The sequence below is a fragment of the Heptranchias perlo genome, chromosome 21, assembly GCF_035084215.1.
Source record: "Heptranchias perlo isolate sHepPer1 chromosome 21, sHepPer1.hap1, whole genome shotgun sequence".
Taxonomy (NCBI): domain Eukaryota; kingdom Metazoa; phylum Chordata; class Chondrichthyes; order Hexanchiformes; family Hexanchidae; genus Heptranchias; species Heptranchias perlo.
In genome coordinates, this window is record NC_090345.1 from 18,002,281 (window position 1) to 19,155,713 (window position 1,153,433).

At 41.6% G+C, this 1,153,433-nt stretch overlaps 9 protein-coding genes and 2 long non-coding RNA genes across 30 annotated transcripts; 5 read left to right on the plus strand and 6 right to left on the minus strand.

Moving 5' to 3' along the window:
- Positions 1 to 19,345: 19,345 nt before the first annotated feature.
- fhip2a (FHF complex subunit HOOK interacting protein 2) lies at positions 19,346 to 72,656 on the minus strand. 2 transcript variants are annotated; one of them, XM_068002158.1, is made up of 18 exons: positions 72,288 to 72,656; positions 58,631 to 58,709; positions 55,557 to 55,726; positions 53,210 to 53,314; positions 51,846 to 51,968; positions 48,056 to 48,094; positions 44,626 to 44,961; positions 42,880 to 43,076; positions 38,942 to 39,056; positions 36,547 to 36,623; positions 35,970 to 36,159; positions 34,728 to 34,897; positions 31,238 to 31,381; positions 30,330 to 30,420; positions 26,233 to 26,376; positions 24,918 to 25,058; positions 24,597 to 24,700; positions 19,346 to 21,840 (listed from the first exon to the last, which is right to left on the minus strand). In XM_068002158.1, exons 1-18 carry the CDS (start codon positions 72,330 to 72,332, stop codon positions 21,735 to 21,737), a joined length of 2,376 nt encoding a protein of 791 aa, XP_067858259.1. In that variant the 5' UTR covers positions 72,333 to 72,656; the 3' UTR covers positions 19,346 to 21,734. The 2 variants fall into 2 exon arrangements, with proteins under 2 accessions (XP_067858259.1, XP_067858260.1); XM_068002159.1 differs by lacking the exon at positions 48,056 to 48,094 and having other exon boundaries at positions 19,347 to 21,840; positions 72,288 to 72,655.
- Positions 72,657 to 92,402: 19,746 nt separating this feature from the next.
- On the plus strand, positions 92,403 to 442,985 carry ablim1b (actin binding LIM protein 1b). Of its 10 annotated transcripts, XM_068002170.1 has the most exons (23): positions 189,446 to 189,546; positions 248,406 to 248,540; positions 301,893 to 302,076; positions 309,869 to 309,978; positions 328,677 to 328,803; positions 329,516 to 329,609; positions 372,425 to 372,512; positions 377,580 to 377,638; positions 386,018 to 386,095; positions 387,675 to 387,830; positions 388,717 to 388,764; positions 393,412 to 393,447; positions 398,578 to 398,707; positions 411,415 to 411,462; positions 416,057 to 416,194; positions 419,362 to 419,450; positions 420,578 to 420,707; positions 424,145 to 424,209; positions 429,013 to 429,073; positions 432,297 to 432,304; positions 433,659 to 433,733; positions 435,982 to 436,062; positions 438,059 to 442,985. In XM_068002170.1, exons 1-23 carry the CDS (start codon positions 189,477 to 189,479, stop codon positions 438,170 to 438,172), a joined length of 2,124 nt encoding a protein of 707 aa, XP_067858271.1. In that variant the 5' UTR covers positions 189,446 to 189,476; the 3' UTR covers positions 438,173 to 442,985. The 10 variants fall into 10 exon arrangements, with proteins under 10 accessions (XP_067858263.1, XP_067858266.1, XP_067858268.1 ...); XM_068002162.1 differs by lacking the exons at positions 189,446 to 189,546; positions 432,297 to 432,304; positions 433,659 to 433,733; positions 435,982 to 436,062; positions 438,059 to 442,985 and adding exons at positions 92,403 to 92,543; positions 150,443 to 150,490 and having other exon boundaries at positions 429,013 to 429,198; XM_068002165.1 differs by lacking the exons at positions 189,446 to 189,546; positions 432,297 to 432,304; positions 433,659 to 433,733; positions 435,982 to 436,062; positions 438,059 to 442,985 and adding an exon at positions 92,403 to 92,543 and having other exon boundaries at positions 429,013 to 429,198.
- LOC137340298 (uncharacterized) lies at positions 154,718 to 159,675 on the minus strand. Its single transcript, XR_010966759.1, has 3 exons — positions 159,533 to 159,675; positions 156,966 to 157,080; positions 154,718 to 154,859 (listed from the first exon to the last, which is right to left on the minus strand). It is a non-coding gene; the product is annotated as an uncharacterized lncRNA (long non-coding RNA).
- A 15,263-nt stretch (positions 442,986 to 458,248) lies between the features above and the next one.
- On the plus strand, positions 458,249 to 621,971 carry afap1l2 (actin filament associated protein 1-like 2). Its single transcript, XM_068002171.1, has 19 exons — positions 458,249 to 458,426; positions 540,017 to 540,145; positions 548,655 to 548,735; positions 562,086 to 562,180; positions 581,470 to 581,560; positions 581,835 to 582,040; positions 586,145 to 586,324; positions 589,219 to 589,308; positions 592,707 to 592,797; positions 600,378 to 600,509; positions 602,767 to 602,978; positions 604,221 to 604,366; positions 604,994 to 605,102; positions 605,781 to 606,023; positions 609,142 to 609,319; positions 612,646 to 612,810; positions 618,742 to 618,935; positions 620,947 to 621,069; positions 621,179 to 621,971. Exons 1-19 carry the CDS (start codon positions 458,411 to 458,413, stop codon positions 621,203 to 621,205), a joined length of 2,508 nt encoding a protein of 835 aa, XP_067858272.1. The 5' UTR covers positions 458,249 to 458,410; the 3' UTR covers positions 621,206 to 621,971.
- Positions 621,972 to 634,815: 12,844 nt separating this feature from the next.
- On the minus strand, positions 634,816 to 715,052 carry vwa2 (von Willebrand factor A domain containing 2). The gene is made up of 14 exons (XM_068002172.1): positions 714,696 to 715,052; positions 708,262 to 708,323; positions 696,941 to 697,015; positions 687,842 to 687,975; positions 676,906 to 677,015; positions 674,875 to 675,069; positions 673,628 to 673,761; positions 671,066 to 671,198; positions 669,635 to 669,690; positions 666,294 to 666,401; positions 658,433 to 659,011; positions 655,578 to 656,129; positions 642,678 to 642,800; positions 634,816 to 638,926 (listed from the first exon to the last, which is right to left on the minus strand). The coding sequence occupies exons 2-14, from the start codon at positions 708,314 to 708,316 to the stop codon at positions 638,772 to 638,774; spliced, it is 2,409 nt and encodes an 802-aa protein (XP_067858273.1). The 5' UTR covers positions 708,317 to 708,323; positions 714,696 to 715,052; the 3' UTR covers positions 634,816 to 638,771.
- A 57,374-nt stretch (positions 715,053 to 772,426) lies between these two features.
- Positions 772,427 to 791,647, minus strand: tdrd1 (tudor domain containing 1). The gene is made up of 8 exons (XM_068002807.1): positions 791,482 to 791,647; positions 790,795 to 790,897; positions 789,532 to 789,589; positions 783,565 to 783,657; positions 779,845 to 780,027; positions 777,534 to 777,677; positions 772,688 to 772,850; positions 772,427 to 772,542 (listed from the first exon to the last, which is right to left on the minus strand). The coding sequence occupies exons 1-8, from the start codon at positions 791,645 to 791,647 to the stop codon at positions 772,427 to 772,429; spliced, it is 1,026 nt and encodes a 341-aa protein (XP_067858908.1).
- Positions 791,648 to 846,927: 55,280 nt separating this feature from the next.
- On the plus strand, positions 846,928 to 945,181 carry ccdc186 (coiled-coil domain-containing protein 186). Of its 4 annotated transcripts, none has more exons than XM_068002174.1 (16): positions 846,928 to 847,187; positions 876,689 to 877,448; positions 884,456 to 884,582; positions 885,929 to 886,057; positions 888,488 to 888,700; positions 891,080 to 891,199; positions 901,840 to 901,944; positions 905,259 to 905,357; positions 907,002 to 907,088; positions 907,553 to 907,695; positions 908,069 to 908,324; positions 915,341 to 915,530; positions 916,020 to 916,115; positions 918,824 to 919,034; positions 934,111 to 934,330; positions 943,746 to 945,181. In XM_068002174.1, the coding sequence occupies exons 2-16, from the start codon at positions 876,712 to 876,714 to the stop codon at positions 943,824 to 943,826; spliced, it is 2,814 nt and encodes a 937-aa protein (XP_067858275.1). In that variant the 5' UTR covers positions 846,928 to 847,187; positions 876,689 to 876,711; the 3' UTR covers positions 943,827 to 945,181. The 4 variants fall into 4 exon arrangements, with proteins under 4 accessions (XP_067858275.1, XP_067858276.1, XP_067858277.1 ...); XM_068002175.1 differs by having other exon boundaries at positions 916,020 to 916,103; XM_068002176.1 differs by lacking the exon at positions 943,746 to 945,181 and having other exon boundaries at positions 934,091 to 934,331.
- On the minus strand, positions 884,400 to 952,648 carry adrb1 (adrenoceptor beta 1). 3 transcript variants are annotated; one of them, XR_010966677.1, is made up of 5 exons: positions 950,923 to 952,648; positions 904,916 to 905,008; positions 890,714 to 890,815; positions 885,580 to 885,777; positions 884,400 to 884,544 (listed from the first exon to the last, which is right to left on the minus strand). XR_010966677.1 is itself a non-coding variant. In XM_068002180.1 (1 exon), exon 1 carries the CDS (start codon positions 952,541 to 952,543, stop codon positions 951,308 to 951,310), a length of 1,236 nt encoding a protein of 411 aa, XP_067858281.1. In that variant the 5' UTR covers positions 952,544 to 952,648; the 3' UTR covers positions 949,909 to 951,307. The 3 variants fall into 3 exon arrangements, 1 of the variants encoding a protein (XP_067858281.1); XR_010966678.1 differs by lacking the exon at positions 904,916 to 905,008 and having other exon boundaries at positions 884,401 to 884,544; XM_068002180.1 differs by lacking the exons at positions 884,400 to 884,544; positions 885,580 to 885,777; positions 890,714 to 890,815; positions 904,916 to 905,008 and having other exon boundaries at positions 949,909 to 952,648.
- Positions 952,649 to 952,771: 123 nt separating this feature from the next.
- Positions 952,772 to 1,028,779, plus strand: LOC137340016 (uncharacterized). 3 transcript variants are annotated; one of them, XR_010966680.1, is made up of 6 exons: positions 952,772 to 952,873; positions 953,070 to 953,119; positions 988,870 to 988,952; positions 1,025,402 to 1,025,504; positions 1,026,499 to 1,026,615; positions 1,027,070 to 1,028,779. It is a non-coding gene; the product is annotated as an uncharacterized lncRNA (long non-coding RNA). The 3 variants fall into 3 exon arrangements; XR_010966679.1 differs by lacking the exon at positions 988,870 to 988,952; XR_010966681.1 differs by lacking the exons at positions 988,870 to 988,952; positions 1,025,402 to 1,025,504; positions 1,026,499 to 1,026,615; positions 1,027,070 to 1,028,779 and adding an exon at positions 953,296 to 953,454.
- Positions 981,793 to 1,070,648, minus strand: nhlrc2 (NHL repeat containing 2). Of its 2 annotated transcripts, none has more exons than XM_068002179.1 (11): positions 1,070,476 to 1,070,648; positions 1,045,645 to 1,045,797; positions 1,026,873 to 1,027,328; positions 1,024,760 to 1,024,881; positions 1,023,202 to 1,023,331; positions 1,008,018 to 1,008,111; positions 1,005,272 to 1,005,500; positions 995,337 to 995,459; positions 994,386 to 994,595; positions 988,699 to 988,909; positions 981,793 to 987,147 (listed from the first exon to the last, which is right to left on the minus strand). In XM_068002179.1, the coding sequence occupies exons 1-11, from the start codon at positions 1,070,621 to 1,070,623 to the stop codon at positions 986,891 to 986,893; spliced, it is 2,133 nt and encodes a 710-aa protein (XP_067858280.1). In that variant the 5' UTR covers positions 1,070,624 to 1,070,648; the 3' UTR covers positions 981,793 to 986,890. The 2 variants fall into 2 exon arrangements, with proteins under 2 accessions (XP_067858280.1, XP_067858279.1); XM_068002178.1 differs by having other exon boundaries at positions 988,681 to 988,909.
- Positions 1,070,649 to 1,070,872: 224 nt separating this feature from the next.
- On the plus strand, positions 1,070,873 to 1,126,608 carry dclre1a (DNA cross-link repair 1A (PSO2 homolog, S. cerevisiae)). 2 transcript variants are annotated; one of them, XM_068002181.1, is made up of 9 exons: positions 1,070,873 to 1,071,480; positions 1,096,073 to 1,097,722; positions 1,106,649 to 1,106,782; positions 1,108,011 to 1,108,129; positions 1,114,129 to 1,114,272; positions 1,115,397 to 1,115,542; positions 1,116,906 to 1,117,060; positions 1,125,200 to 1,125,341; positions 1,125,914 to 1,126,608. In XM_068002181.1, exons 1-9 carry the CDS (start codon positions 1,070,931 to 1,070,933, stop codon positions 1,126,093 to 1,126,095), a joined length of 3,222 nt encoding a protein of 1,073 aa, XP_067858282.1. In that variant the 5' UTR covers positions 1,070,873 to 1,070,930; the 3' UTR covers positions 1,126,096 to 1,126,608. The 2 variants fall into 2 exon arrangements, with proteins under 2 accessions (XP_067858282.1, XP_067858283.1); XM_068002182.1 differs by lacking the exons at positions 1,116,906 to 1,117,060; positions 1,125,914 to 1,126,608 and having other exon boundaries at positions 1,125,200 to 1,125,330.
- Positions 1,126,609 to 1,153,433: the final 26,825 nt, after the last annotated feature.

The window sequence follows — 1,153,433 nt, forward strand, 5'->3', positions numbered from 1 at the left end:
TTAAAATAAAATTGCTGGACTATAACTTGGTGTTGTAAAATTGTTTACAATTGTCAACCCCAGTCCATCACCGGCATCTCCACATCAAGGCCAATTATAGCAGTCCTGTCTTTCCTCACAGATAGATTTAACTGACTCTGGAGGAAAATGTATATAAAACTAAATGGAGCTTATACCTTTCAAACTTTCATAAAACATGGTGATTGGAAAATTACTGTGGATCTGCATTTCGGTTATTATTTTAAAATTTAGCACAATGACTCCCATTGCTACACCTGATGACATGTTCTATTTGCAGCACTATTTTTGCATCCAATGTCACCATCAAGTGCTGAAGCCAGCACAAGTACAGGTCACAGTATTGCAAGTTATCCACAGTAATACCCAATTTTATAGCTCTAGCTTGACATTTTAATTTTCTACACTCCCTATGTGCTCTAAGTCACATTCTACCATGCTGTGCGCCACTCAGCCCCCTGCTACCAATGACACTTCAGAAACAGCTGCTTGTTTACAGAATGTGAAGACAGTGTGTCATATTAGTGCCAAATAGGGGCTTCATGAGCATAACTGCTTACCAGTCCAGAAACCATAGCAGGTGTGGGGGTACAATATCAGCTTTCCTTTGAGCATCTGCTCCAAATTAAAATAGCTCTGACGATTAAATAAATAATCCAGCGCACCAGATTTTTGTCAAAGATTCAGTGCCGACTTACTACTGAGATTTTATTATTCATTGTAAATGTTAGTCTATGAATTTCAAATACTCCTTTCTGAAGTATTTTTTAGGGAAGCGACATACCTCATTACAATATTAATATTCTGGCTGTATTGGACTGCCAACTACTGTAGACCAATCATTTACTTATATGTTTAATGACAGATGTGTGTGCATTAGAGGATTAATTCCAGTCTTACCAAACAATGGCATAGCTCTTTACAGCCAGTAATATGTATGCCCAGAGGAATGCAGATGTCAATTTTATGCATTGCAGACTTCTTGAGTAAAATCTCTGAACGTGACATGAGAATCTAGGGCATTGCCATAGCTGCACTCGATAACCTTCATCTCAATGCATTTTCTTTATATATCTTTCAGTGATCATTTGTACTCATAGATGCGAAAATTAGCTACAGTCACTTGTTCATATTCATTTCAATTTGAAGTTTTTATTTTTAAATATTTTTCAGGGTTCAAAGAATTTGACCTGTATTCGTTCATGCAGTTTTAGTAATGTTTTTTGAAATTGAATATCCTATGATTCTGTCCCATTCACGACTGAGATGAGGATGAATTTCTTCACACAAAGGGTTGTGAATCTTTGGAATTCTTCCCCCCCCCCCCCCAAGAGGGCTGTGGATGTTGAGTCATTAAATATATTCAAGGCTGAGGTGGATAGATTTTTGGACTCTAGTGGAATCAAGGGATATGGGGATTGGGTGGAAAAGTGGAGTTGAGGTCAAAGATCAGCCATGATCTGATTGAATGGCAAAGCAGGCTCAAGGGTCTATATGGCCTACTCCTGCTCCTATTTCTTATGTTCTTGTATCCTTTTGCAGCCTCTTTGCATCCTCCTCACAGCTTACTTTCTCACCTAGCTTTGTATCATCAGCAAACTTGGATACATTACACTTGGTCCCCTCATCCAAGTCATTAACATATGTTGCAAACAGCTGAGGTCCAAGCACTGATCTTTGCAGCACCCCACAAGGTACAACCTGCCAATGTGAAAATGACCCATTTATTTCTACTCTCTGTTTTCTGTCTATTAACCAATCCTCAATCCATGCTAATATATTACCCCAATCCCATGAGCCCTAATCTTGTGTAACAACCTCTTATGTGCCACCTTTTCGAATGCCTTTTGAAAATCCAAATATATTACATCCACTGGTTCTTCATTATCTACCTTGCTAGTTACACCCTCAAAAGACCAATAGATTTGTCAAACACCATTTCCCATTCATAAAACTGTGTTGACTCTGCCTAATCATATTATGATTTTCTAAGTGCCCTGTTATTACTTATTAATAATAGATTCTAGCATTTTCCCTACTACCGATGTCAGGCTAACTGGCCTCTAATTCCCTGTTTCTCTCTCCCTCCTTTATTGAATAGCCAAGCATTTGAAAGCATGCGCACTTGTGGGGTTCACCTTCATAATTTGATGCATGATAAGTTCCTGATACCAGCCGCTTCCTTCAAGATGAACTGCATATATATTTACATATAGTTCGGTAGAGGGTGAGCCATTTCATGGCAGTTCTTGTGCAACTCCTAGTGGCCAACTCAAGAGCATCATTAGCAGATTGCCTAACCTCTCTGCCTGGGGAATCCTATATGTCGCAAGGGGAGGGGAGGTAAAAATAAGCAGAGAGAAGAAATAAAAACAATTTGCTGATGCTATGTCAATTTGTTTCCTTTGAGGTATCAGCTTTGGATCAGTGGTAACACTTGCCTCTGAGCCAGAAGGTCATGGGTTCAAGCCCCACTCTAGAGACTTGAGCACACAATCTAGACTGAAACCTCAATATAGCACTGAGGGCATGATGTACTGTTGGAGGTGCTATCTTTTGGATACGACATTAAACTGAGGCTCTGTCTTCCCTCTTATATGGATGTAAAACATCCCAAGGCCCTATTCGAAGAGGAGTAGGCGAGTTTTTCTGGCCAATATGTATCTTTTAGCCAACACCACTAAAACAGATTATCTGATCATTCATCTCATTGCTATTCGGTTGGTGCAAGTTGGCTGCTGTGCTTCCCTTCATTACAACAGTGATTACACTTCAAAGGTACTTCATTGGCTGTGAAGCGCTTTGGGAGGTTCTGAGGTGGTGAAAGATACGAGATAAATGTAAGTTATTTCCTTTCTTTAAAGTTATGAATGATATTCACTTTAAAATGACTTCTATCCAACTTCCACTTTTATAAATAAAGAAATTCTAAATATTTAATCCTGTTGAATCCAATGAGCATTTACTATAAATCCATACGCCCTGATAACATCAGATCTTTAGGGTGATATAGTGCTTTTCCTTTGTTGCAAAATTCAAGAGCTCACAGGACTCATTTAAAGTAGAAAACCATATTAATTGGCAACATCTCAGGAACAAAGTGCCAACATTCAGAAAGGTACAGTGGACAGCTATTAAATAGAGAAAATCCAGACAGCACAGGGAATAGTTCATGTGCCTTGATGTAACAAATACTGTTCAATAAATCCTTTAGTAGGCTAAAGCAACAATAGCTTTTTACATAAATGCTATTACACTAATGGTCAACTGTACTTATTTTAGTATTAATAGACCAGCTGCACTCATCTGTCATAATTGGAGTTGAAAGGAAAATCCTATTTTATACAAGCTTTATTTCAGTGCTATTAAAATACTAATCTTGAAATACTAATCCCAAAAATGTATATTAATATCACACATTACTGTTCATGTCACATCAAAACATTTATAAATGAAATATTTTCCTTCTGCAGCTGCAATTAATCCTTTGACTGTCCTTTGTAGATTAGATTTAAAAATCCACACATACAATATTGTAACTTCTTCAAAATCAATTTCTTCATATTTTAATGCTTAATATAAAACAGAATCAGATAATTTCAAACTACTCATTTAACTTCGTCCTCAAAGGGTTAGTTGGAAATTACAAAATATCTATACATCAGTTGTATAAAAGCAGTATGTAAAAGTCATGCAGGTGGAATTAACACAAAATAAAACAAATCTACAAACTTCATGCTTTGGCTCTTGGTATTAGAGCAGTAAGTAGTGTCAGAACTCCCTGTTGAGTTGAAACGTGGTGAAAAATACATATGGATATGCAATATCACAGTAAGCAATATCACAGTAAACAATATCTACTGTTGCTACATTTGTTGAAAGCTTTTTCTTTGATTTTTAAATGTGCATCAAAATACTTCTTTTCCTCAAGCTGAGTTTAAAAAATGCAAATAAATCACTAACTCCCAAAAAGGTGTAATTGTAATTTTTCCTCAGAATTTGATGCTTATGGAAATAACTACAAATTAAGTTTTTTTTTGAAAGTTGCATTAGGTTCCTCCCTCTCCGTTAACCAAAAGGTGGGATGATCCAGACCACTGTCCTCTCCATCACTTACAGTCTGCTATCAATTGACACAAGACCTACATGTGCAAACAGGACTGGTTTTGTTACTTTTCACTGTCGTCTGCCATGGAACGCTCTGGTAGCATGCCTATTGAAGGAAAATGAGTCTGAATGACATCTAAAACTGGGAATAAAACAAAAGCCGTCTAAATGGGAAACCACTGCTTTAATGATGGGTCACTTCCAATTTAAGTTTATTTTTTATGGTTCTCCCAATTTCATTTGGACTCTGGGACATTAGAAAAGTGCCTTGCATTCACGAGGAAACCTATCTCTGTGACCCATGACAATACTAAATATATTTTACTGGTTTTACGGGCAAATTAAGCACAAACGAAAGAAAACATGGGCTGGAAATTGGATCTTATTGCACCCGTTTTACTAGTGTTAAACAGGCACAATGAGGGCTACATTTGCGGACCAACATCGTGCCTCAAGGACACCTGAAAGACATCTGACCAGATATAGGATGAGGCCATTTTTCAGACATCCAGGGAGGCTGCCTAAAATAAGCATTAGGCCCCTCAATAGCATATGTAAGGGGTTTAACATCTGTTTTAGGACCCCTCTGGCAAATTGGGCTGCCCTGAGCCAGGCATGCTCCGTTCAGGTTTTGCTGGGGCGGATGTGGCCTCGCAAGCGGCTACTGCCAAAACGTTAAATTAAAAATTGTTTTTTTAAGTTTGATGTGGAGCCAAGAGGAACAGAAGAGTTCCTCCCGGCTCCATAGCACTCCTGAGGGCTGCTGCCAGCCCACGATCGCCACCCCCCCCCTCCCTCTCCTGTTCTCCTTCTGACATGAGGACCGTTGCCGACGAGGCAGACGACCCAAAAATGGATCCTTTGATATGGGCCCAAAATATTAAGATGAGGCCCCAGGACAAATTTCAGGTCATCCTCAGGCCAGTCTCTTTTGGCATATACAGTGTATATGTCATCCAGTTTGCACCCAAAAATGTCGCAAAGTAAATTATCCTCCCATATTTCTAAAATTCAAATCAGTTTGGCATTGGAAACCTTCCCAGTTTTGAAATTTAAATGCATGGATGGTACCCAGTACTGCTTCTTTCTAAGGGGAGAGTATTCCTATAATAAAGACACTCATGAAGTCTGGTTAAAATTCTAAAACATTCCTAAATTACTGACATGGTTTAGATAATATTTATGAAAGCACATACAAGTAGGCATATGTTTCAATTGTTCCCAGTATGTTCATTTGTCAATGAAACATACAGAAAAGGATATCACTTATAAAATGTGGATAAAATAATTGTTTTTAGGTCAATTCAATAGAAGACTGCTGGAGAGGATGAAAACACAAACTGCTCACCCCTATTATCTCAGCAACATGGCATTTTTATTTGAATTCTACTTAAAAGAAGAATCATGCAACCTATCTTAAATTTTGAAGTGTCCATTTATAGTTAAATCAGACAATAATGTTCGAGTAGTTATACATCACGAAGTATGCAGCATAGTCCCTTCAGTTTTCTTTATCTCTCCTCTGACTTCACTCCTGTTCAGAACTATCATGCCCAGGTGAAATGGTGGAGCAGTAAGAGGTAAAGTTCACCCTGAACACTGCCAAAATGATTAATCAACAGGACACACTTTTGTAACAATGCAAAATAGAATGGTCAACATTTCCTTTCCTTGAGATGATGGGGTAGAAATTCGGACGTGCCTATTTTTGGGCGGGCAGGGGGCGCAGGTTACGTTCTCTGCGCCTACATGGGGAGGTCCGCAATATTGAGCTTCATTTCAATGGGGTCGGTGTGGTGCGAACAGCCAGCCAGCAAAGAGGAAACTAAGATGGGGCCGCTGCTCCTGATTCCACATTCAGGTAAGTAAATTTCAAAAACGTATCTTTTTGATAACAAGTGCTCGCACGGTCTGAATGTAGCTGGAGCCGGCTGCCTCAGGGAAAACCAATCTTGTAGTGGGGGCCTCAAAACAGGCATTGGGACCCTTATTTGCACATGCAAAGGGCCTACCCTGTTTCAGGCATGAGCCCTGGACGCCTATTTCTTTTCCTTCGCCAATATGGTGGCAGTGCATTTCCAGCCAGAAATATGTGCGCTCTTCCTGCCCATCATATTTAGGGAGTCGCACAACACCAGGTTATAGTTAACCTGGTGTTGTGCGACTCTTTACATAGGTCCACCCCAGTCCATCACCGGCATCTCCACATCATGGCATCATATTTAGGGCTCAGTAGGCTGGTTAGCACCCGAAAAATGGGCACTATGCGGCCAAATTTATAAGCCAACGTATCTGCTATTGTGAGTACTTTAACCAGTTGTAGCTGGACCAAAAACTTAAGCTTGATACCAGGAGACCAGCTATATTTGTGCCAAACTGTAACACTGGGGGTGAATTTCCACGAGGGTTCTCCTGAACTTCCCATAACTTCTGTGGGAGAGTCACAGTAACCATGCAAAAACGGCATAAATGCTGTTTATGCTGCTTGTCCGGGGCTCTGCTGCTCTTTCGCCAAAGTTACAGCAGATGAGCAGCAGGAGCCCTGCAGAAATTCAACCTCTTCATTTTATGAAAAATACATGTGCTGTTAATTCATATAGACACCACCTGTCTGCATTTCTTTTTGTAAACAGCATTATGAACTAAATCCATGAAGCAGACAACCTAAGCCGTTTTTTGCTAAAGTGTAAACCCACTATTTTTGTCCATTATTTAATTGAGGCAGATATAATTAAAAAAGCTAAATATTTTAGTTTAATCCTAGAAGTTAACTCACATTTTATTCATAACATATTATTGATTACATAAAGATAATAGTGTATAAGTGTGCTTTTGGAACTCTAATTACATTAACATCCAACAGACATCATACATGCCAAAAGCAATTAACAGTAATTGCATATTTTAGCAGAGAAAGGCTCAGTTATCAATCAACCATGTGTGTGACAAGAACCACAGGCTCCAGTATCAATTTATGGCTCTGGTAGCACTGAGAAAAACATTAAAAGGTTCAAGTGCCTGATTAGAAGATATTCAACTTTCAGCAACAGACAGATACCATTAGGTTCTTTACCCATTTGCCATCTTTAAGTACCTTCAGTATAGCAGCCATTTGTGTTTGCATGGAATACAACATATATATTAAAAATAGCATTTAAAATTAGTCTTTGCAAGTGACTGTGATAGATATTATCAAAATTGCTGCGTTATTTCAAAATCAAATATGGCAATGTCAAAGCTAAGTCATTACTTTAAGCAGTACTACAAAGACAAAATAAACATAATTGTGGTGGCATACAGCTTGGGAGAATTTTATCTTAACCATATTTTGTATTACAGTGAAAGGAAATGGTTTCATATTTTACACATTTTGACCTAGATGCAGGTAAAATTCATAATTTTATGTTTCCAGCATATTTCAAATTTTCAAAATTATGCATCATGTTTCAGTAGTGACTGCATTGCAAATTAATTTTGTCAAATTGCCAATAAACTGAACCCAGGGAATAAATATTTCTGCTATTTTACTAATTAACAGTTTGGAGTGCTCGATAATAGGTATTCGACACTGAACAGTACAATTTAAATGAAAGTCAAAGTGAAAAATGAAATGTATTTGCTGAAAGCCTTTAAGAATCTAGTTAAGAAAACATTAGCAGTGCAGCTCATACCTAAAAACATTTATCTGCAGTTTATTAATTAATATCCTTTCCATAATTACTGCCTTTTAGTCTCACATTGCTCCCTTATGAAGATTGAGCATTAGATTGGCATGGTGGTAAAAATGCTAACGAATGTAGCTCTCTTCAAGAATATTAGTTGTTATAGTGCAAGTGTTTTGATTAAACACATAATGTGGATAAGTGCAAAAAGTTATCATTTTTCTGAATGAGCTGTGCTGCTCATCAGGCCTCTTCCGAGAAGCTCCTTGGATCTGCTGTCCACCTAGAGAGGGCTCAAACAATGTTTGCCAGTTGCCTAATTGCCAACTCATCCTCAATGATGGCGGAGTCCAGCACGTGAGTGCAAAAGACAAGGCTGAATCGTTTGTAACCATCTTCAGCCAGAAGTGCCGAATGGATGATTCATCTCTGCCTTCTCCCGCTATCCCCACCATCATAGAAGCCAGTCTTCAGCCAATTCGATTCACTCCAAGTGATATCAAGAAATGGCTGACTGCACTGGATACAGCAAAAGCTATGGGCCCCGACAACATCCTGGCTGTAGTGCTGAAGACTTGTGCTCCAGAACTAACCGCGCCTCTAGCCAAACTGTTCCAGTACACCAACAACACTGGCAATTACCTGGCAATGTGGAAAATTGCCCCAATAACCTGCTCGCCGATGCTCAGTTTGGATTCCGCCAGGACCACTCAGCTCCACACTTCATTACAGCCTTGGTCCAAACATGGACAAAAGAGCTAAATTCCAGAGGTGAGGTGAGAGCGACTGCCCTTGACATCAAGGCAACATTTGACCGAGTGTGGCGCCAAGGAGCCCTCGTAAAATTGAAATCAATGGGAATCTGGGGGAAAACTCGAGTGGCTGGATTCATACCTAGCACAAAGATGGTAGTGGTTGTTGGAGGCCAATCATCTCAGCCCCAGGACATTGCTGCAGGAGTTCGTCAGGGCAGTGTCCTTGGCCCAACCATCTTCAGCTGCTTCATCAATGACCTTCCCTCCATCATAAGGTCAGAAATGGGGATGTTCGCTGATGATTGCACAGTGTTCAGTTCCATTTGCAGCTCCTCAGATAATGAAGCAGTCTGGACAACATCCAGGCTTGGGCTGATAAGTGGCAAGTAACATTCGCCCCAGACAAGTGCCAGGCAATGACCATCTCCAACGAGAGAGAGTCTAACCACCTCCCCTTGACATTCAACGGCATTACCATCACCGAATTCCCCACCATCAACATCCTGGGAGTCACCATTGACTAGAACCTTAACTGGACCAGTCACATAAATACTGTGGCTACAAGAGCAGGTCAGAGGCTGGGTATTCTGCGGCGAGTGACTCACCTCCTGACTACCCAAAGCCTTTCCACCATCTACAAGGCACAAGTCAGGAGTGTGATGGAATACTCTCCACCTGCCTGGATGAGTGAAGCTCCAACAACACTCAAGAAGCTCGACACCATCCAGGACAAAGCAGCCCGCTTGATTGGCACCCCATCCACCACCCTAAACATTCACTCCCTTCACCACTGGCGCACAGTGGCTACAGTGTGTACCATCCACAGGATGCACTGCAGCAACTCGCCAAGGCTTCTTCGACAGCACCTCCCAAACCTGCGACCTCTACCACCTAGAAGGACTAGGGCAGCAGGCACACGGGAACAACACCACCTGCACGTTCCCCTCCAAGTCACACACCATCCCGACTTGGAAATATATCTTCATCCCTTCATCGTCACTGGGTCGACTCCCTACCTAACAGTACTGTGGAAGAACCTTCACTTCAGGGACTGCAGCGGTTCAAGAAGGCGGATCACCACTACCTTCTCAAGAGCAATTAGGGATGGGCAATAAATGCTGGCCTCGCCAGCGACGCCCACATCCCATGAACGAATAAAAAAAAGTAACTAATGATTATCCTCCCTGGGGGCTGTGGTGAGATGGTAAGATATCTTTGGGGTTAAGACGACTCCACGATGATATGCCAGTCAATGGAAATTCAGAGCCACGCCAACTCTCTGTGGCAGACCTGGTAATCTGAAGCTCAACCGAGCAAGTCTGCTTCACTCCAAGGCACTATACTTGACCTGCCAAACTCCACATTTTTTTCTGAAATAATAACAGAAAATGCTGGAAACACTCAGGGACAACTGTGGAGAGGGAAACAAAGGGTTAACATTTCAGGTGGATGACCTTTCACATTCTTCTGGCTTTTCACACTCCATTAATTTCTTGAAGCTCGAGATTCAAACCTCGTTACCACACTGGTTTTCCCTCATTTACCTGAATTTATGTCACCTATAACCATAGACAAATCTAAGAAGGGTATTTTTATTTTTGAGTGAGTCAAGATTTTACAACTTTATTGGATTTGCAAAACAACAACAACTTGCATTTATACTGCACTTTTAACGTAGAGAAATGTCTCATGGCACTTCCCATACAAAAAGCTTTTGTGTGCAAGAATTTAATTCTTTATATCAACTTTGTTCACATTAAGTTTTATCCAGTTGGGTATACTCCCACCATTGGCCTGAGTAGAAGCTGATGAAATCATGTACACATATGGTAAGCAGGCTCCACTAAGATTGGAACTTGTAACCATGAAAAATGTAGAGAACAAGTTCCTCTCACCACTGATTTCTGTGCATTTACAATGAGTAGTTATTCAAAAATGACCAATGCTAATGGAAACAATGTGATTTTCACAAATTAGTTACTTCTTGGGTAGATACCGAGGAATTCTTGTGTGTAAAGTGAGCTTCTAGTAACAAAGATCACAAAAAGTGGCCCTCCTCTCATGGCAGCTTGTCCCTCCTGGCTACATCTCTGTAGCTTGTTCCTGGGCAGCCTGGTGCTGCTTCTCAAATTCCACTGGTGTGCTGCTGCTGTCCTGAGAAAACAGCAATATCAAGCTGGTGAACTACAGCTATCATCAGTCTACTGGGCCTGGGATCCGTGTCAACACTGATCAGCGAGATGGCTGATCTAATGACCGCTATCGGTTCCTGAAAGCTGAGAGAAAGCAGCATGCAGCACCATTGCCATGGTCTGGAAGACGCTATGCAAGTTACTTTCAATTATCTCCCCTATTGCCAACAGCGCTGCAAATCTGTGCTTTCATGGAGAGAGGCCCGAACTGGTCCTTGGCCACTTCTTAGCTGACAAATTCCAATGAAGCTGCTACTTGCTCCATTGGTGCCTGCAACAAAGACAACGCTTCCCTGATGTTGCAACAAATGAGAGCTGTAGACTCGAGAGTCACATCTGTCAGTTACAGAACTTTTTTTTTAAAAAAAAGAGACTGACCGTAGAACCTTCATGTAGGTACGGTTACCATCTTTTCAGGCGAGTACCCAATAAAGTTGTAAAATCTTGACTCACTCAAAAATAAAAATGGAGCAAGTGGCAGCTTCATTGGAATTTGTCAGCTAAGAAGTGGCCAAGTACCCATGAGTTCGGAGTCCCACGACATCGAAGCCATAGACACCCTTCTCCATGGCCTCCACTGGGAAAGGGGCTCATTCTCACCCACTTTCCACTCCTCTGATTCCCTCGCGCTCCATGAAGTGCCTAGTACCACATCCTCACTAACACTATCTAATTGTGCTGGGTGAAAGTATCTGAGTTGGTGCCTAGCAGTGAAGAAGCAAATAATGCAGACGGTGAGTTAGAGGGGGTCAGGACAGAGGAACATGGGGCAGGAGATCTGTGCAGGAACTCATAGGTGAGTTTCAGTCTGCTGTCATCTCCTTCATCATCAACCAGGAAATAGCTCAGTCTCTGTTCCTCCTCCTTTGCCACCCATTGTAGTGGAGCTGCAAGCAAGGAAGCGTATAAGCTAAGAATGGGAGAGAATTATCCCCTTAAGTTTAAGGGAGAATGTGCATTTTTGCAACACCTTTCACAACTTCAAGACATCCCAAAGTGCTTCACAGCCAACAAAGTACTTTTTGAAGTGAAGTCACTGCTATAGCGTAGGAAAAAGATTGTTTAACTTTGGGTATAGATCCTTCGTCTGAACACCTGGCAAAGGGGTTACGAGTGAAACATCGGTCTTTATTTGCTCTTTCAGATGCTGACATACCTGTGTATTTCTAGTTTTGTCTTTTTACCTCTATTGCAAGCAAAATACTCTACAAAGAGCAAGCATACTGTGCTTACTAAATGTTCAGTGATCCAGCTGAACTTGTTTAAAAATAAGTTTATCTTGTATGGACAGCTAAATGGGATTGTGGTGTCTAGGGTTTAATTTTTTTTTACACATTTACAGTATATAAAAATATATAATGAACACGTACAGACATGCACTACAGCAGACTGTAACAGACCTACAACTTAACAGCTTTTGCTGCCATCTAGTGAATGTTTCAGAAAGAAAACTTTCAATGTATGTATACATTTAAAAGTAAATTTGGCAGTTATGTTTGTCAGATCACTGTGTAAACTTCATTTAATTTGATAAGCTAAAGTATATTCAAGTAGAATTATATTTTCCAAAGTTCAAAAATAGAATTTAAGTTTGAGTGGTAGGAAAGTGATTGCTTATTAACCTAACTCACATCTACATTAGGACTACTAAATTAACAATTCATTAAAATGCTACCTGACATCTTAATGATTATATTCCAAGTTTTGAATTAATAAAAATCTGCAAGTGTACATTGCTAACATTGTTCATTCTATTAGACAAGCAAATGTTTAAATTATAAAAAAAAACTTAGTTGAGATCAAAAATCGTTTGCGGAATAATAATACACAGCTATTGGTTAAAAGATCTATTCAATGTCACTGTGCACAATGCAAACACAATAGTAGGGAAACAAATGACACTGCGACAAATGGACTTTTCAGTAATCGAAGGTTAGACCAACTTCTCATTGAAAATGATCAGCTTTGTGCTACTGCTCTTCAGTAACAGGCAGCTCTTCATACTATAGATACCAGGATCATTCACGGCATTTGATATTAAACTTTGCAGGTTAGCCTTCCTGGTGAGTTGCATCAATAGTTATTGCAATTCCATTTTGATGGTGAAGGTATCTTTGGAGCCAACTTTACAAGACTTCTTCAAAAAAAAAAGCACCAATGGAACCTTTACACTGTCCAGAACGGCTTTTTGAGCAAGAGCCCCTTTCAAAAGGCACAACATACATTCAAGAAAAATCACAACAGTTAGTCTCAGCATCACTCCTTTCCTGGAACAGGAGGCAGTTTAACAGAATCACTTCCCAAATATTCCTTTCGAGATAGTCCCATTTCACGGTTTCACAAATTCTGCCCTCCCAGAACTAAGCTAATATTCAAGTAATTCTCTCTCAGAAAGATGACTCCAAAAGTTTGCTATGAGAAATTGACAGTAATGAATGCCAGACTCACCAAAATTATCAGGAGCAAATATTCCATACATTTTCTACCCTCCACCGTTTGTTTTTAAGGTTTGAAATCCAACAACTCCCAAAATTGTGTTACAGTAACAGCCTTACCTAATGAGATATCTAACCTGCTGTCCTCAAGTGGCATTGAGAAATAACTGGTGAGAAATTTAAAATAGTTACGTTCACACAAATTATGTCATTAATATGTCCAGGGGATTGTCTGGCAGCAATAGACCAAAGGGATGGCAATTCAGCAGTGTCACCTCCTTGGCTTCAGTTTCAGAGGACAGATCTACCACTATAAAGATCTTCAACACTTAGTGTTCTCACCAAATGCCCACCAGTAGAAGCAGAGCATCTCAGGCTCAACTAGCATGTATATCCTAATTGGGGTTTTTGATCAATGCAGAAAAATCCCAACTCATTCTCTCGGGACACATTTTTGGAAACACAATTTTACATCTCCCTGCACAAAATGTTTCTTCCTGTGGAACAGGATGCTCAGGACTCCGATCTTGCTCTGCAGGAATGCCTCATCATCTGCTACTCTTATTTGTGCATCTTCTCAAGGTAGACACCATTTCCGTGGTTTCAAACAGGAATGGACTTACGATAGCTCTCCCACTTAAATCTTCCTCAGCCTTGCTCCTGCTCCCAATCTGTCCCCCTCTTTAAGGATTGTATCAGCTCTTCATAAACTTGTGTCTAATCATGAGCTTCTAAGTGCATGTTATTTAAAATTGTCTTGGAAGACTGCTGTGATCTCTGTCTGCAGGGCAAGTGAGATTCAGACGTCTGTCATTAATCAACCTTAACTAATCTGGCACAATGATGGAGCTGTCTTAAGTCATATTACAAATTCTTGGTAAAGGCAACACCATACTTCGTTATCCATCAAAAGACAGCTATCCATTCTTTTTATCTTCTCTAATTCCACGTAAGTTCTTGCCTTTTATGTGGATTGTACCAAATCTTCAACAATCTATACGGCTTTTTATTGGCTATGGATCTAAAATCTAGAGTAGGGCCATTTTCAAACAAAGGATGGCAGAGTGGATCCTCCACTGCTATCACCTCACCAGTAAGAAATCTTCAAGTTTAGACATGGGCCATTATAATGAATATTTTTGAAACAAATGTGAAGAAAATAACCTGAAGTAACCTGCATACCTTTACCGACATTACTTTTGGGTCCAGCAGCTATAGATGATTCCCATTTTGGCAAGTGTATCTTGGCAGCTGGAGTCTCTGCTTCCTTCTTCTCCTGTTTGCCTTGAGAAGATGCACAAATAAGAGTAACTGATGAGGCATTCATGCAGAGCAAGATCAGGGTCCTGAGCATCCTGTTCCACAGGAAGAAACCCCTAATTGTACTATTTGACCAGATCTCATCTTCAGAATGTTGAGTATGAAAGGGTCTTTCTTCTTCAGTCTTTGAATACAGGCATCTTCACATACTTGACTACTTCTGTCATCCCTTCAGGCCCTCGTAACGAGTCTTCCTCATAGGGTGTTCAAGTCAAAATAAATCCTAATTCTGCTAGCCTGGTGGACCCTTTTAACAGCATGACAGCACATGGACAAAACATCATAAAAGGAAAATCTCCAATGTAACCTTTCCCTGGCAGAACAATACCAACATAACCCTCTCAAGCAGTGTTTGAAGCATGCTTTAATTCAAAAATTGAAGACAACCCTAGCAGGTAATCTAAGTTTTTTCAGCAAGCTTTTGTATCATTGCTCACAGCTTTGCATGAAATAGTTTAGAAACCAGCACCATGTTGAGAGTCTGTACAACATACTTTGTGTGTGCTGCAAATGGCAGCGGGGCATCAATTCTACACTTTCCCCATGGTGAACCTGTAGGTAATGATAGAATAGTTTGCATAAGACAATTGAATCACATAATTTTTTTTGGTACTATGTTCTTACCAGTACTTATAGATTCATAGAATGGTTACAGCACAGAAGGCGGCCATTCGGCCCATCGAGCCTGTGCCAGCTCTTTCCCCGTAACCCTGCAAATCTTTTCCCTTCCAAGTATTTATCCAATTCTTTTTTGAAAGCCACGACTGAATCTGCTTCCAGCACCCTTTCAAGCAGCGCATTCCAGATCATTACTATTCGCTGCGTAAAAAAACTTTTCCCTCATGTCGCCTTTGGTTCTTTTGTCAATTACCTTAAATCTGTGTCCTCTGGTTCTCGACCCTTCTGCCAATGGACAGTTTCTCTTTATTTACTTTATCTAAACCCTTCATGATTTTGAACACTACCAAATCTCCTCTTCTCTGCTCTGAGGAGAACAACCCCAGCTTCTCCAGTCTATCCACGTAACTGAAGTCCTTTGTCCCTAGATCCATTCTAGTAAATCATTTCTGCACCCTCTCTAAGGCCTTCACATCCTTCCTAAAGTGCAGAGCCCAGAAATGGACACAATACTCCAGCTGCGGCCGAACCAGTGTTTCATAAAGGTTCAACATAACTTCCTTGCTATTGTACTCTATGCTTCCATTTATAAAGCCCAGGATTCCGTATGCTTTTTTAACTGCTTTCTCAACCTGTCCTGCCATCTTCAAAGATTTGCACACATATAACAGTGAGAAAGAAAGACTCTAGGGGAAGGACATACCATCCCTGGCTAACTAAGGAAGTTAAAGATAGTATCAAATTGAAAGAAAAAGCATACAATTCTGCGAAGATTAGTGGCAGGTCAGAAGATTGGTCAGAATATAAAAAACAGCAAAGAATGACTAAAAGAATAATGAGGGAGAAATTAGAGTACGAGAAAGCTAGCTAGAAATATAAAAACAGATAGTAAGAGTTTCTACAGGTATTTAAAAAGAAGAGCAAGTAAAGTGAGCATTGGTCCTCTAGAATGAATCTGGGGAATTAATAACGGAAAATAAGAAAATGGTGGATGAATTGAACAGATATTTCGCGTCCATATTCACTGTAGAGGATACAAATAACATGCAAGAAATAATTGTGAATCAAGAGGTGAAAGGGAGGGAGGAACTTAAAACATTTACAATCACCAGGGAAAGGGTTCTGAAAAAATTATTAGAACTAAAAGCTGATAAGTCCCATATTAGCTGTTAAGTAACATATTAACATGGATAAAGGATTGGTTAGCTAACAGGAAACAGAGAGTAGGCATAAATGGGTCATTTTCAGGTTGGCAAGATGTAACAAGTGGAGTGCCACAGAGATCAGTGCTTGGGCCTCAACTATTTACAATCTATATCAATGACTTGGATGAAGGGACTGAATGTATGGTTGCTAAATTTGCTGATGACACAAAGGTAGGTAGGAAAGTAAGTTGTGAAGAGGACATGAGGAGTCTGCAAAGGGATATATGAGTGGGCAAAAATTTGGCAGATGGGGTATAATGTGGGAAAATGTGAACATGTCCACTTTGGCAGGAGGAATAGAAAAGTATATTATTTAAATGGAGAGAGATTGCAGAACTCAGGTACAGAGGGATCTGGGTGTCCTAGGACATGATTCACAAAAAGTTAGTATGCAGATACAGCAAGTGATTAGGAAGGCAATTGGAATGTTGCCATTTATTGCAAGGGGAACGGAATATAAAAGTAGAGATGTTTTGCTACAATTGTACAGGGTATTGGTGAGACCACATCTAGAATACTGTGTACAGTTTTGGTCTCCTTATTTAAGAAAGGACATAATTGCTTTGAAGGCTGTTCAGAGAAGGTTCACTCGACAGATTCCTGGGATGAGGGGGTTATCTTTTGAGGAAAGGTTGGACAAGTTGGGCCTGTATACACTGGAGTTCAGAAGAATGAGAGGTGATCTTATTGAAACATATAAGATCCTGAGGGGATTGGAAGGGGTAGATGCTGAGAGGATGTTTCCCCTTGTGGGAGAGACTAAAACCAGGGGCCACAGTTTAAAAATAAGGGGTGTCCCATTTAAGACGGAGATTAGGAGAATTTTTTTTCTCTCAGAGGGTCGTGAGCCTGTGGATCTCCCTTCCCCGGAGGCAGGGTCATTGAATATTTTTAAGGTTGTTACATAGATTCCTGATTAACAAGGGAGTCAAAGGTTATAGTAGGTGGACGGGAAAGTAGGGTTGAGGTCCCAATCAGATCAGCCATGATCTTATCAAATGGCAGAGCAGGCTCGAGGGGCCAAATGGCCTACTCCTACTCTTAATTCGTATGTTTGTATGTACCTCCAGGTCTCTCTGTTCCTGCACTCCCTTTAGAATTGTTAATATTGCCTCTCCTTAATCTTCCTGCCAAAATGTATCAGTTTGCACTTCTCTGTTAAATTTCATCTGCCACGTGTCCGCCCATTCCACCAGTCTATCTTAGTCCTCTTGAAGTTTATTTACTATCCTCCTCACTGTTTACTATACTTCCAAGTTTTGCATCATCTGCAAATTTGGAAATTGTGCCTGTACACCCAAGTCCAAGTAATTAATATATATCAAAAAAAGCAGCTGTCCTAGTACCGACCCTTGGGGAACACCACTGTATACCTTCCTCTAGTCTGAAAAACAACTACTCTCTGTTTCCTGTCACTTAGCCAATTTGGAATCCATACTGCCACTGCCCCTTTTGTTCCATTGACTTCAATTTTGCTGACAAGCCTACTATGTGGCACTTTATCAAATGCCCTCATCACTGCATTGCCCTCATCAACCCTCTCTGTTACTTCATCAAAAAACACAATCAAGTTTGTTAAACATGATTTCCTTTAACAAATCCGTGCTGGCTTTCCTTAATTAATCCACAATTGTCCAAGTGACTATTAATTTTGTCCTGGATTATCGTTTCTAAAGGCTTCCCCACCACCAAGGTTAAACTGACTGGCCTTACTTCCCTCAGCAACCTCGGATGCAACCCATCTGAACTGGGTGACTGATCTACTTTGAGTACAGCCAGCTTTTCTAGTACCTCCTCTATCAGTTTTTAGCCCATCCAGCATCTCAACTACCTCCTCTTTTGCTGTGTCTTTGGCAGCATCTTCTTCCTTGGTAAAGAAAGATGCAAAGTCCTCATTTAGTACTCAGCCATGCCCTCTGCCTCCATGCATAGATCTCCTTTTTGGTCACTAATCAGCTCCATCCCTCCTCCTACTACCTGTTTACTATTTATACGTCTACAGAAGACTTTTGGATTCCCTTTTATGTTGGCAGTCAGTCTATTCTCATACTCTCTCTTTGCCCCTCTTATTTCCTCCTTCACTCCTCTGTACTTTCTATATTCAGCCTGGTTCTCACATGTATTATCAACCTGACATCTGTCATACACTCCCTTTTTCTGTTTCATCTTACTCTCTATCTCTTTAGTCATCCGGGGGCTCTGGCTTTGATTGTCCTACCTTTCCCCCTTGTGGGAATGTACCTTGACTGTACCCGAACCATTTCCTCTTTAAAAGCTGCCGTTTGTTCGATTACAGTTTTGTCTGCCAATCTTTGATTCCAATTTACCCGGGCCAGATCCGTTCTCAACCCACTGAAATTGGCCTTCCTCCAATTAAGTATTTTAATTCTAGATTGCTCCTTGTCCTTTTCTATAACTAATCTAAACCTTATGATACCACGATCACTGTTCCCTAAATGTTCCCCCACTAACATTTGCTCCACTTGACCCACCTCATTTCCCAGAACCAGATCCAACAATGCCTCCTTCCTCGTTGGGCGGAAACATACTGATCAAGAAAGTTCTTCTGAACACACTTCAGAAATTCCTCCCCCTCTTTGCCCTTTACATTATTATGTGCTAAAATTCTGCACTGACAGTAATTTCTAGAAATGTTGGAAATAAAATGAGCACTTTTTAAAAAAACTAACGCCAAAGTGTTATTGATGTATTCATTGCCATCGCAACTTAAAAAATGTCAATTATACAGCCTACTCCTGATAACTTGAAGATGTTTTTCTGCTAAAAATTCAGAATGTAAATAATATTGCCATATAGGAAATCAGTGCAAAAAAAATTCAAATGATCATATCAAGAGTAGACTGCTTATGGTTTCTATACACTATACACCACAATTTACAGTTGAGAGTTCTGCATGTTCATGTTTTTTGAACAAAAACTCCTGAAATTTCTGGGGCAGGAGGAAAAGAGGTGCAAAATCTGCAGGAGGTGGTACAAAATTGGGAAATTCAACATCAAATTTAATTAGAAAGGAGACAAAAGAAAATCGTACATCCTAACTCTATACGCAGCTAAAAGTGGAGAACAAGACAAACTCTTAAGGCTCACAAAAGATTTTTGAAAGATCATACAAGCTCACAAGTTAGTATTAATTTGGATTGAAAAATTAGCTGAACAAATGATTAATATACCTGGGTATTTATGTGCAAAAAAACCCAGTAAAATATAAAAATGAAGATCCTTAGTCACAGGACTTCACTGTCATTGCTAAAGACAATTGCAATGTATACATAAAATCCACTTCATTACATAGCAAAGATTTAACAAAAATGAAGGGTAACTGTTAAAGATTAAGTCTAACGGCAGTTTCTTAAACAGGCAGCGATATTACTATAAAAGGAATGAAGCAGCAAGATACCAATAATAGCTTGGTATAGCGCAACTCCAGGGTCAATGTCATTAATTTAATGGCTTTTGCTCCAAGTTAGTTCTACATACAGGTTAATTCTGGTCATCTTCATAAAAGTTACATGAAACTTTTTATCCTATGAAGCCAGCAATGACCTTGTTGTCTAGACTGGAAGAGACATTGTACTTTTAAAAACAGAAATATGATTAACTGGAGGTTACTAAAAATGCAGCAAGAGAAAACACAAATCTTGTTAACCCAGTCCTGGAAACTGCAAGAACCACAGTGACATGTGCCTTAAACATCACCTTTCCTATTGTGCCCACACGCAGTCAGTTCCAACAATAAATTTACACTTGAGGCTAACAAGTATTAGATCACCTGCAGTCAGTCCAAAAGGTATAGCATGTCAAAGTATGAGGCTGTTAAAAAGAGAATTCCTTCAATAGGAAAATTCTGAATGTATTTTTAATGTAAATTAGGCAGATTATTAACCCATTTACCATATACAATGGTGACAGTAGAAGCAAGCACAGTTCAATATATAAGACTTTCTTATATACGACAAAAGTGTTGCATTTAAGCTGCATACAAGGTAATACAGCTTTTATATTGCACGCAAAAAAAGTGTTGCACTCCTATGAACAGAAAAAGGAAGACTCCGACATTAAGTGTGATGAACTCTTTCAAAATATTTGGTTTGTAATACTTAATATACCAAATACATTTCAAATAAGAATTATTTATAGAAACATAAACCAACACTTCAAGCACCTACTACAAACTAGTACTCCATGTTCAGTAAAGCTCCAATGCTGCCAACTATAAAAAGAGCTCTAGCTGTTTAGTGTTAACATTCTATAATTAAAATGAAAATAGAAAGGTTGCACCACTAGTAATATTTTAGCAAAACTGTAAATACAGAACATAAATGTTTGGTAATGTGTAATTTGTAACATTACAAATGCTTCATAACCAAAGATGTCATTAAATCATTGCAGAACCATCTGGGTCATTTTAGGTATCCACTGTGAATTGTATTGAACATTTTCATTTTTTAGAAGTAGAAGTAAGGTTATACCACTTTATAAACATCTGCTGGTTATAGTTCTGTATTTTCTAGTTTAATACAAAAATATGTTAGCAATGGCTGTATTATATGGTTTATTAACACTGGGTGGTGGTAGCAATATTACAATGAAGATTTAGTAGTATTACAGCTTTGCTGAACACTAAGTATTAGCTAATAGTGAACACTTAAAATGGAGCATTAACCATAAATCAAACATCACTTTCTTTGAATGTGCAAGTATACAATACTTAAGCTTAGACTTGCATCCAAATATGGAGGCGATTCCCTGGTATGAGTATGAAGGCTCGGAACAGACACTAAAGCCATAGCTCATGTGGCTGTGGTTTCTGGACACTGTGGTGGTGTTGAGGGGAGGAGAACAGAGTGACAAATATTAACATGACCTAACACTTAATGCTGCCCTTTTCAAAGGCACAGAAACATACAATAACATCAGATCGGCACCCCAGCTTTCTTTACTTAAATAATTCTCTGATTTGATAAAATACTGATAAACATTACGAATATTGACCTTTGCCCAACCTATTCTCAAGTGTTGAGAACAATTTTTAATAAGAGAAAGGATCATGATTTTAAAAGGGATCAGAAGTAGGAAAACAACTGGTTCCCACTGTAAAATATAACAGATGCAACATTTTGAGACTGTTGCAGTATTTGAACATCAACATCTTTCCAATATTAATGTCAATTAAAGTATTAGTCTCCTTCATGAAGTTTTTTCTTATCTTTGCAGGCAACTGCATTGTTGCTCCATTTTTGCACGTATTTCCCTTTTTTTCTATCCATATCCAAGACACTGATGGGCAGCACGCCACAGTTAGCAGTCACAGCAGGCCATGTTGTTCCAAACGTTTCCATGGAAGCTGACTAGTAAAACTGAAGTGGTGATGGGATGCTTCTGTATGGAATTCAGCCAACAGTTATGGCGTAGTAGAAGCATGGAATTTAACAAAAGCTATCGCTGCTAATTCCTTACAGAACTCTTCCAACACAATTACACCTTCCAGCAAGGTCATATGGTCAATGCTGTATGGGGGGGGAAAAGGAAAGGTGAAAGAAATTAGCTTTGATTTCTTCAGAAAATATTACTTATTCTGCTGATATCATTAGCATCTATCATCCAGCTCTATTTACAAAATTAACATTCTCAACATTTGAAAAATGAAATATACATTTTACTATTATCAAATAAGAGTGAATAAAGTTGAATGGAATACATTCCCCCAAGAAAACATTTTATCCTAATACTCACTGTCAGTAAAAGCAAACAACCAACTACAACAGATGATAAATGGCAAAAAATCAGATCTTATTTGTAAATCACAACCAAGTAAACTGGAACAAAGTTGAGGGGGTTAAGTGGTTTAAGTAAGTTGCAAAGGAAGGTACTCAATTTCTATACATTTCTTCTAAATTTATAAAAAAACCAAAAAATCTAATTGCTAAGATAATCACCCTTCAAGTGGCAAAAAGGCAGAAATTAATGATTCAGGAACTCAGTCAATGACATGGGTTGAATCTACTTGATTGTGATTTCTCACTCAAGGACCAAACAGTGACATCTAGCAAATGACTCTCACATAATTAACCTAAAACTTTTGTAATTAGAAACACCAAATAACATACCCCTGTTATACTGTAATGCAGTAACTGGAGCACTTCTGTGAGGATAGAAAGCAGACTTGGTTGTACTGCTTTCTCACATTGTTTTGAGTATAGGAAGCCAGACCTCTACGTGTATGTACTCAAACACATTGTATCAAGCAACTCTCATTAATCTCACTGTACTGTGTGCTTTACCTACTGTGGAATAAGGCAGGTTATGATTCAAATCAAGCTTTGCTTCCCCCAGTGTTAACTCGGTCTGCATTCGGAGAGATTAAAGGCGTGCACGTGTAAGACAAGGAAATTTGGTCCTGGTCATAAGTGAGCTTCATTGTTATACTCCTGGATCATAGTACCACACAAGTAGATACACATGCAGTGGGAGTCAACTTCCATAAAAAGTCGGCACTCAGACCGTCTAAGGAAAAACAAGTGACACCACTGTACCTAAGATGATATCTGCAGCAGAGCCAAATTTTGAACATTCTGGAATACCACCTGTACTGCACACTAAGCCAGACAGGTAGGAGAAGATTCAGCAGTTCAACATCTTGTAAAGGAGAAAGGGTTTCAAGTTTGTGGAGTAGGCAGGAGAGAGTAGAGCAAAAATTAGGCTAAAGATTAGAGCAAAAATGAGGCTTATAAAAGATGTGATAAATGAGAATAATACAGCAGAAAGCTATGAAAAATTTTAAAAGAAGACTACGATTGAATATGGCAGTCAACATAAAGGGAAACAACAAAGACTTTTTTATAAGCATATCAGAAGTAAAAGGATAGTCAAAAAAGGATAGGACCCACTTAAAGATGAGGTGCATCTTCTGGGTGCGACTGAAGTAATGGCCTCAGCTTTTACAGGATATGGTGAAAATGAGACTGTAGGTGTGTCCAGAGAAGATCTGGAAGATCCATTAGCAGAGAGAAATATTCAAAAAGGAAACTATTTTAAACAATTCACCAGACCCAGATGGTGTACAGAATCCTGAGGCTGATGGAGAGATAGCAAAGGCACTAACATAATTTTTCAAAACTGTTTGGAAACACAAATTGGGGTGTAAATGGATGGTTTTCAGATTGGCAGGATGTGCACAGTGGTATGCCCTGGACATCTGTGATGGGAATGCTTTTATTTTCCACTTATATAAATGATTTGGACATAGGCACAAGAGGAATGATATTGAAGTTTGCAGATACCACCAAATTAGGAGGCATAGCAAACTAGGAGGAAGGATGCAGGCAATTGTAGGAAAACACAAAATATTTATTTATTCAACTGACTGCACTTCAAAAAGCAATTAATTGGATGTGAAATGCGATGAGATAAAAATGGGGCTTTTTCACTGGAGCATAGAAGGTTGGAGATCTAATGGAGGTTGTCAAAATCATAAAAGGTCTTCAAAGGGTAAAGATTGAGAGATTGTTTCTACTGGATGATGAATTGGCAACAAGGAAGCATAAAATTGGGTATTATCATTGAATAATGAAGGTGATCACTTCAATTTTTTTCCACACAGATTATTAGACCATGGAATGCTTTATTACAAATGTCTATGGACTAGCATGTCATTTATAAGGGAATGGATAAGTATTGACAAAAGAATGTAAAAGGATACTGGGAAAGAGCAGGGGATTGGGATTAGAAATGACACCCGCAGTTGAATAACTAGTACTGGCATGATGGGCTGAATGGCCTCCTTCTATGCATTCACTATTAGAAGTGGAAATCTCAATTCAAGTTTTTATTTAAACTACCTTAAATAGAAGAGAGAAGATCACTTTGAAATACCCAAATTATTTAGTGTGCATGATATACACGTCCACCTGTTTTTGTGACGATCGAATATCTGAACTCAATATCCAAAAATGAGCACAAATCATTTTAATTTGTATAGTATTCAAACTATAAGGCACAGCAGTTAATGCAATACTTGTTTAAAGGGGACATCTGCATAGGCATCAGTAATATTTTTATATATTTTACAGCATTCACTTTCAGCTATGTGCTTTTTGAGGTTGGAATGACGTGAGGAGGGTGGCAGAGATGAGGAAAAAAATTCCATTTAGGGGGTTCTGTTGCAACATCTTGGATTTAGCCATCTACCAGATTCACACTTATAGTGATATGCATAATACCAATATTATGAAAGGGGTCAGAAAAGTGATTGGTCTGAACTTACATTGGTCCGTCTGGCTCAAAACCCAGCAGACGTTTTCGGACCAGCAAAAGCTTTGGTGTGAAGTCTGGGATACGTTGTATTCTCAACATTAGGTCTCCAACTACCTAGAAATTCATTAGTGAGAATTTAGTGCAATATCATTAGTTCTAGTGTTTCTACAGTAATTTAAAAGTCATTTTACATTAACACTAAGTGCAAATAACCGTTAAAAATTAAACGAATTCCCTAAATGCATTGAATAAAGCAATGTGTGTTTAATAAACATGCATAATTTTCACATCTAACAATATAGAAGACCTAAGAGTGTTGTTATGCACTTACCCTTACAATAACGGAAAACAAAGACCTGCAGTTGGGAGCCAGGTTAATGTAAGGATCCAGTAAATATTCGTGTATGTGGGGATGGGGAAATAACGATAACTTTGATAACACAGATGTCACTTGCAAATTCACATCATATGGCTGGAAAGGGAGAAAAATTCCAAATAATTAGCATTTGTCTGTAAAAATGAGAGGAAAATCATTTCAAATAGTCTGCACATTCTCAGATATAAGGAGGCAATAGAAAGAACATGCATTGATTATGGCTTCCTTAATAACTGAAAAACTAGCCACAAAGATAAATCACATAATCTATTAACGTTATCCTGCCACTGCTACCCCAAATACCTGCTTGAAAGTTTTACTGTTCATACATTGAAAAAATGAGAAAAGAATGGTATTATTGTACCATAATGACCCAAGTAACTTAAGGTTATATCACATCACCAAAAAAACAATATTTTAACTGGCTCATCTCATTGTAGTTTCCAATGGTTTTTAACCACATCACAGAACTACCTAGAAGTATGGTATAATTAGCAATACTTCAGTAACCTCAATGCAGTAACCTCAATTCAGTTTCTGAAATGAAAAAGTTGCGCTGATACAATGATTGGGTTTTAAGGATCATTATCAACAGTAAAGCAAGAGTGCTTTGCATTTTGTCTAAATTGCAACAGACTTGAAAGTCCAGCACTGAAGTCCTCATCTTGATGAGAACTGACAGACACAGAAGGAAACATATTAAAATCCTCCCAAGATTTCACTTGCCTTGTCAACTCTCTAAAACACCAACACTGTGTCAAACAGGGTCGGCCAAGAAGCTGTTGTATCCTCAAGCTCAAAAGGAACTGTCACAGTTCTAGTATTCATCACAGTTAATAGGCACTACAGCTTTTATTCTTCCCTTTATTCCCTCTTTTATTTAACATTCAGCAGTGGCTTCAATTTAAAAACACAAATCATGTAGCAATAGACTCTATCTTTTGATCACATTTATCCCAACGACGTTTTGTCGTGCAGTAATAAACACTCCATACTGCAACTTTGACTTTTATTTAGTACATAAAGGAGAGAAGTCATTTACTGCTTTGCTTATCTGGATGGGTGTAGTCAATTATATCAGAATAAGACTCCAGCTATGTAAAACCACTACAGTGTTGGCCCGTCATCTTAGTTTCAAATACAATAGATCAAATACATTTTTAAATCATTGGAGTATGTAAATGGGATACATTTCCAAAATGACCCAAATATAATCTTGCCTTTTTCTTTGTATTGAACTATGAAAATCATTTCAATCACTTCACAGTACCTGATCAAGGATCCTGCCCATTCGATCAAACAGAACTTTTAGAAAATGTCCCTCAAAAAAAGGAGTTTCCAGATTGCATTTCTCCAAAGGTTTAGGTGTTGCTAGCCAGTCCCACCTCATGCAGTTACCACAACAATCCCGGAACTGTCAATAAAATTAGCATTAATCAACTCAAGCAAATAAAACAACTTAACAAATAGATTCTTCTCCCTTTCAGTAGGTGGCAGAGATTATACTATGGCTGCATCTTACACATAATATTAGACCGTTTTGAAATTAAAGGTACCCGATGAATTAAAATTCAACTGAATTTTTGAATGCGATTTAGCCATTGCAAACACTGTAAAGAATAAAGTGACCACAAACTATCCAAAACCAATCGCATTCATATGATGAACATTTTTATAGTAATTGCTCATATTTATTGGCTGTGGCATAAACATTTCTTAGGAATAAATTAATTAGAGTATAAGAACATAAGAAATAGGAGCAGGAGTAGGACATCTGGCCCCTCAAGCCTGCTCAGTCATTCAACGAGATCATGGCTGATCTTCTACCTCAACGCCATTTTCCTGCACTATCCCCATATCCCTTGATGCCTTTAATATGTAGAAATCTATCGATCTCTGTTTTGAATGTACTCAATGACTGAGGTTTCCACAGCCATCTGGGGTAGAGAATTCCAAAGATTCACCACCCTCTGAGTGAAGAATTTTCTCTTCATCTCAGTCCTAAATGGCTTACCCTTTATTCTGAGACTGTGACCCCTGGATCTAGATTCCCCAGCCAGGGGAAATATCCTCCTTGCATCTACCCTGTCGTGCCCTGTAAGAATTTTGTATGTTTCAATGAATTAATTTCCTTCTCATTATAGAACATAGGGAATTAGTGATTGTCGGGTTAAAAACAAAAAGATTTGTACAAAGGCTCAGAGATTGTCTTTTTAAAAAAAAACAGTTGGGAATAAATTATCTTCCATAGATTATGGGCAAGAGTACCTTCAAACCTTTCCTCAAAATCTCCCGTTACTTATATGCACCTCCTCCTTCCCCCGCTACGGTTTGACCCTATACTCTGTGAAGCACCGTGGGACGTTTTTTGCTATATTAAGATTGTTGTAAAAGTGTAAGCTATTGTTGTCATCACACTACATCCATGGGACTGAATCCACCTTTCATTAGTTACAGGAAAGGATAGATCTAGGTTTTAAGTAGGCTTTGATGCTGTAGAAAGATGGAGCAAAGCAGAAGGGTTCCAGAATGTGAGGGTAAAGCCTATGCCACTCCTGATTGTTTAATTCCCCCCTGGGGAGGGGGGAATTAAACAACCCACCAGATTTGGAAGAGGGTGTAATCTGGAGAAGGGTCCACGCAGAGGGTGGACCGATTTGTAAACTAGAACAAGGATTTTGAAATCAATGTGCTGAGGTATGGAGCTACTGAAGTTTAGTGGGGATGAGTGATGTGAGTGGGGCTTAGTAAGGGATGGGATGATGTAGGAGGAGAGTATTGGGTAAGTTGAACCTGAAGGTGAAGAGTTTCATCAGTGACAAGAACAAAGCGGAGGCAGAGACAGGTAATATTTTAAAGATTGACGTAGGCAGTCTTGGTGATGGACTGCACGTGTGGTTGGAAGCTCAGCTGATGGTCATACAGGATACCAAGTTTGTGCTCTACAAGGTTCAGCCTGTGCAAGTAGCCAGGAAGGAGGATGGAATCTGGGAATGCATTTCTAGTGCAGAGATCTTTCAGAGAGCCAGCACAGACACAACGGACCAAATAGCCTCCTTCTGTGCTGCAAAATTCCGATTGAAAATTCTATGGTGGAAACCAAACAGAACAGCCTTGGTCGTGGCAAAGTTAAGCTGCAAAAAGTTCTTATTCATCCACAACTAGATATCAGACAGGTGACAACATAGCAAAAGGCACTGAATCAAAGGCAGAGACAAAGGTGGATGCCATCAGCGTACATATGGGGCCCGATTTTAGCAGGGATGCGGGTTCTCGGCGGATGAAATTAGTGGGTTTCCCCCGCGATCGTAGCAGGCAACCCACTAATTGGATTCACTTACCTGCTCCTCCGGGTCCCCCGCTGCTGATCTGCGCGTCAGGCGGGCTGCGCATGCGCAGTAAGATCTGTCAGCTGGAGGCGCTCTAGTTAAAGGGGCAGTCCTCCACTGACAGATGCTGCAACCAATAGCAAAGATGACTGCATGGAGCAGCCCAGGGGGAAGGCTGCTCCCAGTTTAATGATGCCTCACCCCAGGTATCAATACATGGGGTGAGGAGGAGGGGGAGGACAGAGATCTTCCACCCGGCGGGCGGGAGAAAGCGGGCCGCCTCCGCCACCAGGAAGGCCTGGCTCGACGTGGCAGAGGGGGTCACCTGCGCCACCAACATATCGCCCACCTGCACACAGTGCAGGAGGCGGGCCAATGACCTCAGTAGGTCAGCCAAAGTGAGTACACGTAGTCTTTCCCCTACACTCTGTCTGCCACATCACTGCCCCCACCCCACATCTCCTTCGGCACTGCCAACACTACTCTGTCACATCACCCCTCATACCCACTCAAACCCCATCCTCATCTTACCTGCACCTACTCACCTCGCCAGTACTCACCCCGCCACTACCACGCAACCCAATCCTCATACAATCTCATGGCTCTATCCCATACTCACCCTCTTGTGCATCTCTCTCACGGCCAGCCTCACTCAACCTGCCATCACCTGTGCTGCAGCCACAGGGCATGCATCACATATGTGCAGTAGGCAGTGTAAGGCAAACATGTCGTGAGCATGAAGGGGATGCACAAGGGTGTTTGAGGGTTTGTCATGGTTGTTACTTATATTGAATTTCAGAACAACTCACATCACACATTATATTGGCACCACTACTGCCATGTCTTCGCGAATCCTGTCCGGTTTGTGCAATAATGCCCGCTCCTGAGTATGACTATGAGGACCCACCACTGATGCCACCCATTGTGTCACTGCAGAGTGGGTGTAGGTGTATTTGCAGGGCTCTTCTGCGCAGATGACTGAGAGACATCGGCGATGTCCCCGGTTGCACCCTGGAAGGCTGTGGAGAAGTTCGGGAGGGCAGTGGTGACTTTGACAGCGACAGGTAGGAAGATGGTGCACGGGCCAGCCAGGAGCAGCTCGGCATGAAAGAGGCTGCAGATGTCCACGGCTACATGTCGAGTGACTCTGAGCCTCCGTGTGCACTGCTGCTCAGAGAGGTCCAGGAGGCTGAGCCTCGGTCTGTGGAACCTGTGGCGAGGGTAGTGCCCTCTGCGACGCATCTCTCTCTGCGGTAGACCTCCCTCCTGCTGTACAGGTGGATGTGTCACAGCACTCTGTTATGGAGCTCCACGTGTCAGAGGTGGACGGCGTGGATGGCGAGGCTGGTGATACTGTTCGCCCTCCGAGGAGGTCATGACTGCAGCTACGGCGGCCCCCATCCGCAAGATGTACATCTGAGGGGGTCCGCAAGGTAGGTACATGTTTCCGGACCCCGGGGTAAGTGTGCAGGTTGGTGACTTTGACCGTCAGGAGGAGGGTGGTGGAGGCCAAAGTTTGTCCCAAGTGACAGAGTGGCCTCCTGCAATGGGTGAGGGTCTCCCCCCACCACCTGTCAAATGGACCTTTGCAGCTGCCACAGGCTGACAGCCGCAACACGTCCATTCGAGCTGGGAGTGTTTCACCCAGTGTGGGAAACAGTCCCATGTTGATCAAAAATCACACACAGTCCCTTAATCAGGTCAGTTAATGACCTGAAATACCAAACTAAATATTGTCAAGTGGCATCCCGCTGGCTTTAATTGCCTGTGGGATTCCCACCAGCGGGGGCTGCGCGCGCACGCGGCGCGTCAGCGGGGAACTCGGAAGTGGGCGGGATCGAGGCGCGATCCGGTCCGGCTCCTGGATTTTGTGATTTTCGGGGCCCCCCCGCCGAGAACGCACCTGATAGTGGGTGCTAAAATCGAGCCCATGGAAGCTGACCTCATCAACAAACTATGAGGAAGGAGCATTCGACATAGGTGCAGCTTTTTCTTAAGATTTTAATCTGTTACATGGCAATATTCTTACTTGCCGTACCTGCCTATGTGCATCTCTGAGGTAGGTATCATATCCTGTGCCTTCTACATGGTAAGACGATTTTGCTTCATCAGGAACAAGACATAGGAAACTAAAATATCAGAGGGATTTAGAACAAAAAAGTTAATTACTTTAAATTATGCAATCAAACCAAACAATATGCACCTTTAAGCATGTGAAATATAATTCATAGAAAAGTCTTCCATCTTAATATGACTGTGATATGTCTCTAACAAATTTTTAAAAAAATTGTATTTATATATTTGGCAAGATTGTACTTTTTTGGATAATTTATCAGATTTCTTGAAACTTAAAATTTCGAGGCACCACCTAATCTCTCAGGTGGACATAAAAAATCCCACGGCACCATCTGAAGAGGAGAATGGAAGTTCTCTCGTGTCCTGGCCAATATTATTTGCTCAAAATTACTAAAACTAATTATCTGGTCATTTATCTCATGGCTGTTTGTGGCACCTTGCTGTGCGCAAATTGGCTGCTACCTTTCCCTAACATTACAATAGTGACTACTTTAACAAAAAGTACTTTATTGGCTGTACAGCACTTTGGGAAATCCTGAGGTCATGAAAGGCACTATGTAAATGCTTTCTTTCTTTGTACCTCTTAAGATCATCGAATATCAAGGAATTAGTGTTGAACTCCAATTTAAATTCAGGGCACAATCACAATGTAATCATTTCAATGTTCCTTCCAGTGGGAATTTAATATTGTTAATGGAACAGGTACAAACACATTTTCTGTGCATATCTGCAATGCTGAAATTCATTAAATACACATCAACAGTTACCCTAAATTAACTATGCAACTAAATTATATTAAAAAAGATCACAACTCAAACTGCCAGCATGTAAGTTTTACATTTAGTGCGAAGAAGTTACAATAAAACATACCTATTTACAATTTTATGAACTTCTGTTTTCCCATCAGATTTCGTGTGGTCTGGGGTTGGAGGTGGGGAAACAGTCAGCCAATCGGAGCCCAGCAGTCTGTTACCAGGTGACAAATCTGTAAAAAGTGGATCTTCCTCTAAATCTCTGAAGCGAGGAACACAGATTAGTAGGAAAGATGAATAGAAAATGCATAGTTTCTGCCACACAGCACTTTCCATTACAAAAGAAACAATACTCAGCACTGCTATCAGGATTTTCGCAAACCACAATGATGGGTGTGTGAAATTTGCATGCTTTGTTCACTTCCTAAATTACAACAGTATTTACACTTCAAAAGCACTTCATTCGCTGTAAAGTACTTGGGATGTCCTGAGGTTGTGAAAGGCACTATTATAAATGCATGTCTACTTTTTCTTTTTAAACTGAATACTATAGATTATATCCTTTCAAATGAGGGTTGTCTCATGAGAGCATTTTCAGGTGCCCAACATTGTTGCTTACAGGCCTGTCACTGTTGGTGACAGCGGTGGGAGCAATTTGAAGTAATTAATTAAAAGAATCATACAAGATGAGTATTGTGCAATACTGAAGCATATTGGCGTAAGCGCATTTTCTTTCTATCCTGCGTTGGCGCCAATATACTAATTAAGAGTGGTAACAATATGGATCCTTGAGAGAGACTGGATGATATATTTGGTTAGTACACTGTTCATTTACTACTGAGGGGATGAAAGTCTGCCTCTGTCTGGTGCCTGTATGAGCCTGATGTAAAATGACTTTGGGCAGTCTCAACCCAGTTCCGAGTCAGAAGAGGCCAAAAATAGAAAACTATTTCTGCTTTGCCACAAAAGTTTACTTTGAGAAGCCACTGGATGGAAAAATGACACCAGTGCGGGAGTGGGGTGGGGGGGTGCTTTTGCAAGTTGAGCTTGATTGCTGGAGCAGAATATATGGAGCTTTACTTTGCATCCAGCTGTGCTGCAACTGCTCTGAGAATGCTCATTATTGGTGGATGCTCAAAATGGATCTCGTTCATCTTGATAATGGACTAAAAACCCCAGTAAATTCTGAAAATTAAAGCAGCTCGTTTGAAATAAATCCCATTGTCTGATCTCAACCAGGTCAGCAGTGGGGATACTACAACTGGCCTGTATCCCCAGGTGGAGGATGCCAGCCTGAATTCTCCTCTTGAATGCTATCTAGTAACCTGTGCTGGAAAGTGCTCGTGTTAGATGTTGGTTGAGGACAGGACTGGGGTTTTCTGTGATGTTAAGAACATAAGAAATAGGAGCAAGAGTAGGCCATCCGGCCCCTTGAGCCTGCTCCACCATTCAACAAAATCATGGCTGATCTTCTACCTCAACGCCATTTTCTTGCACTATTTTTTTTATTCGTTCATGGGATGTGGGCATCGCTGGCCATCCCTAATTTCCCTTGAGAAGGTGGTGGTGAGCCGTCTTCTTGAACCGCTGCAGTTCGTGTGGTGAAGGTTCTCCCACAGTGCTGCTAAGTAGGGAGTTCCAGGATTTTGACCCAACGACGATGAAGGAACGGCAATATATTTCCAAGTTGGGATGGTGTGTGACTTGGAGGGGAACGTGCAGGTGGTGTTGTTCCCATGTGCCTGCTGCCCTTGTCCTTCTAGGTGGTAGAGGTCGCGGGTTTGGGAGGTTCTGTTGAAGAAGCCTTGGTGAGTTGCTGCAGTGCACCTGTAGATGGTACACACTGCAGCCACAGTGCGTCGGTGGTGAAGGGAGTGAATGTTTAGGGTGGTGGATGGGGTGCCAATCAAGCGGGCTGCTTTGTCCTGGATGATGTTGAGCTTCTTGAGTGTTGTTGGAGCTGCACTCATCCAGGCAAGTGGAGTGTATTCCATCACTCTCCTGACTTGTGCCTTGTAGATGGTGGAAAGACTTTGGGGAGTCATATCCCTTGATGCCTTTAATGTCTAGAATTCTATTAATCTCTGTTTTGAATGTACTCAATGACTGAGCCTCCACAGCCCTCTGGGGTAGAGAATTCCAAAGATTCACCATCCTCAGTGAAGAAATTTCTCCTCATCTCAGTCCCAAATGGCCTACCCCTTATTCTGAGACTGTGACCCCTGGTTCTAGACTCCCCAGCCAGGGGAAACATCCTCCCTGCATCTACCCTGTCGAGCTCTGTAAGAATTTTATACTGTCGATGGATTATTCATTCACGTTGTATGTGAATGAATAGTCCATTGACACTCACAGTTAAAGTCCCCAGATGAAGTACAGTTACTCGGATGAAATTCTGGAGAACTGCGAGTGCCCATGGAACCATACCCCAGTATGAGCTACCTGCTTCAGGTAAGAAATCAGGAAGAAAATTGGGAGGGGCAAAAGGAGAGAAAGAAAGTTGGACAAATAAAACTTTGAAGTTTTGAAGCTAAACTATGTGATACTATTTAAATTGCACCTCAAGTAAACTGCAGAGTTTTGCAATTTGTCTTATTTTTAAAGCCAATTAGAAAAACCTGAATATTGGCTAATTTTTACAGAAATCCACATTGTGATGGTAATGGCAGGCACTTCGTACAGCTAACCCTTCCAGTGCTGTAGATGAGTTAACTTGTCAGAATGCAGGTGACCTCTAGGGACTATTGAGGAGTTTATTCCTCCACTGAGGCCCTATCCGTTTTGATATATATAAACACGCAGAACGATTAATCTGATTAATATGTATGATGGGACTTTGTCTAGCAATTTATGTTTTTATTTCAGATATGCAGTTTTCTCTTTTTGTCTTCAATGCCTCAGCTTTTGACTTGCTGAAAAACAGATTAAGTGGTCATTTATTATATTGTTATGGGACCTTGCTGTACACAAATTGCCTGCTGTGCTTCACTACATTACAACAGTGACTGCATGTAAATAGTAATTAATTGGCTGTGAAGTGCAGTGGGACATCCTGAGATCATGAAAGGCACTATATAAATTTAAGATCTATTTCTTTAAAGATTCCTCTATTCTACACGAACAACATGCCTCATTCCCAATATCTGAAGAGTACCCCCTACTGCACCAGTGAGATATTATTTTCCATTTCTTGTGGCCTGAGTGCAATTGCCAATTAGTTCCAAAACAGGGGTTTTGTGCTTTAGGCCTGTTTCTATGAAGAACTGCACTGAGGCTGCCCACACTCATTTTACAAAGGTCTCAAGAACCTATTTTCAAACTGTTATTACTTGGCTGTCGGAGCATATTTTTACACTTATGATTTTTGGTATTGCAGAAATTGACAAGTAAAAATTATGGAGCTATTAAGAACCATACACATTAAACACACAATTGTTAGAATAATGCTTTCACTTTTTTTGAAATAATGGCATTTAAAATAAATTGCTATCCTTTCCTTTTGAGCCACATCAGCAACCATCAATGTATTTAGTAAAAATGTTAACATTAAAGTAATAATGAATGAACAAATTGGTGAAAAAGAATAAAACTAAGAAATAACAACTCACACTGCTCCTGCTATCTGTCCATTTTCAACTATATCCTTGTCTTCTTGGCAAGGTGGTTTATTCTCAATGTAGTTCCGTTCCTCCAAATTCCTTAGGACCATGCTGTAAATAATGTGCTCATTTGGCTTTTGCAATAGATGCTCAAACATTCTCAGTGTCATTATACTGATCTGTAAAATGTAGCACGCGGTACATCTTAAATCATCCCATTATTTGCAATTTTACTAACAGTAAATGATTTTACCAAAAAGCTGCAGAATTATAAATATATGATAAATCTTTATAATTCAATTAAAGTAGTTTAATGCCATCAAACTCTAGACAGAAGAGCAAAACCAAAAACCTTAAATCTGGACAGACATTTATAAGCTGTCCCTTAGTGGTGTTCCCATAGGTGTGACCTCTCCACCCCTCATCTACCTCAGTCTACAATGTGTTTAAAGGGTGGAATCCAGCTCAGTACCTCGGGCAGCAGTGTGTTGTTCAGTAAAACCAGCAAATCAGCTAATTGCCACTTCTCTCAGTAACATTAACAATTCTAACCTCAGTTAAAAAATGGATTTAAAGGAAGTAACAATATGTTTGCACCCAGCAAGATTACAATGTTTACAAAGCAAACTAACCCCACCTAGTGGCAGGAATCAATTATTTACCACCACAAATTCAAATTTTTAGTTCACGACAAGATACATGAATTACTGCTATGTGAACAGTGCTCAGATTACACAACTGGATCATTCTATTCAAACAGAAGCTTCAATGCATTTCCATAGAATATTTGCAGTAATTCCTTACGCACCAGTACTTCTCAATGCATTAAGATATACCATTTCCTTTATTTGACACTGTTGCACTAGAACCATGAAGGCATTCCACCACTTTTAAACAGATATTATTTGTTAGTAGAGTACCATTCTTTCCACTGATGAGAGCTGTCATTTTAAGCATGGGTGGGGTGAGGGAATTGCAGCCATGCATTTTCACCCATCATTTTTCCAATTTGTGTGTGGTACAGGCACAGACACTATTGTGTCCATCAGTCTATTCGAGTTGGGTGTAAGAGGTGGAACAAGGTGAATGATATTGGATTCTATCTCCTCGCCCAAATGGTCAAAGCTTTATTCTCAGGAAAAAAATTTCCACTGGAATAGTGAAGGCATATGGAAAATACATCTAAAAAGGAAATATAGTTCTTTATTCAACAAATGCAATACAGCAGATTTTGCACTCATCAATATTCACCTCATCTGACAGATGGTCACAGTGTTCTATAAGCCGGTACCGCAACTGATGCTTATTGTCTCCAGGTGTTTCGGGCTGTCTCTGCTCTCCTAAGAGGAAGAAAACTAACTCTTGTAGCATTGCATTCGACATGATCTGACGGATGATGCGATTTAGCAGCGATACTGAGGTCAGAATACCAATTTCTGATCTGCACAAAAACAAAATGAGAGAGAAATTTTAAACACTTAATTATTGTAACTTTAAAGGCCAAAATGAATTGTGGGATAAATGGGAACTGTGGTACAGGTCAGCAACATTACATCACACAGCCGTTCACAGCCCCCTTCACAGAACCTCCCACGTCTCATTTATCCAACCTCCCCATCTCATCTGTCATGAGTGGAAAGATCCAGAACTCCACCTCCCCAACTCCCAGCCCCTCGCAATTGTCACAATATTCCCATTAATAAACTGTAGTGTCAATTGGTTTAAAGATTACAGAGAAGCAATAAAAACTCTTATGTACCGTTTTACAAGACAGATGAACAGAGGAGCAAAACCAGTGCTATGAAGGAAAAAAATTAAGCTAACTTACGTCTGAAGCAATTGCACTTCCATAACTGGGACAAGGAATCTCTCTCGAATAGCTCTTGCCAGGGCAACTGCAGTGAGCTGTAAAACAAAAAGCAGCATAAATAATTAGACAGCTGATGGTTATTTATTCCTTACATCATAATATATTCTAATTAAATGGCAAAATCCATGAAACTCTTAACTTCTGAATGTTAAGAACATAAGAAAAGCAAGGAAATCTGGCTCAATTAAGCTAATTCTCTCATATCAAAACTCTGTCACTGAACCATCTGACTGCATCTTGGACTGCTCTGCATTTATTTCAGCACTCTGCTTCACAGTTTACTCCAAACATTTATCACTCTCCAAGTAGAGATGTCATTCCGAATATATATCTGTTTTCACTAAATTAACATCCTCTGGTCCTACTTTCTTAGCTTACTTTGAAGTAATATCTTGGTTTACCTTATGATCATTATTTAGTAACGTAGTGCTTAACCATCTTTTATTCCTTGGTTGAAGTTGAGTTTCGTTAACCTTTCTGCAAAGCTCATCTCCTTTACATTCGAGGTCTGTTTTCTTACTTTTCTCTATACCCTCTCATGTAAACATTTTTGCTGCATAGCAACCAGAATTGAACATATTGCTCCACCAATGCATTGTCAAGGTGTAACATAACTCCTGAAGACCTGAACTCCACAGTTCTATGTATCCCAGCATTCTATTAGGTTTTTTAATTACTTTGTCACATTGTCTAAACATCGAAAATAATGAGTCAATAATATCTCCCAGGTCCCTTTCCAAGTCTTCCGATAACAATTTAATTCTATTGTGATTGGCAAAAGAACCAAAGGCGACGTGGGTAAAAACTTCTTTACGCAGCGAGTAGTTATGCTCAGGAATGCGCTGCCTGAAAGGGTGGTGGATGTAGATTCAACCGTGGCTTTCAAAAAGGAATTGGATAAATATTTGAAGAGAAAAAATTTGCAGGGCTACGGGGAAAAAGTGGGGGAATGGGACTAACTGGTTGCTCTTAAAAAGAGCCAGCACAGGCTCGATGGACTGAATGGCCTCCTTCTGTGCTCTAATGATTCTATTCACTGTATATTCATGATGAACAGTATATTTCACATTTATCAACATAAAACTTTATGTGTCATTTTGCTGTACAGTCTAAATTCCTCTTCCAACTTCTTGCTGCATTCTTGCTTTCTACTGCTCTTCCTATTTTACCATCATACAATTTGTTTTGATAGCTGGGTCATTAATCTAGATTAGGTCTAAGCCTAGACCCGAGTCCTCAATATCTGCACCCCCCCATCAAATATTAAATTACAGAAAACAGTTTTGTATTCAATCCCAAGTTTCACCCTAGCTTTTAGGCTAATTAGAAGTATTTTGTGAGGAACACTGTCAAAAGCTTTCTGACTATACCATAGGGAGTTCCACTATCTACTTTATCAATCACACACACACGCTTAAAAAAAACAATTTGTCATTCAGAACCCAAATTCATGCAGGCTCCTTTGTATTAAGTTGTTATATAGTCTTTTGTTTTAACTATTTTAGAATAGTTTCCATTATTTGACTTGTTACTTGTAGATCTCCTGTGGCACTGCTCCTGTTAAGTCAGATGATGCACTGTTTTAGAAGGGCAGGAGCATTATATCATGTAATCCAATGTATTATTCTGCTGCTAAAAAGGTAGCTGTATGCATCCAAGTGTGACCATTTAAGGTCACAACATGCTCTGGGAGCAGTGGGAGGGGTGCACTGGAACTGGTGTTCTGTGCTAAATATCTATTGTTATACACTGCTCTTTTGCCCTTTTCTACCTCTTAATACCCTTTAATGAATTGTATACTCCCTTCAGAGGTTATTAATTTATTTTGCTCAAGTTCTGGCATGGCTACATTAAATCTAGTTATTTAACACCAGATTTTTAATAAGGTTACCATTGATGTCGCTTAAGACCTTGGATATGAAAATGCTCACATACCATAAATATGTTATCAGAATTCCTTAATTGTGTTATAGCCATATGGTTATTATCATATGTATAATAATTAAAAGAACTTAAGGATGAAGAACGGCCATTCAGCCCATCAAAACTCATTTCCTACTAGTCTATAACTCCCATTATAACACCCAGCTGGATTTGGTAGATTCCTTATATTTTTGTTTCTATTACCTCACCTGGCAGGTTATTCAAAACAGTTGTCTCCAGAGTAAAGATTAGTAAAAGATGCATATTATATGATATTTACTATAAAAAGAAACCCTGTTGAAATTATTTCATTATACCCATGAAAATGTGTTTTAGAGAAGCTTCATTCATCGAATGCAATGTGCAAGAAATTACAGCACAAAGCATCAACTTTTCAAGGATGGATTCATTTTTGTTTTGTTGTTCAGACCTTGTGGGCTTCCTTAATCAGTTGATCACAGTAATCCAGCCAAGATAGGAAAGAGATAAGGGCTCGCTTTCCTGGAAAAGCGGCGGCATCTTCCTTATGGCTATAAGAATCTAAACTGTAATAGAGAAAGTAAAAACAAGAATTAATTTGTATGAATTACCTGTTGTAGTGTGAAAATATTTAATACAGTTTAACTTTTAAAGGATAGCACCTTTCCACACTATATTCAGTGAACACCACATTAGATTCCAGTTAAATGGATACGAAAAAGGGGTTTACTACACATTTACCAAACAAGTATCAACATCAAATTATTTAACATAACAATTTCCGACGTTAACAGTGACTACATTTCAAAATTACTTTGTTGCCTGTGAAGCGCTTTGGGATGTCCTGAGGTCGTGAAAAGCTCTATATAAATGCAAGTTGTTTTTATTTCTGATAATTCAGCAGTGAAAATGTACAGTTTGATTTCCTGAATCACAATCTATCATATTTTTAAACCATTAACACTGGACAATTCACTAAAAAGTCATTTTTTGTATAACTTTTTTGAACAAAAGATAGTATGGCAGGATCATGAAGTACTGAACCATGCTCAAAATTTGCATTCACTGAAAGCACCCTGCATAAAGGCTCTCTGTGCCCCCAAAGACTCCCTTAGCACGTGACACCTGGCATTTTCAAAGCTTCCTCACCCACATGCATACACAATCCAACTCATTCTGGATTGTATTTCCCAAGATATTCAGGAAAGGGAATCTCTCATCCCTACCCGGTCTGGCCTACATGTGACTCCAGTCCCACACCAAGTCACCCCCTCAAGGCAACTGGGGTTAAGCAATAAATATGCCTAGCCAGTGTCACCTACAGTGCAAGGACAAAAATGTTAAAAACAGCGTGTCATTCTCTGTGTTTTTGTCGTTCACACCTTCACCCAATGCCCCCACATGCAGCAAAAGAAAGAGAAATGAAGCTGTGTATTTGAGGGGCTCAAGAAGGGTGAATCACAAAAGAAGGTAGCAGTTGAATATGGTGTCAGAGAGGCAACTGTATCAGACTGAAAAAACAACCATGCTAAAATAAAGGAATGGTGCAGTAAAGTTGCCTCAAAAAAGGTGATTGTCACGAGGAAGCTGTGTATGCCTGATTAGAATACAATGCTGGACAGTGCATTCTGTCTGTCATTAATGCAGGAGCAGAAAAGCAGCACCAACATTAGCGATTCAACCTACAGAAGAAAGGACAAGAGTTCAATAAGGCATTGAACTATAGTTCAGAATTCACAGCCAACTCCAGATAGATGAAAGAAGTGTCATGGTGTAGAAACAATCAAGGTACAAACGCAGCAAAATAGCACCTTACAATCCTAGCCTGCAGCAGCAGATATATAAGCCACGAATCCAGAGATCAGAAAATCTGTCAAGCTCCCAGCTCAAAAGAATTTTAACTTCAAATTCTCTCTCATTCACTACAAGGCTCAGTCTGATGCTTGGATAAATGGCAAATTGTTCATAGAATGGTTTCATTCTCAGTTCATACTACTGGTTGAAGCAGAAACTGCCAAGGGCATCTGATCATGGACAACATTCTAGCGAAGAGTCAGTCTTTAGACAAAGAGGAAGGGGGAAATAATAACACCTTTATGGTTAATGCACAGAAAAAATACTGTTCCCTACCACTTTCTCAGTAGAGTGTTTCAGTAAATGTTAAAACGACACACGCTATTCCAGCACCTTTTGTTTCTGGAACTGGCTTGTTCCCTAAACTTTCACCTCCTAGTATTATTCCCTGAATGTCACTTATAGCACAGAGTCAATAACAAGGTTTGTGGTAAATTGGAGGGGGAGTGGGGGCGGCGAATCAGAGGCTTGGAGCAGATGGGAAGGGAAAATCAACTGACACTATTATTTATAATTAAATCCAAGGGTTCAAATGCTATCTCCCATTATTATGCCATCCAGGGTATAATTACCATAATGTCTACTGCAGCAGTAAATCACTGGAATAAAAACGAAAAACTGAAACTAAACAATCATATGCATTCATTAATTTCAGTAAGTTTTAAATACAATTGAGTGTGTAAAATTTGATCACCTGCCTTAACATCAAGCCCCATTTAAATTTTACAATGTCATCATTCCTGGACTAAACATCACCCGTCTCCTCCTGCCTCAGCTCATCTGCTACAGAAACCCCTCATTCATGCCACTGTTACCTCTAGACTTGACTATTCCAATGCTCTCCTTGGCGACCTCCCATCTTCCACCCTCCACAAACTTGATCTCATCCAAAACTCTGCTGCCCGTATCCTAACTCACACCAAGTCCTGTTCACTCATCGCCCCTATGCTGGCTGATCTACACTGGTTCCTGGTCTGGGAACGCCTCGATTTTAAAATTCTCATCCTTCTTTTCAAATCGCTCCATGGCCTCGCCCCTCCCTATCTCTGTAACTTTCTCCAGCCCGACAACCCTCCGAGATCTGAGTGCTCCACCAATTCTTGCCCCCTTGTGCATCCTCGATTTTAATTGCTCCACTATTGGCGGCCTTCAGCTGCCTAGGCCCTAAACTCTGGAATTCCCTCCCTAAACCTCTCCACCTCTCTCTCCTTCTTTAAGACGCTCCTTAAAACCTATCTCTGTGACCACCTGTCCTACTATCTCCTTATGTGGCTTGGTGTCAAATTTTGTTTGTTAATCACTCTTGTGAAGCACCTTGGGATGTTTTACTACGTTAAAGGCGGAAATAAATGCAAGTAGTTGATGTTGACATCTTATGCTGCATTTATACTGTAACTACCAGTCAAAGGTCAGCAGCTGCAGTACTGTATCCAGTTGGGCAGTGCACCATTTACATTGCCAGGCTGAAGCTGCAGTTCATCGGTCTCAGAGAGAACACTATACATGCTGGTTACATATGTGTGTAGAGCTTCTCTTCTTGATGCTAAAATTCAAGTGTTTAGAAGGCGCAGGCGGCAGCATCCACATGTTCTAAACATTTAAATTAACCCAAGTGATAGAAGAGACTTCCTAAGCACCTTTTAAAACATGAGTTATACTCCATGCAGTGTCAAACTCAATTGGTGGGTGGCTGTCTCCTGCACTGCTTCTCTCCAGTCAGGTCAGGTCCTAACTCCAGATCTATTCTGCAACTTTAACATCACTGCAAAGTAGAAACTGCTTTGCAATGACACTAATATCGCACTTTGAACCGCACCCGTACACCTTTGTCTACGCTGTTTTTCAATTGATCGCCAGGAGATATGGGACAGCAGTCCACAATGACACATCATTCTCGTATTCCTCATTTGCCCCACTGGGTGGACACAGCATCTGCTGGGCAGCAATACCTTGTACTGTAGCCAGAATTAGAATTGCTGATTTGTGACTGTGAACCAGCATGCTACGAATACTTTTCAAAATGTGCTGGATCACATTTACAGTTTTACTTCAATTGTACATTTTACCTGAAGGTAAGGAAATTTAAAATACTATATTATTTACAGAAAAATCATGTCAAGATTAATTAATGGGAAGTAATGCTTCTCTCCCACCTCCCCCGCAAAGATTTTTAACATTTATCATGGTTTTGAGTACTGGAGGACATCACAACTCTACATTGTAATCACTTTGCCATATGCCACTATTTAACACAACATCAAGTACAACAGAGTGATTAATAAACAGAGAACTCAGCTCATTTTTTGCCTTGCCTGCAGTTTCCCTACTATTGTAGCAGAGACTTCAATGTTTCAAGAAACATAGGCCCAGTGTTCCATTTAGTAAACAAAGAAAGCTGCTTTCAAGGATAATTATCATTGTGAACTGGCCATCTATATCTGTACAGTATTATTTGCACTGACCAGTACAAGTTTTTTGTAAACATACCACTTAGAAAAAAATATTGGAGTTACAATTACTGTATGTTCTACTTACCCCCAATTGACTGACTCCAAAGATTCAATATCCATAGGGTCTATTGACTGTGGCAGCGCTCTATAAAGCGTGCAGAGTCTTTCTGTAAGCAATTGGCACAGAGAAGTGTTCTCAGTCAGGCACTTTGCAGCTGCTGGCTCTGGCAAACTAACTAGCAGCATTAGACCCTCAGATGCTTTAACAACAATTCGACCATCCTGAAATGCAAACAGGAAAAAAGCTGGTTGATGCTTTCTGTTCCTGCAGAGAATACACCTTCATATCATTATGAGGTGACTGGTTCAGCTAATTTTCCTGAACCGGCCATTAACCATCAAATGTATTTTCATTACAATTGCTGTTGTACGCTTTAAAGAATACAGCAAATTTTTCACTAGATTCAAGGCTATTAAGTAAGTAGATTTCTTCCAGCATTAACTATGCAAGTAGACTTCAGCAGCTTTCCCATAATAGTCTTGTGTGTGCTAATTACCTACCTGTTCTTAAAAATTTTAAGGAAGCAAATATGAACACTAAAATCTTACTACTGCTATTTTTCCCAAACTGTCTGGTACTCTATAGTAAATTAATTTTTCATTTGTTTTCATTACAATACCAAAACAGGTGCAGTAGTATACTGTATTTAGATATTTCCCACACCTTACTCCTAAAGTACCACCACAAAAATCAAGTCAATAAAATTACACAAGGGTCGATATTAGGACCACTGCTCTTTTTGATATATATTAATGACCTGGACTTGGGTATACACGGTATAATTTCAAAGTTTGCAGAAGACATGGAATTCAGAAATGTAGTAAACAATGTGGAGGATAGTAACAGACTTCAGGAGGACACAGGCAGACTGGTGAAATGGGCAGACACACGACAGATGAAATTTAACGCAGAGAAGTGTGAAGTGATACATTTTGGTAGGAAGAATGAGGATAGGCAATATAAACTAAATGGTACAATTTTAAAGGGAGGGCAGAAACAGAGACACCTGGGGGTGCATGTACACAAATCTTTGATGGTGGCAGGACAAGTTGAGAAGGCTGTTATAAAAGCATATGGGATCCTGGGCTTTATTAATTGGGGCATAGAGTACAAAAGCAAGGAAGTTATGTTAAACATTTATAAAACACTGGTTAGGCCTCAGCTGGAGTATTGTGTTAAATTCTAGGCATCACACTTTAGGAAGGATGTCACGACCTTAGAGAGGGTACATAAAAGATTTACTAGAATGGTACCAGGGATAAGGGACTTCAGTTTTGTGGAGAGACTAGAGAAGCTGGGGTTGTCCTCTTTAGAACAGAGAAAGTTAAGGAGATTTGATAGAGGTGTCCAAAATCATGAATGGTTTTGACAGACTAAATCAGAAGAAACTGTTTCCAGTGGCAGAAAGGTCGTTAACCGGAGGAAACAGATTTAAGGTGATTGGCAAAAGAACCAGAAGCAACATGAGGAAACATTTTTCTACGGAGTGATCTGGACTGTTATGATCTGGACTGCACTGCCTGAAAGAGTGGTGGAAGTAGATTCAATAGTAACTTTCAAACTGGAATTGGATAAATATTTGAAGAGAAAAAAATTACAAGGCTATAGGGATAGAGCAGGGGAGTGGGACTAATTGAGATAGCTCTTTCAAAGAACCAGCACAGGCAAGATGGTTCAAATGGCCTCCTTCTGTGCTGTACCATACTATGATACAATGAACTACAGCAGCAAATGAAAATGTTCTACATGCATGTTTAAAAGTACACCTACCGGGCTTTTACTGAGATTTAGTAATGAATTCACCAGATTGTAATCTTGGTTTTGAGAATGATCGGAGGGCCTTGCAGCGACTGTCTGTGGGGTAAAGGCCATCTTATTAAATGATGCAGATAGATCAGTACTGTGCTGAGATGACTCGCTACTGCTGTCCAACGGGCCCACTACAGCTCCACAGGTAGCATTGTAAATTCCTGTACGAGTGTTGTCTTCAGGAGGTTGGGCCTGTTCGGTCTCTGATGATATGGCTGTAGACTTGGCTGTTTTGCTTGAAACATCTGCTACTGTTTGCCGTGGGCTGGCAACTCCAGCATCTCTTGGAGATTTGTTCTAGAAAAGGAAAACATTTGGTTTATAATAGTGTAAAGTTAAGAAAAAACCTGAGCAGCCCAGCAGAAGAGTAATTAAGGCACTCTGGTTTATTAATTTGAATTCAGTACAAACAAAACGTTGGTCTGTTCTGGCAAGCTGCTAAGAAGGGTGAAAATTTGTGGAACTACGGATAAATCTACTCTCAGTATGAAAACATACTTCACATCAACTATCCACAGGCCACATTGAAGGGAGCAGATGTGGAAGGCTTTAGTGATAAGCTAGTCTATTTTTATCTATTGGACTGATGTGAATAGAAAAAGCAAAGATGTAGAGTGACAAGACCGTTTTTCTTGGTGAATGATCAAATTTTAGATGTTTTACAACAAGCCTGGCTTTGAACAGGGGATCTTCATTAAGCATCTTTATTTCAAAACCCCACTGAGAACATTAAAAACATCAGTTGTAAATCAGGTTGTGTTACATTTGAATTAAAAAAATGAATTTTTATGACGAAGTTGAACAAGATTCATTTGGAACAGGTTTCAAGCCGCAAGCAAACAGCAGTGTGAAGCTGCAGTCTGCTCATCCCATGCATTTTGGAAATGAATCAGCGGAGTACCTGGTGTTTTAACTTAAAAATTATTTTAAACAAATATAGGGAATTAGTTCATGCAACGGGTTAGACTAGAGGTGCTAAGCTTTTGTCCCATTGGGCTGCATTGGTGCATACTATGGAATCTTAGGGGCCATATACAAAGTTTAAATGCATGTCAACATCAACTTTCACGTATCTCAAACAAGTAATACTAACAAATCTTGGTGCTCTGATTTAGGAATTACCTACCAATAAGGCACTAGAAACAGACATTTCCAAACATCCAGGCCCAGAATATTCAAACAGGTAAATCAACAAATAAGTAGTAAGCACAACTAGGACTGAGTTGCCTGGGGTTCAAGGTGCCAGATTGACACAGCTCAGTTGGACACTGGCCGTTCATTTCTGGAATCTGGGTCAAATTCAGACCAGACTGATGCAATGAAAGTCCCCGCTGTTTACTAGCCATAAGGGATCGATGTGAAATGAGTTTGGACAGTCTCCATCCTGTTCCTATAACTCCTACAGGGTATGGGCCCAGAAGACAAAGCTGACTGTGATTTGGCATCTAATTGACACTAAATTGGTAACCTCACTTAGAGAAGCTATAGCATGGCTGGCATTGGAAGCAGAAAAATGTTATGCTGTTGCTTTTCAGAGCATTAAGTCTGAAGTGAATTGTTAGGGCAGAGGGGACTTTACTCTTCATCTAATCATGGGTAATTCACACAGGAGTGTTCGATACTGACACAGGGTAAGTGAAATTAGAACTATTCCATTCCCAGTACTAACATCCCTCAACTTGATGAACAGAAAATTCACAAAAAAAATTGAAGGAAGTGGAGAAATGGGGAAATAAGCAGCAATTTTGTTGCTCAAAATAAGGAATGGGCCACTCATGGCACGAAGACCCATCAAGTGTCGTCAGGTAACAAAGTATTTCTACTTCTACTCTGCCTAACAATGTGTTTAAACTCTCATTTCAGAAGCGCATCTATGACTGCACACATACGACATATCCATTTTATCCAGCTTCTGTGGGAGATTGTCAACATGGGGTGACTCTCTGCTTTTCAGGAACTGCATTAAGCCAGCTCAAGCTCATTTTACACAGAACACTTGTGGCCAGCAAAGGAAGCATTTCATCCCACTATTCTTAGCTGGATTTGAAAGGAGCCCCCACCCCCATCCCAAGTAAAGACATTGTTCTAACCCTTCAGCCCTCACTGTAATTTGCTTTTAAAAAAGATTGTATGACATTTTAGAAATAATGCATTCAATAAAATCCTCAATAGCCCATCTACAGTGCAAACATATGTACTGTATGTATAGTTGCACTGCAGGTGGGCATTAGACCAATTACTATGTCACAGATGTCATATACGTTGCTTTGGTAGTCAAAAATTGCACCTCACCCAACATATTATTATTTAGCGGCCACTTGGCAACAATTAAAATTTAGTGAGGTCACGTGGATTTACCTAATTCGGTTGAATGCCCAAACACACACATTGCATTCTGTACTAGACCCTCTAGGCTTCACTGAAAAGGGAAGCCACATTTCAATGGTGCACACCTACAAGGCAATTTTTTTTTCAGACCGAACTCTAAAATAAATACTGAACATTTCATTCATGGAAACATTATGCTACAGTATGATGCAAGCTGAAAATTAGAAGTGTGAAAAGTCATAATGCACACAATTGCTGCTAGGTATAAAATTCAAAGCAGCAGACTAGATATTACTTTTTGCTCATTTATTCAGTGCTGCTGTTGCTATTTTTAAGTCATTTTTTATTTTAAGAACTTCCTAACCAAACAGCATCAAAACCATATAAAGTCTACACCTGATAATTGAGTCGTCTTTTGCACTCAAACAAATTTTAATTATTCAATAACTTGAATTAAGCATCATAGAAAACACAGCATTGTGAATTTAGTACTAAAATTTGTATTAATGAATAACATGAATTGAGTAACTTTGAATGAAGTGAATCAGATTGTAGCTCTCTTTATGGAGAAATTTGTTATGAATTATCAAAACAGCTACATTTTAATCAATTACAAAGTATAGGCAAAGTCTTGCCTTTGCCAAACTGCAGAATACATATTTTGTTCAAATTTTAAAAAAACCTAAATCACTTCTGTAATATTTTAAAGCCGAGAAAGGGTATTTTAACATTTGGTCATACCTGTTACTTAGCTACAAAATTTTGCCCTTTCACTGAATATAGCCATCAATTTAAAAATCTTCTATTATCATTTACAGTTAGCTGTTAAGATTTATTTCTTTGGGTGTGAATAAGCCTGGACCTTGACAAAAACAAAAGATTTCAGGGATGGTAACAAATTGGCTAAACAATGGGAAATATCCAGTTTTTGGAGGTATATCCTTTCTGGGATTCTATGATCTCATGAGCCAAATAGTTCACTATGCTCTTTTACTGTGCTTAACTGTACTCCACACAAATGTTGGTTAGGAAGCCATGCAGTTACTGTAGCCTGGCAGCTCACCTGCATTCTGTAAGAGTGCAGGACAGGATCCTGGCTCACCTAGCAAACAGGGTTTAGAGCAGGAAAATGAGACAAGTGAAAAACCTCAGATATTTGATTTTACATAAAAAAAACTAAACATAGGACTCAATAAAGTTACAGTAACTAATACAAAGGAGATTAAAATCCTGTTTTAGTCAGATTTTGGAACCAAAGCACATTATGCAAAGGTCTCAACATCTTCCATTTCCTATTAAATGCGTAAATAACTTCAACATTTCAAATACTAATATTTTAAAAAAGAGGTATACAGAAAACAAGGGTTTTATAACATTATAAAGATACCATTTAGTATATTTTAATTTTAAAAGGCTAATTACTCTTACATTATGTATAAAAAGTAAAACATCTTCCCATCCAATCATATACCAGATTATACAGATACAACTCTTTTTTAAAAACACTCCTCAGTCTCCTCACAGGGTTGGGTCATTTTGCAGTGAAGGTATTTTTTAAAAATCAATTATTTAAAAAGCTATATATTCTGCAAGGATTTTAACAGTTAATAGATAGAAACATAAACTTGTTTTTGTTGAGTAAACTGCAGAGTTTATCAATAATGGAAGAAAGATTTTTTTTAAAATATAGCTACGTTCCAATTCTGTATTGAAGGATCAATGCAGTCTTATCTGACAGACAGATGGGATCAAACTATGAGCAATATCCATCGTGCACCTAAAGCAAAGTCATGACATTTCACAAATATTGACTTTGGTTTCAGCTAATCCATTTCTGTGTCCTGGGAAGGTCAACACTGATTCTGTAGTATAACATTTCATACATAGATATAGAACAGAAAACAATTCTAAATGCAACCATGATAAATCCTGCAAAAAAGACAGATTTTACTAGCTGGAGGGCAACAATTAGGAAAATTCTCCTAAGGGCAATGATAAAAAAACTTGAACGGTTCATTAAGTGCAAGCTGTCATAAGAAGGATCTGCAATGTCTATTTTGTTTAGAGTATGCAATTTTCAAACATGCAGTTGTTTTTATTGCAAAGAAGAATCTTTTTAGTTTCAAGGCAATTTAAATTAAACATTTTACACAAGCACTATGTATTTTGATATAACTCAAACTGAATGTCTCACAAAAATGGGCAGTGCTACTTTTTCAAAAAAATCTAATCCACATGGTTTCCACCTTAGTGAATATTGAAACAGATCTGATTTTTAGGCAAGTTTAATCAAGAGGTAAACACAAGTTAGTACCACCTGAGTGCAAAAAGCTTTCTGTCTCATCAGCTCTCTGGAGTCCTTTTTACAACCAGGAAATCTTGCAAATGAATCAATTTGGGTTGCTGAGAAGTGGCTTTTACAAACTACAGTATAACTGCAGTCAAATATACATCAGTTAGTCATTTGACATCAGTTATCAGCTTAAAGAGGCAGCCTTACACAGGACAAGAATTTACATGTACTTCCTCCAATCTAATTGTATACTTTATCTGCCGCCCATGGTTTTGTCTCCTCTACATTGGGAAGTTCAAACACAGATTAAGCGAGTGCTTCGCCAAACACCTCCGCTCTGTCTGCAACCTCCAAGTCGCTTACCACTTCACTTTCTTTTACCACTCCCAGTCTGGCTTCTCCTTCTTTGGCCTTCTATGCTATTCTCATGAAGTGCAAAACAAGCTCAAGGAACAGTACTTTATCTATCTATTAGGCACTATGCAGTCCTCTGGTCTTAATATTGGCTTTAATAACTTCAGACCTTAACTATAGCTTCCACTTTTTTATGGCAGGAGATGCTGGGATGGATGCCTTGGCATTTCTGGAGGGGGTGCGAAGGCAGACCGGTGCTTGGAGTTGGGATCCTTCCATTGAAACACAGTGCTGAGTCCTTGCTGTTGGCCTGCTTTTTCCTTGTCAGGTTGCCAAATCCTGTTCCACTTTGCCAGCTCCTCCCGTTTACCCTACCCCCACCACCTCAGCTATTCACATGACCTGTGCCTCTTATGTTGATATCACTTCAACCATTTAATCATCTCCTGTTTTACTTTTAAGTACTTTACAGATGATTTTACTTCCTCTTTTATATGTGTGCATATGCCCTCAACCATTCACTTATAATTTTTCCCACTTCTGATTAAGTGTTGCACCTGAAATGTTAACTTTCTGTATTCTCACCAGAGTGTTTACAGCATTTTTGCTCACAAACATTGAGGCTTTTAAAATGATTTGCTCTCAGGACATGGGCATCGCTGGCAAGGCAGGATTCATTGTTCTGAGGAAGATGGTAGTTAGCCTTCTGTAATAATTGTGTATTGTTGGATAATAATTTGGGTGAATGAAAAAAAACAGGATTGCAAGAGTTAATCAGGGTAACTGCAGAATTTGATGGAGTTTTGCTAGTGCTTTGTGATGACACTGAGCATACTATAACTATGTGAAAGTTGAACATAATAATGTAGCTTTGGGTCATAATATTTTGAAATAGTTAATCAATGTTTTGGAATGTCTAAACAGATGGCACTGTACAAGAAAGCAGCCTGTAGAAGCAAATAAGGTAGTGTGAAAATGCTGTTGGAAAATGCTGAGGTTTGTGCACCTCTAGGTGATGTGGCTCCTGGACCTTAGCAGTTATCAGATAGAGAGAGAATATGGTAGCTGAAAGGTAATTGATGTTCACCAGTGCTAACTGCACGGACATCAATTACAAACGGGTGCCACCTGTTCAGACAAGTGTGATAAAGTTCATTCGAAAGCTGAGAAACAAAAGGTAGTTACAGCAGAGCTGTCACATAACAGTGGTAAGAAAAGGTGTAAAGGGAGAAAGTCTGCAGATAGATGGGGAGCTACAATAAGTTAAGAATAACATAAGAAAGAAGCATAGCTCCCAGAATAGAGATGATCACTGTGTTCTGATAGTAAGGATGGTCCATAACAGAAATGTAACACAGTGTTCTCTTACTATTAGGGTCATGATGTGGAGATGCCGGTGATGGACTGGGGTGGACAAATGTAAGCAATCTTACAACACCAGGATATAGTCCAACAGTTGGACTATAACCTGGTGTTGTAAGATTGCTTATATTAGGGTCATATTACTGGTGCTTGAAGTCTGTCATAAATTAAAATTAAAATTAAGTTAAAAAAATACATGTGTAATTGTGTCTGATTCGACAGGCCTAAACAAAATTTATGTTTAGAGACACGGTACATATCATTTGGTAGCAGTTTTTACAACTGACTGGCTTGCTAGGCCACTTCAGGGGGCACTAAAAGTCAACCAGGGCAGACTAGGTAGGGGTAGTAGATTCCCTTCCCGATAGGAAGCATATTAGTGAAGCAATTGGGTTTTTAAGACAGTAACTTTCATGCGAGCCAACAAATTACCAGACTTATTGAATTCAATTTCACAACATGGTGGATTTGAACTGTCAACTTCTGAGTTCCCAGTCCAGTATCATGAACACCACAATACTCTATTCTATTTGGAACTTTGGCCCAGGCCATCAATGACAATTTAACTGAATACTTTATAGGAAAGGTGGAAATATATTTATTACTTGAGTAAGGTAGCCTAAATAGTTAATGGATCATTATAACTTCCTCACAAATGCATTAAAATATATAAGTTATTGGGGATTGGAGGCATCAGTCACAATTTTACATTAGTGTCTTTTTCTGGTCAATAACACCATTACATCAGTTATTTAGGAAATTTGAAGATAATTAAAGGTACAACCAGATAAATATGCAATAGTAATACAGCTTTCTGAAAACTGTTATAGCAGTATATACGTACCTCTAGAAAAAAGTTGACCAAATAGGGATCTTGTTTCAATTTTGCACAGACTATACAGAGAAATTGTATTTCCTCATTTTCGGTGGGGGCAGCAAGAACTTCACCACAAAGTCTAATTAATTTCTATGGGAAAAAAAAATCATAATAGCAGAAAAGTGGAATATTTAAAAACACAAAATATCTTTTTTAAAACTATTTTGTATGTTTGCACTTATCTACAACAACTTGCATTTACATAGCGCCTTTAACGTAGTAGAACATCCCAAGGCACGTCACAGAGCGTTATCAAACAAAATTTGACACCCGAGCCACATAAGGAGATATTCGGGCAGGAGCTTGGTCAAAGAGGCAGCTTTTAAGGAGCGTCTTAAAGGAGGAGAGAGGTAGAGAGGTGGAGAGGTTTAGGGAGGGAATTCCAGAATATTCTAGAGTAACATGATACTGAGCCATATGGACCAGGGAGATCTTAGGTTCAATGTTCTAAGTGAGCCAATTTCAGTGAGTATGGCAATGAAGGCCAAACGGAAAAATGCTCAAAAGTTAACTCATTTATCACAATGTTAGTTTATGCCAGGGTAAAGGAAAATGGGCTTTAGTTTCCAAGTCTTTCTCCATTTTGCTTAACACTCCAATTTTTAATATAATAATTCATGCTGATGTACAGTTCCATGCGTGCTGGTAGCCCTGGGTGCCTTGATGAAGGAGCCATTCTCCATGTGCAAGTCTGACAGTCAAGATCAGGGGTTATTCAACAATCAGAGGCGCACTGTCCACAGGTGCTACCCATTTTCTGGTACTTCACCCAAGTGGATATTCTTTGCGTGAGTCTAGATTGTCATGGCAGGCTATTTGACTGTAGGAGACATCACAACAAGATTTGCACCAATGCTCAACTGACATCCACAGATGTACACTTTGCAATAGGGTTCACTGGGTGACAAACAGGAGCACCCCAGCAAGTTTTCCCTCCCTAGTCTAGGATATTATGGCCAAATCCTTGCCTCAACTGCAATACAGATAATGGTCATCGAGCTCATCATAGACTGGATCCAAACTTGGGATCTTCCTCATTTGTAAGGCTTAGCTCTATGCTGGACAAAGCAATTACCCACCAAGCCAAGAGGTAGCTCGAGCTGCTTCTTTGTAAGATAATAGACAATTCGAAGAATTATGTCTTCATTTTTAGAGTGATAACCATTTCTTGACTAAGTTTTGTTTTATAATATTCTGCATTCAAAATCTAGACATTTGCCAAGGTTACATTCCAGAAAGCACGTATTTGTACATCTCCAAAAAACGTTTAGCACTTTACTGTGGCAAAAATTTGCACCTGTTGCTTTTAGATGGTAGCAAAGAGATCATACCTGGACGGGTCTGTGGACATTTATGTGTGGGAGTAGTGGCTGTTTGATCCTTCCAAGTAATTTTGTATAGAAAATCAGGACCTGTTGCTTCATTCCTGGCGGGCACTACAAACCACATAGAAGAATGTAACAGTGAAAAATTAAAGGCACTTTAGGAAAATAAAATTCAACCAAATGTTTCAAGTTCCATAATATAAGCAACTGCTTGGTTACAGCATAGAATGCACACACAGTTAACTGGAGTGGTCATCGACTTTGCTATTTCAATGCTTGGGTCAATGGCATAATTTTGGTTTGATAATATTGTGTCAACATTTTAAAAAAGATTTCGTATCAGCCTAGTTCTTCAATATTTCAACCTCGACTGTGGCAGTTCTATTTCCAATAATGATGAAACACAGAGCCACTTTTCTATTTTTGCAGAGACCAGGGACTGCTCAGCATAAAACATGCACGATACAACTCTGTCCCTCTTGCCTATGCCTCCTGCTCATTGATTCATGGAGAAGTCCTGATTCGCGCTCATTACTAGAGGAATTGTGCACGTATATGTGCAAATGTTAGAATTTGGAGAGGGAGAAAAGTATTACATTTTTAAAAAACTTTGAGCGCTTAATTAAAATCACCCCGCAGCAAAAATAAAATTGCAGTGTTTTTTAAGTAAGCCACAATGTGATAAATTCAAGTGTACAAAGTAATAATTTTTAACACTTGATGAATGGATACAAAACATCAAAGGGCATTTCATCATATAACATTTTTGGCAACATCACTTTTGAATGTTGATTTTATTTTAGGTTCATAGTTGGTGCTCACTAACAAAATAACTAATCTGAAGGTTTATGCTTGTCATTTTATTGATCAGGAAAGATCAGGGCTCACAATCTAATTCAGTATAGAATACACACACTCTAGCTGGAACAAACAATGGCTCTGGTTTTTCAGTGCTCAGTGGGTCACTGGCATGATTTTGGTTTGATAATACCTGCACACCTTCTTTTCAAAACAGATGAATTCGGACCAAGTATCATGACAAACTATTGAAAAGGTGGATAAACATTCTGGCAGTGGCCCTGCTACACAGACAAAAATGCAGCACAATTCAACATGATGAGGTATTTCAGCAGGGAGCTGGCTCCCCATTCATCAGCAATCCACTGTTGTTTTGCTTGGAACTTTATTAGTTTTATAATGTTGCCATATTCTAATGCTGCAGAAATTAATTAATTTTTTTAATTGCCAACATTGACGTCAAAATCAATTTAAGACAGTTTTTTTTAATATAAATTTGAATACATATATAAATCTGGACCTGCTGAATTAAACCTGAATTTGCTGAGGAGTGTCTGCTTAGAACAGGAGTTATGCCAGTGAAAGGTTGAGATCAGACAAGATTTATCTTGATTCCACTGAACAATGGAAAGTTCCAATTCTGTACATTGAGATTACTTTTTCGACATGCAGCTATTTTACTGCATTGAAAATAATTGTAAATAAGCTTCTGTAAGCATAAGATCCTTTTAAACAAGAACTTGCATTTATACAGCGCCTTTCACGTCCTCAGGATGTCCTAAAGTGCTTCACCGCCAATTAATTGCTTTTGAAGTGCAGAGACTATTGTTTTGTAGGCAAACATGGCAGCCAATTTGAGCACAGCAAGGTCCTGCAAACAGCAATGTGATAAATGACAAGTTAATCTGTTTTTGGAGGTGCTGATTGAGGGATAAATGTTGGCCAGGACACCAGAACTCCCTTGCTCTTCTATGAATAGTGCCATGGAATCTTTTACATCACAACAGTGAAATAGCTTGGTTACCACCCAAATACTTTCTCCCTCTCAGTGGGTGCAGCCGAGTGTTTTTTTTGAATCAGCAGATGGTTTAACATTGAAATCCATGTGATCAATTATTGTGGTTGGATTCCATAAGTTTCTGAGGTCACCTCTTACTGGGGAAGGGGCACTCATCCATTCTGAGGCAATTTAGATGTTCTCTTGGATAGTTAGAATAGCAAATGAGGTGTTGAATTGTTTGAGAAATTAATTTAATTTCAGTGTTACAAAATAATATATCTGGGCTGTCTTTTCAATGTCCTGAATAAACATTAGTTACATTTATAAGAGAAAAACTGACCAGAATTTTTATTAAAAGTCAACATTATTAAAAATTACACTGGGTAAGTCAAATCCAAATGGCTATTCATAATCTATATTTTTACTTTTAGCTGTTTTGCAGTTGGCTGGTCAATGATTCATTACACACAATGTCTTCCACATTTTAAAGCCCTGCAAAACTTTTCAGTATGATTGATTAAAAGGAAGAATTCAGCATCAGTAATTAAAACATACATCAGCTTTTCCCAATGTGTACAGAGTTTCCAAAATCTTGTGATGCAGTAAGTACTCCATACAAGGCCCTGTCTCCCCAGATTCCCTTTCATGTTCCTCCTGAACCAAAATATCCAGCATCTGATCCAGATGTGATGGGATGTTTGTATCTGTTACTGGAGCTTTATCATCTGTCAAGAAAACAAGCACATTAACAGCTCATGTTTTACAGTTCATAAGTTCCCATGATTTTTTTTTTAAACGAACTTCTAACCAAATAGCAAAGATATTCAAATGAAAAAAATTAAGCTTTAATGAAGCTTGGTATCTACCTTTGGTATAGTCTTCCTCAATCTTTATATACGTTAAATATTATATCGAATTGGGGTTAGGAAGAGGGGGAAAAAAATATCACAGAAACAGTATAGTTACTTATTAAAATTTTATTCACAGCAGACTCAAGAGCCCAATAAACCCCCCCCCCCCATACTTGTGCACCACATATGAACCATGACTCCAGATGACATCGAAGTTCTTTAATGAAGCAACCCTTGAAAATACTTACTCAGCAAACAAAAATATACTCATCAAAAATTAAACAATGTCCAAGTGCTCAAAATCACACCTTGGCACAATGGAGTAGAGAGGACAAACTACATTCAAAGAATGAGGATTATATAATAGCTAATCCAGCTCTCCTCTTTTGTTTATCTGCTAAATACAATGGGATTAAGCCACTATGGTGCCACAAATGGGATAAAGTGTCAATTATTTGATGCTAGAAGGACTGGTGCACCAAAAATAGTATCATCTTTGGATACTGAGCCTAGGCAAGAGTGTTTAGTAGAGGCATGTGAATTTTGCCCCGCATGGCTATTTTATAAATGAAGCGTGTGGACAAAATGGGTTTTTAAACTTGAAGATGTTGACCTGCTAGTTTATAAAAAGAGAGAATACCATCATAATTTAGTGATGCTTTTAGTAATAGGTACCTAAAAAGTTTAATTGTTAAATTAAAGCAAACAACTAACATGATCTGAAATGATATCTACACAGCTTAACCTCCAAGGGATGCAATGACAAAAAAAAATTACATTTGATCAACAGTCCCATTGGCAAGGCCCAAGGACAGGACATGGAAAACATGATGTCCAGTGCAAATATATACTGGGGCACTTCCAAGAATAAGAACAAAAGTACTGCACCATGGAGAAATGCATATCATTGCCAAAACTTCAACCACATCTAGATACAGCATTGGAGCTAAAGTTAGAATTCAACTATCTGATTATGAAGCAGAAAAGACTCGAACCTTTTCTTCTCAGAGAACACCATCACCCTGCTGCTGACTATAGAAAAGAACTGTGAACTAACCTGCATCCACAGTTCTTGTGCAACATGGGAATTGGAAAGGTTATTTGGCTCATTATTTTGATTTAAAAATCTGTGCAAGGAATACTGTGCCTATGACTTTCCTTATTTCATGTCAAGACTATCTTATTGTATTTGCAGGATCCCACAATTAAGGACCATTTTATAAAGATGTTCAAGAGAAAAAAATATCCACCTCAGAGTTCATACAGCAATTAGACCAAAAGGGGTTATTTTATCATTGTTTGGACACTAATTTTGCCCTTGTTCTGACTGAAATGTAGTTTCACAAAGCAAGATTTGAACTTTTAATTTAATTAAACACACATATAACAAGTTGCACTTTATAATTCAGAATTATTTTGAACCATTTTTGACAGAACAATCAAACGTTTTGCCAAAACTGTCAATTTTGAATTAGAAAACAAGTCAGGAAAAGGTCATTAAAGAATTGAACTAGGACACATTAGAGAAAAAAAATAATCAAAAGCAATAAATTGTTTTCTCATGTGAAGGAGCACTTAAATGCCCATGTATTCATTTGCATTTATGATGTCCCTGTGACAAATTTGAGAACTGAGCAGGAATTCTTGGGAACTACTCGCCCAGACAGGTAGGTAAAATTTCACAAATCCTCAGATGGAAATGGAATCAAGAAAAAGCCAAAACATTGCTTACTGTACCCTAACTCTAACACAATGTTAATTACAGCAAGTGATTTGGCATGGCAAAAATTGCTAATGATCATGGTTGCAAGGTGGAAATTGCAAAAATGATGGGCAGTTGAAGGGATACCCCGTCCCCAGGTGTTGGTCAGAGCTGGTCAGTTTCTTCCCTCACCACCACATCAATTTCAATCACTAGTGTTCTTCCTCTCTTCATTCAACTAACCCTGTAGAAAATTTCCACCTGTTTACTTAATTAGCTGCTCTTATTGTCAGCAAGCACTCTGCTCTGCTCACTAGCACTGTTTAAAATCAAAGTCTGAACAAAAGTGCTGCTGAGCAAAGTGGACCTGACTGGTTACAACTGTTAAGATCAGCTGCCCTTAAAGACTCCACATACATTCAGTTCTGCTCACCAACACCTGAACTCAAATTCTAATTTTAAATAATGCCAATGAGCTGAGTGCTTGTTGACTGTGAGACTAGCTGTTACAAAAAGATTGGCAAAAGAACCAGAGGGGAGATGAGGAGAATTTGCTTTACGCAGCGAGTTGTTATGATCTCAAAGGGTGATGGAGGCAGATTCAACAGTAACTTTCAAAAGGGAACTGGATAAATATTTGAAGAGAAAAAATTTGCAGTGCTATGTGGAAAGAACAGGGGAATGGGACTAATTGGATAGCTCTTTCAAAGAACCGGCGCAGGCATGATGGGCCAAATGGCCTCCTGTGCTGTATCGTTCTATGATTCTAATCAATTGAAAACTTCCTTCAGTGTATGATGGGCAGAGAAAAGCAGAAAGTGGGTACTTTAAAAGATGCTGATTAAAATTAAAAGGGAGAAACTGAGCAGGAAAGTTGCACTGGAAGGTCATGGAACTTGTCGCTGGATGTCACACTACCTCAAATTATTTGTCTCATCAATTACCGCTTATGCTCAGACCCAGGCCTTCAACAAATTAGATACATGAGGTTTTTTGTGTACAGCAATTCATAAAAACACTTTTGCTGTCAACAGATATAACAAATCAGTTAAAAAAAAAAATTTAAAGACCCCTACCTGATGTTTCGATGTAATAATGGGTAATGGCCTTCCAATGATACACAAAGTCTTCTTGCAGTGGAAGGGAAGGAGCCAACTATAAAATCCAAAATAGAAATGAAATCAGCAGTTTCGACTTGTTGGAAGTTAATACTTTGATGAATAATACTCCAAGTGAAGTATTACACTGGTGTAATTAAACTAAGTGACAAACTCATTTATGAATCACCTACTGCAGCTTTAGAATGGAGACAAAAATGAAGGCTGAAGAAATATTTAGGAAACTGACAGCGACATCACAATACCACAGGTCACTGGCTTGCTGTATTAAAGCAAAGTGACATATTATACAAACTAAGAGCAATTGACATTTCTCAGATGACAGTAGAAATATATACCAGGTTTTTATTTATATTGTGTCATATCAAATCTAAATTTTCACAAAAATGCACTTCATGTGGTTTACAAAATGCAAATCCCATTCGCTCTCTGTTCAGATTTGCTTTTCTGCTGAGGAGTGAATATTACGCTTCCCAGGTGGTTGTCACTTCATCCGAATAACCACTATTTTACACTGACCAATAGCAGACTCTGAATATTCCACATCTGGATTAAAAAAAACGGTGAAATAACTTCAAGATTTCCAATTCTTTCTACATGTAAACAATGTACACAAAAACAAGTCTGTGAATCACCTCATAGCAATTTAACTTTTTTTCATCTTGGAGCGATCACATTTTTCAGAACTGAAACTGAAGTTTAAACCTACTCCGTTTAATGCTGGGTCAAGTTTCTTTATTGTGTTACTTGACATGTGTTATTTAGCCTTAAAGAATTGTGTGTGCAATCTTTGGATCATTATAATAACTACAACTGTTATCCACACATGTTGGAAAGTTAACAGTTAAAACTCAACAGACTAATTAATTTCAATAAATAGCTGATCTCCCGTGGCATTATAATATACAATTTTATTATACCATGCACATATTCTGCTAGTAGAGTGCATCTGTATGTAAAACAGATCAACTTCAGAGAAGATGCTTTATTTGAGAAAATCTTAATGCTACCCTTCAGCAATCATCTGGAAGCAAGGGCTCAACTTCCACAAATATGTCTATGTTACCTACTTTTATCCCTTCACCTCTTCCATTGATCCAAAGGTTGTTACAACAGTCGATAACTGCTTATCCAACATTAAGACATGGATGAGTTGAAATTCCACCTGCTGCTCAACAGCAGGCAAACTGAAATTATCCTCTTTGGCTCCCATCAACACTTAGATACCTCTGGCCTCGAGTCCATCAATGTCCCTGGCTGTCACCTCAGGCCAATGGTAGCTCTTGGGGGGTAGTACCATTAACACCTAGAACACAGGTAACCTTCATAAACAGTGAAGAAAGTACACTGCTATGAACCTTGCAAAATTACCGTTGATAAGTATTTAAAAATTGACTCCAAATGTGACTTTTCAGGAGAGACTGAGACTGTCTTTCTTCATTTAATTTGTTTTTTTTCCACACGCACGAGAGCACATCCCACAATTAGCAAATGCTATTGTAGTGTGTAAAGAAGTAGCCGCCGACCCCTCCCCCAACCACAAGATTTATTTTAAAAGAGGAAATAAAGTGCACTTTGTTAAAAATGACTGCTTTTGCATAGCTGGTAGTTTTATGGCTTAAAGTGTTTGCTAACTTTCCCCGCCTTTCCTCTCCCAAAGGTGCTGACATGCTGGGGTACATGTTCCACTAAACATGCTCCTGAAGGTGCTGACTCTTACAGGTTTAAGCAACTAGGTATATTTTAATATCTTGCCCAAGTAGTCATTTTTTCATGTCAGCCTAGATTGTGCACATCAGTTAGCTATTTCATCACGGGGAGTGTCACAATCGTGCCAGGTCCTGTCCTTGCCCAATGCCCACACGTGCATACTTTCCAGCAGGAGTAACTGATTAGCCATCAAGCCCAGGATGCGTGGCTGATTTTTCATCTCCCTAAACCAAGTTATAATACTTGCACCATTTTCCTGCCTGAGATCAGCTCAGTATAGACAGGGAATCGATCATGAGACCCTCCACTTGCTGATGGTTAGGTGAAATAATTTTTAAAGTTTAAGCATGAAGTCTGTAATCAAGCTACTTCAGTTCAAAGTCAATCTTGTTTTATATAAGATTTGAAGTATGACATTTCAAACGGAGTCAAGTATTGTGGCGGGAAATTAAATGTAGTTTTGGGGGAGAAAAGTAACCAGAAAGTACTTTAAAAGGTGTTAGAGATTCTGGAAAGGCAAAAAAAATTCACAGGTAGGATGTAATTAAGTTTTAAAATTTAAAAAAAAACATATTTAGCACTATTTTACATCACAAACTCGTGCCTTGAATCTTTCCTAGAACGTTGGGAAGAAAATCAAACAGGTACATCATACCTGGAATGAATTTGGGCAGTCTTAACCCAACACAAATTGACAAACTTACTCAGAAAGACTATACAGATGGCTGGTGGGGAAAAACGGTAATGTCACAGTGGTGCAACAGAGGTGCTCTTCTAAGGTTAAGGCACATTGACGGAGCAGAGAAGGAATTTTACTCAGTGCTGTGCTTAATGCAGAAGTGTCCCATTCCTCAGCAGCAATATCTTTCTTTCATCAGCAATAAAAATCCCCATTTCCTGCAAAAAGATTTTTTTATATATAAAAAAAAGCTCTTAAATTAGCTCTATTGATATTGTGTTAGGGCCACCACTTTCAAAGTGGGTAGAATGAATAGATTGAAGCTGCACATTCTTGCCCACTTGAACCTTGAACTCTCCACCACAGGCAGGGATAGACACCACAGTCTTTGGCCTGGAAATTGCTCATGAAATGACAGTGAGGTTAATGGGGGTCACCGTTACTTCAGGGCAAATGGAAGAGCAAGTTCCGGCGAACACACGTGCGCAGTCAAATGCGGAAATCTGGAAACTGCTCTACCATTTGTCCTGCTCGTTTGAAAGCTGTGCAGGAAGGACAGCTTGCGGGATGAACGAATGAACCAGCCCGAACTTGCTGCACTGCCCAGCTGGAAACGAACTAATCTCTCCATAAAAAAGGTAGGCTGGGTTTTTTTTTAGGTCTAAACTAACTTTAACGTGGTAAGTATCAATGACTGCCAAACAACCTCTTTGGCACTGAAAATTAACTTTTAAAAATGTGGGGTCTCATTCCTCCCGATTTTAATAGTTTTTGGGCATTTAAGATCTTAAAAATTTTAAATTTTTATTTTTTTTAACCTTTTCTTTGTCTCTTAATCTTACCCTCTATTTTGCTTTCTCTAATTGATTTTATAGTGAATTTACTATTCTATCTGACACTTCCTGATTTTTAGTCTGCGCGGCTTGTGAAGGAAGCTTCACTTCCTGGTTCCCACTGTGCGGCTTGACAATGATGCTTCAAACTGATTGGTTGAGGAGACAGAGAGATCCTTTCCTCGCTCACACAGCTCAGAGAAGCCCGGGAAAGAACACTGCACTTGTTTCTCACTATTGAAGGAAGTTGCCAACAAAAAGCCTGCCGATATTTAGTGGGTGAGATTTAAATCTGATGAGCGGCGGGCACTGTTGGTTTGTTGCTCAGAGCAATTTCCGGGCCATTATGAAATCTGGATTCTTACTGAAGAAAGGCAGGACTGAGTGGTATGGGCTTGTTCTGGTGTATTATACACCTGCAAGAGGAATTAGAGTAGATTTCTTTCTCATTTAAAAATGAAGGCATAGTATACCATTAAAAGCACTACTGAAAAAAAATCATAACCATAGATTTTAATATAGCTACCCCTAGATATACATAACAATCTTTTAATAATGTCAATATGCATAACTTTAGCAACTGAGGGTGCAGTACAAGTAACATATTTACTTCACAAATGAGGTATTCTGTACAACTGTCCCAACACTTTTAAAAATTGATCGAGTTGAAGAATTTAATAACGACTCATAATATATAACAAATGCCTGCTTACTTCTAATGATTTATTCAGACAATAGGTCAAAAATGTCATGCTATTCCAGGAATGCTAGAAGAGGATGTCATAGACTAATTGTTGATATTTGACCTCCTACAATGAAAGATTGCACTGCACATGTCTTCATATCATAAACCATAATTACAAGAAAACTAAAATTGTATGAAAAAGATAAGATCTAGGTGCTCCAAATAGCACTCTGAAAAGTATATATTCGGTATTCTGTCAATGCCTCTGCAGTAGCTCAGGATTTCACACACAAACACATCTATAGTGTGCGTGCGTGCATTACAATATGCACAAAATCTGTTTTTCCAGTTTACACATAGGCTGCTGTTCTACATTTTATGATCTCAACTACAGGAGCTCAATTGTACTGGGTCAGACATGATAAGGTTACATCATGCCAGCATTTTATATCTGACCTTAGAGAAGTTGGGGGCACTGAGGATTTGAAGGTACATTTAATCTTTAAAAAAAATCATTCCATAGGTCCTGAATATACCAAAATGCTAGGATTCCAGGTAGAATTTTTTGTGACAAACATTTTTGAGACCAAATTTGTGCAGGCCAATTCCTTGAAATTACCACTTTTTAATTTTAAAATAAATGCTGATCTCTGTGGTCTGAATGTGCTTTGCAAATCAGAAACATTTGAATGTACTATTTCTCTAAAACAATTTCCACAAGCACCAGAAACGAATGTCCACTGACACCAGCCATTTATTTCACTTTCAAGCAGGTCCATTGTTTTCCTAAAGAACTATGTATTAACCCCGGGGTGTCAAACTCATTTTATATGGTGGGCTTGATCCAATATCCTTGCACTTGGCATGGGTCACATTCAGCAAAAGTTATTAAAATAGAAATTTTAATAGAAATAGATTTTTTTTTAAGAAACCTTTCCATAATATCTGTAGGTTTTTAAATGGTTTTCTGCAACTTAATTCTCTGCCTCATTAACTGATCAGGCCAATGGAATTCTCCCTGCATGCATAGAGCTTCTCTCACTGAAGTCCAAACGGCAGTTAAATTTAATGTTTGTGGAGAGTAAAGGAGGTAGTTGATTCGTTGCTAACACTACCAGGTTTAAAAGATATGTTTAGTTAGGAGAAAAAGATAGAAGCCTGGGAATTATTTAAAAGTTCACATTTTGCAGTGGTTGCAGTTGGACGGCAGGTGGGATCACCTCAGAATGGTGATGAGAGTACTCGCATAGTCTCACACAGTTTTTGTTAAGCAGAATCCAGACCAAATCCAGCAAAGATATACTGCAGATTCTCTGCTGATTCAACACAAAATGTGCAGTATGACTGGGCTGCAAATTCTATAATAACTTGGCATGTGCTAACGATGACTGAAAGTATTACTGTAGAGTGAAGTTGGCAAAAAAAAACACATTATGGAAATTTTTTTGGTGATAGATGCTCTGTATGCATTACAGTGCTTTAAAATGGTAGGTGAACGTGTCGTTATTCAACACCTTGAAGACAGATTAGATTGCTAAACCATTGGCTGTGACCAGCAGAAGGTTGCCACCTCAGACTGCCACAGTACATCTTCACCAGCTGCTGAGCATCAGTTTCTTTGTGGCCTTGGGATCCATGAGCAAAAAAAACCTTAAGACATCTTAAGTTGTTTTGGATCAGCCTTGAAAATGGAACCAGAGGACCTGTTTCCAGTTGAGAGCTGGTGGAAGGATTTGACTTGCCATCTGACCTAATCCCCTTGGCACGGTTACGAGTGATCTACCCTGACAGCTTCTGCTGTTCAGAGATAGGTCATTGCTGTTAATGGCTTTATAGGCTGACAGGCAGTTTTAATGTAGCATAGAATCCGTAGATAGTCCACCATTACTTCTATATGTGTTTACAGGGACATTAACCATTTGTAGACACACAGAGTCAGGAATCAACTGTCCGTGCAAAATGATCTACCTTGTGCAGCCGAGTGCTTGTAAAATACAAAACATGTTGAATGTCTTCAATTCATTGATTTTAATTTATATATATTTAAAACATAATACTTCACAAATTGAATGCAATTGTTGTCAGTCCATAAAAAAGATGGAAATTACAAACTGAAATGACAAGAGAAATGATATACAATATTCTTTCAATCACAGTGGACATTTTGGACTGTAGGGAATGTGGATTTGACTAATAGGTTTGAAGTGCTGATTATATAATGCAGACTTCCTACTTAGTTTCTCGGTAATCGGTTACTGCTTTTGTTTTAAGAAAAACTTTGCAAGGTTTGCACCAATTGAGGCCAGCTTGGTACCTTCAGGATTTGTATCACTATTAAACTTTTGATCCTACTCACTTAGCACACCAGCCATAAAGCATTTTTAAAAAGTCAAAATACAAGGTTATTTAAAAAGTGCACACTACAATATCCATCATTATATGGAATAAAAAATATAGACAGGGAGCAGGTTTAATCCTGTAATCCAACTTCTTTGGTTGATTTTCACTAACCGTCCAACTTTTTTTAAAAAAACAACCGTAACCTCCTCACTTGTGCTCAATTTGAATTGCAGCAGTTTTTAACTCCCTGCCACTGTGTATTATCCTATAGTGTAAAAACCCAACAAAAAGGGATCTTGTCCCTTTCATTTAGATCTATTAATTGAGATGCCAGAGAGTGGCTTTTGGCAGTGCCATCAGTCAAAATGAGGCAGTACCTCGGAGTACCTGACTGCAGGAAACTGTTCCATGGGCTGGATCCAGCCTGTCATCCGCACGTTTGACATCCCTGTATTAACCTGTAAAAGGAGATCGACTCTGATGGCCTGAAGGGACTCAAAGTTTTCCTATTCAAGGAAATTTTATATTACTGCAACATTTTATTTGTGTAAATAAATCAAAGCATGCAATTGTGTGCTAAAAATACTTGCAGATGGTAAATCCAAAACGTAATGTTCCAAAGAAGACATAACCAATGCAATTACTACTGATGTGCATTTAATCCAAAACAACAGACATTTACATCCAATAATGGATAACAGAATACTGTAATAGTACTTCTACTCTTTGGCCAGTCCCCATCGGCAATACTTCATCATGAATGATGCACGAATAAAGATTCATCCAATTACATACCAATTAGCTGCAGTAAATAGTCCATCTTATTTAACAACAATTCTTAACATTTATTGAAATCCTTATCCATTGTACCTGCTGCATTGCATTTGCACAACCTTGCATATATCAACTGTCAATCAAGATCACAGAGCTCTGATGTTTTAGTCTTCCTACTGTTAAGCAGACCACATTGCTTAGATATTTTGTATTTTATGCTTGATATTTTAAAGATCGATTTGTCCTTCAGTTAGTGCATAGACTTCAGTGAATAGAAATGTGGTGAAAAGTATCAAAAGCAGTCATAAACATTACTGGCGTATCTGACAATACAGATTGGGAAGTAACCTCTATCTGCACTAGAATATGTATTCCATATTAAAGAAAAGCAATGAGTTTGTAGCAGTCAGCACTGCTTGGTCAGATTAACTGATAATCAACAGGAAACTGGTTTTGTTTCTTTAAAATACCAACATATGATTCACACAGTTAGAAAAACACAAAGTTTAGACTTGCAGTACCAAATTTAGAACCAACTTAGAATAGGACTTAGTGCTGCCAATCTCTATTTCTTCAATATTGCATGACCTGACTTTTAATTTTGTTTCTCCAACTAATTCTAATTATAAAGTAGCGCTCCCGATAGAATCAGCAGGCCCTCTCTAAGGCAGTCTTCGGGAACGGTACAAAAGGGCACATTATTACAAGGGATCTGTTGAGACTTGTTAATGCAGGACCTAGAGACAATACAGGTTGTGTCAGACATTGGTAAAATATACCAGTTTTTAGTTAGGGTCCCTTATTGATGCTGACACTGTACTGTAATGGTAGAGTACCTTTTGACGCTCAGTTGAAAATACTATGAAAGCTCATTACAACAAATTCTCAGCAGTTCATTCTCTCAAGGTTTAAGCACTATGTAAACTGCAAATTTTCTGATAGGACCAATATTTATATTTACATACTAATACCAAAATTCATTCCCTTTATTGCAGAATTAGAACACAATTTCGTTACTTCGGCTATTATCAGTTAAAAGGACACCCTCGTCTACAGGCTAAGCAGTTTTCTCAAAGAATAATCATACGGCCTTGCATAATGCATTTGTACTAAGGTGTGCACAAGTCCACGTTAAAACAAAAATAAAACAAGAACTTAGCTTCCTCAAACTCTATGAGCAAAAAATGTATTATTTTTCCTGAAGTAATTTTATGTACAGTTGTTTTGAAACCATTTCACTTAATACACATTTATTGAAATGAAACATTTATCTATTGCAATAGAAATCCACCTAAACATTCCATGTGGTTTGAACCATTCAATTTTACTGGTTGACAGCTACTGTTTTGTAGCAATACCTGCAGCACATATAAACTTTCCATAAATACAAGATTCAAACTGCCAACTCCAATTTAGCACAGAAAGCTCTATGTAAATGATATTTTTAAAATCCAGTTGCAACATGAGCAAAGTTGCTGTATTCACCGCCCATAAATGCAAAATGCATTTAGCAGTTTTACTCAATCAAAATACTGATCTCGGTGTCGTGAGTTGGCTTGCAAGCAAAACATTTAGAACATAAGAACATAAGAAATTGGAGCAGGAGTAGGCCAATCGGCCCCTCGAGCCTGCTCCGCCATTCAATAAGATCATGGCTGATCTGATCCCAACCACAAATCTAAAGAACACAAGAAGTCGGAGCAGGACCCGGCCACATAGCCCCTGGGCCCTCTCCGCCACCCACAGGGCATTTAGTAATGAGATCATTCTTAAAAAGTTATTCTTTTACCAATTAAAATTCCCAATTAATTGTTCTCTCAATCAGTAAATGCACCACAGTGATGTGGGACCAAGTCATACAAAGAAGGTCTCAGGCTTGATCACTGTGTGAAATTAACTGATCACAGTTGAGGCGGTGGTGGTGAGATTGTTACATGTGGTCTCAATATCCCTGACTAGGTCACAGAAACAGTGTTTAAGGTGAGCGACGACAGAATTGGGCTCGGCTGCTGTCATCAGTGGAGCCATACTCCAGCACGAGTTAGCACCTTCAGTGAAAATTCAATGGAAAATCTATCAATGTAAACAATGTGTCACAGTTTATGATAAGGACACTGCAACTTGAAACTTACAATAACTTTTGATTAACATTTCAGCTGCTTATAGTTTTTCTTTAATCAAGTGAGGGGGTACAAGTTTTCTACTTAGGAGAGTAGTTCAAAGTCTTCAATAATCTGTAACAATAGCCTGAGTAAAGGTTAGAAAAACATTGACAAACCATAGGAGATAAACAGTTGAGAAACCAGAGAATTATCACCTATAATGCAGCACTTCAAAGATATCTATGGAATTCTGCTGGTATTTTTATGACATTCCACATCTCAGATGCAATTCCCAAATATATAATGTACAGCTTTGAGCACATTTACCTTTATTATGAAATTGCATGTTGTGGACTGGGCTTCAGATGTATGGTTAATAGAAGGCAAGACAAATTCTCACTTGAAATGGATTGTACCAGTTTATATACTGGTAGTCTAGGTTCTGTGACAATTTGTGCTCAAGGATTATTGGTCATTTTTGCATTGAACTTTAAGAAATGGATCAGATTATTAAGTGAGGAACGCTCCAACTTCAAAGCTTTATGATCTCGTAGCTACGTGAGCACACACGTTAAAAACATTGCACCTAGCGTGTATTTTGCCATGACACACTCAGTAATAGTTGATATTTTATACCTTTAACTATGAAGAAAATATAGAAGGAGCTGTATGGCAAAATATTAACGTTCAAAGCTGTGTTTAGAAAAGCTGTTGGTTAAAACAGAGAGCTGTAACCTTGCTTGTGTGCTTTAGATTATATCATACAGGCCAAACAAATGTATATGTTTACATTGTAGGCATTTGCGACAATTTGCTGATATTATAGCTGGCAATGACGAGATGGCCTAGATGAAACTATCTCTGTGGCTGAATAAAAGTGGTTGTTTTAGCAAAACCCCTTGATTTCTGTGCCAGGGTAAGCAAGAAAGTGAGGGAGCATGTGAGAGGAATGCTTGCAGCATAAATCCCTAATAACGACATACAACACCACAGAAGACCTGGTACTGTTTGTTTAAAAAAGTCAGCCGAGTCCAGATTAGTACATTAACTCTTCCCATCCAGGGCGCCTCCAATTCCCTCCCAATAATGCTTAATTTTTCTAAACTACCACTATCTATTCCATGTGAACACACCATCCTGCATAAACTTAATTGACATCACCCAAAAAAACTGAATAAAATTAGAATATGTGCAATTTTTCTGTTCTGAGGAAAATGAAATTACAGAACTCACATGTGTGGCCAAAGTTGTTTTAAAAAAAACATTTGCACAAGATCATACTGGGCACCAAACGGTCATTAAGTTTCTAATTCTTTTGGAGAAAAAAAAGGAACTTGAATACATAATTTTTAAATACTAAGAACATATTAGTATATAGATTATACTGTTCTAGAAATCAACAAGAAAGCCTCACTTTACGTGAGGAACAGTCAAAGTGCCAAATGGTTTCTTTCAACTAATAGCAACTTGGACAAATTTATGATAGATAGACAGACAATACTTACATACACTCTGCAGATCTAAAGCAGCCTGGGTCAGAATTTTGCCAGGCCTCCCCACAATTAAGATTAGCGTACCAATTGACCTTCCACATAGGTGCAGAGATGCAAGTCCAATCACTGTGCAGGCAGCACTTAAATTTCTATTTATTTAAACCCATAACTGTACAGGTATAGGACCAAGAGTTTGGAAGCACCCTGCCCTAGCCTTGGTAATTCCTTCATTTTACTAAAGGTATATCTTTAGTTACAAACAGAGCTTTGTATTAACAGAGGTAGTTTACTGATCAATGTTGGCCTGCTGTCAACACAGAACTAAGGGACAGAAATATCCCATTTATTGGGAATACAGACAAGAAATGATGGAGAAATTAAGTCAACCAAATCTGACTCATCATTCTAGAACAAAGATAACCAAAACTATCAAAAGCATTACTGAGACTTGACTAGGATTTAAAGAACACTGAGGAGCAGCTCGGGAAGTCAGTTGTCAAGCTCTCTCCTCAAACCTGACCGTGACATGACATAACATAATCTGACAACCATGGTGGGGTGGGCGGGGGGAAGCTCACAATACAATCTGCTTAAGAACAAAGTATTCCCCAATCATTTATATTTTTTCAAAAGTTATACATCTATACAATGTGATGTAATGATATCAATAAGACATGGATTTTCAAACTCAGGTGACCTTAGGGAGAAGATCCCAGGAGGTTTTTGTGTTTGTTAAAATACTAGGATATTATTTCCATTACTGTATATGAATAAAAAAAAAACATTTTATGCAACAATCGAAATGTTTTCCTTTGGACAGCTGACATAATTCAGAAATTAGGACTGAGGGTCCCAGAAGAATGTCAGTATCGGCAGGGTGCCCCCACACTGAAAAATATTAAAACCACTGACAAAGAACATGGCTAAGCGCAGCAGTGTGGCTCAAAGCACATGGGGTGGGCCCTTTCCAATACTGACACTCGCCTAGTGACCCACCCCACCTCATGACTTCTAAAAGAAAGTGTCAGCTTCCCAAAGAGTAACAGTGATACTGTTAAGGAAAATATTTTTAAAAATTAAGTATACAGCAACAGAGATAACATACAAGTCAACAAGTACAGAAAAATACAGAGGTTTGATGGCAGATGGGCATAAATCCGATAATCTTGAAGACCTTTATCCAGGATCCTCAGTTTGACTTAGAATGACAGAGGAACAATAAGATGTTTCTGAACACATGCCAATATCTTTCAAAGTTGGAACACTTTCCTATAAAATTTAGTGACCCAAGCATGCCTCTGCTGTAAAATATCATACAAGACAAATCAAATTTTAGCTAAATTTTGTCAAATGAAGGTATTGTACCATACGCTAATATATTTATATACAAACACACATTATATATATATATATATATATGGCTATTATCTCCCTCTCCCCAATCTCGATAACCTTCTCCAGACCACACCCCCACCGCCCCATCCCATCTTTCCCGAACTTGCCGTTCCTGATTCCAGACTCTTGTTTTTTTGCCCGTCTCTTCTCCCCACATCCCAACATTGATGGCGGTGCCCTCAGCCATCTAGGCACCATGTCTGGAAATCCATCCATAAACCCTCTACCTCTCCACCTCCCTATCCTTTCTAAGGCAACCCTTAAAACCGAGCTCTTTGATCCTAATGTCTACTTCCTTGGCTCGGTGTCCAATTTTTCCCGTACGCCTCTGAAGCACCTTGGGATGTTTTTCTATGTTAAAGGCACGATATAAATGATTATTATTGTAACCTGCAGCAAAATAAAACCTGACACCACTGCAGTTCAAATATTCCAATTGCATAATAGTTTAAAATAACACAATTTCATCGTGATACTGTCTGTTACTTAACATAAAAAAATCCAAATAAAATGATGTTCCACAAACTCCAAGTATTTATAGATAAAAATTACATTTCTACGACATTTGTTGTCTATAGAAAGATGTCTCAGAGCGGTTTACACGGCAGAGGGGAAAAAGTGGACAATGAGCAAGACAAAAATATAAAAGAATAGAGTCTGTTGAGGCCAAAACACATCTTGGGAGTTAAAATAACCGACAATCCGTGCTTCACTTTCAAAGCTTGTGGCATATCATTTCACTCCCCCACCCCCCCAAACATGTTACTGTGCCGTAACACATTTCAAGCTGTGTAAAAGCTTTACGAGTGTTCTAAAAAGGTATTTAATTAGATTATCCAATAATACAGCTAGTCAACTTACACCTTTATTATTGAACATAACTGCCTCAATTCTTAAATATGACATACTGCATTTAAATCAAACTCCAGTGGTGATACCCCAACCCAACCCCACCCTTTTGTACATCTGTTGCAGTTATACGCAGGACAGGTAGAAATAAACCAAGATAAGTCTTTATTGATGTTTTGGAATATTATTTTTCAAATCATTGCCATCCCTCGATTTTGCCATAACCCAAACAATAGAGTCATCCTCCCCCGAAGCACCTCTTCCACACAAGGGGGAGCCGGGAGGGCAGAGCAGAAACAAACCCTGCCTGAGGTGGTTCCAGGACAAACGACAGGAGAGGACTCGCAGTCCCTTTTGACTGCTGCGGGAGCGACTGCTCCAAAATAACTCGAATATCACACAAACTGGATGAGGAGGCGAAGCCGGTGATCCTTGTCGGAGTTTGGGACGGGGTCAACTCCAAAAAAAAAACAATAACCCTTAGGCCTCAAAACCTGATCGTTCCAAAGAAGTTTTCGGAATTTTTTTTTTTTTTAAAACGAAACGAAGTTCGAATTTGATTTTATTCCAATAAATAAATAAAATTACTGGTATCCCAGGAAACTCGGCCGTCGGCTTTTAATTAATGACATCAACTAGGCCTCAGTCGGACCCCGGTGTAAAGTAAAGGGAACCGGGTGGGGAAGGCTCAGTTCCTGGGTGTGGTTTTTAGGAGTGGGGCGGGGAGGGGGTGCTGCCCGGAGCCCGGTACTCACCGCCTCCACCGCCTGCTGCAGGATGTTGGTGAATTTGGTGAACATCTTGGCCTTGGACTCGCGGATCTCCCGGCGGATCTTCTCCTTGGATTCCTCAATCTTCTTCCTGGTTCGATCCAGCCTGGCTGTTCATGCGGCCCCCGACTCACACACAATAAAAATAATACACAAAAAAAAAATAAAACTAAACAGACGCCAACTGACAGGGAGACACAGACAGTAAACACTGAACACCCAACACACCAAGCAACCGACACCGTGGCACAGCGCACACTGACTGATGGTCCAACCCGCAGCGCCGTCCTCCCACAGTCAGGGGGCACACAGTCGGCACGGTCTTACTGACTGACAGTGCGGTCATCCTGGCGCCAGGGGGCGCAAAAGCGCACAGTCGGCACCTTCTTACTGACTGATAATGCGGTCATCCTGGCGCCAGGGGGCGCACGGTAGGCACAGTCTTACTGACTGACAGTGCGGTCATCCTGGCGCCAGGGGGCGCACAAGCGCACAGTCGGCACCTTCTTACTGACTGATAATGCGGTCATCCTGGCGCCAGGGGGCGCACGGTAGGCACGGTCTTACTGACTGACAGTGCGGTCAACCTGGCGCCAGGGGGCGGTAAAAAAAACACGACCGAGCGTAAGAAGAGTCTTAAAGGCACAGGACCAGAAAACACTGTTCGCAATCTTGCTTTAAATCGCAGGGGTGGACAGGAGTGAGGCCTTAAAGGCGCAGCAACATTTAACAAACTCACTGCTGGCAGCGAGGTCGTCCCACCGTTAGGGAGTTTAATACAGGCAGGGTCTTAAAGGCACAGCTACAGTTCAATGCAGACCAAACACTCGGAGGCAAACAAAAGCATAACCTGGACAAGCCTCTTATCATAGAATCATAGTAGGTACAGCAAAGGAGGTAGCCATTCAGCCCATCATGCCTGTGCCAGCTCTTTGAAAGAGCTATCCAATTAGTCCCATTCCCCCGTTCTTTCCCCATAGCCCTGCAAATGTTTTTCCTTCAAGTATTTATCCAATTCCCTTTTGAAAGTGATTATTGAATCTGCTTCCACCACCCTTTCAGGCAGTGCATTCCAGATCATAACAACTCATTGCGTAAAAAAATGTTTCCTCATGTCACCTCTGGCTCTTTTGCCAATCACCTTAAATGTGTGTCCTCTGGTTACCGACCTGTCTGCAGCTGAATCAGCTTCTCCTTGTTCACTCTGTCAAACCGTTCATGATTTTGAACACCTCTATCAAATCTCCCCTTAACATTTTCTGTTCTAAGGAGAACAACCCCAGCTTCTCCAGTCGCTCCACATAACTGAAGTCCCTTATTTCTGGTACCATTCTAGTAAATCTCTTCTGCATTCACTCTAAGGCCTTGACATCCTTCCTAAAGTATGGTTCCCAGAATTGAACATAATACTCCAGCTGAGGCCTAACCAGTGTTTTCTAAAGATTTAGCATAACTTCCTTGCTTTTGTCACTATGCCTCTATTAATAAAGCCCAGGATTCCATATCCTTTTTTAACAGCCTTCTCAACTTGTTCTGCCACCTTCAAAGATTTGAGCATGTGCACCACTAGGTCTCTCTTTTCCTGCACCCCCTTTAAAGTGGAGCTGTCTGTTTTCATGATAAGCCCGCATAGGAGCTGTGCCATAAGAACACTGACTCTATTACTATTGACCTGAAATGCCTCTGGTATACGATAGATGTAAGTGCTATTGTATCTTCAAATGAGTATCAAATCTATGTCTGTAGGTGATCCAGTTCCCTACTTTTTGATCTTTGCCTTGTCAGCAAAGGAGGAGGTAGTAGAGAAATTGGATACGATAAAAATAGAAAAAGAGGAGGTACTTAAAAGGTTGGCAGCACTCAAAGTAGAAAAGTCAATTGGTCCAGATGGGAGCATCCTAGGATACTGGGGGAAGTAAGGATGGAAATTGCGGAGGTTCTGGCCACAATCTTCCAATCCTCCCTTGATATGGGAGTGGTGTCAGAGGACTGGAGGATTGTAAATATCACACTCCTGTTCAAAAAAGGGGAGAGGGATGAACCTGGCAACTACAGGCCAGTCAGCCTTAAGTCAGTGATGGGGAAACTTTAGGAGACATTAATCCGGGACAAAATTAATTAGCACTGAGAAAAATATGGATTCATAAATGAAAGCCAGCACAGATTTGTTAAAGGCAAATTGTGTTTGACTAACTTGATTGAGTTCTTTGATGAAGTAATGGAGAAGGTTGATGAGGGTAGTGTAGTTGATGTTGTGTATATGGACTTTCAAAAGGCGTTTGATAAAGTACCACATAATAGACTTGTCAGCAAAATTGAAGCCCTTTGGATTAAAGGGGCAGTGACTGCGTGGATACGAAATTAGCTAAGGGACAGAAAGCAGAGAGTAATGATGAACGGTTGTTTTTCAGAAAACAACAACAACTTGCATTTATATAGTTCCTTAAAGTAGTAAAAGTCCCAAGGTGCTTCACAGGATTGTTAACAAGCAAAATTTTGACACCAAGCCACATTAGGAGATATTAGGACAGATGACCAAAAGCTTGGTCAAAGAGGTAGGTTTTAAGGAGCGTCTTAAAGGAGGAGAGAGAGGTGGAGAGGTGGAGAGCTTAGGGCCTAGGCAGCTGAAGGCACGGCCACCAATGGTGGAGCGATTAAAATCGGTGATGCGCAAAAGGCATGAATTGGAGGAGCGCAGAGACCTTGGAGGGTTGTAGGGCTGGAGGAGGTTATAGAGATAGGAAGGGGTGAGGCCATGGAGGGGTTTGAAAACAAGGATGAGAATTTTAAAATCGAGGCGCTGCTGGATTGAGACCCAATATGGGTCAGTGAACACAGGGGTGATGGGTAATCGGGACTTGGTGCGAGTTAGGATACGGGCAGCAGAGTTTTGAATGAGCTCAAGTTTATGGAGGGTGGAAGATGGGAGACCAGCCAGGAAAGCATAGTCAAGTCTAGAAATAACAGAGGCATGGATGAGGGTTTCAGCAGCAGATGAGTTGAGAGAGGGGTGGAGGCAGGCAATATTATGGAGGTGGAAGTAGGCTGTGTTGGTGATGAAGCGGATATGGGGTTGGAAGCTTATCTCGGGGTCAAATAGGACACCAGGGTTGTGATCGGTCTGGTTCAGCCTCGGACAGTGGCCAGGGAGAGGGATGGAGTCGGTGGCTAGGGAACGGAGTCTGTGGCGGGGACCGAAGACAATGGCTTCAGTCTTCCCAATATTTTGTTGGAGGAAAGTTTTGCTGTCAGACAAGCAGTGTGACAAATCAGAGACAGTAGAGGGGTTGAGAGAGGTGGAGGTGAGGTAGAGCTGGTTGTCGTGAGGGTACTGGAAGGAAGTGTACAGTGGTGTCCCCCAGCGGTCGGTGTTGGGACCACTGCTCTTTTTGATCTATATTAATGACCTGGACTTGGGTATAGAGGGCATAATTTCAAAGTTTGCAGATGACATGAAACTCAGAAATGTAGTAAATAGTGAGCAGGCTTCAGGAGGGCACAGACAAGCTGGTGAAATGGGCAGACGCATGGCAGATGAAATTTAACGCAGAGAAGTGTGGAGTGATTCATTTTGGTAGGAAGAATGAAGAGAGGCAATATAAACTAAATGGTACAATTTTAAAGGGGGTGCAGGAACAGAGAGACCTGGGGGTGTATGTACACAAATCTTTGAAGGTGGCAGGGCAAGTTGAGAAGGCTGTTAAAAAGCATACGGGATCCTTGGTTTTATAAATAGAGGCATGGAGTTCAAAAGCAAGGAAGTTATGCTAAACCTTTATAAAACACTGATTGGGCCCCAGTTGGAATATTGTGATCAATTCTGGGCACCACACTTTAGGAAGGATGTCAAGGCCTTAGAGAGGGTGCAGAGTAAATTTACTGGAATGGTACCAGGGATGAACGACTTCAGTAACATGGAGAGACTGGAGAAGCTGGGGTCGTTTTCCTTAGAACAGAGAACATTAAGGGCAGATTTGATAGAGTAAATAAAGGGAGACTATTTTCAGTGCCAGACGGGTCAGGAGAGGACACAGATTTAAGTTAATTGGCAAAAGAACCAGAGGAAAAAAAATTTACGCAGAGAGTTGTTATGATCGGGATTGCACTGCCTGACAAGATGGTAGAAGCAGATTCAATAATAACTTTCAAAGGGAATTGGATAAGTACTTGAAGTGGAAAAATCTGCAGGGCTATGGGGAAAGAGCAGGGGAGTGGGATTGAATGGATCGCTCTTTCAAAGAGCTGGCACAGGCATGAAGGGCTGAATGGCCTCCTTCTGTGCTGTATCATTCTATGATTCTATAGTGTAAAAGAAAGAAAGGTTGGATTTTTTTTGTACCTGGGAATTTAATTCAGGTGGAGCATGGGGGTCTGGGAAACACATAAGAGGTTGGAGTTGCAATTTGATAAAGAAGCAAGGAGCTAAATTGCAGATGTCAGCACCTGGAATTTGAGGGCTTTATTGCATCCTATGAATTCCTGCTACTTTGCTGTGGAACTGCAGTGTAGGACCTGCAGAGGGAATGTTTAGTGGAAATCTTCTGCGTTAAATGCAGTGAGCACAGCACGCCACTTCTAATCATGGAAAACTGTGAGAAGGGATTGGATTCATCCAGGTGTGCACAACTATCATTGTATGCACCAAACTTAATTTCCAATCCGCAATCCCCTTGTTGAATGGAATTAGTCTTATATTGAGTGCTGGTGCCAATCGTCTGAGTTATGAAGAAAGACTATAGAAACTTGGGCTTTTCAGCCTGGAAAGGAGGTGTCTGAGAGATGATCTTATAGAAGGGGATAAGATAGTGAAGGGGATGGAAAAGATAAACCTGTATTAGTACTTCAAATTTAAATATGAGAGTAAGACAATAGGACTCAGATTCAAACTAGTAAAAGGTAAATTTAGGGCTGACATCAGGAAATTCTCGATCTCACAAAGAATGATCAACGTATGGAATAGACTTCCAGATTGAGTAGTGGAGGTGAAAACACTGGAAGCAGTTAAGAAACAGTTGGATGCTGCAAAGGCAAGACTTTAGAATCTATCTGAATGGAGCAATTTGGATGGGCCGAATGGCTTTTCTTGCATAACTATCCTATGATCTGTAGTTAGAGTTGATTTGATAAGCTTAATTTGAACTCAGCATTGACTTTACAACTTACCCCCACTACAAACATCTTCTTGCTAGATTTCTCCCATCCTCTTCTGTCCTGAAGACGTTGGAGGTAATTTTCAACTTCCCTACCTGGTGGTGGTTTAGTGGAGCAGATCACTCACTCTTTATAGATCCCATCCAATTTTCATTCCAGCCAGCAGCGATGAAGAAAGCAATAGCAGGGTCACCTCAATCAACGCAGCACAAGGAAGTAAAGGGCTGTCTCAATCCCAAGAAGCTCACATGGATACCTAGCAGCCAGCCAACGCACCTACTCTTGCACTGGAAAAGTACCTAAAAGGAGAAAAAGAATAAGAGATCGAACATACACAGCATATGCTGTCACCAAGGGGGACCACTGAGGCAAAAAAAACAGAGCACACAAGCACCGATCACCTGAAGGAAAGTAAATTTGGTTCACTTTATTCCCGTTTTGTCCAGAGAGTTTCTTTTTGCTGGTGCTGAATAAAGATAGCAGAACATGCAAGAATGGGCTCCCAGGATATTTGATGTCATCCAAAGTTGGGAAGGTGCATTGCACCTCTGCGTAGTGCCCATAACTTTCACCTTTGTGAAGCGCTTTGCGGTATTTTATGTTAAAGGCGTTATAAAACTACATGTTGTTGTTGTTGTTGTTGTTGTTGTTGTTGTTGTCGTCGTCGTTGTCAGGGATTAGATGACCATATCTTTAAGAGCATGGCATACTATTCTTCCCAACTGGAAAGGTATTTCTGAGGAAACAGCCTTCCAGCTATTGTTAGTGTTATCCTTTGGCTTTGCCTGTGGATGAGCCTTCACATGCATCTCTTCCTTGGTTAGTGCTTCTCGAATGGCAAAATTGTGGACCAAATAGAAGACAACAATGTCCTTGAAGATTTTAACAGGGCTGTACTGCAAGGTGCTCCGGATCTGTTCCAGCATCTGGAAACTCTGTTTCAAGATGTTAATAGTTTTTTTCTGGTAGATGCAGGGGCCTCATTACATCTTCGTTCAGCTTCTCACTGTAGTTTTAACAATGGTGTTATTAACCAGGGTTGCATTGCTCCTCTAGAAGCCATCCTTCAAGCCTGCCTTCTCTTTTCAATGATGTGGAGATGCCGGTGATGGACTGGGGTTGACAATTGTAAACAATTTTACAACACCAAGTTATAGTCCAGCAATTTTATTTTAAATTCACAAGCTTTCGGAGGCTTCCTCCTTCGTCAGGTAAATGTTTACCTGAGGAAGGAGGAAGCCTCCGAAAGCTTGTGAATTTAAAATAAAATTGCTGGACTATAACTTGGTGTTGTAAAATTGTTTACAATTCTCTTTTCAATAACAGACGCAAAGGTTTGCCTTAAATAAAAATCATGATCGCTATCTAAGGAGTGGGCATTCACCTGCATTATCCTGTGTTGCTGATCATTGGCTTCCTGGATACTGATCAAGTGGCAGTCCTAGCAGTTCATGAATGGTATGACATTGTGTTTGGGGTTCACATGGCCATAAGGGTGCCATGAATAACATTTGGCATTATGGGGAATCCTAAGAGCTGGAAGAATTGCAATGCTGTTGCTTTTCCATTAAGAAATTGATAAATGCTTTTGTCCTGGTAAACAAAGCATCAGTAAACCACTTGATGAGTCTCGTGCTCTCCAGATTGACTGATGGTGCTGATGTCCCTTATGGAAGCCTGAAAGTTGCCAGAGGCATAGAAGTAAAGGACAATTGTAACAGTGCCATCTAAATATTGTAGGTTGTCTGCAGATATCCACGCAGCAGATGGCATAGCTTTGCAACTGCCTTTCTGATAACCCAGAGCCTGCAGAGGCAATTGCCCTCAGTCATGACCAGTAGTTGTGCCATATTGTGCTAATATGGTTGGTGGCATAATAGTGGAAGTGAGCGGTCTAACTTTGATGGCAGCTGATCTCACTGCCATGGCTTTCTTCATCTTATACCACTTCAAAAATGAACTAGTATGATTGGCGTGGTTTAAAAGCAATTCGAGCCATTAGTTTTACATTTTACCATCCATTTAGTGTAGCTTGCAGTTAGATGATTTGCTGCTCTCTGAATTGGAGTGAATGTTTGTATTATAATGGCCCTTTTAAATCTACTTTTCTTTTACTATTTTCCTATTCCACTGAACTCTTATATGTGCTTCAGTTGGCTTCTTGGTGATTTTTGCAGACAATATTCAGCTGTTTTTGTTTTCACAAACATTCTCAATATCTTGTGATGCCCCCAAAAAAGGAAAAAAACAAGAAAATTATCTATCCCTGTAAAAAAAAAGATACTGAAAAAAATAAAAGTACTCAGTTAAAAAAAGCCTTTGCCCCTTTAGGAGCCACTTTATGCAAAGAATTTCTTTTTTACACCCACTCCAGATGGGTGGATGGAGCGCATAGCATAAACAATAACAACAACTTGCGTTTATATAGCGCCTTTAACGTGAGAACGATTACGAGGTGCTTTGCATATAGGTGTAAAGAAAAAGGACACAGCCAGAAAAGGAGCGATTAGGAGAGATGGCCCTGGTTGAAGAGATAGGTTTTGAGGAGGTTTTTAAATGAGGAGAGGGGAAGAGGTGGAGAGGGGAAGAGGTGGAGAGGGGAAGAGGTGGAGAGGTTGAGAAAAGGAATTCCAGATTAAATTGTGAAATTGTCTGCACACACGTTTGCATGTAGTGGGCACTGATTTAATTATCAAAACAAAGTTCTCATACAAAATGAGGTAAATTTTTATTTTTAGGATTCCCAGCACAGAACTTTGCATATCTGAACCTTAATGTACGAGAGCAAAATACATAGGAACATAGGAACAGGAGTAGGCCATTCAGCCCCTCGAGCCTGTTCTGCCATTTGATAAGATCATGGCTGATCTGTGATCTAACTCCATATACCTGCCTTTGGCCCATATCCCTTAATACCTTTGGTTGCCAAAAAGCTATCTATCTCACATTTAAAATTAGCAATTAAGCTAGCATCAATTGCCGTTTGCGGAGGAGAGTTCCAAACTTCTACAACCCTTTCTAATCTCATTCCTGAAAGGTCTGGCTCTAATTTTTAGACTGTGCCTCCTACTCCTAGAATCCCCAACCAGCGGAAGTAGTTTATCTCTATCCACCCTATCTGTTCCCCTTAATATCTTATAAACTTCGATCAGATCACCCCGTAACCTTCTAAACTCTAGAGAATACAACCCCAATTTCTGTAATCTCTCCTCGTAACTTAACCTTGAAGTCCGGGTATCATTCGAGTAAACCTACGCTGCACTCCCTCCAAGGCCAATATGTCCTTCCGAAGGTGCGGTGCCCAGAACTGCTCACAGTACTCCAGGTGCGGTCTAACCAGGGATTTGTATAGCTGCAGCATAACTTCTGCCCCCTTGTACTCTAGTCCTCTAGATATAAAGGCCATCATTCCATTAGCCTTGGAGGGAGTGGGTGTCAAGCCCAACTGTAAAATTGCATTCAGAAAGATATCTGGTCTGACCAGGCGAAATGTCTAATTTCCTGGTTCCTGCATGTCCAGATTGCATTGGTGGGAGTGATTCGGTTGCATTGAAAAATTACCCCTCCAATCACAGGTGCAGTATGTGGTTTTGCAACTTAATTTGCGCAGTCCCAAAACCAGCCGGCTAGCTGTGACACCAGCAATATACCACTAGAGGGCAGAACAAGACAGTAAATGAACTTCCAGATTAACTGACTGGATAAAATATATCGGACCATAATTTGCTGTGGCAGGGCATCTAACGGTGTCTGCCGTCAGTTAGACTTACCTTTGCATGTTTAGGTTTTAACAATTTTTGCGTGACAAGTTGCTGAAAGTGTGAGGTGATTACGTCGCAGCGAGGGAAACAGGGCATCTGGGACCTGAGTGAACGGGGCAAGCAACCGTGTATCTCCTAAACCAATCAGATTGAAGAGTCGTTAATAAGCAGCGCAGAGTCTGAACCAGGAAGTGTAAGTTAGAATAGTGAATTCAATATCAAATCAGGTGCAGAAAGCAAAATAAAGAGAGGGAAAGAAAGATTGGATTAAAAAAAAAGACAGAAATGAAAAATTTAAAAAAAAAATTTTATTTAAAAAAAATCTCCAACAATGATTAAAAGCTGAAGGAATGAGACTCCACACTTGTAAAAGTTAATTTTCAGTGCCAGAGAGGTTGTTTAGCAACAATTAAGACTTACCACGCCGTTAAAAGGGTACTTAGACTGGAATGGACAAGCCCTAACTTTTAGTGGTGAGTTTAGTCCGTATCTACGACGTCAGTACAGGAACTTCAGGCCATTCACTGTATTTGAACGGGGAGCCAGACGGCGAGATGCCATTTTTGCGCAGCTTACATGAGAGGCAGCGCATTTCGGACAACAACTTCCGCATTTTCGCCTTTAACTGCTGTCTGATTGGCAAATAAAAAGTGAGCGCTGTTAGCCTCACCGTTATTTTCACACAAAATCACAAGACGTGTAAATTCGAGTGGGTGAATTCAATACCAAATCAGGTACAGAAAGAGAGGGAAAGAAAGATTGGATTAAGAGAGAGAGAAAAAAAGACAGAATAGAAAAGTATTAAAAAAAATTAAAATTTAAAATTTTACATTTTTAATCTCCAACAACAACTAAAAATGGAAGGAATGAGACTCCACACTTGTAATAGTTCATTTTCAGTGCCAGAAAGGTTGACTGGCAGTAATTAACACTTATCATGTTGTTAAAAGAGTACTTAGACTGATAGGGACATGACTTAGCTTTCTGTGACTTAACTTTAATTCTTATCTACTGCGAAAATACAGCAACTTCCTGCCATTCAATGCATTTCAAAGGTGAGCCAGACAGCAAGATGGCATTTTCGCGAAGCTAACGGCAGAGTGGCACGTCTTGGACAGAAATTTTTGGATTTCCGCGTTTAACCGCCCATCTACCCTTGCCTGAAGTTGCTGTCGCATTTGCACATAAACAACAGTGATGCCATTAGCCTCGCCGTTATCTTGACAGCAAATTCTGGTTGTAAATGCCGCAGTTACAATTGGCTTGTTATAAATGTAACTATTTTCTTGTATATTTAACTATATTTTACTCAGTCCATTAATTGTAGTGAATAAGCAAATGGAGAAAAACATAGCCATTAGGAAAAGGGCTATAGAAGCTTCAAAAATTTTAAATGGAATAAATTGTCAGGAACCATTTGGATTTTGTTTTGTATATTATCTGGCAGAGTAACAGGGTGCAACCGGAGGCAAATGTAATGAGGAGTGACTGCTCCTAATTTTGACCCTGAGAGCACAGAACTGGAAAAATCACAGAGGTACCACCAAGCATCTCCTTTGGTCTAATACATGTTTTACCAACGCCAACTGAAAGAATGGTGCTTAACTTGAATTTCTCTGTACAAGGGTCAGAGTTCCGGGTTAATGTAAGAAAAAAGCTTAAGAAACCCACTCCCTCCAAGGACCACGTATAATCTACCGAGTCAGAGATACTGTCCCATCTATTTGATTTTCTGAAGGTAAATTCTGCACAATTGCTCTCTGGCCCCCAAAGATAATTAATTTAGATAAAAATGTTGTTGTATGCACATGAGCAAGAAAATATCTTAAAAGTATAGCACAGGCCACCCAGGTGGCTCAGCGTATTTATTCAGTGAATGACTAAGCCATACTAGACCAGGAAGATCTCAGATTTGATTTCCAAGCTGTACTGATCCTAGCCAAGATATTAGTAAGGGTGTTGCAATTGGCCTCTATGCCTCGAGATTTAGGAGGGCGGGGGGTGTGGAATTGGCCAGGGTTTCAGCTCCTGAATTCTGTCCAGAAGACCCTGCTACATTGTGCATATGGACACTGGATGAGGACAGGATTGTGCTTGCCAGCGATTCTCCTCCCACTCGCCTGCTGACATTTACATGTGGAATTGTGGCCAGTTGGGGAAAGTACCAGATGATGACTAGCAGTCAATAGGCGTCAACGCCTTGAGGAAGGGAGGAAAGAGAAAGAAAAAATATGGCAATAATTTTACTTTACTTTTTCTTGGTTCGCCTGTATTGGTACATATACAAGGAAAACAGAATGAAAATACAAGAAAGATACAGCGGAAAAAATGCGTGAGCCACAAAAAAAGTTTCATATTAAAGCATTAGACCTAATCTCATAATAATCGAGACAGTTTTGCATACACAAGGCTGGATTTTAACACCCCCCACCCCTGCACCCAATGAGAATGGGGTGTGCGGGGGGTTTACATCAGAGCAGCATCTTACTCATCAGAAACCGCGTCCTCTTCGCACCATGCAAAATTTTTTACAGGCTCGTTGTGGCCAGCGTGCAAGGCCCTCACCCTCGGCAGATGAAAGCTTCATTAAAAATGTAAAAGGCACGGTTGATGACGTCATTCGGACCGTGACTCAATTTTAACCCTAGGTTGACCACACCCAGGCAAGCCTGCGCGAAATGGATCGAGGGCCAGAAGAAGCCCAAGGTAAATTAACATTACATTTTCTTTAAAAAAAGCTTTCCTGTGGGCCAGGAAGAGCAGGCGTGCTCCTCTGGGTCCCACAAGAAATCTAAGGGCTTCTCCTGTCCCAAGCTTGCCTCCCCCTCCCCCCACTGCAATCACGTCTAGAGTCCTCCCCCATCCCAATGCACTTATCTGACTGCTGGGAACCATTCATATGGGTTTCCAATGACAATCTCCTGCAACGTTTGCCCCGCTCCGCCCGCTGTTCCCACATCAGTGCCGGGAGCCGGGCCTGGAGTAGGTTAATGAGGCCCAGGCGTTAAAATAGTCCAGGCCACACGCCAGCAAGTCGGAGCGAGCCTGCTGCTTGCCCCGCTGGTCCCACGCTCGCCTCTCGCCCCATGTTAAAATTGGGGCCATGGTGTTTGGTACAATGTAGGAGATGGGCAGCACGAATACACACAAATAATATCTCACTGTGTGCTGACCTAAGAAATAGTTCTATGGTAAAAATATTAAGATCCTGAAATTCCGTAGGGGTACTTCCCATCTCCTGCCTTAACTTTGGCTAAAAGTGGCCGTTTATACTGCTTCTCTGGGGATTTTGTTGGTCTCCCACTGATAACTCAGAGCCTAAGCCTTCAAACAAGGAAGATGATTAGTTTAGTTTGTGGACTCTGTCCATATTAAAATCCTGGTTTCTTTTATTATTTAAATAATTTCAAGTAAAGGAGGGTGGGGTGGGGTGGAAAATGGGATTTATAGGGTGGGTCAATAAGGTCGCTACAAATATGCTCCACTCCATTTTGAATAATTTGTCCTGCGTACATTTGCATTGAATTCTATGAAAACAGTTGACAGATTTTGGTATGAAAAATCAATACAACTTATAACAACAACTTGCATATTGCACCTATAAAGTAGTAAAATGGCCCAAAGTATTTGACAAGGAGTTTTGGAAACCAAGCAGGTGTTTGGAGAAGAGTTGAGTGCTGCTGAAGGCATGGTCAAAGAAGTAGGTTTTCAGCAGGCTTTTGAAGGCAAATGGATTTAGGAAGGAATTCCACAGTGGCGTGGTGGGCTGGCTGAATACTGTCACACAGATTGATGAAGCATAGAGTACAAGGGATATGTAGTGGACCAGAAAAAGAGTGAAGGGTGTGAGCTGGGACACTGGGCTGGAGGAGGTTGCAGAAGTAGGGTGGCACAGGGAAATGGAGGGATTTGTAGATGAGGAACCAGGATTTGGAAATCAATACCCGGGGAGATGGGATGCTAGTGGAGGCCAGTGAAGACTGCACTCTGTTGATGACTAACAGCTAACTGTTGTAATGAGCAATTCCAGCAGGTGATACACTCAAAACAAATTGAAAATAAATCCCAGGAACTCAGTTTTGGCCCTGGTTTTATACATTAAATAAAATATTTTGAGCATTTTTGTAAGAAAGACGGTTGTCTTTTTTAAAGAGGAGGAGGAGGTGCGAAGGTTTGCTGTTCATATACTTCTATGAATGTTGCAAGTGTTGAATTTCCTCTTGGTAAGCATCCTACACACAGGTATTACCTAAGACTATTGAAGCTATATTACAACAATCTATATTTGTCGCCGGGTCAAAATTCTGGAACTGTTTATCGAACAGCATTATAGGAATAGCTTCACCCCATGGACCTCAGCAATTGAAGAGAAAGGCCCACCACCACCTTCTCAAGGGCAACTAGAGATGGGCAATAAATGCTGGCCTTGTTAGCGTAAGAACATAAGAAATAGAAGCAGTAGTGGGCCATATGGCCCCTTGAGCCTGCTCCGCCATTCAATGAGATCATGGCTGATCTTCTACCTCAACTCCACTTTCCCACCGGATCCCTATATCCCTTGATTTCCCTAGAGTCCAAAAATCTATCTATCTCAGCCTTAAATATACTTAACAACTCAGCATCCACAGCCTTCTGGGGTAGAGAATTCCAAAGATTCACAACCCTCTGAGTGAAGAAATTCCATCTCATCTCAGCCTTAAATGGCAAACCCCTTATCCTGCGACTATGCCCCCTAATTCTAGATTCTCCAGTCAGGGGAAACAATCTCCCAGTATCTACCCTGTCAAGCCCCCTCAGAATCTTGTATGTTTCAATGAGATCAACTCTCATTCTTCTAAACTACAGAGAGTATATACCTCCCAAACCTGCAACCTTTACCACCACCTAGAAGGACAAGGGCAGCAGGCACATAGGAACAACACCACCTGCACGTTCCCCTCCAAGTCACACACCATCCTGACTTGGAAATATATCGCCGTTCCTTCATCATCGCTGGGTCAAAATCCTGGAACTCCCTTCCTAACAGTACTGTGGGAAACCTTCACCACAGAGACTGCAGCGGTTCAAGAAGGCAGTTCACCACCACCTTCTCAAGGGCAATTAGGGATGGGCAATAAATGCTGGCCTTGCCAGTGACACCCACATCCCATGAACGAATGTAAAAGAAAATTCTACTCAATCTCTCCTCATAGGACAACTCTCTCATCTCAGGAATCAATCTAGTGAAGCTTTGTTGCGCCGCCTCTAAGGCAAGTATATCCTTCCTTAGATAAGGAGATCAAAACTGTATGCAGTGCTCCAGGTGATGTCTCACCAAAGCCCTGTACAATTGTAGCAAGACTTCCTTACTCTTGTAGTCCAACCCGTTTGCAATAAAGCGACGCACATATCCTGAGAATTAATAATTTATTTTTATATAGCATCCTTCACGTAACCAAATGACCCAAGGCACTCTATAAAGCGGGTGGTGAACCACAACAGGAGCAGGTCATTGTTCCGGAGGGGGGGGGGGGGAGGGAATGGAAGGAAGGGGAGCTAAGGTACAAAGAGGTAAGTTTTGAGAAAGCTATTGAAGGATGGCAGAGAGGCAGCAAGTGGAAGTGTTCAGGAGGAGAATTTCAAAATGTAAAAGTGCATTGCCTCAAGGCACTGTCACTGAGGATACTGGAAGGGAGAGGAATGTGCAGCAGACTAGAATCCAAACAATAGATGGTGCAAGCTGTGGTGCAGGAAGAAAGATTATACAGGCAAGATGGAGTAAGGCCATGAAGGCAGTGCTGAGAATTTTATCATAAAATCATAAAAAGTTATGGCACAGAAGGAGGCCATTCGGCCCATCGTGTCCGTGCTGGCCATAAAAGAGCTTAACCACTTTCCAGCACTTGGTCCGTAGTCCTGTAGGTTACGGCACTTCAAGTGCACATCCAAGTACTTTTTAAATGTGATGAGTTCCAGACCCCCACCACCCTCTGGGTGAAAACATTTCTCCTCAGCTCCCCTCTAATCCTTCTACAAATTACTTTAAATCTATGGCACCTGGTCACTGACCCCACTGCTAAGGGAAATAGGTCCTCCCCAGCCACTCTATCTAGGCCCCTCATAATTTTATACACCTCAATTAAATCTCCCCTCAGCTTCCTTTGTTCCAAAGAAAACAACCCCAGCCTATCCAATCTTTCCTCATAGCTAAAATTCTCCAGCCCTGGCAACATCCTCGTAAATCTCCTCTGTACCCCCTCTAGTGCAATCACATCTTTCCTGTAATGTGGTGACCAGAACTGTATGCAGTACTCAAGCTGTGGCCTAACTACTGTTTTATACAGTTCGAGCATTACCTCCCTGCTCTTATATTCTATGTCTCGGCTAATAAAGGAAAATATCCCGTATGCCTTCTTAACCACCTTATCTACCTGTCCTGCAAACTTCAGGGATCTGTGGACATGCACTCCAAGGTCCCTCTGTTCCTCTACACCTCTCAGTATCCTCCCATTTATTGTGTATTCCCTTGCCTTGTTTGCCTTTCCCAAATGCATTGCCTCACACTTCTCTGGGTTGAATTCCATCTGCCACTTTTCTGCCCACCTGTAGTCTATTATCCTGCAGTCTACAGCTTTCCTCCTCACGATCAACCACATGGCCAATTTTTGTATCATCTGCAAACTTCTTGATCATGCCCCCTACATTCAAGTCCAAATCATTAATACATACCACAAAAAGCAAGGGACCTAGTACTGAGCCCCGCGGAACCCCACTGGAAACAGCCTTCCAGTCACAAAAACACCAGTCAACCATTACCCTTTGCTTCCTGCCACTGAGCCAATTTTGGATCCAACTTGTCACTTTCCCTTGGATCCCATGGGCTTTTACTTTTTTGACCACTCTGCCATGTGGGACCTTGTCAAAAGCCTCGCTAATATCCATGCAGACTACATCAAATGCGTCGCCCTCATCGACCCTCCTTGTTACCTCCTCAAAAAATTCAATCAAGTTAGTGAGACACAACCTTCATTTAACAAATCCATGCTGACTGTCCTTGATTAACCCATGCCTTTCTAAATGATGATTTATGCTGTCACTCAGAATTGATTCCAATAATTTGCCCACCACCAATGTTAGACTGACTGGCCTATAATTACTCGGTCTATCCCTTTCTCCCTTTTTAAACAAGGTACGATGTTAGCAGTCCTCCAATCCAGGGAGTATTCAAAAATGATGGTCAGAGCCTCCACTATTTCCTCTCTGGCTTCTCTTAACAGCCAGGAATACATTTCATCCGGGCCTGGTGATTTATCTACTTTCAAAGATGCTAAACCCCTTAATACTTCCTCTCTCACAATGTTTATCCCATCACACTCCTCCTCCTTAACTATAATCTCTGCATCGTCCCCCTCTTTTTTTTGAAGACAGACATAAAGTATTCATTAAGAACCATACCCACATCTTCCGCCTCCACACATAGGTTACCTTTTTGGTTTCTAATAGCCCTAGTCTTTCCCTTTCCTTAGTTATTCTCTTGCTCTTTATTTTTAAAAATTCATTCATGAGATGTGGGCGTCGCTGGCAAGGCCAGTATTTATTGCCCATCCCCAATTGCCTTTGAGAAGTTGGTGGTGAGCCACCTTCTTGAACCGCTGAAGTCCGTGTGGTGAAGGTTCTCCCACAGTGCTGTTAGGTAGGGAGTTCCAGGATTTTGACCCAGCGACAATGAAGGAACGGCGTTATATTTCCAAGTCGGGATGGTGTGTGACTTGGAGGGGAACGTGCAGGTGGTGTTGATCCCATGTACCTGCTGTCTTGTCCTTCTCGGTGGTAGAGGTCATGGGTTTGGGAGGTGCTGTCGAAGAAGCCTTGGTGAATTGCTGCAGTGTATCCTGTAGATGGTACAAACTGCAGCCACGGTTCGCCGGTGGTGAAGGGAGTGAATGTTTAGGGTGGTGGATGGGGTGTCAATCAAGCGTGCTGCTTTGTCCTGGATGGTGTTGAGCTTCTTGAATGTTGTTGGAGCTTAACATTGCTGTTTGTGGGACCTTGCTGTGCACAGATTGGCTGCTGCGTTTCCTACTTTACAACAGTGACTACACTTCAAAAATACTTCTACGGCTGTAAAGCATTTTGGGACATTTTTGAGGTCATGAAAGGTGCTATATAAATGCAAGTCTTTCTTTTTTTTCTGCTAAACTACCTCACTGGCAGCAACCCTCTATAGGCAGCAGAGAGAAATGTTTTTCTCAGTGAAAGCTAAGATTGCCTTCCAATTTCCCTAGGGATTTTACCTGGCAGACTGGTAGTAGAACTGTAATTAAAATTCAGAAGAAAATACGGTGGGAACCTTCCCCCAACTGAAAAACCAAGCTGTTGGTCCTCAAAGTCCAGCATCTCATATTTATGTACAATGAATTCACCAATAAATAAGACTACATCCTTAAAGCTAATGGGGATGAAATCTGCAGGTAATGGGCCTGGGGTGGCAGTCAGGTGCAGGAGATGGGATATCTGAGGGGACCTGGGGATACTGGGTCTCCAAACAGAATATCTCTCACTTGTAATTCGCACAGTGGCCTAGTTGGGACTGAACTTCCATCAACCCTAAACATAGCCCCTGATGATACTGGGGTGGGTCTGAGGGGAGGGAATTCTCATGCCAGGAATCTCCTTGTCTGCAGTGTCCCTAAAGCTAAGTGACCTGAACACCAGGAATAATCTGGCATACAGGTCTGCTCAGCAATGTAATGGGCCCACCATCCAGGAGTCCAGGCCTGGATACAGGGCCAATGGGGCAGATGTGAACACATCTTGCTGGCCGGTGGCACAGCTTTAGCATAGCCAACTGCTTGGTGGCACTTTTCCCACCCTCCAAGATAGTCATGTAGGTGACCTCTGTGTGGGGTCAGGAGTCGAGGACACTGGTGTGTGCCCTGTCATACGTCTGCCAGCCAACGATTTTGTAGAACTCTTTCTTTCTCTGAGTAAACTTGAGTAATACATATTAAAAAGTGAGCTTGTGCAGATTTAAAGTGTGTAGTACTACTGAACTATAACACAACAACAACTTGCATTTATATAGCACTTTTAACATAGCAAAACGTCCCAAGGCGCTTCACAGGAGCATAATCAGACAAAGATTGACACCGAGCCAAAAATGGAGATATTAGTACAGGTGACTAAAAGCTTAGTCAGGTTTTAAGGAGCATCTTAAAGGAGGAGAAAGGAGGGAGGTGGAGGGGTTTGGGAAAGGAATTCCAGAGTTTAAGGTCTAGATGGCTGAAGGCACGCCCACCAATAGTGGGATGAAGGAAGTGGGGGATGTACAAGAGGCCAGGGTTGGGGGAACGTTGAGTTCTCAGAATTGTAGGGCTGGAAGAGGTTACAGAGATAGGGATGACCAAGGCCATTGAGGGATTTGAACAGGAGGATGAGAATTTTAAAATTGAGGTGTTGGCGGACCGGGAGCACAGGGTTGATGGGTGAACGGCCGTGAACTGTTGGGAAAGTCTCAGTGGCTTCCCCGCTCAGGCTGGAGTTAAAATTGCAGTCAGGGCCCCATGACATCATCGGACCCCAATCTGCTTATTTAAAGTACCCCACCAGCTGTGTGTGGGCGACTTAGCTGCCCATCAAGAAGCTGGAGTGAAAATTGCAGTCGGCAGAATTCAGGCAGCGTTCAGGCGGGTAACTAATCTGGGGCACTTTAATTGCCCACATATCTGGTTTCTACCAGGCAGGTGGGGTTAGAATCGCTATCTTGAAATTAGTTTCTGGTTATATCAAGCTTGGGGGTTTGGATTACATTCACAATTGCTCATCCTTTGCTCTTGTGTTTTATGATTTCATCATTATATTACAAGCTTGTAACACACTCCAACTAAACAAACTGTTATTCTATATGTACATGTCACTATTGAATCTCCTATGGCGTGGCACACAGGGAGTTGAGACCAAGTGTAGTAGTCAGATCAAGCAGGGTTAGAAGGCAGGGGGTAACTCAACCCAGTCAGGGAGGGAGAGAAGAAAAAATAGAAGTGGGTGGAGGGAAGGAAAGGGGTATCTGATAGAAAGAGGGGATGGGGAGAGGAAAAGAGAGGGGATGAGGAGAGGAGAGACAAATGTAAGAAACATAGAAATCTGAAAACTTCTAATTGTAAATATATTTATATACAAGCCACTACTTTTGTGTAAAGTGCATATTATATATTAAATGTTATTTTACTCTAATATCCATTTTAATTATGACTTTTGAATTTAGAAATTTTCCAAAGTTGATCAGGTCATTGTTACAACAATTAAACAGAATACCACATAGATTCTAATGTTCAAGCAGGAGCAGGACAATGGGCGATGTAGTCCCCACCCCAAATATAGGCATCAGATACAGTGCGTTCGATTGATGGCTCATTTAAAAGGAAGCTTTGCTGCCTCTGCTATTCCCAAACTACTGGTCCTGCCCTTAAGTCCAAGGAAATGTAACTATCAGATGAAGCCTGTTGGAGTCAGTCAGAGCAACAGACAATAATCAACCTTGGAAACTGTGCAACTGGAAATCAGTGGGTTGGGGCTAAATTGGTCGCACCATATGTGGATGGAGCAGGTTTGGTGGCCTTTTCCCACCCTTTTCATATTTTAATAGAGCCAATCATCAATCCACGTTATTTTAAAGATTATCACACTAATACCCTACATTATCTACAGATAATCAGTATTCTGTTTTATGTACTGTCTTCACAATTATTGAAATCATAAAGCAATCATTTTCCTATCTGAAAAATTTGTATTATTTATAATATATATTCTTATTACATATATTGGATTACGATACGTTAAACATCGATTATATCTAGCACCGGTCGATAGACTCCACAAATAATGATTATTACAGCATTTCGGGCAGTATTAATGGAGCCATAATATTGCCTGACCAGAATGTTGAATTTAAACACAATAGTGGTTGTAGTTTTATGTGGTATCACGGATTGACATGAACGAGAAGGCTGTGAGTGGTGGCTGTGCAGTATTGGATGTTGTTGCGTGATCTGCACGATTGCCTGGCACTGGGTGATCCTGTGTAAAAAGGAGGCGCCCATGTAACCCGGTGCCTATCCATCTCCGTCTGCAGGGGGTTCGGTGCTCTGCACTTGTTATTTTCTCAGCCCACGTACCTTACGTTTCGGGACACGCAGCCGCGCCGAGCAGCAGCCCCAGCTCAAGCCGCCGGCAGTGTACTAATCCCCGGGAGGCTCTGCTCCCCTCCTTCCTTCCCTCCCTCTACCTGCCAGCCGTTTGCAGTGCCAATCCTTCCGACAAAAACAGATCTTCCCAGCCATGTCCACTCGAGGTGAGTGACTTCAGCCAGACAAAGTGCATGAAAATAGAAAGCCCACTTGTCTGTAACCTTCATCTGGAAGTGTTCATGAATTAAGATTATCATTCTGTGCTGGTGTAAACGGCCTCACGTCTCTCTGTATGACTTGTATTGCAGATGGATTTTTGTGCCTGGATAGAATGGAAAATCATTGTTATTTGTGTGTTGTATGCAGGTGTATATATATGGCTTAGATAGGTGTATTACATTGTTAAACAGTGCAGTGCTGGGGAGATTACAGGATAGTCAGAATCGGGGTTGGTCTTGCAGATTTTTGCTGCAGCGAGCAGTGTTTGCCGTCTCAGGTTAGCCCGACTGTTTCAATTTCCTTTCTGAAAATCCACTCATGCACATCGCCTCCTGAATAAAATGATATTTTGTATTTAGGCACCATTAATTGATAGAAAGATGAATTGGAGGGAAGTCGGAGCCACAACACTTGCGTCAACGAGGATGGACAGTGCTATAAAGAGACAAAAATATTCACTTTATCTGGGGAACTCAGGCTGGAGATGAACCTGGGGGGTAGGTGGAAAGAGAGAGATTGTTCCTCCCATGGACGGGAGCAGGAGTGTACCATACTTGATGCAGGTGACTGCTTAAGATGCGAATCAATTCCCAGCAGTATTTCACCTTTGCGGCATTTGTCTTCATATATTTGCTGTTTTGATGCCTCCCTGTGAAGACCGAACCATCTGAAGTTTGTCTAGCTGTCGGCGAGTCACGTAGTTGCCCGAATCCCCGTACCTGCCAGGAGCTGTACTCGCAGATTGTTATTGACTTGGTGCTTAGTTTGTTGTACAGGCTGTACCCGAGGGTGCGATTCCACACCGAGCCTGGGAATAGATCACCCGCATACATGAAGCAGCACCAGACTATCCTCCTGTATTGTAGAGGCACGGTTCTCTGTGGAGATTTGTGTACAGAAACAGTAGAGCTATATGGAAATAAGCACTGAGAATGATCACAGTTCCGATAACACAGACTCTTAAAGCAGCAGTCACCTGATTAATTGTCGCGTATTCCAAACGGTAATTTAACCCACTAACAAAAAAATCAAACTGGTTTAATTCCTCTTCTCCAACAGCTGCATGTAGTTCCTACGTCAAACCCAACTGTTACACGATAGTTTTACTGACCCTAAATTGAAACTCCACGATCTCAGTCATTAAAATGAGCTGTTACTGGTTAGGTTTGAGGACACATGATTGTAAAATAACGGCAGTCTGATCATGCCTATACTAAAGCTAAGAATACATGACTATAGTTTTAGCTTGCCCATGTTTTGAGCTTCACTATATGCCCAGGTGACCTCGGAGTGTGGCTACGTGGTGTCTACTGGTTCGCCAGAAGTCTTCTGTGATTGGTGGATGCAGCACAGGCTCGATAGTCTCATTCAACCAGGGCTACTAGGCATTTTAATTTGGGTTACTTTATATTTAGTTGGGGAGTTCAGTTTGGACAGATCATCTGTTCTTGTTAGTGATGGTTCTCTGGAAAGGTGGAAAGCATTTGCTGATGCACCAATTATTGGTACAACAAAACATTGGGTAATGGGAAAGACAGTTGATTGGTAGAGTCTTAGTTTATGAAAGGAATTGTCATAAATTGCTAATGAGGGAAAATAGTTTCAGATTTTGAATACCAATAATATAAAGTTTAGCTCTCTTTGTAGCCAGAGCAGGTATATTAGCCAAAAGATATGAACTCTGGGTATATGTAACTAATATTTTACTTGTGCCATATTATGGGTGTCCTCTTACTTATTACCTCTTATAGTGTCTAAGTTGGTAATATTTTTCCTCTACATTAGGAAGTTATAAGTTCAAATTCCCCTCCAGGCTTAAGCATTAACCTAGGTCTTGCACTCCAGTCCAATACTGAGGGATTGCTACACTCGAAGAGGTGCTATCATTGGATTAAATTTTGAACGGAGGCTTTATTTGCTTGGTTTCTTTTACTTTATTCTGTTGGAGAAACTAATTGTTACAGTGGTCATTGACAGTAAAAATTCAAATGATAATTACAGTACATGTGCAGACTCCTTCTTAATGGTTGGCATGCAATGGGTGCTGTTAATTGAGGGTTGTGGATCGTCCATTCTAGAAAAATAGAATTACTTACCAATGATATTGAATTCCTGGCATTCTTCATTTATTCAAAAGCTCATCATAACTCCAATGCCTTTCATACTTATGAAAGAGTACCAGCAACACATTGAGATATTCTACAGTTATATTACGTTTAAATGTGAGGATCTAGATTGAATAACACACAAGGGGCAAAGTTACAAATGTGTTATCCACAGTTGGGTCTATGAACATCTAAATAAGCCATTTTGTATTTGCAACAAGTGAGCAATTTTAAAGCGTTTATAGTTTTAAAACAGCCACTGAAATAAAGAAATGGGAGAGATACATAATGTTGCCCAATTACAGTTGCATACCTGCAGTGATTTAAGCAGAGTTGTGTTATTCTGGATTATGGATAGTGCGATTGAATGCAACTGGTGATAAATTGATGGATTTTTATTTTTCTAATTAATGTTTTGACATATTTCAGTATTTGATTTGTTGATGTTTTTTTGTAATCATTTTTAACAAAATTTGAAGGCAGAACATTGTCAGCAGTAGTGTGATACCTGGTTATGGGATGTTTGCAAGTAGTCCTATGAAAAAATATCATGTCGGTGCCATTGTGCCTTTCCTATGGCCACACCCACTATATAAATTAATCATCAAAAAGTTACAAGATCACGAGCTGGTTTGTTCCAGAACACTGGGCTGCTAAATGCAGCATCACCAATTATCTCTTTCTTCTTTGTCTATTTGAGTATGTACTAATATTTCTAAAATGTTGCAAATGCATAAATTTGTCTGAAAATATTTCACCTGCTGGGAGAGGCAGAAATAATAACAGCTAGTAGCTTTGAAGGAGCTAAACTGTGATACTCAAGACGGTGATATTTATTGTGAACGGTTTTAAAATCATATTACATCAGGCCCGATCAATTGAGGTCAATACTTACTAGCATTAGAAGGCATATATTCCCCATAGCTGCTAGTAGCTTATGCCTGGAGCAAATGCATGCAGTGTATTCTGAACTGTAATAGTAATGGGAAGAATCACTGTTGGTTCAAGTGCCTTTATTTTTTTTATTAAAATCACAGAATGATAGAAATAGATTAAAGCCAGCTTATCTACCACATGTATATCAAGAAAAGTCAGTACTAATTAAATTTCAAAATGACTGAACTGGACTAACATGTAGCAGCCGTGTGCTAACTTACCCTTGAGCAGCAAAATCCAAGGAAATACTTCACCTTGTGATACTAAGAAACATGTAACCGACACACCCATCGCAGTCATGTTTCTGACATTGCTTAATAATCTATTTAGCCATTGCCCTCTTCTCTCTCTATCATTCTGTAGCTATGATAATTTAGAAGGCATTTAGAATGGAATTTATTTTAATTTTTAACAGTACTTACATTTATAGAGTTGCTTTGCTGTTGTCTCACTGGGCTGGTGCACAGGACACGCTTAAGAAAAGGGGACATATATCTCCTACTATAGGGGTAGATTTTTGTCTTCACTGCCTGGGTAACCTTGTAATCTGGCAGGGCAGACTGCAGGCACTTTTGTAGAACCTGGAATGAAAATCAAGCGGGTCCTATAAAATCCGGGTGATCCACCCCAGCAGATTGCCGCCCAGGCAGTGAAGACAAAAATCTACCCATAAAGTAGCAGTTTTCCAGTTACCTCTTCCTCATTCCCAAAAGAAATAAAACAGTTACATTTCAAGAAAATGGAAATCAACATTAATGATTTGGTTTCTCTAATGGCTCAGTGAATCTATCTAGTGAGTAGCTCAGTGATACAGACCAGCAAGGACCCAGGCTCAATCCCCATTCCATTGTTGAGCTAGTTGGTCATAGGGATGCTATAATTTATCTTGGTGTCCCTGGGTTATGGAGGTGAAAATCATCTCTATTCACCACTCCTGGAAAGTGTGCATGTGTAGATGTCTGTTAAGGATAGGGTTGGGCTTTGATGAATAGGTTGCCAGGAGTCAAAGGGGCTAATAATGTGGTCATAGGATCATAGAAATTTACGGTACAGAAGGAGGCCATTCTGTGCTGGCCGAAAAAGATCTGTTCAGCCTAATCCCACTTTCCAGCTCATGGTCACTAGCCTTGTAGGTTACGGGCACTTCAAGTGTGTATCCAAGTACTTTTTAAATGCGATGAGGGTTTCTGCCTCTACTACCTTTTCAGGCAGTGAGTTCCAGACCCTCACCACCCTGTGGGTGAAAAAATTTCTCCTCAACTCACTTCTAATCCTTCTACCAATTACTTTAAATCTATGCCCCCTTGTTATTGACCCCTCTGCTAAGGGAAATAGGTCTTTCCTATCCACCCTCTCTAGGCCCCTCATAATTTTATACATCTCAATTAAATCTTCCCTTGGCCTCCTCTGTTCCAAAGAAAACAACCCCAGCCTATCCAATCTTTCCTCATAGCTAAAATTCTCCAGTCCTGGCAATATCTTCGTAAATCTCCCCTATACCCTCTCTAGTGCAATCACACCTTTCCTGTAATGTGGTGACCAAAACTGTACGCAGTACTCAAGCTGTGGCCTGTAATACTGTTTTATACAGTTCTAGCATAACGTCCCTGTTCTTATATTCTGTGCCTCAGCTAATAAAGGAAAGTATCCCCATACCTTCTTAACCACCTTATCGACCTGTCCTGCTACCTTCAGGGATCTGTGGACATGCACTCCAAAATCACTTTGTTCCTCTACACCTCTCAGTATCCTTCCATTTATTGTGTATTCCCTTGCCTTGTTTGCCTTCCCAAATGCATTACCTCACACTTCTCCGGATTGAATTCCATTTGCCATTTTTCTGCCCACCTGACCAGTCTGTTAATATCTTCCTGCTGTTTACAGCTTTCTTCCTCACTATCAACATCAAGGCCAATTGTATCACCTGCAAACTTCTTAACGATGCCCCCTACATTTAAGTCTAAATGGTCCTGTCATAATAATGTCAGGTACTGAATGTACCTGCATGGCTCCAAACTGACCTTTCCCCAAAATATGAGGCAATCTGTTTTAAATAATTTGGAAGTGTGTAGTGCACGACATGCAGGCAGTGCCCTTAAAGATGTGCAGGTTTGTGGTTAAAGAAATGGTCTGTATAAAACAAAAAGGCACAATTCACTAGAGCCATGGGGCAGGAGGTCTTGCAACAAAGGGTCGAGCAGTGTGAGCACAGGCTGTGTGCACCCACCGGACTTGGGACCCACCCTATAGTGTGCTGTGCAGATCAGATGCTGAGTAGGCCCCCATGCCCAACACATTGTACTTCAGGCACCGAGAACCACATTATCGGCTCCATTGTCAAGGCTCACATATGAATAATGGCTACTTGGACAAGGTACTGAGGGTGTCAGGCACCCAGCAAACCTTACCTCAGCGAAATGAGAAGAGGGGAGAAATTGTCACGATTAGAGATTTGAACAAATATTAATGAATCACAGCAATTGCTGCTGGTCTATTAGAATATTTTAAGCAAGGCAAAGGCCTCAGCCTAGCGATGATAATGCCACCTCAGAGGCAATTCATTGGCATTCTTACATTCTACCTGAAAAAAATAGATGTGGATGCCTGACCTCTCTTGAGAACAGGGATTCTGCAGAGGTGTTGTGCTGGTTTCTGCTTCTTAAGAATTGAACTCCTGCTGTCATTTTTGTGTCTATTTCTCCCAGTACTCAAGAAGCATAGCAGTGGAAGTGTGAAAGCTTCCCAGAAGAGCATATAACTCCAAATTTAAATATTCACCTATAGTGCTAAAGTACATTTTGTGCTGCTAAAAAACAATTAGTGTGTACATTAATGTCAATGAACATGGTGACTATAAAACCTAGCTCCAGAAATTTTGAACGGTGAAATGTAATTTCAATGTTTCAACTAATACATTAGCTGTACTGGTTCATGCTGTGTTGTAGAATATTTTATATATAATAAAGCTCATAAGTACATTTTACTTATCACACATAACCATCAGCTTTTTAAAATCTGTTTTTCTTTTGCCTCTGCCAGGAGGCTGCATGGTTAGATGGTGGATTAATGGTGTATGTGATTGCACCATGTCTGAATGGAGCAAGTTTGCTGGACCTAATGGTCTTTTATCACCCTATTTGTGTGTATCTTAACCAATATCTGTTCTGCTATTCTGTTACATATAATATATTCTGTTATTTGAATAATTTATTCAACATTTAATTCTTGGAATTTACTCCACTCAGGAAGAAAATCTTTATACCTCACTTACGGCTTTACTTTTGTTGGTTGCTAGATTTCTCCCTCAGAATAAACTGCTTAATCCACAGTGTCCTGCTGAGTATTTACCACACATCACTCCCAGCTAAATGAGAACTAGATTCTTGAGATCAGGTAATGAAATGGAGAGAATGTGTCTGCCATACCTAGGGCAAGTGATTTAATGTCACCCACATCTGCTCAGAAAGCAGAATTTTCACTGGTTCTGGAACTTTTTATGCAATTTGTGGTCCTTGGGAGGCAACTAACACTGAACATGATACGAGTGGAAATTCAAAGGATTTGTTCTGGGATGTCGCATCATGCCAAATCACTTGTGCTAGCCATTGCACATACATAAATTTTGAACGTTGCGCATGTGTAACAAATAATAGTGCCCTGAAATATCACCATTTTTTTATTTGCACATTGGTGTCTAGTGATGGGTGAATATTTTATCTTTGCATCTTTCTTAATTATAAAAGCAAAACTACAGCAGTTTTTTTGGTTCAACTATGTGATTGTAATCTATTGTGAGTTGCCTAGATGTGATGTCCAACTTGAGCTAATATTTGTAAAATACTACACAAGGTTTAAACAAATACTTATTATTGAACTGTTCATTTGAGAGTAAATTATTCTTCATGTATAGAATTAAACAGCGCAGAAAGAGGCTATTTGGCCCATTGTGTCTGTGCCTGCTCTTTGAAGAGCTATCCAATTAGTCCCACTCCCCTGGTCTTTCCCCTTAGCCCTGCAAATTTCTCCTTTTCAAGTATATATCCAATCCACTTTTGAAAGTTACTACTGACTCTGTTTCCACCACTCTTTGAGGTAGTGCATTCTAGATCATAACAACTCACTGTGTAAAGAAATTTCTCCTCATTTCCTCTGTGGCTTTTTTGCCAATTATCTTAATTCTTAAAAAATGATCTTCAAAATTAAATATCTTAATTATTTTAAATATGCATTCATAAATAAACTCAATTGTTTTATGGTGTACATTTGTTTTGTGTGGATTATTTTTTGTAGTGCCTTATCAATCTACCCATTGCCTTGTGTGTATATTGTAACTGCTTTTGAATGCATATTGGTGTACAAGTTTTATCCACAGCAGTAGAAATTCTGCTATATGTTCACGAGTCCATGATTTTCTGTCTGTTAGAATGAATGGGATGAAAATCATGGGCTGATGAGCACAGAAGTGAAACTTGTACCTGATAGTATTTTATACTCTCAAGTACGGCAGAACAACTATATACCTCTCACTTGTTTTAATCTAATAAATACTAATGCACATGAAGAAGGGTCCAACGTATGCACTGGATGTTACAATACATACTTTTTGAACCTCTCCTTTTAAATATCCCATTACTATGCATCATTCATCAGGCAAGGGGCAAGCAGGAGACCTCTGCCAGTGCTGTTGTTTAACCCGCGTGGCAAGGAGGTGGGTGGAGTGATGCCGGTTGATCCATTCTTTGATTTGCCTCCTCTTGTTGTGGGGAAGTGCCTGACCTCCACTTAGTTTCCTTTACAATTCAACTCAAACCAGTAGCTCACAGAGTAAGAAGCACTCTGTGATCCAGCACATTAGTCCAGCCATGTACTGCACCAATGGGGTATCTTACAGTGGTTATATTTTGACTGGAGTATTCATTTTAAACATGGCTGAATTAGTATATAATGTATAATGTTCTGCACAGGATTTCTGAGGGGTCTACACTGCTGTATTCTGTCTACTGTAGCCAATGTTTGATGTTCTACCTGCCTTTGAAAATCAATCCATATTGTGCCAGATTTAACTCTGATTTAGTGGAGGTGTCTTTTCCAGAAAGCTGAAGAAGTTTCTTGGCAAACAGCTGAGGCACTTAAGGGAATCAGTTTTAGTAAATTGGATTGGATGATGTTGCATAAAGCATTTCCCCTCAGACAAGGACATATGGGCAGTCTTAAGTTGATTACTAAGGAGGCTATATTGACAGCAGCTGAGCAGCAACCTTTCCAAAAATGAAAATGAGAACAAAATACTCTCCCAAGGGTGATGCGCATAAGCAAATCCTTCCACCAAAATACCATATAGATAATCAGACTTAGAAAATTCTGTGGGATCCAAGATCAAATAAGATTCTGCGGGAGATATTCAAAATCCTCCAGGGTGTTGTGAAAAGGGTCGGTATGTCTGCGTAATCAAAGATGCCTCATGACATCGATGGTAGATAATATTTATGATCTTTAAAGATGGGGAGAACTAGATCACATATAATCTTTTAATGTTAGACAACATGCAATATCAAAAGATTCTAAATTGCATCAAAAACTGATATTGTTTTGAACTTCTACACAGGCCTTTGCCATAACTCAGGAGGTATGTGGACATTAATTACAATGCAGGTTAGCTTTAACCATGTTTTCCTGCAACTTGTTGTTTGCCTGATGTTGTATTTACTTTTCTCTTCACATCCTCTCCCAACGTGAACCCTTGTCTTTAGTTGGAAAGGGAAGTGAATGGCTTACAGATATTGATGACTCATGCCTCAGTGATGCTTCGTCCAAGCCTGCAAGGGGTATGTGTTTGGTGGAATGTGGCTGTCTATGTATTTCTTTGCTCTGAACTTAAATGCTTTACTACAAGCCCATCTGACAGCTGAGTGAGCAACAATGTAGCTGGCAAACTTGATTGTTAGAGATGCTGGAATCCCAGACATGTGGCCATAGGCTCAAGTACCTTAAATTGTATTATTTGGCAGCAGTAATTTCATTGAATTTAAAGAGTCCAAGCAGAAAAATGCAGAGAATTAATTGCCTATTCTGACTAGGAGCCCAGTTCATCTCTGTATGTCATAAACTGGAGTTTTATATTTGTGGCTACATTATTCAATTTAAAATTTGTACCGTTGATTTAAAAATAGATTGTAACATACAAACCACTTCTTTGCGTCAAAAATCCATGGATGGCAATGTTACCAAGGCAGTTTTCTTTAGTCTGTGTTTAAGTAATTATTCTATAATTACATAAGATGATTTGTTGCTATTGCCATCAAGCAAAGTCAAAATCTGTAAATGTTAGAACTTAGTTTGAATCTAAAAATAGTCCCAACATTGCCTGAAACTGAAACTGACTTTCTTTCAAAAAGGGTGAATCATCCTGTAGTGTTACTTTCTCCTTCTATTTATTTTATATTATGGGTTAATGCTTATTGTAAATTTTGCCTTGTTTAAGAGGAAATAATCACAATGTGATTGTACATAACATCTATAGCTGGTCTCTTCATGAAAAAACAAACTAAAAGAAACATGACTAAGACATTAATCCATATATTACTATTGATACTAGCAGGCGAACAGCTAATATGTATGACATTCCTTTGTTAATTCTATCCATGTGATTTATATCAATTAGTGTTAATTGTATTCAGGTGGTGCGTATCAATTGGGAACACTCTTGTATCCATTTTTAAGAGAGCTGATCTAGGGTGTAGAGTGGATAATGGGGATCTTTGTGAATAAAGGCTTGGAAGCAACTGAAGACTAGGCTCTAATATTCTATCCTTCACCACCTGGCTATCCAGTTTGTAACATTTGTTACCTATTTAACATGGGATTTAACATGGGATTTAACCCATTTATATTTATATTAAATGGGTTAAAGCTTCCTCTAAAATAATTGGCAAAGGAATGTTATATGAATGAGTTAAACATTTGTCTGCTAATATTGCCAACAGTTAACTTCCAGGCTAATGAGAGGCAAATTGAAGTAAATTAAATTCAGCCTAGATTATAACGACATTTTTTTTAAAACTTGGTTGGTTAGAAAGATATAGTTGTTCCTAAATTTACTGTAATATTGAAAAGAATTTGCCATTGTTTTGAAATACTAAGAAATAAAATTGCATTTTTGTCGTGCTTTATCACATCCTCAGATCAGCCCAAAGTACTCAACAATCAATGAATTATTTTTGAAGTGCAGTCACTGTTCTTGCATAATATTATGTGCCAAGTCTGTAATGGGGATTTAGAGTACTACCAACTAAACCAAGCTGAAACTTAAGCCCTAATTTTAACTCCATGCTCACTGAAGGAAGTCACAGGCCGTTTAAAATTCCAGGCCTCATTTAAACAGACCATGCCCAACTCCCACCCGAACTCAGTGTTAATGATGTCAGACCGGCAGGCAGGAGTTGAGCGAGTGCAGCAGGAGGTCATGGCCAGTGACTTGCGGGAAGGTAGGTGAAGGGGATGGGGCGGTGGGGGTCCAAGGAAGCCATAGGCAGGGTCGGCCCAAGGATTCCTTGTGGGACCCAAGGAAACCTTCAGAAAATAATAATAATTAACCTTTTCTGGGCTTGCTGATCCTCCACGCCAGGTTTCCCTGGTGAGGCTGGCACCAGGCGCCAACCTCGCTGCTGCCAGTTAAAATGTAGTTGGGGTCTGAATGATGTCATCCGACCCTGACTTTTGAATGTCAATGAATATCTTAGTTGTTATATTATTCCGGACATATATTCACCCCATTCAAAATTTACTGACAAAACCATACAAAATGAGTGAAGTTTATTTGACAATTTGTCCTTCCCTGAACTTGATGGTTGCTCCCTGCTGCTAGTGAGATAGGGAGAACCAGAAACCAGTTGGTAGGCTTTATTGTCAGTGTAAAAATGGAAAAGTGATGTCCCTGATGCTACCAAAGCACAACTCCAGCTCAAAATATTTTGACACTTAATTTATGTATCTGTCAGGCTTTGATTGTGTTATCTACATTAATGGCCAAATATAACAACTTTGTACTTATGAACAAGTACTTTGATTGAAATATTGGTCACTGTGAGATACAGCCATCTGTTGTCGGGATTATTTTACCAGCAGCTGCTGATTGTGGCATTGGTTTCATTAAAGCCAATTTAAAAAGCTCTCTAATAAGATCAGAGCATTGCCAGCGCAAATATCAGCACGCATTCCAGCTGGCATTCAATGCAATGGTCAGACTTAAATGTAAAGTTAACAAGGCAGATACCGAGTCCACAAATCCTCACTCCCAATTTCCAATACTTCCAGAATTTTGATGAAAACTTTTAAAATCTTTTGATCAGATAAAACCCAACTTTGAAAGGACTCTTTTATTTGATTAAGATCTGTGAAGGAATTTTTTAATTCTTCACTTCCATGGTTCTGGGATGACCAGAAACACAGCTGAATGGACCGGATTGTTAATGTCTGAGCTTTTTCCCAACATCTTTTCTCATATATAAGTGGTTTGGCAGCAACTTCTGTAAGTAGCTCAAGGTCTCCTGCAAACTGAAATCTGTGTCTTAATTCTCTGACATGTTTTCATTAGCATAGCCCAGATCTAACAATTAACCCTAAACACAATAAATTATGCACTGGAGGATACGCAGGATGCCTGTCACATTCTCCTGTCACCTCACGATGGTGGAAAATTCCACTGGGTACAGGCTGTCCAGTCTTATTTATAGATTAAATATTACATAGAAACAGAAAGAGAAGATACTACACAGCACAATCATCAATTTACACTACATACAAACTGGGTTGGCTGTTTGAAAATAGTTCATAGTTCTTCCAACTTCTAGTCACTTACTCTTAGAAAGTCTTCTTTGGTACAAGTGTAAGCTTCTACTTAAAGTGCTCTATCCATCTTCATCCTGTGTAACAACACAATGAACAGAAAACTGAAAAATGGCAAAATGGCCTTGCTTTTACATTGGATTCCATTGATGTTTAAGAATTCTCTTTGAAGATTGTTTTTCTAACAAACAGAATCTGAGCAGACAAGAGGCCACCCGCGACCAGTGGGCACTGCAGGGACTGGAATATGTACTGGACATGGGCAATAATATTTAAGTTATGTTTCCTTTATTTTATGGTTTAGTTCTTTATTAATTGTGCCCCTCTAAAAGGGGGCACTTTTATTTAGTTTTTGTTCGATGACACTGACACAACCCAGTGCCTCCTTATGGGTTCATTAGAAAAGGCGTCACAATAAACAATGGGTTTATGGCCACGGAGTTGTATCATTTCTCTGTGGTGTTCACACTTTCAGCTAGATTGGTTTTAACACTTGACAAAACTTTGAAATTGCAATTTTAGACTGTTATCGCTAAAATTAATTCCTTGTAGGAACCAAGAATGGGCTATGTTTTGGGCAGCCAGACATAGATTTTAAACAACAGCAAAAATACATTTAGGTCAGACATCCACAATGAATAATCTGACAGCGGAACAGTGTGATGAATTTAATTGATCCATGGCTCAGCTTTACACTAGGTGATCTTAATCATTCGGACAGTGACAAAGTTAATTTTGTATTGGTGTCAGCCACAGACGTAACTTGCCACAGAACAAAGGAAATTTCATAAATATGTTCCAGAGCTGCAACTGGCTAACACCATTTTTAAGACAGATTTACCTTAACTACTTAAAACCATATAAAACTAAAGACAAAAACAAATACAATTTTTATTATAAGGATCAACACAGTATCTCTGTTTCAATAAGGGAAACAGGATAATAAAAATCATCAAACACTTAAGTAACTTAAAACACTCAAAGATTTGTCATTTTATTATTTGTTAGTGAAATTCCTCCACAATAAAGCAAGCAGGGTCGCATTCAGTATTTTCTATTTTTACTCCAGTGCCATGTGTGGAGTGTGCACTCTTGTGTTTATCTGTATGTGTGCATGCAAAGGGTGGCCAAATGCACACCTTTATTATATGACCTACTTGAGAAATACTGTATTTAACATATAATCTGCACAGTACTTTCAAAAGTTTTGGATCTAAAGCTTTTAATTAGTCACACTCTACCATCTGGGACTGGGAAGTAGATGGGTTTGGAATCCTGCCATCCTTACCTGGTCTGGCCTATATGTGACTCCAGTCCCATACCAATGTGGTTAATTTCTTTGGTACATTGTCATGCTGTGGAAGCTACTAACATCCTTCACTTGTATTTTTAATGCAATAACATAGCACTGATCTTGTTTGGGGAAAATCGAAATTAGTGAAATATTCAAGATTTTTAGTGCATTGTGGGGTTGTGTTTTCTCTTCTGAATTGCTGATATTAACATGAAATACCAATGTTATACTCTTATTCTATACTAATCACTTGTGTACTTCTAAAGAATAACTACATTGTTAACATCCTAGCTAAAATGGTATTTGGGATCCTATTTACCTTCATATGATCCCGTTTTCCATATTTTAAAGGGGCATCGCCAGTGTTAACAGGGTGGTAAGGCCACCAACCCCATTTGAGGCTATTACCGCCATGTTAACACCAGGCGAAGGGAGTGAAAATCGACCCACATGAGTTCAAATCCCACCATGCCAGTTTGAGAATTTGAATTCAGTTTTTAAAAAAAATCTGGAAATAAAAAGTAAAGCAGATATCAGTAAAAGTGACCATAAAGCTGTCAGATTATTGTAAAAACTCAACTGGTTCACTAACGTTGATTTGGAAGGAATCCTGCCATCCTTACCTGGTCTGGCCTATATGTGACTCCAGTCCCATACCAATGTGGTTAACTCTTAACTGGCTTCTGAAGTGGCCTAGCAAGCCACTTAATTGTATCAGGGCAACTAGGGATGGGCAATAATTGCCAGCGACACCCACATCCTGAGAATAAATATATAAAATCCCTTCTTTATGGATGTATTTCTTAGTTCTCATCAAGCTCCTTTCTCTCTGGCAAAAAAACTAAGCATTAGGAAAATGGAAGATGTGATTTCTTTAACTTGTTACCACTTGGTGTTTTTGTTTCCATTATGAATACTGAAAAAAGGTTTTGATCCTGCCATTAACAATGCTGTATCTCAGTTAAAAGTTCAATTGCTCCATTACTCACAGGCTTCATTCCATTTAAATTTTCAAAAGCAAATGTATCTCGTGAAGGGATTTGGAGAGATGCCAAGAAAATAATCAGATTTTGCTACAAGCTTGGGAAACTGATGGCCTTTCTCTCATCAGTGTTTACATGTGAGCCGTAATGTACCCAGTTAAAGAAAAAGTTGATATAATTTTGTAGTTAATTGTTAGAAATTAACATGAACAGATGAAGAGCGTACAATTCACTCCATTGGGAATAAGTCGGTTAGAGAGATTTTTTTTTCTTCACAGCTGACCCCAATAAACTGTGAATAGTTTTTGCGTTGGATACTGGAAAGGTAGACTGTACCCATTAATGAAATGTGGACAATGAACCGGTTGTGTTGTGGGGAAAAATTGCCATGGCTAATTACTTCATTTGATTTTAACACTGGAATGCGTGGCTTTTAATTTGGGGTTTTGCAGCACATCATAAACATATTTGAAAGAGAAAATGCCATCATCCCATCCACCATGCTGTTTCAGGACACAATCTGACCATAGCCTAATGGCTCTAGAAGTATGAATAAGATACTTCACATGTTAAGTTTTGTTAAATGTATCCAAGTGATTTATATCAATAGTGTTAATTGTATTCAGGTGGTGCATATCAATTCATTTATAAGAAAGCTTATCTAGGGTGTGGGTTGTGTTGCTCTCTGTGCATAAAGGATTGGAAGCAACTGAAGACCAGGCTCTAGTATTTTATCCTTAACTGCCTGGCTATCCAATTTGTAACAAGTTTGGCTTGCAGCATCTTTAATTTGTGATTATCTCTTGGTTTCCTTATTCAGGGTTTTCACCAAATTATACCTCCTGTAGACATTGTTTGTTCAGTTATACTATTCTACAAGCTTCAATAATGATCACATTTGTCCCTCTTTAATCTTTTTGCAGTGAGGTGAGTGATAAGAAAGGTGATGCAATACCATTGTTGGTCTAAACTTTCATGTTTACCAACCTGATGGCTGAATGAGAGTGATTACAACTTTCCTTTGGTGAAATTATGCTGTGCAATATCAGCATGCAAGTGCATTGCCACATTATATGAAATTCCTTGTGTTCCTTAAGTATCAAACTAATTTATTTTAACTAATACAGAAAATTATTTATTTCTTAAAATAGAAAATCAATATTTGCATTTATATGCCTTCATATTACATCTCAAAGTGACTCACATCCAGTGAATTACTGTTAGTGTTGTCATGTAACATCCACTCCCTCCACCATCAGCATCCTGTGGCTGCAGTGTGCATTATATACAAGATGTACTGCAGCAACTCACCAAGGCTTCTTCAGCAGCACCTCCCAAACCCACAACCTCCACCACCTAGAATAACAAGAGCAGCAGTTGCATGGGAACACATCACCTCCAAGTTTCCCTCCAAATCACACACCATCCTGACTTGGAAATCTATCACCATTTCTTCATTGTCGCTGGGTCAAAATCCTGGAACTCCCTATCTAACAGCACTGTGGGAGAACCTTCACCACACAGACTGCAGCGGTTCAAGAAGGCGGCTCACCACCACTTTCTCAAGGGCAATTAGGAATGGGCAATAAATGTTGGCTTTGCCAACAACGCCCACATCCCATGAACGAATTTAAAAAAAATTATTTCACTGAATTAACAATGCGTCTTGTATGTCAGACCCATTGAAACCAAGCCAGATCTTTTCAAGTAAAGTGCAGAATATCGTATAAAGAATTAAGTATTATAGCACAACCAGCACCTTGAAAATTCTGTAAACAGGGATTAAATATTAAATTGTAGGCAAAATCTAATCTTTGTGAGAATTGAATGGAAATAAAAGGTTCTGTTTTTGTTTTTCTTTGTTGAATTTGAGAAGCATTTCCATTTTTCATATTCACACCAAGTCATGGAGGTAAAAATTGATAAGGAGCCAGATTTTGCTGTAGCAGGACATCTTGTGGCATCTGCCATTAGTTAGACTTGCCCCTGCACTCTTTAGCTCAAAATGTTTTTGCCCACAAAGTCGCTGAAAGTGCGAGCTGATAATGACGCAGCGAGGGAAACGGGGCATCTGGGACCTGAGTGAACAGGGCAACCAACGGGGTATCTCCTTAACCAGTGAGATTTAAGGATTGGGAAATAAACAGCGGAAGGACTGAGAAGAAGGGTGAATTAAAGAGGGTGACTTCAATGTCAAATCAGGTACAGAAAGAGAAATAGAGAGGGAAAGAAAGATTGGATTAAGAAAGAGAGAAGAGACAGAAAGGAAAAGTAAAATTTGACATTTTTAAAATCTCCCCGAAAAATTCAAAACCTGAAGGAATGAAACTCCACACTTATAATAGTTAATTTTCGTTGCCAGAGAGGTTGATTGGCAGTCGTTAACGCTTATCATGTCGTTAAAAGGGTACTTATGCTTGTAATTACTAATGCTAAATATCTGCACCTGGTTTAGTTTGTATCTACCGTGCAAATACAGCAACTTCATGACACTCAATGCATATCAATGGTGAGGCAGACGGCGAAATGCCATTTTTGCAAAGCTAACACAGGAGCGGTGAAACTGGACAGCAACATTTGGATATTGGTATTTAATTGCACATCTGCCCCTCACCGGAAGTTGCTGCACCATTCACACATAAATAATGGCGAGCGCCATTAGCCTCACATTATTCTGACAGCAAAATTTAGCCCAATAGTTCAATGACTCACTAGTGAATTAAAAGATTAGGGTGGCATGCAGTCTGTTGTATCTGACAGCCTAGAGTTCGAAAAGTGAATGGATGGGGTGGGATTGCTTTGATAGAGGATATAAGTAGTTCTTGTATTATCACACATCCATAATGACATGGGTTTATCATGTAGAAAATATCAAACTTGTTTTATGGAATTATAACATTTTGTACCTATAACAGGGTATTATAAATTATCTTTCAATGGAGTGAAAGACTAATATTTCATGAGCAATTCAATTGTATTATGGCACAATGATTTTTTACACAAGATATGGATAGCAGAATGTTCACAACTTTGATTCATTGTTAACATTTATATGAATAGCAGCCTATCTAATGTGAGGCAATTCACTTACTCCAAGTATAGTACAATACCTATCATGTATCAATATATCATTTATGTATTTTCTGTGGTGTTGTTCATGTTGGGTCAGAGATTACATTGTTCCAAGTGGAAGGGACAGGGCTGGAGTATGGAAGTGGTAAGATGTGTACAACTTGAGTGAAAGATTTGGAAAGAAATTTGTAAGAATTCTGCCCAGAAACAGTGAAGCAAGTGATTTCGATTGCTTCCTGGAAAAAAAAGTGTTTTTCTTATCCACTGTAGCTTGCTAACCAAATACAAATCACATGCATAAATAATTCCGTCCTGTGAACAATTATTCTTTTTGAATTATCAGTAAAAGCACATCATTTAGTTTTTCTTTCTCTGTCAGCCCCCTCTCACTGAAGTAAATATGATGTGGAGATGCCGGTGATGGACTGGGGTTGACAATTGTAAACAATTTTACAACACCAAGTTATAGTCCAGCAATTTTATTTTAAATTCACAAGCTTTCGGAGACTTCCTCCTTCCTCAGGTAAATGTTTCAGGAGCTCCTTGAAGCCTACGCATTTATACATATAGAACAATACATGGTGTTTACAGACTGCCCCTGCAACTGCCCGTTGCCAAGGCAATCACCGTGTTCAGACAGAGAGGTGTCACCTGCAGAACCCCCGAATACACATTCAACAAAAAAACAAACAGGGAAAAAAAAAACAGAGAAAAAAAACAGAGAGAGGCAGAAACATCCGGAAGGCAGAGAGAGCCAGCAAATGACCCATTATATTAAAAACAGATAACATTTGTTCGCTGGTGGGGTAACGTGTAGCGTGACATGAACCCAAGATCCCGGTTGAGGCCGTCCTCATGGGTGCGGAACTTGGCTATCAATTTCTGCTCGACGATTTTGCGTTGTCGTGTGTCTCGAAGGCCGCCTTGGAGTACGCTTACCCGAAGGTCGGTGGATGAATGTCCATGACTGCTGAAGTGTTCCCCGACTGGGAGGGAACCCTCCTGTTTGGCGATTGTTGCGCGGTATCCGTTCATCCGTTGTCGCAGCGTCTGCATGGTCTCGCCAATGTACCATGCTCTGGGGCATCCTTTCCTGCAACGTATGAGGTAGACAACGTTGGCCGAGTCACAGGAGTATGAACCATGCACCATGAAGTAAATATAAGCAATTATGAAAGTTTTCATTTTGAAAAAAGTTTATATTCAAACTTATTTTGAAATTGTTTGGAGAAACAAACTCAGAATTACTGTCATAGTTTGCGGAAAGACTGCCTTCTAGTTGTTGCACCGATTAACTGAATCATACTGATGCATGCTGGGAACTTCTTCGCTCTGCACCTGCTCAGATTGCAGTATTTTGGGAATTGCAGGCACAGGTATTATTACCTGAAACTGACAAGCATATTGTACTCTATTAAATGTTCTCAGCATTCAGCGATTAGACTCTGTGTGACCCTAGTCAGTTTGTACTTATAATGATGAGATTTTCTGGCCTTGAAGACACAGAAAGGCCAGATAAAAACACAGCTCCAACTTAACAGCAGAATAAGACATTGTGCATTACATCATATTCACTTCATTGTAAAGAATTGAATCATCTGATTAACCGTGGGCAGCACCTCACAAGAGCCACTAGCTTATATATAAAATTGAATTTCTGCTGGGATTCTCCTGATCTCCCACCTTAGCTTTAGTAGAAACCCAAAAGAAACAGCAGGAAATCTGGAGAACCCCAGCAGAAATTTTACCCTGTTGTGTTTAGGGTATGCTTGCCCAAGACACTTGGGGTGTCATGCTTGACTATGTGCAAATAACTGTGTTATGCTTGAATTTGATTGGGTCAAATTTCATTTCTATAACAAGAAACATAGACAATAACAACAAATATAGGCAATGCACTACTGGGCAGCAAATAAAGCTGTACATAAACTTCCAATAAAAAAACCCTCAGGCTGTATGAAAACAACAAATCAATAGTGAGCAGTCAGCAAAACCTTTTTGCCCACCAGCTTGCTTTCTCCACTAACCTCCGTGCTCACTGCTACAAGTAAGGTTTGGAGCATGACGCAGACGTAAAAAGTTACAACATTTATGTTATATCTTGGGATTTTTGATCATTTTTATTTCTTCATAGAAAAGATTTGGGATTGAGCTATGTTTAAGTTTTGTGTTTGAAAACACTGTAATGTTGCACAGGTTTTTTTTTAAAAAGCCACAGGCTGCAGGCATGGAAGGTGCATTTTAAAGCCAGATGAAATATGTCACAGCTGACTGTCTCTTTCAAACTGATACAATGAGGGTCAGTTGTCTCAACCCTGCCATTTTCTCTGAAAGTCACAATATTCAGTTCAAACCACAAGGGGTCCTGTTGTTACACTATCATATAATTAGATTTTGGATAATCCGGGCACACTTCTGAACACAAGATGCTCGGACCACTTACAGGAGCTACCAGCACCCTGTACCCAAAAGAATATCTAAGGCAGACTGAAATTTGTAACAATTTATAAGAAATTGATTTAACTTACTTATACAATAGCATTTTGTGTGTTAGGAATGTCTCTAAAACGGTCTTCTGTCAGGGACCTGTTCCCATATGAAAAGCCTGAGCCTTGAGTTCCTGCAGCAACGAGAAGTACTACTGTCAGCTGAAGGGACTTAAAAAGATAGAAGGCCATAGTTTCATTGGTGCTTCAACGTCCAGGATTTTTTTATGATGGACAGCAAGACAGGCCATTTGGAAGATGTGCCAGGGCTTGCTAGATGTAAGTCCTGCTCCCTTCTATGCATGGAAGATTACTGAGAAGTAAACCCCCAGGGAATCCATTTCTCGGAAAAATGAAAGTAACCCGAATTTTCTATTTTTGTATAAAACATTAAAAACAAGTTAAAGGATGAACTCTTCAACTTTTTCTGAGGAAACTTTGAAAGCAAAAGTGATGTATGTTATTTATTGGCTGATATTCTGCAAATACTTTAGGCAAGTACAGTAAGAAAGCTCAAGACAAATACAATTTAAAATAAAATTGCTGGACTATAACTTGGTGTTGTAAAATTGTTTACAAGACAAATACAGCTGAGGAGAAACCTGACAAATGGGGAGGATTCAAGGGACATTGACTTAGAGTGGGTTTTTGTATCTTGTAATATATTCTAAATGCTTATACCAGCTGTATTTCTTATGATTTTGTTTATCTCAGAACTCAAAATTGGCAAGTTTTGGAAGAATTATAACATTATTGAAGTGAATAATAGTCCTGATTTAATCATGCTTATTTGAAGAGGAAAATTGGTAACACTAAGTATAGTTGCAGATATATTTGGTAAACAAGCAATGATACAAATGGCTTAATCTTTTTAAAAAATGTATTTATTTCTTGGCCTTCGCTGTAAATCACCATACTCCACCCTAAGCAGATGGATAGTAAAGTTGCTCCCCCGTATTACATGAAGTGATTTATTTATGTAAGTGCGGTATATGAGAAGAGCAAACGTACTTATTTATCTACCTATAATGGATAATGAAAATGTTATTTATTATCCAAGGTATGCCCATTTAGTTCACTGTCTGGGAGACATAGAATCATTTAGAGGTGATTTTATCCTGCCCACCCGGCGGAAACCAGGCAGGCGGGCAGTTAAAATCGTCTGTGGGTCTTACCTGCCGAGCTCCCGCTATCTTCTCACAGGTTTTGATTTTAATCTGCTCTTCTGGGCTGGAAACACCCACAGGGTCCTTCTTTAAATGTGCAGATCAGGCACATCATCGGGGCTCGACTGCTGTCTTAACTAGAATTCTGTGCAGAGAAGCCATTATGGCTTTCCCAACAGGCTGATACTGAGAAAAATGATCCATTTTAGCTGCATAGATAAATCTGATGGAGCCTTGTAACATAGCACAGCATAGTCTCTTCTGGCATGCTATATGCTAAATAAAATTGTGAAAGGCTTGCTGTTTCCAAAAGCTGAAGGTGATGATGAAGCTGATGAGGAGGAGGAGGAGGAAAGACTCCCTCCCCACAGGACAGAAATATAGCCTAGTGCATTCAATAAATAAAGGTTGACTCACCAAAGAAAATCATTTCACACCTGTACATCCTCCTTTTGGAGGAGGCCACAATGAAGCAGGGTCATTGCCACTTTCTGGAGAGATGGTAACATCTGTCACACTGCTTGTAGTCCACTGGTTCAGGACTCGGGTTCAGGGATTGGTGGCAGCACAGACTGAATAGTCCCAATCAGGTTTTGCAAGTGCTGTGAAAGTGTCCTGTTCAAAGCATCTATAGCAGCACTATTGGCTGCCACTTCAGAAGCCAAAATGCTGCAGCTCTAAATTTCAATCTCTCCCAGCAGCAGTAAACCCACGAGGAGCGGTATTGCTGTTCCAAACTAGCATCGCATACATAATGGGGGCCCTGGGAGGAAATTCTAGCAGAATTATGTGGGCAGGCATTAATCCTGTTGCTAACCTGTCAAAGGGAAGAGAATTCAGCCCATGTTGTCATTTAGTCTACCTGTGATATTTTCTTTCACCTGTGATATTTCCTCCCCATATTCCTGGCAATCAATAAAACAACCTTGTGCACTCAAATATTTTAAGGCCACCTCCAACATAACTTAGGGTTTACCGTGCCGTATAAGCCCGTGTATGTTCTATCACCTTGTAACACACTGCCAGCCATAGGTTATCCCTTATTTGTTTTAAACTGTGTGACACAATTCTGTAGGACAGTGAAATTACCTATTACACCCACAAAATAAACAGTTTTTATTCAAATCACATTTCTATCAGGGTCAATCTGTTTAAGAGATCATGTTTATCGAAGTTTAATATTTGGCACTAATCAGCAAGGAACTGTGATTCTACAGATATTCTCAATGAATTAAAATGCCCTTTTATATTCCATAATTGAGATCATTCTTTGGGGGGAAATTGCCCTGTGTTGTAATATTTCTATACACTTATTGTTGAGAGCAGGGTGGTTTTTTTGGCAGCAATGATACTTATAGCGTCATCATCAGTTCACATTTCTGCAATAATTAACCCAGCTGTAATGAACTGTGCACCTCACTTAAAATATCAAACAACCCTCGCAATGCCAATGGCTTGAAGAAATTCTGTACACCCTAGGCCAGTTTTTGTTTTAGATTTCTACACTGACACTAAAAAGACCCTTAATATTACACCACTTAGATGTCAAGTAGCTTTATACTGTAATAATGTGGTATTTTTGTAAAATAAACCCTTTTTAAGGCTGCTTCCTGTATCTTTCATCCCATTCTCTTTACATTCCCTTGTCTCTCATCTTATTTTTAACTTTGATATTTCTTGTGGCTATCCTATTTATCTCTTCTCTAACTTATTTTACTTTTAAAATCGTACCTTACTTTTTTTACCTGTATGTCCACAGACCCAAATTCCACCCCAGAACTTGACTCCACCTCTTTGATTTTTTTTATTGGCTGAAAATTAATTCTGAAGTAAAATCAAAATACTACAGATGCTGGAAATCTGAAGCAAAAACAGAAAATGCTGGCAACGCACAGCTGGTCAGTCAGCATCCATGGCGAGTACAGAAAAATTAATGATCTGGATGCGGACCTTTCTTCAAAAATTAATCCTGTCTTTCAACCAACCAAGTGTTACAGCATTTAAGGGAGGGAACAGCAACACAGTTGTGTGTTATTTTCCTTGCAATGTCACGCACAAATGATGCAATGCTTTTTGCAATGCCATAATATGAATTGTGTTTCAGCATAAATTTTGTCATCACATTTGCATTTGCTAAATGCATAAAAAAGATTTTGTAGAATCTTTTTCAATGCTTTTTAAGTATTTTGATCAATCTTAATCCAAGTATTAGATACATTACCACCTGTCCACTAATGTATAATAATCCTTTATCAATGTGCTCTGTCTACAGATATGTACTTCCTGTTGTCTTGTTTCGTTACACCTTTGTGTCAGCTTTTCCTATTGTAAATTCTTATGTCCACATTTATATTTGAAGCTACCTATGTAAATTTGTCATGCTGTAATTACATTCCCCTGCCAGTGTTGGTGCTGTAGCATCTCATTGTCACATTTCCCAGTTCCTCAGCCTGTACTGCAGAGAAACTCAGAGCTCTAATTAACCCTACTTTCCAAGTTGATCTCAGCTTTGTTATTTGACTGTAAATAATACAAAATCAAAGTATTATATAAAATTAAGGACAGAATGTATGACTTTAAAATGGGGTATCCTGTTCCAATTATACCCATCTCTTTAACCCTGCTTCATCTGCAGACTTCAATCCCCATGTACAATGTCATGGGAGATTGACTAGTGATCATAAGGAATGGGCCAGTGTGTGTTGTGCAGCAATAAAGCCCCTCAGACTGATTGATGATGTACATCCATATTCAAATATCCAATTGAAAGTTGTTCAAAAAAATAATTTTTAAAATAAGCCTTTTGATTTTTTTTTTGTTGCTGTAATGACCAAGTTGAAAGTTGTAATTTTTTTGGCACTGAGCACTATCTGGTCAATTCTAACACATACTAGATGTAAACTATTTCATACCATGTCAACAATTTATCTGAACCCAGCTTCAGAAGAGCATGTCTAATGGTCCAGTGTGTATTTTCCTATTTTTCAAATCAGTAATGGTTCCTCTGAGTGAAACTGCTACTTGTATTGAATATTGTGTACTCTTTTGCTGTAGACTCATGCCCATGATGAACTGTTCTGAGACTTCTCAACTCAGATAGAACTTTGACAGCCGGCAGAGAACAAAGACTTGTCTGGATTAGATTCAAACCAAGGCTCCAAAATTGAAAGGATATTGTGCTAGCCTGCTGCACCATAATGTTCCCTGCTGTTCAATTGTTAATAAGTCTTTGGAATGAAACTTCAAATCCAAAAGGAATTTTATTTGACATTTAAGATAATTTCAAAATTCAAATGGGCTGTTTATGTAATGGGAATGGAAGAGATCCAGCCACTAGATTAGTAATTATTGTTGGGGCCAGGTAGTTACTAACTACAACTAGTTGTTGGATGAGTTGCTGTACAGTAAAGACTTGTAATCATCTGAATGGCTTGTATTTACATATTTTAAAAAATCATTTTTAGTGAGATGCAGTTTCAGAATTATTGGTGTAGCAAAGTCCTGAAAAGATTGCATATTGACTTATTATTGCAATTAAAAATGTACTTTACAACTTACCCATGGTCTCTAAATTGAGGTAAAAAGTAGCATTATATTACACATTATACAAAAAAACCTTGCACCAGCATGTGTTGTTAACTTGTGAAACATTACAGATGAATGTGTCAATAACACAATCAACACCCTCCAAATATTAACAAAGCAGAGGGAAGAAATGCATTTCAGAGTCTTCTAACAGGCTGATACACTGTTGGTTCGATAATAAAACTCAGCCCAAGACCTATATCTATTGTCATATCTGAAAACAAGTTCCTGGAGTTGCTCCGAAACTTAGTGACTAGTAACATATATTGAGTATCTTTGTATTGATGCTAATTTGCAAATAGAGAATCCAGTAACAAGTCTTTCAACTCTAAATTTAGACCTCAATCATGTCCTCCAACAGTCTGATAGTTACACAGGAATACAAAATAAAATTTAAATAGTATTGAATTACATACAGACTAAATACAGTCTGTCCACAAACTTTCTTTACTATGTCTTTACTATGTCAGATCTAGACCCACAGATACAATAAATTAGAACAGATAAACTTATTTTAGTGTAGAACTCCATTCTTGGATCCTCTTCATTGCTGGACCGTCTTGCCAAAAACAAAATTTATATTTATTGCATAAGTTGTTAATCAGATAACATATGTCTTAAGAACATAAATCTACCTTGAATGCACTACTCAAAGAATGTTAATTTTTTTACTTAAGGTTGACTTTACTTTCCTTCAGTATAACACAAAAAGCAAATTTACTTCTTCAGAAAAGAGCTGGGTAAATATGTAAGAGTGAGATTGAAGGCAGTAAGACTAAGTATGTCCACAGATGGTCAAATATTGCTTGGAACATGTTGGTTCCTGTGCTGCTAGAACTATGGCTATATATTATGTGTAGAAGATAATTAGTCAAGAGTTGAATATTGTGGATTGAATTAATATTTTGGAGTTTTACTTAATTACCGACTAGGGTCAATAGGACATTTCATGGAGCTTTATCTTACTACTGGTTTACCTCTCTCAGGAGATTGAATGGGTCCATGATGGAGCAATTAAAGAAGGTCTGAACAAAGAATAGTTTTAATGAGAAAAATGACCTTTTATTATTAAATGTTTTTTACATAACGTTCCTGTTCTGACCACCTTCAGCTGCTCCACTATTCCCTCAGCCAAAAGTATCTCAAGCAGGAAACAGGGCCAGAATCTCAGGGCAAAAGGTTACCAGCAGTAATTAGAGACTGCTTGCAATATCTGTCCATACTTATGCCCAGCAACTGGATTCAGCAGTAAAAACCTAAATGTAAAGTAATCACAGAATACAATGAGTTCTGTGAAAGAGACAGCTAATTCATGGAGTTTGTGTCCTGAAAACGGCCTTGGACGATAAAGTGAGCTAGATGGACTGAGCAGCCTTTTCATACTCCTATATTGTTATATTCTTCTGAATGATAGTCCCATTGGAATGATTAGTGAAAGGATGTTGTCATTCGGTGAATTGTATTTCAAATTGGTTAACCTGGTTGGTAAAGACAGGAGATTGGAAGGAAGCAGTTAGTGATGCAATGTGTCACCATTTTACTGATCACATGTCCTGCAAATTTTTGAAAAAAATGTTCTGACAATTAATACTTGAACTCAACAAAAGTCCCCTTGCAGGAGCTCTCAGTACAGCAGATGCAGTCACTGGAGGCACAAACATTTTTGTGGCAATGTGTTACTAATACAGTGGATTTCTCAGAACAAGCTTTGGCAGGATCTGAATCTTTCTGAAAACCCTTTAGAGAGGTGACAACACCCCTCCAATAACAAAACAAAAGAAAGTGTTTCAGTTCAACATTTCTCAAACAGCACCCATGGAAACAGCAAAGCCAAATAAGGATTCAGTTCAAACATCAGTAATGTAGATGGGCCCACTCCATGTTATTTTTCAAGGTAACAGCCCCTTTTGAAAATTAATTTTATACATTAAAGCTAACATAAACTTCAATTTAATTTTTAAAATGTATTTGCAGATATCTGTCACACTATGTACAGTTTAGTTTTAAAGTCAACAAAATTTTATACTGCCATCACAAAGTCAAACAACTGAAATTCTCTTAGCAAATAGATTTTCAAAATTCTAAAGGCAAGGACAAGACATTCTATTTAAACTATAACATATCTGTTAGTATTAGCACTTCATCATTCAGACCCCTAGCAGTGTGGTTTTACTACCTATTGTAATAGTTTGCACAGCATTTTTATTAAAAGAAATCCTCACTCTAAAAATCATGAGGTCATAAGAACATAAGAAATAGGAGCAGGAGTAGACCATACGGCCCCTCGAGCCTGCTCCACCATTCAATAAGATCATGGCTGATCTTCTACCTCAACTCCACTTTCCCGCCTGGTCCCCATATCCCTTGATTTCCCCTAGAGTCCAAAAATCTATCTATCTCAGCCTTGAACATATTCAACGACTGAGCATTCACAGTCCTCTGGGGTAGAGAATTCCAAAGATTCACAACCCTCTGAGTGAAGAAATTCCTCCTCATCTCAGTCTTAAATGGCCGGTCCCTTATCCTAAGACTATGACTCCTAGTTCTAGACTCTCCAGTCAGGGGAAACAATCTCTTAGCATCTACCCTGTCAAGCCCCCTCAGAATCTTATATGTTTCAATGAGATCATTTCTCATTCTTCTAAACTCCAGAGAGTACAGGCCCATTCTACTCAACCTTTCCTCATAGGACAACCCTCTCATCCTAGGAATCAATCTAGTGAACCTTTGTTGCACCACCTCTAAGGCAAGTATATCCTTCCTTAGATAAGGAGACAAAAACTGTTCATTTGCTACTGCTCAATCACAACAAAATAAAGGGGTGTAGTCCTTATCAGAATACTTTTCTTGGTTGCTAAACAGTTGGACAAAATTGATGTCTTTGTGTATATTATCATTAGGACAAAAATGAGTCATAGCTTCTCAGTTGTTCTCCCACACTGGCACAATGCCACATGCCTCTAATTGATAGTCAACATGTTATGTTTTATTACAGCTTTGCTGGCCAGTTTAAGCCAGATATTTAACAAATTGGTTAGCTTGTGACTAAGGTTGGTATTTTTGCTTAGTCCTTAGCAGCTATGCTGTACTATTCATCCAGCCATGAATGAACTAACATGAGGGCGAATTGTTTTTTTAAGCTGTAATAATGCCACATCAAATGCAAAAAATGTGATTCAAAACTAGAACTCGGCTTATCAGGAGGTGACTGGCCTGTGCAGTGGGCTAGATCTCTGCTTTCTTCTCTCTGACACTGATTCAGATCCAGGTTGAAAGCGTGTTCTCTCTGATATTGTGAGAGTCACTCAGGCTCCAGGAGGTCAAAAGGGTGGTTGGTATGGGAAAAGAAAATGTTACGCTGTTATAGCAGAAGCTGACTTTCTGAGTTTGATAAATGTTTTTGCCATCTAATGTGCAAATGTAAATTTTGGCCCCAAGTTCTGAAGAGAAAGGAGGTCTTTCTCTAACATCTGCAGCGAGATGACTTTCATTGTCCAGTATAAAAGACTAACAGTGTAGGTATCAGAGGAGTTGGCCAGCTAGGATGGGATGGGTCTACGACCTTCAGCATAATAAGCCTGAATTTGTTTTTTCTCTCAACTCTTCGAAATGTGTCTGTAAGAGTGGCACTAATACTGTGTCACACACTGGCAAAATATATTGATTATTTTCTTTTTGAAGAATGAACAACTATTAGACCTCTACAATGCCTGACCAGCTGTCACTTTTCTTTTGGCCTAGTGTTGAAATTACGTAAATGAGGATGGTTGCACTCATTCACTCTTCATTTACGTGTGTGCTTGACAAAAGGTGACTGAACTCTATGGGCCCGATATTAGGAAGGAGGTGGGTTGGCAGCGGGGGGGGGTCGACAGGGTGCGTGGGTAATGCGCCCAGTGAATTTGGGGTGCTCCGCATGCGATCGCAGCCTAATTGAAGGTACTTATGCGTGCTTCCGGGTTTCCCGTTCCAGACCTGCGCAGCGGGCGCACTGCGCACCCGCATCACAGGCTGTCAGCAGGAGGAGCCCTATTTAAAGGGGCAGTCCTCCAATGCTCCTCCTGCAGCAAAGAACCAATTACGAGCATGGAGCAGGCCAGAGGCAAGGCTGCTCCACGGTTCACCGACTCCTCACTCCAGGAGCTGCTCGATGGGGTGAGGAGGAGGAGGGAAATTCTGTTCCCATCTGATGGGAGGAGGTGGCCTCCCTCTGCCACAAAGAAGGCCTGGCTCGAGGAGGTCAGCAGCAGTGGCAATGTGTGCCGAAGCTGGGTCCAGTGCAGGAAGCGCTTTAATGACCTAACCAGGTCAGCCAAAGTGAGTATACTTACGCATTCTCCCACACTCTATCTTCCACATCACCTCCACCACCACACAACTCCTTCTGCACTGCCATCACAACGCTCTCGCATCACTCCTCACATCCACTCAACCATCATCCTCACTTTGCCTGCACTTACTCACCGCCCCAGTTCCCATTCGAACACTACCACGCAACCCAATCCTCATACAATCTCATGGCTATGTCTCAAATGCACCCTCCCATGCATCTCCCTCACGGTCACCCCCACCCACACCAATGCATGCAGCGGGACACTATGCAACCATCACTCAATCATGCCTCTATGTGTTTTGCCTTGATAGAAGAGATGCCAGAATGCCCTGGAGAGGGCAAGGACCGGAGGGGGCCCGCCACACCAGGTGGTCTTAACAGACGCGGAGCAGCAGGCATCGGAAGTAAGCCGGACACTGGAGTGCCTGTCCATGGCGGACGCCGAGACTGGGAATGCACCAACGGCTGGTGTTAGAAATCTAACACTCAGCACTCATGATAGCGAATGATCTTAACATCACTTGGCATCTGCAGCACCTCAACATCTGTCCACGTGCTTAAAATTGCTTTCTGTTCTCTTGCAGGGCCATCTGCGAGCGCCGTGACTGCGGAGGGTGATTCATCAGAGGACCTGCCGGCCTCTGAGGGTGCATCGTCACATCTGAGCCAGCCATCCACCAGCGCAGATACACACACCTCGGTGGGTCCCCTTCCTCACTTAGTTGGGCTTGCATATGGTGAGTCACCATGCACATGTGAGCACGAGCAGACCCCCTGGTGGCAGGGGTAGCCGTGGAGAGTCTGCGTCAGTGTGAGCACTCTTCTCCAGGCTCTGCTCAGCTGGACCCAGATGCTGAACCCTGGGGGCCAGCCATGAAAAGGAGAGTCATCGAGGGTCATCAGCACATTGCTGAGGTACTGAAACTGTTGCCACGTGCACTCTCCACAATCGCGCAGAGGATGGAGGAGTCCAACTCTTGCGTGAGTGGAATACTGTCACAGGGACATGAAGGTATCTCTGAGATAGTGTCCCGGGTAGATGCAGGAATGTCTGTAATGGAGGGAAGGCTAGCCTCCATCGAGTTTCAAGCACAGCTCAACAATGAGTCCATTCAGGCCCTGACAACGGCCGTTCGGATTCAGGGTGAGCAACATTCTGCCGCCTTAAACAGGCTGGCAGATACCTTACAACTGGCCTTCCAAGGCTTCGCACAAGTCCTCCAAACTGTCCTCCAGCAGCGTGGAAGGAGTGATGTGGGCCTGGGCCAGGAGAGGGCTGATGGTGAAAGGGGACATGGAAGTGGGGACACCACTCAAAGCGCTCCCACGTCTCACCCGTTGCCCCCCTCTCAACCAGTACCCGCAATGCTGCCCCCTCTCCAGGTGGCCGAGTCTGCCCTTGCACAGGTGCTGGTGGAGCAGTCTTTGGAGGGGCCCTTACGGGCACCGAAACCCAGACAGCGTCTGCGTAAAGCATCTCATCGGTCAGGGCATGGACAAGAGCAACCTGCCACTACCTCGGCTGAAGCCACAGGGGTAGCATCACGTCAGGGTTCCCGTAAAAGTAAGGCAAAGTTTTTGTGAGCACAAAGGGGATGCACAAGGGTGTAAGACAAAATGTCATGTTTTTGATTTACTTTTGTTTGGTTTGCAAAAAAACATAAAAATTTGATATCACCACTACTGCCACATCTTTGCAAATCTTGTCTGGTTTGTGCAATAATTCTCTTTCCTGAGGATCACCATGAAGACCCACACCGGGCGCCACCAATTGAGTCACTGCAAAGTGGGTGCAGGTGTATTTGCAGGGCTCTTTTGTGCAGACAACTGAGAGACGCTGGCGATGTCCCCGGTGGCACCCTGGAAGGATCTGGAGGAGAAGTTGTTGAGGGCAGTGGTGATTTTGACAGCGACAGGTAAGAAGATGGTGCTCGGGTCAGCCGGGAGCAGCTCGGCATGAAGGAGGCTGCAGATGTCCACGACTACATGTCGAGTGACTCTGAGCCTCTGTGTGCACTGCTCCTTAGAGAGGTCCAGGAAGCTGAGCCTCGGTCTGTAGACCCTGTGGTGAGGGTTGTGCCTTCTGCGACGCATCTCTCTCTGTGGTTGCCCTCCTTCCTGCTGTGCAGGTGGATGTGTCACAGCACTGTGTTGTGGAGCTCCACGTATCAGAGGTGGACGGCGCGGCTGGTGATGCTGTTCGCCCTCCGAGGAAGTCGTGACTGCAGCTGTGGCGGCCCCCATCCGGAAGATGTACGTTTGAGGGGGTCCGCAAGGTAGGTAAATGTGTCTGCACACCGGGGTTGAGGTTGCAAGTTGGTGATTTTGTGTGTTAGGAGGAGGGTGGTGGAGGCTAAACTTTGTCCATAGTGACAGAGTGGCCTCCTGCAATGAGTGAGGGTCCCCCCCACCTGTCAAATGGACCTTTGCAGCTGCCACAGGCTGGCGGCTGCAACATGTCCATTTCAACTGGGAGTGTTTCCCCCAGTACGGGAAACATGCTCAATTTGGATGAAAATCCCACCCCTCCTAAAATATGCTCCTAATCAGGTCTCCTAACGACCTGAAGTATCAAAGTAATTGGTTTAATTGGGATCCCGCCGGCTTCAATTGCCAGTGGGAGTCCCACATGCGGGGGGCTGCGCGCGCATCTAAGTGCGACATTGGGGAACCTGGAAGTGGGCGGGTTGGAGCCGGGCTCCGGACCTGCCCCGGGAATCCCCAATTTTCGGAGCCCCCCCTGCCACGAACGCACCCGCTCAGTCATCCTAAAATCGAGCCCTATGTGTTGTTGAACAATTTACTTTTGGCTGTATGAAGTTTGTCTTGATAGAGGTGAAACTACAACAGAATTAAGTCAAAAGCAAAATACTGCGGATGCTGGAAATCTGAAATAAAAACAGAAAATGCTGGAAACACTGAGCAGGTCAGGCAGCATCCATGGAGGGAGAAACAGTTAACGTTTCAGGTCAATGACCAAGTCAGAATTAAGTGATTGTTTTTCTTTCTTGATCCTCAAGTAGCTGTGTTCTTAATTTTTGTGCTTATCGAGTTGTGGGATGTTGATACTGGAGAATAGAACTTTTCCCATTCCAGGTCAAGTATAACACAGCCAGATATATAATAAAGCTGCCTCTATTCTTCAACAATGTAAAATTAAGCAAAGTATGAGCACACTTACCTTAATAACCTTTGGAGATCAGTACATTTCTTTCTAATGTGCTGCATTATTAGTCCTATAAATTACAACCAAAAAAAATGGAAAATCTTGCTCTGTTACAATAAGGGCATCCTTCTAAGTTGCACAGTGACTCCCACTATCTGCACCAAACCTCATGTATGCTACATTGTAAGGTAAGTCGAGGGACACTAATAGCTGTTTGTATCTGCATTGGTAACACTTACTAAATGAAAAACGCCAAAAAAGAACTTAATGCCATGGATGCAGACAACAAATTCACTGCTGTTCTGCAGAGTGACAAATGACTGCATTAATATTAAAAAGGCCGATTTATTGCAGTGAACAATTCCTTACTGAACTGAGCTTAAAACGGTTTTAAAACTTAAAGGGTTGCTTTGTGCAAGCTAAATTAATGGAATATCAAAACCTAGCACACTGAAAGTTTACTTTTTGCCCATGGGGACGAATTTATGTTGATGCACAGACTTTTGTGATGCGTTTTTGTGTTAAATTGATTTAACGTAAATATTTAGTGATCAGTTGTGACAAAGATGCAACAGGCCCATCATATTATTAATTATATTAATGTGTGCATCTTTATTTTCAAAAATGGTAAGACAAAATGACGATGGCCTTTACAGAACTGTCAACATTGAACAGACCTAGGTGTGAGAGTATGAATTGTGAGCCATGTGGTGGAGATGTCCATTTTTTGTCAAAAGCATCAAGCTGATTCTTTCACAACGGCCTTAGATTAGCCAAAAAGTGTTCATGTACATTTTTCTCTTTCCTAGCTTTTCTTCCTTGTCTATTTTATCATCTCCTCTGTCTTTCTCTCTTCACAACCGCCACTAGCTGTGTGAATGTTTTCTTTAGCCTTCTTGACTCCCATTAAATGCAGCAGAGTTGTTGGGGCTGAATAAGTGAAATGGTGCTAAATTAATAGTGCACTGTCTGCCTATTTTCACCTGTGCAAAAACACGGAGATCCTGAAATTCCTGGGATCGGGAAGGGCAGTTCCAGCAGGGGGACTGGAATCTGCCAGGGTTCTGCTGCATTGGAAATTCTAGCACTTTTGGGGGCAGTCCCATAGTACCACTGTCCGAAAATGTACAGGCATGTTATAATGAATGTGAATGAGAGCAATATACCATAGGATGTATTTTCCTGATTTACGTCCTAGAAAGGCTCTGGCATCCAGTATTGAACCAATTTTCTCAAAGGTTTCTGAGCCTCACGGGCCCACTGGCAAGACAGCTCGTACACAATGGTGGCACAATTGGATAATATAAACCTACTGATTATGAATTGCACTCTGATAAAGATTATCCAGTGTATAAGATTCACGAAAGGTGCATAGCAAAGGTCAAGTGATTCTTTTGACAGCCTGAAGCAATTCTATTTAAAAAATGAAGTGTTCTTTTTCAGTATGAGATTTATGTGCTGTGGAATTGTGTTAAAAAGCAGCATGTGACTGATGTGCTGCATGTTGCAGGAACATTTTCAGGGCATGGTAGAAAAGATGATACTGTGTCTATCAAAGCAGCTTCATTTTGACACCATGAATTGCATAAGTGTGAGGCTTTCTGTTAACTGCAGCAAAATTGTAGTAACTACATTGATACCTTATTAGAAAAGCAAAGGGATCTATTTTTCATGTCATGGTTAATAAATTAAAAGAGGAACCAAAGATTATACCAAAAGTGAGAACTCCATAATCACAATCAGTACTAGATTATCAAAGATAACAATGATGATAGAAATCTTTGTCACTTTTTACACTAAAGACTTGCCAAAACTGAAAAAATTACCATCTTGGCGTGAGCCTCCCCTTGTGTGTCATGAAATTGCTGGATTTTGCACCATAAATATGAATTAATCTCACCACAGCCATTTAGGGCTGTTAGTTCATCTCTTAAGGCCCCTCTTAATGACATGATTTATGGTCCTGACATGCCACTCAATCTTGGAGGCCCAGAAAAGGAACAATGAAACTGTAGAATCGCACTCCCGTCGGTAGTAAATTGCTCTTAGAGGATTTTTAAATTTTAAATCTTTTTCTGAATTTTCCTTTGTCTCTTTTGTGTGTCTCTCTCAACCCATTCTCTTTCTTTATTTCTCTTTCTGCAACTATATTTCCTTCGCTGTTGTTCGCTCTGATTCTTTCTCCAGCCTTAATTTTCATTGGTTAAGGAGATAGACTGTATGGTCCTGTTGTTCACCAAGATCCCAGATGCCTTGTTAACCTCCCCGTATGACGTCATCAACTCACACTTCCAGCAATTTGCGGCGCAAAAATAATACAACCTAAAAGGTGAGGAAAATATCCAATTCACGGCGCTCACCGCGAGATGCCCTGCTCCAGCAATTTCTGGGCCTTTATTTGGAAGCGTGGGTTGTATGTACAAGGAGATAACCAGCTTCAGTCTTCCTTAACAAACCAATCTTACTTTGTTTAAAATAAAGCAACCAGCCACTTACTGACAAAACAAACTATCAGAAATGAAATTAACCAGACAACAATGAGTGGCCCTCGTTTTGACAGACTGGAGCCCTTTTGCGCTGTCCCGATTATAAGTAACGAGAATTAAATACGCAATAAGGAGAAGAAACTAACTATACTAATCAATTTTTAAAATATGAAAATGGGAAACCTGCACACATTGTTTAGCTCTTTTACTTTTATGGAAACATTAAATAACCTGTTGTCCCGTTCTGTGTCTGGCCCCGGTACCTTAGATGTGTATCAGACATTGGCCACTCAGCTCCCTATGGGCCATTATGCTTGCTGTGGCGCATTCTAATTATTTTTCCAGCAAATTGTGGTGTGAGTTTGCCACTGGAGGATCAGGGAGCACAATGGTCTAACTTACGCCCTACGTTGCCAATATCACAATTGCAGCGCATTCCGGACCAATGTTAGCAAAGAGCCTACCAATAAACCTTATATTGGTCAGCAAGAAACTTATTAACTTTTTAGCAAACTCATCCTACCATGAATGATATATATATATATATATATAATATAATACATTCCATATCTTTTTTAATTTGGACTATTTCCAAATAAAGATAATGGTTAGCTCATCGTACATACAAACATAATCACATAGAATTTTACAGCACAGAAACAGGCCATTCGGCCCAACAGGTCTATTCTGGTGTTTATGCTGCACACGAGCCTCCTCTCACCTTCATCTTGCCTGATCAACATACTGTTGTATTCCTTTCTCCCTCATGTACTTATGGAGCTTCCCCATAAATGCATCACATATACACATACATACACACACAATTATGTTGATTTCCGAATTAACTTGACCTTTTTATTGCAGGCGCGTTGGAAAAAAATGCTTATAAACATTTAGCAATGTGACAAGGAAATCAGCACTTTCCTTGTTTAATTTGCTATTATAAAAGTGACTTGCTTCATTATTCACCAGTTCATATTTCAGGGAAGTCTGCTGATAACACATTTAGCTGCAGATTTCAGAGGCCCGCTGTGCGTCATGGCTGACATAACATTCTGGCACAGAGGCTTCTGCTGCAGATGGTTCTTTTTACGTCAGCTGGGGATGTTTGCATTGTGCACGTTGTCAGCCAGTGCAAATGAGAGCAGTAACTTGTGCTATTTTTGGAGCACCTGTATCAGGTAAGAATGTGCTGTGAGCCATCACTGGTGCTGACAGGGAGTAGTTGGTTACAGTTATATAGGTGATTTATAACCAGTTCTTATAATCAGTAAAGATAAATTTCAAGTTGCATAAATTCAATTGACCTATTCCTTTGCACAAATAACAGCCACATCAACATCATTTATTAATTCACTGCACAGAAATTTTAGTTCCTGAACACTTGGGTGTTCTGCCATCTTTAAGGCGTTGTATTGGATTACTCACACAATTCTCCCATAAGTTCATTGTTTGGCAAAATTAATTTTAAAAGGCATTGTTCCTTGGTAAAGTGCCTGACAGAATACATCTAGTAGTCCTGTAGACATAGGGGTATGTAACTATGTGACTGGTATCGGCATGCCTGCAACTAGATATTTTTACAACTTAAGTAAAAGCTGGAATAAAAACCCAGATGGTTGCACCATGAAAGTCAGTTCTGCACAGGTGTAGAACATGCTGCAATGCGAACTTCTCCAATGGGTTTGCATTGTAGTATAGCTGATTTTTGAGGACAGGCTGGTTCAGTAACTTAGCCTGCAGATAAGCTCCCCTGTACAAAGACAATGCCCTTACATCTTGCAAAACAAGTAACATACATTACACAAAAGGTAACATTAATTCAACTATAATGACAGAAATACTCATAAGACACCAATAAATTTTGCCTCTTTCATCATTCTGCTCATGTGCAGAACCAACTGACACCATGCAACTTCTGCATTTTTATTCCAGCATTTACTTAAACTGTAACAAAAATGTAGTGACAGACATGACGATGCCATATCTGTCACCAGTCACATCACTGCATATCCCTCTGTTTAGACTGACTTATTCTCAAATACTTGGTTATTACAACAATATTACCATGACATGAGGTACCTTTTGAAAGCTGTTGTAAATCCTTACCAGTATTGCTTTTCTGATGGGACCATAGAAATGTCACATCGTGGAAAATGATGAAAAACATCAGTTGTGAGGTTAGAAAGATATCGTGGAGCTTCAGTTCATCATCTTTGGAGTGGATGCAAAATAAGGAAAAGGTTTTCAAAAACTGGGTAGAGCCCAAGTTAGGGTTTATTGTACATTGAAAATCTGTGGAAGGAAAGACTTTCTAGGCCTTTGCTCATTGCATGTTCTCTTATGTTGTTTCATTGTTATATTGCCAATACTCAATGTTTAGTTATATAAATAAAAGTCTTGCATCTAGTGCATGCCTGTCACACTTCAGACACCACACTTCAAACCTCACACTTCGGAGTGTCAAAAGTATATTTTAAAAAAAGAGGGACTATCATTTTTTACTGGTTGATTCTGAGCTGCAGCCAGAAATTTACAAGTATCTGGCAATCTACAAACTTCCCTCACCAGCAGTTAACCTGTAATTGAGCTCAACGTGTGTTCTATTTGGAGCAATTAGATTTTGTGGCCTTAAAGTGGTCAAGTAGCGAAAAGGCAGCTTTACCTTAGCAGCAGAATAATACTATGTGTGTAATTATCTCACTTAATGTGTGCAATGCTATGGGGATTTGCTAATTTAAACAAAAATTATTAATGAATCAGTAGAAGAAAATAAAAACAATATTTCAGTTAATTGTAATTCGTTGTAACAGTTTGATTGTCCTGTCTTTTAAAAGAGATCCTGATGGTGAGCTTGTCGCTGTGAGCTGATTTCTCCATCTCAGTGTTTTCTGTTTTGGGGCTGTTCTTACAATCGTACTGAACGCCCTCCAAAGGACTAAATCTGCATTCCCAGCGAAAGCAGGTCAAAGAATTGGGGCTGCCCTACCTCTGACTCACACTACCCTTGAGAGCACTAACATGTTCATGTGCATGTGACATGCACCTCTCTTACACTCAATAGAGTTTTAAAAAGTCCTTAAATTGTGCTTTGTGTTTGTGTTATATGACATATTTTATATTTTTAAAAGTTTTCTAAGGATCAACAATTACACTTCAGAAATCATCCACATCCTTTACCTAGGTTTCTCAATATTAAAAATTCAATTAAAAAAAAACCTGAGCAGTCTGTATAAGACCTGATTTGTTTATGTAGGGGTAAGAGTGAAGAGGAGAGTGTTGTGGTTTGTCCAATAATCTCACTGAAATTCATTCTTGTAATTTAGCAACTCTTTTTTTCATTGTGTAAAATGACAATTAACTGACATATAAATACAGATATCTTTATTGTTGTTTTCTTGTGTAAATCTAATAACAATCAGCTCTTCAATTTGGAGTTCTGATGGAAAGAAGCAATTAATAGTGAAGGTGCCAGTCAGACTATTACTTGACGATAACATGCGACGTACATTGGCATTTCTAAAGTCCACTGGTTTTGGTTCAGTTACAGTTTATTAACTCCAAAACAGACTTTCTTTGGGCAGCTGACCAGTCTACTGATGACACCAATAAATGACGACAGAAGGGGGTTCGCCTGCTCCTCCACCGTAACTTTAGCGGAAGAGTCGTGGAAACCCCAGAAAAATTTACGTAATTTTTCCAGGGTTTTAATGGCTTTTCCGCCGGACAAGCAGGAGATCCCCTGTGGAAATTCACCCCCATGATTAGAGGCATTTAGACTTGGAAAGCACTCAGCGGTACCTGGGGTGTAATTAACTGCAACCTAGACACTGGCGGCGTGTTTCAACATTACGTTGCGCTTACATGTCATGGCAAATTGAAGGTTAAGTTATATTTCTATTAATTTCATATTACAACTATGGAGAGCTTTTTGTCGACTTTCAAGTTGCAACTTTACGCACAAAGTAGTTGTGCGGGGGTTCTCCCACTCCTTCGCCGTAACTTTGATACCCCTACAGTCGAAATCCTGAATAACACTCGGGGGTGAATTTCCATGTGGTTCTCCCACTTGTCCACCGTTGAGCCAGCACCTGTTCTTACCCACACACATGCACATCAAACAAGGTTTGAGATCAGGAGCTGGAATGGTGGTCAATTTCTTCCATCCATAATCCAGGGACACTGAGGCAAACTGTAGGTCCATCCACAGACCAGAAAGTGAAAAGTTTCGCTCATCGTTACTTAACAGAATTCTTCACAACTTCTATTTAGGTGAAGAGTGCATATACATTTAAATAAACAGGTTAGAAGTTCAGGTCCATGTTCCAATGACATATTTGCCTTTATGTTCCTAGGTTTATTTTGTCCTATATTTTTGTTCCTATTACAGAATACAATGGTCAGAACTATGAGGATCATTTTTACACAAAATACGTGTAGATTGTTAGGTTTTTTTATTCAAGATAACAGTCTAAACATTTCCAGAATATTTTAAAATGTTGACTATTTCTTATCATAGAACCCACAGTGTCAATACTTTTCCTGCTACAACACCAAAGATATTTGTAAAATTGAACAGATCTGTACAACAGGGGGAAAATAAACAAGCCTGATTTCCAGCCCCGAAATAACTACTAATCTGATAGTATTTAGTATCGACAAACATCTACGGCAGAGGAGAGTTATCAATTATTTTCATAACAAAAATGCAGCTTTGACTATGATGAAGGCTTGGTAGTTGGGGATTTATGCATTTTGGTGTTACTTTTGTAACAATCTTGAGGTCTGTGACAAAATAGAGTTGTGGCTCCTTTTTAATTATTTTTTTCTTCACCACAGGCTTCAGCTTAGAAAACTATCATTACGTAGAACGTACAACACAGAAACAGGCCATTCGGCCCAAAAGGTCCATGCTCCACACAGCCTCCTCCCACCCCTCTTTATCTAACCCTATCAACTTTTCCTTCTATTCCTTTCTCCCTCATGTGTTTAGCTAGCTTCCCCTTAAATGCATTTATGCTAGTCGCCTCAACTACTCCTTGTGGTAGCGAGTTCCACATTCTAACCACTCTCTGGGTAAATAAGTTTCTCTTGAATTCCTTATTGGATTTATTAGTGACTATCTTATATTTATAGCCCCTAGTACTGGTCTCCCCCACAAGTGGAAACATCTTCTCTTCGTCTACCCTATCAAACCCTTTTGTAATCTTAAAGACCTCAATCGGGTCACCCCTCCATCTTCTCAGTAAGTAACTAGTATTTATTAATGCCCTCAACACTGGTATCCTAAATGGATGGGTTGATTTTGTAACTCCCAACAGGTTTCCAGAGGAAAGTTAACAAAAAAAGTACTTTTCATGGCCTCTTTACATACCAATCCTCTTCAGACTTGATTCAGCCTGCCAGAAAAACCACAACTCATGGTCTGAGTTAAAATGCCATTGGGGTCTGATTAGCATATGCCAGTTAGGACCCCTTTGGCTTCAGGCAGGTGCCTTTACAACTTGCTCAGAACAGCAAGTTAAAATCGAAGATGGTGAGATCTGGGAGGCTTTCCATCAGGTAAGTAACCTGAGCCATTTTATCTGCATGGTTCACACTGGGCAGGTAGGGTTAAAATTACCCTCAGAATATTTAATTTTGCAGACAATATGAAGTTGTGTGAGAAGGCAGGATTCTCAGAGAATGGGAATATTGTTCAAAGTAACCTGCAAACACAACAGCTGGGCAGGTTATTGAGAAATGAATGATAATGCGTTATCTGTGTTAACAATCTGATTAGATGTGGAAGGGTGTATTGTTAAATAAAGTGTAGTAGAAAAAAGGTTTTGTGATGTTTGTTGATCTAGCATTGAAAGCGTTACCACATGTTATGGCAGTAATTGTTAAGGAAAATAGGTTGGGTTTTTAAGTAGGCCCATAGTGTATATGTTGAATTATTTTGCACTAACTGTGAAACACTGATGGCCATATTTGGAGTACTATTCCGGTTGATTCACTGTAATTGTGGGAAAAAAGTTTGTCAGCGTGGCCTTTGAATTCAAAGGTTGTGAGACCAAGTCACCCAAAGACTTGAGCACATGATCTAGGCTAATACTCCAGTACAGTACAGAGAGAGTGCTGCATTGTTCTTTGAATAACCTGTTAAACAGAGGCCCATTTTGATGGTTGAGGTTGTTAGTAAAGATTCTATATACTATTTGATGAACAGCAACATGTTCTCCTGGTATGCTGATGACATGCAACTCTACCTCTCCTCCGCCATCTTCAACTCCCTGAACCCATTGTGCTGTCTGACTACTTGTCCGATATCAAGTCATGGATAAGCCAGAACTTGCTTCATCTTAACATCAACCAGACTGAAGCCAGCCTGTTCCATTCTTGCCAAAAACTCTGTACTTTGACATGAATGTCACCGGTGACCTGACTAGGGTGGTCTTAGTGCTGTTTGAAAGACTTTAAGCATCTGAATTAGCATGGGGAAGGCAAAAGCATTTTGCTTGTACAGCAAAGTTACTGTACAATTGGACATTTAGATTATGGTAAAGAAAGCCAATTTTATAGGCAAGTTGCTGGAAACCCTACGACAAGAAATCCTTCCCCCTCCCATCCACAGAAGCACCTGGTATCAGGCTCGGGAGGAGGTGGTTCAAACCCGGCTGCTCGAGTTTGCCATGCCAGTCCTGGACTTGACTGTCTCTTATGTCGAGCCTTCACAATGCACACCCTGAGATGGTCTAGGGCCACCAGATTTCCCAGCAGGCTGTCAATGAAATCCTGTGGCCAGTTAGCACATTTACTCTTTCCACAAGGTAATTACTTAGAAGGAATAGCCCTTTGTATCTGTCTCCACAGTAAAAGACCACAAAAAACATACCAGAAATAGTCAGGAACCAAGGGTTTAATGAGAGTGAGGAACTTAAAGTAATTAAGATTAGTAAAGAGAAAGTACTGGAGAAATTAATGGGACTAAAAGCCAACAAATCCCCTGGACCTGATAGCCTACATTTTAAAAGAGGTAGTTTCAGTTTAGTGGATGCATTGGTTTTGATCTTCCAGAATTCCCTAGATTCTAGAATGGTAGCAAATGTAATCCCGCTATTCAAGAAAGGAGGGAGAGAGAAAACAATGAACTATAGGCCATTTAGCCTGACATCAGTAGTAGGAAAAATGCTAGAATCTATTATTAAGGACATAGTAACAGGGCACTTAAAAAATGATATGATATGATTAGGCAGAGTCAATATGGTTTTATGAAAGGGAAATCGTGTTTGACAAATCTATTAAGCGTTTTTTGAGGGTGTAACTAGCAGGGTAGGTAAGGGGGATTTTCAAAATATTAACATATTAGCATGGATTGAGGATTGGTTAACGGACAGAAAACAGAGAGTAGGAATAAACAGGTCATTTTCGGGTTCGCAGGTTATAACTAGTGGGGTGCCGCAAGGATCAGTGCTTGGGCCTCAGCTGTTTTATATATCAGTGAGCTAGATGAGGGGACCGGGTGTAATGTATCCAAGTCTGCTGACGATACAAAGCTAGGTGGGAAAGTAGGCTGTGAGATGAGTGCAAAGAGGCTGCAAAGGGATATACACTGGTTAAATGAGTGGATGAGAAGGTGGCAGATGGGATATAACGTGGAGAAATGTGAGACTAAGAAATGTTGGTAGTCAGAGGGATTTGGGTGTCCTTGTATAGGAATCACAGAAAGTTAACATGCAGGTACAGCAGGAAATTAGGAAGGCAAATGATATGTTAACTTTTATTGCAATGGGGTTGGAGTATATGAGTAAGGAGATCTTGCTGCAATTATATAGGGCTCCAGTGAAACGATACCTGGAGTACTGTGTACAGTTTTGGTCTCCTTGCCTAAGGAAGGATATACTTGCCTTAGAGGGGATTGATTCCTGGGATGAGAGGGTTGCCCTATGAGGAGAGATTAAGTAAAATGGGCTTATATTCTCTGGAGTTTAGAAGAAGAAGAGGCGATCTCATTGAAATGTATAAAATTCTTAGAGGGCTTGACATGGTAGATGCTGAGAGGCTGTTTCCCTTGGCTGGACAGTCTAGAATTAGGGGTCATAGTCTCAATAAAAGAGGTCGGCCAATTAGGACCGAGATGAGGACAAATTTCTCCACTAAAAGGGTTGTGAATCTTTGAAATTCTCTACTTCAGAGGGCTGTGGATGCTCAGTCATTGAGTATATTCAAGATAGATTTTTGGACACTAAGGGAATCAAGGGATATGGGGATAGGGCAGGAAAGTGGAGTTGAGGTAGAAGATCAGCCATGGTCTTATTGAATGACTGAGCAAGCCCGAGGGGCCGAATGGCCTACTCCTGCTCCTAGTTCTTATGTTCTTTAGGTGTTACCCATCAGAAATAAACGAACACCAAAGGACAGTACTGTGCCACCTCCAGCTGCCAACAATCACACACGACATAATAGGGGAAATCGATGTTTTGCACTTGATTTGAATATTGTGCTGAGTATTTATTTGTCATTGGTTACAATATAGCAGGAGTTCAGTGTTATGATTTTGCTCTTTTCCTCATAATTTTTAACTTGTATTCATAGCAAAAAGGCACTTTCCCTCAGCAGATAAAGTCTCCTATGAATCAACTCATGCAGCCGTTATATGTGTTGTGAGTGCAATAACGTGCCATGGAACTAACAATTACCCCTTGGCCGTGGCACAAACAGTGGCTACCACATTGAATATCTCCCACTTTCTCCTGTATGCTCCAAAGGCAGTAAATATCACATCGTCAAACTATTATGTTCAGGCCAAATCAAGCACTTGGATTTATTTACGACTATGAAAATTATACAGAAATAATAAGATACAGAAAGACACTAGTGGTACAATGATTGACTTACACTATACATAAATTGTTTCAAAACAAACACCTAATTAGAATTCTTGCAGTTCTTTTTGATAGCTTTTGACTGAGTCTTTCATGTCCTTATGTAGGAGATTGACCACATAAGACCCCTTATTAACCCCTTTTATGGCTGTTGCAGTGTGAAGCAGGGAACTGAAACCACAGGATTGCTGCTCAATTATATAAGACCATAAGCGATAGGAGCAGGAGTAGGCCATTCAGCCCCTCGAGCCTGCTCCGCCATTCAATGAGATCATGGCTGATCTGATTTTTACCTCAACTCCACTTTCCTGCCTTTGGCTCCCTTGTTGATCAAAAAATTGTCTAACTCAGCCTTGAATGTATTCAATGACTCAGCCGCCACAGCTTTTTGGGGTAAAGAATTCCAAAGATTCACGACCCTCTGGGAGAAGAAATTCCTCCTCATTTCCGTCTTAAACGGGCAACCCCTTATTCTGAGACTATGCCCCCTAGTTTTAGAGTCCCCCATGAGGGGTAACATCCTCTCAGCATCTACCCTATCGAGTCCCCTCAGAATCTTGTATGTTTCAATAAGATCTCCTCTCATTCTTCTAAACTCCAATGAGTATAGACCCAACCTGTTCAATCTTTCCTTATAAGACAACCCTTCCATACCCAGAATCAACCTAGTGAACCTTCTCTGAACTGCCTCCAATGCAAGTATATCCTTCCTTAAATAAGGGCACCAGAACTGTACACAGTACTCCAGGTGTGGTCTCACCAGCACCCTGTACAGTTGTAGCATGACTTCCCTGCTTTTATACTCTATCCCCCTAGAAATAAAGGCCAATATTCCATTTGCCTTCCGGATTACCTGCTGCACCTGTATGTTGACTTTTTGTGTTTTATGTACGAGGACACCTAGATCCCTCTGTACCGCAGCATTTTGTAGTATTTCTCCATTCAAATAATATTTTGCTTTTCAATTTTTCCTCCCAAAGTGGATGACTTCACATTTTCCCACATTTTATTCCATCAGCCAAATTTTTGCCCATTCACTTAACCTGTCAATATCCCTTTGCAGACACTTTGTGTCCTCATTGCAACTTGCTTTTCCACCTATCTTTGTATCATCAGCAAATTTGGCCACAAGATACTCTGTTCCTTCATCCAAGTCATTGATATATATTGTAAATAGTTGAGGCCCCAGCACTGAGCCCTGCAGCACCCCACTAGTTACAGATTGCCGTATTGAAAATTACCCTTTTATCCCGACTCTTTGTTTTCTGTTGGTTAGCCAATCCTCTATCCATGCCAATATATTACTCCCAACACCATAAACTCTTATCTTGTGCAGTAATCTTTTATGTGGCACCTTATCGAATGCCTTTTGGAAATCCAAATATACTGCATCCATTGGTTCCCCTTTATCCACCCTGCCCGTAACTTCCTTAAAGCACTCTAAGAAATTTGTCAGACACGATTTCCCCTTCATAAAACCATGTTGACTCTCCTTGATTGTATTATGAGTCTCCAAATGTCCTGCTACTACTTTCTTAATAATGGATTCTAGCATTTTCCCAATGACAGATGTTAGGCTAACTGGTCTATAGTTACCTGCTTTCTGTCTCACTCCCTTCATGAATAGGGGTATTATGTTTGCAGTTTTCCAATCCGCTGGGACCTTTCCAGAATCTAGTGAATTCTGGAAGATTACAAACAATGCATCCACTATCTCTGTAGCCACTTCCTTTAAGACCCTCAGATGCAAGCCATCAGGTCCAGGGGACTTGTCAGCCTTTAGACCCATTAGTTTACCTAGTACTTTTTCTCTAGTGATAGTGATTGTTTTTAGTTCCTCCCTCCCCTTTGCCCCTTGATTTTCTACTATTATTGGTATGTTATTAGTGTCTTCTACTGTGAAGACAGATACAAAATATCTGTTCAATTCCTCTGCCGTTTCCTCGTTTTCCATTATTATTTCCCCAGTCTCATCCTCTAAGGGACCAATATTTACTTTAGCTACCCTCTTCCTTTTTATATACTTGTAGAAGCTTTAACTGTCAGTTTTTACATTTTTTGATGGTTTACTCTCATAATTTATTTTCTCCCTCTTTATTATTCTTTTAGTCATCCTTTGCTGGTTTTTAAAGTTTTCCCAATCTTTGGGCTTAGCAGTAATCTTTGCCATGTTGTATGTTTGCCTTTAATGTGATGTTAAAGCAGGCTCATTTGATAATAAAATGAATTTTTCTCAGTGGACAGGCAATTGAGATAGCATCTTTTTTTAACAATTAAGTAAATAAGGGATGAACAGTAGTATTTTTGTCACCCAATAGTCTGTTTACTTTTGGCCCCAGACAGCAATTCAACACTCAACCTGTCTAGTTTTCACACATTATCATTGCTTTTAAATTATGTACAACCTGGTTCCTCTTAGAACAGAGCTCCCTTGATGGTTCAGTCATTAGAGATAATAAATTTCGTCTACTTTCCTCAGTTTGTGAATTTGCATATATTAGAAGGATTGTTCAGCCATTTCGCACACGTTGACTCAATCGGTTTCAATGTAACCCTAACAATAAAGTTTGGTTGCCTCTTAATATAACTGGTCAGCATTGACCATCCTGCTGGTACTCTTTTTAACAATCACTAGCTGAAGCCAATTTTAAAATTACCTTTACCCTATCTACCTAATGTCATGTATAGGTGTAATACAGACATTTTTTTTCTACTTGATGCAGGAGGTACACTGCTTTTGTCACACCTAGCATGTGATGAGAACAAATTGCATTTGAAGAACTCAGCATGAAAGTGCATGCTAATACTAATAATAATTCCTCAATAAAGGATTTGCTGCCCTCGTAGTTTGTCATGAATTTGCCATCCTGATCACCAAGGTGCATGTGGAGGCTTTTCAGGGCAAAATTATGGAGCATGCATCAGACATGTGATTGTTTGCTGACCAAAAGTATTTACCAATTGATCTGCATGAAAGCTTGTTCAGTTCCATGTATGATATAGTTGATTCTTGTTACGAGTCTTCAACCGCCTTGTGAATAACAATCATGTTAATTCTTCATCTGTTCACTATAGCCTATCTAGTCTAAATATAATAACCTGAAAGATAAAATATATACTTGCTAAATAAATAGACTTAGATATCTTGGGTATTAATACAGCAGACAAATATTGGCAGAGTTGGGGCTAACATGGCTCCTGGAGAAGGCTCATTGCCTTTCTGTGTGGTCCAGAGCTGGGCAGAGTGGGTATTGCTTTTGCACTGGATGCGTATTTATTTCAGTATTGTACCAGCTTACTGCCTCTGCTTCAGTTTATGCTGCTGCAGCAGAACAGTAAATTAAAACTATTAACATCATGCTGTTTGGGCAGACTGAGTAAGTGTTGTGTATTGTGTTTCACATCTTGGCTTGGGTACAAGCTGGTCATTTCTAAAGCTGGCAATCTCTTCTGATAAAAACAGAAATCGAATGCCTGTGCAAAGACGTTTCTATACTCAGTTTAATGTTAAGTATCTATTCCTCTTAAAAACAAATCAATTTTTTAATTGTCTGAATGTGAAGCAACTCTTCAGTTTTAAATTATGATAGGAAAGTGTGGAACAAATAAAAGTCATTTGGCCCATTAAGTGTTCTCCTTTCAGAAGCATTTGCAATCTGCCTTATCATGGATTCTACCCTGCTCATTTAATATTCTGTGGGAAAGTTCTGTATAAATACTTCCTGATTCCCAAAGATAATGTAATGTGACCTAGAGCTAGATGCTCTGTGTAATACTTTTGCACTGTCTGCCTATCTACTTCATCTTAATGCCTCTGCTATATCAATATCCATCCAGGAATCCATGATTCAACTGCTGCCCTTCACTTGCAACAGTCTCTCCCCCCAGGTCCAAGCATCATAAGAATCATCATAAGCAGTCTAAACCTATGCTTAGAAAATACAATGCCATTTCTCACCAGACATTTATGCAACTGCTTTTGTTTGGAGTCCAGTCTACATTTGTGTTACTGTGGAGGGTGAACAGTTTTCTTCTAATCTCTAGTCTCGCTTGAGGCTTATTAATTGTAAAGTTGCTTGAGGCTGGTTAATTTAAACTTGATGCTTTAAAATAGCAACAAAACCATTCTGATACAACCGGGAAGTTCAAGGGCACACGTGAAAGGCTAAAACTGTCCATTAGTGCTGTTGGAGAGTCAGTCAAAATGTGGAAGTGCATTGTGGGTAATGTCTTACTGCCTCTTCCCTCCCCCTCCCTCACCCAGTCCTTTGCAGTACTGGAGAACAATACTCTCTTTTCCTTTTGAAATCTAAATTCCTCACAATAAAAGATGATGCATTTTAATTGGAGTGAGGAAAGACTATGATTTCAGTTTTCTCTTAAGACAAACACAGTACTAGCTTCTGATAGGATAATGTACACTTTTGTTCATTTTCAAAGAGGATTTTTGTATTTGTTAGGATTTGAACTTTTGCTAACACATGAATTATTTTTAGTTAAAAAATATTTAGCACTTAGCAAGGAATCTGTCAACAATAAACATTCAACTTTAGAACATCTTCACCTTGACTCTTATGAGATATGTGTAGAAGCAATGTTTGACTACCCTTCATAATGCAGAGCTCTGCAGTTTGAATCTACTTAACTGTTCATTTTTTTTTTACAAGATAAAGTTATTGAATTGATGTTTTGAAAGAGGAAATAAAATGACAAAATGAAAAGTTCACAACCACAAGACTTTGTTTTTTCACCAAAAGGTAGATATATTCTTTCCAGTCACCTTCTGGTTGGTTTTGATATAAATAATATCAAGTATGTGACTCCGGAAGGGATACTGCAACTTAAATTTATCTTTTGAAAATGAAAATCTTATTTATATACTTATATATAGGAGACTGTTTCATCACCTGTCCCGCATGTAGTTGCAGTGACGAGCTGGATCCAACCTCCCTCATCTCCTGCTTTATTCTGTCCTTTTGGGAATTTAGGAATTATTTTTAGTTAAAAATATTTTGCCGTATTTGATGGTGGCCCAGCTGGCAGAAACAACTTGTAACTTAGCTATATAGAGTGGAAGATCCCAGGTTCGATTCATGCTAAGCTTGTCGGGATATCTGTAGAGATGGGCCCCCTGAGTAGGGAGGGGAAAATGTGGCATGGGTTCTGCTGTTTATTGTTATCTAATGACCTTGTGGGGAAGTGAAATTGTGGGGACACTGAATGAGGGCAAGATCATGCTTGGGTATTCTGCCCCATGTAGTAGAATAGCCCATTAATACTAACTCTCTACGCTCACACTTGAAAAATGGCCGCTTGGGAAATTACCAGGCGGTAGGATGGGATCCAGAGTTGGCTGACCAGCAGTGTGGAGCTGTATGAGTTAGTGCCTTTAGGAGGGATGTGAGGAAGAAAACTCATTTTATAAATATCGTGAGGAATCTGATTCATGTGATTCCACGCTTGTGACTTTCTACTGTAACAGATGGGACCCTGATTGATGCTGTAAAACTCCCTGGTTTTGTCTGCTGTTACTGTGTAAAGTATACAACTTAAAATTGGTTAAGAAGAATTAGCACGGTCTACATGATGGGTCAAAGGGGAAATGCACTGTTTTGTAGCACCAAAAGGAATAGTCCAGGAAGGTCTGCGGCTCGGTGTAGGCTGAGTTTGCTTATCCGAGCTAGTGTGGCGGTGGAAGTTCCACAATGGGATTTAGCAGCCCTGAGACGTGGAGATGGAAAATTGGCCAGGATTCACACTTCTGATCTTTACGCAATGATTCCTGTTCTAAATATGAGTTGTGTTTACAGCAGGTGAGGACAGAATTGGGCTCAGCTGTCATGTTCTTCATGATCACATGTCCTGCTGACATTCAGGCGGCAGTTAAACTTTTTCACAACAAAATGAATTGGTTTCGAGTCCACGTCAACACATTGGTGGCAGTATAATTGGGATCAGTTCTTGAGCTGACGCACAAACATACTATAGCCAAGGAAACTAACTCACAATAGTTTGAGTTTGAAGTGGTTCCAGTCTGGTGTAAAGCATATTTTTAAAAATACCCATACAGTCCATTAGAATGTTTTTAAGGTTACAAAAGAATAGACACTCCTGCCCTTTCCCTCCTAACATTAAAAAAAAAGCACTCTAGGACATGACATTTTGTGGAGTGTGCTTACAAATTCCTCTTTTGTGGCTGATTTTACTGTGACTTGGACAGATGCACAGTTAGCAGTATAACTCTGATCTGCCAGTTGCATATTGCTCATCCCACATGCAGTATAGAGTCTGGTAGCTATAGTATGACAACAGCTTTACTGTCCAGGTTCACATAGAGAGATAGTCATTTGGGCAAGGTAACAGAGCACTGCCAGTGCCCTAGAACAATAGTTCAGCATGAGTTAGTATCTCCAGGTTAGGGGAAATAATTGGAGAGAAAATCACACAGAAAATAAACAACTCCCTGTGCCATGTAACACTGTACAAACTGTACTTGGCCCTTTAGTGTATCTCTATGCCTTCATTCCATGTTTTGTTACAGCTACAGTCAGTCAGTTAGTTAGACAAGTAACACAAGAGTTCAGAGAGGGTGGGAGCTTGGAGTGGATGAGGGGGCTGCTGTAATGAACAGCAGAATATCCAAACAGAACTATGTCCTGTATTCTTTATTCTCCGCAGAAAAAATATGTACTTACGATTAATAGTGCCTTTAATGTGGGTGCAATATGGTGAGGCATTAAGATAGGAGATAGAATAGCTAACAGGATAGAATGGCAACTATAAGGAATTAAACTTGCTGATTTGAAAAAAAGCTGTTAGAAAGCAGTAAGCATTTTGTAGAAGGAAAATAGACTTTAGATGAGGTAACTAATCTTCTGAAGAGCCCAGATGTTTAGGCTGCATTCTGCAGGTTAAATATGGAGCAGCCCTTAGCACCCAATTTCCCTGATTTGGTTTTGATTTAAAAGTGACAACAGCTGTGAATGTCAAAACAAAGCCAGAAATGCCTGTGTATGGAGAACACTAAATAAAGGTTTGTTTTGCCTCCACTAACTGCAGCGTCTATATCAAAAATCTCATGCTATAAACTTTCACACATCCAGTGGGACATTCCAGGAATCTGAGCACTTCCATTGGCATCACCCCAGCAGAGATTACAAGCCAGAAACGCAGCAGGTCCTCTCGCAGCATGCTGAGAGAGATTCGAGGCTGAACTGGGGAGCTTTTCCTGCACCCCCTAAGGATCATAAGTTCTAGGTACACAATATGCAATGCTTTACCCAGTTATAAACAACAAATTGAACTGGTCTGCAACAAACTGAAAGAGCAGCTTGATTTGAGACTTTTTTTTGGGAGGAGGGGGAAGTGTAACTCACAGTGAGTATCTTCCAGATTAGAGCACAATTGTGAATAAGGGCTGAATTGTCCAATAAATTTTCCTATAGCCAAGTCCATTCCTCCCTCGAAGAAGAACACTTATTTGATTTTATTTTTCCCTAGGGCTTTGATACTGTCATTGTTCAAAATAAAATTGATAACTGAATACTTCATATATGAAAGCTCCATCATTCATCTTTGATATACAGTGAAAGGCCATGCTGATACATTGCTGGCGCAGGGTAATGGGAGTATGCTGGAAAGAATCTTATTATCAGAGATTTTGACTGATCAATAAATCTCCAGGCTTTGTTTTACATAAGCAGAGCTGTTTGAACAAGCTTCCATTCACAGTGCAGTAAGTGAAGATGCTGGAATCAAATCTAAAACCATGTTGTCATCTGCAAATCTTTCTGTAATTCTGGAAGTGAGCATTTGAAGTTCCAGTGACACTTTTCAAACAGTTTACGGTTTCTATCATACTAAGCTCAGTTGGTAATTTACTGATGATCCCACTCATAGGTCAGTTAAAATGTTGAGAGGACAATCCAACATAACCTTGTTTCAGGAAGGAATTTTGCCGCTTTCAATGTACAATGAACGACTCAAGACTCCAACATTCGACTTGCTTTTTTTTTTAACCCTTTTTGATCGCAAACCCTTAGCAGTCTTTAATAAGCAACAACTGAAGGGTCAGTAGCGAACAATTAAGCCAACTGACATTGTAATTGTTTTCAAGAAAAAAGCTGGGAAAAGAGTAAAGATTATTTACCTTTACCTTAAAATAACAAAGTAACAAGGAGCAATCTATCAGTTTGTTTCTAATGATTTGCATTTTTCTGGGTTACACTGCTGCTTCTCCCTAGAATTGATTCTGAGGGTTCACTACCTTCCACCTCTGTCTTAGCCAGGAGGACAGGCAGGGGATGGGCTGGGTGCCCTCACCTCTCAATGGTAGTTACTTTGCCAATCATGGAATAATTGTAAGGAGCAGATATGCCTGCAGTTGACAAGATACAGTATTACTAGCTGGTCAGTTTGCCTTCCTGCCTACAAATTAGAAGTCTGAAACTTGTGTTGAAGCCAAACTAGTGTGCAAGTCAGTCACCCAGATTCCCAGAACAATGAATAGTATAACATTGTATTAGTTTAGGAAATCCATGACGATGTTTGAGTACATTTTGATGACTGAAATTGACAGCAGTGATGCATAAGCATTCATCCATGGTCATGTAAATATAATTTTCAGGTTCTTCTTCCTTTATTAAAATTCTATATCTGCAGTTGACATTTAATCTTGAAATCTTTATTTTGTTTTCCAAAAGTAACTGCAAAAGAGTCCAGTGTTTATTTAAGATGTCAGCTATGGTTTAGTGGGTAGCACTCTTGCTTCTGATGTCAGAAGGTTGTGGGTTCAGGCCCCACTCTAGGGACTTGAGAATGCCTAATTTAGGCTGGCACTTCAGTGCAGGACTGTAGGGAGCACTGCATTGTTGGAAGTGCTGTCTTTTGGATGAGATGTTAAAATGAGGCCCCATCTGCCCATGTGGACGTAAAGAAATCCCATGATATTATTCGAAGAAGAGCAAGGGAGTTCTCCCGGTGTCCTGGCCAATATTTCTCCCTCAACCAAAATCACTAAAACAGAATATCTGGCCATTTATTTCATTGATGTTTGCGGGACCTTGCTGTGTTCGTATTTCCTACATTACAACAATGACTACACTTCAAAATTACTTTGTTGGTTGTAAAGCGCTTTGGGACATCATGAGGTCGTGAAAGGTGCTATATAAATCTTACTTTAAAAAATTTACTTGGTTTAATTTATTCCTCATCCACTGTGTTAATTGAGATCTTCACTTGCACTGCACCGGCATGTCATCTTGTAGATGCCATGCATTTGTAAAGTCTGCAATCACTGGAAGTACAAATATAATTTTGAGAAGATTTAACTCCCTGCACTTGAGAGGAGGTATCCAGTTGGAGCAATAATTGGTATTTTACTATATATTTGCTGTTTACATCTGAAAAATATGCAATATAATAGGTAAATGTCAAATTGTGTTATAAGCAGATTATGTGGAGCAACATTAAATATTTAACTGTAGTTATAGTTCAGTGTTAACAATGCACATTGAGTTCAGCATGGAGGAATGGCCAAGATGGCGAGATAGTACTGTGTAATTTAATGCAACACAGAATGCTCTGTCTTGACGTAGTGAAGCAAAAATAAAGTTTCTTATTTGTTTAACAGTTATACATATTTATTATAACTTTTATTTATCATGGAGTTGACAGCTGAGATTGAAAGAAAAATTGTGAATAGTAGAAATTTGAAATACAAACAAAGTGCTAGAAATGCACAATTGATCAGTCGTCATTTCATAGGTTAATGTTTCATATTGGAGCCTCCAACAGAACTGGCCATAGTTAATAGCTGAGGTGGGAAGATAGCACTGTGTAAACCAACATAAGACTGAACTGCCTGTCCTAATATAGGGAAACAAGGAAAGGATTTCCTATTTACTTAACAATTACACAAGTTGAGAGAAATGCACAGATATTGCGCCTGACAATGACTACAACTTTCTGCGTGACCTCGCTGTCGTGTAGTGAAAGTTTGTAAAAAAAAAAGGTTGTTTAACACTTTCTTACTTTAAAATGTACCACTTGAAGGAGGATTCAGAGCAAATATTAAACACCCATCAAAGACATGCACCTTCTGAATGCAGTTCTTAATTTCTACAACATATGTAATGGCACTGTGATTTACCCCAGCAGTAATTCATTGGGTTCAGTTTGGAAAACGAGTTCATATTTGATGTATGAAAACTGTTACCACTTCTTTCCTTCAAAGAGGAGACAATTATGGGGCAGAATTTGGGTGCCAGCCTATTGAAGGCTCTCCAATGTGTTGTGTCATGAAATAGCAAAGTGGGACTTTGTGCGCCTGATTCATTGCGTAGATGACCAGGTAATTCCTCACAGGGAGGAGGGGAATCAGCATTGAGTCACTCATGGATGCTACGAGGTACCTCTGGAATCTAGCTAAAAAAGTTGCATTGCAGAGGCCTATAACAGGTTGATTAATTACATATCCTCACACTAGGTATACGATGGATGGTATGAAGGAAGGACCAAACAGAAGGGGAGAATATTTTTTTTAAAAGGAACAATTATTTAACAAGAAATACAAAAAAATCAATGAAAGGGAGTGTTTGTTGGGTTCTTCATTCATAATTAATAAACCTGATATATACCTATGACTACTCAGTTAACCATCATTGTCGACATTAGGTTATTCTGTTGGCCTTTAGAATACTCACAACAGTGTGAGGTTTTATAATTGAGTGAGCTCAAGTTGTAAGAAATGTCAATTTTTTTTCCTCACTCTTTCTGCTGATTTTCTTCTTATACCCTCCTCTCCTGGAACTGTTGACTTGTGCTGCCACATGGTTCCACAGATGTTGGCAGATTTCTGCTACCTGCACAAGTAGCAATTCAGCATGTGTAAGCCTGGACAGTGAGTATTGGTTGCCTATTCAAACATGGAGGGGTTGGGGGGTGGCAAAATCACAGCCATGCCCGATCCTGCCACATGCCCTAACTCTTCTCCCAATCCCTGATCAGTGTCTGAATTTCCACCCCACTTTGTGAAGTGCCTTGGGATGTTTCACTGTGGTAAAGGTGCCATATATATATAAGTTGTTGTTGTCATTGTCGTCATCACTCTTGTCGTTGTCCTTAACTGACATTCCCACAATTACATCCAGCAAGGGTCACTGGACAGTATGTAAAAGATGGATCCCCAGATGATTTTCCTCTCCCTACCATGGGAATGCTGAAGACAATTGTAAAGCTGCCTTGGCGTAGATCAGCCAACTCAGCACACATCAGGGACCTATACGATCTGTAAAGCTCAGTATAACACCACATAACACACTTACCCACTGAGCCCTTGATTATTTTAATTTTTAAATTGCTCTGTATTGGTTTTCAGTGTCATAAATTCATGTGTGGTTGAGCTGGAAAGAAATAAAATTAACAATGAAAATTGCAAATTTCCTGGAGTGTTTGATGCTCACACTCATTACCATTTGAAATATTCTTTTGTGATATTTTTAATGTAATTCTCTAAAGAAGTGAACTGTAATTATACCACAATGGCCCTGATTCTCCCTACTAGTACAAAAGGAATTCTGTAGTTATCAGCTGTGCCTGTTTTCCCCTCGCTGACTGATTGCAATAGTATGGAGCACATGCAGCTACAGTAGCAACAGGGAGTTTTACCTGCAAGTATGACTCCCGTGGAATGCACTACAGCCAGGCAAGGGGGAAACTAGAAATCAGGATTTAAAAAAAAAATTCAGAACTACTTCCACAAAAATATTCCAAATTTACACATTAATTTGTTGAACTTGATTTACTACTGTCGTAGATGTGCTTCATGCAAAACCTTAAAGGACAATGACAGTATTGTAAATTATTAAATTTAAAATGATGAAACGTTTTGATAGAGTAGATAGGCAGAAACTGTTTCCACTGGCAGGAGGGTCGGTAACCAGGGGAGACAGATTTAAGATAATTGTTAAAAGAACCAGGGGGCAGATGAGGAGAATTTTTTTTTATGCAGCGAGTTATGATCTGGAATGCACTGCCTGAAGGAGTGGTGGAAGCAGATTCAATAGTAACTTTCAAAAGGGAATTGGATATATACTTGAAATGGAAAAATTTGTAGGGCTAAGGGGAAATAGCAGGGGAGTGGGTCTATATTGGATAGCTCTTTCACAGGCACGATGGGCTGAATGATCCTGTTGAAATTGGAATGCTCTTTCACCAAATACAAAAATATCCCATAATTACAAACCACATCTTTTTATCAAATGCTTTAGCTCCTGTAACGTCTATAATGGGACTCCGTATATCCCTCCTACAAATTCCACATCAGTATAGCCTTCAAATATTTTTCTACCTTCTCCACAGTCTGGCACTCAAACGTTTGTTTGCTCTGGCTTTCAGTGCACACTGATACATAGGCTATTTGTTCACAGTAATTAGAAACAGAGGTGGAAGCTGACTCTCGCCCTCCGTCGACTGAGGCTGGCTTTTCCTTGCAGACATTCCTTGGAATCTAGTTACAGCTATATTGTTAAACAACGCAATTTCTAGGAAAGTGCCTGACATTTTATTGTAGAGCAGTTTGATAACTGGACAAAACAAGGGAACAATGGGGCCTACAGGATCCTCCCCATCACTTTCTGATACTGCATTTCTACACAGAGAAAGCAAAAATTTTGTCTCAGGTGCCAAAATCAGAACTAGATTATGCTCACTTAGCAACAGTCAATTTATTGCTGCCTAATACTGTTAGAAGGTGCCTTGTTTTTTCAATAATTGTTTTCCAATGTATTATTTTAAGACTGTTGTCATACTCAGACTATAAACTTTTTTGAGTAATGCGTGGTTGGCAAACTTGAGTTATGCTACAGTCATGCAAAGCCCAAGGTCATATGGGGCTAATCTCACAGCTCTTGCCCGAGGACACTTTGGGTGACCTCACAGCCACATTACATGACACAATTCACATTGATGCAAAGCTGAGAATGTTTCAGCTCTGCACGAAACATATAATACACTTTCAATTCTGAGAATATGAAAATGATACTTGCATTTATGTTATGTCATCGCATCAAAACATTTCTAAGGCAGAATTTACAATCTGGGACTACAAAGGGGCATTGCTTTCTGAATTAAAGTATCTCATGAGACACTTCTAGGTATTTTGTAGAACCATTTCTGGGACAGTACAATTGAATATTGACAATATCAGTACAAGATATCATGGCCTTGATTTTAATTCTCGGGCCAGAACGAGGCAAAGTGAGCGTCCGCCACTGGAGACCGAGGGTAACTGTCCCCAGCACAAGGTAAGTGCTGTGGGAGAGGAATCCGGTAAGGGGGAGGAGAGGATAGGGAAGCCCACGGTTTCATTTTTCGGCCGGGAGGAGCACTGCTGCTTCTCCTGGCTCACAAGGAAACTAAACAAAACATTTAAAAACTTACCATTTCTGCCAGGCAGGGGGAGTTAAAATCGACCCCCTTGCGTTTGTGAATTGTGCACTTAAAAATATAAAGTGAAAGTGTTGGCATGGGAAACATAAGGCACATATTTATTCTACATCATTAGCATCACTGTGTCAGCTTTAGCAGCGGTACAGATTGTTCCAGAAACAGTGACATCCTACAATATTCTACAACCTGCTGCCATGCCTCTTTAAGCAATCCAGTATATAATTGCCTTGTTCAGCAGGCTGGTTAACCTATTCCTCACCATACTGAAAGTATTGAGACAATTGGTGGGTGGGAGCAGCAGCCTCCTCCTGGACTTTACCCTTTTATCTGAAGACTCCTTCGGAGCCTGTTCCATATTTAGAACCGTATTTTCAGAATGTTCCTGGGGTCACCTTGGCTCCAAAGGTATTATTCAGATTTCATCCTTTTGTTTATAAATCAATTAAATACTAAAACTCTATGGCCTCACAAATAAATAAGTATCCACATCGAACCCATGGAAGGCAAATATTTAAGGTCATCTAATATTTGTCTACTGGGCAGGTCTGACAATGTGATGTGTAATTAATTTCCATGTGCCTATTTTTGTAAAAACCTTTTTTACTCAGTGTAAAGACAGTCTGATACTTGCCGACTCATTTGTTTTTAGTGATTTGTTTTATAAAAGTAACTGTTTGCATTCTGTTAGAATGTTACTCATGTTCTCCTCCTGTGTTGTAAACTTTGATGGTTCCACACAACAACTTGCACTTATATAGTGCCTTTTAACATAGTAAAACGTCCCAAGGCACTTCTCAGGAGCATTATCAAATAAAATGTGACACCTAGCCGCACAAAGAGATATTAGGACAGGTGACCAAAAGCTTGGTCGAAGAGGTAGGTTTTAAGGCATGTCTTAAAGGAGGAGAGAGAGGTAGAGAGGCGGAGATGTTTAAGGAAGGAATTCCAGAGCTTAGGACCTAGGTAGCTGAAGGCACAGCTACCAATGGCAGAGCGATGAAAATCGGGGATGCGCAAGAGGCCGTAATTATACATTTATGCATTTATTCTTTATACATTATTTATTATACAGAATACGTTTGAAGCAGAGGAAGATACAGGACAATGGAGACCGAGCAAGGTAATGGGATGAATTTTGGATTGCTCTAGCAAAAAGCTGGCACAGACACAATGGACAGAATTGTCTCCCTCTATGCTGTAAATGTTTATGCTTCATTATATTAAAAGCTTGCAGTAACCTAAGGTTTAATTTTTGTTTTTAACTTCTAATCTTTTTTGGGGGGTTGCTAGCTAGGAGGAGCAAATCTTTCATTTCTGTAGATACAACAGCTTAAGTTCTTTTCACCCATTAACTTTCAGTGACAATCTCAGTTGTAATACTTTGTATAATTGATTCTGGTTAATACAAATCTGATGATCTCAAAAAGAGATGTGGCCTACAAATAGTTCCCATTTTATTTATGGACCATGAACTCAGCCATCCCCATTTTTATATTGATATTATTCCAAAAGAGTGTTAAAATTCTCACCTTATGATCTGACTATAGAATCTTAGAATTCTGTGCAGTTCTCCAGGAGAGATAACTATACTATACTAGACAATAGTTTATAAAATTAATGCTGGTGGTTGCTGTAAGCACAGAAAAACTTATAGGATTTGTACAAGGGTACCAACAGGCATAGTAACATAGGAAGATAGGAACAGAACATAGGAACAGGAATAAGCCATTCAGCCCCTCAAGCCTGTTCTGCCATTCAAATAGATCATGGCTGATCTGCACCTCAGCTCCATCTACCCGCCTTGTTGCGTAACCCTTAATACTCTTGCCTAACAAAAAAATCAATCAATCCCAGTTGAAATTTTCAATTGACCGAGCTTCAACAGTTTTTTAGGGGAGAGAGTTGCAGATTTCCACTATCTTTTGTGTGCAGAAGTGCTTCCTGACCTCAACCCTGAATGGCCGAGCTGTAATTTTAAGGTTATGCCTTAATGTTCTGGACTCCCCTACCAGAGGAAATAGTTTCTCTCAATCTACTCTATCAAATCCTTTAATCATCTTAAACACCTCAATTAGATCAATCCTTAATCTTTTATACTCAAGGGAATACAAGCCTAGACTATGCAGCCTGTTCTCATAATTTAATCCTTTTAGCCTCCGTATCATTCTGGCAGCCGATATCTCATGGTCAAATGCCTGTTCCAAAACTTGGGTTGAGGACTACATGGTTGACTCTGTGTTCCTGTGGGTAAGACACAGAGTTCCAGATAAAAACACTGTCGAATAGCATCATACAGTGCAGAAGGAGGCCATTCAACCCATCGTGCCTGTACCGGCTCTTTGAGAGAGCTATCCAATTAGTCTCACTCCCCTGCTTTTTTTCCCATAGCCCTGCGATTTTTTTCTTTTGAAGTATATATCCAATTCCCTTTTGAAGGTTACCATTGGATCTGCTTCCACAACCCTTTCAGGCAGTGCATCCCAAATCATTACTTGCAGCATAAAAAAAAATTCTCATCTCCCTAAAGAAGGCGCCACAACTACATGATGTTCCTTGCAAAATTTTGCATCTGCTATTCTGTACCAATATTTTGGATTAATACTCAATGTTGAGATAACATGGCATGAGCATTTGTATTCCTGGTACAAGCATGGAGATCTGACATAAGTGCTATAGCTCTTGTGATGCCATAGAAATAACCTTGTGGAAGACTAGGAGTTGAACCAAAGTTTTTGAGAAGTTGATTATACAAAGTTTGGTTTCCATTTAATATAACCAGATCAGTTAAGGAATATATAAAGCTACTGATGCATTGTTGGTTGGCCTATTCCATCATCTATTCTACTCCATGCTTTTATATGTGGCACTATTGAACAAAGGCATGCTTCTTCTGTTAATTTTAAGAAATCAATATTTCCCATTTGGAATACATTTAAAGGGCTTTATATTACTGAAGGGTTATTATCCTTTGTTACTTATGAATTTGTTGAACAATCCAGCATCCTGCAAGCCTGCTAAATTTTGTTTGGTTAACTTCCTGACTTTATAACACTCATTGCCAGATGTCTAATCTGCTCTAAGCTGCCCTGAGTCTTTGTTTTTTTCTCCTGAAGATTATTTTCAGTTCAGCAACTATTATTACATGATTGTCATGGCAATGAAATGGAATAATTTTTTGGTTGCATGAATCTATTAACTGTAATTCTTGACAACTCGGGTTTCACAAATGTTTTCAGCGTTATTAGTCAATGTACAATGCTTTGGATTAGAATTCATTTCTGAAATTTAACCCATTGTGCTAACAGGCTTCAGTGGCTGCTCAGCAAAAGAGTTCATTCACCAACATCAGCAAGTTTACGGTTGCTTTATTTTCCTGTAACCTAGGGGGCAATTTCCTCCTCCTGGTTACCAGTTCTTGCCTGAGAAACGGACGACTGGCAGAGGAAAATTTGGTGGGGACATTTTGTGCAGCCATTTTCCCCTCTGAATCAATTTTCAGGCAGGTCCAAAACAGGCGTGAGGCTGTTTAAATATGCAAATCGGCGTCCTGCACCATGGAGAAATAGGCAGAGCATGCATGGCGTATACCAGTCCCACTTTCGACAAGCGGTGACAGGTCGAACCAGTGGTCCTTAAAGGGACCACTGGAGGCTTCTCCAAAAAAAGTAAGTTTTTTAAAGGATTTTTGTGAGGCCAGGAAAAGCAAGAACGCTCCCTCCCCCCCACCCCGGCAAGACCGCTCCCTCCCCCCACACCCCGGCAAGACCGCTCCCTCCCCCCCACCCCGGCAGGACCGCTCCCTCCCCCCCCCCCGGCAAGACCGCTCCCTCCCCTCCCCCCCCCCCCCCCCGGGCAAGACCGCTCCCCCCTCGGCAAAAGACCACTCCCCCCTCCCCCCCCTGGCAAGACCACTCCCCCCGCCCACCCCCCCCGGCAAGACCGCTCCCTCCCCCCGCTCCCCCCCCGGCAAGACCGCTCCCTCCCCCCGCCCCCCCCTGGCAAGACCGCTCCCTCCCCCCGCCCCCCCCGGCAAGACTGCTCCCTCCCCCCACCCCCCCCCGGCAAGACCGCTCCCTCCCCCCGCCCCCCCCCCCCCCCGGCAAGACCGCTCCCTCCCCCCGCCCCCCCCCCCGGCAAGACCGCTCCCTCCCCCCGCCCCCCCCCCCCGGCAAGACCGCTCCCTCCCCCCGCCCCCCCCCCCCGGCAAGACCGCTCCCTCCCCCCGCCTCCCCCGGCAAGACCGCTTCCTCCCCCTGCCTCCCCCGGCAAGACCGCTTCCTCCCCCTGCCTCCCCCGGCAAGACCGCTTCCTCCCCCCGCCTCCCCGGCAAGACCGCTCCCCCCCTCCCCCCCCCGGCAAGACCGCTCCCCCCCCCCCCGGCAAAAGACCACTCCCCCCCTCCCCCCCCCGGCAAGACCGCTCCCTCCCCCCCCCCGGCAAGACCGCTCCCCCCGCCCACCCCCCCCCCCCAGCAAGACCGCTCCCTCCCCCCGCCCCCCCCGGCAAGACCGCTCCCTCCCCCCGCCACCCCCGGCAAGACCGCTCCCTCCCCCCGCCCCCCCCGGCAAGACCGCTCCCTCCCCCCGCCCCCCCCGGCAAGACTGCTCCCTCCCCCCGCCCCCCCCCCCGGCAAGACCGCTCCCTCCCCCCGGCAAGACCGCTCCCTCCCCCCGCCTCCCCCGGCAAGACCGCTTCCACCCCCCGCCTCCCCCGGCAAGACCGCTCCCTCCCCCCCCACCCCCGGCAAGAACGATCCCTCCCCCCTGACAAGACGGCCCCTCCTCCAGGCCCCACAATCTTCTGGCCTGCTGGCAGCCCGTTCTCGTCCATCCTTCCACATCGGCTGTCCACCACCCACCCCCCCCCCCCCCCCCCCGCCAAAAGGGATGCTTGCCGACCCCAGATGTGGTTTGCCGTCTCCGTTCCCTTGTTCTCTCTCACTCTCTATCCCCAGTGTCTTTCTCTGTGACCCAATATTTCTCTCCCCTTTATCTCTCCAGGACTCTTGCCAACTTCTGTTCAATAGAATGTTCTCTATCTCTAATCGGTACAATGCACCGGAAGCAGCTCTGATTGGCCCAACTTCCACTTTTATAAATCAGTGGGAATTCAAACACTCACCCTCCACGGTCCTGAGATTTCCTTATCCGATGCTACATTGGATTTAAACATAAATTTGCTCCATTTTCAAATTTTAACGAAATGCAGACTTTTGATTGCCAGTCTACCATAGTAAAGCAGGACGGTGGGATTAGGCTGCATAAGCAGTTGCAGGTGCCCACCAGTGGAGCAGTGTCTTTTCACAATATGATAGTTTGCCACCTGTCTAGCTGATCCCTACCTGAATTGATCTCCGCTCTGATCTGCCATTTCGAATTAAAGTGTTCGGAACACCCCTAGCTTCCGCGTGCAATATAACTGACATGACTGTGACGTTTGGCGTGTAAAGGAATGAAGCTTTGTGAAGTGTAAAGTTGAGGATCTCGATCCTGTGGAAGGAACAAATAGAGTAGAGCAAATGAAAAATAGAAAATCCTCCCTTGGACTTGGGATTCACATTTACTGGTTCTGACAAAAATTGTCGACTGCAGTGTGTTGTTTGTGCTGAAGATCTTGCTCAGGATTGTATGAAGCCAAGTAAACTAAAATGCCACTTGGAGACCAAACGTCCCAAGCTCAAAGATACACCATGAGATTTTTTCAAACAAAAGCACTTTCAACTGAAAGGACAGATGAAGGCAATCGAAGAAGCTCGGCGGCTGTCGCGTGGTAAAGTTTTGGTAAGAATCTGAGAACTCGGGGAGGAGTGCTGCATGTTTTTGATCATCTCTGAATCACCACTTCACCATCATTTCCTCGACCAGCGCTTCTAAGTTTCACTATTTGTCCGATATATTTGACAGGCTCAATGAACTCAACTTTTCTTTGCAAGGTAAGAACTGTAACATTTTCATCAGAGCTTTGCCAAACAACTCTAGCTATAAGAGTAGCTGTGTTGCAAGACAATGGGAGTGATTTTAAACCCCAAAAACGGGTGGGTTGGGGGCGGGTGGGAGTTGAGAATAGTTGTTTTTTTGGGTCACAACCGCAAAATTTTCGGACTTTGCAATGAGAAGCCTGTACTTTTCCGCGCTGGCGTTAAACCCGGAAATAAAGTCGGGTTGCGGTCGCGACCCAAAAAACATCTATTCTCAACTCCCACCCGCCCCCAACTCACCCATTCTTGGGGTTTAAAATCACCCCCAATGTAACTACATCCCCGACATTGTCATTGGTTATTATGGACTGTGTAATGTCAGTGCTAGAATTAAAGATATAATTCTGGAGCAATTGTCTCAAATTTGCACAAAATGCAATGAATATTTTTCTGAAAGAGAGGCAAATGAATTGCAGGATTTCAGCTGGGTTTGGTGTCTGTTTTCAGAGGACTGTGTAGCAAAGGCCAAGATTACCGTGAGTCTAAAAGAGAATTTGATCGGTGCTGCTGGGGACTCTGTTTTGAGAGACAATTTTAAAGTTGTGCCTCTTGATCAGTTCTAGATCTCAATTCAAAAAGAGTTCCCTGTGTTACCCAAAAAGCCATTGAAATACTTGTCCACTTTGCCTCGTGGTATCTGTGTGGAATTTTCTTCACATGTTTACATCAAAAATAAGTGTAGAAGCAGCTTGAATGCAGAGACAAATTTGCGTTTGAAACTCTTCAAAATCAGTTGAGATTTCACAAATTGTGCGCTAACAAGCAGGCTTGTCCTACTCGCTGAGATAAAGGTGAGTCGTCAAGTGCTCTTTTAAGTTCAGATTTATTCAGTTGTGTAGTACTGGTACTGTGCTATTTATGTTGCTTTCTATCTTAAGCAATACGTCGTTAACCGAGAAAATTAAATCCTCTTGTTCTATGCAAAAATACAGGGGTGGGGGTTGACGTAGGACTTCGTCAACAGTGTGCAAAGAGCTCATGTGGATTTGGCATCTCGTTTTACAATGCACCCAGTTTTCTTATCCATTGAATTCAGTGGAAAAGAACATCACGTGCAGTGTAAAATGGGCTGCTGATTCACTATCGCCCATTTTGCACTACTGACGAGGACTGATTTCACCCCCACTGTTTCTTACAAAGAGGGGGACCTGTATGGGTTGCGAATCACCAAAGGAGGGGTGGGGCTCAGCAAAAACAGTTTGGGAATTTGCTGCTATAGAAGTACAAACAATCATAACTTCAATTTAAACTGCGGAAATAGAACTAGGGGACACGTGTTCAACCTAGTAAAAGGCAACTTTAGAAGTGATATCAGGAATTATTCTTAAAAAAAAAAGAGAAATAAATTTCCATATGGAACAGTCGAGGCAAAATCCCTTGAAACAATTGGATTCTACGGGGGTGAGGGTTTGGTGGCCTGGTGTTAAGATCTCTCTGGATGGATGAACAAAGATGGGCCATATTCATAAAATGAAAGTCGGCCGAGTTTTATAACAGGTGGTCGATCCGCTCCTTCACATTACATCGCCACTTAATGGAATGAATGTCGGGCAGAATGTATTACTGGTGGCCATCCTGCTACCGCCAGTTTTGGGCCCCCTCTGGAATTGAATTTTACCTTCTAAGTCTCCTCCTTGGCATTGCGGTACTTCCTGGTGGATCCATTCCTTCGCCTTCGTTCTTTGGCCTGTCTGCAAGAAAACTTTCTTTTCAATTTTCTAACCTTCAGTCAGCTGTTGAGAAGATAAAAATCTGAGAGTTACGTCTTTTTGCAAAATTACACCGTAACCTCCCATTATTTAAGAATTTTAAATTAAATTTCTTAAAAGGCAGAACTGTTGTTTGCGCCTAAAAAAAAAATTGTGACTTGAGTTTCAAAAGATGCTGAAAGGTAAAGATTGAAAAATAAGTATATTTTTTCAGTGTAGTCGCTCAGCCTTAATTCATAGAATCATAGAAAATTTACAGCACAGAAGGAGGCCATTCAGCCCATCGTGTCCACGCCAGCTCAAAATGAGCCACCCAGCCTAATCCCACTTTCCAGCACTTGGTCCATAGCCTTGTAGGTCACAGCACTTCAGGTACACATGCAGGTACTTTTTAAATGAGTTGAGGATTTCTGCCTCTACCACCCTTTCAGGCAGTGAGTTCTCGGCTCCTACAACCCTCTGGGTGAAAAAACTTTTCCTTAGCTCCCCTCTAATCCTTCTACCAATTACTTTAAATCTATGCCCCCTGGTTATTGACCTCTCTGCTAAGGAAATAGGTCCTTCCTATCCGCTCTATCTGGGTCCCTCATAATTTTGTACACCTCAATTAAATCACCCCTCAGCCTCCTCTGTTCCAAGGAAAACAACCCCAGCCTATCCAATCTTTCATCATAGCTAAAATTCTTCAGTCCTAGCAACATCCTCATAAATCTCCTCTACACCCTCTCTAGTGCAATTACATCCTTCCTGTAATGTGGTGACCAGAACTGTACACAGTACTCAAGCTGTGGCCTAACTAGTGTTTCATACAGTTCTAAAATAACCTCCTTGCTTTTATATTCTATGCCTTGGCTAATAAAGAAAACTATTCCATATGCTTTCTCGACCACCTTATCTGCCTGTCCTTCTACCTTCACGGATCTGTGGACATGCACTCCAAGGTCCCTCACTTCCTCTACACCTTTCAGAATCCTCCCATTTATTGTGTATTCCCTTGCCTTGTTTGGCCTTTCCAAATGCATTACTTCACACCTCTCCAGATTGGAATTCCATTTGCCACTTTTCTGCCCACCCCTTTCCTCCTCTTTTCAGCTGCAACAACAGATCAACAAATCTATAAATAACTTCCGTTGATCATTATTCGTCCTTCATTCAAACATTAACAGACGTACTTGATAAAAGAAAAAAAACCCAGCAAATTCTGTGAATCTGAACAGAGACTGTTGGAAATACATCATAGATCTGTCAGCATCTAAAAATAGATGAGTTAACATTTTGGGTACAGACCTGATGAAGGGCTTAGTCTGGAAACATTAATCTGTCTGGAAACATTAACCTGTCTTTTCTCTTTTCAGATACTGAGGGACTTCTTGTGTGTTTCCAGCATTTTCTGTTTTTATTTCTCAATGTAACTTGTGTGTAATGGCTTCCAACTCGCAAAATGACAATCTTTAGTTTACCTCTGAATTCTTCAACAGTATGGCAGGTGGTTTTCTACTGCTGAGAGCCCACTTCTTGCCTGAAATACGGGCAGGCAGTATTTGGGGTCAGGGGGATGCAGGCACCTCAGCTGCCCCATTGACGCAGTTTTCTATCATCTTTAATTGAAGTTCTGGTCTTTCAAATTTTCCTAGTCTTTTTGTCGACAGTTTGCACGGAATAGGTCCCCTGAGAGCTAAGCACCTGGTATTTCCATGGGGTTCTCCCAATTTTTCGCCGAAGTTACTGTGGACAATCAGGAGAACTCCCACGGAAATTCTACTCCTTGATATTTGTATTGTATGGGGTAAGCAAAAGCTTGGCCTCTCTGCCTCGCCACCTTTTTAAAAAAACCTCCTGAAGACCCATCTCTTTGACCAAGCTTCAGGTCACCCCTCGTAATCTCTCCCTTTCTGGCTTAGCATTCGTTTTCCTTATGTCAATCTGTGAAATGCCTTAAGAAAAATGTTTAATTAAAGGTGCTGTCTAAATGCAAGTTGTTATTATTGTATTCGTGTGTCATAACACTCAAAACAATAATTTTGAGACTGGACAGTAAATCCATACACCCATAGATTATTTAAAAAAATGTTTCAATACATAAACCTTATGTTATGAACAGCAGCATTTTACATGTATTAATCAGAAAACTTCTTCCATACACATACAGTTACTTGAAGAGGTCCAATTTAAAAGTTATGAAAACCTGGGAAAGCAAACACCTTGAGTAAACAGCCATTGCACTGGCCAGGCGTGATCTTAATACACTGTCACAGCACATGGGGGGAGGATGATAAAGTTAAATGGATCACAGATTAACTTGACTTCCACCTGTTTTTTTTGATTCCAAAGCGTGCCTAAACAAAATAAAGCTCTGTGCTGCCCTACATTGAAAGCTAACATAGGCAATCCTTGTCCAATTAGAAAGTGAATATAGAAGCCACAAAGGGTTACAGAAAGTTAGGCTGTTGTTCTTTTTGTATCTTCACACTCCTACCTTGGAGAACAGTGCAAAGAATCCACAGGCTGATTACCCATCCTCCAGGCCACAATGTGAATGCTCCTTCAGTGGCCGTAGCCATCTTTCTATCAGCGGATAGGGTGGTTAGTCCTATATGCCTCCCACAACCCATACAAAGAGAAGGGGTGGGGGTGGTGGTGTCAGTGTCTACACTCATCGAACACGTGTATCCTGCTGGATGTCAACCCCGAATTCAGAGCTCCATCTGCATTCCTGGGTCTGTCTGGAGCAGGGTTGGACCATCTGATAGAGACAGGAATGCTACCACTAAGCCAAAAGCTCACTCCAGCTAGACTGTGTTACAGATAAGACAGGTATGTTGGTTGACATTAATACAATAATGAAGAATGTAAATCCTTCTAGCTGGAGATATACCTCTGCCGTAATTGTGACCATCTTCAAGAAAGGAGATAGGTCCGACTGCGGAAATTACAGAGGGATTTCCCTACTGTCCGCCACGGGAAAGGTCATCGCGAGAATCCTCCTCAACTGCCTCCTTCCAGTGGCCGAAGAGCCCCTCCCTGAGTCTCAATGTGACTTCTGCCCATCAAGAGGCACAATGGACATTTAGCACGCGACAAGTCCAGGAAAAGTGCAGGGAGCAGCATCAACCTCTGTACATGGCCTTCTTCGATCTCACAAAGGCCTTCGACTCTGTCAACCGTGAGGGATTGTGGAGCATCCTCCTCAAATTCGGCTGCCCGCAGAAATTCTTCACCATTCTCCATCTGCTCCATGATGACATGAAAGCCGTGATCCTCACCAACGCATCCACCACAGACCCAATACGAGTGCAAACTGGGGTCAAGCAGGGCTTGCGTCATCGCACCACCGCTCTTCTCCATCTTCCTCGCTGCAACACTCCACCCCAGGACAAGCGGGAAACTGTTCAACCTTCGACGCCTCCAGGCCAGAACCAAGACCACCCCAACTTCAGTCATCGAGCTGCAGCATGCAGACGATGTCTGTGTGTGAGCACACTTAGAGGCCGAGCTACAAACCATCGTCGACGCATTCACCGAGGCGTATGAGAGAATGGGCCTCAGGCTAAACATCCGGAAAACAAAGGTCCTCTACCAGCCCGCTTCTGCCACACAACACTGCCCCCCGACCATCAAGATCCACGGTGAGCCTCTGAACAGCGTGGATCATTTTCCATACCTCGGGAACCTCCTCCCGGCGCGAGCAGACATCGACGATGAAATTCAAGATCGACTCCAATGCGCCAGTTTAGCTTTCGGACAGGTGAGGAACAGAGTGTTCGAAGACCGAGACCTCAAATCCAGCACCAAGCTCATGGTCTACAGAGCAGTCGTGATCCCCGCGCTCCTGTACGCATCAGAAACATGGACAATGTAGAGCAGACACTTCAAATCCCTGGAGAGATATCACCAACATTGCCTCCGCAAAATCCTGCAAATCCACTGGCAGGATAGGCCTACCAACGTGAGTGTTCTCTCCCAGGCTAATATCTCCAGTATCGAGGCACTGGTCACGCTCAACCAGCTGCGATGGGCAGGCCATATTGTCCACATGGCCGACGCAAGATTCCCGAAACAAGCGCTCTACTCCGAGCTCCGCAATGGCAGACGATCACTCGGAGGGCAGAGGAAACGCTATAAGGACATTCTCAAAGCCTTCCTAAAAAAATGCAACATCCCCACCGACATGTGGGAATCGCTTGCCCTAGAACGCTCAAACTGGAGAAGAAGCATCCGCGAAGGTGCCGATCACCTTGAGCGGCACCGTGTGGAGCACGTGGAGGCCAAGCGGAAAGAGCGCACAGAATCCAGAGCGTCTCACCCACCTGCCTTATTAAACACTACCTGCCCCACCTGTGGCAGAGCCTGCGGTTCCAGGATTGGACTATTCAGCCACCGCAGAACCCACCCTCCCGGAGTGGAAGCAAGTCATCCTCGAGCCTGAGGGACTGCCAAAGAAGGAGAAGAAAAATACTGCATACAGTTTTGGTCTCCATACTTAAGAAAAGACATACTTGCTCTCGAGGCAGTACAAAGAAGGTTCACTCGGTTAATCCCGGGGATGAGGGGGCGGACATATGAGGAGAGGTTGAGTAGATTGGGACTCTACTCATTGGAGTTCAGAAGAATGAGAGGCAATCTTATTGAAACATATAAGATTGTGAAGGGGCTTGATCGGGTGGATGCGGTAAGGATGTTCCCAAGGATGGGTGAAACTAGAACGAGGGGGCATAATCTTAGAATAAGGGGCTGCTCTTTCAAAACTGAGATGAGGAGAAACTTCTTCACTCAGAGGGTAGTAGGTCTGTGGAATTTGCTGCCCCAGGAAGCTGTGGAAGCTACATCATTAAATAAATTTAAAACAGGAATAGACAGTTTCCTAGAAGTAAAGGGAATTAGGGGTTACGGGGAGCGGGCAGGAAATTGGACATGAATTTAGATTTGAGGTTAGGATCAGATCAGCCATGATCTTATTGAATGGCGGAGCAGGCTCGAGGGGCCGATTGGCCTACTCCTGCTCCTATTTCTTATGTTCTTATGTAAAAAGAATACCTCTGCTTATCTCAAGTGTGTTATAGCACAAGGCCCACATAACTCGCACTTCAGGATACCTGTTGTTCTTGACAGTTGGCTTTGTCAACCATTCACTCCATGTTTTACTATCATGGTGTGGCACTATGAAATACAGATAATAGTTTGCACCAATGTCTACTTTAAAAAGATTATTTCAGGGTGTGCTTGATACTGCAGGGATTTCAGTTTAATGTTTGACAGAGTTTTGAAAAATATATTTTTATTTTAGGTATCACACCAGCTAGAGAGATTTAAAGTGGTAAAGGACATTCACCAGTTTCAGAAGATTTATTATTCTGATTAAAGAATAAATAAATCTATCACCCAACCTTTGGCTTTTACATATTGTGGGCTCTCTAGCCCTAGATGTATCAACTACAAGCAAAGAGGGGGAAGAATTTTTGAAATGTGTTCAGGATAACTTTCTTGACCAGTACGATTCCGGCCCAGTGAGGGAGGAGGCATTGCTGGACTTGGTTCTCGGGAATGAAGTGGGCCAAGAGGAGCAAGTGTCAGCGGGGGAGCATTTAGGGAGCAGCGATCATAGTATCATAAGGTTTAGAATAGCGATGGAAAAGGACACAGACCACTCTAAAGTAAAAATACTCAATTGGAGGAGAGCCAATTTCAATGGGACGAGAACAGATCTGGCCCGGGAAAATTGAATCAAAGATTGGCAGGTAAAACTGTAATTGAACAGTGGGCGGCTTGTAAAGAGGAGATGGTTCGGGTACAGACGAGGCACATTCCCACGAGGCAGAAAGGTAGGACAACTAAAGCCAGAGCTCCCTGGATGACAAAAGAGATGGTGAGTAAGATGAAATGGAAAAAAGGGGTGTATGACAGATGTCAGATTGATAACACAAGTGAGAACCAGGCAGAATATAAAAAGTTCAGAGGGGAAGTAAAAAAGGAAATAAGAGGGGCAAAGAGAGAGTATGAGAACAGACTGGCGGCCAACATAAAAGGGAATCCAAAAGTCTTCTACAGGCATGTAAACAGTAAATGGGTAGTAAGAGGAGGGGTGGGGCCGATTAGAGACCATAAAGGAGATTTACTCATGGAGGCAGAGGGGATGGCCGAAGTACTAAATGAGTACTTTGCATCTGCCTTACCAATGAAGAAGATGCTGCCAGAGTCTCAGTAAAGGAAGGTATAGTTGAGATACTGGATGGGCTAAAAATTGATAAAGAAGAGGTACTTGAAAGGCTAGCTGTACTTAAAGTAAATAAGTCATCCAGTCCGGATGGGATGCATCCTAGGTTGTTGAGGGAAGTAAGGGTGGAAATTGCGGAGGTACTGGCCATAATCTTTCAAACATCCGTAGATACGGGGGTGGTGCCAGAGGACTGGAGAATTGCAAATGTTACACCCTTGTTCGAAAAAGGGTGTAAGGATAAACCCAGTGACTATAGGCCAGTCAGTTTAATCTCAGTGGTGGGGAAACTTTTCGAAATGATAATCCGGGACAGAATTAATGGTCACTTGGACGAGGGTGGATTGATTGGGGAAAGCCAGCATGGATTTGTTAAAGGCAAATCATGTTTAACTAACCTGATAGAGTTTTTTGATAAGGCAACTGAGAGGGTAGATGAGGGCAATGCAGTTGACGTGGTGTATATGGACTTTCAAAAGGCATTTGATAAAGTGCCACACAGTAGGCTTATCATCAAGATTGCGGCCCATGGAATAAAGGGGGCAGTAACAACATGGATACAGAATTGGCTAAGTGACAGGAAACAGAGAGCGGTGGTGAACGGTTGTTTTTCAGACTGGAGGGAGGTGTACAGTGGTGTTCCCCAGGGGTTGGTACTGGGACCACTGGTTTTCTTGATATATATTAATGACTTGGGCTTGGGTGTACAGGGCACAATTTCAAAATTTGCAGGTGACACAAAACTTGGAGGGGCAGCAAACAGTGAGGAGGATAGTGATAGACTTCAAGAGGATATAGATAGGCTGGTGGCATGGGCGGACACGTGGCAGATGAAATTTAACATAGAAAAATGTGAAGTGAAACATTTTGGTTGGAAGAACGAGGAGAGTCAATATAAACTAGAGGGCACAATTCTAAAAGGGGTACAGGAACAGAGAGATCTGGGGGTATATGTGCACAAATCATTGAAGGTGGCAGGGCAGGTTGAGAAAACAGTTAAAAAATCATACAGGATCCTGGGCTTTATAAATAGAGGCATAGAGTACAAAAGTATGGAAGTCATGATGAACCTTTATAAAACACTGGTTAGGCCACAAATGGAGTATTGTGTCCAGTTCTGGGCGCTGCGCTTTAGGAAAGATGTGAAGGCCTTAGAGAGGGTGCAAAAAAGATTTACTAGAATGATTCCAGGGATGAGGGACTTTAGTTACGGGGATAGACTGGAGAAGCTGGGGTTGTTTTCCTTGGAACAGAGACGGTTGCGAGGAGATTTGATAGAGGTTTTCAAAATCATGAAGGGTCTAGACAGAGTAGATAGAGAGAAACTGTTCCCAATGGTGGAAGGGTCAAGAACCATTGGACATAGATTTAAGTTGATTGGCAAAAGAACCAACGGTGACATGAGGAAAAATGTTTTTACACAGCGAGCAGCTAGGATCTGTACAGCACTGCCCGAGGGGGTGATGGAGACAGATTCAATCATGGCCTTCAAAAGGGAACTGGATAAGTACTTGAAAGGAAAAAAATTGCAGGGCTATGGGGATAGGGCGGGGGAGTGGGACTAGCTGGATTGCTCTTGCATAGAGCCAGCACAGACTAAATGGGCCAAATGACCTCCTTCCATGCTATAACCCTTCCATGATTCTATATCAAAAGAAAGACTTATATACCAAGTCTTCATTTAAGTGATGCTAATTTAGAATTTCAGTTGATAAGTTTGAAAGCATCTGTTATCCTGATATGAGCTATTCTGTATCTCTGTGAAATATATTTTTTATTTCCATGAGTACGGTTATCGGGAAACTCTCAAAATTAATCCATGCCCCAGCAGCCCCCACACTGCCAACAAAGCAAATTCAGGTCTCAGTAACATTTCAATAATCACCTTTTGGAGAGCAGAAAATCAGAAATAGCTTCAGAAGATTGTGAGTGAGTGTTATGGTTACAAGCCTGGAGAACTTTGTTAATACCTTTGGCCTGTGAATTTTTCCATATGTTCAAGTAGTCGGTCAGTGAATGAGGACATCGATTTCTAAACTTTAAAATGAATCTGGTCTACAGTTTGAATAATTGTGCAGCTTGTCTCAGGAATTGATGACGTGTTGTTGCAATGCTGCTGCATTTGTTAAACCATAACTGCAGTGAGATAATGGAATAAGCACAAGACTAAGGGGGTGATTTTAAACCTACCTGGTGGAAACGGGGCAGAAGGGCAGCTAACATCGTCCAGGTTACTTACCCGTCCTGGAGCCACCGGGAGCTGAGTTTGGGATTTTAACCTGCTGAACTGAACAGGTTGCATGGACACCCACCCAAAGCCAGAGGGTCCTTTTTTTGCATACGCATGTTGGGTCTTCATGATGTCATTGGGACCCGACTGCCATTTTAACTCCTGGCCTGAGCCAGAAGCCACAGTGAATTTCTGGCCAGGCCAACTTTGCAGGGAGAGAATTGGAGCCAGAAGAGGCCCAAAAAGGTAAGTTTTTAAAACCTTTTTTTTTTACTTTCCTGCTCCTCCTGGCCCCACAAGGAAAGCTGAAGCTTCCCTTGCCGTGGACTTGCCCCCCTGATCGCGAACCCCAGCAGCTAGTCCAACCACTTAGCTGGTTTCGGGGGCATCCTCAGGGCCGCCGATTTTCCACCACTTCCCGCTGACTTCCCATGTGGAACGATACCCTGGGCCTCACTCTGAAGCATGGATGAGTTTCTAACTCATGCCACTACTCACTGCCAGAAACGGCCAGGAGTTAAAATCGTGCCGTAAGATTTTCTTCTCGAATCAGTTAGTAGAAACAAAAATGCAATTCCAATAATCAATTAAATATTAGTAAGTTTGATGATTTGATATTTGTTTAGCTGGTAATATTTTTTGTAAAATTCTTTTTTATATTTATTGCTGCAATTTTATGTTGGATCTCCGGAAATTAAAAAGGTGGGATAAAGTCCATGATAGAGAAGATTGTGTGTGAAGAGCAGGTTTGATGTGTGGATGTTTTTTTCTTCTTCAATCTTTTCTTGAGCCTTTATTAAATTGACCGGAAGTTCTTTTGAAAGAAAGAAACATTTTAGCAGACAAGTAGAAACAATAGATATCAAACATCACAGGCTGCACATGGTTCACTTATTTACTGTAACCCAGTATGTATGCAATACTAATCCTACTGGACTAACACCAGCTCTAGTGACAAAAATTCCAAGCGCAGCATTTTAGGCAAAGACAATCAGATTTTGCTCCTTCCTTGGGAAATCCAGTTATTAACCTTTTCTTCCTGCAGGCCCTTCATTATCCTGTGTTGTTTCAAGGTTAGCAAAATGTAATACTGAAAAAAAATTAATTTTGTCACGTAAATCATTCAAGAGGTAACAAATAGTGATGAAGCAGGAAATTCAATGTAGATGAGTGCTTTTGTGATAAAGGATTCCTATCCTTCATATTTTTACAATCAACTACCAATTAGTACAACATTGCTGTTCAAGTGTATTAATATTGAGCAAATGGAGGGTGCAATACATATAGCAATGAAAATGCAGTTTATTCCATTAGTGAAAAAGCCCGCAAAGATTTTATTCATAAAAAGCTCAGTGACAACTATTCCTCACCTTGTATTCTGTCTAAAAGCATAAATTGAATGTAAAACAAAGTTACTGTGTTAAATACATTGTTCTGTGGGAGACTGATGGGTATGGAACATATTATGTGTACTTTGAAACTGAGGTTGGACTTGTTCCATGGACTCTGGTATCTCCTGAAGGATATCCTGTAAAAACATGGAGGCTTGGCCTTTGCTCTGGTAGCCATAACATTGCACGATTGAGTTGCTTTCACAGTTATGTAATCCTTGGATGTCACACAACAAATTTGGTCACATGGGTCAACTTTCAGTTAAGGCAAGTGCAGGTGGGGAATTGTGCGCTCTCAAGTTGCTTTGCACTGCAACTTGTGGTAGAAAAACATGGGTGAAAGATAGGCTGCGCTGGCAGCCAGTGCCTGGCTCTTTGTGAAGGAGGAGCTGCATGAATGAAATCCCACAACAAACTTCATGTTGCTTGGGTGAGCTCCGTCCACGTGGCAAATAATGTTGGAAAGGTTGCTGATTAAAGTTTGAGGACATGATCTGGTAGGATGCATGTAAGATGGGCAAATTTTGCTGCCTGTGTCATGGATATGCTTACAGTCAAACTGTTTGTAGAGAACACTTGAATTTGCCAAATAATTAGGTTATTGTTACGTTGTGAGGTTGCTGGAGGGCAGGCAGTTGTGGGTGGAACCACGGCATTAAAGGAAGGCTCTACTTCATTTGTAGTTTTTAAATTGTAGTTTAATTATTCATAGTGTAATAGAGAGGGGAAGGTGGCAAGGATCCCTGACATTCTTGTGGAATGTAGAAGTGATCTCTGGTGACTTAGTGATGGGTATCTGTGTTGTCTGGCAGACTTGCCAGTCTTGGTGAGTGGCAAGGATCTATTAAGAATCTGGCAGCTTTGTAGATGGGATAACGCTGCCAATCTGGTTGGGAGGCAGCTCAATGTTGAGTTTCTAAGTGATTCTATTGGCATGTGGTGTGCAGCTGCTCCTTGGTGGTCTAGAAGCAACATATGCTGTATGAGTGTTTGTATATGTGTGGTGGGGAGTCTAGTGGTGGTACTAATTAGGGTAATGGTGCCAGGCTGAGTAGGTTGACTGAGGACTGTTGATTTAAATAAACAACTTGGATCCATAATCCAAATGTAGTTAGGCTAAATTTGCTGGTGATGCTAAGCCAAAGGTGGCACTTAAGATTGACAAGGCAGGCAAGGAACTAAGACAAAAGATGCAAATAAGCAAAACAATAGCAGATGAAATTCAATATGGACAACAACAATGTATTGCACATTGTATGAAAGAATGGGATATAGACTCAGTCAATTATGTTGAAGTTGATAGGGAAGAGGATGAAAGAGATGTACGAGTGATAGTAGTCTCAACACATAGGGGGCAATTTTCAACATCACTGCCTGGGCAGTGATCTCGTGGAGCAGATCACCCGCCCATTGTAGAACCTGCCTGATTTTCATCTAATTGATTTCAAATGGGATAAAAATTGGGCAGGTTCTACAACGGGCAGGCAATCGCTCTGCCAGGTTACCATCCAGGCTGCAAAGTTGAAAATGATCCCCATAGTATATATGTCATGGTGGCGCAAAAATCAGAAAAGCAACAAAATGCTGAACTATATTGCCGAATCAGGAAAGTACAAGTCTGAGGCCATCATGTTGGAACTTTACCATTGTCTGGTCAAGCCACACCTTTGTTCAGTTCTGCTCACAGAAATACAATGCCTGGAATATTTCCCAGGTAGTGTAGTGGAGGTAAAAACTTTGCAAGAATAAGTTAGATGCTGTGATGGGGGATTGAAGGTTTCTATGGAAGGATGAGCTAGATGGGTCAAATGGCCGCCTTCATCTGCATTGATTAATTATGTGCAAATGCAAAATATAACTTCAATCCACAAATGAATAATGAATTTCATAAAATGGGTTGAAGGCCAGTGACACAGCTCAGATAAAAGCATTAACAACATAACCTTGCTTGTTGTCAGATACTCTTGGGCAGATAATTTATAGCTATATTAATGAGGTTACTTAATGGAATAGGTTTGCTTCCTTTTTCTTCACTTAAAAACCTAATTTGATATCTCCAAGCTGAATTATGCACTTTGGATCAATAAAAAAATAAAAGCTTTAGATCCACTTTTCTGGGCAGCAAAGTGCTGAGTCAAGCAGTTATGTAAAAGCACTGATTTGTATATTGAAAACCTTCAGTCACTGGAGAATGTGCACCACTTGACTGACAAGCGTGCTCCATAATGAAGAAGGCAGTCTATGGATTTTTGTGCTCTCCTGTGTAGACTGTGACCGTTACAGCAGTTCAGATTTTGGCTGTTCATGTAAGTTGAATATTAATTAAGGCTAATGTTTTTTTTTAATTCAGCAAGTAAAACAAATAGAAACGGGACTTCAGCTGGAAGGGGGAAGGTAAAATATTCATGTACACATGTTCATTCTATTAACTTCTAAAATGACCATAACAATTGGACTATTTATTTTCTCTAAGCTTTATCTCTAAATTGAAAAGTTAGAATAAGCTTTGCTGACTAGATTCAAACATTTAAGGAGCGTTATCCTTATTGCAGAGGCTACATGCTCAATACAGTTTCTGCAGCACTGCAGTGTCACCCTTGCTGCCCTTGGCGCTAAAGCATTTGATCTATATGTACCAATTTGACTGCAGCATTAAAATTTTATTGAAGGATGAGGTAAGTTAGAACATGGTAAAGTGCACAACAACAGAAATACGTTTTGGAATTTGCTAACCGGAAAAATTAAGAGAAAGTGTACAAGGACACCATTGAAAGGTTAAACTCTGAATAAACTGAATATGCTTCCTTCAAAATGATAGAGCATGCTGAGAACGAATCCATCTATGTCAGTATGTACCTAGCTCTGTGCTGAGGAATCCCAAGAATGATTGTGCAGAAATAGTGTTGGTGCTTAAGAACACCTCTTAAACACAAGAGTATTAAAACGCCACAAGAATTATAAAAACTTATGGTCTGCTCATGGTATACTTGCATGATAAACACCTTCATTATTTTGAAACGTGGGGATATTCTAATGCTCATATTCTCACACAGTACAACACTGTCTAAATGTGCTTAATATGTCCAAAACAGATTTTTTGGTCTGCTTTGTTTTTCTCCTCTGACGTAAGTTTCCTTCCTCCGCGGCAGTCACCATTTTTTAACGAGAGGCCAGACAGGTGACCTTCAGCTGGGCCCCTGCCAATGCCACCCTCAAACTGGCCACTAGCAGGTGTGTAAGAGAATGGGGTGACCTGCTGTCTGAATCTTTCCTCTTCCCCGTTTTTGAGAAAGGTCTGATCTCAGTCTGCACCTCCCTGTTTGAACCAATGTGGGGAATCATGGGTGGCAATACACATAGTTGTGTTCTAACTCTCCATGGTGCAGTGTGCTAGGATACTAACTCATCAGGCTGCCCAACCAATGGTTGCTTTGGAAGTGCACATGCACATTCACAGATTTTAAACAATGTTTGAGAGCCATGATTAGCAGTGCAATAACGTGGTGTGCAACCACCAGCAGTAAAATATAAATTAAAAACAAAAGTTTCAAAATAATGCTACTTCCCAAATGTTGTACTTTGTTATTAATTGTACCCAAGTTCCTAACCATCATTTAGTTAAGAGTGATATCAGACTATGTGGAGCCATCTGCATGTCAAGAAATTGATGTACAGTATATTTTTGGCTATCGTATATGATGGGGGTAATTTTACCAGTTCACAATTCCAGTGAGCAGCCTCGCCCACAGGGAGCACATATCAGGCAAACTGCCTCTGTTTTTCTGACCATTAAAATGAATGATCAGAAAATTAAAGGCAATGCCTGCTGGAATTCTCCATTTGTGCTGCCGGTGGGAACACTGACTTGTAAAATTGCCTTCAATATGTACATTTCACTAAATTTATTTTCTAAAGAGGAATTCTCTTCAATTATAAGTTCATATGCACCATCAAGCTGATAAGAGCTAAAAGGCTGGCACTTTACAGGTCTCTGCCAATATTGTTCTTTAACCATTTACTGGAAGGTGCATAAGTTTGATTCAGAGTGAGTCACCTTCATTCCCTGTGGAGATGTACCTTACTTCTGCTCTGTGTCTTCCCATCCTCTGAAATTGGGAGATGAAATAAGGAACTCAGGGTGAGAAATTTAACTCATGCAGCGGTGCGAACTGAATGCATGCCCGATGACGTCGGCCTGAGGCCTGATCGAAATTGGGCCTCAGGCCACATCTGCATAAAATTGGAAACCTGTGGTCACCAATCAGGCAGTTCCTATGCAGCTCACTGGTCGGGGCTTAACCAATTCTGGCTGGTTCCAACGCCAGGCCGGCCTGCAAGTAAGTCTCAGGAGAGGGGTAGACGAAGTGGAGGGGCAGTGGCCCGCAGTATGTTGGTGGAGCTAGAAAGGGATGCAAAGTTTGGAAATTTAACTTTATTTGTTTATAAGTTGGCAAACACATTAATAGTGCATTAAGTGCTTTAAGGCAGAACCTTAAATAGCAGGAAATAAAACAAAACAAAAGAAAGAGAGGCTAAACAATCCATAGTAACTGCATTGCTGGAGAAAAGATGACTATCTTGGCTAAGCCACCTACAATGATGAAATAACAAATCAAGATCGCCAAAATAGATTTTAAAATTAAACCATGGGGACATAGAAAAACAGACTCAAACACATCAAATTGGAATAATTTAGTAGAGAGAGAGATCTGCAACAAGACGAACAGGACACCTAGGGAGGGAACTAGCAACAGAAGACTTGTAATGTTGAAAGGTTTAAAGAAACTAGGCAAATTATTTACATGGGTTAGAACACTTGGGGGGTTGGAGGGGGAGAGAAATAAGGATGCCATCCCACCCTCATTCCTGAAATGATATTATGGCAGTGGTATAAGTTGATCTAATAAAACTCATCTTGCTCACAGCAGGAACGTTCAGTCCTCCAAGAATCACAGTCAATCAGCGATACTTTCAAGAGTACAGATTGAGTGCTATTATTTGAGAACAGTTACACTTTACAAGAAATTATAAACAAAATTTGAAAAGTTCTTTGAGGCACGCCTGGATACACATCGCTGTACTTCTCTGAAACACTTCGTATTTTCTGTTAGTGAAATCTTCCAAAATTAAGAGCATACAAAGCAACTGAGAATGGAGAGTTCTCTATTGCTTGAATTAATAAATAAATCTAACGGGGGTAATTTTAATCTAACTCGCAGGGCAGGAATCCCACAGGATCGGGGTGGAACGCCGGTTTTACACCCCGCTCAATATTACTATCCTTTGGCTGGAATGGAGGGCAAAATTGGGCGAGGTGTAAAACCAGTGTTGCGCACAATCCTGCCAGTTTTTCGCCAAGTGGGTTAGGTTAAAATTGTCCCCAACATTACACATTGTAGATTTCTAGAACTTAAAGTAAAAAGCAACTTGTTTGCACAGTGATTTACATATGCTACATTAATGAATGCAGTTAATCAAGGCTGTTTTTTGATGAATAATGTTTTTGAGTTGTACCCTCTAGTTTTGTGTAGACATATTGGGGCAGAAATTGCTTAGAAAAGAACGGTGAGTTCAACAGCGCTCTCTGTTGTTAGTGGCAAAATCGAGGAGAAAGTTCCAGCGTTTGCACACGCGCAGTGAAAGGCAGAAATCTGGAACTTACTCCTACTGGTTTGCCAGGGATAGGACAGCTTCGAATTAAAGGTATATTGCCTGCTGCAATCAGTGAAATCATTGAAAAAGCGGCAACTTGCTCATCTATCCAACTGGAAAGTAAGTTGTACCGCCACAAAACAGGTACGCTTAAAAATACAGGTCTAAACTAAGTTTTAATAGCGCGGTAAGTCTTAATGACTGCCAAACAACTAAAAATTAATTTTTAAAAACATGGAGTCCCATTATTGCTTATTTTAATAGTTTTTGGTCATTTAAAAAAAATTAAATTTAAAAAGTAAAACATTTTTGTTTACTTCTGTCTCTTCTAATTAATTTGAATATTTCTTACTTTTTTTCGCTGTTTATAATTGTTTTTGCAATGATTTAATGTTGTACCTTTCACTTCCTGGATTTTACGTTCCAAGCCTGCAGAGAGTTACGCAGTATGTCAAAAATGCTGCAATCTGATTGGTCGAGGGGAGAGAGTGATCCTCTCACTTCTCCCACAGGTCCTAGCTTCACTCGAACGAACGCTGGGCTCTTCTCCGCTTCCTATTCAAGCAATTGCACCCAGTAAAGACCGCGGTAGGCTAGTGGATTTTTATAAATCTATGGCATGGTGAGCACTGTTGGTTTGCTGCCCTGAGCAATTTCTGGGCCTATACCTTTGTAGTCCTCCATTCTTTATTTAAAGTCATGTTTTCAAAAAGCAAGTAAATATATGGAATAAAAATTCAAAAAAGCCAGTAGAATTCCAAGCTTTCATTGGACATATATGATTTGCATCATTTATTTTTTAAGCTGCGATATTTTCTGGTATCTAAACGAGCTGTTCGCACTTCAAATTGGCTTTGAGCCGCTTTATGAATGCTCAGCAGATTGTATTTATGCCTGAATAATTAATGTGGTCAGAATGCTTCAGCCAGAAAAACCTATCCCTATAGTAACAACAGGCTATTTGTAGTGATAGTGAGCAGAGAACGGCTGCACAAACAGACTTTCAGACTCTAGGTCAGCATCACAAGAAAATGTCAGCTTGTTGCATTAGTTAAGCTAACAACACTACAGAAAGGCACTCTTTACATTTGTAGTTAATTGCGAGCATTTGAACTTGGGTCAGGATCTAAACATCTGTTAGCATTGGCCCAGATCTTTGTGCTAAATTACAAATGGGTTGTTACAGCACTGGAGCTATGTTGACTACATGCAGATGCATATCTGAGAATAGCACTATAGGCTATAATGCAAAACGGGTCATAGCGAATCTGCAGCCTGTTTTCCACTCCACCCATGTCATATTTTGTCACATATTACAGCAAGTGGCAATCTTCCGACCCCAAGTAAATTATCTTTAGATGGCATGTGCTCAATGCTTTGTGGACTACTTTAGTAATCCTGGTAAGTTTTTGCTTTTCAAAGAATCCTGATTTTATTTAAATACTGTAAATACTTAAGGTGCCCAAACTGCAGGGCAGATTTTCTGCTTCAGGAGCATGTGTTGAGAAACTGTACATGGGCAGTCTGCAATTTTATGCCATTAGAATTAGTGGGTGGAAGATCATGGACTGGGGTTGCACAATTTCCAAATATGCACTCATGGCATTCGACAGGAACAAAGGAGCTGAAATCGCCCCTTATATTACACAAGATCGAGCTATCCAACCTACAGAGGGCCTGTGTTCATCCTCCCACTGTCCGCTCCTGAAATGCAGTGGCAAATGCGAACAAGTCAGTTGCAGCTTAGCCTTGTGTGTTTCATGTGTTTCTTAGTTACACAAAGCTTTTAGTTTGTCTGTAAATTAGCATGAAGGGTTGCGGTGCTTTTATGTGCAATCCTGGAATTCAGGGTTTTGTAATGCAAGCTAGATTTTAGATCCATTCAGAGCCATGGTGTAGAAAATCAACCACTTCTGAGATGCAGTCTGTTGGGCTCAATGGTATGAAACTACATGGCCTCTGAAGATATTGGCTTAGATTTTTGGCCTGCCGCTTGCTTATTTTTCAGTGGCCCTGGTGCAAGCGAGTGTGGAGAATTCCATGGGGATGTACTCCACTATGTCCTCACCTTCTGCTGCACCCCCAACATTTCCCACTCTCTGGCTATGGTGGTGAATGGTACACTTGTATATTTGGAGAGGTGGATTACAATTAAATGCAGATTTAGGAACTACCTCCTCTGATGTACTAGCTGTGATTTGCATCTTTTGAATGCTGGATGCAGTGGATGCCTTTTAGTAAATTTTGACATTGCATCCACAGCCTGTGCAAGCTCTTGCAGAGCATGACCTTGCACAGGCTGAACAGCAATGCCGAGGACAATTTATGAACATTTTTCAATGTTGTGCAAACAGCACAGAGGCTGCTGGAATCCCCACACTGCATGAGGCCTCTGAGATCTGCTCCAGTAAAGCTTCACCCCTAATCTGGTGTAACTCCATTGCAGAAGCCAGTGAACTTGCCTCCAAAATTTAATGACCTCTAGGTTGGAAGGTCAGCTGTGGTTAGGGGTGCTTCCCCATGGTGGCTGGAAGTCTTGCTCCCCCTGGAGATGTGCCACAATCAAGGGTAGGAAGATCCAGACCAACAACTTTGAATACACTGGCTCTATCCTGGTTCCTTCATATTTTGTTTAGAAGAGTCAAAATTGAGAATGCACAAAATCAATGACAGATCATAGAAACCACACACATATTTTGACGTTTCCAGGAAAAGGTAATATCAAAGGATTATTAAATTGTGATTTATTTTCTGGTGCTTACTAAACATTAATGGCTGGTATTGCATTTTTTTTCATTTTTCAATACAGGAAACTCTCAGAAAAATATGCATATGAACAAGTGGATGTCAACTGGGTATCAGATCTGTAAATTTGCTGCAGCATGTAATTGTGTTTCTAAAATTAGAAAGCAATTTTATACTTCCAGTATAACTTTAAAGGTGGATTATTTCAAGAGCACTGGTTGCATCTCTAAAAATTTGTTAAAAAGAAAGTGCTGTACTTTTGAAGATGATTTTAATATTAAATTAATTTAATAATTTAAAATGTTATCCATTTTAAATTACGGCTTTTCTCATACCGGGAGGCAAAGCTCCACAAGACTCATGAAATCCTTTAATCATCTTAAACACCTCAATTAGATTACCCCTTAATCTTCTATATTCAAGGGAATACAGGCTTAGTGTGTATAACCTGTCCTCATAATTTAACCCTTTTAGCCCCGATATGGCCTTGACTTTAATACGAATTAGGGGTCTTCCCTAGAATGCCGCTGAGAGGCCCACCGCCTGATTAGAACAGGCACTTCAGTGAAGATATGTAGTAAATTATTTTTTTCTCCTGGGTGGCCCTCTCCTTCATTAGGGACATCCTTAGTATTTGCCCTTCTTCAGCCTCTGAAGGGGTTGTTGTGCTCCAAACCATGATAAAGAGAATGGTGCTATAAGCGCAACCCACCTTTCTTTCATTGCTGGGACCTTCCATTCTGGTACCTGACATCCACGGTGATCCTGGCACATCGAGCACTAAATACTGGGAGTGCCAATAAAATATTTAAATGACCTGACCTCTCATCATCGTGCGAGGACAGTTCACTGGGAGTCAGCAGCTCAGGAGCAATGGTTCTGGCAACACCGCATGAACCACCTCAATGGGTGGAATGTTGATATAATGAGTGCTGCAGCAAAAAGTGGCAGGATATGGTCTGTGCCAAAATTCTCTGCTCATAGAATTACCATTAGAAGGAGATGTGGAGCAGAATCAAAGCTCTTTGAGATGGAGAGAGGAAAAATCAGAAGGTTAGTCAAACAGGCCAAATTTGTACTCCTCCAAACAGCTGGCTGAAGAGTGAAATTGACAGTTTTACTACTGGGACCAATATTGAGATCCATGAGGTGATGGACCATATGAGATGCAATCCTTGTTACGTGTAGTTATCAGGTTCAAATTATACAAAAAAAATCATGGTTATTGTTAAATCAAATTTATTTTTATGAGATGATAAACTCATGAGGTGATGAGTCCAAGGTTTAATTGTCATGGGGTGTGTTGCCATTTCTACCTTTGTGCATGTCTCGGTGAATTTAGTAAAAGTGCACTATTTTGATATGCAGTAATCAACGAAGTATACTGGAGGTTTAACCTGAAACTTCTTGCCAATCCCAGTTGAGTAATTTTATTGTGTAAAACACCCCATTTTTTCTGCTATATCTCCACCTCTTCCTGTGATTGAGAATTCCTGTAAACTGCCACTTTGTATTAAACATTTTGTATTACTCCCAGAAACAGCTACTGTATGCCAGTTGTTACCATGGAGTAAGTCTGCAATTACTCTGGTGGGTGCACAGCAGGCTGCAGTAGGAAGAGCAAAGGCACATGCTGGCACATAGGGTTAGAAGATGTTGCAAAGGTAGGGAGAGGCGAGACCAGGGATGGATTATTAAATGAGGATTTTGAATTCAATGCGTTGGAGTTTATGTTGGCTGGTATCCAGGAGTGCTGGTGAGGAGAGCGTTGGAGAAATTAAATTGGAGGCGACAAAGGCATGGATGAGAGTTTCAGCACGGGATGAGATAAATATGGATGGAAGTGGCTGATGTTGCAGATGTGGAAATAGGATGTGGGGTTTGAAATTCAACTCGAGGTCAAAAACAACGCTGACATTGCACAATGTTGAGTTCAATTTGAGTGAGCGTAGTTTTTGGTGAGAGCTGAACAGGATGGCTTCAAGTCTTGCTAATACTGAGTTAAAGAAAGTTGCGGCTCATAAGTAATTTGATGTTGGACAGCTAGGCAGACAGCTCGGTGACAGTTGTGGAATCAGGAATGATGGTTCAGAGGCTGGCATTGACTTGCTCAGTCACCTCTCTTCATTGCTGCGGACTAATTTGACGAGACACCCATCATTCATCACTGAGGGGAAAAAGACTTCCTTCTTGCACCTCTACAGCTGCATTGGAAAATGGGGGGCCTGGTTAAAGTCGGCCTACCTGCTGCTTCAATAACTCACTCTCCACTAACCACCATTGAAAAGTGCACCTTTTAAGGAGCTGCAGGCTGCCTTTAAGCAGCGGCCACCTTGTTGGATTTCCCACCCTCCCAATTGCTGATCTGCCTGTAAGGAACATGGTTATCTCTGCCAGCTACCCTATTCGATGTTAATGAGGCTCGACAGCCATACTGATTGGGCCTTCCAGTGACTGTATTGGGTGGACGGAGCCTATCTCCTCCCCACTGCCTGCCTGATAAACGCCCAAAGTAAAAATCGTCCCCATTGTGTCTGAAAAATGAAAAATTGATTCTGTTAGGGATATCTGTACAAAATTCCACAAATCTACCTGCACATGAACACCCATTCTGTATTTGAATAACTGATCTCATTGACTCATGTATCAAAAGAATGAGTCATTTGATTAATTCTCAGTATTTCTAAGAATACAAATGGTGTTAGGTTTTACTTTTATTAACCTAAACACTGAATATCAACATCTTCACACTAGGGGACTTATCTACTCTGTTGTACTTAAACAATAATAACACACATATTACATTGAAACTACAGCACAAAAAAAGGCCATTCGGCCCAACTTGTCTATGCCTGCGTTTATGCTCCACACGAACCTCCTCCCTCCCTAATTCATCTAACCTGATCAGCATACCCTTCTATTCCTTTCTCCCTCATGTTCTTATCTAGTTTCCCCTTAAATGTATCAATGCTATTTGTTTCAACTACTCCTTGTGGTAGCACGTTCCACATTCTTACCACTCTTTGGATAAAGAAGTTTCTCCTGAATTCCCTATTGGATTTATTAGTGACTATTTTATATTTATGACCTCTAGTTTTGGACTCCCCCACAAGTGAAAACATTTTCTCTATGTCTATTCTATCAAACCTTTTCATTATCTTCAAGACCTCTATCAGGTCACCCCTCAGCCTTCTCCTTTCCAGAGAAAAGAGTCCCAGCCTGTTCAGCCTTACCTGATAAGTATATCCTCTCAGTTCTGGTATCATCCTTGTGAATCTTTTTTGCACCCTCTCCAATGCCTCTATATCCTTTCGATAATATGGAGACCAGAACTGTGTACATATTGTCTTGTTAATCAGTGTCTTGATTGACGATCAAACCAATCATGCATGCAGCATATCCTCTTGATCAGGACAGTGCACACTTAGTTCATCATTACTATTCAGATTTACATTTCAATTGCAGAAGTTGTAATATTTATTAAATAATTTATCAAAACTGGGCTCATTTTTACTGTGTGATTGAATCTAGTGAGACATCACAACAGCACTATATTGATAAGCTATCCTTATTTATGACATATCAATTCAATATAATTGTGAGCATTCCCTCCAGCTAAACAGATTTCAATATTCACTTTGCAATTTGAAATCAGTTCTGTTTCCAGTCAGCTCATGTTATTGCTTCATTTGTCAATGACTGTCTACCCCATTAGTAGGAGGCAAGACAATTTAGTACTCAGCAGATAGGGCTGATGGCCGGCGCGGACACGATGGGCCGAAGGGCCTCTATCTGTGCTGTATAACTCTATGACTCTATGACTCTATGAGATCTGTGAGTCCTTGTGCTAGCACTGAGATTATGACCTTGATTTTAACTCCGAACACAAATCGGATGGGCAAGGCCAGAGGGAGCAGAAAAATCCAATGATATCTCCAGCATGAGGCCAGGGCAATTTTAACTCCCAGGACTCATATATTTTAATATGATTGACTGGCTGCCCACCTGATTGTGTCTGGAAACGGGCAGCCCGCCCACTTTTTTTGCGCAATTTATGGCAGGACTCTCAAGACATATTGAAAACAGAATGACACCTCATAAAGTGAGGTTGCATTCCCTCAAGAATGGGCACACAATTCTGCTGGGACTAATCAGTTGGAGGAAGGAATAGAGAGTCGTATCTCCAAGTTTGCTGATGATACTAAGGTCATAGTAAGTAGTGTAGATGGGAGCAGAAAGTTACAAAGGGACATTGATGGATTAAGAGAATGGGCAAAACTATGGCAGATGGAGTTCAATGTGGGGAAGTGTGAGGTCAACCACCTAGGACCTAAGAAAGAAAGAAAGATAGATGAGAGTATTTTCTAAATGGTGAGAAACTAGGAATTATGGAGGAGCAGAGAAATTTAGAGGTCCATGTAAAGAAATCACTAAAAGCTAGTGGATAGGCACAAACAATAATTAAAAAGGCTAATGGAAACTTAGCTTTTATCTTAAGGGGGCTACATTACAAAGGATGGAAGTTATGCTACAGTTGTATAATGCTCTGTTTAAACCGCATCTGGAGTATTGCGTTCAATTCTGGGCACTGCACGTCAGGAAGGATATATTGGCCTTAGAGGGGGTGCAGTGCAGGTTCACCAGAATGACACTAGGACTAAAAGGATTAAATTATGATGACAGGTTGTATACACTAGGCTTGTATTATTTCGAGTATAGAAGATTAGGAGGTGGTATAATTGAGGTATTTAAGATGATTAATGGATTTGATGGTGTAGATAGAAATAAACTATTTCCTCAGGTGGGAGAGTCCAGAACAAGGGGGCATAACCTTAAAATTAGAGGTAGGCTGTTCAGTGGTGATGTCAGGAAGTGCTTCTTCACACAAAGGGTAGTGGAAATCTGGAACACTCTCCCCCAAAAAGCTGTTGAGGCCAGGTCAATTGAAAATTTCAAAACTGAGATTGATAGATTTTTGTCAGGCAAGGGTATTAAGGGATATAGAACTAAGGCGGATAAATGGAGTTGAAGTACACATCAACCATGATCTGATTGAATGGTGGAACAGGCTTGAGGGGCTGAATGGCCTCCTCCTGTTCCTATGGACACCTGGAACTACAGGCATTTAAATACTGCTTCACTGGCTCTGAGGCCAATCACGCTGGGTTTTACTGGCGGGTTGGACGATTTCATGTAAAAATGGCATTGGAGTCCTAATTGCATCATAGGACCCCGATTTGCATGTATTGTTGAGGACCTGTCTGCCTCTGGAGGGCGCCTCGGTCGACTCAGAAAACTTTGTGGTTAAGATGGCGGTGAGTGGGAATGTGTCAGGAATGCAGTGTTTAAATTCTCTACAGCTAATTTAAGCACCCGCCTGCCCGGTTCCCGTTAGCTGGGCAGGGTTAAAATCGGGCGTTATATCACATGGGTGTCATGGTGATGACAAAATCTTAGACTGTTCTAAACTGACCCAATATTTGATTATACTATCATTTCAAATCCAACAATATGATAACACAGCCCTTAATTGAAAACTTTCCTTACCGTCCCTGATATGGTTATTTGCAAATTAAAACAGAATGCTTTTATTTATCATAGAACTAAAGGAGTTCGAAGTGATCAGAATTTTTTTCTGTGGAGGGGTCATAACCTTAAAATTAGAGCTAGGCTCAGAACAGCCTCCCAGGGAAGGTTGATTTGTGGTCAGTTAACATCTTTAAAGACAGATACTGCTTAATTGTTTAAGGGGAGGTAGTGGAGGAAGTGGTACTCCTTAAAGTATGGGATCAACAGGTGGTGGTGGTGATGTGGGGAGTCCACAATATAATGATCATACATGGACTCCAGATAGAAAATGCCAAATCGCATTTTCTCACACCAGACTTTCTTATGCCTCTTAATTATTATTTCAACATTTATTTAGTCCTGGGGAATGTTTTATGTAAATTCCCAGTGGAACAATTGGCTGACAATGCACTTTTAAACAGGTTTACATGATAACTGTTGCCCACCAACAGATTTTTTAGATGCATTGTTATTTCTCCTTGTGCGCAAGTAAGTATTAGTTATTCACTCCTACACGATAAAAGACATTTACTTGACCTTCACTGCCCTGTTTTCAGGAACGTAGGTAGAATTAGTATGTGTGAGATGTGGAGGGGTGGAATTCAACATTAATCTTAGAAATGAATACAAGACAAACGCTTTTTGGGCGGAGGAGTCATGGTCACTCCCAGGATTTTTTTCATTTGCCTTTTATTAAGTTATTTCTTTCTTGCATTTATATATTTTTGTTACCTTTTCAAAAACTTATTTAGCATTAGATTTGTCTGTTATATTGTTTTTCTCCAAAATATAGACATTGGCTGCCTCCCAGCACAGTTTTAGTCCCAGAAGTTGAGCTGATCACCTAAAATGCCACAGAACGCATCTCTTTCACAAAACAGCTGAAACTCTTATGCTTACACCACTGACTGAACCATAATTTGCCAAATAGAGACACTCCCCAGCATATGAAGGCATTTACTGCAGGTCCTGTTAGCTGGTCTAGGAATGTAACTAGGTGGATAGTTGGACTGGGGATAAACTTGTTTCCACATCAGTGGTTTTACATTAGATCTGCCCATTAAACCGTACATTAATATGCTTTGACCTAGGAGGAATTGCATAAGGTTTATGTTACCATAAGCTGCCTGAAGCAATAGGTAGATTGAACTGTAATTCTATTCATTGTGATTTATAGTCTGTAATGCAAACAAAAGTGATTGTTTTGCATGGTTTATCATGTAAGAAGCTAAAAATCAGTCTTGCTTACTGGAATTTAGTGAAGGATTTACTGATTCAGAAAATGGTTTGATATTCTTTTTCTATTAACAAACTACAGTGAGAGCAAGCCATTGGAAAATATTTTGAATGGCATGACGGAACTCATGCCTGTTTGCTGCATTCTTGGTATGTAACAGCACAAAGACCATGGACTTTATTCCAGAGTGGCACATTTGATGTAACGCTGAGCTTATACCAGAGACAGATACATGATTTTTTTGGGTGGGATATTTGGATATGAGCTTGCCGGACCAAACAAAACTACTTCAAAATGTCTACTTTTGAAATAGGAATGTCAAAGGAAGGTTCAAATAGAAATATTATTACTTCCATTAATCGTCGGGCAAGAACTATGAAGCTCGGATATATGTCGATAATCTATCAATAACTTTGCTCCTATCTACTGCATTACCTCAATGACATTTAGTAGCACAAGCCCAGCTAACAAGCCGATCGAATTGCGGAACTGACTAGCGCTGGAAGATCATCCATTGTTCCTGTCCTCCATCAACTGAGCTAAGGCGCGTTATTTTGAAAGAAGGAGTGAGCTGATTGAAAATAAATAATAAAAATTTCAGTGGGGGCGGGGGGCGGTGGGGGGGGGAAGGAGGAGGAGAGCTTTTTAAATACCCTGAACAATGCCTTGCCTACACCACTGCAATTTTAACATTGGTTAAAGGTGTTCCAAAGGTGATTTGCATTTTGCATCCAGAATAAGGGCTCGACCTGACCCCAGAGAGAAATAGTGTGAGACTCCCTGGAGGCGGTTGCCTTGCACTACTTTGGTTTGACATCACATGGCGTATAACTCCAGGACTGTGTTAAACCAGATTTCAAAAGTGCCAATGGGGTCCCCTTGAACCAATTTAAAAACGACCTGGAACAATTTTGAAACACCTGGAGTTAATTTAAGTGTTTAGACAGCGCGGATACGGCTGCCCATGTTAATAGTTTTAGGCAGGAGAAAGCCTTCGATTTATGTAGCCCACCAATCCACGGTATTCCTATGGTGCATTTCTAATAAGCCTAAATCCCATTTGTTGACAAGAACCTGCTGGGAGAAGAGGATGTTCAGAGCTCAGTCTTGAACAGATGAGCCAGAATTCCAGCCATGCATTGTAAATGGGGTGCTGTCTGGCTGGTACAAAATGAGACCAGTAGCTACAGTATAAATGCAGCAATAGTGTACTAATCTAGCAGAGAACTGTATAATCAGCTTTTGTTAAAGCATCTGCTGTTTAATTGTACTGTGACCCATTGAGATTTTCTTTTGATCCCCACCCACGGCAACTTTCTTTGTAATTGTGCAGCATCACTGAGAGGAGCTTCAAAAATTAACATTACCGGAAAAAATAAAAGAGAAAATCAAATGGAAAGCTGCTGACACACACCACTCTCTGAAACCTGAAACTGTTTCAGGCTGCAGTGTGGAAGAAATCCGTGTTATATTACCTACTGACCCACACAATGCTGATGGTATTAGCTTGGTTCTTCAGTCTCTTTCCAGATTCTCCAGAATCCCTGTTTTGAGCTCAATGCAGCATCATCTGCCAATTAATCAGACATCCCAAAATATGGTGCTTTAATAACCAATGAGAACACGAGACTTCTTAATAATAAAAAGTTGATGTTTGCTGTATGATTGAGAAAATTAGATCAACGTGACGCCTAGGAGCTGATTCAGAGTCATACTATGAAATCAATAAAGACATCATGGTCTAGATTTTCCTCCTGTTTACCACCCATCTTTTGGTGTATTTGAGGCAAATGGTAGAGAAAATGGGGTGGAGAGACCAAGCACCAAGTTCCAATCAATTTTAAAAAAACTATTCCAATTTTCCTCCACCCCTGATGTGGGTGGCATGAAGCAACTTGCCACATGCAAATCAGGTTTATATGGTTTTCCTTTCCTTACCATCTGTAGCCACCTCAAAAAATCAGTGCCTGTATAAAGGAGCTGAGTCTAGTTGTTAGGTGGTGTTTGACAGGCAAAAGTACTGTTAACGGCCAATTTTTAGGGGATAAGTGTACATAGTCAAACTTTCTTGCTAGGGAATCATTCCTTGTGGCTATTTTGGGGATTGTTCTATCTCCAGCTTGCTAATAGCACAGTCTAGTGTATAGGGTGCAATCATTTCTCTAATGGGACTACTATTTCTAAACCAAAATAATCCAAATTCAGGTAGTTGGTAGGTTAATCCAACTACACCAATTTGAGTCAAATTAAATTCAGATTAGATGAACATTACTACAGATTATGTCGTAATTTTCCCTCTTAACTGGCGTCTCTGATATAAGTGAACTTGAGCAATGCACATCACTTGATATTTTCTGTGGAAGTCTGAATTCTGCTAAACCGGTTTTATAGACTAAATTAGAAAACATGTGAGCTAACGTTAGTGAAGCCTTCAAATTCCAATCATTTCGGACATAATTTAGTTAGATTACTCCAAAAGATAGAACCAACAGAAGTACACAGCCTGTGTTATTATAATAATTACTGATATTCTGCAGTGACTGCAGGATTTTATAAACTCAATAATATAAACTCAAAAATGGATTAAATGGATTTGAAACGAAAATAGAAATTCAGGTATGAGAAAGTAACTGATTGACTGCACTATGTGTTATCCATATCAGGGAGTAGAGCTTTTCCAGGAATTTCAAAGTTAGGTGAGATGATGATGCTATGTTTAATCCCAATTAAGGTCACCAATTGGAATGCTTTTGTTATTTTTAACTGCAATTCATCCCTGTGACTGCCACATATTTAACGCATTTATTATCTACTGTGTGGGTTTTCTTTAATTGTATCTAGAGTGAGCTGCACTATGTTTAGTGATCTGCTCCAGCACAATAACTGTTATTTGCACTTCCCTGATACAATAAATCAGTTAATTTGAGTGTTCTGAAAAAGTATTGTCACCTCATGACGTGTTTAGTAAGACACTTTACCGGAGTTGTACCACGCAAAAACACTAGTGATGTGAGATTTTCTGTATCACTGACTGCATCTATCCATGGAATTCATTTTAGCTTTAATACTAAACAAACACAAACGAGCAGGTAGAGCTTCAGGACCTATCCACGCTTGGAATTTCAGCTAGGTTTTTGAAACTCTCTGTTTCAGGAAATTTGTCTCATCGAGAATTTCCCAGTTTGACAATGGGAGTGTCAGCCATGGCTCAGTGATAACACTCTTGTCTTTGAGCCAAAAGATCATGGGCTCAAGCCCACTCCAGGACTTGAACACAATCTAAGCTGGCACTTTAATGCAGTACTGAGAGAGTGCTGCAATGTTGGTGGTGCTGTCTTTCATATGTGATTTTAAACTGAGACCCTGTTCAGAAGAGATGTTAAATTGAAATCCTGATCAGGTAGTTGTAAAGGATTCCATGACGCTATTTGAAGTATGTAAGGAATCTTACAACACCAGGTTATAGTCCAACAGTTTTATTTGAAAATCACAAGCTTTCGGAGCTTACCTCCTTCGTCAGGTGAGTGACCCTGAGTACATTTGTCCACCCCAGTCCATCACCGGCATCTACACATCATGACTACTCTTTGAAGTAGGGCAGGGTGGTATCCTGGCCAATATTTATCCCTTAACCAATTTCACCAAAAGCAGTTCAACTGTATAATATGTTGTTTATGCGACCCTCTGTGTGCAAGTTGGCTGCTGCATTTGGCTAATTAACAGGTACTATACTTCAAATGTAATTCAGTGACTGTGAGGTGTTTGGGATGTGAAATGCACATGTAAGTTCTTTTTAAAGTCAGTGTGAAATACTGCATTTGGGAACAATTTAAACACAACCAGAAGTTTTCATTGTATTAGAAAAAGAATATTATACCACACACATTGTGTTTCATTTGAGCAAACTGCTGAAAGAACAATAAAGCAGCATTATTTGGCTCAATGGTAGCACTCTCACCTCTGACTCAGAAGGCCATTGATTCAAGTGTCACTCCAGAGACTTCAGCATATAATCTAGGCTGATGCTTCAGTGCAGTACTCAGTGAGTGCTGTGCCGTCTGAGGTGCCATCTTTCTGATGTGATATTAAATCGAGGCCTGTATGTAAAAGATCCCACGGCATTATTTGAAGTAGAGTTGGTGAGTTCCCCTGGTGTTCTGGCTAACATTTAACCTTCAACCAACATCACTAAAACAGATCATCTGGTCATTTATCTCATTGTTGTTTGTAGGATCTTGATGTGTTTAAATTGGCTGCCGTGTTTGCCTACATTACAACAGTGACTACACTTTAAAAATACTTAATTGGCTGTGAAGCGTTTTAAGGACATAAAAGGTGCTATATAAATGACAGTTCTTTCTTTCACTGTAAGCCCATGACACATTGTTAATGCTGCTTTATGTATTTTTTCATTGACTGCCTAGGAGATACTTTTACACTCAGCATTGAATGGTAAACTTAAAATGGCATACAAGGCTTACATTAATGTCTAGTTGATCTTTTATTTTGTTTTTTGTGGTTTTAAAAAAACAAAGTCTATTTTCTCATGAGTTTTGTTCCCTTCCTACACTACTCATCCATTTTCCTCCAGGCAGGACATATGGCTGATGGATTTCTCCAATACGATTGTCAAGTGGTACTCTGTGATAGGTGCAATTTGACCAAAGTCAGGTTTTTCACCTCCTGAGATGATATCAATCCTTCAGTTGGGAGATGCTCCCAAGAGCACTTTTAGCTGAATTTGCTTTGACCATTAGGGGTTAATGATAATTTGGAAAAGTGCAGTAATCCTCCTGCATGCACAGCAGAAAAAAGAAAATGTCATGTTCAGTGGGGCCACTCCCTACACTGAGTTTGCATTGAAATTAGTCAGATAATGATGGTTAATTACTGATCCGCAGCATGTTTGTAGGTTATCCAGTTAAGCAGCTAATCCCAGAAGCTGTATTGGCCAACAACCTAGTAATTTAGTGTTTGATTTCTATGTGCTGTTGCTCCTGTAGTTATGCGGTGGAGTGGCAGTAATAGCTGATGTTTAAGCCTACTAATCACTGCCCTGCGAGTTCCATTAACTCTTGCGGAGAAAATTGACCATACCTCCTGTCTGTTTCACCCTAAAGTAAGCCTGCCTCCTACTTCCTGAACATTGGAGCATGACTGAGTTATAACTACAGCTGCTGCTACAGACAGAAAGGGAGTGAGTGAGTGGTTACAAAAAGTAACTACAATGATGATAAAATAACATTTACTGGATCATGTCTATACTATCAATAGCTGGTTATGTTCTAAATTTGCACTACCTTTTTGCCCACTTCTATGAGTTGTTCGGATCGGTAATTTTTCCACAGTTGATGTTGTTTTGCAGTAACCTAACTATATGTTCACAAAGTTCTTGGGTTACGATGTATTTGTCAATTGAAGATTATATGAAATAATCTGTTTTTTACTTTTACTACAACCATCCCCTGTCCTAGATATTTTTGTTCCAATTGAAAAACAGTTAGTACTGAACATTTGGTGGTTGTTAACTGTAAACAACAACAGCTTGCATATATATAGCAGCTATGACACAGAAAAATGACCCAAAGTGCTTCACAGTTGCAAATGTAGATAATGTCAACTAGTCTATCTTTCAGCTTTAATATTATGTGGATAATGATCAAAAATATCTCTTTGCATAATCTTCAAAAAGGAAGATACTAACAATGTGAGTTGGTAGTGAGTACCATCAGAAACCCATAACCATCAAACTCCCTGCCTCTTTATTCGTGCAGTGGCGAAAACAGAATAAGCAGATGCCGTCCGTACCAAAGCTGAATAGTATATGGAAACTGTGTGGTTCTGGAAGAAGCATCCAGGTGCAAAAAAGAAGAAACTCTGTTAAGCAGATGTCTATCGTTAAGGATGGACAGTAGTTTAGAACAGACAAGCTGAGTCCCTGCAGACCAAAAGTGATTTAATGTAAAAACTTTACATATCTATAATATACAAATTAATACATGCTTTCCAATGCTGCATACAGTTACACATTGCTTATAGTCTGAAGTTTCATTTGAATTAGACATGTTTTAAAGCCAAGGTAAGTAAGACATCTATTGGACAACAGCACAACTTTGTTAGCCAAATCTAAAGATATACTTAATGAAAGGCCTACTTTTGATAAATATATAGAAAAAGGGTGTTAGTATTTATAAGACGGGTTATTCATGAAGAACCTTGTAACTAGATTATTCCAATAGTAACTTCTTAAACAGAAAAAAAATAGTTTGCAAGCTTTCAAAAAAATTAATTGTTAACTCACTGAGATAAATGTCAAACCTTCCTTTTTTTAAAAAAATGTGCTTATTGGATTTAAAGTTGAGTATATTCAAGACTGAGATTGATAGAATTTTGGACTCTAAGGAACCCAAGGGATATGGGGATCGGGTGGGAAAGTGGAGTTGGGGTCGAAGATCAGCCATGATCTTATTGAATGGCGCAGCAGGCTCGAGGGGCCGTATAGCCTACTCCTGCTCTTATTTCTTAGGTTTTTATGTAAAGGAAAATTGACACTTTCAATAGTTTCCATTGCAACAATTCTATTCATTCTCCTTCTAATGATATCCCACTCCCCACTATCAGGAAGTACTGTTGTTGTTCTGTGAGTTTTGAGGCAGGCCAAGTTCCTAAATTAGCTCTTAAAACATGTTGCTATGTGAGTATTGCATGGCAAGCTTTCACAATACTTGTATTTTTTTAATTCTGCAGTGTTGAATGAAGGTTTAAAATGTCAGCAGATGCTATTGGCAACCTGATGGTATCACTCCCCTCATTGAACCTATCATTGTGCATGCTATAGTTTACAATCTGGTGACATGTTGTGCGAGACACTCAGTGAGGCAACAGAACGCATTTGAAATGTGTGCCTCACTGCCTAAACTACTTGGGCAATATAACTGGAAACAATAAAATCAGGACTACAAGTATGCTGTTGATTGTCTGGGTCTCGGAGTCACCTAATCAAACTAGAACTATTAAAAATAGAATGTATAGCTATTTGTAAACAGACTAACTAGAAGAGGTCACACATACCATAACATCATTATCAAACCTGATGAGTTCATTAGGAATTAAAATGCGTATTTGAGCTATTAAATAGCAAAAGAGTTGTCTTGATGGGAAAGTCGGTTCTGAGCTGCTTTGTGTTTTCTTGCACACTAACGATGTTTTAACAGTTGTAATATGTTGAAACTTACTGGACTCAGCTTCCTGTTTGTTATATTGTGAAATACAGCTCTAAGCTCTTCTGGGCTCATAGTACAATAGCTGCTGTTTGAATTCAGGAAATTTGGTACAGCAACAATGGCATGAAATCATTCAAACCTCTCCGCTCGTGAGCTTTTCCATATGGAGAACCTTGATGTCAAACGTACTGTGGGGGAACTGTCAAGCAGAGTTGACAGTTACTTCCTTGAAGGTAAGATAGGAAAATTGGAAGGTAAAAGTTATAGCTTTTCAAAACACATAATTTTCTGATATGTATGCAGGGTATATGAAGGCTGGAATTATAGTACAGCTATTTATGGAAGTAGATATTTACATATATAATTATACAAAATGGATACAGTTAATAATTTGATTTCCCCTTGCAATTGATTTAAAATAGAGCTTCCATTGTATTTTTGCTTCCTACAGTGCTTACTGACACTGATACTGTAATCTATATTTCCAACAATTCACTGATTAAATTGTTTCTGTAAAAACGTTTAAGGATTAAGAAATTATTGAATTGGGTGCAATCTGCGTATGTTCCAAAAACATTTAAGTTCTTTATTCTTTATCTTGGATTAGAACTTTGTGAATCTGTACAAACATGAAAAAAGATTCTGTGTTGGCCAAAAAATAAAGGACTTTCTGGAACACAGAACTGATCTTAATAGATATGTCTAGAGAAAGTGCAGTACATAGTGTAAAAGCTATATTCTTACCACAGACATGGGAACTGTACACTATTTGTACAGAGATGTAGTTCATTTATAGAGGCTGCTATGCCGTCTGAGATGCCAGATCAATGAAAACTGGCTCTTTTATCAACAATATCAGTGTCCAATTCGGTAATATTGCCTGAAAGCAGGAGCCTTTCTGGTCTGCTAGTTAAGCTTACTTTGCACCAATATCCTGAAAAATTGGCAGTGGGCATCTTCTTCAGGAAATTCTGAAACGTTTCGGTCTTTACTGCTCATATTTTGAGATTTTTGACCATTTTTCCACAGAAAGGAATTGGAAATGAGTTAGATTTAAGTGGTGTGTTTTAAGTTAATGTGGGTTCAAACAGGTTGAAAATTCTCCTTTCAACCATATGTTGCGGTCACTGAAACAAAGAGGAGGTTTTATGTTAGAGCCAGGCATTGCAGGTGTACTAAACAACAATTGAAGGCAATAGATAATTTGCTATCTTGTTTTGAGAGTTGGACCTATTTCTGGCTGGGGCAGAGATCATGTTGTACGAGAGGTAGATAGCCTGTAATATAAATCAGGGCCAATGTGCTCTGCTGGACGAATGTTGATCACCTAAAGGGGTTGGAGAGGAATTTTCCAGATTTTCTCTCTGGTTTGGGTTTTTAATCTCCCAGGAGATTGCATGGCTCCAGGTGGGTAGGGAGTGCCTGTATTGTGATGCATAAGGCATCGTGACTGTATGGGATATGCTGGATGGATCAGCTGGTCTTTTCCTGTCCGATAAGTTTGTATGTTGTTCAGACATCCTACAAACATTCACCGCCAATATTGCTGAGATGACTGTCTTTGTTTGAGCCCAGCATGGGGTGTCTGCCAAGAATCCCCCCGGGGAGGGAGGCAGCTCGTTTTATTAACAGGCCTACTGGTGAATCACTGAATGGGGACGAAGTCAGAGGGATAGACTCTGCTACCCCCCACCCCCCCGCCCCCCACCACCATCTGTGGTCAGAAATAAAACGGAGAGAAAAACCTATGTTCAAAGCCGGTCAGTTCCGACAAAGTCTGTGAGAGATAAGCCTTGGATTGGGCTATAAATTAAGGTGAAAGCTGGTAAGTTTTTATCAGTTAGAGGCCGAAAGATAAGGAAAATTAAAAAATGAGCATTCTACCTGCCTCTGGGATAGGCTAGTGTGGTTTTGTTGTTTTATTTGTCATGGGAAGCCTCATAAAAGAAGCTTAAGTCCATAAATGCTATTCTGTTCAGTCATGTGCTTTTTGCAAAATGAACCAGCTTCTTGACTTTACATTGACCTCATCATTGACCACAGCATTCATTAGTTCTGCCTATCAGAAGATTGGAAAAAATGTGCATGATACTCAGTTCACGTGACAAGGAGGACGCATTGTTACATCCCCTAGGTTAACCATTGTATAAGTAGATATCGGGCAACGTCAGTCAACTCCGGAAATGCGTTACCAGATATCCATTAAGATAGCCCAGCTTTCTCTTTTAGCAAGCACAGCACAGCAGAAATTAGATGTTTTGCTTTCTATGCATTGTTTGGTACACAAAAAGAAAGCATTACAGATATTCTATTTTATGCAAGCTCATTTAAAAAATGTAAATTCATTGAGTGGAAAAGATCTCATCTCAATAAAGATAAAAAGGTAAATGTGAGGAGATAGTGATGGACAACTTGTCCCTTCATAATGCAATGCTTTCCAGCATTTCATCTCCACATATCACAACATGTATTTATTGCTTTTCCTCACCTCTTTTCAAATACATTTTACAGTATAGAAATAACTAGAGAATAATGGCTGTCCATCAGTGGAACAAGCTGCAGTCTCTTCTTATGGGTTCAGTGATGATGGGAAATAGATTGGGTTGTGTGAAATTGTCAGCATTTTGTCAAGAGTTAGCTGTTGATAATTCATCAGAAGTCAGCACACCTGAAAACCTAGTGAGGATCCATTTTATTTCAACTGGTGATTCACCTTCACTCTGCAAAATATCATGAGAAACAATCACCAGCACTGTTGCTAAACTGCTTCACTTAAATACGTGCCATCTGGTGTCGCACCATATAGCAGAAGATAATTCAATTGAAAAAAAGAATTGAAATCCGAGACGTAAGATCAGCTCACATATAGGGGCCGATTTTTGGATGGCCGAGTGGGTGCTTTGGGGGTGGGGGGCTCCGAAAATGGCGGAATCCCGGAGCAGGTTCGGAGCCCAGCTCCAACCCGCTCACTTCCGGGTTCCCCAATGACACGTTCGGATGCGTGCGCAGCTCCCCCATGCAAGATTCCCACCGGCAATTAAAGCCGGTGGGATGATAATTTAGATACTTATTTAGCTATTTGAGGTACTTGACAGACCTCATTGACTGGAGATTTTGGCAGGGGTGCAAATTTGAAGGATCCTCAGCGTGTTTCCCATGCTGTGGGAAACACTCCCTTTTGGAGCAGGCGTGTTTCAGGCAGCAGCCAGTGGGAGATGCAAAGGATTATTTGACAGTTGGGAGGAATACCTCATTTATTGCAGCAGGGCACTCTGTCACTTCAGACAAAGTTTTGGCTGCAACACCTCTGTCTTTCCACTCAAAATTATTAATTTATACTCTAAACTCTGCTGTGCAAACACATTTACCTACTTTGCGGACCCCCTCAAACTCACACCATCAGGATGGGGGGGCGCCATGGCTGCATTGATCACTTAATCCGAGGACGAGCAACATCACCAGCCTCGCCAGGCACGCCGTCCACCTCCGCCATGTGGAGCTCCCCAATACAGTGCTGTGCCACAGGCACCGGCACAAAATAGTCGTGCAACTACACATACACCCACTGTAGGGTGACCCAATGGGTGGCATCAAGGTGGGTGTTCATGGTGAACCTCATGAAAGGGACTTACTACACAAGCCAGTCAAGAATGGCCAAGACATGGCAGTAGTGGTGACAATATAATATTAAATGTGAGTTGAACAAAAATGAAATATAAATAAAAAACATGACAAAGCGTCAAACACCCTTGTGCATCCCCTTTGTGCTCACAAAATCTTTGCCTTACGCTTCCTACTACTCCTATGTGGTGCTTCCCCTGTGGCTGCTGCAGAGGTAGTGGCAGGTTGCTCTTGTTCATGCCCTGACCGATTAGATGCTTTGGGCCAACTCCCTCTGGGTTTCGTTGCCCGTGAGGGCCTCTCCAAAGACTGCTCTACCTGCACCTGTGCAGGGGCAGACTCGACCACCTGGAGAGGAGGCAGCATTGCGGGTACTGATTGAGTGGGGGGCAACGGGTGAGACATAGGAGCGCTTTGAGTGGCATCCCCACTTCCATGTCCCCTTTCGCCATCATCCCTCTCCAGGGCCAGGCCCACATCACTCCTACCACCCTGTTGGACGACAGTTTGGAGGACACGTGTGAGACCTTGTAAGGCCAGTGCTAGTGTATCTGCCTGCCTGTTTAAAGTGGCAGAAAGTTGTTCATCCTGAGTCCGAAGGGCCGTTGTCAGGGCCTGAATGGACTCATTGTTGAGCTGTTCTTGAAGCTCGATGGAGACTAGCTTTCCCTCCATTGCAGACATTCCCGCACTTACCCGCAACACTATCTCAGAGATGCCCTCACGTCCCTGTGACAGTACCTCGGAGATCCCCTCCTGTACCTGTGCCACCATTCCACTCGTGCAGGAGTTGGACTCCTCCATCCTCTGCGCGATTGTAGAGAGTGTGCGTTGTACCTGTTCCAGCACCTCGCAAATGTGCTGCTGTCCCTCGATCATTCTCCTTTTAAAGGATGGCCCTCAGGGTTCAGCATCTGTGTCCAGCTGAGCAGAACCTGGAGAAGAGTGCTCCCACCGAGGCAGACTCTCCACAACTTCCCCTGCCACCAGTGTCTGCTCATGCTCACGTGTGTGGTGACCCACCATGTGTGACCCCAACTAAGTGAGGACGGGGACCCACCGAGGTGTGTGTATCTGCGCTGGTGGATGGCTCGCTCAGATGTGATGGTGCCCCCTCAGAGGCCGGCAGGTCCTCTGAGGAATTACCCTCCGCCGTCACAGCAGTCGCTGAAGGCCCTGTAAGAGAACAGAAGGCAATATTAAGCATGATGACAGATGTTGAGGTGCTGAAGATGGCAAGGCATGTTAACATCATTTGCTATTGTGAGTGCTGAATGTTAAAGTTCTGTCACCAGCTGTTTGTCAGGTGGCAGTCTCGGCATCCCCGACAGACAGGCACTCGAGGTGCGGCTCAATTCAAGAGCCTCCTGCTCCGCATCCATGAAGATGACCTGATGTTGCGGCCCCCCTCCGGTCTTCGCCCTCTACCGTGCATTCTGGGCTCTCTCCTATAAGGGGAGAAAGTAGAGAGGCATGAGTGAGGGATGGTGACGTGGCCAACCGCTGAATGCATTGGTTTGGGTGAGGCTGACCATGAAAGAGATGCATCAGAGGGTGAGTATGAGACAGAGCCATGACATTGTATGAAAATTGGGTTGAGTGGTAGTGGTGGAATGAGTACTGGGGAGGTGAGTAAGTGCAGGTAAGTTGAGGATGAGCTTTGAGTGGGTGTGAGGAGTGATGTGATAGAGTAGTGTTGGTAGTGCAGAAGGAGTTGTGGGGTGAGGGCGGTGATGTGGAAGACGGAGTGTAGGAGAATGAGTAAGTGTTCTCACTTTGGCTGACCTAGTTAGGTCATTGAAGCGCTTCCTGCACTGGATCCATGTGCGGGAGACATTGCTGCTGCTGGTGACCTCCTCTGCCAACTCGAGCCACGCCTTCTTGGTGGCAGAGGCAGGCCACTTCCTCCTGTCCGCCGGGTAGAAGATCTCCCTCCTCCTCCTCACCCCATCCAGTAAGACCTGGAGTGAGGCATCATTAAACCTGGGGGCAGCCTTTCCCCTGGCCTGCTCCATGGTTATGTGTCATTCCTTGCTGCAGGATCAGTCATTGGAGGACTGCCCCTTTAAAATAGGGCTCCACCAGCTGACAGCCTTTGATGCGGGTGCGCAGTCCGCCCTCTGCCCAGGTTTCCAATGGGAAACCCGGAAGCCATGTTAAGTGGCTTCAATTTAACCGCGATCGCGTGGGGAACAGACGGATTTCACTGGGCGGGTTACCGACGCGCCCAGTCGCCCCCCCCCCTCCCCCCCCCCCCCCCCCCCGCTGCCAACCCGCCTCCCTGGTAATATCGCGGCCATAATGTTTTAGGCTTGTGATATGGCTACGCGTAAGCAATATTTCCCAATTATTTGAGAGAGAGATTTTAATCTGTATATTTGATCTGTTGGGAAGTTGACTTATTCAGCTGCAAATTGTAGATTATTTATTTTGGTCCTTTTAGGCTGGTTTTGAAATCTGTAACAAAATAAATGTGTTTCCTGTAAATTTGTTTAATGATTTCACACATTTTTAAAACTTTTACAAGTCCTTACAATTTGGCCTTTGCTTTTGCTACTCTGTGTGTAACTCACTAGCCACAATGTCTTAACAGTCAGAGCTTCTAATTGTGCCTCTGAAATACTCTGCACGCTCACTGACTCTCAACGCTGTATATTTTTCTAATTTTCTCTCCTTTCTCCCCCCTCCCCTACTGGAAATGGTGACTCTTGCTTGGGTATGGTTCACATGGGTCCTAACGACCCCTGATACCCCACTCAAGTGACCATTCTTTGTTATCCAAGCAGAGCGGATATCGCAGCTTAAGTTGATTTGATTCTTTCCCAGTGCACGTGCAGTCTCAGCAGGAATCACAAGATAGCAATTTGGAGCGAAAGGCCTACCTGATATTTCACCTTACTGTCCCATGGACCGATATACCACTTCTGCAGCCACACAAAGCTGACACCAACTTACAGCACAGGCCAGGAATTGAACCTGGCACTTTACTGTTCTGTATGTCTCGGTACCATACCATGTAGTGGATTAACTCACCAAGGCATCTAGGGAGTGCTCTTAAAGTAATATATATTAACAGATAATTTTACACTCTTGATATATTATTGTATCCAAATATGTTTAATAATGGGTTTCTGGGGGTGAATTATTAACATTTTCCATGTACCGTCATGAAAAATGAAACCAAGCAAAACTAAGATGCAAAGAGAGTAAAGGGCCATCAATGACTGCATTTGGTAATTTGCACTTATCTGGTGGAGCTGCTTCGAGTTTCTGCACACTAGCAGTCATTCACTTCCTGTGTAATTCCATTGCTGATGTAAAATTATACTTCAAATCGGTTTAAAGATTGCAGTTTGCTTTTTGGCTTCATTTTACAGCATTGGCCATTTTAAACTGATCATAAAGAAAGAGGCATTGGTGCAATGCCAAGAAATCAAGACCAGCAGAACTCAACAAGGAAGAAATCTGCACGGGTAATCCCAGCAGGTGCATCAGCGGATGTTTGAATGTGGGATGCTTCACTGTAGTTAGCAGAACCATAACGCCCCCAAATAAAATGGCTGCACGTTCATAGCAGCAGTCTCAAAGTTTTAAATGTTGTAAAGGAAGCTGAAGGTTTCCTCCATGTTGAATTCTGCAGGCCCCCAATGCTTAACATCTCTGTTAGATTGCTTTGCTATTGAAGGAGTGTTGGTCTTTCCTCTCACACCAGGAAGGCTTTGCTTCCACATAGTGCAGCACCTACTTGTTCACCTGAGAACTGTTGAAATTCTGCAGCTAAGTGGAGAGATTTGAATGTCAGACAAGCTGGGATACAAAGTTACAACCTTTGGTTAGGAGTAATAGGCTGAATCATTCATTTCAGAGCTGGTCAGAGGATTACATTGTCTCTAATTAGACTCATAGGGACTTCAGAATGCCAGTGGCTCTTATGTGTGTAGATAGAAGGGAGCTTTACATCATTAAAGTCTTGTCTCTCTACAGTCTGTTTGAAATGGAGGCATGTGCATATAAATTAGTGATCAATAAAAGACTTGCCGTCAAAAGCAAATCACAGTTTCCAACACTATTTCCTGCAGTTGCTGATTAAAGAGCACTTGAGCTTTCAAGTCTTGACAGGCTTGTGTTTTGTCATTTTTCCCCATAATAATATGCTAAAATCATACAAAATGAGTTCACGCAATGGCACTAGTATCTGCTGTTAAACAAGCATTTATAATAATTTTGATTCAAACAAGTTATGTGATGGTGTTCTGGTGATAAACCCAGGATTAGCATCTAGAGCAACAGAACCAGCTTAGTATTCAATTAATATTGGATTAGCGTCAGAACGGGTAGCAGTGGGTTTGGGGATCAATCTGAAAGATGCACAGTGACTTAGCACAAAGGAGGGGGAGTGGAGGTAGAAAATACAGGCTGAGCAAAATGTTCTTTTTGTGACATATCAGGATTGTATTTTACAATTATTATATCCATATAATTGTCAACAGAGCCCAGCTAATGGTATAATTCCCATTTTCCTACTTTTGAAAATGTAAAATTACTGTCTGACTGAATGTAAGGCCAAGAAAGTTTTTTTTTAAGTGTTTCCCTCTTTTGTGACAGTCTGGCCAAGAGAGCAGGAGAGTGATTTGTACTTTTTTCATCAACTTCTCAATCCTTAGATGTGCTTTTAATCTGGATATATGTAAAAACATATCCCTTAGTGACACTTTGTGAACACATCTTCAGTCCATGACTTTCAGATATATTGTACTTTGATTTCTCTTCCTTAAATATACTTTTGCCCTTAAATTGATCTCTGGCAGAATTTTGTCAGTCTCATTCAGAGTCCACAGGGGTGCCTGGTGCAGAAAAGAAAACAAACTAGGTTTTCACTTGGTGTTAAGTGCATTGTCAAAGCAGAGTAGAGAAAGCCTTTCTCTGCATCTGACCCATGTTGTCCTTGACATGAGGGTCCTTACCACTGACACTGGATGCCAAAAGTAGAATGGTTCGAACAGAAACTCATGATAACAATAGCCTTTATATTCTTGGTTGCATTTTGTGCAGTTCTTGGGAAGTCTACACTTTTCCATTTTCAGAATCTTGTATCAGTTTGACGTAGCATAGGCTAGATGCAGATTAAAGTTCTCTTCCCGTGACCTCCATGATACATCTTGACCCCCCCCCCCCCAACCTCAAGGGAGCCCTTTTCCTGTATTAACGGATGCTCCATTTCTCACACCAGTACTTCTTATGATCTCTTTGAGTGAGATTGTCAATTTTCTGGCAGTTTTATGCTGTTGAACCATGTCCATTATGAATTAGGTCGAAACTACCTAAACTTATTTCATGTTAGACCGTTACAGGAGACAGAGAAAAGTGATTTTCACCCTATCTGCTTGGGGATGATTCATATTAAGTCATAAAGGTGAAATGACACTCAGGCCCCGATTTTAACTGGTCCCACCTGGCGGAAACAGGCAGGCGGGCAGTTAAAATAATGGGAGTCACTTACCTCCACCGATCCCGCTTCCTTCCAGCAGTGTCCCCATATTAACCTGCTCTTTTGAGCAGACGAGCAGGACACCAGCAGGAAGCGGAATCCTGTTTTAAATATGCAGATCTGGTTTGATGATGTCATCAGGACCCGATCTGCAATATCAACCTGAGGCCTGAGGTGGGGGCAGTGTCGGGTTCCCCGTCAGGCAAAACATGTCGGGAGACAGATCCTGGGCCAAAAGAGGCCCAGAAGGTAAGTTTAAAATTTATTTTTCAGGTTTTCTTGAGGGGCAGGAGTGTGCCTCCATGCCTCACAAGGAAGCCTTGGGTCTCTTTTGATCTGGAATACCCCCAGTCCCCCGATCACAGCAAGAGCCCCCCTATTATCCCCACGGTCCCTGGCCATTAAGATCGGCAGGGTCTCCACGTCTCCAGCCTCGCCGGGCTTTCCACACGCTACCACGCTCCCCCACGCCCTCCCCGCCTCCCCATTAATATCGGGGCCAAAGTCTTTGCCTTTTAAGGATCACATATATTATAGGGGCAGGCTTTCTGCCCATTGACTATAAATGGCTTGAAAATCTAGAAGAGAGTTGAAATGAATGTTCCTATTAATTTGTATATACCTGAAGCTTCAGTTACTAACAGATCTTGGTGTTCTGGTTTAAGATTTACCCACCAATGAGACAACTGTACGAACATCAATCCTTTGCAAACCTTCTGGCACATGGAATTAAAACAGGACAAACCAGCAAGAAATATAAACAGAAATAGAAGTGAATTATCTAGGCTTTGTGGGCAAGGTTGCCCAGGCTTGAGTGCTGCATGTTGTTTGAACACACACCCATTCATTTTCAGCAAATCTCCTCTATCTGTGTGTACAGTCTTTACAGCGCCGCAAGCAATGAGAGAGATTGTTTCCGTGTGTGCAGGAACCGTTCGCCTTAGCTCCCAATTAGTGCTCTCCTGATCAAGCAAATGCTGAGGTCACCAAACCATCAGTTGTCTGATGTTAATGACAGGTGCTGGCAGGCATTTGGTGGTATGTGTAGTTAGTGGGCGTGCCGACTGCTGAAGCTACACACAAGCACCCTGCCACTTTCCCAGGTCCCTACCAATGTGCTGGTAATTTTTTTTCAAGTTTCCTCCCCGCTTCTGAAGGTGAAGACTTGTTGGGGTACAGTTCTACAGGTGCTGGTGCGTGCCCAGAATCTGGCCCCAAATGACTTTTTTTTTAATGTGTGAGCCAAGACAGTCTATTTGACTAGAGAGGGGTTCACACCAGATCCTCACCTCACCTGACGTCTATTTAAATCTTTGTCGTTCCCTTGACTTTTGCCATTTTGAAATTATGACTTTCAGATAAAATAATCTTGTTCAACAAAACAAATTGTTACTTTGTTTGGATTGTTGCCAAATAAGTGCTGCTATAAATCTAAAAGTTGGAGTGGTAGATTTTTGGGACTGGTAGAAAAAGAAGTTTTAGAGACTACTTTAAATGAATATTACGTGATATTTCAGCAGAATATAATGGAACTGATTACCTGACAATAATTTGATAGCATTATTTACACTCATTGTTTGGAAACTTAGAACAATTTCAAATAAAGTTCTGATAGTATAATACTGAGGGAGTGCTGCAATACTGAGGGAGTGCTGCATTGCCAGAGATGCTGTCCTTTGGTTAAGACCTTAAACCCAGGTCTGCCTGTTTCAGTGTTAAAAATTCCACAACACTATTCGAAGAGGAGCAGGGTCAGTTAACCAACATTATCAAAAACTGACTGATTAGTCATTCATCTCTTCGCTGTTTGTGATTTTGCTATGCTTATTATTATGCCTTGTCAGTCTGTTCAAACTTTGGTGAATCACAGATGTGTCCAATGTATCTTCTTTCTTGACAAGTGTCCCAAAACCAATGCATAATTTAAATCCTGGGATAATGAAAGGCTCAAAATACTTAGGTGGTTCTTTAGTTCCCAGTCATGTCTCTTCAATGAGTGATTCATTGCGTGAAGCAGGCCTGCTTGAGTTTTTAGCATGCTCTTGGCTAGTTGCCACCCTGATGAAGGCACAAGATCTGTGGGTGGCTACTTAAAAAAACGTGGGCATTAAATGCAGTTTCTTTGAGGCAAAGGCATTAATCAGTAATAGATCAGCTGAGGGAACTGGATATGTTACAGCACGTTCCTTATCATTAGCTGGATGGGATATAGCATAGTCTTGAATCTATTGTATTTTTTTTTAATTGTTTTACTGTACGATCTATTTTAACTCTATGAGTAATGAATGTTACTTTGCAAAAAAGGAATGGAAAGAAAGAACTTGCATTTATATAGCGCCTTTCACAACCTCAGGACATCCCAAAGAGCTTTACAGCCAATGAAGTACTTCTTGAAGTGTAGTCACTGTTCTAATGTAGGGAAAGGCGGCAGCCAATTTGTGCACAGCAAGATCCCACAAACAGCAATGTGATAATGACCGGATAATCTGTTTTGTAGTCATGTAGGTTGAGGGATAAATATTGGCTAGGACACGGGAGAACTCCCCGCTCTTCTTCAATAGTGCCGTGGGATCTTTTATATCCACCTGAGAGGGCCACTGGGGCCTCGGTTTAATGTCTCATCAGAAAGACAGCACCTCCGACAGTGTAGCAATCCCTCAGTACTGCACTGAAGTGTCAGCCTAGATTATGTGCTCAAGCCTTTGGAGTAGGACTTGAACCCATGACCTTCTGATTCCGAGACGAGGGTGCTACCACTGAGCCTAGCCTGATTCCTAAACAGGTTGTCAGTGTCTGTCATTGACCATTTCATGACCTGTTGAATGGCCCAGGACCTTTCTGTGCTAAAATGGTCAGGTTCTGAGGAAGTATCTGCTCTGGGTTTCATTGTTAAAGCACTAATTTTCTGCCACTAGATGCTGTTAATGAGCTACATATATATATATATATATACTGGTGGTCTCCAGTAGAAAAATTTGGGTATCACAGCATTATTATGCTCATCACCATTTCCATAGATCAGTTGCAGGCCTGACTCTGAATCAATGTTTGTAATTTTGTTTTTAACCTGGACTTCCGGCCCCAGCCCCCCACATCAGGTTCTGGACAGAAGACTAGTTTATATATTAAAAATGGGTGTGAAGATTTCCTTTGTTGAAATCTCTTCATTTGAAGCATTGTCTGAACAGAACTTAAAAAAGAATTCTTGTATTTTGCGTTGTTTTACTCAGGCATATCTATGGTTAAAAATTTGTTGCAGATTTGCAAAATGGTGTCAATAGATTTCATACTTTAGCAATAACTCTGCCTTTTTCGAGTCAGGATAGCTGAAAGTGTCAATAATTCAAAGCTTTGAATGGCCAGAGGCATAATAAGTTTTGTAGCAATGCGTTGACATTGACATCTGCCCAAGAACTAAATTGATGTACATTATAAATACCAGGTTGACAGCTGCATGGTTGCTCCAACATAAAGCAGCTTGGGCTGTAAAATATCAGATAAACAAGAAACTGTAAATGTTGTACTGAAGAATCGTTGCACTGCAAATATCGACCGAATTCCAGCTTTACAGGCCTTTCTTCATATTTCCAATTCTCTCCCCTCCTGTCCTGACCATGATGACTGGTGCTTGGGGTGGAGTCCCATGGATGCCAGCAACCCTCCATTACCACACCCAAGTGGTCGTTTATGCGTGGATCTAGACAGTGAGTGCTGTACGCCTATGGACGACAGTGAGTGTTCTACGTCTTTACTACACCCGAAATAAGATCACTTTACGTAGTAAGAGACCTGGAGGGGTGAATTCACCCTGGGGCTTCTCCTGCTGAGGTGGAAGTTTGGCAGAAACCCTGTTCACGCTGGAATCAAACTGGGATCTTCTGGGCCGCACGGCTTGTTACCACACCATGTGATGCATTTACCCGCAAAGTCCTCGGGGCAGTTACCTGAACATTTTTCTTATTTTGATAACATTACATGTGGAGGATAGACCATGGGTCGCACTGAGTTATAACTCATGACTGATGAAGTCACAAGTGAGTCAGAGTAAATCTAATGAGTTGAAATCTTAATTATGAGATCGTCTGCAATTACATTTGCAAATACTACATATTTAAAAATATAACTTCCAAATTAATTTGTGTTTTTATCCAATCACAAATGTGGACATGAGAAAATTATTATTCTTTAACTCCCAGACAACATTTGATGTGAAATAGAAAGAAAGAACGACTTGCATTTATATAGCGCCTTTCATGACCTCAGGACATCCTAAAGTGTGTTACAGCCAATGAAGTACTTTTGAAGTGTAGTCACTGTTGTAAAAGGCCATCGTTGCCTACAAGTCACAGTCAGGATCCTAGTGTGTGTAACCAATGGTTGGTTAATGATTAGCTTTTAATAGTTACTGCCCTGTTCTTATTGGATTGGAATTTGCTGAAAAAATAATAGTGTGTGAACGACTCACGCTGTTATTAATGTGCAAATCGGCCAGCAACTTGTAGCAAGGAAGAGATACCCTGTGAATTGCGAATCGCCACAAGTTGCTGGACAATTTGTGCTGCTCCGCTGTTAGCTTTGCGAAAACAGCATCTCTCCTTTTACCTCCACATGAGTCTCGGGGGCAGAAATTACTCACCTGAGAACGGCGTTCCTCAATGGCGTCCTCTGTCTCCGCCGGCGAATCGATGGAGCAAGTTCACGCATTTGCACATGTGTACTAAAACCTGGAAATCATGAACTTGCTCCTATTGGTTCACCAGCAATTTGACAGCTGCGAATTAAAGGGGAATCGCACGCCATAATCATTGAAATCACAGAAAAATCATAAACTTGCCCATCTGTCCAGCTGGAACATAGCTACATAAGCCACCAAAAATACTAGGCCTATACTACTTTTTAAAAGCGTGATGACTCTTAATTGCCAAACAACTAAATATTAAATTTTAAAAATGTGGAATCACGTATTACTCCTATTTGTAATATTTTTTCATCATTAAAAAAAATTTAAATCAAAAATAAGTTTTTTTTACTTTTTACTTCTGCCTCTTTAAATTACTTCTTTGGACTTTTATAAAAATAAATTAAATTTTTTATTTACAATGACTTGCAGAATATTATTTTAAATGAATGAACTTTGCTTGCCTGATGGTAGGCATGACTTCTCTTCCTGACAGATTTTGTGGATGTGTCTTTCATTCTCAGACATTTCCCATGCGAATCAACCCACACTATTCAGAGGCTGAGTGATGTCGCGCATTTTTTGAAAACTTCCAAATCACGCAAGCCTATGCCATGGATCTGCAGAGAGTAATTACGTACACGTTGCCACGCCCCTCTGAGCAAGTTCGGGCTCATGGAGTTGCTGCATTTGCACATTAATTGCCCATTAAACTCGCCACAGAAAGTTAAGTCTAGTAATTAGTAGCGTAAGTACCCTTTTAACGATGTGATCATTGTTAATGATTGCTAATCAACCTCTCTGGCCCAGAAAGTGAGCAATTAAAAGCGAGGAGTCCCATTGCTTCAGGTAGTGAATTGTTGTTGGAGATGTGAAAAGTTAAATTATTTTCTTACTTTACTTTTCTGTCCCTTTTCTCTCTCTCTCCTGGTCCAATCTTCCTTGCGCTCTCTTTTTCTCTTTCTGAACCTGATTTGACATTGAATTCACTCTAATTCACCCTCCTTCTCAGTCCTTCCTCTGTTTATTTTTCAATCTTTAAATCTCATTGGTTAAGGAGATACACTGTTGCTCCAATTGTTCACCAAGGGCCCAGATGCTCTGATGCCCTGGCCATGCCATTATTAGCTCACACTTCCAGCAATTTACAGGGCAAAAAAATCTTTTGAGCTGAAGGGTGCAGGAAAAAGTCTAACCTAGCTCCAGCAAATTCCGGCCCATTATATCTAAATATAAAATCACGATTGGAATTTACAGTTTTGGTAGCAAAAATTAGACGGCGAAAGGAAAATAGTATAATGTCTGAAGTGAAATGTATGCTTTAAATGAGTGTGGAAAAGTGTTAAATCTACTCTTTCTTATTTATAAGCACATAATGCAAATTTGTTTTGAAGCATTTCATCATGTCACTTGTATGTGATGCAGTACATGCAAATGACATAGTGATGTGTTGTATTTCACGGCAATTTCTGCCATCATGTACGTTTGTAAACAAATGAAAGCAGCTATGTCAAGCACTTTAAAATGACAGCATAGGGGTTTAATTAAACTTTGAGCAAAGGAGAGATGATAGGAAACACTAGATAGAAACTACATAGTGATAGATTTTAGGAATTCACAGCCCTGGCACAAAGCTTTATGTGCTGGGATGGAATATTGGCAATCCAAGTGGGAAGGTCGGTGGGCTCCGCAGGATTTTCCATCCATTAAATTTAATTCATGAACTCATAAATTCTACCCTATAGTGCTAATCCATGTGAGTAGTCAGAAATGTTCTTTCCTTGACTGCTTTTAGTGAAATCTTGGCTTTAGTAAATTCAACTTTCTGGAATAATTTGCTCGTAAAAGGGCACGTTTACAAGGAACAGGATGGCTTGAGCTGCTCATGCAACAGACATTACAACTGGCAGCCACCTGACATGAATACTCTTCTGTCTGTGTGCTATTCTTGCACTTGGAAATATTTAAGATGTTATCTAACATTTATCAGGGATTATGCATACAGTGCATGTAACATCTTTTGCCCTTTAAATTCAAGGGCATTTGTACAATTTTGACCATGATTTGCATTAGTGTTACAAAGGGAGGTGTTCAGCTGCTTCAAGCAATGTTGTTTCTTGAAGATAAAATGCACCGTTAAAATATGTACTAAAACAGAAAGATAAAAAGCCATAATGTAGAAAGCTACTTAATTAAAGTTTCAAACTTCACCCTTTGTTTCTTCACAAAAGAAGCACTATCTTATAGCAAAAGACGTGATTACCTAATTCAAGTGTGTGGCTTGTTTTAAGAGCCAAAAGAGCTGTGCATCATTTTATTAGGAAATGACTCAATCAGTAATCCTATTTGTTGTGATCTACGTCAGAGGGTTGTGTGTTAATAAAATGCTAAACACTTATTTATGGACACTGGGCCCTTTAATGCTACATTTATATTGATATACTGCTGCCAGAGGCATCCCTGTTTTCCACCATTGAACACTTCCTAAAATCCCAGTTTTACATAATGAACATGCTCAGAAATTAAGCGGCTTGATGTGCAAAATAAAAAGGAATGGTCACTGACAGAGCAGCAAAATCAGGAAGGGGGGGAATATCTGAAGTCAACAGTTAGCTTAGGACTGAAGTTGGAAAAGTGCTGGACCCAATGTCAGTTTTCAACCATGGTAGCACTCTTTTAAAAAAAAATGGGCCAGAATATTCTCATAGGTGGCATGATGGGATGACCCTATATATGTAATAAAATAACACAATTAACAGAGGTATATTTAGATTTAATTTATTAGTTAATACCGGATACTAGGCTCACAAATCAGAGCCGTCTTTGGAATATATGCCTTGCAATATGAAAATGGATGTAGTGGATAGACAAATTGATCAGGACAGGAATGAAAAAATGATACATTTTGAAAATTGTTAGGAAGAAATATGGAAGATGGGAATTGTGTTATGGTGAATTTTCACCTCGACCCCCGGGTTTAAATCCAGCCCAGAGAGATGGACTTAAGATTGGTCCTCTCTCCAGCAGCCGTTAAGGTTCTTAAATGAAATGATCTTAAGCTGTCTCTCTGTCAAGCCCAGTAAGGACAAGCCATGAATAAATAAGGATCCATAGGTTAAGAATTGATTGGGTAATGTCTCTGAGAACCCTGAGGAAAGATAGTGTTTGCAGCATAACACTGCTGTTCCACTTGTATTTCAGAACAATGGGCTCGATTTTACCAGCAGGTTCCGGGTGCGTTCCCGGCGGGGGGGGGCGTCGAAAATCGCGATATCCAGGTGCGTCACCGGATCGCGCCTCGATCCCGGCCACTTCCGGGTTCCACGCTGACGTGCAGGGCTGCGCGCGCAGGCCCCGCTGGTGGGAATCCCGCAGGCAATTAAAGCCAGCGGGATGCCACTTGAGTGTATTTACCTTGCTTGTTGAGGTCATTAAGTGACCTGATTCAGCTGTCTTAATAGGAAGTGTGGGATTTTACCTTCAACCGAGACTGTTTCACACACTGGGGGAAACAGTCTCACTCCAACCGGACGTGTTGCAGCCAGCAGCCTGTGGCAGCTGCCAAGGTGCACACCACAGGGGGGGGGGGGAGACCCCTCACCCACGCAGGAGGCCACTCCGTCACATAGGGCAACGCCTGCCCTCCACCACCCCCCTCCAAGCCAGAGGGAACCCCGACGTGGAACCGCAGCCCCAGTGCGAGGAAACACCTACCTACCGTGCACAACCCCTCAGACCAACACCTGCCAGATGGGGGCCACTTCGACATCCTCGGAGGACGAACAGCATCACCAGCCCCAGCAGCCTCGCAGTCCACGCCGTCCGCCTCATCGACGTGGAGCCCCCCAACACGTTGCTGCGGCACACCCACCTGCACAGCAGGAGGGAGGGCAACCGCAGAGAGAGCTGCTTTGCATGAGGCACTACCCTCCGCAGAGGGTCTACAGACCGAGGCTCAGCTTCATGGACCTCTCTGAGCAGCAGTGCATACGTAGGCTCAGAGTCACTCGCCAGGTAGTCACCGACATCCGCAGCCTCCTCAATGACGAGCTGCTCCCGGATGGACCAAGCAGCATCTTCTTACCCGTCGCCGTCAAAGTCACCACTGCCCTCAACTTCTTTGCCTCCGGATCCTTCCAGGGTGCCACGGGGGACATCACCGGGGTCTCTCAGTCGTCTGCACACAAGTGCATAAGGCAGGTCACCGATGGGCTGTTCCGCAGGGCCTCGACCTACATCAACTTCGCCATGGATGAGCGCAGCCAGATGGAGAGGGCGGTGGGATTCCATGATGTGGCTGGCTTCCCACGGGTTCAGGGTGTAATCGATTGCACCCACATAGCAATACGGGCACCTCCACATGAGCCAGGGCTGTTCATCAACAGGAAAGGGTATCACTCCATGAACGCCCAGCGCATTTGTTACCACCGCCAGAGATTCCTACACGTGTGCGCCAGATACCCTGGCAGCTGCCACGATGCCTTCGTCCTCAGGGAGTCCACCGTCCTGCCCCTCTTCCACGCACCCAACACCGGCAACGGCTGGCTCCTCGGCGACATGGGATATCCCCTGCACACGTGGCTGATGGCACCTCTGAGGAACCCCATTACTGAGCCGCATCGTCGGTATAATGACAGCCACATTGCTACCAAGTCTACAATTGAGCAGGCCATAGGGCTGCTCAAGATGCGCTTCAGGTGCCTTGATCGTTCCGGGGGAGCACTCCAATACACGCCACTCCGAGTGGGACGAATCATAGTTGTCTGCTGTGCCCTGCATAACATGGCACTACAGAGAGGGGTGCCGCTGGAGGAGGCCCCATGCACACCCGCCACCCACATTGAGGACGACAATGAGGAGGAGGAGGAGGGGGAGGAGGAAGAGGAGGAGTACGAGCGAGAGGAGGAGGAACGACCCATGGCCCGAACACCGGCTCACCTGCGTGCTCGTCAGGCCAGGGAGGCACTCATATGCCAACGGTTCTCCTAACATCACACTGTGTGAGGCGTTCACATGTCATAACGTGCGCAGACGAGGGTCCATACACACTCCCTCCACAGAAGAGTGGTGCCTGTATACCTGCACCCACTGTATTATGCCAAATGGGTGGGACGGGGTGGTCGTCGTCATGATGAGGCGCACGGAAGGGACATATTGCACAAGCCGCAGAATTATGGACAAGAGGTGGCAGCATTGGTGCGAAAAAGTGACTTTATTTCGTGTTGCCATTCAAAGACTGGAAATAAAAAGATAACAAATAGACAAACACCCTGGTGCAATCCCTGTGTGCTCACGGAACTTTGGGTTCTCGTTTCCTGGTACCCCTACGTGGTGCTACCCCTGTGGCTCCAGCAGAGGTGGTGGCAGGTTGCTCCTGTTCATGCCCTGACCCGGTAGATGCTTTGGGCCGACGCCCCCTGTGTTTCACTGCCCGTGAGGGCACCTCCACAGCCTTCCAGGCTGCAACCGGGGACATCCCCGGTGTCTCTCAGTCGTCTGCGCAGATGAGCCCTGCAAATACATCTACACCCACTCTGCAGTGACATACTGGGTGGCATCAGTGGTGGGTCCTCATAGGGATACCCAGGAGCGGGCATTATTGCACAAACCGGACAGGATTCGCGAAGACATGGCACTAGTGGAGCCAATATAATGTGTGATGTGAGTTGTTATTTAATTCAACAGAAGTACGAACCATGACATACCCTCAAACACCCTTGTGCATCCCCTTCATGCTCACGACACATTTGCCTTACGCTGCCTACTGCACATATGTGATGCATGCCCTGTGGCTGCAGCACAGGTGATGGCAGGTTGAGTGAGGCTGGCCGTGAGAGAGATGCATGAGAGGGTGAGTATGGGATAAAGCCATGAGATTGTATGAGGATTGGGTTGCGTGGTAGTGGCGGGGTGAGTACTCGCGAGGTGAGTAAGTGCAGGTAAGATGAGGATGATGTTTGAGTGGGTATGAAGGGTGATGTGACAGAGTAGTGTTGGCAGTGCCGATGGAGATGTGGGGTGGGGGCAGTGATGTGGCAGGCGGAGTGTAGGGGAAAGACTACGTGTTCTCACTGTGGCTGACCTACTGAGGTCATTGGTGCGCCACCTGCACTGTATGCAGGTGGGCGATATGTTGGTGGCGCAGCTCACCCCCTCTGCCACCTCGGGCCAGGCCATCTTGGTGGCAGAGGCAGGCCGCTTCCTCCCGGCCGCTGGGGGGAAGATCTCTGTCCTCCCCCTCCTCTTCACCCCATCTAATGATACCTGGGGTGAGGCATCATTAAACTGGGAGCAGCCTTCCCCCTGGGCTGCTCCATGCTGTAATTTTTACTTTTTGTGGCAGCATCTGTCAGTGGAGGACTGCCCCTTTAAATAGAGCGCCTCCAGCTGACAGATCTTACTGCGCATGCGCAGCCCGCCCGACGCGCAGATCAGCAGCGCGGAACCCGGAGGAGCAGGTAAGTGGATCCAATTTGTGGATTGCCTGCTGCGATCGCGCGGGCAACCCACTGATTTCACCGGGCGCGTTTGGTACGTGCCCGCAGGCCTACCCGCCGGGAACCCGCACCCCTGGTAAAATCGGGCCCAATGTCTTTTAAGGTTGCAATCAAGGATCTCGTTCGTTCATTATATATTTGGTTTATGTGCATTAAATGCTCCACATTGTCTCTAAAGCAAGTTAAACCTGACCTGGGAGTGCTTTATGGTAGGTCTCAGCACAGAGAACATATTCAGTTTTTTTTAAAATTCAGAAACTTACAGGAAGGGGTCAACTTCCATATTGCAGGATATCACCACAGTTGAACAGAAGAGGAGAGAATTAGGTCAATCAGGAAGGAGCGATTAGGGTTGGAAAAGCCTGTAGCTTGTAGGAAGGAAGGCAGATTGAAGCTGCGTCTACATTGTGCAAGACATGCGCTGGTGTGGTTGGTTCCTAAAGTGTGGGTCATGCACAGCTGGCTGCAAGCTGAATGTAGAATTGCAAGCACTCCCTAAGCCTGGCTGCTGTGAAGACCCAATTTTAGTGGTTTTATCTGCCTCCTGACAGCTTTACGTTCAGCTTGCATCCGGCTGTGTACGGCCTGCATTTTGGAAACTGGCCAAACTGGCCTGGTTTCTTGTATAATGTAAAAGCAGCATGAGGGAGGTAAAGAGTTCCACTGGTATGAGATTCTGGGATAGAATGGCATAGAGTAGGAGATGCTGTGATGAATCTTGATTTCAATAAAGTAAGGATACAGGAAGAGTGCAAAGGAGCTTTTCATGTTTCATTCTTGGGATGTGGGTGCTCCCCACCAAGAGTACATGCTGTGTTCTTGCTACATTCAGTGTTTCCTCCAACTGGTGCTCAACATGGAGGAGTGCTGATCCATCAGCTGAGGGCGGGCAGTAGGTGGTAAACAGCAGGACATTTCCTTGCTCGTGTTTAACCTCAATGTTGAGTGCCACTCCCACCCAACTGTATACCACTGTGCCCCCACCTCTGGTGGGTCTGTCCTGCCGGTGGGAGGAGTCTGAGACGTTGGCTGATAGAAATGATTGTGTTGAGTATGACTGTGTCAGGCTATTGCATGTCTAGCCTGTGGGACGGCTCTGCTAATTTTGGCATCAGTCCCCAGATGTTCGTGAGGAGGTTTTTGTAGGATCGACAGGGCTCGGTGTGCCTTTGTAATATCCTGATCCCGTGCCTAGGTCGCAGTTGAGTGGCCTGTCCGGTTTTATTCTATTATAGCGGTTTGATATAACTGAATGGCTTACTAGGCCATTTCAGAGCGCAGTTAAGAGTCAACCACATTGGGGTGGGACTGGTGTCACATATAGACCAGCAGGTTTTCTTCCCTAAAGGGCATTAGCGAACCACTGTCCGATAGTTTCATTGTCATTTTTTTTACTGATACCAACTTTTAATTTCCAGATCTTTTTAAATGAATTTAAATTCTCAAACTGCCATGATGGTATTTAAATTTGCATTCTCTGTATTATTAGTTCAGGTCTCTGTATTACAAGTCCAGTAACAAAACCACTGTACTACCATACCTGGTAGGAGCAAGAGAGGACATTTTGGAAGAGTGATGATTGTGGTAGTACTGTAACGATAAATTCAGTTAAGAAGAAAGGTTGCAGAAAGAGATTGCACTGTCATTCCTCACCTCGAGGAGCACAGAATTCTCAGCTTTCTTTTTAAACCCATAAACAAAGATGACGTCAAATTGAGAACCATGCGCACAAGTTAAGTTTCCTCATGCAAAGATAACAGCTGTGAAATGACTCCACTCTCAGCAGTTCTTTAATGTTTTGCAGAGGTCTAACATTGAAAATAACAGCAGCGATGGCAACCCCACCCCTGTGCTTTTCTGATGTCTGCCTTTAAAGAATGTGAGGTTGTGTCATTGAAGGGGCAGGACGACAGAGGCTAGTGGAATTTGTATTCACTACATAGCAGCTGTGAATGGTTATTTCAGCAGGGCAGAGTCCACATGGGGAATGCACAGCAATTCCTGACAACCAGTCACACTCAGACCCTGCTTTAGGCTGTCAGAACTGCTTAAAGGCTGCTGTTCAGCCACAACTAACTGGAAACTAGGGACGTTAACACTGCTGCCTGCTCGAAAACTTCTGTTAGATGTGAATCTGGTTTTACGGTGTTTACTGGAGCTACTGTTGATGAAATGGTCATGGTGAATGAAAAAGGTACAATGTTATTAATTCTTGTTTAAATCCAGCCCATTTTCATTCCGATGGCTGTTATGACTTTTGCATTTAAACAGATTAATTTTTGCCTCTACAAACGGTAATAGCTTTAATAATCTGCTTTTTAATTCTGTGCATTGTATATATTCCAAACTTATTTAATCATTCCATTTTGTGAATTATGTACTTCATCAATGCTAATGATTGAGGGACCCTCCCTTCTTGAAGCATTTACTAAAGTCTTAGGCAGTTCCATTTGTAATTAACAGTAACGGTCTCTAGAGAATCAGTCATGCTGTTCAATGAACTTTATTGCTTATGTACGCAATTATAACTCAAATTTTACAACTGAAATGAGAAAAGTTTACTATTTTGTATTGTGGTATAATGGTGCAATTGGGCAAAACTTTTACTCAATGTGACAAACTCCCAAACATAGCACGGAAAATATAGCTTGCAGGAACTATTGCAACATCAAAAGGTGTTAAAGTTAAAAAGAGGCTGTAATTTTAGGAAAATGTGAAATGAAAAGCTCATTTATGCTTCTTAAAATAAACAGCCGAACTGTCTGAGTCCACTTACTAACACTTACTTTGTTGAGGGTTTAGAAGGAATTTCATGAGCTATAGATAGAAGGAAATCTTTGTAAGAGAACTAATGCAGTTCGCTTTTACACAGCTCTGGTATTAGAGACTTTTAAGTGTAGAAATGTAAAGTTGTTAGAGGATATTGAATGAAATGTTCGTCAGGAAAAAAACGGGGTCGAGTTTCCACTCGTTCAAGCTAGTAATTTCAACGCAATCCGGGCGGAATCGGCCGAACCAGCGCAAAGGTTCGGGGAATTATAAGAGAGTTATGCCCAAAACCACTTACATTTGTGTTTTCCGCGATCTTTTACGCTGGTTCAAGATTCAATTCGCCGGATCGAGCTCCGTCCACAAAACTGGCCCCGCCCCCAGTTCGACATTGAGAGTCTGCCGTTTGCACTGGTTCAGGAAGGCTCTTCAAACTGTACTCGTTTTCTTAGTTGCACAGGCACTAGTAGGCACATTTTAAAAATCTTTTCCTATCAAAAAATATTTAATTGACTAGTGAACACCAATGAAAGTAGTAAGTGGTGCAGTATATTTTTTGAAGTCATTTTCCGTGATTTTAAATCACAGGTGGAGGACAGGACACTCTTATTAAAAATGCTTATTTTTTGTGATAAGCCCATTTTCAGCTGTATTAACCTGACCAGGTTAAATACCTCAGTGAATACTTTTTAATGGAAAGAATTAAAAAGAAATGATTCCGTTCTATTACACTGCAGGGTTTACGTTGGTTCATGGAAGATTTTATGTTTGTGAGTATGCAAATGATTTTTATCAGAAACTTGAACTGTAACCTAACTGGTGCAATTTTGAGTGTGTTTTGGGTGTAATTTCTCGATTGCGCCCAAAACAGAAACTCTGCCCCCCCAGACCTTATTTCCACAAAGCCGTTGTAGTGACAAACATGCTATTCTACTGTTCTAACTAGCAGTTCGCTGCACATAGTGCAATGCTGCCAGATGAAGGGAATTCAGATTTTGAAAACTAGCCAATAAACAAATTTTTAAAATTCTTTGACAGAAAATGGTTCCTCCATTTGCCTTAGTATTGAATGGTCACAAATCATAGAATGATACAGCATAGAAGGAGGCCCATCGTGCCTTTGTTGGCTTTGCGAAAGAATATCCAATTAGTTCCACTCCCCTGCCCTTTCCCCATAGCCCTGAAAATTTTTCCCCTTAATCAGATTTTTATTGTGCTAGACATTAGTCATTTGTTGTTCTGGCTTCTTGTACATACCAGATGTCAGGAAATTCCAAAACTAGTTCCCAGTTTATCAACCAAGTGTCAAAACCCCTTGCCACCACAAAACCAGTTGACAGAGCAGCAGCCCTTTGTATATGTGTTAGCAGAATAATTTATCCTAGTAACAAACAAACCAACATGATTAACTTTATGAAAGGAACAAGAACTTGCATTTATATTGCACTCTTAGTGTAGAGAAATACCTGGTGGCCCTTGACTGAGGCATAAGAAAGAAAATGGACTCTGAACTAAAGGCGATATTAAGAAGAGTGACCAAAAGTTTGGTCAAAGAGGTTGGTTTTAAGGAGAACCTTAAGAGGAGAGGGAGGTCGAGAGACCAGGGGTTTACAGAGGGAATTTCAGAGCGTGGACCCAAGGTGGTTAAAGGCAGGGTCACCATGGTGGGCCAAAGGGACGTGAGTCACAAACAGTCCTGACCTCAGTAGTATGTAGCCCGGGAGACTTTAACTCCTCGTCAGATTGCTGCCCAAAACTGGTGGGAATCAGCAGCGGGAATGGAATGTTGGACGGGAGGAGGCTGCCGCCAGAGACCAAAGGAACAGTTGCTGGCACTGAGCTAAGTGACTGGGAGAGGGAGTCGGAATGGCCTCGCGATCGGGTGGGTGGGGGTTACAGATAAGGCCTACACTTTCCTTGTGGGGCCTGGAGTATCTTATGACCCTGACTCCTCTTCCTGCCGGGGGAAGCCACAATGATGTTCCCGTGCCGGCCTCTGGTTAAAACAGCAGCCAGGCCCCAATAATGTCACCAGAGCCAAATCTGCATATTTAAAGAAGGACCCCATCGGTTTCTAGTGGGTGTCCTTTCCACCTGTCCAGAAAAGCAGGTTAAAATCGGAACCTATGAGTAGAGATTGGGACCTCAGCAAGTAAGTCCCACGGGCGATTTTAATTGCTCGCCCATCGGCTTCCCCCTGCCCCCGAAAAAAATAATTGTGGTATTGCAATATAATTCTCCCTTTCTGGAATAAGCTAGGAACAGTTACATCGATTGCAATATAATTCTGTCTTTCAGGAATAATCTAGGAACAGTGATTGATGTTCTGAAGAAAACTGGAATATAAATCTCTCTGGAATTCCACAAAGTTATGGGCTGACTTAGTAACTCAGTTGAAGTTTAATAAGTGCAGTTAATTATCAACAGAGTAAATAATCATTAAAGCATTTTCTAAAACACACAATATTGATAGCCCATTCTACCTTCTGACAGTTTTGGTTGTTGTGTGAATCTGTGGACCCTTTTTATGGAACTCCACATGTTACTTTTATAATTGCCCAATTCAATGTATTACTAGTTTCTCAGGCGGAACTGCACTGCCTGTGGCTTGGTAGGTAGGGTCGTTAATAAATCAGACCTTTCTTGATGATTTCCTGAGATTGTTTTCATTAGAACAAAGAAGACAGCAGGGTGATTTGATTGAAGTGTTCAAAATTATGAAGGGATGGCACAGAGTAGATAGATGCAAGCTGTTTCCAGTAACTGAATGGTCGAGAACAGGAGATATAAGAATAAATGTAAGAGATTTGAGACACAGAACAGGAGAACTATTTTTGTGAGGCTGTGGAATGCACTACTGGAGTTAATGATTAAGGCAGAGACCATATTAACATTAAAGAATAGATTGGATAGGTGGTTGAAGGCAAAGGGAATAGAAAGATATGGGAACAGAGTGGGAATGTGGGATTAAGATTACTGTTCATGTGGGAGATAAACACCAACATGGATTGGTTGGGCTGAATGGTCTGTTTCCCTGTTGTAATTTCTATGTCATTGTACAATTCCTCTATGAGTGGTGGAACTCTTCAAAGGGGTTCGAGGCTTTTTAGTCTTTGTTTAATTTTGCATTACGTGTTTAATACAGACTTCTGCTATTAATCTTTTTTGGTATTTATCTGAAAAAAACATTTCTGCAATTTTTTTTGAGATTTTTTTTTCTGCTGACAGTATGCTTGTTTGGAAGCTGAACCCTGCAGTATTGTCTGCTAATTCATCAGAGGCCAACTATAATTGAAGCATTTACAAGTCCAGTCACACTATTCCATGATAAATGATATTGCAAATGGTTCTCTCTCCTCAGGTACTGTCCTCCTTCCTTTCAAAACCGCTGTCATTACCCCATCCTTAAAAAAAAATCCACCCATGACCCGTATGTCCTTGCAAACTATTGTCCCATCACCGACCACCCTTTCCTCTCCAAAGTCCTGAACTGCTGTCACCTCTGACGTTCTCTGTGACCATGGTGTATTTTGCATCCTTATTCCCGCTTAACCTACCTGCAGCCTTTAACACGGTGGGCCTCAACCTCTTCCCCCAATGCCTTGCCTCTGTTGTGCAGCTCAGTGGGATTGCCCTTGCTTGCTTCCACTTTTACCTATCCAGTGTATCTCCAGCAATGGCCTTTTTTCCTGCTCCCACACCGTTATCTCTGGAGCCCCCCAGGGATCTATCCTTGTCCCCTTCTCTTCCTCATCTACATGCTACCCCTTGGCGACATCACCTGAAGACATGGGATCAGCTTCCATATGTACGCTGACAACACCCAGCCATAGACTGCTTATCTGACATTCAATTCAACATTGGGTAGGCTGAAGCCATCTCTTCGGCCCCTGCCACAGATTCTGTATCCTTTCATCCCAATCCTAGCCCACTGTCTCAGGTTGACCAGAATGTTCACAACTTTGGTGTCCTATTCGACAATGAGCTGAACTTCCAACCCTGTATCCTCAGTATCACAAAGACTGTCTCTATCCTTGGCTCAGCCTATCTGCAGCTGAAACTCTCACCTATGCCTTTGTCAACCCCCAGACTCAACTATTAGTGTTCTCCTGAGCAGCCTCCCTTCTTCCACCCTTCATAAATGACAGCTAATCTAAAACTCTGCTGCCTGTATCCTGTCCCGCACAAAGTCCTGCTCACCCACCGCACCTGTCCTTGCTGACTTACATTGGCCCCCGCCACCCCAACACCTCCAATTTAAAATTCTCATCCTCATGTTTTGGTCCCTTCATGGCCTTCTGCTCCCTATTTCTGTAACCTCCTCTAGCCCGGCAATCTCTCCAGGACTCTCTTATCCTCCAACTCTGGCCACTCAAGAACCTCCCCACCTAACCTTTGCTCTGCGATTGGCGACCATGCGTTCAGCTGTCTAGGATCTATGCACTCTAAATCCCTCCCTAAACCCCTCCACTTCCCTCTCCTCCTTTAAGAGCCTCCTTAAGAACCACATCTTCGACTAAGCTTTTAGTCGCCCCTCCTAATATCTCCTCCTTTGGTTTGGTATCCATTTTTGTCTGATTACTCTTCTGTCAAGTGACTTGAGATGTTTGTCTACATTAAAGATGTTATATCATTGCAAGTGTAGTGGTGCTTTTCTCTGCATTTCCTTGGTGCAGTCTTTAATTACAGAACAAAAGACAACAATTGATAAAACTTGAATTGACATAACTGGTTTACAATCCTGGGTAGGAACATAGTATCAGGAGTAGGCTGTTCAGGTCCTTGAACCTATTCCGCTGATCTATATCTTAACTCCATTTACCCGCCTTAGTTCCATATCCCTTAGTACCCTTGCCTAACAAAAATCTATCAATCTCAGTTTTGAAATCTTCAATTGACCTGGCTTCAACAGCGTTTTGGGGGAGTAGTACCAGACTTCCACTACCTTTTGTGTGAAGAAGTACTTCCTGACGTCACCCCTGAATGGCCTAGTTCTAATTTTAAGGTTATGCCCCCTTGTTCTGGACTCCCCCAACAGAGGAGTTAGTTTCTCTCTATCTACCCTATCAACTCCTTTAATCAAGGTACAATAGCCTTTCTGCAACCAAATAAATAATTTAACAGGATTTAATTTTTTTTAGCTTACTGCAAGAAATGTGTAGTTCTGTACATTTTATACTTCATAATAGACAGCGTTTGAATAGATTTGTACACACAAATACCTAAGGATAAGAGATCAAAGGATTCTTAACAGCTACTGCACAAGTGATGTCTTCTGGCTATTCTTTGATGTCAATAAACAATGGAGATGGCAAGGTTTCTGGAAGTCTTCTTCACAAGTGGAAGAATGCCTGAGAGACCCTCCATCCATTGTAGTGAGATTTGACCAGGAGTTGCTCAGGTGAGATCTGGGGCCTGGCATGCAGTGTAGGCTCTTTCAATGCTAAGTGTCTCAAGGGGATTATTGTTTACATTTTTTACTCAAGGAAGTCATAACTTGTCTGGGCAGTGAAAAATACATGAACTCCGCACCCCATAACAAAAACATGAGATTTGCAGGTGGCCACTTTCTTCTTTAAGAAAAACTATAAACACACTCAGGCCACATTGATATATTGAAGAGAAATAATCATTGGAATTCCCTTTATTAAAATAAATGTTAATGCTATTTATAAAATGGCTTGAAGGGGAAGTGACTGGCTGCTGTGCTAAAGCTGTGATTATGGTTTATTCTAAAAACACCTGGTAATATTAATGTAGGTGCTGTATAGTCCACTACTGTATCCTTGCAGTTTAACAGAGCAGTGAAGTAAATGGGAACTTTTTCTTAATGCCAGTAAACATGCAATGTTTAAACTATTTCGTGTAATCTTCTGTCATGGCATATCACTCTTCTAAAAATAACTACAACAGAACAGCTGGTTTGAGTGGGAGTAGACGGTAGTATTCTCCTCCACATTCTATTTTCTCGCCATTGATGATTTGTGATTAACTCTGCACCATCTCCCAGTGACTAATTGTGCCCAAAGTCACTGATTTATAGTTTTCATGAAAAAATGGATAGAATCACAAAATTCGAATCCTCAAGACACAGGTTAATAATCCAGGAATCCCGTGCAATTTGACTTTTTAAAATTTGTTCTTGGGATGTGGGTAAATCTGGAAAGGCTGCATTTATTACCCATCCCTCGTTGCCCTGAGAAGGTAGTCGTGGCCTTCTCATTAAACTGCTGCTGTCTTTTTGGTGATGGTGCCCCCACAAAGGCGTTATGTAGGAATTCCAGGATGGTATGTGATTTGGAGGGGAACTTGGAGGTGATGGTTTTTCCACAGCATTGCTGCTCTTGTCCTTCTTGATGGTAATGACTTGGTGAATTATTGAGTTGGTGAGATGCAATGAATCCGGTGGATCATACATAGGGCAGCCACACTGATGGTGGGAGTGATTATTGAGTCCAGTGACAGGGGCACGATGAAGCAAACTGCTCTAGCATGCACGGTGTCAAGTTACTTGACTATTGTTGCAGCTGCACTCATCCAAGTAAGTGGTGAGTGTTCGATCTTTCCATCTGACTCTTGGCTTGGGCCTTGTAGATGGTGCACAGGCACAGATGAGACATTTGTTAGAGTACCCAGCATCTGCCCTGCTCTTGTAGCCACTGTGTTGATATGGCTGGTTCAGTTAAGCTCCTGGCCAGTGGCCGTGCCCAAGCTGTTGATAGTGGGTACTTTGAAATAGTGGTGCCATTGAAGATCAAGGGGAGATGTCTAAGCTTTCTCTTGTTTGAGATGGTCATTGCCTGGCCCTTATGTGGTGCAAATGTAACCTGCCATCTGTCAGCCCAAGTCTGGTTGTTATCGAGGTTCTGCTGTAGGTAGGCATAGATTGCTTCAGTATTGGAGGACTTGCGAATGGAGCTAACCACTGTGAAATTGTCCACAACCAGCCCCACTCCTGATCTTACCATGGAGGGAAGATCATTGATGAAGCAGCTGAAGATTCTGTGGTTGACGATACCTCCCTGAAGAACTCCTGCAGTGATCACTGCAAATCAGCAGCCCTGCCTATCTGATACTGCATGCCCTTGCTGACCACTTCCTTATTTCGATGGCACCATGTCTGTGCTATCCTTCCCTAAAATGATTGATAGATACAAAAACACATCTGCCATTCCTATCTATTCTGACACAGAAACATGCAAAATATCAAGCTTATATAGTATTTTTATAGATCTCAGTGAGTATCTCAGCACTAAATCTTTTTAATAAACATTTCAGTTCTCCTTTTGTATTCTACTCTGCATGTGTGTCTAAAGATAAGAATTTACTGTGATTAGCAACACAAATGGCTTTTGCTTGATAGTCACCATTTTTTTCTAGTTATTTCCTGCAGCTGTCTGTTTTATTATCGGAATTAAGGTTTTAATATTTTTGTGTGACTGAAAAGAGCTTATTTCACATTTATTTCAGCTTTCAGTGTTCCTTTAGTAATAATATTTTAAATTCCTTGTTAAATGTTTGAATGTTCTGCTCATCACCGAGAGGGTTTCAATGCTGGCAGCTGGACCATTTTGATGTTTGGAGGGAGAAGGGAGAGTCACAAACCAAGGTTTTAAATTTAAGTAAGGCAAACTTTGAAGGGATGAGACATAAATTAAGCGCAGTAAACTGGGCTGAACTGTTACAAACCGTAGGTAGTATTCAAAGTAGTATTTGGTATGATACAAGACCAGTACATACCCTTAAAAGACAAAAGCTCCATTTGTGTAGTTAAGCAACCATGGTCAACAATTGAGGTAAGAGACAGTATCAAGCTAAAAGAAAAGGCTTGCACAAATACAAGGAAAAGTCAAAATTCAGCCGATTGGGAGAGTTGTAAAAAGTACCAGAGGGATACAAAGAAAGTATTAAGAGGTGCAAAAGGGGAATATGAAACTTGCAAGGGATAGCAATAAAAGTTTTAATATATATGTTAAGGGAAAGAGAGTGGTAAAGGGGAATGTGGGCCCATTAAAGACAGATGTAGGTGATCGTGTAATCGATAATAAGGAAATGGTAATCTTGTTAAATGAATACTTTGTATCCATCTTCACAGTAGAGGAAGGGGATAAAATACCAGAGGTACAAGGGAAACTAAAAATAAGTCAAGGGGAGGAATTGATTGGATTTAATATAAGCTGCGATGGCAAGCTTTGGCTAGGCTCAGAAATAGCATACAGGCGAGTAGCTGGGAATTATTTTGTTTAAGTCAAGTAAGACAACCCGTTAATGTGGGGAAGTGTGGAGTGCTCATTATTTTGTATTATTATGTGAAGACAAATTGTAATGATTGAAATACAGTAAAGTGAATCTGATCATAACTATTATACTGTCTGCTCATGTGCTGTGAAATAAAACAGCTTTACAATGGGCTTGATGTAGCATATTTGACAGGCCATCTCCCAGCACTTACATCACTTGTTCTGCAGCCTTCAAGGTAACTGATACAATAGGATCTAAATTACGTGATTTATTAAGTTGACAAAAAAAAACAAATGAGTTTGCCTGGATCTGTCTCCATTCAACCCGTATCCTGACTCAGTATCACTGGTATCAATTTCTTCTATAACTACCAGCAGAGCATGTTGTAGATTACTGACTAAGTTTTATTGCTAAAATACCTTGCATCTGAAGGGAACCCTTTCTTGTGATTTTTGGAGGAAATAAGACATTAAATAATAAACGTCTATGGTCCTGGTGGGTGGTATAATTTAGGTAATTTTCTTCTCAGAAAGTAACATTGGTCCCGAAATTGCTTGTAAAATAACGGTGAGCTTAACAGCGCCTACCATTATTAAAGGGCGAATCGAAGAGCAAGTGCGACTGCACATGCACAGTCAAAGGCGGAAATCCGGAACTTGCTCTTCCTGATTCCCTGCTGAACTGACAGCTTCATGTTAAAGAGATATCGCAGGCAGCAATTAATGGACCAGTGCCAACTTGCTCTCCTTCCCAGCTGGAAACTAACTAATCTCGCCAGAAAAAAAAAGGTACACTGAGTTATATCAGGTCTAAACTAACTTTTAACAGTATGGTACAAATTAATGACTGCCGAGCAACCTCTCTGGCACTGAAAATTAACTTTTAAAAATGTGGAGTCTCATTACTCCCGATCTTAATAGTTTTTGGACATTTAAAAAAAACTTAAATAAAAATGTTTACATTTTTATTTTTTTACTTTTTCTTTCTGTCTCTTTTATCTCATTCTTTCATTCTTACCCTCTATTTATTTAGTTTTCTCTATCTGATTTTATAGTACATTTACTAATCTTATCTGACACTTCCTGGTTCTTACTCTGTGTGGTTTGTGAATGAGATTCACTTCCTGACTCTCACAGTGTGGCTTGCATTAAGCTGATTGGTGAAGGGGACAGAGAGATCCTTTCCCTGATCACACAGCCCGGGAAAGAACGCAGCAGTTTTTTGAACTCTCATTTGAAGTAAGTTGCCGCCAAAAAGACCGCGGTACCTTAGTGGGTGAGTTCAAATCTAAGGAGCGGCGAGCACTGTTGGTTCTCTGCTCAGAGCAATTTCTGGGCCAATATAGAGGTCTACCACCAGCAGAATGGAAAAGAATATTTACCTCAGTAAGGAGCAGGACCTGGGTAGCAAGCAGTAACAAGCCGACTGTGCTTCCTCCCCCGCCTCCCACAAAAAAAATTCCATTTGAATCTCCTTTGGAGTTGGCACGGACGCGGTGGGCTGAATGGCCTCCTTCTGTTCCATAACTTTCTATGATTCTATTCTATGGAGTCTTTCCCCAGATAGTTGAAGAGAATCAGTAATCCATTGTGATATAACTATTTTCCGCAGAGGATGGTGAATGTGTGCAATGAACTAGGTTTTCTTCAACCTTTTTTGAATTGCAAACTAGGGCTTTTCTTTTATATTTTACATGTACAAAAATTGCATCACTTAATACTAACTAAAGGATTATCCAAAGTACATTAGGTAATGTTTGCTGCTCATTTTATCTACTATATATGACTTTGCATTGATACCCGTACCCTCCCCTGCAGAGTCTAGGCCATATTGTTCTCAACCATTTTGATTTTATTTATAAGAGGCCACTTCTTTCACATGCCAGTCAGATTCTTTTTGAACTTGCATTACTGTCCCTGTGCCATTAAATTCAGTCTGAGGAAGCTAAGTAAGATTTATAGCAATTGACTGCTACCATTAGTCAACACAACTTGACCTGAGTGCATGCATTAATGGACTCGTTAAATATGAAAGAGATATACAGCAGTTAATGCAAGCTACTGCATATAGCTTTACCCAGCTTTGTCACTAAGTGTAATCATTTTTCAGCCACTATATTGTCTGCTGTAACCAGTAATGAGTCTAGACAACATAAAATATGAATAAGGTCAAAATGCATAAGATTGAACTCATTTAGCAGCAAAGATTAAATTAGATTATTTTACTATGCCCCTATATTTTAGTCACTATAGAGACTCAAAACAAAATGTTAAAAAAGCCGCTGCATCAGTAAAGAGAAAAAAAAAGGTTAATGTTTCTTAAAAGAAGCCGTTATGACCCCAGATTTGCTCAAGGCCGACATCGTACCCGGGACAGAAATCCAGCGGAAGACGACTGGTGGGGCAGGGAAATGGGGTGGGACCCAGTAATGCCAAGGCTCTGCTCCGAGGATCATAGCCAGGGTGGGGTGGGCAGAGATTCCATCTGCCTCATGGATGCCTGGCGTGTAAAATGGAGATGGGTCCGATAGGATGGCGTCACCTACTGGATTTCCCGCTGGCCGCTCAGTGTACTGGAGGCCGACAAAATGAAGGGGTACAGTACTTGTGAATGGTGGAGGAGGGACCCAAAAGAGTTTCCAGGCCTGTGTCTTGGCCTGGAACACTCCAGAAGATTGAATGCAGCTGCAGTGAAATTGTCCCTTTGCTAAAGGGGACCGATTCAAAGATCTTGAGAACTTTGTAGCTGGTCCTGCTGGTTTTGACCTGAACACAATTCGGCAGCAACATATCTTGTTCTCATACACCCCCTGCAAGCAGGTGCCCAAAATGTGCCCATGCTGGCCCGGGTGATTGCCTATTTCAGTCAAATTTCCTGACCCCAGAAACCCCACTGAGATCAGGATATCTTCATTCTGGCTGATGGTGATTTCCACTCCGATGCAGCTATGGGGTAGGATTATAAGTATTCAGGCGCCATAGTTTGAATGCAGCGTATGTACTCATCATTTAAAATTTAAAATGTGAGGATGAGACTAGGCAAGAATTTCGGGTCCTCTGCCTTGATATGTATATTGAATAGGTAACATTAAAATTACAACACTTGGCAAAAACTGCCTGCAAGATCGAGAACTATAAAGCCCTGATTCCACACAAGCTGTTACCCAAGGCTACAGGACAAGTTGACACAACACAAATTTCAAAACTCAGCAGTTTATACTATAAAGAAGTAAGTGCCAACCCGTCAGCTTATAAATGGAAATTATTTATTAGAAATTAATAAAAGGTGGGTGTTATTGTGTTAACTGATTCATTGAAAATTCAAGTCCATTATTACCCATGTGACCACTTTTATGCTGTTCACGAATTCAGCCATAGGTCTCGTGGCTGTGATTTATCAAAGGCTAATTTGTTCACCACAATATCCAGCCTGAAATCTTTTTTAATGGAATATATTTGACATTAGAGGTTCCAGATATGTTGAAACAAATTACCCAGGATGCATGAATATACCCCAGAGTACTTGTGGGAAACAAGGGAAATTATTTGTGAGGCACTGATGGTCATTTTGAGGGAGTCATGAACAGTAGGAGGTTCTATCAGACTGGAAACAGGCAAATGCAGTTACCATATTTAATTGGGTGACAGTCATAGCTGGTAACTACAAATCTTATTAGCCTGACCTCAATAATAAGAAAAGTAATTAAATCTATAACGCTGAGCAAAATGGAAAGACGCCTGTTCGAAAATAACATAATAAATGACAGGCAACACACCTTCAGGAGGAGTAGGTCTTGGCTGACCTAGAGCAAAGACTTATTTGAGGAGGTGACAGAGCAAATTGATAAAGGAAAGCTGTCTGACATAGTGGAACTAGACTCCGAAGTACTATGCAAGAAATGTCTTTACAAACTAAGGTCAGTGGGTATCAAGTGAAAGATATGGATGTGGATTAGTGACTGGCCTAAAGGAAAGAAGCAGAAGGGACCTATGCTAAAAGGGAGGTAGGTTTTGAATGTGGAGTTTTCCAGAAGTCCGTTGTGGGACCTCTCCTGTTCCTGGAGTAAATGATCAGGAATTGCAGGCTCAATGGAAAATGTTTATATTTTCAGATGACATCAAGTATAGGATTTGGGTCCGAATCTGGACTAATCAGTGGCAAATGAAGTTCAATAGGGACAAATTCAAGGTACTGCATATTGGAAGCAAAAATACGAGGTTTGTGTACTTCATCGGTGGGATAGAACTCACCAAAAGTGTGAGCAGGCTCGAGGGGCTGAATGGCCTACTCCTGCTCCTATCTCTTATGGTCAAAAGAGAAATCTGGAAGAAACCTCACAAGGGGCATTAGTTGACTCGGTGCTTGGTGCTCACCATGTTCATACAGTGTCAAATGATCAATCACCATTACAAATAATGCTGTAGTAAAAATCAGTTACGTTCAAGGTGTACAGTTACCTGGTTAGGCTGCGCCTGGGGAATTGGTTACCTCAACATGAGAGAGACAATCAAGCCACAGAAGTAACAAATGCAAGTAACAACGCTGATTCCTATTGTCAGAAGGAAGAGTCCTGAAGAACAATTTGATCAGCTGAGGCCCTTCAGTCTCTTAAAAGGATATTTCAGAGGGGAACTTTATGGAAGTATATAAAAATTTTAACTGGTCAGAGAAAGTAAACCCAAAACAATACTTTCCTGTAGACAGGAGCAAGAGGACACAGGTCCAGCATTGTAAAATATTGTCAGGTGATCAACACCTGGAACAGGCGGCTTGGAAGGTAGGTTGATACCAGGATACTGCACTCATTTAAGAAACAGCAAGATGCTGTAATGAGAATTGATATTCTGAGTTCCAAATGTGCTGGAGGGACTTCTTCATCCCAACTTAACTTGTGATTTTGTAATATAACTTTACTGAGAAGTACTTTGTTTTCTGTTAAGAGTGAGTGCCACCACCAATTTCTCTCTTATATTTTTAATGTTACAAGAAATTATCATCTTTAATGAAGGACTATTTGTGTTTTAGGTTGGGTGTTTCAATCTCCTGGTTCTGTAGGTGTTAAGCAATTTTGTTATGTGCAGGTGCTTTCTATTTGAATGCTCTCTATGACCATTGACACCAGGCACTGTTTACCTTTTCTTCAGTCTTCAGGTTTAACTTTGGATTTAGTTTAGAATGACCTTCCCTCCCTCCCCTTTTCTTTGTGTGCCTCCCCTTATACAAAGGAGCACTTGTTTGAAGCTTCCGTCAGGATTGGGCTCCACCTAATAAAGTCAATATGTAAGTCATGTTCTAAAATAAAACCAACTCTCAATCTCTGCCAGTCACAAAACTAACAATGGAGTGGGAAAAAATTAAGAAGTCACCCTCCTAGTAACACTCCTTCCCAGTCACAAATACTGTTGCAAACAGGAAATGCTGTTGGAAATGAAGAAAGAGACATTTTGGGCCTGATATTAGGAGGGCGGCAGGTTCGCAGCAGGGGGTCGACTGGGTGTGTGGGTAACACGCCCAGTGAAATTGGGGTGCTCCGCACGGAATCGCAGGCTAATTGGATCCACTTACCTGTGCTTCCAGGTTTCACGCTGGAAAGCTGTGCAGCGGGCGGACTGCGCATGCGCAGCATAGGCTGTCAGCTGGAGGAGCCCTGATGCTGCAGGAAATAGGAAAACTTACAGCCCAGGGGGAAGGCTGCTCCCAGGTTTAATGATGCCTCACTCCAGGTATAATTGGATGGGGTGAGGAGGAGGGGGAGGACAGAGAGGTCAGAGATCCCGGCGGGCGGGAGGAAGCGGCCTGCCTCTGCCACCAAGAAGGCCTGGCTCGAGGTGGCAGAGGAGGCCACCTGCACCACCAACATATCGCGCACCTGCATACAGTGCAGGAGGCGCTTCAGTCACCTAAGTAGGTCAGTCGAAGTGAGTACACTTAATCATTCCCCTACGCTCCGTCTGCCACATCACCGCCCCCACCCCACATCTCCTTCTGCACAGCCAACACTACTCTGTCACATCACTCCTCACACCCACTCAAACCTCATCCTCATCTTACCTGCACTTACTCACCTCGCCAGTGCTCATCCCGCCACCACCACTCAACCCAATCCTCATACAATCTCATGGCTCTATCTCATACTCACCCTCTCGTGCATCTCTTTCACGGTCAGCCTCACTCAACCTGCCACTACCTGTGCTGCAGCCTCAGGGCATGCATCACATATGTGCAGTAGGAAGCGTAAGGCAAACGTGTGATGAGCATGAAGGAGATGCACAAGGGTGTTTGAGTGTTTGTCATGGTTTTTACCTATATTTAATCTCTGATCAACTCACATAACAAATTATATTGTCACCACTACTGCCACGTCTTTGCGAATCTTGTCTGGTTTGTGCAATAATGCCCTTTCCTGAGGATCACTATGAAGACCCACACCTGATACCACCCATTGTGTCACTGCAGAGTGGGTGTAGGTGTATTTGCAGGGCTCTTTTGTGCAGACGACTGAGAGACGTCGGCGATGTCCCTGGTGGCACCCTGGAAGGATGTGGAGGAGAAGTTGTTGAGGGCGGTGGTAACTTTGACAGCAACAGGTAAGAAGATGGTGCTCGGGCCAGCCTGGAGCAGCTCGGCATGAAGGAAGCTGCAGATGTCCACGACTACATGTCGAGTGACTCTGAGCCTCCGTGTGCACTGCTGCTCAGAGAGGTCCAGGAAGCTGAGCCTCGCCTGTGGCGAGGGTAGTGCCTTCTGCGACGCATCTCTCTCTGCCGTTGCCCTCCCTCCTGCTGTGTAGGTGGATGTGTCACAGCACTGTGATGTGGGGCTCCACGTGTGAGAGGTGGATGATGTGGCCGGCGAGGCTGGTGATGCTGTTCGTCCGAGGAGGAGGTCATGACTGCAGCTACAGCGGCCCCCATCCGGAAGATGTACATTTGAGGGGGTCCGCAAGGTAGGTACATGTGTCTGGACACTGGGGTAAGTGTGCAAGTTGGTGAATTTTATTGTTAGGAGGAGGATGGTGGAGGCCAAACTTTGTTCAAAGTGACAGAGTGGCCTCCTGCAATGAGTGAGGGTCTCCTCCCTCCCCCCCCCACCCCCACACCTGTCAAATGGACCTTTGCAGCTGCCACAGGCTGATGGCTGCAACACGTCCATTTGAACTGGGAGTGTTTCCCCCAGAACGGGAAACAGTCCTAGTTGTTTGCAAAATCCCACCCCTCCTAAAATCTCATGTTAATCAGGTCTCTAAACGACCTGAAATACCTTAATGATTACTTTAAATGGCACCCCGCCGGCTTTAATTGCCGGTGGGAGAACCACATGTGGGGGCTGTGCGCGTATGTCAGCACGTCACTGGGGAACCCGGAAGTGGACGGGTTGGAGCCGGGCTCCAGACCCGCCCCAAGAATCCCCTATTTTCATAGCCCCCGCCACGCAAGCACCCGCTCGGGGGTGCGAAAATCGAGCCCTTTGTTTCTTTAAAAATGCAGGCCCTCTAAAGTATACCAAAATGATAACTGGCTCAAAATGGATAATTTTGAAGAACTCAGCTCAGTCCATTTTGAATCATTTTGGATTAATGCTTATCATTAATAACTAAAGATTTATTTAAAAAGCAAAATACTGCAGATGCTGGAATTCTGAATTAAAATGCTGGAAACACTCAGCAGGTCAGGCGGCATCTGTAGAGAGAGAAACAGAGTTAACATTTCAGGTTGATGACCTTTCATCAGAACTTTTTTTTTAAAAAAAGGACACTGGAGCTCCTTATCTCTCTCATTCTTTCCATCTTCCATTAATTTGCAGGTTTTTCTAACCATTACTTCTTAATTGTCTTACTACCTTTTGCAACCTTGGCAATGTTCTTTATTATGGGCCTTTGCTTTTTACTTAGATTTCTCAATAATACATTGATTCACAGCAGACTGTTCAAACAACTAGGTCCAGTTTTAAAAAGAGTCTAACATAAGGAAACTTCATACTTGTCTGTTTTCTTAGGGGCTATTCACATTTATTATTTGGGTGTTAAATTCTTCTGTCAAGACATTGATTTATGTAAAATAAGGAGATAATTATTAGTTCTTATGCTCATTGACTGACTAATTGACCAATGTTCATCTTCACTGAAACGAAAGCCCTCAAATTTCATTCACATTTAAACATTTTTTAAGGCTTGTTTCATTATACAATTGTTACTTTTATCTATTAACTCACTACATAGCTTCTGATGGGGCAGTTGACAATAAGGTATTCTTTTTCCATGGCTTGTTGAGTTTGTATAAGTGTCTATCCCAACAGTAATAATAATCTCAGTCCTATATTTTCTTCTGAAGGATAATACAACTGTTTGTTTTGTTCCATGTGACTTCATCTGCCCCTCAGAAGGCCTCCATTATACAGCTAATGCATGTTTCAGCAAATGGTCAGGTTATATTTCCAACATCAGAAGGTCTGTGATTTACAACAAATGTGCTGAGTAAAATTGCCTTCAGATACACCATCTAATAAATGTAAAAACATTAACAAAGCCTTTATGGGAGGAACAGAGTTATTGTCTGCAGAGCATTGGTAAAAAGTGTAAAAGAAGCATGTTTCTTTGTCTCTCTCCTTTTGTTTGTTCCCTAAATTGCTGCCCTTCCCTGCTCCCCTGAAGACATTGATTTCTTGCTGGGGTAATGTTCTGAGGGCATAGATCACCCTTTCGTACCTCACTCAAGTATCCATCCTTCATTTGTGTGACTTGACAGTGAGTGTTAGCGGGCTATTAATTATTGGGGGGGGGGACGGGGACGGTGGAGGTGGGGACATTACGCCCAAGTCTAATCCTGTCCTTAACTGAAAGCTACATATTGGCTCTTCCAGCTGAGGTTGTTGGATAGTGATCAGAAGTGGGAACCATGGTTGATTTTCTCCTCACTAACCCTGGGTGCTAAGACTAATTGTAATACCTCTAGTGCTGCCTTAGCTGAGATTAGCTAATGCCACACAGACTGGGATTGAACCTGGGACCTTTTTGGTCTATATGGTTTATCTATTCACTGGTTAAACTTGATAAGATGTGGAGATGCCGGTGATGGATTGGGGTGGACAAATGTAAGGGGTCTTACAACACCAGGTTATAGTCCAACAGCTTTATTTGAAATCACAAGCTTTTGGAGCTCTGAAAGCTTGTGATTTCAAATAAAGCTGTTGGACTATAACCTGGTGTTGTAAGACTCCTTACATTTAAACTTGATAAGACATCAGAACAGTCCTCAAAAGCATATTTTTTAAACACAAGGTGCTATAGAAGGCAGATTTGTCTAAATTAAAAACAAAATAAAGAGAGATTCAAATCATGAAGATGGTGTTGTTTAAAAAAAATTACATCTATTGGGTTCAGTGCTGCAAGCATGGAGGTGACTTTTTTGATTAAGAGGTTGCACTATTTAAAGAGGAACTCAATGCAATTTTTTTTTGAAAATGTGATTTTAAAAAAAATCAAGGTCCCTGAAATCAGATTCCTGCATGCAAATGCTAATGTTTATTTGAAATTCCTCTTTCCACATTTTGTTGGAAATATAACCTGACCATTTGCTGAAACATGTGTTCGCTGTATAATGGAGGCCTTCTAAGGGGCTGATGAAGTCACATGGACAAAAGCATGTGCTAAAACAAATAGTCGTATTATCCTTCATAAGAAAATATAGGACTGGGATTATTATTACTCTTTCCACAATTGTAACAGTGGCATTGACCCATTTATCCAAATAGGTTTTCACAGAAGAGTATGGTAATGGGAATGAAAGGGTGGAAGAGGAGGTGCTGGAGCAATTAGATAGGATAGCTATAGATAAGGAAGTAGTACTGAAAATAATTGGTGGAACTTAAAGTGAAAAAGATGCTCGGCTCTGATGGCATGTATCCTACATCTGAGTGAAGTCAGAGAGGGAACAGCAGAGGCTTTGACCACAATCTCTGAAATATCCTCAGAAGTTGTGGCAGAGGACTGTAGGATTGCCAGTATAATGCATGAAAAATGGATAAACCAGGTAACTATAGACCAGTCAGCCTAACATCAAAGTGAGTAATAATAATGAGGCCATAACACAGGATAAAATAAAATTAATAATCACCTAGAAAGGCCTGGTTTCATTAAGAACAGTCAACATGGATTTATAAAAGGCAAGTTGTATATGACAAATTTAATAGTTCTTTGAGTAAATAATGGAGTGCATTAATAAAGGAAATGCAGCGACCATAGTATATATATAGATTTTTCAAAAGGCGCTTGATGAAGTGCAGTATAGGAGGAGTGTTGTTCAAATCAAGGTGCACAGTATTAAAAGGAGAGTGGTCGCATGGATAGGAAGTTGGTTAAAAAAATCAAAAAACAGAGTAGTGGTTAATGAATGTTTTACAGACTGGAGCAATGTAACTGTTGGTATCGCTCAGGTGTGAATGTTGAGACCTCTTCTCAATATTATACAAATGATCTGGAATGGCACATTATCAAAATTTGTCGATGACACAAAAATAGGGAGCATGGTTAACTATGGAGATAACTAAGAAAATTCAGGAGGACCTACATTAGTAGTGTTGACCGGAGGTCACCGGTTACGGTTATTGGCTTAGTACAAAGAGGAGAAGAGTCAATTCTCTCTTAACTCTCAATTCGCTTTATTAACGTCGTTAGATCATATACATATAGCTTATATGTCTGGTTAGATATAGACATGCAGTTTACACCAGGTTATACAGTTTTATACCCAAACTAGGATCTAAACGCACACCCACTAGGTTTCTCTGACACTCCCTGAGTGGTCACAGAATATAAAGGCTAATACCCGAAAAGGAGAGCTGACGCTGGCCAGGCGTTCCGTTCTCTCTCTCTCTTTTGACATCGTCTCTACGTCCCTGACGTAGGTTCTTCCACTTCCGCGATGGTTGGTCTCCGGAGTCTTCGCTCTGGCTCCACGCCCCAGATTCTTCATTCTTATTCCGAATCTTATCTCTTCAAGCTGTGCTGTCTCTCTCCCTTTGGTTTAGGCTTGCTCGCCTAGTCTGTGTCTTCTCCTCGTTGGCTCAGTCCCAAGGACTTAGGTAGCATTACCTCATTACTCCTTTTCTAAATAAGGACTTGTGTCTTATCACATCTTCTTTGTCTTTCACAAAACTTAGCTAATTCAAACCGGTTCCAGCCAGCTCAGGCCAGCGACTGAACTCAGGTTACTTCAATTCAAAAGTTGCTTTTGCCTGTGTATCAGCAGTTCGGAATAAACTCAGTTGTTTCTGCAGCCCCTGGCCAACAGTAGGATGGGCAGATAGATGCCAGGTGAAATTTAATGTAAAGAAATGATACATTTTGAGAGGAAGAATAAGAAGAGGACATATAGAATCATAGAAATTTATGGCACAGAAGGAGGCCATTTGGCCCATCATGTCTGTGCCGGACGAGAAAGAGCTATCCAGCCTAATCCCACTTTCCAGCACTTGGTCTGTAGCCCTGTAGGTTACGGCACTTCAAGTGCTCATCCAAGTACTTTTTAAATGAGTTGAGGGTTTCTGCCTCTACCACCCTTTCAGGCAGTGAGTTCCAGACCCCCACCACCCTCCGGGTGAAAAAAATTCTCCTCAGCTCCCCTCTAATCCTTCTACCAATTACTTTAAATCTATACCCCTGGTCACTGATCCCTCTGTTAAGGAAAATAGATTCTCCCTATCCCCTCTATTTAGTCCCGTCATAATTTTATACACCTCAATTAAATCTCTCCTCAGCCTCCTTTGTTCCAAAGAAAACAACCCCAGCCTATCCAATCTTTCCTCGTAGCTAAAATTCTCCAACCCTGGCAACAACCTCGTAAATCTCCTCTGTACTCTCTCTAGTGCAATCACATTTTTCCCTGTAATGTGGTGACCAGAACTCTACGCAGTTCTCAAGCTGTGGCCTAACTAGTGTTTTATACAATTCTAGCATAACCTCCCTGCTCTTATAGTCTATGTCTCGGCTAATAAAGGAAAGTATCCCATATGCCTTTTTAACCACCTTATCTACCTGTTGTACCTTATCTACCTGTTATACAGTAAATGGTAAAACTTTAAAAGAGAGGAGGAGCTGACAAACACAAGGGTTCAGATACACAAATCTTTAAAAATGGGAGAACAACTTGTTAAAGATATAAAAAAAGGATATGGGATCCTCGATTTTATAAATAGGAGTACAAAAGCAAAGAAGTAATGCTAAATCTATAAAAATGATCGGTTAGACCACAATTAAAATATTGTGTCCAGTTTTGGATGCCTTACTTTAGGAACGATATCAAGGCCATAGAAAGGGTGCAGAAGAAATTCACTAAGATGATGCCAAAGATAACAGGATGCAGTTAATGAGGTGAGACTGGAGAAATTGGGGTTCTTTTGATTAGAAGAGGGTTAAGAAGAGTCCTGAGAGAGATGTTCAAAATATTTAATTGTTTTGGTAAGGTAAACAGGGGAAAACTATTTCTACTGGTCGGTGAGTTGGTAACAAGTGAACGTAAATTTAGGATAATTGTCAGAAGAACAAAGGGAGAGATTAGGAGAAATGTTTTTAGGCACAGGGTTGTTAGGACATGGAATGCCCATCCAGAACCAGCAGAGGAAGCAAAATCCATAATAGGTTTTAAAAGGGCAGTCAATAAATATTTGAAAAAAGGCAGGGAAATGGGACTAAATAAATAGTTTTTTCCAAGGTCCAGCACAGGTATGATGGGCTGAATGGGCTCCTTGTATGCTGTAAAATAAATTAACGTTTCCACTAAAATAAGAGACAGAGGAATTTAGATGAATGTGTTTGTAATTTCAGGGCCAAGGTAATTTAGCTTAAATACTTGAAGAACATTACATGGATTAATGATTTGAAGAACATAATCAATGGTCTTATATTCATACAACCTATAGATCATGCAGTTGGGGGAAAATGTTCTCAAATTTTTTTGTGACTACAGGCCATGACTAATGGTTTTTTGTAAACAGGCTTGAGTCAGAGTTAATATGCAAGTGTATCCCAGTTAAATCGTGCTCAAACTAGAAAGAGTTGTTCAGCGCTCATAACTGGCAAGCAAAGCAGGATTCTTTCTTAATGACTGAGAACGTTTAATCAAACAAGAGTAAGAATGGAAAGCTTTGGCAGCTGATCAGACCAGTTGTCCATCTCAGACTGGCGGCCAGTCAGTGCCTGCTGCTAACTTCTAGTTGTGTTGCTTCTTGAATATGGGAGTGTTATTTCTCAAAAGCTCATGTAAAAGTGGCTTTAAATTTGAATACAGTGGGGATATAAGTGGCGATGCACTGGTGAATTGCAATGCTAGAATGTTTTTTTTCCATGACTGAATAACTTACAGAAAACACTTATGGTCAGTGCAATTTCCGGAAGAGTGGATCTAATCAGGAATCATGAACAACAGTTCCGCCAATCAGAATCCACTAGTAATAATGATGCTAAGACACTTGTTAAGCAGCTAATGAGGCCGTTAACAAGCTAAAATCTCCAAAACCCTGTTAATGCATTTGTGCAGTGTTCAATTATGTGCTTCATGGCTCAGCTGGAAGTACAGGGGATAATCTTAACCTAACTCATTGAGTGGGAAAGAGATAGGTTTGGGTCGAATACCCGTTTTATACCCCACTCGATTTTACCCTCCGTTATCCTCAATAGAGAGTAAAGTCAGGCGAGCTGTAAAACAGGCGCCCAACTTGAACCCACCCATTTCCTGCCAAGTGGGTTGGGTTAAAATGACTCCCTGAGATTCCCAGTGCAGCCTTAAGACCCTGTGCTCAACCCCCTCGGCAACTCTTCTGCTTTGTGTAAATATAATTCAGCCTATGTCAACATTATTGTTTACAGGAGTGTTCTGTGCTGTCTATTTGATAGGGCTTATCACCACTTACACATCCACCAACTCCTGAAACATAACTGTAATCACAGTAAAATGGAAATTAAATCAGAAGGCTCAATTTGAGCAATATTACAGAAGTGCAAGATTGTGCCCTTTTATTGTAAAAAATGTGCAATGAGGTAGTGCCTCTGATAAAGGGGACGTCTTAAAAAACATATTCATCACATTTGTATCACATTGGGAAGACCAAAGCCATTGTCTTTGGTCCCCGCTGCAAACTCCGTTCCCTAGCTACTGACTCCATCCCTCTTCCTGGCCACTGTCTAAGGCTGAACCAGACTGTTCGCAACCTTGGCATCCTATTTGACCCTGAGATGAGCTTCCGACCACATATCTGCTCCATCACCAAGACCGCCTACTTCCACCTCCGTAACATCGCCCGTCTCCACCCCTGTCTCAGCTCAGCTGCTGCTGAAACCCTTATCCATGCCTTTGTTACCTCCAGACTGGACTATTCCTATGCTCTCCTGGCTGGCCTCCCATCTTCCACCCTCCATAAACTTGAGCTCATCCAAAACTCTGCTGCCCATATCCTGACTCGCACCAAGTCCTGTACTCCCATCACCCTTTGTTTGCTGTCCTACGTTTTAAAATTCTCATCCTTGTTTTCAAATCCTTCCATGGCCTCGCCCCTCCCTATCTCCGTAACCTCCTCCAGCCCTACAACCCTCCGAGATCTCTGTGCTCCTCCAATTCTTGCTTCTCGCGCATCCCTGACTTTAATCACTCTACCATTGGCGGCCTTGCCTTCAGCTACCTAGGCCCTAAGCTCTGGAATTCCCTCCCTAAACCTCTCTGCCTCTCCACCTCTCTCTCCCCCTTGAAAACGCTCCTTAAAACCTACCTCTTTGACCAAGCTTTTGCTCACCTGTCCTGATACCTCTTTATGTGGCTCGGTGTCATGTTTGATAACGCTCCTGTGAAGCGCCTTGGGAGGTTTTACTACGTTAAAGGCACTATATAAGTGCAAGTTGTTGTAAACTTTTTATTATTTTTCACTATAATAGATGAAGTGATGAAGCATTATTATATTTGATTCAAACATATTTGTACGAAAGTAATAGCTGTAATTTAGATTTCCCTGTTTTCCAATACTTTGTGCAGTTGTGTGAAATATTGTGAAGCATTGTGAAGAATAACAATAATGTGGTTCGCATAGATTGCATAGATTGTGAGTTATTATTCTGCATATGCCAAGTGTCAGAAGCCAAGCTAGCATACAGAGAATGGGAGTAAAGCAAAGACATTCTTATTTTCAGGTATTTATTCACTTCCCTGCCTCCAGAAGAGAAGTGGACAAAAATGAGCAGGAAAATAAATAACAGGGCACTCTCGATGCCCCACCTCCTTTATAGGGGACTGTGGGCATATCCCCACAGCACTGTGGCTAGGATCGTCAATTTGGTGCAGTGGTATTTGTGGACAGCCACGAGAATACTGCGCTGACCCAGAGGAATGGTAAATTAAAGGCAAAATAAAAGGCAGGAGGTATGGTTACTATTTATCTTTCATCTGTATCTCATCAGTGCAAGTTGAACTGATGACTGAATATTCTAAATCCAGCAAGAGAATGTCTTTGTGTTTAGGGATTAGTGGATAAATCAGGCTTTGTATGTCAGGCTGCAGGAAAGTTCATAATCATGGTATAAGGAGCTGAAGCACAGATTCCATTTTTAAAACATATTCAAATTGCGACCATAACTAATTTGAAAAAGTTCAACAGCAACAAAAAAAATGATTTACAATTTGTATTTTGGGGTACGTTTCCTGCAGTTTTAAGTCAGAAGTCAAAGGTTCTGGGTAAATTTCCAAGAAGTTTCTCTCCTTTTCCTTGTATCCAGATTGTCCCATGTTACATTTAATACCCTAGCTAAGAGTTTGGGCAAGAGACCTGCTCCCAGCCCTCTGCCAATGCCATTCTGTAACCAGCCGGTAGGAGACACACAAGGATGGCCTAGAAAATCTGCTTCTCCTTCCTCTCTCCTCACCTTTGAGGAAGCACCAGACTTATATTCAGTGCCTGCTCCAAATTCTGGGGCCTCTTCAGATTATTTCCCAAACTATTCCATCTGTATATATTATGTATTAAAAAATATGCTTAAGCATCCTTGAACTTGTCTGAGATAAACTATGAATACCAATGAAACCAATAATTTAAAGAGAAAGTTCCCACTAAGCTGTATAATATCCCGAAGTATATGTTTCTTATAAAAAATACCAACATGTTTTCTTTTCATAATTTGATTGCATATAAATCAATTTTTTGAACCAAGCTTTTCTTGTCTATCCACGAACTGAGGCTGTCCAAAAATTTTCTGAAAGGGCAACAATGATTCTTTAAAGCACAAAAGATGGTATCAAGCAGGAAATGAAATATATTGTGGAGATATCATCCTTAGGATTCTGTGACAATTAGGTATAATAAATATCCACTTAAATATATAAAGCAGTTTTAGAACGTTGTCTTTGAGATACTCAATGGGGAAGGATCCAGTTGTCGTGCTCCACGTAGGAACCAATGACATAAGTAGAACTAAGAATGAGGTTCTGCTGAGGGAGTTTGAGGAGCTAGGGTCTAAATTAATAAGCAGAACCTTAAAGGGAATAATCTCTGGATTACCACCTGAGCCACACGCAAATTGGCATAGTGTCAAACAGATCAGAGAGTTAAATGCGTAGCTCAAAGAGTGGTGTGGGAGACAGGGTTTTCGATTCAGTACTGGGAAAAGAGGAAGCTGCTCCATTGGGATGGGCTCCACTTAAACCAGGCTGGGATTAGTGTCCTGGCGAATCGAATAACTAGAGCGGGAGATAGGGCTTTAAACTAAAAAGGAGGGGGAGGGTTCAGGTAAGGGTAAATTTATAAATCGAATGAGAAATTCAAGGCCATATAGCAGTGTAGCGATTTGGGTAAAGATAAACAGAATCTGTCAGGAAGGGACAGAGAGTTCAACAGTAATACTGCATCAGTGAACTAGGTCAAATCAGGGAAAAATAGGAGAAAGTTAAAATTAAAGGCACTTTATTTGAATGCATGAAGCATTCGTAACAAGATAGACGAATTAATGGCACAAATAAATAGAGATGAACGGGCTTGACCTAGTAGCCATTATTGAGACGTAATTGCAAGGTGACCAAGGTTGGGAACTAAATATTCCAGGGTACTTGACTTTTCGAAAAGACAGACAGAATGGAAAAGGAGGATGGGTAGCCCTGATAATAAAGGATGACATAAAGGCAGTAGTGAGAAAGGATCTTGGCTCGGAATATCAGCAAGTAGAATCAGTATGGATGGAGATAAGAAATAACGGGGCAGAAAACACTGGGGGTGGGAGTAGTTTATAGACCCCCTAACAGTAGTTATACTGTTGGACAGAGTATTAATCAAGAAATAAGAGGAGCTTGTAACAAAGGTAATGCAATAATCGTGGGGGACTTTAATCTTCATATAGACTGGACAAATCAAATTGGCAAAAGGTAGTTTGGAGGGCGAGTTCATGGAATGCATTTAAGACAGTTTCCTAGAACAATACCTTGTGGAACCAACCAGGGAACAGGCTATTTTAGATCTTGTCTTGTGTAATGAGACAGGGTTAATTAGTAATCTCATAGTAAAGGATCCTCTGGGGAGAAGTAATCATAATATGATAGAATTTCACAATGAGAGTGACGTACTTAAGCCCGAAACTAGAGTCTTAAACGTAAACAAAGCCAGTTACATAGGTATGAGGGGCAATTTGGCTATGGTTGATTGAGAAATCAGATTAAAAGATATGACTGTAGATAAGCAATGGTGAACATTTAAAGAAATATTTTATAATTCTCAACGAATATACATTCCATAAGGAATAAAAACTTCACGGGAAAAGTGATCCATCCGTAGCTAACTAAAGAAGTTAAGGATAGTATTAGATTAAAAGAAGAGGCTTATAATGTTGCCAAGAACAGTAGTGAGCCTGAGGATTGGGAGAGTTTTCAAAACCAGCAAAAGATGACCAAAAAATTTATAAAGAGGGAGAAAATAGAGTATGAGAGTAAACTAGCAAGAAATATTAAAAAATTGTAAGAACTTCTATAAGTATGTAAAAAGGAAGAGAGTAGCAAAAGTAAACGTGAGTCCCTTAGCGGCTGAGACAGGAGAAATTATAATGGAGAATAAGGAAATAGCAGATACATTAAACAAATATTTTTTATCTGTCTTCACAGTCTTCACAAAAAAAATACCAGAAGTAGTGAGGGACCAAGGGTCTAATGAAAGTGAGGAACTTAAAGTAATTAAGATTAGTAAAGAAAAAGTACTGGAGAAATTATTGGGACTGAAAGCCAACAAATCCCCTGGACCTGATGGCCTACATCCTAGTGTTCTAAAAAAGGTGGCTGCATTGGTTGTAATCTTCCAAAATTCCCCAGATTCTAGAATGGTCCCAGTGCATTGGAAGCTACCAAATGTAACACCGCTATTCAAGAAAGGAGGGAGGGAGAGAGAAAACAGGGAACCACAGTCCAGTTAGCCTGACATCAGTAGTCGGGAAAATGCCAGAATTCATTATTAAGACATAGTAATGGGGGCACTTAGAAAATCGTAATATGATTAGGCAGCGTCAATATGGTTTTATGAAAGGGAAATTGTGTTTGACAAATCTATTAGAGTTCTTTGAGGATGTAACTAGCAGGGTAGATAAAGGGGAACTGGTGGATGTAGTATATTTGGATTATCAAAAGGCATTCGATAAGTTGCCACACAAAAGGTTGTTACACAAGATAAGGGCTCATGGGGTTGGGGGGTAATAGATCAGCATGGATAGTGGATTGGTTAACGGACAGAAAACAGAGAGTGGGAATAAACGGGCCATTTTCGGGTTGGCAGGCTGTAACTAGTGCGATACTGCAAGGATTGGTGCTTGGGCCTCAGCTATTTACAATCTATATTAATGACTTATATGAAGGGACCGAGTATAATGAATTCAAGTTTACTGATGATACAAAGCTAGGTGGGAAAATAAGCTTTGAGGAGGACACAAAGGGGGTGATTTTAAACCCCAAGAACGGGTGGGTTGAGGGGAGTGGGAGTTGAAAGTAGTTGTTTTTTTGGGTCGCAACTGCAAAATTTTCAGACTTTGCATTCCCAGTGGGAAGCCTGTACTTTAACGCGCCCATGTTAAACCCGGTCGCGACCCAAAAAACAACTATTTTCAACTCCCACCCGCCCCCAACCACCTGTTCTTGGGGTTTAAAATCACCCCCAAAGAGCCTGCAAAGGGAAATAGACAGGTTAAGTGAGTGGGCAAGAAGGTGGCAGATGGCGTATAATGTGAGGTTATTCACTTTGGTAGGAAGAATAGAAAAACAGAATATTTTTTAGATGGTGAAAAACTATTAAATGTTGGTGTTCAGAGAGATTTGGGTGTCCTTGTACAAGAAGCAGAGAAAGTTAACACACAGGTACAGCAAGCAATTAGGAAGGCAAATGGTATGTTGACCTTTATTGCAAGAGTAAGGAAGTCTTACTGCAATTGTACAGGGCTTTGGTGAGAGCACACCTGGAGTACTGTGTACAGTTTTTGGTCTCCTTACCTAAAGAAGGCTATATTTGCCTTAAAGACAATGCAACAAAGTTCACTAGATTGATTCCTGGGATGAGAGGGTTGGCCTATGAGGAGAGATTGAGTAGCATGGGCCTATACTCTCTGGAGTTAAGAAGAATGAGAGGTGATCTCATTGTAACATATAAGATTCTAAGAGGCTGTTTCCCCTGGGTCGAGAATCTAGAACAAGGGTCATAGTCTCAGGACAAGGGGTCGACTGAGATGAGGAGGAATTTCTTCATCCTTTGGAATCTTTGGAATTCTCTACCCCAGAGGGCTGTGTATGCTCAGTCATTGAGTATATTCAAGGCTGAGATTGATAGTTTTTTGGACTTTAAGGGAATAAAGGGATATGGGGATCAGACAGGAAAGTAGAGTTGAGGTTGAAGATCAGCCATGACCTTATTGAATAGTGGAGCAGGCTCGAGGGGCCTTATGGCCTACACCTGCTCCTATTTCTTACGTTCGAATTGGGCACAATGAGCAGCAGATGGTCCTCTAGATGTTCTCAGTGTTCCGAGCATCACTAGTCCTTTAAAATAAAAATTATAGAGGAAAATGGAAGTATATTTTTATAAGGAATAAACATACCTTATAATAACAGTAGGCCAACAGCGAAGTGTCTAAAGAACATTGTTACCCACCTGTACCCATGTTTCTGGCATCTAATACCAAAATCAATTAGACTAAAGAAAGAAAGAATTTTGTATTTTTATTGCGCAATTCATGTCCCAAACTGCATTACAGTGAGTGAAGTACTTTCAAAGTGTAGTCATTGTTGTTTTGTAGACAAATGCTGTAGCCAATTTGTGCACAGCAAGGTTCCACAAACAGCAAATGGGATAAATGATTAATCTGTTTTGGTGGTGCTTGATGAGGGAGGAATGTTAGCCAACATGCTGGGAGAAGTCCATGCTCGCCTTCAAGTTGTGCCATCTACTCTTTTAGATTCACCTGACCAAGCAGATAGGAAGGCCCTTGTTTAATGTCTGACACAAAGATTGGTGGCATTGTAAGCAGTGTAGATGAAAACATAAAATTACAAAGCGATATTGATAGATTAGGTGAATGGGCAAAACTGTGGCAAATGGAATTCAAAGTAGACAAATGTGAGGTCATCCACTTTGGATCAAAAAGGATAGAACAGGGTACTTTCTAAATGGTAAAAAGTTTAAAAACAGTGGATGTCCAAAGGGACTTAGGGGTTCAGGTACATAGATCATTGAAGTGTCATGAACAGGTGCAGAAAATAATCAAGAAGGCAAATGGAATGTTGGCCTTTATATCTAGAGGACTAGAGTACAAGGGGGCAGAAGTTATGCTGCAGCTATACAAAACCCTGGTTAGACCGCACCTGGAGTACTGTGAGCAGTTCTGGGCACCGCACCTTCGGAAGGACATATTGGCCTTGGAGGGAGTGCAGCGTAGGTTTACTAAAATGATACCCGAACTTCAAGGGTTAAGTTACGAGGAGAGATTACAGAAATTGTGGTTGTATTCTCTAGAATTTCGAAGGTTAAGGGGTGATCTGATCGAAGTTTATAAGATATTAAGGGGAACAGATAGGGTGGATAGAGAGAAACTATTTCCGCTGGTTGGGGATTCTAGGAGTAGGGGGCACAGTCTAAAAATTAGAGCCAGACCTTTCAGGAGTGAGATTAGAAAACATTTCTACACACAAAGGGTTGTAGAAGTTTGGAACTCTCTTCCGCAAACGGTAATTGATACTAGCTCAATTGCTAAATTTAAATGTGAGATAGATAGCTTTTTGGCAACCAAAGGTATTAAGGGATATGGGCCAAAGGCAGGTATATGGAGTTAGATCACAGATCAGCCATGATCTTATCAAATGGCGGAGCAGGCATGAGGGGCTGAATGGCCTACTCCTGTTCCTATGTTCCTATGTCTCACCTAAAAGACAGCACCTCTGACAATGCCACACTCTTAGTACTGCATTGAAATGTCAGGCTAGGTTATATGCTCAAGTCTTGGAGTTGGGCATGGTCCCATGACTGTTTGACTCAAGAGATAAGAGCACGATTATTGAGCCAATTTGACACTTACTAGATTAAAATAAAACAGAAACAAAAAGGATGAGATTTGTCTTGGGCCGTAGCACAAAGTGGAAAAGAAAATCGGGCGGAGTGTATAAATGCTGTCGATGGGCCGTAGCCCGATTTGCACTACTCCCTAACACGAATTTCACCTCCAAAATCTTAATAAATTTTCTGACTTATCTGTCAACTTTTTTATTGCTATACTGTGGTTCCAAATGCATTTTTTTTAAAAAAGCAAATTACGTTGAATCTCAATACAGTCCACACCTGATAATTCAAAGTCGTGTGCTTAAAAAAAATAGAATTATCCAGTAATTTGAGTTAAGCAATGTAAATAACAAAGCAAAATCGAAATTTAGTGCAAAAAATTGAATTATCAGCTAATGTGAGGTGAGCGACTTTGAATTGAGAGGAGTAGACTGTGTGTTGAAGGTTAAGGGAGGGTTGAAAAAACTTCACTGTTGGTATACCAGCATTTCTGCTTCAAGTCTGCTGTTTTGGATTCTACAGCCAGTTTTCCACGCTGCACTGTGCTTTATACTGACCCAACTCGCCCAATAGGCAAACTATTATTCTTGAACGACAGTCTGCTGCTCTCCTCTCTCTGGCTGCTGGTCAGCATGAAGCTATGAGTAGAATAGTCAGCATTATTATTCCTCTTGTGCCCCTGGGTTTCTTTGTTTGAATTTGGTGGCCCAATGCATTGCTTTGGAAATGTCAGGCCTCAATGATGCTCAATCATTGGTGAATTTATATCTGCGAAAAGTTAGATCAGCTGAAACTGAACTTGAAATAATTATTACCAAGTTAATTTACTACGGTGCTGACAGTTGCTAAGATTATTTCATTTCAATTGTTGGCGTGAGAAGCTATTCATTTTCCGGGAAACAGATGTTTTCCATCATATTTCTTTCAATAAAAATGGTATTATTCAGAAACCTAACTCTGCATAAGGATAACATAATGGGTAAGGAGTGGAACACAAGTAGATGCACCAAAGGGAGGTGTTTTTAAACAGGGGTAGCAGAATGGGGAACTGTGCAATACCCACTTCATTTAGAGCATTTCCTAATGCAGAGTGACTAAGGTGTGAGTGAGAATAAAGGACTTCCTCACATGTAGTTTACAAAAAATAACTTCAGGATGAGAGTACAGTAGGTGATAATACCAATGGATTGCACAAGAGTGCAACAGGTGCTATTGATTCTTAAACAGATGACTTTTTGTAAAGGCTGTGGATCCACTGATTCTGCAAACTGTAATTTAAACTAATTGCACTTTAGTTAGTTTCTTCTAAACACTCATTTCAATAAGTAATAAATCAATATTTTGGCTCTATTGAAGGAAGGACCACATCAAGCTGTGTATGTTTCAGATAATGGATAAAACAGACAAGGGCGAAGCAATGTCACATTACACTCCGACCAAGAATGCCAACAAAGCAATAACAGGAAAGCACATCATTTACTGGTCAGGACCTTGGCAAGTCTAATGCTGCCATGATAAACTGAACAATATGATGCAGTGTTTAAAAGCTTTGAAGAGGAAGTGATTACACTTTCAGCTATGCAAAGCACTTGGACTCAGTACGAGGTGCATCTCACTGGAAATGTTTTTAAAGAGTTTGTTTCAATTCTGTGGGCATTGTATTACATTTTTAAAATTAGTTAAATTAGGAAAGAATAGCAATGCAATTTCATTTTTTAAAAATTGAATTGTTCTAACTTTATATTTATAAAATACCTAATCATATTAAAATAACACTTGTATCTACTTTTGAAATGCAGTGTCTGTTGTTATTTAGGGAAATGATGCCATTGTTAGGACCACTCCTTTCCAATGATACAACAGTCAAATTCTTATCCCCATCACTTATTTATATAACTATTTAATTCAGCATCAGCAGCATGTTCTAGGAACGCTTTCTATTTTTGTTGAGTAAGTACACACAAAACAGCATAGGTTCAAGCACTGGGGTGGGGTGGTGGGGAGTGGATGATGGGGACGTGTCTTTTCAATTCACTTTGGCATGGGTAATGTCTCCTCTTCGCTCATCTCCCCCGCCCCCCAAGCTCCAAATCCTGGAATTGCCCTGTTGCTTAACCTCCATCTCTTTATACACAGCTGCACTACTATGAAACAGTAAATGCTATTACTTCCTTTCAACCTGAGGGTGCTCTCACATTGATGGTGCAGTTATCATAGCAGAGTCACAGACACACACCAGGGACTGACATCTATGGATTAGAAAGTGGTTGTGTGTAAAAGGTCAACCTTGAATATTTAATAATAAATTAACAGTTGGATCTTGCAAACTAGCATTCCCAATGCAGAAAACATATTGGGAATTCAGGCAAAGATTAACACTCCCTGCATGATTACCGGCTATTAACAATGAATGGAACATTGTCCTGTGTGTCTGGACCTTCATGCCCGCACACCAGGAACGCATATCAGTATTCAACCACCATGATTTTCCATCTTATAAAATTGATGAAAATTACCCCTGATAAACATTTGAAGGAGAAAAATTTTAAAGGGTACAGAGCAAGAGCAGGGCAATTGGATTGGTGTAGATAGCTTTGGTTGTCGAGTTATCATTGGCACAATAGACCAATGGAAATGGAATAGATAGGTCTGGTTGGGAGCTCACGGTGGCACGATAGGCCAAATGGGATTTGAGTAGATAGCTCTGGTTGAGAGTTAGCATAGATGTGAGAGTCCAACTAACCCCCTCCTGCATGGAAATTTCTAAATGTTCTAACTCATAAGTGAAAAGTGATGTACAGAACATGAAATGTTTAAAATTGGTGAAGGCACCCATGTATGCAAGGTGCTACAGTGACATCATCAGATTCATTCTGTAAACCCATGTTCATAGATGAAGCTAATCATTTTGGATGATTTAATCAAAGATGACACACGCTCTTTGATATTTAACCAGCCCATCTCTAGAGAATATGATCCTAGGATACGCTGAAAATAACACACCAGTTAAAAAATGGATGAGATGAGCAGAGTGCATCTTAGAAATGTAATTAACAGTCTAGAGTTTCCTTACTCTTTGTTAACATAAAATCTGGAGAACAAACCCAGAAAATGGATACTGAGCTGAATGAAAATGTTAAACTCTTAATGCAGCATTGTATGTTACAAATCCAACAGTCAATCTATTTACTGTTGGACATTCAGATCTGTTACAGGAATAAAGCATCTCAATGGAAAATGTGCATCGCTTTGGTGCAAATGAAATTTTTTGGAGCTAAATCAGAGTACTGATAACCATCCTAGCTGGCTGTCTGCACTGGCTGGTTGGAGTGCCTGTGCTTTGACAAACCATGCATGGTTCAGCAGAATAAGTAATGTTATGCTGTGCAGCTTGTCCCTGATTCTGACTGATAAATAATTCTCCACTTTCCGATTCTTACCTGATTCAGAGCAATAGTAATTCTATATTGTCCTGTTCGTACCTAGTGCAGAGTGATAGGTAATTCTACACTGTCCCATTCATACCTCTTTCAGAGTAATAGGTAATTTCCCTGGCTCGGTGCATCAGATAATTCTCTTCTGTCTACTTCTGATCTGGTTCAGAGTGATAGTTATTTAGAAAAACTCCAGATCCTACAATGCAAAATGTAACCTTAAGTAATACCCTCCCATTCTTTACTCTTGTTGTCTACATTGTTAGTATGGTGCCAGAGGCTATCAGAATTTTAGATTAGATAACCGAATGATAAACTGATAGATGCCATGTGACCATCACAGTTGACACCAGAACCATGTGCAAAGTAGTGCAAGTGAATAGTGTGGAGTTATAAGGTAGAGTTTACAAATGGTGCAGAGCTTTGCACAACAGGAATGCATATTGGGAACATGTATGCCCCGCACAAAAATGTATGCCCTGCACAATTTTCCATCCATTAATATTAATAGCCAGAAAATCATGAGGGTTTCAATGATTTCTGCGCCCAAATTCCCGTTATTTATTCTCATCATATAAAGATCTGCGTCAGGAGTGCTAATTTGGAAAATCCATCCCACATTCTCTGCTTGCACTGCACTCTCATTAGATAAAGCAGAGCTCTACTTAAACTCATGCACAGAGTTCCACGTGTATCTCCTGAAACACAGACACAGAGTTCTATGTGTATGTACTTAAACACTGGCACAGAGGTCTGCTCAGCTGCTTCTAGCTGTTACTGACATATTTTGACATAGAAAAGAACTAGCTATCGTAACACTTTAAACCATGTGTTTCACACACAAAAGGTTTCAAGCCAAAATGATACAAGGCCAGCTCCAACAACAACAATAACAACTTGAATTTATATAGTGCCTTTAACGTACTAAGATGTCCCAAGGCGCTTCACAGGAGCAATTTTCAAACAAAATTTGACACCTAGCCACATAAGGAGATATTAGGACAGGTCAGGACAAAAGCTTGGTCAAAGAGATAGGTTTTAAGGAGCATCTTAAAGGAGGAGAGGGAGGTTGAGAGGCGGAGAGGTTTAGGGAGGGAATTCCAGAGCCTAGGGCCTAGGCAGCTGAAGGCACAGCTGCCAATGGTGGAGCGATTTAAAATCGGGGATGCAGAAGAGGCAAGAATTAGAGGAGCGCAGAGAACTTGGAGGGCTGTCGGGCTGGAGGAGGTTGAAGAGATAGGGAGGGGCGAGGCCATGGAGGGATTTGAAAACAAGGATGAGAATTTTAAAATCGAGGCATTCCCAGACCCGGAGCCAATTGTGGTCAGCGAGCACAGGGGTGATGGGAGAACAGGACTTGGTGCGAGTTAGGATACGGGCAGCAGAGTTTTAGATGAGCTGAAGTTTATGGTAGAAGATGGGAGGTCACCCTGGAGAGCATTGGAATAGTCAAGTCTAGAAGTAACAAAGGCACGCATGAGAGTTTTAGCAGCAAATGAGCTGAGGCAGGGGTGGAGACGGGCGATGTTATGGATGTGGAAATAGGCGATCTTGGTGATGGAGCGGATATGTGGTCGGAAACTCATCTCAGGGTCAAATAGGACTCCAAGGTTGCGAACGGTCTGGTTCAGCCTTAGACATTGGCCAGGGAGAGAGATGGAGTCGATGGCTAGTGAACGGAGTTTGCGGCGGGGACCAAAGACAACGGCTTCAGTCTTACCAATGTTTAGTTGGAGGAAATTTTGCTGATCCAGGACTGGATGTCAGACAAGCAGTGTGACAAATGAGAGACAGTAGTGGGGTCGAGAGAGGTGGTGGTGAGGTAGAGCTGGGTGTCGTCAGCGTACATGTAGAATCTGACTTTGTGTTTTCAGGTGATATCGCCGAGGGTCAGCATGTAGATGAGAAATAGGAGGGGGTCAAGGATAGATCCTTGGGGGATTCCAGAGGTAACGGTGCAGGAGCGGGAAGAGAAGCCATTGCAGGTGATTCTTTGGCTATGACCTCCTCCAGATGTTTTCACACTTGGAGAAACTACCAGATATCAATTGATGTAATGCTGAACAGTTTTGTACCAGTGCAGGATGTGCAATGTGATTGTGGCAAGTTGTGAAATTTAAATCAATAAATCTGGTAAATCGTGGGCTGGCACCAGGTAATAACTAGGAAAGCTGCTGGGTTGTTGAAAAACCCAACTGATTCACCAATGTCCTTCAGGAAAGCGAACCTGCTGCATCTACCTGGCCTGGCCTACACGTAACTCCAGTCCCACACTATGTGGTTGACTCTTAATGCTTCCAGGGTAATTGGGAATGGGTAATAAATACTGCCTTAGCAGTGTCACCCATATCCCAGGAACAAATTTTTAAAAACCTTCATTTCAGTTATGTTCATTTTTAGATTTGGGGGTTAGATTTGAACTCCTGCCTGAAGTAAAAGGCAGGATTTGACATCAGTGTCGGCAACTAGTGATGCATATGTGAACTAATTCAGATTTGAACAGAGATCCTCTAAACTTGGATTGTCTTCAAATGAAAATTGGACAAAAATGGACACACTGCACAGATAGTTCCCCACCTTCTCCATACTGTCACTCGATTCCCCAGATGATTTGAAATTCTGAGCAATGCATCAGCAATGCGCTCAATACAAAATAATCTGCCTAATAATACATGCCACTTAACCATTTCTGTCTGGCTGCTGACACAGAATCCATTTTAGTATGCGTCTCTCTATCAATGTGATGTTGGCCATGCAAATAACGTGGTGAATTTGAGAGTTGCTGACCTGGAGCGTTCATGTTTTCTTTTCTTCCCTGCAGTGGCTCACCCTCAGGACCCACACCAGCCTACAGAGAAGCCCGCCATCCACTGCTTCAAGTGTGGAGACCCATGTAAAGGACAGGTGCTGCGTGTCCAGTCCAGACATTTCCACCTCAAATGCTTCACCTGCAAAGGTAAGAGCAACAATACTGATTTTTGACTCTTAGGTGATAAAAAAACCTGGAAAATCCAATGTTTTAAAATAATTGGGAGCAATGTCAGACCACGAGGCCTGTATGTTGTGGATGGATGAATATTTCCTTGAAAAATATTTTAAATTCCCACTGTCACACATGCCTTTAACGTAGCACCCAGTACATACATGCACTGGTTTGATGTTTTGCCAAATTTTATTTAGTCTGGAAGAGCTCTTATAAAGGCCTGTTTCATCTAGACTGCACACGGAATGGCTTGTTACGTTACTGCAATACTGTGTCGTACTTTATATCCGGATTGTGATGCTCAGAATATCCATTCACATTCAAAGTGAGATTGTGTAATTTCATAATTGGGACATATTTGGATAAGCTTCATTCATAGAAGTGAAAATTCTGCTGTCTTGACAGCAATGCAAAATGTATTCAAAGGCCTGAATGCTAACACTGATGGTATCCTGTTCATTTTAAATAGGTTACTGTCAGCGTTACAATCGGGAATTCCAGGCCAAAGTCTCTTTTTTTTCTCTTCTCACTGTTGGATTTGTACTTGAAATTTAAAAGTTGGTAAAGGGAGTCACACTTTGACTTTTTTTTCAGTTTCTCCTCCAATTTCCTCTCCCCACTCCCCCCTCTCCCCCAGCCCCCTAAAAAGACATTGGCCCTTCACTGAGTACAGTTCCACAGGTCTCACTCAGGCTGCAGTACCTTGCCTAAGTGTCCAATATTCGCGGATGAGTCTTGATAGTGAGTGCAGGCAGGCTATCTGACTGTGCAGAACATCTCAGCTGAGCCCACATATATACACTGGCCTCACCCAGTGCCCACACATATACACTTCCAGCAAGGGTTGCTGTTTGGTGATCAGGAGTGGTAACCATGGTTGACTTTCCCTTCCCTGACTCAGGAGTGCTGCAACCAATGCAGTGCCCTACCACTGCCCTAAACTGAGATCAGCGAACTCAGCACAGACCAGGATAGAACCTGTAACCTTTCTGGTCTGTATGGCTCAAAGGTGGACACATTGGCCTGGATTTTCTTGTGGAGCAGTATCACAGCTAGAGGTGGATCAGGATAGGACTTCCACCCACTGCTCTGCCTTCGCTGTGATCTCAACCCTTTTTACCTGGGTCAGAGTCAATTATTTAGGCAGGGCAGGCTTCCAGCAGTATCTCGTGGTGCTGCAGTGAGTCACTTGATGTAGCACCTGAGGTCCTCACCTAGTTTGAGGAGGAACCATTATTGGAGGCCCTTGAAGATCTCAATAACATTGTTTGAAAATGGCTGTGCATGGGCCCACATCACAGCTGCTGAAAATAGGAGGGCAGAAGAGAGGGAGAGGTGACCATATGAGATACTCTCCCTCCTTCCCTCAATTTGGTGCTCTTCTCTTTGCTGCAGACTCAGTACCACCACCCCTGTTCTGACCTTGTGTGTAGGCTGTGCCCTGGCAGGAAGACAGGGAAATTGGCTGGTTTCCCAGTTCCACCCCTCACCATCATTTTAAATGCAGCCTGGCGATGAAAGGACAGGTGGCTAAGATCCCTGCTGGGGAGGGAGGGAAGAGAAAATATCTGGGCCATCATTTAGGATGGGGATTCAGCAGTAGGCCTGCCCATCCCATTTCCCATGCTGCATTGAAACTATACTGGCAGAAATTAGATGGGAATCCTCCGGAAAATCAAGGCTATGAACTCTGAGATATTGGGATGATTTAGACTCAATCTGAGATTGAATATTGTTGTGATTGTGAGCTCCTGTTTATGACTATGATAAATGTTCATGCAGGACACACCTTTGGTTAGGAGATTGTACCTCTTCGCAGTGTTTTAAGTACTTAATTGTGGATCCCACGTGAAAATCATTTCACTGAAATTGTCTCACCATTTTAATCAAACAGATTCCAAAACACTGCACTAACTAGATGGGAAACTTCACACACCATAGCCACCAGTCAGCAACATGTCTGGTGCCACGTTGTTTACATGGACTGATTGTAAACTTTTGGCTTATTTATGAGTCTGTCCTTGCTGAATTTTACTATGTTCTCAGCTAACCAAAAGCAAAACTTAGCAGCTGTAAGTTGGAAAAAAAAACATGTAGCATAGACATGAAATCTGTTTGACATTTCATTTTAGAACAGCTATTCATCCGTTTCACAATCTCATTCCAGGAATTTCGAGTGAGCGCTGGGAGTCATAGGTAAAGGAATGTTAATGGTGCCAAGGACACAGTCAGATTTTCCACTCTATACATGATGCCTTTAATATTCCTTTACCCTTGACCCTAAGAGGCCTCTCCAACATCCTGTTATGGTGTCAAAAGTAAATTGAAGAGAATGCCCCTTAATAAATAACAATGGATTCTGCTAATTCTGCAAGATGGGAAGACTAAATATCTCAAAAGTGTTGCACTAAGAAGCTTTGATGTAAAAACGCTAAATCCCAAAGAGAGAGAATTGCTTTTCCATATTCCTTACTCCCTCTCTGGAGCAGTGCTTTCATGTGTATGGGAATTCCCATTTCTTACAGGATTCCTTAGCAATCTACAAGTATAAGGGTGATGTTGAATTTTCCCTCAAATCTGTTTTTTTTAAGACCGTTTACGTGCAAATAAAAATGGATGTAATACAAATAGCTGCCACTACTGGGAGTTGAGCAGGCTCAGTTTTCATAGGTTGTCGGGAGAGTAACTGAGGACCTGGTTTGAAGTCTTACTTTGAGAGCATGAGAGAAAAAATATGTAACAAACAAGAATATTCAAACTATTTTGAAGTTGGATCTTTTGATCACTGTTTTATTCATTCCATCAAGAGAAACCAAATTGCCATATTATGCACAGAGACATTGGGCTCGATATTAGGAGGGCTGCAGGTTCGCGGCAGGGGGGGGGGGCGACTGGGCGCGTGGGTAACGCGCCCGGTGAAATCAGTCTGCCCCGTGTGCGATCGCAGCCTAATTGGGTCCACTTACCTGGTCTTCCGGGTTCCCCGCTGCTGAGCTGCGCGGCGGGCGGACTGCGCATGCACAGTAAGGTCTGTCAGCTGGAGGAGCTCTATTTAAAGGGGCAGTCCTCCACTGACTGATGCTGCAACAAATAGAAAAAATTACAGCATGGAGCAGCCCAGGGGGAAGGCTGCTCCCAGGTTAATGATGCCTCACTCCAGGTATCATTGGATGGAGTGAGGAGGAGGAGGGGGAGGACAGAGATCTTCCCCCCGGCGGGCAGGAGGAAGCGGCCTGCCTCTGCCACCAAGAAGGCCTGGCTCGAGGTGGCAGAGGAGGTCACCTCCACCACCAACATATCACGCACCTGCATACAGTGCAGGAGGCGCTGCAATGACCTAAGTAGGTCAGCCAAAGTGAGTACACTTACTCATTCCCCTACACTCCGTCTGCCACATCACCGCCCCCACCCCACATCTCCTTCTGCACAGCCAACACTACTCTGTCACATCACCCCTCACACCCACTCAAACCTCATCCTCATCTTACCTGCACTTACTCACCTCGCCAGTACTCATCCCGCCACTACCACTCAACCCAATCCTCATACAATCTCATGGCTCTCTCTCATACTCACCCTCTCATGCATCTCTTTCACGGCCAGCCTCACTCAACCTGCCACTACCTGTGCTGCAGCCACAGGGCATGCATCACATTTGTGCAGTAGGAAGCGTAAGGCAAACGTGTTGTGAGCATGAAGGGGATGCACAAGGGTGTTAGAGGGTTTGTCATGGTTTTTACTTATATTTAATTTCTGACCAACTCACATCACATATTATATTGGCACCACTACTGCCACGTCTTTGTGAATCTTGTCTGGTTTGTGCAATAATGCCCTTTCCTGAGGATCACAATGAAGACCCACAACTGATGCCACCCATTGTGTCACTGCAGAGTGGGTGTAGGTGTATTTGCAGGGCTCTTTTGTGCAGACGACTGAGAGACGTCGGCGATGTCCCCGGTGGCACCCTGGAAGGATGCGGAGGAGAAGTTGTTGAGGGCAGTGGTGACTTTGACAGCGACAGGTAAGAAGATGGTGCTCAAGCCAGCCGGGAGCAGCTCGACATGAAGGAGGCTGCAGATGTCCACGACTACATGTCGAGTGACTCTGAGCCTCCGTGTGCACTGCTGCTCAGAGAGGTCCAGGAAGCTGAGCCTCGGTCTGTGGACCCTGTGGCGAGGGTAGTGCCCTCTGCGACGCATCTCTCTCTGCGGCTGCCCTCCCTCCTGCTGTGCAGGTGGATGTGTCACAGTACTGTGTTGTGGAGCTCCACGTGTCAGAGGTGGCCGGCGAGGCTGGTGATGCTGTTCGCCCTCCGAGGAGGTCATGACTGCAGCTACAGCGGCCCCCATCCGCAAGATGTACATCTGAGGGGGTCCGCAATGTAGGTACATGTGTCTGGACCCCGGGGTAAGTGTGCAAGTTGGTGAATTTTGTTGTTAGGAGGAGGGTGGTGGAGGCCAAACTTTGTCCAAAGTGACAGAGTGGCCTCCTGAAATGAGTGAGGGTCTCTCCCACCACCTGTCAAATGGACCTTTGCAGCTGCCACAGGCTGATAGCTGCAACACGTCCATTTCAACTGGGAGTGTTTCCCCAATACGGGAAACAGTCCCAGTTGTTTGTAAAATCCGACCCCTCCTAAAATATTCCCGTAATCAGGTCTGTTAACAACCTGAAATAGCAGAATAAATACTTTAAGTGGCACCCCACCGGCTTTAATTGCCTGCGGGAATCCCACCTGCGGGGGCTGCGCGCGCACGTCAGCGCGTCTGTGGGGAGCCCGGAAGTGGGTGGGTTGGAGCCAGGCTCCCGACCCGCTCCGGGATTCCCTGATTTTCAGAGCCCCCCCCCCCGCCAGGAACGCACCCAATAGCGGGTGCTACTATCGGGCGCATTATCCAATCTCACTTCATTCCCCTAATCAGGAGATAGATTTGCATGATGAAATCTCGTGCCTTTTTTTGTCTGTTTGCATGTAGTAAAGCAAATTGTAAGCCACTAGTTTGCCAACCAGAGGGAAATAGTGGGCGGTTGCTGGCTTTCTGCTTTGGTAGGTGATTTATGTTACATTTTACCAACAGTTACAAGGAAACTGTCCTGCAAAATTTAAAGGGACATTTGTACCATGACTTGTGTTATTTTATCCATGTGTAATAATTGGATTGGGGACTTGCAACCCTGTGTTAATTAAAAGTGACAAAAACAACATTATAATTCTTGGCCATCATACAAAAGCTCATTAGCCTTAGATCCACAGAAGAGAAAATTTTTATCAAATCTTTTTAACATTTTAAACCTCGGTCAGACTACCCCTCAATCTTCTGTACTCGAGGGAATACAAACCTGGTCTATGCAACTTGTCCTCATAATTTAACTCTCTAAACCTTGGTATTCTTCTGGTGAATCTGCATTGGAACCCCCTCCAAGGCCGATATTTCCTTCCTGAGGTGCGGTGCCCAGAACTGAATGCAGTAATCAAGATGGAGTCTGACTAATCTCGAGTTTGTTGACAAACTGACTTTAGTGTTGCTTGTTCTACCATGTGCAGTGGTGATGTGAAAGCTGTTCAATGAAGTAAATCAAACAAAAAAAAAAGGCAAAGGTCACCCGAAAGCCAGCAGCTGAATACTGCATGAGGCATTTAACAAGATCAAGGAGGGGCTGTGCAACTTCAAATCATTAAATGACATCACTAAACCATGCCATTCATATTACAAGTATCTAACTCCCATAAATAGCATTGCTTTTTAAAAAATGATTAGTAGAATTTAATGGTTTATTCTTTTGGAAAATCTAGTCATAAATACACCGTTTTTTATGCCTAAACTGCCTGATCAGAGCCACATGCTAATGCAGGAAAATAGTGATACCTCGACAGGGAAATTGTAGCTATCTGCAGGAAATTCCACTTTACAGCATGGAAGCACCGATGAAGAGTCTTAGGGGTCGAATATCATCTGAGCCCAAGTCAAGAGGCCCGAAATTGGGCATTGGGCCACATTAATATTTTAAGCGCAAGCCTCCACTGGCAGCTCATGCAATGCGGTTCATGAATGTTGGACCGCTTGTCTTGCCAGCAGTGGCCCAAAGGTAAGTCCCAGGAATGGGGTTGGAGCGGGCTATGGTTGGGGGGGCCGATCATGGTGACTGTGGAGACGATAGAGCACCCCTGTTCCTTCTGGCTCCACGGGAAGGTTTTTAAAAAAATGTATTGTTTCATTGGAAATAAATGTTGCAGAGAGGTCCTTTTACAGGTGTTAGCCCCTAATTAACATAAGCAAGGGTCCTAACGCCTGCTTTAGCCGGCCACCCAGGACAACTCGATAATGGACGAATTTAGCAATGGGCTGAACATCTGCTAAATTGGTCAGTGCTGATACCCGTTTTACACCCGAAAAAAGGGGGCAACGCATCCCAATTTTTAGCCCTTATAATCTAAAGGAATTGATATCAGAGGCAATAAAGCAAAAGGCTTTTGTCTTCCAAATGATGTGACAGTTAAGACTGCCACTCTGTGAGGCAATACTAAAATGCTGTAAGTGTTGCCAAGTTAGAAGAAATTTTAGTGACAGTTTTTCAGCTAGACAAAGTGCTCATGTATTTCCTGTGGGATTGCAGCACTGATCTTGACCGTACTTTTTGTCTCTTGCTCACTTTTCCACCCCCTACATTGCAGTCCTTAATAGTTTAATGTTGCATCATTTTCACATTAGCAGGATGATCTGGCCATTTGATTCCTTTCTGTATTTTGTCTATAGCTGAAGAGTAAACCAGCAATATGTGGCTTCCAACACTCTGCCAGTGTGGTTACCAAGGTCATAAGTCAGCAACTCTGGCCCAATAAACAGCCCACAACATGGCTTTGCTAAAAGGAATGAAATTTTGATAAATCAAGTAAAATGTAAGTGCAAGAAACCAGCATTTCTATTGCACCAAAGGGAATGTGTTTCTGTGGCCATTTCAAAATCCCAGCAACTCACTATTCCTTGCGTTTGACGGACAGGAAACTTGCTGGCCTGGAGTATCCACATGATTTCCGCCCAGATAAGAGCTTAATCTGTGTGGAATCAAATCAAATCGCACAAAAGATCGCGGAATTCTAAGTGTAAGTGAGGTTGTGCCCATAACGACATTATGCTCAGGTATCTGTGATCTTTTAAGCTCGTTCCACAGAGTCTTTGCCCGAACCAGTCCCCGCCCACAAACTGGCCACGTCCCCAGGTCAGAAAGGTGAGTTTCCGCCAATTGCGTTCGTTCGGGGGGTGGGGGGTTCATCCTATTGTGCTCAGGCACCCATGATCACCTGAATTCAGAGTTAATCACCTGACCAGCTGTGACCAGCAGTCAGTTGAAGCTGCCCCGCTGCTGCAGAAATCATCAATTAGTTTAAAAAGTTGAAGAATGGCTCATTTCCTGGCAATCCCACTCTTCTTATTACTTTAGTATTCCTTATGATGCTTGATTGAGCCGATTCAATGGAGATTTTATGTTCGGGCTGAAGCTATTGCATTTGTGAGGAAACTTGGGAGCATTTTCACCTCGGCAAAACTAGCGCAGTGTCGGGCGCATTTTGCCGATTGCGTCCCTAGCAGAAACTCCAGGCCTTTATTGGAATTTTGGTACTGCATTTATAGCAATGTATAATTCACCAGATTATTTATTAACAAAGTGCACTTATAGATTTTCTTTGTACCACTACTAAACCTATTCCTCTACATTAGGCAGCAAAATATATTTTAACTAAATGTTACTATAACAGATAGAAATACATTAATATTTAGCTCAAATGCATCAAATGTGTATTTATGCAAGTTTCTCCCCAGTCACTTCAATGGAATTCTTGGTCCTTTGTTAGAAGTTTATTCAAATTCTAGATACATCCAAGTAAGTGTGTAAACTGGGTAGTGTCTGTTTATGGCAAGTTTTGTTTCAATGATTTGTAAAATTACTGGATGTAAGTGAAGCTCTAATTGTAAAAAAAAGGCATTTAATGGTATTTTTGGTCACATGTTCAGTTAGTGCACACATAAAAATCAAACATATAAAATATCTCTGCCAAATGAACGTTACACCCTGAGAATTCTTTAGCCATCATAGCCAAGAATTATGGTGGTTTTTACATTAATTTTCATCAATTTTCCTAATAATCTTATCTCATCACCTTCCAATAGTTACATACTGGTGAAAGTACTTTCTGTATGTGATTGTCACATGTGCTTGAAGTGACAAAATGATTGATAGATTATGCATGTTGGGAGCACCCAATGTTTTGCAAAAAGCTGGAACAAAGTGATGAAATAAATGAAAAGAAAATTAAAGATTCCAGGATGCTTAGAAACCGTGGAAGTCTTGCAAAATGAAACACATTTGATTGCATGAAAGAGCACTGTGCAGATGAGCCTCGGCTGTCGTTTTCCTGTTCGGACATTGACTACCAATGTAGATAACTCTTTTGTAATATCCTGCTCCTGAACCTCTGTTGCAAGTAACGTAACTTAAAAGTGTAATCTCACGTGGTAATCACCAGCAGCAAGGAAATTATGAGCAATGGAACTCTGGTATTGGTCAGCAGGTTTCTCTTCAGTAGAGCTGCCTTGTAAAAGACGACACTTTTTTTTTATCTAAAGGGCTCCGAATGGCCAGTCATTAGAGATACGGTTACTGTCAGATTACTAACTGGTGGGAAACAAAATAGTCGGGTAGCAAATTTCCCAAACAGATGCTTCACAATATGAAAGCGAGTTTCTTCGAGTTTATTGTAAAACTAGAGATTGTCAGTGTAACATAATTTTATTCATACAAGTGAATTCGACCACAAATATGTGTTTAGCATGAGAAAACATACACTACCAAATTAGCATGAAATTGTATTTCAGTAAGAATCAATATATATGAAAAATCCAAGGGTGTCACATTGAATATTATTATTTTCCAATTTAAAGTAAATTCTGTTCTCATGAGAAAACATGAAAATATTAAAGCAGAAATGTTGGGAGAATGGGACTGAGATAACATTTGCCATCTAGTTTTATTTATCTATTTATTTGTCTAGATTATTTGTCACACTTCAGATAAAATGATTTTGTTTGTGTAATTTCTTTGCAAGAACACATTTCTAGAAGCAGTAAGAATTTCTATACTTTTTTTTCATTTCTGATGAGTATAAATATTTTGCTACAACCAATCTTTATGGATTTAATCAAGAACTGTTGCTTTAATATCAAAGTAGCTGTCCTCTGTGCTAACAGTTTTGTAGTTTGCATTACTGAATCTGAACCACAATCTTTTACTTGCTGATGCATCTTGTGAAATGTAACAGCAGTCATTAGATTTTAGATTGGGATCCATTTACCTCATACTAGCTTCAAAATTGTTCTGTTTAAAGACAGTGGCAACTTTAGCTCAGGCAGTTTACTGAGGTAAAGGCCAAAGCCCCATAGTGCAAGATTCCACCAAAACATTAGGAAAGAAGGTACGATAGATGAAGCAGTGGAATGGATCTGCAGAGCTGACCCAAAAATCATCTGCAAAAAATCAGCAACTTGCATTGATCTATCAGCATCCTCTTGGTTTGCATTATCAGTTCATGGAGTCTGACAAACATGGCCAAGTGCCGAGGTGACCCACCTGGGATCTCCACTGCTGGACATGCCAAAGTTCCCAGCATCGGGGGAAGTCCCTTTATTTAAATAGTAATGGTGGGCCCCTGTGCCACTCGGGGCACATCTCTCGCACTTGGTAGGTCTGCCAGGTAGGCTGGAAAGTCTGGCTGACGAGTGGCCGGCTGGAGGACAGGGTTGCTGAGTACCCCCATCACCTGGAAACATCAATGAGCTTCCTTCAGTGGCCCACCTTTGTAGGTGGGCTGCATTTAAATAGTTTTTAGAAAGGTCCTGGTCCTCTTTGCGGATCCAGACCTCACCCCTTTGGCCTGGAATGCCTGGACTCACGAAGCACAGTGCTTGCAGATCGTGCCCCTGTTGATTGAGAGGTTGGGAACATAGGAACTTCATTCAAAGTCCCTGTCTTCTCTTACACCGCTGGCCTAATAAGGGGCAGGTAGAGATCACTATTTTTAACCTGGCGTATCCAGGTGCTGGACTAAATCCTGGTCCTTCCAATGGATACCTGACAAATTTAAGGCAAGTGTACGCTAGAACGACCATGGAATTTTGGGGTCATTATTTTTAACATTAGGAGAACAGGAATGGGAGAATTTGCTTTCTCCTAATATTAAAAAGACCCAATACTGAGTTTATAAATTGCCCAGAAAATATAATGGACACCTGAACACATTTCTTAAGCTCTGCTTCACACCAAACTGAAGTTCTACTCACATGGTGCCAACCCCAGTGGTGACTGAAAGCTACTGATTTTACCAGATGATCAAAGCTGTTGCCATATCTGCACAGCCTCTCACCCACTCCAGCAGAATAACATTGCCCTTTAAAGAAATTTGCACGTATCAGAAGTAATGAATCAGACAGGTGTGTGCAGTTTCTTGTTGGATTTAAGTTTATATATGTGACACATTTGGTTGCACCATTCATTCCCAAAATGGTCTAATACCAACTAGGGACTGAATTCACATTTCTACATGGTTGACGCTTAATGCTCTCAGGGCAATTAGCTATGTGCAATAAATATTGCCTTGCCAGTGTCATCCGCATCCCAAGAACAAATATGAAAAAAAAATCCCGTTTCTAACTCATCTCAAATCATCCAGCATCCAACAAGGGTAGGAATATAGGAACATAGGAACAGAAGTAGGCCATTCAGCCCCTCGTGCCTGCTCCACCATTTGATAAGATCATGGCTGATCTGTGATCTAACTCCATATACCTGCCTTTGGCCCATATCCCTTAATACCTTTGGTTGCCAAAAAGCTATCTATCTCACATTTAAATTTAGCAATTGAGCTAGTATCAATTGCCGTTTGCGGAAGAGAATTCCAAACTTCTACAACCCTTTGTGTGTAGAAATGTTTTCTAATCTTGCTCCTGAAAGGTCTGGCTCTAATTTTTAGACTGTGCCCCCACTCCTAGAATCCCCAACCAGCAGAAATAGTTTCTCTCTATCCACCCTATCTGTTCCCCTTAATATCTTATAAACTTCGATCAGATCACCCCTTAACCTTCGAAACTCTAGAGAATACAACCCCAATTTCTGTAATCTCGCCTCGTAACTTAACCCTTGAAGTCCTGGTATCATTCTAGTAAACCTACGCTGCACTCCCTCCAAGGCCAATATGCCCTTCCGAAGGTGCGGTGCCCAGAACTGCTCACAGTACTCCAGGTGCGGTCTAACCAGGGTTTTGTATAGCTGCAGCATAACTTCTGCCCCCTTGTACTCTAGTCCTCTAGATATAAAGGCCAGCATTCCATTAGCCTTATTGATTAAGTAGGCTTCTGGTTGGTGTACAATTCAGGGACATTTCTATACACTATATAGATTCCTATTGGCTCACATCAACCTTTGTGATCGAATGCTGACAGAAAAGATAAATACGGCCTGCCAGCTGAAAGTTGATACACTTGAAGTGACTGCACGTATTCGCTGATAACCTCTACTTAACCCTTCCATGACGATGTGAGGGAGGTTATCCTCTGACTGAAGTCTATTTAGTTTACCGACAAAGTCGAAGGTCATGGAGATTTATTTCCTCATTTAATTGATATTTAAAGAATGTGGAAAACAGTCCTTTATTGCTATGGGTTACTGTCATATTTTAGGACTTTTTGACCATTTTTCCACAGAAAGGATTGTGAAAAAGTTACTTTTGATATTTTTTGAAAACCAATGTCTATTTTGATTGAAAGAATTTTTTAAAAGGGAACCTAACTGAAAGATAGTGAGCATGCTGAACGGAAGTAGTTTTACCCAGAGACTAAAGGATAAACAATTTGTTAGCTTGTCTGGGTAATCGAGAAGCACCTCGCGCCCACTGTGCTGAGAAGCCCTTTGGTCTCTATCTCTCTGTGAAAAGAGATAGAGGCTCGGACAGAGGTTTGGGAAAAACAGGAAGACTGCGAGGGCAGTTAGGTTTGTTAAAGGGAAAGCTGGGAGGATCTTCGCTGAGGCAACAAGATTAGAAATACCGGAGGCTATTTAGAAAACATCTCGTTTAAACCAAGTAAAGATGACCTACCAATATGGGGAAGAGTAGCATGTTCTTTATTTCATATTATTACACAAAGATAAGTTGTACTGATTGAACTAAATGAATCTGATCTTAACTGTTACTCTGTATGTTCACTCGCTGTAAAATAAATCAGCTTAATGATTCGTATCTAGCCTCGCCTCAGAGTGTTCGCTTGGTTCCCCTTCAGAGAGATGGAAGAAGTACTTGTGTGAAAGACATGAATATTTAGTCCAATCACAGTGGATACAACTGTTACATCCCTTGGTTACAATATTGTGAAAATAGATACAGGGCAGTATGAGTCAACTTTCAAAAAAGTAAGATGCTCAGTCCACTTATGGGAACAACCAACACCAGCGAACCCAAGAAGGTATCTACAGTAGACCCGAATTCATAACAGTTACAAATAACTTTTACATTTGTCTTACATGTTGGCTATCTTGTTTAAAGAGAATTCACCAAGTATTTGATTGTAATTCTTAGTGTTAAAATACAAGGTTCCAGTACCAGATAGCAACAAATTGTTCTTGGCTCATAGTTCTCATAGTTTCCATGATGGGTTTGCCTGAAAGTTTAATATATGCAGGCTGTTGACATCAGGATGGGATTCCAGTAAATGACAAGACATATTGAAAGCAATATTTTTATCTTACAAAAATAACATTTCACTATATTCTATATGATTTAATCTTTGGTGTGTTGTCCAGAGACTTTCAGGAAATGAGGAAGCTGCAACTTGAATTACAACACAGTGCTTAATGCTGAATGGTCCAGAGTCTGGATTGTTTAGAAGTCGAATATAAACATTCCTGCTTCATTTGTTTCATTAATTATCTATCAGAGTACTGCATGCTATGCCAGAAACAAACTGCAATCGAAACTAATCAATTGAAATAGTCGCAACTCAGTCATGATAAATAAACAGAACGATTTTATTTTTCATGCTTTGAAAAATATCACTGCATACCTCACTAACCTAAACTAAAATAAGTGCTTTACTTGTGTTACTATTTACCAAACTAGTATATGCTGCAATATGTTTTATTTATATTTATTTCTGTTTATTTTTTTGATATAAAACATGTTGGGGAGCTGATTGTATTTAATATTTATCCAAAGAATGGACCCAATATAGTTGCTTGTGTGTTAATCAGTCAAATCAGGTCTGCTCATATAGTCAAAGGATCCCTTGTAATATTAGCAATGCTGTGTCCTTCGCTAATGTCAGATCATTCTATCAGTGGCTGGGGAGGTGCTTGATGCAAATGAGGCAGCACATTGGTTGCTAAATTAACCTGCTACAGGATATCATGTCAGAATCATTTGCATATATATATTTGAGAAGTAAGAGCTTTAAAGGCAAGGCCAGGGAACATATACAAATATATCTGGCAGTTAATGGGATTTTTAAGTAAATTATTTTGTCCATAAAACCAAAGAGGTTCACAGCACATAAGGAGGCTATTTTGCCCATTAAATCTGTGCCGGCTATTTGCTGGAGCAATCCAAAACTAATCCCACTGCCCTGCTCGCTCCTCGTATCTTCCTCTGCTTCAAGTATTTATCCAATTTTCCCTTGAAAGATGCAATGGTCTCTGCCTCAACCACTTCCAGTGGCAAAGCATTCCATGCTCCACATCCAACTCCATGAAGAATTTCTTTCTAACCTCTCTCCTCACTCTTTTAGTAACAATTTTAAATTGATCACCCCTCACTACTGACTTCTCGACCAGAGGAAATAGTCTTTCCCTATTCACTCTATCAAAACCCTTCACAATTTTAACAACCTCTATTAAATCTCCTTTTCCCCTCTCTGCTCCAGTGGTAATTGTCCCCATATCTTGAGTCTCTCCTCATAACTATAGTTTGCATCCATGGCATCGTGTGAATAAATGTACAATGCAGTGCTGATTCATCCACTGCAGAAATCTTGGATTAAAAAATGGGGGAAGGAGGGAAAGAACTGGATGGTGCAATGAATAAAATGCACTGCCCTTTCACTTCTGGAGCTTGGGCTTGAATGCAGTACAATCTGATGGAACGAACTGACATCTGTAACAGCCTTATGTGAAATGAATTTGGATAATCTCACCGCAGTTCATACTGGGCTTGCGTCCACAGTAGAGATGTGGACACAGTGAATTCACCTTCAAATGCGATGAGATAAAATTCTTGGGCATCAATAAATATTTGCATAATTGTTACCTTCATAACATGACTTCCATCTGAATGTTTGGACCAGAACAAAATTCTTTTTCCTTAATTTGGGAGAGCTTATATTCTAGTATTTCCGATGAAGCTGCATAGTATTCGGTTTAGTGCTGGTATAATGTTTTCTATTTCCATTTTTAATTTATTGTGTCAAACTTAGATAAAGTATCCAGTTGGCGAATATTTGGACCTTCGCCTCCTTAAAAATGGCCTGTTGGCTGAGATACTGGAGCATCCTGGCACCCATGCACTGTAATGTGAGGTAGTGGAAGGATTCGCAAGCTGATTAGCAGTCTGACAGGCCACCAGGTGAACGATCCTTCCATGGTCGTAACCACCTTTATACCAACCAATATGGTAAGTAGCGGGAGGGTTTTATGGGCTTCTGCAACCCATACAATGAAAGGGTGGGACACCCACACCTACTGGACACCAGTATCCTGATGGATGTCAACCCAGAATTCAGAGCCAAGACTGTGGAGTGGGGTTCAAACCCTACACCTTCTGACTCAGAGGTGAGAATGCTACCACTATGCCAAAAGCTTGATCCATGAGGGGAAATAAATTGATGTAGAAAATCTGTGATGTGAGGGGTAAGTGTCATGGATAGGTTTATCACTGGAATGAACACATTAACATGTCACTAGCTTATGATAATTACTGTTTGTGAATCTATTTAAAGTTATGTTGCTATAAATCAAACAAAACTAAGATTGATCATTTGGACCATGCCTTTTAAAGGGAATGCTGAATATATGGTAAATACTATGATGGTAATTGGCCCATACAGTACCTCCCTGTTTTTGAAAATATGCCATTTAATGGACTCCTCCATCCATTTCATGCAGCACAGATTGAGTGCACACACTGGTGCCACATAGTTTAAGATGATCTCTTTGTTGTGTATCTGTGCAGTATCAAAGGTAAAAAAAGAACAAGGTCATCACTGATCATTGATCACTGGCCAGTTGAAAGTTTCTTCTGTCTCTGCCCAATATCTGTTGATAAAGAGACCAAATAGATTGACCCCAAATGATTGTAAGTAAAGAGAATGCAAGGAGTTACCTTATCTGATATCACTCCAGTATATCCACTCACAGACAGGTACCTGAAATAGCTTTATTTGATGCTCAACGGAGGAACTTATAAATGTTGTTTAAACTAACATTTCTAAAAATGACATTTAGATAAAGGGAGTTGATCTAAGTAAGATCATAGTACTTAACATTAGCACTCTCCTTCCTTAGCTGCCCTTCCTTTAAGAAATCAGCCGCTCAGGAGATCTGAAACAGCCAAAGCAGCGTCTATTCTCAACACGTATAGGTTAGTGAGGCATAACTTTGCAAAGAGAGTTGTTGACCTTGACCTCTTCTCCTGAAGGACTGCACTTCTGGATCAGAACAGTGCTGAGTACTGCCAGTGCTCAGCTCGTATCTGTTGACAAAGCAATCTCTACAAAAGCTGTTTTAATAGCAGATAACTTGTTTATCAATGTTCACGGAGCTTTCTGTTAATATTCACTTTGTCGGCAACAGCATTGTAAATATTAGGATTCTACCAACAGCCATCTGAAGAAAGAAAAATGTATCAAATTGTCCCAGTATTACTGCATAGTGTCTCACCTTGGACACCATTTGTAATGTGAGTTGTCAACGGAAACGGGTTTTGCATTACCTCCCATGCATGGCTGAATATCATGTGTTAAGCAGCATGCAGAATACTGATCGACTTGCTATTGTGTCTGCTACCCTGGTTAGCCTTTGAAACACAGTCTCACTTCTGAAAAGTCAATATGCAAGACAGAGGCACTTTACTTAACCAATGGACAGCAAACTCCATAACACAAACATAAAAACATATCAGTGGCCACCCATGCTGTTTGGCAAGTGCTGTCCATGCTAGGGCTGTTCTGATTATGTTATGTTGTCACTTAATAGCCCTAATACAGACAGTACTCGCCAAAACAGCACAGGTGGCCATACAAGCTAGGTATTTCCAGCACTTAGCTGTGCTGGGTGATCGTTTACCCAGATGTCTGTTAGGAATGTCTATTGGCTTGATTGACTTTTTTTATTCTATCAATATCCAAGCCAGCATGTAACTATCAGCACCGAATAATGCAGGTGAATATTTGCTTCCTGTGGAGGTTGTTGGGTCCTGGGATGCTTTCATCCTTTCTGCTGTTTCCTCCCACGCATGCTGCACCAGTTGTTTCTCAGATGGAGGGGGTGGGGGGGCTACAGCAACTACCCCTGCCATGAATTGTTTCTCCCTTTCCCTCATTTTTGAAGAAGAGCTCCGTTGCCTAGTCAAAGTATTTATTCTGCCTTGGAATCTCCAGTGCACGCAGAATTGCCAGTAAATAGCTGCCTGCGTTTCCCTAGACTGTAAATGGCTGCTCGGGCGTTATGGCACATCTTGTACTTTGGCTACTGAAACCAAGAAAATCCGAGGCTGACAAGCATACTTAAATAATGTTGCAAAGCTTAATCGATGCTCAGTTAACTCTTGAAAGGTTCACAAACAGGAATTTCTGGGCAAGAGCATATGGAAATTGAATCAACTGGAGGAGATTGATTTCATAATTTCAAGCACAAGATATGGGATTTTTTTAAGGCGTCATGAGTGTACATGAAAATGTCGTATTTATTTGAATAAACATGATTTGAATAAGTTTTATTACAGCCCTATTGATGGATTGACTTGTGGAGGCCATGAAACAAGAGGGCCAGAAAATGAAGAGTGGCCCTAAATGGAGGAGAAGGTCACCCAAGGGGAAAAGGCAGCATTTTCGTACGGACCTCCCTTGAAGTGCCTGTTTCAAGAGGTGCTTTTCAGGCACTCGAGCAACACATTTGCCAAACCGTGTTTACCCTCAATTTGAATGAAGGCTTGGGGCCTTAATGAGCCTTGTGCCCAGTGTGCGAGGCTCTGAGCACCAGCAGCACTTAGAACCCACATTATGCGTAGGATTGCCAAACCTCCCAGATTGTCTGGGAGTCTCCCGGAATTGCGAATTGGTCTCTTGGATACTGCTGCTAGGAACCCGGGAGAAAGGTGAAACTTGATTTGTGTGTCTCAGACAGACCTGAGAGGGGAGAAAACCTGGGAAATATCGCCACAAAGACGATAAAATCCAGCTGGTATCCAGGAGGGCGGGAAAGACCCTGCACGGATGGGTATGAATTTAAAGCTGAAAAATTCACCTTTGACCCTGCAGCACTCTAATTTTCCCTTCAATTTGAATTGCCCACATGGAGTCCTGAAAAAGGGATTGGGGTGGATCAGTCACTTGGGAGCAATTGATTGACGGGAAGGGAGAGGGGCGGGGCCAGGATAAGGTACAGAGGCAAAAGGTGGCAGCAATGAGAAATAAAAGGATTTGGAACAGTTGAAGGTTCTCTCCTGGTAGAAAAAAGCAGTAACCCATAAAAAGCTCAAGGAAGTGAGCAACCCAGACTTGCTTTGATTTATAAATTATGTGTAATGCATCTCACTAAAATCTTTGCATTCTACAATCAAAATGACTGAAATATTTTACTCAGCTGTTGGTGATACTGAGACACTCAACTAAGGTAAATGTAATAACATTTGCAAACAGTAGGCAAACGTCCAATATGTGGCATCCAATAATGCAAGCCATCCATATCTGATGTGCTACAAGACTTCAGGCACTGTGGAGCACGTTATCAGCTATTGTATTTGATGTGGCAAAATCAGGTTTAAAACATGATGTACTTTTGGTCAAATATCAAAAGATCTAACTGGCATATTGTGACATTAGGCCAGAAATCAGTCCTTACAAAAATGTAGCGGAACGGATACATTTGAATGCCATTGGGGTTACGTTCTTAAACTGCATGCAGTTTCTTAGTTGGCTGTGTGATTAGGAAAAAGTCAGTGCAGATTTCTTGTTTATTACAGCTTAATTGAACACATGTAATTAGCTCTGTGTTCATTCTGTGAGACTCCCACTTTATTTCATGTTGTGATAACACACTAATAGAACAAATAACTTACATTTATAACAGAATTCTGAAGGGTTAATAGTTGATAAAGTTACACAAAAATAGCAGCAATGCAGAGTTGGACTAATGAGAAAATAATCAAATTAACCAATCACAACTGAAGATACATTAAGCCAATCAGAATTGGTATGATAAAATATTTCTGAATGTAGATTCTACCCTGGAGACTTTGCATTAATAATTCTCCAGAATAAAATTTAATGATGGTGATGCTAAGGTTTGCTCACTGTTATCTTGTGGATTTGAGTACGATGCGTACATTTTCCCAACCCCCGAACAAGATTTGTTCTGTTTTTGGAACCTGCTGTGTAAATTTGAATCCAAGTCTCGCGTCCTCATAGAATTACATAGAATGTGTAGCGCAGAAAGAGGCCATTCAGCCTAACAGGTCTATGCCAGTGTTTATGTTCCACATGAACCTCCTCCTCCTCCTTCCTTACTTCATCTAACCATATCGGCATATTCTTCTATTCCTTTCTCCCTCATGTGTTAATCTAGCTTCCCCTTAAATGCATCTATGGTAATCGCCTCAACTACTCCTTGTGGTAGCAAGTTCCACATTCTAACCACTCTCTGGGTAAAGAAATTTCTCCTGAATTCTTTATTAGATTTATAGGGATTTATTAGTGTGGCAAATCTCATTAAGTTCCATCCTCCTTGCTGACATATTCTGAGAACCCTCATACTCAATCTTCTGCTCTCTTCTAGGACCATAAATGTGCAGCTGACTCTTCCTGGGCTGCATTTGCTGCTATACTGCTTCTATTTATGGCACAGTTACAAAATCCTCAAGAGCTGATAAGGAGCCGCAGATTCAGAAATAGCAGTACTTATCCCAAAGAAGTCAAGGCAGTGATATGCCAGGAATTGCAATCACTCAGCAGCTGAATCTTTAAGTTAACAAGGGCATTCAGGGTTGAATAGGAGGGGGTGAGGTTAAGTGTGTGTGTGTGTGAGAGAGTAAGGTGATGGTGCTCATGGTAGTGGGAGGGCATCATTGCTGCCAGCTGATTATAGGGTGCTATTGAGTGATGGATGGATAATTTTGGAGGACTCCAGGCCCAGACAGTCTTGCTGGAGAAATTGGCAGTAATGAAAGGCTAACATGGGAGACAACTAAATCAAAAGATGCTTTTATATTACAGAGATGCAGCCAACAAAAGACATGCAGGTCTCCCTCTTTCGGGTGTACTCCATAGTATAAAGTCCCAATTTTGGGATCCAATGTCATTGTAGGCCCATAAAAGTGGCTTAAGGGAGCTGGTTTAAGTATAATAAATACAGGAAGCCAGCCCCACATTTACATTCTATTAAGCAGCTGGATCTCTGCACAACACAGTGGAGCTCAGTGCAACTAGCATCTGACTGAAAAGTAAAAGGATGGGAGCAGTATCTTGAGATCACTCACCCAAGATGGGAACTGTGGGAAATCGGCCACAAGTAAAATGAGTAAAATGGCGTAAAAACAAAGTGTGTACCATTTTAAGTGATAGGACCAGCTTCTTTCTGAAGAAGGGTTAGGGAAAATGTCAACAAAAGGAAAGAAACATTCACAGAAACAATCTAATTAGATCTCAATCAAAAGATGCTGGGATGTAAAGCCACTTTTTAATAACTTGCGAATCTCACTAATATTATAAACTCATTAATCGGTCAATAGTAAACTAGATGGAACACTACACTCATAGCGTAGTAGCACACCTAAACTTCATGTCACTTGGTGCTTCAGGTCAAAATTAGTTTTTCGTGAGTCTACAAATCTGCCGTCATAATAAGGGAACCAGTTTAGTCATGGAAATGGCAAGAGCCGGCTTAAGGATACCAGTCACCCAAATTAAAATGGTGCTAATATAAAAATGACTTAATTTGTGAGTGTGTCTTGAAAGGCAATTAAGTAGGATCCCACAAACAGATTCCCTGCATAGTCAGTCACTGTGATCTTTTGGCAGTAGCCAAAGAAAATATCACAATAGAACTTCAATAATGAAGGGCCCTCCAGTCAGACATGGCAGCTGGCAGATAGTTAGGAGCCCCAAAGTTTGATTTTGTACATATAGTGCAGCAATATCCTAGGCATGGAAGTGAAGACAAGGACAGTACAAATATTGAAAGTACCATTAGGTAGCTTTGATGTAAAATTTTGTCCCAAAACATTGGAGTTTGGATAATTGAGGATCCAATGTAAATATTTTTAATTTTGACCGCTGAGAGTTAAAAACATATATCATGCTTATTAGGCTCTTAATTCCCTTATCATATATGGAACAGTATCATTTTCCATCAACACATTTATATGGAACAGTGTTATTTTCCATTAACACATTGCAGATTAAATTACTGGCATCTTGCAGTGATGACAGCACAAATTGAGTCCTCTGTGATGATATCATAAATAACCTGAATATTTTAAATAGTGCTGCTTTACTTATATTACAAAAAACAGTGCAGGGCAGTGACGACAGTGACATTTTTCTGTGAGTTCAGTTGGCAACGAACCACTTGACCTTCGCTCTCACAGCTTCTGATGTCATCATCGAATGAGATTATTATCTTCTAATCGCTCCCATCCGTTATTCTCTGTATTCTTTTCTACAAACCATGTGATCAAATTATTCTGCTTTGATGGCATTATAATGGTTTATCACAGGCTTTATGGGCTGTCATTAATATTGTTTTCATTTTATTGAGACTATTGTGTACTTAGTATTATGTGGCATTGTAGATCGTAGAGAGTGAGTATCAAGGCAAAACTTTAAAGTCAAGGATTCCAAAGCCATCTGGAAACTAGTTAGGCTTCACTCTTCCAGTTCCTGACATCATCAGAACCCCATAACTGCAGCTGTTTGCTTCCCCCAAGTACCTGTACATAGTGCAAAGTAAGTCAACATGTAAGTCTGTCTATTATTAATCAGTGGATTCACATGGAATACTGAACAAAAAAATATTTAGAAGGAGAGGTTATTCTGGAAGATGGAGTTTCTTTTTTAGGCTTTGTACAGGGCAAATAGTGTTCGAAATATCCCTGTTTTACCAGTGATTCACAATGATCGATTTCCATACAAGTTCCAACCCTTCAGTCCGTGTGTTGAGTTGTGTTTTACTTTGTGAATTTGAAAGATTTTAGTTGTAGTCCCCAGCAGTAAAAGAACTATCTTTTTCTCTGGACTGGTCCTGCTGTTGTGGATTCGGATGCAAACACAAGTCACCAATGGGCTACTCTTCCATTTTTTCCCCATACTTGCTGCTGATGATTTATTAATCCCCAGGCAGAAAATGAAATTTAAAGAATCACTCTTGGCCCAAATGGCCCGACATTGATTTCAAAATCAGGAAACGTACGAACAATGTCTTGGTAGAAAAACAAGAACACACAGTCATCAGGGGCTCTGGGAGGAAGAGTAAGCTCCCTTCCTGCCTCTGCTGAAGCAGCAACCCTGCGTTTACCATTAATATCAAACTTTGACATTGTCATTCAAATACATCTTAGATTTTTTGGGGGTTAAATTGGATAACCCCTGAAAACAGATGTTGGGATCGCAGTCCGTGATTAACCCCCGCCCGATCGTTGCGATCCAGGCAGCACGTTACATTCGCTGTTGATTGGCTGCACGCATCTGCGGGGGGCCCCGATATTGCGAGTGGCTAGCGCTTCTTAAAGGCAGCCTGCAACTCTAAGGGGAGGTGCATTGTGGCTGCAAGAACTGGTGGGAGTCGTTTCAAAACTGAATCTGTGCTGTGATACTTTGAAGAATGGCTGCGCCTGGGAGAGTGCGTGCACCAAGGTTCTCTGATAATGAACTGGAGGCCTTGGTGAAAGAGGTGGAGAGAAGGAAGGGCATCCTTTATCCGCAGGGGGCAGGAGGCCCTCCAGACATATGCTCAAGTGGCAGTGGGAGGAAATAGCCGAGGAGGTAAATGCCAGGAGCATAGCTCCAAGAACATGGATACAGAGCAGGAAGATGTTCAATGATTTAACACGAGTTGCCAAGGTGAGTGAGTTCAAGTTTCAAGTGGCATCTCCTATCAACTGCACCACTAGCCTCATCCACTGCTCAATTCACTACGCCCCCTTAACCCACCTACCAACAATCTCTTCCAATCAGTTCTCAACCATTCAAATCACATGCTTTGGGCATCATTTTAGCACCCGCTATCGGGTGCGTTCCTGGCGGGGGGGCCCCGAAAATCGGGAAATCCCGGAGCGGGACCGGAGCCCACCTCGAACCCACGCACTTCCGGGTTCTCCATTGACGTGCCGGCGTGCGCGCGCAGCCCCCGCTGGTGGGAATCCCGCAGGCAATTAAAGCTAGCGGGATGCCACTTGACGCTATTTACTTTGCTTGTTCAGGTCATTAACTGACCTGATTAAGGGATTATGTGAGGAGGGGTGGGATTTTAAAGCAAACTGGGACTGTTTCCCACACTGGGGGAAACACTCCCAGTTCAAATGAACCTGTTGCAGCTGTCAGCATGTGGCAGCTGCAAAGGTCCATTTGACAGGTGGTGGGGAGTGAAACCCTCACTCATTGCAGGAGGCCACTCTGTCACTTGGGACAAAGTTTGGCCTCCACCACCCTCCTCCTGACAATCAAAGTCACCAACTTGCACACTTACCCCGGGGTCCAGAGACATGTACCTACCTTGCGGACCCCCTCAGATGTACATCTTCCGGATGGGGGCCGCCGTAGCTGCAGTCATGACCACCTCTGAGGGCGAACAGCCTCACCAGCCTCGCCATCCACGCCGTCCACCTCTGACACGTGGAGCTCCACAACAGAGCGCTGTGACACATCCACCTGTACAGCGGGAGGGAGGGCTACCGCAGAGAGAGATGCGTTGCTGAGGGCACTACCCTCGCCACAGGGTCCACAGACCGAGGCTCAGCTTCCTGGACCTCTCTGAGCAGCAGTGCACACGGAGGCTCAGAGTCACTCGACATGTAGTCGTGGACATCTGCAGCCTCCTTCATGCCAAGCTGCTCCTGGCTGGCCCGAGAACCATCTTCTTACCTGTCGCTGTCAAAGTCACCACTGCCCTCAACAACTTCTCCTCCGCATCTTTCCAGGGTGCAACCGGGGACATCGCCGACGTCTCTCAGCCGTCTGCACAAAAGTGCCCTGAAAATACACCTACACCCACTCTGCAGTGACACAATGGGTGGCATCAGTTGTGGGTCTTCATAGTGATCCTCAGGAAAGGGCATTATTGCACAAACCAGACAAGATTCGCGAAGACATGGCAGTACTGGTGCCAATATAATATGTGATGTGAGTTGCTCAGAAATTCAATATAAGTAACAACCATGACAAACCCTCAAACACCCTTGTGCATCCCCTTCATGCTCACGACACGTTTGCCTTACGCTGCCTACTGCACATATGTGATGCGTGCCCTGTGGCTGCAGCACAGGTAGTGGCAGGTTGAGTGAGGCTGACCGTGAAAGAGATGCACGAGAGGGTGAGTATGAGATAGAGCCATGAGATTGTATGAGGATTGGGTTGAGTGGTAGTGGCGGGATGAGTACTGGCGAGGTGAGTAGGTGCAGGTAAGATGAGGATGAGGTTTGAGTGGGTATGAGGGGTGATGTGACAGAGTAGTGTTGGCAGTGCAGAAGGAGATGTGGGGTGGGGGCGGTGATGTGGCAGACGGAGTGTAGGGGAAAGAGTAAGTGTACTCACTTCGGCTGACCTACTGAGGTCATTGGAGCGCCTCCTGCATTGTATGCAGGTGGGCGATATGTTGGTGGTGCAGGTGACCTCCTCTGCCACCTTGAGCCAGGCCTACTTGGTGGCAGAGGCAGGCCGCTTCCTCCCGCCCGCCGGGGGGAAGATCTCTGCCCTCCCCCTCCTCCTCACCCCATGTATTGATACCTGGAGTGAGGCATCATTAAACTGCGAGCAGCCTTCCCCCTGGGCTGCTCCATGTTGTAATTTTTTCTATTTGTTGCAGCATCTGTCAGTGGAGGACTGCCCCTTTAAATAGAGCTCCTCCAGCTGACAGATCTTACTGCGCATGCGCAGTCTGCCCGACGCGCAGATCAGCAGTGGGGAACCCGGAGGACAAGGTAAGTGGATCTAATTGGGCTACGATCGCGCGGGGAGCTGACTGATTTCGCCGGGCGTGTTACCCACGCGCCCGATAGCCCCCCCGCTGAGAACCCGCAGCCCTGGTAACATCGGGCCCTTTATCTCTATCTCGCACACTTAGCACTGTTGAAAGCCTCACACCCACAACTCACAGGTCACACACACTGGTAGCTATTCAACCATGACAGCCACATCACCCAAACATCTTGCAGGACACTCACTGACACACTTCCCTCTTTCTTGCAGGAGAAGATGGCGCATAACAGGAGGCAGCATGTGGCAGTGGTTCCATGGAACAAGAACCTGCTGTCCTCTCTCAGGATGACAGCATTCCTGCTCTCACCATTGCCACTCAGCCAGTGTCCTTACTGTTGCCTGTCAGCCAGCCAGCCCACTCCCTGTAGAGTATTGAAACTTTACCTAAGTATGGGAAACCTCCAAAAACACATACAAATGCACCAGCAGCCAGAAGAAATAATCCAGCAACTAATCTGTAACTGCTGCATGATCCCTTTAAATAGCATTTGTAGGGGGGTGGGGAGGGTCCTTCATGCCCTTTAAGTCATGTTCAGTTGTGTGAGGTTGGAGTGTGGAGTTCCAAAATAGCAACGGTCCCTTCAAATCAGCATTGTACACTGATTCCTGTCATAATCTCCCTACTCTGCTCGCTGCTGGCAGTCATTAGGTGCACACGCAAACCCCTTTACCAAGTTGACGTCCTGCACACTTCCCATCAAGAGTGTGCATGTGCATCTCGGACCCCATTTTCGAGACCGAGTTGGCCGCATTGTACCTAAAAACCGGGGGGCTGAACGGCCCAAATTCACCCCCTATAAGTTTTCTTTTTTATATCAAAGTTCAAAGGTGTATCGTGCTTTTATTTGAGGTATCAGGACAGCTACTTTTATATTTTGTCCAAATAAATATTGCAACGTTTTACTGAAGGAAAGTGTTCACTACACTGTGATTTTTTTTGACATACATGTAAACCTTTGCCGTGCGTGTGCCTTCAAACCAAACTGCTGAGAAATCCACACAGATAAAGTTTCTGTTTCACTGGTATGGAGTGCGCACTCTCGTCCTGTAGGGACATACCCATTACCTAAGCCTAGAGAGTGTACAAACACAACTTGCATTTATATACCATCTTTTAAGGTGATTAAATGTCCCAAAGCGTTTCATGTAGGCAAGACTGGACACCAAGCGTTGATGTGAGAAGAGTTAAGAGAGGTGATCGAAGGAATGATCAAAATGGTAGGGTTTGGGGAGGCTCTTGAAGGAGGGGAGAGAGGTAGAAAGGTGAGCGAATTTAGGGAGAGTGTTCCAGAATGTGGGGGCAAGATGTATGAAAGGTGGAGCAGAAAAAGGGGGGAATGTGAAGGAGGTCCTAGTGAGAAGAGTGGAGTACGCGTGCTGATATATAGGGCTGAAAGATTTGCCAAAACAGGAAGGGATGAGGCCATGAAGGGACTTGTGGACAAGGATTTTGAATGCGATATATTAAGGAACCAATGGAGGTTGGTGAGAATAGGGTGATAGGGAAGTAGGTGTGAAGCTTTACTGATTGAGGCTCAGCTTCTTGCAGTTCATCTACATTTTCATTGAATGCCTTGAGGTCACAATCCAGCAAATCTTATGATGCATCTGGCCCTGACGGCATTTTTGGACACAGGAGGTGGATTTTTATCCCCGGTACCGTACTCACCTCTAACTAGTGCTTCATGTCTGTTGTGTGAGCTGCTCATGTACTCATTTTCAAATGACACAGAACAAAAATTGCACCGTCTGCATTTGGCCAAAATGCTTGATGGTTCAGTTAGCTGAGTGATGTAAATGAAATATGTTTTGCTGTGGTGACAGCGTGTGCCTCAGTGTTCTAGTTGGCAGCCACCTGTTCAGTTAGGTTTTAATGATTTTTAGGCTCCCAAGGTCAGGCACAGGTTTTGCAGACCCCTGATTGCAGCTCCTGATGGCCATTTTCTGTCACACTTCAGATAAAGCTTCAAACCAGGTTGGAATCTGTTGAGCTGATCAGTGGAAAGTGGCAGCAAAACACTCTTCCATAGAGGGCAACTTCAAATCATTCAATCCCTTTCCCTGAGCGTAACATTTCCGCCCTTTCTATTCTATTTAATTTTTCATGTTTTGAAGGTCACAATTTAAACGTGATTTATATTATGAGCAGTTTTTCATGTGAGCTATAAAGGGATTCTTTTAACAGCAGAATGACAGGAAACGAATTATTGTTCTCTCTATCTGCAGACTATGGATTATAAAGCACTCCTTTGAATCTGCTGTATCTACTAATTTCATTCACAGCCTATTAATTTGGATCTAAACAGCTGCAGTGAAATGACATCCTCCTCCAACGCCTCTCCTCTGTTGTCCAGCTGGGTGGGACTGCCATCGCCTGGTTCCATTCCTAACTATCCACTCATAGCCAGAGAATCACCTGCAATGGCTTCTCTTCCCACTCCCACACTGTTACCTCTGGAATTCCCCAAGGATCTATCCTTGGCCCCCTCCTATTTCTCATCCAAATGCTGCCTCTTGGTGACATCATCCGAAAACACATCAGGTTCCAAACTTACGCTGACGACACCCAGCTCTACCTCATCACCACCTCCCTCGGCCCCTCCATTGCCTTTGATTTGTCATGCTGCTTGTCCGACATCTGGTACTGGATCAGCAGAAATTTCCTCCAACTAAATATTGGGAAGACTGAAGACATTGTCTTTGATCCCCGCCACAAACTCCGTTCCCTAGCCACCGACTCCATCCCTGGTCACTGTCTGAGGCTGAACCAGACCGTTTGTAACTTGCTGTCCTATTTGACCCTGAGATGAGCTTCCATCCCCATTTCTGCTCCATCACCAAAACCGCCTAATTCCACCTCGGTAACATCGTCCGACTCCGTCCCTGCCTCAGCTCATCTGCTGCTGAAACCCTCATCCATGCCTTTGTTACCTATTCCATTGATCTCCTGTCCAGCCTCCCATCCTCCACCCTCCATAAACTTGAGCTCATCCAAAATTCTGTTGCCAAAATCCTAACTCGCACCAAGTGCTGTTCACCCATCACCCCTGTGCTCACTGACCTACATTAGTTCCCGGTCCGGCAATGCCTCAATTTTAAAATTCTCATCCTTGTCTTCCAATCCCTCCATGGCCTCACCCCTCCCTATCTCTGTAACCTCTTCCAGCCCTACAACGCTCCGAGATCTCTTGGCACTCCTCCAGTTCTAGCCTCTTGTGCATCCCCGATTTTAATCGCTCCACCATCGACGGCCGTGCCTTCAGCTGCCCAGGCCCTAAGCTCTGAAATTCCCTCCCTAAACCTCTCCACCTCTACCTCTCTCTCCTCCTTTAAGACACTCCTTAAAACTACCTCTTTGACCAAGCTTTTGCTCACCTGTCCTAATATCTCTTTATGTGGCTCGGTTTCACATTTTGTTTGATAACGCTCCTGTGAAGCGCCTTGGGACATTTTACAACATTAAAGGTGCTATATAAATGCAAGTTGTTGTTGTTGTTGTTGTTGTTGAATAATGCCATTATTTTCAGTCAGGATTCTTTAGAGGAATTCAGAGTAAAATACAAGTGTGGCCCTGACCTTCTAAAACAAGCAGTAATGTATTTTTAACTGTGCTGAAAGATTTACTAAAAGCAACTAGGAAACCTCTGAAATATGTTTTTTACTGATGTGGTGTGCAATAAATTAAAATATTATTCTTGGAAAACTATATTTTCCTTCCTTTTGCTAATTTTAGCAAAAGAGATGTGTGAGTACAGTGGTGTTGTCCATTTTTTGCCTGTATCTACACTTTAGCTAAGTTTAGATAACAGAGGAAAATATAACCCCTGGAGTTGGTTTCACATAAGATAAAAAGTCAGTTGTAACTAAGAATTAGAGGTATTCCCTCACCCGCTCGGAACTGTCAGAACATTAAATCCTGAAGCTCTGTTGCGGGGGATTCATGCTCGGGGGTTGTGATTACTACTGAAGTGCAGGCTTTTTCCTTGGAGCTGCTCCCACTCCGCCTCTGTACCTTCACCAGAAGAGCAGCAAAAGCCCTGTTTTAAACCTGCTTAAACTTAAAACTGCATTTGGTATTGACTCCCCGTGTGCAACATCATGGGAGATCAACTAATATATATTAAAATCTTACGTCAGCTTGCACTTCCTGTTTTCCAACTGTTTTCCATTTTATATTCCTATATCCACATGTATAATGGAAACTGCCTCTGTAAGCTTGTCACACTGTAATTATTCCCTCCTACCAAGTTTAATATTGGGAGTTTCCTCTATGAGTATGGACATAGGAATTTATAATGGAAATATAAAAATAAGCACAGAATGTATGACCTTTAAAATGGAGGCCGAATTACATCTGCGCTCTGTGATCAGAATAAGGCAGGAGTTTGACTGTCATGTGAAGTCATCCCAAAATCCTTCCATGTAACTGCCACAGTACCAGCAGGCAATTAAACAAGTGATATCATTTAAAATAAGCAACTAACATTCACCTGTCCCTAACATTGCATTAAGGCAATACTTAAGAGTCTGAGACAAGTATTCTATGTTGGAGCAGCTTGTTATTGGTATTTATGGTAATAGCTTTTAGATACCTCCCAAACCTGCAACCTCCACCATCTTGAATGACAAGGGCAACAGGTGTACGGGAACACCATCATCTCCAGGTTCCCCTCCAAGTCACACACAATCCTGACTTGGACATACATCGCTGTTCCTTCATTGTCACTGCGTCAAAATCCTGGAACTCCCTATAATAGCATTGTGGGAGTACCTTCACCACATAGACTGCAGTGGTTCAACAAGAAGGCTCACCACCACCTTCTCAAGTGCAACCAGGGATGGGCAATAAATGCTGGCCATGCCAGTGATGCCCATGTCCCGAGAATGAATTAAAAAGTTCTGCCAAACACTGTTTTGGCTGTTGTTCCTTGGCAGATCTCAGATCACTATTGGTAAACAGCATTGTTCTGTTGGAACAGGAAAGCCAAGTCTAGAGGAGAGCCGGCACTGCAGGCTGTATCAGATCAAACAGCTGGAAAAGCTGTTCTTTGGTTCCTGTGTTAATTAGAATTCACTTTGTACCTACGGCCAAAGGGATTAATGCCCGCTCTTGACACGTTAGGCTACTTGGAAACTGAATTGTATTAGAGAAAAATAAAAATGGTGAATAGTTATTTTATTGAATTGTATTACAACGTTAAGCTTTACAAACACTCAGAAAACAATAGATCACAGATAAGTACTTAAAATATTACTTATTTATTACTTTATTACTTAAAATATTACTTCATATAAGGAATGGACAGAATGGGTTGAGAAAGAGGACCTGCATAATATGATGGGCTGGATGGGCTGAATGGCTTTTTTCATGTTTACATTATCAAATTATTATGTTCTTAATACCTCACATATAACCTTTCTTTTATCTTATTTATGATGGTAAATCTTTTTCATGTGTAAGTCTGCTGTCTCCCAGTTCTGGTGCCATCCACCATTACACATTAGCGGTCAATGCATTCATTCGAGTTGTTTCATCAGTCAGTGCAAGAGCCTTCTTGAGAAAAGGGGAGTCGGGTTAAATCATTGTATGTGATGCACTTTGAGATATTTTTGAGAAACTAGGTAAACGCAAGTTTTACAATAGGTATGTCCAATCTCCTGATAATCCCAATCCTAAAATCTTCTCCATGAAGAAAAAAAGATCATAAATTCTGAAGGATGACTCATGCCAATCATTAAGTAGTCACACATGTACAGTATGTGTGATGTCTAATCTGATTTCAATTTGAATTTTCCTGAAGGAAAAGATTTTTCATGAGGCAGAGCTGTGCCGTTGCCTTATTAAAAATGGGCAAGTCCAGAGGCAACCAAACTAAACTGAACACTATCTAGTTTAGGACTGGCTCAGGATTAATGTACAAAATCAAACCAAAGAAGAGACAAGCTTGTAAACATAATTGTTGAACAAAATGTACACATGTGTAATTCTTATCAACTCAAGTATAACCAAATGCAAATTGTTACCAACAATTATTACTAAGCTTTAAATATAGTTTATCCTCTTACACGCAGGTTTGCTTATCAATGTCATTTTTATGCTTTCCAAACTATTATGCATGTTTGGATTTGACTCTTAATACCACTTTTCTTACATTATTAGCACTGTATATTTTAAGTTTCATACTGCAGTGTGTCATTAACTAGAATGGTGACACCTAATGGCAGTAAAGAGTAACGCAATTGTTTTTTTTAACCAATTTATTGCCTGAAAAGAGATTTTTAAATTTTTTTCCCAATTCCCCCTGGTCTCTCCCAACTACAAATAGTTGCTTTTATATTGTACTCCGTGGGGTAGCAGGGCCTCTGGTTCCTGACGTGTGGGTCTCGTGTGACTGACAACCGCCCCAAAATAAACTTGCCAGATTCACGAAGACAGCCATTTTACCACTGGGAAACCATTTCATCAGTCAGCACGTTCTGTGTACAGAAAAATAACAATTTTCCCCCTTTGGTGGAACAGGAGCCCTTAATCTGACGATTGATTTGAAGATGTGGGTCTGTGATGCAGTCAGCTCTCTGCAAATCCAGCTGTTTGTATAGAAGAACTGTGCATCTGCAGTTGGCTGCACTCCTTTCATGTAAAGGTGCTTTTATAGCGCCACTGATTTGCTTCCAGTAGTCTGGCGCCTGTGAGCTGGCTTCCAGTGTTTACATTGCTAAATGAGTTACATAGAATTGCATAGAAACAGGCCATTCGGCCCAACTGGTGTATGCCAGTGTTTATGCGCCACACGAGCCTCCTCTCACCTCACTGCATCTCACCCTATCAGCGTATCCTTCTATTCCTTTTTCCCTCATGTACTTATCTAGCTTCCCCTTAAATGCATCATAAGCTCCCTTATCCCAGTGGAAATCTCATAGACCCAGTTTTTCCTGCAAGTACAAGTCTGTTGTCAGGATGAGAGCTGGATTTAACAATGTAAGCACCAAAAACCCACTCACAAATGCCAGTGTACCAGAATATCAAACTGAAACAGCGCCAGTATAAAAACAGCTTAAACGTGCAAGCTGTAGTGCTGTTGGCTTTAACACTTCTACTCATTTAAATATTAGTGACATGATAATCAACATGTTCTGTTGTTTTGCTAATATCTAAGTGAGCGGAAATGTTAAAGACCCTAATGTGCAAATGTTAAATTTCTACTTCACACATCTCCGTTTATAAGAAAAGAGAAATATTGACTTCCATACGTTTATGTTTTTTCTCAGCTTGAAGTTTGGCTTGAAGGCCTGTGCCAGATGCCTGACTCAGCATGTGCTCAGCATTCCCTTCACAAATGTCTGGTTTATCCATCTGTAGAGAGACCTGTGCCATGTAGAAAATGTGTTTGAATACATTTTTGTTTGTTTGTTCTCTAGCTGTGGGTGATGCTGGCAAGGCCACATTTTTTGCCAAGCCCTAATCACTCTGAATGCAACAATTGTACTACTGAGTGGCTTACCAGGCCATTTCAGAGGGCACTGAGAGTCAAAAAAAGGCAGTGTGGACTATAGACACTGGTAGGCCAGACCAGGTAGTGGTGGCAGGTTCCCTTCAGGACATTAGTGCGTTTTTACAACAATCTGGCAGCTTTCGAAGTTGGTTTTCTGTTACAAGCCCACAAATTTACCAGATTTATTGATATTAGTTTCACAACTTGCCATGGTGGGATTAGAAGTCCTCACTCCTGGGCTGCTCGTCCACTGTAATACTACTGAACAACATGAATATTTGGCTAAATTCCTGATAAACAAGATCTTGGGAGAAATACTTTGAAAATAGACAAAGGATTCGAGATAAAAGGTGCACTCTCCTGCTGACAGTGCTGGTGCCAGTGGAAGTGGATTGAAGCATCAATGAGCCAGAGCATAATGCGACATAACTCAAACAGGATTTGAAGAGAGAGACATTCACAAACTGAGAGATCCAATTGTATGAAGATAATGAGCTAATCAGATCAATTACTTAAACCATGCTCAGATTAGTTTATCATTTTTAAAACAGATTTTATATCCCCTTGCACACTGAAGTTACTATCTGTTTCACAGACCTGAACACAAATAAATTCAAGTCTCTCTGGACTGAGGTAGTTTTATTGAAAAGTACAAATGGCTGATAGTGTATTTTGTCAAATGAATAAGATCTGTTTGTTGAAGTATACAGGACTTTAACTCACTCACTATTCCTTGCCATTGTCGTGTTACTTGCCACAGTCCACATCCATCCTGCACACCTGCACAAACACCATCAATAGGGAACCATAAGCTGCAGTGGGAAAGCCACCAAATCGCATAGGAACATAGGAACAGGAGTAGGCCATTCAGCCCCTCGTGCCTGCCCTGCCATTTGATAAGATCATGGCTGATCTGTGATCTAACTCCATATACCTGCCTTTGGCCCATATCCCTTAATACCTTTGGTTGCCAAAAAGCTATCTATCTCACATTTAAATTTAGCAATTGAGCTAGTATCAATTGCCGTTTGCGGAAGAGAATTCCAAACTTCTACAACCCTTTGTGTGTAGAAATGTTTTCTAATCTCGCTCCTGAAAGGTCTGGCTCTAATTTTTAGACTGTGCCCCCTACTCCTAAAATCCCCAACCAGTGGAAATAGTTTCTCTCTATCCACCCTATCTGTTCCCCTTAATATCTTATAAACTTTGATCAGATCACCCCTTAACCTTCGAAACTCTAGAGAATACAACCCCAATTTCTGTAATCTCTCCTCGTAACTTAACCCTTGAAGTCCGAGTATCATTCTAGTAAACCTACGCTGCACTCCCTCCAAGGCCAATATGTCTTTCCGAAGGTGCGGTGCCCAGAACTGCTCACAGTACTCCAGGTGCGGTTTAACCAGGGTTTTGTATAGCTGCAGCATAACCTCTGCCCCCTTATATCTAGAGGACTAGAGTACAAAGGCCAACATTCCATTTGCCGTCTTGATTATTTTCTGCACCTGTTCATGACACTTCAATGATCTCTGTACCTGAACCCCTAAGTCCTTTTGGACATCCACTGTTTTTAACTTTTTACCATTTAGAAAGTACCCTGTTCTATCCTTTTTTGATCCAAAGTGGATGACCTCACATTTGTCTACATTGAATTCCATTTGCCACAGTTTTGCCCATTCACCTAATCTATCAATATCGCTTTGTAATTTTATGTTTTCATCTACACTGCTTACAATGCCACCAATCTTTGTGTCATCGGCAAACTTAGACATGAGACTTTCTATGCCTTCATCTAAGTCGTTAATAAATATTGTGAATAATTGAGGCCCCAAGAGAGATCCCTGCGGGACTCCACTAGTCACATCCTGCCAATGTGAGTACCTTCCCATTATCCCTACTCTCTGTCGCCTTTCGCTTAGCCAACTTCCTAACCAAGTCCGTACTTTTCCCCCGATTCCATGGGCTTCTATCTTAGCTAACAGTCTCTTATGTGGGACCTTATCAAATGCCTTCTGGAAGTCCATATAAATAACATCCATTGACATTCCCCTATCCACTACTTTAGTCACCTCTTCAAAAAATTCAATCAGGTTTGTCAGGCACGACCTACCTTTCACAAATCCATGCTGGCTCTCTCTGATTAACTGAAAACTCTCGAGGTGTTCAGTCACCCTATCCTTAATTATAGACTCCAGCATTTTCCCCACAACAGATGTTAGGCTAACTGGCCTATAATTCCCCGGTTTCCCTCTCTCTCCTTTCTTAAAAAGCGGAGTGACATGTGCAATTTTCCAATCTAGAGGGACAGTTCCTGAATCTAGAGAACTTTGAAAGATTATAGTTAGGGCATCCGCAATGTGCTCACTTACTTCCTTTAAAACCCTGGGATGGAAACCATCTGGTCCTGAGGATTTGTCACTCTTTAGTGCTATTATTTTCTTCATTACTGTTGCTTTACTTATGTTAATTTTATCAAGTCCCTGACTTAAGTTTTCTTGGGATTTCTGGCATGCTATCCTCTTTATCGACTGTAAATACTGACGCAAAGTAATTGTTCAACATGTCCGCCATTTCCCCATTGTCAATGACAATATCCCCACTTTCAGTTTTTAAGGGGCCAACACTGCTCCTGACCACCCTCTTTTTCCTAATATAACTATAAAAGTTCTTCATATTGGTTTTGATATCCCTTGCGAGTTTCTTTTCATACTCTCTTTTTGTAGCCCTTACTATCTGTTTTGTGACCCTTTGTTGATCTTTGTATCTTTCCCATTTGCCAGGATCTGTGCCATTTTTTGCCTTTTTGTATGCCCTTTCCTTATGTCTTATACTGTTCCTTACCTCTTTAGTTGTCCATGGCTGTTTTTTTTGGCAAGTAGAGTTCTTGCCCCTCAGTGGTATAAACCAATTCTGTATCACGTTAAATGTTTCTTTAAACATTTTCCACTGATCATCAGTCGTTTTACCCATTAACAGATTTGCCCAGTTTGCTGTGGACAGTCTCTGTCTCATCCCATTGAAGTCGGCCTTCCCCAAGTCTAGAATCTTAGCAGCTGATTCACTTTTTTCCCTTTCAAACACTACATTGAACTCGATCATGTTATGATCACTATTGGATAGATGTTCACACACAGTTAAGCCGTTAACTAAATCTGGTTCATTACTCATTACTAAATCTAGTATGGCTTGCCCCCTTGTTGCCTCTAGGACATACTGCTGCAGAAAACTATCCCGGACACACTCAAGAAATTCACTACCTTTCTGACAGTTGCTCGTCTGCTTTTCCCAATCTATGTGAAGGTTAAAGTCCCCCATTAAGACCACTATGCCTTTCTTACACGATTGTCTAATCTCTGCATTTATACAATCTAGCACTTCAGAGCTGTTGCCAGGGCTCCTATATACAACTCCCACTGTAGTCTTAGATCCTTTCCTATTTCTCAATTCAACCCATAAGGTCTCTGTTGGCTGCTTACCTCTCGTTATATCCTCCTTTATCATTGAAGTGATTTCATCTCTAATCATTAAGGCTACTCCTCCCCCTCTTCCATTTTCCCTATCTCTCCTGTAGACCTTATAACCCGGTATAATTAGTTCCCAATCCTGACCATCCTGCAGCCAAGTCTCAGTAATAGCTGTCGTGCCATACCCTCCAATTTGAATTTGAACCTGTAGTTCATTTAATTTATTCCTTATACTCCGTGCATTTGTATATAGAACTCTTAGTTGGGCCACACACCCTAGCCTGACCTTCAGCTTTGATGCTGGGTTAATCGCCTTACGCCTTCTAGTTTTTAGTTTATCTGTTGTGCCTAAAGTACACTTTCTTTCCGCTGCTCTACGCATTTCCCTTTCACTTGTTCTTGAACAACAGCATCAATACAAATAAATGAAAATTAGCGAGTGCTGACTGATTTTGCACTGGTGATCAAAAGTGACCTTGAGGATTTGTATTTTGGAAATCTGGACAGTGTTTTTCTGCATGTGATAGCTTCTGCAGATAATATTTCCAATCTTCGATTTGTAGATATTGCCTATTGAATATATCACTTTGTCAGAAATCGTATTGAGATATTACTTTCTTGTATTCCTGAACAAAGTTCGATTATTTTTCCTAATTAACCATATAGACTGAGCAGAATGCAATCTTGGTATTAATGGGCAGTGAGTTGCATGGCAATTATCATGTAAAAGATACAAAAGACATATGTGATGAAATATTATAGGCAATACTCCAGAATTATGAAACTGAGTTTTTAATCAATTTCCACTGCTAAATGCCCAGATTGTTTTCAGCTAATGAATCAGTAAAGACCGATTTCCTCCTGAAATTGAGGGGGAAAAATCCCTGAAATGTCCCATTTTATCAAAATATGTGCCCATTGCATTTGCCATGTTGGAATGCACATCACATATTGTATGTGCCTTACTGGCATAATGGATGTGATGTGTACAGGTCACTAAACTCAATTTTAGGCAGGAAAAGAAATGAAGGCTGTGCAATTTGGATTTTGGATTTTTTACTAGGAGACCTGAATCATCTTTCGATATTGTTGTGAAGGCTACATTCTTTACACTTCCATTCCTAGTTTGGTATGAAGCATGGACAGCAGTGTGTTAACACAGTAACCATACTGATCATCCCCTGAAGACTGAGAAGCTGAAATTCTGATGGCTTTCAGCAGAGTGGTCCTGGCAGAGTGGGACATAAGTGCACTGATGCCTGAAGACTCTGGCCCCCTCCCAAATTGCAAAGACCTTAGATTGGATAGGTTTCTGCCACCTGCTTGGGTGCTTCAGCAATGCCTGACCTGAACTGCCCTGGAAAGGCAGTGCAGCTCTCTCTGAGGTTCCTGAGGCCCTTCCTAGGCCAAAGAAAAAATGCTACTCAAAAGAGAACTATTCTGGTTCTTCAGAAAGGTAATCAATCTCCTCTGGGACTGATTATCTTCTCTTTCTAAAGGTTTTGGGCCTTTCCCTAAACCTCAGCAGAACTCACACCAGCTCTCAGCTGTTGAGAGTTCTGTTGAGGCCTTTTAAGGGTATGAAGGGTGGAAATCCCAGGGTAGGCTGGGAACATTCCCAGATATGCTCCCTTGAGGTAGGGGTCACAGGCAGAAGATCCACCCATGCATTCCCCTCTCTCCTGACTGGGAACAGTGTGGAATCCAGGTGTAATGTGGTTTTGTCCCATTTCCTGGTCCCCAATCAAACAATCGATCGAGGGCTCAATTGGAATTTTGGGCACTGAGGTCTTAAATCAAAGGCTGGCTCAGGTCTCACACTATGACATTGTTTACTGAAATCACAACTGTCCCCACCTGCATAATCTCCAGCAATTTTTATTGTCCCACCATCATAGCGGCAGACAAATGGCTGGAACCACAACGTTAAACACAAGGGGGCTGTAAACCCTCGGGATCGACATCTGGCAAAAGTGCTGCAATTGCCCACCTGCGACCTTTGGTGCCAATCCTGCCAAAGAGACATGCCCCTCGGCCCTCTCTGCCAGGCTGGGAAGTGGCCTCGGATTCCCTTCCTTTCCCTCCCATGCACCCTCCTACACCAATGGCCTTGCTTTGGGGTGCGACGGGCTCCCAAAAATTATTGTCCATGAAGTGTGTAAACAATTGTGGGTTCCCATTTAGCTTGACTGAACTTTTTTTAAAGTCTCTTGCTTGTTTTCTCCAGTTTTAGCAATAGGCAAAATAGAAATTGTTTTATTGATTTTTCTCTGAAGTTACCTGGGTTTTTTTGGGTCCATTTTTTTTTCAATGAAATTCTCCTTTTTTTAAACACCACAAATAAACTCCAAGAAAACTCAAACCCAGTGGGAGAAAAATTGGATAAGGGCCGTTTTTGGGCGTAGGTAGTGTGATGCGCTATTACCCCAATGACCCCTGCGCCGGCCCGAGTACTAATCTGCGATCGGCGTTCCATTCCAGGTCTTGCATGTGGAATCAATGCAATTCACACTTTCCACCAGCAGGGGGAGCTCAATCTCTTAAAGGGAGGATGTTTCTTAAAAATCTCTTAAAGGTAGCTGGTACCTGTTATTTGCTGAAAATAACAGTCTGCTGTCTACACAGAGTCTGAATGGAGATTAGACATTGCACACGTAAAACACAGAGGCAGGTCCCATCGCTATGTTTACACACTGATGAGTTATTTTAAAACATTGAATAAAGTTTGCGTACTACTAAATCCCATATCCTCCAATCTGCACGCCAGACCTCACCAATCTGCCGATCTGAATTGGTACCAGGCCTGCGAGAGTGCATGCATCAAGGTTCTCTGCTGATGCACTAGAGATCTTGGTGCAAGAGGTGGACAGAAGGAGGGATAGCCTATATCCGCGGGGGTGGTGGGCAAGAGGCCCACCAGACATATATCCAAAAGGCAGTGGGAGGCAGCGGGGGACGAAGTCAATGCCAGGTGCACAGCATCATGAACATGGATGCAGTGCAGGAAGAAGTTCAATGCTTTGATATGAGTGGTCAAGGTGAGCGAGGTCAACTGTCAAGTGGCTTCTCCTACCAACTGCACCACGCACTACAACTCCCCATCCCCCACATACCAATAAACTCTTTCCATCAGTAATCAACTCTTCCAAACAGATGCATCCTCTCACCCTTACACATTGCCACTGTGTGCCACACACACTGGCAGCTATTCAACCAGTTGTGAATGGTGGTGGACAATTAAACAACTAACGGGAGGAGGAGACTCTGCAAACATCCCCATCCTCAATGATGGCGGAGTCCAGCACGTGAGTGCAAAAGACAAGGCTGAAGCGTTTGCAACCATCTTCAGCCAGATGTGCCGAGTGGATGATCCATCCCGGCCTCCTCCCGATATCCCCACCATCATAGAAACCAGTCTTCAGCCAATTCGATTCACTCCACCTGATATCAAGAAATGGCTGAGTGCACTGAGTGCAAAGGCTATGGGCCCCGACAACATCCCGGCTGTAGTGCTGAAGACTTGTGCTCCAGAACTAGCTGCGCCTCTAGCCAAGCTGTTCCAGTACAGCTACAACACTGGCATCTACCCGATAATGTGGAAAATTGCCCAGGTATGTCCTGTCCACAAAAAGCAGGACAAATCTAATCCAGCCAATTACCGCCCCATCAGTCTGCTCTCAATCATCAGCAAAGTGATGTGGAGATGCCGGTGATGGACTGGGGTTGACAATTGTAAACAATTTTACAACACCAAGTTATAGTCCAGCAATTTTATTTTAAATTCACAAGCTTTCGGAGGCTTCCTCCTTCCTCAGGTAAATGAGGAAGGAGGAAGCCTCCGAAAGCTTGTGAATTTAAAATAAAATTGCTGGACTATAACTTGGTGTTGTAAAATTGTTTACAATCAGCAAAGTGATGGAAGGTGTCGTCAACAGTGCTATCAAGCGGCACTTACTCACCAATAACCTGCTCACCAATGCTCAGTTTGGGTTCTGCCAGGACCACTCAGCGCCAGACCTCATTACAGCCTTGGTCCAAACGTGGACAAAAGAGCTGAATTCCAGAGGTGAGGTGAGAGTGACTGCCCTTGACATCAAGGCAGCATTTGACCGAGTGTGGCACCAGTGCACTGTGGCTGCAGTGTGTACCATCCACAGGATGCACTGCAGCAACTCGCCAAGGCTTCTTCGACAGCACCTCCCAAACCCGCAACCTCTACCACCTAGAAGGACAAGAGCAGCAGGTACATGGGAACAACACCACCTGCACGTTCCCCTCCAAGTCACACACCATCCCGACTTGGAAATATATCGCCGTTCCTTCATCGTCGCTGGGTCAAAATCCTGGAACTCCCTTCCTAACAGCACTGTGGGAGAACCTTCACCGCATGGGTCAAGAAGGCAGCTCACCACCACCTTCTCAAGGGCAATTAGGGATGGGCAATAAATGCTGGCCTTGCCAGCGACGCCCACATCCCATGAACGAATATACAAAAACATCACCCTGACACACATCCTGCTTTTTTGCAGGAGAAGGTGGCACATATCAGGAGGCAGCAAGTGGCAGTGGCATTTATCCTCTCAATACTGTTCCACCATTCAATGAGATCATGGTGGACATGTGACCTAACTCCATTTACCCGCTGTAGTCCCATATCCCTTAATACCCTTGGTTCACAGAAATCTGTCAATCTCAGATTTAACATTTACAAATGAGCTAGCATCAACTGCCGTCTGCAGAAGAGCGTTCCAAACATCTCCCACCCTTTGCGTGTAAAAGCATTTCCTAACTTCACTCCTGCACGTCCTGGCTCTAAATGTCCCCACGTCCTAGTATTGAAGCCTAGGAGACCTCCAAGAACAGTTACAAATATCTCGGCAGCCAGAAGCAATAATCCAGCCACTAACTGTAAATCCTGCATGGTCCCTTTAAATAGCGTTGGTTGGGGGTTCCTCCGGGCACTCGAAGACACATTCAGATGGTCGGGGTTAAGACAGTGCATTGAGTTGAGCGTGAAGTCCCAAAATGGTGTCTATCACTTTAAATCAGCATTGCACACTGATTGAAGCCATTTTCTCCCTACTTTACACGATTTCAGCATTCGTTATCTGCGCCTGTGCTAACTCCTATACCAAAATGGCGTCCAGCGCACGTCACGCTGGAAACGTGCGTGCGCATCCAAGACGCCACTTTGGATGTTAGAGAGGCCTTGTAGCGCCGAAACAACGGGCGCTACACGGCCCAATTTAGCGCCCTATGTTTTTAATTTGGCAATAAAACTGACCCTTGTAGCCTTGAGTGAAGTCTATATATTTTTCTTCTGGTACATTACAAATTATGGCAAAATATAACTTGACCGTTTTACAAATATAATACCAATGAAGAAATATCATTCTTAATTCCTTGCATAAGCAGGATATAAAAAAATAAGCAAATAAATTATTTTTTTAATATAATTTATTCAAACTGATAAAATATTACAATATTTAAACAAATGCAATATTTAAACTAAATTGAGAAAGAAACCAGTCTAAGAACTGTTATGATTCAGTCGTTACACCTGAAAATACCATGGAGATGGTACCTGGTTTGGGAGCCCAACTGCTGCTGCATAGATGTCACTTAATACAAGGTAATGTTCCTGAGAGTACTTGAGGATAAGGTACTGATTGGACCTTATCCAATAAAACGTTTTTAAATTACATGTTTGCATGCATTCACCTCAGAGAAAGCATCAAGGATAATATACCCAAAAGAGGATATTTAATTGGGAATTTTTGACATATATAAGCAAAAGGTTAGTTACATAGAATTACATGGAATTTACAGCACAGAAACAGCGTATTTGGCCCGACTGGTCTATGCCGGTGTTTATGCTCCACATGAACCTCCTCCCACCCCTCTTCATCTAACCCTATCAACATATCCTTCTATTCCTTTCTCCCTCACGTAATTATCTAGCTTAGAAGCATTAAAATGGATGTTGCTGTGAAACTGTTGAAACTTATAAAAATCAGGATTGTAAAATCTTGTGATGCTCGCCACCATTTCAATTACCACTAACTGCTCTGGTATTTGCAGCATTCTGAGCCAAAAATATGTCTTTTAAAATGTATTTGATGTTTTACTTTATACTGAGTTGCTGAGTAGCTTAGTTTGCATACCGTTTCAGATATAGACTTGGAAAAGGCTTATCTATATTCCCTGAACTTTTTATCTCCTATTTATTCAGTTCTTTAGGAAACATATACAGGATATTTCATAGAATCATACAGTGCAGAAGGAAGCCATTTGGCCCTTCATGCCTGTGCCGGAACTTTGAAAGAGCGATCCAATTGGTCGCACGATCCTGCTCGTTCCCCATAGCCTTGCAAATTTTCCCTTATCACAAGTTATTAGCTGGAATCAAAATTAAGATAAGATATAAACTTACTAATACTATTAAATCTAAAGGCTTGTTGTGGTGACTAAGTTCAAATACTTCATACAGCATGGGAGAGATGTCACTTGTTGTCAACCGTTTCAAACATCAAACAAAATTCACTTGATTAGAGAGGTTTCATATATAAAATCACACAAAAGGTTTATCTTCCATTGGGCAGCATTCCAGTCCATAATAAGCATTGAAATATTGCCAGATTTCAGCTGTGATTTTTAATGGTTACCCACCCAGGAGATCTGTGCAAAAGAAAAATCCAGAAAGTCTAATATCCCAGATTATGGTCCAATTTGAAAAATATGGCTTGCCCATTTCCTTAAACCTTTACAGCTCATTCTGTGGTCAGTGTACCAAGTCATTGAGAAATCCTATGCAAGAGACCCCCTAGTTGTGCTTGGCCATTTTTCTTGTTCAAGGTTTTCAATAGCAGGGGTTAGATAGAGGCTAAACAATGATCAAAAAGGTAATGTGATGTGCCTAAGGCCAGCACAATATTATATCTCATTAACGATAATTGGTGATGTATGAAAAACCTTGATAATCTGAGTTCCCCTTAATGTTAACCATTAACTATAGTAATTTTGGTAAATAATAAATAAAAAAAGTTGTTTAGATGAACAGTGTGAAGGCTTTTTATTTCCTCTGGGAAAGAAAATCCTACATTTGCTGTAAAATGCCAGGATTTTGGAATACCAAAATACTGTGATTATGAAATAAGACTCTCAGATCTCCCACAGTGTTGCTCACTGGCAGTCTGGGGTCTGGAGCAGGGTTATGCTGTTTAGCTACAATCCTAGCCTGTCTCTTTAAGACTGCTGCTCAAATACTTCCTGGGGCAATCCAGGAAATTATAGCTGCTTGTAACTACAGCTGAGGTCAATGAGAGAGGCTCCAGGTCAGAAGAGTTCATGGTGGCTTTCCCTCTCTCGTTTTTTAAAGATTGTTTGCATCTGTAACAAAGTATGATGGCTGGGACTGTGATAGAAGCATGCCACCTGCAAGACTTTTTAATATACTAGCTGACATCCCATGGTATTGCTCACAGTGATTTTGATGGTTTTATAGGAACAGGGATGTTGTGTATTATTAAGGAGCAGTGTTGGGAATGGCCCTGGGAACACTGGTTATGAGGCTGGGGTCTGGCAGCATTGCGATGTGAGCTCGGGGCCTGGTAGTACTTTGAGCATGTCCAAGGTCTATGACCACTGGAAGGGAGTCCGAGGTCTAGTAGCACTACAGAGGAATTTTAGGAGCATTGGGGCAGATCCTGGGATCACTGTAAATTTGTTCCTGGGTTTTGGAAACACTGTGGAGCAAGGGGACCGGTGTCTGGGAACATTAGGTACAGATCAGGGAAAACTGGGAGGGGGGGTCCTAGAATCTAGCAGTATTGGATGCAGACCTGGGATCAGGGAGCACTAGGAAGGGTGTCCTGGGATATGGAGGAATTGGGCAGGCCTGGAATTAGGAAGCACTGAGAAGAGGTTCATCCGTCCAGGAGCATTAGGATTAGTCCTAGTGTCTAGCAGCACTGGGAGGGCAGTATAGGGGTTTGTGAGCACCTGGAGGCATCCTGGTAACTTGGGGCTGGGGTCCAGGAGGATTGGGGGACCTGTGGCCCCACTAGTAATGAGAGGTGCTGGGCTGTGACAGTATTGGAGCAGGAATGGGAAAAGAAACCCAGTAGAATGGGGCCCAAACTGCCTTTGCCCCTGCCCCCCCATTCCATGTTCCTGTCTGTCAGCTTCCTTTACTGACCTGTCTGCAGCCCCTTTTCAGGCTGTAAGACACCCCTCCACCACTTTTCTTGTTAGCAGCCAGTTTCTACCTTTACGTTCCTGCTTTAGTGCACTATTAGTGCGTTCGCTGACTTATGCAGCCTTTAAGAAACATAAATTTCAATAACCAACAAAAATGACCTCCTAAAATGCTCAATAATTCATTATTTACACGTTTTCAAAGGAATTTACCGTTAAGCCTCCCAAAATGAATCTGCCTTTCTCAGAAGAGAGAATTTTTCACTGAATTTGTAGTCAAAATGAAGAGTGAGGCTTGCCGTGATTGACATGGGCAGCAGCCAATCAGAGCAACCGGATCATTTAAATTTATCTTCCAGCTAGGTTTAAATCACTTGGAAAACAAACTGAAATCCCCTTCAACTTTTTCAATGAGGAAAAGAATTTCATTCTTTGGTTTTGCTCACATGCCACAGTTACATAACCAAATAAATCTCTGTAGGTAATATAAGGGACCAGCTCTTTACATTTACTGTCTATCTGGATTAGGGAATGGGTTTGTATAGTAAAGGCCAAGACATATATATGTCTTTATCAATTATTTCTGCAATAGTACTTAATGGGCCAGATTTTGCTGTAGGCGGGTATCTAGTGGCATCAGCCGTTAATTAGACTTGCCCCTGCACCCTTCAGCTCCAAACCATTTTGCCCACTAAGCCACTGCTAATGGCGCAGCGAGGGGAAACAGGGCATCCGGGACCTGAGTGAACAAGCACACAACTGGATATCTCCTTAACCAATGAGACTGAAGAATTGAGAATTAAACAGCGGAAGGACTGAGAAGGAAGTGTAAATTAGAGTGAGTGACTTCAATGTCAAATCAGGTGCAGAAAGAGAAATAGAGAGAGGGAATGAAAGATTGGATTAAGAGAGAAAAAAAAGAGGCAGAAAGGAAAAGTAAAAAATTATAAATTTTAAATTTGACATTTTTAAAATCTACAACAATTAATACCTGAAAGAATGAGACTCCACACTTGTAATAATTAATTTTCAGTGCCAGAGAGGTTGATTGGCAATAATTAACAATTATCATGTCATTGAAAGGATACTTAAGCTTGAAATGATGAGACTGAACTTTCTGAGGCAAGTTTAGTTCATATCTACTGTGCAAACACAGCAACTTCACAACATTTAATACATTTCAACGGTGAGGCAAAGAATGAGATGCCGTTTTCGCAAAGCGAATGGCGAAGTGGTGCAACTCACAGCAACTTTTGGATATTGACATTTAATCGTGTATCTGCTCCTCGCCTGAAGTTGCTGTTAGACCTATTAGCCTCACCATTACTTTGAGAGCAAAATCTGGCCCATTGTACCAAAAAGGTTTTGGTAACTGAACATATTTAAATTTAAGATTTTTATGCAAAACCTCACTCCAAACTTGAATAATGGTACGATCCAACCAGAAATTCCGCTCTTTGTATTAATCATTTTATTTTGCTGGTTTCTTTTGACTTCTGAGATAAACATACATAGCAGATCATGAGTTGAACTTCAAACCTTGTGTCCTATTCACCACTAACACCATTTACTTGCAACTCTGCAACATTGCCCACCTCCACCATTACCTCAATCCCACCGTCACTGCAACCCTTAACCATGTTTTCATTACCTAAAGACTCAACCTCTCTAACATCCTGCTCATTGGCTACCTGACCATACACCAACTGGAACTCATTGAAAACTCTGTCAGCTGCATCCTGTCCTACACTATGTCCCACCCATCCATCACTCATTTTCTTGCTTATCCCTGAATATATCCAATTCATAATCTTGGCCCTTGTTTACAAATCTCTTCATGGTCTACCCTATCTCTGCAACGTCCTCCAGCAGAGGACATCCCAATGTCCTACGGCCCTTCGGCTGTTACCTCCTGTGCATCCCTTCCCTCCTGACTCGATGACAGACCTTTCTTCTTCCTGGAATTCCCTTTCTTTGCCTTTCTACTTCTCACCCCACTTGTGAAAGTCTCCTCAAAAGCTATATGTACATGACTGTGCATTCCATCAACTCTTTATAATTGTTGTTCTCCTGCTCTCCCAATTGTTGTACTTCTGCTTGGTCTGTTCTCTCAAATGGGAAGTGCTTTAGGATGTTCTATTACATTAAAGGCAGAATGCAAATACAAGTAGATTTTTTAATATGTTACAAACTTTATGTCCAGTTGTAAGTGCTTAGCTTAGTGGAGAAAGCAAGATGGCAGCCACAAGAACTTTCAAAAAATATTTAGAGTGAGTTGATTGGTTTAGATTCTCCCTTTTATTGGCAGATTATAATGACGACTTATGCTTGATATATTGTTTTCTTTGTCCTTACAAGTTCCTTATTGAAGGCTAAGCCTCCTGCTTTCCTTGCATTTGGTTCAGGCATTCTGTACCAATTCAGTCTTGGTTTTTGTCGCTGTTTTATGAGTATGGAATTTGAGCCAATCATTTGCAAATATAATACAAATATGTGTGTGTAAAAAGGTGTAACGCTTGAGGTGTGAGGAAAATGTGTGACATCAGAGGTGTGACAAACCACAAAATAGGCAATGTTTTATATACAGAGAGAGAGAGTTTCAGGTTCCAGGTCAGAATAGTCCACAATGAAATGCCTGGCTTTTTTTTTGCATCTGTAACAAAATGTGAGATCTGCGATGGATGCGCACTGTATGTAAAGCTTTCTTCTACTTCTAGCAGCTCTCCCATGGTGTTGCTCATGTTATGTCAGAGGATAAGCAATTTAATAATGACAGGAATGTTATATCATGAAAGTTCAATTTTAATCAGCAGTATGTTTTAAATTGTCAGTGATTGCATTTAAATGACGTGCTAATGTGTTTTCTGATCGGGACTTGTTGAAAGACAGGTTCTGTAGCCAGTGCATTGTCATGTCAATAAAAGGATTCTTTTCTTTTAATTTTTTTAACTATGTTTCTTTTTTAAGCACTTACGGTTGCTACTTCACAAGTGTGTTTAGCCAAAAGGTCGCTCAAGAATATGTAAATGCTTAAAAAAGACAATTCAACAATTATGTATCGATATGTGTACAAGTGTTTAATCCGTAGCAGGCATAATCAAGCACTGGAAGGTATCAGGTATCATCTATGGAGAGACGGAAAGTACAATGGCCAGCGGCTGTGCTGCTTCTGATTCACTGTTAAGCTCACTGCGGCCTATTCTAATTAGAAATGCAAGAAAATATGGAGTGAATTATCAACGGTGAGATCTACGCCTCCCATCTTGCCATTGCAGGAAAATCTGGGCCCTTTTTTTTTTAAGAAGGGCAATGAGCAATTGCTCCTTGAAGCTTTCTGACCAATCAGTATTTTTCTGGGATTCACAAGTTAGCATCTGCTGATGAGCTGAGAGAAATCTGAATCAAAGGCTTGCAGAATACTGCAACTGAAATGTGTACCTGATATCTTTTAGCTTATCACAAACTCTACATCAGCTCAAGACTGGCTCAGCACCATCACTCTAAATTGACAGCCTCAGGTGATATTGCTTGTTTGTAAAGTGAAATGTCAGAAACTGTTTACTGCATTGCAGTTAAATAAATGCAGGATTCTTTCCACAGGAAAATGTTTTGCAAAGTATGTTGGCTTTACTGCTTTTCTAAGCAGGCTCCAGGAATCCCTTTAAGAAGCATTGTTTAGTTGCTTTCTGCTTCAGGTCAGTGGATGGGTCTTGCACTGCGCGGGCACTGTGTGTATTCAGTCCAAAATGGCATTGAGTTCTTAGCTACACCCTAGGACTCTGATTTCAACTGGCCAATGAGGCTCCCACCTGTTTTAAGTGGGTGCGCTGGCCATCAATTTCGAAGCCAGCTCAAAAATGGCAGCAGGTTGGCTTCTGGTGGGAAGGCAGTGGGAAGTAATTTTTTAGGATTTGGTCTCACTACCTCCCCATTTCTAGTGGAAAATGAGTCGGTGGAGAGACTAAAATCACCCCTTGAGGAATCTGTGTGAGGCCAGAGCCAATATTAAAAGTGTGTAATAATATTGGGGATTGCATGGTCACATTTGTTTGTTACATGGTTTTGTGGCCCTACACCTATGACATAAAATAACAAGATCTACAGGAGAATCAGCACTTGCTTTCCAATTGAATTATCTGCAGAAATCATCAGTGGGAGAAATGTAACATTTGAGTGAAGCTTTTGAAATTATGATTTTGATTCTGTTCGGATTCCTGAGAGTAAGCTGAATTGTTCTGGACAGAAATGCTGCATTGTTTCTCAGTCTAGCATGCAGGTCTGGTTGCCATTTGATGGAAGATGAGATTAGGAGGGCATTGTATGTCACATTGTAATCACATTTTTCTTCTTGATGTATGTCATACGACTGGATGATGGGATACTGTATCAACGTCTTTCCCATTGAGGGATTGTCCCCAATATTTCAGCTGGAGGATAGTATCTCAATAGTCATTCTTCAACAGGATGATCTTGTCGGGGATGGACTTGATTGTGCATAACCATCCATCACAGTATATTTGCTGTTCAGACCATTTAACATTGATGAATTTGTAATGGGAAGGAGCTCCCCAGATGACTGCTTCTGATAATAATATAAATCAGATTCTGATCTCTCTCATTCAATTAGACAAGGCTAAAAAGAGAAAAATATCCTATATTGGTCATATATGAAAATGATTAAACCATTTTCTTTTGCACGTTCCGCCCTTGTCACCACACATCCTGTAAATATTTTGCAGCAATCTGAAAGACACCAGCTGCCACCTTTATTTGCGGCCTGTAAAGCATTAAATTGTAAAGTCAGGTTGAATATTTCATTTCAAATAAGAGATTAACGTTGAGTGTTCTTAGAAGTTACCTAATTTTATAGCAAAATGTGGTAAAAGAATTGGTGTTGTTCAGTTCAATTATTTTTGATCATTTTGGCTCTGATTGTCCAGCTCTTTATATAAAAAGAAAAAAACTGCAAATGCAGGAAATATGAATCGAAAACAGAAAATTCTGGAAACACACAGCAGGTTTATCAACATCTGGAAAGAGGTAAGTCTGCTTAACATTCCAGTTGCAGATAATTTTTCAGAACTGCAAACTGAAAGATAAGCAAGCTCCTCAGTGGGGTAAAAGCCAAAAAAGATAGGGGAGGGAGGAAACTAGACAGCAGATACTCCAATCGCTGAGAGGAAATGAATATGTTGGATGACCTGCAAACCGTTCAGTAGAGAAGTAGGAACTTGTTAAATGATCAGAAAGAAAGAACATGCATTTTTTTTTAAAGCACCTTTTACGACCTCAAGACGTCCCAAAGTGCTTTACAGCCAATGAAATACTTTTCATCATAATGAGCGGCAGTCTCTTGGGATTAAGGAGACAGAGAAGGGGGCAGAAGGTTGGATCTGTGTGGTGCTTCACAGGATGCTAGGGCACCAGTGTACGTGTTCAGACATGAACCTGATGCTGGCAATATGCTGCCAACCTCGGCATCTCCCATGGAGAGTGTTTCTGGTGGCCCGCCTCTGGCGGGCATTGGTGCACCATTTTGTCCTGCAAGAAGATTGAATGCACGAGGAGAAGGCTAGCAGTTGAAGAGTGTGTACCAAGTGGCTTAGAAGAACTGAAGTAAGAGATGTGGGGGGGGGTGTCAGTCTGTTAAAGTAAGAAAGAGGTTATAGGGTTGTGCATGTAAGTAGGAGGAGTTAGGGGAGCTGGGTAGTCGTAGTGTAAAATGCTGAGCTAAGGCCCCCCCCCCCTTAACCAGAGTGCATTGTGAAGGGTTAATTGTACAGGTGTTGCTTTAAGAGGGTGAAGCTGGTGTTGAGGGAGGGCAAGGAAGAAAAGGGAGAGTGTCTGGTATGTTACCTTTCCTGCCCTGGTGAGGTCGATGAACTTCTTACAATATTTGTCGGCAGTCCTGGATGCAAGAGAGTTGATACTCAGTACCAATGCTACCTCCCTCCAGGTGGCATGTGTGACATCCTGGCAGTCTTGCTGGCATCGACAGTTAGGAGTCTGTGCCTCCTTATTTCAGTTTCCTCAATGAGGGCTTGAAGGAATGAATCAGAAAAAAAATGTGTTCTTCTTCTGTGCCTGGGTGCCATGTCTGCTGCCTTGTTTGCTGTTTGCTCCAGAAGGGTCTACTGTAGGTATTCTCAAAGTATGATAAAAAGATTGATGAGTGAAGTTATCCGAAAGTCAAGTGAGTGATCCAAGCACTGTTCCTTCCTTGCCTGGTTGTTCCCTCAGTCTGCTGCTGAAGTTTGAACTGTCTTTATAAAGGCTGCATCCTAGTTTCCAAGCACGGCAGCAGCTTACACCTGTTTTACATGGATTTACACCAATGACCATTCCAATGGAGCTGACCCAAGAAACCCATGTAAATACCTTTCCTGACCATCGGCAGGCACACATCTTTTTTTGGAAGGTGTAACAGCGGCACAACTCACTATTAATAACTCTAATAAGGAATGAGCTTAGCTCAGTTATGTACATTGGCAGCCTTAACGATATGGCCCTGATATTTCGCCTTGTAGCGCCTGGGAAACACTCATTTCCCAGGCAGCATAGAGAGGAAAAAGGGGCGTTGACCCATTACATTGGGTCTCTGCCCCTTTACACTGCCTAAGGAATTCTAGGGCTTCCTCAAATGGGCGGAGCAGGGCCTGTGCTCGCAATAACGCAAGCTGAGCATTGTGATGTGAATGAGGCAGGAGGGGGCATTTCTGGCCCTCCCATCTCAATTCCACCCGCACCCCCCCCCCCAAGTACAACCAATGGGTGGCACCTCAGTAGGCCTTCCATGGGACCCCTCGGATTGGTAGCAAGGCGAGGAAAATCCTAAAGTTAAGTTTTCACTTTCCTTTTAAGGGACCTAGCAGGTCCTTGGACCTTGGGGCCTTCTGGCTGCTGTTCTCCAACAGTAGCCAGAAGGCCCTAAGAGTGGCAGCAGGGTCTGCCTCTGAGGCCTGAAGTTGTGCACTTGATTCTCCATCCCTCCCTCCCCGATTCCTGGTGCAAGGCCTTCTAGGGCCCAGGAGGCACCAGGGTTACGACCACCAGATCCGGGTACATGAAGCTGTGGCAGCCGGGATAGATAGAGCACACTTTGATGCTCTCTGTCTGTCCTGCACTCTGGCAAGGTGGGGAGGGAGGAATATTGGGGCCTGTATCTTTAAAAAAAAGTCTGAGGATGGAATTTTCCCAACTGACCTTCAATAAAGAAAAAGTCCATGTCAGGTGTGTTAGAAATGCTAACTAAACCCAGTCTGGGTTAAAGCCTAACTAGTTGATATATACACAGACGTGTATTTATGAAGATCTTCACTGTGACCATGGAGACATAGTTTAGTAAAGGCCTGTATAAAGGTAGTTTGGAACTGGAGTTTGTGAAGCCAAAAAGTAAGAGGTTTGATTAGAGGGAAAATAACAGTTGGCTATAATGTTCACGTTTGGAATTTGCTTCAATTAAGGTTTGCCAAACTACTAAAAAACACTAATTAAAAAAAAGGATATTAGGAGCATTACATTTGATGATTGATACGACAGATGGCCAAGGGCAGTGATACTATCAGTAATGAGAATCAGAATGAAGTTACCTGTAAGATGCAATGTTGGGGCTGTCACATCAACACCACACTGTAAATCTGTGTGTAACCAGAAACGGAAAATGCTGAAAACGTACAGCAAGTTATTTCTCAAAAAGATTGGTTAATGTTTTGGTTTGTCAGCTTTCAACAGAACTTATTGAAACATTAACTTTTCTCTTTCAAACGCTGACTGACCTGTTACACGTTTCCAGCATTTGCAGTTTTTAGTACTTCATTGGCTGCAAAGTGCTTTGGACGTCCTGAGGTTGTGAAAGGCGCAATAAAAATGCAAGTTAGTTCATTCCTTTTTTTTAAGATTTCCAGCATTATATCTATTTTCTAAGTATGAATGTTGTTTATTTGCACTCAGCAACATATAAGTTATAGTATTTCTCAGTGTACTAATATTTTAGAGACAGCAATGAGCCAGCATTCTGAATTTTGGAAGACTCGGGCTAGACTTCAACACACACAGTGGGTTTTGGGCATATTTACTTGGGGTAGGCTATGTTTCCTTGGACATTGTCTTCCGTGCAGATACAAAGAACAGGTTCATCTTATGACATTCTCTGGGGAAGGAGGTACCATTTTAAAGTTGCAACATTGTTGTGCAACGTGAAAGGCAAGTGCATTTAAAGCGCAACTAATGATTTTAATATCAAAAGCAAATATCAAAATTTAGTAAAATTGTCATTTAATGCGGTATTGAGGGCAGCAGACTTAACAAAAAAAAACACTATCTTAATATTGTTTGCTTAACCTTATAAAATCATGACCGTTTCCTGCCTGAAAACTGCTGATTACTTATTATTCATGACATCATTTGGTGAGGAAAAGTGGGCCCTACTCTTGTTGCAGTATTACCATTTAAACTGACCTTGCATTGATGCGACCTCAGGAAAGACCTCAGCAAGGTAAATCGAGAATCTACTGTGGAATAAAACCCAAGTCTTGAGTGATTAAAACACATATTTCTAAATCTAATATTACAACTGAGTTTTAAAAAAAATAATATTGTGGTACCTTCTGTAATGAGTATTGAACTTTGTACTGTGTTGTTATACAACTAACTAATTGTTAACACTGTTAACAGAAAGAATCTTCAGCCCCCCCATTGAGTTCATTTAATAGTTTTTAATGTGCGATTTATTTTCATAAACTGGTGAGTTAGTCTGTTTTATTTTAAACTATCATTGGTACCTCATTTTGGGATGTGGGAAGCCCTCTGAATTTGTATCAGAAAATGCTGTAAATGTACAACAGATCAGCCGACAACTGTCGAGAGAAAAGAGAGTTTAACATTTGAGATGTGTAGCCAATAGTGTTCCTGCCAGAATTGCATTAACACTTTCTTAACTGAAAGACGTACACAGTGTTACGTTGGTATTACTGTAAAAACTGCTCAACATTTAAAATGGGGCTAAGTGTGTAACCATTGTTGAATGAAGTTTGTTCAGTTCATCAATAAATTATGTACTGAACAATTCAGAAGCCAAAATAAAGCAAAACTTATACCCCACCATCACTAGACCATTCTTTAAATGAGAGTTGAATAGCAGAGCAACAGCAGTAATTCTTGGTAAATCTTGCTTCCCTTTCCAGGAAAACCTGTCTTGTATGAATGTTAATCAGTTGGCAGAACGCTAAAGGTATCAGTACAGTATGTGGTATTGATGTGGCTACATAAGGAATTCCACATCGAGGAAAGCAGTGCCCTTAGCATCTCGATAACTGTCGATCCCCCTTCTCAACAGATATTGATCAAGCTCCCTTTTAAATGGGTCAGTTAACTCCAATCAACTACCTTCTCTAGGAGTCTATTCCATATGGGTATGTCAGTAAAGGCTGCAGGTTTTTTTGTGACCATGAGAATCTCAGATACAAGAATGACTAAACATTGCCTGATGGACAGCTGTCTCTCAACTATCAGTGAGAGGAGGCCTTCATTTTCTTTCCTTGGGCTGGAGCCGAACTCGGGTGAAGGACTATGACTGACATTTTACTCAAGCCCGTATAAGAGTTTGTTTGCTTTGAAGTTGTTGGTTTAAAGATATTTCATCTAACACCCGTTTTATTTGCATTTTGTTTGCAGTTTGTGGCTGTGACTTGGCCAAAGGTGGATTTTTCATGAAGAACAGTGATTACCTTTGTACGCTGGACTATCAGCGGCAGTACGGAACTCGTTGCCAGGGCTGCGGAGAGTTCGTGGAGGGGGAAGTAGTTACGGCGCTAGGGAAAACCTACCATCCCAAATGCTTTGTTTGCTCCATATGCAAGTAAGACAACATATAACAGCTGGAAAGTATGATGAAAAAATTGCAAATCTCATAAGAATTTTTCATTCAGAAATATCCTTGATACTTAGAAACGTGTTTACAGCACAGAAGGAGGCCATTTGGCCAATGTGCCACTACTTTAATAGAGTAATCTGACAGTAATCCCACTGCCCTCCTCACTCCCCATCACCCTGTATCGTCCTCTGTTTCAAGTCATAGAATCATAGAATGATCCAGCACAGAAGGAGGCCATTCAGCCCATCGTGCCCATGCCGGCTCTATCCAATTAGTCCCAATCCCCTCCAAATTTTTCCACCTAGTATTTATCCAATTCCCTTTTGAAAGTTATAATTGAATCTGCTTCCACCACCCTTTCAGGCAGTGCATTCCCTTAAAAGATACATTGGCCTTTACCTCAACTATTCCTTGTGGCAAGGCATTCCATGTTCCAACAAATCTCTGCATAAAGAAATTTCTCCTAACCTCTCTCCTCACTCTTGCCCACAGAGGTGAGCAATTTTCCTTTTTTTGACTTTCTTTGTGGGCCCCACAAGGAAAATTTAGGCCTCCCCTGCCCTGGACTTCTTCCCGTCTCCCGACCGTGAGGCCCCTCCTGAACCCCATCCCAGCCTCTTACCTGAGTGCCGGGGACTGTCCCTTCGATCCCCGGTGGGGACCTCCTGCCGTCCGATATTCCGCTCCCCCCCCATCCCCGCCGACCAGTTGCCGCTTCTTGTTGATCTCAGGCGGGAGACTGACGCATTAAAATTGGTTGGATTTATCTGGTCAATAAGGAATATGTCGCTTTCCAAAATGTATATGTATATAATCTATAACTGCTGCAGACCTGGTCTATCAACCACACGCACATCTGTGTTTTTATGCCCTGTTAATGCAAAGCAGTGACTTGCACTGGGAAAACTTGTTTTTAATCTAAATTGCAATCATAAAACGAGGGAATTGATTTATATACAGTTGACATCTAGAATGTTCAGTAAATGATATTACCAGAAGATACCAAATATGCAGCAAGATTCACTGATTCAGTTTCCCAATCACAGTGGAATTTGCTGTAGTAAACTGCATGATTATAAACTAATCCAGCTTTTTATACAGTAGCTGTGATTTCCTTACTGGTATTACTTCTGCAGTATCTCCTACCTGACATGCCTTGTCTGAAAACTCTAAAGGATTACAAGAACCAATCAATGGGGAACTGTATTCATTAATGTGCAATGGAAAATAAAACAAATCCTAAAGGATTAGGAGAATAATAACTTCATCCCTTGAAATATTTAGAATAACATTTTATGTTACACATTCAGGCCACCATATGAAACTTACTTTAATATGTTCCATTTAAAAATTGCACTTTTAAAAATATGAAACGAGCACAATATAGTAATATCTGTGAATGGCAAATGTAATAGTGTTTTCACAACTTGAACGATAAGTATAATTCACTTATCATGTTTGACAATTATCGCCGAGTTATTGTCTATTATTAGACCAGGATAATATTTTCTGTGCTTAAAAATAAGCTGAAAGAGCATCTTTGGTAGCACTGCATGTCATTACCATGTGAATACATTCAATCCGATTTTGTAACAGGAGAGGACATGATGGCCTAGAAATTGGTCTGTGCAGCGCCGTTTTTCGAGCGCTACTCAGACTACTCAGACTCCAAAATGGCAGGCAGGAAGCGAGTGCACATTTCCAGCTGGAAGTGCGCTGCCCGCCATAATGGGTAAGGACAAACAAGAGGCGTCCTTTACCCACGCCTGAAGCAGGCATTAGCTCCTTTGCATATGCAAATAAGGGGCCTAATGCCTGTTTGAAGTCCCCTCTCCAAGATTGGTATGCCCCAAGGCAGCCAGCACCATCGCGGGCAGCACTCAGGGAAACCAGCTCTCGGGATCGCCTGCAACAAAGATGGTAAGTAACTTACCTGAATGTGGAGCCAGGAGTAGCAGGCGTGCTCCTCCCGATCACACATTTAACCCCTCTCCTGATCGGCACCGCTCCCAACCCCCGGACCGGGCCTGAGCCCCAGATCTGGCATGGCCCGACGCCAGACCTCCGGACCTGCCCGACCCGCAGCCTCGATCCCTGGCCTGACTCGTGGCCCCAATCCCTGGACTGATTCCGACCCACGGCCCTGATCCCTGGTCTCATCCCAAACCCCGTTCCGAACCGCTGCCCCGATCCCTGACGTGATCCTGACCCCGGGCCCAGTCCCCGGCCCCGATCTCAGACCTATTTACCTGAGGGCCACTGCGACACTAGTAGCAGCCCGATCTTGCACAACTCTTCGCTGGCGGTCTCTGATGCCGTGTTGGATCCATTATAATGAGGCCCAAGGCCCAATAACTGGGGAGCCTTGGGCCTCACCATTCAGGCACAAGGAATGCACCCTGCACCCCCCACGCGCCCACATTTCTGAGTCCACAGTTCCTGAGGGACTGTGGCCAGCGATGGAAGTCCTGTCTGAGAAAGACAATTAAAGGGTGGAGATGTGAGGATGGAGACAAATTCTGCAGTTTTTCTGGATTATCTTTGTGAATTGGGGAGTGTGAGTGAAAAGCACAATTTTCCTTCAGGAAACTAAATAGATGTGTTAGATTCCATAATGAGGTAAATTGTGTATGATGGGGATGAAATTGGTCTACACCAATAATCATACCCGAAACCCTCCTTCTATCTGAAAAAAATATTACATCTATAGTGTGCCTGTCACACTTCAAATTATTTAAAATATTTTTAAAAGCCAGTCATTTCCTGCTTGTTTTTTTGATCTTGATGACCTGGTTTCTTCTCAGGAGCAGGACTCAGGGATTTACAATTACCCTTTAATTTACTTTGGGAGGTGCCTAATTAGACGATTTTTCCGACAGGGAATACCAGGATGTGGCCTTAAAATGAACAGGCAGATTAAATACAGCAAAACCAAAATACTGCAGATGCTGGAAATCTGAAATAAAAACGGAAAATGCTGAAAATACTCAGCAAGTCAGGCGGCATCTGTGGAGAAAGAAACAGAGTTAATGGGCCCGATGTTAGCAGGGCTGCGGGTTCTCGGCGGGGGGGCACGCGCCCGGTGAAATTAGTCAGCTTCCCGCGCGATTGTAGCATCCAATCCACTAATTGGATCCACTTACCTTCTCCTCCGGGTTCCCCACTGCTGATCTGGGCGTCGGGCGGGCTGCGCATGCGCAGTAAGATCTGTCAGCTGGAGGAGCTCTATTTAAAGGGGCAGTCCTCCACTGACAGATGCTGCAACAAATAGCAAAAATTACAGCATGGAGCAGCCCAGGGGGAAGGCTGCTCCCAGTTTAATGATGCCTCACTCCAGGTATCAATACATGGGGTGAGGAGGAGGGGGAGGACAGAGATCTTCCTCCTGGCGTGCGGGAGGAAGTGGCCTGCCTCTGCCACCAGGAAGGCCTGGCTCGAGGTGGCAGAGGAGGTCACCAGCGCAACCAACATGTCGCCCACCTGCATACAGTGCAGGAGGCGCTCCAATTACCTCAGTAGGTCAGCCAAAGTGAGTACACGTAGCCTTTCCCCTACACTCCGTCTGCCACATCACTGCCCCCACCCCACATCTCCTTCAGCACTGCCAACACTACTCTGTCACATCACCCCTCACACCCACTCAAACCTCATCCTCATCTTACCTGCACCTACTCACCTCGCCAGTACTCATCCCGCCACTACCACTCAACCCAATCCTCATACAATCTCATGGCTCTATCTCATACTCACCCTCTCGTGCATATCTTTCACGGCCAGCCTCACTCCACCTGCCACTACCTGAGCTGCAGCCACAGGGCATGCATCACATATGTGCAGTAGGCAGCGTAAGGCAAACGTGTCGTAAGCATGAAGGGGATGCACAAGGGTGTTTGAGGGTTTGCCATGGGTGTTACTTATATTGAATTTCTGACCAACTCACATTACGCATTATATTGGCACCACTACTGCCATGTCTTCGCGAATCCTGTCTGGTTTGTGCAATAATACCCTCTCCTGAGGATCACTATGAGGACCCACAACTGATGCCACCCATTGTGTCACTGCAGAGTGGGTGTAGGTGTATTTGCAGGGCTCTTTTGCGCAGACGACTGAGAGACATCGGCGATGTCCCCGGTTGCACCCTGGAAGGATGCGGAGGAGAAGTTGTTGAGGGCAGTGATGACTTTGACAGCGACAGGTAAGAAGATGGTGCTCGGGCCAGCCAGGAGCAGCTCGGCATGAAAGAGGCTGCAGATGTCCACGACTACATGTCGAGTGACTCTGAGCCTCCGTGTGCACTGCTGCTCAGAGAGGTCCACGAGGCTGAGCCTCGGTCTGTGGACCCTGTGGCGAGGGTAGTGCCCTCTGCAACGCATCTCTCTCTGCGGTAGCCCTCCCTCCTGCTGTACAGGTGGATGTGTCACAGCACTCTGTTGTGGAGCTCCACGTGTCAGAGGTGGACGGCATGGATGGTGAGGCTGGTGAGGCTGTTCGCCCTCCGAGGAGGTCATGACTGCAGCTACGGCGGCCCCCATCCACAAGATGTACATCTGAGGGGGTCCGCAAGGTAGGTACATGTCTCCGGACCCCGGGGTAAGTGTGCAGGTTGGTGACTTTGACTGTCAGGAGGAGGGTGGCGGAGGCCAAACTTTGTCCCAAGTGACAGAGTGGCCTCCTGCAATGGGTGAGGGTCTCTCCCCCCCCCCACCCCCACCCCCACCTGTCAAATGGACCTTTGCAGCTGCCACAGGCTGACAGCTGCAACACGTCCATTTAAACTGGGAGTGTTTCCCCCAGTGTGGGAAACAGTCCAAGTTTGCTCTAAAATCCCACCCCTCCTCACATAATCCCTTAATCAGGTCAGTTAATGACCTGAAATACCTAAATAAATACCTTCAAGTGGAACCCCGCTGACTTTAATTGCCTGCGGGATTCCCACCAGCGGGGGCTGCGCGCGCACGCTGGCGCATCAGCGGGGAACCCGGAAGTGCGCGGGTTCGGGGCGGGCTCCGGTCCCGCTCTGGGATTCTCCGATTCTCGGAGCCCCCCCCCCCGCCAGGAACGTACCCGATAGCGGGTGCTAAAATGAAGCCCAATGTTTCAGGTCGATGACCTTTCATCAGAACTGTAAGAAGTTGAAGATTAAACAGTTTTAAAGCAAGTACAGAGCCAAGGACTGTGGGTGGGGGTGGGAGGAAAGAACAAAAGGGAAGGTCTCTGATAGGGTGGAGAGCAGGAGTGATTAAATGACAAAAGGGATGATGGTGCGAGGCAAGGAGGGTGGTAATGGGACAAGTAAAGAAACAAAAGATGGGTCTAGAGGAGCTGTGAATGGCAATAGCAGAACCATCACCAGCACCTGCTGTCCGAAAAAAAATGGGAGCAGTGATTATGATCTGAAGTTACTGAAATCAGTGTTGAGTCTGGAAGGTTGTAAAGTGCCTAATCGAAAGATGAGGTGCTGTCCCTCGAGCTTCTGCTGAGCTTCACTGGAATAATCTAAGTGGCCGAGGACAGAGTGGTCAGAGTGGGAGTGGGGAATTAAAATAGCAAGCGATCAGTAGGTCAGGGTCACGCTTGCGGACTGAGCGGATGTGTTCAGCAAAGCGATCACCCAATCCATGTTCGGTCTCCCCAATGTAGAGGAGACCTCGAATTCAGTCTCCTAAATTGAAAGAAGTACAAGTACATCGCTGTTTCACCTGGCAGGAGTGTTTGGAGCCCTGGACAGTGGGAGGAAGGTGAAAGGGCAGGTGTTGCATCTTCTGCACTTGCACGGAAAGGTGCCAGGGGGAGGAGAGCGAGTGTTGGAGGTGATGGAAGAGTGGACCAGGGTGTCCCGGATGGAGTGGTCCCTTCGGAATGCTGAAAGAGGAGAGGAGGGGAAGATGTGATTGATGGTGGGATCGCACTGGAGGTGGTGGAAATGGCGGAGGATGATTCGTTGAATGTGGAGGCTGGTGGGGTGGAAGGTGAGGACAAGGGGGTCCCTATCATGGTTCTGGGAGGGAGGCTGAGGGCAGAAGTGCAGGAAATGGGATGGACACGGTCGAGGGCCATGTCAACTGGAGTGGAGGGGCATCCTTGGTTAGGAAAAAGGAAGACATATCAGAAGCACTGGTGTGGAAGGTGGCATCATCAGAACAGATGCAATGGAATTGGAGATGGAGAAACTGGGAGAAGGGAATAGAGTCCTTACAGGAAATGGAGTGGGAGGAAGTGTAGTCAAGGTAGCTGTGGGATTCAGTGGACTTATAATAGATATTGGTTGACAGCCTATCCCCAGAAATGGAGATAGAGAAATTGAGGAAGGGAAAGGGAAAAGCTGGAGATGAACCATGTGAAGGTGAAGGAGAGTTGGAAATTGGAAGCAAAGTTGATGAAATTTCCCAGTTCGAGGCAAAAGCTGAAAGCGGCACCAATATAGTCATCAATGTACCGGAAAAAGAGGTGAGGGAGGGGACCTGAGTAGGACTGGAACAAGGAATGTGCCACGTATCCCACATAAAGGCAGGCATAGCTAGGACCCATATGGGTTTTATTTGGAGGAAGTGAATGAAGTCAAAGAAGAAGTTGTTCAACATAAGAACAAGTTCAACCAGGCAGAGGAGTGTGGTGGTGGATGGGATCTGGTTGGGCCTCCATTCAAGGGAGAAGCAAGGGATGGGCAATAAATACTGGCCTTGCCAGCGACGCCCACATCCCATGAACGAATTTTTAAAAAAGCGGAGGGCCTGCAGGCCGTCCTGGTGGGGGATGGAGGTGGAGAGACATCAATGGTGAAAAGGAGACGGTTAGGGCCGGGGAACTGGGAACTGTTAAAAGAAGTACAAGGAGGGCATTGGAAGAGTCGCGGATGTAGGTCGGACTGGTCAAGGGGAGAAAAAATAGAGTCGAGATAGGAAGAAATAAGTTCCGTGGGGCAAGAACAGGCTGAAATGATGGGTCTCCCAGGGCAGTCCTGTTTGTGGATCTTGTGAAGGAGGTAGAAGCGGGCAGTGCCGGGTTGGGCGACTATGAGGTTGGAGGTCGTGGGGGGAAGATCTCCAGAGGAGATGGGGTCAGTGACAGTCTGGGAAACTATGGCTTGATGTTCGTCGGTGGGGTCTTAGTCTAGGGGAAGGTAGGAGAAGGTGTCGGAGAGTTGGTGTTTAGCCTCTGCAAGGTAGAGGTCTGTTCACCACACAACAACATAGCCGCTCTTGTCAGTAAGTTTAATGACCGATTAAATACAGCTCCATTTTAGCTAAACATCAACACAATGTGGTTGACTCTTAATCGCCTTCTGAAATGACCCAGCAAGCCACGCAGTTGTAAAATCTCGCTACAGAAAGTCACAATAAGAATAAAACTGGAAGGACCACCCGGCATTGGACCATGGGCACCGGACACGACAAAGGCAAACCAAGCCCAGTCGACCCTGCAAAGTCCTCCTCACATTTCGTACTTGTGCCAAAATTGGGAGAGCTGTCCCACAAACTAGTCAAGCAACAGCCTGACATATGGAATCATACGTTTCAGCCAACGTGGCAGACTCTTCAATCACCATCTCTGGGTATGTCCTGTCCCACTGGCAGGACAGACCCACCAGAGGTAGCGGTACAATGATATACAGTCAGGAGGGAGTGGCCCTGGGATTAAGGAGGTGCAATTATACTTCAATCATGCAGCTGTCAGCCAGATGAAAATTTTCACTCCACTTTAGGAAGTAGTTTCTTTTTAGCTGCACACTGATATTCAGTAATCGGCAACAATGTTTTTTCTTCCTGTTTTCCAGGCGCCCTTTTCCAGCAGGAGACCGTGTGACTTTCAATGGAAAAGACTGTCTGTGTGAGCGCTGTGCCCAGCCAAAGTCTTCCAGTCCCAAGGAGATTGTCAGTAGCAACAGTGAGTACATGTAGAGGAGGAAAACCAGTAAAGTTTCAGACAGCAATGGGAGAACCATTGCACTGCTTCTAGGATGTGACACTCATAAGATGTTATGAAAAGCTGTATTAAAGCTGACAGCTTTCACTCTGAACTGAATAGGATCCTCATTCTCAAAGCTCCCAGCTACATGATGACTAGTTGTGTTTTAATCATTGTTTCACTAGATTTTTCAGGATAATGCCAGAAAATAGCTTATCCATAATTTAGTCAGGAAGATTGGTAAATTGTGCTCAGACCTGTGGTAGCAAATGGCTGCCTGATCATTGAATCCATTTGCCAATCAGTAGATTTAGTTTGTACCAGATATTAGTTATTAGAATTTCTGACCTTGTGTAAACACCACATTTGGGAAATTCCAAATCATTACTTTGAAATCCTGTTGAAACAATTTCTCGACTGGTAACTAATCAACTAAATACCAATTATGCGTAAAGCCAATAAAGAACAGCCCTATCTATATCAACGATATTCAAACCAGAAACTTACAACTTACACTGTAAACTTTACATTGATAAGGCCAATAAAGGCAAACCTCCCTCTTTCAGAATGATCAAATTATTGTTGGAGACAGGAGGGGTTGGGGTAAGGTCGATATCACATATTACTGAACTGAAATTTAGCTGAATACCTATTTCGCATTGAAAATTGCAGTAAGCTAAACCTAATTTTTAGCTGTATTCATGACTTTTTCTAAACAGATTTGCTACGGTTCCTTTTTAACATTTTCTTTAGCTGACTATTCTATTTTCTTAAAGAAGTTCTTGTGAAATTACTGTACAGTTTTGTCATATTGCACCTAAAGGACAATGCATTAGCACAGTTAGGGTTGTTGGTGTGTTGGTGCACATGCTGGAAACTTTGTGGTTCCACAGAATGAAGAAAGGATCTCATTAATGTATTCTCAAAGGCTTCTTCGACAGCACCTCCCAAACCCCCGACCTCTACCACCTAGAAGGACAAGGGCAGCAGGCACATGTGAACAACACCACCTGCACGTTCCCCTCCAAGTCACACACCATCCCAACTTGGAAACATATTGCCGTTCCTTCATTGTCGCTGGGTCAAAATCCTGGAACTCCCTTCCTAACAGCACTGTGGGAGAACCTTCACCACACGGACTGCAGCAGTTCAAGAAGGTGGCTCACCACCACCTTCTCAAGGGCAATTAGGGATGGGCAATAAATGCTGGCCTCGCCGGCGATGCCCACATCCCATGAACGAATAAAAAAAAAGTAAAGGTAAATAATTCCATGTTTATATTTTTATAAATAAAGGAATCAAATCAGACAGACAGTCTGTCACCATCTCCCTCTGTTTAATTTAATGGTGCGCTTTCCTGAATCACATCGTACAAAGAGCTTAGCTTAATTCCACTTGTAAATGTAGGATGAAACCTCCCTACAATCTAATTTTAATCATTTGTTTTGAGATTTTATGTAATGTTATATTGAAGTAAAATTGTACATAAATGGTCGTAAAAGTGACAATATTAAGGTGTACCAGTGCTATAAACCATTTGCTCCACGTCAAGTATGGGGATTGTGAAAAGGCCATTTTCAGCTACTAAGTCTTACAGAGTCTCAGGATATTTATCATCAACAAATTGATTTAACACCAAATATGATGCAGTTACATGTACAAAAGTTACATCTATGTTCAATGCCTTTTTGGGTATTTGTTTCCTGAATTGGAGCTTGTACAGTGTCATCCAAGTGTGGGACCAATCCCAACATTTCTCTTAACTTTTTTTAAATGGGTCACTTCAGTAGTTCTCTCACCACCAAAATCACCCTGGCCAGAATTCTGGTGTGGTGAAATGCAGCTGATAACATTGCAGATTAGTTACCACAGTTGGGGGACACCATTGAGCTTCCTTTATGCAGTTAACTCTTGGAAAAACAAGACAGATGGGTTCGTGCAAAGCCAATAATATTGCTTCCTTGTCATTTAGATTAATTCTACTAATAGAAAATTGGTCAAATTGTTTCAACTGACAATTTTCAACATTACACCAGAAAAGTTCCCAGAGAATTCTGGCTCACAAACAAAATATATTTTATGACTCAAACTTATATTTATAGCATAAGTGTGGATTTCATAGTGTGATTCTATAGCACTAATTGGCCATCTCATTCTGAAATCACACTGCAAAAAAGCAATTGCACCCCCTAATGGTGAAAAAATTTAGTTATAACTCAACTTTTCCATAATACCACAAAGAAAGAAAGAACTTGCATTTATATGGCGCCTTTCACATCCGCAGGACATTCTAAAGCACTTCCCAGCCAATGAAGTACTTTAGAACTGTAATCACTGTTGTAATGAAGGGAAACATGGCAGTCAATTTGCACAAAGTACGGTCCCACAAATAGCATTGAGGTAAATAACCAGATAATCTGTCTTGGTGATGTTGGTTGAGGGATAAATGTTGGCCAGGACACAAGGGAGAACTCCCCTGCTCTTTGAATAGCACCAGGGAATCTTTTATGTGCACCTAAGAGATCAGACAGGCTTCAGTTTAACATTTCATCCAAAAGGCCACATCTCTGACAGTGCAGCGCTCCCTCAGCACTGCACTGAAATGTCAGTCCAGATTTGCTCAAGTCGCTGAAGTGGGGCTTAAACCCAGGACCTTCTAACTCAGAGGCAAGTATGCTGCTGCTGAGCTAAGGCTGACATTATTTAAGGATAGGAATCACAATACTTGGCAGAATACTTTGTGAATAAAATAATTTCAAAAAAGGCAAGACTGTACCCCCTTCAGGCACTATAACCTTTTTTGTGCAAAAAATGTTATAACTTCAATATTTTACATAGTAAAGGCAGAATTACAGGTACTAATGGTTTAGTGCTGCTGGTATATATTTACTATTAATGTTGATAACTGACCAATTATTCAAGTGATGATCTGCTGAATGAACTCGCTGAGCCACCAGGGGGATATCATTGTTTTTCTAAGGTACAATCCTGTCTCTGTAGTGGCAGCATCCTGAGTTGTATTCAAACCTTGCTTTACACCACACTCCAAATGCAGTGCATCAGAAAACATTCAAGAATTACTTTCACACAGCTGACTTGGCGGAAGTTTGTGTGAAAGTCAATATCTGAAAGAGTTGGAGTGTTTGGAGCTGGTCCAGAAATGCACTAAAAGAGGTCATATTTCTGGAGCTGGGCACACCGTGTCATGATGGGTTAAATGATTCAGACCATCAATTAGTGTCAAACTGGCCCGTCCAGCTACATTAGAGCATTATCAGATACTTTCTAATGGTCAACCCAAAATTACTTATAATTCTTCTGACATTGCAGGGATTCAGAAGCAGGGTCCTAATTCCTAACTAGAACACAATGTAATCAGTCATTAGCTTCTGTTGTCAGGGAGAATTCTTTTTGTCGCACTAAAGGGGAATGAATTCCAAACTCTGCCTTGTCGTTTCAGATTTTCGATGAGCTGGGTTTTTGTTTTCACCACCACCACAACAACAACTTTCATTTATATAGCACCTTTAACATAGTAAAACATCCCAAGGATTCACCAGTTTATTCTGTGTATATTAGTGTTATTTATACAGCTCCCCCGTGTTGATATTTTACACCAGAAACAGCAAAAATCATAGTGCATACATGGGAAATATCAACTAGCGTGTTAATGCTTCAATAATGGCACTGCAGTAATCAGTTGCCAAAAAGCAATTGCTCTTGCATACTTATGGTCTAGGTCCTGTATTTTCACTAGTAGAGGGATCTCTCACTCTCACTCACCATCTCTATGTCTCTCTTTCTGTCTATCATCTATCTGCACTACAGCACTGAATGTGCAGGTTTCAATCAACAGGCTTTATGGCTTTGTGGGATATCACTGCATGAATGTTTGGTGCATTCATCTTAAATTCTTCCCTATGCTATATTCTAGGTTAACGCTGTCAGTTAAATAGCAGCAATATGAATTTCGGAGAAATATATTAGTATCGCACGGTGTAACTTGAGGACCTGTGCATTTTATGTCGATAATGGAACAATTTTGAAAATAGTGAGAACTTTTTATCGGTCTCAAGCTGTTTTGTATGTTAGGAAATACAATTCAGATCACTTTCGTTAAATTCTTGGTAAGAAATAACAAGGGATACTCACCTTAGCAACAATACCATTCATATATAATTAAAAAGCAGCCTCTTGTTGTGGTCCTGACCTCTGCTGGAAAGCGGACACTGGTTGCGGACAGGATTGGTCTCTAGGTGCAATGCTCTCTATGGTTGAATAGCCTGCCGACAGTCTGTATCTAAAGTTACACGTAACAAATGGCCAGTTGGATGAGCTGATATGTGTTTACCTGCGACAACAGAGCTGTATCCCAGTGAGAGTTTGTGCCTTCAGAAAAGAGGGGAGGAAAGATTTTTTTAAAAATTGATATGTGGAGTATTGTTTAAGTCTTATTGTAGAGTAATCCATTAAACACTTTCTTCTGTGCAAACTTCATTAACATGGGGTAGCTTCAGATAGAGAAGCAAACTTCCAGACAAAGCAGCAATGCAGACGAATATTCATATGTGTCTGTCATTTGTTACATTATCACTCTTAAGGCTGCAAGTTATTCCAAACATTCTAAAATTAACCTTTCAATGAAGAGAATCTTCAACTTCCAACACTAACCCCTCAAATTCTGAACCAATTGGTTCACAGTTAATCCAGAACTGTGGAACCCCAGGAGATCAGGCTGCCAGCAGAGGGTGCAGATTGCCCAGCTAATTTTCTGGGATCAGGCAGTTCTAAAGTAGCTCTCGAGTCTGTTTGAAGTTCTACCCTCCCCGCCCCTCTCCCCATTTCCTGTGGAGCCACTCTCGGACCCACATTAAAGGGGATATCACTGGCATGGACTAGTAGCGAGAGAGGCCCAATTCATGAGTCTCCTGGAAGCAATTAAATTGGCAAGTCTACAAAAATGTCAAACAACATAATTGTGTGTCTATTATTTTTCTAATTGGATTGAGGGAGTATTTGGACACAAAATACTCCCATAGTCTTTTTCTTCCATTTTAATTATCACCAAGCAAAAATATTTTTTTTTCCTTTAACCCTTGTCTGCTTCCTGAAATGTACAATAAAAGGGATTGTCAAGGGTTTTGGAGAGGGGAAGATACCTAGAAAAATCCACTTTCATTTTCAACATTGGTACATCACAATCACATCACAGTGGGGCTGCCAAACCTTCAGGATTGTCCTGGAGTCTCTAGAAATTAAAGTTTAATCTCATTGCTGGAAGCAACCTGGGAGAAAGATCATAGTGGCATTAGAAGGAAATGGTGTGTTTTTTCATTTTCTTTGAACACTTAATTATAAAAATATTGGAGATGGGAAAAAGGCTGGTCATGTGATGAAACCTTCAGGAACACGTCCAATCAAAGTTGGCAACCCTACATCATAGGCAAGTGATTTGGTTGCATCTCTGAATTGCCTTTCATTTTCTGTGATGCTGCTTTTATACAGTAGCACAAATTAAATTGCTGGCACAATTTTCATTCCATATTTGTAAACCAAGCTTGGCTAACAAGTTTATGGTGTGTTGTTGTACCTTTAAGCATTAATCAAACAGGTCAAAATAACTATAAACTCTTAAACTGTGAAGTCCACCACACGTTGTACTTTACATGATAAAAGGAAGGCTTGTCCACCCCCCACCCCATGTCATGTGATTTGAATTGAGCAGAAGAAGGCACTCTATATCTTTTAGTGCACTCATGCATGGTGTATAGGGAATCTGGTGCTGCACTTAGACTGATCTGTCTAGGCACACTAAATGTGAAATAATGAGGTTTGGACAGATGCCATTTAGGTAAAATGCATCCATACATGAGAATTTATGACATGAATATTTCGATAGATTCACAGATTGTTTTTTAAGACACTGGTTGGAGTGCAACATTATCATAATTAGAACAAATGCTGCACTTAGGAGGATTAAATAACTAACCCTGTCTCCTCCCCCACTCACTCACAGTTCTGTTTTTATACTACAGACACTGAAGGCAGAAGTATTGTGCGGGCTGCACAAGCTGTATCCTGTGTGCTTAGCTGTAACCCATTTCTTGGGTGCACAGATTTACTGTACACCCCGCAGTTCATTGTACAATACAATGTGCATGCACTAAACATTTAAAAATAAGTAGACATTGCTTTGCATCCATACTATTACTTGTTTTATTAGCAATATTTAGCAAACATCACACGGTGGGATTGCCTCCTATTTTTAACGGAGGAGGGACAGTGGTGTTAGTCATCCCCACTAATCCCACCCACATGTCACTTTCTTGCAGCGGTATCCCATGCCCGATTTCCTCCCCCCCCCCCCGCACCCCCAACCTGGAAGTGCATCGCTGCCAAATTGGAAGCCGATGATCTCTGAGTGTCCAGGGTGCCTGCCTGAAACAGGCATCAGGCCCTTGAATATGCTAGTCAGTTTTTCCGGGTCTACTGCGGCCTAATCAGCAGCATTAAAGGGACTGCTGGAGGCCACTGACGAAAAGGTAAGTCATGTTCTTTTACTTAGCTTAATGTGGAGCCACGAGCAGCTGGAGTGCTTCTCCTGACTTCACAACAGGCCCGGGATCACCACACTCCCATTTGCTTCCATTGCACCCTCACCCACCCCCCCCCCCCCCCCCTGCCGCCAGGACCTACCTGCGGGCCAGCTCAGCCTCCAAGCCAGTCGATTTTGTGAAGGCTCCGTTGGCACGTCCGCAGCTCATCGGTTTTATAGAAATGAGGCCTGAGGCCTAATTTGGAGCGAGCCTTGAGCTGAAGTCTTTGAGTGCCCATTCTGGGCGCATTGCCCGCTTCCCACTGGAAACTGGCATGAAACTAATTTCTCAGCCAATATGTCCTCTGCTCCCTAAAATACAGAGATAGACACACACCAGCAACCAATGAAGAGCATAAACCCTGGCTGATTTCTTTTCACCACTCCCTAGCTGAGGGGCACTGAAGCTAATTGTGTTACTGGTTCTATCAACCTGAAATGCTCTTTGGAGTCATTCTGACTTCATTGTTTTAATACAGGCGTATTTCATTCTTATATAATCAAGACACGAAATAAATACTTGGAAACATTTTTTTCAGAATAGAGGCAGTTTGCCAAACAAACAAATGGAATAAAAAGTGCGCGATTGAAATGCCAGCTCCTGGAGAGGAACTGCTTTAAAATAGAAAAGTCATGACATCAGTGGTAGGGGAAAAATGATAGGCATACAATCACTTACGAGTGATGGTACATGGGAATGTTTTCCTTTTGATGTGGCGGTTGAACAATCTGGCAACAGGCTTTCTAACATTCCAGCACAAGCTGTTGTTGGACGAGCTGTTTCCTCAGCTCCAAAGATGAGAGCGATTTGTGGAGTGCGGCACATCAAACATTTACAGGTTTGGCTGCAGCCATGACAAGCGGTGGAGCTGTATGGTGTAGTCTGAGTGCAGAGGTAAATTTTAATGGGCCTCGCTTTATGAAGATCATGCAAGATGCACTCTTGATCCCAGAATACTACCCTGCAAATGAAAAGGAAATTTAGTCCAAATGCATCACCATTCTCTGTAAAAGAGAAGGAAGCAACACCACCACTATGCATGCATAATTTATGAAAATTAATATTTAATGCATACTCGGATGTATTCAAACTTATCAATCATTTTTTGTTAGAGAATACTGTGTAATAAGCAGGCAAAGACCACCCATTTGATTGTATTGTTTGTATTGTATTGTTTTGCAGCTGTTTATTAAGTTAACAGCTGTGAAAAGAGATTCTTTTGTTAATTTGCACAATGGTTATAAAAATAAGATTCTTGTTATCCTTAGATGAATGGTGTAAAATTCACACTATGTCAATAAATTATTTTAATAAACAGTGGGATTAAGATATAATTTCATGAAATGCTATTGGTGATTACAAGAATGGAAAATCCCACTCAGAAATGTCTGGGATGAGTTATTATCTTGCTTTAGCAGGCTGGAAATCAAGTTCACCAGCTTGCAAATAATAAGTGTGTTTCTTCCTCCAACACTGATCATTCTGCGTGCTTCCCCAAATCTTTTATGGGCTTCTCAATGCATCATCAATATCCCCAGATTGTTACTTTTTATTCTTACCCCAATCTTTTGGGATGTGCTTTTCTCTCCATCCCCTTGCTCATTTCTGTCTTCCTCAGGTGAACGGCGTGGAAATCACCTGAGGAAGGAGGAAGCCTCCGAAAGCTTGTGGAATTTAAAATAAATTTGTTGGACTATAACTTGGTGTTGTAAAATTGTTTACAATTGTCAACCCCAGTCCATCACCGGCATCTCCACATCATTTCTGTCTGTTCATGTTCCTTGCGCTTATCTTCCCATCCTCGATTCTTCCAGGTAGTTCTCTCTCCATTTTCCATCCAGGTGCTTAAGGCTTTCACCTTTTTCCCCTCCCTTCCTTCAGATTGCTCTTCTCCTTATAGCCCTGATCCTCTAGACTGCTTTTCCTTCTCTCCTTTAAGCAGTGGGCTGTTCTCCTTCTTTGTCCAATTATCCAGGCCGTCCTGCTCCTATGTCCTTAATCCTTTGGCCTGTGCTTTGCCCTCTTTCTCTGATTCTTTGGGCTGGGCTTTGTCCTCTCTCTCACTGCTCCCTTGGGCTGTGCTTTGCTATCATTCAGTCAGATCCTTTCGGCTGTGCTCACTCTGATTCTCTTAGCCGCACTGTTCACTATCCCCAATCCTATGGGCTATACTTGTCCTTCACTCTTCGATCTCCTGGGCTGAGCTTCCTCGATCTTTGTCTTCAAGACTGTGTTTCTCTCTCTCTCTCTCTCTCTGGTTATTTATGGTTTCTGTTCTTGTCATTTGTAACCTTTTGTGGCTGTACAAACACTTTTTATTCTCTCTTTGGATTATGGTTAAAGCATTAATACCAGGGAAAATACCTTGAATAACAGATATAGAAGACTGTTCAATACCATGCTTGGTAATGGGATGATATTGTCGTCTTATTAAACAGACCAGCAACTAATCCTTGAAATTAGAGTAAGAACTAAAGCCCAAGATGTAGATGTTGGCACTGCAGCAGAGTATACACCATAAGCTGTTCTGGACAATTTGAGGAACTGGCCAGCCTCCAATTCTGCCTATTTAAAGTCCAGTAACAGTTGTGATTGGTTACTTTCAGCAAATTCTTAAAAATTCAGACCTGTAAGTGGAGAATAACTCTTATTATCATAATTCATGACTGCCATCTAGTGTTCAATTTTCAGAACTAGTTTGCTATAAAGGAGGCTCTTTCGGCTGTGAACTGAATCTGTTTGACGCAGAAGAACAAATGGACTGAAAGTAGACATTATATGGAAAATTGTGGACGTTATTCAGTTTCTAATTTCAGGAAGGTTACTGACCTCTGTTATTTGACCATGGGGCCCTGCCACTCAACAGAGCCAGAACCAAGAGGCAAAGTGCAGAGGTCAATGGGGTTGTTAACATTGTACACAGGTGTTCCTCAAAAATATCTCCTAACGAACAATGCCACTGGAAAATTAATTAAATTATCTATCGTTTCTCCATTTAAAAATAATTTCCTCCTCTTGTAGGCCCCTCATGCCTTCCATTTGCTGACCAGAGGGCAGGCAGATGTCCTGCTCCCCAAATTCTTCCTGTGCTACCGAACTCTGAGGTGACTGCCCATGGCCTAGGTTGACTCTTGATCTCTGATTGTTTCTCCTCGTTTGCGGATGGTGTGGCAAATTATTATCACAGGCTGACATTTTCCATTTTCTATGTTGCTTACTGCACAGTGTAATGTGGTTATATAATGAAGTTGCAGATGATTTTAGATCCCAGTTATTTCCCCTCTTCTCCTGAAGCGCTGACCCATGCCGGGGTACAATTCCACAGGTGCTGGCATTCCTCCAGCATTCCACCCAAGTGGCCATTTTTTAATGGATAAGTCTTAACAGTGAGTTTGAACAGACTATATGACCATAGAGGGCAACACATCCTCGTTCTTTAATCGCCCAATATCCACACGCACACATTTTACAGCACAGGTCATTGACTATTGATCAGTAATGGGAACCCTTCTGATTTCTTCCTTGCCGTGGCCCAGGGGAACTTTGGCCAATTTTGTTGTTCCCAATCCCACCTTGCTGAGATCAGCTAAGCCAGCAGAGTCCAGGGCTTGAACCTGGGACCTTCGAGGTCTGTATGGCTCAGCACTGCACCAGGTGCTAAGGTTATCCGCTAGGCCATAGGGAGAGCTTCCTGGCACAGTTTTTCTGTAATGAATTTAATAATAAATAGCTTGTTTGTGAGCTGCCCGATATATTGTCTACAGCTTTTTAGCACAGTTATGTGCTTGTAAATAGCCCATTTCAGCAGTGCTGTGTTTCAAAATAAAAAGGCACAGCTTGAACAGTACCCTTTAAGATCATTTTCTGATTTTGCACAGAGTATTGCATGCTGAAAGCGCATATTGAAAAATTGGGTGTGGAGGATATTGCCCCCATTACACAGTCCATCCCATTTTCCGTCCATTAATTTAAATAAATGGAATATCTGATGGACTACGTAACAGGCACACCCTACACCAATACCAATATTCCCCTGTTCCCAATGTTCCAGTGTACGCACTCAGCTTGCGATGCTCTACATCAGGTGCAGAAATGTGGAAAATTACCTGTTTATTCTGATTTTAGTGTGAAATGAAAAACTTTAAAATCAGCCTGCACTTACTCAATTCCCAATCCTCACCTCCTGCAGTAGTTTACTTTGGAGCATGTGTCACTCTCCAGTATACATCTGATTCCAGGTGGCAGCAGAATCTAAATATGATTGAGCCGATACAATTCAGCTAATTTCATCTGATATGGGTTGCTAGTTATAATAGAAACTAGGTTAGCCTATCAGATGCAGAAATTATCCGCTAGCATTTTTGGAATTTTTTCTTGTCAATTTAATTTATGCCTTTGACCTTTTTGAATTCTCGTGCACAATACTGCATTAGCTGAATGTTAAAACAAGTCTGCCTCCCGAGATGTATCATATTGTGATTATAGAGGCATGTGGCATTTCAGAAAGGTCATGCCTCACTTTGCTCCGATACTTTCTTACTGTGCTTTGTTTTTCCAAAAGTTGCTTTTGTTCATTTGAAACTGATTAAAAGGGATCTGTCCAATTGCCTGTTTCCACAGGACTAAGGCTATGGGAGTAATTCTGTAACCAACTTGGAAAGGGCTGAGACAGTGGGGCAAATTACCGTTATCGAACCTACCTAAGTTTCAACCCATTCCAATCAATGGGATGAAAATTGGGCGTGTTCTGTAATGAATCAGCAATCTGCTCTGCCAGATTACCACTCATGCGGTGAAGACAGTTGTGTTCATCTGGAATTCATTTCACCGTTACGCCAACATATGGCTTGGATACTCAGTGTTACAATGAAACGCTTCTTATCAAAGTAATCTGCACTATGGTCTCTATGGTCCAAATTCATCTACATTTATTAAATAACTTTGGCACAGACATTAAAATGACCAGTCATAGACCTGTTGTTTTGAGTTTGACAGATAAACGTTACGTTTATTTAGTTGTCTTTCTAAGGCAATGTGAGGCACTGTAAAGGATAAGCCCAATAATTCACTAATTATAGTTCAGTGAGCAATAATGTGCTGTTTGTAACTGAGACTGGGAAACAGCCAAAATAGCTCGCCTACTGAGAAGAAATTGAGTTAAGCATTAAATTAGGAGAATTAAAAGGATGGTTCTAGTTTCTGGAAGTAACTACAGCAATTGTCAAAATAGAGCTTTAAATTGTGTAGTGCCGATTCATCAGCCCTCCTAATCTCCTCCTTCGGCCCAACATCCACTTTTATCTAATTACACTTCTTAGAAGCACCTTAGGACATGTTTCTATCTTAAAGGCGCCAGGTAAGTGCAAGATGCTGCTGTTATTGATTACACCCAATGGAGGAAATCAGTAAATAGCTAAGCAGATTCAATTGGAAAATAATGGATGGCAGCAAAGTATAAATCCAATTATTTGCAGCTAATAAATGACTTGAATCCATTGCTTACAATATCTTCGTGTTACATTTGGTTTAATCAGATGAAGTCAGTCATACCTGTAAGGATGTGGAAAGAAAATATTACAATTTTTAAAAATATTTTTCTAGTAGATGTACGATAATTATCATATCTATTGTTCCATAGAAAGGCTAGGTCACCATGGGATAATGTTGGTGTTGAATTGCTAAAATCCAATACCTAAATAAAATACAATAAAAGTTAGTACCATCTAATACCAGTTCAAGACCAGTAGCACCCTGGAACAATATAAGCTAGTAAGTTTTAAAACTTGTCAGATTACCAAAGCTTAGCAGTTTTTGGTTTCATTAAAGTTGACGGGCTTCATAAATGGTTATGATTTGAGCAAGATTGCAACAACAGAATTGTGGTAGAAAAAGGCCTGGTTTCAAATTATTGATGCAGGTGTATCATCATTGGAGTTCATTTATTTATTGGTCTATCCAAATTTGTTGAGAAAGTACAGTTAAGTCATGCTATATGCTCTCCCTTTTTGTACTGCATTCATAAATGTTACTGTGGTGAACAAAGCCAATTGGTCTTTAAGGATCTCATGAGCTGTATATAGACTTCAGACAATTGCTAATGTACAATAATAACACATTTTTATTTGAAAGGTGCTATTAAGATGCCATGTCACTAACCCAGGCAGCTATTTCCTGAATTCTGCAGCACGTTCAATGTAGCTGGTATGTTTGGCAATATAGTTGAACTCTACTTCAAAGCAGTTAACTTGATGAAGCAATAGGTGAAACTAGAAATGTAATTGTCCGTGTCCTTTATTGACATATAATTCTGCTCAAAAAAGGCAAATGATTATTTCATCAAAATACAAAAAAATTAGGCATTGTTTAAGATTCAATTGATTAGGACGCTACTCAGATTTATTTACTCTTGGTTATTTGTTTCACCTCCTTTAAGTCCGTCCTGGTGATTTACACTATTGCCATAAGAACATAAGAAATAGGAGCAGGAGTAGGCCATACGGCCCCTCGAGCCTGCACTGCCATTCACTAAGATCATGGCTGATCTTCAACCTCAGCTTCACCTTCTTGCCCGATTCCCATATCCCTTGATTCCCTTGAGTCCAAAAATCTATTGATCTCACGCATGAATATACTCAACGACTGAGCATCCACAGTCTCTGGGGTAGAGAATTCCAAATATTGATAATCCTCTGAGTGAAGAAATTCCTCCTCATCTCAGTCCTAAAGGTCGACCTCTTATCCTGAAACTAGGTGCCCTAGTTCTAGACTCTCCAGCCAGGAGAAACAGCCTTTCAGCATATACCCTGTCAAGCCCTCTCAGAGACTTATATGTTTCAATGAGATCACCTCTCATTCTTCTAAACTCCAGAGAGTATTGGCCCATTCTACTCAATCTTTCCTCATAAGACAACCCTCTCATCCCAGGAATCAATCTAATGAACCTTCGTTGCACTCTAAGGCAAGTATTTCCTTCCTTAGGTAAGGAGACCAAAAATGAACACATTAATCCAGGTGTGGTCTCACCAAAGCCCTGTACAGTTGCAGCAAGACTTCCTTACTCTTGTACTCCAACCTCCTTGCAATAAAGGCCAACATCCCATTTGCCTTCCTAATTGCTTGCTGTACCTGCATGTTATCTTTGTATTTCGTGTACAAGGACAACCAAATCCCCCTGAACACTAACATTTAATAATTTCTCTCCATTTAAAAAATAATCCATTTTTCTATTTTTCTACCAAGGTGAATAACCTCATATTTCCCCACATTATACTCCATCTGCCACCTTCTTACCCACTCACTTAAGCTGTCGATAACCCTTTGCAGACTTTTTGCATCCTCCTCACAGCTTACTTTCCCACCTAGCTTTGTGTCATCAGCAATCTTGGATATATTACACTCAGTCCTTTCATCTAAGTCATTGATATAGATTGTAAATAGCTGAGGCCCAAGCACCGATCCCTGCGGCACTCCACTAGTTACAACCTGCCAACCCGAAAATGACCCATTTATTCCCACTCTCTGTTTTCTGTCCGTTAACCAATCCTTAATCCATGCTAATATATTACCCCCAATCCCATGAGCCCTAATCTTGTGTAACAACCTCTTGTGTGGCACCTTATCTAATACCTTTTGAAAATCCAAATATACTACATCCACTGGTTCCCCTTATCTACCCTGGTGGTTACACCCTCAAAAAACTCTAATAAATTTGTCAAACACTATTTCCCTTTCATAAAACCGTGTTGACTCTGCCTAATCATATTTAGATTTTCTAAGTGCCCTGGTGCTATGTCTTTAATAATAGATTCTAGCATTTTCCCTACTACTGATGTTAGGCTAAATGGCCTATAGTTCCCTATTTTCTCTCTCCTTCCTTTCTTGAATAACGGGGTTACATTTGCTACCTTCCAATCCACAAGGATCGTTCCAGAATCTAGGGAATTCCAGAAGATCACAACCAATGCACCCACTATCCCTGCAGCCACCTCTTTTCAAACCCTAGGATGTAGGCCATCAGGTCCAGAGGATTTGTCAGCTTTTAGTCCTATTAATTTTTCTAAAACTTTTTCTTTACTAATCTTAATTACTTTAAGTTCCTCCCTCTCATTAGACGCTTGGTTCCCCATTAGTATGTTTTTTTGTCTTCTACTATGAAGCCAGATATCATCCACTTGCACTTTGTGCCTCATTGGAAGCAAAGACAAAGGGTGACTTCCCACCAGTTTATTTTCCTCCTTATTGGAAAGCACTTAACTTTCACTTGGCACTTCTCTGAGGACCCAGATAAGTTTAGGAACTCGCTGGGTAGAGAATCAATACACAACTCCACTCCGTGGTACAGCGTATTGGTAAATCATGACAAAACCCAGAAAATGGTTCACCAAATCCCTTCAGTTTTTTTCCAATTTTCTCCCCATCTTCCCTCCCAAAAACACTAGGGGCAATTTTCCTGGGATTAGCAAGCAAATGACGCCTGAAAGGCAGGCACTATGCGTAGGAAAAATGCGTGCAAGTCTTTCGCCTCCAATTTGTGCCTGAATAGCACGATAGCTGAATTTCCTGTATGGCTTTTTCGGGGGTTGTATCTGAAGTGGGTGCAGCAGAGTAAATTGTATGCAAATGAGTGTCACAGGCCTGTGTATTCAAATTTCCTGCTCTTGCACTGGGTGGAGATCGGCGACAAACTGCTCCCAAAAGTATATCTCCATCCCACCATCAACCCAAAGACAATCCTCACAGTCAAAGCTGCACCTCTCCTCTTATTCATAAACCTTCAGTGTACACAACCACACTTGTTTTTTCCATTCATCTACAATAAAAAAAGCATCAATAGAAGAGTGACTGAGTTCCAATTGACTTATTACAAAATGGCATTTACGTAACTGTCTACTGTTTATCACTACGGTGCCTCCCTCTAATCACTTTTTCAATTGGAGTGTTCTGGATGCTCGGTTACCTATCCTAGTGCTTCTTCTAAGTGAATTCCCACTAACAGGAGACCAGGAAAGGGGGCTAAGCTGTGTCTTCAGAATACGGTGCTTGCAATGAGGCGCTCCTCGCTCCCATTGAGTATGAACACCAGATAGTCCTGCTCCAGGCTGTGAGCTCTCTGCTGCTGCAGGTACTGCCTCATGGGAATGGGGCTGGATGGATGAAGTAGTAGTGTGGAAGTACTGCTCTCCTGTGGAAGCAGCATTTGCCATGGTCACTTCCATCTCAACCCTACTAGGAGCCCCCATCTCATCGTCCTCTCTGATCTGTGGTTGCACAGACACGATGACTTCAATGACATCACAGACCTTGCACCCATCTCACGTCTTATTTGGGCAAGCTCACCAGTAACCATCCCCGATAGTGCAGCCCAAGATCTGGATGGCAGGTGTTCGAGCTGTCATCGCGGCATTTCTGGTGGGGAGCAGCACTGCAGATGGTTTTGGAATTTCTACTCTATTCAAGCATGTCTGCAGGTTCTGTAAGCCAACCCTCAGGACCATACCCATGCAACTGCTGGACTCTTCCATATTAGCTTCCATTTGTTGGAAGCTTCTGGGAAAATCAACCAATGTCTCCAACAACATGTAATTCTCAGAAAGCATCCTTCTCTTAAAAGCTGGCCCATGGAGTACGGTTTCCTTGAGTTTCACAACTGAGGGGGGGTGGCACCCTCATCCTGTGCTGAGGGGCTCTCTGCTCCTCTTGTGTAAGGATGTTATTCTGCCTTGCAGGAGCAGCCCAAACAATGACTGTTTGCAAGAACCTCAAGGCCAGTCAATAACAATCCTTCTGCATCAGTTCCTCACAGTTGCCTCCTCTTGCTCCAAATCCCTTTTATCAGCCTCAGCCCTTTAAGCCCCGAGATGCGCCCAAACTTCCTGTCACCTGGGTTGTCCACTCCATTTGTGCACCTGCACGATTGCACAGAGTCTGCCCGCTCCATGTAAATGAGGGCCACTCGGGAATCCAGGCACCACATTGCTTCCTGGGGTACAACACGCTTGTGGTGCACTGCGTTCCGTGTGCCTCAAACAGAGCCCACCCAGGAAAGTAGCTGTACTCATGTTGCAGTACAGCTTCATGATCGTAGGCAACCCTCAGGTACATCACCCAAATAGCCATTCTTCGCATGAGCCGAGATACTCAGGGGCTGATTTCCGTTTTCACCACAAAGTCAGTGCATCTTCGGCAGGATGTGACCTCTCCCGTCCCTTGCCAGCCGATCTCCTGGAGTCAGGGTAATTTAAATAATTAGGGCTGGCAATGGGGCCATTTGTGGTGCTGATGGAAGACCCACCTCAGGTGGGGAAGGGGGGATTAAAATAGGCTCAGGCTAGCTGCGTCGCAGACAGAGATCTGGCAGTGCTGGTTGAAGAATCATAAACATTTATTGAAAGGATGAAATTTTAAATTTGCCTAGTGCTCTGCAGTTGATTCCTACCCTGTCAGTCCAAGTTGCGCTCACCAGCATAACTGAGGAGGAAATTGGGCTCCCTGAGTGTCAGTAGACTTTTCTACTCTCGCGGCATCTAAGCCTAGTCCTGTCTTCCCCTTCATCCACATACCTGCACTTTCCAGCTGAGTCGATGAATGACAATCAAGTGGGAATACAGGCTGACCTCCCTCTTCTGAGCCGATGTCTGCCTTCAATCTTGATTGCAAAACTCCTTGATATTTCATCACTGTGGTGCAGAATTCAGACATCAACAGTATGTGTTAATTATGGGAGCGAAGCTGTATATTTAGCAGAGTACTGAGGAAAAAAAGGTTAAAAATAGGAAAAAAGGAACAAAATTGTCAAGGTGTGATTAAATGTCTTCCAGTGAATGAGTTCTGTCTTACTGGAGCTAGAATAGACAGCAGGATTGCTACACTCTCCCTTAACACTCGTTCTTTAATCACTCAATGTGCAATCAGTTTTGTAAGACAATGTTCGAGTGAATCCATTGCTGCTCAATGAAAACACTAATCCAATCCAGTCTAAACAAGACATTAGATTTGTAGTGATTTTGTAGTACCCACTAAAGGTCAATTGATAATCTAGTAGCTGTGTCTGTTGGCATGACTATCTTTTTAAAAGTAATACATTAGTACCAAGACATTTATATAGCAACTCCAGAGACAAATCCCTAAATCTCCGATGGAAGTTGACTCCTCCAGCCTTCAGAAATTTGAAAGCGATCTTGAAAGACATCTGTTGTTTGGCTCTGCCTGCTTGCTTGCTTACTCCAAACAGACACACTGCTGAGATTTGATTGCACTTCCATCTATATAGACACACTCACATGCACAGACACACTCGCAAACATGGATGCTTGTACTTAAGTACACGCTTATACGTGCAGGTACTCATATTGGTGCTCATACATTGGCTCTTACATACATTTACAGGCACTCAAAGTCACAGCTGCTATCATATATATTCAAATGAATATTTTCTGTCTCATTCTCTCATATATCCATGTATATTTTCCATTTTCACAGCATGGGGGTTAATAATGGGGTAAATGATGTCCCTGTTGCACCTACACCATTCATCTGTTTAATTGACAAATTAAAGAGTGTGTGAGCAACTATATCATTATTTATGACTGAGCCTTGATATTGGAAAATTTTCTTGGGTGGCATCAACCAAACCTGATCATGTCCTCAGCCAATGTCCACTTCCACCAGAGATTACTGGATAAGAATCAGGGGTTGGAACCCTGGCCAATTCACCCCTTCCTAACCAAGAGGTACTGAATTGTAGGAACTTTCCTGGCAGCCTGGCTGAAATGAGACCCTACTAGTCTGTATTGCTCAGCCATTCACTGAATGAACTCACTGAGACATTGGAGAGCATTTAAATTAATTATAAATCACTTACCCTCAATGTGAGTAATGTTTGCTGCTTAATTTCATTTTTATCTGTACACTCTTCTATTTTATTCACATTTTCGATTCTTCATCACTCAGATCCTTAGGTCACTTGTATAGAAACTTTGGTGATTATGTAAGATACTTTAAAATGCAGTCTAGCCTTCTGCATGAAGATCACATTTTGCCATTCAAAGTGCCATTCTCAAAATGGTTCTTTTCTGTTTTCAGATTGTGCAGGCTGTGGCAGAGATATTAAAAATGGACAGGCTTTACTGGCTCTCGAGAGACAGTGGCACCTGGGGTGTTTCAAATGTAAGGCCTGTGAGAATGTCCTTACTGGGGAGTACATCAGCAAGTAAGTACTAATTCTACTCTCTATGTTGCGATGCACAGAATCCAATGGCTAACTTTCTTCATTCTATTATGAAATTTGATGCCATATGACACTAGCACTACTAACAATAGCATTATTTGGGCATTGAAGGGGAGCCAGTGTTGGGAATGTTGCTCTAAAATTAGATATAAAAATGGAAAAGACAGTATTATACAGTACTCTTCCTTAAATCACTTGTCAAAGGTAAATTTTAGGACTGATGTCAGAGGGTTGCTCTTCATTCAAAGAGCAGTCAATACCTGGAGTGGACCTCCAGGTGAGGTAGTGGAAGCAGAAACCTTGGAATCATTTGAGACACAGCTGAGTTAATATGGCCCAATGGATTCCCTTATCCATATTTATCTTGTGATCTTGTGAAACAATTTAAGGAATTAAATTGCTTTAATTGATTGTTTAAAAAGTTCATTGAGTAAAATTGCAATTGACATTAGCTTTACTTTTTAACATTTACGTCAATAACCTGCATGGAATATTTGTAAATGTATGTCTTGTTAAGATTGATGGTCATGATCTTTGAGAGATCAATGCTAATCTTGTGTATCTGGTACTAAATCTAATACTGATATAAATTGAAATGAGCAGAGACTTCAGTTTTTATTTATAATCCATTACGTTTATTTACTATATTGCTCTTATTCCATTTTTCTTCCTTTTACCCACAAACCTCTGATAGGGATGGTGCTCCCTATTGTGAAAAGGATTATCAAAGTCTCTTTGGTGTGAAATGTGAAGACTGTGACAAATTCATCACTGGAAAGGTCTTGGAGGTACGTACATCTGGACTATTTGCCTCTTAAGGGATTGGGTGAACTGACAGGCTGTCATCTTTCCTGTAAAGACACATTCCTTACATAAATCCCAATTGAATGCAGTCAAATTATATATTCTGTTATATTAAATCTGAGGTATTTTATTTATATATTCAAAGGAGCACTGTCTTTATGAGCAAAGTGTTTGGCCACTGAAATGATGACTGAAAACATGACGCTATATCAAAAAAGTATTATGTTGTTTATTCATGACAGCTTTGTGGTGAAACTGTTACTGCCTGTTGTGTTATTTTTCCCTTGGCTTTTTGAAGTATATCAGGCATGATGTACCATCTAAACTATTCAACACTGTTTAAAACAGCTAGTAAATGATCAATCCATTTGATTTATGAAACACCTACAATATAATCTACATAGAAGGTATTAAAACCAATTAATAAATAGATTATTTAATCACGGCAGTCTTGTTTTTCATACCTGGTTTACAGTGCACAGCTGCATTGAAAGCAGAACTGAGCACTGGAACCAAGTCATCTGCTGGTGAAACTGTCCATTTATGCTGCAGGGCAGTTTCTAAAGCAGACTGACTGGTCATTGATCTTATGGCTGTTTGTGGGATGTCAGTAACCAACATACCAAGTCAGTGAACCTCAAAAAGTAATTGATTGTGTGAAGTGCCTTGAGATATTTGGCTGTGAAAGGTATTTTTGATGATCGTTTGCCTGACATAGGGAAGCAAAACATGGCAAAGACAGATACAAAACCACAGTATGCTACTATCCTCTGTTCTGTTTCAACAGGATGAGTTTGCTTTCTCTCAGTGTGGCTCAAATAAGAAAGTTAAAAAAGGAATAAAAAACACTGGAGGTGAAATTGGTCTTTGCCTGTTGCATGAAACGTGCTCATAGTGAATCAGCAGCCTGTCTTACACTGCCCTCGATCTTCTTTTCCATTGACTTCGTATAAATAAATGATGACCGAGCAGACATTGGTGTATTAAAAAGTCTGAATAATAAGAGCAAGTCAGTTACTGGACCTTAGCAGTTACTTCACAACCCACTAAAGGTCATAATGAATATTCTGGTGTGTTTTAATACTGCACTTGTAGGTCCCAAAGCTGAATAAGGCTTTAATCAGCTTACTGTTCCCATTCCAGCATAAAACCTGCTGGAACATTCAAAATAACCAGAATGAATGTAGAATCGCACTGACCATAGCAGAAATAGTCAATAATGTTAAAGAACTATTGTCACTGATGGAAGCCCCATGAGTAATAGCAATTCCTGGAACTGCTGGCAGTAGCCTACAATGTGAAGTCACCCATATTCTCTGCTTCTGTTGTAGCAGACAGAACCTTCCAATGTATGTTCAGTCATAATTTGCCATGTAACTTTTTATCCTTTTTTAAATTCAATTTTAGAAAATGTTTACAATTTTCCTAGAAAGGCATAGGGAAGAAATCTTCTTGGGATATTCATTCTTGGGATATGGGCATTGCTGGCAAGACGGGCATTTATTGCCACCCCTAGTTGCCCCTGAGAAGGTGGTGGTGGCCCTTCTTCCTGAACCACTGCAGTCCATGTGGTAAAGGTACTCTCACAATTCTGGTAGGTAGTGAGTTCTGGTATTTTGACCCAGCGATGATGAAGGAACGGCGATATATGCCCAAAATAGGATGATGTGTGACTTGGAGGTGATGGTGTTCCCATGCATCTGCTGCCCTTCTAGGCGGTGGAGGTCAAGGATATAGAAGGTGCTGCCGAAAAAGCCGTGGCAATCTGATGCAGTGCATCCTGTAGATAGTACACACTGTAGCCATGGTATGCCTACTGATGTAGGGAATGGATGTTTAAGCTGGTAAATCGGTTGCCGATCAAGCAAACTGCTTTGGCCTGGATGGTGTCGAGCTTCTTGAGTGTTGTTGGAGCTGCTCTCATCCAAGCAAGTGGAAAGTATTCCATCACACTCCTGACTAGTGCCTTGTAGGTGGTGGAGGGACTTCGGGGAGTCAAGAAGTGAGTCACTCGCTGCAGAATACCCAGCCTCTAACCTGCTCTAAAAGCTACGGCATTTATGCGGCTGGTCCAGTTAAGGTTCTGGTCAGTGGTGACCCCAAGATGTTGATGGTGGGGGTTTTGGTGATGGTAATGCCATTGAATGTCAAGTGGAGGTGATTAGGTTCTCTCTTATTGAAGATGGTCATTGCCTGGCACTTGTGTGGCACAAATGTTACTTGCCACTTATCAGCCCAAGCCTGAATGTTGTCCAGGTCTTGCTGCGTGCGGGAATGGATTGCTTCATTATCTGAGGAATTGCGAATAGAGCTGGAAGTGAATTAAGGATAGGTCTGTTTTGGGACTATGCCCAATTGGTTCTGGATTGAGAGCTGCCATTTCACATGGAACCCTTAGAGCCAATAGATAGGGAACACTTTCATCCCTTTAGTTTGGGCTGAATTGGAATCCAGGAACCAAAGGTTAACAGTCAGTGTGCTAACCCATTTTGGCACCCAGTCTTCATACAATATATTTTTAATGACAAAACCTTCATTGCCAAATTTATTTTAAACTTGAGCCCAATACATGCAACTGGTAATGCAATGACAGAATTAGGTAGTTTATATAGGGGCCAAAAATCTGTAGTCCTTCCAATGCACTCCTGTCGTAACTCCAGCAGGAGTGCACTGGACAGGCCAAAGGTTAGGCTGAGATCTGGATAGGCTATGTCCCAGCCTTGCATGGGAATTCCTACTCAGCTTTGTGGGGGTGGAGCCTCCGACTGCTCCAAACAAGGAATGGGTGGGGCCATTAATTTCTGCATCCCCAGCCTATACAGGAATGGATCATAGCCTGGATCGCTGATGATTCTGCAAATTATTTTAGACATTTCAGTCCCTTTACCAGACGACACTTCAAACTTCTTATCATGGGGGGACTCAGCACCTCCTCCCCACCCCCCTCCCCCCCCCCCCCCCCCCCCACAGAACTGTTAACTTGTTCAGCAGTAAGCTGCCTCTGGGAGCAGGTGGGCACCATAGATGCGCCCCTAGTGGCACTGATGCTTGTCATTACCATGGTAATTAAGAGCCTCCATGACCCTAAGAACTTTGGCAGGGTCAGCAGCAGGGGCTTCAGGTGGGCGCAGCTGGCAATTATGTCGTGATATGGCCACCGTGGATTTTCAACCCTATGCTTTTGTAACTTAATGAACAAGGACTTTTAATAATTAGAGTGAAGCCGTTTCTCAATTACAATTACACCAAAGCCTTACTTCAGCTTTAATTTGAACCAGGTGTAGGCTTGATATTTTACATTGAAATCATTGCCATCACGTAAGACTCCGGATGGATTGATGGGATTGACCATTATGTTTTCCACGAATGCTGTGATGCTGTGAACTCACAATTTAGTTCAAGTACAAAACATGCTGTAGTGTTCCTTCAATAATAGGATGAACGTTTGATGAACAGTCCTAACGGTTTATAGCTCTGTCTCATGGGACAATTTGATTTTTAAAAAAATATTTGATCTGTCGTACGATCTTGACATTGTATTACGAAATGTGGAGATCCTCATGTTGCTCATTGTTGTGAAGAGTTTTGTATTCCAGCATGTGGCCCATTGAACAGCTTGTATTCCACAATGTAACCCATTCTTCTGGTCTGAACAGTCAGTTATCCAGAATGTGGCCCACTGTCCCACTGGACCAGGTGACATAAACAGTCATGTTGTCATTGTTCAGCCCAGAGATCAATTAAGAAAACCATGATTGATGTGAAATAATAACATTTTGTCATAGAGATCTATCAGAAATCTAATACAATAGAATAAAAAGACAAATACCGCACATGCTGAGAATCCCAAATGAAAACAAAAAATGCTGCAATCTATGTTCTGACAAAGGGTTTGCACCCAAAATGTTAACTTATATTCTCTCTTAATAGATACTGAGAAATGTGGTGTGAATTTCCAGCGTTTTCTGTTTTTCTTACAAATCTAATACAATATTTAATTTCCTGTAATGGCTACCAGAAAACAAAATAACTGCCAATAATATGGGAGCTCTCAGAAGAGCCCCATAGTGTTGCCAGTGGCATTAGTTAGCCTTCCATTTGGGAGCATTCTTAATTCTAACCTTTTTACTCATCCTTACTTAATATCCCCTTCACTGTGGCTGTTTTAATCACAAGGGCCGTACTTTCTAAATCAGACCAATGTTACAATGTTAATGTTACTTAAAGTGACTTTATTATTTTTGCTACATCTGAATGAATAACTTAATGTGAAAAAATAAAATAAAATGAGGAGAATACCACAAGGTAGCACTGTTATACCATGCAATGTTTAGCTACTGTGGTCTTCATTCTTCAAAGACATACAGAGATTCGAGTAAGATGTGATTCATTGAACCCTTAGGCAATTATTGCAGCATTGCTTCCTGCAAATATAATTTCAGTGTCTTGAAATATGATCAGTCAGTTGGATTGTGTATAAATTTTACACACAGCCTCATTTTGATTGTAAACAGTCTCTGACAGGATTGCAAATACTGTTTGTATCTGCAGAAGTTAAAATATCAAAAGTGCCTTGGAGCACAAAAGTGCAACTGGTTAGACTGAAGTGATACGAATTTTGTCTTGGGGCATGGTACACTTCAAACCAACACTGTATCAATGAATTGAATGTCTTGATTTCATACAGTTCACAATTAGAATTGGTATTGTAAGAAGTTACAGCCGTGATGTATTCGACTTGTATGTGTTACTGACCAGAATCAGGCATACAACAAAATCAATTGGAATTGTCCCTGAACTGTTTCAATCATTTTTTTTCAAGTAAGCTATTTAAATTAATTTTAGGAAATTAAAAGTGAATCTGCTGATTTGATTTTTGAGAATTTAGTTTTTATGGTCCTCTCCTGGTGATTAACAGCACTTATCAGCTGCAAACCAATTAGATGCAAGACCATGGCACACAAAAATACCTATAATTTTCCTGAGACTAGCAATTATTCAGTAAATATGCCTACCCTTAGTGTCCTTCACATGAAATGGTCTGTGTAGGAGAGTGCTTCCATACCCTAAACCGCTCAGGATGATGAGGGTGGTGTTGTCTTACAAAAGGATGCTTACCTCAAGAGCAGGACTGAACTGGGTTCAACTCCAACCCACACTGATACGATGAAAGAACATTTGTCTATTGGCTGTAAGAGTTTGGGCAGTTTCAACCAGTGACTAGTCAGCACGAAAGTGGCCTCAATTTGGCGACGATTAGCACTAGGTTAGAAACTCACTCAGAAAGGCCACAGAAAGGTGCAGGAAATGACAAAATGCTACTTTAGTGCAGTAGAGGGTGCTCTGCTGAGATTGAAGCTGAGGGACATATTGAGGGTAGAGTATAGCACAGTTGGAAGCTTTACTCAGCATCCAACCGTGTTATACTTGACCTGGAAGTGTTTGATGTGACACTGGGGGGGGTAAACAGGCTGTAGCGGATTGGCCGCCCGTTATACACCCCGCCCGATTTTCCATTCCAATGAAGCCAATGGAAAGGTAAATCGGGTGAGGTGTGTAACAGACAGCTGATCCGCTACAGCTCATTTTGCGCCCTTGCCGAATTGAATTTCTGAAATGGAAAGTGATCCATTCTCAGACTAAAATCTCTCACTATGATGAGCACAAAATTTACCTTTTTCAAAAACAGATATTCACTTTGTGAAGTATGTATCCTTCAGTGTGATGAATAGTTGGTACAAGTGTGCAGTTTCAGTAGTACATTTGCTTTGTTGGACACGATGGCAGATTTTTGCTGTGGTCAGGAAAAGTTTCAAACTCCTGTGGTGGAGACTACTGTCATCACAGCTGGAAATCAAAATGGGTAAAAGGCTGAAGAAGTGAATCGTTGGGAAGGTTATGAACTTAGAATCTCACACACTTGAATAAGCTTAAATTTTTCAACCTTGCAATGTATTTGAATTTTTAAAATTCTTAAGTAATATGCAACAAGCCAAGAGAAGCTGGACATGTTATTTACAATAATATTGTGACAAATCTAACCATCTCCAGCAGGGTGTAGGAAGCAGAGGAACATCTGGGTAATTTGAGCGATTTATGCATAGAAAAGTTGTGTTGTAACGGCTAGACATATTTCCTTCTTAAAGCTTGATTGTCAGAAAGCTGCTCTGTGAGCATTTCAGTGTCTCTGCTGAAGACGTGTAAATCTGCACCCGATTCATATTCCGCTGGAGTATGCACCAAGTTTATTTTTCCATTGCATCCTTGTACTAAACAGCAGGAATCTGCTACAAGCAAAATGGAATGGTTCATGAAGGGAAAGTCATCATTTGCAGAGAAAACCTATCCTCGAGAGATATCAGTGCCCAGTAAAAAAAAATGTTAATTGGGACATTAGTCCCTACCTAAATATGCATAGAAAACTGAACATTGTGAAGTAATTCATTCAAAGAAACCCACCAGCTCACTCATTCTCAAGAGTTATTTCCAGTGCAATGTCTGGGGAAGGACATAGTCTTCAATGCTTAATTTTATAATACTCTAAATTAGTTACCTTCAAGATGCTCTAGGAGACTAAAACCCCCTCAGTTAATTTGAATTTGGCCAACACTGAGCAATGATAAATTGAATGTGAACACAATATAAGAGGTATTGCATGTGAATAGAAGTCTTTGAACAACCTGAAAAGTTGACAGTTTTTTTCAAATGATGTAAATGCTTCCATAGCACTCTGAGTTGACCAGCCTAGTGTGTTTTTTCCACCCTATTTTCTCCAAAGAAATTCAAAGAAGATTAACTCATGCTTGTAATCTGTTATTAGGCTAATGTTTTGGAAGCAGATGTAGCGTTCCTGTCATTTGCTTTCTCAGTATTTTTACATTTGCTTCATGGGCAAAGCTCTGATGTAATTTGTTTTACATGACCCTCAAACCACTCCATTTCCCTCAGACAATGCAACACTGGCAGAAAACATTATTGAGACAGCATTTCTATCTTTGTGATTAAGTTCTTACTTGTGACCATTTTGTGGGAAGCGCTACTCAGATTGACGATCATCTCCAGCTGATAAAACAATCTTGTGGAGTAAAAGCTGTCCAACTAAACTGAGTCACTAAACTAGATCAGCAGGGGACAGTGGTTTCTAACATGTTGATCAATGATGGAGGAAAGGAGGATACACATACTCTTTGATTTAAGAACATGATAGAGCACATTGCGGTGAAACATATGGACAGATGAAAACATTGGACAGGAAAAGACCAGCTGATCCATCTAGCCTTTCCCATACAGTTGTGCTGCCTTATGCATCAGGCCAAGAACCTCCCTACCCCCTAGGTAGTCTGGGAAAGGCAACAAATCAGATCAAAAACCAACAGCCAATTATAGGGAAAAAATCTGGAAAATTCCTCTCCAATCCCTTGAGACAATCGAAACTAATCCAGGAGATCATATTGACCAGGATTTATACTAATTGGTGCTTACCTCCTATATGATGTGATCTTTACCTGAGGCCGGAACCAGTCCAGCTCTCTCTTGAAGGTATCCAGTGAATCAGCACTCACTGCACAAGCCAGCAGCCTGTTCCACAGGTCTACAATTCTCTGGGAAAAGAAGGACCGCCTAATATCTAACCTGTTTCTTCACTTGTGTAATTTATGTGCATGACCCCTGGTTCTCATCAACATATCAAATTGAAATAATTTGTCAGCATGTACACAATCTAGCCACTTCATTATTCTGTGGACCTTAATCAAATCGGTCCTGAGTCTACGCTTCTCTAAAGTACATAGACCCAGCTTCTTAAGCCTATCTGGGTAGTTAAGGTGTTTTAAACTGGGAATCATTCTTGTGGCCCTCCTCTGAACCTCATTTATCTCAGGAAATAACTGATTGAGATGTGCAATAATGATTTCTTACAATTAAGAACAACTGGAGTCAGGCGTGCTACATTATTTGAAGCCACATTTGACAAAACACAATTGAAGATATTGTTTATAGCTGCACTCTCTCTGGAAAAATGAACAAACTTTTTTTTAGTTGAGGAGGAAGAAAAGCTTAAGTGGTGATGATATACAGGTGACACAGCGATGCATTTTGATGGGATTTACTTCATCACTTAATAAGATTGTAGCAAACGGAGAAGGTTTATGATGTCATGAAGACTGTAAAGTTTATTGGCCAAGGTGTAACTGTAGCAAATTTGAATTAATGCTGCTGCTGATTATTTATGAATGGATGAAGTTACTCATCTCTTTACTGTGCAATGTCCGGAACTGTACTGGATAGGTAGTAGCATGTGATATCTACTGCATTTAGTAAAACAAGAAAGCTGGTCAGTTTAACAAATATACTGATTATAATCTGAGTTTGACATTACAGTAGAATCCTGTTAGGTACGATATATGAAGATGGATGAAATATTCAGATTTGTTTGAGCTAAAACTACTTTACTCCCAAGACTGTCCCTATATATTCCCAACAGAATCTACCTCATTAAAGCCCATATTTACATTGCACAATTGCAGTATCGAACGTGGGGACTTGCATTTGGATGTTTTTGAACTTCACGGTTTAATCAAAATTTCAAATGGGTCAGTATGTGAGTGGGAAAATCTCTATTAGATTGCCATGGACTCTGGCGCAACACTGCCAGAGATTGGAGAAATTGACTTGTACAGCGTCCAGCTCCCCACCCCGTTTAGCCAAAACTTGTCAACTAGAATCAAATGGAATACAGAACACGCCCTTCCAGCCCCAACTGCCATTGATCAAATGCACCCTTGAAACAGACCACCACAACTTAAAAAATAACGTGTAAAGGCTTCTGTCTCCAGCCCTGCACTTACACAGACAAGTTTCATCTGAAATGTACGTAGTTCATACAAGGGCAAATTTTCCAGTTGGGTAGATTGATGCTGCCTGTGCAGCATGGGGGGGTGCCCCCCCCCCCCCCGCCTCATGATTTTCTCATCAGGCTTCACGCCTGCATAAGCGAAGCTGCATCAATGTCTCCAGAGGCAACACCACCATCTCTTGAGCATCTTTGGATCCACCTATGCCAATTGTGAATGGTCACTGGTAGCAGTGCTGGTGTAAGGCTGCTGTTCTACCCTGATGATGGGAGAGGTGAACTCACAGCCAGCCTGAAAGGTCCAGCAATGTGATTTTTACACTGTCTGGCACTTCCCCCTCCCACACTCCATCTTCACATGGTCTAAGCCTATTAGTGAAATGGGTTTCTGACAATTGAATTCTACTTCTCAGCGGTAACAAGACTACAGAACTGCCTCTTGTTTGATACTCTGTAGGGAACATGGGAATGGAAATGTAACTGAACACCAGGGGCAAAGACATCAAAGATAGAATTGTATGCATTCCTTCCAAATGGCACTTTTGCAGGAAAATTTTGAATTTTTACATTAAGAATAGTACATTGTGTTTAAGTTTAAAACCCTTTTTCATATGCATTTTAATCTTAAAAATTAGGAAAAATAAATAACATTTGGGTTCATCATTCAGCATATCAACACACTGTAAAAGCTACCTGAACAGTCGCTGTGTCCGCTCCCCTCCCTTACCCTTCACAAAGGTCCTCTGCCTCCCCCTTCAGAGAGGAGGCTTTCTACCTTCTCAGAGCTATATTCCCCCTTTAATCAGCCCAACAATTCACAGAGGCACCCTCCCCTTTAAGTCCCTTCCCCCTCCTCCTCCAGCTCACAGTGACGCTCTTCCTCCCGAAGACTTACTGCTTCTTACTGCTGATCCCGGCTGCAGTTTGTTCTTAACACTGCTGCTGTGCTTGGGAACCAGGCTCAGTGCTGCTGGGTTGGGGAATTCCTAATCTATCGTTAAACTAGGAATTCCCACTTTTACAGTCGCCAGCACAGAGTCAACTGCGGGAGCAAAGCAGCATCATCAGGTACAAGCTGCAGCCACCCAGGACCAGCAACATGAAGGGCAGATAAAAATGTAGATGCTTGTGTACAGAAAGTAAAGCACTACTTTTGGTACAAGGCTTGAGTTGAGGCGATGCTGAAAGTGCACCACTGCCTTGTGCATAGTGGTGACAATCATGGAAGATTCAAATTGTTTATGTTTCATCATTATTGCACATCATATTCATCTTTTAGAGATTCCATAGCACAGCAGATTGTTATTGTTGATATACCAGCGCTGTGCACAAAAAACAGAAGATTATTTAGATATTTAAGGAGAAAAATCACTTCCTGGCAAAAAGTAAAAGCCTTTGTTTATACGCTTCACAGCAAGTTATTGAACTTAATAATTTAGAAGGAAATAAATGAAGTCTTTGCTGAGTGCGAAGCCTCAGTTTCACAGTGGATAGGAGCGACTGTCTGCTCTGTGGCCTGGATTCAGTAAAGTTTTTTCATTTGGATGTTGGGTTGAATTTTGTGGAGTGCGCTATGGTAGGCTGGAGTGTGAGCATCACAGAAATGAAATGCAGTCAGTTTAAATTCAATTCAGCAAACTTTCCACTGAATGGACTGAATTTTATGTCGGCCTCCCTGGCATAAGCGGGGCTGTAGTTTCCCTGAAATTAGGTCGGGATCCAGATACTGAAGTCCCGACCTTACAATGAGGATTCTGTGGGGTCTTGTAAGGGATGAAGCCTTCATCCGCCCTTTACAAGGCCAGCGCCATAGGAGGACGCAGGGCATGGAATCCCAAGACCGGGGGTTTCTGTGTCCCCAGTCTCTCAGGGATCTGAGGCATCATTGGTAGCAGTAAGCCTGATAAGACCAGGCATACTAGGCTGCTAATTGGTGGTTGTGAGGCCATCGTCTGGACCCCCGAAGAAAACCAGGGAATGTTTTTTTTAAATACTTAAATACGGCTCCGTTACAAGGAGGACCAATGGGGTCACTGCTCTCTCTCTGGGGGCAGGGAGGAGCACCAGCACCTCACAACAGCCAGCCACTCTTCCACTGCAGGTTGTGGCCTCTGGAGCTAAGCCAGTGTCTTAGATGCACACTTAGTGGCACAAGTGCCAGCAGTGGCATGGAAAATAAGGGATCTCCCCCTCTCCCAGCAAACCTTGACAAGTTCAGAGGCCCAGGCAAGTGTATCTCAGGACTCGCTCCAAGATGCAAGACCCAGTGGATTTTTGACCCCATGGTATATTTAGCTGGAAAATTGAATTGATTATATGAATAGCTGGAATACATTTAGTGGTTTTACAAGGTTATTTATCCTTATATCCCTTCTGAGATATGGTTTTATCATTTAAAAATGTAATGGAAAGAATTTTTAGATTTTGAAGCGTTGAGAACAAATGTATATTTTATAATTATCCCTATTTATAGAATCATAGAAGTTTACAACATGGAAACAGGCCCTTCGGCCCAACATGTCCATGTCGCCCAGTTTATACCACTAAGCTAGTCCCAATTGCCTGCACTTGGCCTATATCCCTCTATACCCATCTTACCCATGTAACTGTCCAAATGCTTTTTAAAAGACAAAATTGTACCCGCCTCTACTACTGCCTCTGGCAGCTCGTTCCAGACACTCACCACCCTTTGAGTGAAAAAATTGCCCCTCTGGACCCTTTTGTATCTCTCCCCTCTCACCTTAAATCTATGCCCCCTCGTTATAGACTCCCCTACCTTTGGAAAAAGATTTTGACTATCTACCTTATCTATGCCCCTCATTATTTTATAGACTTCGATAAGATCACCCCTAAACCTCCTACTCTCCAGGGAAAAAAGTCTCAGTCTATCCAACCTCTCCCTATAAGTCAAACCATCAAGTCCCGGTAGCATCCTAGTAAATCTTTTCTGCACTCTTTCTAGTTTAATAATATCCTTCCTATAATAGGGTGACCAGAACTGTACACAGTATTCCAAGTGTGGCCTTACCAATGTCTTGTACAACTTCAACAAGACATTCCCAACTCCTGTATTCAATGTTCTGACCAATGCAACCAAGCATGCTGAATGCCTTCTTCACCACCCTATCCACCTGTGACTCCACTTTCAAGGAGCTATGAACCTGTACTCCGAGATCTCTTTGTTCTATAACTCTCCCCAATGCCCTACCATTAACGGAGTAGGTCCTGGCCCGATTCGATCTACCAAAATGCATCACCTCACATTTATCTAAATTAAACTCCATCTGCCATTCATCGGCCCACTGGCCCAATTTATCAAGATCCCGTTGCAATCCTAGATAACCTTCTTCACTGTCCACAATGCCACCAATCTTGGTGTCATCTGCAAACTTACTAACCATGCCTCCTAAATTCTCATCCAAATCATTAATATAAATAACAAATAACAGCGGACCCAGCACCGATCCCTGAGGCACACCGCTGGTCACAGGCCTCCAGTTTGAAAAACAACCCTCTACAATCCAATTTTGTATCCAATTGGCTACCTCACCTTGGATCCCATGAGATTTCACCTTATGTAACAACCTACCATGCGGTACCTTGTCAAAGGCTTTGCTAAAGTCCATGTAGACCACGTCTACTGCACAGCCCTCATCTATCTTCTTGGTTACCCTTTCAAAAAACTCAATCAAATTCGTGAGACATGATTTTCCACTCACAAAACCATGCTGACTGTTCCTAATCAGTCCCTGCCTCTCCAAATGCCTGTAGATCCTGTCTCTCAGAATACCCTCTAACAACTTACCCACTACAGATGTCAGGCTCACCGGTCTGTAGTTCCCAGGCTTTTGCCTGCCGCCCTTCTTAAACAAAGGCACAACATTTGCTACCCTCCAATCTTCAGGCACCTCACCTGTAGCTGTCGATGATTCAAATATCTCTGCTAGGGGACCCGCAATTTCCTCCCTAACCTCCCATAACGTCCTGGGATACATTTCATCAGGTCTCGGAGATTTATCTACCTTGATGCGCGTTAAGACTTCCAGCACCTCCTATCAAAGTGATCTCTCCCTTCTTATTTTTCAGTTCTACCCATGTCGACTCAGTGGGCGAACCCTCGGATATATCCCCTCTCACTACTGCCGTGATGTTCTCCCTAATCAAGAACGCAACTTCCCCTCCTATCTTACCTCCTGCTCTATCTTTCCTATAGCATCTGTACCCCGGAACATTGAGCTGCCAGTCCTGCCCCTCCCTTAGCCACGTTTCAGTAATAGCTATAACATCCCAGTCCCATGTACCCATCCATGCGCTGAGTTCATCTGCTTTGCCCATCAGACTTCTTGCATTGAAATAAATGCAGTTTAATCTAGACTTCCCTTGGTCTTTGCCCTGCTTTCTCAGACCATCTGTCCGGTCATGTTTTGTACACTCTCCCTTACTGCCTTTTGTTTCTGTCACCACTTTACTTCCTACTGACTTCCTGCATCGGTTCCCATCCCCCTGCCACATTAGTTTAAACCCTCCCCAACAGCACTAGCAAACACTCCCCCTAGGACATTGGTTCCAGTCCTGCCCAGATGCAGACCGTCCAATTTGTACTGGTCCCACCTCCCCATTTGTAAAATGTTAGCTCCCATCATACAAATCCTATTGTTTCATTGCTTTTAACTGACTGTGTTTTTTTTTCCATTACACAAGGTTTTATTTTGTTGACTAATTGAATGTGGAAATGTCCAGTAGTTTCTGTAGGTCCTGGTGCTGTGGACAGTAAGTGCAGGTTATCAACAATGTGATATGAAACAAGTCTGTTCTTTTGTAGAAGACAATCGCCAGATCATTTTCACAGTGAGATATTACAAATCACCATTGTGATATTTTAAACATAAAATTATTGTAAATTACAAGAACCACATGATTTTGTCCAATCCCTGCACAAATGAAGTATATGGCTAGTTTGATCATCATTATGTTGGGTTCGGAGTTTGTGTAAACTGAAGATGAAATAGCCAGTTTGCAAACTGTACCACAACATTTAATCATTTATACAAAGTGTCCAGAAATAAAGAGAAACTAACCTTGCGATTCACAGACAGCTGATCTGATTGTTAAAGTGTGCTGCTGCCTCCAGTTGCGACCTGGCAGAGGGTTGCTTATATTAGGTATGCTAAATAATAAAAGATGGATAATGGGAGAATGTTTTATTCTTGGATGAGGATTCTACATTGAAGTGGTGTACTTGGATCAGGAATTCTGTACAATGGAGTGTATGGGTTGTGGTTTGGCACATTGAAATTCCGTTTGGATCAGGTATGCATTTATCAACTGGATGTGAAATATACTGTACTTCTTATGATTGTATTTGTTTGCTGAGTCGTACCACCACTAATTGAAGCAATTTTAAAGGAATTTGATTGCTCTGTGGGGCACAGCATAGATCTCCTGTTCACTATTCAGCAAAGTTTGAGAGGTTCATGAATAAACGTGAGTGTGTGGCATCTTCCTCTCAGTTTTCATCCCATCGCTGAAAAAAAATCAATCCCAGGACAAAGCATCAGTCATGAATGCATAGCCAGTACATGAGATATTGTAGACGCAAGAGAGCAGATTAAAACCAAATGGAAAACAGCAGAATTTGGGCTGAATTTTGCTCTGAAAATAATGGCGAGGTTAACAGGGCTCACCGTTATTTCAGTGCATCTGGTACAGCAACTTCCATCGATCGCACGTACGCAGTTAAACGCAGAAACCTGGAAGTTGCTTGACCAGATGCCCTGCTCCTCTGTAAGCTTCGCGAGAACGACATCTTGCCGGCTGACTTCTCTTTCAGATGAATGGAACGGCATGAAGTTCCTGCACTGACCTGGTGGATACAAACTAAATCTCGCCAAAAAATGGCAAGTCAAGTCATTGAAGTCTCAGCTCACTTTTAATGGCGTGGTAAGTCTTAATGACTGCCAAGCAACCTCTCTGGCATTGAAAATTAACTTTAACAAGTGTGGAGTCTCATTCCTTCAGGTTTTAATTGTTGTTGGACATTTTTTAAAAATTTTTTTTATTTTTTTACTTTTTCTTTCTGTCACTTTTACCTCTGTCTCTTAATTCATTATTTTTTACCCTTCTTTATTTCGCATTCTGTACCTGATTTGACATTGAATTCACTATTCCAACTTACACTTCCTGGTTCTGACTCTTTGCTGCTTAAATCTGATTGGTTGAGGGGATAGACAGTTGCTTGCCCAGTTCACATGAGTCCCAGCTGCCCCGTAGAGGAACGTGCTGTGGAAAAAAAACAAGAAAAGTTTATGGGTAAGTGCAAGTCTAACAAGCAGGGGGCACAGTTCGTTCGCCGCTCAGAGGAAAATCCGGGCCTTTGTTTCCAATTAGGGCGAGTGTGGCCATATTTAAAACTTAGAGAAATTAGGGCATTGTGGGGATAGAGCTTATCAGCTTGATGAGATCGCAAAATGCATTCTCCATTAGTGGTTTTCGTGTTGTGGCCCCCGAAACAATAATCAGGGTCTATCAAGAGTAATGAACTTAAAGTAATTAAGATTAGTAAAGAAAAAGTACTGGAGAAATTAATGGGACTAAAAGCCAACAAATCCCCTGGGCCTGATGGCCTACATCCTAGGGCTCTAAAAGAGGTGGCTGCAGAGATAGTGGATGCATTGGTTTTGATCTTTCAGAATTCCTTAGATTCTAGAACGGTCCCCGTGGATTGGAAGATAGCAAATGTAACCTCACTATTCAAGAAAGGAGGGAAAGAGAAAACAGGGAACTATCGGCCAGTTAGCCTGACAGCAGTAGTCGGGAAAATGCTAGAATCCATTATTATGAAGTGGTAACAGGGCACTTAGAAAATCACAAGATGATTAGGCAGAGTCAACATGGTCTTATGAAAGGGAAATCATGTTTGACAAATCTATTCGAGTTTTTTGAGGGTGTAACTAACAGGGTAGATAAAGGGATGTAGTATATTTGGATTTTCAAAAGACATTCGATAAGGTGCCATACTAGAGGTTGTGACACAAGATTAGGGCTCACGGATTGGGGGTAATATATTAGCATGGATTGAGGATTGGTTATAGGACAGAAAACAGAGAGTCGGAATAAACAGATCATTTTCGGGTTGGCAGGTTGTAACTCGTGGGGTGCGGCAAGGATCAGTGCTTGGGCCTCAGCTGTTTACAATCTATATCAATGACTTAGATGAGGGGACAGAGTGTAATGCATCCAAATTTACTGATGTTACAAAGCTAGATGGGAAAGTAAGCTGTGAGGAGGATGCAAAGGGGCTGCAAAGGGATATAGACAGGTTAAGTGAGTGGGCGAGAAGATGGCAGATGGAGTATAATGTGGGGAAACGTGAAATTATCCACTTTGGTAAGAAGAATAGAAAAGCAGAATATTTTTTAAAAGGTGAGAGACTTAGAAATGTTGGTAGACAGAGGGATTTGGGTGTCCTTGTACACGAATCACAGAAAGTTAACATGCAGGTACAGCAAGCAATTTGGAAAGCAAATGGTATGTTGGCCCTTATTGCAAGGGTGTTGGAGTATAAGAGTAAGGAGGTCTTGCTGCAATTATATAGGGCTCTGGTGAGACCACACCTGGAATACTGTGTACAATTTTGGTCTCCTTACCTAAGGATATAGTTGCCTTAGAGGCGGTGCAATGAAGGTTCTCTAGATTGATTCCTGGGAAGAGAGTGTTGTCCTATGAGGAGAGATTGAGTAGAATGGGCCTATACTCTCTGGAGTTTAGAAGAATGAGAGGTGATCTCATTGAAATGTATAAAATTCTTAGAGGGCTTCACAAGGTAGATGCTGATGGTCTGTTTCCCCTGACTGGAGAGTTTAGAACTAGGCGTCATAGTTGCACGGTAAGGGGTTGGACCGAGAAGTGGCAAAATTTCTTCACTCAGATGTGAATCTTTGGCGTTCTCTACCCCAGAGGGCTGTGGAGACTCAGTCTTTGAGTAAATTCAAGACTGAGATTGATAGATTTTTGGACACTAAGGGAATCAAGGGATATGGGGATAGGGCGGGAAAGTGGAGTTGAGGTAGAAGATCAGCCATGATCTTGTTGAATGGTGGAGCAGGCTTAAGGGGCCGTATGGCCTACTCCTGCTCCTATTTGTTATGTTCTTAACCTGTGTGGTTAGTGACATTAGTAATGTTCCCTGTTTATCACAGTGCTAATCCGATTTGCTTAATATCCTTCATATGAGGAGCTTTTTCTGATGCAAAATTGAATTTGAATAATAAAAATATAATCCCGAGGATCATTGGGAAGCTGTCATTTTTTAAAATAGCACCAAGATTGATTATTTAATGTAACACAGGAGAATGGTTCTTTCCCTGCCTGATCTGAGTCCTCCCTCTGTCTAAAGTGGACTATTCCAGCAAATGTTGGTACATGTTTACTGGGACTGGTTTGAAAACCTATGCTTTTTATGTTGATAAACAAGCCCGTTTTGTCTAATAGAGTGAGGACACATCACTGCTGATTGTTGAAGCTGGTGTGTGTGCGTATATATATATATAGGCTGAGGGCTGATCAACATCTGTGAGTCATTTCAGTACACTGGATTCAAAACAAGCCAACGCTGGCTGGTGGGATTTACATCTGTCAGATTAGGAGAGCAGGGCTCAGACAGGGGTAAGTACTGGATATTCCAAGTATTGTATATTCTGAATACTGTTCCAATATTTTTTTTCTCTCTCATCCACAACAAAATTTTCTGTGTGAAAACTGTAATGCTTAGTTCATGTCCATGTGGTATTAGGGGTCTAGTTGACTGGAAGATTATCACAATTTTTTTTCTCTTATAATAAACCTGCAAATATGCTTGGTTTGAAACAGTTTATTTTGGAAGGTTTTATCCATTTTTAATCATTAGAAAAAGTCCCAGTTATCATGGAAACATTGTATATGCTTATCACCGTGCCTGAAACCTTTCAAATAATGTGGAACCTTCAGCTTCCTCTTCAGTAAATAGCCTGGCTGACAGAAATAATCTGAGGTGATGCTGAATTCAGAAACTCTTATTACTGGGATTGTTCAGACTTATCAGGATCTTCTGGAGCACGTGTGCGTTGTGATTTTTGCAACCTTCATTTAAAACGATGGAAGGGCAGATGAGCTGCCTCACCCACTCAACCCCCCCCCCCCCTCCCTAAATCCTCCTCTCCCACCAGCTTGAGTTGATTAAATGACACAAGAGAATATCAACTCGGCTGGGCGCCCAGGAGAATGCAGCTGCCATGGCAACGCCTTGCTAAAGGGGGAAGACGATTGAAATTAATGCTGACAGAAATTAATGGTTGTTTAGTGTAGAATCAAGACAAAGGGAATGTATATATTTTCAAGCTAAGTTTAAGGGCAAAATCACCATTTATTTAAAAATAAACTGGGAAGTTGGTAATTGATATGATTTAACTTGAGACAATGTTATTTGATGAAGCCTTTTAAAACACCTTTAGTTATTCTACATCAACATTTTGCACAAAATACTAAATGAAATTACATTTTTCAGTTTATTTAAATATTGCTGTTGAGGAAATACATGTTGCTGCAGAGTTCTCTCATGTTGGTCTTGATTATTCAGTATGGAAATTTTACAAATCACGCTTGCACATGTTTTTACAGAAATAACAGCAATATGCTTTGAAAGCTGTAAAACAAACCGACTCAAATGATTCATTTTTTTTTGTCACCTATCACATGACCACTTAGACCTGATACTGCTCCCAGCTCGATTAGCAGTCAAATAGCCCACGCATTCTGAACCTTCTAGTGCCTACGCCACCTGTGGATTAATCAACAGAAGGCAAACTAGATTGTGATGAGAAGTGTTGCTGGTTGTTTCTACCTGGGTACGCTCAGAAGTTTAAACTTAAAAAAAAAATTTAAAACTCGTTGGACAGCCTGCAGAACATATTTGAAAATTCAATTCCTATCACAAGATTGGATAGTCATGATTAAAGATCCCCAATCAAATAGTTGGAACCAGAAGTAGAATAATCTGATTCAATATTTCAGATCTAATCTGTCCATTCACTGTGTCAGGTCATAGTAAGCTCCTTGGAATGTTGGCACATTCAGAACTAGTGCTCAGATATGAATTTAGTGACCTTGACCTATAGGGGGGAGTTTTAAGCCCACCACGACGGGCAGGAGAGGGTTGGTGGGGGGTGATTAAATTGGTAAATATGTGAAACCCGACCCCAACCCACCGCGAACATGCCTACTTCTGGTTTAACCGCGGCTGGTTGGGGTCATCCGAGTAACCAGCTCTGGAGATGCGGTTCCGTTATTATAATATTTACACGAGGCTGCGTTCCTCAGATTTTGGCAGCCGTTTAAATTTAACGGCTGCAGGCCAGGTCTCCAAGGGCTTGGGAAATCCGGCAGCTAAAGGGAGACGGGAACTGCCGGATCCAGCAGGCACGTGCTTTTTAGAGCACTGCTTGTGCGCCAGGAGGAGCAGGGATGCTCCCCCCGACCCCTCCGGCAAATCTTCTGCCGCGATCGGCCTCCCTCCCTGCAATCTGTCGATTTCCCCCCGCGATCTGATGACCCCCCCCACACACAGTGCTCTGATCTTTCCCTCCCTCCTCCCTCCCTCTTCGTTGCCACGCTCCGTGCTCCCTCTCCCGCACCCCCTCTCCCGTTCCCCCCCCCATGTCCTGATCTTTTCTGATTGCCGGGGACCATCCCCAGTGCTTCCCGGCTGTGGCCTTTTACAGCTGGCTTTCCCGCTCGGCAGCCGGCCAGCCTCTCAAACCGGGAACTTCGCATTCCCGGCACTTCCGGGTTCCCTCCCCCCCCCTCCCTCCCTCAGACACAAACATACGCCTCCGCTCCCTCCTCGCCTCCCCGTAAATATCGGGGATATAATCTTCAGTGATGGATACACATCTGCATGGACATGAGGCTTGCTTTGCTACATTTCCGTTTACTATGTAACTGGAATCACATTACACGTATAAGTCTATTCTGAAATAAAAACTCTAATTTTACAACGCAAAATAGAATGAAACAAGTCATGTTCAACGGTTTTTTTTTTGGCATCATTTGTTCTCTAATTATTTCTGTAAATAAAGGGAAGGGAAGGGGCACATCAAAGAGATAATTAAAGGACTCATAGTGGAGGGAGAGAAGGTGAGTTAAGAGCTTAGGTCAGTAAGCAATGACTTTTTGCAGTATGGATGTAGGTCACAAATTATGATTGCGGATTCAGAGATAATGAACCTCAGGAGCTGGGATGGCCAAATTTTGAGTATTCTGAACCGGAGGTGGCAAATAAAGGGTGGGAATTTCAAGAATGGAGACAATACACAGATCACCAAGCATACAAACACACCCCAAAACCACTCCGCAAGTTTAGATGCAGTGTGCATCATCTCTCACTGTATCACTAGGAAATTCTATCTGGAAAAAAATAATTAAAATTGCAGTCTACTACAATCTGGCCAGGCATTCCCTTCCAGCTGGCACCACTAGCATATAACTCATTTGGCACAACTTCCCAAATGGCATGTGGACAAACAGAATGGAGCAACTGGCAAGTTGCCAGTATGTTTGCATACTAGCAGTTTTTAAAGGGATGGATCATACAGAATCAAGCTCAATTGGGTCAAATTTTAAAGCCCTGATTTTAGGTTAGGCCAGAGTGAGCAGCGTGAGCTGGGGCAGGTGGGAAGCATCCACAACAGCATGGCGTGAGGCCTGGGCCTTTTTAATGCCGGGGCCTTACCTTACCTTACTTTTTCAAATTGGATTCCCACTCGCAGCAGGTGAGAATGATATGATGACCAGGGGGCAGATGCAGGAAATTGTGGGACAGCAGGCCATCACTGGGGACCTAAGGGAATGGTCCATAACGAGGTGAGTGATGAGTGGTGGATTCAAGGCGATTGTGCTCACGGGAAGGGAAAGGTGGGGCAGGAGAGGCCCAAGGTTTTCGAGTGAGACTTGGAGGAGTACTCCTGCTCCTTCTGGCCCACGTGCAAACCTAAAAATGTTTTTAAAATGTTACCTTTTTTGGCCTTTTCTGGTCACAAGCCCTGGGTGTCACTGCTGTGATTGGCAGTTAAAATCTCTTCAGGGCTCGAATTGTGTCATTGGACCCCGACATTTCAATATTAATGAGGTTCCCGGCTGTTTTTGGGTGGAACGCTGCCCAAAACCTGAGAGCTAAAATGGCGATGGGCACGAACGCGCTGATTATCATTTTAACCACCCGCCCACCCACCCCATTCACATAGGTTAAAATTGGGCTGTAAGTTTTTCTGTACCTCTTCACCACAGTTAAAACAAGTTTGGACTCAGAAATGACTTTATGATCATCTCACAACTCCCCCAAAACATTAAAGTCTCTAATCAAAGTCATTACTTGCAAACCGTTCAGATTCAGACAAGTAATAAAGTGAGATTACCTTATTTTTTCACACAAATCTGCTGTTGTTAAAATGGAGATCATGTTGAATAAAATGTTATCTAACCTGCCACACTGTTTGGAACTGGGCTTAGAAAGGTTGAAGATTTTTAGAAGAAAATACCAGTTGCTTAGTGATAATGGTGATATCATCAAATGCAAATTAGATTACGAGTTCCATTGCTTCCAGCATAAAATCACATCACGTTGAGTTTACAATTGTTAGTGAATGCTTTCCTATCAGACCTTGCCACAGTTTCCAGTGCTCAAGAGGACTAAGGTGTGGAACAATGCCACAGCTCATTTGTGTTCCATCATGCTGTGCAACAGAATTGTAGGACATGGTTATCTACAGGAAGAAGATTTCCTCCGTGTAGTGAAATTGTGAATCTGTTCTTAGTAAATGGGTTTACAATTTCATTGCACGTAGCACACAGAGGGAACCTTCACCCCCAGTGACATCACAATTTAAGCTATGGGCTGAGCAAAGTGCTGGTGCTTCCACTGAATGGGCAGGAAAGAAAATCTCAGGACAAGTCTCTCTTGGGCTCTCTTGCTCTCCCCTATAATGATAGAATACGGAGCAGCATTGTAGAGGTTATGGGAGCAGGTCACCCACCTGCCCCTTCAGTTGTGGTACAGTCCATGGTGCAAGGAAACCTGAAATAGGAAGGAAGAAAATGCAAAACAATTTTTGTCCCTCTTTTTTTTAAAAAAGAGTATTTTGAGCCATTCATTGATTGATATTAGTAAGGGACTCATTAATTGTGAACATTTTTTTAAAAGTTACATCTTAAATTAGCAATTTTTGTAAATATTTTAGGTTTTCAAGACAAATTTGCTGAGAACCTGGTAGGAAACTGCTTTGTGTAGCAAAATAATATATTGTTCCTTTCTTGAATTCTATTAGATGGAATGTATATTAATTTAATTTAATGGTTCATTTCAATTTATGATAATGGAGCTGTGTGTGTTCCCTCAATATCTACTTCTATTAACTTAGATTTTCCTTTTGCCTTTTTTCTTACAATGTTTGAGTTAAGAAAATAGTGAGTCTTGTTTCTAATAGAATGCCTTCTGAGAATGGTCAGGGTAAAATAGATTACTGTATCCAGGTAGTATTTAATTATCGAGTGCATGATTATGTTGACATCTGAGGTGAGGCTTAGACACGAATACATTGAAAATTAATGGGAATTGTAATTAGGAAATGATTTGAATCTCTGTAACCAGTGTTCGTTAAACATTGACATCTGGCTTCTTTTAACTATGTGTGAATAAAGAAATGGTCAATGCAAAAACTACAACATGAGATTGTCAGTTATTGAATTTCTCTTATTTTTTCAGCATGTTCAAACATGCTGGGCAAATTCACAGTTGTCCACATTCCATTTCAGGTATCGCAATTGTATTTTTTTTATTATTAACAGTTTAATCATTGACAACCAAACAAAGCAGAATCCTCTTAAGATGATCTTCTAAAAGAGGCAGTGCTGTTGAGAATTTCTGGCTCGCAAACCAGAAAGTTTTGTTCGAGCAACATTCAAATGTAACATTAATAACATTATCTTGTTGTTGATATTGGCACTGTTTTAATTTTACAATAAAGATAGTTTTGAAAGTGTCAGATGTGTAATCGTAATCTGAGCTTGTACATTGGGTGGTGTAGTTGGTTAAGAGTCTGTCCCTTCACCTCTGAAACTCGCGGGTTTGAATCCAACCAGACTGATGACTTAGAGCCCCTCCTTCCTCTGACAGCCAAAAGGAACTCAGTACTTAGTAAGTAAATTTGGGAAGTCTCAAGTTCCTGATGAATGTAAGTCCATAGCTGTGTACTGCCTATAATTCAGATTTAAGTGGCACTCATTCAGCAATTTGATATTGACAATGGAAAATGTTACACTAGTGTAATATAATGCATTATTGTAAGGTTGGGACTTGTTAACACTGTTGGGCAGTCTTGAGGGTACTCTGAACAGCATCAGATTCAAGCTATGTCTAACCCGTGTTGATTTTTTTTTTCCTAAGTACACTAAATAAAGACAAGTTGCTGTTGTTTAAAGGGCTGATGCTGACCAAAACAGAGATTTCTTCTCCAAGGTGAAAGAGTATACAACAACATTTCAGAGAAATTACCTTGCTCCCAAAGTCAGCCCTTTTTTCTTTTTGAATTGCTGAAAACACTGAGTGAAATCTTCATTTAGGTTTAAGTTTCTTAAACATAATTGCAGTGACAATAAACAGATGTCTACGGAGCACACACACTAATCTGTAAGTCAGAAAAGCATTCCCCTGATTGCTGTGGTAATGGGACTTTAAAAAAAATTATTATTATTGTCATTTCTATGTAAGCATTGAGTGTGGCTTTATCCGGTCACGTGATTTATTCAAGTTAGTAGATTCGAACAAATCTGACTAGGTTATTAAATCATTACTATGTTGGTGGCACCAGAACAATTGCTCAAATAGTCATTTTGTATGATGTAAGTGTTGGTTATGGTTGTCCAATTTCTAAAGTGATTTTTTAACTTCAGTGATTCTAAAGCTAACAAAATGTTAATCAGCATCCATTTTTTGTATCAGCAATGCAATCCACTAATTAATGTTAATTGTGTGGGAGCTGCTGAGGGCATTCATCACCTCAGCCAAAATGTTATTTTTATTAATAAACAAAAGCTCTTGCACTGTTATGCAGAAGGAAGGTTGAGTACTGAGAATTCTGCTTGTTGCCAGTTTTCTCCTTTCTCTCCTCATGGCATTTGCTCTTTTGCTCCTCCAGTGGCATTGTGAGTTTTATCCAGTCATTAGCCTAAGCCACATGGACCAGGAAGGCCCTAAATTCATTCACTCTGTGCTGAGTTAGCTGATCTCAGCTGGTGCAGTTGTAGGAGCGCTACGATTTGCCCCAGCACCTCGGGTCAGGGAAGGGAAAATCATCCATGATTGCCACTCCTGATCTCTATATCCAGGGATCTGTGGAAGTGCACTGGTGTGGATGCTGGCTGAAGAGGGGATTAGTCTCAGCTGTGATCCCCTTGTATAGCTTGTTGACAGTAGCTAACACATGAATAATGGTCATGGTGACTGTACCCCAGCAAGGAGTTAACTTCTTCAGGACAGAAGGGGAGAAAATTAGGGAGGGAAAAAAGTGCTGAAAATTCAATTTAAAAAATATAATAAATACTTCAATCACCAGTATCATGGTGCTTGTTCAGCTTTGCTCAGATATTTTGAGACGTAAAATGGAGTATCTCTGTATGAAATTGAAGCAAATGAGCAGTACACAATCTTACAAGCTCTTTGCAAACAGCCACTCAGTTAGTCTGGTTTGACCTCACAGGGGAGGGTGTATTAACAGCAAGCCTGGCTGATGCAAACAAACTTCATATCTGAAATCATTCTAATATTATGTGTTCTGCTATGATAGCTTTAACAAATCATTCATAATTTCTTCATTTTAAATGCTATGCATTCTTATTTACAAAATAAATTTCATGATGATAGTTTTATTTAAATTAGAAAATCAAAATCCAGACAGATACATTAGTCGTTTTTAATCTGACATAGCTGACGCTGAATTATTTTGAAAATGCAGCATGTAGTTATCAAATATTAGGGTGTTAAAAAGCACTTTCTAATCTTTCAAGAGGGTTTTAAGCCGACACTGTGACAGTTCAAAATCTGAATTTTATACATATTTGTTTCTTTATTCAAAACGACATCATTGCTGTCGGCAGTAATGCTGTAGTCCATTTATTTGAATTTGGCTGCTCAGTGTTTGATACCTTGCAGAAATTATTTCTGTATCAATTATTCAATTCCTTCATAACACAAATTCAAGATAGAGATGAGGTGTATTCATGTGAATATACCATTGAGGATTCCATTTGAAAATCTGATACTCAAAAACAGATATTTGGATAATCAAGCAGTCCTCGTTTCCAGTAAATGAAGAAATAGGGATGAGGGCCATCAATGCACCTGAAATGCAAGGAGATCCTAATTGGACAGTCTCAGATTCTCTCAATTTTGGTGCTTGTTGGTCTGTTAGCTTAAAATGTAGAGGAACACTTGAATAGATCTGTGGCTATTTTGGATAGCTTGCTAAAAGCTTTTTCTGCCATAAAGATGGCAAAAAGCAGAACAGTAAAAGTAATCTTATTTTTAATGAAATCGATACTTGTGGGCTGACAGTCTTGTAATAGCCTTCTGTCTTTCCAGTTACTGATGGTCTGAGAGAGGAGGGTTCTAGGGAATCAGTTAGAATTTATACATCTATCCATTTTCCTGCTAATCTAAGGGAAATGTTATAGGAAGCCTTGTGCTGGTGATGTGGTAATCCACTGCAGGGTGATAAAGAACTTTACGGTAGTAATTTATCTGTTCAGTCCTTTACAGTCACTGAAAAGGTAGTAAAGCGCCTTGTAGTCTTTTATAGTTACTGAAATGGTGGTATGGGGTTTTGTGGTAGCAATGCATCCAATTCTGGTATTAAATTTCATGGTGATGATCTGCCTGTTTAGTTGTAGTAGGAGGGTGAGAGGTGGCCATGACGTTCTCCAACCTGTGCACGTAACTGAAAATAACATCCATTAGTCTTATTTTCCTTGGTTTAGGTAAAAACATTTAGTAATATTACAGTTCAGGTTCACCTATGTGAAATAATATGAATAATCGCTGCTGCCATTTTTCAGGACTTTGCTGTTTTATATTTTGAAATTGGGTTCAAATTTGTCATTGTGAATATCTGAATTTTCGACTCTCCAAGGATCAAGCCCAAAGAAATTCAAATCTGAGTTCTTATCACAATGAAGCTGTTATGACCCTGAATCACAAATAATTCTCAATTCTTGGTTACATTAATTTTTGTAGTGGGATAACTTGAGAAATTTTGAAAACATGTGTAATTGACATAATAATATTTCCTTTTTGTGTAAGAAATGCTGGATCTCATCTAATGCCAGTTTGTAATGGTTTTCTCCCAGGGAATGCATAGATGCATTTAAAATGAAGCTAGATAAGTACATGAGAGAGAAAGGAATAGAAGGATATGCACATAGGGTTACATGAAGTGGAGTGGGAGGAGGCTCACATGGAGCACAAACACCGGCATAGACCTGTTGGGCCGAATGGCCTGTTTCTGTGCTGTAATTTTCTATGTAAATTATTAGTTCTCATCTAATGCCATTGCTGCCACACTACTGGTCACATGATGTTACATTCAGGAATGTAAAATACTCTACGGATTTTGTGCCCGTTAATTAAGTCCTTCCTGAGAAAGTTTCTCACCTTGCTCCGTTAAATGCAGATGTCAGGAGACCAGCTACTGAACTTGGGAGAGTGGGTGGTCTCTTCATCCATTCTTTTTTCCCATTTTGTATGAGTGCCGATGTAAATACAGATGCATCCTGTTAGAAGCAGTTGTCATCTGCATTCTGACAGCTTTCATTTTGTTTTAAGAAGACATAAAAACTATTGTAAACAGACTTTCAACCTCATCAAAGCAAACGACAGTGAATAGGATATTTGAAACATAAAATAACGATATTTTGTGAAAATAAGAAAATCAATTGAACAGTGATTTTCCTTTGTCGGGTAACCCAACACTACATCCATATTGATTGAGCTTCTCACGTGAAATCCCAGGAGTGATAGCTGAATTTTCTTGAGCAAACTCATCCATAATTTGAATTTTATGCTTATACTAATTTCTTGATATCCTGTAATAACACCATGATTTACCCAGATCAGTTCCAATTTAAAATGACTTTATTACTAACTTTGCACACAGTGAAAATAATATTTAAGCACTAAATGTGTTTAAGGTTTCCAATTGACGTGTCTCCATGGATTTGCAGTAATTGCTTTTTCAGTAACCTACAAGTGATTAAATCTTTACAACATAGAAATGTATTATTTAACAGTGTAAAGAAGTGAAACAAAAGAAGAAAGAGTTGTTACAATCTTCCAGTTGTACTAATACAACCTATATTCCTGATGCGGGGTCAATACAAGTAGAATAACATTAAATTAGGCACCCTACCAGACTTCCAACAGTGCTGCCTTTTCTCCTACTTCTTTTCTTTGGATAGGAACATAGGAACAGGAGTAGGCCATTCAGCCCCTCGAGCTTGTTTCGCCATTGGATTAGATCATAGGTGATATGTATCTTAACTCCATCTACCCGCCTTGGTTCCGTAACCTTTAATATCCTTGCCCAAGAAAAATTGATCTATCTGTTTTGACATTTTCAATTGACCTAGCTTCAACAGCTTTTTGGGGGAGAGAGTTCGAGATTTAGAGAGAGCCAGATAGGGAAGCACTATATTAGGCCAAGTGGCTTAAATGCATCAGAAAAGCAACCTGGAAGTGTTGGAGATCCAAGGACAAAGACACCAATATAACTCTAAAATTGCTTTGTGGTTTTTTTTAAGCTTATGTAACTTGCAAAGTAATTCCCCTTCCCCAAACATGGTGAACATCCAACTCTGTGATGGTCACCATGATGAAAAATGCAATGAAAATTTAGCACTCCCTTAGAATTATTGCATTATTTTCTCTAACCAAATTATTTGATTTAAATTCTTAAAGCCTGCCAGAATGATCTGGTGATTCATTCAAAGTGGGGGCCTGGACAAATACTGCAGAGAACATGAGTTTAAATCCCACCATGGCAGTGTTAGAAATTAAATTCAGTTTTTAAAAAATCTGAAAATAAAAAGGTAGTGTCAGTGACCATAAAGCTATCAGATTGTTGTAAAAACCCAACTGGTTCACTAATGTCCTTTCAGGAAGGAAAGCTGCTGGCCTTACTCGGTCTGGCCTGTATGTGACTCCAGTCCTACAGCAATGTGGTTGGCTATTAACTGTCCTCTGAAGTAGCCGAGCAAGCCACTCTGTTGTACCAAACTGCTACCAGCAATTGAAGAAGGCGGCCCACCACCATCTTCTCAGGGCAATTGGAAATCGGTAATGATCATCGGCCTTACCAGCAATGCCCAAATCCCAAGAATGAATTCTTTTAAAACTCAATTGGAATTCACAGGTGGAGCACTGAACACGGTTTTATTGAGGCATAAAAATGGAGGGTAGTGTGGATGGCTAGAAGAGATGTTTACTCTCAGAGAATCTTGAGCTAGGCTCCCTCATCTTTAAAGGCAACGATTACACGTGAAATGTTCAACACTTAATATGTGACACATCTTAGCTGTTTCTTGGCCTTGACTGTGGGAGGAAAAGGATTATATGATGAGTCTAATTATTTGCATCAGATTTTCCGTTATAGTTTCTGAAATTTGTTTGCAGTTTTACTTTTTATTAAACTGGATGCTGGGCGTGGTGGGAGGGGGTTTCAGTTGTCAGCTGCCCATTTCTCGCCTGAAAAACAGGTGGCTGGCAGAGGAAAATCTGGGTGGACACCTTGCACACCTATTTGCCTATCTAATTCAATTTTCGTGCAGGTCTTTAAATGGGTTCCCAGCTCTCCTGCCCAAAATTTATATATATTTAAACATAAATCGGGGTCCTACGCCAGTTGTAGGACCCCAATTGAAATTTGAATACACAAATGGGCAGAGCATATGCCTTGCATGCTAGGCCCAGTTGTACCAGGTGTTGAGCAGCCTAATCAACAGTTCTTAAAGGGACCACTGGAGGCCACGCAGGAAAAGGTCAGTTTTTGGGGGAGGGGTTTAAATGATTTTTGTGGGACCCAGGAGGCACAGTAATGCTCCAACCAGCCGCACAAAATTCTTGCAGCCTTGCTGTTGGGTGGAGTACGTGAACAAGATGTGGCATCAGCGCAAAGGAGGCATGTTTAATCCCAGAGATCTTTTAGCACTGGACCTTTGGCACTGCAAGCCCACAAGCTGGACTATATTAAAACGGCCCTGTGGTAAAATAAATAAAATGTCAGCCCTGATTGCCTGAAGGTCTAACCAAGGTTTTTCGGCTGCTAGACATAGCACTTAATAAGCCCTTCCAAGTTTTGGCAGGAAGCGTTGGAACACTTAAGTGTTAAACACACAAGTATTTTCGCTGCAGGTGGCAGAATGAGGAAGGCTGAAGTATGTCAGTCGATGGATAGTGTTTGGGAGTCTGTAGCCTCAACAGCCTATGTGAAGGAATTCGCCAAGGCTCAAATCTTAGGAAATCATAACATCTGTATCTGAATTGAACTCTGAATAGAATCATAGAAAGGATACCTCATGGAAGGAGGCCATTTGGCCCATCGAGTCCGCGCCGGTTCCATGCAAGAGCAATCCAGTTTGTCCCACTCCCCCATCCTATCCCTGTAGCCCTGCAATTTTTTTCCTTTCAAGTACTTATGCAGTTCCCTTTTGAAGGCCATGATTGAATCAATACAGTGAAGGTAACATTTTAGAGGTTGCAAGACTCTACAGATCAGTCCTTTTCTGATAAGGATTCTTTGGATGAGTGGATTGAGCAGGTTTAGCTGAATAATAATGTTGAAAAGTTCTTTAGCTTTGGTTCTGTTAGATGCTGTACCGTAATGTAATACTTGTGAATACTGTTATTGCACCACATATTTTACTTTTACATTTTTTATTATGGCATTTCATTATTGATATAGTTAACAGATTAATATAATAGCAAATAGAATCTACAGGTGGTATTGTTTAAAGCATGTAAGAAAAATATTAATTTATTGTGCCATATTTTGAGTTCCAAAAGGTGGGAGGACAGGATAAGCAGCACATTTTAAGGAAGTTCATATTATATGCAATTGTGCTTTGTACATGGTGAGTAATATATGCAGAATATTAAGTATTGTACAAAAATGTTTAAATTCCTATAAAAATGATTTGTCAAGAAATATTCATAATGGGAAAAAAAAGCATGTAACGTGCTCATTAATCCAACCTATTGGTTACAAAATCTTTCACAACCCTGAAGCCCCCACGGCACCAATGTAACCTCTGATATACCATGAGCTATGCAATAGGAGATAACTAGTGCATTGGAAAGATTTTGCGTCCATCACACTTCAGACATTGCACTTCAAAGTGTTAAAAGCATAAAAATGAGAAGGAAAGCAGTCATTTTATGCTAGTCACTTTTGCCTGGAGCTAGAAATTTACAAACACCTGCCGATCAGCAAATGTTTCCTCATTGACAGGAATTCATCTCCAATTGACCTCATGAAATCCTGCTTAGACAACAGTTAGGCTATGTGGCCTTAAAGGGATAAGTCATGTTAAACACAACTTACCTTAATACCACATTGTGCATTACATGTATATGGCATCTGTTCTTATAAAACAGCTGACTTACTGTTAATATGTATATAATTTCTATATAATTAGGCAAGACAATATTACATAGAACTACATAGAATGTATAGCACAGATACAGGCTTTTCAGCCTAAAAAGGACCATGCCAGTGTTTATGCTCCACACGAACCTCCTCCCACCCCTCTTCATCTATCTCTATCAGCATAACCTTCTATTCCTTTCTCCCTCGTGTTTTTCTAGCTTCCCCTTTAAATTCATTTATACTAGTCGCCTGAACTACTCCTTGTGGTAGTGAGTTCCACATTCTAACCACTCTCTGGGTAAAGAAGTTTCTCCTGAATTTCCTATTGGATTTATTAGTGACTATCTTATTTATGGCCCCTAGTTTCAGTCTCCCCCAAAAATGGAAAAATCGGAGGCGAAATTGGGCCGCCTAGCACCCGTTGTGTAGGCACTATGCGGACTCCTAAGCACCAAAAATGGCATCCAAGATGCATGCGCACACTTCTGACATGAAGTGCGCAGGACGCCATCTTGGTAAAGCTGGTTGCACACGCGCATCTAACGAACACCAGCAGTATGTAGAGTAGGGAGATCATGACGTAAATCAGTGTGCAATGCTGATTTGAAGCAGCCGGCAGCATTTTGGAACTCCATGCTCCAGCCGACGCACTGTCTTAACCTCGCACAGCTGAACAGGACTTAAACGGCATGAAGGACCCCTCCCCCCCCCATCAGTGCTATTTAAAGGGATCATGGAGGAGTTACAGGATAGTTGCTGGATGAGTTATTCTGGCTGCTGGTAGAATTGTGCATGTTTGTGGCAGTTTCCTAGACTTGCAGAAAGTTGCAATATTCTAAAGAGAGTGGTCTGGCTGGTCTTGCAGTACTGTTAGTGGCAATTGAAATAGTGTGCCGACCAAAGTTGCTTCCAGATATGGGTGGCCTCCTCTGGGAATTGAACATGACTGGGAGGCCACACAGAGCAGGACAAGCTGCCAGATGAGGGGGGAGGAGGAAGAAGTGGAGGAGAAGGAGGAAGTGGAGGAAGAGGCAGGGAGGCAACAAGGTAGACAGGCCCTGTCTGCCAGGGCTCTGCCTGATCAGATGATTATTAAGCGACACCAGTAACCCCATTCAATAACGGGGTTGCCTCCTTACCTTTCCTCTCCCACATGACCATCAAATCGTCCTCCTTCTGATTACACATTACCTCCTCCTTCAGCTCATCACAGAAATGAAAACCAGCACCAAATGCAAATTCATAACCACATTTATAGATTTACACATGAAATGATTCAAGCAAGCTGATACTATTCAACCTTGTGCATTCCCTTAGTGCCTGTTGTATGTGTGCCTTTACCTTTCCAAGTGCTCCTACAAGGTGCATCCCCAGTGGCTGGAGCATGGGTGGTGGAAGGCTGCTGACCTTCAATTGGGGAGCGTGTAGATGGCCGTGGAGGACGACCTCGAGCAGCTCTGGGCCGGGAGGGCTCGGCTTCAGACTGCACCATCTCAGCCTGGGCTGCAGCAGTCTGGCCAGGCTGGCTGACAGGCAACAGCAAGGGCACTGGCAGAGTGGCAGGGGTGGGAGCAGGAATGCTGTCATCCTGAAAGAGTAGCCATGATGTGGAGATGCCGGTGATGGACTGGGGTGTACAAATGTAAGGAATCTTACAACAACAGGTTATAGTCCAACAGTTTTACTTGAAAATCACAAGCTTTCGGAGGCTTTCTCCTTCGTCAGGTGAGTGTGAGTCCACACTCACCTGACGAAGGAGAAAGCCTCCGAAAGCTTGTGATTTTCAAGTAAAACTGTTGGACTATAACCTGGTGTTGTAAGATTCCTTACATCCTGAAAGAGGTTCGTCTTCCATGGGGCCACCGCGACTATCCCAGGGCAGCGCCTCAGCACTCCTAGTGATCTGTTGGAGAACAGATTGCTGGACTGCTGTGAGTTCCTGGAAGCCCCTTTCAACAGTGGAACGATAGCAGCATTCTGAGTTTCCAAATGCAGCAGTCAGACCTTGGATGGCAGCTGTTTGTGCTGTAATGGAAGCTGTGACATCAGTCATCAGACACTGCATCATGGTGGGTTCCACAGGTGTGCTGATGGAGGTCATTCCATGTGGGAAAGGATGGGCTCCAAGCTCTGTGCAAAGCCCTGTGCCAAGTTGGAGCTGGACTCCTCCATGCCCCATGACATTGTGCACAGGCTTTCTGGCAGGCTTTCCAGTGCACCAAGCATTTGACAGTGTACGCCCATCAGCCTTCTTCTGTAGCCTGGCCCATTAAAGTCATCATCTGACTTTTCTGCAGCAGAACCATTGTGCGACCTCGCCCTCCAGCAAGCTGGCATCTGTGGTATCTGTTCCCCCTGCCCCGGCTCCCGCGCACTTGTGCCCGGGGTGTCTCACCACGTGCAGATCCCTCCTGTATCCTAGCCTCTAAAGTATGCAGAGCATTAGTATGTGAGTGTAAGATCGAGTGACAGTGTGTCTGCATCATCACAGTCATCTTCCTCTGCCTCCTCTGACCATGCCGGTTCCAGTTCTTGGGTATCTAAAATGACAAAGGAGCACGGGTTGAGTTGTAATGTGGGGAGAGGAGAAAGTAAGACGTGCGTGCTCACACCATCTGCAGCATGTGAGTCAGAAAAGATTGTGGGCTGAGGGAGAAATGGGAAGCGAGAAGGAGGATTAGGTATGCAGAAACCTTCATCATTGATATCTTCAACACCGCCAGTCATCACAGCCACAGCAACAGCCTGTCCAATGATGGACAGCACTGTCTCCTCCATGGCGGTGAGGATGTGTAGGCGTGCCTGTCCTCCCCCAGTTCTTTCCTGCTGCCTACACTGTTGTGTGCCACCTTCTCCTGCAAGAAAGAGGGAAGTGTGTCAGTGAGTGTCCTGCAAGATGTTTGGGTTATGTGGCTGTCATGGTTGAATAGCTGCCAGTGTGTGACCTGTGAGTTTGGGTGTGCGGCTTGCAAGAGTGGTAATGTGTGAAGGTGCGATGCAGCATCTGATTCGCAGGGTTGCGTACTGAGTGAAAGAGTTTGTTGGTAGGTGGGTGACGTGGGGTGTAGTGCGTGAAGCAGTGGATGAGGCTAGTGGTGCAGTTGGTAGGAGATGCCACTTGACAGTTGCACTCATCACCTTGACCACTCGTGTCAAATCATTGAACTTCTTTCTGATCTGCATCCACGTGCTTGATGCGATGCTCCTGGCATTTACCTCATCCGCCACAGCCTCCCACTACCTCTTCAGCTCATGTCTTGAGGGCCTCCTGCCCCCCTGTGGATATAGGATACCCCTCAATCTGTCCAACTCTTCCACCAAGACCTCTAGTGCACCATCCGAGAACCTTGGTGCATTGAGGCGCAGCCATGCTTCACTATCTTCCAGCACTTCACAAGGGACTTCCTACTGCCACAGTGCACCTCCCCTTTAAGAGGTATGGGCTGCCTTGAAGTAGAGCTAGCCAATCCCAATAACGGGGCCCCCTGCTGGTGCGTGCAGCCAATCAACAGCACAGGTAGCACTGGCTGCATGCAGCAATCATTGCAATCATCACTTATGTGCTGCCTGCATCGGTACGACCAGCGCCCTTTCTCGAGGGTTATCCAATATAATACGTCTATCCTATCAAACCCTTTCATAGTCTTAAAGACCTCTATCAGGTCACCCCTCAGCCTTCTCTTTTCTAGAGAAAAGAGCCCCAACTTGTTCAATCTTTCCTGATAACTTTTTCTTGATCGGTATAATATTCTATTAGAATTATAGAAAGGTTACAGCATGGAAGGAGGCCATTCGGCCCATCGAGTCCACGCTGGCTCTATGGAAGGGCAATCCAGCTAGTCCCACTCCCCCGCCCTATCCCTGTAGCCCTGCAGTTTTTTTCCTTTCCAGTACTTATCCAATTCCCTTTTGAAAGCCATGATTGAATCTGCCTTCACCACCCCTCAGGCAGTGCATTTCAGATCCTAACTACTCGCTGTGTAAAAAAGTTTTTCTTCATGTCACCTTTGGTTCTTCTGCCAATCACCTTAAATCTATGCCCTCTGGTTCTTGACCCTTCCGCCAATGGGAACAGTTTCTCTCTATCTACTCTGTCTAGACCCTTCATGATTTTGAATACCGCTGTCAAATCTCCTTGCAACCTTCTCTGTTCCAACGAGAACAACCCCACTTCTCTAGTCTATCCATGTAACTAAAGTCCTTCATCCCTGGAATCATTCTAGTAAATCTTTTCTGCACCCTCTCTAAGACCTTCACACGTTTCCTAAAGTGCGGTGCCCAGAACTGGACACAATACTCCAGTTGTGGCCGAACCAGTGTTTTATAAAGGTTCATCATGACTTCCTTACTTTAGTACTTTATGCCTCTATTTGGAAAGCCCAAGATCCCATATGCTTTTTTAACGGCTTTCCCAACCTGCCCTGCCACCTTCAATGATTTGTGCACATATACCCCCAGATTTCTCTGTTCCTGTACCCCTTTTAGAATTGTGCCCTCTAGTTTATATTGCCTCTCCTCTTTCTTCCTACTGAAATGTATCACTTCACATTTTTCTGCATTAAATTTCATCTACCACTTGTCCTCCCAGGCCACCAGCCTGTCTATATCCTCTTGAAATCTATCACTATCCTCCTCACTGTTCATTACCCTTCCAAGTTTTGTGTCATCTGCAAATTTTGAAATTGTGCCCTGTGCACCCAAGTCCAAGTCATTAATATATATCAAGAAAAGCTGTGGTCCTAGCACCAACCCCTGGGGAACACCATTGTATACCTCCCTCCAGTCCGAAAAATAACCGTTCATCACTACTCTCTGTTTGCTGCCACTTAGCCAATTCTGTATCCATGTTGCTACTGCCCCCTTTATTTCATGGGCCACAATCTTGATGAGAAGCCTACCATGAGGCACTTTATCAAACGCCTTTTGAAAGTCCATAGACACCACATCAACTGCATTGCCCTCATCTACCCTCTCTGTTACCCCATCAAAAAACTCAGGTTAGTTAAACACAATTTGCCTTTAACAAATCCTGAATATTTAAATACTGAAGGGTAATCTTTAATATAGATTATTTATTAGATTATGCAAGAAGTACTGGAGCATAGAGTGGGCCAGGCAAGTTTGCACTTTGGAATCCTATTGGATTTCTTACATTAATGTCAAAGATTTATGTTTGATTTGGGAAGATCTGCCTAGCCAGACAGAGGAACATAGAGTTGTTCTTTGGCCAAGAGTAACAAATTGTTAGATCATACAAGATACAATGCTGCCATGGTTACCCAGTATAAAAATAATAGTTTCTCAGCACAGCTGCATGTCCATATGATACTGAGTTTTTTCAAAATTCTTCATCTCTGTTAAATGCTTTCAAGAGTTCTTTTACAATTATCTAAAATTGCTTGAAATTTAAACTGAGAGTGTTGTCTCAAATGCTGTTTTATATAACAGGCCATTGTTACATTTACTGTCCTGTCTTGACCACCTTTCAGATTATTAGGCCAGATTTTGCTGTAGCAGGACATCTAATGGCGTCTGCCGTTAGTTAGACTTGCCCCTGCACCCTTCAGCTCAAAAAAATTTTGTCCATGAAGTTGCTGAAAGTGCGAGCTGATAATGGTGCAGTGAGGGAAACAGGGCATCTGGGACCTGAGTAAACAGGGCAACCAACAGGGTATCTCCTTAACCAGTGAGAGTCAAGGATTGGAAAATAAACACAGGAAGGATTGAGAAGGAGGGTGAATTCAATGTCAAATCAGGTACATAAAGAGAGGGAAAGAAAGATTGGATTAAAAGAGATAGAAAGGAAAAGCAAGTTTTAAATTAAAAATTGGACATTTTTAAAATCTTCCTGAAAAATTCAAAACCTGAAGGAATGAGACGTCATAATTGTAACAGTTAATTTTGAGTGCCAGAGAGGTTGATTGGCAGTCATTACCACTTATCACATCGTTAACAGGGTACTTACACTTGTAATGACAAAACTTAACTTTCAGTAGCGAGTTTAATGGCCGATTAATGGGCAAATACAGCAAGTTCCTAAAAAAAAAAAGGGATGCTAAGGGCGAGACGTCGTTTACACAAAGCTAATGGACAGCAGCTTTTGGATATTCACATTTAACCGTGCATCTGCTCCTCACCTGAAGCTGCTGTACCATTTACCTATAAATAACGGCGAGCGCCATTAGCCTCACTGTTATTTTGACAGCAAATTCTGGCCCAATGCTTCACTGTTGATACTGCACTGGACGGGTGGGGGGTGGTGGGAGTTACATCATATAAGAAACAATACTGTCTCATTCCTGTTTTTACTCCTACGGTGAGACCTTCATGATCTGGATGACATTCTGATATGGAATTATTACATCAGTATGCCGAATATGTTACTGTCACAGCCACATGGCAGTGGTATGCATGTGGAATACTTAAAAGAACAGAAAATATATTCAGCTTGTCCTCTTCATCTTCGAAATCAGCAGCAGTCTCTTTTAGAAAGTGAATCAACTGAAATTTCAATCTCATTCCGAAACAAGCATGGTCCTATTCGATTGTAGCTATTTCTTGGAAAAATCTCTTGCGGAGCATATAAAGAGATGCTATTTATAGATATTTAACAGATATGACCACAATCATTCAATTGATACCAGAAGTTCATGTTCTTGCTCCCTTTGTCAGCACCAATTAGAATATCCAAGCAAAGGAAATTAGCCTGGCTTTTCCTTTGCTATCCTGCTCCAAATTGGGTGAGATAGCTACGGAAACGGCGGAGAAATTTGAGCAGTAATACCTACCACCGCCTCCCCTCCCCCCCCAGCCTTGATTCTTTTCCCCTTACCCAAGCTGGAAGTGATGGAAAATGCCAACAGGGACCCAGGATCCTGGCCTATTTCCCTCCACCCCTTTTACCACTGCTTCCTGAGACTGCCTGGTGAAAGGTGGTGGGGTAGGCCTGGGGTAACAGTGGCCATTGCCCAAATGTTGAAAATGGAGAGAGGGCTTGATAGAGGCTTGCTTTCCAACTGACCCTTTACCTTCTGAAGTCCTTTGTCTCGGCTGAAGCCTTCAGTGGAAGACTTGTGCTAGTCTTTGGGGCCTTTTGGCCTCTTTAATGTTTCTTCCCCCCTCGCTTGGTCCCACTCTAGCAGGACGTCAACCTTCAAGGCCACTGGCGAGCTCCCACCAGGAGCTCACTATGAATGCATAATGACCCAAAAAACTGGGCCAGGGCCAGGGTGGCAGACAGAAGACCCATTCTGAACCAGTAGGGATGGATTAATGGAAATCCAGCCCACTGTATCTGATTCCTGTTTTTTAATGTTCTTTTTAACCCCATTTTGACCACGATTATATTTGTACTGTCATATCATTCTACCAAATGCCTTCATTACACTGCAAAGATGGACTGTATGGGCTATGGATATGCCAATACCAATGTGATTATCAAAAGTTGTATCCAGATCAGTTAACTGTCCCGGCCCTGTCTAATGGAGAAGTCCATTGCCACAAAGCTACTTCATCTCATGGTCCAGCTGAAAATTGCCAGAACTTCCCACTGAAGCAGATTTGAGTTAAGATGATGGCCAAAACTGAAATACAGGCTTGGGCTGCCTGATTGGAAATGGAGTGTTCTGCTGCTGGAACTATCCGTCTCCCACCTCCCACCTCCCTCAGTGGCCGTGTTTAAAAATATTTTAGAAGAGCAAAATTAACATGAAGTAGACAATGATATGAAACCAGCCCATTCTTGTAGATACTCATAGTGATTAGGAACATTTTGGTACCTTTCAAAAAGGGAAGAACAAAACAGCTTTTAAAAACGTATTAATGCATTGGTTACCTTTTCAATACTTATTTTCAGTTAACAAAAAATGTCAACCTAAAAATTAAATTGTCAGCTGCTTGGATTCTACATTTCAGGGAATAGTAACATGACAGATCTGTGATTCTGGGGAATATAATTACTTCCACAATTGGATTAAAGCCACCAGCACATTAAGGACAACACCTGCAGTGTGTCGTGTCAGTAGATCTCTGACAGCGCTGGAAAATGTGAACAAACAAGCTTTGAGGCTCCCTTGTCCTCAGTCATGTGACTAGATAGTCCTGAAGTAGTTTTTCCAGATTATCAATGGGAGAGCAGCAGTGTTCACTCACAGCAAAGACAAGTGGGACAAAGGTGGGAAATCTGAGCTTGAATAAGTTAAATGTTAACTGCTGGGCAGCAAGGATGCATTGGTGACTGAGTTTCATTCCGTGTATGTATGTGTGTGTGTGTGTGTGTTAATGGACATGTAAAGTAAAATAAAAGCCTGTATATGCCAGTCTGTATTTACCAGAGACAGCAGTGTATTTTACAAGGTACTCAGTCAGACTCTTAAAATGCATCTGTCTAGACTCAGAGCTGTCAAGGGTATTGTGAGTTCCTATCGCTTGTTGCACAGGATCTTGGATGTTTCTGTTATGTATCTGTGTTATGATATGGCTGATTGAAGGATAAACTGACTAAAGGTTTCAAGTGTTTACTGTCACTGTAATTTTGTTTCCTTGTCTACGTGCAGTGGAGAGATTAAATGAATATTTTTGTGCATAGTGAATGGGATTCATATTGGCATTGGTTTCTGTGGATCATACCAGCCTGTATCAAATGCAGTGAGAGAAAAAAGCTAGGGAAAGGTTTCTCACAGCTTCCTGAGAATATGACACATTGTAGAGAGTGAGAACAAGCACAGCCATGCCTGCTGCCAGTAGACACGATGCATTTAAACTCTGCTTTAATGAGAGCTAACGCCTTTCCTGACTTAACGCTGTTATTACATTTCTGAGTTTAAGGCCACAATTGATGCAAACAGCTCCACTGTTTCCAAAGCAACAAGCTAAGAACTGGCTCAGGCATTTCCCATTGATAGAAAGTCTTATCAAGCACTCATAGGTGAGGACATTTAATAATATGTTTGTGGTTGTTTAATAATAATTGGCATCATAACTGCAATAAAGACCCATTATTATAAAGCTTTCTTTCATAATCAACATTGCCCTGGGGTTTAGTGGAAGCTTTGTCACAATCAGAAAGTGAATTTCTGATCAGGAGAACTGCTTTTCTAGTTCCCACTGGATTGTAATGCAGTTTGACAGTTTATTAATGATAGGCTACAACTGAGGTTTGCTGCTCTGAGTTTTTGTGGTATGTTTGATTTTTAGCACCTGACACTACAAATCCACTGCTTGGTGGGTAACTGAGCTTTCAACACATGAGTGTAGTGCTTACTGAAAGGGGTAGCACAAAAAAAAAACTGTTTTGTAGGTGGTAATGGCCAGAACAGTGGTAGTGAATGTGTAAGAAGTCAGTCATCTATTCTGGATAGTTCGCCAGATCTTGCTGCGATGGCGAGCACGGTTCATTAGACTTGTCCATAGACTTTCCATGGGGCTTTGCACAGCAAGTTGTTGTCAGTAGGCGATCGAAACAGCGCCCGCTACAGGGCATCTGGGACTTATGTGAACAGGGCAAGCAACTGTGTATCTCATTAACCAATCAGATTGAAGAATCGTTGATGAGCAGCACAGTCTGAACCAGGAAATGTAAGTTAGAATCGCGAATTCAATATCAAATCAGGTACAGAAAGCAAAATAAAGAGAGGAAAAGATAGATTGGATTAAGAGAGAGAGGGAGATAAAAGAGACAGAAAGGAAAAGTTTAAAAAATATTTTTTTACCATGGCGAGTTTAGTCTGTATCTATGTCAGTACAGGAACTTCACACCATTCAATACATTTGAATGAGGAGCCAGATGGCGAGATTCCGTTTTCGCGCAGTTTACGGAGAGGCAGCGTATCTCAGACAACAACTTCTCTCTTAACAATGTACATTGGGTATGATATTTCCCTGTGAAAGAAAGAACAAATGTGCATTTCTATAACACTTTTCATGACCTCAGGACATTCCAAAGCGCTTCATAGCCAATTAAGTACTTTTAAAATGTACTCACTGTTGTAATGTAGGGAAACACAGCAGCTAATGTTTCTAAATATTTTACAGCCTGAGGTTGAGAAGGCATTGATGGACCAGTTGAGGCTTGCTATCATGGTTTTTACACATTTTAACCACTCACAGGAGTGTGTTACAAGACACTGTCATCTTATATGTAACTTGCAGTCAACTGCCTATTCTGTCCATTCTGCATGTTCTTACAACAACATGCCTTTAAATGCAGAAAAATGTCCCAAGTGCTTTACAGAGCCATGATGACAATGGACACCGTGCCAAAGAAAGAAACATTGGGAAGGGTAACGAAAAGCTTGGCCAGTGGTGTAATTTTAACAAAAGGTCTTAGAGGAGGAAGAGGAGATTGAGAAGTGGCTGGCTTTAGTAAAGGAATCTGTGGGACGTAGACAGATGAAGGCACATCGACCAAAGGAAAGGATGCAAAAGGCAGAGGAACAGAGAGTTCAAGGGGTGTTATAGGGCTGGAAGAAGTTACCGGAGATGGGGGGGGGGGTGCGCGGTGGAAGATTATTCAGGGATTTACATTCTAATGGCTTGATGTCTGATAACTGATATGTCTAATGTTGTTCTTCCATTGTTTTCAGCTACAATGACCTATTTACCTTTGCAGTCATGTGATAATGAGAGATACGGGAAAGGCCAATGAAAGTAAATCAACTCTTGAGTGTATATTATCAATAACAGCTGGTGGGTTAGGCAGCACCAACAGTGGGTGGGGATGGGGAGGAAGCCACTCATCCATAATATTGTGCTAAAACCAGCTCATGACTGCAAATACCTCTATAGTCAAAGGAGTGGCATACATTCATGGGGATTTCTGATAGCAGGATCATAAAAGTAGTGATTCTACCAGAAATATTCTGCTAAATCTGCAACATGTATTTCTCTTATTTCTAAATCTATTGCAATTGTTGTTGCACTGGTGCTAATACCCCCTCCCCCACCCTGGACAAGACCAGCAGTTTAATTGTGGGTGGAGTGAACAGACTACAGCTGTACAATGCTGCTCCTTCCCCTCCCTGAAGACTCGCTCAGTTTTGCAGGCAGCATATGTGTGTAGCACATGACATGATTGGTTCACTGCCACATCTTGTAACCTAGTTTATCTGCCAAGGGGTTTGCTTTGGCTCATTGTCACATCTCTCACTCCATCATATCTACAAGAGGTTCACAAGACAAATGGCCCATTTTTTTCCTTTTTCAATTGTCACCTCTCTCCTCTCCTGAGGCACTGTCTCTTCAGGTTCAGTGGACAAACTGTGGCCATCTGGTGCCTCATCCAAGGGGTCAATCTTCACATTTGAGGCTAGACAGTGAGTGTTAGCGAACTATTTTACCAGATAGAGCATTGCAGTCAAATCCAGTCCTGTTCTCACCTGGCATGCACACAGAGCATGTGTCAGCAAGTAATATTGGTTGATCAGGGGCAAGAAGTCTGGTTTATTTTTTCCTCTCCTTAGCTGAAGACATTGAGGCCAATCACAGCAACTTAACTCTTGCCCCAGTTGAGATAAGCTAAGTCAGCACAGATCAGAGTACAGCCTGGTATATATATCTCAATACCACATCAGATAGTGTCAAAAGGACACCTGAAATTGCCAACTTTTTACATGGTTAACTCATTAAACTCCTAATAAGCTCCACATATACCATGTTACTCCTGAAAATGGTTTTCTTTTAATCCACACCCTCAAACCGTCTGGCACACCTTGTATTGCTCATTACATTGCACACTAAAGCATCAAAAAGACGTGTAGTTTGCTTTTGTATTTATACTGTGACAGATTGCAACTTGGTTTATGTTTCAAATTTATTCCTGTCACCTAAGGATTTCTAAGGCAACTAACTCAATCAGGAGTCACACTGACAATTAATTAGTGAGCGTGTTGTCACTCATGTTTACATGAAGCTGAAACCTGGAAGTGCTCCAAGTGTCCCGATAGAGATTTTATTTACAGTGTCTTGTCTGTTGGAACAGCCAGAGCATTGCACCACAGGCTCTTCGTGGGGACTGTTCTCTGCTATGTGATTTCAATTACAGAATGGGTTTCGCGATCTGGGAGAAGCAAACTCATTTATCCCAGAATTGCCGTGTGAATCAAATTGAAAGATATTACACTTTACCTTTCCAAGTTTGGATCCTTGTTTTGTCCAATGTGATTGTATGGCTTGTCCCGTGTTATGTTACTCTCATACACGATTGTCAATTACCTTCTTTTGGATCTAGGCGGGAGACAAACATTATCATCCAAGTTGTGCACGATGCAGCAAATGCAATCAGATGTTCACAGAAGGGGAGGAAATGTACCTGCAAGGTAAGATATAGCTCCTTTCAAAATATTTGTTCTCATCAAGATAAGGAATAGTAGTGTTGGGAATTTAAATATTTGCTTGCCTGGGCCACCCAGTGTCAGCGTTGAGCATTTTCAGGCCAGATATATCATGACCAGTTGCAGAGTAAGACTCACTGTACTCTACCCTAACACTACGCCTCAACCTCAACCTTAGTAGAGTACTCCATTCTGTACCAATCTTGTTTTTGTTTTCTTTCATATCCCAGCCATCCCAAAGTGAGATTGGCAATCTGTGCAGCATTGTCCTATGGCATGGACTGACTGCAAACAGGATTAATACTGCCAATAGTATTTCATGATGGACCATACAAACAAGAGAGAGAGAGAGGAGACTTTCATCCTATCACTCTGGGTTGAGTTTGAATCCAAGTCCCACCCAGAATCACCCAGTCTTTCAGATGTGGTTGCTTTAACCAAGAGGCTCATTGATGTTGGGATTGGGTAGCAGTAAAAATTACATTTTAAAAATAAGTCTCATTTAATTACTGTATAGTTGATTCCTGTTCCATTAAACAGGGTGGGTCAGAACATGAAGGTACTTAGAACAAAACAAACATATAAGAATGGCAACAACAGGATTTATGAAGTCCTCAACAAATTGGGAGTTTTAGTGACTATTTGCTTGCATCAAACTTTCAAATGGAACTCCTTTTATAAAGGTATAATTACAACCATCTTTAAAAGGATTTATAAAGTAGAGATGGTATAGTGGTTCAGTGCACTAGAGCACTGATACACGGAGAGAGGGAAATCAGATGGTGCATTGTCTCGGGCTGCTCTCTTAAACCTCAAAATGGTGAATTCTGAGTCACCATAGCTCCTGGCCCAGGGAGATCAGGGAATAGCAGCAAATAGAGTGGGCTACTTCTATAAAGGAGTTTCCATTACTGGAAAGTCAAAAGGAATGCTTATAAGATTAGGATCTCTGAGAGCTCTGAAAGGGGAAGAGTTCACTGCATGTGTATTTGAAAATATTGTCATCTTGACTCAGCTGATTGCACTCTCGTCTTTGACTTAGAAGGTTGTTAGTTCAAAACCCACTCCAGGACTTGAACAAACTGTCTAGGCTGACACTTTAGGGCCGATTTTAACCCTGTCTGCCTGGCAGAAACCAGGCCGGCGGTCAGTTAAAATGGCCGTGGGACTGACCTCCTTGCCTTCCCGCTGGTTCTGATCACAACCTGCTATTCCGAGCAGGCGAGAGGGACACCCAATGAAAGCCAATGTGGTCCTTCTTTAAATATGCATATCGGACTCCCAAAAAGTTGTGGTTTTAGTTTTCGTCTTTCCTTGTGGGGCCAGGTGGAGCAGACTGCACCTCTGGGCCCCACAAGGAAACCTTAGACCTCGCCTGCCCCGGGCTGTCTTTTCCCCACCTCCTCGACCACAAGCCCCACCCCCCCCCCACCACCGAATCCCTTCCCAACAACTTTGGCCCCGCCTGCACAACTCCAGCCCCAAGTTAATATCAGTGTTTTTAGTGCCATCCTAAGGGAATGCTGCAGTATCAGATGAGATATTAAACTGAGGCATTGTTTGCCTGTTCATTTGGGTGCATGTGAACCGTGGAACTTTTTTAAAAAATTTATTCGTTCACGGGATGTGGGCATCGCTGGCGAGGCCAGCATTTATTGCCCATCCCTAATTGCTCTTGAGAAGGTGGTGGTGAGCCGCCTTCTTGAACCGCTGCAGTCCGTGTGGTGACGGTTCTCCCACAGTGCTGTTAGGAAGGGAGTTCCAGGATTTTGACCCAGCGACAATGAAGGAACGGCAATATATTTCCAAGTCGGGATGGTGTGTGACTTGGAGGGGAACGTGCAGGTGGTGTTGTTCCCATGTGCCTGCTGCTCTTGTCCTTCTAGGTGGTAGAGGTCACGGGTTTGGGAGGTGCTGTCGGAGAAGCCTTGGCGAGTTGCTGCAGTGCATCCTGTGGATAGTGCACACTGCAGCCACGGTGGGCCGGTGGTGAAGGGAGTGAATGTTCAGGGTGGTGGATGGGGTGCCAATCAAGCGGGCTGCTTTATCTTGGATGGTGTCGAGCTTCTTGAGTGTTGTTGGAGCTGCACTCATCCAGGCAAGTGGAGAGTATTCCATCACACTCCTGACTTGTGCCTTGTAGATGGTGGAAAGGCTTTGGGGAGTCAGGAGGTGAGTCACTCGCCGCAGAATACCCAGCCTCTGACCTGCTCTAGTAGCCACAGTATTTATATGGCTGGTCCAGTTAAGTTTCTGGTCAATGGTGACCCCCAGGATGTTGATGGTGGGGGATTCGGCGATGGTAATGCCGTTGAACGTCAAGGGGAGGTGGTTAGACTCTCTCTTGTTGGAGATGGTCATTGCCTGGCACTTATCTGGCGCGAATGTTACTTGCCACTTGTGAGCCCAAGCCTGGATGTTGTCCAGGTCTTGCTGCATGCGGGCTCGGACTGCTTCATTATTTGAGGGGTTGCGAATGGAACTGAACACTGTGCAGTCATCAGCGAACATCCCCATTTCTGACCTTATGATGGAGGGAAGGTCATTGACGAAGCAGCTGAAGATGGTTGGGCCAAGGACACTGCCCTGAGGAACTCCTGCAGCAATGTCCTGGGGCTGAGATGATTGGCCTCCAACAACCACTACCATCTTCCTTTGTGCTAGGTATGACTCCAGCCACTGGAGAGTTTTTCCCCTGATTCCCATTGACTTCAATTTTACTTGGGCTCCTTGGTGCCACACTCGGTCAAATGCTGCCTTGATGTCAAGGGCAGTCACTCTCACCTCACCTCTGGAATTCAGCTCTTTTGTCCATGTTTGGACCAACGCTGTAATGAGGTCTGGAGCCGAGTGGTCCTGGCGGAACCCAAACTTAGCATCGGTGAGCAGGTTATTGGTGAGTAAGTGTCGCTTGATAGCACTGTCGACGACACCTTCCATCACTTTGCTGATGATTGAGAGTAGACTGATGGGGTGGTCGTTGGCCGGATTGGATTTGTCCTGCTTTTTGTGGACAGGACATACCTGGGCAATTTTCCTGAATTGGCTGAAGACTGGCTTCTGTGATGGTGGGGATATCGGGAGGAGGCTGAGATGGATCATCCACTCGGCACTTCTGGCTGAAGAGGAGCTGGGAGTTCTCCTTGCCAACATTTATCCCTCAACTTGCACTGCCAAAAATATGTTAACTTTCTATTCATCTCATTGCTGTTAGTAAGATCTTACTGCTACACAGTTGCCTATATAACTGTCACTGTACTTGAAAATAATCAATTTCATGTAAAGTGCTTTGAGAAGCTTCTGAGACATTTGTGATAAAGTGCTGTATAAATGCCACACTTTCTTTCTTACAGCTCTATCTGTATTAGTGAAAGATCCTGAACACCAGTGAATGGCATAACACATGCTGATAAGGCATGGTTATAGTTTCTATTGCCATAAAATAATTCTAAATTATAATTTTGAAGCACATTGTAAGAAAACACAATTCAAAGCACAAGCCATTTTATTTATTTTCCTGACATTTGAATTCAATCCACAGTAACTGAATGCCTCTTCTGATTCTGAACCAACCAGCGTCAATCTAATGTTCAGCAAGGTTTGGTTCCAAGTCAAACCAAGTTTGCTTCTACTAAGCTAAGCAAAAAACTAATAGCACTTTTCAGGAATTCACATATATGCAGCTATAGCTCCTGCTATTGTGTTCATTGGCCACTGCCTCCCATAGCACGGCTCTCCCACAGCCAGGGGCCACATCTGTTTAGACCAGCAGCATGCGATGCTTCTCACTGAGTCTTCCTAGTTGCCAGTGGTCTTACTGCTGCAGTAGCTCATGTTGGTGGTGACTCCATGATGTCATCGCACACAAATATCTCCATGATCGCCTAACCATGTCATGATGCAATCATCACATCACTACTCCATGCATATACCCTGGCGAAACTGTCACGGCCACCTTGTACATGTGCAGAGTGTTGGGCCTTCCATGGGAAGACTGGCTGCATATTACCAAAACCAAAGGGGGGACAGCAGCTCAGTTAGTTCCTGAGTCCAGGCTGCAATGTAAAAGTAGCTTCTGCTTTTTACAGCCATGATTTTGTTAAGGATCAAAAAAGCTTAATTATACTTGTGCAGAGTATGTATGGCCAATCAAAGTTTCTTGGATAAATAGACTTTTTTTCAAGATCACAAACAATAGCACTGTGTCACCTGAGGTGGTGGGGGGTTGGTGGTGATGGACGGAACTTAGAAAAATCTAAAGCAATTCTAAATCAAGCTTGGGCAGATTCAGATTTGGCTCAAACCCCTGAAGTTCACATGAAGCTTTATTTCATGTTCAATTTCATACTGATCTCTGGGATGTTCTATCTAATGGCTATTAAGGGTCACATAGGAAATACATTCTGAAAGTTTAATTTTAATCTCTATCGGACATGAGTTCACAGTACAGTCCAAAAACTGCCCTTAATTTGGCAATTAACTGACCAGAGCATTCAGATCATCATGTTTTTCAGTTGGGTAATCTCTTCTAGGTAATGTGCTTTTTAGCAAAAAAGCACATTACCAAAGCAGTGTTTAACCAACTCCTCTCGCACCTGACCAAGGAATATTTGGTACTGTTATCATGTATAAAGAGGAACCTCCAGCAGCATTGCCACCCCACACTAAGATGTTAAGCACAGTGATTGCCATTGAAATAAAATTGATTTTTCTAGGTGCTCTTGGTCTCAAATCCACTTAACTGCAACATTTATACCTTTGTCAGTTTCTCCCAGAGTTTATTATCTATGTCAGTGAAGTAGCCTTTTGTTTCCAGCTCCATTTTAATGATTGTGGGGGGTGGGATTACAATTTTTGTCAAATACATTGTTGTGTTGTAAGGTTCATGTTGTTTTATATTTCTTAAGTCATTCCTCCATCGTGTATTAACCTTTCAAACAGAACTAAGAGTAAAATAACGTGAGACACAGTCCGATTGTAGCTCAGTTACTGGAACTAATCATTCACTTTGTAGAGTTTCATGATCACGTTCCATTCATTTCCCCATAACAGGTTCTACAGTTTGGCATCCCGACTGTAAGAAGTCTACCAGGGCTGAAGAAAAGCAAAGGGTGAGCTCATATTAAGAATAAACAACAGTCTTAATGTCAATTATACACACATGCATTATTCTGTTGGCCATGAATCTGGTTCATTTATCTGTGTGGGCAACCATAGCACAGATTACAACCATTTTGAACCTAGTTGTCTCTTTCCTGTTAAAAGTATGGGCGATTTTCTCTGCGTGCTACAGATAACAGAAGCTTAAACCTATTTATAAAGAATTGGTCTATGATTTTGTTAGATGTGGTGTGCAGAGTGTTACCAGGAAAAAAAAGTCTCTAATTGTTTGTTTTCTACTCTGGAAACATTTATCTTCCAGTAAAGGAATAATCTGATATTAACCATAATCACTTTCAGTTCACCAATGAGGAGCAATCTCTACTGTGTGAGGAAAAGGATGTTTTAGTCAATAGTGTTGTGCAAATGTGATCAGAAGGTTTTGATGTGCCCTTCTTAGGCTTTCAGTGGTTTCTTACAGCTTCATTTTTATATAATCTTTTCCCAAACATGGAATTAGCACGATCTAGCTAGTGTAGCACTACTTGACAATACGCTTTTAAAGTCTTTTATTAGATCTCATGGCAGGGAAGCAGGAAGGGGGTTGCTAACATTTAATTTGATATTTCAAAGCAGTAATGCCCCATTAATTTCTTAAGGCGTGTACGGAGATTAGTCCTTGTGAGTCTCTGCTACTTACTACGAATTTGATGATAACTTTGATGTACCAGTCTGAGACCTTCAATTGGCCTCAAAGTGCACAAGTGGAATGGAAAAGGTATGTTATGGAGCAAAAGTGTGATTTGTCATTGTCAACCAGAGGGCATCTGGGAATCAGTGCTCAGCCAACAGAAGCAGCTCAAATCCATGAAAGCTGAACCTGATCCAGACCAAGAACAGATGTGCCCTCCTTTAACTCAATGGTAAGGTGAAAACTTGGCTCAATTTCGAGATAAGGTTTTACCACATTGTCTTCAGGATTGAATTATGTAAATGAATCAGAACTCCTCCAAGTGTAAAACAAATAAAGCTCACTTCATCACAGTTCAGCAGTAGCTGACAAATTTGTGGAGGGGGATTGGGAATTTTGACCTAAAACCACAGTCACTTCAGGAAACAATACTCTGCATTCAGTATTTTTTTTTTGGCCTGCTAAACTTTGTTTTTTTCTTTGGAAGAGGTGTGATTGGAATTTTACTGGGATATTTGTGTCACACATTGTGACTCTGACATAGTAATGTTTGCGCAGATCTTGGCTTCCGTATAATGCTGTATTAGTGTGTAGAATAATAGATATTGGAGGGAGGGGCAGCTATAAAGCTGTATTGCAACTGAGGTCACTTTGATGGATAGAATAAATCAAGCAGTTTATAGCGGAATCTCCATGATAATATATATATTCTGGAGAAGAATATGAATCTCAGAACAAAAGAGGCAGAGAAGAAACTCATGGAATTGGCAAAATGGAATAAATATGTCCCTGCAACAAGGAATAAAACTTAATCAGAGGAACTGGTAAAATTGTAATTTAAAAAATGTGTGAGAGAGGTTTGAGAGAATGTGGATAATATTTCATAAGGAGTTGCTGGTTTTGTTGGTTGGATTGGGATTCTACATGATGAAGGAGAAAGGGCCCAGTCAGTCTGTAGACTCAACGATTAATCTGCAGTAAAATCTTGAAGATATTGACTCTGAAGCCACAGTTGGCAGCAGAATTCTAAAGTGGAACTGCTAAGTTATTTTATGCCACATAATTATTGCTTTAACGTCGTAGTCGAACAATATAATAATAGGCTTACAATGAAACAGTGTGCAAACTAATATTGGCCTGTCACTCAAATCCCAGATTAGTGAACTGATTCTTTTCCTTTAATTATAATATTAACTGCCACCAGGATCATTCAGACTTTCAAATATGTAGGCTCTTTAAATGAAACAATAAAGGCAAAAATGAATTCCCTTATCATCATTGTTAAATAGTTTTTAGCTCTGCAATGCAAGTCATTAATCCTGTTAACTGAATCGACAAAGTATTGAATTTTAATTTCCAACCACATCCTCTGTTAGTAACAGAAGAACTGTGCCACATTGAGCACCTATGGAGGTGATGCAGAGACAGGAAACTAAATCAGTGTTAATGGGATTTAGCATCTGCCAGTCACCAACTATTCCTTTTTTTCCCAGCAATTCGCTGCCTTCTCCCTGTAAGTACTAATAAAGTAACCGTAATCAGATTTACCAATGGAGTGAAATAGCGCTATATTACCTCAGCATGCAAATGGATTCATGTCTTTGTACGAAATTCATCTGGCCAGTATTTTAATAGAGACATGAATGTTTTTGTATCTGATATGTCCTTTCCGTTAGATCAACATCGTTTTTTCCACTGGGAAAAATTCCAATTATCCAGGAGTATGAATTAAGCAATTCTAATAAAACAGCACACAAGGCTTTTTCTTTGCATGATTTTGATTAGAATTAATAGATAACTTCACATTAAGCAGAGTAGACTATGGCATAACATGATTTGACCTCACAACAATAAAAATCAAGTAAGTGTAAAAAGTTACAAACAGCTTTTTACTATTAAAATTGACACTATTTTTCTTCTGACTACACACAATTATTAGGGAATGGTTTCTAACCCATGACATTATGGAACTCATGATGTGATCGTGGGCTGTTGGAATACATAAGTACTTTGAGGCATGAGCTGAACTCTTGAGGAGATAATGTAGAGAAGATGCCAACCATGCTGAAGTGCATTGGTCACAGGTTTCCCATGTTATTGGCCACAAAGGGCCGAGGCCTACAATGCACCTGGGATACCTCATGCACCACAGTGTGGACAGATAGCATGCAGAGTGATGGGACCCTATGCACCAACTGTGCACAACACTCTTTAAGGTCAACACTCCAAAAATTTTAATTAGAAGTCCTGAGCAGCACTCCAGTTGCTGAATGCCCGTTTCTAATAGGTGCTTCAAGGAACGCCGGGGGAAGGGTGTTTTCAGGTTAGCCCTCTCACTAATAAAGGACCACTCTGCATTAATTTAATGACTTATGTCCCCATTAGCTGCAATCTAAAACAATGATGACAATGTTCTGGTAGCCGGTAGCCTTCACTGACTGCTGGAGCACAACATTCTGGCTCCCACGCAGCATGTGCTCAGTGTCGGGAACGCCACTAAAATATTTAAATGAGTCAACCTTCCATTATGGTGCAAGATCAGCTCATTTCAGTTCAGGCACAAAATGCACCAAAGGAGCAGAGGTCCCGGCACTGAGACCGCATTAGCAGCCTCTGTGTGTCCATGACTGCACCAGTGTGAAGATTATCTAAAGTGAGATTTGAATAGTCATCCAGGGATGTTAAACTTTGAGATGCACCACAGATAAAATTCAGTTTTAGCACCTCAGTACACAGTATGGGTAACAATTGGTATTATCACCAACATATAAATAAACATATAAAATATTGACTGGTCAAGAGGATGGCTGGTCATCTGAGAATTGCTAATAAAAGAATTCTTGTGACAGTTTTTAATGTTCTCCATGTTGTATTTATGCTTTCCTTTTTTCCTAAATTGTTGAGCTTGTACTGTATTCCTTCCTTAATCCATATTTTTTTGTTGCTTAGCTTAAGAAACAAATACACAGACCCCTCTTGAAAAAGGTTTGCCTCTGAGCGTTGCTGACGTCGTTATTGTAGCACCTGTAGTGCCTGCTGCTTTTCCTGATTAGGATTCCGCTCTTTTCATTGCACATTTTATTTTGTTCAGATTACATACGTTAACGTGTGTGAAAAAAAACAAGAGATGGTGGAATGTAAGCAAACCTGTTCATAAGCCCCACTAATGTAATGTGTATGTAATGTAATGTAATGCGTGCGTAGTGTCAGGTATGAGTGACATGATGGAAAACACGAGTCAAATGAGAATTATGAGTAGGTAGATAAGAGCTGAGCAGAAGAGGAATGAGATTTCTTTCAGTAACCAGTGTGAACAAGGCCTGATATTCAGGTAACTTCTAAAACATTTCTATGAAACTAAGTACAAATTTAATCAGCTTACTTATTATTAATATTACATAGCACAATTTCGACCCCTGAGTTTCTAAGACAAGGGCTATGTTGCTTTCCTGCTTCATATGTGATCAAGCATAGACTAGAAGTTCCACTTAAAATCACTCCCAGTGGACAACAAGTTCTTACTACAAATGCATTTTCAATACTTATTATTGCCCGTTCCAAAAACAGGAAATGGTTGTGCTAGGAGCCAAACAATGATCACAGCAATGAGCCTTACCCATAATAATCTTAATCAAAGCTGAGTTTCTCTCAAAAATAGAGATATCCAGATCAGCTTGGTCAGAAGGCCTATGTTACACCAGCTGACTACACCCCCTTGTTATTCAAGATGCACTTTTTTGCAGAAGCAATTATCTATTTTATCTGCTCAGAAGCCCTCAGAGACTGCCAGAATATTCCTAATTCTTGTTCAAGCCAAAAAAAAATCATTGAATTACCAACCCATAGAGACAATAGCCATGATTTTTACTCCCAGTCGGGCAGATATTCGCGTGGGGAACCCAGAAGCGAATTGAGTGCGTCGCAATCTGCGATCGCAACTCCATTGAAGTTGAGTATTTGAGCTAACGGGTTTCCCATGCACCAGGCAGCCAGATTGACTGGTGGGGGGTGGTGGTCAACCAGCAGCGGGGATCGGGGGGCTCAGCCAGCGATGATATCGGGCGGTGAAATCAGCCATCATTGGCCGGGGGGGGGGGGGGGGGGGAGAAGGGGGAAGGAGGTCAGCCAGCGACGACATCTGGGGGGTCTAGCCAGCAACAGAGATTGGGGGGAACTCCACCATCAGGGTGGGGCGGGGGGGGGGGTGGGGGGTCGGCCGATCGTGGGGTTGCTGTCGGCCAGGTGAGCTCGTTGGGCCTGGATGAAGCCCTCCTAAAGTAATGCAGAGAACTCGGTCTGAACAGGTTTGCTTGTTCACACTTTCTTGCTTTATTTTGTGCGGGTCACAGGCACAGAGCTAACAGGCATTCATTATTAAGTCTGATTCTCTCACTGCGTCATAAAGCATTTGATCCACTGATGAAACATTTGTTCCAACTAATCCATTTGCCTTGCACAGAGGTATTTTCACTATATGTTGAACTGCCACAGGGTTGTATTCTCCCCAAATGATTTCAGCAAAGTGGGACCTGGAAGAGAAAACCAGTGATTGTCTATGGGGACTCAGTAAGAGTCAGTATGCACCATACCATTTCCCTATTAGCGCATCCCAGTTTTTTTTAAATTGCATTTTATTGAAATGTACATCTTAATGCTCCAAAAAATGTGAACAGTCCATTAGAATTGGTAGATGTAGAATTCTGCAACATCAAGCTCTGTTCCAATTCCCAAACACTGTTTTTAGACATCCAATAGTAGACTCAAGGAGTCATCTTTAATACTCCCCGGGCAGTGCTCCCATATTGGTAGTACACATTGGGGATTTGAATGGGATTTTCTGTCTACTGGTTTTACTGCCAGAAGTGTTACAGACAAAAAATAATTTCAGAGTAGGGAAAACACAGTGCTCTGATTCTATTCTGCTCTTCACTCCCCGGATGTCTTTCACATATTTTGTATTCGTGATGTGATCCAGTATTTTTGCTAAATTTCTGTGTAACAAAGTCAGTACTGCCTCCTTTCTTCTTTAACCCATCTTGGTGGGGCATTACTTATTACAGTATTAAAAGCACATTGTTGAAAAGTTTTGAACAACCTTAGTTCCTAGACAGGCGGCACTGAAAACTCAATTTTTGAGCTTCAAAATAGCTTCTTAGGACTGACCACACTGTAGCAGATGGAATCTCTGCTGTATTTCAAACCTTTGCAGGGAAGTGTTAATTTATTGATGAACTTTTTAAAAAAATAATTTCTGTACATCTGATCATTAATGCAAGTAACATCATCATGTCAGGTATAATGTTATTTTGGTTTATATATCACTGAAAAGCTTTGCCAATGACTTTCAATAGCAAGATTGCTCCTTTAAAGAAAGGGGTAATTTTTCTTGTCGGGGTAATTAAATGTGCAAGGGTGATGTTTATTGGCGAAGAAACAAGTGTGGATTTGAGGCAGGCTATTTCTTACTACTAAATTAAACAGGTGAAATGTTTATTAATTATTGAATAATACATGCTTACATCTCAGGCTATTAAATCACTTATATTGGTACAGAATCTAACTGGAACACCATATTGCACAAAGGGTAATCTTTTATCAGTGAAAAATAATTGGCATGTGATAATATTCAGTGTGCTGAGCAATTAAAACACAAATAATGCAAGAATATTTTATGCATTAGGGACTTTATAGAGGAAATGATCCAATGCATTAGAGTTCTGTTTAGATTAGGTGTGCACCTACATTTGGAGTTGATAATATTACATTTTAATGTAAAGTGAATACATTAGATTTGACCTGTCATTATTCTTTACCATGTTTTACTCAAAAGCACTGAAGACTGCTTGGGTATGTAACAACCTCAAGAGGAAATGACAGTGTGCTGCAGAGTAAATTACAGTGACATCTAAATTGTCTGCCAGGGAAACAGTTTATTTAGTGGCCATCATAAAACTTAACAAGAGCACTGTGTTTGTAGCCAACTGCCACAGCAACTGCCACACTCAGCTGGATTTTGTTTCATTTGGACCTATTATTGTAATTAAATGGGTAAATGTATACTTGAGAATAGATTGCTGGTTCTGAGATCAAAGAGTTTAAGTGAAAGATTAAGTTTTAATTAACACAAAAGGGAATCCGTGTGACAAGCTTTCTGAATTTTTCAACAGTCTGCTTCAAGTGAAAATACTAATGTATGCAGAACTCCATAATTGTCTCCAATTGAAACCTATATGAAGTTTGGAGATAATTTTTAATTGTAGAGGTAAATAGGTCAGTCAGTCCTTTCTAAACATTTCTTAACTGGCTGTTGTTTAGAAAGTGGATTTTTTTTTAATTGCTTGGGGTGTGATATGATGGCACGGCATATTGGCAATCCAACATATTGCTTCATATTGTGATAGCAAGTTGTTTATTTTGGCTTTGCCACTGTAAGGATGAACAGAGTGGGAGATTAGTGCTTCTTCACAGGGATGGCTGGAAAACTGAAGGGACAGTGATTCCACTGTCTTCTCATCCAGCCACACTTTCACATTTCCTGCAACAAGATATAAAGCAAAGTTGAATTGGCAGCAGTCAGGGAGCAGTTCAACTCTCCACCCTTTTGTTTGAAGAATGGTGGAAATGCACTGTGAAAGCTAAAGAAGGAGGTAATTTTTGGTGGGGAGAAGAGAAGGGAAGTATCTTGGGCCTGTGACAAGGAGAAACTACATTTTTGTTTCACAATACAGTGTGCTGTGGTTAAAGTATCGGGGCTGACGGTAAATAATTTCAAAAATGAAGCCTAGTTCCGCAACTGAAATATTTGTGCCTCTAAGCACCATTGGCAGCCGATAGCCAGTGGCATCTTTGCAGGGAAGCTGCAGCTGCTGGCTGCATGCAAATACTCCCTTTAGTTATGATGATGCTCCACAATACATGTTAAATGTATATTTATCGCCAGGAAATGAGCAAATGGTTTTGGAACAGTGGTCTAATCCAGTTTAATGTGATCCCTGCTAAGCTTCTAATACTCTAATCAAGCACAATCTAATAAAAGTCCAATGTCCCTATTTCATGGCAACATGAAACCATTTTATCCCAGTGCTGTAGTCACACCTACCTGTTGCGCAAAGTTAAAGCAATTTTGGTTACATACTAACGTGTTTGCATATTACAAATGTAATTTTCTGTTCAAGCTATTGAAATAATCAGTAGTTTCTATCTTCCTTCAGGAATGCTGTCAGTTTCAGGCTGCTCTTCAATTCTGCTGGTCAGACTCACTGAATGACATGATAATCTGGGCTGGATTTTCCTCTTTGCAACAGTGTCCCAGCAGGTGGGACTTCCACCCAGCCCTCTGACACTGCCAGTACCCTGGCTCATTATCCTGGGTCGAAGGTCTTTATCCTTGCCTGGCAGGATTCCTGCTGTCAAGAGTGAGCGTCACTGAGGAACACTGAATTACAGTATCTCAGATGTTGATGTTAAATAAGTCAGGAAGTAAAAGGGTGATATGAAAGCTTTTAGCTCTACTCAAGTCTCAGATATTAAACATATCGAACATCTGCAACTTACACACCTCTTCCCATTTTTGCTGTAAAGCATTACAGGGTAGAATGCTTCTTTGTAACAGCTTTGATTGCGTTGTCACACAGTGCCGATATTGTTAACCTTCAGAAAACTAATTTTTTTTTCTTTTTAATTTCCTTTTTAATTCCAGCCAACACGATCTTCTTCTGAAAGTATTTCCTCCAGACCTGGTTCCAGCATACCTGGCTCACCCGGTCACACAATTTATGTAAGTAACTATGATATGTTTCTTGTTTTTGAATTCAAAATCTCTTTTCTTTTTAAAAAAAAGGGAGGATTTTCCTCTGACTCTACACCAGTTTCCCAGCATAACTCTGGTGAAGCTCTCACCCAAAAAGGGGTCGCGCATAACCAAATGAGGGGGTAATGAAGGAGTGACATTTTACGTCATATTTTCTGTCATTTCTACCTCGCAACACTGAATGGCTAGAGAGAGCAATCACCCACACTCTGCTACTGCCGCCTCAGATGGGATGTTGCGGAGGCCAGACGCTTTTCCCCAAACTGAAAGAGGATGGCCCTTTTAAGCTGCTGCAGCAGTCAGGATTTCTACTCCCCCCCCCCCCCCCCCCCCACTCCATGATGGGCTCCACAGTGCAAGTAGAAACAATGCCACAAGCTGCCAAAAGATTTGATATAAGTCGATCCTGAGAAATTTGCTGGAATCAGCGCCACCCATCTGGCCGGATGGAATATCCTGCCCGCCACTCCTATTAAGGCATAGTTGCTGAAGAGAAAAATCTCAGCCGATATCTTTTTTATGATTTTCACTTTTTTTCCTCGTGTTATAAGATTGAACTTGATTAACAGCCTTTGTCTCTTAATATCCCTGACCATAATTTCTAGGATTATATATTCTTTCTGTGCACTGTTTGTGTAGCCACACTGCAGTGTAGTGTTATTTAACTTGTGACAAAATAAAAATGATTTCCAGACAGCAAAATAAACAGCAGTTGCATGCTGTGGAAACAGTGACAAGGCAGCAGTTTCATTTGACATGTCTCATTAGTACATTTGCCCTTTGATGTTGTTTCTTTGTTTACTGGCAGTAATATTATGGTAAAATGTTGCTACTTTGACATGTTTTCATGAGGCTCCTTGAAAGCAAGTTGCCATTGAGTGGAAAAAAACGAAAACCTGATGAAAATATGGGAAAATGTTCTTTTAGCGTGAGAGCATAAGAAATAGGAGCAGGAGTAGGCGATACGGCCCCTCAATCCTGCTCCGCCATTCAATAAGATAATGGTTGATCTTCTACCTCAACTCCACTTTCCTGCCCTGTCCCCAAATCCCTTGATTCCCTTAGTGTCCAAACATCTATCGATCTCAGTCTTGAATATACTCAACGACTAAGCATCCACAGCCCTCTTGAGTAGAGAATTCCAAAGATTCACAACCCTCTGAAGCTTAATGCAGTCTGTTCAGCCGTTCAAACCCACTTTTTTCCAACTTCCCAGTCACGGACTCTACTTCACTTAAACTCCTGAGGGTGATCTTCTGAGGCTGAAGTCGGCCTGAGCACAAATGGTTGGGATAGAATTTCACTTTGCATCTACACCTTGCTATACTGATCTATGAATGTTTGATGCTGACCCCTCAAGTAAAATACACCCAAAAAACATACAACCAAATATTTTTTAAAAGCCTATTCTATTTGAAACTGTGATGTGCATTTCTCTTTCTTTAGACATGAGTTTACTCTTATCTCATAACCCTCACTTGAGTTTGAGAAATGTGAGCACTGGTTAAGCTGAGCTGAATTATTCTTGTATGTTTTATCTTTCCAGGCAAAGGTGGACAATGAGATTCTTGACTACAAGGATCTGGCTGCCATCCCTAAAGTTAAGGCCATTTATGACATAGAACGCCCTGACCTGATCACCTATGAGCCATATTTTGGCGCTACCTTTGAGGATAAACATGAACGTCACAGTATTGGAGAGGTATAGTACAACAAATCACTAGATCATCCATTGTCCCGTATTTGTCCCATTAAACATTTTGGGGTCAATTTTCGATCCTGGTGTACATGGTGAGTGCGGTGACTGATCCACCTGCCCGATGACGTCAGCAGAAGGCCCGATCAATTTTAGTGATCGGGGCTCTTTTAAATACAGGAGGTAAACTGCTTAAAGTTTGTGCTACTTATAGGCAGCTTGCCATTTGGGAGGGTGATAAATCTGGCAGGGCACACACTAAAGTGGGCTTGCAGCAGCCCCTAAAAAGGGGAGGGCTGAACAGGTCAGGGGTCAACGGGGCAGCAGATTGAAGTGCTTGGGAAATGTAAAGAACAAACCAAGCAGCAAGGAGTTGAACTTAAGGGAGCTTTTAAGGCTTAAAAGTCCAACAAATAATGAAGGAAAAGTCATTGCCAGACCTGCTTCCAGCTTAACCTGACTGCAGCTTATGATTCCTGTGAGTTGCACTGCAAATGGCTGCCTCCCGACCTGTACCATTCATGGTTTGTGGGCAGGTTGAGGAAGCAGTAATGGGCGGTCCCCTGGCACTAAGTCAATGATTTGTTTTGCAGTTTTTGTTACTGTCCAGTTCACACCGAGAAACGAATGGTAGGGAGATAATAATCAGCCCCTTTATTTCTAACACTCATTAACTAATAATGAATGTTTGATTTTAAAAAAACTCAAAGATAAAGGATATATTTTTATTAGTCACCATTTAGAGAAAAACAGTATAATATAAATGTTATTAAATATGTACCAAGAAAGGGATATTTGTATTTTAAAGCTAGAAATCATAGAGCAGTAAAGGGGTCGATGGTATAGACTGACGCTCAATGCCGAATGTTAAAAACTGATTCTTTGTTGACAGTCTCATTACGCAAGAAGTGACAACGGCTCGCTTGTTCAGAGTGAAATTGTAAGTTGGTGACAAATGACTATTGCACAGGACTGCTTGTGCAATGAAACTTGATTAACCTTTTCCGGCCGCTGAGCCTAATGGGCATGGTCATTAGAAATCTGCAAAAAACTGGGGTAAACTCTGCATAATATTGCACCTACTGAATGTATCCCTCCCCACATTCTCATCTAAAAATTAGGTACAAAGTAACCACTAATTGAAATTGGGTATTTTGGCATTTTCCATTATTACGATTGACGGGGATAACTGATCACTTGAAATTAATGGGGAGTTGCAGGTTTCTGTGAGACCCATAGAAAAGGTGAAGCATCTTTCTATTGTCCCTGCTAACAGGGTTACTTCCTCTTCAAAACAAAGGTCTGATTTTTTAAGTACACATTTGAATTCCAGTTGGACATGTTCCTCTTGAAACAAGATATCAGCAGGGCTTTCCCTATTGTCAAATTTGTCTCATTTTTAAAGCAGCTTTTTGATATAAAGAAAAGTTTGCTCAGTTCCATTTGCATCCTAGATCACTTTTTAAAATTCTTTATATCATCTCTAATGTTGTTTTACCCTCCAAGTCATGGTCTGTGCTGTGCGTCTGCCATTGCAGCTTCCCCAGGGAGCAGTAGGAGTGTGGTGATGAGTCACACTTGGAAGCCATAATTATAATCACTCACTTCTTTTGTATCAGATCACAATGATGTTACAAAATCAACCTCAGGGTTTTGAAAATAGCTAAAACATTTTCACTGCAGAGACACAATAGCTGCATGACCTGGGCTGTCACTGCGTGTGCTCTAAATATCAGGCCCGAAGTGACATGTAATTGAACTTGGGTATTTGGGGCTTTTACCGTTATTACAATTGTTGATGATAACTGTCACAATCCGCTAGCTTTGTCTTTTCTAAGGCAAGAGGAGAAAAGCTAAGAAGTTAAAATGACTGCAATATCCTCATGATGATCAGTAAGAGTGGAGGTAGATGTTACAATGCAGAGAGTTAACTAGATCTGTTGGAAGTTGTGAGCTGAGGGTCTTAGCCTGCGGAAAATGCACAGTGCAGTGGGTCTGCAGTTTTGAAATTTTATAATTTAGAACCCATGGAGTGAGGGGCGTGGGGGGGGGGGAGAAGAATTCCTCTGGTTGCTGTGTTCGGTGACCCATAAATGCATTTGTAAAAATTTCTTCTGCTTATTATTTCTTTCAAAATCATAAACGAGTTTGAGGTAAATTTTCCACTTTAGCACTCCAGAGCTTCATTCGCTGGAGTGCTACAGACAAAATTTATCCCACAATCCTTCAGCTTAGCCACAGCCTTTGGGAGAGAGGTGTTTATTCCCCTGACCTATCCCTGTTACTATACTCAATCCCCTACCTTGAGCCTTGGCTGTAGCTCCCTAGCACCGACACTAAAGAAACTGGAAGTTCCTACTACCTGCCAGTTGTCATGACATGTTACATATACCAAAAGCCACTTGCTGCCAGCACAGAAATCCAGGCCAGATTTGTTTTCCTGTTGTGACAGTTATTGCTACATTTATCATTCAGCCCTATCACTGATAGCAGTCCCAACCTCTGTGACTGCATTGTAATGTAAATGAGACATTGTTGTTGACTCTGGAGGAGCAGAGAATCACCTCAAGAAGCGTTTCCCCTCTTTCCCGCTCCCCCCCCCCCCCCCCCCCACCAAACAGCTGCTGCTGACAGCATCAATGACCATTTTATCTGGCCGTGGGCAGGCCAAATGCTCACTGCACCCAGAGATGCCAGCGATGTGGTTTTCCACTTGATAGCTTCCACACCCTTTCCCCAGCCACCAGAGAAGGCCTGCAGTCATAAGACAAAGACTGCTTCCACTAGCAGGAGGGTCGGTAACCAGAGGACACCGATTTAAGATAATTGGCAAAAAAAACCAGGGGAGAGATAAGGAGACATTTTTTTTAATCAACGAGTTGTTATGATCTGGAATGCAGTGCCTGAAATGGTGGTGGAAGCAGATTCAATCATAATTTTCAAAAGGGAGGTGGATATATACTTAAAAAGGAAAAATTTGTAGGGCTACGGGGAAAGATCAGGGGAGTGGGACTAATTGGATAGCTGTTTCAATGAGCCGGCACAGGCATGATGGGCCGAATGGCTGTGTAGTATGATTCCATATGATTAGAATATCAGGGATATCCAAACTGTACAACAGTGGGCCTCCAACATCTTATGGAACCACTTCAAATAAAAGCAGTTCAGTAATATAAATTGAATATTTGTTACTCTTCTTAAAGAATGGACAAAAACAATCCTCCTGATGTGTTAATTTATCTGGATTAGGTATCTCTTTGTAATTTATACCAGTAAAAGATGATACTGTGAACAAGTGCACTGGTCTCCTGGAACTGAAAGGTTCCCTCAAGAGTCAAATCTTGTACCAATATGACGTAAAAGTAGAGCCCATACTAGATTCACTCCAGTAGAAACTTGGTAACATAATGCCACATTTACATTGCCACCAATGGCAAGCCTGATGTTGATATCACAGAACAAAATTAATGACTCAACCTCCATGACCCCAGTGGCAGCAGGGACTCACCTTTTCATAGGTCAGAGTAATGGAGGCCATAGGTGCAGAAAATAAGCATTCGTTTCGCCCACTGGACCTCCAATTGGGCACACAATCGCCAGTGGCATATTGCAAAAATAAAAAAAGGGGTGAATGATGGTTCTCCACTTGACCAATGCTTTCCAGGAGCCCAGCGGAAATGCTAAAGTTCCTTTAAAAGGGCATTAGCGGTTTTGAAATCTATATATTTATTATCAAAGGCAAAGCACACTTTTTAATGTAACCTTATTACTCAAAATGCACAGCACAGTGCCATCAGGTGCGTGTATCAGTGCAGAAGTTCAAAATTCATGAGAATATAAGAAAGCACGAGTCAAAGAAAAGCCATTTGGCCCAGTCCTTCCAGAGCCCATATGCAGTCAACATGCCAGTATGTAGTTTCATAAGTGGCAGATGGCCTCTTGTGCCTCACCAAAGTGACCATTCCCCGTGTGGGAGTTTTGACAATGATCTTTGGCAAACCATTCAACTGTGGGGGCCATCATAGCTCAGTTTGGTCCTCTTGCCATTCGACATAAAACATCCAGCTGCAGCAAGATTTATTAGAAAGTGATCATGATTGAGAACTCTGGCTGATCTTTATTTTCCCTCTTCAAAGCCAAGGGCGCTGTGGCCAATTGTAACACTCCACTGCCAGGATGAGGTCAGCTAACTTGGCACAGATTGGGGTGAAACCAGTGACCTTCCTGCTTTATATGGCTCACTATTACACAGTGCAGTGCCTTTATGTGCTGAGCCATAAGGGCGGATGCAAGCAACACATAAGCATCAGATCAATGAATTAGGTTCTTAATCCTGCATGTCGTAAGAGGGAATTGAGGTGGGTAGCAGACTAGCTCTATTAACTAAGGCGAAACACCAGTCTGCTATTATTTTCCATGTCAAATCCCCCTCTGGTATCTCTCCATTATTAATTCCCTCTTTTAGAGAGGATGAGGAAGGAGATAAAGGTCATTTCATGTGTTGAAATTCCTGAAGGTAATTGAGTATTCATGTTTGCTTTAAATTGTTGGTGAGCTGCCAATGAAAGTTTTTATTCAAGGCATCATGCTGGTTTGAGTGCATTTAGATCACATGATCAGTTACCCTGGAATGCAGCACTGATTCTTGGGACAAAGATCCTTTGGGAGTTGCACCTCACCTCTTCATACATTACTGCTTCTGAGTGTTACAGAATAGTGCATTGCAGACCTTACTAAATCCAGTACTAAATATCTTTTATAAAGTTGTAACAAAAGAAAAAAATTAATTAACAATATATCTGGCAAGAAACAACTTTGATTCATTTAACATGAGAATGCATGTAATAGAATTATTACTTAATGGAGATGGAATATTTTCAGAAATGTTTTTGTATTTATTCAAAGTGCCCCACCCATGTTTATATTAAATACATAATTATAAAAATACTTACTACTATTTTATACGATATGGCAAATTTCCTGCCCTTCCTGCCATTTTGGGTCTCTCTCCACCTTAGCTGCTTCAGTGACATCACTGAGAGGGAGAAGCCATTTGCATCTCGGAGCATCCCATTCATTTTAATGGGGATCATAATTTCAGAACAGCTATGGAGTGGTCCAAACCAAAAAAAAGGCACGTTACTGGTCGAGTACACTGCATACTTTGCAAGAAATGTGTTTTGCCAAGATCCCCTTTAACTAAACTGAAATAGTCGCATTATACAGTTATGAGAGAAAGCTATCATTGTGTGCACTGTGCATAGTTGAAGCTCTATTTTCATATACAAAATACTTTATCATCTCTGTCAAGTATCTGTGTGCTTTAGCTCTTGCTTTGTTGACATACTTTGTCCACTAATATTGCTGATTTACATCTGTTATCATTATTGCATAAATGTCAACACTTTGTTCATTGTAATGTAACATTTGTTCATCATAAAGTGTTTGTGTTTCTAAATATATACTCCGGAAACAAATCGAGAGGTTTTTGGTGAGTCACTTTCTTAGAGACGCAATCAATTTCTTTCTGATGTTAACCAGCAAAATGGTTTTACATGTTTTTTTTCTCTTTTCTAATATCTCACAGTCGCCAAGGACACTTTCTCCCACACCTTCCGCTGAGGTCAGTAAATCCCATCATATTCAGCTCTAACTTTTCTTCAGTGCTTTCATTTGTTGCGTGCAATGGTGTAGTCTTCAGTGGATCAGTAGAATTGTGAAGTTTAATCCAACGGTTCTTACTGGATACTGAAACAAAACATCATTGCATTCTAGCTAAATGTAATCCTATCCCAATTTACAATCTTCTAATAGAGATGAAAGAAAAATTGTCAATGCTGGGAATCTCAAATGAAAACTTAAAATTCTGGAAATGCCCAACAGCATCTGAAAGAGAAAAGACAAGGTAATATTTTAATCCGTCTTCATTAGATGGATTATAATGTAGGGTTGCAACTTGAAGTTTTCACCTGCCTTTTGTCTTTCAAATGTTGACAGTCCTGCAATTTTCTGTTGTTTCAATTTTTCAATACAGCTTCCCTAATAAAGAAAGTTTTCTGAAGGTTTTTGTTGTCATTAGTATTCTAGCTGTGTTTTGTTCTAATCTCTTGTGTGTAACAGTGAAAATGATATCATTTGTTCTAAAATTTAAAAAAGGTAACTTGGTGACTGCTGAACAATATCACCACTGCTTTTTGGGTTTGTCTGATTGACATTTTTGGCTTTTCCTCGTGAGTGTGGCTTTAATAAAAAAAACAATTAGAAGGGGGTAAACCATTAAACAAGATGCCCATTAATTAGAGTACACCATATTCCATATAGTCCTGTGGATTTTAATTTCATTTTCACAGGTGTTTGCATCTTGTATTTTCACGAATGTGAAATATATTACATTTGTGCAAATATCAGTGGAATGTCATTAACTCATGGGGCTCTAGTAATGACATGGCTCAGTCAATAAATGATGGGAGTGGAGATTTTTTTGTCTGCATTATCCCTAAGAATCACCAATTCAAGTCCATTGTGATTTTTTTTACCTTATCTATTTTTAAAAACAAATAAATCTCCCATGGAATAGACAGTACCATTCTATGCTTGGAGCACTTATGAATTCTGGATCTTTCAGACTCTTAAAATTAACACAGTAATGTGCTCCTAGTCATGCAGTATCCTAAGTATTTCCTATGGGACTGTACAGTTATTACATTTTTAAAATTAAAATCTCCCCTCTTCAGCTCCCCTCCCCCATGATATGCAGCAGTCACCAGCTAATTACATACAGTTTACAGCACAGAAACAGGCCATTCGGCCCAACTGGTCTATGCTGGTGTTAATGCTCCAGACGGGCCTCCTCCCACCCTACTTCATCTAACCCTATCAGCATATCCTGCTATTTCTTTCTCCCTCATGTACTTATACAGCTTTCCCTTAAAGGCATCTATGCTCTTCGCCTCAACCAAGCCACGTGATAGCAAGTTCCACATTCTAACCATTCCCTGGGTAAAGAAGTTACTCTCTGGGTAAAGAAGTTACGCTGTCATGTAATCAACAATGAAAGAGCAGCATGGAATGCTCTCACCAGTTTTCCTATTCTCTGTTCACCATTCTTCCACACAACCTATCCAAAGTTAGGGGCTCACCATATGGGGACTTAGAGGTACAAACTTACATTCTATAACTGAAAGACACACTGAGCCACTGGGAATGACAGGCAAATGAAGCACTTTTGAAGTGTCGTCACTGTTGTAACGTGGGGAAATGTGGCAGGCAATTTATGCACAGCAAGGTCCCACGAACAACAAATTGCATTATGATTCTCCCTCCAGTTTTCCTTCTGCCTTCCCCATGTGAAAGCCTGACCTTCACTTGGTGAATCCTGACAGCAGGGTTGCTGACTTTGAGACTCAGCAATACGGGGGGGCTTACAAGGATGAGCCCACGCCCTATCATTCTGTGTTGCTGCATCTTGTGCTTGAAGTACCTCTTTTACTAAGCATGTTCAGGATCATGTACTAGCATGGGGCTGTAGCTGCCATTGGCTATTTCACAGCTGTGAGACTTCCATAATTGATATGTGGTTTTCATGACTAAATTATGGTTATTCTCAGGTGACAGGTCTGTGAGGGCTGTACCAGGTTTCCCAAGAAATCTACTATTTTCGTATCTTTAATCAACAAGGACAGACCACCACATACACACATAGTTCAATCAGTCCTAACCCTAACCCTAAACATGATAAAAGATAGATTATACAATCATATACTTAGTTCAGAAAATGAGGAACATTATCTGTTGTGCTCACACAATCAGAAATTGACCTCTGCTCTCCAGGAAGTCATGTTTCTTTTCTTCCACTGTTCCACTGCATTTGTCTTATCCCACTGTTTTTATGTCTGAAATATATATTAAGGATTATAAAAAATTGAAGACTCAAGCAGGCTGGTAGCATTTTTTTAAGTCTTCACCTTCCCTGCCCTCTGAAATTCTCTTCCATAACCACTACACCTCACTACCTCTCTTTCTGCTCAGTATCCCAACCTCCCTGCCTTATAATGCTCTCTAAGCTGTTTAAATGTATTTGTTGTCTGTGGATTTTCTTTCAATTAAAATGAGGTATTGAGTTAGTTTTGAATTAAGATATTTTTTACTTAGCATGCTTCACTTGACTGGCCAGGAATACATAGCAACTGTTGCTATTGTGCAATGTCCTTTTTCTTTTTACTGGAGTAAAAGAACAATGATTTCGAACAAATCTGGAACAAATGCTATATTTCTTGGAGCTTCCTACCCATTTGTAATGTGGACTGAAAACTCAGCTCAGAAAGGTTTGAAGAAGTTAAGGGACTATTGAGGGGCCTTGTTTTTCCTGACTTATCCAAGCCAATGTTAATGGAGCATTATTGCTTTGGAAGTGAAAAAAATCCATAGGGGTGGATGGGGTGGGGGGAAGGGCATATCGTAGCTTTGAAACTATTCAAAAAACATTTTTTAATTAAAATGATGGTTGATGTGATTGCCAGCCTGTTTAAAAGCCCCAAATTAGCCCAGTGGAATTTTTAATCAAAACAAAAGCACAAGTACTGCTAACTACACATCAGTCTGCTTGCCTTGCTGTTTGTTCCAGTGTAGTTTCTCTCCATTTGGGACAGCTACAAGAACTAACGGAGTAATATTGGCTGCAGTATCAGGCGAATATCGTCACAGCTGCCAACAGGAACAGAGCCTTGTGATAATAAAATTGCATGATTCGCTGAAACAACATGGATGTTTAGAACGCCCCAACATCTGGGACTTGTTACACATTTCAATACAAGCTTAAAGTTTCCAGATGACTTCTATCTAAACTAAGAAAAAGGAATAGGACCGTCTGACAAAGAAAATGCCCAAAGTCTCGTAGAAATTAAGATCTATAAATAATTGTATATTTTTCACAGCAGTGTGAAGTACTCTTTACTGTTGTTCTTGTCCACACTCAGTTATCAAAACCATATAGTTAAAAAAAAATGAAAATTAATATTTGATGTGCATACATGCCAACCCAGGAAATTAGCAAAAGCAACAGCTTCAAAAAAGCTAACAGCTCAAAAATAGACCTGAATATAAGCCTGAGACTTGTAAAAAAAAGTTATTACACTGAAAGTGTGGTGGGATATAGGCTTGTAGATATACCTAATATTCTTTCACTCATATTGGAGAAAATAAACCATAAGTGCACGAAAGCCTGAAGGGAGATGCTAGTTTTGAAAGCACAAACTCTTCCTCCAGAAAATGTCCCTTTTTGACACTGTGCTTTTTCTAGTACTTTGGAGTCTACAATGAACATTGGTTTTGTATTTTATCTAAAAGAGAAAGTCTAATTCTTCAATTTTATTGAAAATACTCCCTATATTTGAAATCTTCTTTCTCCCAATAGCAGCAGGGGATTTATAATTGAGAGGAATAGTTTTAATTTTCTCTTTTTTCAAAAGAAATTGCCTAATATCAAATAGGGAATTCAAACCCAGTCTTATTGACCATAGGATCATTCCAGTCAGAGCTGTAGGCAGCAAACTTAGAATGGTAACAATCTTTCAAAGTGCCACCTCTCCCTCCACTCATTCCGGTTAATTTAAATGCCTTTATATTTCACAATTGATACTTTTTTTCCTTTTATTGGATTAAAAATGTAACATTTCGGTTTTCAACAGGCCATCACTTCTGTCAAAACCACCTTGTAATGGTAACTCTCCTCCTTCACAGAGGCACTCTCCTTCTCCAGTTCCAACTCTCCCTTTACCCCCTACTATTCAGAAACACTGTACTCTTCTTCCCACCCCAGTTCACAAAGCCATTCTGCCCTTCTTGCTGGACAAAATTCATAGAGATAATAAATCCCTTGCAGTTCTCCACCCAATTCACAGGCTCTCCCTTCCCTCTCCCTTATCCTCCTAGTTCATGCTGGCACTTTTCTCCTCCACCCCCCTTCAAATTCAATCTGGCATTCTTTTTTGTCTTTCTATTCCATTCAAGCTGACACTCTTCTTCCCTATCCACAGTTAAAGCTGGTGTTTTATTTCCCCTTCCCATCAGTTCAAGCTGGCATTTTTCTATCCTGTTCCTTCAGTTCAACCTGGCATTCTGCATCCCCCTCCCCCATCAGTTGATACCGGCTCTCCTACCCTGTTCCTGCATTCATGCTAACTTTCACCTCACGTTCCACCTTGCTTCCCCTTCCCTCTGCACAATTCCTAGCTCCCACCTCATCAGTGCTGCTCCCGGCTCTTACCTCCTGTCGCTCGTAAAAGTAATTAATCGCCACTGCACGCTGTGGACGAGAATTCTAATCTTGCAAGGATTCCCGCCTTCTTTGTGCAAAGGCATTCGATCGCTTAGAGTATCAGCAGCAGGCAATAGGAATTGGGAGCCACGCTGACTTTTATCCACAAACACAGACACATGGACACTGTCCCAGAAATGCCACAGTAACAGGCATCCATGCTGCAACCAGTTGTGCCAGACTGTAAAACTCTTAGCGAATATGGTGGTTATCATAGAAGGGCCCCTTAATGGATAAAACTGTGGACTATGTCACATCCAACTTTCATTATTAATACATTCATGTCATTCTGTTAAGTTTTTATTGTAGATTCAATTCATTGTTTAATTCTGTGTAAGCATTCCAGCAAATGTCACTATCTTATTTTTAAAAATAGTATTTAATATAACTGTTTGGCTTGTCTGATCTGAGTGTGAAATATATGCAAATATATTCTAGGGATACCATGATGCACGTGATCGAGTGGTGCATAGGTCCTCCAGTCAGGGCTCCATAAGCTCTCCTGTCTACAGTCGCCATTGTTATACACCCACTGTTGCCCGTTCTCCACAGCACTTCCACAGGCCTGGTAAGTGAAACAACCCAGTTGCAGAACTCTAAGCCCTAAAGATGTGGAATTCTTTTTTTGAAAAAATATGAAAATAGTTCTAACAATAGAGAATTGTAATTTCAAATGACAAGTCACAGTGAGTTTTCTTGCATGTTTGAAAGATTCTTTTCTATTTCTCAGTGATTGTATTGTGTCATGTTTGAGGGATATTGTGCCAAATTGTGTATTGAATGACATTGTGAAGTTTTCAAATATAGCAAATTACTTTTAGTCGTGCTGTTTTCATTTTATTTGGTGCTAAAATACTTCCCAGAATGTCCCTAGCTTGAAAAAATAAACCTCCAATTCTATTTAATAATGTAGATTATAATAATGTAAGGGTTGTGATGTTTAATTTTTTATAGCTCTCACTCAGCAGGGAGACCTTTGGCTACTTTCAGACTGGAGCCTGTGACCCTTGTCTCACATACAGTTTGATTGACAGTACAAAAGATAAACAAGTACAAAAATATGGGGGTTGATTTTGACCCGACCCGCCCGATGGAAATCAGGCGGATGGACAGTTAAAGACGAGCAGGTTACAGACTCGCACGGAACATGACCCTTCACCGCTGTCTCGAACATTAACCTGCAGGGTTCTGCAGACAGATGAGGCGAACACCTTCAGCAGGCAGAAACCGCATGAATTTATGGAAATCGGGGTCTTATTAATTCAATAGGACCTCCCAATGGCATTTTAACCGGGGTCTGAGTGGGGAAGCTTTCCCGCTAGGCTGAAGCAGCTCAGCAATTGGTGGGAAGGAAGAAGAGGCCCTCCAAGTAAGTCAAAAAATTTCCTTTGTTGGGGCCAGGAGGAGCAGGAGTCCCTGCTCCAGACATCGCCCCACCGCCCCGCCCCCCACCGCTTACCACTCATGAGACCCTCCCGAAACCCCCTCTCCGCCACTTACCTGGAAGCTGACAGGTGGCCAAGGAATGCCCAATCTTCCTCTGCCAGCAGCCACTCTGTGCCCTCTTCCCGCTCATTTTGGGCAGAAAGTGGACCGGTGGCATTTAAATGAGGCCCAGGAGTTAAAATACCCTGAGCCTGAAAATTAGGCCAGTGACTGTGTTTCATCCACCCCCTGCCCGCCCGAATCTCTCTCTGGGTAAATATTGTCCCCATGACCTTATTATGCCTAGGTTGGGGTTATTTGCATTGTTTGATTTGGGGAAAAAAATACGAAAACTTCTGGGGTATTAAATGAACTATTCTATTATAATGAGTCTGATTTTACTATCACAAAGGTATCAAAATGTGAGGCTGTGGTAGAGCATCACTGGAGAAATGTCCATTGTTGCAGCAATTGGATTCTCCTATGATATAATAGTTCAAGTGAACAGTATCTCTCAAATTGAAGATGGATCTGTAAGGGTTTGGGTAGGAAGTAGCTGCGAGACTATCCTTGTGATGGTGACGGGAAATTGGTAAACTCTGAATTGATTAAACAGAAATTGCATTGAAAACCTCACAATTACAATTAACAAAACAGCATTGACCTGCTTTTGCATTTTTGCCACTTTTTCCACACATTTATTTCATTCAACAATCACTGCCTTTACCTTCAGTATATTTTAAGACACTGCGTCATGTTATAGTGTTCTGTTTTGCTTGACGCCACATCTCTACAATCTGCTCATCATTTTTTGATCCTCCCGTTACTTTCCATCTGATCAGCCCAATGGCATATTCTGCCTTAGAGCTGCTCTATACTGGTGTGCAGCCTTCTCTATACCTGTGCACTAGCAGTTGCAGCTCCCTGTTCCAATACAACACCATGGTCCATGTGAAAGGTAAGAGCCAGGCTTTGCTAGCCAGTGTAGCATCCTGATTATTGATCAAGTGATCACACAGCAACTCTTCCCAATTGCTTAAAATTAAATTTAATTCTGTTTGGCTATTTTTTCTGAGATATTGGCAAATATCCAAACTTAAGTTATCTTTTCTAACATAGGAACAGGGGTAGGCCATTCAGCTACTCGAGCCTGTTCCCCGTTCAGTTAGATCAGGGCTTATCTGTATCTCAACTCCATTTACCTGCCTTGATTCCATATCCTATAACACCTTTACCTAACAAAAATCTATCAATCTCAGTTTTGAAATTTTCAATTGACCTGGTCTCAACAGCTTTTTGGGGAAAGAGAATTCCAGATTTCCACTACCTTTTGTGTAAAGAAGTGCTTCCTGACATCACCCTTGAACAGCCTAGTTCTAATGTTAAAGTTATGCCCCCTAGTTCTGCACTCCCTCACCAGAGGAAATAGTTTCTCTCTATCTACCGTATCAAATCCTTTATTCAATTAGATCACCCCTTAATCTTCTATACTCAAGGGAATACAAGCCTAGTCTATACAACAATACATTTTAAATGAATTTAATAACAGTGGGCATATACTGAATCAAACAATGCAAATCTCTGTGAACAAGTTAAACTTTACTGCTCTTTGGGGTTCTTTGTTGATGTGCCTAAGGCATTCACCAGCTTTAATGGTATATATTTAAATATAAAACACACAAAGCAAATGGGTCCATAATGATTTGTAACAGTGAATGCTCATGGCCTCTGTTTCTTGATTCAGTTGAGTCAATGAAAAGACTAAATCCCTCGACTCATCATTTTCATTAGACACAGATGTTTCCATTTAACCCGTGACCACTGCCGCACTTCAGCACCAATGTAAATTATATAATCAGAACACATCTTAAATTCATTCAGGCAATAATGAGAATTACGCAATATTTAATGGGTTAATGTAATTCTGTAATTGCCACTATAATTTGAAATGTAATATTACTCAGTTTCAGGTATAATAGACTCTAACTGTAGTTACATTGCTCTGGGAGACCATGTAACTTTCTGTACCTTTTGACAGATTTATTAAAAAATATAAAATATTAAAAATAACAATACAGCCTGATAGCCACAGGTTTCATAGTTGTGAAAAAGGAGCAACAATACTAAGGCAATAGTTCTTCTTTGTTTATATCTCAATGCGTTGCATTGAATATACGATTTGACCTTTTATCATGCTAATAGTTCATTACAGAGGAGCTCTTTCACATTCTGCACGATACTTTCCCAATTTCTAACACAATCTTACAACCAAAAGCTAACAATTCATACCAAGTGCTTGAATAATCTGACTGTAGATTTCAATGCCCTCAATTACATTGTGAAACCATGCTTTAATCTGTTAAAGTATAGTGTGTCCTGGCAGGTACAGTCTATAAAATGCATGGCATTATTATACTGTCTGGACATTATAATTTGTAACATGAAGAGTCATTTCTGAATGTATTTGCTGTTAAAAGCTATTATCATGCCCGCTCTGTGCTTTAAGCTGCCACTATTGATGATGTTTCCATTTTGCCACTTGTGATATATATTTTACATTTTCTTTAATGATCATAACATCATAACAATAATTTTATCAAATACAAGTGTACAATGTGTTCAGGCTTGATATGATTTCAATATTCCAGTTATTTTCTTTTTTACTTATGACTTAAAATAGTAACATTTCATAAAATTGATCCCTAAAAATTAGATTTTATTGCTTTACATATATAAAAAATAAAACCAAGAATTTCACAGCAGGTCGGTGGTCAGCATCTGAGAAAGATAGATTTTATTGCAGGTACGACCCAGAAAGTTAACCTATCTTTCTCTTTCAAATGCATTTGACCTGTTGTGCAATCCCAGTGTTTTCTGTTTTAAAGTTTGTTACTATAACTGAATAAGACTAAGTGCATTGCTTAGAAACCTATTTTTATAAAGACCACTGTCTTCACAGTGAAAATTCAACATAAATTCAATCTGTTTTGCCCACATCACCCTAACTTTAAGAGTATCAAATTCAAGGGGCAAATATTCAATATTTATAAAAATACATTCAAATATTTCTGCTATGTAGAAACTGCTACCAATGTTGAAAATGTTTAAATATCTTCATGTGTGCCTCACTTCAAACCATTTTGCAACTGAGAATAAAATTGCTTTCTCGGGAATTGCATGTTTCAAGAACATGTCTCATGGTTTGTTAGCAGTTTATTACTTTTGACAAAAAATAGGAGTTTCTCCCATATTTTGGAAAATGGGAATTGTGGCCCCCAGGTATATATAACATGAAGGAGAGAGATCAGGTACTGCACTACCGATGGAGCCTTTCAGACTCCCAGGAGCACCACAGGTACAAATGAATTAGCACAGTTCGCTAATTCATGAGTGAAAAGATGTTTGTGGTGCAATATGTGGCCAATCAATGTACGATTATGGTTATCATGAAGTGGAGAGTTTTTAAAATAAAATCGGGAACCAAGAAGCTTATTAAAGCCTGAGGCATAGTTAAATAATGCTTCAGTCACTTCAGGATTCCCATTTCCATCATAAAATATACAGTACTGAAAAGCTCATTATATCCACACAAAGATTGATTGGCAGCAAGCTAGAGCCAATAATGACAGTTTAAGAACTTGCACAGGAAATAAAGGCTTTTATCTAAAACGAATAATTTCTTCACAGCAATGTCTCCCAGTCATTTCTATGATTAAAAACTTGCTCTGAAATCAGATGGAATGATAATTAATTCCAACAAATTTCATGTTTAAATTCATTATAGTGAATTATCAAGACACTAGTCAATAAAATATTCGTTCTCACAGATGGAATAATAAATCTGATAAATTCTCCAAAGCCTAACTGAAAATCTTGCTACCCCAATTCTCGGGTGTCTCTCAGGTATATTTTGTGGTATCTCAGAATTTACACCTGAAGCTTTGAAAGTCAGCCTCCAGGTGCCTCACTGGAGAAAAGAGACAGTTCCAATTTGAGAACCTATGCAAATTGCTACATAATGTATCTTTACTTCTGACAGTGGGACAGTTATGATATGTAGATAGAATGGCCTCCAAGGACGAGATAAGGGATGTTAAAGATGTCAGGCATCTGACTCCATTCACAATACTAATTATATACCTTTAATTTTAACCCTCAAAGGCCATTCCAATTTTAAGAATTTTTTTTGTATAATGTACGACGTCAGTGTGTTAGTCATCCCAAAATGGGGTGCTGTCGCCAATTACCCATTTTGCAGGACAGACTAGTTTCTTGTTCTCGATGTAGAAGGTTAAATGGATTATGTTGGGGGGGAAAAAAAGGAGAAATATTTACTGCATCCACTGAGCCCTGGTACTGGAACTCATTTCACAGAACGTGTTTGAGAACCAGAATATGTTACTCTTCACTTCCTATATGCAGCATGCTTCCTGTATTCTTATTTTTCCATTTTGTTTACCTGTCTGTGTTTCAAATATGTTGCAGCTTCTTCATTCTACATAGGTATGTCACTGCTCATGGTTTTACTTTCAAACTGTGGCGCTTGCAAACATAGAAAACATGGCATTCTTGTGTTGTGTTTTGCCTTTGCATGGTATGGATGCTGAAAAGGAGAATATTTTTATTTAACCCTTAAAGGATTGAGATAAAGACAGAGCTTTGAAGACAAGCATGCTGAATAAATGTTTTATGTGAAATGTTGTTGCCACAAATGCATAGCTTCCTTAACCTGGAATTTTATCACATTCTGTTTTGAACAAGGAAGTGAGGCATGTATTTTAACACAGTACCACAGAATGCGAGAAGTACTGAGCGTTTTAAGATTCTGCTTATCTGCACACTTCATTCATTAGTCTCACATTTTGCTGTCGCATTTTCTGAGTCATATCAGTGGCCAGAGCCATTCCACTGTCCTGTGCTGATGGTATTCTCAGGTGATTGCTTGGTGTTAGTGGTAAACAGTAATTTGGCAACCCAACTCCAAGGAGACATTGTCACTGCAGCTGGTAATATGTTTGGAGTTACCTCTACTGCTTGGTCTTGGGTCTGTGCTGTAGTTGTGTTGTGGTGAAGCCTGGAATGGCAGAAACCCACATCTTTGGTAACTGTTTGGCTCAGGATGCTCTTTAATTTAGACACTTTAAGTGATATTTCAAGATTATTTACATATTATTTCGAGCATGATGGTGTCAATCATTTCGTTAAGGAATGGAGTAGATCTAATGTAAAATTCAGTATTTAAGTCAATTGTGAATGTTTTGTACAAGCTATGTTGTGCATAATTAACCTCTTGTACTTAGAGGGCTTACAATGAGAATCAAATACAGATTTTTACGTTAGATTTTACAATATTTCATGTGTAGTGAATTATGACTATTAGTTTTCTTCAGTTTTATACAGACTAACTGGTCATCTTGAAGAGAAGCCCTTTCAAAATTGTAATACATTCGATGATTAATGAAAGGATAGCGATAAAAATGACATTCTATTCAGATAATTCAGTTTATAAATTATTACTTACATTCACTGACTTCTTATTCATGTGATGGAAAACTTTCAATTATTTGGCGTAAATTGTAGTTTCTTTAACCCTCTGGGATTAGATTACAATTTGACCTTAATATATAAATATGTATATAGCCAAATTAGATGTTGAAGTGATGTATTATAGAATTACTCCAAAATGGTCCAGGACCATTCAAATATTTCTATTCAGAGTGTTAATACAGAATGATGTGTATGTATTCTATTTTAAGCAAAATCTTGCAGTACATCATTAGGTGAAAGTTTTTTTTAAGTTAACATACTTTAAGTGTGGGTGAAGTTCGATAGTTAAACTAAGCCACCTTTACTATGTATTTGGAGTCACCTTGTTGTAAAGTAATTTTTGAATTTACTTTATTTTATTACTGCTCATCCATTTTTGTTGTATACACTTTAAAAAAAATTCTATCCCATTCTTATGATCCTTTACTCTTCTTATTGGAGGCAATGAGCCGTCCAGCGGTCGGAACTCCCCTCTCCCTAATCGGCCAGACAGCAGGCCTCTAACACCATCTTATGTTCAGGCCCCTAAACATTTCCATCTTCCAGGTAGGAATTAAATCACATCAATATCAGTGTTGCAGTGTAGGCTGTAGCAATGTCTCTATCTCTATGTCCTGTCTCCATCTCTCCTCACAGATTCTTTGGATGCAATTTTTCAATCTATGTTCACACTTACGAAGCAAACCTATGCAGGCACTCACTAACACAGGCACTCTCTAACACAGGCACTCTATAGAAAGTGTGGGTTGCATACAGATCACCTGGGAGAAACTGCTTTTACAGTGTGGTTATGTGTAAAGGACATGTCGACATCTATTGGAATTCCCACCCATCCAATTTGGTCTTGAAGTTTCTAAAATGTAATTGAAAAGATTGCGTTTTAAATCCAATTCTTTGTTTTATTTTCAGCAGCAAACTTTAAAACTCGTACCAAAATTCCTAATCTGTCCCTTTTTGGATATGACAAAAGGCAACAACTTAATCTCTATCCTGCATCTATCTTTACTTCAAAACACATGTAAACAGTACACACTTTCTTCAGCTGACGGTATGTTACTAGCCTGGTCAGCATGGAGCAAAACTATAGCAGCAATGTCTGTGGGAAAAATAATGGACTACACAGGCAGTATCTTTTCAATGCTTGTACCTTAACCACTCTGGAGGCCTGCATCTGTCAACTGCTTCCTAAAGCATTTTTGTGTGTCGTGAAGATGCATCAGGTTTGTAGGAAAATCAGAAAATCCTAAACAGTTATTGTAGATCCCAATTCTAAGCTATGTGAACGTGAACATATTTGCAACATTTAAATGTAGTCTGACTACAATATAGATGGGCTGGTCTCTTCTAGGTCTGTTCCATAAGTGGACACAGAAAATATGGCACCAAAAGACTACTATTCATAAACATGTGTGTAATTAATAAGAATATAAGGCATGCATAGTAAATAGAAATATATTGCTTACAGGACAAATAGTTTCAGTATTGGCTTCTTAAGACTGAACTGCAGTAGTGGAGAGATGTTTGACACCCAGAAGAAAAGTAAAGGATGGCTGATATTAAAGCTGTAGGATAAGTGGTGGAAATGTCTCGATGACTCACTAAAAACTGATTTACTTTGTATCACACAAGTCAAGTAACAAAACTGCAAGGAAATACACTGCAGCAAGGCACAGAAAATGCTGCAACAAAATATTATTGAATTGAGCAGATAAGCTGGGAGCACAGCTAGGCTTTTGGTATAGTGCTGTATTTTTTGCTGGGAATATACACTGAGAAGGTTTGCATGACAAGTGGGGCCCCTGATGTTCATGTGAAAATATATTAATGTCACTATATAAATCCACAGAATGACAATCACAATCTATTAATATAAATTATATTCATATTATACAATTTATTATTTGATGAAAGCAGACTGTGTCTCAATTGAATTCACTCTTTGTTTTCCTCCAATTTTCCCCTCTTGTCATGATAGTCCTCAGGTTAGGGTGTGGTCCAGCTGCCCTCCAGTAGCTTCCCTAAGTGGCCATTCTTGCTTGAGCCTAGACAGTGAGTGTCAGTAGAGTATTCCATCCGAGGGAGGCATCAAGGCCAAGCAGAAACCTGTGCTCACCTGACAGTCCCATGCACGCATGTTCCAGTGGGAATCTTGGATAGCATTCAGTAAGGATAACCTTAGCTGAGTTATCCCCTCTCTAGCCCAGGGACACCCAGGCCAATTAAAGTACCCCTTATCTCTGCCTGATTGGGATCAGCTAACTAAGCACAGACTGGGGGTCAGGCCTGAGATCTTCAGATTTGTATACCTCGCTTCCCAAAATGGGCAATACGTTTACCCAGCTAAATCATTATTCATTATTCCAAGGAAAGTTATTGTACGTGTAGAGGATTTTGCATGAGAATTGAGAACTCCCTAAGCTAAAGAAAGGAGCTGTGAGTACAAGCTAGGGCCAAAGCTAGAAAACTGTATGACTTCACAAGCGGGGTCACTGAGACAAAATGAACAGTCAGGCCAGTGCACCAAGTTGAATCTCTGGATATGTTGTGCTATAGTATCAAATCTTCATCCCTTAAAATCCACTCTTAAAACAGAAACTCTTGACCTCCACTAGGACCAGTTCTGCTGTCAGTCTCAGGAAAATTAAGTATTACCCTGATTTCTTCTGGTGGAATATAACTAGATGATATGAAAACATTTCCCACCTGCAGGCATCAAAGATAATATATGAATTAAAATAAGCAAATTATAGAATCATAAAAAATTTACGGCACAGAAGGAGGCCATTCGGCCCATCATGTCCGCGCTGGCTGAGAAACGAGCCACCCAGCCTAATCCCACTTTCCTGCATTTGGTCCGTAGCCCTGCAGGTCACAGCTCTTCAGGTGCACATCTAGGTATTTTTTTAATGAGTCAAGGGTTTCTGCCTCTACCACCCTCTCAGGTAGTGAGTTCCAGACCCCCACCGCCCTCTGGGTGAAAAAATGTTTCCTCATTTCCGCTCTAATCCTTCTACCAATCACTTTAAATCTATGCCCCCTGGTTATTGACCCCTTTGCTAAGGGAAATAGGTCCTTCCTATCCACTCTATCTAGGCCCCTCATAACTTTGTACACCTCAATCAAATCACCCCTCAGCTTCCTCTGTTCCAAGGAAAACAACCCCAGCCTATCCAATCTTTCATCATAGCTAAAATTCTCCAGCCCTGGCAAGATCCTCGTAAATCTCCTCTGCACCCTCTCTAGTGCAATTACATCCTTCCTGTAATGTGGTGACCAGAACTGTGCGCAGTACTCAAGCTGTGGCCTAACTAGTTTTATACAGTTCTAGTATAACATCCCTGCTTTTATATTCTATGCCTCGGCTAATAAAGAAAAGCAATCCATGTGCCTTCTTAACCACCTTATCTACCTGTCCTGCTACCTTCAGGAATCTGTGGACATACACTCTAAGGTCCCTCACTTCCTTTACACCTCTCAATATCCTCCCATTTATTGTGTACTCCCTTGCCTTGTTAGCTCTCCCCGAATGCATTACCTCACACTTCTCCGGATTGAACTCCATTTGCCACTTTTCTGCCCATCTGACCAGTCCATTGATATCTTCCTGCAAATACAGAAATGAATACGATCTGTTTGAGACGGGAATGGTGAAGTAAAACGACCATAAGCATAGTTCTTCGAGTTTATTTTCCATTCCTACACACAGTTACTTCCCCGTTAGAAACTACAAATTGAAAACCAAATTTCAAATTGACAAATTTTCTTGGCACATCCATTAACCGGAGGCACACTAAAGAATCTTGTGTAGTTGTTTCAGATCTCTCCCAGCACATTGCGTTTTCTGTGTGTTTTATGTTTATTTAGCATAACAGCAACAATGAAGCGGTAATGCTCCACGACCCAGTGTTTTGCTTCGAGCAGTTTATTATTGAAGTACATCACTCATGATCAAGTTTGAGAGACTTCTCTTAATGAAGATACTGTAGATTGATAATCTCAAATCATTTATTTTTTGATCTCAGTTCCTGCCATTTAGAACTGGAGAGTTAAGATTTGTATCAGACTATTTAGACTTGTTGACTTTGATATACTCAAGCACTGCTTCTAAAACTCTGAGAGCTGTCAGTCATAAGTGCAAATGCTTAAGATATTGACTAATTTAAAACAGTGTCTAAATAAACCTCCTCCAACTGAGTTCACCCTTGTACTCACCCTGCACAAAGACACACTGACCTTGCCCAATGACACACTGACCTTGCCCAATAACAGAATGGCTGCCTAATAACATATTGACCCTATGCAGTGACACACTAAATCTGCCTGGTGACACACTGACCTGGTATAATGTCATACCAATGTTGCCAAGCATGTCTTGTGCTGCACTGAGCCTGTCCAGCAGCATACTAAGCCCGGCCTGTACCATATAGACCCTGCCCAGTTACATACTGAACATGCACTGTACCATACTGTTCCTGCCAAGAGCTGTACCAGCCCTGCCCAGTGGTTTAATGATCCTGCCTGATGCTGTACTGAGCCGGACTAGTCATGTACTGAGCCCACCTGGTGTTGTGCTTACCCTGCACAGTGCCATACTGATCCTATGTGACTGTGACAACGGTAAACTATCCCTCCTCATTCTTCTCGACCTGTCTGCAGCCTTTGACATGGTTGACCACACCATCCTCCTCCAACACCTCCCCTCCATCATCCAGCTGGGTGGGACTGCCGTCGACTGGTTCCATTCTTATCTATCCAGTCGTAGCTAGCGTATCACCTGCAATGGCTTCTCTTCCTGCTCCCGCACTGTTACCTCTAGAGTCCCCCAAAGATCTATCCTTGGCTCCCTCCTATTTCTCATCTACATGCTGCCCCTTGGCGACATCATCTGAAAACACAACGTCAGATTCCACATGTACGCTGATGACACCCAGCTCTACCCCACAACCACCTCCCTGAACCCCTCCACTGACTCTCATTTGTCACATTGCTTGTCCAACATCTAGTACTGGATGAGCAAAAATTTCCTTCAACTAAACATTGGGAAGACCAAAGCCATTGTCTTTGGTCCCAGCCACAAACTCTGTTCCCTAGCCACCAACTCCATCCCTCTCCCTGGCCACCTGGCCACTGTCTGAGGCTGAACCAGACCATTCACAACCTTGGAGTCCTATTTGATCCTAATTCGCACCAAGTTCCATTCTCCCATCACCCCTGTGCTCGCTGACCAACGTTGGCTCCCGATCCGGGAACCCCTCGATTTTAAAATTCTCATCCTTGTTTTCAAACCCCTCTATGGCCTCGCCCCTCCCTATCTCTGTAACCTCAACCACTCCTATAACCCTCCAAGATCTCGGCGCTCCTCCAATTCTAGCCCCATGTGCATCCCCGATTTTAATCGCTCCACCATGGGCGGCCGTGCCTTCAGCTGCCTAGACCCTAAGCTCTGGAATTCCCTCCCTAAACCTCTCCGCCTCTCCACCTCTCTCTCCTCCTTTAAGATGCTCCTTAAAATCTACCTCTTTGACCAAACTTTTGGTCACCTGTCCTAATACCTTCTTATGTGGCTCGGTGTCAAATTTTGTTTGATAACACTCCTGTGAAGCACCTTGGGACGTTTTACTATGTTAAAGGCAATATATAAATGCAAATTGTTGTTGTTGTGATCCTGCATGATACTGTACTAACACTGCCAAGTGCTAAAATGAGCCTGCCCTGGTTCTGAACCAAGCCTGCGACATCCCATCCCATTTCAAATGATGGTGGTAGTCTTCACATTTAATACACGTCACCAATCCTGAATATACTCAGATAAGTCCCTGGCTAGGAATCTGCAATGCCAAGCATAGGTCACTCAGCAAAATTCGGCATTATGTTGTGGTTTTGGCTTCTACCAGGAAAAAAGCAGTGCTCAATAGATGGTACTTCAAACAGGATGTGGGCTGAACAGTGTACTTCAATGAAAACTTTAGAAGCAGAAATTCTGTGTGGCATACAAAGCTTCATGTAAAAAGTGGAGAACTCAATCATAAATTGTTGCCATTATCCTTGTTCTGTTTATTCATATATATTGAAGTATTTGCAGTTTGCAGTGTTGGTGTCTACACAAGTTGTGTTTTGCTGTGTTGTTGCTGAAGCTCTTTGATGCACACTAACATGTCACACTGAGGTTTGCCCTTATTTGTGCTACATCCTGTATTGGATCACTGTGCCTTTTCAGCTTTGCTTAATATTAATATTGAAAAGGATTCATTTTCATATGGTGTTATGTAATAATTAACAAGCTGTTTAACTTTCTTTCCACAGACCAAGGGACTAATATATACAGAAAGCCCCCTATCTACAAGCAATATGGTACAGTCCCTTTCTTCTTTGTTTTTGACTTCTGATAACTTGTTATATTATTGCACCACTGAATTCTCTTTTTTGCTCTTCCCCCATAAAATAGCTAATTGAATGTATTTTTCCTGAGATATTAGCTGTGGTGAATGTTAAGAATCTCTTGTCGTGTTAGCTGCTCGATAAGATGATAGTTGAAGTGATTTGCTTTGTGGTCCAATGGTCATGAGACCAATTCCCAGAATTAACAAAGTCAAATCCAATGTGAAGAGTTTCATGAAGAGCAATACTTTTGTCCATCTTCCCCTCACCAGTCAAGTGTTGGTGGCAGTTCTGGAGGAGTCTGCAGTCTTGTTAAGCACTGTCCCACCTAGTAAGAACACTACAGACAACATGAAGATGGGCAGGATGGAGTATTAAATAGAGAAAGATTTTTGGGAGAGAGGTTTGGTGCATTTTCTTTTTTGGTTTCACCAGAGCTAGATAATAGAAATTTTTTCCATTTTGGATCACGTGTCAGCATCAAGCATCAAAAGAGCATCCCTACTGCACCGGTGTAAATTTTTTTCCATTTACACGCTTGCTACCTTATTGTCTCCCTGGGTGAGATTACTAATTCACTCCAAATTTGTGCCTAATTAGAGACAGTTTGTGATCCAGACCCAAGTTCACTTGGAACTAGAATGAGGCTGCCAAACTCATTTCACCAAGGACCTACAGTCAGTGGAGGGAGGAGATTTCCATCCCACATTCTGGGATGGATTCACATCTCGGTCTCATAGGTGACAGTCTAGCGTGTTTACCAACTGCACCACTCAATATCCAATTCATTATTTTGAAAAAAATGACTGTGCCAAAGCTGTTTTTCATATTTGAATAGAATTGTTCACTGTACTTGTTTACATCCATTTAATGCATGCTTCAAAGTTGATACCAGATCCATTTCCTTGTTTTCTCATCATTCTTTTTTTATTATTTTGCTCATGTTCATGATTCTACTTCTCCCTTCCATTAATATGTGCCTGCCTTGTTTTCCCACTAACAACACTCATATTAATGTGTAAGTACTGTTTGAAGTCATGCTGCTTGTGAATTTCCTTAACCTGTAGGTCTTTCTAAATAAAAACTAATTAGTCTTGATGCTTCTATTCAGCCAAATGTAAATGACAGAAGATTATTGTTATTGGAAAGTTTAAATAATATAAACTCATTTAACTTTTTTTAAAAACAAATCAGAGAAACCCACTATATTTAAATTGAAGAAAAACCTCGTTAAGTTTTTTCAATTTTCAATTCAAATTCCATTTTAGTTCAATTTTAGGATCTGCATTTTATCTGATAAAGGGTTCAAATTCACCAATCCCACACTCTTAATGGGGAGCCACGTTCAAAGGGAATGTGGATCATATAATTAGCCTTACAGTGTTGCAGCACTATCTTTGACCTGTGCTCTCTTTGAATGTGACTTCCCACTAGAAGCATCGGGTTGATAAATTTGCTAAAGTATGGAAAAACTTTTAATTTTTTTCCCATCTCCCCTGACAGACGTTGTTCCCTAACCAAGAAGGTGAAACCTTTTCTAGTCCCCTACAGTTCCTGCTTAACTCATCTTCCAATTTCTCATCGTTGTGGGAATGGGCATCAGTGCCTTTCCTGGTGGCTCAAATAAGATTAGGAAGTCACTGTATAGTCCATACATCCAGATCCTGTCACTCTATGATGCAGGATAATTGGCATTTTAATGCACTGTGCCAAGGGACAAGTGCCAGCATTCTGTTGGTGGGTACAGGGCATACCAACTACTTACCCATTACCCACCCTACTGTTGGATACAATGTTAACATTTTAGGAATGAAGGATTTTTTTCAGCTTTTGATAAACAAGCCTTTTTCCCAGCAACTATTTTTCCTTAAAACTGTATTCTGTATAATAATAGTGATTGATTTATACCACAATAAAAAATACGTATTTCTGTTGATAGCACAACATAAAAATAATACATTTTATCTTATTTAATTAATGGATTGGTGTGGAACTATTATAAGCCTCAAAGGATTTATTATCTATACTATAAATAAACACTTCTCTTATGCTAGCATTTATGCCATTTTTCTGGAGTTTCTGAGGATTTTCTGCTGAAGTTACAGCGGACAATCGGTGATACTCCCACAGAAATTCCACCCCACAAATACCAAGCCTGTATTCCTTGAACTCTTACCAGTTTATTGCAGGCTTGACCTTTTGGTAACACTGTATATACAAAAACGATCATTAGGTTTTGTGATATAATACCTCATGTGGTCACCCTTCAGTGACAGGGCATTATAGGCACCTGACCAGCACTCACAAGAACAGGCCTGTAAACTGGAGCTGAAAGCTGGAAAAATTACAAGTTCCCTAATGTTTCATCTGGGCCACCAGGGGGCACTAGCAACCTGTTAGTTGGGCATTGTAAAAATGTCTCCTGTTCTTTCATCACTAAAACAGCATTAGTACAACCAGATAAACTTCCAGCAAGTAACCAACAGACACTTACACTCGGACATCTATTTATGAAAGCTTCATTAGTTCAGATACAGGAAAACACTTTCACCTCCTACTAAGTTTGCAATGAGAAGTTTTTTTCATTATTATCATGGACTAAATCAAATAAAAATAGTTGCTCTAAACAATACCAGGTGTGCTCCAAGCACATAGTAACATAGCATGAATGTAACACCTCACGGTTAGATTGAACACAGGAGCCTTTCAGCTATCACATGTGATCAAAAGAACTTCTCATTAATCACTGAGCTACGCTTTTGGTTAGTTCTGAAATTGACTGACAGGACTTTTTTTAAATTTTGGAAACCAAGGCCCATAATATGGGACATGACTAAAGCTGAAAAAAGAAAAAGAGACAAAGTAAATCGGCAAGTAGTGATTGGGGATGTGAAGCCTGAAGGTTGTAAGTGGAAGGAAATAGTAAGAGCGGTATGGAGTTCCACAGTTTTGAGGTTCTGGGAAAGATTGAGTTAGAGTTGGGAACTCCAACGAGTGTTGATTTCAATAAAGTGCTGATATAGGGAACAACCCCTGAGTTATTGGAAAAGAGTCAGGTAATAAGCCACCAACTACAACACAGGCAGAGCAATTTAAGAGGAAACTAAAGGGTAAATTCACCAATGCTCTATCTGCAGGGAATTGCACTCAGAGAATGGTCAGCGAAGCAACACTACAGCCCTGTCTTCAACCCACAAGTGTGATTCCCTGCTGGGGGTTTGGGGTGGAGAATTTAACATTAGGTAGCCATAAACCTACCTTTGGTGTGAGGGCAAATAGCAGTAACTTGTTTAGAGTGGCATTGTGCCAGATCTTGTCATAGATTTTGGAAGAGGTCCAAAGCAAGGACAGATAGTTCACCAAATTGTTCAAGTACAGAATTTCAGAGGCACGTACCAGGCAACAAGATCACCAGTAGAATAGCCATGTCATAAACCATATTGATATTTATTGATTAGGCCAGAATTTTCAAGCTGCTGGGTAATTTGGCAATTTACAACAGTTTCCATTATCTCAGAAAGAACTGTTGCAAGTACAATAGGGTGGTAGTAAGAAAGTTAAGGAGGACCATCTTTCTTAGTAATAGGTGAACATAAGCAAATTTTCATGGATAAGGAAGTGAACCAGGAGAGGATAGGGTAAATGCAGAGGCACAGATCTAGAGAACATAGGGAGGGATACCATTAGGATTAGACATGTTAGTCGAGTCCAGTGTGTAGGAATAAGATGACGTCAGTCAAATGGATGAATAGAATAGCACAATGGAGTGGACATAATGAGATTTAAGGAACGTCTTTTAAGAGGTGGTTCATTGCTTTTTGTTAGAGTAAACAAGTACTTCTCATTTACATTAACGGGTAAACTCATTTATCCTGCACTCCCCATGGGGAACCATGATCAAAGGAACTGCAGATTGGAGATAGGGCTGCAACACCGTATCAATGCTTTTCCAATCTGCACTCCCTTCGAATGCATCTCTTCACTGGGAGTCTGGGGGATTTCTCTTAAATGAAAAATGCCTTCACAGCAGCCAACATCTTAAAGTAATCATTATTTTGCATTTTGTAAACAATTTCTATGTCAACTGAAATTTAAAAAAAAATTCTACACTGTACAAAATTAATGGCTATGTTAAATTAAATTAAGACAGAGTATTTAAATCACATGTGCTAACTACAGTGAATATTATGGCGTGCAGAGAGCAGAATTAGGAATTACTTCTAAATCTAATATATAAGCCACACATTATTCGCTGAATAGCAGGTCCTACAATATGAGGTCTCGTAAATTTTACCTTAAATGTGCTGCAGTTCTTTCCATAATGGCTTATCATATTTTCTATTACAACTAACCAATTATAAAATATTTAATACGATGATTTAGTCGCAAAACAGAATATGGAAACTTTATGCCAAATGAATATGATTTTTATCTGTGATGAAGAAATTTCACTAACGCTACACTGATTAGAGGAAGGTGCTGAAAGCCTACATCAGGCTGGTAGGAAACCCCCAGTCTATTTCAGACACAGTAACACGTGCTGAGTTCCCACTGGTTGCTACTCTAGATGCAGCTGCAATGGCAGCACAACTCAAGAGAGGCGAGGAAATCATCAAGTCATCCAAGTTCCCAGCTGCCCAGGCTCCAGATCCCGATCAAACTTCTGAGGTGGAGACTGACTACTGGCCAGGTCCGGGTACCATAGGTATGATTAAAAAGCCTGGCAAATGGGCTTTGCAGTTGATTAATTTTTAAAAAAACTTTCTGTTTTCTCAGGTCAAAGATAATAATGTAAGTTTGTCAGGATAACCTTGCCAAAACTAAAATCTTACGGGTGACTCCAGCATTTTAAAATTTCTGATTTTTTTTTGATAATGCTAATAATTCTAAAAAGATATACTCCAAACAAAAAAATAATAAAATCTCAATTCACATGACTTAGCAAACAGGGTTTCTGTTATGACCAGCATTTTCATTGATACGTTGTCATATGTCATGAAGTCATATTGTGCAAATAGAAGGTGAAGATTACAGTGCAGTACCATTTAAATTCTTATTTAACTGGCTTTCATTGGAACTGACTAATTGAAGTAGGTGTCGATCACAAGAAATAGCCAGTTTGTTCTTAACGGAAAGTGCCACTCCTAATTATCCTGGAGGCTGAATTAGACAGTGGCAGCCCTTCCCTCATTTGTCACTCCATTTAGTGACCAGCAACCTTGGAACTCAAACTGCTTTCTCGAGATGGGAGTCAACATTTCAACTGTTATGGTTGTCTAATTTATCGTTTAGCTGGACCCAATACACCTTGTATGCTAAATGCGTACAAGCAGTGCTATTAATCAAAAATGATACAATTGCATTGGCCAGGTACTATTGTGGTTAAGCTGATCACTTCACAGTGACAAATGTAAGATCTAACAACCACATCTGAAATCAATTCCCGCAGAGCAACTAGGTGAGATATTTTGTTGGAATGGACCAGCTCAAGGAGTAAAACTCATTTTCTTGTAAATCCAGGAGGTGAAGGTCATTTGGAGGGTAGCTTTTGACTGTGAGTTGAAAGCTTTGGTGCAGGCCCAGGTGACGCAGAAGCACTGGCACACAGTGTTCAGCAATTCATTGTAAGCCTCCTGAGATCAGTGAGCACCGCAGGATGCAATGTTTGCTGTCAACCCCTCCTTTAAACTCTTGACTTAAAGGGACATTCTGTTCATAAAGCAAGTGTGACAGATCTTTTTTTCATTTATTTACAAACGATGCAATAATATAATTCATATTGGAACGCATCATTTGCATCTAATGTCATTATGTTGAAAATGATGTGAGATTCTTCTGACTTATCTGTCTTTGCATTTATGAAAAAATAAGATTTATCAAACAGTGTTTCTTTCCTATACAATGTCCCTTTAATTACATTAGTTTCAGGGCCAGCTTTCCTTCCTCCCTCTAATGTCCTTTTAGTGTTTCTCCTTACTAGGTGAACATTTGTTTCAACCCGCATCAGGAATGCTGTCACAAACAGATCGTCCTAAAATTAGAAGCATCTCAGGTTTCTCATTAACATTGTAAAAGATTTCAATTATCTAGGCTTTGCAAGTATTTAGGTGGTCTGCACTGTGGATTGATTTAAAGGTTTTTTAATACTGGAACATAAATCAATTAATGTCTGTAAAATTGATCTTCCAGATAGTGCACTGTCCCCAGTGATTTTTTTTCACAAGTCTCCAGCAATCTGGTTTACTGTTTCCGTGCATCACCATCATTGTGAGTCTGTCTGGTACCAGTAAATTGACCTAATATGATGTTTCATTTGTAAATGCACTTTAGTTTTTCTTTTTTTTTAAGTAAGGGTTTAACAGTTATCCCCAATTTCCTACAAACCACTGATTTCCTTCATAATATATAACAGCAGTATCTTTCCAGTCTGATTAACTATAAAAGTCATGTTTTATAGTGGCCCAAACTCTTTACTCAGTCTTTAGTACAGACTAAAACAATTCTACTGGAGATTTTAGCTCAGATTTTTGAAGCAGAACTATGGTAGGAAAAGGGAAGATTTCTGCTACCAAGCCATTCTCCAAATTCTTGAATTGTTTCAGATGTGTTCTGTAACTTTGGAACAAAAACATTTTGTTTTTTGCTATTTTTTCCATCTTCATGAACAAACCGTTTGCTCAATGGACACCCAGCATTGCTACTCACTGCTCTTTACACACCTGAGAATATTGTATTTGATTCATCCTGACAAAATTGGCATCAAACCTGTGCAGCAGCTAAAATACAGTAATTCAGCACGGTGAGAAGCATTTTGGTGAGTCAATTGCAAATTCATCACAAATCACTTGGCCAGTGTTTTAACTGCACATGCCACTAAATAGCATGTTGAGTTTTTTTTTGGTGGGGGTTATGAATTCCTGGTGATTTTTGCACCTAACTTTGAAGCCCTGAAGAAATCAGGAAAACGCAAGATGTTTCCAGGTATGTTTGTTTTGGTTTAGTGTATTTTGGATCACAAAGGGTGTTTGTTCCTTAAATTAGGGTCACAGTGTGGGGGATCCTCATATGCCATTTATGCTTGAAAATGGGCGGTAGGCAAACAAAAATTTTATAAACACAATTGTGCCCATTGGCCACCCAAGATGAGCATTAATGGGTGGCCAGCGGTCTCACCTGGATCAGACAGAAGCCTTATTTAAATTGTGGTACTCTGTCCATAGTAGGACCTTGATACAATTTTCATGGACTAATGGATGGGGTATGCCCGCACGGGTCCTGCCCATTGATCCTCCAGAATAGAGCGGCCTAACCAGCGGTCCTCAAAGGGACCACTGCAGGCCGCTCCAAAAATGGGCCATGTTTTTCTTTCTCTTTTATTCATGTGGGGCCAGATGGAATACTCCTGCTCCTTCAGGCCCCACAACAATACTCCGGCCTGCTGCCAGGCCCTGTGTTCCCCTTGCCCTCCCCGACTAGTGAGCTGCCTCAGAGCGGCCGTTTAGCATATGGCTCACCAGCTGCATGCTAATGAGATCCAACCACCAAGAAGGTCGGGCCTCTCACGGGTGCGATTGGGCAGGCAGCACGATTGGATGGCGCAATCACAATGCTGGCCACCTGCCAGATTAGCGCACCAGACAAAAATCGCCCCTTGTATATCATTTTTGGGGAGAAAAAGTTATTAAAATCCCATGATCTAGTTCCTCCTCCAGTCTGGTCAAATAGTCCTCTGGGAGCTTCTTCTCAGTTATGGCTAAGCCATCAAGATGATTGTGGACTTCATCCCTCTTTGGTTAACAACCTATACAAAGCCTGCACTCATGTCAATATATATTATCACAATCCTCTGAAGTTGTATTTTGTGACTACCAGGAACAGACAAGCGGAGAGGGAGTGAACGAGAAGAAGAGAATGAGGAAAAACTCAGACGTAGACAACTCCAGGAGGAACAGCTCAGCAAAGTATGACTGATATGATATCTAGAGTTGTTAGAGTGTATTTATCATTCATAACATTGATGAGGTTAAAGAAACAAGCAAATGACAATCTATAACAGCCACTCTACTGTTTCGTGACTAGTGCAGCATCAATAATTAGTGTGTGCGTGCGGGCTTGCATGCATTGTGTGTTTTTGTGTGTCTTGTCCATTGGTATTAGGCTGATGTAAAGAGGAGGCTGAGGCAATTCTGTCTGACTTTCAGCCTACCTTCAATTTATCAGATAGTGCACATTAAACCTATTATTTCTGTTCAAGAACACCTTTCAGATTTGTATGTATTATTTTCTTTAAACAATCTGCTGTCAGTACCATTTCCCCCTTCCTGTGGCTCAATTTATATTTTTTGCAACATCTTTGTGACGTCATCAATATATCTTTAATGAAAATTTACTAGTAAACCTCAGAATATCCCAAGGAGCTTTACAGTCCCGTCTTCCCTCTCAGGTGGATGTGAAAGATCCCACGGCATTGTTCAAAGAAGAACAGGGGTGTTCTCCAGCTGACCTGGCCAACATTTATCCCTCAACCAACACCTAAAACAGATGATCTGGTCATTTATTTCATTGCAGTTTGTTGGGAGCTTGCTGTGCATAAATTGGCTGCCGTGTTTCCAACATTACAACAACATTTCAAAAATACTTCATTGGCTGTAAAGCGCTTTGGGATATCCTGAGGTTGTGAAAGGCACTTTATGAATGCAAGTTTTTCTTTTTTTTCCTTTCCTTTAAGGATTCCCCCAACACAATTGAGAATCTAACAATTCATGCCACTCCACACAGGCTGCTACCAACCAAAATTGCTAACGTTCTCCTTCAGTATTCCTTGGGTTAATGGAAAGGAAATGAATTCTTACTCAAAATAGAATTGTTTGTCTTGTATTCCTGCCCACAACATACCACTGCTCATGTTTGTACTCTGTTAAAACAATTCAAAGTAAATTATTTTCAAAAAGGGACATGGTCCAGAGGGAACATCAAACAGTTTTTAGCAAAACTCAGCACAATAACGCCTACTCACTGATGCTGCATTAGTTGCTGTTCAGAAATATTGGTTTATTTATTTCTGTAATTATCTATTGTAATTGTATAGATCCAGTCAGGCCTTGGGAAGCTGATCCTGAAGGAAGAGCTGGAAAAGGAGAAGCAAGCCCGCTTAGCCTCTCACACTCTCTCTGCCGACCCTCAGTTCAGACATCGTCATGATTCAGCAGGGATTGCATGTAAGAATATAAATCTTTCATTAAATGTATGAGATTCAATAATAACTTTCAAAAAGAAATTGGATATATACCTGAAAAGGAAAAATTTGCAGGGCTCTGGGGAAAGGGCAGGGGAGTGGGACTAATTGGATAGCTCTTTCAGAGAGCCGGCACAGCCACGATGGGCCAAATGGCCTCCTTTTGTGCTGTTTGATTCTATAATTCTATGAATGGCTTCTTTATCAATTCTTAATTCTTTGATATGGGCCTCTGCACAGCTGGACTGTTTTAGTGCTACCTACTGCCGTGCTTCACTATATTACAAAGTTGACTTTTTATATACTTTATATTGCGATGTTTTATGCAGTTCCATGCAATTTGGCCTGTGTAAAACACTTTCTGATCAATATATGTACTGGAATATTTTTAATTAGATATCATTCAATGCAATAGAAGGAAGTGGATGTTTGGAATCTTTTGATTGGTTGCATAGATATTATTAGAAGTTGATTTAAAAGGGTTGGGCTGGATTTTGCTGTAAATATAATGGTGAGGCTAACAGCAAATCGGAAAGCAACTTCCGCTGACCGCACATGCGCAGCTAAACACGGAAATCTGGAAGTTGCTGTACAAGATGCAACCTCCTCCAAAAGCTGCATGAATACGGCATCTCGCCAGCTGGCTGCCCGTTCAAATGTATTAAACATCGTGAATTTCCTGCACTGCCCTGATGGGTAAGAACTAATCTCGCCAAAAAAAGTTAAGTCAAGTCAAGTCATTTCAACTCTAAGTACCCTTTTAATGGCGTAGTAAGTTTTAATTATTGCCAAACAACCTCTCTAGCACTGAAAATTAACTTTTACAGGTGTGGAGCCTCATTCCTTCAGGTTTTAATTGTTGTTCGACATTTTTTTTAAATTAAATAAATTTTTTAAAACTTTTTCTTTCTGTCTCTTAATTCAATATTTCTTTCCCTCTTTAGTTTGCTTTCTGTACCTGATTTGACTTTGAATTCACTATTCTAACTTACACTTCCTGGTTCTGACTCTGCGCTGTTATTAACAATGCTTCAATCTGATTGGTTAAAGAGATACACAGCTGCTTACCCTGTTCACTTAGGTCCCAGATGCCCTGTAGAGGGCACCGTGCTTTTTGGATCTCTAATTTCCGGGAACATGCCGTGCAAAAGCTCATAGAAAGTCTATGGGCAAGTGAAAGTCTAACGAATGTCGGGTGCCATTCCTTCGCCGCTCACAGCAAAATCTGGCCCAATGTATCAGCCAGTAACTGGATTTTGCAATATTAAAAATGTCCATTTATAATCAGTGAGCCACTGCTGAATAATGTTATCTCCATGTTCAAAACCAAATTCCAGTCTGGATGGGCTTTGTGCTGTTTTCAGTGAGATGTTGATCTATCCCAGACTGTCAGGAGGAGACACCAAGTGAAGGCTAGCCACATTGCACAAGAGGGCACTGAGGCAGAGGAACTCTCAGGAATATTAGTACTAACAGGAACTTTGGGGCCATGTTGTCTGTCCACTCTTTTGACAATAGACTGGTACGTGCGAGAGGGCCTGAAAAAATAGGAAAGAAGACATTATGGACACAGTTACGCTAACCTGTACTTAGCCATGACGTGGCAACTTATTCTTAGTGTCTGCTGGTGTTCAGTGCATAAATTAAAGCTTCCCTAAGGCTTTGTGGACCAGGTTGAGAGTATCTAACATAACAGCAGTCATAAAAAATCTATTATTTTCCCAAATACTAATCTTCTTGTACATGTTGCCTTTTTGAAAACCACTGATAATTAAGAATTTTCTGAGACCGCTGTTGTGGTGGTTAATCCCCAAGTGACTCCGTGCGATCTGGTAAAAGGCTTTTATGAAGCATTACAACCCTGCTGAAGGAAATACAAAGCCTCCAAAGTGTTAAGCCTCTAATTCTAATGAGAAGTCTTTGATTAATAAAGCAGCCACTCTGAATGCTCCAGGGCATGTTTTCTCTGTTCACGGTTTGTTATAATGCAATCACTGAGCACTTTAGTTTATTGCTTTAAGCCTGTAATCCCCGAATATAATTACAAAGAAAATTATCCCCACACTAAAGGAATGGGTGCCGGTGACTTTATTTTTCCAGCCAAAAGGTGATTGTATCTTTTTCTATATAACAATACAATCATAAGTTAGCAGCCCTAACATCAATTCTGCCTTCAGATTCCATGTATTGTACTTTAATGGAAAAAAACAGTAGCAGTATGAGAAAAAGACACTGTGATTAGTAACGAACAGCATTCTTTAATACCTAAGTTTCATGCTTCAGCCTAATCTTCGAAAGATTTCCATTGAATTCCTATCCACCCTCCAAAATAGTTTACTGCTAACATGGGAAATAAGCAGAAATCTTTCAGAGTTGGAACACTGTACCCCAGGAATGGCATCTACTGTTAAGGTAATCAATAAATGATTACTGTTAAGGTGATCAATAAATGTATGAGATCATTTACCTTTGAAGTAAGGAATTTTAATACCCAAGTCAAACCAGCTCAGTAAAAATGTTTTAGAGGACATCTTCATTTGTTCTTTTGTTGGAGTAGGCTTTATTTTGATGATGTTTGCTGCTCTAGGATTCCATGTCCTCTTTTGCATAAACTCAGTTTGCTTTAGCTGCACATAGTCCCACGTTTGACTGACCAACTGCATTTTTATTATAGGAAATCTACAGTGATTACACTGAAAAGATTATTTCGCCAATTTTCCTGACCTCCAATCGCCTTAGTATAAGAAGTTAGGTGGTGCATTGTTTTGCATGCAGCTGACCCGACCTCTACTGAACCCAGCTGTTTTTCCAGGCTCAGCTAAGTTAAATGTAGTGGGCAAGTGCCAGATAGGACTACTGCTTTGGATTGGGTGCTTGCTTCAACCTGAGGTGGAAAACTGTGCGCTGAGCCGGGCCAAGCCCAGGTGCCGACTGATTCTGACAGCAGCAAAATCATCTCCATCCACACAATGCATCTTACTGCACCAAATAATTTGTAAAAGTATTACTTATCCAAGTTAAATGGAAGTTTATGGATAACTCTTTACAAATCATTCAATCTGAAGGCATAACCCCATAACTCCAACTACCTTCTGAATGCTATTATGATTCCTACATGAAACTTTGGGGAATAAGCTTTAAATAGGCTTGACTATGAATACTAAGCATTCATTTCTGAGACAATTCAACATCGGTCTCTATGTGCATCCATATATAATATAAAGCATGTGCCATCACATTACTGCTATTACTGATAGCATTATTTAATTTTAAAATATATCCATTAATTTCCTTTACTTGGAAATTGGAATGCTGCCCTAGAGTTATTAATGTAGAGAATTAGCTTAAATGTATTATTTTTGTTATTTCCCTGTTTACTTTTTGAGGTTCTAATGTAGATTTTACCTTTCTCCCCTACAGCCCTGCATGCCTCTGCCTCCAAAACTTCCTCCCTCCCTGGTTACGGAAGAAATGGGCTACATAGGGTAAGACAAGACCAGCATACACCACACTCTGTCTAAATGGCAAGGCAGAAATGATATCAACTGGTATTCTTTGTTTCTGACTAATCCATTTCCTTTACTTTTAAACTTGAAACCCCTGACTCTGGAGTTTCAGCTTGGAATAATTAACATCATGTCTGTAGAGATTTTAATTTGTAACTACATGGCTACTAAAGGATGGATTGTTATATTGAATTTTAGAAAAATTAAGTTTATAGTATTTCATATACACATACTACTACTGCTCATGAAACAAAGTTATTAGAGTGTTGAAAAGAATATCACTGCCATATCACAACTACTCCACATGTAAATGACATCGTGCATTTGCTGTATTGGACCAATATATGTTATTAGAGTGACCTACTCAATTTATAGATTTCGGATTGACGGGAATGCTATAATTTTGAAGCTTATGCATTTGAGTCTATGCCTTGCTTTTGATAGAAGTCTTGGGTAGTGAAACGTCAACTTTTATACTAATTTATTGTTAAGAAATCAGAGGAAAGAAGAATTAATGGTGTAATTAGTTAGCACACTGTCCTGTCACCTCTGGGACATGGGTTTGAATGCAGCAAAGACCAATAGGATGGAAAACATCTCGCTGTGAGGGTAATGTGGGAAATGATTTGGGGCAGTCCCAACATATCAAACTGTCCCTAATTTGGTGTTAATTGGTAGTCTCACTCAGAAGGGCCACAATGATGGTTGAATTAAGAAGTGGAAAAATTTCTCTGGTGCGCTCGGGAGGGTCTTATGGGTTTTGGGCTAAGGCAGATTTTCGGGGAAAAGTAAAGGCAGCTTTACTTTGCAGCTGTCTGTGCTGCAACTGATCTGGGAATGTTGGATACTGGAGGGAAGCATGCCTGAAATATGAATTTTTTTTTTCTCAAGTGCTAGTATTCCTCACTTTTATGAGCACATAAAATTCACCAAAATTGTATGAAAAACTAAAGAAGACCTAAGTTGAATTCCTGAAACAAGTGCACCCAAATGACCAGTTTGGGGTTGGCCCTGTCCCCATTATAGTCGCTAGGCTCACATCACTGTCTGCTTTTCATCAACAACAAGGAAATGAAGCCTACCTTCAACAGTACAGTACTCCAGTCACAGCTTTGTACATTTTTGAAAAATCCTACTTGTCCCTTGGATCAATGCACTACTGCAATTTGCCATAGTTGGTAAAATAGTGTCACAGTGCATAAAGAAATGAAATATTAAACTGGCTCTTCAACGCAAATAAAAAAAATTAACCCCACAGTGTTGTTATCTTCAAGATATGGAGATGCCGGTGATGGACTGGGGTTGACAATTGTAAACAATTTTACAACACCAAGTTATAGTCCAGCAATTTTATTTTAAATTCACAAGCTTTCGGAGGCTTCCTCCTTCCTCAGGTGAACGTTGTTGGAAATGAAATCCTCGAAATGAAATCGCATTTATAAATCACAGAACAATGCTTGGTGATTACAGACAGTTTTTTCAACTGCCCGTTGCCAAGGCAATCAGTGTGCAGACAGACAGGTGTTACCTGCAAGGTCTCCGAATATACAAATCACCAAAAAAAAAGAGATAGAGAGGTAGAAACATAGAAAAGACAGCAACTGACCCGTTATATTAAAAACAGATAACATTTGTTCGCTGTGGGGGTAACGTGTAGCGTGACATGAACCCAAGATCCCGGTTAAGGCTGTCCTCATGGGTGCGGAACTTGGCTATCAATTTCTGCTCGATGATTTTGCGTTGTCGTGTGTCTCGAAGGCCGCCTTGGAGTACGTTTACCCGAAGGTCGGTGGTTGAATGTCCTTGACTGCTGAAGTGTTCCCCGACTGGGAGGGAACCCTCCTGTTTGGTGATTGTTGCGCGGTGTCCGTTCATCCGTTGTCGCAGCGTCTGCATGGTCTCGCCAATGTACCATGCTCTGGGGCATCCATGTCTCGCCAATGTACCATGCCCCAGAGCATGGTACATTGGCGAGACCATGCAGACGCTGCGACAACGGATGAACGGACACCGCGCAACAATCACCAAACAGGAGGGTTCCCTCCCAGTTGGGGAACACTTCAGCAGTCAAGGACATTCAGCCACCGACCTTCGGGTAAACGTACTCCAAGGCGGCCTTCGAGACACACGACAACGCAAAATCGTCGAGCAGAAATTGATAGCCAAGTTCCGCACCCATGAGGATGGCCTCAACCGGGATCTTGGGTTCATGTCACGCTACACGTTACCCCACCAGCGAACAAATGTTATCTGTTTTTAATATAACGGGTCAGTTGCTGTCTTTTCTATGTTTCTACCTCTCTATCTCTGTTTTTTTTTGGTGATTTGTATATTCGGAGACCTTGCAGGTAACACCTGTCTGTCTGCACACTGATTGCCTTGGCAACGGGCAGCTGAAAAAACTGTCTGTAATCACCAAGCATTGTTCTTTGATTTATAAATGCGATTTCATTTCGAGGATTTCATTTCCAACAATGTTCACCTGAGGAAGGAGGAAGCCTCCGAAAGCTTGTGAATTTAAAATAAAATTGCTGGACTATAACTTGGTGTTGTAAAATTGTTTACAATTGTTATCTTCAAAATAGCAAGTTCCTTAATAAAGTACCATCACATGGCAAACTTGGTGGAGGTAGTGTTGACAAACTAGTTTGATACTCCTCTTCTAAATTTTCAGTCTCAGCAAGAAATGTGCTGCGGGTCAGGAAGGTTTATGTCGAGTCTCCAACAAGCTGCAGTTGTGTGTCTCCTGGCGACTGACTATAAGAAGCATTGCCAGGGGCTTGTGAGCTGTCCTGCCCTTAGTGCCGCAGGGATTCACACGTACCACTCCTGCTTTCAGATAGTTAAGGAATGACAATTGTTTATAGTACGTTAAAAGTGGACAGAGGGATATCCCTCCTTTTCAAGCAAAGAGCTTCAGTGTTGAAGGGAAATGAGCAAGAAAGAACTGCTCTGCTTCTGATGGAAAATAACGAGTTAGAGGGATGAACAGATGAGTTTGATGGGATGCTTCCCATTTAAATACCAATCGAATGTTAATTATTTAATTGACCCCGTGAAATAAATTACCTATAATAAGAAAACCCATGAAATGAGCACTTTCAAGTTACAGTGTCATAACGAGTAAACCTCAAGACTATGAAATATAATTAAAAGATTAAGCGGATTACTGAAAACATTACAGTTAATGTATTGACGTCACATCATGCATGAACAATGATTGCAGTGCCTTATTCTTGGGTAGAGTGTAAAATGTTTGTACATGTATTGTAATCGAAGGCCAGAGCCCCGATTTTAACCTAATGTGCCAGGCGTGAATGGGACACGTTCGGTTCAGACGCCCTATTTACACCCCATCCGATTTTCAGCTTTGTTGCAGTCAATGGAGTATAAAATTGGGCAGGGTGTAAATTGGGCTTCTTTCCCAAACGAGCCCTATTCCCGCCGGGCTCATTAGGTTAAAATTGTGGCTTGAAATTTTAAAACCCAGACTAAAAATAAAAATATTGAGATGTGTTTGAATTTTGAATTCAAGTAATTTAGAGCTAACTGAGGAGTTCTACCTTTGAATAAATATAGTAACAATTTACTTTCATTTGACTACAATAGCCTGAAATATTTCTACGTCAATGGGAAATTATTCTTCTAAATTGTAAATTAGTAAACAGACAATGGTATTACAGCATGTGGTATGCTATAGTTTCATAAGCTATTTAAGCTAAATTGAATGATCAAGATATGACACACTGTATTCATGCATGTGGGTGATGCTGGTAAGAATGCACTGGACATATGTCTAATTCAGTGTTGTCCAATAGAAATCGTTGACTAGCCACAGGTGTGGCTACAGTGACACTATTTTAGCCACGTGCACTAACTCTAGTAGAAAATGCCTTATACACAATACAGGTAAATGTACTTTAAGTGTATATTTACTTAACAAAAATCTACCACCATTCAGTACGAAACTTTGCAGTCTTTCTCTTTCACCAAAGTTTGGAATACTGGCATGAATTGATCAGACACAACACATTTTAGTGCAGCTTTTAGGTTTTTGTCCAGCAGTTGCGAGCGGGACTTTGACTTCAGTGATTGCCAAGAATGTCGACATGCACAACGAGACGCGCCAGACCTGCCCCGGCTCTCCATCCAGAATGTGGTTGGATGCTGCCTGCCCTTTGCCATCACATGCCCTGTTGGAGATGCTCATTATTGGTTGGGCTTGTTTCCTTCTGCTGGCCTGTAGTGGTTATTCCGATTTGGCGAACTGACCTTAGCTCCCCTGCCCATACAATGTTGCTGGTGTTTCCATAGTACTGAGGTCCGGTGGTTTCACCAGTGTTGTACACCATTTTAGCAAATAACCAATAATCAATAACCAAGGAAATAAAGCACACACAATGATAAAAAAATGCTCGCACATTCTGCTTTTCCTCTTACCATTTTACTAAAAAAATACACAAAAAGGTTAATGTACATGTTCAAATGCCGTGCGAATGAGTATTGAGATCAGATGCCCAACAATGGTGTTTATTACCATTGTTTATTTACTAATCAAAAATGCAATTAGCCAAATGTAGCTAGTGGCTAAAGTATTGAACAACACTGATCTAACGCACTAGTTCTACATTATTTATGTATACATCTGTGGCTGAGCATGGTGATATAGTAATAAATCTATAATAACTGGTAGAGTACAATTATTTGTTAAGAAATCTGTAAACTGAATCATTGACCATAGAACCTTTAAAGATTGACTGCACTTTCCTCTTATTTTGTTAGCCGCAGTCCACAGATTTCACACAGTATGACAGCTACAGTGACATAAGCGAAGGTGTCAGAGGTAGGGATGTCTTTAACCTTGTGTTTCTGTTCATATCTGTCCAATTTATAAACTATGTAAAAATCAGTAGCACTTCTCTCCCAGAAAATGGTTCAAGAGTCAAGGTCTAATTCTGCTCCAGGCATGTGTATAATTTTCATTAAATTACTCTAAATGTACATAAGTTGCCCATAGTAAGTGGATCTACTGCTATTCCTGTACCTAGTCCCTGTAACCCAGTGCTTCTACAGCAAACAAATGCTGCTACTATATCAGATAAATGAGTGCATTTGCTGTATCTTGATTAGCATCAGTTTGGTTTAGTGCCTTTGATGTAGGTTGTAGTGGTATGTGGTAAACTGCCACTTTATAAAGTATTTTAAAGTATAAGATTTTTATTTCCATCAGTTACTTCCCAAGGAACTTATTCTTGTGGACAAAAGTAGTTCATATCAAGCTAGTAATTACAACGTTGTGCACATCCATATCCGATCAAATGTCTGATTTATTTAGCAAGTATAAGAAAGCAACGCCAGCATCAAATCCATCTGACTTGAAAATATATTGGGACTGATAATCCGTGATGCAGCTTTGCTACCGTATGATTACTTGAGTTCCTGAGCCCGCCAGAGTAGCTAGGGTCAGGACAAGATCAAGTTACTTAAATAGTTCCAGCGCACACCTCTGGGCACATTTTGGGTGCTTTGCCAGGGGGAGGAGAGAAGAAAATGCAATGCTTGGATGCTGTGTGGGTGAGCAGTTGGTAGGCCCAGCTTCATTTGACACTGGTCCCTGTTAATCAGCCCCCTTTCTGAGAGGCCCAATTTATACTTAGGATGTTTTCCAGGCCACAAGTCCGGACCTCACTTCCACAGCTCCTTTGACCTGGACACCAGTATGTTGCTGCTCTGCAGGTTGCTCAGGGTGAACAAAGTGGAGGCAGTGAGATTCCCAATGGGTGACACCATTCAGCCAGCCTTGCCTGCCTCCTCACAAATGTCAGGCCATCATTGTGGAAGATGAAACTTCCGTCTGCCCCTACCCCTATCCCTTCTCCTGGGTACGGGCAAATGGAAGTTAAAGCTGAGCTGGCTAAATATCCAGAGTGGGAATGTGATTGGTGATTATAAGGGTAAGAGACATGATTAAATATTCCATGGGGCGTGATAGTTCCTATGACGTGAGGCTGGGAGGAATGTTACCTGAAGGACAGGAAGCCAGGGTTGAATAATAAAAATTGAGGATGAGTGAATTTTCTTGATCACGTTTGGAATACAGTGAGTTTTTATGCATAACTTTCCCTCGAGGTTCAATAGGTGCGTTAGAATCTATGAAGGTCTGGGGTAGAAGTAGGCTTGGTGGGACTGAATAGTAATTTCCTGTTCCATGCTCTATCCTAAGCAACCGGGTTCCAGATTTTAGCATGTGGCACTCTGTAATTTGTTGCTTAGCAATATCTTACTGCCTTACTTTCTCTCCAACCTTTCAAGGAAGTGCTTAAGTTTGGTGCTGCCCCAGATATCGCAATCAAATTCAGAAGCTTCTTGTTTGGGAATTTATGACCACAAGTCGAACTCCCACCATTCCAGCAGCGTGCTGTGCCTCACAATGTTCTAATGAAAATGTTATTCTATTTTCTGTAACAAATGGATTTCATTAACATTCCTGGTTTTCACATAGATTCTCAATGACTTATAAAATCATGTAGTTTAGGTAGTGATTGCTTCCGGATTTTAATTTATGCCCAACTTACTTTCATACCATTGCACTTTTAAAGTTTGTTGCTTGCAACTTTCAGGAAAAATCTCAAAACATTTAGCATTACATGCCATTTTTTTTCTTGAACCGTGCATCAGAGGCTGTAGCTGTGGTTCCCTGGAATGCCCTGTGAGAGCCTCGGAGTTCCTTTCATTAATACAATTTGGCACTGCCACCTAGCAGCTGGAAGCAGAACAGACAGTGGCTGCTGCTTCGTATTGAAGGGAATTAGAACAACATGATCCTCAGCTAGGCAGACGTAGGAGTGCATCAGCTGGCCTCCATGTCCCTAGACTCAGGGAGGGAAAAAAATCAGTTAGGATTCCTGCCCTTGATCACTATTCAGTAATGATGTGGAGATGCCGGTGATGGACTGGGGTTGACAATTGTAAACAATTACAATTACAACACCGTTCACCTGAGGAAGGAGGAAGCCTCCGAAAGCTTGTGGGATTAAAAATAAAATTGTTGGACTATAACTTGGTGTTGTAAAATTGTTTACAACTATTCAGTAAGTGCATGTTTGTAGATGTTGGATTAAGATCAGATTACGGTTGGCTGTGATAACCCATGCTGGAATAGCCTGCCCGTACTCATTATCTGGACTCACACATCAATATTTGAAATTCGTCTCTTTGAAAATGAGTGTGCAAATGCTTAATCTGTTTGTATGAAATTTCTTTATCTGTTATTTTAATGTGGGTGTTAAACTGTTTATTCTCAATGGGTTAACACCTCCATTAAGCAATGAACTGAGGAATTTCATGTGAATGAACGACCAAGATGTGAGTCAGCACTTTAGAGGTGGGAGGATTGGAGAAAAATGGAGAACATTGAAAAACAATTTTTAAAAATCCAGCATCGCTTAAGGAACTTTAGTTAATAAGCACAAGTTTATTTTAGGAACTAATATAACCTTAAAAATAAACAAACATGCCTAAACCTTACTTTACTGCACTACCAATTGATAACTATTGGGCATTAGGTGTGACTATGATTGATCCAATTTTATTATAGGGACATAAAACTCTGTCTTTTCTACTTCAGAAGAAAATGTTTATCAAAATGATTCCAACATAGGCAGGGGTGACGGCTGAGTGGAGGTGGAGTGCTTATATCTGAACGAGATGGCTGTGGCTCAGAACTGCCTGTGAACTGTATGTGGCACAGAAACCGTTTCAGCCCTTGGTCTGACTGACTGGCAGAGTGCCTGGCAGAAGTGGATGTAGATAAGCTGGCGTGGCTTCCTTATCCCTGCTGCAGCCTGTTGGTTGAGCAGTATTGATAGCGATTGTTGAGGGAACCTCTGTGCACACCACCCATCTTTTTGTAGCTGGAGACAGATATAGCAACAAACAGATCCTTGCTAATAGAACTGTGTCAGTGTAATGTGTCAATTTGAACATTAGAGAAAAAGTAATAACATCTATAAAAGTATGCTCTGATGAACACCAAAGTAATAATTTTCTTTTTTCTTTTTTTTCAGAAACCCTGGTATGTTGGTGTCAGTAGAAACTTCAAAATAAATTGACCACAAAAGGGAAAAGACTAATGTTTTGCATGTCATAATGTTTCTCAATTATAATGTTTTGTGCATCTGAAGAGATGCATAAACTAATGTGCTAAATATGGCTTTAAATGATCTAGATATCAGTCTAGGATGTTTTGTAATGATTCTCAGCATAGTTATTTTGTAATAAATTCAAACATTTTTTAAAATTATGGCCTTTTTAGTTATAAATGAGAGACAGCAATGAATGATATGTACATTTTATATCGAAATATAGGAAGTATGAGCCAACTGTATTATCAAAATATATAACTATTTTGAAATGTTCCAAATTTAATAATAGAACTTCTATTTTAATGTTTTATTGAAGTAAGGACATGCAAATGCATGCAGACTAGGCCCGGATAAGAGTAAAGCTGGAGTCTGTCAGTCTTGTGCTTCTTCCTCAAATTGTCAAACCAAACATACACACTGTCCATTCAGTTTTTTTGGGAGTTTACGCCATAATGTTTTTCATTTTTTTTAAACTTTGCATTTTACCCCATAATTTTACTATATTCAGACTTTTTACTACTCTTAAAAACAAAAACTGTAATAGTAGGCATGCTGCTGCAGTTGAATCCATGTGACATCACACCCTGGTTATTCTCAGTATACAGTATTCAAATGAGGTATGTTTGAATTAGCACTATTATGGTTCAGAAGGGCAGCCTGTTTGATGGGGGAAGGGGGAATCAGGAGAATTAACCTCACCAAATTTGTTGAGTTTATCCAGGCATTTCTGAAAAAATATCATTTTTTGTCCCTAAAAGATATTCATACAATTGAAGTTAATGTTTTCTTTGATGTCAACGTAAAGCACAATAGAGACTTGGGAATAATAACCTAGGGGTTTGGATTGCATCGGAGGGTTCATTTATACTAGAATTGCAGCATCAGTGCAAAACAGCTTCACTTCACAGTGATGCTACAGTTATGCTGTAAATGCAGCCCAAATCCAAAGCAACTTCTATCTTACCTATTATCTGTAATGTAGCAATTTTGGCAGTGCCATTTTAATTAATAAATACAACAAAGTATAAGTTAATCTCTCAACGCTGCACCTATGTGAAAGACTGAAGAATGCATAGAATAATGCCAGGTTAATGATTTTTTTTGTGCTGGTGTAAGAATACTGTGCTATCTATATTTGTTTTGTGATATTTATCTTGTACCAAATGCGTCTCAGTTCCCTGAAGTTCAGTATAAATCTGTATCAATATAGTGACGCATGCATCTTGGACTTATGTAACAGACGTACCACCTTTATCTCTCTCTCTCCCCCTCTATCTCTCACAGCCCACACAGGATGGAACTGTGCAAGGAACAAGGATGGACAGGGGAGTGTCAATGCCTAACATGCTGGAGCCAAAGGCAAGTCTACAGAAATCAGCTTTCACTTAAAGAATGGGCAAATAAGGAAAAAAAAAATTACTAAATATGTTAAGAATAATAAAAGTAAACAGAAAACTCAGAGTTTCCCAAGCTCTTGAACCAACTGCAGATAGGTGTAGAAAAGCAGCTGGGAAAACTTTCCATCCAATTTTCCATTCTTCCTGTGGAGAAAGTGGGTAGCCTCTGCTCAGCACCTCCCATGGTTGTAAAAAGTCGGATGGCTAGGTGGTGAAGGATAGAATAGTAGAGCCTCGTCTTCAGTTGCTTCCAAGCCTTTATTCTCAGATCCCCCTTACACATCGTGCCCCACCCTAGATCAGCTCTCTTATAAATGGATACAAGAGAGTTCCCAATTGATACACACTACCTGAATACAATTAACATTAATTGATATAAATCACATGGATACAGTTAACTTGATATCACAGACACGATCACAAACGTAAAACTGTATTGTTGGTCATGGACATGAATCCACATCCTCCCATTCTGTTGGCACATCAGTGCACCGTGCCACTACGCCACCCTTTCTAGTGGCAAGTTTGCTATATTTGTACATCACTTTTAGAAATAACCATTCGTTTTGCCCTCCCAACTGGAAGGGAATGTGTGGGGGACAAACTGGTCTGCAGGGGGAGAAAATGGAGTAGTAAAATAAAGTTGAAAGCAAACAAATAGGCAAAAAATTGGCAGACTTACATTGATGGCCTGATAGCTTAGTAGTTATTATGCTTATCTCCTATTAGTGTAGATTCTGAGTCAAGCCCCAAATCACACTAATGTGCAATGAATTTTGTCAGCTCTCAGTTGGGCGGCTAGGTAGCCGGGACACTTCATGAACTTTATCTGTTTCCTCCCACCCCCCCCCACTGTTAGCACAATTAATTCCTGGAATTAGCACTCCAATTGGAGTCACCTGGAAACAAGCAGCCTTGACTGTGATCCAAGGGTGAAGGTGAATGGAAAACAAAAGCACCCAACACCAACCTCTTAGATTCCCTACTGTTGTGTCATTCCACCACATTCATTTCAACAAGCCCAGGTGGCTGTCCATGTCTAAGCAATAACACCTGTAGATAAGATCAGGAGCCATTTCCCAATGCTTCCCTCCCTTTTGAGATCGAGAACTATATTTATTCCACATTAAGAACTGGCAAGGCTTGCCCAATAAGAGCAAGTTAGTTTGAATTTTAATCAGGGCTAATGTTTGAATTCATAGCCCTTTGAAGACAGCACTCTACCCCACTGAAACTATTAGGTTAAAAAATTACATCTCTTGCTTTAGTGCAATAGGGAGTCGGATCATCGAACTGACTCCCAAGTTATATCGCCACTTTTGCATTGATGCAAAACAATTCTGACTGCACATTAACCCAGAAGTGGCAGTATACCTTGGGAGTAAGCTTGCCGATCTGACTCCCAAATACAATGGGGAGATAATGAGACCCCCTCCAATATGTAGTCTCACACTGCTTGGAGTTTGTAACAGGTGCAGTATAACTGCAACCCAGTGCAAAGCCACATTTTAAGAGTGTTCAGGGAATTTTACAAAAAGAAATACTTTTCAGTGTTTTTAATATTGGCCCAAAGTGGATGCTTCTCTCCTAACATTATTGATGAGCTGCCTGAGAAGCAGATCTCTTTGCGTACATCCGAACACATATGCACAGAGCTCCTTGTCACCAAATTCAGTGCAAAGTGCGACTGGCAGTATAACTCATGTCTTCTAGCTGAACATTGCATTCTACAGTTATTGATCCGTGACTGTGGTTTAACTTTTCAAACCTTGACTCTTTTAAACATTAATGTTAGGTGGAGCTGGGTGTCCCAAAAAGTTAGCAGATGATGTTTCTTTAAAAACTGTAAGGAGCACAGCATCCTTATAAAAGCGAGCTTGCTTGATTTGAATGCCGTGTAATTCCTAAACTGATTCAGAAGCTTCTTCAGTAGAAAAAATATATTGCCACGTTTTGTTTAAATTCAATGGCTTTTAATTCATTTTACAACTGAATGCATGCATTGTATTTTACTACAGCTCTTTCCAATAAACTGCACTTGCGCTGGTATCTGCATTCATTTGTTATGGCTTGTGATTAGTTAGTATAGTGTCATATCTTATAGATTATAATGATAAGGTCTGAAAAAAATGTTTGTTAAATATAATTGTTGGAGATGAGTAGATCATGTTGAATTTCCCTCACTGATACCATTTTCTTCCACTGCACAGATTTACCCTTATCATGTGCTTTCGGTGACTAACAGGGGGCGCAGCAAATTACCAAGGGATGTAGACAGGACAAGACTGGAGGTGAGGTCACAGTCTTCCCATGAAACAATTGGGAAATAAAGAGTATTATCTGGGACTTGGAAAGAGCATCTGATCCTAGACTAATAAACTCTTCTGGCATATAACGCCTTGCCTTACAAACCCACGACCAACTGGATGAAAAGCAACTTGTGCTACTGGAATCTTTTAAGAAAGAATCTAAGGGTGATACAGTGCGAGGGGTTGGTACAATTTTACATCCTCAGTTCTCCACATGTGAGTTTCATATCAGAGTGAGATACTAAGTGGACACAAGACATTTTTTCCACTAATAAGAAAATCAGGAGGTTATTCATCCACGGAGCCCTTCCGTATACCTCAACTGCTCAATATCACAAAAATAAGTACAGATGAAAGAAGCCACTCAGTCCACCTACCTCATCCTGTCACAGAAACCTACAGTGCCCACATCACCGCATTTAACTGCCTTTTGAATTATTCCAGAGATTTGGCCTCCTCTACCCTCCCCAGAAAAGCATTCCAGATATTAATCATTCTTTATCTTAGTATCATAATAGGTACAGCACAGGAGGAGGCCATTCAGCCCATCATGCCTGTGCCGACTCTGTGAAAGAGGTATCCATTTAGTCCCATTTCCCTGATCTTTCCCCATAGCCCTGTAATTTTTTTCCGTTCAAGTATTTATCCAATTCCCCTTTGAAAGTTACTATTGCATCTGGTTCCACCACCTTTTCAGGCAGTGCATTCTTGATCATTACAACTCGCTGCGTAATAGTTTCTCCTTATTTACTCAGTCAAAACCGTTCACGATTTTGAACACCTCTATCAAATCTCCCCTTAACCTATTCTGTTCTAAGGAGAACAACCCCAGCTTCTCCAATCACTCCACATATCTGAAGTTCCTTATTCCTGGTGCCATTCTAGTAAATATCTTCTGTACTCACTGTAAGGTCTTGACATCTTTCATGAAGTGTGGTGCCCAGAATTGAACACAATACTCCAGCTGAGGCCTAACCAGTGTTTTAGCATGAGTTCCTTGCTTGTGTACTCTATGCCTCTATTAATAAAGCCCAGGATCCCATTTTAACAGCCTTCTCAACTTGTCCTGCCATCTTCAAAGATTTGTGTATGTGCACCCCCAGGTCTCTCTGTTCCTACACCCTTTTAAAATTGTACCATTTAGTTTAAATTGCCTCTCCTCATTCTTCCTACCAAAATGCATCACTTCCGAGCGATAAATTTAATCTGCCATGTGTCTGCCCATTTCACCAATCTGTCTATGTCCTTCTGAAGTCTGTTCCTATCCTCCACATTGTTTACTACATTTCCAAGTTTCGTGTCATCTGCAAACTTTGAAATTATACCCTCTATACCCAAGTCCTGGTCATTAAAATACATGTCAGAAAGAGCAGTGGTCCTATACTGACCCCTGGGAAGCACCACTGTATACTTCCCTCCAGTCTGAAAAACAACCATTCACCACTACTCTCTGCTTTCTGTCCCCTAGCCAATTTTGTATCCATGCTGCCACTGTCCCTTTAATCCCATGGGCTTTACTCTGAAGAATATTTCCTGACATCAATCCTGAATTTGTTCCTGCGATGCTGGTTTAACTGAAAGTAGCATTCTGGATTTACCTTTTTCTACTCTGCTTAATATCTTCTACAAGTCCTCTCTCATCTGTCTCCTTTCCAGACCTACCTCATAAGTCAGTCCTCTGACACTACAGATCAGCTGTGTGGATCTCTGCATCATTTCCCGGGCTCAATGTGCCTTGGTGACCTGAACTGAACAGGATATTTAAAATGCACCCTTACCAGATAAAGTGGCATTGGGGTAGAGAAGGGCACCCAGGTAGTCAGTGATTTGAGAGGAAATGGTGGCCAGGGCATACCAACAAGGGGAGAAAATAAATCTCTAACTATAAACAAAATAAATGTAATTTTAGCATTGTTGGATTTCAGTACAAATAGACTTTAATAACCTACTGATTTTTCTTTATCTTTTACTCTTTTAGCGTCATCTGGCCCCTGAAGTTTTTTACCAGCTGTTTAATATGACTTTCCAGGAGTTCAACAGATTACCACTTTGGAAGCGCAATGAGCTTAAGAAAAAAGCTCGTGTCTTCTAAACCACACAATGCATGTTGAAAATGAGGCGATCGCAGAGGCTAAATATCAGTGTAATATTTTGTGGGAAAAGCTTTGCAGAAGTTAACAAAAAAACCTTCTGAAAAGTACCCCTGCTGCAGTAGATAACCCGTGTGAGGCCTGGGAAAATGATATCCACATAAAAATTGATCATGCACTGCTAGGATTTCGACCTGAGAATTCTATTGTGATTTCCTTAATAAAATGAACCACAGTACTATCATCTCTTGTTAAACAGTAAACTGCTCTGATCTTTCTAGGATTATAATAGATTGGATATTATATTGAATTGGACAACTTTTTCTTTTCTAAATAATTTGAATACTGTTCTTAGGAAACAGATTTTAGTGTTTAGTCATGCTACTCTAAGCAAAGTGCAGCAACCAGTGTTCTCTGCCTTGCACTGTGAACGCATGGGTTTGTGGGGGCAGGGAGGGTGGAATTAATTTGGAGCTGGTTTGTATACAAAGTTACGCTTTGGACTTTATTGCTTGAAACCTTTTACACTGTGTGCTGTAGTTGAAAGGGTGTATGTACATAATAGTCATGTCAGACAAAAATAAACAAGAAAAAATGGAGAGGAGAAATGATCTTCAAAGTCAGCTACTCATCTAACTTAGTGGAGGAATCGTAAAATATCTAGCTTCATAGCAGTCATTAATGTGTTACTTCATTCATTTGTATTGAAAACAAAAGAATGTTGGAGTTATTGCCCAGGTATTTTGTGTCAGTATCACATTGCTACTTGTGTAAATACCTGCCTTAATGTTATGAATTGTCACTTACACAGAAGCCCTTAGTACCAGGTCAATTCTTTTTCATTTCGTGCATTTGGGACATGAGAGAGTCATAGAATGACCTTTTCATACCCTTAAGTCCTCATGCTTTGAATTAGTGGGCCAGTTTTTCATATTATTCCCAGCTGATCTGTAATTTATAGCCTCGAAATTACACTGTAATATATTAGCGTAGAATAGATTTGTGTGTGATTATTTTGCATACTATTTTAATTGAGGCAGATACCTGTTTAAAATAAACAGGTTAATGATTCTATTAAAATAGTGCACAAAGTAATTTGATACAATAATGTTGCACAGTATACTTTCCAGGCTAATATCTTTCCACGCTGTAAAAAAATTAATTTGACATCATGTTTAAAAATGTAATAGTCTTAAAAATAAAAATATATGCTGCAGTGCACCTGCCAAAGATCTGGTTTGGAATGGTTCTGAATGGATAGGAGATTTGATCCACTTTGGTTAAAAAAAATGATTATTTGTTTATGTGTATGAAATGTAGCATAGATTCAATTGAATCCAAGCTTGAGAATATGCCACATTAGGCTAAATGTAAAACATTTTAACAAGTTAAAGAATACAATTTTGTAGGGTAAGTGGTACAACAGATAAGTACTTTTTCCTATCTGTGTTCCAGATAATTCTTTTTTCCACATAAATTAGTTTAGTCTGCCTCCGCTTACAAGGCTCTTATTTGAACCGCTAAATTTATCCATTCATTTCACTGAGCAGATACATTAGGATTTCAGACAGCAAAGAGCCCCTTATAGCTTGTCGTTTTTTAAATTTCAACATATACTTTATTTCATAATATTTAAGGATACACACAGTTCAATGTAAATACGCAATTATAATTCAAAACAATACACTATGGATCGTACACACTGATCCCGTTATTACAATATAAAACACAGTACATATCTTCTGTACAATACAAAGTGGGATGGTATACACGATGGCCTTTCCCCGTAGAGCCTTTGCACCTCGCTTCAATGTGTCCCGCAGCACATATTACTGGACCTTGGGGTGTGCCAGTCAACAACACTCGGTCGTGGACAGTTCCTACAGCTGGAAGACCAGCAGGTTTCGGGCGGATCAACGGGCCTCCTTCCCCGAGTTGATGGTCTTCCAGCAGCAGTTGATATCTGTCTCGGTGTGCGTCCCGGGGAACAGCCCGTAGAGCACAGCGTCCTATATTACCGAGTTGTTGGGGGGGTGAACCAGGACATCGCATCTCTCTCCACACCTTCTGCGCGAAGGTGGACGACGGTCTCGTCCCCGCCGCAGCCTTGAGGGCAGCTCACGGTGGTGCTGAGATTCCGTGCGTGTTGGAAAGACCGCACTGGGGGGACCTTTCTCACCACCGTCCAAGCTACACCCTGGTGCCTGTTGATCAGTTCCGATGATGAAACGTTCTGCCAAATGGCATCGACCGTCTGGTCGGGAATCTGCCCGATCAGATCCCAACTCAGTATCTTAGAGGCAATGGTGAGTTTGCAGTCAGTGTACAGAACAACTGAGACTCTTTTGTTTTTTAAGCACTTTTCAGTGAGTATTACAATTAAATATTCAGTGAACTAAACCCAACAGTTCACACTGTATCTAAAGATCATAGGGTTATAAGTTCATGTGTTTGTAGAGAAAAAGTAAATGTAAGTATAATGCAGGGAACACATTTTTTGTTAAAATGAATGAATAGAGGATAATATACCCATAGTCTAACCTGTAGACAATACTGCATTTCTTCAATCAAACACAGACTTTATAGCACAGAAACAAGCCATTTGGCTCAACACTGTGCTGATGTTTATGCTCCAAATGAGCCTCCTCCTACTTCATCTAACCCTATCTGCATTTAATTTGCATTTTTAATTTATCAGCTGGTGCTTGTTCTAGATTTTGACTGAATTTTCTATGTTTTGTATTTTATGCATTTAATCTCAACAGACCTTGAAGTCTCGTGCCATTGGTTTCAGTGTTTCTAAACCCAGTGGAGTATAAATTCATCTCGGGCGGTAACGGAAAATGGGTGATAGTTAATCAGCAGCCCGGTTTACACTCCGCCCAGTTTTCTTTTCCATGAAGTCAGTGGGCTGCCGATTCGCCATTGCCCATTTTGCATTACTGCCCGAGGTGAATTTATACCCAGTGTTTCTAAGGGTGCACGGTGTGAAGCAGTTTTGACTTTGCAGCAAAGCTAAACTTGTGTGATATAAATCGGGTGTTAAGACTTGAACTGACTCCAAAATAAAGCAGAGTAAGACTCACTCCTCCAGGGAGGTTCACTCTACGTCACATCAGCATCAGGTTGAGCCTAACCCTGGATTTAGGCTACATTTACACTACAACTATTTTGAAACCCATCGAATAAAAATCAGGTTTCCATAAAGGCCAGGCAATCCGCCTCATCAGATTGCCACCCAGGGGGTGAAGACAAAAATCTACCCCAATGACTTTTAATGATATGGTTTGAGAAACATAATTCTATAGCCCTTTCTCCACCCCACCCTCCCTGTGAAGCATGGACTTACCCCCTCCCATAAACAGTGCCATTGTTAATAATTGCATATAATCACTGGGATTTCTGATGATGAAGCATCAAAATACCAATTACAAATTGAGATACAATCACTGCAGATAAAAGAAAATATGTTAATGCCGGAAATCTGAAATAAAAACAGTAAATGCTGGAAATACACAGCAGGTCAGTCAACACCTGAAAGAGAAAGATTGTTTCAAATGCAACCCCTGTTCTGATGAAGAGTCCCACCTAAATATTGATCTATCTTTCTCTTTCAGATGCTAATCAACCTGCTATGCACTACCAGCACATTTAGACTTATAAGGGCTGATTTTCCTCCTTCTGAGATTGGTAAATTGTTGTTAAGCAAGGATATTAAGGGCTATGGAACCAAGCTGGCTAAATGGAGCCAAGATACAGAGCAGCCATGATCTAACTGAATGGTGGAACAGGCTCGAGGAGCTGAATGGCCTACTCCTGCTCCTATGTTCCCTGCATCCACCCAAAGTGCACTCTGCATGACATAACTTGAAGCTGTCTGTATTTTTCTGGGTTCAGATCAGCCAATTATCCATCCCACACACACTCCCGGCAGCACACTGCATCTGGAAGGAGGAGAGGCAAGTCAACTTCTGCTACAGGCTTAAGAGGACTGGACATGGTCGTCCACTCAGCATTGACAGATGAAAGTTAGACACGAGGCACTGTTAAATTCCTCCTGCCTCAATTGCATCGGATCCTCATGCTTATGCCTACTGTATGCACAAGTGCAGGACCCCCTTACATTCCTCCTGGGAAATACCTAATGAATCCCCAGGCAATGCAAATGGTGGGGGGGGGGGGGGGGGGAGTGGGTGGACATTTGGTATAACAGGGCTCTGTTCCTTTTTCTTCTGCTTTGTTCCTGGGACCGTAGTGTTCCCAGGGCACAAAGCAGAGGAAAATAAGCCCCATAATCTCTTGCAGGTGAAACAGTGGCTCTTATGTCCTGAAAACCACTATGAATACTTGTGTGTGAAAACCAGTATGATTTTGATAATGGGTGTTTATGTTAGTGATAAGGTAAGGGATTTAGTTCTTAAAATCAACAAGTATTCACCTGCCTGACCTTATATGGAGACTTTGGCAGAGGTCAATATGTACAGTGCTTTCACTAATTTGATTGGATCCAGTGTACTAGGCAAGACTTTTTTTTAAAAAAAGGCCTCATCCAGGTTGCCTCTGGATTTGCAAGTTCAGTTCTGTTCTGTGCACTCTTTGTGCTTTATTTTGCAACAGCTAGCATTCTGATTTCATAAAGTATAGAACTTTCTAAATAATATTCAGTGATGGAATTTACATAGGAAAGAAGTATTATGATATTATTGGAACAGCTAAGGGTGAGCAATGTGGCCAGCTGTATTAAATATTCTAAAGTTACCTTGTTTTCAATCTATCAATGAATGCCATTAATAAAGCAATGTTGGTGGTGTTTTATTTATTGTCTTCCGTCTTTAAATTAGTCACGCTAGTATTTTGTATGAACAAAAACGTGAAGAATCACATTGACAATCCATTTCTATGCTGCATAGCTGAAGTGCACCCAGTGTTCAGCATTCAGCATAATGCCGGAGTCACAATTTTCATTCAGAGTCTCTGGGGCACGGTAATAGTTAACGAACAGCTAAAATGCGTTGTCCGATATGGAGCAAATATAGAAGTAAATTAACAAAGCTTTTCAAACATCAGACCAAGTCTCTTGGTTAAACTGGACTTTATTGTTCGTGTTCTCATAAGACTTTGTAGCTGGCATTTTAATGAAGCATTCTGTTTAAGGTCTAACTATTCAAGCTTTAAGAACACTTTCCTAATAGAAGTAAAAGGTTTGTGTAAACACATTACCTAGAATTTACAGCATGGAAACAGGCCATTCGGTCCATCTGGTCTGTGCCAGTGTTTATGCTCCACACAAGCCTCCTCCCACCCTACTTCATCTAACTTCATCAGCAGTCTCTATTGACATTTTATTTTAAGAATGCAACTGAATTATTTTTAAACATCCTATATTATTCGAGTTGAGGGGAGCTGATCCATTTTTGTACAGACTAGGCTCCCAGGACCACAGTGCAGTGAGAGGCACTGTAAAGACCGTGGCAGATGTCAAAGCAATTTTAAAGATGCACTGAAGTCATTAAAGCTTGATGAGTTAGCAACCATGGCTGTAAGCCTGAATAACTGAAATGAACTGCACCAGGTAATTGCAGAACAAAATTAACATGATCAGTGATAAAAGCCAGATTTCAGGGTGAGATTTCTGACTTCCCAAAACCCATCTAAAGGAGTTACTGAAACTGACAAGCTGCCCTTGTGAAATCCCATTGCATTCTATCTAATTTTGGTTTCATAAAAAAGACAGTTTATTAAATGAATCTCTGCCTTGTACAATCACCTAGAATGATGTGGAGATGCAGGTGATGGACTGGGGTGGACAAATGTAAGGAATCTTACAATCTTAATCTCCGAAAGCTTGTGATTTTCAAATAAAACTGTTGGACTATAACCTGGTGTTGTAAGATTCCTTACATTAATCACCTAGAATGTCAAGGATGTATTTAAATGTATGTGTGTGCAATATAAATATTATTTATTTATTTTTGTTGGTCTCTCAGTACCACACCCCACCTCCCGCCAAGAGACCATGTTGAAGATCTGCTCCCAGTGTGGCACTGAAGCAGAGCTCTAGGAGGTACATTTGAACTGTCCAGCATTACACCATCTTCCATCTCACTTCACCCTGTGTGGCCTCCATTCAGTGCCTTCTCACAACAGTGCAACTGAGACCATTAACTCGCTGTGTGGAAAATGCAGGTAGCTGGTTTGGGGCATGGAAAAATTTAAACTGGCCCAGTCGAGGTTTGACGCAGAGCAGGAGAAGCAGTACTCTGCATCTAGCTGGGCTGTACCTGATCTGGGAGTGCTTAATGCCAACAGTAGACGTCAATAATGTAAAAAGTGTAATTCTCCATAATAATTTCCTTTGTCAATTACTTTAATAAGACCGGTTGAGGTAATTGGATATGCTGCAATAAATTCATATGGAATTATAGCTGCCTTTAGCATTATATGATTAAATTTGTCAGAGAAAAGTATCGAGAGAGACAGGTCTGTGAAGACAATAAGCGCCTTGGTCCTACATACAATTTCATTCCAAATAACAATCATTGTAATTTTTTTAAAATTTAAATTATGATTTTTCCAAATTAAACATGTTATCCTTATTCTTCAGTCCACTGGGAAGCTGGCCTGCTCCCAGATCTCTGCCAAAGGCTGCTTTGGCTGTCCGTAAGGTGGTGTGAGTTACCTACCAGGTTAGCCAATTTCTCTCCCCTGCATTCCATTGGGAGAGGTCACAGCCTCTAATTTGCATTTCCCCCACTCGAAACTGTTCGTCACAGGAACTCAGCAGAGGAGGTGATCAAACCTGTGTCCTCCCACTCTGTGTCACCGAAAAACCCCACGTAATAGTAATAATTTTAAGAATAACAACATTTCATACTGTCATTTAAAATCATACTGAAGGTAATTTCTTTCGGTATGGAAAATAAAGATGTTGTAAAGTTTTTTTAAAAATTTTTAAAACTGCATTCCTGCCCCACTTCACAATATCTAATCCTTGTAAACACTGGATTCTACAAAAAGCATAAAAATAAATGCAGCCTTTGCATTACAGTCTAATTCTTTTAATTCAAAGTTGCTTAATTCAAATTATCTGATTATTCATTTTTTGCTTTAAACTCCCATTTTGTTGTGTTATTTATGTTGCTTAATTTTCAAATTATTAGATAATTCCGTTTTTTAAGTGCAAAAAAGTGACTTTGAATTATCAGAAGTAGACGAGTATTAAAATGACTCCTTGATGAGCAGGGAGAATGTAGAGATACCACCCTGGAATTTTAGGTTAAGCTGCATAGTGTTTTGTGAACAGAGGTACTAGCACGGACACGATGGGCCGAATTGCCTCCTTTTGTGCCGTAACTTTCTATGATTCTATAATTTTCATGGGGTTATCTCTGTTACAAAACAGTAGCCTGCAGTATTGGTATGTACAATGTTAGAAATAATGTGTACAGATGACAGGGACAGACACATCTGCTGTTATAACTGTTTAATAATCTCTCTATATGTATGCAATTACAAAAATGAATTGTTTCAGTTAAACCAAATTTAATTGCAAGTTACTTTTAAATACTCCATCTATCTATATGATTTATTTTAGCTGCTGTCTTTGATGAAACCAACCTGATGCAGTTGTAGTCTGTATTACAAATTTGGAAAAAATCCTCAATGCTTTTTAGTCGGTTGTAGCAAGAGTTGTCATTTTGACGTTGTTGTAATTTGGAATGCAATTCTAGAAAGGGTAAGACTGTAACCTGAGCCCTGGATTGTGTAACCTGTATTTTACAGTCTTCGCACTGAGTGACTCATCTTTGGCAACTTTAACCTGTTCCTGACCTCAGCCTGCCCTGTCTCCTCCTCACCTCTCTCAACTTTACCCTCCAATATGTAGCCCAGATCATGTCCACTCCCTTGATCTTACAATGACATTTGGCCTCGTATTTTGGAAAGCCAAATGAGCCTTCCCTGATCACTTCTTCATCTTCCTATGCGTTTTCCTGCTCTTCCTTAACACCGCCATTATCTCTTTCCACCCCTGCCAAAAAACTCCTCCTGACTCCCACAACCATGCTATCTCCCTTTCCTTTGACCCACCACCTGCATCGATATTGATACCTCTGTCGATTTGCCATAAAACTGCCTTGCCTCTACCTTTGACACCCTGGCCCCCACTATTATCTTCTACAAGAGTCAAATCCATGGACTCAAGTCCATGGGCCAGAATACATTTATTGTACGATTAGCTTGGCTTGACCACTTCAAACAGTAGCAACATTTTCTCTCATAGCTAAATCTCCTTATTACTGCAGGGTGACCTTGGAAAGCAAGAATAACCCAAACTTCACATGTCCACCATAAGCCACTTCCTCTGACCCCTACCCCCTCACTCTCCATTTTCACCTCTGGTACTAAATCCACGAAACTTATGGACTTCTTTATTTCCAAAATCAAGGATATCTGCTCAGCTTCCTCCATCCCTCTCCTTTCCCATCCCTCAGTTCTTTTAATCCCCTTTGAAACCAGACCCCACCCACATACTCCGCAGTTTCTAACCATAGTCAGCTACCAATGTACAACAATGACACCTAACTGTTCCTCTCCACCAACACTGATTCCAAGACTGTTGTTATCTGTCTGACCATCTGTCCAGCATCAAGTACTGGATAAGTTTAAATTTACAGCTCAAAATTGAAGCCGTCCCACTCATCTCTCCAGCACCTTATGTGCCTCTGGTGTGCACTCCATCAACCTTGCTAGCTGCTTACTCAAGATGATATGTGGCCTTAGTCTGACCCTGAGCTGTGCTTTCTACCACATGTCCCACCTGTTGCCAAGATGGCTGGCTTGCACCTCCAGAGCATTGCCTGCTTAAACCCATAACTTAATCTCTCCACAGCCAAAATCTTCATCCCTGCCCTTGTCACCTTGAGGTTTGATTACTCTAATGCTTTCTTCTCCAGTCGTCCAACCCTTACCCATCACAAATTCCAGCTAATCCATAATTTTGTATACTGAGTCCTCTCTTTCTAAAAGACCTGCACATCCACCATCCCATCCATCCCCAGCTCTAGTGGCTCCTTGTGCCCCAGTGAATTCACTTGAAGATTCTCATCCTCACTTTCAAATAATTTGACCATAACCCTCTTTATTTGGATAACCTCCTCTAGCCATATGTTGCAGCTCACACTCTCCAGTCCTCTGACTCCGATTTACTGCTGACTGCAGCCTCCTCCGCTCCACCATTGATGAGTGATCTTTCAGCCTTTATGGTCCTTATGAAATTCTCTTCTTAAGTCACTTTGTTTTGTTGTCTCTTTACTACTTTGAAAGGCATCCAAAAAACCTTTCTCTTTAACAATGCTGTAGGTCTCTTTCCTTTCTCCTCCCCTTTTCTTCCTACTCAATTTTCACCTCTCCTTGGTAAGTGCTTCGAGACTCCTTTTATGTGTGGCGTGCTATATAAATCTAAGTTGTTAACAACTGGACACAGCAGAACATTGTCATAATATTGAAAATTAATTCTGTTTAACCTTACTGTAGACAAAAGAACAGGCTGATTCTCACCTTGAGTCATTGTGTTTGATAGATTGCACTGCATCTGATGAAGGCCAGTGTAAATTATGTTGCCTCAAAGCTTATTAACTTTGTTATTTCCAAGTAAATTGTTTCAGCTGCAGTTGTACAGTTTTTGTTTCTCGTCTTCAGTGTTTTTCCAAATATGCATAAATTGAGAAGTCACACTGCCACTGTCTCTGGTTCTTTTCTTATAAATAATGGCATTTTTATTTGATCTATATCTTTGTATTGCAAGCAGCATATACATATTGCCCTTCGACACCATTATAATCTGTATCACTGTTGTATTCAGCCCAAGTAAATAAAAAATGTTTTGTGCTTTATTCTTAAATGTTGAGTTTTTCTATATTTAGAAACCTTGAAGCTTTTACAATAGAAACATATAAAATAGGAGCAAGAGTAGGCCATTCGGCCCTTCGGGCCTGCTCCGCTATTCAGAATGATCATGGCTGATCTTCTAACTCAGTACCCCGTTCCCACTTTTTCCCCATATCCCTTGATCCCCTTAGCATTAAGAAACATATCTATCTCCTTCTTGAATACATTTAATGACTTGGCCTCCACTGCCTTCTGTGGTAGAGAATTCCACAAGTTCACCACCCTCCGAGTGAAGAAATTTCTCCTCATCTCAGTTCTAAATGGCATACCCCGTATCCTGAGACTGCGACCCCTGGTTCTGGACTCCCCAGCCATCGGGAACATCCTGCATCTAGTCTGTCTAGTCGTTAGAATTTTATATGTTTCGATGAGATCACCTCTCATTCTTCTAAACTCTAGTGAATATAGGCCTAGTCGACTCAATCTCTCCTCATACGCCAGTCCTGCCATCCCAGGAATCAGTCTGGTAAACCTTTATTGCACTCCCTCCGTGGCAAGGACATCCTTCCTCAGATAAGGAGACCAAAACTGCACACAATACTCCAGATGTGGTCTCACCAAGGCCCTGTATAACTGCAGTAAGACATCCCTGTTCCTGTACTCAAATCCTCTTGCAATGAAGGCCAACATACCATTCGTCTTCCTAACTGCTTGCTGCACCTGAATGCTCGCTTTCAGCGACTGGTGTACAAGGACACCCAGGTCTCGTTGCACCTCCCCTTTTCCCAATCTATCACCATTCAGATAATAATCTATCTTTCTGTTTTTACAACCAAAGTGGATAACCTCACATTTATCCACGTTATACTGCATCTGCGATGTTCTTGCCCACTCACCCAACTTGTCTAAATCACATTGGAGCCTCTTTGCATCCTCCTCACAGCTCACATTCCAGCCCAGCTTTGTGTCGTCTGCAAACTTGGAAATGTTACATTCCGTTCCCTCATCCAAATCATTGATATATATTGTGAATAGCTGGGGCCCAAGCACTGATCCCTGCGGTACCCCACTAGTCACTGCCTGCCACCCGGAAAAAAACCCGTTTATTCCTACTCTCTGTTTCCTGTCTGTCAACCAATTCTCAATCCATGCCAGTATATTCCCCCCAATCCCATGTGCTTTATTTTGCACACTAACCTCTTGTATGGGACCTTATCAAAAGCCTTCTGAAAATCCAAGTACACCACATCCACTGGTTCGCCCCTATCTATTCTACTGGTTACCTCCTCAAAAATCTCCAGTAGATTTGTTAAGCATGATTTTCCTTTCATAAACCCATGCTGACTTTGTCCAATCCCATTAATGCCTTCCAAGTATTCTGTTATCACATCTTTGATAATAGACTCTAGCATTTTCCCCACTACTGATGTTAGGCTAACTGGTCTGTAATTCCCTGTTTTTTCTCTCCCTCCTTTTTTAAATAGTGGGGTTACATTTGCCATCCTCCAATCTGCAGGAACTGTTCCAGAGTCTATAGAATTTTGGAAGATGACCACCAATGCATCCACTATTTCCAGGGCCACTTCCTTTAGTACTCTGGGATGTAGATTATCAGGCCCTGGGGATTTGTCAGCCTTTAGCCCCATTAATTTCCCTAGCACTATTTTTTTTTACTAATACTGAATCCTTCAGTTCCTCCCTCTCACTAGACCCTTGGTTCCCTAACATTCCCGGGAGGTTATTTGTGTCCTCCTTTGTGAAGATAGAACCAAAGTATGTATTTAATTGTTCTGCCATTTCTTTGTTCCCCATTATAATTTCCCCCATTTCTGACTGTAAGGGACCTATATTTGTTTTCACTAATCTTTTTCTCTTTACATATTTATAGAAGCTTTTACAGTCAGTTTTTATGTTCCCTACTAGTATACTCTCATACTCTATTTTTTCCCTCTTAATCAATCTCTTTGTTCTCCTTTGCTGAATTCTAAACTGCTCCAAATCCTCAGGCTTGCTGCTTTTTCTGGCAATTTTATATGTCTCCTCTTTGGATCTAATACTATCCCTAATTTCTTTTGTAAGCCACATCATTTTGTTTATTGTATAGTAAGATGGGGGTTGATAATTGAAGTCCTAACCTGGAGATAGGATTGAAAATCACAGCATTTACCAATATTTACACTTAGACTCCCCAAACAGGGCAGGCTTCATAAGTCTTGGCTGAATGATCTGGAGAGGGAAAGAAAAACAACTTTTTAAAAGCTTTTATTAGTATTATGATTAAAATGTTTAGTTTTGGGGAAACAAGTTTGCCACACCTTGTTTTCTTCTAAATTCCTCAGGAAGGTGTTTGTTATTTCCTTGGTCTAGGGAGGGAAAATAATCAATCATGGTTATTACTCGCTGTCTCGGCCTACACATGAAGAATGGCCACTTAGATGAAGAATCATAAGTTTTTTTTGCTCCTATGCAACACAAAAAGTACCCTTTTTATGATGAAGGACCAGCAAGTGCATTAGATTTATGATGTAAAGTTATTACTATTTTTCACTGTATAACATGATAATAAATTAATATATTATGATATGATGTATTGAATTGGCAGTATAGGTGCATTTTCCTCACAATGGGTGGGAACAATGGGAAGGAGCTGGTAAGATGATGTGATTGAGAGTCAGGTTTAACCAGCTGACTTCATGATTCAAATCCTATCATATTTTCAGCGTTAATGGTATCACAACAGGTTTGGTTCTCAATTAAAAATAATGTTCATCATTACAATTTGAGTGCACACTAGTAAGAGGGTCATTTGAGAACTTAATTATTAGCATAGGCTGAAGCAAAATCTGCATGTCACATGATTTACCCCATAAGATTTATCAAACAAGTTGATAACATGTTTTTATATGGGATGGCTTTTAATGATGTAGTTAAGATGGCATTTTGTTTTCAAGCTAGTCTATAGCATGACAACTACTATAGACCCATTGTCCATTCAAAACACAGAATGCATTCATAAAATTGGGCTTCTTACTTTGAACAGGAAGAATTTCAGACACAGCACTTTCCATCTCTTCCCCAACATATTGGGTTTCTGTCCCAAAGTTTCTAAAAATATATACCCTCAACCACAGAATCAAAATATAAAATATCATTCAATAGTAATCAACATAATTCATGAAAATATGATAATTTATTCTTTGCTGCAGAGTTAGTAACATTGTTTATAATTCTCTGATCTTGTCAAATACAGTCAAACAAATAAGCACAAGAGTGGGTCAGAAAGACTACACATTGCATTTATATTACTAGAACAGCAAGTGACTAAAGAACATAGCAACAGGAGTAGGTCATACAGCCCCTTAAACTTGTTCCACCATTCTATCATATTATAGCTAATCTGTACCTCAACTCCATTACCTGCCTTTTCTCCATATCCCTGATACCCTTACCTAACAAATATCTATCAAACTTAGTCTTGAAAATTTCAATTGACTCAGCCTTTTGGGGAGAGAGTTCCAGATTTCCACTACCATTTGTGTTGCTTCCTGATTTCACTCCTAATTGACATAGCTCTAATTTTAAGATCATTCCTCCTTGTTCTGCATTCCCCACCATAGTTTCTCTGTATCTACCCTATCAAATCCCTTTATCATTTTGAACACCTCAATTAGATTACCCCTCTATCTTCTGAACTCCAAGTAATAGAAACCAAGTTTATGCCATCTGTCCTCATAATTTAATCTTTTAAACCCTGGTATCATTCCGGTAAATCTGCGCTATACCTACTCCAAGGCCAATTTATCTTTCCTGAGCTACAGTGGCCAAAACTGAATGGAGTACTCCAGATGGAGTCTGACCAAGACTCTGTACAACTGAAGCATCACTTCCTCACTTTTGTATTCCAACTTGAGATAAAGGCCAATATTCCATTAGTCTTTTTGATTACTTTTTGTACCTAAACTAAGATGATTTCCTTGGGGAAATATTAGTCAGGATAACAGTGATGTGAGCCAGGGCCTTTACTGTATTCCAGTGCACTAAATGTTTTATCCAAAACACTGTACTGAATCAAACAGTCACAACATGAAACAATGATGACAGCAGCATGAAACAACCCAAACTTACTATAGCAATAGCATCATCTAAGGATGGAGGGGCAAAATTCTATTGGCTCCATTCCACCAGCAGAAATGTAATGGAGCGAAACCCAAGTCTTCCAACTCAGAAGAGTGCCAACCCCACTCCAAATTGCTGGGACTGGGTCATTAGCATGGTTGGGGCAGGTGCTCCAGTGGTGTCTGCCCCAACGGAGGCCTGCAATGGTGATCTGGCAAGGGCCCAACAGAAATACTGCTGTATAACTCTTCAGCTCCCAGAGAAAATATTGGGCCACCTTTTGGATCGATTACCTTGTCCCTTAGGCATTTGGGGGGCGTTTAAAGGGCTCAGAATAATAGCTAGAGCTTGTGTTCTGTACAGCCTATTAGGTGGTGTAGCAGGCAGAATTTCCAAGGGTATCCAGGGAACTCCCCCAGACACGCCTCCTTAACGTTGCAGAGTGAGAAGATCTACTCTCCCCTCCGTAATTACCCAGCTTCCTCGATAGGTACTGTTGCCAGCCCTTCAGGATTGTCCTATGTTCTCCAAGAATTAAAGATTAATCTCTGCTGTGAACAACCCGGGAGAAATATCATTGGGGCATTAAAAAAATTATTTTTCGGACACTTTTGTTTATTAGTTATAAAAATATTGAAATTGACAAAAAAGACTGACGGTCAACAATCATCCCATCGGGTAACAATGAGTCTGTTTGGTTTCCAATTGGTGTGGGAAGGCGATGTGCCACAAGGATGGATGTATTCTATTTTGAAGAAGAGCAGGGGAGTTCTCCTGGTGTCCTGGTCAATATTTATCCCTCAACCAACAGCATTAAAACAGATGATCTGGTCATTATCACATTGCTGTTTGTGGGACCTTGTGTGCAAATTGGCTGCCGCGTTTTTTTTATTCATTCATGGGATGCGGGCGTCGCTGGCGAGTCCAGTATTTATTGCCCATCCCTAATTGGCCTTAAGAAGGTGGTGGTGAGCCGCCTTCTTGAACCGCTGCAGTCCGTGCGGTGAAGATTCTCCCACAGTGCTGTTAGGAAGGGTGTTCCAGGATTTTGACCCAGCGACAATGAAGGAACGGCGATATATTTCCAAGTCGGGATAGTATGTGACTTGGAGGGGAACGTGCAGGTGGTGTTGTTCCCATGTGCCTGCTTTCCTTGTAGGTGGTAGAGGTCGCGGGTTTGGAAGGTGCTGTCGAAGAAGCCTTGGCGAGTTGCTGCAGTGCATCCTGTGGATGGTACACACTGCAGCCACAGTGGTGAAGGGGGTGAATGTTTAGGGTGGTGGATGGGGAGCCAATCAAGTGGGCTGTTTTGTCCTGGATGGTGTCGAGCTTCAAGTGTTGTTGGAGCTGAACTCATCCAGGCAGGTGGAGAGTATTCCATCACACTCCTGACTTGTGCCTTGTAGATGGTTTCCTACATTAGAACAACGACTACACTTCAAACGTACTTCATAGGCTGTAAAGTGCTTTGGGACTTCCTGAGGTTGTGAAAGGCACTATATAAATGCAAGTCTCGTTTTTCTTTGTGCGTGGTGACCAATCGCAGGAGCATGGGGGTAGGTTGTGTGAGATGAAACCTCCTGGAATGCGTCCAACCAGAGTTGGCAACTTTAGCCACAGGGCTCAATGGGGTTTTATGCCATTTTCGGGTTTACCTCCAGTAGTTACACAGGAGATGCGCCCAGGGCCTGAGTGGAAATTTGGATCATACATCCTAGTCCGTGAAACCAATGTGCAAGTAGGGTTGGCACTTGTCTGGTGTTGTATGTAACATGTAGCTGCTGTGTGGGCAGCTCTCTGATGGTGTGGAAGAATCAGCCTTACCTTGTGATGGTGTGCTCAGGTTTCGGCCGCCAGATGGAGCTCCCCACTGTAGGAAGTTGAACGTTTCACTTTGCGAGGCGGTGGAATTAGCTGTACAGATGCGGAGGCCCAGGATTGTTGAGTCGTCCTGTTGATGGTCATCGTCCTCCCGCTACCTAAAGAGGGCTGCGGGCGGGGGGAGCCGCTTCACAGGTTACAGGAATCACAAGGTCACCGCTTCAAAAATAGTACTGCCCGCCCAGCCGTGAAGAAACTGAGCCAATGAATCCTATAACACAGGTCAGTCTCCTGACCCATGGTCCAACGAAATGTAAAAAGGGAGGATAATGAGGACTGAAAATAAACTTGTGTGAATTAACTGTTTTTTTGTTGTTGTTGCAATGCATGGTCCTTGCCTATTTATCTTAGAAAGTATGCGGGAGACACACCATAGCCCCTCAAGCAGATTCCCCACTGTGCATTGAAATTTCCCCTGCCTCCCACCCCACTCCCAGCAGCTTGAGGTAATTATTGGACAGCCAGCAGGAAGTGAGCGAGAAAATTCTCCTTAGCTCGCAAATACAATTGCCAGTGCAAGAATGCAGACTCCTGGTCAGTCAGTAATGAATAACAATCAGTGTGTGAGAGGATTTTTACTGTACCAATGGCACAGGTTGAAGCCAAGTGAAATACTCACATAGATGCATGCTTTGAGTTCATTGCCAGTTGATTGTTCAATATATTGTGTGTATTTTATGGATTATATGCTTCTTTTTCCATATTTACAGTGAATGAAGACTTTGCATTCTTAATTTACTAACAATGCATAGTCAGTTGTATAACATATACATAAAAACATGTCGATGGCCACCTTCGCATTTATATTACATCTGTGGTGTTGGAGACATCCCCAACTCCAGAGGTGGCATTAGTGTCTCTGGCAACGTGGAGACCCGTTTCGTGAAGTGTTGTTCCTCACACTGATGCCAAATATAAACAACTGATGCCAATGAAACTAAAAGCCACTGGCAGCCATTTTATCTGGTCACAGGTGGGCTGAGCTCTCACTCTGCTCATATAAGCCAGCAATATGTTTTTCTTATTACTGGCCGGTAATAGTTTCCCACTGGTCTCGGGGAAGCTAGAAACTTAAAGTCATAATTGTGTGTGTGCAACTTGGTCATGTGCAGGTGTTTCCCCATTAAGGCATATGCTCTGTGCAGCAATGGGGCGAATTCCAGAGCATTGGCCACTTCAACTCATTACAGAGTCTCGTCAAGTAGAAGTGCCCCCTCAGTATGAATGTGACATTAGTTGAAAACTTTGAACTAACTTTTTACATATGTAAAAGTTTTAAAGCACTGATGGCCATTAACAGCATTATTATTGTTTCATTAGTGATCTATGTGACAAAAAATTGTCATTTTTGTCCATAGTTTATGGGTCCTTTATACTAGATTACTTACCTTAAAGTACAGGTTCTTTGAAGAAAGATACTGCAATCAAAATGATTTCTGCAACTGCGTGTTGGGAAATTCCCGCAAATTCTTCTGTCCCTGCTTGAGGAATATCAAAAATAAACCAGTCACGCCAATACTGTTGACTACCAACAGACGTGTGTCTGGGAAAAAAATCACCTGAGTGCTGCATCATTGAGCTATTAAGTACTGTCACAATCCAATTAGACACCACAGGTAGCCTTTGGCATGCCTTTATGTAGGTATTATAGAACTGGCTATGCATTGTTCAAGAAAAATACATTGGTTTCATAGATTATCTTCTAAAAGGCAAGACTGTATTTCGAAGGGTTTTAGATGTTTAAGAATCAGACACTTTTGATGTATACTAACTACAACAGACATTAAGGCAAGATGGATATTCCCTAGGGGATAGAAACACATGTAATTTTGTAGGGATCAGGCAGCTAACATCCTAGCAAGAAGGGTTTGCCTATCTATCAGTAGAAAGATCTGCAAAAAAAGCACCCTAAGGAACTCAGCTGACTAATTTGCCTGCTTAACCCTTTCATGAACTGATTCAAGGCTGTGTTATTTGAACTGACTGCAACAACTGGATGTTACTACTGTAAATGACTTGATCTGTGAAAAACAAATGTTTGATAGTTAAGTCAGTTAAGAAAGTGTCTGTCATGACTGCTGTTTTTGTCCATATAGTGAGGTGGGTGTGAAGTGGAAATCTAAATGCAATCCAAAGCCAATAAACAGATCTGTTGTTCACCCAGGTTACTTTGTGCACACAGTCACGCTTTAGTTCCTAGCGACTGACAGTGCTTGCCAATGAGAGCCGACTTGTCCATTGAGCTCAACAAAACTATTTGGTGAGAGTCCGTATTGAGATACCGATATTATGAATAAAGTGAATAAAATTATGAATTAAGATCCTTTTTTTACATTATTACCTACAATATTATTAAATTGGAATACTTACATTATAATATTTGGGTTAAAGTAAAGTATATTTCATAAATATTAAACACCTTGCACCAAATCTCACTTAATGTGGAACTGATAAGTGACTATTTTTCATGAACTTCAGTGATGAGCTCATAAATAGCCTAGTAGGTAAAGGAACAATCCAGTGTGGCACTTAATCATACAGAACAGAGGATATGAGGTTTGATTCTTTGTTTATGTTGAGTTAGTTGATTTCAGGTGAGAGACCAGTTTGGGTGCTACTATTAGCTATATCTCTTGAGATGGGGGAGAGGAAATTAGCCAGGATTCCTGCTTCTGAATATTATCTAATGGCTCCTGATGGAAAGTGCATGTGTGTGGATATCAGGTAAGGACATGATTGGGCTCAGTTGCGGTCCCCAATCAAATTGACTGCTGAATACCACCATCTAGGCTCGCATATGAAGAATAACCATTTGAACACTGTAATGGAGTGTAGACATCGCCCATCAAACTATTTCCCAACAAGGTGTTAAAGGCCCTCCAATACCTTTCTCAAAGTGGCAATTCTTCACATGTATACCTAAACAATGAGTATTAGCGGGTTATTTGATTACGAGGAGCTTTACAGTCAAGCCTAGTCCTCTCTTTGTGCATTTTGCAGTAGGGTTCACTGGATAGCAACCAGCGGTCACTAATTTCCCCCAGCCTGTTGATGCTGAATCCAATTGTACTGATCCAATGCAGCCCCATCGAAGTTAGCGAACCCAGCATACTTGTGGGATCAAACCTGATGAGTATTTTCCCACTGAGCTATCAGGGGAACTCTGTGGCAGAACTTTAACGGCCAAGCTGCTGGGGGCCCTGAGAAATTCAGTTTTGCTATTACTGTACAGAAAAAGTGTTCTGTTTTGGCATGAAGAGTTATTCATTTCAGATTATGACATCAAACTGAAATGAAGAATATTACATGTCCCATCAATGTATTTGAATATTTCAAGCTATGTTGATATAGGACTGCTTGAAAATACATTGTAGGGAACATTGAACATCATTTTCCAAAAGCAAATTACTGTGGATGCTGGAAATCTGAAATAAAAACAGAAAATGCTGTAAAAAACTCAATAGGTCAGGCAGCATCTGTGGGGAGAGAAACAGAGTTAACTTTCATGACCTTTCATCAGAACTGGTTCAAGGCAACTAATTTATATTTTCAGGGGGAAAGGGGACAGATTTAGGGAATTTGATCCTGAAAACACTGGCAAAAATCCCTGAATCCCATGTAATGAAACTAGAGTTTGACTTGTTCAATGTATCTGTGGCCGTGATCACATTGAACTTATAACCAAAAAAAATGATGGCCATGGTTTACTTTAATAACATGTGAGTGGGGTGATGCAAACATTCAAGGGGCTTTAAAAAATCCAGTTCATTCTGTAATAAAAGAAATTGTGGGAAATGGTGACATTTCCCCCTATAAATGTTGGGATCACGCTATTTAAAAATCTGGGGGAAAACATTCTGACAGGACACTCAGAAGCTCAAATGTTTAAACCAAAGAAATACGTTCCCATTACTGTATTTTATGAGATGTTATTTTTAATTTACTGTAGCTTTGCCAAAGTGATACTTAGAAATAAGCTGCGCGGGAAATGGGTATTCAGAAGAAAAAAAAATCGCAGGTCTGCCCACAATCATTCCCAGTTTCTTAGAACGTGGTCTTAATAACTCGACTGAAAGAGCCGGGCTCAGGCTCAGGCTTGTAGCCTACTCAGCTCTTTGGAGACTTCTTGCGATTTCGGTGAACTTTCCAGCTGTGAGCCAGAAGGAACAGCGTCACCGGGCGGGGCTGCTTAGTGTGCACTGAATGAAAGCACTTGGTACAAGTCCGAGCAGAGAGACGGGACGGGACAGGACACGACTCGCGACTGAAGAATCTAATGCGTGTTATATTATCTGGGATTGCTATACACAAACAAGGCACTTCAAAGGGCTTCTGACTATTTCCAGATCTCACACATGGATAGGAGCAAAGGTAAGTGAGTGGAAAAGTGGAATATCGTTCGATTTCTCCAAACACCTATTGGTTATTTTAGAGTCTCTTTGCTGTTGTACTTGTGGAGCCCCCATGTCAGTTTCAGATGGAAACTGACAGTGACGAGAAGGAAGCAAACCTGTAATTGACGTGACTTCTCAAGTCAAATAACCGATGTAAGTGCCTGGGAAAGGTCAAAGATGCAGTTGCCCTCCAGTTCCCTACGACCCTCCAGTCCTAATTCTTATAATGAAGCCTGTCATTTGCAGAATCCCTCCAGATAACCAACTTCTTGCTCTGTTACATCATGAGCTTAAGAGCAGTGCGGTGAAACCAGTTTGGTGCTTTTACTGTTTTTGAGACTCAAACGCGGCTGTGGGAATAAAAGTGTAAGCTTAATGAGAAATGTTTGAGAGTGCAATGCATACGGGTACAACTCTCAAACTTTCTGGGAATCTTTTCCCGTAAACGGAATGTAATTTCCGAATCCGAATCGCAAAAGCTATTCATCCCATTCGAGATGGATGTTGCCTACAGATCCATAATTCGTGACATGTAGTTAGAGCGGTGGTATTATGAATCGATTGTTCTGGAGGGAAGATGATTTAAATCGCTCTGAGTGTTTCCATCCTGTGAAGACTTCGGTAACGTTCGTTAACCTAACGCCCGCTGATGTGGCCGTGCTGTCTTGCCCGACAATTGACGAGACAAACAGGGGTGTGCGCGATAACACACCGCACGTGTTCTGAGAAATTTTAAAGCAGCATTTCGCCCAATTCCCACTGTTTTAAACAAAAACAACAGCGGGCGCAGAATTATTGGGAGTCTCGAGTGTAAATTTGCAATTCAAATCAGTTCTGTTTTATAAGCGACCAAAAGTTAAATTACGATTTGTAAACAAAGATGTGCACTATTAACACTGAGACTTTTATACTGTCGGTCATCGGTGATGTGTGAGGATGAAGGTCGGGCTATGTGAGACATGATGTGGAGATGCCGGTGATGGACTGGGGTTGACAATTGTAAACAATTTTATAACACCAAGTTATAGTCCAGCAATTTTATTTTAAATTCACAAGCTTTCGGAGGCTACCTCCTTCCTCAGGTGAACGATGTGGAAATATGTGAGACAGACAAACACTGGCTGAGCAATGCAGTCATTCCAGGAGGCTGAGGGTTACGTTATCTAATGTAAACAGACCTGGAGTCTTTTGTTTACAAACATTTTACCAAAGTGATTTTTAAATTACACTTTCCTTTTGTTTCACGGATCCCTTCATTTTGTGAGTGCTGTTGTTTTTTAGTGAGGGTTCTGGGAGAATACGGGGTTATATACTTTAAATAATGACCAAAACACTTGGGAATGGACAGAACTGTAATGCAAATGTTTCCCAAATGGCTAACGTGGATGGATGATGGGTGTGTTGTGTACTTGCTGTTCCTGCTTATCTGAAAAATTGAATTCACTTGTAAAATCGTAACAGTTATCACATAGCAACTTTAAGAAGTTTTGATTTATTCTCCGAATATTGTAAACATCCCTACTGGAAACTTGCCAAACTTCTAAGCAAGTAGAATTCCATGACATGTCATCTTTTGTGAGACCATTTAGGGACAGGAGAAACCATACGTCATTTTAATGATTTTAATTGGCTAATTGATTTAGAAACATAATGATGTGCACAGTAGGGAGATTCAAATCTTTACTGTCATTTGTGCTCAGGATTGTTTCTGGGGCTAAGTGTTACCAATTTTTGGCAAGGTCATCTGAGGAGAGAGGAAAAATTGGCCATGGAGGAGTCTATTCCTTCGCCAGTCAAATATACCAGCTGTCAGGTCAAACAAGGAGCAGCACTGACAACATCCATGGGGAATTTCTGGAGGATGATCCTTCCCACTCCTTCTGACTAAAGTAAATAGTCAGGAACTGAGAGCTTAACCGAAAACACATTGACAATGTGATCAGCAGAAATGTGAATTATCAACCTGGGCCTATTTTCATACCAATTCATACTGTGACAACTACAGCTCAATCAGTCTGGTTATCAGATCTTGTCAACACAACACTGGTGATATTTTTTGATAAACTCCAGAAATGATTTTTTGGTTTTCATTTTGTTCGCTAGGGAATGGGCCTTTGCAAAGGTTGAAAGATGCACTTGCAGAAAGCTAACATGATGTACTGATGAAGAACAATAACTGGGAAGCTGCTATTCTTTTATGACATCTAGTTTATTTGAATGTTTAATAATACAATAAATGATGAGCTATTGAATTAGTGAAACCATACCTTCATGGTCTGTAATAGTGGTCGTCTCATGATGGTGGCAAAACAAAGCAACTGTTGGTCATAGTTTCATGGCAGCTTTGGGGGCACACCTAGCTCAGCTGAAAGCTGCAGATCTTCCCAGAAGATAGATCTGGATGAAGAAAGCCCTTTGTTCTCTCCCTGCGGGAATACTAGCCCTTTGATCTTCTCATTACACCGTCATCCTATTTCTCAAATGAGTCAAATGTTTTGGTCTCAACCATCCTTCCAGACAGCCTGTTTCAGCCATTGGACACCCTCAGTATAAAGAAATACTTCTTAATGTCTGCTCTAAACTTCCCATCACAATCTTGAACCTATCACCCCTTGTTGCTTTGACATATGTGAAACAACTTTTCAGGTTTATTTCTACCCTTATTCACATCTAGAAACATAGAATCATAGAAACATAGAAAATAGAAGTAAGAGTAGGCCATTCAGCCCTTCGGGCCTGCTCCGCCATTCAAATGATCATGGCTGATCGTCTAACTCAGTACCCTGTTCCTGCTTTTTCCCCATATCCCTCGCTCCCTTTAGCATTAAGAAATATATCTATCTCCTTCTTGAATACATCTAACGACTTGGCCTCCACTGCCTTCTGTGGTAGAGAATTCCACAGGTTCACCACCCTCTGAGTGAAGAAATTTCTCCTCATCTCGGTTCTACTTGGCATACCCCGTATCCTGAGACTGCGACCCCTGGATCTGGACTCCCCAGCCATCGGGAACATCCTCCCTGCATCTAGTCTGTCTAGTCCTGTTAGAATTTTATAGGTTTTGATGAGATCACCTCTCATTCTTCTAAACTCTAGTGAATATAGGCATAGTCGACTCAATCTCTCCTCATACGTCAGTCCTGCCATCCCAGGAGTCAGTCAGTTTGTTGCACTCCCTCCTTGGCAAGAACATCCTTCCTCAGATAAGGAGACCAAAACTGCACAATACTCCAGATGTGGTCTCACCAAGGCCCTGTATAACTGTAGTAAGACATCCCTACTCCTGTACTCAAATCCTCTTGCAATGAAGGCCAACATACCATTCGCCTTCCTAACTGCTTGCTGCACCTGAATGCTCGCTTTCAGCGATTGGTGTACAAGGACACCCAGGTCTCGTTGCACCTCCCCTTTTCCCAATCTATCACCATTCAGATAATAATCTGCCTTTCTGTTTTACAACCAACGTGGATAACCTCACATTTATCCACGTTATACTGCATTTGCCATGTTCTTCCCCACTCACCCAACTTGTCCAAATCACATTGGAGCCTCTTTGCAAGGTCCCCTCCGAAATGTCACTTTGAGGTTGAAGAGACCCAGCTTATTGCATCATTTTCCATTGCTTATCCCTCTAGTATCAGGGATTAGCTTCATTGCTATCCCTGTAGTGCCTTTAGAGACTGAGCCACTTATGCCTCGGCAACCAGAACACTACGCAGTACTGTGTGACCTGACCAGAATACTGTATAGTTTTAGCATGACTTCACAATACATCACAGTAGTAACTTGCATTTGAATGCTCTGACTGAAATTTAAATCTCCAGGTCTCCTACTTGGACTTGATGTTAGCAATTCTGCTTTCTTCTAATTGCCAAACTCAATCATAGACTAGCCTTCTCCAACCCACCCTATCCTTAACTATGACTTCTCAGGAACCATGCTATATCCAAAATATTGGAGATTGTGCTTCAAAGTGCTAGAGCCATTTTTGTTGGCCACCAGGGTCGCAGTTTCCCCCCTTAAGTTCAGAGTTTGGTTCCGTCTAGAGAAGACGGTCATTTGACATTCTTACGGTGTCCAGCATGACCTTAATCCAAGTTCCTGCTCATAACTACAGGTCAGTGTTGGACACTGTATCCTACCATTTTATGTGTAGAATGGTGAATGGAACTTGATGCGTTTATGATATGCTAAGTTTCACAACTACAAAGTAGGGAAATCAGGTTGACAGCATAGTAGACTGAGATTTTAGTTCGCAGTCTCTTACCATGTTGACTCTAAACTCTTTTTGTAAGTCAACCAAAGACAGCACCAGCTTTCTTGATATAGCTGGACAGTTCCAACTCTATTTTTCAACTTTGGATAATGTGTTACCAGCACAGGTGAACTGTATCACAGGATTCACTATATGGAGGGATTTGTTTTTCAAATCCCTCCATGGCCTCATCCCTCCCTATTTCTGTAACCTCCTCCAGCCCTACAACCCTCCCACATCGCTGCATTCCTCCAATTCTTGCCTGTTGTGCATTCCCAATTTTAATCGTTCCACCCTTGGCAGCCATGCCTTCAGCTGCCTAGGCCCTAAACTCTGTAATTTCCTCCCTAAACCTTTCCACCTCTTTACCTTTCTCTTCTCATTTTAAGACTCTCCTTAATATCTACCTCTTTGACCAAGCTTTTGGTCACCTGTCCTAATACCTCCTTATGTAAAATTTTGTTTGATAACACTCCTGTGAAGCGCCTTGGGACATTTTACTACGTTAAAGATGCTATATAAATGCAAGTTGTTGTTGTTGTATTACCTTCCGTTTGATGCTGTGCAGAAAATAAGTATTTTGAGGCATATGCTGATAACATCACTTCTAGTTTCTTCAGGTTGCTTCTCACATTTTGGGTCTTTACCTTAGATATTCTCTTTGGATTCAGTATCACTGACCAGTCCTATCCTTACATCCCTTAAGAAGCTTGTATTTTCCTACTCAACATCTTAGTAAATGTAAAGTCTCAAGAATATACAACGTTCTGCCTTGTGATCTCCTCATCTTCAGAGGTAAAAGAATAACATTTTATCAGACCATGGCTCAGGCTATAAACCACTGGACAAATTTACTGAACATAAAGCAGGTAAAAGAACAGTGCTCATTAGAAACAGTTGCCAGTACTTTCCATGGGGATCCTCCCGATCTCCTGCCATAACTTTGGTGAAAGAACATCAGAAACTCTGGGGTTTCTGTCAAAGTTACTATGGAAGATCAGGGAACCTAGAAGATTAAGGGGTGATTTGATTGAGGTTTTTAGGATTTTGAAAGGAATTGATAGAATAGATAGAGAGAAACTTTTTCTGCTGATGGGGGTGTCTAGGAAAAGAGGACATTACCTTAAAATCAGAGGCTGGCCATTCAGGAGAGAAGTTAGGAAACACTCCTTCACGCAAGTGTGGACCTCTCTCCCATAAAAAACAGTAGATGCTAGCTCAATTAATAATTATAAATCTGAGATCAATAGGTTTTTGCTAGCCAAGGGTATTAAGCAATATGGAGCCAAGGTGGATAAATGGAGTTAGGATACAGATCAGCCATGATCTAATTGAATGGCGGAACCGGCTTGAGGGGCTGAATGGCCTACTCCTGTTCCTTGTTTCCTATGTTCCTAGCCCCCACAGAAATTCCAACCCAGTATATTTACAAACCTCTCTTCAAAATGCTAAAAAAAATAATTACTCTTTTCCTGTGCTGAGCCTCAATGCAAGACTGATTCACGAGACATAATAATTTACATTTTACATGGCTATTTGCTACCATGGAGTCTTCGAAATATGCTTGTACCTTGTTGGCTTTGGACTGACTTAGTTAGCTGAGTACAGGCAGTTACATATAAACTTATCAGCGAATCATTAACCTATCCCTCTCATGAACATGACTCTGATTCCATATCTGAATTGAAGACTAATCAAACCTATCCATTTAAAAAGATTCCCAGGATGTTTGAATTGAATGGATTTCTGAGAAACCCATTGATCAGTTCCAAACTGTGATTGCAGGGAATTAACACTTTTCCAGCTAGCTACCTGTTGTGTGGGATGACACGAACAGCTCTGCACTTAATAAATATTGGCATACTCTTTGTCCCACAGGAACAAGCTGCAGATGTAGAATTACTTAGAAATTACAATATCGAAACAAGCTGCTCAGCCCAACTATTCCTTGTTGGTGTTTATCCTCTATGTGAGCGGCAGTCGTCTTATGTACACATCATGTTCCCATGTCCTTTAGTTCCACTTCCCTTTAACCTTCTATTTAATATTCTTAAATAAAAACAGAAAATGCTGGATATACTCAGCAGGTCAGGCAGCATTTGTGGAGAGAGATACATTTTTAAATGTTGGCATGGTCTCTACTTCATCATTAGTTGCCCCGAGAAGGTGGTGATGGGTTGCCTTCTTGAACCACTTCAGTCCTTCTGGTGATGGTGCTCCCACGATGGTATTATATGGGGAATTCCAGGACACTGGAACAATTTCCACTGAAGAAGAGAAGAATAAATGGAAATTTAATAGAGGTTTTTTAAAATTATGAAGGGCTTTGATAAAGTGAATAGGAAAAAATATTATTTTCTCTAGTTGGGGAGTTGGTGATGAGGGAGTCATAAATTAAAAATTTTCAATAAAAAGTGAGGAGAGAGGTTGGGAGAAATGTCTTTATGCAGAAAGTTGTTGGAGCATGGAATACATTGTCACAGGGAGTGATTGAGGCAGAGCTGTTTTATCTTTTAAGGGAAAATGGATAAATATTTCCAGCAGAGGATTATACAGAGCTGTGGGGAGTGAGTGGAGTACTGGGATTAGTCTTGGATGTGCCAAATGACCTCCTCCTGTGCTGTAAATGTCTATGGTTCTATGGAGCCCTAGTAAAATTGAAGTCAATGGGAATCAGGGGGAAAACTCTCCAGTGCCTGGAGTCATACTTAGCACAAAGGAAGATGGTAGTGGTTGTTGGAGGCCCATCATCTCAGCCCCAGGGCATTGCTGCAGGAGTTCCTCAGGGCAGTGTCCTAGGCCCAACCATCTTCAGCTGCTTCATCAATGACCTTCCCTCCATCATAAGGTCAGAAATGGGGATGTTCGCTGATGATTGCACAGTGTTCAGTTCCATTTGCAACCCCTCAAATAATGAAGCAGTCCGAGCCCGCATACAGCCAGACCTGGACAACATCCAGGCTTGGGCTCATAAGTGGCAAGTAACATTCGTGCCAGACAAGTGCCAGGCAATGACCATCTCCAACAAGAGAGAGTCTAACCACCTCCCCTTGACATTCAACGGCATTACCATCGCTGAATCCCCCACCATCAACATCCTGGGGTCACCACTGACCAGAAACTTAACTGGACCAGCCATATAAATACTGTGGCTACAAGAGCAGGTCAGAGGCTGGGTATTCTGCGGCGAGTGACTCACCTCCTGACTCCCCAAAGCCTTTCCACCATCTACAAGGCACAAGTCAGGAGTGTGATGGAATACTCTCCACTTGCTTGGATGAGTGCAGCTCCAACAACACTCAAGAAGCTCGACACCATCCAGGACAAAGCAGCCCGCTTGATTGGCACCCCATCCACCACCCTAAACATTCACTCCCTTCACCACCAGCGCACAGTGGCTGCAGTGTGTACCATCCACAGGATGTACTGCAGCAATTCGCCAAGGCTTCTTCGATAGCACCTCCCAAACCCGCGACCTCTACCACCTAGAAGGACAAGAGCAGCGGGCACATGGAAACCACACCACCTGTACGTTCTCTTCCAAGTCACACACCATCCCGACTTGGAAATATATCGCCGTTCCTTCATCGTCGCTGGGTCAAAATCCTGGAACTCCCTTCCTAACAGCACTGTGGGAGAACCGTCACCACACAGACTGCAGCGGTTCAAGAAGGCGGCTCACCACCACCTTCTCGAGGGCAATTAGGGATGGGCAATAAATGCCGGCCTCGCCAGCGACGCCCACATCCCATGAATGATTTTTTTAAAAGTCAATGTCTCCCTCCCCCAGCAAAACCAATAGAATCACATCCTGAAAATCATTCTCGCATCAATATCTTAGATATTGAATATATTAAATTAGATAATTTTTATTCCATCATGGGTAATAGTCATTTACCTCAATTGTGCAACTCAATTACACTGCATCATTGTTTATATTCAATATATTACAAGTATATGGACCCAACTACTTAGTCAAAATTATGTCAAATCTCAGGCTTTCTCCGTGTTAAATCCTGTTCATATTATTGACTGGCTCCCATCATCAGTAGGCCTAAAACCTTCTCCTTTCTCCCTAAAAGATCTTTTGTTGTATGTTTGCAGTGATCACTCTGACTGACATATGCCTGTTTTAGCGTTAAATATGTATTCACAGTTGGAGTGATTGTCGCAAAACTTTCCAGTGTTTATGTGGTGATGGAAATACTGTTTCTGGATCAAAGTAATAAGACTGGAGGCTGAAAACTTTGAAATGCTGATGATGAGTATGGATCAGACGCCAGATTACAACAAACTGATTTAAATAGGATCAGAAAATGCTGGAAATACTCAGCAAGTCAGGTAGCATCTGTGGAGAAAGAAACAGTGTTAATGTTTCAGGTCAATGACCTTTCGTCAGAATTGGAAGAAATTAAAGATTTAACAGTTTTTAAACAAGTACAGAGCCAGGCAAAGGGGAAGAGGAAGGGGAGGGGAGGAAAGAACAAAAAAGGAAGATCTGTGATAGGGCGGAGAGCAGGAGTGATTAAATGACCAAAGGGATGATGGTGCAAGGCAGGGAAGGTGGTAATGGGACAAGTAAAGAAACAAAAGATGGGTCTAGAGGAGCAGAACCATTGACAGCACCTGCTGTCTGAAAAAAAATGGGAGCAGTGATTATGATTTTTTTTTATTCATTCATGGGGTGTGGGCTTCACTGGCGAGGCCAGCATTTATTGCCCATCCCTAATTGCCGTTGAGAAGGTGGTGGTGAGCCGCAGCCTTGAACCAATGCAGTCCGTGTGGTGAAGGTTCTCCCACAGTGCTGTTAGGAAGGGAGTTCCAGGATTTTGACCCAGCGACGATGAAGGAACAGCGATATATTTCCAAGTCGGGATGGTGTGTGACTTGGAAGAGAACATGCAGTTGGTGTTCCCATGTGCCCGCTGCCGTTGTCCTTCTCGGTGGTAGAGGTCGTGGGTTTGGGAGGTGCTGTCGAAGAAGCCTTGGTGAGTTGCTGCAATGCATCCTGTGGATGGTACACACTGCAGCCACTGTGCGCCGGTGGTGAAGGGAGTGAATGTTTAGGGTGGTGGATGGGGTGCCAATCAAGCGGGCTGCTTTTTCCTGGATGGTGTCGAGCTTCTTGAGTGTTGTTGGAGCTGCACTCATCCAGGCAAGTGGAGAGTATTCCATCACACTCCTGACTTGTGCCTTGTAGATGGTGGAAAGGCTTTGGGGAGTCAGGAGGTGAGTCACTCGCCGCAGAATACCCAGCCTCTGACCTGCTTTTGTAGCCACAGTATTTATGTGGCTGGTCCAAGTTATTGAAATCAACGTTGAGTCCGGAAGGTTGTAAAGTGCCTAATGGAAAGATAAGGTGCTGTTCCTCGAGCTTCCGTTGAGCTTCATTGGAACAGTGTAGGAGGCCGAGGTCAGAGTAGGAGTGGGACGGAGAATTAAAATGGCCATTTTTCAGTAGTAAAGATTAAATGATTCAGGGCAAGGTGGTAAAAGTGGGGTCAGACTTTTCTAAGATTACAGTTGTGACTGCTAATTTAATTTGTGTATTTGGATCAGATCTCTTCCATGCCCCTTCACTAATCCCTTTGAATGAAATCACAACATCAGTACATCTCCCATTGCTTTCAGGAGGAATTTCAACTTCTTGAAGTATACACGTGATTAAATGTAACTAGATGTAATATTTTGTTTTGCTTGTGTTTTTACTACAGAAAAAGCACAAGTGTAAATAGCAATGATTAGGGCTGCAGCACTTATTCTGCTTAGGGAATTTGATTCCAATTTGTGTGATCTCTGAAAATCACTATTATTAGTTACGCTGACAAGATTATGTGGCAGAGGATAGCTCAGAAATAGTCACTTGTTGTCGTATCAATGTTAGCTTGCAATGCCTGAATTTTAAATAGGAACACTTCATTCGCCCAGTGAAATGAATAGGGAGCACAGGCTTCTGAGTACAGCATGTGTTCCCAATCCAATAAAGTATAAACACTGAGTATTCGAGTGAAATCCAGGTTCTGCAACAATTTCCAGTTGACTGTTCCTGATAGAAAAGACAAATTAATGCATTTCTAATAATGTCATTTAGCCGTAGTGGTACAGTGATTTAATCTGTTGTACCATCGTCTAGAATACCTTGGTTCAAATATCAATTTCAGTTGATATTGTCCCCTAAGTTTCATCTCGGCACTAAGCTGTTGATCTTGCTGGGCAGAAGGTAGAATCTGGCCTCTCTCTTACTACCTACCTATCTACCCACCCACTATCCCGTGCCATCCCCATATGCACCCTTTAGCTTCAAAGCTAGGAGTAGCATTCAGATTGCCCATAAAAACAGGCCAAACTGACTAACACTCCAGTTCTCCCTTCCCCACCCACCAATTAAAGGTGTTGTCTAGAGTACAGAAAGCACAGCTGAAGGGAATAAAATTGTAAAGAAATAATGAAATGGGCGTCATTCAGCAGAACCGAATGGATATCTCCAAACCGCTTATCATGGCTCTAATTAAAAAAAGAACCAAGTTGCAAAGGGCCGAGTGATTACAAAGGAACAATAAAGATCTTGTTTATAGTATTGAAATTAAATTAAATTTCAGCAGTCATTTCCAAGGAAGAAAAGCTTTCCAGACAAGGCAGAACTGATTGAAGTATTCATCTAAAGTGTCTATAGAATATGCACAGCCTGCCAATGAGTGATTTGTGGCAAATGCAGCACTATGGTATTTCAAAGGACATTCTGGGAGCCCTTAATTATTTTCAGAAACTCAAGTTTATTCCTGTTATATTTAAACTCGTCTTGGGTACAAAGATAGCAAATGAGTAACAAGTAACCACCAAAACCAAAGGATTAAAAGATAACATGTTGTTAACCCTTTGAACCCCATTTTCTCCAATTATCTTTAATGTAGATTAATTCATTATATGCTATCTAAAAATACTATTTTACACACTTTTAACACTGAATATTAGTAAGAAGCAGTACATTCATGAGATTTTCATAATGCATAAAGTACCTTTGGCCATAAACAAGGCCAGATGAGTTTTACAGATACAATAATAGTGCATTTCCAGCTTGCACGTGAGTTCTGAAAAGATCTAGATAGATAAATCCAGATATTTTGCTCTAAGCATTATTTTTAACCCTGTTTGGGCTTCAAGCCCTGTATCTATCATCAACATTTCCTATTTCCAACTTGTCATATTGCATGCATCTGCTATTACCCCAAAAAAACCTGAAACTTGTCAACTAAGAAAAATCCTCTGAAGCCCTTTGTCATCTCTAGGCTTAACTTTGCAATATTTTCCTTGCTAGTCTTCCAAATTTCATCCCACATAACTTCCAACTCATGCAAATCTCTCCTGGTCACAGCCTATCCTGCACTAAGTTCCATTTTCTTAGTATCCCTTGCATCACTAACCTCCATTAGCTCCCCCTCTCCCAGAGCATTGAATTCAAAAGCCTTGTACTCATTGACACACTCCTCTATGCTCTTGCCCATCCCTACCTTTGCAACCTTCTCTAGTACACCCTCTCCACTCCCTTCCAACTCTGGCTTCCTTTGCATCCCCCTACCCGCCCTCATCCTCCACCACCCCACCAACCCCCCCCCCCCCCCCCCCCGCCCGACTCCTCCCTGTCTGCTCTACCTTCAGTTGCAGAACCTTCAAATGCCTTGGCCTCACACTACTGAATACTTTCCCCAAACATTTCCAACTAGCTACCTCTCTCCCCTCCACCGAAAGCCTCCTCATACCATGTTTCCCTCTCTGAAGCACTGTTGGATGTTTTACTACGATTACAGATTTATAGCACCTTTACCTGTAAATTGCCCTGGAATGTTTTGTTACATGAATCAGGGGACTTGAGCAGGAAGAGAAGTTAGGTAGATAGCTCAGCAATTGTGTTTACAAACTAGCAGTGAGAGGAAAATATTTCAGGTTGTCTTCCCACTTATGAAATTAAAGTCTTCACTGCATATTATAATCATATATAAACGGACTGAAGAATATTCTTTATCCAAACCTCTCTAAATCAAAATTATCAATGACATTGTAAAAATCACTACAGTGATACGAAAAATCTATTTCAAGTTAACTCACTGTCTTGTATATATCACAATTTATAACAGTTTAAAATATTAATCTAATCTTGGGGTTTAAAGGCCATTCTTAAATCGCTATTAGGTTTCCTCTCATGGTTTATTACATCATCTGGATCCTTGTTTGGATTACCATCTTGTAATCCTAATTACAGATATCTGTAATTTCACATCAGCGCATAAATGTTGCTGTAGTCATTAAGGAACTAATGCCGATGGCATTGCTTCAATGTTTTACCTGCATACCAATATAGTTTATTGTAAAGTGCAAAAGCTACCATGAAATCAACATTTTTGGTCTTACAAACATTGCATATATATATTAAAGGGGTGTTGTTACTGCATTGAGAATGTTTTGGGAAGACCCATTTCCTAAAACAGATATAGTTTACTCAAAAAAAACACAGGTCAAATTCTGTTGGGTTGATAGTGGGTTATGATTGTGGTGTAATTGATTCCATTTCTAGAGAGTTTGTAATGACAGATTTGATTGGCATCATATTGTATCATCATTTGCATCATTGTATACTCTATTCGTAATCCAGTCAAAGTGCCTTATAAGACACGTTATCAACTGGTGATAACTCTTTAATTTAATGTGCATACACACAAACTTGAAAGTAAACTTTAAAAAAAAAGATATATATGCAGCAAAGCTCCTTTTGATTGATTTAATTTGTAAATGCACTGCCTGGTATGGAACTGAGCCATATCTACCAGAAAGGTCCCAGGTTCAGACCCCAATCTTTGCAGTGATCTGATCTTCACTGGGCAGCGATAAGGTTGCTAAAGTGGCCTCTGTATTCCTGCGGGGAGAAATTATCAAGGGTTCAGTGGTCCTGATCAATATACAGTGACTTCCACTAGAAATTATACCTGTATAAGGTTAGGTGAGAACAGGATTGGGCCCAACTCCTTACAGTTGTCTTTAGAGTCAAATAGCTCTCCGACTCTGCATCAGCTCTTTCTTTAAGAAGAGAGCTGATGCCCGTTGAATTATGCTTCAGTACAAGTCAGCAGAGGGGAGAAAATTGGACGAGGAAAAAAAAAAGAAAAAAGTTATTCCGGTATGCTATTTCTCAATAACATGCAGTGAAAGAATATCCAATCTCACTAGGATTAGAATCTCATAACTTGACTGCAGGAGAATGCTTTCCATGACCATCAATCATGATATTCAATGCTTCACAGTAAACAGAGCAACAATGGCCTTGTAAACACTAACTAAGTATACACCACAAAGAATAACAATAGCTGAAGTGTCTTTCAAAGATGTAATTCATCTTAGAATTCAGATGATGGTGATAAATCAGTAAAGCTTCACTCTTACAATTTATAACATCATCTAAATCTTGCAATGTACTACTTCCTTGTACCACAGTCTGTGTTCAAGTATATTTATCTCTAGATGACTAAATAGATGGCTGCTTTATCAGTAGAACACATCTCAAACCTGCTCATCTTTTACTTTTTGATTATTGCAGTCCTGTTGGAGAATTCAAGGTATGTTGTAATCATTAGCTCCTATATTAGTGTGTAGGTCCATAAACAACTTGTAGGATCGAACTGAACTAGTAGAGAAACTTTGTGTAACATTTCAAGAATTGCAAAACTTTGGAAAAATGTCCCAACTGCAGAAACCAACCACAAAATAAACAGTGCCTAAGTCAGGGGCTTTCCTGTTGAAGTCAACAGGATTTGTCACTTTGTCTCATTAGATGTATTCTTTCTCTGAACAGTAAATAGGAAAATAAAATAAAAACTGATATATTTAAACAGTATGTTGTGTTGAGTTTTTAAAGATAAAACAATTTTGAATGGAGTTTTAGAGAAGCTGTAGAGAATTGAAAGTTTGTTTTATGCAACTTTGATGATTAAAATCTATATTCCCAGCACTGGTACTGACACCAAGGGCATGATCATGCCGGTGGGAAGAGAACTGGGTTGCGGGGGGGGGGGGGATTTGTGGGAGCGAGATCCGAAAGTGAAGTAAGTGGGTCATAATCTGTGATTGCGACCTTAATGAGGCCAATCAGTGCCTCTTCCGGGTTTCGCGCCCGACACCCAGCCTGAGAGACAGGCTGACTCCCTGTCGGCGGAGAGGAGCTACACATCCGAGAGGTGGGGGGGAGAAAGAGAGAGAGAGAGAGAGACCTCATCGAACATTCGGAGAGAGATGAGGGGGTGGGGGGAGACAAAGATCGGAGTGTGGGAGACATTGGACATCGGTGGGGGGGGGGAGACATCGGAGACGGGGTGTCCAGGCGACATCGGTTTTAAGGGATGTTTATTTTTTTTTACAATGGAAAATGTAATTTATTTAGTGTATTTTTCATTGATCTGGCTCTTCCCGCCTGCTTTCAGCAGGTATGAATCAGAATCCATGGGAAAACCGCCCAGGTAAGGTTAAAATCATTTAAAGTGTCCAATACACAAAATATAAAGTACCTTAAGTACCTCAATGAGGTACATTGTCCCTTTAAGTATCGGCCCGCCAGATTTAAGTGGGGGTGGGACTTCCTGGTGACTGCGTTACGCAAGCACACGGATTTGCCTGAGTCTAATTCAAAAATGGGCAGGTCCCAGCTGGGATGTCTGCCTGCTCCCAAAAGCATTGATTTTATCTGCTCCCCCAGCCCCAACCCACCCAATCTTGGAGGCGAAAATTGAGACCCAGTTCTCCTCCCAGCCCTTCTTGTGCTTCTCAGGCTCTAGTCTTCTTTCCAACCATGATCTCGTTTCTGTCTTATCTGACCCAGATCTTACTCATTCCAGTGCTGAGCACACAGGTGCATGAAGCTTGGACACTTCACTGCAGGAAATATCCCAACCTTCAAATTCTCAACAAGAGAGCTTTGTACACTGTAATACGTCAGGAATTCAAATTTTCAAAAAGCTTTGACTCAAAACTTTTTTTTGAAGTGCCTCTACTGCTGGTTTGCTGTTGTCAGCATTAGCACAGCTGTCGGCAAATATAAATTAAAGATCAGGTCATGCTGTAATGTTGTGGTAAATCCTGCTTGGCAGTGTATCTTGAACTTAGTTTACTTTCACTGCTGTGTTTCATTAAAATGTATAAAAAAGTGCTCTCAAGCTGTGAACCATTTTTCCATACAATCTTCAATTTCCAAACTGGCTCCAGAATGTAGCTGGAGGATGGAACCCTTTTGGATTTTGTATAATAATGATGTAACATACTGATGTAGTTAGTATAATGTAATAAAATATCAGCAAAGTACAGTTTGATTCTCATTAATATACATTTGGAAAAGCCTTAACATTTTATACTTGATGTCAGGAAACACATCCTGTTCAGTTGAATCCTAATTAGGGTGTTAGTGCAGTTACAGGTAGCTACAGGACATGTACATGTTACAGAGGCCTTTCTGTAGCATTTCATCCATTTTCTAGCTGGCATGTTGGAAAATGGTCCACTCATTTCAGGACTCCTAACTAAGGCCAAGTGCCCTGTTATTCCTTCATTTGATATTTAGGATACAGTATATGAATAATTTGAGACATGACATGGGAAGTGTCGCATGCTTGGGAGGAACAGGTGACTTTGGACCTATGTTTCCAAAGCTCTCCACCACTGGGGGATTTCCTCACCTTGTGGCTGGGTCTGTTGTAGACTAATTGATAGAGATTGATTGCTATGATTAGTCAACAACTCCATTATTGTTGTATCACGTGACTACCAGCATGGTAGAAAGCAAACTAGATGGGCCTTGGTCTTTTTTTGGCTAGCAATTCCTATATAGTAGATGCTAATGATAATTTGGTGACTTCAGATTTCTGATTTGCTTGCAGATATTGAAAATTCAGTAAACAGTCACATCAAGATTTCATTACTAAGACATTTTCTTTCACAATAAGTAATTTTTTTCCTAGTAGCCCCTTGGAGTGCAATTGTAAATAATAGAACAACAAACCTGGATCAAAGAATAGACAACCCCATCTCTTGCTCATTGTATGATGGATGCAACTTGCTGCTTTTAAGCATGTTGAGGTAATGACTAAGGCATGTGGCTGATCTGTGACTCAAAAATCTTACTGCTAAAATTTGCTCAAAGTTGACAGCCCTGCTGGGTCTGTGAAATGCAAAAATGTACATTGCTACAATGAGGGACTTCTGAAGCTGGGACTAAGCCACATTGTTGACCAAGCATGGAGGGCACTTTATTCTGCATTTGACTATGTAGTTGTTGACCCTTTACACTGAGAGTTTTCAGTCACAAATTTGCCACATTGTCCTGGGCATTGCCTCGTACTGTAAGAATAAACATGGTTGAAATCATCAATCAAGAAGGGATTAGGCGATGGGCTGCCCGTTCTTTAATGTGTAATAAAAGTTTGCCCTGATGAGCACAAATATCCACTTAAAAATTTTGCTAAAATTCCAATTGGAACACTTCCCCAATAGCACACTGAGTTTATTCAGGGAATAGATGAGCTGTGTGGATCAGGAAGGTCACATGTTTGATCTCTAATGTGTGCTGAGTTAGGTGAGCTCAGCTAGGGTGGCAACAGGGACATTACAGTTGGCCTGAGTGCTTCTAGGTTGGGGAGGGAAAAATTATCCAAGATTAATGCCATTTAGCATCCCCTGCTGTAAACACTTAAATGCACACATCTGGTGAGGACAGAAGCAGATGCACTCCATGGGAGAATAGTCAAGTGAAACTCACTTTCAAGACTTGCACGTGAAGAATGGCCACTTAAGCAAGGTACCAGAGGACAACTAGCAGCTGTGACACCATACTTCCGCAAAGAGTCTTCAAGAGATGAGGAGGAGGGGATGGGAAGTAATTGGCAGACAAAAGGAGGAGAAAAAGGATAACATTTAAAACCAAATTCTATTTGGACTATATTTGTTTCAACATAAAATCAGGCCTATCAATGCCCGCTCCATTAACCTTGTGCATCTGACCTGACTTTTTGCCTACATGTTTTATAGGCATAGCCTCTAGACCATTATCATTATCCATTTTGAATATCTTATCTAAATCCACTACGCCTAATCCTTTTTATAATTTAAAAAACTTTGATCATATCTCCTCTGAGCCAATGTCTCTCTAAAATGAATATGTAGCTTCTTGATGCAATGCAACAGAGATTGGAAGCATTAAATAAATAAGGAAATTGGCAGTTAAATTGTAAATCTAGGTCATGCCATTGCGGAAGAATTGTATTCATTGTAATAAATGCCTGTGAACCCACAACAATTAAGCAACTATAGTGGAATCTGCTCCTTCAGGCAGACTTCTGCTGATAAATTACTCATGGGAATGATAAATCACAGATAAAGTAAAAAAGGTGGGTGGTGGTTGTATTGGGCACTCATCATCTCAGCAATGCTTTTCCTTCCTACGTTTTGTAATCTAAGCTGCATGAAAATGGTGATTGTGCTTATTAATCATTTTTGAAAGAGTAACTTGCATCTAACCTTATCGGGTAACCAAAGCCACAGTTGGTATCAGTGTTACAGAAAAACCTACATGGCAGGAAACCTTAGCAATATGAAGAAGAGTATCAAGAATCAAAGCATATAATTCAAACAACATTGCTTTTAATTGGGGAAATTCGCATTTTGTTTAGGTGTTTGATATGATAATAAAGGTGAGTCAATGTAAGATCGGGGCAAATGAAGCATTCATGTAGAATGGCCCACCAAGTGACTAATGATGTGCTGAGTGTTTGTATTTTTCTTGCTTTGTCTACGTTTATACAACACAAAAGAGTAGACAGGATAAAGTTCAGTCGCGTGAACCCCACTTAAACCTAAGGCTTTCTTCAATCAAGTCTGGTCTTTTTGTCCACAAAAGAAAAATTCATACAACCTACAATAGCTGACTATAGCAACTCCATGACGGACATCTTAAACCACTTTGATACAGGCGCTTCTTTTGATTGGATTCCAGGAAACTAGGGCTATAAATTGGGCCGTGTAACGCCCGTTTTCTAGCCACTTTGCGGCTGCCTAGGGTCCCAAAATGGCGTCTGGAATGCATGTGCGCGTGCGCTGGACGCCATCTTGGTAAAGGCATTTGCACACGCGCAGATACTGAACGCCGGTAGCATGTAAAGTAAGGAGAATATGCGTTAAATCAGTGTGCAACGCTGATTTAAAGGGATAGATCCCATTTAGGCACTCTGCTCCAGCCAATGCACTGTCTTAACCACGAACAGCTAAACATGTCGTCGACGGCTTTGATGACCTCCTACCAGCACTATTTAAAGGGACCATGAAGGATTTACAGGTTAGTTGCTGGATTATTGCTTCTGGCTGCTGATGCATTTGTACTTGTTTTTGGAGGTCTCCTATACTTGAATACTAGGACTAGGGGACAGAGCCTAAAATTTAGGGCCAGGACTTGCAAGAGTGAAGTTAGGAAACGCTTCTACATGCAAAGGGTGGTGGATGTTTGGAACACTCTTCTGCAAACGGCAATTGATTCCAACCCAATTGTGAATTTTAGATCTGAGATTGATAGATTTTTGTTAACCAAGGGCATTAAGGGATATGGGGCTAAGGCGGGTATATGGAGTTAGGTCACAGACCAACCATGATCTCATTGAATGGCAGTATAGGCTCAAGGGGCTGAATGTCACTGCCACTTGCTGCCTCCTGTTATGTGCCAACATCTCCTGCAAGAAAGCGGACATGTGTCGGTGAGAGGCCTGCAGGATGTTTGGGTGATGTACCTGTCATGGTTGAATAGCTGCCAGTGTGTGTGACCTGTGAGTTGTGGGTGTGTGGTTTGCAACAGTGGTAATGTGTGAGGGTGAGAGGAAGCATCTGATTGAAAGAGTTGAATATTGATTGAAAGAGTTTGTTGGTAGGTGGGTGATGGGGTGTAGTGCGTGGAGCACGGGATGCGGCTAGTGGTGCAGTTGGTAGGAGATGACAGTTGACCTCACTCACCTTGACCGCTCGTGTCAAAACATTGAACTTCTTCCTGCACTGCATCCATGTTAGTGGTGCTATGCGCCTGGCATTGACTTCGTCCCCTACTGCCTCCCACTGACTCGGGAGTATATGTCTGGAGGGCCTCTTGCTCCCCTGCGGATATAGGATGCCCCTCTTCTGTCCACCTCTTGCACCAAAGCCTCTAGTGCATCATCAGAGAACCTTGGTGCATGCACTCTCAGCCTGGTACAAACTTAGATATCGGCAGATTGGTGAGTTCGGGCATGCAGATTAGGGGATGTGGGATTTAGTAGTGTGCAACCTTTATTCAATATTTTAACATAACTCAACAATTTGTAAACATAGGGACGGGGCCTGCATCTGTGTTTTACATGTGCGAGGTCTGATCTCCGTCAGACTCCGTGCGGACCCGTATCTTATTTTTTGCAAATAAGATGTGCAGGCTGCCTTTAAGGGGTGTGAGCCACTCAGACGATATCTGGGCCCCCCTGCTGGTGAGAAGTCACTGAACAACGCAGATAGGCCTGGCTGCTCGCGCTGGAATCAGGTAAGTGAGCAGGCAGCACGAATCTCATGTGCTGCCTGCATCGGAATAACCGGGCGCAGTTTAATCACGCACCGCGACCCCAGCGCTCAGATTCGGGGGTTATCAAATTTAACCTCCCTAGTGTCCAGAAGCAGACTCTGTGTTTACACTATTATTTTGGTTTCCTTATCCTAGCCTAATGTTTTATGGCTATACAATTCCGCTGCGATAACTTTCTTTAGTAATTGAAATGCTGGAAACCAGCTAATGGATGACAGTTCGTCGGTATCCAAACTAACACCACATCTGTATAAAAGCAGCTTTAAATGCACCCCACAGATCTATGCCATTGCTTAATTAGTTAACCCCGTCCTACTGTGACCTGGTTTTATTGGCTGTAACTATCCCTGATCTCAGCTAAGTTAATTTCCAGCATCCTACAACAGCTCATTTCTGTATACGTTTAAGTTGGACCAACACTAACACATACCTTAATGCATAAATTCCATCCATTTAAGAAATGTAATAACCTTTCTTCAGTGACTACTTGGCTTGATTGCAAAGCGTGATAATGAATAATTAAGTTAGTGCAACAGAATTTTAAACGCACAATAACAGTAAACAGGACCATATTATTCTGTCTTGTACAAGAGCCTGGCAAAAGGATATGGCAATTTTTTAAACTGTGTAACGGAGCACCAGAATGCATGGTGAAGTTATAATGGAATTAAAAGCAGAAAATGTTAGAAACACTCAGCAAATTATGCAACATCTGTAACGAAAGGAAAGGAAAAATGTTGACGTTTCACATCAGAATTGGGATATGCCCGAAACATCAATGTTTTCCTTTCTTTACAGATGCTTCCTGACTTGCTGTGTGTTTCCAGCATTTTCTGTTTAATTCCATTATCACTTCACTGTGCATTCTGGTGCTCCAGCATCTGCACTATTTTGTTTTTTGCTCTAATGGAGTTAGGTGTTTTATCACCTGTGTGTTAATGGATTCTTTATAACCATGATATAATCCTGATTGATCGGGTAGTCTGATGAGCAGAATTGATTTCATGCATATGTGTAATTCTGCGCCAGAATGTTTTCATTCAGTCTGAGTTGTTGGGAAGCTGGCTGTTGAATTGGGTCATATATCGCATTATAAAACAAATTTTTACAGATGTTTGTACTTAAAGCATGACCATTGTCATTGGACAGGTCACACAAGGAGCTGAACACTTGACTCTTGACCAAAGTTCCAATTCCAAAGTCGTCCGCCACTCAAACCTTGGCTGTTTCATTTGGGTGAAATTTGTCCGTTCCGTTGGAAGGAGTACAGCAGGCACGTCTACGTCTACAGAGGGAGCAAATCTTTTATTTGTCTGACTTGTCCTCCTTGAATTATTCCTTCTGTAACTAATCACAAAACATTGTTGATGGGGAAACTCAATATCCAAATCAACTCTCCCCTCCAATTTGGAGCAGGACGCAAAAAGTATACAAGATGGATTACAGCTGCACCATAATGACTGGCACATTCTCATTTTCTCTCTGTCTCTGTGTGTGTGGGTGTGTGTCTCTCTCTGTCTCTGTATCTGTCTCCCTCTCTTCCCCCCACACCCCCCCCACCCCATATATGTACCTCTGCTGGCTTGTCTTTCTCCACATCTGTCTCTGTTTGGTGATCTTTCTTTGTAACTGCCACTTTGGGTTTTTCCTTGTCTGTGTTCTTTGGATGTTTCTCTCTCTGCATCCCTGACTTTATCCGTTTGTCTGTCTCAGCCACTATTATACTAGTATTGATTTAGTTTGGATTCCTTGACACCAGTGTCCATGAGCCAGTTCTTGCCGTTTACGTTACTAAAGACTAAATCTGGCTCCCTTATTCCAGTGGCAGATTTAGTAAACCCATGAAATATCTAAGATAAGGGAGCCTGATTTAGTAGTGTAAATGTGCGAGCTAGATCATGGTGTTCTGGAATCCAGACTGGACAGCACTAGTAGAGAAGCAGCTGGGTTGACTCTCTATGTCTCCTTTTTTTCTTTCCCTTTGTTTTGTTTTTCCAGCAATAATACAAGCCTTAGATTTTCCTACCAGTTACGCTCCATAAACGGGGCGTACTAACCGGAAGTGTGGTCCGAGATTGTGTGTGCTGAATCTCCTCCCATAATATGCCTGACACACGTGTCTAAAGGGGCTGGTGAACATCACATGAAGCTCCTGCCTACTTGTGGCAGGAGTTTCATTTTAATATCTTGTTTAATGTTTCAGATATAATGTTATTTGGATGTCTACAGTATTTTAGATTTCTTACACCAGAAAAGCACTCCTTTGATATTTTGCCCATACAAATCAGGCATGCAGGGTTTCTATGTTTTGTGCTAGATTGATTCCTGGGATGAGAGGTTGTCCTTTGAGGAGAGATTGAGTAGAATGGGCCTATACTGTCTGGAGTTTAGAAGAATGAGAGGGGATCTCATTGAAACATACAAGATTCTGAGGAGGCTTGACAGGGTAGAGGCTGAGAGGTTGTTTCCCCTGGCTGGAGAATCCAGAACTAGGGGGCGTAGTCTCAGGATAAGGGATCGGCCATTTAAGACTGAGATGAGGAGGAATTTCTTCACTCAGAGGGTTGTGGATCTTTGGAATTCTCTACCCCAGAGGGCTGTGGATGTTGAGTCGTTGAATATGTTCAAGGCTGAGATAGATAGATTTTTGGACTCTAGGGGAATCAAGGGATATGGGGAGTTGAGGCCAAAGATCAGCCGTGATCTTATTGAATTGCAGAGCAGGCTTGAGGGGCTGTATGGCCTACTCCTGCTCTTATTTCTTATGTTCTTAATTGTAAGTAATTTAAAAGGATAGACAGCACATTCTGCTTTTGAAGTGTTTTTCTGCAACCTGACCTGCAGCCAAACTCCACCACAGGCACAGCACTGCCAGTATCTGCTGGAGTCACTTCAGTGTACCAAAGGACTAATCGCGTACTGCCCAGCTGCTGCCCAGTTGGAGGCCCAACAGGAATATATCATATCCTAGCTCCTATTCCTTATATAGTTGCAATGCCATCTAGTTTGTGAAGTAACCACCATCCCTCATTCTTTGTTCATTAACTTCTCTCCCTTAATTGATGGACTAAGAGATTCTCCTGCACGGCAGTCACTACATTTCTATTCCTCATAAGGAAGAAGATGGAAACCCAACTTTCTGTAAATGTCATTCCCACATTCCTGGGTATTTGATAGGCTTACCTGTACCCCAAGACATCTACCACGACCCTAAACTCCTATCCAGAATTTCTCCAAAAGCAAGTCAAGTGAACTATTTCTTATCTTTTGGTTTAAGGGTTATCTTCTCCAAGTTCTGAAGAATACTGGGTCCTTTCAAGATGTTTCAGGTTTCCTCTGTTGCATGTTGCAGATCTTCTACCACAGATGCTTCAAGGCTCCATTACCTGCACTGCACAGCTTCCTCATTTGGGTTTGATTCAATGCTGCAGACATTCAACAACATTTGGATTATGGCATTCACTCACAAAACTCCGGGATAATAGAAGTAATCACTATAATGCCGGCTGCATTTTAGGAATTAAAGTTTTAATATTTAAATATTGAGCAAATGTAGGCTATTTGGGGCTCAAGTTTCAGTCTTTACAAATGTTTATGAAAAAATAGACATGAGTAAAACTCACATTTATTTTCTATTAATACTAGTGGAGAGGAATTTCAGGCCCACAGTGATTTTAATATTATGATGTTTTATGTTCATGTAGTATAATGCTTGAATTGTGCCTTTGGTACAAACTCACTGTCATGTACTGTCAGTTGCTTTGCATCCATCACATAACCATCTCTATGTATATTGATGAGTTGATGAATAATTTCAAAGGGCAACAACCGTGCTTTAAAACTTACAGTGTCTTTTGTACCTGGTGTTCTACAATGCACATGTATTTTGGGCTCTGGTTAAATATCTGCAGTGTAGAAATTTGTATTTTGAACATTATTAAAATATTGCAATGGTCTAAGTCATAAAACTAACTAAAAAGATAACCTTGGAAATTTTATATAAGGGTCGTCCTCATAAAGTGGAAGTGTTGTAGAGGGTGGCGAGTGGGGTGGGAGAGCTTCTTTGTTAAGGAAGAATATTCATCCTTCATCCCCAATTCCTACTGATTCCCATGTTGCACAATATTGGCACAGGTGTCTTGCAATTGTGAAAATCTTAGAGAAAATGAGAGAAAGTTTGTCTCATTTTTCACTATCCTTGTGACCACAGTCAATTTGCAAGGTTGATATAAAATGGAAAGGTTCAAGGTAATTTGGTTTGGGGAGAGCCCATGTGAAATTGATCTGAAATTGATCAAGTAAATGGTTGAGAAACAGAAGCCAGGGATCAAAGCCCTGAATTTAACTCTGATGTAATTAACACTCCAGACCGTCAGTGGATGCAAATCTTTTTTAATTGGCGTAAAAGCAGCACAACTCACCGTATGGAATTTTACGCCCGTAGTGTTTTGGTTTATTCAAAGAATCCCAAGTTAAAGGATGGCTTCTTCCTGATTCTCCTAATTGTGATCATATTAAACAAGAAAAGAAAGCTGGCCCCTGTGGATCCCAGTCAAAGTATTAAGTCCTATGATCCCTTTGTTGCTTCATTTACTGCTGACTTCTATGTTTGCGTTTGTCCCATTCTATGCTTCTTAGCTGACCACTCAAGTTCAATCTTGCAATATGTGCTCTCAGTCACTACCTCATTTTTTCTCTATGTTCCTGACTGTCCTAAACACAACATTTGATATCAAAAGTGAGAAGATTCATCAGTTACTCCCTTAGATTGTAGAATAGCTGATTGTTTTTCACACATGCCCAATAGAGGTCAACATACAAAACATTTATATGTAAATTCACCAATCCCTTGCTTCCAGCAGGGAACCTGCTCTCAGCAGGAGTGTACTTAGAGATATGACTTTGCAGTGTTGATTCTCTAACCCTTGGCCCCTTTCACCATGGCTCCCCACTGGAAAGGCAGGATTGGCGAATTTACCTGTTGGTATACTAGGAGATCTCTGGTGACACGGCTTATGGAAAGTTGAAAAATATACTTTTTTATAAGAACAGAAGCATTATATAATTTCACAAACAATTACTCTGCTGCTGAGGGACTTGTACCTTTTAAGGCCATAAGATCTAGTTGCTATAACATCCTGAGGTCAATTGGTCTCAGACGATCCTGATTATTGAGGTCAATTAACTATTTTCTGTTACTGAGGACGTTTCTCTATAGAGTTCATTATTTTATACTTTCTTTAATGTTTGATGTAAAGAATTGCATTGTGACAAAGTATATTTTGGATACTGTGACAATATATTTTTCTCATGAACATTTCAGTACTTCTGAACAGCCATTTTTTTTTGCAAGTGTGCTATGTGAATGAACAATTGTTGGAAGGTATCAAACTCCCCATAGACCCAATGCTGGAAAGAAAGAACTTGTATTTATATCATCTGTTACCATGTCTCTCTCAGTATTAGCAAGCACTTAAAACAATAATGTATTACTTTGAACTGCAATCAGTTACTGTGTTGGAGCTTAAGTAATAATTAAAAGAAAATAAGCATGGAACACCTCAAATTCATGAATGATTAATAATCCCATCATTCTGTAACTCTCCTTACGCCACACAAATTGGAAGTGACTCAAGTGGCTGAAATATGCTACATTGTGAGTTGTGTGTCTGCATGTCTGATATGGTGAAGCTGCACATCCTGCTGCCCCCACACCTTGCAGCACTCGGATCGACAACCTGACTGTTTTATGCTGATGAACTCCATGCAACTTGTTTCTAATTCTGTTTGTTTGCTTATTTTCTTACTTACAAATGTAGCAGTGGGCACTATAAGTGTGTGACACTGAATCATGCTGGAGATTTGTGATTAGCAGTCTCTGCCTGAAGTCATTTGGGGTCTATTTGTGAAGGCCTGTTCATTTTTTTAAAACAAAAATGTTTAATGAGATTTGGACATTTTTCTGACTTAGTTTCAATAGTCAGTACACCATAGATCTAAAAAAAATCATTATATTGTTTGACTGAACACAGCTGTATAGTTTGAAACTGACCCAGATCATTCAGTACTCAGAAGGCCAATGCTCAATGTAGAGATGTACAAAACCAGAACAAACCAGAATTATTTAAAACATGGCAAGAGTCCCTGTAGGAAATTATATAAAAACGTTGCTCTCCTACCTCAGAAGCCAATCGAGTGGAAATATTAACACCGTTGGAAAAATAAAGCTTTCACTGGCTGTCCTTTATGTTTTTTTCTCCTCAGTTTTCTCTCATTTTCTCCCCTTTTGTCCTCAAGATATTGACTAATGTTGGGGTCCATAGCTGTCAGGCCCTCCGGTACCTCATCCGCATGGCCATTCTTCATGTGTCAGCGTAGATAGTGAGTAAAGTGTTTAAACATGGGAGGGATCACAACTGAGTCCAATTTTGTCCTCACACAATGTTCACACATATATGTTTCCAACATGGATCATCATAGCAAGAACCCTGACTGATCTCCTTTCTATCCCAGGGATGCTAAGCCAGTTGTAGCACCCCTAGGACCATTAGTCATGATGAACTAACTCACCACAGATGGGGAAACTATACCTGGGACATTCCAGGTCTGTATGGCTTGATAACACACTGGATGCTGCACTGAACCATATTACCCACAGTTTCATTGAAGATGCTCAGATATGGTTATCAATCTCCATAATAAACCATAATCCAATTCTGATAAGGACTTTTTCAATTTTTTTCTTCTACATAACTCTTCTCAATTGGGAGAGCTGAGCCAGATTCTCCACAGGCAGAGTCCAGCTCTGTGATTGGCTGGTCAGACCACAGTGCAAGTACAGTTTAAAGTGGTTAGTGATATATATCCATTGGTCTGTTTGGCTTGTGTTGTTCTGTATCACATTCCAGTATCATAGCAGTTGAGCACTATTTTAATTCCTTCTCCCATTGCCCAAGTGGAACTGCTTACTGATCAAATGATCCTGGTGGATGAAACTCATCCAACGAAAGCAAGCTGATATCATTGATGGGCAGCCCTGAGACTTGGGCTGACAACCAGTTCTGTTTTGGAGTCAAGTACTTACCCTCTTCAGCTACAAGGGTGCCTAGAAATAAGCAATGTTTAGGAGGACATTGATGACTGACAAATGTGTTTTATATTAACTTGGGTTAGTTCAGACTTCTCGCATGGTGCTGGTATGAGATAAATGGCAACCACAAGCCAAGCGGATATACATCATTAACCAGAACAAAACATTTATTGTAAGCATTTTTGACAGAAAATTAATCCTATCTGGCTGTGGTCACAAAGTAAGCTAGTACCCAATTTGACACGAGTCTTGCGGAATTTATTTCACGGGTATCATGCATCAGGCACTGGAATCCAATCATTAAAGTATGGGGCAGAGACACCAGTGTGGTGCAGAAGTTACATTGGTGTCCTTCAGTGCCTTGGAGACATGCAGGATATCAAACACTCATAAGGTCAAAATGCAAAAAACCTACAGATGCTGGATATCTGAAACTAATACAGATAATGCAAATCCCTCCGTGGCCTCGCCCCTCCCTACCTCTGTAACCTCCTCCAGCCCTACAACCCTCCGAGATCTCTGTGCTCCTCCAATTCTGGTCTCTTGCACATCCCTGGTTTGAATCACACCACCATTGGCGGCCATTCCTTCAGCTACCTAAGCCCTAAGCTCTAGAATTTCCTCCCTAAACCTCTCTACCTCTCCTCCTTTAAGACGCTCCTTAAAACCTACCTCTTTGACCAAACTTTTGGTCACCCATCCTAATATCTCCTTATGTGGTTCGGTGTCAAATTCTATTTGATAACGTTCCTGTGAAGCACCTTGGGATGTTTTACTATGTTAAAGGCACTATATAATTACAAGTTGTTGTTGTTGGAAACACTCAGGAGGCCAGGCAGCATCTGTGGAGAGACAAAGGGGGTGAAATTTGACTTAGATGGGGACTCAAAACGGGTGGTATCGCATCTGTTATACACATGGGACTGAATATCGGGTGGGGCGTATAATGGGCGCCCGATGTGCTGCTGCCCATTTTGCGCCATTGCCCAAGTTGAATTTCTACCCCAAAGGACCTGCACACGAAACGTTAACTTGTCTGTTCCCTCCACTCACGGGTTGATTTTGACTTTTGGTTGGCCGATGGGCAGAATGTGCCAGCTGGCTGCCCATGCCGGCGGTGAAGAGGCAGCCACTCTTTCGAGTCTCCTGGCCTCATTTGAATTTGGTGAGTGAGCTGCAGATGCCAAACGGGCATCCCGATGCAGCTCGCCAGTCCTCGATCTTAGGAATGTCGGCCAGCTGGGATGCCGGCCCTCGAAGGGGAGGGGGGAAGGCGGTGCCAAGGAGGGGTGAGATTGGGCTGACAGCAGCCCGCAGTATTTTAGGGGGAGCCAGGAGGAACGTGTTATAAATTGGAAAGCCAGGTGGTGAAGGATAAAATACTAGAGCCTGGTCTTCAGTTGCTTCCAAGCCTTTATTCACAGAGATCAACAACCATCCACACCCTAGATCAGCTCTCTTATAAATGGATACAAGAGAGTCCCCAATTAATACGCACCACCTGAATACAATTAACATTAATTGATGTAAATCACATGGATACATTTATCAGAGCGCTCCGGCTCCTTCGGGCTCCACAAAAAAACAAGTTTTGAAACTTTTCTGGTCATTTCCTGATTGGAACACCAGTACACATTCATACGGAGCATTCACGTTGCACGGTCCACCCAGATGTCCCTTAAAATTGCAACCGGTGTCCTATTTACGTCTTTTGGACCCCCAATTTGATTGGGAAAGAGGCTTACCGCTTGTTTCAGGCTGGACCGCACAGAGGTAGGCCTCAGCGATCATCAGGGTTAACGGGACAGTAAGGCTTTCAACCCCATTTTCTGCTTCTTACCTCCCTGTTAACGCCAAATTTTCCCTAATTCAAATGAGCCCCATAAGCTCAAAAGCAATTTACATTTTCTGATGTTGATATGAAATCCATAGTCTGATGGATGAACTTTTTGGTACTGTGATACCAGTCTTAGGAATTTTAATCCTTCATTATGAAGCAAGACTGGATTCCCCCTTGTACGTGCCCAGCGGTGTGGCTAGAGCATACAACTTTATCCATGAAATGCTTCCTCTTTTTGGCAGGTAACAAGCATTACTCATCCTATTGTTAACCTAACAACCTTGTTGGTTAAAATGAAATATGCACATGCATCGACTTAACTTCTCCCACTGCAGTTTGTTGGACGGGATATTCTGATACTTGACCGATGTAATTCTTTCCTTTCCTTCAACCATTCATCTGACTAAGTTCAATCTGCATCAAACAAGATATAGTAGTTACACAACCTTCCTTTTACAAGCACATTACATATTACTAAGGGGCTTTGCAATGGCATTTTTCAAAGAATCAACAGGCAGATTTTTCTAAAGGCTGGATCCTATTAAAAATTTGATTCTGCAAATTATTTTTTTCTCTGGGTTTGAAATACAATCTTAAGTAAATTGATTTTTTTTTAAAAAGAGACGCTTACAATTTCTTACTATTAAATAGTTTTCTACTAAGTGTTATTATCTTTAATAGTTGAACTGTTCCTACCTCCAGGCATCTTGGACGGCCTGGTATGCTTAGGTCTTTAGCAACCAACTTCATGGTGGGAGTAACTCTAATTGTATTCCTCTAATCAGGAAGCAGAGACAGATGGTTCTGACAAAAAGGCTTACTATTAATCTAATCCTATGCTATTTTTGTGCTTAAAGACTAAGGAAAATAATTTCAGTTGCAGTGCAATTGGCCTGGTGTCAGCAGGGCTGAGTTAAAAGGTTGTGGGCTCAAACTCTGCTCCAGAACTTGCTCCAGTGCATAATCCACACTGACATTCTTGTGTAGTGCTGAGGGAGTGCTACATTGTGGAAGGTGTTATCCTTTGGATGCATTTCTGTTTGTTTGTTGCAGTGGTTTAGAAGATTCCATGGCACTATTTAAAGAAGGGAGTTCTTCCTCTATCCTGGCCAACATTCCTCCCTCAGTCAAAAACATCAGAAAAACAAACAGAATAGTTATTTGTCTCAATGTTGTTTGTGGATGTTTGCTGTCTACAAAATGGCTGTTGGGTGTTGGGTGTGCTTACAGAACAGTCACTGCACTTTTAATGTAATTCATTGTGTGTGAAGTGCTTTATGACATCTTTGAGAGACATGACACAATGGGGCAAGCTTTTGTGCTTTTTTTTTGACTGAAATTCTAGTTTGCCATGCTTTGTTTTAACACAAGAGCTGTAATAGAAGCTATGGGGTGTAATTGCCCCTGAAATATCACAATAATAAGTCCTAACTAATGTGAAGTAGAAATAACATCCCTTGCAATCTGGTAGTTTTTTGACAGAGTTCTCCTCATTGATACTGAAATTCCTTTTAAAATGTAATTTCTGAATGATATCATTAATGCAAATCTATGTTTTAAAATGATGTACAAGCTGAAATATCACACAAGAAATATTCAACACTCCAATGGGTAATGTTGAGGGGGGGCGATGCATTGCTTGGCATTTTACACGTAAAACTAATCATTGTTGCATTTAAAGATCCGCGTATAGTTTGTTTTGAACTTTCCCTAATGACATAAAACATAGAATGAAAAAGGGACTTTAGCCCAGGAAACCGACTCCCTGCACAGACTACGTACAATCCAGCTCACCATGGAATCCAATCTATCCACACAACTTCCTGTGCAAAAATCTCTACTGCCCTACCCACTCAAACAAAACTCCAATATGTTCACTTTAAGATAGAGAAATCCTAACACATTTTGTTGGATTTTCAATTTATTCTAACAATTGCTTCTTGCTATTTGTATTACTTTATTGTAGTTCCTTCTGATTATTGTCCCCGCTAGTTTGCCAGTTTGTCTCCATATTGTAGATAATCGTATTTTAATGCAATGAGATAAAGTTTGCCTCAGGGAAAGCTTGTAGATAAAACAATTTGCAATAAAATTGCCAGAAATAAAGAATGTGCCTTTTGTAGTTGATTTTTCTGGAGATCTTTGGTACACTGTGCATTTCAAGGAATTGTAAGTGCTTGGATTTAATTTATGTGGTCAGAATTGACAAATTGAAATTGGAAAATATAAACAAAAATGTAAACAAAAATGTAAACGTCATATTTAAAAAATGAAAATGGATAAAAGGAATTGGGACTTTAAAAAGAGTTGACTAAGCATTGTGATAGACCTCAGAAATTAAATGTTACTAGGGCTGTAAAACATGTCACTTACTAATGTTTTTATTTTATTTTAAAATGTCTCCAGATTTATAACAACCTACCATATTGATTTATTCTTGGTGTATTGGTCAGTGTAACATCTGCTACAATGCAAAATTTAGGAAATCTTCCATTTTCATTTGAGGTTTTCCTTAAACTTCAAGAATTTGTAATGATGGACACAATCAGTGAAGTCATTGCATCATCATGTACTCAGCAAAGTGTGTAGTTAATGGCAACATCTCTTTAATGGGATACGTTTTCTACAGTCATAGTTGACGTTGATTCATTCGCCCAGTTAATGATGGTTAGCAGACAGCATCTTTATGAAAAACTTGGTTTGTTTCTTTGATTGTCACAGTGTTGTAAATCACATCATTTGCATATAATATCATTGACAAAAAATATTTACTGTTCTTCAGAATCTTCTCCTTCCCCAAACAAAAACAAGTTTGCCAAACTCTTTTTCTTTAGCACATGTCAGAGATAGGGTGGCATAGTGGATTAGCACACTACCCTCTACCTTTGTTTGAATTCAGTCCAGACTAATGGAATAAAAGTCTTTTTTTCTGCTGACTAAGTGAAATAAATTTGGGCAGCCTCAATCCAGTTCCTAATGGGTGCAATCCTTAGCAAAAAAATATTCATTATTTGGAATAAAGTACTTTTCTAGTTGCAGTTTAAATTTCTGGTGAAAGCTTGTAAGGATTATGAAAAGTTGAGGGTACTTTGCTCTGTATCTAACTTAAGATGTACCTGAACTGGGAGTACTGATGTTGGCATTGATTGTAAAAGTGTTGTATTCCCCACCACTCTATTGCTTCATCTTCACTGATGGGATGAGAGTTGTAGTACTCATCTAACATTCCTGCAGGGATTTGAGTTTGATGGTTCATCTAATCTCCCAGTAAGGATCAGAGTCCTCATATCTGCCCTCCCCCTTTTCTTTGTAACTATGAAGAACAGTAAATCTGGGAGAAATTTGCTACAACTCCCAATTTGTGTTCTCATGAAACTGGTGGTCATCATGAGACAGATGGCAGAAGCTGCATTAATACTTTTTTTGTAACTAGCTTTTGTTTCCCCTCTGTGATAGAATCCCAAAAAACAATGAATTGCAGCCCAAATCATCTCCTGTACAAAGTCCCTCACAACCATCATCACCATCTTCTTCAAGTTCCACTAGCTCCTTGTAACAAATTAATTTTAAGATCCTCATCCTCATCTCCAGATGCCTCCAAAGCCTCATCCTTACTTGAGTGATCTTGTCTAGCCATGTGTTCCCACACTCTCTCTGCTCCATTGACACTGTAAAGTTCTCATTCCTCGCTCCCTCTGCCCCAGCATTGGCAGCCAATCTTTCAGATACCATGCTACCCTCTAGAACCCTCTTTCTAAATCTATCAGAATTACTACCTCTGTCCCTGCTATGAAAGCTTCTAAAAGATCCTATAGCACTACTCAAAGAAGAGCAGGGGAGTTCTCCTAGTGTCTTGGCCAGCATTTATCCCTTAATTATTACCAATAAAACAGTTGAGTTGGTCATTTATCTCATTGCTGTTTGTGGGAGCTGGCTGTGCGCAAATTGGTTGCTGCGTTTCTCCACATTACAGCAGTGACTACACTTCCAAAGAGTAATTCATTGGCTGTGAAGTACTTTGGGCCGTCCTGAGGTTGTGAAAGGCACTATATAAATGCAAATTCTTTCTTTCTTAAAAAGCCTGCTCGTCGATTATGCCTTTGACCCCTCCCCTTAGCTTCTGCTTTCCCCTTCTTTCCTGCTTAGTGCTCACCTTTCCTCTGCCCTAGAAAGTGCTTTGAGATGTTATTCCCTACATGAGGAGCACTATAGGAGTGTAAGGTGGCACAGTGGAAGTTGGTTATGAAGCTCTTTATAATAAGGGCAACTTTTACTTCACAAAGCACCAGCAACAACTTATAAAATACTAAGTTGAATTGCTTTTTGCTAAAGAAAAACTTAACTTGTTCTCATTATACAAAATCAGGAAAATAATTTGCAGTCTATATCCTAAAACATCTCCCATTTGCAGGTAACTGGCTCACTGTGATATCTATACTATCATTTATTAGTAATCATATTAGAATCATAGAACAATTACGGCACAGAAGGAGGCAATTCGGCCCATCATGTCCGTGCAGGCCAAAAGTGAGCCACCCAGCCGAATCCCACTTTCCTAGCACTTGGCCTGTAACCATGTAGGTTATGGCGCTTCAGGTGCACATCCAGGTACTTTTTAAGTGAGTTGAGGGTTTCTGCCTCTACCACCCTCTCAGGCAGTGAGTTTTGGACCCCCACCACTCTCTGGGTGAAAAAGCTTTTCCTCAGCTCCCCTCTAATCCTTCTACCAATCACTTTAAATATATGCCTCCTGGTTATTGACCTCTCTGCTATGGGAAACAGGTCCTTCCTATCCACTCTATCCAGGCCCTCATAATTAAATCACCCCTCAGCCTCCTCCATTCCAAGGAAAACAACCCCAGCCTATGAAATCTTTCCTCATAGCTAAAATTCTCCAGTCCTGGCAACATCCTCGTAAACCTCCTCTGCACCCTCTCTAGTGCAATCGCATCTTTCCTGTAATGTGGTGACCAGAACCGTATGCAGTACTCAAGCTGTGGCCTAACTAGTTTTTTATACCGTTCCAGCATAACCTCCCTGCTCTTATACTATGCCTCGGCTAATAAAGGAAAGTATCCTGGATGTCTTCTTAACCACCTTATCTACCTGTCCTGCTACCTCAGGGATCTGTGGACATGCACTCCAAAGTCCCTCACTTCCTCTACACCTCTCCGTATCCTCACATTTATTGTGTATTCCCTTGCCTTGTTTGCCCTCCCCAAATGCATTATCTCACACTTCTCTGGATTGAATTTCATATTTGCCACTTTTCTGCCCATCTGACCAGTCCATCGATATCTTCCTGCAGTCTACAGCTTTCCTCCTCACTGTCAACCACATGGCCAATTTTTCTATCAAATTTTGTATTGTAAGACTGATTGTAATTATCTAATGAGGACATTAAATAGAATCTTGTTTCAGAACAGGAAGTGGGACAGACGTGGAGGTGTGCTATCTTTTGTATTTTTGTTGTGGAATTATTGTTAAATTCAGAGTGATGCAGATGCTGAGACTGTGAGTCATTTCTAGTTTGGTGCTCTATGAATAGTGGCTCTTATACTGACACTATAGTATATAATGAAGCTCACAAAGAGACAACTTCTTTCAATGACTCCACAGCTGAGCACTAGTTTCTCCATGCGCCTGAAGTAAAAGTTTAGTGCTTCCAAATCTCCGTTCCTGAGAATTAAACTCAGCTGCAGAATGTACCTTTCAGAAATTCCCTCCAAATTATGTTTGATAGGAGTGAACAGGAATTTGTACCAATAACTTTGAAACACAAACTAATCTTTGCAGAATGATCCATTTTTTGCAGCAACTATTTTATGCTCCGTGAAATGTAAAATCTTATTATGTGGAACTCTGACAGTGAGATTGGAGAAGAGTCAACTGGACTGGATTTGGATATTCCATTGTCTGAATCTGACTGTTACTTAGACAGTTACTGAATGTGTACCGGCAATAGCATCTGTTAAAATTAGCCACTGGGGTCTTTGTCAGTTCTCTTTCACAACTAATTAGATTTTATTCTTCACCAAAAATATTTTTTAAAAGACTGTAAAACTTGACCTTAATCAATGAAACTTTAATTGGATGATATTCTGCTGTGCGATCCTTTAACCGATAGAAAAGATTTGTGTGTAATTTTTCTAGTTCCTAGCAATTCTTTCTCACTCACTTATTGTTATGGGGGATTTTGTAAGTTATTCTGCACTTCTTTCCTTCTCTGTTTCTTGGGGTGTGTGATACCATACATCATTTATTTGTTTATCTCTCTGCTCTTTTCTCTGCTCCTCCTCTCCTGAAAGCATCGACACCTGCTAGTATATGGTTCCCAGGAAGCCATTCATCATTCATGAGTCCAGACATCAGTATTGGCAAGCAATTCAACAGCTGAGCCTGATTCTGTCCATCCTATATCTACATTTATGCGTTTTCCAGCAAGAGTTGTCTGAATAACAGCCACGAGTGGGAACGCTAGCTGATTTTTTTCCCCTCCCTCCCCAGGGCTATTGAAGTTCCTTTTAGCATCTCAAAAAAGACCAGGAATTGAACCTGGCACCTACTGATCTTTGTGGCTCTATTACACACTGTACTTCACCAACTGAGCCATTTAGGGAGCTCCATATGCCATTTCCTGGCAAAATGTGCAGCCTGGCAAGACATGCCTCTACCAAATTCACTCTTCTGCAACATGGTTGTGCCTTTTCCACTCTGACTTCTCCTTCCCTCCCTGTGAGGAAGAATCTGGCTTCTTCACCCCAGTGGACCAGGGCAGGAGGATTTAAAATAAAAAACAGAAAATGCTGGAGAAGCTCAGCAAGTCAGGCAGCATCTGTGGAGAAAGAAACGGAGTTAACATTTCAGGTCGAAAACCTTTTGTCAGAACTGGAAGATGTTAAAAGAGTTAACATTTTTGAGCAAGTACAGAGCCAGGGAAAGGGGGGGAGGGAGTGGAGGGGAGGAAAGAACAAAAGGGATGGTCTGTGATACGGTAGAGGGCACGTGTGATTAAATGTCAAAGGGGATGATGGTGCAAGGCAAGGAAGGTGGTAATGGGACAGGTTAAGAAACAAAAGATTGATCAGGAGTAGCTGTAAATGGCAGCAGCAGAACCATTACCAGCACCAGCTGACCAAAAAAATGAGAGCAGTGCTTATGATCTGAGGATTTATAGGTACACGCACCAATATTTAACCACATTAAGCAAGCTAAAAGAATCTCGGACTGTGTAAGGAGCACTAAGCATAATTAGCAGAGTCATTAAGAAGTCAGATGTACAAAATTTAAGATAAGTAGCTCCTTGTCAGATTGAAAGCTCTTGCTGATGTATGATCTGTAATGAGAAGTATTTTGCTTCATGTGCTCTACCCTAGAAGTCATTCTTCTATCTGGTGAAGCTGGTAATCAATACATTTTCTGATGGCATGGCGGTTTGTCATTCATGTGTTGTTCGTGTGCTGTATTGGAAGGGTGCACCAAAAGATCACAACAATCAATATAGGTGCGCCCATACAAATTTACAGAAGAACTGCATTTATACATGGCAATTCTATAATTTTTTTTTTCTCTCCCAATTTCCTTCCCCAAAGATATTAGCTCCTTACTGATTGCAGTTCTTGGGCTACCGATACCAATACCTTTTGTATGAGCTTTGTCAGTCTGGGTCCAAAATCCCTGGACCAGGGTGGGCAGAATGCGGAGCGAGAACACTGGCTGATTTTCCCCTCCCGAATTCAAGGGCACCGAGGTGCTTGTAATGCTCCTACTGCCACCCTGGCTGAGATTTGCTAAATCATCATGGATCAAGTACCAAACCTGGGACACTCCTGGAGTGTTTGGCTCAGCTACCACCGGATAAACTCACTAAGTCATAGACAGAATTGGCAGTTCTATATCCTTGTACTTGCTGAGGCAATGGGACTAAAGCATATTTAATTGGTTGTATATTTATTTCTGCTTCAGAAAGGTGATTATTTTACTAGGTGTATGAGAGAGTTACTGAAGATCTAGTGAATGGTTTAGGGGAGTTATAAACATGCATTTAAGAAAAATTTAAAAACGTTGGCAAGTGTCAAGTGGAATTCTTGAGGTAAACCAATAACAGATGCATTTCATGATCTAGCTCTAACCTTCTTGCTATTGATCCAAGAGTATAAATCATTTTTCTTATGGAATTAGTTTCCTAGAGAAAAGCATACCAAATTACAGTATTGTTCTGTCAGTTGTTATGCCAATAGGGTTTTCTGTATGGTGATTAGGCTTACATAATGCATTTAATTGGTGGTTCTGTAAGGCTGCATTTACGTTATCACTGCAGCATTGGTGTGAAGTGGTTTTGCTTGGCACAGATTCTAAAGTTATAGCGTAAATCTGGAGTCAAGGCCTGTTCTGGCTCCAGAAGGAAGTGAAGTGAGACTCTCTTGAGGAGACAGTCTCACTCCACTTTGCTCCAGAGCCATCAGGCCCTGACTGTGGATTTATACTACAACTTCTCAGTGTCAATGCAAGACAAAATTGATAGTTGTTGTGTAAATGCAGCCCAAACAAAAGCCAGGAGTTTCCATTGTCACTAGGGTTGCCAACCCTCCAGGATTGCCCTGGAGTCTCCAGGAATTAAAGATTAATCTCCAGGACACTGTTGTGAGCAATCCAGGAGAAAAATCATAGGGGCATTAAAAGTTGGGTTTTTAAAAATTTTCTTTGAACACTTGTTTATTAGTTATAAAAAATATCAGATATGGGGAAAAAGGCTGTTTGGATGATTCTTGATGGTTAGTCAATTGGGTAATGGAGTTTGTTCGCTTTCCGATTGGCCGAGGAAGGCAGTGCGCTGCAAATATGGGCATGTTGGGCGGCCATTGGCAAGAGCGTGGGGGCGGGGCAGTTGGAGGCAGGAGATCATGTGATAACGCCTCCAGGAATATGTCCTACCAGAGTTGGCAATCCTAATTGTCAGAAATGTGGCACAACTCATGAGAATTCTAGAAGTTTTGCTTTCCATTTAATTCCGTGCAAAGCTGAGGTAACGGAGCTGAAGCATGGGTTTGTGCGGTTTTAATTTCTCTATATAATTTGTGTACAGACTCTTTGGAGCCTATCTTGCCACAAAGCACCACAAACAGAATTTAAAAGCAGTTTTACTTCTGCCTGCTGCTGTGAAAACCAAAACTTACATGAAGTAGATGGTCTATTTTTAATGTAACAATTTGTCACAAAACCAAGTATTTGCTTTTGACCTATCATATTTGAAGTGACCATTTCTGCCTGTCTGCTCAATTACAGGAATTGCTTCTCCAGTTGTCAATGAAAAGCTTTCAGTTTACTGATTAGTTTGTAGAAAAGAAGAATGATAAACTTTTTGGACTGTGCCTTTTGAACTTTTAAGGGGTAGCTGGAGTGGGAGACAAAAGAACTAAAGGCAATCATTAAAGAGGGGAAGCTGCCAACACAGCAGCAACTGTAACAGAAAACCTATAGATTCTTAAATCCGTGACGTATTTTTGGTATAATAAGTGGGTTAAGAAATAAACAGCTAAGAAGGAAACAGGACTGAACAACTACTATAGATTAGAATTTTAAAATAACTTTGGTTTTCAACTGACAAAAGTTAAATATGGATTAACTGTCCTTCAAAAAGTTACTATCAATCCAGTGACAGAAAAAAACTGCTTTTGTTTCAATTTAGACATACCATGCATCTTTTGCAGAGTAACATTTAAACTTTGTGATTTTGTTTACATGAAGTTATTATTCACTTCTGAGAACTGGATAGAAGCTCAATGGCTGGCAGATTCCATACTCCGTGACAGCTTAACCCGACACTGAGGATCATCGCCCTTAAATTAAAAATGGCCAGTCCGACAGCTAGATTTCTGATTCTGATCACGGATCCAGCATTGTTTTGGCAGCAGAAGGAGTTCCTTAAAATTTAAAGGTTAAGTCAGGCCAATCGATTCCACAGCCTTAAGCATGAATTTTAAAGTTTTTTAATAATTTCAACCGCAGCAATGAGGCTGCTGACCATGTCACGATGTCTCTGCCCCTTTTTCTTCTGTTTTGTGCCCAGGAACTAAGCAGTGCCTGGGCACAAAGCCCTTATAATTCCACTCGGAGACTGCCATGGCAAACACACATAATAGATCTAAAATGTGGTATTAGATGGAGAAAAGCAGTCAAATATATTGGGCACGATTTTAAAAGGGAAAAACGGGTGGGTTGGGGGCGGTGGGGGGGGGCAAACAAAATTGCTGTTTTTGGGAGCGGGTAGACATCCCGGCGAGAACCCGCATATTTTTGAATGAGACTCAGGCAAATCTGTATGCGTGCGTACAGCAGTCACCAGGAAGTCCCGTCCCCACTTAAATCCGGTGGGCTGATAATTAAAGGAATAAATGTATCTCATTGAGGTACTTAAGGTAGTTTATTTTTTGTGTATTGGGTTATTGGATTGTTAAAAAGATTTTAACGTTACCTGGGTGGCTTTCCCACGGCTTCCCATTCACGCCTGTTGCCTGGACCCTCCGCTGTGATCCCGATGTCCGATGTCTGCCCAATAATCTTTGTTTCCCACCCCCCCATCTCTATCTTAACTGCCGATGAGGTCTCTCTCTGTTTCTCCATTTCCCCGTCCCCCCCCCCAACTCCTTGGAGGTGCCGCTCCTGTCGGCAGCCTGTCAACCCTGGACAGGTTTCCTCTCCCTAACCAAAGGACAATTATAGCCCCCTACTACCTCTGGCCAAAATCAGGCAAGTCACCTTCCCGACCTGTATAACCATCTACTCTGGATAAACTTACTAAGTCATTGGAGGAGAGCACCATATGTTGAACAATAGCCTCATTAGTGTGATCGCAACACGTCTTCTTCCCTTCCAGGTTTGGCGCCCGCAAATCACCCCCTCCCCCCTCCACAACAGCGGACTCTTCCCATCGGCATATTAAAACTGTGCCCATTAAAACTATAATCGGTAACTAAGGGAAAGTAGTCCTGGATGGTGAGTCTTAACTTATAATCTGCTTTCCTTATTTCCACTGTCCAGCTGATGTCATCCCTTAAATGAAAACTGGAAATGCTGATATACACAGCAAGTCAGTCAGCACTTCAAATAGAGAAGCAGTTTAATGTTTCCGATGAGACTCTTCATCAAATCTTAACTGACCCATTGAGTATTTCAGCATTTCCATTTTGAGTTCATATTCCCACTGCTAATGGGGTGGGGGAGTTCTCTCTGATTGCATTAGTTCTAACTTTTATTCATTGGTTACCACTTGTCAGATTTTTACCGCTCTTGTGTCAAGGCTCTTGTGTGATCTCCTCTGTCTGTTTTACAGATTCCTGTAGAAATTTAGTTCAGAAGCACTCTAACATTCTATCCAGCAAATGCCAACTGTTCTAATATTTTTGGTCCCTCGCCGGCTCAGAGTTTTTTTCCCACGACCTTTCAGCAGCTTCTCTGGAGTTTTTCTCTCTCTCGCCCATGATCTGGAAACATTTCTCTCTGTAGCTATGAAAAGCTGGCAGGCAAGAACATGTGCAGAGCATGTTTAAGTCGAGTGCTGGCAGGCACATCCTTTTGTTTGCTTTCACTCTGGAGAGGCTCTTACCTAGGCACAGTAGCAGAAGTGTATGATTTATCTCCTGATCCAGAGCGCTGCGGGTCTATACACGAAAGATATGGCACCAGGAATCTTCCACAACTGGATGAGAATGGGTCGACTCAAGTTTTCTCACTCTCTCTCTCCCACTGGCAAACATTTCCTTTCTATTGTCGATGACCCTGTTAAGATGAGGCGCTCAGCACGTATGGATTTGTGAAAGACAAGCTAGCATCCTTCTCCTGTGGCATAATATGCAAGTGACTCAGTTTGCTGCCTCTAGGGCATTTTACATGCATTCTGTATTGGTGAGAGTTTCATAACCAGTAGTTTTTCAAACAACTTCTGTTTGTCCATCATCAGATTTCTGTATTTGTTGTCTTACTAACATTTTATTTCTGTTCTATGTTAATAAACATTTTCTGCAATGTTAGCACTGTTTGGTACATTGGGTAGCTAACACTGAGTTTCACAATTTAGGACAGGAGTCCTCGGAGTGTTTCAGTATTTACAGCAGGTTCATTACAAGGGTAAGTGGAACTCATCAACCTGAAGTGTGTATTGTAGGTGTGTTTCTGTGATCCTGCACTCCCAGCAGGGAAGCCGCACTTGTGAGGAATGTGGGTCAGAAATGGAGCTACAACATTGTAGCCCTGATTCTCGAAACGTCACTCCCTGTAAGGACTGGGACAGTGAGATTGTGGTCACCCTCATAGCTCAGACATGTTAAGTATGATAAATGCAGTCCTTTTCAGGAATTACAGGATGACTTTAGTGTGTGCAGTCAATCTGAAAACAAAACAAACAAGAAGTTTATTATATACACACTTCTAAATCTGTTTTTCGTCTCAATTTGTATCGATGGCAACAGGAAAGATGATAATTTTGACAATAGTAATTTTCAGTATCACTTTTTTTGTGCACATGTTTGCAATTGAAAGCAATTCTCTCCGACATTCACTCTCCCACTTTCAAGTGTGAATTAGAAGTAACAGAAAGAAAAGTATGTTTTCATTCAGAAACCTGACCAGCACTCCACTGGAGCAGCTGATGAGGAAATGCACGTCTATGAACAATAACTCAGTCGCTTAAAATAGTTCATCCAATTTAAACAAAACTTCAAAAGTCTCCTCCACCCATCAAACAGTGGGGCCAGGTTTTTGCAGGGAGCAGGTGGGAAGAATTTACTGCCAGTGGAAAATAGTTATTTGATATGTGGAAAACACTAGGCGGTGCTATGTAATCTGCAATGTACCATGACCCAAGAAAGCTAGTCAACTTTGCATAATTAAATAGAATTGCTTTAAGGACTGCTATACATGTAAAGACATACCGATTGCATTAAAATTTTTGTTCAATAAATGTGTTTACCGCATTGAAAGCAAATCATGCTTGTGCAAAATGCTGTTACATGTACTTTAAGGCTTCACAATATCCACGCAGTAAATTCTGTTCAGTACAGAAAGAGCAACCATAAGATCGCTGTCAGCACAAATGCATAACCTGGAATTAGTGTCAGTAACAAAGAGAATTTCACCTAGAATTTCAGTAATTTTAGTTTTAAAAAAGCCTAAATAACTATTCAAGCTATCTGTATTAATTGGTGATGTGATTTTGATTCAGGGCCAAGTATGAGATAATCAGGCACTGCTCAGTATTCTCAGTGAACTGTGTGTTCCTTAGTGGGAGGCAATTGAACACTGCTGTGTAGAGTCTACTGATAATTCAAAGTTGTTTTTTGCACTAAAATTTTTTTAATTATCCAACAATTTGATATAAGCAATGTTTAAAAAAAACACAGCAAAGTGGGAATTTCAATTAGAGTTGAGGACAAGTGGACTGTACTTTCAGTAAGAGGTATTTAAAGATTACTACATTTTCTTACTAAAAGCCGTGTAAAGATTGTTGCGGACTCTAGATGAGGTACATAACTCACAATGATGGTTATTTAAACCTTCAAAAAACATCACAGAGGAGTAATCACGTAAACACTACAGAGGTGTAATTTTTTTTTTAAAAGCTGCTATACATTCTTAATTAGAGACGTAGAGGTTGTTGTGTATTCTCAATGAGCTGCATTACCCTCAATCAGAAAGAAAGAACTTTGGCATTTATTTCGGGCCTTTCATTTTATATAGGAAGTCCCAAAGTACTTTACAACCAATTAAGTACTTTTGAAGTGTAATCACTGTTGTAATGTAGGAAACGCGGCAGCCAATTTGATCACAGCAAGGTGATAATGACCAGATAATCTGTTTTTAGGTGTTTGGTTGAAGGATAAATATTGGAGAACTCCCCTACTGTTCTTCGAAATAGTGCCATGAGACCTTTTGCATCCACCTGAGAGAGCAGATGGGGACTCGGGTTAACATCTCATCCGAAAGACGGTGCAGCACTCCCTCAATACTGCACTGGAGTATCAGCCTAGATTTTGTGCTCAAGTCCCTGGAGTGGGACTATGAATCCACAACCTTCTGACTCAGAGACGAGAGTGCTACCACTGAGCCACGGCTGACACTCGACATATAAAGGCTGTTATATATATATGAGACCCATGTCCCACCACAAGAGGCTGCTCTGTATATTTTTTGTTTGGTCAGACATCACCATTCTCTCTAAACTAAATTACTGAGAAATCCAAGTAAATCCTTTCTATTTGCCTGGCATATAATGCAACTTTCTCCGCATAGGGATACATTTGAGCTGAGAGAACTTTTACATAGATGAGCAAGATCAGTGACCAAAATGTGTTCGAAGTGGCTAATGGGGGAAATGAATCTTCAGAGAAGGGCAGCAAATATGGGATAGATGATTACATGGGTGCTACTTGTAGCAAATTTTGAGTGACTGTTCATGTACATGCACATGTAGTGGGAATAGGTAATTTAACATTCAAAGAACAGGACACCATTAATATGTTTTAACTTCTTTACCCGGAAAGTTGTTTAAATGAGGAACTTGCTACCACATGGAGTAGTTGAGGTGAATAGTATAGATCCATTTAAGGGGAAGTTAGATAAGTACACGAGGGAGAAAGGAATAGAAGGGTTAGATGAAGTAGGGTGGGAGGAGGCTCGTGTGGAGGATAAACACCGGCATAGACCAGTTGGGCCAGATGGCCTGTTTCTGTGCAGTACGTTCTATGTAATTCTATGTTTTAGCTAATGCAAAATAATTCTCTATACTCAACAAGACGCTATTGCTTCTCCGTCCCCACAATACCTTCTGAAAAGCAATAATAAACAGCCTGGCTACTCCAGTGACAGCCAGAAAGGAGCAGTCATAATGGGACATTCACACAGATAGAAATTGCAGTGGAAGATTGTGCTGTGCGAGCAGTGTGCAACATGCAACATCTCAGTGTTTACACGGCCACAGCTTAATCCACTGCAGTTAAGTTGCAGCAAAACCAAATTAGCTGCTGTCATTCCAAAGAGGGGTATTTGATTTCAGTGCGGTTGGGCTATGACCATTTGTGGTCTCTTTGGTTTGTAATATTGTTGCGCTGTGAGTGCTTGAACAGCAGGCCTATCTACACAAATAGTCTAATCCAGGAAACTTCAGTGAGGAGCTCCTGTGTGAACATTTGGCAGGCACTTCAAATAAAACTGTAACTATTCATTGCACAGTACCACAGAAATTGTATTGGAGATGTGCTGGCGTTCCAGTCCACTGTCATTTATTTTAACTTTCATTTGCTGGATTTCCTTTTGTTCTTTGTTCAGTGTAATAACCAAGGAGTTGAGATGCTGTAGTTAGAAATGGTTTAACTGCTGGCACTCTGCCTGGTCCTGCTGTTGTGTTGGTTAGAATTACGCATTTTATTAAATAAATTCTTTAAAAAAAAAATTCCCCATCTTTCTCACTGACACTTTCACCAAATCCAAAATAGCTGAGTTTAGAAATCAACAGATATGAACTCAGACTGTAAACTACATGGGAATGTAAATTTTTTTTTATTCGCTCATGGGATGTGGGCGTCGCTGGCGAGGCTGGCATTTATTGCCCATCCCTAATTGCCCTCGAGAAGGTGGTGGTGAGCCGCCTTCTTGAACCGCTGCAGTCCGTGTGGTGACGGTTCTCCCACTGTGCTGTTAGGAAGGGAGTTCCAGGATTTTGACTCAGCGACGATGAAGGGACGGCGATATATTTCCAAGTCGGGATGGTGTGTGACTTGGAGGGGAACGTGCAGGTGGTGTTGTTCCCATGTGCCTGCTGCTCTTGTCCTTCTAGGTGGTAGAGGTCGTGGGTTTGGGAGGTGCTGTCGAAGAAGCCTTGGCGAGTTGCTGCAGTGCATCCTGTGGATGGTACACACTGCAGCCACTGTGCGCCGGTGGTGAAGGGAGTGAATGTTTAGGGTGGTGGATGGGGTGCCAATCAAGTGGGTTGCTTTATCTTGGATGGTGTCGAGCTTCTTGAGTGTTGTTGGAGCTGCACTCATCCAAGCAAGTGGAGAGTATTCCATCACACTCCTGACTTGTGCCTTGTAGATGGTGGAAAGGCTTTGGGGAGTCAGGAGGTGAGTCACTCGCCGCAGAATACCCAGCCTCTGACCTGCTATTGTAGCTACAGTATTTATATGGCTGGTCCAGTTAAGTTTCTGGTCAATGGTGACCCCCTGGATGTTGATGGTGGGGGATTCGGCGATGGTAATGCCGTTGAATGTCAAGGGGAGGTGGTTAGACTCTCTCTTGTTGGAGATGGTCATTGCCTGGCACTTATCTGGCGCGAATGTTACTTGCCACTTATGAGCCCAAGCCTGAATGTTGTCCAGGTCTTGCTGCATGCAGGCTCAGACTGCTTCATTATTTGAGGGGTTGCGAATGGAACTGAACACTGTGCAATCATCAGCGAACATCCCCATTTCTGACCTTATGATGGAGGGAAGGTCATTGACGAAGCAGCTGAAGATGGTTGGGCCTAGGACACTGCCCTGAGGAACTCCTGCAGCAATGCCCAGGGGCTGAGATGATTGGCCTCCAACAACCACTACCATCTTCCTTTGTGCTAGGTATGACTCCAGCCACTGGAGAGTTTTCCCCCTGATTCCCATTGACTTCAATTTTACTAGGGCTCCTTGGTGCCACACTCGGTGGAAATATGGAAATATCTGTCATTAACATTACATTGCATTAAAATACTTTAATATGATGCAAAGATAGTTTGCCTGGATGGAATATTAGAAGACACTTGGGACCCATTGGCAATCCAGAGAGAAATAAAATTTCAGGACCCCACTAAAGTCTCCTAGGACTGGACAGCAATGATACAGGATCCACAAAATGCACTGAAGAAATATACCAAAGGAGAAGGCTGAAAAAGGGTTTAGAATTGGTAAAGGTTGGCTGTGGCAAACAAACAGGAGACCCGAATGACAGAAAATTGGAGTCAGAAACACAGCCAGAATGGGGGCATCGGAACTGTCAGAGGCAGGAACCTGGGAAAGGCAAAGAAACAAAATGATTGAGGCCGTAGAAACAGGAAACAAAAAGAAGAAAATGAAGGGACAGGGTAATAAAAGAACAATCCAACAGAAAAGTATAGAACAAAGGATCAACCACTAGCCAGGCACAGAGTAGGGAGGCTGAAAAGAAAGGGAGATTGCAGTAGGAAACAGGCAAACCAGCATAAGATATACGTTAGGGAGAAGCCACGGCAAATTCACAGAATTTAGAGGCAGGGACTAAGTCGGGCTGCCTCCTGTGAATAAAAATAAAAAGAGAATAAAAAGAAATAGAGGTACCGAGAAACCCAAGGAGGAGAAATTTCACTGAACCAGCTAAGGAAATAGGAGGTAAAAGAATGAGAATTCAACTGACGAGTGAATGAAATTACAAAATACGGGGAAGGAAAGAGAGTGGCACATTTTTGAGTTTCTGTGCTAGGTATTTTCTCAGATTCGGTATTACTGGCCACTCCTGTGAGCAGACTTTACCTCAGCAGACTGAGACTCGAGCTCTAAACCAACAGACAGACAGTTTGAGGTTAATTTTCAACTTCGGTGGGGGCGGAACACGGGTGGGAGCGGAATGGTTGCTCGTTATACACCGTGCCCCATTTCCCTTTTCATTGAAGTCAATGGAAAGGAAAATCGAGCGGGAAAGGAAAATCAGGCGGGATGTATAATGGATGGCCAATCGGCTATCGCCAGTTTTCAGCCCCACTGAAGTCGAAAATTGCCAACTTTATTTAAATAAACCAGGCAAATGAACAGTATATAGTACAAAACAGTGAATCATACACTTCATTATTCTCCTCAGTATATGAATAATGAAAACACCATTCACTTTCTCTCCATGCATAGACTTTTCTCTCCATACATAGTCTTTAAAACAGAAGGTCACTTCTTACACTGTGAAACGTGCTTCAGTTTCAAACTGGTCTAGCTTCTCTGCTGACTGGGACAATCCTAAGCACAGACCTTTGCTGCTGGCTGAAAAGCTGACTTAAAAAACAGACTATCAGCTGTTAGCAGCAGGCTGCCCATTGGGAAACTGACTGCCACTAGCATAAAGTCAGACTAGATATATCGTTCCACTTCCTTCGAAGATATACTGAGATAAAAGGCAATAGACAACTGTACCTCTCATAATTACATTAGATCAGCAGTCATTCACATGTTATCAATTATTTGGAATGTTTCAAATACAATTCCCACTTCCAGTAAAGTATGGAGACATCTCATAACCTGTCTATGCCCAAAGTGTTAAGCAAATTGAATAGGACAGGACTTAAGCACCAAGATGTCACAAAATCCTTCTTAGGAACAATTTTTAGAAGTTTAAATTTTTTGAATTCCAGATTGTAATGTAAACTCCTTCCATCTCGCAGAAAATTGTTATCCAAGACTGATCTTAACCTGGGTGACCCTATGTTTTAGCCCTCAGATGCTGTTTCTAACAGTGAAGAATCCAAATCAAAAACTTAATAGTAAATGAAATATATTTTTGGCACACTGAGTTAATGAAACTTAAGACAGGGCATTGGAGAGACCATAAAGTAAAGAACAAAATTTAGAAAATGCAAACAATGATGAAAGAAAGGTGCTGGAGAGATTGGACCAACAGAAACTTTACTGTTGATGTAATGAACTTTAGTGTAAATTTAAAGTTTTTTTTATATGTTGACAATTGTCACGCTGAGTGAAGCCATATCTGATAGAAGATCCAAAACTGAAAGAAAAAGAAATACTGTAATCACAGTACATTGGATGGATTGAAACTTGCAGATTATGCAATTTTATCAGAAAATAACCTTAACTTTTGTTACATTAAATTATAGATTGGTTTACATGTTAACTGGAATACTCTCTTTAGTTGATCAACATGTAGAATATTCTGTTGCTGTGCCACAGGGTCGTATCCAGACAGTCTTTTCATGCCTGCCTGTGTCTTTTGTCCTTTTTGTTACAGTTTCATAAAGAGTCTGACCCATGCTCTGGGAACTGTCTGTCTGTGTGAGAAATGTTTGAAAATCAGCTGAATGTCACTTTAAATTGCTTTTCTTCTAATAACTGGAGAAAGTGTGGACATGACTTGCAACGTCCACCCCAGGTTGAGTGTGCCATATCTGATATAAGCGAGACAGATTATAGATCCAGGAGTACCCTGCACACCATCTGAGATCATGAAAGCACGAGTTTTGGATAAAACTTTATTTCCGAACCTGTAGAATATATCAAACAGTGAAGTTTTAACATGGTACTTGTGAAAGGCCAAGACTATGTTGTAAGCTGATGTCCTTTATATGGCTGTAGATGAGCTGTACAGGTACGTACTGTGTAGGTTTCAAAATGGTACTGGTTAATAAATCTATTATTAATTTCTTGGTTCCATTTCCATTTTACTATTTCAGTTATAATATCCATATATTTGCCAAAAAATATTTAGGGATCTTGATTGTAAACAGTTTCCTGCTTTGCAGATAATAACTACAAAAATGTTTTGGAAATATCATTAGTTGGCGATATTTAGCTTGAGATCTGACTATGGCATTTGGTCACTTCGCTTACCTGTGGCGAGTGTCTCCCAAAACCCAGGAGTTAAATTGGCAGCGGGAGGGACTGCGGCGTAAATGGGGAGGTAAGTACTCTGCCCCTATACCCCCCTGATCTCATCAGGTGGTTAAAATCGGGGCTAAACATTCAAACCACAACCTGGTGTTTAATTCCCACAACTGAAAGGTCTTCTGCTGTTGACTAAGCGTATTCCTTATTTGAAAAAATATTTTTTTTGCAACTAATTGGAAAATTGCGGGAATGAGTAATATAAAACTGCTCACAGTTCATGTTTTATACTCTGTTCATTCAGTTGTTTCCTAATGTAAATATAGGACCCTCAAGGAATCACAGCAAATATATCAGAAAGTAATAATCGTGTTTATTGTAGGCATGGGAAATATCAGTTCTGCTAAAGCTTAGTTGGTTTGGTTCAGATATTGCAGGTAAATTGTAGAATTGAGTTTCGTTTTTCTAAGAAAACAATTCAGGATTTTCAGAAAGTAACAGTTGGTAATGGAAGGCTTTTGACCCAATGTTCTATTAAGTGAGTTATATATTAGTCCATGAGAACATAATTTATTCAGACAATGTAAGGTTGTTCTATATGAATAGTCTTGTTTATGTGATACTTATATGTTTATGCATTTCAGTATACTGGAAAATCTCTACCTAAGACCATATAAAGCCTAGTATAGTTAGCCTTGTATGGAGACAGTTACCCGAGGGAGTTGGTGAAAGTTTTACGGTCATAATTACTTTAGATTTAAACTTATAGCTGCATACAGTAAAGGCAATCTGGTTTATTGGGTTCATTGTTTAGAACCGACATAAGAATAAGCTTTTATAGTGAGACATTTGGCTGAAATTCTGCTATTGGCACATTGGCAGTGATAGTGCATTTGCACCAGCGCATTGCGTGCCGCTGGCAAAGTGAGGGAATTTCCCCAGGTTTTCTGGTGTGCCCTCATTTACATAGTGCTAGTGCTCTCTCAGTGCGAATTGTGTCACGTGCAGGGCATGCAGAGGCCAGTGATGATGAGCGGGATTTCCTGGGCAGAAATGCACAGGCTTAGCTCCTTGAAGAGGGACCTGGACTTCTTGTCAGTTGCAAATTTTGAAATTGGGCATATTCTGCTGCGTACTGTGCTGACACGAGGTTAGAGTCTGCTAACATTCAGGAAGTAGGGAGGACAGCCCATACTAGGTAAAGTGTCTTAAATGGTAGCAGTACCGCAATGAAATTGAAGATAAACAAAAGAGAACAAAGTAATTCAATCCAAAGAAACTAGCAATAGCTCAATGCACAGAAACCAACAATGCCCAAAAGCAAGGAATAATCCCTTCAAAAGTATAGGACAGACTGTTTTAAAACTACGTGTGATGGCTGACCTTAGCCAATGGGCCAATCAATCAGAATTCCTGTGGCAGCATGGACAGACACCCCACATGCCCCCAAATCAATCACTAATGTGATGTGTACCACAAAGCAGCGTAGCCTCATCGGAAAGCTTGGTGGTAGTGCAAATTGGGCAAAGCATGCAGAACCAGAGCACGGTAGCTGAATTTCACCCCTTACGTTTCTTTGGGTGTAAGGGTATTGGCTTTGAGTGTTTAGGCCTGGGAGATGTAGAACTGTGTGTCGTCAGCGTACACGTGGAACCTGACCCCATGTCTTTAGGTGGTGGCGCTAAGGGGCAGCATGTGGATGAAAGTTTTGATTCCATTAAGAACTTCCACTATATCAAATATTTCTGTATTGATTTGTATTGACTCTGTGGAAGATCAGTTTGTGTGGTGTGTTACAGTACCTAGCTGCTTAGAACTGGGCTATGAGATCTTTCACAATGCAACAGCACTAATGGTCCCAAAGGCAGAATGTTCCCAGACTTAAGTGAGCTGGAACCATGTTGAAATCAATTTATACATCCTCACTGTCTGTCTGAGTGTCAGAGCCTCATTATCAGTGTATCAGAGCCTTATAGGTGATTGTTATCCATCTTTTTTCTTAAACACTGCATGAGTCTCATCTCTATTCAAGATTTTTTTTTTGTTCTTGTGATGTGGGCAATGCTGGTTACATTTATTACCCATCCCTCATTACTCTGACAACTGACTGGCTTGCTAGACTATTTCAGAGGGCATTAAGAATCATGGCAGTGGAATCACATGTAGGCCAGACTGGGGTAGGGATGGGTTAGAATATCAGATCAGTGTCCCATGATAGGAGGAAAGGAGCACTTCCCTCCTTTTCCAAGATGGCACCTTGGAATAAACCTACCTGCATTCAAGAAGGAGAATTGATATTAACTAGTGAATATGGGTTCAGACCCTGGAGGAGCACTTCCTTTCCTTTTCAAACACATGCACGCGTTGGCACACACGCACACTGGTTATGTGTTATGTTGGCTAGACAATTCATATTCCTCCTACTTTTAATGTACTATATAGATTGTCCCTTGCATTGTTTTGGGCAGTTTACTGTTTTTTCATTATTGGCTCAGAAATTGCTTTAAAAAAACGGAGAGCTCAACGGCGCTCACAGTTGTTAGTGGCAAAATCGAGGAGCAAGTTCCGGCGTTCACATGCACAGTAAAACGGGAAAATCCGGAACTTGCTCCACCTGGTTAGCCGGTGATATGACAGCTTCGAATTAAAGGGATATCGCTGGCTGGAATCAGTGGAAACAATGGACCAGCGCTAACTTGCTTATCTGCCCAGCTGGAAAGTAAGTAATATCGCCACGAAACAGGTATGCTTAAAAATACCAGGACTAAATTAAGGTTTAACAGCACGGTAAGTCTTAACGGCTGCCAAACAACTAAAAATTAACTTTTAAAAATGTGGAATCTAATTAATGCTTATTTTAATAGTTTTTGGTCGTTTAAAAAAAATTATTTTTAAATTAAAAAATGAAAAAAAAATGTTTTAAAACTTTTCCCTTCTGTCTCTTTTATTTAGTTCGATTATTTCTTAACCTCTCTTTTCTCGCTGTCTATAACTGTTTTTGCAAATAATTTTACTATTGTACCTTTCACTTCCTGGATTTCACGTTTTCAAGCTTGCAGAAACTGTTTGCAGCTTGTCAAAAATGCTGCAGTCTAATCGAGGGGAGAGATTGATCCTTTCGCTTCTACTGTGGGTCCTAGCTTCGCTGGAGCTAACGCTGGGCTCTTCTCCGCTTCCCATTAGAGGAAGTGCACCCAGTAGAGACCGCAGTAAATTAGCGAGTTAGTATAAATCTATGGAGCGGCGAGCAGTGTAAGTTTGCCATTCCAAGTAATTTCTGGGCCAATATAATTTCACAATTATCTGAGTTGTGTATCATATACTGAAAATGATATGTAGGAAAAACAAAAACTTATTTGGCAAATGCTGAGATTCCTTTGCGGTAATTCCTAGCAGCAGGATGCTTTGTAACAATTTCATCTGGTTCTCTGACACTGACATTGGTATTTACTGGAATTTTTATGAGCACTGCCAATTTGACATTGTAGCTTTCCCCAAACGTCCTGACTTGTTGCAACCTCCTACTGTGGTTAGATCTGTGGTGACATGAAAGATTTGCAGTCATTTCAGAGAAGTGCCGTTACTTTGCAAAAAAAGCCCATCAGGATAAAATTGTTTTTCTGATGATGGTGGAATTGACAGATTATTTGATTAGCTTCTGGCCTTTTTTCTGCTTGAATTTGACATTATGCTTGGTCAACCAGTCCATACAGATAAGTAACTGAAGGTCAATTAAATGGATACTGTCCTTCTGGAAAGTACCTCACAAAATTCTCCATTAAGTTCAGCGTTCCTGCATCTCCAGCAGGCAGTTGCACTCATGGGGAGTATGGCTCAGAGATAGGACTACAACACTGTGGCATCGATTCTCTGAACCGCATACCCTTTGAGCACAGTTACCTACTGGCAGTGCGGGAGTGTTGAATTTACCCTTAGGTTCTAAACAATAGATGGTAAATGATTTGATAGATCACACAATTGCTTGCACTAGAGCAAAAAATGTTGTACAAAATTTAAGTAAAGATTAAAAAAATTAAAACCACAAAAACTGTGTTGCAAAAATGCTAAACTTTCTATAGTGTTTACCATGGAACAGGAGTTTCGGAGCAGCCTATTTCCCTGCAGTTCCAGGAATATAGGCTGCCTAAAAACTTCCCGCTGTGAAATACTGTCTCTTTAAGTTCCAACGATATCGGCCTGAAATTCCTGGGGTGGGGCGGCAATGTGATGGTGGATTGCCAGCCGGGGGAGGGGGAAGAATTCAGGATAATCTGAATCCACCTTTCGGCCTATCACAAATTCTGGGACTTAAGTCCATCCTACATCTGCGCACAAATGGGCCTCACCAGGAAAAAAAGCAGCTTCTCAACGAACTTAAAGAGGAAAGGAACCAGATGGTGCTGCTATTGGTTTAAGTCATGGTCAGGCTCCATGCGGATACAATCCACTTGTGTGGAAGGCAGCAGTGCCTCTTCTTCCCATCCATTTCCATCCTTTGGTGGGAATAATTTTCTTTATAAAAGATTATCTGTACCCTAAAGTTGTGTCAATTCTTATTTTTGGATCTCTGGTTTCTTGCTTGTAGAATTCTTCAGGGATGTATAGCCATCAATAGTAACAGTTCAAGATTAGGGATCTCATCCATTCTGTGGATATAGGGATTGCTATACTGGGAAATGTGTGGGGACGATCAACTTGGTTGTGCACCAGAGCAGGTCCTTCCATTCTTAGTGTACAAAATAGCCAAAAATCTTCTTTACTCTTCTATCTCCATCTTTCTTCCATATTTCTTCAACTATTGTTAAACATGATTCTCATCTGGAAAAACTAGTATGAGTGAGAAGAGCAGTCAGCATTTACAATTGTATGGCATTTGTTCTGACAGTATTACAGCACATATCGTCTGCTCAATTAAAACTTCTCTCGAGTCATGGTAATGGTTGATTTATGTATGTCTGCATGTAATTATAGCTACAATAAAATCTTAATAAACATAATTTACAGTTACTGCAAGTGTCATTCTGCTCTTTCCCACAATTTATTCCCATGGGATACAATAAATACCTTTTTTAAAAAAAGGTTCTTTTCCAATTCCAATGTTCAGAAAAGTTTTATTCCTGATAACTCATCATTAAAGAGATCCTGAATGAATTGCCTTTGTTGTTTACAATAATAAGGAAATGAAAGCACTGTAAATGTAACCCAGGGAACAAGGCTGATAGTTCTGCTTGGTTAATGCTTACTTATTGCAGCTACTGATAGATGAGGCATAATTGACACAGCCCATCTGCAATGGAATCAAGCATGGGCAAATTTATTTTCAATAGCAAAAGGCATGGGATAAGAATGGTGTACAAGCAGCAGCTTGGCAGGTACATTTGAGCAACATGCACATAATTGGTAAATCACATGGTATCAGTATTGTGAGGTTCAGCATTGAAATCTGCGTTTTTAAAAATTGTCTTACATTTTGTGGAACAGAACAAGAATTACTGTGTAATTTGTTGTAGGTATCAGGGCCTCTGAAAGGCACTGAAAGTGACAGAGTGATGCACAGCAGGGTCAGCACGACATACCTTGCTCCATATGTTTCAAATGGTCCCTGTTTTATGGACAAACAATAAATGTTCCAGTGAAAACACTGGTGAGGGAGTCATTCTTTTCTGGGAAGAGGATTTGTATGACTGTAGAATTATAAACACTAAGCAGATCTCTCCCTTCTCTCTGTTAGATTTCTTTGGGCCACAGATCAATCCCCAATCAAGAGGTCAGACAGGTAACCTCAGCCTTAGGTTTTTTGCCAATAGCCCTTTTGTTCCATTTGGCAGCACTTTTATTGCAATGGGGCAGATCACTTGCTGATTCTTATTTTTAAAAATGATTTATTTTTATTTTCTCCATCCCTGAGGGGAAATGCATGGCCTCTACTTGGCACCTTACCAATAGCACAGTTGAAATCCAGAAGTCACTGGGTATATCGTTTTTTAAAAAAAACTCTGTTACACAATTCACTGATTGTAAAGTCAAAAAAGATTAAATTGCTTTTAAGGAGGAGAAGTGAAGTATCATAGTTTATTACAATTAATATGGTATATAGCAAAAAGTACAGCAAACTGTTGTTGATGTCAAGGCAGGTCACTTGCAGGACCTTTTGACTTTTCTCAAACATTTTTAATAACATCTGTTACTACATTTACTGTAGCCAAAGGATTAGCTGCAGTCAATCGCACGCTCCATTTTATTTACAAATCTACTCTCAATCTTATAGCTCTGCAACTAATGTGGAGCTGAAAAGGTGCAAAAGGTCTGCATTATAGGCTATCTATCAGGGTGGCTAGTAATTTGTCTGTACACCGTGAGAGAGTTACCAATTTAAGGTGCTGCAGTGCATCCTATAGAAGGTACACACTCTTGCAGTGTGTACCATCTACAGGATGCACTACAGCAACTTGCCAAGGCTTCTTCGACGGCACCTCCCAAACCCGCGACCTCTACCACCTAGAAGGACGAGGGCAGCAGGCACATGGGAACAACACCACCTGCACGTTCCCCTCCAAGTCACACACCATCCTGACTTGGAAATATATCGCCGTTCCTTCATCGTCGCTGGGTCAAAATCCTGGAACTCCCTACCTAACAGCACTGTGCGAGAACCTTCACCAAACGGACTGCAGCGGTTCAAGAAGACGGCTCACCACCACCTTCTCGAGGGCAATTAGGGATGGGCAATAAATGCTGGCCTTGTCAGCGACGCCCATGAACGATTATTGACACAAAAAAGGAGAAATACAACTCAGCTGCCCATTTTGGGCCTGAAAAACAGGTGGCCATCAGTTGAAAATCGGGGAGTGGGTGATGGGTGGACCTGTCTCTGTCTGATGCGATATTCGGGCGGGCCTGTAAATGGGCAAGCTGACTGGCCGACTGAAACAGGCAAAGGGTGCTTAGATATGCAAATTGCAGCTGTAGGACCCTGATTGCAAACTACAGGGACGAATGGGTGGAGCTTGCGCCATGCATACTCTGCCCAGTTGTACCAGGCTTTAAGCAGCCTAACCAGTGAGCCTTCATCCAGCCTCCTCCCCCGCCCCCAGACCTGACCTGCTGGCCGGCTCCGCATGAGAACTGGCCGAAATGTCCGTCCTTCCTGACTAGCAAGCTGCAGCGGGGTGCCAGTTTGGTCCTTGCCGGCATGAGGCCCAGTGCGCGGGACTGCTGCTCTGCCGTCTTCGCGCCCGTTTTAGGTGCATGACGAATTTTTCAGCCAAAATCTCTGTCCGGGTCAGCCATTTAGCAGCATTTATAATGCAAAGTTGTTTTATGAGTGTAGTCCACACCAGATTTATTCCAGGATTAAGTTAGTAGTACAAGGTTAAGCTTGAAGTATAATAATACAAGCTTCTCCTAACACTGAATTTCTATTTGAGTTTTCTAAGTATTTTATCCACATGTTCCATAACTTAAGAACTGTGAGAATTATTTTCTATATTTCATTCCTTCAGTTCACCTCTAACCCGTCTCACTATAGGAAGTGACTCACTTTGAATTAGAGTTCCACAGGCAGCAGTGACCCTTTGGTATCTCAACCAAATAGCCATTCTTCTCATGTTAGCGTGGATAGTGGCAGCCAATGAACCATTGAACCCTGGGGGTATCATGACTGAGCCTGACATTGTTCTTATCCGGCATTTGCACACACATACTTCCACTAGGAGATTCTATTATAACAATCAGGAGTAGAAACCCTGGTGGATTTTTATTTTTTATTTTGCCCCGCCCAGTCCAGGGATGCTGAAGCTGAATACAACACCTGCTCTGCTGCCCGAGTTGAGATCAGCTAATTTAACTCACACTAGTAATTAATCCTGGGACTTCTCTGGACCATATGGCCACAACAATAATGGGGAGGTGGGGAGGAAGGTTTAGCGTCTGGGCAACCCGGATGTACGGGTTTCCAGAGCTCCTTCCGTATTTGACGGCAGGACCTGAATTAAATTTTTTGACTCCATTACCTGGCCGGCAACCAGCCAGATTGAGAGACTGGCTGGCTGGTGGGAAGGTCTGCGGCACCAGGCCGCAGCTGGGGAGTGGAAAGGAGGGAGGGAGAGATCGTGGGTCGGGGGCAACATCGGGGTGGGGGTGGTGCTGTGGCTAGATCGGGGAAGGGCTGTGGCTAGATTGGGGGGGGTGCGGCATGGATAGATTGGGGTGGGAGGAGGGTGCTGGAAAGATCGGCGGGAAAGATCCAGGGAGAAAGGGGCGGGCAATCGTGGGAAGGGGGGTCCGATCGCGAGGAGGGAGGTCCGATCATGGGGATCCGATCGCATGGAGTGGGAAACAAGTTTGCTTGAGGGGCCAGGGGAAGCACTTCTGCTCCTCCTGGTCCATGAGCAGTGCTGGATCCTGTTGGATCCAGCCGTTCTTGCCTCCTCAGCTACCGGGTTTCCCGAGCCCAGGGAAACCTGGCCTTCAGCCATTAAATTTGAGGCACAGAGCCTCATTAAAATATTTAAATTAATGGGCCATCTCTGGTGAGTAGGTTAGTCGTCCATCCCCCAACCCACCTCTGTTAAAATCGGACGTTGGAGGCCTTTTGGGGTCGGGTTTCCCACTTTTGCATTTTTAACCCTTCGCTCCTCTCTCGCCCATCTTGGGGTGTTAAAAGTCTCCCCTATGACTCAATAGCACATCATGTGATGGATTTTCCCACTGGGACATCAAATGTATTTTCTGAAAATTTCTAGCATTAATCATAAACCTGAAAATAAACAAATAAATGTCCTTAACCACGAAACAATTCTTCTCTTGAAGTAATTCATATTTCCTCACTAAACTGAAATGTAACTTTGTATTTTGTTTGGTGCAAAGTATACTGCCCTTGAAAGAAAGAAAGATTTGCATTTATATAGCATCTTTCATCACCTCAGGATGTCCCAAAGCACTTAACAGCCAACTAAGTACTCTTGAAGTGTAGTCACTGTTGTAATGTAGGGAAACGCGACAATTTGTGCACAGCAAGATCCCACAAACAGCAATGTGATAATGACCAGATAATCTGATGTTGGTTGAGGGATAAATGTTGGCCAGGACTCTGGGGAGAACTCCCCTGCTCTTCTTCAAAATAATGCCATGGGATCTTTTATAGCCACCTGAAAGGGCAGACGGGGAGTCGGTTTAATGCCTCATCTGAAAGACGGCACCTCCGACAGTGCAGCACTCCCTCAGTACTGCACTGGAGTTACAAAGTTGACAATAAATAATCATTAATGCCCAAAGGAGTGTGATTATAAATATATGAATCTATAAATAAACATCCAGCTAGCTGTATGTATATATGTGTGTATTTATGTATATGTAAGTGTGTGTGTTTGTGTGTGTATATATATATATATATATATATATATATGCAGAACAGGTCTGTTCTTGATTGATGAGCATTGACTGCATTATGGGTTCTTTATAATTATTCATCACACCATAACTCAGTCAGAGCAGACGAGAAATAAAAAGCCCATTGTAATGTTTCACTACATTGAAGGACATGCTGTTATATGTTACTCAACAGCTAGTGCTCCTGGTTTGTAGTATATTTTCAAAATTAACACAAAATGTTAAACCTGTGAAAAGTTGATGAATTTAAGTTGCAAATCAACTAAGCAAATATCTACAGGGCATTAGAAAAAAACTTTAGTCAAACAGTAATGAAGGAAATAAAGACTTCAGTTACAATTTCTCCGCCTTTCAGTTCAGCTGCTGCCAAAGGGATAACCAGTGTGCACACAGAACCCTGTACAACTAATGTTTCATAGATTGTAGTTCCAAATGTTAGAACATCTGATAACTTAAAGAAACATAATCAGTTATCCGATAACGACACATTTATTGGAAATGTAATTACATTTTATTTAAATAAAACGGTGGCTTCAAATAACAACTTGAACTAGTGCCAACAATTACATTTCATGATTGAAATCTATATTATGTATTATAAAAAAATTAACTTAACATTAGCTTGCTAAATATGTAGATTGATTAAACGTTTATTATTTAACTCATGGCAGCATTTGTGATCTTCATTTAAATTATGCAGAGGATGATCAAAACATGCAGTGGGTTACCCGAATGGGCGGTTGAGACCAGCACAGTGGAATCATTCAAGAAACAGCTAGATGTTGTAATGGAAACACAGCAATGTTGGCATTCTGGAAGGATGAAGTCAATGGGTCAAAGGGCCTTCTTCATCCAAACCTATTTTCTGATCTCATGTCATGAGGGAACTATAATCCAATGCAATTACCACTGCGAACACAAAAGCTAAAGTAATATCGGTTCATGGTTTTGCAAAGCTTGATGAAGTTTGACTGCACTTTTGTGAAAACTGTCGCAAGCACTTGAAAGCAAGTTTGAGTGCTTCCTTCTCAATGGAAAGAACTCTGGGCCAAAAAGTTTCCACTTAATTAAGACCAAGTCTAAGTTGGTGTTTTGGAGTAGAATGTCTAGTTTCATCCAGAAGTAATGGACCAGATAAATGGATAAGATAAGATAATGGGATACCAGGCTTTCAGGATTCCAACAACTTAAAGGAAGACCTTGCTCTTCTCTCTCTCTCTGGTCATTTCCTTAATAGGTAAGACCATGACCATTGTGTTAGTTAGGCCAAATTACACCACCTGACTTTTCTCACACCACTTCTGTCCCAACGTTTTCCTCCTGATGATCTCATTATTTTTGTTTCCAAGATTACTGCAACATTGAGATAACATAAATATTAATAGATGGGATACACACACACGGATGCCTTGGTAACCATTTCTGATGGTAACCGTTGATTTGAATGGACACCCATGGCCCGGCCATCAAAGTAGCAGCATCCTATGGCTGTAAGTTCATCATTGAAACATAGTCACTTGCTGGACTCTTGCTCTGAGGAACTGGTTGAGTTTTTATTTCCTTTTATCTGGTATCCACCACTGGAAATACTGCTGCATCTATCCACAATAGTTCATCAGGAATTGGATACAGACAGCTTGGCCCCGATTTTAGCGGAGAGACGGGATGGCGGGGGCGGTGGGGCGATTGGGCGCGTGGGTAACCTGCCCAATAAAATCTGTCCATTCACCACACGATCGCGGGTCAGTTGGAGCCACTTAATGTGGCTTCCGGGTTTTCTGTCTGAAAGCTGCGCAGTGGGCGGACTGTGCCCCTGCATCACAGGCTGTCAGTTGGAGGAGCCCTATGTAAAGGGGCAGTCCTCCAATGGCTGCTCCTGGAGCAAACACCACACAATGGAGCAGCGCAGGGGAAAGGCTGCTCCTAGATTTAGTGATGCCTCACTCCAGGTGCTATTGGATGGAGTGAGGAGGAGGAGGGATGTCTTTTATCCGGCGGACGGGAGGAAGTGGCCTGCCTCTGCCACCAAGAAGGCCTGGTTCGAGGTGGCAGAGGAGGTCACCAGCGGCAGCAATGTCTCCCGCACATGGATCCAGTGCAGGAAATGCTTCAATGACCTAACTAGGTCAGCCAAAGTGAGTACACTTACTCATTCTCCTACATACCATTTTCCATATTACCGCCCCCACCCCCCAACTCATTCTGCACTGCCAACACTACTCTATCACATCACTCCTCACACCCACTGAAAGCTCATCCTCAACTTACCTGCACTTCCTCACCACTTCCTCACCTCCCCATTACTCACCCCACCAACCCAATCCTCATACAATGTCATGGCTCTGTTTCATACTCACCCTCTGATGTATCTCTTTCACAGTCAGCCGTACCCAAACCAATGCATTCTTTGGTTGGCCATGTCACCATCACTCACTCACGTTTGTACTTTCTCCCCTTATAGAAGAAGAAAGCCCAGAATGCACGGGGGAGGGCGAGGACCGGAGGGGGCCGCAACAGATGCGGAGCAGGAGGTGCTGGAGCTGAGCCGCACCCTCGAGTGCCTGTCCGTCGAGGATGCTGAGACTGGCACCCAACAAATGTCTGGTGACAGAACTTTAACATTCAGCACACACAATATGAATTTATGTTAACATGCCTCGCCATCTTTAGTACATCCAGTATGCTCATCTCAACATGACACATTTGTGATCATGCTTAATATTGCCTTCTGTTCTCTTACAGGACCTTCAGCGACCGCTGTGAGGGCAGAGGGTGATTCCTCAGAGGACCTGCCAGCCTCTCAGGGTGCACCGTCACATCTGAGTGAACCAACCACCAGCGCTGAAACACACACCTCGGTGGGTCCCAGTTCGCAGTTAGTTGGGGTCGCACATGGTGAGTTACCACACACGTGTGGGCACGAGCAGACACTGGTGGCAGGGGCAGCTGTGGAGAGTCTGCATCGGTGGGAGCACTCCTCTCCAGGCTCTACTCAGCTGGACACAGATGTTGAACCTTGGGGGCCATCCTTTAAAAGGAGAATGATCGAGGGGCAGCAGCACATTTGCGAGGTGCTGGAACAGGGGCGATGCGCACTCTCCACAATTGCGCAGAGGATGGAGGAGTCCAACTCCTGCTTGAGTGGAATAGTGGCACAGGTACAGGAGGGAATCTCTGAGATACTGTCAGAGGAACGTGAAGGCATCTCTGAGATAGTGTGGCGGGTAAGTGCGGGAATGTCTGCGATGGAGGGAAGGCTAGCCTCCATCGAGCTTCAAGCACGGCTCACCAATGAGCCCATTCAGGCCCTGACAACGACTGTTCGGACTCAGGGTGAACAACATTCTGCTGCCTTAAACAGGTAGGCAGATACACTAGCACTGGCCTTACAAGGCTTCACACATGTCCTCCAAACTGTCGTCCAGCAGAGTGGTAGGAGTGATGTGAGCCTGAACCAGGGGAGGGATGATGGCAAAAGGGGACATGGAAGTGGGGACGCCATTCAGAATGCCCCCATGTCTCACCCGTTGCCCCCCTCTCAACCAGTACCCGCAATGCTGCCTCCTCTCCAGGTGGCCGAGTCTGCCCCTGCACAGGTGCAGGTGGAGCAGTCTTTGGAGGGGCCCTCATGGGCATCAAAACCCAGAGCACGTAGGCCCAAAGCATCTAATCGGTCAGGGCATGAACAAGAGCAACCTGCCACTACCTCTGCTGCAGCCTCAGGGGATGCACCACGTAGAAGTAGTCAGAAGCAAAAGGCAAAGGTTTTGTAAGGACGAAGGGGATGCACGAGAGTGTTTGACGGTTGGTCATGTTTTTGATTTATATTTGCTTTTTGTTAAATTCACATTAAATATTATGATTGTCACCACTACTGCTACGTCTTGGCCATGCTTGACTGGCTTCTGTAACAAGGCACTTTCATGAGGTTCACCATGAACGCCAACACTTGATGCCACCCATTGGGTCACTTTACAGTGGGTGTATGTGTAGTTGCAGGACTGTTTTGTGTTGGGGGGGGGGGTTGCTGGTGTGGGCGCTGCTCTGCCCAGGTGGTGTGAGCACTGGACTCTTCACACTGTCTGATATTAGGAGAACCGTTCACATATCAGTGACTCCTTGGCCTCACGAGCAGCCAGGTGAGCTGCTGTTCTGCCCATGGGTTTGCTCTTCCTCCTCCTCCTCCTCCACCTCCTACTCCTCCTCCTCAGTGTGGGTGGCAGATGTGGATGGGGCCTCCTCAAGCGGCACCCCTCTCTGTTGTGCCATGTTGTGCAGGGCACAACACACAACTATAATGCGTCCCACACTGTCTGGTGCATATTGAAGCGCTCCCCCGGAACGATCAAGGCACCTGAAGCGCATCTTGAGCAGTCCCATAGCCTGCTCAATTATAGACCTGGTAGCGATGTAGCTGTTATATCGACGCTGTTGCTCGGTGGTGGGGTTCCTCAGAGATGTCATGAGCCACGTGTGCAGGGGGTATCCCTTGTCACTGAGGAGCCAGCCGTTATGGGTGTTCGGTGTGTGGAAGAGGGGCAGGATGTTGGACTCCCGGAGGATGAAGGAAGCGTGGCAGCTGCCAGGATATCTCGCGCACACGTGAAGGAATCTCTTGCGATGGTCAAAAACGAGCTGATTGTTGATGGAGTGATATCCCTTCCTGTTGACGAACAGTCCTGGCTCGTGTGGAGGTGCTCGTATTGCTATATGGGTGCAATCGATTACACCCTGCACCCCTGGGAAGCCAGCCACAGCGTGGAATCCCACTGCCCTCTCTGTCTGGCTGAGGTCGTCCATGGGGAAGTTGATGTAATGCGAGGCCCTGCGAAACAAGCTCCCGGTGACCTGTCTTTACGCACTTGTGTGCAGACGACTGAGAGACCCCGGCAATGTCCCTGATGGCACCCTGGAATGATCCAGAGGCGAAGAAGTTGAGGGCAGAGGTGACTTTGACAGCGACAGGTAAGGAGATGCTGCTCGGCCCAGCCGGGAGCAGTTTGGCATGAAGGAGGCTGCGGATGTCTGTGACTACCTGGTGACTGACTCTGAGCCTCCATATGCACTGCTCCTCAGAGAGATCCAGGAAGCTGAGCCTCGGTCTGTCGACCCTATTGCAAGGGTAGTGGCTCCTGTGACGTCGCTCTCTCTGTTGTTGCCCTCCGTGCTCTTGTGCAGGTGTCTGTGGCGCAGCACTGTGTTGTGGAGCTCCACGTGCCTGGCAAGACTGGTGATGTTGCTCGTCCTCGGATGGAGTGGTGAATGCAGCCATGGCGCTCCCCCCATCCTGACGGTGTGAGTTTGAGGGGGTCCGCAAAGTAGTCAAATATGTTTGCACAGCAGAATTTTGGGAGGAAAGTAAGAATTTTGAGTGAAAATACAAAGGAGTTGCAGCCAAACGTTTGTCTGAAGTGACAGAGTGCCCTGCTGCAATAAATGGCGTTTTCTCCCCACCTGTCAAATAAGCATTTGCATTTCCCACTGGCTGCTGGCTGAAACATGTCTGTTGCAACAGGGAGTGTTTCCCACAGCACGGGATACACGCTGAGGATTCATCAAAATCGCACCCCTGCCAAAATGTCTAGTCAATCAAGTAGTTCAAGTACCTCAACTATCGGACAAATTATGCAAATTATCATCCCACCGGCTTTAATTCGGGAGGTGTGCGTGCACCCAGACGCTGGGGAACCCAGAAGCCAGCGGGTTGGAACTGGGCTCCAAACCCACTTGGCATTTTAGCGATTTTCGGAGCCCCTCCGCCCCCAAAGCACCTGCTCTGTCAACCGAAAATCGGCCCCCATTTCTCCTCCTCCCAATTATTGTAGCTACCTCAACAAAATTTCCATGGATTTTAGAGATAGCCCATCTTCATTTCCACCAAGGAACATGAGCAGTAAAAAAATATTAAATATTAAAAAGGGGTCTTTCTCTTGTTTCAAGATTAACAATTTTAGATTAAACTGACATCAGCTCTTGAAAAGATTAATGCAACTTATCAAACCAGCATTACACAATATTTATCCAAATACTGTCTCGATTTGAACTAATTTTAATTCAGTTTTGGGGAAGCGATTTCAATGCTCAATTCCAACTAGCAGCATCCATGAAATGAAAGCTTTGATGCAGAACAGACTCTCTGTATAATGTCTGTGTACACTTAAATTGCTGAAAATTTTTAGCTGATGCCTAAATATTTTATATGCGACTCCAGAGAATTTGAGTCACTACTCTCAGTCATATATTTTTGGCTGTGAGAAATGCCCTAAATTGAGACTACATGTATACACAATGAATAGACTTGCCCATGAGAAAAGATGGAAGAGGAAAAAGATTTGAGTGTCACTCTCCGTCACTTACTGTAAGTTTTCAATCCATACAGAACTGATACCAGCAAGTGTTTTTAATGTTAAACTAATTTGGAAACAAATTCACAAGGGGCAAGGGGTAATTTGCTTTGCAACATTCCATGGGCTATGATGATGAGCAGATCGTTTCTAGTGGTGACCAAGACCTCACATTGTATTGCATGTTAGAGATAATACACATGCTAATCATAGTAATTTTGTGATTTGGCTTTAATTGAAGGGGCATTAACTGTTGCTTACTCTCCTAAACTTGCTCCTGGGAGTAAACATTACTAACACACACTGACACATACACTTGCTTGTTAACTGCTTGCTAAGCAACAATTAACATGGAATTTGCAAATTTACTTCGGGTTCACTTCATCCCCACAACAGGGAAATATTTTCAATTTAAATCTGGCATTAAAACACCAGAGGGAGGCAGTTAAGTTCCATTGGCGAAGCGAGCAGGCTGTATTTTCTAAACAAAAAAGGAATATTTTGCTGCACTCTGCAGTGTTTAAACCTATGTAAAGTCATCAACAGTCAGACCCACATATCGCATTGCAACATAATTGCTCACCTTGAACTTGTCTTCAAATCACACACAGTTTTCTTTATGTCCCTCCAAGAGCAGTGGGTTGAGGAAACCACTTTGGTTGCCTTCCAACCTGCTGGATCTTCTGTTAATTGGGAGTTGCTTTTCTGACCTGTATTTCTCCATCTCCTCCTGTCATCCACTATAATCTGAAGGCCCTTTCTATGCATTATGTCCTCCATTGGTGCTCAGATTTGCACACTCTTCTTGTGGATCGACACACTAAGCATTATTTTTAGTGCTTACATATCTATTAAGGGGGTTAGTGTGTAATCCTGTACCATGGTTGCAGGTTTTTTCTGAGTCCCTAGTTGTGCATTAATTGTAATATGTTTTAGCTGCAAGAATATGCTGTCAGTAAAACCAGTGGGTTCCTGTGAGCATCCTTATAAAAAAAATTCTGATTTCACATATATCCAGCATGCTAAGAGCAATTAAAACTGGGCAGTAAATCTTTTCCTAAGGTGTATAATATCTGAGAAATTAATGGTTAGCTTAAGAACGAAACTTGAAATATAATGAATCGCATTTCAGTACTGTTAGGGTTAAGGCTGTGTGAGCTGGCTGTTGATTATGAAATTACAAAGGAAACTACTTATTTTTGGCAACATGTGCATGAGAAAACTTGTAAGTTACACGAAGAGATGGGATCACCTAACAGTGCAGTCAAAACATGAAAACATTCCAATAACAAGACAAAATTAAAATGCTTTAGATCGCCAACATGTGCAAACTATGCAAAAGGAACAAAACATACATTCAGTCAGAAGCCTCCAGGTAGAAGAAAGAAAGAGAGGCTGATGTAAACATTGAGCAATTTTTTTGTGGATAGCTTTAACGAGACCCACATACCTCAAGAAGCTGTTATCTAAGTGGCCCAAAACTGGAATAACTTCATAAAGATCTCATTGGCCTGATAGTGCTGGGCAGTGAAGAGGAGGAGGAGGAGGAATACTTTTTTAAACATGGAAAAATGTAATGTTGATATTTTTATTTGTTGACTATTTCTTTGTTGAGGAGAAAGTATTTAATTGTTGAGAAATTATGAATGCAAGCCAGCCAACGCATTCCAGATATCAAATTAATTTTATTGTGGAAAGAACAGCTGTTCATTGTGGAAAATGATCAGCCAGCATTCATAAACTTGCACCACTATAAACATCATTCCATTATTAACATGCATGTTATGATTAAAAATCTAAAATATGCACACTTCACAAATTTTGAATACTGTTTCCCTTCTCCAAATATTTATGGGTTACAGTAAAGGGGTTTACTTTATTCACATGCAGCAGAATGAATATCCTGTTTACAAGTTGTTCTACAATGGAGTGGTTAAAATAAGCAATTCGTAGAGGAGCCCATTACAGATCAATTTATATATGCAGCATTGTTTTAAGTACTAACTGATCGAAGTGGTCTAAAAATGTTACAGATCTTCTTTACAATTGTTCCTCATATGTTTTAAATTGTTGTTTTGCATTTTACTTTGTATATATGTGGAAATAATTTCAAGGTATGGTAGTTGCCCCAGAGAGAAAGATTTTCTGCAAAAGGGGATTCATTGTTTGTAGCTATCAGCTTCATTATATTTGTAATTTGATTTTATTCTATACTTTTAGTACTTAGACATTTAAGTGAAGATTTTCTACATCAGCACCAATTGGCAAGTTCCACCCCCTCCCCCCACGCCCAACCACCTCAGCCCGTGACTTTCTCTCTGTTAATTTTAACAGACAGAAACTCATGGACTGGGGGTGCACAGTTGCCCATTTTACACTTGTGGTGTGTGCCAGATGTGCTAATGGGGAAATTCTCCCTTTTTCAATCTAAACAGACATCAGAGTGGGGCAGGCTCTTTCAGTCTACTATCTCAGATTGGTGCAGGGGCAATCCAAATGAAGCACATTTCCCATACATATGCTATATAACAAAAAATAAATGAAACAGCCTTTTATGTACTGTAAAATGACTGAGACCGAGTGTAGTTCGTCTGAAGGATGAGTGAATGTATGCATTCTAAACAACAGTGAAGAAAAATGCGGATTCCTCGGTGCTTCTAAAGGAAGGAAAACTAGAGCAACAAAAAAAAGCCTAGCTGAAAGCCATTTTATGTTATGCCTCTCCTCTTACTGCTCCTCCCGATGAGCTGCGATGTGGTATAGGTCCACAGGCACTTGCAGCTGTTCAGTAACTTGTCCAAATGGTTGTGAATAAACCCAGACATTAACCCAGCAAGTTAATCCAATATTGGCAAAGCTGATCCTGTCCTCACCCGACATGTACACAAGCACTTCCCAGGACAGCTGATAGCGATCAAAAGCATTCATCTCCCTAGCTCATAGACGTCAATGGTGGCATTTCCACTTCCAACCTGAGCTTGGGTAATGGACCAGAGATTTTTTTTTATTTGTTCATGGGATGTGGGCATCGCTGGCGTGGCCAGCATTTATTGCCCATCCCTAATTGCTCTTGAGAAGGTGGTGGTGGGCTGCCTTCTTGAACCGCTGCAGTCCGTGTGGTGAAGTTTCTCCCACAGTGCTGTTAGGAAGGGAGTTCCAGGATTTTGACCCAGCGACGATGAAGGAACGGCGATATATTTCTAAGTCGGGATGGTGGGTGACTTGGAGGGGAACGTGCAGGTGGTGTTGTTCCCATGTGCCTGCTGCTCTTGTCCTTCTAGGTAGTAGAGGTCGTGGGTTTGGGAGGTGCTGTCGAAGAAGCCTTGGCGAGTTGGTACAGTGCATCCTGTGGATGGTACACACTGCAGCCACACTGCGCCGGTGGTGAAGGGAGTGAATGTTTAGGGTGATGGATGGGGTGCCAATCAAGTGGGCTGCTTTGTCCTGGATGGTGTCGAGCTTTTTGAATGTTGTTGGAACTGCACTCATCCAGGCAAGTAGAGAGTATTCCATCACACTCCTGACTTGTGCCCTGGAGATGGAGGAAAGGCTTTGGGGAGTCAGGAGGTGAGTCACTTGCCGCAGAATACCCAGCCTCTGACCTGCTATTGTAGCCACAGTATTTATCTGGCTGGTCCAGTTAAGTTTCTGGTCAATGGTGACCTCCCAGGATGTTGATGGTGGGGAATTCGGCGATGGTAATGCCGTTGAATGTCAGGGGGAGGTGGTTGGACTCTCTCTTGTTGAACCTGGTACCAACCTGTCATTATCACTTCACACAGTGCGATTATCCACTCAGTTATTCAAGCAGTTGAGAGTTAAAAGAAATACAGTGGAGTCTTCACAGACCAGGATTTCCATAGAAGGTGCAATCATTTTTGCAAAATTTGTTCGCAAGATGTGGGCAATGCTGAATTTATTGCCCATCCCCAGTTTCCAATAGCATTTGTTGCTGTCTTGGCCACTTCAGAGAGCATTAAGAGTCATCCACATATTGTGGGACTGGAGTCATATGTTGGCTGGAGCAGGTAGCGGTGGTAGTTGGCTTTTTACCACAATCCAGCAGTTTTTATGGTGGGCTTTTTTTGGTGCTGGTCCACAAATTACCAGATTTATTGAATTTAATTTCACAACTTGGCATGGTGGGATTTGAACTGATGGGCCAGGATACTAACTCGGAGCCGGGAACAGAGCAGGGGAGGAGCATTTTTGGATGGGAAACCCAGAAGTAAGTGTTTCCCGCATGTCGTGACGATTTTGACGATAGGACGCCTTTAAAAATTTTTCAACAGGTTTCGCGCCCGATAGCCAGCCAGATTGACAGGCTGGCTGCCTGTCGGGCAGGAAAACAGCCAGGGAGAGATTGGAGTCTTCAGGGTTTAGATGAGGGGACGATCGCGAGGGGGTTGTGGGAGGCGGGACATCATGGAGGGGGGGGGGGTGGGTTTGTGGCGCATTGTGTGGGCGGGTCGGCCAATTGCGGGGTGTTTAAAAGGTAAGCTTAGTGAGCCACGTGTAAGCATTCCTGCTCCTCCTGGCCCACAAGCAGTGCAGTAAAGGCACTTACCTCATGGATCCGGCCCTTCTCGCCTCTTTTTACCTGCCATGATTCCCACGGCCCAGGAAATCCGTGCTGGAGGCGTTAAATTTGAAGGAATCGTAAATTCAATTTAAAAACACCGAATTAACATCTCATAATCCCATAAATTAGTGCAGGCTGGTAGTTAAATACCCACTCGCCTACACTAATTGGGGACTCGCCTCCAGCGAGTAGGTTACTCGTACAGATCCAAACGTGCCGCTATTAAACCTGGTAGTGGTAGCCAGGTTGCGGTTGTGCTGGAAAATCTATTATTTTAATTCCCCAACCCACCAGATCTTGGAGGTTAAAATACCTCCCCCCCCATGATATCTGAGTTGCATGTTCTGCGCTATAACAACATGCCATCGTACCTGTACATATTTGCGGACAGAAAATTGTGTGAGCCATAAATGTGCTGACCCCCATGCCCAAATTCCTGATATGTGCTCTCCTTGTTTGTAAAATCAAGCCCATAAATACAAATCAAATGAGAAAAGGTTATTCTGCTCGCCAAACCAATTTCTTCCAACAGACATTATATCATTTCCACTGTCATGCACTCTCCCTTTACCTTTTGATGGGGCTAAATTACTGTAGGTAAAACTTCAAAGTAGTTCAGAAATTACTCATTGTCATACTTGTCATACAGGATCGTAATCTATCAGTGCACTCCACTTCACTCAATTCTGACTGATTACGCTGCACAGGGTCCAAACAGGACTGAGTTCCATTTAGTAGTTGATGAGTTTACATAACAACAGTAACTGCACTTCAATGTAATTCATTCAATGTGAAGCACTTTAGGTCATTTTTATAACGTGATTTGGCGCTATATAAATGCAAGTCATTTTTTTTCTTATTATAGCCTATAATCCCATTCTTAGCCAGATTTTCATCTAATTCTTTTTTTCAAATGTTCTGCTTTTTTTTCTCCCTGGAGTCCTGACTAATGCTAACTCAGGACATACCAAGGCAGGCAGCTCGGACTTTCCTGGCTGACATGACTCCGCATTGTACAAGATGTGGATTTACCCACACAGTCATCAGGGAAGATCCAGCTCCTTTCCGGAAGAGTTATTGCAACACATTGACTATTATTGATAGCCATCTGCGGCACATCACACAATAAGTGAAACAGCTGCTTCTCCCTCCATTCAGGTCATCACATGTTGCCAACTTTCTTCACAGTTTCTGCCACCACAGCTGAACTACTCAACCTGGCATGCCAACTAGTGAGCTACCATTCCTACCAGCCTCTCAACTCTTTCTCATGTTTACCTACATAACGAGAGTCACTGCATTCCAAAGTAATTAACTGTAAGTAAAGCACTTTGTGGCATTTCTGAGAGAGGTGATAGGGCACAATATAAATGCAAGTTTATTCTTGTCAAGTCTTTCTTTTAATAATAACCAATCCACCCCAATACTCTTTCTGCTATACTTTCACTCTTCTTCACACGGTCAGCTTTTGTTCCTCCCTTCTTTTGGCTCTTAAAGAATAATCTCATCATTGCTTTCACAGAACTCTTGCTACCCAACCTCATATCATACATCTCACAGTTTTGCCCTTTATCTCTACACTTAGCTACCAACTTGGCAGGTCTCGTCACTTTTCTGCCATGTACCTCCTCTATTTTGGCCTCCCATAGAACCATCGGCTCCACTACATGTCTTCTCCTTAGCAGTACTGATCACAGTGTCATATCCAGCCTCAAACTGGTTCCAATTGTCCCCAATATCTGCTGTCAATTTCCAGTCTTTTGTGCCAATGAACATTTCATCTTTTTCTATCATTCCTTATCTGCTGCCCATCCTTCACAAACTCGATACTATCTGCCCTTTTTGGTTGATACCTTTTACCAATGTCATCCATTGCTCTGGAGTATAGAAATATTTTCCAATTTCTCATCATGCTTGTTTCTTGCCAATGTTGTGCTTCTTCCTTTTAATTCTGTGATCATAGTTTAAGCTAATAGCTTACTTACATATATGTTATCTGTAGCTTTCAGCATTGTTACCATTTGGCTCTCTTCCAATACTTTATGCTCATGACAAAAGGCAGTTTCCATAGGCCTCTATGAACCAAACTTTTAACCTTTTGTATGGAGTGAATGGCTTAGTGTGTCACAGGATTTACAATGACCCTTCTACCGAGTTATTTAATACCAAGATCAAGGTGAATGGCCCACCATCCTGTCCTGTTTTTTTCAATAGATGGAAAAACACCATATTGTCAGACCTTAGAGTACAGGCTAAACTAGTTGAATTCCTTTTAAGAAAGAAATTCACACAGAAGCAAAAATGAATATAGCAGAACAGTGTTTAACTTAAACAGTATTAATACCTGACTTGAAAATAACAAATGATTCCAGGAATCAATAATGTGATGCTTGGCACCAGGAGCACTAATGCACATTGGGTATTGACTGTCCATATTATGGGTTGCCAAGGTCTGAGGCCTGATCAGCATCCCATTCATCTGGCGTGCTATAATACACCCGTGAAGCATCTGTGGTGCTCAGAATCAGCGCATCTACCATGTGCTAGGTTCATTACGGCCCTAACTTTCATGTAAATTAGGGATAATCCACATAATGCAGTTGCAACACCTGAGAAGCACTGCAGATACACCATGCCAGGTACTTCAGGGAAGTACACACCAGAAGATTTGCATGGCTCTCTCCTTCCAATAAAGCCACTTTCTTCCTTTCTTCAACATCACTTCTTTGGCCTTCAAAGGCTAAAGAGTGAAAAGGGCAACCAGCTGCTGGCACCTGACACTCTGGCCCCCGAGCCCTACAACACTCATCATGCATCATGCACGGAGCATCAGTAAGATCCTTAAATGAGCTGACCTCACGTTATTGTCCAGGGTCAGCTCATTTGGGCACAGGTGTGCACAGTGCCTCAGGAGCACTGCACCAGGTCTGAATTATCAGCCCCTCAGACACTTTAAGTTAAAGATATTTTACATGAAACACGCAGGTTCTCGTGGAGTTTTCTCTCACGCCAGGACAAGAAAGTAAATAGTTAAACTAAATGAAACAAAGATGAGCAGCTATTGAAAATGAAGCCTTTCAGGTAATATGTGTTCATTTCAGACAACAACTGCCTTCCTTTCATGAGGTCAGCTGGTACAGATAATGACTCTTACTGCTTCCTCAGTTGGTTAATTTTCACACGTACCACATTTCAAAAGCCTGTAGTACTTAGCCAAATGATTTGGATCTGATGTAATGAATATTTTGATGACTTCCCACCATCTTAATGTTCCAGTACGTAGATCCAGCTTCAATTTCAGACAAACAAAATATAATACAAAATATTTTATGCTATGATACAGAACGGAGCCTGTATCCATCTTCAGATTCAGAGGCCAATTGTAACACTAGCACAGACTGCCCAAACAATCTACCATAAATATAAACTCAGAAGAGCGCCTCTTACAATGCCAGTGTGATAGTTCCTAGATTATTTAACCTTATGGCTCCTCTGAGAAACTACCTGAATTTTGGCTATTTTGTACTGTCTCCTCAACTTGCATCCATTGGGAACTGCCAAGTTTCATCTTCATTAGGACCTGTAACAGAGAGAACACATTCATCTCATTTGCTTGAGATTGATTCAGTTCCAGATCCCAGAGGGAAAAGAACATACTGCTTTAATTTTAAATTCTAATCATTATCTAGATTGTGAAGGCACAAGTTAAAAAAGCTGGCAGCATGTAGTTAAGACATTCAATTTCAGTCTCTTGTGGTTCTTGTTTCAAATCCCAACCGCATCTGATGCTTGAATCTACCATCAACACCTGTGGTTGATATTACACATTCTCAGACAGGATGGTGGTATTGATGCTCTCGTGAAGTTGAGGGTCTTATTTGTTTTGGGGTAGGGGTTGTAAAATGAACCACGCTGAGATGTGTCTTAACATGTAGCAAGCTTGTCTTTTTCTGTGGAACATGAAACAGTATTAGTAAAATAAGTCTTGGAGTATGTGCCTTCCGTCGCAAATGAGGAATGTTGTGTGCAGATTAGATTGAGCATTAAAGAAGAAATAAATAGGGGCAAATAAAAGTAATAAATGCAATTAGCTGCATGATGGATGTCTGGATACAGTAAGGCTATTGTCAATCTAGGTAGTTATATGTAGTCACTTTTTAGGGATTGGATAAAATTGCATATTAAAGAAATTAACTTCAGCGATGTAAAGGGCAGTTCAAATCCTCTTTTCTCTACTGTTTGTAGAAAATTTAGGAATTTTCAGGGTCTTGAGAGGGCAAGTGAACAAAAGATGTGTCTTAGTAGCAAGAGAAAGAGGACTTAACTGTGGCCATGGCCAGATCTGAGTAGGCTGCTTCGATAGTTCTACGAACACTACTTCCATTCATGGGTTAGCCTTGCGCACCCAAGAAATCTGAACTTTCCCTTAACTGCATTGGAAACTACAAAAAACGTTTGAATTGTTTCAAAGAAACAAGTATTATTTTTCCAAGTATTGGAAAATACTGCTTTAGTTTTTTAAAAAAATTGCACTGCTCAGCTTGCTGATGAAGCACCAAAGTTCTTTAAAATAATTAGAATCTCGGGGGTATAAAGATATATATTCAAGATTGTAATTTTATTACAGCTGTTTCCAGTGGATGCCCAGCAATGTGCTTGTAATCACTGTAATTTTGGGCATTAAGCTTCATAATAAACTCATTGTTCAATGCCTTTTCTGTGGATGTTATCTGGCAGGGAATAAAAAGCCCCTTTGCCTTAGCAATTATTGCTAATTTGCATTTTAGACTTGAAATAATGTTCACCAATAAGACGAAATAATTAATACAGGAGATGCTCATAAACCTTTTTCAAAAACAAAAGCTTTATTCCATCTCTTTAAAGAATATTGTATTACCCTCATCTGTCACTGGGTGTAACTGCTGTATAACCAACAAGAGTTGGCAAGTGAACTTGCATCTGTAACACTGAGGATTTGTTCAGTTCGCCTGGAAATTCGTGTTGTTAAATTTTGACTCAGTAATTAAACTCCACTTTTATTTGTCAAATATTACCATTAGTGAAGTACTGTCTAATGTCAGACATGCTTCCAATAATTCTTTTATTGTTACAGAAATTTGATGTACATATTTGTAGTTCCCCTCCTTCTCTCACTCATTGAATGAAGAAGCATTCATCTATTTAAAATCCACATTGCACATGGACAGGAAAACTGCAAGAATACTAATAGAAAACTAATCATATGCAAATGAACTTTGAATGACGAGCGGATAACAACTAACACTCATTTTCCAGACGGCTACTCATTTTTTCCAGCGCTCTGTTTTGAGGATCCAAATTCACTCTGATAAATAAAAGGAGATCTGCTGGTATTAGTAATCTTTGCATTGTTCCTGTAGAATTAAATCTTTTTGGGGACTTGGCACTGCACTGAGTTAGATACTGACCTTTCACTGCTGGGATCTGCATTCAAATCCAGCCTAGACTGATGGGTTGAAAGTCTGCTTTGTCAGCTGGCTGTAAGGATACTATGTGAAATTAGTTTGGGGAGTCTCGATCCATTTCCATGGGCTAACTGTACAAAACTGACCCTAATTTGGCACTAATTGGAATTGTTACGCAGGCCTAAGGACAGTTGTCATAGGAAATGGACAAAAGTGCCATGCTGGTGTGGTAGGAGTTCTGTCCTGAGTTTGGGATTGAAGTATGTAGTTGGGAGTGCCTGGAAACTCATGTGGGAGGGCTTGATGCTGACACTGGTAGACGTCTGACATGGAACATGGCTTGCATTTTAGACTTGAAATAATGTTCGCCAATATAATGAAAGAATCAGTACAAGAGACACTCGTAAATCTTTTTTGTAACAAGCTTTATTCCATTAGTTTTATTACCCTCATCAGTCACTGGGTGTAACTGCTGTATAATGAACAAGAATTGGTGAGTGAAACACTAAGGATTTGTTCGGTGTTAAAGTGCCTGGACATTAATCTTGTTTTATTTTGACCATTGCAATAGGTAAACTCTCCAGTTTTATTTGACAAATTCCCCAGTATTGCCATCCCTAACCATGAAGAACACAAGAAAAAAAAATAAACCTTTCCTTTCAGCACAAAATGCATATGAATTAAACTATGAAATAAAGTGGGAAATGCAACAGATCAAGGATTGAACAATAATTTCAGACTCCTGAGGCCGGGTGGGGGAAGTAATTTTCACTCCAGGCACAGGCGGAAAACTGGAGGTTGTGGACTGACCGCTCATTATATACCCCGCCCGATTTTCCTTAAAGGAGTAACGTACGACCAAGGTGCTACTGCCAGTTTTCCATCTAGGCACAAAGTGGAAAATGACTGTCTTCCCCCCCAGTATCATTCATTTGCTTTAAAGAGCGAAATAGAGAATGTATTTTTAAGGGTAAATTGTAATAATTCGCCCGCCCAGATTGCACATCAGGAATTCTGGCAGGGAGGTCAGCGGAACCAGCAGGATTTTTCGTCTGTTAATTTCAATGGCCAGAAAACCCTTCAGGGCCCACTGACCTCCACATCCAAAATCCTGACATGCACGGCTTCCATGTGAAGCTTCACGCCAGGACGGGGAATCGTCCTGAACTGGTTCATATACTTTTACTGGTACCAGACATTCAATTTTGCTTTGACTTGCTCAAATTAATTTCCAAGTATTTTAGTCCAAGCTACTAACACCAAATTAAAAACAAATACCATTTATTTGGTGGTTTAAATTTTTGGTTTAAAAACTTGCAAGTATGTCAGTTATTTGTTCATTTCATGTTACAAAATGTCGTTGACTAGCAATTACAAGACAGTGAGAGGTCACGGAGTATGGTAACGAAAGTAACTTCATAAGAATTCTGTCTCCAGTCTGAGAAGAATTGACCTTTGTTCAAAGATTAATGTTTATGTATGTAACTCTCTGGCATCAAGTCTTTCAAGCCCAGTTAAAGATTTCCATGTGATTGCTGAAATAGGCTTGTCAGGAGCCAATATGATATGTACTGTAGTTCTGCGCTCACAGTTACAACTGCAGTCCAACTTTCTTTTGAGCTGATGAAAGCTTTCAGTAAAGTTGCTTGACCTCTAACTGACCTGTAATTTTGTACTGCAAAGTAACCTAAAATTTCTGCTGTGTAGTCACACCCTTTAGAAGCTTAATCAAGGGTATACCCCAAGGATAAGCATTTAGATCTGGAGGATCCAAAATTTTAAATTTGAATTAGAAATGGCTGGAACTGGGAGCACCTCCAGGGCTTTGATTCATACCCACCACTAAACTCTCACGGGGATTGGAGGTGTACACCACACATGTTAGACCGCGAATGAATTGGACACAGATGCCTCCACTAGACTGCAAAGGAAATGAACATCGAAGTACTAACCCACCTTGAAAAATAGACACAGTCCACTAAACCACAATTGGAGCCCGGCTGCAAAGTGGACCTCGACACAAGGTGCATGTTTGCAGCCAATTTAGCCTTCAAGTGTGGCTGGTCATCTGCAGCATGGTCTCCGCGGCTCAACAATAGCCTTCACTGCAGCCAAATACAATAATCCATTACAACGAACAGAATTTAGAATTGACCAACGCTCAAAAGCCACCTTGTTACATGTAGAATATCAAGCACTCTCATTGGCTGGTCTGGCACTTTTGCTGAGCTGATACATATTTTGGAGGGTTAAACATGTCTGTTTCTTGTACCTCATGTACACTTAATTCAGCATGGATTTGGGATATAGCCAAATTGATAACAATCAACTTTCTTACCATAAAGGGTGCATTTTGCTTTTAGAAATTGGGGTGTTAATCTCGTGTTTTATTTATTTAACGGTGACAAGTAGAAGTGATAATTACATCCATTTTCCACTGGGCTTGTTTGTTCTACAGGATTTCATTACTTTTGCCAGCCAAACCCTGGCCACTGAAAGTTCACCTGCAATAGGGCTCATTTCATGCCTCACAAATGAGTTAACAGCCCCTTAACTATTTAGAAAACAACCAAGAATGTAAATTCAGCTGCAGCAAATGAGAAATTGTAGGAAATTAAGCAGTGCATTGTATATCCCAATTTGCTGACATGGCCATTTCCCTGATTTGAAAGACTGATTCATAGAATCATATCGTTATACGGTAAATATTCAGAGGATCTGCTCCTGATGCAGAGTCTCGCTCGACCGGAGCACAGATCACAGAATCAGGCAGAGGTCAACAGGCTACCAATTTTATTGGTTGTAAAATCCATGCCTGTAGCTGAGTGTCTGAAAATGTATCCCCACAATCAGATTATTTAATTCATATGTGTAATCAACCATTGAATTTAAAAATCAGAAACAAAGAGTAAACTGCAATTAAGTTTTAAAAAGTGTCTGCATTGTCCATTTATGTATTTTCTATTGAAAACTAATATATATTTATAATAATTTTATAAACAACCCAGGTCAGCTCTAGTTCTTAAAGCTCAGTTCGAAATAAGTAAAATAAAAATTGTATTACAACTTCTAACTCCAACATTCTCCTCACACCTCCCTGATAACCTCGTCACCGCCTCCCCCCCCCTCCCCCCCCCCCCGGCCTTTAGTTCCTCCCTGGTTGCTTTTGTTTCCTCCAGTCAAAAAACGCTGCATATTAGAGTTCATTAACAAGATATGGACAGGTCAGAACAATAGCAGGTTATTCAAAAATAATGTGACCAATTTCACTCCCTTTTTTGGCAGGACAGAAAACAAGAAATAAAGTGGAAAAATGGAATGCACTGGAAGTTTCAGCTTATCCCTGATTTCTGTCAGCTTTTAGCCCCGGCCTTTAGTGCTATTGCCTTTAAACAACAGGAGGAAACCTGCACTATACACTTCAAGATTTTTAACAAGGCATTCAGTGCAGTAAACGAACATTTTAAGGAGATTTTGCATTTATTTGGGACTGTTGGTTCTGAAACTGCTAATATTGCAGTTGTATCCTGCCACATAAATGTTACTGGAGCTAAATTGTATAACTTAAACGTCATTTGCTACACTAGAAAGTTTGAATAATGCTATATCTCCTCTTTAATGTTTTGTCTTAAATTTGTGGCATGACATCAGGGAGGCTTTAGTGCATGTTCTAGTCAATTGCCCAATTATTTTCATGTAATTGTTTTTTAAAAAAACTTTCCCTTGCTAGGAAAAGCATTTAGAAAAGTAACACTGCAGCCTCTTTAACCATTTGACCAGATTTCTAATGTTCATTTGAAGGAGAGTATGAAAGATTAGATGTACTTTTTGAAGGAGGTCTCCCTCTTTTTAAGGTTTTGTTTTCTTCCTCATTTGGGTCTCTTTATAGCATGCAACATCCAAGGCCAGGAATGTAGATGGGTGGCTTGGTCTAGAGTAACAAAAGTCAACTAACTACAAAGAGTCAGCATCCTCTAGGGAAGAAAGGGAGAGATCTGCAACAATGCACATTGTCTAGTGTGTAATTTTACATTATTGGATTATTAGTGAAGCATGAAATGAAGGATGATTACTCACTTCACTTGTCCATCAGTGTGTATGTTACTATTGTTCAGGCTGATAATAGTTGTAATATTCCTACTTTGAATCTGGGACTATTAGAAATGAAAAATTGCTATTAAATTTGTGTCCAAGCTCCTTTGATAACTCAGTGGCATTGTCCAATGTAGCATTGAGCCATACAGACCAGGAGGATTCCAAATCCTATTCCTGACTGTTGCAAGTAAACTGATCTTAAAAAGGATGGTGAAGAAACATTACAATTGGTCTCAGCTCACTGGGTTAAAGAGAAAAATAATCAAGATTAAGGAATAAAATAAACTAAGTAAGGTAGCAGACATTCTACGTGATCACAGAACTATAACTGTATAGACAGTTTCCTAGAAGTAAAGGGAATTAGGGGTTATGGGGAGCGGGCAGGAAATTGGACATGAAGCTGAGTTCGGATCGGTCAATGCCCTGTGGGTGGCGGAGAGGGCCCAGGGGCTATGTGGCCGGGTCCTGCTCCGACTTCTTGTGTTCTTTAGATTTGTGGTTGGGATCAGATCAGCCATGATCTTATTGAATGGCGGAGCAGGCTCGAGGGGCCGATTGGCCTACTCCTGCTCCAATTTCTTATGTTCTTATGTTCTTATAAGGTGTATCATAAAACTATGAATGGGTACCAAAATGATTACCATCTAAATTCTTGTCTAATTTTCTTCGTATATTTGAAAGAAAGACTTGCATTTCTATAATACCTTTCATAACCTCAGGACATCCCAAAGCGCTTTACAGTCAGTGAAGTACTTTTGAAGTGTAGTCACTGTGGTAATGTAGGCACCAAAGCAGCTAATTTGCACACAGCAAGCTCCCACAAACAGCAATGAAGTAATGACCAGATATTCTGTTTTAGTGATGTTGGTTGAGGGATAAATAGGGTACTATACAGCTTCATAACTATGCTATTTTGGTAGTACTGAAATGGTGGATGGGATGACATTTAGGTGACTTGATTTATCTTGAGGATAAGATTTCATCTGTATCTGTAAGTAAAAGGAACCATCTGCATTAAAGTAATTGACTCCTATCTGTTTGTCCAAGAGCTGGCTTTTTAATACATAAATTACTGTATGATGTGATTTCTGGCACATCGTAATGCCCGAGCCACAATTTTCCCATCTGTACTTTGGTGGAGAAGGTTCACACAACATTAATTAATCAAGCACCATTGCTCCCTTATCTTTTCAAAATTGATTATTACAAGAAATGATGAGAATGTGTTAACAGACTCTTGTTCCATTGGGGACAGTTCTTTTATTTCAATTTTGCTTCTAAAAATTAGAAAAATATAATTGGTGCATTGTTCTGTAACCATCACAGTAAGACATTTGCAGATGGCTATAAAAAATATTTTAAAAACTTTAATCTAACCCACATTTTTTATTCAAAGTGGCTGAATGCAAGTTTCTTGTACCAACACTAAAGCATTTAGAAAATGCCAAGATTTTGAAGCCAACAAAAAAAATTGATTTTGTGCCTACAGTGGGTGTAATAACACATTTAGTGCCAACACAAAAACATAAAATGACTCCCTTAAGGTGCAAGTAACATCATCTGGAGTGTACGTTGGATAGAGTTCTTTATTCAGCAGAAATTGGCTTGGTTACGCGGTGATGAAAATACTTGCTCCTAATTGATGATTTCTTTCAGTTTTTGATGGGGCACCTCATAGATAATGAACATGATAAAATAAATGTCAAATTAATCTGTCCATCACTCATTCCCATGCATGACATGTGTCAGTTGAACATGGAAAGGCAATATTAGTTGAAGAGGTCAAATGCACAGAGGCTAACATGACTCAATGGAAGGATTGAGAATTATAAAAAAGGGTGAAAAATAATACTGACCAAATGCACTGGGAAGTAGGATTTAAATGTTTGGAAAAAAAGATCAGTTCATTCAAATGACATTTTTATTTATTTTTTTCCATTAACTCTTAACTACAGCCAGCAATCACATTTGGAAAGGTCCAGTTGCTATTTTATATACAGTACTAGTCACTAACTGAGTAATGTCATAGGTCCCCATAAGAATTGTACCTATTTTTCCACAGTCAAGACTGGTGCTGTTACACATGAATATCTGAATGCAAATACATTATGAGCATCATAAATAAACATTTGGATGTTTGATACAAAACAAATGCTTAGTGAGTGTTCAAAAAAGCACTCCCCCAAAACAAACTTCCCCAATATAGGCTTGTAACCCTTTCATTTTCCCTTTCAAGAAGGAGAAGACCTTACAACATAGCCAGGTCAAGACAATGGAAATGTCCCCACACACACGAGGCACTGTTAGGAATCATGGTGTTTGCCAGTATTTCACCTCAGTGCCACAGTATGTTTCAGGATACAATTAATTTCAATTCACAAGTGCAGTAATTTTTATTATGAAGGCAGATGTGATCCCCATTTTGCGTGCAGCAAGATCCCACAAACACAGAAGAGATGAATGACCAATGAATCCGTAATCAGTGATGAGGTAGGATAGCAGGAGAAATCCCTCCTCTTTAAACAATGTCGAGGGATCTTTAACACCCACCTGAACCACAAGGTTTAGATTATGGTGCTGAAGACCTGGTGTGGGGCTTGAACCAACAATCTCCTGGCTCAGAGATGAGAATGTTACCAAATGCACTAAGCTAGCACCAACATAGGGGGAATGCACAACATGTCTAAGTAGATCATTTTTTAGATTAGAAGTTGTCATACATACAGGATGTTGTATATAATGCAGACATACACAGGGTAACCTTACTTGTCACAGTATTACTGACAATTCAATTAAATGGCTGGCTGCTTCAATACAACACATTTAGTGATAGAACTTTTAATTGAGTTGTACAACATTATGAGGGGCCTAAATAGAGTGGATAGGAAGGACCTATTTCCCCTGGCGGAGGGGTCAATAACCAGGGGCATAGATCTAAAGTGATTGGTAGAAGGATTAGAGCGGAAATGAGGAAAAAAAATTTCACCCAGAGGGTGGTGGGGGTCTGGAACTCACTGCCTGAGAGGGTGGTCAAGGCAGAAACCCTCAACTCATTTAAAAAATATCTGGATGTGCACCTGAAGAGCCGTGACCTGCAGGGCTACGGACAAAATGCGGGAAAGTGGGATTAGGCTGGGTGGCTCGTTTCTCAGCCGGTGTGGACATGATGGGCTGAATGGCCTCCTTCTGTTCCGTAAATTTTCTATGATTCTATGAATATGAATGTTGTAGAACTTCCATTTCTTAATTGTAGCAACTTTGCCTGAAGTAGGTTATTTTGACCTTACTTTTTACTTCTTTCTTACAGCACTGGATCAGCTGCTTGCAGAACTTGAGACATTTTTGAAGTTACTTGATAATGAAAACCTCAGTCTCACCGCATTAGCGAAAAAATGTGTCTTATCAGATCTACTTCACAACATCATCAGTTCTTCAGGTCAGTATAGCTCTGGTTTGAATAATTTTGTTATAGGAAATTAGGTGGCACTAAATTTCAGAACACCTTAATCCACAGCTACCTGATGGGTAAAGGCACTGAGTGACATATCACAAAGTCATTCAGACCAGAAGATTCAGGTTAGATTCCTAGGCTGTGCTGTGTTAGCTGACTGTAGTCGGGATGGCAGGGTAAGATGCTACAATTGAACTCCGCACCCCCAGGCTAGGAAGAGCAAAATCAGCCAGCATTCCTGTTCCTAACCATCTAATGGTCTCTGTTGGAAAGTGCACAGATGTGGGCAGAGGTTTGAGAGCAGGCTGTGATGACCTCGACAGTTGAATATCCTGCTGACACTCTCTGAACTCCACATGAAGAAAGGCTTCTTGGGCGAGGTACAGGAGGGTTGGCAATGCCTTTATCCCTGCATGAATCAAGAGGAGAACATTGCAAGAATGAGTTCATCCCTTAGCCAAAAGGTCAATGGGCCATAGGGGCTGTGGCAGGGTATCTAACAGCACTTGCTATTAGTTAGACTTGCCCTTGTACATTTAGGTTTTAAAAATTTTTGCATGGCAAGTTGCTGAATGTGTGAGGTGATAACATCACTGCAAGGGAAACAGGGCATCTGGGATCTGAGTGGACAGGGCAAGCAACTGTGTATCTCCTTAACCAATCAGTGAAATTAACAGTGCAAAGACTGAGAAGGAAGTGTAAGTTAGAATGAATGAATTCAATGTCACATCAGGTACAGAAAGAGAAATAAAGAGAGGGAAAGAAAGATTGGATAAAGAGAAAGAGAAAAAAGAGACAGAAAGGAAAAGTTTTTTAAAAATTTAATTTAAAAGTTTACATTTTTAAAATCTCCAACAACAATTAAAATCTGAAGGAATGAGACTCCACACACGTAATAGCTAATTTTCAATACCAGAGAGATTACTGGCAGTAATTAACACTTATCACATCGTTAAAAGGGTGCTTATACTGAAATGGACAGGACTTAACTTTCTGGGGTGAGTTTAGTTTGCACCTACTGTGTAAATACTGCAACTTCATGCCGTTCGATGCATTTCAAGGGTGAGGCAGACGGCAAAATGCTGTCTTCGCAAAGCCAACAGCGGACGACGCGTCTTGGACAGCAACTTTTGGATTTCTGCGTTTAATTGAGCATCTGCCCTCGCCGGAAGTTGCTGTACCATTTCCCATAAATAACGGCGAGCGCCATTAGCCTCACAGTTAGTTTGACAGCAAATTATGGCCTATTGTCCCTTGCTTGTGCAACAGCTGTCAAAGATCCTCCTATCTGTGTAATTGGTGCTTCGTTACAGGATTTTATACATGCTGGATATTGAAGTGGTCACGAATCACCAAATTGGCTCTTGTGAAACTCCCTAAGAATATCTTTTTGAGGTTGATAAATATCTGGTACAGCTCCTTCTCTTGCATTCAGGTGAACTCTTCAGCTATGGATTGCAAAGGAAATAAAAATAGAAAATGCTGGAAATGCACAGCAGGTCAGTCAACATTTGAAAAAGAAAGATAGGTTAATGTTTCGGATGGGATATGGGAAAGTGCTCTGCAATATTAGTTGAAAATCAGATTATTTTTATGTCATCTACTATTTTATGTGGATTCAGATGAATGCAGAATTCCAGTATTATGTTGCTAATGTGGAAAATAAGATTCTCCCATCTTTCATTACTGTCCTGTTTAGAGATGGAGACAATTGGTGACTGAGTCCAAAGTTTCAGAAACTTCTATCAGATGTCAAGCATGCAGTCAATTGGTGCCACTTTCCGTAATGGTCTAGTTCACCTGGTATTTTGCTCTACACCAGATTTGATATCACATATCACCTCGTTTAGTAATGAGGAAAAGAGTCCTGCTCTAATACTGTGTTGCTAATCAAGCACATCTAAATTAACAGTAAAGATAAATGCAGTTGAAGGGATAGCCAGAAATTTTTTTTTAAGGAAAATATTATTATGTAAAATAGATATTTAACTAAGACTAAACTTGAACAATACCAAGAAAGACAAGTTCCACACATTTTGCTCTGTCTGACTGTGTCTTTGAGTTATGATAGAGTGTATGATCACACATATCTCCAAACACCTCCTTTCTTCTTGGCAGTTAACTACCTATCATATCAGCATGTGGACAAATCCTTTTCAATGTCCTCTGTCCATCATGAAGCGCCTTCCTTACTGCTTGCCAGCGCATCACCAGTTATAACAATGCATGTATTCCCACCTGTATCATATCCAAACCACATAAACCTTTTAATGCCCAGTGTTGCTGCCGTGTGATTTTTGCAGTCCTTTATTGCTCTTCAGACTAAGGACACTTTGTAAGACATCAATTCTGTTGACATGCATATCAGATGTAAACAAATAATGCTCTGACTTATATAATTATGAGCTAGGGATGAGCAGCCAATCTTTGATATGTCTTAGTTTAACACTGATATGAAATAAACATACCCTGTATCTACACTGGGGCTGGAAAATGCTTTAAATTTACTCACAGCATGATGGGGAGGGATTTCTTGAATTGAACTTGGTTAACTTAACAAATCAAATCTTATTAATTTAAACAGGGGAATAGAATTTTAAAAAGAAATTAAGTGCACCTTTGATATAATCAACGAGCTAGTCAGTGGGATCGGGAAGAGCTCCAACAAGGCACAAAAGATCAGTTGTAGCAATAAAACCTTAATGAAAGAAACCAGGAAGAATTAGAACTGTGGGGAGAAACCTGCTGATGTTACTTACAAGTTGGTGAGTTACATTGTTTTACTTCTCAAAGCTGTTAAGTAAGTTGCCCCAACAAGGTAAAGGATAATTATGTTGGGAAAGATGGAATATTTGCAGGGATGGCAGTGAACAGATACAGCATAAAACATGCGTCAGTAATGTTGCTTGGTTTTTCTATATCGCTCGGTCATTATAACTCAAACATTACTTCACACAAAGTTCAACACGATAATGTCATTCTCCATACTGCAACTCATCGACCTTCAAAGGTCAGACCAAATCCTCACTCAGTATGTGCATCAAGTCCACCCCAAATTCTTTTAACAATAAATCAATGAACGCTTAGTGCATATTTCTTAGTGTAGCATTGCCTTTTTGTTGTCTGATTCAGTAGGTTAATTGAGATCCTTTTTGTTTATAATATTGTTACTAGTTTGAAACCAATTAGATTTTAAAGCAATATGGGACCAGTGGTCTATCGTTGTGCAGTCAGCTTGCATTAGTCTCTGGAAAAAGAAAATGGAGATCTTTTCATCAGTTAACTTTTAAGGTTAAAGTAATCATTTTGCAGCTGAATAGAACAGTGTGGGAGAGAGGACAATCTCTGGAGAACCCCTGCCAAATATTAGGATCCTATTTCAAAGTAGGTTGGTGGGTCTGAGTGTAGTTCCAAAATGGCATCATACCTTCAAAAGCAGATAAATGCAACCTGATATTTGTGAATTTAACAGCAGGACCTCATTAGAAATTTTTTTACTCCGTTTCCCGCCTGGCAGCCGGCCAGATTGAAAGACTGGCCAGCTGTCAGGTGGGAAAGCCTGCCGTACAAGGCCGCAGCTGCAGCCTGCTGGGGACGGTCCCCGGCAATCGAGAAGATTGGGGGGTCGGTGAGTGGGGGCTGGGAGCACGGCAGCAAGGAGGGAGTGAGGGTAACATCGCGGTGGGGCGGGGGGAAGAGATCACAGTGGGGAGAGATCTCGGGGGGGAGTCGGCATATAGCAGGGAGGTAAGATTGTGGGAGGGGCGGTCAGCGAATCGCAGGATGGGAGAGAGATCACGAAAGAAGATGTGCTTCAGTGGCCAGGGGAAGCACCCCACTCAAGGGCTCAATTGTGTGGCTACACTATAGTGCACTACACAGAGTGCGGTGTGGTCTCTTGAGGCAACAAGGGGGCAAGCCATACTAAATTTAGTAATGAGTAATGAACCAGATTTAGTTAACGGCTTAACTGTGCGTGAACATCTATCCAATAGTGATCATAACATGATCGAGTTCAATGTAGTGTTTGAAAGGGAAAAAAGTGAATCAGCTGCTAAGATTCTAGACTTGGGCAAGGCCGACTTCAATGGGATGAGACAGAGACTGTCCACAGTAAACTGGGCAAATCTGTTAATGGGTATAACGACTGATGATCAGTGGGAAATGTTTAAAGAAACATTTAACGTGATACAGAATCAGTTTATACCCCTGAGGGGCAAGAACTCTACTTGCCAAAAAAAACAGCCATGGACAACTAAAGAGGTAAGGAACAGTATAAGACATAAGGAAAGGGCATACAAAAAGGCAAAAAATGGCACAGATCCTGACGAATGGGAAAGATACAAAGATCAACAAAGGGTCACATAACAGATAGTAAGAGCTACAAAAAGAGAGTATGAAAAGAAACTCACAAGGGATATCAAAACCAATATGAAGAAATTTTATAGTTACATTAGGAAAAAGAGGGTGGTCAGGAGCAGTGTTGGCCCCTTAAAAACTGAAAGTGGGGATATTGTCATTGACAATGGGGAAATGGCAGACATGTTGAACAATTACTTTGCGTCAGTATTTACAGTCGAAAAAGAGGATAGCATGCCAAAAATCCCAAGAAAACTAATATTGAATCGGGGACAGGAACTCGATAAAATTAACATAAGTAAAGCAACATTAATGAAGAAAATAATAGCACTAAAGAGTGACAAATCCCCAGGACCAGATGGTTTCCATCCCAGGGTTTTAAAGGAAGTAGGTGAGCACATTGTGGATGCCCTAACAATAATCTTTCAAAGTTCTCTAGATTCAGGAACTGTCTGTCTAGATTGGAAAATTGCACATGTCACTCCGCTTTTTAAGAAAGGAGAGAGACGGAAACTGGGAAATGAGAGACCAGTTAGCCTAACATCTGTTGTGGGGAAAATGCTGGAGTCCATAATTAAGGATAGGATGACTGAACGCCTCGAGAGTTTTCAGTTAATCAGAGAGAGCCAGCATGTATTTGTGAAAGGTAGGTCGTGCCTGACAAACCTGATTGAATTTTTTGAAGAGGTGACTAAAGTAGTGGGCAGGGGAATGTCAATGGATGTTATTTATATGGACTTCCAGAAGGCATTTGATAAGGTCCCACATAAGAGACTGTTAGCTAAGATAGAAGCCCATGGAATCGGGGGAAAAGTACGGACTTGGTTAGGAAGTTAGCTGAGCGAAAGGCGACAGAGAGTAGGGATAATGGGTAGGTACTCGCATTGGCAGGATGTGACTAGTGGAGTCCCGCAGGGATCTGTCTTGGGGCCTCAATTATTCACAATATTTATGAACGACTTAGATGAAGGCATAGAAAGTCTCATATCTAAGTTTGCCGATGACACAAAGATTGGTGGCATTGTAAGCAGTGTAGATGAAAACATAAAATTACAAAGCGATATTGATAGATTAGGTGAATGGGCAAAACTGTGGCAAATGGAATTCAGTGTAGTCAATTGTGAGGTCATCCACTTTGGATCAAAAAAGGATAGAACAGGGTACTTTCTAAATGGTAAAAAGTTAAAAACAGTGGATGTCCAAAGGGACTTAGGGGTTCAGGTACATAGATCATTGAAGTGTCATGAACAGGTGCAGAAAATAATCAAGAAGGCTAATGGAATGCTGGCCTTTATATCTAGAGGACTAGAGTACAAGGGGGCAGAAGTTATGCTGCAGCTATACAAAACCCTGGTCAGACCGCACCTGGAGTACTGTGAGCAGTTCTGGGCACCGCACTTTCGGAAGGACATATTGGCCTTGGAGGGAGTGCAGCGTCGGTTTACTAGAATGATACCAGGACTTCAAGGGTTAAGTTACGAGAGAGATTACACAAATTGGGGTTGTATTCTCTAGAGTTTCAAAGGTTAAGGGGTGATCTGATCGAAGTTTGTAAGATATTAAGGGGAACAGATAGGGTGGATAGAGAGAAACTATTTCTGCTGGTTGGGGATTTTAGGAGTGGGGGCACAGTCTAAAAATTAGAGGCAGACCTTTCAGGAGTGAGATTAGAAAACATTTCTACACACAAAGGGTTGTAGAAGTTTGGAACTCTCTTCCGCAAATGGCAATTGATACTAGCTCAATTGCTAAATTTAAATCTGAGATAGATAGCTTTTTGGCAACCAAAGGTATTAAGGGATATGGGCCAAAGGCAGGTATATGGAGTTAGATCACAGATCAGCCATGATCTTATCAAATGGCGGAGCAGGCACGAGGGGCTGAATGGCCTACTCCTGTTCCTATGTTTCTATGTTCCTGGCCCACAGCAGTGCTGGAAAAAGCACTTATCGACTGGATCTGGCAGTTCTCGCCTCCCTTCAGCTGCCGGGTTTCCCGAGCCCGTGGAAACCCAACCCACAGCCTAAAATTCAAATGGCTGCCAAAATCTGAGGAACGCAGTCTCATTTAAAGATTATAATGATGGACCTGCCTCTCCAGTGCAGGTTACTCCATCGCTGTTAAACAGGAAGTAGGTGCATTTGTGGTGGGTTAGGGTTGGGTTTCACATTTTTAACAATTTAAACCCCGACTCCCTCCCGCCTGTCGTGGCAGGGGGGTTAAAATTCCCCCCAATGTGTCAGACATGGTTCCTCAATATAACACACAAACAATACATGGGTGAAAGATTTCTTCTGTGCTGTGTGTAAACTTATTGCCTTCATATAATTTATAAGTTGTGCTTCTCATCATGCCGCCCACGATGAGCTCCCAGTACCTGCTGTCCACCTCAGTCATACTGATCTCCTTGAGGGAAGAAGTGAGTGGGTCTCTTTAGGGTTGATGTGGCTCCAAGATGGCACACCAGGCAATGGAAATTCAGAATCAAGTCAAGTAAAGCACAGGTTTAAGATTTTTTTTTACACATAGCACACAGAGGAAATCTTCCCCATGGTGTCAGAAGTACTGAATAAAAAGTGAAAGTGGATTGGAAGAATAACAGTAAGTAGCTGATAAAATGTGCCTTGCAAAATAAAGTAAAATAAATATTGAAATGGATAAATTGCAAGCTCCTCCTTGCCTTTGGATGACTGTAAATTGGAAAAGGCTTAAATGGTGATTGAAGATGAATTTAGCAGCAATTATTGCACACTTTGCTAATACAAAATACTTTAACAAGTTAGATCTGTCCTCAAATTTCTGGAAACTGAAACTAAATGAAGTAAATTGTAAATCAAAAGCTTCAGCTGTTAAGAAACATGGGAAAACTGAATGGGGCTACTCATAAAAGAGCTTGTTCTGAAGTTCTCTGATCCTCAGAGAGCAAATAGATCACAGACAGGGCAGTGCTACACAAAAGTGTAGTTAGTGGCAACCCATTACTTATGCATCATGTTGACTAACTGATTCAGAGACAAGAGGGGTAAATTTTCTGCTTTTACATTCCCAATGCAGCACTTCACATGCTGGAAGCGCATATTAGAATGTCGAGGATAGCATGCCCATATGCAGCCTGCTTGAATTTTCATTCATTCTTTCCTAATGGAAAAGAAAACATGCAGGTGCACTATCACCAGCATCAATATTCTGATATGAGTTTCCAGTGTGTAATGCTCTGTGCTGGAAGTGCAAGAGTGGAAAATGTATCCCATGATATAGACAGATTGAGAAAAAAAGATTATTTTGTATAGTGGCTTATGACATCTGTCAGAAACATTTCAATTGCTTCACATAAATTAAGTACTTTTAATGTACAGTGAGTGTTGTGCAGGAAAATGTAGAAGCCATATTTGCACACCAGTATCCCACAAACAACACTGGGATGAATGACCAGTGTTAGCTGAGGGAGGAATGTTGGTCAGGAGACCAGGAGAACTTTTGCAAATAGTGCTTTGGGATCTTTCTGCACATCAGCCTAGTTTATGTTCTGGTGTGTTGCTTGAACCCACAATCTTCTGACTAAGAGGGAAGAATGCTACCAACTGATTTCAGAGAGCAATGAAAAATTCAGCTGATGCATCACATGCAGAAGCAGGGCAGGGCTGCCACAAAAGTATGATGATTAGTGGCAATCCATTGCCTATGTGTCATGTTCGTTGACTGGTGCAGAGATTTCAAATCATGCTGTTCGGAAATTGCTAAGGAATACATTGTGAAGGGTTCTACCAGTTTGGGCATGGCCATACCTTGATGTTGAAATGGACCACAACTGGTAATTGCTTTGTTTATGAAATCTTTGTAAGATTGTCCTTTGCACGTACAAGGACTGATGATCAGACTACAGAGGTTCTTTAACTTTACGTACAAAGCAAAATATGCCCTTAGGTAAATTGGGTGGAGTCCATAATAGAAATAAGTATATAATCAGTTGGAATGAGCAAGCCTGATAGGTCGAATGGTCTTTTGTCCTTCCAACTTTTCTGGTGTTCTTATACTGCAGTTATTAGATATTATTTATTCTTCATTTACATTTAAAAATATATATTTCCCATTTGAAACAAAAACTAGAATTTATTACTTGTGCTTTAATTTGCAGCTGGAGAGGAGGAGTATATTTATATGAACAAGGTTCTACTTGAAGAAACAATTGCAGCTGAGAAGAAAGCATCAGAGAAAGGTAAGTAGACCACTGGAGATATTGACCTGTGTGTTTCACTATGAAAAGATTTTTGTATTTACGGTTTGGTATTTGTATTCCTTTGGAAGGTTGTCTTCATTATCAAAATATTTTAGGCATTGTGGCATTAAAACTGACCCATTAGCTGATTGAGGCCATAGAGCAGATCTACCAGCTGTAAAGGAGACTTCAGAAAGATACTGCATTATGTTGATTCGATCACAAATTTGAGTCAATCTGCTACAACCAGAGATATATTTATGTTTCACAGTGAATAAAGAATTGTACTGTCAGTTACCATTCATGTATATTATAAGCTTGACAGCAAAATCCCAACGCAAGTTAAGCTTATAACATATAAGACTGTCTGAACTGTTTTCCTTGATGGTTCAAAACTCCTAGGCGTACAATGGAAGGACTTCCCATGGCCCATGTGTGTGATTCAGGCCTGAGCTGTTAGGTGCTTATGTGGCAAAAAGGGGAAACAGTTGCAGGGTAGGAGTGCTGTGGCCTACGCCAAACTGTCACTCAATACCCTGGAAGGAGACTCAGCCTCACAGCGGGCACATCTCTTTGCCTGAACCTCTCACATAAGGACCTAGATTAAGCAGTTGATGACAAGTGCACCACATTAGACTTGGATGTCCAGACCTTAAGACAGCTGACAAGTTACCCTGCATAGGCCTTTCCACCTTGCTGAAAGCAGATGTCCATTGTATAGTGAGTGAGCAAGCACTGAGATTTGAGATGACAGCTGCTGAAAGGTGCTACCTGGAGGCCAGGTATGAGAACACATGGGCATGAAAGGCACAACATAAATGCAAATTCTTTTTTCATTATGTCCAGGGTTTGATGACTGTCATGATTAGGGTGCAGAGAGGAAGCAAAATCTGCTGAAGTTCTACACCTTCAATTGGTGGATCCATCAATCTAGGGGATATGATGTGTGTCAACACTGTGGTCAGCAGGATGATGGCAATGCACTCATACAATTTATGATGTGTTGTGCTTCTCGTCATGCTGTCCATGAAGAGTTCCTGTATCTGCTGTCCATCTCACTTATACTGACCTCCTTGAGGGAAGAAGTAAGTGGCTCTCTTTATGGTTGAGGTGACTGCAAGATGACACATCTGCTGATGGAAATTTAGAATCAAGTCATCCCTCTTTGGCAGATTAGATACAGCAAGCGGTTCTGCAGACCTCCAGGATACTGTTGATGATTGACCAGCCAATCTGGCTAACTAATAGAGCCTGGAGGCAAGGCCTGTCACTGGGATTGTGATTCTTTCCAAGTGGTTCCTGATAACCCTACAAGCCTAATACCTAATACAGAGGATGGCCCTGATTGGACAATGACCGCTCAGTTTTAGCTGGTTAAACTGTAGCAGTTCACCTAGTCTTTGGCACTTGCCAATCTGCTCCTAAGTTCTCCTACAAACAGGACCTCCTGTGTGGAGTTTTCAAACCAAATTAAATGTACATATATTTGGATGTGCAATTGTCCACAAGGTTAAAAAAAAGTTCAGGGACACTATCCCTTTAAGAAATTCATATGTTTTCAGTGCCTTTTTGCTGTGTTGATCCTTCTCATTTTGTTGTTTAGGAGATTGCAGTCTTGGCTCTTTTTTTGTGACTTTTAGCAAATCCTAATTTGTGTTAGTTTGTTGATGTCAACTTGGGTCAGTTGGTAGCACTCTTTGCTCTGAATTAGAAAGTTATGGGTTTAATCCGCACTTCAAGCTTTGAGCATATGGACTGGTACTGCAGCTGGGGGCGGGTGGAAGGGTTGCAGCACTGGGGGGGTTGCAGTACTGGGGGGTTGCAGCACTGGGAGTGCAGCTCTGTTGGAAGTGCTGTTCTTCAGAACAGATGTTAAACCAACAGATGTCTGCTTCTTCTAGTAGTTGAGGTGGATGTTAAAGGTCCCTTGGCACTATTTGAAAAAGAGCAGGAAGTTCTCACAGGCACTTTGAAGACAGCTAGACAAAAAGTCTCATGAGAACCTACGTGCTAGCATAAAAATAAACAAATATATAAATGAAAAATGGTTCAGAAATGATATAAAAGACTTATCAAATGAACTTCCACCTGATTTCTCAGTCCCTAGCAACCCTGGATGCCTAGCTTCTTCACCAGGATGTTTCCATATTTAAATGAAGCTCCTGCCTGCTTCAGACATAAGCTTCTGTTGCTAGCCCCAAGCCCCATCAGAAATACAAGAGGCATGTAAAATCCACAGATATTGGTCAGATCTGATTTTTGTCAATTATTATGCTCCATTACGCCCTGACTGTGCCTTTTTCTGATCAGAACAGAGTCTAAAATTGGCTCCTAAAGTATCAGCACCACCAGAGGTGCAGCAGTATTGGCCAATGTTTCCAATTCTACTAAATGAATCACCTGAGGCTCGATTTTAGGGTCGGGTTTCCTGCGGGTTTCCAGCGGGGGGGCCCCGAAAATCCCGATATGAGGTCACGTGACCGGATCGCGCTGCGATCCCAACCACTTCCGGGTTCCCCGATGACGTGCGGGGCTGTGTGCGTGGCCCCCGCTGGTGGGAATCCCGCAGGCAATTAAAGCCAGCGGGGTTCCACTTGAGAGTACTTACCTTGCTTGTTGAGGTCAGTTAATGAGCTGAATCAGCTGTCAAAAGAGGAAGTGTGGGATTTTACCTGCATCGCAGACTGTTTCACACACTGGGGGAAACAGTCTCTCTCCAACCAGGTGTGTTGCAGCCAGCAGCCTGTGGCAGCTGCCAAGGTGCACTCCACGGGGGAGAGCCCTCACCCACGCAGGAGGCCACCGCGTCACATAGGGCAACCCCTGCCCCCCACCACCCCCCGCCAAGCCAGAGGACAGACCGACACGAAACCGCAGCCCCAGTCCGAGGAACCACCCACCTACCCTGCACAACCCCTCAGACCAACACCTGCCAGATGGGTGGTGCGTGAACACCCTCGGAGGACGAACAGCATGACCAGCCCCAGCAGCCTCGCAGTCCACGCGGTCCGCCACAGAGACGTGGAGCCCCCCAACACGGTGTTGTTGCACGCCCACCTGCACAGCAGGAGGGAGGGCTACCGCAGAGAGAGACGCATCGCAGAGGGCACTACCCTCGCCACATGGTCCACAGACCGAGGCGAAGCTCCCCAGACCTCTCCGAGCAGCAGTGCACACGGAGGCGCAGATTCGCTCGACATGTAGTCGTGGAGATCTGCAGGCTCTTTCATGCCGAGCTGCTCCTGGCTGGCCCCAGCACCAAGTGCTTACCTGTCGCTGCCAAAGTCACCACTGCCCTCCACAACTTCTCCTCCGCATCCTTCCAGGGTGCAGCCGGCTACACCGCCGATGTCTCTCAGTGGTCTGCGCGGAAGAGCCCTGCAAATACACCTGCACCTACTCTGCAGTAACACGATGGGTGGCATCAGTGGTGGGTCCTCATAGTGATACCCAGGAGCGGGCATTATTGGACACAACAGACAGGATTCGCGGAGACATGGTAGTGGTGGTGCCAATATAATGTGTGCTGTTTGTTGCTCTGAAATTCAATATAGGTAACACCCATGGCAAACCCTCAGACACCCTTCATGCTCACGAAACAGCCTTACGCTGCCTACTGCACATATGTGATGCATGCCCTGTGGCTGCAGCACAGGTGGTGGCAGGTTGATTGAGGCTGGCCGTGACAGAGATGCACGAGAGGGTGAGTATGGGATAGAGCCATGAGATTGTATGAGGATTGGGTCGCGTGTTAGTGGCGGGGTGAGTACTGGCGAGGTGAGTAGGTGGAGGTCAGATGAGGATGGGGTTTGAGTGGGTATGAGGGGTGATGTGACAGAGTAGTGTTGGCGGTGCCGAAGGAGATGTGGGGTTGGGGCAGTGTTGTGGCAGATGGAGTGTAGGGGAAAGACTTCGTGTTCTCACTGTGGCTGACCTACTGAGGTCATTGCAGCGCCTCCTGCACTGTATGCAGGTGGGCGATATGTTGGTTGCACAGGTGACCCCCTCTGTCACCTCGAGCCAGGCCTTCTTGGTGGCAGAGGCTGGCCGCTTCCTCCCGCCCGCCGGGTGGAAGATCTCTGTCTTCGCCCTCCTCCTCACCCCATCTGATGATACCTGGGGTGAGGCATCATTAAACTGGGAGCAGCCTTCCCCCTGGGCTGCTCCATGCTGAAATTTTTTCCATTGGCTGCAGCATCTGTCGGTGGAGGACTGCCCCTTTAACTAGAGAGCCTCCAGCTGACAGATCGTACTGCGCATGCGCAGCCCGCCCGACGCGCAGACCAGCAGCGTGGACCCCGGAGGAGCAGGTAATTGATTCCTATTAGTGTGTTGCCTGCTACGATCACGCGGGCAACCCACTAATTTCGCCGAGCGTGTTGACCACGCTCCTGAAACCCAACCCGCCGGAAACCCGCAGGCCTGGTAACATCGAGCCCCTGAAGTCAGTGGGTTCTTCATAGAATAGCAAGATAACTATCCCATCTTCTCTCAGAAGGGGGTAGAATTACATGCTGAATGAGGTAAATTTTAACCACACGAATGGGTGGGTGGGAAGGTAAAAATCGTAAGAAAGTAAAACCCGACCCCAACCCACCTCCAACCTTCCCACGTCCGGTTTTAACAGAAGTGGGTCGAGGGGGTGGGCAACCAACCCGCTTCAGGAGGTGGGTGGGTCAGTGAAATCCTTTAAGGAGGCTTTGGGCATCCATTTTACAGCTTTTTTATTTTTAACTCTTGGGGACCGAGATTCCTGGGCCTTTTGCTTCACGCCACCTAAGAGGAGGCGAGAAGGCCCGGATCAGCTGGTAAGTGCCTTTATTGCATTGCTTGTGAGCCAGGAGCAGCACGAGTGTTTCCTCCATGGCCAACAAGCCTATCTGCCACGATCCTACACATGCGATCGGCCAACCCCCTCCCCATGTCCGACCCCCCCGCCATCTCTGACTCCCCGAAGTCCGACCCCCCTATGACTGAGCCCCTGATGATCAACCCTGATGACTCCCCCCAATGATCAGCCCCCCCGATGACCGACTCCCGATGACTCCCACAACCTCACCGATGACCCCCAAACCCCCTCACCCCCCAATGACCCCCTTCTCCCCCACCCTGTTAGCGGACCCCTGACCCTGTTAACCAACCCCTCTCCCCCCGATCTAAGATTTACCTGCTGGCATCCATTCCCTAGCTGCTGTCCCGTCTGACTGACAGCCAGCTTGTCAATCTGGCTGGCCTGTTGGGCAGGAAACCTACAGTCAAAAAATGAAAGTTGTCCTTATGTCAAAATCGTACGGTAAACCCGTGCTTCTGGGTTTCCTGTCAGGAATTAACATTTCCCCCCCCCCCACCCCCAGCCCTCTTCCTTGCTCCCCGTTAAAATTTACCCCAAAATATCAGGAAGAGGGGGATTCTCATCCTCGGGAGTCCTTTACCTAGGCCATTCAGTTGCATTTGCATGTACCGGAACATCTGGACACCAACTTCACGCTCCTGTCTCCTCTTTTCAGTTAAAGGTGCAGTCCTAACATGGCCCCATGTACAATGATGGAAGAAGGATCACATAGTCAAAATAGTAGAAGGATAGTTATTTCTCAGAGGCACATGGTCCATGAGTCACTTTTCTCCCCTATTTTTTAGGTGGAAGTTGAACACCTGTCAACAAATGAGCACAGTCATACATATGGTACATAATCATAACATTTTGTAATTGTGGCTTTTTTTCCAACAAGCCAGGCTGAAGTCACTCAGAAATCAATCCAGAGCATCTGGTTTTCTGATAAGCAATCTGTTCAGAATAACTGATTTATTAAATGTTTGGTGTTGCATCTGATTAGAAGCAGGTGAAAAACTAAAGTCAAGTTATTTGAAGTGCATAATCAAACTATTGTACAGAATTGTCCATTATATTTCTCTCTTTCTCTCCATTGCACTATCAATTGTAATTCCAGCTTATGATTAGAGTAAAAACTGCATTATTATTAATCATTTGGAGTTTTGAGTTTTTTTCAATATTTATGGTCAATTTTCACCTTGGTCTGCGGTACAAAACCAAACTTTTTGATACAGATTGGTTAATCGTTTCACAGGACGGGCAATTACTGCATTAAAGGCAGGTCCACAAACTAGAAAGAGCTTGGATTCGAACATTCGTTCATTATAATTAAACAGCAAATTTGGAAATTTACAATCCATTGCATATCGAAAATTATAATACATATGGCCTAGAAATGAATTGGATAAGATCTTTATTGAGTTGGATCATGTGTGTATTGGGAGAGAGAAAATTCACAAATTATTCTTGTAGGTAATAGTCCTAGAAATATTAAGAAACTCTTTCAGATGTTTAGTGAAAAGTTAATGCTTTCCATGGAGATGATTTCCCACATGTTGGGTGGGGTGGGGGAATCTCGATTTTCTAAAATTGGTTTGCATTAATGAGAAGCATCAGGTACATGAGGCTAAGTCAGTGCAAATCATTTCATTTGTTCCATTGGGAACCCCAGAAGACGAGAACTTAGTCTGTTTGAATTATACTTCCTTGTTACCTCCAGATGGTTCAACATTTTCTGATCATTTAGAAATTACCCCTTTTCTTGACTTCATTGCTTATAGTTAATAATTTGTATAATTTGAAACAAAAACATGTTTAATAAACATAATACTAAAAACTATATGCATGTAGACGTCTTCATCGGGGGTACTGTTCTAAAAATCAATCTGCAGATGGTTTGACATTGCACTTGTGCTTAATTAGGATGTACCATTTATTAAACTTAAATAAGAATTTACTGATTATTCTTTTTTTGAGTTAGGCCCCAGGAAGTATATGTGTGGTCAGTATCTAATCCTGCTTTCATTGGCAGTAGAATCCTAGCTTTTGCAAAGGCTTTCATCTTTATTCAACAAGCAGATGTTTTGGCGCAGACTAAGAAATGTTCACATTATGTGGCTACAGTCTCTTCCTTTTGCAGTATCATTAAAACCAGGCCAGCAACCACTTTTTTGCAACTCTGTCATTCTGGTTTAATTGCGTAAATTACTCACGTCAGAATGACTTGAAATCTGTCAGAAAACCCTGAAAATGACACTGCTCCAGCTGCAGATCCATCTACTGTATCAGGACGGTAAATTTTGGTACAATTGTTGTGGTTGTGCTTTTTAATGGAAAATAGTACTGGTCGAGTCAACTCCAATTACCACCAAGGAAAAAGAAGCAAAGCAGACAACTATCAACCCTACAGCTGCTGAGAAAGGAATGCCCTTCCTGCCAGGATGAAACCTTCAACTAAATTAGTTATAAAGTGACAAACTTCTCAGAAAACACTTCAGATTGCACCAAAAGTAAATTAAAGACAATAAAAAGATAATACAGATTAAAGCACTGAAAATTCAGAACCAACAAATTTCCTCTAGTTTTATTTTTAAAATCCCATCATTATGGATTAAAGGTTTCTCCATCAAGAATTGCAGGACTTGGACTTAGGGTTTTAGTTGACTCAGTTTAGTGCTGCTCCCTGTGGAGCCTGAGAGGCCTGAGGGTTCAAGCTCCTGCTGGGGATCAGAATGTGCCTAAGGCAGTGGGGAGTATCACATTATTGGTGGTCGGGTCTTTCTGTCTGATATACGCCTCATTTAGTGGGTGATAACATACTAGTGGTAATAAGTGAATAAAGTACAAGTTAAACCTTCTACATCACCTCTACGCTCTCAAGGAAAACAATACAGTGCTTCCACAAGAATCAGACGGTAAATAAGATGCACAGTTGCTAATTCTATCAACTATCGCCGTTAGTAAACTTGTGTTTGTTTGTCCTACTTTTTAAATGTTTGAGAGTGATTAGTTCTTTTTGCATGAAAGATTTTAATGCTACCAGAATATTTAGTCTTATGAAAGGCCAAATAGTTGCAACATAATTGTTTTTTTAAATTCCATTTCATTTACTCATCTTGACAGCTTACTATAGCCACTAATTACAAATTTAGTTTCCAAAATCTAACTTTGATGACCTGGAAACATTCCATATCTGACCTTTATACTGACAAACACCAGACTTACTTTGCAGTGTAATACCACGTTTAGATCAGAATCCTCCTCAGAATTTGAACTAGTTTATCTAAGCATCATTGTATATGTCAAAACTTACCTGCTGGATCCGACAGTTCTCACCTCCCCTGAGCTGCCGAGATTCCCGCGCCCCAGGAAACTCGTGCTGGAGTTGTTAAATCCAAAACGCTGACAAGATCTGAGGCAGCAGCCTCATTAACATATTATAATTACCAACCTACCTCACAAGAGTGGGTTACTTGCCCAACCCCCAACCCGCCCCAGTTAAACCAGAAGTAGGCCCGTTCGCGACGGGTTGGGGTCAGGTTTTTAATTTAACTCCCCCTGCCACTGTCCCACCCTCCGTGGGGTAGGGGGTTAAAATTACCCCCAGTGGGTTAACACTTTGTCCTGTCATCTTTAGGATTTGGGTTCAAATCTAGTCCAAATTGATTTTGTTATTCGTTCATGGGATGTGGGCGTCGCTGGCAAGGCCAGCATTTATTGCCCATCCCTAATTGCCCTTGAGAAGGTGGTGGTGAGCCCCCGCCTTGAACCGCTGCAGTCCGTGTGGCGAAGGTACTCCCACAATGCTGTTAGGTAGAGAGTTCCAGGATTTTGACCCAGCAACAATGAAGGAACGGCGATATATTTCCAAGTCCGGATGGTGTGTGACTTGGAGGGGAACGTGCAGGTTGTTCCCATGTACCTGTTGCCCTTGTCCTTCTAGGTGGTAGAGGTTGCGGGATTGAATGAAGCTTTCCCCTTTCTGCTGGTCGCAAGGATGCTACGTGAGATGAGTTTGGGCATTGTCAACTCAATTCCTAGTGGGTGTTGGCACACAGCATAAAACTGGCACTAAATCAGCAATTGCTTTCAGAAAGAGCACAAGGATGACTGGTGCGGGAAATGGAAATGTCATGCCAACGCAGCAGAGTGAGTGCACTTTTGAGACTGGAACAAAGGCAAATTGTTGGGATTGGGTAGAGGGAGATTCACAGCTGGTTACGCTGTACCTAAGCTGGGAGTGCTGCATGCTCGCAAAAGGAGAATGTTCCATTTCTCAGCACTAAAATCCTTCACCTTGATTAGCACAATATTATAAAAAAAATTAGTACTGGGTTAGGAAGGGTGTTCTGTTTATACACTTAAATTGTTTTGAGTTTTATTTTAACGCTAAATGTTGATCATTTGTCAGCCTTGACTCAGTGGTAGCACTCACGCCTCTGAGTCAGAACATTATCCAGGCTGACATTTCAGTTCTGAGTGAGTACTGCGCTGTCGGAGATGCCGTCTTTCGGATGAGACACTGAACCAAGGCTCCGTCTGCCCTCTCAGGTGGACGGAAAAGATCCCATAAGCAGCTTATTGTTGTAACTGAGATTGATACATTTTTGTTAGGCAAGGGTTTTAAGAGTTAATGAACCAGGATAGGCAGATGGAGTTAAGATCAGAGATGATCTAATTGAATGGCAGAACAGACTCGAGGGGCTGAATGGCTGTTTCTATGTTCCTAACATTTCCTACATCTGACCTTCTGAAAGGAATTCACCTAAAATATACTTAGAACAAAATCTACCTCCATGGTGCATGTACATGTACTCACAGCCTTGATGAGCTGCAGTATGGGCACTTGGGTGACACTTCATTTGCTCCTGGCACTTACATCTTCTTAACGCTGCTTCTCTGTTTGTAGTGCAAGGCATCACAAAACAGAAGAGAATAGATGAGAGAAGGGCCCATGTTATAAAGCTATCAATTCCCTTTGAAGAGGCCACAATGGAAAAGACAGAGTGAAGGGGGAGGACTCCCTCCAAGCTCGGGTCTAATATCATTCTCATGTTATTTCTTCTCACTCCACTCATTTGCTAACTCACTCACTCACCAACTTGCTCACTGTATCCTGGGGATACATTCAATCACAGTACCATGTGGCACAATAGGGGTCATTTTCAACTTCGCCACCTGGGTGGTAACCTGGCAGAGTGGGTCGCCCACCAGTTGTAGAACCTGCCCAGTTTTCATCCCATTAAGTTCAATGGGATGAAAATCAGGTAGGTTCTGTAGCTGGTGAGTGATTCACTCCGCCAGGTTATCACCCAGATGGCGAAGTTGAAAATAACTCCCAATGTATTCTCATATAAACAGTTTTTGAAAGGGTTTCAAGCAGACAGCATTGTAATATATATTTTACTTCTCTCACTATAGATGTCAAACATGAAGCAGTCCCAGATCTCAGTGTCAAGAAAGAAGGCACTACCGGTGTCACTCACTCCTCATGGCACCAGCACCAACATAGGTACATCTAACCAGGAACTGTAGGCAGTGAGTGTCAAGAGGGAGCAGTGGGTGAAGCACTAAGCATGAGTGAAGAAGAGCAAGTGGAAGTGGCAGCAGAGGAGCAGGAACCTGCTCGCTGGAAGGCCAGTTTGTATCCTTTCTCAGCTGAAGGGCCTTGAGATTGGTGCTTCAGAAAGTCTGCTATTGAGTGCCAACGTGTTATGCAGTCATTGGAGGATGTGCCAAGCACCCAACAATGAGTGTGGAGGACTTCACTAGCGCTATCAATGCAGTCGTGCATGAAGGCATTACAGTGCACTTTGGACTATTTGGCAACTTCAGGGCCATTTCAGCAGAGCCTCCATGACAGAAGTCCCAAGCCCAGCTGTTGCTTTAGAGGTTCCAGTCAGCCAAAGGCTGGCCTGTCTGGTTTCAACATGCATGTGGTTTGTATGGAGAGAGTCATTGTGCAGAACTTCACTGCCTTGATTGCGACCAGGGCTCTGTTCCTATTGTAGATCATTGACATGCTGGGGGAATTCCCAGGAGTAGAGCTGCAGTAGGCTGAGAGTGATGTTATATCTTGCCCCTCCAGTCCCTCAACTCCCCAACCCCTCCCCCCCCCCAAACAATGGAACATGTGCCTGAAAGTGAGCAGAACCAGTCAGCCTCCAAAGAGGCTGTCACTCACTTAATCCTGCTGCGAGCGGAGCATCTAAAATGACCACAAGATGAAGAAATAGAACATGGAAAACATGTACAGTACTACCACCAAGAGGAAGCAGTGCGACAAAACACATTGAGCACACATGCACTGAGCACTTGTCGGAAAATAAACTGGGTTTCATTTATAACCACTTTGACATGGGAGTTTCTTTCTGCTGCTGCAGGTTAAGGTGCCAGCAAATGTCATCCTTCATTAGGCAATAAAGCTTAGTATGATTCCCATTATTGAGGTAACAGTGGCATGCCAAAGGATACTGGACTCTGAAGCTTCCAACTAGATGCATTAGTGCACCTTGGGGTGGAATGAACATTAGTATTGTAGGAGCCATTTACAAGATTCCCTCTTTCTGAAAAGATCTTCATGTTGTGTCAAACTCCTGGAAAGAGTATGGCAAATTTCCCTGCCCCTTCTCACCCTGAGGGCAGACCTAGTGCAGGGCCTACCACCAAAGAAAAATGCCCAGAAACAGACAATTTACAAATCCTGCAGAACACTCCTTTGTGGTGAAGGTAATATCAACTCCAAAACATTGTTGATTTTTAAATTTTCTAGTAGGTAAATTTGCACAGTACAAGTAGGAAATAGTATCATGTGCGATGGTAGCTACGTATTATCACCTCTGGTTAGAGAGTATCTTTGAGTTGCAGACAAACTCTAGGATCAAACGTGCATACCAACACTGTCATAAGATTGTAACAGCTCTTATCAATTACTATGTTCCAAATATCACTTCACTTGCTTCCTGTTTTGGAATTCTAATGTTATTTTCTTTGTATTTATAGACAGGACTAGTTCATCTCCCATGATCATGTTAACAGTTAATTGGAGGACATGGTATCTCCTGGAGCTGTTTGTTCTAACAGGACAAAATGGCAGCAGATTTGGGTGATTCATTTCACACTGCCACTAATAGTGGTAGGACTAATTAGCAGGCATTACAGTGTAATCTATTAAAAGTATTAAGGGGGCGATTGTAACCCTACCCGCCCGACATAAAATGGGCAGGTGGGCAGTTAAAATTGCCCAGGTCACTTACCCCCCTCGGAGCTGCCCGGAGCTGTCCTTCCGCGATTTTAACCTGCTCCACTGGGCAGGTGGCAAGGACCCCCAGCCCAAAGCTGGAGAGATCGTTTTTAACATAAGCATATCGGATTCTGATGATGCCATCGGGACACAACTACAATTTTTACTCGGCAGCCTGAGCGAGAAGGGGCAGTGAGTTTCCTGCCAGGCTGACCCAGCAAGGAAGCAGATCGGGACCCGAAGAGGCCCAAAAGGCTAAGTTTTTAAATTTTGTGTTTATTTTCCTTGTGAGGCCAGGGGAGCAGGACTGCTCCTTAGGGCTCTACATGGAAAGTTTAGGCTTCCCCTGCCGCAATCCCATTTGCCCCCACCCCCACACAATTGTGGGACCCCCATAGGACAGCCCGGCAGCCGATATCATCACTTGTCTGCTGGCCATGGGATTTTCCGATGCTTACCGTTGGCTTCCTGCCCGGAACGGATAGGAAGTCGGCCGATGGGTTTTAATGAGGCCCAGGAGTTAAAATACCCCAAGATTCATTTTTGGAGCAGTGGGTGAGTTTCTAAGTCACACTGCTGCTCACCCGCCAAAAACTGGCCCGGAGTTAAAATTGGGGCCTTAGAAGTAGGCATTACCGTTACACTTTAGGTGCCACATTTAGGCCTGTCATGAAAGTGTTACTAAATTGTGATAACAGGAAATAGGCATGACAAACGGGAAGTCTTAAGAATATTAAAGAAGGACACAACCTTCCTTTATTATCCTGTCTTTATATTTCTGTATTGTAGTCATTGGTTTGGCTCTATTCCAGCGCACAGAGCGATTACTTTCCACATTGTATCCAACTTGAGCAGATTCAGCCTGCCTTTTCAGCCATTTACCCTAGAGTTAGCTCAGTAAATGCATTAGTTTTGTGAGCAGCCTTGATCTTTGAAATAATCTTTTAATTTTTCATACTTGTTTTGTTGCATTTCTAGAAACCTTTTTTTCACTTTTTAAAAAATAACTCCTGTCTCTCCTTTCATTTAATAACTGTTTTCCTTTTTGTTCTACATAAGCTCACTTCATGCCGTAACTTGCTCAGAAATTATTGACTACCTAATTGGGTTTGAAGTATAGGCCTCTGAGTACTAAGATAGAATTATGGTGCTGTTCCTCACCTCCGCCATCCATCCAAAACCATAAGGACTTTCCTTATGAATCATTTCTGGAGAAACTTTGGGAAACCTTGCTATTTGTTACTATTGATATCTTTGTTTGTTATTGTTTTCCCAGGCTTGGATCGTGGAGATATTCCTAATGGAATAGATTTTGGAAAGATTACCCCTGCACCTCAGAAGAGCTTGCCTGAGCTCCCACCCACAAAAGTTGTAAGTTTTAAATTTATATTCTTTTTATTTTCATTGTGTTTCTGGAATTTACCCTTTACGTAGGCTGAGGTGGCATGTTGCTAATCAACCATCCAATTATTGCCCAGTCAGGTTAATATACCTCTTCAAAGAGCAACTTCTGCGTAGTTTTGTAGAGCTTCAAGGAAAGGAAAGGTGCTTTGCAGCTCTTTCTCAGGCGCTTCCTTAGACATGTTCAGCTATCATGTATCCAAAGCAACAGGAAGAAGTGTCTAAGAATGAGGTGTTCAGCATTTATCCCGGGAAGGTCTGGTGATGAATATTCGATCTGATGCTGCAGCTATGGTTGGTTATCTAGTGTTACAATGGCTCGTTTTGTTTTGTATTTCAAAGCCACAAACTCATTTTCCATAGCAGTTTGATGTTACAGCTGCTCCAACCACAAACCTTTCCCAGCTGTTGACAAGCTGCCCATCATGCTAACTTTAGTAGAATTTTAAAGTTTTTGCATATGTATTTGAATATGATATTAGGGGTTACATCAGGAGTCAAACATTTCAATAATTATATTGGTAAACATTTTTAAAACAAGTTAACTGGGTGCAATCAAGTAGATTGACTTGACAGAGTGCTCTCTGTTGATACTTAGTTTTGCAGTCTGGTTAAATGTCTTATTGAAAGAACAGAGACTGAAATAAACTCTCAGGTACTCATTTTCCGCAACATCAAAAACCATCAAAACTGATGTGAACAAAAGGAATTTATTCTGTCTTTTATTGGAATATACAGAGATACTTTTGTATGTTTGAGCATGCTATAAATGATTTGTTTCCTTGAACAGAAGCAGGTGGCCCAACACTTCTCAAAAATACTTGTCAACACGGTAACCAGAACAGGATCTCCTCCTTTTGATGCTTTTTAAGAAATTTATTCACACTTACTGACAGATTTTTCTCATCAAGTCCAATTTCTAAGTCTAGTCAAACAGAGCAAGTTATTAAATGGCTTGTCTGGTAAGTAGCAAGCCCATACATTCTGTAGTGTTGTAGGGATGAATAAGCCAGTTGAAGGGGTATATGTCGATTCACTTGGGTTCAGTTCAGATGTTTGGCTTGGCTCAAACAAAGCCATTCACTTTCTTTGTTAAAGTGCATTGTAAAAAAATCAAAAGTTCTGAATTGCGTGTGGTGAATGCACGTCACATTGATCTCTTGAAAAAAACGTTTGACGGAGTCTCACATCATCAGGATCCCTTTGAACAATCAAGCGGTGTAATGACTAGCTTAAACATCCATTTGTTTGGGCAATCTATTTATGCTGATAAATTCTTTATGAAATTGGTTTGGAAGGATTTCTGAGTCCGATAGCACACTGAAGCTGAATTAACATCCACAGTTAATGCTGCATCGTCCCTGGGTTTATGACTGTATCTCTACTAATGGAAAACAGTTCCCTGACAGTTCACCTCAGCAACTCTTTCCAGACCAATGATGTCATTGGCATTCACTATTTAAACTATTCAAAGAATGGCACTCACTGAATGAAGAAAACAAAATGAATGCTAAATCTTTGCAACTGTTTTTTTCAAAAAATGTCCCTAATGAGAATACTCTCTTGTTAATAATTGGTCAAAGCTGAGAATACAACTGTGCGATCGTGCTTTCTTGTGATCAGTACTAGAAAGTCGCTCAGTACTTAGTGAGCAGCACTTTTGTTTAACTCTCCTCGAATTAACTTATTCACAAAAAACTGTTCTTTGAACTTTAACCTACAGGAAATAAATCCCAACAAGGAACAAACACCCCATTCATCTTGATAAGGATGTGGAGATGCCGGTGATGGACTGGGGTTGACAATTGTAAACAATTTTACAACACCAAGTTATAGTCCAGCAATTTTATTTTAAATTCACAAGCTTTCGGAGATTTTCTCCTTCCTCAGGCGTTAGTTAGTTGGGTGGGGAAGAACTGCAGCGAAGGATTAGATGCTTGAGATCACTGCCAGCAGAAAATCATGGAATCAGGTGGCAGGAGTTGGTAAATGATTTCTCGGCATAATCTTTCTCCCTGGCCCACTGCAGTTAGGTCGGGGAGCTGGCATAACTGCAGAGGTAAATCTGCCCTACAAGCTCCAGTTTGCGTGAGTCTTTCTCAGCCTGTTTGGGTTAAATTAAGTTAGTAAGATTAGATCAAGGTTATCTTTAGTTATTTAAGATGAGAGTTACCTCAATTGGTGATTTCACAACTAGAATGTACGTTTTTACCTTTAAGGGACGTGAGATCAGATGTAGGTCATCTTAAGTCCTATGCCCCTTAAAGGTACAAGTGTACATTCTCATGATGAAATCACTGATTGGAAATAATTAGCAGCTTATTGGCGTGTGTGTTTTGTTTTAATCAAACAGTTGTTCTGATGTTTTGATCTGAGGTGATCCCTGAAGACCCGCTGTGGGCATGGCCTCCTGTGCACTGCCCTCTTCCACCCTCTTCTCGAAGCTGCTCCTGCTGTCTCCTATTTTCTTTGCAGCTTCCCGTCGTCCTCCAGCCCCAAAGGCTTACCTACCAGTTCAACCACGACTGCAATAAAACTGTTTGAAAAGCAGACAAAAGTCGTGCAGCACAAATTTGTTAGCAGAAGGCAGAATTGAGTTGTGGAATGCAGGAAATAGCCACGAAAAAAAGCCCCAGAAATTAACCAGCAGCGTAAGACAAACCAGCAACTAACTTGTATGGAGTGGATTATCCCTTCAAATAGCGCTGCTTGCAGGGTCTTCAGTGCTGGTTAGTGCCATCCTGAGTGAGTTTATCATGTGGCGAGTTGGGTGTTGGGGCAGCCCAATTTCACAAAAGAGCCTTACAACAAGCGTAGAACCCTTATATAAATATTATAATGAGGTTTTTAAACGTTTCCAGCAAGTGCCCTCGACACCTACAGAGCAACCCGATCCAATATGGCGGACGGTGGAGTACCTGCGAAGAATGAGTGCCATATTGGACCCTTAGTCACCCATTTTATGCCAGTAAAGTGGGCACAGCGCAATCGAATTTCTAGGCCTGTACCTTTGGTTGGTTGAGTTTTCAATTCCTGGATGAACCATTAGGTGGCGCCTCACACAAACAATATAATTCTAATTTGTTGTACATTTTGCCCCAGGTGAAGTTATAACTGAACTTATGTAGCTTGCCCTATGTGAATCGTGCCTCTTGCCAGGACGATGATGATTATTATAAAGTCCATGCCTTGGGTTGCCCTGGTTTCCTGGACATTGAGGCATGGACTGCAGAATGAGAAAGTAAATGAATAGAAAAAAAATATTCCTCAGTGTTCATCGTCGCTGGGTCAAAATCCTGGAACTCCCTTCCTAACAGCACTGTGGGAAAACCGTCACCACATGGACTGCAGCAGTTCAAGAAGGCGGCTCACCACCACCAATTAGGGAGATGGGCAATAAATGCCGGCCTCGCCAGCGACGCCCACCTCCCATGAACGAATAAAAAAAAACAAGCCAGAGTTTGTCCAGTCCCCACCGCTTTTAGCGGGCGCGTTGGTGTTAACACGATTTGCCCGCTGTGGATGGTAAAACCAAAAAGCAAACTAACCAATATCTTTTTAAAAAAACAGGAAATCTCAATTAGCAACTGCCGCTCCTAATTGTTAGCAGTTGCATCCAGAATCTCATCACTAAGATGATTACACTTTGACGAAGTGCAAACAGTTGACTGAAACTACTTGAAGACCTGACTTTGGCTGAAATCAAAGTGCTTGTTGAACTGCCCAAAATAGTCGGCATGCTAAATGTGTTAGAAGCAGCGCCTTTGTAATTGACGCCTATAATAATGGCAAATGGTTAGCGCCATTTGCCCAATATAGATGTGTGCCCATGATAAGCGGGGACTGTGTAAGTGGTGGGGACTGTAATGAGTTTAATCAGTTCCAGCAAGGAGGAAAACTTACATGCCTGTCAATCTGATCCTGGTTTTGTGCAAAGCGGAAAAACTCGAGGATAAAAATAGAAATTCTTGTCATTGTGCCATTTTTGTGCTATTTCCATTATTTGGAGAGTCTGGTATTCTAAGTGACACAATTGCAAGTGGACCTATGTGTTTGGTAGAAAGATCTGTCCACTACTGAACTACTGGTATTGAATTAGTTATGTTTTAAATATCACACCCAAAAGCATAAAAACACAATTTGAAAAATAAATGAATAAAAATATGCTCATTTTGGTTAAAAATGCTGGGAACACATCAGGCTGGAACAGTGCAGGTCACATATCACACAGCACAGGCCATATCAGGAACTGGAGGAGTTTCAGCTGTGTCAAGCAACACACTGGCGGAGACTGTGGGAAAGTGAGCAGCAGCAGTTATCATCTGGAACCAGAGACTGAATTCCCTGGTATTCACACACATTAAATAGCAAAGCACTATCATACACCGTCAAATGTGTCTTAACTGTATGAGTGCTGGTTCGATAACAATTTTCAGTGCTTCTTGACACTGGATTTTTAAAAATTTGACTTATTTAAAAGAAGAATTATTGTGAAGAGAGACAAATACATATAACAGAAAATAGACCATCCTTCTGTTTCTGATGATTCGGCTGGTCCAATTAACATGGTTATATACAATGCCAGCTTTTCATCATTAATAGCTTTTGGTTCCCACGTGATCCATGAAAGCTTTTTGAATGGTAAAAAAGAAACGGACATTTTTATTAAATATTATTAATCAAACACCATCATATCAAGGGATAAAAATTCCCTAGATCTGTTAGTAACACTTCTCATGGAGATTATGGATATGTGGATGCAAATAAATGTGGAACTCACTGGCAACTGAGTTCTGCTGGTTAAATAGATAACAGAAAATAGATCATCCTTCCACCCTGTTTCTAACGGTTTAGCTTTTTCCAATACTGGCTGAATGACAGCACATTAACAGGCCATTGTATCCTCAGGCAAAGCGAGAAGCATCAAAAGTGCTCTTCATTGTCTTAAATTACCAGCTTCATGGCTTCACCAGCTAGAAGACCAGGACCAACTCAAGAATGGTACGAGGGATGAGGGACTTCAGTTACTTGGAAAGACTAGAGAAGCTGGGATTGTTCTCCTTAGAGCAGAGAAGGTTAAGGGGAGATTTAATAGAGGCGTTCAAAATCATGAAGTGTTTTGATAGAGTAAATAAGGAGAAACTGTTTCCACTGGCAGAAGGTTCAGTAACCAGAAGACACAGATTTGAGGTAATTGGCAAAAAAGCCAGAGGTGAGATGAGGAGAAATTTTTTTAGGCAGCGAGTTGTTACGATCTGGAATGCACTGCCTGAAAGGGTAATGGAAGCAGATTCAATAGTAACTTTAAAAAGGGGAATTGGACAATACTTGAAGGGGAGAAAATTGCAGTGCTATGGGGAAAGAGCAATAGATTGAGACTAATTGGATAGCTCTTTCAAAGAGCCGGCACAGGCACAATGGGCTGAATGGCCTCCTTCTGTGCTGTAAGATTCTATGATTCTATGAACTCCAAGGAAATGGACATGACATCAAAGCCTACCTGCTCTGTGCTACAGGCCTACACAATATTTTGCAAACACAATAATGTGCTTACTGACTCTCCTTATACAGGTTAATAACATGACTTCACAATGCGGGAAGTAAGGGTGGAAATTGCACAGGTGCTGGCCATAATCTTCCAATCCTCCTTAGATACAGAGGTGGTGCCAGAGGACTGGAGAATTGCAAATGTTACACCCTTCTTCAGAAAAAGGTGTAAGGATAAACTCGGCAACTATAGGCCAGTCAGTTTAACCTCGGTGGTGGGGAAGCTTTTAGAAATGACAATCTGGGACAAAATTAACAGTCACTTGGACAAATGTGGATTAATAAAGGAAAGCCAGCACAGATTTGTTAAAGGCAAATCGTGTTTAACTAACTTGATTGAGTTTTTTGATGAGATAATAAAGAGGTTGATGAGGGCTATGCGGTTGATGTTGTGTATATGGACTTTCAAAAGGCGTTTGATAAAGTGCCATATAATAGGCTTACTAGCAAAATTGAAGCCCACAGAATAAAAGGGGCAGTGGCAGTATGGATACGAAATTGGCTAAGTGACAGGAAACAGAGAGTAGTGGTGAATGGTTGATTTTCAGACTGGAGGAAGGTATACAGTGGTGTTCCCCAATGGTCGGTACTTGGACCACTGCTTTTTTTGATATATATTAATGACTTGGACTTGGGTGTACAGGGCACAATTTCAAAATTTGCAGATAACACAAAACTTGGAAGTGTAGTAAACAGTGAGGAGGATAGTGATAGACTTCAAGAGGACATAGACAGGCTGGTGGAATGGACAGACACATGGCAGATGAAATTTAACACAGAGAAGTGCAAAGTGATACATTTTGGCAGGAAGAATGAGGAGAGGCAGTATAAACTAAATGGTACAATTTTAAAGGGAGTGCAGGAAAAGAGAAACCTAGGGGTATATGTGCACAAATCTTTGAAGGTGGCAGGACAGGTTGAGAAAGCACTTTAAAAAGCATACGGGATCCTGGGCTTTATAAATAGAGGAATAGTAAGTTACGTTGAACCTTTATAAAACACTGGTTTGACCACAACTGGAGTATTGTGTTTAATTCTGGACACCGCACTTTAGGAAGGATGTGACGGCCTTTGAGAGGGTGCAGAAAAGATTTACTAGAATGGTTCCAGGGATGAGGGACTTCAGTTACATGGATAGACTGGAGAAGCTGGGGTTGTTCTCCTTAGAGCAGAGAAGGTTCGGAGGAGATTTGATAGAAGTGTTCAAAATCATGAAGGGTTTAGATAAAGTAAATAAAGAGAAACTGTTCCCATAGGCGGAAGGGTCGAGAACCAAAGGACACAGATTTAAGATGATTGGCAAAAGAACCAAAGGCTACATGAGGAAACACTTTTTTACGCAGCGAGTAGTTATGATGTGGAATGCGCTGCCTGAAAGGGTGGTGGAAGCAGATTCAATCGTGGCTTTCAAAAAGGAATTGGATGTTTTTTTTTCCCTCTGAGGCTGTTACATGGGGGCTTGGTGGGGAGGGAGGAGAACAAGAAAGACAGCGCTGTAATCTGTGGTCCCACTTGAAGGGAAAAAAATTTGCAGGGCTACGGGGAATGGGACTAACTGGATTGCTCTTATAAAGAGCTGGCACTAGCTCGATGGGCCGAATGGCCTCCTCTTGTGCTGTAACCATTCTATGATTCTATAATTCTATGATAAAACTAGTGTAATTTACCACTCTGATTTCGTGATGAACTGTTACGTTTTATACAAGGCGAGACATGGGTAGGGTTTGGTTCTGTAGCTGCTAGAATCTTTAAATCCTTCTATTCTTGAGCTGGGCTTGCGGTCCACTGCAAGGTACCATTAGCTGCCTCAAGTGGTACTGATTCATAATGCTACTACTGACCACATACACCACAGATTACAGTGCTGTCTCTCTTGTTCTCCTCCCTCCCCCCATGTAACATCCCTCCAAGGGAAAAAAAAATCCCAATTACTGCTTATACATTTTTTTTTGAATTAAGCCACCAAACTAACCTAGTCAGCTTACATCAAATATTTCATCCTCACATGGTAAAGGACCTCTGGGATAAATGGTTTTGTGTTCTGATGTAAAAAAAGAAAGACATGGGTAAAGGATCTAGCTTTAATTCAACCTTTCCCAGTAAGTGCTTGGGGACAAAATGAAATATTGGTGCATGAAGCAGAACACATAAACTCTTTATCACAATATTTCTTCTCTAATGTGCAGCAATCCAACATTTCAGACCCTGTTTAACCCTGTGAAAGGGATCTGTTCTTCGGTTGGATGTTTAACTGGGCAGTGTGCCACATACAGTAACATTAACAGCTTTCAGAACTAAAATCAACTGCTACGGAAGTGTATAATTCAATGTATCTTATCTGTGGCAGCAGAATCTACAATTAAATTTTGTAGCTACTTTCTCTTTGACACATCAAAACCAGTGCCAAGTGCTTGGCTCTCCTTAAAGTGTTCATCACCAAATACGTTTCAAATTACTTAAGATTCTCATCCCAATTAATCAAACAAAATAATGCAAATATTTTATTTATACAGACACAGGCCTTTAACGTTTCAAAGCTTAGTGGTAAAGTTTGATCATATTTCCAGTCCTTATTTGGAACACCTTCCTTGCATACAAGTAATCTTTTCAATTGACTGAACGTTATACTTTCAAATTTGTTTGAGGATTACTCACAGACAATAAGCCGTGTCACATAATATATGGTTCAGTCCCCACCACTTATAGCGGGTACGTTGGTGTTAACACGATTTACATGCTATAAGCAGTGGACCGTAAAGCCGATCAGCACTGGTGTGATCCCTGTGGGCTATAGTGGTCACTGAAATACCAAATTGGTGTTGGTTGCAGCTTCCACTCAGTTCCTGTGCTGACCTAGAGAAGCGACAGTCCGCCAGCAAAGAGAGAATCATGGGCGAGATACACGGCAGCACTGACGCTTCCTGGAGTCCCCGTCAGGGTTAAAAACTGAACATCGCTCAACAGTAAATACTGTACAAGGGATCAACGAGGTGCGAAGAGCTGCCCGAAATAGTTGGAGCGCTTCAAACTTTACCATGTGTTATAAGCGACGCCTTTACGAACATACGAACGTACAAAATTGACGGACAGGAAAAGACCAGCTGGTTCATCAAGCCTGCCCCACACCACTAAACACTTCCTTCCGCCCTCCCTCCCTCCCTCCCTTTGTAACTGATTCTTATGGTAATGGCAAATAGTTAGCTCCATTTGCCCGATATAGGCAGGTGGTGGAAACTGGCCCTTTTCCAAATTAATTGGACTCCTCATCCTTACCGCTAATATAAGTCAGCTAAAGCAATGAATGGAACTGTTTCGCAAACCTAACTGTTGCTTTATGAAGTCGCTGCAATGCCTTATGGCGTGATTTTTTAGTTGATTTCTGTAGACCTAGTGTACTTGTGCTGAAGACTAGTGATGATCATATCTGTACTTGACTCTGTAGTTTTCCAGCTGCAGTAAGCAGGTGAACGATACCTGGCTTTATATTCTGGATTTAGATCTTTCTGTAAAAAGTGATGTGCCGCTCTATCAAAACTCACCAAGTAAATCATACTTAATAATTCTCATTTTTGGAGAAGAGAATGACCTGGCACATCCTAATTTACCAGCTGAGCTTTTAAACCACTAGAGAATTAAACCTATTAAATGGAACTCCGCATCATGTATATTCCTGCTTGACTCACATGAATTACTGTAACTATATACAAAATCATGCACAAAGCATTACAGCAATGACATTTGTTAACTACTGTCATGATATGCATAAACATGGAACTGTTGCTTTTGTTTATGTCATTACCCCAAAACCCTCAAGGTCAGTGGTATACTACATGGTTAGAGCTTTCATTCAGAATTCTGACAGCTTTCTGACTCTTAGTTCTCGTTTCTAGCCATCGCAGAATTTTTCTGGAGTTATGTTTCCCTTCAGCTGTGTGGCATATTCCCAGGGTTTTTAATGTTTATACTTCACATCTTTTGGCTGTATTTACAGGGATTTTCCACATGCTAAAGTGCTGTCAAAGATTGTGGTTTATCCATATGCACATCTGTCACCATATCCATTTCTTCAATTGCCCAGCAGATTAACTCTTTATCTCTTGAAGTTCCCCAAAATTGACATTGTAATACAAGCTCTTTCTCTTACTAACTTTTCCCCTTTGATCTTCTCAACTTTTCTCTGTCTCCTTTTCTTTACTCTTACTTCCAAAGCATTCCTGCTAGTGCACCCATGAAAGAAAGCCAGACTTGCATTTATATAGTTCCTTTTACGACCTCAGGACGTCCCAAAGCACTTTACGACCAATGAAGTAATTTTGAAGTGTAGTCACTGTTGTAATATAGGGAACGTGCCAGCCAATTTGCACGCAGCAAGCTCCCACAAACAGCAATGAAATAAATGACCAGATCATCTGTTTTAGGTGTTGGTTGAGGGATAAATATTGACGAGGGCACTGGGAGAAGTCCCCTACTCTTCTTCAAATAGTGCCGTGGGATCTTTTACGTCCACCTGAGAGAGCAGACGGGGCCTCGGTTTAACGTCTCATCTGAAAGATGGCATCTTAAAAAGTGCAGCACTCCCTCAGTGCTGCACTGAAGTGACATTCTAGATTATGTGCTCAAACCTCAGGAGTGGGACTTGAATCTGACTCAGAGGCGAGAGTGCTACCGCTGAGCCAGTTACCAATGGTTTTTGTATTTATTTAGCAAAGAAAAACTGCCGAATTATCTGGTAAACTTAAATTCAAACCAATTCAATGAAGATACTACTCTCAGATCAGCTCTAAACTGTGTTTGTCAAATAGGCTTCAAAGATGGGTGGAAGATAGTCAAATTTATATATGGTACGTATCATTATCCCTCCTCTTGAGAAGGAAAGAGTCACTTGTTATATCTCTATGTATAAGATGAGATGTTAAATTTTATTCTGGAATCTCAGGTCTAGTACTAAAAGTTCAGTCCAAGTATAGTAAACCAATCAGATGAATCAAGGTAAACTACCAAGTTAAACATTTCATTCAAAAGGCTGATCTTACGAAAGGTACTGTCCCAGAAGGCAAATGAACTGAGGGTTCAAAAGTTCTGTCTGAGGAATTAGCTATTCTGCTTGTTCATCGCATTAATCATTCCCTGTTTATCTATCACCGTGGAAATCAGCAAAGATCATGCCTATCCACAAATAGATCCAAGTCAGAATCTGAGAACTGCAGCCCAGTATCCCCAATATAAATTGTGTTAAAGCCCCTGAAAACCATAGTGAATAAGAAGCTATTGAAATATCTCAAGTAAAATAACCTATGATTCAGCTATTGGTTTTCATTCTAGGCAAACCAGTCAGGTCGTAGCCTTGTCAGAATGGTTCAATTCCCTTGATACTCAGATTAAAATCGGAATAGTTACCCTTGACATTTTAGAGCCTTTACAAGGTGTAAGATATCCTGACATTATTACACAGCTTGACTTTTGTGAAATATCCTGTGAACCATTGAATTGGACACATCATTTGTCCCCAGAGGCAAAAATATCTTCCACCTATCTTTGCAGCCGATCTGAAAAACATAGTTTGAAGCTGATCTCAGAGTCGTATCTCGATTGAGTTGATTTGGATTGAGGATTACCAGATAATTCTCAGGGTTCTTTTTGTTAAATACATACTAAACCAATTGGTAACATAGTTCTCTGGCCGGAATCTATAGGAAGGAAGAGTAAAGAAAAGGGGTGATTTTCCAAGGTCTGTTCACAGGGTGCAGTAAATATCGGAACCTCATGTCAGTCAGAATGCATGCCTGTAAAAGAATTTGGCTGATTTTGCACCACTAAGATTAATTAGGCAGTCCAGTGCCCCTGTGCTCAGATCCAGGACAATCTCCGCTAAATGCATATCGTTCAGTACATTTACCCAATGGGCCATTAGGTTAGGATACAGCGAAGAACCTTAGACTAGTTTTAACAAATTCAGAATACATCATATTTGCACAGGGGTGCTATTTTTGCAGTGGAAACACATCACATGTTAAAAATAGAATATGTCACAGGCAGCAGGAAAAAATGATTAAATATCTCCACTCATGAGGCTTATCATAACTTGAGTTATCTAGGAAGCCTCCCTTGTGGAAATATTTGTCACACTTCTCTACAAATCATGGTATATCCTCCACATATGTTCCTAATGATCATTTAGGTCTGTACTTCCCTCTGTTCGATGACTTTTGCAAAAAAGTAGACGTGTAAAAGTTAAGCGCCTAGTATTGATAGAAAGGATTACTGATCTGTTTGACCATTTAAATGCTGCCTTGAGGAGTTGTACCCTCCCGAAATGAATTAATGAATATTAGCAATAACTTAAGAGTAAACTCTTTTTTAATCACTTACTAAGGTCTTGTTAAATGTCACGAATGAGGAACTCGCTCAGTGCTCTTGGCTGCACAGTCAAATTGAAAAGTTAGTATTTCACTCCAGATAAGAGCTGGAGTTAGTGGCTGAGATTTTCCACTTCTCTAATCTGCAGCCCACGGTTTTCTGGCCATCAAAATGAACAAGGCAAAAAAAAAACATGGACCTGAAAAGTGCAGTGGAAAATCCTAGCCAATGAGTTTTAAAAAAAACATGGAGATTTCATAATACCAGCAGAGCAAAACTAGAAATGAATAATACAGGACCATACAATGGGGAAGATTCAGATGAACCCAGTGAATTAAATTTAGCTCTTATGGAGAAAGAAAGGGAGCGCACAGGCGGAGAAGGGGGAAGGAGCAGGAGCCTTAGGATTTTTATTTCTCTTATAATAAGTGCCCGTATTCAGTGCAGAGCAGCTCCTAACTATAGTTAGTTTTGTGCACCTGTGCTAGATCCCCCCAGAAGGGAGTGCACATGCAGAGGCAAGCTTGCACTCAAGCATTTAAGCTGGGTGATCATTTACTGTAGATGTTCTTCCACACCCAAAGAACAAGATAAAAGTGAATGTTTAAAGGATAGAAGAGGCGATAAGGAAATGCAAATCCATGCAGGCTCAATTGAAACATTATAATCAAGAAAATTGGAGATGCTTCAGTATAAACATGTTATTAATACTTAAATTTGGTGTTAGGCATTTACACTGAATTTATCATCATTTTTGTTGATGATATTTTCAGACTCTTGTCTTTGCTTGGAGGCTTTCTGATGTGTTTAAAATGTGGTGCAAAATTACCACCCATCACTACCACCAGCCAGTTCCACTTCCAGATTCCAGATCATCTCCACCACCCCACCCAGGATGAGTACAGCAGCTGAGTAGAAGACCAACACAATGTTGGCATAAGCCAACACTGCACATGTGGCTAACTCGCATCTGAAAATGCCACCCCCCAGGATCTGCTCAACATTCACAGCCTTGCACGTCACACAGGGAATGACACACAGTGTGTGAGCATGCATGAAACATCTATAAGAGAAAGATATAAAGGAGGAATGCTAACACCTATAAATTATATCCTTTTTCATCTATAGTGAAACCTAGCTGAAAGACCCAGGCCCATCAGATAAACAGTACCAAGGTTGAAAAGAGTGGAAGAGAGGAACTTATCAAAATAAATCAAGAACTAGTGGTTAGGTGAAGAAACCTTGGATTTTTAAAGCCTGTACATCAGGCAATCCAGTTGTAATCAAACAAGGTCCACCTATTTCATTCACCAGTTTTACCAAGTCACAGATGGATGGCAATTGTTATCTTCATGGTAGCAGTAGAAATCTACCTTCCTCTATTTAGTTGTGTCTGTTAACCTTCCCCCTTTCTCTGTGTTTCTCTATTTCACGCCTTTTCTCTGTTTTTTGTCCCTTTCTCTCTGCGTCTCTCCCTGTGCCAATCGCTCTTTGACCTTTCTCTCTGTTGCTCACTCACTGTCTCTTACTCTCCTTCCTTTCTGTGCTTCTGTCTCCCTGAGCGCTGTGGCTAATTGTAATGGATACTTTAATTTCAAAGAACAATGATATGAAAGAAAGCTTATTAGTATTTTAGGTCAGAGCCTCTTGCCATTTATACAGCAGGGATTAAACATTTCTTTGGATAGGGAATATTTTTGTTTCATGACGCAGTTAAATACATATTAGATTTTCCTATATATTAGAAATTAGCTTCATTTTTCACACTGATATCCATGGTGTTTGCCTATGAAGTCCCACAGATATTTGACAGCTGGACAGTCCATACGCATGTCTCTCAGCCCAGCACCATCGAAACAAAATGCCTTTGTGGTGCATTTCCACACCATGGTCTTCCATTTGAGGAGATCAGCTGTAAGTTGTAGCTGTTTTCTAGGTGACCAGAACCAGACATATATTCAAGGGGTGGTGTGGCCAGAGCATTACAATTTAAGCATGCCAATATGGATCAGCATTCTTTTGGCTTTGTTGCTTGCCATTGTGCAATAATTGTACATGATATGTAACAAGTCTACTGTGATCCCTGAGTCTGTTTTAAATGTATCCTTAGCTTTCTCAACACCATTCATGGAATACTTATGTTGCCTATTTTTTCTTCCTATATGCACTTGCTTGTATTAAATTCCATCTACCCTCCTTAGTTCAGGGATACAAAAGTCAATTGAAGAACCCTTACTGCTGCCCTAGTTGAAATCAGTTAACTCAGCATAGACCTGGGATCAAACCTGCCCTGTATCATTCAGCATCACACCAATCGGCGCATTTACCTACTGGGCTATCTGCAGAACCAAGAGAGGCATCACTTTACCAAAAGTTAAGCTCTTTTACTTACTACAATAGACTTTCCATTGGATCATAGAGAAAAAGTTTGTTAATACAAGAGGGCCTGGAACACTGTGGTTCAACGTGTAACAAGCATCATCCCCACAAAGCTACAATAAAGACATTTGTTTCCCAGCTGACTGGTCTGCGACGTGCCCAAGTGTGCCAGACTTGGTGCCTTGTTTGCATCATAAGCGTAGCAACCTTGTTCGAATGCTAATAAGGTGCCTCCTGGGGGAGAAAAAAATCTATGAACAAGTTAGCTTTTGAGGACGTGTCGACACAGACATCAAAGCACATGTTTTAGGATCACAAGCTATATTAGGATATGACTTCAGAAACCACAAACCAGACACTTAATAAGGCAGTTAATTGCATCCATGTGACTGCAAATGAGGCTTATATTTGAAGAGAATGCCTTTGAGCCACCTTGTTTGCACCCAGTTGATATTCTGTTGCTGTTACCTGGGCACAGTGGGTGATGAATTAGGCTTTTTATGATACATAGTTTATTCTTATTCCTTTGTAGAACACTGCGTATTCCAATTTTACAGAATATCGTCTGTATAGAGATTAGTTAATGAGAAACACATTCCCACACTCCAAGATACAGAGGAAGTCCAGCCGTCCAAGATTAAATGCCAAACACATTATGCTCACATTCTGCTTTAGAATTTTATTATGTATAAATGAAGAAAACTAATAAATTAAAATAAAACACAGCTTTTAATCATTATGCTGATCTTTTTTAAGTTGAAAATATGGATTGAACTGTATTACATCATCTAAAAATTATAATTCTTACCCAAATAAGAATAATGTATTGTCTTATTCTCATAGAGTAGGATAACGCAGAAAATTGGGTGTTGTAGGAGGCAAATCTGCCCTGAAATTAGGTTTGTGCCTGAATCCCTACTTTGTGCACTGATCTGTCAGCCCAAGAATTATTAAAGCACACAGGCAACAAACTTTATTAAATGCTTGGGCAAAGGAAAATAAACAAAGAAGTATCACTGCCCTAATGAAGGACTTACCAGAAAAAGTGGCCAACTAGAACAATTCTCATTAGCTAAGATTCTTATGAAGGTTCACCTCAATCCACTGAAATGTAGAACAGGGTGGCAATAGTGTAGTGAATGAGAACACTTTTTTTCCCTCAATGGTCTTGGTCATCCAATATCTCAATAAGACTCAGAACCAACTTCTGGCAACAATTTAAATGGAAGTGACCACAATGGAAGGGGAAAAGCGCATCCCTCCCAGTTATCTAGTTATTAATTTTAATGACTGGAAAATCAGAAGGAACATGAATCAGACGCACAGACCAACCCGCTCGATGGCCCAATCTGCCCTCCTGTCAAGTTAAGGGGGGTTAAATTGTGCCATGTAGCACCCATTTTTTAGGCGCTATGCAGCCACCTGTGGTTTCAAAATGGAGTCTGAGATGCGCACACACGCACTTCCGATGGAAAGTGCACAGGACACCATCTTGGTAAGTGGGCTTGCGCGTGCCTAATGACGGCCAGCAGCATGCAGAGCAGCAAGACGCGAATCAGTGTGCAACACTGATTTGAAGCCACCGCTGCCATTTTGCAGCTCCACACTCCACAGCTGACCATGACATTAAACAGCATGATGGACCCCCCACCCACCCACCCCCCCACCTCACCTCCAGCACTATTTAAAGGGATCCCCATGAAGTACTTACAGGTTAGTTGCCGGATTATTTCTTCTGGCCGCTGGTGCAATTGCATGCGTTTTTGGAGGTTTCCTATACTTGGCTAAAGTTTAAGTACTCTACAGGGAGTGGTCTGGCTGGTCTCGCAGTACTTTTTGTGTCATTTAAAATATTGTGCTGAAAGAAGTTGCTTCCAGACATGGGTGGCCTGGTACAGCTTCCTCTGGGAATTGAACATGACTGGGAGAATGAGGAGAGGCCACGCCGAGCAGGACAAACTGCTGGAAGAGGGAGGAGGGGGAGCAGGGAACTCAGCAGGAGCCCATATCTGTGGAGGGTCTTCAGGGAGCAATTCTCTTACCTCAACTTCAGCGAGGATCAGTGCGTGAGACAGAAAAGAGAGAGAGAGGAATTTCAGTGGAATCGGGCTCCACCCTATTTGCAAGCCTCAATCCAGAGGTCCACCAAGATTTCATCTTGGCCTTCACTGGAATTTTGGGCCCAAAGTGTTGATATTTAATTTTAATTAATGGGAATGACATAGAGCAAGGTGTTTTCCATGCAGTGCATCTGCTCGGAATTATCTGTGCCACTTTGTTTCATCTTTTTAGAGATGACTTGTGGGTTGACTGAGAGTTTTGTTGTTCAGTCTCTGTCAAGTATCCTGATGCTACTAATGATTTTGAGCAGACTCATTGCAAGATCATCCCCTTGCCCTAAATCAGGCTACTGTGCCTACGCATTCTGTGCTGTCTGAAATAGGGTACACCAGAGTCCACAGAGGAGGTCTTTAAATGGAGATATTTTAAACTAAAACTTTTTTTTAATGAACTGGAGCCAGATAGGTGTTTTGTAAGCAAGTTCTTACCACTGAGTTATCTTGTGCATTAATAAAATTTGCAAGGGTGACACAGATTTAAGTTCACTCATACAAATGAGTCCAGATCATTACCCGTCTCATTATTAAAGGACAGTCTAAAAGTGAGGTTATGTTTAGGGCTTAGACTGAATGTATTATTGGTACAAATGAGATTTGTTCAAAAAGCTACCATAGTTCAAGAACAGGATGGGCAGTCATTAAAGTGGGGGGGTTGGGAGCCGCATTGCATTTCTGCCATTTTAACCAGGCCGATTTCAAGTGCGGGAGGGCTGCCCAGCCCTGGCTAGTTGGGGGAGGGGGGGGGGGGTACTTAACATGCTAAAGTCACATACCCATGATGTCATCGGTGCCGCAATGCGATTTTAACTGCAGAAATCGGGAGGCTCGCACAATGCACAGCGGGAGGTAGCAGAATGGCCAGGAAACGCCAGGTTAAGTATTTTTAATAAAAGTTTCTGTGAGGATTCCTTGTGGGAAGCAGGAACGCTTCTACCGGCATCTGGATTCAATTTTCCTATTGGGGTTGCATAGCGACAAATAAAATAATAAAAAGGCACATTTCACAGTAATTAAAAGTTCCACCATTTCTTCAGTTCCTATTTGGTGCCTGTGTCTTTTTAGTAGCAGCTTCTGTCATCTACTAGTCGAAGGAGTCATTTCATCGCCATCTTTTGTAATATCGAGATCATGCAGTTCCTTGCTCGCCGCATGCAATGCCAATAGAGATCTATAGGTGTGACTTCATACTTATTTATTTACAAAGTTTTCATCATGGCTGACTGAAATTTCGTATTCACTGATCAGTGATAAATCAGAAATGAACAGGTATGGAACGCACAGAAATTAAAACTATCAATCAGCAATTTCAAACGACTTCCAACGAGAAACTGGCAGTCAACTAACAGCTTCCAATAGCAAAGAAGCAGAAAAGGAGCCAGTGAGATCACTTCAACTATTTTTGGCTAAAACTTTTCAGCAGCCACCTTGCTGTGTCCATGAAACTGAGGACTTACCACTGAAAATAAAGTTTGTAACATCATAAAGGCATTAAAAAAATAATAGGTTTACAAGAAAATGATTAAACTTACCTATTGAGTGTTTTCTGTGTATGAACCGTTCACCAAGAATGTTTCCTGTTGGAAGCCCATGCCCTCTGAGAAGCTTGATTCTTTAGGTTTCCCAGTGCCATTGCTCTCCTCTGAAGAGACTTAACAAGGTAGTGGGATATAGCTGTCAGCATGCATTTAGCTACATTTTAAAAAAAATTAACAGCAAGATTAGTCATTCACAGAGCATGTCAGGACTGATGTCTGTAAGCCTTGTCCTTCATGGCCTTCCAATGTATCAATGAAAAATGACTAGTCAAAAATAATGTATTGCTGACAACAGTTTTTCTACACCTTGCAATACCACTCACATTAAGGGGCAATAGATCATTACTAGGACAAGTGACTTGGCATGGAAAAATCGTCAAAGTCACAGGGCAGTTGCAAAGCTAATGGTAATTCATAGGCAGTCGCAAGTGATACTTTTCTTGCAGTCCCAGTCAGTCATCTCCCTTTACCTGCACTTTAATTTTAATCAGCCTCTCATTTTAAAGTGCCAATATTCTGCTTCTCTCAGCATGTCTAAGAGTAAAGAAGTTTTCCTGCTGTTACTGTAACAGCTGCTTGCACAACTGACCAGTGGCACACTCACCCACACAACTAAAAATTAGAGTTTCAGTTAAACTAAGGTAGGCGGAGCCGGTGACAAATTTACAAACATTTGTTACAGTAACCAGTTAGAAACTTCCTTCAATGCTAGTCAGGCTGAGAGAGGCAGAACATCTGTACTTTAAACATGATGCTAATTAGCATTATAGGGTAGAGAAACTGGTGAAAGTTGTTCTAGTGAAAAACATTGGGATGTTTCACTGTGTTACCCTAATTGTTACACAGTCTGTTGTGGTTAAATTCATTTATGATCACTCGTTTGTTGTTCGGAGCATATGGTGTGATGTAGCATCTTAACTGTTGTGTTGAAGAGAAGATTCTTATATGATTGAAAAAAAGGATGATTTTTTCTATAATACAATAAATAATTCTCAAAGGAAAGTCATGTGGCAGCAAAACAGTCCCTTTTGCCTAATCCTTCCCATTGAGTAAGCACATCATAACCTGTCTTTTCTCTTTACAGATACTGACTGACCTGCTGTAGATTTCCAGCATTTTCTATTTTTATTTCAGATTTCCAGCATTTGAAGGTTTTTTACTTTTAGTCCTCTACTGTGTGTGGAGCTGGAAGCAGTGACTGAATAAATGGCCTTCTTAATGAAGCAGTCACTATCTGGCATGTACTGCACAATATACATACATAGAGGGGCAGTATATATACCTCGGTGTTTACGATTTGTATACTTTGTTTCATCTGCAGATACCAGACAGAGAGCCATTTCCATTGTCCAGAACAGAACCTATTGAAGGTCACTATGAGGAGGCTGAGCCATATGACACTGTCAATATTGGTATGTCACAGCAATACAAACTTCATATCCAGTCACAACAATGTGCTGGAAATATATGCCAAATATATCCCATTTCTCATGGGAATGTTTGTTTACACGTAGGATTAACATTCTGAAAATATCTTCATTTTTAAAATTTGACGAGCACTTCAACAAATGCAGCAAGTTTCTGAGTAAACAAGACATTACCTGTTAAAAAGATTGCAGAGTTACACTAAAATATAATTGTGTGAAAATAGACATGTTAAAAATGTCGATGCTTTGTTCACTACAGATGAGGCTGATGCTGTTAGTAGCTCCTATGAGTCCTATGATGAGGAAGAGAACACCAAGGGGAAATCAATGACCCATCAGTGGCCTTCTCCAGAGGCCTCCATTGAACTGATGAAAGATGCTCGGATTTGTGCTTTCCTCTGGCGAAAGAAGTGGCTGGGGCAGTGGGCCAAACAACTGTGTGTCATAAAAGACTGCAAACTTCTGGTAAATTGGCGGTACAGATGAAAGTGAAAAAGTCTTGATACTTTTTATTAAAAATCAACCTACAAATGAATACTTGACAAGCAATGAAATCCCCAGCGCAAGCACAGGCATTCTTAACACTTATTTGAATGAGTCTGTGGTTTGTTGGAAGTGGCAGCACATTCAGGCTTGGAAAAATAAAAAGACAATCTGTCATTAGGAGGAAGAATTCTACTCAAACAGTAATACATGTTTGGAATAATCTGCCAGGCTGGGGAGTGGAAGCTAAAACAGTCAACCATTCAAAAAGAGGCTGGATACTATAACTGAAAAGTTAGAATACTAAAGAGGTTAGGTCTAATAGGGTGAATAGCCTTTTCTTGTCCTTGATTATTATTACAAAAAAAATCTGGAAACGACTGTTGCAGATATTAATGAATTTCTATGACATTCCTTTGTCCACTATTTTAACACAGGCATTAACTCATTTATTTCAAGTGGATTCGAGCCCCGCACTAGACAATTCTGGTGAGCGGTGACAAGAGTTTCAGTCTTTGAATGCTGGGGTGACATCCAGCGGAGCACTCATGTCTGATTGGGGTGGAGTGGCGACTCCCCTTTGCATATGGCCAGTTCTCCTGGTGGGCAGCTGTGAGTTAGCCACCTGTCAAAGTAAGAAGGGACTTCAGAGACAACCTAGAGCATGATCTGCTGGATGTAAAGCAGTGATACTATGAGTTGCCCCATGTGCTGTTAGGCACAGAAGAGAAGAAGAAGAATGCTTCGTTTTTTAAATTCATTCACGGGATGTGGGTGTCGCTGGCGAGGCCAGCATTTATTGCCCATCCCTAATTGCCCTCGAGAAGGTGGTGGTGAGCCGCCTTCTTGAACCGCTGCAGTCCGTGTGGTGAAGGTTCTCCCACAGTGCTGTTAGGAAGGGAGTTCCAGGATTTTGACCCAGCAACGATGAAGGAACGGCGATATATTTCCAAGTCGGGATGGTGTGTGACTTGGAGGGGAACGTGCAAGTGGTGTTGTTCCCATGTACCTGCTGCTCTTGTCCTTCTAGGTGGTAGAGGTCGCGGGTTTGGGAGGTGCTGTCGAAGAAGCCTTGGCGAGTTGCTGCAGTGCATCCTGTGGATGGTGCACACTGCAGCCACAGTGCGCCGGTGGTGAAGGGAGTGAATGTTTAGGGTGGTGGATGGGGTGCCAATCAAGCGGGCTGCTTTATCTTGGATGGTGTCGAGCTTCTTGAGTGTTGTTGGAGCTGCACTCATCCAGGCAAGTGGAGAGTATTCCATCACACTCCTGACTTGTGCCTTGTTGATGGTGGAAAGGCTTTGGGGAGTCAGGAGGTGAGTCACTTGCCGCAGAATACCCAGCCTCTGACCTGCTCTCATAGCCACAGTATTTATATGGCTGGTCCAGTTAAGTTTCTGGTCAATGGTGACCCCCAGGATGTTGATGGTGGGGGATTCGGCGATGGTAATGCCGTTGAATGTCAAGGGGAGGTGGTTAGACTCTCTCTTGTTGCAGATGGTCATTGCCTGGCACTTATCTGGCGTGAATGTTACTTGCCACTTGTGAGCCCAAGCCTGGATGTTGTCCAGGTCTTGCTGCATGCGGGCTCGGACTGCTTCATTATTTGAGGGGTTGCGAATGGAACTGAACACTGTGCAGTCATCAGCGAACATCCCCATTTCTGACCTTATGATGGAGGGAAGGTCATTGATGAAGCAGCTGAAGATGGTTGGGCCTAGGACACTGCCCTGAGGAATTCCTGCAGCAATGTCCTGGGGCTGAGATGATTGGCCTCCAACAACCACTACCATCTTCCTTTGTGCTGGGTATGACTCCAGCCACTGGAGAGTTTTCCCCCTGATTCCCATTGACTTCAATTTTACTAGGGCTCCTTGGTGCCACACTCGGTCAAATGCTGCCTTAATGTCAAGGGCAGTCACTCTCACCTCACCTCTGGAATTCAGCTCTTTTGTCCATGTTTGGACCAAGGCTGTAATGAGGTCTGGAGCCGAGTGGTCCTGGCGGAACCCAAACTGAGCATCGGTGAGCAGGTTATCGGTGATTAAGTGCCGCTTGATAGCACTGTCGACGACACCTTCCATCACTTTGCTGATGATTGAGAGTAGACTGATGGGGCGTTAATTGGCCGGATTGGATTTGTCCTGCTTTTTGTGGACAGGACATACCTGGGCAATTTTCCACATTGTCGGGTAGATGCCAGTGTTGTAGCTGTACTGGAACAGCTTGGCTAGAGGAGCAGCTAGTTCTGGAGCACAAGTCTTCAGCACTACAGCTGGGATGTTGTCGGGGCCCATAGCCTTTGCTGTATCCAGTGCACTCAGCCGTTTCTTGATATCACGTGAAGTGAATCAAATTGGCCGAAGACTGGCTTCCGTGATGGTGGGGATATCGGGAGGAGGCAGAGATGGATCATCCACTCGGCACTTCTGGCTGAAGATGGTTGCAAACGCTTCAGCCTTGTCTTTTGCACTCACGTGCTAGACTCCGCCATCATTGAGGATGGGGATGTTTGCAGAGCCTCCTCCTCCCGTTAGTTGTTTAATTGTCCACCACCATTCACGACTGGATGTGGCAGGACTGCAGAGCTTTGATCTGATCCGTTGGTTGTGGAATCGCTTAGCTCTGTCTTTAGCATGTAGTCCTGAGTTGTAGCTTCACCAGGTTGGCACCTCATTTTTAGGTACGCCTGGTGCTGCTCCTGGCATGCTCTTCTGCACTCCTCATTGAACCAGGGTTGATCCCCTGGCTTGTTGGTAATGGTAGAGTGAGGAATATGCCGGGCCATGAGGTTACAGATTGTGCTGGAATACAATTCTGCTGCTGCTGATGGCCCACAGCGCCTCATGGATGCCCAGTTTTGAGCTGCTAGATCCATTCTGAATCTATCCCATTTAGCACGGTGGTAGTGCCACACAACACGTTGGATGGTGTCCTCAGTGCGAAGACGGGACTTCATCTCCACGAGGACTGTGCGGTGGTCACTCCTACCAATACTGTCATGGACAGATGAATTTGCGACAGGTAGATTGGTGAGGACGAGGTCATGTAAGTTTTTCCCTCGTGTTGGTTCACTCACCACCTGCCGCAGGCCCAGTCTAGCAGCTATGTCCTTCAGGACTCGGCCAGCTCGGTCAGTACTGGTGCTACCGAGCCACTCTTGGTGATGGACATTGAAGTCCCCCACCCAGAGTACATTTTGTGCCCTTGCTACCCTCAGTGCTTCCTCCAAATGGTGCTCAACATGGAGGAGGACTGATTCATCAGCTGAGGGAGGACGGTAGGTGGTAATCAGCAGGAGGTTTCCTTGCCCATGTTTGACCTGATGCCATGATATTTCATGGGGTCCAGAGTCAATGTTGAGGACTCCCAGGGCCACTCCCTCCTGACTGTATATCACTGCACCGCCACCTCTGGTGGGTCTGTCCTGCCGGTGGGACAGGACATACCCAGGGATGGTGATGGAAGAGTCTGGGATGTTGGCTGAAAGATATGATTCTGTAAGTATGGCTATGTCAGGCTGTTGCTTGACTAGTCTGTGGGACAGCTCTCCCAATTTTGGCACAAGTCCCCAGATGTTAGTAAGGAGGACCTTGCAGGGTCGACTGGGCTTGGTGTTCTGCTAAAATAGTGAATGTCGTACAAATACATTAAGCATTCTTAATTTAAAATCACTAACAGTACTTTCTACTGTTGAGTTCTTACTCCCAAATGCCTATAGGTACTCTCCATGAACCAAGCATTTATCATAACATAGAAGCTAGCATTTGAATGGTTGAATGTTTTAGCCTCCACTCCCTAGCCTGGCAGATTATTCACCATTACCACCACCGATAACAACAACAATATCAATAACAACCATTTCTGTACACGTGTAATATGATTGTAGTGCTTATGCCATGTTCATTTCAGATTTCATCAAGCAAGCCTGTACGTTTCAGGTTGGATCACTGTTGGTCCTCTGTTGGGTTTTGATGCCCCCCCGCCCCCATCCCGTATTAAAATATAACAAGTGAAAATTTAACGCTGCTTTTTTTAATGATCAGTATTAATTGTGTATGTTATGATTTGTTTTTTGTCCTCCAGTGTTACAAAAGCTCAAAGGACCAGAATCCTCAACTGGATGTGAGTCTGATTGGATGCACTGTTGTATATAAAGAGAAGCATGTAAAAAAGAAGGAACACACATTGAAGATCACACCAGTCAATTCAGACGTTATAGTACTGGGTCTCCAAAGCAAGGAGCAGGCAGAGCAGTGGTTAAAGGTGAGGATCGGAGATGATACAGTGGAGAGACATATGTCTGGTCCCACATACGCAGGAAATTCCAGGCTAGTGTAGGGTTGTGTTTTTTGTGAACCAGAAAAGAAGCTGCTGAGTATATTGTGACAACAATATGCTGGAGTATGGTTCCAGGGGTAGAGACACCCTTTGGTACCTCACCTGAGTAATGATTATGCAGGAGCACACATAGGATCTGAAAACCTAGTCACCAATAATACGGTTCTCACCAATCCAACAACTTATTGATAGACATTGGTAAGTATCTCATTCAATAGTTTTACATTTCTTCTGCGAACTTAATGTGCACCCATTCCTTCTTTAATTGAATGGATTTATTTGAAATAGATCTTCTTAAATAGACCCAATCAACTTCAACTTTAAACATACATGTTCTATCACTAAGCGAAGTACAATATGTTAAGGATAGCTTGGTGACCCCTCAAACTGGTGTGGGTGGCTGCAGGATCAAGCTCCAATGATTCATTTTTACCGATCATGACTCCTAGCATTTGTACCATACGGGTACACTGCGGCCTTGTGTGAGTTCAATGTCTGCTTTGTTAGCAGCAGTTCATTGAACCAACAGATCAAAGGAGCATCAACACTTTGAATGTGGAAAACCAAAAAAAAAGCAATACTCCAAGTTGTCTACAGAGAAATAAAGACTGCCGGACCCTCTCCATTGCCATAGAATTTCCCTTTCCCCTTGTGCTAACCATGACTGCAAAACTGGGTTTGTTACCAGATTAGAATCTTACCTCCTTGTTAACACAGATACTAGAAAGCCAATTACTGTTGTTGCGGAAGCTGACCTGAAGCATTTTACACACAATATAATGGTTTCCTTAAACAGTCGGTGCATTCTGGCTATAAATCAGTGTAAAGATAACACCTGATAATGGCAGTAAGAAAGGGAGAAATTACATTTTTAAAATTTTTTAAATCATCTACAAGAAGTTTACATGCCCTTAGAACACGGTTCCAGACAGACTACATGCTTTAGTACATATTTCACAGTACTGTATTTGCAGGTAAATACAGTGACGATCATGCATGTCATACAGTGCTGTATATTAGGGTGAAGCGTGCTCGGTGATCGAGCCATGGTCGTCCTTTATTAGGTGGTTCTGCAGCTTGTTGGGAAAGGGATGAGATGCTGCAATAGGTAACTGCGGCAACAGATCCTTGTCAGTATTGAACTATTGCAGGTCCTATCCCTTCAACAGGTAATCTTGGCACTGATATGATTGTAGGAGCTTGAGGTGAGCAGAAGGTTGGCCCCCAGCATTGTGCCCCAAATCTCCTGGTATTTCTCCAGCTCCACAAGCAGCCCATACATTGCTCACCGTGACTAACATGTCCTATATGTGTTTAGTGTGCATGATTGTTTTTGGAGTGTTGGATTGCACCACAAGACGATACACATTCTTGCTGCCAGAAACATTAGATTGCCTCTTATCATGTCCACAAGACAATTTACAGCCAATTAATTACTTTTAAAGTGTAGTCACTGTTGTCTTCAACACCTGGGCAGTAATCTGTTGGAGCGGATCCTTTGTTCTGCACAGAACCCACCTGATTTTCATTCCGTTGAAATCAAGATGATAATCTACCCTTATGTGTTTTACCGAAGCTATTTTCCCAACCATGATTTAGATGAACAGTGTGGGGTAATTTGCCAGCCTCCGCTCCCAGCATGGAACCTTGCTAGCAGTGAGCACAATATTTTCCCACCCTCTCTGTGGAGCCTCGCTTCATTCCAGTGCATCTGTCTGACAATCTGGCCAAAATCTCAAGGGGAATCATACATAGACTTTTATTACAGATAATATAATAAATATGAATCTCTTTCCCTACCAGTACATTGCTAGTGAGTATATGCTGTATGAGGAATGACTTTTGATTGGTATGCATCTATTTTCCCTGCGTGTCTACTACTGGATGTGTGTCCCTGCATTTTGGGGCTGGTTACAGTGTTCAATATGCTTTGATTACCTGACGGTCTAATGGAGTGTGTATAGGCCAATATATTGGCAATATTTCTTTAAAGATATTCTGTGACCATTACGTTCTGTCTGCCTCTGTGTTATTTCTATACTCACATGTCACTACAAAATAATCACAGACATAAACATTACAGGGTGGGGTGTGCCTGTGGTGAGAATGCATCTGTATTCTGCTCCAGTACAATAGATGATATTCCCTACCATTCCAGACAGTCTCACACCCTACCTACATTATTAGGATTGAATTTCAGCTTCACAGATACCTGAATTTTAGGATGATTACAAAATTGCAGAAAAAAATTACCCTTTGGGCACTATACTGCATATAATCTTCCTTCTCTATATCTTTACGTGACTGCCTGAATCAGCTGATGTTCTGCAGCATCCAAAGTAAACAATTTTACAACACCAAGTTATAGTCCAGCAATTTTATTTTAAATTCACAAGCTTTCGGAGGCTTCCTCCTTCGTCAGGTGAACGATGTGACATCGTTCACCTGACGAAGGAGGAAGCCTCCGAAAGCTTGTGAATTTAAAATAAAATTGCTGGACTATAACTTGGTGTTGTAAAATTGTTTACAATTGTCAACCCCAGTCCATCACCGGCATCTCCACATCATGGCATCCAAAGTACTTCAATTGACCTACAGGAGTAGAAATAATTTGCAGTGACACACCAATCTCTAGAGTTATCTAGAATTATTGTCACAATTAAATAAACATTACCTGCTCAAATCTACAGTAACTGCAAAATACAATCCTTGACTGTCTACAGATTTGTGGATGGTTAAGCCAGATTCCTCGATTGTTTTATTTTAAAATTTGAACACAGTGGTTACAGTTCTTTTGTGTTTCTTACCCTGCAATGTAGGTGATTCAGGAGATCAGCAACGTTCAAGGTGACAGCATTACTGATGGAAATCTTGTAGCCATGGACCATTTCCGCATTCATGGTCAAAGGGTGAGTCACTACTTACTGAGAACTATACGCAGTTAGCTTTCCAATTTACTGTGCATTGTTCTTATCAGAGGGCCTTTTATATCACGAGCCAGGCCTCGGTAGAGCAGCCTAAGAGTGTCACTTTCCAGAATTTTAATTTAAGTCGTACTGCCGGTCTCCCTATGAACTGGCAGCAAAGTGTGTTCCAAGGCGAAACAGAAACACAGAATGACCATGATAAATTGGCCTCTGTGTACATGCAATGTAATTGTGCCATGATGTTGTCAACTAATGACATCATGGTACGCAAAACATACACAGGATGTGGTTGTACACATGATGATGTAACGATATCATGTGTATGTGCTTACACAGTGAAAATTGCACTGGTGCCAATCCAGCATTTTTAGTGGGAACAGGTGGCCTCCTCATTACCACGATCGCCCCCTCCCCCAGCCGCCAAGCCTCGATTTTGAGCCTTCTGCCCAGCTGCGACCACCCCCCCACCAAGCTCCGATCCCGAGCCTGATCTCTCCCTCCCTCCTGATTGCTGGGTTCTCTCCCTTTCCCCCTCCCTCCCCAGCTCCGATCTCTCCCAAATTACTAGGGACCATCCCCAACGGTCCCCAGCTGCGGCCTCCTGCTGCTGATTTTCCCGCCCAGCGGCCTGTCAATCTGGCCAGCTGCCGGGCAAGAAACCAAAGAAGAAAATGATAATGAGGTCCTACTGTTAATATCGGCAGGACCTCCGCGTCCCCGTGCTTTCCAGGTTTTAGACACGTTACTGCGCTCCCCCACAGCCTCCCCACCTCCCCGTAAATATTGGGGCCAATGTCTCAGAAGAAGTTTGCTTAAGGAGGCAACAGTTCAGTAAGGTGGTATAGAAGGAACTCAGTCTTCTCTTGCAAACTGCCCTCCAAATTCCTCTCAAACACAAAAACCCAAAGAACTGACTTCCTTCAGACTTCATTTCACAAAATGGTTTTATTATGCAAATATATATTTACAATAAGTGCTTCTTTTTCCACTGTGCCTAACCTTGGTGCCTCTCTGTGATGTTTTTAAACCTATCCTGGTCTGGTGCTCTGTGCTACCTGGGTTCCAGGGATGCCAGTTGTGCTTGGCTTCACTATGGCATCGTGAACCACTTGGGACTCTGGTAGCCCTTGTCTGAGGGCTTCTGAGACCCTGGAGGAATCTTCGACAGCACCTCCCAAACCCACGACCTCTACCACCTAGAAGGACAAGAGCAGCAGGTACATGGGAACAACACCACCTGCACGTTCCCCTCCAAGTCACACACCATCTCGACTTGGAAATATATCGCCGTTCCTTCATTGTCGCTGGGTCAAAATCCTGGAACTCCCTTCCTAACAGCACTGTGGGAGAACCGTCTCCACACGGACTGCAGCGGTTCAAGAAGGCGGCTCACCACCACCTTCTCGAGGGCAATTAGGGATGGGCAATAAATGCTGGCCTCGCCAGCGACGCCCACATCCCGTGAACGAATAAAAAAAAAAGTTGCCACTGCAGGTGGAGGAGCAGCCTGGACCTGTATCCTGACACCTACATGAACAGGTATCTGAGGGGATTGGATAGAAAGGTCACGTGAGCTGTCACCAGGGGAGAGGTTGACATCATGAAGACAGACACTAGCCATACCACTTATGGTGGATCCTGGATCTGGGTGCCTACTGATCAGCGGGTGGTTATCAGTTCGATCTTGTAGACCCTGAGAGACGGTGTCCTGAATTTCTTGGAAGCAACGTTTCATTCTTCTCTCAAAATGGTCCCCCAGGGCCTAGAGGCCAGTGATCAAAGCATCTTCTTTGGATATACTGGCTAGAGACCACAAGATATTTGTAGCTGTTCATGGTGTCATCACCCGCTCCAGGTAACGCTACATTGGGTCAAGTCCTCCTCAGATACTGGCTCTGAGAATGGCATTGGACTCCACCATGACCCCTGCCATCTGTCTTAGGAACTCCAACATCATCCTCAGCGCAACCCTGTGAGTGTGATGCTCATCTAGCATCTTGTTCAGAACAGAACCCCATAGATCTGAGTCAGCAGGCTCAGGATCCAGGGGCTGACTTCTATAGAGCCTCCACTCCCAACTGTCAGATCCCACTTTCACCTCTGACTCGCACCGTGAGGGTAATGAATGAAGGGGTGCCAGAGACTCCAAAGAAGGGTAAGGGGGAGCAGGTAGCTTACTTTAGTTGCTGTGGTGAGGTTATTAAACTTCTTCCTGCATTGCAAAGGGGTCCTGGGGTTCAAGTCAGTGGCAGCCATTTCCACAGCCTCCTCTCTCCACAAAGTGCCTACCACATTCATGACGGATCTTTGGCCCCCAGCTCCAAACAGACCATTCCTCATGCTCCATATCTCAATGATGAGGACATGCAGGTCTGGCACCCTGAGCTTTGTCACTTATTTCTTCAATCTTTAAGCCTCTTTAAGTAACTGCTGCACCAGCTCCCTGCATCTCCTCCAGGTATTTTCATCCCCACCCCATCTACCCCCTCACTCTCCGTCCCCACACATTCCATTTCCAGCCCTACTTTCTTCATGGCCCATGTGTGGCTCAATTCCCCAAGTGTACCTGAGGCCTTGCAGCCTGCACTTACTTAGGCTACCTGGTTTTGCCTATTTAAATTGGTTGACCCCACAATTTACATTGGGGTTACACCACCTGAAGCCAAGCAGATGTCCCACTGTACCTTAGCTCTGATGATGCCATTGAGAGTTTTGGACCCAGGTGGTCCATCTACTCAACCCATCCAATTATCCACTGTTTTTCCTGTAAGATTTCTCCATATCATTAATAAAATTTAATAGTGTGCATCCCTTCGGATGGCAGAAATTGTCTATTTCTTTTTTGAAACCCTTTCAAGTTCGTTGTTCAACCACCTGCACTGGCAGTTTGTTCCATGTGTTGATTGCCCATTTGCTAAGAAAAGTTTGTCTCAATTGCCTTTTTCCTTTAGTTTTCCTTATCTTGAATTTGTAGCCCTAGTTCTGTAATTCCCTCTAGAGTGCAAAAACATATGTGTATCCAAGTTTTTGAACTCTTTCATAATCTGAAACACATTCCCAATCTCTCCTTCATCTCCTAAACCAAAGTTTTACCAGAACCATTCTTTCTACCAGCCAATCTTTGGGTGGCATTGACAACAGCCGTGGAGACAACCACCACCGAGATTGCCACGCCGTTCCAACTGGAGAGAATGTTGTGGTGCAAGTGATCCGCAAGCACAGAAAATAAACCTTAAATGAAAAAAGAAATTGCTAGTGTGTGGCACTTTTCATTCAATTATTTTTGAAGATACATTTCAGTCAGTACTACAACATTTAAACATGTGACAAAAGTATGCATAGACATAACATTGGTCTTGTGGTCTTCTGTTCTATTTTAGCTGGATTCATCAGAGCGGCATTCAGGGGCATCCGAGAGTGGGAACAGTACTGATGGTGGATCTGTGCATGATGTTATAGAGACCAAAGATGGTAGGGCAAGCTTTTTCTATCAGTAGATGTAATGGGGTAGATTTTTGTCTTTACTGTTTGGGTGTAAAACATTGGATGGGTGGAGCACAAAGAGAAAACTTGGGCAGGGTGTATCCCACACCTGTAATGGAGCCACTCTGTTTTCCTTCTATTAATTTAAATGGAAAGAAAATTGAGTGGGCTCTGTTTTAGGGTGCCTACCACACCCAGTTTCCCTTTCTGCACTCTGCCCAGGCAATGCTTTATGCCCAGGCAGTACAAATCTACCCCCAGTGATTTGTTACTTAACTGACCAGTTACAATCAATTCTAATGGATATTGAGTTCATAAATGAATAGGGCATGATAAAGGGATGGGATTGCTCTTGCCCTTTTACAACTCATCTTCTCTTGGATGGCTATGTGCATGGTTATGTGATGAACATCTGCAAGGACAAGAAAACGCCATTTGGCCCATCAAACCTGTTCCTTCCGCAGACCATATACAGTCTGCCCTATCATGAACTTTATGCCACTTAATCTGCTGAGGGAAAGTTTAGCATAATTTGTCCCTGACCCAAAATTAAACACAAGGAATGTCAGAATATCTATATAATCTTCCAGGCTCCAATACTGAGTTTTGCTGAGTTGTTTTCCACTGATGATACATCCACAGCTCAGCAGGACAGGAGCAACTGTGTTTCCTGTGGTATTTGATCACCGCTATCTATATTTTTCCCTAAATTTTAATCCCATTCTGAGGCAAAGATTTATCCATCTTTCTTTTCATAAAATGAATTCATTGAGTCATTAATTGCCTGGGTTGGAAGCCTACAGCATATAATCATGGGAAAAACATTGTGGTCTTCAGCCTCACTTAAGCCGCATCAATTGTATATTTTAGTCATCTTGTTCTGTGCTTACAGTCCAAGTCAAATAGCCTCCATCCAAATTATTCATGCCATTGAGTATTTTTAATACTGAATCGTGTTTCCTCTCAGTCGCTTTTTCCTACAGTGAAAATAATTAAGTTCTGTGAATCTCTGCTCACAATTAAATCTGTAAACCCCAGAATCTATTTCCTTGTCTGATTTGTTAATTGACATTTTTTCATTGTGTACACGTGGGGTTTTGTGGTTATATTTTTGGGGTTTTTATGCTAGATACACAGATGCCTGGGCTCAGCATTAATGACCACTCTTGGTAACAGACCTCACATCCCCTACAGACCAGAGTGTGCTATTTTCCTGCCCAATATGTAGGTAAATTTAGCGAGACCCAGGAATCTCACAGACAACCCCTGCCACTGTATTCCGGCTTATTGGAATATATCACCTGCCTCCATGTGACCTTCTCATCTTTGGTAGGTAGATTGAATATACACTATCGGACTGAGGGTCATACTACAAACCAACAGACAAATTTATTTAACATATTCTCTGGAATTTAGAAGAATGAGAGTGATCTCATTGAAACGTATAAAATTCTTAGAGGGCTTGACAGGGTAGATGCTGAGAGGCTGTTTCCCCTTGCTGGAGAGGCTAGAACTAGGGATCATAGTCCTAAAATAAGGGGTCGGCCATTTAGGACTGAGATGAGGAAAAATTTCTTCACTCAGAAAGTTGTGAATCTTTGGAATTCTCTACCCCAGAGACTGTGGAGGCTCAGTCTTTGAGTAAATTCAAGACTGAGATCGATAGATTTTTGGAAACTAAGGGAATCAAGGGATATGGGGATAGAGCGGGAAAGTGGAGTTGAGGTCAAAGGTCAGCCGTGATCTTATAGAATGGCGAAGCAGGCTCGAGGGGCTGTGTGGCCTACTCCTGCTCTTATTTGTTATGTTCTTATGAAACAGGTAAATGAATAGAACCCAGTACAGACAGTATATGTATAGTACTTACATCCTTCGCTGTTCTACTCAAAATGTCAAAACAACAAAGCTGCTTTTGTCTCTTGACATTAAATTGATCTTTGATACTGGGTCGCTTACTTCTTGTGTGATGAAATGCTCCCATGGAATATCTGCCTAGCTCAGTCTCTCTACTGGCATGAAATCCACTGACTCATTGAGTTCATGGAGGCAAATATAAGCCCACAGTGGGAAGCTCTACAAAGAATGGTTGACCCTGCCTCACATACAGATCTGACCCACGTCTTCATCCCAGATATAACAATCCATCAAAAACCACTAGCCCAGGATGTCAATCACCTCGGATGTTTAGAGTTGAATTGGATGGCTTGATTTATTGAACTGTCTGAAATATTTTGAATTACCTGCTAAACAGGTCCTTATCCAAGTATAGTGTGAGCAATCAAACCATACATACCAAGGACTTTCACATGGAATTCACATTACAGTATTTGCAGCTCAGAGCAAACCTCTGCCTTGTTTATGACAACGTGAATAGCGGATCTACAAACAGACCCTGCTGCAGCTCCTCTGGTTAATGTTCCAGATAGAGCTTTTCTACATTTAAAATCACCTTTTCTTCTTTATTATCAGTTATCAATCCAGTTTCTGCCTGATCCAGATGTCTGATCGATAGTCCCTGAATTTCTACTTAACACATGTTTTGCTGACCTCTAGATATGTTACAGAATCCCAAGCTAAAAAATTCAATATGTAATTCACAAATGGAGACTGATGTAAAGAGTTTACTTAACACATCTGACATTTCCTGATCCTGAAAAAAATCTCTGGATTCCTCACTTATATGTAGGTATTTGTAGCTCTGCGAGAAACATCAAAAAGACAAAATTAATGATAGTTTTTTACCCAAATGTCACAGTAGGGTGGCACAGAGCCTTTAGGCAACAAGCCCTTTGATTTTGTTCTCTGATGCTCGTTTATCTCTGAGACAGATAGAGGTGGGGGGAGTGCAGTTCAAAGCAGATCGGGTACTGTTTTTACTGAGATAATGCTACCATGTGTCATTTTTCCTACATATGTTAAATTTCTTCCTACGATGCGATAATTGAACAATCCGGCATAAACACTCTGATACTTTGCTATTTTCACAACAATAGTTACTTCAGAGTTACAGGAAAATACAGAACAGAAAAAAGTATCAAAGGAACCTCACGCCCACTGATACAGACAGACAGCTCCTTTTAATCACTTTCGGTGTTCTAACATTGTTTACAAACTCTAAAGTAAAAAAGACTCAAGTAGAAACACAATGCTGTATTGTTAAGTAATCTTTGTTTAAACATAAATTCATTGTTTTGCTTTGATCTTCTTTAAGTGTTTAGATTTTAGGACTTTAGGTAAGCTGTTCCAATACAGCTACAACACTGGCATTTACCCAACAATGTGAAAAATTGCCCAGTTACGTCCTGTCCACAAAAAGCAGGACAAATGCAACCCAGCAATCAGCACCCTACCAGCCTACTCCCAATCATCTGCAAAGTGATGGAAGGAATCATCAATAGTGTTATCAGGCAGCACTTACTCATCAACAACCTGCTAACCGATGCTCAGTTTGGGTTCTGCTGGGACTACTCAGCTTCAGACTGCATCGCAGCCTTGGTCCAAAAATAGGCACAAGAGCTGAATTCCAGAGGTGAGGTGAGAGTGACTGCTCTTGACATCAAGGCAGCATTCGACCAAGTGTGGCACCAAGGAGCCCCAGTAAAACCAAAGTCATTGGGGATCGGGGGAAAACTCTCCAGTGGCTGGCGTCATACTTCGCACAAAAGAAGATGGTGGTGAGTGTTGGAGGCCAATCATCTCAGCCCCAGGACATTGCTGCAGGAGTTCCTCAGGGCAGCGTTCTAGGCTAGATCTGCAGCTACTTCATCAACAACCTTCCCTCCATCATAAGATCAGAAGTGGATCTGTACACTGATGATTGCACAGTGTTCATCTCCATTCACAACCCCTCAGATAATGAAGCAGTCCATGCCCACATGCAGCAAGACCTGGACAATATCCAGGCTTGGGTTGATAAGTGGCAAATAACATTCACACCACACAAGTGCTAGGCATTGATCATGTCCAACAAGAGAGAGCCTAACTACTTCCACTTGACATTTAAATGGCATTACCATCGCTGAGTCCCTCATCATCAATATCCTGGAGGTCCCCATTGACCAGAAACACAACTGGACTAGCCACATAAACACCATGGCTATAGGAGCAGGTCAGAGGCTGGGTATTCTGCGGCAAGTGGCTCATCTCCTGACTCCTCAAAGCCTTTCCACCACCTAGAAGACACAAGTCAGGAGTATGATGGAATACTCACCACTTGCCTGGATGGCTGCAGCTGCAACAACACTCAAGACCTTGACACCACCCAGGACTAAGCAGTCGGCTTCATCCATCAGCTTAAACATCCACCCTGTCCACCATCGACATACCGAGGCTGCAGTGTGTACTATCTACAGGATGTACTGCAGCAACTCACCAAGGCTTCTTAAGAATATAAGAACATAAGAAATAGGAGCAGAAGTCGGCCATGCGGCCCCTCGAGCCTGCTCCACCATCCAATAAGATCATTGCTGATCTCCGACCTCAACTCCACTTTCCCACCTAATCCCTTTATCCCTTGATTCCCTTAGAGTCCAAAAATCTATCGATCTCAGTCTTGAATATACTCAATGACTGAGCTTCACAGCCCTCTGGGGCAGAGAATTCCAAAGATTCACAACCTTCTGAGTGAAGAAATTTCTCCTCACCTCAGTCCTAAATATCTGACTCCTTATCCTGGGACTATGCCTCCTTGTTCTAGCCTCTCCAGCTAGGGGAAACAGCCTCTCAGAATCTACCCTGTCAAGCCCTCTCAGAATCTTATATATTTCAATAAGATCACCACTCATTCTTCTAAACTCCAAAGAGTATTTGCCCATTCTACTCAACCCCTCCTCAAAGGACTACCCTCTCATCCCAGGAATCAATGTAGTTAACCTTTGTTGCACTGCCTCTAAGGCAAGTATATTCTTCCTTAGGTAAAGAGACCAAAACTGTACACAGTACTCCAGGTGTGGTCTCACCAAAGCCCTGTGTAATTGCAGCAAGACTTCCTTACTCTTGTACTCCAACCCCCTTGCAATAAAGGCCAACATTCCATTTGCTTTCCTAATTGCTTGCTGTACCTGCATGCTAACTTTTTGTGTTTCTTGCACAAGGATACCCAAATCCTTCTGAACACCAACATTTGATAGTTTCTCACCATTTAAAGAATATTCTGCTTTTCTATTTTTCCTACCAAAGTGAATAACCTCACATTTCCCCACGTTATACTATATCTGCCATCTTCTTGCTCACTCACTCAACCTGTCTATATCCCTTCGCTGACTCTTTGTGTCCTCCCAAAGCTTACTTTCCCCCCTAGCTTTGTATCATCAGCAAACTTGGATATATTACACTTGGTTTCTTCATCTAAGTCATTAATATGGATTGTAAATAGCTGAAACTCAAACACTGATCCTTGCAGCACTCCACTAGTTACAGCCTGCTAACCTGAAAATGACCTGCTTATTCCCATTCTCTGTTTTCACTCTGTTAACCAATCCTCTATCCATGCTAATATATTACCCCCAAACGCATGAGCCCTAATCTTGTGTAACAACCTTTTGTGTGGCACCTTATCGAATGCCTTTTGAAAATCCAAATATGCTACATCCACTGATTCCCCTTCATCTACCCTATTAGTTATATCCTCAAAAAAACTCTAATGGATTTGTCAAACACGATTTCCCTTTCATAAAACCATGTTTATGGTTTACGCAACCGCAAAATGTTCAGACTTTGCACTCCCAGTGGGAAGCCTGTATTTTTACTCGCCGATGTTAAACCCGGAAATAAAGCCGGGTTGCGGTCGCGACCCAAAAAACAACTATTTTCAACTCCCACCCGCCCCCAACCCACCCGTTCTTGGGGTTTAAAATCACCCCCAATGTCTTTATTCATTCAATATTTTTAGTTTTATTAACTAATTAATTTGTCTAGTTGAAATTATTAATTTAATAACTAGCAAGTTTATAGTTTCCCAGCTCTTAGTTTAAACCACTGCCCTAGCTTAGAGAGCAAAAAAAACAGTAATACTCACCAACCCATTGCCTACCTGCTATGCTGTGACATCACTCCTTGATTATTTTTTAGTTTGTTCTTTTGTTTTTGATTTCACCCTTTTATAGGGAGTGATTCCTGGGCCTCCCACTCAGGTCCGCTCTCTCACCTTACTGCTGCCATGTTCACCATCACTTTTATAGGGAATGGTTCCTGGGCCTCCCACTCAGGTCCACTCTCTCACCTTACTGCTGCCATGCTCACCATCACTTTTATAGGGAGTGGTTCCTGAGCCTTCCGCTCAGGTCCACTCTCTCGGGCTACTACCACAGCTGTTGTTGCCGCCACTACTCTTCTGCAGCACATCCCAAACCCATGACCTCCATCACCTAGAAGGAAAAGGGTAGCAGGTGCTTGGGAACACCATCAACTCCAAGTTCCCCTCCAAGTCACACACCATCCTGACTTAGATATATATCGCTGTTCCTCCATCGTCACTGGGTCAAGATCCTAGAACTCACTATTTAACAGCACTGTGGGTGCACCTTCATCACATGATTGCAGAGGTTCAAGGCTCACCACCACCTTTTCAAGGGCAACAGGGATGGGCAATAAATGTTGGTCTTGCCAGTAATGCCCACATTCTAAGAATTAATTTTTTTAAAGTTTTCACCAGGGTAAATGGTAGTCAATTTACCACCAATTGGATGAATTCACATCCATTCATTTTGACTTTGGAACCTTTTGCATATTTAGAGGTCAGCAAATCATGTGCTTATGACTCTCAACAACAGCTCCCCACTACTACCTCTGAAAGATCAGGGAAATCAGCACCTGGCAGATTTACAGCTACCATCCAGGTGCCCAGACAGAGGCTGCCAACATTTCACCAGGCTATCTGTCGGTTATTGGTGGAAACACTCAATTACATCAATGCATCATATTTTGAAATGTTATAATTAATTAATGTTTCCCAAGAGTATTTAGTATCACTTAGACTTCCTTAGAATCATACAGCACAGAAGAAAGCCATTCGGCCCATCATGCCTGTGTCGTCTCTCTGAAAGAGCTACTGATTAGTCCCACTCCCCTGCTCTTTCCCCGTGGCCCTGCAAATTTTTCCTTTTTAAGTGAAAGTTACTATTGAATCTGCTTCTATCACCCTTTCAGGCAGTGCCTTCCAGATCATAACTCGCTGAGTAAAAAAATTCTCCTCATCTCCCCCCTGGCTTTTTTGCCAATTATCTTAAATCTGTGTCCTCTGGTTACCGACCCTCCTGCCAGTGGAAATAGTTTCTCCCTATCTGCTCTATCAAAACACCTTATATATTTTATTTTCCTGTAAAGCCCATCAAAAGCTGTAAGCAGTTGATTATCCTATTAGTTTGTGGGTTTTCAAAGTGCCAGTCAGGATCATGAATGACAACTTCAGGACGTCTGGGTTACAGACATTGAATGAAAATGTCATTAACATCTATTCCTCTGGTTTAAAAAGCTATAAATATGTGATTGAAAGGGGGATGATAACAGGATACAGGATGTTGGGGCACATGCACGATTAAATTAGCGATTATATTTTCTTTTCTGCCCAGTTAAAAAGAAATCCAGCATCGGGGACCTTAAAACTGCAGGTCTGAAGCTGAGTAGTTTTATGAATCTTGGGAAAAAGAAACCTATATCTGTAGAGATTCCCATTAACAATAAGAAGAACGTTGAAGCATCAGGTAAGTTCACTGTGGTTTTCCCAGTGTTAGGTGTTCTGTAGTATGTAGAGTTACTGCCACCCTGTGGCATTTTGTGTTCATTAAATGTAAGGAAAATCCCAGGCACGGCTTCAAGCTGGCATTGCATTACCGATTGTGAATGGACTCACTGTTGTTAAAGATTGAATGGTACAGTGCATCACTGTCAAGCGGATAACTGATTTTTCATGGTTTTTGTATGTAGATCCTAAGGGGGGATACAGTTTCTAGAGAGTACAGTGAGCTGGATTACTGCCTCAAGTTATATTTGAGGCAAAAACAGGAAATGCACAAGTCATTAGCATTTGAAAGAGAAAGATGGGTTACTGCTTCAGATGGAACTCTTCATCATAACCTGAAATGTTACCCTACTTTTCCTTTTCAGATGCTGACTGACCTGCAGGTTTCCAGCATTTTCTATTTTTACTTTAGATTTCCAACATTTGTGTTTTTTCTAACAATATTGGTGTTTTTTAATGGCAGAACAGGCAGGGTGCAGGCTGGCATTGCCGAAATCACTTCCCAAGCCAATGCTTTACATTATCCTTGCTGGATGGACAACATTGTCACAATGGACCTCCATATAGGAGTAAAAACATAGAACAAGAAAAAATGATTCAGCTCCTTCCATAGGCCATGTACTTTCTACACCATCATGGACTGTAATTAACTTAAACCAACAAAATTCAAAAATATCTAACCTTGTAACCTCCATTATTTAATCCCAGTTGGTTGCTTTCATAAATGATATTTCCATGGTCCCAGCATGGATGAATATATGGCTAGGAATGGGAATGAAGGTTATAAGGCTAAGCATGGACAGCCATAACCAAATGCTGTTATTCCATTGAGTGTTTGATTAACTTTCTCTATGTCTATCTGTAGAACCTTCAATCCCATTCCTAACCAGATATTCAACCTAACTTCTTTTTTAAAAACAGTCCAGCATTACCTGCTCTTGTTGGGAGTTTATCTTACACTTCCACTACTCTGTAAGAAAGAGGTTATGCTGCAGCTATACAAAACCCTGGTTAGATCGCACCTGGAGTACCGTGAGCAGTTCTGGGCACCGCACCTTCAGAAGGACATATTGGCCTTGGAGGGAGTGCAGCGTAGGTTTACTAGAATGATACCCGGACTTCAAGGGTTAAGTTACGAGGAGAGATTACACAAATTGGGGTTGTATTCTCTAGAGTTTAGAAGGTTAAGGGGTGATCTGATCGAAGTTTATAAGATATTAAGGGGAACGGATAGGGTGGATAGAGAGAAACTATTTCCGCTGGTTGGGGATTTTAGGAGTAGGGGGCACAGTCTAAAAATTAGAGCCAGACCCTTCAGGAGCAAGATTAGAAAACATTTCTACGCACAAAGGGTGGTAGAAGTTTGGAACTCTCTTCCGCAAGTGGCAATTGATACTAGCTCAATTGCTAAATTTAAATGTGAGATAGATAGCTTTTTGGCAACCAAAGGTATTAAGGGATATGGGCCAAAGGCAGGTATATGGAGTTAGATCGCAGATCAGCCATGATCTTATCAAATGGCGGAGCAGGCACGAGGGGCTGAATGGCCTACTCCTGTTCCTATGTTCCTAATAATTTTCTGGTTGAAATGATGAATGCAGCTGGCAGACAGGAGAAGGGGAGAAATCTGGCTCAGCAGGTATTTACGGGCTACTTCTTCCCCTAAAAATAAACAAAGTCCCCTGATTTTGAGAAACCCAGGTGGCTAAAATATTCAACCACTGAGGACAATAAATCAAAAAGAAAAAAACGTATAGTCCTGTATCGTATTAAGGATTGATGTTTTCTTTTTTTGCCCTCACTGTATCCAAAATCAGGAGTAAATTGTAATTGTAAGTGATCGGCATAATGTGCCCACAACCTCAGAATGCTGTTACCATTAGAGAGGGTGCCCAGCAGAAAACGGTACACTGTGCAGATGTTAGGTAACACCATCAAAAATAAGAGGGCAGTGCAAAATTAGGGCTTCTAGAGAGGTTAATTGTATAGAATCATAGAATGTTATGGCACAGAAGGAGGCCATTCGGCCCTTCGTGTCCGTGCCGGCTGAAAAAGAGCTATCCAGCTTAATCCCATTTTCCAGCACTTGGTCCGTAGCCCTGTAGGTTACGGCACTTCAAGTGCTCATCCAAGTACTTTTTAAATGAGTATGTGGTTATGTTTTCATTTACATATGTGGTGTGAATGATGTGTGCTGACTTGTATTCTTCTTTTGACAGGGTATTTGAATGTGTTTATGAACAGCCAGTGGCGCACACGTTGGTGCCAGGTTAAAAGCGGAGTTATTCACTTCTACCAGGACAAGAGCAAATCCAAAGCTATTCAACATCCTCTGAGCCTAGAAGGCTGTGAGGTTATTCCTGACTCTACTCCAGAACATTTATATTCCTTCCGCATTCTGCATGATGGTGAGGAAGTAGCTTCTCTAGAGGTAACTTGAACTCTACACAGTTATTGCTATTGTCAGTCTCAATCTAGTTCGCAGTAAATGCTATATGTGAAATATTGTTTAATTCATATTTTGAGTTCAAAATTCAAATAATCCAAAAATTTTATGGCTGTGTGAAAGTCAAAGCAGTTGATATTTTTATCCATGCTCTTTAGCTAAATCTACTGGTCTGGTTATAGGGTAGTTTCACATATGCTAAGAACCATGATGTGGAGATGCCGGTGATGGACTGGGGTTGACAATTGTAAACAATTTTACAACACCAAGTTATAGTCCAGCAATTTTATTTTAAATTCACAAGCTTTCGGAGGCTTCCTCCTTCCTCAGGTGAACGTTCACCTGAGGAAGGAGGAAGCCTCCGAAAGCTTGTGAATTTAAAATAAAATTGCTGGACTATAACTTGGTGTTGTAAAATTGTTTACAATAGCTAAGAACCATGGGTAAGATCGGTTGTCATTTGGATTTGCAAACTTCCGCCCTGACACTTTGAACAAGACCATGATACAATCTCCCCATTAAATACCGGAAATCATATAGGTGAAAAACACTTTCCAAACCTGCCCTTTCCACTACACTATCAAGGATGAGGAAGTTAGATATTCACCATGAGACTGCAATCTCTCAAATTATACTGCAAGGGATCAATATTAAAACTTTTCTTAAGTTTAATGCCACTCTACTTTTCACCTCTCTCCTTCCCTCTAAAAATCTACTGAAAACCCATCTTTTAACCAACCTCTCCTAACTCTCCAAACATCATCCATTTATTTATCCTTTATTTTGTCTGTCTCCTGTCTTGTTTCTACACACATGTAGTGACACGTTTTAATATTATTTTCTGAACTTAATGCAAATCAAAGATACTCTTCTAAAGGTAATAATGAGTTTTGCATCAGGGATAAAAAGATATAGGAATTTATGATAGAAAAAGTTGATGGGAAATGTGCGCGAACACAAGATTTTGGATGTATTATACATATAAATATTCATGTTATCAAATAAAGCCAGACATGTTTCACAACTTTTCTTGTATGTGCTGCGTGGGTCTGCCCAATCCAGGAGGAATACTTAGACTTGACCCACATTAAGTCTAAAGCCAATTTCCCCGTTTTTGCCCTGCACCAGAAGATGCAAGAGCCGAGTGATCAAAATGAAGAGAGATTAGAGAAAAGAGAAAGAAAAGAAAATCAGACAAAATGTAACTATTCTATTTCTCTTTTGCAGGCTAAGTCTTCAGAAGAGATGGGTTACTGGCTGGGTCTTCTGCTGGCAGAATCAGGATCTAAGACAGATCCTGAAGAGTTTGCTTATGACTATGTAGATGCTGACAGAGTGTCTTGTATTGTACATGCAGCTAAACATTCTTTATAGTAAGTCACATTTTCTATTTCTAAACACAATTTTTTTGCAACATATACATGGTCTATTGGATGAAGTAGCATCTTGTGTAGAATTAAGTATCCAATGATTTGAATTGGCTTAAGGGGGTATCATTGTTCTCCATGAGGATGATGCACTGTAAGCCTGGTGTAATGTTTTTCTTAATGTTATCTGAAATGATGGGATTTTCATTAAGAACCTTCTGTATGAAGATTGTTATGCTTTAAAACTCTTCAAAAGCAACATTACTGAAAAAATCCTGGTAGTTTTACAATCTCCCATGGCATTGAGTGGGTGGACAGTCTGGAGGAGGGAAGAGTGACAAAAATCTATGAAGAGACAAAACACAAAAGCTGACTTTTGTCCCTTTGATTTCTAAGTTAAGAGCAGATTTTTCTTTTGTCAATTGTATAATTTGAAGCTCACTCCTAAGGATAAAGGGACAGTGTTGTAATCCGCTGAGCCATTCAGTCTTCACAGTAAGTTGGGCATTTTTGAGTGTGTATATATATATATATATATATATATGGACGTGTAGAAGCACGCTAAGGTTTATTATATAGAACTTTTTAAAGAACAAGCCATCTGTTTCACGAGCATTTTTTTTTACCCTCTAGTTTACTGCAGCGAAGATACTCAGAGCCAAACACATACATAGATGATTTACCAGTGGTACAGAACCAATCAGATGACCTATATGATGATGTGGATGTACCTGAATCTGTGGTAGGAACAACTTTTTTTTTAATCTTGTGATATGTGAAGAATGCAAAAAGTGCATTTTTAATCAAAGAGTTTCCATAGTACAGAGCTACAAACATTCATTTTTATTTATGTCATACCAAAAGCAAAGGAAAGGGCATAATGCAGTTTTAACCAATATATAATTTCTGGTAAACATACATTGTTTAAGATAAGGTTTATGTTGAACAATGTGATCATTTTCAATAATATAAGCATTCTAGGTAAATGTCACAATGCAGAATAGCTTACATAAGAAATATATAATTTGTTTCATGTATGTGTAAGCATGTCTGTTTTGTGTGAAGGTTCATTAATGTGAAGGTGAGTGGCCTGATTGCTCACTGTACCAGACAGCCCTAAGCTTGAATTCATTTCTTCATACCCCGTTAACTCAGAAAGTGGTTCTCCAATGTCCAACAATTAGAGTTATATGAATGTTACAGAGGAACATCATAACTGTGCTCACATCCATCATCAGGGGTTGGGACTATATCAGATTTGTATCTGCACGGAGTAGAAAATTGGATTGGAGTAGAATTGAATCTGGCACTGAAAAACAGGAACCAGTCAATCACTGCCTAAAGGTTAAGTTTGAATTACTTATTATTGTCAATTATTTCTTTTTGGTAAATTTGGCAATGTGTTCTGTTTTTTGCACAGGAAGATAAAACGAATGAGGAACAGTGCTATGGGGAAGATCAAACAAGAGTTTATTTGGACCTAACTCCAGTAAAATCATTCCTTCACTCTAGTAACAACAAACTAGCCTCTAATGTGCAACCTAATGCATCATCCTCTGACAATGGAAAAGCGACTTTAAATCTTTTACAAGTGAACGACAAGGACACAGCTAGTGACTCTGATTCTGGGATCACTACAAGGCCTTTGGAGACTGGCATTAAGGTATATGCATTATCATGCACTATCTATTATATATTAAATTTGGTACATGGGGAGCATGTATCATTCAAAATATTATAAGTACCCATAGCTCCTGTAGGTGGCATTGTGATAGGTATTTTCACTGTTAAAGGTGTCACATTGTGTGACACACAATAGATCCTATTTTATAATTAGATTGTATTACCATGAGATTGTGCAAACTGACTTCCCATCAATCGCTCAAAATTTTTCAGTTGCCATTTTTTTCCTCGGTAACCGAAATTTCTATTATCCAAAATAAAGCTTTAACCATTCTTTTTAAATCAACAATTGAATATTTCACGATAATGTGAATACATTTATCCAATGATTTTTCTTTTGTGTTTTTAATGTCTTCATTAAAGTTTTTACTTGAAGACCTAAGCCAGTCTCAAAATCCTGAGCTTCGACTGAATATTTTTACCCTGCAACAGTTAAGAGAGAGTTTTCAATTGCAAATATGCATTGAGCCTGTGCAGTTTGCAGAATTTCTCAGCCTCCAACCTGTGTATTGAGTATGTGCAGCTTGCATGACTTTCCAGCCTGCAAACGATGCAGCAACATGGAATTGAAGGGTAGAAGGATGTGTCCTCTCATTCTGTGAGGAATTAAGAGTTTCTTTGCTTTCTCCAAAAAAAAACTTAGGAAGAAACTGGAGATTGAACTCTCAGAGCTTTTATTTCAGGCCAGTGATGAATTTATATAAATATATCAATTGTGCTTTGACATAACGAACTCCTCACAGAAAAACAGAGGCAGCACATGTGAACATTAACAGCTATTATCACGATGTCGAGATGCCGGTGATGGACTGGGGTTGACAATTGTAAACAATTTTACAACACCAAGTTATAGTCCAGCAATTTTATTTTAAATTCACAAGCTTTCGGAGACTTCCTCCTTCCTCAGGTAAATGTTTCAGGAGCTCCTTGAAGCCTACGCATTTATACATATAGAACAATACATGGTGTCTACAGACTGCCCCTGCAACTGCCCGTTGCCAAGGCAATCACCGTGTTCAGACAGAGAGGTGTCACCTGCAGAACCCCCGAATACACATTCAACAAAAAAACAAACAGGGGAACACTTCAGCAGTCATGGACATTCATCCACCGACCTTCGGGTAAGCGTACTCCAAGGCGGCCTTCGAGACACTCGACAACGCAAAATCGTCGAGCAGAAATTGATAGCCAAGTTCCGCACCCATGAGGACGGCCTCAACCGGGATCTTGGGTTCATGTCACGCTACACGTTACCCCACCAGCGAACAAATGTTATCTGTTTTTAATATAATGGGTCATTTGCTGGCTCTCTCTGCCTTCCGGATGTTTCTGCCTCTCTCTGTTTTTTTTCTCTGTTTTTTTTTCCCTGTTTGTTTTTTTGTTGAATGTGTATTCGGGGGTTCTGCAGGTGACACCTCTCTGTCTGAACACGGTGATTGCCTTGGCAACGGGCAGTTGCAGGGGCAGTCTGTAAACACCATGTATTGTTCTATATGTATAAATGCGTAGGCTTCAAGGAGCTCCTGAAACATTTACCTGAGGAAGGAGGAAGTCTCCGAAAGCTTGTGAATTTAAAATAAAATTGCTGGACTATAACTTGGTGTTGTAAAATTGTTTACAGCTATTATCACGTGAGAGACAGCAATTGGAATAACAGTAACTGTTCGTGATCTTTGTTCAGAGTTTTTAAAAAAAGAGGTTGTTTATACAAAATTAATTTTTTTAATCAGTGATCATTTTGGTTGTATATATTCTATTAAAAAATCTTTCCTGAACCATTTTGAGACTTAACAATTTTTTATATAAAAATTGGGAACTGCATAAACAATGAAATTTAGTGTTTTATGGGATAATTTTTTTGTTAATGGAAATTTATATTTATTAAAGACTTGATAAGGTGGCAAATTACCAGTGCTGATTAGTCATATTAGAACATAAGAACAGGAATAGGTTGTTCAGCCCCTCGAGCCTGTTCCACCATTCAATTAGATCATGGTTGATCTGTATCTTAACTCCATTTTCCGGCTTTGGTTCCATACCCTTTAATACCCTTGCCTAACAAAAATCTATCAATCTCAGTTTTGACATTTTCAATTGACCTAGCCTCAACAGCTTTTTGGGGGAGAGAGTTCCAGATTTCCACTACCCTTTGTATGAAGAAGTGCTTCCTGGCACTGCCCCTAAACGACCTAGCTCTAATTTTAAGGGTATGGCCCCTTGTTCTGGACTCCCTCATCAGAGGAAGTAGTTTATCTTTATTCACCCTATAAAATTCTTTAATCATCTTAAACACCTCAATTACATCACACCTTAATATTCTATACTCAAGGGAATACAAGCCTAGTTTATTCAACCTGTCCTCATAATTTAACCCTTTTAGCCCCGGTATCATTCTGATGAATCTACGCTGCACCTCCCCAAGGCCAATACATCTTTCTTGGTAATACTACTTTGCATATCATCCCTGTTATTAAAAAAAAACATCGGCTCATCATCAGCAACATCATGGGAGATCTACTAGAGTTTTAAATTTCACATCCCAGGAAAGTAAGTGGTGCAGTTTCACCTCGAGACCTGGGTTCTATTCTAGCCCAGATTGACGACGTAAGTCTCCCCTGTCTGCTGGCTGTAAAGATCTACAGTCAAATTAGTTTCAATCCAATTCCTAGTAAGCTTGAACCACATCACAAAACCACCTCTGATTGGCAATAATTTGGCAGTCTTACTCAGAGACACCACAGGATGACTAGTATAATACTGAAGAAATATCAGTGTGGCTGTTGTTCTGAGTGTGGGAGCTGAATCATATTGATGGAGCAGAATTAGTCACAGTATACCTAATGTCAGCATCAAGCACTCCCACGTCAGTTGCCTGAAGTGGGTAAGTGTTCCATTCCCAGCATTAATATCCCTCGCCTATAAGAGCAGAATATTACCAGGAAAAGATTAAACGGAAATCTCTTTTGTGTGAACTTACTTATAACTTATTGTTTCTTGTAGTTAGTATCTAATGTTGTGAAAATCAAGTATTTTGTAGTATTTGCCATGTGCAGAAAAAATTTGTAATATATTAAGTTTTTAATTTCTCTAAAACTCAGACATCTCAAGTGAAAGCAGAGTTTGAAGAAAAATCCTTAAAGACTGGCAGCAAGCCGTCCAATGGTCAGAAAGTGGTGACGCCTTGGGCAGATCAGAATAAGAACACCCCACATGCAGCTAATCAACAAATGAAAACAGTCATGGAGTGTGTTGAAAAGCAGAAGCTGAGCGCAACAGGTGAACCCTAAATCTCACGCAGCGAGGTTACTGCTAAACAGTTGCCTTAATGGATTCCATTTAGGATCTGCTTGCTACCACAACTGCAGTGTAGACAACCAGTATAAGTTTCCCATAATGCATAGAGGTCCTGATTGTGAGGCCCGAAGAACTGATTTGTATAGAACTCCCACCTGTTTGTGTATCATTGGCCTAAAAATTGGATCACACCCGAATCGGGGCTGCGGCTCACCATTCACGGCCCCGGACGCTGATCCCTGGTCGCGGGGGTGGGGTGGGGGAGGTGGTGGCAGCATGATCAGTCCTCGAGAGATCTGGGGGGGAAGCTATCGTGAAGGGGGTGGGGTGATTGTGAGTTTAATTTTACATATTTTAATACTGAACAAGAACAAACACGCCAGCACAATTATTATTACAAAAAATATTCACTAGCAAAGTTAAGCAGCTGAACATGGTTCTGTTTTTGATAAAATGGAAAAAAAACCTTCAAATGCTGAAAACTGAAGTAAAAACAGAACAAATGGGAAAAAGCAGCAGATCTGTCAGGAAAAAAATGGGTTACTGTTTGGGTGTAGACAGTTTGTCAGAACTGGATCAGGTTCTTTTGCTGTCACATGAATGTTGAGATTTCTTTTGATAATATTTTTTGAGTAAGTGGTTATGTGCAAGTTATTGTGTAGCAGATGCAACTCTACAGTAGCCTGTCTGGTGAATGTGGGTCTCCTCTGACATGTCTAGGTACATGTGGAGGGGTCTATAAGTGTCAGTCCCAAGATAGTGCCTGCTGTGGCCAAAACTCCTTTTCCTCAGCTCAATTATGCAGTATATTCCGAATGCCCAAAGGAACACCCATCCCTACCTCTATAAATGATGCAATTTAAATCCCAGCAGCAACCAAGCAAGGCACTGACACTGGGGAAGTGTTTTTAAACCCCAAGAACGGGTGGGTTGGGGGCGGGTGGGAGTTGAAAATAGTTGGTTTTTTTGGATCACAACCACTTTGCATTCCCAGTGAGAAGCCTGTACTTTTCCGTGCCGACATTAAACCCGGAAATAAAGGCGGGTTGCGGTTGCGACCCAAAAAACAACTATTTTCAACTCCCACCTGCCCCCAACCCACCCGTTCTTGGGGTTTAAAATCACCCCCTGGGAGTGGGGGGAACAAAAATGGACGACTACTCAGCAAAGCCAATTAATGCATGGAGCAAAATACAACAAAATGTATTTAAAAAGGGGAAAAAAACATTTTTACCCGCATCAGAAACTATGCTTTAAGAGAAGACTGAGGGGTGACCTGATAGAGGACTTTAAGATTATGAAAGGGTTTGATAGGTTAGACGGAGGGAAGATGTTTCCACTTACAGGGGAATAAATATAAGATAGTCACTAATAAATCCAATAGGGAATTCAGGAGAAACTTCTTTATCCAGCGAGTGGTTAGAATGTGGAACTCGCTATCACGAGGAGTAGTTGAGGCAACTAGCATAGATGCATTTAAGAGGAAGCTAGATAAACACATGAGGGAAACATAGGAACATAGAAAATAGGAGCAAGAGTAGGCCATTCAGCCCTTCGGGCCTGCTTCGCCATTCAAAATTATCATGGTTGATCGTCTAGCTCAGTACCCTGTTCCCGCTTTTTCCCCATATCCTTTGATCCCTTTAGCAATAAGAAATATATCTATCTCCTTCTTGAATATATTTAATAACTTGGCCTCCACTGCCTTCTGTGGTATAGAATTCCACAGGTTCACCACCCTCAGAGTGAAGAAATTTCTCCTCGTCTCCGTTCTAAATGGCATACCCCGTATCCTGAGACTGCGACCCCTGGTTCTGGACTCCCCAGCCATCGGGAACATCCTCCCTGCATCTAGTCTGTCTAGTCCTGTTAGAATTTTATATGTTTCGATGAGATCACCTCTCATTCTTCTAAACTCTAGTGAATATAGGCCTAGTCGACCCAATCTCTCCTCATACGTCAGTCCTGCCATCCCAGGAATCAGTCTGGTAAACCTTTGATGCACTCCATCCATGGCAAGGACATCCTTCCTCAGATAAGGAGACCAAAACTGCACACAATACTTCAGATGTGGTCTCACCAAGGCCCTGTATAACTGCAGTAAGACATCCCTGCTCCTGTACTCAAATCCTCTTGCAATGATGGCCAACATACCATTTGCCTTCCTAACTGCTTGCTGTACCTGAATGCTTGCTTTCAGCGATTGGGGAACAAGGACACCCAGGTCTCGTTGCACCTCCCCTTTTCCCAATCTATCACCATTCAGATAATAATCTGCTTTTCTGTTTTTACAACCAAAGTGGATAACCTCACATTTATCCATGTTATACTGCAGGGAGAAAGGAATAGAAGGATTTGGTAAAGAGGGTTGGAAGGAGGCTCATGTGGAGCATAAACACCAGCATGGACCTGTTGGGCCGAATGGCCTGTTTCTGTGCTGTACGTTCTATGTAATTCTACGTAATTAAGAAGCCTACCTGAGCAGAGCAGGCTGGTTGCCGGGACTCCCGGTGCACCCAGTTTTTATGGGCATGGATCCCACTCTGGGTGGAGCATTGTCTGAAGACATGTCGGCAAGGTTGCGCGCCTGTTTTTATGGTCCCCGCCACTGAGGCCTCACACCCACTCCAGAGCTTCAGAAAATCAATCCCGAAGTATCAAGTCCTACAGTCTAATTTTGGCTGGGCTTCAGGATGGTCTCACATTTCCAGGAGAATTACTTTAAATATTTGGCTCAGAATTAAATTCCTCTAACTAGTATTAGAAATAACTGATTTAAAAAAAATAATTTATATAAAATATCTGAAAATAGACCCATATTATGAATACTGAGACACCAAGAAATGTGGCTTATGATTTTGTGGATTGAGATTTTGATGTTCCTCTTGTGATTTTGTGGTCATTAATAGAATATTCAAGGTCTCTCAAAATATAACAAACTCTTCCCATATATATCTATAATATTTTAAAATTTGTATGCGTGTCGTAAGCTTCATTGTAAAATGCTATGCAAGCATTTCTTAAGGGGATTCTCATATTAATAGGTCCACAGTTAGCTGACACTTAGCTGTTACATTTTCCTGTGATGCCACTAAGAGGCGCTCTAATAGGAGAGTCCCAGATTAATTTTTGGGATTTCAGTAATGCCTGACTGTAATGGCACCATGTAATGCAGGGGAGCCTTCGGGTCTTACGGTCAAGCTTCTGTACAGTTCCATCTGCTGTGTGGACTTGTATTAATTAATTCCCTGGCATTCTGTAGCAAGCTTTGTACTAACACTTTGCTTTTTATTGAAATACATCACCAGTATCAATCGAAACCAAATTTGGAAAGAATCGAACTGAGGCAGATCTAAAAAAATTCATAGAAGAGAAAGAAAAACTGGAGAAGGAAAAAGAGCAGCTTCGAAATGAACTGATGCAACTAAGGAAACAGAAGAGGGAGGTGAAGGATGTAATAGCAGTTTGCAAAGGTAGGTATGACTGTATGAACAAGAGAATGTGTTCAGTAGTCTCAATGTAAAACTGTGAAATTCTACTGAAGATCACATAAATTCTATGTGATCTGAATAATTCCTGTTTTTTTTATAGTATAAATCATCTAGGCTAAGACTGAGGTCAAAACTCACAGTGGATCAGTTAGCTAAAATTGTATGAGCTGATCTACTGGAGCAACGCCCTGATTAGCTTGGTGTTTTTAACCATGGAAACAGACCAACAACTGGAATATGTTCAAATCAGTGATAGTTAACAGATGTGTTATATGGGATTCCCTTGGCCAATGGTGCCAGCGTGTGTTCATTTCACTTGTCCATCAGTCAAATGGGTGTTTTCTGGGTTCTACAGAACAGGCCTTAAATCTCCAATTTCTCGGGGAAATAAAGAATGTTTTTAATTCGAGGCTAAAGCTTCCTTCTATTTTTCTTTTCATTCTTTAGTTTCTCTGGGTAGCACTATTGCCAGCGTCCAGGAGGTCCACAAGTACAGCTGAATGGTGACTCTCCTGCCAGTTTTCCCTGTGCGCCTGTTGGAATCGATCAGGCTTCCACTTGATGCTTTTCCACAGTAACAGGGATGAGATTAGCAACGCCAAGAAGTCTAGGAGCAAAGTGCCCAACTACTTACCTGTTTTCCCAGCCACAGGAGTTGGGTGATTTTGTTAAGACACTTCGGATCAATATTGCCTTTTACAACACCATTTTATTGAATATTTTAAAATCTGGAAAAAAATCACAAGGAACTTTGCATTAAGGCAATGTAATCTGTCCATGGGGGAGGTTATAGAAAAGCTTGATTGTCAGCAGTTCCAAAAATAAAGCCCTTCTCTGCCAAATAAACTATTCCTACATCTTTTAAGTTTAAAGTAGAATTGCCATCCCATCGATATAGGGTGTAAGAGATTTAGTGACATCGAAACAGGAGTCTATTCTGCCATTTTGTTAGCCATGGCATCTTTCTATCTTTATAATCCCAAATGCCTTTTTTCCATGGAGCCAATAATATGGCTCCCACACAGCGCTACGGGTACATTAACAAGCTGACCTCGCACAGTAACCCAAGTTCAGCTCATCTATATCATTTATTAGTGCTCTGGACATGTCTCTCATGACATGCCAGGAGTGCAGGGGCTGCTTTATCAGGCACCAGCAGCCAGTGACAGCGGCTGGCTACCCATTGCGCATCATGTAATTTCCTGTCATGGGGAGGAAGGGCACCGAGCATGTGGTGGGGGGACAAAGAACAAGGATGCATGTGGGTACCAATCTCAGAGACCAGGGGACCAAAGGCCAGAGACGTCCACGTTTTTTTTAAGTTAAAAGTTTTTCAGTGATTGTTCCAAATGGGTGCTGTTTGGCCAGAGTACTGCCTAGGCACTCACGCTCCATTATGGGGCAGGTGCCTAATTTAAATGAATGTCAAATAAGCCTAGAGCACAAGTTGTGCACTAGCTCCCGGCCCCCTTTATGCTTGCTACCGGCATTGTCACATGCTGATTAAGAGCCAACAAGAGAGGGAGCAATTCTGCTCTTAGTTTTAGGGAATGAAGCTGGGCAGGTGGACGGGATATCAGTGGGAGAGCATTTAGTTGGTAGTGATCATAATTCAGTTAGATTTCGCGTAGTCATAGAAAAGGACAAAGATAGACCAGGAGTAAAAGTTCTAAATTGGGGAAAGTCCAATTTTACTAAGCTGAGATGTGATTTAGCAAAAGTGGACTGGAAACAGCTACTTGAAGGTAAATCAGTGTCAGAGCAGTAGGAGGCATTCAAGGAGGAGATAGTGAGGGTTCAGAGCAAATATGTTCCCACAAAGAAAAAGAGTAAGACTCCCAAATCTAGAGCCCCCTGGATGTCAAGGAGCATACAGGGTAGGATAAGGCAAAAAAGGGAAGCTTATGTCAGATACCATGAGCTCAGTACTGCAGAAAGCCTAGAGGAGTATAGAAAGTGCAGGGGTGAAATTAAAAAGGAAATTAGGAAAGCAAAGAGAGGGCATGAAAAAATATTGGCAAATAAAATCAAGGAAAACCCAAAGATGTTTTATAAATACATAAAGAGCAAGAGGATAACTATGGAAAGAGTATGGCCTATTAGAGACCAAAAAGGTAACCCTGTGCGTGGAGGCAGAAGATGTGATTCTGGTTCTTAATGAATACTTTGCGTCTGTCTTCACAAAAGAAAGGGACGGTGCAGACATTGTAGTTAAGGAGGAGGAGTGTGAAATATTGGATGGGATAAACATAGTGAGAGAGGAAATAATAAGGGCTTAGCATCTTTGAAAGTAGATAAATCACAAGACCCGGATGAAATGTATCCCAGGCTGTTAAGAGAAACAAGGGAGGAAATAGCAGAGGCTCTGACCATCATTTTCCAAACCTCCCTGGCTACAGGCGTGGTGCTGGAGGGCTGGAAGACTGCTAACGTTGTACCGTTGTTTAAAAAGGGAGAAAGGGATAGACCGAGTAATTATAGGCCAGTCAGCTTAACCTCGGTGGTGGGCAAATTATTGGAAATAATTCTAAAGGACAGCATTAATCATCATTTAGAAAGGCACAGATTAATCAAGGACAGTCACCATGGATTTGTTAAGGGAAGGTCATGTTTGATTATCTTGATTGAATGTTTTGAGGTAACAAGGAGGGTCGATGAGGGTAGCGTGTTTGATGTAGTCCACATGGATTTTAGCAAGGCTTTTGACAAGGTCCCACATGGCAGATTGGTCAGAAAAGTAAAAGCCCATGGGATCTAAGGAAAAGTGGCAAGTTGGATCCAAAATTCGCTCAGTGGCTGGAAGCAAAGGGTAATGGTTGACAGGTGTTTTTGTGACTGGAAGGCTGTTTCCAGTGGGGTTCCCCAGGTTGAAAGTGAGGAAGAAAGCCGAAGACTGCAGGAAGATATCAATGGACTGCTCAGGTGGGCAGAAAAATGGCAAGTGGAATTCAATCCGGGGAAGTTGAGGTAATGCTTTTAGGGAGGGCAAACAAAGCAAGGGAATACACAATAAGTGGTAGGATACTGAGAAGTGTAGAGGAACAGAGGGACTTTGAGGTGCATGTCCACAGATCCCTGAAGGTAGCAGGACAGGTAGATAAGATGGTTAAGAAGGCATCCTTTATTAGCCGAGGCATAGAATGTGAGAGCAGGGTGGTTATGCTAGAACTGTATAAAACACTAGTTAGGGCACAGCTAGAGTACGGTTCTGGTCACCACATTACAGGAAAGATATGATTGCATTAGAGAGGGTACAGGGGAGATTTACGAGGATGTTGCCAGGACTGGAGAGTTTTAGCTATGAGGAAAGATTGGATAGGCTGGGGTTGTTTTCTTTGGAACAGAGGAGGCTGAGGGGAGATTTAATTGAGGCGTATAAAATTATGAGGGGCCTAGATAGAGTGGACAGGAAGGACCTATTTCCCTTAGCAGAGAGGTCAATAACCAGGGGGCATAGATTTAAAGTAATTGGTAGAAGGATTAGAGCTAAGTTGAGGAGAAATTTTTTCGCCCTCATCGCATTTAAAAAGCACTTGGATATGCACTTGAAGTGACGTAACCTAAAAAACTACAGACCAAGAGCTAGAAAGTGGGAATCGACTGGCACAGACACATTGACCGAATGGCCTCCTTTTGTGCCGTAAACTTGTATGATTCTATGATCACTTCAAGCACATTATAGGCCTCAGGCCTCTGTGCTGGTTTTTTTGAGGAGTGGGCACTCCAGCTCATCAAGTGACTGGCATCATATCGTCAACCCCCCACATACATTGATACTATATTAGTACTTAAGTGAATATCTGTTTCTATTTTAAATATCTGAATTGGTTCTGCATCTATGGCCTTCTGAGCCAATGCATTCCACATTCTCATAACCTTTTGTGTGAAGAATTTCATGTCCCGTTAGTTCTGGATTCCCCTATCTATGTTGTCAGTTCCATTCATTATCCTAGACACCTCAATCAAACCTACCATAACCTCTTCATCTCTAGGGATTGTAACCCAAGTTTACCCAATTGCATGTCACAGCTATGTTCCTTCATCCCAGGTATCACCCTGGTGAATCATTGTTAAACATTCTCCAAGGCCAGTATATCCTTCCAAAGGAGCAAAGACAGTGGTACAGTAACATATTCAGTTTGCACAAATCACTGCAGTGCCAGTGGCCAACTTGAGGGACACTTGAGTTTCAGAGCAGAACGGCCCCACATAACAGCAGCAATATTCTGCTTTAAATTAAACTATGGCTGCTGAGATTTCGATGGAGACAAATGATTGTTTGCATCTGTGCTGTGCATCAGACTGTTTTATCTTACACGCCAACAAATGCAAATGGCACCCAATAGATGAAATGAAAGGATGATATTTATAGAGTTCCTGTTGTGCCAGTGTTCTGAAGCTAGACTGCAAAAGAAAACAACAATTACTTCAGGCTGTTTTCTTTGTAGTGAAGGTTGGGGAACATGTATTTGTTACATAGAATTTGTGGAGACTGATTTGTTTAAAGTAAATATTAGCAAAGGATGAGGCTAAGGATCGTGGTGCGTGGGCTATTATTTTCTGAATCAGTAAGTGTGCAAAGCTATAAATTAATTCCAGTTGCTATGAAGGCACACCTTTGGTTTCTACAGTAGACAGCTTATTGCTTTTAGTTAAGGTACAGTGAGCCTTGTCTGAAGCATTACTTTTATCAAGAAATCACCCATTTACTGTGCCCACAATATCAGTGATGATTCTGATTTTAACCTACATTAGACTCCCTGCTTTTAAAGACCAAAGCCTACAGATTGCTGTTAGCGATATTAGCTGATGGGCCCTTAAACCTTTAAACAAGTTCATTTGACATTCCTCTTTCTGCTCTTTTAATGAAGCTGTCAACCCGTTCATTTTAAATGGATTCTGCCTCTACTAAAAAAAGCTAATATACGTAGTAATTAATAGGAAACTAGTTGAAATTTGACTCTGATCTTCAGAGATGAGTTTCACTGTCTCCTTTAACTCTGAAGTGGTGTCTAGCAAAATAAGCTTTTTGAATAGAAAAGGCAGGACCTGCCATTATTTTGTACTCTGATACTCTGTCCTCCTTTCAGCTCTAGATTCCAACCTCGCCCTTTCCATCATAGTCTTTTTTATATCTACTTTATATGCTACCGTGGCTTTTGCTGTTTTGAATTTTCTTCTCTTAAACTCCAAATATCCTACACATCCTTCTCCTTTCCAGCATTCTCATATTGTTCAAATGGTGTTCTCATCCCACTTGAACACCTGTTTGCCATGACCTCAAAATTGTGGAACTCCTATCTCTCTGTCTTCCTTTTCTCCAACAATCTACAGACTTATTACAATCTGAGCATGGCGGATTCCAACATCTACTTGATTTACCATATCTTCTATCCTATTCTTTTCAACCTTGGCACTGTCCTGCACTCCAGGTATTTGTACTTCAAGTAAGTTTCTCAATAATAAAAAGAATGTATTGTATTATAGTCCACTGTAGCATAGCCTGATCTATTGATAATAAATTAGGCTTTTCAAGGCAAAACCTTCCTCCTAATTGAAATTACTATAATGAAAACTCCACCATGCTGCTACAAGACAGCTCTATTGCTTTTCAAGAGCAAGGGAGTTCTCCCCGGTGTCCTGGCCAATGTTTATCTCTCAACCAACATTCACTAAAAATCAGATTATCTGATCATTATCACATTGCTGTTTGTGGGGCCTTGCTGGGCGCAAATTGGCTGCTGCATTTCCTACATTACAACAGTGACTACACTTCAAAAGCACTTAATTGGCTGTAAAGTGCTTTGGGATGTCTTGAGGTCATGAAAGGTGGTGTATAAAAGCAAGCTCTTTCTTTCTTTAAGCAACGTACACTTGAGTGGAATACTAATTAAAAAAATATATATATTTCAGATAAGCAGGTTCTTTGCATTCAGGAGGAAAGGCTGCGGCAGATTGAAGAAGAATGCAAATCAAAGGAGAACAACAGGGTCGACCTGGAGCTCAAACTAGTATCAGTGAAGGAGAACTTGAAGAAAGCCGAGTCAGGACCAGTGATATTGGGAACAACTGTGGATGCAAGTCATTTCGACAATCTAAGCTCAAATGTACGCGACAGGTTCAACAATTGAATTAACCTGTTAATAACAAACTGTTAGCCATTAACAATCCGTTCATTTTAATCTCCATTAGAACCAGGTTGAATATAAGTATTTTTTGCAACAGTGTAGCGTACATTTTCTGTTTTTTTACAGATAAGTGTACCTTTGTCATTTTAGGAGGTTGTGTCTCATTGGTCATACTGGAGTTTGAAGTAGAATTTGGGGCTGTTGACATTTCTGTGCTGTTGGTGAAATGCATTTCACACTGACAGTCAGCATTTTCAGGGCAGTGTCTGCTTGTCTGTTGTTGCAGACAAAAATCATCATCTCTCCTGGCTCCAAGCCCTGGTGCTGCTTCAAGGGGTTGAATGCTGCTGCAGACTGCAGGTGGGAATTCTCGCAAGATCTGGAACTCTGCCTTGAGATTGCAGTGGCATCTAATCCCCTGGAGCAGGAGGTGGTAAGAGCTGGGAAAGGCAAGGAGCATGCCAGCGTGTAATGGGGGGCAGGGCAAGAGAGTGCCAGCTTAAACTGAGGGAGGGGAGAAGAATGCCTGTCTGAATTGAGGGTGGGACGGAGAGAAGTGTACTAGTTTGGATTGAGGAGAGGGAGAAGAGTGCCAGAATTCACTGGGGTCGGGGATGCAGAGTTCCGGAATTCACTGGGGTCGGGGATGCAGAGTTCTAGAATCACTGGGGTCGGAGGAGCAGAGTTCTAGAATCACTGGGGTCGGAGGAGCAGAGTTCTAGAATCACTGTGGTCGGAGGAGCAGAGTTCTAGAATTCACTGGGGTCGGGGAGCAGAGTTCTAGAATTCACTGGGGTCGGAGGAGCAGAGTTCTAGAATCACTGGGGTCGGAGGAGCAGAGTTCTAGAATTCACTGGGGTCGGGGAGCAGAGTTCTAGAATTCACTGGGGTCGGAGGAGCAGAGTTCTAGAATTCACTGGGGTCAGGGAGCAGAGTTCTAGAATTCACTGGGGTCGGAGAAGCAGAGTTCCAGAATTCACTGGGGTTGGGGAGAAAGAGTGCCAGCATGAACTACACAGTGCCTGCATGAATTGAGGGGAGGAAGAGCATCTGCATGAACTGAGGGAAGGCAGAAGAGACTGTCAGTTTAAATTGAGGGGGAGAGGAAGAAGACTGCAAGGATGAACTGAGGAAGGAGAGCAGAAAAATGGCAGTTTGAACTTAGGGAAGAGAGGGAACAGAGTGGTTCCTCTAACTTGGAGGAGGGGAATAAGACTGCCTGCGTCATTGTGACAACCGTAATAACAATTTTAAAACAATTTAACATTTAGATTTAGCAACAGAGAATACCAATACATATCCATAGTAGCCCACAATTTCTCTCTGAGAAATGGGGCAGAATGCCCGCAATTCTTGCCTCATCTGTCAACTATACAAGTGATCAAATGGTGGGTATACCGGCAGCCTACGTTATTACAAGCCGATGCCTCATTACAATTTCATAGGCCTATATTCAGGCCTGGCTTTTAGGTTTGATGTGGAGATGCTGGTGATGGACTGGGGTGGACAAATGTAAGGAATCTTACAACACCAGGTTATAATCCAACAGTTTTATTTGAAAATCACAAGCTTTCGGAGATTATCTCCTTCGTCAGGCATATGCGATTTGAGAACCTTTCACTTACTCACCTGACGAAGGAGATAATCTCCGAAAGCTTGTGATTTTCAAATAAAACTGTTGGACTATAACCTGGTGTTGTAAGATTCCTTACATTTGGCTTTTAGGTTGGCAGCTTTTGTGCATCTTTTGCAGCTTGTGTTTCTGATTTTAACGCCATTACCAGAACATTTGTAGTGTGCCAGCAGGAAGGAATTTGAGAGTTCAATCACTTCACAAACAGAAAGAAACATGGATGCAGTCAGCTCCGACAGTCTAACCTTTCCGGGTAAAATTTATTTTTGTTTGCAGTGAGGGAGAGAAATGTACACAAGGAAATAAGGTACGGGTCTCTGAAAAAGATTTCATCGTAAGTCTTGTTTCTTTCCTCAGGCTAAGTCCTCCAATCTGAATAACAGTCCTGACAGCTCACCTGTGAACTGCGCTGCAGCCTTAAAGAATAGGCCATTATCTATTATGCAATCTGGAAAGGGGACTGTCCTACAAAAAGCAAAGGTATGATTCCAAGTACCTTAAATACATGAATTACCTCAAGAGTTCTAAGTGAGAGCCTATTTATTAAATCAATATAATTTCCAACTGTCTACCATTTTGTTTCTGCCAGGAATGGGAAAAGAAAGCTACCAGCTAGAAAATATTTTGAATGAGGATGGACTATAAAAGCAAAAACTGTAGCCTTTGGAACTGAGAAATATTTTTGTTCATCTATTCATGGAAGAGGATATAGAAAGCCATTAGTACTTGGCACACTTTTTCATATATGAAAGCTTCTACTGCCCCAGGCATCAACAGGAACTCATATACTAACATCATGGACCATTACTACAAAGCATCTGAAGATTTTGGAGGCTCTTTATTTCACCATTGAAAATTGTATGCTTAAAAAAACTGTGGGTATGACTTCTAGCAAAGTTTAATGTTTAGCAAATAAATACTGTCTTAAGTCATTCAGTACAACAAATGCCTGATTGATTTTTTTTGGTGCTTACAAGTTCTATGACATAAGGAATATTTGGCTTGCAAGTTAAAATTCCTGCATATAAAATATTATTACATGATGATGCCATATGAAAGGAGACAGTTGAGTAATATGAAAGATGGTGACAAACTCTCTATCGTTTTCCTAAATATTAGAACTAATTTAGGACTGTAGAGATGATTTGAGACTGAAATATTAAGCTCAGGTTTCAATTCTGGTCTTCATTGACATTCCAGGTAACCTGTCTGCGATGGACGAATCTTACTAGTTCTTGCTAGGTATCCAGATAGCAGAGAAACCCATCATTGAGAGTGAGAATAGGTCAGCCTGTGGAAAGCTCTCTCATTAAGTGGTTAAATGTAAGGAATCTTACAACACCAGGTTATAGTCCAACAAATTTATTTTAAAATCACAAGCTTTCGGAGATTATCTCCTTCGTCAGATGATTGAATGAAAAGGTTCTCAAATCGCATATCTTATACGATGTTGGGACAGCATCACACCAATCAAAAGGTGTCGTTGTTATTCAAACAGGCCAGTCACGGAGAACAGCACGTCCCAGTACACTCGATATACATTGTGTCTTTTACACAGGCAGGCAGAAAGAAACTTAAAATGGCAGAGAGAGAGAGAGAGAGAATTTTAAAAAACATATAAATTTTTTCCCCCTTTTTGCTGGTGGGGTTACGTGTAGCGTGACATGAACCCAAGACAACGGATGAACGGACACCGCGCAACAATCGCCAAACAGGAGGGTTCCCTCCCAGTCGGGGAACACTTTAGCAGTCAAGGACATTCAGCCACCGATCTTCGGGTAAGCGTTCTCCAAGGCGGCCTTCGAGACACACGACAACGCAAAATCGTCGAGCAGAAGTTGATAGCCAAGTTCCGCACCCATGAGGACGGCCTCAACCGGGATCTTGGGTTCATGTCACGCTACACGTAACCCCACCAGCAAAAAGGGGGAAAAAATTTATATGTTTTTTAAAATTCTCTCTCTCTCTCTGCCATTTTAAGTTTCTTTCTGCCTGCCTGTGTAAAAGACACAATGTATATCGAGTGTACTGGGACGTGCTGTTCTCCGTGACTGGCCTGTTTGAATAACAACGACACCTTTTGATTGGTGTGATGCTGTCCCAACATCGTATAAGATATGCGATTTGAGAACCTTTTCATTCAATCATCTGACGAAGGAGATAATCTCCGAAAGCTTGTGATTTTAAAATAAATTTGTTGGACTATAACCTGGTGGTGTAAGATTCCTTACATTTGTCCACCCCAGTCCATCACCGGCATCTCCACATCATTAAGTGGTTGACAACAAGAGTAGCATAGAAGTCAGTGGCAGAAACCATATTATCTTCTATAGCTCAAATAGAAGGTATGGCTTTGACTTGTGGTATCTAAATTGGGTGGAAATGTAGCAAATTTATTTTTTAAAAAGCAAAGAGTTTAACAAAAAACACACCAGTTGAACAAAACTGTGTATTAAAAAAAATCACAAAAGCCTCTGTCTATCTCCTGCCATCTTTGATACTACTCAGCTGGCTGTATTCCCAGCAGCACTGTCTCACATTAATTCCCGTTTATAATTAGAAATTTCTGGCATGCAATCCAGAAATTCCTGATGACATAGCACCTATAAAATTTGTGATTTCTTTTTTCTCTCTTGCAACATTGTAAATATATATACTTACTTGTGAACAGTTACAAAAGCACATTTGTTATATACCAGTAACAGAAATATAAAGGGAAAATTAGTTATGCCAGATTTCTTGAAATAAATAATATTTTCCCCCCATATTCTAACTCTGCAGTTGGTGTATTTAATTCAGCAGTTGCTGAAGACAAGTGATGCATGCAGTTTAAACTCAGAGTATAGTGATTCTCAAGTTAATTAAATGTTATTTATAAATGTGTGCGACAATACCAGGTGAGTGATTGGTATGTTATGGACACTTTCTCATTTGCATAATTTTTCTACATTTACTCCATTTATTCAGTTACTAATTTCCTGCTGGCTTGTTTCTACTGTTATTGCATTTAGAATTTTAAAAATATATACTTTAATATTCTTCCTGACAAGTTAAATTTCCAACTGAGATTTATTAGGCCTGTAAATATTCCAGAACTATAAATGTGAGCATTCTATTTCAGAGAGATGTGCTCCATTCTGTTGTTCTTTGTTCAATAGATTGAGGACAATAACAACAACTTGTATTTATATAGAGCCTTTAATGAAGTAAAACGTTCCAAGGCACTCCAGGAGCGCTTTCAAAAGCTTGGTCAAAGAGGTAGGTTTTAAGGATTGTCTTAAAGGAGGAGAGAGAGGTAGAGAGGCGGAGAGGTTTAGGGAGGGAATTCCAGAGCTTGGGCCTAGGCTGCTGAAGGCACGGCCGCTAATAGTGGAACGATTAAAATCGGGGATGCGCAAGAGGCCAAAATTGGAGGAACACAGAGATCTCGGAAGGTTGTAGGGCTGGAGGAGGTTATAGAGATAGGGAGGGGCGAGGCCATGAAAGGATTTGAAAACAAGGATGGGAATTTTAAAATCGAGGCATTGCTGGATCGGGAGCCAATATAGGTCAGTGAGAACAGGGATGATGGATGAACAGGACTTGGTGCAAGTTCGGATACGGACAGTAGAGTTTTGGATGAGCTCAAGTTTATGGAGGGTGGAAGATGGGAAGCCGGCCAGGAGAGCATTGGAATAGTCAAGTCTAGAGGTAACAAAGGCATCGATGAGGGTTTCTGCAGCAGATGCATTGAGGCAGAGGCAGAGGCGGGCGATGTTACCGAGGTGGAAGTAGGCCGTCTTGGTGATGGAGAGGATATGAGATTTCTTACTGCTACTAGTGCCTTTACCAGCCCCTAACCAATGAGCTACAGCATGATAAACATTAATTAGCTCAGTTAAAATCCTGTTAAAGTATAGTGTTTGTTGTTTACTAAATTAATTATAATTTGCGAAATCTTAAGTTTAAAATCTCTGTTTGTGATCTTCGTAACATAAGTGATAACATTCTTTACTGTACCAGCACACTGAGAATAGGCAGCTTAGTCTAAAGGATGAGACACCAGGTCCATTCAGCAATACACATTGCCAGATGATGTTTGCATCAAGATCTTTCTTTTTTGGTCCTTTACAGCTTTCACAACTGCTTCCTGAGCTCAAACTGTAGCCTCTAACTTCCATGGTCTCTAACACACTACTTGGTGATGCAGTGGTTGATACAAATTATTCAGTTGCTTTATTTCACAATGAGTGAACACACAGAGCAACAGTTATTATCGGATTCACACTGCTCAAATAAAGAGCATCCCACCCTTCCCCATGGCGATGAATTATTCTACTTGACTTAAACAAGATGACTTCTAACGTTCCTCCACATTTCCAATCACTTCACCCCAGTGGAGGACCTCACAGCTTTCTCTTTAACAAACCTGACTATCCTCGCAAACTTCCTGCTTCAAAAATCTTCTCTCTACTTCACAGGCAGACAAGGATCAAAGGGCTGTCCAACAAAATGAGGGCCATTTTCAAGTAACACCCAAAATAGATGCGAAGTTGGTGGAGTGGCCTTTTGCCATTAGTGCTGGCTTGAGCTTCATTAGCATAACACCGGTGAGATGTGAGTGCCAACAGGACACTCTGCTACAGCTCATTGGTTATGGGAGAACGGGAATTTGGCCTGCTCCCATGCTGGAGGGGAAGGGTGATCCTGGGGGAGCCTCGAGTGGGCCAGCAGCAGCCCAAACCTTGTTGGGGGTCCTGGGAGGAGTATGTCTGCTCCTCCTTGGTCCACTACAAAAATACTGAAAGCTTCCCAGGCCGTTTTTTTAAGCAGCCTCCAGCAGTCCCTTCAAGGGCGAATGGTTAGTCTGCCCAACATCTGGTACAACTGAGCACAGCGCATGATTCTGCCATTTGTGCCTGGAAATTGCAATCAGGGTCCTACAAAGGCAGAGGACCCTGATTTGCATATTTAAGCAGCCTCCAGCCTGTTTCAGGAGGGCCGGCTGCAATGCCCATTTAGAGGCCTGCCTGAAACCTGCAACAGCTGGGCCTTGGGCGTCAATGGGGTTGCTGAGGTACCCTGCCCCCTTCCCCGACTTTAAATTGCTGGATGCCTGCTTTTCAGGTAAGAAACGGGCCGCTAGCTGTAGAATCTCCCCAATGGGTGTGAGGTGTTCTCTGATTACCTAGACAAAGCTAGCAAATTATTTTTTTTTTTTAATCTCTGGGAAAACAACTATCATTTAGCACATTAACCACTTTTCATCTAGGTGCCTTTTTTAAACTCGTGGGAAAAAAATAAATGTAAGTCGTATTTTCAATTCCTTTCTGTGGAAAATGGTTGAAACATGACAGTCACAATCCTTGTGTTATACAAGAATGAGTTTAGGTTCCTAGTTTCATTTTATAAGAAGTTTAGAGCCAATAGACATTTGGCTACAGAAAGTCTCTGATCCATTCCAATACATTAGAAAACTGGAATGCTGGTTGGTAAGTTTTGAGCTCTTGATTAGAACCAGCTGAATTCCATTTTCTTGCTCATTCATTCTTGTTTCTTTTTATTCCCATGTAAACCTTCCCACTGCTGAATTGCAACTGACAAAGAGAACTGTAGGGGGAGCAGTGGTAAAGGTAGCATGACATTTGACAAATTGAACCCTTCCCCACAGCAACAGATTACCTCAGCATTCCAAGTCATTTTTGTTGTTAGCAAATGTGTTCATAGTTCAGTGCTGTTATATCCTCAATGAGGGCCAGACTGCCAGATTCTTCAATACTTAATTGAGTTATTTTTCATGCAAACAAGGGCCCTGATATTAGACTGGAGTCGGGATGGCAGCGGGGGGGGGGGGATGAAGGTGCACATGGCAAACCCGAATATAAAAATCTTACCTTTTCCAATACAATCTTGATGTAATTGATGGTGATTAAAGTTATTTCCGGGTTTCGCGCCCGGCAGCCAGCCTGATTGACAGGCTGGCTGCCGACAGGAGCTGCAACGCCGAGGTGGGGGGAGAGAAAGAGAGCGAGCGAGACGTCATCCAGCACTGGAATGGAAGATCGGGGATGGGGGAGGAGAGGGGACGATCAGGGGGGAGGGGAAGATCAGGGGGACATGGGGTGGGGGGAAGAGGAGGAGATTGGAAAGGGACAGCGGGGGCTGAGAGGGACATTGGAGAGGGACGAGGGGGAGATCGGAGATGGAGTCATCGGGGGCTGAGAGGGACATCAGAGAGGGAGACATTGGACATCGGAGCAGGGTGGAAAGGTAGGTTGATTTTGTGTTTTAACTTTGTGCAATGGTTTTTTATTTAATTTATTTTGTTTCTTTTTGCCTGATCTGGCCCTTCATGCCTGGTTTCACCAGACATGAATCAGAAGCCGTGGGAAAGCTGCCCAGCTAAGTTAAAAATCGTTCTAACTATCTAATATGTCACAAGTAACGTAGCTTAAGTACCTCAATGAGGTACATTTGGTTCTTTAACTATCATCCCGCTGGCTTTAATTGGCGGCGGGACTTCCAGATTCGGGACGCCCACGCGCACTCAGGTGCGTCTGTGGGGAACTCAGAAGTCAGCGGGTTGGAGCCGGCTTCCGAACCAGCTCTGCACTTTTGCAATTTTCGCAGACCCCCCACCCCGCCCCCAACGCACCTGCAAGTGAAGTTTAAAATTGAGCCGAAGGTCTTCCCCAAAGAGTTTTTCAAGATAAAAAGATTTTTTTCTGTCAGCCATGGAGCTAAATGTGGGGTTGCATCATTTTCCTGTAAACTACAGTATTGGCCTTTGATAAAATACATGTGTGGGGCCTTCTATGTGGTAGCACAGGTTCCACAAGAGGAGAGATGGACTGGAGAGAGGAACTGATACACAGAGGCCTTGAAATTAAGCTGTGGGATAATAGCACATGAATGCTCAACACATTCATCTGAAATTCCTTTGTCAGCTATTTTAGTAGAGGCATTTATCCCTTCATTTTAAATAACTTAACATTGCTGCTAACATAGCGGACAAAGGAATTCCAGGCAAACATGTTACAAGTTCCTAAGATGTTATCCTATAGCATAATTTCAAGGCCAAAGAGATTTGAAATTGAAATTCCAAATGTGAATTAGATTAGTGATGATAGACAAATGAGGTGCCCTGGGTTAATGTTTGAGTGACATTTTTCTAAAGGCTTTGCGTGTGGTAAATCTCACGATTAGAAATGAGCCAGTAAATCTGGATTGGCGATTACTGCCTTGAGAATTGTGTCGGGTTTTGAATTGTGGAAAATGTGCAGAGCGATAAATTATATCAACTTTTCATGAGGAAGGAGAGGAGCACAGACAAAGCACTGCGTGTACAAGAAACTTGGATTTGTATGGTGTAAAAATATAACAAGACTATAGTTCTCACTGATGAGATCCATTAATTTTAGTAAGATTGTTGTTTAAAAGGAGAAAAGTGAAACTAATATGAGTTTTCTTACATTAGGGGTGTCCGACCTGACCCCTGAGCCCCGGCAATCAGGACCTCGTGGTCCAGACAGCACAGTCCTATTTCTTACTCACGGCTTGGCTTATTTGAATTCTGTGGGCCTAGAAATTTAGAAAGAGCTGATTTTAGTACCTGATACATTATTGATGGATAAATCCTAAATCAGAACACCAAGTAACTTGATATATGCAAATTACTGAAAACATAGATTTTTAACTTTACAGGTGCCCCCCCCGAGGTTCTATGATACAGATCCATGAGCCCCGTGAAGATGAAAGCTTGGACCCCCCCTATCTAAACACGTAGCCATAGCTGTTGACAATCCCAGCCAGTCTTAGCAGTGCAGGGAAAACCAGAATTCATCTACTGATAGGACAAGTGATTTGTCATTGCACAACATCCCATTTGTAGCATGATTTGCTGCCTGAATACTGAGGTTTTACATAAAAGTTCCCAGAGAATGTGGAGAAAGCTATATCCTGAGCAGATCTGAGTGATAACAAATTAACCAACTGAGATAAAATTAAAAACCTCATGCCTTGTAACTTGTTTTAGATATACAAAAATTGCACAAGTTGGAATGCTTTAAACCCATTCCAATATATACAGTGAAAAGAGAAGATTATGCATATACCTTTTCTAAACATCAATTGCTGGAGCACTCAACTTTACAAAGAGCAGGAAGCTAGACATATATTCTGAGGGTTAGACTTATTAATTTAAAATCGCAGCAGTTAACATCAGTGTTCTATAAAACTTGTAACTGCCCAGTAATGAAATCATTTAGCCCTCTTTGACAGGCTGAAAAGAAAACCCATCTGTTGCACTTGGAAGCAATAGAGTCTAAAGTTATTAAGGTATTTGACGAGTTGAATTTGGTCTCCTCCATGCCAAGTCTATCCTCCACATAGATGTGACCAGGCTGTCAGTTTTCTGCAATATTATGACTGGAGCAGCACCATAAGAGTTGCTAGTAATGGACCCAGAACTCCAGGTTTATGCCAGGAAACAAGAGCTGCCACAGCTGTAATTCACTGTTCTGTGTTGATCCAATAGGTCTGCACAGCAAACCAGCAGCAAAGTTTGGGATATTATTTTTTACTTGTGGAGATCTACCTCCCAGACAGTCGACATATGGAGCTCGGTCCTTTTAATGAAGGGGCTCAGAGGCAGGATTAACTATCAACTACTCAGCGGGGTTTCTTTGCAAAATTGAAAGGTTCAAGATTCCCCAACACGGCCTTTTGTGCTGATGTGTTCAAAGCCTTCCTATGGTCCTAATGCAGATTCCAATAAAACAAATGGATTTATTATGTGAGGCACCTGATGTCATCATGGTCACCTCCGTTACTTTGTTGTGATGCTGCCCTAATACACAGAAAAAATTCAAAAAAGGCAACAAAAGAAACTTGCTGAATGTTGAAGCTTTGTGTGGACCCTTGGTACGCAAACAGCACCCTCTAGTGTTGGTGCATTACATGGATATGTAGTAGCAAACATGATCTCTGCAGATTCTTAGAGGAAATGCTCAGTTTTAACTGAATATTCTCATGATTAATATGTTATTGTGTTTCTTTCTCTGTTATTTTAAATCTGTAGAGACTTTATACACTGATTATATACATAATGGTAAGTTGCTGAGCCTGTTTGAGAGCAGAGACGACTCAATAACTACATATTCGGAAATGGGTCATTAGTTACTTCAAATATGCTAATCATTTTGGAATATTTAATTACAGTATAATCATGATAATCTAGATGGATAACGTAAATAGGATTATTAGAACATGTCAACAAGATCTTACCTTCATCTGCTGAGAACATGGTGATGCTAATTATACCCCACGGTATATTGTTTGTAAAGCGTACTTTAACTCATGGTAAAATTGTGTTTTTAAAAAATGCATCAAAGATTTTTAATTAAATCGGGTGAAAGTCTATGTAATACAATGGGTTAATACAACAAGCTTCACCTCTTGGACCTACCTCTGAATCCAACTCAGATAGATGGGATGGAAATCGCTCCCTGCTGGCTGTAAGGGGCCTACATGAAATGAGGTCAGGTCGTCTTAGTACATTTCTTAGTTGTCATGAGAGCGCAGCACAAAACTGGCAGTAACTGGGGCTAATTGCCAATCTCCCACAGAGGCCCCAGCATGTGGGAAATGAATGTATCACATTGCTGCAGCAAGGAATGCTCTTCTCAGTTAAAATACCCCGGGCCTCATTTCTGGAGCAGCAGATAAGTTACTAATTCACCCTGCTGCTCACCCACTCAAAACTGGTCCACAGTTAAAATCAGGGCCTGGGTGTCTGAAAACTGAGTGTTCCATTCCTCAGCGTTAAAGTCTTTTACTTTGATGGCACTAAAATTCAAAATTATGAACAAAAGGGTGAAAATAGGAAACTATTTTTCAGTTTTGCTGGTTTTATTGGTCATGTTGCATAAATACGGTATTTTTCTGATGTACTTTAGCTATAATTGAGAGCCAGGAGATAGAAATGAACTGCTCAGTGCAAACATCATCATGTCACATTAACTTAGCCCTTTCCTCAGGACAAGCTTATATTTAGGTTTTAAACCTCTACATGGCGCTGATCCAGAATATCTGTCTAAATCAGCTTCACTTTTTATAGGCAGCATTTTGCAAACATAATTGATGTAATTCAGAAAGAATTTAGCAAAAGAAAAAATGTACAAAAACTTTCACAATAACTGTTCTTTACATGACCAGTCAGTATATCAAGAATGAAAGTTGTACAAATTTAATTTTTTAAAAAATTGATAATTATTTCATTTATTTCTTTCAATTTACAGATCTCCCCTAAAATGGTACTCTTTGAATAAATAAGGAATTGGCAAAAAATGTGAAATTAATGTTATGTGGCAAATGCAAAAATGATTATAGACAGCTAAAAAGTGCAACTTAATCCATGAATCTGCCTGTGTGGGCCTGCCCCAGTGTTCAGAGACAATAGACATGGCACACAGATCAGCTGTTATGTTAAGTACTTCTGCCAAAACTTTGTGTTACTTGCCAAACCCTTTTTGGCAGAATGACGTGACCATATCTTCCCATTGTGTCGTCAGCGTTGCCAAAAGGCCACACAAGCAGATCAGTTTGTCTATACATGTTGTGCTGAAGAATTTGGAGAGATCCTGGAATATTTGCATGTCAGCAGGATATAATCGCATGGACCATGCAGATCATGAAGGAAGATAAAGATTAGATTAGAATAAAACCAAAAAAACCTGCAAAACGATACAACCTTGCTAAAAATGTATTCTACAGCGATTACTTGTTCTTACAGAAACTCCACACGTACTGCAGATTGAAATGTTCTACAGGATTTATGTGCCTTTATTTTACTCCCTTCGGTCGGGTGGAATGCCAAATAGAAATGGTTTTAATTCCCAACGTGTTAGTGCCTATGCATCATGGAGAACTTGCAGAGAACAGAGGTGCAACAATCACAGGGGTAGATTCAGACATGTCACTAAGTTTGTGAGGAAGGTGAAATAGTGCAGACTGAGAAAGGCAGAGTGAATGTAAATTTACCACTAGGAATAAGTGACTGCCACATGTACCATTAGGATTTGAAACACCCACAAGTGTATTAAATCTTATGGGTTATAATTGAAAATGCCAACATAAGGATTAAGTAGATCAAGAATGGAGAGGTGGTAATCATCAGCTATTCCTGACTTTTCTAAACGTACTTCAGAATGGTAACGTGACTAATTAGATTCTGTACTTAACACTACTCAGAATAAAAATACCCAACAAAAACTAGAACCCTAACCTGAACAGAGAATGATTTCATCTGTGTAATTTCCCTGTAATATTGCTTAAAGAAAAAATTCAAATCAAATTTTTTACCTTGGGACAGATATTACTTTAACAGCTGGGAGATAATTATAATTTTAGGTATAAAACATCTGATATCCACCAAAACCAAAGTTAAATCTTGAAATGAAACACCATGACTGATGACAGAAAGTATCCCTTCAGAGAAATTGATTAAACTCTGCTAGTACATGTACCCATCCAACAGGAATATGCCCCCAAAAATTCTACAGTGTTCAGCTCAATTCACAACTCATCTGATAATAAACAGCCCATGTCAGCCTACAGCAGGACCTGGACACCATCAAGGCTTGGACTGAAAAATAGCAGGTAACATTTACATCACACAATTGCCAGGCATTAACCATCTCCAACCAAAAAGACACAGCTTTCAATGTCACTACCATCGCCAAGTCTCCCACCATCAACATCCTGGGGGTCATCAATGACCAGAAGCTTAATTTAAGCAGCCGTATTAATAATGTGGCTACAAAAGCAGGGCAGAGACTGGGGTACTCTACAATGAGTAGCTCACTTTCTGATCCATCAAAACCATATACAAGGCTCAAGTTAAAAGTGTGATGACATATTCACCACTTACCTGGATGGGTTCATCTGCAACAAGACTCAAGAAGCTTGATACAGTCTAAGAACAGTCCGCTCAATCGGTGTCCCTGCCGCTGGACTCATTGTGGCTGTGGTATGTACTACCTACACGATGCACTACAACAAATCACCAAATTTACTTCAACACCACCTCCCAGCTCTGTGACCTCTATCAACAAGAAAGACAACAGCAGCAATTTCATGGGAACACCATTCCCTCCAAGTTCCCCTTCCAGTCACACACTGTCCTGACTTGGATATCTTTCATCGTTACTGGATCAAAATCCTGGAATTCTTTACTTAACACCATCATGAGAGCACAAGCAGCTCAAGGACTGCAGCAATTCAGGAGAAGGCCAACTACCCCTTCTCAGGGAAACTAGGGGTGGGCAATAAATTGAACGTTTACGTTTCTAGAGTGAAGTTTGTGCCCTCAACCTTCTGACTCAGGGACCAGAGTGCTACCATTAAACCTAGTCAGCATTTGTTTGAGAAATGTAAGGAATCTTACAACACCAGGTTATAGTCCAACAGTTTTATTTGAAAATCACAAGCTTTCGGAGGCTTTCTCCTTCGTCAGGTGAGTGTGGGATTCCATGAAGGTTACCGCATATGCGGTCCCACACTCACCTGACGAAGGAGAAAGCCTCCGAAAGCTTGTGATTTTCAAATAAAACTGTTGGACTATAACCTGGTGTTGTAAGATTCCTTACATTTGTCCACCCCAGTCCATCACCGGCATCTCCACATCTTTGTTTGAGAAGAGGAAGGGGGATGAGAGGTAATTGCAGAAAGCTATTGATGATTCATAACTTTAGCTCAAAAGACCTTGCTTGTTTCATGTTTCTGCACTTTTCGTTCCATGTGTACATAGGAAAAGCACCAAAAAATGTAAATATCTAATTATGATATTCGAATGCTCTATGATGAGAAAATAAAACTGTGTTATTTGCATAATAGCATGAACTCCAAGGACAGAATTTCATTCTTTATGCACTATACCACCTCTCCAGCACTCATTTGTCAAGGCTGGAATATGTGCGGGGAACGGTACATTCACTGAGTTTCTGTAGACCCTCCTCCATTTTCAGAATGGGGTAATTGTGAGGATCTGTGTCCAAATTTCTCCCCGATCATCCTCTAGTGACACAAGTCTTGTTGTCATGCTTAGTTTCCTGCCATGGAGTTGAGCACATTGAATGCTGCAGAAATGCTTTTATGATGTTGTTTGGGGCTGAGATGTTGTAGTTCGAAGAGATTATCTTGTATTTGATTTTGTTGGGTCATGGAGGAAGCATTGAATTTGGAGGTACTGGAATTCTACACAGTCTGTAGGTAGCAATTAATGAAAAAGTCACACCTAATATGGTCTGACATCTTTTCATACACATGGTCAAGAGTTCGCCAGTAGTTAAGTTCAGGATTAAGGATATTGCAGTTAGTATAGTTCATACTGATTTAAATAGAAGCTTCTACTGGAAGTGTAACTAGGGTAGTTCATCTAAGTTGGAAATAGTTGTGTGGAGTGACTTTGTTTTGATGACAAATTCTTCAGAAAGTAGATAGTCTGATTGCAGAGGGTCCTTGTCAATTGTGTGCCCAGCCCAAGTCTCGAGGCATGCAACATGTTATTATTCCCATAGCTTTAATAAGCATGTGCTTGTGTTGCAAAACTAATTGGTTATTACTGAATAATTTATTGCTTTTTCCATCTGGTTCAGGCATGAAAATAATTTCAACCATGTATGGATAATTTCTTCACTCAGAGGGTTGTGAATCTTTGGAATTCTCTACCCCAGAGGGCTGTGGATGCTGAGTCATTGTGTATATTCAAGGTTGAGATAGATTTTTGGTCTCTAGGGGAATCGAGGGATCTGGGGATCAGGCTGGAAAGTGGAGTTGAGGTCGAAGATCAGCCATAATCTTATTGAATGGCAGAGCATGCTCGAGGGGCCATATGGCCTACTCCTGCTCCTATTTATGTTCTTATAACATTTTGTGTAGTGTTACCCAAACAGGCACGCAGTACCCATTCATCTGCATGTAAGAAAACAAAGCTGAATATTTTACTTTTTTTAAGATTCCTTGTATTTTCTGCACAAATGTTATTTCCTTCAGTTAGTCTTACATCAATTAACTATGTGCCACTGCATTGTACTTTTTTTAAAAAGAATAATTGGTAAACAAACTGCAACATAACCAGATAAGGCCACTGACTGCTTTTTCAATGTGTCAATTGCGAAGACTGGGGCAGTGCACCAGTTAACTGCTTATTTGTACCTTTATATAGTTATAGATAAAACACTACAGAAGTTTGGTGACCAACTTGTTTTTTTATTGATTTCTAATACTATATAGCACCATTGAGTTTTGTCAGTTAGATTTATTACAAGTCAGCTTGATTTCTTTGTGAACATCTTAAAAATATAAAACCATTAAAAAAACTTGACCCAGCATATCTAACACTACCAGGTAAACATAAAAATGTACATAGGTGGATACCAGATTTTATATACAAAATACTATAACATCCAGTCATTTTTCTAAGATAGTACAATGACGTAATTCCTAAGAATGTATTCTCAGTCTGAACTAAGCTACACCACACCAGGCTGATTTGAAGTCTTGATATGGGTCACAAGAAGGATATATGTTTCTAGGTTCAGTAACCGACAACTATATTTATAGTGAAAGGATGTAGTTACTTCTTAAAAATTATTATTATTGTTCCTATTTAAAATTTCAAACTTTGGTGAGAATCTTTTCCTATACCTTCATTCTTAACATTTCAAAATGGCAGTTTGAGTGGTTGTCCAACAGCAGAGCATTTAACTCCTAACTACAGGTCCAAACAGAATTTAAAAGCCATTTTGGGCATTATTTGAACTCATCTGCCTCACTCATTACATTTTGGTAATCAACCTACTTGACTTTCTGATAGTGCAGCGGGGAGGAAGATGCTTGCCTCCTGTTGACTGACGAACAGAGCAGCAATGAGGCTGCCTATTGACATGACCATAGATCATTGTGCTCCCTATCAATTGGAAGAGGAGGCTGGGAGTGGGAGACAGCATAGAAAGCTAAAGAGGAAAGAGAGGATGAGGAACAAGCTGGACTAGTGTGAAACCATAATGAGGACTTGTCTGACTGATACAGCCTCATACACCGCGTGCAGAGTTTAGATATGCGAGTGTATGCATTGCCAGACTGTAAAGACTGGTCATTTAAGTTCACAACTATTTCATTAGCCCCACACCTTGGTCTCAGTTTTACATACATCTATCTGTCTACAAAACTTTACTTCCTGTTGTCACACTTTTGTGTCAACTTTTTCCATTATAAATTCCATCTATAATGGAAACTGCCTATGTAAACTTGTCACACTATAATTACACCCTCCCTCTAATGGTGGTGTTGTATTGCCTCAGTTTTGTATCTCCCAGCACCTCAGCCTCTACCCTAGAGAAACTCTTATGCTTCAATCAAATCCACTTCTTTGCTTCCTAAATTTCCCTAAGATTTTACTATGCTGTAGTATATGACTGTAAAGAACAATATAAAATCAAGTTTTGCATAAAAATAAGGACAGAAAGTATGTCTTTAAAATAGAGACTGAATTGCAGCTGCATGGCCTCATCTAAATTATTCCTCACCACCTAAACCCACTTCACCTGAAGGCTACACATGGTCCTGCAATGCCACGGGAGATTGGCTACTGTATAGAGATTACATTTGTAAGTTCTGTCAGGCCACACTAATAAACTGAAAAAGTAAGTGGACACATACTTTATTTTAATCTATCCCTATGCAAGATATTCAGGCCAAATAATCAGGCAACGCTGTGTTGGATACATGTCCTGTATGTGTGAAAGGTCACACAACAGCCACATGGCTCTGATTTGGTTGGTATCTGCACACCATCCATTGAAAACAATAGGTTTCAGTTCATACATTAGTTCAAAGTCAGTGCTCAGGTTGATGTTCTATCATTTGGTCCTACTTATTTATGGATTTAACCACACCAAAGCCAGCACATTGTAGCTATACAAGCAATGCGGTTGCAAAAAAGTAAGCCATTAAGTGGGACCAAACAAATCAAATGCAAGCACTGCAGGTGAATGACTTACATGAGCCATACCACAAATGGTTGCTTTAGATAAGTCATTACTGTTCTGACATTTGTTCTCTTAAATTCCCTCAAAGTTTAAATTAGTTCTTTGTGGATTTTTCTTAAGTGTATGTTCCATGGAGGAAGAATGATTTGCAGTTTGATATCATTGGTGCTGCAGAGCACTGGAAATCAGTATCACTGGAAATCAGTATCACTGGAAATCAGTATCACTGGAAATCAGTATCACTGGAAATCAGTATCACTGGAAATCAGTATCACTGGGTCTTACTGTTCACATTGTACCGGCGGTGAAGGACAAGTCAAAATAGAGAGCAGGATGGTAGTAAGTATAAATGAATCCAAAGAGACTAAGACAAGGAGAGATCTGAAGAAAGACAAATACATCCAAGAAAGGAACGAGACAGGGAACGGCCAGCGTGTAACCTCTGGCAGCAAGCGTTTGGGGTGGATTTCAGGCACGCACACTCCTAAATAGTTCTAGAAATGGCACGCTAGGGCACTAAATGACTAGTATACACAGTCTGTAGTATAATTACATAGCAATGATAAGTAGTACTGTCGTCAGTTAAAAACATAGTTGAACCTGTATGTCATCCCAGTTCAGAATGCAATTCACTCAAGCTTATTATAAATGTCGATTACAAGATTAACAATTGTTAATGGTGTTAAATAAAAAAAACCCTAGTTCAAGCTTGAGACTTATAGATATTTTCAACAATACATAAAACAAATACAAGATATATAGACAGCAGATCAAGTTAGAGCGCAAGCAGTCTGCCCTTAAATATATCTAGATTCCAGTGCCTCTAAACAAAGCAATGCCACCGTATATATTTATACAAAAGAAGCTGTTTAAATAAATGCATTAACATTAAGCTCAGTGCTGGAATGAACTATAGAGACTAAGATTGAAAGCATCCGCAGTGTAATTATCAATAATGTGTAGCAGCTTATACAACATTTACAGAACAGTCATGGTTCCCAAATACAATACTTGCTTCATCCCTGGGTATATGAATCATCCATCAGTCCATAACATAGGACCAATCAGTAAGACCCCAGCTCTTTTTTCCTAAATAAAAGTTACTTGAGTGAAGAGTATCTTCTTGTGAGGAGCAATTAATCTCCTAGTCCTTAATGAACCTTAAAAAAAACACTGAAAAAAATCCTTAGAAAGAGAAATTTGGGTTAAGATCATCTATTTTGCTGGAAAAGTATTACATCCCCAGAAGAAATGAAATAGTTAATGATTCCACAGTTTTTGTGCCATTGAGAGATACTTTTAATGTTAGCAGGGAAGCTATTTTCTTTCTTAAATGTATATCCAGGTTTCATTTGACAAGACACCCTCATATTAGTTTAAAAATGTAACCTGTTTTAAAATGAAACACAACTCCATACGTTAAAATCGGTTTCACTCCTTTTGATCATGAAGTTCACTCCAACCATGGTGACAGGTCAGTTAATTAACCAGGGTTATTTGGGTAATCACTGCACTGTCTTGCAGTCGAATTACTTCCTTCTTACATGTGTAACGCACATCACTGGACAAGGAAATAGCCAATATGACAAATCTGCTCGTTTAGTACAATAGGGCAGCAAATTTTAACTTTTTTTTAGAACCAGAACCCTATGAAGAAGGCAGAAATATTTCTCTCGTGTTACAGCTCTGTACTTTGTAATAACAAAACTGTGCAGTGGTTGTGTGAAAAACAAGTTATCATGATTTGATAGTTTGTATGGCCAGTCAAATATAACTCAATGCAATAGTGACATTGGCTATATTTCACAGTGAAGATCTATAACTGTCGAAGATGTACACAAAACATTCCTCGCAGTCATTCTGGGGTTGCCCATGAATTATGAGGACTCTTGGTTGATAATCCAGGCTGATAGTAGTCAGAACATACTTTATTAATAATGTTTCCTTAAGAAATGTAGATACCCTTTCAAACTGTCATTTCTTTTCAGTTGCTTTGTTTAAAACTTTGGTTTGTTATCTGTGGAACTGGAAAAAGATCGCTCATTTTGGAATCCACTTATTTAATTTTAAAAAGTTCATAACCCACTGAAACTTGACTTCTTGATATTTGTGCGGTTTGGGCTCATGAGTCCCGAATGAAGTGATGAGTTTATGTTAAACAGGAAGGTATGGCTTTTGGTTCTTTCGGTGTCCGCGTCTTTTGCGAAACCTTCTTTTACCTCTTCTGTTTAAGTGCCGGAGTTTCCTCTGCCTGCGTTGATTCCTATGAAACCTGGGAAAATCTCCACGCGGCTCTGGATTGGTAATTCCTATAAGAAGAACAATAAAAAGAGCTTAAAGCTTTTCAGGCCTCGGTGAAGTTCCCTCACCTTCCCCAACCCTTTTACTTTTTCTACAGAAGTTCTATCATCAACAACATAAATGGTAAAGGGCTTCCATGCTAAGGGAAGGAAGGTCAACATGTGGCTGCAGCACTGGTTCATATTCTTGGGGCGTTGGAATGTTTTCTGAAATAAAGGAAGTTTATACGAAAGGGACGCCAGTGTTCTTTGCAGAGAGAATAAATAGAGCAGTGGGGGAGGATTCAAACTAATATCACAGGTGGGGGAGAAAGGCTAGGTTTGAGATGCTATATAAATGTAAGTCTCTTTTTTTTCTTACTTTTTATAGCAACAGCTCTAAATAGTCCAATTCTGGTCACTGTAACTGCTGAGGTCATTCACAAGGCAACTGTACCTGCTTGTAAATAGCGACTAGCTATCATTCTTTTTTTAAAAAAAAGATTGTTTTGCATCTGTAATAAAGTGCAACGTTTGACATGTGCTGGAGTGATGGATGCGTGCATGCTAGAAGCAAAACACAGACAGACAGATAGATTGATCCAAGACTATACACACCTGGAATTTCCACGGGAGCTCTCCCGATCTCCTGCACTAACTGCAGCAGAAACTTTGGAGATATAACATAAGCGGCTGCATACGCCATTTCTCTGGGGTTTTGACTGATCTTCTGCCTAAGTTACAGTGAGAGATTGGGAGAACCCTGCAGAAATTCTACCAGCTTCCCCCCCCCCCTCCCACCACCCCACGTGCACCCCGCCACCCCGAGGAACTCCTGCAGTGATGTCCTGGGGTGAGATGATTGGCCTCCAACAACCACTACCATCTTCCTTTGTGCTAGATATAACTCCAGCCACTGAAGAGTTTTCCTCCTGATTCCCATTGACTTCAATTTTGCTAGGGCTCCTAAGTGCCGCACTCGGTCAAATGCTGCCTTGGTATCAAGGGCAGTCACTCTCACCTCACCTCTGGAATTCAGCTCTTTTGTCCATATTTGAACCAAGGCTGTAATGAGGTCTGAAGCATAGTGGTCCTGGCGGAACCCAAACTGAGCATCGGTGAGCAGGTTATTGGTGAGTAAGTGTCGCTTGTTAGCACTGTCGACGACACCTTCCATCACTGTGCTGATGCTTGAGAGTAGACTGATGGGGCGGTAATTGATCGGATTGGATTTGTCCTGCTTTTTGTGGACAGGACATACCTGGGCAATTTTCCACTTTGTTGGGTAGATGCCAGTGTTGTAGCTGTACTGGAACAGTTTGGCTAGAGGCGGGGCTAGTTCTGGAGCACAAGTCTTCAGCACGACAGATGGGATGTTGTCGGGGCCCATAGCCTTTGCTGTATCCAGTGCACTTAGCCATTTCTTGATATCACGTGGAGTGAATCGAATTGGCTGAAGACTGGCTTCTGTGATGGTGGGGATATCGGGAGGAGGCCGAGATGGATCATCCACTCAGCACTTCTGGCTGAACATGGTTGCAAAGGCAACCATTTGTGCAACATGAGAAATTTTAGGGACAGGAAAAGGCCAGTAGATCCAACAAGCTTGATTCTTTTTCAGGGATCTACCCTGCCTGTTTGCCTTCTCATTATAATCTGCCTCCAGAAACACATCTATTGTCTCTTGAATGCATTTTTACAGACTGCTTTAAAAACCTTCCCCTGTAACTTATTCCATCGCTCCATTACCCCTTTGAATGAAAAAGTTCCATGTGGTTTCCATTTTAATTTCTTAATATTTACCTCGCCCTTTTCTATTTAAACTTTCTGTTACAGTAAAAGTTTGCTTGGATCAATCTTGTCAATTTCCTTCATAATTTCGAGAACTTCAATTAGGTGTCTCCCATTTTCCAAAGAAAACAAGACCTGCCCAACTTGCTTAGCCTTTCTGCATAATCTAAACAATGTGTGGGAGAGTTTCAGTGGTGGTTTATTGCCAGTACACCCTTACTCCTAAAACAATAAGGCACAACATAACTGCCAAATGGCAAGTCTTATCTCAGGGACTGTTCTGTTTCAAACAGACCTAAGAACTGGCTGCTGAAGCACAATTTTCTAAATCCCACACTTGAATATACATAAGTTAAATAAATTAACAGGGATCTGTAGCTTCCTGAAAAATAAACTGCTCGTAACATTAGGTTCTCAACTTCTCAGTGGTTTATTTTCGTAAACCCTTACCTCCCATCATGTGTCCTACGAGCTTGTAAAAAGAAAACCCTGATATTTAACCAAGAGAATCAAAATATTTATTATTCTAACAGACGATCATTCTAATACAGCACAAATTAAAGATCTCACTAAAGAAACCAAATGATTGCTGGGACGAGAAAAGAAACAGCAGTCTAGTGCTCTTCTAAGGCTGGAGATAAAACATACTGTTGGGCAGCGTAGGGAGCTATACCTGACCTGGGAGTGTTGGATGCTTTCTATATACAAAATCGTAATCCCCAGCATTGCCATCCTTCACCTTCATGAAAATAAACAAAAAGCTTCTATTTTTAACCTCAATATCAGAACGGTATCTGCTATTTAAACAGTATGACCTTTAAACAGTGTCACATCAGCCATCTTTTTTACCTGTCCAAGTGAGATTGCCTATTGATACCAAGTTGTGGGAAGTTTTGTGCCATGGAACCATGACAACTAAGAAAGGGTCGACTGCCGAAACTCATTTTACTCAGGACCATTTTTAGCTTGATTCAAACCCAGGTTGCAACCTTGTTGAATCTTTAGTTGATCGAGTCAGGTTTCCATGGCCATCTGACTTTAGAAAAGATATAGGAATACAGACAATTGAAGCATATAAGCTTATATGTTTATTAATACTCTATCGAAACCTGTATGTAGAAAACATTTACTACTGACAAGTGTTGCAGCATGGTGCAGTGCACTTATGTGTATGAAATGGAGAGGTAGGATGAGGAAAAAGGGCAACGTCTCAGCCAGACGATCTGGGAAATTTAGAACTTGTGCCACTGTCCTGCGCATTGTAACAGACGAGATGGTAGAGGCCTGGGAAGAGGCTGCTTGTTCTGGTTTCTCAAAGCTGGACAAGCGTATGATGCCAAGGAGCCTAAAAAATATTTTTTTTAAATGGAAGTGTTATGGAATTAAGCACAAGAATATTCCAGTGACAATGTGAAATGGATTTAAAATTAGGGCTGAAAGTTAATGCTGGAAATAACTAAAAATAAAGCATGAAGAAAATTACAGAAGATTCCCTCGGTGTGAGATGTGCAACAAAATCATAAACCCATTTATAAATAACACGTTTATGAATTCAGTACACATAACATGCAGAGAAAATATTTTAAAACATTTAAACCTCTCCAGAAAATTATTTGAATCATAAAATAAAAAAATATGATTTGAGGGCAACATTGCTCTGGATGAAAAAACAGCGGACCCCTGCTTCTTACAAATCAGAACTGAGGATTAAATACTAATTCAGCTTTGTTCTTTATTTTAGAGCCAGTTTCAATTTAGTGCACTCCTTTGTTGTTTGTCTTGTCTCATTGCTTTGTGCATTCTTACTGCTTCACCTTTGAAGCCAGTAGCTGTTGCTGAAGGAAGTATGAAAGAAACAAAAGCTTCACCTCAGCCTTATCTAGAGTTAAGAGGTGTGATTGGCATGATAATTAAGAAATAATTTGATGCACTGACATTGCCTCTTAAACCAGGGGATATATACGGTGCTGCAAAAACTGAGAATACTTACTGTGTTCACAGTGTGCTCCCTCCCAGCCCTTGCACTCACAACGATAACTTGCATTATGAAGTATGCACTCTCCATCATTTATACATGGATTTGGTTTACACAGATTAATTGGTGCCTTGGCCACTGTTGAGACAATACAAGATTTGTTACAAGAAGCGGAACAGAAATATTATCCATTACTGCCATCCCTAACTTTTACCACCTTTCTCGAGTCACCTCACCTTCTCCTTCCTAGCCACTCAGTTCCTCAATCACAAGCATTACATTACGCTCTTCATGGGATTCCCTTTTTTGAGGTATTAAACCAACTTTTTTTGGTCTAATCACTCAATACATTTTGAACACATGAGGTGGTGGCTTTGGGAATTAAATAATGGGTTTTTCTTGATACTGACCTTTTCCAATGTCAATCAGCATGCCTGCTATGCAGACCCACACAAGTAGCTTCCCAGTACAGGTGCAGGAAGGGAGTGAAAAATGTTCAGCAACTAAAATCTATGCGTTTTGCCAAGTGAAAACCCTTAGGCATCAGCACATATTGAACTTCACACAAGAGAGTATGATTTGGACCTCCACTGTAATAAAAAAAATCAATCCTTTGTTACTGGCACATTATGGAGCACTAATCTATCCCAAGTAAGATATGAATGCTTTTTACTAAAAATTAGGTTTAAAAAAAAGTACACTCTAGGTTCAAAAAATAAAACAGGGCTCCAACTGGAATGAGCAAAATCCATCGCGTGAGTGGACATGCACTGTGCAGTTTCCCTCAGGTGATGATATCAGGCCACAAGTTGACTTCTTAATTTAGGAAATAGAATCTATAGAGGAACCTTTCAAATACAGTTCCCTAATTACATTGGTTAAAATTGTTAATAAAACATCGGCAACTCGAGAGATAAGTATTTTGTCTTCAAAGATCTTCCATAAAGCAGTCTTTGTTTTCAAGTAACAAAAAAAAAAGGTGTAAAGGTCCACAATTAATTATTCTGAATTCACTACAGATGATGAATAGCATTGTTCTTGCAATGAAATATGTACATTAGAAACGTGGGAACTCTTCAACATGCTGTATAATTCAGAATATTCAACAGAGGACTGTGACGTATACAGTTTTTAAATAGGGCGAGTTATCTTTGATGATCCATGGTGTAAAACCATATCATGTCATTTAGTATGTAAACCAAAAGCTATAGTTCCAATTTCAAACACAAACTTAACTTTTTGAAGTACAAACAGATACTTAGTTGCAACCCTCCGCCTAACTTTGCTACAGACTCAAAGAAAGATCAAAGCTGAAGATATACATAAATCAAATATCTTTTCAAAAACTATTATGCTGTCATACACTATGCTATTACTGTATCATCAAAAATAAATTGGTGCAGCAGAAACAGAAGGATCAAAATACACCTCTGGGTTTAAAGTGGCACAGAATGGGGTTGATTACGGAATGAAGTAGCGGGTGCATTGGGGGAGGGAGGCTCCGAAAATCGCAGAAATCTCGAGCGGGTTTGGAACCCGGCTCCAACCCGCAGACTTCTGGGTTCCCCATTGACGCGTCTGGGTGTGTGCGCGCCTCCCGAATGCAGAAGTCCCACCAGAATTAAAGCCGGCGGGATGATAGTTAAGAGACTTATTTAGATACTTAAAGTACTTAATTTTGTCCACATTAAGGCAGGGGTCCGATTTTGAAACATCCCCAGCGTGTTTCCAGTGCTGTGGGAAACACTCCATGTTCTGCCAGACGTGTTTCAGCCAGCAGCCGGTTGCACATTCAAATGCTTGACTGATGGGAAGAAAAGTTGAGTTCTTGCTGCAGGGCATTCAGTTCTTTCACACAAACTTTTGGCTGCAAGATCCTTGTGTTTTCACTGAAAATTCTTACTTTCCACTCACAATTCTTCTGTTCACACATATTTAACAACTTTTCGGACCCCCCTCAAACTCACACCATCAGGATGGGGGGGCGCCATGGTTGCATTCACTACTACATCCGAGGATGAGCAATATCGCCAGCCTCGCCAGGCACGGCGTGCACTTCCGCCACTTGCGGCTCCACAACACAGTGCTGCGTCACAGGCACCTGCACAAGAGCACAGAGGGCAACAACAGAGAAAGAGACGTCGCAGGAGGCACTACCCTCGCCACAGGGTCTACAGACCGAGGCTCAGCTTCCTGGACCTCTCTGAGGAGCAGTGCATATGGAGGCCGAGAGTGAGTCGCGAGGTAGTTGCAGACATCTGCAGCCACTTTCATGCAGAGCTGCTCCCGGCTGGGCCGAGCGGCATCTCATTACCCGTCGCCGTCAAAGTCACCACTGCCCTCAACTTCTTCACCTCCGGATCATTCCAGGGTGCCACCGGGTACATCGCTGGGGTGTCTCAGTTTTGTATCTCCCAGCACCTTGGCCTATACCCTAGAGAAACTCGTATCCTTCAATCAACTCCGCAGGTCACCAACGGCCTGTTTCGCAGAGCCTCACAGTATGTCAACTTCCCCATTGTCAACCTCAGCCAGACGGAGAGGGCAATGGGATTCCACTCTATGGGTGGCTTCCCACGGGTGCAGGGTGTGATCAATTGCACCCATATAACAATAAGAGCACCTCCACATGAGCCAGGACTGTTCATCAACAGAAAGGGGTATCGCTCCATCAACACTCAGCTCGGTTGTGAGCACCGCAAAAGATTCTTTCACTTGTGCGCCAGATTCCCTGGCAGCTGCCGCAATTCCTGAGGGAATCCAACGTCCTGCCCCTCTTCCACGCACCGAACACCCTTAAGGGCTGGCTCCTCGGGGACAAGGGATACCCCCTGCACACGTGGCTCATGACACCTGAGGAACCCCATCGCCACCAGGTCTACAATTGAGCATGCTATAGGGCTGCTCAAGCTACAATTTAGGTGCCTTGATCGTTCTGGAGGAGTGCTTCAATATGCACCAGAGAGAGTGGGACGCATTATAGTAGTGTGTTGTGCCCTGCACAACATGGCACAACAGCGAGGGGTGCTGCTTGAGGAGGCCCCATCCATATCTGCCACCCACATTGAGGAGGAGTAGGTGGAGGAGGAACCCATGGACAGAGCAGTGACTCACCTGGCTGCTTGTGAGGCCAGGGAGTCACTGATATGTGAACGGCTCTCCTAACAAAAGAAAGTGTGAACAGTCCAATCCTCACACCACCTGAAAAGAGCAGCGCCCACACCAGGCCGCCCACCCCTTCCTGCCCAAAACAGTCCTGCAACTACACAGACACCCACTGTAAAGTGACCCAATGGGTGGCATCAAGTGTCGCCGTTCATGGTGAACCTCATGAAAGGGCCCTATCACAAAAGCCAGTCAAGAATGGGCAAGACGTGGCAGTAGTGGTGAGAATCATAACATTTAATGTCACTTTAACAAAAACTAAATATAAATGAAAAACACGACAGTCTGTCAAATATCCTTGTGCATACTCTTCGTGCTCACAAAACCTTCGCCTTTCTCTTCCGACTACTTCTACGTGGTGCATCCCCTGTGGCTGCAGCAGAGATAGTGGCAGGTTGCTCATGTTCATGCCCTGACTGCTTAGATGCTTTGCGCCTACGCGTTTTAGGTTTTGGAGCCCGTGAGGGCCCCTCCAAAGACTGCTCCACCTGTGCAGGGACAGACTCGGCCACCTGGAGAGGAGGCAGTATTGCGGGTATTGGTTGAGGGGGTGAGATGTGGGAGCGCTTTGAGTGGCGTCCCCACTTCCACGTCCCCTTTCGCCATCATCCCTCTCCTGGACCAGGTACACATCACTCCTACCACCCTGCTAGAGAACAGTTTGGAGGACATGTATGATGCTTTGGAAGCCCAGTTGTAAAGTTTCTGTCTGCCTATTTAAGGCGGCAGAATGTTGTTCACCCTTAGTCCGTACGGCTGTTGACAGGGACTGAATGGACTCATTTGTGAGCCGTGCTTGAAGCTCAACGGAGGCTAGCCTTCTCTCCATCGCAGACATTCCCACACTTAGCTGTGACACTATCTCAGAGAGTTGCTCACGTCCCCGTGACAGTATCTCAGAGATTCCCTCCCGCACCTGTGCCACTATTCCGCTCATGCAGGAGTTGGTCTCCTCCATCCTTTGCGCTATTATGAAGAGTGCCCATAGCACCTGTTCCAGTACCTCACAAACGTGCTGCTGTCCCTTGATCATTCTCCTTTTAAAGGATGGCCCCCAGGGTTCAGCATCTGCGGAGCAGAGCCCGGACAGGAGTGCTCCCACCGACGCAGACTCTCCACAGCTGCCCCTGCCACCAGCGTCTGCTCGTGCTCACTTGTGTGTGGTGACTCACCGGGTGCCAACCAAACTAACTGAGTACCAGGACCCACCGAGGTATGAGTATCTGTGCTGGTGGATGGCTCACTAAGATGTGACGGTGCACCCTCAGAGCCCAGCAGGTCCTCCGAGGAATTGCCCTCTGCCGTCACTGCGGTCACTGAAGGCCCTCTAAGAGAACAGAAGGCAATATTAAGCATCATCACAGAAGTGTCATGTTGCGATGAGTATACTGAGGCATTGAAGATGGCAAGGCATGTTAACATCAATTCATATTGTGTGTGATGAATGTTAAAGTTGTGTCACCAGACGTTTGTGGGCTGCCAGTCTCGCCGTCCCCGACAGACAGGAACTTGAGGGTGTGGCTCAGCTCCAGCTCTGCATCTGTGAGGACCAGTGTTTGTGGAGGCCCCTCTCCAGTCCTCGCCCTCTCACGTGCATTTTGCGCTCTCTTCTGACAGTGAAAGAGATGCATCAGAGGGTGAGTATGAGATAGAGTCAGCACAATGGATGAGGATTGGGGTGAGTGGTATTGGTGGGGTGACTAATGGGGAGGTGAGGAAGTGCTGAGGAAGTGCAGGTAAGTTGAGGATGAGCCTTAAGTGGGTGTGAGGAGTGATGTGATAGAATAGTCTTGGCAGTGTAGAATGAGTTGGTGGGGGGGCGGGGTTGGCAGTGATGTGCAACACAGAATGTAGGAGAATCAGTAAGTGTACTCACTTTGGCTGACTTAGTTAGGTCATTAAAGCACACCGGATCCAGGTGCGGGAGATGTTGCTGCTGCTAATGACCTCCTCTACCACCTCGAGCCAGGCCTTCCTGGTGGCAGAGGCAGGGCACTTCCTCCTGTCCGCCGGGTAGAACACATCCCTCCTCCGCCTCACCCCATCCAGTAGCACCTGGAGTGAGGCATCGTTAAAACCTTGGAGCAGCTTTGACCCCATGCTGCTCCATTGTGATCTGTGGGGGTTTGCTCCAGCAAAAGCCTTTGGAGCAATGGCCCTTTAAACAGAGCTGACAGCCTGTGATGCGGGTGCATAGTCCGCCCGCTACGCAGCTTTCGGACGGCAAACCCAGAAGCCACGTTAAGTGGCACCAATTGAATCGCGTTAGATGGTCGGTTGGGTTCAAGGTACACCTCCATGCAGGGCAGAAATCCAGCACCCTAATCAAGGTTGGGGAATACTGAGGCCATTATGTCTTGCAGGGTGTTAAAGAATTATTTTGCTATGTATCACTGACCGAGTTAGGTACCATTCCAGTCCATCAACCACAGCTTTAATCTAAACACATGTATGAAAAAAAAAATCTCAACTACAAGAGAAATGCTGATGTTTCTTAGCACTTTTCATATATAGAGGATAGCCTATGGATACTGGTATAATAAAATATTTACGCAACAGATAAAGCATCTGTTTCAAGAGGATTAAAAAATGAGGGGGAGAAAAATACATTGGAGATTATATAAACAACCAAGTTAAAAATTATTTCACAAGTTCACAGTTATTGTGATTACAAGAAAATCAAAGTGACAGAGATGGTTGTCTTAATTATCATTGGCTTTGTGAAGCTTAGTCAGGTTAACGAGTAGGGAAGTCACATTGTGATCATTTTGTGTTTTATTGTACAATTAATCAGGTTGGATAACCGATTAAAATCAGTTCACCATAATTTTTCAGCTGATGCATCACCTTTCAATAGATCAGGATTATCAGTTTATTATTAAAAGTACTCTTATTCATCGGAATTTTGAATTACTTTTAAATAAAAACTCATCAGAAGGTGAATTTTGTAATTTCTGATGCCCTACTTGAATTTCACCTAATAGTACCTTCAGTATTTTCAGAAAAACAAGGTTTTGACCATCGATGGACTCTGCAGTTTCTTTCAAATCTAAATTGAGTCAAATTGTGTCAATTTGGATCAGCTTTAAATGCCACCTGTCACTTTATTCGTTACGATGCATAGTAAAGGATGCTGGGAGATGAGAATAAGCAGTAAAACACAATGGGGGTGATTTTGAACTTTCATGCAAACTGCGCACAAAGTTGGTGGTGCATCTGTAGTGCCCACCTAATGGATTAAGTCTCATTAGAATACAGTGGGCAAGGTGCCCAGCGCTCAATGAGTGCCAGCGGGCAGCTCGCCAAACCGGGAAGGGTTGGGGGTTGGGGGGGGGGTCAGAAAATCCTGCAGCACCATGAGCGGGCCATGGAAGTCAGCAGAAGCTCCTCCTGGCCCCAAAAAAATTCTCCCACAAAATATTCCAGACCATTTTTGGAGTAGTCTCCTGCGGTCCCTTTAAGGACCACTGATTAGGCCGCTCACCGCCTGGTACAAACATGCTGAGCGAGCGTGCGTGACTCCACCCATTTGTACTAGAAAATTACAACCAGCACAAGACCCTGATTTGATCCCGACTGTTTTGAGCAAGATTGGTCACTATTTTCTTGCCATTTTCAACTGCTGGATGTCTTCTAAATGGGGAAGCTGGCAGTTGAAAATTTCCCCCCCAATGTTCCCATACCTAGCCAAACACCAAGAATATAACAGTCAATTAAAGCACCCCCTGATGAATTTTGAATTAAAATACTGATAAGAACCCTTTTAATAATAAGTAAACTAATAAACCTGATCTATTGAAAAGTGATGCATAAAACAATTATGGTGAACTAATTTTAAATGGGATATCCAGATTGATGAGTTGTGCAGTAAAGCAAATAGACAATAAACAGTCTAAAAGGACAACTTAATGAGATGGGTTTCACAACTTTTTTTTCCCCAAACAGTAGTTTTAAAAAAAATTTCCTGGGAATTTGCTTGCTAAGTTTGATATTCTAATTTATCAGTCAAAGCCAAAAAGTAAATTAAATTAGAGATGATTTAGAAACAGCTTTCAAGATAATTTCTAGTGCTGAGAATCATTTGGAGAAGCATTAAGAGAGATGGATCTTGTATAATTTTTCTGAGAGTTGCAGCACTTGAAATCATTAGCTTCATCATTCTTTGGAAAATGATGAAAGGCATCAGTTCAGTGTGAGAAGTTAAAGAAAATGGTTGGCACCATCCACAGCTCTATTCAATAATATGTTTGAGTAGAACTCTATTTAATGAGACTTCACAAGTTTCCAGCTATATTGAATTGTGGCTTACATAATTATATCATTCATTTTGTTTATCCTCGTTGTATTTACTGTATTTCAACTGACTGACATGCAATATGTCTTGTTATTTTTATGTGACTGGTGTATATTTACTTAACTTAAACCTAATATATTAAAGGAATTTTTTAAAAAACCATTAGGTCCAAAACAAGGCCAGCATGTTGATGTTGGGTGATTGTGTGTGTAAGTTACACCATGCTGGGATGGGACAGCCTCATTAAACCATCTGGTCCTTTCTGGTCCTCCTTTTTCATATATTTGTATACATTCTGTCCAAGTGGATCAGCTATTCAAGCTAGATAGGTTAGCAAGGACTAGGGGAAACAAGTATAAGTTACAAAAGCATAGAATTAGGTTAGATGCTAGATGGTACTTTTAGCAGAGTCAGCAAACTCTGGAATAAGGGTTCAGCAGGAGTAGTAAGTGCGGATTTGCTGCAAACATTCAAAAAAGAGTTGGACAAGTTCCTGTGACTGGCAAACATACCTACATACTTCACCACATGGACTGCAGCGGTTCAAGAAGGCGGCTCACCACCACCTTCTCAAGGGCAATTAGGGATGGGCAATAAATGCTGGTCTTGCCAGCGACGCCCACATCCCATGAACGAATAAAAAAAAGATAGATGGAGCAGTGGTGGCTAATGTCAGCAGTCCCTGTGATCTCCTGGAGCTAGCTTGATCTATTTTGTGGGTCAGAGAGAAATTTCCCAGCGTTTTCTTTTCCTAAATTAGCCTGAGGTTTTTTTTCTCCGTTTTTCATAAGTTCATATTGTAAGCAACACCAGAAAAACTGCATTAGAATTGAAACAACACAAACTTGTTTCTGGTTTAGAAGCCTGAAATTCATGATGTAGCCGTACAACAGCATGCCGATATCTAGAATAAAAGCAAATGCAACAAATTGGGGTGGATATCTCCCACAGCGGACCTCCAGTGACCCTATTGTTTAATGATATCAGGGTTTCAACGGTGCTGATTTTTATTGTTTGCTTTGAGGACATGCTGCCCCTTTCCCCCCCCCCCCCCCCCACCCTTGATTTTTTTCTTCTCCTAGTCCATCTCCATTCAAGGATCTCTTGTGACTCATTGTAGAGTAGGTGATCCATTCCTGCTATTGTCACTCTTGGCTGGCTGCCAGGAGCCAGTAAAGACTCTGTCCTCTCTCCCCACATGGAGACACTTACCCGCAGTAGTGAGGTGAGACTCGGAAAAGTAGGAGATCAATTTTGTGACCCACTGCTCTTGCTGCACTGCTCCACCAAAAGTATAAAGCTTTAATCGGAAGCACACTTTAACTCTTCCATTGATTAAAAGTATCACTGAAGATCCACCACACAACTGCCAGCATCTGGGGTTGTTCCAAGGTAGTAGTATAATCATACAACTCCCCATTCCCTTCAAGGCCATGAAACTATCACTTTAAGATGACAGATTATAAAATTTAAAACAAAATTAAATCACTTATTTTTAGGCAAATTGCTCTAATCTATGCTTACTAAATGTCATTGCCATTGTAAGGATTTGTCTTGTACCTTATCAGATGTGAAAATTCTGTACCATGTCTTCCAGTAATTTGTTAAGATTTGGCAATGTGGTATGGTTACAACAACAACAAGTTGCATTCATATAGCGCCTTTAACGAAGGAAAACGTCCCAAGCTCTTCACGGAAGCATAATTAGACAAAAATTGATTCCCAGCTAAAGAAGGAGATATTAGGAGGGTTGGCTAAAAGCTTGGGCCCGATTTTAGGAGGGAGGCGGGTTGGCAGCGGGGGGGGGTCGACTGGGCACGTGGGTAACGTGCCCAGTGAATTCGGGGCACTCCACACGCAATCGCAACTTGATTGAAAGTACTTAACTTGACTTCCGGGTTTCGTGCTCGAAAGCTGCGCAGCGGGCGGACTGCGCAGCCGCAGCATAGACTGTCTGCTGGAGGAGCCCTATTTAAAGGGGCAGTCCTCCGTTGACTGATGCTGCAGAAAATATGCAAAATTACAACATGGAGCAGCCCAGGTGAAAGGCTGCTCCCAGGTTTAATGATGCCTCACTCGAGGTCTTACTGGATGGGGTGAGGAGGAGGGGGAAGGAAAGAGATCTTCTCCCTGGCGGACGTGAGGAAGTGGCCTGCCTCTGCCACCATGGCGGCCTGGCTCGAGGTGGGAGAGGAGGTCACCAGCACCACCGACATATCGCACACCTGCATACAGTGCAGGAGGCGCTTCAATGACCTAAGTAGGTCAGCCAAAGTGAGTACACTTACTCATTTCCCTACACTCCGTCTGCCACATCACTGCCCCCACCCCACATCTCCTTCTGCACTGCCAACACAACTCTATCACATCACTCCTCACACCCACTCAAACCTCATCCTCATCTTACCTGCACTTACTCACCTCGCCAGTACTCATTCCACCACTACCACGCAACCCAATCCTCATACAATCTCATGGCTCTATCTCATCTCACCCTCTCATGCATCTCTTTCACGGTCAGCCTCACTCAACCTGCCACTACCTGTGCTGCAGCCACAGGGCATGCATCACATATGTGCAGTAGGAAGCGTAAGGCAAACGTGTCGTGAGCATGAAGGGGATGCACAAGGGTATTTGAGGGTTTGGCATGGTTTTTACTTATATTTGATTTCTGATCAACACACATTACATATTACATTGTCACCACTACTGCCACGTCTTTGCAAATCTTATCTGGTTTATGCAATAATGCCCTTTCCTGAGGATCACAATGAAGACCCACAACTGATGCCACCCATTGTGTCACTGCAGAGTGGGTGTAGGTGTATTTGCAGGGCTCTTTTGTGCAGACAACTGAGAGACGTCGGCGATGTCCCCGGTGACACCCTGGAAGGATGCGAAGGAGAAGTTGTTGAGGGCAGTGGTGACTTTGACAGCGACAGGTAAGAAGATGGTGCTCAGGCCAGCCGGGAGCAGCTCGGCATGAAGGAGGCTGCAGATGTCCACGACTACATGTCGAGTGACTCTGAGCCTCCCTATGCACTGCTGCTCAGAGAGGTCCAGGAAGCTGAGCCTCGGTCTGTAGAACTGTGGCGAGGGTAGGTGCCTTCTGCGACGCATCTCCCTCCTGCTGTGCAGGTGGATGTGTCACAGCACTGTTTTGTGGAGCTCCACGTGTCAGAGGCGGACGGCGTGGATGGCGAGGCTGTTGATGCTGTTTGTCCTCCGAGGAGGTCATGACTGCAGCTACGGCGGCCCCCATCCGGAAGATGTACGTTTGAGTGGGTCCGCAAGGTAGGTAAATGTGTCTGCACACCGGGGTAAGTGTGCAAGTTTGCGAATTTTATTGTTAGGAGGAGGGTGGTGGAGGCCAAACTTTGTCCAAAGTGATAGAGTGGCCTCCTGCAATGAGTGAGGGTCTCCCCCCACCCAACCTGTCAAATGGACCTTTGCAGCTGCCACAGGCTGATGGCTGCAACACGTCCATTTCAACTGGACCTTTGCAGCTGCCACAGGCTGATGGCTGCAACACGTCCATTTCAACTGGGAGTGTTTCCCCCAGTACAGGAAACAGTCTCAGTTGAGGTGAAAATCCCACCCCTCCTAAAATATCATGTCAATCAGGTCTGCTAATGACCTGAAGTATCAAAATAATTACCTTAAGTGGCATCTGCACAAAAGAGCCCTGCAAATACACCTACACCCACTCTGCAGTGACACAATGGGTGGCATCAGTTGTGGGTCTTCATAGTGATCCTCAGGAAAGGGCTCCGGACCCGCTTCGGGAATCCCCGATTTTCGGAGCCCCCCCGCTACGAACCCGCCGGCTCGGAGATCCGAAAATCAAGCCCCTTGTCTCTGTGTTTGACATATCTGTATTGATGATAAGTTACCTCACATTTTTGAGTGTTGTCTGTAGTCTACTGATTTCTTTAACTTTGTTTGTTATAACTTGATGCCTGGCTGTGTATGCATTGTTGATTTCTGTACCTTCGGACATCGCTGCTGAGGAAGAGACAAAGTAGCAGGGTGCTGGATAGACTGCAAATGGCCAAAAAAAAGAGTGGAAGGAGAGAAAACTTGGGACTGCAGAAGGACATGACAGTGAAGTGACAGAGAAATGTTGGTTGTGAAATGATGAAAAGAAAATCAAGGGGAAGAAAAGAGATAAAGTAGTTTTCTGAGGATGTAACTAGCAGGGAAGTTAAAGGGGAACGTAGTGGATGTAGTATATTTGGATTTTCAAAAGGCATTCAATAAGATGCCACGTAAAAGGTTGTTACACAAAGTAAGGGCTCATGGGGTTGGGGGTAATATATTAGCATGGATAGAGGATTGGTTAAAGGACAGAAAACAGAGAGTAGGAATAAACGGGTCATTCTCAGGTTGGCAGGCTGTAACTAGTGGGGTGCCGCAAGGATCGGTGCTTGGGCCTCAGCTATTTACAGTCTATATTAATGACTTAGATTTCTTATGTTCTAGTGGGGATGAGTTAAAATTGGGTATATTAAAATTGGGTATATTAATTAGAATTAAAGAAAAACTAAAGAATAAAAATGAAAGCTGGAAAGAATGGGGAATAAAAATGAAGATGGGCGAAGAGAAGTGTTTTAAACTTTCTACTTTTTTTTAACGCATTTGTTTTTAGTATGATAGAGTTATCATTCTGGTTGTAAAGCCGCCAAATGTCTGCATGATGTTAATATGTTTGTTGTACTGTAACATTACTGTTTGTTTTAGTGTTACCATGTGTGAGCTCCAATTAAAACTTGGCTCACCCAGTAAGCCTGTAATTCTCTGGAGTTCCTGATAGTCTAAAGGTTAAAAATTGAACTGCTATGTAAAAACACCTCCAGACTTGACTATTCCAATGGTCTCCTGTAAAACATGTTCATTACTGCCAATTTTCTCTCATTTCTTTCCCTTCCCATCTCTACTGAAGGCATTGATCTCTTGCTGGGGTACATTGCCATGGGTGCCAGGTGCCCTCCAGTACCTTGCCCAAGTGATCATTATTCATGTGTGCACCTTGACAATGAGCATCAGTGGGCAATCCAACTGTTGGGGTTGGGGGGGCGGGGACAGTCGGACGACATCAAAGCTAAACCTAGTATTCTGGTCATCCATTGTCCACACATGCACACTTACAGCAGGAGTCACTGGATTGTGATCTAACAGTGAGAATCCTGCCCAATTTTTCTCCTCCCTAATCCCAAACACCTTGAGGCCAATTGTAGGGGTCCTACCATTGCGCCAATCAGCTCACAATGAGATCAGATCAAAAACTTTCCTGGAACTTTTCTCTGACACAGGTTGGGCTCACTTCCTTCTCAAAGCTAACTTTTCTGCACCTAGTTCAGAGTCTGACTTTATATAACAATTGTGAATTTAAAGTCCAAAGGAATATTAAAAAAAATACATCCTGGAAATGCTTTCAATAAGATGCATACAATTACCTTCACACACTCGGTGAACGACAATGTCTTCAAAATATTTCAAATCTTCATAGGATGGCACAGTTATCATGTAATTAGCCGAACCAGCGATCCTTAGTAATGATACCTTCTGCGCGTCACCAATTCCGATAGCAAAAACTGTGATGCCATTATTCCTCAGGGTCTGTGCAGGAACTGCTGCATCATCAGTGCTTGCCCCATCTGTAAGCACCACAACCACTTTGTTCACACCAGGTCGGGCTCCTTGTCGGATACTCATGACGTCATCATAAATGTGAAGGAGAACACTGCCAGTGGAAGCAGTTCCGCCAAAATAAGGGGCCAAGCTAATTGCCTTCTGAAGATTAGTACCTGAATCAAAAGCATCAAGGCCAAAAATTGTCCTAGATCTGCTGCTGTAAATCACAAGGCCAACTTGGGTAACATCACGATTGATTTCAAACTGCATGATGATACTTTTCATAAAATCTTTCACCTTATCAAAGTTGTCCTTCCCAACGCCAGCAGATGCATCCAAAGCAAAGACCAGATCTAGAGGCTGGGACAAGCATCCTGCACAGAGACAGAGATAAATACAGAATTAAAAATTCACACCAAGGTAATGGTTTCCACTGACCATCCCATTCCAAAGGAAAGAAAACAAGAAGCGAGTGCAAAGCACTGGAGAGAATTGGTCACCTGTTCCCATTTATGTATAGATTTGGACAATAACATTATCTTGCATTATTCAGTACCTTTAATGTAAAGAATGTCCTAAGACACTTCACAGATAGGTATAGGGAAAACAAACATCAAGCCAGGAAGGAAACGGTTAGGAGGTGTAACCAAAGGCTTTGTCAAAGCGGTGGATTTTGAAAAGATTTTTTTTTAAAGGAGGGGATGGAGGCAGAGATATTTGGGGAATTAATTCCAGAGAGTAGGATCCAACTGGCTGAAGGCTTTGCCACCTATGGTGGAATGAAAGGAGGAGTGATGCACAAAAACCCAGAGTCAGTGGAATTGAGAGTTTGGGGAGGGATACAGAGTTGGAAGAGATTGCAAAAATAGGGTGGGATGAGGCCTTGGAGTGGTTTAAAGACAAAGGCAAGGATTTTAAATTTAGCCACTGGAGAATGGGGAGCCATTGCAGGTAAACGAGGACAGGGGTAAGTGGGACAGGATGCATTTAACAGAGTTTTCCACAAGTTGTGATCATGAATGGTATTAGGTGGAAGGCCAGAAAGGACAACATTGGCAGAGTAAAGTCTGGAGGCAATGATGACATGCATGTAGGTTTCAATGACGATGGAGCAGAGGTGGGATGGAGGCAAACAATGTTGAGAAGATGAAAGCAGGCGGTCTGTCATGGACAGGATATGGCATCTGAAACTAAGCTCGGGGTCAAACAGAACCCTGAGGTTGCAAACCATCTGGTTGAACTTGAGATGGTGCCCGGGGAAGGGGAAAGAATCGGTGGTAAGGAAGCAGAGTTTATTGTGGGGCCTGAAGACGATGGCTTTGTTTTTCCAATTTTGAGATGGAGGAAGTTGTGATTCATCCAAGATTGGATACTGGACAAGCAATCTGACCAACACAGAGGCATTTGAGGGATCAAGGCATACTAACCCCATGTCTATAGCTGATGTCACCAAGGATCAGCGTGGAGACGAGGAAGAGGAGGGGGCCAAGGACGGATCTCTGGAGGTGATGGTGCGGGGTGCTGTTTGGTGGGCGGGGGTGGAAGGGCTAGATAACTTTTTCTGGAGGTGCACTAGCTACATTTCGGTTGATAGGAGTAGAATTATATGAGGATAGCCCTACGAAGCTGGATGACAGGGGAGAAATGTTGGAGGAGGATGGTGTAATCACTCATGTAAAATGCTGCGGAGGAGGCTGAGGAGGATGAGTTGAGATAAGCATCACAGTCACAGTTGCACAGGATATTGTTTGTGACTGTTAGGTCTGTTTTGGTGATGTGAGGAGGTCAGAAGGCAAACTGGAGGGATTTAGAGAGGGAATTCTGGGAGAGATGGGAGGTGATGACATGTACAAGGGCCTTGGAGAGAAAAAAAATGTTGGAGTTGGACTGGTATTTGGCAAAGGTAGAAGGGTCAAGCATGTTTTGTTTGAGAAGGGGGTTACAAAGGGCAACTTTTGTGCTCAATCCCACTTGTTAAAAACAGATTGGTTCTTTCCCCAGGACGTTTGTAACACTATATAGCTTTAATGTTCTGTTTGGGGTTAATAACAAAAACTGTGAAGAGCATTCCTGGCATTTTCTACCAATGTGGGTGCTACAAAGGATTGTATGTTTTGTCTGACAGATTGCATATTATGTCTGATAGAGACAAGGTGCAGAGATATAAATCAAAAAGTGTGTATTATGCAGAGTGTTAAGGGTCTCTAAAATGTTGATGATGGTTGCATGTTCAAAAGAGTCAAAATTTTCAGCTTTTACTATCTACAAAGTGGATATGTATACTATCTAATGTAAAATAGAAAGCAGTTAATTCTGCAGTTTTGATTAAAAGCGGTAATTTTTTTTTTCTTAAAGTCCTCTCTTGTCAGATTCTCTGTACCATGCATTATTCCCTGGCTTTCAGGATAGGCAGAAGACCAGCTCCTTGGGTTCTGTCAGTACAGCTCTGTACCCACCAGATGTACCCTAGGTCTTCCTCCTTCCCTGCAGAGAAACACCGCCTCCACTTGATGCTTCCACCTAACAACTTAGATGTATAGTAATTTATCACGTGTAGGACTGATTTTTCATACGTTGAGTCCATGCTACAACATATCTGTGTACCCATGTTCTATGTTATTGTGCTGCTATCAGACAAGACAAAAAGTGAAGGACAAATTTAGGGAAGTGTACTTACCTTGATTATCAATGCTGCAGATTTTTGTTCTGAGCTCAGGAATCTTATTGAAGAGGTTCTGGGGATTCGAATATGTGACAGTACGCTGTGGATTTCCTGTAATTCCATCCAGTTCAGACTGTAGACCCTGACTGCCAATTGCAAGAAGGAAGACCTCTCGCTCTCTGGCATACTTGGCTGATTCAGCAACTGAATCTTCTGCTCTTGAGTCAGTTAGCAGAACTAAAACATGGGGAAGGTCTTTCTGAACATCGGTAAATGTCGATCCAGTTTTAAACCCAAACTGGGTAAGGTAACGCAGAGCCTTGCCAGTGTTTGTGCTGCCTCCTCTGAAAAGCATTGAGTCGATCTTTCTAACAATGTCCGATAAATCCCTGTACTGTCCCACTGACAGTTCCATTTGGACGCCATCACTGAACTGCGCCACTCCAACACTGACTCGACTGTCTGCAGTCAGCACAGCCTGGAGAAAACGTTTCACAAATGCTTTGTACTGAAGAAATCCTTCAAGGGTTGTTTTGGAAGAGCTATCAATTAGCAGCAAGAGATCCACACTGCAGTCGAGGCCTTGCTGTGGAGCTGTTAAATTAAAAGAATAGAACAGTTAAGTAGAAGTACCATGCTGGGTGAAGCTTTAATTCAGTCTATGAACACCATTGATATTTTCTGTACATTCCCAAAGGTGATTTTTCACGCTAGTGAAACTATCATAGAATCATAGAAAGGTTACAGCATGGAAGGAGGCCATTTGGCCCATCGAGTGCCGGCTCAATACAAGAGCAATCCAGCTAGTCCCACTCCCCCACCAGAGGTGAGGTGAGAGTAACTGTCCTTGACATCAAGGCAGCATTTGACTAAATGTGGCACCAAGGAGCCCTAGTAAAATTGAAGTCAATGGGAATCAGGGGGAAAACTCTCCAGTGGCTGGAGTCATACCAAGCACAAAGGAAGATGGTAGTGGTTGTTGGAGGCCAATCATCTCAGCCCCAGGACATTGCTGCAGGAGTTCCTCAAGGCAGTGTCCTAGGCCCAACCATCTTCAGCTGCTTCATCAATGACCTTCCCTCCATCATAAGGTCAGAAATGGGGATGTTCGCTGATGATTGCACAGTGTTCAGTTCCATTCGCAACCCCTCAAATAATGAAGCAGACCGAGCCCGCATGCAGCAAGACCTGGACAACATCCAGGCTTGGGCTCATAAGTGGCAAGTAACATTCACGCCAGACAAGTGTCAGGCAATGACCATCTCCAACCAGAGAGAGTCTAACCACCTCCCCTTGACATTCAATGGCATTACCATCGCCGAATCCCCCACCATCAACATCCTGGGGGTCATCATTGACCAGAAACTTAACTGGACCAGCCATATAAATACTGTGGCTAAAAGAGCTGGTCAGAGGCTGGGTATTCTGCGGCGAGTGACTCACCTCCTGACTCCCCAAAGCCTTTCCACCATCTACAAGGCACAAGTCAAGAGTGTGATGGAATACTCTCCACTTGCTTGGATGAGTGCAGCTCCAACAACACTCAAGAAGCTCGACACTATCCAGGACAAAGCAGCCCGCTTGATTGGCACCCCATCCACCACCCTAAACATTCACACCCTTCACCACCGGCGCACAGTGGCTGAAGTGTGTACCATCCACAGGGTGCACTGCAGCAACTCGCCAAGGCTTCTTCAACAGCACCTCCCAAACCCATGACCTCTACCTCCTAGAAGGACAAGGGCAGCAGGCACTTAGGAACACCACCACCTGCACGTTCCCCTCCAAGTCACACACCATCCTGACTTGGAAATATATCGCCGTTCCTTCATCGTCGCTGGGTCAGAGTCCTGGAACTCCCTTCCTAACAGCACTGTGGGAGAACCGTCACCACACGGACTGCAGCGGTTCAAGGCAGCAGCTCACCACCACCTTCTCAAGGGCAATTAGGGATGGGCAATAAATGCCGGCCTCGCCAGCGACGTCCACATCCCATGACTGAATAAAAAAAAATCCCCATAGCCCTGAAATTTCTTTCCTTTCAACTACATATCCAGTTCCCTTTTGAAGGCCATGGTTGAATCTGCCTCCAACATCACCTCAGGCAGTGCATTCCGGATCCTAACCACTCGCTGTGTAAAAAAGTTTTTCTTCATGTCACCTTTGGTTCTTTCGCCAATCACCTTAAACCTATGCCCTCAGGTTCTTGATCCTTCCGCCAATGGGAACAGTTTCTCTCTATCTACTCTGTCTAGACCCTTCATGATTTTGAATACCTCAATCAAATCTCCTTGCAACATTCTCTGTTCCAAGGTGAACAACCCCAGTTTCTCCAGTCTATCCACGTAACTAAAGTCCCTCATCCCTGGAATCATTCTAGTAAATCTCTTCTGCACCCTCTCTAAGGCCTTTGCATCTCTACTAAAGTGCGGTGCCCGGAACTGGACACAATATTCCAGTTGTGCCGAACCGGTGTTTTATAAAGGTTCATCATGACTTCCTTACTTTTGTACTCTATGCCTCTATTTATACGCCTAGAATCCCGTATGCTTTTTTAACGGCTTTCTCAACTTGCCCTGCCACCTTCAACGATTTGTGCACATATACCCCCAGCTCTCCCTGTTCCTGTATCCCTTTTAGAGTTGTGCCCTCTAGTTTATATTGCCTCTCCTCGTTCTTCCTACCGAAATGTATCACTTCACATTTTTCTGTGTTAAATTTCATCTGCCACATGTCCACCCATGCCACCAACCTGGCTATATCCTCTTGAAGTCTATCACTATCCTCCTCAGTGTGCACTACCCTTCCAAGTTTCATGTCATCTGCAAATTTTGAAATTGTGCCCTGTACACCCAAGTGCATGTCATTAATATATATCAAGAAAAGCAGTGGTCCCAGCACTGACACTGGGGAACACCACTGTACACCTCCCTCCAGTCCAAAAAACAACCATTCACCACTACTCTCTGTTTCCTGTCACTTAGCCAATTCTGTATCCATGTTGCTACTGCCCCCTTTATTCCATGGGCCACAATCTTGATGACAAGCCTACCATGCGGTACTTCATCAAACGCCTTTTGAAAGTCTATATACACATCAACTGCATTGCCCTCATCTACCCTCTCTGTTGCCTCATCAAAAAACTCCATCAGGTTAGTTAAACATGATTTGCCTTTAGCAAATCCGTGCTGGCTTTCCCTAATCAATCCAAACTATGAAAAATGTAATACTCAGGTGAACTAGCCATCATAGTCAACATCATCAGCAGTATCCTGGAACAACCACAAACAGAATATTATATTACATGACACTCTTCTAATATAAAAGTACAATTGTTAGAATAGTGCATGTGTATCCAATATATTTATACTACTTCTGTCAAAGTCGATCTACATTTTAATCTTTTTAAAACTGGATTTTCCAATGTTTTCCTGGACTTTTCATCACAGTTAGATGTAGGATTATGAAAGAGTTCATTCTGACTCCCACATCCAACTTGTAGGGGTTCAGTGTCAGATTATTGACTGTCCTGCAGTCTTGTCCATTACTGTAGTTTCGCTTCATAATATTTAGTCAGAGAAATAATGCGGACGTTTTGAAAACAGAAATGTCAATTTTTAAAGTTAATAAGATCAGTACGTAAATGATTGATAGCTGAAAAGAAAAACATTATAAACTTGTACTTCTTAAAAAAAGAAACCTGCCCTCAAAAGGTTAATGTGATCATTGTTTTCTAACTAGCATTGCTCCTGTGACTGTGCTGAAATAATGGTATCAGACCATACATTGTTCAGCATTCAGCTGGCAGACATACAGGCAGGGGACAGTTAGATACCAGTAGATAAGCAGATAAGACAAGCTGGTGCTAGTTAAACAGATGCAGGTGATAAGTCAGTAAGTACAGATGAATGCTGATGAAATATTGAACTTGTTTGCCAAGAAATGCTGTGCTTGGATAAGGATCACACTTGGCTAAGGATTTCTCTAAACCATACAGAAAACAAGTCGGTCTAGTGGCAGTCAATAGTACATGGCCCGTTACTAAACTGATGACACAAGTGGTTGTTTCCTGCCATTATCCATTGGTAGTGCATGTTGAATGTACTCTGGGTGGGGGACTTGAATGTCCGTCACCAAGAGTGGCTCAACTGACCGAGCTGGCCGAGTCTTGAAGGACATAACTGCCAGACTGGGCCTGCGGCAGGTGGTGAGCGAACCAACACGAGGGAAAAACTTACTTGAACTTGTCCTCACCAATCTACCTGTCGCAAATGCATCTGTCCATGACAGTATTGGTAGGAGTGACCACTGCACAGTCCTCGTGGAGACGAAGTCCCATCTTCGCACTGAGGATACCATCCAATGTGTTGTGTGGTGCTAAATGGGATAGATTCAGAACAGATCTAGCAGCTCAAAACTGGGCCTCTGTGAGGCACTCTGGGCCATCAGCAGCACCAGAATTGTATTCCAGCACAATCTGTAACCTCATGGCCCGGCATATTCCTCACTCTACCATTACCAACAAGCCAGGGGATCAACCCTGGTTCAATGAGGAGTGTAGAAGAGCATGCCAGGAGCAGCACCAGGCGTACCTAAAAATGGTGCCAACCTGTTGAAGCTACAACTCAGGATTACATGCATGCTAAACAGCGGAATCAACATGTGATAGACAGAGCAAAGCGATTCCACAACCAACAGATCAGATCAAAGCTCTGCAGTCCTGCCACATCCAGTCATGAATGGTGGTGGACAATTAAACAACTAACGGGAGGAGGAGGCTCTGTAAACATCCCCATCCTCAATGATGGCAGAGTCCAGCATGTGAATGCAAAAGACAAGGCTGAAGCGTTTACAACCATCTTGAGCCAGAAGTGCCGAGTGGATGATCCATCTCGGCCTCCTCCCGATATCCCCACCATCACAGCAGCTAGACTTCAGCCAATTCGATCCACTCCACGTGATATCAAGAAACGTCTGAGTGCACTGGATACAGCAAAGGCTATGGGCCCCGACAACATCCCCGCTGTAGTGGTGAAGTCTTGTGCTCCAGAATAGCTGCGCCTCGAGCCAAGCTGTTCCAGTACAGCTATAACACTGGCATCTACCCGACAATGTGGAAAATTGCCCAGGTATGTCCTGTCCACAAAAAGCAGGACAAATCCAATCCGGCCAATTCCCGCCCCATCTGTCTACTCTCAATCATCAGCAAAGTGATGGAAGGTATCGTCGACAGTGCTATTAAGCGGCCCTTACTCACCAATAACCTGCTCACCGATGCTCAATTTGGGTTCCGCCAGGACCACTCGGCTCCAGACCTCATTACAGCCTTGGTCCAAACATGGACAAAAGAGCTGAATTCCCGGGGTTAGGTGAGAGTGACTGCCCTTGACATCAAGGCAGCATTTGACTAAATGTGGCATCAAGGAGCCCTAGTAAAATTAAAGTCAATGGGAATCAGGGGGAAAACTCTCCAGTGGCTGGAGCCATACCTAACACAAAGGAAGATGGTAGTGGTTGTTGGAGGCCAATCATCTCAGCCCCAGGACATTGCTGCAGGAGTTCCTCAGGGCAGTGTCCTAGGCCCAACCATCTTCAGCTGCTTCATCAATGACCTTCCCTCCATCATAAGGTCAGAAATGGGGATGTTCGCTGATGATTGCACAGTGTTCAGTTCCATTCGCAACCCCTCAAATAATGAAGCAGACCGAGCCCGCATGCAGCAAGACCTGGACAACATCCAGGCTTGGGCTCATAAGTGGCAAGTAACATTTGCGCCAGACAAGTGTCAGGCAATGACCATCTCCAACCAGAGAGAGTCTAACTGCCTCCCCTTGACATTCAACGGCATTACCATCACTGAATCCCCCACCATCAACATCCTGGAGGTCACCATTGACCAGAAGCTTAAGTGGACCAGCCATATAAATACTGTGGCTACAAGAGCAGGTCAGAGGCTGGGTATTCTGCGGCGAGTGACTCACCTCCTGACTCCCCAAAGCCTTTCCACCATCTACAAGGCACAAGTCAGGAGTGTGATGGAATACTCTCCACTTGCCTGGATGAGTGCAGCTCCAACAACACTCAAGAAGCTCGACACCATCCAGGACAAAGCAGCCCTCTTGATTGGCACCCCAGCCACCACCCTAAACATTCACTCCCTTCACCACCGGCGCACTGTGGCTGCAGTGTGTACCATCTACAGGATGCACCGCAGCAACTCGCCAAGGCTTCTTCGACAGCACCTCCCAAATCCGCGACCTCTATCACCTAGATGGACAAGGGCAGCAGCCACATGGGAACAACACCACCTGCACGTTCCCCTCCATGTCACACACCATCCCGACTTGGAAATATATCGCCGTTCCTTCATCGTCGCTGGATCAAAATCCTGGAACTCCCTTCCTAACAGCAAGGTGGGAGAACCTTCACCACACGGACTGCAGCGGTTCAAGAAGGTGGCTCACCACCACCTTCTCAAGGGCAATTAGGGATGGGCAATAAATGCTGGCCTCGCCAGCGACGCCCACATCCTATGAATGAATAAAAAAAATTCAGGCATGAGCAGCAGACCATTCATTTAAATGGAAATCAGAAAATGACCTCTCATGCACATTTCCTATTGATATATTAGACCATTTCGCTGTGCTAATCTGGTGATAATCTAAGGACCACTCCTTCTCTGCATGAACTATGGCTGCTGATGCAGTGGTTTTTAAGTCGGATACCAGTAATAATAATGAACAGTAACTCTGCTCCTGATGAAAGGATTATCTGAAGTTTGAACGTAATTTGTAATTTTTGAGATAATTTACTGAATTTCATTTACATCTGGGGTTACCTTTGTTACCAGTCTATTACAGACACTCATTGATTGCCAGGGGCATTGCAGTAATAAGCCTTTACAAGCCAGGCACCATTCCCTGACTGAGAGGGCAGGCAACTGTCCTCCTCATAAACTGGTGTCAATGCTAGTCTTAAGCTGGTCGCTAGGAATATGTATGACTGCATTCTAGAATGATCCACCCACCAATTCCCATGTCCTCCTTACAGGAAGTACCTAGTAACCACTCAGTGGGGATAATATTTACGTTCACTGCTTGGGCAGTAACTGGCGGAGCGAATCGCCCGCCCATTATAGAATCCGCCTGATTTTCATCCCACTGAAATCAATAGCAAAGCAGATAATGTCTGATGTAAACAAACTGGCTGTTTTATAGTATCCAACATGGCATGTGACTTCCCAGGATTTTTACAATATTGATACCTTTGCTGAGTTTAAACTGTTCTATCCGCATCTATATAAAAAGGTTATCCAAATGTACTGTGATACTAAAACACAGCTGCTGGTTCACAACCTGCTGCCATGTTAAGTAGTGCCACCATTATTAGTAACTTCCATGGCATGGCATGCCCCTTTAAAGGCAAGAATAATTGGGGAAAATGTAATACTTCCATCATGATTTGAAATTTTAATAATATTTCATGCTTCAGAAATTCTGCAGAGCTTTAATTTTTCTAAATGAATACCAATATAGGAATTCCAATATGCTATTCTCAGTCACCCCTGGTACGTAAGGCTTGTTCAAAGTACAATCCCCGCGTTGTAAACTAGATACACAGTTAGCAGCACTCAGGTGTTTGCTCAAACAATGATGGATCAACTGAGGGTTTATGTAGAACTGACTATTTCAAACAAAAACTTGCTGGGTGCCAGTTCAATTGATTCAGATTTGTATGATGCGTACAGTATCAACAGTGTTGACAAACAGACTGAATGAAGCATGGATTTAAGAAACAGGCACAGCAAGAGAACAGCCTGAAAATATCTACACACATATTTAGTGAAAATATCAAAATAAATGTAAAAAAGATTTACCACAAGTAAAATTTCCTCCAAATGCTACAGGGCAGACACAGTGGTACTTTTCAAAGTCTTCTGAGATACAAGTGCCTCCATACTGACAGGGCTGTGAATCACAGGGATCTATTAAGGGTTTTAAATGAACATTGTTAATAATGGATAGCATTGGTGAAAATCTTAACAATAAAGTGATTTCTTTGAAAAGAAATCAATGGAAATAGTTGATGAATATCCATAAATAACTAATTGTACGAGCCCACGATAAATAAAAGACATCTCAGAAAATCTATCTATTGTTTTTGGACTTTGCACTCCCAGTGGGAAGCCTGTACTTTTCCGTGCCGACATTAAACCCGGAAATAAAGCCAGGTTGCGGTCGTGACCCAAAAAACAACTATTTTCAACTCCCACCCGCCCCCAACCCACCCGTTCTTGGGGTTTAAAATCACCCCCAGAATGTCTGTGGCCTATAACTTTTAAAATATTTTGAACAATCTCACTTACATAGTATTACAGAGTATTTACAGCACAGAAACAGGCCATTCGGCCCAACTGGTCTATGCCGGTGTTTATGCTCCACACAAGCCTCCTCCCTCCCCCCTTCATCTCACCCTATTAACATATCTTTCTATTCCTTTCTCCCTCATGTACTTATCTAGCTTCCCTTTAAATGCATTAAAGCTATTTGCCTCAGCCACTCCATGTGGTAGCAAGTTCCACATTCTCACCACTCTCTGAGTAAGAAAGTTTCTCCTGAATTCCTTATTGGATTTATTAGTGACTATCTTATATTTATGGCCTCTAGTTTTGGACTCCCCCCACAAGTGGAAACATCTTCTCTACATCTACCCTATCAAACCCCTTCATAATTTTAAAGACCTCTATCAGGTCATCTCTCAGCCTTTTCTTTTCCAGAAACTTAAAAAAAGAAAGCTAGACATTTTATCCTGATTCTAACCTGCAGCCTGATTGACAAGGGAACTGCAGCGTGAGGTCAGACAATTAAACTTTGATTCACCTGATGCTCTTCTTTACTTAACAACAATTAGACTTTGAGACTTTGAAAGGACACAGATGCACCTCAGGGGCAGAATAATACATTGTACATTACATGGTATAACATCCCTGTCCTTATAAAACAATAAATTATTCAACTTACCATGTGCAATGCTGAAAGATCTTCTGGTATAGATGAAGATCACTAATTCTAATTTAAGAACCTGAGGTTTTTTTGGCTTTTTTTCAAGTTTTACTTTACGATTGTGCTTATTTACACTAATTAGACCTCATGGCTTTAAAAGGACAGACCAGTTACGCACAGGTGCACTTTAAGATAGAATAATGCTCCTGTCCTTATTAACCAGATGACTGTCAGCAACGCTATGGGAGATACAATAGTGCTTAATCAAAAGATTTTACCACAATTATCTTTTATATCACATTTAAATTAATTAAAAGGAAACTGCTTCAACATAAACAATAACATTGAAAATGTGACCTGGCTAACATGTGAGTAAAAATTGGGCCCTTGCAATTATGCATCTCACAAATATATAAATAATATTTTCTTTTAATCTGTACTGTATTTGATTTTTATTTTCTAAAAATGCACAGCAGTATTTTCTGAATAACCCTGAATTGCGATAGTAATTTTGAATGATGGCTCAATGGAGTTTGTGAATCTTGTGTTCAAATAATGTATTTTTAGAAAATAAAAATCAAATACAGTAAAGATATTAAATATAAATATTTATATATTTTTATGATATAATTGCAAGTGTTCACTTTACTACCACAACAGATTATCAATTTGGCAGGAAAGTTCAAAGATACTTTTAAGTAGCTCTCTTCTCACTAGACTGCTTCAGATCTTCAATGAAGTAATTTTAGAATGAAATCAGGAACTATTATCCAAAGTTCCAAAACTGTATGACTGTGAGATATACAGAAGAACAAACTGTTAACATCAATCCAAGAAACCCAAATCTGCAAGATACTAATAACCCAGAAAATAAAGAACAAGTTGTATTTGCATAGTGCCTCTAATGTAGAAAATGTCCCAAGATGGTCAACAGAGAAGAAACAGATGGTAGACAGTAGTTTAGGTGTTAGGAGCGATGACTGAAAGCATGATTAAAAAAATAGGTGTTAAGACTTTTAAAAACAGGGAGGGAAGTAGCAAAGCAGAAGTGTTTAGGGAAGGAGTTCTAAAAAGTAATGCTGTGGCATTTGAAGGCTGTCACCAATGGTGGGAGGGAGAAGCACAGGGGGTCAGAAACAGAGAGCTGAAGTGCACAGGCTAAGAAACAAATGGCAGAGGTGAAGCGAGGCCATAGAGGGATTTGTAATTCAAGATGAGGATTTTGAATTCCTTGTTTTGGGAGAGAGGAACAAACGAACAGGAGTAACCCATTTAGCCCCTCGAGCCTGTTCCACCATTCTATTAGATCATGGCTGATCTGTACCTCAACTCAATTTATTTACCCACCCTTTCTCCATATCCTTTGATACCCTCACAACCAACAGAAGTTGGTGAATATAGGAGTGAAAGGGGAGCAGGATGTGGGTGGTAGAGTTTTGAATGAGTTGGAGTTTGTGTAGGGTAGAGCTTAGGAGGCTGGCGAGAAGGGCTTTGCAGAAGTCAAGTTTGGAGATATTGAAAGCATGGATAAGGGTTTCATCTGTGGTGGGGGTGAGTAAAGGGCAATATTGGGGAGCTGGGAGTAAACAGGCTTGGTGATGGCTAAAGTATGGAGTTTGAAATTGAGCTCAAGATTGAGTAGGACATCAAGATCATGCACTGACTAGTTCAGCCTGAGCGAGCAGCGGGGGAGGGTGATGGAGTCAGAGGCAATGGAGGTTTAGGCAGCAGCTTTGGTCTTCCCAGTTAGAGAACGTTCTGGCTCATTCATGACTTTATGTTGGCAAAACAGTCCGACAACAAAGACGTATAGTTATGGAGTCAAGAATGATGGTAGAGAAGTAGGGCTGGGTGTTGTCAGCATACATATGGAAACTGACCATATGCCTATGGATAACATTACCAAGGGGCAACATGTAAACAAGGAAGAAGAGAGGGCATTTGGATTACTCTGAAGATGACCATGTGGGAATGATAAGAGTAGCCATTGCTGGAGATATGCTGATTATAAATTGGGACAAATAGGAATGGAACCATTTGGGCACAGTTCTGCAGATGTGGACCAATAGAGGAGATGCAATGAAGGAGAATGGAGAGGCCAAAGAGGTCAAAGGATATTGCTTCCTTACCTGAAAAATTATCATCTTTTATAGATTAGGAATAGTTGTTTACACTTTATATAAAGGTAAGGAATGTTTATTTAAGCAATGCATACCTGGGCAAGTTGTCCTGAAGCATCGGGCAAGATGTGTCTTATAAAACCGTTTCCAACTGCAAAGAAATATAATTTCTGTGAGTCACTATCAAGTTATTTTCATGCACAGAATGTAAAATATTATGGAATAATATCCAAATACCCTCATTATATTATGAAATCACCTCCAATGAGGGTGCAGAAGAGATTTACTAGAATGGTGCCAGGGATGAGTGTCTTCAGTTATGTGGAAAGACTGGAGAAGCTGGGGTTGTTCACCTTAGAGCAGAGAAGGGTAAGAAGAGATTTGATAGAGGTGTTCAAAATCGTGGATGGTTTTGACAGAGTAAATAAAAGAGAAACTGTTTCCAGTGGCAGAAGGTCAGTAACCAGAGGACACAGATTTAAGGTGATTGGCAAAAGAACCAGAGGCGACATGAGGAAACTTTTTTTTAACGCAGAGAGGTGTTATGATTTGGAATGTACTGCCTGAAAGGGTGGTGGGAGCAAATTTAAAGTAACTTTCAAAAGAGATTTAGATAATCCTGATAGGAGTGGGACTAATTGGATAGCTCCTTCAAAGAGCCGGCACAGGCACGTGAGCTGAATGACCTCCTCCTGTGCTGTAACATACTATAACTTAGTTCCCTTAGCCCTTACTTGATCCTTTATTAAATCTATTTATATTGTCGATTTTGCAACAAAAACACATTTATGACTTTGTTGTTCAGTAATGGAGGGAATGCAGTGTTGTTCTGATGAATGAATTAAGATGGGCCAAATGGTCTTCCTCATCCATAAGTCTTGTGATCTTTTGAATTTTTTAATATGCCTATGTGAGACCTTATTGAATGCCATTTGAAAATGCATATACATCTTTGGTTTCTCTATATCTACACGCTATATGTCACTTCTTCAACAGAACTTGCCTTTAACAAGTCCTTTGTGGCTGTCATGACTATCCCATGCACCTCTAATTGCTCACTAATTGATCTTGAATTAGGGATTATAAGAGTTTGCCCACAGCTGACATTAGACTAACAGGTTAATAGTTACCTCGTTTATCCAGCAGTCCCTTTTTGTTACATTGTCTACCCTCCAGGCCCTGCCCAATTTTCATATCGAAGGAGGATTTTAAAATTGTGGTCAGAGCCTCTATTATCTGCTCTCGGACTTCTTTCAACAGTTTAGGGTGCATGCCATAAGGACCTTGCGAGTTATCCATCTCAAGTTCTGCTAATTATTTCAAAACTATTTCTTTTTCTACAGGTTTCTCTAACAAATGTTCCACTCTCCTCTCACACTGCTCGGGTTTGGCAGGACAGTAGCCATTGGACCACTTTGTATACCTAAGCAGGATCAATCTCGGTATTCAGATGACACTACATGTTTCAGTGCTTTATAGCTCTTATTTTCTTGTCATTGCATAGTTATAGAACAAAAGTCACTAACCTGTAATAAGGACACAGTGTTGAGGAAGGTCCACCATACCCTTTTGATCCCTTCCAACACATAAAGTTTCCTTTAAATTCCTTCACTGTTTCTAGTGTTTTACGCTCACAGAAGTGGGATTCAAGTTTACAAGCTGAAAGGAACCATATTGCAAAGTTTTAATTGTTCTTCTGCAAATGTTTGAAAATTAGTTATTAAAATAAAAACAAAAACTTTTCCCACAAGGAAATGCATACTTTTTTTAAAAATAGACTGGGGAAACACTTTCTATTGAAAGCACTCCCCTCAGACTTTCCTTCCCCTTAAATAAATCCAACTAGCTCAATTTGCAAATATTCAAATATCATTGATGGTTTGAAGTCTATTTTCCCCAGATAGCAACGGGAATCCAAGAGTGATTTAGAATTGAATTTGTATTAGAAAGGTACTTCATCTTAAGCAAGCACCTGATATTAGTCTGGAGCTGATGATGGACATGCTTCACTGCATTGTTACTTTTTTAAAGAAACATAGGGGTTGATTTTCAATTATAGTGCACATTGGGTGGGCGATGGCAGAGTGATCGCACCTCCCGCCCGATGGCACTAGCAAGAGGCCCAAGATATTTTCATGGTCGGGCCTCATTGGAATTTGTTCCGTGAGCTGCAAGTGCTCAATGGGGACTGATAGGCAGCTTACCAATTGGGGGGACCGTAAATCCGGTGGCTGCTCAACAGAGACGATCCTCAAGTAAAAGGCGGAGTTGGGGGGGGGGCGGGGGGAGGCAGGCAATCCTATGGAGGAGCAGCTGGCAGTGGGTGGGAAGATTTTGGTGGGGCCAGGAGGAGTATTTGTGCTCCTCCTGTCCTCACAAAAGTCAGTGGCGACAAGGTTTTTGTCCCATTTTCGGTGTTCCACCCACTGTTGCCTGAAAATTGCACTGGGGTCCTACAAACAGTGTAGGACCACAATTTAAACATATAAATAAGGATCCCACCTGTTTCGGGCAGAATACTAGGGGCCCATTTTAAGGCCCGCTAGAAAAATCGAATCGGATCGTGGGTGGTAGAATTTAAAATAACATTTTGTCTGCCTACCACCCTATTTTTCAGTGTGAATAGGGTAATAGGCAGACGTAAATCGCCCCACAGATTTATTTTACTATTGTGATCTACATAAAGTTGACATGCTTTCTTGTGTTATGGAATGCTTCTGAACACATGCTATATTATAGATTAGATGGTATTTGCAGATACATACATAGAATTACAAAGAACATACAGCACAGAAACAAGCCATTTGGCCTAACAGGTCCATGTCAGTGTTTATACTCCACACGAGCCTCCTCCCTCCCTTCTTCATCTAATGCTATCAACATATCCTATTCCTTTCTCCCTTATGAGCTTATGTAGCTCTTCTTAAATGCATCTATGCTAGTCGCCTCAACTACTCCCTGTGGTAGGGAGTTACACATTCTAACCACTCTCTGGGTAAAGAAGTTTCTCCTGAATTCCCTATTGGATTTCTTGAGACTATTTTATATTTATGACCCCTAGTTCTGGTCTCCCCCGCAAGTGAAAACGTCTTCTCTACCCTATCAAACCCTTTCATAATCTTAAAGATCACAATCAGATCACCCCTCAGTCTTCTCTTTTCTAGAGAAAAGAGCCCCAGCCAGTTCAATCTTTCCTGATAGGTATAACCTCTCAGTTCTGGTGCGATTCTAGTAAATCTTTTTTGCACCTTCTCCAGTGCCTCAATATCCTTTTTATAATATGGAGACCAGAACTGTTCACAGTACTCCAAGTGTGGTCTAACCAACTAATACAAGTTTAACATAACTTCCCTGCTTTTCAATTCTATCCCTCTAGAAATCAACCCCAGTACTTTGCTTTTTTAAAAAAAATGGCCGTATTCACCTGGGTTGCTACTTTTAGTGATTTGTGGATCTGTACCCACAGATCCCTCTGCTCCTCAACCCATTTAGTTTATTTTCCAAGGAGTATATGGCCTCCTTATTCTTCCTACCAAAATGTACCACCTCACACTTACCTATATTAATATTCATTTGCCAATCACACACCCATTCTGCAAGTTTATTAATGTTTTCCTGTATTGTGTCACAGTCCTCCTCAATGTTAACTATACCCCAATTTGGTATCGTCCACAAATTTTGAAATTGTACTTTGAGGGTCTTGTACTGTTAAGAGAGTTGTACACAGTAGGGCTCCTGTATTATACATAATACAAGTGGGACATAAAAACTTTACAGATGGCTAAAGTTCAAATTGGGAAACCTGTAGACAACTTGTTTTGCTGAGCTTTTATTATTCATCTTTGAAGTTCGGCACAATTTTTCAAAGTGGCCACATGAAGAATTGGAATAAAGGTTTAATTTTAATACATAGAGCTTAAACAGCATTCTTAAAGCTGTCAGAGCAATGGCACTCCAGGCTGCAGGTTAAGCAATGAAGCATCTATCCACAGATTACAATATTTGCTGATTAAGAAAGATTTACAGGATAAAGTTTGAACTCCCCAACCCAGTTTTTGTTTTTTATGTTAAAGCAGTTTACAGATTACCTGGTGGAACAGCAGAGCAGACGTCAGAGCTGGTCAGTGTGCTGTAGAGACCATTAACAGCATCATCAAAGTGCTCTGCAAACAATGCATGGCTCTCTGTGGGTTCACTAGCCAGTTTGTACAGCTCCTCCCATCTGCCGGAAGAGGAACAATGAGGAACAAGAGTTAGAGTGGAGCTCAATTAAGACTTGGTCACATCCAGAAATTTGTCCTTTTGGTTTAATTCTTATTGACTACAACAGAAATAACAAAATCTAAAATATGTATCTTTTAACAGCATATCTACTCTATGGTAGTTTTGCTAGATTATTTGACTTTATCAGGTAAATCCATTGTCAAACAAAAATCTGGGAAAATGTTAAAAAGCGGTGTAATTGTTTGGAAAAGAAGCATAACTCACAGTCCAATACTTCCAGTTAATTTGGTTATTTAAGCTACGTGGTTAACTACTGAAACCAGTCATCTATATATGTGTGTTTGTATGTATACATATTAAAAAAAAGTTGCAATTATAACCTGCAGATCCTTCCACTGACTAAAAAGGGTGTCCAAGAAGGCAGAAAAATCTACTTGCCCCCTTGAGGGGTAAAAATAAAAAGCACCAACATGAACCCACTCATGGTTTAATCACCTAACCGCTGAATAATTTCTCCTCTCCAAATAAAAATATAAGAAAATTAATTGAAAGTCATAAAACACCTGGCTGCTTTACTTACAGGCCACACGCAGGATTTGGTACCTCAGGTAGACTGTGGGAGGGTCACACGGTGAAAAGATATTATGCTCAGAACCCATCCTGAGTTTCAAAATGGCCTCCTGATCAATAACATTTTAATCTCACATGCCCATATGGCTACAGTTTCAACACAGTCGCCCATCTATCAACCCAACTGAGAAGCAGTGTAAGAAGGTGCAACATTTCTCCATGCCTAGTCACCATGGTGTTTGTTATGCTATCTTCACAAAGTTATCAGGCAGGGAGTTTTGTACATTTAACCTATTTTCGGCATTGGCACTTTTTTTAAGTGAACACAGAGATAAAGGAAAGAATTTTGACTCCAACATCATTAGAAGTCTAAAAGCAATGAATTCCCCAAATAGTAGGTTGTGTCATTATGTGGCTATATTAATCTTGGGAGCTAATGTGTGAAATTTGCTGGTAAAATGGTGCCCGATATTAATGAAGAACCCATTTTGACAGCCCACCATTCATACTGCTCCTCACAGAGCTTAAGGAAGTTCCTCACCTTGGAAACTTGACTCCAACAGCAAACACAGTTATTCCGGTTTCTTTCACTTGTGTTGCTGCTTGTAGCACATTACCTTGAGATTTGCCGTCAGTAAGAATGACAAGAATTCGAGGAACGGATGAGTTCCTTTTATCTGTAAAACCTTTATGAAGAACGTACTTCAAAGCCAGGGCTGTCTGTGTACTTCCACCTCTGAGTTAATAAAGCAGACAGGATTAATGGAACTTGTGGTTAATAAAATATGGAATGTTTTAATATTCTTGTTCTACTCGGCCCTGTATTTATTCTCAGGTACAGTGATGCCTGGGAAACTATTAGCGTTAATAACAAATAATTTGCTTGTTTCATTGAAACTGTAATCACAGTATAAATTTGTCAATACTATGGGAATAATTATGAAAATTGATGCTTATCAGCATTAAAAATGCTTATTCTAATTCATCAGAAAATGTTCCAAACATATTTAACGTGGACTTTTAAAGATTGTACATGTGGTCAAGACTTTTAATCTCTCTCTATTTGAAATCAGCCACAAACCTGCTCTTAATGAAATGTCAGGCCATTAACAATGTTGGCGGCAGATATTAGAATGGATTTAAGGAGTTTGTACAAGGACATTGGTTCTATGCCACCTAACTAATGCTAATAACCTTATATTCCTCAGAGGGAAGGTGCCAGGTTTACTTTGTAAAAGAAAAATGATCCTCAGCTGTTCACTCATAAGTACACAAATCCCATTCACACATTTAACTATGAATTTACCTTCTTTTGGAAAATTTGTGTTAAGTTTGCACTATTGTTTGTCCATTTAAATAGTGCACATAAGTAACATACTCTATGTTTACTGTGGAATGAAAACTCCCAACTCCTGATGCTTTAAAGATAGCTGCAAAGTGATTAGATTCAATTCAGAATAGGTAAGCCAGCGATCCACTACAAGAACATAACAAATGGTGCTCTGAAAATAGTCACCAGGAGGTGCAAGATAGTGGTCTTGGATAATGCCCATTTCCTTCCCTCCTCCCCTTCTCCCCATAGGCCCCAAACTTCCTCAGGGCCTGAGGCACACTCTTGGTGAAGAGTTAGCCAGGAGTACAGCCTGGAGATTGCAAACTCAGGCAAGATACCTGCTTTCCTCCAGGAAAACTTACCACTCGCAGCTTTGTTGTGGAACTTCCACCTGCCCTAAATGTGGTCCAGGACTTTAGAGGAGGCAGGGCTGGATGTAGGGATTTTGCACACTGGAATTTCTTCCACTCTCACCTCCATTCCATCCAGTGATATGGATGTCAGGAAGAATACAGCATACAAATCAGTGTGAGGGCAGAGGTAGAGCTCACCAGGGTCTCTAGAGCAGGGTGATGGTCTGAGAGATACGAGAAATACAGCCCAAAGTTTTGATCAACCTTCCGATAAAAAGCAAGTGAGTGGCAGCCCCCAAGTGCCCACCCGACACTGCATTTCCTGCCGTGCCCCCCCACCCCCAAAACAGGCGCCCAAGATGCACCTATACTGGCGCAGGCACCTGCCAAAACCATGCTGGTGAACTGAGCCCGCCCTAACCCTAGGAACGGAGGTTGGTGCTGTATGTTCCACTGCACTTAGGCAAGGCGCAAGGATTTTCATATCCTTGGTCTCTGCTCACCTGAGATCAAGGACCTAGTGTACAGAGGATAGCTGTCCCAATCCCATATCCTACCACTCTGTGGCACAGTGCATTGGGATTCCAACATGCATTATTAGTATGGGAGGGAGAATGGAAACATTTTTAAGTTCCCTGAGATTTTTACGCTTCACAAGGCAAAAAAAAAATCATACAATTGCTGAAATCTAGGTCAAACTCCTGAAAGCTCCCAGTTCTAAGAATGTAAGAAAATTATAAATTTTCCTCTTCACTACATAATACAAAACATACACACAACAACTTGATAAAGAAGATGGCTGGGACTCAAAGGTTGGTCTGTAGATATTAGTAATAGTCCTTAAAGATCTATCAAATAATGTGCTTTGGGACAAAAAGTAACATACCTAAATATAATTCTTTTAAGTTGTTCCTTTACTTCTTCCTTTGTCAAGTAGGAATTCAGATAAAATTCAAACTTAGGGATTGAACTGTACTGGATTACTCCAACTCTGACCTGCAAGGAGAAAATTGTTTTCAGAATTAAGGGATTAACCTTTTAACTGGCCCATATCTTTCCACTTGAACTGAGCTCCAGTTAAGGGGCATCGCTGGTGAAAGGTTTAATGATCAGCACTGTTGCTATTGTAAGGATTATAAGGTACGCACAAATAATGTATATTGACATGCACTTATTGGAATGGGAGGGGACTGTGTCTTTCCTAAGCAGGCACATAATATGTGACACTGGATACCGAAATCTGTTTTGCTAAATTCCAAAGCACAGCCATTGAAAGGGACCTCTATTTGTTAAAATGACAGGAGGTCTTTTGTGGGCCTACATAGGCTGGCTGTGAACGTCAAACCTACATTACAACTAGAGCATGAAGTATGCTCACTTTGCGAGGTGAGTGTCATCCCCCCCCAAGGTTTTAGGTCTATAGCTCCAACTCTGGGTAAGCAAAACATAGCTAAGGGATTACTCTGCAAAGTGCATCTACTTCAAGCTGAGGTCGTGACCCTTTTGTTTGCGTTGATCTATACATGAGGGCTTGAGGAACAAACCTCCAGAATGAAGCAAATTTATAAAGTGCATGAAAATTACTGGTCCACTGCTAATGGAAATGTCCTTTCAAGTGGAATGTTTTGCCCAGAACCAATTTAATTTCTTTTTATTTTACCATATTTCATTCGCAGGAGAAATTGCACAAAGTGGAACTTTTGCTTACCAAAGGGACAGTCCCATTATGAGAGCTGTATTACATTTAAACTTGCAATGCTATTTTCCAATTGATGCAAGCTAACATTTCACATCAGTGTAACATTCCATGAATAAAGGACGAACAAGTTTGACCCAGGGCACTAAGAAAGTTAATTTGCAAAGTTCAAGTCACATTTCAAACAAAAGTGAAGATTTTCATAACAGATAGAACTTACTGAATATTTCAGCAGTGGCGGCTGGTGACCTTTTTGACAGGTGATGCACAGCTATACATGCCTAACCAAGCCAGTATGTTACCATGGCAATGGGCCGTTCACACATGTGCAAAGCGTTTTTTTTTGTCCATAGCTATCTTTCATCATAAAAAGAAAGCAAGGTCAAAGAAATGAATAAGAGAGGAACCAGTAAACAGATGGGAGGAGAGGCAGGCAACAATCACTTTGGCAAAGCCTGCTCCTTTTCTTAAACTCACTGTTCCCAATATGCACGTTGTAAACCTCCATCCCTCTCTCTTAATCTCATAGCCCACGCCTCTCTCTCCCTTTCCCACCATTCTGGCCCTGGCTTCGTACTGGTCTGATGTTCAGCAGGCAGCCCTTCTTGCGGAATCCCACCACCATGATGTGGAGCTTAGCCCCACCACTTGGCTCCATCCTGCTCACTAGGGCTGCCAACAGCGTCACAGACTCCCTGCTCGCACGCACAAACAATACTCTAGGTGAGGCAGTGCCTCACCCAACGAGCCAACTTTGTATTTCAGTAAAGATGCTGTGAGGTGAAAGGACAAAGAACTTAATGTACAACTGTTTGCTGTTTGTGGGACCGTGCTGAGCACAAATTGGCTGCTGCGTTTCCTACATTACAACAGTAACTACACTTCAAAATTACTTCATTGGCTGTAAAGTGCTTTGGGACGTCCTGAGATCGCTATATAAATGCAAGTTCTTTCTTTATTCCTAAGGGATGGCATCACAGGTCTATTATTTATTAAAGGAATCAGTGAAGGATTGCATCTGTTTGTAACTTCTAACTCCAAGGAGGAATAGTTATGTTTTGTGAGCTACTGTAATATGCTGTATCATTTCATTGCTACTGTTCATGTTAGTTTTAATAAACCTTTACTGATGTTTATAGCTAAAGCTACAATCTGATAGAGTATTTATTTTATCATTTTCCAAAATCTGAGCAATCACAGGAGGGCTTGTGTATATTATTCAGCAAGCTAAAAATAGCAACAAAGGTTTACATTTTACCCCAGGCAACGCTATATTACCAAAAATTAAGTGTATAAAGTTACACCCTAATTTGTAGCAAGCAAAGTCTCGCTTACAGCAGTGGATCCACAGCAATAGGAAAACATCTAGGTAAGGCCTACAAATGCAACAGAAATTCTGCCCTCCAGTATTCCAAACTCACTTAGCTTGCATTTTGAACAGCCCTCACATGTTTGATGCTCCTACTTTATCTGGTAGATTATTCCAAACATCAATCAACTTTTGAGTGAAGAACTTTTTTTCAAATTTCTGGTTCAAATTTACTTTTCACTGGGTGTTCATGTGCAGAGGGCGAGACATTAATTGCGGATGTACATCTTTGTCACTTTACTGTGCAATGTTAGATAAAGATAAAATTTATGACAGTCAAGTGCTATCATTTAAGCAAAATACAGAAAATGCTGGAAATATACAACAGTTCCATCACCATCTGAAAAGAGAATGTCTTGGGTGTAGCCCCTTTTTTGCTTTAATAAATGTATGCAGTGTTTTATCTCATCTCTAAAAACTGAATTTAAAACACGGCTTCTCCACTGAGATTATTCCCCCTTTAATCCTGGCAGCCTTACACATCATTTTGGTTATACTATCAAATCAATTTTGGTTTAAATCTGATGTAAGAAAACTCCTGCAAATTCCTCAGACTGTCTAAAGCAATCTTTAGCAATTAATTCCTGGCTTAGTCAGTGCCAAAGTAGCCACATCTGTTATATGTATATCTAGTTACAAGCAGATTTTTTAGCATACATACTACAATTCTGAGTATTCATCTCTGGTCATTTTCGACATACTTTGAATTATTATATTAGATTAACGTTATAGGAATTAGACATCTTTTTGAATGTATGTTTCAATATGTACTTTCAATAAGCGTTACTAAGTGGCAAGCTAATGGGATCACTCCATCCCAGACAGTGAGGCACCCTCTAACACACCTGCTACTCTTCTTCAGAATTCCAAACTTAACCCGTAGATTGTAACCTTACTAAGTGCAGAATTAAGCTATGCATTGTCTTGTACCATTATGGAAAGGTTGGAAATTATGCAAATATGATGTAGTTCTTAAAAGCTGCCATTTTTATTTAACACTAACTGATTATTTTTTTAAAATTGACCTCAACATTATTTGCAAATAATATGCAGCACAATCCCATGTGACCTCTATATGTTTCTGTAACTTATTTTCACCATTGGACCATGAAGCTGCTCCCTCATTTGAATTTTTTGCCATTGCCAAAGTGGAACTGCAATGAATAACAGAAGATAGTAACAGATGCTCATGGATTAGTCGCAGACATGTGTATACTGACCCTGAACAACTACAAACTCGAGTCTGCCATAGATACCTTCTTGGGTTCAGCCGTGTCATTCACTTCCATAAGTAGTCTCATTGTCTTACTTTTATGGGAGTTGATCACACTACCCTATATCTACTCATAACCCAGGTATGTAACAATAGCATCTCCTTGTGATCGGGACTGGATATTTGTGTCTTTCATACGAATGCTTCTTCAATCTTTCTGAAGGTGGACCGAGCAAACACTTGGTGAGATGAGACCTGATGCAAAATTGTAAGCTGCTTTATTTTACTGTTAGACGAACATACAGGACAGCAATTATGGCTGGACTCAATTAATTTAGTGCGTACAGCTTCCGACGCACAATAATATAAAATGAACACACCACACTAGCCCAAATCAGTGAGTCTTCTTACTTAACTGTCCTCCAGCAGTTGCATCAACAAAAGCCCTCCCAGCTTTCCGCTTAGCAAACCTGTCTGGCTATCCAGCCTTCCTGTTTCAAAAACCTTGTCTGCCTGTGACTCTCTTTTTATCTCCCTTGTCACACACTAACAGGGATCAAAAGACTTTCTAACAGAATGGATGTGGAGTGTTTTTCAATTACCCAGATAAGTTAACGAATTACTTATTCTTTAAATGTCTGAGGAAAATAACTTTCATTTAGCATAGTAACCACCTTTCATCTAGGTACCTGTTGTAAACTTTTATGAATACACTTTGCTTAATAACATTAAAAAATAATCATTATTTTCAAATCCTCTCTATGGAAAATGTTTAAAACATCCTTAAATGTGACAACATCTGTAACACTGTTTGCCATTCATTATTCTATAGAGCAAGTGCGTATATTTACCAGGAGAGAATATAAAGCATGTTGCATTAATATTTATAGCTATAGCAACAACAGTCTAAAACTGCTCTGAGAAAAGAGTTCATAAAAAAAAGGAATTCTCCACCTAATCTCAGGGATAGGTTACAAACAATCGGTGATGCAAGGCTTTTCTCCAACTGAAATGGTCACAGATTCCTTCTCACTTGTGAAATAAATTTGCCATTTCACTAAGCGTGAGCTTGGCTCAGTTGGTAGCACTTTCGCCTCTGACTCAGGTCGTCACTCTTGGCTAATACTTTAGTGCAGTACTGAGGGATTGCCACATTGTTGGAAGTACAGTCCCCATCACTTACACCGTCCACGCATATCATGGGCAGCTGCCTATTTCGGGCAAATGATGCTAACCATTTTCTATTATCATAAGAGTCAATTACAATGGCGCTGCTTATAACATATTAAACGCGGCAACTGTTTCGGGCAGTTCAATAAGTACTTACCCTGTACTTACCAATTTAAAAGGCTCCGCCGATTTCAGCCAAATGTTGGGTCCTCAAGCAGTTTCGATCAGCTGTTCACACCTTGTTAAAGTGCGACTACCTTAGTGATGAGAATCTGCATAAAACCATGATGAGATTCACAGGGATAGAAGTTTTCCTCCTTGCTGAAACTGATTAAACTCATTACAGTCCCCACCCCTTACACTGTCCACACTTATCACAGGCAGCCGCCTATTTCGGTCAAATGGCGCTAACCATTTGTCATTATTATAGGAGTCAATTACGAAGGTGCCACTTATAACACATTAAGTGTGCCGACTATGTTCAACCCTGTACTTTGATATTAGCCAGTCAGGTCTTCAAGCAATTGCAATCAGCTGTTCGCACCTCATTAATGTACGATCACCTTAGTGATGAGACTCTGGATGCAACTGCTAAGTGAGATTTCCTGTTTTTTTATAAATATGTTGGTTACTTAGCTTTTTGGTTTTACCGTCCACCTCGTATGGCAGGCAAATCACTGGTAAGAGGACTACCACAGACGGAGGTGAAGACTGTACTTTATTTCTGATGATGTTAAACTGGGGCCTCATCTGCCACCAAAAATTAAGTACATTTTTTTTTAAACTTACCTGAATATGGATTGCTCCTCATAACTTCACATGAAAACTGTGGGCTGCTGCAATTTTCACCCGACCCCAGACTTATGATAGGTCCAGTGCCAGAGTCCCCAACAGTCAATCTTTGTCTTCTCGGCCGACGCACTGTCTCTTGGGGCGCGGCTGCCGTCCCCAGCGCGCCAGTCGTGTCCTGACGTCACAAGCAGACCAATTTCACGTGGTGCTCTTGCTCATCAGTTGCAGCGCAGCAGTTCGTGGTTACTGCTAGGTTCGCGCATGTAGTCCAGCACAAGCCAATTTCTACACTCTTATATTTGTCACGTGACTTTGGGCAATGCCACAGGCAATTTATTAATATTTAATAATGAATATCTATCCAATCAGTTATTTTTTTATTCGTTCATGGGATGTGGGCATCGCTGGCAAGGCCAGCATTTATTGCCGATCCCTAATTACCCTTGAGAAGGTGGTGGTGAGCCGCCTTCTTGAACCGTTGCAGTCCGTGTGGTGAAGGTTCTCCCATAGGGCTGTTAGGTAGGGAGTTCCAGAATTTTGACCCAGCGACGATGAAGGAACGGCGATATACTTCTAAGTTTGGATGGTGTGTGACTTGGAGGGGAACGTGCAGGTGGTGTTGTTCCCATGTGTCAGCTGCACTTGTCCTTCTAGGTGGTAGAGGTCACGGGTTTGGGAGGTGCTGTCGAAGAAGCCTTGGCGAGTTGCTGCAGTGCATCCTGTGGATGGTACACACTGCAGGCACAGTGCGCCGGTGGTGGAGTGAGTGAATGTTTAGGGTGGTGGATGGAGTGCCAATCAAGCGGGCTGCTTTGTCCTGGATGGTGTCGAGCTTCTTGAGTGTTGTTGGAGCTGCACTCATCCAGGCAAGTGGAGAGTATTCCATCACACTCCTGACTTGTGCCTTGTAGATGGTGGAAAGGCTTTGGGGAGTCAGGAGGTATTCTCTTGCCACAGAATGTGAGGTTATGCACTTTGGCAGGAAAAATCAGAGAGCAAGTTATTATCTTAATGGCGAGAAACTGGAAAGTACTGCAATACAAAGGGATCTGGGGTCCTAGTGCAAGAAAATCAGAAGGTTAGTATGCAGGTGCAGCAGGTGATCAAGAAGGCCAATGGAATGTTGGCTTTTATTGCTAAGGGGATAGAATATAAAAACTGGGAGGTATTGCTGCAGTTATATAAGGTATTGGTGAGACCGCACCTGGAATACTGCATACAGTTTTGGTCTCCATACTTAAGAAAAGACATACTTGCTCTCGAGGCAGTACAAAGAAGGTTCACTCGGTTAATCCCGGGGATGAGGGGGCGGACATATGAGGAGAGGTTGAGTAGATTGGGACTCTACTCATTGGAGTTCAGAAGAATGAGAGGCGATCTTATTGAAACATATAAGATTGTGAAGGGGCTTGATCGGGCGGATGCGGTAAGGATGTTCCCAAGGATGGGTGAAACTAGAACGAGGGGGCATAATCTTAGAATAAGGGGCTGCTCTTTCAAAACTGAGATGAGGAGAAACTTCTTCACTCAGAGGGTAGTAGGTCTGTGGAATTTGCTGCCCCAGGAAGCTGTGGAAGCTACATCGTTAAATAAATTTAAAACAGAAATAGACAGTTTCCTAGAAGTAAAGGGAATTAGGGGTTACGGGGAGCGGGCAGGAAATTGGACATGAATTTAGATTTGAGGTTAGAATCAGATCAGCCATGATCTTATTGAATGGTGGAGCAGGCTCGAGGGGCCGATTGGCCTACTCCTGCTCCAATTTCTTATGTTCTTATGAATACCCAGCCTCTGACTTGCTCTTGCAGCCACAGTACTTTTTTGGCTGATCCAGTTAAGTTTCTGGTCAATGATGACCCCCAGGATGTTGATGGTGGGGGATTCAGCGACGATAATGCCGTTGAATGTCAAGGGGAGGTGGTTAGACTCTCTCTTGTTGGAGATGATCATTGCCTGGCACTTGTCTGGTGTGAATGTTACTTGCCACTTATCAGCTCAAGCCCGGATGTTGTCCAGGTCTTGCTGCATGCGGGCTCGGTCTGCTTCATTATCTGAGGGGTTGCGAATGGAACTGAACACTGTGCAATCATCAGCGAACATCCCCATTTCTGACCTTATGATGGAGGGAAGGTCATTGATGAAGCAGCTGAAGATGGTTGGGCCTAGGACACTGCCCTGAGGAACATCTGCCGCAATGTCCTGGGGCTGAGATGATTGGCCTCCAACAACCACTACCATCTTCCTTTGCGCAAGGTATGACTCCAGTCACTGGAGAGTTTTCCCCCTGATTCCCATTGACTTCAATTTTACTAGAGCTCCTTAGTGCCATACTCGGTCAAATGCTGCCTTGATGTCAAGGGCAGTCACTCTCACCTCACCTCTGGAATTCAGCTCTTTTGTCCATGTTTGGACCAAGGCTGTAATGAGGTCTGGAGCCGATTGGTCCTGGCTGAACCCAAACTGAGCATCGGTGAGCAAGTTATTGGTGAGCAAGTGCCACTTGATAGCACTGTCGACGACACTTTCCATCACTTTGCTGATGATTGAGTGTAGACTGATGGGACGGTAATTGGCCGGATTGGATTTGTCCTGCTTTTTGTGGACAGGACATACCTGGGCAATTTTCCACATTGTTGGGTAGATGCCAGTGTTGTAGCTGTACTGGAACAGTTTGGCTAGAGGCGCGGCTAGTTCTGAAGCACAAGTCTTCAGCGCTACAGCCGGGATGTTGTTGGGGCCCATAGCCTTTGTTGTATCCAGTGCACTCAGCCATTTCTTGATATCACGTGGAGTGAATCAAATTGGCTGAAGACTTGCTTCTGTGATGGTGGGGATATCGGGAGGAGGCCGAGATGGATCATCCACTCGGCACTTCTGGCTGAAGATGGTTGCAAACGCTTCAGCCTTGTCTTTTGCACTCACATGCTGGACTCTGCCATCATTGAGGATGGGGATGTTTACAGAGCCTCCTCCTCCTGTTAGTTGTTTAATTGTCCACCACCATTCACGACTGGATGTGGCAGGACTGCAGAGCTTTGATCTGATCTGTTGGTTGTGGAATCGCTTAGCTCTGTCTATAGCATGTTGAGTCCGCTCTTTAGCATGCATGTAGTCCTGAGTTGTAGCTTCACCAGGTTGGCACCTCATTTTTAGGTACGCCTGGTGCTGCTCCTGGCATGCTCTTCTCCACTACTCATTGAACCAGGGTTGATCCCCTGGTTTGTTGGTAATGGTAGAGTGAGGAATATGAGGTTACAGATTGTGCTGAAATACAAATCTGCTGCTGCTGATGGCCCACAGTGCCTCATGGATGCCCAGTTTTGAGCTGCTAGATCTGTTCTGAATCTATCTTATTTAGCACGGTGGTAGTGCCACACAACACGTTGGATGGTGTCCTCAGTGCGAAGACGGGACTTCGTCTCTATGAGGACTGTGCGGTGGTCACTCCTACAAATACAGTCATGGACAGATGCATCTGCAACAGGTAGACTGGTGAGGATGAGTCAAGTAGGTTTTCCCTCGTGTTGGTTCGCTCACTACCTGCCGCAGGCCCAGTCTGTCAGCAATGTCCTTCAGGACTCGGCCAGCTCAGTCAGTTGTGGTGCTACCGAGCCACTCTTGGTGATGGACATTGAAGTCCCCCACCCAGAGTACATTCTGTGCCCTTGCTACCCTCATTGCTTCCTCCAAGTGGTGCTCAACATGGAGGAGGACTGATTCATCAGCTGAGGGAGGGCGGTAGGTGGTAATCAGCAGGAGGTTTCCTTGCACATGTTTGACCTGATGCCATGGGGTGCGGACTCAATGTTGAGGACTCCCCAGGGCCACTCCCTCCTGACTGTATATCACTGTACCGCCACCTCTGGTGGGTCTGTCCTGCCGGTGGGACAGGACATACCCAGGGATGGTGATGGAAGAGTCTGGGACGTTGGCTGAAAGGTATGATTCTGTGAGTATGGCTCTGTCAGGCTTTTGCTTGACTAGTCTGTGGGACTGCTCTTCCAATTTTGGCACAAGTCCCCAGATGTTATTGAGGAGGACTTTGCAGGGTCGACTGGGCTTGGTTTGCCTTTGTTGTGTCCGGTGCCTAGTGGTCCGATGGGTTTTATTCTTATTTTGACTTTTCGTAGCAAGGTTTTACAACTGAGTGGCTTGCTAGGCCATTTCAGAGGCCGATTAAGAATCAACCACATTGCTGTGGGTCTGGAGTCACATATAGGCCAGACCGGGTAAGGATGGCAGGTTTCCTTCACTAAAGGATATTAGTGAACCAGATGGGTTTTTACGACAACCTGGTAGTTTCATAGCCACCATTACTGATACTATTTTTTTTATTTCAGAATTTTTATTTAATTGATTGAATTTAAATTCACCAGCTGCCGTGGCAGGATTTGAACTCATGACTCTGGATTATTAGTTCAGGCCTCTGGATTACTAGTCCAGTAACATAACCACTATGCTCCCATACCCGGTATTGCAGAGTTTAATTGAATTTTCTTATTTTAGGTTGCGGTTTATCCCATTAATAATGTATTTTGTCTTAAAGGTTGAAATTTGAACAACTGCACAAAGATAATGAAAATATACCATTTCAATGGGATTGGGAGAGAAAGTGCAATTATATTTTCCTACTAGTTTTGAGTCCAAATCTCTACAAAATCATACTGTAAACTATAATTTGCTTAAAAAAGCTGGATAACCCACCAATTGTTCTGATTTATGTTTATGCTTCTTCTCGAACAATTCCAGTGTAATCATTTTGTTTAGAGGAGAGGGAGAAATCTTGTTTCTAAGTTTACATCCCAATAAATCATATCATCTGGTGTTACCCAGTAGTCTTTACAGATGCCACACTGAGAGCAAGATGTAAATTTATCAGACTGTCTTCCGGAAGATAGTCAATGGAAAGGATAATTGGTGTATAACCAGCAGCTGATCCGCTACCGTCCATTTTGCACCCCTGCCGAAGTTGGATATCACCCCCATTGTCTCAAGCTGATACGAATAGCAATTTAAAGGCTAACCCATCACCTTTTGAGAGAGCTCATCAACATTCTCGGTCGCTCTTTGTTTCAGCAGCTCCAGGTTTTTTTTCCCCAGTTAGAAAAATATGCTTGACCATTGGCTCTTTGATAGGATGAGATGAAGCAAGATGGGAAGAGGCTCATGTGGAGTATAAACATGGCATAGACTTGTTGGGCCAAATGGCTTGTTTCTGTGCTGTAAAAATTTGATGTAATTCGTTCAATTCATGTTCAATCATAGTTTTGTTGTTGTAGTAATCAGGGCATTATGTTACCAACTTTTACTTTAGTAACTCTAGTTCTATCCCACCAGAATTTCGGGGTCTATATTTTTGACAGCTATCACCAGAACAATAAGTACTAATCTGGCTTTACAGCCAGCAATGAAAACCAGACCAAGTGGTAATAGATGGGCCTATTTACCATTCATCCAGAAGTCCAAGCCTAGATTACTCTAAGACTATCGCATCCATATATATTTTATACCTGCAACTTGTAAGAATTTGTTAGTGCTATAAGTGGTTATAATCTTAACTATAAAAAAGCCACTGAACTTACCCTGCCAGGATTTATATCAAGAGCATCACAAAGTTTGAATGCAACGTGTTTGGATCTTTCGAAGCTTCCTTTGCCGATACTGTATGATCCATCCAGCATGAACAGCAAATCAATGGCTGCAGAGCACTGCATCACTACCAAAAAAAATTAGACTTAGAAATAAAGATGGTTCAGAATTGACATTATTTTGATAGTATCTGAAATTACTGAGGTTATACACAGCCCACAATAGTAAACTGCAGATATTTCCAATCATATTTTCTTTTGAATAGTTTTAATAATGTGAGCCTCAAATTGTAACTTCTAAAGCAGGACTACATAGTTCACACTTGGATTCCAGTTCATTGTGCCATGGACTAGAAGGAGAACCTTCGATTCCCCACACTGTGATTTTTATACCTTAGCCATGCAGGTACTTTCCCCTAGAGAGATAGAACAAAAATCAGAAGGCAAGTTACCCAGTGGCGTTGTTCTGCTACACCAGAAAATGTCGATGAGCAGGGTCTAGCCTGATCACCCTCCTGCTTGAGGAATAGCAGATGGTGGGGGGGGGGGGGAAACGGAGGGAGGAGGCATGAGAGGTTTAAAAGAGGGAGAGGAAAGTATATTTAAAATGTACCCAACATTTTTTTTTACAACTATATCATGATATTCAAAAGACAACAGCAAATTCACAGTCTTTTGTCTTCTTTGATCCTTTGCATTGGTATTTGTAACTGGTTTGACTTTTCAAAATTGTTGAAATAAATACTTACCTATGTATCTTTCCCATGTAAACAATTCAACTCCTTTACGCTCAAAAGGAAATAAAATCTACCTAACAGGGAGGTTGCGACTGCTAACAACTGAGTCTTTGAGTCACCCATCGGTTGGTCTCTCTGTGGGAATGTGGCTTTTTAATTTGCATCATTCCTTCAAGCTAAAAATGGCAGCATGCATGGAGATAAACAGCTTTGATGGAAGATTATAACATAAGCAGATCTTAAGACACCATCTTTTCCTGAGGGGGAAGGAGAGCCTGTTTTTCCTCCTCTCCATTTCTATTTTCTCTGGTTGTTCATCGCTACAGTCAGAAGGGTGGGATGGCCAAGTTTACTGACTTAACTCCACAACTGGCATCTGTGTTGCTTCTCATTATATAGCAACTTGATTCAAGCTGGTGAACCAGATCACATCACTTTCTCTCTGACTTTAGCGATCTGTTACAGTAACAGTTTTAGATATTCTTCTCTGTTGTCATGAATAATGTGTTTCCTTTCTGCACCTTCTCCAATGGGATCTTTAAAAATGGTATATTCCGAAGGTCATGTTAAATTAAACTACCGCCACAAACCAAATATTTAAAGTGCGGCTTTAAATAAGCAAATTACGTCAAAAACTGTTATCCTCTTCCACCTTGGTCAATGGATCACCCATCAGTCATGTACATGTTTCATGTTTCCTGTACCAATGTGCATCACATTTATTCCCATTGCATTCTATCTGCCATTCCCAAGTCTATCCATTCAGATTATTTATATACATTTGAATGATATAATCATCATCTGGCCATATAGCTTGGTATCATTAGCAATTTTACATTACATTACATTCCTTCATTTCATTTGTGAACAATACAAATAAAAATATGAACAAAAGACTTAGGCAAAGTATATATCCAGGACTGTACATGTGGTTGGCAGTGCAGTATCAATAAAATGCAGGTTAGCATACCAGTCATTTTTATTCCTTTCAATGTTATCAACTTGGAGATAAAGGTTGGTAATGTACAGCAAATCATATCATAGAATCATAGAAGTTACAACATGGAAACAGGCCCTTCGGCCCAACATGTCCATGTCGCCCAGTTTATACCACTAAGCTAGTCCCAATTGCCTGCACTTGGCCCATATCCCTCGATACCCATCTTCCCCATGTAACTGTCCAAATGCTTTTTAAAAGACAAAATTGTACCCGCCTCTACTACTGCCTCTGGCAGCTCGTTCCAGACACTCACCACCCTTTGAGTGAAAAAATTGCCCCTCTGGATCCTTTTGTATCTCTCCCCTCTCACCTTAAATCTGTGCCCCCTCGTTATAGACTCCCCTACCTTTGGGAAAAGATTTTGACTATCGACCTTATCTATGCCCCTCATTATTTTATAGACTTCTATAAGATCACCCCTTAACCTCCTACTCTCCAGGGAATAAAGTCCCAGTCTGTCTAACCTCTCCCTGTAAGTCAAACCATCAAGTCCCGGTAGCATCCTAGTAAATCTTTTCTGCACTCTTTCTAGTTTAATAATATCCTTTCTATAATAGGGTGACCAGAACTGTACACAGTACTCCAAGTGTGGCCTCACCAATGCCCTGTACAACTTCAACAAGACATCCCAACTCCTGCATTCAATGTTCTGACCAATGAAACCAAGCATGCTGAATGCCTTCTTCACCACCCTATCCACCTGTGACTCCACTTTCAAGGAGCTATGAATCTGTACTCCTAGATCTCTTTGTTCTATAACTCTCCCCAACGCCCTACCATTAACGGAGTAGGTCCTGGCCCGATTCGATCTACCAAAATGCATCACCTCACATTTATCTAAATTAAACTCCATCTGCCATTCATCGGCCCACTGGCCCAATTTATCAAGATCCCGTTGCAATCCTAGATAACCTTCTTCACTGTCCACAATGCCACCAATCTTGGTGTCATCTGCAAACTTACTAACCATAGTACATTGATTTATGTAGATATTGTTAAGATGTATATTTGAAGTAAAGTATGTAGCTCTAACTAAGCCTAAATATTAATACTGAGTATTTTGATATCCCTTGGTTTATCATTAAGAGCAGGTAGTAATAAGGAGATCATCTGACGTTGCATTCATAACAGTATGTAGCAAAATCACTGAATGCCTTATTCACTGTACTCATGTGGTTTCTCTTCAACACTAAAAAAAAGTTTGAATTCGGCTAAACCCAAGGTAAATTACCTAAAATAAAAAGCTGAACAGTTGACCAGCAGATAATCAATTAAAGCCCAAGTGTTTATAATTTAATTCTGTGGATAGCAAGCTGGCTACAAAACAGAAAAGAGAGAGTAGGGGTTAAAGGTAGTTACTCAAACTGGCAAAAGGTGGGAATCGGTGTTCCACAAGGATCGGTGCTGGGACCACTGTTGTTCACCATATACATAAACGATTTGAACTCAGAATTGGAAGTACAATTTCAAAATTTGCAGACAACACCAAATTGGATGGCATAGTTAATACTGAGGAGGACTGTGACAAAATGCTGGAAGACATGAATAAACTTGCAGAATGGGCATGTAATTGGCAAATGAATTTCAATATAGATAAGTGTGAGGTGGTACATTTTGGTAAGAAGGCCACATACTCCTTGGAAAAAAGAGGCTAAATGGGTTGAGGAGCAGAGGGATCTGGGGGTACAGAAATATAAATCCCTAAATGTAGTGATGCAGGTTAATAAGGCCATAACAAAAGCAAAACAAGCACTGGGTTTCATTTCTAGAAGGATAGAATTGAAAAGCAGAGAAGTTATGCCAAACTTGTACAGAACCTTGGTTAGACCACACTTGGAGTATTGCAAACAGTTATGGTCTCCACACTATAAAAAGGATATAGAGGCGCTGGAGAAGGTGCAAAAAAGATTTACTAGAAGAATACCAGAACTGAGAGATTATACCTATCAGGAAAGATTGAATAGACTGGGGCTCTTTTCTCTAGAAAAGAGAAGACTGAGGGGTGACCTGATAGAAGTCTTTAAGATTATGAAAGGGTTTGATAGGGTAGATGTGTAAGGATAAACCCAGCAACTTTAGGCCAGTCAGTTTAACCTCAGTGGTGGGGAAACTTTTGGAAACGATAATCCGAGACAGAATTAACAGTCACTTGGACGAGTGTGAATTGATTAGGGAAAGCCAGCACAGATTTGTTAAAGACAAATCGTGTTTTAACTAACCTGATAGAGTTCTTTATGAGTTAACAGAGAGGGTAGATGAGGGCAATGCAGTTGATGTGGTGTTTATGGACTTTCAAAAGGCGTTTGATAAAGTGCCACAAGGTAGGCTTGTCATCAAGATTGCGGCTCATGGAATAAAGGGGGCAGTAGCAACATGGATACAGAATTGGCTAAGTGAAAGGAAACAAAGAGTAGTGGTGAACGGTTGTTTTTCGGACTGGAGGGAGGTGTACAGTGGTGTTTTCCAGGGTCGGTGCTGGGACCACTGCTTTTCTTGATATATATTAATGACTTGGACTTAGGTGTACAGGGCACAATTTCAAAATTTGCAGATGACACAAAACTTGGAAGGGTAGTAAACAGTGAGGAGGATAGTGATAGACTTCAAGAGGATATAGACAGGCTGGTGGCATGGGCGGACACACGGCAGATGAAATTTAACAGAGAAATGCGAAGTGATACATTTTGGTAGGAAGAATGGGGCAAGGTAATATAAACTAGAGGGCACAATTCTAAAAGGGGTACAGGAACAGAGAGATCTGGGGGTATACGTACACAAATCATTGAAGGTGGCAGGGCAGGTTGAGAAAGCGGTTAAAAAAGCATACGGGATCCTGGGCTTATAAATAGAGGTAAGGAATCTTACAACACCAGGTTATAGTCCAACAGTTTTATTTGAAAATCACAAGCTTTCGGAGGCTTTCTCCTTCGTCAGGTGAGTGTGGGATTCCATGGAAGGTACCGCATATATAGTCAGAGAACAATGCCTGGTGATTACAGATAATCTTTCCAACTGCCAGTTGTCAAGGCAATCAAAGGAGTCGAATAGTGTTCAGACAGAAAGACATTACATACAGGACTACTGAATATACAAACGGTCAGAACCCAAAGACAGAGAGAGAGAGAGAGAGAGAGAGAGAAACATCCGAAAGGAAGAGAAAGAGAGAGAATGACCAGTTGTACTAAAAACAGATAACTCTTTTTTCGCTGGTGGGGTTACGTGTAGCGTGACATGAACCCAAGATCCCGGTTGAGGCCATCCTCATGGGTGCGGAACTTGGCTATCAATTTCTGCTCGACGATTTTGCGTTGTCGTGTGTCTCGAAGGCTGCCTTGAAGAACGCTTACCCGAAGATCGGTGGCTGAATGTCCATGACTGCTGAAGTGTTCCCCGACTGGGAGGGAACCCTCCTGTCTGGCGATTGTTGCGCGGTGTCCGTTCATCCGTTGTCGCAGTGTCTGCATGGTCTCGCCAATGTACCGTGCTCCGGGGCATCCTTTCCTGCAACGTATGAGGTAGACAACGTTGGCCGAGTCACAGGAGTATGAACCATATACCTGGTGGGTGGTGTCCTCTCGTGTGATGGTGGTATCTGTGTCGATGATCTGGCATGTCTTGCAGAGGTTGCCGTGGCAGGGTTGTGTGGTGTCGTGGATGCTGTTCTCCTGAAAGTTGGGTAATTTGCTGCGGACGATGGTCTGTTTGACGTTGGGTGGCTGTTTGAAGGCGAGTAGTGGAGGCGTGGGGAAGGCCATCCCCACGCCTCCACTACTCCGGGGCATCCTTTCCTACGTTGCAGGAAAGGATGCCCCGGAGCACGGTACATTGGCGAGACCATGCAGACACTGCGACAACAGATGAACGGACACCGCGCAAAAATCGCCAGACAGGAGCGTTCCCTCCCAGTCGGGGAACACTTCAGCAGTCAAGGACATTCAGCCACCGATCTTCGGGTAAGCGTTCTCCAAGGCGGCCTTCGAGACACACGACAACGCAAAATCGTCGAGCAGAAATTGATAGCCAAGTTCCGCACCCATGAGGATGGCCTCAACCGGGATCTTGGCTTCATGTCACGCTACACGTAACTCCACCAGCGAAAAAAGAGTTATCTGTTTTTAGTACAACTGGTCATTCTCTCTCTTTCCCTTCCTTTCAGATGTTTCTCTCTCTCTCTCTCTCTCTCTCTCTGTCTTTGGGTTCTGACCGTTTGTATATTCAGTAGTCCTGTATGTAATGTCTCTCTGTCTGAACACTATTCGACTCCTTTGACTGCCTTGACAACGGGCAGTTGGAAAGATTATCTGTAATCACCAGGCATTGTTCTCTGACTATAAATACGGTACCTTCCATGGAATCCCACACTCACCTGACAAAGGAGAAAGCCTCCGAAAGCTTGTGATTTTCAAATAAAACTGCTGGACTATAACCTGGTGTTGTAAGATTCCTTACATTTGTCCACCCCAGTCCATCACCGGCATCTCCACATTATAAATAGAGGCATAGAGTACAAAAGTATGGAAGTCATGATGAACCTTTATAAAACACCGGTTCGGCCACAACTGGAGTATTGTGTCCAGTTCCGGGCACCACACTTTAGGAAAGATGTGAAGGCCTTAGAGAGGGTGCAGAAGAGATTTACTAGAATTATTCCAGGGATGAGGGACTTTAGTTACGTGGATAGACTGGAGAAGCTGGGGTTGTTCTCCATGGAACAGAGAAGGCTGCGAGGAGATTTGATAGAGGTATTCAAAATCATGAAGGGTTGAGACAGAGTAGATAGAGAGAAACTGTTCCCATTGGTGGAAGGGTCAAGAACCAGAGGACATAGATTTAAGGTGATTGGCAAGAGAACCAAAGGTGACATGAGGAAAAACTTTTTTATACAGCAATTAGTTAGGATCCGGAATGAACTGCCCAAGGGGATGGTGGAGGCAGATTCAATCATGGCCTTCTAAAGGGAACTGGATAAGTACTTGAAAGGAAAACACTTGCAGGGCTACGGGGATAGGGCGGGGGAGTGGGACTAGCTGGATTGCTCTTGAATAGAACCAGCGTGGACATGATGGGCCGAATGGCCTCCTTCCGTGCTGTAACCTTTCTTTGATTCTACATAGAGAAGATGTTTCCACTTGCGGGGGAGACCAGAACTAGGGGCCATAAATATAAGATAGTCACTAACAAATCCAATAGTGAATTCAGAAGAAACCTCTTCACCCAGAGAGTGGTAAGAATGTGGAAGTTGCTACCACAAGGAGTAATTGTGGCAACTAGTGTAGATGCATTTAAGGGGAAACTAGATAAACTCATGAGGGAGAAGGGAATAGAAAGATATGTTGATAGGGTTAGATGAAGAAGGGTGGGAGGAGGCTCACGTGGACCATAAACACCAGCATGGACCTGTTGGGCCGAATGGCCTGTTTGTGTGCTGTACATTCTTTGTAATTCCTAAAAAAAGGCAATTATTAATGAGATTATATGAACGTTCAGATAATTTTGCACTCCATAGCATGAGAAAATTTAACTCCACTGGGCCTGTGCTTCAATAGAAATAGTTGATTTAGACCAACAAAAACTAAATATATTTCTAGAGACCAGCATTTTTCAGATGTGTGTTCAGCCAATCACAGCAGTTCAATTGTATCTGGATAAAATACAAAAAAACACTATAGCAATGGCAACTCAGTCCAAGCAGGAAATAAAACATATTTTGCTTGTTATACAAATTCCAAACAGATAGAAATGTTTTTATCATCTCTTGTGAAGTATCATTTTATAATTAACATTAGGTGAGACTGAGAAACCAGTACAGCAGTCTCCTCCCACAACCCCAATATAGTCATATTTAGGTGAACACCCAGGTCAAACTGAATCCAGGTGTATAAGATCTTTCACTGGCAGCTGTTCTAGTCCTGAGTAAATATGAGTCAATACAAACTGCTTTAAAGCTGACATCTGTACTAGCTCTAATTTCAGAGTATCAAGGATGGCAATTACTTGTAGATGTTAAGATGACAGGAGTTGGTAAGCAGTTAGAGGGAGAAGGAAAGTATTACAAAGACAGCTAGAGAGCACCCAACTGAGCCACACCATTCCCGACCATGGGATATTTGATACTGTCACAGAAAACAGTCTAGAAATTTAGCACTGCCATCACTCAGCTATAAGTTCAGTAATATCAGAGATATTCAAATGTTCATGTTTTCGATTATTTTTTGGAAAAGCATAATGAGAGGAATAGTTATAATAATCTGCAACCTATCATGTTTAAAAAGTACTGTTGAATTTTGTTGTAAAATTTATATTATGTGTCCAAATTTAAAGGTTTAAGTATATTCTAAAGCCCTTGAGATGCCTCCCATCCAGAGGGCTTCAGATAAGTCGCAGTCTCAAATAACATTTGAGCTTGACTACCCCTTATGTAAGAGTTTTGCTGCTTTATAGAGCTGCTTGTATTAGAGGGTTACTCTGTTTTGGAGGGCAAAGAGACAGGATATAAATACTTGAATCATGGGATCTCTGGGCTTGCAATGCTGCTTTGTGGCCCATCTAATTCTATCCACAGAGCAAAATTGGCAAACTCCCAATGTTTTAAAAAAAAATTAGACTAAACATCCATCTTATGACTTTCTGGAGGTTGTCTAGACAAAACTAACCATATACAGCAGGCAAGTGAAAATGTCATGTTAAGTAGCATACTGAAACTAAACAAGTTACAGTAGGCATTGGTTATAATGGACTATTTTGAGAAGGACAGACAATAAAACAAAACGCATGACCAGTCCCACCCTGTGGAAGCAATCTCCAAACAGCTGACCACAGAGTGGCATTCGTGTAAAGTCAGCAGATCAAAGTGTCTCCCCCTCCTGGCTGACAGGCCGGGTAGCAATCACAACCCTGATGGGACTTACAAAAGTAAAACATAGAGGGAAATATAAAATGAAGAGAAAGGAAAATCAACATAATCTTTTTTAATTTTTGTAAAAAAAAGTTATTAAAAGAAAAATACGCACCAGGTTCCCAGACTTGATTCTATGTACTCATAAATTATAGCTGTGCAAGTGTTGTTAGTTATTAGCTCTTAGACACACATTTATACCCAATAGTAGAATTGGGATTTGTTTTGACATGTCAAGTGCACAATTAGGATTTATGACTGCAATGTATGTCAGCCAAATGTTTAACTTGAAAACAGCTTGTCTTTAGACAGTCTCCAGAAAGCCTAAGAATGTATCACATAGTTTCTACTTGCCCTTTGTAATTGTACATGGAATTCTACTAAATATTTTGAGACATTTATAATTTTCCAAACTGAGATTGCTTGAAAAATTATTTAAATCCAGAAAGAAAGTCACCTACACTGTCCAGCAGCGGAAATCTTCACCACTGTTTCATGATCAGCATCAAGTTTTTGCAAGCAGAAGGATGACAAGACTGAAATAGAAAAAAGTCTAGAGTTAAAACTGTGCAATTAGTGTCTTTTTCATTTATTGTCACGCAAAGAATAATTTAAAAATACACAATAAAAAATATAATACAACAAAAGCACACAAAAACACAGATAGACTTTCAAATGATCCACACAACTTAATGATTTGTCTGGATTTAATAATCTAGATAATCCAATCAAAATGGTACCATATATTATATTTGTTAATGTATTACTTTATGCAAGACAAATGGGGCTTGATCAGGAGTTTGACACCATGGCTGATTGCAGCTTTATAGGACAACGTACAGTTCTTCCACAATCTGCTCTTAGTCTCAATCTGTCAATAACAAGACAATTATCATTTTCTTGTGATAGTAACATCTCCTACATTATAACAGTGACTACACTTCAAAAGTACTTCCTTGGCTGTAAAACGCTTTGGGACATCCTGAGGTCATGAAAGGCGCTATATAAATTCAAGTCTTTCTTTTTTCCTCTCCAAGTTATTTACTCAACTTTCCCTATTAGTGTCTCCCAGAATCAAATGCTATCTTAGGGCGGGAGAGCAGGCAACTTTCAGCAGACTTCTGCTAAAGCTGCTGTGGAGCTTGCCCGTGCAGAGCTGTGTGACAGCAGCCTTGGAATGACCCTAGCCTTGGTGTTTCCCTATGACACAGCGGAAATTGGGAACTCAGCAGTGTGGGAGATTGCAGGTATGAATCCATGTCCTGCCACAATGTGCTACATCACCTTAGCTGTTAATATTCAATATGGTACTTAACTGATATTTCGAATTCTTCTGAGTGTTTACTCCTGCTAATTACCTCATACATAACTATAGTGCACTGTCGTGTACTGATGATACCAGCCTCAAGAAAGACCATAAATACCAGTGGTGGAAAACCCTTCACGAAGACTTTAACTCCTTTTTAACCAAAATTATAGCAGAATCTCTTATTAAAGTACGCATTTATAATGTGTGCATCAGCATGCCTCAAGGCACTTTATCATTATTCCATTGTGTAGTACAATGTTGATAAACATTAGTTTTCTACTTTCATTAGTTTCCAGCATGTTTTGGCGTTCACATTTCAGAATCCCAGAGCAGTAATGACATCAAATAGCTTTGTAAAACACAGCTTGAATGTCGAGACTATTTTCTCCCATTGATGAAAAATAATTTTAAAATATGATGGTATATAGAATAAGTGGTAGAAAATCTAAACTTAGAAAAGCTACCTTTATTGGCACCAATACACAACAGGGGATGGCACAGTTGTGAATGTAGTTGCATCACCTTTCAGTTAATAATATTGGGGTCGATATTAACCCCACCCCCCCCAACGACTGGCAGGGGGAGGGGGGTGAAAAATTAAAAATTACGAAATGCGACCCCAACCCGCCATTGCCATTTTTATGGTGGTAGGTTGCGTGGCATGCCTGTGTCCTGATCTCATTATAATATTTAAATCAGGCTCCCACATTGCAGTTGGGAGCCTGATTTAAATTTAACGCTAAGGCTCAGGAAACCCGGTGGCTAAATGGAGACAAGAACAGCCTGATCAAGCAGGTAAGTGCTTTTTATAGCACTACTTGTGAGCCAGGAGGAGCGGGAGTGCTCCCCACGGCCCCTCATGCAAACCTTCTGCTGATTGTGGCCTCTCTTCGCTGCTCCAATTGGCCAATCCCCCTCTCCAAACTCGCAATCCCGTGCCTTTTGCCCCGCGATTTGCCGAGTACCACCCTCCCACATTCTGCCGACCCCCCCCCCCCCCCCACCAATCTGCGGTCTATCCCATCAATCTGGCCAGCTGCTGGGCGGGAAGCGGAATTAAAAAATGCTGATGAGGTCCTGCTCACTTCCCGCCTAAATATCGGGACCATTCAGTGTGCAGTTGTGGTGGAGAAATTCACACTCAGACTATTCCTGTGTGCCTGGCTGAAAATAGACATGGGTAAGGATGAGAAGACAGTAGAAATGATGAAAAAAAAGAGCCAATTGTTAGATTTCTTCAGCAGTGATTTTTGGGTGAAGGATATTAGCACTGGGAAATGAAAGGCTTTCCCATTTCAAGCACCTGAGGCAGCACAAACACACTCAGAACAAGTATATTATCGTGAGATTCAATGAGCCTCAATCCAAGCCTGAGAAGAGCATCCCCTGCTGTATCACTGAGATATTTTTCCTTTTCTTGAACGAGCCATCCTTCTGCCCCCTCTAAGTGAGGTTGCCTTTTAGCAGAACATTTGGGTTAAGATTTTTGCTGTGGGCCCATTCCCACCGGGAATTGGGCTGAAACTACCCACACTTGTTTAACATGGTACCCTTATAGCCAGTAGAGAAAACTTTTATCCCATCAGACTGGATTAGATCTGAACCCAAGTTCTAGAGGAAAAAGGCTAAAATAATTCTTATGAAATGAAAAAAAGCTATGAAGGAAAAAGTGTGAAAGGTTTCCTATGTGCAACAGCATTATAAGCAGTGCTTTTCCTGCTGCCCTCTTCAGCTTTCCTGTATAAAGTTTAGGTTACCAAGTTGGAGGGGACAGTAAGCTGTTATCAGTAAGCTGCTGACAGGCATCTGCAACACATTGCACAAAACTTTACAATTACAACAGTATTCTCCAAATTAACATGGTTGGAAGAAACTAAAAGATTTACATTGTATTTCCTAATTACAACAAATTACAGTTCAAAAGTATTTTATTGGCTGTAAAGCACTTTGGGACGTCGTGAGGTCATGAAAGGTGCTATATAAATTCAAGTCTGTCTGTCTTTCTTTCTACCTCTCTTTATCTTTCTTACAAGTATGAAATAACATACCATTCACAGCAGCAGTCACAAAGTTCATCATTTTTAATAAGATATATTGTTTTATTTTACTTTTGACAGAAACATGTGTTTAGTTCCATGAGTGACTCATTGTAAGGATAATCCACATCCCCATTAGTTTACCGTTCCTGGGCTATCAACATGCCACACCATACAGCTGACATAGGGAGATTAGAAAACTTTGCTTCATACTGGACTAGCTGTGACCACATGCAGGTTAAGGGATTAGTACACAAAGCTGTATACTACAATCTTTTTTCTTCTCTTAAGTTCCTGTTTGTAACCTACAACCACAGAGGGAGGGTGTCTGGAAGTAGAGCTGGAGAACAGCTGCTCCCTGAATTACAACTTGCGACGATGACACAGAAACCAAAAACAGCTGCTACAAGGCTAAAATCACCAATTACAGCAAAACTGTTTCCAAACAACCACATTATTATTACATTTTAACGCATGTAGCCGTTAGCTGCCTATTTAGAATTACTGTGAATTGCAATAAAAGCTTCTCCAACGGTGTATTGTTCTTGTGGACTTTGTGGGTACAATCACATTTAGAACAAGTAATGCCAATGCTGAGAGAAAATAGCAAATACTGAGAAGGGAGTTCCTTGGAATGCTTTTTGTCACACTGTGTAACAAGGTGTGACTTGTCAGTTCCCAATTCATGCAACACTTTGCAGTATCAGACTCACTTCAGGCTGGAAGAAGATGAAGATAGTCATAGTTCATTTCAACCCATCTCCTTCTGTCCTGACAAAGAGCAGCTGTACAGTAGGAGTGCAGCAAATTTGCCACCTGCTGCCTTACTCTTCCAAACTGCACTGAGGTGAAAGACAAGAAACAAATAGGAAAACAGACATCTAGTTCCAATCACATTGAGGCTTATTGTTAAGCTTCTGAGACTGTTTTGGGGCATGATCGTTAGTAAGTTAATATCATAGTCTTATCCTTATCATAACGTTTTTAAATATGATTTCTCCAAATTTCCAATTATGGTGAGCGTTTAATGTATCAGTTCCTGGAGACTGGGCCCCGACTGTAGTGCTGAAGTCTTGTGCTCCAGAACTAGCCGTGCCTCTAGCCAAACTGTTCCAGTACAGCTACAACACTGGCATCTACCCGACAATGTGGAAAATTGCCCAGGTATGTCCTGTCCACAAAAGCAGGACAAATCCAATCCGGCCAATTACCGCCCCATCAGCCTACTCTCAATCATCAGCAAAGTGATGGAGGGTGTCATCGAGATTGCTATCAAGCGGCACTTACTCACCAATAACCTGCTCACCGATGCTCAGTTTGGGTTCAGCCAAGACCACTCGGCTCCAGACCTTATTACAGCCTTGGTCTAAACATGGACAAAAGAGCTGAATTCCAGAGGTGAGGTGAGAGTGACTGCCCTTGACATCAAGACAGCGTTTGACAGAGTGTGGCACCAAGGAGCCCTTGTAAAATTGAAGTCAATGGGAATCAGGGGGGAAACTCTCCAGTGGCTGGAGTCATACCTAGCACAAAGAAAGATGGTAGTGGTTGTTGGAGGCCAATCATCTCAGCCCCAGGACATTGCTGCAGGAGTTCGTCAGGGCAACGTCCTAGGCCCAAACATCTTCAGCTGCCTCATCAATGACCTTCCCTCCATCATAAGGTCAGAAATGGGGATGTTCGCTGATGATTGCACAGTGTTCAGTTCCATTCGCAACCCCTCAGATAATGAAGCAGTCCGTGCCCGCAGGCAGCAAGACCTGGACAACATCCAGGCTTGGGCTCATAAGTGGCAAGTAACATTCGCGCCAGATAAGTGCCAGACAATGACCATCTCCAACAAGAGAGAGTCTAACCACCTCCCCTTGACATTCAACGGCATTACCATCGCCGAATCCCCCATCATCAACATCCTGGGGGTCACCATTGACCAGAAACTTAACTGGACCAGCCACATAAATACTGTGGCTGCAAGAGCAGGTCAGAGGCTGAGTATTCTGCGGCGAGTGACTCACCTCCTGACTCCCCAAAGCCTTTCCACCATCTATAAGGCACAAGTCAGGAGTGTGATGGAATACTCTCCACTTGCCTGGATGAGTGCAGCTCCAACAACACTCAAGAAGCTCGACACCATCCAGGACAAAGCAGCCCGCTTGATTGGCACCCTATCCACCACCCTAAACATTCACTCCCTTCACCACCGGTGAACTGTGGCTGCAGCGTGCACCATACACAAGATGCACTGCAACAACTCGCCAAGGCTTCCAAGCACCTCCCAAACCCGCGATCTCTACCATCTAGAAGGACAAGGACAGCAGGTACATGGGAACAACACCACCTGCACGTTCCCCTCCAAGTCACACATCATCCCGACTTGGAAATATATCGCCGTTCCTTCATTGTCGCTGGATCAAAATCCTGGAACTCCCTAACAGCACAGTGGGAGAACCGTCACCACACGGACTGCAGCGGTTCAAGGCGGTGGCTCACCACCACCTTCTCAAGGGCAATTAGGGATGTGCAATAAATGCTGGCCTCGCCAGCGACGCCCACATCCCATGAACAAATTTTAAAAAAAGATGAGTGAATTGATCCTGTTGGTACCCCTTCTCGCAGCAGAATCTTCTCACAACAATTTGCTGATTCCTCAGAAATCAATGGGATGAAATGAGATGAGTTCTATAATGGGCACCAAATTATCAGCCAGGAGGTGAAGTTGAAAATTACCCCACTGTGTGGAAAATACACATTCTACCACTTTGGTGTACACAGAGCAGTGTCAGTCACACACAGGACTGTGGCAAGGAATCTATTTCGGACTCTTAAAAATTGCCAAAACAGTGTGGAAAAGCATAAAGCTGTAGAAGCCATCTAATCCATTGAATTACTGACGACAAATGCATTCCGAAAATAATGTGGGATTTTACCGCAGTGTTCCTTCTCTATACTTTTCAGATTATTCTTTTCTCTTTGAAAACATATTATCATCAAAGTATGCAAACCATTTTGCTTGTATATGGGAAAGAAACAGTCACATTTCACAACAAGGCAGTGCTTAAGAACACCGCACATCGTTAAATATAAATGCCGTTTAAAGCATAGTGTGTCAAATGATTCAGAACATGAAGATATTAGATCTAGTACCTTAGAAACATGATTATTCCTAGCTATGGAATTTGTTTGGCATCACATACTGCTCATTAAAAGATGAAAATAGATGCAACTAAATCCTCTGCACAGAACTATGCCAACATGAAACCCTAATGGTTTAATGCCAAATCTAATATAATTCAATTGTAACATAGGAAGACAAAGGACTGAAATCTTTGCCAGCTAAAGTAATGGCCTCAATCACACCAAATGTAACAAAACAGACACTAGTCTGGGAGTCGGAGATGCCCAAAGTGAACACAAATAACCTAAAAAACTGGGACACAACTTAAGTAAGTTTAATGACAGCATACAAATAGATCTCAATATTGCATAGTTCAAAAAAGAATCATGATTTCAATAACAGAGAAGTAAGTTTATATATACACGGATCTCCCACGATGTCATTCATTGTGAGTCAGAGGATACGCTGTTTTATGCTATGTAATGTAAAATGCATTATCAATGCCAGCAATGATGACTGAATAAGTAAAATTGCATTTCTACTAGGGTGTTGCAGAAATGTTAGTGAGATTTTCAGCCTCAAAATCTATGACCGGGCACAATTTGCAAGGAAACTATAAAGCAATGGTTTTGATTAAAGGTCACTTTAACTACGTAGTTAACTTCATGAGATATTAAACCGAGACCCCATGTGCCCTTTCAGGTGGATGTAAAAGATCCCACTTCATGATTTTGAGCAGGGGAGTCCTGGCCAATATTTATCCCTCAACCAACATCACCAAAACAGATTATCTGGTCATTGTCACATTGCTGTTTGTGGGGCCTTGCTGAGTGCAAATTGGTTGCTGCATTTCCTGCATTATAACAGTGAATACACATATCCTCAAGTGCTTTGGGATGTCCTGAGGTCATGAACAGTGCTAGATAAATGCAAGTCTTTCTTTCTCTTACCTTTTTTAAAGCTCAACATACAAAGGAGGTTGTTCCAGATTGCAGGTAGGTAGGAGGTAGGTTGTAGGAACTCAGTGTCATTATCGTGGAGAGTTGGGAAGGCCATGTGGGTTGATAACATTGGAAGGATAGGTTTGGGAGCAGGATCATAGAATGCAGGTCAATGGGGTGGGGTTTTGAGGATCGGAGAGGTCCAGGAGAGGGGTTGCAGAACGTGGCAGCATTGTGGTGGAGTATTCCTGGTGTTTGAGAACTCTGGGAAGGAAGTACCAGGATCTATTAAGATTGGGACAATGTCAGAAAATCTTGAGGAGTGGGAGTCCTGGGATGTAAGAACAGTGGAAGAGTGGTCTCAGAGTATGGGAAAACTAGGAGAGATGTTGGGTATGGCATGGATTGAAGATTGCACTTCAGGTATGAAACCCTTTCAAGAGATAGCCCTCTAATTCTCTTCCATGCTGCAAGTGGACCCCTCCACATCTAGACCCCCTTGTGATCTGACTCCAATATCAGATTTTTTTTGGGGAGGAGGACTCAGATTATGGCAGGTGAATGGAGTAGTTGTGCACGGGGGTGGAGGATTTATTGAAAGGATTTCCTCAGCAGCGACTTTTTTGAAGCCTGAATTAATTATAAGAAGTCCTCAGTGACCTTTCCCAACTCACTGTTCGGGAATGCCTTTTGAGAAATTCCCCCTCCCCTGCCAGGAATGGACCTCATCTCCGTTGCTGCCCCTCCCACCTCGGCTGAATCTCCATGCCGAGTCCCTTTCTGCCATCACTGGGATTGAGATGGGGGTCAAGGGGTGTGCTGACAAAAGCTTGGTGATAATTGTTTTCTCGGGAGAATGGTTGGCATTGTGAGAAAAGGCATCGGTGTTCGATGTGTGTTATCGGGAGCAGTGAGAAGCAGTAAGAGGGAACAATGACCTGAAACGTTAGCTCTGTTGCTTTCTCCACAGGTGCTGCCTGACTTGTTGAGTATTTCCAGCATTTCCTGTTTTTATTTCAGATTTCCAGCATCCGCAGTATTTTGTTTTTGTTATGGATAATCTGTCAGGCACTAATAAAACATCAAGAATAGCAATCAATTTGTAATAAATTGAAGGAAATTATACAGGAGGAGAATACGGAGTTAAAGGCATCCCTTACACAGCAAATAAAGGCTCCGATGGAATTATATAAAAGGACCTGCGGTTAGTCATGATGAGAGCAGCAAAAGAATTAGGAAGAGAGAGAAATTAAAAGCCCACAAGACTGTTACCTGGACCTTCACCCCGCCAGGCTTGGGTTAAGACAAGGACTCTTGACACTGATAACATCGTGGGGGTACATCAACCCACGTCCCCTAACTAAGTAAATAAGGTGGCAAAACAGGATGGCGAATACAAGCCTGAGAAGGAGTATTTTCTACATCTGAATGAGGTTTTAAATCAGATACAAATGTGGGTTAAGTAAACATCAGAAATTGAAAGATTAGTTAAGAGAAAAAGGATAAAGGTACGGGTACCGCAAGGACACAACGGTCTCTCAGACCTGGACAAAACATTCTGAAATTTCTCGGCCCCCACCAGCCCCCTCCATGGAACAGACACCCAGGGAGCACAATAAATAACGCGGGCGCCCGCCCTCTTTAAGCTAATGACCGTGTCCAGGATTTAGAATGAGGCAGATTGGCGGGTGGAAGTCCCACACTTCCAATAATGTAACTTGCCTGCCAGGAAGTTCAAGGCTTATAGGATAGTTCTCTGAAATTTACAAGATTTGCTTGAAACAAAAATATACTTTAATGCTGAGAAGACATTTTATAAATATCACACAGATTTTAGACTTCTGGGTTATGTCTCAAATAAGACAATAAATCCAAGCTTAAAAAACTGATATGAAGATTTATGGAATTTATACATTAACACAATTTTGATGAAATTTGCAGAAATTAGTTAGGCCCATGTTTCATATGGGTTCAAATCCTGCAGAAGCAGACACTAAGAGATCTTTCAGTGCAACTGATAGAGTGCATACCTTTTAACTAAAAGGTCATAGGTCTGAGTTGCAGGGCTGCCTGCCACTCAAATCAGCCCATCTCAGTTGTGAGAGTTTCATCAGCTCTCAGCCTTCTGGAGGAAGGGATTAAAGTGGCATGGTTTGTGGTAGTAGAGAGAGGCCCATGTTCCAGCTCGTTGTGAAAGAGTATGAATGGAGGCAAATAGTTTGCAATGGAAGGAAAAACATGAAGCAGGGGACCAGCAGTTCAAAGTATCAATCATATCCATTAGGCAACATTTCTCAGCTCAATTCTTTAGAGAGGGTAAGCAGGCCTCACCACAAGCTAAAAATGTAATTTAATTTTATCCAGGTCTGGTAGTTAGGCTAGTAGAAAAGTCTATCATTTATCTTTTCAACTGGAAGATATTTAACAAGAATTTCAGATTAGGAGTCTGTTATTTCATATCTAAGAATGCTAATAATATAAACACTTATCCTATTCATTTAAGTTTTCTGATAATTTAATAAGATACTACCTTTTAATTCACTTTAGATTTTTTTCTTGCATGGAGGCTATGGATTATTTCAGCATGCAGTGTAATTGCATGGAATGTCGGCATTGTATTTATCAACGACATGTTATAAACACACAGTGCTGAATCGGTGGTGTGCTGGTTTACAAGCTGATTCTAATCGTGGAGCATATGGCTTTCCATGAAGGTCTTTTGAAAATGAAAGGGGCCCTGTCAGCGGGGATAAGTGAAGTGAGAGAGTCCCACTGTTCAATAGTTTGATCATGTCTCATTTAAAATGTTGATCAAATGGAATGTTACTTCTGTGCATACTGTGAAACATGAAAAAACAAACTTCTTTATAAAGACACGATGGCTTTTCTTGGGCCGTTTATGGGCCTCTAAGGAATAGGAATCTATTAGTACTGGATGTATAAACATTAGAAAAATGTCCTTTAATCTCTGGGATCTGGGTTTAAGCCTTGTCCAATTAAATTTTATGATAGTGTTCTCTCTCTTGCTGATAGGTTTGAAGTAAAATTAGCTTGGTCAGACTCAACCCAGTTCCCAGTAACTTTCATTAATTTGTTAACCTTGCTCTCTAAGAGGTCGTGGGGCAGAGAATGTGGTAATTGGGAATGTCACACTGCTAGGAAATGTTCTCCTGGAGTCAGACTTGAGACACCTTGCAGGGTAATGTAAAGGCATATTTACCTACTGCCATACCTGAAGTGACAGTGATAAAGTTGATACTGGTTGTAAAGCATAAGAGCAAAAGTTCCTTTCCATAGCATTTTCACTTCAAACTTCAATGACAGTATTTAACAGCAAAATTACTATTACCCTATTTATCCTTGCAAACTCGCACCAGTACAAAATTGGTATTGACTCCATACTTGTAAAAACTGCCTATGTTACCTATCTATATTTTAAAAACTAACAAATAAACAAATCCCTGAATGTTTTGCCTCCTTTTTTTGTGCAGGTGCAAACAGTGGCAAGTCACAAACTTGTATGCAAGATACACCTTGTTCAAATTGCCTTGTATGAAGATAGGATGTGGGTACAAAAATATGTTTATTATTACAATTCTGAATATGTTGTGGGCTTGTTACTTTTCGGGTTCATGATTTATGGCAAATGTTGATTGGAATTCCCATCTGGAACCACCTCCCATATTGATTGCTTTCTTCAAGACCCCAACAGACCTTTTAACGATAAATAATTGCTGGCAACGGGTAGAAATGGAAAGCTGTAAATATTACATATTAATAAAACAGTCTCATATGTATTGTGATTGCAGATACAAGTCAGTATTATTCTGGATTCCAAGCTTCTTAATGTAGGGGAACCTGCTTTATGACCGAATAGCATCTTCTAGTCTAAGAAGCATGTAGAAGAATATCCACAGTAATATGACTGACCTATCGGGTGCTTCATAAGATGAACGAACCTGTTCTATTAGTTTGATTTCATCTCTGCTGAGGTGTTACATGCTGTGTAGAAACTTTAGTAATAGACTGAGCAAATTATTGCATCTCAGTTATAAGTCACTTCTCACTAAACATCCTCAGCCACTGTATACTCATGGGTTGGGATGATCACTCCTTCTTCAGACCCCTACATGCCCCTCTCTCATGGCTATGATGTTTAACAGAGAGTTCAAAGATAAAGAAATGCAATTATATTATAATTATTAGTATAGAACATACAAATTAATAAAAAATAGCATAATGATTGTTAAATGCTGATTTTTAAAGATGTGCAGTTATATTTAATTCATATCATTTAGAAAAACAATTATTGAATTGAAAAATACTGTTCACTTCACTGGCAGTGCAGCACAGTGTCAAGAAATAATTAAGACTTACATACCTTGAGTAAACAGCAAAGTGCATGCAATCTGTAATGGGAGTGCTAGAACCATCATGGCAGAACTGAAAACAAAAACAGAAACGTAAATGATTCAAACTCCTCAGCATATTCATTTCTTTGTTTTTAGGAATGAATGACGGATTCCCCAACCATTTTAAAATAGAAAAAAAGAAAATAAAACTAAAGAAAGAAAAAAGATTTGCATTTATATAGTACCTTTCACCTCCTCAGGACATCCCAAGCCACTGTACAGAAAATGAATAACTTTTGAAGTGTAGTCACCATTGTTATGTAGGCAAAGAAAACGGCCAGTTTTGAGCACAGCAAGGTGTCACAAACATCAAATGAGATAAATGACCCATTAATCTGTTTTGGTGATGTTGGTTGAGAGATAAGTGTTGGCCAGGACACCCGCCCCTTGTTTTTTTTTCAGTCTTACCATGGGATCTTTTATATCCATCTGAACAGGCAGATGAGCCTCGAATTAAGGTCTCATCCAAAAGGCAACACCTCTAGAAAAACAATACTCCCTCAACAACAACTTACATTTATACAGCACTTTCAACATAGCAAAATGTCCCAAGGGACTTCACAGGAGCTTTAGCAAACAAAATTTGACAGAGACACAGGGAGCTATTAGGACAGGTTACCAAAAGCTTGTTCAAAGAGATAGGTTTTAAGGAGCGTCTTAAAAGGAGAAGAGAGAGATAGCGAGGCTAGGTTTAGGGAGGGAATCCCAGAGCTTAGGGCCTAGGCAGCTGAAGGCACGTCTACCAATGGTGGATCGATTAAAATCGGGGATGCGCAAGGGGCAAGAATTGAAGAAGCACAGAGATCTTGGGAGGGTTGTAGGGCTGGAGGAGGTTACAGAGATAGGGAGTGCTACATTCAAGTGTCAACCTAGATTATGTACTGAAGTGGGACTTGAACCACAGCCTTCTGACTTAGAAGCAAGAATGCTACTAATTTAGCCATGCAGACACTTACATCTCAGAGCACTTCACATTAAATGAATTTAAAATAAGACTCATGTTTACTGTTACTAAACTGTCATCATCAACATTTCCGATTTCTAGTTTTACTATAAGAGCTAACTTATTTATCAAGATAATGGGGAACAGACCACAGTGAGCAATCTTCATTACTTACTATACTATGAAAAATGTGAAGATTTCAAGTTATGTCTTATGATATGTAATTAGATAGGAGTTGTCTTTTCAAGAGAACAGATATAGAAGGTTCAGTCTAGCTGTTTCACAACACATTTTTTGATAGCTAACCTTCTGATTTTCAAGTGAAAATAACATAACATTTAAAGCATTGCTGAACTCATTATTCTTAAAGGTTACTTTGCTAAAAATCAGCCAATTCTTTCAAATACTGTACACTTCCACTGCAAAGACAATTGTTAGTAATCCGCACAGCACAACACAAGGGAGATATCAAGGTACTGTCATAAAATATGAATCAAACGTTCATTACTGTGGAGGCATTTTTGCCGAAGTATTAAAAACTTTGAGAAATGAGAATACTTGAAGGACTTGTGCATTTTGAGATGTGCATTAGAGAGAACTTTCATATGATGGCTTTTCCACCCCCACTAAAGAATTCTAAAATATGGCCTATGCAGTAAACTGGGATTTTGAAAATCAGCAATCTGACTCCAAACAAATAACTAACTCTACATATTTTAGATTTATTTTTCTCAAATGCTTGACTTGCTCTGTTTCCATACCGATCAAAAGGCTTTTCTCTTCAGAATACCTTCCATGTAAGGTGAAAAAACCAAATATTCATCTGTCATTGATGCCTTTTTGACAAAGGTTGCCAATGAAAGATTGACCTATTGTGATCCACAGTACATGTACAGATACAGGCAGCAGATGCAAAATTACACATTAGAATACAATGGAAAGTAAACAAGGTTCTATCCAATATATTTACTGTAGAAAGACAGTTATGTCAAAAACTCTTCCCCCAACAAATAAGACTCTTAAGTCCTATCAACTTATCAGCAACTTCTGAAAAATTGTCAATTGGTTTAGAGATTTTAGATAATACCACTTTAGACTATCCCAAACTATATGGCTAGAATAATACTGAATGCAAAGCCAGCTTAGAATGTCTACTCAATGTGTTTATTGTAACTGTGCAAAATATCAGTTTGCTTTCACTGTTGTGTTACATCTTTGTGTCATTCTCTGTTAGGTCCTTAAAATGTATTGTCACCAAGCTCCGTGCTCTTCTCTCACACATTTCTCTCTTCAAATTTCTTTGGTCCAGCTTCTGCCTGACCCACATCACCAAGACTACCCTGGTCAATGTCATCAACAGCCTTTATGATAGGCTTACTTTTCCTCCTCAACTTCTTTGCAGTGTTTGACACAGTCAACATATTCTTCACCATCACCTCTCCACTGTGGTCCATCTACATGAGACCGCCCTCGCTTGGTTCCATTCCTACCTGTTCACAATGTCATATCTCTAGTAGTGGCTTTACTTCCACCCAACATGGCCACCTCCTTTTCTTTCTTTATGTACTGCCTCTCAGTGACTATCTGTATGTATGAAGTTAGCTTCCACATGTATGATGAAAATATCCAGATTTGCCTCTCCGCCACCACCCTCAACTCAATGATCACCTCTTTGTTGTTAGATTGCTTGTCTGACATCAACTCATAAATGTCCCAGATCTTGCTCCAATTGAACACTGGGAAGACTGAAGCTATTCTAATTAGCTCCTGCTAAAAATTCCATGCCCTTGTCTCCAACATCATCTTCCTCCCTGGATGCTCACCCAGGCTGAAACATACAGTGCACAACTTTGACATCCTGTTCAACCTGAGCTCAGCTTTAAATCCTATATCTACTTCCACCTGTACAACACTGCCTTTTCTCTGGCCCTACCCAGCCCTCTTGCACTGAAACTCTTTTCCATACCCTTGTCACCTCTAGACTTGAATATTCCAATACCCTCTTTTCTGGCCTATATTGGCTTTTTGTCCCCCAACATATTAAATCTGAATTTTTGTCTTTGTCCTCAAATCACTCCATAGCATTGCCCCACTCCATCTTTGCAACTTCCTTCAGCCTTATCCCCTCCCCTGCACCCTTTAGTCCTCTGACTCTTGTCTTTTGTGGGAACCCCTTCCCTTCACTCCAGCAGAGCCTTCATCTGCATTCACCCCATTCTCTGAAACCTGCTCCCCTTCATCTCTCCATTTCTCTCACCTCCTTTAAAAGCCTTCTCAAAATCTATATTTTCATTCATTCTAATCTCTCCCTCTATGGCTCAGTGTCATTCTCTGTCTATTTTCATTTGTGAAGTTTCTTGGAATGTATTTTTACATTAAAGGCACTATATAAATGCAAGTTGTTATTATCATTGTTGAATGTTTTATGAATGCCAGCAGAACCCTTAAATTATAGCCTTAATGCCTTCTGCAGCATGTTATTTTATATAACATTATACAGTATACTAATTGAATTATCCAAATGAAATAAATAAATATAAGCTGGTATGTAACACAAACCATTATATCTGTACTACCAATAAGAAGCAGTGGTGTGAAGGGAATGCTAATGATGGCTGGAACTGGTGCCACAGTAATGTTCAGGAAAAAGCATAGCAAACAACTATGACCCCACAAGACAGAATAGTAAACATATAAAGATTCATGGAAGGGTTACTATTTATGTTGTTTGTGTATTTTATACACTGAGTAATTTATGGATGGGAGTTATTGAGAGGTACTAATTTAATATAACTTCAATATTGGAATTTTAGCTCCTTAGCTTACATGTGACATAAGCAAATGCGTGAGGAGAAGCTAAAGAAACCAATCTATAATTTCACTTGTAGAATTGGTTATAATTCACTCACAACTTTGATATTCAGGGTTCAGCAAGTCAGTCCACTGATTTAACAAACTGTATCACTGTGCGTATTTATCATATATTCTCTGCATGTTCTGCACAATATAAGCTGGTTATGGTAAATTCTTATAATTTGGACATTTTTAGTGGTCCCACTGTAAGATTTTACAGGATATGGGATTTAATCCAATATACTGACCAGTGGTGTGATATTGAATAATATTGTTGTGGATTTCACAAGAGGTTATAATAATGGAATTATCTGTCCATCCTATCAGGGAACTATACAGGAATTATGAGCCTTTCTTATATTATAAAATTCTTAGTGGTTAAGTGGCTAAAACGCGTCGACATCCTGCTGAACTGTAAGGAAAATTCAAAATTCAACGATGTTAATCAGTTTACAGAGATTACAATGCCCAATTTGTAAATACTTTTGAATTTACTCATTTTAACATTAGTACTAAGTTATTCATTTAAACTGCAGTAGTATGATACTTTGAAATCTGCACTGCTCGTTAACCCCAAATGTACTTTTTTATTGTGCGGTTTTAATGAGATTTAATACTTTCAAAATAGTTTAGTAAAATAAAAGAATCCACATAAATATATCAGTATTTATATCTATTATTAAACTTAATTTTTTATCACTTTCATAAGTAAAATAAATTATAAATAGGTTGCAAAGCATGCAATTTATAACATTTTGGTTTAGGCTTTAAAAACTCAAGTTATTGGGATTGTACATTTTTGCTTGATGATGCTTTTTCATGGGCCATTACACCTCAGAGAGCAATAGATTGTACAATATAAAGAATTATATTATTTCAACTCTGGCTGACATCTAGCTGCCAAAAGTGTTTGTAATAGGTAATTTGTACAGACCCATTTTGTTTCTTTTTGTGCATGTTTGTTCTCAGGCAGACAGAACGTGCCTTTGCTTATGAAACACACCCCTAACCTACATTCTGGACAATGGGCCGAATTCCAAGTTAGAATTTCGCGATAATGGCTCTGATTTTTTTCTACCGATTGCTGTTCAGACAGAAGTACTATTTCCCACAAGAAATCTTGCACAGAAATCCCTTTTTCAGCACCTTCTAAGATAACAATCTGAATGGTCATGTTGCCAGTCCGGAGTAACTAATCACGCCCGCTGGGATTTGATCAAAGGTGCGATGTTAGTTTGAAGCGGGGCGCTTGCCGGTGTTTACAGAAACCACACAGCAAGTTTATTTGAAGAGATGCAGGGGGCGGGTGCCGTTCGGATTGTACCATTCGTGTATTCTGTCCGACCTATCCTTCAAAACTGGCGAGATATGACAAACAGCTAACAGGGAGCGTTGGGGAAATTCACTAAACTCTCGAGTTAAACTTATTTCAATAAGAAACTGGAGGAAAGGATTGCATTTCAAAACTTGCTCCAAAATCGACAGGTGCCACTTTTCAAACTGATTTACTCGACAGTTCGACAGTTTAAAGAGTCGACGGACCGAGAGATTTTGTACTTCAATCGGTTCAAAGAACGTCTTCGAAACCTACTGTTTGGTTGAGTTCAAACACTACTTCTCTGACAGAATTCTAGCTGGAACAGAGTTATCGCTGTGACTCTTGGTCCAGAATTTCAGAATTAATAAAACAGCACCTGCCACCCATCTCGAAAGTGATAAAATTCCAACAGACTACAGAGAGAATAGTAAGACTTTTATCCCTACTCCTCTTTGGCAGTGTTCCTTGCTCACTGTCTGTCTCTGAGCTACTTCCTAATGTTAATCACATAACGAGGAGAGATTAACATTTTTAGCTGAAAATGATTCTCAGACCTGTCATTTTGCCATCGTTCTTCTGTCGAAGGACGGGGCAAATTCCCAATAAATCTGAAAGCTAATATGCCCCTAAGAATAAATGGGTTTGAATCTGTAACTTGGGCTAAATCCAAACTATGACAAAAAGAGACTCATCGCACGATTCGGTCCTTTTATAAGATTCAACTGTTAATGTTTGAAGTCGATGCTGCCCCTATAAATTCACTGAACTGGAAAAATGAAATCAACGTTGAAAAATGCATTCTATTTTAGTTGCTTATTAACGATTTTTAAATTAATAAGTTTAATCAAACCAACTAAACATGTTGCTGAGTTCCACTTCATTAACTTTTGACAATTGCTTAAATCTACTCGCAGACAGTAAGTGAAATACTAAGCGCTTCTTTAGTTATCCTGAATAATCCTGGTTGTACCACATAATCGGGTCTCCTCGTTATCAGCCAGGGGCGACCGTTCACCATATCAGATATAATCCGAGACGGAGATTAATCGATCATCGCACCTCAAATAATTGAACGTTTGTGGCCCTAGATTATTTGTGACTGCAGAAAATACCTCATTCGTGAATGCCGCCGTTCAGAAACCGAGTCTTGGTTAACACATATAACAAATATAAAGAGATCTAGCAAACAATACATTATGATAAACCCTGTTGTCGGTTACAGATTAACGTGTAAAATATTTTAATTTGCATTACCAGTGATCAAGAATAAACGGATACAATTCACTCACCATTTGAGGTTTCGGGCAATCAGTACTGCTTGGAGTTTGAAATCAATCTGTGTTTGTTTGCAGAGTTCAGAACCAGCTGTAAACTGCGCACTTTTCACTTCCGGATGCCGTATGGTGTGCTCGTTAGTAAATGAGACAGATTTCAGATCAGCCCAGTGTCAATTTTCATTACTCTTATCTATGCAGTCTCAAGACCTCGCGATTGATTGGATTTCCACAGCACTCACCTGTTCCTTGCACAATCCAGTGTGTTTGCTGTTAGGAATCCAAAGACGTCCTTTTTTATTATTATTTAGGTAGATCTTGCTTACTTTTTTTTCTTGGAATCGGCTCGAATTCCCTCGAGGACAAAGGTAGCTAGAACTAACAGCGATTAGACAGTACATTACGACCAGTACTATCGCACGACTCATTTACAAAACTAATTCCAACTATAAATGGAAACAAAATACTGTACTTTTACTTTGACCTTTCAACTTTTGCATTATCTCGTATCCTTTTAAACTGATTGGGAGACTCACAATGTTCCATGCCGTAGGAATAGGAATGATCGGAAAGATTGACAGCTATAAAATTCCCCGACAGTGAGTTCTTGATCTCAAGCCTGCTGTTAGAAGTGTCAAACAAAAACAATGTACTGCCCTACGGGTTAGGGGAAACAGAGTGAGTCGCCCCGGTTCTGATGACCCGAAACGTTTTGTTGGTTAGCCCCACAGATGCTGCCTGCATTTTCAGTTGTTTCAGATCACAAGCATCTGCAGTATTTTGCTTTTACACTCACGTTAGGCTGGGCAACTTTTAATGATTGATAACAGAGTGGCATTGGGAGAGCTTTAACCTAATTGGGCAGCCGACATTTACTTTCACGTTTTTTATGGGCATAACATGTGAAGACTAAGACTGCAGTTATACTATGCTAGCGCTGAGGCCGATAGCTGCAGTAAGCTGTTTGTAGCCGAGCAGGACTGGATTAATACTGTGGGGCTGCAGAGCTATACTGCCACCAGCATGTGGTAGCTCTGTGCATGCATGTATATGCAGAGCTCTGCTCCTGGGCATTCATTTTTAAATGTTTTAAGAACACAGACAGGAGTATCGGCTTTCTCAAAATATTTTAAGACGCTCATCCCAGCTGGCCACATTTTAGATTCCACCTCAGAATTAAAACTCCACATGGTGTCAAACCCAGTGTGAGACAACTGTTCTTTGAAGTAGATAAAGCACCAGGCCCAGATAAAATGTATCCTATGCTGTTAAAAGAAGCAAGGGAGGAAATAGCTGAGGCTCTGACCATCATTTTCCAACCCTCGTTGACTACAGGCATGGTGCCAGCGGATTGGAGGACTGCTAACGTTGTACCCGTTCTTTAAAAAGGGAGAAAAGGATAGACCTAGTAATTACAGGCCAGTCAGTCTAACCTCGGTGGTGGGCAAATTATTGGAATCAATTCTGAGTGACAGTATAAACCGTCATTTAGAAAGGCACGGACTAATCAAGGACAGTCAACATAGATTTGTTAAGGGAAGGTCGTGTCTGACTAACTTGAATTTTGAGGGAATAAAGAGGGTCGATGAGGGTAGTGCAATTGATGTAGTCTACATGGATTTTAGCAAGGCTTTTGACAAGGTCCCATATGGCAGGCTGGTCAAAAAAGTAAAAGCCCATGGGATCCAAGAGAAAGTGGCAAATTGGATCCAAAATGGGCTCAGTGGCAGGAAGCAAAAGGTAATGCTTAACGAGTGTTTTTGTAACTGGAAACCTGTTTCCAGTGGAGTTCCGCAGGGCTCAGTACTAGGTCACTTGCTTTTTGTGGTATATATTAATGATTTAGACTTAAATGTAGGGGGCATGATTAAGAAGTTTGCAGATGATACAAAAATTGGCCATGTGGTTGATAGTGAGGATGAAAGCTGTAAACCACAGGAAGATATCAATGGACTGGACAGGTGAGCAGAAAAGTGGCAAATGGAATCCAAGCAGGAGAAGTGAGGTGTAATGCATTTGGGGAGGTCAAACAAGGCAAAGGAATACACAATAAATGGGAGGATACTGAGAGATGTAGAGGAAGAGAGGGACCTTGGAGTGCATGTCCACAGATCCCTGAAGGTAGCAGGACAGGTAGATAAGGTAGTTAGGACAGCATACAGGATACTTTAGAATAGAAGAGCAGAGAGGTAATGCTACAACTGTATATAATACTAGTTAGGCCACAGCTTGAGTACTGCGTACAGTTCTGGCCACCACATTGCAGGAAAGAGGTGATTGCACAAGAGAGGGTACAGAGGAGATTTACACAAATGTTGCCAGGACCGGAGAATTTTAGCTATGAGGAAAGATTGGATAGGCTGGCGTTGTTTTCTTTGGAACAGAGGAGGCTGAGTGGTGATTTAATTGAGGTGTATAAAATTGAGGGGCCTAGAAAGAGTGGACAGGAAGGACCTAGTTCCCTTAGCGGAGAGGTCAATAACCAGGGGGCATAGATTTAAAGTAATTGGTAGAAGGATTAGTGGAGAGCTGAGGAATATTTTTTCCACCCAGAGGGTGGTAGGAGTCTGGAACTCACTACCTGAAAAGGTGGTAGAGCCAGAAACCCTCATCACATTTAAAAAGTACTTGGATATTTGCCATAACCTACAGGCTATGGACCAAGTGCTGGAAACTGGGATTCAGCTGGGTAGATCTTTTTCCACTGGTAGTGATACGTTGGGTCGAATGGCCTCCTTCTAGGTTTCTAACTTTTTCAAGGACATCTCCCACCACTGTGCTTCAGTCAGGTGAGGATCTGACTACAAAGTTGCTCATACAGTATAACTGCACATTAGGATGAGAATACAACCCTGAATATATTCCCTGGCATCTCATTTCTTTATGCGGATTGAAAGGAAGAAAGAAAGTAGGCAAAGTTTAGAGTTTTTAAATAGAAATTCAAGATGAAAGTAAACTGCTTTAGAATTCAGTGGAAGGTTTGGGCTATGATCATCAAAACATTTATTATGTAGAAGAAACAGGAAGGGCACAGGTGCATTTGATTAATTCATCGTTAAAATGTCAAATTTCTTTTGACAAAAGTTGATAATATCTTTAGAACCATCTGTGTTTCTATTCTACAGGTGCCTGCATAGCACTTCCATTAATCGTTTTATGAAAAATACATTTTTGTAAGAATATTTATGGAGAAAAATAAACATTTGCAATTTATTAGCCAATGAAGGAACAAGCTGTTAAGCCACGCGTCGTTGTGCTGCTGTAGTAAAGCAACTTCCCACTGTTATATTAGTGTGACAAAATGAAGAATTTCTGTATTATGTTTTTATAAAGGTTTAGATAGATGGGGTAAATCTGACTAAAACTTGGCTTCAACTAATGGTATTTGTGGGTGAAACTCTTGTTTTTGTGGTAGGGATGAACAATACATGTAACTGGCTGCAGAATGAGACTGGGGCAATAAAAAGTGTCTCCACTCAAATTAATTATGTTAAAAGTTGCTTGATGGAAAAAGCTGGCTGTTTGAAATAGTAACATGGGTAAACAGATTAGGGAGATACACAAATTCAACTGCACCAATTGTTGAACCATTGAAGTGAGTTGTTTGCGAAAATATAATATCCTAATACAATTGGTGTAGATGAATGTGTATCTCCCAATCTGTTTACCCACATTACCATTTCAAACAGCCAGCTCTTACCATCAAGCAACTTTTAACTTAATTAATCTTTGAGCAGAGACACTTTTTATTGCCCCAATCTCATTCTGCAGCCAGTTACATGTATTGAGCATCCCTACTACAAAAACAAGAGTTTCACCCACAAATACCATTGGTTGAAGCCAAGTCATGTTGGGTTCTCAGGTTGCTTGTAGATAGAACATATAGCACAGAAACCAGGAGCAGGAGTAAGCCATTCGGCCCTTCGAGCCTGCTCCGCCATTCAGTATGATCATGGCTGATCCTCTATCTCAATACCATATTCCCGCTCTTTCCCCATACCCCTTGATGACTTGTGTGTCTAGAAATCTATCTAGCTCCTTCTTAAATATATTCAGTGACTTGGCCTCCACAGCCTTCTGTGGTAGAGAATTCCACAGGTTCACCACCCTCTGAGTGAAGAAACTTCTCATTTCAGTCCTAAATGTCCTATCCCATATCCAGAGATTGTGATCCCTCGTTCTGGACCCCCCCCCCCCCCCCGCCCCACCCCCAGCAAGGGGAAACATCCTCCCTGCGTCCAGATTTCAAAGGCATGGGGCTAAAACTTTTAATATTTCCCATGGTATGAAAATTTAAATTTGAGAGGCTGATTTTCTTTGCCACTTCTTTAAAATTGAGGCAAATTTTGCAAACTGAGCAAAAGATTACTTTGGAAACATATTCCTTATTTTAAATGAAATCACGCTTGACATACCACACAGCTGATCAATTTTGCAGTTAAAATCATTGTTGCATCTCTTTTGTGCATCATCTCTAATGCACAGATGTCCATTTATCGCATAACCAGAACCGAACACAAGAACAGTACCTAAAACTGGACCTATAAAGATCAGTAGTGTTAATGAAAACGGTGTACAATTTAGTATGTGGGAAACAACATACGTTGCCTTCATATTGCAGAACACCATCCTGGATTAGTTATTAAATATCAACTACCATTCGCTCAGATTCTCTGGGAAATAAAATTGTGAAATCATCTGGCCGATCTAGCTTATTCTCTCATTCAATCTACACTCATTCCCCCGGCTTTGCAGCTTCTCAAAATGAAGTTACAAACTTATATAATGTAAATAAGGGTACACCTCTAATCTCTGTAGCATTAAGAAAGGTATAACTATGGATAGGAAATCTGTAAATAGTCTGGGACAGAAGAGGGGAAAAGACATGATGGTAAGTTCTCTCTTTTACATTGAATCTTAGGTACGTAGCTCTGCAATTATGGATACAGTTGTTGTAGATGTTTTATGATTGCCAACCAGGCTCGAGTATATTATTGAATGATGTTTGGCAATGGGGTCATTTTGAACTTCTTCCAAAAAAGTGTGTTTAGTTGGTGCAGGCTCAAGATAGGTTTGAAGACCACACAGTAATATGGACATAAATTCTCTCCCTTTCCATTCAAAGTGGTCATAGGGAAAATCTATAAAAGTTTGTTGCAGAAAAAAGCCACATACACAATGTAGTCCTATTATGTGCTTACTCGTCATGCAGTTGACAGCACTTGCTTTCCCTTCTGCCAGTGGTACGATTAAAAAAAAACTAAGATGCTGTAAAGGATTATTAGGTAATTCTAAAAGTTTCCGTAATAACTCATCTGGTTTTCCTAATCCTCATGCCTTGCACCATACAACCCAATGAGATTTGTTTAGAGGGGGAAAGGAATGAAGAGAAATACAATAGATGCAAATGACATGTAGTGTACTCCAAAGCTTGTGATTTTTTTTAATTTTAAGTCATGCAAACAAAAAGATAGTCATTGCCAGCTTCAACACATTGTTCCACATTAACAAGACAGTTCCCTTAAATAGCATATTCAAAGAAATGGGCTTGCTTCCATTACAAAAGCGGGGAAAAATCTTAGTATTACCACTAATACTCAGTGCACATTTCTACATACAAACTCAAACTGAGTTTCAAAAACTATAACAGTTTAAATCCAAGATTCATTACGCTTGGAGAATTATGCAAAACTAAGGGGGAATGGGGATGAGACTCATTTTTTGAACACTTTTACTACTTATTACTAAAATGTTATGTGTACACTTTTAATATTTAAGGTCAAGAGAACTTATTAAATCAGCAACTGGTCAGATGTTGCACAGGCCAGTGGGAATACTGCGGTCATCAAAATACAACATAACACAAGGACCACACTCTTACACAACAAAAAAAACCAAAATCTTAGTATTTTCACAGGTAAAAGATATTGAAGTTAGTTTCTTCTCATGATATGAAAACGTTTATGCAGAATAGCTACAATTTGCAGTGGCCAAACAGAATGGAGGAAGAATTTGAATCCTAGCTATGCAGTCATTTTGGAGGCAATCATATTTAAGTTTTCAGTTTGAAGTATTTTCCTCCTTAATGGCAAATATGATTGCATACCGATCAAGGTTATCCCAGTGCTAATAAGAAATTAAGAAAAAGAAACAGAAACCCGTTGACTAAAAAGCCATTATAATGAATAGAGGGACACTGGCACTGTGCAGTGAAATACTTTCCCTTTTCAAGAATGCATCATCAAGCAATTCCAGAATAAGTTATATAGCCTAAGTCCCAATCTTAAAAAAAAACTTCCTCGCTCTCCGATGGCCACTTTGAGACTGCCAATTTGGTCTCATGCCAATTAGAATGGAACTGAGACTGCCCAAACTCATTTCACACAGAATGCCTTACAGCCAGCCGACAAAGGAGACTCTCATCGCAGTAGTCTGAGCTGGATTTAAACCCAGGTCACAGAGGTGAAAAGCCAGTATTTAACCCACTGCTCCACCCAGTCTCATTAATTTTTAAAAATGCAATGAGATCACCTAAGTAATCATACCTGTCTCCTGGAATGGTTTTCATCTCTAGTCTGCTCCACATGTTCAAATATGTTCGCACTTGATAAATGTATTTAGCAATGTTGAAGTGTCATTTTAAACATTTGGTCACATTGAAAGAATTTGTGGCATGATTTTTAAACAATCTCACAGCAATACATAACCCTCAAGTTCTGAGAGACCTTTACAGTTTTCAAAATATTTTATCCATACAGGACAAGCACACAATCTAAACTCTAAAAACTGAAACTGTGTAATTTTGATGCAATGCTACCAGAGTCCTCAAAGTTAATAGATGTGTAATTCAAGCACTGGTTCTATTCATACCACAACATGTTAACTGGAAAATAATCCGAAGTCTTAACAAAAAGAGGGAGATGGCCTCAGTTATTAATTATTGCCACTCTAGTTTCATTCTCGAGGGTCAAAATAATTGCAACAATGTTGATGAACAGTGAAGTGAGGAGTGTGCCCAAGTCAGAAAACAAAATAGTATTCAGAATCACAAATAACCTACAAGCGATTTCTGATCATTTTACAGATTTACAGTTTGCCAAAGTGAAACTATTAACCTTCCCCAATGGTCTAGTAAGCAATGCACCATCTGGTCTAATACCAAGCCACACAAACCAGATAGTTCCAGGTTCTCAGTTAGTGATTTTTCTTAGAGAATCAGTTGTGGGAGCTACAATTGGTGTTAGAGCCTCTGGGCTTGGGGAGAGGGAAAAAAAAAAATCTAATAAGGTTCCTGCCAATTTCTATCCAATCACTGCTTCTGAGAAATACACTTATGTGGATGTCAGGCAAGAACAGGATTGAGCTCTGCATAGGCTAATCACTTGCCACCACTCACCATCAAGGCAAGGGGTACTCACTAACATTTGGTTGAGGGTCACAAACCCAAGCAGTGACTTTGCTTGAAGGCTGCTGGTTGTCACCCTGATCTTGATAAAACAATGTTGAGCATCACCCAACATACAATTATTTTGCAATCTTTTAAATGTGCCAAGTCATGGTTATCTTTAGAGCAATCGAGTCACTTCTCCTGGTAAGTGCAAGTGTTATCAGCCAATCATCGACCAGAAGTCACTTGGAAGAAGTGGCATTATATCAAGAAGAGTGAGCACTGGATGTAGTAAAGAAGCATCTGATGCAAAGCCATACCAAAAAAACCTAAGTTTCAAAAGTTAAAATGAACTCTGGTAGCCTTCTGTACTATTGTTAATATTTTAATGATTGAAATAACTATTTTGCCAGCTATTTTTGATCATTAAAATCAAGCTTGCAATGGGGGACCACTGAGCAGCAGTCCATGCAGCTATTTGAATACAGCGTAGAGTGCTGCCCCAAGTTCACAATAATGCAAGCAGGCAGTGAGAACATTCCACTGTGAAATATAGTCAATACTGCATCCTTCAATGTAGTATAAACATGGCAATATAATTGTCTCACCTTTTCTTCATTATTCTATTTCTTTTTTCCTCTTTCATGTTCCCTTTCTTGGTCCCCTTGTTCCTTCTCCTTTTTCTCTATTTTGTTTCCCCTTTGCTATTTTTGTTTATTTGTGTTTTTAGTGCAATGACAATTTCATTGGCTCATTCTTAACTGGAAACTAAAAATAAAAATCAATCTGGAGAGTGCACGGTGAAAGATCCTCATTAAAATCATATAGCGTTAAAAAAGGACTTTCACTTGGCACCGTGAATTCCGGGGTAGGTCATGACTCCATTGCATTATCTTGCTTTCTAGTAAGAGAATGCAGAAGAATACAGCAAAGCTGGGATTTGCCAGTACAATGTAAGCAGAGTTGCAGGTAGGGCAGGATCCTACAGAAGGCTGAATCAAAAAAAATCAAAGACTGTACAATGAATACCTATGTCTGGGCTCACATGAAAAATGACCATGTGGATGAGGTACAGGAGGTTGCTGGCACCTGTGAAACCAAATCCTGGACCATGCTGAATTGCAGCTATAATCTCAACTGGAGTGATGGCAGGAGCTGTAACAACTGGGATCAGTAGCAAGTGTCAGCATAGCTCAGTGCCAGCACTGTTGTCAGAGTCAAAAGGTTGTGGGTTCAAACCCCACTCCAGGACTGGAGTACATAATCTAGGTTGACACTTCAGTGCAGCATTATTGCTGGACGTGCCATCCTTTGGATGAGACATTAAACCAAGCCTTCATCTGTCTGTTTAAGGGAATGTAAAAGATTCCGTGACATTTTCGAAGAAGAGCAGGAGAGTTCTCCCAGTGTCCTGGTCAAAATTTAACACTCAACACCACAATCAAAACAGATTAACTTTTCCTGCATTACATGACTGCACTTCAAAAGTACTTAATTGGCTGTAAAGCGCACCCTGAAGGATGACCTGAGGTTGTGAAAGGTGCTATATAAATGCAAGTCTTTCTTTCTATGATTTCATTTGCTGTTTGAGACTTTACAGTGTACAAACTGGCTGCTGCATTTGCCTACATAACAACAATAACTATAGTTCAAAAGTAACTCATTGGCCAGAAAACTCGGACGCCTCGTGGATGTGAAATATGCTGTATAAATGTAAGTTCTTTATTACCCCTGGATAAGAGAGGATATAACTGACTAGAGTTCCCGCTCCCAATTCCTATCCAGCAATTCCTGATGGAAGTGCATGTATAGGCCTAGGGTGAGGACGGAATGGGCTCAGGTCGTAATATCCTTGTGATCAAGTAGACTGCAGATACTAAGCTCACACATAATTAATGGCCACTTAGGTGGGGTACCAGAGGGCACCTATAGAACTGTACTCATCAAGTCGGAAAAAAAACCCTCGCTACTCTTCCCCAATAATGTGGCTTAGCTTCAATTGCATGAGAGCAATTTTTCATACAATGGACATTTTCTTTTGGCCTCTACACCATACCCTGTGCAGATGGCCTGCTTCTGAACTGCTGTCAATGCGACTTCTGAGTGATCCACTAGAAGTCCGAGTGGCACAGCCAAGAGAATTGCCAGTGGGAAGATCATTGAGGCAAACATATTAGTCTATGGTATACCATGCAGGAGCATCAACTTGTTGTATTACCATAAAATTCAGTCCTGTAGTTAAAGATGCCCAAATAGGCCCTAGGAAAATATGTTTTACAAAAGACAGCTAACTTTAGTTTTAAGATATTTCTGCTTATGAATACAATTCATTTCATTAGTTCACGGTTGACAGTTCTGTGTATGTTGTTACCAGAACTTTTTTTTCTTAATAGGAATTTTAAAAAACAGGGCATAGTTTATAATCACTGTGCCAGGGAATTTTTTTAATTGGAGTTTTCTCATCAATGTTTTACCTGTAGTAATTCATCTCTACAAGATCAAATAAACTATGGTAGGATTGTGGCAAATCTATAGTCTGTTGGAAGGAGTGGAGTGATGAGCCAAATGGCCTTTTCTCATTCCTATTTTGAGTAAAATTAAAATTGCACCCAAGTTCTTCAGTCACTTTAATTGTAGCAGATTTTTGCAAACACTAGGCCCTTTTTTTCCCCTCAGACTTAACTTCAAATCGAGACATGTTTTTGTATCCTATTGATATCCAACTTCATACTTAGAACCAAATAAGTTTTGTTAGTGCTGAAAATGCCAAAACATAATTTTTTCCTCAACATTTAATTCCCTATTTATCCCTTTCAGGGCTAAAGTAGCATTGCTGCACCATACTCATAAAATAGAAAGTAATATTTAATTTGAAGCACAACAAAGAGATGGTGTAGTCTTTTTCAGGTTAGAATTTTAGAACAATCTGATAAATACTATACTTCTCTTTCTGATACTGACTGACCTGTTCTGTATTTCCAGCATTTTCTGTTTTCCGTTTGGAACAATCCTTCAGGTTTTAAATGTTTACAATGAACACATCAGATTCAAAGGAAATAACACAAAATACAAGTAAATGGACATCTGTTCTCTTCCTACTTAATTTTCTTTAAACCCCAGTAACACGTCAAAACAAAACAAACAATTTATCAACAGAGGAAAAAGACTTATTATGTACAATTGTTCCTTCTACAAAAAACATTATATACTACATTTATCCTTCAATTTTGTTATCATACACTTGTTCCACATTTTTGTTCATGAGTACTGCAAGTTGCTGCTTGATTTCTTCCACCTACAATCAAAAGCACAATTATTGTTCCACTGAGTGTTAATAAATAGAAATTATTATTCTATGTCACTTACTGCAAACAATTGTTTCACAGTGGTATAATTGCAATTGTTAACAAAAAACTACAATGATAGATCACTTACTGCAGATTGCATCTTCTTCATTTAATGAAAAAAATTCAACCTCCACATGCACAAGTGAGAATTTGCCATGAATGCACAAGAGAACATCACCCTGGACAGAAGTAACAATGGCTGATTTATATTTGTATGTGGAGGTTGAACAAATGACAAAACACTGAACTTGTCCCTGGAGAAAAAAAAAATTAGAGTGGACATCATTCAGGACTTTATGAAGTGTGAACAATGGATATGCAATTTATTTACATTAAATTGGATTCCAAAACAAAAATAGCCTGCCTCGAACAAGACACAAGATTAGTAGAAATGTTTTCTCAAAGAGTATTATGTGGAATAGACTCATCAGCAGTTGAGGATTAAATTTCAATAACTAAATTGATATCAGGTTGGGAAAAGATTGAAGAGGTTTTTGACCAGCCAAGTGCCGGACATATGCAGAAACTCATCGTTGTAAGTAATTTCTGAACCAAATTGCTGAGAAATCCACATAAGTAGTTTTTGTTTGCCTAATATGGAGTGTTCAATCTCTATCCATGTGGACACAGCACCCTGATCAATGCCTAGAGAATTTAGAAACAGGCTGATAAGAGCCAAGGCTTAGTGACTATCAAGGGCGCATAACAGTACTGTTAGAGTTTAACCAGCTAAAACTAGGAAACTTACCAGCAGACAGCATTGCTAAGGTTCCTACTGCTGCATCAGTAGATCCATTCTGTTACGGTGTTAACTTTCAGGGTTATGTGTAGCCTGGTTCAGATGATTGTTGCTTGTCTACTCACTATTATGTCTGCCACGGATGACTTGGTTCTAATTTCCCACCAGCAGACTTGTCATTTTGGAGCCAATTCAACACCAAAGAGATGGATGTACCTCCCCACCGAAGACATGGTCACTAGACAACTGTCAACTGCTGGTTGGAGCTATTGCTAGGCCGAAATCCTAGAACCAGGAATCTTCCCAAGTAGCATGGTGAGCAGCACAACTGATTATAAAATGCCTGAATGCAATCCCACCATCCTCCTGACCACAGCATGGAAACGCACCATATCCCATTGAATTGGAGGTCCAGGGTGTTAGCGGCAACTACTTACCTCTCTGCAACCATCTCAAAGTATGCAATGAACCCTGCAATATGACAGATGATCAAATATTCCACAAAACATTATTGCTCCTGTCCTGTTGGAATCATGGCAATGAAATTTGTGGAATGCCTCCCATCAAAGTTTAGTAATGTAGCTATACTTCAATTTTCACATGACAATGCAGTAAGAGGACTTGAAACAAAAAAACCAGTAGATCAAAAAAAAGGGATACAGTGGAATAAATAAAACTGAATTCAAATAGAGACTGAGATGTTGAAGGAGGAACTGGAGAATTCACAAAATACTAAGCACCTTTAGACATCGTGAAACTGTTCCAGGCTCACTGTCCAAAGGAGCCTGACTCCCTTGAGTACATTACAACTGTAAAGCAGCCGAGTGCATTTTCATCTGTGGTTGTAATAGGATTGTACAAATCAACGTTCAACACAGAACTATACCTTTCTTATTTTAAGAGCAACGATACAATAGTTTGGCTTGGCAGCATGTCATATGCTTTAATTCAGCTGACAGCATCTCCCCAATCTGCCTGATTTTATATAATTTATAATACTTCTAGCTAAATGTACCTGTAATTGTCATTGCTGCTTGTCTACTTATGTTCATATTGGCTGCTACTCCAAGCCAATACTCAGCCATTCAGTCCAGCTTTGTTCCCGAATTCTGCCTTTAACGTTGATTCATTGCACCATATTCTTGTTGACCTCCTACTGCATCTGTTATTACTCCCCCACTGAACCCCTATTCTGTACCGTCCAAGTCCCTCGTCTCTCTTGGACAAGCTTAGGTCCTCTCTGCTCTAATTTGGGAACCTTTCTCTGTGCTCACTGTGATACATGGGGCTCGATTTTATCAGGCCTGCGGGTTTCCGGCGGGTTGGGTTTCGGGAGCGTGGTCAACACGCTCGGTGAAATTAGTGGGTTGCCCGCGCGATCGTAGCAGGCAACCCACTAATTGGATCCATTTACCTGCTCTTCCGGGCTCCGCGCTGCTGGTCTGCGCGTCGGGCGGGCTGCGCATGCGCAGTATGATCTGTCAGCTGGAGGCTCTCTAGTTAAAGGGGCAGTCCTCCACTGACAGATGCTGCAACCAAAAGAACAAATTACAGCATTGAGCAGCCCAGGGGGAAGGCTGCTCCCAGTTTAATGATGCATCACCCCAGGTATCATCAGATGGGGTGAGGAGGGGGAGGACAGAGCTCTTCCACCCGGCGGGTGGGAGGAAGTGGCCTGCCTCTGCCACCAAGAAGGCCTGGCTCGAGGTGGCAGAGGAGGTCACCTGCACCACCAACATATCACCCGCCTGCATACAGTGCAGGAGGCGCTCCAATGACCGCAGTAGGTCAGCCACAGTGAGAACACATAGTCTTTCCCCTACACTCCGTCTGCCACAACACTGCCCCCACCCCACATCTCCTTCGGCACCGCCAACACTACTCTGTCACATCACCCCTCAAACCCCATCCTCATCTTACCTGCACCTACTCAACTCGCGAGTACTCACCCCGCCACTAACACGCAACCCAATCCTCATACAATCTCATGGCTCTATCCCATACTCACCCTCTCGTGCATCTCCCTCACGGCCAGCCTCACTCAACCTGCCACCACCTGTGCTGCAGCCACAGGGCATGCATCACACATGTGCAGTAGGCAGCGTAAGGCAAACGTGTCGTGAGCATGAAGGGGATGCACAAGGGTGTTTGAGGGCTTGTCATGAGTGTAACCTATATTGAATTTCAGAACAACTCACATCACACATTATATTGGCACCACCGCTGCCATGTCTCCGCGAATCCTGTCTGTTTTGTGCAATAATGCCCGCTCCTGGGTATCACTATGAGGACCTACCACTGATGCCACCCATTGTGTCACTGCAGAGTAGGTGCAGGTGTATTTGCAGGGCTCCTCCGCGCAGACGACTGAGAGACATCGGCGGTGTACCCGGCTGCACCCTGGAAGGATGCGGAGAAGTTGTTGTGGAGGGCAGTGGTGACTTTGGCAGCGACAGGTAAGAAGATGGTGCTGGGGCCAGCCAGAAGCAGCTCGGCATGAAAGAGGCTGCAGATGTTCACGACTACATGTCGAGTGAATCTGCGCCTCCGTGTGCACTGCTGCTCAGAGAGGTCCGGGGAGCTACGCCTCGGTCTGTGGACCCTGTGGCGAGGGTAGTGCCCTCTGCGACGCGTCTCTCTCTGCGGTAGCCCTCCCTCCTGCTGTACAGGTGGATGTGTCACAGCACTCTGTTGTGGAGCTCCACGTGTCAGAGGTGGACGGCATGGACGGCGAGGCTGGCGATGTTGTGCGCCCTCCGAGGAGGTCATGACTGCAGCTACGGCGGCCCCCATCCGCAATATGTACATCTGAGGGGGTCCGCAAGGTAGGCACATGTCTCCGGACCCCGGGGTGAGTGTGCAGGTTGGTGACTTTGACCGTCAGGAGGGGGGTGGTGGAGGCCACACTTTGTCCCAAGTGACAGAGCGGCCTCCTGCAATGGGTCTCCCCCCCTGTCAAATAGACCTTTGCAGCTGTCACAGGCTGACGGCTGCAACACGTCCAGTTCAACTGGGACTGTTTCCCCCAGTGTGTGAAACAGTCCAATGTTTCTCCAAAATCGCACACAGTCCCTTAATCAGGTCAGTTAATGACCTGAACAAGCAAAATAAATACACTCAAGTGGCATCCCGCTGGCTTTAATTGCCTGCGGGATTCCCACCAGCGGGGTCTGCGCACGCACCCCCGCACGTCATCGGGGAACCCGGAAGTGGGCGGGATCGTGGTGCGATCCGGTCACGTGCCTGGATATCGGGATTTTCGGGGCCCCCCCGCTGGAAACGCACACGAAACCCGCTGGTAAAATCGAGCCCATGTTGTTTGCTCTCTCTAAAGAGCCATTCTAGCTGCTTCATTCGCCTCTCCCAGAGTTTATCCCATCTGCTAAGCTTGACAATTAGCATCTCCAACCACCTCCCCATTCCTTCTTCTACCCCATGACCCCTCCTCCAAAAGAGCCTCTCCAGGCCCCATCCAATCCCTGCAGTTAAGTATCCAGTTACCTTGCCTGTATTTATCACCCTGCAAAATGTCTGTTCTTTGTAAACATAGCCCTCTACATCCACAACCTCATTTTGGATGATAGCATCAGCATCCTAGTCTGGGCTACTTCGTTCATTGATAGGGATTATTTCCCCCTCATCAAGTCAACCATCAGGTCCACTGCCCAAATCACCTTGGAAACAGTGTGACATTCATCTGCAGATCTCATCTCAACTTATTCCCATATTGCTCCAGCACCGTTTCCTGATGTAAACTGTAAATCACCCTTCCCGACTTTCCGTCACAATCTTTACCACCACCGTCCACCCCACCCACTTATCTCCAGCATTTTCATGCTGCAATCTCCTTGCTTCTATTCTCACCTGCAAGGTTACAATCACCAATAAGGCCATCTCTGATAATTTCTTCATCTTTCACCATACACACTTCATACCTCTTAGTATTCCACCAATTCATTCCACCTCTGGAAATAAAACTAGCACATAACTCCAACTCAATTTCTCAGAACTGTGTAAAATTAAAATTATGCTTAAAACATTGATTTGGGTATGGATGGTGTCTGTGTTTGCACAATAATGGATACAATTTAGTGCTGCACAATTACAAACATTAATCTGGCCTGGGGGAATTCCAATTTCAAACTGCCATGTGATACAAAACATTTATCCTTAATGTAGTTTGAAGAACAGAACAAAGAAAACGGGGTAGAAATTTTATAAATATACAACACATTAAAATTTGAATAGAACACAAACTTACAGTTTTTTGAAGTTCTCTGCAACAACAGTCTCTGTGATCTTGAACTAGAAGAAATAGATGAAAAATAAACCCTCCAAATAAACAGATTTCTTCCAGTAAAATTAGGAGAAGTTTAATCAGGGTAACATATCTACAAAGAATAAAGCTCAACAGCAATTTTTTTTCTCTCCATTTTATTTTTTGTCTCAAAATCTTTTGCTCTCATCTCCATTAAGCATGCATGAATTTTGAGTCTTTTAAAAAAAATACATGGGCTCCTCATCACAATTTTTTTTATACATCATATTTTACAAGGAGTAATGTACCATGTAATGCAACATATTACTACACTAAGGTGAAGATGCGTTGCTTTAAGGTGAAGGTCAAACTGGTGTAATTAAATTGTGGGGTCAATTAGAAGTTAATTCTTCTAGGGATATGCTAAAGTTTGAATTGCATATAGAATTATGACAGTGCATAACAGTAATAAATGTGAACATACTCCTTTGATAGAGATTATCCATTTCATTTTGTTGGACTTCGGTAAGAGCAGGTGGAATAGTTGAGATTTGAATTAGAAATAAAAACCTAAATCAAAAAGTTAAAAATCTAGCTAAACTGGTATTCTTTTAATGTTGTTTTCCTGTATATTTTAGTTAATTCTGGGGCAATAAATTGTTCAGATGGGCTAGACAGACATAAGATGGACTGTGCTGATCTCTAATCAAGCACTTTGTATTGAACATTGGTGTGAATGATATAAGAACGTCTAGGAATCTGCATTACATCTGCTACTTAGGCTCATTGGGAGATCACTGTAACCAGATTCACACTCTGCAAGAAAAACAATTCATTTAAACTAAATAAATCCCTTTGAGTGAATCTTCTTTCAATGTGCTCCTTTGTTATTGTTAACAATAGGCTGGATAAAGTCAAGGATCTGATAGAGAAAAGGATGCAGTCAAGGAGCACAGCAGTGGACTGGGAGAAAACAAAGGGATTTTGTCCCATCATCCTGTCTAATGTCAGAGATTAAACAAGTTAAGGGTGATAAAAATTACCAGAGCCTCAAGGAGAGGTGAAACTGAGCAGAGAGGTTGAGTTGTGACCCGGGCCAATAGTGGGAGACAGCAAGAGAGTTTGAGGTCCAGTCGAGCAAAGGAGAAGTTGAGGCTGGGTGGAGAAGTCATTTGGATGTGATTAGGATTTGAGGTAGTAGGAAAGACTGAGCGCCTTTCGGGTGGGCAGGCAGGGTTTGGTGGAAATAATACCCAATTGGAAAGTGGGTATAAATTGAGGCTCAAGCTCCAGTCCCAAGAACAGGCCTTCAGAAGAAAATAGTCTGTATAAATTTAGAACAGTGCATTGGGAAGTTTATGAGTAACAAGTATCTTGTTTAGAATTAATTAATAACTATTAGTTATATCTGCAAAGTTGCAAGTATTGATATCCTATTTCATGAGTCAATCAACTGGAGAAATCTGCATACATGAGAATTAATTTTGTCTATAATTAAATTTAACACGTGAAAGATGGACAGGGACTGGACTGGTTTTATATTACTATTGGATCTTCCATAGCATGTGGCTGCAGTATGTACTAGCTGCAGGTGCAGTGCAATGTGTCAAATTTATTTCATCAGCACCTCCCAGCCCCACAACCTATACCGCCGAGAAGGACAAAAGCAGCAAGATCATGAGAACACCATCATTTGCAAGTCTTTCACTATCCTGATTTGGCGATATATTCCCATTCCTGCAACGACTTCTCTAATTACTCGCAGTGACCGCTGGAGCCCCCAAGAATCCATCGTTGACCCCCTCCTATTTCTCATCTGAATGCTGCCCCTTGGTGACATCATCCGAAAACAGTGTCAGATTCCACATGTACGCTGAACGCCACCCAGTTCGACCTCGCCACTTCTCTCAACCACTCCTCTGCCTCTGATCTGTCATGCTGCTTGTCCAATATCCAGTACTGGATGAACAGAAATTTCCTCCAATTAAATACTGGGAAGACTGAAGCCATTGTCTTCGGCCTCCACCACAAACTCCGCTCCCTAGCCACCAATTCCATCCCCTCTCCCTGGCCGCTGTCTGAGGCTAAACCTGACTGTTCGCAATCTCAGCGTCCTATTTGACCAAGCTGAGTTCCAACACCATATCCGCTCCATCACCAAGACCACCTACTTCTACCTCCATAATATCACCCGTTTCCGTACCTGCCTCAGCAATCCTCTGCTAAACCCTCATCCATGACTTGTTGCCTCTAGACTCAACTATTCCAACGCTCTCCTGGACGGCCTCCCATCTTCCACCCTCCATAAATTTGAGCTCATCCAAATCTCTGCTGCCCGTATCGTAACTTGCACCAAGTCCAGTTCTCCCATCACCTGTGCTCGCTGATCTACATTGGCTCCCGGTCCAGCAACGCCTCAAATTCAAAATTCTCATCCTTGTGTTGAAATCTCTCCATGGCCTCTGCCCCCTCCCTATCTCTGTAACCTCCTCCTACCCTACAACCCTCTGAGAACTCTGTATTCCTCCAATTCTGCATCGTGCATCCCCGATTCCCTTTGCCCCACCATTGGCGGCCGTGTCGTCAGCTGTCTAGGCCCAAGCACTGGAATTCCCCCCAAACCTCTCCGCCTCACCACCTCTCTCTCCTCCTTTAAGATGCTCCTTAAAACCTACCTCTTTGACCAAGCTTTTGGTCACCTGTCCTAATATCTCATGGGGCTTGATTTCAAATTTTTTCTGATAACATTCCTGTCAAGCACCTTGGGCCATTTTACTACATTAAAAGGAGCCATATAAATGCAAGTAGTTGTTGTTGTCATCCCTTCATTGTTGCTGAGTCAAAATCCTAAAATTTCTTAACTAATATCATGAGCACCACCACCACAGGACTACAACAGTTAAAAAAAAACCCTCCCATCATCTTTTCAGGGCAACTCGGGATGGACAATAAATGCAGTCTTGACATTGCCGTCCACAAATTAAAAAACCTCAAATCTGGTTTCTTCCCCACTCTCAGCTCTCTGATACCACCCGCTAAAGTTAGAAATTATAGGGTAGAGTTTCTGCTAGATTGCGCTCGTTTTAACAGCGCGATCTGCCTGAACCAGCGCAAAAAACTGTGGAAAATCACAGAAAATCAAGCGTAAATTACGTCAAGCAATCATTGCACCCAAAGTCGGCCCCGCCCACAAAACTGGCCATGCTCCCAGATGGAAATAATGAGGATGGTGAATTTCCACCCATTCAAGGAGGGCCTTCAAATTAATCTCATTTTCTTAGGTGCATAGGCACTACTAGGCACATTTTTACATCTTAAAAAATATTTAATTTACTAAGAAACTGACTAGTGTACACCAATGAAACTAGTAAATGATTCAGTATAGTCTTTTTAAGTCATTTTCAGTGATTTAAAATCAGGTTATTCACAGGTGGAGGACTAGACACTTATTAAAAATGCTTATTTTCTGTGATAAACCTATTTTCAGCTGTATTATAAAACTGCACCAGGTTACCACTCCTCAATACAATGAATATTTTTTAATGCAAAAACAACAATTATGTTCTCTCACGCAGACCAATTCCTCTGGTTCATGGAAGATTTTATGTTTGTGATTATGCAAATACATTTTAGCAGAAACTTTAACTGTAACCTAATCAGTGCAATTTCAAGCGCAATTTGTGCCCAATTTTCTGATTGTGCCCAAAGCGGAAACTCTACCCCAACATCTCTGTGCAACTGTGACCGTAGCTTGTTGTTTGTCAGCATCTTTCTCTACCTCGCTTCTGCCTTTGACCCTGTTGATCATTCCAACCTCTTCCAACATCTTTTCTCTGCTGTCCACTTCCAAAGCACTGCTCTCATGGTTTCTTTATTTCCTGTAACAACTAAGACATAAAAGCCTCTTCTCATGCAACCAGTAACACCTAGTGTACTCCTGGGCTCCACCTTTGGTCTTCTCCATTATTTATATGCTAATCCTCAATGACGTCATTCAGAAGTACAGTCAGCTTCCATATGAACACTAATGAGCCCAGCTTTACCCCGTTTCCCTCCATCAATTCTGTGTTTGCTGCTGCACTCGCAAACTAACTGTCCAGTATTAATGGGGGAGGAACACAATGGTGGGCAATTAGCCAAAATTTCTTCCAACTTAATGTCAGCCAAACCAAAGCAATCTCTTACCAGTAGTTAAATGCTTCTGAGCTTTACTCTTTAAAAAGCCCTACTGCTACCTCAAACTTAATCTAGAGATCAGGAACCTTAGCATACTGCTCAATCCCAGGACAAGCTTCTTTCCCAAGCACTTCACCTAAGACCTCCTGCTCCCACCTCTGAAAATAACACCCATGCCTGGCCATACCTCCCCAGAAAATTAAGATCCTCACCCTCACTTACACATCACTATGGCCTCACACCATCCTACCTCAGGTGATCTCCCCCAGCAATATAGCCCTAACATGCACCTGCCACTTACTCCTAGTCTCTCACTCCATCAATGGTTGATCTTTAGAGTCTCCTATTTCCCTATGCCTCATCTCCCCCATTCCTGCTTGAAGCCTCCTCCTAGAAACCCTTTGTCGTTGCTCCCCAACCCAAACATACACCTTTTCCCTTATGCTCAATAGCGCAATTTTGCCTCTACCTTGTAAAGTGCTCAGACAGTTTTCTGTATGTGAGGAGCAGCATAGAGATAGAAGTTGCTGTAGCATGAGATGCTTTTTCAGAAGTTCATCCAATGGGGCAATTGAAGCTAACTAGTGCTAATGGCATAAATTATCAGAAGGTGCAAAAAAATCATGCAGGCAGATGACTGTGCCTCAAACTTAGTCCTGGGACTTGTACAACATGGGAGTAAGAGACTACTTGCAGCTCCACCTATCTGCAACATCAGATGATATTTCCATGTGACTGTTTAGTACTTGGTTTCCACAAAACATATCAAGCTAGTCATTACTCCAATGGTGTGGACTATATGGAATGAGGCGGAAATTTAATGCAAGCCCAGATTTAATTTTTTTGGCTCCAAATAAAAGCTTTTTTTTATAAAAAAAAACAAGTCCACCACTTTACTCACGACTAAAAAGGCCAAAAAATGAGTTAGAAGCTTGCTCCTAGTTCCCAGCTAATAGTAGCCCATTATAACTCACCCATCAATTTTCTCTATTTGTGAAACAACAATTTGCTTTTTCTGCAGTATCAGTCCTGACATCATTGCCGAGATAAGGAACTCACCAAGTGTAATAATGGGAAAAAAAACTCACTTATTCTGTTATTCAAAACCACAGCACTTTGGAGTAGCATTATACTAGACTTGAATCAACTATTTTTAATTGTAAACAATTTTACAACACCAAGTTATAGTCCAGCAATTTTATTTTAAATTCACAAGCTTTCGGAGATTTTCTCCTTCCTCAGGCAAATGTTTCAAGATCTCCTTGAAGCCTACGCATTTATACATATTGAACAATAAAACATGGTGTTTACAGACTGCCCCTGCAACTGCCCGTTGCCAAGGCAATCACCGTGTTCAGACAGAGAGGTGTTACCTGCAGAACCTCCGAATACACATTCAACAAAAAAACAAACAGGGAAAAAAAAACAGAGAAAAAAAAACACAGAGAGAGGCAGAAACATCCGGAAGGCAGAGAGAGCCAGCAAATGACCCATTATATTAAAAACAGATAACATTTGTTCGCTGGTGGGGTAACGTGTAGCGTGACAACGTGTAACGTGCAGCGAACAAATGTTATCTGTTTTTAATATAATGGGTCATTTGCTGGCTCTCTCTGCCTTCCGGATGTTTCTGCCTCTCTCTGTGTTTTTTTTTCTCTGTTTTTTTTTCCCTGTTTGTTTTTTTGTTGAATGTGTATTCGGAGGTTCTGCAGGTAACACCTCTCTGTCTGAACACGGTGATTGCCTTGGCAACGGGCAGTTGCAGGGGCAGTCTGTAAACACCATGTTTTATTGTTCAATATGTATAAATGCGTAGGCTTCAAGGAGATCTTGAAACATTTGCCTGAGGAAGGAGAAAATCTCCGAAAGCTTGTGAATTTAAAATAAAATTGCTGGACTATAACTTGGTGTTGTAAAATTGTTTACAATTGTCAACCCCAGTCCATCACCGGCATCTCCACATCACAACTATTTTTAAACATTTGGACTCATGTACCAAAACAGGGTAAATCAGTTCCCAAAAGTGCAAATACCTTTTTTAGTCATTTTCTGATTTGGGCATTTAGCCAGACCTTCCAATACCAATTTATCAGATATTTTAATAGCCGCACCATCAAGATGTCCGATCAAATCGACAGTGTGGATATTTCCATCAAATTCTCTGATTGTTGCCAGAACATTTTTATCAAGCAGGAGAGTTTTGAGTAAGTTGCTGGCTGCTGGAGTCCACTCATCAAATTCTGGTTCAACATCTAAATATATTGAAGACATTTATTGAAACATGTATAAATAACAGTTAAACAATGAAAATAACTACCCCACATTTAGTTTATTTTCTTTGTGTGTATCAGAGCTGCAAATCATACACAACCCCGACTCCCCCCACCCTCCACCCCCATGTTATTCCTTTAAAAGTTGTGAAGCCTGCAAAAAAGAGAAAATAGTTTTGCGCTAACATAATTTATACTGTGTGGGGGAGGAAGAGAAAGAGGAGAGAAAGCAAAAACAGGATTACTACTCACCTTTGGGTCCAGTCAACTTGATTAACATCCCTGCTCCTGAACTCAATATCCACCCCTCTACCACTGTTGCATTGTGGCTGCGGTATATACTATTTACAAGATAAGTTACAGCAACTTGCCAAGCTTACTTTGACAGCACCGCATCTCTATCACCAAGAACAAAGAGCAGCGATGCCATGGGAACACCATTGCCTCAGAGTTCTCCTCCAAGCCACACACCACCCTGACTTACACATACATTGGCATCTCTTCATTGTCACTGGGTTAAAACCTGGAATGCCTTACCTAACACCATTGTGGGGACACCAACAGCAGAAGGATTAAAGCGGCCCATCACCACCTTCACAGGGAAACTAGGAATGGGCAATAAATGTTACCAGTGTTGCCCATATTCTGAGAAATAAAAAAATATTTAATACACTGTACCTTACATCACCTATTCACCGGGTTAGCAAATTGCCACGGGATGCCTATAACTTACGAAGAGGGGGGAAACTAGTTTAACTGTATAAAATTTAAACCAAAAAGGATTTTTCATTATTTTGTATGGTCATGTTAGTTTACATACCATAGCTATAATCATGCTCATTCTTTTAAAAAAATTCAACCTCCACTTAATACCAAATTACTATCATTCCATTGAGGAAAATTAGTTTCCTGGGGACACCTTCCCTTTAACAATTTTTCACTCCCAGTTATTAGATGATCTTCCCCTAATCTGCTGTATATCAGCTCACCCTTAGCTTTTGCCTGAGGCTGCAGCATCAAAGCTGAAGTAACAAGAGCACTGAAACGCAAGATAATACCGTGAAGTAACTAAAAGCCACACCAGCTCAGAGAAATTGAGGGGGTGAGTTGTGGTAAAGAGGGGTACACTGCACATGGAAGATTCTGCCCACGGAAACTAAACTAACAGCTTTCCTCATTCCTTCACATACAAATTGGGACATATCAAGTGTTACAAAAATTCAAGGAAGGATTCTCTAGTACCTACATCTTCAGTCTAACTTCAAGCAGAGCAGTGCCACTCTGAGTGGCCAAACCAAGACAATAATGCCTAGTGAAAGCACACACACTGCTTTGATCGTTGCTTTTCAGGCAGTCTTCTGAGGAGCTTCGGCAAAATGGCCTAAGAAGTGGGCTCTAAATTTTTATGGTATGTCATGGCCTGCCACAGAGTAACATAAGGAGATACAATCCACCATCCGATCTGTTAACCTCTTCTGGCGTTCCTTCATACTTATCTTTTCACCTAAGTATCACCAACAAGTCAAGAATCTAAAATTAAATCTGCAGCCAAGAATTTGCAGAGCAAGTTCCCTGGAATAGAGACAAACCCCATGTTAAAGGCATCAATTAGATTTGTAGTTTTACTATATTATTTGTATAGGTAAGTAACCTGTGCCTCATCTCCCACAATAATCTGTTAGCTGCGTCCCTGACAAACTTAACCTAGTGATAATGCTCATCTGAAAATGCTTTACACCTCTTTTCTTAAGGCACCAAATGACGTGGTTCTTTTACATGGATTCAGAGTTCCTGTCCTCAAATCAGTGACTTGTCAATCATCTGAACATTGAAAATTACACGTAATTCACAGCAAGTGAAGTAAAGAGGAAACTCACAGATATATAAAATATTTAATGGTGTAGATAAGCTAAACCCAGAATACTGACTTAAGACAGGAAAATAGATCAGAGTACATCAAGTTAAAAGTAAAAACTAAAATTAAATATTGGAAAATAATTTTTTTTTGAAGAATGACAACTGGAATAATCTACTAGACAGGGTAGTAGAGTCAAAAACATTAGGGTTGTTCAAAGTGCAGTAGATTACTAAATAAGTGTTAGGGTACAAGAGGCCCCAATGAACTTTTCTCCTCCATGACCTTTCTTGTGTCTCTATGTTAGAAAAAGATTTTCCTTTGTGGCTAAAGCAAGTGTAAAATTTGCCGATCCTGGTCAAAACCAAAGAAACCTACCCAATGTTCTTCCAGATTTAATATAAATTGTTTTTGGATCCTTGGTTAAGTTGAACCAGTGGTTTTCAAGCTTTTCTATATGAGAGAAGACCTGCAAACATCAATATGCTTAGTGGACCCCTCCAAATATTGACATCCTTGAGGCCCTTGGCCTACCTTACAAAAACCAGTGTCAGCTGCTCAAAAGGAAAATAAAGCTATCATTGGAGAAAATAGTGTTAGCTGCGTACAGGAACAGAAATAACATACTAGCAACTAAAACAGAGAAAAATTATAGAAATATAGAAAACAGAATTCTTGAGACACTGCTTGTGACATGGATAGAAATGTGATGACCTCAGACTTCCCTGGACTCTATTTTGAAAATCTATTATTTAAACCAGTTTGTCCAACACATTAACCACTAGACAGATGTGGCCAATTACATTTCTGACTAGTAAATAAAACATGAGTATAATACACCGTTATTGGGCGTGTAAACTCAATACGCATAGTTGCACAATGTATGCATGTCTACTTTGACCTTTTTTGAGCGTTTGTTGGTAAAATGGTAAGACGAAAAGCAGAACGTGCAAGTGTTTTTTGATTGTTAAGTATTTTACTTCCTGGTGGTAGATGTTTGTTAAGTAAATATACATATATGAAGTATATCTACCTGTATTGTATGTAGCAAAAACGGTATAGTCATACCACAGGCTAGTCAGCAATTTCTATTGGACAACACTGGGTTAAACCTCCCGCTTTACTTTCCCTCTTAACTACTCCCAGGGTGTACAGAATTAGTACTGGAGATTTGGTCTGATGCAGAAAGTTATTTTAGATATAAAAAAGATGGAAAAAAAATCTATTCCTCTAAAGAAAGGGAAACCACCTGCTAATATGTTTATTAAATACTGCAAGGAAACATGCATTCATAATCTAATATATAAATGCCATTACCTGAAAGTGCAAACTTTGCAACTTGAAATGGAGGCTCCAAAAGTTCTGGTTTAATACACTTAACCCTTTCAAGTGATACAGTTTCCACAATTCCATAATCTGCACAGATAACCTTCAATGCAGGTTCAGGACAATTCAGCACAATCGCCCGATGCCAGCTATTATCACCTAAAATAAAGATGTTAATACTTCAGGAATTAATATATACGAACGCACGCAGAACTGGTGAAGTATCAGTTTATCTTGTGTTTGAAATTTTAAATGTAGAATTATGTGAAGCAGCACTGTCAAAGCTTTTTATTTTCAGGGCCATTAACAGTTCTTAGAATTACCCTTTCCAAACCTCCAGACTCTCAACATTCAGTAACAACAAAACAGCCTGAAGAGTCTAGGCTTCAATTTCGCCAGATTGCCAAGATTGTGAGCTGCATTTGGCCCATGGCTCATATATTGAGAGATCATCATTGGAACTATTTGTCTCAAATTACAATATATTGCCTATTCGGACACTTCATGGCAACAATGCAACATCGACTGTTGTATGGAACTGAACTGCAGAGTATTATTTCTTTCCTTATTGAAACTGACTGGATTTAGCAATTTATGTAAATCTGTCTTTGTATGGATTTCTGGAGCAAAATATTCAAACTAGTATCATGACACACTTGTCAAAAGTACCAATATGTGTTGCAAAATTGCTCCACAAATGCCCTGCTTAATCCCCACTAAAACAATTTTCAACATTATATTTGGATAGAACAGCAGTTAATGTGGCACAATAGAGTACTTGGAATAATCCCAAACAAATTATGCTTTATCCTCAAGTTTCTCCATTCTGTCCTGTAGACACAGATTCATACTGGAGCCCAGTTCCACAGGTGCTGACAGCCCTCCAGTACTTCAAGCACCAGGTTATTCTGCATGATAATAAATCCATGAGGAGAATCCAGCTGAGCTTGATCCTGTCCTCACTCAACCTCCATGAACACATTTCCTAGCACAGGTCACTGAATACCAATCAGGAGCAGCAACCAAGCTGACATTTTTCTACTTCTTAGCCTAGGGCAGCTTATGCCAATTGTAGTGCCTGTCCTGGCTACGATCTCCTAACTCAGCACAGACGAGAGATTTAAACCTCTTGGTCTGCATCGAGTCTGTATAAAAAAAAAGGAATATTGAACCGAGCGGGAGAGCGGAAGTAGAATAAGTGGCTCATGCAGAGTGAAATATTGGCACAGATGGGCTAAATGGCCTATTTCTGTTCTGCAACATTCTATGATTCTAGTGCCACTATGTATTTACCCATAAAGTTCCTGGGAGTGGGGGGGGAAACTTGTAAATCATTGATTTTAAACAATGTTATATAAACAGATCACATTACATACAGAAGACTAATCATTTTAATCTGCTTATACAACCTTTATAACTAAATTGTGTTATAAACTACTATTGTCACTGCATATTATTGAAGACATTTATATGAATGAAATAAAATGAGCAAAGGACAAGCATCTTGACATTTCCGTTCTATGGATATATTAAATAAACAGAGCTAAATTACATATACCCAAAATTCAATGGTAGCGTATCAGATTTGCTTTCCAATTATTCAGATAACAATTCAAGATTATACATCAAATAATAGTTTAAACACTTATTCTCTGAGCCTCAAGATTATTGACCCGATCAACAAAATGAACCTTGGCAATAATGAGTATGTTGTACATCTACAAGTTTTTATATATCGTGGGTTTATTCTGGAGCAGGCAAAAATGCGTTTGTAAATGGAACAAAAATAAGTTTTTGTGCATTCATTTTGCCACTGCATTTTCCAAACAGTGAAAAGGAAAGTGGTCCATTATTGTGCAATAATTTTCCAAATCCTCCTTTTGAGCTACTAAGCCAACATCTATCTATATTTTAAAAATATAGAATAAGTCTGCCACAATCCCATCCGTGCCACTTGACTTCATGATGACAAGTTCTTGTAACACGTTTTGTCAACTTTTTCTCAATACGATTTCCTTTGTCTATATTTATTATGTGTTTTGCCTATGTAAACTTTTAACACTGATTGTGCAATTGGAGGTGATTGAGGAGCAGCTTTCTGTGCTAGCTCAGCAGGTGTGTTTATAGTTCCACGTTTCGCTCATTCTGTACCATTTTGTCATCAGCCTCCAACTTCTAATTAAAATGGGCACAGGAATAACTGTACCCAAAGTGCTTAAATAACCATTTCAGCACGTTTAAAAACAACTATGTATGCAATACTTTAATTTAATACAGTTGTACAACTGCATAGAGCTATTCCCCACTGCAAAGGAGATCTTCGTCATGATGCACATGGAGATAAACGTACCGTCAGTTAAAAGCAGTCTCCATTTCCCTATACATCTGTCGTGGCCTAGTTTGCAATAGCAGCTCTCAATCAGTCATCCCCCAGAGACGTTGTGGATTTGCAAACATTCACCACTGAGAACAAAATCTTTCCCTCTGGGGAATATTAACCCTCACCATGAGGGAACTGCAGCCCCTGGAACACGAATACCTTCCCCCTTCCCGTCCCATGCTGAATGAAAAGGCTGGCCTGCACTTGAAGGGGGGTAAATTCAAAACTAATCAGTGGAAACTTTTATTTCAGTGAACAAGTGGTTAATGTATGGAATAGGCTCCCTAGGCAGACGGCTTAAGCAATTCAATTTCATTCAAATGAAAATGGGATAGATTTCTTACAGAAAATAATATTTTGGGATACAGTACATGAGTAATTTGAGACATGACATATGGTAAGTATAGCATGCTTGGGAAGAACAGGTGACTTTGGGCCTATAGTTCCCAAAGCTTTTCCACCACTGCAGTTTTCCTCATCTCATGTCTGGGTCTGTTGTACACTAATCAAGAGAGAGTGATTGCTATGATTAGTCAACAACTCCCATTATCATGTGACTATCAGGATGATAGAAGACAAAGTAGATGCACCTTGGGCTTTTTTTGTCTATTAGTTCCTACGTTTCTCTGGAATCTCCTCCAACCTTCCCTGCCCCAATCTCTCCATTCTTCTGACTCTGGTCTCTTGTGGCAATCCCTCCTCCATTTGCCCCACAACTAGCAGCCATACCTTCAGTTACCAAAGTCTGACTCTCTGGAATTCACATCCTAAACCCCTCCAATTCTCTACCTTCCTTACTTCCTTTAAGAACCTCCTAAAAACCCACCTCTTTGACCAAGCTTTTGGCTCAGCATCCATTTATCTTACACCTCTGTGAAGCAGCTTAGGATGTTTTTCTACAATAAAGGCACTAAATAAAGGCAAGTTACTGCTGCTGCCACTAACCCTGCATAACCTAAATACCACACTTATTCTTGACACCTCGTCTTGCGTCTACATGCACTTTTTGTCCGTGAACCATACATCCTGTTCTCACAATTTTCTAAAACTGGTTTATGTTAATATTTGCAAATATAAAATTATTGAAGTCAACGGGAAAAAAATATTGGGCAGAATGCAAAACGAGCCAATTCGTGCTACCACCCAACACAAATTTCACCCTCTGATTCTAACACCACAAGCACAGAATGTACAAGTGTGGAATATGGTGCTTGAGCTGTCATTTGTTAAGTCAACTGTATTAGTAACATGATGTTTCATTATTCCCATGTCCATAGCAACAATTGAAAGGATTCTAATCATCATTTTTGTGAAGAGCAAAAAGTTTTAAAAAGAAAAACTGAAAATTGTCAGGTCTGCTGTTAGCAAAGCCACATGTATGGGGATATAACTATATTTAATATAGTGTAATCTTCTGGATTTTAGCACACAAAACACCTGAAAGTTGTTAAATAAAACCAAAATGCTGGAAACATGGTCTGGCAGCATATCTGGAGAGAGAAAGTGTTATAGTTTCAGGTCGATGATCTTTTATCAGTACTGTAACATAATTGTGAAAGTTGTTTTTGATTGAAAAAAAATGAAATGACTCTTCTCCCTGTTCCTTCTCCCCAAATCTCATTATTCTTCCAAATGAACTTAAATTATTGTTGCTGAAATTGTGTGCTAATTGTTTATATTGGGTTCTATGTCATAATCTTCAAAAGTCTCTTTTGCAGAAACATCTTCAGTTCACAGCTAGCAACAAAGATCAGGTTTCCATGGTAAAACACAAAACAGGTGTGCTGTTTTAACACTTCAGTAGTAATGCCGACAAATGGCAGTTAACCTTTCTAGCCACATCATCAACTGTAACCATAATTTCACAAAAGTATTTGTCACATCTGTTTACCATATGTAGTTACCATACATTAAAGCAATAAATGTAGAGAATGCTTGCATCTGAACACCTGTAACAAGAAATCACCATAATTGTACTCTATACTTTTGTAGTTTATAAGATTGAGAAATATTCTACCAGGCCTCAACAATTATCTATACCGTCCACCTCCAAAAAAGTCACCCACAATAGGAAATGGCTAATTTCTGTTGTGTTATGGTAAAAACTCAAGCTTTTACGGCAAGTTATAATGGGTACATTTTAGTGCTCGTCCTCTAAGGATCTATCCCTGGCCCGCTCCTCGTCCTCATCCACATGCTGTCCCTTGGCAACATCACTCAAAGACAATGGGGTCAGCTTTCACAAGTACGCCAACGACACCTAGCTCGACATCTCTACCACTCTTCTCAACCCCTCCACAGCCTATGTTGTCAAACAGCTCATCTGATATCCAGTCTTGGATGAGCTGAGGGAGTGCTGCACTCTGAGGTGCCATCTGTCGGATGAGACATTAAACCGGGGGGGGGGGGGGGGGGGGCGGGGGCGGAGGAGAGCAAGAGAGAAGAGCCAGCACAGGCACGATGGGCCAAATGGCCTACTTCTGTGTTGGACAATTCTATGAGAGAGAAAGGAATGGTAGAGAGAGAAAAATGCAGGGAGCTACAGCAGTGAAATGTGACCTAACAAGGAGAATTAGAAGTCTGCGACTGTGCAGACTGCATCTGCTATTAGTGCAAGGGAAGAAGAAAATTAAATATATATTTTTAAAAAGTTAAAATTTAAAAGAAATGTTGAAAAATGACTTATCTGGAAGTCTACTCACCTGAAGTGAGAAAAATATGGCAGTCCAGTACAGACGAACAGATCGGCGATTCACTCCACAATGTCACCCACCATCCAGGGTCTGCAATTTCATGCAGACTAAAAGTAGTTTTTTTTAAACCACACACTCACTATAAAATAGGAGGTGTTATGTGACAGCAAAGCATTATGTGACAAAAAGTGACAACTTTAAGACTGGAATTCCTCTCAGTGCCCGAGACAGACATCAACTGCTGCTAGAAGACCATCAACTTGGTGAAAGACGCCCTTTGGTCTGCCCGAAACCTGCTGGTCTTCCAGTGCACGGAGCTGTCCTCGACCGAGTGTTGCAGACTGGTACATTCCAAGGTCTAGGACTGTGTGCTCAGGGACACACTGAAGCTAGGTGTGGCCGCCACAAAGGCTCAGTGGGGAAAGGCAACCACTTAGAGCCTTCCCGCCATTGTATGCCGAGGGGCTGCAATCAGGGAAAAAAAACCCCGGGCAGAATGTAAAATTCAAATTAATGTAATGTACCTGTAATGAATCTGTAATCAATAATCTATATTGAGTATAATGCAATGAGACACCCCAGAGTGTCATGAACTGTAATTATGTACAATGTGTTCATTGAACTGTACTTGATGTAACCTGCAAATTGTATAATCTGTATTGTGTACATTTGGAATGTGATATGACAACTGTATTGTATGGTCTGCTGCAAATTTTATGAATAAAGTATATTTTATGAAAAAAAACTGGTGTAACAGGTAACTGCAGGAAATGTGAACAATTCTTTAAAGGGTTAACAACAATCAGTGGCCATTTAACAAATGCTGGGCGAAAGAGCCATAGGAATGACAATATTGCCGCTAAATAGAAGGGGTTAGCATGTGGAGTGAAACCCACACTACTCGGTAAAAACAGGAACAGGGAGGCAGGAGGGAGAAGAGACAGAAAAATACCAACTTCTCTGGGCGAGATGAGTATAATGTATTTTCCTTTACTTTAGAAACATGCTGCAGCATCACCCTGTGGTGAATGTTAAGTACTGCATCTTTGACAAAAGATTCAAGTTCACATCACATCAGGTGGCATAAATTACTCACAGCACCACCTACAGGTGCAAAACCAATAGACTGTTAAGAGATAGTTGAACAAAGCATCTAGTGAGAAAAAATATCAATATTGGGGTATCAGAGGTATCATAGGCTATGATATTTCTCCAGATACTGAGATCAGCCAGATGGATCACATTGGTCTTTTCCAGCCCTATACATTCCTATGTTCTGTAAGGGTCACACCTACTTATTTTGTTGATTGGCTCAAGTAAAACAAAATTGGAGATGGGGATTAAAAAAAGCCTGGGTTTGGATTTGACATCTTTGCCAAGAACTGTGACTTTTAACTGAAGATACATCCTGTAGTCTGCAACATGCACAATTTCCTAGATGGATCAGGAGCAGTCAGCCCAACAGCTAGAGTATTTCTCTCCTGCTTCCAGCATTATCTTATGAGCTGTTTTTCAAAATTATTGAAGAACAGCCAAGGACAAATTTCAAAAGCTTTATTCAGATAAAGTTCATATTGATTTTTTTTTTAAGAAAGGTGTGAGAGTGAGACAGTGAGGGAGAAAAAAAAGAGTAATCAATTTTGTATGAATTATAAGCATTCTTTTCCATGCAAAAATGTCAAATTGTGTTTGTTCACTAAAGTATTTAATTTGAAATGGCCAGCATTCCAGTGCAGTAGTGATGGAGTTTTGCATTACCAGAAATGCTTTGCAGGTATTCTCTGTCCTCATACTGGTAGACATCAAAGATCTCATAATACTATTCAAAGAAGAACAGGGAGTTCTCCTCGTGTCCTGACCAACATTCCTCCTTCAATTAACAGCAGCAAAAACAGATTAACTGGTCATCCAGCTCATTGTTGTTTATGGGATTGTGAAGCGCTTCGAGATGTTTGAGATGTATACAGCGCTCTATAAATCTGATGACTTAAAAAAACGTTTTCAGTCTATGATACTAATTCCTTAATTGTTATTGATAATATGCAGTTAATATCCTTATATCTTCTTCCAGTCACTGTTTCATCCGGTTAAAAGTGGATATTTTAGAACTGCAGAAGTATACCGCACAGAATATGACAAATTGTAGTACTTTCTCCCTTTTATTTCTCATCTCCTTTTTATTTCTCCTCTCTAGAAGACATCCTCTCTTTCCTGGGGTACAGTTTGCACTGACACTATTAACTTCCACTACCTTTCCAAAGTGCCATTACGCATGTGTGAGCCTTGGTAAGCTGTATGACCACAGGATCCTATCCTCATCCAATATCTACACATATGCATTTCCAACAAGAGTTGCGAGTTAATGATCTTGAGTGTGAACATTGGCTGATTTTATCTATCCTAATCAGAGAAACTGGATCCAATTGTAACACCCCTACCACTACACCGGGAAGATAAGCTAACTTCAACCTTACAGCAAGTGCAAAGAAGAGCCATGCAACTGATTTCCTAGCTGCAAATGACTGTTGAGAGAGACTGGAGAAACTTTTTCTTTACACAATGAGTAGTGAGAACGTGGGACTCGCTGCCACATGGAGTGGTTGAAGCAGATAGCATTTAAGAGGAAGCATACATGAGGGAGATGTGAATTGAGGGATATGTGAGCAGGGTGGGAAGAGATACTTAGAGCGGGAAGAGGCTCGTCTGGAGTATAAACACTGGCATAGACCTGTTGGACCAAATGGCCTGTACCTGTGCTGCAGACTCAATGTAATTCTATGTAAAAACTTGAACTTTTCAGCTTTGAAAGAAAGGATCTTGGAGATATATAAATTATAGTATTAAATTGTATAAAAAAGATAAATCCAGAATACTACTTTAAAGTCAGCCATGACTACACAATAAGGGAGCCAGAAGACAAATTTAGGATTGACACAGGAAGTTCTTCACATAAAGAATGATCAAGAAAAGGAATGGACTTCTGGATAGGGTAGCTGAGGTAAAAAACCTTGTAATTATTTAACAGTTATATGCTGTGATAAGATAACTGTAGGTTCTTTCAGGGCTTCTAAATCTATGACTATTTTGTGACAGAGCCACAGGCTCTCAAAATACATAGAATTTGCAGTGCAGTCTGCTTTAACCGGATACACCAGTTAATCTGCTTAAATTGTGCTAACAGCTAATGTATTACCAATATTTATAACACCTGGAAAATCTACTCTCTTCCTCCCAATATGTCTTATCATTCTTAATGCAATTCCTGAACATAGCAAGATAACATAGTTACTGCAGTTGGGCACATCATAAGTAGACAACAGAATATTAGGTAGGTAGTTAAGCTGCTAAATATAAGGTTTCTCCAACAGCTAACTAATCACGTCTATATTCTTTCTCCTCCTCTTTACTGCAGCCTCATTTGTATGCATCTTGTGAAGCTGTATGAAAGCATGGATTTCTTCATGACCACCAATGCTAATGTTATTCTATATTAAGCATATCATGAAGCAAAATGTATAACCCCATTATTGCCCCTCCCACACCCCAGCAAGGAAAAAATATTTCTGTGGGGTGCTCCCTTTCCATAGCTAAGGGGATGGCTGACTAATGAGCAATCTGCAGTTTACTAATTTAACCACCTAGTTAGTTCCAGGAATACTTGAAAGCCAAAAATGAACATCTTATCACTTCACTATCACACACTCTGTTTAATCACGTCATAATCACGGCCTTTGATTTCTACCTCATTGTTGAAGTATAAACATCGCACAAATGTTCAAAAAATTGTGAAATATTAAAAGCAAAATGTAGAACAACCTATAACATCACAGAATTAGGGAAAACTTAGAAAAAAAATGCTTTAGTGATCATTTTGAATGATATTAATTTAACAGATCTGTTTGGATTACCTGCAAGTTTTGCACAACAAGCATCACCAACCTCAGGCCTGAATACAGAACTCTCTGGTTGAGCTCTACAGTGCACAGCCAACTCTGCATTCAGCAGGTACAATTTCTTCAAATCTGCTAAACAAAGGAATTAAATGCTTTATCAAATAATTTTAAATAAATTTCTACATTTCATAAGAGTTTTAAATAAAAAATATTAAATTTGACACTGAAATAAGTGATTCTGTGAATAGAACATTTTCCCACTCAGCATAAACTCCAATTCTCTGGTCAGGTATAATACAAGGTAGAATGCAAATGATAAGGCATCAGATTTGTAATCTAGTGACAAATTATGGGTAGTCTATACAGTGGACCTGCGAAAACAATAAACTGCCCTCAGTTCTCCAAAGCTCATACAGGGGTGGTGAAACAAGAGAGGAAGAAGACAAACAGAAAAGACAAGCACTTTCGTCCCAATAGTATGGACTAGGCTTGAAATGTAATGGTAAATCAAGACGTAATGAAGAACCTACAGAACCTTAGTATGACCATAGTTGGAGTACGGTGCACAGTTTTGCGCTCCACACTATAGAAAGGACGGAGAGCAGGAGAAATGTTTTTACACAGAGGGTTGTGAGGCTGTGGAATGCATTGCTGGAGTTAGTGAATAATGCAGAGACCATTGTCAACATTGTAAAAGAGCAGTCTAGCCAAAATTAGTGCTAACAGAAGACAAAACTTGCATTACCAGAACAAGCCAAGATCAAAAGCAGGTCTGCCACGTTCTTGAAATAGTAGCATGTGTTTGCAATGTTCTGATTTTGTTCCATTGTATTTAATCTGATGCAGAGAACCTTGGTTTACAACTCTCTCCCATTTCAGGGCAACACTTGTTTACCAACTCAGTGGAAAACCTTAAGATGTGAACAATTAAACACTACCAATATGACACTTATTCACATAACTGGTTGCTTTGAAGGTTATTTACCATGTTACACTCCAATTCCATGGAAGTATTTTTTTAAACTCAAACTCTAATATAGTACTCAATATTTATAATTTTCCTATTTTTATTCTATATAATTCACCTCCTAGTTCAAAAAGTACATTTCACATTCTATGCTGTACCGTGTTTTTCCTCCCTTGAATTAAATTGGCACTACTCGTGTGTACGCATGCAAATCATTGGAAAATTGGATTTGCTATATGGAAAAGCTCTGTAAAAAAAGTCAAATTTGACATCCTTAAATAATCCTTCGTGCAACGTAGAAGAACATTCCATACAATTCAGGTTTGCTCTCCCGACATCACAAAAGGACATCCTCATGGAATAGGTTCCCAAAGACCACTATTTTGGTTTTAAGTTGTCTGACCAGAGCTCAATTGGATGACATTTTTTTTCTAAACTGAACTGGGAAGGACTCTGATCGTATAGCTATGATGCAAACCAAAGTTGTGATCAAACTGTACAATTCTCTGGTCAGACTACACCTTAAGTACTGTGTCGAGTTCTGGTTTCTGAGAAATGAGGGAGACATTCAAGTGTTGGAGGCAATACAGAAAAGCGCCACAAGGCTGATCCTTCATGTCAGAAGTTTGAGTTACTATGGAAGGCTAGAAAAAGGGCATTTGATCTTAGAGGTATACAAGTTAATAAATAGTAAGGGAAAAGTTAACTCATAACTACTACTGTGACAATGGGAACACAGGTTCAAATTAGTAAGAGGTAATTTTAAGACTGATATTAGAAAGTCCTTCATGCAGAAAGGGAACAACACATGGAATGGGCTACTAGGCAGAGTGGTAACAGCAAAAACTCAGGAATCATTTACAAAAAACAATTAAATGCAGTAATCAGGATAGTGTAGGGATGAATTAGGATGGGCCTGCCTCATCTGTAAGTATCTTCTGATCATAGTACCTGGCAAAGATAAATTTTATGACACAAATCAAGTGCATTCACTTTGCTAAAATGTCACAGTGTAATATCCAACAGAAGTAGCCTCCATAGCAATATTGGGTTTAAAATCTACACCCTAGATACACAAGTACTTTATTCTGGGAATGCTTCTTATACTAGTTAACTTTATCCGGTTATTTAGCTCTCAGACAATCAATTAAGAGACAAATTTTTAGAAAAAGAATAAAACAATTTTTTTTCATTTGCTCATCTATTTTTATTCTTCTAAACATCAATGAGGAAAAGCTGCAAGCTCAAGAATAAATTCTACCACAGTAAAGGAAAGAACCACTTCAGGACTGAGGAGCAGGCAAGTCTAAAATCACAATTCCAGTTAATTGGGGAAAAAAGACCTTCTTCCTTTCCCTTGACATTTAATTAACAGAAAATATAAACAGATTTACACTCAAATAAACACAAAAATGTGACCAAACATTGAGCCAACAGGAAATGAAATCTATAGACAGGAAATGCACAAGATTTTTAATGATATATAGGCAGATATATGAGCACCAATGTACTAATAAATTAATAAAAAAGCAACCAGTGAATTAATAAATTAATGCAACAGCTGGCATTGTAGTGAAGTAAATAATTAATAAAGCAGTAGGTACCAGTGAATTAACACAGCACCATTCTATGATTCTACTGTACACCTGCATATCAATTTATTTGTAGAGGCACCAGCAGCTAAGTACAGCTGCAGGGACACTAGAAAATTAATAGATTGATGCAGCAGAAGGTGCAGCAGTAAATTAGTAAATTACTGAAGAGCAGGCACACCACAGTATAAATGAATTAAATGGATTAGGAGGATATTTTTGCCATTCTGGCTGTCATGCATGCACAGATCATCATGCAGATATAATCACATGCAGAGATTGAGAACTTTCCCACATATCCACAAGTGCTGGCACATTAATTTTCTGTGCACGTGCAGAAAAGATCTCAAACCATGCACATGTGTAGTTACCTCCCAAATCCATGCCCATCTTTCCTGCAACTCAAGCTCTCCAATCAGTTTTCTGCTCTGCTACACACTGAAACAGCCCTAATCAAAGTCACGAATAACACCCTGTGATTGTGGTGTACTATCTTCATTCTTCTTGACTTCTCTGCAGCCTTTGACAATCGACCACACCATCCTCCTCCAACACCTCTCCTTCGTTGTCCATCTCAGTAGGACTGTCCTCGCTGAGTTTCACTCTTACCTAACCTAACCTTTTTCCCGTTTCCTAACCCACTCCATGTCTTGTTCACCCATCACACCTGTGCTCGCTGACCTACGTCGGCCCCTGGTCCCCCAATGTCTCCAATTTAAAATTCTCAAATCCCTTCATGGCCTCGCCCCCTCCATATCTCTAACCTCCTCCAGCCCTACAACCCCACTCCCTTTGCTTCACCACTGGCGGATGTGCCTTCAGCCGTCTGGACCCCTCGGTCTGGCTTGCCCTCCCGAAACCTCTCCCGCCTCCCTCTCTTCCTCTAAGACCCTCCTTAAAACCTACCTCTTTAGCCAAGCTTTTAGTCACCCATCCCAATATCTCCTCCTTTGGATCGGGTCAATTTCTGTCTGATTATATTCCTGTGAAACGCCTTAGGATGTTTTCCTATGTTAAAGTCGCTATATAAATGCAAGTAGTTGTTGCTGAACATTTGACTTGTGAGAGTGAACAAAAGTCTAGCTCAGAGCACTGGCAACCTCATTGTAAATTCCACCAGGTACTGAACACCAGAAACAAATTTGCAGGGCATCAAGCAGAAGACTCAACAGAATTCCACTCTTTTCCACAAAGTGAACGGTCATCATGTTTGTTGTTTCAAGAGCAGACTAGCTGGTGGGAGATCTGAAATAGTGAAGCATGAGGAAACTACTTACAGCTGCAGGCAGTTAATATGCCAGATTGACTTTTCTGAAGCCCATATGCTCTAAGTCCGGCTTTTCTGAAAATGCGTTAGTCAGCAGCAAAAAAATTAACACAAAGTGGGAGATGTGGGTTGTTTGCACAATCTAAATTCCTACTGAAGTCTTTGACCCTATTATTTTGCTGTTAAAACTTTAAAGCTTATCACACAGCTGTAATAATGCTAAACAGTACCTTATTTTAGTGATTCATTTGTATACAATCCGGTAAATTCCAAGAAATGTGATTCAAACATAACTTCACAAGGTAGATGATTTGAGAGATTTAAAAATGTAACCTAGTACTGTTTTTTTGCCATGGGTAGGGGGGTTTGGCAGGTGATGCTTTATAGTTGAAATACTCCCTTCTATTAGGACTTCTCATTTAATAAATGTGTAGTATATTATACAACTGTTAGATGTCTCACACATCTGTAATATGCTTTCTTACCTTGAGTTCCAATAATGTGTACATAGAAGATGCCAGGATTTATTATTTCTTTCACCTTAACAGGTACAACACTGTTCAAAGGCAGCGCTACAGTCTTCCATCGCTTTGCAAACATATTTCCTTGGGAAAAGAGGACCAAAATATACAAACAAAAAGAAAACTGCAAGTGAGCCAAAACAAATGATCAGTTCATAATATAGAATATTTTCATAACAGACTCCACTTTTGAAAAAAAGAAATTCTCATGGCTACAGTTGAATTAAAAATGATTTGGGGCCAAAATGATTTTAAAATGAGTTAACTCAAATAGGTTCACAGCATCACTTCAGTGCATTCTACTCCAGGATCACTTTACTCTCAAGTGTCTTACATTATATTTAAAAAGAAAAGAAAGAATTGCATTTATATAGCTCCTTTCATGACTTCAGGACATCCCAAAGTGCTTTACAGCCAATGAAGTACTTTTGATGTGTAGTCACTGTGGTAATGTAGGAAATGTGGCAGCCAAATTGCACAGAGCAAGGTCCCACAAACAGCAATGTAATAATGACCATTTAATCTGTTTTAGTGAAGTTGGTTGAGGGATAAATATTGGCCAGGATACCAGGAAGAACTCCCCTGGTCTTCTTTGAATAGTGCCGTGGGATCTTATACGTCCACCTGAGAGGGCAGACGGGGCCTCGGTTTAAGGTCTCATCTGAAAGACGACACCTCTGACAGTCCTAGAGCACAAAATCTAGGCTGACACTCCCTCAGTCCTGCACTGGAGTGTCAGCCTAGATTTTGTGCTCCAGCCTCTGGAGTGGGACTTGAACCAACCTTCTGAGTCAGAGGCGAGAGTGCTACCACTAAGCCATGGCTGACATATTAAAAAACAAATACCATGGGATATGCAGTACAGTGGAGTGCACCTTACTTATGTTGTGAGACGGATTCCACAGCAACAAAGCAGGCACTAGTATGCCCACATGAATGGATTTGAAAGACACAATTTGCAACTATATTTTTTAAACTGCAGGACATTCTCACCAGCTATAGGACATGTGTTGATCAGGACAAAAGAACTAAATAACTTATGTGGACCCCTTTTTGCTTACCTACTCAATCCTATTCCTTCATCTTCTCTGATTAAGAAAGACCATAAGAGGGATAGAGAGACAACAATGCTACTTAAACATCACTTAAGACCTCACTCTCATCCAGTGGCTAATAAGTCCTGACATGATCCATACTTAGCTAAGCCTACTTGCTAATAGGTCTTGCACAACGTATCATTCTGCTGCTAAAGCAGAACTGTGCGTAGCCTGGTTGAGTTGTTGTACATAGGCACATCTAAAGGTCAGTTAGTAACTAGATTTCTGGCTCCTCCCAACGTCAGAAAATATAGCAGGAAATAACTGTTTCTTTTTTTTAAAATGTTTTGTTTAAAGAGACTGTTTTTCATTTGTAAAAGAGTGCAACACCTGAAACATGCAAGTACGACACAGAAATTTGGAAGTGTGGTGGAAAAGTGTGTGTGTGTGGGGGATAAAAATACCAAAACTAAAGATAAAAGCCGGCAACACAGACAAATGTCAAAATATGACTTACTACCCACAGATGCTCTAGTTTTACTGATTTCCAAGGTGGGAATTGCATGCTCTTCCACCACTTCAACAGCCAACCCTGCTGCAATCAACTGTTCATTGATGATAATAATTGGATTATTAGTTTCATCTTTAAGTTCCACAACTAGGAGATTCTCTTTGTTCTCTACAGTCCTGGATTTCAGACACTTATTCATCACCAGGTTTTTCATCCTTACTATTGCATCCAGGGACCAGGTATTGGATACTGGTTTCACACCTATAGAAACAGACAGTAAAAATGTAATATCTAACAAATTAAGGTGGTGTGCCATACTGATACTGGTTTGAGCACATAACTGCCCACAGAATATTCCAAAGGGAGGTCAGGCACTTCCCATGCAAGTAAGGAAACAGAGGAAAAGTCAGGCTACAATATTACTGCAGCTCACTGTACAGCAGCATTGGAAAAACCACAGAAAAATGTTGCCCATTGTTGGTATATGGGCATCTCCAAATTGGAAACGAAGCTAATCTAAAATGTCAACTTCAGGATCAGTCAACAGAAAGTCTTATGGTTGCAAGGGGACAAATGAAATGGAGGGTCGTCACATAAGGCAAAATGAATTATGAAATAAGTGTCAGAGATGAACAATTTGTTCCAGATAATATGTACTGGGAGAAGAGATTAGATGATACTGAAAGTAGTTCCATTCCCCCCAGTCTGTTTTCATTCTTTGAAATAGAACACTTAAACATATTACAAGATATAACAGTAAAATTAAATGAGTAAAAGGCAAAGACATTTGTACCATTTAAAATGTAAACAGAGGAAAATGAGCTTTATGCCCAACAAACCCCATTCCCTTTCAATTGATTTCAACTCCACCTGCTCCCCTTTGTCAATTGTGTCTGTGATTTATATCAATTAGTATTAATTGTATTCAGGTGGTGCATATCAATTGGGAACTCATTTCCATTTGTAAGAGAGCTGATCAAGGATGTGGTGTGGGTGTAATGTGTAGATCTGAATAAAGGCTTGGAAGCAGCTGAAGACAAGACTCTAGTATTCTATCCTTCACCACCTGGCTATCCAATTTATAACACCCTTCACACCATATCCCTCAATCTTTTGTCTCTCCAGAAACACATCCAGTTGTCTCTTTGGTGTATATGTACAATTTCCTTCAACAGCATCCCCTGGTAACATACCAAAAGTCTATTACTTTTCGTGCATTCAAAAAAGTTCTGTCTCCTTAGTCTTCTTACACCTAACTGATTTTTTTTTTAAAGCTCATGTCCCCTGGTATTTGAATCCTTCACCACAGCACATATTTTGCCAATTCCTTCTGTAATCTTTAACATTGAGTAGATTACCTCAAAGCATTTTTTCGAAAGAGAACAAGCCAAGCTTCCTTAAACATCTCATAACTTAAATTCTTGATACTTAGAATCATCTTGACTGTTTGCTGCTTTACCATATTAAGGACAATAATATACATACGAATTAAGAGCAGAAGTAGGCCATTTGGCCCCTTGAGCCTGCTCTGCCATTTGATAAGATCATGGCTGTTCTGATTGTGACCTCAACCCTACTTTCCTGTCCACCTACTATAACCTTTGACTCCAGGAATCCAGCGAACTCAGCCTTAAAAATATTTAATGACCCTGCCTCCATAGCTCTCTGGGAAGGGAGTTCCACAGACTCATGACCCTCAGAGAAAAAATTTCTTCTCATCTTCCAATCATTAAATGGGAGAACCCTTATTTTTTAAATTGTGGCCCCCAGTTCTAGTCTCTCCCACAAGGGGAAACATCCTCTCAGCACTAACCCTTCTAGTCCCCTCAGGATCTTGTGTTTCAATAAGATCACCTCTCATTCTTTTAAACTCCAGTGTATACAGACCCAGAATATCCTTTCTATGATATATTACTAGAACTCCAGATGTAGTCTGACATGTCTTTTGCAGCATTTAGTTGCCACAGATAGCAATCATCTCAACACATATAAACTGCACCTCACAAGGAGGACTGATTTACCCAAGATGCAGAGCGAATGAGAGCACAACTCTGACAAACTGTACATTTTTCACAGTAATCAGTTCCAAACAGAAATTTGGTAAAGGGATGAGAACTAGGGGCCACAATTTAAAAAATAAGGGTTCTCCCATTTAATGATCGGAAGATGAGAAGAAATTTTTTCTCTGAGGGTCATGAGTCTGTGGAACTCCCTTCCCAGAGAGCTATGGAGGCAGGGTCATTGAATATTTTTAAGGCTGAGTTCGCTGGATTCCTCATGAGGGATGAGACCATTAATAAAAATAGAAATGCAGCTAATTTATTTTTCCTGTTTATGGGGGCAATTCTTGTACGTTGGGGGACAGAGAGCTGAACATTGCAAGTTAATCAGAAAAGGATCATGGTTTCTGAAATGTGGTGGTGCTATTGACTCCTTAAGATATCCTGAATAGGTAGATGCACTGACAATCTGATTCTGTGAGAATTAGTTGTGACATGGAGTTACTGAGGAGATTCATCAAGTCAATTATGCCCTATTTTGGCCATGAAGTTCATGACAGCAGTGCCTAATTTTGGATGAACTCAATGGAAAAGAGGAGACTTCCAAGGAATTCATGGTTTGATAAATTCAACTAGAAGCCTGACAAAAAGATTTTGACCTGAAGCCCATAATCAAACAGGACTGGAATAATTTTACTTGGACCCATGCAGTTACAGCTTCCAATTCTCCTTGTTGAACATAAGAAATAGGAGCAGGAGTAGGCCAATCGGCCCCTCGAGCCTGCTCCGCCATTCAATAAGATCATGGCTGATCTGATCCTAACCTCAAATCTAAAGAACACAAGAAGTAGGAACAGGACCCGGCCACTCAGCCCCTGGGCCCGCTCCGCCACCCACAGGGCCTTAACCGATCCGAACTCAGCTTCATGTCCAATTTCCTGCCCGCTCCCCGTAACCCCTAATTCCCTTTACTTCTAGGAAACTGTCTATTTCTGTTTTAAATTTATTTAATGATGTAGCTTCCACAGCTTCCTGGGGCAGCAAATTCCACAGACCTACTACCCTCTGAGTGAAGAAGTTTCTCCTCATCTCAGTTTTGAAAGAGCAGCCCCTTATTCTAAGATTATGCCCCCTCGTTCTAGTTTCACCCATCCTTGGGAACATCCTTACTGCATCCACCCGATCAAGCCCCTTCACAATCTTATATGTTTCAATAAGATCGCCTCTCATTCTTCTGAACTCCAATGAGTAGAGTCCCAATCTACTCAACCTCTCCTCATATGTCCGCCCCCCTCATCCCCGGGATGAACCGAGTGAACCTTCTTTGTACTGCCTCAAGAGCAAGTATGTCTTTTCTTAAGTATGGAGACCAAAACTGTATGCAGTATTCCAGGTGCGGTCTCACCAATACCTTATATAACTGCAGCAATACCTCCCAGTTTTTATATTCTATCCCCCTAGCAATAAAAGCCAACATTCCGTTGGCCTTCTTGATCACCTGCTGCACCTGCATACTAACTTTTTGATTTTCTTGCACTGCAGTACTTTCCAGTTTCTCGCCATGAAGATAATAACTTGCTCTCTGATTTTTCCTGCCAAAGTGCATAACCTCACATTTTCCAATATTGTATTGCATCTGCCAAATCTCCACCCACTCACCCAGCCTGTCTATATCCCCTTGTAGGTATTTTATGTCCTCCTCACTCTCTACTTTCCCTCCCATCTTTGTATCATCTGCAAACTTTGATGTTACACTCGGTCCCCCCCTCCAAATCGTTAATATAGATTGTAAAGAGTTGGGGACCCAGCACCGACCCCTGCGGAACACCACGAGCTACTGGTTGCCAGTCCGAGAATGAACCATTTATCCCAACTCTCTGCTTCCTGTTAGATAACCAATTCTCCAACCATGCCAGAATATTACCCCCAATCCAGTGATTCTTTAGGTTCCATGCAATGACCATAGAAAAATAGTTATGGTTTTCAATACTCTTCCATAAAACAAAGATTATAGGATATTCTCCTCCTTCCATTGAAAGATAGAAAATAGGAGCAGGAGTAGGCCATTCAGCCCTTCGAGCCTGCTCCGCCATTCATATATGATCATGGCAGATCCTCTATCTCAATACCATATTCCCGCTCTCTCCCCATACCCCGTAATGCCTTTTGTGCCTAGAAATCTATCCAGCTCCTTCTTAAATATATTCAGTGACTTTTAAAAAAATTTGTTCATGGGATGTGGGCATCGCTGGCGAGGCCAGCATTTATTGCCCTCGAGAAGGTGGTGGTGAGCTGCCTTCTTGAACTGCTGCAGTCCGTGTGGTGACAGTTCTCCCACAGTGCTGTTAGGAAGGGAGTTCCAGGATTTTGACTCAGCGACGATGAAGGAACGGCGATATATTTCCAAGTCAGGATGGTGTGTGACTTGGAGGGGAACGTGCAGGTGGTGTTGTTCCCATGTGCCTGCTGCTCTTGTCCTTCTAGGTGGTAGAGGACGCAGGTTTGGGAGGAGCTGTCGAAGAAGCCTTGGCGAGTTGCTGCAGTGCATCCTGTGGATGGTACACACTGCAGCCACAGTGCGCCGGTGGTGAAGGGAGTGAATGTTTAGGGTGGTGGATGGGGTGCCAATCAAGCAGGCTGCTTTGTCCTGGATGGTGTCGAGCTTCTTGAGTGTTGTTGGAGCTGCACTCTCCACTTGCTTGGATGAGTATTCCATCACACTCCTGACTTGTGCCTTGGAGATGGTGGAAAGGCTTTGGGGAGTCAGGAGGTGAGTCACTCGCCGAAGAATACCCAGCCTCTGACCAGCTCTCGTAGCCACAGTATTTATATGGCTGGTCCAGTTAAGTTTCTGGTCAATGGTGACCCCCAGGATGTTGATGGTGGGGGATTCGGCGATGGTAATGCCGTTGAATGTCAAGGGAAGGTGGTTCGACTCTCCCTTGTTGGAGATGGTCATTGCCTGGCACTTATCTGGCGCGAATGTTACTTGCCACTTATGAGCCCAAGCCTGGATGTTGTCCAGGTCTTGCTGCATGCGGGCTCGGACTGCTTCATTATCTGACGGGTTGCGAATGGAACTGAACACTGTGCAATCATCAGCGAACATCCCCATTCCTGACCTTATGATGGAGGGAAGGTCATTGATGAAGCAGCTGAAGATGGTTGGGCCTAGGACACTGCCCTGAGGAACTCCTGCAGCAATGCCCTGGGGCTGAGATGATTGGCCTCCAACAACCACTACCATCTTCCTTTGTGCCAGGTATGACTCCAGCCACTGGAGAGTTTTCCCCCTGATTCCCATTGACTTCAATTTTACTAGGGCTCCTTGGTGCCACACTCGGTCAAATGCAGTCACTCTCACCTCACCTCTGGAATTCAGCTCTTTTGTCCATGTTTGGACCAAGGCTGTAATGAGGTCTGGAGCAGAGTGGTCCTGGCGGAACCCAAACTGAGCATTGGTGAGCAGGTTATTGGTGAGTAAGTGCCGCTTGATAGCACTGTCGACAACACCTTCCATCACTTTGCTGATGATTGAGAGTAGACTGATGGGGCTGTAATTGGCCGGATTGGATTTGTTCTGCTTTTTGTGGACAGGACATATCAGGGCAATTTTCCACATTGTCGGGTAGATGCCAGTGTTGTAGCTGTACTGGAACAGCTTGGCTAGAGGCGCAGCTAGTTCTGGAGCACAAGTTTTCAGCACTACAGCTGGGATGTTGTCGAGGCCCATAGCCTTTACTGTATCCAGTGCACTCAGCCATTTTTGATAGCACATGGAGTGAATCAAATTGGCTGAAGACTGGTTTCTGTGATGTTGGAGACATCTGGAGGAGGCCGAGATGGATCATCCACTCGGCACTTCTGGTGAAGATGGTTGCAAACGCTTCAGCCTTGTCTTTTGCACTCACGTGCTGGACTCCGCCATCATTGAGGATGGGGATGTTTACAGAGCCTCCTCCTCCCGTTAGTTGTTTAACTGTCCACCACCATTCACGACTGGATGTGGCAGGACTGCAGATCTGATCCGTTGGTTGTGGAATCGCTTAGCCCTGTCTATAGCATGTTGCTTCCGCTGTTTAGCATGCATGTCGTCCTGAATTGTAGCTTCACCAGGTTGGCACCTCATTTTTAGGTACGCCTGGTGCTGCTCCTGGCATGCTCTTCTACACTCCTCATTGAACCAGGATTGATCCCCTGGTTTGTTGGTAATGGTAGAGTGAGGAATATGCCGGGCCATGAGGTTACAGATTGTGCTGGAATACAATTCTGCTGCTGCTGATGGCCCACAGTGCCTCATGGAAGCCCAGTTTTGTGCTGCAAGATCTGTTCTGAATCTATCCCATTTAGCACGGCGGTAGTGCCACACATGTTGGATGGTGTCCTCAGTGCGAAGACGGGACTTCATCTCCACGAGGACTGTGCGGTGGTCACTCGTACCAATACTGTCATGGACAGATGCATTTGCGACAGGTGGATTGGTGAGGACGAGGTCAAGTAAGTTTTTCCCTCGTATTGGTTCGCTTACCACCTGCCGCAGGCCCAGTCTGGCAGCTATGTCCTTCAGGACTCGGCCAGCTCGGTCAGCAGTGGTGCTACCGAGCCACTCTTGGTGATGGACAATGAAGCCCCCCACCCAGAGTACATTTTGTGCCCTTGCTACCCTCAGTGCTTCCTCCAAGTGGTGCTCAACATGGAGGAGGACTGATTCATCAGCTGAGGGAGGACGGTAGGTGGTAATCAGCAGGAGATTTCCTTGCCCATGTTTGACCTGATGCCAGAGATTTCATGGGGTCCAGAGTCAATGTTGAGGATTCCCAGGACCACTCCCTCCTGACCTTATATCACTGTATTGCCACTTCTGGTGGGTCTGTCCTGCCGGTGGGACAGGACATACCCAGGGATGGTGATGGAAGAGAATGGGACGTTGGCTGAAAGGTATGATTCTGTGAGTATGGCTCTGTCAGGCTGTTGCTTGACTAGTCTGTGGGGCAGCTCTCCCAATTTTGGCACAAGTCCCCAAATGTTAGTGAGGAGGACTTTGCAGGGTCGACTGGGCTTGATTTGCCGTTGTCGTGTCCGGTGCCTAGTTGTCCGATGCCGGGTAGTCCTTCCGGTTTTATTCTTATCATGACTTTTCGTTACGAGATTTTACAACTGAGTGGCTTGCTAGGCCATTTCAGAGGGCAATTAAGAATCAACCACATTGCTGTGGGTCTGGAATCACATATAGGCCAGACCGGGTAAGGACGGCAGGTTTCCTTCCCAAAAGGACATTAGTGAACCAGATGGGTTTTTACGACAATCCGGTAGTTTCATGGCCACCATTACTGATACTAGTATTTTAATTCCAGATTTTTTATGTAATTAATTGAATTTAATTAATTAATTGAATTTAAATTCCCCAGCTGCCGTGGCGGGATTTGAACTCATGACTCCGGATTATTAGTCCAGGCCTCTGGATTACTCGTCCAGTAACATCACCATTCTGCTACCGTACCCGAGACTTGGCCTCTACAGCCTTCTGTGGTTGAGAATTCAAGAGGTTCACCACCCTCTGAGTGAAGAAATTTCTCCTCATCTCGGTCCTAAATGTCCTACCCCGTATCTTGAGACTGTGACCCCTCATTCTGGACCCCCCAGCCAGGAGAAACATCCTCCTTGCATCCAGTCTGTCTAGCCCTGTCAGAATTTTATATGTTTCAATATGATCCCCTCTCATTCTTCTAAACTCGAGTCAATACAGCTGAGTCGACCCAATCTCTCCTCATATGACTGTCCTGCCATCCCAGGGATCAGTCTGGTGAACCTTCGCTGCACTGCCTCTATGGCAAGTATATCCTTTCTTAGGTGAGGAGACCAAAACTGCACACAATACTCAAGGTGTGATCTCACCAAGGCCCTGTATAACTGCAGTAAGACATCCTTGCTCATATACTCAAATCCTCTTACAATGAATGCCAACTAACTGCTTGCTGCACCTGCATGTTTGCTTTCAGTGATTGGTGTACAAGAACACCCAGGTCCCTTTGTACATCAACATTCCCCAATCTATCACCATTTAAATAATGCTCTGCCTTTCTGTTTTTCCATCCAAAGTGGATAACTTCACATTTATCCACATTATACTGCATCTGCCATGTATTTGCCCACTCACTCAACTTGTCTAAATTGTCTTGAAGCCTCTTTGCATCCTCCTCACAACTCACGATCCCACCTAGTTTTGTGTCATCAGCAAACTTGGAAATATTACATTTGGTTCCCTTATCCAAATCATTGATATGCACTGTGAATAGCTGGGGCCCAAGCACTGATCCCTGCAGTACCCCAATAGTCACTGCCAGCCACCCCGAAAAAGACCCATTTATTCCTACACTTTTTTTCTCTCTTAACCAATTTTCAATCCATGCCAGTATATTACCACCAATCCCATGTTATTTAATTTTGCACACAAAATTGCATCCTTGCATACATCCTTACCCAAGAATCCTCATCAATAGGAAGATGAAGTTAGATACAGGCACTGCATACACTCTGCCACAGCTCAATTTCAACCACCCAAATAGAGGTCCCAAAGATAAAAAGGGACTCGATGATCTTTTATGCTGCATGGCAAGAGTCTCTAAGTTATATGAGGTTACAGCTTCCCATTGGCTTGCCAATCAATCTCCTACCAGAGCTACTTATTCTGCAACTGATGTCGATCCTAGATCATTTGGACAAATGGACTGAGTGGGTGCTCTTATGTGCTCCAGATTGATCATTCACTTGTGGAGCTGGACTAAGGTGCATCTAACAAAAGTTGGCTGTGACATGTCCCATATTAACAAATGGTGACCAGAGTAGTAACAGTGTTTACAGCATCAACAACCAATTAGAATGGTGTCCACATAGAAAAGTCCTTTGTTGTTTATATAGCAAACTACTGTTCAGGATGGTCACCCTGCTAGATAAAATGTGAGTCGTCACTTGGAAGGCTAGACAGCTGCAATATGGAATTAAGTATCATTTCGGTCTACTGTGGCCAGCCAGTCATTATCTATGGCAGAATGACCAAGTTGAAGTTTTTTGAGAAGTTGACGGTCAAAAGGAAATTCCCAGATTTTGAGGGCATTAAGTAATGCAAATAAAATCCTCTTTTTTCCCCAGCTGATAACATCCTTATTCTTTGAATGCAGCTCCATTTCAAAGTACAAAAAAAAGCAAACATTCAATCAGACAAATTGCTGGCATGACATCCCTTCAGTGATTCTCCACTGTTATTAGATATGGCCGCCTCCCCCTTCCCAACTTAGCCTTTTTCAAATAATGTAGTAATACACAGGACATGAGAAGACCACTGCAGGCCATCTGGCCAATCCAAAAGTTCAAAAAATACTATACTCTCTCACTTATAACCCTGAAGCACTTGCATCACCAAAGAAACTATCTAGCTCCCTCTTGAGTTTATGGACATTATGAACTTCCACTGTCTCCTTGCCTAGTCTGTTTCACACATTTGCACGACTGTATGAAATAGTTACATTTAAAATGTCCATTATCTTCTTCAAAAAACTATTAGACTCAATTTAACTACATCCTTTAGAATCTTGATCACCCCCAAAAGGTCTCCAATGTCAAAATTCTCAACTTCCTCAACCTTTCTTCATAATTCTGCTGCCTAATGGTGTAATTTCTCTTGGCACTGGTTCAGTGGCTACTCCATCAAAACCTGGAGTTTAACCAACAGCTAAAGCCAAAATCTTATATCAAGTCTATTTTGATACCATGTAGTGAAGTTTGCTGTTATAACCTTAGTGATAATAGGCTGTAAAGGAAACCTAACACATGATTTTCAAATAAAAACTGATTTTGTGATCGGTTCAATTTGCATTTAACGGACAGCTTTTTTTTGAATGAGAGGGGACAAATATTCAAAATGCAGGATGCCCTGGTTAACACTTCTCCAGGATATAAAAAAAAGCCATACTATTTGGTTCATGAGAGCTGGAAATTCTGAAAGGAAGCAGTTGCAAAATCTTACGAGAAGAACATCTAGATAGGTTCTGTATTCCTAAAAGAAATGAATACTGCATGGCTTTAAAAGCTTTCTATAATAGGCTTAGATTAATTCTTAAGAGTTATATTATCTTGTCTACTCAAAGAAGAATGTTATAAAAATATATGCAAAAACTGTTAGACTAGACACGTTGATTTGTTTAATAAATTTGCTTGATATATTATACTTAATAATGAGGTCTGAAGTGAGGCTCTACTATTTTGGAAGAATGATACGAGATCTTAAGATGCATAAGATAGTTTAGTACGTAAAAGCAATTGCCAAACGTTTGCTGTTTGTTTTCCCAAGTACATTACCGAAAGCTCTCAAGACTAGGAAGAAACACACTTGAAGGTATGGGGAGTCGGGACTAATCTATGAAAGTAATCAAAGAATTTGAGGGAAAAGTAACATAGGTTAAGAAAGTTGAAAAGGCCCCAAAACTGTAAAAATTGCTTTCTGTTTAGTTGTCCTTTTCCATGGGTATAAGCAAAGAATCCCAATCTTGCACAGAGTTAGGAAGGCACTGAGAGTGGAGGTGAAGAAAAGTACCAGCAGACAATGGTGGGATGGGGGTTGAAAGGTGCCAGCATAAACTGAAGAGGCACAGGAAGAGGATGAACATGCCAGCATAAACTAAGGGAAGGGGGAAGAAAGAGTGCCAATGTGAACCAAAAGAAAGGGAAGTGGACCAGATAAACTTGGACGGGGAGGAAAGTGCTTGTGTGAACTAAAAGAGAAGTGTGCCAATAGGAATGGAGGGTGGGGCAGTGAAGAGATGGGGTTAGAGTGAGAACATGGGCATGATTTTCTCAGGGAGCCGGGTGGAATTCTTGACAGGAATCCCGGAAGTAGGGGTTTCCCAGGCATTCTTACAATTTTGACGCAAGGACATCTTTTATTTATTTTTGATGGTTTCCCGCCAATCAGGCTGGCCTCAGTCAGACAGGAGAAGAGGATGCAAGCAGATAAGTCTTAGAGCGGCGTGGGCAGGGGTTCGAGATCGTGAAGGGGGAGATAGCGTGGAGGTGGTCGCTGCAGGTAGGCTTATTGGCCCTGCTCCTCTGGGCCCACAAGCAGTGCTATAAAGGCACATACCTGCTGTTTCGGGCCTTCTCACCTCCTCTCACATGGCGTGAAGTAGAAGGCCCGGGAATCCCTGCCCCCAGGGGTTCAAAACAAAAAAATCTGTTAAAATGGAGGCCCACAGCCTCCTTGGAAGTTTTGAGTGACCAACCCGCCTCCTGAGAGTGGGTTGGTTGCCCGCCACTCCCTCCATTAAAACTGGAAATGGGCGGGTTGGAGGTGGGAATAGAATTTTAATTTTTTTTTTACTGTGCCTCCACCCGTTTATCCGAGTTAAAATCATGCCCCACATGTCTATAAATTGTGAGAAAATCGAAGATTGATGTGGCCTTGGGGAAATGGCAATCTTCTTGGCCAGTTGAATATATATATAAACCCAAATGTTAGTTATTTTTCCTTTTTATAAGATTTTAAAAAATCAAATGTGAAGTTTAAAAAACTCTTCAAAATAAACCTGAATGCATTTTAATGTGCAAATTCAAAATTGAAAACATCAGCACAGCATGTAATGAGTTAACTGCCAGTATCCCAAGATGCCTCTGCTCTATTATATCCTGTAATCTATCACCATTCATACAACCATTGCTTATTCCTCTTCTCCAGTCTCATTTGTTTAATGTGGAATGAAGCAACATCTGTTGCTTGTCTTTCCAATTCCACAATCTATCCAGATCCCTCTGTATTTGGTTTACTTGTATCCCATTATCTATAGTCCTTCCCACCCCCAGTTTTGTATTGCCAACAATTTTAGACCACTTTGTAACTGTCTCCATTTCTATACAAGTATCATTTACGTACCATGGCCCTGCCTCTGACATAACATCCCAATGATCACCTCCTCCATTCTGATGCAGCTCCGTGTGCGATTCCTTTCTTCCTCTGACTAAGCCATGTTCTCACTCACTCCAGAAGCTTCCCCAATTCTGTGACTTTCAAACTTGCAGACCAAACTACAATCCTCTTTTTATTTCCTCACCCCCAGTTACTTCTCTCATTTCCAGAAATTACAGTATTGTGTAATCCCAAATGGAAGAAACAAACAGAAAAAACTCTCAGGCTTACGAGTAATTTAAAAAGTGCTCTTCAGATTTCAACAACAATTAATTCAAGTAACATTAAAGTAGATTGCTATACACATAAAATTCTTACCTCCATTGTTTCTCTCTCAGCAGGAGGTGCTTTTTCAAAATTCCTAGCTGTAACAATCTTATGTCGGACAGCTGCTGCAGTTAACTTGAGCATTTGCAGATATCACAACTGGGCTTGGTCAGGGACCATGACTACAGGTCACAACAGAGTTTAGGTATGTGTTCATTTTGACATACCATTTGGAAGCCATGAACCACTTCTTACACAGTTATCATTCAGAAATATCAATATTAATTATCAGGCTTATAAATTGCACTGCAGCTCCTAAAAAATACTGAAATTCACGCTGTCAAATTTTATTGCATCCTGCTTTCTGAACAGATCTGGCCTGTCAGCAAAATATATTGATTTTTACTAGAACATTTGCAGCAGCTATTCAAAATTCTTCTATGTATTTACGATGTGGAGATGCCGGTGATGGAATGGGGTTGACAATTGTAAACAATTTTACAACACCAAGTTATAGTCCAGCAATTTTATTTTAAATTCACAAGCTTTCGGAGGCTTCCTCCTTCGTCAGGTGAACGATGTGAAAAATGATTTGAATCGTAATCTATGTATTTAGATTACGATTCAAAAATCACACTCAGTGGTCGGCTAATATTTAACCTGAATATTCCTTCCTCGATACTCGCAAGTAAAATTCTTTCTGAAACAAGTAAATAAGCTTTGGTAACTAACAGTCTAGGTTAGTTGTGGGCAGAAATTTGAATCAGCAGACGTTTCTTAGCTAATTAGCTTAGGATAAGATGATAAATCAAGTTTTGGTCGCAACAAATACTTGGCCACATATTTACATGGAAAAAGTTGGAATGTTCACCTCTTCAAATTTTATAATAATCATCTCAGTCTCAAACTGTATACTCACCTGCCAAAGCACATTTCAAAGCCTGATTTGGCAACTCCAACAACTCCTCTTGGGCTGGTCGTAGCAGGCTTAAATGCAGTTTTTCAACATTTCCAAAATCTACATACCCCACCATAGCAGTATCTTCAGGAAGATAAACTATTACAGTAGCCCTGTACCACTGGTTATCTTCTATAAGAAAAAGAAAGTGAGATTCCTAGCAATATAGGTAACATTAGTAACAGGAAAAGGCCATTTGGCCTAACATGTGCTCCCTTTTTGGTTGATCTCAACCCAAACATCCTGACTTCTCACCACATCCCTCAATCCCCTTCCTCCAGAAATATATCCAGGTTCTTGAACCTATTTACATCAGATGTTTCAATTACCTTCTCTTGTAACATTTTGCAACTTTTATTACATTTAATGTGAAATTGTTCTGCTTAGGTTCCTAATTTACAAAATGTTAAATTGTATCTCCTAGTTTTTAAAGCCTTACTTACAACAATTTGTCTAAAAGAACCTTCTCATAATTTTGAATACTTCTTTTGGTTCATCCTGGAATCCCCTTTTCTATTGGACAAATTCAACCTTCTGAATTTTTCCTCAAAATTGTCTTTGTTGCTCTATGTTGCATTCTCTTAATGAGGGTAATATCCCTCCAATGGTATTATGACATATTAGTTAGGCCGTCTGATTTTATTTGCCTGAATTCAGGTAAAAAATGGCCTAATTGAGCTGCAAGCAAATTTGTTCTTTACTGGATAAAAAATTAGTAATTGGAAAAATATGGGATTAATAGAAGTTTTTAATAAGGAAAACAATATTTGAAGAAAAAGATATATTTCAATAATAGTCTTTAAAAATATACTAATGCTAAAAGGAGTTGACATGCATCACTTGAGTATAGAGAACAATCTCAATTTGCTGATGATACAAAAGTATGTGGTGAGGCAAATACTGAGAAGAACTGTAAAAGACTTAGAATGACACACAGGTTAGCGGAATGGGTAGACAGATGGTGGATGTAATTTGATGCAAATAAGCATGAGGTAATACATTTTGGGAGAACAAGGAATGGGGGTATACATTTAATGGAAAGACATTGAAGGGTGTGGATAAATAAGAGACCAAGGGATTGAAATACATAATTCCCTGAAGTGCAAGTCGATAAAGGCATAACAAAGGGCAATAGAATTAATTTTTTTTCATAAACAAGAGCACAGAGTACAACAAAGAAATAGTAATAAATTTAGACAAAGCCAAAAGATAAGTTAGGCCAGAGTTAGATTACGGTGTACTGTTTTGGGCGCCCCATTATCGAAAGGGCATTGATGCTGTACACAGCATTCATTGTAGATTCACCCAGATCATGACAGGGATTGGAAACTATAGTTGAGGAGAGACTTAAGACACAAGGACCACTTCCACTGGAGCAGAGAAGGCGGAGAAGAAATTTAATAGATGTTTTGAAGGGTTTTGAGACAGCGAATAGAGAGACCATTTCCTTTGGTTGCGGAGTTAGTGATGAAGGGTCATCAATTTAAAATTATCACAGTGGTGCAGAGAGATGAAGCGCTCTCTGTTGGAGCATGGAATGTTTTGCCACAGGGAGTGGTTGAGGCAAAGACCACTGCATCTTTTAAGTGACAATTAGATAAATATTTGAAGCAGATAAAGCTACAAGAGGGTGGGGCAGTGGAATTAGTTTAGCAGAGATCCAGCCAGAGGGCTGAATAGCCTTCTTCTGTGCTGTAGATTTCTAAGATTCTGTGAGCTGCAATCTCAACAGAACACAAGTGTCATAAATATGGCCTTAAAACAACTGATAAATCAACAGTTACTACAAAGTCACTTTGTGGCTTTATCTTGGTTGCAGATCTTCCCCAATATCAGACGGTCTTATGTGCCAGCAATAGCAAAAACATATTGCCAGCCTAACCAGGAAGATTAAGCTTTCAGCCTAATTATGACCAAAACCAAACTGGCAAATCCAGTGAAAGTGCTGGTGTTGACAACCATTTACCTTTGCTGCAGGATACATCCAGTGAAACTACCTAGCAAAGGTTTCAGTAAATGACAACTTGCATTACAGCATTACCTCTAATGCATTTTCTGCATTGAAGGAAACATTGTTAAAGGGGTGTCTAGGAATTATTGCAAGAGGAAATGAACAAAAAAAACATGTAGCTTTGAAAGTCAAGCCAGATGTGTGTCTAGGATCCTGCCATCTGTTATGTTAGATTGATGTTAAATTTTCATTTCATCTTACCTGTGAACTGAGCACAGCAAAGCTCTCCAACAGCTGGCCTAAAACTTGGTACAGGAGTTAAGTTATTGCAATACTCAGCCACTGCTTTTTGCAGTTGTTGAAACTCATCTATTAGGATTTAAATCAAAACAAATTTATATGTCAATACAAGGAAATGGCATCTCAACTGATGTAGTACATTTTACTCCTAGAAAGTGCATTTGTATTTCCTAATACTATATATATTTATTTTAGATACTTCCATAATATTTCTCATTAGCTAAGTTTTGCACTTACCTGTAATATTTGGATAAAACCAATTCATATATTCTTAAAAATCAAGTTAAAATTTAGCTCCTGAAACTTTGGCTCTTATTCCACAACATATCATGTACTCCAGTTAGGAATCATCCATATTTTCTTTTCTTTGAACAACTTTCTCCCCATCTCTTGCTAGGAATGGTTCCATGTGCAGCGATTACCCTTTGGTACTTCTTACCGAAAGTGCCATCATTTGAGAGCCTTGATTATGAAGTTGTGGACATCATAGCCAGACCCACTCTTGTGCTTACAAGGGCATCTCCAGCAAGCACTGCTGGATATCCAGTAGAGGCAGGAACATAGGCTGCTGTAGCCAATGACTGGGAATCTAACCTGGAATCTCCCAAATTACATTGCTGAGTTATCAAGAAAACACAGTCATTATGTTATACATTTTTAAACTGTAAATACCAAACTGAGAGGAAGAAAATGGCTCAAAGCAGTTTTAAAAAATGAATTGTTAATTTTGTGGCAAGTTAGTGGTTTTGATAAAAAAGTAAGGGATTTAACTGGTCGCTTTTCCTACCCAGCTATATTTGAACAAACCAGTTTGGTTAACCTAAAAGATAGTGATTATCTGAATTAATTAGGTAAATGTGACATATATGCACTTAATGCAAGATAATTATATAGATAGATTAGTTAAATACAAGCTATATTCATATGTATTGAAGAGCAATTACAAAGGCAAAGTTTTGTATCTCAACCTCGACAACAATGATGCACAAAAATATTTTACAGATATTTCTGCATGTGGTTTAAGACTTAAAATGCTTCTTTGCACCCTTTTAACTTTTGAATGTTAATTCCAGGATTTTTGAACTTCTTACACATTGGCAGTAACCAGTATGCGCATGTCAGAAATCCACTACTTGTATTTAATTAATATGGAATTATTAACAATTATTATGTTTTCCCATTGGAGCTACTATACAACAACTTCAGTTAGACAGAAGGCAAGATAATCTGGTCAGAAGAACCATTAGCACTATTCTCTATTCTGCCATTTGACAAACCACTCGCAGTGGAACAGACCCCATCACTTAGAAGGCATGACCCAGGAAAAAAAACTTTTTTTCTCATGCACGCATGCAAGCACACACACCACAAAGTTAAAAATGCTTCATCAATGTTACTCAATTCTGAGATGCACTTAAACATTACAATGAAAATAGAATTCTCACATCTACTAGCTAGCTGCTGACAGAAGAAGTTGCTTGGTGTTTCTACATGTGACACTATGACAGAAACATCTTCAACACAAGATGGAAGTATTGAGCTCTGTGCAGATTCACACTCTGTCTCATTCTTATCATTCATCATTCGGAGGTCAGCTTGTCCTAAAAAAATACATGCAGGATTATTAGCACAAGATGGGTAATTAATGAAGTAATGCATTCACTTTTTACGCCTGTTAATCATACAATGAGCAATTTTCAAAGTAAGTATTTTTGGATAAATACTTGAAGGGGAAGCATTTGCAGTGCTATGGGAAAGGAAAGGTGAAAGGGAACAATTGGATAGCTCTTTCAAAGAGCTGGTACATGCACAATGAGCCAAACGATACAGCACAGAAGTAGGCCATTCTATGATTTTATGTGGGATTTCAGTTTTCAGGAGAGACTAGAGAATCTGGGATTGTTCTCCTTAGAGCAGAGAAGGTTATGCGGAGATTTGCTAAGAGGTGTTCCAAATTATGAAGCGTTTTGATAGATTAAATAAGAAGAAACTGTGAGGGGAGTAGGACTAATTGGATAGCTCTTTCAAAGAGTCGGCAAAGACAAGATGGACCGTATGGCTCCCTTCTGAATCATTCTATGATTCTATGATAACAGCTAGTATTCCAATTTCTTGAACACTGAGTTCTTACCAGGACTTCTCACAGTGTTAGTTTCATCTCCTCGAATTAAAGCATACTCTTTTTCTAAAATGTACTTCTGTAACAACTGTCCTGTAATACAATTTAAACCTGGTATAAATGCATGCAAATATGTTGTATAAATACACTTTATTTTGAAAATAAAAAAGAGGACAATCAGTGACTGAAACTAAGTTGCAATGAAAAGACAGGCCAAGTAGAAAGGAAATAAAGTTACCAGAAGGCATTATGATTTCCACAGCACAACATGATCCATTATTTAGCTTCTCAAAGATGGTCATAGAGCAAGACTTCTGTAGAAGTTGAAGCTTGATTGATGTGATGCACTCTTCATCCCATTTATTATGCTTTGAGACATTTGCCACACAACACTTCATTGCCTGAGATCATAATTGGATTTCACAAAAAATTATACATTTTAACAGACAGAACTGGCCACACAACTAATAACACATTTCAATATTTTCCTCAGGTTTTATGCTCTTTTCCTTCCTTTCCTGAAGGAAGACTGTTGGTATACCAATGTCAACCACCAGTAACCATTATTCAATATTTGACCACCATAAATAGCAACAATCTGTCCCATTTAGCATTCATAGGAGCCTATTTCCAGAATGAACCATGGGCAAACAAGGCCTGGAGCCCAACCTTCCCCAACGTACAACACTGCAACATAGATGTCATCCTGAAGCTTCAACAGAAATTAACATTAATTCCAACAGTAGTAAATAAGCCTGGCTGCCATATTTAACACAAAGACAAATTTCTATCACTAATTGGAAGTTAAAATTGAGGTTTAAATGGATCAAATTATAATGACATTTTCTGGCAGGACCAGTGTGTGGGGGAAGGAAGAGGAGGAGAAAGGCAGAAACTCATACTTTTAAGTTCAAATGCTAGCAGAATGGCTTAATTTTTAAAAAATATTTTGTGCTTGATTTTTTTCTTAGAAAGGGGAAGATATAAAACACCAAAAAGGCAGTTATATGGTCATCACCTACTAGAGAACATAAGTAACCAGAGGAGTGAAGTGACATCAACATACAGTACAGCATGTGGGATATAGATTTGGTTCCAATGCAGAATTTCAGACCTCAGGTACAATGCTGTGGGCACCAAAGAGAAGTCTGGTTGCTTGACCAGTTTCATGCACTTCCTCAGTTTGGCTGCCTGATGTCAGAAAATAGAAGTGTTCATACCCTAAAAAGTATGGGCCTGATAATCTACATCCCAGAGCACTAAAGGAAGTGGCCCTGGAAATAGTGGATGCATTGGTGATCATCTTCCAAAATTCTATAGACTCTGGAACAGTTCCTAGATTGGAGGGTGGCAAATGTAATCCCACTATTTAAAAAAGAATGTCACCCGAGCACAACGCAACGCCATCAACGCTCTCAAGACCAACCGCAACATCGTCATCAAACCAGCGGACAAAGGAGGAGCCATAGTCATACAGAACAGAACAGACTATTACAAAGAAGCATACCGACAACTGGACAACCAGGAACACTACAGACGGTTACCCGCAGATCCGACCAAAGAACACACCCACCAGCTCAACAAACTGATCAAGACCTTCGATCCAGACCTTCAAAGCATCCTACGCACTCTCATCCCACGTAATCCCCGCGTGGGAGACTTCTACTGCCTCCCAAAGATACACAAAGCCAACACACCCGGACGTCCCATCGTATCAGGCAACGGAACCCTGTGTGAGAACCTCTCTGGATACATCGAGGGCATCCTGAAACCCATCGTACAGGGAACCCCCAGCTTCTGTCGCGACACTACAGACTTCCTACAAAAACTCAGTACCCACGGACCAGTTGAACCAGGAACACTTCTCACCACGATGGACGTCTCGGCACTATACACCAGTATCCCCCACGATGACGGCATCGCTGCGACAGCATCAATACTCAACACCAACAACAGCCAATCTCCGGAAGCCATCCTACAACTCATCCGCTTCATCCTGGATCACAATGTCTTCACCTTCGATAACCAGTTCTTTACCCAAACACACGGAACAGCCATGGGGAACAAATTCGCACCCCAATACGCCAACATTTTCATGCACAAGTTCGAGCAGGACTTCTTCACTGCACAAGACCGCCAACCAACACTATACACCAGATACATCGACGACATTTTCTTTCTATGGACCCACGGCAAGGAATCACTAAAGAGACTACACGATAACATCAACAAGTTCCATCCCACCATCAAGCTCACCATGGACTACTCCTCAGAATCAGTTTCTTTCTTGGACACACGAATCTCCATCAAAGACGGGCACCTCAGCACCTCACTCTACCGCAAGCCCACGGACAACCTCACGATGCTCCACTTTTCCAGCTTCCACCCTAACCACGTCAAAGAGGCCATCCCCTATGGACAGGCCCTGCGAATACATAGGGTCTGCTCAGACGAGGAGGAACGCGATGGACACCTACAGACGCTGAAAGACGCCCTAGTAAGAACGGGATATGACGCTCGACTCATCGATCGACAGTTCCGACGGGCCACAGCAAAAAATCGCATAGACCTCCTCAGGAGACTAACACGGGACGCAACCAACAGAGTACCCTTTGTCGTCCAGTACTTCCCCGGAGCGGAGAAACTACGCCATGTTCTCCGCAGCCTTCAACATGTCATCAATGAGGACAAACACCTCGCTATGGCCATCCCCACACCTCCACTACTCGCCTTTAAACAGCCACCCAACCTCAAACAGACCATCGTTCGCAGCAAATTACCTAGCTTTCAAGAGAACAGCGTCCACGACACCACACAACCCTGCCACGGTAACCTCTGCAAGACATGCCAGATCATCGACACAGATACCACCATCACACGAGAGGACACCACCCACCAGGTGCATGGTTCATACTCCTGTGACTCGGCCAACGTTGTCTACCTCATACGTTGCAGGAAAGGATGCCCCAGAGCATGGTACATTGGCGAGACCATGCAGACGCTGCGACAACGGATGAACGGACACCGCGCAACAATCGCCAAACAGGAGGGTTCCCTCCCAGTCGGGGAACACTTCAGCAGTCAAGGACATTCATCCACCGACCTTCGGGTAAGCGTACTCCAAGGCGGCCTTCGAGACACACGACAATGCAAAATCGTCGAGCAGAAATTGATAGCCAAGTTCCGCACCCATGAAGACGGCCTCAACCGGGATCTTGGGTTCATGTCACGCTACACGTTACCCCACCAGCGAACAAATGTTATCTGTTTTTAATATAATGGGTCATTTGCTGGCTTTCTCTGCCTTCCGGATGTTTCTGCCTCTCTCTGTTTTTTTTCCTGTTTGTTTTTTTGTTGAATGTGTATTCGGGGGTTCTGCAGGTGACACCTCTCTGTCTGAACACGGTGATTGCCTTGGCAACGGGCAGTTGCAGGGGCATTCTGTAAACACCATGTATTGTTCTATATGTATAAATGCGTAGGCTTCGAGGAGCTCCTGAACATTTACCTGAGGAAGGAGGAAGTCTCCGAAAGCTTGTGAATTTAAAATAAAATTGCTGGACTATAACTTGGTGTTGTAAAATTGTTTACAATATTTAAAAAAGGAGAGAGAGTAAAAACAGGGAATTACAGACCAGTTAGCCTAACATCAGTAGTGGGGAAAATGCTAGAGTCTATTATCAAAGATGTGATAACAGAACACTTGGAGGGCATTAACGGGATTGGACAAAGTCAGCATGGGTTTATGAAAGGGAAATCATGCTTAACAAATCTACTGGAGTTTTTTTGAGGCTGTAACTAGCAGAATAGATAGGGGAGAACTAGTGAATGTGGTGTATTTGGATTTTCAGAAGGCTTTTGATAAGGTCCCACATAAGAGGTTAGTGTGCAAAATTAAAGCACATGGGATTGGGGGAATATACTGGCATGGATTGAGAATTGGTTGACAGACTGGAAACAGAAATTAGGAATAAATTGGTCATTTTCCGGGTGGCAGGCAGTGACTAGTGGGGTACCGCAGGGATCAGTGCTTGGGCCCCAGCTATTCACAATATATATCAATGATTTGGATGAGAGAACTGAATGTAACATTTCCAAGTTTGCAGACGACACAAAGCTGGGCTGGAATGTGAGCTGTGAGGAGGATGCAAAGAGGCTCCAATGTGATTTAGACAAGTTGGGTGAGTGGGCAAGAACATGGCAGATGCAGTATAACATGGATAAATGTGAGGTTATCCACTTTGGTTGTAAAAACAGAAAGGCAGATTATTTTCTGAATGGTGATAGATTGGGAAAAGGGGAGGTACAACGAGACCTGGGTGTCCTTGTACACCAGTCGCTGAAAGCGAGCATTCAGGTGCAGCAAGCAGTTAGGAAGACGAATGGTATGTTGCAAGAGGATTTGAGTACAGGAGCAGGGATGTCTTACTGCAGTTATACAAGGCCTTGGTGAGACCACATCTGGAGTATTGTGTGCAGTTTGGTCTCCTTATTTGAGGAAGGATGTCCTTGCTATGGAGGGAGTGCAACGAAGGTTTACCAGACTGATTCATGGGACGGCAGGACTGATGTATGAGGAGAGATTGAGTCGACTAGGCCTATATTCGCTAGAGTTTAGAAGAATGAGAGGTGATCTCATCGAAACATATAAAATTCTAACAGGACTAGACAGACTAGATGCAGGGAGGATATTCCCAATGGCTGGGGTGTCCAAAACCAAGGATCACAGTCTCAGGATACAGGGTATGCCATTTAGAGAGGAGGAGAAATTTCTTCACTCAGAGGGTGGTGAACCTGTGGAATTCTCTACCTCAGAGGCCAAGTCATTAGATGTATTCAAGAAGGAGATAGATATATTTCTTAATGCTAAAGGGATCAAGGGATATGGGGAAAAAGCGGGATCAGCATCATTTTGAATGGCGAAGCAGGCCCAAAGGGCCGAATGGCCTACTCTTGCTCCTATTTTCTATGTAACAAAATACGACCAACATAGCTTTTGAAGTCTTGAAATTCAACCTTTACAAAAATTACTTAAAGCAGAATGAATGTTCACTGTATATTAGCTGGAACTTCAGAACACTTACACAAGGTGGTGAAAGAGCCATCTCTATGTCCAGTAGCTTAATCTTGTTTAGTGGGACGGTTTCTCTATTTCCATAGTCAATGTATAAAACATCTACCTTCTTCTGTACAATGTTCACATTATGAACTAATGCTCTATACCACTTCTGCAGCAAGAGTGGAAGAGAAGAAAATGAGGTATAAATTAAGGTTAGAAAAACCAAGTATATCTCCATCATTTAATTACAAATTTCATGCATTTCTCACAAACATTTTTTCTCATACTTGATCAGTCAGACAATAAAGCCTCAAAGAGTGCATCCTAAACACAAAGGATTTCGGTCCGCATAGTGGCCATTTTTCAGGCACTACTCGGGCTACTAAGGCCCACCATAGTGGGTAAGAACAAAAAAGTGCGTTCTTTACCCACGCCTGAATCAGGAGCTAGGCCCTTTGCACATGCAATGATGAGCTCAGCGCCTGTTTGAGGCCTCTTTTCCAAGACTGGTTTGCCAGCTCCAGCTGCACTAAGGGACACCAGGCCTAGGGGTTGCCTGTTAGGCCCAACTAAGGTGGTAAGTAACTTATCTGAATGTGCAGCACTCCTCCTGACCCATTAAAGGAATCGATTGTCACCGCCACCCTCCCCTCCACTAATCACTGCCACTTCCGGCCTCGACCCCCAATCTCCCCCGCTACTGGCCCCGACCCCCTCTGTTCTCGGCCCTGAATCTCCCATTCTTCCAGCCCCAACCCCCGATCCAGGCCCCGACCCCTAATTTCCCGGTCCCCCGACCCTGACTATTCCTGGCCCCTGCGATGCCCGGCTCCGATCCTGGACCCAACCCACTTACTGGAGGGACACTGCAACGCTAGAAGCAGTCCAATCTTGCACTGGCAGGCTCTGATATCTGGCGAATCTTGGGCTTCACCATTCAGGAGCAATGATTACATCATAGAATCATAGAAAGCACAGGAGGCCATTCGGCCCATCGTGTCCGTGCTAGTCGAAAAAGGGCTATCCAGCTTAATCCCACTTTCCAGCACTTGGTCCGTAGCCCTGTAGGTTACTGCACTTCAAGTGCATATCCAAGCACTTTTTAAATGAGTTGAGGGTTTCTACCTCTACCACCCTTTCAGGCAGTGAGTTCCAGACCCCCACTGCCCTCTGGGTGAAAAAATTTCTCCTCAGCTCCCCTCTAATCCTTCTACTAATTACTTTAAATCTGCGCCCTCTGGTCACTGAACCCTCTGCTAACAGAAATAGGTCCTCCCTATCCACTCCATCTAGTCCCGTCATAATTTTATATACCTCAACTAAATCTCCCCTCAGCCTCCTTTGTTTCAAATAAAACAACCCCAACCTATCCAAACTTTTCTCATTGCTAAAATTCTCCAGTCCTGGCAACATCCACCTAAATCTCCTCTGTATTCTCTCTAGTGCAATCACATACATCTTCCCTGTAATGTGGTGACCAGAACTGTACGCAGTACTCATGTTGTGGCCTAACCAATGTTTTATCCAGTTCTAGCATAATCTCCCTGCTCTTATATTCTATGATGTGAAAATCGTTCACCTGACGAAGGGGGAAGCCTCCGAAAGCTTGTGAATTTAAAATAATATTGCTGGACTATAACTTGGTGTTGTAAAATTGTTTACATGAGTACAGTGTAATGAACAATTTACGGAATCCATAAATTCCAATTAAAAAAAAACATCCATCCCTAAACCTGACCAACAAAGTGAAACTTGTTGAGAGATCGATGCTATTTTACACTTAATTAGCATTGCTTATCCAGGGCGATAATTCAACTGGGAAAAGGACAGGAAAGCATGATGCTCATCGCCCTCCACTGACCCTTAGAAGTGCCAGGAGCGTACATATTGGCCAACGACAGTATCAGTGGCTATTACGGTTCTGCTGGTAAACAGCCTGCCAACCTCATTGGCTAATTTCACAAATAGATGAGCATCACCAGCGACCACAGACCCATAGTGTAGCATCAGTAACGACCTTCAGAAGAGGAGCGATAATAGAGAAAAACTAAAATCAATTCCAACAACACTACTCCTTAATGTAACGTGCCTTAATCTACTCAAAATAAAATTACATTTTCCACAATGACCATCACTATGAGATTGCCAAATTAAGAATTCTCACACTCATTTCACCCTCACCGTCTCAGCTCAATTTCAACTAAAAAGCTCAAAGACAATATCCTAAGCTACAGCACCATACCAATTACTAAATGCAGAAGTTTTACAATTGACAGCCCTAATAAAACAAGTACTGGCTCCATATAACATCAGTAAAACTATAGTACTCTTTTTACCTGATCCTCCGAGAATTTTGCTGCACATATTTCTCCTTCATCAGGAACATATTCATCCAGATTATTCACATTTGTGAAGGCCTCCTTCAGTGATAATTCAAGTTTTCTTAAAACCTCAAAGTTTTCTGGAGTGATGATTTGTACATAGAATTCACTTGGGTCTTTGAACTCTGTGACAACAATCTGGAAATGTCAAAATTTAGAAAATCTTTAAACAAACTCAAAATGTAGTATATAAGGAAACCTACAATTTATGGCTAAGTTTCAAACGGGTACACAGTCACAAACTGACAAAGTGACAACTTCAATCAAAAAAGTACTAGAAATATAAGGATGCAACTAACAAAGCTCCAATTGTTATGATCTCTTCTTTAAAAGGATGAGAGCTCAGTAAAATATATTAGCTGAAATAGAACTTCCTCATATTCATCACATCATTGGGGTGAGGGTGAGAAGTGGGGGGGGGGGGGGGGGGAGGCGGTGAGGAAGGAAAGGTAAAATGTTGCCTTGGAATACTGCCCCTACAAGAGTTTTAAACAACATTTGCAGATTATAGTAAAATTGCTACTATTATTTCCCAATGGGTTTAAAACAAAAGTCTTGACCCAAGTACATGAAATACTTCCATTTATATTGTACACTTTCAAAGTAGAAGCCTTCTTAGATGTCAGCAAAGTTGATGTGACAGACTGCTAGAAACTCTCCAAGTTGGCAGTTTCAGAAGCCTTGCCATTAGCTGGAAGCTTTAAGGATGCCTGTCCAGGTGAAATGTCCATTGTTAGGAAATCTTCCCTGTATAGATCAGTTGAGGAATGACCATTATCTCTATCCAAATCGTGCAAATTGTCTATGCTATGAGGAGAAATAGTTGAAAGGCATGCAGGAATATCCCTGCTAAGAGATCAATGGAGCACTGCTGTGAAACCTGTAGCAGAATTTCATCAAGTTCACAAGATCTAGAAAGTAACTATCTCTAGATAATAGTTGTCAAAAAATTAAACGGGTCACGGTCACCTTTTAATTGAAGATCCACTCATGCGATTAGGCCTTGTCCCTGCAAGGTGGCCCACAGTCAGGTTTATACAATTTGATGAGTACCATTGCCAGATCTATAATGCATCTAGGCAAAAAGTAGGGGAGCAAACAAGCTTCCATCCATCCTTGCATTTCTGAAGAACCAAACACTAGGTGGTGTCAGACCATAATCTTCAACAGCCTGCCCTTGAAAACATTTATGTAGTACAGTAATCAAAGTCACTTTCGTTGAGGATATTCAGCAGATGCACAGTAGACTTTCCATTCTTCAAAACCAATTCTTATTAGAAGACAAAGGAACTATACGCTGAATACATTTGACTGGAAACATCAGAACGCCACGCACAAATCTAGCAACCTGGTGTGGGCAATCACTAAACTAGCTTCAATTTGACCAAAATATTTTTTGTAGAAGAAACCAAAGAAATGTTTTTTTGTATGGAGAAAACAGAATCAATGAGTTTGATGATATACAACATACTTTAAAAGAAACGCTCTTACAAATCAAAAAGACTACTCTAGATGAGGCGCTAGTTTGCAATTTGCAAGGACAGAGAGGTCGAAGATGGGTTTTATGGTTGGGGGGTGGGGCTAATAAATGACGATTTTGAAAGGGAGAACATAGTTGCTGAGCAGGGGGAACCATTTACAATGTCAGATAGCACGGGGCCACGAAGGGATGCTAGGTGGTCAGCAGCGTAGTGGGAATGTGGTCATGAGAACAGGAGGTAGGTCTCATTGACAAGATGAGCTTAGAGAGGGCACGTGGTGTTGAGAGGCAGGGGCTAGGATAGAAAAAGTTGCAGGTTCAGGCTAGGGCAGGGGGAAACCTTGGGTAAGGCTTGGCTCGTTGGGAATAGAGGTGCGACAGAGGCGGCTGAACGAATGGTCTCAATCTTAGTGTAAAAGAAGTTGGTGAGCTCCTCATACTTCTTGTTGGGAGGGGAGGGGGCAGGGAAGAAGATTTTAAGGAGACAATTGGTAGTGAATAAAAGGAGCTGAAAGTTATCTTTGCTTTCCAGAATGATCCTGGAGTAGTAAGCAGTTTTGGCAAAGGAGAGCAAGGCCCAATAGTACTTGATGTGGTCCAGCAGCCAAAGTGCGTACACAAATGGACCCAGAAGGAACTTCAGGTTACATAGGTATGGCAAAGAATAGGAGTGGCATGTCCTTGTTGTAAACAGCGGATAAGGAGCAGTTGATATGACAGAGTTCAGAATTCAAGTCTGAGGTCCTGTGGTGGGCTGAAGTTGATATGGTGGAGTCTGCTTGGTGCATTGACAAACCAAATTCCAGGTTCGGAAACAGTTGTAGAGGGCCAGTGAGTCTGGGAGTTGTTTGAGAGGCAGTATTTCAATGGGCATGCTATTGGAGGTTGTCCAGTGGAAATCAGAGAACCAAAGAGGCATGGAGAGCCAACCACAAGCCAGTAGAACTTGATCCACAGATATAGACCTCAATATTAGTAATGCACACCACCAGATCTCATATACCCACAGAAGTGTGAGAAGTAGTAGGAGTGAAAACAAAGACTAAGAGCAATGAAGCTCAGGGAGCCGGAGAAGGTAACATTTAAATCCACAGAATCATTGCAGCGAGGTGAGGGAAGACAATGCAGGGAATTTAAATAATTATGGTGAAGGAGTAGAGCACCCCCTTACAACAATAAACCAGCACTACTGATGGCTCTAACATATCACTCTTAACATTATGTCGATTTATACGTGGCGAAGGACAATTTTTAAAACAAATACTTATCAATCTCATAATTGCTTTCTACTACACATATAATGTCTTCCATTTCCTACACTAACGACCTTGGTGGCCACATTACCAACATGTGCCATTTTATGGCCAGCTCTGCGCTGTGGATCTGTACTCTCAGGAACCTGGTTGAGGCTGCCCAAAATCACTTCACTTATAACTATTCAAGTTAGCAGCTGGGGAAAACTTCATATCATTCCTGGCTAGATTCCAAAGTTAAAATTACAATACACAAACTTGTGTCACATGGTCAACATTTTTCATCTTTAAAAATCAAATCAAAGGCATCTGGTCTAAATAACAAAATGACTAAATTAATCCAGATTATATTTTACCTCGCTGCCTGATGCATGGAGGAAGAGGAACTTACACTTCCAACTGGAGGTGTAAGAGGAGGAAAAAAGGGAACAACTGAGTACAAACAAACCCAGAAGCTTCAGTTAGATCAAGTACATCATCTCTGGCATAAATACATTTTACTCAGACATGAATAGTTACAAATCCCAATATTAATGAGGCCTTAGGAACACTGCCCCTCATTTCCCCACTAGTAGCCTTTGTTAGTCGAGGAGAACAAAGGAAAAAAGCAGGCAGCACAGCAATCAAATTTTAAAGAACTGAATTCAATTTAGTCCAATTTGGCTACAGTTATATTGAATCCAACCATTACCTGAAGAACTTCTGCAAAAGCACCAAAAGATAGCAGCACCATTCAGTCACCAAAACTTCTGACACCCCAAATTCAACCCATTAGCTCAGAAAAGCATTAATACATTACTCCATAGATTATGGGTGAAAACAAATTAAAAGCCTCAACAGAAGGTCATCTGCATCTTCAAGCATGGAAATACAAGAGATGGCACAGGGTGAAAGAGAAATTAAACCATAGATACAATTAGAAAAACTAGGAATAATGTTTACCTGCAAATTTGATTCTTTTGGCAGTTCCATACATTTCAGATCAGTTAATCTGATTTTCGTTGTTGCCGTTAACATTTTCTTGGTATTCGTACACTAAAAAATGTAAATTAATTGAGCAATGGTTTATATGACGCATTCTTACTACTTTGTGACCCCAATTGGTAGATGTTTCAATTAAGTAAAATACAGCACTTTCCCTCCTTAAGGGGAGATTTCTAAAGTTCTCACAACCCAAAAGTAAAATTGTCTTCTGTGTAGTGATTGGCTGGTACCTTTTCATTTCCAATTTTGTATGAAAATTGGTCTCGTACCAGTATTATGATAAATAACTTTTTCTTCCAACAAGATAGTGGGATTGACAATAAATATGCCTTTGAAAACATTAATGTAAATAAAAGCAGACCCACATGTTGCAATACAAGATCCTATTTGTTTTTTTAGTACCCCACTGCTCCTCGGTATGCAATTATGTGTTTCCCTAAAACAAAAGCAAAATACTGCAGATGCTAGAATAAAAAACAGAAATGCTGGAAACACTAAAGATCAGGCAGAAATTGTGGAGAGAGAAACAGAGTTAAGGTTCTCCGGTCATCGACCTAAAACAACAGTTCTGATGAGGTGCTCGACCTGAAACATTGGGCCCGATATTACCATGGCGGCGGGTTCGCAGCAGGGGGTCGATTGGGCGCGTGGGTAACGCGCCCAGAGAAATAGGTCTGCTCCGGACACAATCGCAGGCTAATTGGGTCCACTTACCTGTTCTTCTGGGTCCCCCGCTGCTAAGCTGCGCGGCAGGCGGACTGCGCATGCACAGTAAGGTCTGTCAGCTGGAGCAGCCCTATTTAAAGGGGCAGTCCTCCACTGACTGATGCTGCAAGAAATAGGAAAAATTACAGCATGGAGCAGCCCAGGGGGCAGGCTGCTCCCAGGTTCAATGATGCCTCACTCCAGCTCTTATTGAATGGGGTGAGGAGGAGGGGGAGGACAGAGATCTTCCCCCCGGCGGGTGGGAGGAAGCGGCCTGCCTCTGCCACCAAGAAGGCATGGCTCGAGGTGGCAGAGGAGGTCACCTGCACCATCATATCGCGTACCTGCATACAGTGCAGGAGGCACTTCAATGACCTAAGTAGGTCAGCCAAAGTGAGTACACTTACTCATTCCCCTATACTCTGTATGCCACATCACCGCCCCCACCCCACATCTCCTTCTGCACAGCCAACACTACTCTGTCACATCACTCCTCACACCCACTCAAACCTCATCCTCATCTTACCTGCACTTACTCACTTCGTCAGTACTCATCCTGCCGCTACCACTCAACCCAATCCTCATACAATCTCATGGCTCTCTCTCATACTCACCCTCTCATGCATCTCTTTCACGGTCAGCCTCACTCAACCTGCCACTACCTGTGCTGCAGCCACAGGGCATGCGTCACACATGCGCAGCAGGAAGCGTAAGGCAAATGTGTCGTGAGCATGAAGGGGATGCACAAGGGTGTTAGAGGGTTTGTCATGGTTTTTACTTCTATTTAATTTCTGATCAACACACATTACATATTATATTGGCACCACTACTGTCAGGTCTTTGTGAATCTTGTCTGGTTTGTGCAATAATGCCCTTTCCTGAGGATCACTATGAAGACCCACAACTGATGCCACCCATTGTGTCACTGCAGAGTGGGTGTAGGTGTATTTGCAGGGCTCTTTTGTGCAGACGACTGAGAAACGTCGGCGATGTCCCCGGTGGCACCCTGGAAGGATGCGGAGAAGTTGTTGAGGGCAGTGGTGACTTTGACAGCGACAGGTAAGAAGAGCCAGCCGAGAACAGCTTGGCATGAAGGAGGCTGCAGATGTCCACGACTACATGTCGAGTGACTCTGAGCCTCCATGTGCACTGCTGCTCAGAGAGGTCCAGGAAGCTGAGCCTCGGTCTGTGGACCCTGTGGCGAGGGTAGTGCCCTCTGAGACGCATCTCTCTCTGCAGTTGCCCTCCCTCCTGCTGTGCAGGTGGATGTGTCACAGCACTGTGTTGTGGAGCTCCACGTGTCAGAGGTGGACGGCGTGGCCGGTGATGCTGTTCGCCCTCCGAGGAGGTCATGACTGCAGCTATGGCGGCCCCCATCCGGAAGATGTACATCGGAGGGAGTCCGCAAGGTAGGTAAATGTGTCTGGACACTGGGGTAAGTGTGCAAGTTGGTGAATTTTGTTGTTAGGAGGAGGGTGGTGGAGGCCAAACTTTGTCCAAAGTGACAGAGTGGCCTTCTGCAATGAGTGAGGGTCTCCCCACTCCCCCCCCACCTGTCAAATAGACCTTTGCAACTGCCACAGGCTGGTGGCTGCAACACGTCTATTTGAACTGGGAGTGTTTCCCCCAATACGGGTAACAGTCTCAGTCAGTTGCAAAATCCCATCCCTACTAAAATAACAGGTCAATCAGGTCTGTAAACAACCTGAAGTACCTGTTCAAGTACTTTAAGTGGCACCCCGCTGGCTTTAATTGAGGGTTTGTAGGACTGGAGGTGGTTACAGAGATAAGGAGGGGCGAGTCCATGACGGGATTTGAACTCGAGGATAAGAAGTTGAAAAAGCAAGCATTGGTTAATTGGAAGCCAGTGTAGGTCAGTGAGCACAGGGGTAATGAGTGAGTGGGACCAGTGCAAGTTAGGATATGGTCAGCAGAGTTTTGGATAAGCACATGTTTATGCAAGGTGGAGGATGGGAGACCAACCAGGACAGCATTGAAATAGTCGACTCTGGAGGTGACTAAAGAATGAATAAGGGTTTCTGCAGCAGATGGGCTGAGGCAGAGGCAGAGATGGGCAATGTTATGGAGGTAGAAGTAGGCAGTCCTTGTGGTGGAGAGGACCGTGAGGTTGGAAGCTCACCTCAGGGTAAAATAGAACGCCAAAGCTACGAACAGTCTGGTTCAGTCCGAGCTGGCCAGTTGCCGGCAGGGAAAACAAGTAACGGAGCCGCAGCCAGGGATCCTTGGGGACGATCCCTGGAAATCTGGAGGGGAGGAGGAGAGAGAGGCCTTCGGGGGGGTGGGGGGGGGGGGGGGGGGGGCGCGCGGGGGGCATAGGTGGGTCTGCGATCGTGGCCGGGAGGAAAGACTGCGAACGGCAAAGGGGAGCCCAAAGGCTTCCTTATGGGGCCAGGGGAGCCCTCCTTCTCCACCTGGCCCACAAAGATTGCTGTAAAAGGCACTTGCTTTCTTCAGCCGGCAGCTCCCGCACCCCTTTCGCTGCAGGATTCCCAAGCCCTGGGAAACCTGCATGGCAACTGTTAAATTTAAATTGCACTGTGGGAACCTGATTCGAATATGTTAATGTTCGTGTCCCGCCTCTCCATGGCGGGAGATATTGCAGACCACGAAACCCACTGCTGTGAAAATGGCGGCAGGCGCTTATGTGGCGGGTTGGGGTCACGTTCCCCATTTTTAACCCCCTTCAACCATCACCTGCCTGACATGAGGGGATTAATATTGAGGCCAATGGCTTTGATCTTCCCAATGTTTAACTGAAGGAAATTGCAGCTCATCCAGAATTGGATGTTAAGGCAAGCAGACGGACAACAATCCCTCTTGAACATGCCTAGAACTACCCTCTGCGCCTTGCTCAACATTCTGAGAGGTCAACTGAGGCATGCACCACTGCCTCCTTACAAGCAGCAGCCCCCACTGCTCCATCCTCTTCTCTCGCCGATCTTCCCACCCCGTGCACTGGCTGAGGGTTAACTTTGCCAAACACCTTCCCAACTCGCTCACACTAACCACTCCAAATGCCTTTGGCTCTGCCAGATCAAATCACCCCCTCTCGATCATATTTCTCTCCAGAATGCTCTTTCATTTCCAAAAAAGCCCTTACCATCCATGATCTTATTGTGGATGATTGCATTGACATCCTGGCTCTGACTGAATCTTAGCTCACAGATGAAGACACTTTGCCCCTTATTGAACCCCCCTGCCTGATTGCACCTTACACCACCTGCCCCACTCAAACAGTCGATGTGGTCGTGTGGCCCTCATTACCAAGTCACACCTTGGTCTCTCCGCCTACTCTTCAGGCACCTTCTCCTAATTTGGCACTTCACCTGATTCCACCCCTCTAACCTCTCCTTTAAAATCCTCATTGTCTACTGTCCTCCTCACCACCCCCACAAATTTCTCAGGTATCCTCCCTCTGCCTCTGAACTGATCGACTCCTCGTTAATTTCAATTCCCTTTGCCCTCTTCTCCTCTGAATTCACTAACTTCCTGTCCTCCCTAAACCTGTGTCTCCATATAAACTCTCGTACCCATATTCACAACCACCCAATTGACCTGGCCATCTCCAACCACTTCCTTTGTATTCCTCACCACCCACATCCCTACACCCTTCCAACGCCACTTTCTTCTGTCTGTCCTTGGAAAATACCTCTCCCAAGTCATTTACAACTACACTTTCAAACTCCCAACTGTCTAAGCTCTGGCCTTCCATTTATGACAATACTTCAAATGTAAATTTGCTCAACTACTCCCTCACCTCCACCTTTGATGCCCTTGTCCCCAGCAAAACCTTTACTCTCCCGTCCAGGTCATTCCCCAGGTATGGCTCCCTTCTTCACTCTCTCCAGTCCAAGGAATGCAGACTGGAGCGTAAGTGACATACAACTGGGTTAGCAATCCATAACCAGACCCGACCTCAAACTTATCTGCCAAAATCACCCACTACTCCAGATCACCAGGAAAGCAAAGATAACCCCTGGTTACTTTTCTTCACTACCAAACACCTCCTTAAAGCCCTCTCCCCTACCCTCACCTCCAACAAATGAGAAGCTCGTGGAACTTTGTCACTAAGTTGAGACCATCTGTTAAGCTCCCGCTGCTGTTCCCCCCTTTCCCATCAATCCATATCCTCCCCCCAGGCTCTCTCCAGTTCTAGCCTGGAACCTTTCTCTAACTTCACTCCCGTCTCCGTTCATGCTCTCTCCTTGCTCATCTAATCCACGAGACTCACCTCCTGCTCCCTTGACCCAATTACCATTAAAATACAGAACACCCAACTTTCCTCCATGGCTCCCATGCTAGCTAACATTGTAAATGGTTCTCTCTTCTTAGCTACTGCCTTCCTCCCTTTCAAAACCATCAGCCCTTCCACAAAAAAAAAAGTTGGCCATCTGTCTTTGGAAACTACCACAAATTCCAATTCCAATGAACCATGGTGCGCTAACCCTCCGCATCCTCCTCTACCTCTATAGCCTTTGATACGGTCAACCAAACCATCCTCCTCCAATGCCTAGCCCAGTACGACTGCCCTTGGCTAGTTCCACTCTTACCTATCCAATCTTAACCAAGGTACCTCCACAAATGGCTTCTTTTTCCATCCCTACACCAATACCTCCTGAGTTCACCAAGGATCTATCCTTGGCCCCCTCCTCTTCCTCATCTACATGCTGCCTTGTCGACATCATCGGCAAACATGGAGTCAGCTTCCACGTGTATGTTGACGACAACCAGCTCTACCCCTCCGCTACCTGTCTGAGGCGCGCCTCAGCCTCTGTGCTGTCAGACTGCCAGTTTGACATCCAGTCTTGGACGAACCACAATTTCCTCCAGCTAAACACTGGTAAGACTGAAGCCATCGTCTTTGGCCCCCACCACTAACTCCGCATCCTTGCTACCAATTCCATCCCCCAGAGAGGTTTATGAGGTAGAGAAAAGATGACTAACTAGCAATGACATCGGGGAAATAGAAAATAAAATAATTAATGAGCAGTACAGAAGAGGGAAAGGTGGGAAACCAAAAATCCAGGTGTAGTGCACTTTGAGATGCGACGGCCAGGCCACCGAAAATTGTGCTGGACTAACTGATCAATAACAAACCATTCTTTCTCAGCCATATAAATGGTTTCAAAAAATTAAATGCGTGGCTTAATGTTCTTTTGTATGGTCATTAAATATTTATATAATAAGCAATTAACATACCACTTTATGTTCCACTGGCATCCTTTCTTTGGGTAATCTTAGACGGTCCTCAGGCCTACTGTTAAATTCAAAAAGATGTTTGAAATTTTCTACATATTTACTTAACATTAATACAGTTTTAATTTGAGATAAAATGTTTACCAAATTACAATAATTTAACTAAAAATAAGGTTCTGTATTTTCCTCTGTTGACTAATGTTATCAAAATTAGTAAACACAAGTATAAAACTGATCAATTAGTTTTACTGCGGCACGAAGACTGAGTGGTCCCAAAGTGGTACTTCAACTGACCAAAGAAAAGATCAAATAGTAATCTAATAATGAATGTATGGGTCCATTCTTATATTATTTTCTGAGGGTACTGTCCATCTGTATTTTAGAATTTCTGCAAACATGCATGGAAAACTGCAAGCTGGAAAAACAAATTTGAAATGCAACAACCAGCAAGCAATTATAAAGGATATAAACTTCTGAGCAAGTTAAAAAAAAATCTAATACATGCTTGTTCAATTTTTTATGGGATACTAGATGCTCTTAAAATGTTCTGAGTATCAAGCTGGGATATGCCTCTCATTCCCATAGAATATTTGACAGCTTGTTGCTGTGCTTTTTTTAAAGAAATTAATTCACAACATTTAAGTACAAGCTTTTAACACTCCTTCCAAGGGCAAAGATATACTAATTTAATTTTATGGGGCACATTCAATTCTGCAAGACCTATCCTCCACCAGAGATGAAGAGGAAAGTTAGGTCTTTATTACAAATTCTTGTTTCTCAGTTCCATTTCAGAGATAACTGTATCTAAACGTGTCTACATCCAATCTTTGTGAGGAAGAAGGGTGGCAAAAAACAATTTCTGCCCTTTATCTAAAGAAGAAACCATTTATACGATGTAGATACAAGCACTATAAATTCAATTTACTCAGTAGACAAATAAGTGGGCAAGAGTTGGTAAGATCTAGTATCCATAGTGGTCTCAGTGGAGGTTCTTCCAACAGCAAGACACCTGCATTGAAGGTAAAGATGGCACCCATATACTACCAGCATAGTAGTATTATATTTTAATTTACATTTTTAAATCCAATCATTTAAAGAGCTCTTATGTGCGGAGCACACCCATTTCAGGGAACTGGACTAGGCGTGCTGCAGTGAACACAAACAGATTCCATGTAAAGTGCTGCTCAGTTATTAGCGAACATATGTTCAGTCTCTTTGGAACACAGGCAGGATTGACGTTGGTGCTACTAACTCATTCTCACTTACAGTGGTTTTGCAGTTTTACATACAGATCTGTGGACTGGCCAGTCAATCTTCTGACATTTAACTGAACAATACACTTGCTTGCACTGTGAACATCGATTTGATCCTGAAATAGAATTAGGGAAAGGGAAAAAAGCAATTCAAAATGAGTAAAGAACTGCCAATTTTGCACAATTGAACAATTAATGGCATAACACTAAAAATCATCTGAAGACACGGGGTCAGGTTCCACATGTACGCTGATGCCAGCCAGCTCTGCTGCTTCTTCACCTCTCTCCACACCCCCCGTGTTGTTCGGCTGCTTATCCATCATCCAGTCCTGGATGAGATGTAATTTTGTCCAGTTAAACACTGGAAGACCAAAACCACCATCTTCAGCCCCTGCCACAAACCCTATCCTTCGCACCAATTCCAACCCGCTACACAGCCGCTGCCTCAGATTGACCGTTCATAACCTCTGCGTCCTATTTGTTCCAGATATGAGCTTCCAAACCCATATCCTCTCCATCACAAAGATCGCCTACTTCCACCTTCATAACAGCGTCAATCTCTGCCCTGCCTCTGTTTATCTGCTGCCAAAACCCTCATCCATGCTCTATGTCACCAACAGATTCAACTATTTCAATGCTCTCCTAGCCGGCGTCCCATTCTTCAAAAATTTCAGCTCATCTAAAACTCTGCTGTCCATACCCAATGCTGCACCAAGTCCCGCTCTCCCATCAGCTCGCTGATCGACATTGGCTCTCGGTTGACCAATGCAGCTATCCTCAGGTTCAAACCCCTTCATGGCCTTGCCCCTCCCTATTTCTGTAATGCTGCAACTTCCGAGAACTCTACATTCCTTCAACTCTGCCATTTTGTGCATCCCCCGTTCCCTTTGCACCACCACTGACAACCATGCCTTCAGCCATCTAGGCCCTAAGCTATGGAATTCTCTCCCACAACCCTTCTGCCTCTCCACCTCCCTCTCCTCCTTTAAGACCCTCCTAAAAACCTAACTCTTGGACCAAGCTTATCCTCCTAATAGCTCCTCTATAGCTTTGTCAATTTTTATCAAATCATGCATCTGTGAAGTGCCTAAGAACATTTTTTTCTACATTAAAGGCACCAGATAAATGCAAGTTGTTGCTTCTGTTGTTGAATTAGCACTTTTCTCACTTCAGTTATCATTATGGAGGGAGACACTGTTGACATGCCTTTCAATTATTGGCAAAGGAAAAAGGCACGGCTGACATTTGTTCATAAAAGTATTCCCGAAGGAAATCGATATGGTACGTAGCACAAATAAGGCATTTTGTTTTCAATAGTTACTAGTTCATTAAGCGTAGATGAAAGTGCTCAGCACAATGGAAAGAATGCACTTTTCCACCCATTATTAGCTGCTACACACTTCTTGCTGCCTTCTCTCCTTTGTTCTTGCTCCTCTTGTTTCTCTCCCCAATTCAGAGGTATTTTCCTTCCCACCCCTTCCCCTCCAAGTTTATGCAGGCATTCTTCCGATCAGCATCACAATCCTCCAGAAGGACATCAACCACCAACAAAGTACCAGGTGACAAATGAACTAAACATTGTCAGTTTAACAGTTTATACATCATCAATTGCAACTTAACTGTGCAATGTAATGCCGACTGTAAACTCAAATTAACCAAAGGCCTGCTGTAAACAAAACGATTTAGTTACTGCCTGTTTTAAACTCAAAGTCAGTCTTCAGCCAATTCGATTCACTCCATGTGATATCAAGAAATGGCTGAGTGCACTGGGTACAGCAAAGGCTATGGGCCCCGACAACATCCTGGCTGCAGTGCTGAAGACTTGTGCTCCAGAACTAGCCGCGCCTCTAGCCAAACTGTTCCAATACAGCAACAACATGGCATCTACCCGACAATGTGGAAAATTGCCCTGGTATGTCCTGTCCACAAAAAGCAGGACAAATCCAATCCGGCCAATTACCGCCCCATCAGTCTACTCTCAATCATCAGCAAAGTGATGGAAGTTGTCGTCGACAGTGTTATCAAGCAGCACTTACTCACCAATAACCTATTCACCAACGCTCAGTTTGGGTTCCGCCAGGGCCACTCGGCTCCAGACCTCATCACAGCCTTGGTCCAAACATGGACAAACGAGCGGAATTTCAGAGGTGAGGTGAGAGTGACTGCCCTTGACATCAAGGCAGCATTTGACCGAGTGTGGCACCAAGGAGCCCTCGTGAAATTGAAGTCAATGGGAATCAGGGGGAAAACTCTCCAGTGGCTGGAGTCATATCTAGCACAAAGGAAGATGGTAGTGGTTGTTGGAGGCCAATCATCTCAGCCCCAGGACATTGCTGCAGGAGTTCCTCAGGGCAGTGTCCTAGGTCCAAACATCTTCAGCTGCTTCATCAATGACCTTCCCTCCATCATAAGGTCAGAAATGGGGATGTTCGCTGATGATTGCAGTGTTCAGTTCCATTTGCAACCCCTCAGATAATGAAGCAGTCCGTGCCCCCATGCAGCAAGATCTGGACAACATCCAGGCTTGGGCTCATAAGTGGCAAGTAACATTTGCCCCAGACAAGTGCCAGGCAATGACCATCTCCAACGAGAGAGTCTAACCACCTCCCCTTGACATTCAACGACATTACCATCGCCGAATCCCCAACCATCAACCAGAAACTTAACTGGACCAGCCATATAAATACAGTGGCTACAAGAGCAGGTCAGAGGCTGGGTATTCTGCGACGAGTGACTCACCTCCTGACTCCCCAAAGCCTTTCCACCATCTCCAAGGCACAGGTCAGGAGTGTGATGGAATACTCTCCACTTGCCTGGATGAGTGCAGCTCCAACAACACTCAAGAAGCTCGACACCATCCAGGACAAAGCAGCCCGCTTGACTGGCACCCCATCCACCACCCTAAACATTCGCTCCCATCACCACTGGCGCACTGTGGCTGCAGTGTGTACCATCCATAGGATGCACTGCAGCAACTCGCCAAGGCTTCTTCGACAGCACCTCCCAAACCCGCAACCTCTACCACCTCGAGGGACAAGAGCAGCAGGCACATGGGAACAACACCACCTGCAAGTTCCCCTCCAAGTCACACACCATCCCGACTTGGAAATATATTGCCGTTCCTTCATCGTCGCTGGGTCAAAATCCTGGAACTCCCTGCCTAACAGCACTGTGGGAGAACTTTCACCACATGGACTGCAGCCGTTCAAGAAGGCGGCTGACCACCACCTTCTCAAGGGCAATTAGGGATGGGCAATAAATGCTGGCCTTGCCAGCGACGCCTACATCCCATGAACGAATAAAAGAAAAGAACAATGTCCCTTGATACCCAGATTTCTGGATAAGGACCAGGTTATAAATTTCTTCCACTTTTCATTAGATGTTTTAATCAGTTGCAAGATTTCCTAGAAAGCACTGAAGTATCCACAGGAAAGGGGGAAACTGCCCTTATTGTGTATATCAAAATTTCAACCACTTATTCTGGAAGAACTCTGCATACTCCTGTTTCTTAAAATAATTGGAGCATACACCGTACGAAGTTTCTACTTGTAAGGCTGGTCTTTGCTCTTGCTAACAGCATCTGCCACCACGTTGCACATCCCAGCAAGGTTTTCAGCTCCTATCAGGCTTTGCTCAGCAGTAGCACTTTCATCTCGAGTCAAAAAGGTCATGAGCTCAAATCCCACATGAGGCTTCAGCATATAATCTAGGCTGACACTTCAGTGCCGTTCTGAGAGATGGCTGCAATGTCAGTGCTGCAGTCTCTCAGATGATACTTTAAACCAAGACCCTATCTATCTTCTCGGGTGGACATAAAAAACCCCATGGTACCATTCGAAGAGGAGTAGAAGAGTCCTCCCGATACCTGGAGAACATTTATCCGTCAAATACCAGCGCTAAGAACAGATTATTTGGTCATTTATCTTATTGCTCTTTGTGCGACCTTCTGTGCACAAATTGGCATTTTTCTATACAACAGTGGCTACACTTCAAAAGAACTTCATTGGCTATGAAGTACTTTGACACGTCCTGAGATCGTGCAAGGTATCACATAAATGCAAGATATTTATTTTCTCTCTCACGACAGCCGAAGCCAGAGCAGAAGGGATTATTCTCCTTACTTGTTCACACACCTATCTCCACGTTCTCTGTACCCACTATCATCACGGACATATTCTATGAAAAGGAGCAGACGTAACCAGACTTTTCAAATAGCCTGTTTAGTTGGGTCAGGCCTTCTTTGAAGGAGGGGGAAGGCATTAGTTATTGGATTGAGAGGTGTGACAGAGGCTACAGCTGCAATCCAGAGAATAGTTATCTCAATACCATAATCATTGGGTGTTCAGCACCTTGTGCCAATGGTAACATTCTGTTGTTGCGAGGAGGTGGGTTAGAGACCACTGAGAATATTCTACTGTAAAGGTCGCAGTGGGAGCTTCATGTCAGTCAACATACAACCATCATTTCTTGCATCAGCATGTAGTACAGTGCCCAAATCCCAGTATGAAAGGAGAGTTCACCAGAAAAACTGCAAACCTCTTCAGTGGCACTAACATTCACTGGGAACTGATGTGGGATGTCATACCTGCCACAGAACACCAAGGTTAACCCAAATCATGACTTATGCTGGGAGGAGATTGTGCATGTCCTTGATTATCCAGTGTGTTCTCCCTGGCTATACACTTGAAAAGGAAAAATTTGCAAGTCTATGGGGAAAGAGCAGGGGTGTGGGACTAATTGGATAGCTCCTTCAATGAGCTGGCAATGGTACTGCATTCTTGTTGAAACATAATTCTCTGCCTGACCCGAGTAAAAAAATACGGTCAAATCTAAACTGACCTCAGGCAGCTCCTGGCTACAGTTGTCCGTCAAATGGACTACAAAGAATCATGGTCCTCCCTCTCCTGGTCAGACTTGACATATCTGTCCTTGATACCTAGGGATTCATAGCTGTTTGCACACACACAAACAGCTGTCAAACGCATATACTTTAAAAGATTCATGGGATCTACATGCCCACATATCACCAAAACTGTCTATTACAAACTATACTGATTTACAATCTACGCTGGTTTACAGCAAAATGCCCAAAAATGTTATTATTTTATTTGTATATAGACAACAGTAAAGACCATTCAACAATGGCAAGATAAAAACCCAAAGTTATGTTTAGAACAAGTCCTTATATGGGAGAGGGATGGTGGAAGGTCACCTCAAATTCATGCACAGTGGAACAAAATTCACCCCCTCCATTTTCTCACCAATTTTTCTCCTGAAGGTGTTGACACCTCACTTGGGCATTGGGCCTCTTCCAATATTTCAATCCCAAGTGTCAGTTGTTTATCTGTGAATTTTAATAGCATCAGCAGACTACTCAACTATAGGGGTACCACAGCTAAGCCCAAATACAAACACAATTCCAGAACAGGTCGCTAGATTGCTAATAGGATTTGGAACCCTGGCTATATTTTCACTCTCTAACCCAGTGGTGTTGCGTCCTATTGCATCAACCCGGTCACTCCCGCTAAGGTCAGCAAACTCAGCACAGACTGGGAATTCAGCCTGAGACCTATCGGTAATCACTCGCTGAGCCATTAAAAGAGCCTTGGTACGAAATTCTTAATGGGACAGTGTCTTTGCATAATTTTTAATCTTTTGGATGATGGCAATTTTTATTGGTAAATGTGGAAACTGAATAAATGAGGCAGGATATTTTTATTTTTATTCAATATATAAAACAATACCCACCTTGGAGTCCACAGTAACTGCAAATTATAATGGGAGACTGTGATGAAGATGTGGAAGACATTTTATTCTCAGGACTAGAATTCTGCAACAGAAAAGTTTTTCTACGAATTATGAAGCTGGATAAGTAGTCATTAGTTGAATAGAAATAAAATGCATCCAACTGTTTGTAAGTATTTTTGAAAAGAGACAGTTCATTCTAAGATCATTTAAATTAACATTATGCATTGTATACGAGTAGAAATAAAATGGGTAATCAACACAATCCAGTTTGTCTAATAACCAGGTTCATTAACTAGTATTTTACATTAAAATTTCAATGCGCTAATTACACAATGTTTTAAATTAGTGTTTACTGGTTGATGAAATTTAATTAGGACAAGTGCATACTGCATACAGGAAAGAAAAATGGATGACACCAGCATTCCAAGAATGGTACTGAAACAGCCAAATACGAAATTGAGAGACCTAGGTGTCTTAGTAGTCTCGGCGTTCAACGCGTCCAACCACTAGAAAGCAGCAACCAACAAAGCAAATACAGCTTGAACAATAAAGTACAACTCAAAAGGAAGTCTTGCTCTGGTCAGACCACACCTTGAGTACTGTGTCCAGTTTTATTCAGAGACATAGGGGTAGACATTCAAGCACTGGAGCCACGAGACTCATCCCTTGGTCCAAGTTAAGAGGAAAGTCTAGAGAAATTTGGGCTCATCAGCCTTGAATGGAGGTATCCAAGAAGTGATCTTATTGAAGTAAATACACAATTGCAAACAATACAGAAAAAGTAATCCCAAAAAATTATTTCAAATTAAACCGTGAGAAAGAACAAAGGAGCACAGGGTCAAACTAGTAAAAGAAAATTTAGAACTGACATCAGGAAGTTCTTAGTCAAAGAGTGATAAATAATAGAATGAACTCCCAAATATAGCGGAGAAGAAAACCCTGGAATCATTTAAGAAACAACTGGATGCCGCAAAGGGGTGGCTTTAGGGTCTTTTTGAATGGATTAACAAAGATGGGACAAATGGCCTTAGTTGCTTATGAATTGTAACTATTTCAATTCAATTACTCTCTAAAGTTCTTAATCCAAGTAATATCATAAAATTGCGATACATGTCATTCTTACAATAATAAAAAAATGTTTAATTGCTTACACTGGTAATTTCTTCAGTTGATACAGATGGAGACAAGATAGGGCCAATTGCTTCATGCTGCATTCTTCGTTCTATTTAACAGAAAGTTCAGTGAATTTAAAATCATTTTCCAACGAGGCCACCAGTCCACAGCACAAAACCGCTTTTGGTTTAGCACCACTGGGCTGGAAATGAGCAGGTTCACTCAAAAGCCATGCTGCAACTGGGAAGGGTTTACCACTGGCACTGGAACTTTATTGAACCTGCTCTCCCTCTTTTCCTGCCCTCCCCTCTTGTTTTTTAAATGCCTTAACACAGGTATCTAGATCTCATTGGCATGGTGACTAATCTAGGGCAAATAACATTAAGAAAATCAAGCGAACTATAGAAAATACAATGGGGAGGCAAAAAAAAGCAAGGCTAAGAAAGGGTATGGAGACTGGTAAATAACAAACGGAATCATTACATAAGTAAAAGAATGTGTAGGACCTATTAGAGATGAAAAAGGATGTCTTACGGAAAACGTGGGAATGGCAAGGATACCAAAGGTGTACACAGAAGAGTGTAGCAGCGGGAATGAAAGCAGAGCTGGGGTAGTTAGATAGGATAATTACAGACAAGAAAATAGTACTAAAAAATTGGAGAAACTCAAAGTAGAAACGGCATTAATGGTATCGTCTACATTACAACAGTGACTAGACTTCAAAAAGTACTTCATTGGCTGTAAAGCACTTTGGGACATCCTGAGATCGTGGAAGGTGCTGCATTAATGCAAGTCTTTCTTTCTTTCTTTCATTCAAATACAGAAGGAAGTCAGAGAGGACAGAGGCTTGGACTACAATCTTTTAAATTGAAAAAAGGATACAAGAAGGGCAAAGAGTACGAGAAAAGATTAGCAGGTAACATAAAAGGGAACCCAAAAATCTTTTACAAACATAAAAAGTAAAAGGATCGTTAAAGGAATGCTGATTAAGGACAAAAAAAGGAAATCTGCTTGTGGAGGTAGAGGGCATGACTGAGCTGCTGAATGAGTACTTTGCATCTTCTTCACAAAAAAGGATGAAGTTAATGTCGCAGTACAGGAGGAACGAGTGGAGATATTGGATAGGATAAAAATAGATAGAAAGGAGGTGCTAAATAGGTGAGCATCACTCGAAGTTAACAAGTCATCCAGTCCAGATGGGATGTATTCTAGGTTGTTGAGAGAAGCAAGGGTGGACATAGCTGAAGCTCTGACCACAATCTTTCCATCCTGCTTGGATATGGGAATGGTGCCAGAGGACTGGAGGACTGCAAATGTTACATCCCTGTTCGTAAAAGGAGAGAAAGATAAACGTAGTAACTACAGGCCAGTCAGTCTAACATCAATGGTGGGAAAACTACTAGAGGCCATTGTCAAGGACGAAATTAATTCTCATTTGGAGAAGCATGGGTTAATAAGGGACAGCCAGCACGGATGTTGAAAGCAAATCAATTCTGACTAACCTGATCGAGTTCTTTGATGAAGTAAGAGAGAGGATTGATGAAGGTAACGCAGTAGATGTTTTATTTATGGACTTTCAAAAGGCATTTGATAAAGCACCACATAATAGACTTAGTCGGTTAATAGAAGCACGTGGGATTAAAGGGACAATGATGACTTGGGTACGTAATTGGCTAAGCGATAGGAGGCAGAGGGTAGTGGTGTACGAATGTTTTTCTGACTGGAGAGAAGTATTCAATGGGGTTTCCCAGGGATCGCTATTAGGACCATTGCTTTTCTTGACATATAGAAATGACCTGGACGTGGGTATAGCGAGTACTATTTCCAAGTTTGCGGATGATTCAAAACTTGGCATCATAGCAAACAGTGAGGAGGATAGCAGCAAACTTCAGAAGGACTTAGATAGGCTAGTGAAATGGGCACACCGATGGCATCTGCATTGAAATGCAGATAAGTGTGAAGTGATGTACTTTGGGAGGAACAACAGGAAAAGGCAGTATAATTTAAATGGTACTATTTTGAGGGGGGGGGTGCAAGGGCAGAGTGACCTGCAGGGGTACATATTCACAAATCGTTGAAGGTGGCAGGGCAAGTTGATAAGGCGGTTAAGAAAGCATATGAGATACTTGGCTTTGTAAACAGGGGCATTGAATACAAAAACAAGGAAATCATGCTAAACCTTTACAAAATCACTGGTTAGGCCTCAGCTGGAGTATTGTGTACAATTCTGGGCACCACATTTTAGGAAGGCAGTCAAGGCCTTGGAGAGGGTACAGAGGAGGTTTACCAGGATATACCAAATGAGGGACTTCAGTTATGTGGAGAGATTGGAGAAGCTGGGATTGTTCTCCTTACAGCAGAGAAGGTTAAGGGGAGACCTAATAGAAGTGTTCAAAATTATGAGGGGTTTTGATAGAGCAAATAGGGAGAAACTGTTTCCTCTGGCAAGTGTGTCAGCAACCAGAGGTCATAGATTTAAAATAATTGGCAAAAGAACTAGAGGAGAAATGAAGAGAAATGTTTTCACACAAAGGGTTAAGATTGGAACGCACTACCTGAAAGGTTGGTGGAAGCAGATTCCATAGGAACTTCTAAAAGGCAACTGGACATGTCCTTGAAGAGGACTAATTTGCAGGGCTGGGGTGTGGGACTAAATTGGACAACTCTTTCAAAGAGCCGGCACTGGCATGACGGGCTGAATGGCCTCCTTCTGTAAGATTCAATGGGCCAGAAATTGCTCGAGATAAAGGAGAAGCTCAACAATGCTCTCTGTTATTAAATGGCGAATCAAAGGAGCAAGTTCCCGCATTTGCACATGCGCACTAAAACGCAGAAATCGTGAACCTGCTCCTGTTGGTTCGCCGGTGATTTGACAGCTTCAAATTCAAGGGACATCGCACGCTGCAATCATTGAAATCACTGAAAAATTGCAAACTTACTCATCTGCCCAGTTGGAAAGTAACTAATTATGCCGCCAAACAGTTACACTTAAAAATACCTGGTCTAAACTAAGTTTTATGTACAGTCTCAATGACTGTCAAACAACTAAAAATTAAATTTTAAAAATGTGGAGTTTAAAAAAAAATTCATTCATGGGATGTGGGTGTCGCTGGCGAGGCCAGCATTTACTGCCCATCCTTAATTGCCCTCGAGAAGGCGGTGGTCAGCCGCCTTCTTGAACCGCTGCAGTCCGTGTGGTGAAAGTTCTCCCACCGTGCTATTAGGAAGGGAGTTCCAGGATTTCGACCCAGCGATGATGAAGGAATGGCAGTATATATCCAAGTCGGGATGGTGTGTGACTTGGAGGGGAACGTGCAGGTGACGTTGTTCCCATGTACCTGCTTCTCGTCCTTCTAGGTGGTAGAGGTTGCGGGTTTGGGAGGTGCTGTCGAAGAAGCCTTGGCAAGTTGCTGCAGTGCAGCCTGTGGATGGTACACACTGCAGCCACTGTGCGCCGGTGGTGAAGGGAGTGAATGCTTAGGGTGGTGGATGGAGTGCCAATCAAGCGGGCTGCTTTGTCCTGGATAGTGTCGAGCTTCTTTGGTGTTGTGGAAGTGGAGAGTATTCCATCACACTCCTGACTTGTGCCTTGGAGATGGTGGAAAGGCTTTGGGGAGTCAGGAGGTGAGTCACTCGTCGAAGAATACTCAGCCTCTGACCTGCTCTTGTAGCCACAGTATTTATATGGCTGGTCCAGTTAAGTTTCTGGTCAATGGTGACCCCCAGGATGTTGATGGTGGGGGATTCGGTGATGGTAATACCGTTGAATGTCAAGGGGAGGTGGTTAGACTCTCTCTTGTTGGAAATGGTCATTGCCTGGCACTTGTCTGGAGCAAATGTTACTTGCCACTTATCAGCCTAAGCCTGGATGTTGTCCAGGTCTTGCTGCATGCGGGCTCGGACTGCTTCATTATTTGAGGGGTTGCGAATGGAACTGAACACTGTGCAGTCATCAGCGAACATCCCCATTTCTGAACTTATGATGGAGCGAAGGTCATTGATGAAGCAGCTGAAGATGGTTGGGCCTAGCACACTGCCCTGAGGAACTCCTGCAGCAATGCCCTGGGGCTGAGATGATTGGCCTTCAACAACCACTACCATCTTCCTTTGTGCTAGGTATGACTCCAGCCACTGGAGAGTTTTCCCCCTGATTCCCATTGACTAGGGCTCCTTGGTGCCACACTCGGTCAAATGCTGCCTTGATGTCAAGGGCAGTCACTCTCACCTCACCTTTGGAATTCAGCTCTTTTGTCCATGTTTGGACCAAGGCTGTAATGAGGTCTGGAACAGAGTGGTCCTGGCGGAACCCAAACTGAGCATTGATGAGCAGGTTATTGGTGAGTAAGTGCTGCTTGATAGCACTCTCGACGACACCTTCCATCACTTTGCTGATGATTGAGAGTAAACTGATGGGGCGGTAATTGGCCGGATTGGATTTGTCCTGCTTTTTGTGGATAGGACATACCTGGGCAATTTTCCACCTTGTCGGGTAGATGCCAGTGTTGTAGCTGTACTGGAACAGCTAGGCTAGAGGCGCAGCTAGTTCTGGAGCACAAGTCTTCAGCACTACAGCCGGGATGTTGTCGGGGCCCATAGCCTTTGCTGTATCCAGTGCACTCAGCCGTTTCTTGGTATCACGTGGAGTGAATCGAATTGGCTGAAGACTGGCTTCTGTGATGGTGGGGATATCGAGATGAGGCCGAGGTGGATCATCCACTCATATTACTCCTTATTTTAATAGTTTTTGGTAATTTTTTTTTCCTCTGTCTCTTTAATTCAATTCAATTACTCCTTTGGCTTTTTATATAAAAAAATATTAAATTTTTTTTTTACTTACAATGTTTTCCAGAATACTAACTTTAAATGGATGAAGTCTGCTTGCCTGCTTGTGGATTCCTGACAGATTTTGTGGGTTGTCTTCTATTCTTACAGACTGTTCCACACGCATCAACTTACGCTACTCAGAGGCCAAGTTAATAGTGTACAATTTTTTTTAAAGTTCAAAATCAAGCAAGTCGACGTCACATAGCCCGCAGTAAGTACATTCATTAATTTAATTCACAGGAGCTGCAGTGAGCATTGCCATGCCGCTCTACGCAAGTTCTGGCCCTATGATTCTATGATCCCTGGCAATTGAAGTTGTGCCAGAGGACTGTAACACTTCGGTTCAATAAAAGAGAACGGGACAAAATAGTTAATTATAGACCAACCAGCTAAACATCAGTAGTAGGTAAGCTTCTAGAGGTTGCAATACAAGATAAAATGTATACTGGCTCGAAAAATCTGGATTGAGAGCCAGCCTGCCAGCACTGATTTGTAAAGGGCAGGTCTTGCCTGACAAATTTAGTAGTTAGTTGAGTAAAAAAACAATGTATTGATAAAGTAAATGCTGTGGATGCTGCTTATGTGGATTTTCAAAAGCATCTAATAAGGTGCCGCACTGGAGGCTTGTTGAAAAATGAAGCAGTGCAGTATTAAAGGGAATGTGGCAGCTAGAACGGGAAGTTGGATAAATGGCACAGAACAGACAATAGGTAGGTAATGGATGTTTTTCAGACTGGAAGTGTGCCTCGGGATTAGGTAGACGATACAAATTTGCAGACAATACAAAAATAGGGATCATGGTTGATTGCTAACGGGACATAGACAGGTTATAAGATTGGGCAGATAGATGACGGGTTTAATTTGATGCAGAGAAATACAAGGTGATACAATTTGAGAGGAAGATTAAGGAGATCAAATATAAACTAAATGGTAAAACTTTAAAGGGAGTAGAGAAGCAAAAGAGACATAAGGATTCAGATATACAAATCTTCAAAAGTGGGAGAACAACATGACAAAGATTTTTTAAAAATCATATGGTATTTTATAAATAGGTGCATTGAGTATAGAAATCAAGAAATAATGCTAAACCTATACAAATCATTAGTTGGGCCAGTTTTAGAAAGACAATTAAAGGTCATGGAGAGGGGACTGAAGAGGTTCACTGAGATGATACCTGCCATGAGAGCTAATTATGTAGAAACTAAAGCATTTTTCATTACAGCACAGGAAGTTAAGAGGTGGTCCAAATTATGAAAGGTTTTTATAAGGTAAATAGGGAAAATCTATTTCCATTGGTTGGTTAGTTGTTAACTAGAGGGCATAAATTGAAGATAATTATTAGTGGAGTTAGATTTTTTTTAAATGCAGGTTTGTTGGGAGATCGAATGCCCTACCACAAACAGTCATGGAAACAGAATTCATAACAGTTTTTAAAAAGGAAGTGAATAAATATTTGAAAAAAAATTAAAAGGCCTTCAGGAAAAGGCAGGAAAATGGAAGTGAATAGTCCTTTCATAGCCAACAGAGGCGTGATGGACCAAATGGTCCCCTTCTGTGTTGTAAAATTCTGTTATTTGGCGACATTCTCTTCATCCAGTGTAAAATCCTCTTTAAAAGCATGATAAATAAGATGCATAATACTTAAAACATTCTTCCCAATGCTTTCCTTTAACACAGATCTTAAGGACAGCAAAAAGAAAATGCTTTCAAGTTAAAATTTACTACATACATACATACACACACACATACATACATACATACACACACACACACACACATACATACACACACACATACATACATACACACACACACACATACACACACACATACATACACACATACATACACACACACACACACACACACATATGTATCATAAAACACTGAAGTGGCACACTGTGGCAAACTGCTCCTCAATCAGCTGGGTTGTTCTGCAACATTGGTTTCAAGATGTATCAGGCAAAAGGCAACAGCACCAGATTATGAGGGTCGGACAGATTAGGCTGCTTATCATTACAATAGCAACTGGGGCAGCAGGGAGGGGAGAAAGAGAGGGAAATCACCTAAGTAACTAGCCCAGGCAGCTGAATAAGTATTGTAGGCAAATAGCCAACACTGCACTAAGGGGAGAAAAGAACAATGCAATAATAAAGACAGCAGTCCCGTGAAATTCCCCAATTTCAACTCAGGTTTTTCTATTGCATGTGAATTACAACAGAATAAAGCACTAAACTCTTACAGAATTTATAAATGTAATTTAAAAATCTGGTGTGTCGAATGAAAACTACAATTTTTTTATTCACTCTCGGGATATGGGCATCGCTAGCAAGGCCAGCATTTATTGTCCAATGCTAATTGCCCTTGAGAAGGTGGTGGTGAACCTTCTTGAACATCTGCAGTCCATGTGATGAAGGTACTCCCACGGTGCTATCAGGTAGGGATTTCCAGGATTTTAACCTAACGACAATAAAGGAATGGCGATATGTGTCCAAGTCTTGATGGTGTATAACTTGGAGGGGAAACTAGAGGTGATCGTATTCCCATGCACCTGCTGCCCTTGTCCTTCTACGTGGCCGAGGTCACAGGTTTGGGAGGTCCTGCCAAAGAAGCCATGGTGAGTTGCTGCAGTGCACAATGTAAAAAGCATACAATGCAGCCACAGTGCACCAGTGGTGGAGAGAGTGAATGCAGAGTTGGTAATGTGTACAAAATCACAAATGCATGGAACTATAACAATTTGCAATTATATAACAACTTTAAGGTAGAAAAACATCCCAAAGCGCTTCACAGAGCCATAATCAAAAAGTGCCATTATTCACAGTATTATTTGAATGACCAGAACTGATACATGGTGAAAAGCATCATAGATAAAATATAAAGCAATATAAACTAGAAAGATAACCTTACCTTCCCCAGTTGCCTCCTACATTTCAAAACGATTCTGACAATTTCAGGAGTTAACATTTCGCATTTATGTAACTCAAATGTCCAGGATATAACTGGACACTACACACAATCTAGCTAGATTGTTTCTTATTTCTTGCCTTAATAAAATTGTCTCCCCAAAGTTGTGCAATAACCTATGTTCCAAATTTAATAAGTTATGCCTCATTTTATTGCAACCGCAGAATTAAATCAAGTTCTTAAATCACAGTATATAAGCAATTACCTTCAGTGTCAACATTTTGCTGAATTTCTCCATTGAGTTGTATCAATGATCCAGTTTCATTTTTTTCATTGATGCTACCTCCACCTAATCGATTAACTTTTGATTGGTGGGTAGGATCAGCAAAGTATTCCTTGGTTAGCTCACAAAAATTGAAATTTCTCTTTTTCGGTAAGCTGGCACCTCCATCTTCTAACACAGATTTACTAATTGCAAAATTAGGATGCAAACGTTCACTTATGAGGATTTCCAAGGCACTATCCAAGATACCTTCCGTCTTAAAAACTTTGCCACTTTTTTTAATCACTTTTTCTGATTTCTGTTGCAGGAACTTCGCAATATCATGTTTGGAATGGTTAATTTTCTTTTCAGACATCTCTCTGGGAGATGATAATCCTTCTTATTTCAAAATACCTGAAAGTTAAAAACAGTAGTTTACAAACACACAAAGCTATATGCATGGTTCTCTGTGCTACCTTTAATGATCGCAAAGGTAGCAGAGAGCCACACTTCACTGACAAATGATTAGCAAAGTTTTCTAATGGCAATTTTCCAGAAAGTGATGTCACAAAACCTCACTGCAATGCTCGTACATGATGTGATTTGCTGTTTTTGTGGAAGAAAGGACAGAATACAATCTACAAAAGATTGAATCCCTTCTAAAAAGAATTTATTCACCCACTAAAAACCAGTGGCCCAAATTATAAACCAACAATAATGAAAGGCAAAACTCAAAACAATAGTAAAAATCCAATGTAATAAATACAAAAATTGAGTTGTCCAGTCACTCTAAGATAGTGGCTCTGAAAATAACACATAATTTAATCCCTGAGTGGGCTGTCAGTCAACCCACTTTCTATCCATGCTGCTACATCTCCTCATACATTATGCCTGAAATTTTGTTCAAAAAAAGGTGTACAGATAAACCCCCCTACAGCCCAGTCATTTAACCTCGGTGATGGGAAAGCTTTTAGAAACGATAATCTGGGACAAAATTAAGAGTCACTTTGACAAGTGTGGATTAATAAAGGAAAGCCAGCACGGATTTAAAGGCAAATCATGCTTAACTAAACTTGATTGAGTTTTCTGATGAGGTAACAGATAGGGTTGATGAGGGCAATGCAGTTGATGTTGTGTATATGGATTTCCGAAAGGCATTTGATAAAGTGCCACATAACAAGCTCGTCAGCAAAGCTGAAGCCCAAGGAATAAAAGGGGCAATGGCAGCACGGATACGAAATTGGCTAAGTGATAGGAAACAGAAAGTAGTGGTGAACGGTTGTTTTTCAGACTGGAGGAAGGTATACAGCGGTGTTCCCTAGGGGTTGGTACTAGGACCACTGCTTTTTATATCAGTGCTAGCCAATAGAAATTGCTGACTAGCCAGGCTATGCTGACACAGTTTTAACCACATGAACTTTTAGTAGAAAAAGCCATATATACTCACACCTTACAGATAAATGTACTTCACGTGCATATTTACTTAAACATTTACCACCATTCCAAGGAAGTAAAGTACTCACAATAATCAAACAACACTTACACACTCTGCTTTTCATCCTACCATTTTACCAACAAATGCACAAAAAGGTTAAAGTATACATGCATATTCCACATCGATACGAGTATTGAAATCACATGCCCAACAATGTCTATTACTTACTTTTATTTACAAATCAGAAATGCAATTATCCACATCTGGATTTCTAGTTAGCCACAGGTGGATAAAGTATTGGGCCACAAGGTTTCATATACGCTACTATTTGACTATATATACACAATCGTAAGTCTTGTGGCAATTTGCGAAATAGAGAAGTTGGTCAGAGCATAGTAGTTTCTCTGCGGTACAGGCTCAGCAGCTGGAAGACACAGAACTGAGGAGTCCCAGTGCCACCATTGAAGAGGGTGTAATTACAGCATGACAAGTTTGTATAGGCAGTTACCATTATATATGTGGGCATAGAAATTTATAATCAAAAAAGGTTGACAGAAGTGTGGCAAAAATGACAATAGGAAGGTCAAGACATAATAATTTAGATATAGCTTTAATTTTAATCTCTATTCATCTATGAAACTTAATTCTTTGATGTACCCCCTTTTGCCTTACAGGCATTTATACATTTTGTACTCTATCCATTTCACATTTGAAGATTCTCCACTGCTGATTCATTGTCTTGTTTGCTAACTTTTCTGCCCAGTTAATTTGTACCAGATTTCTTCTTATCTCACTGAACTGAGGCTTGCAATTTCCTGCGTGGGCGTAACCAGAAGTTAGACTTGAAAATGCGCCCGATCCCATGCCCATTCTGCCAATGTCGAGTCATGCTCAAATTTCCTGCCAATCACATTAGAATACACCGGATTGTAAAATGGGTGCAAATCTGCATAATTGTCCAGCATAGTTCAAGCTTAATTGGAACAGAACCAATGGGGCCACAAGGTACTAGGTTGGAGGACTATAAAAGTGGGAGAAAAAAAAAGTATTCCTTCAGAGCGTGACTCGGGAGTGCAAGGTAAACAGCATGCAACTATCTGTCATGAATATTTTTTTGAATTAATTCATTTTAATTGCTCTGTAGAGAGTCTCAATATCTCAAACTTTTCTCTTCTCACAGATGACACAATCATGTTGTAACTATTTTCCCACTTGTTTTTCTACTCAGTTATTTGACAATTTCAATTCCCAGAGTTAAATCAAGCAATGCTTCTTTCTTTTTGGACTAAAAATGTACTGAATTCTAAAAAGCTTTCCCCACTTTGACCACATGCATAAACTTTATCCCAGTGTTACAATCGTGAAAATTATCCAATGTTACTGCCCTGTTGTTCTTGCATATCTCTGAAATATCTGCTGATCTCCCTCTATCTCAACTCTACTGTTTGCTGCACAGCAATAACTATAACATTTTCCTTCCAATCCATCAGGATTCTGTCTTAATGCAACCCCCTAGGTCATTCCTATGCTCTACCTTCATTGATGCTGCTACCACAACCCCCTTTTTTCCTATCTCTACTGAAAATATTATAACCAGGAATATTAACATCCCAGACCTGTCCAAATATAAGTAATGTTAATTGTAGCTACCATAACATATCCTTCCATAGTTATTATTGTTTTTAAACACTCCAATTTTATTTTGAATGCTTTGTGTATTCACATACACATCACTCAATTGTGATTCCAACTTTTTTTTTAGAACACTGATTTTTATTCTTTTTGTCTTTAACTTTAATATCTCTTGTCCCTTCTACAAGTGTTTCTTTTTTAAAATCAAAGACACTTCCTTTCCTTTCTCCTGATATTTTCTTAACTAGACACCACCCAAAAAAAGTCATGGAAATTATAGAGAGAGTTGGGATTTAATTTCTGCTACAAAATCGAAGATTTAATGCTGGCTCATGCTGAATGTCACCGGGCATTCATTCAGAGCCACTTGATTCCAAGCAGTGCTGGAACTCTAAAGAGGAAAAGTCAGGTCTGGTGCCAGTGAAGGCTTTGGCAATGAGTCCAGAGGACTGCAGCTTTAAGCCTCATGGGAAGCATCCATTCAGATCAGGACCTTTGTCCTTTCTTCTTACTCAGCAGTTTCCTGGTGAGAAATGCAATGCATGATTGAACACACATGCAGACAGAGGTCACCAACTCTTAACTTGGTTGCCTAGTCAATTAGATTTTCAGCCAGTTTCACCAGTGAAACTGTTGTGCCAGGAGTTGATCAGGCCTGTCTACAGTTCAGTAATCTATCCTATTTGCAATAGAATCTATTATATATTAAATTTGGCACATGGGGCTCTTGCTTCATCGAAAATGTTCACTGGAATCTGGTCCCTATGGACAAACCCATTATACTGCCTGTGGTACCAGTTACACATGTAGTGGTGCTGTGATAGGTGTCATATCTTTACTGTCACATTCACCCAGCCTGGTGGAACACATAGTAGGTACTACGTAGCAGTGAGACTTCATGGTTTTTAAAAAAAACTTAAACTTTGAATTTCAATTTTCTAGTAACACAGTTGGCATTTTTATAATCCTTTTAAAATATTATTTTCCCCCTTCAAGGCCTCATAAGCCCATTGTGTCACCCACTGAAATCTATCCTACTTGCTTCAATGAAAACTTTTATTGGAACCTTCCCCCTGACCCCTCCATGTCCCCTCCCCCACCACCCCCCCATATCCCTTCTGCCCAGCACCCACCCCCCCATATCCCTTCTGCCCAGCACCCACCCCCCCCATAGCCCTTCTGCCCAGCACCCACCCCCCCCATAGCCCTTCTGCCCAGCACCCACCCCCCCCCATATCCCTTCTGCCCAGCACCCACCCCCCCCCATATCCCTTCTGCCCAGCACCCACCCCCCCCCATATCCCTTCTGCCCAGCAGCCCCCCCCCAAATCCCTTCTGCCCAGCACCACCGCCCCCCCATATCCCTTCTGCCCAGCACCACCCCCCCATATCCCTTCTGCCCAGCAGCACCCACCCCAATCCCTTCTGCCCAGCATCCCCCCCACCCCAATCCCTTCTGCCCCGCATCCCCCCCACCCCAATCCCTTCTGCCCCCTATAGGTTTCTCACATCTGCTAAATTTAGGAAGCTGTAGATCATTTTGATTTCCTCTAATCCAATTTTTGAATTTCAAAAGGAGTATATCTACCTCAGGCTGTGTGACTTCTTCTAACCCCATCACGAAGAGGCTGGAAACTCCATGTTGACGGAAAGAACATTACGAACACTGGTCCAACGTTATTATAAATGTTAGCCAAATGTCACATCAGAGTTTTTGCATCCAATAAGTAGAAGTTGGAAATTCTTTGATCAAGTGGAATCTGCTATATCGATTTCCACTACTATTTAATTGTTAAAAAAAACTTAATTGGAGTATAAGTTGTATGGTCAGATAGAACATTTATTCTTCTGCTATCCAAAGATTGGAACACAAGAATGTTTATGTCAATTCATTAAGCTATTTACAGTAACAAGGGTTTATGTTTGACCACTAGGCAATCCTGAAAGACATATTAATGAATAAAGTCATTATCCTGTTTGTAAGTAGTGGTCTTTGGCACTGAACACAACAGCAATATATCTGACTAAAGCTAAAACATCTACCACCCTAGTTGGCTACCTGTTGATCTGGTTAGTGTGAACAAACTCAGTGATCAGATCCAAGGTTTTAGACCCATTGGAGATGATAACTCTTTACGTATGCCAAGAACTTAAGGCTTTCTTTACATGTTGCTTTCTTTTGGTTAAGGCCTAAGCATCCAAGACATAAACTGTAGCTATTTGACACTATGAAGGTCCAGGGGCAATTGTGCCAGTATTCAGAGGCAACATTAGTTGAAGACAGAATATAATGAAAAATCTAATACACCACACTACAGCTTATGAACTTCTAATAGTATGGCGCTGAGACAAGTCATAATGGGCACATAGTACACACAGGAGCAAATGTCACAAAGCTGGGGGTAAAAGTACTAACATGGTGGAAGGAGTCAGATACCTTTTGTACTACAAGCCAGTGACACCGGTCACCAAAATCTCAAAGGATGCCTGTCCTTTTGAACAACGTGCTCCAAGAATATTGTAAACACGGGCCCCTGCTGCAACATGTGGATGCGACCTATAGAAATACACATACACATAAAAAAAACTTCCATTCAGCACAGCTCCCCTGTTGCCAAAGGTCTTTTTTTATATGAAAATGTTTATATACATAACAAAGGTTAACATGGAGCAATCGCCAACATTCAAATCTAGGATATTCCCTGACCTACTTTCTAACTCTGCAGGCCAGAGGGCAGCGAATAAACCAATTCACTACCAATTTACTCCTCAAATCCGGAAAAATAAACATCAATCCCAAACAGTCTTTGCATACGTTTCACTGTGCTTTCCTTTCCATGTAAGTTTTTTTATTGCATTTTTAAAAAATGGAAATAACTCCAAACCATTTAAATCGGATTATCTTACCAGCATGAAACGAAATTCGTGTACAAAAAAAAACTGCTAACGAAAGCACCTCGCGTCCTTTACTGTCAATAAAATAATCCGAAAGTTGGACCAAGCCATAAAAACAAAGTTTAAGCTTCTAACCGAAACCCGTCGCGCCAACATTCCGTGTTTTTACCGTTATTCGCCGCGTTCCAGCCGCTCCGATCTCAACAAACCGCCGCCGTCCAGATTCTAACGCACCTCCCGCACGTGTCACCGAATCCACTCACGTGTGACACCCTATTGCGCACGCGCCAAGCATGCCCCAACCCAACCGTGTGACAACGTTTATCAATATTGTAAAAAAAATGTTTCTTGAATTAAATCTTTTATTCAATGCATACACCAAAAAAAAAGACTCCGACACAGACCCTCCCCATAAGTGATTCTGATAGGCTCCATCTAGGAGGCCGGATACTTGTTCTGCTAGGATCTGCACAATCCCACATCTATGTGGATGCTGCTTTTAGTAAACTATGTTTGCCCCAACTTTCTTTCCCTTAGTATCCCCCATTACACACTTTCCCCACTCAAGATGCTGATAAGTAGCCCTGCCTCCAAATCTCTACCAACACTGTAGCTGCTATGAGACGCACAGGTTTTGGGTGATTCTTCCATTTTCCCCGTCTTCATGCAGGAAAAATATCTGACCTGTACTGGAAACTTTCCCACTGCCCACTCTATGTTTCTGAAATCCCCTTGTAGCTTTTTTAAAAATCTCTGTAATCCTCTTCAGAGTTAATAATATCAGGCAAATTTGACGTGAGATTTGATATGTATTTCCAGCTTTTTCTGTCTTAAACTAGTGTGCTGTACCCACTGTTCACAAGATCTCTTGATTTTGTGAATAAACTGGACCTGATCACAAAATAATGCAGAATAACTCAACCGCTCTGGCCCAGAAAGGGAACAATTGAAACTGTGGAGTCTCATTCCTGCAGGTAGTAAATTGTTCCTAGAGGTTTTTAAAGTTTAACACTTGACATTTTGATTTTTCTCTTTGTTCTCGCTCTTAATCCAATCTTTTCCTCTCCTTATTTCTCTTTCTGTATCTAATTTGACCCCAGTTAACCCCATTTCCTTCTCCGTCATTCCTCTGTTTCTTTCTCTATTCCCAAATCTCATTGGCCAACTCCGTCCCTCTCCCTGGCCACCAGACCGTTTGCAACCTCGGCATCCTATTTGACCCTGAGATGAGATCTAGACCTTATATCCACTCCATCACCAACTCCGTGACATCACCTGTCTCCGCCCCCTGCCTGAGTCATCAGCTACTGAAACCCTCAACCATGCCTTTGTTACCTCTAGACTCGATTATTCCAATGCTCTCCTGGCCAGCCTCCCACCTTGCACCCTCCGTAAACTTGAGCTCATCCAGAACTCTGCTGCCCATATCCTTGAAGTCCCGTTCACCCATCACCCCTAAGCTCGCTGACCTACATTAGCTCCCAGTCCGGCAACACCTCAATTTTAAAATTCTCATCCTTGTTTTCAAATTCCCTCCCGATTTCTGTAACCTTCTCCAGACCTACAACCTTCCAAGATCTCTACGCTCTTCCAATTCTGGCTTCTTGCGCATCCCCAATTTTCATCACTCCACCACTGGTGGCTGTGCCTTCAGCTGCTGAGGCCCTAAGCTCTGGAATTCCTTCCCTAAATCTCTCCACCTCTCAAACTCACTCTCTCCCTTTAAGACGCTCCTTAAAACCTACCTCTTTGACTAAACTTTTGGTCACCTTTCCTAATATGACTTGGTGTCAAATATTGTTTTATAATGCTCTCATGAAGTGTTTTACTAACGTTAAAGGCACTATATAAATGCAAGTTGTTGTTGTTGAGATAGAATGTTGATCCCATCGTTCACCAAGGTCCCAGATGCCCTCTTGACCTTGCGTACCATTATCAACTCACATTTCCAGCAACTCGTGGCACAATAAAATTTTACGCAGAAGGACGAGGGAAAAAAATTAACAAACGGGGCACACCGCAAGATGTCACGCTCCAGTCAATATATTACTAGTCCATCTCCTGTGACATTGCCAACGATGAGTTAGAGAATACAGTCCATCACTCATAAGTAGTTTATGCCCAGCTGGAGCTATGAATTGTGCTGCTGTCCACTGCATTGTGTTCCATCTCATGGTACTATGCTGTTATTCATGTGTGACAAGGCCATGTTACCTTGCAACCTTTGGGTATGGTAGCATAGTGGTTATGTTACTGGACTAATAATCCAGAGTTATGAGTTCAAATCCCACCATGACAGCTAGGGAATTTAAATTCAATTAACTAAATTTTTTAAAAATCTAGAATTAAAAAAACACTAGTATCAGCAGTAATGGTGGCCATGAAACTACCGGATTGTCGTAAAAACCCATCTGGTTCACTAATGTCCTTTAGGCAAGGAAAGCTGCTGCCCTTACCCGGTCTGGCCTATATGTGACTCCAGACCCACAGCAATGTGGTTGATTCTTAATTGCCCTCTCAAATGGCCTAGCAAGCCACTCAGTTGTAAAATCTCACTAAAAAAAAGTTATAATAAGAATAAAACCAGATGGACCACCCGGCATTGGACCACTAGGCACCGTGACACGACAAAGGCAAACCAAGTCCAGTCAACCCTGCAAAGTCCTCCTCATGAACATCTGGGGACTTGTGCCAAAATTGGGAGAGCTCTCCCACAGACTAGTCAAGCAACAGCCTGACATAGCCATACTCACAGAATCATACCTTTCAGCCAACATCCCAGACTCTTCCATCACCATCCCTGGGTATGTCCTGTCCCACTGGCAGGACAGACCAACCAGAGTGACGGTACAGTGATACAGTCAGGAGGGAATCCTCAACATTGACTCCGGGCCCCATGAAATCTCATGGAATCAGGCCAAACATGGGCAAGGAAACCTCCTGCTGATTACCACCTACCGTCCTCCCTCAGCTGATGAATCAGTCCTCCTCCATGTTGAGCACCACTTGGAGGAAGCACTGAGGGTAGCAAGGGCACAAAATGTACTCTGGGTGGGGGACTTCAACGTCCATCACCAAGAGTGGCTCAGTAGCACCACTACTGACCGAGCTGGCCGAGTCCTGAAGGACATAGCTGCCAGACTGGGCCTGCGGCAGGTGGTGAGGGGAAAACCCATTTGTCCTCACCAATCCACCTGTCGCAGATGCATCTGTCCATGACAGTATTGGTAGGAGTGACCACCGCAACGTCCTCGTGGAGATGAAGTCCCGTCTTTGCACTGAGTACACCATCCAACGTGTTGTGTGGTACTATCGCCGTGCTAAATGGGATAGATTCAGAACAGATCTAACAGCTCTAAACTGGGCATCCATGAGGCATAGTGGGCCATCAGCAGCAGCAGAACTGTATTCCAGCACAATCTGTAACCTCATGGCACGGCATATTCCTAACTCTACCATTACCAACAAGCCAGGGGATCAACCCCTGGTTCAATGAGGAATGTAGAAGAGCATGCCAGGAGCAGCACCAGGCGTACCAAAAAACGAGGTGCCAACCTGGTGAAGCTACAACTCAGGACTACATGCATGCTAAACAGCGGAATCAACATGCTATAGACAGAGCTAAGCAATTCCACAACCAACGAATCAGATCAAAGCTCTGCAATCCTGCCACATCCAGTCCTGAATGGTGGTGGACAATTAAACAACTAATGGGAGGAGGAGGCTCTGTAAACATCCCCATCCTCAATGATGGCGGAGTCGAGCACGAGTGCAAAAGACAAGGCTGAAGCGTTTGCAACCATCTTCAGCCAGAAGTGCCGAGAGGATGTTCCATCTCAGCCTTCTCCTGATATCCCCACCATCTTCAGCCAATTTGATTCACTCCACGTGATATCAAGAAGCGGCTGAGTGCACTGGATACAGCAAAGGCTGTGGGCCCCGACAACATCCCGGCTGTAGTGCTGAAGACTTGTGTTCCAGAACTAGCTGCGCCTCTAGCCAAGCTGTTCCAGTACAGCTACAACACTGGCATCTACCAGACGATGTGGAAAATTGCCCAGGTATGTCCTGTCCACAAAAAGCAGGACAAATCCAATCCGGCCAATTACCGCCCCATCAGTCTACTCTCAATCATCAGCAAAGTGATGGAAAGTGTCGTCGACAGTGCTATCAAGTGGCACTTACTCACCAATAACCTGCTCACCAATGCTCAGTTTGGGTTCCGCCAGGATCACTCGGCTCCAGACCTCATTACAGCCTTGGTCCAAACATGGACAAAAGAGCTGAATTCCAGAGATGAGGTGAGAGTGACTGCCCTTGACATCAAGACAGCATTTGACCGAGTGTGGCACCAAGGAGCCCTAGTAAAATTGAAGTCAATGGGAATCAAGAGGAAATCTCTCCAGTGGCTGGAGTCATACCTAGCACAAAGGAAGATGGTAGTGGTTGTTGAAGGCCAATCATCTCAGCCCCAGGACATTGTTGCAGGAGTTCCTCAGGGCAGTGTCCTAGGCCCAACCATCTTCAGCTGCTTCATCAATGACCTTCCCTCCATCATAAGGTCAGAAATGGGGATGTTCGCTGATGATTGCATAGTGTTCAGTTCCATTCGCAACCCGTCAGATAATGAAGCAGTCCGTGCCCGCATGCAGCAAGACCTGGACAACATCCAGGCTTGGGCTCATAAGTGGCAAGTAACATTCGTGCCAGACAAGTGCCAGGCAATGACCATCTCCAACAAGAGAGAGTCTAACCACCTCCCCTTGACATTCAACGGCATTACCATCGCCGAATCCCGCACCATCAACATCCTGGGGGTCACCATTGACCAGAAACTTAACTGGACCAGCCATATAAATACTGCGGCGAATGACTCACCTCCTGACTCCCCAAAGCCTTTCCACCATCTACAAGGCACAAGCCAGGAGCGTGATGGAATACTCTCCACTTGCCTGGATGAGTGCAGCTCCAACAACACTCAAGAAGCTCGACACCATCCAGGACAAAGCAGCCCGCTTGATTGGCACCCCATCCACCACCCTAAACATTCACTCCCTTCACCACCGACGCACAGTGGCTGCAGTGTGTACCATCCACAGGATGTACTGCAGCAACTCACCAAGGCTTTTTCGACAGCACCTCCCAAACCCGCGACCTCTACCACCTAGAAGGACAAGGGCAGCAGGCACATGGGAACAACACCACCTGCACGTTCCCCTCCAAGTCACACACCATCCCGACTTGGAAATATATCGCCGGGATGGGTAATAAATGCTGGCCTCGCCAGCGACGCCCACATCCGATGAACGAATAAAAAATCCCTCAAAAACGCTAACCTTCTGTCAATGAGGAACATTCTAAAATAATATAAATAAAGCATTTATTTAAATTTATAAATATTAATGAATTGTAAAGTTAAAAGTCGTGTTAAACCTGATCAAGTAAATATCAATTCATTGAAATTAATAATTATTGGAGATGAATATATTATTATTGAGTTTAACATGAGATAGAAAAGATAATTCTGTCAATATATATTCTCGAATGGAAACTTTAAATTAATGATTAATAACTACCAAAAAATATAACAGAGAATACAATTAAATGGCTATTGGGCAGGGGAACACATTAGTGAGAGAGGCCAATGGATGTAGCAGGGAGTCCCGGGAGGTGGCAAGGTTGGGGGGGAGGTGGCAAGGGGGGGGGGGGAGTGGCAAGGGGGGGAGGAGTCGGAACAGCGAAAGAGCAAATTTCCACCTGCGCTACCGAGTCCGAACAAAGTCCAGAGAGAGGCCAAACGAGTGGAGTTAGAGGGCACTGGACTAGAGGGAGGCGTTACCCAGAAGCCCAAACTTGCACCAAAAGACTTGGCTGAGTGTCAAAATGAGGGAAATAAACACTTTGGAGGAGCATTCGAGAGTTGAGCAAAGTTGAGGGAGGCGAAACACGTGCAAGAGAAGGGTCTGGAGACCCGACCTTGGATGTCCCGGGAGGGGGCAGTCCGGGCTAAGGACATGGGATAGGAATACCCGGAGACCTGATCAGAGGCTGGGGAAAAAAGTACGGTGGAGTGCTGATGTTTGGAGCGGCATTTTAAGCACGGGAACCACCAAAAGAGCTCTCTTTGAGGAAAAATGAAAGTTAGTGAGCAGCATGGGCTGGGGGGCAGGTTTAAATTTAAAGTGGAAAGTCCAAAACAGTAGACGTGTTTAAATTAATATTTGAAAAGAAAACCTTTAAGAAAAAGCAGCCCATGATGAGAGTGAGCAGGGCAACCAGAGGTTTGCGGAAAGTGGATCATTTAAAACTATGGACACCTTTTTAAAAAAAATGCATTGAAAGTAAAATATTCTTACTCATGAAACCAACAGAGGCTAACTACTTTTAGAACTGTGTTGCAGTTCTAATGAAAGGTCAACCACCTGAAACGTTAACTCTGTTTTTGTCTCTCCACAAATGCTGCCTGACCTGCTGAGGGTTTTCCAGCATTTTTTGCTTTTATTAGAGACTACAATTCAACAAACTGACCATATATATCCCTAATCAACAGCATTTACTGTGTGTAACACCAGGTGGGGTGGGAAAGCCTTAGCATTACAAACTCCTATCATAGCGCCACCTACAGGCGTAACAGGTAATATAGACAGTATATTGGATTTGCCTTAAGGAGCAAGTTTCCCATTAAGATTTTCGATGAAATGTACACCCCCACCTACCAGAATTAATATATAATAGATGTGTTAATCTACTGATACTGCACAGAAAATATCAACACATAATCATCAATTAAACCTGAGTCTAAAAAGAAATACAAACCCAAGATTTTATGGCATAACAGTTGAAGCCTATTACATGGTTCATACGCAAGATATGTCCATGTCTAGCTTTAACTATTATCTTTTTACTAAAAACATACATAACACGTGAAACTTGCCTATTCTGACTATGCAAAGGCAATGAAAAAGGACCAAAAATCTCATGAAAAACTTACAGCCCTACCAATCTTTGTTTATTGAATTACCTCGTCTTTTCTTTTCAACCCTATCACTGAGTCCATCTCATTCATGACCTGCTCTCTCCTCCACCTGCTTGCATAACCCAATTCCCACTAAACTGCTGACCTCACACTCCCCTGCCTCAAAAAACCCACCCTCGACCCATTGCAAAATACTGCCTGATCTTCAACCACCCTTTTCTCTTGAAAGTCCTTGAACGTGTTGTCACTTCCCAAACCTGAGCCATTTCTCCTGCAATTCTCTGCTTGAATCTATCCAATCAAGTTTCTGTCCCTCTCATAGAACTGAAACAGCCCTACGAAAGTTAGAAATGACATTCCCTGTGACTATGACCATGGTACATTATCCCTCCTCTTTCTCTTCGACCTCTCTGTAATCTTTGTCACTGTCAATCACACCATCCTCCTCCATTGCCTTTCCTTTGTTGTCCAACTCATTGAGATTTCCCTCGCAATCATACTCAGAGTATCTCCAGCAATGGCTTCTTTTATCACACCCGTTGCCTCTGGAGACCCCCCCCTCCTGCCCCACCAAAGACCTATCGTTGGCTCCCTCCTCTTCCTCATCTTCATGCAGACTGTTGGCGACATCATCCGCAGACATGGGTTAGCTTCCACGTGTTTGCAGACGGCAACTAGCTCAGCCTCTCTCAACCCCATTCACTGTCTCAGTGTTGTCAGATCGCTTGTCCAACATCCAGTCTTGGATGAGCTGCAATTTCCTCCAGCTATCTTTGGAAAAACCAAAGCCATTATCTTCAACCCCTGCCACAAACTCCATACCCTTGCCATTGACTCCACCCCCCCTCCTCAGCCACTGTCTCAGACTGAACCAGACTGTTTTCAACTATGGCATCCTATTCGGCCCTGAGATGAGCTTCCAACCTTCATATCCTCTCCATCACAAAGACCGCCTACTTCCATCTCTGAAACTTCACCCGTCCCACTCCTACCTCAGCCCATCTGCTACTGAAATCTTCATCTGTGCATTTGTCATCACCAGACTCGACTATTCTATTGCTTTCCTGGCCAATCTCGCATCCTTCAACATTTGTAAGCTTCAGATCATCCAAAACTTTTTGCTGGTATTCTGTACTGCACCAAATCCCATTCATCAGTCGCTCCTGTCCTCAATAATCTATGTTGGCTCCTGGTTCCACAACATCTCAAATTTAAAATTCTCATCCTCGTGTTAAAATACCTTCGCAGCCGAACTCCTCTGTAACCTCCTCCCCTGCTCCCCTCCCCACCGAACTCTCTGTTCCTCTGGCTCTGGCCTCTTGTTCATCCTTCCCTGCCTTTTCCCTACCATTGGTGGCCATATCTTCGGTCTCCTAGTCTTCACACTCTGGAATTTCCTCCATGAATTACTCTACATCTTTTAAGCACTCCTTAAAACCCATCTCTTTGACTTAAGCTTTTGGTCACCCTTCCTAATATCTATCTGCTCCTTTGGTTTGGTATCCATTTTCTTTTATTATACCTCTATGAAGTGCCTTGGGACATTTTTCTACACTAAAGATACTATATAAATGCAAATTGTTGTACTGCTTTTTTTAAACGAGTTAATCAACATAATGTTAATTAGTTTAAATGGGAGTTTCTTTCATACATCTGTTACTCTATGTGGGGATTGGATTTTCTAATATTACAGTTTGCCAGTCTTGTATTCATGTTTTATGTTGAAAAATATACCTATTTTCACATTATTTATGACTTTCAACATTTGAAAAACTTTGACTATGCATCTTCTCAATCTGAACGGACCCAATTCCTTATGAATTCATTTTGAATAGTCAAATTATGATGTATTTTTCTCCATACACTTTCTAATACAACAATACCCTTTTGAAGCTAACGTGACCAAACTACACAAAATTTCAAAATGTGGCCATGCAATGTGTGATTAAAATAACATATTTAGCTTAGGAATTAACTGTATAAAGATACCAATGAAGACATCTCAGTGATTGGATAGTTTACAGTGAATGGTTGATAATAACATAGGAATCTTTTGTTTTCCAGCTTTATTCAATGGTCACTCATCTATTCTATCAACATGTTTTATATTTCCCTTACCAATATACATTAACTTATATTTCCACATTACATTTCATTTGCCATTTCTTTGCATGTCTACTTAATATATCCAGATCATTTTAAATTCTTCCAGTCTTCCTCTACACATGTCTTCTCCTCATCACGTAGCTTCATCACATCAACAAATTTGACAACTTAACTAAAGTACCCCTCCTCACATCATTTATGGATGGTGGAGGGACCATAACAAACCCCATGCAGGATTCCACTATTAATCACTCTTGTTCCCCTGAAAGGGCCTTGTCCAATTCAAAAATTCTATTTTTATATTGTTTCACTCATTATCTGTCCAGCTACCTAATTCTGCTGTTGATTTCAGGAGCCTTTATCTTTTTTTAAAAAAAAACTTAGCCGAATTTTATTATATGCCTACTGAAAATCAAAGAATATATCCACCGAACGTCCTACATCTACTTAATTAAGCAATTTCCTCAAATAATTACAGTAGACTTGTGAGACTTGCTGACTTCCCCATATGGTCTCTGTGCTCTTTTGATAAACCCTGATAAAGTATTGTGGTGCCAGATAAAGTACTGCAGTGCATTTCTGCACAATCTGGTTTTCAATTCCATGATTCAATATCTCACTCCTGTTGTGAATAGTAGATTTACATTAGCTACTTTCTGCTCTTTGCTACCACCCCTTTATCAGTGGATCTCCTGAAAATAGTAACCAAAGCCTTGTCTATTTCCTCCCTTATTTCATTGAGGATTCACATTTTATTTTCCAACTAGACTGGACCTCCAGCTTTGTTTGTTCATAACACATTAAAATTTGACTACTATGCACGTTAGGCTACCATTATGCACCCACTTTCTTTTCAATGCAAAGTGGTTTTGGTCGTACACCAAAGAAAAGTGGTAGTATGACATGGGAGTTGAGTAGGCAATTTGATTCCTGAGCACATTAAAACAAAAGTTGCAAGACCACCTCAAGTAGGTAGTCTCACATTGTTTGGGCTTTGCTATGTGTGCTTTAATTTCATCCCAATGCAAAGCTATACTTTAAAAGTGCCCAGGTGATCCATTGAACATCCTGGGTGCGTTATAAACTAATTTTTCATTTTAATATTCCTAAAGGAGCTCACTTTCTGCCTATGCTCTCATAACATTAAAAATTAGCTACCTAGGGAGCAGAGCTCTGCACATGCCACCAAACACACACATATAGAGAGTTCAGTATGAGATGTGGTTCACATTATAACTTGGGTTTGCCTGATGAGCATCACACAATACAGATATCTGTAGATTAAATGTAGCCTTAGATATTCAAGAGCCAGTTTGATAGGATCTGGATTTTGTTCACAATCTTCATTCATGAAATCTGATGCAAAAAAAAAATTCAACATTTCATTATCTCCCATGATATTTCCATCTAATTTATCCTTAAAATAGTTATATGGTTATTAAGCCCATTTATTTCATGAATGGTTTAAAAAATTGTCAATTTATTATTCCCTGTTACCTCTTCATATACTCATATTATTATCTTTTACACAAAGATAAACTGTAATCTATTAAACTAGATGGAAAGTTGGGTAAAGTACTTGCTATGCAGAGTATTTGCTCATCTCGCTCACTTAAAAGAAAATACTAACAAGACATTTGTTAAGAGATACCTAATCTAAGTGGCCTATTTCTGGCTATAAGAATACCCACAGTTTCAGCTCTTCATTTGCATCCTAAGCTATTCTGGTGACATAAGTTGTGGGGATGGCCCATTGATTGTAATGGGACTCAGCACTTTGGCTCAGTCAAGAGATCAATTTAAACGGCCAGAACTTGTAAAGTCACTATCATCTAGTTGGTGCAATCATGAATTGGAAGAGCAGAAAGCTAAAATAATAATCTAAAAGCAAAAGAAAGTGGAATGGGATTTCTTTATTCAAATGGAAATAAATATTTGGAATGGGCCATTAGGTTAGCTAGTGGAATCAAAGATGTTAGAGGCATTCAAAATGCAATTGGGTGTTAGACTTGGTGAGTTGAAGGTTAGACAGCAAGCTTGATGGGCTGAATGGCCTTTTATCATCCTTGACCTTATCTAATGTTCTAAAGGACAAATAATAGGTACCACCTGCAGACTGAGTGGAATAAAAAGAGCACAGTGGGTTGGATGATGAACAAGTGATTTCCATCCCTAAACCGTAGCTCTATCTACAGTGATGTACATTTTCCAGATAATTCTTCAGTTAATTTCAATGTTATTTGAACTGTTACAAATCTAGTGGGATCGTATCGGGATTGCAAGTAGCAGCTCTGCAGTGAATGATTGCTGGTCCACATGTGAAGAAACAGAAATACGTGCACAAAATACTTTTAAAGTCACTAAGAATTACTATGTCGCTCTATGCAAAACTAAAGTGAATGAGAAAAATTGTCCCCTCTAATACTAGCACACAAATATAGTTATGTGCACGTAAATATAGTTTTGAATCTGCTTATGAACTCTATTCACCAATATACATTTTGTGTTGTTAGTTTGATATTTTATTCAAATTAGCAGCAATTATAACTATGTTTGATCTTAGCTCAGAATTCCTTTTCAAATATGTGATGAATAATTTATGAGGAGTAAAGACATTTTTTACAACTGAAACAAATGTTTGGAAATAGCCAAATCCCGAACTCCACAATAGGCACAAATATATATTACCTATAGAATCATAGAATTATAGAATGGTTACAGCACAGAAGGAGGACATTTGGCCCATCGAGTACGTGCCAGCTCTTTATAAGTTAGTCCCATACCCCCGCTCTTTCCCCGTAGCCCAGTAAATTTTTTCCCTTCAAGTATTTATCCAATTCCTTTTTGAAAGCCACTTTTGAATCTGCTTCCACCACCTTTTCAGGCAGCACATTCCAGATCATAACTACTTGCTGCGTAAAAAAACTTTTCCTCATGTTACCTTTGGCTCTTTTGCCAATCACCTTAAATCTGTGTCCTCTGGTTCTTGGTCCTTCCACCAATGGGAACAGTTTCTCTTTATTTACTTTATCTAAGCCCTTCATGATTTTGAACACTTCTATTAACTATCCTCCCAACTTTCTCTGCTCTAAGAAGAACAACTCCAGCTTCTCCCGTCTATCCATGTAACTGAAGACCCTCATCTCTGGAACCATGCGAGTAAATGTTTTCTGCACTCTCTCTAAGGCCTTCACATCCTTCCTAAAGTTTGCTGCCCAGAATTGGACACAATACTCCAGTTGTGGCTGAACCAGTGTTTTGTAAAGGCTTTTGTACTCTATGCTTCTATTTATAAAGCCTAGGATCCCGTATGCTTTTTTAACAACTTTCTCAACCTGCTCTGCCACCTTCATAGATTTGTCCACAGATACCTCCAGGTTTCTCTGTTCCTGCACCCCCTTTTGAATTTGTACCATTTAGTTTATATTGCCTCTCCTCAATCTTCCTGCCAAAATGTATCACTTTGCACTTGTCTGTGTTAAATTTCATCTGCCATGTGTCCACCCATTCCACCAGCCTGTCTGTGTCCTCGTGAAGTCTATTACTATCCTCCTCACTGTTTACTACACTTCCAAGTTTTGTGTCATCTGCAAATTTTGAAATTGTGCTCTGTACATCCAAGTCCAAGTCATCAATATATATCAAAAAAAGCAGTGATCCTAGTACTGACCCTTGGGGAACACCAATGTATACTTTCCTCCAGTCCAAAAAACAACCATTCACCACTACCCTCTGTTTCCTGTCACTTAGCCACTTTCGTATCCATGCTGCCACTGCCCATCTTATTCCTGACAATTTTGCTGACAAGCCTATTATGTGATACTTTATCAAATGCCTTTTGAAAGTCCATATACACATCAACCATATTGCCCTCATCAACTCTCTCTTTTACCTCTTCAAAAAGCTCAATCAAGTTAGTTAAATACGATTTGCCTTTAACAAATCCGTGCTGGCTTTCCTTTATTAATCCACATTTGTCCAAGTGACTATTAATTTTGTCCCAGATTATCATTTCTAAAAGCTTCACCACCACTAACGTTAAACTGACTGGCCTGTAGTTGCTGGGTTTATCCTTATACCCTTTTTTGAACAAGGGTGTAACATTTGCAATTCTCCAGTCCTCTGCCACCACCCATATATCTAAGGAGGATTGGATGATTATGGCCAGCACCTCTGCAATTTCCACTCTTACTTCCCTCAGCAACTTAGGATATATCTCATCCGGACCAGGTGACTTACCTACTTTAAGTATAGCCAGCCTTTCTAATACTTCCTCTTTATTATTTTTTAGCCCACCCAGTATCTCAACGACCTCCTCTTTTACTGTGACTTTGGCAGCATCTTCTTCCTTGGTAAAGACAGATGCAAAGTATTCATTTAGTACCTCAGCCACGCCCTCTGCCTCCATGTGTAGATCTTCTTTTTGGTCCTGAATCATCCCCACCCCTCCTCTTACTACTAGTTTACTTTTTATATGCCTATCGAAGACTTTTGAATTCCCTTTTATGTTAGCCTCCAGTCTATTCTCGTACTCCCTCTTTGCCCCTCTTATTTCCTTTCTCACTTCTCATCTGTACTACCCAGACCTAAATGATTGCAGAAAATATATATAGTCAAAAGGTGAAAAAAATGTGTACACCTTAAAACTGTCCTTTCTTATTTTAATTTGAAATTTGAATTGCCTATGTACAGTAAATCATGCATAGATTTAACTCATAAATCTATGCATATGGAAATCGTGGGCTTGAAATGGACGTATAAATTACGAAGGGCAAATTGTTGATGCACCATATGTATTTACATATCTAGGGAAAATCTTCAAACCTTTCTTTGATATCCAACAGTCATATTGGGTCATATGTCAGTGATGCTGGTAATGTAAGACCAGCATTGGTCTTACTGAAGAAACAAATCTATTTCTTGTGTGAAAAGAAAGATAAAATTGGAACAGAAATAATTAATAACAGCTGCAATTTTCATGGTACATTCAGTACAATAGTTATGAATTTATTCAATTATATAGAACAAATTAAACTTTGGTAAAGAACTCTACAGACTGGAATCTTAATGAAAATTTTGCCAACATAAAACCACTGAAGCAGGTTCTCAGAATGTTGTTTCCACCAACACTACCATTTTTCCATTTTTCTCCATAATTCTGATGCTGTAACACATCTAATCACAATCTTCTAACTTATAAGGTTTTTTTATTTTCTTATGTTCAAGTTAAGGTTCTCTTTTGTACTTGGTAGTTAGTACCTACATGCTCTAAGGGCCCAATATTAGGAGGGAGGCGGGTTGGCAGTGGGGGGTCAACTGGGCGTGGGTAACGCGCCCAGTGAAATCGGGGTTCTCTGCACACGATTGCAGCCCAATTGAATGTACTTAAGCGTGCTTCCGGGTTTCCCGTTCCAGACCAGCGCAGCGGGCACACTGCATACCCGCATCACAAGCTGTCAGCAAGAGGAGCCCTATTTAAAGGGCCAGTTCTCCAATGCTCCTCCTGCAGCAAAGAACCAAAATAATAGAATGGAGCAGGCCAGAGGCAAGGCTGCTCCAAGATTTTCTGACTCCTCACTCCAAGTGCTGCTCGATGGAGTGAGGAGTAGGAGGGAAACATTTTTCCCATCTGATGGGAGGAGGTGGCCTCCCTCTGCCACCAAGAAGGCCTGGCTCAAGGTGGCCGAGGAGGTCAGCAGCAGCAGCAATGTCAGCCAAACCTGGGTCCAGTGCAGGAAGCGTTTTAATGACCTAACCAGGTCAGCCAAAGTGAGTATACTTACGCATTCTCCCTCACACCGTCTTCCACATCACCTCCACCACCACACAACTCCTTCTGCACTGCCACCACAACACTCTCTGATCACTCCTCACATCCACTCAACCATCATCCTCACCTTGCCTGCACTTACTCACCATCCCAGTTCCCATTCGAATACTACCACGCAACCCAATCCTCATACAATCTCATGGCTATGTCTCACACGCACCCTCCCATGCATCTCCCTCAAGGTCACCCCCACCCCACCAATGCATGCAGCGGGTCACTATGCAACCATCACTCAATCACGCCTCTCTGTGTTTTGCCTTGATAGGAGAAGAGATGCCACAATGCCCGGGAGAGGGCAAGGACCAGAGGGGTCCCGCCACACCAGGTGGTCCTAACAGACGTGGAGCAGCAGGCAATGGAAATAAACCTGGAGTGCCTGTCCGTGCCGTCGCCGAGACTGGGAGCGCACAAATGGCTGGTGAGAGAAATCTAACACTCAGCATTCATGATAGCGAATGATCTTAGCATCACTTGGCATCTGCAGCACCTCAACATCTGTCCACATGCTTAATATTGCTTTCTGTTCTCTTGCAGGGCCATCTGCAAGCGCCGTGACTGCGGAAGGTGATTCCTCAGAGGACCTGCTGGCCTCTGAGGGTGCATCATCACATCTGAGCCAGCCATCCACCAGTGCAGATACACACACCTCGGTCGGTCCCCGTCCTCACTTAGTTGGGCTTGCATATGGTGAGTCACCACGCACATGTGAGCACGAGCAGACCCTGGTGGCAGGGGCAGCCGTGGAGAGTCCGCGTCAGTGGGAGCACTCTTCTCCAGGCTCTGCTCAGCTGGACCCAGATGCTGAACCCTGGGGGCCAGCCATGAAAAGGAGAATCATCGAGGGCCAGCAGCACATTGCCGAGGTACTGGAACAGTTGCCACGGGCACTCTCCACAATCACGCAGAGGATGGAGGAGTCCAACTCCTGCATGAGTGGAATACTGTCACAGGGACGTGAAGGCATCTCTGAGATAGCGTCGCGGGTAGGTGCGGGAATGTCTGCGATGGAGGAAAGGCTAGCCTCCATCGAGCTTCAAGCACAGCTCAATAATGAGTCCATTCAGGCCCTGGCAACGGCCCTTCGGATTCAGGGTGAGCAACATCCTGCCGCATTAAACAGGCCGACAGACAGCACCACGTAGGGGTTCCCGTAAACGTACGGCTAAGGTTTTGTGAGCACAAAGGGGATGCACAAGGGTGTATGACAGAATGTCATGTCTTTCATTTAGTTTTGTTTGTTTTGCCAAGCACATTAAAATTTGTTATCACAACTACTGCCACGTCTTTGCAAATCTTGTCTGATTTGTGCAATAATTCTCTTTCCTGAGGATCACCATGAAGACCCACGCCTGATGCCACCCATTGTGTCACTGCAGAGTGGGTGCAGGTGTATTTGTAGGGCTCTTTTGTGCAGACGACTGAGAGACACCGGCAATGTCCCCGGTGGCACCCTGGAAGGATCCGGAGAAGAAGTTGTTGAGGGCAGTGGCGACTTTGACAGCGACAGGTAAGAAGATGGTGCTCGGGCCAGCCGGGAGCAGCTCGGCATGAAGGAGGCTGCAGATGTCCACGACTATATGTTGAGTGACTCTGAGCCTCCGTGTGCACTGCTCCTCAGAGAGGTCCAGGAAGCTGAGGCTCGGTCTGTGGACCCTGTGGCGAGGTTAGTGCCTTCTGTGATGCATCTCTCTCTGCAGTTGCCCTCCCTCCTGCTGTGCAGGTGGATGTGTCATAGCACTGTGTTGTGGAGCTCCACATGTCAGAGGTGGACGGCGTGGCCAGCGAGGCTGGTAATGCTGTTCGTCCTTCGATGAGGTCATGACTGCAGCTATGGCAGCCCCCATCTGCAAGATGTACGTTTGAGGGGGTCTGCAAGGTAGGTAAATGTGTCTGCACACTGGAGTTGAGGTTGCAAGCTTGTGAATTTTTGTGTTGGGAGGAGGATGGTGCAGGCCAAACTTTGTCCAAAGTGACAGAGTGGCCTCCTGCAATGAGTGAGGGTCTCCCCCCGCCCCACCTGTCAAATGGACCTTTGCAGCTCCCACAGGCTGGTGGCTGCAACACATCTGTTTCAACTGGGAGTGTTTCCCCCAGTACAGGAAACACGCTCAGTTGAGATGAAAATCCCACCCCTCCTAAAATATCCTCCCAATCAGGTCTGCAAATGACCTGAACTATCAAATTAATTGGTTTAAGTGGGATCCTGCCGGCTTTAATTACGGGTGGGAGTCCCCACGTCATATGGGAACCCAGACGTGGGCGGGTAGGAGTCGGGCTCTGGACCCGCCCCGGGAATCCCGAATTTTAGCAGCCCTCCCCGCCACGAACGCACCCACTCGGACATCTGAAAATTGACCCCTAAGAATTTGCACAAAACCATGTGGCATGGCCTTATCATTTAAATAGAAGTCAAGATGCATATAATGTACCAAGCATTACTAAAAAAGATTAAGAATTAAATAGCCTTGATGCATTGAGATTCTAATTGAGGTCCCAAAATGTTTGTACATATCTTTATGAGCACCATATCTCTATGTGGCCAACACTATGCTAATATGGATTTCCACATTTTAAAACAAGTCTGTCATTTTCAGTACTGCACTATGAGTGAACAGCCAAAGAATAGCAATAACCCACGTGCAGCCCAAAAGCCAGAAAAAGAAACTGTATCCTGACAAAGAACAACCGTTTTAAATGCAATATCAACGAGCACGTGCATTAATATTCTCATATTGTCAAATGCATATAAATCCAAAATAGCAAAAATCTAGGAAAAAGGTGGGAGGGAAGCATGATGGAGAGCTTCGTTGGGGGAATTAAGGCCAGGGACTTGGAGATAGACTGTTACAGTAGAGGTATACCTTCTGAGGTAGACTGAGAGATCGGGAATGATAAGGAAGCCAGAACAGGATTTTGACAAATCAAAAGAAGTAAACAAGTTCTGACTTAGAAAATCCAACAAAGATCATGTAAATTAAAGCTACCTGATGGAAGTATTCATCGGAGATGCTGTAGTAAAACACAAATCTGAATATTTTCACAAAAGTTGAAACTACTGAAGTTTAATCCAAGTGTTTCTATTATTAAATTATTTGTAAATTCAGAAAAATGGCCTGCTGTTGCATTAGCAGGTCTGCCATCCAGTGAGGACATGATAGTAGTATAACAATGTGCATTCGGCCTCCAGCCTATATTGTAGCAAGTCTAATATAATCTACATCACTGCTATATTTTGCTGGGAAAATCTAGACAAGTCAGTTAGGGACTCAGGCAAGTAAAAATAATGGATTATTTATGTAAATAAAGCCTTTCACATCCTCAGGATGTCCCATAGCATTATACAGCCAATGAAGTACATTTGAAGTGCAGTCACTATTGCAATGTAGGAAACACAGCAGCCAATTTGCGTACAGCAAGGTCCCACAAACAGCAATGTAATAATGACCAGATAATCTGTTTTACTGATGTTGGTTGGCCAGCGAGAACTATCCTGCTCTTTTTCAAAATAATGCCATGGGATCTTTTATGTCTACCTGAGAACATAAAGACAGTGCAACATTCCCTCAGTACTGTACTGTAAAACCTAGATTTTATGCTCAAGTCTCATGGAGTGGGATTTGAACCCATCACCTTTCTAACCCAGAGGCAAAAGTGCTACCACTGAGCCACGGCTGAAACGTATATGGTAAGTATTCAGGAAAACTTTGCATTGAGTGCCAAGATATCTGTCTTTGAAGTATTATGTATCCATTAAGCACTGGAGTTATGAGCCACAGCTAATCTTTGGAGCATTCACCTGTAAAATAGATGACACAGTGTTAAATGAACACAGACATTGAAATCCAAAGGTTAAGCTCTTAGTTAGCAGCCAGCATCAGTCAATTCTCGTTCTATAAATCTGAAAGAATTAGAACTGGCAAGGATAAATGAGTGATGGTTGCTGTCAGAGAAATTGGCACACATAGCCATGATGGTAATGTGTTTCCTGTACATTAATAGAATAGAAACCTATCATCTTACAATAGAGGTATACCTTCTGAGCACATGTACAGATAGGTATGTGGATACAATCAATCACACACAAGACATCAAGAAATACAATAGTGCTATAGAATGGCACTTCAGTTCCCTGCTGCTGCTGAGTAGGCTTTGGGGAGCGGATATGAGCAAAACAGAAGTGATTTGAGAAACTTTTTTGAACATTGCTGACAGTGATTTCTCAGAGCACTTGGAGTATGAAAGATGCCAGAGGCATAGAAGGTAAGCATTGTGTTCACCTTCACTAGTGCTGACAATGGACAATTCATATGACTATTGCACTCCAAGTTCCTTTTTCATATCTCATATTGCTTATAAAGCATTTGCTTATTAAATCTAAAAGACTGCAAAGCTGATTTCCCTGGACAGGATTTTTGGGGATGGATCTGGTGTAGAGAGTAATCTCTACCCATCCACTACTCAAGCTCATCTTAATTAGAGTTCATTTTTCCAACATAAAAAATTAGTTAAATTTTGAAGCAAACTGCCTCTAAGTATATTTGGTTAACATTCTAATTAGAGGTACCTTATTAACACCTGCATGATATAGAAAGAGGAATAGTCAGAGCAACAGTGGATGAGGGCAACAAATACAGAGTCTTTCCTCATCTTAATTTTAGTTATTTTTTCAGAATTTTGAAAACACCTGTGCTTTGGTGATGGTAGTTATTAATATTTAGATTTTCGTACGGCTGTGTGAGAGAGACAAACACAGATACATGTCCAGAAACCCATCACAAAATAATAAATTCAATGTTTACAGACATCTGTAAGAATGTAAGAATATTGGAAATAGGCAAAAATTTATATATTTTTCTTAATGCTACTATCCATCACGCTCTGCAGGCTGTGCTGCATATTTTGCTGAGTGCGTAACTTATTTTGCTGAATTATAAACTGTTAACCTCTGACTAATGACTGACCCTTGTTACCCTCATTATGAGGCAAGGCAGCTATGTGGTAAAAGATGAATCGTGACCCAAAAAGCGGAACAATAATCCAAAGATGGCGCTAAGGCTAGGATAATGACAGGGTAGCTGGACGAGTGCAGTCCAACAAACTGGCCACCTTGAAAAACTACCTTGCTAAGGATCTTGTGGTTAGATAAGTAATGCTATAACAAGCTGACCATCTTGAAATCTTTGAGAAACAACTTTGTTAATCTATAAGTGTCTTACGAATAAAAACTCCATATATGGTGTGAGGTTCCTGCCCGGGGGGTGGGGGGGGTGGTGGTGGGGGGGAATAAAAAACCAACATCTTTTGAGCTCAGGGCAGAGGAATCAGCAAAGCCCACCCAGCTGTCAGAAGTACACCCAGCTGTCAGAAGTACACCCAGCTGTCAGAAGTACACCCAGCTGTCAGAAGTACACCCAGCTGTCTGAAGTACACCTAGCTGTCTGAAATACACCTGATGTGGAGATGCCGGTGATGGACTGGGGTTGACAATTGTAAACAATTTTACAACACCAAGTTATAGTCCAGCAATTTTATTTTAAATTCACAAGCTTTCGGAGATTTTCTCCTTCCTGTATCCTATCCAGCACCAAGTCCTGCTCACTATTTACAAGGATATGGGGAGAGCGTGGGGCAGTTGAATTAGTTTTGGATTGATGAAAACATTTGCCTGAGGAAGGAGAAAATCTCCGAAAGCTTGTGAATTTAAAATAAAATTGCTGGACTATAACTTGGTGTTGTAAAATTGTTTACAATTGAAATACACCTAGCTGACTGAAGCTGACGTAGCTGTCAGAAGAAAACCTGACTTTGAGAAGACTACCTCACTGTTGGAAAACTTGAAATGACCACATCGCCAACTTAATTATGAACTCTGCCCAGAGACCAACTGGGTTAATATTATTTTGATCTTTGTTGTCTAATATTTTATGCTTTTACATGTTTGATTTAACTATTAAGAAATTATGCTTAAGTGCCCATGTTGCGTCTGGAAAATGGGTGCACGCCATCAAATTTCTAGGCCCAGGAATCAACCAGTGAGCTAATCCTCATATTCCAACCACAGTTTGTGCCAAAGCTTAGGTTCACTTTTCAGACCTCATGTTCCCCTCCACAGTGATGCTGAATCAAACCATTCTCCAATGCTATCAAAGCCTAAAACTGTCCCTGTTGCTATCCCAGATCAGGGCTGACCTCAAGTGCAGCTGAACCCCATTTCCCCCTCCCTGTGTTGCTAAATACCAGATATCTAGCTCCAATTGCATCTGGCATACCATCTCAGCTTTAAAAATGGTAAAGGATAACATTTAAATAAAATAGGTTTGAATCACAGAAGGAGACCCATTCAGTTCATTGTGTTGGATTGACTCTTTGCTGGAACAATCCAAAACTAATTCAACTGCCCCACGCTCTCCCCATATCCTTGTAAATAGTGAGCAGGACTTGGTGCTGGATAGGATACAGGCAGCAGAGTTTCAGATGAGCTGAAGGTTACAGATGATGGAGAATGGGAGGCCAGCCAGGAGAGCATTGAAACAGTTGAAATAAAAGCAGAAAATGCTGGAAACACTCAGTAGTTCAGGCAGCATCTGTGGAGAAAGGAACATCGGGTTAATGTTTCAGATCTATGATCCTTTGTGAGAACCCCAAATTTCAGCTTTGCTGAACACCTTCATTCTGTCTGCAAGTGCGACCCCAAGCACCTGTTCACTTGCCATTTTAATTCTCCGTCCCACTTCCACTCTGACATCTCTATCGGTGGCCTCCTACAATGTTCCAGTGATGCCCAAAGCAAGTTCAAGGAACAGCACCTTATCTTTCTACTCGGTACTTTACAGTTCTCTGGTCCGAACATTGACTTTAACAACTTCACACCTGAACCGCAGCTCCTATTTTCTTTCTGTCAGCAGGTGCTGGTAATGTCGAATGGGTGATCCAGTGTCTCCAAAGATGGGGGAGGTTGTGGTTTGGTGCTTGCTAACAACTGAATTTTTAAAAATATTGTCCAAATGTGTTGGGTTGTTAATTCTAGATATTAGTTAATTTTGTTCATTTTTACAATAATTGTTTTGGTGCATCAAGATTTCCACCCGTGGACCAATGATTATTGAAGTTACAAATTCCCTAGTCCCCAAATCTCTTTGGCGTTATGTGACATTCTTACAGTATAAATACTTAATTTCTTTGTCTGCTGTTTTAACAGAGGCATTGAAATACATGTGGGACAGGTGGGACTGTACGTGGAAAATCCTAGTAAGTTGCAAAACCATACATTCTCTTGGTGAGCAATGGCAATGCTGTTTGTGCCAACATAGCCAACGTGTTTAAAAGTATTACAGTATTATTGCTTTGTTTAGGTGTTTTATGTTGCACACAAGTAATTGTGTGTGGCTATTTTTCAACCTCATGAATATGCAGTAATTTAGCATATGCTTTACAGGTTTCCGCTCTAATTTTGTGGGAAAGCTACAAACTTTATGAAAACTGATTTAGTGAGTTCCAAAGCATATAGAAAACACAAATAGCTGTTCTGCCAGAGTGATGCAGTAGTGTATTGTATTTGAGAATCAGTGCGTAGTGCCACAGAGTGCTGTTCTGCATGTTTGATTACCATGGCACTGAGTTCCTGATCTTAATCATATCGCTGTGAGAAGTACTGATTGGCTGCCATGCGTTTTGTTATAGGCCAGCTGGGAAAGTCAAAGGGAAAGTTCTTCATCGACTGACATTGTATATCTCCCAGAAGCCAGTTCAGAGAAGTATCAGCAAAAGTTCTGGAGCAGACATTCACCTGCTATCTTAGCCACTGTTGTAGGATCTGGGGATACTAAAGGAAAAAAATAGAGGATCTTGAAACAACTTGTTTAAAAAACTGTTCTGTAGAACTGAACTATAGTGAAGAAATAGCAAGAGTATACTTTGATACAATGCAGTGGCAAATCAGAGAAAGAAAATGGAGGCAGATTAAATATGTTTCAGAGTATGTATGGTTATCTGGTTACCTGTAACACTGGCCAACTGATTGTGATGCTATTTTAACATGTCACTCGAAGCACCTGGAGATGTTGGTTAGTCAAATCTTCTTCATCAACTCACAACCACCAGAATGGAGGCAACAATAAGGACAACCAGTTGCTTCTTGAGCTGCTCAACAATTTAGAATGTTCCGATAGACCAACAAACTTATTCTGTGAGCTGCCTCATCAACATCATACTGAACAGAAGCATCCTCTTGTTTCAGAATTCACTATGAGCATATAAGCCATATGAAATTGATTAATTGATTTGGTAAATGATTGTATTGTATCATTGAATTGTGTTGTATCTTTATTGATTTCAAATGGTTTTTTTTCATTTTCACAGTAACAAGGAAAATTTTAGATTTTATACTTATTAGTGGTTTGTTCATTTTTTTTCTCAAAGCTGATTCCACAAGACGTTTTGCAACTTTTGTTTGTCCTGAATTACGTACTTTTTAAAGAATACTACTGCCAGTAGAGGTCTGATTGAACCCAATTACCCAGGTCTGATTGGACCCAATTGGACCCAGGTAAGCAAGAATCCAATCCTAGAAATTTCTGGAACCACATCTGGAGAGCCCCAACATACTATGGTAACTTTCTTCTCTGCCTTGAACAGGGGAGATTGTATGCCCACAGCATAGTCAAGTTTATAAGATCCTATAAGAGCTTGTCTAGCTTGTTATTTCATTGTTCTTTAGTTGGCTGAAGAATGTTGGCCAGGTTATATGTAGACTTCTTGTGATATGCCACATATACACAATGAGTTCATTGAACACATATGTGGTAAAGTTGTGAATACCACAGGGAGAGGGGTGATGAGGGGGATGTGTCCATCCCCAAATTTTTTTGGCATGGGATATTTCCCGCTCTCCCCATGCTCCAAATCTCACATAGGTCCAGATGCCCCTCCTCAACTCGTTGTGTGGTTAAGCTTCTGGTTGGGCCCACCAGTTGTTTAAATGGACTCATAAGGTATTCTCTTTATACAATCTCTAATCAATATATTAGTGGTTAAAATTTAAAACATCTATTATAAATTAACTAAATGGTGAATTTACATTATGTATATGTGTGTTGTGCATATATGTAAGTTATAGTGGCATCTGGAATCAGGTCTTCATGGTATACAGCTATGTTAGAGTCAATAGTTTTTGTCAAACTATTAACTTTATTCATGTCATTCTGCATTATGATGGTCTTGATTTCCATTTAATTGACTTGCTTTTATTTTTTATGACTGAAATTTGACCTTGCGAAAAATGAAAGTGTGAAACCTGGTTCATGTGATGCAACTTGCAACAATTGAAAGTAGTCCCATGAGTGGCCACAGGAAGGAGTGGCCCTGGGAGTCCTCAACATTGACTCTGGACCCCATGAAATTTCAGGTCCAACATGGGCAGAAAAACCTCCTGCTGATTACCACCTACTGCCCTCCTTCAGCTGATGAATCAGTACTCCTCCATGTTGAGCACCACTTGGAGGAAGCACTGAGGGTAGCAAGGGCACAGAATATACTCTGGGTGGGGGACTTCAATGTCCATCACCAAGAGACGATCAGTAGCACTGCTACTGATCGAGCTGGCTGAGTCCTGAAGGACATAGCTGCCAGACTGGGCCTGCTGCAGGTGCTGAGAGAACCAGCATGAGGGAGAAACTTACTTGACCTCGTCCTCGCCAATCTACCTGTCACAGAAGCATCTGCTCATGATAGTATTAGTAGGAGTGATCACCGCACAGTCACTGTAGAGACGAAGTCCCGTCTTCACACTGAGGACACCATCCATCGTGTTGTGTGGCACTATCACCGTGCTAAATGGGATAAATTCAGAACAGATGTAGCAGCTCAAAACTGGGCATCCATGAGGTGCTGTGGGCCATCAGCAACAGCAGAATTATATTCCACTACAACCTGTAACCCCTTGGCCCAGCATATCCCTCACTCTACCATTACCAACAAGCCTGGGGTTCAACCCTGGTTCAAAGAGGATGTAGAAGAGCATGCCAGGAGCAGCATCAAGCATACCTAAAAATGAGGTGCCAACCTGGTAAAGCTACAACACAGGATTACATGCATACTAAACAGCGGAAGCAGCATGTTATAGACAGAGCTAAGTGACCCCACAACCAACAGATCAGATCAAAGCTCTGCAGTCCTGCCACATTCAGTCGTGAATGGTGGTGAACAATTAAACAACTAAAAGGTGGAGGAGGCTCCGTGAACATCCCCATACTCAAAGATGGCAGAGCGCAACACGTGAGTACAAAAGACAAGGCTGAAGCGGTTGCAACCATCTTCAGCCAGAAGTGCCGAGTGAATGATCCATCTCGGCCTCCTTCCGAGATCCCCACCATCACAGAAGCCAGTCTTCAGCCAATTCGATTTACTCCATGTGATATCAAGAAACGGCTGAGTGCACTGGATACAGCAAAGGCTATGTATCCTGACAACATCCCAGCTGTAGTGCTGAAGACTTTGCTCCAGAACTAGCTGCACCTCCAGCCAAGTTTATCCAGTACAGCTAAAACACTGGCATCTACCCGACAATGTGGAAAATTGCCCAGATATGTCCTGTCCACAAAAAGCAGGACAAATCCAATCCGGCCAATTACCGCCCCATCAGTCTACTCTCAATCATCAGCAAAGTGATGGAAGGTGTCGTTGACCACGCTATCAAGCAGCATTTACTCACCAATAACTTGCTCATCGATGCTCAGTTTGGGTTCTGCCAGAACCACTCGGCTCCAGACCTCATTACAGCCTTGGTCCAAACATGCACAAAAGAGCTGAATTCCAGAGGTGAGGTGAGAGTGACTGCCCTTGACATCAAGGCAGCATTTGACTGAGTGTGGCATCAAGGAGCCCCAGTAAAGTTGAGGTCAATTGTATTCAGGGGGGAAACTCTTCAGCGGCTGGAGTCATACCTAACACAAAGGAAGATGGTAGTGGTTGTTGGAGGCCAATCAGCCCCAGGACATTGCTGCAAGAGTTCCTCAGGACAGTGTCCAAGGCCCAACCATCTTCAGCTGCTTCATCAATGACTTTCCCTCCACCATAAGGTCAGAAGTGGGGATGTTCGCTGATGGTTGCACAGTGTTCGGTTCCATTCGCAGCCCCTCAAATAATGAAGCAGTCAGAGCCTGCATGCAGCAGGACCTGGACAACATCCAGGCTTGGGCTCATAAGTAACATTCGTGCCAGAAAAGTGCCAGGCAATGACCATCTCCAACAAGAGAGAGTCTAACCACCTCCCCTTGACATTCAACGGCATTACCATCCCCACCATCAACATCCTGGGGATCACCATTGACCAGAAACTTAACTGGACCAGCCACATAAATACTGTGGCTACAAGAGCAGGTCAGAGGCTGAGTATTCTGCGGTGAGTGACTCACCTCCTGACTCCGCAAAGCTTTTCCACCATCTACAAGGCACAAGTCAGGAGTGTGATGGAATACTCTCCACTTGCCTGGATGAGTGCAGCTCCAACAATACTCATGAAGCTCGACACCATCCAGGACAAAGCAGCCTGCTTGACTGGCACCCCATCCACCGCCTTAAACATTCACTCCCCCCACCACCAGCGCACCGTGGTTGCAGTGTGTATCATCTACAAGATGCACTGCAGCAACTCACCAAGGCTTCTTCGATAGCACCTCCCAAACCTGTGACCTCTATCACCTAGAAGGACAAGGGCACCAGGCGCATGGGAACACCACCAACTGCACGTTACCCTCCAAGTCACACACCATCCTGACTTGGAAATATATCGCCGTTCCTTCATCGTCGCTGGGTCAAAATCCTGGAACTCCCTATCTAACAGCACTGCAGGAGAACCTTCTCCACACGGACTGCAGCAGTTCAAGAAGGCAGCTCACCACCACGTTCTCAAGGGCAATTAGGGATGGGCAATAAATGCTGGCCTCGCCAGCGATGCCCACATCCCATGAATGAATAAAAAATAATGAGTAAGTGGTATGATAAAATTTATGTCACACTGCATTAAAGGCTATAACAATTGTGGAACATAATTTTTGTCCATTTGATAGATCATGTTTTGCAATTCACTATGAAGAACAGAAAAATCTATAACTGTGTTCCAGACATTTTTAGGTTAGTATTGCCTCTGTCAGTTTTAGTTATTCATGGGAATTTGGATTGGATCTTAATAGTAGCTTGAGTGAATATTTGATGTTCAGCTAGTTCTCTTTTTTAATATAAGCACCAATTTATGGAAAAGATTGGAGGTGAAAGAGAGATGAAAACATGCAAATTCAGATGAGCAAAACAAATGTACAAGCAATGCACATTAATTATAAAGACTATTATCTGTTTGGATAGGAACAGCATTACAGTTTCAGCCAAGTTATTGGCCATTATTTCACAAATTAACAGTTGGTGTTCCTTATTTTTACAGCAGTGGCCATTGGCCAGGGAATTTACTAGTCAGACTCCTATTCATCAACCAGTCAGCACAACACATAAGGCGCTAAATTGGGCCGTGTAGCACCCATTGTTTCGGCGCTACACAGCCTCTCTGACATCCAAGATGGCGTCTTGGATGCGCACACACGTTTCCAGCGTATAGGAGTTAGCGCAGGTGCAGATAACATCCTCTGAGATCGTGTAAAGTAGGGAGAAAATGGCTTCAATCAGTGTGCAACGCTGATTTAAAGTAATAGACCCCATTTTGGGACTTAAATCTCAACTCAACACACAGTCTTAACCCCGACCATCTGAACGTGTCTTAGAGTGCCTGGAGGACCCCCACCAGCGCTATTTAAAGGGACCGTGCAGGATTTACAGGTTAGTGGCTGGATTATTACTTCTGGTTGCTGAGACATTTGTAACTGTTTTTGGAGGTCTCCTAGACATGAATACTAGGACGCGAGGACATCGTCTAACATTTAGAGCCAGGACGTGCAGGAGTGAAGTTAGAAAATGCTTCAACACGCAAAGGGTGAGAGACGTTTGGAACGCTCTTCTGCAGATGGCAGTTGATGCTAGCTCACTTGTAAAATTTAAATCTGAGATTGATATATTTCTGTGAACCAAGGGTATTAAGGCATATGGGGCTAATGGGGGTATATGAAGTTAGGTCACATGTCCACCATGATCTCATTGAATGGTGGAGCAGGCTCGAGGGGCTAAATGCCACCGCCACTTGCTGCCTCTTGATATGCGCTACCTTCTCCTGCAAGAAAGCAGGACGTGTGTCTGGGTGATGTGCCTGTCATGGTTGAATAACTACCAGTGTGTGTGGCCTGTGAGTTGTGGGTGGGCGGCTTGAAACAGTGGAAATGTGTAAGGGTGAGAGGAAGCATCTGGTTGGAAGAGTTGAGTACTGATGGAAAGAGTTTGTTGGTAAGTGGGGGATGGGGGGTGTGGTGCATGGTGCAGATGGTAGGAGATGCCACTTGACAGTTGACCTCACTCATCTTGACCAGTCATGTCAAAGCATTGAACTTCTTCCTGCACTGCATCCATGTTCATGATGCTGTGCGCCTGGCATTAACTTCATCCCTTACTGCCTCCCACTGCCTTTTCGATATATGTCTGGAGGGCCTCTTGCCCCCCTCTTGCCACCCCCCTCCACTGCAGATATAGGATGTCCCTCTTTCTGTCCAGCTCTTGCACCAAGGCCCCTGGTGCATCAGCAGGCCTGGTACAAACTCAGATTGGCAGATGGTGAGGTCTGGTGTGCAGATTGGAGGATGTGGGATTTAGTGGTGCGCAACCTTTATTCAATGTTTTAACATAACTGAGCCAGAAAAGTCTGCAATTGATTGACCAGGAGCCTGACTTACTGATGGAACCAGAAGGGGTACGCCTGTAATTTGGGCTGGGATTTTTCCAGTTTGACTTCAGATACTCCTGCAAGCCAATGACCCAAGAGGGACGGTGGTCCTGGACGGACAAGCAGCAGGAAGATTACCAGTGCTTTGTGCTGGTAGGCTGTACAGTTTTAGTTAGTTAAACTTCTGTGCATGCTTGGAAATCCCTAAGCTTTGGCTCTGCCAACCTGCACCTAAGATCCCTGGACTTTTGTAAGTGGGGTGTGCCCCTATGGGATCAGAGTGTGCACTCCATGTCAGAAAAACAGAAATTTTACCTACTTGGATCTCTCAGTAGTTTGGTTTGATGGTAGTTAAACATGATGATATTCGATAACTCACTGACCAGAATAAAATGTACCAATCATTGTGGCTATTCATGTTGGTTGGTTCTGTTATGTATAAGGAATTATGGGTAACATCACCCATGCTCTATATTTTAATACTGTTTGAAATGCTTTCCCTATTGCCCCATACTAAGCTTAGTTTGGATAAACTTTAAGCAGCACTGCATGTTTGCACTTGTCTGCTTGTCAACGAGGCCACCCTGAGTTAAACCCTTCCTGAATTAAGCAAAAATATTGCTCCCCCAACATTGGATGCATTGTTCTCCCAATACAGGGTCAAAATCCTGGAACTCCCTTCCTAACAGCACTGTGGGAGAACCGTCACCACACGGACTGCAGCGGTTCAAGAAGGCGGCTCACCACCACCTTCTCGAGGGCAATTAGGGATGGGCAATAAATGCCGGCCTTGCCAGCAACGCCCACATCCCGTGAACGAATAAAAAAAAAAAAAAATTAACACCGGGGAACAACCGATCCCCCTGCTCCTCCAAGTTGGCACCTGTGTTTTCACATGCATCTTTTCCAGACCTACTTAACTTTTGAGGTATCACCTGAAACTGTAGCTCTCTTTTCTCACACAAGACATGCCTCTTTTTCCTGTGATTTTTTTTGTGGCAATGACATTGTATCAATGTTTCACTGTATGGACAACCAACATTTGTTTTTCCTTCTTATTAATGTACTCTGTTTGGGCTTTTTCCAGGCATTAGAATTTACCCCTTTGTGTGTTTATGCACAGCAGCACTCATTGATATTGTAAACAATCATGTATTTGTATGTTGTAAATATGATTATCCTAGAATTTGGTGTGAGCAAAGTTGTATATGCGCACAAGATATGGGCAGTAATGCAACATATTATTTCTAAGTAAGATATTATAATCCATGCATGTGATCTTATTATGAAGAGTAAATTAGAAAGATTTGTTATCACACATTATGGAATCCTTCAAATTGTTACAGTCTAGCAAAACTCATGTTTTATACTAAATAATAATTTACCTTCTAGAGTTATGCATTTTCTACTCAAATATTAAAGCACAGTTCTGTAATCACTTTACCTTCACTGTTAGCAGATAGTAATTTGGACCTGGAATCAGCAAACTACTCCTCCACTGCAGTGGAACTCTAATTATCAGTGCTGTTGTTGAAATCCATGACCTCAATAGAACATTACTATTGACATGTTGCAAAAAAAAGCAAATGAAATTGGATCATCATATTAATTTTGTGCTGCTGCTGACAAAACAAATACATCCTTTTACTTTTACTGCATCATCATTCTTGTATGATTAATCGATCTCTTATGTTTTGCACATTTGAATTTTTCAGGTCAAGCACGGTTAGGGGGTGGGAGACAATGAAACAGGGAGGGAGGAAGGAGAGGAGGAGGCGACAAATAGAATGGAGAGGGGGAGGTGTGGAAGGGACTTGGGGGAGAGGGAGATGAGAGGAGGCAAGCGGGGAGAAGGAGGGGAAGTGAGAGACGATGGGAGGGGAGGGGGAGAGCAAGGGATAGAGAAGACAATGGGAGAGGAGGGGATGGAAGAAGAAAGATGAGGGGGAGAGGAAGGGAGTGCTGAGGAAGGGGAATTCAGATCAGCAAGGGTAGGGGGATTCAGGTATCGAAGAGCCGTCCATTGGTGGAGTTGTAACGGGACATACAACCAGTGGGTGGTGGGGAGGAGGTCGAAGCCATGGTTAGAGATTAATTCATTTTTGAAACTATCAGAGCCCCAAGTCTAGCTTCAGCACTCTGTGGGAGTTGAGAGGAAAAGATATATAGAAGCATACAGAGAGAAAGGGGGAGAATGTGAGAGGAATGCAAAATGAAAGACATACAAAGAAAGAGATAGATACACAGAGAGTATTTGTTTGAGACACCAGTAGAGAGGAGACAGGGACAGAAACTTACAAAAAAGGGAGAAAACAAATGAAGAAAAGTCACAGAGGTACATAGGAACATAGGACTATGAGTAGGCCATTCAGCTCTCGAGCCTGTTCTGCCATTCAATTAGATCATGGCTGATCCGTATCTTAACTCCACCTACCCACTTTGGTTCTATAACCTTTAATACCCTTGCCTAACAAAATTCTATCAATCTCAGTTTTGAAATTTTCAATTGACGTATTTAGGGCAGAGAGTTCTAAATTTCCACTGCTCTTTGTGTGAACAAGTGCTGTCTGATATCACCCCCGAATGGCCTAGTTCTAATTTTAAGGTTATGCCTTAAGTTCTGAAGAAAGGCCTTCAACCTTAAACGTTAACTCTGTTTCTTTCTCCACAGATGCTGCCTCACTTGCTGAGCTTTTCCAGCATTTTCTGCTTTTATTCCAGATTTCCAGCATCCGCAGTATTCTGCTTTTCATTTAGGGTTATGCCCCCTTGTTCTGGACTCTCCCACTAGAGGAAATAGTTTCTCTCTATCTACCCTATCAAATCCTTTAATCATCTTACACACTTCAATTGGGCCACCCCTTAATCTTCTACATTCAAAGGAATACAAGCCTAATCCATGCAACTTTTTTTCTTTTTTTTGTGTGTTTAGACCCCCCCCCTTTTATAAGAAGGGGGTTTAGGATGTATTTATGTGCAGAAAAACCAAAAAAAACAAAATAAGTATCAAATTAAAATTTTATTATGTCGGTCCAGGATGCACTCCAGTCCCTGCGGTGCCCACTGGTCGCAGAAAGCCTCAAGCGTACCGGCAGACACCGCGTGCTCCCTCTCCAGGGCCACCCGGGCGCCGAGAATTCCGCGGAAGAGAGGCAGACAGTCGGAGCGACCGCCCCCATGGTCCACGTCTAACTTGGACCTGTGGATAGCCACCTTGGACAGGCCCACAAGGACGTCCACCGATCTGCCCGCCTCCCTCCTCACCGAACAGCCAAAGATCAGGAGCGTGGGACTGAAGTGCAGCCAGAACTTGAGGAGCAGCCCCCTTAAATAGTCAAACAGGGGCTGCAGCCTCCCACACCCTGTGAACAAATGAAACACGGACTCGTCCAGGCCGCAGAAATTGCAGGCAGCCTGGGAGTCCGTGAAATGGCGTAACCACCTGTTGGTCGCGACTGCTCCGTGCAACACTCTCCACCCCAGATCCCCAATGGCACATGGGAGGATCCCCGAGTAGAGAGCCCTCCACTGGGGACCCCCGCCTCCGCCGGACGGCAGGATAGTACGCCAGTAGTCTATGCAACTTGTCCTCAGAATTTAACCCTTTTAGCTGCGGTATCATTATGGTGAAACTGCGCTGCACCTCTTCCAAAACCAATATATCCTTCCTGAGGTGCGGTGCCCAGAAATGAATAAAGTACTCCAGATGAGGTCTAACCAGAGCTCCGTACAGCTGTAACATAACTTCCATCCCTTTGTATTCCGTCCCTCTTGAAATAAAGGCCAACATTCCATTATCCTTTTTAATTATTTTTTGTACCTGTCCACTAGCTTTTCGTGATTTCTGTACTTGGACCCCTAAATCTTTCTGCTCATGCACAGTTCCTAACTTCTTGTCATTTAGAAAATATTCTGATCTATCTTTCTTAGGTCCAAAGTGGATGACCTCACGCTTTCCCACATTGAACTCCATCTGCCACAGTTTTGCCCACTTTCTGCTCCCATCCACACTATTTACTGTGCTACCTAACTTAGTGTCATCAGCAAACTTAGATATATGGCTCTCTATTCCTTTGTCCAAGTCATTTATAAATATAATGAAAAGCTATGGCCCCATTAGAGGTTCCTGGGGTACACCACTAGTCACATCGGGTCTTTCTACAATAACAATAGTTTCTCTATTACCTTTTTTTTAACTTTATCATAGCATCATCGTATCATAGTATGGTACAGCACAGAAGGAGGCCATTTGGCCCATCGTACCTGTCCCGGCTCTTTGGAAGAGCTATCCAATTAGTCCCACTCCCCTGCTTTTTCCCCATAGCCCTGTAAATGTTCTCTCCTTGAAGTATTTATCCAATTACCTTTAGAAAGTTACTATTGAATCTGCTTCCACCACCCTTTCAGGCAGTGCATTCCAGATCATTACAACTCGTTGCTTAAAAATATGTCTCCTCATGCCGCCTCCGGCTCTTTTGTCGATCACCTTAAGACTGTGTCCTCTGGTTATCAACCCTTCTGCCACGGGAAACAGTTTCTCCTTATTTACTCAATCAAAACCGTTCTTGATTTTGAACACCTCTATCAAATCTCCTCTTAATCTTCCCTGCTGTAAGGAGAACGGCCCCAGCTTCTCCAGTGTCTCCACATAAATGAAGTTCTTCATCCCTGCTACCATTCTAGTAAATTTCTTCTGCACCCTCTCTAAGGCCTTGACATCCTTCTTAGAGTGTGGTGCCCAGAATTGAACACAATACTCCATCTGAGATCTAACCAGTGTTTTATAAAAGTTTAGCATAACTTCCTTGCTTTTTACTCGATGTGTCTATTAATAAAGCCAAGGATCCCATATGATTTTTTAGCAGCCTTCTCAACTTGTCCTGCCACTTTCAAAGATTTGTGTACATACACCCCCGGGTCTCTCTGTTCCTGCACTCCCTTTAAAATTGTACCATTTAGTTTATATTGCTACTCCTCATTCTTCCCACCAAAATGTATCACTTCACACTGCTCTGCGTTAAATTTCATCTACCATGTACCTGCCCATTTCACCAGTCCGTCTATGTCCTCCTGAAGTCTGTTACAGTCCTCCTCATTTTTTACTACATTTCCAAATTTCGTGTCATCTGTAAACTTTGAAATTATACTCTCTATACCCAAGTCCAAGTTATTAATATATATCAAAAAGAGCAGTGGTCTTAATACCGACCCCTGGGGAATGCCACTGTATACTTCCCGCCAGTCTGAAAAACAATCGTTCACCACTACTCTCTGCTTTCTGTCCCTTAGCCAATTTTGTATCCACGCTGCTACTGTCCCTTTAATCCCATTGGCTAACAAGTCTATTATGTGGTACTTTATCAAATGCCTTTTGAAAGTCCATATACACATCAACCACACTATCCTCATCAACCCTCTACATTACTTCATCAACATAGATTCTTCCCTTGATTTATTTTTATTATCTCTCTGTATTTTATCCTCATCCTCTACTTTGAAGACCAATACATAGTAGCTATTAGTAAGTCTGCCATTTCCTGATTTCCAATTACAATTATCATTAAGCGATACACGTTACTCTTATCCACTCTCTTAATATATTTGTAAAGCCTTTAGAGTTGTCCTTGATATCCCCATCAGAGTCAACAATGAGAGAAAATATGAGGGAGAAAAGAAAACAGAAAGATTGGAGGGTAAATAGAAAGGCAGTGCGAGGAAAACAAGGAATTGCAACAAGAAACAAGCAAAGATACAAGAGGCGGGAGGTACAAATTTCATTTTAATTTCCGTCCGTGAGAAATGTCACAGGAAGTCAACTAGCATTACCAAATAGTGATCTGTGACTTTACTATATTGGGATGCCTTCCCACATCAGTTTATTTCACAATATTAAGGTTTTCAGGTTCAAAGGTTATACATGAGTACACAATATTATTTACCACAAAATAGGAGCATATTTGAAAATATAATAAGCAATGACATTAACATTAATTTACGATCAACCTTGTCGAGTTGCAAAAACTATCACTTTCCATTTCAAATGTTAATTTGTGTTAAACATTAAAGTAGGTCGAATCAAATCCATTGTTAGGAAAACACACAGATTACGCTTGAGGCTTTCCACGATCAGAGGGCACCGCAGGAACTGGAGTGCATCCTGGATCGATATAATAAAATTATAATTTGACACTTATTTTGGGTTTATTGGTTTACTGCACATAAACACACCCTAACACCACCGCCACCCCCTTCTGATAAAAGGGGGGCCTAAAACACACACAAAAAAAGAAAAAAAACACACAGATTAATAAATGGCAGTTACTAAAATAATTAACAAATCTAGTAACAAGGGCAACTACTCAGTTGAACCATGAGAAAAGACGAGCTTGCTGCGAGTGTGAAAAAACACAAGCAGTTGCTACTATCGCAGTCAATCACCTGGCAGCTGATTAGTTTACCCCGGGGGGGGGGGGGGGTGTGGTCTGGTGGCGTCAGAGCGCCGATGATTTCTGATTGGCTGTCATGTTGGCAGGGCGAATGATCAGGGCGCTGGTGAGTGGTGATTGGCTGGGCTGAGCCCGGCCGTGTAGTTACGCCATATTTGTTGTCGTGTCAGGGCCGGAGTCTGCGGCAGTGACAGTGATCGGCGCTTCAGCTCAGCGCTGTGGCTTTTTTTCCCCCCCCCATTGAGAAGCGATTCTGGGCCCCGAACAGGCGCCGGCGCTGCTCCGTTTATATTTTGAGCAGGAGTTGGGCCCGGAGCTGCTGCTGCTGCTTTTCCGTTCGACACAGGACTCGGGGGGGAGGATGGTGCACCGCTGAGGACAACGGGGGCCGCCGGGCTGGATGAGGCCGTGAGTTGGTGGTGAGTTCGGCAAGATGCATTCGTGTTTATCGTTATTTTCTTTCCTCCAACCCGTTTCCTGATGAATCCGGAGTTAATAAACTGACCCCCTGGCTGCAGGCCTGTGATTGCATCTCCTCCCTCCCTCTGATTTCCTCCGTGGTGGGTGAAAAGCTCCTTTTTTATTTTGGTCGATTTGCTACCTGACGCATTTATTTACGTGTCGTGTGTGAGTCCTTATTGTTGAATCTCCTTTTCGGGAACCTGCACCACAGCTGTCATCGTTAGACAATCGGATACTGTATATGCGATCCTTTAACTACTGCACCAGGATCACAAAATCATTATTATAATTTCATCACGTCGGCCCTATTGTGTTAATATGATTTTACTGCATGTGTACCTGCCAAAAAGTTGCAATAGATGTAACTAAAATATTTTACACCTGATGCTGCAAATGTCAGTACCGCAGATACTAGTTGGTTTTGCATTCCTGTCATTTTTTGCGAGAAGTGTTTTAAACCTCTAGTATTGTATTTTGAAATGTATAATTCTGAATGGTTGGTTAAGCAAAGGACGGCATAATAGTCCAAGGCTACCTTCTAATCGAAGCCAGGCGTACTAAACGCTTTCATTGTTGAAGTACTGCACAGCGTATTACAAAAAAATAATTAACGTTGCTTGGTTATAAGGATATAAATCTGATCAATGTTCAGTTTCTCCATAGCAACGTATCGAAGTTCGTGTCTCGTTATGTTCAGCAAATGGCGATGAGTTTTCTTTTTATAGTAATATATGTATTTATATACCAGAAGATATGTCTGGATTGTAAACAGGGCATCAAAATGGCCAAGAAAAATTTCGAATTGAATATAGCAAGAGAAGTGAAATATTATAATGTTTAAGTTATATTAAGAGATAAAGAAAAACTAGGGTTGGAGTGGGGCCATGAAGTGGAAGTGGATGAGGGCATTACAACTGATGCTACACAGGCTGCAAAAGTGCTAACTAAGTTTTTTTTGCCTCTGCCTTTTATCAAGTAATTGCTCTGGAAAGGGAACTAGAGGTAAGTTGTGACTCTATTTTCATTCCTACTAGTATGGTTGCCAAACAGCTGTGCAACTTTAAGGTAAATAAATCTCATTGGCTGGATAAGATGGGCCTGAGGAAATAAGGGAGGAAATTGGAGGAACTCTGGCACTTTGAGAGTGGTGGGGGTCTGGAACTCACTACCTGAAAGGGTGGTAGAGGCAGAAACCCTCAACTCATTTAAAAAATACTTGGATGTGCACTTGAAGTGCCGTAACCTACAGGGCTATGGACCAAGTGCTGGAAAGTGGGATTAAACTGGATAGCTCTTTCTCGGCCAGCACTGACACGAGCGGCCAAATGGTCCCCTGTGCTGTAACTTTCTATGATTCTAAATCTTTCAGGACTGGGAAAAGGCACCTGTTACTCCTATTTTTTGAAAAAGGTAGCAAAAGTGACACAGGAAACTACAGACCAGAGTTTGATGTCCATTGTGGGTAAAATTATGGGAGCCCTTATTAGAGATAAGCTCATGGAGCAGCTGGATTAAAAAATAAAATCATGAAAGACAGCCAATATGGGTTTATGAAGGGGAAGTCTTGTCAATCTGACTTATTAATTTTCTTTGAGGTTGTGATGAAGGAGGTTGATGGGAGTAAGACAGTGGATGTGGTGTACTTGGATCTCAGTAAGGCCTATGATAGTTCCTTTGGAACGGCTGGTACTGAAAATAAAGAAAGCTGGAATCAGTGGAAATATTTTACAATTGATATGTAATTGTAATTGGTTGACCAATAGAACCCAGAGGATTGTGGTACAGGGATTGTCATCAGCCTGGGAAAATGTCCTTGCTGGGAGGTTAACTAGTGCTGTTGGGGAGGGTTTAAACTAATTTGGCAGGAGGAAGGGAGCCAGGATGAAACGGCAAAGAGGAGAGACAGGGTGCATAGAAAACTAGGAAGGCTAAACCGTAACAGAATAAAGAATAGTGTAGAAAGAACAGGAATTAGATGGTGGAAAAAAAAAAGCAAAACCAACTAGCATGATGTTGGAATGCATGTGTGTTAATGTGAGGAGAGTTGCAAATGCAAACTTGAGCTGTAGGCACAAGTTGCCATGTGGGTTTATGATATAGTGGCTATAATGGAGACCTGGCTTAAAAATGGGCAGGAATGGGAACTAAACATTCCTGGCTACAATGTATTCAGGAGGGATAGGGAAGGAAAAAAGAAAGGATGGGTGGTGGCAATATTGATGAAGGATAATATTAGTTCTTTAGAGGGATGATATACTAGAGGGGTCAAAGACTGAATCTATTTGGTTAGAGTTAAGGAAAAGAAAAAGAGCTGTTAGATTGCTGGATGTTTACTACAGATCCCCAAATAGTGAGTAGAAGATAGAGGAGCAAATCTGTAGGCAAATTTCAGAGAAATGTAAAAATAATAGAGCAGTAATAGTATTGGACTTCAATTACCCTAATATAGACGGGGGGGGGGGGGGGGGAGTGTAAATGGCACGAAGGGTGAAGAATTCCTAAAATGTATATTTTGTGTAGGTTGGCATCACTCAGTCAACAAGTCACCCGGTCCAGATGGGATGCATTCTAGGTTGCTGAGGGAAGCAAGGGTGGAGATAGCAGAAGCTCTGACCACTATCTTTCCATCCTCCTTGAATATGGGAGTGGTGCCAGAGGACTGGAGTTTGGAAATGTTACATCCTGGTACAAAAAAGGGGAGAGGGATAAACCTGGTAACTACAGGCCAGTCGGTCTAATGTCAGTAGTGTGAAAACTATTAGAGACCATTGTCAAGGGCAAAATGAATTCTTATCTGGAGAAGCATGGGTTAATAAAGGACAGCCAGCATGGATTTGTTAAAGGCAAATTGTGTCTGACTAACCTGATTTGAGTTCTTTGGTAAAGTAACAGAGAATTGATGAAGGTAATACAGTAGATGTTGTGTGTGTATATATGGACTTTCAAAAGGCATTTGATAAAGTACCACATAACAGACTTATTCGGAAAATAGATGCACGTGGGATTGAAGGGACGGCGGTAACTTGGTTATGTAATTGGCTATGGGATAGGGGGCAGAAAGTAGTGTTGAATGATGTTTTTCTGACTGGCGAGAAATATTCAGTGGGGTCCCCCAGGGATCGGTATTAGGACCATTGCGTGTGTGTATATGTATATGACCTGGACTTGGATATAGGGAATACAATTTTGAGGTTCATAAATGATGCAAAACTTGGCAGCGTAGTAGATAGGAGGAGGAGGAGGAGGAGGAGGAGGAGGATAGTAGCAGACTTCAGGAGGACATAGACAGACTGGTGAAATTGACAGACACATGGCAGATGCAATTTAATGTGGATAAGTGTGAAGTAATACACTTTGAGAGGAACAACATGGAGAGACGGTATAACTAAATGGCACTATTTTGTGGGTGGTGCAAGAGCAGAGGGACCTGGGGATGCATGTTCGCAAACCTTTGAAGGTGGCAGGGCAAGTTGATAAGGTGGTTAAGAAAGTGTATGGGATACTTGGCTTTGTAAATAGGGGCATTGAATACAAAAACAAGGAAGTCATGCTTCACAAATCTCTAATTAGGCCTCAGTGTGTTGTGTACAATTCTGGGCACCACACCTTTTTTAGGAAGGATGTCAAAGCCTTGGAGAGGGTCCAGAGGAGGTTTACCAGAATGATACCAGGGTTGAGGGACTTCAGTTCTGTGGAGAGATTAGAGAAGCTGGGATTGTTCTCCTTAGAGCAGAGAAGGTTAAGGGGAGATGTAATAATAGAGGTATTCAAAATTGAGGGTTTTTGAGAGCCAGTAGGGAGAAACTGTTTCCTCTGGCAAGTGGGTCAGTAACCAGAGGTCACAGATTTAAAGTAATTGGCAAAAGAACTAGAGGAGAATTTTTTTTCATGGAGTATTAAGATCTGGAATGCACCATCTGAGAGTGGTGGAAGCTGATTCCATAGGAACTTTCAAAAGGCAATTGGACATGTACTTGAAGACTAATTTGTAGGGTTATGGAGAAAAAGCTGGGGTGTGGGACTAAATTGGACAGCTTTCTCAAAGAGGCGACACGGGCATGACAGGTCATATGGCCTCCTTCTGTACTGTAAGATTCAATGATTCTAATGTTACCAGTGGGGTCCCACAGGGATCTGTTTTGGGACCTCTTCTATTTAATATCTTCATAAATGACCTGGAGCTAGGAGTCACGAGCACAATGCTAAGGCTAAATTTGCAGATGATGCAAAGCTAATGAATGTGGTAGACTCCAAAGCTGAACAGGATAATAGAGGAGGTTTGAATATACTTGAGAATTGGGCAGACAGGTGGCAAATGAAATGAAAAGTACTTCACATGGGGACAAAATATCTGGGAAGGGACTATTAGTTAAATGGAAAGATAAAAATGTGCATGGAAAATGCAAGAGATTTGGGGTTCCCGATTGACAAATTGAAGCTATCGCAACGCTGCTCAGTGGCAGTGAGGAGAGCAAATAAGATGCTGGGATGTATCAAAGAGCCCAATATTATGCCAGAATAGTGAGGTAATGCTGCCACTTTATAAATCATTGGTATGACCACACTTAAAATACTGTGTACAGCTCTGGTTGCTACAGTTTAAAAAAAAAGATATTGCAGCGATTGAAAGGTTACAGAAGAGCAACCAGCATGATTAAAGGGATGGAGGGATTGGATTATAAGCGGTGATTATGTAAATTGGGCATGTTCTCACCAGAAAAGAGGTTGAGAGGCAACATGATGGCTGTTTTTAGGATTCTAAAGGGACTCGATAATGTAGACCACGACAAGCTGTTTCACCATGTCCAGAATAGTAGTACCAGAGGACGTGGCCTGCGCTTGAAGGGGGGTAAATTCAAAACTCATCTGCGGAAACATTATTTCAATGAGCGAGTGGTAAATCTGCGGAACAGGCTCCCTAGGGAGACGGTGGAATTCCCTATTGATTCATTCAAATGCAAATTAGATAGATTTCTTTCAGAAAATAATATTTTGGGATACATTGAGTAATTTGAGAACACCTGCAGAACATTCTTGCTCTTCAAAACATGAGAAAGCAGACGGGGTCTTGGTTTAATGTCTCCTCTGAAAGACGGCACCTCCGACAGTGCAGTACTCCCTCAATATTGCACTGAAGTGTTGGCTTACATTATGTGCTCAAGCCTCTGGAGTTGAACTCACAACCTTCTGACTCGGGTGACACCTAAGTGGGGACATTTTTAAACTCTGCACAAGCTGGCAGATCTGTTTAATTGGGACCCCCACTTTCTTGGCATTTGAGGCACTGGTTTGGAACTTTGATCTGTTGCTGAGCCTCCCACTCTGAAAGATTATGCCGTTGAGCCTTAGAAACACTGAACCTCTTAGCCTTGATCATGTTGTAATATTTTTGTAAAAAAAAGTAGTCGCAAAATGTATTTGTTAGATGAATAATGAAGGTAAAGGGCATTGCAAGACTTTAACTGAATCAGGGCAAATCTGTAATTGTGCAGAACATACATGGTTTGGGGAAACAAACTTGCACATGTTATTCTGCATCACTTTGTGTATCTAGTCTCAGAACAAATGTCTGTATTTTCTATTAAACCTTTTTTTATGGTGCAAGCAGATACTCTATTGTATTTGGAAGATTTTTTTGTAATTCATCTGAAAAAACCTGATATTCTGTATCACCCTGTGTCATTTTGCATCATGACCATGTAGCAGTGGAAAGAAGGTTGCAGGAGAAGTTGAGAGAAATTCATTTTATGAAATTGGAAAGCAAATAACTGGGGAGGAGTGGATTACAAAGGCAGAAATGCAATTGACAGGTTCTGATGCAGTCATAATTGGCAAGCGTCAAATCTGAATAACTTTTTGGGCACCTTAACCTGAACATTCACTACTGTGACATTTTCTATGCAAATTACAGCTTAGATGACTGCACCAGTAGTTGTAGTGACCATTATACTTTTAACATCAAAGTGAGTGGGCAGCATAACTGCAGCTTCGAGCTTACGTTATTGTTCAGTGGGGAACAGCAAAGTATTGCACACCTACATTCAAGCATACACACAGTGTGCTGTTTGCCAATCTCTGACTGCCAATGAAATATTAATGGTTGAATAAAGCTAACAGGCTAATCAGCTGTTTTCAATGATCAGAAATTGAATGTTAGTACAGCAGCAAAGCAGTTTAAACCATTTGCAGTTATTAACAAGTGTGCAAAATCATTTCTGTTTCACATGCTGTCATTGGCAGAACCTAGTAGTAACGCTATTATGTAAATGATTTCTGTATAATTGCCAGTGTTCTAATGGATGTGACACATTCAGGCAGTGTAAAAGACTTGCAACAGTGCTAAATGATCAATATAATTCAAGCATTAGGTATAAAAAGTGGCTTGCCATTTTGTATTTTGCTTTTACCAGTCTAAATTCTGACTTTAATAACATACAATATTTCATTTTATAAATTAAATTGTAATTTAGTTTTAATAGTTTTGCAGGGAATGAAATGGCCCATGATCCCTAAGTTTTTAGAATTACACGGTAGAGCACGTTCAAAGGTTGATTGCACATGTTCTGCCAAAGAAATGGGCTTGATGAACTGAAAAAGCTTTCATGATCCCATGCTTTCTAATCAGTTCTTAATGTACAGCAGTTACAAAGATTTATAACGCAACACGATTGTTTTACTGAGACTGAAAAAGTTTGAATTTCATTTTGTTTGTATGGATTTTTGAAGTATATTTAATGGATCAGAAATAGCTGTGCAGTTTATTTCCAAACTTGTTACTTTTAAAATGCATAAGTGACACTGAACGGATAAAGGGAAAATGATTTAATTCCTGTCTCACTTGCCATTTTATCAGCAGTTTTAAAATCGCTACTCTGAGAGCTCAGTATAAGTTTACTTTGCGTGGGCCCAGTTCTAAGGAACCATTAGAACAGACTGATTCTACTTAGCAAATGAATATACTTTTTATATTTAAAAATGAGCTTTTATGGTGGCCATTCAGAGGAATGAATAGAAATCCACCCTTCCTTGAAGATCACATTAGGGTTATTATAAACATTGCGGTATAATGGGAAGTCCCTGGGATGGATAAAAATACTTTTATATTGCTCTGGTTTTGGGAGTGGTGCTATATTGGCCTTCTGGCACCACTCTCCCTTTCTAGCAGAAACAGAGCCAGTGCACCCAGTGGCACAACACCCACAAAAAGTGCATCTCTGCTGCTGCTAGAACAAGGTCTGCTGTTTCTTTCCAAGTGCAGCTGACTACAGGAGAAATGTTCGTTGGCAGTGGTGGCTTCTAGTAACATAAAAACACATACAGCTATCTCCAGATAAATGCACACAACTGATCAAAGCATAATTTCAGTGTACCAAACCACATTTCTCCTACTATGTAGAATTACTAATCCAAACACCATGTTTTAAAAACAAAATGTTGATGTACTTTCATAGTACATTTTTAAATGTAGTAAACTTGTTTATTAATAAACTTGTGTTTAGAGATAGTCGCATGTTTTAGATATTCAATTAAATGTGTAATGTTTTTTGATATTTTTCTTGTCTGCTCAATGAATTGTTGATTAGTGGGCTATGGTACAAAGGTTTGTCCATTAGCTATTTTTAGTTTACATGTTTATCAAAATCATGATTAAGGCATATAGCAACTAGTTTTTTTTTCTCAATGCTTCATTATTGGCTTTACTATAATTATTGGTGGCACTACCATTTATGCCAGTTAAGTATTTTCCACTAGTACTAATATTTTGGTACATAATTTATAACCACTATGTTCAAGCAGCTGGTGTGAAGTAACATAGGTACAGACAATTGATTCCATCATTCTGGCAGTGAGTACAGTTCTATTATCCAAATATTCAGGTATGTCTAAAACACATGGAAGTATTCATTATTATCATTAGTAGATATAGAAAGAAGGGAAGTCTTGCATTTATATAGTGTCTTTCACGACCTCAGGATGTCCAATGCTTTACAGCCAATGAAGTACTTTTAAAGTTAGTCACTGTTGTAATGTAGGAATGTTAATAAGTGTATTAATACTTGTACTTCTGTAGTGCCTTTCACATGAAACATCTCAAAGTGCTTTCCACATGACTGAGTATTAAGCATGTGGGTTATTTCAAAACAATAATTCCCTGGTCTCAATAAAGTCATCAAGATTACACAACCCATTTGGCAAGTATACAATAAATAGCATTATTATTTTTATGGAACAGAAAATACTAATTTATTGTACATGGTTATATTTTGCTAGTCCCCAGGAACGATGGATTCGGTTTGGGGGCAGTGCATTTATGTACTGGCTAACAAATTATCAAATTTCCCAAGGCATTTTACAGGCGGGGGATGATGGACATCCTGTAGGATGAGAGAGACATGTCGGTGAAGGTGACCGTACTGCTTTAAAACATACATTCTTGAGGCTTTTGAAGGAGGAAAGAGTGGTAGCAAAGTTGAGGTTTAGGGAGAGTACGGTGTGGCTCAGCCATGTTGCTGTGGGAAAGTGCCAGTTTGATGCTGGACGCTTCCTTACAGATCAGGATAAAACTGGCAGTGTCAGGTTCAGAAAAGTATTCAGATGCTGGAGGGAGCAGGTTGGTTGTAGTTGGTAGAGGGAAAAGGCTGGGAGTTGGGGGCTGGTCAGAGTGGGGCAAAGAAATTGAAGGGTGCTTGTTCATGTGAAATATAGAGCAGCTATGTGATGTGCTCCTCTATAGCTGTCTATTTTTCAGAATTAGGCTGTAATGTCCATGGAAGGAATGGGCTTATGGACTAAATATCATTTTATGATTTCATGCTTTTTGGTGGGATTTTAATATACTGAAGTTTAGAAATGTTGTATCTTACTGAGGACCAGAAACATACATTTGAATCTCATTTTTAACTAAGGATGTAGGAAAAATCATTTAAAATCAATCCCCTTCAATAATTTAACTGAAGAGGGGTAAAGGAAAGATAGCGTGCAAGATTAGAAGTTTTTGAATCACTATGGTCTCTTTTTCATTCTTTGTTTACATGCAATTTCTGCTGCCCTTTTGAATTCTTTCTTGTCCTTAGTTTCTGAACCACCTATTCAGCTATTATGGTAGTTGACGCTTTGTTACATTTTGGTAAAGGAAAGTTAGGTAATAGTCCTAATATTAGGTAATTTTAAAAGGTCTGCAAATGCGTTTAGGCATCATTGCATACTTACATCAAGTTGCATCGTAATTACAGCACAAACAGGCCATTCAGCCCAACTGGTCTGTGTTGGTGTGTATGCTCCACATGAGCCTCCTCCCTCCCTTCAGCTCACCCTATCAGGATACCCTTCTATTCCTTTCTCCCCCCATGTGCGAATCTAGCTTTCCTTTAAATGCATCTATGCTATTTGCCTCAACTACTCCTTGTGGTAGCGCGTTCCCACACTCTTGGGTAAAGAAGTTTCTCCTGAATTTCCTATTGGATTTATTAGCGACTATTTTATATTTATGACCTTTTAGTTTTTGACTCCCTCACAAGTGGAAACATACTTGGTGCACTCACTGTGCTCCTGATGTTCAGGATGGAAGTGTTCTGTGCAGGCTTTTAGAAAGCACCTTTTATACACTTGTGTGTGTTAATAGACAAATGATTCCTGTCAGCAATTGGTGTGCTTTTCAGTGCTTCTAGAACCTTTAGATTTACATTGCGTAAATTGGAACTTGTTTTAACTGAGCTTTCCTGCAAGATGTTTGACTAACAGTTACAATATTAAATAAAACAATTCATTCCTAAATATTGAAGCTTTCATTCAGTGATTAAGAAGTCTAGTTGCTGTGTAACACAGAGCAATTGAAGAGATGAAACTATTACCCCACCCATCGGTGACGCAGTTCAATCCACACAAGATCTTTTTAGAATTGCACTCTGATATTTCAAACCACACCTTGAGGTTAAATTTGGAAGGTCAGAACTTTATGACTGATAGAAATCTAAACAAGTTCTAATTGGTATTGAAGGATCTTTGATATGTGACCTATGGGAATGATTTTCTCTGTGCTCTATATGTAGCAAAACTAAACCCATTTTAATAAGTATGCTTAAGATTTTGCTACACATAGCGCGCAGGGAAAATCTGCCACTCGTGCATCAACTCACTCTAATTCTATAATACATTCAGTAGTAATGAATTCTATCAAGTCTGTTACACAGTTGAGGAATGTAATTGGTCTGCAGTGTTCTTGTTATGGAGCAAAAATATTAATTATTTTCCCACACTCGTGGCATCAAGCAGCCAGAACAAATGTTGGGAGTGTTTCATTTTTGCCAGAAAATCAAGTTATTAGACTTCGGCACTCCTATTCTGACGAATAACATACTGCATCTGTCTTTGAGGAAAAAATAACTAACTTGTTCCAGCAGGAGCAGTAATAAAATAAACATCCTGAATCCAAAATGTACCTGATTAAAATCAGTGCTATATACTTGAACAAGTCTTCTGATTTCTTGATTGTTAATTGGTAGATAAATAGAAATATACTATTTGTTTACTCCAAAAATGCCATAAAACATAATTTTATAAATTGAACTTAGCAGTAACTTAATACAACACTATGCCTTTCAAGAGATGACGATGAATATTGTAAAGTTTTGCTGTTTAAAAAGCCACTTAAACACATTGGGCTGGATTTTGCTGTGAGCGGCGAACGAAAGGCACTAGCCGTTTGTTAGACTTGCACTTGCCCATAGACTTTCTACATGGTTTTGCACTGCAAGTTACTGTAAGTTAGATCCAAACAGCGCAGCACTCTCTATAGGGCATCTGGGACCTGTGTGAACAGGACAAGTAATTGTGTCTCCTTAACCAATCAGATTGAAGAATCGTTGAGCCTGAACCAGGGAGCCTAATTTCGAATAGTGAATTCAATGTCAAATCGGGGAAAGAAAGATTGGATTGAGATAAGAGACGGAAAGAAAAAGTTTTTAAAAATTTATTTAAATTTAAAAGAAAATCTCCAACAATAATTAAAAGCTGAAGGAATGAGACACCACATTTGTAAGTCAGTTTTTCAGTGCCAGAGAGGTTGTTTGTCAGTAACTAAGACATACCACAATGTTAAAAGGATACGTAGACTGGAGTGGACAAGCCCTAACTTTCTGTGGCGCGTTTAGTCCGAATCTACGGTGTCAGTACAGGAACTTCACGTCATTCAATCCATTTGAATGGGGAGCCAGACAGCGAGATGCTGTTTTTGTGCAGCTTGAGAAGAGGCAGCACATCTCAGAAAGCAACTTCCGGATTCCCGCATTTAACTGCACATATACGCTCGCTGGAAGTTGCTGTCCGATTTGCGCATAAATAACATTGAGCGCGGTTAGTCTAACCGTTATTTTCACAGCAAAATACGACCCATTGAATCAGAAAGGAGTGTCAGTTGTACCTTTTCTCAGTTGACATTTTTAAGTGGGAGTAGCAAATTTTAGATGAGAAATTACAAAGGCAAGACAGTTGAAACTGGTATGTTCAGAGATCTAATTAACATGCAGCTGTGCAGTTTTGGGTTGGTGCCACATTGAGAGCTAAGGGCAAAGTTGAAGGATGTCGTCTTCAATTTTATTTTAGTAATTGAATTTCTTTTGCAATTTTAAGTACTGTTTAAGTATTGTTTTCTTCAGTAATGGTGTGTATACTTTTAAAAAAAAAATTATCATACCAATGCTGTTCAGCTTCCCAATAGGTGTTTAATTTCTGATTACAAAAAAAACCAGGAAAAATAAATTACAAAAGAATATCAGGAGGCCATTCTGCCCTTCCAGCTTGTTCCGCCATTTAATTAGATCACTACTTAAATCAGTACTTAAATTCCATTTATCTGTCTTTTCTCTATATCCCTTCATACCCTTACCTAATGAAAATCTTTTGATCTTGGTCTTGAAAATTTAAATTGACCCAGTGTCCACAGCCTTTTGGGGAAGAGAGTTCCTGTTATATGCTACCCTTTGTGTGAAATAGTGCTTCCTGATTTTATTCCTAATGTGCCTACCTCTAATTTTAAGACTATGCCTCCTTGTTGTGGATTCCCTCACCAGAGGAAATAGTTTATTTGTATCTACTCTATTGAATACCATTATCATTTCAAACATCTTGACTAGATCACCCCTCAACCATCTAAACTCAAGGGAATTCAAACCAACTTTTTGTAGCTTACTCAAATTTTACCCTTTTGGCCCTGGTACTATCCTGGTGAATTTGCACTGTACCCACTCCAAGACCAGAATATCTTTCCGGAGATATGGTGCCCAAAACTGAACACAATACTCCAGGTGGGGCCTGACCAAAGCATCCCTGAAACATTACTTTCTCACTCTTGGCCTTTATCTCAAGGAGGTTGAAATACAACATTCCATTAATCTTCTTGATTGCTTTTTGTACTTGTGCACTAGCTTCTAGTGAGTTGTGTGCATGGACATCTAAATCACTTTGCTCTTCCATTGCACATAGTCACTCACCATTAAGAAAATATTCTGATTTATCTTTGATCCAAAGTGGATGACCTTGCACTTCCCCTCATTGTGCTCTGCTTGCCATAGTTTTGCCCACTTACTTAGTTTCTTTGTCCCACTATAACTTTCTGTTCCCATCTACACAAATTACTCTGCCTCCTAACTTTAGTCATCTGCAAACTTGAGTATACAACTCTGTTCCTTCATCCAAGTTGTTAATATCTATGGTGAGAAACTAAGGCCCCAATGCAGATCCCTGTGGAACACCATTTGTCACATCCCACCAATCTAGAGAACATTCCCTTCATTTGTCTTGTATCTGCCAACCCATGTCACAAGGTTACCTCCAATTCCGGGTGCTTTTGTTTTTGATGATCTCTTGTGCGGAATCATTATCAAATGCCTTCTGGAAGTCCATATAGACAACATTCATAAACACTCCCCTAACCACCCTCCTAGTAATCTTAAAAAATCCAATTAGACTAGTCAGACATTACCTACCCATCATAGATCCATATTATCTCTCATTGGTCAGCTCATACATGTCCCAAGTGCTCAGTTACTCAGTCCCTCATGATAGATTCCAGTAACTGATATTAAATTGACAGGGCTGTGATTACCTGGTTTAATAATGGAATGATATTTGCAATCTTCCAAATTCCATAGATGCAATTCCTGAATCTAAAGAATTTTGGAAAATTATGACTAACCTATTTCTTTTAATACCCTGGGGTGAAAACCATCAGGTCCCGGAGATTTGTCTATCTTGGGTCCCATTCTTTTCTCCATTACCATTTTTAAAAAACTTGTATTATATCCACTAAGTTCTTCCCCATGACTTATTTTTAGGTTTCCTTGTACCACTGGTATTTTGTGCTTTCTCCACTGTGAAAACAGATACAAAGTACTCCCTTAATAGGTCTGCTATTTCCTTATTGTCCATTATAGTCTCTTCTGCATCTGTCTTTTAATGGGTGCTTAATATATTTATAAAAACTTTAACTGTTTGCTTTCTTACCCCTTGCAAGTTTTTTTCATATTCTCGTTTTGCACCTCTTATGTTCTTTGTATCCCTTTGTTGCTGGATTTCCACTTTTCCTTGCATTTCTGCAAGCCTTTTCTTTTAGATTGATATTGTCTCTTGTTTCTTGACCATTACATAAAATTGCACAGAAACAGACCATTCGGCCAAACAGGTCCATGCTGGTGTTTATTCTTCACAAGCTGCCTCCCTCCTTACTTCATCTAATCCTATCAGCATATCCTCTATTCCTTTCTCATGTTCATCTAGCTTCCCCTTAAATGCATCTGTGCTAGTCACCTCAACTACTTCTTGTGGTAGCGAGTTACACGTTCTAACGACTGAGTGAGTAAAGAAGTTTCTGCTCAATTCTCTATTGGATTTATTAGTGACTATCTTATGGTCTCCCTGCAAGTGGAAACATCTTCTCTGCACCTACCCTATTAAACGCTTTCATAATCTTAGACTTCTTATCAGGTTGCCCCTCGGCTTTTTTTCTAGAGAAAAGAACCCCACCCTGCTCAATCTTTCCAGTTAGGTATAACCTCTCAGTTCTGGTATCATCTTAGAAAATCTTTTTTGCACCTTCTCCAGTGCCTCTATCTTTTTTATAATATGGCGACCAGAACTGTTCACGGTACTCAGTGTGGTCTAACCAAGGTTCTATACAAGTTTAACATAACTTTTCTGCTTTTCAATTCTATCCCCCTAGAAATGAACCCCAGTGCTTGGTTTGCTTTTATTATGGCCTTATTAACTTTTAGTGATTTGCGTATCCGTACCCCCAGATCCCTCTGCTCCTCCACCCCAATTAGACTCTTATTATCCAAGCAGTAAGCGGCCCCTATATTCTTCCTACCAAAATGTAATACCTCACACTTGTCTACATTGAAATTCATTTGCCAATTACATGCTCATTCTGCAAGTTTATTAATGTCTTCCTGTATTTTGTCTCAGTCCTTCTTGGTATTAACTGTAGCCCCCACCCCCCATTTGAGGTCGTCTGCAAATTTTGAAATTGTACTTCTGATTCCTGAGTCCAAAGCATTTATGTAAATGGTGAACAACAGTGGTGCCAGCACCAATCCTTGTGGAACACCACTTCCCACCTTTTGCCAGTCTGAGTAACTACCTTTAACCGCTACTCTCTTCTGTTTTGTAGCCAGCTTGCTATCCATTCTGCTACTTGTCCCCTGACTCCATGTTACTCTGACCTTAGTCATGAATCTACCATGTCTGCTTAACTACAACAACAACAACAACAACTTGCATTTATATAGCACCTTTTTAATGTAGTAAAACATCCCAAGGTGCTTCACGATTGATTTTTAAACAAAATTTGACACCAAGCCACATAAGGAGATATTAGGACAGGTGACCAAAAGCTTGGTCAAAGAGGTAGGTTTTAAGGACCATCTCAAAGGAGGGGAGGGAATTCCAGAGTTTAGGCAACTGATGGCATGGTTGCCAATGGTGGAGTGATTAAAATCAGGGATGCACAAGAGGCAAGAATTGGAGGAGCACGGAGATCCCGAAGGGTTGTAAGGCTGGACAAAGATGGGGAGGGGTGAGACCATGGAGGGATTTGAAAAGAAGGATGAGGTTTTAAAATTGAGCTATTCCGGGAGCCAATGTATATCAGTGAGCACAGGAGTGATAGATGAACAGGACTTGGTGTGAGTTAGGATACGGGTGGCAGCAGCAGAGTTTTGGTTGAGCTCAAGTTTATGAAAGTGAGAGGCTGGCTAGGACAGCATTGAAATAGTTAAGTCTGGCAGTAACAAAGGCATGGTTGAGGGTTTCAGCAGCAAATGAGCTGAGCCAGGGGTGGAGACAGGCAAAGTTATGGAGATGGGCATAGGCGGTCTTGATGGAGTGGATATATGGATGGAAACTCATCTCTGGGTCAAATAGGATGCCAAGGTTGTGAAGAGTCTGGTTCAGCCTCAGACAAGTGGAGCCATTGCTTTTTAGGGGTGGGTATTGGTTTTGTATTGTACCAAATACTTTGAATATTTCCCACTGTTTATATGTACATTTACCTGTTAACACTTCAGCCCCATTTGCTGCGGTCAATTTATTTCTCATCCCATCGAAGTCTGCATTACTTAAATTTAAAATCTTGGATTTTGACTCTCCCTTCTCCCTCTCAAACCTAATCAAACTCTGGTTACTATTTGCAAGGTGTTTCCTTAACATCAGATTGTTAACTAATTCTGGTTTGTTTCTCGTCACTAACCTAGTATGGCTTGTTCCGTTGTCCATTCTGAAACATATTCGAGAAAACTGTCCTGAAATACATTCTAGAAACTCATTGCCTTTACTACTTGAGCAGTTCTGCTTTTCCGAGTCTATGTAAAAATGACTCCGACCAGAGTCTTGTATCCTTTGCTGTTCTGTAATGTTTGCACTGCCTGATCACCCTTACTGGAATCCCTTCTTTCTACTGCTATAATGTCTTTTATTACTGCTAATGTCTTTATAATGTATTGCTACTCTTCCTTTTTATATAGATCCTATAGCCTGGAATATTTAGCTCCCAATCATGCCCAGCTTGTAGCCAACTCTTTGTAATAGTTACTACATCATGCCCTTTTTAAGCTGAATTTGTGCTTCTAACTCCTTGTTTTATTTCTTATGCTACATGCATTTGTGCACAGAACTATTATTTGGGTAACTACCCCCCACCCTGCCCATGTGTTTGGCGGGTCTTTTTTGCATACTTTTCGACTTGGTGTGGATTTTCCCCTCCCAGCTCCCTAACTGCTTTAAATCTTTGCTCTGTTTACCCTTTCCACGCGGACATGGGCACCTCTCGTTTAGATGAAGGTCATCCCATCTGTTTCGCCTTCCTTGGCCCCAAAAGTGGTCCCAATGTTCCTGGAATCTGAAGCCCTCCTCTATACCAACCTTCCAGCCACACGTTTACAATCCTGTTCTTTTTCACCCTGCCTGGTCCTGCGTGTGTCACTGGGAATAATCCAGAGATTACTACCCTGGAGGTTCTGCTCCTTAATCTAGACTTTAACTCCTTGAAATCCCTTTGCAGAACCCTGAATCTTCTTCTAGTTATGTCATTGGTCCCCACATGAAGCACAACCTCTGGCTGCTCGTGCTCCCGTTCCAGAACCTTTTGTACTCGCTTTGTGATGAACCCTGGCACCTGGGAAGCAACATAGCATTCGAGACTCTGGATTACATCTATAAAAGAAACAGGAACATAGAAAATAGGAGCAAGAGTAGGCCATTCGGCCCTTCGGGCCTGCTCTGCCATTCAAAATGATCATGGCTGATCGTCGAACTCAGTACCCTGTTCCCGCTTTTTTCCGTGTATCCCTTGATCCCTTTAGCATTAAGAAATATATCTATCTCCTTCTTGAATACATCTAATGACTCGGCCTCCACTGCTTTCTGTGGTAGAGAATTCCACAGGTTCACCACCCTCTGAGTGAAGACATTTCTCCTCATCTCTGTTCTAAATGGCATACCCCATATCCTGAGAGTCTGACCTCTGGTTCTAGACTCCCCATCCATCAGGAACATCCTCCCTGCATCTAGTTTGTCTAGTCCTGTTAGAATTTTATGTTTCGATGAGATCACCTCTCATTCTTCTAAACTCTAGTGAATATAGGCCTAGTCAACCTAATCTCTCCTCATGCGTCAGTTCTACCATCCCAGGAATCAGTCTGGTAAACCTTTGTTGCACTCCCACCATAGCAAGGATATCCTTCCTCAGATAAGGAGACCAAAACTGCACACAATACTCCAGATGTGGTCTCACCAACGCCCTGTATAACTGCAGTAAGACACCCCTGCTCCTGTACTCACATCCTCTTGCAATGAAGGCCAACATACCATTTTCCTTCCCAACTGCTTGCAGCATAGCCCCTCACTATAGAATCCTCCACAATCACAACTTGCTTATTCTTACCACCTGTACTAGAATCATAGAATCATAGAAGTTACAACATGGAAACAGGCCCTTCGGCCCAACATGTCCATGTCGCCCAGTTTATACCACTAAGCTAGTCCCAATTGCCTGCACTTGGCCCGTATCCCTCTATACCCATCTTACCCATGTAACTGTCCAAATGCTTTTTAAAAGACAAAATTGTACCCGCCTCTACTACTGCCTCTGGCAGCTCGTTCCAGACACTCACCACCCTTTGAGTGAAAAAATTGCCCCTCTGGACCCTTTTGTATCTCTCCCCTCTCAACTTAAATCTATGTCCCCCTCGTTATAGACTCCCCTACCTTTGGGAAAAGATTTTGACTATCTACCTTATCTATGCCCCTCATTATTTTATAGACTTCTATAAGATCACCCCTTAACCTCCTACTCTCCAGGGAAAAAAGTCCCAGTCTATCTAACCTCTCCCTATAAGTCAAACCATCAAGTCCCGGTAGCATCCTAGTAAATCTTTTCTGCACTCTTTTCTAGTTTAATAATATCCTTTCTATAATAGGGTGACCAGAACTGTACACAGTATTCCAAGTGTGGCCTTACTAATGTCCTGTTCAACTTCAACAAGACATCCCAACTCCTGTATTCAATGTTCTGACCAATGCAACCAAGCATGCCGAATGCCTTCTTCACCACCCTATCCACCTGTGACTCCACTTTCAAGGAGCTATGAACCTGTACTCCTAGATCTCTTTGTTCTATAACTCTCCCCAACGCCCTACCATTAACGGAGTAGGTCCTGGCCCGATTCAATCTACCAAAATGCATCACCTCACATTTATCTAAATTAAACTCCATCGGCCCACAGGCCCAATTTATCAAGGTCCAGTTGCAATCCTAGATAACCTTCTTCACTGTCCACAATGCCACCAATCTTGGTGTCATCTGCAAACTTACTAACCATGCCTCCTAAATTCTCATCCAAATCATTAATATAAATAACAAATAACAACGGACCCAGCACCGATCCCTGAGGCACACCGCTGGACACAGGCCTCCAGTTTGAAAAACAACCCTCGACAACCACCCTCTGTCTTCTGTCGTCAATCCAATTTTGTATCCAATTGGCTACCTCACCTTGGATCCCATGAGATTTAACCTTATGTAACAACCTACCATGCGGTACCTTGTCAAAGGCTTTGCTAAAGTCCATGTAGACCACGTCTACTGCACAGCCCTCATCTATCTTCTTGGTTACCCCTTCAAAAAACTCAATCAAATTCGTGAGACATGATTTTCCTCTCACAAAACCATGCTGACTGTTCCTAATCAGTCCCTGCCTCTCCAAATGCCTGTAGATCCTGTCTCTCAGAATACCCTCTAACAACTTACCCACTACAGATGTCAGGCTCACCGGTCTGTAGTTCCCAGGCTTTTCCCTGCCGCCCTTCTTAAACAAAGGCACAACATTTGCTACCCTCCAATCATCAGGCACCTCACCTGTAGCTGTCGATGATTCAAATATCTCTGCTAGGGGACCCGCAATTTTCCTCCATAACCTCCCATAACGTCCTGGGATACATTTCATCAGGTCCCGGAGATTTATCTACCTTGATGCGCGTTAAGACTTCCAGCACCTCCCTCTCTGTAATATGTACACTCCTCAAGACATCACTACTTATTTCCCCAAGTTCCCTAACATCCATGCCTTTCTCAACCATAAATACCGATGTGAAATATTCATTCAGGATCTCACCCATCTCTTGTGGTTCTGCACATAGATGACCTTGTTGATCCTTAAGAGGCCTTACTCTCTCCCTAGTTACTCTTTTGCCCTTTATGTACTTGTAGAAGCTCTTTGGATTCTCCTTTGCCTTATCTGCCAAAGCAATCTCATGTCCCCTTTTTGCCCTCCTGATTTCTCTCTTAACTCTACTCCGGCAATCTCTATACTCTTCAAGGGATCCACTTGATCCCAGCTGCCTATGCATGTCATATGCCTCCTTTTTTTGATTAGGGCCTCAATCTCCCGAGTCATCCAAGGTCCCCTACTTCTACCAGCCTTGCCCTTCACTTTATAAGGAATGTGCTTACCCTGAACCCTGGTTAACACACTTTTGAAAGCCTCCCACTTACCAGATGTCCCTTTGCCTGCCAACAGACTCTCCCAATCAACTTCTGAAAGTTCCTGTCTAATACCATCAAAATTGGCCTTTCCCCAATTTAGAATTTTAACTTTTGGGCCAGACCTATCCTTCTCCACAGCTATCTTAAAACTAATGGAATTATGATCAGTGGTCCCAAAGTGATCCCTCACTAACACTTCTGTCACGTGCCCTTCCTTATTTCCCAAGAGGAGGTCAGGTTTTGCCCCCTCTCTAGTCGGGCCATCCACATACTGAATGAGAAATTCCTCCTGAATACATTCAACAAATTTCTCTCCATCCAAGCCCCTAATGCTATGGCTGTCCCAGTCAATGTTGGGAAAGTTAAAGTCCCCTACTATTACCACCCTATTTTTCTTGCAGCTGTCTATAATCTCCTTACATATTTGCTCCTCAATTTCCCGTTGACTATTTGGGGGTCTGTAGTACAATCCTATCAAAGTGATCTCTCCCATTTTCAGTTCTACCCATATAGACTCAGTGGGCGAACCCTCGGATATATCCCCTCTCACTACTGCCGTGATGTTCTCCCTAATCAAGAACGCAACTCCTCCTCCTCTCTTACCTCCTGCTCTATCTTTCCTGTAGCATCTGTACCCTGGAACATTGAGCTGCCAGTCCTGCCCCTCCCTTATCCATGTTTCAGTAATAGCTATAACATCCCAGTCCCATGTACCCATCCATGCCCTGAGTTCATCTGCCTTGCCCATCAGACTTCTTGCATTGAAATAAATGCAGTTTAATCTAGACTTCCCTTGGTCTTTGCCCTGCTTTCTCAGACCATCTGTCCGGTCATGTTCTGTACACTCTCCCTTACTGCCTTTTGTTTCTGTCACCACTTTACTTCCCACTGACTTCCTGCATTGGTTCCGATCCCCCTGCCACATTAGTTTAAACCCTCCCCAACAGCACTAGCAAACACTCCCCCTAGGACATTGGTTCCAGTCCTGCCCAGATGCAGACCGTCCAATTTGTATTGGTCCCACCTCCCCCAGAACCGGTTCCAATGGCCCAGGAATTTGAATCCCTCCCTCTTGCACCATCTCTCAAGCCACGTATTCATCCTAGCTATCCTGTTATTCCTACTCTGACTAGCCCGTGGCACTGGTAGCAATCCTGAGATTACTACCTTTGAGGTCCTACTCTTTAGTTTAACTCCTAACTCCCTAAATTCAGCTTGTAGGACCTCATCCTGTTTTTTACCTATATCATTGGTGCCTATATGCACCACGACAACTGGCTGTTCACCCTCCCCCTCCAGAATGTCCTGCAGCCGCTCCGAGACATCCCTGACCCTTGCACCAGGGAGGCAACATACCATCCTGGAGTCTCGGTTGCGTCCGCAGAAACGCCTGTCTATTCCCCTTACAATCGAGTCCCCTATCACTATAGCTCTGCCACTCTCTTTCCTGCCCTCCTGTGCAGCAGAGCCAGCCACGGTGCCATGAACCTGGCCACTGCCACCTTCCCCTGGTGAGCCATCTCCCCCAACAGTATCCAAAACGGTATACCTGTTTTGGAGGGAGATGACCGCAGGGGACCCCTGCACTGCCTTCCTACTCTTCCTCTGTCTGTTGGTCACCCATTCACTATCTCCCTCAGTAATTTTTATCTGTGGTGTGACTAACTCACTGAACGTGCTATCCACGACTTTCTCAGCATCGCGGATGCTCCAAAGTGAGTCCATCCGCAGCTCCAGAGCCGTCAAGCGGTCAAACAGTAGCTGCAGCTGGACACGCTTCCCGCAGGTGAAGGAATCAGGGACACAGGAAGGATCCCTGAATTCCCACATCCCACAAGAGGAACATGACATGGCTCTGGGATCTCCTGCCAGGGACCTTGATTCACTAAAAAAAACGCTACTTGCTATAAGACCTGCAGACCTTACCTTTCTTTTTACTTTAGTTACTGTCGATAAGTAGAAATACTCACCTGAACCTACTCACCAATCAGGTGCCTCCCCTGTGTCGCGTCCCTTTCTGATTCCTGACGTCACTTCGAACTCCGTCGCAGCTCCCTCTGCTCTGAAATCCCGCCTTTTTATGGGACGCTCCCTCTGCTCCGATCCGCTCCTCTCAGCTGTTCTCAGCGCTCTGAAATCCCGCCTTTTTATGGGACGCTCCCTCTGCTCCGCTCCGCTCCTCTCAGCTGTTCTCAGCGCTCTGAAATCCCGCCTTTTTATGGGACGCTCCCTCTGCTCCGCTCCTCTCAGCGCTCTGAAATCCCGCCTTTTTATGGGATGCTCCCTCTGCTCCGCTCCGCTCCTCTCAGCTGTACTGTTTCTCTTCCGCCCCACCCCCCACAGGTAACCACTTCTCCTCGGTGCCTTGTCGTTGCTTATGTTACCCTCTTAAGTTGTCCCTTTTTGTCCTCATCACCGGTAGCTAAACGGGTATACCTAATTTGAACAATTCAGCTCCACAGACGTTCCACTTTCTACCCACACCTGTTGCTTCCTGTTTTGTCTGCCAATGGTCACCCAGTCTCCCTTACAAGCTTCATTACTCTTGTGTTAACTAGTGGTGTGACCACCCTCTGGAATGTCTGCTCGCAAAAACCTTCTCCCTCCCGAATGTTATGAGAAACAATGGATTGTTGTGGCTTTTATTGTGAAAAAGAAGGTGGCTGACTTATCTGCTAGTGATGACACCACAATCAAATTCTTGGCCTTTGAATCCCTGGCCTAAATGCTGTATGAGAAGGCAGCTACCTTACCTTTGGCTTGGCATTCATTTTTTGTCATTACACCTCAATGAAGCACCTTGGGACTTTTTTCTACATTGAAGGTGTTATATAAATGCAAGTTGTTGATTCCATCTGTTCATAATTAGGGCCACTGTTTTATGCAACTAAGTCAAATTCTGTTTCTATTAAATGGGATTCTGGAATTCTTACTGGCTCACAATAGAGCGGTTTTGGCGATGGAGAGCATTGTGGGTGTCCAGAACCACCATTGTGGCATCACTGTTTGTTTTTGGTATTAAAAACAGTTTCAAAGTCAGGCAGGGAATTCAGTTGGATGTGGGAAGAAACACTACTTGCAGTTAAAACAAAATCAAAATTTCCCTGACTGAAAACGAGAGAGTGACATTATCACTAACACCTTCCTTGCCCACCGACATAAATGCTAACTGGTCCAAAACTCATCACTCATCACTTATATTGCTGAAGCTGTCCCCCTCCTTTTGTACCAAATAATTCTTTCCCCTCAGCTGTTCTTGTACCAGTGCCAACCCCTCTAACACACTTCCAGACTGGATCCAACTCGAAGGTCTCCGTCTCACTTCTGACCTCCCATTCTCCATAACATCCTTCCCTGTCTTCCGATGGCACAATACTGTTATGGTCGTGTCAACTTCATTGTTCCTTTTGAATTCAAACTATATGTACCTGCTCTTCCTTCTACTTGCATTCTCTCTGTCCTGAAAGCAAACCTCGTCTGGAGACTAGTCTCCCATTTTATCTAATTCTTCCTCACTACTTTGCAGTTTCACACCTATGTTTTGCACCTGTGCACTTTCTTTGCCTGCTCATGGACAGCCTTCTAGTTGTCAGAACTTCTCGTGATTACTGTTAACACAAAGCCATGAGCAAAGACACTCAACTATAGGGGACCCAACCTTTATAATAACACCGAACCTTGGTTCTGTGGTAACACGCTTGCCCCCAAGTCAGATGGCTGTGGGTTCAAGCCCCACTCTAGAGACTTGAGCACATAATCTAGGCAGGCATTTCTGTGCAGTACTGAGTGTGCTGCACTGGCGGGAGGTGAGATTGCTACCAACTGAGCCACCGCTGACACGTGACACCTTTAGAACAGATGTGTTGGGTTTTAACCTAAATTGATGCATAAACAATAATATATGCCTAGAATTGGATTCAAGATGGTAGTTGATATCACATCGAGGGTTTCAGACTCAGATTGTCTGCTTGAATATTGCATAAATTTCATGTAAATCCTGACATTGAATTACTGTCGTCTTGTTATTTATCACAAGTATGTAAATTTTCTTTGCCATTTAAGAATTGATTGAAGTGTTACTGATGTGGTTATTCCCACAGACAAAAGTTTTTTTTTAAAAAAAATCTTTATTGTACAATGTGTAGTTTGGATCAGGGATTTATTAATGCAAAATTCTGATCCCCTGCCCTCAAACAAAAAAAGCCCCAAGTCTTATAAATTGAATCGATGATTACATTAGCTGCTTCACCTGAAGACATTGAGAATTAATAAGAAAAAACAACTGCAAATGCAGAAAATCTGGAATACTAGAAAATACTGGAAATACACAGCATCTGTGCAAAAAAAAAAGTGGTTATGATGTTTCAGACTGAAGTATACAGGCAAAAAATGCCATAATCAATCTTTTCACCTTGCAAATGCTGGTTGACGTGCTGTGTACTTCCAGCATTTTCTGTTACTTAAGACACTGAACTGATTTATAGTGCATGAGGTGACAATGATGGGTAATGGGAGGACCTGAGCTAAATTCCTGCTGGTGAAATTGGCATGAGTGCAAAGGGAAGATTTGTAAAGGATGTGAAATGCTGTAAATGTTCACAATGAAAATAAATTGCATGTTTTTATCGAGCTGTTTTTAAGTTTTCAATGGTGCATTCCAGATCCCAACCACTCGCTGCGCTTTTTTACGCAGCGAGTGGTTGGGATCTGGAATGCACTGCCTGAGGGAGTGGTGGAGGCAGATTCAATCATGGCCTTCAAAAGGGAACTGGATAAGTACTTGAAACGATAAAATGTGCAGGGTTACGGGGATAGGGCGGGGAGTGGGACGAGCTGGATTGCTCGTGCATAGAGCCGGCGTGGACTCGATGGGCCGAATGGCCTCCTTCCGTCCTGTAACCTTTCTACGATTCTATGAATTGTGGTTAATTCTTTTGATATAAATTTCCTTTTCCAATTAAGGTAAGCATAGGTTTTTCATGATGTAATGACTTAAGCTATTACTTCCAGCAGTGACTTGTTAAGTCTAGTGTTTATGGTTTTTTCATCCTCTCTGATGTTTGTTAACTTCATGTCTTCCAATGCATAACAACTTATAAAGATAGCGGCTTATAATATTTTGAGTTTTGTGATTCTGGCAGTGGCATTTTTTATAGTTTTTTTTTATTAGTTCATGGGATGTGGGCGTCGCTGGCAAGGCCGGCATTTATTGCCCATCCCTTATTGCTCTTGAGAAGGTGATGGTGAGTCACCGCCTTGAGCTGTTGCAGTCCGTGGTGTGAAGTTCTGTTTAGGTAGGGAGTTCCAGGATTTTGACCCAGCGACGACGAAGGAACGGCGATCTATTTCCAAGTCGGGATGGTGTGTGACTTGGAGGGGAGTGTGCAGGTGGTGTTGTTCCCATGTGCCTGCTGCTCTTGTCCTTCTAGGTGGTAAGGTCACGGGTTTGGGAGGTGCTGTCGAGGGAGCCATGGTGAGTTGCTGCAGTGCATCCTGTGGATGGTACACACTGCAGCCACGGTGTGCCGGTGGTGAAGGGAGTGAATGTTCAGGGTGGTGAATGGGGTGCCAGTCAAGTGGGCTGCTTTGTCCTGGATGGTGTTGAGCTTCTCGAGTGTTGTTGGAGCTGCACTCATCCAGGCAAGTGGAGAGTATTCCATCACACTTCTGACTTGCGCCTTGTAGATGGTGGAAAGGCTTAGGTGAGTCACTTACTGCAGAATACCCAGCCTCTGACCTGCTGTTGTAGCCACAGTATTTATCTTTGCTAAGATAAGGGATGTAGCATTTGTGGTAGAAATGGCAAAGTATTATAGCAAGTACAGCATGTGAGGAGGCCATTCAGCCCATTGTGCCTGTGCCGGCTCTTTGAAAGAGCAATCTAATTCGTCCCATTCCCCTGCTCTTTCCCCATATCCCTGTAATTTATTTCCCTTGAAGTATTTATCCAATTCCCTTTTGAAAGTTACTATTAGAACATAAGAACATAAGAAATTGGAGCAGGAGTAGGCCAATCGGCCCCTCGAGCCTGCTCCGCCATTCAATAAGATCATGGCTGATCTGATCCCAACCACAAATCTAAAGAACACAAGAAGTCGGAGCAGGACCCGGCCACATAGCCCCTGGGCCCTCTCCGCCACCCACAGGGCATTGACCGATCCGAACTCAGCTTCATGTCCAATTTCCTGCCCGCTCCCCGTAACCCCTAATTCCCTTTACTTCTAGGAAACTGTCTATTTCTGTTTTAAATTTATCTAATGATGTAGCTTCCACAGCTTCCTGGGGCAGCAAATTCCACAGACCGACCACCCTCTGAGTGAAGAAGTTTCTCCTCATCTCAGTTTTGAAAGAGCAGCCCCTTATTCTAAGATTATGCCCCCTAGTTCTAGTTTCACCCATCTTTGGGAACATCCTTACTGCATCCACCCGATCAAGACCCTTCACAATCTTATATGTTTCAATAAGATCGCCTCTCATTCTTCTGAACTCCAATGAGTAGAGTCCCAATCTACTCAACCTCTCCTCATATGTCCGCCCCCTCATCCCCGGGATTAACCGAGTGAACCTTCTTTGTACTGCCTCGAGAGCAAGTATGTCTTTTCTTAAGTATGGAGACCAAAACTGTATGCAGTATTCCAGGTGCGGTCTCACCAATACCTTATATAACTGCAGCAATACCTCCTTGTTTTTATATTCTATCCCCCTAGCAATAAAAGCCAACATTCCGTTGGCTTTCTTGATCACCTGCTGCACCTGCATACCAACTTTTTGATTTTCTTGCACTAGGACCCCCAGATCCCTTTGTACTGCAGTACTTTCCAGTCTCTCGCCATTAAGAAAATAACTTGCTCTCTGATTTTTCCTGCCAAAGTGCATAACCTCACATTTTCCAATATTATATTGCATCTGCCAAATCTCCGCCCACTCACCCAGCCTGTCTATATCCCCTTGCAGGTTTTTTATGTCCTCCTCACTCTCTACTTTCCCTCCCATCTTTGTATCATCTGCAAATTTTGATATGTTGCACTCGGTCCCCTCCTCCAAATCGTTAATATAGATTGTAAAGAGTTGGGGACCCAGCACCGACCCCTGTGGAACACCACTGGTTACTGGTTGCCAGTCCGAAAATGAACCATTTATCCCAACTCTCTGCTTCCTGTTCGATAACCAATCCTCCACCCATGCCAGAATATTACCCCCAATCCCGTGATTTTTTATCTTAAGTAATAATCTTTTATGTGGCACCTTGTCGAATGCCTTCTGGAAGTCTAAATACACTACGTCCACTGGTTCCCCTTTATCCACCCTATACGTTATATCCTCGAAGAACTCAAGCAAATTTGTCAGACATGACTTCCCCTTCATAAAGCCATGCTGACTTTGTCCTATTAAATTATGCTTATCTAAATGTTCCGTTACTGTCTCCTTAATAATAGACTCCAAAATTTTACCCACCACAGATGTTAAGCTAACTGGCCTATAATTTCCAGCCTTCTGCCTACTACCCTTTTTAAATAACGGTGTTACATTAGCAGTTTTCCAATCTGCCGGGACCTCTCCTGAGTCCAGGGAATTTTGGAAAACTATCACCAAAGCATCCACAATCCCTACTGCCACTTCCCTCAAGACCCTAGGATGGAAGCCATCAGGTCCAGGGGATTTATCCGCCTTGAGTCCCATTATTTTACTGAGTACCATCTCCTGAGTGATTTTAATCGTATTTAGCTCCTCCCCCCCGAGAGTCCCCTGTTTGTCCAGTGTTGGGATATTCTTAGTGTCCTCTACTGTAAAGACTGAAACAAAATATTTGTTCAGCATTTTTGCCATCTCCATGTTTCCCACCATTAATTTCCCGGTCTCATCCTCTAAGGGACCTATGTTTGCCTTAGCCACCCTTTTTCTTTTTATATAACTATAGAAACTCTTGCTATCTGTTTTTATATTTTTTGCTAATTTCTTTTCATAATCTAACTTCCCTTTCTTAATCAATCCTTTAGTTACTTTTTGCTGTCTTTTGAAGAATTCCCAATCTTCTATCCTCCCACTAAGTTTGGCTACCTTATATGTCCTTGTTTTTAGTCGGATACTATCCTTGATTTCTTTACTTAGCCACGGATGGCTGTCATTTCTTTTACACCCTTTTTTCCTCAGTGGAATATATTTATTTTGAAAGTTGTAAAATAACTCCCTAAATGAACACCACTGCTCATGTACCGTCTGCTTCCACCACCTTATCAGGCAGTTCATTCCAGATTGTTACAACTTGCAGTGTAAAAAAAAGTTTCCTCATGTCTGCTGATCATATTAAATCTGTGTCCTCTGCTTTTCGACCCTTCTGCCACTGGAAACAGTTTCTCCTTGATTTACGCTATCAACCGTTCATGATTTTGACCACCTATCAAATCTCCTCTTCACCTTCTCTGTTCCTAAGTAGAACAACCCCAGCTTCTCCAATGTCTCTACATAACTGAAGTCTCATCCCTGGTATCATTCTAGTAAATCTTGTTTTCACTCTCTCTAAGGCCTTGACATCCTTCCTAAAGTGTGGTGCCCAGAATTGATCGCACTACTCTAGCTGAGGCCTAACCGGTGTTATATAAAGGTTTAGTGTAATTTCCTTGCTTTTGTACTCCTATGCCTCTATTAATTATGCCCAGGATCTCATATGTTTTAACAGCTTTCTCAACTTGTCCTGCCACCTTCAAAGATTTGTGTACTTGCACTGCCAGGTCTCTCTGTTCCTGCACCCCCTTTAACATTCTATCATACTAGCATGATTGTACTTCGATTCATAACCAAATGTCACTCAGCACTCCACACTCAATGCATTATAAAACTGAATTTCTTCTTGCATTATTTTCTTTTTCTTAGTGCCACTCTTGCTGTTTCCCATTGACATGCTATCTGAAGAAAGTGATTCTTCATTTTCACATCTCATTATAATCCTATCTTATTTACTGCAAATGAACTCAATCATTCTCATTTTCAGTATTCATAAATAATACATGTTCTAGATCATACTGTTTTGAAAACTAAATAAGAACATAGATTAAAATTTATTTTGGATGTTTGAGTTTTTTGCACTTTGGTCTGCTCATTCATTCTATCTGGATACTTGTACAGTGCTATCTGAAATTAGTAATGCTTAAAGATTGTCCTTTGTCTGGCAGTCTAATTGTATTAATGAATTAGTATGAAGTATTTAAGCATGCGATACAATTCCCTGAATCATTTGTCTGGATTGAAGTGAAGGTGCTTTTTCAACTTTTGTTAACTTTTCCTAGACTTAAGCAATTTTTTTTGGGCTGTCGTGCAGATAAATACATTAAATGATCAAGCATTTGTTAGTTCACTTAATTACTGGATTTTTTTTTAATAAACTTCTACTTGAAAGGGAAAAATTTGCAGGTCTATGGGGAAAGAGCAGAGGAATGGGATTAATTAGATAGCTCTTTTTTAAAGAGCCATATGGCCTCCTTCTGTGCTGGATCATTCTATGATTCTACTTCTGCCGCTAATGCTATTGGCCTCTGTTTGAGGCCCAGGAATAAGTTCTAGTTAAACAATTGGGTGAATTTATAATTGGAAATGTAATGTGTCTAGTGCTCAGTCGTCAATTGCTTAGAATGGCTGAACTTTTCATTACTGCACTTTTTCATTACCTCATCTTCATGTTTTTCCAATTGTAAAAATCAAATCGCTTAATCACTTAAATCATGACTGTTTCATATGTTAGATACTGTACTTGAGATAAGCTGTGATGTGGAACTATTGTGATATCTATTTTTATATTTTTGGAACCAGCACAGTCATATAGGAAAACAGCTGTGTGGGCAAATGTCCTTTCATTTTCAATACATTATTCAGAACATTCATGCGTAATCTTGTCTTTTCAACATATCTGTTCTGTGTTTATTGTTACAGGATAAAAATTTGAATGACGGAGAATGGAACAACATCCAAATGAACAGATTGCTCTGCAGGCCAATGAACAGCTGTTGAGCAGTGATAATGAAAAAATAAATCTGTCGGTGATTGACGGTGCCACAAGTGATGAAGTTATTAATGGTGACACTGCAGCAGAGACTGATGCATTAAATGGCACATGTCTTGAGTCAGAGACATATTCAACAACCAAAACACTGAAACTGAGAGTGGATATAAATGCAGAACATGAACATGGAACTGCTGAGGCACAATTGCAAAGTGAAAAGGTTGAACAGAGTATGAATAACTTGGCAGATCATGGTGGAAGTGGAGAACCATGTGCTCTAAAAGCTTTCAAAAGTGGTCTGGGAATAGCATCAGAAAGTAAGCCAGAGGCTAGTGACTGTATAGAACTTATTCTAACTGTCAATAATCAAACACTTTGTCCTACATCTGAGACATCAAAACAGGCAGAGCCTACTGACTGGACCAAATGCGTATCTCACCCCTCTAACAAGTTTGATTCTGAGAGTCCATTTGATACAAGGATAACCAAGGATCTGATGTCCAGGATGGAGCACGAATCTTCTCGGGATGCATTGCTGGACGAGCTAGAATCAGAGTTTAGCATTTTTTCAACAGAACTCTCCACAAGCCCCAGTTTACCCAATGGAATTACAAAAGAAAGCAATGCTCTAGCCATATTCAATGAGTCAATACAAAGTAAATGTCTTCAACAAGAAAGAAAAATAAAGAAGTAAGTATTAATAGCAAGATATATGTTTTTAAATCCTGAAAATGGTTTATAGTTTTGTCAATTAGAGTGTGTGCAATAATACGAAATAAATGTAAACACTCTTGGGTCACAGTAGAATATAGAACAGTAGATGATATTTTTAGACGTTTCCATTCGTAGATATTTTCCATAAGTTCAGTGCCAAAAGACCTTTCCTGCAAGTGAGCTGTCACTTTCTGCGAACCACATTGTGCCTTTGCCTGTCCAATATCTAGGCAATTATAGCAAGCCCAGGGGTCAAACAGAGAAACCCCTGTCACTGCAATTCAGTTTACTGGATATATCATATGCCCTCAAGTGATTTCCATGATTTCAGAAAGCACTCATTCTGTGGTGGAATGCAAACACTTTCACACTGGGTTTTTGGCTACAAATGATCAAATATTTATGAATAAATAGGTAAACAGTGGTGGGTATGGTAGTGTGGTCATATTACTGGACTAGTAATCCAGAGGCCTGGATTAATAATCCAGCGAATGAGTTTAAATCGCACCATGGCAGTTTGAGAATTTGAGTTCAGTTTTTTTTAAAACAGCTTTTTATTTTCAGGTATCAGTAAAAGTGACTAGAATCTACTGGATTGTTGTAAAAACCCAAATGGTTCCCCTAATGTCATTTAGGGAAGGAAAGCTGCAGTCTGGCCTCTATGGGATTCCAGTCCCACACCAACATGGTTGACTCTTAATTGCCCTATTAAGCCACTCCAACTGCTCATGGTTCAAGATGAAGGCACACCACCACCTTCTCTGGGCAACTAGGGATGGGCAATAAATGCCGGCACCTTGCCAGCAATGTCCACATCCTGAGAATGAGTTTTAAAAAAAAATACAAATAGTAAATTTACAGTAATTACTATTCAACATAGAAAAATAAGTCATGAGTCCTCTAAAACTGGACATGAAGCATGGTTCCTGACCAGAACGCTACTTGATTTGCTGCTAATCTTCTAAATAGTTCCTGCCTAGCTTGCTTTCTAATAGCTTCAAAAGTCTATTATAAAGGATGTGATAACAGGACACTTAGAAAATATCAACGGGATTAGACAGGGATTTATGGAAGTGAAATCGTGTTTGACAAACCTATTGGAGTATTTTGATGATGTAACTGGTAGAATAGATAGGGAGAACCAGTAGATGTGGTGTATTTGGATTTTTAGAAGGCTTTTGATATAGTCCCACATAAGAGGTTAGTATGCAAAATTAAAGCTCATGGGATTGGCAATAATATACTGGCATGGATTGAAAATTGGTTAACAGACAGGAAACAGAGAGTAGGAATAAATGGGTCTTTTATGGAGTGGCAGGCGGTGACTCGTGGGGTATCGCAGGGATCAGTGCTTGGGGCCCAGCTATTCACAATATATATCAATGATTTGGATGAGGGAACCAAATGTAATATTTCCAAGTTTGCTGACAACACAAAACCTAGGTGGGATTGTGAGTTGAGAGGAAGATGCAAAGAGGCTTCAAGGCAGTTTAGACAAGTTGAGTGAGTGGGCAAATACATGGCAGATGCAGTATAACGTGGATAAATGTGAAGTTATTCACTTTGGAAGGAAAAACAGAAAGGCAGAGTATTTAAATGGTGATAGATTGGGGAATGTTGATGTACAAGGACACCCAGCTCCCTTTTGTACACCAGTCACTGAAAATAAAAATGCAGGTGCAAGCAGTTAGGAAGGCAAATGGTATGTTGGCTTTCATTGTAAAAGGATTTGAGTACAGGAGCAAGGATATCTTGCTGCAGTTATACAGGGCCTTGGTGAGACACCTGGAGTATTGTGTGCAGTTTTGGTCTCCTTACCTAAGAGAGGATGTACTTGCCATGGATGGAGTGCAACGAAGGTTTACCAGACTGATTCCTGGGATGGCAGGACTGTCTTATGAGGAGAGATTGGGTCGACTCTGCCTGTATTCACTCTAGTTTAGAAGAATGGCAGGGGATCTCATTGAAACATATAAAATTCTGACAGGGCTAGACAGACTGGATGCAGGGAGGATGTTTCCCCTGGCTGGGGGGGTCCAGAACGAGGGGTCACAGTCTCAGGATACGGGGTATGACATTTAGGACTGAGATGAGGAGAAATTTCTTCACTCGGAGGGTGGTGAACCTTTGGAATTCTCGACCACAGAAGGTTGTCGAGGCCAAGTCACTGAATATATTTTTAAGAAGGAGCTAGATAGATTTCTGGACACAGAAGGCATCATGGGGGAAGAAGAGAGATCAGGAATATGGTATCAGATAGAGGATCAGCCTTGATCATATTGAATGGTGCAGCAGGCTCGAATGGCCTACTCCTGCTCCTAGTTTCTATGTTTCTATGATTGCTGACTTGGAGTACATCAGGCCAATATATATTTTCAAAATCTTTTGATAATACAAATTAAAAATGTATCTCAAACTCAGATAGAGCTGTGACATCAAACATGCAGTTTACAAAGAACCAAGTGATACTTGTAATTGAATTGGAGGCTTTGACCCCCTTCCTGGGAACAAATTAATATAATCCAAGCACTTTGAGTGAACTTGAGATGTCACCTAAAAATAATGTCCACCTAATAATTGCTGCGGTTGATTTATGCTGGATTTTAGGTAGTCGTGGAGGTAGTGATAGATCTGGGTTTAGTGGAAGAAATTCTGTTGGGATATGTCGAATTTATTAGTCAGCTGCTAGAATGATTTAGTTCTTGTGCCATACCTTCAAGCCTCTAGAAGGTTTGCATATGTGCTGGAAAAGGGGAACAGAGTAGGAGCTATTTTATATACAGGGTTCAGAGTATGGCTATGCCTAAATATTAGAAGCCTCTTTCTGTCCTAGTGGATATGGATAAGGAATTAGCTGAAAGAGAGGAAGCAGCAGATAATTAGGGGAATGATCTCTGGCTGGGAATCCAATGAATGGAGTGCCCCAGGAATTGGTGTTGAGGCCTCTACTGTTAGTACACAGAAACAATGTAGATTTCTTTTTAAAATGCAATTGATAAAATTTCTAGATGTTGAACTGTGAAAGGGGTGGGGGGTTGGAAATCCAGTATGGCAAGGTGGAAAGGAATTATAGAACAACAGAGAACATTTTCAAGTGTTGCATTGAAACTACAGCACAGAAACAGGCCATTTGGCCCAACTGGTCTATGCTTGTGTTTATGCTCCACATGAGCCTTCCCTAACCCCATCAGGGGAGCCTTCCATTCCTTTCTCCCTCTTGAGCTTATCTAGTGTTCCCTCAAATGCATCTATGCTATTTGCCTCAACTATTCCCTGTGGTAGTGTGTTCCACTCTTTGGCTAAAGAAGTTTCTCCTGAATTCCCTATTGGATTTATTGGTGGCTATCTTATATTTATGACCTCTAGTTTTGGACTCCCCCACAAGTGGAAACACTTTCTCTGTATCTACCCTATCAGGTCACCCCTCAGCCTTCTCTTTTCCAGAGATAAAAGCCCCTGCCTGTTCAGCCTTTCCTCATAAGAATATCCTCTCAGTTCTTGTATCATACTCGTGAATTTTTTTTTGCGCTTTCTCCAATGCCTCCATATCCTTTCTATAATATGGAGACCAGAACTGTGCACAATACTCCAAGTGTGGTCTAACCAAGGTTCTATCCAAGTTTAACATAACTTTTTTGCTTTTCAATTCTATCCGCCTAGAAATTAACCCAAGTGTTTGATTTGCCTTTTTTTATGGCCTTATTCATCTGCTACTTTTAGTGATTCGTGTATCTGTACCCCTAGATCCCTTTGCTCCTCTATCCCGTTTAGACTCATTATCCAAATGTTGTTCAATATACTAGGAGAACTCTCTTTCCTTCTTGGAATGATACTCTTCGATCTTTTCCATCCAGCTAAGCAGGCAGGCATTGGTTTAACGTTTCATCCAAAAGGTGAACACCAACAATGCAGCACTCCAAGAACTGCACTGAAGTGCCACCTTAGATTATGTGCTCCAGTCCATAGTGGGGCTTGATCCTGCAACCTTCTGATAGATGCAAGAAGTGCTGTCAACTGAGTCAAGCTGAAACTTTAATTGAATAGATAAATTTTGTCATGTAACCTGAAAATTGTGCTAATTATTTAAAAATGAAGAAAAGCAAACATAGCTAGGTCTTAAAACCACATCCTTTCCGATAGCAATACTTCCGTTACGTTTTAAAAATGCTTTCACTCAAAGGAGGTTGTATATTGAGTTATAGATTAATATAGTAGTGAAATTAGTTCTTGTGTACAATAGTTACCTGTAACTTCAGAGTAGTCATCACAATGTAGTAGTGAGCCTGTACAGCAGTTACTTAATTTGTTCAATTTATCAGCCCATTTCCCTACAGCACCACCGAAATTGCATTTGGTTTCAATTTCATTCTGTGGAGACTATCTAATACTTTTGTTACATTAGTAGATTACTAATGTACAGATTCCTAATGCAGATTAAGCTCAAATTTAAAATTACTCGGTCAGCAATGTAAAAAAAAATAAATGAGCAGCTTTGATATAGCAGATGGAGCAAAATTGTGTTAAAATGTAACTGTTAATCCTGCTCCCTGGTGCAGTACATGGGGCCAAACACAAGCTTAATCAACATTAATGTTACTACACACTAAGGTCACTTGCTCATTTTCGTGAGTAATTTGGACAGTTCATCAAGCACTTTAAAACAAAAATGATCTGGATTTTATCTTGCAAGTGCCCTCTCCACAGCATGTTAGTATTCCTGTTAAGAATAACGGTCCCTTCATTGCTAAATGAAGATGAGCTACACGATAGAACCATGGGCACGGGGAGAAAGTGGCTCAGGCTAGAATATTATCTGGTGATGTGCAAATGTTGCACATCATTTCTGGTGTATCCATATTCACCCACTCTGGAATTAGTGTGATTTTTTTTTTCTTCTGGGATATTGTATTCTGTATTAGAGATATATTTGTAATGTGCATAGAGTAGTTGAATGGTGCTAAACGTTAGCTCTGAACACAATTGTAAAAAGAACTAGTACCTCTAAACAACATGCTATCTGAATAGTGTCACCTAGTGTATTTGTGCATTAGGTGCATAGCTTTGATTAAAATAATTTTGGTAAAGTTTTGTGCTCACAATTGAGGGTTGTCTGTTGGGGAAGTTTTCCATATCTGATACCCAAATAATATGACCCAGATATAGACTCAAACTTGTCCCTTCAGTGGCTGTGGTTTACTGCTTCAGTGCTTACCAGCCCATGATTTTTTCTGTCTATTAAAATCGTGGGTATTGGAGTATACAAGCGCAAAATCCATAACTTAACCTTGACCTTGGAAATGCATTCTCTACCACACCAATGTCTTTGTTTTCCCTTTCTCTTGTCTGCTATCACCTGCTCCCTGCCACAGCTAACATTCCACAAAAACAACTTTTTGTAAAGACTTTGAGTGAGATTGCCAGCTAATGTCGAAATATGGACAGTTTTGTGCTCTGGCCATCTGCTCAAATAATTGGGTTAAGACTGGGCTTATTTTGTTTGGAACTCATACTTTTACTTTGGATGCATTTACTTTCATCCATCAGTCCAGGTTGGACTTGAGATGAAAAGGTTTTTTTTAAAAGTGTGTTTTAGCCCACTGTGCCATACAATTCCTGTCTGGACCTTTCAATCACTTTTTAAAAAAAAGTTGTTTCTTCCAGTTTAGCTACAAAAAAAAACTATCTACCTCCTATGTTGTGCCGTAATTAAGGGGAAAACTCTCCAGTGGCTGGAGTCATACCGAGCACAAAGGAAGATGTTAGTAGTTGTTGGAGGCCAATCATCTCAGCCCCAGGACATTGCTGCAGGAGTTCCTTAGGGCAGTGTCCTGGGCCCAACCATCTTCAGCTACATCATCAATGACCTTCCCTCCATCATAAGGTCAGAAATGGGGATGTTTGCTGCTGATTGCACTGTGTTCAGTTCCATTCACAACCCCTCAGATTATGAAGCAGTCTGTGCCTGCATGCAGCAACACCTGGACAACATCCAGGCTTGGGCTCATAAGTGCCAAGTAACATTTGTGCCAGGCAATGACCATCTCCAAAGAGAGAGAGACTAACCACATCCCCTTGACATTCAATGGTATTACCATTTCCGAATCCCCCACCATCAACATCCTGGGGGGGTCACCATTGAAACTTAACTGAACCAGCCACATAAATACTGTGGCTACAAGAGCAGGTCGGAGGCTGGGTATTATGCGGTGAGTGACTCAATTCCTGACTCCCCAAAGGTTTTCCGCCATCTACAAGGCGCAAGTCAGGAGTGTGATGGAATGCTCTCTGCTTTCCTGGATGAGTACAGCTTCAACAACACTTGAAGCTTGACACCATCCAGGACACAGCAACCCACTTGTGTGGCAACCCATCCACCACCCTAAACATTCACTCCCTGCACCACTGGTGCAGTGTGTACCATCTACAGGATGCACTGCAGCAACTCACCAAGGGTTCTTCAACAGTATCTCCCAAACCTGCAACCACTACTACCTAGAAGGACAAGGGCAGCAGGCACATGGGAACAACACCACCTGCACGTTCCCCTCCAAGTCACACACCATCCCGACTTGGAAATATATTGCCATTCCTTCATCATTGCTGGGTCAAAATCCTGGAACTCCCTACCTAACAGCACAGTGGGAGAACCTTCACCACACTGACTGCAGCGGTTCAAGAAGGCTGCTCATCACCACCTTGAGGGCAATTAGGGATGGGCAATAAATGCTGGCTTCACCAGCGACGCCCACATCCCATGAACGAAAAAAAATCATCTATATCAAAAGATTAAGATCCTACGTTTACCTACTACAACTGAACTCAACGTACTTCAAATTTAGTTAAGAATGCTCAGATAGTTGTGTGAAAGTACAAATACGAAGAGTTTGTAGCCAACCAAGTTTTATTAAATTTTCATTGTATGAAATAGTGAATGCTATTACTCAAACACTTGTTTTGCTCATGTTACTGTTTTTACTGTGCAGACTGATGGAAGAAAACAGAAAACATCAGGAAATGATTGTGGAGATCTGTGCAGAGAAAGACAACTTGAAAGATGAATTGAGAAAGCGTTCTGAAACAGAAAAGCAACACATCAACACTATAAAACAGGTAAGTCATCTCTGCAAACTTAGAATGTAACAGAACTGGTTTTGATCTCCAGTATAGTACAAGTTACTGTAGCATTTTGGTGCATTTAGTTCAAATTTGTTTTTTTCTTTTTGTTGACTTCTCTATTTAGTATGCCATTTTGCAATATTAAAGATTATCACTCGACTTCTTGCAATGCTGTCCTTCAATTGATTTGTAAGGAGTTGAAATTAACTTGGTAACTTGTGCTTTTTTTTCTTGAATTTCTATTCATTGCTCTCCTTCCTGGGGGAAGGGTTGGGTTTCTGCTTGGCTCCACCCTCATAGCATAGCATAACATAACTAGGCGAAGAACTAATATTCCTCACATGGGGCATGGAGGTGCTGAGAGCTTAGAGTGTACACAGCCAAATGTTAATAATTATTCTTTAAAAACCTGACCTTTTATGGCTTGCCCTATTTTTGGCTGTTTTGGCAAACTTCTAAAATTATCAAATGTCTGCTCTGTGTGGGAAGTGATTCACTTTTCTGACTGGAGTCTATCCTTTGCATGTGTCAGAGAGATAATTTAATGCTTCATAGAACCAAAGAAGCTTGGAGCAGAGAATGAAGCACTTGGGCCCATTATATCTCTGCTCTTTCCGAGAATCAGCCAACACTAATCCTGTTACCTCCTTCTCTCCCCGTAGCCCTGGATCATCCTCAGCTTCAAATGTTTATTCACTTTTCTCTTTTAAAAGTTTGTGGCCTTTGTCCTTACTACTTTCTGTAGCAAAGCTTTCCATTTTCTAACAACTCTGCATAACAAATTTCTCTGAATCTCACCTCTCACTCTTTTAGTGGGAGGGGGAAGTGTAAGGTGGAGGAGGGGGGGATTGCAACAAAATAAATTTTCTTTGGCTATAACTGCAGCAACCCTATCCAGAGTAAGAGGAAAGCTTTTTGATGTTGCTTTACATGTTTGATGTTTTAAGGTGAGCAAATTATCTAGGAATAAAATTTAGAAAGCTTTACCTACCTGAAACTTCATTTACAGAACCCTGATGTAGAGTTGGGTACCCGCAAGCCTTGAACTCTGTTGATGCCTTGTACCTCTTGAGTGCTCATTTGTTTTCTCTTCCTGATCTACCTGTGCTCCTGCTCTTCCTCTGTTTCTCACACATCGAGTGGTCCATGACCCCTCATTTGTGGGTCTGCCAGACACATGCAAGCATACCTAGGAGGGAATGGAAGGCTGTAATACAATTATCAGATCTGTTTATTGATCTCCTTTTACTCATAGTTTAATTTTTAGAATTAGGTTACAAGCCTGTAAAATTCCAGCAGAGGAATTATCTACTCATTATGGATTCACTCATTTGTTGCAGATGGAAGCCAAAGTTGAAGATCTTATAAAGGAAATAAAAACGACAAAAGAGCGTTTGATCTCTCAAGATACTGCTGCCAAAAATGCCATTCACCAATTGCAAAGAAATGTAACTTTTCGGATAGAACAAGTAAGAATGTTTTTAAAATATAAGAAATGTAACTTTTTAAAAATTGTACTTCAAGTTTTTGTTTAGAAATTATATTTTGGGTTTTATTTTCTTTTGCTTGACCCTAAGATTTTTTTTTTCCTACTTCCACTTCCAACACTCCTTCCCCCCCCCCCACCAACCTTTTTTTGTAATTCATTCATGGGATGTGGGCATCACTGGCAAGACCAGCATTTATTGCCCAACCCTAATTGCCCTTGAGAAGGTGGTAGTGAACTGCCTTCTTGAACCGCTGCAGTCTGTGTGGTGAAGGTTTTCCCACATTGCTGTTTACGTAGGGAGTTCCAGGATTTTGACCCAATGATGATGAAGCAACGGTGATATATTTCCAAGTCAGGATGGTGTGTGACTTGGAGGGAAACGTGCAGGTGGCGTTGTTCCCATGCGCCTGCTGCCCTTGTCCTTCTAGGTGGTAGAAGTCGCGGGTTTGGGAGGTGCTGTCGAAGAAGCCTTGGCGAGTTGCTGCAGTGCATCCTGTAGATGGTACACACTGCAGCCACTGTGCACTGGTGGTAAAGGGAGTGAATGTTTAGGGTGGTGGATGGGGTGCCAATCAAGCGGGCTGCTTTGACCTGGATGGTGTTGAGCTTCTTGTGTTGTTGGAGCTGCACTCATCCAAGCAAGTGGAGAGTATTCCATCACACTCCTGACTTTGTGCCTTGTAGATGGTGGAAAGGCTTTGGGGAGTCAGGAGGTGAGTCACTCGCTGCAGAATATCCAGCCTCTTGACCTCCTCCTGAATTTTACCTGTGTATGGGCCCAACTGGACACTTTCCAGTCAGTGATATGACACACTGCAGATGCTTTCTGGGTTGATCTGTTGAGCATCCTCCTGAGTTTGGAGCAGTACAAGAATTAATGAAAAAGTTCAATATAAACTTTAACTTAGTTGTCCTTTTGTCCCTTTTTTTTCCATCTATTCTATGATTACAGTGTGGATCTACATAATCCAATTTTGTAGGTAATTTTAAGCTTGGAAATGATTTGCAGCCCAAAGAAAAATGTGCTCTCTTGCAAATCATATGCAGCTTCTAATAGGAAAGAAGGAATCCCTTTGCTAATTAGAAATTATTCGGTGTACTAAAGAAGTCTCACTTAACTGCTGTGTTCTATATGCTGCTACAGCTGATGGCATCTACTGTACTGTAACCAGTTCATCTTGCCAGGGCACATTATTTAAAAGCTAATTTGATCAGATCTGTAGGTGGATTTTGAACTAATTATAAAGGAGAGGGTGTATCAAGTTTGTGGATGCAGTGTTTTTAACACATTCTGGTTTTAATGTTGGAGTATGTTGCTATTACGGAAATGAACTAGGTTAAGTTTGTTTACATCTTAAAAAAAAAAATGTAATGGAAGTATGTGACTTTTTCCTTTTCCTGCTGGGTCAAGAAATTGTCCAGTAGTATAAACGGACCCATCTCCCAAATTTTAAGTCTACAGTTATACATCACCACTGGTCTGAAAGCGGTAGGGTGCAAAGTGCAGCTGGCAAGACCAGTGTTATGGGGAGCACCTGGCTGCGATTTGTAGTCTGCTTGCTAGGAGAGAGCTTTTTGCATGAGTGTTTGCATAACTAGGCAGAGCTCTCTACTCCTTTTGGCAGGTGAAGATAGAGTGGTCGGTAGTGATCACTTTCTGCTACATTAAAAAGATTCCACAGTAAGTTTATGAAGTGCCCAGGAGCTCCACCAGGCTTGAGTTATTTTTAATCCAGGCTTCATACCATACCAATGTTGTACTCTACAAGTGGCAAATCCAGGTGGTGTGAAATGGTGTTTAGTGCATTTTGTGTCAGATCAAAACCTGACTGGAGTTGTGCTGTCACTCTTGTGTAAATGCATATTCAAATCTGTTTTATATTGGTGTGAAAATGGAGTATGAGACATTAAACCAAAGACCCATCTGCATGATCAGATTGGGTGTTGAAGACCCCAAGGCACTGTTTGAAGCATGGAATTCTCCCAGTGTTCTGGGACATCAAAAAATATTAAAATCATGTAAAAAGTCTACAGAGCAAGATTGACTGACTGTGATGTTATCACTCTGTAAAGAATCTATTCAGACATCTGTTTTCATTGCAGCTCTCTTTGGCTACATTCTGTTATGCTACTTAATATACAAGGAAAGGGAAAAAAACACAGCCCAAGAGATCCTGCAGCTGATAATTATTTTAAAATGCAGTAAGATGTTCAAGAAATCTGTCTGTAGTCATTCCACTAAAGACTGGAGTAATTTTTGTGGGATTATGTTTTCCTGTAACCTTCATTCATATTACTTAGTCTTCTGCATAGGGTGTAAATGGGTGTTTATCCAAAGCTTGATGTTGCCTGTATACATTTTTTAAAAAAAAAGTGGACCTGGGAAATGAATTGGTTCTTTACTTTTTAGACTAACAAAAAATGTGAGGAGGCTCGTCAGGAAAAAGAAGCTATGGTAATGAAGTATGTTCGAGGAGAGAAGGAAGCCCTTGATCTTCGAAAAGAGAAGGAGGGAATTGAAAAAAAACTAAGGGATGCAAACAGAGAATTGGAGAAATTGACAATTAAGGCCAAACAGCTCACTCAAGAGAAGGCAAGATTACAACAGCTCTATGAGGCAAAGGTAATTTATCTAAGTAATGTAATGAGACTGTATATAGAGCTGTAATAAGCTGATGCCAGTAGTCAGAGGATTTTTAAAATCCTTTTTAATTATCTCACTTTATTCCTCTTTGGGAGAGGTCTTCCTCTCCTGAAGGTGATAGCTTTGCTGGAGTATGGTCCCATATACAGTGGCTGTTCCACAACTGGCCATTCTTCATTTGTGAACTGGACAATAAGTATACATATGTGGAAGCCATTGCAGTCCAGCCTGACTGACGTGAACTTCTAGTGGAGGTTGCTGCATAGCTAATAAGAACAGGAATCATGGCTTTTAGTGTATGTGTGTGTGCTTTTTTTTTCGTCTTTCATATCCCATGTTTACTGAAGTTTTTTGTGACCCAATTGTGTCACTCTTTCCCCACCCCCTTTCAACTGCCCTGGCTGAGATCAGCTAGCTCGAAACAGTTAACGGTTGGAACTTGGGACCATTCTGATCTGCATGGCTCTCAATACCTTACTGAACTGCACCTCACGTTGCATTTACCAATCGAGCCATCCCAGGGGTGAGCAACATTTACATTTTTAAACCAGTTGTGCAGTGGTTTTCCTCTGTTCTCCCTCGTGAGTGATCATGTTGATGCCATGAGCTAGTCTGTCATTCATGTTTATTTTGTAGGATTACCTGGTCAGCTAGGGAGTGGGGGGTTAGTGCTCCATGCCAGAAACCTAAACCTGTTAAAACCAAAGGAATCTATTTCATATGACTAATACTGTATTTTTTTTTCATCTGGTGTCGCTGATGTTCATATTTCAATGGAGTACTTCATTTAGAATGTGCAGAGAAGCTACTTTCCCAATAAGAAGGTTGTCCTGAATGAACTTAACTGGTGTGCTTTACCAAGGAGTCCTGTTCAAAAAAACAGTGCTGCAATGTCTTTTTTTTTAGGAAAATAAAGAATATTGACTTCATCTGAAACCTGTTCATAACTTTGTTTTGCATGTCTTTTTTTGTAACACCTGCTTTAGATCATCCATTGATTTTAATGGCAAATCAGTTAACTGCATGCCCCTTATAGGTGCACACCTTTTGCTAGCAAAATTCCATGAATGTAAACTAGTTTCATTGCATTCTAATGATGAGACTAGAAATCACTGGTGATATTCATGGAAGTACAAGTGAATTGTATGGCATTTCTCTTCACTATTTTAAAGGTGGTGTTAACCATTTATTTTAAATGGGCCAATACCTCTTGAGTGGACAGATTGTCATGTGAACGTATCAAAAATATGTTTCCCATTATCTTCAACATGCCATTTCTAGCCTACTGATTCTTCAAGGTAAATTGCATTGCCATTTTAGGGTGTGCAACTTATTAAAATTTGTTTAGAATGTAACCACTTTAGACTTCAAAATTCAGTTAAATTTTTAAAACATGAATTCAAGTACATAGCCCTACTGTACTCTTAGGAAGTAAACTGGTATTAATGTTGTGGTAGAGCCACTAAGAAGTTTTCTCAGTGCTGAAACTTTAAATAGAACAGTAGCAACATTTTGTTTGTCAGAATACTTCAAACCATATTCAAGTGACAATATTACAATTATAATGAGAATTAATGCAAAAAGAAAATGCACTTTACATAGTTTAGGCAAAAGATATGACAGTTGAGCTTTTTTTTTGAAGAGAAGTAAAATAGTTTTAAGATGAAGAACCTGTGCAGTATGTATGTTTCTTTTGATTTTGAAGTACTTCTGCAAGCCTATGTATGAAAAGCATCCAGAATATATATTGAACACTAAACATAACACAGTAACTTACAAAATGCTGTAGGTTGAAATGATGTAGGCCAGGAATTTAGATTTTTTTAAGGGCTGTGATATCATCTTGCTCAGCTCACCAGATAGTATATATGAATTGTTTAAATAGGAATGTCGATAAGTATTGCAAATTCAAGTTGAGCAATTTATGCACTTATATATGATGCTAGCTGCATTATCTGGACAAAGGTGTTGAACAGAGACCAGATGCTTTACCAGAGAGTGTTGAAGATTTGAAGCCAGGTCAATTTTCCCTCATCATTGTATATTTCCAAATGGCTGCTTCAAGCTGAAAATATCCTGGTTCCTGGTCAGAGACTAAAGGAGAGGCACAGAACAAGAGATAAAGTAAATTAATTGTGTAAAAATGTCAACCGCCTAGTTTTGGATTAAATGTTTTTAGTTGGAGGGTAAATGTAGTAAATGTGCAGATTTCAAAAGTTAATAAGGAAATGAAACTTCAGCTTCTCTCTGTGTTCTGTGAAGATGGGAAGGTTCACTTTTTAAGCTTTTACTTTTTGAAAATTTGCAAACCTTTTATTCAAAGCTACATGCTTTAAATGTTTGTTTCAATGGTTGTAGGAAGGCGAAGCAACAAAGCTCAACAGAGATGTTGAAAAACTGAAGGAAGACATCAACTCCAACATCATCAAAGTGAAATGGGCCCAGAACAAGTTAAAAAGTGAAATGGATACACACAAGGTTAGTCAAAGTGCTGCAGCTGTTTAGATCATCAAATCTAGAAATCACAAATATTTCATATTTAAAAATACAAATCTTTTACCGGTAGTGTTGTCATTACTGGAAGGCAGTGAATCAAAGTACAGCTCACAGTATTTGGGGCATATTTTAAGAAAAGGAATGACTAAAGCAAATTAAAACTGCTTAAGATTCTTGGATTTGTTATTTATTTTGACCAGCACTGAAGTATAGTTGCTTCAATATACAGTACATATTGCAATTTTGCCCTGCCAGAGCCCCTTGCAGTGCTTTCCCTTCCCTGCCAGTACCTAATAGCTTTTTACTGCAGCAATCCTAAACCCCTTCCTGATCATAATCCAGATCTAGGTGACAGAAGTGCAAGATTCAAATCTGCTTCAGATCCTTTTGTGCAAACATATCCACATTATAGTTGTAGAGGTTGATGTCCCATTCACCTAGATGTATCTGTTCGTGAAAAGTCGGGCAACTTGCCTGGTTCAGAATCTGATGGAATACCTAATGGAAAGCCATACAGTCAACAACATATGTGTCAAAGGCAGCATCAAACTGAGATTTTACAGACCAGTCAGAACTTTCTCCCAGAAGGGTTAGATCTTTGGATGAGTCCAGAAAATATGGTGCTAAGCACTTTCTATTCCACAGATCCTCCCAACAGCTTGCAATCAGGAGTAAAATTAACATGGGTATAAGTGACCTTTTTGCAGATTAAGTGGGCACTGGTTGTCTGCATTCTCAAGGTGAAAAAGTAAAAGGAAATTGTATTCATAATTTGACAGAGAATATGGTAGTGAACAGTACTTGTACAAGATATTATTTTGATGCATTTGATATTTATTTGGAATGGTAACTGCAGTGGTCAGAAATGTTTCTATAACTTTACTCTGATGTCAACTCTTGACATGTTAGTTTGTGTTTAGAACTTATAGACAAGGAAAATTCCAAGATGAGAAACTGACCAAAGCTCATTCCCTTCATAAACTAACTTTCCTATTATTATAGTAGTCAATTATAATTTGTAAGCCCTTAATGTTTTGATCTTTACTTCCCTGTCGAGTAGGGTTGCCAATCCTCCTGGATTGTCCGGAGGTCTCCTGGGATGACAGAATAATCTCCTGGGTACTGCTGTGAACAACCTGGGAGAAAATAGGGAAGTTGTTATTGGGCAGTGCCAGTGTGCCTGAGAGGAGGCGGTGCTTTAATGGGTGGGCATGCTGGCCAATGGGTGGGTTAACAGATTAGGCTGCACTGGAACCTGTGTGAGCACAGTTCCTAAATAATACCTGTTTGTGATTTAGGAACATAGGAACAGGAGTAGGCCATTCAGCCCCTCGTGCCTGCTCCGCCATTTGATAAGATCATGGCTGATCTGTGATCTAACTCCATATACCTGCCTTTGGCCCATATCCCTTTAATACCTTTGGTTGCCAAAAAGCCATCTATCTCACATTTAAATTTAGCAATTGAACTAGTATCAATTGCTGTTTGCCGAAGAGAGTTCCAAACTTCTACAACCCTTTGTGTGTAGAAATGTTTTCTAATTTCACTCCTGAAAGGTCTGGCTCTAATTTTTAGACTGTGCCTCCTACTCCTAGAATCCCCAACCAGCAGAAATAGTTTCTCTCTATCCACCCTATCTGTTCCCTTTAATATCTTATAAACTTTGATCAGATCACCCCTTAACCTTCTAAACTCTAGAGAATACAACCCCAATTTGTGTAATCTCTCCTCGTAACTTAACCCTTGAAGTCCGGGTATCATTCTAGTAAACCTACGCTGCACTCCCTCCAAGGCCAGTATGTCCTTCCGAAGGTGTGGTGCCCAGAACTGCTCACAGTACTCCAGGTGCGGTCTAACCAGGGTTTTGTATAGCTGCAGCATAACTTCTGCCCCCTTGTACTCTAGTCCTCTAGATATAAAGGCCAGCATTCCATTAGCCTTCTTGATTATTTTCTGCACCTGTTCATGACACTTCAATGATCTATGTACCTGAACCCCTAAGTCCCTTTGGACATCCACTGTTTTTAACTTTTTACCATTTAGAAAGTACCCTGTTCTATCCTTTTTTTGATCCAAAGTGGATGACCTCACATTTGTCTACATTGAATTCCATTTGCCACAGATCTGCCCATTCACCTAATCTATCAATATCGCTTTGTAATTTTATGTTTTCATCTACACTGCTTACAATGCCACCAATCTTTGTGTCATCGGCAAACTTAGATATGAGACTTTCTATGCCTTCATCTAAGTCGTTAATAAATGGCTGCAGCATTAGCCATTTTAGGTAAGTAGTTGTGGTAACTTCTTTCCATTTGTCTTTTTTTTTACCCTCTCCCCTCTTTTTTTCTCCCTCCCTCCCTCGAAAAGTAAAGGTTTGCGCCTGCATATTTCTTTCCTTGCCACTCTCACCAGGACACTCTGACCCTTGCTCCCCACCGGGTTCATGCACAGCACAGTTTGCAGTACTGTTTTGCTTTGCCCAATATGTAAAGAAGTTGTGAGCCATGAGGATGATTACTAAGCTCATCCATCAATTTGCTTCATGCTCAGAAAACTATACATACAATTTCATCTGCAGCATTCTCATAAGTTTGTTTTATTAATTAACCACAATTCTGACGTCTAGGAGCAATTTTTTTTAATGTTAACAGGACTTTGTCCCTCCTCTTACGTGCTGATAGAGAATATAATGAAATAAAGACATTTCTGAATGGATTGTGATCCAATTGTGTTTCCCAGCACCCCTTCCCCTGCCCCCCCCCCCCCCCCCCCCCAAAACCAGCATTCCCTTCCCAGACTAGTACGGAGCCTGGGGTTTTCCCGTATTTTCTTATAGCTAATCCTTTTTACACTTGAGATGTGTCTTTTTTGTTCTTCATTGAACCTTCTCCAAACCATATTTTTTGTAATGTGGTAATCCAAATTGAACACATTACTCCCAAGTGTGATCTGACCAGTGTAAAGTAAAACTGCTCTCTGATAAAGTAACAGAAGGTTGATGTAGTGCAGTAGATGTTTGTAAAGTACCACATAACAGACTTATTCAGAAAATGGAAGCACATTGTGGGGGTGGGGGGGGCGGGGGGGGTGTGTGTGTTGGTGAAATGGGCAGACACAAGTTGATAAGGTGGTTAAGAAAGCGTATGGAATATTTGGCTTTGTAAATAGTGCCATTGAATACAAAAACAAGGAAGTCATGCTAAACATTTACAAATTACTGATTAGGCCTCAGCTGGAGTATTGTATACAGTTGTGGGCAGCACACCTTTTAGGAAGGATGCCAAGGCCTTGGAGAGGGTACAGAGGAGGTTTACCAGAATATGATACCAGGGATGAGGGACTTCAGTTATATGGAGAGATTGGAGACGCTGGGATGGTTCAGAGAAGGTTAAGGGGAGACGTAATAGAGGTATTCAAAATTATTTGGGTTTTTGATGCAGCAAGTAGGGAGAAAATGTTTCCTCTGGCAAGTGGGTCAGTGACCAGAGGCCATAGATTTTAAACAATTGGCAAAAGAACTAGAGGGGAAATGAGGGGAATATTTTTCACACAAAGGGTTGTTAAGATCTGGAACGCACTACCTGAAAGGGTAGAAAAAGCAGATTCCATAGGAACTTGCAAAAGGCAATTGGACATGTCCTTGAGGAGGACTAATTTGCAGGGTTATGGGACAAAATTGGACAGCTCTTTCAAAGAGCCAGCACAGGCACAACAGGCCTATGGCCGCCTTCTGTACTGTAAGATTCTATGATTCTAAAACCCTGGTACAACTTCGAGGTCTGTGCTCTAACGTTTTGACTAAATAGCCTAGCATTTATGCTGCATGTTATCCAGACATTGAAAGTCTATTACATCCCAGATCCTTTTCAGTATGAGCCTGTCTGGTCAATCCCATTTCATTATTTACTTATGTGCATATTTTGACTGATGTTGAATACTTTACATTTCTATCAGTCAAATCTTATTTATTACTGTCAATTGTATAGACAATCTAAAGCCTTCTTTAAATCCTTTACAGCATCTTCTGTCTGTACTGCACTCTATTTTAGTATGCACCAGCAAATTTGCCAAATTTACATTTGGTTTTAATATTTGGGTTACTAATGTAGACTAGAAACGAGTCTAATAACTTTTTTGCAGGATCCATCTTCCCCAATCTGACATTCCACCCCACACAACTGCTGTTATTTTTCAGCTGGTGTCTTATCCACTCATGTTCTATCCTGGATTTTTGGCTTTGTTTAAATGGGAGTCTTTCATGTGGAGCTTTGTTAAAAGCTTTCTCAAAGTCTAAATAAACCACATGATGGGGATATCTGCTATCTACTTTGTCTGTACATCCTCAAAGTCAAGGAGTTTTGTCAGAGCCTTTTGAATCCATGCTAGACGTTTCTCATTAAGTTACTACCATACAGGTACCTCTCCAGCCTATCCCTTCTAATAGTTTCCACTATTCTACATGTCCGCTGGAGGCTTAAAAATTAAATCCAAAAAGGCTTGGGAATTGAATTTACCCCAGAGTTATATAGTTTAAGAACATGGCACTGTACAGCAATAGAAGAGATCATTGCCATCCATCTTAGTTTAATAGACTCCAGTTTGTGGTACATCTAAAGTGGATTACATTGCTGGAAAGAGTGATTGGAAACAGATTCAGTAGTAACTTTCAAAAGGGGATTTGATATACAGTTGAAAAGGAAAAACTGCAGGGCTATGGGGAAAGAGTGTAGGAGTGGGATTAATTGGATAGCTCATTCAAAGAGCTGCCACAAGCAGGCTGGGCCAAATGGCGTCCTTCTGTGCTGTATGATCCTCTGATACAATTCTCTAAATTTAGGAAATTATGGTTGCTGTTCTTTCAGAATAACATAATGCAATGATTCTTCTTTTGACCATTACTATACTTGCATGTTCATTTGTATGCATTTACTTTTTGGTACACTCCCACATGAATAGACCTGCAACAAGAAATTCTGTCACCAAAATGTAAGCATAACCAGAGTTAAGAATGGGAAAAAAAAACCCTCATTGACTCATAAATCTGAGACCTCTATTATCCTACCCCTATCATTGTAGCATCCAGTTTGAATGATCCCTAATGCTATTGTCTCTACTACCCTGTCTGGCAGTTTATTGTAAACATTTATCACCTTGAGTATTTCTAATATCTTGTTAATTTTGAAATTGCTTTAAGTTTATATCCTACACTTCTGGCTTACTTTTAAAGTAATATTTTGAATTTATTTTGTCTGTCATTTAACATTTTATACACCTTTAGTGCTTGAGTTTCTTAAATCTTTATAGCGTGTCATCTTTACAATTGGTTAACGGGATAATATTTTTGCATTGAGGATCTGAAAATTCAGGATTCTGACATCACTTTATTAAGAGTCATTATTCAAAATACTTTAGCCATCAAGGAGGAAAAAGAGTATTTAAATATGCATGTTGATGCTGTCACAATTGGTGAATATTTAAAGTGTATATATAAGGAATCCAAGTTTAAGAATTGTTAAATTTGCAATGTTTACTTCCCAGACCTCAAATTTGCAAGTTATTTTTTTCAATCACTTGGGTTTATATGTTTCCTTGTCGGGCAGGTGACCAGATTCCAGATTTTCACTTGTGCACCTCTACCAGCAGTCTGAATAGTAGCGCAAGACTGGCATGAGTTGATTCACTCTCTGGTGTTTTTGTGTATTTTTAATTTTCACCCTCTTTTTCTGTGGGAAAGCACCACACTACTACTTGCTACCTTGCCCAGCTGAGATTTAATAACTCCATATGGGGAAATATAGCGATGAACTCTGGTTCTTTTATCCTGCCTTGTGTATAGATGTAAAAAATGCTGAATTTGTACCAAAAAACAAGGATTTGCCCAAATGCAAAAAGTACTTTCCAAAAAATGCTTGGCTTCATTAATAAACAAAAAACTGATTCATCCAATGCAAGATGGCACCACTGTTTTATATTGGGGCCCTTTTTATAATTCTTCCCCCTGATTTTTTTTGTGTATACTTGCCGATTATGACTGAATAACTTGCATTGCTATATCAACATGTTGGGATTTTGTCATTAAATCCCTAGCCATTTGCAGAACTTTACTACCTGACAGATTTTTTTTCATGTCACCACCAGATGGCATTAAAAGATCTGCATACAGAGCTGCAAATGAAGTTTTATATAAAATTAGTGTGGTTCTAACATGTTCAGTTTAGATGGTTTACAGACTAAATCAACAATGTTGTTCTGTGATAACACATAGGGAACAGAATTTCTCTCTTTCACAGCAGGGGAGATACATACAGGTTGCTTCTAACTTGATGTTTTAAAGCTCCAGATAGGCGAACAAATTGTGACTGGGAGACAGTATAAATATATTTATATTGGAGAAATTACTTTGGGCAAATTCTGAATGGAACAACTTTTCCATGCTGTATACATTGGCTATATTAAAATATATTTCTGACTGTTAATCCTTAAACATTCTGGGTGATTGCATGAAGCCAGCAAAGTTGATGCTGGAGCCTCAAGATAGTTTGAAGAGCATTGTGTCACCTGTTATGCAATTACATTTTTCTCTTCCATCCTGATCCAGCTGCTTGGGTAATATTTGGTACAGTGAGCTGAGATTGGATGCTTAAGAAACTGATAGGCTAACTGAGGACACTGTCCATTGTGTTGTGTGGCACTACCACTGTGCAAATGGGATAGATTCAGAACAGATCTAGTAGCTCAAAACTGGGCATCCATGAGGTGCTGTAGGCTGTCAGCAGCAGTAGAATTGTACTGCATCACAATCTATAACTCGTGGCCTGGCATATCCCTCACTCTACCATTACCAACAAGCCAGGGGATCAACCCTGGAGGAGTGTACAAGAGCATGCCGGGAGCAGCACCAGGCGTACCTAAAAATGAGGTGTCAACCTGGTGAAGCTATGACACAGGACTACACGCATGCTAAACAGCAGAAGCAGCATGCTACAGACAGAGCTAAGCGATCCCACAACCAACGGATCAGATTAAAGCTCTGCAGTCCTGCCACATCCAGTCGTGAATGGTAGTGGAAAATTGCCCAGGTATGTTCTGTCCACAAAAGCAGGACAAATCCAATCCGGCCAATTACCACCCCATCTGTCTACTCTCAATTATCAATAAAGTGATGAAAGGTGTCGTCGACAGTGCTATCAAGCAGCACTTGCTCACCAATAACCTGCTCACCGATGCTCAGTTTGGGTTCTGCCAGGACCATGCTGCTCCAGACCTCATTACAGCCTTGGTCCAAACGTGGACAAAGGAGCTGAATTCCATAGGTGAGGTGAGAGTGTCTGCTCTTGCAAGGCAGCCTTTGACCAAGTGTGGCATCAAGAAGCCCTAGTAAAATTGAAGTCAACGGGAATCGGGGGGAAAACTCTCCATTGGCTGGAGTCATACCTAGCACAAAGGCAGTGGTTGTTGGAGGCCAATCATCTCAGCCCCAGAACATCGCTGCAGGAGTTCCTCAGGGCAGTGTCCGAGGCCCAACCATTTTCAGCTGCTTCATCAATGACCTTCCCGCCATCATGAGGTCAGAAGTGGGGATGTTGGCTGATGATTGCACAGTGTTCAGTTCCATTCACAACCCCTCATGTTGCATGCAGGCACGGACTGCTTCATTAAGACCTGGACAACATCCTGACTTGGGGTGATAAGTGGAAAGTAACATTTGCGCCAGGCAATGACCATCTCCAACGAGTGTCTAACCACCTCCCCTTGACATTCAACGGTATTATCATTGCCAAATCCCCCACCATCAACATTCTGGGGTTCACCATTGACCAGAAACTTAACTGGCCCAGCCGCACACATACAGTGGCTAAAATAGTAGGTCAGAGGCTGAAAATTCTGCGACTAACTCACCTTCTGACTCCCCAAAGCCTTTCCACCATCTACAAGGCGCAAGTCAGGAGTGTGATTGAATACTGTCCACTTGCCTGGATGAGTGCAGCTTCAACAACACTCAAGAAGCTCGACACCATCCAGAACAAAGCAGCCCGCTTGATTGGCACCCCATCACCACCCTAAACATTCACTTCCTCTACCACCAGCGTATTATGGCTGCAGTGTGTACCATCTACAAGATGCTCTGCAACAACTCGCCAAGGCTTCTTCGACAGCAGCTCCCAAACCCATGATCTCTGCCACCTAGAAGGACAAGGGCAGCAGGCACATGGAAACACCACAACATGCACGTTCCCCTCCAAGTCACACATCATCCTGATTTGGAAATATATTGCCGTTCCTTCATTGTCACTGGGTCAAAATCCTGGAATTCCCTACCTAACAGCACTGTGGGAGAACCTTCACCCCCGTACTGCAGCGGTTCGAGAAGGTGGCTCACCACCACCTTCTCAAGGGCAATTAGGGATGGGCAATAAATGCTTGCCTTGCCAGGAATGCCCACATCCCATGAATGAATTTTTAAAAAGTTACATAATTTTTACATTTAAACTACTTTTTTTGAAAAATGAGTGCATCAAATGTATTTAATAATTCATATTAAAGTTTGTGGAGAAAGGCTAGAATGAAGGCTGCTCAAATTGTGCAGTTATGTGTATTTAGCCTATATTGTCTGCAGATTAGATCAGCAATGCTGTTCCCATGTCAGGCTAAGTTGGGCAGGAATTCATGATTTCGTATCCACAACTTATATTTATGCAGCACCTTTTTAATATAGAAAAACGTTCCAAGGCAGCCCACAGACATAATTTAGACGAAAATAAATGCCTAACCGAAGGAGGAGATATTAGGAGGTGTGAACAAAAACTTGGTCAAAGAGGTGAGTTTTAAGGAGGGTCTTGAAGGAAGAGGACGACGTTGGAAGGGGGAGAAGTTTTGGAAGGGAATTGCAGATTAAGGTACCAATGATGGACCGAAGGGAAGAGGGATGTACAAAAGACCAGAGCCCGAGGAATGGAGAGTTTCTTAGGGAGGCAGAGGGGATTGTAGAGCTGGCACGACAAGATGAAAATTATTGGGAGCCAATGTAGGTCATTGAGGACAGGGATGATGAGTGAGCGGGACTTGGGGTAGGATAGGATATAGGCAGCAAAGTTTTGGATGATTTAAATTTATAGAGGGTTGAAGAAAGGTGGTGGAGAAGTAGAGCTGGGCATCATCAGTGTACATGTGGAAGCTGATCTCATGTCTACAGATGATGAGGAAGAGGAGGGGCCAAGAATAGATCCTTGAGGAACATGAGGTGATGGTGCAAGAGCAGAAGAGAAGGCATTGCTGGAGATGCTGTGGCTATGATCGGACAATTAAGAATGGAACCAAGCGAGGGAGTCCCACTGAGCTGGAAAACGGAGGAAAGGAGTTAGAGGGTGGTGTGGCCAACCTCTGTTGACTTTGACGAGGAAGGATAATGCACCATGGTCACAGTCATAGATCATGTTATGATTTTGTGCTGTTTTGATGTGTGACAGAAGCGGAAACTTGATTGGAGAGATTCAAACATGGACCTGTGGGATAGATGGGAACGGATTTGGGAGGCAACAATATGTTCAAGGACTTTGGAAAGGAAAGGCAGGTTGGCGATGGGGTGGTAGTTTGCAAGGAAAGGGAGCTTGACGATGGGTGGTAGTTTGCAAGGACAGATGGGTCCTGGTGGGTTTTTTGAAGAAGGGGTTGATGGTGATTTTAAAAAGTGGGAGAGGGGGGTACAATACTTGACGGAACCATTTGCAATCTAGGATTGGAGCCTGGAAAGGCAATTACTTGTCAGCAGTTTAAGGGGTACAGTGCAGATTCACCAGAGTGATACCAGGGCTTAAAGTGTTAAATTATGAGGATTGTTTGCATAAACTTGGATTGTGTTCCCTTGAGTTAAGGAGTTTGAGGCTGATCTAATTGAGGCCTTTAAAATGATTTAAGGGATTAGATAGGGTAGCTACAGAGAAACTATTTCCCTTGGGGGAATCCAGAACAAGAGGGCATAATCTTAAAATGAGAGCCAGGCCATTTATGAGTGATGAGTGAAATCAGGAAACACTTTTTCCACACAAAGCATGGTGGAAATTTGGAACTCACTCCCCTAAAAGTCTGATAGGAGAGAACCTAGAGAAAGTCACTGGTTCACTGCTCGGGCTGGGTGGAGGTTTGGCACGGCGGACAAGGAGGGAAAGCAGCAGAGGCAGCTGAATGGATGGCCTCAATCTTCGTGCCAAAGGAGTCCATGAGCTGCTCACATTAATGGAGGGGGCAGGGGACAGTGGAGATTGGTTTAAGGAGACAGTTAGTAGTGGAGAAAAGAAGCTGGGGGGTTATCTTTGCTCTCCCAGGATACTCCTGGAGTAGTAGTTGGTTTTTGGCACACGAGTCAAGGGAGATAACACAGGTGGCTTCTAATTTTAAATTTCAAATATGCTAACAAAAGAGACACTGAAAAACATAAATGTATATAACCTTTATAATTAGTGGATTGTAACACTGAATCTCTTTAAAGCATTCAGTGCAGGAAGTCCAGAAATGTCTTCAATATTTTGTTGAATAATTACTACAGGCTACATGTAAAATTAATTTTAAGTCAAGCCATATTTCCATAGTAAAATTTAACTTCATTTTCCCCATCCCTAAAGGAAACCAGAGAAAAATTGAAGGAAACAACAGTCAAACTAACTCAGGCTAAAGAAGAGACTGAGCAAATCCGGAGAAACTGTCAAGAAATGATCAAAACCTACCAGGTTGGTTTGCGTTTGATAGTAGTAATGATCCTATTGTTTATATTTTGTTTGGTTGTCATTCCGCTTTGCCTTCTGTTAAATCATTCCCTGAACCTTCCAAAGCAATTTTTTTTCAGGGAAGGCATTGTCTTAAATAACATGTATTGGAGAATGATTATGTCGTACATTATATAGTGAGTGGACCAGCTAAATGAAATGTCAGTGCTTGAGTTTTGCAGGTGTCCCATCCAACGGAATCCTGCTTTTTTTTTGCACTTTAAATGCTATAAATTTAAAAAGTGGGTGTGTTAACTTTGGAACCATTGATGCGTTGGGGTTGTGTTGATGAGCGGAATTTGTTATTTGGATTCTGCAGTTGGTAGAGGCTAAAATACAAAAGATGTTAACAAACTTGCAGAATGGTCATGTAAATGGCAAATGAATTTCAATGTGAATAAGTGAGAGGGGATGCATTTTGGTGGAAGGAACAAGGAGGCCACCTAGTCCTTGGAAAATAGAGTCTAAATAGGGTAGAGGCACAAAGGGATCCATGGATACAGATTCACAAATCATTAACTGTAGAAACGCAGATTAACAAAGCCATAAAAAATGCAAATAAAGCACTAGGGTTCATTTCCAGAGGAATAAAATTCAAAAGCAGAGAATTTGTTAAATTTGTAGAGTACCTTGGTTAGACCACACTTGGAATACTGTGTACAGTTCTGGTCTCCATATTATAAAAAGGATATAGAAGCACTGGACAGTGCAAAAAAGATTTACAAGGATGATATCAGAATTGAGAGGTTATAACTATCAGGAAAGACTGAACAGGCTGGGGCTCTTTTCTCTAGAAAAGAGAAGACTGAGAGCTGACTGGATAGAGGTCTTTAATATTATGAAGGGGCTCAACCAGGTAGGTGTAGAGCAGATGTTTCCACTTGTGGAGAGTCCAACACCAAGGGCCATAAATATAAGATCGTCATGAATAAATCCAATAAGGAATTCAGGAGAAACTTCTTTACTCAGTGGTTAGAACGTGCACCTTGCTACCACAATGGAGTAGATGAGGCAAATAGCATGGCTGCATTTAAGGGGAAGCTAAATACATGAGGGAGAAAGGAACAGAATGATGGGGTGAGATGACGTAAAGTGGGAGGAGGCTCTTGTGGAGCATAAACACCGGCATAGACCTGTTGGGCGAATGGCCTGTTTTTGTGCTGTAAATTCGATAATTCTATTTGAAGATGTAAATGCAGGTAAAATGCAAGCAAATAGGATTGAAGGTTTTATACATTTGGCCAATATGTAAGCAAGGAAGTGATGTTGAAAATGTTGATCACATTTGGAGTATTACATTTAGTTCTGGGCAGCCCATCTGACAGGATATTCAAACCATGAAAAGGTTATAGCAAAGATTCAATAAAATTATACAAGGAATATGAGGTCATAGTTATGAAGAAAGACTTGAAACATAGCCTTATATGCTCTCGTAGAAGAAAAAGACAAAGGGAGAGATTCAATAGAAGCATTCAAAGTTATAAAAGATTTTAAGTGCATAAATAGTGAAACATTGTATCAACTGATTGGCAAATTGGTAACTGGGGACGTAGACTCAGGATCCTGACCAAAATAGCCAAGGGACAATTAAAAGATTTTTTTCATCCAGGGTTATTAGAACATGGAATATTTTACCACAAGTATCTACTGAGGGAGAAATGACCTAATTTAAAAGGGAATTGAACCCCTTCATAATATTAAAGACCTCTATCGGGTCACCCCTCAGCCTTCTCTTTTTTTAGAGAAAAGAGCCCCTGCCTGTTTGGTCTTTCTTGATATTTATAACCTCTCAATTCTGATTATCATCCTTGTAAATCTTTTTTGCACCACCTCAAGTGCTTCTGTATTTTACCACAAGTAGCTATTGAGGGAGAAATGACCTCATTTAAAAGGGAATTGAATAAGTAATTGAAAAGGAAGAATATAAAATGATAAGAGGAAAGGACAAGGAAATTGGATTAGAGTAGATAGCTCCAGCTGAAGAACTAGCACATGTGCAAAAGATCTTTTCTCTATTATTTCTATGGCTCCATTGTATGATTCTTCATTCTCCGCATCTTACACACACCATTTAGAGTTGGTTAATTTGGTACATCCAATATAGGAAAAAGTCACAGGATGGATTTCCCTTTAAATTGGTTCAACATTAATCATACCATGACACTTTGTGTAACCCTGACGTCCTCCCACCTCCACCATTCCAGATGAATATAATCAATGATGCAAGGCCTATCCGTTGTTTTTCAACTTAGTCGGGGGCGGGGTGGGGGGGGGGGGTGGGGTGGGGAAGGAAAGGAGCGAGGAGACGTTATTCTTGATGTTTCCATTGTTTATTTCATTATGCTAAATTTTTCAATATTTGATGTTCGAAGGGCCTTCAAAAGTTGCTGTAAGTGTGGTAGAGCATCCATGGTTTCTGATGCCTGCAGTACTTGTCATCTGAACAAGATGTTGTTTGTTGGGGGGTGGGGCTGGTGGTGAGTCAAAATATGTATTAGATTTTGAACTGTGTGTGCCAAAACCACCTGCAAGGTTATAATGGAGTGCTGCAAAGTTGACCAACTAATCTAAAATTCTCACTGTCACATTTTTAGATTCTGAAGTAGGACATAACGATGCATCTCTGGAGAGACAGTCATAGCCCAGTACATCAAGAGACAGGCTAGGATCTGGACTTGATTCTTGTGTCAGGACTCTACCCTGATTGTTCATTGGTGCAGGGACCATGCTTTGACACACTCAGCTCAACAGAGGGGAGGAGGATAGCAGACTTCAATTTGGGCTAAGGAAGAAAGGTGGATTGGATGATCCACCCATAAGTTGTATCATAAATCTACTGGGCATGGAGTTACTTGTTGATCATCTTGCATCAAGATAGACAAGGGTGGAACATGGATTATGGTTTTAAAAGATAAATGTAAGGGGGGGTACTTACAATAGAAGAAAAAGTACTCCCTTCCCAACTTCTGACACACAGTAGCATTGCCCCTCAACTGGATGATTGGTCTATCCAAATGTGGAGAATGATCTATATTCAAAAAATAATGGAAAGTTTGTAAATGGATTTTTAGATTGATACTAACAATTATGTGCCTGCCACTACATAGTTTGAGACTAATGAAAACTGCATTTCAAATATGTTTTTTTAAAGATATATCTTTGACTATTGAGTATTAGGCAAGTGATTGCTACTGCATATTGCAATCAGTTCATCATGCTATGTATAGCATCAAGGCATCATTATGCTTTCTGCCATTTGGTGTACCTTGCCTTCACAGGAATCTGAAGAAATTAGATCCCATGAGTTGGATGCCAAACTGCGTGAGACTAAGGGGGCACTAGAAAAGCACTTGCAGGAAAATTCAGATCAAATGGAGGTAAGTTGTGCTTGCAGCAAAATGTTTAGAAGAATTGATCAAAACATTTATTTACAAGATTACATGTGAGTGTACAAAATGGCGAATGAAGTTCTAATATAAATATAGAAAATAACCTTTATAGATAGATCCATAAAGTAGTTTTTAAAAAAAAAATCTGATGTTTTAGGCACCAATATGCTACACACTATTGTCTAGTCAAAAAATAGCAGGCAGGTGACCATTTTTTTTTTTCCCTTTTTAAAAATTGAGAAACTGAGCCCCATAAATGGGACAGTAAAAATTTAAAAAGAGCAAAAGTGAAGATAATGTAAATTTAGAATTAGTGATTAGGTAATGAAAACTTGATTGTATAAGGAAAGACTATGGGAGGTAAGGGGTTCCACTGTTTGGAGGCCCTAAAGAGAAGGGGGAATAAAAATGAGTCGGAGACAATTTAGATTTCACACAGTAGGTACACAACAGCATGTAGGACAGTGTATTTGAAGCTTAAAAGGAGGAACATAGGAAAGCCAAGAGGGGTACTGATCAATAAAACTGAGGCTAAGGTTTCATGTTCAGTGAGACAATTATAGACATTAGACAATTTTTTTTCTTGTTCCCAATCTAGGAGTATGGAACAGGCTCTAGAATAGCCTGTAATTTTAGAAAACATAGTCTTGAATTGACTTGGATTTTATAGATAAAAGGGAAAAAGTGTTTGGCACAAAAGAGGAAACTAAGCATCTTGGAAGCAGCTTTACTAATGGACATGTGGAAGTCCCAGTTGTTGGAGGGATCATAAGGCCAAGAATGTCACTAGATGAGGAACTAAGGGTAAGGCCATGAAAGATGAAGGATGCTAGCTGTTAGAAATAAGAAACCGTGTCATTGATGAATTAGAATGAGAATATATTTTTCTCCCATCGTTGAAGAGCAAGGAAATGATGTAGAAGTTCAAGCATTGCACTGAGGGGATTGGAGGGTGTGTGACCTATAGGAAATATGATTAATGTGAAGTGGAATTATCAGTGAACGAGTGAATACGGTTGGATGATTGGAGGGGGTCATTAATGAACAGGAACAAAGTGAGTGGGAAGAATCTTGGGAAAACCCTGAGTGAATTGAAGAGCAGTCTGAGGATGAGCTATTGACTACATTGCAGATGCAGCAATTTTGAGATAAAAGTAGGTAGCAATAAACAGCTTTGATGGGGAGCTCATAAGATGGTAACTTGTTTACAAGTGCACAGAGCCTGACCCTACAAAAAGCTTTGGCGATGTCCAAGACAATGAACGATGATTTACCAAAGCGTTCAAAAGCAGAATTCTAGGGGTGTGTTATAAAGATAACCAGATCACTGATGGAATGGCCATATAGAAAACTTTATGGCTGAATGTGGATTTGGCTAGAACTTTCAAAGTAATGGGTGACTTGAGTTCACAGCAGCTTGTATAACTTAGTATGTACCAATAAAGTTGGAGTTGGGTGGGCAATTGGGATCATCTTGGGTTTAACACAAGTAAATTTTAAAAGAAGCAGTAAAGGTGAACTGGGGGAAGAGAGGCTGGTTAAGTTGCTCTTGTGGTTAATCTCATATTTTCATTGGGATCATTATAAATTTTATTGGGTTCCTAAATAATGTATTTTTCCAACAAAAAACAGATCCACCATGCTAAAATAAAAGAACTTGATGACCTGAAGAAAACATTCAAGGAAGGGATAGATGAGTTGCATACTTTGAGAACAAAAGTGAGTACTATTGTTCACATGAATTTGTATTTTGAAATTGGATTGTTATCAATTCTTTTGAAATATTTCAAAAAATAACTTTTTTAGAAACTTATAATTGCCAATGTCACCAGTCGATATTTTTATACTGCAGTATTTGAAAAAAGAATAGGTACATTTCCTCAACGTTTTTCATGCATTTTTTTGTTTATTCTGTGTTTTGTGTCCAGACTATCATTAGTGGTGATATATGTTGGTTGCTGTGCCTAGAAGTAAGAAAGCAAGAAATTACTGTTTTTGAAAATATTTTGCTGAGTTAACTGGAGCCACCATAGGGGGACACTACAGTTGACTTGGGTCCCTCCATTAACAAAATTCAAATTCAGCCTGGATTTTTGCTGCACATCATTAGCATTCTACTCAAATTGGGTTGTTTGTGATGGGCTCACTTTCCTTGATAATCCTATTATCCCATCCTGCCACAGGTAAGCTGTCTTGAGGATGAGCGTTTGAGGACTGAAGATGAACTGTCAAAATATAAAGAAATCATCAACCGACAGAAAGCAGAATGCCAAGCTTTGCATGAACGCGTGAAGACTGTACACCAATTGCAAGAACAGCTTGAAAGGTAAAAACCAGGCTGTTTTATTGGTTAGATATAATTTTTATATTACATTAACCATTAACATGCGTATAGTCAATAAGTTTTCTTGGACTGGATTCAATTTGCTTGAGGGGGTCGGATTGGAATTTTCTAGAGTTTTTCTTTCCCTTATTGGCCCTGGGTTGTGTTCCTGTTTTTTTTTTCCTCTCAGGAGATTGCATGGTAGGACTTGGGTGGGGGGGGCTGCTTGGAAGTATTCTATCATGATGCTCCAGGCATTGTGTGATTTACAGTAGCCTAATGTTTAAATCAGCAGGCAAGATTTTTTGCAATTTTAAAGTGTTTTCTACAAGTGCAGACCAGTACAGAACAATAACCTAATGTGATTACATCATAGAAATGAACACGAGATTCATTCGCTGAAGGAAGAGGTTGACAGCCTGAACGCGCTCATTACTGATCTGCAGGAAGACATTGAAGGGAGTCGCAAAAAGGAATCTGAGCTGCTCTTGTTTACGGAAAAACTGACCAGCAAAAACGCACAACTTCAGTCTGAGAGCAACACACTGCAGGCACATCTTGACAAACTAAATATTCATGAGCGGGAGCTAAGTGTGCAACTTGAGGAGTTGGGACAAACTAATGTTGAGCTGGTAAGAATATAGCAAATATGAGAAGAACTTTCAGATAATGGAGCTTCAAGAGATTTTTCCTTAACCCCTTGAATGCTATTTCATTTGAGAAGATTCTGCATCGTTGAGTAGTGAAATAATTTTTTCATTATTTCACATCTTTGTGCTAATCATGTCTGAAATGTACATTGGGCAACCATGCTCTTCATTTTCTCTGATCTATAGTGGCTTGCTTAATGACATGTAGAAAAGTCAATTTCTAACAAATATCTTTAAATTTTCTCCTAAATTGATTGCGAGAATGCTACATTTTTTTTCCAGCTATTCACGAGCTGCTTTGGTAATCTGGGATCTCCCAATAGTTGCCTATATCTTGGTTACTTCAAATATTCAATACTTTTAACACTTGAATGTTTAAAGAATGTTACATTTTTTTTTGTTCCAGATTGATTTTTGTATCCTACCACAACAAATTGAAGAATATAAATCAATATGGGGTGTTAATATTTGAACAGGTTGATTGTGTGCTGTCTGTATTGTAATTGGAAATCTGTCTGTATATGCCCTTCTTCCAGAAAAAAAAAACTTCACAGTGCAATGTTGACATCTTCTGAGTTTTTAAAACACAGTAGTTTACTGTTTCCTACCTCCCAACATCCATGCCTGTCCTGATTTGAATGAGCCGGGCATTGTTTTCCGGTGGGGAATGAGTATCCTGTGACCCTCCATTAAGCCCTCATGGAAACTTTGAACTATATTTGTGGTAACAAAATCCCATTGGAATACTATGTTTTCATTCTCTCCGCCGCCCCCCCCCCCCCCCAGCTATGTGTCTAAGAGGAAGGATTGACCTACAAGATGTGCTGGCTAATGTTCTGTATCAAGAATATGTTGAGTACTGTGAATTTATACATCAGTTAAATTATAATATTTTTGTTTTATAATACAGGATTATCCATTCAGCAGAAGTGCACTGGGTATTTACAATAAAGGGAAGGCAGCAAATTGAATTGATCCTAAATGTCAATGACATACTTTTTAAGTTGTAAACAATTTTACAACACCAAGTTATAGTCCAACAATTTTATTTGCAAATCACAAGCTTTCGGAGGCTTCCTCCTTCCTTAGGTGAATGTCAAGAAATCCTCGAACCTTTTGCATTTATAAATCACAGAACAATACCTGGTGATTACAGAAAGTCTTTCCAACTGCCCGTTGCCAAGGCAATCAAAGTGTTCAGACAGAGAGGTGTTACCTACAGGGCCACCGAATATACAAACAACCAAAAAAAACACAGAGAGGGGCAGAAACATCCGGAAGGAAGAGAAAGACAGCAAATGACCCATTATATTAAAAAACAGATAACTTTTGTTCGTTGGTGGGGTTACGTGTAGCATGACATGAACCCAAGATCCCGGTTGAGGCCGTCCTCATGGGTGCGGAACTTGGCGATCAATTTCTGCTCGATGATTTTGCGTTGTCGTGTGTCTCGAAGGCCGCCTTGGAGTATGCTTACCCGAGGGTCGGTGGATGAATGTCCTTGACTGCTGAAGTGTTCCCCGACTGGGAGGGAACCCTCCTGTCTGGCAATTGTTGCGCGGTGTCCGTTCATCCGTTGTCGCAGTGTCTGCATGGTCTCGCCAATATACCATGCTCTGGGGCATCCTTTCCTGCAACGTATGAGGTAGACAACGTTGCCCGAGTCACAGGAGTATGAACCATGTACCTGGTGGGTGGTGTCCTCTCGTGTGATGGTGGTATCTGTGTCGATGATCTGGCATGTCTTGCAGAGGTTACCGTGGCAGGGTTGTGGTGTCGTGGACGCTGTTCTCCTGAAAGCTGGGTAATTTGCTGTGAACGATTGTCTGTTTGAGGTTGGGTGGCTGTTTAAAGGCGAGTAGTGGAGGTGTGGGGTTGGCCATAGCGAGGTGTTCGTCATTGATGACATGTTGAAGGCTGCGGAAAACATGGCGTAGTTTCTCCGCTCCGGGGAAGTACTGGACGACGAAGGGTACTCTGTTGGTTGCGTCCCGTGTTAGTCTTCTGAGGAGGTCTATGCGATTTTTCGCTGTGGCCTGTCGGAACTGTCGATCGATGAGTCGAGCGTCATATCCCGTTCTTACTAGAGCGTCTTTCAGCGTCTGTAGGTGTCCATCGCGTTCCTCCTCGTCTGAGCAGACCCTGTGTATTCGCGGGGCCTGTCCATAGGGGATGGCCTCTTTGACGTGGTTACGGTGGAAGCTGGAAAAGTGGAGCATCGTGAGGTTGTCCGTGGGCTTGCAGTAGAGTGAGGTGCTGAGGTGCCCGTCTTTGATGGAGATTCGTGTGTCCAAGAAAGAAACTGATTCGGAGGAGTAGTCCATGGTGAGCTTGATGGTGGGATGGAACTTGTTGATGTTATCGTGTAGCCTCTTTAGTGATTCTTCGCCGTGGGTCCATAGAAAAAAATGTCGTCGATGTATCTGGTGTATAGCGTTGGTTGGAGGTCCTGTGCAGTGAAGAAGTCCTGCTCGAACTTGTGCATGAAAATGTTGGCGTATTGGGGTGCGAATTTGGTCCCCATGGCTGTTCCGTGTGTTTGGGTAAAGAACTGGTTATCGAAGGTGAAGACATTGTGATCCAGGATGAAGTGGATGAGTTGTAGGATGGCGTCTGGAGATTGGCTGTTGTTGGTGTTGAGTATTGATGCTGTCGCAGCGATGCCATCATCGTGGGGGATACTGGTGTATAGTGCCGAGACGTCCATCGTGGTGAGAAGTGTTCCTGGTTCAACTGGTCCGTGGGTACTGAATTCTTGTAGGAAGTCTGTAGTGTCGCGACAGAAGCTGGGGGTTCCCTGTACGATGGGTTTCAGGATGCCCTTGATGTATCCAGAGAGGTTCTCGCACAGGATTCCGTTGCCTGATACGATAGGACGTCCGGGTGTGTTGGCTTTGTGTATCTTTGGGAGGCAGTAGAAGTCTCCCACGCGGAGAGTACGTGGGATGAGAGCGCGTAGGATGCTTTGAAGGTCTTGATCAGTTTGTTGAGCTGGTGGATGTGTTCTTTGGTCGGATCTGCGGGTAACCGTTTGTAGTGTTCCTGGTTGTCCAGTTGTCTGTATGCTTCTTTGCAATAGTCCGTTCTGTTCTGTATGACGATGGCTCCTCCTTTGTCCGCTGCTTTGATGACTATGTTTCGGTTGGTCTTGAGAGCGTTGATGGCATTGCGTTGTGCTCGGGTGACATTCTGGACTGTCTTGAGTGCGGCTGATGAATCTGGCATTGACGCATTTCCTGACAGCAACCCTCCGGAGGAGTCCAGTTTGACTCTTTCCTCTTCGGTTGCTGTACCGCGGATCCCTCTGTCTGCTGTTCCGGATCGTTGATCGTCTCATGGGGTTCGCTGCTGAAATCTTGGGGTTTGTGGAAGAATTCCCGGAGCCTCATTCTCCTGATGAATTCCTCTGTGTCCGCCGCGAGACTAATGGGGTCCATTTTGGTAGTGGGTCAGAAATTGAGCCCTCGGCTGAGAACTTCGATTTCGTCTGGTTGAAGGGTGTGGTCGGACAAATTGACGATAGACTTCCCTGTGGTTGCAACCGTGGTACCAGGGGAAGCTGGTGGTGATGCCGAGTTTCTCAAGCTTCCTGCTCTTGGTTTTCATGTAGGCAGCGTAGTTCCGTTGCCTCGTCTGTTTGGCGGTATCTCGTAGCTGGTCTGCTGTGTCCTGAGTACAGGTTTTTTGTATGGACTCGATCTTAGTTTCAAGGTTGCGGCGTCTGCTGTCGAGTTGGTGTACGAGATGGTTGCGGAGTGTGCGAGAGCTACGACGGCAGAGTCTCTCAGCGTAATCCGAGTTGTATGTGGACCTCCTCAGAAGACTAACACGGGACGCAACCAACAGAGTACCCTTCGTCATCCAGTACTTCCCCGGAGCGGAGAAACTACGCCATGTTCTCCACAGCCTTCAACATGTCATCAATGACGACGAACACCTCGCTATGGCCACACACCTCCACTACTCGCTTTCAAACAGCCACCCAACCTCAAACAGACCATCGTTCGCCGCAAATTACCCAGCTTCCAGGAGAACAGCGTCCACGACACCACACAACCCTGCCACGGTAACCTCTGCAAGGCATGCCAGATCATCGACACAGATACCACCATCACACGAGAGGACACCACCCACCAGGTACATGGTTCATACTCCTGTGACTCGGCCAACGTTGTCTACCTCATACGTTGCAGGAAAGGATGCCACAGAGCACGGTACATTGGCGAGACCATGCAGACACTGCGACAACGGATGAACGGACACCGCGCAACAATCGCCAGACAGGAGGGTTCCCTCCCAGTCGGGGAACACTTCAGCAGTCATGGACATTCATCCACCGACCTTCGGGTAAGCGTACTCCAAGGCGGCCTTCGAGACACATGACAACGCAAAATCGTCGAGCAGAAATTGATCGCCAAGTTCCGCACCCATGAGGACGGCCTCAACCGGGATCTTGGGTTCATGTCATGCGACACGTAACCCCACCAACGAACAAAGGTTATCTGTTTTTAATATAATGGGACATTTGCTGTCTTTCTCTTCCTTCTGGATGTTTCTATGTTTCTGCCCCTCTCTTATTTTGGTTATTTGTATATTCGATGGCCCTGTAGGTAACACCTCTCTGTCTGAACACTTTGACTTGGCAACGGGCAGTTGGAAAGACTATCTGTAATCACCAGGTATTGTTCTGTGATTTATAAATGCGAAAGGTTCGAGGATTTCTTGACATTCACCTGAGGAAGGAGGAAGCCTCCGAAAGCTTGTGATTTTCAAATAAAATTGTTGGACTATAACTTGGTGTTGTACAATTGTTTACAATTGTCAACCCCAGTCCATCACCGGCATGTCCACATCATACTTTTTAAGGTGTTGGATACAGATACTTGACGTGTGTGGCAAATATAATACTGATTTTCTACAAATATGGCAAAAAGAAATTTAGATATGTTTTAAAATGAGGATAACTTGGCCACATGGTAGGTCTTTAGAACAGTTTTTATTTTACTTCGAAGTCCTTGGATTAAATGTAGCCAAGACACATGGGATGAAGATCTTTATTTTGCTCACTGCAAAGGTACTTGGGGAATTTTCTTCAGGCACTTTTGAACTAGTTCCTAGTGGGCAAAAGTCTACAGCAGAAAAAAACTCAACATTAATTAGCAACCTCATTCAAAGCGATTACAAAGGTGGCTGGCATGGGAGTTGGAAAGATTGTGTGTTTTTATAAAAGTGGGAGTACCGCACGTTGCCGGGGCCGGGGGCGGGGCACCGCACGGGGCCGGGGGCGGGGCACCGCACGGGGCCGGGGGCGGGGCACTGCACGTGAGCTGGAAGTTCTTAATTTTGATACAGGATTTAAAAGTGGAAAAGTGTTCCATAGGAAAGATCGGAACAGGAGTAGGCTATTTATCCCCTCAAGCCTGTTCCTTCATTCAGTTAGATCATGGCTGATCTGTATCTCATTTTTCTGCCCTTGTTCTAGATCCCTTGATACCCTTACTTAACAAATTTCTATCGATCTCAGTCTTGAAAATTTCAATTCACTCAGCATCCATGGCCTTTTGGGGGAGAGAGTTCCAGATTTTCACTACCCTTTTGTGTGGGAAGTGTTTCCTGGTTTCACTCCTAAATGGCCTAGCTCTCATTTTAACATTATGCCCTTTTTGTTCTGGATTCCCCCACTAGAGCAAATAGTTTCTTTGCATCTACCCTATCAAAGCCCTTAATCATTTTAAATGCCTCCGTTAGATCACCCCTCAACCTTCCAAACTCCAGGGAATACAAGCTAAGTTTATGCAACTTGTCCTCCTACTTTAACTCTAATTCCTGGTATAATTTTGATCAATCTGAGCTGTACCCATTCGAAGGCCAATATATCTTTCCTGAGTTTGGTGCCCAAAACTGAACGCGGTACTCCAGATGGGGTCTGACCAAGGTTCTGTACAACTGAAGCATCACTTCACTTTTGAATTCCAGCCCCCTTGAGATAAAGGCCAACATTCCATTAGCCTTTTTGATTACTTTTTTGTACCTGTATAGCAGCTTTTAATGATTTATATGCATAGACACCCACATCCCTTTGCTTCTCCACAGCTCCTAGTCTCTCACTGTTAAGAAAATATTTCAGTTTGTTTTTCTCAGATCCAAAATGGGTGACCTCCCACTTCCCCACGTTCCCCATCTGGCAGAGTTTTGCCAACTCACGTAGTCCGTATGTCTCTTTGTAACTTTCTCCTCCCATCCACACAACTTACTGTGCCTCCCCAAATTAGTGTCATCTGCAAGCTTGTATGTACAACTTTTTATTCCTTCATCCAAGTCATTAATATATATGGTGAAAAGCTGAGGCCCCAGTACAGATACCTGGGGGAACACAGCTTGTCACATCCCACCAATCGGACAATGAACCCTTTATCCCTACTCCCTGTCTCCTACCTCCCAACCAATTACCAGTCCATATCCTAAGGTCATCTCCAAATCTGTGCGCTCTCATTTCTGTAGTAATTTGCAGTTTTCCAATCCAAAGGCGCATTCCATTTTCTTAGACTACTCTTGCCTTAGGTATAAAATTCTCCCAGAAAACTGTTGGAAGTGAAGTCTGCTTCTAACTGATTAGTTTAAAGCCGTAATTAGTTGTAAATATAATGTTGTGGTTAACTGGTTATTATTGAAGCTGCAGTAAGATGAAAGGCAGAGTTAAATGTACCATGAGTTGTAGATATATACTGAAGGTGATAATTACTATGATTAATACTGGCACTGAAAAATGTCTTTTTCTACTGCGTACACTTTGCAACCAGTTTCCATTGATGTTTAATATGGGTTGGGTTCAAAAGGTAGAACTTTTAATTTATATTGGTAACATTAAAAAAAATTAAGGTAAATACAGCACGTGTTTTGAAATCTGGCCAGAGTCACTTTGCCTTTGGCAAGAAGTCCAAATTTCAACCAAGAGCAGCTCAATGTCACTCATTATATTTGCTTTTGTTTGTACACAGGTAGACAGATTGCAGAAAGAACAGCAACTGCGACAGCAGGATGTGGAAACTCTGCAGATTGAGGTGATCTCTGAACAGAAGGAAGTGAGTAAATTGACTTTACAAGTGGAAGAGCTTAAAGATGACCTCGTCACACAGAAACGAAAGAAAGCAACTAACATTAAGGACCTCACGAAGCAGCTTCAGCAAGGTGAGTAGGAATTGGAAAAGTACTATAATAAGGTAAAAATTCTACTTGGATGACATCAAAATATGTTAAACAAGATCACCTTCAGTTTTTAATTTTACTGTTCTGATAATTGGCCCTCTGAATACTAAATGCCCTTTTGTACCTTGTAAAGTCAGCATTTTTCTTTTGAATTGGCAAATCAAAACATGCTTCTATAAATTTCTGATAAAGCATACACTGATTGTGTAATTATAAAAATTAATATGTATGTTTTGATTTCAGGGAAGGACTTTTAAAACCTTGTTTTTTGTTGATGATTCTGCTTAATCAGGCAAAGAATGTGTATTTTAGGTGTTAAAAACTTCTAATCCATTTTAATTTTTTTTTAGTTGCGACTATTTGGTTTGTATTGCAAATTTAAATCATTCATGATCAGATTTTCACAATGTTAGTGTCATTTTAGAAGACTTCAGAAATGTAATTTTAGCACCACGTGTGGGTTTCTTTCAGCACGTCGGCGATTAGAGCAAATGGAAAATGGCAACTATGACAGCAAAGAGGCAAGCAGCATGGGAAGTCGTTCAAGTTCATCAGGTAAAGGAAAAAGTAAATACCACATTACTTCAATTTAAAGGACAAAGTAGCATTATCATTCACAGAAATGGATAAAGCAATAATATTTCTGCCTTTGCCTGTAATGTTAGCTTCTGAAACTGAAAAAGATCAAAATTGTACCAGGCAACCTTCATCTGACTAGCTTAAGGTATTGGTTGGGTCAGATAAATCAAGGTAAAGCGATTGGATAATACTAAGTTTGGATTTCAATACACTGAAGATTCATGTTGGGTACAAGAGTTTGAGCTTTTGAGGGGCAGGAAAGGAAAGTTCAGAGGAGCAATGACCATAGTAGTATTAATTTTAAATAGAGAAAATAATTTTTTTTTGGAAGGAGGGGAAGAGGAGAGATTGGATTATTGGCTATTAAATAACCAGCTTTTTCTTGTATCTGTCTTTGAGTGCTCTGGTCCTGCAATTTTTTCGTTCCCAGTTGTCCATACCTTTTTTTTTACCATTTTTATTTTTATTTTTACAAAATTGCTTTCAGTTTGCACTGCTCTGTTTCACTCTCTAGTTTTTAGCTGCCATAATACCACTCCATGCAGCTTTGTGTTTCATTGACTCTTCCTAAGAAACCTCGAGGCTGGTGTTGTTTCTTCTCAGCCTCTTTCGGAACTTTGTGAAATTTGGTCCTGGTCTTCTACTTAGAAGTGAGCGGGATGCCAGTGTGAGACTCACTAAAAGGTTCAAGGAAGCGCAAAAGTACTGTAGTGGCAACTTGAAGTGGAAAGGCTGAATTCGGGGCTGGGATGAAGTGAAGAGGTCAAGTCCAAGCCTGAGGCTATGAAGTGAGCATAAATGTTCCTGCAGTCACTTTGCACGCCAAAGATGGCAAGCCCTGGGAGAGTAACAAAGGCAGGATGCTGATACGAATTGTCTGAGGTACGAAACGGGGTGGTATGAAATACTGAGGCCACTCGAAGGCACCCGCAGCAAGTCTTGGTAGCTGTTCGGGGAAGGATGGGGAGGATGGAAGAGATTTGGCAGTGATGTTCAAGATAATAGGAATTGGTAAAATGTCTGGGTGGAAGACTAAGAGTGGGAAACTGGGCACTGTTGTCGCCATTGAAAAGGTATTTTGCATCACTGGTTCTTTCCTTATTTCATTGGTTTCATGAAACCAATCACAAATTTGCTTTCCCATTAAAATCAATGTGTGAAAGTTAGTTTTTGATTGGTTGCTTTAATACAGTTTTTATTTAATAGGTAATTAAATTTATTTGATTCAAGAAATAACTTGCATTTATATAGTGCATTATCTTGTCTCAAGGCATCCTAAAGCGCACTACAGCCAATGAATTACTTTTGAAATGCTATTTAGGCAAATACTGCTATTTTAGTTGGTTTTGTGAAATCAGACAGATGCAAAAAAATGACACTCTGGACTGAGGACTAGGTATACCAGTGACAAGAATTATGAAATAGATTAGTAAACCTCGTGTGACCTTGCCGTCAGTTAGTTGGAGGAAGTGGTGGACGGAACTTTAACTTTGGGGTTGTAAAACGGGTGGTAGCCACTCAGAAACCCCGCCAGAATTTTCTTCCCATTGACTTCAATGGAAAGGAAAATCGGGCGATTGTGTGTATAACGGCGGCTAACCCTCCGATGTCTGCTTTATGTTTCATAAGTTGAAGGTTCCTTTTAGCTCCTTTTTGTAACCGGCTGAGAGGGGCTGCAGTGCCACCTCTGGAGCAAATAAAAGGGAAAAACCTCTGCTGAGATATATTTATAGACCTTGATATTTAAAATTGCTTTGACCAGTGGAATATTGAAGTGGATGGGTTCCCTTGGATCTAATTTATTTGTTTCTGTGGATAGTGTTGTAATCTGCCTTTTTTAAAAATAAAAATCTCAAGTTACCAAGAATTGTGCTTAACTTCAACAGAAACACGAAGGGATTTAAAAAATAAATACAATATTTAGTGTTGATAGTTACTAGGGGTATAGTCTTGGAGAAATTATTTAGCTTGCCAGAGTGCATTGATATACACAAGTGATAGGATGTCAGTGTTGGATCCCCAGTGTGCTCTGCTTAAAACTGTGATGCTTCACATACTGAATTCCCAATCATTGCTGTGTTGCTGAGATAGTGTTCAGCACAGGCTTGGAACTTTTCTACAGGGTGTGTGAAGAAAAATGAGTGGGTTTATCTCACGTTGGTAATGCACATCTTTGGAGTGACATTGCTGGATCCCTGGGAGCCGGTTAGTTATCCAACCATTTAACAGAGAATGGTGCACCTCACCCAAGAAAGTGGAAGATTTGCATTTTAAAAAATAAATAACGTGGTTAAAACAGAAAGACCCCAGATTATTGACTGTAGAACTAATGACCATGGAGCTGAGCTTAGTAATTCCTACAAGCCAGCTCCTCCAATATGTTTTTTGTTCCAAGTGCTCAGCATCTGAATTGGGAATAATTTGTGAAGTGAAACATTGTATTGAGTGATTTCACATGCCGAGCTTAGAAATTTTTTTTCAAAACACTTCAACCTAGTTTAATTGCCTATAGTTGCTGAATTTATTGAATTTCTAACAAAAGCAAACTCTGATATTGCTGTAAAATATAATCTTTTTTTCTTAAGAATAGGAAACTTTACATTTTCTGAGCTCAGGGTAATATTGTGCTATTTAAGTAAATCCACGCGAATTATTTTTCTATTTACTCCAGAAATCATCTTTGTATTGCATTCCAGGTTCCCTTGATGCTCGGTGTAGTAAAGAAGAGCGGTCTCCAGAGAATACTGGCTGCTCTGTGCAGGCTGACAGTTTCCCTGAAGTGGACAAGACCATATTGATAGAACGTATAGTGCGGCTGCAGAAAGCTCATGCGCGTAAAAATGAAAAAATTGAATTCATGGAGGATCATATCAAACAGCTGGTGGAGGAAATCCGAAAGAAAACAAGGTGAGTTGATTAAAGGTTCAATGAAGAAACTTTTGTGTTCATCCACTATACCTAACAAAGTCAATCTCATTAAGATTGCCAATTCCAGTTGTGGATTATGTTTGGAACCTAGCTAAGTTGGGTGTTTTAAACCAAGCATCATATGATTATATTGTCTCTCTTCATTCTTCCTACCAAAATGTATCATTTCATGCTTTTCTGCATTTAAATTTCATTAGCCACATGTCTGCCCATTCCACCAGCCTGTCTATGTCGTCTTGAAGTCTATCACTGTCCTCCTCAATGTTCCGTACCCTTCCAAGTTTTGTGTCATCTGCACATTTTGAAATTGTGCTCTATACACCCAAGTCATTAATATATATCAAGAAACGTAGTGGTCCTCGTACCAATCCCTGCGGAACATCACTGTATACCACCCTCCAGTCCGAAAAACAGCCGTTCACCGCTATTGTTTCCTGTCACTTAGCCAATTCTGTATCCATGCTGCCACGAACCCTTTTATTCCATGGGCTTCAACTTTGACACACCTATTATGCAGCATTTTATCAAATGCTTTTTGGAAGTCCATATACACGTTAATCGCATTGCCCTCATCGACCCCCTCTGTTACCTCATCAAAAAAGTTAGTTTAACATGATTTGCCTTTAATAAATCCATGCTGGCTTTCTTTAATTAATCCACACTTGTCCAAGTGACTGTTCATTTTGTCTCGATTATCATTTCTAAAAGTTTTCCCCACTACCGAGGTTAAACTGACTGGCCTGTAGTTGCTGGGTTTATCCTTACACCCTTTCTTGAACAAGGATGTAACATTTGCAATTCTCCAGTCCTCTGGCACCACCCCTGTATCTAGGGATGATTGAAAGATTATGGCCAATACCTCTGCAATGTCTACCCTTACTTCCCTCAGCAACCTAGAATTCATCCCATCTGGACCAGGTGACTTATCTACTTTAAGTACAGCCAACCTTTCTAGTACCTCTATCAATTTTTAGCCTATCCAGTATCTCCACTACCTCCTCTTTTACTGTGACTTTGGCAGCAGCATCTTCCTTGGTAAAGACAGATGCAAAGTACTCAGTACCTCAGCCATGCCCTCTGCCTCCATGAGTAGATCTCCTTTTTGGTCCCTAGTTGGTCCCACCTCTCCTTATTACCTGTTTACTGTTTACATGCCTATAGGAGATTTTTGGATTCCCTTTTGTTAACCACTGTATCATACTCTCTTTGCCTCTTTTATTTCCTTTTTCACTTCCCCTCTGAACTTTCTATACTTAGCCTTGTTCTCACTTGAATTATCAACCTGACATCTGTCATGCACCCCTTTTTTTTTTCTACTTCATCTTACACCCTAGGCTTTAGTTGCCCTACCTTTCTCCCTTGTGGGAATGTACCTCGACTATACCCGAACTAGCTCCTCCTTAAAGGCTGCCCATTGTTCAATTACAGTTTTGCCTGCCAATCTTTGATTCCAATTTACCTGGGCCAGACCTGTTCTCATCCCACTGAAATTGGCCCTCTGCCAATTGAGTGTTTTTACTCCAGAGTGGTCCTTGTCCTTTTCCATAGCTAATCTAAACCTTATGATTCTATGATCATTATTCCCTAAATGTTCCCCACTGACACTTGCTCCACTTGGCCCACCTTATTCCCCAGAACCAGATCCAGCAATGCCTCCTTCCTCATTGGGCTGGAAACGTACTGGTCAAGAAAGTTCTCTTGAACACCCTTCAAAAATTCCTTCCCCTCTTTGCCCCTTCCTTACACTATTACTATCCCAGTCTATATTAGGATAGTTGAAGTCCCCATTATCACTGCTCTGGCTCTTGCACATCTGTAATTTCCCTGCAGATTTGCTCCTCCTATATCCTTCGAACTAGTTGGCAGCCTATGAAATACCCTCAGTAGTGTAATGGTACTTCTATTGTTTCTTAACTCTAACCAAATAGATTCTGTCCTTGACCCCTTCAGATCATCCTCTCTCTTCAGCACTGCAATATTCTCCTTTAATCAATACTGCCACCAACCCCCCACGCCCCCTTTCTTTCCTACGCTCTCTTCCCTGAGCACCTTGTATCAAGGAATATTTAGTACCAAATCCTGCCCTTTTATGAGACTGGTCTCTGTTATCGCCACATCATATTCCCATGTGTCTCATTGCACCTGCAGTTCACCACCCTTGTTTACTACGCTTTGTGCATTTACACACATGCACTGTAAACCTATCTTAGACCTCCTTGTATTCTCTTTTTATTTGATCCCACCTAATACTATACTGTTTCTTACTCTAGTGCTATCTGTCTCTCCCAATCCTTTGTGCACCTTGTTTCTCCTTTCCAATGCTACATCCTAGTGCCCATCCCCCGCCAAATTATTTTAGACCCTCCCCCACAGCACTAGATACCCAATGCCCCAGGAATCTAAAGCCTTCCCTCCTGCACCATCTCTCCAGCCACGCATTCATCTGCTCTATCCTCCTATTTCTATACTCCTAGTGTGGCACTGGGAGTAATCTGGAGTTTACTACCTTTTGAGGTCTTGCTTATTAATCTCTTTCCTAACTCCCTAAAATCTTCCTGCAGGACCTCATCCCTCTTTTTTTTTTACCTATGTCATTGGTACTGATATGGACCACGACCTTTGGCTGTTCACCCTCCCCCTTCAGAATGTTCTGCAGCCACTCAGTGACATCCTTGAACCTGGCACCAGAGGCAACATACCATCCTGGACTCTCATCTGTGGCCTCAAACGCCTGTCTGTTCCCCTAACTATTGAATCCCCTTTTCACTATTGCTCTCCTAACCTTTCTCCTCCCTCCCCCCGTACAGCTGAGCCACCCATGGTGCTGTGGACCTGGGTCTGGTTGCACTCCCCAGAGGAACCCTCTTCCTCACCAGTATTCAACCGGTTAAAGAGTGAGATGCACTCAGGGGGCTCCTGCACTACCTGCCTGGTCCTCCTTGTCTGCCTGGCGGTCACCCAGTCCCTCTCTGCCTGCGCTCTCAAGCTGTGGGGTGACCACCTCCTGAAACGTGCTATCCACAAAACTCTCAGCCTTGTGGATGCACTGCAGTGACACCGACTGCTGCTCAAGCTCTGAAATCCGGAGCTTGAGCTCCTCCAGCTGGCGACACTTCCTGCACATATGGTTGTCCAGACGTGGGAGGCATCCTGGAGTTCCCACATGGCACTGGCTATGCATTCAACGGGTCTGAGCTGCCCTGCTGTGCCTCTATTTGATTACTAACTAAACTTAACAGAAATAAACTGAAGAATTAAACACTCACCAATCCGTTCCGTCCCACGTGCTGTCGTCATCTCAGGTTTTTTCTACTTTGCTCCCTGGGCCTCGCTTTATAGATGCTCCGATGCTCTGCCCCCGGTCTCATGTCTGCGTGCATTCTGAACCCTGGGCTCCTGATTGAGGCCTAGTCCCTGGGCCTTGCTTTAATGATTTAACAATAAAAACTGCACTGCCATACTTTGAAATTTCAAGTTTTCCTCCTCCCAAGTCTGGTTTGAAAATTTAATGTGCATCAGTTCATGGACTAGGCTTTTTCCAAAAATAAGTTCTTGTGCCCCCTTCCTGTGTCTTACGTTGTCTCTTCTCTAATTCTCTGTTTTTGCTTGTGTATGTGTGTTACTGTCTTTAGGCCTCTCGTATACTTTGCATTCTTGTCACTTCAGTATCTGACTCTTTGGGCCCGATATTACCAGAGCAGCAGGTTCGCGGCGGGGGGGGGGCGATTGGGCGCCCGGTGAAATCAGTCTGCCCCGAATGCAATCGCAGGCTAATTGGATCCACTTACCTATTCCAGGTTCCCCGCTGCTGAGCTGCGCGGCGGGCAGACTGCGCATGCGCAATAAGGTCTGTCAGCTGGAGGAGCTCTATTTAAAGGGCCAGTCCTCCACTGAATGATGCTACAAGAAATAGGAAAAATTACAGCATGGAGCAGCCCAGGGGGAAGGCTGCTCCCAGGTTTAATGATGCCTCACTCCAGGTATCATTGGATGGGGTGAGGGGGAGGACAGAGATCTCCACCCCGCCCGCCCGCCACGGGCGGGAGGAAGCGGCCTGGCTCGAGGTGGCAGAGGAGGTCACCTGCACCGCCAACATATCGCCCACCTGCAAACAGTGCAGGAGGCGCTGCAATGACCTAAGTAGGTCAGCCAAAGTGAGTACACTTACTCATTCCCCTATACTCTGTCTGCCATATCACTGCCCCACCCCACATCTTCTGTACTGCCAACACTACTGTCACATCACCCCTCACACCCACTCAAACCTCATCCTCATCTTACGTGCACTTACTCACCTCGCCAGTACTCATCCCGCCACTCCCACTCAACCCAATCCTCATACAATCTCATGGCTCTATCTCATACTCACCCCCTCATGCATCTCTTTCACGGTCAGCCTCACTCAACCTGCCACTACCTGTGCTGCAGCCACAGGGCATGCATCACATATGTGCAGTAGGCAGCGTAAGGCAAACGTGTCGTGAGCATGAAGAGGATGCACAAGGGTGTTTGAGGGTTTGTCATGGTTTTTACTTATATTTAATGTCTGAGCAACTCACATCACATATTATATTGGCACCACTACTGCCACGTCTTTGCAAATCTTGTCTGGTTTGTGCAATAATGCCCTTTCCTGAGAATCACTTTGAAGACCCACAACTGATTCCACCCATTGTGTCAGTGCAGAGTGGGTGTAGGTGTATTTGCAGGGTCTTTTGTGCAAACGACAGCGACGTCGGCAATGTCCCCGGTTGCATCCTGGAAGGATGCGGAGGGGAAGTTGTTGAGGGCAGTGGCGACTTTGACAGCGACAGGTAAGAAGATGGTGCTCGGGCCAGCCGGGAGCAGCTCGGCATGAAGGAGGCTGCAGATGTCCACGACTACATGTCGAGCGACTCTGAGCCTCCATGTGCACTGCTGCTCAGAGAGGGGTCCAGGAAGCTGAGCCTCGGTCTGTGGACCCTGTGGCGAGGGTAGTGCCCTCTGCGACGCATCTCTCTCTCTCTCTGCGGTTGCCCTCCTTCCTGCTGTGCAGGTGGATGTGTTACAGCACTGTGTTGTGGTGCGCCATGTGTCAGAGGTGGCCGGTGAGTCTGGTGATGCTGTTCGCCCTCCAAGGAGGTCATGACTGCAGCTACGGTGGCCCCCATCTGGAAGATGTACATCTGAGGGGTTCCGCAAGGTAGGTACATGTGTTTAGACACTGGGGTAAGTGTGCAAGTTTGTGAATTTGATTGTTAGGAGGAGGGTGGTGGAGGCCAAACTTTGTCCAAAGTGACAGAGTGGCCTCCTGCAATGAGTGACGGTCTAACCCCCCACACCTGTCAAATGGACCTTTGCAGCTGCCACAGGCTGATGGCTGCAACACGTCCATTTGAACTGGGAGTGTTTCCCCCAGAACGGGAAACAGTCCCAGTTGTTTGTAAAATCCCAGTCCTCCTAAAATGTCTTGTTAATCAGGTCTGTAAACGACCTGAAATACCAAAATAAATAGCTTAAGTGGCACCCCACCGGCTTTAATTGCCGGCGGGAGTTCCACATGCGGGTGCTGCGCGCGCATGTCAGCACGTCTGTGGGAAACCCGGAAGTGGGCGGGTAGGAGCCGGGCTCCCGAGCCGCCCCAGGAATCCCCGATTTTCGGAGCCCCCCCGCCAGGAACGCACCTGATCGCGGGTGCTAAAATCATGCCCTTTATGTCTCCTACTCTTATGCCTATCACCCACACACTATTGCTGTCTGCATATGTGTATGCGTTTCTGTCTGTCTCTTGCTTTTCTCTTCCATAGTAGCTTTCTTAAAAAGATAAAATTAAAACTGGTAACTGTACCTCTCATAGCAGCACACAATAGATTATAAAGACAAAAATACTGCAACTTTAAAAGATAAAGTAGCACTACTGCTGATCTGCAAGAGCACGTAGTTGGTTAAGTGCTAAAACAAATTGTAATTAAAATAAAAAACCGTAGGGAGTGTACATAATTTAACTGTTTCTTAAAAGATATAATAAATAGAAATTCAATATAAGTGTGGCAATAGCTAGGGATCTATAGGAACGCAGGAATGTCAGCTGGAATTGGTGGCTGATCCTCCTGAGCAATGACTAAACTTTTCAAAGACAAAAGGAAGATTCTAAATGAAATGTACGCAGTGGCAACAGTTGGATCATTTGAAGCTGGTGGATTTTTTTTAAGAAGCTTTAATTTTCCAACTGCAGAATAACGCTAGTAGAAATAGATCACCAGGCTATCAGGGATTGAACAGCAGTTGTTACAGAAATGAACTAATATGTACAGATTAACACAGACCATTTACATTCCAATTGCAGCACTCAAAAAAAAAAAAAAAAAAAAAATTCAAAGCACTTTTCTGTAAATAATATAGTTGTTCATGCTTTAAGTTTTTTGTGTGATCATATTGAGAAGAGGATAAAAGTATACAGATCTTTTAAATCCATGATCTGATCTTCAAAGTCTGCATTGGGAACACCAACTACTTGCGTTTATATATTGCTTTTAATGTAAACAAAAGTCACGGCACTTTATAAATAGGTGTAAGGAAAATGAATGTTTGCCAGGAAAGGAGAGATTATAAGGTGTGACTGAAAGCTTGGATGAAAAGATGGGTTTTGAGAAGGATTTTAGAGTGGAAAGGCAGAGAACATTAGGGAGGAAGTTCCAGAGAATAGGAGCCAGGTGGCTGAAGGCATGTATTAGGGTTTCAGCAGCAGAGTGATTGAGGAGGGGTGAAAGTAGGCAACGTTACAAGGTGGAAGTAGTATAGGATGTGGGGTTTTAAACTTGGCTAATATGATGCCAAGCTTGTGAATAGTCTGGTTAAGCTTGAGTGAGAGTTCCCAAGGAGGGGGACAGAGTAAGTGGGAAGGGAGCGATAGTGGCAGGACCCAAAGACAATGGCTTTGTTCTTCCCAATATTGAGTTGGAGGAAGTTGTTACTCAAACAGCATGGAGGCATTCAAGGAGTGGAGAGAAGTGGTAGTGAGGTATAGTAGGTTATTCTCAGTGTATAGTGAAAGCAGAGGGACATAATGTAGATTAAGAGGAAGGGGCAAGGGTAAATCCTTGGGTGACCCCAGTACATTACTTTTCAGGAGATGGAGGAGAAGCACGGGCTGTGTTTGGATAGGTAGAACTGGATGGTGGAGGAGGTTGGCAATGGTGAACTGTATCGAATGCTGTGGGAAGGTCCAGGAGGGATAATGCATCATGGTTGCAGTCACAGAGGATGTCTTATGATCATTTTAGCAGTTTGTGGCTGAGGGCAGTGCTAGAATTAGAATTTGAACTATTTGCTTGCATGGAGGGAAAACACTTACACAAATGGCCTGGTGTTCCGTGTTGTAACTTTGGTGTATTTATATGCAAAGGAAGTTATAACCAGTTTCTACTGTCATTTACAATTTGGTAGAATGGTGCTCATATTAATACTGTTTAAACATGATCATTATACATAAGTCATTTCTTATTTAGAAAGTTATGTTCCTACCTTTTTTTAAAAATTTATTTTCACCTTTTTTATAATCTCTCTTTTTTCCTGGCAAATGTGAAGCCTGTTTTGCAGATGGTCACTACTCCAATAGCATCTGGTGGTTTTCAGGACCTGTGGGTGATGAATGCCCTTTGCATTTTTGGACGATCAATGTTTTGGTTTTATAGCTCTCTACAAATGAACTTTTTTTATTGCTGGACCTTTTTATAAACTAGAAATGTGCAGAACCATAAAGTTTTCTTCCCACTTGGGAGAATTGAACTATGTTCAAATTCCCAAAGGTTTGAAATATGGTTCACAAAGGTCACCTTAAAATTACAGCTTTAATATGCATAGGAAACTGACTACAAATTGAGTGCTCTGTACAATTTCATAGATAAATGTGGTTTGGTTTAAGGCAGATTGAAGGAAAATTGTTCAGAACTCCATTTAAATTCTAATTGAGGTCACTAAGCCACCATACTGCTGGATCTCTTTGCAATTCTGCATCATGAATGGCACATTCAAAACCACTAAGGATAATTCAAAGCTGGCGGCTGCTTTTATGTTTTAATAGATAATCCAAATATATAGTGAACAGCAGTGTTATGCAGGCTGCTTTTTAGTATTAATACATTGCCAGCTGTTCCAAGCATCAAAGAACTAGCAAAAAGTTAATGTTTAATGATCAACTTGTATTTTAGATAAATCTGAAGAGGAACAGGAGTAGGCCATACAGCCCCTTGAGCATGTCATGGCTGACCTATTTACCTCCATTTTCCTTGATACCCTTACCTAACAAAAAATCTATCGGTCTTGGTCTTGAAAATTTCAGTTGACATAGCATCCAGTCTTTTGGGGAGAGTTCCAGTTTTCCGATGCCTTTTTGTGTGAAACAATGCTTCCTGATTTCACTCTTAGCTGGCTATCTCTAATTCTAAGGTTATGTCCCCTTATTCTGGATCTCCCCCCTGTGGAGGAAATAGTTTCTCTGTATCTACCCTAGTGAATCCCTTTACCACTTTAAACACCTCGATTAAATCACCCCTCAGTGTTCTGAACTCCAGGGCATACAAAACAGAGTTTTTAGAACCTTGTGTCGTAATTTAACCCTTTTACAAAAGATGAAGGAAGGTGTCTCTAATTTACTGCGAATCTCGAAGAAGCTACGTTATCGATTCCCCTGAATCCTGATACAGCATGGAACACATTCAGACGTAATATCTGTATAGCTGCAACTTTAGCTTATGGTTTTTAAAAAAAAGTACAAAATAAAGACTGGTTTGCAGCATACTCTAAGGAAATGGTTCGTTATTGAAGCAAAACTGAGTATTCCCACCACAGAATGAATCCCACTCCTGAGACGTGCTAATCTTGAGTGGCTAAAAACAAATTGCAGTGAACAGCAAGGAAATGTGCTCACTCATCTTGTCTAGATCTGGGAGAAGATACAAACATCCTTTGAAAATGGAGACCCAAGAGATATGCATGATGGGATAAAGAAAGCAATAGGTCCTTCAGTCAAAATGATTGTACCACTCACGTGCATTAATGGAAACATAATCACTGACAGTCAGAGAGCAACAGAGTGAAGGATACTTTCATAAACATTATTCACATGAAACTATTGTTTCTGAAACAGCATTAAATGCGATCCCCAGGCTTCAGGTCATCGAGGAGCTCGATTATAAAGCCATCGAGACTTGAAAAGGCAATCACCTCCCTAGCATCAGGAAAGGCTGCAGGAAAAGATAGGATTCGAACAAAGTCCTGAAACAAGGACAAGTTGCACGTAAACACCTACATAATGTCCTACTTGCCTGCTGGAGGGAGGGTGAGATGCCACAAGGCATGAAAGATGCTAACATGATTCCATTGTATAAAAACAAGAGATTGGACAGATCGCAAATATAAGGGCATTTCTCTTTTGTGTTGCTGGCAAGGCATTCGCATGGGTCATTGTTAAAAGATTGCAAGTACTTGCTAGGCGTGTTTATCAAAGTCAGTGCGGCTTCCATGCTGGTAGATCAACTAGCAACATGGTCTTTGCACTAAGGCAACTGCAAGAAAAGTGTCAGGAGCAGGGAAAATGTCTTTACATGGCTATTATAGTTCTTAAAAGGCTTTTGACCTGGTCAGCAGAAAGGGCCTTTTACAATTGCTGGTGAGAGTTGGTTGCTGTCCAGGCTTCCTTGACCTGATTTGGTCCTTTCATGATGATACAATCCAGTATGATGGTAATCAATCTGACAGCTTTGAAATCTGTCGTGATGTCAAACAAGTATGTGTTTTGGCACCAACGCTCTTTGGTTTATTCTTCTCTCTGCTGCTTTGCTTTCTCATCTCGTGCCGAAGGTGTAATACTCCATACAAGATCAGATGGAAAACTATTTAATATTGCACGCCTAAGAGCAAAAAGTAAAATCAAACACTAGTTGATGAGAGAACTCCTTTTCGCCGATGTGCTCATCACACAGTGAAGTAGAGAAACAATTTTGCAATAGCTTTTCACTAATTTGTGATGAATTTGGACTAACCATCAGTCTAAAGAAGACAGTGACATGGCGCAAGGTGTGTTGAGTGCACCAGAAGTTCAGTAGCTAACACTGCACTAGAAGTTGTACAGAAGTTCAGCCACCTAGGTTCAACTGCATATGATAACTTGTGTCCAGATGATGAGCAAAATTCTTGTATCGGAAAGGCAGCAACCACATTCAGTCAATTGACTAAACGTGTGTGGAATAATAGGAAATTAGCATTGAGCACCAAGATACAGGTCTAACAAATGTATGCCTTCGTCACGCTACTGTGTGACCTGTATAAGCTATAGCAGGCATGAGAAGGCTAACCTGTTTGCACACCCGCTTGCTTCACCATATTCTAAATATCAAGTGGGAAGATAAAGTTCCTGACACTGAAGTATTGAGGAAGCTAAGTTGCCAAGTCTAATAACTTTTCTCAAACATAGATGCCTCTGATAGCTTGGTCACCTATATCGGATAGAAGATAGGCTCACTCCAAAGGATCGCTTGTATGGCGAACTTAGATACTTCGAGGTCACTGGGGTGACCTAGGCTCAGGTTCAAAGAGGGACTTGTAAACCTTTAACATAGCCATATCTTTCCACCTTGTGGTAACAGGGCACACTGGAGGGTTGCACTACATCAAGGAGGATGAAGAGAGCAAAGCGAAAAGCATTTCAGGAGTCGGCACTGAGAGGTTCGTCATAGAATCATAGAAGTTTACAACATGGAAACAGGCCCTTCGGCCCAACATGTCCATGTCGCCCAGTTTATACCACTAAGCTAGTCCCAATTGCCTGCACTTGGCCCATATCCCTCTATACCCATCTTACCCATGTAACTGTCCAAATGCTTTTTAAAAGACAAAATTGTACCCGCCTCTACTACTGCCTCTGGCAGCTCGTTCCAGACACTCACCACCCTTTGAGTGAAAAAATTGCCCCTCTGGACCCTTTTGTATCTCTCCCCTCTCAACTTAAATCTATGTCCCCCTCGTTATAGACTCCCCTACCTTTGGGAAAAGATTTTGACTATCTACCTTATCTATGCCCCTCTTTATTTTATAGACTTCTATAAGATCACCCCTTAACCTCCTACTCTCCAGGGAAAAAAGTCCCAGTCTATCTAACCTCTCCCTATAAGTCAAACCATCAAATCCCGGTAGCATCCTAGTAAATCTTTTCTGCATTTGACCCCATGATTTATACCTGCACCACCTGTGGCGAGGACTGTCGAAGAATTCAGCCACTAATGTTGCAGCATGGCACAGTAACTAAATTGCTTTGGTGCTTACACCATTGTCTTTTGAGACGGACACATTCTGATGAATCAGAAGCATCACTGCCTCCCCTTTGTATTCCAGCCCCATTGAGATATAAGCCAACATTCCATTAGTCTTTTTGATTACTTTGTGATTTGTGTACATGGACACCTAAATCCCTTTGCTCTTCCACAGTTCCTAGTCTCTCCTCATTAAGAAAATATTCTGATTTGTCTTTCTCAGATCCAAAGTGGATGGCCTCGTACTTCCCCGCATTGAACTCCATCTGCTGCAGTTTTGCCCCACTCGTTTGTCTATGCCCCTTTGTAACTTCTCCCATCTACACAACTTACTGTGCTTTATAAGTTAGTGTCATCTGCAAATTTAGATATACAACTCTCTTCCTTCATCCAAGCTGAGGCCCCAGTACAGATTCCTGGGGAACACCACTTGTCACATCCCACCAACCAGAGACTGTTCTTTTATCATACTTTCTGTCTCCTGCCTCCCAACCAATAACCAATCTGTCACAAGGTTGCCTCCAATTCTGTGTGCTTTCATTTTTGATAATGTCTTGTGTAGAACCTTAGCAAATGTCTCCATAAAGACACTATCCATAGACACTCCTCTATACAAAATGCCAGTGACCTCCTCAAAAAAAAAATTCAAGTAGATTAGTCAGACACTTCACCAATCCTTGCTAACTCTCTTTGATCAGCTCAAACTTGTCCAAGTGCTCAGTCACTCTGTGCCTGATGATAGATTCCAGTAACTTGCCCACAACTGATGTTAAATTGACAGGTTTGTAGTTACCAAGTTTCTCACCCGCTCTCCATTAAATAATGGAGTGACATTTGCAATTTTCTCGTCCGTATGCTTTGGAAAATTACAACTGCAATTTCTTCACTTATTTCTTTTAATACTCTAGATTCTTAAGTCAAATTATTTCCTCCATTACCATTTTCTTTTTACTTATATGAAATCCACAATGTCACTACCCTTGACTTATTTTTAGGTTCCCTGTATCATTGGTATTTTGTCCTGTTTCTCCACTGTGAAAACAAATATTAAGTACTCATTTAACAAATTTTCCATTTCTATTCTCCTCTGCATCTGTTTTTAATGGACCATATTTCCCTTTACCATTGTTTTTCTCTGAATATATTTATAAAAAGTTTTGTTAACTTTGATATCCCTTGCAAGTTTTTTTTTCATATTCCCTTTTTGCACCTTGTCACTTTCTTTGTATGCCTTTGTTGCTGAATCTCCACTATTCCTTGCATTTCATAGAATCACAGAATCTTACAGCATTGAAGGAGGCTATTCAGCCTGTCGTGCATGTGCCGGCTCTTAGAGCAGACCAATTTAGTCCCATAGCCCTGCAAGTTAGTCCTCTTCAAGTACATGTTCAATTGCCTTTTGTAAGTTCCTATGGAATCTGCTTCCATCACCTTTTCAGGTAGTGCGTTCCAGATCTTAACAACCCTCTGAAAAAAAAATTCTTCTCAATTCCCTCTAGTTCTTTTGCCAATTATTTTAAATCTGTGGCCTCTGGTTACTGATCCACTTACCAGAGGAAACAGCTTCTCCCTTCTTGCTCTCTCAAAACCCCTCAATATTTTGAATACCTCTATTAAGTCTCCCCTTAACCTTCTCTAAGGGGAACAATCCCAGCTTCTCCCATCTATCCACATAATTGAAGTCCCTCATTCCTGATATCATCCTGGTAAACCACTTCTGTACCTCCTCCAAGGCAATGACATGCTTCCCAAAGTGTGGTGCCCAGAATTGTACACAATACTCCAGCTGAGGCTTAACCAATGGTTTGTAAAGGCTTAGCATGATTTCCTTGTTTTTGTATTCAATGCCCCTATTTACAGAGCCAAGTATCCCATGTGCTTTCTTAACCATCTTATCAACATGCCTTGCCACCTTCAAAGATTTGTGAATATGCCCTCCCAGTTCCCTCTGTTCTCGCACCCCCCTCAAAATAGTACCATTTAGATTATACTGCCTCTCTATTTGTTCCTCCCAAAGGGCATCACTTCACATTTAAATTGCATCTGCCACATGTCGGCCCATTTCACCAGTTTGTATGTCCTCCTGAAGTCTGCTACTATCCTCCTCACTATTTACTACATTGCCAACTTTTGTATCATCCACAAACTTTGAAATTGTACTCCCTATACCCAAGTCCAGGTCATTTTATAAGTAACGAGCAAAGCTATGGTCCTAATACTGATCCCTGGTGGACCCCACTGCATACATCTCTCCAGTTAGAAAAACATGTTCACCACTACTCTCTGCTTCCTATCCCGTAGCCAATTACGTACCCAAGTTACCACTGTCCCTTTAATCCCATGTGCTATGCAAGTGTTTTCTTTTAGCTTGATACTGTCTCTTGGTTGTTGACTATGATTGCTTAACTACACAAATGGAGCCTTGGCCTTTTAAGGGTAAGTACTGGTTTTGTATCCTACCACATGCTTCTTTCAATACTTACCACTGTTTGTAGTTTACCAGTTAACATTGCTGCACCATTTACTGCGATCAATTCATTTGTTTATCCCTCCAAAGTTTGCCTTACTTAATTTAAAATCCTGTTTGTGACTCTCCCTTCTCCCTCTCAAACCTATTATCAAACTCTATCATATTATGGTCATGATTCCCAAGAGGTTCCCTTACCATCAGATTGTTAACTAATTTGAAATAAGAATTTCTATGGTGATAAAGAATTTTATTTGTGAAGGAAAATTACAATGTTTTGAATATGCATAATCCTGGTAATTACAATTAGCTGGTTTAACGGGCATATTAGAAATAATGCTCATTTGTAGGATCCTGTAGAATGTCATCAAGCATTTAAAGAACACCGCTATCATTGGGAGTAATCAGCATGGTTTTAAAAGTAATAACACATAGCTTACAAATGTACTAAAAGAAGGCATTTGTGATGGTTCTCTGTGCGGCTAGTAAGGAATCTTATGGCCCACTGACTACACAAGCTATTGTTTAGAAGGCTGAGAAATGGCTTGACAGAAGACAGAGGTTGTGATAAATGGAAAATGTTCTGCCTGGGGAAATAGTAGCCATGGTTTTAGGAAGAAATAAAACTAATATCTATGTATAACATGAATGAACCCTTAAAGAGGTGGTGCTATTAAATTTTGATGGAGGGGTGACCCATCTAAACTGGTTTTAAAGGAAACACATACAATAGGATGATGTGATTGAACCATTGACTAAACTTATTTTTGCTGGAGTAAAGAAGCCTGAGGGGAGACAGGTCTTCAAAACAATGAAAGGTAAACAAGCTATTTATTTACCTTGAGCATAGGACTAGGGATTATAAGTACAAAATTAGAGAGATAAGAAAAAGGCCTCCACCCCCATGGGATAGTAGATATGTAGTACAAACTCCAAGAAAATAATTGATTTGGGGTCATTTAGAACCTTTTCAAAAGGATTTGGATCGATATCCGTTGAAGTGGGTTGGAGGGTTATAGAGATACTTGAGTTTGTATCTTTGCTTGAATTTGCTTTTCCTATGAAGGTTGGGAAAGGGAATTTGTGTTCCCCAAAGTAGGGGATCAACAAGTGGTGTGGGAAGAGAAGTCCATGATAGTCGATATATGATTATTCTTTGAAGCAAGCTTTATAGGCTGAATGGCCTTTTCTTGTGGATGTTCTTATGTGGTTCTGTAAACCACATTTTACATATCAGTACCAAACAATACATTTTGTTAATATTTCTGCAACTATTACAGAAATATTTTCTCTGATGCAGAATCATTCAGACTTATGTTCTGAGGGAAGAATCTGGTGCCCTGTCCTCAGAAGCATCTGATTTCAATAAGGCCCAGTTGAGCAGACGTGGAGGAATCATGGCTTCACTTTACACATCACATCCAGCGGACAGTGGACTAACAATGGAGCTCTCATTGGAAATAAACAGGAAGTTGCAAGCTGTGCTAGAAGACACATTGTTAAAGAATATAACACTTAAGGTAGGTCATAGGTTGTGTGAGGAATGTAGAAGTTTCATCCTGTGTCAAAAACGATAAATGACTTCTATTCATCTAGGATATAAACTGCAAGGATGGGATTGGGCTTGACTGCAGTTCACCCTATGGTTGACTTGCCTGTGACACACTGTCTGCATTTACACATGAGAAATGGTCAGTGTGTTTGGGTGATCATCACCTGTGGAATTATGCCCTGCAAAGAGCTGGGGAAAGTGAGGGAGAAAAATACTTGAAATGTGGCATTGGAGCTTGAGTTATTCAAAGAATGGATAAGCATTTCATTTGGTGAATCAAAAATGTTAAGGATTAGAATAAATTGGGAGGTGAGAAATGATGGCATTGTTTCTAAGTGTGGGCCTGAATGGATGGGATATCTGAATTTGACACACAGATACTAGTAAGTAGAACTAGATAACATGCATTTATATAGCATCTTTAATGTAGTGAATACTTCAGAGATCTAAACTGATATCCGACCAGTAGTAGAAGAATTGGAGACTGTGACCAAAAGCATAGTCAAAAAGATGTTTTCTGGAGATTTTTGGAGGTAGGGTGTGAGGTAGTAACTGTTTAAGCAGAGGGTTTCAGTGTAGGGCCCAACTAGCTGAAGGCTCTGACACTGGTGGAACAGAGGGAGGTACTGAGGCAAGAGGCCATAGTTGGAAGAATGCAGGGTGTGAGCAGTACAAGGTTATTGTGGAATTTGTAATTTTAAAGAAAGAACTGGGATTTTGTATTCAATGCATTGGGTCAATGGGGAGCCACTGGAGGTTGGTGAGGACTGGAGTGATAGGGGAGTGGGATTTACTGCAGGCTAGGATGCAGATGATTGAGTTTTAGATAAGTTGGAGTTTGTGGAAAGCTGGTAAGGAGGCCATTGGTGAATCAATGGAGGTGGTAAACATATAGCTGAGTTTCAGCGGTGGTGGGAATGAGGTAAGAGCAGAGGAAGCAGTGCTGCAGAGGCAGTCAATTGGTGGTCTAGGTGATTGATTGGCTATGGGGTTGGAATTTCAGCTTGGGGTCAAACAGTTTCACAGGTTGTGCATAATCGGATTCAGCCTGAAGGTAGCTGGATGGAGTTGGGGGCTAAGATAGAGTTTTTGTCAGAAGCTGAACAACATTGCTTTGGTCATGCCGATATTAGTTTGGAACGCATTCTGGCTTATTTACGACTTGATGTTGCACAGTCAGACAGAGCAGCAGTAGTTGTGGAATTGAGGATGGTGGCAGAGAGCTGGAGCTGGAGTTGGATGTCAGCTGACCTGATGTGTACAGATGATTGACCTCGAGGACATTGTGTAAACAAGTATTAGGAAAAAGCTAAGATGGAACCTTCAGGTACTCCTGAGGTGATTGTGTGTGGTTGAGAGAAAAGCCAATACAGGAGATGTGTTGGCTATGTTGAGACTGGCAGAAGTGAAACCAAGTGAGGAAGATATCATTTAGTTGTGCTGGTGGGGGAGGATGAAGTAGTTTACCATGCCAAATGCTATGGACAGGTAGAGGGGAACAAGAGATTACGCACCTTGTTTGAAGTCACAAAGGATGTTGTTGGTCAGGGATATTAGAGATAAAGTGGTAGTTGGAGAAGATGGTGCAGAGGAGATTTACTAGATTGATACCAGGGGTTATGTGGAGGAACTAGAGAAGGTGGGATAGTTCTCCTTAGTACAGAGAAGGTTAAGGGGAGATTAACAGAAGTGTTCAAAATTATGTAGGGTTTTGATAAGAATAAATAAGGTGACACTGTTTCCACTGGCAGGAGGACACAGGTTTAAGATAATTGGCAAAAGAACCAGAGGGGAGATGAGGAGAATTTTTTTACACTTCAGTTATTATGATCTGGAATGCATTGCCTGAAAGGGTGGTGGAAGCAGATTAAATAGTAACAAAAGGGAATTGGATATCTACTTGAAAAGGAAACATTTGCAGGGGAGTGGGACTAAATGGATAGTTCTTTCAGAGAGCTGGCACAGCCACGATGGGCTGAATGGCCTCCTGCGCTGTACCATTCTATGGAGGGTTTTTTCTCTTTTAAAGTAAGTATCACCTTGATGCAGATTCAACGGTTGTGTTGTTAAAACATTGAGTTCTCCAGCTGTTGGCTGTGGAGTAGCTACTAGAAAAAATTCCATTCATTCGTTGTACAGTAAGGCTCCAAGCTAATCCTAGATTTCAGGCTTCAGTCCCACCAGTTTTTCCAATGGTACATTCCCATGTGAAAAATCAGATTTCTGACCATTGATATGATCTGCCTCATTCTTTGAACTAAAATTTCCATGTGTAAAATTTCCATCTAGCATATCTTTTGACTCTTAACCAAGTAGTATTGGACCTATTTGGATTGAAATGTGTTTTGTTGCCCACATTGTGCATAAATGGACTTGATGCTGAAGAAGATACATGGCAATGGGAAGAAAGTATGGCAGTGGGATTAATTTTGGACTGTTCTAGCAAACAGCCAGCACAGATACAATACACCTGTTGGCGTCCTTCTGTGCTATAAACTTTGGTTCTTGTCAAGAATATGGCCAAATGAACAATCCCCAGCATGACACACACTCTGATACATATGCAATTAAAATTTAACTTACAGAAGCAAGCCATTACTGATATGTACAAAAGTTTCTATTTGGTATTAGCGCATTTAGCGAGGTCTGTTGAAAAGTTAAAACATTCTGAAAACTTGGTATGATCAGATTAGGAGTACTCATCTAGTCTTTTGCCTTGCAGATATTAAGTATTTGGGTAATTCTGTTGTTCAAATATTTTTTCTTTAATCCTTTCAGCAGTTGTAAGGTTTCCAATGATTAAACCTGTGGCTTTGCCGTTAGTTCAATAGACTAAATGTTAACTATTTTGAGTCCTTATGAAAGAATTGCTCATCTAACTGAGAATATGACTAGTGTGAAACATTCTACACTTCAAATCCAATGAGAGAATTAAAACACTCCAGAATGTGATGTGGTACTGTTCTGCTGCAAGTCAGGACAGTCCTTTGTTTTCCAATGCACGCTGAAGCATCAGAATATTATCTCCGTATAACAGGATTACATTCCCCACAATACAGAATTACTAGATTAGTGCTAACTGTTGCCAAACTTGAGCTAGTTTTATGAGCTGTTTTCTATTAAATTGAGGTTGTCAGACTAAATTTACTTAACAGCTACTAGAACAAGCTGATTTTATCTCTTCAGGATTTAATTCTCAATCTGAGGTAACATGCTTTAAAACAGTGCAATGTACTGTATTTTCAGAGAATCTATGGTGCTATGAATGGTATATGATGTGTTGAAAGTCCATATGATGGATTAGATCTTTGAATATGGTTACATTTAGACTGTTGTAGGAAATTAGTAGAATTACAAAGGATTATGACTTGTGTTCACACCACCAGCTGTTGATCCACAGAGTGCTAGTGACATGATATGTCATCCCTCTGAGCTGCAGCTACATCAAAGATGTTTGCACATAATAGAAATGTTAAGTAACTAAAGAGAAGAGTGAAATAATTATGCACCTCCTAATTTCTGATGTATAACAACAATTAGGCTTTGTTCCCTTAAGGCACAGCTCCACCTTAGCAACAGAATAATACATAAACATTACATGTTATAACAGTCCTATCTTTCTATAACTATGCATCATCTGATTTACCATGTGCAATGCTGCAGGAGATCCATTAATGTAAATATAATTCTGCATTGGTTATGAGATGGATTAGTTTCATGTTAGTCACTGATCCTCTTTTAATTCCTTCATCTTAATTCTGTGACCTTGACGATCCGGATTCTTTCCCCTCAGTCTGGTTCAGTAAAAACTGAAGTCGAATACATTTTAAAGTTCATCACAACTTTAATAGCAGGGTTCTTAGTCTGCAGCATTGATTTGGACTCCTGATAGAGTCCCTCTATGCTGGCAGAGCAAGAACAAAAACATACAGAAATCCACACGTTTTTATACAAATCAATAGGGTTGAAACATACTTAACGAGGGTCAACACCAATCATAAGCCGGGCACAGGTTGCCATGCGAGGTTACATTATTTCCGGCCAATCATAAATCGTCCATGTGCTGATCATGCTGCTGTTAGACATCAAAGGGGATACTTCCTCACCTTCCAACTTGGAATGTTCTTCCCTGTCCCTTCTGTTCCTTATCTCCCAACCTGGAATGTCTTTCAACTTTGGCTAAGCTCGTTACCTATATTGATCTGCCATAAACATGGAGACATTCAGACCAGTCCTTGAATCACATCAAAGACTCTACATTGCTAAGACCATGCAAACCTGCTGACTACGCAAACATATGGCCCAGCAGGAGGCCAGGCCATCTGTACCAATCTCAGTTACTAACTAATTAACCCTTTCTAACCATTTTGCATTCTGCTTCTTTGCCACGTAGACATTTTAATATTTTACTGAAAACTGACCACGTAGGGATTCTCAACCTTTTGAAGGATATTTTGGACAAGTTTTCTTATCCAGGCGCAGTTGGGTTGCTGTGGATAAAATATCTCTTCCAGTGATGGTGCTAGTGTTTTCATGCAGAAAAATCGGATTAGAAGTTAGTTGCAACTGTTGATGTTTATAATTCTGGAACTTGATTGAAATATGGCCTTTAATGATCATAAAGCTGTTCTGACAACAATTTTTTTAATGTGGATCCCACCTCAGAAATTTCTATAATACAAATATAGAAATATTGGAATAGATTATATTAGGAATACAGCAAACTTAAAATAGAACAGAGAAAAGGGAGATTAAGGCAAAAAAAATAAAGATGGGGTGATTAGATGGTGCTTCATTTTATTTTTTTTAAAAAATTGTTTTCAAGATTTTAGTTGTAATGGATGACTATTACAATAGAGAAATCTTCCCTTGACATTTGAGTACCTTTTAGTACTTTAAGGTTTATTTCAGCATCAGTATGTGAGCTGTGCAATTTCAATGGCTGCCCCAGGGAGCTTGGAATTCCTTGGAGCTACCAGCATTTTGGACGTATTGTTGCCTGCCAAATCCATGCCCACTTTCCACAACTCCGTTTGAATCTCGCCATTCATGTTTCTGCCCCTCCCAAAGCAAAGAACAGCCTATCTCAAAGTCACAGATGACATTCTCTGGTGCATTATCCTTCCTCAACTTCTCTGCAGCCTTTGACATGATTGGCCACAACATCTTCCTCCAACACCACCTCTGTTATCCAGCTCAATGGGACTGCCCTCACTTGGTTCCATTCTTACCTATCTAGTCGTAGCCAGAACATCTTAAGAAATGGCTTCTCTTCTTGCCCCTGCACCGTTGCCCCCCAGAGTCCCCCACAAAAGATCTATCTTTGACCACCTCCTCTTCCTCATCTACATACTGTCTTTTGGCAATGTCTTCCACAGACATGGTATTAGCTTCCACATGTATGCTTATGACACCCAGTTCTACACCTCCACCACTTCTATTGACCCTTCCACTGCCTTTCTGTTGTCAGACTGTTTGTCCAACATCCAGTCTTGGATGAGCCGCAAGGTCCTCCAGCTAAACGTTGGGAAGACTGAAGTCATTGCCTTCGGCCACCACCAGAGTCCGTACCCTTGCCACTATTTCCATCCTCCCCGGCCACTGTCTCTAGATGAACCAGACTGTTGAAAACCTCAGCAAATATTTCACGCTGAGCATCTGAGCCCACATCTTCTCCAACACAATGACCATCTACTTTCACCTCCATAACATTGTCTCCCTCTGGCCCTACCTCAAACCATCTGCTGCTGAAACCCTGCTCCATGCTTTTGTCACCTCCAGACTCAACAATTCCAATGCTGTCCTAGCCAGTCTCCCATCCTCCACCCTCCATAAACTTAAGCTCATCCAAAACTCTGCTGCCCAGACCCTATCCCACGCTAGGTCATACTCACCAATCACTATGACCTACATTGTCTGTAGGTCCCTCAACTTCAATTTTTAAAATTCTCATTCTCGTGTATAAATCGCTTCATATCCTCGACTCTCCCTGTCTCTGTAACCCCCCCACCCCCGAACTCTTCATTCCACCTTCAGAGATGCTGAGGTTGTTTCCCCTGGCTGGAGAGTCTAGAACTAGGGGGCATAGTCACAGGATAAGGGGTCGGCCATTTACGACTGTGATGAGGAAGAATTGCTTCACTCTCAGGGTTTTGAATCTTTGGAATTCTCTATCCCAGAGGGCTGTGATGCTAAGTCGTTGAATATGTTCAAGACTGAGATATAGATTTTTGGATTCTAGGGGAATCAAGGGATATGAGGATCGGGCGGGAAAGTGGAGTTGAAGTCGTAGATCAGCCATGATCTTATTGAATGGTGGAGCAGACTCGAGGGGCCGTGTGGCCTACTGCTGCTCCTATTTGTTATTAAGCAGAACATGTCAAATGTTATCTTAAGTCCTGAACCTCAATTAAATTCAATTTAATGCTTTTCATTTTTGCCATTCTATTCTACTCATCCTGTCTGCAAGGGACCTTTGAGTAATGTAGCTATGCTCAATTTACATTAAGCACTAATTCTGTACCGATTGGATGTCGAGCACAATAAAAGAAAGACATTCATTATCTGTTTGTAAATTCACATTTGTATTAAATTGCTTTCAATGTATTAAGTTAAGGAAGTTTGTCTTGCAGTTTTGCCTTTTCAGTTTTTGCCATTTGGGTATTTATAGATAAGAGATCAGACAATCCGTACCTTTCACTTCATAGTGCTGATTCTTTTTGGGGAAACATGTAAAATCCTACCACTGTCAAAGGGTTAACCTGGTAAATAGATCACTTTCATTATCAAACATTAAAGAAAACAGAAAACTGAGCCACTAGTAAATGCACGACCTGCATCCTATTACTTACTGATAAGTGAAATGCAGCTATCTTACTTTAAAATGTGGTTCTGCCTCGAGCGATATGGAGGTTTCTTCAAATTTTGTTACTCCTGTACATTTTAAAATATGAATCTTAGAAATATATGCCATTTTCCAAGTAGCTTTTCTCCCTCCCAGTCTCTGTTCATTTTTTTTCTGTTCAATTTTTCTTATTTATCTCCAAGGTGAAAGTGAGGGAGAAGATTAGCATTTTTGCTACAAGCTGCACATCTATTACTGGATAATAACTCCAGTTAATATTGGTAATATGATTAAAATGATGTAAAGAAAATGCAGATTAATTATTGTAACTTTGATACATTAACTGTAGTTCTGAAATCTTATTTACTGAAGAATTGACACTAATTTCTGGTGTTCTGCATTATGTACAGATGTTTTCTTTAGAATGTCCTTTGTTGGAGCAAATAATCTAAAACCAAATAACTTAGACTAATTTTTTTAAAAACTGTCCTTTCTCTAATCTCCGATAATAGTATTTTGAGATTGGATACTTTACTAGAATTATCTTAAAAATGCAATGATGCACTCAAGTTGGTCAAAACTGAATGACATATAATCAACCTTTTTTCTATATTAAAATAAACTGCTAGGTAAAGTTTTAAAATCTTTTTTAAACTTGTCTCTTAGAGTATTTACTGCAAGGAATTAATTAAGTAAAATATTGCTTATATATGGAAACTACTGTACAGAAATGTTTGGTTGTGGCCAACCAACTAACGAATCTGATACTGAGAAACAAGAAAAATGTCTTGTGTAATTGCATTGTCAAGATCTGCTTTAAAACTTTCATAATGAGAATACAATAGTTTATAAAAATTTGAACTGAGCCACGCTGGTATTGTGGATTGTGGTATTTGCTAAAGTTTATGATTAAATGTAAGTACAAAATTTGTATTTGTGACCCTCAGATCTAAACCTCTCTGCCTTTGTACCACCCTCTCCCCCTTTTAAAATCTTTCTCAAAACAAATTTATTTGACCAAGCCTTCAGTCACTCTTCCTGGTTGGTGTCTGTTTTCCTTGGACCTATCTGCGACGTCCCTTGGGGCATTTCTGACACTAAAAGTGCTAAATAAATTCATGAACACAAAACCTTGTGTTTTAAGCACAGTATCATGGAGACAGCAGTTTGCATGAAGTATTTAATGTGAAGCTTGACTACCCATGGCATACCATGCCCCAGGTATGACTTCAGAAAAAAATAATAGTGCAGTTCTGAATTTAGGGTACTTTAAAAAAAAATCTATATATAAATTAAAGATCCTTTGTGCGTGGGAAACTAAGCGTTTTTTTGGTCTTCCATACAACCAGGAATTATTGCAAAAGCAATCTCTCTCACGGTGAGGATGACTTCTTAAAGGATGTTGAATGAATGCAGTGGATACTATATGCTGCATGGTTACTTGTACTACAGTTGAATTTTGTAGTTGGTGTATAGTCGAGTTAAGTTGCTAGTCATTAATTACATGAAATACAGGGTTACTGCTGTCCTTAATCTTGATTTCAAGAAGCTATTCTTGTAACACTTGAAATGTGCTTTATAACTTTGTGCGGTTTGGCAAACAATTTTGCTTTGGTTACTGTCAGTAGAAAGCAAAGATTGGTAACTTGTCAGTTGGGTTGTTTCCAGTTTTCAGTCTGGTTTTAATGGGTTTAGTTGTGTGGCAATACTTTATGGCTGTGGTAACCAATTGTGCTAATTATGCCAAAAATAGACTTGCAGGCAAAATAACAATTCCACTATAAGTGGTAATATGGCAGTAAAATCAGTAATTCCTTCTGTACCTAATATTTTACTGTTTTCAATCATTAGCTCTTCATGTTGATTTCTCTTTAACAAAAGGATCATTCTACTCTGCATACTCTGAGTATATTTAGAAGTTTGTGCAGGTATTCCTGGTTCATAGATAAGATGAGTTGTGCCGATTTCAGTTGTTACAACAGTCCGTAAGACCTTTCTAATTTGACTTTCAGCTTTGAGAATATGTAAAAATGAAACCTACATAATTACAGACTGGATGGAAAAACTTCACAAAATAACTTTGAAATTAAATGCCACAAAGTGTGTTTTTTTTATTCTAGCTTCTTCAGTGTCATCTGTATGACAAATCTGAGTTTTTTTCTCAAAATAATTTTGGGCAGGTTTGTGCTCTGGTGGTGACTTTGGAAGAGGAGGCAGGAAAGGATTAATATGCAGCTAAATTGGCTTTAGAAACAATACCTGCTGGAGCAATTTAACCATTTGAAGTAGATTTCATACATTTAGCACCAGGTGGTGCTGCAGTAATGTAGTATACAGTTGAGTGTATCTGCTGAAATTGGACTAACGCTGCACTAATGGCGCAGTGATTAGTTGGCACAGCATTTTGATTTGCCTGTGAAATATCCAGGTTGCAAATGTGTACTTTTCAGTAGTTCCTTCCAATAATGCACAAAAGTAATGTATGAAGGATGGAACAAAATGCATGGGACAAATTTCACATTGTCATTTTTAATTACAGGAAAACTTACAGACGTTGGGTACAGAAATAGAACGTCTGATCAAGTGCCAACATGAATTGGAGCAGCAACTAAAGCATTGAATTGGCACAGTTCTCGGTTTAAGTAATTCCATTGTGAATTCAAGGGAACAGGTGCTGGACAGGCACGTCACTCATGACTCAGACAAGTATATTTTATCTGCACTTCGCAAGAAGATAATGTTGCTTCCACCAACACGCAGGTTTGGAATATTCAGTATGCTGCATTGAACTGACTTCTGTGAAACCTTACTTTCTGACGCAAGTTTTATGTAACACTTCCGAGTTATCATACACATTACTGTAATCTGCTACAAAAATAATGAAAAGACTGCTACAATCTGCGCAGAATAGCGACTAGTGGATGTTGACCATTCTTCTGTGCTCTTTGTTGCTCTTAACAAAGCATTGAATATTGTGCATCCTTACATGAGGATGGTTTATCATGAAGTTTTTGGGGCTATAGTGCAATTATACAATGGAACTCCTGGGCATTTTTAGCTGACAACCTAAGTAATTTTTTTCATTTTGGAGCTCATTTGATTTATTGGCAAAATAAATTCATAGTGCTGAAGCAAATAAAGTGCATATCCATCCTATTGTCTGCCAAATTTTGCTTCCTTGCTTTGACACTAAAAGTACTTAATGACAATATTGACGGAGTATTTCATTTCCATGAGTTTTGCATTGTAGTATGAATGCATTATGCCTGATACTGAGACCAAAATAGTGATTTACTTAACGTAGTTAACTAACCCACAAATCAAATCTAGTAAACCGGCTATGATATTTGGGGCTATTGATTTATCACATGCCTAAGTGAGAAGTTTAAAATACTATAATAGCAGTACTATAATAGAATGCTGATTTTGAAAAATAGTTCAGATTTTTATAACAGATTTTGAAAGAAGGGTGATTACATAGTTTGTTTAAAAAGAAACTGAAGATGGTGCCCAGAACTCTGAATGTTGTGATTAATAACTAGTTGTCCACTTGCTTACAAATAGTAATTGACCCATCTATCAACTTCAAATTCCTCAGTGAATTAATACTACTGTTTAATCAGTGTTCTGAGGTTGCCATTGTAAGAGTTGACTATAAGAAACCAAATTATTCCCTGCAAATTGTAATGGAAATGCACTTTAAACTCAAATTATTACCTTCCAAATTGCACAGTACGTATCTATTATTGTCGTAGTGCAAACTCCTTTTTTCGATTTTTCAACATTTTCAGTTTTAAAACAAAGTGTTGCAGTCCATTCATCATATGTTACGAAAGTGACGTAGTTAATTTTGGAAATTAATTTGTAAAATTAAGTTGTAGATATGTTTCTGTATAAAGAGGACAGTTTTTAAAGTTTTAATCTATTATGTATATATGGCATATTGGATTAATAAATTACATTTTGAGTGTCTTATTTTGCTGTTATGTTACCTTATCAAGAATAACATCATTCATTTATTTCAGTCTGTATATTGTTTCTAAAGGGAAATGTATTTCACTAAATTCATTTGACTAAATATTAGAACATGGATAGTCATCCAGTATCTTGGAAGCTGCATGTAGCTTTTCTGTGGCTGAAGTGTGATTCCTTGATGTTTTGTTTAGCATCTACCCCAATGTCTTAAGTTCTGATATGAGAGGTGTAGAATAACAAAGAATGCAATCAGCCACAACAAAATAAGTGGCATGCCTTCCATTTTGAATGAACTAATTAATTTTATCCCAAATGTACACCTATATCCAGCAGGGGGCTGCCCTCTAAGAAAGAACTTGCATTTATATAGTGCCTTTCAAGACCTCAGGACACCCCAAAACGATTTACAGCCAATGGAGAATTTTAGAAGTTGGGTCACTGTTGTAATGTAGGAGATGCGCCAGCCAATTTACCCACAGCAAGGTCCCACAAACAGCAGTGTGATAATGACCGGATCATCTGTTTGTGATGTTTGTTGAGGGATAAATATTGGCCAGGATATTAGGGTCAACTCCCCTGCTCTTTTGATTAGTACCATGGGATCTCCTATGTCCACCTGAGAGGGCAGACAGGGCCTCAGTTTAAACATCTCATCCATTCTGCATCTTGGCCTGTTTGTTTAACGACATTTAGGAAGTAACACCGCTACTACTGCCACAAGCAGAAAAGAAGTCAGGTGTTATCTGGAGTGGAAGTGCTGCTTGGGTTTGAGACACCAAGGCACTGCTGGTAACTGTGTGAGAGAGAATGATATGGAGGAGATGAGTAGTTGGGGCAGGCAAGAAAATAAATGGGGCGTGAGGAGATTAATTGGGGAGGCAGTCGGAAAGGACAAAGGAGTAGGTCTGAGGTGGAGGTTCTTTTTTAAACCCCTATTTAGAAAAATGTAAAGTTTTCCAATTAGAAGTTTGGCTACCAATTGAATGTCTCCAAAGCCTACAGCAATTTGAGAAGTACCATTTTATTATGTTAATGTCTTGTAGATCATGTCATTCATATGTTTATTTCATGTCCAAGCATTTCAATTTGCTCTTAGAGAATGAGAGAAGTAGGCAGATAGCCCTGTTATAATGCATAACTGCTGAAATCAGCAGTAACTTTGCAATATAAATGCTGCAATATAGTTCCCTTAAACTTCTGAGATGCACCTGAGGGATTGATTTGCAGACTTTGAAGCACAAAACGGCTGCTTGCTTTCTGCCTTAGTACCCCTATAAAACTGATGCAGCATGACACTGAAGGTAGAAGTGGCAAAACAAAAGTACCCCTCAGGCTGAATTGCTAAAGCCTCTGACTTGCCCTCTACAGGTAATTAAGTGCTTTCACTATTATTCATCTGTATGGAGCTTCTCTAGCTATTGGGAAAGTTAGCAGGGGGACAGGTTTAAAATTATTTTCAGAATAATTGTGCCTGGCCTTACTAAAGGAAGACTTTGAATCAATGTAATCCTACATTGCTATACTTGCTCTACATCTATAATGCTTAACTTAAATTTGGGCAGGAAGCACATTCCTCTTGAGGGGCGAGGGGTGATGGGTGGCTGTGGTTGTGCCTATTGATGGTGCAATCTGCATCATGATCTATATATTTTGAGAGTGGATATTTTGATGCCTAATAATGCTTTGGAATGGGAGAGAAGAACCTCTTTCAACCTTTTGAATCTATAAAGGATGGAGAACATTTTGTTTGCTCATCTAGTAACAGACAAATTCCTTTTTAATAAATTTAATGTCTGCATTGCTTTAAATCTGGTTGCTTTCCATGTTAATTATCACTTTTGGGGTTGCTAGGATATGTTCTGCCCCCTGTGTCATTCCATTAGAATGCATTCTCCTCTGCAGTGGCCAGGCTAAATAAATTGTATAGAAATTCTATTAATTTTGAGAATCCCTACGTGGTCAGTTTTTAGTAAAATATTAAAATGCCTACGTGGCAAAGAAGCAGAATGCAAAATGGTTAGAAAGGGTTAATTAGTTAGTAACTGAGATTGATACAAGTGGCCTGGCCCTCCTGCTGGGCCATATGTTTGCTTAGTCAGCAGGCCTGCATTGTCTTAGCAATGTAGAGTCTTTGATGTGATTCAAGGACTGGTCTGAATGTCTCCATGTTTATGGCAGATCAATATAGGTAACGAGCTTAGCCAAAGTTGAAAGACATTCCAGGTTGGGAGATAAGGAACAGAAGGAACAGGGAAGAACATTCCAAGTTGGAAGGTGAGGAAGTATACCCTTTGATGTCTAACAGCAGCATGATCAGCACATGGACGATTTATGATTGGTCGGAAATAATGTAACCTCGCATGGCAACCTATGCCCGGCTTATGATTGGTGTTGACCCTCGTTAAGTATGTTCCAACCCTATTGATTTGTATAAAACCGTGTGGATTTCTGTATGTTGTTGTTCTTGCTCTGCCAGCATAGAGGGACTCTATCAGGAGTCCAAATCAATGCTGCAGACTAAGAACCCTGCTATTAAAGTTGTGCTGAACTTTAAAATGTATTCGGCTGCAGTTATTACTGAACCAGACTGAGGGGAAAGAATCCGGATCGTCAATTTCATCTTATGTCTTTTGATAAACGTCTTCCATTCAAAACACTCACAAAAAAAAAGGTCTTGTGACAATTTTGATGTGGGGAGAGCAAAGCAATGGAAAGACTGGACACATGATCAGATCACCCTAAGATAAAGTGATAAATTCGCGCCCCCCCCCCCCAAATTAGGTCAGATTGATCAATCATAGTGTACAATAGTGCTATGCTCAGACAGGCACATTCCTCTGTTGCGGACAACTGGCAGATGAGGCTAACAATCTGACTGCTAATGTTGCAGTTGCTATTGGTGCCCTTGAAGTAGGCATGTGACCTGCCAACACCACTGAAACAGATTATCTGGATATTCATTTGCAGTTTGTGGCATCTTGCTGGAAAGATTTTGAGCTTAATTTCTTCTAACACTTTTTGTATTTCCAGTAGTTGCCGCACAGTATCAGCATCCTTAGAAGTTTGTTGCTCAATGTGTGGCCTAATTAGGCCTAGACAAATAACAAGAAATAAACATCTTCAACGGCGTGATAGCCTCAAATAAGACCAGGAGGAGGGGCCTGGCCATTTACCATTCCTAGTCTACAGAACTTATTTATTTGTACATGTGACAGCCTTTGCCTAATTTAGTGCGTGACCAATTCCCTGTGCAAAGACTTATCTCGTATGAAGTTGATAGGTTGAGATGTATGACGTTGGAACAATCTTTATGTTGTATTATGTTGACGGAGTCCCACCCGCCGTCAGCTTGAAGATTGTAGCGAGCTGCTTGTTTCAACAATCCACATCAAAGGGCCGCCCACCAGGAGGAGCCAGCAGCCTTGCAGGAGAGACAGGATCATTTCATCCAATAAAGTTCATTCTTACTTGTTATCCTGCGCTGTTTATTTCACATTTCATATTTATTTTCATCTATAAGATGGTAATTGGTTCATGCAGGGGGAAAAAAAGTGCTAATGTTAGTACTGCTCGGTTCTGAGTACATATAAAAACTATTAGTGTTTGAATTACAGCGGAATGTGAAGCAGCCGATGAGTCCTTTTACAGTCCGCTTTTTATTCGCTGTAGAGCCGAGAAACTACTGTAGCCATTTATCTTTACTTTTTGTGTACCCTTTCTAAATATTGCATTAGATCATACAGAGGTCAAAATGGAAAAAGCATAACTATCAACTGCTATAAGTCAAACAAGACCGTGTTAGCTTAGGGGCGTTTAAAGTTTCTTTAAGGCTTCTTGGAATATTTTGTTATCTCATCTGTTTTAAAAGAATGATCAGAACTCGTGGAAAAGGCCACACGCTTTCTATCTGCCTTTTGCCACTTAATGTGATGTGAGGGCGGGTGGGATATGGAAAAAGAACGGTTGTTACTTTAACCTTTTTCAGTCTGTTATACCACCACTTCGCCATAAATCAGCAAGGAATGTTACAGCTGCCAAACAAACAATAAATCTAGCAGCCGCAGCAAGGAATATTGGTAAATATCACCACACTGCTTGAGTCAACCAGCCTGAATATTAAAACGGTGAGAGGTTCAACTAAAGCCTTTGCTTTATATCCTAACGAAGTTAGTGCAAAACATTTTGGGAGCCTCAAGATAGCGTTACGTAACCGAACAACGTTTTTTTAAACTTTAGCTGCCACACGGGTTGCCTTGGTGTGTAAACTGCATAGCTACTATTAATGTCACCTCATCATCCTGTCCCATCCTCCTAGACAAAAGTCTCCAACCGCTTAAGGAGGGTTTGAAGCGGCAGTAATCGCATTGCTTTTTTTAAATTTCTGGTGAGAAATAATACGTATTGAACATTCTATCGGACAAGACCATTCAGCGGATATAAATATAAGCAATCCACTTTTACCCTAAAACGTGCAAATTGTTCAGTGGGTTTAGATAATATTGAAATGATATCAAGTATTATAGATATTGCAAACTCAAATGTTACCAGAAAACCACCCACAGAAACAAACTACTTGTACTGAACCACGTACCAACTGCATTTATTAGTACTCTGCACCAACAGGCCTTATCACACTCCAGTGTCTCTCATACTGCTGGAAAAGGACATGGAGCCGTGTCAGACAGGGCGCTCAACCTTTTCAGTAAGTTATACAAACGTACGCATGAAATGTTTAAATACGTTTATTGCACATATACCAAATATCCACACATTTTATAGAATTATATATAAATACCTATGTGGGAGAAAGCAGACACTGTGACAAGTACGTTATACATAGCTGCACGTGAATTTCGTATGGGGTAGGTGGGAAAACACACGATTATTTTTTGGTTTAGTTGGCGAATGTTAGTGCATAATGAAACACCAGTCCCCCTTTCTGCACCCACTCTGATCGAAACAGATGTTTTGTTTCCGAAAATCTACCAGGAATTTTTGGCTATGATCTTATTAACATTAGCAGTAAAATATATAAGTAATGTTACAACAGATAATGTTCATACTCGAGAAATAGCAACTTAACACTTTTAGGAACTGTCCATAAGTGAAGTTGGTCCTCTGTGGAAATTAAATTATTTTAAATAAGTAATTGACCCCTATTCATCCATCTTTAGTGCTGACAACTCTGAGGTTGCACGTCGTTTCACCTCTTTTTAAATATATAAAATGCGATTTGTTTAATATAAACAATGTTTAATATAAATATGTCTGTACACAATCTGTACAGCAAGAGGTAGTGTTATTCAAAACACAATCCTACAATGAAAAAGTTTTCACGAATTTGGCAGCATGTCTTGATCCATTCTTAAACATCGGTACTTCAAAAAGTCACGTACAACACGACATAAAGTGAGGCATCGGTTATTGACGATAAGAAGTCGTTTTTAAAAAAATCTTAATACTCTTTAGAAAGTAGAGCTTGTGTATTCAAGTTGTTTTAAGATAAAGCTTACGGTTGCTCTATTACATGGACTCTAAAATGCTTAAAATAACAATACCACGACAAAAGTAAATGACAATTTATTTGCTATTCCTCACTCAAGTGACATGACCATGTCTGATAAGGCAATCGTTAATGAAAATACAAACGCCCACGCCGTCCCTTTCATTTTCGTTGTTAGAAATCTTTCATTGTGGAATGTAATTTAAGAAAGACAAACCATTTATGTTGCAAAACTGACCTCGCGTCACTGCTTGCTCCTTTACAGTCAAAGGCATCGCATCCCGCCAATGTCTGGCCTGCTGTTGAATGTTTTATATTTTGTGATCGCGCGGAGTCCAAATCTTAGTGTTAATGAGAAGTACCTTCTCCCTGTCTTCTATTCTCCAATATTGCTAGCAACGATCGCTTATAGAAGAAATCTGCCGTGAAGTTTCTGTGGTTTATACAATGATTTGATACCGACAGAACTCTTGACTGTGTGACACTTCTCCAACTTTGAGGGTGCTTGCACTAATATGTTTTCTTCCAACACTTTTAACTTAAAACTTAAGTTGACGCTTTCCCTCCCCTCTGTAAACTGCATGTGATGCAGATTTCCTCACTCACTATTTCGGTTGGGTGTGCTAGAACTGTGACTCTTCATCTTCATAACGGAGGGTTTCTTTCTTCTGCGTGTCCAAATCGCCTCCGTTGCTTTCTTGTGCCCTGTTCCAATCTGACCAAGTCTCCAAGGTACTGGGGTCCACAGTGTTTCCAAACATTCCCGAACAACGGGAGAATTCCCCGGAGCCCGAGTAGAGTCTGCTGTCTGCATGGCTCGGGCAGAAGAGTAACCTTTTGAAGGCTGCCCTGAAGTCGGGGCTCTTGCAGTAAATGATTGGATTGAAGGCTGAGTTGACATAGCCGAGCCAGTTGAAAAATAAGAAGAGTTTACCAGGCACTATGTCAGTACGGAAAGCCTTCGCCACATTTGCTAGGAAAAACGGCAACCAGCAAAGGGTAAACGTTCCCATAATAATCCCCAGAGTCTTCAGAGCTTTGTGGTCTTTAATGGCTATAATTTTGGATGGTCTCCTTCGAGCTGACCTGCCGTATGGGATAAAATGACTGGTGTAGAACCTCCCCTCGCACTTATCGATCTTCTTCATTTGCTTTTTGGCTTCTTGAAAGACGCGGGCGTAGACAAATATCATGATCAGTAAAGGCAAGTAGAAGGAAATAATGGACGAGGCAACGGCGTAGGCTTTATTTGTTACAAAATCGCAACAACAAGGATCATTGTAACAGCGAATGGCATCTGGGTCGTCATCTCTCCACCAGTGCATCATGATGGGCAATAAAGAGATGAGAGCAGAAATTGCCCAGACCACACACACGATCCCTCGGGCTCTGGCTTTAGTTAGTAAACCCTGGTAACGAAAGGGCGATGTTATAGCGATATAGCGGTCTATGGCGATCATGCACAAAGTTTCGATGCTCGCTGTCACACACAGAACGTCAACTGAAGTCCAGATTTCACAGAAAACCGAGCCGTACTGCCAGTTACCTCGAACCACCAAGGTCGCACCGAAAGGAACCACCAATGAACCCATAATCAGATCTGCACAGGCCAGAGATACAATAAAAACATTGGTTAGGGTCTGCAGCCGCTGGTTCTTTGCGATGGCAAAAACCACCAACAGGTTCCCAAGGACTATGATCAGGACGATGATTGCCATGACTGTCCCCATGCCTATCATCCACTGATCAGAGAACTCTTGCTGAGGCAGGTTTGGGCTTATCTCATTTGCAGGATTCACAAATATTATTGTAGTTGATTTATTATTGTTGCAATCCATGGAGGTCAGTCCGTCTCCCATTGTAGGTTCCGCTTCTAGGAAAGGCTGACAGAGCCGAGTTCATGCATCTGTTTCATTTGGCTTTCCCCGCAGATGTTGTGCTTCTCTCTTCCCTCATCCTATTCCTTTGCCACCAACAACCTGCAACTTGCTTCAGATAAGCGCCCCTCCCACCCCCTTCCTTACGTCGCTAGGCAAGTAACCCAATCAGCCCGCGGCATCCGTTACCCTGCCCTCTCCCTGACGCCACATCTCAGTGTCCAACAACCGCTTTCTCTTTATAGCAGTTAGTTTCAGTGTTAGTGTTCTTAACACTAAGAAAACTTTTAAACAATTGCCTCCGGTTCGTTTGTAAGTATTCTTCAAACAGTTTTCTCCAAGTTCCAGTCGTTCGACGAAAGTGGTGAACCTTTGCAGAAACGTTAGAGATTAAAATAATACTCCCAGCAAGGCTAACAAAAGTTGCATTTGTAAGGTTTACTCCAGGAGCTGCCAGTTTCTCAGCTCTTAATCTACTTGTGTTTCACTTTTAGTTTTTAATTCACAGATAGCAATCCCATGGATTAAGATGATATGGCAACTATTCAGGCAATAATGGTAAGTCTTTGCTCCTTATATATTTCCTTGGTCAGGAATATTGTGCAGCTAGCTCCAATTTCAGAGGCTGTGGAACATGCCCCACCCTTTTCCTCATCAGAACTGTTTGAAAAGATTATTTCTAGTTCAGAGTGTGCACACCCAGTTCTTAATTTGAAACTCTGAATGTCTCATAGGTGGATGTCGCAGACCTAAACACCCAGCTCTTTGCAACAAGGCTTAGGTCGTCCTCAGCAGCGATTTCCTCATTGTGCTTTTGCACCCAAACTACGAGTTGCTCTTCAGATTTTGAGCTGTTTAAATTGAGGATTTTAATAAGGAATAATAAAAATGCATTAGATCTATTAAGCGAATTCTTTTCAACATGCTGTGCACAATTTACACTTTTGTACACTCTAATTTATTTAATTCAGAAAATGTTACAGATAAAACTTTCAAAAAATATATAAAACTGAGATTTCCTCCTAGCCCCTAAAGATAATCAAGTGAAAACTTAGGATATTAATTACAATCTCTGCTATTCAACCGTGACCAAGTATATACCACAGATGGTATTTCCATAGTAGTAACAGTACTGGTCACTGTGTTCCAGAGTACCATAGCACTGTACAGCACAGAAAGAGGCCATTCAGCCTATGGTGCCTCTGAAAGAGCTAGCCAATTCGTCCTTAGCATTTGATAACTTTTACTAAGGTCTTTAGTAAGATATTCATCCAATTCCTTTTTAAAATGGTTATTTGATGTTGCATTAAATATTTTGAATAGGTTATTTCACATATCCATTACTGTAGAGAGGGAAAATACCTTCTGTTCCCCTAATTTTCTCTGAGCCCTGCTAATTTCATACTCATCCTCTGATTCTATGATTACAGTTAGTTAAATAATTCACATAGACCTACGCTATCAGTCCTTGAAAAAAGTATGGTTGCATTTTTCTTTGAATGAGAACAAATGTAATTCTGTGATTCTTTTCTCGTGACTCAAGAGTTTTGATTCCCAGAAATATCCCTGTTGTCTTTCTCTAAACATCTTCATTTCACTCCTGCCCTCCTAAAGTTAGGGTGCCCAAAATTTTACACCGTATTCCAACTATAGCTTTACCAGTGAATGACCCAGGACAAAAGAAGCTCTTTTGATTTTTATCCAAATATTGTTGGGATGCATTCCAGTATTTATTTGATTTTGTATTGTCCTTAATCAGAGGTGAGCCATAAGATTCCACTGATTGGTGACTCGGTAACAAGAGCGTACAAATTTAAGACGCATCGCCAAAAGAATTAAAGGGAATATTAGAAAAAAATTATTTACACAGAAAGTAGTTTAAATGTGGAATTCTTTGCCACAAATAGTTGTTTAAGTAGTCTCTAAATTATTTTAAAAGTGAATAGTTGTTTGAAAAAGAGGAGTATTAAGTGGTTTAAGGAGCAAATAGGAGAGTGGGATTAGACCAGGTGCTTCGTGTGGAGAAAAGTACTGATGCAGACTTGATGGGCTGAATGGCATGTTTCTATGCAGCAACATTCTAGGAGGAATAGCCATCTAACATTCTTCAACCAGGGGTTAAGTTGTGTGCACTTTCTGCAAAACTCACACAGGAATTCTGATGACTTCCTAGCAATACTGGTGTCTGTTTAACACCTACATAGAAATCTACTTAAAGTGAGTTCCCTTCTGAAATCTGAAATAAAACATGATGCTGGAAATACATCTGAAGAGGAAAAATACTTTCTCAAATCCCTTTTTCAGAGGGATCACTCCTGAGATAACCTCTTTGCAGTGAGGGGATGTGGACCAGTGACACTCCGGTTGAGAAGCTAACAGCTAATCACTAGCCCACAAGCACTCTTCTTTGAACTCTGAAGTTATATATACACTACTCAGCCCCTGCACTTTGTATCGATGCCTTTGAACACTACCAATTTTCCTAACACTGGTCACCTCAACATCCAGCTTTATGCTATCAGCAAATTATATAATATTACATGAACTACCCTGCTCCATGTCATTTCTAAATAATGTAAACAGCAGAGGAGCCAGAACAGCCCTGTGAAGTGCCGTAGTTATTGTATCTCATTCAAGCTTTGTGCATTTACCTTCTGCTTTCTAATGCCAAGCTGATTTTCAGATAGCTAGCTATCAATTAATTCCATGTCCATTTATCTTCCTTAAGAGCTTTAGAAGCAAAACTTTGTCAAATGCGTAATGACAATCCAGAAATATTATTTTGACTTGAAAGCCCTTGCCAACTAATAAATCCCTCTTCCAAGAATTTCAGAACATTTCTGAAGCATGGACTGAAACAGTGCTGATTACTCTTTTGTCCTCTATGTGCTTTAAATGACGCTTTATTCAGCAATGACCTAGGCCTGCAGTCCCTTTCAATACTTACTTATCCTTGTCTCTCAGGTTGACATGAGATTTGGCAGAAGATCAACAGAACCTCTGGTCAGAAACTCAAAGTTTTAACTCGGCTGTGAATCAGCGCATGTATAGCAAATCTGTTGCAGACTTCTGTTTTAACTATTAGTGTTAGTTCCTTATGCAGGTTCTGTTCTACTGTGTTTTATCTTGTTGTTTGGGTTACTTATCTCAATTTATTAGTGTGGTCCATACTTGCTGGAATCACCTGCACACCCAACTACTTTGTCATATCAGTATCAAATATAGTTCCAATTGGGTCTTTTTCAATCACGCAAATATTTTTGTGACTTTAGACTATTGGACAGTAAATTAACAGAGTTTGACTTTTATATCTCCATTAGTATTTACAAAAGTAGTAAAAGGTTTTTAACACTAAAATTGTAAAATTAAAGTCTCAGTCTGGACCTGCTAAATTGAATTGTTTGGTGCTTGTGAAGGTAAGGGATACTAGTGCTGGGAAGCAGAATGCATTTTCACTTTGCACACAGTGTGGGCATTCCCAGACCATATATCATGAATTAAAAGCAAGGTAAAGCTCCTCTTCTATCCTAACAGTGTGCCCTCGCCCCATGCTGAAAAGAGGTCTTTTTACTTGCTTCAGTGTAAACGTTTCCATGTTCTCCAACACAGTTTCTTTTGGACTTTGAGTGAGATTATCAGTGTTGTGTTGAATTGTAGCCGGTTTTATGCTCTCCACCTACAGCTGCTAGGAATTAGTTGCAATCCATTAGTTTTGGCAAAGCTTGATCCCTCTTCCTAAAGATAAAGGAATAGATGCCAATCCACTGGTCCAAGACTACCCTCCAAGTGTACCAGCTTGTATTTCCAGTAAGACTAAGCATAACCAGATAGGCTTTGGAGAAGGTAATGAAATCAGTCTTTCCTTTTGAATAGGATAGAGTACACATCATGCTTTGTGGATAAAGCAGAAATGATCAGCACCACAGTTACTGAAAACTAAACTGAATTTCAAATATCCATCCAAAGAATTCAAACCAAATAAGCCAAATGAGCTAAAATAAGATCAGGTGCAAGGTTAAAAGTTTGATTCAGGAAAAACTGTTGCTACTATTGGAGCTTAGATTTATAAAGCTCTATTTGGAGAAAATAACTACTCTCCTTGCTAAACTGTGTCAAATGTTCATGACAATCTGTGTTATCAGAAAGTAGTGAACATCATGCCTGTTCACAGGAAGGGGTCAAAGCCTAACCCACAAAAAGGCAGAGCACAACCCCTACTCCTGTTGAAAGGAGTTGAAAGAGACCAAGGGGTATTAATTAACTCGACATGCATCGCATTTAAACACTGAGGTGGCAATATACAAATGCTGGGTTATCTTCCAAATCATCTGAGTTCAAAATTGGAAAGACTACCCGAAATCATTTCTCTATCCAGAGAGTGATCAACAATTGAAAGAGTGGTTGCGGCCTGGCAGACTGATTAAGGGTCGGACACTGGACTCATTTTAAGAAGAAAAAAAATCTGGAAGCTGTAATGGGAAGATGGTAGGATTGGTATTTTGGAAGGATGAGATCAAATGGGCTGAATAGCATTCCTCATCTAAACTTATCTTGTAAACAATTTCTTGGGCAAAGTTGAACTTGTTTCCTACATTGCAACAGTGATTACACTTCAAATGTACTTCACTGGCTGTAAAGCAATTTGGGACACCCTGAGGATGTGAAAGGTGCTATATAAATGCAGATCTTTTCTTTTGATCTGTGAATTTAATGTCTCAGTTACAGGTCAGATAGTAGATGTTTATGACTCATTTGAAATTTTACAATTAAAATAATATTTTGAAGATACTGATACTAAAAAAAGATCCTATTTACTGGTATTAGTGTAAAAATAGTTTTTCTATTTGTATGACAACATTTGATTGATAAGTGTAAGTATTAAAGACAACTTCAGAAATGATACACAATGTTTACTTTTGGTATTTTTCTTGGGTGAGACCTGTCTATGTGCTCTTCTATGATGTCAAGTAACATGTCTTGTGCTGTTTACTTTGAGGTAATTATAATTTATGCAGAGTTTTCCCCAGTCTTTTCACTGGTAAGGAAGGAGAAACATTCCTTTGTGCCATCTAAATGAAAACAAAGTTAATATTATCACTGAAAAACATCTGTACATAACTAGATGAGAAGTGGACTGAGTTCTTTCTATATGTGTGGAATTTTGCTATGAACATGTGTAAGGATGTCAGTAGTCAGTACCAGGCTGTAGTTTGATTTATCTGTCGTAAGACTAGGAAACATAATGCGTGTAACTGGTATGTTGTGAAATGTCATTTGCCTGTGTATTGTCAGCCCTTTCAAGTCATGTCATTATAATGAAGGTGTTGAAATGTGAAGATTATTACATGATTCATGTCTATATTCAAATATTCATGGATCCTATGATGTAATTCTTTATTATTTGAATATGAATGTAACAATTACATCACTGTTCTATATCAAGAGTGTCATTTCTATTTTTGGTCTTTTCACAATGGAAAAATTTAAAAAATGGTTGGGAACATTATATGATTCTTGTATAGATTAATATCAGTAATCTGACTTATGGAGTTATGGACATTATAGTTTTAGGTAGATTTATTACTTTTATTTTCAAATTTGAGAAAGTAGATTCCCACTGTTTAGTAGGAAGCAAAACAAGTTAGTTTCAATGCTTTTTTGACAAATTTAAATGTTGAAATAAACATCTTTTTTGTTCAAATTGTTCTTGCATTGAGCAATGGAAACAATTCTGATGGGACATATACATCAATATACAAGGTTTCAGCAGTTTAGAAGAAGCAGCTGACTAGTAGAGTCCTTTTGCTAACTGGGAACAATTATGATCTTGACAAAAGGATCCATCTTAACAGAAATGGCATTAAGTAATATGCATAGCTTCAAAATTTATGTCAATTATGAATAAGACATCATAATAGATCTTAAGTGAACATTGGTCACACAAAGCTTTCTTTCATTTTTTGGAAAGGTTAGATTGAATTATGAAAACAATCTGTTTAACTGACTGGTGTATGCAGAGTAAAAGTTTTGGCTAAAGGAACAAATAACTGCAGTCATGATAATTGAACACCTCCAGATCTGGAGCTTACATTATAGAACCAATAAGTTATAATCCTTCAATTTAAGGCCTAGCAGCTTAACAGTGAGGTTTCATTCTCGTAATATATCTCTCTCTGTGAGAGTTCCTAGGCAACAACACTAGAAGGTGAAATGTGACAGATGAAGGGATAAACTACCTAAAGCTCTGCCTGGATAATGACAACCTTTAGGTAAAATTACAGGAAGAAGAAAAAGCATGCCATGTGAATTGGCACGTACAGTTCTGAAGATGCATCAATTCACGTCGGCTTTCATGGTCTGAGCTTTATCACAGTTGAAAGTCATATTTCAAAACAAATGTTTTATGTGCTTAAATGATCTTACAGATGGAATTTTAAAAAGTTTGAAGTATCCACTTTTGAATGGTGTACTATTTGCTTTTTAATTCTCATTCTATGCAATAATTAGAAAAAAATCTGCCTCTGTGAAATATAACCATACTTACAATCAGCCTTAATATAGCAAACATAATTTGATAAACCTTGGAGGCCCATCCTTTATATTTTTCCTCGACTCTTAAATGGCCCAATACATTGTACTTTGTACTAATTCTACAAATGAAAGCCATGAAATCCTGTAAGATCCTGAAGAGAAACAAAATATTTGGATAGTTTTTTTAAAAAGAAAGACAATAAATAAACAGTAGCATATATTAATAAAGTTAATAAACCATTCAAGCATAATCTAAAAAATATGAAATCTGCAGAACATTTTTGCAAAAACAAATACACCTGTTCATAAAAACATTGCAAATTATCTTTGAACAAAATATTATTATTGGAGAGTTTTCAATAAAGTAGTAGAATGTGTCATGAGACAGGGTTACCAGTAATCTTGCCCATGAAATGACACCATTTATGGTGATCCTAATTCTGACCCTAACACAAAGATAATGCTTATGGTAATCTACTCCTAATTCTAAAACAAGACTATCATTTGTATTAATCCTGATTTTAACTGTAATGGCTGCAATTAAAACAGCAATCATACCAATACACCTTGCAATCACTTTACAGAGAAATAGTCGGAAACACTATTACATTTTGTCTGCAAGAATACATTAGTCAATTATTTCTGTAGATAAATTATTCCTATCAATGTTACTATTTGGACACGTAGTTTAGTTGCAGTGTAAGTAGGACATTTTAATTTTTGGCATTTCTTCTAAGAAGTAGCATTTCTAAAATTCTAAGCCTTCATAATATTTGTCCGGAAGATGGAAATACATTAAGGTTGCCATTCCAAAAGGGTAACAATATTTATATTAAAGTATAAGATTCAGGCTACTGAAGGAAGAACTCTCAGAATGGTTTCTACCACACAAACATGTCAGTATCACAGTGGACTGTATCATATGTCCAGGATCCACACAATGTAGTTTGCAGTCTAAATATGTTGGGCCAAATATTTCACAAGTATGTTGCAGCCAGACGGATGATTGATGACCTAAAGCTATAGGATTTCATTCTCTTGGTGCCTTTATGGGGCTGGGAGTTGTGTTGTCCTACACTGGAGTCACGGTATATCATTTTTATAATATTGCAGGACTTTCTTTGAGAGTTGACGATTAAATCATAAAATCACCAAATGTTGATTTAATAAAACAAATCAACTCTCAAAATGTATACATGCTACTTCTGATCATAACTTAAACAGGCTAAATATCAATTGGAAATCAAAAAACATTTGTACCTACATTCCCTGAATATTAACAAAATCATTTTAATTACTGTTATATATTCTTGCCCAGATGTTTACCATTTACTACATTTACAGCTCAATTTAAGGTTACCTTCTGTATGATCTTACTCATTACTTTTGTAATTGTATTTATAAACTTTATAGTTAAGACAGATTTCCTTGGAATACAAACAATTTATAATAAAAGTGGCAACGATAGACCAAAGCAATCCTAATAAAAACATGACTACACCCAGCACCAATATATACCTACCATATTATGTTATTATATTTCCAATTATGGACGATTCAACAGTCCAGCGACAATGTTATTTCATGAAAGCACTAAACATTACTTATTCAAAGTCAGATGGAAAAAGTGAGGTCTAACCTGCAGACTTTGAACCGCATTAACTCTGATGATCTGCCTGTTGCCACTTTCACGGTGGGCCCCCCCGCCCCCGGGGGGGGGGTTGAAGCACCTGCCTGTTTCAGGCGATAGGGTCCTTTTAATATACAAATCTGGGTCCTATGACATACATAGGACCCCGATTGCCATTTTCGGATTGAATTGGTTGGAATGTGTGCCGAGCATTCTGACTCTGAGGCGTGAATGGTACCACTGAGCCAAGGCTGACACTTTTAAGTAACATAATCAAAATTATTGGTTATTATTTTGCATCTTTTGAGCAACTGATGATTGTGATATTAGAAAGACTAATGTGATTGTCATAATAGTTTTTAATGTACTACCTGTCCCTGATGTTTGTGCAGACTAGTTACATACTTTAAAGTTACTTTTAAGAAGTCTATTGGTGTGGTTTGAAGTCATTATATTGACATGGCAATTTAATTTTTAAAATCACCCTTCTAAAATAAAAGTTTCCTTGCCTTTTTTAGGTCCTCTCTCGTTGTGTTATGTATCTTTTTGTGATTGAAAGAGTAAGCAGTGAACTTGATTCCATGGCACCAATAATTATGGGAAGGCAGTGGGGGGACCCAGAAGCCCTGGGAATGCGGAGGTCCTGCCGTATTTTAACAGCAGGACCTCATTAGCATTTTTAAATTCCGTTTCCCGCCCAGCAGCCGGCCAGATTGACAAGCTAATCGCTGCCGGGTGGGAAAGCCAGCAGTAGAAGGTCACAGCTGGGGACCCTCAGGGACAGTCCCCGGCAATTGATAAAGATCGGGACATGGTGGGGGGAGCTTGGAGCCCGGCAATCAGGAGGGAGGGAAAGATCACGGGGCAGGAGGAGGTGGGGGGGATCAAGGAGAGGCCGTGATCGGCAGAAGATTTGCTTGAGGGGCTGCGGGGAGCACTCCTGCTCCTTCTGGATCACAAGCAGTGCTAGAAAAAGCACTTACCTGCTTGATTCGGCTGCTGCCATCTCCCTCTAGCTGCCGGGTTTCCTGAGTCCTGGGAAATCCGGCCGGCCAGCGATAATTTAAATCAGGCTCCCAACTGCAACACGGGAGCCTGATTTAAATATTATAATGAGGTGTCCCACTCCTCGAGAGTGGGACACAGGCATGCCACGCAATCCGCTGCTGTAAAAATGGTGGCAGGCATGGATGAGTCAGGGCGGAGTCGCGTTATACGATTTTTAATTTTTTATCCCCCCCCCGACCCTCTCCTGCCCTTCGGGGGTGGGGGGGGGGGTCAGAGTTAATATCGATCCCCATATCTCTAAACATATGACTCCAAAACTTGACACTGGAAAACTTGGCTAACTATATTTATTCCATCGCTCCCTGCAAAGAAATGCTTTACTTTCGGCTTAAACTTCCTTGGTAAGCCAACTGAGACCATTAACCCACCATGTGGAGAATTACAGGATGAACATGTGACCTACTACTCCACACCATAGCAGTAAGCTGGGACAGTAATATGGAATGCCTAGTGATCGGAAATTTTAAACGTGGTATGAAACTGAAATAATTGGAGTTGGAAATGGAACTTACTGTCACAAATGTGTTGATAAATTAAAGCATTGGGCATTAAATGAAACTGCCCAGAAATTCCAAGAGCAGCATTCTGCTGCTGGAAGTGTGGTGGGGCAGGACTTTCACTCACCTGTCTGCCTTAGCTGGGGATAGAGTCATTTAACTAATATGGGTGTCCGCACCATTTAATGGTGCGGGCACCCATATTAGTTAAATGACTCTGGTGCAGGACCTCCCTGTGGGAGCCATCGTATTTTGGAGCAACATCTTGCTGCTTTACCTTCCAGCTGCTCTTCTAATGAAGCGCTACTTCCAGAACGGCAGTTGATCTCTCTAGTTGTTGTACGGCAAGTACGCCTGCTTCGTACAGAGCTACTTACCGCTGGCCCTAAACTGGGCAGAATTAACAGAAGTTCCAGGGGAGCCTGGCATTTTGCTTGTCCTGCCATCACATGTGACATCATGATGGGGCGGGCGTCAGGTGGAAGGATCCCACCATTGGAATGAGGCCAAGAAGGGGCAGAAATCCCAGCGGAAACTTCCATCCCACATCCCCCTCTGCCCACCCTTCAGATTACATTGATTTCACGCACAGAATTTCTAGGCCAACTTCTACATTGAGTGAAAAGGTAAATTCTTGTTTAGATTTATTGATTGTAGGAATTTTGATTCCCTTAATGGCTTAACAAGTACCATCAAGTATATACAAGAAGTATATCCATTGAGGCAGCTGAGCCATCAGAGTAGGAAGGTTCTGAGTTCAATCTTTGATCTCTGCTGAGTTGGCTGAGGACAGTCAGCTCAGGCTAATTTTGCTGCTGATCACTGTCCAGCAACCCAGGATGGAAGTGTACTTTTGTGGATGTAAAGCCAAGCCAAGACAAGATTGGGTTTGGCCATGATGTCCTTTGTAGTCAAAGTAACCTGTTGATTCTGTCCAGGTTCACAGATAAATGAATGGGACACAGGAGATCCCATGAAAGTGTACTCTAGTAATAAATCAGTACCTTCAGGCGAGGGAGTAAGGAGAGAAAGAAATATTTTTTAAAAAGGGAAAGGGATTATGAGAATTTCAGAAGCCTTTTTTATTGAGAGCTCATGAATATGGAGGATTTTAGAACATTTTGCAAATGTATAATATGCTTTGAGAGCTCTTCACTTAACTTGATCATGCACTTATTGTTTTTTTTACTAGCAGATTTTCTGTGAAGGTCTGATTTGTACTGTCTAATGAAGACAATAACCAATGCTGCACATGTTCAGTACGCAGCTCCCTGGTGCATTGGGTACAGAGGTGTATAGATGAATTCTTTTATACCATAATAATTAAGTTGTCTTCTTTGTGTTAATACCAAAAATAATTTAGGTCACACTTAGTCTTAGGTGGGACTTTTAGAATTGTATTCAATTATAGAAATTGGGGTGAAATTTAAGTAAAAGTTTGGGATTTAGAAATTGACACTCTTAGGTTGCTATTGTCTTATTTCTGGATGATAAAACTAATTAATATGACTGTAATTAAGAGCAATAAATATAAATGGTATGAAACTTAGTGAAGATGAAGCTGGGGAGATCCTGTTTATTCACTACACTTTATATATAATATAGCAATTACCATTTTTACAGTATTTGAAGTGTACTATTGTAATAATTTAGATTGCTTTAGTGAGTTGGCAGTGAGCTTTTTATAAGAGTACTCTTGTTTAAAGAGAACCAAGGGAAAATATTCACGCTTATGGTAAAGGCACTAATTGAAGTATTTCCTGAAGACAGATATTGCAATTTGTGTAGTATAAAACTTGTATTTAATCTGTATATTAACCAATGGGTAGAATTAAAAGTATATGAAAGGAACAGGCCAACTAACCTACCCTTGAGTAATGTGAAATAAATCATATTGGATACATCAGAACTTGTTGACTATCCTATAAACAATAACCCTCTATAACCTGGTATGCTGAGGCATTTTGGCACATTTTTATCAGGAAATGAGTTGCAACTTAAATTTCACTCAAATGGCAGTATTTAAAAAAAAAGATTGATGGCTGTGGTCACTGATTACGTTTATAAAAAGGTACTAATTCACAGAAGTGGCTGCATTTATGACTAACGCAGGTTTTCAAAAGTCCGTAATATGCTCCTGTTTCCAGCAGTGGAAGGAGAAGATCTAAAAGCAGAAACGATTGTTGTCGATATTATCATACAAATGGTTAACGTGCTTGTACCAATTACCTTTTTCTGCTCTTTTAACAGTGGCATTAACCTATTTAAAATAAATATTGCCTGTGGTAATTTCTTCCCTATTGGTGTGATTGTAATTCTTCTTGCTTTAGTTAAATGAAATCCATTACTGCAACAAGGGCTCTATGCGCATTTTGTTCATAAGGTTATTTAACCACACTTTCCTCATCTACATTCTATTTAAAAGTATATTTTATATTGAAAACTTGAAAAGAGAAAGTTGGGAACAATTTTAGTTTTGTTTTGGTCTGGAACTTTTCCAAAATGTGGTTTCATTAGATTTGTATAAATGTGGGGTTAACTGTAATTTGGTCCAGAATATAATTCTTGGCCTAATTTTATTTTGAAACATCTTAAAAAGAAAAAAGCCTCTATACTTTGAAATTCACTCCATTTCCTTAATGACCTGATTTTTTTCTTGGAAGAAGTCCAGCATGTAGATGAAGGGAATGTAATGAATGTTGTCTGTATGGATTTTCAGAAAGGTTTTGATAAGGGACTTGTTACAAAAGTTAAGATTATGTAGCTGCATGGATATAGGGATGGCTAGAGGACAGATAGCAAAGTCCAGGTGAATTAATATTTCTTAAATTGGTGGAAAGTGGGTAGCTATGGTGCATCCAGTGGATTGTGCTGTGACCCCTTTTCTTTTCCAATTAAATAAATAATTTGGACATAGGTATCAAAGTTTGCTGATAATACCAAATTAGGGAGCATGACAAACTGTGAGGAAGAAAACATAAGACTGCATAAGAACCTAGTCGGGTTAGCGGAGTGGGCAAATAGGTGACAGATGCAGTTCAATACAGAGAAATGTGAAATAGAATACTTTGAGAAAAAGAATTATGAAAGGTAAATGGTAAGATTCTTAAAAGAGTAAAGGAAAAGAGAGATCTAGGGCAGCAGATACAAAAAGCTTTAAAGGCGGGAGTAGAAAAGGCAAGTGTGATTTTTTTTTAATATAGGACATTGAATATACAATTAAAGAAGTGATGTTGAATTTGTACGAAACATTGGTTAGGCCTAAGTTGGAGTATTGTATGCCATTCTGGGCATCACATTATAGGAAAGATATTAGAGCAATGGAAAGGGTACAGCAAAGATTCACTATAACGATACCAGGAATCAGAGGTTATATTTCTGGAAGAAGGCTGTAAAAATTATTGGCAAATCAGTAACATGTGGGCATTGACATAGGATTATCTTTAGAGGACAGAAGTGGGAAGCCAAATTTTCATGCAAAAGGTTATCAGAACAGGAAAGGGTTTACCACAAGTTGGAACAGAGACTGTAACATCATTTAAAAGAGAATTGGATAAGTATTTGCAAAGGAAGGATCTAAAGGGATACAGAGAAAGGGTGGGGAAATTTAATTTGAGTAAACAACTCTAGTTGAAGAGTTAGCCCCAGTACAGGCACGATGGGTGAAATGGCCTCCTTCTGTGCTGTGAATTCTTTGATTCAATAATTATACAATACCTTACACAACCTAGAATTTGGAACACTTCTGACTAACTAATAGTCTGACTTAGCCATAGTAAAAGTATTTAAAATTCAGCAGGAAATGCGCAAAGCAGTGGGCTGTGACTTGAGTCTTTCTTTTTGGTATGTAGTTTACATTTGCCAGTTTTCCACATTTTTTTTTTTATTCGTTCACGGGATGTGGGCGTCGCTGGCAAGGCCGGCATTTATTGCCCATCCCTAGCGAGATTTTTTTTACAACTGAGTGGCTTGCTAGGCCATTTCAGAGGGCAATTAAGAATCAACCACATTGCTGTGGGTCTGGAGTCACATATAGGCCAGACCGGGTAAGGAGGGCAGGTTTCCTTCCCTAAAGGACATTAGTGAACCAGATGGGTTTTTACGACAATCCGGTAGTTTCATGGCTATCATTACTGATACTAGTATTTTAATTCCAGATTTTTATTTAATTAATTGAATTTAAAAAGGAGTAGGTGAGCAGTGAAATTTTCAGGCAGGTTAGGTTTTGGAACAGCCAGGAATGACCCATTTTGTTTGTTTACTGTTTTCATTGTGTAACAGTTTGTATAGTATGAACACTCTTATGGGTAAACCAATGTACTTTCTGTCAAAGGTAAACACTATCAAATGGATACCTTGGATCAATGTCCATATGGACTGATTAAGGTAAATAGAATCTCAACCAACTACTGAATAAGTACTTCTCACATAAAACTGCAAGTTTTTATTCATGCTTTGAAACCCATTAAAAATAATATTCATAGAATGTCTCCTACTTTAGATATAAGCCTTGAAATTGTGAGACTTTACTCCCAGCATGGAGGAGTGCAGATTGAAGAATCAAGCAGCAAGGTCAATGCACATGATCCACATGGCTTCCAATTTTCCAGCCATCATGATAAATGGCTAGAAAATCAGGCGTACTGCAAATGGGCTGTGCTGACTTCAGAGCCCCATTCTCTGATCTGCACTTCCTTTTAAGCAAGGCTCTGCGATGGAAGTGGAATCTGAACTTCAGAGCTTATAAGTACATGACATACCACTGTATTTTTAGTTTGAGCAATAAATGAATATGAATGATGCAAGCATTTGGAATGTATTAATTATTAGTATTAATCATATTGAAATATTTCTTCTAAACTTATTAGGGTTTATATGTGTTTTTCCCATTGAGATGCTGATCTTGTTGCAGTTAAAATGTCACAATAAAAATGACACTGTTACAATCTAAAATATATTTAAACTTATTCCGTACATTGGCATTTGTTGACTTCTGTCAAAATAAATAATGGAGTTTATTATAAGGTGTGAACTATGCTGAATTAATGAGTCCACTGAGTTATTGTTGAATAATCCACCATTTTTAAATAGCAATGCTTCTATGACAAAGAAAGCAGTCAATAATTAACTGAATATTAATTTGTAATCTGATCCTTGGGATCTATGTATAAAGTATTTACATTGGTTCTCTAATATTGAAAGAGCACAAAAATATGCTAGAATATATATGGTGCATTAGGAGAGCCTTTCATGGAGGACTGTACATAGCCAGAATGATGGCTACTACTTTCTCAAGTAATCAAACAACTGAGTATAACCAATGTTAAAAGTACTAGTATGTAGCTTCATCCAAGAGATACAAAATAATACATATTTACTGCAGCTTTCTGGTTTTAAATGGTAAAAGGTTTCCAACTGGATTGTGGGTGAGCCAGATTATAAAATGCTGTAACCCTTTCCTACATTATCTACATTACAACAGTGACTATACTTCAAAAGTACTTCATTGGCTGTAAAGCGCTGAGGTCATGAAAAGCCCTATATAAATGCAAGTCTTTCTTTTTTGGCACACTGCAAGTAACTTTTGTGACCCTTACAGTAATCTTGAATTATTGAGCACTCACAAACACTCAGTGTATTTATGTCAACATTAATTAAAGATGCTTCAATATCTAACTGTAAGACATCCCGTTAAAAGGTGACTTGGTGGCATAGTGAGTTAACAGAGTTTGTTACTGGTTACACCATGAAAATAGGTGCATAGTGGATTGTGAAATCAATTTCACCTGAATTCCATCCATTTTATGGCCTGTTCAATCTTCTGACAGGCCCTGTGACAGGGGAGATGGAGGCTCTCATCTGAAAGAGGTGAGAGCTTCATAAATACAAAAATGAGGGCAAAGTGACAGCATAGAACATCAATGCGATTTTGCATTTTATGCCTCCAGAATGTTCACACCTTCAAATCTTGGGCGTTGGGTGAAGACAGCCACTCATTTCAATGGAACATTTTTCCATTTGTTTTGCAGCACAAAGTGATTTTGTGATAATTAGAGACACTGGGGTAGAAATTGGACCTTGTGCCAGTTTTACAGGTATAAAACAGACACGAGGGCCAATTTCAGAGTCCAACTTCCCACACCCAAAGAATGCCTGGAAGACACCCGAAATGTTATTAGGTTGGGCCAATTTTCAGGCATCCTTGGCAGCTGCCTAGAACAGGAATTAGTCCCCTTACTTATGTAAATGAGGGGCGCAACACCTGTCTTAGGCACCCTCCAGGACATTGGATTTCGTAGAACGGAGCAGGAGCTGGTCTTGCTCTGTTCTGGATTCTTTGGCGGCCACCGCGGCCAACACCAAAAGGCTAGTTTTCAAGAAAAGAAAATGAGCAAAAAATGTTCTGTGGAGCCAGAAGGAATTCAATTATTACACTGGTGCTGTAGGGGCTACACTTGTAACATTATTGGGCAGAGTGGAGGGATCTTTGCTCTGCATGTAACCATGCCATACCAGTCCTGGGAGCACTTGTTGTTGACTGTGGCTGCCCAGAGTTTGGGAGTGTTTCATTTCTCAGTGCTAACACCCTTCTTGAGTAAATTCATAGAATCATAAAATGGTAAAAATACAGCACAGAAGGAAGCCATTTGGCCTGTCGAGCCCGTGCTGGTTCTCTGCAAGAGCAATCCAGCTAGTCCCACTCCCCTGCCCTTTCCCCGTAGTCCTGCAAATTTTTTTCCTTCAAGTACTTATCCAATTCCCTTTTGAAAGCCATGATTGAATCCGCCTCCACCACTCTTTCAGGCAGTGCATTCCAGATCATAACCACTCGCTGCGTAAAGAAGATTTTCCTCATGTCACCTTTGGTTCTTTTGCCAATTACCTTAAATCTGTGTCCTTGGTTCTCAACCCTTCTGGCAATGAGAACAGTTTCTCTCTATCTACTCTGTCCAGACCCCTCATAATTTTGAACACCTCTATTAAATCTCCTCTCAACCTTCTCTGCTCTAAGGAGAATAACTCCAGCTTCTCCAATCTATCCACGTAACTGAAGTCCCTCATCCCTGGAACCATTCTAGTAAATCTTTTCTGCACCCTCTCTAAGGCCTTCACATCCTTCCTAAAGTGCGGTGCTCAGAACTGGACACAATACTCCAGTTGTGGCCAAACCAGTGTTTTATAAAGGTTCATCATAACTTCCTTGCTGTTGTACTCTATGCCTCTATTTATAAAGCCCAAGATCCTGTATGCTTTCTCAACCTGCCCTGCCACTTTCAACGATTTGTGCACATATACCCCCAGGTTCCTGCACCCACTTTTAGAATTGTACACTTTAGTTTATATTGCCTTGCCTTGTTCTTCCTATCAAAATATATTACTTCGCACTTTCCTGGGTTAAATTTCATCTGCCACATTTCCGGCCATTACACCAGCCTGTCTATGTCCTCTTGAAGTCTATTACTATCCTCCTCAATGTTCACTACCTTCCCAAGTTTTGTGTCATCTGCAAATTTGGAAATTGTGCCCTGTACACCCAAGTCCAAGTCATTAATATATATCAAGAAAAGCTGTGGTCCTAGTAGTGACCTCTGGGGATCACTACTGTATACCTTCCTCCAGTCTGAAACACAACCGGTCACCACTACTCTCTTCTGGTCACTGAGCCAATTTCGTATCCATGCTGCCACTGCCCCTTTTATTCCATGGGCTTCAACTTTGCTGACAAGCTTATTATGTGGCACCTTATCAAACATCTTTTGGAAGTCCATATACACATCAACTGCATTGCTTTCATCAACTCTGTTACCTCATCAAAAAACTCAATCAGGTTAGTTAAACAGGATTTGCCTTTAACAAATCCGTGCTGGCTTTCCTTAATTAATCCACACTTATCCAAGTGACTGTTCATTTTATCCCGGATTATCATTTCTAAAAGTTTCTCCACCACCGAGGTTAAACTGACTGGCCTGTAGTTGCTGCGTTTATCCTTACATCCTTGTTCAAAAAAGGGTGTAACATTTGCAATTCTCCAGTCCTCTGGCATCACCCCCATATCTAAGGATGATTGGAAGACTATGGCCAGTACCTCTGCAATTCCCACCTTTACTTCCCTCAGCATCCCATTCGGACCTGGTGACTTATCTGCTTAAAGTACAGACAGCCTTTCTAGTACCTTCTCTTTACAAGTTTTAGCTCATCCAGTATCTCAACTACCTCCTCTTTTACTGTGACTTTGGCAGCATCTTCCTTGGTAAAGACAAATGCAAAGTATTCATTTAGTACCTCAGCCATGCCCTCTGCCTCCATGCGGAGGTCTCGTTTTTGGTTTCTAATCGGCTCCGCCCCTCCTCTTACTACCCGTTTACTATTTACATGCCTATAGAAGACTTTTGGGTTCCCTATTATGTTAGTTGCCAGTCTATTCTCATACTCTCTCTTTGCCCCTCTTATTTCCTTTTTTCACTTCCCCTCTGAACTTTCTATATTATGTAAATGAGGGGCGTAACACCTGTCTTAGGTACCCTCTAGGATATTGGATTCGCAGAACAGAGCAGGAGCCGGTCTTGCTCTGTTCTGGATTCTTTAGTGGCCACTGTGGCCATCACCAAAAGGTTAGTTTTCAAGAAAAGAAAATGAACAAAAAATGTTTGCTCTGCATGTAACCATGCCACACCAGTTCACTAAAGGAAATAAAACATTTTCATCCAAAATGAAGCAATTCCTTCAAAAATGTATCCACTGAAGAGCAAATTTGCTGAAATAGCCCCTAACAGAAGAGGAGAATTATGGCCTGGAACCCTCACCAAGTTTGCCGTTCCTTTCCTGCCACCGCCACCTTCACAAAAAAATGCTATGCAGCTTTGGCACAATGAAAAGCGCATGTGCAAAAGGCCAGTGGTTGTGTACAATGCTTCCACTGACACCTCCTAGAGGGTACAGCAGTTCCCAACTTGGGTTTGTACCATGGCTGACACGCCCCAGAAGAAATGAGAAAACTTGAGAAGTACAGTTACCTTCACCTTCCTCCTGAAATGAGCAAAGTTCTTTCTCATTGGGAACCAGGTGTGAGGTGCCTGGGTAACTGCATGACTCAGTTGGTGACCTACCTCCATCAAGCAGGCACCTGTGTTTTTATTAATGTGTAGAATTCAGTCCTGAATACATCCACCTCCTCTAGCAGGCCCTCAGCATCAAAGGGAGCAGTACTGTCCACAAGTCTCCACTGTACCATTTTGAACAAATAGTCAACCTTTCTATCACCACAAATTTCCTTTTAATGCTGTCCTTTACAAGCTGCTGCCTGGTGTAGATTTCCCACACCCCAGCCAAGTGTGCTATAGGTCAAACTCTCTGGGCAAATATTCCATGTTCCAGTAACCCATTCAAACTAAGGGGAGCTATTCAGTTGGAAAATTTGCCGTGATCTGCTCTCTGAGCTGTAGGTGCAGGCACGCCTGTACCAGGGGCCAGTTCAATCCCATTTTTGCCACCGTTGGGAAATTGCAGCTTTATAACACAGGGTTAAGTGGCACATTGGATCAAAACATTCCCCTTCACCGTGGGAATTTTGGTTTCAATCCAGTCAGATAGGATAATATTTCCTCTCCCTGACAGCTGTTCAGGGTCCTAATTAAAGTGAAATGAAAGTTCAAACCCAGTCCCTGGTGGACATGAGCCCACAGCATAAAATTATCCCTAAATTCAGCACTAAATTGGCATTAATTTGGCAAACTCACTAAAGTCATAAGGTGAACCAGTATGGGAATTTGAAAAGTCACACTGGTGCAGTATTGCTACTCATGGCTCTCCCATAGCTGGGGTTTGGAACCATTGCCTGGACAATTTATGGGGCTCTGTGTTGTACCTCACCTGTGCTAACCTGATAGAATAGTGCTTCATGTGGTCACTGTGTACAAAGATACAAAAAAGTACACACAAACATCAAATAAAAACTAAGAACAAACTAAAAGAGAAACTTTCCATTCGTCGGTTATGTCATTTCTTGAGATTTTGAAACTTCCAATGACTATCAAGTAACTGGTCTTTCTTAGTACGTCACTTGCGATACAACATCAGCAATTCCTGGCTCAGGTTCTTTTTACCAGTCATTAAAACCTTTAGTAGCAAATAAATCAGTCTATGCAGCAATATCTAATTTTTCCTCAGAGAATTTATCACCACATTTAAGCTACTAACAAAATAAACAAACTGTAAATGCTGCATGTGTAAAGTCTTTAACAGCTCTAAATAACCCATCATCAATCAGTTTTCATTGCATGGAAAGAGCTAGGTTGGCACAGCCAGTACTGTTTTGGTCAGGACCTTTTCCATAAATAACACATGGGGAATCAGTTTCCACAATATAATAAGACAGCTGTAAAATCTTGGATTGAAATGTTAATCTACAAAATTACAGTGAGGAGGGAATTTGGAACAGACATCAAACTTTTTCAGCACTAGAGTCATCCTATAGAACAGGTTCAATCATTGAATATCCTATATTGAGATTTCAAGTACTTAATAATGGCCTGAGACTACTAACCATTCACGACATCACAATTACTTTCATCTTCTGATAGAGATCGAGCTTTTTATTTACACTTTAATATAAGAAATGATTTCTTCCTGGTAACCTAACAGGGGAAAAACATTGCTAAAATGTTGGTGTCAGACAACTCTCACAAGTTCTGAGCCTGACACCCATCAGGCATTTGCTTTTTATTAATTTTTCATATTGTTCCTTGATGATGAGTTGACAGGCTGGTCATGGGGCAAGATTGACCGTGTACCAGTTCTGTACTCCACTCCCACAGTTCAATTAACAGGCAGCCCTGCCATCCCCAAATATGTGGTTGGCAAATCAGCGCAGTACCATTTAAGTTGCATGTCTGCTTAACCCCTTCTGTGCTTTTTAACCAATTAGTTCTATAAGCAGAGTAGTGATTTATTCATGATGACTGTACCGAAAGAAGATGGCTCAATACAGTTACCTTTTAATGAGTTACAATCTAATTGAGAAATTCTGGTCTTAAATCACGAAAATAAAAATTGAAATAATGCCTGGATCGAGATAGCATCATAGTATCGTAGTAGGTACAGCACAGGAGGAGGCCATTTGACCCCTTGTGCCTGTGCCGGCTCTTGGAAAGAGTTATCCAATTAGTCCCATTCCCCGGCTCTTTCCCCATAGCCCTGTTATTTTTTTCCCTTGAAGTATTTATCCAATTACCTTTTGAAAGTTACTTTTAAATCTGCTTCCACTACTCTTTCAGGAAGTGCATTCCAGATCATTACAACTTGCTGCGTAAAAAATTGTTTCCTCATGTCGCCGCTGGCTCTTTTGCCGATCACCTTAGATCTGTGTCCTCTGGTTACCGACCATTCTGCCACTGGAAACAGTTTCTCCTTATTTACTCTGTCAAAACCGTTCATGATTTTGAACACCGCTATCAAATCTTTCCTTAACCTTCCCTAGTCCAAGGAGAACAATCCCAGCTTCTCCAGTATCTCCTCATAACTGAACTCCCTCATCCCTGGCACCATTCCAGTAAATCTCTTCTGCACCCTCTCTAAAGCTTTGACATCCTTCCTAAAGTGTGGTGTCCAGAATTGAACATAATACTCCAGCTGAGGCCTAACTAGTCTTTTATAGACGTTTAGCGTAACTTCCTTGCTTTTGTACTCTGCCTCTATTAATAAAGCCCCAGATTCCATATGCTTTTTTAACAGCCTTCTCAACTTGTCCTGCCACCTTCAAAGATTTGTGTATGTGCACCCCCACGTCTCTGTTCCTGCACCCCCTTTAAAATTGTACCATTTTAATTTATATTGCCTCCCCTCATTCTTCCTACCAAAATGCATCACTTCCCACTTCTCTGCGTTAAATTTCATCTGCCGTGTGTCTACCATGAGATTGCATTTATCTGGATGTGACTGGAGTTACTGAAGTCATAAGCTTTGAAATTTCTATCAATGGCTATTTGGTTAGAACACGCTACCATTTACATTATCAGGCCACCTGCCATCCTTAAAAGAATTTGTAAAAGATATTGGATTTCTCCCACTATGAAACAGAATGTCATTTATATATTCTATGATGTACTACTGTTCCTTCATTTGCATCTTTTGTCCATTGATGTAGATGTAAATATATATTAGAGGTAATTTTATGAGTCCATGCTACCGGTGGAGAGCCTTGCCCGCCGGGAGTACACTTTGGAAATGGTCAGAAAATTGGGCGTATCATGTGCCTGAATTTCTGTTTGCTGCTCTAGTGGGAGATTCTCTCTCCATTGGAAGTTCAGACTGTTAAAATTGACCCCCCTTTTGAGACAATTGTTCAATTTCAGAATGGTAGTTTTGTACCTGTCAATCCTCTTGTAATTAGTAATGTAATAAATTAAATCTCTACAGTAGCTATTTTAATGAGAAGACAACAAATACATAATATTATAGGATACTGGAAAGAAATTGTAATTATATTGGGAAACATTCTCAAATGAACACAGCTATCAGTACAAAATTAGCCATATTATACTTTTGAAGTACTTCCTGATCTAATATTGAAATCATTGAATAACAGTTTCACTATGTTAAACATGGAGAAATATATTGGTTGATGCATCAAAAATAAGAGGATTTGCATTATGAGACAGATGAAGTATACATAATTAATTGGAAGAGCCATAGAGACCAGAATGTTAGACAGTAAAATTCAATTGGCAAGGTATGCTGAGAAATATATAGATTAGGTAGGCAAGTTATAGAGAGGTGTATCTCATACATAGATGTGTATATATATGAGAATATTAATGCAGCATTTACTAGAATGGTACCTGGGATGAAGGACTTTCATTATTTGGAGAGACTGGAGAAACTGGGGTTGTTCTCTTTAGAGCAGAGAAGGCTACAGGCTGATTTGATAGAGGTGTTCAAAATCATGAAGGGTTTTGGTAGAGTAGATAAGGAGAAACTGTTCCAGTGGCAGAAGGGTTGGTAACCAGAGGACACAGGTTTAAGGTAATTGGCAAAAGAACCAGAGGCAACATGTTTTTTTTTAACACAGTTATGATCTGGAATGCACTGCCTGAAAGGGTAGTGGAAACAGATTCAATAATAACTTTCAAAAGAGAATTGGATAAATACCTGAAGGGGAAAAATTTGCAGGGCTATGGGGAAAGGGCAAGGTAGTGTGTATAGATTTTGGACATTGGGTCAAACCACATTTTACTCTTTTGAACTACTGGACGATTCAACATAAAAGGTTAACCAGTCCCTTTAAGGATTTGGACATTCTCTTGGATAGTACATTTACAGTGCATTTGAAAGCAAGGGTTAACTTGCCCTGGACATTACAGTATAAATGCACAATTGCAAAAGTGCAGACTGTTTAAATTGCACAGTTGAACATCAGTTTAACACTGTAAGAGCAATACTGTACAGAAACTGTAAACAAACTGCGATTTTCAATAACAATTGATAAGGAGAAGCTTCCAGAGGTTTTCGAAGTTCATAACAACTGTGAAGCACAAAGAGCACACCTGGTTTTGAGTAGAGGGGGGGGATATAAGGGGTTCATACGGTCCATGAGTGGTCCAACCAGCCATCCATCTAATGCTATGGACAAATTGAGGCTTCTTGTAATTTGGTTCACACCTATTTGCTCAGAAGCATATAAAGATAAGACATCGTAGTAGTCAAAACAGACAGTCAACAGACAACATTGGAGAAGTTGGAAGAAGCTTCAAGAGTTAATGACAGCAGCTTGAGTTCCTCCAACAAGACTTTGTTTCTGAACTTTGACAAAAAGACTTTGATTCTGAGCTTTGACTAAACCACTTGTCTCTAAACTTTGATGAAAAGACAAACCTTAATGAGAAGAACTTCAGCACATCACCTGTTATCACAGTAATCAATTCCGTACTTTTGGATCTAAATGACTGCTTTGACTTGGACGACTGCTTTGTGCCTGCTCATGTGTTTTTAAAAAATCATTAAGGAACGTTGTGAATCCCACTTGTATTAATGGGTAGAGTAATCCTTGTATTAATTGAGTTGCTTCATGCTTACTATGTGCTGTTTTTAAATTACTGAATAAAGAGTTACTTTGTTTCACAAAACTACCCCATCATGTCACTTTCTTTGCCTGAACTATCGTCCAGATCCTTAAATCATTGGAAAAGACCCTAAATTCCTTACAAGTGGGACTAATTGGATAGCTCTTTCAAAGAGCTGGCACAAGCACGATGGGCCGAACTGCCGTCTTCTGTGCTGTATCATTCTATGATTCTCTATGATCACGATAGTAAGTTACATGCATGACAATTTAAATGGACATATACAAGACAGACATTTTTTATAATGAATGGCTCTACCAAAAAGTTGAATACAATGCATTGTAATAAATGGAGACAGGAATCTTGACTCTAAAGGCTAATCTGTTGCAATACACTGTAGTGAGACTCATTTACACTAAAGTTATGATGAAGCTGTTTTTCTCTTTAATTTAATTGCTAGTGCTTGTATAAAGATTCTAAAAATAAAATCACTTTTACTGAAAATATCAGTTACTACTAGTGGATCGACCTTGGCTTTGCCCACAGAAAGTAAAGACCAATCAAATTTTCCTCAGAATGCCTTAGTGATGCTATAGGTATAGGTATGGAGATCACCAGCTTCTGGAGCTTATAAAGCTCCATCTAGTGTACAAGTGTGCAGCTGCATGCATCAATGTGTGTGTGTCAGAGAATGGTGATCCCAAAATAAGGAGTGCACAACATAAATGGCACATTTCATATATTATAGGTATTAAATGGTTTTAACCAAATAATGTGTGTTGAGTTAATGATAGGTAAGGGTTACTACCAATAATCACAAAGGCATTTTTAGCTAGTCTTTCTGATTGTAAAATAGACCTGCATTTAGATAGCACCTTTCATGACCTCAGAATGTCCCAAAGCGCTTTACAGCCAATGAAGTGTTTCTGAAGTGTAGTCACTGTTGTAATGTAGGAAACACAGCAGCTAATTTTGCACACAGCAAGCTTCCACAAACAGATAATCTGTTCTAGTGACGTTGGTTGAGGGATAAATATTCGCCAGGGTACCGGGGAGAACTCCCCTGCTCGTCTTCGAAATAGTGCTACGGGATATTTTACATCCACCTGAGGGGGCAGACGAGGCCTCGGTTTAATGTTCCATCTGAAAGACAGCACCTCTGACAGTGCAACACTTATTCAGTACTGCACTGGAGTGACAGCCTAGATATTGTGCTCATGTCCCTGGAGTGGGACTTGAACCCGCAACTTTCTTTGTACATTTTTTGCTATCTGATCTCAGTACCAACTTTGCCTTGATCAATAAGAACTATGTTTTCAGCTGCAAGGAATGGCTGAGTAAGTCATTTTTTTTCTCCCTACAGGAAGCTGTTTTGTACACTGGTCTATCTAGCAAAATCATTAAATGGGTGACCTGGTTATCACTTGGACTGGAACATTATGAAACAAGTAACCTGTTAAATTACATTAAGATCAAGTTTAAATGCAGTTTGGGGCAGTGGTGGAGATGCCCAATCATACATGGTTACTAATAAATATATTAAAACAAAGTGCTGACTGCCTCATTTGGGCTCCCAAATCCTGATCAGAATAATTTATATGTATGTAAGTGTGTTTTTATATAGTACCAAGAAACAAGTATATCAAGGTAACAAACTGTACAGTGGGTTTTCACTTGTGTGCATATTGTCGTTAGAATTTACTGCCTACTTTCAAGTTTACTTTTCATTTTAGTCTCTTTGTTATTGCTCTTTTTTTGCTGCTTTGACTCCCCCTACCTCACATCTACACATCATCTTTACAATAATGGATAGAAATAATCACAACAGCTTTGTCCGCATTGATAAAAATATACGGAGCAGTTGCAGTGTACTGTATTCCATCCAGGCTGCAAGCGTACCATTTGCACAACTAATATTCTTCCAATTGCAATGTAATTGGACGTAGTGAATGAGATGGTCTTGGCTGTGACTGCAAGGAGCAACTTTATTAAATCATTTTCAGTGTTTGGGCATCTTTATATTGCACTTGCATCTGGAACAGGTGAATTTCCAGGGTTTGCAATTCTGTGCTTTTATCTTATTCCAGTCTCCATTGGCTCAATTGGCATCTTTAATGTAGAAAAACATCCCAAGGTGCTTCAGAGGTGTAAGGAAAAAAATATTACCGAGCCAAAAAAGGAGATATTAGGAGGAGTGAACAACTGAGTTGTTTGAAGCCTCAATAATGAGTATACCCAAACAGATAATCTGATAACCAAAATTAGAATGACCAAAAGTGAAGCAGTGATTAAATGGTACTGGTACTGTAATACAGCAAAATGAGCCATTGCAAAAGATGATTCAACAATGTTCTATATGGATAGTGGGTTGTAGAGAAAATTCTAATGAGGTTGTCTGTATTATTTCCCCTAATTTTCTCTCCTGAAAGCAATGACTCTTGTTGCGATAGGATCCTATAGGTATTGGTAGATTTCTAGAACCTTGTCCAAGTGACCTTTTTTGATGTCTGACAGTGAGTGTCAGCAGGCTGTTCAACTATGAGTCATCCTATTGTGAACCAATGTCCATAGATAGACATAAGTCCAAAAGAGGCTACTTAATTATGATTAGGAGAAGGAACACTGGCCAATTTACCCGGAGACATTCAACTGTGGTTTTGTATTTGAATAGTTAATATGGGTGCTTAGAAATGTTTTTTTATTTCAAAATATACTTTATTCCATAAAATGTAACGATACACAGTTCAAATAAAGGGCACAAAATGCAGCACAGCAGTTCAAAGCAATGCAGTACCGATCGTATACACTATGATCTTACTGTTACAGTTTTAAAACACAGTATATATTTTCTAATATATAATGTACAACAGGGTGGGGTGGATTTATATGGTGGCCTTTCCCACCAAAGAACCTTTGCATAGGTCGCAGCTCACTTCAATGTGTCCCCCAGCACATATTCCTTGACTTTCGAGTGTGCTAGTCGGCAACACTATCGTAGACAGCTCCTTCAGCTGGAAGACCAGCATGTTTTGGGCGGACCAAAGGGTCTCCTTCACAGAGTTGATAGTCTTCCAGCTGCAGGTGATATCTGTCGTGGTGTGCGTCCCGGGGACCGGCCCATAGAGCACAGCATCCTGTGTTACCGAACTGTTTGGGATGAACTGGGACGAATACCAACGCATCGCTCGCCACACATTCTGTGCAAAGGGGCAGCCCGTCAGGAGGTGGACGACGGTCTCCTTCCCGCCACAGCCTCGAGAGCAGCTCGCGGTGGCGCTGAGATTCCATTCGTGTTGGAAGCACTGTACTGGGAGGGCCTATCTCACCACCATCCAGGCTACATCCTGGTGCCTGTTGTCGGTTCCGGCGACGAGACATTCTGTCAAATGGCATCGACTTTCTGGTCAGGAAAGAAACCGATTGAGTCCACCCTCTCTGTTCCTTGCAGGACTCTTAGAACGTTTTGTGTTGACCGCTGTTTGACGGCCTTCAATCGATCGGTCGAAGAGATTCCTCCTCAGGAATTTCTCCACCTGGGACAGGTGGGTGGGGGGGGGGGGGGGGGAAACGGTCCAGCTAGACGGAACGTCCTGCGCCTGCTTGGCCAGACCCAGCCTTCTCAGTATGTTAGACAGGTAAAAACTCAGCACGCAGTGACATTTGGTGCTTGCGTACTGGGATGCTACACATATCCTGAGGCAGCCGCACACAAAGATGGCCATCAGGATCAGAGCGTCGTTGGGGACGCTCTTCCCTCCCTTTGTCTGGGGGGCTTGTATATGGTGGCCCTGCAGATGCATTCTACCTTGGACTTCCAGACAAAGTGGAAGATAGCTCAGGTGACTGTGACGGCAGAGTTGTGGGGAATGGGCCAGACCCTGGCTACATAGAGCAGCATCGCGAGTACCTCATTCCTCATCACCAGGTTCCTGCCGGTTCTGGAAAGGGATCGCCCCACCCACATATCAGCTTCTGTTTGGCCTTGGTGATCCGCTCGTCCCAGTTCTTTGTGCAGGCCATGGGCCCCCCGAACCAGATCCCCAGCGCCTTCAGGTAGTCAGACCTGACGGTGAAGGGGACAAAGGACCGGGTCTCCCACCTGCCAAAGACCAGGGGCTTGCTTTTACTTCGGTTTACTCTGGCCCCTGAGGCTAGTTCAAAATGGTCGCAGGTGCTCATCAGTGTGTGGACCAACTGCTGATCGGAGCACAAGTCAGTGACGTCGTCCATGTATGGGGAGGCCTTAACCTGAGGGCCTCCGTTACCTGGGATCGTCATCCCAGATACCTGCGTTCTTCCTGACGGACGCAGCAAACGATACAACATATGAACAAGACCGCGGAGAGAGGACAGCCGTGCCAGACTCCAGATCTGATAGGAAAGCTCTCCGACAACCACTCGTTGATTAGGACTGCGCTACGGATATCCGCGTAGAGCTGTCGGATCCAATCGCGGATTCCCTCCCCAAAACCCATTTTTGAGAGCACGTCCATCATGTATGTGTGGGATATTCTGCCAAAGGCCTTCTCCTGATCCTGGCTGATGAGGCAGGTGTTCACTCCCCACCCCCCCCCCCACCCCCGGTCCTGCACGTAGGCAATCGTATTCCTGAGCAGCACAAGGCTATCAGAGATACCCACCTGGGTACAGTACAGGTCTGATCCAGGTGGATCACCCGCTCCAGAGCAGACTTGAGCCGGTTGGTGAAAGTCTTAGACAGAATCTTGTAGTTGACGTTTAGCAAGGAAATGGGTCGCCAATTTTTGATTTCTTCGCTCTTCCCCCTTCTGCTTGTAGATGAGGATAATGATGTCTTTCCTCATGGACTCTGACATGCTGCCTGCCAGAAGCATACTTCCGTACACTTCCAGTCGGTCTAGGCCTATCCAGTTCCAGTCCAACTCGGCCAGTAAGCCATCGCTTCCGGGTGTTCTACTCTTTTCGAAGGACTGGACGGCCTTTGTCAGCTCGTCCAAGGTCAGTGCTCTCCCACTCGCTGTCCTCTAAGACTTCCGTGATGGAGGACTGGGAGGCTGTGCTGACTGTGGGCTTCGCGTCATACAGCCAGACATAAAAGGATTTGCTGATCCTCAGTATGTCGGCCTGCGAAGATGTCAGTGAGCCGTCTTCATCTTTCAGGCTTCTGATCAGAGGTCTCTCTCTGCAGCTTCTGGAAGAAGCAGCACAAGCACTTCTTGCCCTGCTCCACGGAGCGGACTCTGGACCGGAGGATGATCTTTGAGGCCTTGGAGGCAAAGAGCGAGGCTTGCTGTCCCTTCACCTCTCGGAGTTCCTCCCCAACAACGACCCCCATCGACTGCAGCTGGAGCAGATCCTTCATGCTTTTCTGGAGCTGTGACACTTCCCTCTGTCTCTCCCATGCCTTCTGAACACCTTTTGAGGTGCTTAGAAATATGCTTTGATTGCAATTATAACAGACACAGGAAATACTTACTTGTTACTTTATTCATAATGGTAACCAAACAGCTACCGCTGTTCAGTTGTGATGTACTAACTCAGCACATAACATGGATCAAACACTATTACTCAATAACATACAACACTTTACATTTACCTACTGCGCCATTGCATTTTAAATTATAATTCACGTGCCCCTTATCAGTGTCTTGTTGGCCTATAGAATCATAGACAGGTTACAGCATGGAAGGAGGCCATTCAACCTATCGAGTCCATGCCGGCTCTATGCAAGAGCAATCCAGCTAGTCCCACTGCCCTGCCCTATCCCCGTAGCCTTGCAAATTTTTTACTTTCAGGTACTTATCCAGTTCCCTTTTGAAGGCCATGATTGAATCTGCCTCCACCACCTCCTCGGGCAGTGCATTCTAGATGCTAACCAGTCACTGTGTAAATAAGTTTTTCCTCATGTCACCTTTGGTTCTTTTGCCAGTCACCTTAAATCTATGCCCTCTGGTTCTTGACACTTCTGCCAAATGGAGCAGTTTCTCTCTATCTACTCTGTCTAGACCCTTCATGATTTTGAATACCTCTATCAAATCTCCTCGCAACCTTCTCTGTTCCAAAGACAACAACCCCAGCTTCTCCAGTCTATCCACGCAACTTAAGTTCCTCATCCGTGGAATCATTTTAGTAAATCCCTTCTGCACCCTTTCCAAAGCATTCACATCTTTCCTAAAGTGCGGTTCCCAGAACTGGTCACAATACTCCAGTTGTGCCGAACGAGTGTTTTATAAAGGTTCATCATGACTTCCTTACTTTTGTACTCTATGCCTCCATTCATAAAGCCCACGATCACGTGTGCTTTTTTAACCGCTTTCTCAACCTACCCTGCCACCTTCAACAATTTGTGCACATATACCCCCAGGTCTCTGTTCCTGTATCCCTTTTAGAATTGTGCCCTCTAGTTTATATTGCCTCTCCTCGTTCTTCCTACCAAAATGTATCGCTTCGCCTTTGTCTGTGTTAAATTTCATCTGCTACGTGTTCACCCATGCCACCAGCCCATCTATATCCTCTTGAATTCTATCACTATCCTCCTCACTGTTCACTACCCTTCCAAGTTTTGTCATCTGCAAATTTTGAAATTGTGCCCTGTACACCCAAGTCCAAATCATTAATATATATCAAGAAAAGCACTGGTCCCAGCACCGACCCCTGTGGAACACCACTGTTACACCTCCCTCCAATCCGAAAAGCAACCGTTCACCACTACTCTCTGTTTCCTGTCACTTAGCCAATTCTGTATCCATGTTGCTACTGCCCCCTTTATTCCATGGGCTGTAATCTTCACGATAAGCCTACCATGCGGTACTTTATCAAAAGCCCTTTGAAAGTCCATGTACACCACATCAACTGCATTGCTATCATCTACCCTCTCTGTTACCTCATCAAAAAACTCTATCAGGTTAGTTAAACACGATTTGCCTTTAACAAATCCATGCTGGCTTTCTCTAATTAATCCACACTTGTCCAAGTGACTGTTAATTCTGTCCCGGATTATCGTTTCCAGAAGTTTCCCCACCACCGAGGTTAAACTGACTGGCCTATTGTTGCTGGGTTTATCTTACACCCTTTTTTGAACAAGGGTGTAACATTTGCAATTCTCCAGTCCTCTAGCACCACCCCTGTATCTAAGGATGTTTGAAAGATTATGGCCAGTACCTCTGCAATTTCCACCCTTACTTCCCTCAGCAACCTAGGATGCATCCCATCCGGACTGGATGACTTATTTACTTTAAGTACAGCTAGCCTTTCTAGAACCACTTCTTTATCAATTTTTAGCCTATCCAGCATCTCAACTATATCTTCCTTTACTGAAACTCTGGCAGCATCTTCTTCCTTGGTAAAGACAGATGCAAAGTACTCATTTAGTACCTTGGCTATGCCCTCTGCCTCCATGAGTAGATCTCCTTTATGGTCCCTAATTGGCCCCGCCCCTCCTCTTACTGTCCATTTACTAATTATATGTCTATAGAAGACTTTTGGATTCCCTTTTATGTTGGGCGCCAGTCTATTCTCATACTCTCTCTTTGCCTCTCATTTCCTTTTTCACTTCCCCCTCTGAACTTTCTATATTCTGCCTGGTTCTGACTTGTGTTATCTGTCATATGCCCCTTTTTTCCACTTCATCTTACTCTCTCTCTCTTTTGTCATCCAGGGAGCTCTGGCTTTAGTTGCGCTACCTTTCTCCCTCGTGGGAATGTATCTAGACTGTACTCGAACCATTTCCTCTTTAAAGGCCGTCCACTGTTCAATTACAGTTTTGCCTGCCAATCTTTGATTTCAATTTTCCCGGGCCAGATCTGTTCTCATCCCACTGAAATTGGCCCTTCTCCAATTGAGTATTTTTACTTTAGAATGGTCTGTGTCCTTTTCCATAGCTATTCTGAACCTTATGCTACTATGATCACTGCTCCCCAAATGCTCCCCCACTGACACTCGCTCCACTTGGCCCGCCTCATTCCCTAGAACCAAGTCCAGCAAATTATAGTAATTTAATATGAGTGGTTTTGCTAAATTTCCATGCTAGCCTGCTGAATTACTGATTTTTTTTCCAAACTATTCTTCTATTTACTTTATAATTAGCCACAATGAAGAGTGGAACGTACAAAATTGATGGGCAGGAAAAGACGAGCTGGTCTATCAAGCCTGCCCCACACCATGATTGCCAGACCATGGTTGTCAGTGAATGAATAAATAGCTCAGATTAAAGGAAATGTACCCAACCAGGAACAAGTGTGCTTGCAGGAGACTGGAGGGCTACACACAGACTCAACAAAAACTGAGCTCAACATTTAAAGCAAATGTAAACTTGGGTTCATTTTGGCCTGGTTCCAGTTTCATTTTTTTCTGCTTTTTTGCGGTAATTTAAAATGCAATTTGGACACTTCCAACTTTAAATGTTTAAATGTTCAGTTATATTAAGTGCCAATGTGATTAATAATGGGCATGGTCTGAACTGTGGATGTGATTGTGAGAGAAATGGCTCAATCTGTCATACAGCAGGACAATGGGGAAAGGGCATGATTGATTTAAATCATTTGTATAAAAAGGTGAGTGATACAGCTTCAGCACATTTTGCATAAGCAGCTGCTTCTAATTGATAGCTTGTTCTGGGTGTCTAAGTTTTGACATACCACAGTACAAGATGTAATATACAAGTTAGCTTAAAATCAGATCCTTTAGCTAAACACTGTTCAAATATAAAACTGCATTTTTTTATTTTTATTTTCTAGAAGGTATGAAATTTGTTACATATGACTTAAATAAATGTATAACTATTTCCTATGAATTAACACTTTCTGCTACTTGTTCTTAATAGAAGCCAGATTGTACTGGTAATAGTTGTATAAAATTAACATGTTAAGTCCAACATAGTTGGATTATAAATAAAAATCTGTTCTAAAGCACAAATAATTCTCCATGCCACAAGCACAAACTGACATTTAGTTCGAGACTAGGAGTAAATTTACTCAGTCTTGTCAGAACACAATTTCCTATTTACACAAAAAGGCCATTAATGTTATTGCTTTAATATGCATAGCAGTTCTTGTGTAATAATTTGTTCTGTAGAAGGAATGCTGTACATTTATATATGCTCATTTCCATCTAAAGAAATATAAAGATGCTTTGCCACATTGTCCGAAAGAAAAATGGGTGTAATTTGTAAATCTTTAGAAGTACATAAAATACAAGCAAGAAATAGATACTTTACCAGAAAGCACTGTTAATTTTGCTTGTTTTTAATTTTGAAAACTCAAATACTGTAAGGTCTGAATAACATTATTTCCATTTTGTCAAAAGAAAGTTTGGGCTGAAGAGTTAGTTGATCTTAATGGGGCAAAAGTATATTACAGTTCAGACTTTAAAAAAAAATCTCAGAATGAACTTGATTTTATCAGAATTGTTTGAACGGCAATGATTTTTTGTAGTTTCCAAGTGCTTTCTGCTTTCATTTAACATTTAATCTCTCTGTGTAGTAATAAATAGTGAACAAATCCTGAAACACTTAATATGCCATTATTCATATCTTATTTAAATGCATACAATATTACTTTCATTTTCATCCAATTCATTTGTTTCTTGGTAGAAGCTTAGACAGAAATAAACTAAAAACACACACACTTTGGTATCGGCAAGCTTTTTAAGAAAAAGATGTCAGCACATTCAGGATTTTATATGAAACTTTATGACTCAGGTTCTAAGCAACAGCTGTTTGTATTTTAAAATAAATATTGTCCTGATTACAACTGTGAGATACCACAAAGGTTTCTTATTGTTGTAACCAGTTTCTATTGGTGATTGGCTATACTTTAAAGCTCGAGCCAGGAATTGCACAAAGTTCTCTCACTTTTTGAGAATTTGGACAGAACTGCATTGACTCTGGTTAGATGCATTTTCCCTGCGGTTTTAGCTGGATACCTGTAATACTGAAAGTGTTTTCAACAGGAAATTTTGTTACAATTTGCTTCTACTTTAGAAGTAGAATAACCACATACAGAAAATGTTTCTATTAGTCATTATTAAGGACATAAGCTTAGTTTTTTTGTGAATGTTGTGCTTAGCAAAGCAAGTGAGTTTAATATTGGGGAATGGAATATTTTCCCATTTCAGGCACTGTTGCCAACATCAAGCACGCCCAGCTGCAGAGCAAAGCTCCCTCTATTTTGTTGAAAGATGTGTCTTAGCTGCAACCTCTCTATTGGCCTTGTGCACCATTTCCATTTCTGAACCAGCCTTCTTTGTGGCTTAAGTGATACTGCCAGTTTCAATGCCAATTAATGCCAAATTAGGAGTTTTTCTGCAGTAGGCCCCTGTACTAAAGAGGAACGGGATTTAGGCTGCCCAAAGTCCTGTCAAGATTTTCAACCATTGGTTTGGGCTGGATTCAAACTCAGGTAATTAGAGATAAATGGGCAGTTTATTAACCCACTGCACCAACCAGTTCTCAAAGATAATGTTTAACAAACTGATCTTGATGGTATAAGGTATCGAGGTACATTCTTGTTTGATTCTTTTAGTTATCTGAATATGGAATTTCTAAGAACTAATTCTTTAAGCTATTCGTTTAAAAGCTGAAAGAAAGGTTCACTTTTGAAATGGTCCCTTGATCTGTGTTGGAGAATTGTAATGGTTGTTTAAATGAGATTCCTTTCATTTGGCAATTATTGTCGTTCTTACTACAAAAATAGAGACACACATCTATAGACAACAAAAGCCTATTTGTCTGTACTTGAGCAGGAACTCTGAAGAAAACTTCAGGTACATTCACAAGATCAACAATTTCTCCACTGATCTTCTGTCCCTCAAAGAGCCATTCATGCCCTGCAAATAAAAAAAAGTTACTAGAAATGAATGTCCAAATTTAAAGTTAATATGTAATTTAATCAACAATACAAGCCAATGACCAAAAACATGAATAAAAATAATGCAACAAGATCACCATTGTTTGCACAGTCAAGACCAGTGCTAGCCTCTAAAAATGCTAAGTTCTAGAACTATGAAGGGAAGTCCTGAACTAAATCTAGTCTACTGCTCATCACCAATCTCTTTCATTCCTTTTTGCTTCTTTCAATATTTTTCTACTTTAATTCTCTTTTGCATTAATTTCCATTTGTCATTACAAATGTACTCCTTCCTCGTTCTACACAGGTTCAGGGTTGTAGGGTAGAGGTGCAGGGCTGTGAAAGGAAAATTTAAGGCTGACATTAGGGAAAAATGTAATTTATACAGGAGGATCAACAACTGGAACAGGTGGTTGAGGCCAGGACATGACTTATTAAAAAAAACAACTAGACTTTGTAAAGGGAAAGCAACAGGATTGTAATCTGGGAGGATTAGGTTAAATGATCAGAAGGGCCTTTTCCATCTTAACCTATATAGTAGTGTACTAATTTTATTTTGTATTCGTTTCTTAAAATCTTTTACCTCCAATCAATGTAAAAACTATTGTCTATACTTTCTATTTTAATGACCATAAAATCCATCGTATTAATTTCAACGTTATAAAACGCTGCTGCCAGAGTTATGACAGGAATGTGTCAGTAGGACCATGGTTGTTACCCTACTGCAGGAAATTTTGTTGGAGCCAGCTTTTGGTATCAGACTCTTATCTTGTGGGGCAGACTGTTTCTATTTCTGTAGATACAAAAGATCCTAAAATGCTATCCTGCTCTAATCTTCCAGGGATATTGAACTTCAGGAATAATAAATATTTTGCTTTCTCAAGACCATCTCAACTTACTGCATTTTGTGGTACTCTAAGATCCAAAGTGTTGCTGGAGTTTTGAGAAGACTACTGCATCATGGAGGCAAAAATTTTGGCACCAATAAATCTGAAGTGCCCTGGGTGCCTGCTGATGCTGAGGTTTTAATACATGAGATGGAGAAAGACTGCCAGGTTATGGGAGAACCCAATGCCTTCTCCTCACTGATAAAATTATACAGACCTATTTTGATCACTCTACTTGAAATAGATTGGTCTTGTGACTGGAAACAATGGCCTCCCAGTGCTGGACAAAATGCTGACTGTGCTTCTGTTTAGTCTGCACTGCGGACTAGTATTGAACATTGACTCATATGTGCAAAAGATTTCAGCGGAAACAAAAATAGTTGAGTTTTAGTGTACTTTTGTCAAAGCCATAAACATAGGTTGTTCTATTAAGGGGCTGGTAAATCTTTCTGAAATTTCTGAGCAAAAGATGTGTGCTTATTAGTATAAGTTAGTTGTGCCTGGAAATCAACAAATGCAACACTAAAACAAACCACTATATTTGGCACACTTATATTTACTTGTCTACAAAATAAAGTTACTTTGAGTATATGACATAAAAGATTGCAACATATGATAATACATACATTTAAAATATAAATTACCATCTGCCAAGAATGCCCAGAAACTGGGTGCCCCCTCAGTGAGTTTTGCTCCTTCTGGAAGGTCAATCTTCAGAAGGAAATGCAGTGTCTGACCAGAAGACACAATTAATGGAGCCATTTGCACCGAATCAGCAGATTTTGGTAATCTAGGACCTTTTTTTGGTTTTACAGATTTGGAAGCATCTACAGCATCCACAGAAGTGATCGCCAACTATATAAAAATGAAAAATAATAAAATTTACAACCATCACAAGGTACATTTAGGTTTATAATCCAGTTTTTAGAATCATAGAATGATACAGCACAGAAGGAGGCCAATCGGCCTATGAAGGAACTTAAAGTAATTACTATCAGTACAGAAAAAGTACTGGAGAAACTAATGGGACTAAAAGCCGATAAATCCCATGGATCTGATGGCCTACATCCTAGGGTTCTAAAAGAGGTGGCTGCAGAGATAGAGGATGCATTGGTTATGATCTTCCAAAATTCCCTAGATTCTAGAACGGTCCCAGCGGATTGGAAGGTAGCAAATGTAACACCGCTATTCAAGAAAGGAAGAAGAGAGAAAACAGGGAACTACTGGCCAGTTAGCCTGACATCTGTCGTCGGGAAAATCCATTATTAAGGAAGTGGTAAAATGGCATTTAGAAAATCATAATATGATTAGGTAGAGTCAACATGGTTTTATGAAAGGGAAATCGTGTTTGACAAATTTATTAGTTTTTTTTGAGGATGTAATTAGCAGGGTAGATAAAGGGGAACCAGTGGATGTAGTATATTTGGATTTTCAAAAGGCATTCGATAAAGGTGCCACATAAAAGGTCGTTACGCAAGAGAAGGGCTCATGGCATTGGGGGTAATATATTAGCATGGATAGAGGATCGGTTAAAAGGACAGAAAAGAGAGTAGGGATAAACGGGTCATTTTCAGGTTGGCAGGCTGTAACTAGTGGGGTGCCGCAAAGATCAGTGCTTGGGCCTCAGCTGTTTACAATCTATATTAATGACTTAGATGAAGGGACCAAGTGTAATGTATCCAAGTTTGCTGACGATATAAAGCTAGGTGAGAAAGTAAGCTGTGAGGAGGACACAGAGTCTGCAAAGGGATATAGATAGGTTAAGTGAGTGGAGAAGAAGATGGAATATAATGTGGGGAAATGTGAGGTTATTCACTTTGGTAGGAAGAATAGAAAAACAGAATATTTTTTAAATGGTAAGAAACTATTAAATGTTGGTGTTCAGAGGGATTTGGGTGTCCTTGTACAAGAAACACAAAAAGTTAGCATGCAGGTACAGCAAGCAATTCGGAAGGCAAATGGTACATTGGCCTTTATTGCAAGGGGGTTGGAGGACAAGAGTAAGGAAGTCTTACTACAATTGTACAGGGCTTTGGTGAGACCTCACCTGGAATACTGTGTACAGTTTTGGTCTCCTTATCTAAGAAAGGATATACTTGCCTTAGAGGCGGTGCAATGAAGGTTCATTAGATTGATTTCTGGGATGAGAAGGTTGTCCTATGAGGAGAGATCGAGTAGAATGGGCCTATACTCTCTGGAGTTTAGAAGAATGAGAGGTGATCTCATTGAAACATACCAAGATTCTGAGGGGGCTTGACAGGGTAGATGCTGAAAGGTTGTTTCCCCTGGCTGGAGAGTCTAGAACTAGGGGGCATAGTCTCAGGATAAGGGGTCGAACATTTAAGACTGAGATGAGGAGGAATTTCTTCACTCAGAGGGTTGTGAGACTTTGGAATTCTCTACCCCAGAAGCCTGTGGATGTTGAGTCGTTGAATATGTTGAAGGCTGAGATAGATAGATTTTTGGACTCTAGGGGAATCAAGGAATATGGGGATAGGGCAGGAAAGTGGAGTTGAGGTCGAAGATCAGCCATGATCTTATTGAATGGTGGAGCAGGCTCCTATTTCTTATGTGCCTGCGCCGGCTCTTTGAAAGAGCTATCCATTCTTTCCCCATTGGCCAGCAAATGTTCCTTTTTCTTGTATATATCTAATTCTCTTTTGAAAGTTATTACTGAATCCACCACCCTTTCACACTGTGCATTCCAGATCATAACAACTCGCTGCGTAAAAAAGTCTCCTCATCTCACCTCTGGTTCTTTTGCCAACTACCTTAAATCGGTGTCCTCTGGAAACAGTTTCTCCTTATTCACTATCAAAACCCTTCATTATTTTGAACATCTCTATTAAATCTCCCCTTAACCTTCCCTACTCTAAGGAGAACAACCCCAGCTTCTCTAGTCTCTCCACATAACTGAAGTCCCGCATCTCTGGCACCATTCTAGTACATTTCCTCTGCATCTTCTCCAAGGACTTGACATCCTCCCTAAATTGTGGTGCCCAGAATTGGACATAAGGGGCTCAATTTTCAAATTAAAAAATGGGTGGGTTGGGGGCGGGGGGGGGGGCATTTTCCGTTTTCACCGAGGCGGGACGAGGGGCGGGCGACCAACCCGCTCCCAGGAGGTGGGTCGGGCCTTAAAACCTTTCAATGACGCTTCAGGCTTCCATTTTTCACCAATTCCCGATTTCAACCCGGGGGGGTCAGGATTCCCGGGCCTTCTGTTTTATGCCTCATGAAAGGCGATGACAAGGCCCGAGACTAACAGGTAGGTGCCTAGAAAGGCACAGCTTGTGGGCCCGGAGGAGCAAGAGTGCTTCCCCCAGGCCCAACAAGCCTACCTGCACCAACCTTCCAACAATCGCGGATCCCCCCGCCCCCGATCACGGATCCCTGACCCTGATCCTCCCCCTCCTCCCCCCGACCCTCCTACCCCCCAACTCCGATCCTCCCACCCCCAAATCTCCCCCTCAATGATCGTGGACCCCCGCGATGACCCCCCCCACCCCGATCCCATCCCCCATGACTTGCAACCCCTGTGCCAACCTATGCCCACCCATGCATCCCCGTGCCCCCATTTCCATTTGTTTGTATCCATACATGCACAGACTTACCTGCAGACTTACCTGAACACGTCCTCTCCCTGGCTGGTCTCCCATCTGACTGAGACCAGCCTGTCAATCAGGCCAGTCAGTCAGATGGGGAACTGACAAAAACAAAGACGTCCTTACGTCAAAATCATAAGGACTTCTGGGAAACCCGTACTAATGGGTTTCCCGACCTCAATTTGATCCCCTCGCCCCGTTCCCGGCTCCATTTTAAAATCACCCCCAGTACTTCAGTTTAGGCCTAACCAGTGGGTTAGCACAACTTCCTTGCTTTTGTACTCTATGCCTTTGTTTATAAAGCCAAGGATACTGTATTTTTAAAAAAAAAAACAGCCTTCTCAACTTGTCCTGCCACCTTCAAAGATTCAAAGATTTTAGGGTAATTTAACTTTCAATTTAGTATTCACTTATTTATGTACAAAACTGATGCAGGGACTGTCGCAGAGAGGTTTCGATAATGATAGAGATTAGTAACATCTGGGATGAATAGGGAATGGAGCGGGGGATTAAAAACAAGCAAATGGGGAAGGGGGAAATGGTGAGCCTCAATTGGGGAATCAAGAGATACTAATCTAGTTTTGAGGGATTAGTTTATGCCTGGTCTGGGGGAGTAGGATATGCCAAGCCTGGATTTGGAGAGAGGGATATGTTGGGACGGGGGTGTTGCAGGCTGATGAGTGATGAAATATATTAAAGCACTGGAGTTCATTTCTAGAGGGACAGAATTGAAAAGCAGAGAAGTTAAGTTAAACTCGTTCAGAATCTTGGTTAGACTACACTTGGAGTACTGTGCACAGTTCTGGTCTCCATATTACAAAAAGGATATAGAGGCATTAGCGAAGGTGCAAAAAAGATTCACATGGATACCAGAACTGAGGAGGATGTCCTGATCAGGAAAGGCTGAACAGGCTGGGGCTCTTTTCTCTAGAAAAGAGAAGGCTGAGGGGTGAGCTGATAGAAGTCTTTAAGATAATCAAAGGGTTTGATAGGGTAGACATAGAGAAAATGTTTCCACTTGAGGGGGGGGGTCCAAAACTAGAGGTCAGTCACTAATAAATCCAATAGGGAATTCAGGAGAAACTTCTCTGCCCAAAGAGTGGTAAGAATGTGGAACGTGTTACCACAAGGAGTAGTTGAAGCAAATAGCACAGATACGTTTAAGGGGAAGCTAGATAAGCACATGAGGGAGAAAAGAATAGAAGGATATGCTGATAGGGTTGGATGAAGAGGGGTGGGAAGGAGGCTCGTGTGAAGCATAAACGTTGGCATAGACAAGTTGGACTGAATGGCCTGTTTCTGTGCTGTTAACTCTATGTAACTATGAATTTGGATAGAGTGAAAAAAGCAGTGGGAAAAGGAAGTGCAATTCTAGGAGAGAAATAGAGTGTCACCGATTTTTGGTCTGATAGTTGAAGGAATTTATGGTCTGAAGTGAAGGCAATGGAGTGCAGTAGTAAAACTGGAGATGGAAGTAATTTTAAAGATGAACAGTGTTGGCCATTTTTCACCTGCTGTGAAGCCAGCAGGCTGGAGCTGTGCCTTTTAGGGCCAGGCAGAGAAGATTTTTGGATGTTCACTCTTTAATGCGAGCCCAACAGCAGGGAAATCCAAGGTCAGGAGTCAGTGGTGCTCAAATCCAAGGTGAGGAGCAAGTCTACAGTTGGGAGGTGGTTTCGGGACTGGCCGGAAGACTGGGGAGTATGGGAAGGAGATGGAGCCCGATTTGGAATGACTGGGGGTGCACCAAAGTTGAGATTAGATGTGGTGTGCTTTTGGTGACAAAGCAGATCATAGAATGAAGCAGAAAGAAGCAGTGGAGCCAAATTTAAATCAGAGGCCACTAAAAGGGGTGAGGCCTCAGGAGACAAAAAGTAAGAGACATTTCCAACAGGAGTTGAGCACTTTCATGGGCAAGTCAAAATATTTTCTGGAAATTATTTAAGCCTTTAACATGTTTATGTTACAAATGATATTTTTTACCTGCATAAATCAGTAGGCTGAAGAATACCATCATGATTTGCGTAAACATCAAGATTTGCATGTGACGTGTGCCCAAAGTGTGGATATATGCAAGAAGCAAACTAGATATTATATATAAATTATAATAAAAACAGAATGTGAGAGAGCTAGAAAGAAAAGAGCAGAGATCATGAACTGCAGATTAGTTGCAACCTACAGAAGTAAGAATAACAAATTTTGTAATGAATGATTAAATAGCAATGAGTAGTAATTTTCTCTGGAGCATAAAGGAAAAAGTCCACATACTACGAGGTAATCTACTTATTACATAGTATTTTGAGATACTCTTTTTCTCCCTCTCTTTAAAACTATCTCATAATCTTTTACTTTAGAGGTTAACATGTCAGATTATTTGAAATAAAGATCTGAAGTATAAGAATTTTTTAAAGAAAGTATTAAACGACCACACCCACATTTTCATCAGACTTTTGAGATCCGGCTTCTGCACAGTTGAGCGTTCTGGTCCTTGCTTCAATTGCTGGATCAGAGTAATTGCTGATTTTATTGGGATCACTTTTCCCCTACTGTCTATATGATGTAGCGTCCCTTTATCATGCTTTAAATCTGTCTACTGTGCGTTTCCACAAAAAATTACTTTGCCTGTTTACAAAAAAAAAATCAAAAGATGGTGCCTGCAGAATTGCTTAACTACTAACTTATTTGTTACGTGATTTACAGTAATTGGTGTGAGAAATGTAACTTACCACAGAGGCCGTCTGCATTTCCAAATCGAGCACTTTGATCTGGTGATTGTTAGTGTCCACCACATATAGGACATTCCCATGTTCACCAACACACACATCTCCTGGCTCATTGAATGTAGTTTGGTTGAAGTTAGGTCCAATTACATTGCTGGCTTTGCCAGTTCCTGCTAGTGTAGCACAGTGTCTTGATTTTGGCTCTATTACTTTGATCTGAGAACAGAAGAAGTAAATGGACATTTGAGTCCCCCCATAAAAGAAAACAGAAAACATTTAGACATTTTCAATCACAACCTTAAAGACAGCTTTTCATTCTCTCAACAAAAAACTTCATAGTCTAATAACCATTTTTAAGTATGTGTGTGTTTTTGTGTGTCCTTTGGCATTCTCAAACTGCATGCGTTCCATTATAGATCTGCAAAAATTAGTTTCTGTAACATTTACAAATTGTAAACATCTATAACGGTATTTAACTTAGAAACACAATATTAGATGATAGAAAGGCCCTTTTAGTCCTTTACGTAGAGGATGTCTTTAATGCAGAGTTTTGAATCATACACAGTCACTTAAAATTACCGTGCAATGTGAATTTATGTTAACAAGACATTAAGCCTATCTAGTTTGCCCTATTGCTTCGACTCATGAATTAGACTTTTTCATTCCTTTCTTCCTTGGTGCCAGACGTGTATCCCTATTGAATCAGAAATGGTTCTTGTTGTAAATTCAGATTTTAAGATAAAGATATAGTTTGTAATGTATGCGTTTACTTATCTTCATCTTGTAGACAAAGGTGTAAAGTGTAAACTTGAATGAAAACATTTTGATATCCCATAGATATTGTTCCCATTGGCAAACCACTAAATTATAGCTAACATTATTTCCAGAGTTTGAAAGCAGACATTGGAAATAAAATAAATTTGGTTTTAGTTTTACATTCGTACAAAATACACTTACCTTGTGATTGTAGGAATCTGCTACATACAGCAGACCTCTCTTTTCATTCCAAGCCACTCCAAGGGGGTGTTGCAACTTTGCATTTATTCCAATACCATCTAGGTCTCCAAAAGCAAACAGATTCTGAAAGTTTTAAAAAAAGTTTCTTTACTTTATTACAATACAGTTAATGGTTTAAAATTGGTTGAAAAGATCTTGGGGTAGAAACTGGATCTCGTTGTACCCGTTTTACCTGTGCAAAACAGGCGCAACAAGGCCCAATTTCGGGGACCAACGTCCCCAAGGATGCCTGAAAAACGTCCCGACCCAAAATTGGGTTGGGCCATTTTTCAGAAGGCCGCCGAAAACAGGCTTTAGGCCTCTTGCATATGCTAATGAGGGGCCCAATGTGTGTCTTGGGGCCACTCAGGGAAATTGGGCTGCCTTGAGAGGAGCAGGCGTGGATCTCCTCAGGATTTTCCAGGTGAGGATGCAGCCTAGTTCGTGGTCGCCACCGAAAAGGTAAGTAAATTAATTTTTTAAAATTCACATGGAGCCAGGATGAGCAGGCGTGCTCCTCCCGGCTCCATGGCACTCACGATAGCCACTGCTGGCGACGGCTGGCCCTCCTCCTACTGTCCTCTCCCCTCCTTCCTGGCACTTACATGAGGCCGCTGCCAGTGAGGCAAGTGGCCCGAAATTCGTTTTCGGAGATGGGCCAGCTGCTTTTGGAGATGCGAAAGGCACCGGCAGTTCATCCAAATTATTGAAACGAGGTCCGAGGCCTAATTTCTGACCAGCCTTGGGCCTCTCGGTTGGGGCGTGCTGTTGTCTGTGCAAAAATGGGACCAGATGAATTTTTATCCCCTTGTATCTATAACAACAAAAACTTATAAACATAACCTAGTTAACCTAAGTATTATGGTTAATTCTTTGTAATCTGAATTGAATTTTTTTTTATAAGCTCCTCCGTCCCTTTTTATTTAGGTCTCATTTGCAGTGCCTATTCCCAGTCATTTTATGGTAGTGGGGGCAGACAATAATGGTGCTCTGCAACTGAACACCAAATAGTGCGAGTGTGTGTCTGGGAAAACTTCCTTTAATCTGTCCTCTTCACTGCTTTAAAAAAAAATGTTCAACTGTCAAACCACACACACCAAAACTTTGCTTTTTAAAAGTACCTACTTACAAAATCGTCCAGACCTGCAATCCTAGTGATATAGTTAACATAATTTTCTATCCATTACCTCAAACAGACAAAAGCAATGATTCTCCATTACCAAATGTATGACTGGGAACAGTACCAAGTGTGAAACATTAACAGCATGCTGTAAGATAAACTTTTCACACCACTTTAATGTGCCAGTATATAAGAGTATCATTGAACCACTTTCCTTCACTGCAATCAACATTCTGGACCTCCAGAAGATGCAACTAGACAGCAATTGTAATCACATCAGGCCATTTTTAGCATTGATTTTTAAACAATTTGCACCATGTCAAAATGACCACTTTTACCATTTTATATTCTCAGTGACAAGATTAAGGCATCCCAAACAATTTGGGCTAAGGTTGCTCACTGAAAGAGTACTTGTTTTCATCTTAACAGATCTTTAGATTTTTTTTCAAACTGGCAGTAGAGCAATGTTAACTACTACACTTCAGATGTTCCTTGTATAAGTTTCATTTTTATTGATTAGCACTATAATCAAGATGGAAATATTTGGAACTCACTAAGTGCAATGTGACGATGCATTGTTGTCGAAATGCGGAACTAACCAAAATCTGGCCGAAATTGAAATGATTGTCAAAACTATTGATAATTAATATTTAAATAGCTACCTACCATATTCATCTGCTAAATTATAAAATGAAAAAAACTAAGGATTCGGCAGGAACTATATTAAGCAAATGTACATGTTGAACATTTAAATTAGTTGTTAATAAGAGTTTACACATTGTATTTCTGTGGATAACCATCCAAAAGGACACAGTGATTTCTTTTAAAAGTGAAATCCATGCTATACTGTACTCCAGGAGAGGTTAAAAGAAATTCTTTTCCAGAGTGGGTGGTTAGAATGTGGAATTCTCTGCCATGGGTGGAGTCTATAAACTCTTTAAAGGGAATTAGATAGTTGCTTGAATATCCAAGTGTATAGGCAGCAGGCAGAAGAGGTAGATTAGACTAAATGGCTCAAGTGGAGACTAACACTAACATGGATTTGATGGGCCAAATGGCCAGTTTGTGCTGAAACATGATTAACTACAATACCTACCAATTAACACACATACCCAGACTCACTTGTGATCTTACAAGTACAAACTCACAACACATGGCTAACTTGCAGAAACACATTCTCAGCTAGCTCTGTGATTATCTGGGATTACTTTAACTTTAAAGACAATTAAACTAGAATGCAACATGATTCCTTGAGGAAAGTGAGACAGTTTTCAGCAAAAAAAAAGATATGGCCTGGTAACTGCCTTACTTACGTGCACTTCACTGATCCTCACTGCTTAAATAAGGTCTAAAGTGATCATTTTAAGCTCAAGAAGCTTAAGGTCACAAATTCATGGATTCAAAAAATTCTGACATAATGGTGCACATGGCCAAATTCAAATACCAAGTTAGAGTTAACTGGTGAATAAAAGGAGTAACATTTGAGACAGTGCCTTTCATGAATCTGTACACCACAGAGTATTCTCCAACTGGATTTTTCACCAATGAATGACTATAAGCCAATACAGCTACCAAACTGACTATTCATAAAGTAATTTAAAACACCAGATTTAGCATTTACGTAAAGATTAATGGTCTCAACACCCACGGGTGAGGCTCTACCATTTAGCTTTGCAAGCCTTCAAACTTTCTCGGATGACTGTTTCAGTCATTAATCTATTTGGTTATTCAAACGGTCTCAACAGTTATGCCACCAGATTGAGGCATATTTGGTCATCCATCTATATCGGAATATCTAATAGGGGTTAATGTTTAAAGCAAGAAGTCCAAAAGCCAGGTTTTCCTTGGCCAGTGAGGGATTATTGAAATCAATGTGGTGCCTCCACCTGAAACTTGTGAATTATCCAGAGCATGAAAGGAAAGGCATGAAATAACCCCTTGTCCCAGGGAAACAACAAAGTACTATAAGCAACTGCCTCTAGAGAAATTCTCTTTTGCTGCAACCTCTCAGTCAATCAGGCGGTCACAGGGGCTATTTTGATAACCCCAATTATTGAAGATGACAAAAGGCCATGCCTGTGTGAAGAATCAACTCTTAATGCTTGAACTTATCCATAATCCATTTGCCAAGACTTCTGCAGCCTGGTGAGTTCTGTGAGGTTTTGCTTGGACCAGTGCCACATCTGCACAGGAAGGAATCCTCCTTGCTTATGTACTTCACAACTATGTCAACAACTGTCTAGACTTGCACTGAATTTGATATGTTCCATGAACTGTATTGGTGGATCAAGACCCCTTTTTCCAAGGGAGAAATTGGTCACCAATATGAGAGGTGAGGCAGCAGCTGCAACTTACAGACTGCAGTCTGCTTGAACCTCATGGCATCAACTCACTGGACCAATAGAGAGCATACCACCGAACAAGCAATTGAGATGCAGTGGTGTCATGAAGAGTATAGCATTGTCTGCTATAAATATGGCTGCTGCCATCAGACCAAGGATTCATATGCAGTGTTCTATTTGAATCCTGCTTCTTTCCCTGAGGCTAAACATTTGAATTTACTGACCCTGAAGTATTCTGGTGGGAGCAAAGCCATGCCTTAAGGAGTCAGAAAGCAGGCTGTTATGAAAGTTTACTTCTGTTCTTTCTGTGGCTGGGATTTGTCTTGATTTAAGTCCAACCTCTCTAAAAGGCCAAGTTACTAAAAGGAAAAAACAAGAATGCTGGAATAATGAATTTGAAATAATGACATTAAATGCTGCAAATATACAGATTGATCCATCAGCATCTGAAAGACTCTACACCCAAAATATTAACCTGCCTCTCACATGTTGATGGCAGACCTATTGTATACTCCAACATTTTCTGTTTGTACTTAAAGTTCAGTTGCATACAGCTTCCTGGCAAGAGGCTCTGATCACCCAATTGTCTAAATACGGGTAGACATGTAGATGTCCTAACTTGTAAAATGTGTATAGATAATCAAGACTGCTGCCTATGACTGGAAAAAAAATAACTTAAGGGGAATGAGTTCAGAATGAGACTTTAAATACAACAGAACAGAAGGTGATTATACTATAGCAGTGCATGATTGTACATTTCTTAAAGGAACAAGGGCCCTACGTAACTGTTTCTTCTGTGGGCTGTGGAACATGTAAAGCGGTTTTGAAAAATGGCATGTCTACTGTTTAAAGCCCTCCAGTGGATAAATGTTCTGGTCCTGTCAGTTTAGCGCTAGGACCAGAGTGCTGCAAGTTTTATGCCTGCAGCATTTGTTGCATGCCAAACTTGAGAAGCTTTTAGGTTAGCAAAGATAATTTATGTAGGGTGGTGTATGGCCCACATTGAGCCTGGTGCTGGGTGGTTGCCAAGCTGAGGTGGGGAGTTAATGTTTAAATGTTGTAAAACCTTTATAAAAGCTCTATGGGCACAATATTAGAGCCACAAACCTGCTACACGAGGCGTTGCGAGGAGGGATGTGTTTTTTGGTACTCTAGAACACTCTTTCCAGGGGACAGCAAAGCAGCATGCCTGGCAGGTGGCAGTAGCCAGACAACACTGTGTTCACTGCCCACAAGACCTGGAAACAGAAGCCCTTAAGGAAGGTGCCAATGTACGCCTATCCAACTAATTACCAATCCCATGTATGCATGTCACAAAGTATTGTTTACTGCTGGCCTATTGCCAAGCCCTCACATAATCTTACAGCTTTTTCAGTGCTGAATATGCATATCCGTAGGGCACACATTACAGCTGTAACTTACAACTGAAAGTGTCAGCACACCTACGTTGTCAAAGGACATCACACATAAAATCACCAACACAGCTGCAAGATTACTTAGTGACACCTAGAATAGGCTGCAGCTTCAAAACATATCTGGTCACATGCTCCTTCAACTTACAACATGTCAAGACTACTTCTCTGCTTGCACAAGAAAATAGCACCTCATACAAAGAGATAAACTAAATTAGAGGAGGAATCAGAAATTACAAGTCCTTGGCACCCTTTGAGGAGGCCACCCTGGACATCCCTGCCTATACAAACATTGAAGAAGCAGAGAAGGTGAAATCGCAAGCATCCCCCAAGCTATTAATTGGTAGTGTCTAGTTCTTATGCATTCCTCTCCTTTACACATACGCTGAGTGAGGGCGGTGTGGGGGTAATTTTCTAGACAGCGCTCCTGATATTGTCCATGATACGCTGAAGGCAGGCGAGGTTCCCTGCTACCAGCATGTTTTTGAACTCTGCAGGAAGGTGGCTCTTGCAGCCAGCATTTTGAAATTTGTCACTGTTCTGTCACCAGAGACATGGCAGGCTTCCAGAGCAAGAAAGCATCTTGTAGCACCATCCATTCCTCTGATTAATGTTTGGGTTCCTGCGGGATGCAGTGAGTGAGTCTGGGTAGATAGCACCGGGTGAGTGGCAAGGCACAAATAAGGAGAAGTTGGGCAGCTGTGTCATACTCCTGGCGCTAGTCAGTGGAAAAGGAAATAAAATAGCTTCAGACCAAAGCTTCAGCCACTTGTTTCATACACCTGTGGGCAGCACATGGGCTGATGGCACAATAATCTCTGTGCTAGACTGGAAGGAATCAGAGCCCAAAAAAGCTGAATACACAGGTAACCTTGTCTGTTACCAACAGTACTGTCCCTATGGTACATGTTGGCTGCAGGTGTCACTGCAATAGATGGAACAGATCTGCAAGTGGCTCCATGGTCCATATTAGGTAGATTTGACAGGATATGCAGATATGGTTGGTGGCATAGCATCACAGCAGGTGCAGTCAATCTAGATGTGGTGCCTGCTGATTTCCCTGGTACATCTTTCATCCAGAGTCAGTTAAAGCAACTCCCAGTATTAAGGTTTCAATTAGATGCCATGAGATGGAATGAGCGTTGGTATTGTGGGAGACTATTCTTTAAGAATCTGTCTTTCTTAAGAATCTTCCTCTACAGAGCTCTTGGAAATAGTTACAGTACAGTCAGTTGCACTGATACTGCTAACAAAGGTTCGAGGAACATTGGAACAATAGTAGGCCAATTAGCCCCTTAAGCCTATTCCACAATTCAATTATGATGTGGAGATGCCGGTGATGGACTGGGGTTGACAATTGTAAACAATTTTACAACACCAAGTTATAGTCCAGCAATTTTATTTTAAATTCACAAGCTTTCGGAGGCCACCTGAGGAAGGAGGTAGCCTCCGAAAGCTTGTGAATTTAAAATAAAATTGCTGGACTATAACTTGGTGTTGTAAAATTGTTTACAATTCAATTAGATCATGGCTGATCTGTACCTCATTTCCATTGACCTGCCGTTGATCCATATCCCTTGATACCCTTATCTAACAAAAATCTGTAGTTCTCAGTCTTGAAAATTTAAAATGACCCAGCATCCACAGCCTTCTGGGGGAGAGAATGCTACATTTCCACTACCCGTTGTGTGAAAAAGTGCCTCTTGATTTCACTCCGGAATGGCCTAGCTCTAGTTTTAAGATTATTCCTCTTGGTTCTAGATTCCCTCACCAGAGGAAATAGCTTCTTTGAATTTACCCTATCGAATCCCTTTGTCATTTTAAACACCTCAATTAAATCACCCCTCAACCTTCTAAACTCCTGGGAATACAAGCCAAGTTTATGCAACCTGTCCTCGTAACTTAACCCTTTAAGCCCTGGTATTCTGCTTCTATCATGCTGTAATCCGAAAGCAAAGGAAAGATACATGAAACATTAGCTGTACAACTAAAATAATAAATTAATACATTAAATTTGCCTCACAATTAAGAATATTTTTTAAAAATACATTAAAAATTGGGTTGCTTCAGTTCCTATTAATTGGTCATTCAAGTTGCTTCCTTTTTATGCTTGCTTATCATGGGCGAAAGTACTGCTGGCCTGTTAAAAGCCCTCATTTGCATGCTATGTGCATTCTTAATTCAGTTCCCATTCAACTTGACTGGAAATTACACAGGTGCACAGCTTGAACAAAAATCAGGTCAGATGCAATTCCAGTGGGGAATAGGCAGAGTGTGAGCTGCTCAATTTCCCGGTCACTTGCTTGAGTTCCTCTGATGGTAGAGACCTATTCATGGAAATCTTAAGCTATCAATGGTACTTGGTTTTGAGTGTTTTTGCTGAATAAACTATACTTTACAATTTATACTTTCATTTTAAAAGTCTTGCATTATTTTGAAGGTTTGGAGGTAGCATAATTTATATTTCAGGCTTTTACAAACTTATCAATACTATAGCAATGGCCAAACCATAACATATCAAGCTTGTGATGGAAATTGTTTTCGCCTCCTCATTTTCACAATTAAGATGATCTTAAGCATTTCAAATGTGCAAAACCTTTTGGCTGTCTTGTTTTTGTCTGTGGTCGTTCACATTTTTGTTATTTTTGTACGGGAATATCCTTTCAAGCTGGGTGGCAATTAGTATTGTTTTGGAAAAACTGGCATTATCTACCAAGTGACAGGAAGTAGGGGTATAATAATATTGAATATAAAAGTCCTTGGATATTCTAGACTATGACAGAAACACATTGGTGTGTGAAAATTGTATTCACTGTGTAATACTTGAAACATTACATATCTGATCTCCTGTAGTGGTTAAAGTGGAATTTGTTAAAAAGAGGTACTCCCACTCTCCTGCTTGTCTACGTTTGCCCACATTCCCACAATAGTTGGCTCCGACAATCAATCTTGTAAGGATACTGTTTCCTCACCAAAATAAGCTAATGTTGTAGCTTACTTAATAGTACAATCCTGTGGTCTGTATACTCATCTGCTTTATAACAATTGTAAACAATTTTACAACACCAAGTTATAGTCCAGCAATTTTATTTGAAATTCACAAGCTTTCGGAGGCTTCCTCCTTCCTCAGGTGAATGTGGACTCCTCATTCCACAATCTCCACATTCACCTGAGGAAGGAGGAAGCCTCCGAAAGCTTGTGAATTTCAAATAAAATTGCTGGACTATAACTTGGTGTTGTAAAATTGTTTACAATTGTCAACCCCAGTCCATCACCGGCATCTCCACATCATGCTTTATAACATACATTGTTACGATAATTTCAAAATGAATTTCAGTCTTTGATAAGCTGTGCATACAGCGTGCTCTTTCTTGGTTCACGTGTTGCAGTCGAGCCCCGACAGATTGGATCACCACGAGACTCCAGGTTGAGCACTTCTTTTGACCACAGCAAAGTCCAAGTGAAGAGTTCAAGCTCCAGCCAAGTACTCTAAATGAGCTTCAGTCTCGCAGCCTAGTAAGTTTCTCAGGGAAAACATTTTCAGGGATTCACAACACCATACAGGTAAGTCTAACACCCAGTGTTATTTTCACACTGACGATAACCTATTTACTGCTGGAGTTAAAATAATTTAGATCGGAAAATCCAGGTTTAGAGGAGTAAGAGTAAGTATTTTCAGAATTGCTCAAGTTTTCATGGGTTTCTTAAGTTATGAATGTTACTTTTACCAGCAAATGTTCATCTTGGAGAAAATTCAAAATAGCACTTCAAACCAACTTCCCAAAAATATTTTAAGCAATTTCACTGATTCGTCTTCTCCTTTACCTAACTGGTAGAATTTCTCACTACTCATGCTTGATTTGTATGTCCTTAGTAGTTTCTCATTGGTAGTTTATTAGCTGCTTTCCTTGCTTTTGATTTGCATGTTCCCTAGCTGTACAATTGTGATTTGTTGCTATGAATAAGCTGCAAGAAATTTGCAGACTGTAAGTCAGTTTTCTGAATACACAAACTCCAGCATTTTCCCCACAACAGATGTTAGGCTAGCTGGTCTATAATTCCCTGGTTTCCCTCTCTCTTCTTTCTTAGAAAGCACAGTGACATGTGCAATTTTCCAATCTAGAGGGACAGTTCCTGAATCTAGAGAACTTTGAAAGATTATAGTTAGGGCATCTGCAATGTGCTGACCTACTTCCTTTAAAACCCTGGGATGGAAACCATCTGGTCCTGGGGATTTGTCACTCTTTAGTGCTATTATTTTCTTCATTACTGTTGCTTTACTTATGCTTATCTTAATCTCTGAAAGATTGCCAGAAAGTCAAATAAATGCTATGGGGAAACTACAATATAATTTTATGTACCAAGTCCAGTCGTAGCAGAATGCCCACTAAGACTTGATTATATTTTCTCAGGTACACTGCAACATTCTTAATTATTTATATTAGTCCTTTCTATCCCTCAATCTGAACACTTAAATCAGAAATGGAATAGCACAATGTCCTTTGATAAACTATGATACCATGTAGTTAAAACATATTTCATCCCAACATTCTTGTAGCTAACATAGAAGAAAAATGTCTCAACACAAAACATAATCCATTTTGAAAAAAACCTAACTGGACTTACTATTGCTACATCCCTATCTATGTGTATTAATGTACGATCAAGACCAACAACAGCTGTATCATATTACCTAAAAGATGAAATGTAGCAAATTATCTCTTTTGGGTCACAGTAGACATCCATCATGACCACAGAATTATTTTTTTTATTAATTCTCTGGTCACAAGCCAAAATAGTGATAGATAATAATTGGGTGCAATGGAACTTTTGTAAAATTTTACTTTCTTCAACCAACTGCTAAAATACAAATGAATTTATGTTCTGAAATGTTGCTAATATGCATGCATTTCATTTCTATAATTGGATTTAATTTACTATAAATAATCATGTGCCTCATCATTCTGGGAACAAAATTTGCACAATCAAACCTCTTTTTAAAATATGAATCATCTTACTTACCAGTGGATCCCTTTCTCCTCCAACCAGGTTTTTTACAACACCATCCTTTAGTGATATAGAGCGGATTGTGCTGCTCTCACTGTCTGCAACAAAAAGGCAATTCCATTCCCGAGGAGCTACAGCCAAGCCTGATGGTTGAGCAAATCCTGCTTTGTGAGGATAGGAATTGTTTCGGTTTTCCTCATTACCACTCCCAGCAAAACGAATGCATGTTCCCTTCTTGTACTCACTGTGAGTGATATGTAAATTAACACATATATTAGTAAGACTAATAGAAACTTTTTAGTTGTATTTTATTGGCTGTAATTTGTCTTTCCTATTTGTTCTCTCAATAAAAATAAAACTAATGAAAATATTTTAGAAATGTTTTTTCTACAGAAGTTATGTAGGCAAACCAAGAGATATGAATAATACCGCAGTATATGAATTGAATCAACAGTTCAGGTGATTATGTATTCTGCTCACATAGAAGAACAACATACCATTTTGTTTCTATGCATTTGCACCACCATTTTGGAAGCTGTATTAACCAAGTCTTTACAGGCTTGTATCAGTGCCTGGAATGTGCCTGGGCAGACTGGCAGCAGCCAGAGGTATGTGGCTGCTTTTAGATTTTATTTTGGGTTTGAGTTCCCTGGTGGTTCATAGGGGTGGAGGAAAGTAGCATCTGAGTTCCCCAGTACTCAGTTCAGTGGTGGAGAGGGTCCCAACTTGAACCGTTAATTTGTTTTTTTGAACCTTGATTTGTACCATACCATATTCAATGGTTTGAATCTGAGGTTGAAGCAAATCTGAAAGTTAATCTGTACATATTAAGTAATTGGCAATATCCAGTGATAAATTGAGTTGACAATAAAGAACACTGACTCCTTAAATAATTATGACATTATAATGAAATTATTCTGTGAGAAAAGGATGTATAAGCCTCATGAGATTTGATTTGTTTCTAGAAATTTATAGGAATGATTATGTATATAAAAATTCTACACTTTATTTTCCTAAATACTGGTCGACAAAAATCTGTATTTTCCAGTACTCCCTGAATAAAAAAAATGTAGAAAGCTAGATGTTGATTTATGGAGCACGTACTACATTTTCCAGCTGGCATACTGGTGCACTGCTTAAATTCATATAATATTTCAGTAAGCCTAAAACTATTCTTCCTCCCACCTGTCCAGGCCCAGAAAAAGACATTGTTTTAAGCTACATGGATTGTTTCCACCAGAACATGCTTGTGGTGCTTTGTTTACATTTACTGATATTTAGCAGATACAAATAGACTGCTACACCAATTAACCCATTCCTAATATAATAGTTGAAATACTCTAGATAAGAATAGTCCATGGCAGTGTTCTATGTTTCAGTCAGAGTAAATGAATGATAAAATATAATCTGTGTACATATGTACACATTTTGTAAAAATAATCAAGTTTCAAACCTTGCGTGAGTACCTCTAAATTGTCAACGTAAAACTGGGCTAGTTTAGTGATGAACTACAAATAGGTATTCTTTTTTAAATGTATGCATAGTTTCAGCCACAAAATAATTCCAAATTTTATTCCAAACAACACTTAAAAAGCAGTAAAATCTTTGTTATTTTTAATGGGTATTTAGGAATAGAGGAATCCCACCCTCAATCACATGGACCATAGATCCAAGAGGGCAGGCTATCTGTCTTCTTGAACAGAATCTTATTTTTATTGTTAGGGTAACTAGCACTATTTAAACTGTGCTGCTTTTCTATTGTTACAATTGCAAAATATAAATACACTTCAATGCAGGGTTTTCATTGGTGAATATTTTAATTTAGACACAAGAATAAGTGATAACATGATGAACTAAAACTAAATATCACCACCTATAAGAGCATTCTTATAGAGGATTGGGAGTTCCAACCACATGATGATCATCTGGTTTGCAATGGAATGAAAATCAGGCAGGTTCTATAAAGCACATAAACAGTACTGCCCAGGCGATGAAGACAAAAGTCTATGCCAATGGGTCAATTTTATGGCACAAATGAAGGTTATGCAAGTGTCAGAGTAAAGTTTGGGCTGTTGGGTTAAAGGCAAAGATGAAGTGACTATTGTGTGCATGGCTGCGGTCAATGCCCCAAGACCACACTGAAATGCGCTTTGCGCAGACCAGACTAACCATAATTAAAAGCTTAAACATAACATATGACTACTAAACAAAATGGACTCTACTAAACAAAATGGATTCTGCGACTGTGGGAAAAGACATTTAAAAATGCTGAGTTTGTGTATTCAGAAAACTGACTTACAGTCTGGAATTACAAAAGACATTTCACAACGAGCTGATAAAAACTACAGAACCAGACTGAATAGACAAAGACCATACTGTCTTAAGTTGATAACAGTTGTTTTAATGTGATTGGAGGTCAATTGTTGCTGTGGGGGCCTAATTGGCTAATGTGTAAACTAATCAAGACTAATAATGTAATAGCTGCTGAAAGTCTGTACTTGAAAGGTATAAAAAAGCATGACAACCATTTTGAAGTTGAGAAGGTAGCTGTGTGCGCTGCGGAGCGTCCAGTTCTTCTCCCAAAGTACTTTGTCCAATAAACTGCATGTTGAATCTTTAAGTCTGACTCCGAGTGGTGATTTTCCCACAACACAAGTTAACTCAGTTTAAGACAGCTTGCAGCAGGACTTGCAAATAATCAACAAAACATATCTCAATATATTAAGACTACTGTTACAAAACTTTATCTACAATTACTTACGTTCCCCTTGGGAGTTTTCCATCTTCTAGAAAAACGACCCATATCTGATGAGTGCCCGCCATTGCAATAAACAGAAGATGGTCTTCAGTATTACCTGGAATTATGTCAAATATACAGGTGTTCACTGAAATCAAATCACTAGCACATATTATGAAGATTACCTCAAAAAAGCAAAATGCATCATAAGCAAAGCAAGCATTCACTGGTCACTGTAAATGTAAAAGGAAAGAAAGTTTTTGTCTATCAGATATTCAAAACAGACTTTGGTGAGTGGATCAATTATTTATTTTTCTTTCTCCAAATTTGATATTGAAACATTTCACAATTCCATCATCTTGGGAGCCTAGATTTTCCTATATGGGCACAGTTGACCTGAATGGCTAATGGCACGATTTAGACAGATTGAAAAGGAAGTGTGCTGTTTGTATCCAATTTTCCAAGGTAAGTTTGTTTCCATAGCTTCAGATGCAGATTTAGCTGGGTGCACAGAGACATAGAAACAAAGAAAATAGGAGCAGGAGTAGGCCATTCGGCCCTTCGAGCCTGCTCTGCCATTCACTATGATTATGGCTGATCCTCTATCTCAGTGCCATATTCCCGTTCTCTCCCCATACCCTTGATGCCTTTTGTGTCTAGAAATCTATCTAGCTCCTTCTTAAAAATATTCAGTGACTTAGCCTCCACAGCCTTCTGTGGTAGAAAATTCCACAGGTTCACCACCTTCTGAGTGAAGAAACTTCTCCTCATCTCAGTCCTAAATATCCTACCCTGTATCTTGAGACTGTGACCCCTTGTTTTGGACCCCCCAGCCAGGGGAAACATCCTCCCTGCATCCAATCTGTCTAGCCCTGTCAGAATTTTATAGTTTCAATGAGATCCCCTCTCATTCTTCTAAACTCGAATGAATACAGGCCGAGTCTACCCAATCTCTCCTCAAACGGCAGTCCTGCCATCCCAGGAATCAGACTGGTGAACCTTCGCTGCACTCCCTCCGTGGCAAGTATATCCTTTCTTAGTTAAGGAGACCAAAACCGCACACAATACTCCAGGTGTGGTCTCACCAAGGCCCTGTATAACTGCAGTAAGACATCCTTGTTCCTGTACTCAAATCCTCTTGCAATGAAGGCCAACATACCACTTGCCTTTCTAACTGCTTGCTGCACCTGCATGTTTGCTTTCAGTGACTGGTGTACAAGGACACCCAGGTCCCTTTGTACATCAAGTTTCTCCAATCTATCACCATTTAAATAATACTCTGCCTTTATGTTTTTCCTTCCGAAGTGGATAACTTCACATTTATCCACATTATACTGCATCTGCCATGTATTTGCCCACTCACTCAACTTATCTAAATTGCCTTGAAGCCTCTTTGCATCATCCTCACAACTCACGATCCCACCTAGTTTTGTATCAGCAAACTTGGAAATATTACATTTGGTTCCCTCATCCAAATCATTGATATATATTGTGAATAGCTGGGGCCCAAGCACTGATCCCTGCAATACCCCACTTTTCACTGCCTGCCACCCCGAAAAAGACCCATTTATTCCTACTCTCTGTTTCCTGTCTGTTAACCAATTTTCAATCCATGCCAGTATATTACCCCCAATCCCATGTGCTTCAATTTTGCACACTAACCTCTTATGTGGGACTTTATCAAAGGCCTTCTGAAAATCCAAATAAACCATATCCACTGGTTCTCCCTTATCTATTCTACCAGTTACATCCTCAAGCATGGAGCATACAAGTGGATGCAAATGAAATTTAAAAGAGTGGCCTCTTTGGGGGGCAGGGGTGCCCCAAGCCTCCAAAAGCCTGCTACCCCCTCTGACCTCTCCCTTCTGACCGTGCAAACTTCAGTAGGATCAGTGACAGAGAACATGGATAGGTATATCCCGGTACTTATGCCAGGATGCGCAATCCCCCACACCCTGTGGAATTTCTAAATGCCAACCTTCTGCAAGATGAAGAAAAAAGAAAAAAACGTAGGCCAATTTAGACAGAACTCTGGGAAATTCCTCTCTGACTCCCTGAAGCAATCAAGCGAAGTTTCAGAACAGTGTGGTAACTTATAATTCGACAGAATCTAATTTGATCATAATTTTAAAAACCTCAAGCATATCTCCCCTGAGCCCACATTTATCTAATAAAATAGTCCCAAACTCCTTGAGCCCATCCTGATAATAAGGAGCCCCAAGACTGAGCATCATTTTAGTCACCCTCTTCTGAACCTTCTCCAGGGCTTTAATATCCCTTTCCATACATGGGGATCAAAACTGGAAACAATACTTCAAGTGCAGCCATATTGGCCTTTGTACAGCAATACAATCCAAAACCCTATTTGTTTTCCCAACGACCATATCACAGTGCCTGTGGACCTTCAATGATGATAATTATCAACCTGTGGAGATTTGCAATTTAAGGCATGTCTCTTCCTTGCCACAAGTTGCGGGACGATTTACACGTTAATAACCATTAGCGCATTAAACTCGGTTATTTTGGCAACAAAATCTGGGCCATCATATTCATATTTCTGTGAGTGAGAGTTTGCCTTGTTTATGCCAGTTCTTCCTTTTGTACTTCAAGTGCAGGCTGATAACAGCGGTAAAGAATGACAAATAACTTCACTGAAAACATTATAAAAACATAACCAACTGGCACAATCAAAGGGCAGACCTCATCAAGCCAGAGTATAAGCTCTTGGAATTCTTATTGCAATTTCAGTCATTTAATGACCACAGTAGAATTCCTCAACCCAGCGATAAAGACAATGGTTTCTAATTAAAAAGTGACCAAACATGCCATTGTCCCATACATTTTTCAATTGTTCTAATATCGTGTATTAGAAATGTACAGGATATCGTGTTTGCTGATATTTCGAAAACAAAAGGTGTTCAGCATTCAAATGTTAAATATATTAACATTTTTCCAAGGTATTGGGACCAGTAATCTTCAACATTTTCTTAAATGATCTAGAAGAGGGTTAAGGCATTGTCTTTTTCATCTTTAGGACCTTGATTTAAGTCCAATATAAACTGATGAAATGAAAAATTTCCTGTTTGTGTAAGAGTCAGTGACTGGATAGGGTACGGTGACATAGTGGTTACGTTACTGGACTAATAATCCAGAGAATGCAAGTTCAAATCCCAGATGGCAGTTTGAGAATTTGAATTCATTTTAAAAACAAAAAAAGTAAATAAAAGGCTGCTACCAGTAAAACTGACCATGAAGCTGTCGGATTGTCGTAAAAACCCAACTGGTTCACTAATGTTCTTTAGGGAAGGAAACCTGCCGCCCTTACCTGCCAGTCTGGCCTATACGTGACTCCAGTCCCACAACAATGTGGTTGACTTTTAACAGTCCTCTGAAGTGGCCTACCAAGCCACTCAGTTATATCAAACCGCTAGAAAAGAATAAAACTGGACAAACCACTCGGCTGCAACCTAAGCATCGAAACAGAACATGGCAAAGGCACACCCAGCTCAGCTGACCCTGTAAAGTCCTCCTCGCTAGCATCTAGGGATTGGTGCCAAAGTTGGGGGAGTTGTCTCACAGACTAGTCAAGTAACAGTCTGACACAGTCATACTTACAGAATCATACCTATCAGCCACGTCACAGACTCCTCCATCACCAACCCTGTCCCACCGGCAGGACAGACCCACCAGAGGTGGGAGCACAGCGGTATACAATCAAGGGAGCGGCCCTGGGAGTTCACAACGTCGACTCTGGACCCCATGAAGTCTCATTGCTTGAGGTCAAACATGAGCAAGGAAATCTCCAGCTGGTAAAAACCGAGCGCACTCCCCTCAGCTGATGAATCAGTATTCCTCTATGTCGAACACCACTTGGAGGGAGCACTGGGGGTAGCAAAAGCACAGAATGTACTCTGGATGGGGGATGTCAATGTCCATTACCAAGAGTGGCTCGGTAGTACCATCACTGACTGAGCCCTGAAGGACATAGCTGCCAGACTGGGTTTGCTGCAGGTGGTGAGAGTACCAACATGAGAGAATAACCTACTTGAGCTCATCCTCACCAATCTACCTGTTGCAGATGCATCTGTCCAAGTGTTGGTAAAAGTGACCACCGCATAGTCCTTGTCCCATCTTCACACTGAGGACACTCTCCATTGTGTCATACGGCACTGCCACTGTGCTAAGTGGAATAGATTCAGAACAGAACTAGCAGCTCAAAACTGGGTCTCCATGAGACGCTGTGGGCCATCAGCAGAATTGTATACAACCACAATGTGCAACTTCATGGCTCGGCATATCCCTCACTCCTCCATCACCTTCAAGCCAGATGACCAACCCTGGTTCAATGAGAAGTGTATAAGAGCATGCCAGGAGCAGCACCAGGCATACGTGAAAATGAGGTGCCAATCTGGTGAAGCTACAATAAAGGACTACATGCATGCTAAACAGCAGAAGCAGCATACTATGGACAAAGCTAAGCGATCCTATGATCATTGGATCAGGTCAAAGCTCTGCAGTTCTGCCATATCCAGTTGCGAATAGTGGTGAACAAGCAACTAACGGGAGGAGGCTCTGTGAACATCCCCATCCTCAATGATGCGGAGCCCAGCTCGTGAGCACAAAAGTCAAGGGTGAATTGTTTGCAATCACCTTCAGCCAGAAGTGCCGAGTGGATGATCCTTTTCGGCCTCCTCCTAAGGTCCACATCATCGCAGCCTTCAGCCAATTCGATTCGCTACACGTGACAGCAAGAAACAACTAGGTGGACTGGACACAGTAAAGGCTATGGGCCCCGATACTATCATGGCTGCAGTGCTGAAGACCTGTGCTCCAGAATTAGCCATGCCTTTGGCCAAGCTGTTACAGTACAACGACAACACTGGTATTTACCAGACAATGTGGAAAATTGTCTCGGTATGTCCTGTCTTCAAGCTGTTCCGGTGTTTTGGGAAGAGGCCGAGCCTTGATGTGAAAAGGTACTAAAAAAAGACAATTCAATGGGATGATTTAATCATGTTTGTTGTGAAATATGTATTTTTTTTTATTTTTAAATTTGTTTTTGGTTAAACCCTTACTTTGGACATTAAAAATTTCAACTACTGGGGGAAAATGGCAGGTAAAAAAAAAAAAATCACAAATATTGAAATACTTGTGGGAAGCCATTGCCCAGATTATGCAATCAAACCATAATAAAATGTGGGCATAAGAATTTATAATGGAAAAATTTGACACAAAAAGTGTAACAAAAAATGTGACAACTGGAAGTCAAGTTTTGTAGACAGGAAGTGCATGCCAACATAAGATATAGTTAAGATATATAAACAGAACAAACAAAAACTGTTGCCTTCTCACTATGTCAGTATTTTTGCTTCTTCCTACACCTCATAAACAATGAAATTGGAAAGCAAAATATTCCAAGTGCAATTTTATATGGCTTTTTCAACTTTTCACCACTTGACGCCACAAAAACACAATCTTTCTGTAACATTCATTCTTCAATCCATAGCCAGACAAAAAAAAATTGAAAATAATTGTTTTGATAGGAAGCACATAATGACAAGACACAAAGTCAGATACAGCTGTCTAAGGCTGCTCCAACTGAAGGAACATATCCGGAAAAGAAAATACTTTCAACACAAAGCAATTCTTATTTATTTTCCCACAATAGTTAAAATCTATCTGTTGGAAGAAATCCACAATTACAAAACTTCAACCCTCTGCAAAGACCCAACATTTCATGTTGGTTTTAGCTACCAATTCATTTCAGCTGATGTCAGCTATGAACCCGCATCGACAGAACAGGGGATTGGTGTCCGGTTTTATCTAAAACATGGATTTGGAAATGCCACTTATTCCAGTTCTGATTGAAAACAAAATGGGGGCAAGGAAAAGAGGTGGCTAAGAAGTGTTCACAAAGATCACAAAAATAAGTACAGGCAAAGGAGGCCATTTGGCCCCTTTAGTTCATCATTCAGTAGGGACCTACAGTTTCCCCATCATAGCAAGTGCCTCTTGAATGATTTTGTAATTTTTGCTTCTACTACCTTATCCAAAAGACCATTCTGGATATCAATCACTTTTGTGTGAAGAAATACTATCCGATATCAGTTCAGAATTTGCCTTTTACTAGTTTGTACCATGTCCATTTGTCTGACGTTGTGCCTTAACTTGAAACAATGCTCCAGATTAGCCTTTTTTATTCCACTTAGAATATTACAATCCTTACAAGATCAAAACCGAAGAGTCAGAGTTTTTCTAACCGTTCCCTGCTTCAGGGCTTGGATGCTTCCATTGTACTTTGGTGACATTAACTGAATACTGCTCTGAGATGCAGGTTGATCATACAGTTACAGCAGGGCAGCCTCAAACTTATAAAAGAAAGAAAGACTTGTATTTATATAGCACCTTTCACGACCTCAGGATGTCCCAAAGTGCTTTACAGCCAAAGAAGCACTTTTGAAGTGTAATCACTGTTGTAATGTAAGAAACGAGGCAGCTAACTTTGCACACAACAAAGTCCCATAAAACAGCAATGAGATAATGACCAGATAAATCTGTTTCAGTGTCTTTGGTTGAGGGATAAATATTGGCCAGGACACCAGGGAGAACTCTCCTGCTCTTCTTCGAAATAGTGCCATGGGATCTTTCACATACACCTAAGGGGGCACTCGGGGCCTCGGTTTAGCGTCTCATACGGAAGACAGCACCTCCGATGGTTTAGAACGCCCTCAGTGCTGCACTGGAGTGTCAGCCTAGATCCTGTGCTCAAGTCTCTGGAGTGGGACTTGAACCCACAACCTTCTGACTCAGAGGCAAGGGTGCTACCACTGAGCCACGGCTAACCTATAAGAGGGCAAATGTGTTGAGAAGCCTTGCAAGATGTATCTTATAAATATATATTATTGTATTGTTAATCCATTCGGAGTAACGTTTGTTTAAGCTACGTTTACTAGTCTTTGGTGTGTGTGTGTGTGTGTATATATATCTTGTGTGCTCAGTAGTATGTCCTTAAAGGTATTATGTTGATTCTGAACTGATGTTTTCCTGAGTACTACCCCTCAAAGAATTTGTATAAGCTCTTCCCGCATTCCCTTGAAATTGGCCCATTTAAAATTTTATATCTGAGCGTAGGCTTGCGGCATTAGTTTATCGCATCCTGTTACAGTAACTGTTGCTCAAGGCTGCCACTACTTGCATTGCTTTTTGGGTCACTTTCCATACGGTGTTGTAGTTATTACACAAACCAAAATATTACCTGATAGAACATACTCAGTAGCAAAATAATGTTATCTGCAAGAGGAAAACAATCATTCAAGTATGCAATTAGATTACGCTTTCAGTAATTTTTTGTTGCCACAGGGGAATGTTTCAAGCACAAAACTTCAGCAATTACAAACATGAAATATACAAAGCACATACCGAAAAAATTAAATAGAAAACTTTCGCTTATGGCTAATCTCCAAGATAACATTTTATGAAATGATGCTCATAAGGTTTAGTATTTTAGTTTTCAGTAATGCATAATTCCCGTACTAATAAACTGCACAAGTTTAATCACATTAATTTAGTTCCAGAAATCTGACAATTATTAAAATAACAAAGTTAGACTAAATATCTTAATTGTTAAAACATTAGTCAAAGTATTCCATGATGCTAACTCTATAGCATGCTTGCCTATTCAGCAAGTAAACAGGGTTAAAGGTAAAATCAAATCCAGTTTTGGTCTACAATACTTACCAAAAATAAAGTTTCTGAAAAATTAGCACTTAAATCAATTGAACTGTTGGGATATTAAAACTGAAAGCTTACAGGATTAAATTTAATGCAATCACTTGTTTCTGTATTCACAGTTCAACCATGAAATCAGTGTGTTTCACATCAGGAGTCAGACCCAACATCCGCTTAAAAATTAAATGAGAACACGGGTCACACTAGATTTGTCCTGTTATCTCTGTAGACAGGACTAAGTGGCTACGGCTAAATAATACCTCATTAATCAATCTACTAAAAATATATATGGCTGATTTTGGACTATTTATTAATTTTAGTTGATTAGGTTACTGCAAGTTTAATGTTCAAGTTATAGAATAAGTATTATTTACAGTACAAGCTTCTTTCAGATGAATTCACCTATCTACCATTACCAAGCGATCTAAAAAAAATGATGCATAGGCTAAGCTGTTTATTCAGTTTCTGTCATCTCCTGACAACTTCAATAAAGCTCTTAAAGTACTAAACACAAGCATTCCATTAGTTTGTTTACCCTAAAATACTATCAGAAACCAAACAAAGAGAATACCTAGAAATAGCAGTTCAAATTTAAAGACTTGTGATCTATGACACCAACAATAATTCATTTCACAACAACTAATTCATTTTGTATATCAAGTGCATAAATAACAAACACGTTGTCAAATTAATTCTATATATATATATTTATTGTTAAAAAAATTTTGGGACTCCATCTACTTAATCACTGTATGGCACATGGGTTCAGTGTGACAACATGCAAATAACAAAAGGTGCTAAATGGATGTAATACACTTTATTGAATGCGTCAAACAAGGACACAGTGTGGGTAACCTCAACTTCTCCTGGCATACTTTTTGCCTTTCTAGATTAATTGGACAATAATTAAAAATAAAACAAAAATATAAATAAAGCTTTATCTCTAAAACAGACTTCCACAGTGCTCTGCTGCATAACTGTTTTTGACAGGTGTACTAATCATTGATAATTATTCATGAACGAACAAAATTATAAAGAGATTGAGAAAGTGAAGGCTATCTGAAAAACCAAGGAAATACATGATTTCTAATGAAGAGTAAACCTTTGCTAGCCTATCACATTAATGGTTCCTTCTAATCTACTTTTTGTCTTTGGTTTTCTCTCCCATTTTCCTACTCTTACCAGACATTCCAACAATGTCACTGCTCAGCTCAGAGGCATATTTGGTGTGGGATGAGAAGTTTTGTTTAATAAGTTTAGCTCCCTCCATAGAGATGGTCCATAACTATGAGACTTCCCTGTCAAGAACTGGTAAAGCTCTTTAGAAGTGGAACGAACAGTTTTTCTGATGAACAGAAAAATATTTCTGATTAGTAAAGAAAATCTTATATTTAGTCTAGTTAAACCTGTATTTTTTTTCTTGACTGTTGAATTTTTAAAAAAAAAACATTTTACCACAAATTAATACTAAATGGCACCTACTATTAATGGTTTCCATATTAAATATGTTTGCTGTTGCCAAACATTTATTACATTTGTTATTTGTAGGTAAAAAATTGTATTTCCTATTAAATCAGAATTGGGTAGAAATTACTGTTGATGTTATTGTACAAACACTTAGAATTCTTGTACTAAATCCCTCTTTGTTATTTTAACAGACATCAACCTGTGAAAAAATAAATTCCTCTATTAAAATAAAAGAAAGGTATGAGCACATCAAGTTTCCATTTGATAACAGCCGAAAGTAACATCCACCCGATACGTTTTGCCGCATAAATACTTTGTTACTTTCGTATTTTTGAAACTGTAGGCTATTGGATGCATTTCCAAATAAAACTCAGTCTTTGCAGCAGACTTTAATAGAAAACATTTGTTTTAGCAGAAGCAAAGAATGTCTAAACAGACATGTACGACAATTAAATTTTGAGAGGCTTTATTCTGTTTAAACCTGTGAATTAAATGACTATTAAAAACATTTAATGTGAAATTTAATCCAAGAGTGGGAGGAGTAAACATTAAAGAATATGCAGAATTTTTCAACATTCATATTGTTATAAATGAACATCTGCTAATCTTGAAGTATTTTCCAATGCTGTACAACCATGTTCTATCCAGAATCTAGAGAATTGAAGACATTTCTTTAGGCTATTTTACACATCTGATCGATTACCAATGGATACCAAAATAAACATGAGAATGTAACTTTAGTTATTTTCAGGAAATATAAACACAAACACATACATACCCTTCAATCAGCACGGTAGCTAAGATGGCCTGGGATGCAGACTTCTCACAGTCACTTGGTGGATGAGTTGATTAGAAGTGAAATCTTGTTGGTAAGATTTTAGTGAAGCATAATGGTGGGCATATGAAATTTTAATGTGGTCATACTTCTAGACATTTTTCCACTGGCATTTTGATAGTAAAGCATAATGGTGAGCATGCAATTTTCATACTGCATCCACTTGTTCTGTGGAAAAATGCCCAGCTGTACAATTATAGATACTGTCCTTTTAAACTTGGATTATGTGTGGAGAGAGAATTTTGAGTTGTATAGAACTAGGGTGAAGTAATGCTGATTACGATTACTGACGGCAGTGGTTGAAATAAAAAATGATGTGATTAATTCAGAGCATTACATAACATTAAAATATATTACCTTAAGTGTGATTTTTCCTGTAGCATATTGGTGCCAATACATTAAATAAGCCTAAAAACAACACTGATAGGCATTCTGCAAGGTGAGATTAGTTCCAGCTTTTCTCTTCCCTGCCCCATCTCAAGATGAGGTGCTCTGCTGTTTGCATCACATCAGCTAAAAACTGGCAACATTTGCCCAAGTGAGTTTGAACACCAAATCAAACTTTTGATCTAAATTAGAAACAAAAAGTGCTGGAAATACTCAGGATAGGCAGCAACTGTGGAGAGAGAAACAGAACCAACGAACAGTATACAAAGTTGATAGAAGCACAAGTAAATCGCTGTTTCACCTGGAAGGAGAGTTTGGGGCCCTGGGCGGTGGGAAGGGAAGAGGTGAAAAGGCAGCTGTTGCATCTCCTGCACTTGCACGGGAAGGTGCCGTGGGAAGGGGAGCGGGTGTGGGGGTGATGGAAGAGTAGACCAGGGTGTTGAGGAGGGACAGGGACAGGGCTGTCCAGGGCTCCAAACACGTCTTCCAGGTGAAACAGCGTTTTACTTGTACTTCTTTCAATTTAGTATACTGTATTCGCTACTCACGATGCGGTCTCCTCTACAATGGGAGGACCAAACGCAGATTGGGTGATCGCTTTGCTCAACAGCTCCATTCAATCTGCATGCATGACCCTGAGTTTTCGGTCGCTTGCCATTTTAATTCTCCGTCCTACTCCTACTCTGATCTCATTGTCCTTGGCCTCCTATACTGTTCCAATGAAGCTCAAGGGAGGCTCAAGGAACAGCACCTCATCTTTTGATAAGGCACTTTACAATCTTCTGAACTCAACATTAATTTCAACAACTTCAGATCATAACCACTGCTGCCATTTTTTCCGACAGCAGGTGCTGATAATGGTTCTGCTGTTGCCATTTACAGCTCTTCTGGACCCATCTTTTGTTTCTTTACTTGTCCCACTCCCAGAGCATTTACTCTGAATCAAAAGAACTATGAAGAATTAATAGTTTTTTCTTGTTCTTTGCTTTCTTACACAAATTGAAAAACAAAGCCAAGACAAAGTATAGTACAAATACATGACCATAATTCTATGGGAAAAACACCCACGGGATTCTTATGTGGCTGTTTCAATCAAACTTCTGTTCAAGTTTTAAGAGATTAATTTGTTGGTACCAATGGTTAAAACTGTACATTTTTGTGGAACAAATTTAAGAACAGGTTTAACCTTCAAAATAATTGCAAGATAAAAATGAAAATCACTTATCAGTATGAAATACTGAGGCTTTACTGGTTTAACTGGTAATTGGAGTAGGTACACACACTATTTGAAGCATACACCATATTTGAAGCACACGGGTATCATTAATCTATACCCTACATGCTTATGGAAGTCCCTTCTCCTCCTCCTCCTGCTCAACCTTATTACTCAACATTCCAAACACGTTACAACTGCTTCCTTTTACAATACAAACAAGAGCTTTGAAATACAGCTTGATACTTGTGCACGCAAGATATAGAGATAACTTAGTGTTCAGAAGTAAAGACTAAAAGCCTGTTATAGATAATAAACAAGAAGGGAACATTCAGTCTTTCTGTCTCTGTGGCGTCTTCATTCCTGTTCACATGCAATTAGACCTTAAAGTAATAGGGTAGAACTGGAACACAATCTTCAACAGAGACAAATTCCTCCCCATTCCCATCCATAATCTTCAGGAGAGTTGACACCATACATGCCAACTGTAGACTTACAGGGGGTCCTGTCCATGTGCCTTCGCTCATGGACCAAAATCAGTGCTAAGATGCCCCCACCCACGAGCTCCTACCTGCTTGCTCTCCTGCTTTGATTGACCACGCTGTACACTGTGGGCAGGTATTCTCATCAGATTGGCAACTGCAGTTCTTAGCCTTCAATCACAATAGAACTGCAATTAGGTAGCAGGATGGGATGCTTTTGAGGAGATAGAACGAAACAGTGAGAGAGAGAGCAAGAAAAAGAATGGAAATCTAGCAGCAATTAGGGAAGAGAGAGACCAGAAATAGCACGGGGAGAGTGCACTTTGACGAGTGCTTCCCTATTAGCTCAAATCTCCCATTCACCAAAGAAAACCTAGCCATCTGTAAAACTACGGGTTAGAAATTGGGCCATGTAGCACCTGGTTGTTTCAGCGCTATGCGGCCTCCCGAAGTGACAAGATGGCGTCTTAGCTGTGCACACACTTTTCCAGCGTTATTTGCATTGGATGCCATCTTGGTATAGGTATTAGCGCATGCGCAAATACCGAATGCCGGCAGCATGTAAAGTAAGGAGAAAATGGATACAGTGTGAAACGCTGATTTAAAGTGATAGACACCATTTTGGGACTTAATGCTCAATTCAACGCACAGTTTTAACCATGACCATCTGAACATGTCTTAGAGTACCTGGGGGACCTCCACCAGCGCTATTTAAAGGGACCTTGCAGGATTTACAGGTTAGTAGCTGGACTATTGCTTCTGGTTGCTGATGCATTTGTAACTGTTTTTGGAGGTCTCCTAGACTTGAATACTAGGACGAGGGGACATAGTCTAACATTTAGAGTCAAGACGCGCAGGAGTCAAGTTAGGAAACACTTCTTCACGCAAAGGGTGGGAGAAGTTTGGAACGCTCTTCTGCAAACGGCAGCTGATGCCAGCTCACTTGTGAATTCTAGATCTGAGATTGATAGATTTCTGTGAACCAAAGGTATTAAAGGATATGGGGCTAAGGCAGGCATATGGAGTTAGGTCACGGATCAACTATGATCTCAGTGAATGGCAGAACAGGCTCGAGGGGCTAAATGTCACTGCCACTTGCTGCCTCCTGTTATGCACGACCTTCTCTTGCAAAAAAGCGGAACATGTGTCTGGGTGATGTGTCTGTCATGGTTGAATAGCTGCCAGTGTATGTGACCTGTGAATTGTGGGTGGGCTGCTTACAACAGTGGTGATGTGTAAGGGTGAGAGGAAGCATCTGATTGGAAGAGTTGAGTACTAATGGAAAGAGTTTGTTGGTACGTGGGTGATGGGGGGGGTGTAGTGCGTGGAACAGTGGATGCAGCTAGTGGTGGAGTTGGTCTTGACCTCACTCACCTTGACCACTCATGTCAAAGCATTCACCTTCTTCCTGCACTGTATCCATGTTCGTGGTGCTGTGTGCCTGGCATTGACTTCGTCCCCTGCTGCCTCCAACTGCCTTTTGGCCTTATGTCTGGAGGACCTCTTGCCATCACCGCACCCCCCCACCCCTGCGGATATAGGATGTCCCTCCTTCTATCCATCTCTTACATCAAGGCCTTTAGTGCATCAGCAGACAACCTTGGTGCACGCACTCTTGCAGGCATGGTACCAACTCAGATCGGCAGATTGGTGAGGTCTGGCATGCAGATTGGAGGATATGGGATTTAGTAGTACGCAACCTTTATTCAATGTTTTAATATAACTCATCAGTTTGTAAACATAAGGACGGGACCTGCATCTGTGTTTTACGTGTGCGATGTCTGATCTCCGTTCAGACTCCATGCAGACAGAAGACTATTATTTTTAGCAAATAACAAGTACCGACTTCCGTTGAGATTTTAAGAGACAGCCTCCCTTTGGTGGAAAGTGCGCATTTACTTGAATCGATGTGTAAGGCCTAGATTTCAACGCTGCTTGAAGGTGAGTACTGAGGCCGGATGGAGTTCTCGTCTTGCCTGCGCAGGGGCCATTGGGCACGGGTTAATAGCGGATCGTGCTACCTATGCCCAATAATAGGCCTTATTCAATTTTTCCCCCATGTTCCTATTCACTAAAGTGTATTCAATGGAGATCCAGCATTCGCTGAAAAAGCAACCAAAGTACAGATTTTTTTCCCTTCCCAACTCATTGTGGCAGCGAAGTTGGTTTTTAAATCTCTAACTATGTACCTCTAAAAAAATAACAATTATAACTAATACATAGAAATTAAATAGCTCTGCTAATATTCACTAAACTTCCCTATAAACTTAATTATATCTTAGAAATCGTGTAGTAACTGTCTCCTGCACAAGCCTCCCCCCCACTTTTTTGGGACCTGTATCTTGCGTTCTGTATATGTGGTTTTTATTTGTTATTGCTGATATTTCCAGGGCTTTTTGCATGCTTGAACTCAATAACCCAAAAGGCCTCTGCTTAAGCACTAACCCTCAGTGTTACTTTATGCAAGCAGCGGCCCTCGGTGAATAAATGAAAATGGGGATCGTAGCAAGAATAATGAACGGGAGAAAGATTTGTGGATATATAGGCTCTCGGAGCAAGCCCCTAATTTTTCTATTCCCACTGTTCTACGTCATATTTATTAATTTCTTCCAACCGTGGCCCTTCCTATTTATTTCTCACCGGGATTTTTTTTTAACCTCCTTCCAATCAAGTTGGCTGCCTATCTTATCATGGACTTTAACAAAGGTAAGATATAGAAATTGACTACATATGTAAAAGAACCAGGGAGCCATAAGAGATTTTGAGAGATACAGAAGAGAATGCTCCATACATTATAATGAAGAATGAACTGGTTAAAAAGTGGACATTGGCCACAACGAAGAGGAAAGTGATTGCATATGACATTTTTCAAACTCAAGTGTGACGTATGACGGCGGAGATTCACAGGGGAAAAAAATATCAAAATACACAGATTGTGTAAAATATAAAACGATCTTTATCGTCTATACATAATAAAACATAATACGCCCCCATTTATAAGTAGCTTCTTCACAATTTCAGAAGCTAGTATTACACAGAATTCATTGCTCTATCTTATAAATGTAACATATGCTTATAAGGAAGTAACAATCTCACCATTGGTGCCAAAAGCTAGATCCCACGGTGAACTGATTGACTGTTCCACTCCTGTCCTACCACCTTCCTGGTCAGTTCCTTGAACTCCTATTCCCGCTATTGTGCTCACCCTTTCAGTCGTAAGGTCAATCTAAACAAGGGAATAAATGGTGCCCGTCAAAATACATTTATTTAATGAGTCTGCATACAAACTAAACAGGACCCATGGGGACTCAAAATCTACAGGCCTTCGTTCTTGTCCATTGGGAATCTTCACCGCTGACCTTGCTGGAGGATCTGGGATTGGTGGGGGGGGGGGGGGGGGGGGAGGGGAGAGAGATGCTCCTTATTTTAAATATTTCTGGCAGGCACTCACAACCACTCCAGGCCAAGACCCCTAGATGGTGTCCATTTCTGCATGGAGGCAAACGTATCTCCTTGCATTCGCATACCGGCCACCCAGGGATCCAAGGTTTGGACTGAGGATACTCTCAACCTAGGAATTCCCTCCTCCAGCCACATCCCCTCTGACGCAGGGGACCATGTCTGGAGTAGGTTGAGCTTCCATCCCAAACAAGCATCTGAGGAAACTATCAGCAGAAGCAAGAGCCCAGGGTATCTGGGTCCCCAGCCTAATTAGTGTAATAACCTGTAAATAGCATAAATTTAAAAATGCAAATCCAATTTGCTCAGGAAATTTTTGGTAAGCTGAATAATTTTAAAACAAAATTACATTTTCAATATACTATGCAAAATTGTAGGTGATAAAAAACACATCTCAGGACAATTTTCATCAGAGGTTTTTTTTCTTTTTCTTGCCTCCTCCTCCTCTCGAAGACGTTGATTCCTTCCTGGAGTAGGGGTCTATAGGCACTGGTCATTCTCTGGTACCTCACATAAGGGGCCATTCTTCATGTGTGAACCTAATCAGGTTTATTAGCAGGCTATTCATCCATGGAGCCTGTTCCTGTCCTCACTCCACATCCACACAAGTAGACTTCCAACAGAGGTTAGTGGATTGTGATCAGGAATAGGAAACCTGGCTGATTTTCTTCTCCCTAATCCAGGAGCATTGAGACCAACTATAGCACTCTTACCACCACCCCAGCTGAGATTGGCTAACTCAGAACAGTCTAGAGGTTGATCCTTAGACCTTCCTAGTCTATATGTCTTAGCTACTCGCTGTCTTAAGCTGAGCCATGTCCGCAACTGCAGATATACTTAAAACGCATACCACTGACTTCTTTTATTAGTTTGCAAAACCAGACAGTTCAAATGTATATTAGCTTATCTAGTGTAAATGTACAATTACTTCTTTCCTTTCCCTTAACTAGATGGGAAATGCCATTTTTTTTCTATTGGTAAAATGGATTTACAAAAACAGTGATTACACAAAGCAGTAGAAATAATCTACAAACTACTACCTGTTCAATATGGTATAAACATTTAATATCAAGTTATACAGTTAAACTAAATGAGACAAATGAATACTAGGCACTTTATAGAAACAGAAATACATAAACTACTAGTATAAGCCATAGCACTACTGATTTGTTACCATTGATAGCTTTTTCCTTACCTTTCTAATTGTATGGTTCTCAGTATCTGCCACAAAGATGATATTATCCTTCATCAACACCCCTTGAGGAGAATTGAAACTGGCTTCACAAATGCTCCCATCTTTCCATCCACTGTTTGGTCCTGGATTTTAAAAATAAATGTCACACACTTTATAATTTTATCACAAATTTACAGTAAACAGCAAACTGCATCACTAAAATATCAGAAGCTTTGGAATAAGGAATTCAATAGAGAGTATGCAAAAGATGTTGAGGAACACCCTTCAAAAAACAGTTTTCAGAGATACTTGGACTTCTGTAAGTCAAAACTCTAGTTATATACAACTAAAGTCTAGAATTCTGCAGCATGAACATAAAATATAAGTAAATAATTTGGTACATGTCTTGTATGTACATAATTTACACTTATAAATTGATGTAGAATTTGGGAGAGTCAGGCTCCCAAATGGCTGTAACCCATTTCAACTTTAAATGCGACAAACAGACTTAACTTAGAAAGAGATGCAGCAAGTCAAATTCTTAAGTTTAGGGGGAGTACTCAAAACATAACTGTACAATATCTATTTAAATAAGTAAATTGCTTAGGAATCCTTCTACTTCATGAGAGGTTAAATTTTAATCTAATGTTCCTATCCATACAGGTTCCTGCCAATTTTCTATCTACAAAATGTTCCACAGAATATTCTTCCCAGATGTGGGTGCTGTTTGAAAGATATCAGAGACTGAAGACTACTTTGTACTCAGGTGGTACTGACATTTTCACACGCGGTGTTTTTTTTGATCAGCATTTGGGCTCAGAAAGGATGCCAATCTGTGCTGAATCCTCTGCAGCTGTATGCTGGCAAGCCTATGCCTTATGTCAGTGGAGCTTTTCTAGTTAAATTTAAAGACGCATTAGTCTTAGCAAAGGCGCCATCCGGTGTACTATTTAGCCATACAGATCAGAAAATCCCAGGCTTAGTGACTCCAGTTGAAAAATGTCTTTGTGTGATGTCAGGTAAAGACCGAATTGGACTTGGCTGTGAAACCCTGTGTTTGAATACCGACAATTGCTATCTGAGCTCACACATAGAGAATCCCTACTTGAGAAAGGTACTGCTCCTGCTCTTGGAACTGTACCTGGGTAGTCCAATGCCTTTAGGAGAGAAGGCGAAAAAAAATGGGATAAGCATCAAAAAAATTGAAGACTCTACTCATGTAACTGAAAATGTTTTGCATTTCCTAGTGTCAAATTAATTTGCAATCAACTTACTTAGGGTTGATGTCATAATGTATTAATGAAAAAAAACTCATAGTTTGCAGAAGCATGCTATATTTTAATTAGTACTGCATTTTTTAGCTTTATTCATGATATAATTCTTAAACTAGCTAAGAAGGTACAACTTTTTATTTTAAGAATAGATGATATCTGTTGAGCTCCAAGTTTTATATCTGCCATATTAGGATTGATCACAGCCATTTCAGTAGTAAGATTCTTTGTCTGCATATCAAACCACAACATTCTGCTACTGCTTTGCTTTAAATATAGCCTTACTACTGGAGAGAACTTTGTATCCAAAGTTAACTGCTTTCTGCATGAAAGAATCTGTCAGAGATATGTTGTAAAGATGCAGTAATTATTAGGCACTGACTATTAATTACTCAGAATTGACTGTACTCCCACTGCTACTAATGTAGGACCCCAAATTATAACCTGTACAACTTCAGTTTGATCAGCTAACATATTCATTCCGCCCAGGCTCTACTGCACCAATGAAGAAGGCAAGATAACACATCTGTTCATAGAGATAAAAGGAAAGACCACAAATGGTGGAAATCTGAAATGAACATCAAAAATGCTGGAAGTGCACAGCAGGTAAGTCAGCACCCCAAACAGAAAAATATGTTAACTCTTCATAGCTCGTTTAATCTATCTCTCTCTTTCAGTTGCTGATTGACCTCTTGTGTATTTCCAGAATTTCTCAGTTTAGAAGACATCTCTTCTGCATTTCTATATACAACATGTATAATAAATTAACGACTCTGCTTAGAACTGATAGCTTTGCTGGCACTGTTGATTAATAAAGGATATTTTTACTACAAATACAAGAATCAGGCAAGAGAGAGTCTTACCTCCAACTGAATAAAGAACTTCTCCATTTTTTTCGGTTACCAAAATCCTATGATGACCAGAATCAGCGATTGCTAGTCTACCTGCAGAATTATCCACTGCAATTTTAGCCGGAAAAAGCAGTGAGGAGGGAGGCAAGGAATCTTTGTATAATTTCAATTTGATGCCATGATCCCTAATTTCTCCTTTTTCTTTATAGTATTTCAAAGTCACCGAAATAAAGGGAGAAAGCTTTTCTTTGTGTCCTTCTCCAATCAGAGTGAACAGCATATTTCCCCGTGGACCTAGAATTACTAGCGTTGGCCAACAGGTCACCTCAAGCTTCTGCCACAGCTTTGCATCAGCATCATTCACGACTGGATGTGTAATATTATAACGAAGAACAGCACTCTGAATGTTCTTAAGAACCTTTTCATTCGGGAACTTCGCTGAATGGACACCAACAACTACCAGTCCATCTGGAACAGGAACATATTAAAGAATTAATACAAAAGGAAATGAGTTAGCAAAGCTACTTTAAAGAAAAACTCTGTCATCGCTGTGAAGTGGTCAAAATGATAGCAACAATAAATTCCAGTGCAACTGTTTTATAAGAAGTAACTTAGGAGAAAATAATTGGTAAACGTTAAACAGAAATGAACACGGGAGGAAAAAAGTATTGTCAAATTGTATACCCAACATACTGCAATTTAAAACTATTTTCTATTTTCAGATCTAATAAAGGAAAGTATCCCGTATGCCTTCTTAACCACCTTATCTACCTTCAGGGATCTGTGGACATGCACTCCGAGGTCCCTCTGTTCCTCTATACTTCTCAGTATCCTACCATTTATTGTGTTATTTCCTTGCCTTGTTTGCCCTCCCCAAATGCATCACCTCACACTTCTCTTGAAATCCATTGTAAAATGACTGATATAGATATACTACATAGAATATACTATTTTCTCATGAAGTCAATCTCACTACAGTACAAACCACATGCTACACTGCATTGTTACAGGGATCAAAGAGTACATGAATCTGAAGACAATCAATCAGAGAAGCCTGTAATCATTTGAAAAAGGAACAGTCACTGTTCTAAGTATTAACTCCTCTTACTCTAATCTTGTACAAATAGTAATAACTGTATCTTTATATAGTAAATATATAATATATAAACATATACATATAACATAAACATGTGTAGAAACATGTTACAAGGAAGCAACATTCCATGTTTCAGATGACACAAACTCTTGAGGGCTACCAAAGATAAGCTCCCATAGTTTATCAATGACATTTTAGCATTGTTCTATATATGTAGAGTAATTTTTTTGATACCGTCAATGCAAACTTAGATTATAAAGGGATAGACACGATCTTTCAGGACTTTATGGGAACGACTACTTGCATTTATATAATGCCTTTAACTTAGTAAGTGTCCCAAAGTACTTTACAAAAGGCAAAAATTAGCCAAGCAGTAATAAGAGAAAACATGGTCAAAGGGATAGGATATGAGATGATTTTTGAAGATGAGTAGAGAGGTAGCAAGGCAAAGGGTTTATGGAGACAATCCCTGATTTGAAGGTCAGGTAGTGGGATAGAATGGGATCAATCTTGGAATCAATGGTGGCAGCAAAGAGATAAGAGTTGGATGTTGATGATAGATATGTAAAAAGTGACTCCCTGCTTTCAAAAAATGCACCTAAGGGTTAGCGTATAGATGATAAAGGGCGGTGTTCTGGGGCAAACCATGGTGACCGTACAGGCACAGGTAAAACAGCTTGAGAAAATATAGTAGCTATATTAGGACAGGTAGAAATGGAACTAGGGGAAAGTAAGCTATGAATATGGATCACAGAGGGAAGGGAGTTGAAGAGAATGTGATGGTCAACCAGTGCTGAAGATAGTGTGGAGGTCAACAAAAAGCAGGAGGTTGGGGGGCGGGGGGAAGGGGGGGCAACAAACCACAGTTGAAATCACATAGAATGTCACCGGAAATGACCTGATCAGTGATCCAAACCAGAGAAGTGGGAGGCTTGGTAGAGGGGGAGATGTTTAAATGAGAAAAAGGAATCAGCATTGTGAGGATAGGTCAAGATAAAACCAGGAGATGACTGCCACACCTCTATGACAGTTCAGGCAAGGAACATAATGGAATATGTAACCAGTAAGCCATTATGTCAACAGGTGAATACCAATGGTTCATTTCAATTTGTACTGCAAGAGGTTGTTTCTCAGAATGTTGGAAGCACTACAAATCTGCATATTGGTTATTTGTAAGGACAATTAGCAGGACTGCAAGTACAAATACTGGATAATAAAAGCTTAATTTTAAAGGAAAGAGTACAGAAAATGAAGGATTTAATTTATGCACGATACAAGCTATGTAGCCAAGTCTGGCATGTAAGTCATCACTTTACATTGGGTACTGCATGGTTGGGAGCTGCCAGGCTCAACAAAATACACACATCACCTTGGTTGTGGGTAATATTCTCATCTCTGAATCAGAAAACTGTGGGTTCAAGCCACACTACAAACTTGAGCACATAATCTAGACTAATACTTCTTTGTAGTACTGAAGGATTTCTGCATTGTCAGAAGTGCTGTTGTTCAGTTGAAACACTGAACCGAGGTGCTGCCTGCTTGCTTAGTTAGACGTAAAAGATCCCATGGCACAATTCAAAGAAAAACAAGGAGTCTTCCCTCAACTAACACCACAAAAACAAATTCATTCATTTTTGTTGGTGTTTGTTATTTGCAAATTGGCTGCATACTAACAGAGATTGGACTTCAAAAGTAATTAATTAGCTGTAAAGTGCTTTGGGACATCCTGAGCATGTGATAAAGTGCTTTATAAATACAAGTTCATTCTTTCTCTACCTGAACTAGGACCTAACATTTATTCTTCATGGCTATGTAGTGTCATTTTATATTCCTTTTTTTCATCTGATGACTGGTTATATTTGAGGAAAATATGCATGGAAGTTTTCTTGCCTTAATGTAGACAAAAGAATGCTGGAGACAGGAAAATATACAACAAACAAACTGGATTATTTGATCTAGCAGTTAATCAGTTACGGGATAGAGTACCAACTAATGTGCTCTCTGTCCAGAAAAATGTAATTGTTTAAAAACTTGATTACCCGGCTGCATGGAAACTGAACTAATAATTTGGCATGGCTGACATCCCAAGGGGTGAGAGTGTGTTGTGTAAGGTATTGCAGCCCTGTGTGTCTGATACTGGTGTTGATGCTCCATGCTCAGAGCCACTTGAGAGAAATGAATCCAGGAGCCTTTTCCTAGTTTAGCAGTTCCCTTTCTGCTGTTCTGCTACACTCGTGGGATCTGTGGGAGCTCAGTATCATGTAACACTTCATATCGTGGACAATGTAGAAGAGTAAAACAAGAGAGAATTGCTTAAGCTTCAAGAAGTTTTTTATTATTTTAAAACAGGAAATATAAATTAAGTAATTTCTGTACTCCTGTGAAATCTGCTGTCTTTGCTCTCCTTTTGATAAATTTTACTTCTTAATAAACCCAATTCATTCTTTGAGACATACAATAATCATAGTGTTATTTATCCATCAGTTGGAGAGAGCAAGAACTTAAAGTGGTAATCCATTTTATTTGCAGTGTGTACTAATTAAAAGGATTAATTGTTCACGCTGCAGCTCACTTTCTGAAATTACTTTGCTGATAAGAACACATTTTGGTTCATAGGAAACATGGCTGTCTGTGGACCTTTGCTGTAGCAATGAGAAAGAGTATCTGGATAGTGTTCAAGAGCCCATATAAAATCTTTGTCTAATAATGGATTAAAAATTACAATAGAGTAGCATTTCAGTAGCAGATTTACATGGCCATAAATCCAGTAATTTAAAGATCTTAATATTTTTGTAACAAATTTCTAAATTTTATTTTATATACATACACACACACAGATGCATTCACAGCCCTGAATACATTTCCATTTTTTAATTTGGTAAACATTTCTTTATATTTTGCTCTAAAATGTTCATTACAGTTCATGACCTTGTACTTTGTTCCGCCATTTAAAAAGCCATCATACTTTAAAATATCTTCAGTTGACTACAAAAGGCAAGTTGTCTATTTTTAGTCTTAACGGCACCAAGCTGTCTGCGATGACGCTACAAACAACTTGGGTGGTACCTTTGATCGCCTGATACTTTTTGTGTGTAACTTTTATCGCTGATTAATACTCGCTGAGTCACCCAATCTGATCTGTTTGATTACTCCATCTACTTTCTGGAGATTATTTGCATATATATTTTAGTAGTCCCAAAAGATCGAATTTAGAAAAAAAAGAGTACTTTGCTTGTTACACCAACAGTGGAAACAGCAAAATTGTTATCTAATAGACAATGTAGCCAAGCAAAAAAAAAATCAAGCAAACCACTTTAAGGAGCATGTTAGCATCTACAAATGGCCCCACTACATTTAAAATTTTATTCAAGAACTCACAATCAGTAATGTCTCCAAAGATAGCTTTAAAAAATTGAACCTGTCTCATCAGCAATTACATTTTCCATATCTTTTCTGAATGATATTTAGGAATGAAATTAGACTCTATACAATTTTAGAATTAGCTGTCAATTTGAGTAGTAATAGATATATCAGTGTATTTTAAAAATCAATTTGCCTTGTAGCAGTAAAAAAGCTCAAACAACATTATTTGATAAGGAGGAGACATTCAGCAAAATGAACTAAAAGACTTTCTCTTACTATTATATATTAAAGTAGGTAAGTTGGGCATGTGTTTCATTGAACATAAGAATTAGGAACAGGAGTAGGCCATACGGCCCCTCGAGCCTGCTCCGCCATTCAATAAAATCATGGCTGATCTTCGACCTAAACTCCACTTTCCCGCCCGATCTCCATATCCCTTGATGCCCTAGGGTCCAAAATTCTATCTATCTCAGTCTTGAATATACTCTGCGACACAGCATCCACAGATGAGTGGGTAGAGAATTCCAAACATTCACAACCCTCCAAGTGAAGAAATTCCTCCTCATCTCAGTCTTAAATGGCCATCCCCTTATCCTGAGACTATGCCCCCTAGTTCTAGGCTCTCCAGCCAGGGGAAACAACCTTTCAAGCCCCCTCAGAATCTTATATGTTTCAATGAGATCACCTCTCATTCTTCTAAACTCTAGAGAATATAGGCCCATTTTACTCAATCTCTCATCATAGGACAACCGTCTCATCCCAGGAATTAATCTAATGAACCTTCGTTGGACTGCCTCTAAGGCAAGTATATCCTTCCTTACATAAGGAGACCAAAACTGTGCACAGTACTCCAGGTGTGGTTGCATCAAAGCCCTGTACAATTGTAGCAAGACTTCCTTACTCTTGTACTCCAACCCCCGTGCAATAAAGGCCAACATGCCATTTGCTTTCCTAATTGCTTGCTGTACCTGCATGCTAACTTGTACAAGGTCACCCAGCTCTCTCTGAACACCAACATTTAATAGTTTCACACCAATTAAAAAATAAACTGCTTTTCTATTCTTCCTATCAAAGTGAATAACCTCATATTTCCCCACATTATACTCCATCTGCCACCTTCTTGCCCACTCACTTAGCCCGCCTATATCCCTTTGCAGACTCTGTGTCCTCCTCACAGTTTACTTTCCCACCTAGTTGTGTATCGTCAGCAAACTTGGATACATTACACTCGGTCCCTACATCTAAGTCATTAATATAGATTGTAAATGGCTGAGGTCCAAGCACTGATCCTTGCGGCACCCCACTAGTTACAGCCTGCAACCTGAAAATGACCCGTTTATCCCTACTCTCCGTTTTCTGTCCGTTAATCAATCTTCTATCCATGCTAGTATATTATCCCCAACTCCATGAGCCCTTATCTTATGTAACAACCATTTGTGTGGCACCTTATCGAATGCCTTTTAGAAATCCAAATATACATCCACTAGTTTCCCTTTATCTACCCTGCTAGTTACATCCTCAAAGAACTCTAATAAATTTATTAAACATGATTTCCCTTTCATAAAAGCATGTTGATTCTGCCTTATCATATGATTTTCTAAGTGCCCTGTTACCACTTCCTTAATAATGGATTCCAGCATTTTCCCTCTTACAAGTCTGCAATAGCTGTTACTTGTATAGGTGGTGCTGATAGGTATTTTCAATGTTAACGGTGTCATGCTTCCCCTTGTGACACACACAAAATCACCCTGTGATTGCATGATCTGGCCAGCAGGTTCCTGCATTCATTCAGAATGCTTTTTGAAGGGTTTTTTTCATCTGATATTTTTCTTCCTCAGTAACCAAAATTTCTAAAGTCCAAAATAAGGTTTTAATCAAAATATTTAAAGAAAAATTATTTTAAAAAATGATATATTTCACAATGACATGATTACATTCATCCACTGAATTTTCTTTGTTTTCCAATGCCTTCATTAAAGTTTTTACTTGAAGGCGTTAGCCTCTTCCAAAAACCAAGCCTTGGACTTGATGGCCTAGAAATTTGATTGCGCCCAAAAATGCACAGGGGTTGGTGCACTGCACATGTTTGTTAGCGTTATCCCGGGCAGCATGTAATATTTATGCTGCATGCTCATCATCATGAGTCAGGCGTGCAGCCAGCGCTACACAGGTTATTCACGGCTGCACCTCTGTTTGTGGGGGGGATATCAGGCACCTCGGATGCTACTTAAAGGCATCCAGCATCTCTTAAAGGAGAGTTGTACACTGGCGTTGGACAGGAATGTACACTTCTGTGGAAAGAATTGTCTGTAAGAAGCACTGACAGGACACTCAGATTCTCTGATGCTGCTTTGGAGGCCCTGGTCCACGTGGTGGACAGGATAAGGGAGATCTTGTTCCCCCCAGAGGGCAGAAAGTCCTCCAGGCAAAAACTCTGCCGCCAGTGGGAAGACATCGCAGAGGAACATAGCTCCCAGGACATGGCTGCAATGCCGAAAGAAGTTCAATGACCTCACCAGAGTTGCCAAGGTAACAATACTTTTACTCTCTGCTCACACCTCCACCACCTCCAACCTCACTCCCCTCCCCTGCTTCCCATCACTTCCTACAATCAGTGTATCACACTTCACTACACCTCTTTCTCCTCATACTCACACTCACCATTTTTGCAACCCTCACTTCCTCACATCTGACACGCTATATACTAACTATTTTAACATGACAGATGCATTCTCCAAATGCCTCACAAGATTGTCACTCACACACTCCATTTTATCTTGCAGGAGAGGTTTGCTCACAACTCGAGAGCAAGCTGCCAGCAGAAGAAGCCAGCCCGTCAAAGAAAGGGTGCTGCCACCATGGGCAGGGGTAGAGTCATGGCCGTGGCGACTGGCAACATTGGAGGAGGGTTTCTTCACACCTTATCCGCTTTTTCCCTATCACTTCTATCTTTCCCTACACACCCTGCATGTTAAACTACAGATGCTTTCAGCAGCCACTTCTCTCTTTACTCTCCCTTCACACTAAAAACTAACCCTTGTCCCTCTTTTTCATTGCAGGTGCTGAAGATGTGGACATACCTTTGTCACTTGAGGAAGAGAAGGCCAGCTTTTCTGATGATGCAGCATCACTTGATCTCACCCTTGCAAGCACCAGCTCAGAGACTGGCATCATATGTACTTTAGAAGCGAGGCTTGAGGACAGGTCTCCACATGGTCTTCCCAAATAGATATAGTCTTCCCAAATAGTGGGAAGGAGATAGAGGAGAACATTTGCAGGCAGATTACAGAAAGATGCAAGAACTATAGAATAGTGATAATGGGGGACTTCAATTATCCAATATAGATTGGGGCCGTAACAGTGTAAAGGGCAAAGAGGGGGAGGAATTCCTGAAATGCATTCAAGAGAACTTTCTGGGGAATGAAGTGGGGCAGGTGGAGCATGTTTCAGTGGGGGAGCGTTTGGGGAATAGTGATCATAATATCATTAGGTTTAGAAGACAAGGGACAAGAAAGGAGATCTTCTTGCGGAGGCAGAAGGCATGGCCGAGACACTAAATGAACACTTTGCATCCATCTTCACTAGGAAGGATGCTGCCATTGTAGCAGTAAAGGAGGTGGTAGCAGCGATATTGGATAGGATTAAAAATAGATAAAGAAGAGGTACTTAAACGATTGGCAGTACTCAAAGTAGAAAAGTCACCTGGTCCGGACGGGATACATCCTAGATTACTGAGGGAAGGGTGGAAATTGTGAAGGCATTCAATCCTCCTCAGATATGGGGATGGTGCCGGAGGACTGGAGGACTGCAAATGTTATACCCCTGTTCAAAAAATGGAAGAGGGATAAACCCGGCAATTACAGGCCATTCACCCAATGTTAATGGTGGGGAAACTTTGAGACACAATAATCCAGGACAAAATAAATTGGCACTTGGAAAAGTATGGGCTAATAAATGAAAGTCAGCACGGATTTGTTAAAGGAAAATAATGTTTGACTAACTTGATTGAATTTTTTGATGAAGTAACGGAGGGTTGATGAGGGTAGTGCAATTGATGTTGTGTATATGGATTTTCAAAAGGCATTTGATAAAGTACCACATAATAGACTTGTTAGCAAATTAAAGCCCATGGGATTAAAGGGACAGTTACAGTGTGTTACAGGGGACAGAAAGCAGAGACTAAGGGAAGTATACAGTGGAATTTCCCAGGGGTCAGTATTAGGACCACTGCTCTTTTTGATATACATTAATGACCCGGATTTGGGTATAGAGGGTATAATTTCAAAGTTTGCAGATGACATGAAACTCGGAAATGTAGTAAACAATGTGGAGTAAATTATCAGACTTCAGAAGGATATAGACAGACTGGTGACATGGGCAGACACATGGCAGATTAAATTTAACGCAGGAAGAATGAGTAGAGGCAATATAAGCTAAATGGTACAATTTTAAAGGGGGTACAGGAACAGACACACCTGGGGGTGTATGTACACCAATCTTTGAAGGTGGCAGGACAAGTTGAGAAGGCTGTTAAAAAAGCATATGGGATCCAGGGCTTTATTAATAGAGGCGTAGAGTACAAAAGCAAGGAAGTTATGCTAAACCTATATAAAGCACTGGTTAGGCCTCAGCTGGTGTACTGTGTTCAATTCTGGGCACCACACTTTAGGAAGAATGTCAAGGCCTTGGACAGGGTGCAGAAGAGATTTACTAGAATGGTGCCAGGGATGAGGGACTTCAGTTATGTGGAGAGACTGGAGAAGCTGGAGTCGTTCAAAATCATGAATGGTTTTGTCAGAGTAAATAAGGAGAAACTATTTCCGGTGGCAGAAGGGTCGGTACCAGAGGGCACAGATTTAAGGCAATCGGCAAAAGAGCCAGAGGCGACATGAGGAAACTTTTTTTTTAAATGCAGAGTTGTAATGATCTGTAACGCACTGTCTGAAAGGGTGGTGGAACCAGATTCAATAGTAACTTTCAGAAGGGAATTGGATAAATACTTGAAGAGAAAAAAATTACAGGGCTATGGTGAAAGAGCAGGGGAATGGGACTAAATGGATAGCTCTTTCAAAGAGCTGGCATAGACACAATGGGTTGAATCGCCTCCTCCTGAGCTGTACCTATTATGATATTATGGTGATAAGCAGGAGGTGGAGCAAGGCGATAAGACGCCACAGGTGCCAGGTTGTCTGAAGGCGAGATAACTCTGCTGCAAAGGACTCAGATGCTAACTTTGAGGGCCTAGGCTATCGAAGTAGGCTGATGAGCATATGCCGGGATATGCTAGGTGCAGTGGGCAGGCTGCCAGTGAGCTTGCGCACAATGTTGCAGAGCATGAAGGAGTCCAGCTCCAACTTGAGTCAAGGCTTCACTCAGAGCATGGAGACCATTCAGCTCAACATGGGCCGAGCTCCATCAACACAACAGTGGTGCCCACCGACATGGAACCTCTTCTGATAAGCTCTCTCAGCTGCCATCTTTGCTTTGGGGGCCAATCTTGCCACTTGAGTTTGCAGCTGGACCTTCAAGGGCCACAGCAGCTCGAGGTCAACCACCATGGCCATCTGAAGTGTCCTCATGTTTAGCAGCCTTCCACCTCGCAAGCTGTAGCTAGGATAGGTAAACATGCGCACAAGACAGGCACTAGTGCTTCCACAAGAGTGGTTCAGAATTATTTTTGTTAACTGTTAGATACAAATGGAATTGAGTTGTTTGATAAATTTGTTTTTTGTTCTGGATTTGGTGTTGGTGTTTATATCTGTAGTGAAATGAGGGCAAGACACGTAAGGCTGGGCTGAAGGAAGGCAATCAGATGGTGGTAGTAAGGACGATGGTAAGATTATGGGATTGTGAGTGTACTGGGGCAGAGGGAGAGGGAGCACGGAGGTGGGGGGAGAGGGAGAGGGAGCACGGGGGTGCGGGGAGGGGGAGAGGGAGCACGGGGGTGGGGGGAGGGGAGAGGGAGCACGGGGGTGGGGGGAGGGGGAGAGGGAGCACGGGGGTGGGGGGAGGGGGAGAGGGAGCACGGGGGTGGGGGGAGGGGGAGAGGGAGCACGGGGGTGGGGGAGGGGGAGAGGGAGCACGGGGGTGGGGGGAGGGGGAGAGGGAGCACGGGGGTGGGGGGAGGGGGAGAGGGAGCACGGGGGTGGGGGGAGGGGGAGAGGGAGCACGGGGGTGGAGGGAGGGGGAGAGGGAGCACGGGGGTGGGGGAGGGGGAGAGGGAGCACGGGGGTGGGGGGAGGGGGAGAGGGAGCACGGGGGTGGGGGGAGGGGGAGAGGGAGCACGGGGGTGGGGGGAGGGGGAGAGGGAGCACGGGGTGGGGGGGGGAGGGGGAGAGGGAGCACGGGGTGGGGGGAGGGGGAGAGGGAGCACGGGGTGGGGGAGGGGGAGAGGGAGCACGGGGGTGGGGGGAGGGGGAGAGGGAGCACGGGGGTGGGGGGAGAGGGAGAGCGAGCACGGGGGTGGGGGGAGAGGGAGAGGGAGCACGGGGGTGGGGGGAGAGGGAGAGGGAGCACGGGGGTGGGGGGAGAGGGAGAGGGAGCACGGGGGTGGGGGGAGAGGGAGAGGGAGCACGGGGGTGGGGGGAGAGGGAGAGGGAGCACGGGGGTGGGGGGAGAGGGAGAGGGAGCACGGGGGTGGGGGGAGAGGGAGAGGGAGCACGGGGGTGGGGGGAGAGGGAGAGGGAGCACGGGGGTGGGGGGAGAGGGAGAGGGAGCACGGGGGTGGGGGGAGAGGGAGAGGGAGCACGGGGGTGGGGGGAGAGGGAGAGGGAGCACGGGGGTGGGGGGGAGAGGGAGAGGGAGCACGGGGGTGGGGGGAGAGGGAGAGGGAGCACGGGGGTGGGGGGAGAGGGAGAGGGAGCACGGGGGTGGGGGGAGAGGGAGAGGGAGCACGGGGGTGGGGGGGAGAGGGAGAGGGAGCACGGGGGTGGGGGGAGAGGGAGAGGGAGCACGGGGGTGGGGGGAGAGGGAGAGGGAGCACGGGGGTGGGGGGAGAGGGAGAGGGAGCACGGGGGTGGGGGGAGAGGGAGAGGGAGCACGGGGGTGGGGGGAGAGGGAGAGGGAGCACGGGGGTGGGGGGAGAGGGAGAGGGAGCACGGGGGTGGGGGGAGAGGGAGAGGGAGCACGGGGGTGGGGGGAGAGGGGAGAGGGAGCACGGGGGTGGGGGGAGAGGGAGAGGGAGCACGGGGGTGGGGGGAGAGGGAGAGGGAGCACGGGGGTTGGGGGGAGAGGGAGAGGGAGCACGGGGGTGGGGGGAGAGGGAGAGGGAGCACGGGGGTGGGGGGAGAGGGAGAGGGAGCACGGGGGTGGGGGGAGAGGGAGAGGGAGCACGGGGGTGGGAGGAGAGGGAGAGGGAGCACGGGGGTGGGGGGGAGAGGGAGAGGGAGCACGGGGGTGGGGGGGAGAGGGGAGAGGGAGCACGGGGGTGGGGGGAGAGGGAGAGGGAGCACGGGGGGTGGGGGGAGAGGGAGACGGAGCACGGGGGTGGGGGGGAGAGGGAGACGGGAGCACGGGGGTGGGGGGAGAGGGAGACGGAGCACGGGGGTGGGGGAGAGGGAGACGGAGCACGGGGGTGGGGGGAGAGGGAGACGGAGCACGGGGGTGGGGGGAGAGGGAGACGGAGCACGGGGGTGGGGGGAGAGGGAGACGGAGCACGGGGGTGGGGGGAGAGGGAGACGGAGCACGGGGGTGGGGGGAGAGGGAGACGGAGCACGGGGGTGGGGGGAGAGGGAGACGGAGCACGGGGGTGGGGGAGAGGGTGACGGAGCACGGGGGTGGGGGGAGAGGGAGACGGAGCACGGGGGTGGGGGGAGAGGGAGAGGGAGCACGGGGGTGGGGGGAGAGGGAGACGGAGCACGGGGGTGGGGGGAGAGGGAGAGGGAGCACGGGGGTGGGGGGAGAGGGAGAGGGAGCACAGGGGTGGGGGGAGAGGGAGAGGAGCACGGGGGTGGGGGGAGAGGGAGAGGGAGCAAGGGGGTGGGGGGAGAGGGAGAGGGAGCAAGGGGGTGGGGGGAGAGGGAGAGGGAGCCGGGGGTGGGGGGAGAGGGAGAGGGAGCACGGGGGTGGGGGGAGAGGGAGAGGGAGCACGGGGGTGGGGGGAGAGGGAGAGGGAGCACGGGGGTGGGGAGAGAGGGAGAGGGAGCACGGGGGTGGGGGGAGAGGGAGAGGGAGCACGGGGGTGGGGGGAAGAGGGAGAGGGAGCACAGGGGTGGGGGGAGAGGGAGAGGGAGCACGGGGTGGGGGGAGAGGGAGAGGGAGCACGGGGGTGGGGGGAGAGGGAGAGGGAGCACGGGGGTGGGGGGAGAGGGAGAGGGAGCACGGGGGTGGGGGGAGAGGGAGAGGGAGCACGGGGGTGGGGGGAGAGGGAGAGGGAGCACGGGGGTGGGGGGAGAGGGAGAGGAGGGGGGTGGGGGGAGAGGGAGAGGGAGCACGGGGGTGGGGGGAGAGGGAGAGGGAGCACGGGGGTGGGGGGAGAGGGAGAGGGAGCACGGGGGTGGGGGGGGAGAGGGAGAGGGAGCACGGGGGTGGGGGGAGAGGGAGAGGGAGCACGGGGGTGGGGGGAGAGGGAGAGGGAGCACGGGGGTGGGGGGAGAGGGAGAGGGAGCACGGGGGTGGGGGAGAGGGAGAGGGAGCACGGGGGTGGGGGGAGAGGGAGAGGGAGCACGGGGGTGGGCGGAGAGGGAGAGGGAGCACGGGGGTGGGGCGGAGAGGGAGAGGGAGCACGGGGGTGGGGGGAGAGGGAGAGGGAGCACGGGGGTGGGGGGAGAGGGAGAGGGAGCACGGGGGTGGGGGGAGAGGGAGAGGGAGCACGGGGGTGGGGGGAGAGGGAGAGGGAGCACGGGGGTGGGGGGAGAGGGAGAGGGAGCACGGGGGTGGGGGGGAGAGGGAGAGGGAGCACGGGGGTGGGGGGGAGAGGGAGAGGGAGCACGGGGGTGGGGGGGAGAGGGAGAGGGAGCACGGGGGTGGGGGGGAGAGGGAGAGGGAGCACGGGGGTGGGGGGAGAGGGAGAGGGAGCACGGGGGTGGGGGGAGAGGGAGAGGGAGCACGGGGGTGGGGGGAGAGGGAGAGGGAGCACGGGGGTGGGGGGAGAGGGAGACGGAGCACGGGGGTGGGGGGAGAGGGAGACGGAGCACGGGGGTGGGGGGAGAGGGAGACGGAGCACGGGGGTGGGCGGAGAGGGAGAGGGAGCACGGGGGTGGGGGGAGAGGGAGAGGGAGCACGGGGGTGGGGGGAGAGGGAGAGGGAGCACGGGGGTGGGGGGAGAGGGAGACGGAGCACGGGGGTGGGGGGAGAGGGAGACGGAGCACGGGGGTGGGGGGAGAGGGAGACGGAGCACGGGGGTGGGGGGAGAGGGTGACGGAGCACGGGGGTGGGGGGAGAGGGTGACGGAGCACGGGGGTGGGGGGAGAGGGAGACGGAGCACGGGGGTGGGGGGAGAGGGAGACGGAGCACGGGGGTGGGGGGAGAGGGAGACGGAGCACGGGGGTGGGGGGAGAGGGAGACGGAGCACGGGGGGTGGGGGGAGAGGGAGACGGAGCACGGGGGTGGGGGGAGAGGGAGACGGAGCACGGGGGTGGGGGGAGAGGGAGACGGAGCACGGGGGTGGGGGGAGAGGGAGACGGAGCACGGGGTGGGGGAGAGGGAGACGGAGCACGGGGGTGGGGGGAGAGGGAGACGGAGCACGGGGGTGGGGGGAGAGGGAGACGGTGCACGGGGGTGGGGGGAGAGGGAGACGGTGCACGGGGGTGGGGGAGAGGGAGACGGAGCACGGGGGTGGGGGGAGAGGGAGACGGAGCACGGGGGTGGGGGGAGAGGGAGACGGAGCACGGGGGTGGGGGGAGAGGGAGACGGAGCACGGGGGTGGGGGGGAGAGGGAGACGGAGCACGGGGGTGGGGGGAGAGGGAGACGGAGCACGGGGGTGGGGGGAGAGGGAGACGGAGCACGGGGTTGGGGGGAGAGGGAGACGGAGCACGGGGGTGGGGGGAGAGGGAGACGGAGCACCGGGGTGGGGGGAGAGGGAGACGGAGCACGGGGGTGGGGGGAGAGGGAGACGGAGCACGGGGGTGGGGGGAGAGGGAGACGGAGCACGGGGGTGGGGGGAGAGGGAGACGGAGCACGGGGGTGGGGGGAGAGGGAGACGGAGCACGGGGGTGGGGGGAGAGGGAGACGGAGCACGGGGGTGGGGGGAGAGGGAGACGGAGCACGGGGGTGGGGGAGAGGGAGACAGAACAGGAGACGACGGAGCGGGGGGGGGCAAGGCAAAGGCAAGGGAGATACATAAATGCATGCAGGCTCATATGCACACACGCATGCAGAAAGGCAGTTTATTTCCTTATAACTTGATTTCTTCCTTTAAAATAAAATTTGAATTTTAAAAGCAAACTAACCCTCTAAAGGATGGGCTAATTTTTTTTGTTTGGGGGGGTGGCGGGGGAAGGAAGGGAGGAAGGGAACTGGTTAAGGTTGCAGTCTCTCACCATTCCTCGTTGTGGGGAGCAAGTTGGAGTACGGGAAGGTGTGGATACTGGGTTGAAGGTAAGGTATGTGAAAGCTTAGCATGAGAGAGGGGCGGATACATGGGTTGCTCAAAGGGTAAGAGGTAGGGATAGTGATGGGAGTTAGGAGGTGCTCGGCAGGGGCATGGGTAGTTGGAAGGTGAAGGGGTGGGGGATGCAATGAGCGAGGGGCTGGGGGATACAATGAGTATGGGGCTGAGGTGCACATTTTTCCAAAAACTCGCCTCCCCGTGCATCCAGCAGCCGTTGGTAGCTCCTTTCCCCAACCACGCATTGACATTCCAGCCATACCCTCCCACCTAAAAGGAAAGAAGAAAAAGAGAGAAGCAGAAGAAGAGAGAGAAAGGGGGAAAGAAGCAGAAGGGAAGAGAATGAAGAGAATGAGAGAGAGACAAAAGCAGAAAAGAGACAGATAGAAACAGCACCATGAAGACAACAGAGATAGGTAAGAGAGTAACCATATTCTCTGACTTTAGAGTGCAGTGCCACAGGAGATTGACTAGTATTAATTAATTTATTAAAGAAAACACAAGTCAAGATTTTAAACAATTAGAGAAATCCAGCAACACAAAGCTTTATTTTTTGATATTCAGAATGTATATGCAATCGTGATGAGACTTGTTTAATACTTATGCTTTGGTGTATTTAAATAAGTGCTGTATATTCTTCGTGCCAAAATTCTTTGGATCATATAGCAAACTGCAGAATACACAAGGTCACAATCTCAGCCAGAATACATTGGATTATGAGAAGCAGATGGTGGTGTGTTAGATAATATATTAAACTGGATTTCTTCACAACAGTGCAGCTATTTAATTAGAATCAAAAAATCAAACTTTTATGGCTTTAAATGAACAAATCAAATATGGCAGCCTTTATGTATCTGAAGTGAAAGGTTACTCTTCTACATAGGGTTGGCAACCCACCAGGATTGGCCTGCAGGCTCCAGGAATTGAAGATTAATCTCTTGGATACTGCCGTAAGCAACCCAGGAGAAAAATCATACGCGAATTAAAAAATCGAAGTGTTTTTCATTTTCTTTGAACGCTATTAGTTATAAAATATTAGAGATGGGGAGAAAAAAAGGCTGTTTGATTTGGCGGGGCATTTGGAGGCGGGAGGTCATATGATGAAACCTCCAGGAATATGTCCAACCAGAGTTGGCAACCCTACTCCCACACAAGGCCAGAATTCCAATTTAAGATGATGTAGTCTATTATTTATACAATCGCTATTGTATATAAAATTAAAATTACATTGGTACTTTTCGTGTAGTTAGTGCAAATGTAATAAAGCCAAAGAGAACTGGATATGAAAATCACTTGCAGTCATCAGAAATTAAGTTTTCGTTTCAATTAGAAGACTGCACACCACCCTGCAGCAGAAATGAATCACTAATCCTTCACTGATAGGGATGGAGTATTCTAGATTACATTCTATCTTACAATGAAGTCAACATTCCCCAAATGTTATTTTCTCATGCTATTTGACAGTAAAATAGGAAAGGAAACATTTTAATCTACAATTTTGGAGCAATTCATATGATTCACTTATTGGGCTACTGATTTCTTGATATGCAAAAAAAAGAACAAAAGTAATGATAAACTTCAAAGTACATTTATTAGATTAATACCATCGTATTGTAATTACTGAATGTGTATTTTAAGGTAAGAATTCATCCTGTGTAGCTCTTAGTTTTCTGCTTGAATTTTTCAATCCGATATTCGTATATTAAGCTAAGTTCATCCATGAACTTAATTTCAGTTGCAACTGCTGATACTATATACTACTTGGATCAAGGCCAGTGCCAAGATAACAATATAGAAAATTTCAAGTGAATAATATGGCACAAGCTTGAAAGTTTGTTTGTGAAAACAGAACAATTAGATTCCTTTCAGATTTTTTTAATATGAAAAATGTAACCTAAATACCTTGTCTTATTTAAAAAAAAACACTGGTAAGGTCATCTTAAGAGGGGCCTTTGGAGCAATAGCAACTTCTAAAACTTCTCACATACAGAGAGACGAGTACTTTACAGGGCTGTGGATAAAAAGAGTGGACATCAAGCAAAAGCGAAGAGGTAAGAGAGAGTGTGGGAGGAGACATGAAAGCATGGTCAAAGAGTAGGGTCCTTAGGAGGCCGATAGCAGGTAAAAGATTGCAAGGCAGGGAATCAAGACCATAGAGGGATTTCACAACAAAGGCAAGAATCTTAAGAATCACTTTGTTGCAGCGCAAGAACCCATGGAACTTGGTGAAGATAAAAGCAATGGATATGCAGGGGAGAATGAGGGCTGTGTACAATGTTTAAATAGAAATAAATACATGTTATAATTTTTCATAGATTTTATAAAGTGACTTATTATAAGTCATGTCAAAAAAGCATAAATAGAACTACTGTAGATAGCAGCTGCAAAGTTGAAGATAAAAGATGTTCACTGGAATGCAACTCCATACATTGTTACACTGGGTACTGAAAGCAACTCCATTAAGCTTTCTGATAATAATGGACACAATCATAAACTAAAGAGGTGTAACCTGTCTGGATAGATAAAAAAAGCAGCTATCAGTGAAAGTGAAAATGCAATCACACTAAGTTCAATGGCTCAAAAGGTCTTTGAAAGTCATACATACTCAGAGTTCTTGCAATATCTGACAACTTGGTTCATAAGATGCACTGAATTATACAAGATCGATCCCCTTTTATGGAATGATATGATGGGTGCCTCTGTTCTGCAGGAAGATCCTACAATCTAATCTTTTTAGCCAAAATAAAGGACATTATGATTTAAAATCAGCAAGACTGAAGAATTCTCTCAAACAGCAAACACAAAGATGTAAAAAACCAACCAGTTTAAAGTCTCCAAATTCACTGCCATTGGAAGAGTATTATAAACCCATTGTCTACCATAACTGTGCACACAGAACCTCCTTTCCATTTAGTCCAGAGTTTTTGTGATTAAAGAAAACCCAGTGTATTATTCCACCTACTTCTATATATTATTTCCAGTACCAGACAGACAATGGAGTGATTCCCTTCTTTTCAAGCCACCACAATGTGTGACTTATACCAGTTTTTCTGTACAGTTAATATTCCACACTTAATGAAGCTGAATAAAGAACATATGAAACAGGTCTATTTTAAGCTATGCTGTAAAAAAGTTATAATACTTTGTTAAGCAACAAATCAAACTTCAGCCTAATATCAGAAGGCCTAATGGGATTAAGCAATGTCAGTGTTTTTTAAAAAAAATAGTAAAATATCCAAGACAATTACATCTAGATGTGAATCCATGTACTATAAATATTTCCTGTATGTGCATATCTTGGGCTTTTTTTGAGTTTGATATTTAACAGCATCAATTTTTATGCTCATTCAAAATGTCTGATGTAGAACAAACCATTTATTTACAGACTATTTCCATAGAGCTGTAAAATGTAAAAAAGTCAACCAAGAATGCTAGTGTCATTAAATGGGGTCAGTCACACAGATAACCATAGACTGTAGTCATAAATAGTAAAAATATTCCATTTACAAATTATATTCCATTTAAATTGAGGACAATCAGCAGCACAGTCATAATAACTGTAAAAAGTGTAATGGAAAGCTTTTATATATTTGCCCTATTAATGTACTGTGCCGTTATTAAGGCACATTTTTTAAAGCTTTTTATTTGCTCATAAATATAACTAAGAGGCACAAACATGGGCCAGTTGCTCCAAAAGAAGATGGTTCAGTAACTCCACTTATCTGGTTGTCAAGTAGGATTCCCTGCCTCCCCAATGAAAATCCATTGTGATTGATACCTTTATCAGAGTACTTCTGTTCCAGGGCATGAAGATCAGGCAGTAAGTGCATGCAGTTGATGCAACAGTAAGTGAAGAAATCCAGCACCACCACTTTACCACACAGGTCTTTGTGTAGGAGCAGAGGTTCTTCAGTGTTCACCCATTCCAGATCTGCAAGTAAAGAAATATAAAAGATACTATTTAACATTTGCTGACATCGAAAATACTCAGCGAGATGATGGAATGGAGATAACACTACAAAAGCATTGCTTGCATTAATAAAAGGAACAATGATACCTATGCTACACTAGTCAGGGGTCCAAGTCTGAAAAGACTTTACATCACATGGGCTGCTGAGATTAGTTATTTCACATGATTCCAGAAAAGCCTGTAAATATGGGAATAGACATTAACCTAGATTTTCCTCTTTGGCTTCCAAAAAGGGGTGGGACTTTTACCAACCTGAATAAACCAGCACTGACCAGAGTGAATTTTCTGGGATCAGCTTCATTTAAATAATCACGACAGACTCCAGATGGTATTTCTGCCTCCAATTCGGGACTTGCCACTGGAGGAGGAAGGGTAGCAAGAAGCATTCAGCTGCGGGATTTAAACATCTGCAACAACTTCAAAGACCAAGCATCATTAGGAAACATTTTTTGTTAACAAGCAGGATTGCAAATCATTTCATAATTTCTGAGAGGTCTGCTGCAGAGCACAGAGACCCCAAGTTTTGGAGGCATCAGTGAAAATGCTGCTGTTCCAAATGGAGGATGAGGAGAGAGACCCTTTTTGAGACAGAGATAAGAAGGCCATCCAAGGGAAGAGCGCAGGCACAGTGGAATGAAGTTGCCATGGCAGTAAGTACCACCTTCACAACCCCTTGCAGGACAACTCAATGCTGTAAGAAGTTTAATGACTTTACTAATATCACCCCTCAAAATATTATTTTTGTCTGATTACACCTCTGTGAAGTGCCTTGGGACATTTTTCTACATTAAAGGTGCTACACAAATGCAAGCTATTGTTGTTAATAGATCAGGCAAGGTAAGAGAAAGCAGTCATACCTTCCAAAAATGTAATGTACTAAGTATGTCACTTGCAGCCATCTTTTCCACTTTGTGTTGAAGTGCTTTGAGGGTTTACCAATGATGTCCAGGGTTCCACGTGGGGGTCTTTAGACACCCCAGCCTTCACCTTCAAGTGTTTCATTACTCATAGCTTTACTTGCATGAACCCCAGTAAAAGCCTCACTTGCCATCATTCTAATTCTGGTCTGCATGCTGACACCTGGGTTTTCAAGTCAACTGCACCCAGCTACTCCAAAGCACTGCTCCCAGCTTCCCTCTCCCTCACTCCCTTGCCCCCTCCCCCCAAGAGTGCTGTGCCCAGTTTTCCTTCCTCCAAAGCATTGATTCCAGCTCCTTCCACATCCCTTCCATCACTGCTCCCAGCTTCTTGCCTCTCTCTTCCCTCCCACCCTTCAGTATTGCTTCTGGCTTCTTCTCTCCCTTCAAAAATGCTGGTTCTGGCATCACCCCTCCCTAAAAGTGCTTCTCTCACCTTCCCCCCTTGCCCCCCCAATCCTCTTGATAACTGCTTCTGAGCTCCTACCTGCTAATGCTCCTTCTGTAATTGGCAGCGCTGTACATTGTGAGTGGCAATTCCTAATCTTGCAAGAATTCCCACCCACAATGTACAGTAGCATCAATCGGGCAGAAGTACCAGCAGGTAGGAGCTCAGAAGCAGTACTTGGGGATTCATCAAATACAGAATTTACTCGGGATAGCTGGATGATGCTCCATATATGCAGCATATGATTGAATGTGTCCAATTATCATAATCGTTTTCACAATATTGTAGGTTGGAGAAAAAAAGAGGAAGTGTGAATAAAAGAGTACCCATTATACTATTGTGAAAATAGTTCAAGCTGATCTTGTTCCACAAGTGTGAACAGGGCCTCCAGTATGCTGACAGTTAGCATATAAGTTATAGAGACAAACCGATTCAAAGAATATTCTCCAGAACTCCACAAGCCCACCCACATCAGGCTGCTAAAAACGTTATGCAAGTTTAATGCACACTAATGATCCAAATGGGATAAAAACAAAATAAGAAACAAATGCTGGAAGTCAGACATTAAAAAGAAAATGCTGGAAATAGAGGAGGGTCTGTCAGCATCTGACATGAGAAAAGACAGGTTAACATTTCTGATGTAGGTTATTCGAAACTTGGAAACTAGAAGATAAGTATGCTCTTGAAAGGAATAAACAAAACAAGGTATTTGGAGAGAGAGTGAAGAGAGAATATCAAATAAAAGTCTGACTCCCGTCACAGAGAAGCATTTGATAGGTTTAATGCAAACAGATATTTTGAAAAACAGTGGAGGTGAAACGGTTGGACTATATACAAAGATTTAATAAGCTGAGAAATGATTTAGCAAAAGTGGACTGGAAACAGCTACTGGAAGGTAAATCAGTGTCAGAGCAGTGGGAGGAATTCAAGGGGTTCAGAGTAAACATGTTCCCACAAAGAAAAAGGGTGGGACTCCCAAATCTAGAGTCACCTGGATGACAAGGAGCATACAGGTTAAGATAAGGCAAAAAAGGGAAGCTTATGTCAGACACCGAGAGCTCAATACTGCAGAAAGCCTAGAGGAGTATAGGACGTGCAGGGGTGAAATTAAAAAGGAAATTAAGAAAGCATGAAAAAATACTGGCAAGTAAAATTAACAAAAAGCCAAAAATGTTTTATAAATACATAAAGAGCAAAAGGATAACTAAGGAAAGGGTATGGCCTATTAGAGACCAAAAAGGTAACCTATATGTAGAGGTGAAAGGTGTGGGTATGGTTCTTAATGAATACTTTGCGTCTGTCTTCACAAAAGAGGGGGTCGACGCAGAGATTGTAGTTAAGGAGGAGGAGTGTGAAATATTGGATGGGATAAGCATAGTAAGAGAGGAAGTATTAAGGCGTTTAGCATCTTTGAAAGTAGATAAATCGCCAGGCCCGGATGAAATGTATCCCAGACTGTTAAAAGAAGCAAGGGAGGAAATCATTTTCCAATCCTCCCTGGCTACAGGCGCGGTGTGGAGGATTGGAAGACTGCTAACGTTGTACCATTGTTTAAAAAGGGAGAAAAGGATAGACCAGGCCAGTCAGTCTAACCTCGGTGGTGGGCAAATTATTGGAATCTATTCTGAGGGACAGTATAAACTGTCATTTAGAAAGGCACAAATTAATCAAGGACAGTCAACATGGATTTGTTAAGGGAAGGTCGTGTCTGACTAACTTGATTGAATTTTTTGAGGCGGTAACAAGGAGGGTCGATGAGGGTAGTGCGTTTGATGGATTTTACGTGGATTTTAGCAAGGCTTTTGATAAGGTCCCACATGGCAGACTGGTCAAAAAAGTAAAAGCTCATGGGATCCAAGGGAAAGTGGCAAATTAGATCCAAAGTTGGCTCAGTGGCAGGAAGCAAAGGGTAATGGCCAACGGGTGTTTTTGTGACTGGAAGGCTGTTTCCAGTGGGTTCCGCAGGGCTCAGTACTAGGTCCCTTGCTTTTTGTGGTATACATTAATGATTTAGACTTATATGTAGGGGGCATGATTAAGAAGTTTGCAGATGATACAAAAATTGGCCATGTGGTTGATAGTGAGGAGGAAAGCTGTAGACTGCAGGAAGATATCAATGGACTGGTCAGGTGGGCAGGAAAGTGGCAAATGGAATTCAATCTGGAGAAGTGTGAGGTAATGCATTTGGAGAGGTCAAACAAGGCAAGGGAATACACAATAAATGGGAGGATATTGAGAGATGTAGAGGAAGAGAGGGACCTCGGAGTGCACATCCACAGATCCCTGAAGGTAGCAGGGCAGGTAGATAAGATGGTTGAGAAGGCTTACGGGATACTTTCCTTTATTAGCCGAGGCATAGAATTAAGAGCAGGGAGGTTGTGCTAGAACTGAATAAAACACTAGTTAGGCCACAGCTTGAGTACTGTGTACAGTTCTGGTCACATTACAGGAAAGATGTGATTGCACTAGAGAGGGTACAGAGGAGATTTACGAGGATGTTGCCAGGGCTGGTGAGTTTTAGCTATGAGGAAAGATTGGATAGGCTGGGGTTGTTTTCTTTGGAACAGAGGAGGCTGAGGGGTGATTTAGTTGAGGTGTATAAAATTATGTGGGGCCTAGATACAGTGGATAGGAAGGACCTATTTCCCTTAGCAGAGAGGTCAATAACCAGGGGGCATAGTTTTAAAGTAATTGGTAGAAGGACTAGAGGGGAGCTGAGGAAAAATGTTTTCACCCAGAGAGTGGTAGGGGTCTGGAACTCACTACCTGGAAGGGTGGTAGAGGCAGAATCCCTCATCACATTTAAAAAGTACTTGGATATGCACTTGAAGTGCCATAACCTACAAGTCTACGGACCAAGTGCTGGAAACTGGGATTAGTTTGGATAGCTCATATTTGACCGGCACAGACATGATGGGCCGAACGGCCTCCTTCTGTGCCATAAATTTTTCTATGTTTTCTATGTTTCTATTATCTCAGTGAGGCAAAAAGACATAAAGAAAAGGACATGAAAATAGCTAAGCTAATAGAAAATAGTGGTGGTGAACAGGCATGGGAAAGAGGCACATAAGCCTCTACACTGCTCACAAAAAGCTCCAATGAGGTGAATGAAGAGGAAGGTAAACTTCTATGATTCTATGTGCTGGATAGCTCTTTGATCATAGGAATCCAGCCCCTTATGCGCCTTATGGAATTTTTAATTTTAGCTTTAATATAAATGAATGAGAGCAATGAAAGGAAGAAGCATCTATCAAAAACATAGAAAATAGGAGCAAGAGTAGACCATTCAGCTCTTCGGGCCTGCTCTGCCATTCAAAATGATCATGGTTGATTGTCTAATTCAGTACCCTATTCCCGCTTTTTCCCCATATCCCTTGATCCCTTTAGCATTAAGAAATATATCTATCTCCTTCTTGAATACATCTAATGACTTGGCCTCCACTGCCTTCTGTGGTAGAGAATTCCACAGGTTCACCACCCTCTGAGTGAAGAAATTTCTCCTCATCTCGGTTCTAAATGGCATACCCCGTATCCTGAGGCTGTGACCCCTGGTTCTGGACTCCCCAGCCTTCGGGAACATCCTCCCTGCATCTAATCTGTCTAGTCCTGTTAGAATTTTATATGTTTTGATGTGATCACCTCTCATTCTTCTAAACTCTAGTGAATATAGGCCTAGTCGACCCAATCTCTACTCATACGTCAGTCCTGCCATCCCAGGAATCAACTGCTTGCTGCACCTGAATGCTCGCTTTCAGGTGCAGCAAGCACCCAGGTCTCATTGCACCTCCCCTTTTCCCAATATTGTTATTGTAAGCTTTTCACACAACAGCAGAGTTCCATTAGAAACTGCAACACAATACACAATCTACATTTTATACATCTACATCAATATAATAGTACAAAATACTTGCAGTGGACATTTCAGGCTGCATAAAATTGAACTCTAACCTCCAATACAGAAGCACAAGCAACAGCTTAGATTAATCAGCCAATTCTAACTTCTAGTGCCCTTTGTACAGATACAGTGGCTAATTAAGTGGGTTGATTTTGCCAGCAATAGAAACCTAAAAAAAATTAACCACAACTGTAACACAGTATTCAATAATCTAGCTAAATTCCACATAGACCTACATTCTGCAACCATATCATTTTGCAGTGTGTAGGTATTATACATTGAGATGGTAATGTAAAAGGGATTGTTTCATGCAGGAGTTAAAACTAATAGCCTTACAGAAACACCACTCACATGACTAATTGACTAGTTTCCTAGAGTCCATGTATTCCCCAAAACAACAATGGTCCAAGAATTCAGAATTTTTTTCAGCAGATCAATCTAAATTTATTTACCCGTGATTCAAATGACACCACATTTTAACTCAAGCATTTATATTAAAAAGGAATTGAAGTGTGGAGAATGCTCCATTACTGGTGACCAGCAGTAAGGCCACATACTGGCATCGATCAAATATAGTTATATTCTTTAATATTCATAATGTGCCAAACTGCTCAACTCGTACTATAGAATGTTAATAAAAATATGACTGTTTGAGCCGTACTTGCTTATGATTTGTAACTTTAATCTCTGCCAATGGGATTTTGCTGATGGTACAAAATATCTTATGAAAAGAAGAAAGCTTCACAAAAAAAGATGGCATTAAAAATCCTTCTGAAATTATAGTACAGATTGAAATAAAACTAAACATACATTATACTTTAGATTATACTTGCGACATAAACAGAACACATTGAAGTAAATTGTCGCTTTCACTGAATAGAGAATGCATCCACTAATGAGCGGGAACTATACAACTTGTAAGCACCAAGTTATTTTTAAGAATTTAATTAAAGCCAAGGACAAGAAAAGGCCATTTGATTCACCAAAGCTCATCTCTCTCTCATCATTGCATTCAACTGAATTTTGAATGTCGAATATTTTTGTCTCTACTACTCTATCTGGAGGATTATTTCAAATATTTATCACTCAATCACATAACCTCTGGAAATGTGTACTTTACTGTTCTGGCTATATGTTCTTACTATTCCATTTGCTATTTTAATTACTTCACTACTGTCTAGACATTGATTGTGTTGAGTCTATCATGATTCCCAAGTCCCTAAGTCTTCCACGGGGGTTCAAGCACATAATCTAGGCTGACTTTGAAGCAGCACTGAAGGAGTGCTGTATTGTCAGAGGTGCAGTCTTTCAGATAAGACACTGAACCGAGATCCCACTTGCTTGTTCAGATAAACGTGAAAGATCCCATAACACTATTCAAAGAACAGAAGAGGAGTTAGGTGTCCTGGCCAACATTTATCCCTCAACCAACACCACCATAACAGATTGACTGGTCATTTATCTCATTGCTGTTTGTGGGACCTTGCTGTGTGCAAATTGGCTGCCACATCTGCCCAAAATAACAGTGGCTACACTGCAAAAGTAATTTGTTAGCTGTGAAGTGCTTTCAGATGCCCCGAGGACATGAAAGGTATTACAGTAAATGCAAGTTCTGTCTATTTGTCTGGTTAATTCCATTTATTGTGTACTTATGATGGACATTTTTTTCCAAATAATGTCCAATACTTTACTTTAATCAGTACTAAATTTGTCATTTGCCTGCCCAATTGCATTGAGGATTGAAATCCTTCTGCAAATCTCACTGAATCTCTACTGGAGTCCTAGTTTGTAATAATCAGCATATTAGACAAGCCAACATTTTGATAACCAAGCCATCTATGTAAACTGGAAGCAACAGGGGTCTTAGATTTGATACTTATGAGACTTCGCTCAACACCTCCCTTTGAATTTATACCTCACAAGTACTAGGTTTCCAATTTTTTAAACTTCTCAGCCTCCCCAAAGTTCTACACGATATTCCCAAGTTTTTTAGTTTGATTACAAGTCTTTCATACAGAATTTTGACAGAGCTTTTTGAAAGTCCAACTATCATAGGGAGATCCTACTTACCTGCAATGTTCTCAAAGAGGTCAAGGTGGTTTGTCAGGCAGGTTCTTCTCCCTCTAAATAAGGCTGTCTGTTACTTGTTAAATTACTATACCAGTACTCTTCCAGCTAATCCCTTAGAATAATGTCCATTATTTCACCTGCTACTTGTGTTACTTCAATCTCCTCCCTTCCATTCTTGCCTTTAGAGTTGTATGGAAATACTTCCAGAAGCGATAGCTTAACCCTTTGAGTCACCTTCAATTTTCTAAAAAAACTAACAGGTTCTGCTGGTCCTATAGTACTCCCAACCATGCATTTGCAAGCCTGTTTGTGTACACTAATCTGTGCTGCTGTGCAATTAGAGGGAACAAAGAAGGACTCCACACAAAATAGACCAGCAATAGCAGCAAAACCAATTCCCAGAGGAAGAAAAGATCAGGCATGTAAAGGAACCACTCCACACAGATGATTTGGAGAGCAGTGAATAAAACAAATACCACACTACACTGGCAGAATGGCTAAGACTGCCAAGTATTACACCAATATATGTTGTAAGAAAAACACCAGAGCATATCTTCCACATTGGAAGCAGATAGTAAAGATTCAAGTAGAACCCTCCAACAAAAGTTAAGGCAATGTAAAAACTATCTGGGGGAGAGGGCAGGGAGAAACACCTACAATCAATATAAATAGACACAAAATAATGTCCACCTAATAAAAACAGGAGGAAACCACAAAAAGCAAACACTAACTTCTAATTTTATTACACCCATTGCAATTGAAAGATCAACAAGGTGCCAAACACACCTTGCAAAGAGAACTTGTACAGAAAGTTCTCACAGCTTCTCCAGTACAGTGATTCACAATACATCTGCAAAAAATTATATTGGGGTACAGTAGCATAGTGGTTATGTTACTGGACTAGTAATCCAGAGGCCTGGATTAATAAACCAGAGTCATGAGTTCAAATCCTGCCACGGCAGCTGGGGAATTTAAATTCAATTAATTAAATAAAATCTAGAATTAAAAAAGACTAGTATCAGTAATGGTGGCCATAAAACTACTGGATTGTCGTAAAAACCCATCTGGTTCACTTATGTCCTTTAGGGAAGGAAACCTGCCGTCCTTACCGGTCTGGCCTATATGTGACTCCAGACCCACAGCAATGTGGTTGATTCTTAATTGCCCTCTGAAAAGGCCTAGCAAGCCACTCAGTTGTAAAATCTCGCCAAAAAAAAGTTATAATAAGAATAAAACCGAATGGACCACTAGGCACCGGACACGACAAAGGCAAACCAAGCCGAGTTGATCCTGCAAAGTCCTCCTCACGAACATCTGGAGACTTGTGCCAAAATTGGGAGAGCTGTCCCACAGACTAGTCAAGCAAAAGCCTGACAGAGCCATACTCACAGAATCATACCTTTCAGCCAACATCCCAGACTCTTCCATCACCATCCCTGGGTATGACCTGTCCCACTGGCAGGACAGACCAACCAAAGGTGGCGGTACAGTGATATACAGTCAGGAGGGAGTGGCCCTGGGAGTCCTCAACATTGACTCTGGACCCCATGAAATCTCATGGCATCAGGTCAAACGTGGGCAAGGAAACCTCCTGCTGATTACCACCTACCGCCCTCCCTCAGCTGATGAATCAGTCCTCCTCCATGTTGAGCACCACTTGGAGGAAGCACTGAGGGTAGTAAGGGCACAGAATGTACTCTGGAGTGGGGGGGACTTCAATGTCCATCACCAAGAGTGGCTCTGTAGCACCACTACTGACCGAGCTGGCCGAGTCCTGAAGGATATAGCTGCCAGACTGGGCCTGCGGCAGGTGGTGAGCGAACCAACACGAGGGAAAAACGTTGCAGATGCATCTGTCCATGATAGTATTGGTAGGAGTGACCACTGCACAGTCCTCGTGGAGATGAAGTCCCGTCTTCGCAATGAGGACACCATCCAACGTGTTGTGTGGTACTATCACCGTGCTAAATGGGATAGATTCAGATCTAGCAGCTCAAAACTGGGCATCCATGAGGCGCTGTGGGCCATCAGCAGCAGCAGAATTGTATTCCAGCACAATCTGTAACCTCATGGCCCAGCATATTCCTCACTCTACCATTACCAACAAGCCAGGGGATCAACCCTGGTTCAATGAGGTGTAGAACAGCATGCCAGGAGCAAGTACCAGGCGTACCTAAAAATGAGGTGTCAGCCTGGTGAAGCTACAACTCAGGACGACATGCACGCTAGACAGTGGAATAGCTTAACTCTGTCATGCTATAGACAGAGCTAAGCGATTCCACAACCAACGGATCAGATCAAAGCTCTGCAGTCCTGCCTCATCCAGACGTGAATGGTGGTGGACAATTAAACAACTAACGGGAGGAGGAGGCTCTGTAAACATCCCCATCCTCAGTGATAGTGGAGTCCAGCATGTGAGTGCAAAAGACAAGGCTAAAGCGTTTGCAAGCATCTTTTGCCAGAAGTGCCGAGTGGATGATCCATCTCGGCCTCCTCCCGATATCCCCACCATCACAGAAGCCAGTCTACAGTCAATTCGATTCACTCCACCTGATATCAAGTAACGGCTGAGTGCACTGGATACAGCAAAGGCTATGGGCCTCTACAACATCCCAGCTGTAGTGCTGAAGACTTGTGCTCCAGAACTAGCCGCGCCTCCAGCCAAACTGTTCCAGTACACCTACAACACTGGCAATGTGAAAAATTGCCCAGGTATGTCCTGTCCACAAAAAGCAGGACAAATCCAATCCGGCCAATTACCGCCCCATCAGTCTACTCTCAATCATCAGCAAAGTGATGGAAGGTGTCGTCGAAAGTGCTGTCAAGCGGCACTTGCTCACCAATAACCTGCTCACCGATGCTTAGTTTGGGTTCCGCCAGGACCACTTGGCTCCAGACCTCATTACAGCCTTGGTCCAAACATGGACAAAAGAGCTGAATTCCAGAGGTGAGGTGAGAGTGACAGTCCTTGACATCAAGGCAGCATTTGACCGAGTGTGGCACCAAGGAGCCCTAGTAAAATTGAAGGCAATGGGAATCAGGGGGAAAACTCTCCAGTGGCTGGAGTCGTACCTAGCACAAAGGAAGATGGTAGTGGTTGTTGGAGGCCAATCATCTCAGCCCCAGGACATTGCTGCAGGAGTTCCTCAAGGCAGTGTCCTAGGCCCAACCATCTTCAGCTAGTTCATCAATGACCTTGTCTCCATCATAAAGTCAGAAATGGGGATGTTCGCTGATGATTGCACAGTGTTCAGTTGCATTCGCAACCCCTCAGATAATGAAGCAGTCTGTGCCCGCATGCAGCAAGACCTAGACAACATCCAAGCTTGAGCTCATAAGTGGCAAGTAACATTTGCACCAGACAAGTGCCAAGCAATGACCACCTCCCCTTGACATTCAACGGCATTACCATTGCCTAATCCCCCACAATCAACGTCCTGGGGGTCACCATTGACCAGAAACTGAACTGGACCAGCCACATAAATACTGTGGCTACAAGTGCAGGTCAGAGGCTGTATATTCTGCGGCGAGTGACTCACCTCCTGACTCCCCAAAGCCTTTCCACCATCTACAAGACAAAAGTCAGGAGTGTGATGGAATACTCTCCACGTGCCTGGATGAGTGCGGCTCCAACAACACTCAAGAAGCTCGACACCATCCATGAAAAAGCAGCCCGCTTGATTGGCACCCCATCCACCACCCTAAACATTCACTCCCTTTACCACCAGTGCACTGTGGCTGCAGTGTGTTTTTTTTTTATTCGTTCACGGGATGTGGGCGTCGCTGGCGAGGCCAGCATTTATTGCCCATCCCTAATTGCCCACAGGATGCACTGCAGCAACTCGCCAAGGCTTCTTTGACAGCACCTCCCAAACCCACGACCTCTACCACCTAGAAGGACAAGGGCAGCAGGCACATTCCCCTCCAAGTCACACACCATTCTGACTTGGAAATATATCGCCGTTCCTTCATCGTCGCTGGGTCAAAATCCTGGAACTCCCTTCCTAACAGCACTGTGGGAGAACCTTCACCACATGGATTGCAGAGGTTCAAGAAGGCGGCTCACCACCACCTTCTCAAGGGCAATTAGGGATGGGCAATAAATGCTGGCCTCACTAGCGATGCTCACATCCCACGAACAAATAAAAAAAACCCAGATGAGCAATGGAAAAGGAAAGTCAATTGAACCCAAGTCTCTGGCAATGAAACACTAGTTTTAAACCGGACAGTCTGCTTCAAGCAGGTAACAGCATAGTTGGTCTTTGATTATCAAAAGCCAGACAACCGAGCTGTTTTTTGATTGGTTAAATTAAAAAAAGAACACTATGCACATTTGGTGATCATAGGCAGACTCAACAAGTTCCAGGGAAACAGATGACAGCCCTATTGGCCCCATCTGTAACTGGCTAAAATGAGAGGCAAAACAGTGCTACACGTTTACTTTTCTTCAATTTTTTCACCCTTCAATCAGTAATTCTTCCTAACATTATCAGTAGCCTCATATAATTATTTTAAAATGCCCAAAAAACTGTTTAAAAATCTCCTCCCTGCATCTAGCTTCGCAATCTAGGTCACCATCTTCCTAGCCATTCCCCACTTCTAGATAGGCTAAGGAATCTATTTAAATGTGCTCAGAACTACTCTACCCCCTCAAATCGATTTGCTGTCTGTATGTAGTGTCACTCAACTAATGGGAAGATATGTGCTGCCTTTAAGTGACAACTTTATATATACATTGGCAATGTTTGGGGAATCAATTTATAGGGGTTGAGTTTAGAAGAAATATATACAAAGAGACGACGTTCACTAAGATACACTTTGATCATAGATCTTCGGATTTTAAAAAAATCATATAGAAAGTGACAAATGTAAAGCCTTAAATATTGTCCTACTTCCAAAACTGTGAAGAAATAGTTAAAATTCTTGCGAAATACACACAAAGACTCACACTAAATACTGTTAGAGGATCTCGTTCATTCAAATGTTTACAATAGTAAATTAGATAACAAATTAATTTTAGAACATACATGCAATAAAATTATTGCCGTCAGAGTATCATGCAAGAAAAATTTGACCTCATAGCTGAAGTTAAATGAATGTAGACGATGCTTATGTTCCAGATGAGGGGTGTTTAGTACTGAATAGCATTATTAATATTGAAATAGATAGTAATATCCTCTTGGAAAGTTTGGGGAAGCTCAAAATTGATAGGGCTCCAGGTCCGGATAATATCCATCCAAGGGTGATTAAAGAGATGGGATAGGTGCTCTGTGAGTCCCTTGCCCATATCTTTAATAGTTCAATAGAGTCAGAGATAGTTCCTTTAGACTGGAAGCTAGCTCATGTAGTTCCTCTTTTCAAAAAAAGGGGACAAATCAGAGCTGGGGAACTACAGGCCAATCAATTATTGGGAAGATGCTAGAAGGGATTGTAAGAGATGCCCTCTATGATCACTAGGAAAGGGAAGGGGCCATTAGAAATACACAACACGGCTTCTGTAAAAATAGGTCGTGCATAACAAATTTAATAGATTTTTTTGAGGAAGTCACTAGGGTAGTGGATGAGGGTAATCTGGTAAACATTGTCTACCTGGACTTTCAGAAAGCCTTTGATAAGGTACCTCACACTAGGTTACTTCACAAGATAGAATCTTGTAGTATCAGTAGAAATTTGACAAGCTGGATTAAGAATCGGCTCCAAACCCACAGCCAAAAAGTTGTAGTTAATGGACCAATCCCTGGGCTACTCTTCACAGTCTTTATCAATGACCTGGACAGTGGTGTTGGGAGTATGGTAAGTAAGTTTGCAGATGACACCAAAATCTGTGCAAGGGTTAAGACGAGAGAGGAGTGCAATCAAATCCAAAAAGATTGAGATGTGCAAGGGGAGTGGGCCACACATTGGAAAATGACGTTTAATTTCGATAAATGTAGTGTTATGCATGTTGGTAGGGCCATCACAGAATACACGTATTATTTGCAGGGAACATTACTGAAAGATTACAAAAAGATCTTGGTGTTATTGTGCACAGATCACTAAAGGTTCATGACAAATGTATAGAAACTGTAGCTAAAGCTAACAAGGTATTGTGTTGTATTAATAGAACCATTCACGATAAAGCAAAGGATACCATTTTGACACTATACAGGTCAGACCGCTTCTATAGTACTGTGCCCAGTTTTGGTCCCCCCACATGGTGGGTGATATAGTGGCTTTGGAAAAGGTTCAGAGGAGAGCTACAAGAATGATTCCTAGCTTAAAGAACCTCAGCTACTCAGATAGGATTAAGGACCTTGGTTCATCCGTTGTCGCAGACGCTGCGACAACGGATGAACGGACACCGCGCAACAATCGCCAAACAGGAGGGTTCCCTCCCAGTCGGGGAACACTTTAGCAGTCAAGGACATTCAGCCACCGATCTTCGGGTAAGCGTTCTCCAAGGCGGCCTTCGAGACACACGACAACGCAAAATCGTCGAGCAGAAGTTGATAGCCAAGTTCCGCACCCATGAGGACGGCCTCAACCGGGATCTTGGGTTCATGTCACGCTACACGTAACCCCACCAGCAAAAAGGGGGAAAAAATTTATATGTTTTTTAAAATTCTCTCTCTCTCTCTCTCTGCCATTTTGAGTTTCTTTCTGCCTGCCTGTGTAATAGACACAATGTATATCGAGTGTACTGGGACGTGCTGTTCTCCGTGACTGGCCTGTTTGAATAACAACGACACCTTTTGATTGGTGTGATGCTGTCCCAACATAGTATAAGATATGCGATTTGAGAACCTTTTCATTCATTCATCTGACGAAGGAGATAATCTCCGAAAGCTTGTGATTTTAAAATAAATTTGTTGGACTATAACCTGGTGTTGTAAGATTCCTTACATTTGTCCACCCCAGTCCATCACCGGCATCTCCACATCATATTTACTTTAGAGCAGCATTGACTTAGAGGTGACCTGATAGAGGTCTGTAAAAGAATTAACGGGCTGGATAGCATCTCTATTGATCGATTATTCCAGTTTAACAGGGTGGAGAGGACCAGGGGACATGAGTTTAAACAATGGAAGAGTAGGAATAGACTTGGTGTTAGGCGGTTCTTCTTTTCCAAGAGAATTGTGAACCTCTGGAATACATTGCTGGCAGGTGTGGTGGGTGCTGATTCTCTGCATACCTTCAAAAGGGAGTTGGACCTGCTCCTAACTGGAGCAGAGATTGCATCATATAAAAGGAAAGTACCTTTATAGATAATACTTGGTCCATGTGATCTCCTGGAATGGTTTCGATCACCTGAGGGGGTCGGAGAGGAATTTTAGAGCATTTTTCCCCCCTTATTGGCCCTGAGTTTTTTTTGTTTTCGCCTCTCCTAGGAGATTACATGGCTGCGGGGGTGGGAGGTCGGGGAGGGAAGAAGTGTTTAGTCATGATGGTCTGGTCATCTTGGTGTGGGGCAGGCTTGATGGACCAGCTGGTCTATTCCTGCCCGTCAATTTCGTATGAACATATTATATGTTTCTGTATAATAATGTCAGCTGAACTAAAAACCATTAGAGAACTCCTGCTTGTGGTTTTAAGATTGTTCTTTCCAAATTCTGTGTAATAAATATTTGGTTGTGCAGGTATGAATATAAATCACTTCAAACACCAGTGATCCTGATAATTTGTGTCTGTCACCAGACTATGTTGTGCTTGACTTCAGATATTCTAAAACTATAACTATCAATTCAGTTTTGCTCATTTACCATGCAAATTATTTCCAAATCAATTTGACTAAATTCTAAGTGATTTTTGTCTATTCATAAATGCATGAGTTTTAAGCTCAAAGTGTAATTAATTCCAGCTGAGTAAAGAACTAATATAATTTCATCAAAACCATCAACCACATCATTTTTAAAAAGTAAAAAAAAAGGTTTTTTTTACTCAGATCCAAAAAGCCTGAGCATGGCAATTTTAAATTATTCAGAATTATAAAGCTATTTCTATAAATAGACAATCTGTTAAAGATAACTAAATTCTAACAGTAGGAAAATTACTTAATACATTACTCAATTTCAGTCAGAATCTTTTGTTAGCAATTTCTTACTGCTTTCTTCTGTTTGGCATACCTTGTATGCACTTGGCATTGCTTCACTTGCTTTGACATTTCCAAGTGCTAAAATGTCACAGCAGTATGCTAATTTGTTGTTAAAGCCTATCGGCCTCAACATTAGCTTCACGCAATTAATGTAACTAACAAGACTTGGGACAGAATTATAGTAATCCTAATTAATTTACCCATAGCTCTTGGAAGAAAAATATGCACATCTAGTTTAAGCAAGTGAGCATTAATTGCAGTGACCAGGGGAAGAAGAAAATAAATTTTTATGCAAAAGCTGGATTGGAACTCGAGGAATGAATGAGAAATGATTCACCTGGTTCAAATTATTGCTTAGGACTATCTGATAGACCTGCTCACACCATATTCATTTCCATCTTGCTTTGATGTCCAGATCATATCTGTCACCACTCAGAGTCAGAGGAAAGGAGAGTTCCGGGGGGGGGGGGGGGATGGGGCATTGTAGGACAGGAGAAGGTTACAGAGCTAGGGAAGGGCAAGGCCATAGAAGGATTTAAACACAAGGCTGAAAATTTAAATTTGAGAATATAGGAGATGGGGAAAAAATATAGGCCATGGAGAGTAGGGGTAATGGGTGAGTAGGTACAGGATACGATACTAGCAGCAGAGTTTTGGATGAGCAGAAGTTTACATTTGGCAGAACATGGGAGGCTGGCCAGTGAAGCCCATGGGATTAAAGGGGCATGGCAGCATGGATACAAAATTGCTAAGACAGAAAGCAGAGATTAATGGTGAACTGTTGCTTTTCAGACTGGAGGAATGTATATAGTGGTTTCTCCCAGGGGTCAGCATTAGGACCACTGCTCTTTTTGATATATATTAATAACCTGGATTTGGGTGTGGGGGCACAATTTCAAAGTTTGCAGGTGACACAAAACTTGGAAACACAGTAAACAGTGAGGAGGATAGTACCAGATTTCAACAGGACATAGACACACTGGTGAAATGGGCAAACACATGGCAAATTAAATTTAATACAGAGAAGTGTGAAGTGATGCATTTTGGGAGGAAGAATGAGAAGAGGTAATATAAACTAAATGGTACAATTTTTAAAGAAGGTGCAGGAACAGAGCGATTTCACATGCAAATTAATACAAATGTTAAAAGAGAGTATAAATAGAAGCATAGAGTACAAAAGCAAGGAAGTTATGCTAAACCTTTATAAATCACTGATTAGGCCACACCTAGAATATTATGTCCAATTCTGGACACCAGACTTTAGGAAGGATGTCAAAGCATAGGACAGGTTGCAGAGGAGATTTACCAGAATGGTACCAGGGATGACGGTCTTTAGTTATGTGGTGAGACTAGAGAAGTTGGGATTGTTCCCCTTAGAGCTCATGGATGGCAAGGGCCTTGTTCACAAGTGAACGGACATTCTGGAGGGAGATGCAGTACGGGGCGGTGATCGCCGATTTGCTGGCAGAGTCCACAGGGTCAACCCTGGGAGGAGAGAGTGGGACAGGAAGGAGATTGGCAAGATTAGCCCCCAGCAGGTGTGCTGGGTGGGAAAGTCGGAGAGAGAGTAGGATGGGGCAGTTGGGGTCGCTGCTTGTAAGGAGGCAGCGTTGAGTGCCTTGATGGGCCCTTCAGAGGATGCAGAGAGGATTATCTGAGAGGGAGTCAAGCCTGAGACTGCAGTAGGAGAGTAGGAAGGTCAAAGAGTGCTGAAGAGTTGGGGTAGGGATTTGGGAGGGCAGAGAACCCAAGAGGGGAGAAACAAAAGGAGGCATAATGACAGGTGAGAGGGGCCGAGGAGGGGAAGAGAAAAGAAGAAAAAAAGTGAAAAAAAGGGGAAATAGAAGCGATGGGCTCAGGTCTGGAGCGGCAGCTAAAATGTGCATACGAGTGCACGCAACTTTGGCGTCCTATTTGACCCTGAGATGAGCTTCCGACCATATATCTGCTCCATCACCAAGACCACCTACTTAACATTGTGACATTGCCTGTTTCCGTCCCTGCCTCAGCTCAGCTGCTGCTGAAACATCATCCAGACTGGACTATTCCAATGGTCTCCTGGCTGACCTCCCATTCTTCCACCCTCCATAAACTTGAGCTCATCCAAAGCTCTGCTGCCCGAATCCTAACTCGGACCAAGTTCCGTTCTCCCATCAACCCTGTGTTCGATGACCTACATTGGCTCCCAGTCCAGGAACACCTCAATTTTAAAATTCTCATCCTTATTTTCAAATCCCTCCCTGTCTCTGCAACCTCCTCCAGCTCTACAACCCTCCGAGATCTCTGCGCTCCTCCAATCCTTGCTTCTTGCGCATCCCCAATTTTAATTGCTGCACCATTGGTGGCAGTGCCTTTAGCTGCCTAGGCCCTAAGCTCTGGAATTCGCTCCCTAAACCTCTCCACCTCTCTCTCCCCTCCTTTAAGACACTCCTTAAAACCTACCTTTTTGACCAAGCTTTTGGTTGCCTGTCCTAATATCTCCTTATGTGGCTCCATGTCAAATTTTATTTTATAAAACTCCTGTGATGCGCCTTAAGACTTTCTACTACGTTAAAGGCAATATAAAAATGCAAGTTCTTGTTGTAGTAGAGCAGAGAAGGTTAAGGGGAGATTTAATAGAGGTGTTGAGTCATTAAATATATTCAAGGCTGAGATGGTAGGATGGATTTTTGGACTCTAGGGGAATCAAAGGATATGGGGAATGGGTGGGAAAGTGGAGTTGAGGTCAAAGAGCAGCCGTGATTGGATTGAATGGTGGAGCAGGCTCGGGGTATGTGTACTCCTGCTCCTATTTCTTATGTTCAAAATTATGGAGGGGGTTTTGATAGACTAAATAAGGAGAAACTGTTACCACTGGCAGGAGGGATGTTAAAAAAAAATTTACGCAGCAAATTGTTATGATCTGGATTGCACTGCCTGAAAGGATTGTGGAAGCAAATTCAATAGTTTGAAGAGGGAATTGGATATATAATTGAAAAGTAAACAAATGCAGGGCTATGGAGAATGGCCGGGGGCGGGGGGTGCAGGGTGGGACTAATTGGATAGCTCTTTCAAAGAGTCGGCACAGGCACGATGCGTCGAATGGCCTCCTTCTGTGCTGTGAGATTCTATGATTACTAGAGATGCTCTGGATTTGATCGGATAGGTAAGAGTGAAACCAAACAAGAGCAGTCCTACTGAGCTGGATGACAGAGGAGGGGCATTGGTGTGGTTGACCATGTCAAAGGCTGTAGAGAAGTCGAAGTGGGATAACGCATCATGATCACAGTTACAGAGGACATGGCTACTTTGGTTAGGGTCATTTCAGTGCTGTGGCAGGAGTGGAAATGCTTTCACTTAACGAGTGGAAAAATAAAAGGGTAACAACTCTAAGTACGAAGGTGACCTTTAGTAAATAACTTTTGTACTACACAGCATTCTTATTTTTCTTACCACTGCTAGGGCCCATACTAATCTAAACCATCTCTTAGAAGATCCAAACCAATTTTGTTTCTCAAGAATTTCAAACTGGTCGCTTCCTTCTCAGATTTTCAAATTGACTTTCAAATTCAAACAGAACAAGTCTTTGTGCATCCCAGAAAAAAAGTTACTCTGACTTTCTACATTTTGAATAACTGACCACTGAAATTTAAAAATGAATTGTCAATCATATGAAAACTGAACTAATGAAATGTTGTTTCAGTTTGCATTATTCTTCTCTCAAACCTGTAACTGATGATATTTGCAACATTGTATCAAAATATGTTTGGTACAAGAATATGGCTTTTAAATTGCTGATGTACTTTGGCTAGATTTAAAACAGTCATCAACCCAAAACCAGTCAAAATACTTCATTTTTGTCACAGGAACCAATAATCTTCGGCTTTGTTGGTGATCATGCAGAAATAGGAGGAGAAGCCATTGCCGTTGCTGTGTTGGCTATATTGGGACAGATAGAATGGAACCATGAAACAGCAGTGCCGCAAAGGTACGCAACACGGGAGATGTAGTGAAAAAGAACAGAGTGTTGAGTCTACCAAATGCCACTCAGAGCTTCAGGAGGATGAGGAAAGATAGTAAGCTGTGAATAGTTACATGGAATTAACTCAGTTATCAATAATAATTATCTGTCCAAGTAGCCAATGTTTCTGGATCATTTTGAATAATACAGATCTCCTAGAAAAATCCTGCTTTTAGAATCAACTTTTATCATCTACAAACTTAAATATCTTTTCCATGGTCATTAATAAAGGGAAGTCCACCTGTCACAATTGAATAATTAGAATTATTACCCACTGTCTTCTGTTATTATGTCAGCTCATAATCTAATTTAAAACCAATGTATACAAAGCTATAACAAATAATTCAAACAATGTCACCAATCAGAATCATCTGTTGCGGGGTTGGCATGTATTGGGCAGCAGAACATCTTTAAATGGAGAAGGATAAACATTTTCTGTTGTTACTTGATTACCTTTGGGAATCATGGAATGTTGATGAAAACTTTTCTCCCTCAAGATTAGAAGAAGATGTGCCTTGATGGGCCAAATATCCTCATCTCACTCTGTGCATTTTTATGAATGCATCTTCAATCAGCTTCTCAGGTCCAAGAAGCAAATTTCACTGCACAAACAAATCTTGCTGATGGCCCCAAAATAGAGGAAGCAGTAGAGACAGAGAATTCAATAAAAGATTTGCAGAGGGTTTTAGATTGGCTATGCAATTATGCAGAGAAATAACAAAGATATGTAACACTGATAAATACACAGTATTGCATACTGGTTGAAAAAAGTACAAATGTATACAACAAATGGAATCTAATTGGCAAATAGAGATTTAGAAAAGGACTTGGGGTTGAGAATAGACACATCACTTTCAAAATCTGGTGGTGAAGTAAACAGAATCCTCCTGAAGCTCTGAGTGGCAGAACAATACTTCAGAGGTTATATTAAGGCTTTAACTGTACATTGGTCAGTTTACACTTCAGTTCTAGTCACCCAAAAAACATAAATTCACTGGCGAGAAGAGCAATTGTAAGGATAAAAGGGACAAGACAGGAGGAAAGATTAAAAATTTCAAACTCTACAGTCTGAAAAGATGGTTAAAAGGGGAACTAATATCATAGCATCCAAGATATTAAAATGTTTAAATACAGTTAACCCAATATAATGATAAATCAGTTTGAATACGAGAACTTAATTCTCTTAACAAATATCTGTATTTATATTGCAATTAGCCAACGGGTTAGGTCCAGATTGAAGAAATGAGTCAGCCTGCAAGACGTAGGTTGTAAGCAGAAGTTGAGTTGTTGAGTGTAATATTGCTTTTAACCATAATAAACAACAACAACTTGCATTTATATAGAGCCTTTAACATAGTAAAATGTCCCAAGACGCTTCACAGGAGTGTTATCAAACAAAATTTCACACCGAGCCACATAAGGAGTTATTTGGACGGATGACCAAAAGCTTGGTCAAAGAGGTAGGTTTTAAGGAGCATCTTAAGGGAGGAGAGAGAGGTAGAGAGGCGGAGAGGTTTAGGGAGGGAATTCCAGAGCTTAGGGCCCAGTCAGCTGAAGGCATAGCCGCCAATGGTGCAGCGATTAAAATCAGTGATGCGCAAGAGGCAAGAATTGGAGGAGCGCCGAGATCTTGGAAGGTTGTAGGGCTGAAGGAGATTACAGAGATAGGGAGGGGCGAGGCAATGGAGGGATTTGAAAACAAGGATGAGAATTTTAAAATCATGGCGTTCCCAGACCGGGTACCAATATAGGTCAGCGAGAATAGGGGTGATGGGTGAACGGGACTTGGTGCGAGCCAGGATATGGGCAGCAGAGTTTTGGATGAGCTCAAGTTTATGGAGGGTGGAAGATGGGAGGCCAGCCAGGAGACCATTGGAACAGTCCAGTCTGGAGGTAACAAAGGCATCGATGAGGGTTTCAGCAGCAGTTGAGCTGAGGCAGGGGCAGAGTCGGGCAATGTAACGGAGGTTTTGGTGATGGAGCGGATATATGGTCGGAAGCTCATCTCAGGGTCAAATAGATATTATTAAACTAGAAAGAGTGCAGAAAAGATTTACTGGGATGCTACCGGGACTTGATGGTTTGACTTATAGGGAGAGGTTGGATAGGCTGAGACTTTTTTCCCTGGAGAGTAGGAGGTTTAGGGGTGATCTTATAGAAGTCTATAAAATAATGAGGGGCAGAGATAAGGTCGATAGTCAAAATCTTTTCCCAAAGGTAGGGGAGTCTATAACGAGGGGGCATAGATTTAAGGTGAGAGGGGAGAGATACAAAAGGGTCCAGAGGGGCAATTTTTCACTCAAAGGGTGGTGAGTGTCTGGAACGAGCTGCCAGAGGCAGTAGTAGAGGCGGGTACACTTTTGTCTTTTAAAAAGCATTTGGACAGTTACATGGGTAAGATGGGTAGAGAGGGATATGGGCCAAGTGCAGGCAATTGGGACTAGCTTAGTGGTATAAACTGGGCGACATGGACATGTTGGGCCGAAGGGCCTGTTTCCATGTTGTAAACTTCTATGATTCTAGATTGCCAAGGTTGCGAACAGTCTGGTTCAGCCTCAGACAGTGACCAGGGAGAGGGATGGAGTCAGTGACTAGGGAATGGAGTTTGCAGCGAGGAGCAAATACAACATCTTCGGTCTTTCCAATATTTAGTTGGAAGAAATTTTTGCTCATCCAGTACTGGATGTGCAACAAGCAATGTGACAAACGAGAAACAATGGAGGGGTCGAGGTGTAGAGCTGGGTGTTGTCAGTGTATGTGTGTAAACCATGTTATTACTCCTTTATTATTCAATGTATTTGGCGTTTTGAATAATTGAGCAATCTAAACATAATACCAAGAATATTAGTTCAATTTATACTAGGAAAGTAGAATTGCAGGACATTAATTTAAATTGTTGAGTAAATCTAAAACAGTTGTGTGCTAGGAAGAACTTTTTTTTACTCCAATAGAATAATACATGCTTGGAATAATCTGCTAGATGTGATAGTAGAGACAAAATCATTACGTAGAATTTTTATTACTCATTATGGATTAAAATACAGCTGGATACAATAGGAGAGTTAGGACAAGGGAGACTTGCATGCATTTAGCACTTTATCATATAAAGTGTAGGGAAACGTGAAACCATGGCAAGATCCTACAAACAGCATGAGTCGAATGACCACTTAATGGTTGAGTTGAGGGAGCAATGTTGGCCAGGATACATTTTTTAAAAATTCATTCATTGGATGTGGGCGTCGCTGGCGAGGCCGGCATTTATTGCCCATCCCTAATTGCCCTTGAGAAGGTGGTGGTGAGCCGCCTTCTTGAACCGCTGCAGTCGGTGTGGTGACGGTTCTTCCACAGTGCTGTTAGGAAGGGAGTTCCAGGATTTTGACCCAGCGACGATATATTTCCAAGTCGGGATGGTGTGTGACTTGGAGGGGAACTTGCAGGTGGTATTGTTCCCATGTGCCTGCTGCCCTTGTCCTTCTAGGTGGTAGAGGTCGCGGGTTTGGGAGGTGTTGTCAAAGAAGCCTTGGCGAGTTGCTGCAGTGCATCCTGTGGATGGTACACACTGCAGCCACTGTGCGCCGGTGGTGAAGGAAGTGAATGTTTAGGATGGTGGATGGGGTGCCAATCAAGCGGGCTGCTTTGTCCTGGATGGTGTCGAGCTTCTTGAGTGTTGTTGGAGCCGCACTCATCCAAGCAAGTGGAGAGTATTCCATCACACTCCTGACTTGTGCCTTGTAGATGGTGGAAAGGCTTTGGGGAGTCAGGAGGTGAGTCACTCGCCGAAGAATACCCAGCCTCTGACCTGCTCTTGTAGCCACAGTATTTATTTGGCTGGTCCAGATAAGTTTCTGGTCAACTGTGACCTCCAGGATGTTGATGGTGGGGGATTCGGCAATGGTAATGCCGTTAAATGTCATGGGGAGGTGGTTAAACTCTCTCTTGTTGGAGATGGTCATTGCCTGGCACTTGACTGGCGCAAATGTTACTTGCCACTTATGAGCTCAAGCCTGGATGTTGTCCAGGTCTTGCTACACGCGGGCTTGGACTGCTTCATTATTTTAGGGGTTATGAATGGAACTGAACACCGTGCAATCATCAGCGAACATCCCCATTTCTGACCTTATGATGGAGGGAAGGTCATTGATGAAGCAGCTGAAGATGGTTGGGCCAAGGACACTGCCCTGAGGAACTCCTGCAGCAATGTCCTGGGGCTGAGATGACTGGCCTCCAACAACCATTACCATCTTCCTTTGTGCTGGGTATGACTCCAGCCACTGGAGAGTTTTCCCCGAGTCCCATTGACTTCAATTTTACTAGGGCTCCTTGGTGCCACACTCGGTCAAGTGCTGCCTTGATGTCAAGGGCAGTCACTCTTACCTCATGGAGAACTACCTGCGGAAACTCCACGCCTTTGTGTTCAGTAACGTTTCACTTTTTAAGGCCACTTCTACATAATTCGTCATTCACGTCATTATTTTCAACTGTTATCCTTGTTTCTCCCCTTCCTCACTCACTTGGTTTGGTATAGAGTTTCAGCTTCTGCGCACACATAATTGACCCTCCTACAACCCTTGATTGATAGTAACCGCTTGCTGTGAATGTATCTGTGTTCATGCACAATCGAATGAACAAAATGTTACGGATGGGGAGGGAAGGGACTGCAGGTCGCAATATCTTGTTTTCACACGATGTGGAGATGCCGGTGATGGACTGGGGTGGACAAATGTAAGGAGTCTTACAACAGCAGGTTATTGTCCAACAGCTTTATTTAACCTCGGAAAGCTTGTGATTTTACATAAAGCTGTTGGACTATAACCTGGCGTTGTAAGACTCCTTACATTTGTTTTCCCACTGCCGCGTACACATACGGCACACGTTAACTGGTCAGAAAGCCGTAAAAGAAGTGATCTTGCAGTTTCTGCCATTGGCCGTGAGATTGGATTTCAATTAGTCCGATACCAGACAAGAACATGATAACTGTCAGAAAGCTGCTTCCTGCTATAACTCCGGAGAAACGTCCAACAACTGTGCAGGGCGCCGAGCACTTGATTTTTTAAAAAAAAATGACACCTACTCCGTTTTAAAAATAAACATATCTTCCTCCCCCTCCAATCTATTACTTCCTTAATATGACAGTTACATTGCAGACGAGTTGACGTCCCATTTACTTTCCAATTCAGCTATGAGCAAGGGAAAAAAATCGCTCCCTTTTCCTGTTCATTGGGGGAGGTGGGGACTCACCTTCTTCAAATTCAGGGACTTTTAAATCCGTTTCCTTGCCATCTATCTTTCTAACGTGCTCGAGGATGAGTTGTTCTTTCTCCGCCGAGGTGGCAACACCCAGCAAAGCGGCCTCAAGCTGAGTTTGAGCGACAAATGCAGCAGCCATAGTGACTGTGGAGACTGCGAGTAAACACAACCTGGCAGATCTCACATTCGTCACCGTGCCGTGGGTCACAAACAATACTTTGATATTTTAATTTTTTTAAGAAGAAATCATAATATGTCATACATACATACATTTACCTAATTTAACCAGAACTAACAGATTTTTTTTTGTTGTTGCTGGATTTATGTCAGAAATTGTGTCGAATTTGCGGATTTAAGTTAGAACTTGCCGCCCGCGAGCGCTCTTTTAACGGTTTCGCGTTCTACCCGTGAATTTAGGGGGGGGGGAAAGAAGGTCCTCGTGCGCGATGTGCGAGAATGGCACAGCAGAGGAGGAGATCTGGGATTATAAAACTCTACGGAAATTAAGGCGTCCCGTAAATACCACAGAGGCTAATAGCCCTTCTCCTGAGAAATCTGCCAGCTGGCCTAAAGCTGAGCAGAAAAGAAGTGGCGGAGGTGGTAACCGGCCCCCATTCGGGAGGAAAGGTAAAGGATCGTGCAGCAAAAAGAGCGGAGCCGAATGCCACCACAGAGATCAGAGTGCACGCACCGATCATGTAACGAGAGGCAAAGGTGCACTGTCCAGTCAGGATCTAACCCCTCCTGCATCAAATGCAAGCAAGGCAGTAGAGCAAATCACTCGCAACCCACTGTCCCGGGGTGGCTCCTCTTCTACTCCACCTAAGGCAACTGAATGTACAAATGTACCTGAAGGAAAACAAATCCCCACAAACGTCAGGCCTGTTCACGATGGCTACTGCCCAATCTGTCAAATACCTTTCTCTCTGTTGTTGATAGAAACGCCTCGGTGGCATGTCGCAGAGTGTTTGGATACACCAAGTTGCACAGATAATGGTAAGTTGCCAAATTGGTGCAGGTTTTACAGCCTTGTAATTAGAATGAAATGTGAATTATGGTATTTTAACAGACATATAATTGAATCAGTATCTACTGACTCATTAAAATGGAGGTGTTTATATAATGAGTAGCTTTGGAGCCTTATTTTTTACAATAATTTTTCACAGATGTGAGGAGCCTTCTGGTACCCTCAACAACAGCTTGCATTTACATAGCACTTCTAACATAGTAAACCGACCCAAATGCTTCACAGGAGTGTAATCAGACAAAATTTGACACCAAGCCACATAAGGAAATATTAGGACAGGTGACCAAAAGCTTGGTCAAAGAGGTAGGTTTTAAGGAGTGTCTTATAGGATGGAGAGGTGGAAAGATTTAGGAAGGGAATTCTCGAGCTTTAGGGCTTAGACAGCTGAAGGCACTGCCTCCAGTGGTTGGGTGAAGGAAATTGGGAATGCACAAGAGGCCAGAATTGGTGGAACACAGAGTTCTCGGAGGGTTGTAGGCCTGGAGGAGGTTACAGAGATAGGGAGGGGCAAGGCCGTGGAGGGATTTGAACACAAGGATGTGAATTTTAAAAATTGAGGCATTGTTGGACCAGGAGCACAGGGGTGATAGGTGAACGGGACTTGGTGCGAGTCAGGATACGGGCAGCAGAGTTTTGGATGAGCTCAAGTTTACGGAGGGTTGAAGATGGGTGGCCGGCCAGGAGTGCATTGGAATAATCGAGTCTATGGGGTAACAAAAGCATGGATGAAGGCTTCAGCAGAAGATGGGCTGAGGCAGGGGCGGAAACGGGCGGTATTACGGAGGTGGAAGTAGGCGGTCTTGGTGATGATATAGGGTTGGAAGCTCATCTCAGGGTCAAGTAGGACGGCGTGGTTGCGAACAGTCTGGCTCAGCCTCAGACAGTGGCCTGCAAGGGGGATGGAATTGGTGACTAGGGAATGGAGTTTGTGGCAGAAGCCAAAGACAATGGCTTTGGTCTTGCCAATATTTAATCGGAGGAAAATTCTGCTCATCCAATACTGGATGTCAGACAGGCAGCGTGACAAATCAGATGCAGTGGAGCCCAAATTTGTACACATTACTCCAACTGATCTTACTAAAGTTTTATATAGATTCAGTATTATATCTTGACTTTTATATTCTATACCTCTTGCAATAAAACCCATTAGCTTTTTTATGGCCTTATCCATGAGGTGGTGCTTTTGAAGTCTTGTGAACCTGAACCCCCAAATCCCTCTGCTTTTCCATATCACCCAGCTTTCCACCATTCAAAGTATAATTATTACATTTTCATTTTAAAAAAAGTACCACTTTTTTGCCCATTCCATCATCTTATCAGTATCCCCTTGTAGCTTCTTTTGGTACTCAGAATTATTTGCTATGCCTCCTATTTCAATATCATCTGCAAATTTGGACACTGCTGCCTCTAGTCCTGTATCCAAATCATTGATGTACATAATGAACAAAAGTGGTCCCAGAACAGAACGCTGTGGGACAAAAAGCAAAATACGCAAATGCTAGAAATCGGGAACAAAAGCAGATGATTCTGGAAATACTCATCGGATCAGGCAGCATCTGTAGAGAGAACAGACCAGTTAATGTTTCAGGTATGAACCTTTGTCAGAACTGAAAAATATTACAGATGAACAGCATTTAAAAAGCTCAACTACTTATATAATTTTCTAATACCAACTAGCTTATTCTGTTTAATAACCCATATGTGCCCATCCTTACAAGTGGCTCACCTCCTGACTCACCAAAGCCTCTCCAACAAGGCAGAAGTCAGGGGTGTCATGGAATACTCTCCATTTGTTTGACTGAGTGCAGCTATAACAACACACAAGACGCTCAATACCATTCAGGACAAAACAATCCTCTTGATTGGCACCTCATCCACTAGTCTAAAAATCCACCTCCTCCACCACTGGAGTACCATGGCTGTAACTCCCAAACCCACAATCCCCACCACCTAGAAGGACAAAGGCAGCAGGTGCATGAGAACACCACCACCTCCAAGTTACACACTATCCTGACTTGAACATATATTGCCGTTTCTTCATCGTTGTTGGATGAAAACCCTTGGAATTCCCTATCTAACAGCATTGTGGGAGTACCCTCACCACATGGGCTGCAACAGTTCCAGAAGATAGCCCACCACCACCTTATCAGACATCTAGGGATGGGCAATAAATGCCAGCCTTGGCAGCCACATCCACATTCTGAGAATGAATAATATAAAAAAAATCTTCCTTATGGCCTTTGTGAAATGCCAATTCATGGTGAAATGTGGACAATTTTAGGCTCAATTGATACTGCTTAAATTTATTTCATGTAAGATCCTTACATCTGAATGAGAGGGAAGACTAGTCCCTTCAATCTACCCTAGAATCGAACCAAAAAACAAAGAACAGTGTGTTAACCCACTCAGCTCTCATTGATTTCTTTTTTGTACTGATTCTTCTAAAGCCTCACACAGTTGTGTATTGTTTTGGTTTTAAAAAAAGCAATGATACTTCAAAGAAATGCTTACTATAATGCTTCCATTAGGCTTTATATAGCTGTGAATGTTTTTGGTGTTATTTAAAAGGATGTTCTCTCAATTTTGACAATGGGATCTTAGATACCTTCATATTATAGAACTGTGTGTTAACTGAGCAGTGCTGTAGTATGTGAGGAAGCCAACAAGGGGTTGTATTTGCCAATCTGAAAATACTGTAATTAATGTACCAAAATGCCCTCAATATAAAAAACCTAAAGATTAATGATCATGGTACATTGGATTAACAACAACTTGTACGGTAGAATGATGAGACACAGGCGTGAAGTCTTCTAGCCAGTCCTTGATTTCAGCCATGTTGGTATGGTAAATGTTGAATGGAGGCTAGGGGGTAAATTTTAATGGATAGCCGGGAAGGGAGCGGGGGGGAAGATTTCCGGATACTAAACCCGGAAGGTAAATGGGTGGGTCACGATCGCGACCTTAATGAAACCAATTGATGGCACTTCCGGATTTCACGCCCGGCAGTGAAAGGAGCTGCACACCAGAGAGGGGAGCGGGAGGGAGAGAGATCATCGGGATTTGAAAAAAATATGAAGGGGGGGGGGAACATACGTGACATGGAGGGGTGGGGGAAGAGAGAGTCCTGCCAGCAATGGAGATCGGGGTGGGTGGGGGTGATCATGGGATTCCTGTCAGCCAGGTGAGCTTGTTAGGCTGGGATGAAGCACCCCTGCTCCTCCGAGCCCACAAACAGTGCAATAAAGGCACTCACCTCATGGATCCGGCCCTTCTCGCCTGCTTCTGATGTGAATCAGAAGCGATAGGAAACCCAAACAGGTACGGTTAAATTCATTTTAATGTTCCAATACACAAAATATTAAAAGGGCAATGTACCCCATTGAGATACTTAAGTATCGGCCCACCGGCATTAAGTGGGGACGGGAGTTCCTTGTGTCTGCTCTCCACATGCATACAAATCTGCCTGGGTTAAACCCAGAAGTGAGTCAGTTGGAGCCGGGATCCGTTCCAAAAAGCTGTTGTTTTAATCTCCCACCCGCCCCCAACGCACCTGCTCTTAGGGGTGGGGAGGCAAAATTGAATGGGGTGCCTTAACATTGACATTGGCTGTATTCTGGGAGCAGCTTGGTCACCCGGCCCTCTCGAATATAGTTAGTAGGTAATCCAGGGAAATTGCAAGGGGAAAAAGAGGGTAGCATACACTCATGAGTGTACATACCCTCAAAAATAAAATCAGCCTGTGATTGAGAGTTCAGAGGAGTAAAATCCTGTTTTCTTCTGTAGATGCTGAGACTGTATCTGCAGGTAACCAGGCAGCAGATCACTGAGCCACTGCATGTTCCTTTTGTTGAAAGTATTTATTTTGGGAAATGTCTCTGGTATTTGATACTTGTGTCGTGAATTTCCAGCCAACCAAAGATCTCGTTTTCACTCCCTTTTCCTGCGATAATAAGTAAATTATATTAATGATATTTTGAAATGGGTCAGTGGCATTATGTAATAAATAAGGATTGATATTTTCCTCAATCCTCAATATAAACAATCAAGAAATAAAAGTTTGGAATTTGGTTCGATATTTGTTAGTGGACAGGAAAGAAAATTATAGTGGCGGTGTGTTTTTAGAATCCAGGTTCAAATCCAACATAATAGATGGGTTAAACAGTTGTTAGGAGAGCTAGCTAAAGCAAGTTTAAACAGTGTCCTGGCAATCCTCAATGAACCTGTTTAGTCTGTAGCATTAAACTGCCCAGAGTTCCAACACTCATTGGCCCATCAAATAGCTGTTAGAGGCAGCTCTGAATTATAGCAGAAGTGATTGATGCAAAGAGAAGCATATTTTTTGTGCACTTTTCTCTCAACTCAATAAGCAAAAGACCTCTCAAAATCAGATCTAAAAACATTTTCTGCAGCTAGCAGAGTTGTGTGATGTAACATTACACTGTGTTGGTGTTCTTTATGTTGATAGTTCAGGAGTGGGAGAGCAGGAGGAAAGCTGTCAGGCATGACTATGATTTTATGCTACTCAGTACTAAAAATTAAGAAGTGTGAGATCACTATGTTCTTCTAATTCAACTATATTCCACCAAACCTTATGAAACTCCCATTTATAGCACTAAGTCAGTTTGACCTTGGCTTTTGACTTTTTCATGCTACATTTTGTATGTTAAGTTTGCAATCTCACATAAGAGGCGCAATACTTATCTTCCAGAAAATGTGTTGCCATGAGGATAGAGTGTATTTGGAATTAAAATTTGACAGATGTTACTTTATATGGTAGAATCTTCAACCCACAAAAAAAATTAGCAGATACTCCCATTCCCACTTAATGCGTTCTTTTTAAGGGTTCACATCACAGTTGATGTTTTGCAAAGCACAGTGCCAGAGTTTGGGAGAACCTAACGTTCTGCATCATTCCACACATGTTTCACGATCAACGTAAGATGGCATAAAAAAAAGAAGCAAATTCTTCCACTGTCAAGATTGTGCTTTTGAGGTATTTTGAAGCAGAACATAAAGGAATGTATCTAGAATATATCAGCATTTATTATAATGCAAAAAATAAATCCCTATATCATATAATACAACACATTCCTCTTTAAAATAGAAAGTTGTATATTTTAGTACTTTCGTTTATAAGTCCAGACAGTCCCTTACAGTCGAGTACCAAATAAAGTATGCAAAGCATTAATACTAGTATTAAATATATTGAGCAGATTTCAACTACCCTCAATCAATGAAATACATGTTTCTGAGGTCTAGAATGATACTGGAGAGCTTTTGGTAACTTTTCTAAGGCCCATCAAATGGAAGGAATTAGAGGTAATATTCATTTATTGCAGAAGTGCAGGGTTTTTCTTTTTCATGGGTTGTTTATACCTTTTATTGGAAACCTATTGCTGTACCCACTTCCATTTGGTGACAGATGGTAACATATTGGCATTAAGTGTATGAATTATATGACGCATTACACGAACAATTGTTTCAGTAAGAAATTTGATTTTACTTTGGTAAGGCCTGAGCATGGAGTTAAGAGCAACACAAACCCACTACAATATTACTTAATGTTGCAATGTGATTAAGATTTATTTTCACTAAATTCATGCATTATGTGTCATCTCTTGGTACAAATGGTACTTTTTACAGACTTAAAGGATGGTTCTTATAGGATTCTTCTTATAGGATTCAGCAAAGACACTAGGTGGTTAAAGTGAAAATTAGTTCCTGACTTGGAAAGAGAATATCGTAGGTCAAAAGACCAGAGCGAACAGATGTTCATGGTATCCATGCCTCCCACTCTCCATGATGAAGTTAAAGGTTTATCAAAGCTGTACAAAGTGTATGTGTGATAGCTTTTCTGTACTTACCAGATGTTTGTTTTGTACATATTTAAGTTTTTGTACCTATTGGACAGATAAATGTTTGTGAAGATGTATTATATCATGTGTGAACAAATTGTCATTGTTTATGAGTATATGAGGATTTGTATGCATTCTTGGACATTTTTCCAGCATTTACACATATAAAGGGAGTGGTGGGAGGTGTTGTTCTTAGACTTCAATACTCAAGGAAAAACACCCATTCTTTTTGACTTTGTAAATTGCTGGTTAATAAATTAAAAATTATATGTAAAAGTTAAATATGGAATTTTCCCAGTTTTTTATTTTTGTAAGGTAATACAAATTATAAAAGCAATGAATCATCCCAAATGGCAAAAGGAAAAATAGGACATTTACCATTTAAGTATGCTTTAAATTTTAATTGAAAAGAAGATCCTGTGCTAAAATAATAAAGGAACAATTTGATGGTTTCTAATTGATTGTTTCATTACTTTGAACATTGATCATTACTAAAGGAGACTTACATTTCAGGATTTTTAGAATTATTTTGCTACAGAAAGGATTTGAAAATAGGGTTTTTTTTCATTTTAGCAAAGGTTTTAAACGAAAAGCCACCCGACAACAGGTGTCTAAATTGCTAAATGGAAGTTGTTTTCCCCGGACAATGAACAATTTGTTACCTTGTCTTGATAATCGAAGAACAGCCCACACCTATTGTATTGGAAAGCCCTTTAATCTCGTCTGTCTGGGAAGAGAAATAAATACTGACAGGCTTTTTGGAAAGAAAAAGAGGCTGAGAGGGCAGTCAAACTTGGGAAACAGAGACGTTGCAGGGTAGAGAGGCCCCAGAATAGGCAGGCTCAGAGAAAGACAGGACGAAAGGAGGTGCTGCCAAGGGCTACAGGCCAGAATGCAGAGGAGTTCTTCTGTTTAGATTAAGTAAGATAACCCACAGATGTGGGGACGTGTAGCTGTTCATTATATTATTATGCAAAAACAAGTTGTATTGATTGAAATGAATCCGATCATAACTATTGCTCTGTATGTTCGCCTGATGTGATATAAAGCAGCTAAACGATTCGAATCAAACGTTGTTTCATTAAATGTGGTCTGCCTTCAGAGAAATTGAAGAAATGAGTTGTGCAAAAGGCACAGATATTGAGTTCAGGTCACAAGGTGGTACTATTGTTGCAATCCCAGGCCGTACTATTGTACAAATAGGGCAGTGCGAGTCATCTCCTCTAAAATTAAGACGCTCAGTCAAGTTAAGGGAGAGACTGATGCCACTGAACACGGTTTTATGAAAGGGAAATCGTGATTGGCAAATCTATTAGAGTTTTTTGAGGGTATAACTAGCAGGGTAGATAAGAGGGAACCAGTTGATGTTGTATATTTGGATTTTCAAAAGGCATTTGATAAGGTGCCACATACAAGATTAGGGCTCATGGGATTGGGAGTAATATATTAGCATGGATTGAGGATTGGTAAACGGACAGAAAACAGAGTAGGAACAAATGGATCATTTTTGGGTTGGCAGATTGTAACTAGTGGGATGCCGCAGGGATTGGTGCTTGGGCCTCAGCTGTTTACAATCTATATTAATGACTTAGATGAAGGGACCGAGTGCAATGTATCCAAGTTTGCTGACGATACAAAACTAGGTGGGAAAGTAAGCTGTGAGGAGGACGCAAAGAGTCTGCAAAGGGATATCGACAGGTTAAGTGAGTGGGCAAGAAGTTGGCAGATGGAGTGTAATGTGGGGAAATGTGAGGTTATTCACTTTGGTAGGAAGAATAGAAAAATAAAACATTTTTTAAATGGTGAGAAACTATTAAATGTTGGTATTCAGAGGGATTTGGGTGTCCTTGTACATGAAACACAGAAAATGAACATGCAGGTACAGCAAGCAATTAAGAAGGCAAATGGTATGTTGGCCTTTATTGCAAGGGGCTCAGAGTACAAGAGTAAGGAAGTTTTGCTGCAATTGTATAGGGCTTTGGTGAGACCACACCTAGAGAACTGTGTGCAATTTTGGTCTCCTTACCTAAGGAAGGATATACTTGCCTTAGAGGTGTTGCAACGAAGGTTCACTAGATTGATTCCTGGGATGAGAGGGTTATCCTCTGAGGAAAGATTGAGTGGTGTGGGCCGATACTCTCTGGAGTTTAGAAGAATGAGAGGTGATCTCATTGAACCATAAGATTCTAAGAGGCCGTGACAGGGTAGATGCTGAAAGGATGCTTCGCCTAGCTGGAGAGTCTAGAACTAGGGGACAGAGTCTCAGGATAAGGGATCGGACATTTAGGACTGAGATGAGGAGGAACTTGTCCACTCAGAGGGTTGTGAATATTTGGAAATTTCTATCCCAGAGGTCTGTAGAAGCTCAGTCATTGAGTATATTCAAGACTGAGATTGATAGATTTTTAGACTCCAAGAGAATCAAGGGATATGGGGATCGGGCGGGAAAGTGGAGATGAGGTCGAAGATCAACCATGATCTTATTGAATGGTGGAGCAGTCTCAAGGGGCAGTATGGCCTACTTCTGCTTCTATTTCTCATATTCTTGGAAGGTATCTATGGTAGACCCCAATTTACCACGGATATACAGCAATGTGAAATTTATCTTGATTGCTTTTTGGTTTGCTAGCAGATCTCCTGTGGTGTTATTTCAAATAAGTACTTTCCTGGCTATTCATTGTTATCATTCCTCAGCGATGCCTTTGTCATTGCTGGGCAGAAGGAAGGGGCAGTGCCTACATAGCAAATTCTGCATGCTCTGAATTGTCAGTCTTACTGTTAATCATTTAAAAATTCTGGGAATTGTAGGCACATATGCATTTTTTTGTACGCTTTGCAATTTTTTATGCCTTTATTATGTTAGAAACCATATTTCCAACATTGTTTTTGAACTTAGTGAGAATCCAAGATGGCGGCCAAAGGGATTTTCAAAAAATATTTATAGTCATTTAATTAGTTCCATTTCTTTTACAGTGTTTTTTTATGATTGCTCATTGTTGATTGTTTTCATATATTCTTAGTCATTTTTCGTTGAAAGTCTAAGCATCTCCTTGCTTCTAAAATGGGTGCCTAAGGGTCCAGTATGGTGGACGACGTGCACCTGCTCATTCCGCAACGGAAGTGTGCCTCCCATCATATTGGTTAGGGCTGCTTAGTAGCTGTCCAGGACACGTGCCTGAAACTGGCATTAGGCCCATTGCATACACAAATCGGGGGCCTATGCCTGTTTCAAGCCCCTTTGCCAAATTGATCTGCAAGTGACCACTGCATGCACTGTACGTGCTGTGGTCGGTTTCTTCAGGCGCTCAGCAGCCAAGCCACTGTTCCTAAAGAGACCGCTGAAGGCTGTCACTCAAAAAATAAGTTTAACATTTTTTGTTTACCTTATTGTGGAGCCAGGAGGAGCAGGAATGACCTCAGGGATCCTCATTAAAACCACGGGCTGATGCTGGCCACCGCTCGCCCCCTGCCCTTAGCCAGCATCTGAACAAGCTGATCTTGCTGCCTCTGTCAGGACTGATGCCCGCAGCTCGCTGCTTTATCCTAATGAGGCCAGCGGACTAATTTGCCGGAGTTCTGCCAGCCTCATTAGGTATGGTACCAGGATTGGGGCCCGACTCAGGTGTGATCCATTTTCTAGGCCAAAAGCCTTAACCGGTATGTAATATGTATAGTCTATTATTTTTGTATTCTCTGCCTACATGTGTCTTCTGTTCGGTCTCACACGCAGCTGCTCTGTTTTACAAAAAGCACTCATCATAAACTTTACCTCAATAAGGCTTTTGAAATTTGTCATCTGGCTTCTCTACAAATAATTATGGAAAAACAACAAAGTACATAGTGTTGGAGCCTGAAGAGAAACATTTTTCTCATTGGGCTGACTCAATGCTACTGATGCATTCTGGGATATTGCACACACTGCATATGTAGGATATACCTTCAGCTTACAGAGTCGAAACTCTGGACAAAAGTATTGGCTCCGAAAATAATTGGGACGGTGATGGGGAGCGTGGTAGCACGTGGAAAACCCGGCAGGGCTGGGGACGTGGATGCCCTGTCGATCTTAATGGCAGGGCCTCATTTAAATAAGATGCTGCAGTCTCCCACCTGACAGCTGGCCAGATTGACAGCCTGGCAGGCGGGAGCACAAGTAAGCGGCAGGAGGCCGCAGCTGGGGATCCGTGGGGATGGTCCCCAGTAGTTGGTGGGGGGGGTGGTGGGGGGAGCTTGAGGCCGCAATCGGGAGGAGGGTTGGAGCGTTAGAGATTGGGAGGGGTGGGAGGCTGAGAGGTCGGAGTCGCGTTCGGGGGTGGGGGTGATAGCCCAGCTTAAGGGAGGCCCAAAGCTTCCTTGTGAGGCCCAGAGGCGTATTCCTGCACCTCCTGGCCCACAAAAAAAGCTGAACAATAAATTTAAAACTTACCTTCTGGGCCTCTTCTGGCCCAGGATCTGTCTCCCGACATGTTTTGCCTGACGGGGAACCCGACACTGCCCCCACCTCAGGCCTCAGGTTGATATTGCAGATCGGGTCCTGATGACATCATCAAACCAGATCTGTATATTTAAAACAGGATTCCGCTTCCTGCTGGTGTCCTGCTCGTCTGCTCAAAAGAGCAGGTTAATATGGGGACACTGCTGGAAGGAAGCGGGATCGGTGGAGGTAAGTGACTCCCATTATTTTAACTGCCCGCCTGCCTGTTTCCGCCAGGTGGGACCAGTTAAAATCGGGGCTATTAAGTCTAACTCCAAGTGATCAACTTTATGAAAGTATTAAAAGACAATTTAATATGTGCTCAATGTTTTTACTTAGTTTAAAACTTCATTTTGGACATTAGAAATTTCAGTTTCTGAGGAAAAAACAAGAGATAGTGTTTTTTTCCCAAATAATGTTTTGATTGGTTCACCTTCTCATCTCTTCTAATGGTAGGTTCTCCTGACTAGTCTACCCCATCAGCCCTCATTTGCTGCTGTTTTATCTTGAGCCAACAAAGTGCGACAGAAAACGTGCAATAGTAAAAATGCGACTGACAGAAAAATACATGACAGTTACAAGAAGTGAGTGTTGCCTTTTCAAAAAGGCAGGCTGGGTGTAGAATGTGGGAGGGGTGCATTTCTCCACTGAAAGACTTTGTAGAAGATATTTCCAAGTCTAAAAGCAATGGAAGAGCTGGGGAGTTATAGCTGTGCTGAGAAGTTAGGGCTTTTTCAGTAGAGCTGAGAAAATTAAGGGGTGACCTGCTTAGAGGTTTTGAAGGGTTATGATAAAGTAAGTAATGATAGATTGTAAGTGCAATCTTTGCATCCTATGCCACATTCCGTCAGTTGATTCTACCTTGTTCATTCAAAACTGAATTAGCAAATCTTCTTATTCACCTGCTATCTAATACCGTATAGTTCATTTAACTCTGGCATAGCATTCCTTAATAGGCTTTGTAGGAAATATTGCAAATTTGAATCTGTCACCAGCAGTTGGCTCATTATCATCTGTCACCCAAAGTGATGTAGAGGGACTCGAGATCAATTGGGGTAGAGGATCTCCAAGAAAAAAGAAAAATGTATACTCACTGGAGGAATGAAGGTTCACTGTATTTTAGATTTTTTTTTAAAGTTCCTTTTTAAAAAAGAATTGGAATTGTGGTACAGTTAGTTGCCTAAAACCTGCAGTCTTTTGCAATATACATTTGCAAAAGATATGCCATTTAGTGTTAAGTTTAAAAAATGCATCTTTAGGATTTTCTGGAAGATTTGTAGTTTAGTCCCATATGCTTCATTTTGTAATATTTATCTGCTCTTCATTTTTCTGATGAAACACATTGGGAAGCTTACTTTACTACTAGACTTATGAAGCAATTCTGAAAGCCCCCCGCTTCATCCAGAGATTTAAATCTAGTTGTACAGAACTGTCACACTATTAAACAAATATAATGAGAAGTTCTATGGAAAACTCTGATATGACTTTAATTTTAATCCAAAAGGGCTGAGTGATCTTCATGTTTTCCATCATTACAGAGTGAGAGCATTCTAGATTTTAGCAAGCAGTGCAATTGATGTCTGCTGTTATAGTTTTTTGTAAACAATTTTACAACACCAATTTATAGTCCAGCAATTTTATTTTAAATTCACAAGCTTTCGGAGATTTTCTCCTTCCTCAGGCAAATGTTTCAAGAGCTCCTTGAAGCCTACGCATTTATACATATTGAACAATACATGGTGTTTACAGACTGCCCCTGCAACTGCCCGTTGCCAAGGCAATCACCGTGTTCAGACAGAGAGGTGTCACCTGCAGAACCCCCGAATACACATTCAACAAAAAAACAAACAGGGAAAAAAAACAGAGAAAAAAAACACAGAGAGAGGCAGAAACATCCGGAAGGCAGAGAGAGCCAGCAAATGACCCATTATATTAAAAACAGATAACATTTGTTCGCTGGTGGGGTAACGTGTAGCGTGACATGAACCCAAGATCCCGGTTGAGGCCGTCCTCATGGGTGCGGAACTTGGCTATCAATTTCTGCTCGACGATTTTGCGTTGTCGTGTGTCTCGAAGGCCGCCTTGGAGTACGCTTACCCGAAGGTCGGTGGATGAATGTCCATGACTGCTGAAGTGTTCCCCGACTGGGAGGGAACCCTCCTGTTTGGCGATTGTTGCGCGGTGTCCGTTCATCCGTTGTCGCAGCGTCTGCATGGTCTCGCCAATGTACCATGCTCTGGGGCATCCTTTCCTGCAACGTATGAGGTAGACAACGTTGGCCGAGTCACAGGAGTATGAACCATGCACCTGGTGGGTGGTGTCATCTCGTGTGATGGTGGTATCTGTGTCGATGATCTGGCATGTCTTGCAGAGGTTACCGTGGCAGGGTTGTGTGGCGTCGTGGACGCTGTTCTCTTGAAAGCTAGGTAGTTTGCTGCGAACGATGGTCTGTTTGAGGTTGGGTGGCTGTTTAAAGGCGAGTAGTGGAGGTGTGGGGATGGCCATAGCGAGGTGTTTGTCCTCATTGATGACATGTTGAAGGCTGCGGAGAACATGGCGTTTTTGCAATCTCTCTCATAGTTTTTGCAATCAAAAACATAGTTTTTGCAATCTCTCTCATTTACTAGCCTTTTTTTAAAATGATCTTCAGTTGTTTTATTTTCTTTCCATTATTTGTCCCTGCATCTTTAGCTTTTCCTAGCCTAAAATAGAACAGACATGAAAAATATGTAGTCAAATAGGAGAAAACTTGATAACGAGGTATCCTCTTGATCAGCCTTGGCTCATTAGTAGCACTCTTGCCTGAGTCAGAAGGTTGTGGGTTCAAGTCCCACTCCAGAGATTTGAGCACAAAATCCAGACTGACACTCCAGTGTCATTGCTGCACTGTCGGAGGGGCCATCTTCCGGATGAGTCGTTAAACCGAGGCCCCATCTGCCCTCTCAGGTGGACGTAAAAGATCCCACAGCACTATTCGAAGAGGAGCTGGGGAGTTCTCCCCAGTCAGAAACAGGAGAATTTATAATGGGAAACAGGGAAATGGCAGAGCAATTAAACAAATACTTTGATTCTGTCTTCATGGAAGAGGACACAAATAACTTCCCAAAAATGCTAGGGAACCAAGGGACTAGTGAGAAGGAGGAACTAAAGGAAATTAGTATTAGTAAAAAAATAGTGCTGGAGAAATTAATGGGACTGAAAGCCGATAAATCCCCAGGAACTGATAATCTGCATCCCAACGTACTAAAAGAGGTAGCCATGGAAAAAGTGGATGCCATTAGTTGTCATCTTCCAAAATTCTATAGATTATGGAACAGTTCCTGCAGATTGGAGGGTGGCAAATGTAACCCCACTATTTTAAAAAGGAGGGAGAGAGAAAACAGGGAACTATAGACTGGTTAGCATAATATCAGGGAACATGCTAGAGTCTATTTTAAAGGATGTGATAACAGGACACTTAGAAAATATCAATGGGATTAGACAAAGTCAACTTGGATTTATGAAAGGGAAATCATGTTTGACAAACCTACTGGAGTTTTTTGAGGATGTAACTGGTAGAATAGATAAGGGAGAACCAGTGGATGTGGTTTATTTGGATTTTCAGAAGGCCTTTGATAAAGTCCCAATAAGAGGTTAATGTGCAAAATTAAAGCACATGGGATTGGTGGTAATATACTGGCATGGATTGAAAATTGGTTAACAGACAGGAAACGGAGAGTAAGAATAAATGGTTCTTTTTCGAGGTGGCAGGCAGTGACTAGTGGGGTACCGCAGGGATCAGTGCTTGGGCCCCAGCTATTCACAATATATAGCAATGATTTGGATGAGGGAACCAAATGTAATATTTCCAAGTTTGCTGACGACACAAAACTAGGTGGGATCGTGAGTTGTGAGGAGGATGCAAAGAGGCTTCAAGGCGATTTAGACAAGTTGAGTGAGTGAGTGGGCAAATACATGGCAGATGCAGTATAATGTGGATAAATGTGAAGTTATCCACTTCGGAAGGAAAAACATAAAGGCAGAGTATTATTTAAATGGTGATAGATTGGGGAATGTTGATGTACAAAGGGACCTGGGTGTCCTTGTACACCAGTCACTGAAAGCAAACATGCAGGTGCAGCAAGCATTTAGGAAGGCAAATGATATGTTGGCCTTCATTGCAAGAGGATTTGAGTATAGGAGCAATGATGTCTTACTGCAGTTATACAGGGCCTTGGTGAGACCACACCTGGAGTATTGTGTGCAGTTTTGGTCTCCTTACTTAAGAAATGATATACTTGCCATAGAGGGAGTGCAGCGAAAGTTCACCAGACTGATCCCTGGGATGGTAGGACTGTCATATGAGGAGAGATTGGGTCGACTTGGACTGTATACACTCAAGTTTAGAAGAATAAGAGGGGATCTCATTCAAACATATAAAATTCTGACAGGGCTAGACAGACTGGATGCAGGGAGGATGTTTCCCCTGGCTGGGGGGTCCAGAACGAGGGGTCACAGTCTCAGGATACGGGGTAGGACATTTAGGACTGAGATGAGGAGAAATGTCTTCACTCAGAGGGTGGTGAACCTGTGGAATTCTCTACCACAGAAGGCTGTGGAGGCCAAGTCACTGAATATATTTAAGAAGGAGCTAGATAGATTTCTAGACACAAAAGGCATCAAGGGGTATGGGGAGAGAGCGGGAATATGGTATTGAGATAGAGGATCAGCCATGATCATATTGAATGGCGGAGCAGGCTCGAAGGGCCGAATGGCCTACTCCTGCTCCTATTATCTATGTCTCTATGTATCCTTCAACCGACGTCACTAAAAACAGATTATCTGATTACCCTTCAAGGGGCCGTATTGCCTACCCCTGCTCCTATTTCTTATGTTTATATTATCTCATTGCAGTTTGTAGGACCTTGCCAAGTGCAAATTAGCTGCTGCGTCTCCTACATTACAACAGTGACTATACTTCAAAAATACTTCAATGGCTGTAAACGCTTTGGGACATCCTGAGGTGCTATATAAATGTAAATCTTTCTTTTTTATCAGCAATTCCTAGTTATGAAAGACCGCTGCACATTTGTGAGTTGTGAGTAGGGAAAGAGTTGCTGGAATCCTCTGATACACAGTGATGTACACTGTTAAATTATTGCAGAGAGATGGTCAATAAACCTCTACTTCATTGGCATAAATGTGGTAATCAAATCTCGTCTCATGCTGGTGTTGTACCCAACTGATAAGCATGATTGAGGTGCAATAAATAACATCATCCCATTTGTGCCAATTAGGTTATACTTATTGTATACAATGCATGATCCATTTTCTTCCAAAATTCAGAGTGTCACTGCATATAGGCGCTTTTGAGTTTTAGGGGAGACTATAGATCCAGTGAATGGGGTAAATATAACCTTACTCATCCAAAGTTATTATATACTCAAGAACATTATGACGAGGATGTAGTTAATAAACTTATTTCGGCTAATTGAATGGGTTTGAATCTGATTTATTCATCTATTCATGGGACTGAGAGACTTGCAAACCCAGGACCCCCTACTCTAATGAACAGCATTACTCATAGAAAAAATAGATACAGGTAACTTGAGAAGAGTAATGGTCAATTGATGTTCTAAAACTAAAATCAGAAAAATTTAAGTCATAGCAAAAATCAGACATATTGGCCCCGATATTACCAGGGAGGCGGAATGGCAGCGGGGGGGCGACTGGGCGTGTGGGTAACCCGCTCAGTAAAATCCATCCGTTCCCCAAGCGATCACGGGTAAATTGAAGGCACTTACAATGGCTTCCGGGTTTCCTGTAGTCAACCTGCGCAGCGGGCGGACTGCGCACCCGCATCACGGGCTGTCAGTTGGAGGAGCTCTATTTAAAGGAGCAATCCTCCAATGCTGCTCCTGCAACAAACAACCAAAAGTACAGAATGGAGCAGACCAGGGGAAAGGCTGCTCCCAGATTTACCGATGCCTCACTCCAGGTCCTACTGGATGGGGTGAGGAGGAGGAGGGATATTTTCTACCCAGCGGACAGGAGGAAGTGGCCTGTCTCTGCCACCAAGAAGGCCTGGCTCGAGGTGGCAGAGGAGGTCACCAGCAGCAGCAATGTCTCCCGCACATGGATCCAGTGCAGGAATCGCTTCAATGACTTTATTAGGTCAGCCAAAGTGAGTACACTTACTCGTTCTCCTACACTCCGTCTTCCACATCACCGCCCCCACCCCACAACTCCTTCTGCACTGCCAACACTATATCACATCACTCCTCACACCCACTCAAAGCTCATCCTTAACTTACCTGCACTTACTCACCACCCCAGTACTCATCCCACCACCACCACTCAACCCAATCGTAATACAATGTCTCATACTCACCCTCTGATGCATCTCTTTCACGGTCAGCCTCTCCCAAACCAATGCATTCAGCGGTTGGCCACGACACCATCCCTCACTCATGCCTCCCTACTTTCTCCCATTATAGAAGAAGAGAGCCCAGAATGCATGGTAGAGGGTGAAGACCGAAGGGGGGCTGCAACATCAGGTCGTCCTCACTGACGCGGTGCAGGAGGCTCTTGAACTAAGCCGCACCCTCACGTGCCTGTCCGTCGGGGACGCCGAGAATGCCACCTGACAAACGGCTAGAGACAGAACTTTAACATTCAGCACTCACAAAAGCAAATGATGTTAACATGCCTTGCCATCTTCAGCACCTCAACATCTGTCATTGTGATTAACATTGCCTTCTGTTCTCTTACAGGACCTTTAGCGACCGCCGTGATGGCGGAGGGCGATTCCTCAGAGAACCTGCTGGCCTCTGAGGGGGCACCGTCACATCTGAGCGAGCCATCCACCAGCGCAGATGCACACACCTTGGTGGGTCCCCGTCCTTGGTTAGTTGGGGCCCACGAGCAGACACTGGTGGCAGGGGCAGCTGTGGAGAGTCCGCCTCGGTGGGAGCACTCTTCTCCAGGCTCTGCTAAGCTGGATACAGATGCTGAACCCTGGGGGCCATCCTTTAAAAGGTGAATGATCGAGGGGCAGCAGCACATTTGTGAGATGCTGGAACAGGTGCCGCACGCACTCTCCACAATCGCTCAGAGGATGGAGGAGTCCAACTCCTGCATGAGTGGAATGGTGGCACAGGTACAGGAGGGAATCTCTGAGATACTGTCACAGGGACGTGAGGGCATCTCTGAGATAGTGTGGCGGGTAAGTGCAGGAATGTCTGCGATGGAGGGAAGGCTAGCCTCCATCGAGCTTCAAGCACGGCTCACCAATGAGTCCACTGAGGCCCTGACAACGGCCCTTCGGACTCAGGATGAGCAACTTTCTGCCGCCTTAAACGGGCAGGCAGATACTCTGGCACTGGCCTTAAAAGGCTTCACACATGTCCTCCAAACTGCCGTCCAGCAGGGTGGTAGGAGTGATGTGGGCCTGGCCCAGGAGAGGGATGATGGCTAAAGGGCACATGGAAGTGGGGACGCCACTCAAAGTGCTCCCACATCTTACCCGTTGCCCCCCTCTCAACCAGTACCCACAATGCTGCCTCCTCTCTAGGTGGCTGAGTCTGCCCCTGCACAGGTGCAGGTGGAGCAGTCTTTGGAGGGGCCCTCAGGGGCACTGAAACCCAGAGGGCGTAGGCCCAAAGCATCCAATCGGTCAGGGCATGAACAAGAGCAACCTGCCACTACCTCTGCTGCAGCCACAGGGGAAGCACCACGTAGGAGTACTCATAAGCATATGACAAAGGCTTTGTGAGCACAAAGAGGACGCACAAGGGTATTTGACAGTTTGTCATGTTTTTTATTTATATTTGATTTTTGTTAATGGCACATTAAATATTATTATTGTCACCACTACTGTCACGTCTTGGCCATTCTTGACTGGCTTTTGTAATAAGTCCCTTTCATGAGGTTCACCATGAACACCCACCTTGATGCCACCCATTGGGTCACCCTACAGTGGGTGTATGTGTAGTTGCACGACTATTTTGTGCCGGTGCCTGTGGCACAGCACTGTATTGGGGAGCTCCACATGGCGGAGGTGGACGGCGTGCCTAGCGAGGCTGGTGATGTTGCTCGACCTTGGATGAAGTGATGAATGCAGCTATGGCGCCCCCCCATCCTGACGGTGTAAGTTTGAGGGGGTCCGCAAAGTAGGTAAATGTGTTTGCACAGCAGAGTTTTGGGTATAAATTAAGAATTTTGAGTGGAAAGACAAAGGTGTTGCAGCCAAAACTTTGTCTGAAGTGACAGAGTGCCCTGCTGCAATACATGAGGTTTTCTCCCCACCTGTCAAATAATCCTTTGCATCTCCCACTGGTTGCTGGCTGAAACATGTCTGCTCCAACAGGGAGTGTTTCCCACAGCACGGGAAACATGCTGAGGATCCTTCAAAATTGCACCCTTGCCAAAATCTCTACTCAGAGGTCTATCAAGTATCTCAAGTATCTAAATAACTATGTGAAGTAGCATCCCGCCGGCTTTAATTGCCGGTGGGAGTCCTGCATGCGGGAGCTGCACACGCACCCGAACGCGTCACTGGGTAACCGGATGTCAGCAAGTTGGAGCCAAGCTCCGAACCTGCTCCGGGATTCCGCCATTTTAGGAGCCCAACGCACCCAATCAGCCATCTGAAAATCGGCCCCATTCTCTTACTCTACAGAATATGGGCCCAGAATTTCCTGAAATTAGCAGCAAAACAACAGCTTAATAATGGCACAATTTTCAGCACAAAATATCGTGAAAATTCAGGTATAACTGACTTATTCCCATTTTATGCTATGCCTGAATTTCCTCTATCTTTTACACCGATTCAGTGAAACCTCCGTCCAAACCCTGTGGTGTCCATTAACATAGATCCACTCCCCCATACAATGCAAATTTCCTGCATTTATGCTGGTTCTGAATTGGCATAAATTTATGCTGAAAATTTTAGGTGCACAGGGATCTGTGGTCACCTGATCTTGATGTAAGTCAGCAGCTCCAGCCTCGGAAGCTTTCTGGCTTGATCTCTGCATTCTCACATCGATTTCTGTTGCTTTTTTTTTTAGCTGCTTTCATTCAGAGATCTGCACTAAGTTTCATCATAATCTCTGAAGTTCAGATTTTTAGGAGGTCCATGCACCCCACGATTTCTGGAAGGAGTAATCACTAACAATGGCTTTTCTGTAAGGGATACCCTTCTTCACTATAATCATTGAAGAGGAGCAGCAGAGGTAGGAGGCCCAGAAAGTGAGGCGCCATGAATGGAGACACCACCTCACTCAATATTATCCCCCCAGAGAATGTAAAGGCGGCGCTTGTCATTTGAGGACAGGTCAAAGGAGCTGTATATCCGACGATTGCAATTTATCAAGGAAGCCATTGTCTGTTTCTGGGAGATGCTCTGCGATGACCTTGAGTAACATGCTGCAGGGTTTTAACAGTTGAAATGAAGGTCATCATGGCCCTGAACTTTTATGGTTCCTTCCAAGCAGTGACAGGGAGCTGCGAGGGCCTGCATTTGGCAAGTTACTGACGCCCTCTTCTGCAAGGCTGCGGAGCTAATCAAATATGGCACGTGCATGGCAGAACAAACGTGCGTGGCAGAGAGAGGGTCATACATTTTTACAGGCTCGCTGGCTTCCACAGAGGGCAAGAGTTATCAAATGTAACACACATACCACTCAAAACTCTGAATGAGAACCGTGTGAGTTAAGTCAATCAAAAGGGTTTCCATTCACTCAACGTGTAGAAAGTATGTGACACCCGACAGTGCATTTTGCACGTGAACGACCATCACGCGGAGAGCTGCCATGATACGTTCATCGTCAGCCACTCAGCTATCCTACACTTGTTCGGACATGAGAGGCGAGTTGACAGATGGATCTTGAGTGATAAGGCCATGGTTAAGGACACCACTTCGAGTCTCATAGAACACAGCAGAGGAGCGATAGAACCATGCCCACACAGCCACCAGGTGGTTGAAAGGACCCTCAGAGTTTGAGGGCTGCTTCAGGTGCCTGGATAGTTCTGGGGGTGTGCTACAATGCACGCTGGAAAAGGTGGCAAAGATTGTTGTGGTTTGTTGTGCTCTGCACAACTTCGCCTTGAGAGCAGGTCTGGGCCCAGACAAAGCAGAGGAGGAGCCCATTCAACCGGAAGATTCCAAGCTGCCAGAACCAAGGTGTGTTGCGCATCAGGATGAGTTGGCATTTCGAGGGGGTAGGGCTGTCAGTGGGCAGCTTGTGGTGGAGATGTTCACGGACTGACTGCCCCACAAGGACTGAACCTGTTGCTTGGGCCACCAGCAGCGGGATTGAATGAAAAAGAGTGACTATGGTTGGAGCATTCCTGGATGTTTGATCAAGTGACATTCTGACCACGTGACATCTACTAACGGTTGGGTCCCCTGTAGTTGAGTATCTTTGCTCGTCGTCTTGTGCCTGCAGCTGTTGTGCGAGAAGTTCCAACAATCAGTAGGCCACCCTTGAGCAGGCGAAGAAGAGAAACCGAGCCTGGGGAAGGGGGAAACCGAAGGTGGGGGAATAATTCGCAAAGGGAAACCAGAGATGAGAGGAACTTTCCACCAGTAAATAATAGTAGCTCACTGAAATTGCACCGATAACTAATAGTAATACTGGTAACACTCATATTCCTCTCTTAACCAACGGTGATAATAACTCACAGGTAGTCTATATGTAACTGGTAGCAATAGGAGTAACGCCCCGATAACTGGTAGTAATCATATAACCTGCTATAATCCAAAACTCTGTTGCCCGTACTCTAACTTGCACGAAGTCCCATTCACCCATCACCCCTATGCTTGCTGACATACGTTGGCTCCCGGTCCGGGAACGCATCAATTTTAAAATTCTCATCCTTGTGTTCAAATCCCTCCATGGCCTTGCCCCTCCCTATCTCTATAACCTCCTCCAGTCGTACAACCCTCCAAGATCTCTGCACTCCAAACATTTGTGCCTCTTGCACGTCCCCGATTTGAATCGTTCCACCATTGGTGGCCATGCCTTCAGCTGTCTAGGCCCTAAGCTCTGGAATTCCCTACCTAAACCTCTCTTCCTGTCTCTCCTCCTTTAAGACCCTCCTTAAAACCTACCCCTTTGACCTTACTAGTCCCAATATCTCCTTATGTGACATGGTGTCAAATTTTTGTTTGATAACGCTCCTGTGAAGCGCTTTGGGACGTTTTACAATGTTAAAAGTGCTATATAAATGCAAGTTGTTGTTTAATTCACCCTGAAACTACAGCCAGAATCCTCCTGCAATGTACAAGGTATGGTCAGGCTCCCCAGTCAATACCACTTTTAATGGGCCCCATTTCTCTCCCTGTCTCTTTGGACTGTAGTTTGGACTCAGGTTGTGTGTGAAGGTGACAACTCTGAATTGGGAATGTCAGTCAGAGCCAATCTGTACTTGGACTTCACAAGTCGAAACCATCCATCACAGACACCCGAACCAATCTAAGAGATTGCACAAAGGGTAGCAGGCTCAGTGTTTGTGTCACTTCTCGCAGGGCACATCATCCAATCCTCAGCTCAACACTAGCATTTCTAAACCACTCCCTGGGGTCGGACTCAATAACTGAGAGTTTTCATAGAAATTACAGAACAGGAGGAGGCCTTTCGTCCCCCGGAGCCTTTGCCGATGCTGGCGCTCTCTCCTGTAACCCCATTCCTCTCAGTCACTTTTATATTCCTCCTTTTCAAATATTTATCCCTTTCCATTTTAAATAGTGTTCTGGTCTCTACCTCAATAGCCACTTGTGGTGAAGCATCCCATGATCTAATAGCCCTCACTTCAAGAACCTTCCTCCTCCCTTCTTCACTGATTCTTCCAATGAGAATCCTCATGTCTCCATCCCTTTGATCCTCATTCGTCTACCCACTTTTTACCCACAGTAAAGTCTTCAGTTTTCGCTCAGCCCTTTACTGGCTGCTCCTCGCTCGGCGCCGCTCCCACTCAATACATTGATGATGCTGCTGCTCCCAGCACTGCAGGAAATGCTGGTCCCCACGATCACCCATTCTCCCTATCTCTCAAACCCCCATCCCCAGTCTCCCTCTCTCCTCCCCTGAAGCCTCAATCCCCTAACCTGCAGCCTTCCTCTCTACATATAGGAGCAGAAGTAGGCCATCCAGCCCCTCGAGCCCGCTCCGCCATTTGATAAAATCATGGCTGATCTGTGATCTAACTCCATATACCTGCCTTTGGCCCATATCCCTTAATACCTTTGGTTGGCAAAAAGCTATCTACCTCAGATTTAAAATTAGCAATTGGGCTAGCATCAATTGCCCTTTGCAGAAGAGAGTTCCAAACTTCTACCACCCTTTGTGTGTAGAAGTGTTTTCTGATCTCACTCCTGAAAGGTCTGGCTCTAATTTTTAGACTGTGCCCCCAGTCCTAGAATCCCCAACCAGCAGAAATAGTTTCTCTCTATCTATTCTATCTGTTCCCCTTAATATCTTATAAACTTCGATCAGATCACCCCTTAACCTTCGAAACTCTAGAGAATTCAATTTGTGTAATCTCTCCTCGTAACTTAACCCTTGAAGTCCGAGTATCATTCTAGTCAACCTACGCTGCACTCCCTCCAAGGCCAATATGTCCTTCCAAAGGTGTGGTGCCCAGAACTGCTCACAATACTCCAGGTGCGGTCTAACCAGGGTTTTGTATGGTTGTAGCATAACTTCTGCCCCCTTATACTCTAGTCCTCTAGATATAAAGGCCAGCATTCCATTAGTCTTATTGATTATTTTCTGCACCTGTTCATGACACTTCAATGATCTATATACCTGAACCCCTAAGTCCCTTTGGACATCCACTGTTTTTAACTTTTTACCATTTAGAAAGTACCCTGTTCTATCCTTTTTTGATACAAAGTGGATGACCTCACATTTGCCTACATTGAATTCTATTTGCCACAGTTTTGCTGTGCAAAGACAAACGGGAAGAAACATTAGGATAGCAGTCCATCACTGTGCCTACACTGTCATTGGAGGGTTGGTGTGCAACAGGTGAAAGTGCAAGGGGACCAAACTGGTATAGCAGTTCAGGGGTTTCTGCTAGTAGATTACTGATCATGAAGCTGTGTGAGCTCAGACCCTACGTTGTTGGGGGATAGAAGTTCCTTTTGACTTCAGTCTGAAGTGACTTGTGTGAGTTCTGCTGTCAGACAGTCTGGAGTGCAGTACTGCCCAAGATGGGCGAGAAATAAAGAGAGCATGGTGAGTGTCTTACCATCCCAGCTCTGGTAAGGTTGTTGAACTTCTTCCGGAACTCTTCCACCATCCTTGGGGTTGTGGCGGTGGCACTGTGGGAGAACCTTCACCACACGGACTGCAGCGGTTCAAGAAGGCTCCTCACCACCACCTTCTCAAGGGCAATTAGGAATGGGCAATAAATGCTGGCCTCGCCAGTGACACCCACATCCCATGAACGAATAAAAAAAAAACTCAGTGCCTCTGCTACCTCTCTCCAAGCCCCTTGGCTGACTGTGTATGTTAGCTTTGCCTGAGAGCTAGTCCTGCCTTTCCTCTATTTCAGCAAGGAGGGCCTGCAGGTCAGCCTCAGCAAAATTGCAGGCCCTCTTCCTACCAGCATTGGTCTCAAATTTGTTAGTCATCTGTGAGAAGGGAAATGCTGTTGAGACACTGGAAACTCTCTGGAAAAAGGAATTTAAAAAAAATAATTAAAGAGGGAGTGCTGTCTACTACTTACCTTGAACTCCCAAGCCTCTGAAGAAAGCTGCTCCACCTGAACTCTTTGGAGCCCCATTGGTTGCAGTTGAATCAGGCTGGTTTTTTTTATGGTGTTTCTTACATTCCAGAGTATTCAAATAAGGTTCACTGGAAATTTCAGTGTAAGTTGCCACCAATAAGATCAACATAAAAATGGGCATAAATTGGGTGTAACTTGCCAGTCACACTGTTGCAGGAAATTTCGCCCATGATGCTTAATTACAAAATTTAACCATTCGAATTTTCAAAGTGGAATTTTGTAGCATGCTTAAACAAAATGCTAACAAAAAATGTTTGATCAATAATGGCCGTTATCTTTAAGGAATGAAAACTACATGAGGGATCATTAGATCAAAGTAATTCCAAGTTTATTTAAAGCTACATAAATGAGAACATTGTTAATGTATTTTGGTCAGTACAGACAGATCTTTTTAAGACAAATTTCATTGCATATTAAACTGACCAGATCCCATAATAAATCTGTTCACTTTACTATTTTCAGAATGCCCAGATGGCTTGCTCTGTAACAATACAATTCCAAGACACTACAAACGCTATTCCCACTTGCTGCTTGCTGAAAATAGAGCTTTGGGCCAGAGTGATGTTCAATCCACATTTCTCAGTAGTACAGTGAGAGATGCCCTTGCAGTTTCATCAGACCTTAACAACAATCACCAATCCTTGCAGAACAGTCAATCTATCCAGATTGAAGGAAGTCTGACAAACCAAAATCAAAATGCCCTACTGTTCCTAAAATCTCCTACCATCAAAGCTACCAAGAAAAGCTCAAGAGCAACAAAAGGAAAGACTTCCCCTTCTGAAAAAGTTTTAAAGGGCAATGTGACAAGATTACAAATATCTTCACAGTCTGCAGCATCACCCGGTAACCGACACATAGGATTGCCTCATTCAGCATCACAATTAACACCAGAAGTAGAACTTGGGATTAATAAGGATGGATTGTTTAATGAGGCAACAATTAACAGTACAGTAATAGAGCTAAAGAGTTTCTCAGAAGATGAATCTACATTTTTTGTCCTTGCTTCAAATGCCAACTATAGTGAGGATGATATCAGTTACTCTCCACTTTGTAGTGATGATGAAATTCCAGATCAGAAGAGGTTATCTTTTACAAGGAAAAGATTGTTTCATGGTCAAACCATTAATCATAATTGTAAAAGTGAAGATGACACTTGTTCTGACTTTGGGAAGCTTAAGCACCATGGACAGGAGTTGGTTCACAAATCTAGTGGACTTAAGGACACTGTCATAACTGATGTTGAGGCTATTACTATTGATCCAGATTCTAGTCTATTAAATGACAGTGTTAATATTCCAACTAAAAATAGAAAAGGTATTGCAACACAACCACAACAGGCAAAAGCTGTATTATCAGCACATAACTGGATTCCATTGGATAAGAAGATTAAACAGGTGCATAATTGGCCCAAACCTAATTTAACAGGATCAAACTTGATTAAATTGGAACCAGTACACTCAAGTTCTGATAGTTTACTAGAGCCACTACAAATTAAACAGGAACCAAGTGAATCATTCCAGTTTACTCAGAGTGCTGTTGTGCAGGAACTTTGTGACTCCCAAACAAGAAAAGAGAAGAGAGATAATTCTAGCTGTCCCACAAAGACTTCATTGTCTGACACTCAGCACTCCTTAGTTTTGCCTTCATTGAATACCGTGAAACAGGGAAGCTCTTGTTCTAATACTCTTATTTCTTCACAAAGTGTTGGAGTTCAAAAGAGCAGAACAAAGACTTTGGAAATGGCATCACTGGGCTTATTGGGAAGAGACCCCATAAAAATCCCCAAGAGGAGTGCTGTAAATAAAGAATTAAAACAAACTGATATTGGAGTCTTCTTTGGGCTTAAACCAAAAATCAAAGAAGAATGTCCAAAAAGCACACCTCAAAGAAAAGCAAAGGAATTGATTTCAGAGGTTTCATATAATGAAAAACGACAAAAGCAAAGGAAGCGGAAAGTAGAAAGCTCTGTGGGTGATGAAGCTTGCACAGGCACTGTAGATAACCTTCAAACAGACCCAGGTGATGGACAACAAAGGAGAACAAAAAGGCAAAGAGCTGGAGTAAACACATATAAGAAAAATAAGCAGTGTCCTTTTTACAAGATGATTCCAGGTAAGCTATCTATTACATGAACATTGCTTTGCTCAAGACCAGTTTATTTTCTTTGGTAGCTAGGAGTCAAATTTTAAGTAAGTGTGTCATGGTATATTTGTGTAACATAGAAGAATGTAATTTTACATGTTTACCACTATTTCAGTAGTCAGAATCTACTTAAGTTCTTATTTTTAGGACCATTCCAACAAATCTAAAGTCACCTACAGTAGTTGCCAATTCCAGTACTAACTAACTACCCTTATACATGCCTAATGATAACATGCAAACAGCAGGAGTAACTTTTCAGATGCAAGTGAAATCAAGTACCGGTTAACTGTTAGATTAGACAAGACAGAGAAGATGTAAATTGTAGGGTGAAAGTTGGTGAAGGAGATTCGCCTCTCTCTCTCTCTCTCTCTCTCTCTCTCTCTCTCTCTCTCTCTCTCTCTCTCGCTCCCTTTCCCCCCCCCCCGCTCCCCCCCCCCCCCCCGCGCTCTCTCCCCCCCACCCCCCGCGCTCCCCCGCGCTCCCCCCCCCGCTCTCTCTCTCCCCCCCCCCCCCCCCCCCCGCGCTCTCTCTTCCCCCCCCCCCCCCGCGCTCTCTCTTCCCCCCCCCCCCCCCCCGCTCTCTCTCCCCCCCCCCCCCGCTCTCTCCCCCCCCCCCCCACCCCCGCTCTCTCTCCCCCCCACCCCCGCTCCCTCTCCCCCCCCCCCCGCTCTCTCCTCTCCCCCCCCCCCCCCCCGCTCTCTCTCTCTCTCTCTCTCTCCGCCCCCCCCGCTCCCCCGCCCCCCCGCTCCCCCGCTCCCCCCCCCCCGCCCCCCCGCTCCCCCCCCCCCCGCCGCTTTCTCTCTCATTCCCCCCCCCGCTTTCTCTCTCATTCCCCCCCCCGCTTTCTCTCTCATTCCCCCCCCCGCTTTCTCTCTCATTCCCCCCCCGCTTTCTCTCTCATTCCCCCCCCGCTTTCTCTCTCATTCCCCCCCCGCTTTCTCTCTCATTCCCCCCCCGCTTTCTCTCTCATTCCCCCCCCGCTTTCTCTCTCATTCCCCCCCCGCTTTCTCTCTCATTCCCCCCCGCTTTCTCTCTCATTCCCCCCCGCTTTCTCTCTCATTCCCCCCCCGCTTTCTCTCTCATTCCCCCCCCGCTTTCTCTCTCATTCCCCCCCCGCTTTCTCTCTCATTCCCCCCCCCGCTTTCTCTCTCATTCCCCCCCCCCCCCCGCTTTCTCTCTCATCCCCCCCCCCCCCCCCGCTTTCTCTCTCATCCCCCCCCCCCCCCCCCCGCTTTCTCTCTCATCCCCCCCCCCCCCCCGCTTTCTCTCTCATCCCCCCCCCCCGCTTTCTCTCTCATTTCCCCCCCCCCGCTTTCTCTCTCATTTTCCCCCCCCCGCTTTCTCTCTCATTTCCCCCCCCCGCTTTCTCTCTCATTTCCCCACCCCGCTTTCCCTCTCATTCCCCCCCCCCCCCCGCTTTCTCTCTCATTCCCCCCCCCCCCTCCCCCCCGCTTCCTCTCTCATCCCCCCCCCCCCCCCCCCCCCCCGCTTTCTCTCTCATTCCCCCCCCCCGCTTTCTCTCTCATTCCCCCCCCCGCTTTCTCTCTCATTCCCCCCCCGCTTTCTCTCTCATTCCCCCCCCGCTTTCTCTCTCATCCCCCCCCCGCTTTCTCTCTCATTCCCCCCCCGCTTTCTCTCTCATTCCCCCCCCCCCGCTTTCTCTCTCATTCCCCCCCCGCTTTCTCTCTCATTCCCCCCCCCGCTTTCTCTCTCATTCCCCCCCCCCCCCCCCCCCCCCCCCCCGCTTTCTCTCTCATTCCCCCCCCCCCCCGCTTTCTCTCTCATTCCCCCCCCCCCCCCCGCTTTCTCTCTCATCCCCCCCCCCCCCCGCTTTCTCTCTCATCCCCCCCCCCCCCGCTTTCTCTCTCATCCCCCCCCCCCGCTTTCTCTCTCATTTCCCCCCCCCGCTTTCTCTCTCATTTCCCCCCCCCGCTTTCTCTCTCATTTTCCCCCCCCCCGCTTTCTCTCTCATTTCCCCCCCCCGCTTTCTCTCTCATTTCCCCCCCCCGCTTTCTCTCTCATTTCCCCACCCCGCTTTCCCTCTCATTCCCCCCCGCCCGCTTTCTCTCTCATCCCCCCCCCCCCCCCCGCTTCCTCTCTCATTCCCCCCCCCCCCCCCCCCCCCCGCTTCCTCTCTCATTCCCCCCCCGCTTCCTCTCTCATTCCCCCCCCGCTTTCTCTCTCATTTCCCCCCCCGCTTTCTCTCTCATTCCCCCCCCCCCGCTTTCTCTCTCATTCCCCCCCCGCTTTCTCTCTCATTCCCCCCCCGCTTTCTCTCTCATTCCCCCCCCCCCCCTTTCTCTCTCATTCCCCCCCCCCCCCCTTTCTCTCTCATTCCCCCCCCCCCCCTTTCTCTCTCATTCCCCCCCCCCCACCTTTCTCTCTCATTCCCCCCCCCCCTCCCCCGCTTTCTCTCTCATTCCCCCCCCCCCCCCCCCCCCGCTTTCTCTCTCATTCCCCCCCCCCCTCCCCCGCTTTCTCTCTCATTCCCCCCCCCCGCTTTCTCTCTCATTCCCCACCCCGCTTTCTCTCTCATTTCCCCCCCCCCCCCCGCTTTCTCTCTCATTCCCCCCCCGCTTTCTCTCTCATTCCCCCCCCGCTTTCTCTCTCATTCCCCCCCCGCTTTCTCTCTCATTCCCCCCCCGCTTTCTCTCTCATTCCCCCCCCGCTTTCTCTCTCATTCCCCCCCCGCTTTCTCTCTCATTCCCCCCCCGCTTTCTCTCTCATTCCCCCCCCGCTTTCTCTCTCATTCCCCCCCCGCTTTCTCTCTCATTCCCCCCCCGCTTTCTCTCTCATTCCCCCCCCGCTTTCTCTCTCATTCCCCCCCCCGCTTTCTCTCTCATTCCCCCCCCCGCTTTCTCTCTCATTCCCCACCCCGCTTACTCTCTCATTCCCCCCCCGCTTTCTCTCTCATCCCCCCCCCCCCCCCCCCCCGCTTTCTCTCTCATCCCCCCCCCCCCCCCCCCCCCGCTTTCTCTCTCATTCCCCCCCCCCCCCCCCCCGCTTTCTCTCTCACCCCCCCCCCCCCCGCTTTCTCTCTCACCCCCCCCCCCCGCTTTCTCTCTCACCCCCCCCCCCCGCTTTCTCTCTCACCCCCCCCCCGCTTTCTCTCTCACCCCCCCCCCCCCCCCGCTTTCTCTCTCATTCCCCCCCCGCTTTCTCTCTCATTCCCCCCCGCTTTCTCTCTCATTCCCCCCCCGCTTTCTCTCTCATTGCCCCCCCCCGCTTTCTCTCTCATTCCCCCCCCCCGCTTTCTCTCTCATTCCCCCCCCGCTTTCTCTCTCATTCCCCCCCCGCTTTCTCTCTCATTCCCCCCCCGCTTTCTCTCTCATTCCCCCCCCGCTTTCTCTCTCATTCCCCCCCCGCTTTCTCTCTCATTCCCCCCCCGCTTTCTCTCTCATTCCCCCCCCGCTTTCTCTCTCATTCCCCCCCCGCTTTCTCTCTCATTCCCCCCCCGCTTTCTCTCTCATTCCCCCCCCGCTTTCTCTCTCATTCCCCCCCCCCGCTTTCTCTCTCATTCCCCCCCCGCTTTCTCTCTCATTCCCCCCCCCGCTTTCTCTCTCATTCCCCCCCCGCTTTCTCTCTCATTCCCCCCCCGCTTTCTCTCTCATTCCCCCCCCGCTTTCTCTCTCATTCCCCCCCCGCTTTCTCTCTCATTCCCCCCCCCCCCGCTTTCTCTCTCATTCCCCCCCCGCTTTCTCTCTCATTCCCCACCCCGCTTTCTCTCTCATTCCCCACCCCGCTTTCTCTCTCATTCCCCACCCCGCTTACTCTCTCATTCCCCCCCCCCCCCCCCGCTTTCTCTCTCATTCCCCCCCCCCCCCCCCCCCCGCTTTCTCTCTCATTCCCCCCCCCCCCCCGCTTTCTCTCTCATTCCCCCCCCCGCTTTCTCTCTCATTCCCCCCCCCGCTTTCTCTCTCACCCCCCCCGCTTTCTCTCTCACCCCCCCCCCCCCGCTTCCTCTCTCACCCCCCCCCCCCCGCTTTCTCTCTCACCCCCCCCGCTTTCTCTCTCATTCCCCCCCCGCTTTCTCTCTCATTCCCCCCCCGCTTTCTCTCTCATTCCCCCCCCGCTTTCTCTCTCATCCCCCCCCCCGCTTTCTCTCTCATTCCCCCCCCCCGCTTTCTCTCTCATTCCCCCCCCCCGCTTTCTCTCTCATTCCCCCCCCGCTTTCTCTCTCATTCCCCCCCCGCTTTCTCTCTCATTCCCCCCCCGCTTTCTCTCTCATTCCCCCCCCCGCTTTCTCTCTCATTCCCCCCCCGCTTTCTCTCTCATTCCCCCCCTGCTTTCTCTCTCATTCCCCCCCCGCTTTCTCTCTCATTCCCCCCCCGCTTTCTCTCTCATTCCCCCCCCCGCTTTCTCTCTCATTTCCCCCCCCCCCCGCTTTCTCTCTCATTCCCCCCCCCCCCCCGCTTTCTCTCTCATTCCCCCCCCCCCCGCTTTCTCTCTCATTCCCCCCCCGCTTTCTCTCTCATTCCCCCCCCGCTTTCTCTCTCATTCCCCCCCCGCTTTCTCTCTCATTCCCCCCCCGCTTTCTCTCTCATTCCCCCCCCGCTTTCTCTCTCATTCCCCCCCCCGCTTTCTCTCTCATTCCCCCCCCCGCTTTCTCTCTCATTCCCCCCCCCCCGCTTTCTCTCTCATTCCCCCCCCCGCTTTCTCTCTCATTCCCCCCCCCGCTTTCCCTCTCATTCCCCCCCCGCTTTCTCTCTCATCCCCCCCCCCCCCACCCCGCTTTCTCTCTCATCCCCCCCCCCCCCGCTTTCTCTCTCATCCCCCCCCCCCCCCCCCCGCTTTCTCTCTCATCCCCCCCCCCCCCGCTTTCTCTCTCATCCCCCCCCCCCGCTTTCTCTCTCATCCCCCCCCCCCCCCGCTTTCTCTCTCATTCCCCCCCCCGCTTTCTCTCTCATTCCCCCCCCGCTTTCTCTCTCATTCCCCCCCCGCTTTCTCTCTCATTCCCCCCCCGCTTTCTCTCTCATTCCCCCCCCGCTTTCTCTCTCATTCCCCCCCCGCTTTCTCTCTCATTCCCCCCCCGCTTTCTCTCTCATTCCCCCCCCGCTTTCTCTCTCATTCCCCCCCTGCTTTCTCTCTCATTCCCCCCCCGCTTTCTCTCTCATTCCCCCCCGCTTTCTCTCTCATTCCCCCCCCCGCTTTCTCTCTCATTCCCCCCCCCCCCCGCTTTCTCTCTCATTCCCCCCCCCCCCCGCTTTCTCTCTCATTCCCCCCCCCCCCGCTTTCTCTCTCATTCCCCCCCCGCTTTCTCTCTCATTCCCCCCCCGCTTTCTCTCTCATTCCCCCCCCGCTTTCTCTCTCATTCCCCCCCCGCTTTCTCTCTCATTCCCCCCCCGCTTTCTCTCTCATTCCCCCCCCCGCTTTCTCTCTCATTCCCCCCCCCGCTTTCTCTCTCATTCCCCCCCCCCGCTTTCTCTCTCATTCCCCCCCCCGCTTTCTCTCTCATTCCCCCCCCCGCTTTCCCTCTCATTCCCCCCCCGCTTTCTCTCTCATCCCCCCCCCCCCCCCCGCTTTCTCTCTCATCCCCCCCCCCCCGCTTTCTCTCTCATCCCCCCCCCCCCCCCCCCCGCTTTCTCTCTCATCCCCCCCCCCCCCGCTTTCTCTCTCATCCCCCCCCCCCGCTTTCTCTCTCATCCCCCCCCCCCCCCGCTTTCTCTCTCATTCCCCCCCCGCTTTCTCTCTCATTCCCCCCCCGCTTTCTCTCTCATTCCCCCCCCGCTTTCTCTCTCATTCCCCCCCCGCTTTCTCTCTCATTCCCCCCCCGCTTTCTCTCTCATTCCCCCCCCCGCTTTCTCTCTCATTCCCCCCCCCGCTTTCTCTCTCATTCCCCCCCCCCGCTTTCTCTCTCATTCCCCCCCCGCTTTCTCTCTCATTCCCCCCCCCGCTTTCTCTCTCATTCCCCCCCCCGCTTTCTCTCTCATTCCCCCCCCCGCTTTCTCTCTCATTCCCCCCCCCGCTTTCTCTCTCATTCCCCCCCCCGCTTTCTCTCTCATTCCCCCCCCCGCTTTCTCTCTCATTCCCCCCCCCGCTTTCTCTCTCATTCCCCCCCCCGCTTTCCCTCTCATTCCCCCCCCCCCCGCTTTCTCTCTCATCCCCCCCCCCTCTCCCTCCCCCCCGCTCCCCCCCCCCCCCGCTTTCTCTCACTCCCCCCCCGCTTTCTCTCACTCCCCCCCCGCTTTCTCTCACTCCCCCCCCGCTTTCTCTCACTCCCCCCCCGCTTTCTCTCACTCCCCCCCCGCTTTCTCTCACTCCCCCCCCGCTTTCTCTCACTCCCCCCCCGCTTTCTCTCACTCCCCCCCCCCCCCCCCCGCTTTCTCTCACTTCCCCCCCCCCCCCCCCCCGCTTTCTCTCACTTCCCCCCCCCCCCCCCCCGCTTTCTCTCACTCCCCCCCCCCCCCCCCCCCGCTTTCTCTCACTCCCCCCCGCTTTCTCTCACCCCCCCCCCGCTTTCTCTCACCCCCCCCCTTTCTCTCACCCCCCCCCTTTCTCTCACCCCCCCCCTTTCTCTCACCCCCCCCTTTCTCTCACCCCCCCTCCTTTCTCTCACCCCCCCCCTTTCTCTCACCCCCCCCCTTTCTCTCACCCCCCCCTTTCTCTCACCCCCCCCCTTTCTCTCACCCCCCCCCCTTTCTCTCACCCCCCCCTTTCTCTCACCCCCCCCTTTCTCTGACCCCCCCCCCTTTCTCTGACCCCCCCCCCCTTTCTCTGACCCCCCCCCCTTTCTCTGACCCCCCCCCCTTTCTCTGACCCCCCTCTTTCTCTCACCCCCCCCATTTCTCTCACCCCCCCCATTTCTCTCACCCCCCCCTTTCTCTCACCCCCCCCTTTCTCTCACCCCCCCCTATCTCTCACCCCCCCCCCTTTCTCTCACCCCCCCCCTTTCTCTCACCCCCCCCTTTCTCTCACCCCCCCCTTTCTCTCACCCCCCCCTTTCTCTCACCCCCCCTTTCTCTCACCCCCCCCTTTCTCTCACCCCCCCCTTTCTCTCACCCCCCCCTTTCTCTCACCCCCCCTTTCTCTCACCCCCCCCTTTCTCTCACCCCCCCCTTTCTCTCACCCCCCCCTTTCTCTCACCCCCCCCTTTCTCTCACCCCCCCTTTCTCTCACCCCCCCCCTTTCTCTCACCCCCCCCCTTTCTCTCACCCCCCCCCCCTTTCTCTCACCCCCCCCTTTCTCTCACCCCCCCCTTTCTCTCACCCCCCCCTTTCTCTCACCCCCCCCTTTCTCTCACCCCCCCCCTTTCTCTCACCCCCCCCCTTTCTCTCACCCCCCCCCTTTCTCTCACCCCCCCCCCTTTCTCTCACCCCCCCCCCTTTCTCTCACCCCCCCCCTTTCTCTCACCCCCCCCCCTTTCTCTCACCCCCCCCCCTTTCTCTCACCCCCCCCCCTTTCTCTCACCCCCCCCCCTTTCTCTCACCCCCCCCCCTTTCTCTCACCCCCCCCCCTTTCTCTCACCCCCCCCCCTTTCTCTCACCCCCCCCCCTTTCTCTCACCCCCCCCCCTTTCTCTCACCCCCCCCCCTTTCTCTCACCCCCCCCCCTTTCTCTCACCCCCCCCTTTCTCTCACCCCCCCCCTTTCTCTCACCCCCCCCTTTCTCTCACCCCCCCCTTTCTCTCACCCCCCCCCTTTCTCTCACCCCCCCCCTTTCTCTCACCCCCCCCCTTTCTCTCACCCCCCCCCTTTCTCTCACCCCCCCCCTTTCTCTCACCCCCCCCCCTTTCTCTCACCCCCCCCCCTTTCTCTCACCCCCCCCCCTTTCTCTCACCCCCCCCCTTTCTCTCACCCCCCCCCTTTCTCTCACCCCCCCCCCCTTTCTCTCACCCCCCCCCCCTTTCTCTCACCCCCCCCCCCTTTCTCTCACCCCCCCCCTTTCTCTCACCCTCCCCCTTTCTCTCACCCCCCCCCCTTTCTCTCACCCCCCCCCCCTTTCTCTCACCCCCCCCCCTTTCTCTCACCCCCCCCCCCTTTCTCTCACCCCCCCCCCCTTTCTCTCACCCCCCCCCCTTTCTCTCACCCCCCCCCCTTTCTCTCACCCCCCCCCCTTTCTCTCACCCCCCCCCCCTTTCTCTCACCCCCCCCCCTTTCTCTCACCCCCCCCCCTTTCTCTCACCCCCCCCCCCTTTCTCTCACCCCCCCCCCTTTCTCTCACCCCCCCCCCTTTCTCTCACCCCCCCCCCTTTCTCTCACCCCCCCCCCTTTCTCTCACCCCCCCCCTTTCTCTCACCCCCCCCCCTTTCTCTCAGCCCCCCCCCCCCCGCTTGCTCTCTCTTCCCCCCCCCCCGCTTTCTCTCTCTCTCCTCCCCCCCCCCCCGCTTTCTCTCTCCCTCTCTCTTCCCCCCCCCCCCCCCCCACCCCGCTTTCTCCCTCTTTCTCTCTCTTTCTCTGCCCCCCCCCCCCCCCGCTTTCTCTCTCTTTCCCCTGCGCCCCCCCCCCCCCCCCTGCCTACCGTCTCTTTTTCTCGCTCTCGCTCTCTCTCTCCACCCCCCAATCCAGCAAACCATGTCCAGGAGGGCTTACCAGAAGAAATGCTGGAATGTACTTTTCTCAGCAATACAAAACAGTCACAAATATCAAATATTGTATACAAACTTGGAAGATGTAGTATTTATGATTTATCTCAAAAGATAGGATCCAAATTGTGAAAAAGGCACCTAGCTGGTATTATCTCAGGCAGAGAAAGGAAACCTTGTGCAGTGGCTGACTCTGAGCACTCTTTGAAGCAGGTGCCCCATGCATTCCACTACGTCCCCTCCCTCAAAAATGGACTTTGCCTCTGTGTGGGAGTTCTCTGCATGTAATAGCTATTCACCATTTTGAAAAATCATGAATATTTGTATTACACAACAGCAAACAATCTGCCTTCATGACTCATCTTTGTGCCTTCAGGAACTAATTTCACAGTGGATGCCTTCCAATATGGTGTTGTTGAGGGTTGTACTGCCTACTTCCTTACTCACTTTCATTCAGATCATTATGGAGGCCTTACCAAGAATTTCAAATGTCCTATTTACTGCAGCACAGTAAGTCTGTACGAGTGTGTTTAAGAAAATTAATGAATTGGAACTAATAGAATCATAGAAGTAGAACTTGAGCAATAACTTCTCAGAAATGTTATTTATTTTGAAGAACAAGTTTTTACCCTGGCTTGGGCCTGGCCTTAAGCATTATAGCAGTGTTGTCCAATAAGCTAGCTACTAGCCATGTGGCTAATTGCATTTCTGATTAGTAAAAAAAAATGAGTAATAGACACCACGACATATTCATGTGTAGTTTAACCTTTTTGCGCATTTGTTGGTAAAATGGTTAGGTGAAAAGCAGAGTGCACAAGTTTTTTAATCGTTGAATGCTTTACATGCATGGCTACTGAATGGTAGTAGATGTTCAGTAAATATGCAAAGGTGAAGTACATTTACCTGTATTGTGAGTGCATGGAAAGTATTTTCTACTAAAATTAGTGCATGTCGCTAAAACAATGTCGTTCTGTGGCTAGTCCGCAATTTCTATTAGACAACTCTGCATTATAGTCTATTTACGCCTGTAAACATTTGTAATGGCAACCATTGTCTCAGCTAAGTATTCCTGGCACCTTTTTTAAAACTGTCTACTGCTACTAAATACAAAAGCACTGAATTATCCAAAAAAAAATCCAATGGAATTTGTCTTGTTTGCATTCATATTGAGAAATCTAAGTCTGAGTAGTTTATAATTTAAATTTCTGTAATATAATTTCTTCAGATTTAAAATTGAAAGGTCAGTGTTTTTTTCATTTAAAAGTATTATGCTGCAAAGAGTTGAAACTTATTGCACTATTTCTAAAAATCTGTAAATTGGACTGCCATGCAGTATTGATTTGTGTACTATTAACTGAGACTCAATCCCAGCCCATGTTCTTAGAATCTGATCTTGTTGCTGTCCAAGGTTAAGAACTAATTCTTAGAAAGAACCCAAAAAGCTGTTAAGAAAATGCACGTACATTTCTTTGTGGAACTTTAATCTTGCTTTGACCTCCATTTTGGTATTGCAAATCATCATTTAAAAAAAATGACCGATTTTAAATGTTATTACAAGCCTCTTGATTATGATAACGAAAGACTTGATGTTTGCTCAACTAATTGATGTACTCGAAACCAATCCGACGTTTCATTGAATAATGCGAAGAGCTGCAAAAGATACTGGAAAGTCTACATAGACAGGCAATTTAATGAATGATTAAAAATTAATCTTTCTTCCCCCCTTTTTAAATTTCAGATAACAGGCAATTTGGTGAGATCTAAACTTAAAGTGCAGGATCAGTATATCATAAGTCTACCCATGAACTCTGAATGTGTTGTGGATGGAGTTAAGGTGGTGCTTTTGGATGCAAACCAGTAAGTGTTTTACCATATGTTCTATCAAAATGTACAGATACTATTATATAATCTCGATCTATCTAATCTGAAGTAAGAGTACCATATTGACCTACTCAACATGTCCCTTGCCTCCGGCTAGAAGTCCGTTTTTCACTCCAAGTCCCACGCGTTTTGCTATCCCCACCAGTCTCCCAATACAATTCCCACTTCTGGACCTTTAATTCCACAAGCTTCAATACATTTGGCACCTCCGCTTTTCCTCGCCAGCTTCCCAACTTATCCAAAACTCAGCCATTCCCACGTACTAGGCAGTAAGTCCATCTTCCCTATACCCTTGTCCTTGTCGACCACTCCTTACCCTCCAACTCAGAATCCTTATATCTGCAATCTCATCCAGCCCTATCAACTAATCTAAACCAGACTGTGCAAAATCTTTGCCTGTTTAACTGTTAACTGAACTTCACACCCTATATCCAAACCATCACCAAGGTTGCCTCTACCCACCTGCGCAACATTGCCTGCTCCTTCCCGTTTGTGTCCAAGTTATCTATTTTTTAATCACCTCTTGACTCAACACATTCCAACGCCCCGTGTGGTCTCCCATCCTTTGCCCTCTGCAAACTCAGATTGTTCAAAATGCAAATGTTTATGTTCTGTCCTGCACAAAGTCCTGCTTGGCCTTCACTGCAATCCTAACTGATCTTCAATGGCTTCCTGTCCCCCAGCATATTAGCTTTTAAACTCCCTGGGCTCGATTTTTAGGAGGGAGGCGGGTTGGCAGCGGCGGGTCGACTGGGCGGGTGGGTAACGCGCCCAGTGAATTCGGGGTGCTCCGCACGCGATCGCAGCCTAATTGAAGGCACTTACCTTGGCTTCCAGGTTTCGCACTGGAAAGCTGCGCAGCAGGCGGACTGCGCAGCCGCATCATAGGCTGTCAGCTGGAGGAGCCCTATTTAAAGGGGCAGTCCTCCACTGACTGCAGAAAGGAGCCAAAATTACAGCATGCAGCAGCCCAGGGAGAAGGCTGCTCCCAGGTTTAATGATGCTTCACTCCAGGTCCTACTGGCTGGAGTGAGGAGGAGGAGGACAGAGATCTTCTCCCCGGCGGATGGGAGGAAGTGGCCTGCCTCTGCCACCACGAAGGTCTGGCTCGAGGTGGCAGAGGAGGTCACCAACATATCACGCAGCTGCATACAGTGCAGGAGGCGCTTCAGTGACCTGAGTAGGTCAGCCGAAGTGAGTACATTCCCCTACACTCCGTCTACCACATTACCACCCCCACCTCTCATCTCCTTCTGCACTGCCAACACTACTGTATCACATCACTCCTCATACCCACTCAAAGCTCATCCTCATCTTACCTGCACTTACTCACCTCGCCAGTACTCATCCCACCACTACCACTCAACCCAATCCTCATACAATCTCATGGCTCCGTCTCACACTCACCCTCTCATGCATCTCTTTCATGGTCAGCCTCACCCAACCTGCCATTACCAGTGCTGCAGCCACAGGGCATGCATCACATATATGTAGTAGGAAGCGCAAGGCAAACGTGTCGTGAGCATGAAGGGGATGCACAGGGGTGTTTGAGAGTTTGTCATGGTTTTTACTTATATTTGATTTCTGATCAACTCACATTACATATTATATTGTCACCACTGCTGCCACGTCTTTGCAAATCTTGTCTGGTTTGTGTAATAATGCCCTTTCTTGAGGATCACCATGAAGACCCACACCTGATGCCACCCATTGTGTCACTGCAGAGTGGGTGTAGGTGTATTTGCAGGGCTCTTTTGTGCAGACGACTGAGACACGTCTGCGATGTCCCCAGTGGCACCCTGGAAGGATGCAGAGAAGTTGTTGAGGGCAGTGGTGACTTTGACAGCGACAGGTAAGAAGATGGTGCTCGGGCCAGCCGGGAGCAGCTTGGCATGAAGGAGGCTGCAGATGTCCACGACTACATGTCGATTGACTCTGAGCCTCCATGTGCACTACTGCTCAGAGAGGTCCAGGAAGCTGAGCCTTTGTCTGTAGATCCTGTGGCGAGGGTAGTGTCTTCTGTGACGCATCTCTCTCTGCGGTTGCCCTCCCTCCTGCTATGCAGGTGGATGTGTCACAGCACTGTGTTGTGGCGCTCCATGTGTCAGGTGGCCGGCGAGGCTGGTGATGCTGTTCTTCCTCCGAGGAGGTTATGACTGCAGCTATGGCGGCCCCCATCCAGAAGAGGGGGTCTGCAAGGTAGGTAAATGTGTCTGCGTACCGGGGTTGAGGTTGCAAGTTTGTGAATTTTATTGTTAGGAGGAGAGTGGTGGAGGCCAAACTTTGTCCAAAGTGACAGAGTGGCCTCCTGCAATGAGTGAGAGTCTTCCCCCGCGGCCCCCCCCCCAACCTGTCAAATGGACCTTTGCAGCTGCCACAGGCTGATGGCTGCAACACGTCCATTTCAACTGGGAGTGTTTCCCCCAGTACGGGAAACACGCTCAGTTGAGTTGAAAATCCCACCCTCCTAAAATATCCTACAAATCAGGTTTCCCAACAACCTGAACTATCTAATTAATTGCCTTAAGTGGGATCCCGCTGGCTTTAATTGCCGGCGGGAGTCCTGCATGCGGGGGCTGCGAATGCATCTAAGCGCGTCACTGGGGAACCCGGAAGTGGGCGGGCTGTAGCTGAGCTCCAGACCCGCCCCGGGAATCCCTGATTTTCGAAGCCCCCCACCGCCACGAACCCGCCGTCTCAGACGTCCGAAAATCGAGCCCCCTATCTTCAAATTTCTCCGTGGCGTTATTTCACCTTATCTCTGCAGCCTGGTCATAGTCTAGTTTTCCACCCCGAATCCACAACTTCAGTCCTCCGACTCTGGCCTTTTGTATTACCCCCCCCCCTCCCTTTGCTCCCTTTGCCTGTCATTAGAGAAAGGCTTCAGCAACCTGGGCTCTACTCTCTGGAACTTATTCCCTAAACTTCTTAGTCTGTCACCTTTTTAAAAGCTGTAACAAACCCAATCTTTCCGACCAGGCTTTAATTAAAAATGAATTTATTGTCGCAAACATCCAGGTCAGATCCAGAATGATTTCATCTCTGATAAATGCTCTAATCATTGTTAGTCTTTTTACAACTAAGCTGACAAAAGTTGGCTTTATATATGGTACATATCTCCCAGTGATTATTCCAGTGGTGTACATAAGACTTATTTCTCAATCATAGGAAGCCCCTAATTGTTCCATAGCCAAAAGTCATGGTCGTAAGAAACACCCACAATATGCAGCTAAAGAGAATAAGGTTTTAATAGAGCAGCTATCAATATTTCATCTCCACTAAGACCCTGTAATAATATACAAATTACAAAAATGTTGGTATCAGTTATTCCTGACATGCTACTGTGATTAAAAGGACTTTTGCTGTATATTAGGCTGAGTGTAGAGCTGCTTCTATGTAGTGTGAAGTGCCTAAACCCCAGTCTGTGAACCTTATTTTCCTAGTAGTTTCCAGAATTATATTTATATTTCAGACATTCTAAATTCTGCTGTATAAGTGTTCGAATGACACATATTTCAGCATAAATAGGCCTGTTCTTTTTGTGCTACAGACTTTATTACATTGACATCTGCATTGAGGGTGTTCTGACTCCACCAGAATCTCTCCTGAACAGAGAAGGAAACATTTAGTCTAGGTTAAAGTTAGATTTGTTTCCAGAGGTAAAAGGATAGTCTTCCAATCACTGCTACTCACTGGACATGTTATCCTTTTTATTACACAATCACAAATTGACATTCTGCAAATCTGTAATGCTGAATTATAAAGTAAAAGCCCAAAACCTATGACCATAATCTTAATTTATAGTTCTTAGACACAGTGTTATTGGGCATGAGGAGAGGGGAGGAGAGGGGAGGAAGGATTTGCAGGTGCGAAACCTGGAAGGGAAGTAGGCAGGTCGCGATCTGTGATCACGACATTAATGAAGCCAATCAATGCCTCTTTCGGGTTTCGTTCCTGGCAGAGAGGAGCTACACATCCAAGGGAAGGAGAGGAGAAAGATCATCGGCGTTGGGGTGGGGGGGGAGGTGCAGGTGACATCATTTGTAAGATATGTTTAATTTTTTTACAATGGGAAATGTAATTTTATTTAATTTAGTCTATTTTTCATTGATCCGGCACTTCCTGCCTCCAGGCTTGAATCGGAAGGTGCGCAAAAGTAACGTTAAAATCTTTTTAAATGTTCAATGTGCAAAAACTAAACTACCTTAAGTACCTCAATGAGGTATATTTGCCCCTTTAATTATCGGCCCGCTGAATTTAATTGCCGGTGGGACTTCCGGCTTCCTGATCCGCACATGCACCCAGATGCGTCTGGGTCGTACGCATTTTTCAGCGGGTTGGAGCCAGGATTCCCTCTTGCTCCATAAAAGTGCGATTTTGTTTGCCCCCTTGTCCCGAATGCACCTGGACTTGGCAGTTAAAATCCTGCCCGTTAACTCAACTAATTCAGTTCTCACAGGAGTAATCCAATCCTCTGACCGTTTCTCAATGTTCTTTTATCTTCATTGATCTATACTTACTGCTGATGTTTTCCCCCTCTGGCATAATATTACATTGTCCACCCAAAATCAACATATTAAAACTTATCTCTCTCTCTCTCTCACGCACACTTCAAATAGCACTTAAAATGAAAGGTGAGTACTTGATGAGTCCCAGGTACTTTATACATTACTATTATATAGCTTCCCTCTTCCTTCAAAAGCCTTGGTATCGTCATATATCAGGCATGTGTCAGTGGTAGCACTCTTGCCTCTGAGTCAGTGTTGTAGTTTCAAGCCCCATTGCAGGACTTGAGCACATAATCTAGGCTGACACTTATGTGGAGTACTGCATTTTTAGAAATGCTGTTTTTCAGATGGGATGTTAAACCAAGGCCCCATCTGTCACCTCTGGTGGATATAAAAAAGCCCATGGCACTATTCAAAGAAGAGCAGGGGACTCCTTCAGCTGTCCTGGCCAACATTTATCCTTCAATCAATAACTGGTTATTCATCCTACTGCTGTTCGAGGGACCTTACAGTGTACAAACTGCCTGCTGAAGCAATTTTTGACAAATAAAAAGGATAAAATGTGCAGTGAGCAGCACAGTGATTGGAAGACTATTCTTTTACCTCTGGAAACAAATCAAAACAACAGTGACTACATTTCAAAACTACTTCATTAGCTATAAAGCATCTGGGACATCCTGAGGACATGAAAAGCACTATATAAGTATTCTCCCTTTTTTTTTCTCCTTTCCTTTCAGGTACGTTAGATTCAGGTCTTATCATCTAATGGGAGGGACCTGTCATAGGACAGTGTAATTTAGGAACTTCCTCCTGTAGCCCCATAGGATCCACAAGAATTCCCCATGTTTCCACTGTGTATGAGGCTCTACCTAAAATTCAATTTCCCCCCCTCCCCTGTCATCAGAAAGTTTCTTGCCATCTAGTATTGGAAACTTCTGCAGTCTTTTTTAAAAAAAAAATTGATGGTGGTTCATTTCCAAGCCACTATTTAGTTTTTTTTTCACACTCCAACAAATCATTTCAGCATTGATGTTTCTCCATACTCTTTTTTTTTCTGAGATGTGTCATGGTCAGTTCAAAACTCACTTCACTCAGTGCATACCCATCCCTAGTTTCCCTGAGAAGTTGGTGGGCCTTCTACTTCAACTACTGTAGTCCTTGTGGTGATAGTGCTCCTACAATGATGTGGGGTAAGGAATTCCAAGATTTTGACCCAGTTACAAAAGAACAGATTATGTGTCCAAGTCAACTTGGTGTGTAACTTGAAGGTGATTGTATTCCCATGACTGCTGCTCTCGTTGTTCTTGGTGTTAGAGATCACAGTGCTGGGAAGTGCCGTTGAAGTAAGCTTGGTAGTACAGACTGCAAAAATGTTATACCAACTATAATTTGTTTAATGAGCATAATTTATACTATAGTTTGGATAGAAGGTGCTAGTTTTAATCACTCTAAATATTTATTCTACAGCTGTCCAGGTGCTGTCATGCTGCGGTTCCAGCTTCCAAACGGTAAAGCACTATTGCACACTGGTGATTTTCGAGCTAATACCTCCATGGAGCGCTACTCTCATCTCGTGGGTCAAAAAATTCATACTCTTTATCTGGATACCACGTAAGAGAAGTTTATTGCATGAATCAGAAAAGAATAGTATGTTTGTGTGATAAGATGTTTTAGTTTAAACCAGTGTTGTCCAATAAGTTAGCCACTAGCATTTTGAATAGTAAATTAAAAATGAGTAATAGATTGTGTCATTGGGCATGTCATCTCATACTCGTATTCACACTGCATATGCATGTGTCCTTTAATCATTTTGTGCATTTGTTGGTAAACGAAAAGCAGAATGTGCGAGTGTTATTTGATCATTGTGTGTGCTTTATTTCCTTGGTTACTGCTTATTGGTTATCTGCTAAAATGGTGTATAACACTGGTGAAACCACTGGACTTCAGTACTATGGAAACACCAGCAACATTGTATGGGTAGGGGAGCTGAGGTCAGCTCGACCAATCGGAATAACGCTCCAGGCCAGCAGAAGAAAACAAGTCCAACCAATAATGAGCATCTCCAACAGGGCACATGATGGCAAAGGGCAAGCAGCAGCCAACCACATTCTGGATTGAGAGCGGTGGCAGGTCTGGTGCGTCTCGTTGTGCGAGTCAACATTCTCGGCAATCACTGACGTCAAAGTATTGCTCACAACTGCTGGACAAAAACCTAGAAGCTGCACTAAGAAATGCTGTATCTGGTAAATTCATGCCAGAATTCCAAACTTTGGTGAAAGAGGAGTGCAAAGTTTCACACTGAATTGGGTGGCAAATGCTTGTTAAGTAAATATATACGTGAAGTATGTATTGTGTGCAAAGCGTTTTCTACTAAAATTAGTGCATGTGGCTAAAATGGTGTCTCTGTAGCCACACCTGTGTCTAGTAAGCGATTTCTATTGAACAACACTGGTTCAAACATAGTTCATGAGCTCTTACGATAAAAAAGCAGAACACAATTGCATTTTACTGAAATTAAGTCAGTGTGCCAATTTTGCTCTTTTTCCATTGGCAATTTTTATGTGTACCATGAAGAATTTGTTGATTTAGAACCCTCCTGACACAATTGTCCTGTGCATCCCCAAAAATACCAGTAATGAGAATGCAGAGTACAATGGTGCTTAATTAAAAGATTCACTATATAAAGATATTGGAATACTGCATCCTGAGTGCAGTGCTGTTTGTTTATTTTATAGATACTGCAGTCCAGAATACACCTTTCCTTCTCAGCAAGAAGCCATCCAGTTTGTTGTTAATGTTGCTTTTGAAACTGTAACAATGAATCCTAGAACATTGGTTGTCTGTGGTACTTATTCAATTGGAAAAGAGAAAGTTTTCCTAGGTAAGATTTCTATATGGTGTAAATTACATTCACTGCAATGTAGATGTGTTGGAAACCTCTACTAATGACCATATTTTTTCTGGGCTAAGGAATGAAGGCAGTGAAAGGTTAAAAAAAAATCTCTCTCTCTCTTTCCCCCCCCCCCACCCCCCGCCCCAAAAGTAGAATTGTTACATTGTTTTGAAATGGGATTAATTGTATACAAATAATATAGCATTATTAACCTGTGTTAATAGAGCTGTTTTTATTTTACCTTCTGATTATTAATTTATGATGTATATAATTGCCATCGTATCTAATTGCTTGTCAGCTTTTGTGTCAAAGGGAATAGCTAAAATAATGGGACCATGTCCTGGAAGCACTAAATGGGGACAGCTTTGTCTGAACATTCTTTTGTTCTAATTTTGAAAACAATATATAATCCTTGTACATTGTTGTATTCTTCTGAATGCCTGAAAGGGGATTTCATTTTTAGATACTGATGAATTCTTTACCGTTTACTCACTAACAAGGTAACAGTCAAAGAAAAGCTACCAATTCAAAAGGAAAAAAAGTGAGCCAACAACAAAGATGTAAATGTGGAGGGAAAGATAGAAAACCCTGAATGCATAAAATAAAGTTTTTTTAAAAAAAGTTCTTGATAGAGGAGAGAATTTAGAATGCACCAGAAAAAACATGAATACCAAAATGCTTAGTCTTTGGCCTGTTAAAATCCTGTACAAAACTGCCTATGTGAAGCCAAGAATACACATTCACTTAAGTGTTTTATGGTAAGTTATGCTGTTCACTGTGCTGCTCATTAGGATCTCCTGTTACATTTTTTTTCCTATCTAAGGAGGATGTTTGTCAACCAGTGACTAACTTCCTTGTTGGCAGAAGAGGGGAGATAAACCCCCTGGTGTTAAGATGGCAACAAGATTACATGCCTGGCGATGGGAGATCCGAACCAAGGCAATCTCTTTGTCGCAGACTTGGTAATCTTGATTTCTGAGCCATGATGGTTCACAGTACTCCAGGGTACTGTTGACGTTTTAGGCAGCCATCCTGGCTCATTTAATAGATCCAGAAAGGGTAAATGTGACTAAGATATTAGAATGTGTAGCTTTCCAAAGAGTCAAATTTCTCTAACAGAATCCTTTAAACTCTACCTGTATATGAACCAGTTTGCAAAGTTTTAATATATTAATGTGAAAATGAAATTCATTTAGCTTGGACCTTGTGTACCCTTTTTTTGTGATTAATTTGTAGACACCTAAGCTTATTATCATACCCCTTATTAGATATTTGGAAGATAAATGGAAGGGAAAAATCAAAAATAAATTTTCTAATTGTTTTCTCCAACTGTGCATTACATTTTTTAAAGCTATAGCTGAGGTGCTTGGATGTAAAGTCTGTATAACTCGAAATAAACTAGATATTCTACAGTGTTTGGACTCGGAGCAGATAAACTCTGTTATCACTGTGGACTGGGAAAACTCTCAACTTCATTTATTGCCTATGATGCAAATTACTTTTAAGGTAAGTTATCTTGAACTCTGCTTTTTCTAAGGGATTATAGACTTTGCAAATGAAGCACCAGCTACAATCTGTATAAATTAGTTGAATTAGCATAAAATGTGATTGCTGACTTTAAAGGTGAACGAGAAACTGCAAAAAAAGCACATTCTATATTGCCAGTTGAAACTTTGCATGCTTCACTCTGCATACCTTATACCCTGCAAGAGTATAGACTAACTCAATAACTTCTGAGGAAACCATTTGCTAACAAAGAAATGAAAATGTCATAACATTGCAGGTAAGTGGTGCCGTACGTGTTTTCCTACTCCTACATCACAGGACTTGTGCCGCTGTGCTGGTTTTCCCTCTGCTGAAGATTCTTTGTCTTAAACTTCAGCCACAAGTGATCCGATGTGAGAAAAGCCTACAGTTTCAGGAGTAGGTTGAATTAGTCAATTTGTCCGTCCTGTCTGAGTTTTTATGTATTTTTCAGGTTTCCTAGGATGATGTATCCACAACAGTTAGCACCAGATAATGAACCTCCATATGAACCAATCTAAGTTGTCCCCTTCCAGTCAAGCCTACGATAGAAATGAAAAGCTGTGCATTTTTAAATTATATGGTAACATCAGTAATCAACCCTGTGCTGCCTAGGTGTCAGTATAAGAGATAAAATAATTGACCACTTCTACATAAGGATGCATACTTCTTTGTTACCATTTAGAAACATCAGTAGAAGTTTCTTGAGTTCAATTTCAAGGAGCATAGTTGTCTGTATGACGTACTACCATTTGGCCTCCTCAGCATCCCAAGATTTTCTGCAAGCTTGTCTGCAATGGCAGGTTATCTCAGAATGTAGCATCTTCAAGTATATCTGTCCCTGGGCAATTGGTTCATGAGAATGTTATGAGCTAGCCTTTTCCACTGTTGATAGTGGTAGCAGACTCTTCCCTGACAGAATGGGCACTTATCTGCAAGGGACTAGAATCAGGGCAAGTGGACAATAGGGTAGTCTCCTTGGCACATTTATCGATTGAAACTAAGGGTAACTGTGAAATACTTCCAGACTATAATACAGGTCAAGCTGGTTATGCATCTGGTTGGTCAGCAATGGTAGTCGCTACGTCGACATGATGCAATCCTGTTAGTACACTTGTACTCTCTCAGCCATCTTTTTTAGCTGGGGTAGACAATATAGCAACAAATGTTCTCTGATCATACAGTTCACCATCATGAGTGGAAGATCCACTTGTTAGTAGTTAAGGACATTTTTGGGAGTTATGGTCATCCAGAGATCTGTTTGACCCTGGATGACCATCTGCTTCAGCGTTTCTGCTTGGAGACGGAGGCCAGAAAGCCATCTCCATTCCTGGTCATAAATGTTTCTTCTTGTATTTCCTTTGATCCCACAGGTAGCTCCAAAGATATGAGTGCACAGAGCGAAGTTCCATTGGTAACCCTTCCCCTCCACTAGCCCTGCAAACAATAGTTCTTGAACTTCATTCGCATTGAACAGACAGGATTCCATTATCTTGTAGGAGATCACCTTTCAAGTTAGAAGGGTCAAATGTGTATCTGAACCCAACACATTCCAGTTGACTGCCGTATTATTGAAAGACTGATTTTTAGAACCGTTTCTCCCATTCCTACTGGTGGATACCCTAGTTGGTTCCTGCAGGCCATCCACTAGAGCTTACAGCACATATCCTGGAGTATCTCTAGCATTTGCTTTTTGTGTCAAATCTAATTCTGCCTGGCTTCATGTGGTTATTTGTGTTTCATGATCCATTTGCATTTGGAAGTTATTTGGAAATTGTGCCCAGTTAATGTTCGTTTAGTTTGCAGTTTAGTACATCACAAGCTAATTAACTACTAACTAGTATATGGAACATAACAGATAGTGGAAATGGAGGTTTGATTTCCTAAATTGTGGTAGTGATTGGGCATTCAGGTGTGCTGTAGCCTTAAACATACTCTAATTTAGTTTTAGCCCTTAGACATTAGTGAACTTCCTGATTTGATATACCCAGTTTTACTGTCTAGCTCTTATTTTATAAACAAAAGTTCGTGATGATTAAACATCAATGTAAGATCAGATGAGAATTCAAACTTTTTTAATTGGGTTACATATTCTTGCTTTGATACTGCGTTGGTGACAAACACATTTTCTTGACACATTTCAGTGTTATTAAATAATCACCGAGCTATTTGCAGACATCTAAATTTCCATGACTCTTTTCATTAATTGTCTGAAGTTTTCTGTCTTGTTTAAAGCATTTTTTGTTTTAACAAGGATTAACTGTTCTGACCCTTTTTTTATTTGAATTAGATTGATACGTATAGTATCTTGTGCATTATATTTAAAAGCAATTCTTAACTCATGTTAACCTGCTTCTGGTTTTTATCAATTTTGAATGACTTGCATATCAAGTTTGGGTAGATCATTTATTTTAAATAGAGTGCATGGCCTAAATTAAATAGTGCTCAACCAGCACCTTTTTTAAATCTGGACCTTTTTTTGTCATTTTTATTTCACACACTTTTTTTTCCATTAACAGCCCATATTCTATTACTGGGCAGTAGCTTTAAAATGAAAGCACCTTAGTATCTTTTTAAAAAGATACTAACGTTAAGAATTTTTTTCACACAAAGTATCATGGTAAATAATTCCATGTTCCAAAAAGTGGCTATTGAAGCACAGATTGAAACATTTTTCAGAATGGAATTGGAAAAGTAATTGAAAAGGAAGAATATAGAAGGGTACAGAGAGCGGGCGATGAAATAGGATTAGAGTAGACTGCTTCAGTTGACAAGTTAGCACTGGCAGAGGCACGTTGGGTCAGATAGACTGTATGTTGTTAATTCTATATGATCCATCAGGTTGCAATCCCATTTTGTAAGGTTTTTTCTAATGACATTTTTAAAATGATTTTTTTCTTTCACTTTAAACATCTTTTCTCCAGTAATAGTAAATGAGATATTAAAAGAACAGTATTTTTTAAAAAATGTGTATCTTTTTTAAAAAAAAATTCTCCCCAATCATAGCACATTTGTTCCTACACAAGAACTAAAATAAATGTGATTTAAAATATTTTGTAATTACTTTAGAAATACTTTTATATTTTAAAAAATATCAATGCAGTATCACCAAGATTACTCCATTTATGGCCTTATTTTTCTTCAGAATTTTATGTATAACTTTGGGGAATTCAGCATCACTATTTTCATCAGTACATTATTTAGTAAGTGAAATGGAGCAGGTGACAGATGCAATATTTTGGGGATTGAATTTTGGCAGAACAGGGCAAAATCATTTCCCTTTTGAACCTCTTCCATTGAAGTTCCCCTTTTAAGGGGAGGGGCACCTGTAACCCATTGCGGTTGGATTGAGCACAATTCCACAATCATGACAGTATCAAAAATAAGACCTTTTCATGCTATACATTACTGTTATACCTGTTCCTATAAGAATTTCGTGATATATTTACCCACAAAAATCTATTTGCCACATGTTAATCCAATTCCAAAATTGGTCCACATATCTCTGAAGATGGTCAGTCTCCATTTTAATGGTTACTTGCCTACGTGGTTTCAGGTCAGCAATTTTAATACAACAAACACTCGTTTCTTTCCCACATAATATTAAATTTAATCATATAATTCATAAATACTTTGATCACCAGGAATCTGAGAAGAGACCCTCGTGGAAACCTAATGGTTATTTTTTCCCCAAGCAGAGCATTTTTAACTTATTGCCATTCTCCATCTTCTGTTGTTAAGCCAATTTTCAATCTTTTTATGCAATTTGTCATCTATTCCTAAGTGGATTCCTTTGAGGAAATTTATCATGCTGTTTCTGAATCCATTGACCTCGTCCACCAGCTACTTTATTGCCTCAAAAGATTTCCAGTGGTTTTGAAAAGCATGACCTGGTTCTAAAACCATGCAGACTGATCCCCATGATACATAAGCTCTTTAGATGTCCATTTATAGCATTGCATAGAATACCCTCAAGCATTTCCCCACTATAGATTTTAGATTAACTGGCTTGTAATTACAAGGTTCATACTTCCTCCCTTTTTCAATATTAGAACTACATTTTCTATTTTGATTTTTAGGCTCCTTCTAATCCCTTATTAAACCACTGTGGTATAATACATTTTTTTAAAAACACAGTCTACATTCTTTTATTCTCTATAATAACCTTGAATATCTCCTGTTATAATTTTTCAAGTATTGCTTCCCACTTTTTTTTCTAAAACAGCTTGTCTTGCATTGGTAATTTACAACAGTTACTAATTAACTTACCACCCTTTATCAATACTCTGTTTTATCCATATGGTTTTGAACTGATCCCCAAATGCAATGTCTATTCCTGCTAATTTGGTCATTTTTGTGCACCAAAAAAATTGAATTGGCCAATAATTTGAATTAAGCAACAAACAGTGGGAAATTAGTGCTTAAATTATTGAATTAAGAGTAGATTGTTTATCTTCCTTATCAATTATACAATTTGTCCACCATTGTAACAACAACTTACATTTATATAGCACCTTTTAACATAGAAAAAGTCCCAAGGTGCTTCATTGATGTTTCATATTTTAATAAAAGAAACTGAGCCCATGAAGGAGATATTAGGAGGGGTGAGCAAAAATTTAGTCAAAGAGGTGGGCTTTAAGAAGGGTCCTAAAGGAGGAGAGGGAGGTGGTGGGGTTTACAGAGGGATTCAAACTTTGGGGCTAAGCAGCTGATGGTATAGCCGTCAGTGGTGGGATGAAGGGATGTGGATTTTGTTTCTTGAGAAACACTTTATACTCTCAGTTCCAGCTCTTGGCTATGTGGAAGCCATTCAAAGCTTAGTCTAGACAGTTGTCGTGAGAATTATTTTAATAGTACTGTAAATTAAGTGTTTGCTAAATTCTGCACTAATTGGCATAATTTTCAAAGTACTTTGTTGTAGCGCATATATAAATCAGTACTTAAGAGGTTAAATGGTATAAGCTGGGATTCATTTTTATTTAATTTGGAATGACCTTTAACTCAGGAAAATACTTGAAAGTTATTTGGGCCTCCTCACGTGAGAGATAATCTTAGATTTTACTAGTCTCTGTGGGATATCCTCTATATACTTCCTGAGTTTATGATTTCCTGAGATAGCTGGTAGCAGCTAATTAAGCTGTTTAAACAAGAGGGGATATTTCTCATGTACAGAAAAGATAAATACATTTCAGTATTTTGCATAGTTCTACAATTTAAATCACACCAATGAGATTTTTGCTCTATTCTGATGTAAAAATTATAATTAAGAGCTATTACAGATGGATTTCTTTGGGTAATTTGTGGTTAGGAGCATAGTATGAAAAAGTGTAATTCTTGTATTTATGTACTATTAAGAAAAAATCCTTTTGATAAACTTCATTGTCTATATTTAATCTAGCAGAAGCACAGAATAGCTGTAGTAACTGAAATAAAAGTTGATGGGACACTTTCTTAGAAACACTAGTCTAAAAGATGATTTGATTTCTATTTTTAACATTTTTTCTGGTATCTTCAAATCCTGTTTAAAGTTACAGTAGCCCACAAACTGGTTTGTCATTTGAATGTCCAACATTAACACAGTAACTAAAAGTCATCCTGTCAGTGTTTTTTATGTAAAAAATTCATAATTTGTATTTGTATGAATCTAGACAAGTAAGATCATATGGCATGGAATCTGTATAATTTTAAACGTTTTCCATCTAAGGTACCAAAATATTTGTCATTTAGACTGTTTAATGATTCACTTTATGATCGTATGAAACTCTACCCTTTTACAGGATATTAAGTTAACCTTATCTACACTTTAATTTTTATCTAGTGTGCTGAATATTTTTCCTCAATTTTAATACGGTTGATTTAATAATTAGATTACAAGCAGTAACTATAGACTGTTGTGTAGAATTGCTCTTCGGTAATCTAAGTAATTAAGGTATACATTACAAAGTATTAACGTACCAGTTTTTATGCAGTGCATTCATCAAACCAGTTTGTCCAGTTCACACAAGTAAACTGTTGCAGAATATCAAGTCTTGCATTTAAAAAATAAACAGCTATTTCAGTGAGAAAAGTATGCAACAAATATCTATACTATAAGCCTTCCTTTTTTACATTGTAATTGACAGCTCATCACAGTTGAGAAAGAGAATAATTCCAAATCTTAATTTTTTTTTCTTTACATGGATTTGAATCATTTTGAAAGCAGATTTATTTGGATTATTATAGTTAGTGGTGCACAGCAACATGAGTTTTAAATGGACATTGTTATTACATTTACAGTATACAAATTTATACTTTTTTTGCAATTCATCTAATTTACATGTGCTAATGCAATAAAAGCAGAACTTGTATTTAAAGATGTCCTCTGGATGCCCCAAAGTGCTTCACAGCAATTGAATTACTTTTGAAGTGTTTTGTAGGGAAATGCAGCAGCCAATTTGCAAACAGTGAGATGAATGACCAGTTAATCTGTTTTGATGGTGTTTGTTGAAGGATGAATGTTGGCCAAGACATCATGAGAACTTCCTGTTTCTCTTCAAAAAAAAAGTGCCGTAGAATGTTTTACAGCAGACGGGACTTCAGTTTATCATCCCTTCTGAAAGACAACACCTCTGACAACGCAGCACTCCCTTAGTACTGCACTAAAGGGTCAGCCTAGATTATGTGTGAAATCCTGGAGTGGGGCTTTAACCTACAGCTTGGGTGAGAGTGCCATCACTGAACCAAGCTGAAGTAATGTACTTCTGTTCATTGTAGTAAATAGGTATTATAACTGAACTTGTCATTTCAAAATTAATAATGAAAATGCCAGTTTTCACACAGAATTTATCTTCCCCCCCCCCCCCCACTCCTTAGTCCTGTTACACAAAGCACTGACACTTCCCCTCATGAAAACATGGCTGTGATGGTTCAGGCCGATTCAAGTCCCTTACATAAGGGATTAAAGGTATATCTGTTGCATTGCTTATATAACTATCTCTACCTATCTCACTTTATAGTAATGGAAATCTTGATCAAAGCATTCTTTCCCTCAACATTATTTCTCAGAAGTGTGCTTTTAGGTTTCTAAAGATAAATATTAGGGGAGACGGTGCCAAATTTTCCTGAAATACTTTTGTGACCCCGCAGCAAATTTTATGGCTGAACCTATTCATCAATAAACATTTTTCAAACAAAATTAATAAATAAGAAACCACGCTCCATGTGATTGAATATCAAACATTTTCTGTGGGGAAATTGTAACTGCTAATTTGAAGAAAAGTTTTTATATGCTAATTATAGTATCACTCAACTTGTTAGTTCTTTTTCCACTCAGTTAGTGAAGTGACTGTGAATGGTGCCAAGATATGCTTCAGCTATTTGTCGTTGATCAATTAGTAGAATTCTAGCTGTCTATTCATATACAATAGATACTGCAAGTTACGTTGTAGAGGACTTTGTAAAACTGTTCTGCAAAACTGACAGAGTTGGGGATTCCTTGTTAATTCTTTGTGTTCTAACCCTGGAGTTATGGCCTGGGATGAAGTACTTGAAAGGTGGGCCTGATTACTCTGAAAAGCATGCTTCTTATGAGATGCTACTATAAGTAATGAAACCAAGTGGGGGAAGGCCTTCTGTTGGAGCTAGAGTTCCTAAAAAAAAAACTGTTAAAAAGAGAATTAAGAAACTGCTGCAAAGTAATCATTGGTAGCTAATAAGGATGAAATGCATTGAAGGAGAACAAACTCCAATAATGAAACCATTGAAATTTATCCGGTAACTGGACCTTCAAGTAATGTAAGAGCATGTTTGCAAGGTATGTGAATGCTGGAAATTAGTCATTAAAATGGGTATAAGGAAGGCTAGCTGTATTATGCATACAATGACCTACACAGCTGGTTTTTATAACATTTCCTGTTTCTCCTAATACCACCTTTTCTCATTTAACAAGGTGCTAGGTAGTTTAGGTTGGAGCATTTACAATATCACTGTTCTTGTGTTAGGAGAGTTAGATTTTCCCCTTCTACCAACTCCAAACCACATAGCAATCAATCAAACATTGGTTCATAAGGAAGGGCAAGATCAAATGTCAGTAAAGGTTGGTTGTTCACTTGGTTGTGCATCTAAAATGTTATGCTATTTTAGGGTTTACAAGCACACATGAACAAGTTCCCAGGAAAGTATGACCAAATTGTGGCATTCAAACCAACTGGATGGACATACTCCGGCCAGAGTGGCACCGTTTTTGACACAAAGCCACGAGTCCAAGGAAAGTTCACTATTTATGGTAGGTACTTTTTGTAGGCCACGTGGAATTATTTTTCTCTGTTCTGTTTGAGAACTTCATGTACAGCCAACAAGTTTTAGTGTCAGTGGTATAGTGAAGTTTTGGGTTGTTTGTTTTCAATGCACTTTTACAGTAAACCAGCATACCAAAAGAAGGAAAATGAAACCCTATTCATATTTGAACTAAACATTGCTGAGTTTTTTTATTTTGTACATTCTGGTGTATCTTTTTTCTCCCCACCCCTCTCTCAAAAAAACCTTTTTATTTTAAAAAAAAACTTTGTTTATACTCTTGTTCCTTTTATAATTATTCATGTTAATTTTTGTGGGGCAGGGTTTGAGGGTCTGTTACCAATGTAGCATCAGTTGTCAGGCAACACACCCAAGACTAAAAACATTTGACCAAATTGTTTGCTCATTATTAAACACCAACTAAAAAATATTGAAAACAAGAGAAATAGTGCGAACATTACAAAATATATATGTACCCAGTTGGTGAGAGCTAGGGGTAACAACATCCATCCTGTTAGTAATTTGTGATGTTTCTATTTCTAAAACTGCCATCTGTTGCAGGTGTTCCTTACAGTGAACATAGCAGCTATCTTGAGATGAAGAGATTTGTACAGTGGCTGAAACCAGATAAAATAATTCCTACAGTTAACAATGGAAGCTGGCAGGAAAGGAATATGATGGACAAAATATTTAATGACTGGATGATTGAAGCTGTGCAGAGGAAAGTTACATGTCCTTATTAGAGTGATCTTTTGTATAAATGTGTAGAGAACGTTTGCACATGTAGTCCATTTTGATTATATTTAAATGTCTTTCAGAAAGGTGTTTAAAGTCAAAACTCTGCATCCTCATGTTAACATTTTAGGACTTTTAAAAACAAATGATTGAATATGATGAGATTTGATTAGAATGTAAATGTTGTAAAGTAATTGTCAGAGCAGATATCTATATAGTTATATAATTAAAACTGTACAGATTATATGGGGATAAAATATTACAAAGTGACTGCAATGTGTTGCCTCAAATGTTCTGCAGCGTATCAGTGACTATAGTGATGCAGAAAGATTTTAGGACCATCTTGTTTTGAGAAAAGTAGTTATACACTACTGCATAAATGAATTGTGAAAACATATCAAATGAATTATGGATAGGTTTAAGTGTTTACTTATTAAGTAACATGTGCATGATGGTACAGTGCAAGGTTTTGATTTATTTGTGACAGGAATTTGAGAAATAAAGATGAGAAATCTGACTGATCCTTTGTCTACTCTGTATTTAATACAATTCTGTAGAAATGGAGACCATAGTAAACAATGTTTTTATTAATGGATTTATTGGCAAAGGCAATACATGTAAACTTGCAAATCCTATACATTGATGACTTTTAGAGGTGATTTTTAACATCAGTACTTTACAGAATTATGAGTGTGATATAGTGGAGCATTGTTCTGGAGCTCTAATGTGTCATGTGGCAGTAGAACACTTGTTCTTGCCTACAAGTTTCAGTTGTGGGAAAGCAACGTACTTCCCACTAGGAGAGACAGTCACCACTGACCCCTTTTATACATCTCCCAGCAGTACATAACCTGGGGAAGGAAAAATTCAGGGTGGAAATTTCAACTTCAGGTGGTAAAAACGGGCGATCTCTGATCAGCCACCCGTTAAACATTGACTTCAATAGAAAGGAAAATCAGACAGGGTGTATAACTGCTAACCAATTAAATATCGCCCGTTTTATGCCCTGCTGAAGTTGGAAAGCTGCGTAATGTCTTTGACGACTAATAATTTTGTATGTATTTTCCTGTTTACATTTCTGTATAAAAGTTCTGTCATGGCTGAACGGGGCTTTTTTTTTAGAATTCTGCCTGGAATAGCAAATGTATTGGATTAGGAGTAGGCTATTTGGCCAATTGAGCTTGCTCTGTAATTTTATTAATCGTGACCGCTCCATCTTTTGAATTTCAATTTCCCACCTCTCTCCATTTTCCTTAATACCCTTTTAATTAGTACATTTTTTAATGTCAAAACACAAACTCTCAGTAACTTAAGTTTTTAAAAACTCTATCCTTGTTGAACCACATTGTCTTCTACCTTTATAGCCAGAGCATTATAACTTTAAAATTGCACACAACCTTTGCTTCTCCTATGTACATAGGCAACTATTCACCATTGTGAATAATTCCTAATGTTGCTGCATACCACATAAGCTTGTTTTGTCTGTATAGTCTGCTGTCCACATGTTGGTAAAATGGTAACTTCTAGCAATAACACTAAACAATAATTCTTTTCTAAATTCAATGGCCTTAAAAGTGTAAGGAAGACAGTGGGAGGAAAATATATGGCTCACATGTCAACACTTGACAAAATCCTTAAGTTTATCACAATCCGGAACCATGATTATGTAAATCAGCAGCACTAAGCACACTGGCCAAATGGTCAATATTGAATAAATCAACTCACATTTTGCTGTGTATATATTTATAATATATACAGTGGAGCAAATGGATGGCCATATTCTCCTCCCAGGGTCAAATGATAGCTAGCAACTATAAGCACTGCTGTCCTGGATATCTATTACTCTAAATACAATTCTTTAGTTCAGTTGCCAAATTACAGGAGTGAATCAACATATCTGAACTAACTGATTTCTTGATATATTTTTATACATACAACTATATCCCTAATTTGAAAATTGTGTTCAGTGCTTTAGTGCAGGTAGTAGTTCTACTGTCCAATTATCACCTGTTGGAGAATGGTGACTGCACCAATCTGCATTTACTGATAAATATTTGTCAACATGTGAAACCTTTAACATTGGCTGTAATGAACTAAAACACAATTTTGCATATTCTATTGTGAATCCCCCTTCTGTTAGCATTATTAAACCTAGTTGCTGGTGACAGACATTTATATTTTACCTATGGTTAAAACAAGATTTCCAAAGAGGGGTTTAAACCTTATGAATTATGATGCATCATCAAGCATTTTTTTTCCAAACTTGCTGCTTAATCCAATAGGTGCAATGAACCTATTTACTTTCCTTGTATTACAATAATATTCTTAATTGTCACTTTGAAAAGATTTGTAGTTACAATATTGTAGAGAAAATTATTTAAATACTTGAACTATAAAAGAAAACAATTTTCTACATGATTAATGAGAACAAGACCCAGAAAATAAGAGTGCCACAATCAAGAGGAAATTATAGAACTTGACCGAAAAGGGTTTAAAAGACTGCAGCCAGGAGAATGTTTCCCCCCGCCAACTGTATCCATAATCCTTTCCCTTCCTTTCTTGAAGTGACTAACTCATTGCTGAGGTATGTGTTGTACCAGCAACCAGTGCCCCCTAGTACCTCACACAAGCAGCAATTATTCTTGTTAGACTATCCAACCTTGGTGGAGTCCACATTCAAGCCTGAATCTGTCCCCACCCCAAGTCTGCACTTACTTCAATCCAGTAGGTATCACTGGATAGCAATCAAGAAAAGGAACTTTAGCTGACTTTCTTCTTCCTAGCTCTGGTACACTGAGGTCAATTGGAGCACCTTGGCTAAGATCATCTAGCTCAGCACAGACCATGGATCAAAGTTTGGGACCTTCCTACTTCAGCTACTCACTGAATAATTTTACTGAACCTTCAGTGGAGCACTTGCAAGCTTTACATCTGTATATGAAGTGAGCACACAGAATGAGGCACTGGACCAAGTAGTAATCAAAAGGAACTATTTAGTGAAATAATTAAAATTTACATATAAATAAAATTGTGTTGTTTTTAAATGTATAAATTAAATGTACTTAATGTTTCTGTATTACCTAGCAAAATACTAGTTTCTTTAAAATCTTTAAAACTAAGTAGTTCTATGCACTACTGTATAAAAGTCCATATAAACCAGAAAAATTGAAGAATATAATTTTGCATTTTTAAAAAGCTATTTACATTTGTTCGGTTTACAGAATTTATGAGGACCCATCAATCTAAGGATCCTCCATAGAATGGCATTCTGTATACAGTGGGATTCAACAACAAAATGTTGGACTCAATAGCAGCAGATTGTCCTTCTGTTCCCAAAAGACGTGAAGCTCCAATGCCCTTGAACTGATAGGAGAATTGTTGGTTTATGATCAGTAATGAGCAGATTACCCAGACAGCCAATCTGCTGTACCCACTGTGCCCAGTTGATTTGAATATTGTTACAACATTATGGGGCAGGGTGGGAAGAGGTGATTAGAGTGGGAGGAGGCTTGTGTGGAGTATAAATACCAGCATAGACCAGTTGGGCTGAATGGCCTGTTTCTGTGCTGTAGATTCTGTGCTGCAATGTAATGTGATTCTATGTTATGTGATGTCACTACACTCTGTTAAAACCAAACTGTATAGACTTCATTTTTTGAAGGATGTCACATATGTAACTAGTGCCCTTGTCCAGCATGCTCTGGATGCCAATTTTGGGATGATGTGCCAAAATCAGTCCATTGTGACTAGTGTGTCCTTTCATCCTTTGTGAATCTTTCTGTATACCCAAAGATGTCCCTATGCATGAAGTCCTCCTGAAATGCAATAGTATAGAGTAAGATTTGATTTCTATCTCTTGTACTTGGATGCTATTGCATCCCCCCCTCTTTCTCTTCCGCCCGCCCCCCCCCCCCCCCCCCCCGCCAGACTTTTCATAGTGATTTTTGTCACATTTATTCTTCTCCAAAGTGGTGATGGATTCCTGGAATAACAGCAAAGAACTGAACTTGGAATACTTATTTGTGGTGACATCAAAGAATATTTTCATCTATTGACTGAACTATCCATCAACTGCAGGATTTTACAATAAGAATTTTCCAGAAGACAGATCCAATAATTTTTTCACTTCAAACACAGAAAATTTATATAGATTAGGGATATTATAGTTGAACTTTATAAGACTTTACTAAATGTTATTGGCAAGCTTATCATGGAAAACTTTATGAACAGCTCTATGGTATGACTTTGAGTCAATTCTAAGAACAATAGTATGTAAGACATACCAGATTCGAAGAATCAAAGGATGTGCTGGCTCTCTTGTCCAGAAGAATTTAGCAACCATTTGTCTTTTTTTCATTGGTCATATTGGGTACAGGTGATGTGGCAGTATTTCTTAGCAGCAGACTTTTTTATTGTATACTGTGTTAAATTATTAAGTTTTGTACAGAATTTTATATTTATAAACTTTGTTGATTGCCGAGACCTTTCAATAGCCTCCTGTTATAGGCACTGTTGTTAAGCTGCCAAACAAATCATATTACAATTTGACGCATTGCTTCACTGAAACGAATTATTTAGCTTCACTGAAGTGCTGTTGCTGTGCGACTTCTCTTTAGTAGCTATTTCCTGGTCTTCAATGTCACAGTGCCATTTGTTTAAATTAGTTGCCTCATTACTGCTTGTTGGTTGAAATTATTCAAATTTACTGCTCTACCTTATTATTGGATGCCTTAATTTACTGCCAGCAATAAGCAATAATAGATCGGACTATTCCGTATGAACAGCTCAGAAGTAAACATACATTGTTAATGCCTTTGTACATGTCTTTACTCCTAACATTGGATATCTGTCCATTAGTTTTTGGAATGGCCTTCACTTTTTCCCTGTTACTCCCCTAGTAGATCTAGATCCAGTTTTCATAAGTCTAGTCATGCAAAGCTGCATTCTTGATCAGTAAAGAGGAGGTGCATTTGAGTATTATATAATACTGAAGGTTATCCTTCAGAAGAATTAGTGCAACTGTTGCATTACTGGTGCTGAACTCCTACATATAACTTTGAATTACTTACAAAACCTTTGGTTCACCCAAGTATTTTTTGCTTGCTATGCATTCATAACAAAATCCATTCACTGTTCATATATTCCCTGATATTCTTTTCTGAGCCCCCTGCCTCTCCCCCACCATGCTTCACAACTTACTATAGTTTCTTTCAGCCAGCAAGACAAAAGGAGCCACATACTTCTCAATAACTTTAATACTGATCTTGATGTGTGCACAATTACATACAAGCAAATTGAGAGGTCTGGGTGGTGCATCGTTTAGGCAATGCTCTTTCACCTCTCTAAGATCTAGGTTAAAATATTGGCCAGACCTCGAGAAAGGTCCTATGTGAAATCAGTAACTAGATTGAGTGTCCAAATTAATTTCAAGCAGGTCTATTTCCAACAGACAGAGGTACAGTCAGTGTATAAAACTCTCCCTAATTTGGCAACCTCACTCAAAGAGGATGACTGGTTTGGGAAATGAAAGTGTCATGCTCGGAAATGCTCTGAAGTTGTGCATTATTTCCGCACAATGGAGGATGTAATATGCATTTAACCATGCTATACCTGACCTGGAATTGCTTAACTCTGACACTGGGTGCCTGAAATGGAAAGTGTTCCATTCTCCAGTATCTTGATGGGCACAAACAAATACATTGATACAATGGGTTATCCTTAAACCTCTTTGTTGCTATAAGTATGACAGTTCACTCTGATCTATTTTTGCTTCCAAATAAAAATAATCTGTATGACTGACTGACCTTGCAGATGTAGCTATTAAAAATGGAAATAATTTTTTGTGTTTGAATCACTTCTAGCTCATATTTTATAAGAAACTGCTTGTTCATGTATTATGGTGGTTTGCAAGGAATGCTGTGAAATGGGCTTTAATAGGTACCTATAGAAAATCACCATAAATAGTCACTTGTCTGCACCTGGGAATTTTTTCTGTTGGAAGGAGGGGAGGTCCCAACTGAGGGTGGAACTATTTACTTCGAACTTGTAATTTAAGATAACTGGAAGTGAAATAATTATAAAATGAAAAATAACTGAAACTTCAGAGGCAGAAAAGTTATGAATTTCATTAAATTGTCCTTTCAATTAGGATTGTAATTTATCTAAAAAAAAATTCAATCAGTTTCATTTCTACCAACATGGATGATGTTTGCATTATTTGACCCCTAAAATTTTTTAGATTTAATTTAGTCAATGTGACTAAAGGACTTTAAATAAGCCATAGTTGCCCTAGTAACTACCTTAGACCAACATGTTTTTCATTAGCGTTTAGGCTTGAAACACTCAGTTGAGATCATCCGATAATGCAATTTTAGCCATCAGTCAATGTTATTTCTTATTACTCCGGTTATATTTTAACATCTGCTAGAATATTCAAACAAATTCACAGTGTTTAGTTTACTTTTCTCTTCAAATTGAAGATTTTTTTTTGGTTCCTTATTTTTCCTTCTCCCACCCCACCCAGCCAAAAACACCTCTCTGGGACACTCTTCTAACCTTGGTTGGGAATGGAGAAATCAGGAAATGACAGATTTTCTCTCTCCTTTGAGATGCAAGATTACCTTATTATGATGTGCTTCTAGGAATATGGGTAAGAACTGACAAAATTCATCCTTGCATTTGTAAAGTAACAGCTATGGGACTTGAGCTATACTACCCCACCAGATATTTTCTAAAATCTATAAAAAAGTTGAGACTACATACTACAATTGCTTTGGCCTCAAAATGAAGTAATATGAGCTACAGTTTCAAGTGTTGTTCATTATGCCAACCATATGACTTATTTGGTGTCTGGCTTTAGCTAGATTTGACCAGAAGCACTGATGATTTGTTTTAGTCTTTGAAATGGTAAAAATTAATTTGACTCTTCTGTGGCTTGTGTTCTTTGTACACGATAAATTATAAAGATTACACTAATTTGTTTTTTTCTTTTATTGCGCCATTCACTTCTAAAATGTTGTATTCCAGCCATTAATACAGTAATCAGGCATTTGAGTCATTATTTCCAAATCCCAAAAGCTTAAAATAAAAACAGAAAATGCTGGAAACACTCAACAGGTCAGGAGTCTCCACAGATGCTGCCTGACCTGCTGAGTGTTTCCAGCATTTTCTGTTTTTATTTCAGATTTCCAGCATCCGCAGTATTTTGCTTTGTCCCAAAAGTTTAAATATTTTTGATGTACGAGTATTTTTTTCAGAAGAACTGAGCTCTTGGGACAGGATAAAGGAGTATTCATAAGCCTTGCATTCCTGAAGATATTCTTTTAAATTATTGCTGTTCAAGATTTATTTGACAATTAATTGCTAAATTTGGACAGAAATTGCAATAGCTGTCTGATCAGAGAATAATGATATATAGTTCTGAAAATGCAACAAACAACTTAGTAAATGTGTGGTATGACTAGTTATAAGTGTGCACTCACTTAACAGTCAATAATGCAGTGAAATAACAAATTAGCAAAAATGGTCTGAAAACAATCAGAACTATAACAAAGTCGTAATTACATGGAATCTTAGTAGGAAAAACCCAAATGTCTTTCCTCTTTTGTAGGCAATACATTTGCAATTAAAATGATCATCTTGTACACCAAGGAATTATTTATTTTAACAAAGTGCATCGATTACCTTTGACTGCACAATCAATCCTTTCTTTCTCTACTTCCCATGGTTGTCCATAAGTCAGCAGGGAAAACTTAATTACACCTGTTTTCGCTCACACCATCAAAAACTGCAACTTGCCTCACAATACTTCTCCCTCTCGGCCAAACCTGCTGCTTCTTCTTGGCATGCACATTTGATAACCTGGCCGATACGTATTAATCTGCTTCCACTCATGGCAGGAGAAGATTTCGCACAGCAGGAGGGAGACAACCAGCAGAGGGGAAGATCCTGCCACTCTATGGATACCTCCTGAACATGACAACCCATTGAGGCATTGCACTGACAGTGATCTGACATATGTTTGCCATTGAAACTGCATTCTAACCCTTGACCCTTTCCCCTTTCCTTCAATCCAACAGGTGACTTGGGCATCGATGCACTGTCATTCACTTACCATACTAAGCATCAGCTCAGAATTCAGAAACCCATGTGACTTAGTGATTTTGAGGGGATGTACTGGCAAATCCCTGAGCACAAGTGAGCAGGAGCAGATGGAGGTAACAAGGAAGGCCAAGAGAGCTATGCAGAGGGCCAGCTCACCTACTAGCTCTGTTGAAGAGAATGGAGATACAGACTTCAGGAGTCATGCATTTTAAAAAAAAAGATGATTTCTGTATACCAGCAATTGCTGAAGGCATTGAACTGGCTATTGGGGAGCTTTAAAGGTATGTTGGCTAGTATGGTGGAGTCCACTGCCTGCTTGTATGGGGTTCTTGTCCATGACATTGAAACTACAGATAACCATGGAGCGTGTGTTTTTCTTGGGGCTCTTGGCAGCTAACCTTCCCCTGGCTGAGACTGTGGTACCAGTAATAGCATCTTAGCATCTCTCAGGGATGCTGATACTGGAGCCATGAAGGCTCTGGGCAAAACCATCTCCTCTACATTGGACAGGCTGGGAGCCTCACTCAGCTCAGTAATCATGAAAATGGCAGTATTGTAGGCAGAAGCATACAGAGCAGCCAATGACACCCTGGACTTGAGGGATTCCTGCAACCTTAGCAGAGAGCCCTATCCTGCCACTTCCAGATATCCATGGGGAAATTGATGAATCTGTTTGCTCCAGCAAACAAGGCATCAGTTATCTGTTTAATTGGCTGGTATTACTGATATGCCCTGTGGCAGCCTGGAAGGAACCAGGGCAAAAAAATTAAGTGACCTTAACTGCAACAATTGTAAACAATTTTACAACACCAAGTTATAGTCCAACAATTTTATTTGAAAATCACAAGCTTTCGGAGGCTTCCTCCTTCCTCAGGTGAATGTCAAGAAATCCTCGAACCTTTCGCATTTATAAATCACAGAACAATACCTGGTGATTACAGATAATCTTTCCAACTGCCCGTTGCCAAGGCAATCAAAGTGTTCAGACAGAGAGGTGTTACCTACAGTACCACCGAATATACAAACAACCAAAAAAAAAGAGAGAGAGGCAGAAACATAGAAACATCCGTAAGGAAGAGAAAGACAGCAAATGACCCGTTATATTAAAAACAGATAACTTTTGTTCGCTGGTGGGGTTACGTGTAGAGTGACATGAACCCAAGATCCCGGTTGAGGCCGTCCTCATGGGTGCAGAACTTGGCTATCAATTTCTGCTCGACGATTTTGCGTTGTCGTGTGTCTCGAAGGCCGCCTTGGAGTACGCTTACCTGAAGGTCGGTGGCTGAATGTCCTTGACTGCTGAAGTGTTCCCCGACTGGGAGGGAACCCTCCTGTCTGGCAATTGTTGCACGGTGTCCGTTCATCCGTTGTCACAGTGTCTGCATGGTCTCGCCAATGTACCATGCCCTAGGGCATCCTTTCCTGCAACGTGTGAGGTAGACAACGTTGGCCGAGTCACAGGAGTATGAACCATGTACCTGGTGGGTGGTGTCCTCTCGTGTGATGGTGGTATCTGTGTCGATGATCTGGCATGTCTTGCAGAGGTTACCGTGGCAGGGTTGTGTGGTGTCGTGGATGCTGTTCTCCTGAAAGCTAGGTAATTTGCTGCGAACGATGGTCTGTTTGAGGTTGGGTGGCTGTTTAAAGGCGAGTAGTGGAGGTGTGGGGATGGCCATAGCGAGGTGTTCGTCGTCATTGATGACATGTTGAAGGCTGCGGAGAACATGGCGTAGTTTCTCCGCTCCGGGGCGGACGACGAAGGGTACTCTGTTGGTTGTGTCCCATGTTAGTCTTCTGAGGAGGTCTATGCGATTTTTCGCTGTGGCCTGTCGGAACTGTCGATCGATGAGTCGAGCGTCATATCCCGTTCTTACTAGAGCGTCTTTCAGCGTCTGTAGGTGTCCATCGCGTTCCTCCTCGTCTGAGCAGACCCTGTGTATTCGCAGGGCCTGTCCATAGGGGATGGCCTCTTTGACGTGGTTAGGGTGGAAGCTGGAAAAGTGGAGCATCGTGAGGTTGTCCGTGGGCTTGCGGTAGAGTGAGGTGCTGAGGTGCCCGTCTTTGATGGAGATTCGTGTGTACAAGAAAGAAGCTGATTCTGAGGAGTAGTCCATGGTGAGCTTGACGGTGGGATGGAACTTGTTGATGATATCGTTTAGTCTCTTTAGTGATTCTTCGCCGTGGGTCCATAGAAAGAAAATGTCGTCGATGTATCTGGTGTATAGCGTTGGTTGGAGGTCCTGTGCAGTGAAGAAGTCCTGCTCGACCTTGTGCATGAAAATGTTGGCGTATTGGGGTGCGAATTGGTCCCCATGGCTGTTCCGTGTGTTTGGGTAAAGAACTGGTTATCAAAGGTAAAGACATTGTGATCCAGGATGAAGCGGATGAGTTGTAGGATGGCGTCTGGAGATTGGCTGTTGTTGGTGTTGAGTATTGATGCTGTCGCAGCGATGCCGTCATCGTGGGGGATACTGGTGTCGAGTGCCGAGACGTCCATCGTGGTGAGAAGTGTTCCTGGTTCAACTGGTCCGTGGGTACTGAATTCTTGTAGGAAGTCTGTAGTGTCGCGACAGAAGCTGGGGGTTCCCTGTACGATGGGTTTCAGGATGCCCTCGATGTATCCAGAGAGGTTCTCACACAGGGTTCCATTGCCTGATACGATAGGACGTCCGGGTGTGTTGGCTTTGTGTATCTTTGGGAGGCAGTAGAAGTCTCCCATGTGGGGAGTACGTGGGATGAGAGCGCGTAGGATGCTTTGAAGGTCTGGATCGAAGGTCTTGATCAGTTTGTTGAGCTGGTGGGTGTGTTCTTTGGTCGGATCTGCGGGTAACCGTCTGTAGTGTTCCTGGTTGTCCAGTTGTCGGTATGCTTCTTTGCAATAGTCCGTTCTGTTCTGTATGACGATGGCTCCTCCTTTGTCCGCTGGTTTGATGACGATGTTGCGGTTGGTCTTGAGAGCGTTGATGGCGTTGCGTTGTGCTCGGGTGACATTCTGGACTGTCTTGTGAGTGCGGCTGATGAATCTGGCATTGACGCACCAGGTAACACCAGGTATTGTTCTGTGATTTATAAATGCGAAAGGTTCGAGGATTTCTTGACATTCACCTGAGGAAGAAGGAAGCCTCCGAAAGCTTGTGATTTTCAAATAAAATTGTTGGACTATAACTTGGTGTTGTAAAATTGTTTACAATTGTCAACCCTAGTCCATCACCAGCATCTCCACATCTTAACTGCAACAGGCAGTGCTGTGCTTGATCTAGCAGTTGGTTGCAAATGACATAACTCTGTTACTGCCTCCCTGGAGAAGCGAAACCTCCTCAATCATCGTTCCTCAGAGAACTGCTGGACCTAAACATTCGGTGGGGAGGCTAAGGGATTCTGTGAGCACACCTCCTTTTGCCTGCTTTTTCTCCAGCTGCAGTTGTTTCCTCATTCCTCCTCTTTCTCCTCCCAGAGAGGGAATTCAAGAAGTATAGCCATGAAGACAGGGACATTGGGATAGAAATATGTCATAGGCAGTAGTGCAAAATGTGCAATAGCGAATCGGCAGCCTGTTTTACATGCTACCTGATTTTCTTTTCCATTCAAGTCATGTATGGAAATTCCTCCCCCCTCCCCCTGGAAAACTGGGTGACCTCAGAAAGTGGTGCTAAGTGGATGGAACCAAATCCTGCTCCATTTTACTGACCACTACTGCCCTGTGTACAGACACAAACCGAACAGTAAATAAACCAAAACTGGCAACACGGTTGTTTAAATTCCATTTAGATTAGGTATTATTTTCTCTGTCACTCTATTGCAACTTCACATGCTACAGACAGAATAGAGATTCATGTATAATGATATGCATACAGTATTCCTAATCATGACATATTTCCCATCAGAGACTAACCAGGAGGCTAGCGAAATATATGTTTCACTGTTATCATTTAACAGGCAGAACTTGGTAGAAAATGTCATGGACAGCACCCATAGGCAATATCCATTTCACAGACTAGCTTCAAAGGAATCCATTTTAAAAATATCTGCAAACCTGCAGTGACCATGGGTCCAGAAAGCCGCTGCCCTTCCAGTTCACTCTCTCTGTGAATCTGAATGTCAAGAGTTCCATGTCCTTAGCTCTCACAGGGACCCGGTGTAGGAGTGACAGGTGTATTGACCTGCTGAAAGGCAGTAATGGGCCCCCATGTAGGAGTCCAGGTCAGGATTGTAGCCTGGACCGCTGAAGAAAAGGAGTTAGGCTTTTAAAAATTATTTTGAAGGGTATCACTGGACAACTTCCTCCCCCTCCCCAGCCTGACAAACTTCTGTTGCAGTTTGTGTTCCCTTCTGTGGGCAGATACCTTCAATGCATCCCTCATGGCAGTCTTCTCCTGACCCCATGAATTTTTGTAGGGTCAGGGCAGTCTCAGGCAGGTGCATCCAGTCATTCACACCAGCTACATACACCCCTTCCATGTGGAATATTGACCCTGTAATATCAGTTCCCAGTATTTGTTTATTTCCTTCAAGAACAGTTTGAAAGGTATACATCTCCTATGTGAGATGTTGACTAGTTTATGGAAGAAACCTTCCTCTGTAAAAATTACAAAAACCAGTCAGTAATCTAATTTCTGTATTATTTCTACTTTAATTTTAAAGACTGCAATAAGAACTCCTAAGCAAAAGTAATGAGCCCTGACAAAATACTTTGTAAATAACTGTAGTTCATAGCAAGAAACAGTGTACTGAAATACGCTAGGTAGACTTCTTACTGAAAAAGTAACAATCCCCTTTTGTTTTGGTTAACAAGATAAACAAGAAATGAATTTAGCCTGCTGTTGCGTAATTATAACGGCCAATTTGTTGTTGGAGACATTTGTTCTATGGTCCATTTTTGACCCATTACATCAAATAGGTCCTAATTAACAGATGGCGCTGATTGATTAGGGTTAAGCAGCTTCAGGCAAAGTTGGAAAGCAACCACTGCTTTGATACCTTTAAATCTTTTTTAAAATTGAAAACTGATGGAAAAAGACTACTTACACAAATACACATTTAGCTCAGTCTATTAGTTCTGTGTTGTACGTGTCAAACAGCAAGCTTCTTAGATCTTTACCCTGCATTGTGCAAGACCAATATTGCTTTATGTTCTCTTGCCAGAACTGCAGCAGGCTCTGCAAAATTAATAATCCTTAATTTTCTTTTACTGTTTGTATGCAACAAGACATTTATAAACTACACACATTTAAAGATGCTTTCATATTCAGTAATAATGTAAAGCTTTCTATAATGATAATGTATTCTTCTTTCTATTTAAGAAGCTATATTCTGCATATAAATAGAAAAATATTAATTTAGGTATGTAATCTGGTTTTATGAGTACAGTAAGAGCCCAGATTCTGAAAAGCACCTTTCTGAACTGAGAAATTAGCTGAAGTAGAAAGTAAAATGAATGCCACAATGTTGTCTGATACAGAACATTCTGCCTTTCTACGCTGAAGCTAGTTGCTTGGTAAAAATGTCACACTTCATGACATGGAAATCAAACATAGCACTGTAGTTTTAAAAACTTCTGTATTTAAAATGATTATAGAAATGTCATACTTTTGTTGGAGCATCAACAGAGAATAATGCCGATAGAAATTATTTTGCATCAACACTTATTATGTTATCAAGTGACAATTGTTTTGAAGCTGTGGCCTCAATTTAAACCCCCCCCCCCCCCTGCCTGACGGAAACCAGGCAGGGGGACAGTTAAAATGGAGCAGGGCACTTTCCCACTCCTTTCTTGCCCCATCTGACCGGTGGGGGGAGTTAAAACCGAGGCCTGTGATTCAGTTGTTTTATCTGAGATCAAACTCTTTTGTAACACTCCATGCCATCTGACATTCCCCTCTCCTCCAAATTTTCCATATTGTTGGATAATTTGGTCCACAGCCATGGTAAAACAGCATGGATCTAGGATAATATTTACTGTGTGGATTATCTAAATTTGTCTGCTTTTCATAGAACAAAAAATATAGATATCCCCATCAGGAGCAAGACAAATTCTGTTAGGTCAGTTTAACTTGTAACTTATACACAGTGTTGCTTTTATAACCTTGCTCAGCTTATGTAAAGCTAGTGAACTTGACCAGAGTTTATTGAATTGTACGTCCTCCATGTTTTGTGGTATGGCATCTTGACCTGAACTTCTTCCATTCGTTCCTTGCTAAAATATCACAAATATCCAACATTTCTCATCGATAATACAGCTATAGAATTGTACACAATTTATTTGTAATTGATTTTTGGATAATTTATGATAATCAAATTTGCAAACAGTCTACCATTATATTGGATAGTATTGTCACAATTTATAATATCTTAATTTATTTTAAACAGCAATGTTTACCTTCTCATATTTCCCAGCAGGATGATGGTACCCCTAGAAATGACTGGGCTGATTTTTCAGTCCCTCTGCAGATGCTGGGGGACCAGCTCTCACTGAATATTGGGCTCATTGGGGGAGAAATTTGACATGCACCCAAAATGGGCAGAAAGTCGGTGGAGTGCATGCTCCATGCGCCGTTGCGTGCCAGTCTGAGGCCCAAGCCAAATTTGGCATCGGGCCTCATTTTAATGGAAGCAGGGTGCTGTGGGTGGCAAACGGGCATCCTAATGGAGCTCGCCAGTTGGGGCCTGATGACTGTCTCTGAGGCCAATGTGGCCTGTAGGTAGGTCCTGGCAGTCAATCGTGAGTTGAATTTCTCCCCTATTGTTTCTACTAAAGAGTGACCTCACCTGATGTGAGGTCAATCCATTTACATAAGATCTATGAGCTCCTTGCTTACATTGTGCCTTCAGATGGGATCTCACCTTCAGGTGAGGGGGAAATAACACAAGTAAGAGACTCTTAAAGAGCTGCAGCAAAGATTTAAAAGGATGCAGACACTTAAAGGCAAGTAGCTGCTAATGGGAACAAAAATATTTCAGCCTATCCAAAGATTGCCAATAGTTTTATTAAAATATTTCTCAGCTTTTCCAAAGGCTTTATGGGGGGAAAGAAATGGTTGGCAAAACCCAAGAGATAACAAAGCAAATGTGGCAGCAAGAAATGGAATCTTTGGGTAAGTGAATCAGCAGCATAATAACCGAACCCCAGTTTGATGGCTGGTGCAGATGTTGAGGTGGATGTGACTTAAATGTCTTGTTGCTCCCTGACTCCCTGTGAAAGTCAGTACGGAAGAGCCCTTTTTGTAACATACCCTCTTTTTAAAAATCTGCTCCTGTTGTGCCGAAATCTTGTAATTGCCTCATTTACTGTTGATTTCTGGTGACTTAGTGGCCAATAATCTACTATTATTTTAGGATTGCCTAAAAATATACTTGCTGCTGTGACAAAATAAAAATACTAGCAAAATCTGTATAATTTTTTTTAAAACACAGCCCAGTGCTAAAAATATACTGTAAAAATGGAAATAAAAAAATCAAGAAGTCCTCTGCCCTTTAAAGAGCGCCATTGCACATAGAGATTCCTCTTAGGCACATTCCAAATGGGCTCACAAAGGAAATATTTGCATTCGCAGTGGAAAAGCCACAAAATCTTGCCATCAACCTATTTAAATATTTTAAAATAATTTTGTCCTCCTTAATAGGTCTGTCATATATTTCAGTTGAGGGCACTGTTAGGCAGGAAATTTTTGTGGCTGGAAAATAGCACTGCCTTAAGGCCTGCTTGCCTGATTTACCAACCCTTGTCGCAAATGCAAAGCACATCAAGAAAATCTATGTTGGCATATGGTCTCTCTTGTATTGTAACCTTAAAACACCTCTCTTGTATTGTAACCTCAAAATAATACAAAGGAAGTATTGTGCAGCTGAATGGGTTCACTAAAATTAATAGCATCTGACCATTTAGAATAGTTGAATTTAGGCTAAAATTGATTCATTCCAGCACAATGAGATAAGTGATTTGGACTGAGATCAAATGTCACAAAAATTGGATCTATGTTGGTAACAAAACAGTACATATGCTGATCAAGGTACTAATGCAGACCAGGATATAGCCTGATAGTACCCTGGAAGAAATTTTCTTCAAATCTAAATATAGATTCGTGACAGTGACTTTAAATCATTATTTTTCCTGCGGCTGTTTGTTGAAAATGTTAATTTGTCACGTATAAGTCTTCCATTGAAAGGATCGAAACATTTGGCATAAGTTCCAGCTTTAGAACACATTCTCTTTTGAAGTATATCTTGGAAAGGAACAAATTATTCTGATGTTGGATTGAAGTCTGACAAAAGGCAGGTACAGAAACATGCGGACACAGTTGAAAGAGAGGCATAAAGTTAATTTTGGTCACATTGTCAAAGTTCCAGACAAACAAAGAAGAACAGATGGCTTTGATTACATTTGCCACAGATCAATAAGAAAGAGTTTGAAAAACAGCAGTAAAACAGTGATGTAAGATATTCGGTGCAGGACTGAGGGAGTGCTGCATTGTCAGAGGTGTCAACTTTTGGATGCGGTGTTAAACCAATGGCTTGGTTTGCCTGTCCAGCTGCACATATAAGATCCCATGCTGATATCTCAAGAAGAGCAAGAAGTTCTCCTGGCCAACATTCCTCCTGCAACCAATACCTCCCAAAAAAATATAGATAACTGGTTCTTTGTCTCATTTGATTTTTGTAGGACTTTGCTGCACACCAATTGGCTGCTGGTATTTGCTTACACAGTAACAGTGACCACACTTCAAAAGTAAGTAATTGCTGTGATGAGGTGTTATTCCTTTCTTTTAAAAAAGTATCCCAATAAAAAAGCCAGTATGTCAGTATTATATGGTGATCAACCATATGTTGATGTGCCTGTGTCTGTTAACGTCAGGTATATAGGGAAACACAATTCTCTCAAGTGAAAGAAAAATTATTACTTAATCGCTCTAAGTTTTTTAGGACAGGAATTAAAACTGGGCTAGAATGCTCCATGTAGATAGGATGATTATGTAATTTTCACAGAGATATATTATTTTGATTTTCACTGGTGACATACAACATTAGGACTGAGACAATAGTTATTATAATTGTAACATTGCTAGTTAGATTTAGATCATTCAAAGAAGAACCAAATCCATACCCAGAGGCATAATAACAATGCAAATTTAGCACATTGTATACAACACTCAACTCATTAACACTTTCTCATACTCTAGGGTAGTAAATTACCATGTTCAGTAACAAATTGTATTTGTTGATATGTTATTGTTACATTTTTGGTGCTTAATAATAAAAAAACTCAATCTTAGGGAGATGATCAGCATCAGATTGTAGGATAACAGCCACCATAAAGAGAAGGCCAGGTATCAGTGAAAAGGAGCAAAGGAGAGGTAACAGTGCACATGCACTAAGCATGGGTAAATAATTTTTAAAATACTTGTTTTTGAAGGGGAAGGAGAGTTGGAAGCTGATCACACCTGCAGCCTGGCTGCTGGAGGAGAGGAAGCCAGTCACCAGTAGTAAGGAGACCATGGAATGACTGAACTTCTAAAAAAAATTGAGTTGGAGTCCTGACTACCTGATCCTTTTCGGAATTAATCTCTATCAAATCTTTGGCAATGGCCATTTTAGCACTGGCTGCTTCACAGTGCTCTGTATTGATTGCTCAGGCTCATTCACCATGTGGAGGATTAGACTCTACTGGTCGAAACACAGCGAGAAGCAAATACTGTTCTGCTACACCATATGGAAACAGCCGCCTAAGAGGTGGAATATGTGTATATCAGTTTTAAGTGTGGAAAGTTTGCTAAATTCGAAACATTGTAGGATCTGCACAGGATTTAAATAACAAGATAAAAGGGAAAGGAGGGAGCTGCAACAAACATAAGATGCTGGCCAAGGAATTGGTGATATGTTGGGCAGGAAATTCCCAAGTGTCAGGAGTGATGATTGTGCTTTTGGCTATGACGTTGATCTGCGAAAATAGAGCTGTGTTTAATCTGCATTTTAAAATCATGCCTCAAATACTCCCTGTGGGAATGTGTTCTAAATAGGCAAATCCAGGCTGCTTGTAAACTAGAGAGCTATTGTAACTGCTTGTAAATTTATGGCTCCAGGTCAGAAAAACTCAACATGAATCTACTGCTCTTCTCTTTTTTAAAGATTGTTTTGCATTCGTAATGAAGTTGAAGTGTGATATTGTGCTCTAGAGTATGGCAGATGAGTGCTGGACACAGGCATTTGTCCATAATAAATATTTAAAATTATTGGTAGCATGATGTTAGACAGGAAGGAATGTGGGAGAGAACGTTGCACATCACTTTTTCTTTCACCCTTCTAGTGTCAGTAAAAATCTAAGCCTAAAATCTGAGCATATCCAACATTGCAAAGTTTTGCCCAACTGAGCTGATACCAAACACTAATGGGTTCAGGATCTAATTCAATTTCTTTGAATCAAATAGAAACTTGGGTATTGAGGTCAAATATTTACTTTGTCAGTTTCAATCCTTGGACATTGGCCTTGCACAAAAAGCTTTGCCTTTCAACCGGGCTGGTGAAAGGGTTTGAGTAACAGTGTGTAACTTTGCAAACTAAGATATCCAACCTATGAGGACGGAATAATATTTTTGGCAACTTGGAGTTGATCTGATGGGAAGGTACATGCTAGTCTTATGATGAAAGGGTACGGTAGCGTAGTGGTTATGTTACTGGGCTAGTAATCCAGAGGCCTGGACTAAAATCCAGAGTCACGAGTTCAAATCCTGCCACGGCGGCTGGTGAATTTAAATTCAATTAATTAAAATAAAAATCTGGAATTAAAATACTAGTATCAGTAATGATAGCCATGAAACTACCGGATTGTCCTAAAAACCCATCTGGTTCACTAATGTCCTTTAGGGAAGGAAACCTGCCCTCCTTACCCGGTCTGGCCTATATGTGACTCCAGACCCACAGCAATGTGGTTGATTCTTAATTGCCCTCTTAGGGATGGGCAATAAATGCCGGCCTTGCCAGCAACGCCCACATCCCGTGAACGAATATAAAAAAAAAGGTTCAATGAAATGTTTTGTTCCTCTTGTCATGCAGTTACAACTCCTACCAATTGTACTGAATGTACTCATTTCCATCCTTCATTTGAGTGTAATATTTCTAATTTTATTGAGTGCTGGCTAACTAACATAGTTATTTACTTCCTTCATTAAACTACCAAAAATGGCCAAGTCTCTGTAACAATCTTCAAAATTCCCAGTTATATTGGGGATCAAGTTCATGGGAGGTACTCAATGGGGACTGGCATGAAACAGAATTCTTGATATATAGTTTATATTGAGAACCAAATGCAATTGTCTGGTTTATTGATAACATGAATATAAAGTCAGCAACATTTTACGTCAGTGTGACAAAATAAAAAATCACATCATATTGGTCCTTGTTGACTTTTATTTATACTAGAAAAATACTAATGATACTGTCTGACTTTGAAGGTTCAAGTTTTCCAGTAAGATGTAATATAACAACAGCAATGATATAAAAATCAAACTACAAGTCTCCCTGCTCTTGTCTGAACAAGGTCACAGTTTGGATAGAGTCAAATGACCAGCCAATGCATATACACTCCTGGGATGGCAGAGGAATTAATTGCTCGGATTCTAGTTAGTCTGTTTATTCTAGTCTGATTAAAATCTATTTGCTTCTGAGGGATTTTAAAAACGAATTTTTGAGATGAGTTTGTTTATTTCAATCTAAGATCAAAGTAAACAGCTCTGAACGATTGAAGCTGTGTACATCGGATTTACATAAATATATCTTTGCGTGATTTCTTTTGTGCTTGAAAAACATCGGGGCATTTGGAAAACATTTCCACCTTTGCAACCAGTGTCAGCATCAGATGTTCCTTGGTCAGATATAATGTAGCCAAATACAGAGCAAAGCTTTTGTCCTCTGCCACAGCAACATGCTTTAATTCTGTCCTCAAAGGAGGACTCGCCATTGCATCAGCATGGATTGTTCAACTTACCACGTGAGCATCTTCCTGGCTTCTCTAAGTGAGAGCACCAACTTAGTGTCATTTTATGCTGAATTATGAGCAGCTTTGAGCAGTGACCCACTTCTGTTAGGAACTTGCGTCAGGTTCCCCATTCATTTCACTTATGATCCTTTTAACAAGTAGAGAAAGAAAACTCATCCCATCAGTGTGGGCTGGATTTTGAACTTAAGTCTCTGAGGTAAATGAAACACACTGTATAACTTAGTTTGACGTGCTTGAATTTGAGTTAGCTGTGAATTTTCAGCATATGTGCGCAGAATGGTCCTGTACTGTCTGGAGTTTAGAAGAATGAGAGGTGATCTCATTGAAAGATATAAGATTCTAAGAGGGCTTGACAGGGTAGATGCTGAGAGGTTGTTCTCCTGTCTGGAGAGTTTAGATCTAGGAGACATGGTCTCAGGATAAGGGGTCGGACATTTAGGACTGAGATGAGGAGGAATTTCTTCACCCAGAGTGTCGTGAATATTTGGGATTCTCTACCTCAGAGGCCTGTGGATGCTGAGTCATTGAGTCTATTCAAGGCTGAGTTCGATAGATTTTTGGACTCTAAGGGAATCAAGAGATATGGGGATCGGGCGGGAAAGTGATGTTGAGGTCGAAGATCAGCCATGATCTTATTGAATGGCGGAGCAGGCTCGAAGGGTCGTATGGCCTACTCCTGCTCCTATTTCTTATGTTCTTATATTTTTTTTTTATTCGTTCATGGGATGCGGGCGTCGCTGGCGAGGCCGACATTTATTGCCCATCCCTAATTGCCCTCGAGAAGGTGGTGGTGAGCCGCCTTCTTGAACCGCTGCAGTCCGTGTGGTGAAGGTTCTCCCACAGAGCTGTTAGGTAGGGAATTCCAGGATTTTGACCCAGCGACGATGAAGGAACGGCAATATATTCCAAGTCAGGATGGTGTGTGACTTGGAGGGGAACGTGCAGGTGGTGTTGTTCCCATGTAACCTGCTGCTCTTGTCCTTCTAGGTGGTAGAGGTTGCGGGTTTGGGAGGTGCTGTCGAAGAAGCCTTGGCGAGTTGCTGCAGTGCATCCTGTGGATGGTACACACTGCAGCCACACTGCGCCAGTGGTGAAGGGGGTGGATGTTTAGGGTGGTGGATGGGGAGCCAATCAAGTGGGCTACTTTGTCCTGAATGGTGTCGAGCTTCAAGTGTTGTTGGAGCTGAACTCATCCAGGCAAGTGGAGAGTATTCCATCACACTCCTGACTTGTGCCTTGTAGATGGTGGAAAGGCTCTGGGGAGTCAGGAGGTGAGTCACTCACCGCAGAATACCCAGCCTCTGACCTGCTCTTATAGCCACAGTATTTATATGGCTGGTCCAGTTAAGTTTCTGGTTAATGGTGACCCCCAGGATGTTGATGTTGGGGGATTCGGCGATGGTAATGCCGTTGAATGTCAAGGGGAGGTGGTTAGACTCTCTCTCTTGTTGGAGATGGTCATTGCCTGGCACTTATCTGGCACGAATGTTACTTGCCACTTATGAGCCCAAGCCTGGATGTTGTCCAGGTCTTGCTGCATGCGGGCTCGGACTGCTTCATTATTTGAGGGGTTGTGAATGGAGCTGAACACTGTGCAATCATCAGCGAACATCCCCATTTCTGACCTTATGATGGAGGAAGTTCATTGATGAAGCAGCTGAAGATGGTTGGGCCTAGGACACTGCCCTGAGGAACTCCTGCAGCAATGTCCTGGGGCTGAGATGATTGGCCTCCAACTACCACTACCATCTTCCTTTGTGCTCGGTATGACTCCAGCCACTGGAGAGTTTTCCCCCTGATTCCCATTGACATCAATTTTACTAGGGCTATAATATATTTTTATATATTTTACATAGAATGTACAGCACTTAATCAGGCCATTCGGCCCAACAGGGTCAAGAAGTTTCTTCTGAGTTCCCTATTGAATTTATTAGCGACTATTTTATATTTATATTACAACAGCAACAACAACTACTACAACAAGCCCCCATAAGGTCTGGGGAAAGAGCAGGGGGGAAATGGGACTAATTAGATAGCTCTTTCAAAGAGCCGGCACAGGCACTATGGGTCGAATGGCTTCCTCCTATGCTGTACCTACTATGATACCATCCCTAATTGCCCTTGAGAAGGTGGTGGTGAGCCGCCTTCTTGAACCGCTGCAGTCCGTGTGGTGAAGGTTCTCCCACAGTGCTGTTAGAATCATAGAATCATAGAAGTTACAACATGGAAACAGGCCCTTCGGCCCAACATGTCCATGTCGCCCAGTTTATACCACTAAGCTAGTCCCAATTGCCTGCACTTGGCCCATATATAGAATCATATATATGGGCCAAGTGCAGGCAATTGGGACAGTAGGGAGTTCCAGGATTTTGACCCAGCAATGATGAAGGAACAGCGATATATTTCCAAGTCGGGATGGTGTGTGACTTGGAGGGGAACATGCAGGTGGTGTTGTTCCCGTGTGCCTTTTGCCCTTGTCCTTCTAGGTGGTAGAGGTCGCAGGTTTGGGAGGTGCTGTCAAAGAAGCCTTGGCGAGTTGCTGCAGTGCATCCAGTAGATGGTACACTCTGTGTATTGAGTCATTGTATAAAGGAATGATTTCTGTTCACCTTCTGAAAAAAATGCTGCTGTAAAATAATTATATCATGAGAAGCAAATGTTAACTCCAGAACTTCCTCCCAGGATGAGAACATAGGAACAGGAGTAGGCCATTCAGCCCCTTGAGCTTGTTCTGCCATTTACTTAGATCATGGCTGATCTGTACCTCAATTCCATTTACCCGCATTTGATAACTTTACCAAATATAAACTGTCGATCTCAGTCTTGAAAATTTCAATTGACCCAACATCCACAGCCTTATGGGGGAGAGAATTCCACATTCCCGCTACCCTTTGTGTGAAAAAGTGCTTCCTGATTTCGCTCCTGAATGGCCTAGCTCTAATTTTAAGATTGCACCCCTTTGTTCTGGATTCCTTCACCAATGGAAATAGCTTCTCTGTTTCTGCTCTATGGAATCCTTTTATCATTTTAAACGCCTCAATTAGATCACCCCTCAACCTTCTAAACTCAAGAGAATACAACCCAGATTTATGCAACCTGTCCTCTTAAGATCCTGTATCATTTTGGTAAATCTGCACTGTAACCCCTGTAAGGTTAGTATATCCTTCCTGAGATGCAGTGCCCAGAAATGAACACAATACTCCAGATGGAGTGTGACCAAGGCTCTGTATAACTGAAGCATAACTTCCTCCCTTTTGTATTCCAGCCCTCTTGAGATAAAGGCCAACATTCCATTAGCCTTTTCGATTACTTTTTGTACCTGTGCACTATTTTTAGTGATTTATGTACATGGCCACCCAAATCTTTTTGCCTCTCCACAGTTTCTAGTCTCTTGCCATTTAGAAAATATTTTGATTCGTCTTTCTTGGATCCAAAGTGGATTACCTCACACTTCCCCACGTTGAACTCATCTGCCACAGTTTTGCTCACTTGTTTAATCTGTCTATGTCCCTTTGTAACTTTCTGCTTCCATCTACACAACTTACTGTACCTCCTAATTTAGTGTCATCTGCAATCTTGGATGTACAACTCTATATTCCTTCATCCAAGTCCTTGATATATAAGGTTGTACATTGTCCAGTCACTGGAGATGGGCAATGTTGCAATGTTGCATGTAATCAGTTTGTCAGTATATCAGAGAGAGCATTCACTGATCTCTTCCTTACCTAGCTTTGCAATAAGAAATCTTGAATTCATAAATCATTCGTAACCCAGTCCCAGAGTATAGCGCATCATAAAATCAGATATATAACTCATACCCAAGTATAAGCCCAATCTTTACTTTAAAGCATACTATATATTGCAGTATTATAATCTAAAGTATTGTAGTAGAAAAGTTTTCCACCTGCTTAAAATAATTAAAAATATACTTTGCCAATGGACCTGTACACTAATATCTAATGTATGTCTAGAAGCTACAGGGTTGATTTTCTGTTTAGAAGGTGTTCAGGTGGCCCATTTGATTTCCTTTTAAACTTACTGTTGAGTCTTTTTAATATTAGTAGAAAGAAGATAATGCCACCAGCTCTCTCCTAACATTAAACATTCTACCCTTGTGTCAGCATATATGCCAGAGCTCGCTTTTGGTGGATGAAGTGCAAACAACAGCTAGGCGCAGCTTGCAGAATATTTTGGGTCCTGCCAGCATCACTTCACACTCTACAGTGACTGGTCTCAGACCTAGGATTCTGTTATTATGAAAAAGTCCTATTTAAAAAAAAAATAATGTATGCGTTCTCACATTATTCTACTTGTATCGCCAGAGAGCACACATTCAAGTAAAGAAAGTAAATATGACCTTCCTCATCTGAGTGTACTATAATGGCTGATACTATCTCTTCCTTAGCAATTTTCAGCTGGGTTAGGATAAAAGCAAGATTAAAACATACAGAGTGGAAGTGCCAATGTAATTGCTGCTTCTAAAAATAGTTGTCCAAAGTGCTTGTTTTCCTCCTGAACTAGAATGAAGTTCTGAGCTCAACGGGCTCTTCAGTCCTTTGTCAAATATGTCATTTCTAGACCTGTACTCATGCTAAATTATTGAAAAATATGAGATGAACTCCCACTGTGAACTTTGTCACTGTAAGACTTATCAATTGAAGTAGCCTTCTTGGTGTTAATTAGCTCCTTGAAGCTAATTAGCTTTTCACAGTAGATAGAGATTTGCAAAACTTAATTATAATAGTTGTGTGCGAATGTTTGTGCTTAGTAAGGTGAAATACATCATTGAGGGGCAATGGAACACTGCAGTGTAATTATAATGAACGTGAATAGATTTTTAAAAAGTAGTTTCTGGGTTTCTTTATAATGCACTATTACAGATTAAAGGAATTGGTTGCTTAAGGACATTAAAATGAATCCTAGTAAAATTTTAAATAGATGAAGCTTTTCACTTGTTAAAATGGGGCCTACTGAACAAGTGATCACTCCCTTTAAAAGGACATGTTGGAGCCTTACAGCAATTCTGTTGTTTAAATCTACTCAATGCACTTCTGAGTCAGAAGGTCATGGGTTAAAGCCCCACTTGAGTACATAATCTAGGCTGGCAATTCAGTGCAGTACTGAGGGATTACTGCACTATAGAAGGTGCCATTTTTTGGATGAGACATTAAACTGTGCTTATTCAGGTGGATGTAAAAGATTTATTGCAAGGGGGTTAGAGTCCAAGAGTAAGAAAGTCTTACTACAATTGTACAGGGCTTTAGAGAGACCTTACCTGGAGTACTGTGTACAGTTTTGGTCTCTTTATCTAAGGAAGGATATACTTGCCTTAGAGACGGTGCAACAAAGGTTAACTAGATTAATTCCTGGGATGAGAGGGTTGACCTATGAGGAGAGATTGAGTGGAATGGGTCTATACTTTCTGGAGTTTAGAAGAATATAAGATGATTTCATTGAAACATACAAGATTCTGAGGGGGCTTGACAGAATAGATGCTAAAAGCTTGTTTCCCCTGGCTGGAGAGTCTAGAACTAGGGGGCATAATCTTAGGATAAGGGGTCGGCCATTTAAGACTAAGATGAGGAGGAATTCATTCACTTAGTGGGTTGTGAATCTTTAGAATTCTCTACCCCAAAGAGCTGTGGATGCTGAGTCATTGAATATGTTCAAAGCTGAGATAGATATATTTTTGGACTCTAGGGGAAACAAGGGATATGGGAATCAGGCTGGAAAATTGACTTGAGGTCGAAGATCAGCCATGATCTTACTGAATGGCGGAGCAGGCTCGAGGGGCTGTATGGTCTACTCCTGCTCCTATTTCTTATGTTCTAATGTTCTTATCTCACGGCATTATTTTACCAAGAATTACATAGAATTTACAGCACAGAAACAGGCCATTCGGCCCACATTCTATGCTGGTGTTTATGCTCCACATAAGCCTCCTCCCACTCTAATTATTTCAGCTCACCCAATCAACATATCCTTCTAATCCTTTCTCCCTCCTGTACTTATCTAGCTCCCCCTTAAATGCATCTATGCTATTTGCTTCAATCACTCCCTACAGTAGCAAATTCCACATTCTCACCACTCTGAGTAAAAAAGTTGCTTCTGAATTTCTTATTAGATTTATTAGTGACTATCTTATATTTGAAGAAGAGCAAGGGAGTTTTCCCAGTGACGTGGCTAACATTTATCCCTCAATCAACGTAAGTAAAACAAATTGTCTGGCCATTTATCTCATTGCTGTTTGTGGGACCTTACTGTGTGCATTTTTGGCAGTCACAGTTCCCTACATTATAATAGTGACTACATTTCAAAAGTGAATGGATCTGTATTATGCACTTAATCTATGCTCTAACTGTACTGATTCATACATTAAAAGTAAAATGTAATTAAGTTAAAGCAAGCATGATCACATAGAAAAAGTTACAATAAAAATAACCATATGGTATAAACTTCTATAACCACTTCAGGTAAAAAAATCTTGCAATACTCTGAGCCCTACGTTTTGTCACTAGTAATATCCTACACTATGATGGTGATCTAAATAGAAAACAAAATCACATCAAGATTAGCAGTCTGCTAAGAGTTGCCACAAAAGATTTAATTTTCATAACAATCAGTAAAATATCAGCCAAATTATCAAGATTAGTCAGGAATATTAAACAAAGTTTAATAGAGTGTTTCCAACCACTTGGCTAATTTTATTTGCCTTTTTAGTCGTAAGTATTGCAAGAAGTTACAATCTGAAGTCACCTAACCGGACTGTTAAGATCAATCGGTTTAAACTAAAACACTGAAACCTCAAAAGTTTATTATAAATATTAACAAATATATCTGGTAAGGATTTAAAGACAAGGATTCAATCTTGGCAACTAGATACAATTAATGAACCACTCAAGATCTGCTCTTGTGGTTTATGTTATGTAAAGCTCTCAATTGGATTACTATCATGCAATTCCTTTCTATGTATCTAGTGCTCTCCATTACACTTTCTTTTATTTCTGCTTTCCTGGGCCTGGATTCTTCTACTTGGGGCGTAACCCGGAAGTTAGACCCGAAAATGCGCCCAATGTTGCGCCCATTTGCTGATGTCAGTTCAAACCCAAGTGTTCTCCCAATCTCATTAGAATATACCTGAATTTAAAGTGGCTGTCAATGGGCATAAATCAGCATAAACAATAAGGGCCCAAGGAAATGCCAAACCGACACCAGGATATTTCATCTTTGAGTCTTAAAAGTTAAGTTTCAACTCAT

Bases quoted from the DNA above. Each gene is read 5' to 3' on its own strand.
- fhip2a (XM_068002158.1), bottom strand. From the start codon at position 72,332: ATGTTCACCAAATTCACCAACATCCTGCAGCAGGCGGTGGAGGCG. The intron at 53,315-55,556 runs GTATGTTTTAAT...TGTGGTTTGTAG, and splicing joins ACACATTGGGAAAAGCTGAT to TGCCCGCCAGGAATGAAGCA. The intron at 36,160-36,546 runs GTAAGTTAGCTT...GTTTTTGTGCAG, and splicing joins GAAGTGCAATTGCTTCAGAC to ATCAGAAATTGGTATTCTGA.
- ablim1b (XM_068002170.1), top strand. From the start codon at position 189,477: ATGGAGAACCTTGATGTCAAACGTACTGTGGGGGAACTGTCAAGCAGA. The intron at 387,831-388,716 runs GTATAGTACAAC...CTTTGTTGACAG, and splicing joins AACGTCACAGTATTGGAGAG to TCTCATTACGCAAGAAGTGA. The intron at 393,448-398,577 runs GTCAGTAAATCC...AATATATTCTAG, and splicing joins CTCCCACACCTTCCGCTGAG to GGATACCATGATGCACGTGA.
- afap1l2 (XM_068002171.1), top strand. The intron at 562,181-581,469 runs GTAAGTTTTAAA...TTTCATCTGCAG, and splicing joins AGCTCCCACCCACAAAAGTT to ATACCAGACAGAGAGCCATT. The intron at 605,103-605,780 runs GTAGGAACAACT...TTTTTTGCACAG, and splicing joins TGGATGTACCTGAATCTGTG to GAAGATAAAACGAATGAGGA.
- vwa2 (XM_068002172.1), bottom strand. From the start codon at position 708,316: ATGATGGTTCTAGCACTCCCATTACAGATTGCATGCACTTTGCTGTTT. The intron at 673,762-674,874 runs GTGAGGAACTTC...CTCTTCCGGCAG, and splicing joins GTTGGAGTCAAGTTTCCAAG to ATGGGAGGAGCTGTACAAAC. The intron at 671,199-673,627 runs GTAATCTGTAAA...GGTTCCTTTCAG, and splicing joins CTGCTCTGCTGTTCCACCAG to CTTGTAAACTTGAATCCCAC.
- tdrd1 (XM_068002807.1), bottom strand. From the start codon at position 791,647: ATGGCAGAGTTGAAGGAATGTAGAGTTCTCGGAAGTTGCAGCATTACA. The intron at 780,028-783,564 runs GTAAACATTATT...TGACATTTCCAG, and splicing joins CAAAAGAATCAAATTTGCAG to ATTGTTGTCACAGAGTTCAA. The intron at 777,678-779,844 runs GTAAAAAGAGTA...CTCTTGCTGCAG, and splicing joins CAAAATTCTCGGAGGATCAG to AAGTGGTATAGAGCATTAGT.
- ccdc186 (XM_068002174.1), top strand. From the start codon at position 876,712: ATGGAACAACATCCAAATGAACAGATTGCTCTGCAGGCCAATGAACAG. The intron at 886,058-888,487 runs GTAAGAATGTTT...TTTACTTTTTAG, and splicing joins TAACTTTTCGGATAGAACAA to ACTAACAAAAAATGTGAGGA. The intron at 907,089-907,552 runs GTGAGTACTATT...ATCCTGCCACAG, and splicing joins TGCATACTTTGAGAACAAAA to GTAAGCTGTCTTGAGGATGA.
- adrb1 (XM_068002180.1), bottom strand. From the start codon at position 952,543: ATGGGAGACGGACTGACCTCCATGGATTGCAACAATAATAAATCAACT.
- nhlrc2 (XM_068002178.1), bottom strand. From the start codon at position 1,070,623: ATGGCTGCTGCATTTGTCGCTCAAACTCAGCTTGAGGCCGCTTTGCTG. The intron at 1,005,501-1,008,017 runs GTAAGTAATTGT...TATCACTCACAG, and splicing joins GGAAAACTCCCAAGGGGAAC to TGAGTACAAGAAGGGAACAT. The intron at 994,596-995,336 runs GTAAGTGTATTT...TTCTGTTCTCAG, and splicing joins CAGATTCCTACAATCACAAG to ATCAAAGTAATAGAGCCAAA.
- dclre1a (XM_068002181.1), top strand. From the start codon at position 1,070,931: ATGTGCGAGAATGGCACAGCAGAGGAGGAGATCTGGGATTATAAAACT. The intron at 1,106,783-1,108,010 runs GTAAGTCTGTAC...TTTAAATTTCAG, and splicing joins GTCCTATTTACTGCAGCACA to ATAACAGGCAATTTGGTGAG. The intron at 1,108,130-1,114,128 runs GTAAGTGTTTTA...TTTATTCTACAG, and splicing joins GTGCTTTTGGATGCAAACCA to CTGTCCAGGTGCTGTCATGC.